This window comes from Pelodiscus sinensis, chromosome 13 (genome assembly GCF_049634645.1).
Source record: "Pelodiscus sinensis isolate JC-2024 chromosome 13, ASM4963464v1, whole genome shotgun sequence".
NCBI lineage: Eukaryota > Metazoa > Chordata > Testudines > Trionychidae > Pelodiscus > Pelodiscus sinensis.
Genome location: NC_134723.1, coordinates 13,810,503 through 14,963,935, shown reverse-complemented (window position 1 = coordinate 14,963,935; position 1,153,433 = coordinate 13,810,503). Strand labels below are relative to the sequence as shown.

At 43.6% G+C, this 1,153,433-nt stretch overlaps 2 protein-coding genes across 11 annotated transcripts; one reads left to right on the top strand and one right to left on the bottom strand.

Moving 5' to 3' along the window:
• Positions 1-26,092: 26,092 nt before the first annotated feature.
• On the bottom strand, positions 26,093-258,137 carry CHM (CHM Rab escort protein). Of its 4 annotated transcripts, XM_075940752.1 has the most exons (15): positions 258,002-258,131; positions 218,215-218,281; positions 196,191-196,263; positions 189,786-189,910; positions 168,979-169,363; positions 161,060-161,176; positions 157,927-158,047; positions 154,097-154,322; positions 108,760-108,837; positions 89,442-89,546; positions 86,044-86,107; positions 82,507-82,603; positions 53,826-53,924; positions 37,394-37,563; positions 26,093-27,408 (listed from the first exon to the last, which is right to left on the bottom strand). In XM_075940752.1, the coding sequence occupies exons 1-15, from the start codon at positions 258,048-258,050 to the stop codon at positions 27,196-27,198; spliced, it is 1,989 nt and encodes a 662-aa protein (XP_075796867.1). In that variant the 5' UTR covers positions 258,051-258,131; the 3' UTR covers positions 26,093-27,195. The 4 variants fall into 4 exon arrangements, with proteins under 4 accessions (XP_075796867.1, XP_075796868.1, XP_075796869.1 ...); XM_075940753.1 differs by lacking the exon at positions 108,760-108,837 and having other exon boundaries at positions 258,002-258,132; XM_075940754.1 differs by lacking the exons at positions 26,093-27,408; positions 37,394-37,563; positions 53,826-53,924 and adding an exon at positions 80,494-81,601 and having other exon boundaries at positions 258,002-258,134.
• A 65,504-nt stretch (positions 258,138-323,641) lies between these two features.
• Positions 323,642-997,169, top strand: DACH2 (dachshund family transcription factor 2). Of its 7 annotated transcripts, none has more exons than XM_014569658.3 (13): positions 323,649-324,751; positions 670,337-670,452; positions 695,401-695,472; positions 783,093-783,224; positions 853,551-853,706; positions 859,813-859,985; positions 880,659-880,794; positions 882,409-882,489; positions 965,067-965,212; positions 965,800-965,947; positions 975,449-975,592; positions 982,373-982,438; positions 988,373-988,862. In XM_014569658.3, the coding sequence occupies exons 1-13, from the start codon at positions 324,255-324,257 to the stop codon at positions 988,477-988,479; spliced, it is 1,974 nt and encodes a 657-aa protein (XP_014425144.2). In that variant the 5' UTR covers positions 323,649-324,254; the 3' UTR covers positions 988,480-988,862. The 7 variants fall into 7 exon arrangements, with proteins under 7 accessions (XP_075796863.1, XP_075796864.1, XP_014425145.2 ...); XM_006115313.3 differs by lacking the exon at positions 988,373-988,862 and adding an exon at positions 996,327-997,169 and having other exon boundaries at positions 323,651-324,751; XM_014569659.3 differs by lacking the exon at positions 853,551-853,706 and having other exon boundaries at positions 323,645-324,751; positions 988,373-989,401.
• The last annotated feature ends 156,264 nt before the right edge of the window (positions 997,170-1,153,433 follow it).

Genomic DNA, 1,153,433 nt, shown 5'->3' with positions numbered 1-1,153,433 from the left:
TCAACAATGTGCCCTTGTAACCAAGAAGGCTAATGGCATATTAGGGTGCATTAGGAGGAGCATTGCCAGCAGATCCAGAGAACTGATTATTCCCCATTATTCGGCTCTGGTGAGGCCACATCATTTTGTGTCCTGTTCTGGGCCCCCCACTACAGAAAGGATGCGGACGCATTGGAGAGGGTCCAGTGGAGGGCAACCAAATGATAAGGGGGCTGGAGCGCATGACATATGAGGAGAGACTGAGGGATTTGGGTGTGTTTAGTCTGCAGAAGAGAAGAGTGAGGGGGGATTTGATAGCAGCCTTCAACTTCCTGAAGGGAGGTTCCAAAAAGGATGGAGAAAGGCTGTTCTCAGTAGTGACAGATGGCAGAACAAGGAGCAATGGTCTCAAGTTACAGTGGAAGAGGTCTAGGTTGGATATTAGGAAAAACTACTTCACCAGGAGGGTGGCAAAGCACTGGAATGGGTTACCGAGGGAAGTGGTGAAATCTCCATCCCTACAGGTTTTTAAGTCTCGGTTTGACAAAGCCCTAGCTGGGTTGATTAAGTTGGGATTGGTCCTGCCTTGGGCAGAGGGCTGATCTTGATGACTGCCTGAGGTCTCTTCCAGCTCTATGATTCTATGATTCTTTCATTAATATTATGCAAGAGTGCGGTCCTCGACCACTTTCCAAAATCTTGGAGTGGCTCACCCCTCAAAAATTATTACCCATGCCTACTGTGTCACCTAAATTGGAGGAACTGTTTAACTTAAATATTGAACCACTAATAAGATTATTTATAGTAATTTGGAAAACAGATGTTTTAGGCTGAATTTGTGTATTTAAAATGACTATCCTGCCAAAGTCTTTGTATCTTGCTTCTTTGATTCCCCTTCCATCTCCCAAAACTTCTTCAATAAATTTTAAAAAAATATTCAGATGTTCTTAAGGTCAAATCAAACACCAACTATCATAACAGAATGGCTGAAATATGCAGTGGAAATGGGGCACCTGGAGGTATCTGACTTCAAGAGTTACTGAAGGGCAGCACAAATTAGAGTGCCACCGGAAAGGATAGCTAACAGAGAGAATCAGTCAATGATACTGATAAAATGGAAATCGGCAAACCCAAAATTTGAATCAGCTCAACTCATATCAGAATTCAGGCACTCATGAAATATCACCTGTTACATTTACTAATTGGGCATCCATGAGGCACATGACAAAAAGCAGATCCTGGCAATATGAAAAACATTAAATAATACTTTCAAACCTGGGCTGACTAAGGTAATCTTTACATGTTGGGATAAATATTACTATAAGAAGAAGAATTTTCTTAGGGATGGATAATCATTAAAACAAACAGATGTAGTTGACATATTGGGAGGAAAAGTACAAAGGTATGCTCAATACGAGTTTATACAGAATGCTTAATTTATTTAAAAACTGTGTCAGAGAAGAAAGGAATAAACATGACTACCAATAGTAGAAAATTGTATACATGGGTTTGAAATTTCAGCAATCATTATTCCATCTAGAATGTATAGTCTCATGTCTATTTTCTTAAAGGACAAACTGCTATTAAGTTCTGGACTGTAAATAATAGCCAGAAAAGGAAGATGGGCAATGCAGACAATAAATGCCGGTTCTAAGCTTAACTAAATATTTAGTTCACAGAGGTTTCTCCATCTATACATAACAAAATAAATATCTGATATCTGTATGAAATTCAAAACATCCATGACATCCTTTATGCATATAATATGCATATGGTGACAAATAAAAAAATGGAAAATGTATAGTATTTATAAGTCAATTTATAAAATGGATAAATGCAACCTAAGATCAATGAACCTGTATTTTATTCACTTCAATTTACCAAATCCTGAATTCTACATGTAGGTTAGCAAGGTTCAGAGAATCTAACAGCGTTTAGGTATAGGTATGATGGTTATTGGGAAAATAAATTAAAACAGGTTACTAAACAAACCTAACTCCCAAGCCAACATTTTTTTATATAGCTACTTAAATTATAAACATTTAAATTTTAGGATTCATAGCTGTAAATTCTTCCACTATTGTAGCTTCTTTTATTTGGATGCTCATTAGACATCAATGTATTATATTTAAGGAATATGATACAAATAGTATAAATTATTTCATAATATAGAGTAGTGGACAGAATTAGTAACTTTCAAGACCTTGAAATTTATAATACTGGTATATTTGTTAACAATAAGCAACATTAATGTTATCATGAATACACTATTGCAGCAAAAATGGTGGATTAATACCGAGACTACCTGGCGGATCACATGATTGTCATAAAACCATGACAAAATAGTTTAAGTATTTTTTGTGTGTAAAAATTGGACACAAAATCAAAAAGTAAGATTGTATGTTAAAAAAGGAATAAGTAAGCATATTTTCAGCACAGCATTTCCAGTTGCAGCCATTATAAAGGACATGTATTATATTACACACTTCTAGGACATGTCTACACTAGGAAATTATTTTGAAATAGTTATTTTGGGAGCTATTATGTATTTCAAAATAAGCTTATTCCCCGAGGAAAGCAGGAGTACTGAGTTTGAAATAATCAGCCCTTATTTCAAAATAATGGGCTTGGTAGTGTGGACGTTCTGCTTGTTATTTCAAAATAAGGGGAATTATTTCAAAATAATTCTCTTGTGTATACCAGGGCCTAGTGACAAGGCCTAAACTTCAGGGCTACGTCTACATTGGCCCCTATTACGGAATAGGCATGCAAATGTAGCACTTTGGAAGAGGCAAATCTGCGGGGGATTTAAATATCCCCCGCGGCATTTGCATTTTCATGGCCACCGCTTTTTTCCGGCTTGGAGATAAGCCGGAGAAAAGCGTCCAGACTGGCGCGATCCTCCGGAATAAAGCCCTATTCCAGAGGATCTCTTATTCCTACTTGCAATAAAGCTTTATTCCGGAGGATCGCGCCAGTCTGGATGCTTTTCTCCGGCTTATCTCCAAGCCGGAAAAAAGCGGCGGCCATGAAAATGCAAATGCCGTGGGGGATATTTAAATCCCCCGCGGATTTGCCTCTTCCAAAGTGCTACAATTGCATGCCTATTCCGTAATAGGCGGCCAATGCAGACACAGCCCAGGAGTTGGATATAGCATTTCAGTCAATCCCTAACTCTTGCTATTTTTGTAGTCAATGGTATTCTAAATAAAAGTAAATTTGAAAGCACTGATAACCTGTAGGATAGCTAGTGCTCTGCATTACACACCAATGGTTTTTTCCCCGTTGATCTCTGCAGAAGCTGAGAACAGAGTTAAGTGTTTAGAATGCTTAACTATAGAGTCCACTGTGTGCACACAAGTTAATTGAAATAACATGTTTCCTTACTGTGATATTCACCCAATGCAAAGGATCCATGTAAAACCCAGTGTAACATCTTAAAGGGTGCATGCAGCCTTCTTCAGGGACCTCACCACTGGAATTTAATTCTGGCTTTCAACAGAGTTACAGCAACTCTTAATTACAAGCAGTTCCTTAGTTAACAAAATGGCAATGTACAGCAGCTCTGCAGAACGCTTTTATTCTGGAGAACAGTAAATCAAAGCCATCACATCATACAGTGTACTGATACATACAGCAGATAATTGTGGATGACATCAATAAAATCACTTTACCAATGTACAAAATATCAGATCCACAAAAGACAAATTAATTGAGCAGATGCCTGTTCATTATTTTCTCTGCTCATTTGTGTATTCTTCTTTGGATATTTATTCACAGTGCTACATTACAGTAAGCAGGAAGAAGTTACTCACTTTGTGCAGTAATGATGGTTCTTTGAGATATGTGTCCCTGTAGGTGCTTCACTCTAGGGGTGCGTCTAGACTGGCGAGATTTTGCCACCTGTCTACACTGGCCGCGAGTATTTGCGCAAGAACACTGACTTTGTACTATATAAAATCAATGGTTCTTGCGCAAATACACTGACGCTCCCGCTCAGGGATAAGCCCTCTTGCACAAGTATTCTTGAGTAAGAGGGCCAGTGTAGACAGCCGATTTAATTTCTTGCACAAGAAAACCCGATGGCTAAAATGGCCATCGGAGCTTTCTTGCGCAAGAGAGCGTCCACACTGGCACTGACGCTTTTGCACAAAGACACATGGCAGTATAGATGCTCTATTGCGCAAATACTTTTAACGGAAAAACGTTTCCATTAAAAGTATTTGTGCAAAATCATGCCAGTCTAGACACAGCCTATGTGTCGGTGTGTCCCAGTACTGGAGATCAAAGATGTTCACAGCAGTGCTCAATTGGGTCATGCATGCACAGTAGCCAATCTTGAGGTGCTAGCACCTAACATACAGTGCGTGCAGCCTGACCCCCACTCCCACCCATACCTAGAGTCAATAATCTGGATTTCAAAGTAGAGAGGGGGAGGGCAGGTAATGGAGCCCCCTCAGGGATAGTACTATCATTAGTGTACAAGGTATCAACTTCTTTGAGTGGTGTCCCTGTGGATACTCCACTCGAGGTGACTACCAAGAAGTGTCCCACAGGGAAGGTGGGATTCAACGTCATGTACTGAGAGGGGAAGAGAGCACAGCTAGGCCAACTGCTGTTTTGGGAATAGGATTGGAGATGATAGTTTTGCAAAAGTGTGTTCTGAGGCCTTGGCAGCAGCCCTGCAGATTTCTACTAAATGGACATTGCACAGGAAGGCCACTGAAGCCGCAGTGGCTCAGGTAAAGTGAGTCTTTACATTAGCAGGACGTGTTTTGTTGTGGATGGGTTAGCAGGGGTGTATGTACGTGGAGATCCACTTGGAGAAAGACTAAATTGAGATCATGGCACCCTTTGAGCATTCAGCTACAGAAATGAATAGTCAAGGTGCTTTGTGGAATGTTTTATTGTATATAGAAAGCAACAGCTTATCTGTTGCCCACACTGTGCAGGGTGGCTTCATAGCAGTCCTTGTGTGGTTTGGGATACAATGCTGGCAAGTTTATAGGAGGATTGATATGAAAGGCTGTGGTCACTTTTGGTAAAATGGCTGGATGTGGTCACATTGTGATTTTGTCTTTGATGAAAATCATGTGAGGAGGTTCAGCCATGAATGCTCCAATCTCACTGGCTCATCTTGCTGATGTTATAGCTACTGAAAAGGTGATTCTTCGTTAATATGTGTGGCAGTGAGCATGTAGCTTATTGCTCAAAGGGTGGTCAAGTCAGAGTTTTGAAGACATGATTTACATACCATGATGGAGTAGGCAGTTGGACTGGAGGGTAGAGGTTTTGGTTGAGTGGGTTTGCAAAAATGTAAGATTCTTCAATTTTTCATGAAGGACCATAAAGGCAGCAAGATGGATCCTTAGTGAACTGAGTGCTAAGCCTGACTGTCTAAATTCAAGGATATAATCCAATATGATCAGAGTTGTGTTTTGGTTTGGAAGTGAGGTGTCATTTGCGCTGGCACCAGAGGTGGAATCTCTTCCACTTCTGGAGGAAAGTATTTCACATAGTAGATCAACAGGTATTTAACAGGATGTGTTTTACTCCCTGGCTGTGTCTACACTGGGCCACTTATTCCGGAAAATCAGCCGCTTTTCTGGAATAAGCTGAGAGCTGTCTACACTGGCCCTTGAATTTCCGGAAAAGCAATGACGCTCTACTGTACAAAATCAGCCGCTATTCCGGAAAAACTATTCTGCTCCCGCTCGGGCATAAGTCCTTATTCCGGAACACTGTTCTGGAAAAGGGCCAGTGTAGACAGCCCAGTAGTCTTTTCCGGAAAAAAGCCCTGATGGCGAAAATGGCAATCGGGGCCCTTTCCGGAAAAGCGCATCTACATTGGCCACAAACGCTTTTCCGGAAAAAGGGCTTTTCCGGAAAAGCAGCCTGCCAATGTAGACGCTCCTTTTCTGAAAAAACTGAAAACGGAATAGTATTCCGTTTTAAGCAGTTCCGGAAATTCATGCCAGTGTAGACACAGCCCCTCTGAACAGGATGCTTCATCACATAGGAACCACGGAAGAGCCAACCTTTGTGCTGAAGCATCTGTGAATCTGGATGTAGTGTGCAGCTGTTGTTCTGAAATAGGAGGCCCAATCTCAGTAGATGGGACTGCAAAGCACATACTGTGAGATGTCAGTGGTAAGGGAATTAGGTTCGTCTGTGCCATGTTGGGATAATGAAGATGATCTTGTGAATGACTCAAGGAATTAATGCTATCAGTGGGAAGGCATAGAGCAGTGTCATGTTCCAGGAGATGAGAAAGCATCCCCTAGTGAACTGGATGCAAGACCTGTTCTGGAGTGAAAGAGTGGGCATTTATATTTTTTTCTGTGATGCAAATAGGCGTATGCGCAGGCCTGCCAACAGGAAGGGGCAGATGGGGCAGTTGACCCGGGCCTTTTAAATCCCCGCTGGAGCATCACACTGCACGCTTTGTGTGGCTCTGAAAGCTGGAGGGGCATCATTTTCAATCTGGTAAATGAGAATGGGAGAGAGCACTTCCTAACACTGCAAAACAGAAATAAAGAGCATCATTTCCTTAGAAAAATGAAGTGACAATATGAGTCCTCAACTGACTTGTGATTAGCTGTATGAAGCACCTAGCAAAAACATGCATTATTATTTATCACAGTATCCAAAACTTGCTGGGCACTACCAAAACAGAAAAGGATATGAACTCTTCCTTGAAGAGCTTACAAGCTATTACCAGACATGATGGATGAAGGATTTAATGAGACAGAAGGTAGGAGAAGAATGACAGGACAATATCCATAAAACAACAAAGCTACTTAGTGAAGATTGGAACACAGCACTGAGGAGTAAAGAAGTCATTTTTTCTGTCTGGAGATGGAATAAAAATTGTTTCCATTGGCTGTTTTCTTGGGTCTGGAATAGAAAAAAGTGTAGCAGCCTTGCAAGTCAGCTAAGGAAGAGTCAGAAGGAAGAAAACTAGAATGGCTGAGTAGACAGAGTAGCAGGCTGATGTCATTAGCAGAGAAGCAAGAATATAAAAAAAACCAAACAAACACCCAGAAAAAAGGGAAGAGAAAAGTTGTGTAGGATCTACCAGGGAAGTACAGGTAGCTTGAACTTCCTGCAGAGATGAACAGGAGCCTGTGGAGGGATTGAAAGAGGGTAATGATATCAGATCAGTGGTCAAAGAATAGGATCGGTTTTGCTTGGTGTGCATGGAGTGACCAAGGCACTGGGGAAATCAGAGAGGGGGGGGAAAGATTAAGTGATCAATCTGACCGATGATCAGAGCCCTAATAATGTTTTTTGCTATTTGGACAGAAAGAATAGTCAGATCTAAAGTGTGAAGGAGAATGTGGCTATTCTTAGCATATCCTGAATGTAAAGGGCAAGAGAAGAGTTTGTTCACATAGTATTTGAGGTCTCAGTGTGGTAGGTATGGAACAAGCATACTGAATATCATATAGTCACAATGCAAACATATGATTTGTATGGCTAACAAGTTTATGAGCCTGAATAATACTGAAGGGAGTGCATGTAAAGGATTTTTGAAGAAAGACCAGGGTTCAGTTTGGGTCATATTAAGTTTGAGCTGATGGAAGACATCCAGGGAAAAAAATTAGAGAAACAAGTTTATATGGAAGACTGGATAGAGGACAACAACAAAAATGTAAATGGAAACTTAGCCTTCTCATCATGTGATATCACATCTTGTTATAAAATTATGAATAGTGAGAAATATTGAAAAATGGAACCACAGTTATTAGAATGATTGGAATAAGACCTCCTTCTCAAAGCACATGCTATGTATATGTTGTAAAAGTAACTAGCGTAGTGATTGTGATGTAGATTAATGGCATGAAAAAGGAAGGAAAGCATAGTTTGAATAGATAAGATGCAAACAGAATATTATTATGGGAAAAAGCATGTAGGTTATCATGGCAATAAAATAGTTTAAATTTAACTGGCAAATTTGATCTTCTTTGCTTACTGAGATATCTTTTCCCTCCAAACCACAATTAGCACATGTGCAAATCTTAAATGCCATAGAACTTCTCAAACGACATTTCCCCCCTCTTTACCATTCTAACAACTTGTGGGCAGTCATGAAAAACTGAAAGAATATTTGTATGAATCAGGCCTTTCATCTCTTTAGCATGTGAAAAACACAGTTACCTTTGAGGCAAAAGAGAAATGAATTCAGTCTGATGGACCACTGAAGACCAAATAAGGAAATGAAATAACTTTCACTTCACTGGACCAAAATAAAAACTATAAACAATTAGTCTGACACCATACATTGCATTGTCAGACAAATGTTTTGATGACTTCAGGAAATTGTTCTAAAAATAAAATGAACCTTTGTAAAGGGTGATTGTAGAAACGTAACATTTTACAATGAAAATTTTTATGGATTTATTTAATCTAAAAATGGAGAAGTTTGGCCTCTGTTTCCTTTCTTCCCTTTTCTTTCTTCATAGTTATTACTGCCTCATTATACAGGCATTTGTACATTGTTTTGGCAGACATTTGCTACTGCATAAATTAAAGTCACCGAATCTAGTTTTGCCTACAGGTCTTTATGAAAATACCAGCAGCATTTTTATTTGAATGTCAAAGTTTGCCAACCATTAAACAGATTGATTTTTCATTATACAATTCAATAGAAAAGCAATCTCCAGTCTGTATGCAACATTACTCTGGGGGAAAAAAACTGCTCTTCTTTGTAAAATCCTTCCTGCTTATACTTAAAAAATTATACTCTCTTTGCAGAAGAGATACATGTTTTTCAGATATCTTTACACATGAATTGTTCTTTTAATATGCCTGGGGAAAGAACAATCCTGTAATTCAATGAAAATGAATGAATTCATATGGTATAAACCCCAAATTCACTGGCTCTTTACAAGACTTAAGCAGCTGTACAGGTAAAATGTCTACTGATTTCAATAGATACAGCACCAGGCCTTTAAACTGAATATACCATAGTAGTCATAAAATGAACCTGACTAACAGCTCCAGAGAATTAATTTTTCTTTCTTCCACAGAAATAGCATGGACAGCAATAAAGTTTTCCCACAGTTATAGTTTGTCTCAAAATCCTGATCTGGATCAATTAAAGAAGATAATTTAAAAATCCATATTTATTTGTTCTCAGCATCTTCTGGTACTGCCAATAAGGAAGACTGTCATGGCGCTGTTTTATTATATTGATAAAAGTCTTCTAAAAATCAGACTAAAATCAAACAAATTTAATATCTTCTAGTAAACGGCCATCTGATGCCAAAAAGTCACCTTTAACTGACTTTGGCTTGATGACTTTTAAATGCTGTCTTGAACGAGGCCTGGCAGCAACCATGAATTTCTGGGAATAAGTTCCACATTTCCAGTTTAACAATTGTAAGCATTTGCAAACCCATAGGAACACTTCTGTCTGTTCTTGAAATACAGCATGTATCTTTGTGACTTAAAAAAAGTTATTTAGACTACTATGCTACTTTCCTGCAACATTTTATGCTGCCACAAGCAGATCTTCCACTAGTGTTCCAAGCTCACTCTCTGGAATAAAAGCATTGCAGAGTCCATACCTCAGATTAGGGTCACCGCCTTGCCAATATTTGACCAGCTAGTCCAGGGGCTTTATGGATTTGTCAGTTGAGGTATTTAATATTAAAAGTTTCTGTGTCCAGATAAAGATACTTCAGTGTTCCCACTTCTATAGTTTAAGCAACAGATCAAAACTTTTGAAAATACAGAAACTGTCTGCCCATCAACTGACAAGCCTATGTAAATGAAGAGGTTTTGAATCACACATTCTCATTTGTGCAGTGTTATCAATCTTGTCTATGTGTGTTCTCTCTAGATACTGGAAGTGGTTGAAGGTGGGAGGTTGCAGATTGCCTTCTTGTTCGGGTTGTGGTGGGGGAGTGCCAGGTTTTTGCATTTCATAGGTGGCAAACCTACTCTCAAATTGAACCATATCAAGTTAAAACCTATAAATAATGTGAGAAGCTCAAATGTTTTTAAAATTATTTCTATAGAAGTAAAGTAAAGACTCATCTCTTCTGAAAAATGGGTTTCCACACATCATTGTGGTTGGAAAACTAAATAGCTACAAACAAAGAAGCACTTTAAAAATACTAGTGATTATCTTTTACCAGCACTTGATAGCATTCTGTAGTTTCTAAAGCTACTGAAAACTGTTTTTCAATTAAACTAAAGTATACTGCATCAAAAGCTTCTGTCATTTGTAATGGTCATATAACAAAGAATGTTCATGGGATTTATAAATGGAAATAACTCATTTCAGCAAGTCTTCTACAGAGTAGGAACACATTTATTCAGATCACCTGGATTACCTGGATCAATAGGTCTTCAGCTATCGTTAAGACTGCGCCGATCATAACATGTCCATCATTCTTCTCACACCCTTGCCTTTCTTCTCCACGTTTGTCCAAAACATTTAACAATGTCATCTTCCCATCTTCTTGGAGGCCAACCGGGTGGTCTTTTCTGTTCTTGCGGGTACCACTCAGCAATAATTGTGGTCCACCTATTGTCCGTGAGCCGTTCTGTGTGGCCTGCCCATAGCATTTTGTTATGTCTGCTTTCCACGATGATATCTTTCACGCCGCTGTGTTCTCTGATCATTTCATTTGGAATATGATCCAGAAGGAAAATTCCCAACATAGTTTGCTCCATTGCCCTTTCAGCTACCAATAGTTGCTGCTCTTCTCTCTTCATCAGTGCCCATGTTTCACTGCCATACAACATGGCTGGCACCACTGTTGAATTGAAGATATTTGTACGTGTGGTCTTATCGATTTTTCCTTTGAGAACGTCCTTGATAGAATTGAATGCACACCATCCTGCCCGAATCCTTCACGAGAGTTCTCCATTCAGGTCTTGGCGCATATTAACTTCTTGGCTCAAATATATGTACTGTTACACTGCTTCGATTTCTTCTCCTGTTCCCATTATTTGGGCTTTTTGTAAGACATCTGATCACATGTATTTCATTTTGCAGTGGTTCATATTCAGACCGACCTGACTGCTTTTCTTGTCAAGTCTTCGTAGCATGCTCTGCAATTGGTTGGTCCTTTTGGCAATTAATACAATGTTGTTCACGAATCTGAGATGGGATAATCGTTCTCCGTTTATGTTGACACCACTCCTCCAGTTGATCTTGTTCATAACCATTTCGAGGCATGCAGTGAATAGTTTTGGTGAAATCGTATCTCCTTGCTTCACGCCTTTCTCAGTTGGGATACAGAGGGAAGTTTCGAGGAGAGTAATATCTGTTGTACATCCAGTATTCACTTCCTTCAACAAATTGATATATTGTGTGTTGATACCCTGCTCTGCGAGCGCCTTTAATATTGTGTTGAACTCAATGCTATCGAAGGCCTTTTCATAGTCGACGAAAGCAATGCACAGCGGAAGTCTGTATTCCCTCGCTCTTTCTAGAAGCTGGCTAAGGGTAAATATATGCTCAATCATGCTTAAATTTCTTTGAAACCCTGCCTTCTCTCTCAGCTGTTGTTCATCCAAGCTCTGCGAAAGTCGGTTCGTTATCACCTTTGTAAAGAGCTTGTAAATATGAGAGAGTAGGCATATAGGGCGGTCATTCTTAAGATTTTCTCGATCACCCTTCTTGTGCAGCAAGATGGTATTCAACTCCTTCCAGCTTGATGTTATTTTTCCTTCTTCAAGATATCGACTAAATCTGAAAGTGAGGGCCTTCCAAAGTTTTTCACCTCCTGCAGAAATCATTTCTGACGTTATTCCATCTTTGCCTGGAGCTTTTCCTTTCTTCATCTGGTATAGTGCACTTCAGATTTTGGTGACGAATATTGGGGGGACGCATTCTTCTGACTCCTGGAGCATTGGGAAAAGGGGCATTTTGCACAGCATGTCTCAAGCCCATGTCAGTTAGCATGCTGACTTCCTGTGTTGCCTGGGGGAAAGACATGCTTTGTTCAAGTATCACATTTTCAGGTCCTTCCATCCCAGAACGTCCCGTGCCAACTCTGCCCGCATATCTACACCAGTGACACCATCACAGAACCTAACCAGATCAGCCACACTATCACTGGTTCATTCACCTGCACATCTACCAATATAATATACGCCATCATGTGCCAGCAATACTCCTCTGCTATATACATCGGCCAAACTGGCCAGTCCCTACGTAAAAGAATAAATGGACACACATCAGATATTAGGAATGGCCAGGGCTCGACAAATTATAGAAAACCCTGCTTGCCAGACAAAAAGGGACTCGCCACCCTACCCTCCAAAAAAGTGTTTTTTTTAATGGCATAAATTCCTAATAAGAATAAGAACAGTAATTACTAACACGTTCTTAATAAATATCACCCAAGTTATTAATAAATATCTTATAAACTTCTACCTTTTCCCTCTGCTGCCATGTCTCCTCCCCTTGCTCCATCATCTCCCCTGGTGCCTGCTGCCCCCCAACCCCCTCTGCTGTCCTGACTCCTGCCCTTCTCACTGCCCTCAGCCTTCCTGAGACCTGCCCCCCTCCACCAGCACTTCTCTCCCCCATGCCCACTCCTCTAGTAGCCCCACGCTGATCATGTGAGCTACCCCTCCTCATCCCCTCTCCTAACACCTCCCTCTACACACCTGCCTTACCTCTCTCCTCTGGTGCTGGTCTCTCCCCTGCAGGTGCCTGCCCTTCTACTTCACCCTCAGAATCTCCTGACACCTGTACCCTCCTGGTGCCTCCCGTTTCCCTCACTGCCCCTGCCCCCTTTGCTCTCTTTTTCCCTGATACCCACCCCCTCAGCACCCTCTGCCCCCATTCCCCTCATGCCCGTGTCCTCACACATGCCTTGCCCCATCCCCACCTTCCTCATGCCCACCCCTTCTTTCAAGCCTTCGCCTAGCACCTCTCTTCCCATTTAGCCCCCAGTGCCCTTACTCTCTCCTCTCCCAGCATCACCCTGTTCCCTCCTCCCACTGACACCTCCCCTCCTGCCCTTTTCCTCATTGTCTGCACTTGGCCCCCTGGGATTTGTCTCTCCTGCACCCCTGTCCCTTGGTGCCTCCCCCTTTCTTCTTCTTCTCCTGACCTCCTCCCCTCCCCTTCCCTCAGCACAAGCGCCTTCCCTATATTTGCCCCTTCCCCTCTCCTCCCCACAGCCCAGCCCAGCCCCTTCCCCTCCCCCAGGGACAGCAATAGGTTTCTTGCTGCCCCAAGCAAAACATCCCCCCCTTTTTGGTTGTCTTACATGTTTGCATTTTGCAATGGTTTTTGTTTGTTTGTTTGTTTTCATTTTTGTCCCAGCATTTTAGCCCTATAAATCGCAAATAACATTTTCATTCATTTTTTTCCATAAAGGCAAAGGCACTTCAAATGAACTCCCCCTTTCACTCACTGCTGGGTTACAGCAGCCTTTTCCCTGCCCTGTCCAGCCCCTCCCTATGACAAGCACCCCTCACTCCTGACCCACAGGGGAAACTAGGTGCAGGGACAGCACAGAGCCAGAGAGGTGCAGGGAACAGTGGAGGGGGGAGGGGTGGCATGGGGAACAGGAGGCACAGAGCCAGAGGGACGCAGGGATCAGGGGAAGCAGGGTGTGGGGTGTGGTGAAGGCATGGGGAATGGGAAGTGGGAAATGGGAGGGGCAGAGGGATCGAGGTCTAGGGGCAATGCAGAGAATGGGCAGCACAGAGCTGGGGGGGCAGGGATCAGTGGAGCAGGGTGCGGGATGCAAGGGCAGCACAGAGCCAGAGGGAGAGCAGGGGATCTGGGGTGCAGGGGGGGGCATGGGGAATGGATGGCGGGAGCCAGATGGGGTGCGGGGTGGGCGCAGCGAGCCGGGCAGTCGGCCGTGAGTGGTCTCTCATCGGTGAGGAGACTGGGGCCATAGCAGGATTGGAGCCGGCAGGGTAAGGCCTGGCTGCGCTGTGCGCCACAGCCAGCTGCTGGGGAAACATGGCCAGAGCCGAGCTGCTGCAGACCTTTAAATTGGCAGGGCCACGTCATGCCAGTGTCCTGGCGTCTGCTGGTGCCCCACCTCCTCACGCCGCAGATGTACGCAGGAAGCCCGGTGCTGAGAATTGCTGCAGTTCCCCCTCCCCGGCAGCACTCTGCTCCTCTGCCGGCTGGCAGATCAGATGGGGCCACACTGCCCATAGTGCGGGCTTAGGCCAGCCCGTTACAATAGCCCACTGGGCCAGTACGCTTCTGCACTTGCCAGCTGGTAAAATCTACTCACCATGGGCAAGCGGGCAAGTGTATTTGTTGAGCCCTGGGAATGGCAATATACAAAAACCTGTAGGAGAACACTTCAATCTCCCTGGACACACAGTAGCAGATTTAAAATTAGCCATCCTGCAGCAAAAAACCTCAAGACCAGACTTCAAAGAGACACTGCTGAGCTACAGTTGATCTGCAAATTTGACACCATCAGTTTAGGATTAAACAAAGACTGTGAAGTACAAAAGCAGTTTCTCTTCTCTTGGTGTTCACACCTCCACATCAGCTGCTAGAAGTGATACAAACTGATACAAAGGAATTTTGGGGTTTTTCCCTCCATGTTTCTCTCTCCAAGAAAAGATTCTTCACTATCTGTATGTAGGGTAAAGTTTAGATAAATCCGTTCTATTGTTTTAGTTTGAGAATGGGAATCTGATGTCTGTGCATTTAAAATGGGTTTTCTTCTCCTTTGTAACTAAGCTTTTGGCTCATGGGGGTCCCCCAGGAGCATATTAATTGGTGACTTTTCCATCTAGTCATTATGCTTGTAACAGGAGTACTGTGATGATAATAAAAGTTCTTTCTTTTTTTATTAACCTGGTATTGGATACTTTTTGGGTGTCCTGATTTTACTTTAGGGCTGAGATTTCCCAAGCGATCTCTTCCCTGGTTTTCTTATCATTACTTAGGTGGTGGCAGTGAATTTTTATCCCCAAAATCTAGGTTTTTAAGATTTTGGGGGAAGTTTTATACCAAAGGCTGGAAAGATAAGGTTCTGGGGTACTTTTGCAGCATTCATCTTGTGCCAGAGTGGGGATTTGGCTGTGACAGGGTGAGAAAAAAATGAAATGTAAGTCCTTTGGAGGGACAAAGTATTTCCTGTCAGCCTTCTTAAATGTTGGTTGGATAGAAGTGGGCGTTTGCCAAATTTCATCTGAGACCTCCATGATAGCCTATCGATGGGCAGTGTGATCCTCCCCTGCGAGGAGGGATGGATATTCTTCAGGAGATGGTGTTGTTTCTCTTTTGAGCTTCTGAAGCTGGACATCTTAGCTCACAGCTACGCTTTTGAGAAACTCTTGAAATTGCTTCAAATCATCTGTGGGTGAATATCTTCCGGTATTACAGCTTAATTGGGGAACGATGATGAATTATCAGCTGGAAAATCTCCATGGTCTTGGATTTCCATGTGTTCATCCGGGATTTGACCCTCTTCCACATCGAAGTTCACAGTGGTTGGCCTGGTACAGCGTGACGAGGCCTGTTGTAACCTAGTTAATAGCTTTAGTGAACACATATTTGCCTTACTATTTCTTAACAGCATATACACATTAACCTAATAGGAACTAAGTACACTGTGCACACTGTTGTGGGGGCTGCTGCAGCTCCTGCCTTGTCTCAATTTCTGGCTTCAAACATTGAGACCACCTGGGTTGCAGCAGTACTCAAGTTTGGCCTGGCTCTCCTGATGGGGGCAGTCGGCCAAGCTAGATTTGTTAGAGTGGCATTCCAACTTGGCAGATGGGGAGGCAGTGAAATTTGACAGGCCCTGCTTTCCCCTGACATCATGACAGTGCAGAGCAGCTCTGCAACCCTGTGTACCAGGTTGCAGTCTCACACCTAGTCAGTCTCACAGGACCATAGCACAGGGCACGATTTCCAACACTCACTCTCTACGGCCTCCCACATAATCGATGGACACATTCCCAGAACCCAGCGGTGTGCCACAACTCAGAGACTGAAAAACCCTGACCTAAGAGGGCATTGAGGCAATCCAGGAAGTTTTTGGAGAATGTTGGGGCAACTTCCTGCTACAAGTGCTGAAGGAACCAACGAGGAGCCATACACAGCTTCACCTGCTGCTCACAAACAGGGAGGAATTAGTAGGGAAAGTAGATGTGGGTGGCAACCAGGGCAGCAGTGATCATGAGATGGTCGAGTTTAGGATTCTGACCAAAGGAAGAAAGGAGAGCAGCAAAACATACACCCTGGACTTCAGAAAATTAGACTTTGACTCCCTTAGGGGACTGATGGGCAGGATCCCATGGGATGCTAACATGAAGGGGAAAGGAGTCCAGGAGACCTGGCAGTATTTTAAAGAAGCCTCATTGAAGGCACAGGAACAAAACATTCCAATGCGCAGTAAGAAAAGCAAATATTGTAGGCGACCAGATTGGCTTATCAGGGAAATCCTTGGAGAGATTAAACAAGATTAAACAGAAAGGAAACTTACAAGAAGTGGAAACTTGAACAGATGACTAGGCAGGAGTATAAATATATTGCTAGAGAATATAGGTGAGCAATCAGGAAGGCGAAAGTGCAATTGGAATTGCAGCTAGCAAGGTATGCGAAGGGTAACAAGAAAGGTTTCTACAGGCATGTTAGCAATAAGAGAGTGATCAAGGAGGGTGTAGGGCCCTTACTGGATGAGGGAGGTAACCTAGTGTCAGATGATGTGGGAAAAGAAGTGCTCAATGCTTTTTTTTGCCTCTGTCTTCACAGAAAAAGTCAGCTCCCAGACACTAGACTGCACAGCATGGGAAGGAGGTGGGCAGCCCTCGGTGGAGAAGGAACAGGTTAAGAACTATTTAGAAAAGCTAGACATACACAAATCCATTAGTTCAGATTTAAAGCATCCAAGAGCACTGAGGGAGTTGGCAAATGTCATTGTAGAGCCTTTGGCCTTCATCTTTGAAAATTCATGGAGATCATGAGAGGTTCTGGACGATTGGAAAAAGGCAAATGTAGTGCCCGTCTTCAAAAAAGGGAAGAAGGAAAATCCAGGAAATTATAGACGGTCAGCCTCATCTCAGTCATCAGAAAAATCATGGAGGGGATCCTCAAGGAATCCATTTTGAGGGACTTCGAAGAGGGGAAGTGATCAGGAATAGTCAACGTGGATTCATTAAGGTCAAGTTATGCCTGACCAACCTGATCAGTTTATATGATGAGCTAACTGGCTCTATGGACGCGAGTGTGGATGTGAGATACCTTTACTTTAGCAAAACTTTTGATATGGTCTCCCATAGTATTCTTGCCAGTAAGTTAAGAAGTTAAGGAAGGATGGATTGGATCAATGGACTGTAAGGGATTGGAAAGCTGGCTATACTGTCGGGCACAGCGTGTAGTGATCAACAGCTCCATGTCTGGTTGGCGGTTGGTTTCTAGTGGAGTGCCCCAAGGATCAGTTCTAGGGCAGGTTTTGTTCAACATCTTTATTCATGGCCTGGATGAGAGGATGTATTGCACCCTCAGCAAGTTTGCGGATGACACTAAGCTAGGGGGAGAGGTAGATACATTGGGAGGGTAAGGGTAAGGTCCAGAGGGACCTAGACAAATTGAATTATTGGGCCAAAAGAAATCTGATGAGGTTCAACAAGGACAAGTGCAGAGTCCTGCACATGGGACAGAAGAATCCCAAGCATTGTTATAGGCTGGGGACTGACTGGCTAAGGAACAGTTTGGCAGAAAAGGACCTGGGGATTACAGTGGATGAGAAGCTGGATACGAGTCAACAGCGTGCCCTCGTAGCCTAGAAGTCTAATGGCATATTAGGGTGCATTAGGAGGAACATTGCCAGCAGATCTAGAGAAGTTATTATTCCCCTTTATTTGGCACTGGTAAGGCCACATCTGGAGTATTGCATCCAATTCTGGGCCCTCCACTGTAGAAAGGATGCATTGAAGAGAGTCCAATGGAGGGCAACCAAAATGATTAGGGGGCTGGAGTACATGACCTATGAGTAGAGGCTGAGGGATTTGGGCTTGTTTAGTCTGCAGAAGAGTGAGGGAGGATTTGATAGCAGCCTTCAACTTCCCGAAGAGAAGTTCCAAGGAGGATGGAGAAAGGCTGTTCACAGTAGTGATGGATGGTAGAACGAGGAGCAATGATCTCAAGTTGCAGTGGGGAAGTCTAGGTTGGATATTAGGGGAAACTATTCACTAGGAGGGTGGTGAAACACTGGAATAGATTACTTAGAGAGGTAAGGAATCTCTATCCCTAGAGGTTTTTAATTCTCATCTTGACAAAACCCTGACTGGGATGATTTAGTTGGGGTTGATTCTGCTTTGGGCAGGGGGCTGGACTCATTGACCTCCTAAGATCTCTTCCAGCCCTAGGATTCTATGATTGAGCCTATAGCAAAATCTCAATGGGCCACTTTTAGAAATAATTACTTAGCTGTAATTCTGCTTTCTGCAGATAATCTCTCAAAGGTTTCTCTTGGGGATCTCTAGTTTCTGGCATGAAACTCACCAGAACTGAGGTGTGTATGCAACAAGGTGGGGCCTTGACTGATGTACTCCACCAACCTGGCATTTTCACAGTGTCTTTGAGTCATGACGCCTATCCAGATGCTCTATCACTGCACCAACAGGTTGTACTGAAGTGGTGGATCACAGGACACAGGGTTAGATACACAGATTGCATCTAGCACAGTATGAGTAAGTGACTTAACTCCATATTCAGGAAACCTAGAGTATTAAAGCAGAACATAAATGTAAATCTATGTAATGCTCCTAGGCAACATATGTCTCTAAGGAATGAAAGCAGCATTGAGTGGAAATCTGGAGCTGAAAAACATTCACATTCTGCCACCTGGGAAGAGTTACTACTATTTGTGCTATTAAAGGAAGATTGGCATCCTGGCTCTCCCCATCCATGCTCTTATCACTTGGCTATGCTGACTCTAATGGAAGTATGAGTTTTCACTTATTCTTTGGATTCATAACTTGAAATATATACTTGCACATTAAGAGAAAAACAGAGCCTTGGTAAAAACATCAGTGTAAAAGAAATGAAATGTCTGTAAAAAATTCCTTCCAAGGATTTAGAAGACATCTCCTTAAAACCACCATTTGGGCATTATTATTATAAGTCTCGGGAGGCAGTCATTGTCTTGGAAGATGTTCCCATAAATACATAGAGTTGATACACAGTCGAGATACCTTCCATCTTTTCTTATCAATGTATGCATCTAGTTTAGAATTTGTCTGTTAGAATTATGACATGAGGAGTATATTCTATTTTAAAGTCTCCTTTGATTAGACATCTCATGCAGTTAACAAGTGCAGCTTCTTGATATGTCATTGCCAATTTTCTAAATCTCAAATACCACTGAGATTTACAATATATCTGCAGGCTCCACATCCAGATTTTGAAGAAACTGTCCTTCTTATAAACAGGGACTGGCAGTCTGTAAATAAAGATAATGGTGGAATTGCTAACAAGATCTATTTCCACCAAATGCAATTTTATTACTAGATCCGAGGCTGGATTCATGAATTCCATATGGTTGGCAATTTTCCTCTTCTCATAAGACAATTGGAGGGGCCTAAAATTTGTTTGCAATAAAAAAGTTAGCTTTGAAGTCTTCTCATAAATAACTGAGCATTTGATTTCTTTATCACATTTTTCCTGATTATTAAATTGCCACTACAATAAATTAGAAAATATTAACCAATCTGTAATGTTGATCTCCTACACTTCCGTCACAGATGTTCCCACTTTTCAGTAAAAATGCTTACTGCCACCTCTTTGAATGAGAATGGAAACTGTTCCCCCCCAAAAAAATATATTTTAGTTTTATTATGAGAACTCCTTGCCCATAGACCTCACTATTTTATTTTACAGAATGTGATTTTTTTCCTTTAAATTATTTAATAAACTTTCTTGAGGACCCAAGTAATGGAAGACAAACAACTACAACTAAAACCAGAACACATTTTGATGAAAGCTGAATCTGAGTAAACGCTGAGCTGCAGCAAAATACTTCGAAATATGACCTTACCATAAGAATGGCCATAGTAGGTCAGACCAAGGTCCATCTAGTCTAGTATCCTGTCTTCCGAAGAAATGCAAAGAACAGATAATCACCAAGTGATCCATCCCCTGTAGCCCATTCCCAGCTTCTAACAAACAGAAGCTAGGCACACCATTCCTACCCATCCCAGCTAATAGTAATTGATGGACCTATCTTCCATGAACTTATCTAGATCTTTTTTGAACCCTGTTCAATTTCTGGTCTTCACAACATCCTCCAGCAAGGAGTTCCACAGTTGCGTGAAGAAATACTTCCTTTTGTTTGCTTTAAACCTACTGCCTATTAATTTCATTTGGTGACCCCTAGTTCTTGTGTTATGGGAACAAATAAATAACTTTTCCTTCTTTACTTTCTCCACACCAGTCATGATTTTATAGACTTCTGCCATATCCACCCTTATTTGTCTCTTTTCCAAGCTGAAAAGTATGTTTTATTAATCTCTCCTCATATGGCAGCCATTCCAACCCCTTTATCTTGTTTACCTTTTCTGAACTTTTTCCAATGCCAAGTCTAACTTTTTTTAGATGAGGCAACCACATCTGCATGCAGTATTCTCCTGAGACTTGCAATAGCCTGGATAACCCTCAGAGAAACTGAGTTCATTGTAGAGAAGAGAATGGTAACTAGGCACAAAAAGCAAGGAAAAGAACCATAGAGCAAGTTAGGAAACAGGAGCCTCACCTGGCAAATCCCAGAATAAACATCCCAGCACACTGCCAGAAGATAGTTTGCAAGAGAATTACTAATATAAATGTATTTAAAATCCTGTGGCCAGCCCAGGGCTAAGAAGAAAAATCATGCAAATAGCTGAACTGAAAGGACTGCTTGTAGCAGCACCCTACAGGGAGTTCATTCATCTCATGAGCAAATTGCTATTGGGTCACAGCAGGGTCAGAATATTCTACCTGCTGACATTAGAAAGGTGCAGTCCTCCAATCATCTCAAACTTGCATCGGAATAAGAGAACACGGATAAGCTTGTTCCTTTTTACACATAACACATGGCGGTATCCAGCCCTGATTAGTAAGAGAATTTCTTTAATTAGGTATTAACAAAGGGGCCTGTAAATTGTGCATACCTACAAAAACTGAAGTCTTACATACTTTCAGACACTTTCAAGAACAGCCCTTGGTTATCTACATAGAAAAACTCTGTGCATTAACTCGTTTTTCAGTAGTTCCCCCACACACTGGTAAATCCTTCCAAGAACAAAACTTTCCAGAAAAATGCTCCTCAAGTGCCCTGACTGCATCGACCAAACTTAAAATTAAAACATCGGACTTCCTCCCGCCCCCGAAATTGTGAATGTTTTGGTCAGTTTTGTGATTTTTGTACTCCCTCTGACTATCGGCATGTGCACGTCTTTGACAACTACTGTTGCTCACTCTCCCATATTTACTGGGTGATTTTGACTCATGTTGTCGGAGCTCTCATCCTCACTGTTTGTTGAGCGTATAACAAGTCATCTTAAAACTGCAAAGGAAATGGGAAACCTTATGGTTATTAAGAGTAAGCAGGTGTTTTAAAAAGGACAGAGAACAGTGTTCCCTGAAAGCCGTGTGCTTGTGTGGCTACTCGGGAAAAGTTCAAATGCTGCCCAGCTGATTAGCAGGATGCCCACAGCTATGTTTTGTGTTTCGATTGATGGTGTCCATTTGCACTTGACGCGGGGCAAATAATTTATTCCACGCATGGGTGGAAAAGATTAGAGGGAACATTGATACAGAGAAGCATCATTTGCATCATTACCCACTCCACTTATAGTCTGTCTCCTTTTAGTACTGAAATAGTTATGCAAAAGGTATAGATTGGTAAGTCCATACTCAGGAGGCCAAATTAAATGATCGCTATACCCTTTTCTGGAAATCTGAGAATCTGAAATCTTTCACATCCTCAAGTAATTTTTCTGAACAACCTGTTTAAAACTGGCATCAGCTATATTTAGGTTGTGTCAGAATAAGAAAGCAGAGGCTAGAGGCTTAGGGAGCCCAATGAAGTATCAGACTGGCCTCGTTAACACTTCTTGCTAACATTCAACATTTTGAATTTATGCATCTTTCCTTCTATAGAAAAGTCTACTTCAATATTACTAATGTGCATACTATGAATTTCAGACCTTCTGCACATCTTGGAATGAACATTGGTCAGTTTGATATTGGTCACTCTCAAATTATATGAAAACAGCTGTTAAAAGAATATTATTTAGGTTGCAAAGTCAAGTGCCTGAAAGTAACTAAATTGCCCTGTGCAATATTGTTCTGCCCACTTTTGTATCTATTCAAATGGCATGTGTTCATGCAATTAAATACTACAGGTTGAACCTCTCTAATGATTTTAATTAGCTGGCTGTCCACTTATCATGGATGTAGCCAAGATTCCTGTGGTCCCATGATGTTTGTTTACAGTCACCAGCCCTGGTTCTCCATGTTCTGTGCTGTTATTTACCTTTAGTTCACCCCTAAATGTCTTCTAATAGCCCAGTAAGCAGTGGAAGTGTTCGTAACGCTGCTAAGCAATATTGACCTCCTATGGTTAGCAAATTCTTTGGTTCGGCATCGGTCAGGTCCCGAGGGTACCAGACTAGAGAGGTTCAACCTGCATTACAATGCTTGCACATAAGGGGAGCACCGTTAAGGTTGTTGTGGATACATCAAATTAGCATTTTTTGACTTCTGAGTGCTTGATGATGCAACCTGAATATTATTTTTAATGTATTTTAACATTATTTATATTTATATTTTTAAATGGAAAAAAGGTGAAAACAAGTAATGTAAAACTAACAGCTCACTCCATTCATACATCATCAGCAGAGTTTAAACCATGAGCCTCTAGCACCATAGCGTAGACTGGTACTACTTGAGATACATAATTAACTGTGTTAGCTGGCAGCAGCGGAGGGCTATTATCCCAAGTGGAGATAGACTGCTGGATCCAGCGATAGTTTCTACACATCTCAGCTTTCTCCTTTCCATCCCTAACCTGGGAGTTGTGGTAGAGCAGTCCCCTGATATGGGGAGAGAGCAACTGCTGGGTCAGGTAGGCATTTGCAGAAGATCAATCAAACCTAATTTCTATTCATGTGCTACACCCATGGAACGTGTAGGTCACAAAGGCCAGATGGTAGCTTGGAGGAGGAGAACCCAGACTGGCTCACTTTCGCTTCCCATGCTAGCGGTGCTTTGATGGATCCTAAACATTACCCCTACAATGGCTGCTGCTGCAGAAGTGGCGGTTGTGAACTCAGCAGTTGAACGAAGGTAATCAAGTTATTTTAGAATGACGACAATATGTTCCTGAGAAACACAAACCAGAGAAATAGTCATTGCTAATAGCTTATATCTCAGGAAAAGCTGAACAAAACTTCATAGTAAAATGGCACTTCATATTTTGAGGTTATTCCCCATTGAATGAAAGGAGCATATTTGTAGGCTAGGGAGGTGAGTTTCTGAAAGGAAAGATTTATATATAAAATAAGTAAATGTTAGACACTCTAAACACAGGAGTTAGTATTACCTTCTTCTACAACTACTTCCTTTACATGGGGGCAAAATGTGCCAATAACTGGAGGGCATTCAAACATCTGTTGGCATTCCTCATGGCATTCCTCTGAGAGGAAGTCCTCACTCTTCAGGACTCCCTCCAGAAAGTGGTAATGCTTGCACATTTCTGCATCAGCAAGTCTCATACAAACGGGATTTCTTTTAGGGGTCAGTTTTCCCATTGATACAAAAAAATTTACATATGCAAGCCCATTAGAATTAATGGGAGTTTCCCATATAAATACCCTTGCCATGATAGGAGGAAAGAATCCAGAGTCTGCAAAGATCCAAGTTCTAATGATTACCTGTCAAATGACCCAAAGCATCATCATCTGCATGAAAAGCAGATGCAGCAGCTTCTTGGCAGAAAATACTTCCTAGGAAAGGGTAACTGATTGCTGTCAGAGAGCAGACAATATAACATCAGAAAGAAAAAGTGGTACTAGACTGATGATTTGAATATTAAGGATTAATCCAATTAACCAAACTTAAAAAGGAACTCAAACATATCAAAGCACTTGTTAAAATAAAGGTGTGAAAATTGTATGAGCTCCAAGGTGCTTGAAGGACAATACAACTACTTGTTTAAAAATTAAATTAACCTTATCTTTAACCACAATAAATTCCTGGTTCTTAAAAAGTCATGTTATCTTTTTAATACATCCTGTCTGACAAGCCTTAAAAACTACTTCAAATAAGCCTAACCCTCACTTTGTATGCTTAAATCATTTAATTTGAGACTAAACCACAGTTCAATACATGATTTCCATATAATAAAAGATCATCAACAGACTTGTTTATTCCTGTTGCAAATGAGCTGTTGGGTACTCAATTACCATTGGAGAAACCATTTAAGTTTTCATTCACTATTTGAAGAAGACATGAAAAGGTATTTTAGGCAATCAATATAAGGTAAAGTCACAGCTTATGACTTGTAAGTTGTACAGCCTTTGTTTTATCTAAAAATCAAATGTGTAGCATTACAAACCTTTTACTTTACATTGACATGAATGCATAAAATATCTGTATTGAGTAAATTTCTTAGGATTCATGTGAATTTTAATCACATCACAGATAGCAATGTGACAATAAACCAACTTTAACAAACAATACAACAAAACTTTAGACGCTTGCAATAAACTGCTTCTCTTGAACTGAAGGAAAATACAGAAAGAAACATACATGCAAGCAAACCTTCAATTTTCATACAACAAATATAATTTCCTTGTAAACATAAAAAATGTAAAATTAAACATGATTCCTATCATTGAAAGGCAAAGAGAAACCAGGTCCTTGTTGTCTTAGTTCCTTTACAGATTTATAGACATTAAGCATAATTAACCTACATTCATGCTTTTTGATATGCACATACGAATGGTAGCTGAGAATGGGCAAGCAAGCAGCCTATTTGTTACCATCTTTAATTAGATGCTTAATTGCAAGCATACCAAGGATCAGTATTATTTAGCAATCGAAATGAATTGCATGTACTTTTTTTTTCTGAGGACTTTATAATTACATAGCATGATGCTGATCCAATAAAAACAGAAGTGACAATGTAAACACTAACATGTTTAAAATGGAATTTGGATACTGTATGATGCAAGACAAAATAATGTTCTATATTGTGTTAGCTATGTTGTACAAAAATAAATTGACTTCTATGGCACAAAGCCATCTGCAAGGTAGGCATATTTACTGAAATACTGTAGAAAATCCTAGCTGGGTCAATAATTTCAGTCAATATCAGGTATCGATTATTTATTGGAATTACAGGAGAACCTTGCGATCTGAAGAATCAATATTCGCAATTCCTTGTATTTGCAGGGATCTCCTGGCTGGGGCTGGGAGCCTCGGGGAGCTCACCATGGAGGTCAGGAGCCACAGGAAATTCACTTTGGTTCCTGGCAGCAGCAGTGAATTCCCCACAGTAAGTTCTCCACAGCTGTCAGGAGCCACAGTGAACTCCCTGTGACTTCCATCTTACCACGGCTCCCAGCATCTGTGGGGGAGTTCCCCACTGTGAGTTCCCTGTGGCTCCCAGCCCCCATAGTGAGTTTGGGAGCCGCGGGGAACTCACTGTGGGGGCCGAGTTGTGAAATTCACTAATACTAAGAGCTGTGACATTCGTAATGGTGTCAGGGACACATCCACTGTGAATGGCAAGGGTCTCCGTAATTTGAATTGATGTACATGAATTGATGTACAGGATTTAAAAAGTACTAATGTGCTTGTATAACGGTATACTCAGATCTAAGCTTATGTAGCAGTTAAACTCTCACAATCATCCAAATTTGTTCATTGTGCATATTTTTATATATTGGTAATTTATACTATAAATATTTGATTTGGGTAAATCTTAAGATTTTATGGTAAAGCTTCCAACACTCAAATTTCATTTTTTTGTCATTTAAAGCACATATATACTTCTTTCTTTTTCTAGAGCATATAATTTCAAAACATTTAGCAGAGAGGTGAGAGTCTATTTAGTATCATTAACCTTTTCAAGATTTTTCTGGTTTCATAATTCTGTACACAAAGTAAGTTTATAAATACATTTAACAATTCTCTTATATAAAATATTATTTATGATTCATCATTACAAAATGCATAATTTACTATCACACAGCTTTTAGATCATTATCTGGGATGAAAACAATTGTAAATATAACAAGCCCAACTTTTTTCCTAATGCCATTTTTAAAAATTTTAATTAACTATTGAATTTTTTTTCAGATCCAAGTCCTGGAAAGCTTTATGTATGCGAAAGTTTGGGGCCATAATCTTGTCTAAGCAAAACATTTGCAGGGACTCAAAATATGCTGCATTACTGGAGGTTCTTAAGTAAAAAAAAGTAGTAGACTATAAATATAACCGGCAAACAGGGATAAAGTCTTGACTCCAATCAAAACAAGAATGACAGAATGTTTCAAGTAGTAATACAGTTTCAATTGAGATCAATATATTTATTATATACAGTTTATTTCTGCATATTATAATAAGCTTATTCCTGCATATTAATAAACTTACCAATTTAAAAAAACAACCATAGGATATTTTTCATTAGCAAAGTAACTGTGATATTAATTATTTGAAAACCAGCCTTCAAATGCAGGACTTATATCAACAAATAAAAGTGTATTTGTTTGAACACCCTCAAACTCTCAATACTGCCTAAAGTTCCCTTTTTTGTAATCAATTTATAGGACGCAAAGATGTGGGGGTAGATCCTTAGCTGGTGTAAACTGAAGTCAATACAGCTGTCACAATTTACAACAGTGTATGGTTTGTCCTTTTGTCCATTATATTAAACTAGTTCACAAATTTTGTTGTTATTGACGCTTGAAGTATCAAGTATCAAGGTGGCAGAATCATTACTAAAATAACAACTCTTCTCAAAGAAATTAAAATCAGATTTTAAAATGTAATTTTTATTTTTTGCTTCTGGATCCAGCTCTGACAACCTTCCTGTGACAGGCTGAGTATTACTCCATTATAAGCAGTTCCCCTGAAATCAAATAGGCTACTTATTTTTTACTCAACCTAAGTAAGGAGGAATAAATACAACTGTTTGTTCTACCTCCACCAGACTAAGTCAAACTCTTCCATGGAGATAAGGGATACTGGGTTCAATCTTAATACTTCTATTCTTCATGTTGTTCTTCTGAAAATTGGTTGCTATCTCCATCACCACCACTGTTTTCCTCAGGTGAGGGCTTTGTTATTACATTAGATGAATTACTGAATCCAGGGTCTTCTGTCTGAGTCCCATCTCCATCATAGATAATATCTTCTGGATTTGGTGGCGGTGGACAGAACTCCTCATTAGGAAACATTTCTTGAAAAATTGTCTCAGCCTATATTCAAGGAAAACAAAAGTTAATTTTAGATTGAAATTTAATACACTGAAGAAATATTTTACTGACATTTAAGATTAAAAATGTGATAATTGCAACAAACTATAATGACCATTTAAAAGTGTTACTAAAAACAGATAAAAATCAGGAACTCAGTGGTGTGAAAAGTCAGATTCTGTGGTTTCTCAGCAACGGTTGGTGCATTCTACAGTAGAATTCAAACGTAGCTTTCATTTACAAAATACATGTATCTTTTTCCATTGGGAAGAAAGACATAGTCCAGTCCAACAACAGAAGCAGAAAAGATAGAACTAATCTCGCCCCTATCAGGTGGTATGAACTTCACAGGTCTGTTGGAGCTATTCAAAAGCTAACATTTAATACAGATCATTTATCCCCCCCAAATACCTCCTTTTTAAATTAAAAACTACAATTATATTAGTGTATTGCAATATTTACTACTGTTGTTTTTCCTATTAAATGCATAGCTTAATATTTATTACTATTATTGTAAAATGTACTTTTTTCGGCAAATGCATATGTATTTTTGCTTGCTGTATTTTTATATTTTACAAAAAAATTATATATAAATGCTTATATATCTACTGTGGCAAAACTCCAGTCATGCCCCATCAGTCTTGCACTACTGGCGGATAGTTTTAGCCTCAGAGGCTCACTGCGGCCCTCCACACAGCATCTTTCTCTTTAAAAGAGGCAGGGTCCACAGCTTACTGAGCCATATTCATCACAGGTTAGTTCATGGTTTTGGAGTAAAACCCCCTCTATAATCCTGGTTTTCCTTCATGGGGCAGTCTCTGTGTTGGCATGGGGGAGGTTTATGGGGAAACTAGGCCCATCCACTACTCCGGGTTCTGGCCCAGGGACCCTAAGGCAGCAGCAACAGACACTATTGTTATGCTTCCAATCTGGGCCACTTCTCCAAAGAGTCCCTCCAAGTGCCTCCCCTTTGGACCTTCTAGCCAGTCCCAGCTCACCCACACATAGCTTCTTCTGTACTGCACTTCCTCCTTTCAATCCATCACTCTTTGTCTTCCCCTTCTCCTTACCTGGGAAAGACCTTTTAAAACAGCCCTACTACCTTTAATTGACCTCAACTGTTGAATTAGCTTGCTCCTTCAGGCAAGTCATTGACTAGCCCCAGGTGTGTGTCTGCCTTCATTTAATGGCAGCAGTCTCTAGGAGTTTTGTTATATCATTTGGAGTTACAGAGTTTAGAAAGAATTCACTGGAAACACAGAGAGCTTGAGCAGTTGTAAGTGTCCATTTATTCCATAACACAACTAACTAGAACCAGCTCAAATTAGCTGGGATGACCCCTAATGACCTAACTGAGTTACTATAACAACAACAATACATAAGTTTATTCAGGGAAGAGAAAGCTATTTATCCATAGCTCTGTATACCTGTCTTCCATGAGAGTGTGGTAACCTGCTGGTTTGGGTCTGTCATACTATTAAGTTTGTGTTTGCATGCAAGTGTACTCAAAGAAGACCACATATTTGAAAAAGATATCTATATAAATAATAAATTAAATGTTAATAAGAATAAAGTTTATTTAAAGAAATACAGTTATTTCATTATTAAACCATATAGTCTAGACACTGTCAAGATTAATACTTAAACGTGATGATGTCAAGCTGTTGACTGTCACAGTGATTGATGTTAAGAATGCTTACTACAGGGAAAAAAATCAAAGCAGATGCTATAGTAATGCATGGATTATAATAGTAAATACACTACAGCTTGGGTGAGTAATTCCCATGCAAAAGAACAGTAATTCCTATAAATCATACATTTTGCATAGAATTAAGACCTTAGGGAGCACGAACGAAATCCCAGATAGCCACTAGCTATAAAGAGGTGTGATTATTTATTACTCTATTTAAATTGCTTTCCCCAAAATAAGTACCGTAAATTAGCGTATATAACCCGTGCACGAGTATTACCCGCAGCCATGTATAACCCGCAGTTTTTCCTGATTGAGTAAAAATAGTCTTACATACTCCTCGCGCATGTATAGACTGCGGGAAATGAACCGTGGATACTGTTAATGAACGGCACCTGTAATGAAGTGTTAATGAGCCGCAGCAGATGACACTGAGCAGTAAGTATGATACAACCCTTATTGCAGGTATATAAAACCCCTTTGAACCACACCGTTTTACCATTCATTTATTCCTTTCGTGCACAAAAAGGTGGTTTTTTTAATCCTAAATGTCTGCTAGTTTTAGATTCCTTGGCCACCCACAAAGAAACTTCAGTTCAGAAACATATAAACACTGTGGGGCGCACGTATCACATAATACCAGGTGGGCTGACCAGCAAGTTGCAGGCACTTGATGTGGCTGTCAGCCACCCATTCAAGCGCTTCATCCGAAAGAATGGGACAGTTGGATGACAAATGGGGAACACACATTAACTCCAGCAGGTTGACAGCGCGGTGCAACTTACGTGGAAGTTTGCAGATGGGTTTTGGCTGCTTGGGACAGAATAAAACTGGCTAATATTCCCAATGGGTTCCATAAATGTGACATTCTTCCCAATGTTGACTCTTCTAGCTCTGAATCCGACTATGACAGCGATTCTGATTTGGCACCACAGGTCTCAACGGTCATCGAAGCTCACCTAGCCTTGGCTATGGATGTTAGGGATGTTTTTTGTGACAGTGACTACGACTAAAGTTTTGATGGTTTTGAAAACTCAGACACTGACAATGTGAAGATGGCTTTTTTTAAAATAGTTTTACCATATATTTATTCTTTTACTAGTTGCACAGTAAAATAATGTATTTTAACATAACTGCCTCAATTATTAAATTAAAATACGGTGCTTTTATCAAGTAAGAATCAGTCTTGTCTTCCTGTACTTTCAGTTAAAAAAAATGCTGTATTACACGTGGACGAGTATAGCCCACGGGAGAGGGGGAGGGGGAGAACGGAGTTATATACGCAGGTTATATACGCTAAAACATGGTAATGAACAGAGGGGTCTCTCCTTTTATAGTGCATTTAATGATGCTCATTTACAAAGAAAGCTAAGAAGTCTTACAGTTTGGGGATTATTATTTAGATAATATCAAAAGACAAACGACAAATAAGCATACTGGCAGCATGTAACTTCTAGAAGGGGAAAAAGGCCAGCACGGGAATCCCCTGATGCTATAGAGGTAAGCAATCGCTTTCAAGCTCTCTCCACAGGCTCTGCAGTGCTGAAAGCTCTGGAAGGGACCTCACAAGTAAGAAACCCGAAGGGAACACCATCTACTGGAAGGCATGGGATGCGTAATCCTACGGATGAGGGTTCCATGGCCACCACGCCCAAAAAGAAATGACGGGTGGTGGTGGTTGGGGACTCCATCCTAAGAGGGACTGAGCCATCCCTCTGCTGTCCGGACCTGGAATCTCGAGAGGTGTGCTGCTGACCAGGAGCTCGCATTCAGGATGTCAGTGAGAGGCTTACCAAGCTGATCAAACCTTCGGATCGCTACCCCTTCCTGCTACTCCACGTGGGAACTAATGATATGGCCAAGAATGATCTTGAGCGTGTTACTGCGGATTATGTAGTGCTAGGAAGAAGGATCCAAGAATTTGGAGCCCAAGTGGTATTCTCCTCCATCCTCCCTGTTGAAGGGAAAGGACTGGGCAGGGATCGTCGAATTGAGGACGTAAATGCGTGGTTGCGCAGATGGTGTCGCAGAGAGGGCTTTGGTTTCTTCGACCATGGGACTCTGTTCCGGGCGCAAGGATTGTTAGAAAGAGATGGGATCCACCTAACAAAGAGAGGAAGGAGCATCTTTGCGGGCAGGCTTGCAAACCTAGTGAGGAGGGCTTTAAACTAGGTTCGTCAGGGGACGGTGACCAAAACCCTGAGGGGAGTGGGAAAGTCGGATACCGGGAAGAAATGCAGAGAGGAAGGGGCAAGAAAGGAGGACCCATGTTTTGAATGGAGAAGATAGGACGATCAACTGGTTACCTGAAGTGTTTGTACACTAATGCGAGAAGCCTGGGTAACAAACAGGAAGAACTGGAGGCCCTGGCCCAGACCAAAAAATATGATTTAATTGGGATAACAGAGACTTGGTGGGATGACTTGCATGACTGGAGCGCTGTCATGGAAGGGTATAGACTGTTCAGGAACAACAGGCAGGGGAGAAAAGGAGGAGGAGTTGCACTATATGTAAGAGAGCACTATGATTGCTCTGAACTCCAGTATAAAGAGGGAGAAAAACCTGTTGAGAGTCTATGGGTTAAGATTAAAGGAGCAAACAACAGCATTGATGTTGTGATTGGTGTTTGCTACAGGCCACCGAATCAAATGACCAGAGAGGAGTTTAAAGGTATAGCTCAAGAATGCCGGGGGGTTATCAGGAAGGCGAAAGCGCAAATGGAATTGCGACTGGCTAAGGATGTGAAGGATAACAAGAAAGGTTTCTACAGGCATGTTAACAAGAAGAAGGTGATCAGAGAGGGTGTGCGGCCCCTAATGGATGAAGGAGGTAACCTAGTGACAGATGATATGGGGAAAGCTGAAGTACCCAATGCTTTCTTTGCCTCTGTATTCACGGACAAGGTCGGCTCCTGGACTTCTGCGCCAAGTGACGCAAGATGGGATGAAGAAGGACCTGGGGGTTAAAGTGGATGAGAAGCTGGATATGAGTCAACAGTGTGCCCATGTAGCCAAGAAGGCTAATGGCATATTAGGTTGCATTAAGAGGAGCATTGCCAGCAGATCCAGAGATGTCATCAATCCCCTTTATTCGGCTTTGGTGAGGCCGCATCTGGAGTACTGTGTCCAGTTCTGGGCCCCCACTACAAAAAGGATGTGGACGCATTGGAGAGGGTCCAGCGAAGGGCAACCAAAATGATTAGGGGGCTGGAGCATATGACTTATGAGGAGAGGCTGAGGGACTTGGGTCTGTTTAGTCTGCAGAAGCGAAGAGTGAGGGGGGATTTGAGAGCAGCCTTCAACTTCCTGAAGGGAGGTTCCAAAGAGGATGGAGAGAGGCTGTTCTCAGTAGTGACAGATGGCAGAACAAGGAGCAATGGTCTCAAGTTATGGTGGGAGAGGTTCAGGTTGGATATTAGGAAAAACTATTTCACTAGGAGGGTGGTGAAGCACTGGAATGGGTTACCTAGGGAAGTAGTGGAGTCTCCATCCCTAGAGGTGTTTAAGTCTCGGCTTGACAAAGCCCTGGCCAGGTTGATTTAGTTGGAATTGGTCCTACCTAGAGTCGGGGGCTGGACTTAATGACCTTCTGAGGTCTCTTCCAGTTCTATGATTCTATTATATAAATGGCATAAAGTTAGTTTCTGTGCCCTTGCAATCATTGGCCATTGCACTGATGATGTGAACAATAGGGTCAAGTGGTAGCCAATTGTAGAGGTGAAATTTGTGGTGTGGGTATCTATCATTCAAGTCCATATACACAAAACAGCCTCCTGATGATGAATTTCACTCACCTCTGACCAGCAACAGATTTGAACTGAGAATCCTAAGATGAAGGATTCCATTAACAATTTTCTAAGTGACAAACTCACTTTGGTATCAACATACAATATTGGTTTCCTTAGTTTACATTTTTTCTTCTCTTTCAAAACCATTTTCAGTTACAAATCAAGAATATAGGGATCACATCTAACACACAAATTCGATATTACAGTATAAACCAGGGGTCCGTAACTATGGCCCATGGGCCAGATCTGGTCTGTGGGGTTAATCCCTGATGGGCCCCCCACCGCTATATTTATCTGCACCTCCACAGGTATCGGCCGATTGTAAGCTCTCATTGGCCATGAATCATTATGGTCTGTGCCACTTCCTGCCGCTCTCATTGGCCACAAATGGTGATTCACAGCCAACGAGAGCTACAATCGTCCAACACCTGCACAAACTCAAGTAAATATAGTGGCAGTGCTCCACCAGTGACTAACCCTGATGAATCATCGCCATTTTATTGCCCACTCATGGTATAAACTTTGCCTATTCAATTGGAAAACCAGCTAAATTGATTTAGCCGTTTATCAAGTTTCAAAGGAAAACTTTAAAGGTAAGGTAAGAAAACACTCCAAAAAGTCTAACGTTTCTTTATTAAACCACAGCGAAATTTTATCAACAGTTAATTCTGTTGGACATCACTAGGTGAAGAAAATGTAATGGCATCTTATATTTAAAGAAAAAACTACTAAAACAATCAACGTGTGCAGTGCATCTACCTGTGTGACAGTCAATATCAAATTACCGTATTTTAGCGCATATAACCTGTGGGTTATATATGTTTTTATAAACCGCACACCTCCTCCCGCCACGGGGCATACTCGGGTGCGGGGTATACAATATTTTTTTTACTCACCTGGTAAGCTCCTGTGCAGCTGCCGCCCTTCAGCCTCCGGGCGGGGGAGCGCTCATCCCCCAGTTCCTGCGCAGCCACAGGAACCAGCGGGATGAGCGCTCCCCCGCTCGGAGGCTGGCAGCTGCGCAGGAATCAGGGGGATGAGCGCTCCCCTGCCCGGACGCTGGAGGCTGCACAGGAACTGGGGCGGTGAGTGCCTGCAGGAACCAGGGCATTTAAGCTGGCTAATTCCCTCCCCCACTCCCCGGGCACTGTAAGTTAGCTAATATACCCCGGCACAGTTTGAAATAAAAGTCTTGTATACCCTGCAGGTTATACCCCTGCACTCCAGTCCCCTGCCCTCAGTCACAATCACCTGCTTCATCCCAACTCCCTCCCAGACTCCAGTAATCCTCCGTCACCCCAATACCTTACCCCAAGCTCCCTTTTGCACCCATCCTCCATCCCAGACCCCGCCTCTCCTCCATCAATATCATGGAAGAGTACGGCCCTCGACCACTTTCCAAAATCTTGGCATGGCCCCATCAAAAATTATTGCCCACCCCAGACTAAGAGCAAGCATGTAATCAGTCACCTATGTTAGAGGCAGATCATCCATACCACCACCCCGCTAATATAGCATGTTCCCTGTTGGGATATGTAAGAATTAGTAGGGGTCGGGGAAGACCATACAATAGTGGTAGGGGTCTGGGCAGAGCAGGCATTGTCTTTTGAACATGTTTTCCCCCTTTGTTCTTGCAGCCTGGAAAGAGAGAGAAACGGTCTGACCAGAGCAGGTATTGTCCTCTCTCATGTATAAAAATGCTCTTTCCTTTTGTTCTTGCAGTCTAGAAAGATAGATAAGCATGCAGTTGGACAGTGTCATCTTTGTTTTTTTCTTGCTTTCTCTCCAAAAATACTTTCAGGATCACATCCTTTATAATCTCTAACCTGCAGATTCAGGAAGTCTGTAATGTAAAAAAGTGCTAATCTAACTGAAAATCCTGTAAACAGGAGCAGGTATAACAATATTCATCACCTGCCTATTAATATTCATTGCATAGAGTTAACATTATTAAATAAGGACTATGGGAAAGTAGTGATAGACATGTGAATTAGTATGCTAAAATGGATAAAGGAGTGTAACTGGTGCCAAATTATTGCTCACCCAGAATGTTGTGTTGGGGGTCTGTGATGGTGTGTGCATACCCCACACTGAATCGGTTGGAGTTAAAACACTGTGGGTGGAAGAAGTCATGCTCCTTCACCCAGACTGGGCATGCTCCAAATGCTGGGACAGCATAAAAGGCAGTAACACATCTCACTCTTGGCTGGCCACCAAAGAAGAAGGACCTTCACCAGGAGCTCCAGAACTGCACCAGCCAGAGACTCACACGGCAGGACCCAGGAGACCACCATGAGCTGCCAGCACCAGAGGAGCTCCAGGAAGAGGTAGCTGCAGTGGAATCAGAGGATTCAGAGACCTCCAAGATGGACCTGCACAAGCTTTGGTAGGAAGTGACCCAGGGAGGGTGTCGGAGTGGTATCTCCTACCTAGGTGAGCTCGTGTTTCAGTCAGACTCCCCACTGAGCGAGTGACAGAATGCTCTGCCACTCACAGGGCCCTGGGTCAGGACCAAGTGGAGTAGAGTGGGCCCAGGTTTCCCTACTGGGGCAGGCGGCCTCCCAACTTATTAACTCTGCCCTGAGTTAAAGGACTCCTCCATCTTGACTTTTGTTGAGAAGCTATGCTTGCTCTGAGTTAAAGGGTTACTCCACATTGACTTTGGCCACAAGTTTGTGTTTACCCTGAGTTAAAGGGCCATTCACCTTTATTGACTTTGCCCTGAGCCAAGGGCTTCCCCGTTATTGATTCCGGTCATTAGACTGCATTGCCCTGCATTAAAGGGCCATTCCACTGACTCTGGCTAGTAAGCCATGTTGCCCTCAACAAAGGGCCATTCCTCTTTATTGACTCTGGCTGGTAGGCTGTGCTGCCTGGAGCTAAGGGCTCCCCCATCTTTGACTCTAGCTGTTAAGATGGACTTCCCTGAGAGAAGGGTTAACTTCATTGACTTCGGATGTTGGGCTGTATGGCCCTGAGATGAGGGTTAATCTTATGGACTTTGGTCATTAGGTTATACAACCTCAGACCAAGGGTTGTAGTTTACAGTCTAAAAGAGCCCGCCAATGACCCAGCAACTGACTAGACAGCATACAAACATTTGTGTCCCCTCAACCCCAGAGATGTGGTGTACATACGCCGCAACAGGGCCCAAGGTGGAACAAGTATCTGCAATAAAGAGGTCCATTTACTCCATCCACTCCTAGGTTGCCTGTTTCTTCTCTAACATTCCCTATAGCATATTTTCTAGTGCTTTTGGCCTACACAGTTCAAAAGTATGATGTGAGGAAACTTCAACCACACTCCTAGGAAGATTAATCCATAGTCTCATTCTGAAGAAGTTTTTTCCTTATGTTCAGCCTACATTTTTCAAGTCTTAATTGAATCCCATTACTATTTCTAGTAACAGGCCTCTGTTTCATACAAAAATGTTCCTCTCCTTGTCGTTTAAATCCTTTATGTATTAGTGAACTATGTTCCACTTAAAGCTAGTCACTGTTTAGGTAAACGAACTACAGTATTTTCTTAAATCAACCCCTCTAGATCCTGATCATTTCTTTAGCTTTCTCTGAGGTCAATCCAGTTAATACATACCCTTTCAATCGGGACTTGCCCAGAAGAAAATATATTATTTTAGCTGCAGTCATTTCAGAGCCACATAGAGGAACTACAACAACTTGCACTTTTAAATGTAAAGAACAGTAGCTTCCAGTTACAGTAACTTAACTCATATTGAAATAGAATAGAGGGGTAAACAAAGATGGTCCTGGATGTGGCTGGTAATAGAGGAGAGCATGGTGTGAATATCTTATACCACAGCTCACTATCGGGTAAAAAGCAAACTGTAAATATGTCCAAAATAGCTTTTAAATGCAATTTAAGGAGCTCTTAATTTGCAGTTAGTTTAAAATGGTAAAACAGTTTTAAATTTACTTTTAAACAAATCAGGTACAATAGAACAGTGCTACCCTACTGTTTTGCTCTATTTCTCTTTGGATAATCCTCTCACTTTCTGGTAAGCAAATTATTGTGTTATAAAATAAAGTGAAGGATACTATAAAGCTCTTAATTATATTGTTCTGACACCACAGTTCAGGCTGTGTCAGCCATTCCATTATTAAACTATATTAAAGAGTTTATGCTTGGGCATAAAAAAAAGTTTGGTGCTCATGTTCTCTGGCCAAAGCCACTTAAAACAGGATAGCCAGTTAACATTATGTAAGTGTAAAAAGTGTTAGTGTGTGTCAGCACTGAAGGCACCCATATCATAGTAATGACTGCAGGATATAGGTATAAACTGCCAACCTCTCTTTCTAGAGTGGATGATAAAAGGGAACAGCAATGAAGACACCTTAGAGGCACCAATAAAGGGTGAAGCAGGGGCTGGACTAATTTTTCCTCTGCTCAAAGTAATAGGGAAAGCAGGCAAAAAGGGGCCAGGTGAGAAAGCAGTATTTCAGGGGCCTATAAACTAAAAGCTCTTCAACCACAAAGTTGAAAAGTTCCCTTACCTGTTTGACAGCATAGTCACTTCCCAGTTCACAATCTGGCCCAGAACAGACATAGACGTTTGAGGGTAAACTGTCATATGAATTTTTGTCGATGCCCGAAGAATCTCTCATGTTGAAGTATAGTGCCCATAGGACTCTGGGCTTTTCCGGTCCTCCTTCATTTTCAGACTCTGAATGGCAAGAAATGTTTTTAGTGACTGGCATTCAAATGTAGTAAAAGACTGGTATAATTCAACATAATAAAACACATCCGTTATTAGCATGAAATTATTGTATGTACTAGAGTACAAATACATACATACATACATATTTTGAAACGTATTAAAGCATACTGATAGTGCTTCTAATACATCCCTTTTTTCAAAAGGTTTCCAGAAAGGAATTTCATAATTAGCCACTTAACATTTTACATCTTGATGGATTAATACAATTTGTAATTTTTAAATAAAGTTTTTGGTATTCCTTAAAGAAAAAAAAACATGTTATTTTGAATCCAACATGCTTTATATTGCTCCTAACTAATCTGAGCACGGTCCTTTTACAGTGTGTCTTAAATTAATCATCCCATTCTGGAGCTGCTGATTTTGAAGTCCAATACATTTCCCAACTCTTTTCAATAACAAGTGATGCCCTCAGTGCTCCCTTTGTAATTTCAAGAGCAAAGCACATTAAATGTTTTTCCACGACTTGTTTAGAAAAGGATTTCTCCATGGAAAAGAAAAATGTGGTTATGGATGTATTCCCCTATGCCTAAAACCCAAAAGCCAAAATTTACATTGATTATAAAGCTGGATATGAATTAGTGTGCCCTTGTAGTTGAGAAAGCTAATGGCATATTGTGGTACATTAGTAGCATCATTGCCAGCAAATCTAGGGAAGTGATTATTACCCTTTGTTCAGCATTGGTGAGGCCACATCTGGAGTACTGTGTCTAATTCTGGGCCTCCCATTACAGAATGGACGTGGATGCACTGGAGAAAGTCCAGCAGAGGGCAACGAAAATAATTAGGGAGCTAGAGCACATGACTTATGAGGAGAGGCTGAGGGATTTGGGCTTATTTAGTCTACAGAAGAACGAGGGGGGGAGTTGATAGCAGCATTCAGCTACCCAAAGGGAGGTTCCAAAAAGAATGGAGAGAGGCTGTTCTCAGTGGTGGTAGATGACACAACGAGGAACAATGGCCTCAAGCTGCACTGGGGAGGTCTAGGTTAGATATTAGGAAAAACTATTTCACTAAGAGTGTGGTGAAGCACTGGAATTGATTACCGAGGGAGGTGGTAGAATCTCCATCCCTAGATGTTTTAAAGTCCCATCTTGACAAAGCGTGGCTGGGATGATTTAGTTGAGATTGGTCCTGCTTTTAGCAGGGGGTTGGACTTGATGACCTCCTGAGGTCTCTCTCAACCTTATGATTTTATGAAATTACATTGCCTATTACAAGACAGGTGGGCTACGTCTACACTGGCCACAATTTCCGGAAAAGAGATGTAAATCAGGTAAGTCAGGATAGGGAAATCCGTGGGGGATTTATTCCTTTCAAGTAGGAATAAGAGATCCTCCGGAAAAGGGCTTTATTCCGGAGGATCGCGCCAGTCTAGACTCTTTTATTCTGGCTTTTCCCCAAGCCGGAAAAAAAGCGGCGGACATGTTTATTTAAATCCACGGGGGATATTTAAATCCCCCGCGGATTTCCCTATCCTGACTTACCTGATTTGCATCCCTTTTCTGGAAATTGTGGCCAGTGTAGACATAGCCGTGTGGTAAAACAGTCTCTCTTATGTTACATAGAATCACAGGGCGGAAGATACCTCAGGGAGTGATGGAATTCAACCCCCTACTCAAAGAAAGACCAAGCCCATCTCAGCCAGGACTTCTTCAAGCCAAGACTATAAACCTTCTAGGGATGAAGATTCTTACACCACCATAGATAATCCATCCTAGTGCTTCACCACCCTCTGAGTAAAACAGTTTTTCTAATATCCAACCTAGACCTCCCCCACTAAAACTTACATCCATCTCTTAGTTGCTTTTTCTGTTTCACTTCCCTTCCAATCCCTTCAGTATGTATGGAAGTTACACTTATTTTGTATATCAACCAAATGACAAAGAAATGCATATAAGTCAATCTAGTACAGTGGTTCCCAACCTTTTTTATACCATGGACTGGCAAACACATTCATAACCCTTTGGTGAACTGGTAATATTTTATTTGCATATTCATTATTGTAATTAATTTTAAGAGGTCACGTGTTATTTTACATCACATCTGTATGCACGCAATACATGTTCAATGTTTGCAGATATCTACAACACAAAAATAATTCTGTTAAAAGACTCCTTTCTTTCTTATCTTGGGCCATTAACACCTATGTAAACTTTGTTCATGGTCATGACCTAGGCCTTTTGTTCTGTGGCTGGATAGCTCCCAAAACCCCAGCTCTGGAGTGTGCAGCTTTTGTACTTTCTGCTTGTGAAAAGTACTCTGTAAGAGCCAGATGATTATATTTGTAGCTCTGCCTTATGCTGTGAACAGCAGCACCCTTCCCCCAGAAAGAGAGCTTTTTGTGTGCACAAATGGCCAGACCCTTTCCCAAGCAGGCAGCCTCTTAGTGGTGGGCTGGGCTGGGAGTGCTTCTGTCATAGAGCTTCTCATTGTGGCACACACAGCAGGGAGGGAGGGTAAACTCCCCCAGCCAGAGCTATTGCCTCCCACGGAACCCGACCCACAGTCTGGGTGCTAGTAAGCACCCTCCACAAGGCACTGGTGTGGAGTCCCTCTAGGACCCCGGGGAAACTGAACCCGAGAAGTGGAATCCAGCCTCATTCCTGGGGTGGTAGGGCAGACGAAGAAATCAGCTGTACCCTTGCCCCAGCTGGCTGGAGCACATTTACTTGGGGGAATTTAGGGAGATGTATCTGCACCCTTCCCCCCTCCCCCCCTCGCATACAGACCTGCACAAGAGGAAGGTCTCCAATCCTCTGCTTTAGCGTCTACTGGGGGGAGGGAGGGCCTGACTGCGCCTCTGGACAGCTGCTGCCCTGCACAGTGTGAGCTGCCAGCCCCTCACTGGGGTGCCAGAGGTTAATGAGTCTCCATTAATGCTCCCTAGCATCTCTGGGTCTTGTTGACCTTGGTGCTGGTGCATCACAGAAGAAGGTGTGTGGAAACTACTCCTCGCTGGCCTCTGCTTACCATGTGCAAGGAGGCTGTGCTGTGCCAGGAAAAGCCCCTCTCTCAGCTCACTCTCAGCCGGGGGCGGTTCCTAACCACTGTGAACTGTTGGCTGCCAGGTCATGCCAGGAGGTTGGGAACCACTGATCTAATACTACCATGCAACAGGACTGACGTAAAATGTTGCTTCACAACATATATTTTATTTTGTCAATTCCCACTTAACAATGACGAAGAGTTTGCAAAACCTTCAAAAAAAAAAAAACCGAATAGTCTAGCAGCACCTTACAGACTAATAAAATATGTAGATAGTATCATGAGCTTTCATGGGTACAACCCACTTCTTCAGATGAATGTTCTTCAATTTGCAGTTATGCAGCACTTTTCGGAGGATAACAGTGCCTGACAAACTCTAAAGGTTGGGATTGTAAAAAGGGATCTACAGAAATAAGGTGCCTACCTCCCAATTCAAACAGGAGTACTTATGAAGGAATTGGCAACAAATACAGAAAATAAAACTACAAATTACATTGATAACCAAACAATATAAATAATAAATTTCTCCAATGCAGGTAGTATACAGGCAGTCCCCGAGTTACGCGGATCCGACGTAAGTTACGAACGGGGTTCCTCTCCCTGGTCTCCAGCAGACCAGGGAGAGGAAGCAAAGCGGCGAACACGTGGGCAGCAGACAGGGCTATCCGCTGCCCACGCGCTCCGAGGCTTGGCTCTGCTTTGCCCCCCCCATCCTCCTGGTCTGCAGACCGGGGGGGGGGGGGGGGCGGGAAGCAGAGCCAAGCCGCGGAGCGCCCGGCCAGCTGACAGCCCAGAGCGTCTGGGCTGTCAGCTGATCGCGCGCTCCGGGGCTCGGCTCTGCTTTGCCCCCCCCCCCCGTCCCCCTGGTCTGTCCCGCTGCCCCCGTGCTCCGTGGCTTTGCTCCAGACACCTGTGGTACAGCAGCTGGGGCGCTGCCAGTTGGTCCCGTAGCGCCGCTCTGGGCGCTACTGGACCAACCAGGCAGCACCCCAGCTGTTCTGCCCCAGGCGTCCTGGAATCAGCCGCTGATCAGTTTCAGCAGCAGCTGACTTGGGGATGCCTGGGGTTCTTAAGTTGAATCTGTATGTAAGTCAGAACTGGCGTCCAGATTCAGCCGCTGTTGAAACTGATCAGTTTCAGCAGCGGCTGAATCTGGACGCCAGTTCCGACTTACATACAGATTCAACTTAAGAACAAACCTACAGTCCCTATCTTGTACGTAACCCGGGGACTGCCTGTAGTCATTCTATTTGTCTTTTTTGTTGTTTCATTGTTAAGTGGAAATTAAAATATTTTTCTGCTTATCTGAGGGTGCATCTAGACAATGGCACTATTTTGGGATACTTCTGGTATCCTGCAATAGTGTTTTTCATATCTTGACAGCGCATCCATGATTTCAAAATACCTTTTGAAATCATGGGTGCGCTATTCCTACATCCCTGTGAACCTCATTCCATGAGGATTAAGGAACATTTTGGAATAGTGTTCTATTTACTCAGATTTATTTATTTTCGAACAACTATCATGCCAGATAATGCTTACATTCAGAAAACCACAAGCAACGCTGTACTGTAAATAAAACAGCAAGTACATAAGACTACATCTATATAATTCTATCAGCATCTATTTTTATGACAATTAAACAATTTATTTAAAAAATAGATGTTAACCGTATAGAATAATCTGAAAACAAATTAAATCAACCTATGAAAGCATAAGCCTTAATACAGAACAAGATGCACATTAATATATTAAAAAGTTCATACTGCTCATAAAAGTTACTTCTTCCTTATTTAGTCAGGAAAATGAATGGAGTCCTCTTTTCCAGGTGACTTTCCCTCTTTGACCTGCCATGGCCCAGTGCTCCCTTTATCTAGTGATTCATTTTCAATAACTCCAACAGTATTTGTTCTGACATTTTAATTAAAATACGACCACTACCTCATCCTGATGATAAAAAGGCTCATGTGCCAGTGAAAACTAGCTTTTCAGTGCCTCAGTGCACCTGAGGACCCCTTCTGATCAGAGTTCTTATAGAATTTCAGTCGGTTCTAAGTAACACATCATTTTAAAACTGGATCGCTTTAAACATTAAGATTAATGTAAAAAAAAAAACCCACCCTAAATGGAACAGACGATACTGAACAGCAGGCTAATCATTTATTTACCCTTTGATACTCTTAAGAGACAGACATACAAGACTGCTTTTGAAAATGCAAGATGCAGGTTATATGTTTAAGCTTACATCTCTAGCATACAGCTTTAACTGAATGAGCACATTAGTAATGAAATATCTGAATGAAAGAAATAACAGACGTAATTCCCTATTTTACAAGCTTGTATTTACAACTCCCAATTTTGGGTCCAAAATCTGTCTTCCAAAGTCCAATAGATGAGTGAATGAATTTTTCTCAAACATTATAAAAAACCTGATTTTTCAATTTTTGCTGTTCCCCTTTTGTAAAAATGAGATTTGCCTGCACTGTAAGCTGAAAAGGATCAAAAAAATATTTTTGAGGATATATGTGCTGGTCAAGCCAAATCAGACCTTCTGATGAAGGCAATAATGATTTTCCTTTTTTTTTATTATCAAAAAAGGACTTGAGCCTTGCAGCTACAAAAGAGAGTTAAGAAAAGTCAAAAGGAGAAGAAACAGGAAAAGAGTGAAAAATTAAATCAGCTTTTCTAAAACATGGTAAATAAGACTGATTCCTTAGCCCTTGAAAAAAGTGATCATAACAATCCATGGTGAAATGCATTCTGGGAAGTATGTGTAGCTTAATTAACTGCAGTATGCAGATGAAAGTGATGGAACAGAAAATAAGGAAAAGACTGTGGATCCCTATGTGGGAAAACTAAGAACTCCAGAAAATTAGAAAAGGGGGTGGGGGGGGGGGGGGGGGAGGGAGAGGAGAAAAGTGCCACATTGAGCCTTTTGCAAGTTAGTATGTTATCAATGATTATTAGAATTATCTACACTAGATAGTTTCTGTGTTTGGTGACAAAGTAATACTCCAGTTGACTAAAAAAAATTCCAATATTTTGCCATTAGAAGGCAACTCCCTATAGTTGAGTACGAGTACTCTAACATTAAAAATAGTTTAATTTGTTCAGAATGGAGTAGTCACCAAGATTACCACCTGTTGCTCCACACAAAATACAAGGTTAAGTTCAAAATTCTGGTATTGATTTTTGAGGACCCCCAAAGAACTGAGACCAATCTTCTCTTTGCAACGACCACATTCTTCAATACATACGTTCCCCAAGCACTACGAAGCTGTTGGTGTCAAGGGCAAAGTTCATGAAAACATCTAACCTGGCTCTCTCAGAAACAGGGTCAGAGCTTTGGGACTCATCACTGTCAAAAAGACTGACTAGAAAATCTCAAGATACATCTAGACTGCTTTCCTCTTCCAAAAGAAGAAATGCAAATGAAGCACTGATTAGCATATTCACATGCTTCATTTGCATATCTTCTTCCGACCCTTTTTGCGGAAGAGGTTTTTTCACCAAAAAACGCAGTCTAGACACAGCTTTTCCATGAAAAAATAAATAAACCCTTTTTCAAAAGAACCTGTAAACCTCATTTTTTGAGGAATATGGGTTCTTTCAAAAAAAGTTTTTTTTCCACGAAAAAGCCACTTCTAGACTGTGTTTTTGGTGAAAAAAACCTCTTAGAATCATAGAATACTAGGACTGGAAGGGACCTTGAGAGGTCATCGAGTCCAGTTCCCTGCCGTCATGGCAGGACCAAATACTGTCTAGACCATCCCTGATAGACATTTATTTAACCTACTCTTAAATATCGCCAGAGATGGGGATTCCACAACCTCCCTGGGTAATTTATTCCAGTGTTTGACTACCCTGGCAGTTCGGAACTTTTTCCTAATGTCCAACTTAAACCACCCTTGCTGCAGTTTAAGCCCATTGCTTCTTGTTCTATACTCAGAGGCCAAGATGAACAAGTTTTCTCCCTCTTCCTTATGACATCCTTTTAGATATCTTCCCCAAAAAGGGCTGAAAGAGGATATGCAAATGAAGCACGAGAATATTGCAATCAGTGCTTCATTTGCATTTCCTCTTTTGGAAGAGGAAACCAGTCTAGATGTACCCTCATTAGCTTCAAGATTAAAAATACAATTCACTTCAATGGAAAGTTTGGAAAAAAGGAAGTTACTCACCTTGTGCAGTAACAACTGTTCATGGAGATGTGTGTCCCCGTGGGTGCTTCACTGTTGGTGTTGGGTTATCCCAGGGCTGCAGATCAGAGCTTTTCCAGAGCAGTTGTCAGGTAGGCTGTGCATGTGTGAGAAGTGCCTTGCGCTGTTTGCACTTTGACACCTCATGCACGTGTGGCCCCAACCCCCGTCTCAGTTCCTTGCATATGCCCAAGTAAAGTAACTCTGAGCAGTGGGGAGGAAGGGAGGGTCGGAGAGCACCCATGGGGACATACAACTTGAAGAACAGTCTTTATTGTACAGGGTAACTTCCTTTTCTTCATTGAGTGATGTCCCCGTGGGTGCTCCACTGTTGGTGACTACAAAGCAGTACTCCACCAGGATGGTGGGGCTCAGAGTCACTGTTTGGCGGCTGTAGACAATACTGCTGCAGCTACTACTGTAGCTTCCGTAAGCTGCAGCATACTGGCATAGTGTCTAGTGAAAGTATGGTTGGACAATCAGGTAGCTGCCTGATAGAGGTCTTTAAGGGGCACATTCTTTAGAAAGGCAGATGAAGTTGCTGTAGCACGAGCAGAATGTGCTTTTGGTAGATCTGGTAAAGGCTTATTGCAGATAGAGTGACAGCGGATTATGCATGACGATAGCCATCTAGAGATGTAGTGGGTTCAGATTGGTGTGCCATTCTGCTATTGACACGAAAAGGCGTAAAGTTCACAGAAAGTCTGTTTACATAGAAGGCTAACGCACATCTAATGTTGAGGGTATGCAGCATAGCATCTCTAGAAAATGCATGGGGTTTAGGAAAGAACGTGGGTAATACTATCGGTTCACTGATATGGAAGACTTTGGGTAGGAAGGAGGGGTGTCGGCGTAGGATTACTTTGTCCTTCACGAAGATGGTGTAGGGTGGTCCCACCATCAATGCCGCAATCTTGCTAATTCTCCTTGCAAAGGTGATGGCAATTAGAAATAACTTTATTAGTAAGAATGGAAGAGTACAGCCTATGGCTGAAAAGGGGGTCTCATGAAGCAGTCTAAGACCAGGTCCACAGGCTCCATAGGGAGGAGGGGGGGCACATACTCTATGTGGGAGGTACAAATTCCTGAGTCCTTTTAGGAATAGCATGGTGATGGGGTGAGCAAAAACTGATGATCCATCAACTCGCATGTGAAAGGCCGTTTTGCAGCAAGCTGTATCTTCACTGACTAGACAGGTGAGAAAATTTCTCTTACACAGTAGAAGACCATCAACCAGAGCCACTTTACCTGCAAAAATGAAGGCGATTCTCTTCATGATGGCAACAAAACCACACTGATCCCCAAACTTCACCATACAAACATACTGCACTTGAAAGATGGGGACCTGTCCATCTCATCACCATTCCCCTACATCATTGTCATGGACAGGGCTCGATAAATAATGTAATCTACTTGCCCGCGGTGAGTAGATTATGACCCGGAAGAGCCAGCGCAGAGCGATCTGCGCATGAGCAAAACGATCTGCGCATGCGCAGAACGGCACGAAACCGCGTGGCTGATGAGTGAGGCTCGCCGCCGCTTGGCGAGCCCTAGTCATGGAACCAGAGAGGAGCCAGGCATGAAGGTGCAGGGTGTGGGGCTGAGGTTGCAACAGATTGCCTCCATTTTGAAAGAGAAGGTTGTGGAGATGAGGAAGCAGGAACAGCAGTTCGATGGACAGACTGTGGAGGCAAGGAAACCAAGTCTGCCTCGACCATGAAAGTGCTATCAGAGTGAGCTGAGCTGAATTGGACTGAACCTTGCAAAGGACCCTCGGGATCAATGGAATTGATGGGAAGACATAATACAGAGGGTCCGCCTAGGACCATGGTCACCAACCAGTAGATCGTGAGCTACCGGTAGATCTCAGGGGCTCTAAGAGTAGCTCTTGAGCCCTCTCTGAACTGCGCGCCTGCGCAGTACATTTACATTAGATTTCCTCATTTGAGGAGCAGCTACTCACTGAGCAACAACACAGGTGAGTAGCTGCGAGGAATGCTGGGAGCTGGGAGGTTGGGAGGGCTGAAACACCCCAGCCAGCTGACTGTGGCTTTCACAGCTGGAGCTAGGCGCATCCTCCCTGGGCTGAGTGCAGGGCAGCTGGGCTGGAGCAAAGAGAAGTGGCTGCCCGGCCAGCTGGCCATGGCGCTCAGCCAGGGTGCACCAAGCTCCACGTGGGCTGGCGCAGAGGAGAAGCTCACTGGCCAGCTGGCTGTGGCGTTCAGCCCAGAGGAGGCTGAACCACGCTTCAGCTGATTGGGCGGCTTCCTCTCTGTGCCTGCCCACGTGGAGCTTGGTGGCACCCAGGCTGAGCACCATGGCCAGCTGGCCGGGCAGCCGCTTTTCTTTGCTCCAGCCCGGCTGCCCTGCGGTCAGTCCGGAGGGAGCGCGGGTCAGAGGCTTCCCTCCGTGGCTGGTGTAGGGAACTCCCTGCCCCCAACCTTGTTCCCTCTCCTCTGCCCCAAATTTGTCCCCCGCCCTCCTGGCCCCCTGTTCCCTCTCCATTGCCCCCCCGACCTCGCTGCAGAAACCTGCCCCCCCCTGCAGAAACTTGTCCCCCAGCACCTTGCCCCCCCTGCTGAAACCAGTTCCTTCTGGCACCCTGTCTCCTACTACAGAAACCTGTCCCCCTGCTCCCCTCTACAGAAACCTGTCCCCCCCAGCACCCTGTCCCCTGCTGCAGAAAGCTATCCTGGCACCCTGCCCCCTCTCCTCTGTCCCCACTGGCACCCTGTTCCCTGCTCCAGAACCCACTAGCACCCCTCCCCAGTACTGTGTCCCCTGCTCCGAAATGACTTTTCTATGGGTCAGTGACCCCCTGATTCAAGGCAGGTTCCCTGTCATTCTCATAAATAAAGACAATGCAGAAACTTTCTGTGTTTAACATAGTATTCTATTTAAAAATGAAGCCTGGCCAACAAACCCCGAATTGGGGCCAAACCCCCATCTGGCCACAACCACTCCTGCACTCCCCCTTCCCCAGACCCTAGATCTGAGCCTATGAAACACTGGAACCTCATGCCCTCAGCCCCTCACATACCCCAACCCAAATTCCTGCACCCTCACATCCGCAAGCCTGTGGCTTGCTTAGTATCCCAACACTGCCCAGCCTGGAGTCCCCTCCCTGAGCCAGTGTCCCCTTCTCCACCTCCTCCTACATCCAGATTTCCTCCCAGAGCTTGCACCTCTCACCCCTTCCCACACCCAAATCCCTCATTCCCACCCAAGAGCCGACACATCCTGTCTCAACACAGCAAGGGTCCAGCTAGACTGCAGGGCTGTGTCTACATTGGCACCCCTTTCTGGAAAAGGGATGCTAATGAGACACTTGGGAATTGCAAATTCCGCGGGGGATTTAAATATTCCCCACGGCATTTGCATGAACATGGCTGCCGCTTTTTTCCAGCTCGGGGTTTTGCCGGAGAAAAGTGCCAGTTTAGACGGGATCTTGCGGAAAATAAGCCCTTTTCCAGAAGATCCCTTATTCCTACTTAATAAAGGGCTTATTTTCCGCAAGATCCCGTCTAGACTGGCGCTTTTCTCCGGCAAAACCCCGAGCCGGAAAAAAGCGGCAGCCATGTTCATGCAAATACCACGGGGAATATTTAAATCCCCCGCGGAATTTGCAATTCCAAAGTGTCTCATTAGCATCCCTTTTCCGGAAAGGGGTGCCAATGTAGACATAGCCCAGGAGTTTTTCAGGATTCTGGAGATATCCCAGAAAAACTCTTCTGCATCCAGGGTTGCGTTTGTTCTTCCGCTTTTTTAGTGGAAGAGCAAACGGGCTCTTTTGGTCACCCCTATATTCCTCTTTCCACAAGGGTGGAAAAAGAAGGGTTTTTTTTCTGACATTTGGTCCAGTGTAGACAGGCCAAATGTTGGAAAAACCTCTTCCTACAGAAGAATAAAAAAAAATAAAAATAAGCAGCAGTATAAGGATTGGGGATAGCAAGTGATGGAGAGGAGGAGAATAGAGAGAGTGGGGCCTCAAGGAAGGGGCGGGGCTTCATGGAAGGGGCGGGGCGATAGATCTTGGCTTGGTCCGTCATTTAAAAAGTGATCTTTGGTATAAAAAGGTTGGAGACCACTGCTCTAGGAGATTAAGAAGGCATTGCCTAGAGATCCCTTGCCCAACCCCGCTCAAGAGCAGAAGCAGGTGCACTTGGTGTTGTGGTGAGTTGCAAACAGGTCTATTGACGGGTAACCCCATCTGTGAAAGACAGAGGTGAGGACCACTGGGTGTATCCTCATTCATGGTTGGTCGAGAAACTGCGGCTCAAAACATCCGCCATGGTGTTGTTCACTCCGGGTAAGTACGATGCCCTCAAGGTGACTTTGTGGCAAATGCACTAGTTCCACAGATGCACTGCCTCTGCACAAAGAGATTGGAATCAGGTGCCTCTCGCCTGTTTATATAAAACATGTTGGTCGTGTTTTCCATGAGTATGTGCATTACCGAGTTGGTAATGATCATAGCAAAGTTTTTGCAGGCATTCCTGATGGCCCTGAGCTCGAGGAGATTGATATGTAATATTGTTTCGTGGGGCAACTGCCGTCTCTGAACAGTGTGTTGGTGTAGATGAGTGCTCCAGCTTAATGGGGAGTGATTTGCATGGTGATCTGCATTGTTGGTTCAGGCTGATGGAAGGGGACTCTAGCTAGGAGACTGTTGGATGATGTCCACCATTTGACAAATGCAACATGCTTTTGGGAATAATAACTACTTTGTTAAGTGGATGGCGCGATGCATTGTATATATTGTTAGCCAATGTTGTAAGGTGAGGAAGCGGGCTGTACAATGTTGGTAGTGGCAGCCAGATGGTCCATAAGCTTGAGACAGGTAAGTGTGGTAGTAGAGGGGCTCATGGAAAGAATCGTCACCAGGTCCTGCAGTGCATTGAAACTCTGATGTGGAAGATAAACTCAAGCTGACAAGGAATCGAGGTGGGCCCCAATAAACTCTTATGTCCTGACAGGCTCTAGAGTGGACTCCGGCTGTTTAAGAGTAGGCCTTGATGATAGAAGAGGCATTTGGTCCTGGAGACCATACTGGTGGTGTCCACATGAGATTGCCCTTTTATAAGGCAGTCGTCCAGGTTCAGGAAAATGACCATACCCTGGTGTCTGAGGTAAGCTGCTACTACTGCCAGGAACTTTGAAAAGACCCGAGAAGCAGAAAAATTCTGAAGGGGAGAACTCTATTGGAAATGGTCCTTGCCCATGGTGAATCTGAGGAAGCATCTGTGAGAGGGATGTATTGCCAGGTGAAAACATGTGTCCTGTAGGTTGAGGGTTGCGAACTAGTCCCCCTCGTCCAGTGCTGGGATAATAGAAACTAATGAATCCATTCTGAAATATTGTTTTCTCAGAAACTTGTTTAACTTGTGGAGATCCCCAATCTGTCTCCAACCCTGTGTGTATTTCTCAGGGAACGAGTCTGGGACCCTCTCTATTGCTCCTAGATGGAGGAGGCGATTGATTTCTTGCCTGAGAGTAGTTTCGTGAAAGGGGTTCCCGAAGAGAGATGGGGTAGGAGGAAGGCTAGGGGGTAGTGAAATGAAGGGAATGGTGTATCCTCTCCAGATGATATCTAACACCCACTGGTCCGATGATACAGAGTCCCAGTAGTGGAGGAAGGAATGTAGTCTATGGGTGAAAAGATAGTATTGGCTTGTTGGCACTGACCAAATGGAGAGGTCTGGCAGACCCTCGACCAAAGGTTCAAATCTGCTGTTTGGCAGCCTGGGAACCAGAGGAGCAAGACTGGGGAGGACACTTCATCTGGGGATGCTGTGTGGTTCGGTTAAAGTCATGGGGCTTCTGCTGTGGACGGTTAGAATAGCTATCCTTGTTCTACTGTAAGGTGTATAGCGCTTCCAACGAGATGGTGGGGTATATATACCCAGAGTCCTAAGAGTAGTTCTGGAATCTTTGCTGCTATGTAGGACATCATCCGTCTTGGCTTCAAAAAGTTTCTGCTTGTAAAAGGGGATATTCTCCACTTTAGATTGCAGTTCTCTGGGCACTCCTGCTGCCTGGAGCCATGAAGCCCATCACATAATGACAGCTGTAGCAGCTGCATTAGCAGCCATGTCTGCCACATCGAGTGAGGACTGAAGAGCTGTGTGGGTGATGGTGTGGCCCTCATGAGTACTTATTTTAAATATGGGCCTTTTGGAGTCTGGGAGGTGCACCATTAGCTCGATTAGCTTAGAGTAATTATCAGTATTGTGGTTTACTGGAAGCACCAAATAGTTTGCAATTCTAAGCTGTAGTGTGGCAGAGGACGATACTTTTCCACCAAACATGTCTAACTTTTTGTGTTCTTTGTGTGTGGATCTGAACTGCGGAATCTTGGATCAGTTATTAGCAGCGTCCATTATTAGCGAGTTGGGCAGTGGATGAGAGAAAAGGAAATCAAGATCCTTAGGAGAAACAAAGTACTTTCTATCGGCTCTTTTAGAGGTCAGTTGGATGGAGGCTGGAGTCTGCCACATCTCATCTGATGCCTCCATAATAGCCTCATCGATTGGTAGTGCGACTTTCCCTTGAGAGGTGAGCTGAATATTTTTAAGGAGGCAGTGTTGTTTTTCCTTAACCTCCTGTAGTTGGACCTCTTGGGAGGTGGCCACTTTTGAAAAGTTCTTGGAATTGTTTGAGGTTGCGTGAGAGGTATGTATCTTCTGGTATAACAGCTTCATCAGGTAGTGATGATGAGTTGTTATTAGCTGGTATGTCAGTCTGCTCATCTGGGATCTAGCCCTCCTCTCCTCTGAGTCGACTGTGGTCAGGAGGGTACAATGGGGCAAGAATGGTGGAGGCCTCCTCACTGGGATGGAAGGAGCTGAGAAGCGGCACCTGCGGGACCCCCAATGTCCCCATGGTGGCCAGTAGGGTGGATAGTGTGGAGGAGGATATGGCCAGTCCAAGTACCATGAGGAGTGATGTTTGTCACAGTGATAGTAATAATGCCTGGAAGCAGTAGGAGAGGATTGTCAGGAGGAGAAAACACTCCTACAATCATCTTCCCCGAATCCCATCAGCTCTGACAGCACAGGAGAATTCACAAGCCTTGGTGAAACATATGGGGAGAACTGTGCTGGAGATGGCTCCCTAGATGGAGGGAAGGACTCATGTTGTTCTCTGTGTCTGTCCTGTGCAGGTGGGGGATAAAGGGAATCTGGTGGTGCTGATCGGTACTATTGCAGCATGTTTTCTGCCCGTGCTGGGACTCCCAAGGGAAGGAACATTGTGTCTGGTAATGGCTCTGTGGAAGCTGGCACTGGAGGTTTGCGGTGCGCATACTTACGTGTCTTTGCTGAGGTCTTGGTCAGCACCAGGTCATGTATTAGTGCTGGTACCAGGGATTGTCTGAGAGATCTTTCTGGTGCTGATGATGAGCAAGTCGGCACCGAGACATTGCGGGCGGTAACAAAGGTGGTGCCGGTTGGTGGTCTTGGCACCGCTGCACCAGAGGTGTTGGGTTCGTCTCCCTTGCTGACTCTTGGAGACAGAGTAGGGGGAAGGGACCTCGCAGGAGCAGTTCTCCTCCTTAGGCGCTTTTGGGGGGGAGGAGACCTTTCCTTGTTAGCCTCTATAGGATGACAAGAGGACTCTGGGTCTTATGAGGGCTGACTAGCTTTTTTGAATAAAATCATGCAGAGCCAAAGCTCCCTGTCTTTTCTAGCTCTTGTGGTAAGACTGCGATAGTGCTCACATTTCTGTGGTAAATGAGCCTCCCCCAAGCAGCATATACACGATGAGTGTCTGTCAGACAGGCATGGGATCCCCACATGCCTCACATTTCTTAAATTCCAGCAAACCCAGCATTGTGCTTCTGACGGTGACTGCGATTTTTTGTGTGGCAGTTTGGCTTCCTGCCTTGTATTATACTCTTTCTGTCTTCCTTTGTCATATGTTTGTTGTTTCTGTTTGTTTGATTTTGTTGTTATTATTATTATTAATAATTTTGTTTGCAGAATGTAACAGGATGGGGGGCCAGTTTGCCTGGCCCGTGGTTCCCTCAAATGAAAAAACATTTTTGTTTAAACAGAACAATAATGTATGTAATAAGGAACAACACTAAAAACTAATAAAACTCAAAGTAAACCATCTGAGGAAAACAAATGCCCAAGGCGAGAAAGGAGCTCCATCCATGACTGAGGGCGTGTTTTGGGTGTCAAATTGCAAACAGCGCAAAGTGCCTGTCGCACATGCATGGCCCACCTGACACCTGCTCTGGAAAAGTTCCAATCTACAGCCCCAGGACAACCTATCATCAACAGTGGAGCATCGATGGGGACATCACTTGAAGAGGAACTACAGTTATAAACAGTAAACAAGAGAAGTGGAGGAAAATGATGAAGACAAAGACAAGAAGCGATTTAAGAGAAGGGATAAGAGAAAGGAAATGAGCACCTTAAAAAAATTGCACACAGCACAGATTGCTTTAGGGAATCAGAATGGAAAAGTAAATCACAAGCCCATTGAGATTTTATTTTACCTTGGGAATGCCAACAGTAAAATAATGGTTGTCCTCATAAGAAATAAGGAAGGATAAGGGAAAAATGGGATACAAGTAGTGCATTAGTAGTTGCCCTGATGTTTCAGAACTGGTGTCTAAGTGCATATTTTTGTTGGTCTTTTAAACAAACCTTTCCTATGCAAGGAAATATTTGTTAGAAATATAAACATTGAATATAAATATGCAGAAATGAAGAAAGCATGGGGGGAGTGGGAAGGAGCATTTTCCCAAAGTCTTGCTCTGCTCATGCTGACCTACTGGACCTAAACAATGTCTGATGCTCTATCCAAGACTATTACATCATAGTCAAGGTAAGAGATAGATAAATGTCACTTAAAAATATATATTGAATCCATTCCTTTAACTTTAGAACATGGATACCCAAATAAGTGGAGATCACTGTATGTGTTTTCATCTTGATGGTACATTCAGATGTTCAGTAGAAGACGTGTTAAAATTCAAAAGACAAATTTTTCCCATAATACATCTATTTTCCTTACCTCTCTCAGTTTCAGAATTTAGGGAGAATAGCTTCTGTACAATAGGCTCTAAATCTTCTTTAGCAGTTTTAGTTGATGAGCAGGTAAAATGGACCAAGTCTGTTGGAACGGGTAACACAGACTGATTATCATTATTACCAAGACCCTTACATACAAATATTGATTATAACTTTTAAAAAAACACCAGGGCCAAGACTTCACAGATGTCACTTCTCTTAGTTAGGAGAAGAGCTGCATTTTTGGAGCAGAGAAGTTTAGTTTAGGAAGAGTAATGAAAAAATTCTGAGGCCTTGTTTATACTTACTGGAGGATTGTCGCTCCGGCAATTGATCTTCCAGGGTTCGATTTAGCAGGTCTAGTAAAGACTTGCTAAAATGAACACTGTGGGTGCCCTTATTGACCGCAGTATTCCTCACAGCTGTGAGGAATGAGCGAAGTTGATGTAAGAGTATCTCCTGTCAACCTCCTGTTATGGAGCCATACCATAAAAATTGATGGAAGGTTTGTTGACTTCAGCTACACAATTGTCATAGCTGGAATTGAGTATCTTACATTGATTTGCTCCCCTGGTGTAGATATGACCTGAGTAAGATCCCCAAATATAAAGTGTAACTTTTGCGGCGTAGGCTATCATTTCATAAACAGTACTGGAACCAATAACCAGCTAAATCTGATCCCTACCGTGCAAAAATTTAGCTTTCTCCGATTCTTACGCAGCAAGTCAATTAAACATTTAATATCTGCTTTTTAAACTTAAGTACAATATACAAATTTACCTTAAAATTCACAACAGTATATTTCCTTTTCTAGATCTTTATGAATATTTTCAATCTCGCCATTCAGACACATACATATTTGTACCTGACAGCCTCTTTCAATTTCTTTTTTAAACTGAACTAAATAGCCTATGAATGAAGTGCCTGAAAAATCTCAAACGGCATTCAAAAATTAATGTGATTTCAAGCAATTTATCCTAAAGACTAAAGTGATGTTTTCATTTAGCACTGTACTTAAAAATATCAGATAATTTTCTTAAAACAATACTGAGATATGTGTAGCTTAATGACATGTTGATCAAAGAGATGTTTACAATCATTAGTACAGCATTGCCTGTAATAGGTCTATCTTACCTATCAAGAAACAGTCCTATTAACATGAGTAGAAGTTGCAGACAAACAACTGTTTCAATATAGTTCTGATATAACAGTTTAATATAAAGAATTTTCTTAAGAATTTTGTCTGTAGCAACCTGCAGGGAATGGAAGGATGACTCCAGGCTTCAGGAGGGAAGAGCTCAGAAGAGGCATCCGATAAATCAGTCAGAATATTTATTTATTTAAATATTTTTGCCCCACCTCTCTATTTAAAATATTCTAGGTGGCTTACAAAATTTTATAACACAATACAAACATATATAAAAAATTAAAATACGAGACCCCAGAGGGACATAAAACCTGCTAAAAAATATTGAGAAGAGGAACATACACATACAAACTCAAACAGCAATAAAAGCATGAGTAAAAAGGGTGGCGTTAGCCTGACTCCTAAATAATGTTAGCGTTGGCACCATGTGACTATCACAAGGAAGAGAATTCCACAGCCTGGGAGCAAAAGCTGAGAAGGCCCCGTTCCGTGTTGATGTTAATCTTATCTCCATAAGAGGGGGAACACTGAGCAGAGCCTCTCCAACTGACCTCGATCCCCCAGGCAGGTTCACATGGGAGAAAACAGTCCTTCAGATTCCCCAGAGCTAACCCATTTAGGGCTTTATAGGTCATAACCAACACCTTAAATTGTGCCCGGAAACATACTGGAAGCCAGTGCAGCTGCCAGGGCACTGGCATAATGTGGTATTATAACAGGTATTAGTCAAAATTCAAGCAGCCACATTCTGGACCAGTTAAAGTTTTTGAAGGCTGTTTAGAGGCAGCCTCACAAAGTGCATTACAGTAATCCAGTCGGGATGTAACAAGAGCATGAATCACTGTGGCCAAGTAAGGCTTGTTCAGGAAGGGTCGCAGCTGGCAGATCAGATGAAGTTGCCCAAAAGCACTCCTGGCCACTGAAGAAATTTGGTTCTCAAATGTTAAAAAAGGGTCCCCCCACACTGCGTACCTGTTCTTTCAGGAGGACAGTAACCCCGCCTAGAACAGGTACCACACCACATTACCGAACAGACGACCTCCTGATCTACTTGACCTCAGTCTTATCTGGATTCAACTTCAGCTTGTTTGACTTCATCCAAACCATCACCGCCTCCAGACACTGGTTTAGATCAGTCACCGCCACACCTGGTTCTGATGTCACAGGGAAATAGAGTTGGGTGCCATCTGTATATTGATGGCACCGTCCTCCAAAACTCCTTATGACCTCTCCCAGCAGCTTCATGTAGACGTTAAACAGCACAGGGGACTAGACAGACAATTCTAACACTTTGTTGGACCAAGGCCCTAGCCAGTGAGATGGTAGCTTGATAGACCACTCCATCTCCCCGAACATTGAGCCGCGGCTGGTGCTGTACTGAGAACCCAGCCAGGCACAACTGGGAAAGATCAACGCCTCCCTCTACTCCCAGCCAGGTTGGCCCCTTCATCCAGAATTAAATCATGGATGACAGCGGTATCCAGGGATACCGACCTGGCATTCAGCAGCAGCACCCTCAAAGCTGATGGCCAGGTATTAAAGTTCCCAGAGTTACTGGGGCTGGAAACAGGACCAGAACAAGGAAAAGGACATAACTGTCTAAACTACGTTCCCCTTGGCTGGACAGTCCGGATCTCTCACCAGCACACACAAAAATTATACTATAGCACACAAAACTACCACCACCACAACACACACCCTCGCCCTCAGTCTGCCCCCAAAGGGCTCCCCGAAAGGGCAGCCCCCTTTGGCTCACCCCTTTGGGGTGGCCCGCCAGCAGCAGCCCGCCACCAGGCGCGGCCTCCTGGCTTTAAGCCCGCACCTGGTAATGGCTGCAGGCAACACCTGCAGCTGAAAGTTCTTAGTCCTAATGGGGCAGGCCTCTTACTCAGGAGACAGGCAGCAGCAGCAGTGCAGCAACAGCGGGGCTAGATCTTTCCTTCAAGGGGATAGAAGGCTAAAATGCTACCGAAAGTTGCAGCACTTCTTTAAAAAGACCTCTTTGTTTTACGAGCTTGGAATCCTATCAAGTTATTACCTAGCACAGTGGTCTCCAAAGTGGGGTGCGCAAGACGATCTGAGGGGGTGCACAAGATGATCCGAGGGAGTGCATGTGCAGTGTACTCAGTGCAGGGAGCCGGAGGTGGTGCTTGGAGGGGGAGGAGGATGGTCACGGCACGCCGCCTGCTGCTTCCGACCCAGCTCTGGCTGTCAGGGCTCTGGGGAGGGAGCCGTGGCGGCAGCCATTCCGCTTCCTCCTCCTCCTCCTCACCGCTGCTGCGTCCTGTCAGCACTGTTGCAAGGTGTGGTGGGGAGGATGGGGCACTGCCCGCCTGCTTGTTGTCCTGAAGGCACCTCTCCAGGGAGGAAGAGTGTCGGGGAGACCGGTGGCTGGGTGGGCATCGAGGGCCCCGCTGCCACTGGAGGTGCAAGTTAAGCAGCAGTGGCGAGGTCTGCGTGTGCCTGGTGCCATGCCTGGGGTCGGCAGACGCTGTAAGACTCTGACAGCCGGGGGAGGAGGACCCCGCGGTGCAGGGTGGCTGGATCGGCGGGGATTCTGCTGCTGCCGCCGCTGCTATTTGCTGCTGAGCCGATGCCAGTCCTCGGAGTGGCTCTCGCCAGGGCCTGGGAATGGCACTGCGCCTGTCTGGTCATCTCCGTGGGGTCGCTCGCTCGCTTCCCCCCTCCCCTGCCCTGCACTGTGTTGCTCAGACAAGCACGTTCAAAAAGTCCCCTGCCCTGGATGCCACGCTTCTGAATTCGCCACGAAGATCCACCCTGGGATCGCTCCGAGGGGAGTGGGGGCAGGGATTATGCAGCAGGGGGTGTGGTGATGACTCGTCACTCTGTCGCCTTCGGGAGGCAGGGCCGGCCCAAGCTACGGTCTGCCCAGGGCACAAGAATGGCTCCGGCTGGCCCTGCCCGGAAGCAGCTGGAGCCAGGGCTGGGGGGACTTCTGGGGCCCGATAGCAGATTCCAGTCCCACAAACTGGAAGACAGAAGGTAGGGGAGGGAAAGGAGGAAAAATACGGGGAAGGGGTGGGAGAGGAAGGGGCTTGTGCTGAGGGGAGGGGGGACAGGGTGATGCTGGGAGAGGAGAGGGTAAGGGCACTGGGGCTAGAGGGGGAAGGTGGAGGTGCTGGGAGAAGGCTTGAAAGAAGGGGTGGGCATGAGGAAGGTGGGGTTGGAGCAAGTAATGTGTGAGGGCACAGAGGCATGAGGGGAACGGGGGGCAGAGGGTGATGAGGGGATGGGCATCAGGGAAAAAGAGGGCAAAGGGGGTAGGGGCAGTGAGGGAAGGGGGAGGCACCAGGAGGGTGCAGGGGTAAGGGAAGGTGCAGGTGCCAGAGGATTCTGGGGGTGAAGCAGAAGGGCAGACACTTGCAGAAGAGGGACCAGCACTAGAGGAGAGAGGCAGGGCAGGTGTGTAGAGTGGGAGCAAAAAGGTTTTCTGTACACTTAATAAATAAAATAAAATACAAAATTATTTTAAAAATATTGTTTATTTCATCTTTATCTCATCCTTTTTTAATTTCTATTTTTTGCATGTTTTATAATGTACATAATATATTAGTAAAGTAGTACATGTAATTTATAAATAAATAAATATACATATATTGGGGGTGCGTTCTCAAAATTTTTTTACCGATAGGGGTACACGATCAAAAAAGTTTGGAGACCACTGACCTAGCACATGTGTAACTGCCTGTTGAATAAGAATATAATATACATTTTAGAGACAATTTCCCCCTCTTAGATTATGAGACATTTATGAACTGTAATGTGACCTCTTTACATTTGCAGTGCTCATGTCCAAGTTGTCTGTGTACATTGAGAAAGCAAATACCATGTGAGATCCATGGGATAATTACAGAGAAGAGGAGAAATTTGTATCTGGTTTTGTATTTGTATTGTTTGTAGGGGCAGTGTGCTGGGAGAGAAGCTGAGCCCTGATTAGGGGGCGGAGCTTCACTGATTAGGGGTCCTATAAAGGTAGCCTTCTAGTCAGTCAGCGGCACAGGAGCAGCAAACAGAGCTGTAAACAGGGGAGTTTGAGTGGGAGTTTGGATATTGGAACTTGTTTGGGGTTTGTTTTTGCTGTGGAGGGGGTGTTTTGGTTTGTTTTTTTGTTCAGCAGACTAATAGGATTTTGGTGAGAAAGTAGATAAAACACAGAGGCATTAGTGGCCATGGCCCAAGTAGTAGAGAACACAAGGAAGATGATTGGATGTGGTAGCTGCGGTATGTACATGATTCTGGAGGAGGTACCTGAAAGGAGTTTTGTTTGCATGAAGTGCAGCCTGATAGAGCTGATGGAAGAAAAGATCCGAGGACTGGAGATGCAGGTGGAAACTCTGGTCGAGTTCAGAAGGGGGTTTGAGCAAATGATGGGGCAAAGGCATGACATGGCTGAAGGGGAAAGCTTAGATATGCAGATGGAAGCAGGATCAAGGGCCTCAGAGGGGGGACTGCTGGGTGAAGAAAATGAACAGTGGAAGCATGTGACTAAGAGAACCAGGCAGAGGAAAAGATGGGTAAGTGAAGGAAAAATAGAGCTCAAGAACAGGTATGTGGAGCTGGAGAATGAAGAAGAGGTACAGCAGGTAGATAATGAAGATGGAAGGGTAAGGAAGAAGAGAAGAGTGGCTAGTCCCATAGATAAAGGGGAAGACTTAATGGAGACACCACCAATAATGAGCATTAGGAGGATACAGGATGGGTTAAAGAGGATTACAAGGGAAAATAGGAATGGCAAGGACTTGCAGCCAGAGGAAGCTAGAGATAGACTAGAGAATTTCACTGTCACTAAGAAAAGGCAGGTCTATGTGACTGGGGACTCCTTATTGAGAAGAATAGATAGGCCTGTAACCAGAGCTGATCCAGAGAATAGAAGGGTGTGCTGTCTTCCAGGTGCTAAGATACGAGATGTGGAACTGAGGTTGAAGAGGATTACTAAGGGAGCACGAAGGAATCCATTGATCATCCTTCATGTAGGAACAAATGATACGGCTAGATTCTCGCTGGAACGAATTAAGGGAGACTATGCTAGGCTGGGGAGGATGCTCAAGGAAATTGAGGCTCAGGTGATTTTTAGTGGGATCTGCCTGTTCCTAGAGAAGGGCAACTAAGATGTGATAGGATTATGATGATCAATAGATGGCTTAGGCAGTGGTGCTATAAGAAGGGCTTTGGGATGTATGGTCACTGGGAGGCATTTATGGACAGAGGACTGTTCTCTAGGGATGGACTTCACCTAAGTAGGGAGGGAAATGGACTTCTAGGATGGAGGCTGGCTCAATTGATTAAGAGAGCTTTAAACTAGGAATTTGGGGGAGACAGTTGGGAGATGCCCAGGTAATCTCTACGCCAGATTTTAACACTGAGAGGGAGGAAAACGAAGTAAGAAAGGATATAGCTGGGGGTAGGAGAATGAACATGAGGAAGAGTGGGGTGGATACTAGTTTAATAGGTCATATTGGAGGTATAACGTCCGTGCCAAACTGGGTAAAGAATGTGAATGAGGCCAAATAGCAAAAATTAAGATGTTTGTACACCAATGCGAGGAGCCTAGGTAACAAAAAGGAGGAACTAGAGCTATTGGTCCAGGAAGTGAAACCAGATATTATAGGAATAACAGAAACCTGGTGGAATACTAGGCATGACTGGAGTACAGGTATTGAAGGGTATGTGCTGTTTAGGAAAGACAGAAATAAGGGTAAAGGTGGTGGAGTCGCACTGTATATCAAAGATGAGGTAGATTGTAAAGAAATAAAAAATGATGGAATGGAGAAGACAGAGTCTGTTTGGGAAAAAATCACATTGGGAAAGAAAACTATCAGATCCTCCCCTGGGATAGTGCTTGGGGTGTGTTATAGACCACCAGGATCCAATTTGGATACGGATAGAGACCTCTTTAATGTTTTTAATGAAGTAAATACTCATGGAAACTGCGTAATCATGGGAGATTTCAACTTTCCAGAGATAGACTGGAGAACAAGTGCTAGTAATAATACTAGGGCTCAGATTTTCCTAGATGTGATAGCTGATTAATTCCTTCATCAAGTAGTTGCTGAACCAACAAGGGGGGATGCTATTTTAGATTTGGTTTTGGTGAGTAGCGAGGACCTCATAGATGAAATGGTTGTAGGAGACAACCGTGGCTTGAGTGATCATGAGCTAACTCAGTTCAAATTAAATGAAAGAATAAACAAAAATAAATCTGAGACTAGGGTTTTTGATTTCAAAAGGGCTAACCTTTAATAAATTAAGGAAATTAGTTAGGGAAGTTGATTGGACTAAAGAAATTATGGACCTTAAAGTGGAGGAGGCCTGGAATTATTTTAAGTTAAAGTTGCAGAAGCTGTCAGAAGCCTGTATCCCTGGAAAAGGGAAAAAATTTATAGGCAGGTGTGTTAGACCAAGCTGGATGAGCAAGCATCTCAGGGTATGTCTACACTACCCTCCTAGTTCGAACTAGGGGGGGTAATGTAGTCATGCGGAGTTGCAAATGAAGCCCGGGATTTGAATTTCCCGGGCTTCATTTGCATAAAGACAGCCAGCGCCATTTTTAAATGCCGGCTAGTTCGGACCCCGTGCCGCGGGGCTACACGCGGCACGGACTAGCTAGTTCGGATTAGGCTTCCTATCCGAACTAGCTGTACGCCTTGTGGAACGAGGTGTACAGCTAGTTCAGATTAGGAAGCCTAACCCGAACTAGCTAGTCCATGCCACGTGTAGCCGCGCGGCACGGGGTCCGAACTAGCCGGCATTTAAAAATGGTGCCGGCCGGCTTTATGCAAATGAAGCCCAGGAAATTCAAATCCCGGGCTTCATTTGCAACTCCATATGACTACATTACCCCCCCTAGTTCGAACTAGGGGGTAGTGTAGACATACCCTCAGAGAGGTGATTAAGAAAAAGCAGAAAGCATATAAGGAGTGGAAAATGGGAGGGATCAGTAAAGAAAGCTACCTTATTGAGGTTAGAGCATGTAAGGACAAAGTGAGAAAAGCTAAAAGTCAGGTAGAGATGGACCTTGCAAAGGGAATTAAAACCAATAGTAAAAGGTTTTATAGCCATATAAACAGGAAAAAAAAAACAAAAAAAGAAGAAGTAGGACCGCTAGTTACTAAGGATGGAGTGGAGGTTAAGGATAATCTAGGAATGGCCCAATATTTGAACAAATACTTTGCTTCAGTCTTTAATGAGGCTAATGAAGAGCTTAGGGATAATGGTAACTTAACAAATGGGACTAAAGATATGGAGGTAGATATTACCATATCCGAGGTAAAAGCCAAACTTGAACAGCTTAATGGGAGTAAAATTGGGGGCCCAGATAATCTTCATCCAAGAATATTAAAGGAACTGGCGCATGAACTTGCAAGTCCATTAGCAAAAATTTTTAATAAATCTCTAAACTCAGAGGTTGTACCATTTGACTGGAGAATTGCTAATATAGTTCCGATTTTTAAGAAAGGGGAAAAAAAGCAACCTGGGTAACTATAGGCCTGTTAGTTTGACATCTGTAGTATGTAAGATCCTGGAAAAATTTTTGAAGGAGAAAGTAGTTAGAGGCATTGAGGCTAATGGCAATTGGGACAAATTACAACATGGTTTTACAAAAGGTAGATCGTGCCAAACCAACCTGATCTCCTTTTTTGAGAAAGTAACAGATTTTTTAGATAAAGAAAATGAAGTGGATCTAATCTACGTCGACTTTAGTAAGGTATTTGATACAGTACCACATGGGGAATTATTGGTTAAATTGGAAATGATAGGGATTAATATGAAAGTTGAGAGGTGGATAAGCAACTGGTTAAAGGGGAGACTATAGTGGGTCATACTGAATGGTGAACTGTCAGGTTGGAGGAAGGTTACTAGTAGAGTTCCTCAGGGATCAGTTTTGGGGCCAATTTTATTTAATCTTTTTATTGCTGATCTTGGCACCAACAGTGGAAGTGTCCTAATAAAATTTGCGGATGACACAAAGTTGGGAGCTATTGCCAATTCAGAAAAGGATCGGGATATCATACAGGAAGATCTGGATGATCTTGTAAATTGGAGTGATAGAAATAGGATGAAATTTAATAGTGAGAAGTGTAAGGTTATGCATTTAGGGATTAATAACAAGAATTTTAGTTATAAGCTGGGGACACATCAGTTGGAAGTAATGGAGGAGGAGGACGACCTCGGAGTCCTGGTTGATTATAGAATGACTATGAGCCACCATTGTGACATGGCCGTGAAAAAGGCAAATACGATCTTGGGATGTATTAGGCGAGGTATTTCCAGTAGGGATAAGGAGGTGTTAGTGCCATTATACAAGGCACTGGTGAGACCCTATTTGGAATACTGTGTGCAGTTCTGGTCTCCCATGTTTAAGGAGGATGAATTCAAACGTGAACAGGTACAAAGAAGGGCCACAAGGATGATCCGAGGAATGGAAAACCTGTCTTATGAAAGGAGACTCAAGGAGCTTGGCTTGTTTACCTTAACCAAAAGAAGGCTGAGGGGGGACATGACTGCACTTTTTAAATATATTAGAGGGATAAATACCAGGGAAGGAGAGGAATTATTTAAGCTTAATACCAATGTGGACACAAGAACAAATGGATATAGGCTGGCTAGTAGGAAGTTTAGACTTGAGATTGGATGAAGGTTTCTAACCATTAGAGGAGTGAGGTTCTGGGACAGCCTTCCAAGGGAAGAAGTGGGGGCAAAAGATCTATCTGGCTTCAAGATTAAACTAGATGGGTTTATGAAGGGGATGGTTTGATGAGATAACATGATCTTGGTAACTAATTGACCATTCATTATCAGTGGGAAATAGGTCAATGGAGGGATGACAGGAATTACTAGAGAACTTTCTGGGTGTCTGGCTGGTGAGTCTTGCCCACATGCTCAGGGTTTAGCTGATCGCCATATTTGGGGTCGGGAAGGAATTTTCCTCCAGGGTAGATCTGCAGAGGCCCTGGAGGTTTTTCACCTTCCTCTGTAGCATGGGGTACAGATCACAGCTAGAGGATTCTCTGCATCTTGGGGTCTTCAAAGTATTTGAAGGCTTCAATATCGGAGATATAGGTGAGAGGATTATTCTGGGAGCAGTGGGTGAGATTCTGTGGCCTGAACTGTGCAGGGGGTCAGACTAGATGATCATAATGGTCCCTTCTGACCTTAAAGTCTATGAGTCTATGAGTAAGAGATTTTACACTTACAGAAAAGGCTTCTAATATCAGGACATGATAAGTAGTAACAACAAGAAGAAGTGATACATATACTTAGACAAAATTTCAGCCATGTCACAGATACTTGTAAAAATGAAAGATGGATCAAAATATGTATAACTACTGAGATTTACAGTAAATAGAGCCATGTCAGAGTTTAGAATTTCCATTTTAGAATAATTGCTATCAGCAGAAATATATTCACAGCTCCCTAATTTTGAACCAGATTTTCAGAAGAGCTTAGCTCCCAACAGGTTCAATTTAGGTATCTAAATAAAGTCCTGTCTAAACTATTACATTACATCAAATTATATTTGAAAACACTTAGTAGCCAACATTTTTAATGAGAACTATTTCCCCTTAGCCATGGCTTCAATGGATGCTTTGTTCCTATGCTTTCCAACAGAATATTTGGGAAGAATGTCATCAGATATTAGCTTGCAAATCTGATTTCCACCAATGGAGCTGCAGTTCCTCCACAATTGAACTATAAATCTTAGTTAGAGGAGATATCACTTCTGAAAAATGCTGATAAAGAATATTTATTTTCAAGTAAATTTATCTAGATTTTTGTTTGATTTTGTACTCTTAATGGCCCACCAGCTGAGAACATTCACATGGAAGACAGTACAGCCAATATTCTCAGAGCTGAAGTGAGTATCCTAGCTGTGTCACAGTGAAGATCCCATTCTTTTGTCTGTGAGCTCACCATCCCCTTTGTTTGTTGTTTAAAATTAGATCTTTTCCATCTACTCTGATTCCTCGCTGTCAGCTCAAGGGCAACAATGGTGCTGAATAACTTCTTTCCAGCACTTTCTTTATTGAACCAGCTTTATTCATCTTTAAATCTCTTTGCTCAATGCCATTATTCACTGTGTCTATCAAACACGTTCTCAGTATTCTTTTTATAGTTTCTTGCACAGTGCTATATGTTGCTGTATATGGTATCCTTTCCAGATCCATTCTTGACACATCTCTAAACAGTCACAGAGGTCTTTCTTTAATTTTCTATAACTGTGTTAATTCCTATTCCAGACTTTTTCTTAGCTCTTCTTTTTTTACTTTCTGAAGTCTTGAAACTCTCAGTATTCCCTTGATCAGTTCATTTTTCCAGTTAAAACCTTTTGTTCATTGGCTGCCTTCATAACTTTCCAACCTAAAAAACAGCAGCTTGAAAGCTCTCTTTTGTTTTTATGAAACATCTATAAGCCTTCCAGATGTTGCAGATTTTCTGAATGCAGTAACAACATCTGATTCTTCTTTTTATGTTAACTTCACAATTCTCATTCTTTGATACAGTTCTCAATGTGCACATTTTTTTCCTCACTGATTCTAATTCTTTGTGGCTGTGTCTACATTGGTGCGATCTTGCGCCAAAACTTGCTACCTGTCTATGCTGGCCGCGAGTTCTTGCTCAAGTACACTGACGTTCTAATGTATGAAATCAGGGCTTCTTGCGCAAGTATTCTGATGCTCCCACTCAGGAATAAGTCCTCTTGCGCAACTGTTCTTGTGCAAGAGGCCAGTGTAGACAGGCAACATGAATTTCTTGCGCAAGAAAGCCCTATGGTTAAAATGGCCATCAGAGCTTTCTTGCGCAAGAGAGCATCTACACTGGCATGGATGCTCTTGTGCAAAAGCACATCTCTTGCGCAAACGCACAGGTCAGTGTAGACGCTCTGTTCTGGAAGAGTTTTTGCACAAGAACTCTTCCGCAAAAGAGTTGTTGCGCAAGATCATGCCAGTGTAGATGTAGCCTGTCTGTTTGGTTTTACCTCTTTCTCTTCTTCCAATTGTCATAATTTTTGTCTTCTTAATGCTTATCTTCAGTCCAATTTTTCTGCTTTCCCAATCTACTTTGTGAGTTACTATGTGCCTGGGCCTGCGTTGTTCCACAGTGGGCAGGGAGCTGCTCCAGCTCCCACTGGTTAATTGGAACCAGTAAGGATTACCTATTAAGGATGATGCTTACTAGTTATCTGGTTAATCTTTCACATCCCTAAGACGAACTGGCTTCTGATTCAAGTTACATGAATTAAATACATACACAATATCAAATAAGACTGCACTGCAAAAATTTATTTGTCCACTTTCTTATATATGAGAGTAAAAAATAATTTGCCATCAATCATCATGATAAATTGGGGGTGGGGGAAACAAACAGATCTTGCTTGTGGTCTACTAAATATTCATGACAATTCATCTGGGGATAGCATGATTCAAGTATCTAAAAAAGAGACTATGAAGTTCTGAATAATATAGTGTAGAAAGCTATCTAACACTGAGGAGGAAATGGTCTCCAGTTGTGGGGTGGAGGTCTAGGTTGGATACAAGAGAATTAGTTTTTCCTAAGAGGGTGGTGAAGCACTAGGGTATGGAGGTAGTGCAATCTCCATCACTAGAGGTTTTTAATTTCTGGTTTGACAAAGTGCTGGCTAGACTGATTTGGTTTGGACTGGTCCCGTTTTTAGCAGGGGATTGGACTCTATGGCCTTTTGAGGTCTCTTCCAACCCTATGATTCTATGAAAGATTTGATTGTTAGAGATCTTTTCTATGTGTAAAGTATATATTTATGGTCCTGTATATCTAATCAACCCCTCCAATGGATTGCTACCTTGTAGCAGTTGGGAGGCTTGTGTGTCTCAGTGACCCCTAGAGCTAAGTTGGCGGGAGCCTAGTGCTCCTGGTAGGATCATCCATGCCAGACAGGTCGAAAGACCAGACTAAGTGTGATTCACTGGTCCTCCAGGTTGGGTGTTTGGCTCAGGGCTAACAACTCTGACCTAGAAAAAAATTGTTATGGAAACAACAATGAAGAATTCTCCTACAACTTTGTGCGATGGCCTTCCAAAGTCTTCTCTGGAGACCTGTATGACTGAAAGTAGTGAAAACCATGAGGAAGCTACTGCCACGATGATGGACAGCAAGACAAAGACCAGAATTGGATTCCGGAATATATGAACCATGTACAATATTGGCAAGTTAGCACAAATAGTCGCCGAAATGAGACGAAACAATTTACATGTCCTTGGTGTTAGTGAGAGTAGATGGACAGGATCGGGGAGACTGAAGACTTCTGCAGGAGAAACAGTGCTTTACTCTGGAAGAGACTATGACCAGCATCAAGAGCAAGTGGCCATCATCCTTAAGAAGGGGATTGAGAAATGTTTGCTAAAGTGGAAACCTGTCAACAGCAGATTGATGAGGGTCAGACTGAAAAGAAGACAAGTGAACATCACCTTGATCGAGGTTTATGCTCCAACCAATGACAGTAGTGAAGAAATTAAAGACATCTTTTAGGAGCAGCTTCAGGCAGAAGTGGAGTCTACACCACACCATGATCTTATCATCATCAAGGGAGAGCCAAATGCCAATGTGGGAAATGACAACACACACTATGACAGGGCCATGGGCAGACATGGGTGTGGCACCATGAATGATAATGGTGAGATACTTGTAGGGTTTTGTTCTGTCATTGGAGGGAGACTCTTCCCACACCGCAACATTCACAATCTGACTTGGTTTTCACCAAATGGCAGAGGCAAGAACCAGATCGATCATCTGATGATGGTCATGGAGACGCTGCTTGCAAGATGTAAAAATGAAGAGAGGAGCGGACGTTGGTAGTGATCACCATTTAGTGATGGCACTTGTGAAACTTAAGCTGTGAAGAATAGGTATTAAGACATCCATACAAAGATGCTTCAATGTTGAAAAGTTATGAGATGTCACCACAAAGACTGCCTTCACCATTCAACCAAGGAACAGACTCCAAGCTTTGCAAGATTTAAGGGATGACGTATCTACCAGTATCACAGATTAACATGGCATGGGAACAGATTGTGCTCAGTCTACACAAAGAGCAGTGAGGCCTGTCTGGGTTTCAAGATAGGAAGAAGAGGAAGGAGTAGATTAAGCCTGATACCTGGAAAGCCATCAAAGAGAGATGGGACATAAAGAAGAGAGAGGTAGACGCCAGATCAGCCAGAATTCAAGAAAGATACAAGCAGAATTACAGAGAGGCAAATCAAAAAGTAAAGAAGTTAGTGAGGGCAGACAAACAAGCTTTCATGGAGGACCCTGCCACAAAAGCTGAAGATGAAGCTAATCAAGGGGAGCAAGGAAACCTGTACAGAATCACCAAGCTTGTTTGTGGCAAGTATTATGGCAGGACAAGTGCCTCCATTAAGGACAAATAAGGCCAGTTACTGTCAACAGAGAAACAGCAAGAAGCATGCTGGACAGAACATTTCAGAGAGGTTCTGAATAGACCACCACCTGAAGAAGAAGTGGACATTCAGGAAGCTGAGGAGGACCTTGATATTAATATTGATCCACCAGAGAAAGAAGAAATCAGTGCAACCATGAGATCCCTGAAAAATGGCAAAGCTCCAGGACCTGACAACCTGGATGCAGAATTGTTTAAAGCAGACCCAGAACTTGCAGCCACCATTCTCCAACCACTGTTTGTAGCAATTTGGGAAGGACAACAGATACCCAAGGACTGGACCAAAGGAGTCATCATCAAGATTCCTAAGAAAGGAGCACTTAGTGACTGCAACAATTGGTGCGGGATCACCCTTTTATCCATACCCAGCAAGATCATCCAGCGGATCTAGATGCTGTTGACAAGTCTCTGAGGAAAGAACAAGCTGGATTTCACAAGGTAAGAGGATGTATAGACCAGATTTTCACCCTGAGAAACATCATAGAGCAGTGCACAGAGTGGAAGAGACAGTTGTACATAAACTTTGTTGACTTTGAGAAGGCTTTTGACAGCATACACAGAGAAAGCCTTTGGCACATTCTGAGAGCCTACAGAATCCCTCTGCAAGTGGTCTAGCTCATTAAGAGTTTTTAAACCAACTTCACATGTAGCGTGGGATACTGAGATCTGTCTTTTGAAGTCAAGACGGGGGTCAGATAGCGATGTGTCATGTCTGTACTACTCTTCAACATGTTGATCGACTGGGTGATGTGGAGAACAACAGCAGATGCATCAAGGGGTATCAGATGGACACCTTTTTCCACATTGGAAGACCTTGACTTTGCAGACGACCATACCCATCAACACATGCAGGAAAAGACACAATACCTATGCACCTTTGGATGCCAGGTTGGACTAAGAGTTAGCCAGAAGAAAACAGAGATTATGATTCTCAATATAGATTCACCAGCACCAATCAAGATAGATGATGCAGACTTAACCAGCACAGACAACTTTACATACTTAGGCAGCAGCATCCGCCATGATGGAGATCTAAACAGTACAGTGTCCACATCAAGCTTAAGCTGTACCACAGCTGTGTCATATCAACACTACTATACAGCTCAGAGCGCTGGCGGATGACAGAGTGCGACCGTGCCAAGCTCTCATCCTTTCACACCACCAGCCTTCATAAGATACTTCACATCTTTTGGCTGAAAACAATCTCCATCTACGACCTGCTCCTGCGATGCCACCAGGAGGACATGACCACTATCATTATGAGAAGACGCTGGAGAAGGGAGGCAGACGCCATTGTAAAGATAGCACTTCACTGGACGCCTGAAGGACAATGGAAACATGGGAGGCCCAAGACAACATAGCGGTGTACTGTTGAGGCAGATATGAAGAGAATGAACTACAACTGGGACACGCTGGAGAAAATGGCCAAAGACAAACAAAAATGGAGAACTTTCGTTGCTGCCCTACACGCCAGCAGGCGTAATAGGCATTTACTATTAACCATATCTAATCAAAAGAAAAAATGCTACATACTGTATGGGCAAGTCCATCTTGCTACTAAATACAAAACTATATACTTCCCGCATATGATCAAATTTGAAACATTTTATGAATATGGGTTTTACATTTAATTGTCTTGGTTGCTGGATTTTTTTTTATGAAAAAAGGCTGGAATTTTCTACTGCTATCCCATGGGGCACCTATGTAGTCTCTTTCTCTGTTCTACAGGGTCTTGTTTGTGGATGGAGCCAGCTACTGTATTATATTGTCACTATTAAGACTCCATAGATCTTTGTTTAGTGTTAAAGATCTTGAAGCAAGCATTAGCTCCTGCTGGACCCCCTCTACTGGTATGCAGCTGCAGGGGAACACATAGCTCTCAATTCATGAAGGAGCAGTCCTGTGACTGAAAGCCTTTTAGAAGTATGGGACTTGCACAGCAATGGAGAGGCTAAACACTCTGTTTACTATCTCCAATTCTTCCTATGCAAGTAGCGAGTTATCTCGATCAACACATAGTATTTGCAAGCTCCCATTTTCATCAGTGGATAAGACAATCTGTCTCAAGGGAAGGCAGTGGAAAGGAAAAAAACTAGTAGCATCATTGTGGCGATGTGTAACCATGATTTGAGCATCTCCACAGATTTTCAACTCCAACTCTGAATAGGTTTTCATCTTTCCATTCTTATGGCACTATACATCACATATAATTTTAATCAATCCCACAGTATGAAAGGCAATTATTTAAAATTTAATAAAAATGTTACTACACAGACACAAACCTTATTTTAAGAAAACTGTGCACAGCTTTGTAATAAAAAATGTTGTTTTTTTTAAATCATGATACTTCTTTTGTAAACTGCAGTCTAGGATAGTGTTAAAGTTATTTCGTTTACGAATGTATGAAAAACATTTTAGATGAACTGGTACCACCAAAGTTAGAGCATCTTTTGTCTTCGGTAACAAAGATGAAAATCAGAAAACATATTCTTGATTATTAAAAAATTAATTCATCCTTGAGCTCAACCATGAATGGAAGCTTTCAGCCCAAAAATAAAGTACATCTCAAAGATAAGTAAATTTTAGAACATGTGATGATAGCAAAAGCCATCTTGCAACCTTAACTAAAATGCTCACTACCTCAAATGTTTTCTCAAAATTTTCTAAAAAAAACCAAAATAAAACATAAAACCTATAAATCACTGAAGTTCACATCATTTACTTTCTACAAAAAGATTTTTATTACCTTTGAGGTTATGATTATAAGTCACAAAGTCTCATCAGTATATATTTTGATTATGTTTGATTTACTCAGGAATAACTGCATTAGATACAGTGGTTGCCAACATTTGTCTTGCAGTAATTCTTCTAGCGAGAAGAATGATGAGTTTAGTTCATGATTTCATCATTACAGTCTCAATTTTTAGGGCAAGTGAAGGAGTTTGGTTCCACTCAGCTGGCAATACCGATTATATGCCTGTCATTTATGCATTATGATCAAAGACTAGATGTATTTGTATACTTATCTTAAGTAATTGTTTGAAGGAGAAATCAGTCAGGTTAAAACCCATTTACAGATAATGATGTAAAAATAAAATAAGAGATTTATGAAATATGCTCTGCTACTAGAATTTAGCTCTACCCAAATGCCACTATATATTTCCAATACTATGGCAAAAAAACAAAAAAAACAAAAAAACCCCCACTAGTTCATCACTAATTGAGTATAAGAACAAAATACGAAAAGTATCAAAGGGTATGTCTATGCTACAGGATAAGGTCAAACTAAGATTGCAGCCAAAGTATCTTAATTAGACTGCGGGAAGTCGAAGGGAGAACACTTTCATTTGACTTCCCTTACTCCTCATGGAAGCAGGACCACCGGACCATCAACCAGAATGCCCCCCTCAATTCAAATTAGCATGTCTTCACTAGGCCCACTAATTTGAACCCTGAAAGATTGATAGTGGCAGCTTTGATCTTCTCTGTAGACATACCCAAATTGTGCAATTTAAATCCCTCAAAAGAAGTACATTCTGAGGAAGGGCTACAAAAAGTGGAAGTAATGTGGAGAGGCAGAATGGAGTAAATGGTTTAAGACTCTTGTGCTAGATTTTAGCCTCAATTTTGACTATTACTACCTGTGACATAGTGGGGTGCTGTCTGTCTTGTAATCCAGTGTTAATATCCCAGCTGTGTTGTTTGATTCCCAATGATTCACCCCACATGCGTATGTGTATTGGCCCAGACACCTAGTCCCAGCCTGAGCAGATAAGAAGGCTGTTCCAGAGAGAGACAAAGGAAGACAGGTGGAGCCAGCCACCTAGCTGGGGGGTAGGGCCGGGGAGTTGAGTTAGGTTAGGGGGAGTGAGGATGTTCGAGACCAAGGAAGGGGGTGAAGCTCCTTCCCCCCAAGAGGAATAAGGCTGTCTGTCCTGGCTCCTGAGTTAGCATCAATCCTATGCTACACTGGATCTCTGAGAAGCAATAAAAACCTTCTACTCTACTGACTGACAGAGTCACATCTGGCTGCAGATGGGGGTGGAGGGTCAGGGGCTCCCCGACACGTTGTCACACTAGCATGTAATTTTATATCCACTCTGAACATTATAGGTTTTCTGGGTTTCACCATCTTGCATCTTAAGCTGGAGAATACTGGTTGAGCTGGCCAGAAGAAGAGAGCAATTCTTGATAGGTTGGGGAAGAAAGGAAAGCAATCCCTGATGGCTTGGGGGTGGGCGGGGCGTGTGAAGTACAATTGTTGGAAAGGGGGCCAGCATGGTGGTCGACTCATTAGGAAGGAGAGCTTTTAAAAGGCTAGCCTGTGCTTAGACCCTTCCCTCTTATTCATGGAGCAAGACTGGCAGTACCCCTCCTCCCTCTCTGTTCTGATGGCAAATATTCCAGGTTATTGACTATATCTGCTGTGGACATTACACTGGCCACCCCATTGAGTGGGGCTGGAAAGAAATTTTTCCCTTTCCACCATATTGGCCAGGTGCAATTGGGATTTTTTTTCACCTTCCTCAGTCAGTTCAGGTGGGCTGTTCATGCAGAATGTGAAGGGTGGTAGGCCATATGTTGTAACAAATTTAAATGTATAATGGATGATCAGTATAAGTACTCTATAAAAGAAAGTATATAGTAATAGATAAATGGCTTGTGGGAAGGACTTAACGAGAGATACCTGGTAACTGAGCAAGCTGGAAGTAATTGGGGACTCCTATGATTGGTATGGCATGGAGCCAGTCCCCTATCATTATAGTCCACCTTTCCACTCTTACAAGGGAGATGGTTGGTAAGGTCTTGGCAGCAAAGATTTTGCTGGAGGGATCTGGATAGAAATGGGGACAGTTGAGTTAAGCCTCTTGGAAATGGATCTGCTGGAGGGACGGGAGTGGAAAAGCGAGGGAGCTAGAAAAGAGACACTCCTTCCACCAGTTAATTCTGAGAGAAAAAAAGAAAGGGTTACCTGCATGTTATCTGCCTGGTAGTCCCAAATATCTAATAATAAAGTTGCAGCCTGATTAAACCCTTATCAAATGTCTTCTATCCTTTCGGCATAGCCAGACACAGCGATTTCCTGTTCTGTGCTTCATAATTGATTGAACAATAACAAATTTGCCATTTAAATAAATGAACATTTTCAATATAACTGACAAAGTATTTGCTTGTATCCATACATAACATAATGATTTTTAAACTGATATTTATTTATTCTATACTATAAACAATTTTAATAGATTAGGTGGCTTAGTAAATAAGCTCAGCATGCTTTCACTTCTGAAAACCTGAATTCAGATATAGGTTATGGGACATAAATTGGTTATTAAAGTTATTACTTGTTAAACTGTTGAATAATCAATGCGATCTCATTCTACTTTATCTCCTTGAAGTAACTTCGATAAACTCTTTTTACAGAATTCAGAAAAGACCAACAGCTATTTCTGAGATTCAATAGGAACATATTTTTAATTGTTTTCAAACCACATCAAATGTTAATAGTTCAGAAATAAAGCCTTGAAAATAGGAAATTTTAATGAAAACACTGGAAGGTTCCTTCTAATAATTTAATTCATATTTTTATATTCATGTAAAGAGTTTGTACATCTGTCCATGTGTTTTTCTATTCAAGATCATCAAATTTGGTATGCAGCTTCCTCTTATCCTAACTTAAAGCAAAGTAAGGGTTTGGTTGTTCCAGGACAATGGGATGTGGCTGGAATTTGATTGTTTCTCATAAGATAGGAAGGGAGAGGTCTGGTAGGAGGGACAGTTATACTGTAGAACAGGGCTACTAAACTTTGGAAGCACCGGGGCCAAAACTGATACTCTCAGCATATGCTAAGGGCTGCAATTTAAGTGTAGCTGCATGTATATGCAAATACAGGCAGTCCCCGACTTACGCGGATCCGACTTATGTCGGATCCGCACTTACGAACGGAGCTTTCTCGCCCCGGAAGTCGGGGCGAGAAAGCCCCGTTCGTAAGCTGCTCCGGTGCCCCTGGTCTGCTGGAGACCGTCTCCAGCAGACCAGGGGCACCGGGCGGGTTCCCGCGCTTCTGAGGCTTTGCCAGAGCAAAGCCTCGGAAGCGCGGGAACCGCTGCTGCTGCCACTTGGGTGCCGGTGCCTGTGGTCTGCTGGGGACCGTCCCCAGCAGACCACAGGCACCGGGACCCAAGCGGCAGCAGCGGGCGGGTTCCCGCGCTTCTGAGGCTTTGCCAGAGCAAAGCCTCAGAAGCGCGGGAACCCCCGCTGCTGCCGCATGAGACCCGGTGCCTGTGGTCTGCTGGGGACGGTCCCCAGCAGACCACAGGCACCCGGACTGAAGCCGCAGCCGCGGGGGGGTCCCGCGCCTCTGAGGCTTTGCCAGAGCAAAGCCTCAGAGGCGCGGGGAACCGCCGCTGCTGCCGGTTCAGTCAAAGCGGCAGCAGCGGCGGTTCCCCGCGCCTCTGAGGCTTTGCTCTGGCCTTTGCGGCTGCGGCTTCAGTCCGGGTGCCTGTGGTCTGCTGGGGACCGTCCCCAGCAGACCACAGGCATCCAGACTGGAGCGGCGGCAGCAGCGGCGGTTCCCCGCGCCTCTGAGGCTTTGCTCTGGCAAAGCCTCAGAGGCGCGGGACCCCCCGCGGCTGCGGCTTCAGTCCGGGTGCCTGTGGTCTGCTGGGGACCGTCCCCAGCAGACCACAGGCATCCAGACTGGAGCGGCGGCAGCAGCGGCGGTTCCCCGCGCCTCTGAGGCTTTGCTCTGGCAAAGCCTCAGAGGCGCGGGACCCCCCGCGGCTGCGGCTTCAGTCCGGGTGCCTGTGGTCTGCTGGGGACGGTCCCCAGCAGACCACAGGCACCCTGACTGAAGCCGCAGCCGCGGGGGGTCCCGCGCCTCAGAGGCTTTGCCAGAGCAAAGCCTCAGAGGCGCGGCACCCCGCTGCCGCTGCGGCTCTGCTCCCCGTGTCCCTGGTCTGCTGGGGGGGGGGGGGGCGCAGCTAGTGTGCTCCCCCCCCCCCAGCAGACCAGGCTTTTGTTTTGGACTCTGGGGCAGAGCAGCTGGGGCGCTGCCGATTGGTCCTGCAGCGCCCGTGGGCACTACTGGACCAACCCGGCAGCACCCCAGCTGCTCTGCCCCAGGTCCTGATTCAGCCGCTGCTGGTCAGTTTCAGCAGCGGCTGAATCAGGACGTCTGGGGCAGAGTAGATGGGGTGCTGCTGGGTTGGTCCAGTAGCACCCCAGCTGCTCTGTCCCAGGCGTCCCCAAGTCAGCTTCTGCTGAAACTGACCAGCGCTGACTACAGGAAGCCCCAGGCAGAGTTGCTCTGCCCCGGGCTTCCTGGAATCAGCTGCTGATCAGTTTCAGCAGCAGCTGACTTGGGGACGCCTGGGGTTCTTAAGTTGATTCTGTATGTAAGTCAGAACTGGCGGTCAGTTTCAGCAGTGTCTGAATCTGGACGCCAGTTCCGACTTACATACAGATTCAACTTAAGAACAAACCTACAGTCCCTATCTTGTACGTAACCCGGGGACTGCCTGTAGCTTCTTTCACATTGATTAGAAAGATTAAGGCAAGACTACACAACACGCAGGCCCCATTTAAGTCAGTTCAGCTGATATTAATAAAATGCAATATTTACCCAATTTCTACCCACATGATAGCACTTTTAATGAGCAATGACAGTGCAGGAATTTAACTACTAAAACACCTATCAACAGAAGACCATTATATTGATATGCCATTATGGAGCGTGTTCCCAGAGGAGGCCATGTTCAAAGGATACCACCTGCAGACCGCATGTCAAGCCCTGCATAAATCCAAACTGCACTGTGGACTGCAAACAAATGGGACACGTGCTGAGTAGCCCTACTGTAGAAGGGTAGCAGCAAGGGCCAGGAGAGGAGCTCTGGGACCCATTATATACCCATTGGGCCACCAAAGGGAGGGATGGATAAAAGGACAGCTATCTAATATATATTTCAGAGAAAAACGTAACAAAAAATAGTCTAGTAGCACCTTAAAGACTAACAAAACATGTAGATGGTCTCATGAGCTTTCGTGGAACAACCCACTTCTTCACATTTTATCTGAAGAAGTGGGTTGTGCCCACGAAAGCTCATGAGACCATCCACATGTTTTGTTAGTCTTTAAGGTGCTACTAGACTATTTTTTGTTTTTTAAGTTTTTCCTTTTACAGACTAACTCGGCTACCCCTCTGAAGTATTTCATGGTGTTTGTTTGTGTTGTTTGTCTCTCAGACAGGGGATATGCACCCCTTCCCTGGCTCTGTGTGCCGGAGCTGAAGCAGCCATGGAGAGGCCCCAAGCTGCTGTGCTGAGAGAGGGCTGGGGTTGTCCTCTGTCCTTGGGGTAACCTGCATATTGAACCTCTAATTCCCAGCCCCAAACAACCCCAGAACGATTTAAATGAAGAAAAACAAAACGTGTTTGAGTTAAGGCAGAAATATTTCCTATAGCAATACAATTCTGATAAAATCTCATTTCCTTTCTAATGTTATTATGATGAAAAAATCCCATTATCTAATATTGGTACTACATGCTATAGATACAAAGAGAAAAACTGTTATTATGTGATAGTGTTTTTGCCATAGCAATTTGTCTTTTAAAAAACAAACTCTAAAGAGATGTCAGATGAAATTCAGATGGTTAGTGCTTTATTCATTGACAAGAGGGATGTTAGATACTGTGTAACCGAATAGTCATGTAACCGTATCAAATTTTAGTGGTTACATGACCATTTGATAGTTCCCAGAGGTGAGGCCAGCACCCTGTGCACTCCTGGTCCCACTGTCAAGGACCCCCCACCAGCCCACACTGCTGCCTCTCTACCAGAGGCAGCAGAGGGGAGTGGCAAGCGGGAGCTGGTTTGTGAGGGAAGCCCGTTTAAAAATGGGCTTCCCGCACAGACTGGCTCCCAGCTGCCATCTGATACAGAGGCAGCAGCACAGTGTGGCAAGCAGCCCCTGTCCATGGAAGCAGCACCTGTCCGTGGGGAGCTTGAACCCCACCCCGTGGAGGGGCTGCTGCCGCAGAGCAGCCACTGTCCATGATGGGCCCAAGCTCGCCACACACAGAGGCTGCTTGGAGGGTTGCCGGAGTAGCCTCTGTCTGCAGGGAGCTCGGACGCCCCACGGGCCCACCATGGACAGGGGCTGTTTTGCAGAAGCAGCCTCCCCTGTTCTCCACATGCTGCTGTCTCTGATAAGTTGGCTCCCCCCAGCACTAGCTCTTGCCTGCCCACCCCTAAATGCCTCTGTAGGAAGCAGCAAAGGGGGGGGGGGGAATTCCATGGAGCTGGCATGGGTGGAGAACGGATTTAAAAGCCATGTCTCCGCATGTATCGACCCTCACCTGTCTGCCTCACCCTCTGCACTGCTGCCTCTGTATCAGAGGCAGCAGCACAGGGATGAGGGGGCTAGTGGATCCAGTGCTTGTGGGGAGCCGACTTTTTCAGCTCTGTATCCCCTCCTTGCTGCCTCTAATAGAGAGGCAGCAAGGGGTGGGGGGAATGCGTGTAGTCAAAAGGATTAACTAATAAGCCCAGGTTTATCTGTTAACTGTATGGTCGTCTACACAATGACATCCCTAATTGACAGGAGGAAGTTTATGATGTTGGATTAATTGTATATATGAAAATACAATCAAATAAAATAACATTAATTGCAGAGTATGCACAGAAACACAATATAACCAGAAACAAAGGAAAAAGATGAAGAACCACAGGACCCTAAAACAAAGACTGTTTCCAAAATATTATGTGAAAAAAATTCCCTCTTCCTAAGTATATTTGCTACTTATGTCAAAAGGCTATGCTATGAAGTGAACTATCAGTAACTCTGCATACCACACATCATATGGGATGTGGTTCATGTTGTTAGGCTTAAAGGTATTCTAAAAGATTACAAAAAAAAGTCACATTTGTGCCATTCTTTGCATGTTTATGATGCATGAAGAAGTATTGAATTTCATATCTGGTCTTCCTATTTTTCTGGAGCATAGCTTAGATGAGTCAAAAGAGGTGATTGGAAGCTATTTCAGATCTACACTTCAGGAGGCTTCATTCAAAAAAATTCTCTGAAGATTTTTAGTGAAGTAACTATAAAAGCCATCTCCACTGCTCTCCCTCCAAGAAATAAAACAAAGAAAGTAAAAATCACTTCTCTCAATAACTCAGATATCACTTTTTTTATTAACAGTGATATTATAATACTGCTAAATCTTCAGGTTATTGTGTTTATCTTGCAGCATAAACAATCCCTGAATTTCCAATGTAAAAAATAAGGTGGAAAATAGCGTTTTGTTTTGTTTTTTAAAGCACACACACAAAGAAACCCATCAACTTTGCAGGCCTTCCCTTGTAATTCTGAAAAACACAATAGAGGACATAAGCTCACTTCCCTACCCACACTTTGCCATCTTTTCATAAATAATCACACCACCTAACTAATCTAATCTTGGTTCTCTCATGTGAACAGATCTTCAACTTGAATGGTGATATTATAAAGCATACACATCTCTGGAGACTAAACCCAATGATTTTTATAGAGCAGTGGTCTCCAATCTTTTTACACCCAAGGTCACTTTTTGAATGTCAGGGCAAGCCAAGATCTACCCCATCCTTTCCCAAGTCCCTACCCCCTTCCTTGAGGCCCTGCCTCTCTGTTCCCCTCCTCTCCATCATTTGCTGTCCCCAGTCCTTACTCACTCTCACTGGGTTGAGACAGGAGGTGCTCTGGGGTGGGAATGAGGGATTTGGGTGTGGGGAAGGGGTGAGAGGGAATTTGGGTGCAACGGGAGGTAGAGAAGGGGATGCTATGCTCAGGGAGGGGACCCCAGGCTGGAAAGTGTTAGGGTCAGGTAGAGGGGTTGGGGTGCTGAGCCAGCCGCAGGCTTGTGGATGTGAGGGTGCAGGAGTGTGGGTTGGGATATATAAGGGAATCAGGGAAGAGGTTTGCAGTGTGTGGATGGTTCAGGAGTGTTGTGGCATAAGACTGGAGTTGCTGGGGGGTGCAGGAGATTGGGGATGTGAGAGGCTCAGGACAGAGGAGTTCCAGTGTATGATAGGCTCAGTTTTGAGGGTCTATGGTACAGGAATATTATGATGTTGCATCCAGATGGGGCTTGGTCCCAACTGTGGGCTTGTTGGCCAGGCTTCATTTTAAAATAAAATATTATGTCAAACACAAAATGTGTCAGTATTGTCTTTATTTATGAGAGGGGCGGGAAACAGGTTTTGAGTCGGGGTCACTGACCCACAGAAAAGTCAGTTGGGGCCACACAAGTGAGAAGCCAAAAAACAACAGCTCTAAAACCCCCCAAGCCTCGCTAATGTGCCCTCTACAGAGACACCTCACTCCCGTGGCACTCCAGCCCCAGGCCAGATTAACTCTTCTGGGGTTCCAGGATTAGTGGAATTTGTGGGCCCCTCTACAATCCGAGGTGGGGCCAAAAAGGAGAGATCCAGTGTGCGGGACAGGGCTACCAGTGAGTGGAACAGGAATGAGGGTGCAGAATCTGGGTGAAAAATAGGTTATAGGAGCAAGCTGGGGGTAGGTGTCTGACCAGGAGGGAGGGGGCAGGAGCAGGGTGCTGGTGGGTGTCTGGCCATAAGGCAAAGACAGGGTGATGGATAGTGTCTGGGCAGGGTGCTGGATGGGGTCTGGGCAGGGGGCAGGGTGTTGGTGGGGGGTGGGTCTGGCCAGGGGGCAGGAGCAGGGTGCTGGTGGGGGCCTGGAAATGGGGCAGGAGCAGGGTGCTGTATGGTGTCTGGCCAGGGGGAAGGGTGCTGGTGGGGGCTGGGGCAGGATACTTGTTGGGGTCTGGCCAAGGGGAGGGGATGAGGACAGCTCAGCTGCGTGCCAGGTCCAGGGTCTCAGGAAGAAATGCGGGCTGCTTTTCCCCTCTCCAAAAAGCTGGGTATGTCGCCCCGCCGATGACTTTCTTCCCCCTGCTGCCTTCCTGTGTGGGGAGAGGGCTGGGGGACAGGGAGGAGTCGTCATCCTGGGACTGCGCCAGCTCCAACTTCTCAGGTAGCGCGGGCTGTCATGGGGAACGGAGGGAGAAGGCATGTGCTTCTTGAGAAGTTGGAGCTGGTGCAGTCCCGGGACTCTTACTCCCCCTGCTCCCTCCCCCCGCCAGCAGGAAGGCAGCAGGGGGAAGGAAGTCACTGGCGGGGCGACAGACCCAGCTTTTTGAGGGAGAGGAAAAGCAGACCTGGCACGCAGCTGCGGGACTTCCCCTCCACGCTGCAGGAAGCCGGCGCTAACCTCCATTTTTGCAGGAGGTAGCATCAGCGCAGGCTCCTTCTTGGAGGTTGAGGGGAATAAGGAGGGGCAGAACGCCTCGCAATCGATTGGTCGTACCCCCGCAATCAACCAGTTGAGTGTGCTCGATGGGTTGGTGGCCACGGTTGTAGAGTTTGAACGCCAGCTTATAAGTCTAAGTGGCAAACAAACAGATCCACTATGCTACTAAAGATAAACGTGTATTGTTTTTATAGTTCAATTGTCCCTTTTATAATGCAGAGATGCAGCCAAATTTTTTCCTCATTTTTCTCAGCTTATAGAAATATCAAGTTCTGACTTTCTCATTTCACAGGGGACTTCAGTATTTTAGCACCTGGTAAGTGACATCATAGCTCTCGCAGGTTGGGGTGGCGGGGGAGCAGTCAGATGAGCATACAGCTCCAGGAAGGTTGTTTTATGCATCCTAGAGTTCTGTTGCCTCTGGTCTTCATCCCACACTTGCATGACAGTGCAATCCCACCACTCAGTGCTGGTTTCCCTGGCCCAGAAATGACGATCTACTCAGTACAACTGCTCTGTGTGTGCCAAATGCCATGACAGATTGCTGTTGTCCATGTACACACACAGTTCCCTCTGAGTGTTCTTACTCTTTCAGTAATTTCAAGATGGTCTCTGCAGCTATGTGTGAGGTCCCAATGACAGAGTATGTGAGAAAAGTGCAGGATCCATTTTTTCTTGCTGCAGATGCTGGCAGAAAATGGCAGTTGGTAAAAGGATGCCAGAAGCCCCTGAACAAAGTGGTGCTTGACAGGCTATTTTGTATGGTTGTAGGATGTCCTGTGCTCTATACTGTGGCTTGTGTTCTGGACAGTGTTGCCAGAGGGTGTGGAATATGGACCCATACTGCATTTGCTCCCACTGTGAAAGGGAAGCTAAAAATATGGACAATCTGTCAACAACGGGAGCAAGTGAAAACATGCTTTAACAACATTTTTGTTTGGCAACCTCCACATGTTGACATTAATTTCTGCAACAAAACTGTTTTTCCTATATCAGAGGTTAGATTACAATTCAGAATCTATTTTACTTATCTATTTTTAAAAAAATGCAGGACAATAATTAGTAAAACTGTATGACATGTGAAAGCCTGAGCAATTTGTAGTGGCATTCTACTTTACAGAACACCAAACACTAAAAGTGATACAATTTACATGAAAATCCAGGATTATAACTGGAAAGCAGGGTCTTGGTTATCATGTATTTGTTACTTACCTGTCATGTTTAAGAAATGCTGAACAGTTATTTTTTCTGTATCGTTAAAATAAATTATGAAAATAAGTGAAACTGGTGTGATTATACTGTGTTATTTTGACAAACTATGCATAATTTTGTATTTCTGGTGCAGAATTCCCCCAGGAATAATGATATAATATCTTATGAGATAAATGATATAAAACAGTATGTGGTCCCAACTGCAAATGGATGTGAGGACTATATCTACATCATCTGCTCTCTCCAGAGACTCTTCTGGAGATAAGGAGCATTATAGCAAGAGTTTATAGAAACAATGCTGGTACTGTGTTTTCAGATATTCCCTTTTCAAATAACAAAGCAGACCACAGAAGCTTATGAAATAGTAGGTACATGGTACTGGAATAAGATGAGGATGAGTGCAATTATTCTTTTTCCTATTGACAGCAGCAAACTGTTATAGATTATTTTCCTCAAGCATAATCAGATAATTGCGCAATAGAAGACTGATTCAAACAAGTATTTTAATAATTTGTTTTCATAAGTGATGAAAGAAAAAGTCAAAATACATCTGTTTTGTACTTACAGGTGTTTCTCATGCATGTCATGGTTGAAGAGCACAATTCAATGATTCGAATTGCTGGCAGTCCTAATTCCTCTGGTGGCACTGTCAAAATTGAAATCTAACAGAGATAAACATAACATTCTGAATATCAGATTAGTCAAAGAAGCAATTTGATCTTTATTTTCATTATTCTACGTTATTAAAGGGGCAACTTGAAACACGGTTAACAGACTATTGAGTACTTATATAAAAATGCCTACTGCCATAACATATGAAAGTGGGAACAAATCTTTAAGCGCCCAAAAAAGGGGAAAAGCCCAATAAATACTTATACTGTCATCGTATGTAACTATTTTAATAGCTACACAGCATATAATATTGAGCATGTATTACAGATTTAACATTAAATATACACTTGTGAAATCTTATTCAAAGTTGATGTTATTGACTATCAAGTTTCAAAATATCCATATTTTCTAAAATAAGATAGTTTGACTTGATTTCCACAAATGTTTTAAAAAGTTCATATTTGAGTATTTATATGGTCTCAAAGAGCTGCTACAGACTTGTGGGTAAATAAGTATGCAGTCTATCAACACCACAAATATGTATTTATCCAATAGACTTAGAAAGCTCCAGAGAAGCAGTTATTGTCAACTCCCATAAACACAGCATATGAAAGACTGATTTCCTTTTATTAACTTCTTTAAAAATTTATAAACAAAAATCTGTTAAAGTACGGTAACATGAAGGATCAGACGTCCCACAAAATCAAGGCAAATCCCAGTTAAGGTAAAAAATAATTGATGACACATAATATTACTTTCATGTAGTTTTATTTTCTTGTGTACTCCTAAGACTCCTTTGGAGGAAGAAATCTATGAGCTCAATCCTAACCTTATTCACATGTATAGTGCCACTGAAGAGAGACTATTTTTGCTAGAAAAGTCTGTGGAACAAGATGTATATTAATACAAAAACCTACACTTTTTCCACACAGAATTTAAGAAACCTAAGTATTTTCTTGCCACTACCAATATTAACAACAGAATCCTTTTACTGTGCCACTGGTTCATGAGGATGTAAATAAGTGTAATAGACAAGTGTCTAGTGGAATCTTGATTCTATGTGGGCAGCTGTTGGTTGCAAGAGGAGTTGGAAGAACCGGGAGTCTATGAAGTAACATGCATACAAAATAATGATGTAGAGAAAGACTATAGGAAATTCAATTCTCCCCCTCTCATAACAGAACATGTGAACATTTAACTTAATTTAAGGATAAAGAAATGCTTTAACCACACAAATCTCAGAGGGTTAGCTGTGTTAGTCTGTATCTGTAAAAACGAAGAGTTCTATAGGGATGTTAGATAGCATGTAATTGAATAGTCATGTAACTGCATCAAATTTTAGCAGTTACATGACTATTCAATAGTCCCTGGAGGCGGGGCCGGCAGCCAGTGTGCTCCCCTGCCACCCCGTGTTGCTGTCTCTCTATCAAAGGCAGCAGCATGGGATGGCGGATGGGAGCCACTCCGTGAGTGGAGCCAGTTTAAAAACCAGCTTCCAACGCAGACTGGCTCCCACCTGCTGCCTGTGCTGCTGCCTCTGGTACCACAGGCAACAGGATGGAGCATCCCTGTCTGCGGGGGGGGCCCCGAGCTCCCCGAAGACAGAAGTTGCTTGGTGACAGCAGCCCCTGTCTGTGGGAGCTCAGACCCCCACAGATAGGGGCTGCTGCCATGGAGCAGCATCTGTCCATAGCAAGCCCAGGCTTACTGCAGAGGTTGCTCTGTGGGATGGTGGAGCAGCCTCTGTCTTTGAGGAGCTTGCACCCCCATGGACAGGGGCTGCTGCCATGGCACAGCTTCTGTTTGTGGTAAGTCTGAGCCCACCACAGACAGAGGTTGCTTCATGGCAGCCTCTCCTGCCCTCCCACATCCGTGCTGCTGCTTCTGATAGAGGCAGCAGCATGGGGGCAGGGGAGAAGGCAGGTGGTACCATGGAGCCGGTGCTGGAGAGAGCCGGGTTTTAAGCTGGATCCTCCCAACTCTCCGCTGCTGCCTCTGTAGGACGCAGCAGAGCCTGGGGGGAGCAGGCAGGTTCGTGGAGCCAGTTCTTGTGGGAAGCTGACTTAAAGCTAGCTCCTCAGAGTCACCATCTCCCACACCATCTTACTGCCTCTGATAGAGAGGCAGCTGGGGTTCTGTGTGTGAAATGTGTGTAATCAACAGGATCAACCTATAAGTCTTCGCTTATCGGTTAGTTGGGTATTCGACTATACTATGACATCCCTAGAACCCTATGGCACCTTAAAGACTAAGGGTATGTCTACACTTGCCCCCTAGTACAGACATTGCACAAGGAGTAACAGTTAATTCGAGGGAAGGGTTTTGGCTCAGACTACCTCGTCTACATTCGGCAATTTAATTTGGGCGACTGGCATTTTAAAATGGCGACTGGCCGCGAATATGCTAATCAAGCACGGGATATTTAAATCCCATGCTTCATTAGCAACTTTGGTATGCTTCATTTGCCTCCCTAGTCCTAACTACGGGGCAAGTGTAGACATACCCTAACAGATTTATTTGGGCATAAGTTTCCATGGGTAAAACACACTTCGTCTAATAGACTCCTCTTTGTTGTAACCACGCAATAGATAGACTAACTGTAAATTCCACAAAGAATATGGCAAGATCTAAAGGTCTGTATATTTATATGGATAATAAAAATATCTGAGTTATAATGGTCAACATTTAAAAGTTTTGGAGGGGATGTAAAGAAACGTTCATGGCTAATCATTATTATGGATTGGAATGAGACTTCCCTGCAAGTTGTACTTTGGGTTGAGAACTTTACAGCACCTGATTTGAACTCAATAGATTATGCTATTTAAAGTGTATGTTCCCCCTTCAACAATTAAACTCCTACAGCTGATTCAGCCTCACTGAGCTCAGACTTGGAAGCTATTCACTCGCAGCATGGCTGTTCAGGTTCAGCCCGGTGCCTGAACTCTGGGAGGGTCACAGAGGCTGGATTGCTGAACAAGCCCAACCATCTGCACTGCCATCAAAAAGCCCTGCAGCCCGAGCCCTATGAGCCCAAGGCTAACAAAGGCTAGCTGTAGTTGTCCTACTGCAGTGCAGATACATATCCTCAGTGAATGGATAACAAAAGGATAACAACTGTACCGTGGACTATGCTAGTTTCCTCAAATAAACACATATAAATGCCCCTCCTGGCCTAGAGGAATATCACCTAGGGAAAATTTTGAAATTTAGTTTCAATTCTGATTCAATCCATGGTATTTTTGCGACTACCAACAGACACAAAAATATCCCAATCCTATTGCTAGCTAGCAGTTTTCCATTTTCACTGATTTTATGTTTAATTTGCAATTTTAAGGAGAAAAAATGGGATTAAGACAATATCAATAGAACTAACTAATCGGAAAGTTACATTCAAATAGAAGCAAACATACAAATTAATTGTTCACAGAAGTTTAATGTGTTCATATACAACTCCTTAAAGAGATTACTAATACAGAATTAATATATATACCTGCTGGTCTGAATCTGTCTTTAGTATGGATTGATCTGTAATGAGCACTGCTCTGGAGATCTGCCTACAATTAAATAAAGCAATTATGGTACTTCACAAAACAGCTATTTGAATTCAGGCCTTTTAAAAATACACATCACTAATTACATATTTCTTATTATGAAATAGCCAACTTCAATAACCTCAGTTAATGCATTATAACAATTGACCAAAATAAAAGCACAAATATGAGTAAAAGGCTATAAGACCAGGGCTTGAGCTTCTATTACATGGATAAAAACATTTATTTGAAAATCAGAATGTTATTACAGAACCCTTTATTTCAGTGACTCTACAATATTCTGGTTATACACTAACTAGCATTTTGAAGCAAATTTTACATTTTTATGAATAAGTACATATATTACTGACACATTTCATATGCATTCAGTGGGAAAAATGAAATGATCTTGAGTAACAAAGTTTTAGAAACATGCAACCATCATATAAATTACCACAAAGAATTACATGGCTTCGATGAATCATATTTAATGCCATAAAACTCCATATTTGAGACATTTAAATTTATAGCTCTTTCTGCAGCATCTGCCACAAGCTTCCTGGCTCTTGTGCTGCTTGTCACACTGGTCAGCAACAAAAGTATATCAAGCAAAAATGGTACAAGAATAATGTTACTTTTAAATAGAGCACTGGCAGCCCCCAGCAGCAATCTTCCAACAGACTATTTGAGAGGGAGAGAGAGAGAGAAGGGAGGGAAATAATGCAACAAAATCACTATCACTAAGGCTGTGGCTAGTATTGGTACAGTTCTCCCAGTGGCTGCCAGCATTATATGAAGATGCGAGCTAAACCAGAGAAAAATCTCAAAAGGAGGAATGACTGCAACTACATTGTAATTAGGGAAAAAAACACTACCTAAAAAAGGAAGAAACAACAAACAGTCATTTTTAAGTTTGTAGAGAAAACTATTGGTGCGTGGCTTGAAAGAGTGACTCCACATGGGCATTATTGCCTCAAGCTATATTGCTAATCATTTTTCTGTCTTTTCACTATAAATCCATGTGTACCTGTACAGAAATACAGAGATATACACAGATATACGTGCACAGTTGCAAAGTCAACGTCACAAAAGTTAGGAAATGCTAAAAGTTAACTTTATCCATGGAACACTGGAGTTATATGCAGGTATGGAGGCCTATTTGCATTGAGTTCATTACAGAATTATTATATTCATATTATCGTAAACATATTGTAATATATAACTCCAATGCCTACAACTTAGTTTACATTTTCTGATTAAGTCTGCTAACATACACACGTGCACGCTGAGGTAGTCACATGAACGCATGCTTCTTCTACAAGAGCTCTGCATCATGCATTGCACAGGCTAGAGTGTGCTTAGTGAATAAGACATTCAATATTTGTTTTTGTATTCAAAGTATGCCTCTATCCTTTATTTACTGTACATCTCCCAAATCCAACATGAAACAAAGGATAATTACTTTTTCTTATCTCCTTTACTATAATATTAATTACTATAATATGTGAGTCTAACACATTACTAAATTTATCTTCATACCACCTCTATGAGATTGGGATGGGTTTCACAAATGAAAAACTGAAGCTTAGGGAAATTAAAGCCAGAATTTGAACCCCTCCCCCCCCCACACACACCTTCCCAGCCACTTGCAGTATGCTGAAGACAAGGTATCCAATTTGAGAAATGTTGGGCCTGATTTTCCAGAGTTCATGGCAGGGCCGATTGAAAACCTTCAAATAAATATCTCCCCACTCAGAAAATGGTGTTTTGTCTGCACTGTAATTTTACCTAGGGAAATGTAGATTTTTGGAAGAATTTTCCATTGGGAAAATTAAAACAAAAGTGAAGTACCGTGGCAGCTTGGCCACAAGGAGAGACCACAGCATGCAACGGGACAGGAACAAGGTCCAAAGGAGAAATACGAGCATAAAAGACTATAATTCCAATGAAGCATCGTGACAGTTCTGTCAGATGCAATGATTAATATTAACTTAAAACATGTCTGAGATGAAAATAAATCTCAAAGTACTGATATTTCCTGTAGAGAAGCCTTTTTTTTTAAAAAAAAATCAAGTCTTGTACTTAGCATTTTTCAGGGGTCCCTGGCATACATCTCTCCCGGTATGTCTACACTAGCTCGTTAATTCGAGCTAGGTAGACAAATGAGGCGACCGGAGTTGCAAATGAAACCCGGGATTTAAATATTCTGAGCTTTATTTGCATATCCCCGTCTGGTCGCCATTTTGAAATTTCACTAGCCCAAACTCACTGCCGTGCGGTTACACGCAGCAGTGAAACGTTAATTTGAACTAAGTCCTTAGTTTGAATTAACTGTTACTCCTCATTCCACGAGGAGTAACATTCCTCGTGTCATTCCATGAAGAGTAACAGTTAATTCAAACTAAGGACTTAGTTCAAATTAACGTTTCACTGCCGTGTGTAGCTGCGCGGCAGTGAGTTCAGGCTAGTGAAATTTCAAAATGGTGACCGGACGGGAACATGCAAATAAAGTCCGGGATATATAAATCCTGGGCTTCATTTGTAACTCCAGTCGCCTCATTTGCCTACCTAGCTCGAATTAACGAGCTAGTGTAGACATACCTCCCTTATTTGTCATTTTAAGTATCTGTCACTGATCAATAGCATGTTCTCATTCACATGGGTCCTGATCTGCATACCCTGTGCATCACTTTCCTGTGAGTGATTAGCACCTAATGGCAGCCAGCATTCCCCACCCCCCAGCACCTCCTGTCCACCATGGCAAGCTATTCAGTGATATGCAAGTCGCACTGTGAGGGAGGGAAAGAAATGGGGACAGGGTGCCCTTGGAGGAGGGGGTAAAATAGATAGGAACAGGCAGGAGAGGTGAAGGGGACAGAAAGAGGCAGGGCAGGCCATAATTTCTTATGGAGAAAAATTCCCTGGTATCCATTCTTTTGGTATTTGTTGTTCTTTTCAAGAATGCAGACCCAATATACACAAGAAGCTATAACTTTCATCATCAGCACAGAAAAAAAGTGATGATTTTCAACCCTTATCCAAATCTGAATAGAAGCCGCTCTTAACCAAGTAATATCCCCCTGTCAAATACTAATTTCCTACTGTATGAACAGAAATCTTAGATTTTAATACAAATCTTTCAGAAAAAAATTACAATGAAAATACTAAGGGAGCTAAGTATAGGGTGCATAGTGCCCTCTTTACTATGCACACGCAAGAAAAAAAGCCACACAGAGGATTAGGCTATGTTACCATGAAGCTGCTCTCTACACCAATCTGTAACATTTCATTTGCAACATATTTTATATATTGTACTTTTTAAAAATAACACTACTTAATCTTTTTGCACATTATTTACCTGTAGCACATATTTGTGCATGTTTTCTCTGAAAAGTAGCTATCTTCTACCACAAAATACTTAGCACTTATTCTTTGCCCAAAGTGATCTATCATTGCTTTACATCTGTAAAAGAAGATACAATATGAAGAGATTAATTTCACAATATAACTTATATAAGTAATTTGTTCTGTTCATGTAGTTGAACATTATTTGAGGGATTCAATTGAGTTTCCAACACAGTAATAAATGCCATGAATTTTACCTGCAAACAGCTAGAAATTACTCAACACAAATCTGATTACTTATAAAATGACCTTATAAAAGAAACACATAATATAGTGCATGCAACTCTTCGTTCTAAATTATACCATAAATACTATTAGAACACAAACAAAAATAATGTATCGCATCACTAATTCTGGCTCTTTACAGCAATTGCTGAGGGTTTATATTGCTTGCCTATATAGAACCTCCAGTTCCTACTCTTACCATGAGTGCAATGCCATATCACCATGGTATGTTTTCCATTGGTACCATTTATCAAAGTAAGGCTGAGGGATGTAAAATCCTGTTTAAAATGTTAACCAGTTAAACCAGCCCGCCGTGTCTCAACATGGGCAGAGGGCTGATGGAGCAGCTCCCTGCCTAAGGTATGGTGGGCCAGGCAGGGCCTGCCGTGTCATGCCGTGGGTGGATGGCTGCTTCGGCCCCACCAGATGCCGGAAAGGTAGCGCTTACCGGCTAACCGGTTCCCTTTTACATCCCTAGCAAGGACAATTTTACTGTAGGAATAAAACTTTAATGACAAGTTAGAAAGAAAGTTAGTTTGACTAATGTAAAGGAGTAGCCTTGAGAAAAGGGTACTGGGGTAGTGGGAAGGGACAAACTGAGTGATCCAAGTGATCTTTTCTGGTCCTATTGTCTGTGATTCCACAAAGCACTTATGATTTAATCCTTTAGCTGGCAAAACACAATATATCATATTGTTCTAAGAGCAGCACAATGATCATGGTAGATAACAGTCTTGAAGACAAATTTGCTTCAGGCACATATTTGAAAATCTAATATTAAGAATTTCTCTAAGGTCTTCTGTACACTAGTAGCAGCATGCAGGATACATAGAGATTTATCAGCTGGGTCCACACTGTGATGTGTACATACAGCAGTGACAAGTTCTTGTGGGGGAAAGCAGCAGGATAATACAGGCAGTCCCCGGGTTACGTACAAGATAGGGACTGTAGGTTTGTTCTTAAGTTGAATTTGTATGTAAGTCGGAACTGGTACATATTTTGGGGGACGGACGGGGAGCTGGAGTTAGGTGGAAAAGACCCTGATTCTCATACAACTTCCTTATTCTAAGAAAAACACATCCTGTTTTGATATGAAGGTTTTTTTGGTTGATATTTTAATTAAAAATTGATCATAAGTTTCAGTGTTTCATTCTATATCCAAATCTTCCTTTTGGGGTACCTGAAAGATCCCAGTTATTCATTTAATAGTCAGAATCTTTGTTTTTTATAACTAAAAAAAGTTTATTCAATGCATATTACTGTTCCAAATAGAATTTGCTACAGATGGTTCAGTGAAATGGGTATTAAGTGTAATCAATAGTCATTGGAGAGCAGTGAAATATTGATACAATCAAAGCTGTTGTTGTATTCTGCTGAGCAGAAAATGGAAATCCCTTCCTGTGAAGTGTGTGTGTGAATTTATCCACAGGATTAATTTTAAAGAAAAATTCTGTGTTGGGAACAGGAGTGGGTCCCACAGGTGGGACCTCATTGTCCACGCACCCACTTTGCAACCAGACCCATCCCCTCAGGGCTTACCCTGCTCCGCTCCTGCCAGGGTGTGGGGTTGGGGCTTATCCCCTCTTCCCTTCTCTCCTGCTCCTCCCCATTCTTGCCCACCCACACAACTGGGTAATTTTTCAGCTTCACCTCTGCCAGGCTGGAAGGGACTTGTTAATTTCACGTGACGCTAACAAGATACTTGCAGCTCTAGTGCTGTTGCTTCCAAGGTGGGGACTGTAACACAATGGGTCTCACTGCCTGCTGCTCCTGCTGTTCCCTAGGAAATTAATTTTTCCGCTCTGGAGTGCCCCCTTTTGGCTGGTGTCTTCTTCCCCCCAGCAGACCCGCGTCCTCCGCAGCGAGAAAAGCTGCTCTGCGTCTCCCTGGTCTGCTGCAGGAGGGGGTGCCCCCCGTGCCACCGGAGGCGGCGACAGTGGGGGAAGCTCCCCGCACTAGGTGCACCCCCCCCGTTTGTAACTAGGGATCCAACGTAAGTCGGATTGATGTAACCCGGGGACTGCCTGTACACTGCTAAAAACAGCAATATGGATGGGGGAGGTACCGCTTGGGCACATACGATGCCTGTACTCATCTGAGCACTGCCTTGCAGTTTACACTGCTTTTTATTGCTATGTCACCAGGGTTTGCAGTGTATGTACTCTACAGTGCACTGTACTACATATGGATATAGAAAGAATTAAGCAGCCCAGCATTTAGACTATCATATTGTCTCTTATCTCTACATTCAGAGCACAGCATAATAAGCTTTGATGTTAGGTGTTGCATGTACATACTACTATAACATAAAAATAATGAAAAATTTAATTTACAAAAAAGACCTAGAGCACATCGGTAGATGAAACAGATTTAGCCTCTATGACATAAGCTCTACCTATCTTTTTGTGAAATCCTTCCACACTAGTTATTTTCTAGGAAACTTCATTGATATTAGTCTCCAAATCACTCATTTACTAAGTAAAAAAACAGATGCTATCAAAAAAAATTGTGATACTACTGTCTGGCACTATCTGAGGGTATAGCAATTTTTCATATCTGATGTCAAAGTATAATGCAACAAAATCATGTTTCTGTACTTATCAGGGCCAAAAACTGAGTGCAAAATCCAAAATATGTAACAAGAATAGTGGCGCAGGAAGCTAAAATAGTGGGGAATATGTGCTGAAGTTTAGCTATTTTATTGAAATATTACACAAGTGGAGTATAAGGATCTCAAAGTATTGGAAATTACAGGTTGAACTTCTCTAGTCCGGCACCTTTGGGACCTGACCGGTGTTTGTAACAATATTTTGTTCTTTAATTGCTGAGTGTAACTATTTTTTAAGTTTGGATTTTTTTTTTTATAAGCAACGTCCATTGACATACATGTTCGGTAGCTTTCCTTGTGCTCTTTACCAAGCATAGCAAGGGTAATGCAGGAGAACAGTTCTTCAGTTATTTTAGTGCTGCATGGGCAATAATTAGAATTGCCACTACTGACATGGTTTGAAGCCACATTATGTTTCATTGTTTGTATTTTCTCAAAGCTGAGAAGTCGAATACACTATCCAAGACTACAATTTCAAAGAATATTCTTCTTAATGATTGCTGTTATTAGCTCAGCTTTAAGCAGGATGTGCATTCAACAGTTTTTTCCTTCCTATCTTTCTACCCTCTCCCTTCAATATTACAAAGATCTTTAAGGTTTCATCCTGGATTCTCAAAAGGATTGTTAAGGTTTTCTATAATGTCAGATCACTTTTTGTATAGAAAATTCAAAAGTTTGATGAAATAGTATTGGTCTGATGTGCAAAACATCTCCTACTCAGCAGAGTGAAGCCTTTCTGAATTGGCTACCCAAATGACAGAAATCAGTTGCCTCAATGGAGCATATTTTGGAATGTGATCAACATAAGAAGTGATCACCTCTAATGTCATTAGCTCACAGACATTACCTCCCCTCCTCATCCCCCCTCTGTTCTGAAATTTGATTTGTCCTTTTTATATGTGTTCGCTTTTTTTGATTGTATCCCTTTGGTATATATGGTCATGCCAATTTTTTTCCACAATTTGATCTGAGGAAGTGGGTCTGGCCCACAAAAGCTCAACACCTAATAAACCATCTTGTTAGTCTTTAAAGGGCTACATAGTCCTGTTTTTTGTATCAACGTAAGAGAATCCCTAACAGGGTTCACTCTTGTACATGGTTAAATATTCTTTGATATTATGCCACTTTGTTTGTATTAGCGACGAGGAGTCCTGTGGCACCTTACAGACTAACTGAAGTGTAGGAGCATAAGCTTTCGTGGGCAAAGACCCACTTCGTCAGATGCAATTACTTATCTACCAACAAAATATCCGATTACAAATTAAGAATAAATACTTTTATTTAGTTATCAGTCACTTTCACACAGTAATCTAACCTGAACATCTCACAAAAGATGAAATCCTAAGGAGTTGGTAGTGTTGGTATTGTCTTCAATGGCACAAGGATTTAATCCCTATATTTTATGTAGCGCTTGAAATGAGTGACAGAAGAGAAATACAGGTAGAATAGACTCACGATTTAGTTGGAATGGTAGCAAAAACTAAGTGGCAGCAAGTGTACAAGAGACTGATAAAATCTATTAATGCTAATTTCATAATTATATGTCATTTCCATACTACCCATCTAACATTCTAACTCAATCTAAATTCAGCAACTTCCATGCACATTATAGCCATTTAATTTAAAAATAAATATTAAATATCTAAAACTAGCTTAATATTTTTCTTATCGCATTTAAACATGAAATACCACACACATAAACTGTAAATCATGCAACTCAACATGTATTTCATTTGTTACTTTAATTTTTTTAAATGTGATCATTCTAAAGTGCTCATTTAAATACTGCTAATAAACAAGTAAGTTAAGCTGGCACTATTCATATCCGCTTATAATCTTTTTTATTGTTTATGAACAAGTATCCCACATTCCCCCAAACATTCTGGAGGGGAAAGGTTCATTAAATGTCATCACTCAAAGCCAGCAAAAGCAACTATATAGCCTTTTTATTTTCCTGCTAAGTGTTGTTCTCTCTTTTACTCAGGAATAGCTATCAAGTCATATGTCTGATAAAATTTTAAACAGAAAAGAGATATTAAAAGAAGAAAGAAGCACAATGAGTTTATACTTCACTTTAAAGAATAATCATGAGAAGATTTCTGTCAAGTGCTGCTACCCAATAAGAAAACATTTATGCACTGACATTATCAGGTCTCTGTCATCTGATATGCGTTGGGACAATGAATCATATAGAGCCCTCCATTGACCTTCTTTCAATGTGCCTAGATAAAAGGATGAAAATTAGAAGCCATATCCTTGCAATGCCATGAGTTATAAATGTACTTTATAGGGCTCATTATCCAAACTAATGGACTAAGGGCGACATCCTTGAAATGGACTTACCAGCACTGACAAAGCCAGTATGCAATATTTCAGGAAAGATATGTAAATTACAGTGTTTGCTATTTCTTTTTATTATAGAAATATAAATTTTAATTTGTCACATCTCTTCAGGTTTGGGACAGAATTATTTTAGTAGAAACACATTTAAAGTAGACTCAACTTAAAATGTTAGCAATTATTTTTAATGGAGCCATACTTCAAATATACTTGATGTAAATTAAAATACCTTAAATCTTACCAAGTTAAGCCAAATGAACAATCTCTATTTAGTATACAGGAATTAAAAGCAAAAAGATAATGAAAGGTTAATAGTAATGAAATTCACTTTTCATTTCTTTTAGTGCAAACACCATGATGCTCTTTCAAGTTCATTCATGTGACAGGGTCACAACAGAAGGCTATAAAAAAGTAGTCCTATTCAATTCTGGGAGGTGAGTCTCCCAGACTATGGGGAGGGTCCACAGAGCCCAGCACACCAATTGATTACTGGGGACAAAGAAAAAATAGGGATGGGTTTGGAGGTCATAGGGTCAAAACAATGTAGCCGAATGTGGACAACAAACAGAGAACCCAGATAGCACCCACTGCCCCTCGAAGGTCTCAAGAGAGCTAGCAGACGCCACCCAGTGGAACTCTACCAGGATGCGTGAATGGATACAGGAGCAGAAATAGGTCCCACAGTCGCAGGCCCCTCCCTCAGTCAACCTCTGCTCCCTGGTCTTGTGTGGCGGTGCGTCGGGGATCCCCCCGATCCTGCACCCTATCTCCAGCAAGATGAGAGTCCGCCAGCAAGTAGAATAGAGAGGGTTTATTGCTTTTCCAGGATACAGCACAGCATAGATGTGATGTGGACATAAGGAGTTAGAAGCTGGCAGCTCAGCACTCTGCTTAGTCTGTTCTCTTCATGGTTTTCCAGCTAAAAATTGCCCAGATCACAGGGCCTGCCCCCCGGCCAGGTGGCCATCTCCGCCTCCCTTCCTTTGTCTCTCCCCCTGGGAAGAGCAGTGCTATCTGCAAAGGCTGGGACTAGATGTCTGGGCCAATACACATGTGGGCGAATCAGTGGGAATCACACATCACAGCGTGGGGAAACCCCGGGTTACAGAGCAGAAAGCACTCCCACTATGCCACATCTTGTAGATTACCATCTTGGCTATAGTCAGGAGGAGGTTAAGGAGGAGGTCCTGCAACTTTGTGGAGCCACGGATGGGATATGCATAAATTAATAGGTGAGGGGAGAAGTGCAGCCAAAACCTCAACTAGAGGTTCTGGAAGAGCCAAAAAAGGGGCTGTAACCTGGCACACTCAAGATAAACATGCGCCAGGGACTCCCTCATGCCATAGAAGGGGCAAGTGTTGGGAACAGGAGTGAAATACACCAAGTACACACCCGTGCTCACAGCACTGTGGAGGATTCTCCAGCTGATGTTCCCAGCGGGCCGCGGAACCAAAGGTGGAGTAAAGACTGGCCCACCAGGGCTACCCACCATGTTGGTGGTAAGTGGTCCTGCCACTTGGTATCTGTGCAGGACATGAGGGTGGGGAAGTGAAGAATGTGAAGCATGAGTGTGTACAGGTGACTCTTTGGTGCGGTTCGAAAGGGGACCGGCTGCACGATAAAAGGAGGACCCTGCTCTCCAAGGACTCAGCTCAGACACTAGCAAGGTCAGGACCAAGGACATCCCACAACACACGGTAGAACTCCATGGTCAGCCCGACCATGCTCATGAACTTATTGGTGGTCATGAGACGGAGGGCTTCTGAGAACTCGACCAGAGAGAGAAAGGCAGCTCTCAGCAGTCCCAGTCACCCAGGCTGACGGTTGGGAGATCATTCCAGAGATCTCTATGGGTGTTGGTGTCAGTCAGATCCAGAAAGAAAAGGGAGGCATAGAAAGGCTCGAGCCCTCTCGCACATCTCCACCGGATCCATGGGGAGGAGCATGCCGTCCTCTGCCAGAAGTTTTTTAGCCCTCCTCTTTGTCTACAGGGCATAGAAGAAGTGAGTATCGTGATTCAGCTCCTGGAGTAAATGGATGCAAGAACGAACAAAGGCACCCCGGGCCCGAAGGTGGTCGACAGCCCTGAGTTCCTTCCGCTTCTCCTGGTACTTTCCACAGAGAGATGGATCTCCAGGGCAAGTGGCCAGACACCTCTCTAGATCTAAAACCTCCTGTTCCTATTGCTGCATCCTGCCGCCGGCTGGTCCCCAGGGTGTAGTCACTGCAGAAGAGCCACATGCACACTTTCCCCACATCCCACCACTGCTGTGCCAAGGGAAAGGTGCACTGCTGCCCATGCCAGGCCAGCCAGGACTCCCAGAAAGACGCTATGAAGCCCACATCCTCCAGCAAGCTATTGTTGAAATGCCAGTAGGTAGGCCGCACTCCTTCCGAGGAGAGAGAGGCTGTCACGGCCACCAAGTGGTAGCCCGAGAACAGGGCTGGCCAAATCCTAGAAGAGTGGGCCTGAGAAAGGTGATAACGAGAAATATAAATGCAGTCCAATCAAGAGTGAAATGACCATTGACCCACCACCCAGACAAAGGTGAATGCCAAATGACAAAGGAAAGTACCAGGAGCAGGGTCCCTTTCCGGGTGGTGGTCACACCAGACGACCACCAGGGAGTATTGCTCTATTATCTCCCTGAGGATGTCTGCGGTGGCCTGGCACTGCTCGGTCCCTGTGAAGTCCCGTTCCTCGAGGGTGCAACTGAAACCCCAACTCAGGACCAGGCACTCACGAGGATTCAGAGAGCCGAGGAAGGCCGATGCCTGCTGAAGAAGCGGAGCCTCTCCAGGCCGGACGTCCGGGCTTAGATGTTAACAAGATTTAATGTCCGCCCCTCCACACAAACCCAGAGGTGCAGCAGGCAAACGTGCACAACTCAGCAGTCCCCAGAAACTCAGGCTGTAGGTTCGGGGAGAACAGGGGCACCACTCGGGATTCACGGGCTGACAGATAGCTGAAACAGAACCTGTCCCCTCACTCCAGCTGCCGGCTAGCCTCGGCAGCTGGAAAAGTGTGGGTCTCCTGTAGAAAAAGGCAGAGTACCCCACCTCCTGAAGGAAAGAGAGCATCTAACACCTGCAGAGACCTAGCCTACAGCACCAGGTGTTCAGAGCGGCAAGGATGAACAGCAGCATTGAGAGGGCTGGGAAAGATCCTCGCTGGCAGGTATGTGGGCAGTCCCTATTGGGCACTGCAGAAAACTGACTGTACCTAAATGTAAGCAGGGCATCACAAAAGCTGTGGGTCTGCCAGTAGGCTGCAGCCTCCTGCCGCCCAGTCCCTTTACACACCCCTAAAATGGCCCTTATGGTCCAGAGGATGGGATGGAAGTCTCCTCAGTGCTGAAGGGCGAGAGCCACTTTGTTCTTGAAAGACATCCATGGCTCCAAGGGTATGTCTACACTACCCTCCTATTTCGAACTAGGAGGGTAATGTAGGCATACTGCACTTGCAAATGAAGCCCGGGATTTGAATTTCCCGGGCTTCATTTGCATAAGCGGGGCGCCGCCATTTTTAAAACCCCGCTCGTTCGACCCCCGTGCAGCGTGGCTACATGGGGCACGAACTAGGTAGTTCGAACTAGGCTTCCTAGTTCGAACTACCGCTACTCCTCATTCCATGAGGAGTAACGGTAGTTCGAACTAGGAAGCCTAATTCGAACTACCTAGTTCGTGCCCCGTGTAGCTGCGCTGCACGGGGTTCGAACGAGCGGGGTTTTAAAAATGGCGGCGCCCCGCTTATGCAAATGAAGCCCGGGAAATTCAAATCCCGGGCTTCATTTGCAAGTGCGGTATGCATACATTACCCCGCTAGTTCGAACTAGCGGGGTAGTGTAGACATACCCCAAGAAACCACACATCTCGCCCTTCAGCACATTGGGCGTTGGGGCCTCAGGCCCCCTAACATCTTCTGGCCAGATCCCCTATGGGCCCTGCGACTAACAGGAAAGCTGGGAACCTGAAATTCCTGACAGTAACGGCAGTGGCAGTGGGAGAATAGCCCCAGATGTGCTGGGAGCGGGAGAAACAAAAAACGCCTCGTGGGAGCCAATGCCTGAACTAAAAGTATCAACAGGAGGAAGTGAAACTGTGTATTGGGGGAGGGTAACTAGGAAAGAAAGGGAGGCTTAGGTGCCAAACAAGAGAAAATGGGAGCATGGGCACACAGGAAAAAGATGGGGAGGAGGCAGTGGAGAGAGAGGGCCTGCTGCTAAAAGGGGGGGAGAGGGCAGCTAGACATTGAGGATGGGGAGAGGACAAGTGTGCCAGCAGGCACCTAAGTTGCAACCCCCCAGTACCTGCTGCAGGGCCCAGCAGAGCAAAAGGGGGAGGAGGTCAAGCAGTGGGGCCAAGAATGGAAAAAGGCCCCTGCAGCAACTGAGGCTAGGGAGGAAGCAGCAGTATTGGTGGCAGCAGCAGCAGAAATACAGCATAGGGAAACCGGGGGGAGGTGATCCACACCCCACTCTCAGCGCCCCACAAGAGCTGCACTAGCCACAACCTAGGGACCGAGATGGAGAGTGGGCCTCTTACAAACTGCTTACAGCACCTCCACCACAGAGCAAGCTGTGGGGAGAAAGGACCATAGGAGCTGCCCTAAAGCAGCCCTCTTACCTCCTCTGCCTCAGGGGGAGCAGCAGCAGGAGTGGTGGAGTCCAGGCCTTCAGCACTAAAGAGGATAGAGTCTGGGTAGAACCCCACGAAGTTGTAAGAGGAGATCCTCCCTACTTCCCCGCCCAGAGGTAGGGCAGCAGAGGCTCCTACTCATCCCCAGATCCAGCAGCCTCAACAGGTAGCTGAGGTGAGGGGGGAGGAAGTTGCCTGCAAACCACAGGAGAGAAGAAAAAGAGGGGGCCTGTTCCAGAATGAAAAACAGCCAAGGCCTGCCTGCCACAGCAGCAGCCCCCTCACCCCACACATTCCTCCTGAAGAAGTGAGGGGTGCAAGGGCAGAAGACAAGAGTAAGGATTGACAGGGACAGAGCAGAAGGCTATAAGAAAGTTGTGGAGAGGCAATATACAGGTATAAGTCTCAGACTGAGGAGATCTCTGTTCCCAGAGTAAGAGGGCAGGACTGGTTTAGAACCAGCAGAGGCAATCACGGGCAGTGGACACCGGGGGCTAATTGACCAGGCCTGCAGAGTCAGGCCACCTTAGGCTAATTAGGACACCTGGGGGTAAATAAGAAAACCAGTTCAGACTGGCTATAAAAGAAGCTTTGCCTACAGTTGGGGCATACGAGTAGCTGAGAGGACAGAGAAGGATGTTGCTGGGAGTAGGAGGAAAGGCGACAACTGAACACAAGGCGGACAAACCAGAGAGAAGGAAAGTGCTAGGGAAGGTGTGGGGAAGTAGCCCACAGGTCTTGGAGCTGTCTTATAGCAGGTTTTGGGGATTCACACAGGCAGCTACTATTACAGGGCTGTGGGCTGTTCCCTCTCAACACCCACCTCCACATTTCCACTTGGAGAAAAGGACTGTGGAGTTTATTTTCCATTTTGCTATACGTTGGCCAATGATTAAAAGAGCTCAGCAAACAGCAAACTAAAGCTCTTGGTGTGGTGCCTAAATCTATGGGGTGCTGTGAGCTTCTGAAACAAGAAAATCCGCCAGGAAGCGCAGGACCCACCAAGTTTTCATAGGAGCTTTGCCACATTAACCAACACCAGAGTTATGTCAAGTTCTAGCAACATGGTATCTTTTAAGTAATTAAACCCTTTTAAAAATTGGTGATTCATATTAAATTACCTATGTATGTAATTTTTAGCTTTTTTCTTCCTTTCTTTGCTTATGTTTAATTGAAGCAGAAATACTTATTTATACTACACCTTTTCAAACAAAGATACATAGCTACAGTGAAAAACCTCTTAGTTGCATTATTCAAGCCTTGGAAGAACTATGACAAAAAGATTTTAGCTTTCTTCTGTTCATATTATTATGATGGTTTATATATGACAAACTACATGTAAAGGGCTATATTTAACAATTATATAATAGAATGGCTTTCTTGAATGTAATAGGTGGACAATAATCTAGTGAAGATAGAATTTTATTGGGTACTATTGCTCTTTATCGACCCTCCACTGATAAGCTGTATGTTACATATGCTTCAGAAAAGGCGGGTAGTGGCTTGAGAACTTGTTTTAGTGACAGAGAGGCTCCTCCATGTGTATCCTTAAACCAGTATGACAAACAGGATCAACTTTGCTATTCATATCAACTTTCTGAGCTGTTGGCCATGTCACATGATAGCCAACCAGCTAATAAAAGCACTTTATTACACTTCAATGCCAAATCCATTTTATTCTTTGTTCTTTGAATGACCACTTTGCTGGTGGCAACTTGGAGTAACTTGTAGTGGGTAAACACAACATCTCTTGAACGGCTTGTATCAAGTACAATGTTTCTCAAAGTGGTCCGCTACCAGGTCGCTTCGCTTTGTTTACTTAACAGCTCTGCAGCCATGGAGCCTCGTGGTTCCCATGGGCTGCGGTTCGCCATTTGCAACCAAGGGGAGCTACGGGAAGCAGAAGTCCAAGTCACACTGCTTCCCGTGGTTCCACTTGGCTGCAAATGGCAGCCCATGGGAGCCACAAGGCTCTGTGGCCATGTAGCCGGTGAAGTAAAGAAACTGGAGCGACCCGGTAGCAGCTCTCTCAGAGTGGTCCATGGACCACTTTGAGAATCACTGATCTATTACAAAATCTACCAGAAACAGATTACTATCTCTCTAGTGCATGACTACAATAGGATAAGACACAGAGAACATTAACGAAATAGTTGGAAAACAGAGATTTGAGAATGATTTTTAAAAATTCATTATACAAAAAAAGTGTCTTCCCTAAATTATACATTATAACATAGGAATAAAACATGAATCCTGTTGGTTGGATCTAGCCTCTGTGGTATGTATATATGAGCCCTGTGAGTATTGTGTCCAGTTCTAGGCCCCCACTACAAAAAGGACGTGGACGCATTGGAAAGGGTCCAGCGGAGGGCAACCAAAATGATTAGGGGGCTGGAGCATATGACCTACGAGAAGAGGCTGAGGGAATTGGGTCTGTTTAGTCTGCAGAAGCGAAGAGTGAGGGGGGATTTGATAGCAGCCTTCAACTTCCTGAAGGGAGGTTCCAAAGAGGATGGAGAGAGGCTGTTCTCAGTAGTGACAGATGGTAGAACAAGGAGCAATGGTCTCAAGTTGTGGTGGGAGAGGTCCAGGTTGGATATTAGAAAAAACTATTTCACTAGGAGGGTGGTGAAGCACTGGAATGGGTTACCTAGGGAAGTAGTGGAGTCTATCCCTAGAGGTGTTTAAGTCTCGGCTTGACAAAGCCCTGGCCGGGTTGATTTAGTTGGAATTGGTCCTGCCTAGAGCAGGGGGCTGGACTTGATGACCTTCTGAGGTCTCTTCCAGTTCTATGGTTCTATGGTTCTATATTTACAAAATTCAGTATAATATGTATACATTTGTACTACTCAGATGTAAATAAAGCATATTCAACCAATACACTGTCTTCCTCAGTGTGCATGCAGCATGGAACTAAGGCTAAGAGGTGTGAACTTTTCTGCCCTATATTACTGTCACTGGACCATTGACATGAAAGCCCAATAATGAAACATCAATATCAACATTAGCTTTTCCATTGCAAATCATTTAAGTGACTAGCATAGGAAGGAAGTGAAAATGAAGCCACAGAAAAATGAGGAGTAGAGCTTCTGCACAGAAGAAAAGAGGAGGCACAAAAAAAAGTAAGAAAACAAAGGGCAGAAAGAGTGGTATTCCTAGAAAAAGTAGAAATGTTTTCTCACTGAGCAATACTAAATCTGACAAAAAGGTATGAAAAGATTACTATAATATCTAAAACGTTAGTAACTACACAAAGGCCATATCTATGTACTAGCTTCCTTCTGACACCAATAGGAGGTATGTAGTCCAAATTATAACACAAACCCACAGACCAAAATTAAACATAGAATTTGGACCTTTAGACCTAATTAGTTTGATACCACAGCATTGGATACTGTACAGAAGACGAGAGGAAAAAAATAAGATTGATTATCAGACCAGATTTGTATTTGTACTACTTAGATCAGGGATAGGCAATATTTTTGGGTAAGGGACCATTCTAAGATTTTGGAAAGTGGTCAAGGGTTGCACTTTCCTGTGGAGGAGGTGCGCGGTCTAAGATGGAGATTCAGTGCAGAAGGGCACATGGGATAAGGGAATGGGGTGCAAGAGACTCTGTGAAGTCTGAGAGGGAGTTTGGTGAAGGAGGGAGTTTGCCCGCGTGTTCCGCCGCTTTGCTCCCTGTCCCCCTGGTCTGCAGACCCGGGGGACGGGGAGCAAAGCAGAGCAAAGCCACGGAGCCCGAGGGCAGCAGGACAGCCACGGCGCGTCTGGGCTGTCCCGCTGCCCCCGTGCTCCGTGGCTTTGCTCCAGACACCTGTGGTACAGCAGCTGGGACGCTGCCAGTTGGTCCCGTAGCGCCGCTCTGGGCGCTACGGGACCAACCGGGCAGCACCCCAGCTGTTCTGCCCCAAGCATCCTGATTCAGCCACTGCTGGTCAGATTCAGCAGCGGCTGAATCTGGATGCCAGTTCCGACTTACATACAGATTCAACTTAAGAACAAACCTACAGTCCCTATCTTGTACGTAACCCGGGGACTGCCTGTATATAAACCATGAAAAGCCTGTTGATGGGTAAAGTTTAGCGGTGGAAGGAAGAGGGGTGATGTTGTGGTTGGGGTCTGATGTACACCACCAGATCAGGTGGAAGAGGTAGACGAGGCTTTCTTCGGACAACTGAGAGAAGTTTCCAGATCTCAGCCCCTGGTTTCCATGGTGGACTTCAGTCACCCTGACATCTGTTGGGAGACCAATATAGCAGTACACAAACAATCCAATGGTCTGGTAGCACTTTATAGACTAACAAAACAGGTAGAAGGTATCATGAGCTTTCGTGGGCACAGCCCACTTCTTCAGAAGACCAGAGTTATGACTAGGGGATAAGAAAACTCGAAATAAATAGGAGAAGGGAAGGGGCAGGGGGAGAGAAAGATGCTCTGTTGCCCACCCCCCTACCTCTATACATAAAGTATCAGGAGAAAGGGTGCTAAACCTGAGTAGATAAAGATCAAAGTCAGTGGATAGACTGGTAAGGATACCATTCAGAAAGCTGTTAGCACCTTCAGTGATAAAGGGTCCACCACCCCATATCTTGATTAAGTCCATGAGTAACTGAATTGAATTTGCATATGTATTGTAATTCCAAGCTTTCCCTGTGTATTTGGCTTGAGCAGCTGGCCTGTGACAAGATTGCCACCTTCAGATCTGTGAGATTATGGTTAGGGAAACAGAAATGTTCTGCCACTGGCTTCTGAGTATTTTCCTTACATATATCCGATTTATGTCCACTGATTATTTCCCATAGAGAACGTCCAGTTTGACCAATATATAGTAGAGGGGCACTGTTGGCATTTCATGGCATAGATGAAATTACTAGATGAGCAGTCAAATGATCTTTTGATTTTATGGCTTGTGTTGTTTGCTCCAGTAATGAATTTGTCAGTGTAGATATGTGGGCATAGTTGGCATCTTTTCTGGTTGCAGGGACGGGTTCCTGGAGCTTATGATGTGGTTGTGTGGCATGGTTATCAGAAAGTATATGTTTCAGGTTAGGGGATTGTCTGTAAGCAAGGATAGGTTTTTCTCCCAAGGCATCTGAGAGTGAGGGATCATTTTCCAGGATGGGTTGTAGATTGTGTATGGTGCGTTGGAGGGGTCTGAGTTGTGGACTGTAAGTAACAACAAGAGGACTTCTTGGTACAAGTGCTATAGGAACTGACCAGGGGGCCAAGCGCAGCTTGATCTGCTGCTCACAAACAGGGAGGAACTAGTAGGGGAAGTAGAAATGGGTGACAACCTGGGAAGCAGCGTTCATGGGATGGTAGATTTCAGGATCCTGACCAAAGCAAGAAAGGAGAGTAGCAAAATACACACCCTAGACTTCAGAAAAGCAGACTTTGACTCCCTCACAGAACTGATGGGCAGGATTCCCTGGGATGCTTACATGAAGAGGAAAGGAGTCCAGGAGAGCTGGAGTATTTTAAAGAAGCCTTATTGAAGGCACAGGAAGAAACCATCCCAATGTTCAATAAGAAAAGCCAATATGGTAGGTGACCAGATTGGTTTACCGGGGATATCCATGGTGAGCTTAAACACAAAAAGGAAGCTTACAAAAAGTGGAAAATTGGACAGATGATTAGGGAGGAGTATAAATATATTACTCGAGAATGCACAGGAGTTATCAGGAAAGTAAAAGCACAATTGCAATTGCAGCTAGCAAGGGATGTGAAGGGTAACAAGAAAGGTTTCTACAGGTATGCTAGCAATAAGAGGGTGATCAGAGAGGGTGTGGGGCCCTTACTGGATGAAGGAGGTAACCTAGTGACAGATGTGGGGAAAGAAAAAGTTAGTAACTATTTAGAAAAGCTAGACATAAACAAACCCATGGGTCCAGATTTAATGCATCTGAGGGTACTGAGGGGGTTGGCAAATGTCATTGCAGAGCCTTTGGCCATTATCTTTCAAAACTCGTGGAGATCAGGAGAGATCCCGGATGATTGGAAAAAGACAAATGTAGTGCCCACCTTTAAAAAAAGGAAGAAGGGAAATCCAGGGAACTACAGACCTGTCAGCCTTACCTCAGTCCCCGGAAAAATCATGGATGGGATCCTCAAGGAATCCATTTTGAGGCACTTGGAAGAGGGAAAAGTTATCAGGAATAGTCAACATGGATTAATGAAAGGCAAGTCATGCCTGACCAATTTGATTAGCTTCTATGATGAGGTAGAATAGATGACTGTGGATATGTCAGTGTATGTGATATACCTTGACTTCAGCAAAGCTTTTGATACGGTCTCCCACAACATTCTTGACAGCAAGTTAAGGGAGTATGGATTGGATAAATGGACTGTAAGATGGATAAAATGCTGGCTAGACTGTCCAGCCCAACGGGTAGTGATCAACGGCTTGATGTCAGGTTGGTGGTCAGTTTTTAGTGGAGTACCACAAGCATGAGTTGTAGGGCCAGTTTTGTTCAAAATTTTTATTAATGAGCTGGATGAGGGGATGGATTGCACTCTCAGCAAGTCCGCGGATGACACTAAACTAGGGGTAGAGGTAGATACGTTGGGATGGCAGCGATAGGGTCCAGAGTGAACTAGACATTTTAGAGGACTGGGCCAAAAGAAATCTGATGAGGTTCAACAAGGACAAGTGTAGAGTCCTGCACTTTGGAAGGAAGAATCCCAAGCAGTGTTACAGGCTGGGGACCGAATTGCTAAGCAGCAGTTCTGCACAAAAGGACCTGGAGGTTACACTGGATGAGAAGCCGGATATGAATCAACGCTGTGCCCTCGTAGCCAAGAAGGCTAATGGCATACTAGGGTGCATTAGAAGGAGCACTGCCAGCAGATCTAGAGAAGTGATTATTCTCCTTTATTTGGCTCTGGTGAGGCCATACCTGGAGTATTGTGTCCAGTTCTGGGCCCTCCACTATAGAAAGGACGTGGAGACATTGAAGAGGGTCCAGCGGAGAGTGACCACAATGATTAGGGGGCTGGAGCACATGACCTATGAGAAGAGGCTGAGGGATTTGTGTTTGTTTAGTCTGCAGAAGAGAAGAGTGAGGGGGGGATTTGATAGAAGCCTTCAATTTCTTGAGGGGAGGTTCCAAAGAGGATGGAGAGAGGCAGTTCTCAGTAGTGACGGATGGCAGAACAAGGAGCAATGGTCTCAAGTTACAGTTGGAAAGGTCTAGGTTGGACATTAGGAAAAACTATTTCACTAGGACGGTGGTGAAGTACTGGAATGGGTTACCTAGGGAGGTAGTGGAATCTCCATCCCTGGAGGCTTTTATGTCTCGGCCTGACAGGGCACTGGCTGGGTTGATTTAGTTGGGATTGGTCCTGCCTTGGGCAGGTGGCTGGACTTGATGACCTCCTGAAGTCTCTTCCAGTTTTATGATTCTCTCCCGTGGATATAAAGCAGATATCCAGGGATTTGCAGTGCTCTACACATATTATACTTCTTATATTTTGCCCAGTCACCTGTTTCTTGTCCCTCCTGAATACTGCTCTCCTTTAGGTAACTGGGAATCGTAACCCCTTGCTCCTCAAAGTGATTTTTGTTTTCTCACTTCCATTTCTTGTTTAGCAATACCTATGTGAGCTTCTCCTCCTCATTTACATGTACACAAGGCTTTAATCTGAAAGTTCCTGGAAGGATGCGGAAGTGGCTAGTAACAAGGAAAAGAATCTGCACCACAGGATCAGTCAGCCCTCTGTAAATTACCATTGGTCCATGGACTAAAGTTTGCTAAAGTCTGTTACACAATTAGTACTGTTGAATCAGTTACAGAGTAGTTAGCACCGAAACTGGAAACTTTGTTTCCAGAAATTCTGTGGCCCACAAATAATTGGTGCATATCTAAGCACCACATGGTATGATTCTGTATAACTGTGAAAACTAACCTGAAAGAATCCAACATGTGGTGCAACTGGCAATAAGTGAGTTTGTTAATTTCTATTCATATACTAAACCAGGGATCGGCAACATACAGCACGTGTGCCATAAGTGGTACACAAGCTGATTTTCTGTGGCACGTGAGGTGGGAGCTCAGCTCAGCTCGTTTCCTGCAGAGAGGAGGAGCAGGACGGGATAGGCACGCGCACAGCATGGAGTAGGGGCCAGGGCAGCCCAGCAAGACCCTGCACTGAGCTCCATGTCCCTGGGACAGCCTCTGCCTGGCCTGGGCGGGCAGCTCCCAGGAGCTAAGTAGTTAATGACCCCCATTCCTGCACACTACAGGCTCTGCCTCCTATTCTGAGAGGGCGCGGGGCTAGGGCTGCCCTGCAGATCGGGGCTGGGTGGGACGCCAGAGCCCGGGCTGCACCATGCTGCTCCCCATGGGCTGTGCCCACTGGGTTCAAACCAGCCCTGGGCTCTGCCTGCCCCAAGCCCGGAGCCACAGCCTGCAGATGAGGGGTGAGCTGCAGCAAAGGGCTGGTCCAGGCAGGGAAATGAGTCTGCCCCCCTCCGGCCCCTCTTCACTCCAGCACTGCTCTCAGAGGGCTGCGAGTCCTAGCATGGCTGCCCTGCCAGTGAGCACGCTGGGGGCACAGGATGTGGAGGTAGGAGGGGGGTAAAGAAGCAAAGCACTAAAGGAGCCACCTACATGCTCTGTGTGGGGGAGGGAGGGAGGCTGTTGCAGTTGCACCGCAACAGGGTGCGCTCCTGCAAGGCTGTCCCAGCCGGAGGAAGGAAAATGGCAGTGCACCAAGCTATTTCTGGCTTGCTTCTTTCCCACAAGCCAGATCTGGCATGGCTTTTTGGGACATTTCATTACTTGATGGGGACACCAGAGCAGAGTATTTAAAATCAGGACTGTCCAGGACATATGGTCAATGTACATATAATGGAAACTATGGCAATCAGAAGTGCAAGCAATGTCAATGCAAGAAACAAAATATGGAATGATTTTTCTTCACTCAACTTCAAACTTTCCTGTAGGCCAGATACCACTGTACAAGAATTTATTCTGGGATAAGAGGGCAGCATAGTTTATGACAACAATCTACCTAAAAACTCATTAAAATCTTTTCTCTCAGAGTGACATGCATTATCAGCAAAGATTAATCTGATGAGTCTTTAGGTGAGCTCCATTTTTAAAAATTCAATAACAGAGGGCTTTGTTGTCACCTGACGAAAATCAATTAGAGTAGGTAAGGCCACAAGGAAAACTAACATCACTCATCACCAGCCCCCCGGCAGCTGAAATGATTTGTCTTCCAAGCTTGGGTGATCAGGAGCTGTAGTAATATCACAGGGAAATTAATTTAGTTTCTATATTCTAGACCCACTTTCCTTGTTCTGGAGGACCTATACACAAATTACTTATAATCAAGGTTGATGTGTTCTTTAATACCAAGGAGGATGTTTGAAGAATAATTTTTTAAAATAGACTTCAGCATTATAAAACTGTGTTTTGTGCAAAAAGGTTACATGTGCAGTATTACCCTTACCGTCCAGATTCTTTGTCCACTACAAGGCACTTAACTGAATGGCGAAGACAATAGATTCCACCAAATACAGCACACATCCTAGAAACATAAGAAAAAATAAAAGATTCATTGTGACTGATTGTGAACAACTTCTATACTAATAAGAAAGGGAAAGTGAATTAAGTACATCAATATAATAGAATTTAACATCCTAAATGTCAGAAGTCTGAATGCCAGAATTGGAGATCTCTCTGTGCCAAATGAACCATATTATATACTTTCAAAACTGTATTCAGAACAATGCAATTTAACTATTACTAATGCACTGAGCCATTAGTTCAGATATTAATGAGCACACACATGCTAGCACAAACAAACAGAAGTGGAGAATGCCAAGTACCTCTCACAATGTGGCCAAATGTCAAACTATGTTGCAAGTTCTGCTGAAAAAGCCTTATTTTGAATATAAACCATACCTTTTCTTGCTGTTGAACACTTAAAAAGGAGCATCTGTGAGGGGATTAGGTCTAAAAATTGGCTCCTTACCAGACCAACTCCCACCTGCCACCCCCTGCTGCTGCTTCTGATATAGAGGCAGCAAAGCTGGGCAGCAGAATCTCCTGTCTGAAAGGGGCCTAAGCTCCCCACAAACAAATGCTGCTATGCAACCTCACCTGCTCCTTTCCCCCACTGCACTGCAGCCTCTGATACAGAGACAGCAGTCCAAGGGTGGGGGGAGGCAGGCAGCTCCTGAGATCCGGTGCTTGTGGGGAGCCGGCTTTTAAGATGGCTCCCCCGAGCACCAGATTCTACTTGCTCCCTGTGCTGCTGGCTCTGTGAGAGGCAGCAAGGGGACAGGAGGCTCCACAGGAACCAGCATGCATGGGGAGCCGGCTTGAGGTATGTGTACATGTAGTCATTTGGATAACCCAAGCTTATCAGTTAACCGTTTGAACTTCTATACGCTAACATTACTATCTATTTTTCTCTTTATACATCACCAAACAGTCCTATCTTTACCACAAAGATATCATCTGTAATACACTTTCTTATCGAGCAAAAACAAAACAAAAACAATTGTCATACCTCTAGTAGCTAATTAGGATTAATCTGAATTATATTAAATTTACCACACATACAAGTTAAAGGCCAATATGAAGGATACCTAGAAGTTTTTAAGTCTCGGCTTGACAAAGTCCTGGCTGGGATGATTTAGTTGGGAGTGGTCCTGCTTTGGGCGAGGGTCTGGACTCGATGCCCTCCTGAGGTCTCTTCCACCCCTATGATTCTATGATTCAATGTACAGTAGCTCATTATATTACAGTCGTTGTATTTGTCTTATTTTTATGACCGCTATCTGTGACTCATGTTATGGTAAATTTTTCTCTAAGTTTAATACATTCAATGTAAAACAAAAGATCTCTATGGGAAGGCACAACGATAACAACATAAAACAGTACACATTATGAGAGATACAGAAAATTATGCAAACTTTGTTTACTGGGGCAGCTACTTTGTTTTGAGGCAGCTCAAAATTTGGGAATATTCAGTTTCCCAAATTAGGAAAAATATTGCCTATTGTAGAAAATCTCACTGTGACCAATTTGAATAATGAAGGCAGAGAAATCCTGAGCAGCCTCAGTAACTATATGGCTGGCATAACTCCCTGTGCAGGAGAGAGCTGGTTCTAGCACAGTAAAGGTCTTAACCACATTTTAACATCCTTAGTGTAGATCAGACTAATCGTATAGTCGATACAATTTGTATCACCTATACGATTAGTTGATAGGACAACTCTGCAGAGCCACAGCGGGGGTAGCTTCAGGAGCTGGCTTGAGCTGGGACTGAGCAATCCCAGCTCATGCTGGCTCCAGGTGCCACCCATGCTGCAGCTCTGCATTTTAAATGTAGTAAGAGCCAATGGGCTCTTACTACATTTAAAATGCAGAAGCACAGCAATCAGCGTGAGCCGGGACTGCTCGGTCCTGGCTCATGCCGAGTCCAGCAACCCCTGTTCGACAACAGCCTCCCCGGGAGACACTGGTGGGAGGAACCTGCTTTTAAGCTGCTGCCTCTCAGTGAACCAATGGGGGAGAGGGCGGGTTCTACAGAAAGCATGAGGCTAGCGGGATTCAAGCAGTCCCCCTGACTCCATGTTCCCACTGCATGTTCCCACTATGGCACTTCAGCCTTTGAAATGGAGAAGAGCTCTGTGGGACTGCTTAAGTCCCCACTGGCCCTGTGATCTCTGGGGCGCTTATGCTTTTGAAACATGGGGCTCTTATACATTTCAAACGCTGAAGCGCCACAGTGGGAACTGGTGTGAGCAGGGACTGCTTCAGTCCCCACTTGCCCCACCTCCCCAAAGAAGACAGTGCTCCCCACTTTGCTGCATCTCACGGATAGAGGCTCCTGCACATTGATGGCAAGGGACCACCAAAGACAAGAGAAGGAAGCAAATAAGACAAGAACGTTCACACCCTTCCTTTATAGAAAACATCACTAGCTTTAAGAGGATTGTTTCCCTATAGGAGAAGAAACAGAATTTCATTTCTTCAACATCTTTCTGTTCTCTTTTGCCCCCACTGAAGTCCAGCTTCAGCAACAAGACAATCAAGTTCACACTAGTCAAAGGCACTCTGCCAGACATCACACTTAGAACTACCAAAAAAATTAAACTACTAATAATCTAGCAGCACCTTAAAGACTAACAAAACATGTAGATGGTGATATGAGCTTTTGTGGGCACAACCCACTTCTTCACATGACTGCAGTATTAAAAGTCCAGATCCAAGGATAAATAAGGGAACGGGGGTGGGAGGTGGGGGAGAAAAATAGTGAATTAGATTGTTCAAGTTACAAGAAGCTGATAAGAACAATTTGCACCTCTATAGTACCCAGTGGATGGTTAAGTCATTAGGATGTGGAAGGTAGTGTGCGAGCCAGCCAATATCTTTATTCATTCCTCTCTGATTGGAAGCAAACTTGTAAATGAAGTTAAGTTCCAACCAAGCCACAGATGCCAGAGTCCAGACATGCCAGGCCACCCTCCTAATTTTTTGCTCAACTCCCATCATGCTGTTCGGGGCTCCAACTGGCACAGAAATTGTTCTGCCAAAGCACAAACTTAGAACAGACAAAATTATCAATTTCTGTTTATTTTTCCCCTCATAGGAGAGGGGTAACAGTTTGGAAAAATCTATTTATTCTTCCTTTCCTTTTAGCTACACTTTCGTTTTCAAGGGGAAAAAAAAACCTTTGTGTTTCTAATATTTTCCTTTTGCTTTTTTCTTTATCTTTACAAGTGAATGAGATGTTTGCATGATAATTTGTCCCTTGGCCCAGACCTACCCCGTTATGTAGACTTATGTATAAAATGGTCAAGAGAACTTATATATTACTTAAGTTATATCATTTTAAAACTGAAGTATTGCTAACATTTTCCTAGATAGTATCACCAGAGACCCTTACAAATAGTATGTCAGATTTGGATGCCCATTTTCAGAGGTCATCAGCCTCAGTCATTCACCACTGAAATGTCATCACTTCTAGGAGGGCACCTAAAGCAACTGTTTTAAAACATTATGCAGCAGCTTTATACAGGAAATAAGGAGAGAAACACTATCACCAATTACTCCTGTGGGTAATTTTAACTAGGAAGCATGATTACCCAATTTGGAATGCGTGTTAGACACTGAAATTAACATAACTGCTCTTATAGAATGTGCTGGGGAGGTTTAGGGACCCAATTAAAGTAATGTGCTCTATTTGGGTCTACAATTTGAAGAAACATCAATTAATATGGAACATACCTGCCTACAAATATAAAAGAGGGTTGACTTTGGGGGTGCGCTTACACCCCTGGAGGATTATGGACTGTGTCTGGACACTGGGATATCGGTTTGACAAGCTGCTTGCCTATATACCAATAGGAGCAGATGGAGGTGGCCTTCTGCAGATTTACAGTCCATAATCACAAAATACGTTTTTTCTTTGGGGGTTATTGACTACATACAATACCATTTAGTCACACAATATTTGTGGGTTATTTGCAGTATATCAGGTTATGAAGAGGCACAGCATTTATTTCAGTTAGGGAATGGAGACCAGAAATTGGATTTTTTAAAATAAATTATGCTGTTTGTATTGCATGGGCAATTTCAGACTTTGAAACACCATCGCACTGACATGGTAGAATTCATCTCTCTTAATCTCTCCTTTGATATCTGATAGCTATGTATTAAGTTTCCTTTAGTGGAAACAAAATTAAATGGAGGTGAGAGATAGGGAGTTGGCATACCCAACATCAGAGGTCAAGAGGTAGGGGTTCTTCTTATCCTCTCAATCTGACATCAGCCCAGCTTCACCAAGCCCAGGTATTACCACTGAATTTCTAGTGTCATGGTCCCTAACACATACAAGCATATAATTCCTGACCAAGAAATAGAAATGAAAATCTGGAAAAGCAGTCTTGAACTTCAGAGGGTGGGTGGTTTCTATAAGCACATAGGGAAAAAAATTCTAAAAAATATAAAGCTAAAGTTGCAGAATACAGAAATCAAAAGGCAATATAATTAAGGATGTGTTTCCAACCTTAACTCTGCCATAAAAGTATACATTGGGTTGCAAAGTTCTGGCTGTACCCTGTGGGTCTCGCGCTACTGCCAAATAAAATTAATCTCAGAGACTTGCTGCGGTTCTATACATAAGAGGAGGTTACTCACCTTCTGTATCTGATGTTCTTCAAGATGAATGTCCCTGGGCGTGCTCCACATCCAGCACCTCTGGACAGAGTTTCTTCAGCAGGGGTTGTGACTGTGCTCTGCCTTGTCGGTTTACATAGAACATGCATGCCGTGTTGTCTGTGTAGACACAGACGTGTATCCTTTTTGCTTGAGGGAGCAGTTTTTGACATGCTAGGCGGACAGCTCGGAGTTCTAAAATATTTATATGGAGCGCACACTCCACAGAAGACCATAGGCCTTAAACTGTTCTTCCTTCTATGTGAGCGCCCCAGCCTGTGAGTGAGGCATCCGTGGTGATGACCACTGTGGGTTCTGAAGATTGGAAGGGTGTGACTACAGTTAGGTTGGATGCCTTTGTCCACCATTTTAATGATGCCTTGACTGATGGAGGCATAGTTAGACTCTTTGTCAGTGAATGAATGTTCGGTTTGTACTGGGTTAGGAGCCAGCCTTGGAGACACCTCATAAATAATCTTGTATTGGGCACTACTGGGTTGCAGGAAGCCACATAGCCTAGAAGTTGGAGGCAGGTGAGTGTGGTGACTGTAGGCATGTCCTGGAGGGATAATGCCCGGTGCCTGATGTGAGTGGCTCTGTCGAGAGAGAGTCTTTGGCTGTGACAGAGTTGAGGTGTGCCCCAATAAACTGCATGGTCTGCGAGGGTGTAAGCATTGATTTGGGGTGGTTCACTAGAAGTCCTAGAGAGTGAAAACAGTCTAGCACCATGTGAGTGTGTTGGTGGCACTCGTGTCTGGACCTTGCTTTTACTAGGCTGTTGTCCAGGTAGGGGTATATGGTAATTCCTTGTCTCCTTAGGTGGGCAGTGACTGCCACTAGGATCTTGGAAAATACTCTCGGAGCTATAGAGATTCTGAAGGGTAGGACCACGTAATGAAAATGGTTTGAACCTAAAGTGAAACGGAGAAAATGTCTATGAGATGGTCTGATAGAAATATGAAAAAATGCATCTTGTAAGTCGAGAGAGGAAAACTAGTCACCTGTCTCCAGAGCTGGAATAACTGTATTTAGGGTAACCATCTTAAACTGCTGTTTCTTTAAGAAGCTATTTAGGGATCTGAGGTCTAAGATGGGTCTCCACCTACCAGTCTTCTTTTCTATGAGAAAATAATGGGAATAGAAACTAGTTCTGTGGAATTGTGATGGAACAGGTTCTATGGCTTCTATATGTAACAGGTGATCTATCGCTTGTTGTAAAATGATCTTGTGAGATGGGTCCCTAAAGAGGGACAGGATAGAAGGAGGGAAAGAAAGGGGATGGTGTACCCTAGGGAGATAATTTGAAGTACCCATTTGTCTGATGTAATTAATTTCCATTGATGAAGGAAGGGGAGTAAACGAAAATGAAAGAGTTTGGAAGGATTCTAATATTCTGGAGATGGCGTTCTGGTTTTCGATCTCTCGACTATATTTTCAAATTTGCTTATTGGACTGCCCCTGGCGGTTTGGGAGTATTAGTCTGAGACCGTTGTCTCTGCTGCCTGTTTCAACCCCACTGTTGGTAAGGGGGTTGTTCTTGTCTGTGATACTAGAAAGGGGGCTGTTGGTACCTTAATCTGTGGTACAGTTGGTATCTATATTGTCTTGTTCTCATTGCAGGGGCCTGGATACCCAAGGATTGGAGAATGGCTTTGGAGTCCTTCATGGATTAAAGAAGCTCATTGGTCTTTGAGGAGAAAAGGTTCTCCCCTTCAAATGGCAAGTCTTCCTCAGCTGTCTGCAGCTGTCTCAGGAAGGTTGACGAGTTGTACCAAGAGGCCCACCACGTAGTAACAGCTGTAGCCATCGACCTTGTGGCTCCTTCTGCTGCATCGACAGCCACTTGGAGCGCTATACGCGAAATTGCCCTTTTTTGCTTTCTGGCAGATCATCAATAAATGTGTTCGTTTTCGTGTAATTGTTGTAGTCATATTTACTAAGTAGGGCTGAATAGTTTGCTACCCTCAGCTGGAGTGTGGCTGAAGTGTATACTCTTTTGCCAAACGCATCTAATCTCTTGTTCCCCTCAACAGATGGGGTTGAGCGATTTTGCTGTTTGTTTCTCTGCTGTGTAGCATCTACCACAAGGGAATCGGGGGAGGGGATGTGTGAAGAGAAACTCAGATCCTTTGGGTGGCATAAAATACTTTCGGTCTGCCTTTCTGCTAGTAGGGGGAATTGAGGCAGGTGTCTGCCATAAACTTTTTGCAGATTGGAGAATGGCTGGATTGATAGGGAGAGCAATTTTAGACAATAAACTGGATTGTAAGATGTTAGTGAACTCATGGGGAGCATCTTGTACTTCCTTCACAGGGATGTTTAGGTCTTGCACTACCCGTTTAAATAAATCTTGAAAAGAGGAGATTGCCTCTGAAGTATTAGTGGAGGGAGGTAGAATTGCTTCTCCTGTATCTGCTAATGATGCTGTGTGAGCCAAAGATCCCGTGGCTGATATAGGGAAGTATTGGCTGTCATTATCATTCCTTGTGGTGTCTCTGTGAGGAGATTCAGTGGAGCGCGAGAGAGACTTTTCTATATGTTTAGTCTTACATAATCTCTTTCTGTGGTGTTGTGGAGGATGGTTCCACATTTGCCACTGCGGAGGGTATGCCACCCGTGGGGGCATCCACAGATAGGGAACCCAGGTGGCCATTTGCACTCTGAGAAGGTCTGGTTGCATGTAACTGTGTGTCCCCAATGCCTCTTGTGATTGAGGGGACAGCTGTGGTAAGAAAACTTCAAAATCCTCCCCCTCTTCGTGTGCGAGGGGAGAGTGCAGATCTGAGTCGTCAGAGAGCAGTGACTGAACAGATCTATCTTCACTCAATATAGGGGAGTGAAAAGTTGAGTCAATCCGCAAGTCTTTATTCTCCCTGTAGGTGACCAGGGGAGTTTGTGACGTATAGCAGCAACTGACAAAAAAAAAGAACAATTAATGTATGATAAATAACTGTGGTTCTTCGAAATGTAGTCAGTGTGGACCTTAGTTTTTGAAGTTTCATTTATAGGAGCTGAACATGTACCTCCTAATGTTCTCATATGAAGGGATAAAAGGATAGGGTGACCAGTTTCTTCACATTTCAAAACCCATAGGTACAGCGGACTTAAAAAAGCAGGGATGGAGGGTGGGTCTGTGACGGACCAGGCCGTGTCTGGGCACAGCTGAGGGCATCTGCTCAGGGCAAATTGCTCAACTTCGGGGCTCCTTACAGCCCCCAGATTGGTGACCTCTCCAAACAGGCCACAAACCAGTCACACAGAGCACTTCAGCTGCCTGCCTGAAGCCTCATGAGCAAAACCCCTCCAACACCCCAGCAATATCCGTGCCCCAGATGGCCCCGGGCCTCATACACAGGTGGGGGGTCCTAGCACCCAATCCCACCTACCCCAAACAAGTTCTGTCCGGTTCCAAGAAACCAGTCACAGATCCCTGGTCAATTTATCCTCTGGATCTTACACACAAATCACGCTGAGCCAATCCTTTAGCATCTAATGGTTTATTATTATAATAAAGAAAAGCATGAGAGTAAGGTTGTTAAAGGATAGTACATTACATGCATCTAATCTCCCAGTTCTCGATGCAGGCTCTAGCAGAGATGTTACAGCTGCTGGTTTAAAAGTCCTTGTTGTGCATCCTAGGATCAAGATGGGTCCACAGTTCTTCCTGGCTCTTCGATCCCTGCATTGCTGCCTCTGGGATGAAGTGCTGAGCTGAGAACCAAGATGGAGGCGACCACATGGCCTATTTATCCCTCCTTCCTGGTCTCTTCTTGGCTGTAGCAGGTCACCTGCCCAGCAGCCTATCCCTGTGTTCCTTGCTGGCAGCCCTTAGGTGTCAGCCCTCATTCTTTAGGTGTGTCCTTGGCCCATTGAGTGCCATTGTCCCACAGGGCCTCGCTAATTAGCATGTCCATAGGCCGGGCTCTACCCAATGCTCAACCACATGCAGAGAAATATTCAGTATCCATACAGATTACAGATTCCTAACTACAAACACAGACATTATACAATCACATGACTAGCGTACATAGGATTAGCTTCTATTCAATACCTCACATGGCCCCCTTCTATACCATTTTTGGGACCAACACGCCCACCTATAGGTGCAGCAGTGATCTGGCTGCTTCCCTCAAATTCAGTAACGTGACATGGGTCATAAGAGCCACACCAATTACAACAGCTAAGAATCACAACTACATTAGTGAAAACAAGGAGGAGTCCTGTGGCAGCTTAGAAACTAACAGATTTATTGTTAGGAGAAGTCTGTCAGTACTGTTCAAAAAGCCAATATCCAAGCAGTCACCTGTGATAACCAGGGGTTGGGGTACAGTATCTGACAAAACACATTATCCCAGAATCGTAACAGGCTGGGAGACGCATAGGACTGAATGGACACTTGCAGTAAGTCGGTTGACCAGAACTGAAGTTTTGAGGATTAGTGTGCCCTTGTTCCATCTGATCTTGACCATCATCTTGGGTATCAGAGGAATAGGTGGAAAGGCCCTGAGCCAACTGTAGCAGGAAGGTCACTGGGAACCAATCCAGGCTTATGAAATCGATGGAGCAGGCATTTGTCATTATTAGTGAAAAGGGATATTGTGGGAATTCCCCCCTAGATTGAATACTGGTTCTATGGTAGATTGCTACAGTGAGCATCACGGATGGTTACTGCATGCTGGTTCAAAAAGTCTGCTAGTTATTTGGCAACACCTGGAAGGTTCAGAGCCAGCTGGATTATTCTCTGTTGATGAAGTCCTGCTCATAGCTTAACAGCTTCTTGGAAAAGGATTGATAAACAAGCTCCTCCCCGTTTATGCAGTGGATTGCAGAGGTGTTGTCCATCAAATTCTGCATTATGGAGTCCTGCAAGACAGGTAGGAATGTCACACTGGCAATTCTTTGACCTTGAATTCCAGAAAACTTATGTGAAGTTTCAAAGAGTCTGGGATTAGAACCCCTGTATCTGCAGATGGTTTAAGTGGTTTATTGCTGATGCATCTAGGATGAGTCATTGTGGGAGAAGGGGTGAACCCCTTTTAATCCATTCCTAGGATCTATCCATCAACTTAGGCTCCTTAGGACATAAAACAGTCCTGTGACCTTCTTGTAGATGTAGTTTTTAGACAAGTACATCATCCTCAGCTAGAGTTGTGGCAGCCATAGAAATATGATAAAGGGTGTCACCTGGATGTGGCCTAGTAATTTTAGGCAGGTTTGCACCATCATTGTTGGAATTTGACTTGGTCATGTACCTACTAGAGGAATTAGAAAAGCTCTAAGTAGGCTTTTGCTGACTGCAATTCAATTGCAGGTCCTCTGAACTGCCATATGTGATGAGGTGTGATGCTTTTTTGGTAGTTCACAAATAGGCCTAGTTGGGAGAATCGAGAGGCCATACTCTCGTGCTGTCGTGGTCTCCTGCTAGGACCTGCCTATGACCAGCCAAATGCCCTGAGACAGATAAACATGAGTACTCCACCTCTTCAAGTATGTTGCTACCACTGCAAGACATTTTAGGAAGAATCTTGATAAAGTGGCTAACAGTACAAAATACTGTCATTTGGGCTAATCTACTGGGCCCAATTATGAATTTGAATTACTTGCTGTGGGCTGAGTGGATGGCTTTGTGGAAGGATGCACCCTGTAAGTTATAGAGCTTTAAACCAATCTTGAACTTAAGAGATGGAATGATTGAAACAATCATTATTTAAATCACGGCTTCATTTCCCTTTGCCAAACAAACAAATCTACATGGCTCCGTCGACGGAGCCATGTAGTTTAGACGTACCCTTAGTGTCAGGTTCCTTATGAGTGAAGAGGCAGGATCTGATGGAGGAGGAACAAGTTTCTTCTAAGGAAGGCACTGTGCACATGGTGCTATTGGTACAGAGTTTACACTGCTAGTAGTCATTTCATTCCTGGGGTTGTTTCCAACATGGGACTTTACTCCTCCAATGATGTGTGTGTTTGGCCAGAGTGAATGCTGATGGATGCCCGGTTGTCAGTGTCAGGTAAGTTTTGTCAGTGCCATTATGATTAATCCTGGATTCGGCATAGGGCTTTGGGATTCCTCCCTCCCCCCCCCAGAAGCTTTGTGCAATATTTCCCCATCGGTGGAAAGTGCTGATTTGTGGAGTTCAAGCTCTGGGAAGGAGGGGAGGAAATGGGGACAGAGTGTGAATCGGTGGATTCGTAGTGCTCTAAAAGTGCTGAGAGGGAAGGGAAGTAGTAGGAAGTGTGGGACTCCAGTACCCAGTGAGTGAGAAGAATGGGGGATGAGGGCAGATGGGTATGTGGGCCCCAGGTGGAATCCCAGTGAGCCTTATGCAGCCCATAGGGTGCAGGTTGTCCACCAATGATGCAGTCACGAAGTGTATTCTTCCTCTGTGCACATTACAGATTTCAAATAATAAAGAGGAGGGCGCCTGAGTATTTTTAATGACAATAGAGTTTAATCAGTGAGCTGGACAGTTCTTGTTCTGCCTGAACTTCGTCGCCTGAGTCTGACTGTGAAGGATGAATGAATTCCACTCCTAGCATTCCAAAATTAAGAGTTCACTTTGGAAAAGGAGATAGGAACCTGAGAGATATCAGTGATATCACTTAGTGCTAGACACCAAGTCCAAAACACTGGCCTTTTAGAGAACCGATTCTCCTCAAAGGGAATAAGGTGGGTAAAGAGACAGTGTTTGCCCCATATCCATTTGGGAAGTAGGCTGGCTTAGCGAATAAAACATTGATTGAAGAACTGTAGGGACCCAGACCACTGGGCTATTAATGCTCACAGGTTTTATTTAACAGTAAAATTGCAAAGAGTGGCCTTTATCTATTGTAACACGTGTTTTACCATAGGGCTTTCCCATAGTGGAGCTTGGCAATATTTCTTTCATAAAGGTTCATGTTAGAAATTAGTTACATTTTAATTAAATTAAAACAAAGCTCTCTTTGTAATAAATTACATAACTTTTTCTTTGACTTCCACTAGAAACCTAAGTGTTTTTTTTTTAAAAGTACCTTACTTTAAAAATGTGGTTTGACAGAACCGTGCTGCTTGACTGCACAAAAGCGTGAATGGCTGTTATTTCCAAGAGTAGCTGCTACGCAGAGGAAAAGGACATGACCTGTTTTCAAAGCATGCAAAGCATACAAATGGAAACCAGTTAAAAAAGAAAAAGATAATAGCAAGGAATTCCGTGTTTATTATGTAAAAGGAGTACAAAGTACTGGAATTCTTATTGAAATAGGTTTCCATTAAAAATATGAATTTGGAAGCACTTTCCAATATTATTTAAATACTAAAGTTGAATTCAACTAAATCAAGTCCCAATAATTTATGACAAAGTCAAATAAAAATCATCATACCAACATTACCATAAAACAATACACTATTCAAGATGAGTTAACTATTCTTGAAGTACAAGGTAACATTAACCCTAAACAACAGGCACTTAAACTGGTATTACTCTAATTAACCGGCTACTGCCTTCACCAATAATTGAAGTTTTGTTGAAAGATGGAACCAACACTGTACTCAACTTCAACTTTGGCCTGGTGACATCAAATCACATTACAGCTAAATTAACAGTTGTGAAAATTTTCGGCCTGGTAGACCCCATCATACATAGCCTTTAAATGCCATTTCAGTTCCTATCAAGGCAGGAATCAGCAGAAGTAATTTTAATACAGCTGCAAAACAGTAGGATCCATTAATAGCTGAACTTTTGACAGCATATTCATGATGATTTATGAGTTTGTATATAATTTGATTATTCTATTAATTCTACTGATTACTGTTTCAACTAATACAGTGAAGGTCAGTTCCAAAATAAATCTTCATTACATTTCACAGAAAGTAACTGCCTCCAACTAGCTGTTTTCTTTAATTAAACATAATGTAACAAGAAAGAAAATAGGCTTTAGGATTGCTGCATCTGTTGCTACAAGAGGAGTATATTACTTTGATGTAATGCTCCCTGATTATGATTTTTTTTAAAATAGAAGGCCTCTTCATCTGACATCTTCATTTTCAACATGGACATATCAGACACTTATATCTGTAGCTTCAAAATGAACTGAAGTTAATCTGTAAATAAATGTATCATAACATTACAATGTATGCGTCTCCAAACAGAAATGCTTTCCTTCTTAGTTTATATCTTTTAATTTCTAAAATCTGTGTGTAGTGATTACAAAGAATAGCTCCTGCACTAGCAGTTTACCCCACAGCAGGATATGTAATTCCCTCCTCTCCCCCAATTTTTCCTTAAAGAAGACTATTCTATGACCATAAGAAGGCAAGCTTTGGAGAAAGATCACAGACAAACATGCTAAAACCCTGAATTAATACATTATCCTTTTCAAGTTATTTTTACACAAAATGCAAGCTGTGTCTGGGATCTGGATATTGTATTTTTTATTTCCTGAAAGTCCCTGGAACTTCAAGACTTCCTGAAATATAGTATTATCTGTTCTAAAAGAACCCTGGAAAATAAACTATAGACAACGCAAACAATTCAAACACGGCCATATCTCCAATTAATTTTCCCCACCAGAAAACTGCAGCATGCACAACCAAATCTTAGTATGCTTACAAATCACTTGGACTTATTAAAAAAATAAGCCAGCTCTTGCATTGAATAATTCTATCTAGGAAGACCATTACACCATCTATCTGCAACTTTGTGTCAAAGTAATTATTGGGAAGGATAAGGTATTTAAAGATTACAATGCTCTACACAGCAGTAAGGTTCCCTCAACTATTCCCCAGCTCGCACCCAATCCCTACTACTCCCTGCCTCCCCTGCTGAAAGTGCTGGGGGGAACTGGCTTTTAAGCAGGTTCCTCCTAGCACTGTCTTCTGCTCCCCCCCTTGCTGCCTCTGATAGAGACAGCAAGCGGAGGAGGGGAAAGTGACTAGTCAAGGGACTAATTGACTATTCAATAAGCTTATGCTTATCGGATGATTGACTGGTCGCTTACATCCCTATACACAACTATGACTAGGTAAAGGAGACTTCCTGGTCCGGAGCCAGGAGTGGATCCATGCTGAAAAATAAGATACTGGATGAAAATAAGATTAGCCACGTCACTCATTTGTGCTTGGGGTAGACTCTTTAGACAGTCCAAGATGCACAAAGCAAAAAGGATGGATACTAGGTATCAAGAGTGAGGATGCAAGTTTCACGGGATGGGGATGGAGGTAAGGGTGGGAGGAAAGGTCTGGGGAATAAAGTAACCTAGAAAAAATTAGACTCAGAACAAATTATTTAAGTCTATTCCTCCCTAGGATCCTAAGGGTTAAAACCTGTATTATCATAATCTGATTTTAATTGTAAGAAATAACTATTCTCCTCTGTATAAAACGAAGTCTGCTATTCAGGTAAAGATTTGATTTTATCTGCGTATTTTCTATTCCAATGTAAGGAGTCTACCAGTAAAAATATATGGTACAGGACCGTGCACTTGATTTTAATTAGAGGTAGGTATATACCCTATAGTTAAAGTGCAACTCTGCAGGTCAGGCGACTGTGTGCAATGCCCAGCTTTGTCACAGACCCCTTTGTGACAACCAGGGGCGGATGAGAGTTTTGTGGGGCCCAGGGCAGCACAATTTTGCAGGGCGCCCCTTTGGAGAAAAAATAGAAAAAAGGCACCCCCCTGTGCCCGCTCCTCCAGTAGCCCCACTCTGATCATGTGAGCTACTCCTCCTCATCCCTTCTCCTAACACCTCCCTCTACACACCTGCCCTGCCTCTCTCGTCTGGTGGTGGTCCCTCCTCTTCTGCTTCACCCCCAGAATCCCCTGGCACCTGTAACTTCCCTTACCCCTGCACCCTCCTGATACCTCCCCCTTCCCTCACTGCCCTTGCCCCCCTTTTCCCTGATGTCCACCCCCTCACCACCCTCTGCCCCCGTTCTCCTCATGCCTCTGTGCCCTCAAACATGACTTGCTCTACCCCTGCCTTCCTCATGCCCACCCCTCCTTTCAAGCCTTCTCCCAGCACCTCACCCTCCCCTCTTTAGCCCACAATGCCCTTACCCTCTCCTTTCCCAGCATCACCCTGTCCCCGCTCCCACTGACACCTCCCCTCCTGCCCTTTTCCACATTGTCTCCACTTGGCCCCCTGGCATTTGTCTCTCCACCACGCTGTCCCTTGGTTCCTTCCCCTTTCTTCTTCTGACCTGCCCCCCTCCCCTCAGCACAAGCCCCTTCCTCTGCCATCCACTTTCTGCCTTCCAGTTTGCAGGGTGGCTGCGACCCCATCCCAGGCTCCAGACCACGTGCCAAACTGAGCGGTGCAATGCTGGGCCATGAGATTTTAAAGTCCCGGGCCATGACGTCACACCACACCTGGGCGCCTCCCCTCTCAGCTGTTGTATGGTGTTTCAGCACGCCACACATGCACTCCCTCAGCTCCACATGGCCCAAACTGGCCAGCGCCAAGGAATTTAAAGTGTGGGGCTGTGGCGCCCCATCACAATCCCCCTCCTCCTTCAACAGCTGCCAGCCGGCCCTTCGGCGGACGGCCCACCGGGAAATTCCCGGTATCCCGCTGGGCCAGTCCGCTCCTGGCGCTGGCACGGGGCCTATTGAAGTGTGGGGTCCAGGGCAGCCACCCCACTCACTATGCCCTATATCCGCTGCTGGTGACAACCTCTGTGCATCAGTTTCCCCAACTATAAAATGTGCACAATTCTAATGTACTTTACATGAGTATTGCAAGAACTAATGCATTTCATATTTGTGATTTGAAATCCTCAAATGACAATCTACATAAAGTGCAACATTTTATTAAAGGCTTACTAAGGTCAACGAAGGAGGATATAAAATTCTTATCTTATATTTCCAAATGTTCATAAAATGACATCAATTTTTGTAGTTAAGTTGATGGTCTTTAACATAAAATCAGCAGGCCTGAAATCTAGTGAGTAAGATTCTGGCTCAGTTAAACTACAAGCAGGAAAGAGGCTCGGCTAAAGAGAAATAGTAGAAGCAGGGTCAAGCATAAAGAATGCCAAAAGGTTCCAGGCACAGACCATAAAACACATTCCGGAAGGATCATAACAGAACACCTAGTTAAGAAACATCTTGGTACCAACCTTCTCCCCACAAATAACATGTATACCGACCTAGGTTCAGCATCAGGTCTAAATTGAGAGCATGATGGAGACAGTAAGTGAACCCCCCTTGTGATGTGATGTGTAACTTGTTTGTACCTGTGTATAAAAGTGTACCCCAAAGGGTGATTGTTGACTGACCATGGGGGAGGGGAGGGGTGCTGGAAATCCAGGGCACTTATCTGGGTGTTAGTTCATTGTCACGGCTTACATAAAGTGTGACAATCATCTTAATTCCCCACAACTCTTACTTCAAATAATAAAAAAAGAGACGTTTTTCACTGCTTTGTCAATGGACAGCGTGCGTATTCTGAGCTCTCTATCCTTGCGAGCTCTCACTGTCAGACTGTGACAATGGACACATTTTTGTGAAATATGCGTGTCCCCTAAACAGCGCAAGCATTCACTGGGACCATCAGAGGCTGGCATAGAATCTTGTCATTTGTCGCATCTTTGGACTACAGAAGAGCCTGGCATCTCTCCCAGTGGCGGGCTCTGCCACTTTTGACTGTAGTTTCGAGAAGAGCTGTCTGTGTTTGTTTGGGGTTTTTTTCTGGTTTGTAGTTTGCCATGGCTTGCCTCTGCACAGTGGTAAACTGTGAATCTAACTAAGCTATAAACAAACTGAAGGGAAAAAAGCAGTTTCGGGTTTGTAGGTTTATTTGTTTTGTTTGTTAAAGTTTAAACTGTATTAACAGGGAAAGAACTACTGGGTAACTCAACACTATCTATCTAAATAACTATCTCTTCTTTGCTTTTCAGAAGTGCACTGAGGAGAAGAGGGTTGCAATTCCATCCATAGCAGAGGTGAAGAAGGAACTGAGGGGAATCAGGCTGCTGAACTTCAAAGGTGGGAACACTGATCACTGCTTGTGCATGCACAGCCTGACTGGACACTACTCTGAAAGTCTCTAATCCCCGGTGCCGTGATGAACCTGACACCAACAGTGGAGCACCCATTGGCACCTGCACCTTCCCTTACCAGGAATATCACTCGAAAAAGAAATAAAGTTTTCCCATTCATAGGACTTGAACGTATTCCTAGACTCCAATCCTGCAATAAACTTCACATACATGTACAATCTTAGGAGCGATCCCAAGATCTAACAGACCCAATTCTTCTGACAAACACTATAAAGCCCACTTATGTTAAGCTCTGTATTTAGCATCATATACTATTAGTTCACAAGAGTAAGCGAATAATACAGAATTAAGATTATTAATGCATAATGTAACTGCTGAAGAAAGTGGCTGATAATTCAGAAGACTTAAGGGGAAAACAAGTAGTTGCATCCATTAGCATACATTGCTGAAAATATAAATCCCTAAAGATTAAAAAAGCAATATGTGTAAAAATTATCTTTAAAGTAGTCAGTGAATGTCAAGGCAGCTTGACCTTCTGCTCACAAACAGGGAGGAACTAACAGGGGAAGTGGAGATGGGTGACAACCTGGGAAGCAGTGATCATGAGATGGTAGATTTCAGGATCCTAACCAAAGGAAGAAAAGAGAGTAGTAAAATACACACCTTGGACTTCAAAAAAGCAGATTTTGACTCCCTCAGAGATCTGATGGGCAGAATCCCCTGGGATGTTAACATGAACGGGAAAGGAGTCCAGGACAGCTGGCAGTATTTTAAAGAAGCCTTATTGAAGGCACAGAAAGAAACCATCCCAACGCGTAGCAAGAGAGGCAAACATGGTAGGAGACCGGATTGGCTTACAGGGGAAATCCTTGGTGAACTTAAGCACAAAAAGGAAGCTTACAAAAAGTTGAAACTTGGACAAATGACTAGGGAGGAGTTTAAAGGTATAGCTCAAGAATGCCGGGGGGCTATCAGGAAGGCGAAAGCGCAAATGGAATTGCGACTGGCTAAGGATGTGAAGGATAACAAGAAAGGTTTCTACAGGCATGTTAACAAGAAGAAGGTGATCAGAGAGGGTGTGCAGCCCCTAATGGATGAAGGAGGTAACCTAGTGACAGATGATGTGGGGAAAGCTGAAGTACTCAATGCTTTCTTTGCCTCTGTATTCACGGACAAGGTCGGCTCCTGGACTTCTGCGCTAAGTGACGCAAGATGAGAAGAAGATGGACAGCCCGTGGTGGGTAAAGAACAGGCTAGGAACTATTTAGAAAAGCTAAATATACACAAATCCATGGGTCCGGACTTAATGCATCTGAGGGTACTCAGGGAGTTGGCAAATGTCATTGAAGAGCCTTTGGCTATTATCTTTGAAAAGTCGTGGAGATCAGTAGAAATCCCGGATGATTGGAAAAAGGCAAATGTAGTGCCCATCTTCAAAAAAGGGAAGAAGGACGATCCAGGGAACTATATCCAGGGAACTATATCCAGTCTTACCTCGGTTCCTGGAAAATTCATGGAAAGAATCCTTAAGGAATCCATTTTGAGACACTTGGATGAGAGGAAAGTGATTAGGAATAGTCAGCATGGATTCACAAAGGGCAAGTCGTAAATGACCAATCTGAATAGCTTCTATGATGAGAAAACTGGCTCGGTGGATGTGGGAAAGTCAGTGGATGTTATATACCTTGACTTTAGCAAGGCTTTTGATACGGTCTCCCACAATATTCTTGCCAGCCAATTTAGGGAATGTGGACTAGATAAATGGATGGTAAGATGGATAGAAAGAGGGCTAGAAGGCCGGGCCCAGCGAGTAGTGATCAACGGTTCGATGTCAGGATGGCAGTCAGTTTCTAGCGGAGTGCCCCAAGATTCGGTTCTAGGACCGGTTTTGTTCAATATCTTTATTACTGATCTGGATGAGGGGATGGATTGCACCCTCAGCAAGTTTGTGGATGACACTAAGCTGGGGGGAGAGGTAGATACGCTTAAGGGCAGAGATAGGGTCCAGAGTGACACAGACAAATTGGAGGATTGGGCCACTAGAACTCTGATGAGGTTCAACAAGGACAAGTGCAGAGTCCTGCACTTGGGACGGAAGAATCCCAAGCATAGTTACAAGCTGGGGACCAACCAGTTAAGTAGTAGTTCTGCAAAAAAAGACTTGGGGGTTACAGTGGATGAGAAGCTGGATATGAGTCAACAGTGTGCCCTTGTAGCCAAGAAGGCTATTGGCATATTAGGTTGCATTAAGAGGAGCATTGCCAGCAGATCCAGAGATGTCATTATTCCCCTTTATTCGGCTTTGGTGAGGCCACATCTGGAGTATTGTGTCCAGTTCTGGGCCCCCCACTACAAAAAGGATGCGAACGGATTGGAGAGGGTCCAGCGGAGGGCAACCAAAATGATTAGGGGTCTGGAGCATATGACCTACGAGGAGAGGCTGAGGGACTTGGGTCTGTTTAGTCTGCAGAAGCGAAGAGTGAGGGGGGATTTGATAGCAGCCTTCAACTTCCTGAAGGGAGGTTCCAAAGAGGATGGAGAGAGGCTGTTCTCAGTAGTGCCAGATGGCAGAACAAGGAGCAATGGTCTCAATTTGTGGTGGGAGAGGTTCAGGTTGGATATTAGGAAAAACTATTTTACTAGGAGGGTAGTGAAGCACTGGAATGGGTTACCTAGGGAAGTAGTGGAGTCTATATCCCTAGAGGTGTTTAAGTCTCAACTTGACAAAGCCCTGGCCGGGTTGATTTAGATGGGATTGGTCCTGCCTACAGCGGGGGGCTGGACTTGACAACCTTCTGGGATCTCTTCCATTTCTATCATTCTATGATAAGGGGATGGTTTGATTAAATAATATGATCTTGGTAACTAATTGACCATTCATTATCAGTGGGAAATAGGTCAATGGAGGGATGATAGGAGTTACTATAGAGAAATTTCTGGGTGTCTGGCTGGTGAGTCTTGCCCACATGCTCAGGGTTTAGCTGATCGCCATATTTGGGGTCGGGAAGGAATTTTCCTCCAGGGTAGACTGGCAGAGACCCTGGAGGTTTTTCGCCTTCCTCTGTAGCATGGGACAAAGATCACAGCTGGAGGACTCTCTGCATCTTGGGGCCTTCAAAGTATTTGAAGGCTTCAATATCTGAGATATAGGTGAGAGGATTATTCTAGAAGGGGGTGGGTGAGATTCTGTGCCTGCATTGTGCAGGGGGTCAGACTAGATGATCATAATGGTCCCTTCTGACCTTAAAGTCTATGAGTCTATGTGAAACAATTTTCGATAATTAAATATATTTATTTCGAATACTTAATTACAAACATTTTAGAATATCTTGGCCCCATCTGCACATTTTATAACAGTAACAAGATGCAAATATAATACAAACATGGCTAGTTCTACAGGATACACAAATGCTCTTTGTGGGGGTCATCTCTTTTTCCATGTGTATTTCTGTCAGCACAATGGAAATTCTTCAAAGTGAGAAATAAAATTGACTGACTAGCACCATAAGTCACAAAACCACTTTGAAATGTATACAAGAGGAGTTGCTATTTTGGTTTCCTAAAATAGAGAGATGTCTCTGAGCAACAGTGATAAGGAAGGAGGAGGGCTCCTCCTACACTGAAAGCAGTGAGCAGGACTGAACTATCCATGTGGAAACAAACTTCATTGCAAAAAGGAAACCAGGTCTCCTCTGCAATAAATTGATGCTTAGTCCACATGAGTTATAAAAACTACCATCAAGGATTGCCCCTACCATGGTCCTAATTCGTAAGTCTTCTTCAAAAACTGTTTATCAGAAGGCACAAAATAAATTTGACATCCTAGGACTAAAACCTTCTAAAGGGAAGAGAAAGATGGGTCCTTCAGGATCCATGAAAGTGATAAAACTCAGGCTCACAAAAATATGACAGAAGCGTGTTCCACAGCTTTGAACACTTCACCAGTCCTAGCCCAGACCTGTGAGGTATGCCTTGGAGATTGTTCAAAATGGTCTATTCTGTTTTACCACAGCGGCTGTTTAGGCATCTACTATGTCCATCTGAAAGCTGGGGTGCAGACCATTTGGAAGCTTTGCACGTTAAATAGGAGACCTTGGTTTCAAAATGTAATCTATGTAGGCAGCAAAAAACTTGTGCAATATGCCCTTAAAGTTCTGCCTTGCTTATCAGGCAGGCACCACATATTATATTGGATTTAATTTCTAAGTAGTCTTTATGGCTAATCTAAAGAGGTAGAATGTGTGTATAATAGCCCATACAAAAGCAGAGGAGAAAGATTTCTTAAGGTTCCTCACTGTTTTAAAAAACGACTGTAAAAGATGTTCCCCACTCTGGCAATTCGAGTACAGAGAGTGGGAACTCATAAGAGACTTTAAAAATACTTTGCCTCTAAAGCAGGGGCGGGAAAGATCCAGCCCATGGACCAGATCCGGCTCGCCAAGCCTTTTAATCTGGCCTGCAGCCTGCCCATGCAACAGGTAGCAGTGTCACTCAGAGCGGCTGGCTGCTCCCTGTGGTTCTGTAGGCTGTGGAAAGGGATGGAAGCTAATGGGAGCTGAGAGATTTTGCTGGGGGTGGGGGCAGTGCAGCACAATTTCTCAACTCCCACTGGTTGATCTCTGATATAGAGGAAGCAAGGGGGGGAAGGAGAGCGTGTAGTCGACAGGATTAATCAATAAACCCAAGCTTAATGGGTAATTGTGTAGTCGTCTACACATTGACATCCCTATCCTGCACTCATACCCCCTCCTGAACCCTGCACTCCAACGTCCTGTGCCAGGTCACCACCGAAACCCTCTGTACCCTCCTCCCTCACAACTCCCTCCCAAGTCACAATTCCCTTCTCGACCCTGCACTTGCTCCAACATCCCTTCCCCAGACCAGAATCCTCACCTCCATTCATACCCTTTCTTAGACCCTGCACCTCAATCCCTTGCCCAGATTAGGCATATTAGATGGCTTGTAATTGATTAGTCATGCAACCAAATGAAATTTTAGCAGTTCCATGACTATTCGATACTCCCTGGGGGTGGGGGTGGCATCCAGTGCACTCCCAGGGAACCCCCTGCCACCCCATGCAGGAGGGAGCCAGTCTGCAAGGGAAACTAGTTAAAAAACTGGCTTCCCATGCAGACCGGCTCCTGCCTGCTACTCTGTGCTGCTGCCTCTGTATAAGAAGCAGCAGCGAGGGGTGGCAGCAACCCCTGACCATGGGGGTGTCCAAGTTCACCATGGACAGAGGCAGCTCCGCAGCAGCAGCCTCTGTCCGCAGTGGACCCAGGCTTGCCAGGGACAGACGCTGCTCTGTGGGATGCCTGAGAGCTCCACATGAACAGGTCTGCTGCCGTGGAGCATCTTATTTCTGTGGCAAACCCAGGCCACTGCAGACAGCAGCTTCTTTGTGGCAACCTTCTCTATCCTCTCCCCGCCCCATACACACACTGCTGCCCTAGATAGAAGCAGAATCACAGGGTGGGGCAGGCAGCACCTCAGAGCTGGTGCTGGGGGGAACCGGCTTTTAAGAGGACAGTGACAGGGGAAACTGACTTTAGGTGGCAAGTGCAGGGAGCCTGCTTAAAAGCCAGCTTCCTGCATGTATTGGCTATCGCCTGCCCCCCTCATCCTCAGCGCTGCTACCCCTCTATCAAAGGGGGTGCCGGGAGCAGAAAGATCTGGTGCTCATCCACTGGCTACCTCTCCCCTAGCGCCTTTGATACAGAGAAGTGCATTTAGTCAACAAGATTGACGAATAAGCCCAGCAGAGGGCAACAGGGATGATTAGGGGGCTGGAGCACATGACTTATGAAAAGAGCCTAAGAGATTTGGGTTTATTTAGTCTACAGCAGAGAAAGGATTGGATAGCAGCCTTCAACTACCTGAAGCAGGGGTTCCAAAGAGGATGAAGAGAGGCTGTTCTGAGTAGTGACAGATGACAGAACAAGGAACAATGGTCTCAATTTACAGTGGGGGAGATCTATTTTGTATATTAGGAAAAACTATTTTACTAGGAGGGTGGTGAAGCACTGGAATAGTTTACTCTGGGAAGTGGTGGAATTTTTAAATCCTGGCTTGACAAAGCCCTGTCTGGGATGGTTTAGTTAGGATTGATCCTGCTCTGGGCAAGGGGGTGGTCTCAATGTCCTATGAAAAAGATGAAGCAAAATGCAGGACAATGTAGCACTTTAAAGACTAACAAGATGGTTTATTAGATGATGAGCTTTCGTGGGCCAGACCCACTTCCTCAGATCAAATAGTGGAAGAAAATAGTCACAACCATATATACCAAAGGATACAATTAAAAAAATGAACACATATGAAAAGGACATATGTGTTCATTTTTTTAATTGTATCCTTTGGTATATATGGTTGTGACTATTTTCTTCCACTATTTGATCTGAGGAAGTGGGTCTGGCCCACGAAAGCTCATCATCTAATAAACCATCTTGTTAGTCTTTAAAGTGCTACATTGTCCTGCATTTTGCTTCAGCTACCCCAGACTAACACTGCTACATTTCTGTCACTATGAAAAAGATATACTTGATAAAGCATACTTGATTGCTAGGTGTTATACAGCAACTGAGAATAAAAAGATTAAAGCATAGAGAATTGCTTCCCTGAGATTCAGTTTTGGTTACAGTGCGGGGAGGGGAGCATGGACTCAGTACACTGGAATTTAACCAAACAACAAAACAAAGAAGATAGCCTGATCACATTTAAATAAACATTCCCTGTTTACTTACATTCATTGCTTAAAAGTTTTGTTCTGCTAACATGGTCATTACTGCAAATTTCATTCTCTCTCACAGCCCCTGTTGCTTCTCTCTCACAAAGGAGACTGAAGCAGGCAACATGTTTTTCCAATTCAAATCTTAACACTTTCTTCCCATTGGCTCTCCTGACCAGTGTTCCCTCTAAACTGCACAGCAGCATAGCTTCCCAGGTGATTAATCAGCCCCATACAGACAGTCACCTCCATGCATGGAGCCCTGAGTGCCTCTGCCTGGTGGAGCTGATTAATCACCTGTGAAGCTGTGCTGCCCCGCAGCTTAGAAGGAACACTGCTCCTGACTCCCTGCCAACACTTCTTGGATTTTATCAGGGATTTCCTGAGTTAACCCTTTATAGGCAGCATTCCTCCCATCCATCACAACGACTTACGATGAATTTACTCAGGAACTGGAGACAATAGAGTTCTCGGCCAAACCTGGAAACTTAATTACAAAGAATTCTGAAAGCTTAAAATCCTGTTTAATCAGTTATCCAGTTAAATGTTGGGTTTAACCAGTTAACCAAGTAAGCACAATGTCCTCACAGTGAGCCCAGCAGGGCTGGAGCATCCTTCCACCTATGGCACCTGGCCACCAGCTAACCATTACTCAGTAAGCATCACCCAGGAGCTGGGTAGCCTAGATTAAAAGGAGGGAGCAGGAATGAAATATCCATCTAGAAGCAAATTTCATTGAAAAAAACAAACAAGTTCTCCTCTCAAAGAAGGTTAACTAGTTACCTGTTCACATCCCTAATTTGGAGTAAGTCACAAAAATTAATTTTATCCTGTCATTTCTATAATTATAAAGAGCCATTCTTCTAGGCTATTTCAAAACCAGAAATATATTTGGTTCCAGAAAATGTAAAGTACATCAAAACATAGTGCAGCGATAACTAGACACATTAGATTCTGCAGAAGTATGAAAGATATTTGAGTACATCTCCAACATCCAGAAGGAAGAATTTTGGAACTAGCCTGAAATCATGAAACCCATTGCATTTCTTGGTTGTAGAATTGTTTATCAGATTCCAGTTTGGAAACTACTCAGTCTTAAAATAACGTAGGAACAAGAACTTAATTTATCCTATAATAAGGAATAACCTATAACTGCTCTTCAGCCATTCAGAGGTCTGGACTGCCACTTTACACACCCATATGTAAGAAATTTTCCAGAGGACTGTAACAGAGTGACTGTGATTAGAAATGCACAGCATACTTTTGGGAAAAGACCAGAAGCAAATTAGAGAATGGATGATTTTAGATTTTAATATCTATAATATGTAACAATTAATAACGGAAGGAAAATTTACGAGTTTCAAAGCAACAGTTGCTTAAAATAAGCTTGTTAATTGGCAAAAAGATATATAGGGCATTGGAAGGACAATGCATTACCTTCTCTATATCAAAATGAATATTGGCTCTTAGAAATGCTGACTATGATACATCTATCTTTAAAATGGGACAACCTTGAACAATTTCATGACAAAGTAGATCTTTCCCAAACAATGCAAACCAAGTGTAACAAAGGAAACATTTATTCCTTATTTTCTATTGCCTTTTCTGCTCATCTTAATATAATTTCCAAGCTCCTCCATATTCTGCTTCAAAATAAAATTGTGAATAGCTAGAAAACTGACCTAGTCCATGACTACAGCACCAATTTTTGTAACCAATAAACACTTTTTGGTGACAAAACAGAGTGACTGTACACACTGAAATGCAAGTCTTTATGGTGGGGAGATGCCCAGTCTTGGGGACATAAAATTTCAACCCCTACAACAGACTTTTTTCTTTTCCCCTCCCTTTATTGTTACCAAAGAGCCAGTATAGATACTGTAGTTCTTTTTGTTGACAGAACTGGCTTCCTCCATTATCCCACAATGCATACCTTAAATTAAATAAATAAATATATAGAGATATACCTATCTCATAGGACTGGAAGGGACCTTGAGAGATCATTGAGTCCAGTCCTCTGCCCTCACAGCAGCACCAAATACCATCCCTGACAGATTTGCCGCAGATTCCTAAATGGCCCCCCCTCAAGGACTAAACTCACAACCCTGGGTTTAGCAGGCCAATGCTCAAACTACTGAGCTATCCCTCCTCCTTGATTAGTCTGCTCAGTGTTTTCATCTCTGCTGCCCAGCAGGCATGCACACTCCACCACGCAACCCCTTTCAAAGTTCTGAGAATTATCCAACAGCTAAGTATTCTGTTCATTTTAGGGAACCAAGGAGCAAATTATTTGAATGTTCCTATTCTGTCTTGCACAAGGAGCACAACGGCTGTTGCAGGGATGGCGGTAGAGACTGCTGTGATGCTTTTGACATTCCTCAGCACAGAGTTCACAGAGCTACTCGTGCTGCTGCTGCTATTAGCAGCTGAGACAGCTGTGGGAGAACCTGAAGGAAATTCCAAGATGTGTAGTGATCATCTCTTATCTCCCACAATCCTGCACTGTAGAATACATACCTACAGTATGTTGCTCACACTGTCAGTGATGAGGCCCCCAGTGTGGGAGTAAGTATCAACACTCTTTGGTGATTTTTGTTCGGTCAACTTTTCAGTGTCAACCTAAGTTTCGTTGACAAAAGACAAGACCTTAAATTTACTTTAGTTGCATAAATCCTCCTCTATAAAGATCTACTTGGATCAAATTAGCAGAGGTGTAAATTAGTCAACTCAAGAAGGCTATGTCTACAGTAGCAGGTTATTTCAAAATAACTTAATTTGAAATATTAACGCCCAAAATAACTATTCTGAAATAAGCTTATTTCTTTTCAGAAGCAGGAGTTATCCTTTTGAAATAACAAGCCCATTATTTCAAAACAACAGGCTTGGTAGTGTGGACGCTCACCTTGTTATTTTGAAATAACTCCCCTATGTAGACATGCCCCACGGTTACTCTTGTGACCCAGTGAGTCCTTCAACGTCAACCAGCAGAGGGCACACCATTCCTCATTGCTTAGCAAAAAAGAACAGCTAACGGAGTTTATGAGGGAGTTCTCTAGGTAAAGGAAGAGCAATTATGGGACCCTTGAGCTAAGGGGTTGGTGTGTGTGTGTGTGTGTGTGTGTGTGTGTGTATAAAGGAAGAGCAATTATGGGACCCTTGAGCTAAGGGGTTGTCGTGTGTGTGTGTGTGTGTGTGTGTGTGTGTGTGTGTGTGTTCGTTCGTTCGTTCAGGGGGTTGAGTATAGTTGCTGGTTGCCTGAAAGATACTGTGTGCTGAGCTTATGTTTCTCTGTTTGTTTCAAAGGCTGAACTGTTTGTTTAAAGGACCATATGCTGAGGTCAGCAGCTGGAAGCTGTGGGCTTCTTAATGAAGATTTGAAATCTAGAATCCTCTATTCATTGGTCAAGCCTTAACAAGGGGGTGGGGCTATCGGGAAGACTAGGGCAATAAAAAGCTCGCTAGTAAGCAACTAGGGAGCTTAGCGACCACGAGTAGCTACGGGGAGATTTGTGAGGGAGTTTAGAGGGGCAAGATACACTTGGCATTCCTTAAAACTTCTTTTAAACTAAATCCCTAAATCCAAACTACCCGATTGAAATAAAACTCCTATCAAGAATCTAATTATCTCTGTAGAAGAGAATGCAGGCAGAAGCCCAGCAGCAAAGTGGGGATTATCCTGTTAATTGCACCCAATGTAGCATGTATGATTACTTGGCCTATGGACAGGTGGCATATGTGCACATTCAATGCAAGGAGCTCCTGATCCTCTGAGACCAGATATGGGTTTTGAAGGCCAGGGTGACTGAATTGGAGAAGCTAAGGGAGATAGAGAGATAGGTAGACATGGTTTTCTGGGACACCGTAGACTTGTCCCACCTATGCTGTTGAGGAGGGGGGAAATCTCAGGAAAGGAAAACAGTCAACAGGAGCAGAGGGAAATGATCCCGTAGTTGGAACACCCTTCCAGATGATGATATAACATCTTCTCCCACTGAGGATCTCTCTCCAGGGGACGGAATCCAGTCATTAGAAAAGGACAGGGTTTTGTAATGGGGGATTTGATCATTCGGAATAAAACTGGTTTTGCAATGTCTGGGAGATCCATATGGTAATCTGCCTGCCTGGTGCGAAGGCTGTAGATCTCTCAAGACATCGCAAGTCAAGACATCGCATCTCAAGACATCGCTCTTATGTGTAGTGCTGAAGAGGAACTGCTGGTTGTGTTACATATAAGTACCAATGACATAGGCAGGATGGGAGAGAGTCCTGGAGGCCAAATTTAGGCTGCTCGGACAGAGATTGAAATACAGGATCTCAATGCTAGATTTCTCTGAAATGCTTCCAGTTACACACGCAGGGTCCCCCCACTGTGCACCTGCCCAACAGCTTATTCCCAGCTTGCACCTGGTCCCAGGACGCTGTGTCTCTGCTTTTTAAATGCCACCAAGGAGGGCCATGCCAAGGTGAATCAGCCCTGGCCTGCCCCAGGTCTCCCCCCTCCAGCCGCCTATGGGCAGGGCAAATATAGGCTGGTCCAGCTCCCTCCTCTGACCACCATTGGCCCAGCTCTCTGCCTCTGGCCACCAGGGAGTTGGGCCGGACCAAGCCTGGCCCAGCTCTCTCCCTTCAGCCACTGGAGGAGGTTGGGCTCAGACGGTGGCTGCGGCTGACCCAGCACTCTCCCTATTGCCACCGGAGTTGGGGCGGACGGAGGCTACGTGCCCTCCTCCTCCAAGAAAACCTGGGATGCCACACGTGCCCTGCACAACCCATCCCCCCCCAAGAGTTCACACAGCTCCCGTGTCCCTCTCCCTCCACCTGAGACACCACGCATGCCCCCTCCCCTACACATGATGCTACAGCTCCTGCGCACCCTCCACTGCTTGCCACCTGAGCCCCCGAGTCGTTACATGGCTCCCATTCCCCCCCTCCCCTCATCCCAAGCTCCTGCGGCTCCTGTACATCCCCTTTCCCCCTACCCAAGCCCCTGCAGCTCCTGCATACTTCCCTCTGCCCCCCACTGGAGCTCCCATACACATCCTTCTACCCTTCACTAGAGCTTCCATGCCCGCCCCCGCCCCACCTCCCACTTGAGCCCATGGCTCCCATGCACTCCCCCCAACCCTAAACAGTGGAGAAGCCCCGGCTCAATTTAAATTCCAGCAGCTGCCCACACATGTGGCAACAGCCAGAGGGAAATCCAAGCCCTGGGTCAGGTGGTGTGGGGAGGGCAGCGGGCACTGATTCAGAGGCCCAATGTAGGAGAGAAAGGACGGACTGGGGTCACCTCAGCCCGAGCCAGAGCTAGATGTCCCTCCAGCAGCTATGTGGGTGGGTGGCTGCCAGCCAAAGGGAGCTCCATCACTAGCTCTGGAGCTGGGGTGCCTCCCGATGCCAATTCAGGTGCCAGAGTGACCCCCCAGTCCAGCCCCCCTTCCCACACTGGTCCTCTGCAGTAGGGCCCCCTGCCCCCCACTCAGGCCATGGGCCTTGCCGCCAGCCCCTCCCTGCCCCTTTCCAAGGGCAGAAATTGTAACTTTCATCAGAGTGACACTTGGCGGTTGCCAGAGACATATCCAGCCCCAGCTCAAGTGTTCCCCAGTCCAGCACCCCCACCACCACCACAGTGGGCCTCTCTGGCGGCCCTCCCCATTCTCCACCACAGGCCTCACTGCCAGCCTCCCTTCCCATCACTGGAGCTTTTTTAGTTCCCCTACCACGGGCCTCTCTGCCAGCCCCCCTGTGATTTCCTCGTTCCCGGCTAGAAACCCAGCAGTAGCAACAACAGCTTACCTGCAGTGCTGCTGCTGCTCAAGAGCCATGGGTTGCTGACTCCTACTGGGTTAGCACCAGGAAGGAGGAAGGGCAGTGGGGGAAGGAGGGGCTGTAAGATGCAAAGTGACGTTATGATGTCACTCTGCTGTCCCGCAGGAAAAATTTTTAAATAATATAGACAGACAACAGTCTTAATATATTTAGGATATTTGTTTTAACATAAAGGTTATTTCTAAATTAAAAGTCTCCTCCTCTCAAAACTGGAGAAATAATACGGGCAAGGGCACACACAAAAAGCATTCCATAGCTTTATTAATGACAATGCTCACTGATCTGTGAATAACCTGAAAAAGAGAATTATTGAGTTACTTTACCAATCTATCCATCCATCACAAGAGAACAGTCCTCAGAATGATGGATTACCTCACCTCCTTAATGTTTATCCCAAGGAAGATTCTCTCCTCAAGGGAAAAACAAACAAATCATACAAACAATCATGCTAATATATTTACCCATTTTGTAACCCTATGCCAATATGAACTGTAAGTAAAGAATAATATCTACTAAAAGTCTATATTTTTTTAAACTACTAAGTCAACAGCCCCATTTAAATTAAATTCAAGTAAAAAGTTCAGAAAAGAGGACCCAGGTATTGTTCACAGAGGCACAATTTAAGTGCTAAAGTACTGACCTGATTCATATTTACAGTGGCTAGAAGTACCCTGTGTTCTATGCTGCAATTGTATAAATGTGTTTGTGTGAATAAGGAGGATAAGGAGGGATAAGGAGAGATAAGCGTGAAGGCCACTGTATGGAGGTTGGAGGAAGGGCCGGAGACTAGGAGTACAAAATAATTATCAACAAAGCTAAAGCAAACTGGAGACCCAGACTGGATCTAGGCAGACTGACAAGCCCTGAAGTTAGTGGCAAGCACCCCTTGATAGGAAACTGATAACTTTCGCCAGAAGACAACACCCAGGAGGGGTCATCAGCACACTGAAATCAGATGACTGGGAGAACAACCTCCAAATAAACATATGTCACAGAAAGACTGATTGTCATGCTGAGTGACTGATTAAGGCCTGACAAGGCAAAATGCGTAGACTTGCATAGAAGGAAAATCCTATAAAGAATGGGGTGTCTTGTATGGTTCTTCAGGTTCCATCCTGTTATGACCATGGAGCATTAGTCTGGACTGACAAGAACCCGGCTCCTCCCTCATACTCAACTTATCTGGTCAATAAGTTGGGTCAAGCTACAGACTGGTAACTACCACATAAGCTTGGGGTGTGGATCTGTGTGTCTGTGTAAGCATATGCTATTTTGTTTCATGATCAATAAATGCAGTGTGTTGTCTTATCCCCCTGAAAAAGATCCTGTGTGCTTCTCTTAAGCATAACACCTGCCCTCCGAGAAGGAGGACTTAAACTTGAGAGATCTGAGAGACAAGAGCGGTGAATTTGTCCATGGCAGCCCAAGCATTACACTCACAGTGACTGAGCAAAACCTGCTGGTTTGCTATGCAAATCTGCAGATCACCAAAGGTACAGACCTTTCTCCCTAGAAGGTCCATCTTTTTTGTGTCCCTATTCTTGGCAGTGGGGCCCAGCTGACCATGCCTCTCTTGGTGATTCACCACCTGGACCACTAAGGACCCCAAGGGAAGATAGAAGAAGAAGTGGTCGTTACCCTCCTGTGGCACAAAGTAGCACTTCTACACCTTTTTACCAGTTGGCAGGACGAAGGCTGGAGTCTGTCAGAGGATCTTCGTGATCTTAGTTTTGTTCAGGGGCAAAGCCACTTTGGTAGGGGTGTCGGCATGAAGGATGTCAACAGTTAGATCAGAATTCCCAAACACCCGCTCTGCCTGCGCCCCCCAAACTCTGAGCCAGGTGATGAAGTGCTACCTCGAGTTTCAGGACGGGGTCACCTGGAGTTGCAGTCCCACGCCAAGCCAGAAGCCAAGGGCTGGAGACAAAATCAGTTCTATGAGGTCTCAAGTGGCCTCAAAGGCATCTGGAGTCGAGAGCTAGGGAAGATCCTCCACCGGGCTAGGATATCGGTATGGGCTGGTGCTGACTCAACCGAGGGACTGGGTGCTAAGCCAGATGGTGCCGTGTGCTCCAACTGAGGATGCACTACCGGCACGTGCCTTGATGAAGACCTGCCCCTATTGGGTCTCCATTTCTTCTGAGGCAGGTCAATTGTTGATGGCCTCACACCACAGGGGCTCTGCAAAGCAAAGTTGCTCTGGCTTTGGCTTCAGTCCCATGTGACTTGGACTTAAACTCTTTGGGGCTTAGGGCAGAAAGTCAAATGCTGGCCCTGCGTGATTTATTTTGGCAGACTCCTAAAGCCTGCTCATGGCCCCCAGGAGTCCCCAGATGTCTGGCTAAGAACTGCAGCTCTATGTCTACAAAATTATGCCTTATATCTTGAAACAATTTCAGCTACTTCAAAATGCAAAGGACACCTCCTGATTATCAACACAGGTCACAACTAACAAATCATTCTCAATTACTGATTTTTGTACATGCTCCCTATTGAAAATAGGAGTCTTCTGCTATTTTCAAAGCTCTGCACAGAATACCTCAAGACTACCTGAGAAAGTATCTCTCTCCACAATCTCTCAAGAAAGATTTGTGCCAAATATGTCAATCAGCAGGGAGTTACAAAACCTTACTGGGAGACTGTAGAACTCCAAATGATGTAGTAAAAAATTATCACTAACACCACTGCATTCAGATTGAATGCAAAAATGCATCTCTTGCCTAAGTCTTTAGCAATGGTATCTTCATACATTCTGACACTCTCATGCTTCTATTTTCAATAATAATTTAAAAGCCAAGTAAAGAGTCAGCATTTTTTCTCTTGAAAAGTGCTCAGATACTTTGATCATGGATATTAATGTATACTTAAATCAGTATAGAAGCACACCATATTTTAACTTTAGTATGAAACAGTAAAATGCTATTCCTAGATTGCTGAGTATTTCTACAGGTAATTTCCCTCGTTACTTCATAATTATTATGAACCCACCCATTTCCATCCTACAATTATATAACAGAAGCCTTCTATGAAAAAAAAAACCCTCGCCTTTTGGATTTGCTTGTTTCTGCTTAAGTTATAGAAAGCGGTGAACAATTTGTATAGTTGGGATGCTGACAGCCATTGAACCGAACTATGAACACTCTATATAATGGAAACACTACAAGCCAAGGGTTATACACTATTATTTCTGAAAAATTGAGGGGGAGGGAGAAGAGGTAAACAAGGTAGGAGTCTTGAGAAAATTTTTGCTCTGAGACAAATCATAGATCTTTCAAATGTCCGAAATAGAAAACAGTAAATTACTGGAAACTTTTAAGGACAAAGTAAATTCAAATGATTCATCAGGAAATTCTTCTAAAATTTCTAGGAAATCAATGTGTATCTCATTCCTCGCCTTATACCGTAGTTAGATATGCTTTGAATTCTTGCCTTCTCAAGATAAAGTGTCTCTATCAAATCAATTTACACCTCCTTCCTTCTATTGCTGCCTCTGAAGTCTGTTAAATATTTCATCTACTGGATGTAAAACAAACAAATAAATAAATAAATGATCAGCCTGATTCAATGCCAAACTAGTCTCTTACCTCTAAATCATGTTCTCTGGTTCATAAAGGAGTTAATATACCAAATGGTAAATTAACATACATTCTGGATTTTAAGATGATCATGAAAATCTCCAATAATCAAGCTACTGTAATGACAAATCCAGTAACAATTCTTGCAAGTAAACCTCCCAACCTAGGAAATATGGGATTGCTACAATGCAAAAACCAAAGTTATATTACATAATCTAAATGTTCAAGTCACTATGGACTTATGCAGTGAGGTTTTGTTGCATGTTGATTGTAATCTTGGCACTCTTTTTCCATTTCCCAGAAGATGCTGAAGTGTGTATTGTATTTCCAAGACAGCTGAGAAACAACTAAGCAAAAGGTGCTATGTTGCTAATCGAGAAGATTTCCATATCAGTCCCCTATCCTTATTGCATAATGCTTCAAATTCAGTTGGTTGGGAATTTAAAGAGAATGCCATTTTAGAGGTGTGAAAGGCACAGAATATCATTCAGGTATAGAATATCATTTTTTTCTGTTCAAATATAATTCCAGAAAGTCTCATAAGAAAGGAAGAATGATTTTGGTCTCATATTAACAGATTAAAAACAAAGGAAACTATAAGAAAGGCTGGGAAAAGTTGCTTTGCTTTTCAGCATGGAACAATATGAAAATTCCAATGACCTTTTTGGTAGCAGAAATCCAATTTATGGAGATGGAAATCTCACATATGTACCTTGACAGAAAGGGAGGTACATAACAGTGATATAAAATAGTTTAATTTTCTCTTCCAAAACATACCTGCTTAAACCAATAAAGAACTAACACCACTTTTATTCACTCAAATGTCTTTAGTAGTTATAAAGCATTGTACTGTTTATGCAGAATCCATTTAGAATGCAAGGATGTGACTTACAAATGTCTTTGAATCATTCACATAAATATGCATGTATGCCATTTATAACAGTAGCCTTGATGAGAATACAGGGTAGCTGGCTGCAAGAAACGCTTAAGAGACTTACATTAAAATAGAATATAAAACGGTGGTTAGAAATCAAAGAACAGTTGACACCTTGTTCTGATAACCTGGTGATAAAAACTGTAGGCTATGATGCATATGCAGTGGAGTTACCACTTTAGAGACTGAACATTAGCAAGACAACACATGTGGTAGGTATTCTACAACAGTCAAATTAATCTAATATTAATAAGTTATGACTGCCTTCTAAGTTGCTTCAATAGTTACAAACTAGAAATGTTAACATTTTTAGATTATTTTGATTAGAGGTACTCTAAATCTTTTAAAAAACAGGTAAGCTTGCAATTTGATACAAAGCAATTAGTCTCAAGCACCTCAGATATTAACTCCTTAGTCTAATTCCAAACATTGACCAGTAAGTATCCAAAATAGTGGAATTATGTGGGTACAATCAAAGTTTGCCTAGTTTGAAGATTTATTAGAGTCCCAGAGATATTACCTAACAACAGTAGGTACGAATTTCCAGTCAGCAGTGTGTTTAGGACTATGCTGTTCCTTTAAACCTACCACTGGTGAAGAATAAAATACTGCTTGTCTGGCTATTGAGCCAGCAATTTGTTGGGTCTTTTGTAAAAGGTGTGCCAGAGAAACAGTACTGAGGAAATCCCACCTTTGACAGAAAATGAAGAAAACATTTATCTCACTGTCTGTCTGAAAATAAAACAGTATATATTTGAAGCTTGTTAAAATATTAGAAGACATCCCAGTGAAACAAATGAGTAAGCACAGTATCAGAGTGGCTAAATGGTGAGAATTCACCACCAGTCCAGTCTCATTCCCATGTGCAGACCTCTTGGCACAAGTGAAGTCCTGCTGAAGTAAAGTGAGCTTAACAACCCACCCAATCTGATGCAGCTACAGCTTTAGGGACCATAATTTCTAAAATACATAAGTATTTGCTTATCTAACAATTTGATGAACCCAGTCCCTCCCATGCATATATATTTTCATAAAGCATAACTCGAAGTTGCTTTAAACAAAATATCTTAACGTATCCATTTTAATGTTACAATCTGCACATCCTATTTTTGTGCCTGTATCATTCTTGTATGTGAAGTTAGAAATATGAAGTGTGAATCTGATTATAATTTTAAATGTGCTAATGAGAATCATCACTGGTACCCTGGGAAGCCTAATGATCAACTCAATGAACTGTAAATAGCCTTGTTTGTCTTCAAAGTCTAGAAGGTGGTTGGTGCTAGAAATTCATGTGTTCATACCACCTGGTACTGAAATCCATTCTGAATCTGAATTTTCTGGTGGGGGGGGGGGGGAGAGAATTCATGGGAAGGGGCAATGCCAAACAAGATTCCTGCCCTGGGGGAGAGTCTATTTAAGCAATGGGAAGCTATCAGCTCTTTGTCTTCAGATGGGTTTTGAAACTGCCTGACATGGTCTAAGAAGAAAAAAAAAAACTTTAAAGAGGGCTGGAGACCCAAGTCAAAGAGTTTGTTTCTGACTTGAAGATTATGCCTGAAATAAGAACAGCTCTTTAAGGTAACAATCTGTATGCGATAAGTTACTTGGTGAATTGGAACTAGCTATGTGTTTTCTTTTCATTTTAATTTAGTAACTTACTTTGATCAGTCTGTTTTCACTTGCAACCACATAAATCCTACTAATTGTATTAATAAAGACACTTTTGTTAACTACCAGGCCAAATGTAAATAATAGTTACCTGGGAGGAGCAACCACCGTGCATCTCTTTCATAGCTGAAGGGAGCTTATCTGATAAATCTTCCCTGTGTAAAACTTTTATACAGAGAAAGAGGGATTTATTTGGGATTTTTAATCCTTTTGAGGGTTGGTTTCCTGGGTGCTGTGCCCTAGAACCGTGCCCTTCCAGGGCTGAAGTGGTTCAGTGTCTGCACTGCTGTGCAGGGGGTAGTAACCCCAAGTCTAAGACTTCTTGGGGGAGACCAGAACAACAATCTCAGGGGCACTCTCTGTTACCGCACTCTCACATGTTTATTTTGTCATCCAAGACCATGAGAAGTTAAGAATATGCCACTTTTTAAAGCATGATCTAAAATCTTACTGCACACAATATATTACTGAATACTCATTTGCAATACAGAATTGGATACATGCCCAAGACATCTGATGAAAGAAACATATTGGAAAATCAATTGTCAACAGTAAACTCCATAAACAAAATTTTATAGACACACACATCATTGAACTGATTCAAATCAATATCAGAATAGAGAAATTAGCAGTGGGCTGTTGCTCGTACAAGTTTACAGATATGCTTCTAAGGAACTCAACTTGGAAACAGAACAATGGAATTTATTTTCATATTCAGTGTTTATGCAAAACAAATAAAGAAAGGTTACTTATCTCGTAACATGTGCATTCCAATATAGGTGACTCCAAAGCAGAACCTCAGGAGGTGGGCTGGACGATGAAACTACAGAGAAATGGAGGACTTCCGGAACAGTTTGGTCCTGTCTAAATAAAAGGATAGCACCCTACAGACATCTAGAGTGCGTAAAGCCTGCTCTTTCCCAGATGTGCACTGTTTAGGGTAAAAAACCAGCAGGAAGATGTCCCGGGAGGTATAGAAGGACGACACCACCTTCGGCAGGAAAGCCGGGTGAGGGCAGAGCCGAACCTTATCCTTAAAAATTACCATGTAGGGGGGATCTGATGTGAGTGCCCTAAACTCAGATGCCTGCCTGGCGGAAGTGATTGCCACATGGAGAGCCACCTTCTAAGATAAGTGGAGGAGGGAGCATGTCACTAACGGTTCGAAAGGGAGCCCCATAAGTTTGGAGAGAACCAAGTTTATGTCCCACTGGGGAACAGGTTGGTGGACTTGGGGATAGAGCCTGTCCAGCTCTTTCAGGAACCTCTTGACCACTGGATTGGCAAATAGGATTTTCCCCTATTCCCCTGGGTAAAACACTGAGATGGCCACCAGGTGAACCTTGATGGAGGAGGAAGAAAGATGCTGGAGCCTAATGTCCAACAGGTAATCTAGGATCAGGGGGATTGGAACCCACCTTGGGTGTACCCCCTTCTGGGAAGCCCAACAGCAGAACCGCTTCCACTTAGCCAGGTACGCGGCCCTGGTAGAAGGTTATCTGCTACTCAGGAGGACCTCCTGAACCTGTTCAGAGCGCTGGAGCTCCTTTGCCATTAACCACGGAGCTTCCACACTGCAAGGTGCAGCGATTGCAGGTCCGAGTGGCTGAGCCTGCCCGAGTCCTGGGATATCAGGTCCAGGACCAGTGGGAAGTATATGGGTGAGGACGGTTGAGAACCAATATTTCCTGAGTCATGCCGGGGCGATTAGAATCAGGAACGCCCTGAACTCCCGCACTTTCAGGAGGACCTTGTGAACTAGCAGAAACGGTAGGAAGGCATACAACAGGGTTCTCAGCCAGGGAAGGAGGAGAGTATCCCTTAAGGAACCCTGCCCCTGACCCACAAGGGAGCAGAAACGTGGACACTTCTTGTTCTGCTCTGTGGCGAACAGCTCCAGGTGGGGAGACCCCCACGCGCAGAAGATGGAATGGGCTACATCCCAGCACAGAGACCACTTGTGACCCACAAATGATCTACTCAGCCTGACCGCAGAACCTTCTGGGAGCCTGGGGGCCATTGGGTGGATGTCCGTCCCAATGCAGAGGTCTCACAGGCGGATAGCCTCCAAGCACAGATGAGGGGAATGGGCTCTGCCTTTCTTGTTTATGTACACCACCGCTGTCGTGTTGTCTGGCAGAATGAGGATGGACTTGCTCATCAGGTGGGGAAGGAAAACTGCACAAGCCAATCGGACTGCCCAGCGCTCCCTGACATTGATATGCAGGGAGGTTTCGTCCACAGACCACATACCTTGCATGTGGAGGTCCCCTAGGTGAGCACTCCAGCCCATGTCCAACATGTCCGTGACCAGTCGGATGGACGGCACTGGTTTGCAGAATGGAACTCCTGCACAGAGCTCCACCTGGTGGGTCCACCATTCCAATGCAAGGAGGATGGGGGTGTGGACTGTCAGCACCCTGTCCCAAGAGTGGACGACTGGGTTGTGGACTCACGATAGCCACATCTGTAGCGGGCACATGCGCAGTCTGGCGTGCTGCACTACATAAGTGAAGGTGACCATGAGGCCCAGTAAACACATGCAAGACAGGGTGGTGGTCACCAGAAAGTTCTGGAGCGCCCTGGCTGCCATTTATATCATGAGAAACCGGGAGCTGGGCAGAGAGGCTCTTTGTGCCAGGGAATCTAGGGTGGCACCCACAAACTGGGTAGGAGTCAGGGTCGATTTGTCCAGATTCAACAGAAGGCCTAAGTCCTCGAAGAGTTTGCGGGCTGTGGTGATATGGGCTCTGACCCGAGTCTCTGAGTCCCTCCTCAGAAGCCAATCACCTAGGTAGGGGAACACCTGGACACTCCTTTTTCTGAGTTCGGCAGCCACCACTGCCATGCATTTGGTGAAGACCTGAGGGGCCATAGAAATACCAAATGGGAGGGCCATGAATTGGTAATAGTTTGGGCCCATGGTAAACTGTAGGAACCTTCGATGGTGGGAGGTAATTGAAATGTGAAAGTAAGCATCTTTTAAGTCTGGGCAATGTATCAGTCTCCAGGGGCTAAGGAAGGGATAATGGATGCCAGAGTCACCATTTTGAATTTTGTCTTGACAAAGAAGAAATTTAGAACTCTGAGGTCCAGAATGGGACAAAGGCCCCCTTCCACCTTTGGAACTAGAAAGTAATGGGAATAGAATCCCCTGTTCCGAAACTCAGGAGGAATACATTCCACCACCCCGAGCAAGAGGAGATAATTTACTTCCTCCAGTAGCAGAGGCTTGTAAGAGGGGTCCCTGAAAAGGGATGGGGTAGGGAAGGAGGGGGCAAGTGGAAAGGGATTATGTAACCCCTTTCCACTATCTCCAGCACCCATTGGTCTGACGTAACAGACCGCCAGGCCTGAAGGAAATGGGATAAACGGTCCCGGAAAAGTAGAGAGGAGAATGGTAAGATGCCCTCGAGGGTCTAGTCAAAACCTCTGATGGGGCCCTGAGGGCTTGTTAGGGGGCCCCTGGTTATTGTTAGGGGCTGGGCGCAGCCGGCACCTGTCGTTCCTGCCATTGCCACTCCTGCTCCTACAGCAGGCGAAGTCAGAGTGCGGGCCCTGGGGAGGCACTCTAGGAACATTCCTATTTGAGTAGGTATGTCTCTGGATAGCAGGAGTGTGCAGACCCAAGGACTTTAACATCGCCCTGGTATCCTTGAGTCCATGAAGCCTCTGGTCGGTCTGCTCCAAAAAGAGTGAGGGGCCCTCAAACGGGAGGGCCTGAATGGTGTTTTGGAGCTCCAGTGGCACCCCAGAACCCTGGAGCCACGAGCTACGGTGCAGAACCATCCTGGTGGTCACCACTCGAGCCGCTTGGAGAGCTGCTCTGGAGATTGTTCTCCCTTCTTAGTGAAGAGCCTTGTACTCTGAGCAGAAGTCCCTAAGGAGCAAGTCCATAAACTTGTCCATGGACGTTGTATGTGTTATGGGACAAGAGGACTTGCTGGTTGGCAATGCGATATTGGATGCCCTCAGACGTGTAGACCTTCCATCCCAGCAGGTCAGACTTTTTGGCCTCCCTGTTCTTAGGGGGTGTCAGCAGGCTGCCCTTGTCTCTCCCTTCGATTGACGGCTTCCACCACCAATGAGCCTGGGGGAGGGTGAGAGAAGAGGTTACCCACTTTGAGGACAAAATACCTCCTTTCTGCACACTTATCCGTTGGAGGAACGGAGGCAGGGGTTTGCCATAGGGCTTTGGAGATTTTGGCCACTGTTTTGTTGACTGGTAAAGCCACTCTTGAGGAGGTGTCGGCATGCTGAATGTCAACAGTAGGATCCGAGTTATCAGAAACCTTCTCCGCTTGAACCCCCAAACTTTGGGCCAGGCGGCGGAGAAGGTCCTGATGGGCTCTCATATCCATGGATGGGGTGGAGTCGGCTAACGCCTCGTCAGGGGAGGAGGGCGATGACCCCTTTTGTACTTCACCCAGGGGCATCCTCGCAACCTGGATCGTCTAAGGTGTCCATGGATGAAGAGGGGGGAGATTGGCTCACCGGAGCCACGCTCCCCCTTGGACCTGGGGATGACTGGCCTGGAGGTAGAGAACATCCCGAGGTGGGGGACTTAATCAGAAGTGTTGCCAACAGAGGAACTTGTGGCCCCAAAGAGACAGAAGCCGGTCCGGGAAAGTCTGCGCCCTGGCTCTGGTGATAAGCCCGGGGAGTCCAGAAGGGCCACTGCCCCGGAGGCTGAGGTGGCCATGTTTGCACCATGGACACTGGAACCGGCTGAGCCCACTGTTGCTGGTACAGCAGCAGAGGACTACGGTGCCGGGAACAGTGCAGAGAACGGAAGTGGCACCACAAGCGAGACCTGGAGGTCCTCGAGGACCGGACGGATTCCGCCTCGGAGTCAGACGAATACTCCAAGGCGGACCAGGGCAGTGCCGATGTGGACACCGAAGGAGTTGCGTTGCGCCAAGACATGAACCATGGCTTGCCACGGTGCTGAGGAGGTGGAGGAAGGTGCTGGTGGGCCCTGAGGCGGTGATGGTGCTGGGTGATGTTGCCGCACCAAGTCCGGTGTCGTGTCTTTGGACAGTACCGGGGGGTGTTGGTGCTTCAATGGCTGGTGCCATCAGAGCCGGCCGATGTCTGCCCTCATGCACCAGATCCTTGATCACCCAGGAAGGCGATTGGTGCCAAGCGTCCCTGTGCCGCCTAGAGGGTGCCGGAGTAGGAGGAGGAAGGGAGGGTGAGGACTCGATTAGAACCTTTGCTGCCTCCAAGGCCTGCGGTGTGGATGGCTCTGGCAAGCCCTCCGGAGGGCTGATATCCCCTCGCTGGAAGACAGGCATGCCCAATCTAGAAGGCCTAAGCTCCGGGCTCAGCAGCACAACATGCCCCACTGGAGGGCGCATACCTAGGTGGGGAACGACCCCTGATAGGCCGCCTCTTCTTCTGAGGCACTGACAATTGAGAGCGGTGCTGGGGCCCCTGCGGTGCTGGAGAGGCATGATGCGCGGAACCATCGCGCACTGAGGCTGGTGCCGAGTCCAGTGCTGGTCAGAGAGCCGCTTCTATGAGGAGGATCTTAAGGCGCGACTCCTCGCATTTCGTTCTGGGCTTGAAGACCTTACAGATTTTACAGGTTTCTGTAAGGTGTGCTTCTCCCAGACTCTTTAAGCATGATAAGTGAGGGTCACCGCACAGCATAGGCCTACTGCACTTTTTGCAGGGCTTAAAGCCTTGCGGGCTGGGCATGCCCTGCGCCACGGCAGGCAGCAATCAACAGAAAACAACAAAAAAGTCTTTAACTTAAATTGCAGACACTTAGCTGAAGACAGAAGAAGAACAATGAAGACAACGATCACGTTGAGGAGCTGAGGGTTGTTCCAATGACCATCACAACGGTAAAAAGAAACTGAGTGAGTGAGAGGGCCAGCAGGAGTATATATGGGCCGGTATACCGGCGCCACTCCAGGGGACTCCCTGCAGGCCTTAAGGCTACTGCTGAGAGAAAAACTTCCGACGGCACATGCATGCTGCGTGCACACACCTATATTGGAATGCACATGAGCAACCACTTGAAGTAGTAGTAACTATTATCTGGTGGTCACTGTCCAGCACTTGCTCAAAAGATTTTGCATTCTCGTTTGTCTAAACTCGATGAAAAGGATTCAAACTTATTTAAAATTGAATGTATCTACTTCAGAGGTAGAAACCTTAGCACTTGTAAAGAAGTACACAGTTTGTTTTTAATGGCTGATGCCTTTTTTCATACATTCAATGATCTGTCAAGGTAAATGCACAGGGTTTTCACACAGTCACAGACATTAAGAATGAATTAGCCATTCTATATCGATGTTAGCTATCAGTACTAATGCCGTCACGTTCTGTCTCTGAGGCTACAGCTAGGCTACGTCTACACTGGCCCCTTTTCCGGAAGGGGCATGTAAATTTCACTAGTCGTCGAAGGGAAATCCGCGGGGGATTTAAATATCCCCCGCGGCATTTAAATAAAAATGTCCGCCGCTTTTTTCCGGCTTTTAAAAAAGCCGGAAAAGAGCGTCTAGACTGGCTCCGATCCTCCGGAAAAAGCGCCCTTTTCCGGAGGCTCTTTGAAGTAGGAATAAGAGCCTCCGGAAAAGAGCACTTTTTCCGGAGGATCGGGGCCAGTCTAGACGCTCTTTTCCGGCTTTTTTAAAAGCCGGAAAAAAGCGGCGGACATTTTTATTTAAATGCCGCGGGGGATATTTAAATCCCCCGCGGATTTCCCTACGACGACTAGTGAAATTTACATGCCCCTTCCGGAAAAGGGGCCAGTGTAGACGTAGCCCTACACTATAGCCTTCTTCCAGAAATGCTTATGCAAATGAAGTGCGGCATGGAATATTGCCACACTTCATCTGCATAATTAATTAGCAGTGCAAAAAACCCCTCTTGCGCAAAAGCCATTCTTTTGAGGAAGAATGGCTCTTGAGCAAGAGGGGGGTTTTGCACATAAAGAGCCGTCTACACAGTTCCTTTTTGTGCAAAAGCCTTTTGCGCAAAAGCGGCTACTAACTAATTATGCAAATGAAGCGCTGCAATATTCCACGTCACGCTTCATTTGCATAAGCTTTTCCGGAAGAAGCCTACAGCGTAGCCGTAGCCTGAGAGAAAAGACGACCCTCTAATTCACAGTAATGGCTGTGGCCACATACATTCAGAGAGAATACACTTCCCTATCTTCCATTACTGTGGTACTGAGAGATCATGTCTACCCTCTAGACAGCCAAATTTGAACTCCATATTGCTACGATTATCCTTCCAGCAGTGAGTGGCCTAAAAGCTGGAATCTTCTTAGAAGAGAAATTAAGAGTCCGTTGTTGAGATTAGAAAGGAGGAAAGTGACCATTGCAGTCTCAAAGGAATTAATGGCAAGAGACATGTAAAAATTACCACACTCAATGCAGCCTAAGCGACAACTCACATTTATAGAAAACACACTCTCAGATACAGACCCCTCTGGTGGTGGTATACTAATAATTACTATTTACATAATTTTTACTTTAAATGGACAAGTTATTTCTTTAGCACCCTGAGTCTATGTTTGAAATTGTAAATAAAATATCCACAACAGACATGGAGATTTACCCTACAGACCAACGACAATTCTTCATTGTGTAGAATATAGTAGGGCCCTACCAAATTGTTACAGGTACTGTAAACCCAACAAGGGATTTTAGGGGGTCACTAAACTATTACAGACGGGTTGCAGGATTACCACACTCACTTCTGTGATGTCTGAAGAAGCTGGAGGACGTTCCCCAAGGTGGATGTAGGTGTAATCTCCCCAGTTGCTAGGAGGACCACAAATGAGAGCTCCTAATTGCTAGTCAGACTCAGGGCGAATGGTAGATTAATGCATGGACCTGGGGGCCTGTGCAACATGAAAAATGGGCGCCTTAGTCCTGGCAGAAGTCATTGGGTGGAAGCCTCAAGACCCAGCAAGCACTGTGGGAGGTAAAGCTTCAAGCTAGGGTGCCCTGAGTCCCAGCAGGAGTCATGGAGTAGGAAGAGGATAGAAGCCAGGTGCTCAGGGAGACACTGTGAAGGGGCAAAAACTCCAGAAGATGGTATCCCCCTTGAATCCAAACAGGAGCCACATGGGGTGGAAGCCCTGAATCATAGGTGAATCTGTGGGATGGGGCAGCCCCTAGCCCAAGTTCCTGAGCCCAGACAGGAGCTGAAGAGGTGGAAGTCCTGAGCTCCATCTGGGGCCCAGGTGCTCCACAACCCCAGCAGGAGTTGCTGGGAGGGGACAGCAGCCCAGGTGCTCAGACCCTGGGCAAGAATTGCAGCAGAAGAGAAGGGAGGGGAGGGGAGGGGAGGGGAGGAGAGGGGGTTGCAGCAGCAGCAATCCCAGATCTTAAGCATCCTAAGCCCCAAGCAGGAGCCATGAACGGGGGCAGGAAGCAGAAGTTCCAGAGCTTGAGCGCTCCTGCAAACATTGCAGGGGATGTGAGGTGGCAGCCTCAAGCCCTGGCTGGAGCCTGGGGGAGAGCACCCAGCCCTAGCAGGAACGGGGATGGGAGGAGAGGGCAGCAGCAGTCCAGAGTCACCATGAAAGCTGTAGGCAGCAGCAGCAATCCCCAGCCTCAGTGCCCCTTATCTGGGCAGGAACCCAAAGCCAAGCTCTGGGGCTGCTGCAGCACACAAGTGGCCTCTCTTCTGTGCTGCACATGGAGGTGTGTCTGATCTGCTTCCAATAAAATACAAGTAGGGGAAGGAGAAGCCCTGTCTCTCGCCAGCCCATCAGATTTCAGGATAATCAGGTTACACAGGGCAGGGCTAATTTTCCCGATTGTAACATGTTTTCCACAGCTGTGAAATTGGTATGCCCTACCTATTGGGCTAGTCTGCTTGTTTGCCTCTATCTTTCCTTTTGGGTTTCTTATTTTCATATGGGTTTGATTATTTGTTGTATTATAGTAGGCTACAATAGATCTATAGGTTTATATTAGAGTATGTTCTGGCCAGAATGCAAGGGATTTACATTTTATATGTTGAGTTAAGGCAAGATCAGCATATTGTGTTTGGGACCTTTTACCTAAATAGACAGAAAACGAGCTAAAGCAAGGGAGGGGTACCTTTTTTGGGTTGGGGAGCCACTGAATCACAGAAAAAACTATCTGGGGAAAAAAAAAACCCATACACCTCACCCTCACTGACCAACCCCTCAAATGAGGGGGGGGGGGAGGAGAAACATCACAGTGGTGGCCCCCAACTAAGAAGCAGAAAAAAAGACCTTCACCTTACTTCCCTCAAGTTCCACCCCAGAGCCAAGGGAGACGGGGGCTAACAGATTTTGAGCACCCCACCTCAGACTCTGGAGTGGGGCCAAAAATGAGGGATTCAGAGTGCGCGAGAGTGGGGCTGCCAAGGAGTGGGCTGGAGTGGGGATGTGGAATATGGGCAGAAGGTAGGGCGCAGGGTCCGGGAGGGAGGGTGCAGGAGCAAGCTGAAGATACGAGTGCAGGGTGTGGAAGGGGGTGGAAGAGGAGGCTGTGGGTATGGGCTGGGCAGGAAGAGACAGGAATCTTAATGGCTCAGTACTCAAACCAACAACCTCTGAATAGTCTTGTTGTCCTATAAGCCCAAGCTGTGTTTAGTCCCAGAAAGGGCCACCTGATGCTGAAACCCATTTTGGTTCTTGCACTTTTCCAATCAAGGTGAGAAAAGTTTGAACTGAGCATATAGACTTCCCACCTTTGGGAAAAAGAAGGTTGGGGGAAGGGAGAATCTAATAATAGGGGCAGCTGCCAGACACCGGGAGACCCTCTCCTCCCTTATCACTTATGATGCCCACTGGAAACAACCCCAGTTTAGGGGGGATACAATCTGTCCAAGTTTACAAAAATTCATTTAGCATTAGATTATCAAATATTGTTACTTACTACAACAAAAAAAGAAGTCCTGCTTACCTGCAGAAGCATTGTGGGATCTCTCCTTGACCATACAAAGGAAATAAAAAGGGTGTATTGCCATACCGGCCAAGACACTGAAGAAATTTTTTTGTTGCCTTGAGCCCATCTATGGTGCCACTGTCAGCCTCCGATACCATTGCAATAGAATGTAAAATAAAGTGCTGCAAGTTAGATGTTAACTTCTGGGTTTTCAAGTACTCTGAAAATTTATATTCCTTGTAATCTGTTACAAAAAAAATACAAATTATGTAAAGGATGCAGTTTAACACAGAAATGTCTCTCATTGTACAATTCCAATGAAAATAAACATTCTTACATTTAAATATTTTTAAAGATGAACACAAAAAGAAAATATTACATTTTAGTAATGACAACTTAATATTCCAATAGGTCTCAATCGAAATGGGTAAGCCAAAGTGAAGAAAATTATAAATGGACTGTCAGGTTTGACTCTGAATTAAAAAAATAATCTCATAAAAAATTAACTTTTGAGAGAGACAGAAATCCATTGCCTGTGAAGTGACTCCACTAGTTTGACAGGTTTTAGGAGAACAGAGTAGTAGTGACATACCTAAAAATGTTTTCATCTACTCAGTGTAATTCTATTAATTTTAAACATGCATTTTGTACCATTTAGCTATTTCTATTAGAGATGCAGTTTTTTACCAAAATAATTAAATTGGTACAATCCATAGTATGAACAATTACATCAGCATAAAGGTGCCTTAAGCTTATAAGGGAAAAAGATAAGCTTAAGTGGGATGAGGCATCTTAAAACCAGTATAATTGCATCAGGAGATAAGGTGATCATCAGGAGATGGGGGTGCTGTAACACTTTAATTATATGGATGTAGTTAAAATATACAAGTCCATAAAACAGTTTTTTAATCCTGAATGCAAAATACATTGAATATATTGTAAATGGCTGACTTTTTTTTTTTTTTTAAAGCAAGACTGAGTGGACATGGGATTTACGAGGCAATGAAGAGTGGATGATTAGGATTTATTTTCCTTTTTAAATTATTACTGATGCATTTGTAGGTACGCAAGTCCTTAAGGGTATGTCTACACTACCACCCTAGTTCGCGCGGCACGGAGTGCGCACTAGCGGACATTTAAAAATGGCGGCACCCGACTTTATGCAAATGAAGCCCGGGAAATTCAAATCCCGGGCTTCATTTGCAACTCCGGTTGCCTATATTACCACCCTAGTTCGAACGAGGGTGGTAGTGTAGACATACCCTAAGAAGCTATCTGCAACACTTTTCCTGTTTAGAATAGGAAACTTAAATATTTTGCTAAGTTCAATTACTATTGTTAATAATTTTTTCTTTTTCTTTTACATGACACTCACTATATTTCAGCTACTTAAATCTTTCTTAATTAAGAAATCTTTTCTCTTAGGCTTTTTTCATCATTTCAAACTTTAGGAATATAATTCAAACACTTCCTACAACACCTAATACTACAAATAGATATGTAGCCGTGTTAGTCTGATCTTGCTGAAACAAAAGAAAGGTATGTGCAGCACTTTAAAGACTAACAAGATGGTTTATTAGGTGATGAGCTTTTGTGGGCCAGACCCACTTCCTCAGATCAAATTCTGGAAGAGAATTGGCATGACCATATATACCAAAGGAATACAATGAAAAAAAGTGAACACATTATAAAACTGATAAATCAGATAATAAATAATAATAATAATAATAATACAAAAGTATAATTTCTCTATGAGCTTCAGCCACTATTTTATAACAAATATATTTACTACTTATGTACAGCCATACAGCAAATGATCAAATACCTTTTTAAAATAAAGACAAAAAAAGAAATGTAGTATGTGTCAGCCTCTCTCTATTTTAGGCTTCCTACATCATATTACATTTTAGAGAAAAGGCTTTTAAAAAAAATCACTGCCATGCACTACCCATTAGAAGTATGCCCTCCCCAATGAATGTAATAGTCTCAAGAGGAACAGCTTTAAAGTTCTGAAGACTTTCAAATTTGTTCAACTTAGCTAAAACTATATCCAATTATTCCAAAGACTGCTTTAAAATCTGGTAACAAAGTCTGTAACCATCTCTGGAAGTAAAATAAATCTAATGTCATGCTAGCATATGAATCAATGAATTGCATCTAAAATTGATGTGGTGTCTCCTTTTTTGTACCTAATAAATTTTCTAAACATCACCTATATTCTCTCTCTGAGCACCTCTATTTCTTCCACCAGTAGCAAACCTGAAATTGCCTGTAATCTATAAAGCACTTTGGCCTAATGAGTTTTTACCTTCAAGATCTATCAGAGTTCATCACTAGTCCATCACATACTTCTCTCTGCTGGTTTTATCATTTCATTATCTATATTGACCAATTCTCTTTTCTTCTGGCAAGCACTTGGTATCATGCCGCTATAATTTCTGCCACCAACCCAATGGTTCTATTCAGCCAAAGCAACTCCAAATTCAGTTACACTCCCTTAAACATATTCCAATGCTGTGACTAACATCTTCAAATATTTTCTTTGCCCTTTTACATGTTCTGTCATCTATTAAGATACCTGAATTCTTCAATCTCTGTATTATATTTTCTACAGATTTTCTAAATCAGCCCCTAACTTTAAATGGTACAGTATGCCTCAGGCAAACTATTCTCTCATTCCTTTGACATCTTCAGTAGCTTCCAATAGACTCAAAATCCAATCCAATCCAAATTAGCCTTAAAGTTCATAGTTTTCTTTAGGCTCAGTTCCCTTTTCTTTGACTACTATCCACCTTTTCCTAAAGCACCTGATTCAACTTTACTGAGATCTGGTCTTCGTTTTCCTCTCTGTGTAACACCAGTGTTGGGGGAGTACTCACTGCTTGCTCTCCCAGAACTGCCCCCAGATATAGAATTAAAACATCCTTTTAGAGCTTAAGACTGACTTATTGTATGGTGGTTTATGCCAGTTTATTAAAGGCATTTAAAAAAAGATGTATGCACTATCCAAAAAAGAAAGGAAACCACGTGTATCATACTGTGATAGCAATTACCTCAGTGAAAAAATATAGGATGAATCTCTAAAATCCAAGATTCTCCAGTCCAGTAGCAACTGTGGTCCAACATGACCACAGATGTTTCAGGATCAGAGGGTCCTGTTATACTGCGGAGAGGTGGGGGCTCAAGAGCCAGTGCACTGCTCAGCTGGACTGTGAGGGAGGAGCCAGGAGCCGGAAGGTGCAGCTCAGTTGGTTTGCAAGGGGGAGGCAGGAACTGGCATGCGGCTCAATTGGGCTGCGAGGGGGGAGCCAGGAGCCAGTGTGTGGCTCAGTTGGGCTGTGGGGGCAGGGAGCAGGAGCCAGCACGCAGCTCAGCTGGGTTGTGGGAAGTGCGAGGGCAGGAGCCAGCATGCAGCTCAGATGGGCTGCAGTGACAGCCAGAAAGTCCGGTTTGGGGTGAGGGGAGAACACAGAAGGGGAGGGGCCAGCAGCAGGGAGCCTGAAATGACCTCCCCTTGTCTGGAAAAATCCCTCATCCAGGATCCAGGTTGGGTGCTGAGGTCCAACCTGTAATTATTTTATTACATTTTGCTAACCAGCAGTAATATTCAATCTCCCCTTTGCACCCCCAAAAAAGAAAAAAAGAAACCCACCAAGTGAAATTGAGAGAGATAAAGGACAGAGTTTGAGAATGAGAATTTAATATGGAAGTGAAAAGGGCAGGAAAAGATCAAAACATACTTTGAAACAGAAAAAATAAAAGTTAATAGAGTGAAAGTGCACGAGTATCAAAACTACAGGTAACTGAATGCACACAGAGCTGAGTAACTTTTTAGTGAAATGCACTACCTTCATATTCATTGGGATGTTGTTCATAGTCCAAACAAAATGTCAAAAATTTCATTAGCATTCTTTTTTCCACCATAGTGAGCTGTCTGCTGTTGAAGACATCTGCCCTGGAACAAGGTACCTGGAAAATAACATTTCAGAAGTTTTTCAAAGGGAGTGTCACGGGGCAGACTCACCGCTATGGCGCCGCCTGCCAGTAGTCCTAGGTCTTAGCTCATTAGACCTCAGGGTGCCTCCCTCTGGTTGGTGTCTTCCCGTGTCCTCACTCCACACTCTTCATTCTGGACCCATGTCGCTCCTGGACCACAGTGTCCTCTTCAGGACACTGTCCTCCAGCAGAGCCCACTCCAGTGACTCTCAGACCCCTTCCAGTGTGTGTGGGTGTTTTATCAGTAATCCTGTCTCTGCACTCTGGGGTCCTCCCCTCCCGGGGAACCCCCAATTCCCCTATACCCACCTTGCCTCAGTGACCCACTGCCAGTCTTCATCTAGACCCTTCCTCAGGGGCAAACTGCAGTCTGCAACAGCCACTCACCATTGGCAAGGGGGTGTGGACCTATTTCTATCCTGGCTGCCCCCATGCAGCCCTAGTACTCTCAGCCCTTACTTTAGGCCCTGTAGCCTGGGAGCGAGGTCAGGTCAGCGCTCCTCCACCCTGCCTGCCTCTCCCCAACACTGCTCTGTCTTGGGAAGCCTCCAAGCTTCCTTAGCAGCCAGGTCCTTCCTGCTCCCCCACTAGAGCAAGTGCCTCTCCCTTCCTCCCTCTGGGAGCCCTTATTTAGAGAGCCTCCACCTGTGTCCTAATTGGCAGTATCTGCCTCAGTGTGGCCTTTGCTCTCAGCCCTCTCCCAGGGTATGTCTACACTACACTTTCATAGGCGCTACACTAGCGCTCCGCTAGTTCGAACTTAATTCGAACTAGCGGAGCGCTTAGTTCGAACTAGGTAAACCTCATTGCACGAGGACTAAGCCTAGTTCGAACTTACTAGTTCGAATTAAGGGCTGTGTAGCCCCTTAATTCAAACTAGTGGGAGGCTAGCCCTCCCCAGGTTTCCCTGGTGGCCACTCTGGGCACCACCAGGGAAACTCGTATGCCCCCCTCTCGGCCCCGGACCTCTTAAAGGGGCAAGGGCTGGCTACGGTGCCCGTGCCAGGTGCAAGCCTGCCAGAACCCAGCCAGCAGACCCTGCACCTGGCACGCCATGAGCCAGCCACCTGATACCCCCCAGCCCTCCGCCTCTTCCCGGGACCAGGCTGGCGGCTCTCGGGAGCCTGGCCAGGACCACAAGAGGCGGGCACCCGCCTGGTCTAGTGCAGACATCGTGGACCTCATCCACGAACTCCGCACTAGGCACAGTAAAGTGGCCGTCTAGAGCAGGAGAGCTGCCAGCCTGGCCACCCAGGAGCAGGTTTGCATGAAAATCAGGGTTGTCCACTGAGACCCCCGACCCTGAGCCCTGAGCTTAGAATGGCCGTACTGGGTCAGACCAAAGGTCCATCTAGTCCAGTAGCCTGTCTGCCGACAGCAGCCAACCCTAGGTACTCTGGAGGGGATGGACCAAAGACAGTGACCAAGCCATTTGTCTCGTGCCATCCATCTCCAGCCTTCCACAAACTTTGGGCAGGGACACCATTTCTACCCCCTGACTAATACCACTCCATGGACCCAACCTCCATGACTAGATCTAACTTCTCTTTAAACTCTGTTCTAGTTCTAGCCTTCACAGCCTCCTGCAGAAAGGAGTTCCACAGGTTGACTCTTTGCTTTGTGAAGAACAACTTTCTGTTACTAGTTTGAAGCCTGCTACCCATTCCTTTCCTTTGGTGTCCTCTAGTCCTTCTATTATGGGAACTAATGGAGAACTTTTCTTTATGCACCCTCTCCACCCCACTCGTGCTTTTATAGACCTCTATCATATCCCCCCTCCGTCTCCTCTTCTCTAACTGAAAAGTCCCAGTCTCTTTAGCCTCTCTTCATATGGGACCTGTTCCAAACCCCTGACCATTTTAGTTGCCCTCCTCTCTCCCAGTCTCTCTCTTCCCCTCTCCCACCTCTTTTTCCCAGTCTCCCCCACTTTTGTTCAATAAAGAGAGATTCTATTTTCGAACACACGTGTCCTTTATGTTGTACATCAGGAAGGGGGGCTAGGGAAGGGTAAGTGGAAGGAGGTGAGGGAGGAATGGGGTACGCGCCCCCGATGGGGAGGACTGGGCTGGCTCTGCGGGCTTCTCGGGGTGGAAGTTCTCCTGCAGCCCCCTGATTGGCCCCTCCCCCCGGGATGGCAGCCTGTGGCTAGTGCAGCCGGGATGATGGCCGAGTGCTGTAATGTTCCGCGTGTGGGCACTCAGGGCACTCCAAGCCAGGACTGCTTTGCAAGCAGGGAACCCTGAGAACTGTCTGTCCGGGGTGGGGGTCGGGTCCCTTTAAGCACAGCCCTCGGCTAGCCTGAGACAGCAGCTCCACGCTCTAAGTCCTCATCTGATGCCCTGCCGGCACTGCTTCCGGCCATCCTTAACCTCTGTTCAGGGTCCACTCTGTGTGGACATGCTAGTTCGAATTAGCAAAACGCTAATTCAAACTAGTTTTTAAGTCTAGCTGCGCTAATTTGAATTAGCTTAGTTCGAATTAACTAATTTAGTTAGTTCGAATTAGCGCTGTAGTGTAGACATACCCCCAGGGCTGGGTTTTACCCTTAATGGCTCTGTGATGGGGCATTTGCCCCACACTGGCAAGAAAGGGAAAAGAATCACAACTCATATTTCAATTCTTAGGACCATGGCATTTCCCACCAAACCAAAAGCATGACAGATCAAATGTAACATTGTAGTCTGAAAACTTAAAATAAGCTCTTCTCTGAGATCTAACTGCTGAGTTGATAATTTGACCTCATCTTAAGGTCTAATTCAGTAGACTACACAATTCTACATGACTTCCAGCTGAACAATTCCCTAACATTTAATTTATGATGGGAGCAAATAGAAGTACTTGCTTATCACTGCCAGAAAGCGAACAGACATTTTCCAGGAAAAATAACAGCAAAAAGTTGCAAAATCTCTCATTAATATCAACTTCATCTCATTCATATTTAAGAAAGGTTACATTGAATTTGTATAGTGCTTTGTTCTACAGTACCTGCTCCACTCTTCCTTCCTGAAATGCAAGAATCCTGGTGACATTTTTGAACTCTGCATATCTGCTAACGTTAGACTTAGTTAGAAGATCAATTAACAGTCCCCGGGAATAGAGCAGCTGTACAAAACAAAAAAATAAAATAACTGAGGATAAAAAAAAACAAGAACTTCCATCAAAATCAAACAATTACCTCAGTAGTATCAGATTTATAGGATCTTTTACATAATTGCCTAAAAATAAGTACTGTGAAATAGAAGGATATGAAGAAATACAAAGATACCAAAATAAAACAATGTTTTGTCAGTGAGAGGAATGAGACACACAAAAATAGCTGAAGAATAGTATCCCAGAAGAAAATATGTTCCTACCTCATAGTGATATGGTTTTAATGGTTTGGTGAAATCACCATACTGTATCTCTTCTGTACTACATGAGGTACAGAATATCTGAGGTGTGTCAGGTAATACTGCTCTATGATTTCAATAAAGGGTTGTGGTCATTCCTTTGTGTTCTGTCTGTCTTTCAACATCACCAGAATGGCTACGGAAATGGTCTTCTGCTCTAGTCACTAGGGATTTGAAGGATCCAGTCCAACATCATTTTTTCTCTCTTCCAAGCCTCTAGGAAGGTGGAAGGTCTTATCTACTTATCTTTATATTGGTGATTATTGACCCCTTTTCTGGCTCCAAGTCCATCATCTTCTATCCCTCCCCGCATTTTAGGCTTACCTTTCTGATTCCTTAGAATCAGATGATTCTAAGATGCTTCAGGTGGTCCTCGAGTCCAGCCTCCTGCCCAAAGCAGGACCAACCCTAATTAAATCATCCCAGCCAGGGCTTTGTCAAGCTAGGACTTATGCATAGCAAGCCAACAGTGCAAAAGTCAACATGCTCAAGCATGAGCAAATGATTTTTCTTCTTTTAAATTCTCCCTTCCCTCCTGCCATCATGACCGAAACCTTGCTTTACAATTCAGATCCATAACTTTGGCATCATCTTAAATGTAACTCTCTCTCTAGATCCACACAGCAAGACCATATCTTACGCCAGTTTAGCACCCAGCAAAATTGGACTCTATCTCTATCAGGACCTCTACTAACATAATGTTAATAATTACCTATTTAGTATAGCATTGTTATTTTCTACAGAAGAGGCTATGATCTCATTTAAAGTTGACCACACATTTGTCCTAATTTACTTGTATTTTCATGCTGTTAAAATACCAATGAAACTTGAAGCCTAAATTACAATTACATTTCTCTAGGAATACACTGTAAAATAATAGAAACAATTTCAAGTTTCTTTCCTTTTTCCCCTTTTCTGAAGATCAACTTATGGACGGTTTTGGTTACCTTATTTTATGTAAGTACAGTAAACTTCTGATAATCCGGCACCTTTAGGACCCAGGGGGTGCCAGATTATCGGATATGCTGGACTATCAGAAGGGGGGGGCTATGAGGGATCTGGGGTGGGGTGTGGGGGATGCCACCCCACACCCCTCATTGTCCCCTCTTCCGATAGTCCGGCTCGGCCCCAGGCATCCCCAATTCAGCCACTGCTGGTCAGTTTCAGCAGTGGCTGACTTGGGGACGCCTGGGGCAGAGCAGCTGGGATGCTGCCGGGTTGGTCCCGCAGCCCTGAGGGGCAGCGCTACCAGACCAACCCAGCAGCACCCCAGCTGCTCTGCCCCCGGCTTCCCCGATTCAGCTGCTGGTCAGTTTCAGCAGCAGCTGAATCGGGGAAGCGGGGCGCAGAACAGCTCCAATTGTCCGGCTGCCCGGAACACTTCCAGGTTCCCGATGGTACCGGACCATCGGGAGTGCCAGATCAATGGAGTTTTACTATAATTGCCAATCCCTCCCCCCCGGACCCCTTGTATCAGAAATTTTCAAGTCACTTAGTGTAAGGGTGAATTTTCCTTTATATGCAAGATATACAGGCCCTTACTAATGCAGACATTAACTTTAATTTTCCATATTTTAAAAAAGTTTATGTTAAGATTTAACAAGTAGCTTTTGAGGCAGCACTAAGCTTTGACAAAGCAAAATAACTCTTCATGCACTTCCCCAGCAAGGATGATAGATCTTTAGTTTTTTATTGTGGTCATGAGATCTCAAGGTCTTGAGAAAATGTGATCACAACGTATGTGAATGGATAAGGTACAACTTTTCTAAGTCAAAGTTATGACTAGGAAAGTGACCAGTCCTTGATTCAAAAGCCACATAGGAGTCCTGACTGTTCATTAGAATTATCCCAGTTCCCCTTACCTGAGTCAAGTCATCTTCTCGTTATTCCCCTGTTATTGGTTGGTTCGGACAAAGATACAGACTTGTGGATATGACAAAGAAGCAGTACCATACAAAGGAGGGCCCCGAAATGGACCAAAGGTCAGAATAACCGCACTTGACCAGGATTAGTTAATGCAACTGGGATGTAAAATGTCTGATACACTGGCAATTATCAGAGGGGTCTTGTGGGATGACATCAGCCTGAGCTTCACCCTTGAAAGATTAGGTAAACAATAAAGAAGTGGGCTATCCAAGGTCACTATAATGACAATCAGATGACTTATTTCCCTACTTTCTCTCCCATGAAAACTGGAGTCAATGACACCTCAGACCAACCAGTTGGCCAGAGGATGATGCTCACAAGCATGACTGTACCTGAGCAGTAAAGACAGGTCCCCCAAAATGCAGCTCCTAACCACCCCTGAAGTGCCTCAAAGCAAGCAAACTGAAGAAAAGACCTATTCATTTCCCCCCCCCCCCCCCCCCACGTAACTTATCTTTTTGTTTCCTTAATCACATACTTAAATGCCCATGCAGGAATGCCTGCCAGGAAAGACTTGTCAATTTTTTGAGGGGTGAGAGGATGGGAGCAGAGAATGTACGTGTGGCCAGTAAAAGTATGTCTATATAGCACAGTTACCCTCAGACTCTGGTGTAAGCCCAAGCCCCCTATAATCTACACACAAATCAGGCTGATTAAAACCAGAAAGCACTCAAGACTTGGGCCTGCAGTCCCACTGCAACTCAAATTTTGCAGTTTCAACATAGCTCAAGTAACTGACGCAAGATGAAAGGTCTATATGTAGTACTATATGAACACATTTGCCTGGCTGTGAGATCTGTCCAGTAAATGTAAACCCAGGTTTACAATTCAGTGTAGACACCCAACTATAGGCTTAGAAACACAATCCATAAACACGGGCCCAGCAGTCTCAGTTTACAATGCAGCACAGAGTAGGGACTGAACAAATAACCCTACTGGTGATGCTTACCAGTTAACTGGCACCTACATCTGCAGCCCTACATCTGCAGTCCACTGCACCGTGGGGAGTGGGATCCAGATACCCCATGCAGCAGGGTTGGAGGGCTAGGAGCAGAAACCGGCAGCTCTGCCAGCTGAAACAGCCCCCCTCGTGATCTCGGATAACAGGTTACACCTAAGGTTTAACCAGTTAACTGATTAATAGGGATTTTACATCCCTGGAACAGACATACTCTTAACACGGGGGTAGGAAACATTTTTTGGGTCAGGAGCCAGTGACCCACAGAGAAATCAGTCAGGAGCCACACACAAGTGAAAAGAAAAAAAAAAAAAAACCTCTCACAGATGTGGTGTCCAACTCAGAAAGACATTCCCCACCTTCCCCCTCGCACACCTGATCTTAGACAGGCCCAGGTGGCAGATTATTAAAGGTCGCCTGCGATATGTGAAGATTCCAATCTTAACCCCTATAATATCCGTAAGAGAAAGTAAGCCACAAAGTAAACTGCATAGAGACTGAACAATTTTCTTAGCCTATCATTGATGTTATATTAATTTTGTGATTTTATTACTGATTGTGCTCATGCAATAATTTGATTAATTAGAATCATAGGGTTGGAAAAGACTTCAGGAGGCCATCAAGTCTAACCCTCGGCTAAAAGCAGGACCAATACTAACTAAATTAACCCAGTCAGGGCTTTGTCAAGCTGAGACTTAAAAACCTCTAGGGATGGAGATTCCACCACCTCACTAGGTAACCCATTCCAGTGCTCCACCACCCTCCGACTGAAATAGTTTTTCCTAATATCCAACAAAGACCTCCCCCACTGCAACTTGAGGCCACTGCTCCCTGCTCTGCCATCCGTGACTACTGAAAACAGCCTCTCTCCATCCTCTTTGGAAACCCTCTTCAGGTAGTTGAAGGCTGCTATCAAATCCCTTCACTCTTCTCTTCTGTAGACTAAATAAGCCCAAATCCCTCAGCCTCTCTCCCTAAGCCATGTGCTCCAGCCCCCTAATATTTTTGCTAGCCTCTGCTAGACTATCTCCAGTGTGTACACAACCTTTCCGTAAGGAAAAGGAGGGCAGAGATGGACATACTACTTGAGATGTGGCCTCACCAGTGCCAAATAAAGGGAATAATCACTTCTCTAGATCTGCTGGAAAGGCACCTATTAATGCAACTGTTGTTCTTAAATTGTTTTCTTTTTCATTAAAGAATTTTAATTTGTATTATGGTTAACACCTTAATATGAATAATTTGATTTAATATCTTTCTCATATTATTTAGTGCTTTAGAGAGATATAATAAATAAGGAACTATAAAGTTAATGTTTTTGAATAAAAGTAAAAAAAAAAAAAAACCATGAAATTGATTTTCTCTGATCAAATGGTAATTAGGTAAAAGCAACCTTAAAGGAACTTTAAGTAAACATTATTAAAAACATTTGGCTCAGGTCCTCAAAAGCCCATTATTACTACACAGAGAATGTGGGTTCTCTGTATCATATATCTGGGTCTCAAAACTTTATCAATTGTTCTTTCCAAAATATAATTTGGCTATTCTTTCTTCTCTTGAGTAACAATGTGTTACTTATGTCTCTCCTCTATGGGTTAGATACCATATACCCCAAAATACACGTCCCCTCATTAAAAGGTTCCTGAAAGGTTTTCAAAACTTAGTCTCTGCTTTTGTTGCATTCAATTGGTGAATAAAGTTAGCCATAAAACCTTATAACCTGCTTACTTTTCTCTTTGTATAAGCTAGAAATTTATTGCACATTGTTGGGAATGTAACCACTAGCACATGATGGATTACCAAATTCAAAAAGTAATGCCCCACTGGAGAAAATTACATATCTAGTACTATCATTCTAAAAGTTTCGTGACCATGAGTGCAGAAATTTGCCAAGTTCCACAAGAGAGCAAAATCCTGGCTGCCATCTCAGATTTACATGTTCTGAGGAGTTAAATATCTGGAGTGAGTTTTAATGATTCAATTTCAAGATAAAGATCTATTGGAAGACTACAGAGGGCAGTGTGGGACAGTCTTAAATGATCTCAGTGCCAAACATTAAATGCTGTGATTTACTGTAGCCTTTTGTTGCCCTTACTTCATCTGGCTCCCTCTGCAAGAGCATTTCTTCTACCTTTATTCTGTCTCTTCCATTCCATTTTCACTTGTCCTACACTCTAAGTGGAGGTGCGGGGCCTGGAACAAGTCACCTATATGGTGGGCCCTCTCAACATTTTTTATACAAGAAATATCTGTTTACAGGAACTTCAAGGACAACTACTGGCTGCAGGTTAAATATTGATTAATGCCCAGTTGTAAAATTATAATCTTATATTGTAGCTTTTTTATAATTATAATGAAAGAGAACACTTTAACCTGGCTGGGCACTCATACCTGGATCTCAAAGTCACAGTGTTGTTTTAGGCCCATTTCACAAGCCAAATACACAGGAAAGGGTTGGAACTTAACTTCATTTACAAGTTTACTTTCTATCATAGAGTATGAATAAAGACATTGTCTGGCTAGCAACTGGTCCCTGCCCAGGAAACATTCACATGCTTAAATCACCCCTGCAAGCAGAATATATTTTTCAAAATCAAACTGCCACCATCTAGGACTCAAAAACTGTAGCACCCTTCAGGCATCTATTGCAAAACTCCTTGGCTGTGTCTACACTGGCATGAATTTCCGGAAATGCTTAAAACGGAATACTATTCCGTTTTCAGTTTTTCCGGAAAAGGAGCGTCTACATTGGCAGGCTGCTTTTCCGGAAAAGCCCTTTTTCCGGAAAAGCGTCTGTGGCCAATGTAGACGCGCTTTCAAGTAGGAATAAGAGATCCTCCGGAAAAGGGCTTTATTCCGGAGGATTGCGCCAGTCTAGACGCTTTTTTCCGGCTTTTCCCCAAGCCGGAAAAAAAGCGGCGGACATGTTTATTTAAATCCGCGGGGGATATTTAAATCCCCCGCGGATTTCCCTATTCTGAGTTACCTGCTTTGCATGACTATTCCGTTTTATGGGGCCAGTGTAGACGTAGCCTCTATGTTTAACAGAACAGAAAGAAACAGGTTTGGAGATTTGGGGAGCAAACTAACTCAGGGGTCCCTTGTTGCCCAGACCTGGAAGAGCAAGGACAGACCACGTCAGGCTGCTGGAATGGCATTAGGATCCTGCAGCAGTTAATTGCTGCTCAAGGCTGGGGGAACTATTGGAAAAAGAAATAAATGCAGTGGGGGGGGAGGGGAAGGGGAGTGTTGGGGAGGCTCGGGATTGAGCCTGCTGACAGCATCATCCCCTTCTACATTCCTCTGAAGTGTTGGGCCTGGGGTGGATGCTCCACTTTGTCTTATGGACAGGATGGCTCTGTCAACACTCCATACTAGCTATAGATCATTCTTGAGGAGTTTTTGTTCAATTGTTTCTCCTTTATCTGTATATGTCCTCCCAGAGATACTATTGAGACAGCTAGGTGCTTTCATGTGCCCACTGCCTGTCATTTACAAACTCAAGAAATCTGAGGAATTAGCATTATATGGAATATGTTTGCCAGTAGTGGCCTAGGCATTGACATACCTGACATAAATAACATACATGACATAAATGTGCTCGCTCGATAACATAATATTCTCTATTTTACCTACTATCAATTGATACTCATTAAATGTCATAATGAGCATATACTTGGGAAATCTGCATTTGATGTGTTGAGAAATATAGCAAATAAAATGAGTTTGTCATTTTAACTAAGAATTTAACATGTTATAATTTATTTTCCAGCTCCCAGTATTGAATAATAAAGTTAATACTTGGACTTTGAAAACACCTGCTTCACATACTATGGTTATGATTCAAAGCCCAGAGAAGTCAACATAAAAGCTCCCAACTGAGGGCTTTCTTACAGGTCTCAAGTAACTCTGTGCTCTAATTAAAAACAGTATCAGGGTAGGCATTCAGAACAATGATGAATACACACAGCTTCAATTAGCTTAGCTGTTATATTAAGGACTAATAGCATTTTATATTTTTCAATAGGAAGCTATTACAATTCATTGTCAATGGGATAAAAACTAAAAATTCTCTAATAAATACCTTTTATTAAAGAATGATTGCGGCTTAAAGGAGCATTTCCTTGGGTTCAGGAAAGCGTGCTTAAAATAGCATTACATATATACATACATATAAACATACATTCATACACACACACATACACACACACACACACTGATATGAAAAATTCATCTTGACAACATTGCATGTTCTCATTTAGATTAACTTTCGTTGCTAACTGTAGTTTTGTTCCTCTTTATCTAAAATATTCTGGTCAGAGAGCAATTTTAAACCTCTGACTTAGGCTCTCAATTACAGGGAAATATATTTTGATAGCTGTACTTCTGATCTGATACTCTTTGGTTTCTTTAGTTTAAAACACCCAGGCCTTTAAGACCACATATTGTGTTGTGACACTGAATAGACAGTCTAAAAGAAAGTATAACATGTACATTATTTTAGAGTACAAATTATCTTCTCCAATGATGCTATTATAATCACCTTGATTAACCCTTGAATGTCCAAAAAGCATATTCAATTTCTCTAGGGAAATACATGTATTTTATAAAGAAAGTCATTTAGTTCCTACCTTGGAAACTAAATCAATATTAAATCTCCTGCCTTCTATAACAATTTGTGTGTAAGTAATTTTCTTTGGCTCCAAGGCAGCAGTTTCTGCTGTTGATGCATTTTCCATTTTTCCTTTTTCCAAAGCAGACTCGTCAGAAGTTGCATCACAGAGGTTCTCACTCTCAGAGGTCATTTCTGCATCACTCCTTTCCGTCGCACTCTCTGGATCATTACACGTAATACTTTCAGGGGATACTTCACAGCTCTCAGGTCCTAGTGACTGGCTTTCCACAGGCTGGCACTCTTTTTCAGACCCTTGAGTAGCCTCACCATTATCAGAGACTCCAAAGGCAGACAGTTTTCGCAATGCACCAGCTTCATTAACATCTTCAGCTAAATCCTGACTGATGAAAATACAAAGAGAGTCTTTAAAACAGTCTTAAAACTGATCTTATTTCAAGCAACATTATGAGTTACTGCAAGAAATGGAAAACATCAGCACTCCTGTCATGAAAGCATTTAGATCCATCTGTCTAGTCCAAATCAGGTATCTAATTTGGATCAGCTCAACTACGCTGGTTCTCTTAGCTGTTGAAAAGTCTCAGCCATTAAGTCACTGAAGATATTTGAAAACCAAGAAATTTAAGACAAAGGGACTGGTCTCAGAATAATGTCTACTTGATTTTGAGTAAGAGCATTACGACCATGATTCTATCAAGTCTTCAGAAATAGAATTATGAAATGAAGTTCTGGCACATAAGAGCTTTCAGTATATGTTTTGGCCTAAATCGTGCCATCTGACCTAAGTAAACCAACCCTTATTCCAGAACTGAATCTCACTGAAGACCCATATGGGTAACATTTCAGATTCAGTATTCAATATACAAGCAATTTTATAAATAATGTATCAATAAAACCTTAATATAAATGATTAACGAATAGTTAATCAATTGTCATATTCTCATGGAATCCAATAAGTAACTTACACATTTACCATTTTTGATGTGCTCATACCCATCTATAATACATACTACTTGTGTTCATAACACACTTACAATATCTATTAATCATTTATTAACCTTTTATTAACCATGTGACACACAAATAACCATGTAATTTTCACAATCTATAGTCTGTAAACTCATTGGGGCCGAAGATTAAGTTCTACTCTTTCTTTGTACCAGTGTTATGCATACCTTGGACCTCTGTGTTTCCTACAAAATATGGCTCACCTCCACCCTTGCTTGGTTCTCCTGAAGGGCCATCCCTTGTCCAAGCAAGCAGAGAGCCTCTTTCTCCTAGCCTCCCTACTTTCAACAGTGGGCTATTGCTGTCATTAGGTTAACCCATCAAGCCCTTGGCCCCTGCTACAAGCTCATTCTGCTCACTATTCCTTCTTGGGTTGAGGATATGGTGGAACCTAGAAATATGTTTGCCAACTATCTCATCACATAAACCTAAACACTTTTGCCCTGCCCCCTGCTCTCCCCTTCCCTGAGGCCTAGCTCCTGTTCACTCCATCCTCCCTCCCTCGTTTGCTCTCCCCTATTCTCACTCACTTTCACTGGAATGAGGCAAGGGGTTGGGGTCTGGGCTCTGGGCCCAGGCTGAGAGGTTCAGAGTTCTGATCTGAGTCTGGAGACGGGAGTTAAGGTGCAGGAGGGGATATGAGGTACAGACTCTGGGAGGCATTTTGGGTACAGGAAGAGCTCATGCCTGGGGCATGGAATTTGGTGCATCTACACCGGGGTGGGCAAAAGCCACTCAGAGGGTTGCATCTGGCCCACCTTAGGCTTTGATCCAGCCCTTGAGACAATTATAGGCCCCGCCCCCCTAATTACAGGCCCTGCAGGGTTGGGGTGCAGGTGTCAGAAGAGGGCTCAGGGTTGTGGCAGGAATGTGGGAGAGGGTGCAGGGTGCTGTAGGGGTATGTGGGGAAGGCTCCAAGATGGGCTCAAGGCTGGGGCAGAAGGTTGAGGAATTGAGGTGTTAGAAGGGGTTAGGGCTCCAGCTGGGTGGTGCTTAACTTGGATGGCACCGTTAGTGGGGCAGTGAGGCTAAGCAGGCTCCCTACCTGCCTTGGACCCATGCCACTCCTAGAAGCAGCCTGCTAGTCCCTGTGGATGGCACATGCAGCCCCTGCCAGCAGGCGTCACGCCTGTAGCTCCTGTTGGCCACACTTTCCAGCCAACAGGAATCATGGAATCAGCTCTCGGAATAGAGGCAATATGAGGAACTCCCTTGCCCATACGCCGGGATCAGCAGGGACATACTGGACAGTTCAGGGAGCCGTGCAAGGCCAGGGTGGATAGGGAACCTGCCTTAGCACTGCTGTATGGCTAGACTTTTAGTGGTTTAAAATCTCCCAGATTGGCTTCAGTAGGCCTCAGAAATTAAGCCTGATTCTCCCTGAGAAACCAGGAGGGTTGGTAACCTTACCTAAAAACAGAATAGGAAAGATACAGAGAACACCAGTGCGCAGCAATGGGAAGATTGCTAGCAGAGAAAAGGCACAACTAGATAGGACACACAGATATCAAATTCCCAGTTTGTCCTTACCTCTCATTGGCCATAGATTTTTCCTCCTCAATATCTCCTGAATATCATCCCAAAAATTAGACACTCCGGTGATATTAACATAGGCTATGCCCTGTTTCCTCAATTATTAAAAGCTTCATTTTTTTAAAAAAAAGCAATATAATTCACTTATGAAGCAAATACAAACATAGAATCTAAGTTTAAAGGCATTCTGATGTATTTAATAATCAAGAAATCTCTCTATAAAACAGCTTTTCTTATGAGATGACAGAGTTAAGTCATCACTTCACTCTGTGTCCCACCTGCCTCCTCCCTCTCTCCCCCCTCAAGCCTGACCTTGCTGCTTCCCCTCGCCACTTACAATTGGTATTTTAAACCAAACCCCTACTCCCCTTCCTCTGCCCCCATGCCACCCCACCCGACTTTCAATGCCAAGAAACATGGCACAGTAGCCAGCAGACCCCACATGGCAGTTGTGACAGCACAGGGGCAAGAGGGTGCTAGGGACAGCATCCTATGGATGGATGCTAGGAGAAGGGCTCCCTGCTGGGCTTATGTTACAGCAGCCGGTTCTTGGGAGCTCCCCCATTGCCAGGCTCTTGGAGAGCCAGAGCGCGGTGACCAACCACCCGGAGTCCAGCTGCCCCCACAGAGACTCACCCCCATCTCCAGAGGCTGCACTTATCACAGCTACTGACGGGTGGATGGGCAGCCCTGGGATCTGTGGGCAGGGCTGGGGCAGTGAGCAGCGCACGTGGGACTGCACGAGGGCGAGGTTAGGACAGCAGCCCCCTTCGCTGCAGCTTTCCCCACCTCAGCAGGCTGCAGTCCTACCTGTGCCTCTCTATGCCCCATGAAAGGTAGGCAGGCACCCCACGCCTCCCCAGCTGCCAGAGTTAGAGTTGGGCCTGGTGCACACTGCGGCCGGGGGAGAGGGAAGTTAGAACTAGGAGGGAGAGAAGGGGCCCAGGCTGGTGGGGGAGGGGGAAGAGGTTGGAGAAGGGGCCTGGGCTGGAGGGGGGGAAGGAGAAGGGACCCGGGCTGGCATTGCTGCAGCCGGACCCTCCCCAGTGACCGGGGGAGGAGAGGGCTAAGTGCACAAAGCAGGAGGCACAGCCCCCTAGTAAACTTAAACAAAATAACAAAAGCAAGTCTTTCGTGCAGTTCTGATTAATCCATAATATGCCTGCCAGAAAGGGAAACCTCTGTTCTCTGACCAGGTTGCCTAAGTATCAAGTATTTTGCTTAGTCTTCCTTATTCTTATAATAAATATATTCTTTAAAATTTCCCTTATAGAGCAGAACTCCACTTTTAATCTGATCTGTGTTTTTTATCTTGGACTTCAATGAAGTCTACCTCAGCAACTAGTACTTTTGAACTTGGACTTTTAGTTTATGCTACCAACAGAGATGAATTAAATTAATGTCATTATAAGTGAAAGAAATTCAGCAACAATTTTGTATTATCTTTTTATCTTTCTACCACAAGACATTAAGGCACTGAATAAACATTTTAAGCTCCGCTGAAAACTAATGAACTGTGATTTTAAAGGTGATTGAGAAAGGTACAGTTTATAATCCCGCTGACTATCAATATATATGAAATTCCCCAAACGTCAAAGAGTATTCTGCACAAATTGCCAAAATAGAACAGAGATGGGGCACTTTGTCAAAGTCAGCATAGGAAGAAAAAGAAAAGTTACTCACTTCGTGCAGTAACAGAGGTTCTTCAAGATGGTTTTCCCTGTGGGTGCTGCACCTTAGGTCTTGCAGCGCCGTTGCGCATCTGCACAGAGATTTTCAGTAGCAGTGTCTTTCAGTGTGTCACATATGCATGGCAGACAGCACGCACAGTGCTGCTACCATGCATGCACAGCAACTGTCCCTTGCCCCAGAAGGACAAGAACAACTCCGAAGCAGAGGGGAGGAAGGGCGGGTGGTAGAGCACCCACAGGGACAACCATCTCAAAGAATCTCCGTTACTGCACGAAGTGAGTAACTTCCCTTTTTTCTTCGAAGACTGTTCCTGTGGGTGCTCCACCTTAGGTGACTATATAACAGTACCCATGTGAGGAGGCGGGTGCTTCAGTTAATAATCATGTTGAAACTCTGGTGAAGGCTGTTAGTCCAAGTTCCGTGCCCCATTTTGAGGAAGTGTCCAGGGCATCATGTCTGGCAAAAGTGTGTACAGAAGACCGTGTTGCGGCCCTGCAAATGTCCGTCAGATTAATGCTGCTAAGGTAGGCCGCAGAGGTTGCTATGGCCCTTGTGGAATGCACTCACAATTGCAGCAGAGGCTGTTGGTTATAACTAGTGTAAGCCAGGCAGATACAGTCTATGATCCACTTGGAAAGTCTCTGTGTAGAGATTTGCGCGCCCAATGACCTTTTAGCGATGGAGATGAAAAGTCTGTTTGGTTTACAAACTGCCTTTGTTCCTTCTAGGTAAAAGGTCAGAGAGCGGCGCACATCGAGAAAGTGCCATTTAGCTTCTACAGCAGTGGTATGCGGCTTTGGACAGAAGACCCATAGCACAAGTGGTTCATTGCAATACCAGGGAGTAAAGACTTTAGGTAAGAACTTTGAATATGTTTGGAGGACCACCCTGTCCTTATGAAAAATGGTGAAGGGTGGGTCGGCCATGAATGTCCCAATTTCATTTACTCTTAACTGAGGTAAGTGAAACTAGCGTTACGACTTTCATTGAAAGATGCATCATTGAACACATGGCCATGGGTTTGAATGGTTTATGAGTTAGAGCTTGTAGCACAAGGTTTAAGCCCCATGCTAGGACTGGTGCTGTAAGCGGCAGAAATGTGTTCTGGATGTCCTTTAGGAAACATTCGGTTGTGGGAAGGACGAAAACCAATTTGTCCTCGATGGGATAAAACACAGCTATAGCCGCAAGGTGAACCTTTAGCGAGCTGAAGGAGAGGCCTGTATGTTTTAAGTGTAAGAAGTACTCTAGTATGTCGGCCAGAGGAATTGAGAGTGCATCTGCCAATCTGAGGTTCTCCCAGAAGAGAATCTATGCCACTTGTACAGGTAAGGTAAGACTTTCTTGTTGAGACCCTGCAACTATTTATTAGGATCTGTCTAACCTGATCCGTGAATGTTGCTTCTATTGAGAAGAGCCAGTGAGGAGCCACATGAGGAGATGAAGAATGCGGAGAGATGAGTGACAAACACGCTCCCGTTGCTGAGTCAGGAGACGAGGGACTATCTGAAGGTGCAATGGAGTCCTTAGAGACATGTGGAGTAGGTAAATATACAATGTCTGGCGGGGCCAAGCTGGAGTGATGAGGATTACTAATGCTGTCCCTGCTTTTATTCTGTTGACTGCTTGGTGGAGAAGCGGGATTGGTGGGAAGGCATAGAGGAGGGGTGTGTTCCAAGATATTGTAAAGGCATCCCCCAGAGAGTGTAGTCCAATGCCCACACGAGAACAGTACTGTGGACACTTTTTGTTCACAAAGTTTGCAAACAAATTGATTTGTGAGAATCTCCAGTTGAGAAAATCATGTGGAGTATGCCATCGTCCAATTCCCATTCGTGGTTGGAAGTGAACTTCCTGTTGAGGGTGTCCACCATAATGGTCTTTGCCCAGTAGATAAGCAGCTTGTATGCGGATACTGTGGTCTATAAACCATGACCATAGGTGTGTCACTTCTTTGCACAGGTGCAAGGATCTGGCTCCTCTTTGCCGGTTTATGTAGTACATTGTAGCTTGATTATCCATAAAAATATGTACTGTGTTGTCAGAATTTCCTGCAACGGATACAGGGCATGAGTACCGCTCTGAATGCCAACACATTGATGTAGAAGGAGCACTCACGGGCCTGCCATTGTCCCTGGACCGAGAGGGGGCCCGAGTGTGCTCCCCATCTCAGGAGGGAGGTATCCATCGTCATCACAATCGTCAGGGGAGCTCTGCAGCAGCATACCCCAGCACATACTTTTTTTGGTCTGCCCACCAATCTAGTGAGCGCTTGACCCTGTTTGGGAGTGAAAGCAGCTTGTTGACGCTGATGTAATGGGGCCTGTACACCGTTCTGAGCCATTGCTACATTGGTCTCATGTAACCTGGCATGCGATACTACTGATGCAGCCATGTAGCCTAGAAGCCGTAGACAAGTTCTTGCAGGAACTTGTGGGCTTGTCTGCAACACATCGACAAGGTGTTTGATTGTTTGGAATCAGTGGTGCAGAAGAGAGGTTGTTGCCTAGATGCAGTCAAGATAAACTCTATAGTCTGGGACGGTTAGAGCTTGCATTTGGCTAGGCTGATTTGGAGTCCTAACATCTGAAATAAGGACATGACCTGAGAGAGTGCTTTGTGAGCCTCCTGGCGGCTGGGCACTCTGATCAGGCAGTTGTTGAGGTAGGGGAATACAGCTACACCTCGCTCAAGGAGGTGAGCTGCCACTACTGTGATGAGTTTTGAGAAGACCTTTGGGGCCGTAGAAAGTCCGAAGGGCAGCACTGTGTATTGGAAATGTGCTGTGCCCAGTGTGAACCTGGAATATTTGCGATGCGCGGGATGCCTAAATATGTGAAAATACACGTCTTGGAGGTCAAGAGTTGATAGCCAGGGCCCTTCGTTTAGGGCTGGTATTATAGTAGCTAAAGTCACCATCTTAAGCACTCCCTTCGAATGTAACAGTTGAGTTTCCTGAGATCGAAAATTCATCTCCAACTTCCCAATTTCTTTGCTGTGAGGAAATAACAGGAGTAAGAAGCCTGTTTTTGTGACCTTGAGGTACTGATTCTATGGCACCCAGATGGAGTAGAACACTCTCGTGAGATGAGACAGGGAGGGAGGATGGGTGGAAGGAAAAATGATAAAAGGGATGCAGTATCCTGCTCTTACAACTTCTAGCACTCATTTGTCAGTCATGATTGTTAACCATTGGTAGAAGAAGGGTAGGAGGCAGTGGTGGAAAAGTAGGTAGGATTGCAGATGCTCCATATGAAGTGGTATCAGACTCTCAATCTAAGCTTCAAAATCTTTGCCTGGAGATAGATGGCTAGGATGCCAGTGGTCTGTTTGTGTTTGGTTTGATGTTGTCTCCTCCTGTTGTCAAAGTGTGTCTGAGTGTGATTGAAACGCTGCAGGCACATGGATCCCAAGGGTTTTCAACATTGTTCTGGAATCCTGGAGCGAATGGAGAGATGCATCGGTTGTGTCCATGAACAACTTAGATCCCTGGAAGGGGAGGTCCTCTATTATGGCCTGCACTTTGCGAGGAAAACCTGACAGGTGGAGCCAGGAGATCCTCCTTATGACGATAGCTGTTGCAATGGAGCATGAGGCTGTGTCAGATGCATCGAGGGCAGCTTGAAGGGCCATTTGGGAGATCAGCATTCCCTTGTTTATGTTGGCAGAGAATTGTTGTTTCTTACCCTCTGACATGTTATCAATAAAAAGTAATAGTTGTTTGAAAATGTGGTGGGTGTATTTAGCCAACATGGCTGTATAATTCAATATATGTAACTGAAGTGAAGCTAAGAATAAGCCTTCCTTTCCATATGATCTAATTGCTTCCACTCTTTGTCACAAGGGGTAGTGTGCGTTGCGCTCTGTTTACCTCTTTGGCCCTTCACTACAGAGTTGGAGGACGGATGAGAAAAGAGGAAGTCCATCTCCTGAGGTGCCATGTAATATTTGTGATCAGACCTCTTGCAGACTGGTGGAATCATGGCTGGCATCTGCCATATAATCTTGGCAAGGTCCATAAGGGCCAGGTCCATAGGCAAGGTTAGTTTGGCAGTTGGTGCAGTGTGGAGTATGCTGGTCAGTTTGTGTTAGGTCTCCAGGATATGGTCCTTGAGGTCTCCCTGGTCATCAGCTACTCGTTTAAAGAGCTCTTTAAAGAGCGAAAGTCGTCACCCACCATAGGGGGTGGGGACATAAGGGTGTCATCAGGAAAGGAGGATGTGTGTTGCAGGGTGAGAGGAGACTGATGATTCCTTGTCACTGGAAGCAATGTCCTCCTCCTCCTGGTAGAACAACCTGTCAACGGGCAGAAAAGATGATGCTTTGGAAGCAGGGGCAGTCAGAATGGGCTGTTGACCTTGAGCCTGATGATGAACCCACAGGTCCCATTAAGGCCAGTTGGGGGGGGAGGGGGTTAGAAGCACCTCGGCAACCATTGAAGAGGCTGTTGCTGAGCTCCTGGCACTGTGGGTGGTTGATGCTGTTTTTAGGGAAGAATGCCTTGGGGAATGGGTACCAATCACCGAATCATCACTTTTAACAAAGGCGGTGCCGAGTGTGGTGTAAGTGACCGTAGAAAGCTCTGTGGCGATAGGTGCTTGCCCTGGCTCCTGCAGTGCCGTTGGAAGCTGGGTTGGAACTATAGCCACAATCTTCAGTGCCGACGCAGTCTGCGGTGCCGATGGTGAAGAGTAAAAGGATGTTGGTACCGCATGCTTGTGGCTCTTCAGTGCTGGAGGTGGCATAGGTGCCAACAGTACCAAGTGCACCTTCGTCTTCTTCGGTGCCAGTGGCAGCTGGCTTGATTTTTTCTTTTCTCGGTGCCGACATATGCACCATCAGTACCAATGGCACCAATTTTGCCTTCGCCTTGCCTGAAGGCTTAGCAGGCTTATGTAGGTCCTTTGACCCTCGGGAACCATTGGTACCTGTCGGTCCTGGAGTCTCCCTGTCTGGAATCCTGGAAGGTGTTGGAGCAGGTGGCAATTTAGGCGCTTGCTCCTGTTTTTTTGACGGAGAGTCACCCTTACTGGTGGTATGGGACCTCTTCCAGATCTGGTCAGAAGAAGAGTCCCTCATAGAGACACTGACCGGTGTGGTCTTTTCAGACATGGCCAGGGATGATGGTTAGCACGGGAAGGACGACTGCTCCGAGTCCGAAGCTGGTCTCACCATGTTCTCCAGAGGGTGAAGTTTCAATTCGCGGTCTAACAAAAATGTTTTTTAAACCTTTTACAGGAAAGAAATCTAAACTCTGACTAACTAAAACTAACGGGAATGCTATCAAAACTAGTAAGCGAAAAAGGAGAGCAACTGCGGTTCTGACTGACGCTGATGGCAGTAGAGAAGGAACTGAAGGGATGGTTGCTGCACATGCATGGTAGCAGCACCGTGTGTCCCATCTGCTGTGCATGCGTGGCACACTGGAGGGCACTGCTACTGAAAATCTCTGTCCGGACACACAGTGGCGCTGCAAGAGCTAGAGGTGGAGCACCGACACGGACACTCCTCGAAGAAGAACATCAGACCCCTTTAAGGATTGCAACACCCAATGGGCTTGAGAAGGGTTCTGTGTCTGACTGGTTGCACAGAAACGCAGCAGAGCTCCTACATACAGAAGGGAGGGGTTTTATAAGCCTTTCCCTAAACCAGAGATGCCATTCTGGATTGGGACGAAAAAGCTATTGCAAAGAAGCAGCAGGCAAAGGTGATGCCATGGTTACATGTGGTTGCATCTTTCCTGACTCTCCACCTCTGGGTTTGGGAGTGCCCAGGAACCTCACAGTGACCCAAGCCATGGATTGGCTCAGAATCACCCCAAGCATAGCAGCAAAGGCATTAGTGGTGAGCACAAAGGGCTCTTTATGCACTGTGGGAACCACAAATTTTCCCTTGTGGAAGTGACACAGACCTATATTGCCATAGATACCAAGGAGAGGAGGAGGACAAAATATGTGCATGTTCACTTCTGCTCTTTTTTCTTATTTTAGACCATCTTAATGCCCACCCCCTTGCAGTAATTGGACAGATCGCACTGAAAAGGAATATCCCAGCAAGCAAAATAATCTTAGCTGTCACATAACCCCTGTGAAGCCGGTACACAGGGAGTTGAATGAACATTTCAATACAGAATATATTGTCCAATTTTTATTACTATTCACTCTATTTATTTTATATTCTAAATGGAGTTGGCTTCAGATGGAATAGATGTAGTAGAACCTCAAAGAAAAAAGTTTATAGATAACGTGCTGAATATTATGCTGTTAAAATTACTATAATTTAGTACTTCACTTTTGGTGCCAAATCAAAATAAGATACACAATTTGTGCTACATAAATTGTGTATCTTATTTCAAAACTATTTTGAAATAGCTTATTTTGAAATTTGGTGCATCTACACCGGGGTCGGCAAAAGCCTCTCAGCAGGCTGAATCTGGCCTGCCTTGTGCTTTGATCTGGCCCCTGAGGCAATTATAGGCCCCGCACCCCAATTAAAGTCCAGGGGGGAGGGGAGGAGCTCAACCCCACCCCTCCACACCCCACGCTGCCGCTGAGGCTCTTCAACAGGGCTGGCTCCAAAGGCACCACTTGCACAGCCACACAGTCTGGGGCTAGACCCGGAGGCTGAAGATGTCACTGACACGGTGCCTCCAGGACCGGCCGGCCCCAGGCCATGTGCTCGTGATAGGTGTGCCTCCAGCGCCAACCTGGGGTAGTGGTAGCAGCAGTAGGGGCGCCTCTGGAGCCGACCCTGGGTTGTAGTAGCAGTGCCTCCGGGGGCCAGCCCTGGGCTACCTGGCCACGATAACAGCGCCTCTGGGGCTGCCCCAGGTCATGGCGCTCTGGAGTGGCCTGGGGCCGTGTGACTGAAATGCCTCCAGGGCTGGCCCCAAGCTGCATGGCTGCAGCAGTGGCATCTCCGGGGGTGGCCTGTGGCCACGGCCAGGACAGCATGGATGCAGCCATTGCTGCAAAGGAGTACGAAGCCAAGTAAGGTTCCCCCTAACATCCAGACCTCCCCATACCAATCCCATCATTTCCCTCCTCTCCAATACCCAGTACCCCTAGTTTGATCTGACACCCTCCCTTGTTCTTTTACCCTATCTCCTGGCCACACACTGCCCCCTCCCTTCTTCCTCCTCCCTCCATCTGGCCAGACACCTTACTCCCAGCCTGCTTCTGCATCCCACCTCCCTCCCAGATCCTGCACCCCATCCCTATCCTACCTGCTGGCAGCCCTCTCTCCTACACTGTACCCCTCATTTTTGTCCCTACTCCAGAGCCTAAGGAGGTCCATAAAATCCACTAACTCCAGAACCTCTGAAAAGTAAATCTGGTCTATAGGAAACCCTGAACCTCAGTTTTCCCCTTCCTTTCCTCTCACCTGTGAGGTTAGGGGACTAGAGGAGTGGGGTGTTTCAGTTGGGGCCACATCAGTAAGCGGGGGGGGGGGAGAGAGGTTGGAGGGTTTGGGTTTTTTTTACTTCTCACTTGTGTGGTCCCCAATTGATTTTTTGTGGGTCAGTGACCCCAGACTCAAAAAGGGTTCACCACCCCTCCCATAAATAAAGGAAACATTCAAACCTTTTGTGTTGGACATAATATTTTACTTTATTTAAAATGAAGGTTGATAAACTAACATGAGAAAGTGAAAACGCTTAATTTGTTTCATAATTTAAATTAAACTGTTCTTACTAGCTGCAGCCAGTTCAGAAAATAAAGTCACCATACCGAGCAGCATAGTTCTCAACCCCGCCCTTTCTGCCCGAGGACCCGCCGCTCCCAGGTCAGCCCGCAGTCAATTCTGAAATTTGCAAAGTGGCCCTCCCTCTTCCAAAATTCTTGCCCACCCCAGTCTACACAACACCAAATTTCAAAGTAATGCACTATTTGGGGCCATCCCTTATCCCTTGTGCAATGAGGTTTACTGGGATGGTGAAATAGCACGCCTGTAATTTTGAAAAATATTTCAAAAAAATGAGCAGCTTGTATAGACATGGGGTAGCTATTTCAGGATACCAAGTAGCCGTATAGTGTGGACATTCCCTCAATGTATGTGTAATTATGTATGGATAGTTAATGTATCTTTATGACAGGTTCTGAATTACTGTATTTATTTATTTAAATATTTTTACCCCACCTTTCTATTTAAAATATTCAAGGCGGCTATGTATATACTATGATATACAAGTTTTATAGACATAAATTGAGAATACCTCCATGATTGTGGTATATTATTATAGACCTTTGCCTGACTCAAGCTAAAAGCTGACATTTTTATTTAAAATTGGTAGACATTCACCTCCCAAGGCCATCATGGAAATTTGCCTGAGAGTTATGCATTGGAGTATGAAAACAAATATTCAGTCCTGGACCTATAGGCAGGTTTATGGTTCCATAACCATGAAAACAGTCAGTTCTAGAAAAAAATTCTTTATACCGCTAGAAGGAACTCTCCCTCTGCAATAACTTGAGGCCTCTGCTTGTAATCCTCATAGACAAAGATCAGACTTTGGCTTCATGACAATTTCTAGAACATTATGTAATTTAATAGTGTCCAATGATTTACTTACTTTTCTCTCTAATACCTACACGGTTGGTATAGTATTAAGGTCCCTATGGTATTTAAGGCACAATACTTCATGAGTGTGTTAAAAACAGGACTCAAGATCATCTCATCTGAAGAAGTAGTTTTGCCCATGAAAGCTCATGATACTATATATATGTATATGTTAGTCTCTAAGATGCCACAGGACTACTGGTACTCATTTTTAAAAACAACAGGTACACCACATTAAGAGTTCTCCAAAATTTATAGTTCTTCTAGTAAATGAAGCACAATAAACACTAGTATGGGTTAGCAGAAAGGCACTTATTCAAGTCACATATGGCTCTACTGCACACAAGCAATGCAGCTATTCTCCACCTATGTCACTAAAACTTATATACCGTAGCATTATAATTCAGAATTTACCGTAAAAAGGATACACTATATATATATATATATATATATATATATATATATAAAAATAAAATAAAAAGGATATACTATAATTACACATAGACTTATTCTAGAACAACTCAATGAAAAAGTTTGAATGGAAGAAATGATCATGGTTTTGCTGTAAGTGGTATGTTATTTTTAATTTGACTTAAATAAATAATACAATAAAACTTTGTATGCATAAATATTCTAATGTTTTTTCTGTTTTGGCAGATACACTTACATGTCTAGCTATGAAAACAACTTTTTTTTTTTTTTTTAAAAAAGGGTAGTCCTGTGGCACCTTCAAAGAAGATCATCTCATCAGAAGAAGTGGGTTTTGCCCACAAAACCTCATGATACTACACATATATTTTTATTAGTCTCTAAGTTGCCCCAGGACTATTCCTTTTAAAAAAAAAAGTTGTTTTTAAAGTTACAGACTAATATGGCTATCCCTCTAGGATGTCTATGTACAATAGCTCAATAATACAGTCTGATGAATTTTAAAAATATTTTGTAAGAAAAAAATCATATCAACTAACTGAGGATTGTACGACTAGAAATCAATTCAGTTTTATTAACTGCTGTGGTATTTATTTGTATAAAAGGATGCTGTGCGTGTGCAAACAATATATAAGCTATAGACATTTATTTAACCATTGAAACAAACGTCTTTCTTCACTCTGGCTGTATCTTCACCTATGAAGTTCTGTTCTGTCAAAATGCTCATGGAGTGAAACTCTCAAGGCAAATTCACAGAACTACTTCACTTTAAGCAGAAATTCATAATAACCTGAGTTCAATAAGTTTTTTACAAAGCATTTGGGGCTTGTATTCTACCTTGTTCTAAAAGTCTAAGTCAAAGTTTATCGAAGTTTCACTAAACCTTACATATTCTTAAATCTATTCAGTTCTCCCTTCATGAACATCTTAGTTTCTATGGTTTCTAGGGCTACTAATTTTACTATAAAAGTCCAGCCTCTTTATACAAAACTGAACTCATGACATCTCTCTTATAGGAATAACCTTCCTTGAATAATGTAACAACTGTATCTATAAAAAAAGAAAAATCACTTAAATTAATCCTTTGGGCAGACAACTTCCCACTAATTCACAAAAAGGATACATCTGCAGGCAAATTGTTGTGTAAATTTTGAATATTATCTACCACCATTCAATTAATGGTAGTAACAAAGGAATATCTCAAAGTGAATGTGTCTTATTAATGCCTTGTAACAGCCAACCCTTCAGATAGGTCTAATGAAAAATTGCTAACCAGCTGGTTAATTTATTCAGCACAGGTGTTCACTATTTATTTTTCAGACATTTGCCTTTTTTTCAATACAGCTTGTAGCAGAAACAGTATTCTTTTCCTTTGATGGATGCACTTTGTTCTGAGGCCATTCGTTTCAGATTTGAACAGTGTATATTATACTGCTACCCAGCTGCTTATTCTTTCAAAATAAATGTTTAATGGTTACTTCATAGACATTATAAAGTTAACCAACAACAAAATCAAGAGAACATGTAAGCTGTCAGAAGTGCCATGATCTACTCTCTCAAAAGAAAAGTTTAAGTTGTTTAGATGAACTTTTTCTTTGCTATTTTTATCAACTACCAGCTCTTTTTGTTGGCAGAAAGAGGAACAAGCATTATGCTATTAAATCACCAAATTTTACTTAGTGTGTAAAATAAAACTAGAACTGGAAGTTCAGATTTAAAACTCTTGCACAAATTATGGAATATTTGAAAATATTTTTAACAACCCATTTTTTACTCTCCTACTGGTCAGAGCCATTTTTCAGCACACAACCTCTTTGGCAATTAGCTATACGAAAGTGATTGCAACTTTTAATCCTATTTCAGTACTAGTTTAGAAAATATATTATGACAAAGGTCTGGCAGTGATTATTTCTCTGGGACTAGACAAAGTAATTTTAAAAGACAAATGGAAGCTTTAATTTTTGTCTGTATTGTAGCTGCATATGTGAACCTCAATTTTTGAATATCCTGATTTCTGTGACCTATGGGACGCATTAACCTATTTTTTACATTCAATCAACCTGCTTCCACATTGGTTCATAAAAAAGAATGAATGCTTTCATGATTTGTCTAGTGTGAAGAAACTTGAGAAACTGAAGTTTGGAAGGGGAGAGGAAAGGGCGTGAGGTTCTCTTGCCTTTCTTTTTAAATCCCTTCTCCAGAACAGCAGCGATGGATGGTGATAGGTCTGTTGTTCTTACCTGCACGGAGTGTGCCATGTTTTCCTTCCTCCCAGAAGAAATAACGGATTTCATCTTCACTAAGTGCAAGATGGTCGCCATTTTGGAAGAAAACATTAGAGGACTGGAGGCCCAAGTGTGGACCCTATGCTTGATCAGAGAGGATGAAGACTTCCTCGATAGAAGGCAGCGTTTAATCCTTCAAGCACGGCAGGCGGAAGAGCCAGAGAGGGCAGTATGGGACCAGGTAGAGAACTGGCAGCATGTAACTTCTAGAAGGGGAAAAAGGACAGCACAGGAATCCCTCAATACTATACAGGTAAGTAATCGCTTTCAGGCTCTCTCCACAGGTTCTGCAGTGGTGAATGCTTTGGAAGGGGCCTCACAAGTAAGAAACCGGAAGGGAACACCATCTATTGGAAGGCATGGGATGCGTAGTCTTATGGATGGGGGTTCCATGGCCACCACCCCCAAAAGAAAATGACGGGTGGTGGTGGTCGAGGACTCCCTCCTAAGAGGGACTGAGCCATCCATCTGCCGTCCGGACCTGGAATCTCGAGAGGTGTGCTGCTTACTGGGAGCTGGCATTCAGGATGTGACTGAGAGGCTTACCAAACTGATCAAACCTTCGGATCGCTACCCTTTCCTACTTCTCCATGTGGGAACTAATGCTACGGCCAAGAATGATCTTGAGCGGGTTACTGAGGATTATGTAGCGCTGGGAAGAAGGATCCAAGAATTCGGAGTGCAAGTGGTATTCTCATCCATCCTCCCTGTTAAGGGAAAGGACTGGGCAGGGATCGTCAAATTGAGAAAGTAAATGCGTGGTTGCGCAGGTGGTGTTGCAGAGAGGCCTTTGGTTTCTTCAACCATGGGACTCTGTTCCGGGCACAAGGATTGTTAGGAAGAGATGGGATCCACCTAGCCAAGAGAGGAAGGAGCATCTTTGCGGGCAGGCTTACAAACCTAGCGAGGAGGGCTTTAAACTAGGTTTGTTGGGGGACGGTGACCAAAACCATGAGGGGAGTGGGAAAGTCGGATACCTGGAAGAAATGCAAAGAGGAACAAGCAACAAAGGAGGACCCCTGATTCGAATGGAGACGATAGGGCAATCAACTGGTTATCTGAGGTGTTTGTACACTAATGCGAGAAGCCTGGGCAATCAACAGGGAGAACTGGAGGCCCTGGCCCAGTCCAAGAAATATGATTTAATTGGCATAACAGAGACTTGGTGGGATGATTCACATGGAAGGGTATAGACTGTTGAAGAAGAACAGGCAAGAGAGGAGGAGTTTCACTATGTGTAAGAGAGCACTATGATTGCTCTGAACTCCAGTATAAAGAGGGAGAAAAACCTGTTGAGAGTCTATGGGTTAAGTTTAAAGGAGCAAACAACAGCAGCGATGTGGTTGGTGTCTGCTACAGGCCACCAAATCAGGTGGATGGAGGTAGATGAGGCTTTCTTCGGACAACTGAGATCCCAGGCAGCTTCAAGATCCCAGGCCCTGGTTCTCGTGGGGGACATTAATCACTCTGACATCTGTTGGGAAACCAATACGGCAGTACACAGGCAATCCAGGAAGTTTTTGGAGAATGCTGGGGATAACTTCTTGGCACAAGTGCCAAAGGCACAGGGGCCGTGCACAGCTTGACCTTCTGCTCACAAACAGGGAGGAACTAACAGGGAAAGTGGAGGTGGGTGACAACCTGGGAAGCAGTGATCACGAGATGGTAGATTTCAGGATCCTGACCAAAGGAAGAAGAGAGAGTAGTAAAATACACACCTTGGACTTCAAAAAAGCAGATTTTGACTCCCTCAGAGATCTGATGGGCAGAATCCCCTGGGATGCTAACACGAAGGGGAAAGGAGTCCAGGACAGCTGGCAGTAATTTAAAGAAGCCTTATTGAAGGCACAGAAAAAAACCATTCCGATGTGTAGCAAGAGAGGCAAACATGGTAGGAGACCAGATTGGCTTACAGGGGAAATCCTTGGTGAACTTAAGCACAAAAAAGAAGCTTACAAAAAGTGGAAACTTGGACACATGACCAGGGAGGGGCTCGAGAATGCTGGGGAGTTATCAGGAAGGCGAAAGCACAAATGGAACTGCGACTGGCTAAGGATGTGAAGGATAACAAGTAAGGTTTCTACAGGCATGTTAACAAGAAGATGATGATCAGAGAGGGTATGCGGTCCCTAATGGATGAAGGAGGTAACCTAGTGACAGATGATGTGGGGAAAGCTGAAGTACTCAATGCTTTCTTTGCCTCTGTAGTCACGGACAACGTGGGCTCCCGGAATAATGCGCTAAGTGATGCAAGATGGGATGAAGACAAGACAGCCCTGGTGAGTAAAGAACAGGTTAGGAACTATTTAGAAAAGCTAAACGTACACAAATCCATGGGTCCGGACTTAATGCATCCAAGAGTACTGAGGGAGTTGGCAAATGTCATTGAGGAGCCTTTGGCCATTATCTTTGAAAAGTCGTGAAGATCGGGAGAAATCCCGGATGATTGGAAAAAAACAAATGTAGTTCCCAGCTTCAAAGAAGGGAAGAAGGAAGATCCAGGGAACTATAGGCTGGTCAATCTTACCTTGGTTCTTGGAAAAATTATGGAAGGGATCCTTAAGGAATCCATTTTGAGGCACTTGGAAGAGAGGAAAGTGATTAGGAATAGTCAGCATGGATTCAAAAAGGGAGAGTCGTGCCTGGCCAATCTGATTAGCTTCTATGATGAGGTAACTGGCTCTGTGGATGTGGGAAAGTCAGTGGATGTGATATACTTTGACTTTAGCAAGGCTTTTGATACAGTCTCCCACAATATTCTTGCCATCAAGTTAAGGGAAAGTGGATTGGATAAATGGACAGTAAGATGGATAGAAAGATGGCCAGAAGGCCAGGCCCAGCAGGTAGTGATCAACGGCTCGATGTCAGGATGGTGGTTGATTTCTAGTGGAGTGCCCCAAGGTTCGGTTCCAGGACCGGTTTTGTTCAATATCCTTATTAATGACCTGGATGAGGGGATGGATTGCATCCTCAGCAAGTTTGCGGATGACACTAAGCTAGGGGGAGAGGTAGATACGCTTGAGGGCAGAGAGAGGGTTCAGAGTGACTTAGACAAATTGGAGGATTGGGCCTAAAGAAATCTGATGAGGTTCAACAATGACAAGTGCAGAGACCTGCACTTGGGACGGAAGAATCCCAAGCATTGTTACCAACTGTAGACCAACCATCTAAGTAGCAGTTCTGCAGAAAAGGACCTGGAGGTGACAGTGGATGAGAAGCTGGATATGAGTTGAGATAACAGTGTGTCCTTGTAGCCAAGAAGGCTAATGGCATATTAGGTTGCATTAAGAGGAACATTGCCAGCAGATCCAGAGATGTCATTATTCCCCTTTATTCGGCTCTGGTGAGGTCACATCTGGAATATTGTGTCCAGTTCTGGGCCCCCCACTACAAAAATGTGGACACATTAGAGAGGGTCCAGCAGAAGGCAACCAAAATGATTAGGGAGCTGGAGCATATGACTTATGAGGAGAGATAGAAGGAGTTGGGTCTGGTTAGTCTGCAGAAGCGAAGAGAGAGGGGATTTGATAGCAGCCTTCAACTTCCTGAAGGGAGGTTCCAAAGAGAATGGAGAAATGCTGTTCTCAGTAGTGACAGATGGCAGAACAAGAAGAAATGGTCTCAAGTTGTTGTGGGAGAGGTCCAGGTTGGATATTAGCAAAAACTATTTCACTAGGAGGGTAGTGAAGCACTGGAATGGGTTACCTAGGGAAGTGGTGGAGTCTCCATCCCTAGAGGTGTTTAAGTCTCAGCTTGACAAATCCCTGGCTGGGTTGATTTAGTTGGGATTGGTCCTGCCTAGAGCAGGGGGCTGGACTTGATGACCTTCTGAGGTCTCTTCCAGCTCTATGATTCTATGAAGCTAAAGTTGAGGTATGTATCCACTATGACTTCTTAAGAATAAAAAACAATTGAATTCAATGCAAAAGCTAATAAAAACAAGATCAAATGCACACCAGTTATTCAGTTCTTAAATGAAGGTTTGCTAATATTCACTAAGCATTATTATGCTTCTGTAGTACTTAGGATTGCTGTACCACCATTATGCTAAGATTTTATTTTATAAATAAAATATTAGCTGAAATTGTTAATTTTCCACTTTATAATTTGTGTATTTAACCAATATTGTATTAATATAGGGTTCTCAAATAATTTTATCGATTTTAAAACTAAGGTTCATCCTATTAAGTAGTTTATCACCTTTCAATGCTGAACCTGAATTAAAAGGCAGATAATTAAATTAGGCTCCCAAATTTACCAAGCAGATAAACCAAAGCAGTGCATAGCTCAGGGGTGGCCAACCTAAACCTGAGAATGAGCCAGAATTGACCAATGCACATTGCCAAAGAGCAACAGTTCTGTCACCAGCCCTGATCATCTCCCCACCACCACTCTGAGCACATTCTGCCTACTGGCAACCCCACCGGTCAATGCCTCCTTCTCCTTTTTCTTCTGTCCACTTGGATCAGCTCTTTCTCAGTGGGAGACACTGAAGGGGGGAAGCATGGATGTGACAGGCTCAGTGGAGAGGGTGAGAAGTGGCAGGATCCTAGAGGGAAAGGGTGGAGGGGGACAGTGCCTAGGGCAGAGCTAGGGGTTGAACAGCGAGCACCCTCCGGTCCAGTGGAGCCACATGTGGCTCTGGAGCCACAGCTTGGCCACCCCTGGCTTAGCTGAATTTACTCTGCATAAAAAGGGACCTATCATGCACAACAATTCAACCTAAAATATCATGCTAATCTTAAATCTGTTTATTGTCTAAAATGCTAAGAACTGAAATTGGTTATCACTATTGCAATTTGTGTCAATGTTAACTATATTATTGAAGTACTGCATTTTGCCTATTTTCTTCTATTTACGAATGGTCACATAAGGGAGATTTTACTTAAGAGCTTAAAGATAATTCTATAGTCCATTTTTACCTGAATTCAGACTGGAAGCTGCAAAGTACAACAACTACATATAGCAGATGGTGAACACCTTCAAACACAACTTATTGCTGATTTTCAATCCAAGGTGAACTATTGGCCTTTTGTTCACTAACTTGCTCAAAATATTTATTACATCAAATCTGAATCTAAGCCAGTAAAGAATCATCCATCTTCTAAGTACAGAAGATTTATGTATGGGATGCTTAGATAAAAGTTGATAATTTTTAGTTTTTTCTTGAGTCCAAAAGGATACAGATGAAAGAAAAAATATAATTTATAGTGACATCACAACGTAAGTACTCATGCACGATATAAAACGCTATACCAAGGCATTTTGATTATATATCCTCCATACTACTTATACTTACTTGGCATAGCAGATATATTCTATATGCTGAATGGTATTATCCTTCATATTAAGAGAAATAGCTTCTTCTGTTTCAAGGATCAATTTTCTCCAATCGTCACTCTCCTCTCTGACATCCCTCTTTTGCTTAAAAAGAAATATAAAATTATACAAAAATTTTTGAACTCTGCTTAACTAGAACAGTGCTTTAATTGTTTTTAATTAAACTTAAAATGTCACCAATGAAAATGCAAATTGAAATATAAACTTTAGTTCTATCAAATCTAGCTTTCTAGTGATGTTTTTGAGGAACATTTCTTTTTATACCAATGTACAACTAAAATATATAACTTTTTGTAGCTAACTATTCATTCAATTTATATAGGAGCACAGGTGTGCAACAAGAAAAGTATTTAAAATGAGGGCTGGCATTTACAATAGGTTTCTAAGTACCATAATACATCTTTCCACTGATGTAGTATTTGATGACTTTCTACTGAAAGCAAGTTACGGTAAAACCAGAAACTATTTATGTGTTTTCTGTTTCAAATGGGTAGTCCTATTTATGTCAGATAGATGCTGACATGGAACATTAAAATGAAAATGTACTTGGCTTGCAAACAATGTCAAGTAGGTTATTTAAAAAAAAAAGTAATACTATTACCTCTGACAAGTTAGCTCCTATAACAGTGTATAACTCTAAGTCAACCCAAAGTATGATTGCAACATGGGTTGTCATATTCACATTAGCTTTAATCTAGCTAGTACAGGTAAAAATAGCCACAAAGACACAGCAGCACAAGTTCTAGTGTAGGCTGCAAAGGATTGATAGGAATCTTACATATGTACTCATGTTGTTAGCCCATGCTGATGCCTGTGCCATGCTGTATTCCCTGCTATTTTGGCCATGTTAGCTAGATTAAAGCAAGCATGGTAGCACAGCTTGGCATACCAAACCACATGTAGTTATACCCTAAGGCTACATCTAGACTGGCATGATTTTGCAGAAATACTTTTAATGGAAAAGTTTTTCCGTTGAAAGTATTTCCGCAAAAGAGCGTCTAGATTGGCAAGGATGCTTTTGCGCAAAAAGTGCTTTTGCACAAAAGCATCCGTGCCAATCTAGACGCGCTTTTGCGCAAGAAAGCTCCGATGGCCATTTTAGCAAATTCAAGCGGCCAGTGTAGACAGTTGGCAAGTTTTTGCACAATATCTTGCCAGTCTAGACGCACCCTAAGAGTCCGATCCCTCAGTTCTGGCTGAGAACACCTGTGTTAGAGACACCTGGGAATAGCTAGTCAGACTAGAAATGTATCTAAATCACACAGTGAAATTTTAGGAAGAAACCTCCCCGGCAAGAAAATAAGTGCAATGTCATCCTGCTTGTTTGCATATAAGAGCCATTAGATTATTCTTGGAAGAGCACTTGAAACAAAGGACGTGTGTCAAACACCTCAGTGACAAACAATGAAGAAGAAAAAATCTTCTTGATCTTCAATCTTAGCAAACACAAATTCCCTTAGCATCAGAGAGGGAAGAAACTCATCTTTCCATAAAACCATTAAAACAGTAAAGAAATATACAAAACATGTGCCTTATTGTTAACTGAGCCACTATGTGACAATATCTTTCACCATTCCCCCTAAGAGCAATTAATAGATTATGAAAGATCTAAGGGTACGTCTACACTTGCACCCTAGTTCGAACTAGGGATGCAAATGTAGGCGACCGAAATTGCTAATGAAGCAGGGATTTAACTATCCCGCGCTTCATTAGCATAATCTCGCCTGTGCGCTATTCCAATCGCCAGCTGATTCGAACCAGGAAGTGCGCTCCGGGTCGCATTAGTTCGAATCAAGCCCCTTGATTCGATTTGGCTGCACTTAGAGTGACACAGAATTCAGGGATTTTCTTGGATTCAAACAATTAGATAAAAGGAAACCTATAAGTAGTTCTGGATCCACAATGCTTGAGCCCCCACTGTTTAAACCAAAGAGTGATGCTGGAAGGGCTGTCCTCGGGCATACCCTCAAAAACCAAGGCCCTGAGAACTTGTTGGATGGGCCCTGGTCCTGGTCTGGTCAGAACCGACATCTGCCATTCTTCCCATTACTATTTCTCTCTGAGTGAAGCAGGACGGGTGCCCTGCTGAGAGGGTCTGAGGCATTCCTGCCCGACAGAGAACGCCATTGGCTAACCAGTGTATGGACCCCCAGGGACTTTAAGGTGGCCCAGGTATCCTGGAGACTGCAGGCGTTAGTCAATGTGGATGAACCCTCAAACGGTAGGTCTTGAATAGTGGTCTGGAGCTCAGGTGGCACTCCAGACACATGAAGCCAACAGCTGCGATGCAAAATCAGTATAATGGCTACAGTGCAGGCGGCTGCATTGGCCATGCCCAGGGCAGCATGGAGAGCAGCTCAGGAGACCACCCCGCCGTCTTCTATAAGGGCTCCAAACTCAGGCCGAGAGTCCCTAGGGACCAGCTCAGCGAACCTGCCCCTGTTCGCCCAGGTGTTATATATGCGTGGAGACTCAGCAGGATCTGCTTGTTTGTTATATGAAGTTTAAGACTCCCAGACACGCAGGCCTTTCTGCCCAAAAAGTCGATTTTCTTGGCATCTGCTCTTAGGAGTGGTGCCTGGCTGGCCCTGCCTCTCCCTGATTCACCGCCTGAACAACCAGAGACCCTAGAGACAGATGGGAAAAAAAGGTGTTCGTTCCCCTCCTGCAACATGAAGTACCTCTGCTCAGCTCTCTTGTCTGTCAGCAGGATAGAGGCCTCGGTCTGCCTCTTTGTGATTCTGGTCACAGTCTTATTGATTGGTAAGGCCACTCTGGTAGGGGTGTTGGGTTGCAGGATGTCAAACATAGCGTCCGAATCCCTGACACCCTTTTTGCCTGGATTCCCAAACTCTGAGCCAGGAGGCGATGAAGTTCATGATAGGACCGCAAGTCCATAGATGGCATGGCATGGAGAGAGCCACCAAGTGCCTCATCTGGTGAGGAGGATGAGGATCCTTTCATGACTACTGCCTCTGAATCCTGAGCTTGCAAAGGGGCCTGTGAGGCTGCAGAAGAGGCAACAGTAGCGGGCTGAGTAGTGGGGGAAGGCCCTCCTTTCCAGGTGATGTTCCGGGGAAGCCTGGCCTGGGGGAAGGGACTGGCTCAACATGGGGAAGCAGATCAGTGAAGTCACCAAGGAAGGAGCCCTCAACCTCAGGAAGACCAACTCCAGTCTAGATGGCTCTGGTGGTAGGCCCGGGGAGTCCAAAAAACCAGAAGAGCTGGGTATTGTTGAACTGGAGTATACATACATGTACAAATGAGAAGATATAGAAAATGCACAGAGCAGAGAAGGCAAAAGTAGAGACGTTGGATAGTGCGTAATTGAAAAGCTGTGTAACTGCATGAAATTTTAGCGGTTACATGATTATTCGGTAGTCCCTGGAGGTGGGACCGGCAGTCAGTGCACTCCGAACCCCACTCCGAGGGATCCCTCTGTCACTCCATGCTACTACCTCTCTAACAGATGCAGCAACACAAGATGGCAAAAGGGAGCTGGTCTGCAATGGGAGCCAGCTTAATACTCCCAAACAGATATGAATTATATTCTTAGCTCTGCCACATCTTGTCTACATAGTGGTTTTGTCAGCACCAGAAGGGTATAATATTTTAATTTGAAGTAACATGTTATATGCTAACTGGCCCATGCAGAATGTGCTGAAGCCCACAAAAAGTCTTATAGTGAGTATTAATATAGTCCAGCTTCAAGCCATGTAATCATATCAATAGTTCTGATATGCTGTAAAATACTGATAAGACTTTTTCACTGGGGTGATGTGAGCCACAATTAATTTGGATTCATTAAGTGATTTGAGATCTTTATTTGGAATGTTCTATGTAAGTGCAAATTGGTATTGTTACCCAGTAACGACACTGAAATGAAAACAGAATAAGTCTTACAATGAATTCAGAATATATCCATGAGGGTGGGTGATGGCTGTAAGAGCTCATTTAATAAAGTATATCTATTATGTTGTCATATGAACTCATTTATACTCTTATCAAAGAGAACGGAGTATTACTGAAAACTAAGAAACTGACAATATAAAACAGTACAATCTTATTTAAAGATTTATTTCAGAGCAATGTTCTCTCTAATCTTTTCCATCCATGTCTGGGTTTTTCCATCCATGTGAAGAATGACTGGACTGTTTTATGTTATGTGCACCGAGGCATGTATGAAAGTGTGCAACCAGTAGAAAGAAAAAAACCTAGCTGTGGGCAGGCTGCTAACCATCTGGGCAGCAACTCTCTCCTATATGGCTGCACAAGTGCACAGCTTTCAGGCAACACTGCTTCAGAGAGGATTTTTTTGATAAAAAAATATTATAATTAACAGTTAGAATAATGGCATTACCAGATGCAGCTTAGTTTAAGAAATATCTGTTTTATATAAAATGTTCCAGATTTATCCATGTATAAAAACAAGATGCATGGTAGTTGTGTTTTGCTGGCTTTAATTTTTATTAAATATGTAATATGCAGAGTACTAGGCACTACCTAAATTATTTGTTCCTTATATATTATTACAAAGCTCCTCCTTTCCCGTGGTGGGTCCTGTGCTTTCAGGTAGACTACATGCCTCAGAGGCTCATAGCAGCCCTCAATTTAGACATCAGCTTGCTGTTTGTTACGCAACTCTCATCATTGACCAGCATGGGAAAATGAAGGGAAATCGAGCTTCATAGTCTTTACAGTCCCTCCCAGTGCTACAGGGTAGGACAAACCCTTGTACCAAAACGGGTCTCTTTCTAGTACTCTTTCGAGCCAACCACCCGATGCCCCCCAGACCTCCCCCTCTTCCCGGGACCAGGCTGGCGGCTCCCGGGAGCTTGCCCAGGACCGCAAGAGGCGGGAACCCGCCTGGTCTAGTGCAGACATCGTGGACCTCGTCCACGACCTCCGCACTAGGCACAGGAAAGTGGCCGTCTAGGGCAGGAGAGCTGCCAGCCTGGCCACCCAGGAGCAGGTTTGCATGAAAATCAAGGTGGTCCACTGAGACCCCCCGACCCTGAGCCCTGAGCTTAGAATGGCCGTACTGGGTCAGACCAAAGGTCCATCTAGCCCAGTAGCCTGTCTGCCGACAGCGGCCAACCCTAGGAACCCTGGAGGGGATGGACCGAAGACAGTGACCAAGCCATTTGTCTCGTGCCATCCCTCTCCAGCCTGACACAAACTTTGGGCAGGGACACCACTCCTACCCCCTGGCTAAGACCACTCCATGGACCCAACCTCCATGACTTGATCTCACTTCTCTTTAAACTCTGTTCTAGTTCTAGCCTTCACAGCCTCCTGCAGCAAGGAGTTCCACAGGTTGACTCTTTGCTTTGTGAAGAACAACTTTCTGTTACTAGTTTGAAGCCTGCTACCCCTTCCTTTCCTTTGGTGTCCTCTAGTCCTTCTATTATGGGAACTAATGAAGAACTTTTCTTGATGCACCCTCTCCACCCCACTCATGCTTTTATAGACCTCTATCATATCCCCCCTCCATCTCCTCTTTTCTAAGCTGAAAAGTCCAAGTCTCTTTAGCCTCTCTTCATATGGGACCTGTTCCAAACCCCTCATCATTGTAGTTGCCCTCCCCTCTCTCAACCTCTCTCTTCCCCTCTCCCACCTCCTTTTCCCAGTCTCCCCCAGTTTTGTTCAATAAAGACAGATTCTATTTTTGAACACAATTGTCCTTTATTTTGTACATCAGGAAGGGGGGCTAGGGAGGGGTAAGTGGAAGGAGGTGAGGGAGGACTGGGGTACGAGCTCCCGATGGGAAGGACTGGGGTGGCTCTGTGGGCTTCTGGGGCGCTGCGGGCCCCCCAATTGCCCCCTCTCTCCAGATGGCAGCCTGCGGCAAGTGCAGCCGGTCTGATGGCCGAGTGCTGTGATGTGCCCAGTGTGGGTACTCCGGGCAATCCAAGCCAGGACTGCTTTGCAAGCGGGGCACCCCTGAGAACTGTCTGTCCGGGGTGGGGGTCGGGTCCCTTTAAGCACAGCCCTCGGCTAGCCTGAGAAGGCAGCTCCACGCTCTAAGTCCTCATCTGATGCCCTGCCGGCACTGCTTAACCCCGGTTCAGGGTCCACTTAATGTGGACATGCTAGTTCGAATTAGCAAAACGCTAATTCGAACTAGTTTTTTAGTCTGGATCCGTTAGTTCGAATTAGTTTAGTTCGAATTAACTAATTCGAACTAAGTTAGTTCGAATTAGCGCTGTAGTGTAGACATACCCTTACTCAGTCTAGGGCTAATATATTTGCCCTCCACCACTTTCCTATACCCCTCTGGCCTGACCCTGACACAGTGTGTTTTCACAAAAAATAAAATACTAGAAACCTGATGTAGGAAATAAAGGTCATTCTAGTTTCTTACCTTATTTTCCCTAATCCAGGAGCATAATCCTGAAAAGCTAAAACTGGCCCAGTTTCCTCCATAGTAATTTCTCCTGCAAAACAAAATTTTAAAAATGAAATTTGGTTAAAAAACTCACAAACAAAAATATAGTTACTGCATACCTATAATTCTGCTTATGGGAATGTGCAGAACTTCAGGAAAAATATTTGTATTAACAGAATTGCTTATTCTATATTCTGAGGCTGAAAGTACCAAATTTCTACTGATTTGTCACATCTCATAGAATCATAGGGCTAGAAGGTCATCAGGAGATCGAGTCCAGCTCCCTGCTCAAAGCAGAATCAACCCTAACTAAATCATCCCAGCCAGGAATTTATCAAGACAGGATTTAAAAACCTCTAGGAATGTATATTCTACCACCCCCGAGATAACCCATTCCAGTACTTCACCACCCTCCTAGTGAAATAGTTTTTTCTAATATCCAACTTAGACCTCCCCCATTGTAACTTGAGACCACTGCTGCTGCTTCTGTATCCATCACTACTGAAAAGAGCCTCTCTCCATCCCCTTTGAAACCTCTCTTCTGAGAGTTGAAGGTTGCTATCAAATCCCCCCTCACTCTTCTCTTCTGCAGACTAAATAAGCCCAAATCCCTCAGCCTCTCCTCATATCTCATGTGAGCCAGCAGCCTAATCTTTCTGGAGGCCCTACATTGGACTTTCTCCAATGCTTCCACTCCTTTTTATAGTGGGGAGCCCAGAACTGGATGCAATACTCCAGATCTGGCCTCACCAATGCCAAATAAACAGGCATAACAACTGCTCTAGATCTACTGGCAATGCTTCTCCTAATGCACCCTGATATGCCATTATCCTTCTTAGCTATAAAGGCACACTGTTGACTCATTCAGCTTCTCATCCACTGTAATCCCCAGGTCCTTTTCTACCAAACTCCTACTTAGCCAATCGGTCCCCAGCCAGTAACAATGCTTGGGATTCTCCTGTCGTAAGTGGAGGACTCTACACTTGTCCTTGTTGAACCTCATCAGATTTCTTTTGACCCAATACTCCAATTTGTCTAGGTCACTCTGGACCCCATCCCTACCCTCCAATGTATCTACCTCTCCCCCATCTTAATGTCATCCACAAATTTGCTGAGAGTATAATCCAGCCCCTCATCCAGATTATTAATAAAAATATTGAACAAAATTGGCCCTAGAAACGATCCTTGGGACACTGAGCTGGAAAACAACTCTCAGCCAGACATCGAACCGTTGATCACTACTCACTGGGCCCAACAATCTAGCCAGCTTTCTATCCACCTCACAGTCCATTTATCCAATCCATACTTCCTTAACTTGTTGGCAAGAATATTGTGGGAGACCATATCAAAAGCTTTGCTAAAGTCAAGGTATATCACATCCACTGACTTCCCATGTCCACAAAGCTAGTTACCTCATCATAGAAGCTAATCAGGTTGGTCAGGCATGACTTGCTCTTGGTGAATCCATGTTTACTATTCCTGATCACTGTCTCCTCTTCCAACTGCTTCAAAACGCAGTCCTTGAGGATCCCCTCCATGATTTTTCCGGGGACTGAAGTGGGGCTGACAGGTCTACAGTTCTCTGGATCATCCTTCTTCCCTTTTTTAAAGATGGGCACTACATTTGTCTTTTTCCAATCTGGGAACTCTTCGTATCTCCACGAGTTTTCAAAGATAATGGCCAAAGGCTCTGCAATGACATCTGCCAAACCCCTCAGTATGCTCGGATGCATTAAATCTGGACCCAGGGATTTGTGTATGTCTAGGTTTTCTAAATAGTTCTTAACCTGTTCCTTCACCTCCGATGCTGCCCACCTCCTTCCCATACTGTGCTGCCTAATGTAGTAGTCTAGGAGCTGACCTTGCCTGTGAAGACAGAGGCAAAGAAAGCACTGAGCACTTCTGCTTTTCCCACAGCATCTGTCACTAGGTTACCCCCCTCATCCAGTAAGGGCCCCATGCCCTTCCTGATCACCCTCTTATTCCACATCTCCCCACCTGCCACTTTATGTACAGGCCAGTGTTCCTGAAGATGTATGCATCATGCACCCTTGCAGAACTTCCCATGTTGATGTCTAAGAAACAACCACGGTGATCCACATGTGCCTACAGCACCACCCAGAAGTATCACTCTCTGTTGATGGCATGGTGGACTAGTGCTAAAATTGGAATGTATGTGCCATTTATGCCTCCCCAGTTAAAAAAGGCCATTTCTGTGAAGCCATCTGATATGTCTTGCATGTTTCCCAGAATTACAGTCCTCCATAGCAGAATGTGATTTATTGCCCTGCACAACTGCAGTAATGCAGCCCCAATGGTAGACTTCCCCATTCCAACTTGATTTGCAAATGGATCGATAGCAGTCAGGGGCCACCAGCTTCCACATAGAAATTGCCACACGCTTCTCTACTGACAGGGTACCCTTACACAGCAGTTTGGGGGGGCAGCTCAGCACATCCCCAGGAAGGTTGCTTTATGCTTCTTAAAGTTCTGTAGCCACTGCTTTTCACCCCATACATGCATGACAATGCGATTCATCACTCATTGCTGGTTTCCCCAGGCAAAATGCAATGGTCTGCTCTATACAGCTGCTCTGCCAGTGCAAAATGCAACAATAGTTGTTACTGTCTATCTCATGAAAAATACCAGGAGCCCACATGTGTTCTTCTGTCAGTAACTTGAAGAGTAACTCTGCTGCAATGCATGATGTCCCCACGACAGTGAGCAGAGCAGAGAAGTACTGAAGAAGCTAGAGTGCGCAGCACAGAATGGTAGCTGGAAAAATGGCACAAAAGGAAACTGGAAACCCCTGGAGAGCTGGGCCTAGTGCCTTGATGGGACTCTGCATTGTCCCAAAATGTGTCATGTTCTGTTCTGTGTTCTCACAGTGCATTGCCCACAATGTCAATGAGGGAACTAAAAATTTGGACACAATATGTTGTCAGAGGGAACAAGTGCGAACACACTTCAGCAACATTTCGGGGTGACTTTTCCACACCCAATCCAATATCTGAAAATGATTCAATCTACGTTAAGTGTAGCCACCAAGATTTATTTTGCCAAGGGAACTTGCCACCTTAGCTGTAAGTTTCCCTGAATACAGAACACAGTCTGGCTATCAGAACAAATAAGGGCAGCGGTCACAAAAATTGTACCAAAAAACCCTATATAAAATGGACAGACTGACTTTCCTAAACTTAAAATTAGTCTAATTTTATGCATCTGTGACGGGGTGTAGCTACCTCGCACTGAGGGGCAGGGAGTTGCTCTGGCCAAAAAGGCCCCACCCCCACAGCCCTGCTGGGCATGCACACAAGAGAGGCAGGGTATAAAAGCCTTGGGAGCCACTCATTTGGGGCTGACCACAAGTGGGAAAGAAGCTCAGGACCAAGCTCCAGAGTAGCCCCAAGCAGCAGCCCCAGCCACAGCATCAGCTGCAGTGACAGTCCTGCCCAGGGATGCCATCCGGGGGGGGTGCGACTTCCCGAGAGCCGAGCAACGCACTGGCAATGGTAGGAAGTAGCCCAGGGTAGAGGGCTGTCCTCTGGGAGCTTAGCGTGTTTCACTAGGAATCCCCGCCGAGCAAGCAGCAGAATCTTCCACTGCCAACAGGGCCCAGGGGTGGGACACGGTGGTGCAGGAGGGCCCGGGTCCCCCTACCTCTCCATCCCACAACAGGCCTGCTCGCTAGCAGTTTGAGAGGCTTACCTTTGGACTAGGCCTCAGGATACACCCTGATAGTGTGTGCTTTGAACTAGGCCTTCAGACCACATATACTCTGATAGAGGGCAATTTGCCATGAACTGAGCCTACAAGCCATGTTTGCCCTGGAAATAGGGGGCAGGGACACAAACTTTAGGGACTTCTGGATACGCAACAGCATCCTTTTTTTAAAATACAGTTTCAGCAAGAGGAACTAGTAGTGTTAACATGCTGTAATAAAATGATAGGACATTCTATGAAAAATTAACAGCAGTGGTCTAATATTTCTCCTATCTTTGTCAGCAGGGTGCACCTTTGAGACATCTGAAACTAAGATAAACCTTCATCTTTTTATTGCCAGCACCATTTTTTTAAGCAAAAATCTCTATAATGGTCTCTTATGGCTCACCAAATAATTCTCATGGGAGTGTATTTCTTTAAGTATGCAATGCCAGTATTTAAAAAAAATCAATCACAATAGACTTGTCCTCTGATATCACTTTCCCAGACTAATGCCATATCACCTAAACTCAATATCTTTTCTAAAAGCACCAATGTGCTCCTTCCAGGATTTATAATAGATCTGTGTATGAGTTGAATTACGATACAGTAAAAACCTTACAAATGTTGTCCAGATACAGGTATGGACGTAATCTTGAGCTGTGACAAAGATAGCAAAGTCCCTGATAAAAACCCATGAAGAGTGAAACAAAAAACAGGACTATGTAGCACTTTAAAGACTAACAAGATGGTTTAATAGGTGATGAGCTTTCGTGGGCCAGACCCACTTCCTCAGATCAAACAGTGGAAGAAAATAGTCACAACCATATATACCAAAGGATACAATTAAAAAAAAAGAACACATATGAAAAGGACAAATCAAATTTCAGAACAGAAGGGGATGCGGGGGGGGGGGGGGAGGTAAATGTATGTGAGCTAATGAAGAGTGAGACAGTCATATCAGATTGAGAGACCCATGTATTATTTTGTAAAGCAATCTAATCAGTAAATTCACTGGAATTAGCATTGACTGATCAATACCAGAGGTCCAATCAGTGGAAAACACTATTCAATGACCTCCCGAGGTCTCTTCCAGCCCTAGGATTCTATGATTCTTAAGTTCTCAAGGACTAGAATCTTCCCCTTTTACAGCTGCTCTAGCAGGCTACAAAGATGGCTTAATAATGGGGAAGTTTGTACAGTATTGGAATAAGTTCAAATGCCTTCTGGATATGAACCTGAAATACTACAGATATGTTACCTGCTTGTTTCAATACATATTTTGTTGTTAAAACTTTATTTCTAGAACCAACTTCTATCTGATATTGAATGCCATTTGCTCACAGCTTCTGTTATGAAAGCTGGAGTTTTGGGTAAAACCTTCCAAGTACTCAAATTAAATTGTTGTCTAAGGCTAACTGAAAACTTATTTTCCAGACTTTCCAACTCCCGAATTCGAAGCTAAGATGCATCAGTAGAACAACCCAGATTATCTTCTGTAAATTCTAGGTGATCAAGCCTGACAAGACTCTGAACTTTCTCATCTGTTCAACCATGTATAGCAGGGACGGGGAACCTTTTTTGGGTCAGGGGCTGCTAACCCATAGAAAAATCACTCGGGGGCCACACACAAATGAGAAGCAAAGATAAAACAAAACAAAAAAATTGTGTGTGGGGGAGCTCCCCAATGCTGGGAGGAGCCCTGAGCACCAGATCCAGACAAGCTGAGGGCTGCATCTGGTCCCTGGGCCTGAGGTTCCCCTCCCCTGATGTATAACATGTTTTCTTGGTCTGCCAAATACCATCTTGTCTAGGATCTCTATGAACAGTTTAATAAATCTCAGACCAAAATCCTGAAAAGGTAAAAGTTTTCCTGCTGATCAGATTTACTGGGTCTCAATCAAAAGGTAACACCTAGCAGTATCAATCCAGGAGATGGGTCAAGTCAAGAAACTCAGAACCTATTCTAGGTTTTTATATGCAATATAAAAGCAGCAGAAGGCAACATCTTTGATAGAAGATTTCTCTGTTAGGCTGACTGCCTTTCTGAATGTCATACCATAACAATTGTGGTAAAACAAGTCAAAGCTGCTGATGTCTGAGAAGCTGCTAATGCTTCATGATTTCTCTTGAGAGCTGCCTGTATGTGTCTATCCTTCATTTGCGCTCTCAGAAAAAAAGTCTCCTTCCATCAGAATAGCTGCCTTTGCAAGGGAAGCTACTGCCACATTGATTTTAAGGAGTGATTACAAAATGACTTATTTCATGTATTACCTGTTAAAACTCTTGTGTTTATTAGTTCCCATTCTGCCATAGTTATATGCTCCAAAGCATAGTTAAAAAGAATGACAAGCTCTTTTCTTAGTTCCCAGGAGAAAAACATTAACCAGAACCATTTCATTTCTTTCAGTAAAATTCTTGCAATTTAGACTTAATTATCAAGATTAAAAGATATTTCAATTAAATCTTTTTGACTTAGAAAACCAATTTCTTAATTTTTCTTCGAGAGGAATCAGAAGACTGCAGTCCATCTCACACTATTATATATTTATTAGCTTCCTAACTTCATAAAGTGAAAGGGAAAGGAGGCAGAATAAGCATTAAAACATCATGAATGTGAAGAGAATATTATAAATCTTTATCCATTCCGATAAATTTAGATAAAGGGTGGAAAATGCAGAGAGACAGATTGCAGAAGCATACAGGAGCCAAGCAGACTTTGGAAGCTCATACGAAATAGGAATTTTAAGGAGAGAGGACACTAGCAACATCTGGAGAAATGTGAATGAAGATGAAGGCAGGAAGCAAAGAGAGGAGCAACAACATATGAAAAGATGACAGCACAAATTGTGGCACAGAGGAGTCTGATGTGTGATTATGATGAATTAAAAGGCATAGAAGGAGATGTGAGGATGAGGGGGTGGAACTTCATGCAGAAGACAATAAATGACCATGTGACACACCTTTTATCCTCAAAAAGGCAGGAAAGAATGTTAGGTGCAGTATGTTGGACATGTTGAAAAAGTAGAGGTGAAAATGCAGGAGTATAAAAAGAGGAATGTTACAGGTGAAAGAACGAGGGCATTAAGCAGGATTTTAAGCATTTGAAACAGAGCTGAAAAGTAGATTTCAGAAAGGTAACAAATAGAAGCAATAAGATTTGGCATAAGCTCAGAGCCTCAGAAGAAAAGAGTCCAGGAGCTCTTATGCATTGCAGTTGAAAAAGAAGGATAGCAGTGTTTGCAAAGGTATTGGAAAAAGAATGGAGAAAAATTCTTACTGGCAGGGGTTGGATTATACTTTCTTAAAACCCACTCATTTAAGAGTTGTAAGAAGCCCTTACGCCCATTTATAGAATAAAAGAGCTAAAATAGAACTCGTTACTCCCAAAACAGGAGCAAGTTATGATCTAAACTAACAGCATGCGCAAGGCACAGGTGAACAAGTTTTGCTGGCTATTGTTTTGTGCATCTATGAGAGACAGAGCAGAAAAACCAGAGAAGCCGAGAGAGAGAGCAACAGGAAACCCTTAAGCCAGAGAAGAATTTGTAGCATGACCTTGAAAAAAAAGTATAGACGATTTCTGGGTAGAGTACTACCTGAAAACAGGTTTGAGGTTTGAGCAAAGAAACTGTTTACTATCGTTAAAATCCTGCTGTGTTCAGGAAAACAGGACTCTGAATATTCTTTCTAAAGAAAAAGGATTACATCAAAATATCTGACTATTAGGGCTATCAAGTAATTAAAAATTCCCCACAATTAATTGCACTGTTAAACAACAACAGAATCTCTCTTAACCAGGACTCCCTGGTCCGGCAACATCCCTGGTCCAGCAGGACCACATATGTCTCAGGACCAGAGAGTCCCAGTGGGTGGTTGGTGGCAGAGAGCCCTGAAGTGGGGCTACAGCCCAATAGCAGAGCTACCCTGTGGCAGGGAAACGGGAGCCCAACAGTAGGGCTGCCACCCAGTGGAAAGTGTGCAAGAGGTAAAGAACAGGAGGCAGCAGGGCTACAGCCCAGCAGTGAAACTGCCAGATGAAACTGGGAGGCTGCAGAGCCACCTGGCAGCACAACCAGAAGCCTGGCATCCCCGTTACCGCCAAGTGGCGCAGCTGTCCTAGAAGGGACAAGAAGGTAGCATGGGGCCGGGAGCCTGACCATGGAGTTGCCTGGCAGCAGGGACAGGAACCCAGGAGTGGGGCTATTGTCCGCTGGCACAAAAAACAGCCCAGGAGCCCCACTCCCACCTGTGGAACTGCCTAGTGAGGCTGGGAGGCAGCAGGGCTGCCAACCAAGGCAAAAGCCGAAGCGGGGCAATTGCCCAGCAGAGCAGCTGGACCCCAGCAGGGGGCTTCCCCAGGAGGCTTGGAGCTCAGCAGTGAGGCTGTGCATGCCAGTGGTGGGGCTGTCACGATGGGAGTCAGGAGCCCTACATGCGGAGGGGCCAGTGGCAAGGGGAAGCCGGCTGGAAGGGCCAGTGACAGGGGCCCAAAAATGACCTTCCCTGGTCTAGCAAAATTCCTCAGTCAGGTCTTGAGGCTGCCAGACCAAGAAGGTCCAACTTGTATTTAAATAACTTAAAAAATAACTAATAGCAACTTAGAGACTAACGTAATTTGTAGATGGTTTCATGAGCTTTCATGGGCAAAACCCACTTCTACAGATGAATGGGATGGAATAGTGGATGATTCTACATTCAAATATACTAATTTTAATTATAACAGAGACTACAAAGTGTACAGTGATCAGTTTACATTTATGTTTGATTACAAATATTTGCTCTAAAAATAAGAAATAGTATTTAATTCACCTAATACAGGAACAGTAGAGCAACTCTAATGAAAGATTAAATTGTGAGTGTAGAATTATGCACAAAAATAATTGTATTAAAAACTAAAACAATGTAAAACTTTAACGTCTACAACCCCACTCAATCCTACTTGTTCAGCCACTGGCTCAGACAAACAAATTTGGTTACATTTTCAGGGGATAATGCTTCCTGCTTATTATTTACAATGTCATCTGAAAGGGACAACAGGCATTCACATGGAACTGATGTAGCTGGTGTTGCAAGATATTTAGGTGCCAGGTACACTAAATATTCATATGTCCCTTCATGCTTCAACCACTATTCCAGAGGACATGCATCCATGCTGACGACTGGTTCTGCTTCATAACCATCCAAAGGTCTTTTATTGGACCAACTTCTGTTGGTGAAAGAAACAAGCTTTTGAGCTTCACAGAACTTATTGTTTAGGCTAGGGATGTTAAATTTCGATTAATCAGCTAATCCAGTAGTCAATGGAAATTCCATCGACTACATGATTAGTCAATGGGGGGGGGGGGGGGTGAGAGACACTCATTATCCCCACAGCGCCTTTCCCTTTTACATTTAGTAAGAGCCATCCTTAGGTCTCTTAATGTGTTTAAAAGGCAGTGGCGCAAAAGGGAATCCAGGGCGAGTGGGGACTGCTTCAGTCCCCGCTCACGCCATTTTCCCCACTCTCTGCCTCCCTGGCCCTGCCCCTGCCCCTGCCCTGCAAAGACAGTGCTGGGAGGAACCAGCTTTTAAGCTGGCTCCCCCAGCACCGGCTTCCCTCCTTCTTGCTGCCCTTGATACCGAGGCAGCAAGGGGGGGAGAAGCAACTAGTTGAGTAGTGACTTGACTACCCGATAAGCCTAAGCTTACTGGGTAGTCGACTAGTCGCTTATATACGTACTTTAGGCCAGGGATGGGGAACCTCTGACTGGCTCATGATTTGCCTTATTCCAACCCTCAAGGCTCGGGACTCACCCTCCTCTCAGGGACAGGAGGTGGAGCTGGCACTCTAGCCATTTGGGGGTCGCCCTGCAGGACGAACCAACACAAGACATGGGTAAGATTCAGTCCCCAAACTCTGCCTGGCAGGAGGAGGAAATGGCTGTGCATGCTGCAGGGAAAATGCTGCCTGCAGGCACTATCACCCCTGTTGCTCCCATTTGCCAAAATCCTGGCCAATGGGAAGGGGGGGTGAGGCAGTGCCCAATTTCCCTGCAGTGTGCAGAGCCTCATGGCACCATCTGCATTCCTCCAATCTCTCGGGAGCTGTGCCAGGTAAGTGTCACCATCCTCTGCCCCGTCCCACCTAGACCCCCACACTAGGGGTGGACAAAAGTCTCTCAGCGGGCCGGATCCAGCCCGCCTAGAGCTTTGATCCAGCCCACAAGGCAACTCTAGGCCCCACCCCCTAGCACATTGCCTCAGAGCGGGAGAAGGGCATGAGCCCTCCTAACTGCTTCTATTTAAAAGGGGCTCTGATTTGCTAGCAGCGGTGGGAAAGGCACAAGCCCTTTAAATGGAAATAGTTGAAAAGGCTCTGGCTCCGTGGCAACGTGCTAGAAGTGCGAGGAGCTGAGAGCCCTTTTAAGTGCTTCTATTTAAAGGGCTGGCACCTTCCCTGCGCCTGTCAGGCAAAGCATTGCCTAGCAACCGCGGGCAACATGAGAGCCTTTTAAATAGAAACAGCTGAAAGGGCATACAGCTCCCCAGGCCTCTAGCGCATTGCCAGAAACAAGCAATCCCTTTCAACTATTTTCTATTTAAAGTTTCTATTTAAAGAGCTAGTTTTTATTTAAAGGGCTCTCGAATTCCCCACGGCTGCTACGCAACACTGCCTGACAGGTATGGGGAACGCATCAGCCCTTTAAATAGAAACTCTTAACGTGTTTCTCAGCAGTCCCCTCCTGTACACTGAAACCCTCAGTTTTGGCCCCAACCAACCCTAGCCCCGGACCTACACCTAGGCTCTGGGAGTAAGTGAATGTCTTTTTTCTCCTACTTCTCACTTAGGAGCCACATTTGTGAGGGTTGTTGGCTTTTTCCCCTCTTCACTTGGTCAGTGAATGATTTTTCTGTCGGTCAGTGGCTCCTGGCCCAAAAAAGGTTTCCCACCCTGGTTTAGGCAAAGGTAGTGAAGAGAGCTCTTTCAGTGCTCTGTAAAAAAAGAGAAGCTCTCCAAAAAGAATTTAAAGGAACTAATATGCCTAGAGACACCAGAAAAGAAAAAGGAGTATTTGAGATGACTCTCACAATCCCTTTACAAAAGCAGAACATTTTGGTATCGTCCTTTATGTACCCTTGACTGACAGTTTTAACAGAAAAGTCTCAACAGAAAGAGAAGCAAAATCTTATCTGCACTCTGTGTGAAGTGGTACAAACACATATAAAACACACCTAAGTTTTGGAGAAGCCTTTCTGGGAAAGGCAAGGGAGGAATTTAAATTAGAACTTCATCTCTGAAACTTAACAGAAACAATCTGATTTTTCAAAAGTTTTCCCCACAAGATTTCTCTCTCTACCATCCATCCCAACGGGCTCTGAAATTTAACTTAAAATACGCAGAGGCACAATGAAAATAAAACACAGCGAATGCAAAGAAAAAAGTTACAAGTGCATGAACAATTAATGTGCATGAACAGCTAATCAACTTTTAGTCTTCATATACCTCCCTTTAGTAATGTCAAGTTTAAACTAAGTGGCAATTTCATTTTGAATTGCTAATTACTTTTCTAAATCTCTCAACATTTATCCTTGAAATTTCACATGTCAACAGCTCATTAATATTTACAATAAACATAGCTCTCTGAAAAGAACCACAGATTTTACATTTACCAAGGCAGATAGCTGGCACACAGAAATAGGGCTCCTTCAATTACACTTTGGCAGAAGCTAACTTTAGTTTAAAATCTGTCTACAGGAATTTATAGCAACACTGCAATGATGTGACTATTTTGAATAAGATTAGCTGCTGTTGATGGTGATGCTTGGACACTGTTTATAAATCAACAACAGAGGCAAGTACTTAAGATCTTATAATGGACCACTGCAATACCATCTAACACTATCACCAATGCGGTAAAGTATGATCAATAAAAAAAATGGCAGGAGATTAAAGGTGGTGCAATGATCAACACATAATAATCAATGCAAGCAATACACACAAAATATTTCAATAATGTTACTTACACCTGTTCTGTAGTTTGTGTGTAACTCAGGGATCAGCAACCTTTCTGAAGAGCCATGCCAAGATTTAACCCTCCTGCCCTGGACCATGCCGCTCTCCCTAACCCTAAGCTCTCTCCACTGCATGCCCCATGGACCACCTGGATCAATACAAACCTTTCTGTTGACTACCAGTTGCTAATGAAAACTCACCATTGATTACATAATTACGCCCAAGCCATTTTGCTAGTGCTGCAGCTGGGGAAAATGGGTTAATTTAAATTATTAAACAGATTAAGCGTTTTAATTTTCTCATGTTAGTTTATCAAACTTAGAATCATAGAATCGTGGGGCTGGAAGAGATCTCAGGACGTCATCAAGTCCAGCCCCCTGCCCAATGCACGACTGATCCCAACTAAATCAACCCAGCCAGGGCTTTGTCAAACTGAGACTTCAAAACCTCTAGGGATGGAGATTCCACCACCTCACTAGGTAACCCATTCCAGTGCTTTACCACCCTCCTAGTGAAATCATTTTTCCTAATATCCAACCTAGACCTCCCCAATTGTAACTTGAGACCATTGCTCCTTGTTTTGCCATCCGTCACTACTGAGAACAGCCTCTCTCCATCCTCCTTGGAACCTTCCCTTCAGGAAAAGTGAAGGCTGCTATCAACTGCCCCCTTACTCTTCTCTTCTGAAAACTAAATAAGCCCAAATCCCTCAGTCTCTCCTCATAGGTCATGTGCTCCAGCCCCCTAATCATTTTGGCTACCCTCCACTGGACCCTCTCCAATGCATCCACATCCTTTTTATATTGGGGCTGGATGCAATACTCCAGAAGTGGCCTCATCAGAGCCAAATAAAGAGGAATAATCACTTCTCTAGATCTGCCGGCAATGCTCCTCCTAAAGCAACCTAATTTTCCATTCACCTTCTTGGCTACAAGGCGCACAGTTTATTCATATCCAGCTTCTCATTCACTGTTATCTCCAGGTCCTTTTCTGTCGAACTGCTACCTAGCCCGTCAGTCAGCAGCCTGTGAAAATGCTTGGGATTCTTCCGTCCCAAGTGAAGGATTCTACACTAAACCTCATCAGATTTCTTTTGACCCAATACTCCAATTTGTCTAGGTCACTCTGGACCCTATCCCTGCCCTCCAACATATCTACCTCTCCCCCTAGTTTAGTGTTATTCGCAAACTTGCTGAGGAAGCAATCCATCCCCTCATCCAGGTCATTAATAAAAATGTTGAACAAAACTGGCCCTATAACTGATCCTTCAGGCACCCTGCTAAAAGCCGACCACCAACCTGACATCAAGCCATTCATCACCACCCTTTGTCCAGGAGGCATACCTGGGTGGTTGACAAATACCTTTGATGTCGACCCCCGCACGTCCGACTATCGCGCTGAGCTGACAAACAGCTGATCAGCTGTTTGTCGGCTCAGCGCAGCAGCCATGTAAATTTAAATGAAGCGGCGATTATTTAAATCGCCGCTTCATTTTACTATGTCTGGTAGCCTAATCTACATGCCTCTGGTGACAGAGGCATGTAGTCTAGATGTACCCTAGGTTACCTCCCTCATGCGGTAAGGGCCCCACAACCTCTCTTTTATTGCTAACATGCCTGTCAATATCTTTCTTGTTATCCTTCACATCCCTTGCTAGCTGCAATTCTAATTGTGCTTTCGCCTTCCTGTTAACTCCCCTGCATTCTCAATCAATATATTTATATTCCTCCCTAGTCATTCAAGTTTCCACTTCTTGTAAGCTTCCTTTTTATGTTTAAGCTCACCAAGGATGTCCCCGGTAAGCCAATCTGGTCGCCTACCATATTTGCTTTTCTTACTGTGCATCGGGATGGTTTCTTCCTGTGCCTTTAATAAGGCTTCTTTAAAATACTGCCAGCTCTCCTGGACTCCTTTCCCCTTCACGTTAGCATCCCAGAGAATTCTGCTCATCAGTTCTCTGAGGGAGTCAAAGTCTGCTTTTCTGAAGTCCAGGGTGTGTATTTTGTTGCTCTCCTTTCTTCCTGGCAGTATTCTGCCAGTCGACGCATACGAGAATGGCTCCTCACACGCAGTCCAGCTCCCACTAGTTCCTCAAATCCACCTCAGAATCTGAAAGATGTAAGAAAGATTCTGAAGCGGGAGGAGGGCAGGTTGTGGAGCACCCACGGGGATAAACATCTCAAAGAACAACAGTTACTTCATCAAGGTGAGTAACTTCACTTTCTTCTTTGAGTGATGTCCCTGTGGGTGCTCCACTGTACGTGAGTGAGTTGCAGTACCATGAGATGACAGGAACTCTGAGCCCCGCCTTCCTATCTGGTCATTGCCGAGAGTACTGCTGACACCAAGGAGGTATCTGCAAGCCATCAGCGTTGGATTGCATAGTGCTTTACAAATATGTTGTGAGATGACCAAGTGGCTGCTCTGCAAATGTCTCTGAAGGGGACACCCTTGAGAAAAGCTGTTGATATTGCCACTGCTCTTGTGGAGTGAGCTCTGGGTTACAGTAGGAATGGTATGCGATATGCAGAATAGCACTTGACTATGCATGAAGTTATGATTTTTGCTACTCGTTTTGATAGTGGTTCGCCTTTGGACCACTCAGCAAGAGAGACTATTAGGCGGTCAGTCTTTCTGAATGGTTTGGTCCTTTCTAGATTAAAAAGCAAGCACCCTACAAACATACGTGATGCCTCGCGTAGTGAGATATGTGGTTTAGGATAAAAAGAGGGTAGGATAATTGGCTCATTCACAAAGAATTCAGAGCAGATATTGGGAATGAAGTGGTGTCTCAAAACTACTCCATCTTTATTGAAGATTGTATATGGGAGCACTGCCATCAGAGCTGATATCTCACTGACCCTATGGGCCGATGTGATGGCAAGAAGAAAGACCACTTTCATAGTCATTATTTGCAAGGGAACAGTAGCCAATGGTTCAAACAGTGGTGCAGTTAGAGACCCAAGTCCTATATCCAGGTTCCAGGGTAGAAGTACAGGTCTTCGAGAAGGGTTCAGATTCATAAGGCCTTTGATGAACCTCTTGATAATGGGATGGGCAAACAGTGAAGTGCCATCAATGGCTTGTCTGAAGGCAGCGATCACCGCAAGATGCACTTTCAGGGAAGCTAAGGCCAACCCTATCTGTTTCAGGTGTAGAATATAGTCAAAGACGACGTGGAGAGGAATTATGTGAGGCTCCATATGATGTACAGAAAACCAGGAGGCAAACCTACATCATTTGGAAAGGTAAGTGGTTCGAGTATTCTGCCTTCTACTGTGAATCAGAATCACTTTGACTTGTGTCGAACAGAGATCTTTGGATGCATTGAGCCAACAGGAGCCATGCCATGAGTTGTAGGGTGTGTATTTGGGGATGAAGCAGGGATTCCAGGTTCTGAGTCAGGAGGTCCGGAAGAATTGGGAGGGGGTAAGGAGTGCATGGTGACATTTGCTGGAGGAAAGGGAACCACTCCTACTCTGGAGTAGTAATAACGGCACTTCTTGTTGTGGCAGGTGACAAAGAGGTCTATGAGGGAAATTCCCCAACATTGGAACAGAAGATGAAGGACCCCCGTTGTGGAGCTCCCACTCGTGATCTGGTGTGAAGCGTCTGCTCAGGCAAACTGCAGCAACATTGATGACGCCAGGTAAGTAAGATGCCACAAGTGTAATGTTGCTCCAAATGCACCAGTTCCAGAGTTGGATAGCTTCTGCACATAGGGAGCGAGATTGTGCTCCAACCTGATAACTGATGTAATACATCGTCACAATATTGTCTCTGAGAATTTTGACTGTAATGTTGCGAGTGTATCTGTGGAAGTGTTTGCAAACGTTGAAGACTGCTCTGAGTTCCAAAAGGTTTATATGGAGTAATGTCTCCCGAGACGACCACCGACCTTGGACCCACATAGTGTTCGTGTGCACTCTTCAACGTAGGAAGGAGGCATCTGGAGTGATATGGCATGTAGGTTGTTGTTAATGAAAGGGAACACTGGACAGGAGATTTTTCTGGTCTATCCACCACTTGAGGGAATCTAGAACTCAGGTCGGAGGTGTCATTAATCTGTGAACATCGGGCTTCGTGCAGTTGTAAATGGAAGCTAGACAATGCTGTAGTCTGCGGAAATATAATCTCGCATGGCGGACTACATATGTTATAGCTGCCATGTGGCCCATCAGTTTTAGACAAATAATTACCTGTATGGTAAGACTGTACAGTAGAACGTTTACCAAGCTCTGAATAGCTTGGAATCTGTGAAGGGGCAAATAAGCCCTTGCCATGGCGGCATTGAGTCAGGCTCCCATAAATTAAAAGTCCTGAGTAGGTGGAGTGTTGACTTCTGTTCACTGACCAGTAATCCAAGGAGGTCAAAAGTTTGTCTGGTGGTATTTACCTTAACAGATGTCTCAGTTGATGAACGGCCCTTTAGCAGACAGTCATCGAAATAAGGAAAAATTATAATCCCTTTTCAATGTAGCTGGATGGTAATGGAGGCCCATAATTGGTAAAAGGGGCTTCAATGGTAAAACATGTGGGTGGTATCGTGGTTCTGATTGGTGTGTGTGACTGTTTGCATGTCCTCATCCAAGAAGTCAAACCTGCTGCTTGTTGGCAGGTTGAGGCTGCGTGCGGTTATTTTGACTGCGGCGTCTCTGAGGCCTTTGTCGCATGTGGGATTGATCAAAGGTACATTGCTGATGTTGCCAGTGTTGCCTGTTATAACCATACCCTCTGGTAAGTGGAATATAACATCTCCTCCTGTACCGGGGGGAGCTGTACATCCCCAGGGTGCATAAGGTGGTTCGTGAGTCCTTACTGAAATGAAGCATAGTGTCTGTCTTCTCGGCAAATAGTTTGGTCTTGTCAAATGGCAAGTCCTCCATTGTTTTATAGGTCTCTAGGGACCCCTGCCATTTGAAGGTAAGAGGCCTGTCTCATTACCACCACCATGGCAGTCGACCGAGCAGCCATATCCGCTATGTCCATCGCTATTTGTAACCCTGCTCTGGCAGAGACATACCCCTCTTGTACCACCGATTTCAAAATGGGCCTTTTTGAGTCAGGGAGGTGATCCATGAGTGATGTTAATTTGGTGTAGTTATCAAAGTTGTGATTTGATAAATGCACAGCGTAATTGGCTATTCTAAGCAGGAGTGTTGCCGATACTTTCCTGCCAAATAAATCTAGCCTTTTGCTGTCCGTCGGCTGTGGGAATTTGGTATTCCGATGTTTTCAATCTCTCCTGTGCAGCATCAACCACCAGTAAGCTGGGTTGGAGGTGAGTGAATAAAAATTCCATCCCTTTAGGTGGCACAAAATATTTCTTGTATACTTTTTTAATAGTGGGCGGAGCAGATGCTGGAGCTTGCCATGTCTCGTCCGCTGCTCTGAGTATAGCCTCGTCTAACAGAATGGCTTTGGGCCGGCTGGAGGTTCTTAAGCAGACGGTGTTGTTTGTCCTGTATTTCTGCCGGCTGTACTTGCTGGCTCACCGCCACCCTCTTGAACAATTCTTGAAATTGTTTGAGGTCATCAGGAGGGGAGACGTTTCCCGGAGTAATGGCCTCATCAGGTGAAGAGGAGGATTGAACCATTGGAGAGACATTGGGTGGCTGTGCTTCTGTGTCGGAAACTTGCCCCTCCTCCGGTTCTGACTGTTGAAGCGTAGGTGACAGAGTGCTGTACTTGGGGGTGGGGAGAGGAAGGGAAGAGATGGTGGGACAGGCAAATGCCTAGAGGATGTGCATTCGCATAGAGATCATCCCCTGGACCGAGACCTATAGTGGTAGGAATAGTGATGAGGTGAATAGTGGCAGTAATAGTTGTGATGGTAATATGGCCTGTCACGAGGTGACCATCTCTCGGGATATGGACATCTACAGTCTTCCCAATGCATTGCCCACTGTGATCATGGTGAAAAGGAGCAGGTGTATGACATTCTGGAAGAAGGCAATGGGGAGACAGAAAAACCCTGGTGGGAGTAGTGGGCATGATCTCAGTACCCTGAGAAAGGGGATGGTAGTTTCCGGTGCAGAGAGTGGGGAGAGATGAGCTGTTCCATGGGGTGAGATGTCAGTGTCAGCAATCTCAGTGTCGGCGGTGAAGGTGCCAGTGCCGGAGAGAAAGTAGGCAAAGGAGAATACGGTGTAGAACTCTGATGCCGAAGTGTTTTCGATGCCGACATCCTTGGTGCGGTATTGTCTGCGTGCCATTCTGGTGCCGGCGACACCTGTGATGTTGACAGTGCCGACGGTGACTGCAGCCTGGATGTGACCACTGGTGCTGAAGGTTTGGTTGAGGAAGCTGCTGGTGCCGAGTTTGCTCTCAGTTCCGCCAGCGCACGTGGCTTCGGCACTGTAGTCACCGACTTTTTTGTTCTGGAGGCTAAGACTGCCCTAGAGTAGGTAGCAGCAGTGCCAGGCGTGTCCCCAATGCTCAATCTGCTCTGTGAAGTAGCAGGCAGAGATCTCATAGGCGACGCCTTGATTTTCTTGGGCGCAACAGCAGTAGGAGATGAGGCTCTTCATTTTTGAGTCGGCTGGTCTGAGGAGGCTGTAGAGACTGATCCAGTCCACTGAAGAGCCTTATCAAAGAGGATCATTCACAGCCTCATCTCTCTATCTTGGCGGGCCCTCGCAGTTAGCTTGCTGCAATGAGGGCACTTCTGTGGTACGAGTGACCCTCGCTGAGGCAACAAATACAGGCTGAGTGTCCGTCAGAGGCGGTCATGGCTTCGCAGCATGTGTCGCACTTTTTAAATCCCGGGGAGTTGGGCATTTTAATGTTCTTTGGGTTTTCTGTTTTTGTTTTGTTTTGTTTTTTAAACGCAAGGTTCTCTAACAGTCCTGAAAGAACAAAGGTATCTACATATATATCTTATATAACTATCTACACACACAAAAAAGTTTTCTTTAGGTTTTTTTTAAAACAAACAATAACGCAAAGGTATTAACAACGTAATTATTGAACTATTACGCTATGAACTATTAACAATTTAGAACACTCTCACGATGAGGAAAATGTGAGGAGACCGGTTCACTGTGTCTGCAGTCTGAGGTAGTTGAGAGGAACTGGCAGGAGCCGGACCGCACAAGTGCAAAAGTGTGCGAACGCTGTGAAGCGCCGTCCGCGCATGCTCAGTCCAGCAGAATTCTGCTATGGAAAAGTTTCCGATCTGTGGCACCGGGACAAGCCCAGCACCTACAGCAGAGCACCCACGGGGACATCACTCGAAGAAGAACAAGTTATCCCCAACATTCTCCAAAAACTTCCTGAATTGTCTGTGTACTGCTGTATTGGCCTCCCAACCAAATTCAGGGTGATTAAAATGCTCCATGAGAACCAGGGCCTGTGATCTGGAAGCTTTTCTTAGTTGTCTGAAGAAAACCTTGTCTACCTCATCCACCTGATGTGGTGGTCTATAGTAGACACTAGCCACAACATCACCCCTGTTGCTTCTACCGGTTTTTGGTGTCAGTGCCATCGTCGGCACCTGTACTGTACCAATGGTGCCGGAGTAGTCATCGGTACCAAAGAGGTTACCGGTACAGCTTTAGGGCATTGTTTGGAGCCTTTTTGGTCAGAAGCGGCAATGGATGGTGGTGCCATGATGCTTGAGGTGCCAGAGGCGTCAAAAGTGCTGACACGAGACTTCTGTGCCAATTGTCTAGAGAGGGACCCCGGTCTCCCGATGAGGCACTGAGAAACTTCTCCTCTTCAGTACCTTTTTGCCCTGAGAAGAACCTAGAGGTGATCACACCTTCCTAGGTTGTATTTCTGGGTCCGAGGCAGGGTATAAACTCTTCTCCATTGAAATCTGCTTTAATTTTGCGAGCCCTGTCCCTAAGTTTGGCGTAGCGAGAGCAATTCTGAATTGAATGCTGTTCTCCCAAATAACTGATTCACTGTGAGCATCAATCAGAAACGGGCATTGCATTTCTGCAGGAGGCACAGAGTTTAAAGCCTGGAGAACCCAGCATGATATAAAGAAAGAAAGTTTTTAACTACTAACAACTAGATAACACTTATAATAACAAGAACTAAGAAACCATTTCAGAATCATCAAAAAAACAGGGAACTGCAGGGCTCCATCTTAGGCCAAGGGCAGTTGAGAAGGAACTGGAGGGTATGGGCCGCGCATACTAGCACACACGTATTGGCTGGTGCCGTGCATGCGTGGCCCCAACAAGGACTGCTTCAAAATCTCCAATCCAGGTGTCAGGATGGCACCAAGACTCAGCATGGAGCATCAATAGGAGCCTCTCAAAGAACTGTAAAGCAATAACAGAAGGCAGGAAAACAGGCACTAGGTCAAGACCAACCAAGGGAAAGTAAGTGGAGAATTATTTAAAAAAAAAAAAAAAGTAGATGAATGGCCAAAAAAAAAAAAAAAAAAAAAAAAAAAAAAAAAAGCGCAATTTGCAAAGTCTTCAGACCACACAATTATCTGATAAGCCTAGGCTTTCTGGTTAATCTGATCGACTTACATGCATTTCCCCCCATTCCCTTGCTGCTTCTATCAGGCAATGGGAGCCAGTGCCCGTGAGGAGCTAGCTTTAAGCAGGCTCCCCACAAGCACCAGATCTGCCTACCTCTACTCCCGCACCCACACTGCTGCCTCTGATAGCGAGACAATGGCAAGGAAAGTGACAGGGCAGGCTGGATCCAATACGCATGGGGAGTCAGCTTTCAAGCAGACTCTCCATGCATGCTGCTCTGCAGATCTCTCTCTCTGTGGGGAGGAGGGGGGCAGGCAGGTTCCCCCCAGCACCGGCTCCACAGTGCCACCTTTCTCTCCCCCCCCCCCCCCCCACACACACACACTGCTGCCTCTCAGAAATCCTGCCAGAAATGCTGCTTCCTCTATCAGAAATGCTATCAGAGGTAGAAGCGCAAGGGTACAGGGCAGCGAAGCAGTCTCCCTCCATGGGAAGCTCTGACCCTCTGCCGACAGGGGCTGCTGCCGTCCCACACTGCTGTGTCTGATTCAGAGTCAACAGCGCGGGATGGCAGGTAGCTGGTCTGTGCAGGGAGCTAGATTTTTAAACTGGTTCCCCTCAGAGCCTAGCCTCCTGCCTGCCACCCCACACTGATGACTCTGATAGAGAAGCAGCAGCATGGGCTGGCAGGGGGCTCCCCGGGAGTGGGGCAAGGAGCGCACTGGTTGCCGGCCCACATCCTGGGGCACTATCCAATAGTTGTGTAACCGCTAAGAATTCATGCAGTTTCACGACTATTCAATTACATAATATCTAACATCCCTACTTTAGGGTAGTCTGGGTAAGGATAGTCACCTAAAAACATGACCTGATGTTTCACAGGGGCTGGGCACTCAACTCTCATTAAAGTCAACAAGAGCAATCTGTTGTTTGGACCTCTGAAAACCAAGTCACTTTGGGTATGTCTACACTACTTGGCTCCGTCGACGGAGCCATGTAGATGAGCTTTGTAGACATAGCAAAATGAAGCGGCTATTTAAATAATTGCTGCTTCATTTACATCAAAATGGCTGCCGTGCTGTGCCAATCAGCTGTTTGCCGGCTCAGCACGGTAGTCTGGACACTCGGCGGTCGACATCAAAAGCCTTTGATGTTGACCCCCAAGCATCCAGACTACTGCGCTGAGCCGACAAACAGCTGATTGGCACAGCGCAGCAGCCATTTTGATATAAATGAAGCAGCAATTATTTAAATCACTGCTTCATTTTGCTATGTCTACAAAGCTCATTTTCATGGCTCCGTTGACGGAGCCATGTAGTGTAGACATACCCTTTAAAGCCTGGTATATGCTAGGAAATTAGGTCAGTTTAACTATGTCATTCAGGGATAAGAAAGATTCACACTACTGTGTGATGCAGTTAAACTGATTAATCTCCTGTAATGCCTAGGTCAACAGGATAATTGTCCCAGCAACCTAGATGGATTACCTATGTCAATTGGAGGATCCCTTCCACTGGCATAGGTAGCATGTTCACTGAAGGACTACAGCAATGCAACCGAGAGAATGTCAGTGTAGCAGTTTGTGTGTACAAGCCCTTCGGGTCTTAATTTAGGCACATACATTTGTACTCAGTTCAACAACTTCAACTGAATCTACAAATTATTTCCCCCCCCCTTACGATATGTAGCTGAGTGATGGTGCACTTTTAAAGCCCCCCGCCTCCAAAAAAGACAACCTGATTTGCAAGAGTAACTTTAGCTACATATTTTAGAATCATAGAGTCAGTTCAAGTTAGACATTTTTTAAATCAATTTCCGAACACTTAAATGATCAATGAAGTATATCACTGGAGTAACTTACGAGTCAACATGCAGAACCCTCTGGCCACTTCTTGAACATGCAGCTGCAATGATAGATTCAGGCAAACCTATAAAATAATGTTTATTCACAGTTAATAAACTATGCATATTAAATAGAATAAGAGTATTACTATGTCAGTACCATAAAATGGAGCAAAAAAGTAGCCATTATAACCACAGGCGCCAACTTCGAAGGTGCTCTGGGGCTGGCTCACCCATGGGAAAAAATTATGAGTGCAGAAGCCCCCGGCCAGAACCTCCTATGCCTCCCTGTCATTAGGCCCCTCCAATCAGCATCTCCACCCTTCTTCTCAGCACCCACCACAGATCAGATGTTTTGCAGCATCAGAGGGTGCTGGGAGAAGAGCAAGCGTTCAGGATGCTCAACGGTGGGAGTGGGGGCTTGGGGGGGGAGGGGGAGGCCTGGAAGGAGTCAGAGGCACAAATTAAGAAACTTGTCATCTATGAATTATAAATTTCATACATTTGTGTTAAAAAAAAAATCAAACAAAATTTCTATGTCAGAGTTTTTTAATATTATCCTAAGAAACTTGAAGAACACAGCCACAATTTATTTTTACATTACAAAGTATTTTGGTTTTGAAAATATTAGCATCTGTTCATAGAATCTTGTCACTAACTGCTCTCCTAGAGGACTTGAAATCAGCATTGCTGATGCAAAAGCTTCAGGCACTATATGGTGAAGCTCACAGTTATCCGCCTCACCAATACAAACCCTGTGTTATTTGAAAATATAGTTGTTTTCACTATATTTCAGCCCAGGAACCAAACTTGATCAATGGTAATAGCATTCCAAGTACTCTGACTACATGAGAACCCACTCATGACAGACTAGGTAGAAGTTTAAAATGAGACTATCCAAGTTTTCTAGACTAGGGATGTAAAAGGTTAACCAGTAAGCCTCACCCTTAACAGGGGAGACTTACTGGTTCCAGTTAATTGGTAAGGACTAGAGCTACCCATTGGGGCAGCCCTTGTCCATGGTGGGCCTGGCTGCAGGCTATACACTGGCTCCCTGGGAGCCTACTACAGAGCCCACAGTGAAGCCTTCAAAGGACTGGGGTTTGGCAGCCCTTGCCAGACCTGCTCCTGGGGAGGCTTCGCGGTGGGCTCAGCAGTATAAAGCTTAAATAAGAATCAATCATGATCAACTGGTCAATTCTGGAGCCTCATTCAGGCCATTTCAATTGAAGTCCCGCAGCACAGCAAGGCTCAGACAGGCTGCCTATATGGCATGGCTCCATGCCACTCCCAGAAGCAGCTGGCTGCCAGCATTTTTCTGCACACCTCCACACACTGTCCCTGCCTCCCCACGGAAGAAGTGTTTCTCTCTCACGAGTGATCATATACAGTCCTGATACAGCATTTAACATTTTCCGACCTATATGTAGTTTCATAAACCCATCTTTTGTAGCAGCTATTCCAGGGTGTTGTCCTTAAGTATCTAAGCTGTGACTCCACTTCTTGCTATGCGCTAGTAGTGACAGAAGAGAAGGCCTCTATAAAGCTTCACACTTTTGCTTCAAGAAACAAGGGCTGGCACAAGGGTCAGCAACCTATGGCACGCATACCTTAAGTGGCATGCAAGCCAATTCTGAGTGGCATGCCTGGTGGGAGCGCAGCACCAATCCACCCACCCATCTCCCGGCAGCAGCTGGAGCTTTGCAGTTGCTGCACAATTGGAGGCTAGAGAACCAGTTCCTGCTTCCTACTTGAAGGGCAGGCGGGTGGGTGGGTAGGCCACAGGAAGAGACATGTGGGCATGTAGGGGTCTGGTCAGCCCAACAAGCAGAGCAGACAGTGTGTCCCTGCACTGACCTCCATGATCCTGGGGCTGCCCTGACCAGCCTGGGCATGGAGCTCCCAGGAGCTAAGGGGTTAAAACCCTTCCTACATGCTCTGTTCCCTGCTCCGGGAGGGGACAGGGACAGGGACGGAGGTGCTCTGCAGATCTGGGGCTAGGCGGCCGGTCACAAGCTGTTGCTGCCTCCATGGTGCACTGGGGTCTGGGCTGCGCCATGCTGCTCCCCACAAGGTGTGTTTCAGGGCGGGGAGTCCCTTCCCCAGTGCCCCACTGCATCTGGCCGGGCTGAAACCAGCCCCGAGCAGCTCCGGGCTCTTCCCTTTCCAGCCCCAGAACAGCAGCCTACAGGTGAGGGATGTGCCCCAGCAAAAGGTTGGGCTGAGCAGAGAAGTGACTCTGTTCTCCTCCCCTCCGCCCCCTCCTTGCCCCAGCACTGCTCCTGGTGGGATGCAAGTCTCAGCACTGGGGGCAAAGAGATGTGGGGGCAGGAAGATGAGGAGACAAGATGGGAGGGGTAGAAGCTGCACTGAGGGACATGGGGCAATGCAGGATATCAGGCTGGGGGAATCATGGGGCTGAGGGGAGCGAGACTGGAGCAGAGGGAAGATGTGATGGGGGGAAAACAACTTTTCTGTGCAGAAGGTGCACTTTCTCTTACTCCCCACTTCTTTGTCTCCCTCCCCCAACTAGCTCTTTGGCTGCATTCTCACTGTCTCGCCTTTTTTCTGCGTTACTCCCCCAAGCCCCTCCTGCCCCAAACACTCTTTCATGCCCCCACCCCACACCCTCTCCTGCCACTAAACTCCCTTCTAGACTCTGCTCTCCTCACCTCCTCTTGCACCCCACATCCTGCCCAGATCCTGCATCCCTATTCCATTCACTGGCAGCCCTGTCCTGCACATTGAACCCTTCATTTTTGTTCCCACCCCAGAGCTAAAGAGGTCCACAAAATCCACTCACTCCAGAACCCCAGAAAAGTAAACCTGGCCTGTGGGAAGCCCTGAACTTCAGTCTCCCTGTCCCTTTCCCTCATCCTGTGGGGGCTGGAGTCCCAGAAGTGTGAAGTGTCTCAGTTGGGGGCCACATCCGTGAGAGTTGGGGGTTCTGGGAGGGGATTTTTTGCTTCTCAATTGTGTGGTCTTCAATGGATTTTTCTGTGGGTCAATGGCCCCGACCCAAAAAAGGTTCCCCACCCCACCATAAAGAAAGAAAATATTGAAATCTTGTGCATTGGACATCAAGTAAAATATTAATTTAAGTTTGATAAACTAACATGGGAAAGGTAAAATGCTTAATCCATTTAATAATTTAATAATGAGAGCGTGAGAATGAGAGAGTGGTGGGGTCTGACCAAGTTGCAGCAATTGGCACACTGCCCCTTTCTGCACTCCTGCAGCTCCCATTAGTTGTTGTTCCTGGCCAATGGGAGCTGCAGGGTCAACGCTCAGGGCCAGGCCAGTGTCCAGTAGGAATGTTAAAATGTGTTTAAGTAAACATGTAACTGCTGAAATGTCAGCAGTCACACACTGGAGTGGGGGGAAGGGACATGGGGCACTGGCTTTTAAGTGGACTTCCTGTGTATATCAGGAGCCTATGTCTAGCCATGGAAGTTGTCTCATCAGTTAACCGTGTACATAGTTATACTTTCACATCCCTTATGCACAGAATCCCATCTCCCCCTCCGCAGCTAAACAAGCTCCTAGTGCTGCTTGAAACTGTTTGGTTTTGTTTTCTTTTAATCTGCGCAGGACTAATAAAGCTTCCCCCAGCCTGCCTAGATTGACAGGTCTGGTTCTGCCTCCATTCAGCTGCAAACAGGGATTCAGACCTATTGTAAAAGATTTGCAAACTTCTGCAATTAACATTCAGCCTCAATTACATTAATGGTAATGTGATTTATAAGTAAAATATAATAAATATACAGGTATTGTGTAACTGGGTTGCCTTAAAATTATGTATTAGATATGACATGGACATTAAAGGTGGCAATGCTAACTCTTGTTCCACTTACAAGAAGAAACTTGCAAGATATGACTGAACTTCCAATCAGAGGACTCAGTCTTCAATTCTCAAAGCTGTCCAGTGAAAATCTAGTGTTTCACAGAGGGGGAAAAAGTCTACAGCTAAAATATATAATTGATCTTAATGTAATCCAAAATCTACTCTTAGCCTTCCCACTTCACTCGTAGGGTACGTCTAGACTACATGCCTCTGTCACCAGAGGCATGTAGATTATCGCGCTGAGCCGACAAACAGCTGATCAGCTGTTTGTCGGCTCAGCGCAGCAGCCATGTAAATTTAAATGAAGCAGCGATTATTTAAATCTCCGCTTCATTTTACTATGTCTGGTAGCCTAATCTACATGCCTCTGGCGACAGAGGCATGTAGTCTAGACGTACCCATAGTTTGATTATTACACGATAACCCACATGTGCAAGACTCTAATAATTACAATGGACAAGTTGGGATGTGATACTGACAGTGGCCACTGGGGGCAGCTGCAGCACCAAGAATGGCCAGCAGGGCTGGTGTTCCACTATGTTGCTTGCAGGCAGGTGGGTAGGGACCCTCCCCCCTGCCTCAAACCTGGAGTCTGCCCCACCACTGACAGCCTGCAGGCCGTGGGGTGGGGCTGCTTGGAAGCCTCGCCCCCACAGACAGTTTGTAGGGGAGCTGCTGGAGGGAAGGCAGGCTGTAGGCCGTGGGTTGGGGGATTCATTGGAGGCCGTGACCAAGCCCCATAGCCTCACCCCCTCCCCAACAACCTGCAGGTTGCAAGAGGAGCCTGTTGGGGGGAGAGCGGCAGCCCCCAGAGCCTGGGTCCCCCAGACAGCCTGCAGACCACAAAGAAGGCCCTGCAGGATGGGGGCAGTGCCACCACCCCCTGGGAGTATAGTGCCTGCAGGCCACAGCAGCAGGCAGGGAGAACTCCTGCAGGTGTAGCACCCGCAGGCTATGGGGGAGGGAGAGCCATTGGAGCCCCAGAGCCTCAGCTTACAGGCCACAGGTGGGGGGGGGGAAGAAGAGGGAGGGGAACGTACTGAAGACCAATGGCAGATACAGGAATCTCTGCCTCCCTACCCCGTTGGGCAGGCCATGAGGGGGGTGGAGGTGGAGGGAGTGCTTGGTGTAGCCATGCAGCTAAAATGTAGCTTTATGCAAAATAATGTGCCTCAGTGTACTTTTGGCAGCCACCTTTTCTGAAAGCAGAAAGTACCTTTACCTTATCATTGGTAAAGGTGCACTAGCCAAAATACTGTGTCTAAAGCAGAGATAGAGTCTTATAAGTTTGTTTTAAATTTTAAAATTAGTATTGTAAAATAAGTAAAAGTGTATGATGATTAATTGTAATGTCCTAGTTCAAATGTGCATACTGATTCTCTGTAACAAGGAAATCAAACTTGTTATGTGTGTGAGAGAGAGAGGGGGGAACATACAAGAGATTTAAGTGCAAAGGCCACCTGACCAAATGTTCTAGGAAGAAGCCAAGATCTGACCTAAGTTGCAGAAGATTGCTGTATATCCCCATCGAGATGTAAGCAGTTGGCAAATCAACAGCTCTGAAGGAAGGCAAGTATTTATCAATTGGGACAAAATATTTGTGATTGAACCCAGCTTAGCACGGGAAACAAAGATGATAAGGAGCAAGAGAAACAACTGGAAAAACAAACAACCCTCAGAAAAACAGCAGGATGATGCAAAACCACTGATCCTGATGGGAAAGGACTATTATAAAAGAATGGTTTTGCCTTAAGGAGGGGGGGGGAGGAGGAGGACATCCTGCCAAAGTCTGAAGTATCGGTCCAGATCCGTTGATCACAGATGGAGGAGTGGGGGTTGTATCTGGGCCAGACCATGGACTGGTAAATAAAAGATTGTGTGTGTGTGTTTGTGCGTGCATGCGCGCGCGCTGCTTTGCCATTGTATTCTCAATAAACACAGCATATTGCCCTATTCTGGAAAAGATCCTGTGTGCCTCTTATAAGCATAACATTGGAGGTCAGGGGCAGCTCCCGGAGCCTCATCCTCACCCAACAGCCTGAAGGGTGCAAGGAGAGCACCCAGAACCTGCCCCCCAGACAGCCTCCAGGCTAAATGGGGGGCAACTGAGGGGGCCACTGGCAGGGGAGCATTGCCCCAGCCTCCTCAAAGGGGTCGCCACCAGAGCAGCACCACTCTCACTACCATAAGTGGCCTGGTAAGCTCCCCACACCTCTCAGCCCCCTGTCCTGAGACCTACACCTCCCACCTGCCTTGACTCTGCATCCCGTCCCTGCCCTGAGCCTCCCCACTCCCTATATAGATCTCGCCAAACCTTTCAATACTCTGCCCTAAGCCACACAATTTCTGCCCCTCCTCACCCACAAACTCTCACTCCAGCCTTCATTTTTGAAAAATACAAATCACTGAAATAAAGCATGCACGTTTGGGGGGCAGGGAATGAATAAATTACTTCAATTAAAGATCCAAGCAATGCCGAGTACATCTGTTAGTATACTGTATTAAAACCTTTGCAGTCCAATTTATGCACTAAGGACCAAAGAGGTTTAATTAAAGACAAAAAATGTCCTGGAAGCACTGGATTTATAGGGATTTTATTAACATAAACATAGTAAAAGCATAAATATAGACAACATTCAACCAACATTTCCCATCATACGAAAAGAAAAAAAAAAACACATTAACTTAAAAGTTGGTGCAAGTAGCAAATTCATGCTGGACAACATCCACAAAGAGAGATTAGGAGAGCAGAAAAGTTGCAGCTGTTTTTGTTTGACTTGTATCTGAATGGTTGAAGACTTCTGCCTCATCTTTTTCTTCTTCCTCCTTGCAGAAAGGTGGTCTGATCCTGCACTATTAATACACTTATGTATTCACCCTGTTGCTAATATAGACCTCCTCAAAGAGAGGACCCAACACTCCAACATTTGTAGGCACAGCCATGCATCAGTTACTTAAAGTGATCCAAACTAATTCCTCCTACTGGAATTTTTTTTTTTTTTTAAACACAAAAACTACACAGACAAATCTTTCAGTTTTGATGTGTTCAGATGACCAGATAGGAATTTCCCAATACTCTACACTGGAATTTTTCTCATAATACTCAAACAGATTTCAAACTAAAGGCAAACAAGAGTTCAAATAAAACTTGATAAGCTCCCTTTTATGCTCAGCCTTTGGGGGGGGGGGGGGAGTCTTCAACAGAATAAACAATCCATTCAACTTACTCAGGAAAGGACTTCACTCTGGTATCTGATTGCTACACATCACAGTTTGTCTACCAACCACACTCAATGGGGCTGGAGGCAGGGTTACAAAACTACTGAAATGTCTATTTTTATCTTCACTTGAATCTTGGTAAGCAAGAATACATGAACAACGTGATCTGAGAAGTGAAGAATTCACAGAATTGCAAATGCTCATACTATATTAGGCAAGACAAAGGAGCAACACAGAATATTAGTGATGATGTGCCAAAGATCTCTGGAGCAGAACCTGTCAGTTTTGAAAGGCCTCTGAAAGGCTTCCATAACAGTTCTGTTGTCTGAGAAGCTTTGGAATGTGATGTCCAAGCTAAACAGGACTTAATCAGTAACGGCAACCACTTGCTCCAAGCAGAAAGGGCACTTGAGAGAGAGAGAGAAGTCACCCCTTCAAGTCAGTCAAGTGAAAAAGTCACCAGGAAGGAAAAGAAAGGAGATACCAAAATTTCTAGATGTGGCGGTGAAAAGTCAGCTTTGTTTACATGACACTTAAAAAAAAGGGGAAGGTGGGTAGCTGTTCCCTGATTTACAAACATTAATACTACACGTCAATGTCACAATAGATTATAAGAGTAAACAAATATTTTTAGCTATCATTAATTTACAAAGATGGCAAGATAATTTCAGAAGCTCACATGAATTTCATATGCTATTGTAACAAACTCATCCCATCCAGCTTTTTTTCCCTATCATGTGCCTAAGTATCTATTTGTGTAAAATGGAGACAGCTTATTTATGAAAAACAGAGCAACCAAATTATCAGCAGAAAAAGCAAATTATCAAATTACAGAGAAAAAATACTTGGGTACATCCTAAAAATATCTTGCAACAACTTTGGGAGTTATTCATTTTTCAAAAAATTATTTTAGATCAGAATTGCTAATGTTCCGCTTCATAATTCACATCTATAATATTTAGCTTAGTTTTCCAGGCTATATCTTAAAAACTGTATTAGTATCTGGAATTGATTTTTTTCTAACATTATACTTACATAAGATAAACATAAAATAAAGTACTTACACCACTCCCAGCGTATCAAACAATAAATAATAGATTCTCCTGACAGGACTTTGATGACCTGGCAAAGCCCGAGTGCTTTCAGCCAAAATCATATAAAACCATAAATCACTCTTATTTTATAGAATATTTCAAAATAGATTCCTGCTTTCTACCTTGAAAGTCATTTCATGTGTTATTTATAACCAGAGAAGACCAGAATGAAAAGAAAATTGCATAGAACCAGAAAATTTACTGTGCCTGCTTTTATAAAGAATAACTTTTTTAAAAAAAATTTAGAATTCCTGGCAGGCAAAATATGTGAATCTAACCATCTTTTAGAAAATATCCTTTGTTTTACAACTTAACAGAAGGTGTAACAAGCTTTCTACAACATCAGATAAATGTAAACAGTGTTAAAATTACAGTATAATACAGCCAAACAAGGCAATTCAGTTTAGGGTGGACACTGCATACTTCTCCTGTGCTGTTCCAATAAAAAGTGCTGCATCAGAGATAGCATCACTCTAAACTCGGAATTATTTCTATAATATCTCCAACATTATTGAATTAGTTTATCTATGATTATCTCCTTTTAATCACTGTTTAAAGAGAAGTGTAGAAACCTGGATATGTGGCAGTGCCATTCTATCATGTAAATATTTTTTAAGTAAACAAACGTATGCTTTTTCTGAAAAGATGTGATTTTAACTAAGACCTCAATGTACTCCAAGCCTAATAAGTATAACCAGTATTTTAATTTGTCTTAATTAAAAACTGATCCTGCAAACACATATGAATGTGAATGAATTAACTCAAGTGAGTAATCCCATAGCCTTAAAATGAGTAAAGTGCTTGCAAGGTCAGGCCCTCTAAAATTGAATATTATTATTCTCAGACAGAGCTCATGAGGAATTCCTACTCGTTATCTAAATACAATTTTGTGAAAAGCAAAGGATGATCAAATCAGCAGTACAAGTTGAACCTCTCTAATCCAGCACCCTCATGATCTGAGCAGTGCCAAACGAGAGAATTTGCAGAACCATGGAAAACTTATATGGTCTAGCAGCATTACCAACACTTCCACTGCTTACTGGGCTCTTAAAAGCCATTTAGCAGTAAATAAGAGCTAACCAACAGCACAGAACACTGAGCCAGGACTGGTGGCAGTAAGCAAACTTCATGGGATTGTGGAAAATTTGGCCACACCCATGATAGGTGGACATCCAGCTAACTAAAATCATGCTGGACCACAGATATTGCCAGACTAGACAGTTTCAACCTGTAACAGCTTATGAAATTAATGACATGGGAGGGTTTTCTTGTGTTTACCCCTTCCCCCCCCACCATATAGTCTGAGTTATTACTGCCCACTGAGGGGGGCATAGCCAGGGCACATCCAGAGCCATTTCACTCACCTTCCCCTGAGAAAGCTATGTTCCCCCCCAACAGATGCGGCTCAAGAAGAAAAGACGACAAGGATGCGGAGGAAGAAGTCACCAAGGGACGTAGAAGACCTGGGAAAGCACTGATTTCCTCCAAAAAAAAGACTAAATGTCACAAGAGACTCTGGGACTTTTTTTGATTTTCTCCTGCTCCCCCCCGCATATGGACTGAATTATCACTTCCCACTAAAGGGGACATAGCCAGGGCACATCCGGGGCACTCCACTCAACTTCTCCCTAAAAGGCTATGTTCCTCCCCAATAAGTGCGACTCAAGAAGAGCACCACAGAAATCCTGACAAGAGTCTGAGCTGGGAAAAGTACAGGCTTCATCCCCCCCGCGTTCCCCCCCCCCGAAGCGATAATATATTTTCTACACACAAAAATAATTGGAGCATAGGCAACGCTTGGGGGAACGCACTTACCCTAATAATATAGACTGTGTTATTATCAATGGTTTGCCTATTCCCAAGGGAAGGCGCCCTCACAACTAGACTCTGTTACTAAAAAACAACCACTCACCACAATCCGAGACAATGTGGGGGACACTCCTTATGTTCTGTTTTTATTTCAAAATCCGCCTGAGGTAACTCCCCCCACCACCAGAATCCGCATATGTTCTGGTCAACCCATGTGCGGAGCACAACTTGTATATTCAGGGCAATATGGGTCTGCGTGGGTCACTCCCACCAGGTACATGAGCCAACGTGGCAAAAAGGCATGGAATAAGCACACTGGGCTTGGGCAGCATGTTACTGACCTTACTTATTATGTACCCACCCTCCCCCCCCAAACCAAACCTGTCCCCAGATTCCCTATTCACTCCATAACTGTTAAACTTGTAATTTGAACTTGCTTTCAAACTTTCCCTTAATAAAATTTGTCAATCAGGTTTTTTAGTTACTTGATACTTTGACCAAAAATAAATATACCATAATCAAATATTCCATTTACTATATTCTGCATTGAAAATTTTAAAGATTGAAACATTGCATGGACCTTGGGGCCGGTGGGGGACTCTTATTCCCCCCCCCCCCCCCCCGACTCCAGGCTCCTTGAAATACTTCCGCTTTGAAATGTACAGGAGTCCCCGCAGGGATTCTTGTACATTTCAAAGTTGGAGTGCTGCTGCTGCACTCCTGTCCCCTCCCAGAGCTGGAGCTAGGGGAAACTGGCTTTTAAGCTGTTTCCCCTCAGCACCCCTGCCTCTTCTGCTTCTCCCCTGCCCCCCCCCCCCCCAACTTGCTACCTCTTTGTGATAGAGGCAGCAAGGGGGGTGAAGCAACTAGTGTGTTGACTATCCAATAAATTTTTGCTTATCCGATAGTCAACTAGTCACTTACATCCCTAGCTCTGACAACTCCCCTGGTTGTCCACCCCCATGCACGCCATTCAGAAAAGCAGACATGGAGAAGTTTGTTTTTTACAAACTGTGAGCCGGGAGAGAAGGAGGGAAATGGTGCTTCCCAGCTGTTCCTATCCCCAGCACCATCCCATCAGCCAATTTTTGGCCAATGGAAGCTGCCTGTTTCAAGAACAGAGAGCATGCAAAGCACCAATCCCTCTCCCCCCATGGCTTAGTCACCAACACACATGGGCTTGCAGCCTGGTGGGGCGGGGCGGGGGTGGGGAGAAGAGGGAGAGCAGGCTCCTGAGAAACATGCTGGGCTGGAGTCTCACTGGTAAGTCTCCCAGCCAGAGTCTGCCTCTAACACCCCAGCCTCTCCCTCCCCCACACCAGCCCTCTACTCCTCCACTGCACATAACCCAAACCCTCTGCCCCCTTCCTAAACCCATATCCCTTCCCAGACCCTGTACCCCAGTCACCTACTCCAGATTACAATCCACTACTGCCCTAGGTCACAAACCAAACTCTTGAACCCCAGTTCCCTGCCCTACGTCACAATCCCCTCCTGACTTACTTCACATTCCAAACCCCTGCAAGGTAATCCCTTTCCCTAGGTCACAACTCAGCTCTTACACCCCAATCCTGTGCTTTTGGTTACAACTGCCTCCTTCACCCAAACTCAGTGGTCCCAACCCAAAAAAGGTTCCCCACTCCTGCCATAAATAAAGACAACGTTGAAATATTGTTTTTCCTGGACATAATATTTTACATTATTTAAAAATGAAGCCAGACCAGCAAGCCCACAGTTGGGGCCCAAGCCCCATCTGACCACAGCATCATAACACTCCTGCACCACCATCCCCCCCCCCCAAACACACACACACACACACACACCAACCCCCTGCCCTGAGCGCCTCATACTCCCACATCCCCAGGCTCCTGCACCCCCACGCCCTCCAGCTCCTTGCCATAACCTTGACAGAAGACAAACTGAATGCATGCATGAAGCTGGATTTCACCAGTTATGATGTAATCATCAAAGAAATGTGCAAAAAGATGCAGCAGCAGAAGTCCCAGGGACTGCTAACAGGGAATTTGGAGAGAGAGTTCTCCTGGTGAAGTAGGAGCTAATACAGGACCCTTGAGGGAAGTGGCTGTCTATAGTATGTGTTTGAGGGTTTCTTGCTATTTGTTCAGCTTGTTTGGCTGCTTGGTTCCCCCCCCTTCTCCTTCTTCCCCCACAGAGTGTGTGCTGTGGCTGGCAGGTAGAAGCTGTGAGCTTCCAATTAGGGTTTGAAATCTAGAAGCCTCTATTCATTGCTTGAGCTTTAATCAGGGGGCGGGGCTATCAGGCAGTGCAGGCCTTCATAAAGGAGTGAGTCAGCAACCAAGGAGCTTGGAGAGGAAGTAGGGAAGGGGGCGATACACTCACCATTCTTTAAAAACCTTTTGCTATACTCCCGCCCTTCAAGGAGGAATTGAAAAACATCTGAGGAATCTCTCAGAAAGAAGGCAGGTATGGATAGTGATAGGCAGGGATCACCGAACTGCAGCGAGCCCCGCTCGCCAGCCACGCTGTCCGGCGTTCTGCACATGCGCAGATTGCCCAAACCCAGCTCTTCCGGGTTACAATCTACTTGCCAGAGGCGAGTAGATTGTATTATTTGTCAAGCCCTGGTGATAGGTATGCTATTGTTATCAGCACAGCATAAGCCATGTTTGTCTTCCTCCTGGAAGAAAGAAGGGATTTCATCTGCACTAAGTGCAAGCTGGTCACCATTTTGGAAGAAAAAATTAGGGGACTTGAGGCCCAAGTATCGGCCCTAAGTTCCATCAAAGAGAATGACTTCCTTGATAGAAGGCAGCATTTAATCCTGCAGGCACAGCAGGCTGAAGAGCCAATCAGGACAGTACAGGACGAGGAAGAAAACTGGCAGCATGTAACCACTAAAAGAAAAATGCAGCCAATTCAAGTCCCCCCCATTCCTGTAGAGGTAAGTAACTGCTTTCAGGCTCTTTCCACAGGCACTGTGGTGGAGAATGCTGTAGCAGGGACCTCTCAGGGAACAAATCAGAAGGGAACACTATCTACCAAAAGGCATGGGATGTGTAGTCCTAGAAATGGGGGTTCCATGACCACCACCCCCAAAAGAAGACAATGGATGGTGGTGGTTGGGGACTCAGTCATCCATCTGCTCTGCAGACCTGCAATCTCGAGAAGTGTGTAGCTTACTGGGAGCTCGCATTCAGGACACGACAGAGTCTTCCAAAAGTGATTAACCCTTCTAATCACTACCCCTTCCTGCTTCTCCATAGTTAGTTAGGAACTAACGATACGGGCAAGAATGACATTGAGCGAGTCACAGAAGTTTATGTAGCGCTGGGAAAAAGGATCAAGGAATTTGAAGCGCAAGTGCTGTTCTCGTCCATCCTTCCAGTTGAAGGAATAGGTCTGGGCAAGGATATTCGAATTAAGGAAGTAAATGCGTGGTGTCAGAGAGAAGGCTTTGGTTTCTTCGACGATGGGACTCTGTTCCAGGCACAAGGATTGTTAGGAAGAGATGGGATCCACCTAACCAAGAGAGGAAAGAGCATATTCGCGGGCAGGCTTGCAAACCTAGTGAGGACGGCTTTAAACTAGGTTCGTTGGGGAATGGTGACCAAAGCCCTGAGGTAAGTGTGGCAGTTAGATAAAGGGAAGAATCACAAGGAGGAGCAAGCAACAAAGGAGGACTCCTGATTCGGATGGAGAAGGTAGGGTGATCAACCGGTTATCTAAGCTGTTTATACACAAATGCAAGAAGCCTCGGAAACAAACAAGAAGAATTAGAAGCTCTGTCCCTGTCAAAGAACCATGATTTGATTGGAATAATAGAGACTTGGTAGGATGCCTCGCATGACTGGAGCACTGTCATGGAAGGGTATAAAGTGTTCAGGAAGAACAAGCGAGCGAAGAAAGGAGGAGGAGTTGCACTGTATGTAAGAGAACAGTATGATTGCTTGGAGCTCCAGTACTTAGAGGGAGAAAAGCCTGTTGAGAGTCTATGGGTTAAGTTTAGAGGTGGAAGCAACAGGAGTGATGTTGTGGTTGGTGTCTGCTATTGACCGACTGGATCAGACTGATAAGGTAGATGAGGCTTTCTTTGGACACCTGAGAGAGGCTTCCAGATCGCAGGCTTTGGTTCTCATGGGCGACATTAATCACTCTGACCTATACAGCAATACACAGACAATCCAGGAAGTTTTTGGAAAATGTTGGGGATAACTTCTTGATACAAGTGCTGAAGGAACCAACAAAGGGCCATGCACAGCTTGATCTGCTGCTCACAAACAGGGAGGAACTAGTAGGGGAAGTAGAGGAGGGTGACAACCTGGGAAGCAGTGATTATGAGATGGTAGATTTCAGGATCCTGACCAAAGGAAGAAAGGAGAGTAGCAAAATACACACCCTGGACTTCAGAAGAGCAGACTTTCACTCCCTCAGAGAACTGATGGGCAGGATTCCCTTGGATGCTTACATGAAGGGGAAAGGAGTCCAGGAGAGACGGCAGTATTTTAAAGAAGCCTTATTAAAGGCACAGGAAGAACCATCCCGATGCGCAGCAAGAAAAGCAAATATGGTAGGCGACCAGATTGGCTTATCGGAGACATCATTGGTAAGCTTAAACACAAAAAGGAAGCTTACAAGAAATGGAAACTTGGACAGATGACTAGGGAGGAGTATAAATATATTGCTCGAAAATGCAGGGGTGTTATCAGGAAGGCGAAAGCGCAATTGGAATTACAGCTAGCAAGGGATGTGAAGGATAACAAGAAAGGTTTGTACAGGTATGTTAGAAATAAAAGGGTCATCAGAGATGGTGAAGGGCCCTTACTGGATGAGGAAGGTAAGTGACAGATGATGTGGGAAAAGCTCAAGTACTCAATGCTTTCTTTGCCTCTGTCTTCACAAACAAGGTCACCTCCCAAACGAATGCACTACACAACGCAGCATGGGAAGGAGGTGAACAGAGCTTGGTGGGGAAAGAACAAGTTAGGAACTATTTGGAAAAGCTAAACATGCATTAAATCCTGGCCCATGGATTTGTGTATCTAAGGGTACTGAGGGAGTTGGCAATTGTCATTGGGGAGACTTTTGCCATTATCTTTCAAAACTCATCGAGTTCAGGAGAGATCCTGGATGATTGGGAAAAGGCAAATATAGTGCCCGTCTATAAAAAAGAGAATAAGGAGAATCCAAGGAACTACAGACCAGTCAGCCTTTCCTCAGTCCCTAGAAAAATCATGGAAGGGATCCTCAAGGAATCCATTTTGAAGAACTTGGAAGAGAGGAAAGTGATCAGGAATAGTCAACATGGATTCACCAAGGGCAAGTCACACTCGACCAATCTGATTAGCTTCTATGATTAGGTAAACTGGCTCTGTAGATACGAGAAAGTCAGCGTATGTGATATGCCTTGACTTTAGCAAAGCTTTTGATACGATCTCCCATAATATTCTTGCCAGCAAGTTAAGAGAATATGGATTAGATACACGGACTGTAAGATGGATAGAAAGCTGACTAGACTGTTGGGCCCAACGGGTAGTGATCAATGGCTCAATGTTAGGTTGGCGGTCAGTTTCTAGCAGACTGTCCCAAGAATCTGTTCTAAGACCGGTTTTGTTCAACATCTTTATTAATGACCTGGATGAGGGGATGGATTGCACCCTCAGCAAGTTTGCAGATGACACTAAGCTCGGGGGAGAGGTAGATACGCTGGAGGGCAGGGATAGGGTCCAGAGTGACCTGGACAGATTACAGGATTGGGCCAAAAGAAAGCTGATGAGGTTTAACAAGGACAAGTGTCGAGTCCTGCACTTGGAATAGAAGAATCCCAAGCAGTGTTACAGGCTAGGGACCGAATGGCTAAGTAGCAGTTCTGCAGAAAAGGACCTGGGGATTACAGTGGATGAGAGGCTTGATGAGAGTCAGAGTGCCCTTGGAGCCAAGTAGGCTAATGGCATATTAGGTTGCATTAAGAGGAGCATTGCCAGCAGATCCAGAGAAGTGATTTTTCCTCTTTATTCAGCTTTGGAGAGGCCACATCTGGAGTATTGTGTCCAGTTCTGGGCCCCCCACTATAGAAAAGATGTGGACGCATTGGAGAGGGTCCAGCAGAGGGCAACCAAAATGATTAGGGGGCTAGAGTGCATGACCTATGGAGGAGGGGCTGAGGGATTTGTGTTTGTTTAGTCTGCAGAAGCGAAGAGTGAGGGGGGATTTGAAAGCAGCCTTCAACTTCCTGAAGGGAAGTTCCAAAGAGGATGGAGAGAGGCTGTTCTCAGTAGTGATGGATGGCAGAACAAGGAGCAATGGTCTCAAGTTACAGTGGGAGAGGTCTAGGTTGGATATTAGGAAAAGCTATTTCACTAGGAGGGTGGTGAAGCACTGGAGTAGGTTACCTAGGGAGGTGGTGGAATCTCCATCCCTAGAGGTTTTTAAGTCTCAGCTTGAAAAAGCCCTGGCTGGGTTGATTTAATTGGGACTAAATGTCCTAAGGTCTCTTGCAGCTCCATGATTCTTTGATTTTAAAGTCTGTGAATACAATGTTTTGTTTATGCTGTTACTAGCAGGAATTACCCGGTGTTGCTTGGGAAAGTGGAGGAACAAAATTTAGAAATACAGTAGTCCATTATCATTTTTTGAATGCTAGAAAAGTTGCACTAAGTTCTATAGGAATTAAAATATATATAAAAATACTATAAAACAACCAATTTTACATGTTATCATCAAAAACTGTATTGTAAACTATATTTGTTTCATTATTCTTAACAAATATGTACAAATTTTTCCACTTCCAACTCCTGAACATACAACAGAGTCGTCCATGTGAAAAGCAAGATGTCTCCAAATCAATTCCAACTACTTTAAGTGACTGTCCTTGCGCTTTATCAGTATAGATTGTTAAAATATAAGTTGACTGTTGATACAACTGAAGTGAGGAGCCTGAGGGGAGGGAGAGGGAAAGGAGCCGCGGCGTGCCTGCTGCCGGTGCCCGAACCCGCCCTCCGCTTCCTTGTGCCTCCACTGGCCTTAGTGAGTGACTGGCCCCACCACTTCCCCCGGTAAGCTGCTCTCTCATCTCTTCCCACACACAGTACCTTCTTCTGGATAAAAGGTTCTCATGCAAAGTTTGGTTTATAGTGTCCAAGTTACTACTGCAGAAACATACAAATATTCTCCTTTATATACTGTATTAGATTAATCATTATGTCAATTATCAATAATAATATTAAATTGTGTATTTTCAGTCAGGCAAATGGGCATTCTTACATGGCTCTCTGTTGACCACGTTTTCTGAATTTTGATATAGTTTGACTCTTCGGTTTGAGAAAGTATTTGCAAAACCCTGATTTAAACAAACAGTAAGCCATTTATAGGGCATACATTCTTATTAGAGACATTAGACTAACCATTTAACCAATAAGATGATGCTTATCAGTTAATGGTATTTGGTTGAACTCAAACTTAGCCCGCTCCCAAAGAGGCAGCTTCACTGCAGAAGGGCAGCGAAGCTGCTTTCTCGGAAGCCAGGTGGGTAGAGACTGGAGGGTCTGCTGTCAAGGAGGTGCTGCTGCAGAATGAAGTTAAGCTTTATACTGCAGTGTTCACAGTGCGTGTAACAGCTAAGATTTTTAGTGGCTATACATTTACCATATAAAACTTTAGCATCCTTAATTCTTATCCAACATAGCAAATTTATTATAAAATTTTCTTTAAAAAACCTGAAAATATCTTTCCATTGTGTCAGCACAAAAACCTCTCTGTATTTAACAGGCAATCAGGAAAGCCAGTTCCTTTGGTAAATGCAACATTTCTCTTCACTATATGACTATCGCTGTATTAATTCTGAAGCTATGTAGAGAAAGGAGGAGGAAAAGAGGTATTAGATGGAAAATTGATAACCAGAATTTAGCCTAAGGCTACATTTTCATTTAGTTCACCACAGGGAAACAGTTAACTAAGCCTGAAATAAGAATAAATTCAAATCTAATAACATCACTTAACTAACTCACTAAAATTACCACAAAATATATAATCCAAAGTAGAAAAAGCCCAAGCAAGGTCTCAAGTACTAATATGCATTAAAATTGCAGCATAAATATTTTACTGTTTTACAAAAATCATGGTTTTGGACAATAAAATACCAACAGCTAAAAAGTTAACAAAAAATCAACACCAGAAAGCAGAGAAACCCAGAACTAAGCAATAGCCGAAAAATTACTGCCCACAATATGGTCTTCAACACTGTAGGGAGTTCAACTACTGGGTAATATTATATAGGAAGCAGTTATGCACAAAGTATAGTCAATGTAGATTAATATTGTGATGGTAATATTGTGCAAGGGATTTCGCACAAGAAAGAGCAATCTACACTGCTCCTTCTTGCACAAAAACCCACTCTTGCACAAGAGCCATTCTGCCGCTTATTTTCAGCAGTTTGGTGCTGGGTGGGTAAACAAAAATTCAGCCTCTTTGGCAGGAACTTAGTACTTCCTGTCCAACCTTTCTGAGGTTGGGGAAATCGAGGCTGGTGTTTGCCACAAAAATCTTGGTCTAGTATAGCATCTTTGACTTGTAAAGCTATTTTCAATTACGGTGATGCCTGCAAAATATCAGTTAATTTGTGTTGTACCTCAGGAATCTCAACTAAGCGAATGTCAAGGAAATTGGCCACCCTCTTGTACAGGTCCTGAAAGGATTTGAAGTCATTGCCTGCCATTGGTGGAGGGGGCATTATGGATTTGTCTGGGGAGGAAAAGGAGATGTGTGACGGAGGTAAGATATCTTCCTCCTTTGTGTCTTCCAGATCCTCCTCCTCTCCTAGTACAGTGGTTCCTAACCAATGGTCCGCAGACCAGTGCCAGACCGCAAGTCACTGGCTTCTGGCCATAGCACACACTGCTGGACCCCGCCTACGGGGCTGGGATATACACTGGGCGCGTGGTCAGCAGCTGCTGGAGCTGAAGCCGGATGTTCGCGGTGGCTCTGGGGCTGACTAGCTGCTGTGCAGTGGCTCAGGGGAGCCGGGTATACCTCAGCCCCAGCCCATGAGCCACTACACAGCAGCCAGCTTCAGCTCTGGCAGCTGCCACATGACAGGGGGCTACTACAGCTGAAGCCAGTTGTTCACAGCAGCTCTAGGGCCAAGGCTGTAAACTTCAAAGAAATGTGCAAAAAGATGCATCAGCAGAAGTCCCATTAAATAAAAAGTGTGTGAGTACAATGTTAAATTTATACTATTATTAATCATGTCAATTATCAATATTATTATGTTGTATATTTTCAGTTATGCAAATGGGCATTCTTATACAGCTCTTTGTTGACTTGTTCTGAATTTTGATGTAGGTTGGTTCTGTGGTTTGAAAGATCCCTGCTGTCTGGGGTGGTACGAAAATTTTAGGCAAGTTAATACTAGAACAAAAGGCATAGCTTATAACATTTGCATGATTACATTTCAAACAAAGTTTACATAGGTATTAATGACTTAAGGTAAGAAAGGAAAGGATTCTTTTAACAGATGTTTTTTAGTGTCATGGATATCTGCAAATGCTGATCCTAATGATTTTATGCAATTTTGCATAATTAATATGTAAATATACAAATAAAATGTTACCAGTCTGCAATAGGTTTTGACAGTCTGGGGTGTAAAAAAGGTTGGGAACCATTGCCCTAGTGTAGTGTTGGACCTGGTGGATGCAGGTGGTTTAAGAACCACCGACTGAGGTCTTACTACCACTGTCACTTGTGGTGCTGGTGCATGAGCTCTCATGAGGCCCCAGGGATCCCATCCCTGCCACAATTGAGGAAATGGAATAGGAGGGTACCATAGAAAAAGTTACCACATCTGTTGTAGGGTCCGCTGCTGCTGTTGCTGCAAGGATGGCTCAGGAGAGAAATGTTGTGGGGAGAAAGCGATTTCTTCATCCTCCTCACTGTCACTAGAAAATGGTGGGGCCAAGCTTGATTGTGTAGCCAGTCTGCTAGAGTCCTGTAACATCTGTGTGGCATCAGTAACTGCCAGCTCCTGATGAGCAACGAGTGGCCTTGGCAGAGGTGAGTCCAGTGCCAGCAGCGTGGAGGACTGGATTTGTTGCAGTACTGAGTCACCCCATGCCTTCAACATGGTGGTACTGGGGAAATTTTGGTACATGGTATCAGAGCTGTCTGTCAGAGTCTATACCAGCAGTTCCAGTTGGACCTCAGCGGTTCCAATTGGACCAGCGGTTCCAATTGGACTGTGTCAGTACCAATTTTGACAGTACTGATGGCACAGGAGTGGTCTTCAGCTTCAGTACCGAAACCACAGGGCGTGCATCTTTAGAGAGCAACGCCCCGCAGAGTTTGTCAGACCATTTGTTGTTTTTATCTGTAAAGGGTGAGGCATGTTTCCTCTTAGCCATTTTCATGCCCAGAGCAGCCATGGAGAGGTTGCTTCTCACATGGTCCCAAGCTACTGTGGTGAGAGAAGGCTCGAGTAATCCTCTATCCCTGGGGAAGCCTGCATACTGAGGCCCTCGTCCCCGCCCCACCCCCCAAGGAATGATTTCAACGAAGACAGAAACTCAGTTAAGAATGCAAGCAATGCCAGGTAAATCTATTTATTTCATATTTTGGATTACTTTAGTCCCTCTACACTCGTATCAGGCTCCTTGAAGCCATTCAAAATATAACTAACTGCTTATATCTTCCATGTCTTTTGCCCTGAACATAAGGCCCACCTCTCTGAATCCTTCCACTGATAGTGGCCTTTCCACAACAAATTGTACATCTCCTCAAGGCCCTTCACAACTCTAACTCTTTTTACTAATCTACGTTATGGATAGGAGGAGTGCTGGCCAGCACTTGGTGACTAAAGGATTAAACTCAGCTGGCTAGTGGGGGTTGACAGGGAGCCAGGAGAACCAATGGGATACAATGCTGAAATATGAATTGAAGAGATATATCTGCTTGCTTCTCTCTTTGTGGAGTTAAACTAGGAGCTGGGGAAAGGCAGGAAGAAGTGAATCCAAGAGAATCACCATTGTGCTACCAGACCATTTGTTGTTTTTATCTGTAAAGGGTGAGGCATGTTTACTACAAGGAATATTAGGCATGGTAATGGACTGGACCTTGAAGTGGATCATGAGTAAATAAGAGAAAAATGAATATTTTGTAGCAACCAGGTTATTTTCTTGTTTGGTTAACTTCTCCGTGCTAACTCCATGTGCACTCCTCTTTTCCATTGACTGTAGCCTAGAGATACTATGTCTGTTTTAAATCTGTTCTTTTCTGAGTTGCTCTGTAACATCCGGAACAAAATATGCTTTATCAAGTGCTTTATGCTTTATCTTTTCATTTTGTTAATAAAATCAACTTTTTTTTTTTTTTAGGCAATGATTTGCTTGCTTCCTAGAAGATAAAAGAAGGTCTGTGTGTGTGTGCCTGTGTAGACTATAAGGTCAGCTATCAGGCTATATCTACACTACGTGTTTTGTCAGAGGCACAGCAAATGAAGCGCTGATTAGCATTTTCGTGTGCTTTATTTGCATAATCTATTCTGATGCGTTTTTGCGCAAGAGGTTTTTGCACAAAAACATGCAGTGTGGACGTATCCGTTTTCTGCAAAAATCCCTTTTTGCACAAGATGCTTATGCTTCTCCCAGGGGGGAAAAAAGGCAGGTTTTGCACAAAACAGACACGTCCACACTGCATATTTTTGCGCAAAATTCTCTTGCACAAAAACAGATTGGACTAGATTATGCAAATGAAGCACAAGAAAATGCTAATCAAAACTTAATTTGCATTGCCTCTTCTGACAAAACATGTAGTTTAGACAGACTCAGATGCACCTTCTTTTCTGTTGGTTTTTTTTTTTTTTTCTTTTTTAAGCTCTCTTGTGGTAAAAGAGTTTGGGTACCACTCTGAAAGAAGTTCAAGTTCTTCTTCTGGGTTTCAGGAGTTTTTACACTTGATAGTGGCAGCTATCTCCCACAAGCACGAAATCTGTGACCTTGTGGAGTTTTTGTAAGCAGAGCCTATAGAGGCAAGGCATTTAAGTCTCTTGCAAGCCCCCACCTTCTGCACTCAGTGTGCCAGAGTGGGGAACAGCCCTTACACCTATTATTTCTTAGGCTATGTCTACACTGAGAGATTTTTTTCCAGCAGAAGACATGCAAATGGAGCACTCATTTGAATATCCTCTTCCAATCCTTTTTCGCAAAAGTTTTTGTGATTAAAAAGCCCTGTGTAGATGGGGCCATTTGTGAGAAAAAAACCCTTTTGTGCAAGAGCTTTCTTCAAAAAAATGAGGTTTACAGCAGCAAAATACATACCTGGGCTTCAAAAAAAAAAAAAAAAAAAATAGCAGACTTCCACTCCCTCCGGGAACTGATGGGCAGGATCCTCTAGGACACTAACATGAAGGGGAAAGGAATCCAGGAGAACTGGCTTTATTTTAAAGAAAGCTTGCTGCTGTTTTTGGATCTGTCTTCACAGACAAGATCAGCTCCCAGACTACTGAATTAGGCAGCATAGTATTAGAAGGAGAAGGGCAGCCCTCAGTGGAGAAAGAACAGGTTAAGAACTATTTAGAAAAGCTAGACATAAACAAGTCCATGAGGCCAGATCTTAGGCAGCCATTGGCCATTATCTTTCAAAATTCATAACAATTGGGGGAGGTCCCAGACAATTGGAAAAAGGAAAATGTAGCAACCATCTTTTGAAAAGGGGGAAAAAAGGAGAACGCAGGGAATTTCACACAGGTCAGCCTCATCTCAGTTCCCAGAAAAAAAAAAAAAAATCATGGAGGGGATTCTCAAAGAATTCATTTAAAGCACTTGGAACAGAGGAAAGTGGTCAGGAATAATCAAGGATTCTAAAATTTTAATTTAAAAAAAAAATTAAAAAACATAGCAAGAGACCTAAAAAAAGAGTCACCGTGGCTTAACCACCATGTAAAAGAAGCAGTGAGGGACAAAAAGGGATCTTTTAAGAAGTGGAAGTCCAATCCTAGTGAGATAAATAGAAAAGAACATAAACACTGTCAAATCAAGTGTAAAAATGTAATAAGAAAAGCAAAAAAAGATTGAGGAACAGCTAGCCAAAAACTCAAAAAGAAATAGCAAAATGTTTTTTAAGTATATTAGAAGCAGGAAGCCTGCTAAAAAACCTGTGGGTCCCCTAGATGATCAAGCTATAAAAGGAGCAATCAAGGACGATAAAGCCATTGCGGAGAAACTAAACAATTTCTTTGCTTCAGTCTTCACGGCTGAGGACGTTGGGGAGATTCCTGAATCTGCACCGTCCTTTGTGGGTGATGAATCTGAGGAACTGTCCCGGATTGAAGTGTCATTAGAGGAGGTTTTTGGAACAAATAGAAAAACTTAATGTTAACAAATCTCCGGGACCGGATGGCATTCATCCAAGGGTTCTAAAAGAACTCAAATGGGAAATTGCTGAGCTATTATCTGTGGTTTGTAACCTATCCTTTAAATCGGCTTCCGTACCTTATGACTGGAAGGTAGCCAATGTGACACCAATATTTAAAAAGGGCTGTAGAGGCGATCCTGGCAATTACAGACGGGCAAGTCTAACTTCAGTACCGGGCAAATTAGTCGAAACAATAGTAAAGAATAAAATTGCGAAGCATGTAGAAGAACATAATTTGTTGGACAAAAGTCAACATGATTTCTGTAAAGGGAAATCCTGTCTTACTAATCTGTTAGGCTGTGTCTACATTGGCACCCCTTTCCGGAAAAGGGATGCTAATGAGACACTTCGGAATTGCAAATTCCACGGGGGATTTAAATATCCCCCGCGGCATTTGCATGAACATGGCTGCCGCTTTCTTCCCGCTCGGGGTTTTGCCGGAGAAAAGCGCCAGTCTAGACGGGATCTTGCGGAAAATAAGCCCTTTTCCGCAAGATCCCTTATCCCTAAGTAGGAATAAGGGATCTTGCAGAAAAGGGCTTATTTTCCGCAAGATCCTGTATAGACTGGCACTTTTCTCAGGCAAAACCCCAAGCCGGAAAAAAGCAGCAGCCATGTTCATGCAAATGCCGTGGGGGATATTTAAATCCCCTGCGGAATTTGCAATTCCGAAGTGTCTCATTAGCATCCCTTTTCCGGAAAGGGGTGCCAATGTAGACACAGCCTTAGAGTTATTTGAAGGGGTTAACAAACATGCGGACAAGGGGGATCCAGTAGATATAGTATACTTGGATTTTCAAAAAGCTTTTGACAAGGTCCCTCACCAAAGGCTCTTGTGTAAATTACATGGCCATGGGATAAGAGGGAAGGTCCTTTCTTGGATTGCGAACTGGTTAAAAGACAGGAAACAAAGGGTAGGAATAAATGGTAAATTTTCAGATTGGAGAGGGGTAACTAGTGGTGTACCCCAAGGGTCAGTCCTGGGACCAATCCTTTTCAACTTATTCATAAATGATCTGGAGAAAGGGGTAAGCAGTGAGGTAGTAAAGTTTGCAGATGATACAAAACGGTTTAGGGTAGTCAAGACAGAAGCAGACTGTGAGGGACTCCAAGAAGATCTCACCAAACTGAGTGATTGGGCAACAAAATGGCAAATGAAATTTAATGTGAATACGTGTAAAGTAATGCACATCGGGAAAAATAACCCCAACTATACATACGGTATGATGGGGGCTAATTTGGCTACAACAAATCAGGAAAGGGATCTTGGAGTTATTGTGGATAGTTCTCTGAAAACTTCCACACAGTGTGCAGCGGCGGTCAAAAAGGCAAATAGGATGCTAGGAATTATTAGGAAAGGGATAGAAAATAAGACCCAGAATATCTTACTGCCCCTGTATAAAACTATGGAACGCCCACATCTTGAATACTGTGTTCAGATGTGGTCTCCTCACCTCAAAAAAGATATCTTGGCCTTGGAAAGGGTTCAGAAAAGGGCAACTAAAATGATTAGGGGTTTGGAACAAGTCCCATATGAGGAGAGGTTAAAGCGACTGGGACTTTTCAGTTTAGAAAAGAGGATACTGAGGGGGGATAGGATAGAGGTCTATAAAATCATGAGTGGTGTGGAGAGGGCTGATAAAGAAGTTATTTATTAGTTCCCTAAACAGAAGAACTAGAGGACACCATATGAAATTAATGGGTAGCAGGTTTAAAACTAATAAAAGAAAGTTCTTCACACAGCGTGTAGTCAACCTGTGGAACTCCTTGCCAGAGGAGGCTGTGAAGGCTAGGACTATACTAGAGTTTAAAGAGAAGCTCGATAATTTCATGGAGGTTAGGTCCATAAAAGGCTATTAGCCAGGGGATAAAATGGTGTCCTTGGCCTCTGTCTGTCAGAAGCTGAAGAGGGATGGCAGGAGACAAATCGCTTGATCATTGTCTTTGGTCCACCCTCTCTGGGGCACCTGGTGCTGGCCACTGTCAGCAGACAGGGTACTGGGCTAGATGGACCTTTGGTCTGACCCAGTATGGCTGTTCTTATGTTCTCAAGGGCAAGTCATGCCTGACAAACCTGAGTGCCTTCTATGAAGAGGTAACTGGCTCTGTGGACTTGGGGAAGATGGTAGATGTGATATAACTTGACTTTAGCAAAGGTTTTCATATGGTCTCTATTCTTGCCATCAACTTAAATTAGTATGAATTGGATAAATGGAGTGTAAGGTGGAGAGAAAGCTGGCTAGATTATCTGGCTTAATGAGTAGTGATCAATGGCTTGATATTGGGTTGGTGGTCAGTATCAAGCAGGGCACCCCAGGGCTTTTGATCAACATCTTTATTAATTACTTGAATGAGGGGATGGATTGCACCTAACTAGGAGAAGAAGTAGATACACTGGAGGATAGGGATAGGGTCTAGAGTGACCTAGAAAAACTGGAGGATTGGGCCAAGAGAAATCTGATGAGGTTCAACAAGGACAAGTGCAGAGTCCTGCACTTCAGACGAAAGATTCCCAAGCACTGTGACAGTCTGGGGACCAATTGGCTAAGCAGAAGATCGACAGAAAAAACCTGGAGATTACAGTGGATGAGAAGCTGGATATGAGTCAGTGTGCCCCTGCAGCCAAGAAGGCTAGTGGCATACTGGGGAGCTTTAGAAGGAGCACTGCCAGCAGATCAAGGGAAATAAGTATTCTCCTTTATTCAGAACTGGTGAGGCCACATCTAGAGTACTGCATCCAGTTCTGGGGCCTTCCATTACAGAAATTATTAAGGTGCTGGAGCACATGACTTGTGGGGAGCAGATGAGGGATTTGGGCTTATATAGTCTACAGAAGAGAAGAGTGAGGGGGGATTTGATAACAGCCTTCAACTACCTGAAAGAGGGCTCCAAAGAGGATGGAGAGAGGCTGTTCTCAGTAGTGAAAGATGACAGAACAAGGAGCAATGGTCTCAAGGTTGGATATTAGGAAAAACAGTTTCCCTAGGAGGATAGTGAAGCACTGGAATGGGTTATCCAGAGAGGTAGTGGAATCTCCATCCCTAGAGGTTTTCAAGTGCCAGCTTGACAAAGCCCGGGCTGGGATGATTTAATTACGATTAGTCCTGCTTTTAGCAGGGGCTTGGACTCGTGAGGTCTCTTCCAACCCTGTGATTCTAGATTTGCTTTAAAAACCCCATGAAATTCCATTCCAACATAATAGCTAAACTTGTCTGTATTTGATTTTAAGTTTTGCAAATTGTGTATGGCTTAGGCTTTTATAAATTGAAACAATTAAGATCAGATAAAAGCCCACAGTTTAGAAGGTGAACAGAGTGTCACCTCTTTGTAATGGCAGATCTATGATATCACTAACTAAAGGTAGAAGCTTCCATGCCACAAAGATTAACAACCCCAAACAGCATAGCCTTTGTCTGAGACCAGATCAATTGCTAGCTTACAAAGATTAACCTTCAAAACATCAAGGTATTACAAACATAAAAATCCTTACTCACTCAGTCATATAGTAAAACTTTAACTAATTTCCTCAGGCAGTCTTCATTTTCTAATAATTTCCAGCATTCAAAATAATCTCCCTTGTACAGCCACAAGTGAAACAGAGAGAGAGACTTTAACATTTCAATCTAATCATGACAACTTGTAAAGCAAATTATTTGCCATGTAAAACAAGTCAATCATAAGGGTTTATACTTTTTTCCCATCTATTGGGATTTTTTGTTAAACATAAGTATGTGATGCTGAGCAGCCATAACTGATGTTAATTACTAAAACCTGAGTTATCTGAAACATCAGAGTCAAAATAGAAAATAACATGAAGTTTGGGAAAGCCTCATGAAGATACGGAGGAAACTGGAGAAGGACTAATGAACTCATGATTTATGGGCAGGAACTAGCCTCTCACTGAAATCACAACTCTGCTCTTCTGGGGTCTGAAAATGGGAAAGAAAGAAAAAAGAGACATGTTTAAGAAAGCACTCTTCAGAACAATACATTCTGGACTTCTTGCATTTTTATGAAAAAGGAAAAAAATTGGTTATTTGTAACCGAAGAACAACAGACAGAGCAAGTCTTGTCAGTAACCCTTTAATTTAACAACAAAGTGGAAATTCTGCAACAACATGAGATGAATGGGTAAACATATGGAAAATGAATATGTACTGGAATATTGATTATGCATGTAATTTTATTTACTATGAATTAGGGATGTTAAATTGCATTTAATCAGTTAATTGAGTAGTCAATTAGTCGATGGGGGGGGACTGCAGAGCTGCAGAGGCTCTTAATATATTTAAAAAACAGAGACGCAATGTGTAGAACCGAGCGCAAGCCAGCAATCAACTGATTCCCAGCTCACTCCCGGTCCCCCCACTACGGCTCTGCCTCCCCAGCCCCTCCCCATGGGAGATGGTGCTGGGGGAAATCGGCTTTTAAAAAACAGCTTCCACCAGCACCAGCTTCTCCCTGACCCTGACTTGATAAAGGCAGCAAGGGCAGAGGGCGGGGGGGGAGGGGAGGGAGGCGGTGTCAAGTCACTACTTGACTACCCAGTAAGCATATGCTCACCTTTTTTAATTCGTGACACCCATGACCAGGAAAATTTTTGTTAAGCAACAAAAACAATCTGCCCTTATCCTAGTTAATAGGGATGTGAAGGGGTAACCAGTTAACCTGTAAACATCACCCTTACTGAGCGATGGTTACTCAATACCAGTTAACCAGTACCCAGGAGAGGCCTCCGCACCCCACGCCTGGAGCCTGCTGCACAGGCGGGAGCAGGCAGCAGGTGGCCAGAGGAGAGCGAAAGGGGGTCTAAGGAGGAGGGTGGCAGCAGCAGTGTTTCAAAATGAATTCCTTGAAGATCTGCTTTATGATGTTTCCAGGAACCGAGGTGAGGCTGACCCATCTGTAGTTCCCTTTTTTAAAGATGGGCGCTCTATTTGTCATATTTGTAACAATTTTTTCCTATTTCATTTACATCAGGGATGGGGAACCTAAGACCCCGGGGGAGGGGGAAGAGATGGGCTGGATTCAGCCCCCAACTTGCCTAGATCCAAGACTCAGGGTCCCCCCAGCATTCGGGAACCCACAGTGGTGCTCCAGCCCCACCACCACTCCACTAAGCTGTGGTGTATGAGAGGAATATGGGGAGTAGAGATGTTAAGTATCGGTTAATTTAATAGTCGGATTAGCCTCATGAATTCTTATTGGTTACTCGACTATTCTATAGTCCCTGGGGGTAGGACCAGCAGCCAGTGCACTCCACCCCACACCCAAGGAGCCCCCTGCCACTCTGTGCTGCTGCTGCTGGGGTGCCAGGCAGGAGATAGTCAGCAAGGGGAGCCAATTAAAAAAAAAAAAAAAAAAACAGCTTCCCTCATGGATCAGCTGCCTATTGCAGCGGTGGAGTGGTAGCAGCTGCTGTCCGGAAAAGGGGGGACCCGGCACGAGCTACAGTGCCTGTCCCCCTAGCTCATAATACATTTTAAATGCAGAGCTGCAGCAGAGGTAGTTCCTGGACTACCTGAGCTTCTGGACCCTGGCACGAGCTGGGACTTAGCCAGGCTGCTGGCCAGCCTGCTAAAAATGTACTGAAGCATGGGACAGAGGGTTGAAGAATATGTGTCGTCTATAGCATTAACCGATAAGCTTTTGCTTATTGGTTAAATCGACTGTACTATTATATCCTTAGTGGAGAGTGTCTCTTGTTTTCAGTCGGGGGGGCCACATCAGTGAGGTGGGGGGTTTCAGTGACCCCTGAGCCAAAAAAGGTTCCCCACTACTGATTTAGCCAGATATTTAGTGTCTTTACATTTATACTTACATTAGGAGATTTAAGTCAATAGCGCACATACACTTGCACATGCTTAACAAAAATGGGGAGATACCGTACCAGAAGTGTACAAGCAAACAGCATTCAGCTGGCTATATTTGTGCACATTAGGTATCTGAACACAACTCAGCCACAACAGAGTAAGAAAAATTAAAGAAACTCTTAGGCTTCAGCTTTCAGAGTATAATCCAGCCAATAACTTAAGAGTCAGTAAGTCTTTCCCTATCGGAAGGCTATTCCAAAGTTGAGAATTAAAAGGATGTTTACATTTTCATCAGAAGCATCAAATACCAGCCACCACTGGAAACAAGACATTGGCTGAGACAGACACTTGATCTGAAGCAGTGAGGCAATTGTTTTCATGTACTTTATGTTATAACCATGAAAAGTGATAAAGCTCCATCATAGGTTTATACTGTCCTATTTAGGTTCTTATACCACTCTCATTCGTAAATCTGTTTGGAACTAAGAACACATTTTCCCATAGAAACTATGGTCGTTGTGTTCCCAGGCTAGCCCACAAATCCCTATCTAACCCATAATGTAGCTGAAATACTGCATATTTGTAATGAAAAATATTAGACTTTTTTTTTTGTATTTAACCTTGAATGCTGGTGTTTGAGGAAAGGCAGGTTTAATTAAAGGAGGATGAAGAAGCAAGTGGAGATTGAGTGGGACTTCTAGGCACCCCCTGGCTGCCACTCCTATCCCACGGGCTCTGTGCCAGCTCCAGCCCCCAAGCCTCCCTTCTATCTCCATGGGCTGCACCCTGCCCCTATTCACCAGGAGGCAGCAAATGGAAGGGGTGTGGGCCAGAGGACTCTGGAGGAGCAGGGGCTGGCCACGCTTCTGGAGAGAAGCAGAAGTTTCCCCTTCAAAGTGCTGCCTCTCTGTAGCCTCTGGCTGCGTGACCACCCCCTGCTCCTCCTGTGTTCTCCAACCAGCACTTATCCTGCTTGCCACCACCTCTGACTCTTGCCTGCTCACCTTAGGCCAAGCCCTTCCTTACCCATATGCAGAACACATGTGTAGGGCATATAAAATGTGGGGCTCCATTAGGTGTGAATGTCCACCTACCTCTAGCTATCCCTGTTCAGTGGCTCTGTTTCCTCCAGAGACTATCTAGTTAACTTAACTAGGCTGCCAGACCTATTAGCAAAACATTGAACCTGTGAAAGCCATTCAAGTGGTAACCAAGCAATTTAAAAACACTTGCTAACCCCTTATATACTGTCACTTCCTGACTTTACTGTGTTAGTCTAAAGTAGGGATGTAAAAAGGCATTCAAAAATGTAACCATGTAAGCACTCAAAATCCTAGCAGTTACACTGCAGAGCTGAAGCCTCTTTGGGAGTGGGGCTGGCAAGAGCAGCCAGTCCCACTCCTGGGGAAGAGGTTTCCTTGCCATGGTGAAGCCACTTCTCCGAGAGCGGTGTGGCCAAGGGTTGCTGGCTCTGATCCAGAGGAGGCTTCGCTGCAGGCAGGTTAACTTAACTAGGGGAGCCAGCATGTAACATGTGGCAGGGGGGGCTAAGAAGGGCCCACCATGGAGCTGGGCACCCAATGGGGCTGGGCAGGGAGCTGCTTCAGCTCCAACCAGTTAACCGCAATCAGTAAGCCTCACCCACTAAAGGTGAGGCTTTCCATTAACCTGTTAACCATTAACATCCCAAGTCTTTAGGATTGTGATGAGGCATACCTGCATTGGCCCTGGGAGGGGTTAACCAGGCATGCTCCAACTGCAGGCCTAGTATAAAAGCCAGAGAAGTAGCGCAGTCAGGGCTGACCACAGAAGGGGAAGGAGCTCCTGCCCGAGCCCAAGGGCAGCCACAGGATGCCAAGGGAAATGACTAACCTGGGGGACACAGGTGGGGAAGACACCGGCCTTTAGAAAGGGTAGGAAGTAGCCCAGGGAGCGAAAAGGTACCCGGTGAGCTCAGCATGATTCAGGTGGATGCCCCGCTGAGCTAGTGGTGGGACATGCCCACCATTGACATGGCCCTGGGCTGGGGCCCAGTGGAGAGAGCAGACTCGGGTCCCCCTACATGACCCCCATTGATTCCCAAAGGGGGAGGTTAGTCAATGGCATTATAGACTTACCACCCCACAGATTGGGGCTATTATAGACTTGGCCGCTGGACGTTACTGCCTCGCTGATAGTGGGCTGTACGTGGGGGGGGAACGATTACAGGGTGAAGCACCCAGACGGGACCTAAGAGGCACCTGCCTGGCCTCCCCAGTGGCTGGGTTTTCCACCCTCTGACAAGTGGTGGAGAATGTGGGCAATAGCGTGATCCCTCCCCTGCCATAAAGGGAAGTGAGACAAGCACAGAAATGGGCCCCAAGACTCAACAGTGACTATTAACAGTGTAGCCAAAAAAGGCTAATGGCATATTAGAGTGCATTAGGAGGAGCATTGCCAGCAGATCTAGAGAAGTGATTATTCCCCTTTATTCAGCACTAGTTAAGCCACACCTGGAATACTGTATCCAATTCTGGGGCCCCCACTACAGAAAGGATGTAGATCAGGGGTTTTTAACCTTTTTACCTTCACACTTCCTCTGAAAGTAAACTTCAGGTTCACACCCCCTGGGAGTCATTTTGTGCACAACCTAGCCCCGTCTCCTCACCTGACAGGAAGCTAAGGGGCATGGCTAGGACTATAAGAACTCTGCCAGGGAGCTCAGTTGGGGCCCAGCCTCTGAGGGAAACAGAGGCCTGCCCAGAGCGCCTGGCTGACGAGGCTGAAACCTGGCCCAGGCCTCCCACAGCCACCTTCCCTCAGGCCAGGGAAGGCTTTCCTGCATGGGCTGCCAAGGCCTGGCCAACCGGGCTACCCTCTGACTTAGAGGAACCCAAGGCTCTACTGGTGCCTGGCGATTTGGTGGACCGGCCTGAGCTGAAGGCCCGGCTCAAACCCCAAGGCCTGCCTGAACCCTGGGAGCTGGCAAACCAGCTGGACGCTGGATGCAGCTGTCTGAGCCAATTCCCAAGTCTGACGGCTGGTGGCGCTGTGGGGTGAGTGAACCCCATTACAATGCCTAAATGAATAATATGAGCTTTCTACTTTGAACCTTTTCCTAACAAATTTACGTAATATTTGAAGATGAAAGTCGGCAATGCTCGCATACTGTTGTTGTAGTATGTTGTCACATAGGCCTGATTGAGTCGCACTGCTATTGTAGTGTGCCAATCTCTAGAAGTTAAGAAATAAATGTTTATAATTTTAATTCATAATATTAATTATGAAGAAATCTAAACTTTAGAATTTTATCCAGTGAGAAGGCAGTTGCGATAAATTTTCTGGGAGGCACCTCACACCTCCCCAGTATCCTCTTCACACAACCAGTGAGGTGCGCCTCCCCAGGGGAGAACCACCCCTGATTGTAGATGCATTTGAGAAGATCCAGCGAAGGACAAGCAAAATGATTCGGGGACTGGAGCACTTCACCTACAAGGAGAGGCTGTGGGATTTGGGCTTATTTAGTCTGCAGAAGAGAAGAGTGAAGGGGGATTTGATAGCAGCCTTCAACTTCCTGAAGAGAGGTTCCAGAGAGGATGGAGAAAGGCTGTTCTCAGTAGTGACGGATGGCAAAACAAGGAGCAATGGTCTCAAGTTACAGTGGGGGAGGTCTAGTTTGGATATTAAGAAAAACTATTTTGCCAGAAGGGTGGTGAAGTACTGGAATGGGTTACCTAGGGAGCTGGTGGAATCTCCATCCTTAGATGTTTTTAAATCTCAGCTTGACAAAGCCATAGCTGGGATGATTTATTTGGGATTGGTCCTGCTTTAGGCAGAGGGCTGGACTTGCTGACCTCCTGAGGTCTCTTCCAGGCCTATGATTCTAATCTGTTTTATAAAAAAAAAAAAAAAAAAAGGTAGGGGGGAAAAGGTTGTAGTTAGCAAAATCTGGCAGATGTGATGGATTCCAGCAAGCTGTTTGACTGGCTGTTTGACGACCAGCAGAAGCAGCAGTTGGTGAGCCAGCAACAACTGCAGGTCACCCAAAATCAGGAGCAGCAGCAGCAGCTGAGGGAACATACCGCACAACAGGCCCAAAAAGACTAGTGGCTGCAGCTTCTAACAATGCTGTGGAGGGCTGCACCACCTCCTCCTCCCAGCTCAGCAGAAAGAGAGGCTGGGGCGGGGGGACCATGCAGGGTTGCCCATATGACTTACAAAGATGGGATGCCACGACAATCTGGAAGCCTACCTTGTGACATTCAAGTGGGTCACTGCTGCCACTGGATGGCCTCCAGACCATTGAGCCACACAACCGGTACACTACCTGACCCAGATAGATGAGCTGAGCGACTGAGGCATGCCGAGTTCATCTCCACGCTAGACCTCATGAAGGGGTATTAGTAAATCCCGTTAACTCCCTCGGCAAAGGAGAAGACCCCACCCCCTTTAGGCTATACCTCACGCAGGTCAGGAAGACGCTGGACTTTGGACATGGAAAGAAGTAGCCCAAGGCAGAGAGCCGGAGAGCACCCGGTGAGTTCAGTGTGTTTTGGGCAGATTCCCTGCTGAGCTAGTAGTGAGACATGCCCACTACTGAAATGGCCCTGGGTTGGGGTCTGGTGGAGATGGTGGGCCTGGGTCCCCCTACTCCACTCCCATCGATCCTCAAGGGGGGGAGGGGGAGCAGTGCATAGGCCGCTGGGCCTTACTGCCCTGCTAACAGCAGCTGTACTTAGGGGGGAGAGGAAATGATTACATGGTGAGGCACCCAGACAAGACTTAGAGGCACCATGCCTGGCCTCCTGGGGGCCAGGCTTCCCACCCCACGACAAGGATGTTAGTTTAAAATCTGCTTTTAAAATATTTTATTAGTGTGCTGCTGAAGATTACAAAAATCTCTACAAAATTATCCTCCCTCCTTGGGCAGCCATTGGGCATGTGGGCACCAATTTGATAGGACTGCATAGGGTCCCATAAATCCTAAAAATGTTCTTGCTTGAGGCTGCAGGTATGTGCAGATGTTCATAAATCAGATGTTTGTAACTCAGGGAGTGCCTGTTCTATAATATCTGAGATGCAAGATGGGTTACCTTGGTAAAAACTGATATTACTTTCCAGGAAAGGTTTGTTTTTTAAATGTTTATCCAGCACCGATTTTAAATATAATTAAGTTTTTTCACTGTTTTTAAAGAAGTGTACAAACTGAATCTGAGGTTGGCTGCCTTTTAACTGCTAAATTTTAACAAGAAACTAATGGAGTTTTGACATATCTTGATTACCATTCCCTTTTATTCTTTCACATTATCTAATCACCAAGAATTGAATAGCCAGGAAAACTACTACAGTCTTTTTATTAGCACCTCAATCCTGCCATTGACCTACATGAACAGCCCATAAAGTTTCACCCAAGAATTTTCAGTTGGTACCTTTCACAGAAGTTATGTTGACCAATGGAAAAATATCCTGCTAATACTACTTTTGTTAGCCCCTATGTCAACTAAGAAATCTTTTGATCAATACTGCACACATGACACAATTAGGAATATAAAATATTTAGTTAACTGGTTAAACATTAGGCTCACCTTATGACGTTTACTGAGTTAACTAACTAAGCAGGATCTCACTGCTCTGTGGGTGGGGTCTGCTCCTGGGGAACTGGTACCTGGGTAACTGGTTACCTTTTTACATCCCTACACACAATAGGAATTTTTTTTTATTACACCTTTTAAACAGTATGTATTCCAAAAATATGCCACTTAAATATGTCTATCAATACAAATTTCAGTCTCACACATACACAGTTTAAAGGTTCAGAAGACTGAAACTTGAATAGTACACAGTAATTTCATAAAGACAGAAAAAAATCTAATCATTTAAGTTAGAGGCTTATTTTTTTTAAATAAATTTAAAAATTGGAAATGGACAGCCTGGTAAGCCCTAAACTTATAATGGGCTATTAAAATAATTTTTAAAATAAAAATACAAACGATATGGCTACGTCTACATTGGCAAGATTTAGCGCAAATACTCTTTAATGCAAGAGTTTTTGTGTTGAGTATTTGTGCAAGACAGCGTCTACACTGGCATGTGTTTTTGCACAAGAGATGTACCAGTGTAGATGCTCTCTTGCGCAAGAAATCTCCGATGGCCATTTTAACCATCGGGCTTTCTTGCGCAAGAAATTCACATTGCCTTGCGCAAGAGGGCTTATTCCTGAGTGGGAGCATCATTGTTCTTGGGCAAGAAGCACTGATTTCTTACATTAGAATGTCAGTGTTCTTGCGCAAAAACTCGCGGCCAGTGTAGACAGGCAGCAAGTTTTTGCGCAAAAGCAGCTGCTTTTGTGCAAGATCTTGCCCAAGTAGACACAGCCTATATGTTGTAAGGGAAGTCAAACCCTGAATGGGTAGCAGTCACGAAGTTAGCTCCTGGAATTGAATTTGTTAAAGTACTAAACCAGCTTTTGATAGCAGTAGCCTCCTCTTAAGGTGCATAGAATATTTTCTTAATTTCTGTGTATTTAACTAGTTCAGTTCAATCGTTACTTTATTTCACAGAATCATAGAACACTAGAACTGGAAGGGACTTGAGAGGTCATAGCCCAGTCCCCTGCCTTCATGGCAGGGCCCAGTACTGTCTAGACATCTCCCAGGGATGGTCTATCTAACCTGCTCTTAAATATCTCCAGAGAAAGAGATTCCAAAACCTCCTTAGACAATTTATTCCAGTGTTTAAACACACGGACCATTAGGAAGTATTTTTCTAATGTCCAGCCTAAACCTCCCTTGCTGAAGTTTAAGGTAATTGCTTCTTGCCCTATCATCAGAGGCCAAAGAGAACAATTTTTTTCTCCCTCCTCCTCGTGACACCCTTTTAGATACCTGAAAATCATTATGTCTCCTGTGTCTTCTCCTTTCCAAACTAAACAAGCCCAATTCTTTCAGTCTTCCTTCACAGGTCATGTTCTCTAGACTTTTAATCAGTCTTGTTGCTCTTCTCTAGACAGTCTCCAATTTCTCCATCTTTCTTGAAATGTGGTGCCCAGAACTGGAAACAATACTCCAATTGAGGCCTGATCAGTGCAGAATAGATCTCGTGTCTTGCTCACAACACTACTATTAATGCATCCCAGAATCATATTGGCTTTTTTTTTGGCAACAGCCTCACACTTTTGTCTCATATTTAGCTTGTGAGCCACTATAATCCCTAGATCCCTTTCTGCAGTACTCCTTCCTAGAAGAGACACTTCCCATTCTGCATGTGTGAAACTGATTGTTCCTTCCTAAGTGAAGTACTTTGCATGTGTCCTTATTAAACTTCATCCTATTTACCTCAGACCATTTCTCCAGTTTGTCCAGATCATTTTGAATTATGACCCTATCCTCCAAAGCCCTTGCAGCCCCTCCCAGCTTCATATCTTCTGCAAACTTAATAAGCATACTCTCTATACTAATATTAAATAGTTGAAGATATTGAACAGAACCAGTCCCAAAACAGACCCCTCTGGAAACCCACTTGTTGTGCCCTTCCAGCAAGATTGTGAACTACTCTCTGAGAATGGTTATCCGGCCAGTGATTCATGCACCTTATAGTAGCCCCAAATAAGTTGTATTAGCCTAATTTATTTATAAGACCACCATGAGAGACCGTATCAAATGACTTACTAAAGTATAGGTATACTACATCCACTGCTTCTCCCTTATCCACAAGACTCATCTGAAGTCAAAAAACCAGTGGAAGTTGAAAGTGCAAACACACAAGCTCTCCTAATCTGTGACAAACTAAGTGAGAGGATGACATCTTCCAGTTCTAAAAGCCTGATGAGCATAGTTTCTGGTCACTATCAGTCAAATCAACTAATTATAGTTAAATAGTTCAGATAAAGTTTTAATGCAGAACATGTTTTGCTAAACAATTTTTTTTATCTAAAGCTTTTAAGTTACTATTTTTAAATGCTGGTTTTATGCTGTTAATTGAATTTTAATTTCCATCCCAAAAAAAAGCATAACACAAATTTCAAGACAAATAAGTAACAGTAATTACCATTAACATAAGGTTAAAAGTGTATCTGAATAGATACATATATAGCTATACATTTGCTTACATAGAAATATGCATAGCTGGATTGTATTCTTCTGGTCAGCAGAGAGGGGCACTAACTTTAGTATAAAGATTTAATTTAGCTGAAAATTAACACGTTTTAATGGTTGAGCCAATTTTTTCATTCAAAAAAACTAAGTACAAATGCAAACCTTTATTAAAATTCATTTAAATCAATGTGTCCTGTTGGATGACTTAAATCACTTTTTAAAAAAAGAATGATTTCAACTACCAATTTAAAACAATTTTCCCCAGTAAAAAACTGAACGTGACTGCTTACTTCAAAAGAAAGAGAAAAATTACTCAAAGGGACCTGTTTGAATAACTGGGGTCAGAGCAGACCCCAGGAAACTCCATTCAGATACTTAGGTTGCAGGACTGGGCTAAAAAACTGATGAATCTCAAGTAAAGAGGGGATAGGAATAATCTTTGTTTTGCACAAAATACAGGACTAACCTCTATAATTCAAAATTTTCTTTAATAAAAGCTGTTTCAGCTAGGCAATGGATATCTATGGATATCTATGAAACAGCAATGATTTAAACACATCTATTCTCAAACAAGTTGTCCTGTTGCACCTTAGAGACCAACGTTTATATAAAAAATAATTAGGGCTGTCAAACGATTAAAAATTTAATCACAATTAAATGTGTCTCCCCGTTAAAATGCCACAGCGGCGTTTCAACAGGGCAGCACTGCATGGAGCCTGGGAACAGCTGGAGTCCCCAGCTGATCCCTGGATCCATGCAGTGCTGCCCCATTGAAATGCCGCTGCAGTGTTCCAAAAGGGCTTTGCAATGCAGAGCCGGGGATCAGCTGGGAACTCCAGCTGATCCCCAGTTCTGCTTGTGCTACCCCTTTAAAGCACTGTAGCAACACTTCAAAGGAGCACTACAGCACTAACACCTGCCATTATATGTGTTAAACTTATCACATTAATCCTGTCCCATGTTAATTGCAGGCATTAATGCAGGTCATTTGACAGCCTTAATTTATATTAGTATCACAAACTTCCTCAGATGAGCAAAGTGGAGAAAAAAGTGGGAACCTCACAATTTATACCAGAAGGGGAGGGGAAAGTACCTGTCAATTATGATGTTGCTGCTGCGGCTAATTGAGTGGGCAAATTTAAAAGACAATGAATAGTCTAGCAGCACCTTAAAGACTAACAAAACATGTAGATGGTCTTTAAGGTTAAGCTAGACTATTTGTTTAAGCTTTTCCAGTTACAGACTAAGGGCTATGTCTTGTTAGTCTTTAAAGTGCTACATAGTCCTGTATTTTGCTTCAGCTACACCAGACTAACATGGCTACACTTCTATTACTTTTTTTCCCCCCACTCCCTCTCCCTTCTTTTTTCTGTTTATAAATTGTGACAGTCTCCCCTTTTTCTTCACTCTGATCTGAGGAAGTGGGTTTTGCTCATAAAAAGTCACAATACTACACATTGAACCTCCTAGATCCGGGACTCCCTGGTCCAACAACATCTGTAGTCCAACAGGATCATACATGTTGCTGGACCAGAGAGCGCCATTGCCCAGGAGTGCAAACCAGTTGTGAGTCAAGCAGCACAGCAGAGCCCCCCACCATTGAAACTGGCCAGCCCTGGGGCTAACTGAAGCAGGGCAGCAACAGCTTGGGAGCTCCATCCCCAGAGAGCCTCAGCCAGCTGGCAAAAGCAGGCCAGTGCCAAACCCAAACCCTATAGCAGCAGAGATGGAGGGAGCGGTGGTGTCCCAGGAGGCTGGTGGCAAGGGACCTCCTCTGATCCAGTAATTTCCCTCATTTGGGAAAGGTCAGGACCAGAGGGTGCCGGACTAGAGAGAGCCAAGCCATATATTTATTAGTTTTTAAGGTGCTACAAGACTACATGTTGCTTTTTAAAGTTCTAGACTAACATGGCTATCCCCTCTGAGACATCTACTCTCAGTTCAGGTATTTGCACAGAAAATCCCTTTATAAGTGAATACAAAAAAGGAACATTTATAATAGTTTTCTGGTACATATTTTACTGTGTGTCAATCAAATATTTGAAAACTAACAATTTCCTCCAAATCAAGACATCAGCTCTTGTTGATGAGTGAAATTTAGAGACTGTCAGTATCTACCACATACAAAGAAGAACCTGTCGCCTAACATTTAATTTTAAATGCTTTAAATACTTAAGGGTATTTGACTCAACCAGGCGGAAGACTGCCTCATGTAGGCATGGTCATAGGTGTATACAAGGCTAATAGATACCACAGGAACACCTGCCCTGGTACCAACCCCCCTCAGATCCATGTTCCATTCCCTCATCCACCTCCTTGCTAAAGTCCCTACTGCCGCCTCCCTGCGCTGATCCCGCGAGCACACTTGTCAAACCCTCCCAGGCCTCAACCCCTCCAACTGTGCCCGCGCGGCGGCTGCCTGTGGCCACTCGGTCCCGCTGGCCCCGTGCACGGCCCCGCCCCTACGGCGCAACAGGCCTTACGACCCCCTGCCTCACCCCCACAGCTCTGCCCCTCGTCCCTGGACGCTACCGGCCAAAGCCACAGACCCGGCGCGAGCGCGCGACTCGCTTACCAGTTCCTATCACCACCACATCGAACTCCGAGGGCAGATTATCCGCCATCGTGGGAGGGGGGGGGGGTCGATCATGTGACCTGAGCTGGCGGAAATAACCCAACAACACCAGGCGGGCTGCTGGCGGAAGTAGCTGCTGCTTGGCGCGCCTTGCATTGTGGGCAGCATCTCTCTCGCGAGAGGGACGAATCTCTGCAAGGGGCGCGCTTGACTTAAGCTTGCGCTCCGAGCCGGTGCGTGCGCGCGCGCGCCCGAGTTATGGCTGCCATGCTGCGCGCCCGCCGCCCATGTAGCCCGCTCGCAGGGCTGGGCGGCCCCGGGGCGGTCCGGCCTGCCCGCCTCGCACTCCTGCGCTGCCGCTTCTTTCGGAGATGGCCGCCAAACTGTGCGCGTGTCCGTGCGTGCGGACTGGCCGCTGTGCGCCTGCACTAACCGTCCCTCGCAGCTGCCTTCACTCGCGCCCACCCGCAGTTGTGTCTTTTTAGGGCAAAGACGCAATTAGTGTACAATGGGGAGAATGGATGCCACCCTTCCAGGACTGCCCGGGAGTGTCCTGGCGTCAGCATCCGTCTGCAATGGCTATCGAAACAATCCTGCAGATTTTAATAGGATTTTAAGAAAGTGACATGGTCATGCTGGGGGGAGGGGTCTCAAATAGCTCCAGTCAGAGTTGGCAACCCACTATAGCGGGAAGGGCTATAAAATATTTTAGAAAATAGCTAGTTTCCTTTGTCCACCCTACATTGCCATTCATGGCTCTTCACCTATAGCTGCTCTGGAAACTGTCCAAATTATACAGCAACAGACATTACTAGCTATCCCATATGGGGGAGGGGTGCGAACATACCCTACCAGGGTCCTCCAAGTAAGCATGAGGCTGGGGTGGCATATTGCCCCAGCCTCCTTCTCCCATGTTCCCCAAGGCCAGGGAAAAGCAGGAATGGTGCAGTGCCCCAGTCTCCCTCTCCCACAGCCTAGCCAGCCAGTGGAAGGCTGGGGCTGATTTCCTCATTTCCCCCTCCCCCCCTCCCCCATGACTGTGGGCAGGGCTGGGCTGCGGGGGGGGGGGGGGGGGTGAGGCAGCTAGCAGCCCCTCCCACAGCTCCCATACACCCCCCACAAAAATTCCTGCATTTGGGCCTGCCATGCAATATACTGACTACATTTAAAGCATTCCATTACATTTTGTTCTATTACTACTTCAGTAGCTTAAATATTTGTTGATTAGCATCATTCTTACTTTCTTTCATATTTCTTATCCAAGCATATATATTAATTTTGGTTTTACATTGTAGGATGATTCGTCCTTTCCACAACAGGCACAACAATTGTTATATTTCTGTTGATTTTCTCAAAATTAGTAATATCTTTCTGGTAATGAGATGCCTCTGACCAAATGCATTATTACAGGGGGTAAATCGTTACTTTCTCACTTCCTGATGTTATGCATAAATATGTAGCCCAAAACTGCATTGGCCCTTTTTGCTACCATCTTTTATGTAATTGGTGACATAATTTGTTGTCCAGTGTCACTTCTATGGTAGGTCTGGACTTACTTTCACTTTCAAAAGAAGATATGCAAATTACACAGTAATTTCCTTATCTTCTTCTGATCGCTTTTTTGAAAGAGTTTTTTTTTTTTTCAAAAAAGCCAGCAGGTTAGATGCAGTTCCCCTTTTTTAAAAAGAACCATCTTTCTCAAAAATTGAGGTTTATAGGTTCTTTCGAAAACAGGTTGCTTTTTCAAAAAAAAAAACTTGAAAAAGAGATCAAAAGATATGCAAATTACTGCCAAATTTGCATACCTTTCGAAAGTGAAAGTAAGTCTAGACGTACCCTATGGAGATGTACTCTATAGTCTCGCGTGATACTCATCAATAAACTAGGCAAATACAACTTAGATGGGGCTACTATAAGGTGGGTGCATGACTGGCTGGATAACCATACTCAGAGGCTGTGTCTAGACTGGCAAGTTTTTCCGGATAGTCAGCAGCTTTTCCGGAAAAACTTGCCAGCTGTCTACACTGGCCATTTGAATTTCCGGAAAAGCGCTGACGATCTCATGTAAAATCATCAGTGCTTTTCCAGAAAAACTATGCTGCTCCCGTTCGGGCAAAAGTCTTTTTCCGAAAGACTTTTGCCCAAAAGGGCCAGTGTAGACAGCATAGTACTGTTTTCCGCAAAAAAGCCCCAATCCCGAAAATGGCAATTCGGGGCTTTTTTGTGGAAAACCGCGTCTAGTTTGGCCACGGACGCTTTTCCGCAAAAAGTGCTTTTGCAGAAAAGCATCCTGCCAATCTAGACGTGCTTTTCTGAAAATGCTTTTAACGGAAAACTTTTCCGTTAAAAGCATGTTCGGAAATTCATGCCAGTGTAGACGTAGCCAGAGAGTAGTTAGGAATGGTTCACAATCCTGCTGGAAAGGTATAACAAGTTGGATTCCGCAGGAGTCTGTTTTGGGACCAGCTCTGTTCAATATCTTCATCAACGATTTAGATATTGGCATAGAAAGTATGCTTATTAAGTAAGCAGATGTTACCAAACTGGGAGTGGTTGCGACTAATCTGGAGGATAGGGTCATAATTCAAAATGATCTGGACAAATTGGAGAAATGGTCTGAGGTAAACACGATGAAGTTTAATAAAGACAAATGCAAAGTACTGCACTTAGGAAGGAACAATCAGTTTCACACATACACAATGGGAAGCAACTGTCTAGGAAGGAGTATAGCAGAAAGGGATCTAGGGGTTATAATGGACCACAAGCTGAATATGAGTCAGCAGTGTGATGCTGTTGCAAAAAAAGCAAACATGATTCTGGGATGCATTAATAGATGTGTTATGAGCAAGACACGAGAAGTCATTCTTCCACTCTACTCTGCGCTGGTTAGGCCTCAGTTGGAGTATTGTGTCCAGTTCTGGTCACCGCATTTCAAGAAAGATGTGGAGAAATTGAAGAGGGTCCAGAGAAGAACAGCAAGAATAATTAAAGGTATAGAGAACATGACCTATGAAGGAAGGCTGAAAGAATTGGGTTTGTTTAGAAAAGAGAAGACTGAGGGGGGACATAACAGTTTTCAGGTATCCAAAAGGGTGTCATAGGGAGGGTTAATGGGGGGGCTGTCAGGATCCATGAGGCCCTGCAGGAGAGCTTCCACCCCGAGGAGCCTGCAGAGCCACCCCAGTCCTCCCCATCGGGGGCTCATGCCCCATTCCTCCCTCACCTCCTTCCACTTACCCCTCCCTAGCCCCTCTTTCTGATGTAAAAAATAAAGTACACGTGTGGTCAAAAATAGAAACTCTCTTTATTTAACAAACCTGGGGGGGGGGATTAATTTCTGGGGAGACTTCGAAAAGGAGGTGAGAGAGGGGAAGAGAGAGGGTGGGAGAGGGGAAGTGGAAACCTGGGAGGAGGGAGCTAGAAGGGGGAAGCTAGGGGAAGAAGGAGGAGGGGAAGTATAAAACTATGGTATGCCATATCTTCAGTACTGTGTACAGATGTGGTTCTCCTCACCTCAAAAAAGATATTTTGGCCTTGGTAAGGGTTCAGAAAAGGGCAACTACAATGATTAGGGGTTTGGAACAGGTCCCATATGAAGAGAGGTTAAAGAGACTGGGACTTTTCAGCTTAGAAAAGAGGAGACTGAGGGGGGATATGATAGAGGTCTATAAAAGCATGAGTGGTGTGGAGAGGGTGAATAAAGAAAAATTCTTCATTAGTTCCCATAATAGAAGAACTAGAGGATGCCAAATGAAATGAATGGATAGCAGGTTTAAAACTAATATGCGAAAGTTCTTCACACAGCACATAGTCAACCTGTGGAACTCCTTGCCACAGGAGGCTGTGAAGGCTAGAACTCTAACAGAGTTTAAAGAGAAGTTAGATAAATTCATGGAGGTTGGGTCCATGGAGTGCTATTAGCCAGGGGGTAGGAATGGTGTCCCTGGCCTCTGTTTGTGGAAGGCTGGAGATGGATGGCATGAGACAAATCACTTGGTCATTGTCTTTGGTCCATCCCCTCCGGGGTACCTGGTGTTGGCCGGTGTCGGCAGACAGGCTACTGGGCTAGATGGACCTTTGGTCTGACCCAGTATGGCCATTCTTATGTTCTAAGCTCAGGGTCAGGGGTCTCACTGGACCAACTTGATTTTCATGCAAACCTGCTCCTGGGTTCGCAAGTAGCATTTGGTGGCCAGGATGGCAGCTCTCTTTCCCTAGACGGCCGCATTCTTGTGCCTAGTGCAGAGATCGTGGATGTTGGAGGCCTCCCCCCAAACCTCGATGAGGTCCACAATCTCCGCACTAGACAAGGCGGGCGCCCGCCTCTTGCGGCCCCGGGCAGGCTCCTGTGAGCTGCCAGCCCGGTCCTGGGAAGAGGCAGAAGGATGGGTGGCAGCGGGTGGCTGGCTCATGCCGTGTCAGGTGCAGGGTTTGCTGGCTGGGTGCGGGCAGGCTTGCAACTGGCACAAGCACCATAGCCAGACCATGACCCTTTAAGGGCTCTGGGGCCAGGAGGGGGGGGGGCAGAAGAGTTTCCCTGGTTTGGCCCAGAGTGGCCACCAGGGAAAGCTGGGAAGGGCTAGCCTCCAACTAGTTCGAATTAAGTGTCTACACAGCCCTTAATTCGAACTAGGCATTAGTCCTCGTAGAATGAGGTTTACCTAGTTCGAATTAAGTGCTCCGCTAGTTCAATTTAAATTCAAATTAGCGGTTTTATGTGTAGCCCCTATTAAAGTTAATTCGAACTAACGGCTGTTAGCCTAGCGTAGGCTGAAACTGTCCCTCAGGGCCTCCTTCATGAGCATAGCCTCCTGATGGGCTTGCCAAATGGCAGCAGTGCATGGCTGCTCAAAAGCCCTGGCGAGCTGCTCAGCCTCTGCCCCCAAGCCAGGAAGGAAAGTCTCCCCCTTGTTCTCACATAGGTTGTAGAGCATGAAGTAAGCTGCTACAACCTGGGGAATGGTCCAGTCTTTGAGGTCCAGGAGGTTGAGGAGACACCAAAACCTCCCTTTGAGGAGGCTGAAGGCACCCTCCACAATCGTGCAGCACCTGCTGAGCCTGGTGTTGAAGCGTTCTTTGGTTCGGCCCAGGTGTCCCATGTAGGGCTTCATTATCCGGGGGACCAATGGGTAGGCTGCATTGTCCATGATGCACGTGGGCATGTCCACTTCCCTGACCCTGATAATGTGGTTGGGGAAACAATGTGTTGGTGTTCATGCTATGGAAGAGACTGGAGTACCTGACCATATGGGTGTCATACCTCTTCCCTAACCATCCGACGTAGATGTCTGTGAGCTGACCCTGGTGATCCACTAGGGCCTGCAGCACGATGGAAAAGTACCCCTTCCTATTGATATAGTCCGAGGCCTGGTGGTCGGTGTCAGCCAACGGTCGGGGTAGTGAGTGGTGTGTGTGCGTGTGAGTTCTATTATACACCCGAGACTTCAACTGCTAGGACACAGGGTCCCTTCGCAGGGTCCCAGAGAGGCTGACAGGTACCCCAAAAGTTTACAGGAGAGCTTATTACACCCGCGACTTTAACTACTAGGACACACGGTCCCTTCGCAGTGGACAACCTAGGGAAATCTGACAGGTGCCCCACGGATCTGTCCTCTGGAGGTGACACGATCCAAACGCCCAGCTCTGCCTGCATCTACCCCTTTGACCAGCTGGAGTTCTTTTAAATTGTGCTTGGTTCTGTTACAGCAACTGAAGGAGTCAGGTTAAAGCTTAAATAGTTACAGGTTTATTAAGAAGGCTTATAAAGCATGTTGTTACAATGGCTATTGTTCTACTTCTTAACTGCTAGCAAATACAGCTCTTAAAATGGTTACAAAGGAAAAAGGAAAAATTAAAATAAAAAAAAAAAACAAAGAAAACAAAACAAAAATAATGGTACTGTGATGGGGCCCCACAACCCCGCACTAAAGCCCCAGTGGCAAGCGCCCTATTTGGGTGGCGGGGAGGCGCATACCGGCATTATGCTGGGTGTACATGTGCTGCGCACCAGCTGGCAGCCTCAGGCTCCGCGGCACGGATGCTGCGGGAGGGGCAGAGCTATCCGGTGACGTCAGGGTGACGTCAGCATAACGTCCCCCTCCAGCGCCGGGCGCAGCAGGAGTATTAAATGCCGCCCCCGGGCTGTGCAAGAGAGGGGGATGCGGCAGAAAGACAAACGCTGGAGATTGGAACCTTCGACCCCAGAGGATGGGTGAGGGCACGAACCTGCAGCTGTGGAAGGCAGGACATTTCAGACACTTGTGGAGCAACAGGGTCCAGAAGGCCGTCTGGAGCAACGAATGGCTGGCCCACGGAGGGCCGGGTAAGCCAGCAGCAAGGGAGGGGAGCTGGAACAGAGAGGAAGTAGTCTAGGGCGGGGTCATATAAGAACCCCGCAGATTGGCAGGTTTCGGCAGAATGCCCCTGCCAGCCGGACCCGGACCGAAACCAGTGTTTGTCCTTTAGGGCCCTGGGCTGGGGCCCGGGAGTGAGGGTGGGCCTGGGCCCCCCCTCCCTTCTCTACCCCTAAGCTAAGAAGGGAACTCCTGAGAGAGTGAGCAAGGGGCGTTTCAGACATGTGTCACCGGGATCCAGCGAGAAAGGTGCGTCACAGGGGGCAGCGATAAGGGCGCGGAGCAAGGTGGCACCAGACTATTCCGTCCATGCTCGGACGCCCCGAATTTACCCCGGAAGGGGTAAAGTCCAGGGTGTGTGGGCACTGTGGGAGGACAGTTATGCGAATAGAAAAGCGCTGCCGCCACCAGAGCCAATTCTCCAAAATCGACGACGGGCGACGCTGTAGGAGGAGTTGGAATCCCTACCGGTACCAAATGACAGCTTAATCTTTAAAGAACTCTCAATCTATGCATGCACTAAGATAAAGGACACATACAGGTACAATTTTTACCCCCTTCTACGTCTCTCGATTCCAGCGTGTCAGGCCAGGACCAGTCACTCAATCCCCGGGAAAGACGAATATGAGGCTGGGGGTCCCCATGTAGACCTCGGGAGGAAATTACCTAACCCAACCAGCAGGTAGATGGTAGATTGACATTCAAGTAAGTGTGCTGCTGGGCCCCATCTTTATACCCACGGGGTCACGTATTCTCTTTCTTATCTATGGTGCCAAATTATGCTGGTTCGTCTTTGTGACGCCCGTTCTTACAAGGGAGTTTTGACGTAATTTACACTTGTGAGAGAGAGAGAACTAAATTGGGAGTACTGGACATTCTTTGCTCAGTAGGAGATTCCTCTCCGGGACGCTTGCGTGTGATCGTATCAACATAGGTGACAGTCAAGGGCGGTTTCTCGCAGAATCTTGGCTGACGACTAGCTTGCTCATCCTCTAATCTGTTTACAGTTATCCAGGGTCAGATGAGCCAGCATATCCGGGCCTCTGTCAAGGCATCAAAGACTATGCTGATTTTATTGCTTTCTATGCTCTGTGTGCTCTGAGGCACCTTGGAGGGGCAAGCAAAATGGATGTTGTGGGGGGGGTTCTGTCTGGCTACAGTTGGGGACCAAGTTGGGGATGTGGGTGCTGCTGATGTCCCCCACACATAGTTGTGGAAGCCCTTGGTGGCAAAGCCAGCAATGATGGGGTCCACATTGCCCAGGGTGATGACTCTGCACAGCAGGATGACATCTTCATCACCTATAGAATCAAAGAAAAATAGAATCAAGGGTTGGAAGTGCTCTCAGGAGGTCCCCAAGTCCAACCCCTTTCCCAAAGCAGGACCAACCTCAACTAAATAATCCCAGCTGGAGCTTTGTCAAGCTAAGGCTGTAAAACCAGGGAGGGAGAATCCACTACCAAACCTCCCTAGGAAACCCATTGTAGTGCTTCACCACCATCTTAATAACATAGTAAAAGCATCAGACCTGCATGAGCTCCGCCCCAGAGGTCAATCTCCCCACACTGACCTGGTTCCTGAAGGAGCGGTAGTTGTCCGGTGTGGCAAGCTTCCAAATTGCAATGGTAACACCCTTCTGGAGTGGTATGGAAGGTTTCATCTGGGTGTCCTGTCACCAGAGAACAGGGCGAGCCACTTGCAGAGTTCCAGGAAGGTGGACTTCTATATGTGGAAGTTCTGGAGCCACTGCTGGTCATCCCACCACTGCACGATGATGAGGTCTCTCCAGTCAAAACTCGTGCATGGTGTGCAGGGGCAGATGGCTAGGAATGTGGTTCAGGAGGAGCACCCAGGCCTGGGTGAGGAAGTCTCCCACTCCAAGCTGGTCGTTGTGCTCCTGCAGCACCATTTGGGAAGTCTTCATGAACTGTGTGGAAGTGCTGTGGCGTTCACATGGGCAACCAAAGCACTCTGTGTGAGTTTGCTATCTCTGGAGGAGGTAGTTGGTGGAGAAGAGGAGTGTGAGACTCAGCTGTGGAGAGGAGCCCCTCTAAGCACGACTCTCAGCTTGCCTCAGGAAGCAGCTATAGGAAATGACTGTTGTCCTGATGCCCTGCTTCCAGGGCGACTTTAAATGAGACTCAGTCTCCAATCAGTGTGGACGCACTATTTCAATATAAATCTGTGCTATTTCAGTGGTGACTTTTAATGTGGACGTGCTATTTCAAAATGGTTATTTCTGGAGTTATTTCAAAATAACTCACTTTGAAATAACCTGGTAGTGTAGACATAGCCTAAAGTGCCGGAGAACTACTTGCTGGTTTTTTAAGTTGTTTTTCAAATATCATTGAGAATGTTGTTATATATACTGTAATGTTTTATGAAATATGACAGAAAAATTATAAATTCACCTCTCAGACCTTTTTTTAAGAAAAGAAAGTGCATGACAACATTATTTCAAGTATTTAAACTTGAGAATATGCTTCATGGTTTAACACCATTCTAAATGTGCATTGCAGTAGAATTATTTTGCTATCAATGTCTTTCTGTATCCAAAGTGCCCAACTATTTATCCCATCACAAAATGCTGTTGTTTAGTTCTCTGAACTCCTGTTAGCTTCATTCATAAGTTGGCAATCAGTACAATCCTATTTCATGATGACAGTCATTATCTACTGGAGCAGAAATTCTTAGTACTAGTTTATTTGATAAAATGCTCATCTAGGATCTTTTACTGGTGGATTTATCAACCTTTGCAATGCAAAAATATTTCTCAATAATCTTCAGTTTTAGTATTGGCTATTTTAAAAACAAATAAAAGAGACAAGCAATATATAAATATGAATAATTTTATGGGAATGTCATGGACCTTTAAAAAATGTCTTACCATGTTTTTCTTTTTAGCTGTTTAATTGCAATGTCATAGTAGCAGAAAGCAGCATACCGAATTCTTCACGGATGAATAACTGCATTCAATAAAGAAGATTTAACAGAGTAAATCAAACACTGGATTAAACATTTTCTGCATAACAGACCACAAAATGGGCATTCATTTTACCAATAGATTCTCTGCATTAGAAACAAATAGAAGTGCACACCAGCATAATTAAATTGCACATTCAGTGGCCTCATTGCAGCATTTCCCTATATTTTATTGAACTAAGACCCAGTCAATTAGAATGGCCTAAACACATTCAAGACGCACATTGACAAGATTAAAGGGAAAAAACTGCACCTTTTTACATTCGATAAATTAATTTGTTTTCTTTGATTATGTTTTTGATCAACAAGGTTTGAACTAATTAATAATTGAGCACAGCATTTTATCAAATGGTTCAAATTGTATCATTAAAATAATAAAACTTCAGATAGACATGTGCATCTGATGTTCTGATTCCATGTTTTGAAGTCTTCTGATGTTCATATTCTTCCTTTTTTACCTTACCCAGCATTGCCTACATCCTTCAGGGCAGGGGACTGGAAGTGTGTGGGGGGGGGGGATGCAGGAGTCAGGGGGCAGGGGAGAGTGTGAGAGTGAAGGTAAGGAGAGGCTCCGGGTGGGGGTCCCATCGACAAAGGCCTTTTCTCTTCCCCAGCTACCCCCAGCTGCCGGGGTGATTTCTCTCCCTCCCCTCTCCCCACCCGTCTGGCTGCAAGCAACATTTTCTTTGTCACAGTCTCCCCCCTGCCCTGCGGCACTGCAGCCAAGGGCTGAGAGGGGGGAAAGAGTTTGGGGAAGGGGAGCTAATTACTCAATGTGCCGGCAGGCAAGATGTTGGGGCCCAGCCCTGCTGGCAACTCCCTTGGTAGTGTAGTTGCACCTGCTGGACATTCTACAGGATAGCTCTCCCATGTGGGTTTGCTGCCCCAGCGTCTGCTCTCACCATAACACCTCAGTATCGCCCTTCCCTTCTCATGTTATGGAAAAGAGTCCTGTTCCCCGGGCTTCTGATTGTCTCATTTTTTTATGGCTGATATTTGAGCATTTTCATGTATTTGCAGAATTTAACTTTTGAATTTACAAGTCTTCCTCTCACATGTAGCCTAAAATAATTATACTTAACTCTTAATCTTTGTCAAAGCTCTTTACAAACATGCAGTTATTCTTGCAAAAGCTTCCTTTAATAATTAAGTATTTTTGTCTCTGTTTCACAAATGGAAAAACTAAAGCAAAACATTTACGTTGTATGCCTGGAGCCACAGAAGAAATCATGTCCACAAATTTTCCTTTTCAAATCCTTTTACATTAAATAGTCGAAATGGGTTTGAATGTCCCCTTTCTATCTGGGAGCTTTCCTTAATGGAGCTAACATACTTATAAGGCCCCCTTCATTATATGTGAGTACCTCTAAATCAGCGGTTTCCAGCCTTTTCCAGATGGGGACCCATTTTGACAATTCGGGAAGACTTGGTGACCCAAGGCAGTTCAAAGACGGGGGGAAGAGGGGGAACAGAGCCACCTGGGGAGACACTTGGTGACCCTTTTGAAATGTAATGGCGACCCATATTTGGGTTGTGACCCATAGGTTGGGAAACCCTGCTCTAAATCTATAATGTCTTGTATCCTTACAACTTTCCTAGAGTTGAGAAGCTGAGGCAAAGAAGGACTGATCCAGCTCCCCTTGAAGTTATTGGGAATCATGTCATTTACTTTAATGGACTGGGATGTAAGTGATTTTCCCAACATCACAAAGGAAGTCTGTGGAGGTAACAAGAATCCCAGGTGTAAGGCTAGTGCACTAAATACTATCCCATCCTTCCTGGCCCTAGTTCATCTGCATCTGATAACTATCAGCCATATTTTGGCAAATAATTTGAGCATATATTTAGTTTTTGCACATGAGTAATCCCATTGACTTCAAGGCCTTGGCAAAAAGCCTTTCTAATCATTGACCAAAGTCACTCTGCCACGTGCTTACCTGCATTAATGAAAAATATTTTATTTACTTAAGAATCATCATTCTAGAAAGTTTAGTTGATCTACTAAAGATCAATATTTCCCTATTTACTCATAAGTTAAAAAAAATTAAAAACGGTTGAGGGAAAAATGTCCCTCTTTTGTGACAGATAGGAAAATATGATGTCTCCTATGCCTCAGTTATTTACATATTAACTGTGATACCATGCCACATATTAAATACTTCAAAGTTATTTTTAAATCATTCAAAGTATTAAAATTTTGAAGCCAAGAACAAAAGTATTTTAACAAAATCCTCAAAGAATTCCTTTAAAAATTTCTGTTATATATTAAAAAACACATTATCAACAAAAATAGTTACCCTTCCAAAAGAACAACTAAAAAATGCAAACAATTGCAATAATGCTGTTAAAGACATAATTATTTTTTTCTTAAAAAGAAAGAAGCAGATATGGATACAAATTTTAAAGTTCACTATCAAAGACTAAGATAAATCAATAATGGAAATGGTTTCCCCAAATTTAAAGTTCTCTTTCATTTGAGAGAACAAAGGAAACTATTGCTAGCTTACGGGAAGGTAAAATAGGCTAAAATTAAGTTTAAATCCTTATTTTTAATGCAAAAGAGTGACTTAAACATATCAGCTGTAAAGCTGCGTCATCACTATAGACCTTTGACCTGTATTTTTAAAAGAAAAGTAACCTCTAATGTCTTAACTCAGAGAAATCAATGAATGAAACATTTTTAAGAAAAGGATAGGTGAATCATGTTCCATTCTCCTGTTAAGGCTCACATTCACCAATTAAAAATTGTACTTATTGCTACTCCATTATGAGCAAAATTATGGGATGATTTAGAGATATGGGAAAATCTCAGAACCGAGCTATTCTCAGTCCCTATATTGGTCCCTATGGGCGCGTCTACATAGCAGGGTTTAACTCGAAATAAACTATGCAAATTAAGCTACGTCAATTGCATAGCTTATTTCAAAATAGCTTATTTCAAGTTTTGGCACTGTCTACATAGCACTTATTTTGAAATAGAGCATTCTTCTTCTGACTTCCCTTACTCCTCATAAAATGAGGGTTACAAGAGTCGGAGTAAGTCGTCCTCCAGCTTGACAGTATTTTGACATTATGTTGAAATAACTTTTGGCTGTGTTGCTGCAGACTATGTTATTGCTAAATAATGCTAGTTTGAAATAATGTTGCTGTGTAGACATAGCCCATGTGAGCATGCAGGGGCATGGAGTCTCCTTCTTCCATTCCTATTATTAATGATCCAATGTGTAAAACTCTGCAGAGTTAGTACCATAATCAATGTTACCCTACACAAAGAAGTACAACGGTGGGCTGGCAGTGAAGGCAGACTGTAGCCTTCATCAGTCTGCACTTGGCCAACAAAATTGGTAAGCTATGGAGGTGAGCATTTACTGTAACTCCTTTAAAAATGGAATAGTGGCTAGTTTCCTTGGAGTTCCAAGAGCTCCTGCTGTAGTTGCACAGGAGAGGAGATGAGGCGTTGCCACACACAAAGCTTATCTTTCATTTATGCCACTGTGCAGGCCTTAATATTTAAAAGGAAACCATTGAGGAACCCCAAATGATAGCTGCATTTTTTTTAAATGGGAAATTGATGTTTCAGAGATCTGAGTGAGATTAATTTTAGATATTACAATCTTTCCATAATGAACATGAGAGGCCTTACTTTAGTTTTCTAGAACTACTATGGCATTGCATTTCTCCCCTAAAATTAAAAGTCCAGAAAATTATTTTATGTCTATGTTTTATTACTCAAAAAGACCGCAGCAGGAAAGAGGGGTTGGAAAAGAATTAAAATTTAATAGTGGTGATAGTTTATAGAAAAAGAAAGTGTGTAACAGAAGACACTCTCAGGGTATGTCTACACTACCCCGCTAGTTCGAACTAGCGGGGGTAATGTAGTCATCCGCAGTTGCAAATGAAGCCCGGGATTTGAATTTCCCGGGCTTCATTTGCATGAAGCCGGTCGGCGCCATTTTTAAATGCCGGCTAGTTCGGACCCCGTGCCGCGCGGCTACATGCGGCATGGACTAGCTAGTTCAGATTAGAAGCCTAATCCAAACTAGGTAGTCCGTGCCGCATGTAGCTGCGCGGCACGGGGTCCGAACTAGCCGGCATTTTAAAATGGCGCCGGCCAGCTTCTTACAAATGAAGCCCGGGAAATTCAAATCCCGGGCTTCATTTGCAACTGCGGATGACTACATTACCCCCGCTAGTTCGAACTAGCGGGGTAGTGTAGACATACCCTCAGAGAAAGACAGATCTGTCCAGTTTAAAATCATTGCCTGAAGTTGAATTTTCCTTTAAAAGATACTAAAAATCATTAAGGCAGAAATTGGTGATACAAGGATATTCACTAGTAACTATAGTCCCAGGCAGAGCAACAAAATCTTTAGTTATTATTTACCAATTGCAAAAAAAAAAAATAGATTGCACAGAAAAATCAGCATTTCAGTAATGGTTTTGAATATGACTTCCTTTCTTTGACGGTATCATTCCCATTCGTGATATTCAATAGTTAACTGATGTTTATCCCCAGGACTATATGGCAAATTAGCAAACAAGGTCTCCAGAATCACCAATACCATATCTTGCAGTATTTGGGTTGATTACAAGTTTCTAATCCAATTTCTAATCAAAACTCACCCTATTTAATTTGTGAATGAGAGGCTAACAGCAAAAGATGTGAAATGTGATATAATTACAGTGCAAGATGACATGACGGCAAGCCACTAGAGGCATCTGAATAAATTAGAAATGTCTTGACTCTGCACAATGCCTACCAAAATGGGTTCCTAATCCTGATGGGGGTGGGGGGTGGAAAGACAATGAAATATAAATGATTTTGGCAATATGCATATTTTTTCAATTTATACAAGTGGGGCAGTGAGTGTGGATATTATAGTATCATTAAAATGTATAGGTCAGATCCTTAACTTGTATAAGTCAGAATAGCTCCATTTACAGCAGCTCAGGATATAACACTATATGCAACCAAGAAATGAAACATGCTGAGGGTCTTTTTGTTTAGCTTTAAGGTGTTTTCAGGTATATCAGAGCTTACTCACACTTAGAGAGGGTTGATTTATTTCTGACTAGCCTAACTACAGCCTGAGGGCTTCCCACTACAATTGTACTACGTGCATCCTGAAGTATGAGGTTTTGTTTGTTTGTTTTGCCATTTTAATAATAAATAATAACTTCCAATTTTTAAATACCCCAGCTTTAATATTACCCCCGCTACCAGAATGGACTGGCAGACATACAGCACTCATGTCCAAGATCTATAACAAATTGCAAAGACCAAAAAAAGGAAAGACAAATTTAAAAGGCAGATAGCAATTCTCTGTACATCAGAGGACAGCTGAGTAGCCTGGAAATAGACAAGCCATAGCACATAAAAGAGAAGCCTATGTCCTTCAAAATTTCACATTCCTGTCTCCTCATCTTCATTGAGAGAATGTCAATGACAAACAATAATTTATTTTGCAACTCAATGAGACCCAGTCTCAGTTTTAGTTGAACCTACTCACCAGAGAGTTTTGTTTCAAATTTTAAGTTTATGGATACACACTTCAAATTGTCTTCCACCTCAAAACATCCCTCACATTCCTTATGGATTAATAGTGAGTTTTCCAGTATCTCCTCCACTTCTCTGGTATTTTAGGATGTAGCATGTGAATAAACTCCACTTTCAATATTCTTTCAAATGAATGAAAAAACTTAAATGTTAAATAGTAATCATCAAAACGATCACAGACAATATCAAGAAATGGCATTGCAACATATTGTCATTGCATTTAAACACCATGATCCTGAACCTGAGAATGACTTCACAGGGTAAAATGTCCACAGCTCAGACTGTAGCCAGTCAAATGAAGCAGAAGCTACACAAAGCTCTGCTGGGGTACTGATGCCAGATTTCTCTTGGAGCATGTAAGAACCATGCTCCATCTGTGATGCATTACTGGGAGAGTTAGAGGGCTAGGATCTCTTACTACTTTTTAAGGGCTCCTCTTCTGATATAGTCAAAGGTGCCACAGTCCTATAAGAACATAAGAATGGCCATACTGGGTCAGACCGAAGGTCCATCTAGCCCAATATCCTGTCTGCCAACAGTGGTCAATACCAGATGCCCCAGAGGGAAGGATCACAACAGCTAATCCTCACGTGATCCCTCTCCTGTCACCCACCTCCAGAGAAACAGAGACTAGGGACACCATTCCTACCCATCCTGGCTAATAGCCATTGATGGACCTAACCTACATGAATCTATCTAGCTGTTTTCTGAAGCTATTTCAAAATGCATTTTGTGTGTAGACACGTATTTTCAAAATAAGCTATTTCGATATACTATTTCAAAGTAAGATATTTCGAAATAATGTTGTAGTGTAGACATACCCTATGAGATTAGGTCAAATGTATAAAGGTTGATTTTTTTAGCATCCGCTTTTGTAAAGTTGAAGATGCATGTCTCCATTGTATGCAAGTTTGACAAAGTGCACCCCCAATAAAGTAACTGTCCTCGACTTTGAGAGCAATGCACTGTTGATAGCTATTCCACAATTTCTGCCACCCCTTTGCATTCTGGGTTAGGCTGCCAGTGCCTGCTGGCTCTCAGAGTTCTGTGCTGTTATTTAGCTCTAATTTACCCTAATTGTCTTTTAAGAGCCTAACAAGCAGCAGAAGTGTTGGAAATGCTGCCAGACAATATTGACATCCCATGGTTTGGTAAATTCTATGATTCAGCACCAATCAGGACACAAGAGTGCCTGACTAGAAGGGTCAGTCTGTATTGTCCTGAGTTGGTTAAAAAATAATGATATTTGGTTGTAGAGAGCCACTAAGTTTGAAAATACCTGTAATAGTCACATTACTAAAAGGTTTGGTAACTCTGGGTATGTCTACACTAGCTCGTTAATTCGAGCAAGGTAGGCAAATGAGGCAACCGGAGTTGCAAATGAAGCCCAGGATTTAAATATCCTGGGCTTTATTTGCATGTTCTGGTCCGGTCGCCATTTTGAAATTTCACTAGACCGAACTCAATGCCACGTGGCTACATGCGGCTGTGAAACGTTAATTTGAACTAAGTCCTTAGTTCGAATTAACTGTTCTCCTCGTGGAATGAAGGGGAGCTAGGGAGGGGTAAGTGGAAGGATGTGAGAGAGGAATGAGGCACAAGCCTCCAATCGGGCAGACCAGGGAGGCTCTTAGTACTTCTCAGGGTGGAAGCTCTCCCGCAGGGCCTCCTGTATACTGACAGCCCCACGATGGACCTCCCGGATGGCAGACTGCAGAAAGTGCAACCAGGCTTGCAGCAATGTGTCCAAGAGAAGCACCAGAGTGCCCAGGGCTGCTCTGGCTCCATGTTGCAGAGTGCTGTGGTATCCCGAGTGAGGGCAACCAGAGGACACAGAGACAAAATGCTTTGCTGACCCTCATCGAGGTAGGCAAGCAAGCAGGGAAACCTGAGAACTGGCTGTCGGGGGGCGTTGGCGTCCCTTTAAGCACAGGCATCAGATAGCCTCAGGCAGAAGCCACACAAAGTAACTCTGACCTGATGCCCTGCCGGACCTGGTTCTAGCCAGCCTTAAATGTGATTCAGCGTCCACTCAATGTGGACACACTATTTTGAAATAGCAACAAGCTATTTCAAAATGCATTTTGTGTGTAGACACGTAATTTCAAAATAAGCTATTTCGATATACTATTTCAAAATAAGATATTTTGAAATAACGCTGTAGTGCAGACATACCCTATGAGATTAGGTCAAATTTATTAAAGTTGATTTTTTTAGCATCCGCTTTTGTAAAGTGGAAGATGCATGTCTCTATTGTATGCAACAGTTTGACAAAGTGTGCCCCCAATAAAGTAACTGTCGTCGACTTTGAGAGCAATGCACTATTGATAGCTATTCCACAATTTCTGCCACCCCTTTGCATTCTGGGTTAGGCTGCCAGTGCCTGCTGGGACCAAAAAAGTGCAATGGGTGTTTGGGGGCACATGTCATTAGCTTCCCATGGTGCATTTATCTCCTCCCTCCCCCTCCATTTGAAAGCAACAGCAAACAATTTTTTATGCCCTTTTTTCTCTGGCTATATGGGCAGATGCCATAGCAGAGCAAGCATGGATCACATTCAGATACAGAGTGCTGTGGAAAGCATTGCAAACACCTTACTCATTATGCTGTGGTATGTCCAGAGCCTAGCCAGGAGCTGCTGGTGCAAGGAAGAATGTGTGGAGGTCACACAAACAGAGACATGTGTGAAACATGTGAGTGGAGCAATTGGCAGATTTTGGTGGCAGCCAATCCTGTTAACACAGTGGAATGCCAGTTCTGGTCCCACGAGACAAGCACAGATTGGTGGGACCACTTAGTTATGCAGCTCTCCATTCTTCTAAAGATTCTCATAGCACAAGCCACCTATTTTATACATAGGTCTTGTTTACATTTGCAAGTTTGGTTGCCACAAAACGCTTTCTGGTGACAAAAGCCAGAGTGAGTTCACATTGCCATGCAACAAAAGTCATGACATACCCCCACTTTTGGTGATGAAAAAACCTTTCATCTCGGCACAAGACTTTTGTCTCTCCTTCTGACTTTGTCAACAATCATGCAGTGTGTACTACAGTATGTTTTTGTTGAGTTTATTGGCCTCCATCATGTTTCCAATAATGCCCAATTAACCACTCTGGCCAAAGCTTTGCTCTGCAGATACGTACAGAGGTAAACAGATGCACCCTTCCCTCTTACAAACTCTGGGAACTTTAAAAATGCCTGTGGTGATCCACAAGCACCTGAGGTACCATGGAGCAGTACCCTTTACAACTGATATACTCTGAGGCAAGGTGGGGGTGGCACTACAATGGGAAAAATGAGTGTCATCGATTGCCCAGCCAAAGTTTGGAAGCCCACATTAGCGAAGCCAGCTTTATGTCATCCACATTTCCCAGAGTAGCAGTGCTACGCAACAAAATACAATTTATTGCTCTGTGCACTTGCATAAGTACTGCCCTATGGTGGTCCCCTTTGGGCTCAATGTTGACATAGGAGCCAGGGCAGACAGCCTTAGTCCTCTTGAGGGAAAAGGTGTTTTTCCTGTTACATTCCAGCTTGGCTTTCCCCTTGATATTTTTTATGCCCACTACCTCTTCTAGTTTCCCCCCCACCCATTTTTTTCGTTCGCCTCCCCCCCTATTTATTTTAGTTCTGGACATCCAACACTGGTCATCTGAGGAAGTGGGCTGTGCCCACGCAAGCTCATGATACCATCTACATGTTTTGTTAGTCTATAAAGTGCTACCAGAATATATGTTGTTTTTTAAATTTATCCTGTACCAACTAACTCAGCTACCCCCTGAAACTTTTAATTCAGGAAATGTAGTTTTGATAGTGTTGTTTTCTACTGATACTAATAGCCTTTCTATATTGTTTCTATCTGAGAATCTCAAAATGAACCATGACTCAGTATAATCTTCCAAATCTTCTATGTGATTTGGTATTATTACTCCATTTTACAGGTAAAGGAACTGAGGCACAGACAGGTATAAATGAGTTTCACCAGAAACAGGAAGTAAAATCAGAAATAAGGCTCAGCTCTTCTTAACCAAAAGTCCATTCTTCCTCTCTGATGCTGTACATCTGCTGGGTCTGCAGATATTTGTTTATAGTTATCTTTAATCTGTAGTTGAAAATACTACTCCAGAACCCTAGGAATAATCAAGATCTGAGAAAATGTGTGTTTGTTATGCAAGGTATTTTTTTCTCATTTCCACATGCTCAGTGCATCTGCTTCACTTTGTATGTTTTTTTCAAAGAGACAAGATTGCTTTATGCCATCTGGAAAAAAGGGAAAATATCTAAAACTGCTTAAACATTAATATTTGTATGTAAATATATATGCAAGAAGTGAGAAAAATAGATAAGCACAGTTAGCCTGATCCTTCTCCCATTTAGGCCAACAGGAGCAAAGGCAGACCAATTATCTTATATGTATATGTTAATGGGATTTTTATTCATTGAATTTCTTTTTTTACTTCTGTTTCCAACTTATTAACTCCCCAGTGGTGATTCTTTAGCCATTAAGGCCGAGTCCTGCACAGTGTTCCCTTTCAGGTTTTCCATCAGGCTATGTCTACACTGCAGAGTTTTTGTGCTAAAACTTGTGGAGTGTCCACACCTCAAACACGTTTTTGCGCAAGAAAATTTACAGTGAATCGACAGAACAGAGCTGTTTTTGTGGTGTAGGTATACCTCTTTCTACAAGGAATAACTCCTTTTTGTGCAAGAGTCATTGTGCAAAAAGGTGTGTGGGGACGGGCAGCAGGGTTTTTGTGCAAGAATTGGCCTCCAGGAAAAAACCCAACAACAACAACAACAAAAAGTTAATCAGAACTGTATAGTTCCTGTCTTCTGCCCCCACTTAAAGCTGCAGGCACCCTGGACAAGCCTTGTGGCAGGAAGCTTGCAGAGAGCAGGTGCCTTCACCATGCGGCTGTACTTCAGCCACAAATGGCCGATCACCAAGCTCCCCGAGACCCCCTAGCCCTTCCAAGGAGCAGTCCTAGGGGTCCCAGAACCCCCCCCCCCCAAGGAGACAAAAAGGCATGCCCCAACCTGATCTGGCCCGGAGATTGTGACCCTCCTCGAATTGTGGGGCGAGGAGGAGTTGCTCCAGGATCCCCGGACCAAGAGGCGCAACATGGAGATCTTTTTCTGCATGGCCGTATCCCTGGTGGAGTGAGGTCACCTTTCCCGGACCATGGAGCAGGTCTGGGCAAAGGTGAAGGAGATCTATCAGGGGTACATCAGGGCCACAGAATGCAATGCATGCTCAGGGGCAGGACCTGACACCTTCTCCTATTACACGGAGCTCTACCACATCTTGGGAGGTGGGGAAACCTCTTTTCCGCCCCCATCATGGTGGACTCAGGGCTGGAAATCCCAGTTGTCATCCACTCGGATGTTGCTCCGAGGCTGAGCTGGAGGGCCAGGTCCAGCCCCAGGTGGAGGATGAGGAGCAGGAGCCAGGGACCATCACTGCCAGCCAGGAGATCTCCCAAGCCTCCTCGGACTGCCAGGCCCCAGACTGTTGACTGCTGGACTCCCTGAAACATGCTGCTATGTGTCTGATGCACTCACACCACACGCTAACTGACATATCTCTCTCCCTGAGAGGAGATGGGGCTACACTGCCACTACAGTGCCAGCAGAATGGACTCAGGTCCTGCCTGGCTGGGCACAGTCCATGGGCTAGCTCCCCAGGCCCTGCCACAGTGATTTGATTTGCTGTGATTTGATTTGCACGGTGCCGGAGGCAGGCAGTGATTGGGTGAGACGCGATGTGGGACCGGCACTAATCCAAAGGGAAACCAGCTTGTCCTGACAAAAGCTCAGCCTTCAGCTGGCCCTGCTGTAAAACAGGCGCTGATGGTTACTGCAGAGCTGGGAGAGGACTTTCAGAGAAACAGGGCAATTTGAGAAACTATATGCCCTCTGTGACAGGACTCGAGGAGGAAACGCGGTGCCATTTTTAGTACTATGGTCCTGGCCCCACCAGTCACTGTGCAGCTGCGGCCCCAGCTGCTCCTGGGGGAAGAAATGCATGGCAGGTGTTTGCCCTGTGTGCCAAGACTGGAGCCAGCGCTGTGCTGGCTTCTGGGGTGGGGCAGCCACTGGAGCCAAGGCCGTGCAGGGCCTCCTGGGGTGGGGCAGACATCTGCCATGTGGCCTCACCCCTGGAATCAGCTGGGGCTGCACCTGTGTGGCTCTGCTGAGGGATGGGTAGGACTGAAATACTTGGTGCGCACCTGCAGAGGCACACAACTTACAGGAAACCCTGGACCTGTACCACTAAAGTCAACAGAATTTTTGCCAGTACTTAAATAGGAGTAGACTTTCTGTGCTTTCATATCTTTAAAAAACAGTATTTCATCTTCTGTGACTACTGTAACCCTTCTGCCGGGTAGGCCTGGCAGTAACCAGGGCTGGGTTCAATATCTTGGGGTCCATCTCACATAGGACCGGCTCGAGCCCGCACCCAGTAATCTGGGAAATTCACGCACCCCTGGGCACCTCTGAGAGGCAATGCTTCCCCACTAGCAAGCACAGAGTCTGAGTGTAGGAAAGAAACATTTAATGAAACAGAGAGAGAAGTCGTACGGCATTAATTTGGGGAAAACACCACAAACAGAGTTCATAACCCAAACTGAGCCAAGCCCTCCCCCCAGCCAAGAATTGCCTGAAGTCCAAAGAGTCAGACACCCCAAAAGTCTCTGTCCCTGGTCCGTGCCACACAGAGTCCCAAAGTTCACCCGCAGAGTTTCACCTCCCAACCTGGGTAGAAATGGGGGTAGAGGGATAGATAGGGAGCACCTTATACGAAATTCCGCCACGTTCAACCAGCTGTCTCTTCCCACGCCACTGGACGCTCCGCTTGGCGCCTGCCGCCACTCCTCATCTGCTGCCGCTGCTGGTGGCTGATCCTTGCCTGCCGCCACTCCATGCCATGCCGCTGGTCGCCACCACTTCACTGGCTGCAATAGGTCTGGCTCTCAGCCAAACCAGTGATTTCAGCTCTCAGTGATTTCAACTCTTTAGCCACCAGCTGGACTGGAAAATGAATCCAGCTTTCACTGGACTAGCAAAAGAAAAGACTCCTCAGGGAGTCTGCTTTAGATCTGTCCTTAAAACAAAGGGGGAAAGGTGCAGACTGGGCCAGTCTTATAGCTCACACCTGGCAAGTGTGAAGCAGGCTGACTCAAGCCCTTTAACCCTTTCCCCTAGCTCAGTCCACTCAACTCTGGAAGGGGGGAGGCTTGTTCTTCCGAGACCTCTTACCATGATGGTGGTGTCTCTCCTGTAAGCACTGGTGGCATGTTTTGCAGTTCGCACATTTAGGAGTAGCATGATTAGTGACCCCCCACAACAGTCCCAAATTATATACAATTCTCCACATTCCATTCCAACACTGATCCTCCTTCAGCCCTGGTTCACCCCCATTTCCAACACTTGCCCCTTCTGTGGCAAGAGGGAGAACTTGGCCCACGTCTACCTCGAGTGCTCCAGGTTACAGCCCCTCTTTCAGCTCCTCCAGAACCTTTTGTAAAGTTTCTGGCTGCACTTCTCTCCTCACCTGTTAATTTACACACACCCCAGCCGAGGCCTCACAAAGTCATGGGACCTCCTGGTCAACCTCCTCCTGGCTATCGCCCAGATGGTAATTTATAAGACCAGAGAGAGGAGGTTGGCCGAGGGAGGGGCCTGTGACTGTGGGGCCTATTTCCGTTCCTGCATCCGCTCACGTATCCAGGCAGAGTTCCACTGGGCAGCATCTGCTAGCTCTCTTGAGACGTTTGAGGGGCAGTGGGCGCTGTCTGGGGTTCTCTGCTCAGTGTCCCCATGGGGTTCTCTGCTCAGTGTCCCCATCCGGTTCCCTTGTTTTAGCCACAACCGTCTGTTTTCTTTTATTTGTCGCAAGTAATTACTTGGTTTCCTGGGCTCAGTGGACCCTCCCCATAGGCTGGTGGGAGGTCCTTTAGATGTGGACGGGCTAACGCCTGCCCACCTCCCAGACTCCAATAGGCACAGTGTATTTAAAATTGTATATCTACTAGAGGGTTTACTCAGCATTGCTCGGGTCCTTCAGGGCAGGGGGCTGGAGGTATAGCAGTTGTGGGAATGAGGGCAGGGGACTGTGGGTGTGGAAAACGAAGGAGTCAGGCACGGGGTAGGCAGCTAAGGGCAGGGGGTTGGTGTGCAGGAGTCAGGGCATGTGGTTTGGAGGTGTGAGAGGACTTGGGGATGGGTGTAGGAGTCAGGACAGGAGGTTGGAAGGTCTGGGAGACATGGGGAGGGAGGCCAGGAATTAAGGGATGGGATGGGATGGGAAGCTCAGGATAGGGGGTGCAAGTGGCTGTACCCCAGGGCCAGCCCAAGGTGATGGGGGAGGTGCTGCCCAGCTGCCATCATTACTTTGCAGGGTTGGCCTGGAACAATGGGGGCCACACTGCCTGGTGACTGGCGTTGCTCCCTAGCACTAGCCTGGGGCTGTGGGGGACCATGCTACCTGGCTGCAACATTGTTCCCTGGGGCCAGGCCTGGGTTCGATTACGGAAGGCCTGGGCAAAAGACCCTCCATGGGCTGGATCCAGCCTGCTAAGCCACTGGATCCAGGCTACAGACACAGCAGGGAGTTTCAGGCAGATTCCCCTGCTTGCCCTGTCCCCACACACCACTGAGAAAAGCAGCTATTGGGCCGTTTCTGTTCGACAAACTGTGATCCTGGAGAGGAGGGGTTAGTGGTGCTTTGCTCCCGCCCCCAGCACAATCCCATTTTCAGTTTCTGAAAAACATGCAGCTCATGAAGCACAACTCCCTCCTCTCCTCGAGCTCTTATTCATAAAGTGCATGGCCCTGCAGCCTGTGCAGGGCCAGGGCAGGCTCCTGCCTCAGAAACATGCTGGGCTGCTGGCCAGGAGCCTGCCTCTGGCACCCCAGTCCCTCCCTCCCCAGCCCTCTACTTCCCCAATCCTAGCCCCTATCCCACATAAGACAACCCCTCTGCCCCTTCCTGAACCCTTACCCATCCCAATCCCCTGCATCCCAATCCCTCCTGCCCTAGATCAAAACCCAAATCCCTGCACTGTAATCCCCTGCCGTAGGTCACAACACAAACCCCCTGCACCCCATCCTGTACCCCAGTGCCCTGCCCTAGGTCATAGCCCCCTCCTGCCCTAGGTCACAACCCAAACCCCTGAACCCCAACCCCATCCCCCAGTTCACAACCCCTGTGTGCCCTGGATCACAACCCAAAACCCTGCGCCCCCTCCGGCACCTCAGGTCCCTGCCCTAGGTCACAACCCAAACCTCATAGACTCATAGACTTTAAGGTCAGAAGGGACCATTATGATCATCTAGTCTGACCCCCTGCACAATGCAGGCCACAAAATCTCACCCACCCCTCCTAGAATAATCCTCTCACCTATATCTCAGATATTGAAGCCTTCAAATACTTTGAAGACCCCAAGATGCAGGGAATCCTCCAGCTGTGATCTGTGCCCCATGCTACAGAGGAAGGCGAAAAACCTCCAGGGCCTCTGCCAATCTACCCTGGAGGAAAATTCCTTCCCGACCCCAAATATGGCGATCAGCTAAACCCTGAGCATGTGGGCAAGACTCACCAGCCAGACACCCAGAAAATTCTCTACAGTAACTCCTATCATCCCTCCATTGATCTATTTCCCACTGATAATGGTCAATTAGTTACCAAGATCATGTTATCTCATCAAACCATCCCCTTCATAAACCCATCTAGTTTAATCTTGAAGCCAGACAGATCTTTTGCCCCCACTACTTCCCTTGGAAGGCCGTTCCAGAACCTCACTCCTCTAATGGTTAGAAACCTTCATCTAATCTCAAGTCTAAACTTCCTACTAGCCAGCTTATATCCATTTGTTTTTGTGTCCACATTGGTATTAAGCTTAAATAATTCCTCTCCCTCCCTGGTATTTATCCCTCTAATATATTTAAAGAGAGCAATCATGTCTCCCCTCAGCCTCTGCATCTCAATCCCGTGACTCAGATCATAACTGCCTCCTTCACCCAAACTCCATCTCAGACCTCACAGGCCCTCCTGCACCCAAATCCCTTACTCCAGGGTTGGGCTAAATGGCCTCCATGGGCTGAGTCCGGCCTCCAAGCCAGTTGATCCAGCCTGCAGCCATCCTGCTACTCCCCTGTCCCCAGGCTAATTCAGACCTAGAGACTGGGGAGCTGGTGGCTCTCTAGGTGCTGGAGGGTGGGGACAAAGATTTTACGCACTCCCTCGCCCCCAGGCCGGGAATGCCTGGGGTTCTGTGTGCAGGAGAGCACGGGAAGCCTCCTGATCCTGCCCCTTCCACTCAAGGCCCTGCCACTTCCAGGGTGGCCCACAACTACTTCAGAAATTTGGGAAGTGGCTCCCCTTTCAAAAATTATAGCCCATCCTTGGCTATAATACTGTCTGAATGTTGGCATTGTTCCTTGGGGCCAGGCTGGGACCGGATTGCCTGGCCACTGGTGTTGTTCCCCAGAGCCAGGCTAGAGTGGCTTGGGCTGGCTAGTGGCTGTTGCCTGGGGTCAGACTGAAGTGGAGGGAGCCATGCTTCCCAGCCAACAGCTGTTCCATGGCTGTCAGAGGCATGCTTGCTTGATGCTCTTCATCAGTCTGGAATATAGTTGTCCCTGACACCAGACCCCTTCCTTTCCATTGGATGAGAAACATTTGCATTCTACGCACATCCCCTGGTCTTGGCACAACCAACCCCTGACCTTGTTTTAAGTTACAAGAGGCAGTTGCATGCCATATTTGGTGGTCCTAGCTCTTACTGTTTAGGAGGAGTTCTTGAACAAACCAACTCACAGATGGACAGACAGACAGATGGACACACAAACTCTCAAATATATAGTGGATATTAATATTACAAAAAGGTGTACTTTGTCCAGGAAATGGATATTATGGCATGGCAAACACACAGATATTCTCAGATTAGAAAAATGCATCTTCATCTGAAGAAAATGAGTGCATATAAAAATCTTAAGTATTTTATTTTAAACAGCAGACTTTACTATCATAAATTATTTATGGCTGAAAAGGAAAATAAGGTGGAAAAAGAAAATTTGTTAATCTTTAAAGTTCTTGAAACTCAGAAAGCTCCTTTAGAAATCTCATCATAAATATCATCATATAATTAAAAGGGCTTAAGGTGTCCATAAAGCAGAGTGAATTGATGTCTCTCATATGCAGTATTTTAACCTGGACTTCAACAGAGAAACCATAAACAAAAGGCTATAAAGGCATCAGATAAAATGAGTTCTCAGATCCTTGTGAAGACACACTTATCTTCAACTTACCAGGGAATCACACATAAAACCATAAGCAACAGACACCTGCAATTTTCAGTAAGAATGAATAATCATGAGACTCCATTTTACAGGTTAAACAACCTGAGCATTTTCAAGAAGCTAACACTAATATAAAGCCTAATGTCTAAATTAGAAATAATAGAAGTAGAAAATGGAGAAAAGCTAGCTCTAGAGCAAGTTACAATATTTTTAGTTTTTTAAGATTTGACAAATGGGAAATGTAAGTTAAAGTTACATAAAGGTATCAGTGGTGAAAGGAGAGAGCTGCACAGTGAGAATTTCTTGTTGAAGTTCCCTACTAAAGACATGGCCTGCACAGGAGCTGGCAATCACTCCTATTCTGTTTTGCCCTTGAGCAAAAAGGATGTATAAGGTGTTTGTCACCTGACAGGTGACTTTGGGAAGATTGCTGATATCAGTGGGCCCACAGCCAAAAAGGAAGATATTGACTTCTGTTGTCTTTTTGCCTTGTTTGTAGTGTGGAACAGAGTCATGTCCATTTTACCTTTTGTTTTCAACAAATAACTTAACTGAAGCCGTGCAAAGAAAATCTGCTCATCGTTAAGGGTTTCCTTTACAACATTGCACCTTAAAGATGAAAATAAAATAGCAAAGTTCTGTGTGCACTTTAGAGCAGCGGTTCCCAAGCACTGGTCCCTGGACTGCTGCCGGTCTGCAACCTACTGGCTGCCAGGCCTCCGCGGCTGCCTGAGCTCAAGCCAGCTGTTTGCTGTGGCTCAGCTCTGGCAGCTATGATGGCTGAGGCATGGAAGGAGGAGGCAGGGCAAGAGGTGCCTTCCTCTTCCCTCCCCGCCCCTGCACTTGGAGAGCGAAGGGGTGCGAAGGAGGAGGGAGTGCACGTGCTGCCGACATCCACTCCCCCTGTCCACACGGCTGCTTTTGTTGGCAGCAGCGCTGGGGCTCAGGCAGCGACAGAAGGAGGAGGAGGAAGTGCCTGCCTCTCTCCTCCCCTCTTGGTAATGGTGGCCCAGCCATGGCTCTGCACTCCCCTGGGGGCGCAAGACATGCTTGGGGAGGGAGGAGGTACAAAGGATGAGGGAGTGTGCACACCACCAATGGCTGCTCCCCCTGCCCGTGTGGTAGTAACAGCAAATGCTCCCGGTGGGGGCAGCCTCACTCTGAGGATTGCAGAGGTGGGGGGAAAGGGTGTTGAGTGAGGGCATGGTGGGGTCACAGGGCAAGAGGGTGTTGGCATGGGCTGTAGACGTCAGAGATTAAAGGGTCAAAGGGCATGGAACATAGAGGGGTGGTCCAAAGGGTGTTAGGCACTGGGGAGCAAGGAGCTGGTTTGGGGTAGGTGGTCAGGTAACATTTTAGTTGCATATTCATTATTTACATATTTTATTTTACATATTATTTTATTTGCATATTCATTATTTGCATGAATATGCAAATAAATGTTACCAGTCTACCAAAAGTTTGTGAATGGATTTGCCAGTCCACAGCATAAAAAAGGTTGGGAACCACGGGGCTAGAGGAGTACCACTGGAATTTTAAAGCCAGAGTAGCAATGGTATTTCATTTTTTTTAAAAAGAATCATTCTACTTTTTCTAGAAGGTTGAAGGGAATTATCTTCAGCTTGACATATATAGACCTAAAATATGCCCTTGTTTCAACTTTCAGAGATTGTGAACTGACACCAAATTATGTAGAGTGGTGACTTTTGAAGAAATGAAATGGGTATTATTAGAGAAGCTCCAGCGTGAGTAGACCTACCATCTATTTTTTATTAATCTAAGACATTCCAATACAATACACCTAATTTATAGTGCAGAAAATTAGGCACAGCTGAAAAATTACAGAATTTAAAATCTCAATTCAAATACATCATTGTCATAATGGTGTTTTCTAGTCTGTATATTTCACATATAGAGTGATAATAAATATAGTAAATACATGATAATAGATCAAATCTGGAGACCATATATACAATTCCCATGTTGTGTGTTTTAGGATTTCAGGTGTATGCTGAATTGTATAACACTAATTCAGTGCCAGACTTTCCCCTATATGCACGACATCTTCCTGTAATTCTTTTGAGTGGCACGGGGTGTGACTTTTGGCATTTATTTGGAGTTTGTCCTCCTTCCAGAAGAAGGTAGAGTTTTAACATCTTAAATTCAACAAATCCCCAGTTTCACACAACCTCTCAGTAGTCTTTGAATATGTCTATTCTTTCAGAAGTTGTTTTGTAAACTCCTCCTTGAAAGTTGGTTGTCTGTAGAATAACTCCGTGGCCCAACCAGAGTAGAATCTTTAACATACATTACTGCAGATGCTGTTAGGTTTATATTTAGAGAAAGGGAGAAACTGTCAAAGACCTATAGTCCCTTTAAACAAGGGGTGGGCAATAATTTTTTGCCAGGGCCACTTCAGAAATGTTTGAAGTGGCTGCGGGCCACACAGGAAGGGACAGGGCATTGAGCAGAAGGGGTGGGGCCAGATATTTCTGGATTCCCCACCCCCAGACAGTGATTGGTCTGGGGGTGAGGGAGTGCCTTTGCCCCCACTCCACATTCCCCCAAGGTGCCTTTGCCACTGGCATGGGAGGAGACTTCCCTCGCTCCCCTGTCCCTAGGCCAATTAGGGGAACATGCAAAGCCTCCTCCGCTCTCCCCCCTCCGCTCTCTGCGAGCAGTGCGCTTCAAAGTGCCACGTGCTCCTGGCAGGGCGGGAGGAGGCTTCATGTGCTCCCTCATCCCCAGGCCAATTAAGGTCCGCGCTTGATTAGCATTTTCCTGGCCGGTCACCATTTTGGAAACTGACTAGCCCAAAGTAACTGCCTGCATCTACACGTGGCAGAGAAGCGGGATTCCGATATAAACCCCTTAGTTCGAATTAACTGTTACTCTTCGTGGAATGATGTTTAACAGTTAATTCAGACTAAGGGGTTTATCTCAGAATCCCGCTTCTCTGCCGCATGTAGACGCGGGCAGTTACTTCGGGTTAGTCAGTTTTCAAAATGGCGACCGGCCGGGATTATGCTAATCAAGCGCGGGATATTTAAATCCTGCGCTTCATTAGCAATTTCGATCACCCTCATTAGCCTCCCTAGTTCGAACTAGGGAGCTAGTGTAGACGTACCCTATTAGAGGAAGGTTTGCAAAAATAACTGCTTAAAATGGTCACATTCAGATTAGACAAAAAAATATAATTTGTATTTGTATAGAAGAAAATGGATTAATTTAAATTTTAGCTGATTATAATTATTGTCATCATCATCATCATTATCTTTGTATGTCTAAATGACTGATTCAAAGAAGATTTTAACGTATTTCCCATGTCACTGTAATTCTTTTCTGTTTTGTGCTCTAGTGCTTTCGTTTTTTCATCTGCTTTCTTCAGCCTCTGAACTTTTCATGAAAGCTATTGTCATTTGTTCAGAATACAGGCATTTAGAGGGGAAAAAAAGTCCTTTGCAAATAAAATAAAGACAAAATGTTTCATAGTGAGTAATTAGTTTTCATTTTTACCAGTAAAAATAACCATCTTCTATGGAGAAAACTAATATTATGTGACAGCACCTCCATCCACATTCCTTAAAGAGGGTCAGAATAGTAGGGTTCCACGCTGAGCCCAATCTTTGTGACAAAACAGAAAGATGTTTTTAATAATTATTCATGTCTGATTCACATCAGTAGCAAGCCCAATATAGAGTTTATTTCATTCAGGTTAAGGCAGAATGAAATATAATCTCCTATTTTATTTGGAGTTGCAGGAAATCAGGGCTTCTGAAACAAGTCTGAATTGCACAGTAGTTTAGCCATGTAAAATATGGAAGCACCCAAAACCAGTAGCCATCTTTGAAAATAGCTATATTTCAATAGCCATATTTCTGAAATCATTTTTTAATCCATGGTTCAGTGTGAAGTAGCAGTAAGGAATGTACTAGGGAATTGTTGTGTATTAAGTGTTTGGTACTATAATAATATTGGGCTATTACTTCACAATTAATATATTGACTCAGATCTGAAAAAAGTGAAGAACTTAGTTGAGATTGTTAAATGCAAAGGTACTTCTCATAGCTTACGAAATCTAACCTTATTAAAGTATGGAAATGAATACTTACAGACCTTATAGACCAGCTGTGGCCAACCCAAGGCTTGTGAGCTGCATGCAGCTCTTCCCCCCTCCCAGGGTGTGGCTCGCAAAGCACCCCCCCATGGCTTGTAAACTGCCCCCGTGCCCCCAAAAACGGACCTCTCCTCCCGGCTCCCTGTGCTGACCTGGGCAGGTGAGCTGTCTGGCGCAGCCATGAAAGACTAAAAGCCTCTAAACAAATTTAAATGTGTTTTCTTAAAGGGGTTAGTCCTTTTTTTTTTTTTTTTTGTGCAACAACTTTGCCTCCGGCTCATCACGCTGGATCCACTGCTATCTTGGCTCTTTGCTTAGAATGGGTTGGCCACCCTGTTATAGACCTTATATCACCAGCAATAAACATAATTTTGTTTTATTTTGTATTTACAAACTCAGACTTTAAGGCCAAGAGGGACCATCCTGATCATCTAGTTCAGGCCTGAGCAAAATATGGCCTGTGAGCTGCATCTGGCCTGCTAAGCCACCAGATCTGGCCTACAGACACAGTGGGGAACCCCAGGCTGGCTCCCCTGCTTGCCCCACAGCACCGCACAGAAAAGCTATTGCAGGGCGATTTCTCTTTCAAAACTGTGATCCCAGAGGAAAGGGGAGGAGAGCTTCAGGTGCTGCACCCACTCCCAGCATAATCCCATTGTTTCTGCCCAGAAACTGGCCAGTGGAAGCTGCCTACAGAATAACTCCTTGCCCCAACCAGATCTGCATTGCTCCTGGACTACAGTGTCCTCTTCAAGACACTACCTCCGGCAGTGCCCACTACAGTTAACTCTAGTCCCCCTCCCAGGAACTCTCTAGTCCATTATCTAGTGCCTGCCACCATGGCCAACTGCAGCCTCAGTCTAGCCTCAGACTTCAGAGGCAAGCCACAGTCCTTCCAGGCCACACGTCAATGGTGGCTAAGTGCGTGCAAGGTGGAACGGGAATACAGGCCCGCCCACTACTCTGGGAACCAACCCAGGGATTCTCTAATGGCAGCTTTGTCCTGCCCTCCTTCACTCTCCCTCTGCTGCCTCTTGTTCCCTGGGCCACTTCCCTTGTGACCCTTTGCACCCTTCTGGCAGGTATCAGGTTGGAGCCTTTTTCTCTAGCTCCCCTGAACCTGCCCAGAACTCCTGAAGGTGTTTCTCAGAGATCCAAGTTCTGCACCTTCCCTGGTCAGGGCCTAACTGTTCACGCTCTGCTGGGCAGGTCCTTATATATAGGTTTGCCCCAGAAGCAGTCCTCTGATTGGCTCTGTAAAAGCTGTACTCTGATTGGCCAGGGTTCTGTTAAGGCTCCCTCCAGGTGGATTTAACCCCTTCCGGCCAGTGTGGAGTAGTCACCCCGCCACAGTCATTCATAAAAATGTTACTTTCATTGGTGACTCTTCCACAGTGACTTTAAACCAAAATTCTATTTTCCTAATAACTTTGAAACTATGGAAAGAACATATTGTCTAAAAGTAAAACCTCACACCAACATACAGCTTCTTAATGAAGTTAACTGGAGTAGTGGATGCTCACCACTTCTGAAAATCACGTCATAGTTGTCTTATAAATTGGTCTTTAATGTTAATTCACGTAGCCCTGGTCTATATTAGGACTTTATTTCAAAATAACCCCCTAAGGTCAAATTTATAAGCATCCACACTACCCAGCCCATTATTTTAAAGTAACAGGCCACTTAATTAGAAATCTGTACTTCTGCTTTTCATCAGGAATAATGCTAATTTTGAAATAGTTATTTTGAAAGAGTAGTGGTGCGGATAGGTTGGTGCTGCTATTTTGAAATAATTGGCCTCCAGAGGCCTCTCACAGCTGTGGCTCTGACTGCTTTGGCCACAGCTGCTCTCTTGCCCCTGTGGAGTGCTAAAAGTCCCATCAAGATGAAAAGGGGTTCTCGCAAAGGATACTCTTCCTTGTCTGGGGAAAATATGTAACCCACACACCTAGTGTCCCATGTACTGGCACTCACTGCAAGAGATGCGAACGAATGATTTCTACAGTCTAAGCTGAGAGCCAGTTGACTTTATAGCTCAAGCTCTAGAGGCTCCTACACTAAGCTCCAGAGATCCCAGGTTCAAATGTGCCTGGTGGCGGTTACACCAGCACATCTGCTGCTCCCACAGCAGCCATCGCCCAGGGATGCAGAAGAGCTCCAGCCTGGACTGGTGTGGAGATCCTGGACCTCATCCAGGTCTGGGGGAAAGAGACCAATCTCCATGATCTCCACACCAGGAAAACGAATACAGACATCCACAGCTGGATTGCCACCAGCATGGGCACATCAGGACTCTTGACCAGTGCCACATGAAGACTGAAGAGCCGCGGTAGGTCTCCCACAAGGCCAGGGAGTAGAGAGTCTGAGGCAGCACCACACACCTGCCGCTACTATGAGTATCTCAATGTCATCCTGGGAAGGAGCCAGGGGCTGGTCATCTCCCCTGCCATCGTTGTCAAGTCCAGTTAGGACAAGTCCAGAATCATCCTGATTGGAAAAAGGCAAATGTAGTGCCCATCTTCAAAAAAGGGAAGAAGGACGATCCAGGGAACTATAGGCCGGTCAGTCTTACCTTGGTTCCTGGAAAAATCATGGAAGGGATTCTTAAGGAATCCATTTTGAGGCACTTGGAAGAGAGGAAAGTGATTAGGAATAGTCAGCATGGATTCACAAAGGGCAAGTCATGCCTGACCAATCTGATTAGCTTCTATGATGAGGTAACTGGCTCTATGGACATGGGAAAGTCAGTGGATGTGATATACCTTGACTTTAGCAAGGTTTTTGATACGGTCTTCCACAATATTCTTGCCAGCAAGTTAAGGGAGTGTGGATTGGATAAATGGATGGTAAGATGGATAGAAAGCTGGCTAGAAGGCCGGGCCCAGCGGGTAGTGATCAACAGCTCAATGTCAGGATGGCGGTCAGTTTCTAGCAGAGTGCCCCAAGGTTCGGTTCTAGGACCGGTTTTGTTCAATATCTTTATTAATGACCTGGATGAAGGGATGGATTGCACCCTCAGCAAGTTTGCAGATTACACTAAGCTAGGGGGAGAGGTAGATACGCTTGAGGGCAGAGACAGGGTCCAGAGTGACTTAGAAAATTGGAGGATTGGGCCACAAGAAATCTGATGAGGTTCAACAAGGACAAGTGCAGAGTCCTGCACTTGGGATGGAAGAATCCTAAGCATTGTTACAGGCTGGGGACCAACCAGCTAAGTAGTCATTCTGCAGAAAAGAACCTTGGGGTTACAGTGGATGAGAAGCTGGATATGAGTCAACAGTGTGCCCTTGTAGCCAAGAAGGCTAATGGCATATTAGGTTGCATTAAGAGGAGCATTGCCAGCAGATCCAGAGATGTCATTATTCCCCTTTATTCAGCTCTGATGAGGCCACATCTGGAATATTGTGTCCAGTTCTGGGCCCTCCACTACGAAAAGGATGTGGATACATTGGAGAGGGTCCAACGGAGGAAACCAAAATGATTAGGGGGCTGGAGCATATGACTTATGAGGAGAGGCTGAGGGACTTGGGTCTGTTTAGTCTGCAGACGTGAAGAGTGAGGGGGGTTTTGATAGCAGCCTTCAACTTCCTGAAGGGAGGTTCCAGAGAGGATGGAGAGAGGCTGTTCTCAGTAGTGACAGGTGGTAGAACAAGGAGCAATGGTCTCAAGTTGTGGTGGGAGAGGTCCAGGTTGGAGATTAGGAAAAACTATTTCACTAGGAGGGTAGTGAAGCACTGGAATGGGTTACCTAGGGAAGTAGTGGAGTCTCCATCCCTAGAGGTGTTTAAGTCTCGGCTTGACAAAGCCCTGGCCGGGTTGATTTAGTTGGGATTGGTCCTGCCTAGAGCAGGGGTCTGGACTTGATGACCTTCTGAGGTCTCTTCCAGTTCTATGGTTCTATGATCCTATGATCCTAGAGGAGGATGAGGTGACAGAGGATGACAATGACAAGGAGAAGCAGGAGGAGGCCAGCCAGGTGACCATGTCCACCAGCCAGTAGCTGCTCCTTACTCTGGAGCTGGTCCCCCTCTCCCACGACCTCTCCCAGACTTCAGAGGAACCTGGGTAGGGCACTTCAGGTGAGTTCTATAGCTTTCCCTATCTATATGCAGGCGCAGGCAACGAGGGGTTGCACACTCCTCTCTCAGCCTACTTGGGTTGGGGATCACACAACAGCCTGTTCATGTGGAGCACATGGAGTGCCAGTCCAGAGTACTCATCTCCATGATGCTCTTACACAGGAACCCCTCGATCCTTCTCAGAAGATTCCTGGAGAGGCTTATACCTTATTCTGGCCTCTGTGGAGGGGCATCTTTCCACCACAAGCCACCACTGAGTAGTCTGGGGTAATGGAACCACACAGCAGTGTCGCACGGGGTCATGCCCACACTCAGTCAGCATTCGCTTCTGATCAAGTGTGGTGATGCAGAGGAGACTAATATTGTGCATGGGAACCTGCCGGGGGAGAAAGAAGTGGGGACCTACAGAGCACTGACTCTGGCTAGCAGCCTCTGCTGCTCACTCACACCTCCCTCAAAATCCTTCCCCTCCTCCAGCAGGCAGGGATAGAAATTCTCCATCTGCAGGACAGCGTGAGAGCTGGACTCGGCATGTGTGGGTCACAGAAGGAAGCTGAGCTGCCCTATCCCCACTCCTGCCCACAGGCTCCTGGCCTAGAGGGCACCTTCCCATGCTTGCTTGTCCCCAGGCCATGGATGTTGCAATGCTCCCTTGGGACATCTGTGCCCCTGCTGGAAAGTGCCTGCTGTCTAGGCAACATACGGCCTTGCTCAAAGCACATCACCATCGTTTGAACTGTGACCTTCAGTGTTGGCTCAGAGATTAGGGCTAGGCTTCATACACGGTGTTTCCTGTGATGACTGCCCTTTTACTTTTCTTCACACCTGGGCCAGGCTGCAAGCTTGGCATGTCCCTCACCTCCCATGCCATCTGCTGAGTGGGATCCACAGGTGGAAATGCAGCCAGGAGGAGCTCATGTGGGAGCAGATAGCCTACCTGCAGTCTCTCATCCAGAGATGCAGGGACGAGTGCCAGGAGTGGGTCGATGCCCGGGTAGAGCACTGAGCTGACTGGGAGGAGTGCCAGGCTGAACAGGAGCAGAGGAAGGCCACCTGGGACCAGCTGGCATGCCAGCACAATGCCATGTTCTCCTCCCTCACCTCAGTGATGGAGCGCATGGCATCGTGCATGGAGCGGGCCACTAGCAACCTCCCCGCCCTGTGCATGGTTTCCCCTCCAAGGCTTCCCAGAGACTACCAAGGCCCCAGAACATGAGAATGCAAACATCCCTTGTGAAGAGGCATGAAGGAGAGTCTCAGAACTGGACTTGGGTGAAACTTTCCTTCAAGGTCTCTCTGATGAATACAGCCCCTTGATGTGTGATCGGTATGGCCCTGATGTCTGTCTGCTCAAACTCCCTGGCCAGACATTCAGCCTCAGCCCCCCACCCTGGCCAAAAAAGTCTCCCTCTTGCTTTCACATAGGTTGTGGAGCACACAACAGACTGCCACCATGAAGGGATGTTGCGCTCGCTGAGATGCGGGCATCGTACACCTTTCCTGACCATCTGACATTGACGTTGGTGAAGTGTCCCTTGTGATCCATGAGGGTTTACAGTACCATAGAGAAGCACCCCTTCTTGTTGATAAATTCCAAGGTACAGTGGTTGGGGGGCAGGATGGGGGTATAAGAGCCATCTATGCCTCTACCCCCTACAGTTGGGGAAGCCCACGGTGGCAAAGTCGTACACAATGGTGTCCATGTTGCTTACAGTTGATGGTTGATGGCCTTGGCTACTTACAGGTCCCATGGCCCCAACTGTGTGGATTTCCTCATGCTGAACTGGTTCCCAACTGAAAGGTAGCAGTTTGGTGTGGCAATGGCCACACATCTGCACAGGGTTTACAGGTCTCATGAGGGTGTCCTGTCATCTGAGGGCAGGGAAAAGCCACTCGGAAGAGCTCCAGGAAGGTGGCCTTGTGCATATGAAAGTTCTGTAGCCACTGCTGATCATCCCATCCCTACAGGATGATGCGGTCCCACCAGTTCAAGCTCATCTCTTGCCACCAGAAGCGGTGTTCCACGGTGTCCAAGGAATTGAGGGGCATGCGCAGCAGCAGGAGCCCCAGGACCAGGGTGAGCAGGGACTGCAGGCCACACTGGAATTTGTCCCACTGGTCCCTGTCCTCATCCTGCTGGAGCAACATGTTGTATATTTGGAAGTAGTGCACCATGAGGTGCTGCACAAGGTCTGTGAGCCTGGCTCAGCTTTGCAGCAGCTCTGGATCCATGCTCTGAGTGCTATGGCATCTGCAACCAGAGCATGAGAAGGCACATGCCTTCTATGTCCCTTTTGTGACCTGTGAAGGGGGAGGCAGTGGGGAAGTAGCGTGTAGAGAGGAGCCCCTGAAAGCACATGTTGCAGCTTGCCAGACCAAGCAGCCACAAGAAGTGTCCATCCTCCTGGTGCCCTCCCAAGAGTGCTTCTGAGGGCTCTAAGTTTGAGGCAGGCTCTGTTCAATTTGGACGCTCTATTTCAGACTAATTCTCACTAATTTCAACACTTCCCCGTAGTGGGGTCACGCTATTTCAATTTTGTTAAATTGGGAGTTAAGTCAAATTTAGGAATTTCAAAATAGTTTCCTAGTGTAGACATGGCCATAGGGTGTTACAAACTAAATGAAAATTATTTCTTTCATATTTGAAATCACAATCACTCCCTATTGTAGAGCAAAATATTGGGGGCCTGATTCTATATCATATTGCATATATGGAGACATTTACACTTGTATAAATCAGAATAGTAATATCAACTTTGCACTTGAGTGAAGGACTGCATTAAGAGCAATGCAACTAAGAATCAGCTCAAGTACATGCATGAGTGTTTGCAGGAATAATAGCATGATGATTAAAGAAAGACAACAGGATTGAATGTAATCCTCATATGATAATATGGAAAAGATTAATTTAAAGAGTGCACACTTTGACTGGAAATGTGATTTTGTCTTTATGTTCATTCATCTTCTGTTGATGGATTCTGTTGTGTGACAAGTAGAGGGACTTTGCAAAAAGACTGGTAACCCAGCAGTTAAAATGCAGCTCCTGGCTGTCAGGGTCTCCTTCAGTCATTAATTGTGACTGCAGAGGACAACTGCTTCCTTCAGTCCCACAGATAACCTAGTTATTAAACAGCAAAGCTTCCTGAAGGGAAATGCTGCTCACATGCCTTCAGCCTACACCTGATTCTGCAGGGGTTAAAATGATCTTAATTGGCAAGAGGGAAATACCAGGAGAGGGAAATGGGGGAGTTGCAGGCAAAGTAGATAAAAATAAGATTTTTTAAAAATTTAAAGTGGATATTTTTATTTTTAAATCATCAATAAAATACCAAAATTCTCATTTAAAAATAACAGTTAAAATTAAATCTCATCTCAGACATGCTACACCCAGACTTATAGTCCCTTAAAAATGAATTAATGGCTCTAGCCTATCCAGCTCAACAACCAGCTCTTGTTTCTTGAGAGCTCTGGGCTTTCAATTTCTGTTTCTCAGCAGTCTAAACTAACATGTACAAAGAAAGACACAGGATGGATAGGACCATTTTTGTTCTGTGTTTATGTGATGATGGACGAGTGCCAAGCATGGCAGAGGAGTTACTTAAGACATTGTCTTAAAGACAGAAATACAATATATAGGAAAGGAAGGAGGAAGAATGGTGAAGTAGAGTGGAAAGAAAAAGGGAAAATATGATTCAGCAAATACACAGCTTCCTATATTCCTCCACACTTTTGCCACAAAACTGTCATGGCTTCTGGGCATAAGAGAGACCATATCTGAGAATATTTTGAAGAAATTTCTTCCCTGAGTAAACAGGGAAATGTGTCAAATGTAAGAAGTGCAAGAAGATCATGTAGGGCCAACTAGCAAGAATGAAACATCATAAGGAAAACTGCTTATTGGGAGAGAATGATATGATATGAACATGTCTGAAAAACAATGTGGATCAAATGGTTAGTAACTTAAATAATTCACTTTGCAATGCATCATTCTTCAAGAGTAATGAAGAGTCCTGTGACACCTTATAGACTGAGGGTACGTCTACACGGCAAAGTTAATTTGAAATAACTTCAATAGCGTCTATACATAAAAACCACTATTTCAAAATTAATTTGAAATAGCGGAAATAGCGGAGCACTTAATTCGAATGTGGTAAACCTCATTCTATGAGGAGTAACTCCAAATTCGAAATAGCAATTTCAAATTAAGTGCTGTGTAGACACTTATTTTGAAATAGGGGGCCTCCAGCCCTTCCCAGGGAGCCCTGGTGACCACAACCAGGAAAACTTACTCTCCTCTCCCTCAGCCCCGGAGCCATTAAAGGGGTAGACCCTGGCCACAGTGCCTGTGCCAGCTCCAAGACTGCCAGCCCAGAGCCAGCAGTGGCCACTGGGGCCCCTGACCCAATGGCCTCAAAACATGAGCTAGCAAAACCACTGGCAGCCAGCCCTCTACTGCTCCCCAGGAGCAGTCTGCAACTCCCAGGAGCCTGACAGGGCCCAGAGAAGGCAGGCACCTTCCTGGTCCAGGGTAAAGATCATGGACCTTATTCAGGTTTGGGGGAGATGCCCCCAACATCTATGGCAGGATAGCTGCCAGCCTGGCCACCAAAGGCCACATGCGAACCCAGGAGCAGATTTGCATGAAAATCAACTTGGTCTGGCGAGACCCCCAACCCTGGGCCCTGAGCTTCCCCTTCCCCTTCTTCCCCTTGCTTCCCCCTTCCAGCTCCCTCCTCCCAGGTTTCCCCCTCCCCTCTCCCACCCTCTCTCTTCCCCTCTCCCACTTCCTTTTCCCAGTCTCCCCAGAGCTTCATCCCCACCCCAGTTTTGTTCAATAAACCAAGTTTCTATTTTTGAACATACGTGTCTTTTGTTTGACATCTGGAAGGGGGGCTAGGGAGGGGTAAGTGGAAGGACGTGAGGGAGGAATGGGGCACAAGCCCCCAGTGGGAAGGACCGGGGTGGCTCTGAGGGCTCCTCGGAGTGGATGCTCTCCTGCAGGGCCTCCTGGATCCTGACAGCCCCCCGATGGACCCCCCGAATGGCAGCCTGCAGCAAGTGCAGCCAGGCTGATGGCAACGACCCCACAAGGTGCACCGGCATGCCCAGGGGCAGCTCTGGCTCCATGTGGCCGAGTGCTGTGGTGTCCCGAGTGTGGGCACTCAGGGCACTCCAAGACAGGACTGCTTTGCTGTCCCTCATCGAGGTAGACAAGCAAGCGGGGAATCCTGAGAACTGTCTGTCCATGGTGGGGATAGGGTCCCTTTAAGCACAGCCCTCGGCTAGCCTGAGGCAGCAACCCCAGACACTAAGTCCCAACCTGATGCCCTGCCGGCACTGGTTCAGGCCAGCCTTAACTTCGGTTCAGGGTCCACTCATTGTGGATGCACTATTTCGAAATAGCAAAACGCTATTTTGAAATAGGTTTTGTGTGTAGATGCGTTAATTCAAATTAGCTTAATTCGAATTAACTCAGCTTTCCTCAGGGAACCCTATCCAATACCTGTTCTCTCAAAAAACATAGGTGTCAATGAGTTTGGCTTACTCCAGAATTAAATTTCAGAGGGTAGCCCAGCCAGTCTGTAATAGGAAAAACTTAAAAACAACAAATAGTCTATTAGCATCTTAAGGACTAAATAGTTAACAGAGGCCGATAAGAACCATTAGTTTGCACTAGGAAAGGAAGAGTATTAACACCAGATTCTACACAGACATCAAGAACCATTGGCACCTTCATTGTTTGGTTGGTTGATAATGTGAGAGCCATCGATATCGTGATTTAGACCATTTGCATGAGAGTTAAACTTGAGAATGAAGTGGAGTTCCAAAGCTTCTCTGTGTATTTAGCTTATGGAAATTGGTCTGAAACAAAACAGCAACTTGTAGATCCCTTAATGAGTGTCCAGGAAGGTTAAAGTGTTCCCCAACAGGTTCTTGTGTGTTGCCTTTTTGGATATCTGATTTGTGTCCATTAATTCTTCCCCACAGGGACTGTCCAGTTTGTCCAATATGTAACGCAGTGGGGCATTGTCTGTGGGGTTGGAGCAAATCTGGTTGTATCTTAGGGCTTGGCTGTATACAATAGATTGAGAAATGTGTCTGGGATGGAAGCTCTAAAATTAAGTGCACTTTAAGTGCAGTCACTCTTAGCTTTTTTGGTAATTTGGAATCAGATCTGCATTCCTTATGGAACAAAATGTAAATAATTAACTGAATAATAGAGTGAGCAGAACTGAGCAGAAACTACTATTCAAAATCAGCTTTGAATTTTGTTTCGGGATCCCATTTAAGAATAAGAGACTTAGACTGTTTATTTGCAACAACTTCAGACTCATCTGTTGGTATTTATAGCAGCCGTGCTGCAACTAAACATATTTCAGACAACCAAGTATCTGTAGTAATCAAAATATTTCAATCATCCAGTAAAACCAACCATCAGAGATGGGTTTGTAGTAAGAATTAGCAAATACCAACAAGACACCATAGTTGAAAAGATTGCTCAGTTCATTTATGCCACAAATTCTTTTTTCCTCATTGTTAACTGTAAACACCTTCATTGACATGATTCTTTACAAGCAGGTTTCACTCCACTGGGAATGTTAGATATCATGTGTGGGATGGCAGCAGTCTCTGTCTGCAGGGAGCCTGAACTCCCCATTGACAGAGGCTGCTCCAGCATCCCCTGGAGCCTCTGCAAGGCTGCTCCATGCCAGGACTTGTCTGTTAGAGCTAATTAAATTTGAAAATTAAAAATATAGGTTTTAAATCATTGATTTAAATCACCTTGAATGAAATCAATCCACTCTGGTTGCAAGGAGCTTTCCACCTTTGTACTGGAGCCTGACGAGTTATAGGAAGGTTTAACTTCTACCATTGTACTTGATGGAATATTTACCATTTTTGTTTCCACTCTGGCTGAAGCAAGCCTTATTTTTTCCATGTAGATTAAATTTGGTAATGTAGATTTCTTTTCTAATTAACTTGTAATTATTCTACTAGCTGAGAATATGAATGTTGAATTTCACTCTTGGGCTGTGTCTAGACTGGCAAGTTTTTCCACAAAAGCAACTGCTTTTGTGGAAAAACTTGCCAGCTGTCTACACTGGCCACTTGAATTTCCGCAAGAACACTGACGATCTCATGTAAGAAATCAGTGCTTGCAGAAATACTATGCTGCCCCCGTTCGGGCAAAAGTCCTTTTGCGCAAAAGCTTTTGTGCAAAAGGGCCAGTGTAGACAGCTCAGATCTGTTTTGTGCAAAAAAGCCCCAATCGCGAAAATGGAGATCGGGGCTTTTTTTGTGCAAAACGCATCTAGATTGGCCATGGATGCTTTTGAGCAAAAGTGCTTTTGTGGAAAAGCGTCTGTGCCAATCTAGATGCTCCTTTCCGCAAATGCTTTTAATGGAAAAATTTTCCGTTAAAAGCATTTGCGGAAAATCATGCCAGTCTAGACGTAGCCTATGGCTATGTCTACACTGCCCCCTCTTGCATAAAAAATATGCAAATGAGGAGAAGCGTGGAATTTCGCCACACCTCATTTGTGTAATTAATGAGGCTCCATTTTTGTGCAAAAGGCTTTTGCGCAAAAAGGAGCCATCTACATGGCTTCTTTTTGCACAAAAACCCCCTCTTGTAGAAAAGCCATTTTTCCTGAAAAAAGAGGAAGAATGGCTCTTATGCAAAAGCCTCTTGTACAAAAATGGAGCCTCATAAATTATGCAAATGAGGTGCAGCAATATTCCACGCTTCACCTCATTTGCATATTTTTTTGCACAAGAGAGGGCAGTGTAGACATAGCTTACATGTATTTAAAATGATAGCTTACTTTGTAAGGTGGTTCTGGGCTGCCTCCTATCCATCAGGGTGGGAGACCACACCTCCTTGTTATGAATTCTTCTGGGAGCAACTCACTCAGCACGAAGTAGCTTAGTTCTATCTTGTAGCTGTGCTGAATAGCTGGGAGTCTATAAGCCCCAGATCCCTCAAAGAGGGCTGGGGAGTCAACAACTAGGGTCCTGGCTGGCAATCAGTCTATCTGCCCAGGGCCCTCAATCAGGGCCAGGCAGCCAACAATTGATAACTCTGGTCTCAGTTCACATCGAGCAGCACAGCAGTTCAGGAGTGAATGAGTTCATAGCTAGGAGCAAGAGTCAAAACTCATCTGGATCCCTAATTCCAGTGCATGTCAGACCAACATAAGCCTAACTGGGAGCAAGCGGCCACCTTCCAGAAATGAAGTGGCAGGGGTAGGACGTCCTATCCCATGGCGCTATTAGCTGCAGAGTAGTCCGCCACTGGCCCAGTGGGGATCTGCCCACAATGTGCTGGCCAGTTTACAATTAGTCCTACAACCAAACTCTATTTGGCTTTTCTGGGCTTTTTTCTATCCTTCCAGTCCTAGGGTATCTGCTTTCCAGGATTGTCTTTGGTCTTGCTTAGGTAAACAACCAGCAGCAATCCTACCAATTCATCAGGGTCCCTGCAGTCTCATCAGAGTCCCTCCCTAGTAAATCCTCTGACAATTCTTGACTATATGAATTACTAGCACATTTACCTGGTGTTGCTCAGGTCATTAAGGAGGGGCTCATGGCAGGGGGCTGGAGTTGTGGGGGGTGCAGGACTCAGTATTGTGGGGTGAGGTGTAGTTCAGGGCAGAGAGCTGTGAGTATGGGGGCTGCAGGTTTCAGGGCAGGGGGATGGGAGGTGTGTGGGGGCTCCCAGCACCATATAGGGAGTGCAGGAGGTTGATCAATCCCTGGGACTACCCAGGGCAGCAGGGACCACACTGACAAGCTACCAACTCTCCGAGGGTGGCGAGGGCTATACTCCTCAGGAGGCAGTTCCTCAGGGCTGGTGGATCCCTGGGGCTGGTGGGAGTCGTAGGGGCGCAGTGCCAGGCTGGTGGATCCCTGGCTGTAGCTGTGCTATAAAAGCCTGGGGAAGGATTCAGTCGGGGAAGACCGCTGGAGGAGGAGGACCGGTGAAGGGAGCTCCCAGTCAGCTGTTGCCAGGGTCTCCAGGAGAGGCCGGAAGGGATGCAGAGGCAAATTGGGGCATCCCAAGGACTGCTGGCCAAGGGGACGCTGGCCTGGAGCTCGCAGCAAGTTGGGCAAGTACATGGGAAGGAAGCCCGGGGATCCTGGTAGGAAGTGGCCCAGGGCAGGAGCGGGAGCCGCCTCTCCCGCCCCAAGAACCTCGGCATGTTTCGGCCGGATTGCCCCACCGAGGGAGTGACCCATTACCCGGGCGCTCACAGGGCCCTGGGCTGGGACCCGGTGGAGTAGGGTGGGCCCGGGTCCCCCTACCTGGGGGCCGTCCCCGTGACAACCTATAAACTGTTTTGTGGACTCAGGCCAGAGGGCCTTAGCCCTGCTTAAAGGGCCAGCTGTGAACTGCAGTGTGGACTCAGGCCGGAGGGCCTTAGCCCTGCTTAAAGGGCCAGCTATAAACTATTTTGTGGACTTGGGGCAGGGGGCCCGTGGACTCAAGAGGGCAGGCGGGAGGGGCCCGCCACACATAAATGCTTCAACCTCTGCTTCTAAGTCTGGGCCTGATACTGATCTCACTTACATGACTGGAAATCAAGAGTAATTTCATTGAAGTCAGTGGAATTACATTAATGTAAAACCACCATCAAGTCAGAATCAGATATCGCATGTCTTTATAGGATAAACAGAAATGACCTCTGTGTGTGTAATGTGTTCTTTACATTAATCTTGCTGTGGTACTAGAGGAGAAGAAATGCATAATGATGTTTCCTTTCAAAGTAGCTATTTCTCAGCAGCGGATTTAGGGCTGGGCGAGCTGGGCACATGCGCCGTGTCAAGGGGGGGGGCACGAAATTTACTGCCCAGGGCCCCACGGTGCTTCCCTGGGCCCCGCGGCACTCTCATCCGCCCCTGCTATTTCTGACTCCGTTTTTAAAAAGTCACTGAGATTAACTGTCCAGGCCAAAATTGTGGGTGGATTCAGCAGCAGAAGGTACAGTAAAGGTCTGATCTGATTTCAGTTTATACTTGTATAACTCCATTAGCTTCAGTTGACTTAGTCCCAATTTACATTGGCATCAGGCCTGATGGAGTTACACCTGTGTAAAACTGGTACCAGTGAGAATAAACCCTTAAGGGACATGCTTCTTTCTCCGCTCTCTGCCAGGAACTGATGCATAAACATCTAGGGTACGTCTACTCTGCAATGCTATTTCGGAATACCAGAGTATCCCAAAATAGCTATCCTGTCTTCACAGCGCACTTGTTATTTCAGGCTCACTGTTCCAGCTCACTATTTATATCCCTGTAAACCTCGTTCTATGAGGAGCGAGGGACGTTTCAGAATAGTGCTTTATTTCTAAATTAAATGACAAAATAAGGTATCTTGAAATAGCATTGAAATAAAATGCGCATAGCTCAAATTGCGCATCTTATTTTGAGTTACGGTACAGGGTAGATGCACCCCTTAAGTCCAACAGTAATTACTAGCATTTATCTTCAGAGCTGTTATAGTGCACAACCAGGAGCTAGCAATGAAATACAGCTTTCAAACTACCCATACATCTTGAGCAGGTGGAAGCACTGAGGGAAAAGCCATATACATAAGTGAATACAAATCTGGGGGCTTACAATCCTGCATATCACTGGTCTTCCTCACTAATCTTCCTATAAACTTGTATACATGTGTTACACTGCACACTGAGCTGTGCATGTATTTTAGAGATTAGAAGGGCAAAATAGCAGGCATCACTTGAGACTCTAAGGCCCATCTACTGACACTGATTTTTTTGCAACTCTATATGGAGTTCTGAATGTGTCTTAATATAGCAACATGGCTTTTAGAAGATATATAATATAATTCTGATAGGCATAATATTGCATTGATCTACAATGCATAATATCCATGGACACCAAATTTTATCAGTAGACTTTCTGTAGTACATAACCCTGTTGTCTGGTCTAGCTCCCACAAAAGCCAGTGTCAAAGCTACCATAAGGTAGGTTGCTAAATATTTCAAAATATTTTCAGAATTATAGACAATCTAATAATTATTTATTATCTTTAGTAGTCATATTAAATTTAATTATATGTTTGTGGAAGGAATTTTCAAATATTTTGACCATATCTTAACAACTATTCTAGTGTCAAGGAAAGACTATATGTATTCATGAATGATATAAATTAATTGTCATAGTGCATGTGACAAAATCACTGGAGCTGAATATGCAAAGGAGATTCTTAGGATAACAGCTGCAGATGCATGCATACCCTTGAAACAACAAAAGCTATTGCTATCCTTGGCAATAATTGGTAATATAATCATGCAGCTCAATCCAATATATCAATATAGTCAAGGTACAGTAAATGGGCACTTTTAAAGCCTAAAAAATGTATTCTTACATTTAGAACTTTGAAATTTGCTTTTGATGTGACAATGTTTAGCGTATAGTTAAAATACTTCATGTTTAATGGCTATATGTGGTGCTACATATATATATCATTGGTATTGTAGATATATATTAGTTTTAAACTGATCTGAAGTTCACCATCCCAAGAAAATCATTTTGACAATTATATTTTATAAAATGAGGTTCCATGAAATGTTAAAAGTAGTTATTTGATACAAAATTTATACTGGATTTTGTGTATCGTCTGATATAAACCAAAAAAAGCTTACTTTTTTGGTTTTTGTCTAAATGAAGTTTAAAGTCTGTTTGAAAAATGCCAAAATCTACAAAGAAGAAAAATGAAATACTTTCTCATCCCACTAGATGGTGGTGCCTCCAGGTCAGGACTTGAGATACTGCAACAGGGAGTGCAGAGGAAACTTTTGCTGTATTTGGCTGCAGAAAGATAGAGGGAGAGATTCAGCTTATAATGTGCTTCCTCTCTGCTCATGGATATTAACTGTATTTAAAAATGTGAGCAGACATACATGACTTCATAGCGTAGAGATTTAAATTTGTGTTAACTTTGATACATCTAGTAACACTAGCCTATCTCCACTAAGAAGGATGAGTTTGAGAAAGATTACATGGTAATGATTTCATCCTTATTGATGATTGTAATAGGGTCCTGACTTTGCAATTTTTGCCACTGCAGATACCCAGTGGAATGCAAAATTGAGACAAAGATTAAAGTGGTGAATCATACGATGAATGTGACAGATTCTAAATTGATTCTTTAGGGATAATGATTCATTTAATTAATAATAATATCACTCTTATTTATGCAACACGTTTTGTTGTGAAGGATATTAAAGTTCTATACAAATATTCTTATACAGCTGACATGCAGATGCCCCTAGGGTGGAGGATGGTAGTCAGCTGAGGCACAACACATTTCACATCAACTGAGAGAAAGGAAATTTTGGCTAAATGCATAAGGGCAACACTCTGCTCTTATAGTTTCATAAAATCTTTAATTACCAGGAAGAGCAGATAGGGCTTTTGTAGGCAATTGTTTCAAGTCATTCATTATTTTACAAAGTTCTCTTGGTGAATGTCCAAATCCTTCAGGTCTTATTCAGGGAAAATTCTTAGTGAAGTCTTCCTACTGACTTCAATAAAGAGTCCAGCATACAGAAATTAGTTGGCTTGAGAAAGAATTCCAGAATTTAGCTCAATTATTTTAATTAAAAAGGGAATTTTGAAACCTCCTATTCACAAGTGAAGTAATATTCTGAACCCCAATATAAAAGATTGTAAAACTGTTTTGATTTTACTTGATTACTGTTTTAAGAATGGGGAAATACTTTTTAAAAAGTAATAAAATGCTGAATTTCAAAATACATTTGACCGAATTAACAAGTTCAGAATTCAAGTAGTATACATACTAGATGACAGTGTATCATATCACAACCTCCAATTGGCCATGCTACAAATCATGTAATTTTATATGAGGAGAGGTTCAGAAACCTTAAGAATCTTACAAATTGACTTCAATGGGCAGTACACATTGAAGCATGGAAACACATTTCAGAGCACTGTGCTGAGCATTATGAAAATGGCTTGAAGTTTAAGGGCCTGATCCAGAAAACACTTCTACAAGCAGCATAACTTAACTCAGTCTCATTAAAAGTGAACATGTCAGTCATTTAGACTAAACCAGTGGTCTCCAACAGTTATAAGCATGAGATCACTTTTTGAATGTAAGTGCAATCCAGGATCTACCTCAAACTCAAACACTCTTGCCCCTCCTCCTTCCTGCCCCTTCTCCAAGGCCCTGCCCCTGACTCACTCCATCCTCCCTCCCTTCCCATCCTCACTCACTTTTATCAAGCTGGGGGCAGAGGTTTGGTGTGAAGGGGAGGGGGATGCAGACACTGATCTTGGGCTAAAGGATTTGAGTGTGGGAGGGGTTCTGAGCTGAGCCTGGGAATTGAAGTGCAGGCTCTGGGAGGGAGTTTGGGTACAAGGGGGCTCAGGGCTAGGGCAGGGATTTGGGGTGCAGGAGAGGCTCCAGACTGGGGCCAGGGTTTGGAATGTGGGCTCTAGCTGGGTACCGCTTACCACAGGTGGCTTCTGGGTGGTGGTGCAGGAGGCTAAGGCAGGCTCACTCCTCCTCTGGTCCTGCACCACTCCCAAAAGCAGCCAGAGAACTCTCTCAATCCCTGCCTCCCCTCTGCTCTGTGGAGATGGGGTACAGGGTAGGGGAGGGTCACCCTGACATCAGCACCCCTCCTCCTCTTCTTCCTGTGCCCTGCACAATAAGCAGGAGGTGCGAGGAAATGGGAAGGGGGATCTCCAAGGCAGAGGGCAAGAGCATCACAACAGTGCTGAAAGGGTCAGAGGAAGTGTTGGCACTTGGTAGCCTCCCAGCCAAGCCTGTCAGGATCACCTGTCAAAGGCTCCAAGATCTACCAGTAGATCCCCACCACTGAACTAAATTTTACATTGCTTAAATGTTTTCAGGATGGTGTCCTCGGCAATGTTGCCAGACTAAAATATAAAGTTTTCTTCCATCTAAATTCTGGGGTTTGTAAAATATTTCTAGCACATCAAAATCATAGTTTTCTTTTTACATAACCATCTCAGTGCCTGATCCTCCACTGAGTTTCATGTGGGAAAGACCCTTGTGTCCACATAGAAAGCACTGTAACCTGAGGCAGAAAAAAGAGAGATAGGTGGTAGACTCCTATTTCAAAGTGTCAACTATTTTGTGTTCTACTGAATCTTCCCTGATTATATTGATGGAATTTAGCTAAAAACATGTCAGAGCACAGTCTTATTCTCCATAAAAAAATTATAAATTTTCACTCTTTTTTTAAACATCCAAAGCAGCAAAATTGACTCCAAAAATTGTTATTCACAGTCATTACTGAGTTAAAAAGCATCACTTTCTAGGAGGGTATATTCCTTTATTAGATCCCCTTTGAACACCCCAGAATAACTGCCAATCACTGGAAACATCTCTAATAACTCTTTCTTTTACTTAACAAGGGATACCACATCTTTAAAACATTAGAAACAGATGTCACTGCATTACTTCACTGCTGATGTATGTAATAGAAATGGCACACTAATTAATTTAATACAGTATAAATGCACTGATTATTTATCATAGCTGACAATAAAATTATGAAAACATTCAATTACAATCAGTGGTAATTCATTATTTATTGATTTTGCATTATGCACACATTAATACAATGCATTTAATTACACAAGATAAGGGACCATTTTACTTTTGATACTCAGGCATTTGGAATAATTGTTTACAAAAATCTTGCTGTTTAGGTGAGAAATTGTAATCCACACATCAATAAAAAATCCCAAAACATTAAAAATAAATTTAATTCAAGCCTTCAGTATTAGTGCACTACAGAATGTGGGCAGTAAAAACACAATTGGCTTGTGTATCATGCACCAGTGGCCTGCGTTATATCAGGGGTCAGCAACCTTTCAGAAGCAGTGTCCCAAGATTTAACTTTCCCCATCCCCCTCAGTGCAAGGCCTGCCCCGTCCCATCCTGCCCCTGCATCCTCTTTCACCCCCTCCTACTCCCACATCCGTGTGCCACCAGGGCAGCAGCATTGGGACTCACAACCCCCCAGGAGCAGTGCTGGGACAAGCAGGGGTTGGGGGAGGGAGGGCAGAGTCACTTCCTTACCCAGCCCAGCCCTTTGCCCAGGGCTCGCCCATCACCTGCAGGCTGTGGCTCTGGGGCTGGGGCAGGCAGAGCCTGGGGCTGCTCAGGGCTGTCTCCAGTCCCCGGATGTGTGCAGTGGGGCACTGGAGAATGGTCTCCCCTCATGCGGGGAGTAGCTGTGGCTTAGCCCAGACCCCAGTGCCCCACGGAGACAGCAGCAGTGTCTCCCCAATCTGTGGAGCAGCCCTAGCCCCGCCCCTCCTGTAGCAGGGGAAGGAGGGTGGTAACCCCTTAGCTCTCGGGAGTTGCACATCCCAGGGATGCAGAGTCCAGTGCAAGGTCATGCCACCTGCTCCATTCATAAAGTTTGAATTCTAGAAGCCTCTGCTGATTGGCTGAGCCTTGGTAGGGGGAGGGGCTTTATAAGGCAGTGGGCAAGCGACCAAGGAGCTTGCGAACAGGTAAGTGCTAACAGGGAGTTTTGAGAGGGAGTTGGGAAGGGCGTGAGGTTCTCTTGCCTTTCTTTTTAAATCCCTTTTCCCGGACAGCAGCGATGGTTGGTGATGGGTCTGCTGTTGTTACCTGCACAGCGTGTGCCATGTTTGTCTTCCTCCCGGAAGAAAGAACGGATTTCATCTGCACAAAGTGCAAGCTGGTTGCCATTTTGGAAGAAAAAATGAGAGGACTGGAGGTCCAAGTGTCGACCCTATGCTTGATCAGAGAGGATGAAGACTTCCTCGATAGAAGGCAGAATTTAATCCGTCAAGCACGGCAGGCAGAAGAGCCAGAGAGGGCAGTAGATGACCAAGAAGAGAACTGGCAGCATGTAACTTCTAGAAGGAGAAAAAGGCCAACACGGGAATCCCCCAATGCTATAGAGGTAAGTAATCGCTTTCAAGCTCTCTCCACAGGCTCTGCAGTGCTGAAAGCTCTGGAAGGGACCTCAAAAGGAAGAAACCAGAACGGAACACCATCTACTGGAAGGCATGGGATGCGTAGTCCTACGGATGGGGGTTCCACGGCCACCACGCCCAAAAGGAAACGACGGGTGATGGTGGTCGGGGACTCCCTCCTAAGAGGGACTGAGCCATCCCTCTGCCGTCCGGACCTGGAATCTCGAGAGGTGTGCTGCTTACTGGGAGCTCGCATTCAGGATGTCACTGAGAGGCTTACCAAGCTGATCAAACCTTCGGATTGCTACCCCTTCCTGCTTCTCCACGTGGGAACTAATGATATGGCCAAGAATGATCTTGAGCGTGTTACTGCAGATTATGTAGTGCTAGGAAGAAGGATCCAAGAATTTGGAGCGCAAGTGGTATTCTCCTCCATTCTCCCTGTTGAAGGGAAAGGACTGGGCAGGGATCGTCGAATTGAGGACGTAAATGCGTGGTTGCGCAGATGGCGTTGCAGAGAGGGCTTTGGTTTCTTCGACCATGGGACTCTGTTCCAGGCGCAAGGATTGTTAGGAAGAGATGGGATCCACCTAATGAAAAGAGGAAGGAGCATCTTCGCGGGCAGGCTTGCAAACCTAGTGAGGAGGGCTTTAAATTAGGTTCGTCGGGGGACGGTGACCAAAACCCTGAGGGGAGTGGGAAAGTTGGATACCGGAAAGAAATGCAGAGAGGAAGGGGCAAGAAAGGAGGACCCATGTTTCGAATGGAGAAGATAGGACGATCAACTGGTTACCTGAAGTGTTTGTACACTAATGCGAGAAGCCTGGGCAACAAACAGGAAGAACTGGAGGCCCTGGCCCAGACCAAAAAATATGATTTAATTGGGATAACAGAGACTTGGTGGGATGACTCGCCTGACTGGAGCACTGTCATGGAAGAGTATAGACTGTTCAGGAACAACAGGCAAGGGAGAAAAGGAGGAGGAGGAGTTACACTATATGTAAGAGAGCACTACGATTGCTCTGAACTCCAGTATAAAGAGGGAGAAAAACCTGTTGAGAGTCTATGGGTTAAGTTTAAAGGAGCAAACAACAGCATTGATGTTGTGGTTGGTGTTTGCTACAGGCCACCGAATCAGGTGGATGAGGTAGATGAGGCTTTCTTCGGACAACTGAGCGAAGCTTCCAGATCGCAGGCCCTGGTTCTTGTGGGGGACTTTAATCACCCTGACATCTGCTGTGAAACCAATACGGCTGTACACAGGCAATCCTGGAAGTTTTTGGAGAATGTTGGGGATAACTTCCTGACACAGGTGCTGAAGGATCCGACCAGGGGCCGTGCTCAGCTTGACCTTCTGCTCACAAACAGGGAGGAACTAATAGGGGAAGTGGAGGTGGGTTACAACCTGGGAAGCAGTGATCATGACATGGTAGATTTCAGGATCCTGACCAAAGGAAGAAAAGAGAGTAGTACAATAGGGTATGTCTACACTACAAAGTTAATTCGAACTAACGGAGCGCTTAGTTCGAACTAGGAAAACCTCATTTTACGAGGATTAAGCCTAGTTCGAACTAGTTCGAATTAAGGGGTGTGTAGCCCCTTAATTCGAACTAGTGGGAGGCTAGCCCTCCCCAGCTTTCCCTGGTGGCCACTCTGGCCAACACCAGGAAAACTCTTTTGCCCCCCTCCCGGCCCCGGACCCCTTCAAGGGGCATGGGCTGGCTACAGTGCCCGTGCCAGGTGCAAGCCTGCCAGCACCCAGCCAGCGTACCCTGCACCTGGCACGGATCAAGCCAACCACCCGATGCCCCCCAGTCCTCCCCCTCTTCCCGGGACCAGGCTGGTGGCTCCCGGGAACTTGCCCGGGACCAGGCTGGCAGCTCCCAGGAACTTGCCTGGGACCACAAGAGGCGGGCACCCGCCTGGGCTAGTGCAGACATCGTGGATCTCATCCACGATCTCCGCACTAGGCACAGGAAAGTGGCCGGATAGGGCAAGATAGCTGCCAGCCTGGCCACCCAGGAGCAGGTGTGCAAGAGATTCAAGGGGGTCCAGTGAGACCCCCGACCCTGAGCCCTGAGCTTACAATGGCCGTACTGGGTCAGACCAAAGGTCCATCTAGCCCAGTAGCCTGTCTGCCGACAGCGGCCAACCCTAGGGACCCTGGAGGGGATGGACCGAAGACAGTGACCAAGCCATTTGTCTCGTGCCATCCCTCTCCAGCCTTCCACAAACCTTGGGCAGGGACACCACTCCTACCCCCTGGCTAATACTACTCCATAGACCCAGCCTCCATGACTTGATCTCACTTCCCTTTAAACTCTGTTCTAGTTGTAGCCTTCACAGCCTCCTGCAGCAAGGAGTTCCACAGGTTGACTCTTTGCTTTGTGAAGAACAACTTTCTGTTACTAGTTTGAAGCCTGCTACCCATTCCTTTCCTTTGGTGTCCTCTAGTCTTTCTTTATGGGAACTAATGAAGAACTTTTCTGTATGCACCCTCTCCACCCAACTCCTGCTTTTGGAGACCTCTATCCTGTCCCCCCTCCGTCTCCTCTTTTCTAAGCTGAAAAGTCCCAGTCTCTTTAGCCTCTCTTCATATGGGACCTGTTCCCAACCCCTCATCATTTTAGTTGCCCTCCCCTCTCCCAGCCTCTCTCTTCCCCTCTCCCACCTCCTTTTCCCAGTCTCCCCCAGTTTTGTTCAATAAAGACAGATTCCATTTTGGAAGACACGTTATCTTTATTTTGTAAATCAAGAAGAGGGGCTAGGGAAGTGTAAGTGGAAGGAGGTGAGGGAGGAATGAGGCACGAGCCCCCGATGGGGAGGACTTGGCTGGCTCTGTGGCCTTCTGGGGGTGGAAGCTCTCCTGCAGTCCCCCAATTGCCCCCTCTCCTCAGATGGCAGCCTGAGGCAAGTGCAGCCGGGCTGATGGCCGAGTGCTGTGATGTGCCCAGTGTGGGTACTCCAGGCACTCCAAGCCAGGACTGCTTTTCAAGCGGGGCACCCCTTAGAACTGTCTGTCCGGGGTGGGGGTCGGGACCCTTTAAGCACAGCCCTCGGCTAGCCTGAGACAGCATCTCCACGCTCTAAGTCCTCCTCTGATGCCCTGCCGGCACTGCTTCCGGCCATCCTTAAGCCCGGTTCAGGGTCCACTTAATGTGGATATGCTAGTTCGAATTAGCAAAATGCTAATTTGAACTAGTTTTTTAGTCTGGATCTGTTAGTTCGAATTAGCTTAGTTCGAATTAACGAATTCGAACTAATTTAGTTAGAATTAACATTGTAGTGTAGACATACCCATACACACCTTGGACTTCAAAAAAGCAGATTTTGACTCCCTCCGAGATCTGATGGGCAGAATCCCCTGGGATGCTTACATGAAGGGGAAAGGAGTCCAGGACAGCTGGCAGTAATTTAAAGAAGCCTTATTGAAGGCACAGAAAGAAACCCTCCCGACGCGTAGCAATAGAGGCAAACATGGTAGGAGACCGGACTGGCTTACGGGGGAAATCCTTGGTGAACTTAAGCACAAAAAGGAAGCTTACAAAGAGTGGAAACTTGGACAAATGACTAGGGAGGAGTTTAAAAGTATAGCTCGAGAATGCCGGGGGGTTATCAGGAAGGCGAAAGCGCAAATGGAATTGCGACTGGCTAAGGATGTGAAGGATAACAAGAAAGGTTTCTACAGGCATGTTAACAAGAAGAAGGTGATCAGAGAGTGTGTGCGGCCCCTAATGGATGAAGGAGGTAACCTAGTGACAGATGATGTGGGGAAAGCTGAAGTACTCAGTGCTTTCTTTGCCTCTGTATTCACGGACAAGGTCGGCTCCTGGACTTCTGCGCCAAGTAACGCAAGATGGGATGAAGATGGAGAGCCCATGGTGGGTAAAGAACAGGTTAGGAACTATTTAGAAAAGCTAACCGTACATAAATCCATGGATCCGGACTTAGTGCATCCGAGGGTACTGAGGGAGTTGGCAAATGTCATTGAGGAGCCTTTGGCTATTATCTTTGAAAAGTCGTGGAGATCGGGAGAAATCCCGGATGACTGGAAAAAGGCAAATGTAGTGCCCATCTTCAAAAAAGGGAAGAAGGATGATCCAGAGAACTATAGGCCGGTCAGTCTTACCTCGGTTCCTGGAAAAATCATGGAAGGGATCCTTAAGGAATCCATATTGAGGCACTTGGGTGAGAGGAAAGTGATTAGGAATAGTCAGCATGGATTCACAAAGGGCAAGTTGTGACTGACCAATCTGATTAGCTTCTATGATGAGGTAACTGGCTCGGTGGACATGGGGAAGTCAGTGGATGTTATATACCTTGAATTTAGGAAGGCTTTTGATACAGTCTCCCACAATATTCTTGCCAGCAAGTTAAGGGATTGTGGATTGGATAAATGGATGGTAAGATGGATGGTAAGATGGCTATAAGGCCGGGTCCAGCGGGTAGTGATCAATGGCTCGATGTCAGGATGGCAGTCAGTTTCTAGCGGAGTGCCCCAAGGTTCAGTTCTAGGACCAGTTTTTCTCAATATCTTTATTAATGATCTGGATGAGGGGATGGATTGCACCCTCAGCAAGTTTGCGGATGACACTAAGCTGGGGGGAGAGGTAGATACGCTTAAGGGCAGAGATAGGGTACAGAATGACTTAGACAAATTGGAGGATTGGGCCACAAGAAATCTGATGAGGTTCAACAAGGACAAGTGTAGAGTCCTGCCCTTGGGACGGAAGAATCCCAAGCATAGTTACAAGCTGGGGACCAACTGGTTAAGTAGTAGTTCTGCAGAAAAGGACCTCGGGGTTACAGTGGATGAGAAGCTAGATATGAGTCAACAGTGTGCCCTTGTAGCCAAGAAGGCTAATGGCATATTAGGTTGCATTAAGAGGAGCATTGCTAACAGATCCAGAGATGTCATCATTCCCCTTTATTTGGCTTTGGTGAGGCCACATCTGGAGTATTGTGTCCCGTTCTGGGCCCCCCAGTACAAAAAGGATGTGGATGCATTGGAGAGGGTCCAGCGGAGGGCAACCAAAATGATTAGGGGGCTGGAGCATATGACTTATGAGGAGAGGCTGAGGGACTTGGGTCTGTTAAGTCTGCAGAAGAGAAGAGAAGAGTGAGGGGGGATATGATAGCAGCCTTCAACTTCCTGAAGGGAGGTTCCAAAGAGGATGGAGAGAGGCTGTTCTCAGTAGTGCCAGATGGCAGAACAAGGAGCAATGGTCTCAAGTTGTGGTGGGAGAGGTTCAGGTTGGATATTAGGAAAAATTATTTCACTAGGACGGTGGTGAAGCACTGGAATGAGTTACCTAGGGAAGTAGTGGAGTCTCCATCCCTAGAGGTGTTTAAGACTCGGCTTGACAAAGCCCTGGCCGGGTTGATTTAGTTGGGATTGGTCCTGCCTAGAGCAGGGGGCTGGACTTCTGAGGTCTCTTCCAGTTCTATGATTCTATGATTTGTCGGGCTGCCTGGCCCCTATGCCATGCTGCGCATGCCACAAAAAATCATCTTGTGTGCCACTTATGGCACGTGTGCTGTACATACATTGCCAACTTCTGGTTTATATAATCATAGTTACATATTCCAATACACATTTAGTAACTAATTTTAGACTAATTTTGGAAAAATATTTTATAATTATTTTTCCCTTGTCTGTCCCAACTAGTATTCATAAAATTAGTGATGTAAAATGCTCATTAAGTAAGGCCTGAGCCAAAGCCTAGTCATGTTAGCGGAAATACTTCCACTGACTTCCATTGAGTTTTGTTAATGTCAACAAGGGGAACATCAGCATCTCTGTAAGTGCTCAGCAGGTTGGGAAAAAAGTGGTCTCTCAAATCAGTGAAAATGAGTAAGCTATGCAATATTTAACTATTCTTTCATTCTTCATTTTGGCCCCTATGTACTTCATCCCCCATGTACAGTAAACTTCCGATAATCCGGCACCTTTAGGACCCAGGGGGTGCTGGATTATTAGATATGCCGGACTATCAGAAGGGGGGGCTATGAGGGGTCTAGAGTGGTGTGGGAGGGATGCCACCCCAGACTCCTCATAGCCCCCCCTTCTGATAGTCCGGCTCTGCCCCAGGCGTCCCCGATTCAGCCGCTGCTGGTCAGTTTCAGCAGCAGCTGAATCTGGACGCCTGCGGCAGAGCAGCTGGGGTGCCGGCCGGCAGTACCTCAGTTGCTCTTGGGGACACCTGGGGCAGAGCAGCTGGGGTGCTGCCGGGTTGGTCCCACAGTGCCAAGGGGCGGCGCTACCGGACAAACCTGGCAGCACCCCAGCTGCTCTACCCCAGGTGTCCCCAAGTCAGCCGCTGCTGAAACTGACCAGTGGCTGACTCTGGGAAGCCCTGGGCAGAGCAGCTCCAATGGTCCGGCTGCCCGGAGCATTTCCGGATTCCTGATGGTGCTGGACCATCAGGAGTGCCGGACCATCAGATGCCGGACCAATGGAGTTTTACTGTAGTAATAAAAGGGCCTGACAATGGAGGCCTGGTGTGAGGCCTAAGGCCTGAACAACAGTTAATGCTTTGCTACCATAAAGCAAAGCTAAGCTGTGAGCAAAAGGCAGGTCCTGCTCACAGAAACTTGTCAAGGACAGGGCTGTTGATATTACAGAAACACACATAACTAGGAGGTACTGGGCACAGGCCATGCATGTAAACATTCCAGGAGAATGGTAACAGAACATCTCGCTGCATGAACAGCTTGGGACCAGCACACTCCCCATAGTTAATAGGGACATACCGACCCAGGTTCAGTACAGGGTTGGGATGACAGCATGATGAATAGTGATGTTTTGATCGAACCACCATAAACAAGATAATGGGAGGTATCTAGGTACATTAGAGGGTGTCAACCAAATACATCTAAGGGTGGCACCTTGATATGTAAGGCATGATGTATAACTTGTTTGTGTCTGTGTATAAAAGTGGGGCTGTCTTGTCCAGCCTATGAAATAGCAGAAACTCCTGGCCACTAATGGAGCTGAGTCTATTGCCAGGGCTTGCATATGTACTAGTATAAACTGTTGACATCTGGTCTAGATGCCCAAGGTGCTAGAGACCTTAACTCGTTTCACAATAAACCTGGTTCCAGTGCCTTTGCACCTTGTCTGATTTGTGGTCATTGGGGGCTCTTAGAAGTCTGTGGTGTTGGCTACCCGCGCAGAGCCTGCACAGCATTTGGAAAGAGCACAAGTATTCGGAGAGAGCACACACACCTCATGCAGCCAAACGGCTATCAACATGGAAGGGAGCAGAACAGATGCTAGAGCACCACACTGGTGGCGGTGTCTGACAACACCCCAGAAACCTAGTGTTATCATCATCACTCATAAATTTGATGTGAACTCCATCTCATGTGTACTTATGCCCATTGCAAAGCTGATATGAATTTTTATTCCTGTATACTAATGATATCAGACTTTATGTATAATAATAAAGTCTATTGAATACGTTATTCATAGAATTAATCTTGCATCATATTAATCTTCTATTTTACACATTTTCTTGAGTCAAGTTCTTTTTTCTCTGTGACTTTGGGTCATTTCACTGCCCATGCCCCAGTTTTCCCATCTGTAAAATGGGGATAATAATTCTTACCTCTTTTACAACACACTTTGATATGAAAAGTGGAATATAAGAAATAGGTATTATTATTATTAATATAACTTCCCTACTCTTTTCTTTAAAGTGTTGCTAATGTTTTTTGTCACCCCACATTTTCTCTATATGATGACCCAGTGGTTAGAATAATACTGCTGGTAATAGGTAATTTACAGAGAGCTATGGATTAGCTCTGGCTAGTGGGGCTTGAAACTGACTGGGGCTCTGCTCTTTTTCCTTGTGCATTTGAGAACTTGTCCCTGCTTTCACTCCAGAAGGCTACTTGCCATAAAAAACACAAGCAAACCCCTTTGCTTGATATTGTTTTGCAATCCAGAAGCTAATGGTTGCTAATGGCAGAACCGGGAGAGAGACCCAGCTCCAAATATTGGTGGAACAGGGCTCCCGGCTCTGAATATTCCTGGAGCCTGGGCACCACGAGTCCATATAACTCGCCGCCTATGGACAATACAGTGCAGCATATTTTTTTTTATTTAGCCTTTTTTGTCTTATATTGGTTAAAATTACAAGGAAATAATATCTACTGATATAGTTGGCTCTGTATGCTTAGTTGAGCTAGGCTGCAGCATGGTATTAATTCTCAAACCTTGAGCATTTTCTTAGTCTAAACGCAGTTCTTTTCTTCATGGATAGTCACCTCTCAAGGGTACTGTTTTTACTACAGTCTTTATGATTTTATATTGCTTCATGCCACTCTAACTTGCAGCGTGCTGATGCGCAAGGCTTCCTCTGGCCTTGCAAAAACTCAGCCTTATTTAGAAATATGTTTAGCTTGTGGAAGACATTAAAGTTAATAAGAAAAAAATTCTGAGAGTAGAATTTGATTATCTCATTAATCTCAAAGCAAAATGTCTTTAAGGGAGTAAAGGAGAAAAACAATAAGAAACTTTAAAATCTGATTTATTTAATCTGCTAAAAGCAATTATGTCCAATAAATTAGCTACATATAATTATCTGTTTGAGGGACTTTTCATATTATTTGTATTATGATAGTGCCTGCATCCAGCTGAATACAGGACCCCATTGTGTTGAGCATTGTACATAAATACATAGTAAGTCACTGCCCTCAAAATCTTCCAATCTAAGGTTCTGATACTGAAAAGACTTAGGCACATACTTAATATTAATTGCTTCATCATTTTCAGTGGGATTACTCATAGTATGTAAAGTTTAGCATTTTCATAAATCTTTGTATGATTGGGGCCTAATCAAGACTGACAAAGGATGGGAGAAAGGGATGCAGCACACAAAGAGAGGAATCAAGGGGAAGTTTGGAAAATTCAATTTCAGTTTCACTTTATTTTCAAAGGTGTATTAGTTTGGGTTTTTTGTGAGGATTTGGATAAGTAAGAAGGGAGGAGGTGAGCGTTTACATAATCAGTGGAGTGAGAAAGTCAAAAGAGAAGAGGGACAATGAAATGGAGGAAAGGATGATGACAAATGGAGGACAGGGGGAATGAGGCTGGGAGCACAGGGCAATGAGGGGACTATAGTTGGCGACCAAGAGCAAACAGTGAATTAGAACACTAAAATAATACTCGGAATCTGAACTGCAAAAAGTCAGATGGAATTCTCCATGTACAGGTGCCTGTGAAGGTTTCTACTTCCTTGCTGTTGCTGCTGTGGTTGCTGCTGCTAGGGAACCATCTAACATTGGCACTTCTCTGGATTTTTGCTTCACATTCCTTTGAGTTACAGGGCTGGGAGACAGGGGTCACACAGAAATTGGTACTATCATAGAATCATAGAATAATAGGACTGGAAGGGACCTCGAGAGGTCATCGAGTCCAGCCCTCCGCCCTCAAGGCAGGACCAAGCTCCGTCTACACCATCCCTGACAGATGTCTATCTAACCTGTTCTTAAATATCTCCAGAGAGGGAGATTCCACCACCTCCCTTGGCAATTTATTCCAATATTTGCCCCCCCCCTTTCAGTTAGGAATTTTTTCCTAATGTCCAATCTAAACCTCCCTTGCTGCACTTTAAGCCCATTACTCCTTGTCCTGTCCTCAGAAACCAAGAGGAACAAATTTTCTCCTTCCTCCTTGTGACACCCTTTTAGATATTTGAAAACCGCTATCATGTCCCCCCTTAATCTTCTTTTTTCCAAACTGAACAAGCCCAGTTCATGAAGCCTGGCTTCATAGGTCATGTTCTCTAAACTTTTAATCATTCTTGTCACTCTTCTCTGTACCCTTTCCAATTTCTCCACATCTTTCTTGAAATGTGGCGCCCAGAACTGGACACAGTACTCCAGCTGAGGCCTAACTAGTGCAGAGTAGAGCGGCAGAATGACTTCACGAGTTTTGCTTACAACACACCTGTTGATACAACCTAGAATCCATATTTGCTTTTTGCAACAGCATCACACTGTTGACTCATATTCAACTTGTGGTCCACTATGACCCCTAGATCCCTTTCCGCCATTCTCCTTCCTAGACAGTCGCTTCCCATCTTGTATGTATGGAACTGATTGTTCCTTCCTAAGTGGAGCACTTTGCATTTCTCTTTATTAAACCTCATCCTATGGAGAGTGCCACCTGATCAGGTCCAGGTGGAGTGGCAGGAGGCCTTAGCTGGACCTCTTTTTTCCATTTTTTTAGTGAAGTTGCTGTTGGGGGAGACATTCTGAATTAGTTTTACTTTCTGTGATCTCATGTGAGTGAGCCAGGGACCACATGTGATACCTGGTGTCTTGGCGGGGGACACGGGCAGAGAGGGAAAAGGATCCATGCTCAGATGTCCTTAGAGGGGCAATAGGATCCCAAGTAGACCTCCTTCTGATTAAGATGTTGTTTCAGTTGCTGCTGGAAAAGGGGGCTAATTATATTGAAGGTCTCCTGATGATCTAAGTATTTAACCTCTAATGATCACCAATTTTCACGTCTTTCTCAGGACACTCTCACACTGCTAACAATGCAGCGCCACTTTCTGAGGGGATTTTGATTTGCAGTAGTCCTAGATCATTGCAGTAAACAGTCATTATCTTAGCTGTCTGTTTACAAAAATTAAAAACTACATATTGTTTATTCCTCTAGTAACATAATGAAAAGCCTGATTTATTATTTAGCTGTGGAAAGGCTTATTCTTTTTCATTTGGGAGATCTCCTATTTCTTTCTCTCTTTTGCAGGGTCATATATATTTTTAGGACTCAAGAGAATGTCAGATGATTGCAAGTGCTGCAGTCATCTTTTGGTTAAAGGAGTGGCCATCAGTGCATGCGAGTGTGTGTGTGTAATGTCAACCTGTGCTCATAGGCAGAACATTTGAAACACAGATATTATGTCCAATGATGGACTCGCCTAGCTCCACTATCTAACCTATTCTGGGCACTTGTATCCCAGTCCGAAACTAAAGGCCTGTCCCATCAAACAAGGGAAATGAACTGCTGAGCATAATCATAATTGAGTTTGAGAGACAACAAGGCTAGGTCTACACAGCAATGTTAAGTCAGAAAAAGAAACGTTCCGCAAATTGCCTATCTTTTTCTGATTTACTTTTGAAAGAGGCTTTTCTGAAATGTGGTGCATCTACATGGTGCCAAATTTGGAAAAAAGTGCTCTTTCGACATATCCCTTATTCCTTGTAGAACAAGGTTTTACAGGGATGACAAAAGAGTGTGTCCGTTTTTTCGAAAAATTTTTCAGAAAAGCGAATGCATTCCTTGGATGAGGTATTGCTTTTTCGGGATACCTCAGTCTTGATGTAGCCCTAATGAGGAAATGGGCATCCTTACTCACCAAATCACACTGTGAAGAGTTTCGAGGGGATCTCACAAAACTACATGACAGACACCATTTTGCAAAGTACTCCACACCATCTAACGGCTCATCTAGACTACGTGGAACAGTCGAAAGAGGATATGCAAATTCCGCGGGCGGAACTGCATATCTTCTTCTAATCTCACTTTTGAAAGCAGAGCTTTCGAAAGTGAAAGTAGTTTAGACGCGGCTTTTTCTGTGACTCCCCCCCCCCCGCTTTGTCGAAAAGCCACGTAAACCTCATTTTTTGAGGCAGAGCAGCTCTGCTTTCGAAAATGTGATCGGAAAAAGATATGCAAATTTCGTGCTTTCGACTGTGCCACGTAGTCTAGATGAGCCCTAAGTTTGGTCACTCCATCTCAAAAAAGATGTATTAGAATTGGAAAAGGGCAGAGAAAGGCAACAAAATGAGTAAGGATCTGGAACTACTTCTATATGAGAAGAGATTAAAAAGACTGGGATTTTCCAGCTTGGAAAAGAAATGACTAAGAAGCCATATGATAGAGATCAATCATGAATGTGTGGATAAGTTGAATAAAGCACTGCTTTTCCTTCTTATAACAGGGGAACCAGGGATTAACTAATTAAAGACATAGGCAAGAAAGTTTAAAACAAATAAAAAGATGTACTTTTTCACAATAATGCACAGTGAACCTGTGGAACTCATTGCTAGATGTTGTGAAAGTGAAAACTAAAATTGGTTTATAAAAAGAATTAAATTCATAGAGAACAGGTCCATCAGTAGATATTAGCCAAGATGGTAAGGGATGCAACCTCATGCTCAACAGAAGCTCGGAGTGGCCAATGGGAGATGCAGCTCTTGATAATTGCCCTGTTCTGTTCATTTTCTCTGAAACACTTGACATTGGCCATTGTTGTCCGACAGAATACTACGCTAGATGAACCACTTGTCTGATTGAGCATAGCAATTCTTATGAGACTCAGTGATGCACCAACCAAATCTTATGCTCATGGTTCCATGGAAGAGCTGCCAACTGAGATCCCTAGTGGGCTCTTGGACTAAGGTAAACATACACACTGGCTTACCAGGGCTCCCTGCACTAGTTGGCACTTGGAAACATAGGCACCGAGTCCAAGGGTGCTCCAAGTCTGGAGCACTTGTGGGAAAATATGGTGGGCAGCCAGCTCTCCTCTTTCCCCCCTAGTACCTCCTGCTTGGGAGGGATATTAGCCAGAGTTCTTGCCTCCACACATGCCACATACCCTGGTTCTGGGCTATGAGGAGCCGCAAGGGTGGTTTATGCAACTAGATAATCTCTTGATGTCCCTTCCAGTCCTATGATTTTATAACATCAGCATACACCAACAGGAGAACTCACATTTCCAGAGGTAGCAGCAACATTTGAAGAGGGAACAAAAGGGTCAGAAATGAGACTGGGATCTCTGTTGGGTCTCACCACCCAAGCCAACACCTGCACATAGGCCTCACTGTGGAGAGGTGCTACCAGAAGGTGGCAGACACTTTGCCTGTTGGTTGGAGTGGGGAAGAATCCCTAGCCATTGTAGATGAAAAAAGGAGGAAGCAGTAACAATAGTGATGGTTGGATGAGCCACAAGAGGTGGGTCTGCAGCCACCTGGGAATATGCCCGGGGGGAGGGGGGTAGAGCGAAGTCTGGGTGCCCCTAGAGCTAGTGGAAAGAACAGCAGGCAGATGGTGGACCAACCAGCCACGGCAGCAGAAGGAACTTTCTGTGACAGGCTCTTGCCCTTTTTATTGCCCTACCTTTCTTGCTAACTAAGGGGGCTCCATTGACAGTTGATAGTCTCACCCAGTGATGTCAGCAGAGTGATGTCAGATGGCAGACAAGACAGAAATCTGAAGTAGGGCAACAATGGTGGTCAGGGAACCCTCCCTCAGGTTTCCTAACCAGATAGAGGGACACCACTGAGGACAAATAATGGGAACAACCACTAGAGGGGATATGCAAAGTATCAGAGAGTAGTTAACAACAGTTCACAATCATGCTGGAAGGGCATAAAAAGTGGGGTTCTGCAGACATCTGTATTGGGACCAGTTCTATTCAGTATCTATTCAATACCTTCATCAACGATTTAGATGATGGCATATAGAGTACAATTATTAAGCTTGCAGATGATACAAATCTGGGAGGGATTGCAAGTGCTTTGGAGGACAGAGTCATAATTCAAAATGATCTGGACAAACTAGAGAAATGGTCTGAGGTAAATAGGATGAACTTTAATAAGGACAAATGCAAAGTACTCCACCTAGGAAGATACAACCAGTTTCATACATACAGAATGGGAAGTGATTGTCTAGGAAGGAGTACTGTTGAAAGGGATTTGGGGGTCATAGTGGATCACAAGCTAAATATGGGTCACCTGTGTGATACTATTGCAAAAAAAGCAAACATGATTCTGGGATGCATTAGCAGGAGTATTATAAGCAAGACACGAGAAGTCATTCTTCTGCTCTACTCTGTGCTGATTAGGCCTCAGTTGGAGTATTGTGTCCAGTTCTGGGCACCACATTTCAAGAAAGATGTGGCGAAATTGGAGAAGATCTAGAGAAGAGCAACAAAAATGATTAAAGGTCTAGAGAACATGACCTATGAGGGAAGACTGAAGGAACTGAGCTTGTTTAGTTTAGAAGAGAGAAGACCGAAAGGGGACATGACATCGGTTTTCAAGTATATAAAAAGGTGTTACAAGGAGGAGGCCTCTGATGATAGGACAAGAAGCAATGGGCTTAAATTGCAGCAAGGGAGGTTAAGGCTGGACATTAGAAAAAACTTAATGATCAGTGTGGTTAAACACTGGAATAAATTGCCTAGGGAGGTTGTGGAATCTCCATCTCTGGAGATATTTAAGTGCAGGTTGGGCAGACATCTATCAGGGATGATCTAGACAGTGCTTGGTCCTGCCGTGAGGGCAGGGGACTGGACTCGATCTCTCGAGGCCCCTTCCTGTTCTAGTATTCTGTGATTCTAACTAATGCTAGTCTGGTTGTGGAGAGAATGGAAGCTAACCACACCTCCGCACTAGGCTGCATTTGGGAAAAGGTGGAAGAGGGAGGCCAGGCTGAAGGATGTGGGAGCTACACAAGAAGTTCCGTTGGGTGGCCATATACAAGTGTGTGTGAGAATGGAGGCTCAAACAAAAGAGAGCAATCACAAGCATGAAGAATGTGCAAGTGCAGAAGAAAAGTGGGGCTGGGTGAAAGGAGGCAAACAGAAACAAACAGCAAGGAGAGAAGGCAGATGAGATGGAGGCAACAGACAGTAAAAGCAGGGGCAGGCAGGGCAGGTAGTCAATGAAGAGGGCAGCCACTGATGCAACCGCCGAATATGGGATTCCTGGAACTCTCTGATCCTGCCCCTGCTGGCATACTCATGCTGCATGGAGGACACCATTTTGCAAAGCACACCATCCCAACCCCTCTATGTTCATGTGTGACGTCACACTGTTGCGAGCAGTCTCATGGTATCCACCATGATACTGGCCAAAATTATGTCTGGTTTTATATTCCTGTCAGACAGTGCAAACCGTAGAAAAATGACTGGCTTAAAATTGGACAAATAGCCTGCAAGCAACAAAATGTGGGAGGGAGGGGATCATGGAGAAGGACATGCAAGATGTGTGTGTGGGGGCACAGAGTGACTAGGTACTAAGTGTGAAATATCCAGACACTTTCAGGATCCCTGGTCTCCCTAAGGGCCCAAGAAGTACAAAGGGAAGGAGACTTGTGAAAAAAGGGGATGGCTTGTTGCCTGATGGGGAGGTAAGGGGGGAAGGGAAAGGTCCACGCTAGATAGGAGCAGTGAACCACAAGGGGGGGTTAGCGGGCAGGCAGAGGGAGCAGGGGACCGATCTATCAGCCTACTGCGAACTCTTGAGGAAAGGGGGCGGGGGGCAGAACATACGCACCTATCTGGTAAAGTTGCCTGCACGGAGATACAAACCAAATCAACACCAACCCCACAAAAACAAAACACGCGGATCGTCCTGCGCCCACAGGCTTGAGCAGGTGCCGGGCAGTGCACGCTGAGCACCCTGGCAGACATCCTCGGGCAGCTGCTGCGAACTGCAAAGGAGGGACGGACCCAGGCAAAGCCAGACAGGTGGCCACCTGCCTCAGGGCGGCGAGGAGCGAAGCGGCAGCCCCAGGTGACCGAAGGCTGGCAGATGGTCACTTTGGTCCGCGGGCGCGGAGGCGACGGGCCGGAGGTGGAGGCAGGGCTCCGCGCCACTCCCCCTCCCCAGCGGCGGCAGCCCCAGCGCCCCTCTGCAAGCAGCCACTAGCCGGGGCCACGCTTGCTGCGGGCCAGGCGCATTGGCTGGAGGGGGCTGTCACTCTTCCTCCACCCCCTCCCCGGCGGAGGTGGGGAGGGCCCTGAGCGAGCGGCTGCTGCGTGCGCCAGCGAGTGGGAGACTCTGTTTTGGGCCGTGTTGCAAACACTTGGGCAGAGGGAGCGCGGCAGGGCGCGCGGCTGAGCCGCGCCGAGTGACCATGGCTGTCTCCGCGCCTCCAGTCATCTCGGCCACTTCCAGCGGCGCCAGCAGCTGCGGCGGCAGCGTGGGGGTCCCGGGGGGCTTGTTCCGGGCAGAGCCCCTTTATTCCTCCAGCCCCGCCGAGTCCCCCCGGCTCACCAACAGCCTGGTCAACACTTTCCTGGCTTCCAGCGGCGGCGGCGCGGGCGGCGCCGGCGGCAGCAGCGAGTGTAAGATGGTCGATCTGCACGGGGTGAAGGTGGCTTCTTTCCTGGTGGAGGGGCAGGAGCTGATCTGCCTGCCGCAGGTCTTTGACCTCTTCCTCAAGCACCTGGTGGGGGGGCTGCACACGGTCTACACCAAGCTGAAGCGGCTGGATATATCGCCCGTGGTGTGCACGGTGGAGCAGGTCCGCATCCTGCGGGGGCTGGGAGCCATCCAGCCCGGCGTGAACCGCTGCAAGCTCATCACCAGGAAAGACTTCGAAACTTTGTACAACGACTGCACCAACGCCAGGTGAGCGGTAAACTTCGCTGGCGCTCCGGGCCGCGGCTCTGCGCCTCTCCGCGCGGGGCCGCCCGCCGGCCTAGGGCAAAGCAGGGCGCTCAGCCTCTTCCAGGCACGGCGGGTAACCGGCCACCTTGCGCTCTGGCGGGCAGAGCGCTGGGCAGACGCACTCGCGCCTGGAAAACTTTCTTTCCGCGGGGGTCCCGAGCCTTAGGCGGGCGATGAGCGTGTTCCCGAGCGGCTGGTGGCTCTGCTCTGTAAATGGATCAAAGAGCCTGCGGCTGAGCTCTCCTGAGCCCGCTGCGTCCCTCCCCGGGTTCGGGCGGAGTGCTCCCTAGTGCGCTTCGCAAGGTGCTTCCAGTCCAGCAGCTTCTGTCTCAGGGCAGATGAGCGCCTTGCCGGCTTAATGGTGGGGCTCCGCTGCGCGGCTAGACGGGACGGTCTGTTGATAGCGTGCAAACTGCCACTTAGCCTGCGATGACATTTTTTTTAGAGAGGGTGGAGATGCAGGATGCAACAAGAGCAAGGCTTTAGAAACGGAAATCCCACATTGGCATGAATAGCCAAGTTGTGAATGGGGTAGTGTTATGGGGATGCTCCCTTCACTTTGGGAAACTTTCAGGCAAGTTTTCTGGACCATACGGTCAGCTTAACTCACTGTCTGTAACTACGGAAGCAGTAGGAACATGAGTGCTGTCAGAAGGGATTGTAGCAGAGTTAGATGTAAAGGAGGTAATAAATTGTATCATATCTGTTCTAAAGAAAGGGAAGTGATTTAGTACAGGTGATTGCACAAAACTCTTAAAATGTTGAACTTTCTTGCTATTCGTTTATTGAATCTGTGTGCTACATAGCTAGCTGCATTAATCAGGAACTTGGCACATTATATTAAATGATTTTGCACCTTCTCACAGATATTGTATCAGGGCCATCTTTCAAATGACTACCTAAAAAGGAATCTTAGTGCTTTTTGCTTTAAGTTCTTAGCCATGCATGTTTTCTCTCCCTAAAACTTATAGTTTCTAGTTGTCTGGATTGTTAACATAACTTGTGAAGCAGTCCTCCTAAGTCTAGCAAATAATGATAGCCAAAGAAAGTGTGCTGTGTGTAGTTTATAGACAAACTGTTGCTTAGTATAACTCTAGAATAATGGTACATTATTTAATCTATATTGTGGTATAGCCCTTGTCCTGTTGTGTTTAAGACTTAAACTCAAAACTGATCGTATTCTCGGAAGAATCCTACTGTGTTGTTCATAAGTGAGGTCATAATCCTTGTTTGTGACCTCATAGTTTTTGCTTTAGATATGGTAATGATCTCATCAATAAAAACTTTCTGGGCTTAGAAATATGTAGTAAGAAGGGGTAAATTATGAGAGAGAACTCTAGCTGACATCCAGTAGTTTAACATTCAGCAATTTCTAGGGGAAAAACTCAGACTCACCTTTCTGTTTTAGCAAGAAACGTTATCGTTGCATATACTGTTCACATGTATGTTGTTTAGGCTTACATCAGAGAAAAGTTAACTTTCTATATTAGAATACAGATGATTAGCTCTTAATGCTTAGAGTCTGCTATGCAATAGTTCCATGTTTTAAGTAAATGCATGCACAGAAAGAAATTTGAAGTCCTGTTTCACTTATTTGGAGTCTGATTCAGCTCCCATTGCCATTGGCTTTTGATTTTTGCATGGCAATGTTTTAATATTATGTCTTTTTTTCAGTGATAAAGGTGACATTCAGAGCTGTTTCAATTCCATTCCTGTCTCTGTCTATATGACTTGTATTCTTTTTCTTGCTTGCATTCAGTTTCTCCTGATTCCCATTTATTTCAACAAGTCCTACTCCTCTGTGGTCTCACAGCTACTGACACATTAAAGTTTTGATGTATAAGTTGTGTGACCACAGTATTTGAAAAAGATGGGAAAAAAATTCCATAACCTTTAGCATACTTAGTACTTAAATTTTTTTTTTTTTGCAAAAGAATCACAAAATCTTGGTGCCCTAACTATTAAAATAACATGATTTTGAAATCTGACTTGCAGGTTGATCTCAGAATCACATTCTTTGACACAAAATGACCACTTTGATTAGCAGAAATAAATAACTATGCAACTGAATGGATGATTACACACATGGTTTGTAGATATGTGCATGTTGACAAAAATGGCATGAGATGCGCAAAAGATTGAAATGCGTGTTTATTTCAATTTGCTCTTCATCATACTTACATGACTGGGGCTGGGAGTTTAGGTAAGATATGCAATGAGAGGTTGAGAGACAAGGGCAGAGGATCTCAAAATGTGGACATAGTCACTAAGAGATGCTGTAGGAGGGTTTGAAAGATGCAGCCAGACAAGCCAAAAGATGCTCAGAAAGATGAGAGATATGGCTAGGGCATGGGAGAAAGAGACCAACAGGACTGAAATAAAGCACATACCTGTCCAAGGGCAAAAGCAACTCTCAGTTTAAAAGATTATATGGGAGAAAGTGTATGTGTATAAGCCCCTTTTACCTAATTAAGGAAATAAAATGTTTCTTCATCTGTTTAGAAATAACTGCTACCAAGATATTTTTGAAGATAAGTTTCACATCTAACAGTGAGATAGTCAATGTGATTAAGAATGCGTGTGAAACAAACTTTTTTCAAATGAATTATCTTAAAGTTGAATGTCTGCAGCTTAACATTATTAATTGTAATATATTAATTAATTTGAAATGCTTAAAACATAACACTTAGTTTGCCAAATTATTTATTGACCAGACCAATATATTTCATATCCAGAAATACCTAACGAAAATAGATAAATTGTCATATGTAATGAAATTCTCCTCTCTTACTAAATGTATCAAATCCTGGACACTACTGTATGCAGTCCATGAATTATATAATACATTTTAGGTGAATTTTGTCATACAATGTAAAATTATTATATTCCTATAAATAGTGTTAGGAAAGATTGTGATATCACTGAAAAATTAGATTTTTTTCTATCATATTTCTTAAGCACTATATCCTGCAATTCCAAAATGTTGTACATTCCTTTCTTATCCCAAATTACAAAACCAATTTTATAGCAGATTGCATTTGAACATAATTTTAAATTCCGAGTCAGACTCAAATTTCTGGAAAAGTAATTATAGTTCTCACAGTTGAAATTTTGTTTACTTTCTGTATTATTCGTGTGATTTTTAAAAAATCCAGCTTTGCTTTTTCGTTAGAATGAAACCACAGCCATAGAGATTAATCAAAGATTGGACATATTTAACATTTTTTCCTCACTCTTACTATGTGGCACAATATTTTCTTAATTGAACTTGTGTACTGGTCTGTTAAGAACTATGCATGTACAAGTGAAGTTTTATAAGTTCCATTTAATGTATATAGCATTGGTGTTGTGTGTATGAATACTCAACCAATTTATATGAGAATTTTTGTGTAGTGTAAATTAAAATGTTGTACACCCATTCCTATACACAGCATTCTGAACCATACTTATCATTAGCCATCATTATATAACTTATTTTTAGGAGCCATGAAATAAAACTTTAACCTTTTCATGGGTCAGAATGAGTGAGTCTTTTTACAAAACCTACTTAAGAAATAATTTGTGATATTTTGGAAGATTACTGAAATCAGAAAACAAATGATTAATTCTGACTGTAGCATTACAAAGTTTATTCTAATATTTAAAAGAAAAGGATGCTGTTATATGACTTAATATACAAATACATTAAGAAAATTTGTTTAACACTTTGTAATAGACCCCAAATTACATATGTATGATTCATAATCAATCAACAAAATATTTCTGATAAGATTCTTCTGGGCATTTGTATTAGATGAATCCTGTAGTCTATAGTGATAGTATTGCTCTGACTTATTTTCACATAAGAAAGTGTTTTCAGGTGAAGAGAGATGCAGAGCAACACATGACTTATTTTCTGTGTCAAATTTAAACTATTTTGTTGAGCTTATATTTTGTTCCTTTAACTTGTTCACAAACAATTAAAGATTTTGGAAATGAACCCATGCAATAAAATGCAGACATTTTATTTCATGGCATAACAAGGATCTAGTTACGTTGTCTATTAAAAGCGGCCACATAGTCAACAATGCTTTGTCTTTTATTAGAAGAACGATGTCAAGATTATAATTAAAGTAATCCAGTCACGTGCCACTGCACAGAGCTTCCCATGTGTATATTGATTTTAAATGTACACTTACACTTCCATAAACTACTTTGCTTTGTCTAAGTAAATATGTAGTGTTAATTCATACTTGCCAAAACTTGTTAGTTTAGGAGGTGATGCATTAAAATAAAAATAGTCAATTTGTTGTTGTTTTTTTTCATTGTGGAAAGGAGATTTACTTACATTCCATTCTACTGAGGGTTTGTGCTAGCATAGTGGACTTTGTTAGAATACAGAAATAATTGTTTTCTATTTTAAAAGGAAATACTGGTTATATTTAGGAAAAATAACAAAGATGATCATCTTTGGACATTTTGAAGTTATTTTATTTGTCTCAAAGTCCTTGGCTATATTAAAATACATGTTATTGGCAAATCTAATCTGAAGAAACCACAATCAACATTTTTTATTTTTCTGACAGCAGTAGAGCTTTCTATTTGTAGCATAATGGGCTTTTTCCAATAGCTAAACCTTTTAGTAGTTTTCCTGTCTACATTTATTTACATTTTCTAGAGTAACTTTTTCAGATTGAAAATACTGTGTTTCTGGAGCAAAGACAAAAAGGCAAAACAATTAGGTATTAATGATATTCTTGTTGCATATTCAAAAGGTCTTTGCAAGCATTTCTTCTTCTTTTCCCTTTTCACCATTTCAACCTGCAGAACTCTTCACTGTCACTTCAAATCACACAATTCTAAAAAGATAAAACAACCTTTAAACTCATTTGCTTTGGGAAAGAAATAGAGCATTTGCACCCAATAAGCCTGATTGTGGAACTGCATGCAAATTGTGTTTTGATTTATCTCTTTTGCACTTTTTTCCATTTGAATTGATCTTGCATTAATTTTGCCAGGCGGCTCTGTGAGGCTGCAGATGTTGCCCTGTGTTTAATAAATCAATGAGACAGATCTGAATGAATCACTTCAGATGGATTCTCTGCTCGGTTTGATGTCTAGATGTTATTCTTAGCTTGTTATCATGACAGATGCATTAATGTTCCCATACACTGCCAGCAATGTCAAAGAGATTGAAGCTTTTAAAGTGGCGGTATCCCTTTTTTGAGTTCTGTTAATATAACTAAATTGTCATTTGGAACAGGGTGAAAATATAAACTTAATTAAATAATTATTTTGTGGAAAACATTAACCTCCTGATAACCCTGTAATACAAAGTTAAACATATATAATTTATAATGAATGATTAATTATTGCAAAATGGTGGAAATCAATATTAAAATCCAAGTGTAGTATAGCTTTTTAATAGTGTAACCCTTTTCTCAACATTAATATTTCACTGTAACAAGAATGACTAAAATAAGTAATATAAGACTGGGTGTCCCTATAAATAGAATAGAATTGTGTCCAAATTGATTAGAAGATGGAGTTAATTTTTTAATCCTTACTAATATATTTCTTTTGGATATAGTGCGTCCATCTTCAGTGTTGTTTGATAAAAAAGAGAAAGCAAATAGTCCGTTGTGTTTCCATTATTACTTCACCATTTATTGCTGGAAATATTTGAAAAGTTGTTCAGAGTTTTTATGACCTGTAGTAAGATCACGGATCCTAAAATAGGATGGCATATTCTTACTTTTATCTAATATTTTAAATTCTGAAAAAGCTCAAAAGCATAGAAGGTTCTTGTTATCTCCCAGCTACATTAAACACTATTTTTACTGGTATTGTTATGTTTTCTTTTAGTGGCCTTCCTTGTTTTTTTCTTTAATAGGTAAATTAATATCTTGTGATTTGTGGTGAACCCTGGGAGATGTTCATCTAATCTATTAATCGACTTTATCCTTTCCATATCTTTATAAAAATAAAATGTTAACATAAAAGGAGTAATCATGTAAATATATGTATATTTTAAAACGGCTTAGTTTCCATTCATTAAATCTTTTGAGGATAAGTGGGAAAAAAATCAGCTGTTGTAGAGTTATGCTGATGGCGTTAGTATTCTTGCTACAGCAGATCCAGTTTGAGTCTAAAGGACAGCATATGTAATAGAAATATGCAGTATATACAAATTACCTGAAGCTTTAACATTGTTACATATACCTTTATTTATCCAATATATCAATGTGTGTTATAGAATTAAACTTGCAACGCTTCCTCAAGTGACCAGCTCTTCATTCGTGGAATTATACATGAAGAATATGGGCTGCTGTTGGGTACATGTATGTGCTTTTTTAAAAGGTAAAAGTGTATAGTGATCTTCAATACAGTTGCCATCCAGAGGAAAAGATCCTTATGTCAGGGAATTGTATTACATATTGTATAGCTTTTGAATGTGAGAGTATTGTTTACTTTTACATATTTTATAACAGTTGTATGAAGAATTTTACTAGGATATATATGTGTTAGATCCTGGCTGAACAAATTTTACAAATTGAATTTCTCATGATGCCAGAACCCCAATCAAAAGGCCCAGTGTTAAGGTGATAATTGGTTTTGGTTAAGTGAAACTTGCACTGAGATCAGTGCAAGGGGTGAGTTAGAACTTTTTAAATAGATATCGCTAGTATATGAACCTTTGTCTTTGGAATTGGAGCATAATGCTAAACCCTTCATTTGATTTCCTTTCTGAAAGTGATAAGTCTGCTAAGTATCAAGGAAAGAATTGACTTGTACATGTATTTTTTTTCTCAGAATGTATCAATAATTTTGGGCCTCATCTTTCTTTCACTGAACTCAGGGCCTTGATTGTTTGCTCTGCATATTCTTGCATTACTATATAATTTTTATGTTTGAAGTCATGAACAAAAATATAAATCTTTAAATCTAAAATATTGGTCTAACAGGGCACTTGTCAGTATTCTTTCTTGCTTTTTTGGCAGAGTTCTTTGTGAATATTCTTCTGTTCAAGAAGAGTAATGTAAACAAGAGAGTGCATATTTTTTAACACATCATTATCTGAAGTACTCTAATGATAAAAACTGTAATGGCAACAAGAATAAAACATCATTAACAATAGCATGTATAAATAGCAATGTATATGGTATAAACAGCCACAATTTGAGATTTTTTAGATTGTATCAAAAGTACATTAGAGATATTGTAATACCATGGCATTTTTCTTTTGGGGTAAGTTAAGGCAAGATTTTTATATTTTCGATTAAACATGGATTATCAAGTACAACAAGCACAACAAGTATGTAATAATTCTCAGTGCTTTAGATTTATCCTGTTTGATATTAGAACTCCTTTGGGGTAGTGCACTTCTGATCTTGATTCCCTTCTGGTGAAGCATGGTTATCCAAAATGACTTGGTAATAGGCATTTTCCTCTCATTTTACAATCTGTGAATTAGGAACATTGATTCCTACTAAGTCGTGCACTTTGGTACCTCGGAACATTTCAGGGAAGGTTACTATCCTAATGGAACTTATATTCACATGCATTTCTTTCTTCTTGGGTGGCATAACTAAGTTCCTTTTTTGCATATGTCTTCATATATGTAAAGTTTCCAGTCACTAGCAACCTTAGGAAGATTACATGTCTTGTGTCCGTACATTATTTTGTCTCCAACCATATATATTAAAAAAGTGTTGCCTATGGGACGACAGAGTGACATCATCACATCACTCTGGCGTCCCACAGGTTCCACCCTTGCATGGCCTCCCTGTCCCAGACACTGTTCAGAGATGGCAAAGCTGCCTGGCAGCCTGGCCTGGGCATATTCTGCCTCTCTGCAGTAGGGCCAGGTGGCCGCAGCGGCAGCTCCTCACTGTGCTCGGGGCCCCAACGCTATGGGACCCAGTGGAGAACCACTACCCCTGGCTGCCTTGGGCCAGAGCCGGGAGCTCTTTGGGCTGCCGCCTGCCCAGAGCTCCAGCCTCAACTCCCCCTTCCCCTGAAAAATTAGTATGCCAGTGCTGGTTTCCTTCAGGGGATGTGAGAGAGGAGAAAATCCCAAGACTCGGCGCCAGGGAAGCGCAAATTGGACCTGGCACAGTGTATCGGGGCTTTCTCCTCTCCTGCAGGAAGCCGGTGCTGGCATGCTAATCTTGCGGGGGAGGAGGGAGTTGAGGTTGGAGCACCTGGCAGGCAGCAGCCTGAACGCTCCTGGCTCTGGCCCAAGGCAGTGGTTCCCTGCGGAGGGCATTGGGAGTGAGCCGAGAGGCTGGGGCTGGCTGCTGCTGGGAGTGTGGGGAGCTGAGAGGCCAGGGCTGGTATGGCCTGGTCCTCTCCGGCAGCTAGGAGGAAGAGCTGGCCTTGCCTACTGTCTTCACTTCCCAGCGGCCGGTTCTGGTGTGGCCCCACATACCATCTCTCCTCCCCAGCGGTTGAGTCTGGTGCAGCCCTCCCGTCCCTGGCGGCCAGGTCTGGCACAGTCCCCAGACCTCTCCTCCTTGGCATTTGGAGTGGGGTGAGCGGCTATGTGTGGTGTGGTCCTGGCCCTCCCCTGCAATCAGGAGGAGAGCCGGGCTTTCCTACCCTCAGGAACTGGCACGGCCCTGGTGACTGGAGAGGTCGGGGGCCAAAAGGCCGGGGCTGACACCATCGCTGGTCCTTCCCTCCCCAGCGGCTGCGGGGCGACCCGAGAGGCTGGGGCTGGCATGGCCCTGGCCCTGGGGTGGGACGAGAGGCTGGGGTTGCCTGCCTCCACAGATGGGGTGGGGGGGAAGGGTTGGTGAGTGTAGTGAGCAGGGGCATTGCCTCCTAGTGTATATATCAAATGTTTTTTTCCTGCAGGACAGCAGAGTGACATCATCATGTCACTCTGCATCCCGCCACCCCTCCACCTTCAGCTGCCCGGCCTCCTTCCTCCTTCCTCCCTCCTGTCCCTCCCCAATGCTCGGGGGGGGGGGGGAGGGTGAGGAGGGGGGGTGGATGTGTTGGGTGGAAGCTGCGAGCTCCATGGCCTCCCTCCTTCTGATCTCCCCAGTACTTCAGGGTGGGGGAAGATGGGAGTTGCACAGCCTCCCCACTGCTCCGGGGGCCCGGGAGCTGTGAGCTGTGCAGCCTCCCACTCTCCCTCTCCCTGCACTTCCTGACCCCCTCATGCACCCTCTTGACCCTTCACCCACAGCCGACTCTCTCATACTCCCCCAACCTGATACCTCGCACCTCTAGCCCCCTCACTTACCCCTTCTACTGCGACCCTGCACCCCAGTCTGCTCCTTCCCTTGCCCAGACATCTACCCTCAACCTGCTCTTCCCTACCTCCCCCTCTCCCCTGACCAGACACTCAGCCCCTAGCCCACTCCTGCACCCTCCCCCTGGTCAGATGCCTACCCCTAGAGAGAGCGTAGCCATGCTGCACTATTAAACTTATTTTGTTTGTTAGTGTATTGTCCAAGCTTTCTTGATTAAAGTTATAAATGGTGCCCACCACCCGAAAGTACAAAGGACCAGAACAAATGAGTAGCACCAATTTTATTGTTATTTAATAATTTTTAAACACCTTTTCTGTTTAAAAGTGTATAATATAATGTGTATGTTTAGGCCTAAAATGTTCATTTGCAATAGTAGCTAATGATCTTATCAAGTTTCTTGTGGCTGATATTTGGTAACGGCATTTAGCAGATAAGCTACATTTAGTCTCTTTATGTGATGGGTTAAAAAGAAAAAGTAATATTGATCAGTCTCTGGCTTAAAGTTTTGAAATCAGCAACAACCTGAACACAAAAGGCATTTTTTATGATTTCTCAGCTTGCTATTGATCTACTAGTTTTATTGCGCTCATTATTTATTAAAAGAATTTGCAAGCTAAACATAACGTTAAGCTAGTTTGCACACAGGGACCGCACTTAGGAAATTGAATGGAAATTGCATTAGAGATGAACATCTGTGCTATTTTTCCACTTGTGTGTTTATGGGTTTGTATAAAAGGTGTATTGGATTAACAGTTATATCCATTATAGCTTGCAGCAATATGTTTTAGTTGTTATTTAGAAGAAAGTCTCTGTTTGCTTATCTTCAAGGTATGTTAATACCATCATATACATTGTTTTGATTTGCCTTATTCTTTATTAATGGATATGTTACAGTTTTTGATGTATAAAATTCAAGATATCTGACTATTATACTTGTGATACATTACAGATGAAGCCTAAGGCTGTTTGTTTATTAAATTTTTAATTGAAAGTTTCTTGTAACACTGTTAACTAAAGGATTGCAGTATGAGTAGTTTGCCAAATACTGAGATAAAATATCTTGTTTTATATTTATGATATACAGATATGTAATTTAAATTTTGACATGTTCATCCAGCAATTCAGACGAGTTGCTGTCCTTTATCTGAATAATTTCTATGACATTTTGAATCAGCAGACCTAGTGAAAATATTTTGAGATCCTTTCAAATGATCCCTCTAAAATTTTCCATCTGTGTGTAGAATACATTTTATTATGCATACTGAGGCATGTGCAGATGTGCACCACCAGTGCAAACACATGCTGACAGCTGGGCAGCATTTGAATCTCTTCAGTGGTCACCTAAGTGCTCAGCTTACAGAGAACGCTGATCCTTTGCCCTTCAGTATACATGTCTAATTACCATCAACAGTAATAGAAGCTTTATGACCCCTTTCAGGTTTGGGATCATCTTCTAAAATAGTGTTGTTTGTGTTCTTTGTGAAATAAAGAGCTATATAATAGCCAGTGTTGAGGAGAGGAAAGAAGTGATATCTTTAATTAGCAGTTTTAAAATACAGAGAAAATAATGTGATCATTGCTTCATGGTTCTTTAAATAAAAAGTATATTTTAGAAGTAAGTTATTTCAAGTTTATTTAATTTTAAAAATGTGCAGTCAGTTACATTTATGATTGGAATGAGCTGAAGGGCATCATCAATACATATTCCCTTTTATTGTAGGATTTATTAGTCCACATCTCACTGTCTAATCAGATTGCTAAGATTTTTCAGAGTATCCCATACCAAGTAGGAGAAATGGCTCTATTCTTCATATCAGAAGACTGTATTGATCCTTCTTGCCTCCTCTTGGAGACAACCCACTCTACACTTCAAACTCTAAACAGAGGGCCTGTATTTCTCAATATCAAGAACAACTGAATTCCTCAGGAAAAAGTCCAGTGCTTTTGGCTTCTTTTCTACTTACTTTCGTGAACATTATTAAAGTTCCTCGTCACTTTTGCTCTCAGGACCTGTTTCCCTGTGATCAATTTTCAGATCCTATCACATAACACAGCTGAACTCCCTATAAACAAATGTAGGTAGAAATTGGGTTTCACATGTAATTGAACATTTGCATCATTGGGGATGTGGTTTGTTAATCCTTTGTAATGGGACATAAATACTTACAGAATTAGAATACTTGAAAATAAAAGACATCTTCATCGCTCCATTATTGTGTGAGAGATTCCTAGGAATATTCCAGAATATGTTCAGGATCCTTGCAAAAGCTTGTAATTTAAGGATATATCATGTACAGTATGTGGGTGCATAATGAAAATAGAATTTTTCATTATAGTAATCTGTGGACTTTTGTCAAAATTACTGTATCCTCATTATGTCCTTTTCTTAATCACACCAATCCTCAGAACACCCTTACTCATAATTTTTTCTGTTTACAATGTTTCCAGAAAAAGTGAAACTAAAACAAATAACTTCATTTTTAATTATTAATAATTACTAAGTTAATCAAAATTATCCTATTACCATTAATACAAATAGAAAGCTCAGTCCAGGATACTTACACAACACAAGAAGATACATTGTACGAGGTAGTTTTATTGGCATGAGATTGGAATAATGACATTATGTGGCAGTAGTGAAGCAATGAATATATGCCAAGCCAGCCTTCTAGTATTTAAAATTAAGAAATATGTTTTTACTCCCTCAGCCCCCATTAATTCCTAGTTTTGAGGATTCACATGTTGATGAAATAATGTGGATTTTGTTTCGAAGGGGAAATAAGTGTGGAAAACATGTTTTGTTATATCCATAAATAAGTCTACTGTATTTTTTATAACAGTCCAAGTTCCATCGTTAGAATGATATAGTTATTTTAAAATAATAACATAGATGTTCAACACTGAGACAATTAAAATATTTGAAGAAAAGTCAGTATGCTATACTGAATCCATATACTGTATGTGCATTTTAAATTATTGCATATTATGCATCTAGTAGTGGATAAGTTCCAGCATAAGCCAGCTGGCTTAGTGCTACGTCCCAGGCCTGTGCTCAGACCTTCAAGCCCCAGGCCCTGAGTATAGGACAAACAAATACCAACATAGAGAAGTCCCCCAGTTCGTAGGTCTCCGGCCCTGATTCAGGGCAGGGCAGCAAAGCAAACACAGTTCCACAATTAGAAAGGTTCAGGCCCTGGTTCAGGGCAGGGTAGCAACACAAATGTCCCATAGGCAAGAGAGGGGATGGGCAAACTGTCACCCGCTATGTGGGATGACGAGGGATGCGGGCTGTCCCTACTCCACCACGTCCCGGCCCAGGGCTCTCACAATGCCTCACAGAACCCCTGGCTGCAACTGGGGTCAGCGGGAATCCGGCCTGCAACACTGACACACTCTAAAGTGTTGTAAGATCAGCCTGACTGTCATCGGCTCCCCCGGGCCAAGTCCTAACTCCCCCTTGGCATCTACGTGGCTCCACACTGGTTGCGAGTTCTCGGGGTCATTGTGGTCTGAATCCTCGGGCAGGGTAAGGAGGTCTCCTCTTTGAAGCAGGGGCCCAGTGGTCCGCGGCACCTTCCTGGCTTGGGAGCTTAGGGCAGGCCTCTGATTCCTCCAGTGGCTGGGCCCTTACTAAGGTCCTGGGCTGGGCTTTTATCCTACCTGCCACACCCCGGGGAGTTAAAGGGATAGGACTGGGTTTGGCCTATCCAGGCTTAGAGAGGGGTTCTTCCCCCTCAAGGTCAGTGAGCAGCCACTCCTGCTCAATATAGCCAGTCACGCTTCTTTTGCTCTACTGTAGGCTCAGACTTTGATCACTGGACTAGGGATGTAAAATCCTGTTTAACTGGCTGATGGGTTAAACATATTGTTTAACCAATTAAAGGGGGGTGAGTCTGGTCAAAGAAGCCCCTGCCTGTGGTCTGACATGCCAAAGGCAAGAGCTGCTCTGGGGTCCATATTGGAGCAGCCTCTGCCTGGGGGTTCCCAGGCCCTCCGTGGGCAGAGGCTGCTCTGTAGGTTGCTGGAGCAGCCTTTGTTTGTGTTGGGCCATGGCACCATGTAAGTAGGAGCTGCTCCAGTCTTCCGGGGCATCCGGGCTCACCATGAATAGAGGCTGCTCAAACCAGGACGCCGGAGGAGCTCCTGCCTGTGGGGGGTCAGGGCACTCTACAAGTGGAGGCTCTGCTCGAGCAGCCCCTGTCTGTGATGAGCTTCCCACAGGGCTGGAACAGTTTCCTGCCCCAGTAGGTGGGGAGCTGCTCCAACTTCCCCTCCCCACTAGTTAACCGGAAAGCAGGGGCGGATATAGGGCAGGGTGAGCGGGGCGGCCGCCCCGGGCCCCGTGCTTCAAGAAACTCCACGCATGCGCCGTGTCAAAGGTGGGGCCCCGTAAAATTGTGCTGCCCTGGGCCCGGCAAAATCCTCATCTGCCCCTGTCGGAAAGCCTCATCAGTTAAGAAAAGAAAAGTTGGAGAAGAAAAGTTCATTCATGCCAAAATAAAAGAATGCACATGTGAATTGGTGCAGGACTGCATTTGTTGCATCCACATTATAGAATAGGAGCCCTACAAATCAAACTTATCAAAGGCAGTAACAAAATGCATACTAGGTAGGAGTCCCCTATAAAGGTGGATAAGTTAGTGCATTACATGCTAAATTCTCCATGTTTATTTCTTCATGTGAATGGGCACAGGAATTAGTGATGGGATGTGTGGGCATAATACTGCACATTTGGCTCTGGGGTTCCCTGCTGGACCTCACCAGTGAGGCAGCTGAGTCAGCATGATTGGAGAAGCGCTATGGAGGGAGCAAAGGAAAGGGAAAAGGAGGCATATGGTTTGGGACCGGCTGATGCCCCTTGTGCATGCTTTGGCAACTCAAGAGCAGGCACTGGATGTGATGATTTTTTTTCACCTGAGCAAAAGTAATTTAGGAGCATGTAAGCAGGTCGTCTTCATGATCAGAGTTGAGAGGGATTTTCAGGCAGATCCAGGATTTTTTTCTCCAGGGTAATGATTATTTGGTTTGAAAATTTGCACCTGAGGGTATGGTAAGGTGCTACAAAGTATCTGCAGGCTGATAAAGTGATGGGGTGCATGAAGAGGGGGCTGGCTAAATTCATAGTTGACCACAGGGGACTGGTAATCACTCATCTGAACATATTTCATTGGGTACCTGAGTTATTTAGGGAGGATAACCTATCCAACTAGGAGAGGTTGCGTTTTTTGTCTGACTTTATGGAAGGAATCAGTAAGTATCTAGTATGAATGGTATAGAAAGGGTGCAGCCAGGCTAAACTGCTGGTGCCTCTGTGGCAGATGTCCATTGCAGGTATTTGTTATGGTGGAAATGTGATTGTTCAATAAAATAGACAAGAAAAGGATTTAAAGCATTCCTTTAGGAAAAAAAAGCAATAAGGCAGTCTACAAAATATCTTCAGTGTCTATATAAGAATTCAGGGAGCATGGGGGGTAAGAAGGATGAACTGAAAGGCATGGACTATTAAGAACATTATGACTTAGGGTATGTTTACACTGCAGAGTTTTTCCGGAAAAACAGTGGTTTTTCCAGTAAAACTAGACTTATGTCCGCACTGCAGTTGTGTTCTTTCGACAGAAAGTTGAAAGAACTCAGGGGTTTTTCCAGCAGCAGTAAACCTCTTTCTATGAGGAAGAAGCCTTTTTCCGAAAGAGTTCTTTTGGAAAAAGGCATGTGTGGACAGGGAAGAGGGCTTTTTTTTTTAAAGAAGAGGCCTCCAGGAAAAAACACAGGTGCTCTGGTGGCCAATCCATCTATAGTAATTACAACTTAAATGCGAGATAGCGTCCAGTCAATGTGGATGCTATCTTTCAAAAAAGCAGATCGTTTTTTCAATGTGCTTTTGCTGTGTGAATGCTCTCTTCTGAAAAGTTTTTCTGGAAGATCTCTTTTGGAAAAGCCTCTTCCGAAAGAAGCCTGCAGTCTAGACAAAGTCTTAATTGACCGTATTGAGACTTGATGGGACACCGCTCAGAATTGAAGTATCAACTTTGATGGATCTATCTTGTTCTGGAAGGATGGGTAAGGGAAAAAATTGGATCACATCATGCTATACATTAAGAATGTATATACTTGCTCTCCAGGGTAAAAGAGGAAGAAAGTGGCAGACCTACTGAGTGTCTGAGAATAAAAAATAAAAAGTACTAGTGATATTACAGTGGGAGGCCTATTATAGACACCAGATCAAAAAGAGAAAGTTGGTGAGGCATTCCACAAGCAGGTAAAAAGATTTGCGAACACACTTCAGTTAGTATTAATGGGGGATTTGAAATTCCCTGATATTGTTGAAGATTAATACAGCAAAACATAATATGGCTTGCTAAGTTCTTAGCATGTGTAGAAAACAATTCAGAAAGTTGAGCAAACAGTTAGGGGATCCATCCATTTGGAACTTGGTGTTTACTATCAGGGGAGAATTAATTGTGAACAAGAAGGTGATTGGGAGCATGTGAGGCAGTGATCATGAACTGATGGAATTCAAGAGTCTAAGGCAGGGCTGGGCAAAAGGGTTGCTCCCCTACCCCAGGCCAATCAGGGCCTAGGGATGGGGGAGCAAGTGGTGCTTAGAGTCAACCTTGGTGGTTGACTCTAAGCACCCTGTGCCGGAGGGCAGGGAGTGAGAGACTTCACGCTCCCTCCCGCCCGCAGGCCAATAGGGCTTGGGGCTGTGGGGAGCAAAGTTACGATAGACCAGTTTGTCTCAAAGTGGTCTGAGAAACCTGCTAACTGGCTGCTCCGGTGTGTGTTTACTTATCAGCTCTGTGGCCATGGAGCCTCACAGCTCCCATTGCCTCCAGTTTGCTGTTTGCACCCAAGGGGAGCCATGGGAAGTGGTGGCCTGGCCCGTGCTGCTTCCCGCTGCTCCTCTTGGGTGCAAACAGTGAATTGGAGCCAATGGAAGCCATGAGGCTCTGTGGCTGCAGAGCTGGCAAATAAAGACACCAGAGCAGCCAGTTAGCAGGTTTCTCAAAGTGTTTTCATGGGAAATATTGTGATAAATAATGAACACATCAGAGATCTTTCTAATTTCAGTGAAGTCAAGTCAGTGGGGCCTGATGCTGTTCATCCCAGGGTACTGAAGGAATTAGTTGAAGAAAGCTCTGAGCCATTAGCAGTAATATTTGCCTACTCATGGATGAGAGCAGAGGTGCTAATACTAGTGGCTTGAAGTGGTTTCCATCATATACAGGATTTTTAGTTTGGTTCAGTGTGTCTCAAGATCCCCACTATACAGATGGTTCCAGCACCAAAGGGTGACAGGAGAGGTCCTGAAAGACTGGAGAAGGGCTAATGTACTGCCAGAGATGGGACCTTCCCTAAGCTTTATGAAAATATGCATATGAATATGTATAATTGGAAAATGCTTCATGCAAAATAGTTGTTGTAAGGTATCATTGGAAAGCTTGTAACTTACTGTGTATATTCTATTTGTATGCATGTGCAGAGCGAACTGAGACTGCATTGCTTTCCCCACCACAAATGGTGAGTTGGGGGAAGACCCCTGCTGCAGGTGCTCGGGTCCCCCCTAGACTTCCCACTGGCTTCTGGCCTGCCTCTTGCCCCTCTCGTGCCCATGGAGCTTGGGGACATGTGGCCCCTCATACACCTCCATGTGTCAACTCCTCCCAGCTAAATTCACAGGGACCTTGATAAATTGGACAACTGGGTAATAGAAAACAAAGTAAAATTATGCACAGAATAATGCAAGGTACTCCAGTTAGGGAAGGAAAACCAAATGCACAGATATGGAATGGGGGATAACGGACTTGGCAACAGCACTGGTAAGAAGGATCTGGAAGTGGTGGTGAATCACAACATCAATATGATTATTTGTAGAAATTTATTTTTTATAATTTTTGAGTAATGGATACATTTGAGAATATTTTAATGTGTATTTGGAGAATTTGTGACAGAGGTTATTTTCTATCAGTTATCACTTATTTTCTACAAATTATTTGCTCCTCTCAAGTAGCAACCCTTATCGTGAGCTACTTCATGAGGCTGAATTAATTTCAATTTGAATAGAGATTTTTCCATGCCACCTCCTCGAAAAACAACATGGAAAAAAGTTAAAAGGGCACTCTAAAGTACTTTTGGGCATGAAAATACAGATTTTCAGTAAAAGGTTTCACATAATGTAATCTGAATAAAAAATCTTCATTAATGGTTTTCGGCTTCAATGGAAAGTTTAATTTTCAATTTAAACATTCCACTATTAGTTTTGTAACCCAAATACATCAAAACTGTACTGCTGTAGTACATGAGAGTCAAGACATAAAATTGACTACATATGTTTTGACCAGCATAGCTTCACTTTGCTTGGTAGCTGAAGTGAAAAAACAAATTAACAGCGAGGATAATAAAAGCTAATACAAATGTTTAAATGTTTTGTTATTAATAATGGAAAATGTTATTAATGAAGTAGTTGAATAATTTTTAAATATAAGCGTTACATTTTGACAATTGCTCTTTAAATGAATGTGAACCTAAATAATTCTTCTAATTAAAATATGGTCTTTTTATATTTGGGAAAACAAAGCAATTCATTCTCAGCAGACTGCATATTTTGGATGGTTAATACATCTGAATTCTTATATAAAATGCACATTGTTAACATATAAGGCTAAGAGCTATTTAGATAACTAATTAATAAAGCTCAGTGATACATGGTATTGTCCATATTTCCATTTTATTCAATTCCCATTATAATCCTTTGGAGAGGACTACGTGTGAGAGAATGTATTACAGAAGAGTACATGTGAAAATGTACTATTAAAAAAACAGAGCCTTCAAAATTAGTAAAAGGCAGATATGAGTTTTTATATAGAACACGTACATACATGTACATACATACGATTTGTGATGTTATATATAATTATACAGGGAACTGAAGTTTTTTTTAAAGGAAATTTACTGCTAAGCATAGTTTGGAAAATTTGAATTTAGCTCTTGTTTAAAGATCATAGACATTTTAAAAACAGATTATTCTTGCTATACTTGTTTCATTAAAACATATTTCAGTGTATTTTTTAACTACAGAAAAGTTACATAGCTTTTGGAGGGTTAGTCATTAGGAAATTAAATCCCAGTGACTCCTTCATTTATTCTTATCCTTCTAAGCTACACAACAACCTTAGCTTCAGAGCACTATTAGTGCTCATAAAAAGTAAAGAATTATCCATTATAAGTGTTTTACATACTAATATGGATGGAAAATATGATTTACAGTCTGGACTTGGAAGCATGATGCATGCTAAACCAGCAATTGCCTGGCTTTCTGCACACAGTACAGGTTTGAGTGGTGGTTTATGATCAGCACCTCACATGTACACCTGATTTTTCTAGGACTGACTGTCTAGGTTGAAATGACAGCTGGTGGACCATTTATTACTCATTCTGTTTTGGTGGAAAATTCAGCCTTGTGTGTCATTTAGATTTTGTGACACATGTACCCTCCCAAGGCCTAATGACTTGTCTGCAGATGGGCTGTTATTTATTACAGTCATGTAGAATAAAATTGATTGTCTTCTAAAATTAATTTTTCATTTGCCTCCAGCTCTGCTTTAATAGAGGACACATAGTTGCCTGTTTGCTGAAATACTGTTTAATCACATTAATATTTCAGCCCCCCAGGCCGGAGAAGATAATTGTACAAACGAACAGCAAAATCTGTATCTTTAACTTCTTTTATGATTAAATTATGTAAATGACTTATCTCCTGCCCTTCGTAGCACTAATCATCTAATTAGGAATGATGTGTTAAAGGGATGGTTTTGAATCAGGAAGGGAGAGGGGGGAATGCAGGAAGCAGAAAATGGGAGCTGACAATGAAATGTCTGAAGGTACTGTACAAGATGAATGTGAGTATTTGTTTATAGGTGCAAAAATAAAGGCCTGTTGTGATGTTTCTTTGTGGTATCATTTCATGTGAGGCTAGTTCTGCTTTATGATGTTTGATGCCTCATAATTCTGTATATAAAACTAACATTTAGTAAACAATCCAATCGTTGGTTTTTAAGAATTGGAAAAGATAGTGTTGGAATGTGAAAGCTACTGCATCTTTGTCTGGCTTCACCAACTATTATATGGAAAACAACATATAGCTATTTGTAGATTTTTTTAAAAACAAAACATACTAGAAGATTTACCCAGTGTTGCTTAGGTCCTTATGGGTAGGGAGCTGGTAGAGTGGAGGGTACACGAATCGGGGCAGAGTGTTGGGGATATGCGGTGGGCATGGGAGGTGTGAGAGTGAGGCTGCCAGGTGCCTTCTGCCTTTCCCCCCCCCCTCCAGTCGCAAGGGTCCTTCTGCATTCTCCTCTACCCCAGCCGCCAGGAGCCCTCTGCCTCCTCCTCTCCTCCAGCTGCTTCTCACTATGTGTGGGTCAGCAGTCCTCTGACATAAAAAAAAGTTCTTCACCCCTGTCTATGCCTTGAGCTTCATTGATGAAGATATTGCACAGAGCCAGTCCCATAATTGACCCCTGCGAAACCCCACTTGTTATGCCCTTCTAGCATGACTGTGTACCGTTAATAACTAATTTCTGAGAACAGTTATCCAGCCAGTTATGCCCCTACCTTATAGTTGCCCCATCTAGATTGTATTTTCCTAGTTTATTGACAAGAAGGTCATGTGAAACCATATTAAATGCTTTACTAAAATCTAGGTATAATACATCCACCACTTCCCTCTTATCCACAAGACTTGTTACTCTGTCAGAGAAAGCTATCAGATCGTTTGACATGATTTGTTCTTTACAAATCCATACTGCCTGTTATCTACCACCTTACTATCCTCCAGATGTTTGCAGATGAATTCCTTAACTATTTGCTCCATCAATTAAGCTGACTGGTCTGTAGTTTCCTGGGGTTTCCTTATTTCCCTTTTTATAGATGGACACTATATTTGCTCTTTTCCAGTCTTTTGGAATCTCACCTGACTTCTATGACTTTCCAAAGATGATACCTAAAGGCTCAAATACCTCCTCTATCAGCTCCTTGAGTATTCAGAATGCATTTCATCAGGCCCTGCTGACTTGGAGATATCTAACTTCTCTATGTTTTTTTAACTTACTATTTTCCTATTTTAACTTCTAAACATATCCTATTTTCACTAGCATTCACTTATGTTAGGCATCCAGTCACCATCAACCTTCTTGGTGAAAATCAATACACAAGTCGTTAAGCACTGTTTTCTGTATTATTTTTCCCTCTTCATAAAATCATAGAATCATAGGGCTGGAGGAGACCTCAAGAGGTCATTGAGTCCAGCTCCCTGCCCAAAGCAGAATCAATCCCAAATAAATCATCCCAGCTAAGGCTTTGTCAAGCCGAGACTTAAAAACCTCTAGGTATGGAGATTCCACTATTTCCATAGGTAACACATACCAGTACTTCACCACCCTCCTAGTGAAATAGTTTTTCCTAATATCCACCCTAGACCTCCTGCACTGTAACTTGAGACCATTGCTCCTTGTTTTGCCATCCTTCACTACTGAGAACAGCCTCTCTCCATCCTCTTTGGAACCTCCCTTCAGGAAGTTGAAGGCTGCTATCAAATCCTCCCTCACTCTTCTCTTTTGGAGACTAAATAAGCCAAATCCCTCAGCCTCTCCTTGTAGATCATGTGCTCCAGTCCCCTAATCATTTTGGTTGCCCTCCTCTGGACCCTCTCCAGTGCGTCCACATCCTTTCTGTAGTGGGGAGCCCAGAATTTGACTCAGTACTTTGGATATGGCCTCACCAGTGCTGAATAAAGGGGAATAATCACTTCTAGATCTGCTGGTAATGCTCCTCCTAATGCGCCCTAACATGCCATTAGCCTTCTTGGCTACAAGGGCACACTGTTGACTCATATCCAGCTTCTCATCCACTGTAATCCCCAGGTCCTTTTCTGATGAACTCCTACTTAGCCATTCGGTCCCCAGCCTGTAACAACGCTTGGGATTTTTTTGTCCCAAGGGCAGGACTCCGCACTTGTCTTTGTTGAACCTCATCAGATTTCTTTTGGCCCAATCCTCTAATCTGTCTAGGTCAGTGTGGACCCTATCCCTTCCCTCCAATATATCTACCTCTCCCCCTAGCTTAGTGTTATTCACAAACTTGCTGAGGATGTAATCCAACCCCTCAGCCAGGGAATTAATAAAGATGTTGAACAAAACCAGCCCTAGAACTGATCCTTGGGGCACTCCGCTTGAAATCAACCACCAATCTGACATTAAGCCATTGATCACTACCCGTTGGGCCCGACAATCTAGCCAGCTTTCTATCTACCTTAGGGTATGTCTACACTACCCCCCTAGTTCGAACTAGGGGGGGTAATGTAGTCATACGGAGTTGCAAATGAAGCCCGGGATTTGAATTTCCTGGGCTTCATTTGCATAAAGCCGGCCGGCGCCATTTTTAAATGCCAGCTAGTTCGGACTGCGTGCCGCGTGGCTACATGCGGCACAAACTAGCTAGTTCGGATTAGGCTTTCTAATCCAAACTAGCTAGTTCGTGCCGCGTGTAGCCTCGCGGCACGCAGTCCGAACTAGCTGGCATTTAAAAATGGCGCCGGCCGGCTTTATGCAAATGAAGCCCAGGAAATTCAAATCCCGGGCTTCATTTGCAACTCCGTATGACTACATTACCCCGCCTAGTTCGAACTAGGGGGGTAGTGTAGACATACCCTTTCAGTATGCTGGCAAGTATATTGTGGGAGACTGTATCAAAAACTTTGCTAAAGTCAACATATATCATATCCACCGACTTCCCCATTTCCGTAGAGCCAGTTACCTCATCATAGAAGCTAATCAGATTGTTCAGGAATGACTTGCCCTTCGTGAATTCACCTTGACTATTCCTGATCACTTTCCCATATTACAAGTGCCTCAAAATGGATTATTTGAGGATCCCCTCCATGATTTTTCTGGGGACTGAAGTAAGGCCGACTGGTATGTAGTTCCCTAAATTGTTCTTCTTCCCCTTTTTAAAGATGTGCTCTACACTTGCCTTTTTCCAATCATCCGAGATGTCTCCCGATCTCCATGAGTTATCAAAGATAATGGCGAAAGGCTCTGCAATGATATTTGCTAACTTCCTGAGCACTCTCTGATGCATTAAATCCGGTTCCAGGGATTTGTGTATGACTAGCTTTTTTAAATAGTTCTTAACCTGTTCTTTCTTCACAGAGGGGGAGATTCCATCAACTACTCGATTAGCTGATTAATAGAAATTTAAGATTGCTATTCTTAGAGCTGCCCCAATGTACAACACTTAAACTATGTCTACATTGTGGAGAAAAGTCAGAAAAAGATACACAAATTGCAAACTGTAATTCGCGTATCTTTTCCCACCTTTTTTCCAAAAGAGGTTTTTCCAAAATTTGGCCCATGTACACGGGGCCAAATTTTGGAAAAAACTCCTCTTTTGGAACATCCTTCATTCCTCTCACCAAGAGGAATGCCGAAAGAATACATCCGCTTTTTTGGAAACTGTTCCTTGGACGTGGCAGAGCTTTTTCCCCGGAAAAGCTCTGGAGTCTATACATAGCCTCTTGCCCCCTAACACTTTTACTTTACTTAAGCCATTTATTACATCATCATCATATGGCCTCATGGGAAAGAGACCCTTGCAGAATTTCACAAGGATTTCAACAACTTCCACCCCACCATCAACCTCAACCTGGTTCAGTCCACATGAGAAATCCACTTCTTTGATACTACAGTAGAATTAAATGATGGACAAATTTCCACCACCCTATATTGGAAACCTACCAATTGCTACACTTACTTTCATGCCTCTAGCTTCCATCCCAGACACATTTCTCAATCTACTGTAAACAGCCAAGCCCTACGTACGCCTGGATTTGCTCCGATCTCACAGACAGAGACAAACACCTACAGGATCTATATAGAGCATTCTTAAAACTGAAATACCCACCTGGTGAAGTGAAAACAAAGATTGACAGAGCCAAAAAAGTACCCAGACATGAACTACTTCAGAACAGACCCAAAAGAGAAAACAACAGAATTCCACTTATCATAGAACCATAGAACTGGAAGAGACCTCAGAAGGTCATCAAGTCCAGCCCCCTCTCTAGGAAGGACCAATCCCACCTAAATCAACCCGGCTAGGGCTTTGTCAAGCCAAGACTTAAACACCTCTAGGGATGGAGACTCCACTACTTCCCTAGGTAACCCATTCCAGTGCTTCACTACCCTCCTAGTGAAATAGTTTTTCCTAATCTCCAACCTGGACCTCTCCCACCACAACTTGAGATCATTGCTCCTTGTTCTGCCATCTGTCACTACTGAGAACAGCCTCTCTCCATCCTCTTTGGAACCTACCTTCAGGAAGTTGAATGCTGCTATCAAATCCCCCCTCACTCTCCGTTTCTGCTGACTAAACAGACCCAAGTCCCTCAGCCTCTCCTCATAGGTCAGATGCTCCAGCACCCTAATCATTTTGGTTGCCTTCCACTAGACCCTCTCCAATGTGTCCACATCCTTTTTGTAGTGGGGGGCCCAGAACTAGACTCAGTACTCCAGATGTGGCCTCACCAAAGCCGAATAAAGGGGAATAATGACATCTCTGGATCTGCTGGCAATGCTCCTCTTAATGCAACCTAATATGCCATTAGCCTTCTTGGCTCCAAGGGCACACTGTTGACTCATATCCAGCTTCTCATCCATTGTAACCCCCAGGTCCTTTTCTGCAGAACTACTACTTAACTGGTTGATCCCCAGCTTGTAACTATGCTTGGGATTCTTCCGTCCCAAGTGCCGGACTCTACACTTGTCCTTGTTGAACCTCATCAGATTTCTTGTGGCCCAATCCTCCAATTTGTCTAAGTCACTCTGGACCCTATCTCTGCCCTTAAGCGTATCTACCTCTCCTGGTAACTTAGTGTCATCCGCAAACTTGCTGAGGGTGTAATCCATCCCCTCATCCAGGTCATTAATAAAGATATTGAACAAAACCGGTCCTAGAAGTGAACTTTGGGGCACTCCGCTAGAAACCGACCGACATCCTGAAATCGAGTCATTGATCACTACCCGCTGGGCCTGGCCTTCTAGCCATCTTTCTATCCATCTTACCGTCCATTTATCCAATCCAAATTTCCTTAAGTTGCTGGAAAGAATGTCGTGGGAGACCGTATTAAAAGCCTTGCTAAAGACAAGATATATAACATCCACTGACTTTCCCATATCCACCGAGCCAGTTACCTCATCATAGAAGCTAATCAGATTGGCCAGGCATGACTTGCCCTTTGTGAATCCATGCTGACTATTCCTAATCACTTTCCTCTCATCCAAGTGCCTCAAAATGGATTCCTTAAGAATCCCTTCCATGATTTTTCCAGGAACCGAGGTAAGACTGACCGGCCTATAGTTCCCTGGGTCGTCCTTCTTCCCTTTTTTGAAGATGGGCACTACGTTTGCCTTTCTCCAATCATCCGGGATCTCTCCCGATCTCCACGACTTTTCAAAGACTTTTCCCTTAACCTGAAACAAATCCTTTCCGTTAAACATGCCACACAGATAAATCATAAGTATCCAGGAACCAACCCTTGCAATCAGCCCCGGTGCCATCTCTCCCCACATATCAATACAAGTGGTTTCATCACTGGACCCAACTACATCAGCTACCAAATCTGAGGCTCATTTAACTGCACATTCAGTATGCGATCTATGCCATTAAATGCCAGCAATGCATATATAGATTGGAGAAATTGCGATATATATTAGACAAACTGGACAGTTCCCACAGAAAAGAATTAATGGAATTAAATCAAATATCCTAAAAGGCAACACACAAAAACGTATTGGGGAACACTTTAACCTCCCTGGACACTCATTAAGGGATCTACAGGATGCTTTTTTGTTTCAGACCAATTCTACAAGCCAAATACACAGAGAAGCCTTGGAACTGCACTTCATTCGCATGCAAATGGTCTAAATTGCAATATTGGATGGCTCCTACGTTATTAACCAACCGAACAGTGAAGGTGCCAATGGTTCTTGATGTCTGTGTAGAATCTGGTGTTAGTACTCTTACTTTCCTAGTGCAAACTAATGGTTCTAATAAGTCTCTTTTAACTATTTAGTCTTTGAGGTGCTAATAGACTGTTGTTTTTTTAAGTTTTTCCTGTTACAGACTGGCCGGGCTATCCCTTTGAAACTTATCTACCCAATGTCCTCTCCCCCCCCTTCCCTTATTTATTCTTGGTTTTGGACTCCCAACACTCCAATCATCTGAAGAAGTAGGCTGTGCCCACAAAAGCTCATGATACCATTTACATGTTTTTTTATTCTTTGAAGTGATACCGGACTATTTGTTGTTTTTAAAGTTTTTCCTGTTACAGACTAACTTGTCTATCCCTCTGTAACTTTTGGATATGTTATAGCAGCCAAAGCTGAGTTTTAGTTCAATTTTCGTTTTAGGGATGTATTTTTAAAACTTTCCAGTTTGTATATCAGCTCTCTAATTAATAACTCAAATAATTAAACTGAAGAGGAAGGGAAGGGATTAATGTAAAAAAAATTTCTGTCTCTCTTTCCCTTCACAACAATTCTGTGTGTGGAATAACCTGTTGCAAAATGGTAGACAATATTTATTGATCTTTGTTCTACATGACAGAATGTCCATTGCATGTTTCTGCTCTTCTCTTGCATCTGTTTTTATTCCCTTCATGCTGTGACAGTTGTACTGAATGTTAATGAGATAATACATGGTCTCACCCTAGGCGGTAATTTTCAGGTCATTAGTTAGAGGGAGGGAGAAGGAGAAATGCAAGCTCACTAACATGTAAAAGGGATACACTTCATTCTGCTTGGAATACTTTCTACATGTATTTTTGGGAAAAATTATGCATCACCCATGTTGTGTGCATGCACCATCTTTTCTTTTATGAATACATTTACCCACATTCATATCTTAATAAAACTACTAGATAAATATACAGAGGACACTATTCAGTAGTCCTTAACATTTCCCATTCTAATGGCTACAAATGGGGCTCCATTAGGGAAAGATAATAGACTTCTTTGAGTAGTATTCCTATGTATGCTTCACTTCAGGTGTGCATGCATCCCTGTGATCAGAGATTTTCATTAGCAATGCCCATTCAGCCTGAGCATGTGCCCTACGCATGCTTGTGGCATTTAGCAAAGAAGCTCTCTCAGTGCCTTCTCTGTCCTTCAAGAGCTTCCAAAGCACTGCACATAGCTCAGCAGCCACCCTGCCTCTTCCCCAGAGTGTCCCCTCTGCCCCCTGTTCTGGTCAGCCCTTCTGCTGCCACTAGACTACCACTACTGCCAAACGAGTACTACCAAGCACCAATGTCAAAATACGACTACTTGAACTACAAGAAGTTTAATGCTTTTATCAACCATTTACCACAGGAACATTGAGGACAATTCAAATAATTAATAATAAAGAAGGCCAGCTCTTTGCAAAAGCTTCATTGCAGGCATCACTGGATGTAGTGGACACTGTTTCCATTGCAGTAGTGATGAGGTGATCTTCCATGCTTCAGTTGTCTGGGTGTATTCAGGAGGTACAGATGGCTGGAATATACCTTTCAAAGGTCAGTGGCATTTTTTCATATAACATGGACGACTTTCTTCATGCCTTTAAGGACTCTGGAGTAACACTTAGGAATAATACACATCTGCAAATACAAGAAAACATAGCCCAGGTCTCATACAGCACAAAGATTTTTATCTTGCTCAATTTTTCTGCCTTCCATAGGCCATTGCAGCTACTGAGGAAGAGGTCAGGGTTTTCAAAGAAAAAAACCAATGCTATAACTACCAAGACTGCTTCATACCAATCTTTGGTATCATCCAAACATCACTTTTCATGCTTAAGTCAAGACCAAACCGTCTAATGACCAGGGTTTATCAGCTGAATGACACAATCCACCTTTCTCAGTTTGGACACCACCTCTTTCTTATTTCATGAAGTTTGGGAAGCTATAATATTGGACAAATAAATACTGGAGGCCATTACTTCGGGTTATGCTATCCAATTTTCATCCACCCTGCCCTTTCAACCACCTTCCCCACCCCTCTTCATGGTCTTGTTTCACAAACAGTTGTTTGCACAGGAAATCTCATTGTTCCTAAGGCTAGCCCTGCCACCTTCCAGGACTGAAGCCTGAGCAACTTACTTTTGTAGGATCCTTCCTGGCATGGGGTTCCAGGCAGTTGACCTCCTAATGCCAGTTCTGGCTTTTAAACTCCAGGTGGCCTGTGGACTTCTTATTACATTTTTGAGGGCTTCAAAAAGAAAAAGGTTTAGAACTATTGTTATACATTATACATTCGTAAACCAGTAATCTCTTTTTAAAAGAGGAAACTGTTGCCCTATTTGTGTGGTGTCATCCAGGTCTATCAGGAATATGTTCATGTAGAAGGTCTTCAGTACTGGTATTGATATTGCTGGAAATTTTAAATCTAATTACAGACATATTGAGTGGTAATTTGTTGATGCAAGGAGGTTGTCAAATTGCATTCACCCTCATAAAGCATGTTAGCACACTAATGCCATTTTATTTAAGCCTTCCAAGTCTTCATCAATATATGGGGCTAATAGTAAGAGCATATGATATTTAAAAATACATGATCTTTACAAGAAAAATGTAATTCATATATGTTTATTTATAAATTACAGATAGTAAAAGTTGTCTCTGCAACTTAGAGGTTAGTCTGTTTCTCTCTGTGTGTGTATATAAATCTGTATAAATGCACACAGATTGTGCTTGTGAAGTTAGATATCTGAATATCTGGCTGAATGAAAAGGATGTAAGTTAAAACTCTACTCTTGCATATTGTACATACACAAAAATATGCAGTTTCTCTTTAAACTGAATTGCAGGTGAACAGGAAACAAAATATGATCTCCTTTCATTCGTGAGTTAGTTGTAACACTCCAGATGATGATGGGTAACTGGAGTGGCAATAATGTAATATTTATTCTGAAGATGGTAATTCCAGAAATGACCATAGAATTGCAGCAGCAGTTATTCAGCACTTTCAAATCTGCACTTCCAAATCTGCATTCAGCATTTCCAATTCTGCATTGGCAACCCAAGAAATATTCTGGGCTGTGACTTCTTGGAATGGCCTAAAATCATAGAAGTTTTAGTTAGAAATCCCAATCCATTATTAAACAGTCATGTATTTAGAAGTACCTCACAATACAGTAGAACCTCTGATTTACGAAGACCAGAATTACGAACTGACCAGTGAACATGCACTTTATTTGGAACTGGAATTATGCAGTCAGGCAGCAGCAGAAACATTCCCCCCCAAATAAACAGACCAAAAAAAAAAAGGCAAATTAGTACAGGAATTTTTTAAACATATACTACTAAAAATAAAAGTAAGAGATGTAGCTGTGTTAGTCTGGTCTTGCTGAAACAAAAGACAGGACTAACTAGATGGTTTATTAGGTGATGAGCTTTTGTGGGCCAGACCCACTTCCTCAGATCAAATTGTTGAAGAAAATTTGGCATGGCCATATATACCAAAGGGATATAATAAAAAAAGTCCTGTCTTTTGTTTTAAAAATAAAAGGACAGCAGTATTTTTCTTCTGCATAGTAAAGTTTCAAAGCCTTATTAAGTCAATGTTCATTTCTAAACTTCTGAAAGAACAACCATACTACTTTGTTCAAAGTTAAGAAACTTTCAGCACTACGAACAAAGGTGCATATGCAAACTTGATACGATCATGAACACTAATTTTCCCTCTTTTGGTATTCACATTTTCTCATCAACTCTTGGAGTGGGCCACATCCATCCTGATTGAATTGACTTTGTTAGCACTTGTCATCCACCTACTCATGTAACACACCTATCTTTGCATGTGTATATTTCCCTACCAAACTGGAGTTTCTACTTCTGAGAAAGTGGGTTTCAGCCCATGGAAAGTTATTCCCAAATAAATGTGTTGATCATTAAGGTGCCCCAGGACTACTCATTGTCATCCCTGAGGTGTTCTTATCTCTGAGGTTATACTGTAGTCTCAACATAGCCGTTTGAATAAAGTGCTTTTTATCATTTCTAACTTGCATTGACAAAAGCCAAGTTATTGCTTTGCAGAAATCTTCCTCTCTACCCTGCCCCTCTACCCTCCCTCCTCTTCCTCCCCCTCCCCCCCGCAACACTGGTGGAGTAACTTTGCTACTGTAATATTAAAGACTTTTCCTCAGGGAGTGAAAGTGTTTATAACAATAAAATAAGTTATTATACTCAGACCAGTAAACAGAGCTTGAAATGCAAACCAGCCCTGTAGCTGGTTGTGTGGAATCCAACTTTTCGCCAAAACTTTTTGTCCTTGTATCACCCAGTCATTTGTTCTATAATCATTCCTATGAACATCTGTGTAAGGGGAGAGAAAGCAGCAGAACTGAGGTTAGAACTTTGGTTCCTGAGGAACATAGAGTACCTGGTTCAATATCACTATTTTGTCACCCTAAGTTGTATTCTAAATGGTTTACAAAGTTAAATGGTACATTTACAAAATTAGAGAGTACAGGAGCAGAGGAACAGATTGAGTATAGTGCTGATCACATAGTTGTTGTATCATTATAATGATATTGTTTTAGAAACTGATGCTGTTCAAATGGTACAGCGTGTTAGTGCAGATGCTGGTATGAAGGTGCTGGTATATATCAATATAGGGGATTCTCTTAGATTCATGGGAAAAAACTTCACCAGTATAAACACCCTTTAAAACATTTTTCACAGTAGAGAGGTAGCACTGATTTAACTATTTGAATCACTAACCCAATATAGGTATAGTAATATAAAAAACTGTATGTGAAGCAGTAAAAACAAGCATTTGCATGAGAGATGATTCTCAAATTAGATTTGAAAATAGATTGAGTTGATGAGCCAAAGAGATACAGAATGATTGTTACAACAGAGAAGGCCCTTCCCCCAAGAGTAACAATATTTTGGGACGAGAAAAGAGTACGTTTATACTAGATGATTGTGTAGTCTCTAGGTATGGTTTCTGGTTTTAGGTTTTTATCATAGGAAAAAAGAAAACAAAATACCAAAAATAAACTTAAAATCAGAGTTTATCCAATAAACATCAGAAAGCCACCTAAAATGATTACTCAGCTCTTATGACTTTACCCCTTTCTCAGTGCAGTTTGCTGTGAAGTTGCTGCCTCCTGATTTGCATGGAGCAGTAATCTCTGAAGAGCATTAATTTCTTGATCCAAGTAGATCCTGCTTGTGAACACTAAAGATTCCTTAGGGCACTTTATCGTAGTGCTGTTTGAAGCAGCATTAGATGCTAAAAATAAACCCTAACAATGAAATTAACATCCTCTCCCAAACCAGAAGCCCTATCCACAGGCCTCATTTTTTATTGTTGGTTATTGATTAGTTAATATTTTATATGTAAAATGCTTTGAAAAGGAAAATAATAAATAAATGTTAAATATCACGCCAACAGTAATGTTTCCTTCCTCAAGGAAGAATGGCTTATTCATGGCTTGTTTCCATTTATGAACTGTGATTTTTTTTTTGGTGAAGTTCCTAAAGGGAGCCACAGAAAGTTCTCAAAGTCGCAGACATATATATTGTACGTTGGAATATATTTAGAAAATGAGAATTCAAACTAGCAGAAAAATATAAATATGAAGACATGGGAACTATTATAGTGGCTGGTGAAATTATTAAACATTTAGGATCAGAAAAGAGAGAATTGTGGGGGGAACAGGAACATTTCTGTGTGCATGTGCGTATACAAACCAGATATATTTCTCTTTATGGCACTCTTCTAGCAAAACACTTATTAACTTTTCAAGCATGTAAGTAGTACCATTGATATTCAAAGGACTGTTTATATGCTTAAATGCTGTGCTGGATTGGGGTTACTACATCTGCATCAGAAACCATCTATGCTGTCCTAGCTGAAAGTGGGCACGCTTCATTTCAGAATGATATAGAGAAGTAACAGGTTATTCTTAATGTGAGGTTGTCCCAATTGCAGGGACCTAAATAATAGGTTTCAAGCTCAAATCCATGTGCTATGTTTGGTCTTCAGTGCATAATTATCTGATCCCAATGATAGGTTCAGGTTCTCCAGAACGCAAGCAATTAAAATGTTAGAATGTTAAAGTTTCTAGTCCCTGTGGTTTACAACTTTGACTCACACCTGACGTAATGTTGACTTGTCAGCTTGAAATAGGAGTTAATGCTGAAACCAGTACACTGTTGTGAAATGTTGAGGGCCAGGTTTCAAATAAAATAGGTAGACAGTTACATGACTCATTTGCCCATAGCTGTGTGTGGCTAACTCAGATAACTTCAGTTGAAGAGGCCTAATAAAAAGCAGACAAAGTCATGGTCCTAAATGAACCTTGCATCTTGTTTTCGTATTGGACACTACAGAATGCGGCAGTAACTTTATTAAATAAAAACTTAGTTATACTACATAAAGGCCAGTTTCTAGTCTTGGTTTCTGTGTAGCTCAGGAGTTGGAGTTCTCATGGGAACAGAGGGTAGGATATGACTGAGTGTATGTCTAGACTACATGACTCCATCGACGGAGCCATGTAGATGAGTTTACTAGACATAGGAAAATGAAGCAGCAATTATTTAAATCGCTGTTTCATTTACACCAAAATGGCCGCCGCGCTGTGCTGATCAGCTGTTTGGCGGCACAGCGGGGCAGTCTGGACACACCGCGGTAGACAAGGGAAGCCTTTGTTGACCGAATCGGTCGACAAAAGGCTTCCCTTGTCGACTGCGGCGTGTCCAGACTGCCCTGCTGTGCCGCCAAACAGCTGATCAGCACAGCGTGGAAGCCATTTTGATGTAAATGAAGCGGCGATTATTTAAATCGCTGCTTCATTTTCCTATGTCTAGTAAATTCATCTACATGGCTCCGTTGATGGAGCCATGTAGTCTAGACATACCCTAACTATGTAGTCCTGAGACTCTGGCAATTTGGTCCTATCTAAGAAATCAGTTGGAGCTGAGTTTGATCTTTGATATCCTGGATTCACATTAGTTTTTTTTTAATGGGGAATGTAGTACTGTATTATGGTTACAGCATACGTTTGAGAGTTGGGATTCTAGACTCTTACAGGTTCTGTTGTTTCTTTATCTTGTGACGTCAGGCAAGACTCTTTAATCATTCTATGCCTTTGTGTATCTGTGAAATATTTGAAATACCACCAAAGGAATATTGCTAAGATTTATTTGTAATGAACTTTGATATCTCTGATAACTTGTATTTATACGTCACCTTTTATTTACTATGAATGTCTTTTTGCAATCTTTGGGCAAGAGAAGATACAGTGTAGCTTTCAGGGTCTTTTCAGCGAACACATTTCTATTATAACTTTCTTGCCCTTGATATAAAATAAAAGTACTGATTTAAGCCTTAAAAGCTGGCCCCACACGTACTGGCTACCCCCACCCCCGGCCTTACTGCTGCCTCTGATACAGAGGCAACAGCACAGTGGGTGGGGAGAGAGGGGCTGAATGTAACCATGAAGGTTAATTGTGTACACCAGTGTTTCCCAATTTTATTTGGCCATGGAACCCTTTTCAGCTTTTCAAGGAACCCCTAGGTTTATCAAGCAAAAAAAAAAAGGGGGGGAGCGGGGGACCCACCAGTGCATGAAGGGATGAGAAGTGCAAGCTCTGGGAGGGAATTTGGATGCAGGAGAATGCGATGCTGGCTCGGGGAGGGGGCTCCAGGCTGGGGAGTGTTGGGCTCAGGTGGAAGCTTGGGGTGCTGAGCAAGCCACAGGCTTGTGGATGTGAGGGTGTAGGAGTTTTGGTTGGGAGGTGCTCAGGGCAAGAAGGTTGTGAGTATGATGGGCTCAGGGCACAGATTTGTGATGTGTGGATGGTGCAGGAGTATTGTGGCAGGAGACTGAGGATGTGGGGATGCAGGAGTTTGGGGATGTAAGAGGCTCAGGACAGGGGGTTCCAGTGTATGATAGGCTCAGATTTGGGGTCAGGTGGTGCAGAAGTGTTATGATGTTGCAGTGAGATGGAGTTTAGCCCCAATTGGGGGCTTGTTGGCCAGGCTTCATTTTGAAATAAAATATTATGTCAGACTCAAAAGGTTTTAGCATTGTCTTTATTTATGAGAGAGTGACCTGTTTTGAGTCAAGGGTTCTGTTCTGACCCACAGAAAAGTCAGTTGGGGCCACACAAGTGAGATGCAAAAAACAAACAAAAAAAACCAACCCTCCCAAACCCCCAAGCCTCACTAATGTGGTCCCAACTGTGCTGGTGGGAGCAGGGGACAGGGTGCTATTGGGTGCTGGGGCTGGGAGAGGGTGCTGCTGGCAGGATGCTGGCACAGGTGGCTGGGTGCTGGGGCAGGATGTGGGGGCAGGTGGCAGGGTGCTGGGTCAGGGACATGGTCCTGCTTGGCACTGAGGTGGGTGGCAGGGTGATGGGACAAGAAACAGGGTGCTGCTGGGTGCTAGGGTGGATGGCAGGGTGCTGGGGCCAGGGCCAGGGTGCTTCTGGGTGCTGGGGATAGCGCTGGTGGGGGCAGGGGACAGAGTACTCATGGGGGGATCTGGGCAGGGGACAGGGGCAACTGGGACCAGTACCTGGCAATCCTGAAACACCTCTGGGTTCTGGGAACTGCACTTCCCTTCCCCTAACAGCTGGTGTGCACGCTGCCTGAACAGCAGGGGCTGTGGCGCCCCAGCAACTTACTTCCATGATGCCGTCCTGTGGTTGGGTGGAGGGTGCGGAGAGTCCCAGGGCAGAGCGCTTTGTCTGCACAGTTGGAGCTACGCAGACCCGGGTCTCCTGACCTCCCCCACCCCACTGCGCAGAAAGGCCATGGCACTAAGTTGCTGGGTGCCCCAGCCCCAGCTGTTCAGGCAGCGCGCTCCGGCTCCTTTGGGAAGGGGAAGTGCTTCCCTCCCCACTATGGGTCACGTGGGGTCACCCCTGTCTGGCACCCCCAAGTATGCCGGCTGGGAACAACTGTTCACCTCTGCCCCCGCCTCACTACGCCTCTGCGTCGCCAGGGAGGAACCGGAAATAAGTGTGCTGTTTCTTTAAGAAGTTGGTTAGCCGTCTCTCTCTCCTTCAGAAGGGGTGGGGGAGTGCTAGCTCCTCACGGAACCCCTACTTTTGCTTCGTGGAACCCCAGGGTTCTATGGAGCACTAATTGGGAAACACTGGTGTACACGGTTATACATCCACAGCCCTAGTCTGGAAAGCTCAGATTTTTATCAGAAAAACTCAAACACTGATTTTTACTAATCACTCACAAATTTATAAAAAAAATTTCCATCAGTAATAATAATGCAAACTTTTATAGATAGTAGAGGTAACAAAAATGCTTCTTGAAAATTTGAAAAATCCAGTCATATAGACTTTTGAATTAGGCTTGTCACAAATAGTATGACTTATTGATTTTATGTATATTTATATTATAACACCTTGTGTTGACAGTTTTTTTCTGTTGGTTTATAAGCTTTGTGTGACTTGCCCTCTAATTTCCTGCAACTGTGAACTTTTAAATGGGTAAAAATTGAAAAGCAAAAGAAAAGATTTAAACCCATAAGTTTGTGCATCAATAAATATTTAAATAAAGTATATCTTTCAAAATTTAAAATATTGGATTCTGTCACACCTATATATAAGATAGTATGCTATATATTTTAGCCTGGTAAATCAATTTTGGCTTCATCTGAAATACATTTTTAAAAAGCTGTTCACCATATATTTTATTTCCAATGATTGTATTTTATTTACTAGTCAGTTTAAACGGAAAGGAGAATGTTACAGATTGGAAGCCTCTTATCTAAGCACATTTAAGTGAGATGTTGTGAGCATGATTCTTCCTTCACTTACACTTTTGCAAATCCACAGAAGTCAACAGTTACACTCCTGTAAATTTAGTCCAAGTTGGAGCAGAATCAGGTATTGAGTGCTAGAACTCTTAACTACTTTTCAGTATGTAGCATAAGACCCTTTGGAGAGTATACATTTTAGGATTAAAATTCCATTTCATTCTTTTTTTTGTAAACCATTACCCTTAATATGAACTTTATGTGAGAAATATAATAGAGTTTACCTGTTTCTTTTAAATAACAATATGCTTCAGAAAAGCCAGCCAATATTTTTAATTACATTTTCAAGGCACTTGCAATGTGAGTGCGATTTCTTTGGTTTAGTAAAACAAAACAATTGTCTGCCTTCTTTCTATAAGTGGCCTCATGTGTAAGAAGTAGATTAAACCCCTCTGCATTTTTACAGAGAGGGATGCTAGTTGCTGCTTCTGAGTTTCTTCAGGATAGAAGTTGCGCTAATAAAGTACTTCAATGAAACACAACAAAGTGCTTTCTAGGAGAAAGCATTTGATCTGTAGTCTCAAATATCAAAGGTCAAATTTGGGTTACATTATTTTTCTTTCCTGGTATAAACCTTGCATTATATTAACTCTTTGTTTTCTAATTGATTTCTGGAAAAGGTTATCTGCTTTGTAAATTATCATTGTGATTCATATTCGACATTTAAGCTAAAGAGTTACTTCCTTCGCCATTTCATGATTAATTTAAATCCTGTCCTGCAGCCCTTAATCATATGTGTAATGCTGCTGGATTCCATGGGACTACTTGCATGAGTAAGTGTTCTAGGTTCATGCTTTCAAAGTGAAAACAATACATTCTCATGGAAAAAACTATGTCCAAGATTTTGCATGTACAGTGTTTTTGGTCAGAAAATGAGTAGTAATTATTTTTATTAAAAAATGGCATTTTCTCAGCATGGATTGATTTAAGTCAAGGCAATTTAAATCTCTAAAATAATATTGACTTAAATCAAGTTTCCCAATGATACTTTTTCACGTATTTCTTCAAACAGTGGTGCAAATCTGACCACTTAAACATGTCAATTTACAACTGAGTGCAGCATGTTACAGCATCTAAGAGGATAAACTTTGTGTAATTTTTTTAGATAGCTTATTTTTTATTAATTTAGGAAATAGCACATAATACTCACTACCTGTGACAAGCTGCCAAATATTATGAACTCTAACAGAGAAGTCTTCAGAACACTAAACATAGGGTATCATTAAAACTGCTACAGCTAGCTCTCAGCTTCACCATTCCCACTATCATTTTCATTCATACACTGAAACAGACGTAAAAGTTTTCCTGCTTTTTCAACTTCCAGTCAATTTCTGAGATTTGTGCGAATAGTACCAAACAATTAAAATTATTCTGTCTCTGCCCGCATAGGAAGCTTCTGCTGTGAAAAATTGGCTTAGTAGCTGAAGGATTTCTGTTTTCAAGGTACATGGCTGGCAGGGGAGATGGGGGCCGGGAGGCAGCTGGGGGGGAGGAGAGGCAGTTGCCTCTGGGCGCCACACTAGGGCGAGTGCAGGGAGAAAGGCGCGGGAGGGTCTGGGACTGCCCGGCCCCGCCGCAGCAGCTGCCACCACGTCAGACCCGCCCGCACCATTCTCCTTACACTCGCCCTAATGTGGCACCTGAGGGCAACTGTCCCCCACCCCTTGCTATGCCCCTGACGTCTGGCTAATGATTCCCACTAATTCAGGGGAGTGAGTTTGAAAACTAGAAATGTAAAATCCTGCTTAATTGGGATCTCACTCCTGTCCCCCCCTCTCTGCATGTGGGACTGCCGCTGCCTCCCTTCCCTCTCCCGCCCCCTTTGCATGAGGGCCTACCAGGGAACTGGCTTTTGCATGAGGGGCTGGCTTCTGCTCCCAGGCCCCCACTTCATGGAGCGACCAGTTCCTATTCTGGCCCATCCTCCCTGCCTCCCCACCCCTGTGTGCAGGTGGCTGGTCCAGCTGGGGCTGGAACAGCCTTTCACTTGCAGTGGGCCTCTCCCAGGTACCAGGTAACCCGTTGCTCATTCACACCCCTCTGGAAAGTAAATATGGTGGTGGCGGCAGCAGCAGCAGCAGCATCTTCGGGAGTTAGTCATCTACATTTATATCTGAGGTTAAGAATGTTCACAGGAAAATGAGGTGGAGTTAGTGCTTGCTCCATTTTGCTTCTTTATTGCCTGTGGATTAACTCTCTGGTGAGGTATTTCTTTTGTCAATGTCTCTTGAAGTGCCTTCTAAATTTCGACAGCATCAGCAATGCAGCAGCAATTTCTCTGAAGTTTGTTTAAGGCTATGATAATAGGTTTCAGTATACTGAGCATATCCCCTACATTTCTCTGTAATCCAATGTTAGATTGTGGATGAGACACTTCCATCTATTTATCGCTGTTTTCTTCTCAAAGTTTTATGAGACTAGGCCAGTTTTTAATAAATTGTTCAAAGCAATCAGCCTCAGAATTCCATTGAACATTTTGAGGGAGATTAGTCTGGATCCTCCTGCTCTCTTCAATGAAGCTGAACCAAAATGTTGTTGTGAAAGTATTTTGTGATTTCAGCATTTTCTTTTATTCCTGAAGATGTACTTAAGTCTTTGGCTAAAAGACGCATTAAATGGGCACTGCAGCCATTTATTATTAAGGAGCCTCCTTCCATTTCTTCTTCTAAGTATCTTCTTTTGCATGTTTGCAGCATTGTCTGTGCATATGTCAGTTGAATTTTTATTCACAGTTTATTACAGCTTTCACTGCTACTTTTAAATATTCTGTTGTCTAGGCATTTCCTGGTGTATCTGTTGTTTCTGAAAGATATGCAACCTGATCTTCTGTTGTCACACAGGCACATATTACTGGATCATTGTGTACATTGTTCCACCCATCAAAGCTTAAATTGCCGAATTACCTCTCCGTATTTCTTGCATACAGTTCAAGTCTCTTCCCCCATACACTGTATCTAACAACCTTCTACCAGTGTGTACTCTGCCAGATGATGAGTAACTTGGTTATAAGGACTACACCACATTAATGAAGGTGTTTATTTTGTGAAAAGGAGAATTTGGCATTAATGAACCAAGCAGTCTTTTCATCTATAGTGTCTATGGTGGTGGTCTTATTAGTCGGTGGTTTTATTGTATGATTGAAATCTTTTGCTTGTTACTCATACATTGTTATCTGAAGTATGTTTAGTTATAGCCCTGCTGCTAAAAGTACCTATGGATGAATCTGAATTTGTTGCAGATAGTCATCACCTAATAAACCATCTTGTTAGTCTTTAAAGTGCTACATAGTCCTGTTTTTTGTTTCAGATAGTCTAAGTGTCTTACGCTTAAATGGGATCCTGAAACAAAATTCAAAACTAATTTTGAATAGTAGTAGTTCTCAGTTCTTCTCACTTTATTATTCAGTTAATCATTCACGTATTTTTCATCAAGAATGCAGATTCCAAGTTACCAAAAAGCTAACACTGACTGCGTTTAGAGCACACTTCATTGGGGCTTACTCCAAAATTAACTCTCTAGCAAGTGTGTTTTCTGAGCATTTATAGGGTGGCATTCCCTAAGGAAAGCAGAGTTATGCTGAAGTTACATAGGGAATCGACTTATGGCATCACCAATATGGTCTCTGGCCATGATGTTCCAAGATAAGGGCCAAGAATTAGATAATATAAAATAAAAAATGACACTCGGACAACAGCCAGCTCTATATTTTTCTTACTGCAGCTTTCTGTACTGTATACTTAGGTGAGAGATTCTAAACATAGTTAACTAATTAAACAAGCCTTAAGGATTAGATAAGCTATTTTCCCCCCCAGCAACATCCAACATAGTAAACAGCTTGGGAATTTACTTATTAAATCACACTTATACTAAAAGGCGCAGAGAGAGTCTTGAAGAATTATGCATTGCAAAGTGAATTATTTAAGAAGCTTCAGGGGGTAGCTGAGTCAGTCTGTACAGGATAAACTTAAACACAACAAATGGTCTGGTAGCACTTTATAGACTAACAAAACATGTAGATGGTATCATGAGCTTTCATGGGCACAGCCCAATTCAGAAGACCGGAGTCCTCCTTTCAGGAGGAATAACAGGTAGTTCGATTTAGGGATTTAATTCGAAATACCGCTCCCTGCTGCGTGTAGATGCGGGCCGTTAGTCCGAACTTGTAAATTTCAAAAAATGGCGACTGGCCGGGAAGATGCAAATCAAGCGCGGGATATTTAAATCCCGGGCTTGATTTGCAACTTCGAATGCCTACAGTAGCCTCCCTAGATCAAACTAGGGGGCTAGTGTAGACATACCCTAACAGACCTAAGCAAAATATGGCCCAGAGGCCGGATCCGGCCCGCTAAGCCACCAGATCCAGCCTGCGGACCCCTCTGCCGTAGCCCTCAGGCACGCAGCTGCTGCGGTTTAAAACCCAGTCCCTGGGCCTCTCTGCTGTGCAGGGAGGGGGAAGCTTCGTGTGATCTCCCTGCTCCCAGCCCAATCCTTAGCTCCTATTGGCCAGAAACAGCTGGCCAATAAGAACTGACCTGAGCCAATTTTTCAGCTCCTATTGGCTGGAAACAGTCGGAGCTGAGAGATTGGCCTGAGTGACAGGGACAATGCAAGCCTTTTCACTCACGCTGAGTTGAGAGCCATGTGGAGGGTGGAGGCTGCATTTTCCGGTGGGTTGGGGCTGCAGCAGATAGGCAGCCCAGCCCGGCTTGGGAGCACTATAGCCGGCTGGACAGGAGACACCTAGGTAAACTCCTCCCAGTCAGCGCCTGCCTCTGGCACCCCAGCCCCTCCTGCACCCCAACTCCCTCCCCCAGGTCACCATCCAAACCCTCTGTGTCCCCCTGCCCCAGGTCACAACTGCCGCCCAGACCTGTACCCCCTCTAAAACCCTTCCCTCAGGCCAGAATCCTCTCCTGCACCCACACTCCCTCCCTGACCCTACATCCCAATCCCCTTCTCCAGCCAAATACCCTCTCAGACCCCACACCCTCTCCCTTACCCTGTGCACCCTTCTGCACCCAGCCTTGACCCTGCACCCCCTCCACAGAAAAGTGTGTCCCTTGACCACTTACAAAATCTTGGAGTGCCCCCTCCACCAAAAATTATTATCCACCCCTGGTCTATAAAGTGCTACCAGACCATTTGTGGTTTTTGAATTATTTAAGTTACTAACCAGTTGATCCATTCAGCCATATCCATAACTTCCTCCACATAATTTTTTCTCTCTGAGCATTTTGCCTTATGATGTATCATTCTTGCAAGTAGGCCCTGAATTTTCTCATTGTGCTGCATTCATTTGACACCTGGTCCTTTTTTATCCAGGGAATGAATTTCTTCAAAATATTCCCAGCATTTGTGTCTCTTGTGCCCAGAGGCTATGATAGCTTTTCTGTGGTGAAGCTGTGTGTGTGTGTGCTAAAAAATGTCTTCCCTTTTTCTTCCCAGTCTACTCTGCCTTTCTGTGCTTCCTCCATACTTCCATGGATGGCGAGTAATGTAGGCAAGGGAAGGCATTGTCTTTCCAAAACTGCCTACACTGCCCAGCTGCCTAGGAGGTCCTGGGGTTGTGCCATGTGGCAGCCTGGTGGCAGGGCAGGATGGAGCTGCGCTGTGAGGCTGCCTGGTGGCTGCGGTGGCTGGGGGAATGGCCCTCGGTGGCCAAGGAAGGGTCTCAGCTGGGGTTGTGTGGGGCTTCACTGGGCACGGGGAGATTATTGAAGGGTCATGATCTGAGGGAAGAGTTTTGGTTTTGGGCAGAAGAGGTGGAGCTTTGGCTTGCCTTCCCCAGCTGAGTCTTCTCCCGTTGCCTATGCATACTCCGTATGTTGTTTTGTTATATTTCTCTGCTGTGCTTGGTTCAGGTCCACCACCACATAAGCACAGAACAGAAACAATCCTATCCAGCCTGGGTCTTTCTTTGCACATGTTAGTCTGCTGAGAAAGAGAAATTCAAAGCCCCAAACTTTGAAGGAGCAAGAGGTGGTAGTTAGGCTGGAGAGACAAGAGCCATTAATTCATTTTTACGCAACTATACCTGTAGGCACAGCATGTTTTGTGGTGAGATTTAATTGTAACTGTTATTTTTACGGATTAAAAAAATAAATTGATTTCCCTCCCTCACCCTTCTTTGTTTTGGTAGAGACACCAAAGAAGCCACTCAGTTCATTTACACTCTGATGTGACCATAGAATCAGCACAACCCACACAATGCTTTTAATTGAATTTGAATTGCAGCTTTACACTGAATGAAGTTTTCTTTTAATTTTTCTTTTTCTGTTATATGTATTGGTAGCCAAATATTGAATCCTGTTAGTTATTCAGAAGTCAGATCTGCTGTCAAACTGCTGCACAATAGCTCTTCCTGTTTTATGAATAACATCAAAATTAAGAGCTGATAACCCTTTTCTTAGCAGGTGTGGTAGTGCCCTCTGAGTCCTGCACTTCCTGGCCGATTTTAACATGCCTCAGAGGCTCGCGGTGACCTTCCCACTGACTCTCGGTTCTTTAAGAGGAGAGGGTTCTGCGCCTAATGAGCCATTTTTATCATAGGCCAGTCACTAGTCCAAAAGTCCCCTTTTTCCTGGTGGCAGACCACTAGGTATGTGGAGGGTTGGGGGTAACCCGGTCCCACCCATTTACTCTGGGTTTTAGCCCAGGGCCCTAGGTGTGGCTACTAGTGGGGCTCTTGACCTTATCTCCACTACTTCCCCAGTCATTCCCGCAAGATCTTCTTCCTGGCGTCTTGGGAAAAACCTGTTCTGTTTGCCTCACTCTTAGCATCCTCCTTCACTAGGGTTGCCAGATGGTTTCAACAAAAATACCGGACACACTTGACATTACATCACAATCTACATTACATCTTATTTAGAAAATACCGGACATTTATATTTTCTCATTTCTATTTTCTCAGTTTGTTTCCCGAACAGAAAGCTCAAATACTGGACTGTCCAGTTCAAAACCAGACTCCTGGCAACCCTGACCTTCACTCCAATCCGTTCCTCTTCTTCCCCCTGCTTGCCTGAGGGGAAACTTTTTATAAGGGACCAACAAGCCCTAACTGGCAGCAGGTGTCCCACTGGCATGCTGCAACAGGCTGGCTCGGTTCTTAATGAGTCCCAGGTGCTTGCCTGACTTAATTGCTGGGCAGCAAGTCTCCGGCAGCCTATTCAGGAAACAGGAACTTGTTCACCCAACTGCCCATATACTTGCCCTCCATGAGACTGCTGCAGTCTGCTGTCTTTGGTCTGCCACACAGGAAACTGATACCTATATCAATTTGTTTGGAATTACCGGTTGGTTGCCTCTGGAAGCATAAAACTAGGCTTCCACAGCTCAACTAATTTGACTTGCTTCTAAAAGGAATTAATAGTAGTTTTTTTGTAAGAGGATATACAAAACACATGCATTTACTGCATTTTCACAACCTCCCCAAATTTCCTACTTGCACCCTAAAAAGAAAAAAATGAAGAGGTGAGGCCTGTTTAGAAAACAGGACAAGGACGCTTGGAGATGCTGGTATTTATGTCCTGGATTGCTGATGAGGAAGGCTGCACTTGTTCCAGTTTCAGTGTTGGGATAAAATTCCCATTAAAATTGCTGGTATGGCAGAAAGTACCAGAAAATAGTGATTTGATTTGAATACCACTCCTGACATTTTCATTTGCAAGAACATTTCAGGATGCCGCATCATTTGAAAAACAACAGGAAACATGCAATTGAGGTCTAAGAAACTATTGTAAAAATGATTGATTAAAAAGGTAATTAAATCATCAAATGATTTAAGCAGCACATTGAAGTCAGGGAAAAACTTACAGCATTAACTATGAACACATGCAGGAGGCACAGTTGCTTGACTTAGTTTGTGTGATAAAAGCATTCTAGAATTTCAGATCTATTAAGCTAATTTGTAGGCACTAGTAATGTGTTCCCACAGAAAGGAAAAAGGAATAGCTTTGCTATATAGTAATTTGTATGAAGCTACTAAGTATGTAGCATTATGACTGTATAGTGAGAACCTCATATATGTGAAGCTCCCTTATTGAAACCCCAGAATATTGTTTCCTTGCACTTTCAGATAAATGTGAATTTGATAAAGTTTGGCCCCAGCGAAAGAGTCTGATTGCACTTACACAATAGTGAATCCATTGACTTCACTGGAGTTACTTAAGGTTTAGACCAGCTTATGTGACCAGACAATCAGGCTCCTGACCTTAACCTCCTTTAGAAAAGACGATATTGCCCTTTAAAAACAGATTCTCTAGAAACTGAAGGAAGGTGTGACTGGGCAAAAGGAGCTAGTTAGCCTAAATCTGTTGGGCTCAGCACCACTTCCAATAATAAGGAAGGATGCAAACCAGTGTTAGGAAATCATCTGGCCACCAATATTTCAGTTTCTGGTGACAAATTGTACCTCTTTTTTTTTAAAGGAGAACTTCTTTAAGTTGTTTGATCGGATGCTCTATTTCATACTTTCAAGCCAGCAGTCAGAATTGAAGGAGGAGAACTTGACTGTGGATTGACTCCTAACTAGCTAGTTCCCTGGATCATCCAAATATTGATTAGTTTAATATTCTCTGCCAAAATCTTGGGATAATTGATATTCTGCTGTGTTCTAAGTTCATTCATTTTGACAAGATTTTTTTAAGGACCAAATAACACCAAAGTGAAATAAACAGTGGCAAGGAAAAAAACAGGCAGGCAAGGGCAAAACTAATGAATCTTCCCACTGAAAAACAATCTTAGGCCTATGGGGTCTCCATATTAGTATAGGGCTGGTATACGATCCTGTGCTGGCCTCCCTATTCTACCCTTAGGATGGGCTGAACTGGAGCTTGGAGCAGAGCGTTGAAGCAGGGAGGGCACATGATTGGAACACACAATAGGATTACTTGCTATTCTGGGCTTTTTGCTTTCGTCTTTTGCTGGCTACTAATTCTTCATGGCACAAAGGGGGTGGGAGGTGCAATGCACACCTCAGCTCAGCTAGAATACAGAATGGAGGCATTCTGTTTGGGAAGGTCCTGAAGTTACCCAGCATTTGGAGAAATGCACCCGAAAGGTGCAGCTTGTACTCTTCTCTCTGCCCATGCAGTTTTGCTGGCTGGCAAGAAAGTCAAGGGCAGGACCATGGCTCCATTTATTCCCCTCTCCTTCAGAGCTGCAATGCCTTTAGAGACACAGGAAGGGACCTGTCTTTATGTTCTTGACTGCAATTAGGTTGAGGAGGATGCAAAGGGGGAGGTTCCTTGCAAGCTCATCTCTTCCCTCCTCTCTCCCCCCCATAACCCACCCTGCATGCTTGCTTAGGAGCTGGCCATAATGTGATCTCGGGTGTTAATAAAAATTTTGATTTTCATCCTTTGAGATGTTTAAGCAGAAGTGAAAATGCACAGCATTTTCAAACCTATAATCACTTTCCTATCTTCAGAGAAACTATCACAATTTTAGTAAGGCAATTGTATTACAAGCTAATCATCTTCATTAAGATAAAAAATTATTTTTGTGAGGAATAATGGTTTTGATCCCCATCAATACACCTCAATACAAAATTTAGGTCCTCAAATCCCCTACTCTGTTGCCATCTAACCATGTAGGTGTCTAAGTTCCTCTGGCACCTAAGTTCTGGTACAATTCCCTAAATTCTGACAGTGGGCATGGCCAAAGCTGCCCAAGTTGGGTCAAAAGAAGTCTGATGAGGTTCAACAAGGACAAGTGCAGAGTCCTGCTCATGGGATGGAGGAATCACAAGCATTGTTATAGGTTGGGGACCGGCTGGCTAAGTAGCAGTTCAGCAGAAAAGGAGCTGGGGATTATAGTGGATGAGAAGCTGGATATGAATGAACAGTGTGCCCTAACAGTGTGCATATTAGGAGGAGCATTTCCAGCAGATCTAGAGCAGTTATTATGCCCCTTTATTCGTCACTGGTGAGGCCACATCCGGAGTATTGAGTCAAATTCTGGGCTCCCCACTACAGAAAGGATGCGGAGGCATTGAAGAGGGTCCAGCAGAGGGCAACCAAAATGATTAGGGGGCTGGAGCACATCCGAGGGATTTGGGCTTATTTAGTCTTCAGAAGAAAGGAGTGAGGGGGCATTTGATAGCAGCCTTCAACTTCCTGATGGGAGGTTCCAGAGAGGATGGAGAAAGGCTGTTCTCAGTAGTGATGGAGCCCAGGCAGGGGAATGCCTCTTTGGAGGGCTTGTCTATTGTACCAGAGAGAGATTGAGAATGATGTAGCCTAATGGTTAGGGCACTCACTCACCAAGGTTCCATTCCCTGCTTCTATGAATAAGTATTTATACAAAGTAGACAGCTTAAACAGGAGAGATTGAGAGAGTCCCACCTCACTTAGCCCAGTGATTAGGGCTTTGCCTGGGAGGTAAGAAATCTCAGTTCAAGTCTCTGTTCTAAATGGGGCAGAATGGGAGTCCAAACCTGGGTCTTCCACATTGTGGGTGAGTGGGCTAGCCACTGATGTATAGGGCTGTAGTGACACCATGATTATAACCTTGTTACTTTGCAAGAAAGACCTAGGCACCTGATTGCAGGAAAGAGTTTATGGCTCTGAGTGCTAAGTTGAGAGAGTCCTTCTCTTGGGCCTGTAATCCTTTGAGGGATAAGATTTAGACCGGGATGGGCAATAATTTTTGGTAGGGGCCACTCCAAGAATTTGATAAGTGGTCAAGGGACGTACTCTTCTATGATGTTATTGGAGAAGGTGCGGGATCTGAAATGGAGGTTGGGTGCAGAAGGAAGCTCAGAAATAGGCATGTGACTGGAGCAGGAGGTGTGGAGTCTGGGAAGGCGTTTTGGTGAAGAAGGGGGTTGTGACCTGGGATGGGAATGGGAGTGTAAAAGGGGAGTGTAGATTTCCAGGAAGAGGTCTGGATGCAGGAGAGGATTCTGAGTTGGGGGAAGGATGTAGGATGGGGTGCAAAGTCTTGGAGAGAGTTGTGACCTGGAGTGCAGGGGGTTTGGTTTGTGACCTGAGGCAGGAGTTGGAGTGCAGGAGGGGGTAGGGCGCCAGAGGTAGGCTCTGGCTGGAAGGCACTCACCCTGCGCTGCTCCCGGCTAGGAGCCCAGCAAGAACTCAGGTTGGCTTCCTTCCTGCTGCACCCAGTACACCACTCAAAGCATCTGGCTGCTGGGACCACATGAAACTCTGTGCTGCATGCCCCTTGGGATTGGGACATAGTTTCTGGCCAGTGGGAGCTGCAAGGATTTTGCTGGGGGTGGAGGCAGCATGCAGAGCCCACATCCTGTCATGGGGCATGCAACGGAGAATCACATGGCTGTAGCAGCTTGTTGCTTTGAGTAGTGTGTGGGGCGCGACAGGTGGGGAGCATGCCCAAGGGTCCTGCTGGGCATCAGGACATTGTATTTGTCCACTTCGATTTAAGCCATACTCTGTCTTTGGCGTTTCCTCTTGGTTCATTTAGGCTGCTTCCTGTTCATCTTGCTGACTTCTGTGAACCTGTTAAGTACCTAACTCTCCCACATCTATTGTATAGAGAACCTAGTCACCTAATTTGGGGTTGTGGATTCTGCTACGTGGCACAATGCCTAACCATGAGGTGTTCATTTCTATGGCACTTGTCACTATTGTAGCCTCACCAGCACTTTTGAAAACATGAGCAGCTCAGGGTCATAGCAGGAGTGTACACAAGGCAGAAATAGAATTTGGTTGCCCAATTCTTCACCCCACACCACTTATCACTGATGTAACTCTGTAGATATTGGTGGAATACTGACATTAAAGCAAGGAATTATTGGTAACTTTTGCTGTAGGAAGTCAAGCAGATTCATTTTGCTCAGAATTTCCTGATCGTGGTTTGGTATCCTTTGAAAACTACTACATAATGTCCTTTCTGCTGCAGAAAATGTGCACTTCCTAAGAGTTCTAACTTAGAATTTGCTTTCCCTTTTGTGGTTGGGAGTGTGGAATGGGGAGCAACCTCACAACAGAGTACTTTGGGCTATTATTTCAGAACCCCAGTATATTCAAACTGTGGCCTTAGAGAGCAGTAGGATCTGTACATAAGAACAATAGAGTGGTAAATACAGAATTTTCATTAAGGAAAAGACTCTATCTTGTCATTTTTGAATTCGTGTTTCAAAAGAGGATCTCAGCGTTCACAACCTGCGGTATGCTTTAACTTTATTCTTGTGTCAAGAAAAAAAAAGCTGACAGCCTTCTTCAAATGTTATTGGAGTGAGGCATCATTTGACACACAGAAATAAAATTTTAATATATGCTAAAGGGGAGATCCACTAACATTCTGACAGTAATTTAATGCAAGTCAATTTTGAGCCACACATAATTACTGTCATGATGTGGAGTGCAGCTCACTTCTAAGCAATGGTTTTTGTAAAATGATATAGATGTAACTGAGGTATAGTTGGCTAGGCAGAGTAACTTCTAGCATTTGCTAGCTGGACTTTACCTTCTTCATTGATTGGTAGTTTCTCTTTTATATCAGACATTTATTTTGTCCATCAAATTATTCATGGGTATTAATCAAAAATATCTCTTGGTCATTTTATACAAAATCACCACCAGCTGTAATTAGCTTATTTGGTTCTTTTATAGATCTGGTGCCACTGGGACTAAAGTATCATAAAAATATATGTCCATGAATGTTCATATATGTGTGTTAATGATGGGATTATCTGGTGGTGTTTTTGGTTATAGCAAAACCTTTACAAATTTTTTAATAAAAAGATTATGTTTGGGAAACCTTTTCAAGCTTCAGAAACTATTTATCCCCTTCACTTAAGATATTTTTTTTTAATGGGAAATTGAATGGAAACCCATGGTACATAAACAATAAAGTTTCATATTGAGTAATATTTTTGTGCTGTTTTCAGCAGCTTGAAGAGAACAGTGGGTTTTTTTAAATCTAACAACCAAGAGTTTGTGTATTTCAAACTAGTCTAACAGATCTCAAAGTTGAAAAGTTAAGTGTTTTGCTACCAATATGGAATCCATTATTTTTACTGCATTCAAATTGGTCAAAATAAGTTTTTCCATGCTCTGCTTGTATATATTTACATATATACACATATGTTTAAATAAACAGACTTTGAAGGTGTAGTGTAACTATAACTATCTCTCTGTGGAAAAATATATATGATATAATGGATTAATTTGGGGAACTAAATATTCGCTTTGTACTGTACTTGGAAACTTACTATACCTGTTCTGTGTTGAGTAGAGAAAAAACTGGTTATCTATAGGTTTTCCCTTTGGTAGCTGAAATGTAGCTGTAAATATTTTTGTCCAACATCGCTTTTAATGCAAAAGTAAAATTACCAAAATACCATCAACTTGAAATTTTTCTGCTGGCTTTTAGTTAACAGGGTTCTAAATGGGTACAGCTCTTCCACCTGCAATCAAATGTAATAAACCTTCTTCACTGGAGAAGTCAAATTCTGTGGAAAAAAAGTTGGAAGCTCACATTTACACCATAAAACCTTGTTTATTGCAACCATCAGTCTTCGAAGATATGCCCCACAATGGGATTTGGTAAAGCCATTACAAGGTGCCGTATGAGTTCCATTTGCCTACAGTAAATAGAATGTCAGAAGTGTCAGGGGGAAATAAATATCGGGCTGGTTAAAAGGGAGCAGAGATGGCTCAAAGCATCGTTGAGAGGATTGATTTATCTGGCATGCTGTAATGACTGCAGATGTGGATCTGTTATTCTAGATGAGCAATGAATTTGATGAGCTGATAACACAGGGCCAGAGAGGCCTGGTTTTAATTACTGATGAGGAATTTATTTGTGAAGCACTGTGATTTACTGAGGGTTTGTTCTGTTATTGACAGGTGACCTTGGGGCTTTTCTCTTTTGATGAATAAAAAAAAAAAAAGAAAAGAAAAAGGCAGCAACATTTTTTGTTTTATTTTTAAAGGGGGAGGAGGGAATCCCTATCTGTACTAAGAAATTAGATCATTTTAGATTTAGTATCATTTTTGAGATTGTATCCATGTTGCATGTAAACACTTTCTTATGTGGTAGTCATTAATTGCATACCTCATTTAAAACATCACATACATTGCACTTGTTACTTGAATAAAACTAATCAGGGTACAGATATTTGTTAATAGAAACGTGTTTAACTAGAAAAAGGTCAGCAAATCCAAATATGTCCTATATTGTGCTGTTCAGCTTCCCAGATTAACAGTTAGCTTTCATATTTGATTAGAATGTACTTTTTTGTCTTATTTGAGTAGGATGCTATTTTGCTTTTCCTTCTTGCAGCTCACTAAGGCTATGTCTACACTAGCATGATTTTGCACAAATACTTTTAACGCAAGAGTTTTTGCGTTAATGTATTTGAGCAAGAGAGCATCTACACTGGCATGTGCCTTTGTGCAAGAGATGTGCTTTTGCGCAAAAGCATCCGTGCCAGTGTAGACGCTCTCTTGCGCAAGAAAGCTCCAATGGCCATTTTAGCCATCAGGCTTTCTTGCGCAAGAAATTAACGTTGCTTGTCTACGCTGGCCTCTTGCGCAAGAACAGTTGCGCAAGAGGACTTACCCCTGAGCGGGAGCATCAGAGTATTTGCGCAAGAAGCACTGATTTCCTACATTAGAATGTCAGTGTTCTTGCGCAAGTACTCGCAGCCAGTTAAGACAGGTGGCAAGATTTTGCGCAAAATCTTGCTAATGTAGACACAGCCCTATAGGAATAGGTTGAATTAAGGTCCTTGCGATCAAGGAAGTTTTTTCTTTTGATGAAAGTATCAGCTTCACTAATTTTCAACTGTTTTTACTTCATCTTAAATATTTAGCAGGTCACTATCACATTTGTTAGGCAGAATGTTACTGACATTTGTATTCTGTTTCTTTTTTACATTATCTCTTCTTTTAAAATTACATAATTTATTTTTGTGTAATGCCTGAGTTTCTTCCATACTCTTAACTTTTTTTTTTTAATCTGGGAAATATATATTGCTGTCTTTTGGTACTTTTCTCCTCTGCATTGTACTCTGTAGGATGCAGAACTGGCACAGGAACATCAGGATTAATCACAGTAATTTCTGTCTAAACCGTGTCAGAGCTACATGCAGATATCACAGATATTGTCAAGTTTGTAGTTAATGTTTACTGCTTAGTTGCTCTTTAATAGTTGCTAAATAGGAAACCATCCGGATGCAGGGCTTTGAAACATGCATCTTCTACAACGTGTGTTCTTAATAAAGATTTGCCTAGAAAAGGCACGTGAGTCAGTGGGTAGAAGTCTCCTAATTTTCTCCTACATACTCTATAGCAGTGTTTCTCAACCAGTGGTACGAGTACCCTTAAGGGTACTCGAGAGAAGTCTGGGAAGAACTGAAATTCTGAAATTTGAAGAAAACTGAATTTTTGTTTTAAGTTTTACAGTGCTTTATTATTTTTGTACTTTTTACACCCAAAAATTTCATCACCTGCCCGGTTATGATTAAGTTGTTTAAACAAATGTGTTGCAATGGTAGAATTTTGTGTGTGTGTCTGAAAACAGTAGGTACTGGGGGTACTTATATATATTTAAAAGGGGTACTTTATAAAAAAAGGTTGAGAAACACTGCTCTATAGCATATGATATTTTAAAGTAAATTTGCTTATATTTTCTAATGGGCAATACTTTTTAACATAAATAATAATCTCCTTTCCACCCCTCAGTTAAACCCATTTTAGACCTCCAGCCCTTTCAGATTATTTTGATGCACAGATAGTATTCCCTTTTATGGTATGGAAGAGGTATAAATGATCATGGAAGGTGAAGTGTCAAGTACATGGTCTATTCACTACCTCTGGAGAGTAAGGAAATACCTCTGTGGAATGACCCTACACTCAGAACTCTCTGAATTGGAGAAGGTGGGAGGAAGGAATTTCTATAGAATACTCCCCAGTGGAAAGCCACACAAGATTTAATATTTGTTGCAGCTCCCTGGCTTCTGCTGTTTCATGAAGGTAAATTGATTGGGGAGGGAGCAGTGAGCAGCAATATCTTAGGGCATGTCCACATAGTAGCATTATTTTGGAATAACGGATGTTATTCCAAAATAACATATTGTGCATCTACACAACAAGCCCATTATTTTGAAATAGATATGAAATAACGGGCTTCTTACTCTGACTTCTGTAAACCTTATTGTATGAGGAGTAAGGGAAGACTGAGGAAGAGTGCTCTGTTTTGAAATAAGGGCTGTGTAGATGTGCCCAAATTCAGAATAATCTATTTCTACTTGAGTTACTTAATTAGCATAATTCAAATTGCGTAGTTTATTTTGAGTTTAGCCCTGCTGTGTAGACATGCCCTTACTGAGCTGCACTGTCAGAACCACAGATTGGCTGAGAAGCAGCTGGGAGTATCAGACCTTCTGCAAGGATGCAGTATTGCCAACTCCAGGGGTTTTAAAAAAGTCACGAGTCTGGTCCTAAACATCATGAGTAGCTTATAAATCATGACATTTTTTAGAAATAGATTTTCCTTTTAAAAAAAATTGCCTTCTAGTTTTCAAGCATTTAGGTTACCTCTCTTGGGTCATGTTTCTTCACAACTGGGAATGTTAGAAATGCACTTTTTTTTGGTTCTGTTTAATGAAGGCTGAGATTCCTGAGCAACTATATGGAGCCAGAGACTTTAGAAAAAGTACCAAATATTGTGAGATTCATGGTAAAGTTGTGAGCATTGGTGACCCTGGGAATGGCTAGACTCTGCCGATTTTGAGACATGATTTCTCTTTTGGTAATCTAGCTTCACAGAGTTTGAAGGCTGTGAGCATTGTCCTTCTATGTAGAAAGAAATCTCTCCCACATGAGGAATGTTTTTCATTACTTCCCAGAAGGTATTTGGAGTATTTGAATATTTCCCCCTCCTGTGGGTTTTTCTGTGGAATGGGGAACATTTAGCTCTTTTCGAATAACACATATCTTGTAAAAATATGCAATGTGTGGCTCCAGGGATAGTGTTACAATTAATCATCTCTTTGACTGTTTTAGACTATATTAATGATTTAAATAATGCCTTTAACCAGTTGTAAATAAAATATTAAATAATATTCTGCTGTGAGTGAAATGATCATAATATTTACAGATTTTTTCTAAAACCAATGTCTGTTTTAAAATTGTATAAATGATATTTCAGTATCTAATAAAATTGAATGTTCAGTTTAAAAAGAAAAATTCCTACATCAGGTCTTCACATCCCAAATGTAATTTCTTTAGAAACTGCTTATGTGCTGACATAGTTTCAACCGTTTGTCTGATTTTAGTTTTCTCCAAATATTAATAAGTGTGTAAAATTATTGTTATAACAGGTTCTGTAGCTTATTATATTGTTTATGTGGACTTTAAACAAACTAAATATACTTATCTTATCACCACTATTTCCATGTGAATAAAGTGTAAAAGCAAATGTCCCTACATTCAATATTTTGTCAGAAGGATAACAGACATAATAGCTTTAAAAAAGAAAAGAAAAATCATATCTTTTATTGTAATGAATAACTTCAACAGATTCATTTTAACACAGAAACGCATATTTACATATATTTAGCCCTCTTTCAGCTTCCTAATGATTCCACAAGACAATCTTTATATCACAGCATTATACGGAAAAAAGGGTCGTAACAGCTCTCATGACCTTATAAACAGCTGTCTTCCAGTGCATGGACACATATTATATTGACTTCATGACTTTTACAGTGCGTGGGCAAAAGAGATGACTCCCCAGTTCTCCTTTTCTCTTCTAATTGATAATTAGTGATTCTGTTCTCATGAATTACCTTGCCAGGTGTAATAGTATACAGGTATTTTACTGCAAAAGTTTCAGTTGTTTGAAACTGGCTGGAGCAAACAGGACAACTATTCTCTGAGAAGAGCGCTGTTATGTTCCCATTTTTACAGGCATTCACTGCAGTGATAACTCATTCAGTTCCTGGAGACAACTGTAATTTGTCATAAGCACAGTTACAAAAAAGCACTATCATCATTAATTTTTTTGTAGATAAGGCTCTTAAAAGCACATAAGGGCTAAAATCTGCCCTTATGTGCACTTGTGCTCCTCAGTTGAGGTCAATTGGAATGTGGGACTGAAAGCAAAGTCGGTATTTGACCTGTATGTATATTAAAGTTATATTTCAGTCACATTTTAAGTTACTGAAAACTTGACAGTTACTTAAATCAAATAATGATTTGAGGCTCTTAGGGATTTTCAAGTTTCCCTAACCATATGCAAACCATTCAGAATCCTATTGAAAGCTCTCATGTTGTTAAATACCCAAAGCAAACCAAACTGTGGATTTAAATGATAGTATTATTCAAGACATATGAAGTGTGGTATTGAATTAACATTACCAACAGAGCTATTATTTTTGGGTGCCCATAACTTTTATTGGCAAGATTACTACACAGAATAACAACATTAATCTTATTAAGTAAAAAAAATTAGTAAAGCAATGCAGTACAGTCTTTGATCTCTCTCTTCTAACTTTTCCTGTAACTGTAACTTCTCTGTATTTCCCTCAGCTATATATTTGAGAGACTTTGTGCATCTGTCTGTGTGTCCATCTGTGAGTCCATTTGCTCAAGAACTCCTCCTAAATAGTAAGAGCTGGGATCATCAGATTTGGTATGCAGCTTGCTCTTATTCTAACTTATAGCAAGGTCAGGGTTTGGTTGTGCCAGGACAATGGGATGTGCCTGGAATTACATTGTTTTTCATAACATGGAAAGGGACTGGGCTGGTAGGAGACACTGTTGTGCTCCGCAATGACCATGGTGGGGGAGGGAAGTCGGTACCGGGGACATATGGGTCCAGCAGCATGACACCTGCCATCCCAGCCTGCACAGAGAAGCAGCAGCCAGCCAGTGTGGTCCTTGCTATACCTGAACAGCCCCTGGGGAGCAGCAATTCCAGGCACATCCCATTTTCTTGGTACAACCAAACCCTTATGTTGCTTTAAGTTATGATAAGAGGAAGCTGTCTACCGAATTTGGTGGTCCCAGCTTTTACCGTTTAGGAGGTGTTCTTGATCAGACACATGCTCTTATATATATATATATATATATATATATATATATATATATATATATAGTAACGTATATAAACTATAAATACAATGTGTCTTATAAAAATGCATTTTTATGTGTATAAGTATGCTTGTGTAAATATGGAATATTATTTGTATACAGGCAGTCCCTGGGTTACGTACAAGATAGGGACTGTAGGTTTGTTCTTAAGTTGAATTTGTATGTAAGTCGGAACTGGTACATATTGTAGGGGAAACTCTAGCCAAACATTTTTTTTAGTTTTGGATAGCATAGGGAAAGGTTAACTCCCCTCTAATGTTTGTTTTGCTGTCTGTTCCCCTGTTCAGAAGATTTCACATCTATTTCTGTCCCTGTGACAAACTCAGGACTAAAGGAGTAACTCATCAAATACCAAACAGCTCTGCACCATGCTTTGAGCTAATAGCTTTATTTCCACACACCACCCAGGGTTCTAGGAGGAGGGTCCTTTTTTTGCTAACACAATGAGGCCAGCATTTTGTTTGTTTTGGTGGTGTCTTTGTTTGCCCAGGGAGCCCAGCATGTATAGGGGGAGGAGGGGCGGAGAGGCTGCTTTTGTCTGCTGTTCGGCAGCCTGTTGCTCAGGGGAGGGGGCAGCCTGTTGCTGGCAGGGGGGCAGGGGGGAGGCGTGCAGGATGCGAGGCCGTGGGGGGGGGGGGCAGCGGGCGTGGGGAGGCACTTTTCCTCTGCCCGGCAGCTCTGCGGGACCCCAGTTGGAGCCGGCCCGAGGAGAAGGAGGATCCTAGGACCCAGGTGAGCGAGCCCCGGGAATGCTGCTGCGCATGTGCGGGAGTTGCCTCACCCCGTTCGTATCTAGGGATCCGACGTAAGTCGGATCCACGTAAGTCGGGGACTGCCTGTAGTACTAAGAATATGTATGACACTTAGCACACAAATCTAAGCAGGTTGTTATCTGAAAAATATTACAATCTGTAGCACTCTATAACTGCTAGTTAGCAGAAGTTTCATACATGTTTCTAAAAGCAGAATCTGACCCTATGTCTTGTCTTACCTTGATAGGTGATCATTTCTGACACTAGAGTGAAATCTTGGCCTCCCTGAAGTCAAAAATCAAACTCCTTTTGCCTTCATTGAACTCAGGATTTTACTTTAGGTGGGGACATGAGGCTAGTATATATTTTTGCTTCAGGTATGTGTGTATAATACTGTTCATTTCCAAGAGAAGACAGTGTGAATGTTCCACTTCACTTGCATGTGCAGCCATATGCTTTGGATTGGAGATTTTCTGGGCATACAGGAACATGTTTTCAGAATTCAGAAATTAATCTAGGGGAGCTCATAATACTTAGTGGGAACAGCCTTGTGTGCCACTCACTCTACTGTACGGACCTCACTGTACGGGACACATGGGCAGCTTATCTCGATCAGTTCTCCAGAGCCCGACCCTCTACCGTTGTGAGGATAAGGAGACACAAGCGTGTCCTTGATGACCCACCAGACAACAGGAGGATATATTAGAGCATCAGGAGGTTATGGTGGACAAAGAGGCTACATATCAAGTTACTATCCCGTCTTCATTACCTGATCAAGAGGTAATTCCTCTACCTCCTTTTATGGCTGACGACTTGTGGCAATTTCAATAACTTGTCAAATGAGTCACAGGCTTCCTACTGATACTTCTTGACGAGGTAAAGGAAAATTAGATTAAATTGCTGGATCTTTACCATTCTGTAATTCCACCCAGAGTCACCCTTTCTATTCATGAGGCTTTCCTGGAAACTACAAAAAGAGTTTGGCAAACACTGACCAAAAAACCACCTCTGAGTAAGAGGGCAGATTAAAATAAATATTTTGTTCCTTCCAAGAATTCTGAATTCCTATCCTATCATGATTCACCCAGATTTTTGATGGCTTATGTGTTGAATGAATGGGGTAAACAACATCAACATATGTGCATCCTGTATAACAATGACCAGAAGTTTCTGGATCTTCTAGAGGGAAAATCTTATTTTTAACCATACAATTTTTGGATGGCAAATTATTAGGTGCTATGGCCAAATATAACTTCACAAAGGACAGATTGAACCTCTCTTGTCCAGTATTCTCAGGGCCTGACTGGTGCTGAACCAGAGAATTTGCCAAACCACAGGAAGTCAATATTGTAATGAGTGTGTCTCCTTATTTTTGTTTCACTGCGGTGAATAAATGGAATAGAGCTTGCAAAGTGTTAGCATTGTTATACAATTTTACTGTATTGGCACAAGGGAATAAATAGATGAAGTGTAAAAAACATGCTTACACTTAGAGGCATTACCAACACTTCTACTGTTTGATGGACTCTTAGAAGACATTTAGGAGTAAATTACAGCTAAATAACAGCACAGAACACTGAGAGCTGGGGGCAGGTGGCTGTAAACAAACTTTATGGGACTGTGGGATAATTGGCCATAACCATGATAAGTGGACAACTGACTAACTGAAATCATGCTGGAACATGAATGTTGCCAGACAAGGGAGTGCCAGAATAGAGAGGTTCAACCTGCATATGAGTTTTAATGCTTTTATTCAGCACTTTCTTCCAGACCAAAGGGAATAATTCCATGTTACTGTTGAGGAGCAGCTACTGACCAAGAAGGCTTTTCAAGCATCCTTAGATGTTGCAGATACTACAGCTCATCCTATATCTACAGGGGTAGTAATGTGCAGGAGCATCCTAGCTCCAGTTATCTGGGTTCCGTCTCTCCATAGTTGACGAGCTTGGGAGCATGTCACCTCAGATAAATGGGTGTTGAAAGTTATCACAAGAGGTTATGCCATCCACTTCACCTCTTTTCCTCCTTCTTGTTCCCTTTTTCCATCCCTCCTCAGGAACTCTTCTCACGAGCATTTCCGAAAACAAGAAATACATCCCTGTCTTTAGATAGGAGTGATAGAACATGGGAAGAGGCTTTTTCCTGGGCCAAAGGAAAATGATGGATGGAGACCAATGTTAGATCTAGACTCATAAACAAATTTGTGAGGTTCCAGGAGTTTAAGATGGTGTCTCTGTCATCTGTAATTCCTTCACTGGATTAATATGATTAGAACATAAGAACATAAGAATAGCCGTACTGGGACAGACCAAAGGTCCATCTATCCCAATAGCATGTCTGCCGATAGTGGCCAGCGCCAGGTGCCCCAGAGGGGGTGGACCGAAGATAATGATCAAGCAATTTGTCTCATGCCATCCATCTCCAGCCTCTGACAAACAGAGGCCAGTGACACCATTTCTATGCCCTGGCTAATAGCCTTTTATGGACCTAAACTCCATGAAATTATCTAGCTTCTCTTTAAACTTTATTATAATCCTAGCCTTCACAGCCTCCTCTGGCAAGGAGTTCCACAGGTTGACTATGAGGTGTGTGAAGAAGAACTTTCTTTTAGTAGTTTTAAAGCTGCTACCCATTAATTTCATTTGGTGTCCTCTAGTTCTTCTATTATGGGAACTAATAAACAACTTTTCTTTATTCACCCTCAATATACTACTCATAATTTTATATACCTCTATCATATCCCCCCTTAGTCTCCTCTTTTCTAAACTGAAAAGTCCCAGTCACTTCAGCCTCTCTTCATATGGGACCGGTTGCAAACTCCTAATCATTTTAGTTGCCCTTTTCTGAATCCTTTCCAAGGCCAAAATATCTTTTTTGAGGTGAGGAGACCACAGCTGTACACAGTATTCAAGATGTGGGCGTACCATAGTTTTATACAGGGGCAGTAAGATTATTCTGTCTTATTTTCTATCCCTTTCTTAATAATTCCTAACATCCTATTTGCCTTTTTGACCACCACTGCACACTGTGTGGAAGTTTTCAGAGAATTATCCACGATAACTGCAAGATCTCTTTCCTGATTTGTCGTAGCCAAAACTATACTGTACATATAGTTGGGGTTATTTTTTCCAACGTGCATTACTTTACACTTATCCACATTAAATTTCATTTGCCATTTTGTTGCCCACTCACTCAGTTTGGTGAGATCTTTTTGAAGTTCTTCACAGTCTGCTTTTGTCTTGACTATCTTAAACTGTTTAGTACAATTCGCAAACTTTACCACGTCACTGCTTACCCTTTTCTCCAGATGATTTATGAATAAGTTGAACAGGATTGGTCCCAGGACTGACCCTTGGGGGACACCACTAGTTACCCCTCTCCATTCTGAAAATTTACCATTTATTCCTACCCTTTGTTTCCTGTCTTTTAACCAGTTTTCAATCCATGAAAGGACCTTCCCTCTTATCCCATGACAATGTAATTTACACAAGAGCCTTTGATGAGGGACCTTGTCAAAGGCTTTCTGAAAATCAAAGTATATTATATCTACTGGATCCCCCTTGTCTGCATGTTTGTTAACCCCTTCAAAGAACTCTAATAGATTAGTAAGACATGATTTCCTTTTACAGAAACCATGATGGCTTTTATCCAACAAATTATGTTCTTCTACATGCCTGACAATTTTATTCTTTACTATTATTTCAACTAAGTTTTTTAGCAGGCTTTCTGCTTCTAATATGCTTAAAAAACATTTTGCTATTTCTTTTTGAGCTTTTGGCTAGCTGTTCCTCAAAATCTTTTTTTGCTTTTCTTATTACATTTTTATACTTGATTTGACAGTGTTTATGTTCCTTTCTATTTATCTCACTGGGATTGGACTTCCACTTCTTGAAAGATGCCTTTTTGTCCCTCACTGCTTCTTTTACATGGTGGTTAAGCCACGATGACTCTTTTTTAGGTCTCTTACTATGTTTTTTATTTTGGGGTATACATTTAAGTTGGGCCTCTATTATGGTGCCTTTAAAAAGTTTCCATGCAGCTTGGAGGGATTTGGATCTTGTCAATGTGCCTTTTAATTTCTGTTTAACTAACCTCCTCATTTTTGTGTAATTCCCCTTTTTGAAATTAAATGCCAGAGTGCTGGACTGCTGAGGTGTTCTTCCCACCACAGTAATGTTAAATGTTATTATATTATGGTCACTATTCCCAAGCGGTCCTGTAATGGTTATCTCCTGGACCTGATCCTGCACTCCACTCAGGACTAAATCGAGAGTTGCCTCTCCCATTGTGGGTTCCTGTACCAGCTGCTCCAAGAAGCAGTCATTTAAGCCATTGAGAAATTTTCTCTCTGCTTCTCTTCCTGAGGTGACATATACTCAGCTAATATGGGGATAATTAAAATTCCCCATTATTATAGAATTTTTTATTTTGGTAGCCTCTCTAATCTCCCTCAGCATTTCAATTTCAGTATCACTGTCCTGGTCAGGCGGTCAATAATATATCCCTACTGCTAAATTCTTATTATTGGAACATGGAATTACTATCCATAGTGATTCTATTGAACATGTTGATTCAGTTAAGATTTTTATTTCATTTGATTCTACATTATCTTTCACATACAGTGACACTCCGCCACCCACACGGCCTGCTCTATCCTTCTGCTATATTTTATATCTCGGTATGATTGTGTCCCACAGATTTTCCTCATTCCACCAGGTTTCAGTGATGCCTATTATGTCAATCTTCTCCTTTAATACGAGGTACTCTAGTTCACCCATCTTATTAGTCAGACTCCTAGCATTTGTATAGAAGCACTTTAGAAATTTGCCACTGTTTATTTGTCTCCCATTCTCTGATGTATTGGATCCCTTTATATGCGGTTGTTTGTCTTCTCTGGCCCATAGTTTGTCCCCTCCCCTCCTCTCTTTCTGACTACAGCCTAGAGAATCTCTATCAATGGATTCTCTTCTAAGAGAAGTCTCTGTCTGATTTATGTGCTTCTCTGCACCAATCGTCTTTCCCCCATCTCTTAGTTTAAAAACTGCTCTATGGCCTTTTTAATGTTTAGTGCCAGCAGTCTGGTTCCACCCTGGTTTAGGTGGAGCCCATCCTTCCTGTATAGGCTCCCCCTCTCCCAAAAGTTTCCCCAGTTCCTAATAAATCTACGCCCCTCCTCCCTACACAATCATCTCATCCACGCATTGAGACTCTGAAGCTCTGCCTGCCTACCTGGTCCTGTGCGTGGAACTGGAAGCATTTCCGAGAATGCCACCATAGAGGTCCTGGATTTCAGTCTCTTTCCTAGCAACCTAAATTTGGTCTCCAGGACATCTCTCCTACCCTTTCGTACGTCATTGGTACCTACAGGTACCACGACCACTGGCTCCTCCCCAGCACTACATGTAAGTCTATTGAGATGCCTCGAGAGATCCGCAACCTTCGCACCAGGCAGGCAAGTGACCATACGGTTCTCCTGGTCATCACAGACCCAATTATATATGTTTCTAACGATTGAATCACCCACTACTAACACCTGCCTCTTCCTAACAACTGGCGTTCCCTCCCCCCTCAGAGTTATCCTCCGTACGAGAGGATACCGCAACATCCTTTGGAAGGAGGGTCCCAACTATGGGATGGTTTCCCTCTGTTCCCATTGAATGCTCTGTTTCCTTGAGACTTTCATCCTCCTTAAGAGCACTGGGGCTCTCAGACTGGAGGTGGGACAGTACTAGTGTCCCAGTAAGTCTCATCAGTATAGCTCTCTGTCTCCCTTAGCTCTTCCAGTTCAGCCACTCTCGCCTCCAAAGCTCAATCTCGGTCTCTGAGGGCCAGGAGCTCCTTGCAGTGGGTGCACACATAAGCCACCCACCCACAGTGCAGGTAATCATAAATGTTACACTTGACACAATAAACACGATAGCCCCCAGTCTGCTGCTGGGCTTCTGTCTGCATTTTTTCCTATGAATGAGTTTGATTGATAAGGTTTCTAGTTAAAACAGGAAGTTTTTATTAAAACTATAAAGACTAGCAAGAGTACCTTGGCCACTTCCCAACTCCCTCTCAAAACTCCCTGTTCGTTGCTCCTGTTCGCAAGCTCCCTGGTCGCTGACTAACAGCTTTATAAAACCTTGGTAGCCCCACCCCCTGACTAAGGCTCCGCCAATTAATAGAGGCTTCTAGATTTCAAACCTTTAGAAGCTCAGAGCTTCTAAAGGTTTTTTATATCCATCTTCAAGATGCATCCTTCCACATAGCAATTCTCCCATCCCACAGAAGATACCAGCATTTTGTTATAGGCCAAGATTACTTGCAGTTTTGAGTACTTTTCAAGTACAAGTTTTGAGTACTTGGCTCCAGAGTATTCTTAAAGGTTCTAGAGGTAGTCTACCTGTGTTGACAAGCAATTGTAGTTTTTCAGTATCTTTGATAAGTATTGATCATACAAGGAGGTTAAATGGAGGACACGTTCCTTATTTTTGAACTTGGGCCCTCAACTGAATGTAAGGAAAACCACACTAAATATAGTTTATAAGCAAAATGCAGGACAATGTAGCACTTTAAAGACTAACAAGATGGTTTATTAGATGATGAGCTTTCGTGGGCCAGACCCACTTCCTCAGATCAAATAGTGGAAGAAAATAGTCACAACCATATATACCAAAGGATACAATTAAAAAAATGAACAAATATGAAAAGGACAAATCACATTGCAGAACAGAAGGAGGATGCGGGGGGGTGGGAAGGGGGAGGAAGGAAGGTAAGTGTCTGTGAATTGCTGATATTAAAGGTAGGGAGAGTGGGATGTTTGTGAGTTAATGGTATTACAGGTGATAATTGGGGAAACTGTCTTGGTAATGGGTGAGAAAGTTCAAAGTCTTGTTAAGTCCCTGGTGGTAGTTTATAGTTTATAAGGGCATCCTTGGATTCTCTGGCAGCCAGGAAATTTCTTTCCACAGATAGATTCTTAGCACTTTCCAACCCTGTCAGGACTAGCCAGATGAGCCCTCAGACCTCAGTCAGAAACTGTCTTCAAACTGTATTTAGCGTCTGGGTCATATGATCACTTCTGTGACAGATCATGTAAGATTACGCCTTTATTGTTTCCAGGATTTTTTTAGAACATCTATTCACAAAGTATCCACAGCTTAGACAAACAAGCATCTAAAGAAGCTAAACATTCCCTAAACTGAGGTGTGGATCATCACACTGTAGGTGTATTGTAGGTGCAGGAGTTACTGTCCACCAACCAGTGCCAATGGTAACTGGTTTGACAGATTCATCTCTGTTGTGATAGAGCTCACATCTCAAGGCTTATACAGTGCAAGATGGAGAGCTGCCTCAAGAAACCACCCTCCACATCAGCCTGTTGGAGTTCAGAACAATCAGAAATGCCTTCCTTCATTTTCTGTCTTTCATCAGTGACAAGTCTGTCAAAATCATGATGGGCAATGTGGCCTGCATGTCTGAGGTTCACCAGCAGAGAAGGGTAAGTTCCCCTTCCCTCTGGGCTGAAGCATTGAAGTAAAGGAACTGGTGCATAAGGCATTGCTTAGGAATTTTTGCCAATATATTTCTCTGGCAGGCAAATGTCATGACTGATGTTCTCAGAATGCCTTTTTTCTAAGATTATAGAAAGTTGGGAGTTGGACTTTCAGACTTTTATAGACATATTTTGAACTTGAGGGTTCTCAGAAGTGGACCTCTTCCTCACAGCTTCAAATGAAAATACTATCTGTTCAGTTTAAGGAAAGTCTTAGGCTGTAATTCATTAGGGGATGATTTCATTTTCCCTTAGATAGAGGAATTATTTTGTCCATTTTTCTCAATGCCTCTTATTCTCAGGTGAATAAGATCAGACAGGAAAAGCCACATTTCTCCTCATAGCCCCAACATAATTGAGGCAGCCATGATTTCCTTACCTGCTTCACCTACCTATTGGTCCAGCAATAGATCTTCTGTTCATTCCTCAGCTCCTCCTGCAGGATATCCAAACAGGATATCAGACTGAGAAATCTGTCACTAGGTAGTGCTCCTGAATAACTTGTTGGGTTAAAGTCAACCAGTTCTGCACATCTACAGAAGTTATGGGTAAATAATAAAAATCTACCAGAAATATTTTTAAAAATGTAAAAGATTTTGTTATTGATGTGACCCTCCAGAAAGTTGTTCCCAAATTTGCCTCACTTCCACTGGTTCTGGAGTACTTATTAAGTTGTGATGGGATAAGAGGGAAGGTCCTTTCATGGACTGATAACTGGTTAAAAGACAGGAAACAAAGGGTAGGAATAAATGATAAGTTTTCCGAGTGGAGAGAGGTAACTAGTGAGGTCCCCCAAGGGTCAGTCCTGGGACCTATCCTATTCAACTTATTTATAAATGAGGTAGAGAAAGGAGTAAATAGTGAGGTGGCAAAATTTGCAGATGATACCAAACTGATGCCATCTACATGTTTTGTTAGTCTTCAAAGTGCTACCAGACTATTTGCTGTTTTTTTAAGTTTTTCGTGCTGAAGATAGTTAAGGCCAAAGCAGACTGTGAAGAGCTTCAAAAAGATCTCACCTAACTAAGTAATTGGGCAACAAAATGGCAAATGAAATTTAATGTTGATAAATGTAAAGTAATGCACATTGGAAAACATAATTCCAACTATATATACAATATGATGGGGACTAATTTGACTACAACTACTCAAGAGAAAGATCTTGGAATCATTCTGGATAGTTCTCTGAAAACATCTACTCAGTGTGCAGTGGCAGTGAAAAAAGCAAATAGAATGTTAGGAGTCATTAAAAAAGGGATAGACAATAAGAAAGAAAATACCTTATTGCCTCTATACAAAACCATGGTGGTACGCCCACATCTTAAATACTGCATACAGATGTGGTCACCTCATCTTAAAAAAGATATATTGGCATTAGAAGAGGTTCAGAAAAGGGCAACAAAAATGATTAGGGGTTTGGAACGGATCCCATATGAAGATAAATTTTAAAAGACTTGGACTTTTCATCTTAGAAAAGAGGAAACTAAGGGGTGATATGATAGAAGTCTATAAAATCATGACTGGTGCGGAAAAAGTGAATAAGGAAAAGTTATTTACTTGTATTCCCACAATATAAGAACTAGGGATCACCTAATGAAATTAATAGGCAGCAGGTTTAACACAAAGAAAAGTAAGATTTTCTTCACTCAGTGAACGGTCAACCTGTGGAACTCCTTGGCAGAGGATGTGGTGAAGGCTAGAACTTTAACAGGGTTCAAAAAAGAGCTAGATAGGTATGTCTCCATATATTATTATTATATTAACCTCCAAGAATCTATCTCATAAAGCTGGAAGGGACCTTAAGAGGTTGTCAAGTCAAGTCCAGTCCCCTGGTAGGACCAAATACCATCCCTGACAGATTGCCCCAGATCCCTAAATGGCCCCCTTAAGGATTGAGCTCACAATTCTGGGTTTAGCAGGCCAATGCTCAAACCACTGAGCTATCACTTCCTATGCCCATTAGCTAGGATGGGTGGAATTGGTATCTCTAGCCTCTGTTTCTCTGGACGTGGGTGACAGGGGAGAGATCATGAGAGGATTACCTGTGGTGTTCCCTCCCTCTGGGGCATCTGGTATTGGCCACTGTCGGCTGACAGGATACTGGGCTAGATGGACCTTTGGTCTGACCAAATATGGCCATTCTTATATTATTATGTTCTTATTTCATTTAAAGAACATGTGGTTATCAGTTCTCTCAAGATTTATTTAGCTGCCTTAATAGCTTTCCAATACATGATTGAGGGGTCTTGCTGTTTCCTCATCCTATAACAATAAGGATCATGAAACAATTGGGAAACATTTTTCTTTAGGTGAAAATCCAAAATCCAGTTTGAGGCCTCTATTTGGGTCTTAGAAATCCCATGAAACCAATTTTTGAAGCAAGGGCAACCTGCTCATTATTGAACTCAGCTATGAAAATAGACGTTTGAATGGCTGTTGCATTGCCCTGAAGAATGGGTGAAATTAGACCTTAATGGCAGACATTCCTTTCTCAGTATTCTACAAGGACAAGTATCATCTCTTTCATCTAAATCATACTACTTATTGCCTCCCCCATAATCCCCCCACATATTTCCATTTTGGAAGTTGCTTTGCGCTCTTCAGCATTCAGAAGGGCACTAGCTTTCTATCTAGGCAGGATTAAATCATTCAGAAAATTGTATTGTCTTTTTCGTTTGTGGATAGATCTAAGGGATCTGTTATCTCTATCCAGACTGCCAAAATGGATCTTTGGATTAATTATTGCTTGGTACAGTGCTGTCAGCGTTCTACCCCCACCTGTTTATGTCAGCTCATATTTTGAGGTCTTGATCTACATTTATAGGCTTACTTTAAAATGTCTCACTATCTGGTATCTTCAGAGCTGCTAAATGTTTCTTGATACTTACCTTCTTCAGATAATGCACTGTAACTGATGTTGCCTCTATATTGGATGAGGCAAGGGACAATGCAATTTTCCCCTCAATTATGAGAATGCAGCATGAAAGGGACACTACTCGAGGAAGAGGTTACTCACCATATGGTATAATTGTGGTTCTTTGAAATGTTTCTCCACCACCTGCCTCCCCTTCTGCTTTGAGGTTTCTTGTCAGACTAGGTGGTGGAGAAGAAACAGGGTGGCTCACCCAAGCAGTATTATATGGCTTGGTGTGTGGTATGATCATATCTAGATTGCATATACAGGATGGCCATGTCTACACTGCTCCCTCTTGCACAAAAAAATATGCAAATGAGGCAAAGCATGGATTATTGCTGTGCCTCACTTGCGTAATTAATGAGGCTCCATTTTTGTGCAAGAGGCTTTTGCGCAAAAAGGAGCTATGTACATGACTCCTTTTTGCGCAAAATCCCCCTCTTGCACAAGAGCTGTTCTTCCTCTTTTTTTCCGGAAGAACGGCTCTTGTGCAAGAAGGGCTTTTTGCTCAAAAACAGAGCCTAATTAATTATGCAAATGAGGCATGGTGATATTCCACGCTTTGCCTCATTTGCAGATTTTTTTGCACAAGAGGAGGCAATGTAGACATAGCTGATGAGTAGACAACTGCTAATGAAAATCTCAACTCAAAGGTGCATTGGGGCACCAACACAGTTCAAGTGGAGCACTGCTAGGGACACATCCTGAACAATCACTATACAGAATGAGTGACCTCTTTGTGTAGTGTTTTGATGAACAGAAAACAATATTGTCTTTTTATATTTTCTTAGATAATGGGACACTGCTAAGTTTGAAATGCTTCTGTGCCACTGGAGTGAATTGGGAAATGCCACAGATTCACCACTCCCTATTATCACTCTCCTTCAGCAATCTTCTATGTTTTCATCACTGCTGTCCATGGTAATGGGGGAGGGAGGAATAGTCCTTTATATGCAAGCAGAGGAAGAAGGAGGGAGAAGGTATGAGTGTTTGTGCGCATGTGTCGGGTTTTTTTCTTATCTGATAATTATGTACTTGATGTACAGAAAACTTTTGAAGTTTCCAAATGATCCCTTGCTCTCAGAGGGAAATGCCCTGTTCCAGGTATGTATCTGACGTATATTTCCCTTAATGCTACAATATGGCTATGCTAGACCGTAGGCTGGATGCAAAGTCAAGGCCCTGCCCACTCTCTATCTCATATTGCCTAGTTGTGCAGAGGTTTTACTTTGTTCTCTGTATCACTACTCATTAAGCTGGTGAAAGGTCGAGGAATGAGTCCTAATTTTCCCTTAAATCCTCGTGTGGCCACTGAAATGGGATCACAGCCTGGCCCTTTGTAATTAATTTTTAATACCTAGGTAGGTCATTAGGCCAACTATGGAGCTGACTCTGGACACTTTTGAATGAATCCCAAAATCTTTTTTTAAATTTACTGTCATTATCGTTACTTTAAAAAAATTATTTTCTCTGGAATCCGGATCTTGACTAAGAAAAGTGGACCTTGATATAAGGTCTGGATTTACCAGTAGCATTAGTAATGAAAATTAAACCTTTAAAAACTTATTATTCTGATTAAATATCTGTTAAATGGCCATATTATCAATAAAGGAAACTAGGGTATCTGCTTTGGAATAGGTACCTTTAATGGAAATAAGGAGCCCCAATATACTTACATAGGAGAGGAGATAATAGATCTTTGTGGCAAGCTGAAGCAGGAATGCAGTATTTTGGACTTTTGAAAATTAGAAAGGACTCAACTAAATAATGGAAATACTGTGGAATTTTGTCTTGAATAGAAAATACAGAGTGACTGTTTCCAAACAGCTGTTTGTTTGTTTCCTTTTTATAGCAAATGATTGTGGAACCATATTCAGTGAGACCTCTATCTGTTCTGCTGGATGAAGGCACAGAATTTAAAGCCAAAGTGTGATGTAAAAACGTTAGAGATCAGCAGTTGTAATGAATACAACGCACTTTCTGGTTACTGTATTATACAATGCTGATTCTACCTATGAATCAAATAGCTTAGGGTCTAGAGAGCATTACCAAAATAAATAAAACTAATATTTATTATTTCCTTTATAAAATGAATCAGTTTTCCTTTCTATAAAATATTCCTGTGACAATTTGGAGGGATTTGTCTATGTACAATTTATGAATTCCAGTTTGATTGTTATGAGCTGAGTATTCTTATGGCTGTCTGTCACTGCATTCTTACTTCACAGTCCTTGTGCTTATGGGTGGGGGTAGGTGCGGAGGAGTGGCTGCAAGATCCTTTCTAACCCTGTGAAGCTGGTTGCGGGAGAGGAAAAGACCCCATAATTTGGAGGAGACGCATTGAACAGTGTGAGGGAGATCATGAACACCGTAGATGTGTCTGACCAAATCCCAAGAATGCTCTGCAGTGGGGAAGAAACTGAGGCCAGGAGTGGCATATAGATGTCTTGTTTTTAGTTAGATCTGTTTATCTCTTGTGCTAATGAGTAACTGTTTTATAAATCAGTTCTCAAAGCCTGTGTCTGTTTGCTTCTACTGTCATGTGATCCTGGAGAGGTAAATTGTAAACCAAGGATGCACAAAGTTGAAGCTCTTGAAAAAGAAGTGATTAAGCAACTATGGAGTATGAGGGGAACAAGCACAGTCTCAGGGACTTCATAGTTGGACTATAGGTGATAGAAATAGAATATGTGCCTCAATAGTATGCCTAGAAACACAAAGCTATAGGCAGAGCCAGGTCTCTGCTCAGATTCAGGAAAGTTTTAAAAGTACCGAGGTCCAGTTTAGGATCCAGACATAGCAGCTTGGACAGTGACCAGTATGGAGAGCTTGACCAGAATATGACAATTTAATTATGTCTTTCTTACTGGGTGATCGCTGAATATTTTGCTTCAGAAAAGTGTTTAAAAAACCCCTTCAAAACCAGACTGTATCATGAAACTGCTGAGATGGAAATCATGAAAATTTTGAAATTGTCAAAATGGGTCTGAATAGAGGCATGGACCGGTGCTCTCATTACAATAAGTAATTTCCCCTTCGGGTACTCTCACTTTCTCATCACTGCAGGGGGTGAGCCACATCCAGCCTGACTGAATTAGCACTGATGTTACAATCCCATCTCTTTATCCCTGCCTTTCTTTCACTTCAAGCATCTTAGTTTTTATGGTGCCAACAGACTCTGAATATTTGGACGTTCAGTTCTGTACATTCTCCTGTTTAACAAAAATTTGGTTACAGTACTCTAGGGAGTTTGTGGGGGGGAAAGAAGCAGGGAGGCAGATCTTAACTTCCTGTTGTTGAATTTGAAGTTCTAAAAGAATACTTCCTTTGCTAATTACATTTAAGTCAGAGTACTGTGATATATCTGTATTAATTATAGGTTGTACCTCGCTTAACCGAGACTCCCTGGTCCAGCAACATCCGTGGTTCAACATGGACCACTGATGTTGCTGGACCACAGAGCCCAGGAACAGGGAGGACTGGCGCCGGACAAGAGCACGTTAGGTGGCACTGGCAACTCAGTGTGTGTGTATGAGTGTGGGGCGGGGAGGGTTATGGGCGGTACAGCAGGGAATTCTGTCCTCAGAAATGGCTGTGGAGCTCCAGCTCCATCAGCGGCAAGGAGCTCTATCCCCAGCTCCAGAGCTCCAGCCCCGGCCCTCTGTCTCAGCCTTGGCTGTTCAGCTCCCACTGAGTTCCAGCCCTGGGTGCACAGCCCTAGCCCTGGCCATGGAATCATGTGGCTGCGGACCTGAGGGTGCCAGACCAGCAAGGTCCAGGACCTGTAGTTCAGTATGCTTACTATGCAAATTGAAGACATACAAAGTGAGTCAGGTGATATAATAATGTTTGAAGGGTTTCACATTGGTGTGCTGACTTAAACAGTTGCTATGTTTCAGCCCAGAGATAGTTGCAACAATCTTTTTATACACTGCAATACACAGTTCTATATTTGTTTAAATGCTCATAGCAATGCTCCCTGCCCCAAGATTTAGGACAACAAGTGAAGAATACCATATCTAGTCGAAAGAGAAGGAAAAATTTAGGCATTACCTAAATTGGAATTTATGGTTTAGCCAAGACAATTGGATTAAAACCTTGATCCATACTAAAAATGCAATGCAATCTTTATTAAGGTAATGCAGACAGAACCTTAATTTTTTCCACCTCTTGGAAAAATGGCATGTCTAGTAATAGCTTGTCCCCTAACGCTATGAGTGACAGTAGTTTAGGAAGTCTACTAAAACCTCAATGCTACCTTCTGCAGCACCTACATGCTGTATGGAAGCCTTTTATTCAAGTGCCTGGTCATATTTATTTGTGAGTTCTGATGGCATCACAACATAAGGCACAAATGACTGCAAACCATAGTGTGCATAGAAAGCAAAAAATAGTATTATTTACATTATTTAAATAAAAGAGCAGACATGAAGGGGTGAGCACAGGATATTTATTTTAGAAACATGTCTACTGATACCTTCTCGAAATCAATAACCACAGTGCCAGTTATGTTACCTTTTCATTCACGTAACTTAAAAGCTATGGAATGTTCCTCTTTCACATATAATTTATTTCTTAGGCTGTGACTTTGAGGAAACTTCAGTTTTTCTCGTATTAAGACCCTGAAGGTTCACTATGTCATTCTCTCATACTTCAGTCTTACGGTAGATTTTTCTCTAGCATGAGGGATGAGTTCCTGATTTCTTATCCTGAGAATATTATTTACATACACATTGTGGTAGCATCCAAAATTTAGTAGTGCTCTCCAAAACTGAAGGCTAAATTCTTTTTGCAGTTATACTGAACTGTATTGCAGGGTAACTCGGTTGCAGCCTTTTTTATTTTTCAGACTTACATCTGTGAGGCAGAGAATAGAATTTGGTGCAAAGGCTTTTGTTGGGTCTTGATATCTCTGCCGCACCATAATCTGTTTACTCTTCCTCTTGTGTCAGAATTCTAGTTAGAGTCCAAATGACGGTGACTTTGTTATTTACATTATTAGGTACAATGTTACTTGATTCTTAGCAATGCACCTTGTCTGTCCACATTTAATTTAATTTAACATCATACTTAACATTCTACATTATACCACTACTGTAATGTATTTTTCATTCATGCAATTAATAGGGTGAGTCATGCCCATTTTCAAAACTTCCAAACATAATCCTAAATTCTTTTGATATTATAGCTTTTTTGTTGAATGTCTCAGAAAAGTGTCTTTTTCTTATTTCCTCCTTCTCACAAGTTTGTAGAATTTCACTTTGTGGGGAAAAGTGAAAGAGAATCCAAGATTTGCATTGCAGCAATCCTGGTTCTTGGACTTTAGTTTGGGAAGAAGAATGCTGTTATCTTTGCAAAAGCTAGAACATCTGTAGTGCAATTTGTGATCAGTGACAAAATTAAGTGATTCCTTATTCATCAAAGGGCAGTTGTTGCTTTTGGTAACCAATTTTTACTGTATTTTGTTCTATTCATATCTACAGAGTATTTATTTCTGTTTGAAATGTGTCTGTTTTAGTCTTGGGACCTGCTCCTGCTCCTGTTGAAGCTGAAGGCACAACTCCCATTGTCATCAATTAGAGCAGGATTGGGCACGTGTCATAATTACAGCCTTTGACTGTTTTTCCATCAAAATCCCACGCTGGCTATTTGGAGAGTATATTTTTAAGCATTGCATAGAATATAGAAATATTTATGAACGCACCTTCTATACATGGCTTTGAAAATCAACTTATAGTGTCTTTCTTTGCCCTTTTTAATTGTTTGTGTATTCGGAGTAATGAATATTGTTCCCTGTAAACTGTTTGGATATATTGAGTAGACATATAAAAGCAGATACCCAAGAATATATCTCATTGTTGATTATGTTTACATGAAATATTACTCTACCTCTAATTGCAAGTTTTCTTTTTCATAGATTTCATGTATGTGGCTGACTTGCATGCAAAAAACTTCTGTGGATTCAATATGCCACAACTAAATAGATAATTTTTTATGTAATTGCCCACTGTGCTCTCAAGCATCAATAATACTTCTTCAGCGTAAGTCCCAAGTTATTTAGAAATCCCAGGTACTCCTCTTTAAAGAATTCCATTAGATTTAGTTTCAAATTAATAATCTTGAAGAGCTTTAAATAATGAGATAGCAAATAGCATGGATTGCTGGAATGAAAAGGTATGCAGAATGTAATTAGAAGTAAATAGGGGTTCTTTAATTGGTTGTGGGCAATAGTTGGTTAATATTTGCAAAATATCCTTAAAGACAAATAGCAGAAGAAGGAGTGTTTATTTAAAATGCTTTCTTTATTGACTGACTTCTATCATTTCATGTCACCTAAGATGGATGTTCATCGTGTTACTGTTACCCCTTATTCATCATTCTGTCATACCAATCAAACTTCTGAAATTATGATTTCATATGTGAAACTAATTTACATAGTTCAGAAGTGAATGGTAAAATATGCAGGTTTCTTACAGAAAGACTTTAAAATGCCTTGATTATTAGCATCACAAATAACTCATCTGGGACAATGCAGCTCTGTTTATGGAGACTATGAACACAGTGCATGAGATTGCCTTCCAAATTTTTCTTCCCTGCTTGAAAAGTCAGCTCAGCCTCAGACAGTTACTTTGAATTTTTTTGAAGCCATTGTTGTTTGTGAAACAATGAAACATAGACACTGGTCAAGTCCATGCCCCTGCACAGTTCCCACTCCTCAGCTCCATAACCAATATGTGACTATGAATGAATAAAAATTTTGAGTTCTGTTCACTCTGATCTGTGGGGTTGTGTTGCTTGTGAGTATTTGAACAGAAGGTGGATGTTTTAAAAAGATGTTTGTAAACCTTGAAAGTTTCATAACTGTTAGCAGAAATCATATTAGTACAAGAAATGAAATTTTCTCTTTTTGCTGTTTGGGCAAATATAATAATTTAATCAGGAAACACAAACAAACAAACAAAAAATGAAGTAGGGAGTAGTCAGCTAGTTTGTCGACAGCCTATAATCTGAAGCTGATTTGTTCAAGTTTGCTAGCAGATGGAGCAGGGGTCTCAAATTCCCTGCCTGTGGACCAGCCTGGGCTGAAGCAATTGCGCAATCCATGCCAGAAGTCCTGGTGGGTGGGGAGGCTGTCGGTTACTATTCCCCAAATCCCACCCCTTCCTGTCATCACCTCGCTCTCCCCCCCATGCACCAGAGGACACAATTTTGGAGATAACGAATGGGGGCTAGAGTGGGGAGGCAGTGGCACTCAGGCACCCCTTGCTCCTGGTGACACTGGTGGATAAATTTTAGGACATGCATAAGTCTTTACAGGATCATGGCCTAAATTTCAAACCAATAGTTTGATCAGATGTAATGAATTGTGAATAGACTCTGTTGGGAAAGGTGAACAACACATTCATGCATTTTAGAATGAACTCCCCATTTCACAAGCTTTTTGTTAAAGGGATAAACTCTAAGGGATGCTCTCTCTAGTCAATGGACTCTTTTTTAAAATGAAAACAAAATAGGATTTCTCAATGTTTTCTTGCATCTGGTTTCAAAGTATACATACCTTAGAAACAGAATCCCTACTGAACTGATGTTAGACTGTAAAGTATAAGGAATGACACCCATGAAGGGTTTATCTCTTTATAGTACCATATATGTACTCTAAATACATTAAAATATACTATCTTGAATTATGGGACTATAAAAACCAATATAATTATTTACAAAGGCATCACATTCTCCAGAATTTGAGGTCATGGGGGCTGATGCTTCCATTTTGAGAGGGTCTGTGAGGCATCTTGTTTAGAAATAACTCAAGAGTTTCTTTCTTTGTTATTTCTTTCCTCCTAACAGGATCTCAGTTTACAAACTGTGAGTCAAAACAAAAGAGTGGATATTATTTTGGAATCTTTTGAGTGTCGATCTGAAGCAGTTTGTCCTTTGCTTCACAAGAAACTAAGCTTTAGAAAACAAAGCCGAAGCTATGAAGTAGGCTATTTGTCCTAAAACTTATAAAAAAGAGGGGGAGGGAGTGCTGGGACCTATCTTTATAACAACAATCAGCCTTTGTAAGGTTTCATTCCAGGCTAATGGCTGGTGAAATTGTTCTGGGTAGTTAAAATGAAATGAAATGAATTAAAGAACATGAAGGAGAGCAAGCAGAATGGTTTATTGCTTTTCTTTGAAGGCACAATAGCTATACTCTGTCTCTTTTTGTTACTCATATCTGTGTGTCGGATATTTAAAGTCAGGGTTTTGAATAGCATGATGGCTAAATGAGGGCTATAAATCTAGAGCTATGGTGCAAAATTCCAGTGCTAGCAAGTACTAAAACACAATGCAAAGACACTGGGGTCTAAAATTGTTTTTAACTGATGAATATGCGAAGATTAAAAGAAATCACATGCCTTCCCTCCCCCCCAGCCATCTCCAACCTTCCCACAAATATGTTATGAATAGTAAATACTAATGATCATTTGAAGATGCATTATTTCTTTTTATGATGAAACTATATCAACGTTTTCCTTACAAGTATACAATATTCCTATTTTAGAGGGGGCGGGTGGACCTGAAGTAGTTGAATATTTCTATCTTAGGGAAATTTTGTGAAGTGAATGTGTAGAATTTAAATGGGATAGAAAAAATGAGAACTTTTAACATTAAACAAAAATTATTTTTCAAAACATGTTAGCTTGTTGATAGCAATAAAAAATTTCCCCAAATTTGATAACCTCGCTTAAAAAGGACCAGGTTTTAAAATGTTGTTACACAGCTGAAAAAATAAAGTGTCATAGCAGGTTGGGGTCACATTTGTCTAAGAAAAACTAACAGGAGGATTTCTTTTGTCAACACAAGAGATGAGCAATATGATAAGGGCAAATTATACTCTCTGATCTACCCTTCTGTTATAGAAGTGACTGGAGATTAAAGCTTCAGTCTGGAATTTCATTACTTGTATACATTTTTCATGTAAGACAGTGTTTGAAAAAAAAAAGCTGCTGAAAAAAGATCAGAATTTTTCATGAAATCATCCGGTTTGTTTTTGACTCTGAATGTGTATGTACTTTGATAGTATATTTAGAACCATAGGAGATGGAAGCATGTAGTATATACTCTGTGTAGGCCTTGCTTTGCATAAAACTGCATGTGTGTGATTGGCCTTTGCCTGAATATGTGTGATTTCTCTTTTTCCATTTATGCTAAAGATTTTTTTAACACTGTTCCCCAAAAAACAGGATTTGAATTTAAAAAAATCAAAAGGAATATATATATATTCACTATAAAAACTAAACTTTGTTTAAAATTAGTTTAAGAAAGATTGTCTGTCATGGGTTACAAAAATAAATATATTATGGACAAATTCCATTCTGATGGAGTCCATTAACGCAAAGTGGGAATTTTCATGAACCTATGTTGGTCCAGATTCTCTAGATAAATGTGTATGAGAAGGAGTGGGTACACTGCTCATTAATTAGAAAAAAGTCAATAGAGAAAGTGTACCTCTTTATTTTGATACTATGGAAGGTAGTCTGCCTTTCTTTGTTTGTTGTAATACCTGAGCATTTCTAGTTGCTAGTGGGGTTTTTCCTCTGATCCATATTTATCATTAAATGCTGAAATATTTTCTCCCAATCACTTTTCCCCACCACTGCAGTGTTTTAGGTTTCTGAAATAAAAGTATGCTCTGTAATTCCCAATGTAGGTTTTACTATTTTAGTGTCATTGCTCACAATAGAGACTCACGGAACAAATTATACAAGACATATATGATTCCAAAAGAAGGAAAGGGGCACAATAGAGCTGGATCTTTTTGCCCATTTTCAAGCATTGAACAAAATGTGGTCTTCATGCCCCTCAAATTGCAGGTTAAAAGTAGTATCCAGTCACTGTTGGCACTGGCTTCTGCAAATTCAACATATGGAGGACAAAGCTGGCCAGGTTCAGAGGAAGGGGGACACTGCATCATTATATGCAACACCATTGGTGGCACCTGTTGTGTTTCTAGGATTTCCGAGAGACTTCAGTCCTACTGCTTCCTGTAGATGTAGTCAGACTAGTGTGTTTCTGCTCAACTCTGTATGCCATGCCTAGAACTATACTGTGGACCTAAATTCAGTGTGAAACTACTAATGTTTGAGAGGAGGAGCATGTATTTGTTGCAGTATCCTCTTTAAATGCCAGTGAACTCATCTTTGTGCTAGGTAAATGTTAGAATGAAAATGAGACTCTGCAGGCCTTCAGAAAGTCTTATATAATATACCTGGTTTCTGACATAAGGAAGTTGAGATGACTCTAAAGTTTTGTTGAAAGGAAGAAGATTGATTGATTTAAGACGATGCTGATATAAATATTTTCCTTGAGGGATAATTAATTTTAAAGTTTACTGAAATAGGAATTCAGTGAATCATTTACTACTCAAATCAGAAATATCTGGAAATCTCTTCTCCGTCACATCGTAAATATCAATAGCTTACCAGTTTTTGAAAGAAGCGATGAAGTCAAGGAAGATTTTTTTTAACTTCATATAGGGCAACTGAAATTCAATATGCTATCCCAGACAGTGATGCTGCTTAATCTGTGTATGTGATCTGACTTACCTAGATATCAGTAAATAGTAAAAATTTGCAAACACTTCATACGACTATTTCCAGGTAGTCATTCCTTATTGTATGCAACAGGATACCACTGAGAGCAGGAGTGGGCACCTCCAAAAGGTCAAGGGCTGCACTCTTCTTCCATTTTATTAATGGGGTCTGGGATGGAGGTTGAGGTGCAGAAGGGAGCCTGGGGTGCAAAAGGAAATGTGAGGCCTGGGAGGGAATTTGGGTGAAGGAGAAGGTTGTGATGTGGGGAAGGGGATTGGGATGGAGGAGGGGGTGCAGGGCCCAAGAGGAGGTATAGGTATATGAGAGGATTCTGACCTGAAGGAAGGGTATAGGAGTGGTTGCTGGGGTTTGGATTGTGATCTACGGCAGAAGGGGGTTATGACCTGGGGCAGGAGATTGGAGTGCAGGGGCCAGGAGGGGTATGGGTGCAAGAGAGGATTCTGACCTGGAGGAGGCAGTATCTGAGAGGGGGTTGTGACCTGGGTCAGGAGATTGGGGTGCAGGGTCTGATGGGTATGGGAGCAGGAGTGGAGATGCAGAGGTTTTGGGTTATGGTGGGTTTTGGGTTCAAGAGTGGGGGCAGAGAGTTGAGGGGAGGGATCGGGATGCCAGAGGCAGGCTCTGGTTGGGAGGTGGCTTACCTATGTGGCTCCCAGCCAACAGCTCAGCTGGTCCCTCTGACAGGCTCCCTGACTTCCATGCCCCCGCACTCAGCTCCGATCAGCCAGCTGTGTGGGCCATGTTCTTGGCTGAGCACTACGCACCTCTGGAGGATATTTCATACGCTACCTGCCATGCAAACATGGCCCAAACATCTCCCAATGTCTGGTTTCTGCTTGTGGGATTCCTTGAGCTGATAAATATATAACAACTTCAAAATCAGACTACAAAGAGAAACAGCTGAGCTGCAATTCATTTACAGATTTAACATGGTCACATTGGGACTGAATAAGGACTTAGAATGTTTATCTCACTACAAAAGCAATTTCTCCTCTCTTGGTATTCACACCTCCCCATCAGCTGCTGGGAGTGAGCCACATCCATCCTGACTGAATTGGCCTTGTTAACACTGGTCCTACATTTGATAAATAACTCCCTTCTTTTGGCACATTAGTGTTGCTCATCCATCTTAAAAGAGAACTTGTTTCAGTGGATCAGAACTGCTGTCTTTTTTTTTTCAGACCTTGATGAGGAAATTCAACTATGTTAACATGCAAAACCACATTTCTTTGGAGATACAGGGCAGAGAATAGGAAATGTTGGTGTGAGTAACACCAAAATGAGTGAATGAATGAATCAGTCCCTAGAGAATACAAATAAGACTGGAATTGTGGTGGCGGCCAGACTGGATATTATAATTTTATTCACTACTTTGGAAAACTTTAGATGTCTAACATACTGTAAAAGTCACTAACAATGTTTTTCTAATGTGAAATGATCATGACTAAATGAAAACTTTTTATGTTTATAGAACCTACTTTTAAATGTTGAAAATAAATGACACATGTCTATGAAAATATGTTATAATGTTGCTAAAAAGATACATGTATTAAAAGACTGCAGCAGCATTTACATAATGAAAATGCTACATTTGGGTTCTGTTTACTTTAATAAAATTGCTCGCTGCTTCACTCTGATTGTATCAGTTCTTGGATAAAAGAGCAATCTGGATATAATAATAGTTTTCAGGACATAATGAACGAGTGGCCCCTTCTGTGCATAATATCAGCATCAAATTAGTCAAAATATAAGATATTTTCTACTTTTTAATATTCACCAAATGTTTTCTTTGCTGAATTCTGTTGACTTGGTTAGGGAACTGAGTTTCACATTAGAGTCTAATAAAGTCTTTTAAAAATAATTATTAACCTTGCTCTTTGAACAAAACTAGCAAATGTAAACCCTGATAAGATTATTTGTCTATGACAGGAGTTCTGTAATGGGTGTATATTTATGAGGATTAGCTGTGACTTTGGAAGGCATAACGCGCACTAAAAATTGATGTAAACCACAAGAGGTAACCACTACATCAGTGGTGGGGGTAACATGCAGTCCATGGGCCACATGTGGTCCATTGCTGTTCTGTGTGTCCTGCAAGACATTTTATTTACTGTTGGCATGCAGAGGATTGGCAGATTCTGCTGCTTTCTTTCCACATAGTTTTTTCCTCACTGGTATTACTAAAGTGACATGCATGTAAAGTGAGGTGGGTGTTGATTGCACACAACATAAACTGAGCGCGCCATGCACTCCCTCTGCATTAAATCAAAGCTCTGCTACAGTTCAATCAGCACGCCCCACAAATTCTAGGTACGCAAGTGCAGTTAGCAAAATTACTCTATCCCAGGAGATAATCTTGGTTACAATCTTGTGGCCCACTGAGATGGAGGGCCACTTATGCAGCCCAGTCATTAGCTTAGTTTGCCCATCCCTACCCTACATAGTTCTCATTGCACTGTTATAAAACACCTGCTGGTGGAAAATAAATGCCATTTTTACTGTTCTGTGCTTTATGGTGAAACATTTAGTCAAATCTCTCTATATATTTTAGTGTGTGTTTGTCTACGAGTCTGTCTGTCTGTCTGCAAGTTTGCTTGTTCAAGAATTGCTTCTATATGGTAAGAGCTAGGGCCACAAATCTGGTATGCAGCTTCCTCTTACAGTAACTTAAAGCAAGGTCAGGGTTTCGTTGTGCCAGGAAAATGGGAAGTACTGGGAATGGGACTGTAATGGACAGGAGGAATCCTGACCAGAACCCAGTGACTAAGGGGTTAAACTCAGGTAGCCAGCAAAGGTATTGGCCAGGGGGCCAGGAGAGCTAATTGAGGTAGAGTGTTGAAATTTGAATAGGCTATAGATTCCTTGCCTGCTTTCTTTGTGTGTGTGAGAGAAAAACCAGGAGCTGAGACACATAGAGCTATTTAAATTCAGGCAGGACTACCATGTCTCCAAGGAATTTTGGAAATGGAGCAACTGAACAAAGAGAAAATTGGAAGTAAGTAAAGGGAAAAGTGAATCCAGTCGCATTCAGGGTATTTTTGTCTTTATTTTGTGGTTTGGTTTGTACTGCTCTGTGTGAATCTATGCCTCCCCTCCTCCTTTACCATCTAAGTATTGGTTCCAGAATTTTTTCTCTGGGTTTTAATTTGTTTTCCTTAGTTGCTCTGTAACATCTAGCAACCACGTGTGCTTTATCAAGTTTATCTTTTGTTTTGTAATAAAAATCACTTTTTTTAAGGTGATGATTTGATTCTTGTGTCTTGTGTCTGCATGCCTCTGACTGAGGGGTCAGCTACCAGAGACTGCAGCTTGTTTTTTTCTTTTGGGGCAGAAGAGCTTGGGGTACCCTGGGGATGGTTTCAAGTGTTCACCCCTGTTTTTTTGGAATAAAAAAGCACTTGATGGTGGCAGCGATTCTCTAAAATTTGTGTATTATGATTCTGGGGTGAATTTTTTTGTAACTAGTACCTGTAGAGGCAAGGTTTTGAAGCTCTCTTGCAAGCCCTCACCTTCTGCACTTGGAGGGCCAGAGAGGGGAGCAGCCCAGACAGGGACAGTTGTTGTCCAAAACATGGAAAAGGAGGGGGAAAAGAGGAGAGATGCTTTACTCACAGTGACTACTGGGGTAGCGAGCACTGGGAACAGCTATACTGTTGAGTGACTAGTGGGGGCAGACGCACAAGTAAGACAGAGACTAGCTGTGCACAGGGCTCTGCATGTCACTGGCCTGCAGAGCGTATAAATGCCTCCCCTACCCCAAATGGAGCTGGGAGGAGGCCCCCAAACCCTCACTTCCGAGGAGAGCCCAGGGTTGGGAATCATGGCCCAGCCCCAGACAGGCTACAGGCTGCAGGGGAAAGGGGTAATGCTAGAGGCTGGGGGCAGCCCCTGGAGTCTTGCACCACCTGTGGGGGGCCTGCAGACTGCAGGTGGGCTGCTGGAGGCGAGGGTCAGCCCGTGGAGCCTGGTCCCCCCTCTTGGGCATCCTGAAGGCCGTGGGGGGCTGCTGGAGGCTGGTACCAGTCCTCAGAGCCTGGCTTCAGCACCGCCATAGGCTGCAGGGAGGGAGGGCAGGTGGATGCCCCACTGGGCCAGACCTTGCAGACCCTCAATCTCCCAGACATGCTGCAGGGCTAGGGCGGGGGGGGGGGGGGGTACTGCAGTACCAGGACTGCCCACAGAGCCTTCTCCCTGGACCAGCGACAGGGTGGTGGGGGGAGGGCCTCTGGAGGTTGGAGTCGGCCTCCAAAACCTCAACTTCCCTCCCCTGCACAAGCTCTAGGACAGGGAGGGGCATGTGCATGCAGCATTCAGCCCCCAAAGGCTGTCCCCCTGACCAGCTGCAGGGCAGGGGGCTAGTTGGAGGCCGTGGCTGGCCCACTCATTCTCAACTTCCTTGGACCAGCTGCAGGGCCAAAGATCCCAACCTGACTCCTCTAGCCCCCTGAACTGAGAATCTCCTTAATGACCCAAGCAACGGTGGGTACATCTGCTTGTCTAACTACAGGCAGTCCCCGGGTTACGTACAAGATAGGGACTGTAGGTTTGTTCTTAAGTTGAATCTGTATGTAAGTCGGAACTGGCCAGTTCTGACTTACATACAGAATCAACTTAAGAACCCCAGGCGTCCCCAAGTCAGCTGCTGCTGAAACTGATCAGAAGCTGATTCCAGGAAGCCCGGGGCAGAGCAACTCTGCCTGGGGCTTCCTGTAGTCAGCGCTGGTCAGTTTCAGCAGAAGCTGACTTGGGGACACCTGGGGCAGAGCAGCTGGGGTGCTACTGGACCAACCCAGCAGCACCCCATCTGCTCTGCCCCAGACGTCCTGATTCAGCCGCTGCTGAAACTGACCAGCAGCGGCTGAATCAGGACCTGGGGCAGAGCAGCTGGGGTGCTGCCGGGTTGGTCCAGTAGTGCCCATGGGCGCTGCAGGACCAATCGGCAGCGCCCCAGCTGCTCTGCCCCAGAGTCCAAAACAAAAGCCTGGTCTGCTGGGGGGGGGGGGGGGAGCACACTAGCTGCGCCCCCTCCCCCCAGCAGACCAGGGACACGGGGAGCAGAGCCGCAGCGGCAGCGGGGTCCCGCGCCTCTGAGGCTTTGCTCTGGCAAAGCCTCTGAGGCGCGGGACCCCCCGCGGCTGCGGCTTCAGTCAGGGTGCCTGTGGTCTGCTGGGGACCGTCCCCAGCAGACCACAGGCACCGGGACCCAAGCGGCAGCAGCGGGCGGGTTCCTGCGCTTCTGAGGCTTTGCCAGAGCAAAGCCTCAGAAGCGCGGGAACCCCCGCTGCTGCCGCATGAGACCCGGTGCCTGTGGTCTGCTGGGGACGGTCCCCAGCAGACCACAGGCACCCTGACTGAAGCCGCAGCCGCGGGGGGGTCCCGTGCCTCTGAGGCTTTGCCAGCGCAAAGCCTCAGAGGCGCGGGGAACCGCCGCTGCTGCCGCTTTGACTGAAGCGGCAGCAGCGGCGGTTCCCCGCGCCTCTGAGGCTTTGCGCTGGCAAAGCCTCAGAGGCGCGGGACCCCCCCGCGGCTGCGGCTTCAGTCTGGGTGCCTGTGGTCTGCTGGGGACCGTCCCCAGCAGACCACAGGCACCGGGTCTCATGCGGCAGCAGCGGGGGTTCCCGCGCTTCTGAGGCTTTGCTCTGGCAAAGCCTCAGAAGCGCAGGAACCCGCCCGCTGCTGCCGCTTGGGTCCCGGTGCCTGTGGTCTGCTGGGGACGGTCCCCAGCAGACCACAGGCACCGGCACCCAAGTGGCAGCAGCAGCGGTTCCCGCGCTTCTGAGGCTTTGCCCTGGCAAAGCCTCAGAAGCGCGGGAACCCGCCCGGTGCCCCTGGTCTGCTGGAGACGGTCTCCAGCAGACCAGGGGCACCGGAGCAGCTTACGAACGGGGCTTTCTCGCCCCGACTTCCGGGGCGAGAAAGCTCCGTTCGTAAGTGCGGATCCGACGTAAGTCGGATCCGCGTAAGTCGGGGACTGCCTGTATATATTTTAGAAATGTGCATCTCTCTGTCCATCTGTGAATCATTTGTTCAAGAATTCCTCCTAAACAATGAGAGCTAGGAACACTAAATTTGGCTTGCAGCTTCCTATTATCTTAACTTACACCAAACCCTGACCTTGATTTATCAGGATAATGGCCTGGAATTTGATTGTTTCTCATGAAATGGAAAGGGAGGGATCTGGTAGGAGGGAGTTATATTGTGGAATGACTGCAGGGGGGCAGCAACCACACCAGCCAGAATCTACTGGTTGGCTGCAGGCAACACTCCAACCTGCCCCAGGGAGCAGCTGCCGGCTGCAGTGTAGCCCTTGCTGCTCCCAGGCCAGGCACAGGGAACGCTGATGGGCAGGCTCTACGCACATCTCCTTGTGCCTCTGGGGAGTTCCTCCCATCTCTGCGCTGCTTCGGGGAAAAAAACAGCAATTGGGGTATGCAGCTGTGGGCCGACCTGGGGAGAAACCAGCAGCCATGATACGCCTACCCAGGTAATGCTGGGTAAGGCTTCTAATTTAATAATAATCGGGAACTTTCAACAGAATAGTACAGCATCTAGGGTTTTTTCATGCTAAGTAAAGACAGATATTTGAAAAATATGGAATTGGTAGACTATTTATATTCTATTTTGTTTTCCTACTTCATTTACTTTGTATTTTGTTCCATAAGTATTCTTTGTCCAAAAGCAAAAAAAGCTGGAATAGTGACGTTAAAGTTTAGTGGATCCTGAGCATTGCTAAACTAGCCATTATGTGGTAACATTTCTTGATATCTGTCCATCTGGATTGCATTTCAACCAGCAATCTAGAGGTGAAAGGCTCCATATTCTACTACCAATTTATTGAACCATCTATTCGTGCCAAACAGCTCGTTGTTTATTTTCACTCTAGCAATGTTGTCAGAATCCTCCTAAATTACTCTTGCAGTTCATCACCACATTTTGTAAGGGTTTAAAAGGTCGTAAGAAAAGAAACTGGAATATGCTGGCTTGTATTAACATATTTTGAGGCTACAGTTAATATTACTGATGTAATTCTGCAATATATTAATACAATGAATTCACAGTAATTTAACACTGAATAAAGAGCTTATAATATTGATCTTTCTGGGCTATTACATCTGCTTTTAAAGGTAAATGAAGCATTAACACCTGAAACTGCAGCGTTGATCATAACATTGTCTCTGTAAAAGCCTTACTGCTGTCAGTTTACTTCTGAGATAATATAAAGGGTAGCCTACCTTTAAATGAGGTGATTAACTTGCTTATCTTTAGCGAAGCTGGAAAGTAGAGTTTCTGTGTAGTTTGAACAAAGGGCAGATTTGACAAATGCAGTTATGATCACCAACAGGATCTTCCTTAAGGATAATTACATTTGTTTCCATATGCTATTTATGTTCTTCCATCAATGTGAAATGATCTTGCGTGGTCTTAGAATTTGTTTACCGGTATGTAAAAAATAAAAACACTTTCAAAACATACATTTGTGGGATTTATATTGTGTGGTGGCAATGGATTTTTCTTTTTAAAACATCAAAGACTGTAGGAATAGGATCTAAATATGTGAATGATCCAGTGATGACTGGAAAAATATTTGGAAAATTGAATAAAATTTTCTTGTTTCTTTTGCTAATGGAAAGTTAAAGTGGCTAGTGATTTTGGGTATCCAACTTGACACCATTAAGGAACAAGAGTTTTTCAGAAAGTACTTCTTGTGTCTCTAGTTGGTGTCTCTTGATGTCCCTAAAATCAGGAGTTACTTGTGAAAATCTTTTCTCTATCCTAGTCATATATTGTAGTTAATCATGTTTTTAGAAGTTTAAAATAATTATATGAATGAAGTTGAATCTACAGAATATTTTGGATGCTTTTCTGTAGTTCCATAAAATCTTATAGCCATCTACATTTCTCTTGGTTATAGGGTTGCCGGGTGTCCAGTATTGACCCATACAGTCGGTATTTTTACCTCCTGTCCGGTAAAAAAAAAAAAATCTGAAAATACTGGACACCTAAAATGTCCGGTATTTTCTAATTTTTTTTTTCCCTTCCAGGAGGCAAAAATACCAGACACCTGGCAACCCTATGACACTCAGCAAACGGGCCTAGCCCTCATCCTCCCTAGCCCCAACCCTAGCCCCCAGCTCCTCCCTCCCCTACGCTTACCTGGTTCTGCAGGGAAGGTGTCTTGTGGCACAGAGGAAGAAAACAAGATGACTACCGGCCAAAAAAAGCCCCAAAGGCCTTAAAGTGGCCATGCTGGTTTTATTGTATTTTTAATTTTTTTTTCTTAATAATTGTCGGGGTCCTGTTTTTTTCTCAACAACTTTGGTCTCCCCCTTTTTGTCTCTGTGCTGTTATTTAGCTGCATTTTACTTTAAATGTCTTCTAAGAGCCCAGTAAGCAGTAGAAGTGTTGATAGTGCTGCTAGACAATACTGGTCTCCTGTGGTTGGACAAATTCTCTGGTTCAGCACCATTCAGATCTCTAGGATGCTGGACTTGAGAGGTTCTGTTAGGGTTGCGAGGTGGTTTCAGCAAAAATACTGAACACACTTGATATTACATCACAATCTACATTACATCTTATTTAGAAAATACTGGACATTTATATTTTTTCATTTATGTTTTCTCAATTTGTTTCCCGAACAGAAAGCTCAAATACTGGACTGTCCTGTTCACTGAACACCTGGAAACCCTAAGTTCAGTGGGCATAATTTATATAGCACTTATTGTACCTGTTACATTCTGGCGCATGTCTGAAAACAGGGTTCTCTCTTAAAGCCTAAGTCTTACAACTGCTATGCACAGGCCCTGAATTAAGGTACAGGAACGTCCTCAGGTGAGATTAGTGAAGGAAGTTTTCATGGAAGATGTTATTCTTGAGGCAGAAGTTGAAGGTGGACAGAGAAATTAGCTGACACACTTAAAGTTGTAACTGGCTTGCGTGCAGTATGTACAAGGACATAAAAATGAGGCCAAGCCTTTTCCCTTTGACTGTTGTTACGGGGCCCATCATGGTCTTGGCCCCATGATAACTGTTCATGAATCTGAGACAGTAAGTAATAAATTAACCAGGTTGGTATTTTTTGTTTTTGCTTAGTTTTTTGTATTTTGCCTTTAAGCAGTTTAGCATAAAGCAATAAAGAAAGCTCATTTTAGTGGCTAATTAAAATCGCAAACCAAAACACAAAGTAACAGCTAAATGTAAATTAGTCCTACCGAAAAAGATGCTCCCAAACCAGCTGTGGTTACATACATCATATTCATTTTATTAAGTATCCCATTTTTCAGTCCAGAATGTCACTGCAGTGGTAGTGAAGCCTTCATCCTTATTTCTTTTCATAAAAATTAAAAGAACTTTGTAATAAAATCAGACAGAAAATTAAAGTCAGCATAAGATGTATAGCTGAGTGTGTGTATGCATTCAAATACACGTTAAAAAATAAACCCAGTGAAAGTATATGTTTACAGTTAGTTTAAGAAGAACTGCAAAGCTTGCTGAGATAAAGGTGAAAAATGTGTGTGTGGGTAAGTGCTGATGTTAGTCCCCTGGAGGGGGAGGGCTGACAGATCAGTCCAGAAGTGGCATCAGGGCAGGGAGGCATCAGCTCCAGTAATGGAGAGATGTCTAGTGGAAAGATTGCTCTATCACAGTGATGGGTTACTAGCAAGTTATAAATCTAAGATTGTTCTTTCCTGCCAGAGAGATGAGCAGCTCTTTCTCCTTCCTAGAATGAAATGTCGGACAGAGACAAGGAGCAGAGATGAAAACGAGAAAGTGAGGAAACTTATCTTTTTAACATAAATCTTCTTTGGAACAGTATTGGACCCATTAGTGATGTGAAAAACAGCACTTTACCAATCTTCTCCATATTCACATAAAGAAACAAGTCTTTTTATGACAAGTCCTCCCCTCCTCTACCCAAAGTATATTTTTAAATTTGTATACGATATGCTCTGGATTTGAGCACTGAAAGGGAGATCCAAAGTAATGACAACCAGCTGGTTGATGTCCATTCATCCTGGCAAAGTGAAGGGTGTAGGGAGTAAATCTTGTTTGTTGTGCGAAGTTGTAATAAAGCTCCATAGTGATATCTAATGCTTATGCCTATCCTGCTATGCACAGCGGGTGCCAAATAGTATTGGGTTCTGAAGCAGATCCAGGAGGATGAGTCGCTTTTCCTAAGATGATGCCACTGTGCTTGTTGTCCAGTGGCCTTTGTTGAGGCATGCCTTTGGTCTGTCTGTTTTTATGCCTCTGAAAGACCAACTTTGTCCCAAATTTTCATGTACAAGGACAAAGTTGGTGAAGAGCCTGGTTTTATTGCTAAAGTGCTTAAAATACAGTTCCTTCATTTTCCTCAGTGACTAGAAGAATACATGAACAATAAAGTATTGTGATTACGTTCATTTATCTTTTGGTTAAAACACTGTGTAAGTTTAGGTGCACATTGGAACAGCCTGGGTAGCTTGATATAATGGCTGTCCAAAATAGAACAATTGAGTTCTGGCTATTTTAATATAAATACAAAGTTGCTTTTTTCTTTTTTGAAAAATAATGTTTTTTTAAATTATTTTTCTAATTACTTTTATGCTTCCAAAAGCTGCAGGGTTTCCCTCCCTTCTTGATCTCCATCTCTGATCTCTGTTCTATTTAATATACTTACTCTGTTACTCTTTCCCCCTTTTCACTTATTTTATTTTTACTGTCATTTGTATTTTATCTTATTTCAGGCTTATTTTCATTCTTCTGGAATGGTTTTTCTCTTGTAAAACTTTTCTTGCTTGATCACTATTATTTTAAATATTTGTGTTTTGTTACTGCCTAGAGACCCAAATTGGGAATCTGGGCCCCATTGTTCAAGGCATTATACAGGCCTCCTTTCTACAAAAGATGGATTCTATTCCAAATTTTTCCTGTCATTTGTCTTCATATTCCTGCAAAGCTCAGACTAAAATGTGCTGTAGCTCTTGATGCCCATTGTTGTTCTGAATTTTCTCTCTTCACAAGAGCAACTGCAAGATAAGAAAACTAGGTAAGTGCTGGAGCATTGAAATTGACGTATTTATCTTGCCGACTCATTTTCCAGTTTGGAACACTGTGGAGGACCTGAGCCACAGAGACAGAGAAATATGAGGATAGCAAGGCATTTTACCCATAAACACAACACTCCTTGGGAGTGGTTGAACAAGCAAACAGGCACCATGAATACTACTAAAATATATGCTTACACTACAAAAAAAGTGACAGTTAATATGAAATGTGTATAGTCACATGTAAAGAGTGGAACACAAACTTTGAAAATTAATGCAAAATTTTTGTATCCCCAAGAGTGTGCTGAACAGTCCACTGACAGAATAGATTTTTCTGTTTTACATATAAACTTATTCAAGTTTTCATGGTCCACAAGCTTAAGTCATTTATTAATAATCTTAGAATCTGAAAGTTGTAAATTAATCAATTGTCACAAAATCCCTATGAAATTGTCCCAATTTCGGAGAAGGGGAAAGTGAGACATAAGAGTGGTTTGATGGTAAAATTTATAAGTATACTCAGATTTTTTGTGTCTCTGGTTGGCAGCAGAAATATAGGCACATAGGGCCTGATTTTCAACAGCTCAAAGAACCTGTGGTTCCCATGGATTCAAACTAAAAAAAGCATTCATGTGCCCATGGTCAGTTGTGTCTCGAAGATAGCTAGGTGTGCTGGTAGCATAGGATCTGCAGAGAGAGTCAACATAGTCAGATAATCCTGCTGTAAATGTGCCAATGCCTGAGATGTTGGTTTTTGGGTACCAGGTAGAATTCTCCTGGTCGGGGTTCAGGGGGTGTACTTCTATAGATTTGGTCCTGAGCTATAGCAGGGAGATTCTTGAACAGATGGTGTAGTTTCTTTTGGTATTCCTCAGTGGGATCAGAGGAAAGAGAAAAGGAAAAGAATAAGAAATAGTGAATAGTAAATAGCAAAGTTTCAGTGTGAATTTTCAATGTATAATTTTGAGCCAAAAACTTCTTCGATTAATAAATAACGAGTGGCTTTTCAGGCTCTTCATTGGTAAAGAATAAGATGACCCTGTAATTGTCAGTAAAGCAGAGTTTGCCTGCATGTATTCACACACACATTTTTGCAAATTTGTGTTTCTCATTATTTGAACAGCTTTGGTCGTTGCACTCTGCATTTTTTGTGCAGCTTGAAAGGTTTTCTTGTGCTTGTTCTTCATCCCAGGCCTTCTGAACGTGTTCAGGTTCATGGTGAAGTATGATCCTGTTACAGAAGCAACAGAAAGGTTATGTAATTTAAGGGGCTTATTGACATGGTATGGATAATCTGAGGAATAGTTTGCTGTACGAGTAGTTAAAGATATCATGGTCTGGTACACAGAGCACCATATTGGTAGTCAAGGTATCTGGGTCCTGTCACCCACTCTGCCACTGACCTGCTTCATGACTTTACACGTAATCTCTTTTGTGCCTCAGATATGCCCGTTGTGAACTGGCAATTCTAATGCATACATACTTTTTGACAAATATTTGAGGTTCTCTGGTGAAAAGTCCTATATGTAGTAGGTCTGTGAACAGGGACAACTAAAGTCTATGTATGCTATTACAAAGTGAAACAAAAAACCTCTTTTTTGGCAGCTAAATACCAACAGAACTTAAAACTCAGTCTAAACATTGTCCTCAAACTTGACCATTCCTATTTGCCACTTCTTAAAATGTAACATGCACCTGCCTTATACTGTCACGGAATTATATGCCACAGTTGTCACAACAAGTCTGTAGAATTTTCTTAGTTGATTCTTACATCATTTCATAACTGGAAAATGAACTATAAGTAACTTTAGTAGAACAGATCAAAATTGAATTTATAATAACTAAGAAGATACTGCCTTAAAAAAAATGAAAATAGCAAAAAACCTATTAAATTCTACAGACTCATTGTGACCTAAAAAAATAACATAAAACACCATCTAAACTTTTTTCTCGGGCTTTACCATTCCTAGGATCTTTATTTGTTCCTGCCTAGAAAGTAGCAGTTTTATTATAGTGGTAGTTGTCACAATGAGTGCCATCTGTAACCAAGTACTTATACACAATACACAATTCTTTTTTTTTTGTCCTGCTGAGATTTTGTTAGGATTCATTATTGGTTATGAATCTATTCCATTACCTCGGCCATTGTGCACATTGACTTCAGGTGTGACATGTGTTTTTATTTGTATAGCTAGTGTACAGAAATATATATAGTATTTGTATATATGCTATTGTATATATTTATTCAAGATACAAGGCAGAAAAGAGCTTAATGATTGGCTAAAAATGTCATATTATACTTGGTAAATTTCTATTCTTCACCTGCTGCAGGTGTATAATGAGGTGGTCTGAAGGACAGTGAGCTAACTATATTTGATAGGCACTGCATTCTTCTTTATTGTCTATAATAAATTCAATAAAAATGTTCTGCAAGTAAATAAGAAGCTTTGAACTTTTTTTTCTTCTGAAGTACAGATTTTAAAATACTGAGTTAAAATGAAATTAATCTTTCTGATAATATATGTATATGGCTGGAATCATAGAATCATAGAGCTGGAAGAGACCTCAGAAGGCCATCAAGACCAGCCCCCTCCCAAAGGCAGGACCAATCCCAGTTAAATCAACCCAGCCAGGGTTTTGTCAAGCTGAGACTTAAACACCTCTAGGGATGGAGACTCCACTACTTTCCTACAAAACCCATTCCAGTGCTTCACCACCCTCCTAGTGAAATGGTTTTCCCTAATATCCAACCTGGACCTTTCCCACCGAAACTTGAGACCATTGCTCCTTGTTCTGCCATCTGTCACTACTGTGAACAGCCTTTCTCCAGCCTGTTTGGAACCTACGTTCAGGAAGTTGAAAGCTGCTATCAAATCTCCCCTCACTCTTCTCTTCTGCAGACTAAATAGACCTAACTCCCTCAGCCTCTCCTCATATGCTGTAGCCCCCTAATCATTTTGGTTGCCCTCCACTGGACCCTGTCCAATGTGCCCACATTCTTTCTATAGTGGGGGGCCCAGAACTGGACACAATACTCCAAATGTGGCCTCACAAGAGCTGAATAAAGGGGAATAATCACTTCTCTAGATCTGCTGGTATTGCTCCTCCTAATGCGCCCTAACATGCCATTAGCCTTCTTGGCTACAAGGGCACACTGTTGACTCATATCCAGATTCTCACCCACTGTAATCCCCAGGTCATTCCACGAGGAGTAACAGTTAATTCGAACTAAGAACTTAGTTCGAATTAACGTTTCACTGCCGTGTGTAGCCACGCGGCAGTGAGTTCGGGCTAGTGAAATTTCAAAATGGCGATTGGACGGGAACATGCAAATAAAGCCCGGGATATTTAAATCCCGGGCTTCATTTGCAACTCCGGTAGCCTCATTTGCCTACTTAGCTCGAATTAATGAGCTAGTGTAGATGTACCATTTGTTCGGTGGATCCCATCTCTTCCTAACAATCTTTGTGCCTGGAACAGAATCCCGTGGTTGAAGAAACCAAAGCCCTCTCTCTGACATCACCTGCGCAACCACGCATTTACTTCCTCAATTCAACGATCCCTACCCAGTCCTTTCCCTTCAACAGGGAGGATGGACGAGAATACCACTTGCACTCGGAATTCTTTGATCCTTCTTCCCAACTCTACGTAATCCTCAGTAACCCACTCACGGTCAATCTTGGCCATATCATTAGTTCTCACATGGAGAATAAGGAAGGGGTAGTGATCTGAAGGTTTGATCAGTTTTGTCAGACTCTCAGTCACATCCTGAATTCGAGCTCCTGGTAAGCAGCACACATCTCGAGATTCCAGGTCGTGACGGCAGATGGATGGCTTAGTCTCTCTTAGGAGGGAGTCTCTAACCACCATCACCCGCCTTCTTCTTTTGAGGGTGGTGGTCATGGAACCCCTATCCCTAGGACTATGCATCCCATGCCTTCCAGTAGAAGTGGTTACCTTTCAATTTCTTCCTTGTGAGGTGCCTTCTAAAGCATTCACTATCACAGATTCTGTGGAGAGAGCCTGAAAGCGATTACTTACCTCTGTAGCAATGGGGGATTCCTGTGCTGGCCTTTTTTTCTTTTAGAAGTTAAATCTTTCCAGTTCTCTTCGTCGTCCTGTACTGTCCTCTCTGGCTCTTCCGCCTTCCTTGCTTGCAGGATTAAACGTTGCTTTCTATCGAGGAGGTCTTCATCCTCTCTGATCGAGCATAGGTTTGACAATTTGGCCTTCAGTCCTCTAATTTTTTCATTCAAAATGGCGACCAGCTTGCACTTCATGCAGATGAAATCCATTCTTTCTTCTGGGAGGAAGACAAAGATGGCACATGCTGTGCAGGTAACAAGCGCAGACCTATCACTATCTATACCTGCTGTCCTAAAAAAGGGTTTAAAGGAAAGGCAAGAGTACCTCATCCCCTTCCCTGTCCCCTTCCAAACTCCCTCTCTAAACTCCTTGTTTGCAATCACCTGTTGTCACGCAAGCTCCCTGGTTGCTGAATCACTCCTTTATAAAGCCCTGGACTGCCTGATAGTCCCTCTCCCTACCAAGGCTCAGCCAATCAGCAGAGGCTTCTAGATTTCAAACTCTAATTAGAAGCCAACAGTTTCCAGCTGCCAGTCACAGCACACACTCCATTGGGGGCGAGGTGGGGGGAAGGGAAAGGGAAAAAAAAACCCTCACAAACAAACACAAACTCAGCACACAGCAACAATGCCCCAAACACAACACGCACTACAGACAGCCACTTCCCTCAAGAGACCTACCTTACTTTGATTTATTATAGTCATGAATATATGTAACAACATCGTGTACGTGAGTTTGTGTAATTTTGTCCCTCCAAAATAACTTAGATCACTTATTCATCTTGGTCAATATTTACCTCTTTGTTCAAAAAATCTTGATATTCACCTCTATAGAAACCAATAGACCAAATTCTTCTTCAAGAAACGTCATTGTAAATATGGAGAAGCGAATGAAGTGAGACTAATTATCTTCTTGTAAACCTAAAAGGATTTTGAAAATGAAGAAGAGTCAGGCCATTTGGAAGAGAGAGTGGTAGAGAGCAAGGCCAGAGCAACCCTTTCACATACTGGCTAGGATTTAAGAGTAGTATGGTGCAGGTACACACCCCTACATATACTGGCATGCTGTAGCAAAGTAGACAGTACAGGTTGAATCTCACTAGTCCAGAACTCTGTGATCTGGAAACATGTGTCGTCTGGAATGATTTTAGTTAGCCAGATGTCCACTTTTCATGAGTGTGGCCAAGTTTCCCACAGTCCCATAAAATATGTTTACAGCCACCATGTATAGCTCTCCGTGTTCTGTGCTGTCATTTAGCTCTAATGTACTCCTAAATGTCCTCTAACAGCCCAGTAAACGGTGGAAGCATAGGTAACGCTCCTAGACAATATTGACCTTCTGCAGTCCAGAAAATTCTCTCATTAAGAACTTGACATGTCCCGAAGGTGCTGGACTAGAGACGTTTAACCTGTATTTCTAACACCTGAATAGTAAAAAATTATGAATCAGGCCCACGAAGCCAAGAGATTAGATTAAAAATCATAGAATCATAGGGCTGGAAGAGACCTCAGGAGGTCATCAAATCCAACCCTCTGCCCAAAACAGGACCAATGTTAACTAAATCATCCCAACCAAGGCTTTGTCAAGCATGGACTTAAAAACCTCTAGGGATGGAGATTCTATCACCTCCCTAAGTAACCCATTCCAGTGCTTCACCACCCTCTTAGTGAAATAGTTTTTCCTAATATCCAACTTAGACCTCCCCCACTGCAACTTGAGTTTTTAGTAATAGTAATTTTTGGGTTTTTTTAATTTGTCTTCTGGTATCTGACCTTCAGGGAACATTCATTTCAATTTTCAAGTTTTACTCTACAACCATGAGAGTTAGAAGCTTTTTGATTTATGAAAGTTGAGTTCTTGATTCCAGGAGTTGAGAGTTTCAGAAACACACTGACTTTAGTGAGACTAGCAGTAAAAATCACAAGAGTTAGGAACATTGGCACTGATGATGATCAGAAGTTTCTCAATGCCCCAGAAACATTGTGCTTGCCCCCAGCAGATAAAATGTTTTTCCCCATGTCTCTTCCTCACCAGTGCTGCACTTACTGTGAGCCACTGTTTAATTCAAATATGTGTGCGCTATAAAATGTATTTGTTTCTGCCACTTACATATTTCAATTATTTTATCATTTGTAGAATAAAATTGAAGTTTTGAAGTGTTTTATGTGGGCTAGTGTTAGTAGCCTAGGTACTTTTCAAAATCCTCAAATTAGGAATGCCTCTTACTTATTAGGGAAGATAAGTCCTTGAGTTATATAGTGGTGAAACTGCATATTTTACTTTAAGATAAAGGAACTGTATTTAATTCTGTTTATATCAGAGTATCATCTAATATTAAATTATTTTTACTGCCCTACTGAGAAGGGTTTTGTCTATACCGACAATAAAATCTTTATACATTTACATTACCTTTGGAGAGTCCTTTTCCTTTTAAAAGACGTATTAAAGGGAACATTTCAGCTTAGGGATGGACATGACAAGCAAGAGTGAAAACTGGGTGTTTAAAGATATCATGAATACATGGAAACCAATTTGTGTGTCAAAAATAAAATAAAAATAGCAGTATTCTTTGATTAATATCAAAATCTAAAATAGTTGTAAGCATTTTATACAGGTGACATCTGTGCTTAAATATAATTTTCTCTCCCTGTTCTGGTATGACTGTTAATTACTTACTCAATGTAGTTCAACATTTAGTTAATAAATATGTCAAGCTTTTACCATAGTGTTCTTTTTGCAGAGTTGTGAATTTGCAATTAGTTTTAGATTTACAACATGGTGACAGACAGTGCTGTATAAATAGAGGTTAAACACACAATTTACATATTAATTTCATGATTCATTTATTCAGTGATTTATGTGGATATAGATTGTATTTAATCTCTGTGCTGTAGTTGTTTCAGGCATGACAAACAGAATCGCTGTACTGGCAGAGAAGTAATGATGTCTATATTGAACTACAGAGAGCTAAGAGGAAAAATAAGAAAGATTTGGGAACATAATGATTCACTAACCTTAATACTTTGTAAAGAGGCTAGTGAAAAGCAATAATGGATTTTTAAATGGGCCACATGTAAACATTATTGGAAGTTTGATACTTTGTTTTTTCTCTGTGATAATGCATATTAGTGTTTAATAAGTGTGTGCCAAGTCCTGTTTCTCTTGAAATCAATACATGATTTGCAATTTACATTGGCCCATGAGTCTGCCTGTGTGTGTACTATTGCAGGACGGGGGCCTAAGGACTCAAACCTGAAAATACATATGTATGTGCTGTACATTAAACCCAAGACTAGACCTGTGATGCAATAAGTTACTCATTGTGCTTAAAGTTAGTAACATGAATAACTGTTTGAGAGATCCAGGTCTCATTTGTAAGAATGAAAAGGCATACAATAGAATAAAGTTTTGGGTTTGTTTTTAATGGTGTATTTTTATTATTCAATATTTTGATCCATTTTCTTTCCTTTATTAAAGGGATTATGAAAGTAACAACAAATGAAAAGTAAAGAAATTCCCCCACAAGCTATAATTTAGTGTGTGTGTAAAATATATAAATGAGAGACAGAAAAAACACTTTGAACTTTAGTATGCGTGTTTGAAAGACTTAGATTTATTCTAGAGTATATATTTTTATTTATTATGTTTATTTAGACTGAACTCATTTAATTTCATTTTAAAAGATGTTCAGCCTAAAATCTCTTTCCTTAAAACCACAGCTACCTGAAATAGGATAAAGTTTTTTAGACTAAAGATACACCTTTGATTTAATAGATTATGACCTTTGAACTTCCATTAACATTTTGTTTGCTTTGCTCAATACATGGAGTTGACCTCTTGAATATCTTTTACTTCAAAATGTGATTCTTTCAAAAGCTCTGCACATTAAGGCCATATCTACATTACAGAGTTTTTGCAGAAAAACATCCATTTCCCTGCAAAAACTTGCAGCGTATCCACACCTCAAGCATGTTTTTGCGCAAGTAAATTGAAAGAGCAGAGGGGTTTTTGCGCAAAAAGGCATGTGTGGATGGTGAAGAGGGTTTTTTTGTGCAAGAAGAGGGAAGAGGAAAAAGCACAGGTGCCCCGGTGGCCATTCTGTCCATAGCAATCACTGCTTACTTTCAAAAAACAGGACTATGTAGCTCTTTAAAAGACTAACAAGATGGTTTATTAGTTGATGAGCTTTCGTGAGCCAGACCCACTTCCTCAGATCAAATAGCGGAAGAAAATTGTCACAACCATATATACCAAAGGATAGAATTAAAAAAATGAACACATATGAAAAGGACAAATCAAATTTCAGAACAGAAGGGAGATGGGGGGGGGGGGAAGGGAAGGTAAATGTCTGTGAGCTAATGATATTAGAGGTGATAATTGGGCAAGCTATCTTTGTAATGGGTAAGATAATTGATGTCTTTGTTTAAGCTTAGGTGTAAAGTGTCAAATTTAAGCATGAATGACAGTTCAGAGGATTCTCTTTCAAGGATGCTTACTTTCAAGAGAGCATCCAGATAGTCTGGACACTGTCTTTCGCAAAGGTGTATCGCTTTTTGAATGCTCTTTTGCAGTGTGGATGCTGTCTTGTGCAAGACGTTTTTCCAGAAGATCTCTTCCAACAAAAGCTTCTTGCACAAAAAGCCTGCAGTTTAGACGTAGCCTAAGTAAACAGTAAAACTGCAGATCAGAGGTCAGACCTTTCAGTTGTTCTGTGCTTGGATCTCTGATTGAGGTAAATGGGAGTACTGCAAGTGAATAGATGATAAATATGGTGCCTTTGGGGACCATTAATGTATATTTAAAACAGTGGAGTTTATTATCAGTCTGCTGCACATGGAATTACATTTTGACTCTAAATCCAATTCTAAAAGTATAAACAGTAATATTTGTTTTCTTAACCCATATTCTGTCAGCTTCCTCAGGTCTAAGACATCCCATAATTACTGTGGTCGTATAGCTCTTTAGAGTCTTGGGTTATTTCACATTTTACTCCCTTACCAATATAGCAGAAATTGTAATCCTGAAGTTGGTCAATATTCAAAACTTCCTTTGATTTCACTGGGAGACCTATGTGTAAACTGACTGCTAGACTTCCACTTTCCCAGGTATTTTGGAGTGTGAATGAAAGATAGAAAGACCACACAGTTAACTCTTAGGAGTTCAGTGGTATCCATTCAGATAAGTAATGATTTATTTCACAAGTCCTAACAGAAAGTAGAGCAAAGCATACAAATATACTGGAGCAGATAAAAAGAGAATTTATTAAATCTATCATTCAAGGGGAGCAACTGTATCTCACTAGTTTTCCTTCAGTCCAGCCAAATAACCATGATTTTATGGGCTGTTCTTTGAAACAGCAGAAACCCAATATGGGTACGTCTACACTACAGCACTAATTCGAACTAACTTAGTTCGAATTAGTTAATTCGAACTAAGCTAATTCGAACTAACGCATCTAGAACTAAAAACTAGTTTGAATTAGCGTTTTGCTAATTCGAACTAGCACGTCCACATTAAGTGGACCCTGAACCAGGCTTAAGGATGGCCGGAAGCAGTGCCGGCAGGGCATCAGAGGAGGACTTAGAGCGTGGAGATGCTGTCTCAGGCTAGCCGAGGGCTGTGCTTAAAGGGTCCCGACACCCACCCCGGACAGACAGTTCTCAGGGGTGCCCCGCTTGCAAAGCAGTCCTGGCTTGGATTGCCCGGAGTACCCACACTGGGCACATCACACCACTTAGCCATCAGCCCGGCTGCACTTACTGCAGGCTGCCATCTGGGGAGAGGGGGCCATTGGGGGGTGCAGGAGAGCTTCCACCCCCAGAATCCCGCAGAGCCAGCCCAGTCCTCCCCATCAGGGGCGCGTACCCCATTCCTCCCTCACCTCCTTCCACTTACCCTTCCCTAGCCCGTCTTCTTGATGTACAAAATAAAGATAATGTGTCTTCCAAAATGGAATCTGTCTTTATTGAACAAAACTGGGAGACTGGGAAAAGGAGGTGGGAGAGGGGAAGAGAGAGTGTGGGAGAGGGGAGGGCAACTAAAATGATTAGGGGTTGGGAACAGTGTAGCGCCTATGAAAGTTAGTTCGAACTAACTTCCATTAGTTCGAACTAACTTTGTAGTGTAGACATACCGTATGTTACCTTCTAGATGGCTTTTTATGGTCCACAAAGTGGCATAATTTTTTAGAAAAACTCTCCATTGACATCAGCGGCATGACATACGCTTAATTCTGCAGATGCATTTAGAACTAGCAGACTTACCTGGCCTTGCCCAGGTCCTTCAGGGGCGCAGGAGTCAGGGCAGGACCTTGGGAAAGTATATTTGTGGGAGAGAGGAGGGTACTTGGGGCAGGGGATGCATGAGTGGGAGGGGGGAAGAGAGGAGGAGGAGCTCAAGGTAGGTCCCATTTTGCACTGGCCTTTTCTGTCTCCCCAGCTCCCTGCCCAGCCGCCAGGAGTGTTTTCTCTCTCCCCAAGGTCTCCCCCCGACTCAAGCTACCAGGGGTGTTTTCTCTCTCCCCAGTGCTTCCCTCCAACCACCAAGGGAGTTTTCTCTCCCTCCCAGGGCCCTTGCCTCGGCTGCTAGAGCCTCCCCCTTTCTTTCCCTCCACTGGCACTGAGGCCAAGGGCTGGAAGGGAGGGAAAGAGACAGCAGTGTGCTGGCAGGCAAGATGGCAGAGCCTCAGTCCTGCTGGTCACTCTCTTTGTGGTATGACTGCCCCCAGTGGACACTTTTAGTATCACATCCTTCTAAACAGCAGTCCCTCCCTTTGCATGTTATGGAAAACAGTTCCCTACTTGAGACTTTCAGTTGTCCTGGCATAACCATTGTTAGTTCTCTTAACAGTTATAAGTTAGAACTTAAATATAGACTTTGTATATTAAATTGTATACCTCTTACTGTTTAGGAGCAGTTCTTGAACAAATGGACTCACAGATGGACAGATAGACACAAACCTCTGAAATATAAATATAGATTTAAGAACTGAAAAGTGCGGCTTACTGAGGGATACTACTTAATGGAAGGCCCTTTTCTTCTGTTGTAGCTAGTTGAAGAAGTAACTATCAGTTCTCAGTGCTACCTTCTATTTTAGACTAATATAGTATGAGTTGTCTTCTCAATCAATGAGCAGTGCCATCTAGAGTATATAAAGGAGGAAAATGCAAAGAAGAATTTTTTCTCACAGTTGATCTGAGAGTGAAAGGCAATCTGAAGAACTCCTTCCTCTCACTACAATTAATAATATGGTGGAAATTAAAAAAAATGGTGAACATGCCTAAATTAGGGGAAGAATAAAATCTCTTTTCTCTGTTTTAAGTACACATCTTCAAACATCCATTCTTTCTCTGTACTTTTGTGCATGCATGTGCATGTGCACATACATACTTTGGTTTCTATTTGGTTCACTAATGTAGTTGCGTGTGGTTGCTCACATCACATTTCTGTTTTTAAACGGAATTCCTGAAATTTATTAGTAGATGTGAAAGTTAAACCCTCACTTTAAACCATTAAAACTGCAATGTGCTAAATAGCAGACTGTGGGGAGCAGGTGTCAAACAATATTTAAATGACATTCTCAACAAAATAAATATTGAACTGCCCTGTCAGTTTGGTGAGAGAATAATCTGCTCCAAGAGAAAAAATCCCATTCATTGTAAACTGCCTTTGACATTTGTTCTTCAGGAATTATTTGCAGTTTATCTTCTGAGCTAGAGCCTTTTATCAGCACAGCAGTTGAACTGCAGTTTAAAAAAAATAGTAATTGAGTATTTTATCAAATGCTTCCAACAAAACGGACTTTGCAAGTCGTAAATGAAGATTAAAACCATTGTTGGCAGGGATGAACAAATTGGAATGATTTATTATCCAAAACATCAATATGCCACTGCTCAGAAATAAAAAGAAACAACTTCCCTCCCCAAAATGTGCTCTTGGTTTCAGCCAAGCAATGGAAGGTAAATAAATGTTTTAATTATTTGTGCTGGAGAAGCTGTTAAAAAAAAGGGGGGGGGGAGAGAAAGCATCATCATAATGGCACAGCTGCTGTGGGACATTATCCTAGGAAAAGAGACAGTAATAAAAGAACTATGTCAAAGGAAAGCAACTCTGAATACATACTTCAGTGCTCCTGATTATAGAAAAAAGATTAAATATTATAAATGGGGCAATTTACTACTTGTGTTTAATACCTAAATAGCCAATGCTTTATCTCATTAAAATAGCATTTAAAATTAATTTGGAAGAATATATTTTGAAAAATAATTTTATTTTAACTATTTTAATTCTGGAATGTTGAAGAATAAACTAAGAGCACGTTTTCTTTTTTGAAGGGTTTGGATCATTTTGAGAATGCAAACCAGAAAAGCAAAGATGTTGTATGCTTTAATTTATTGATATAAACTGCAAGCTGAATAGAGTATATATACAGACTATTAGATTTAACCAGAAAAAACTTAAAAAAAACCAAACAGTCTAGTAGCACCTTAGGGTATGTCTACACTAGCCAGCCTAGTTCGAACTAGGGTGGCTAATGTAGTCATTCGAACTTGCAAATGAAGCCTGGGAATTAAATATCCCGGGCTTCATTTGCATGTTCCTGGGTGCCGCCATTTTTAAATGCCCAGTAGTTCGAACTACCTGCCCACTGCCACATGCGGCATGGGCTAGATAGTTTGAATATAAGCTCCTAATTTGAACTACTGTTACTCCTCATTGTAGGAGGAGTAATGGTAGTTAGAATTAGGAGCTTTAATTCGAACTACCTAGCCCGTGCTGCGTGTAGCCGCGGGCAGGTAGTTTGAACTACCGGGCATTTAAAAATGGCGGCGCCCGGGAACATGCAAATGAAGCCCGGGATATTTAAATCCCAGGCTTCATTTGCAAGTTCGAATGACTACATTAGCCACCCTAGTTCGAACTAGGGTGGCAGTGTAGACATACCCTTAAAGACTAACAAAACATGTAGATGGTATAATGATCTTTCGTAGGCACAGCCCAATTCTTCAGAAGACCAGAGTGTTAGAAGTCTAGATCCAGTGCTACTAGACTATTTGTTGTTTTTTAGGTTTTTCCTGTTACAGACTAACTTGGCTACCCCTCTGATGGTTTAATCAGAGTTGGTGGTAGGCTTAGGGTGACAGTTATGATTATTTTATTTATTATTGTGTAGGGTGAGGACCCCAGAAATATTTCTGCTTAGGACCCCCATTGTCTAGCACCACCTCTGGATCTAAATTTGACAAATTTGCTTTCCTTGACATACCTGTAAGTTGGCATACATGCATGTAAAGTGAGGATATGTCTACACTACCACCCTAGTTCGAACTATGATGGTAATGTAGGCAACCGGAGTTGCAAATGAAGCCCGGGATTTGAATTTCCCGGGCTTCATTTGCATCTCGCCGGGCGCCGCCATTTTTAAATGTCCGCTAGTGCGGACTCTGTGTCGCGCAGCTACACGCGGCACGGACTAGGTAGTTCGGACTAGGCTTCCTAGTCCGAACTGTTGTTACTCCTCGTGAAGTCTAGTCCGAACTACCTAGTCCGTGCCGCGTGTAGCTGCGCGGCACGGAGTCCGCACTAGCGGACATTTAAAAATGGCGGCGCCCGGCGCGATGAAAATGAAGCCCGGGAAATTCAAATCCCGGGCTTCATTTGCAACTCCAGTTGCCTATATTACCACCCTAGTTCGAACTATGGTGGTAGTGTAGACATACCCTTAGGGATTTAGACCATGTCACTATAAATCACCAAATAAGTTTGAATCTTCCAAATGTTTTCTAATCAAGTTGTTAAATGATATTCTTTATAAATACTCTATTATGGTGAAAAAAACTTTCATGGATTTCTCATCTGGATGACCTCTTTTCCTTGCCCAAATTTTTTTTTTATATGAGGATTATTTGTCTTTGCTTTCAAGTGTATAAAAATCTGAAACAGTCTGGAGGGAAACTGAAAAAAAATTCTCACCAGTTCAGTCCATGTTTCTTATAATTCCTAGAACTGGGACATAGAGGTTCTGCATTAATTTGTTATTAATAAAGAAACGGGAATGAAAAGAGGATCTCTGTTACCTGGAAGTTTATTGGATGCTGGTTATTCCCAAATCAAAGTTGGCATAGTCTTTTGAGATTCTTTTAAAGTAATGGATAAGGACATCTTTCATCTTCTTGTACAGGAACACCTGTAACCAGTTCCATTCTCACGTCTTTACATTTGACATTCCTCCTTCCCTGTTTTTTTCTGCTTTTCTGTCTGTGGCCTTTCTTACATTGAGCAACTGTGTTTCAGGAAAATAAAAGTCAACTGTATGAAAAGTGCAGAGTACACTTATCTTTTTAGGGGAAAGCTCTGTACATTTTTTATTCACTGCATCATTTTCATGTTTATTGCTGGAAAAATGGGACAAAGTTTATTCTACTGTAACTTGCTGCAGATTACAGGATGTTAGGCACTAAATAAGGTTTGAGTAGTCCCTAGGTTGGACTCTTGTCAAAGCCCCTCAGACTAAAAGCTCTTTGGTCTCTGATTATTCCTTTTTGGAACAGAAAGATAGCATGATGTGGAAGCACACATTTCCTTTTGAGGGAGAACAGCGAATTCATTCTTTGCTTTGGTTTCCTGGCATTGGAACCAGCTGGGGCATGGAAACAGGATTATGCTCTGACTTGTAGCTTGGGTATGCCTGTGTGATGCAGAAGCTCTAGAAAAGAAAGGACCAATATGGCAACCTCACTTACTAAACTGTAAGACAGCTACTGAAAAGAATCCTCATTTATTACTTTAATAGTAATTTCCCAGTTATTTCCAGTCAATCATCCTGAGGTCCTGGAGGTTTATACTTCAAAGCAGGGAATAAGTTGAACATGCTGATCAGTTCTTTCTTAGGATTGAGCAAAAATTTCATAACAGCCTGAAACGAGGCAAAACTTAACTTGGTTTCTGCCAGTCAGTGACACAAGCCAAGCTTTGTGTGAACTTTTTGCAACATAATTTTTCCGTTTCTTGATTCCCGAAACAGCAAGAAATGAATACATTAGGGCAAGGGTTCACTTGACACCAGTATATTTTGTGCCTTTGGTTTCTTTAACAATGTCAGAACTCATTGGTTTTCTGACAGAATTGAACAACCCTATCAATGGAAACAAACCAACCCCAAAACAAAACACTACAGTGAATAAAGGGAAAAGAAACATCATGACTATAGGATGCTGAATAGAGGCACTGTTGTCTATATAGAAATTTATATCTAAGTTTTCCGTGAGCATCGTTACGCCTTTGATTGTTAGACTATGTTTATTGGTATTCTGTGGGAAATGTAGAATCCCAGAAATAGAATTGTAAAGGACACAAAGTTTTTGTCTTTCATACTAGAACATTGTGTTTCATTGAATTCACAAAACAGTTCTTGGCAAGAGAGGCGTCATACTCCCAATTTTGTTAACATATGTAAAGTGACCAATAGATAGGTAAATGAATAAAATATCTGTACTTTTCAAGAGATAGGTTTTAGCAAAGTCATAAATAAGTGAGCATACATTGTACTATGGACTATAATGGTTATAGTAATATATAAACTTTGTATTAAATGTTTATGTTACTGTTAACAAAGAAGAGATGAATTCATGTAGTGTCTAAATAATGCCACCTGGAATATAATGAAATACACATTTGTCAGTATATACAGGTGTTTTAATAACTAGGAACTAAATCCATTGATGATTTGGAGGAGCCCCTAATGTGGCTTATTTCAATTAAGGGGCTCAGTATATAGAATTTTTGTTTCTTAGCATCTGCCAATTGAAAATTATAATTTTGCTATCTGAAAAAATGTAAAGGACCTGATTTTTCCTCTCATCAAAGTCAGTGTGAAACTCCCACTGATTTCAATAGTGCACGATCATGCCTTAATTCAGACAGCTTGCAAAATTCAGCATTGATGCATTTATTTATTTTCCTTGTAGTGAAAACAGTTGTTGGTTATTTAAGTTGCCCTGTGTGTTTATGTGTGTGTTTTGCCAAGAGTATTTAGGTAACAGTTTTTGCACCAATTTAATTAAGTATGGATGCAATTATAGCCATATAAATATGAGTATATTGGTGTTGGTAAACAAAGTGACGTATTAAATATTCCACGTTTAGGTTAGGGATGTTAAATAGCATGTAAATGAATAGTCATGTAACCACATGTAATCTTAGCAGTTACACAATTATTTGATAGTCCCCAGGGTAGGGTGACAGCCAGTGTGCTCCTGGCCCTGTTCCCAGGGATCCCCTGCAACCCACGCTGCTGCCTCTGATACAGAGTTAGCAGCGTGGAATGGCAGATGGGAGCCAGTCCTTGAAAGGAGCCAGTTTAAAAACCAGCTCACTGTGCACTGGCTTCCCGGATCATTCTCTGGCCACTGGGTGAGGGGCAGCGACTGCTGGCAGGCCTGGCTCTGGCACATGCACTGTGGCCAGAGTCTACCCCTTTAAGGGCTCCGGGCCTGGGGGAGAGGAGAAGAGTTTTCCTGGTTTGGCCCAGAGTGGCCATCAGGGGAAACTGGGAACTGCTGGAGGCCCCCTATTTCGGAATAAGTGTCTACACAGCGCTTATTTTGAATTAGCTATTTCGAATTTGGTGTTATTTCTCATAGAATGAGGTTTACCAAATTCGAAATAATCGCCTCGCTATTTCGAATTTATTTCAAAATAGCGGTTTGCCTGTGTAGACGCTATTAAAGTTAATTCAAAATAACGGCTGTTGAATTAACTTTGATATGTAGACATACGCTAGGATTATTTTAAAACTGTAATTGGAAGGGCTTTGAAAGGTGGTGAGGAAGATGTGAATTGGAGAGGGTTTTATGTAGCTGTCATGGGATATACTTTGTGTAGTAACAAATCAAACTTTAGGAGTTGAGATTTTTAATTTGAATTAAAGTCGTATCGTATACATTTTATATGGAAAGAATATTTGAAAATTGGAGGGTAGGCTTTTACATAGGAAGAATAAAGCGCTACATGTCACAGTCTTTGGTTGTATGACATGAGATTACCTCAATCATAGAATGTGGCAAAACAGCGGGATGGATGAACATCTGATAACAGAGATGTAAGCAATGCAAATGTCCACGCTCATTTCATATATTATTTAAGGGTAAGAAAACTTCTACAGAAATTTTATATTTAGTTTTTAGCAAAATTCATTTTCCTTCTTTTGGATTAAATTAATTGGGGAAAATATTTCTTTTCTTTATAGACTGTTCATATAAGGGTAAAGAATAATAGGGTTGGAAGAGACCTCAGAAGGTCATCGAGTCTAACCCCCTTCAAAAGCAGGACAAACCCCAACTAAATCATCTCAGCCAGGGCTTTGTCTAGCCGGGACTTAAAAACCTCCAAGGATGGAGATTCCACTACCTCCCTGGGTAACCTGTTCCAGTGCTTCACCACATTCCTAGTGAAATAGTTTTTCCTATTATCCAACTTAGACCTTCCCCACTGCAATTTGAGAGCATTGCTCCTCATTCTGCCATCCGGCACTACTGAGAACAACCTCTCTCCATCTTCTTTGGAACTAACCTTCAGGTAGTTAAAGGCTGCTATCAGATCTCCCCTGCTCACTCTTCTCTTCTGTAAACTAATCAAGCCGAAATCCCATAGCCTTACAAAATCTCCTCATAAGTCATATGCTTCAGCCCCCTAATCATTTTGGTTACCCTCCACTGATCCCTCTCCAATGTGTCCACATCCGTTCTATAGTGTGGGGCCCAGAATTGAAAGCAATACTCCAGATGTGGCCTCACCAATGCCAAAGAGAGATGAATAATCACTTCTCTAGATCTGCTGGAAATGCTCCTCCTAATGCACCCTAAAATGACAGTCTTCTTCTTGACTATAAGGGCACACTGCTGACTCATATCCAGCTTCTCGTCCACTGTGATCCCCATGTCTTTTTCTGCTGAACTGCTGCTTAACCAATTGGTCCCCAGCCTGTAGCAGTGCTTGGGAGTCTTCTGTCACAAATGTAGGACACTGCACTTGTCCTTGTTGAACCTCATCGGATTTCTTTTGGTCCAGTCTTCCAAATTGTCTAGGTCATTCTGGACGCTCTCCCTACCCTCCAACATATGTACCTCTTCCCTTACCTATGTCATCTGGAAACTTGCTGAGAGTGCAATCCATCCCCTTATCCAGGTTATTAATTAAGATGTTGAACAAAACTTGCCCCAAAACCAACCCTTGGGGCACTCTGCTTGATACCAGCCACCAACCAGACATTGAGCCATTGATCATTATTGACTGAGTTTGACAATCTTGTCAGCTTTGTATAGTCTATTTATCCAATCCATACTATAATGTGGGAGACCGTATCAAAAGCTTTGGTAAAGTCAAGGTATATCATGTCCACTACCTTCCCCATGGCCATAGAGCCAGTTACCACATGATAGAAGGCAGTCAGGTTGGTCAGGCATGACTTGCCCGTGGTGAATCCATGTTGACTATTCCTGATCATTTTCCTGTCTTCCAAATGCTTCAAAATGGATTCCTTGAGGCTTCCCTCCATGATTATTCCGGGAACTGTGGTGAGGCTGACCGGTCTGTAGTGCTCTTTTTTGAAGAAAGGTTCTACATTTGCCTTTTTCCAATCATCCCCGACCTCCCCCGATTGATACAAGTTTTCAAAGATAATGGCCAATGGCTTTGCAATCACATTAGCCAACTCCCTGAGCACTCTTGGATGCATTAGATCTAGCCAGATGGATTTGTGTATGTCCAATTTTTCTAAATAGTTCTTAACCTGTTCTTTCTCCTCTGCGGGTTGCCCACCTCCTTCCCATACTGTGCTTCCCAGTGAAGCAGGCTGGGAGCTGACCTTGTCTGTGAAATCAGAGGCAAAAAAAAGTTTTGAGTACTTCAGCTTTTCCCACATCATCTGTCAGTAGGAGTGTATCTAGACTACACGGCTCTGTCGACGGAGCCATGTAGATGAGTGTACTCGGCAAAGGGAAATGAAGCGGCGATTTAAATAATCGCCGCTTCATTTACATCAAAATGGCCACTGCGCTATGCTGATCAGCTGATTGTCAGCACAACGCGGTAGTCTAGACGGGGATCAGCCGACCCCAAACCTCTTTGTTGTCAGATCCTTTATTACCTCCCTTATCCAGTAAGGACCCCACACCTTCTCTGATCACCCTCTTATTGTTAACATGCCTGTAGAAACCTTTCTTGTTATCCTTCACATCCCTTGCTAGCTGCAGTTACAATTGCGCTTTTGCCTTCCTGATAACTCCCCTGCATTCTCAAGCAATATATTTATACTCCTCCCTAGTCATCTGTCCAAGTTTCTACTACTTGTAAACTTCCTTTTTGTGTTTAAGCTCACCAAGGATGTCCCTGGTAAGCCAATCTGGTCACCTACCATATTTGCTTTTCTTGCTGCACGTCGGGATGTTTTCTTCCTGTGCCTTTAATAAGGCTTCTTTAAAATACTGCCAGCTCTCCTGGACTCCTTTCCCCTTCATGTAAGCATCCCAGGGAATCCTGCCCTTGAGTTCTGTGAGGGAGTCAAAGTCTGCTTTTCTGAAGTCCAGGGTGTGTATTTTGCTACTCTCCTTTCTTCCTTTGGTCAGGATCCTGAAATCTACCATCTCATGATCACTGCTTCCCAGGTTGTCACCCACCTCTACTTCCCTTACTAGTTCCTCCCTGTTTGTGAGCAGCAGATCAAGCTGTGCATGGCCCCTTGTTGGTTCCTTCAGCACTTGTACTTTGAGGGAGTCAAATGTCGGCTTTTCTTAAGTTCAGGATATGTACTGGTATGTCTACACTACAAAGTTTTAATAGGTGCTACACATACAAATCGCTAGTTCGAACCTAATTCGAACTAGGTAAACCTCATTTTACGAGGACTAACGCCTAGTTCGAATTAAGTAGTTCGAATTAAGGGTTGTATAGCCATTTAATTTGAACTAGTGGGAGGCTAGCCCTTCCCAGCTTGCCCTGGTGTCCACTCTGGGCACCACCAGGGAAACTTGTCTGCCCCCCTCCCGGCCCCAGAGCCCTTGAAGGGACATGGTCTGGCTACGGTGCCCGTGCCAGGTGCAAGCCTGCCAGCACCCAGCCAGCAGACCCTGCACCTGGCACGGCTTGAGCCAGCCACCCTCTGCCACCCAGCCCTCCACCTCTTCCCAGGACCAGACTGGCGGCTCCCGAGAGTCTGCCCGGGGCTGCAAGAGGCGGGCGCCCGCCTGGTCTAGTGCGGACATTGTGGACCTCATCCACGACGTCCGCAGTAGGCACAGGAAAGTGGCCGTCTAGGGCAGGATAGCTGCCAGCCTGGCCACCCAGGAGCAGGTTTGCATGAAAATCAAAGTGGTCCAGTGAGACCCCCCCCCCCAACCATGAGCCCTGAGCTTAGAACATTAAAAACATAAGAACGGCTGTACTGGGTCAGACCAAAGGTCCATCTAGCCCAGCAGCCTGTCTGCTGACAGCGGCCCACACTAGGTACCCTGGAGGGGATGGACCGAAGACAATGACCAGCCATTTGTCTCGTGTCATCCATCTCCAGCATTCCACAAACAGAGGCTAGGGACACTATTTCTGCCCCCTGGCTAACAGCACTCTATGGACCCAACCTCCATGACTTCATCTAACTTCTCTTTAAACTCTGTTCTAGTTCTAGCCTTCACAGCCTCCTCCAGCAAGGAGTTCCCCAGGTTGACTATATGCTTTGTGATGAAGAACTTTCTGTTACTAGTTTGAAGCCTGCTACCCATTCATTTCATTTGGTATCCTCTAGTCCTTCTATTATGGGAACTAATGAAGAACTTTTCTTTATTCACCGTCTCCACACCACTCATGATTTTATAGACCTCTATCGTATCCCCCCTCAGTCTCGTCTTTTCTAAGCTGAAAAGTCCCAGTCTCTTTAGCCTCTCTTCATATGGGACCTGTTCCAAACCCCTGATCATTTTAGTTGCCCTTTTCTGAACCTTTTCCAAGGCCAAAACATCTTTCCTGGGATAAGGAGACCACATCTGTACACAGTACTGAAGATATGGCGTACCATAGTTTGATACTTCCCCTCCTCCTTCTTCCCCGGCTTCCCCCTTCCAGCTCCCTCCTCCCAGGTTTCCCCTTCCCCTCTCTCACCCTCTCTCTTCCCCTCTCCCACCTTCTTTTCCCAGTCTCACCAGAGGTTAATCCCCCCTCCCCCGCCAGTTTTGTTAAATAAAGAGAGTTTCTATTTTTGAACAAACGTGTCCTTTATTTTTTACATCAGGAAGGGGGCTAGGGAGGGGTAAGTGGAAGGAGGTGAGGGAGAAATGGGGTCTGAGCCCCCGATGGGGAGAACTGGGGTGGCTCTGGGGGCTACTCGGGGTGGAAGCTGTCCTGCAGCCCCCCGATTGACCCCCTCCCCCGGATGGCAGCCTGCGGCAAGTGCAGCCGGGCTGGCGGCCGAGTGCTGTGATGTGCCGAGTGTGGGCATTCAGGGCACTCCAGGACAGGACTGCTTTGCTGTCCCTCATTGAGTTAGACAAGCGAGCGGGGAACCCCTGAGAACTGTCCGGGGTGGGGGTCGGGTCCCTTTAACCACAGCCGTCGGCTAGCCTGAGACAGCAGCTCCACGCTCTAAGTCCTCATCTGATGCCCTGCCGGCACTGCTCCCGGCCATCCTTAACCTCGGTTCAGGGTCCACTAAATGTGGACATGCTAGTTCGAATTAGCAAAATGCTAATTCCAACTAGTTTTTAGGTCTAGAAGCACTAGTTCGAATTAGCTTAGTTCGAATTAACTAATTCGAATTAAGTTAATTATAATTAGTGCTGTAGTGTAGACATACCCTACTTTACTTATCCTCTTTCTTCCTTTGGTCTGGATCCTGAAATCACTGCTGCTAAGTGAAATATCTTGTTCTCTTGTTTTATTGAAATCTTAATTTGTTATGCTTTTACGACGTGGTTCCTATTTTATAAATATATTAAAACATTTTACCTTTTAATTTTAATTTTAAAAGCTCTCTGAAGTTGAAATGTCTTGATCACATAACACTGCAGAGACGTGAACTTGTTGAATTCAGAGGGTGACTGTTGATCTTATTCACTTATCCTGTAATATTCTCCACACCTGCATTTGGATGGTTAAGAGGAATGATCTTATAGCTCCCACTCCAAAAAAAGAAACAGAGAGGAGAATGGAAAGGAGAGATTGGTGTAGAAAAGGAAAGGAAGAGGGAAACACTGTGTATGAAAATGCTCCGTAAAAGAGAAAAAAGAGATTGCAAAGAAGGAAAAAAATTTAAAAGTGCGAAAAAACCACGACCACTGAAAAATATGGAAGAAGAAACTTATTGGTTATAGAAGAAAAACTGCAGAGTGGAAAGAGAGAAGGAAAAGAAAAAAGATAAACAGTAGATTTGTAAATAGCTTTTAATTGTATGGAAAATCGCCTGTGGTACCATTTTGAAGCTACAATTAGTGGCAGTTTGAGTGATTGAGGATGGAGGAAATATGAACATTTTCTACATAAGCTGGTCAGAGAGTTATGGGAATAGTTTCTGAGACTTCATGCCCTACTCCCTGAGGGTATGTCTACACTACAACGTTAATTCGAACTAACGGATCCAGACTAAAAAACTAGTTCGAATTAGCGTTTTGCTAATTCGAACTAGCATGTCCACATTAAGTGGACCCTGAACCGGGTTTAAGGATGGCCAGAAGCAGTGCCGGCAGGGCATCAGAGAAGAACTTAGAGCGTGGAGATGCTTTCTCACGCTAGCCGAGGGCTGTGCTTAAAGGGTCCTGACCCCCACCCCGGACAGACAGTTCTCAGGGGTGCCCCACTTACAAAGCAGTCGTGGCTTGGATTGCCCGGACTACGCACACTGGGCACATCACACCACTCGGCCATCAGCCCGGCTGCACTTGCCGCAGGCTGCCATCTGGGGAGAGGGGGCAATTGGGGGCTGCAGGAGAGCTTCCACCCCCAGAAGCCCGCAGAGCCACCCCAGTCCTCCCCTTCGGGGGCTCGTGCCCCATTCTTCCCTCACCTCCTTCCACTTACCCTTCCCTAGCCCCTCTTCTTGATGTACAAAATAAAGATAACATGTCTTCCAAAATGGAATCTGTCTTTATTGAACAAAAGTAGGGGAGACTGGGAAAAGGAGGTGGGAGAGGGGAAGAGAGAGGCTGGGAGAGGAGAGGGCAACTAAAATGATGAGGGGTTGGGAACAGGTCCCATATGAAGAGAGGCTAAAGAGACTGGGACTTTTCAGCTTAGAAAAGAGGAGATGGAGGGGGGACAGGCTAGAGGTCTCTAAAAGCATGAGTGGGGTGGATACAGAAAAGTTCTTCATTAGTTCCCATAAAGAAGGACTAGAGGATACCAAAGGAAAAGAATGGGTAGCAGGCTTCAAACTAGTAACAGAAAGTTCTTCTTCACAAAGCAAAGAGTCAACCTGTGGAACTCCTTGCTGCAGGAGGCTGTGAAGGCTACAACTAGAACAGAGTTTAAAGGGAAGTGAGATCAAGTCATGGAGGCTGGGTCCATGGAGTGGTATTAGCCAGGGGGTAGGAGTGGTGTCCCTGCCGAAGGTTTGTGGAAGGCTGGAGAGGGATGGCACGAGACAAATGGCTTGGTCACTGTCTTCGGTCCATCCCCTCCAGGGTCCCTAGGGTTGGCCGCTGTCGGCAGACAGGCTACTGGGCTAGATGGACCTTTGGTCTGACCCAGTACGGCCATTGTAAGCTCAGGGCTCAGGGTTGGGGGTCTCACTGGACCCCCTTGATTCTCTTGCACACCTGCTCCTGGGTGGCCAGGCTGGCAGCTCTCCTGCCCTTAGTTTGAAGCCTGCTACCCATTCATTTCATTTGGTATCCTCTAGTCCTTCTATTACGGGAACTAATGAAGAACTTTTCTTTATTCACCGTCTCCACACCACTCATGATTTTATAGACCTCTATCGTATCCCCCCTCAGTCTCGTCTTTTCTAAGCTGAAAAGTCCCAGTCTCTTTAGCCTCTCTTCATATGGGACCCTCTTCATATGGAACCTATACGGCCACTTTCCTTTGCCTAGTGCGGAGATCGTGGACGAGGTCCACGATGTCTGCACTAGCCCAGGCGGGTGCCTGCCTCTTGCGGTCCTGGACAAGCTCCCGGGAGCCGCCAGCCTGGTCCCGGGAAGAGGGGGAGGGCTGGGGGGCATCGGGTGGGTGGCTTGATCCATGCCAGGTGCAGGGTCTGCTGGCTGGGTGCTGGCAGGCTTGCATCTGGCACGGGCACCGTAGCCAGCCCATGCCCCTTTAAGTGGTCCGGGGCCGGGAGGGGGGCAGACAAGTTTCCCTGGTGTTGGCCAGAGTGGCCACCAGGGAAAGCTGGGGAGGGCTAGCCTCCCACTAGTTCGAATTAAGGGGATACACACCCCTTAATTCGAACTAGCTAGTTCAAACTAGGCTTAATCCTCGTAAAATGAGGTTTTCCTAGTTCGAACTAAGCGCTCCGTTAGTTCGAATTAAATTCGAACTAACGGAGCGCTAGTGTAGCGCCTATGAAAGTTAGTTCGAACTAACGTCCGTTAGTTCGAACTAACTTTGTAGTGTAGACATACCCTGAGAATGCTTATTTTTTTGTGGCAAAACCTGAAAGGTTTGACATAGTGCATTAGCATCATGTGAGGGGCAGACATACAACTTTAGAAGCTAAAAGCAGCTCTGCTGTTGAATATATATTGTCATATACTTTGTTGTTTTTTCATTGATATGCAATGTGCACAGCTAAAGCACATCCATCTACCTAAAACCTGATCCTTTTCATAGCAACCAGCTGTGAGTATGTTGTTGCTGCTGCTCAGTAAACCACTGGCATCATATAAAGAGTTCTCAATCTCTTTCATACTCTGTAGTCAAGGTGATTCCTGGGAATTGTTAGTTGAATAACTCCACAGTATACTGTACATCATTTTTATTTGTAGTAATAAAGATGGAGAGGCTACATACTATCAATACAATGCTGGATGAAAGTTTTTTGTTCAAAACATTGTCCAGAGCCATATAGATTTCAGCAGATGTAATATATTCCATGCTGACCCAATAAATCCCGCCTATCCAAGTAGGATATGATTAAAGTTGCAAAGCGAAGCTCTCATTAGTTAGGAAATGCCAATGTTTGGATGGCAAACATGACCTTAACTCTGACCTCTTATCTGTATAAATTAAGATACTGATTACATGACCACTTGCTGTTTTTCTACAGTTTTCTTAAATGTAGAGAATGAAAGTAGAACTCTACAGAGGGAAATGCATACTATACCATCCTAATAGTTTGGGGAATTGTAGAAGAGGGCTCAAGTGCTCCCACTTGAGAATTTTGTTTTTTTGTTAATCAAAATAAAAAGAAAATGAGATGGCAGTTCTGAATCACACCAACATGAGGCAGTAATTGAATTTCTAAGTATGTTCCAGACTGTGTGATTAAATAAATCTGTATATTGATATGATACTGTGTTTTTTTCAGCTTTGTTAAAAATGAGTTGTGACTGAAAATAGCTGTGCACCAAAACAGCAAATACCACTGCTTGAATATTTAGTAACAACATATTTGCTTAGGAAAACTGTACATCAGAGGCCATATGAGAAAATATTAACATCACTGGCTATTTAATATAAGCTGGAGGGGAATGTAATGTAGTGTGCATTCAAAACCCTGCTCTGTGAAGATGTCTGGCATTTCTGGTGTAAACTGTCTTTTTTCTTGGAGAGGAGCAGACTTGCCATTCCTTAACTATGTCTCCTAGCAAAGTTCCCTGTTCTTGGCAGAGGTGTATTGGAATCTTTGTTTTTGAATATTTTCTGAATGGAACGTAGGACACCATGGTGATTCCTGTAAGGCAAGGATGGGCAATAATTTTGGGAAGTTGTCAAGGACCACACTTCTATGAAGGGAATGTGGAGTCTGGGATGGAAGTTGGGTGAAGATGGGAGCTTGGGGTAGGAGCCTGGGGTACAGGAGGGGATGTGGGGTCTTAGAGGGAGTTTGGGTTTAGGAGGAGGTTGTAATCTGGGCCAGGGGCTTGGAGTGCTGGGTCTGGGAGGTGGCATGCATTCAGGAGAGGATTCTGGCCTGGGGGAGGAGTGGAAGAAGAGGTGCAGGGTGTGTAAGGGAGTTGTGACCTGGGAAAATGGAAGAAAGGGGTACAGAAGGAGGGTTTGGGTGGTAGCCTGGAGCAGGTAGTTGGGGGAAAAGAGGGGATAAGGTGCTAGAGGCAGGCTGTGGCTAGGAGGTGTTTACCTCGATAGCTCCTAGTCAGCAGCCCTGCAAGAGGAAGGCTGCTGAGGAAGGCTGTCTCCTGCAGGCTCATTGGCTGTCTGCACCATGTGGCTCTGTTCTGGGGATGGGGGAGAAAGAGGGAGGCTTCTCATGCTGCCCCTGCCATCAGCAACATTTCTCAACTACTATTGGCCGGAAACTGGCCAATGGAAGCTGAGAGATTTTGCTGGGGGCAGGGCAATGCACAAAGCCTCCATCCTCCATCCTCCCTCCCCAGCAGCCAGAGCAGAGAGCAGCTAGCTGTTTAAAATGTGAGCTGTTCTCTGCCTAAGGGTTCTGGTGAGATGGCCACAGGCTGGATCAGGTGGCTTGGCAGGCTAAATCCAGCCTTCTGGCCACGTTATGCCCACCCTGCTCTAAGGGCTTAGGATCCTGGGCAGCTACAAAATGTTCCAGAAGTGGGATGTTTCAAAAAGGTTTCTTAGAAATTTCTCTCTATCCGAAAAGGGAGCACACTCTAATATGTTGCTGGGGATACCAAGGTCTGTGAGGCACTGCTCCATGAGATTGACAGAGCAGCCTCTTTCCGAGGGGAGTGTGGGTCCCTATGGACAGAGGTTGCTGCCACCGCCCTGCACTGCTGTGTCTGGTACAGCTGGGCTTTGTGAGAAGCCATTTTTTTAAAACAGACTCCCCTTGTGGAGTGGCTCCCACTTACCACCCCATGCTGCTGCCTCTGTTAGAGTGGCAGCAGCATGGAGTAGCAGGGGGCTCCCTGGGAGTGGAGCCAGGAGTGCACTGGCTGCTGGCCCTGTTCCCAGGGATCGTTGAATAATCATGTAACAGCTATGTTTTGGTGCAGTTACATGATTATTAAATTAAATTATATCTAGCATCCCTATTAAGCAGGTCATATTGTAGATCATAGAGAAGTATCTGAATGCAGTTATTAAATGTCCTCTGGGCCACCTTTTTTTCTGCTGCACATAATGTAGCATCTGGCCTAGGGGAGGACTGTTTAGCCTCTATGAATTTAAAAGCATGAACCAAAACTTGCCAATGCACTGGGTAAGTTAAAAAAAATAGGGAGACTGATGTTGAATGACTAACACTGTTAGAAGTCACATTTCATAGCACCTACATATGCTCCCTGTTATACCTACAACTTTTTAAGAAATACTATTTGAATATAAGTCTTTGAGATATTCAGTTCCTTTGATCCAACATCTTGCATTATTGAGATCTAGTAAAACTGCATATTTAATAAAAAAAAAGAAACAATCACATTTTTGTTTTTGTTTTTTTATCAGTATTTTTTCTACAGCACCTGGTATCTCAATGATCTTGAATTTTGTTTTACTGGTGCCCATTAAGTTTTATTATTGTTCAGTATTACCCATCCTAAAATCAGTGTCACAGGGCAGACTCACCACCATGGCACCTCCAGCTGGTAGCCTGGGGAACTAGCTTGTTGACGTGCTGGATGTCTCCCTCTATCTGGTGTCTTCCCTTATTCTCGCTTCCTTCTCTAGTCCAAACCTGTATCATTCTTGGATCACAGCGACCTCTTCAGGACACTGCCTTCTGTTAGTGCCCACTCCAGTGTCCCTGAGTTCCCTTACAGCGGTTGGTGTTTATCCAGCTATTCACTCCAGGGTCCTCCTCTCCCAAGGGGAACCCAGTTCTCCTGTGCCCACCTTGCCTCAGTGACCCACTGCCAGCCTTCATCTAGCTCCTGCCTCAGGACAAACTGCAGTCTGCAGTGGCCACTCATCATGGGCAAAGGGGTGTGGACCATGGCGGTCCCTCGCAGCCCTAGTAGCATCAGGCCTTGCTTCAGGCCCTGCAGCCTGGGAGCTTGCTTTGCCAGAGCCTCCCCAGCCCTGCCATCCTTCCCCAGCTCTGCTCTCCATCCAGAGCAGCAGTAAGTTACCCTTTCTCTCCTGGTGCCCTTCTTTATAGAGCCCCCAGCTGGGCCCTCATTAGCAACAACTGCCTCAGCTGGGGATTCGTTCTCAGCCCTCTCTCAGTGCTGGTTTTTGCCCTTAAAGGGCCACTGCAGGGCAAGTACCCTGTCACAATCAGGAACAACAAGAAGAGAGAGTTTGCAGGCAAAAAAAAAAAAAAACTTCATTTCTTGGTTCTCAAGTTACTAGTATGTACAAAATATACAGACATTGTGGATTTGAAAAATAAAATGCATATAATTCAGATACATAGGTAGGTTCAATTTTCTTGAGGAAATGGATAGAAGGGGATTTGTATTTGATGTTTGTGAAAACTGCTGGATGGAAACAATTGTGGACACTAACTGCAGAAAGAACAATGCACAGGCATCCTCAAAGTAAGGCCTTGTTATCACTGCCTATTACCCTCATCCTCAACCCTAGCTTTCCACCTACACTAAGGCTGTGTCTAGACTACATCCCTTTTCCATAAAAGGGATGCAAATTAGACACATAGCAATTGCAAATGAAGCGGTGATTTAAATCCCCCCCGCTTCATTTGCATAAAAATGGCTGCCACTTTTTTCCGGCTCAGAGCTTTGCCGGAAAAAAGCGCCAGTCTAGACATCATGATCTTTCGGAAAATAAAGCCTTTTCCAAAAGATCCCTTATTTCTCTTAAAATAAGGAATAAGGGATCTTTTGGAAAAGGCTTTATTTTCCAAAAGATCCGCGTCTAGACTGGCGTTTTTTTCCGGCAAAGCTCCGAGCCGGAAAAAAGTGGCAGCCATTTTTATGCAGTCTAGACACAGCCCATAAGTGCATTTACACTACTGAGATAGCCAAATGTAAGGTAGCCATAGTACTCTGATCAATAGGACAATTTGTGAGATTGCCTTGAAGGTGTATTGCTGCTACAAGGTGTGAATTTGGAACCTGGATGTCTATGAAGATGTGATACAGGCCACAGTGGGCACTGGAGAGCAGAAAGATGCTGTGCTACACCAGATTGTGAAGAGGTGCCAAGTGGTGAGCTGTCCCCCTTTGCTGCTTCCTCTGTTAGACTGCAAGGTAGGAGGAAATAGCCCACTGCAAACCTAGCCTCAAACACAGGTTTCTTCAAGTTACTGCTATGTGTATTTGTAAAGAAATGTAGTGGCTCAGCACTTTGTCCCGTGCAGTCCAACGCTTCTGAGACTAACTGCTATTCCCATTTAAACAGGTAAGCATGATCCCTTTAAAGTAGTGATCTCCAACCTTTTTACACCCAAGATCATTTCTTAAATGACAGAACAAGCCAAGATCTACCGCCCTGCCCCTTCCTTGAAGCCCCGCCCTCTCTGTTCACCTCCTCTCCATCACTTGCTATCCCCAGCCCTTACACTGCTACTTCCCCTCCCCCCCAGTTCTTCTGCAGGAAGTTTTTCCAACATTTGGCCTGTCTAGACTTGACCAAATGTCAGAAAAACCCCTTCTTTTGGAAGGCCCCTTATTCCTTGTGGAAAGAGGAATATAGGGGTGACCGAAAGATCATGTTTGCTCTTCCACTAAAAGAAGTGGAAGAACAAACACATCCCTGGATGCAGAAGAGTTTTTCTGGGGTATCTCCGGAATCCCCCTCCCGCCGCACGGACAAACCCCTGCGGGAGCCTCCCCAGGCCAAAACCCAGGGCTGACCGCCGCTCCCGCAGTGCAGGGAAATTCACCCCTCCCAGGGAAGCCGCCACACTCCTCCTCTGGGGCCGATGCCCCTTTCCCCAGCAAGTGACAGAGCTGTGGGAGGGGAGCAGCCAGTGCACTTCTGGAGCTCCCAGAAGTGACGCAGGCATCACCCAGGACTTCCGTCCACCCCACGGGAAGCTGGTACTATACTAGAGGTAGGTAGTGAGGTTTCTCGGGGGTGAGGGGAAAATGGAGGGTGGGAGTGCCCAAACGCTTCGTGATTGACTGGTCGAGGCCTCGCGATCGACCAGTCGATTGCGATTGACGGGTTGGTGATCATGGCTTTAAAGCATGCTCAACTTGTGATAGGTTTTGTTACAGGGAAGATGATAGTGCTTGATGCCCATGCTGTATGTATACTGAATACAAATAGCAATTACAGTTTCTAAAGCTGTATGTTCCTTACATTTTACAAGAGCAATATGAACATACATAGTACATTTAAAAAGGAATACAGGAAATATTAACTGAGTGGAATTATGTAATTGATGTCAATGGATTATCTTAACCAAATCAGCACTGATAGGTATATATAGTTAAGCCACAATAAATTACCCATTAAACTTTTAGATAATATACATAGCTACTATTACTTGCAAGATAATGTGAACTGTAGTATTGTGAATACAGCAGCTGCATGATGAAGGCAATATTTTCATCTTAATTATTTAAGAATGTCACAATCCTATCAATTAAGGATCACAGCACTTTAACAGAACAGTAATAAATATGATTTTGTAACAGGTTCAGTCCTGTGAGCGAGTGCCCCTTGGTGGCTGAAGGGGGTATCACAGTGTTTACTCGCCTGTCTGCAGGTGAGTTAATGTCCAGTCCGGGGCCGGGGTTCAGGCCTCTTCTTTTACTTACCCTTGCTTGGGTGTGGTTTGCGGGGGGGGGGGGGAGATTCAGGCCCACCCACTCCTCTGGGTTCTGGCCCAGGGACCCTATCCGTAGCAGTTACCTGCCAAGTTTCACAGTCTGTAATTGTGGTCATGTCCCTGGGCTACTTCCCTAGTATGCCATTTTATCCAGCCCTTCTCTGGGCTTTTTTTCTGAATTCCCCTTGTCCGGTGTTCTGCAGAGGAGTTGTTGGTTCAACTTCAGCCTCAAGATCTAGCTCTGCTGTTATGAGAGCCCAGCTCCCACTCAGAGCTGTCCAAGGTTCTGGTGTTCCCCAGTCAGCCTACAGGTCTGCCTGGGTTGAGCTCCAGGAAGGAACTGATAGGTCTTACCTAGCAGCTCCCTATATAGTAGCCTGCCATATCCTGACTGGCTGTTGTGATGGCTGCCCCTCTGCCCTGCTCGGAGGACCTCCCCACTGCTCCTGCTGCTGGCCAAGGTGCTGAAAGGCCTCCAGAGAGGAAGTTGGGCTTTGTCCGCCCCATCACAGATTTATATAAATTTTCTTATGAAAATAAATATTTAATTTGCAGGACATATTTTAAGAATTTCAATGGGTGATGTATGTTTATAGGTACTAGAAGGAAAAGTTGATGGCAGAAGAACATAAAGGCTTACATCTACACTGCAACACTATTTCAGGATAGTTCAAAATAGCTATCCCACGTCTTCACAGTAAGCCTGTTATTTTAAATATAACAGGCTTGCTATTCAAACATCCCTGTAAACCTCATTCCACGAGGAGTAAGGGACATTTCAGAATAGCGGGTTATTAATTTGTCATTGGGTAGACAGCACCAAATTACAGAAAAATCTATAAGATTGAAATAAGATATGCAATTTGCATAGCTCATATTGCGTATCTTATTTTGAACTACTGTGCAGTGTAGTTGTAGCCAAAAAGATGATCTTGGGTAAATGAGGTGGCCCTACAGATCTTTCTGGATTCATTAGTTTTTGAAGGCTTCCTCCAAATCAAAGGAATAATTGTGTTACAAATATTGCACAATCCATAATTTCTCTCTTTCCATCACTTTGCTTTGTGATTAGATATGGTAATTTGACTTTTTGTCTTTATGATCACTTTGAAAATGGTAATCTGACCTCAAAAGTCTGGAAATGCTGTGCTGTAAGCCAACTCCCCTGTTTGCTTTATGATTTAATTTATTGACAGTGAAAAAGAAGGATTAATCAGGTTATAGTTTAATTCCCAAACCACCTGAATTGTTTTCAGTTAAGTTAGAGGTAGAAGACTTTTTTGTGAGGACACTATTACAAAGCATTGGTGCTCCTCTCTACTACCTAAATAGTTCAGGGTCCAGTATTGTTCTGATAAGTTAGTGATTCTTGAGAATATGGTTTTTAACCAGGGTTAAAAGTATACAAAAATCTTATCAGTTGTCTAATAAGCTGTGGGAAAGTGAATTTCTGGTCTCTAGTACAGCTCTTAATAGGCAAGTATCAACGTTACTACACCACCACCACCACAGTTGTCACTGTTGTCCTCAAGTCAAAGGCTGAATAAGCATGTTCTCAGGGCTGATCCCCATTCTGGCACTTTAAATATCTTGCCTCTAGGCTCTGCTTACAATCCTCCTCTTCCTCCCCCCCCCCAAGACACAGTTACACTGGCTCTGAGAAATAAACAAAAGCTGCCATCACCAGGTGATTTAACCCTGAAAAAACAGGAAGAACACTTGAATTGCTTCCCCGGGGTCCCCTAAGCTCTTTATCCCCAAAAGAGCTTGAAAAAAGAAAAGAGAAAAACAAACTGCAGTCTCTGGTAACTGCCTGCTCAGTCTAGGCAGGCAGGCCTCCTGATACTTTCCAGGGCACAAGAATCAAATCACTACCTTAAAAAAGTGATTTTTATTACAAAACAGAAGATATACTTGATTGCTGGGTGTTACAGAGCAACTAAGCAAAACAAATTAAACAGAGAGAAAATCCCTGGGAAGAACTCTAAGATGGTGAATGGTGGAGAGGAAGTATGGATTCACACAGAGGAGTTCAAATCAAACCACAAAAATGAAGAAAAATACCCTAATCATGACTAAATACATGTTTCCCTTTATTTACTCACAATCCTTTCTGGGTTCAGTCTACTTCCATGCCCAGAATTCCTTGGAGACATGGTAATCCTGTCTGGGTTTAAATCATTCTGTGTCTCTCAACTCCTGGTTTAACTCTCCCACACAAAGGAAACAGGAAAGATATCTTATATAATTCAGATTTCAGGTCTCTATCCCCATTGGTTCTTCTGGATCCCTACCAACAACCTTGCAAGCTACCTGAGTTTAACCTCTTAATCACTGGGTGCTGGCCAGCACTCCTCCTATCAACCACACATACAGACTGAAAAACTCCGGGGAGATGTTACCGTTAGCTAAAAGTTGAAATACATTGGTGGGGAAACATTAGAGAGCTTAAACTAATGGTGCAGTGTCAGGCCAGCAATCAGAATCACCACAGATTGAATGTCTAGTTCAGTTCTCTTGGGATGTGACTGGTGCCAAACCAGAAAATTTGTCAAATCATGGGGGATCAATAGAGCATGCCAGTGAGTCTCCATAGGCAGGGGAGATAGGAATGCAGGGGAGGCTTGCTGGCCTGACACTGCACCATTAGTTGGACAAAGAGCTGCTTTGAGCAGTGTTACTGTAGAATCCTAGGACTGGAAGGGATCTCGAGGAGTCATCTAGTCTGGTCCTCTGCATTCATGGCAGGATTAAGTATTATCTTGTCCCTGAAGTAAATGTATGCTGTTTTTCTGGGTATTGCTTCAGAATGATTTAGCAATACAGAAAAGATGGTTTGATATAATAAGACAAAACATTTTGTAAAGCTTTTAGGTCACAGAAAACTATAGTTTGTGTTATAATATCTGTGGTAGGAGAATGAAGATTGAATAAGAAGTTCCAGGGAGTATAAGTGTTGAACTGCAGTGGCTATCTGGGATTGCTGATCAACTCAAGTCATTCACACTGGGGACCAAGTTTGTAGGGCCATAAAGGAGCTATTTTTTTCTTCACATATTTTTCTATGCTTGTGAAGAGGGAGGAAAAAAATCTAAAGGGAGGTCATGTGATTAGCTATGTTTTAGCAAGCAGACAGACTAATTGCTTGATAACTATTTCTGGTGTATATTCCAATTAAAGTGAGATCTTTCCCAATGATAGCTTTTAATTATCATAAGTGTCAAAGAATATTTTGCCTTCTCATACAAACTTTGATTTGAGTTCAGAAATTGTACATATCAATCAAAGAAATGTAGGGTTGGAAGGGACCTTGAGGGCATCTAGTTCAGCCCTTCTATGCTAAGGCAACACACGTATCCCTAGACCACCTCTGACAGGTATTTGTCTAACTAGTTCTTATTCTCCAGTGACAGGGATGCCACATCCATTAGAAACCTAGTCTGCTTCTTAACTCTTTGTATAGTTAGAAAGTTTTTGTAATATCTGACCTAAACTTCCCTTGTTGCAGAGTACGCTAATTACTGCTCAGCCTACCTTCAGTGGACATGATCACCATCCTCTTTATAAGAGTCCTTAACATATTTGAAGTTGATTATCCAATCTTCCTATCCCTCTCCCCCAATATTCTTCTTTTCTCAGGACTAAACTTACCTAGGTTTATTTTTTAACCAGAGGTGACGTTTTCTAAACCTTTTATCATTTTTGTCCTTTGGACTTCTGAAATTTATCCATATCCTTCCTAAAGCGTGTAGCACCCAGAATTGGACCCAGTACCTGGGTGCAGCGAAGTAGGTCAAGCCAGTTCACTCCTGTGATTTGCATACTGCATGCCTGTTAATACACCCCAGAATATTAGACTTTTTCACAGTTTCATCATATTGTTTACTCATATTCAATTTGTGATCCACTATCCACCAGGTTCTACTGCATATCCAGTTGTTCCCCATTTTGTAGCCATGAATTTGATTTTTTTCTTCTCTATAGTATCTTTATTAAATTTCATCTTGCTGAGTTCAGACCAGTTCTCTAATTTGCCAGGACAATTTTGAATTCTAATTCTGTCCTCCAAAGTGATTATGACCCCTAACACTATGTCTTTTGCAGATTTTATAAGCCCACTTTCATACCATTATCCAAGTATTTAATGAAATTATTGAATAGTACCCAACCCAGGATAGACACCTGTGGGATATGCCCTTTCTGTCTGACAATAAAGCATTGAAAACTACTCTTGAAATATGATTTTTCATCCAGTTATACACACACATTACGTTATGTGAGCATATGTGCCTAGTTTGTATATAAATCTCATGCAGGACTGTGTCAAAAGCCTTACTAAAATTAATATATATATATTATGTCTATAACTTTCAGTCTCCATCCCTTAGTTCAATAACCCTGGCAAAGAATGAAATTAAGCAGGTTTGGCATGATTTGTTCTATACAAATCCATGTTGGCTATCCCTTATCATATCATTATCATCTAGGTGCTTGCACATCAATTGTTTAATAATTTTGTTTCATTATCTTTCCAGGTATTGAAGTGAGGCTGATGGTCTATAATTCCCTGAATCCTCTTTGTTCCCCTTTAAAAGATGGCTACGTTTGCCCTTCTCTACTTGTAGTAATAGAATTTAAGGCCAGAAGGAACCATCAGATGATCTAGTCTGGTCTCCTACATATCAAAAGCAATCAACACTATCCAATAATTGTACACTAAACCACCACCTGCACGCTAAAACTAAATCTTATGAGACCCATCTCAATAATTTCTTGAAGATAATTGCTAAATTTCCCAAGATGCTTCAGCTAAAACCTTAAGTCCCTAAAGTGAATTTCACTGGGGCTCGCCAACTAGAATACAACTAACATCTATATATTCTTTAACCTGTTCTTTCCTATTTACTTCTCCCTGGTTGCTAATATTTGTTAAGTATCTGACCATAATACACCTTTTTAGAGAAGACTGATGTTTAATAGACATTAAACACCTCAACTTTCTTACTGTTTGTTAGCTCTCTTTCCTCATTATCTAGTGTTTTGCACATTTCTTTGTCTTTTTCTTGCTCTGAATATATTTATAGCATATATTTATATTTATGGCTCTTATTGCCAGTTTTGTTCCTTGTCAGATGTACGTTTTGTACCTGCTTTTTTGCTTATCCTTAGCAATTTGTCCATGTTTCCATGTTTTTTAAGATTCCTTTAGTGATTTTTCAGGTCATTAAAGAACTCATGGTTGCCCCATCTTGACCTCTTCCACTTCTTCCAATTTTTTTCACATTGTGAATAGTTTACTCTTCTACCTTTAATATTATTTCTGAAAATGCCAGGTTTCTTGAACTTTTTTTCTTTCAATTAGATTTTCTTCACAGTAGGACCTAACTTAATAGTTCTCTGTGTTTTCCTATATTTTTGAAAAACCTACTCTTTTTTAAAAAAGTACATTGCCCTTGTTCTACAGCTGTCATTCCTTAGAATCACTAAATATATAGCTTCATGGTTACTATGACCCATATTGCCTTCAACTTTCAGATTTTAAACCAATTCTTCCCTGTTAGTCAGAATCAAGTCTAATGTGACCATTCCCCTGGTTACTTTCTCCACCTCCTGAAACAAAAAGTTGTCTCCAGTACTTTCCAAGAACATTTTGTGTTTTACCATTTTCATTGTCCAATCTGGTCTTTTAGTACCAGATCTTGTGTTTTGGCTATTTCTGTTATTTGTTCTAAAAATGTCTCCTTCACTTCCTTCTCCTGATCTGATGATCTACAGTGGACCTCACCATGACATTACTTCTGTTTTGTTCTCTCTTATGTTGTTTTCATCTAGAGACTTTCAAAAAACTGGTCTATCTCTGTCACCTACTTCTAAACCTTAGAATAAATGTATATGTATCCTTCCCTTTTAATGTATTAATATTTGAGCTTTTGTTCCCTAGGAACAAAAATGATTACAAGTCTAGAAAACATGACCTTTAAGGGAAGACTGAAAAGAATTGGGTACATTTAATTTGGAAAAGAGAAGACTAAGAGGGGACATGATAGCAGCTTTCCAGTACCTAAAAGAGTGTTAAAAGGAGAAGGGAGAAAAAAATCTCCTTATCCTGATGATAGGATAAGAAACAATGGGCTTAAATTGCAGCAAGGGAGGTTTAGGTTGGACATTAGGAAAAAAAAAACTTCCTAACTGTGAGGGTGGCTTAATACTGGAATAAATTGTCTAGGGAGGTTGTGGAATCTTAATCTCTGGAGATATTTAAGAGCAGGTTAGACAGACATTTGTCAGGGTGCTTGGTCCTGTCTGAGGGCAGGAGACTGGACTTGTTGACCTCTTGAATAGGGATGTAAAATCCCATTTAATTAGTTAACTGGTTAAGTGTTAAGTTTAACCAGTTTACTGATTAAATAAGGTGGATGGAGGGAACTGTTCCAACCTGGCTGGAGTGGAGCACACCCCTTCCCCCGCTTGCCGTGGCTGGGCAGAGGCTACTTCAGTCTGGCAGCTTTCAGCCCTGTGCAGAGGCTCAGTGGTGCTGGAGCAGTCTTCCACCTGCTGCAGGTCACAATTAGGGGGCTGTTGCCTGGGTACTGGTTAGCCATTTTCTGGTAAGGATCACCTGCTAAGGTTAACCTGGTTACCCATTAACATCCCTATTTCAAGGTCCTTTCTAGTTCTATGATTCTAGGAATGAGTAGCTTGGGATAGCATTTAGAGGGATGGATGTGCCTCAGCAGGTTTTGTTAATTTTGTATTGTTTTTGTTCCTCTTCTCTAGACTCTCTTCAGTTTGCTAGGGAGATAAAAAGTGGGCAATACTTCTAAAGAAAGGATTTGGTATAAGTGAACTTCTGGGAATTTTTAGAGCTATGTTATGGTTACTGTAAGGATGTGTGGACAGCAAATACAGACCCTTCAGAACTTAAAGTGGGTCTCTCGCGGCCATAGGATCTGCACATTCTACCTGTCTTATGAAAGGAATCAACACCTGCATGGGGTTGGTAAGATAAAACCCTAACAAGTTATCTGAAGACCTCAAGGCAAGAGGATGAGACATTGGCACCTGATTTTCAAAAGAAGACTGTCTTCTAGGAAGACTTGGTGAAAACTCTTTCACATTCCTTGAGGGATTGCTGCAAGTATATGTACATTTATCTGCTAGTTTGGCCTAGCAAACTTTATCTGAATAAGCAGCCTAAAAGAAGGCTTATGAAATTATTTTAGTTTGTGCCAGAAGTTTCCCCTCATGATTCAAAGATAGTCTCCTGTTGCGCATGGAAAGAACCTAGGAACTGGGCTTAGTCAAATGGTTCAGAAAAGGGAGATGATACAGGGAGCAATTCATCTTCCTTGTCCGCAGTGTTTCTAGAGGGGGCAGCTACTACCAGTGTACAACTGTCTCTCGGCACCCAAAATACAAACATCAATGAGATAGATATAGAGATTTATAAATTTACATTAAAATGATCCTTTTCTAACTTTCATAGAATCATAGAATTATAGAGCTGGAAGAGACCTCAGCAGGTCATCAAGTCCAGCCCCCTGCTCTAGGCAGGACCAATTCCAACTAAATCAACCCAGCCAGGGCTTTGTCAAGCCAAGATTTAAACACCTCTAGGGATGGAGACTCCACTACTTCCCAAGGTAACCCATTCCAGTGCTTCACCACCCTCCTAGTGAAATAGTTTTTCCTAATATCCAACCTGGACCTCTCCCACCACAACTTGAGACCATTGCTCCTTGTTCTGCCATCTGTCACTACTGAGAACAGCCTCTCTCCATCCTCTTTGTAACCTCCCTTCAGGAAGTTGAAGGCTGCTATCAAATTCCCCCCTCACTCTTCGCTTCTGCAGACTAAACAGACCCAAGTCCCTCAGCCTCTCCTCATAAGTCATATGCTCCAGCTCCCTAATCATTTTGGTTGCCCTGCGCTGAACCCTTTCCAATGAGTCCACATCCTTTTTGTAGTGGGGGGCCCAGAATTGGACACAATACTCCAGATGTGGCCTCACAAGAGCCAAATAAAGGGGAATTATGACCTCTCTGGATCTGCTGGCAATGCTCCTCTTAATGCAACCTAATATGCCATTAGCCTTCTTGGCTACAAGGGCACACTGTTGACTCATATCCAGCTTCTCATCCACTGTAACCTCCAACTCCTTTTCTGCAGAACTACTACTTAGCTGGTTGGTCCCCAGCCTGTAACAATGCTTGGAATTCTTCCATCCCAAGTGCAGGACTCTGCACTTGTCCTCGTTGAACCTCATCAGATTTCTTGTGGCCCAATCCTCCAATATGTCTAAGTCACTCTGGACTCTATCTCTGCCCTCAAGTATCTCTACCTTTCCCCCTAACTTAGTGTCATCCGCAAACTTGCTGAGGGTGCAATCTATCCCCTCATCCAGATCATTAATAAAGATATTGAATAAATCCGGTCCTAGAACCGAACCTTGGGGCACTCTGCTAGAAACTGACCGCCATCCTGACATTGAGCCGTTGATCACTACCCACTGGGCCCGGCCTTCTAGCTATCTTTTTATCCATCTTACTGTCTTTTATCCAATCCACATTCCCTTAATTTGCTGGCAAGAATATTGTGGGAGACCGTATCAAAAGCCTTGCTAAAGTCAAAGTATATCTCATCCACTGACTTTCCCATGTCCGCAGAGCCAGTTACCTCATCATAGAAGCTAATCAGATTGGTCAGGCACGACTTTCCCTTTGTGAATCCATGCTGACTATTCCTAATCACTTTCCTCTCTTCCAAGTGCCTCAAAATGGATTCCTTAAGGATCCCTTCCATGATTTTTCCAGGAACCAAGGTAAGAGTGATCGGCCTATAGTTCCCTGGATCATTCTTCTTCCCTTTTTTGAAGATGGGCACTACATTTGCCTTTTTCCAGTCATCTGGGATTCTTCCTGATCCCTACGACATTTCAAAGATAATGGCCAAAGGCTTCTCAATGACATTTGCCAACTCTCTCAGTACTCTCAGATGCATTAAGTCCAGACCCATGGATTTGTGTACGTTTAGCTTTTCTACATAGTTCCTAACCTGTTCTTTACCCACCAAGGGCTGTCCGTCTTCATCCCATCTTGTGCCACTTAGCTCATTAGTCTGGGAGCCCACCTTGTCCATGAATACAGAGGCAAAGAAAGCATTGAGTACTTCAGCTTTCCCCACATCATCTGTCACTAGGTTACCTCCTTCATTCAGTAGGGGCCGCTCACCCTCTCCGATCACCTTCTTCTTGTTAACATGCCTCTAGAAACCTTTCTTGTTATCCTTCACATCCTTAGCCAGTCGCAATTCTATTTACTCTTTTGCCTTATTGATACCCCCCCGGCATCTTTGAGCTATACATTTAAACCCCTCCTTGGTCATGTGTCCAAGTTTCCACTTTTTGTAAGCTTCCTTTTTATGCTTAAGTTCACCAAGGATTTCCCCTGTAAGCCAATCCGGTCTTGTCATGGCTGCTTCCCCACTCTGGCATGATAAATGCAGAAGTGGGGGCCAGCAAGTGTACCCCAAAGCCTTATCTACCAGGCTTTGGTATAAAACTTCCCCCAAGATCTTAAAAACCTAGATCTTGGGAATAAAACTTCCGCTGCCACCACCCAAATGTTGCTAAAGAAACCAGGGGAAAGATCATTTGGGAAATCTTCCCCCTAAAACAAAAATCAGGGCACACAATTAATCACTGCCAGGTTAATAAAAGAAAAGAAAGAACTTTTATTATTACAACAATATTCTGGTTGCAAGTATAATGACTAGAGAGGAAGGTAACAAAATATACTCATGGAGAAACTCCATGGGCCTAGAACTTAGTTACAAAGAAAAGCCAAAACATCTTTTAAGCAGTGCCAGATCTCAGATCCCATACCCAATCCATAACACAATAAAACCTAACGAAACTACCTAAACTTTACCCTACTTACAGAAAATGAAGAATGATGTCTTGGAGAGAGAGAGACATGCTTGTCCCTCTCTGTAGCTGCAGAGAACTCACTCAGCGAGACAAAAGGGAGAAAAGAAAAAGGTCCAAATTCCTTTGTCCCAGTTTGAAAAGTCCCACCTACATTCTTATTGGTCACTCCACCTGGCTAGGTGTAGTTAACCCCTTAATCCCCAGGCTGCTGGCTAACCCTCATAATCATGACAGGTCTCATACCATGTTTGCCTCTCTTGCTACGCATCGGGATGGTTTCTTTCTGTGCCTTCAATAAGGCTTCTTTAAAATACTGCCAGCTGTCCTGGACTTCTTTCCTCTTCATGTTAGTATTCCAGGGGATCCTGCTCATCAGATCTCTGAGGGAGTCAAAATCTGCTTTTCTGAAGTCCAAGATGTGTATTTTACTACTCTCTTTTCTTCCTTTGGTCAGGATCCTGAAATCTACCATCTCATGATCACTGCTTCCCAGGTTGTCGCCCACCTCTACTTCCCCTATTAGTTCCTCCCTGTTTGTGAGCAGAAGGTCAAGCTGCGCACGGCCCCTGGTCGGATCCATCAGCACTTGTGCCAAGAAATTATCCCCAACTTTCTCCAAAAATTTCCTCGATTGCCTGTGTACAGCCGTATTGGTTTCCCAACAGATGTCAGGGTGATTAAAGTCCCCTACGAGAACCAGGGCCTGCGATCATGAAGCTTCTCTCAGTTGTCCGAAGAAAGCCTCATCTATCTCATCCACCTGATTCGATGGCCTGTAGTAGACACCAACCACAACATCACTGCTGTTGTTTGCACCTCTAAAGCTAACCCATAGACTCTCAACAGGTTTTTCTCCCTCTTTATACTGGAGTTCAGAGCAATCATAGTCCTCCTTTTCTCCCCTGCCTGTTCTTCCTGAACAGTCTATACCCTTCCATGACAGCACTTCAGTCGTGCGAATCATCCCATCTCTGTTATCCCAATTAAATCATATTTCTTGGACTGGGCCAGGGCCTCCAGTTCTTCCTGTTGGTTGCCCAGGCTTCTCACATTAGTGTACAAACACCTCAGATAACCAGTTGATCGCCCTATCTTCTCCGTTCGAATCTGGGGTCCTCCTTTGTTGCTTGTTCCTCTCTGCGTTTCTTCTGGGTATCCGACTTTCCCACTCCCCTCAGGGTTTTGGTCGCCGTCTCCCGACGAACCTAGTTTAAAGCCCTCTTTACTAGGTTTGCAAACCTGCCCACGAAGATGCTCCTTCCTCTCTTGATTGGGTGGATCCCATTTCTTCCTAACAATCCTTGCGCCCGAAACAGAGTCCCATGGTCGAAGAAACGAAAGCCCTCTCTGCGACACCATCTGCACAACCACGCATTTACGTCTTCCATTTGACAATCCCTGCCTAGTCCTTTCCCTTCAACACGGAGAATGGACAAGAACACCACTTGCGCTCCAAATTCTTGGATCCTTCTTCCCAGCGCTACATAATCCGCAGTAACGTGCTCAAGGTCATTCTTGGCCGTATCGTTCGTTTCCACATGGAGAAGCAGGAAGGGGTAGCGATCTGAAGGTTTGATCACTTTGGTAAGCCTTTCAGTCACATCCTGAATGCGAGCTCCCGGTAAGCAGCACACCTCTCGAGATTCCAGGTCCGGACGGCAGATGGATGGCTCAGTCCCTCTTAGGAGGAAGTCCCCGACCACCACCACCCTTCATTTTCTTTTGGGCGGGGGCGGGGGGGTGGTGGTCGTGGAACCTCCATCCCTAGGACTATGCATCCCATGCTTTCCTGTAGATGGTGTTCCTTCTGGTTTCTTCCTTGTGAGGTCCCTTCCAAAGCATTCAGCACTGCAGGGCCTGTGGAGAGAGCCTGAAAGCGATTACTTACCTCTATACCTTTCCTTTACTTTGGTTGTCTATAGCTATTTTGAAGTATACTAGTGGAACAGAGGGGGAAAGCTTGTGGTCTTCTTTCCCTGTAGTACCTGCTCTGTAGATAGTGTCTTTCTATTTATAAGATTGTCTTTCCAGGCTTAAATTAATTTTAAAAAGAGGAAAAAATAATGAAAAAACCCATGGTTTGTTATATAAAATAATATTATTGTTTTAAACACTTAGGAATTTGTAATATTTAGGTACATTATGCAAATAATAATTGGAGTATCAAAAACAAAATCTCTTAAAGTAACTTTAATATTTAGATTCATTGCTTTGATCTTTGTGTTCATTTTGGATTTAGATATCTTATTTATGTATTTTTATACTCATCCTTCAGGAATCATTATTCTAGTGCATCATGTGCAGAAAATTTCAAGGTCAGCATTACTTGAACAGTTGTAATAGTCCCAATAGAAAGATAAATATATATTGACTAAGGCTGGAGCTCCAGCTTTTTTCAGTTGCTGAAGGTCAACAGCCCCTCTGAGGTGCTCTCCAACCTTCAAATGTCTATAGGTTAAGCCACTGATGAATTACTGCACTTTTCTAAATGGAGGAAACATGCATTGTAGTCACAGGCAGATCATAGTTTTCTGCTTGTTGAATGACACAGTTTTGTTTCCCCTCTAGTTGTTCAGTGTTAATCCAGGCTTGGTTGTAAGACTTTGTGGAAGTAGTTGTAAAAAGTGAGCAGTTGGTTTTTTTATGCATCAGGCTTATAATCTAGTTCAAGCCAGCCATTCATTTTACTGTAAAAAATTGTGGCCATTGCTTTTTCATCAGCTAAATTTAATTGTTCTCACTGTGAGGGCCAAATAATTTCACTTATTGACTTGAACTGATTACTAATAAATAATGAAAGGAACAGCATGCCCTATGAATGGAATTATTACCTTGCTACTCTCAATTACAAGACGATAAGCCTAACTTTACTACCAGTCTAATTGAAACTATAAGAAAGAACAGAATTATTAGACACACAGATGAATACAGTATATTAGGGAGGAGTCAGCATGGCTTTGGTAAAGGGAAATCATGCCTCACAAATCGATTAGAAATATCTGAGGGGGTCAACAAACATGTAGACAAGGGAGATCCAGTGGATATAGTGTACTGTATTTGGAATTTCAGAAAATCTTTGACACGGCCTTTCAGCGAGGGCACTTAAGCAAAGTAAGTAGTCATCGAATAAGAAGAAAGGTCCTCAAATCGATTAGTAATTGTTTAAAAGATTTTAAAGCATACTAAAAAATGGTCAGTTTTCACAGTGAAGAGAGATAAATAGCAGAGACTCCCCCTCCCCCCAAAAGGTGTGCACTGAGCACAGTGCTGGTGAACATATTCATAAATGATGTGGAAAAAGAGGACAACAGCGAAGTGGCAAAATTGCAAATGGCACAAAATAACTTAAGATAGTTAATTTCAAAGATTTCAGATTAACAAAGGGATCTGATGAAACTGGGTAACTGGAGAAGTAAATGGCAGATTAAATTGAGATTAAATTCAATGTTGATAAATGCAATGCAATGTATATTGGAAAACAAAATCCCAGTCATTCATATAAAATGATGGGGTCTAAAATAGTTGTTGCCCCTCAAAGAGATCTTGGAGTCACTGTGGATAGTTCTCTGAAAACATTAGCACAATATGCATCAGCACTCAAAAAAGAAATCTGTCAAGAAAGCTGGGGCACACTGCTTTTGTTGTCTTCTAATTTATTGCTTTCCCACTGCTTCTATTAGAGATGTGAACATATAACTGTGTAAACGGTTAGCCAATAAGCCTGAACTTATTGGTTAATGTTCACAGTTATATGCAGGCTCCACCCCACTCCGGGAGAGCTGGCTGCCAACCCGGGCTGCTGCTTCTATATCACAGGCAGCAGCCAGATACCCAGGAGCATGGCTGCAGGTGGGAGCCGGTGTAAAAGCCAGCTCTTCACATGCACCAGTTCCTGGGGAGCCACCTGCTACCCTGTGGGGCTGCCTCTGAAATCAGAGACAGCAGTACAGGGAAGCAGGCAACTCCCCAGGAGTGGCACATACCAACTGTCCATGAGCCACCTTTGCGTGCACGTAACCCTGTAAGGGTATGTCTACACTACAAAGTTAATTCGAACTAACAGACATTAGTTCGAATTAACTTTGATAGGCGCTACACAGGCAAACCGCTAGTTCAAACTTAATTCGAACTAGTGGATCGCTTAATTCGAACTAGGTAAACCTCATTCTACGAGGACTAGTGGGAGGCTAGCCCTCCCCAGCTTTCCCTGGTGGCCACTCTGGGCACCACCAGGGAAACTCGTCTGCCCCCCTCCCGGCCCCGGAGCCCTTAAAGGGGCACGGTCTGGCTACGGTGCCCATGCCAGGTGAAAACCTGCCAGCACCCAGCCAGCAGACCCTGAACCTGGCACAGCACGAATCAGCCACCCGCTGCCACCCAGCCCTCCCCCTCTTCCCGGGACCAGGCTGGCGGCTCCTGGGAGCCTTCCCAGGTACGCAAGAGGCGGGCGCCCGCCTGGTCTAGTGCGGAGATCGTGGACCTCATCCACGACGTCCGCACTAGACACAGGAAAGTGGCCATCTAGGGCAGGATAGCTGCCAGCCTGGCCACCCAGGAGCAGGTTTGCATGAAAATCAGAGTGGTCCAGTGAGACCCCCGACCCTGAGCTCTGAGCTTAGAATGGCCATACTGGGTCAGACCAAAGGTCCATCTTGCCCAGTAGCCTATCTGCCGTCAGCGGCCAACACTAGAGACCCTGGAGGGGATGGACCGAAGACAATGACCAAGCCATTTGTCTCGTGCCATCCATCCCCAGCCTTCCACAAACAGGGGCCAGGGACACCACTCCTACCCCCTGACTAATACCACTCCATGGACCCAACCTCCATGAATTTATCTGACTTCTCTTTAAACTCTGTTCTAGTTCTAGCCTTCATAGCCTCCTGCAGCAAGGAGTTCCACAGGTTGACCAATTGCTTTGTGAAGAAGAACTTTCTGTTATTAGTTTGAAGCCTGCTACCCATTCATTTCATTTGGTGTCCTCTAGTCCTTCTATTATGGGAACTAATGAAGAACTTTTCTTTATGCACTCTCTCCACACCACTTATGCTTTTATAGACCTCTATCATATCCCCCCTCAGTCTTCCCTTTTCTAAACTGAAAAGTCCCAGTCTCTTTAGCCTCTCTTCATATGGGACCTGTTCCAAACCCCTGATCGTTTTAGTTGCCCTCCCCTCTCCCACCCTCTCTCTTCCCCTCTCCCACCTCCTTTTCCCAGTCTCCGCGAGTTTTGTTCAATAAAGAGAGTTTCTATTTTTGAACACACGTGTCCTTTATTTTATACATCAGGAAGGGGGGGCTAGGGAGGAGTAAGTGGAAGGAGGTGAGGGAGGAGTGGGGTACGAGCCCCCAATGGGGAGGACTGGGGTTGCTCTGCAGGCTCCTTGGGGTGGAAGCTCTCCTGCTGCCCCCCAATTGACCCTCCTCTGGATGGCAGCCTGCGGCAAGTGCAGCCGGGCTGATAGCCGAGTGCTGTGATGTGCCGAGTGTGGGCACTCAGGGCACTCCAAGCCAGGACTGCTTTGCAAGCGGGGAACCGTCTGTCTGGGGTGGGGGTCGGGTCCCTTTAAGCACAGCCCTCGGCTAACCTGAGACGGCAGCTCCACGCTCTAAGTCCTAATCTGATGCCCTGCCGGCACTACTCCCGGCCATCCTTAACCTTGGTTCAGGGTCCACTCAATGTGGACATGCTAGTTCGAATTAGTAAAATGCTAATTCGAACTAGTTTTTAGGTCTAGATGCACTAATTCAAATTAGCTGAGTTCGAATTAACTAATTTGAATTAAATTAGTTCAAATTAGTGCTGTAGTGTAGACATACCCTAACTGCTGAGTCTTTCAGCAGTTATACGTTTACTCAATAACCTGCATTTTAACATCCCTAATCTCTATATAAATCGATCATATGCCTACAATGTGAAAATGGCGTGCAGCTCTAGATACCCTATCTCAAAATTGGAAATTGAATAAAGTACAGAAAATGGCAATATGAGATTTTTAAAAAAGACTGAGACTTTTCATCTTGGAAAAGGGAGAATTAAGGAAAATTCTGATAGGAATCTACAATATCAGATATGGGGTGAATTAAATAGCCATTATAAAACAAACATAAGACATTATTTGTTCAAGCAACATGTATTCAAACTGTGGAACTTGTTGCAAGGTGATGTTGTGAATTACAAAGAATATAATAGAGTTAAAAAAGAATTAGACAAGTACATGGGAAAATAGGTGGACGAAAAGCAATTAGGCAAGATGGTCAGGGAGGCAACCCTATACTCTAGGGCTATGTCTACACTACATGGGTTTTGAGCAAAACCGTCCATTTTTGCACAAAAACCTGTGGTGCGTCCACACCTGAAGCTCATTTTTGCGCAAGTAAATTTACAGTAAATCAAAAGAACAGAGGGTATGTCTACACTACCCTCCTAGTTCGAACTAGGAGGGTAATGTATGCATACCGCACTTGCTAATGAAGCCCGGGATTTGAATTTCCCGGGCTTCATTAGCATAAGCGGGGAGCCGCCATTTTTAAATCCCCACTGCTTCGAACCCCGTGCAGCGCGGCTACACGGGGCTCGAACTAGGTAGTTCGGACTAGGGTGCCTATTCCGAACTATCGGTACACCTCGTTTCACGAGGAGTAATGGTAGTTCGGAATAGGCACCTAGTCCGAACTACCTAGTTCGAGCCCCGTGTAGCCGCGCTGCACGGGGTTCGAAGCAGCGGGGATTTAAAAATGGTGGCTCCCCGCTTATGCTAATGAAGCCCGGGAAATTCAAATCCCGGGCTTCATTAGCAAGTGCCGTATGCATACATTACCCTCCTAGTTCAAAGTAGCGGGGTAGTGTAGACATACCCAGAGAGTTTTTTGCAGTGTAGGTATGCCTCTTTCTACGAGGAATAACACCTTTTTGCGCAAGAGTTCTTGTGCAAAAAGGTGTTTGTGGACTGGTAACGGGGTTTTTGCGCAAAAAGAGCCAATCAACAAAAGCAAAGATGCTCTGGTGTTGATTCTGTGAATAGCAATCAGAGCTTTCTTTTGAGAGAATATCCATGCATTCTGGATGCTCTCTTGCGCAAAAGCGCATTGCTTTTGCGATGCGCTTTTGTAGTGTGGACACGCTCTTGTGCAAGAAGTTTTTGCAGAAGATCTCTTCCGCAAAAAGCTTCTTGTGCAAGTGTAGATGTAGCCTAGATGTCCAGAAGCCTCTGACTGCTGGAAGCTGGGAACGGATGCCAGGATGGATATATCATTAAATAATTACCTTGTTGTGGTCATTCCCTCTGAAGCTTCTCGCAATGTTCATTGGCAGGCTAGTGGGCTGTATCTTTGGCCTTAACACAGCATGGCCATTCTTATATTAGTCACAGGAGTAATGTAACATTTTGGTCTTAATTTTTAAAAGAAACACCAACCCTCAAAAGACCCTGGAACCTTCTCCTTCACTAGAAATTGTTTTGAAGTTTGTTAGATAATCATTTTACACTTAGTACTTAAAAATGAGAACACCTGGATATCATAAAACTAAGCGAGATACTTTATTTGCACATTTCCAGTAGCGTATTCTAGAGAACATGATCCTTGCAGTGCAGGATTGAGAGCCCTAGAGGATCAGAATAAAGAGTGTTATATTGCAGTTGCTTAATTTTCTCCTATATTTTATCCAGTCAGGCAGTACAACACATCAGGAAGGTTTTAAAATTGTATATTTGAGTTAGTGTTCTTAATGCATGAAGAGGAGATTGTGTCAAAACATTTCCTTTATTGTCATTTCATAATTAATTTCCCTTTTAGAGACACATTATTTCAGCTTAATATAAATATGTAATAAATATAGAAGATTTAAATTAAACTTCTCACTGAAATTAATTTGAAGAAAGTCATTGTTTTCAAATACATATTTTATTTCTAATTAATATTTCAAATATGAAACACATTTATGTATATATATTTTAATTATACCAGTGACCTTCATTAAGTCATTTTTGACAGCTCAAAATTTCTACCGTAAAAAGATTAGATTGTTCAGATTTTTCTGTTTCAGTTCCGGAATAAGTGATATGATACTGAGTAAACATACACCAGGGGTGCGTCTAGACTGGCAAGATTTTGCGCAAAAGCAGCTGCTTTCGTGCAAAAACTTGCCAGCTGTCTACACTGGCCACTTGAATTTGCGCAAGAGCACTGATTTTGTAATGTACAAAATCAGTGCTTCTTGCACAAATACTTTCACGCTTCAGCTCGGGAAAAAGCCCTCTTGCACAAGAATACTTGTGCAAGAGGGCCAGTGTAGACAGGGAAGAACTGTTTTGCGCAAAAAAGCCCCGCTAAAATGGCGATCGGTGCTTTCTTGTGCAAAATCGCGTCTAGAGTGGTCATGGATGCTTTTGCGCAAAAGCACTTATTGCGTTAAAAGTTTTTCCACAAAATCATGCCAGTCTAGACGCAGCCCAGGAGTATAGTGCTACTGTTTATTAAATTGTTCCATATCATATTCCAAAGTTCTGTAGTTTACATCTTGATTTTCAGCAAAATGGAAATATAAAAATCGCACTCCAGAACTGAAATGGATCTTCAAATGGAGACTGTAATATCCTAATACTGCTCCTAATATTGGACATTAAAATGAATGGCCTAAAATTTTAGAGGTGCTGAACATGCCTATCTTTTGTTGCAATTAATTTGTCTTGTCTCTATAAAAATGACAAGTAGATTAAAAGAGTTGTCAAATTTGACAGAGACAAAGATTGCCTGCTTACTTAATCATGGTGATAGAGCTAAGCTACCCTGAACTTCCTGGTTAGTCTAATTGGCAACAATTGAAAACAGGAATTCAAAAGCAGTAGCATTATAATTATAATTATGACAAGTGTTTTTTCTATGCCTCGTGCCACCACTAACCTGTTTATGACCTTGGTTGAGTCACTCTTTGTGCCTTATTTTGCCTGCCTGTTAAACAGGCATAAAAGCTTCTATATATGAGTAATGCTGTGCGACTTAGGGCATCTTTTGGTATTTGATTTAGTAGGTCTAGTTGAGACACATAAATCAAATTCTAAAGGCAGTTCTGGCCAGTGCCAGTACTCCACACAGTCACAAGGAATAAGGGAAGCCGACAGGAGCATTTGCTCCCATTAGCCTCCCTCTGTGAAGACAGCACTAAACTTGGGTTAACGTAAGCCAACACCAGCTATGAATTTTTACATAACTGGAGTTGTATACCTTAACCCTTCCTTCCAGGTCTACCTGGCCTTAGTTAGGCAGGTTTGTGATCCTGTAATGAAAACTACTTTTATCCATCTATATCTAGCTATATCTATATCTATATAGATATATTGATGCATCTTGAAATATATTGACATATTAAGATATATTGATAGATTTATATATCTATATATCAGTAAAGTGTATTATTAATTTTAGAAGGCTAGACATAATTATCCTTTGAAAGACAAATTTAGTATTGAAATAAGAAAGAATCTATTAGCATTTTACTATGTATTTGTGTTTGAAATGCTTTCTCTTGTGTCCTTTAATCATTGAATGATTTTGATTTAAATCAGCCTTCCAAACCATTCTGAGTTCTATAATAATAATAATAATTAATAATTAATAATAAGTATGAAGGTTTTAGGGTCTTAGTTTTTGTTTTTTTCTTGTAAAATTACTATTGAAAAAGCAATAGGAACTTTTCAGTGCAGAATCTTTTGTATAATTAGCTTGCTACATTATGAGTAAAATACTGTGTGAGACATTTCAACATTATTCTGACCATAAAATTAGATTATTTGTTGATAAAACATATCATTGCTTCATTGCCTTGTGCAGGAATAATAATCTTTTATTGGATTATTGTTTCAGTCTATTCTTGAATTATGTTATTTTTCCACTTGTATCATTTCATTCTGAGATGTTATGAATTGGGAAAGTTCCTCTTTTGCTTGTCAACATCCTCTTTCTTTGTTTTGCTTAATTAAAAGCTTTTTACTTTGATGCTCAATATCTCATTTGCCATGTATTAGCATTCAATCAACTGTGAAGTAATTAAAACTGCAGTAGTAATCGAGAGTGCATTGTGAAGGGTTTGATATTTCACTTCTGGAACACTAAATCTACTTTTAGTTCTTTTGTATTATCCTAATTACTTGACTGCTTGTCAGGGAGTTTAAATGCATAGATTATGTCTATATGTGTAGCTAACTATAGAAACTTATCACATGGTACATGTAGATAAGAAAGTAAAATAGCTGTAACAATGTTGTATCCTAACCAACAAATTTTAATTTTTAAGCTGTTACTTTTTAACTTTACATATTGTTTAGAAGACAAAAGGAAAACGAGCTTCAAAAATCCAGTTGTCCAATATGAATTGCATTGTGTCCATGGTCTATTGCCATGTTGGATTAAAGAATTCAGTTGAACTGCATCCCCACTAGAGATGTGTATCTCTCTCTCTCTCTCTCTCTCTCTCTCTCTCTCTCTCTCTCTCTCTCTGTCTCTGTCTCTGTCTCAATTTTAGAGTGCATCTGTCTGTTAGGAAGGTCAGGGTTTGGTTGTGCCAGAACTGGAAGCCCTGGGAAAAGGACAGTTTTCCATAACATGAAAAGGGAAGAGCTGCTGTTCAGAGGGATGTGGTATGAGAGTGGCTACGGGGGGCAGCTGTACCACCAAGGGAGTGGCCAGCAGGGCTGGAGCTCTACCATCTTGCCTGCCAACAGAAGCAAATAGCTTCCCTGCCCCAAACCCAGTCCCCACCCCCTAGCCCTTGCCCTCGGTGTTGGAGGGGGAAGAGAAAAATTTGCCCCGACCTCTGGTGGGGGCTGGGAAGAGAAAAAAAGTCCCTGGCAGCTGGGGCTGTCTGGAGGGACAGACAATGCCCGGGAGACTGGGGGGTTCTTTGGAGACCAAAAAGGCCCGTGCTGGTTGGAACCCCCCCCATACTCTGAGCCCTTCCTCATTCCCTGACCCTCACTGTTGCACCTCTTCCCCCTCCAGCCTTTTTTACTCTCACCATCCCATAGCCCTACCCTGAGTCCTGCACCCCCTCTCCCCCTCCTCCGCACCACTGGCCTTCCCTGAAGGAGCTGGGCAACATCAGGTAAGTCTTCTAGTTCCATATAAGTTATGGTGTAAAATGTTTTTGGGCAACATTTCTTATATATCTCTAGCAGGTTTTTCTTTTGTTCTTCATCAGGCCAGTCATTAGCTTTCACTAGACCTCCCCATGTGACTGTCCCTGGTGACTTGGGGCCCTGTACAGCTCCCACTGATGTCAATAGGAACCCGGGCTGCTACCAAAGGTTTTTTTTTTTTTAAATCATGCGTTTGGTTTTGAAATTGAACTTTTAAAAAGATAAACTTAAAAAACAACAAATGGTCTGGTAGCACTTCATAGACTAACAAAACATGTAGATGATATCATGAGCTTTCGTGGACAAAAAATTCCAGTCATCTGAGGAAGTGGGCTGTGTCCGCGAAAGCTCAGGATACCATCTACATGTTTTGTTAGTCTATAAAGTGCTACCAGACCATTTGTTGTTTCTTAAGTTTAATCTGTACAAACTAACTCAGCTACCCCCTGAAGCTTTTTAAAAAAATGTTTGTTATTTTATTTAACTTCATCAGAATTAATGCTTTCAGGCTTTTATTTGAAACCATCTGGGTTAGAAACTTTTTTTTCTTTAAATTAAAACTGAAATTCTCACGTATGACTCCAGAGGCAGGGGATATAAGAGAAACACTATACAGGAAGTCCCCGGGTTACGTACAAAATTGGGACTGTAGGTTTGTTCTTAAGTTGAATTTGTATGTAAGTCGGAACTGGTATGCTAAGTTGAATTTGGATGTAAGTCGGCCTCAGCGTGGGGAGTTCTTTAAAGCGGCCCCGGCGGCGCTTCGCATCCCCTTCCCCCGGCCCCCCCGAAGCTGGTCTCTGGGGCTGGGGCCAAGCATGCCCCGTGCGCCCCGACTGGCCGCTGCAGCGCCCGGAAGCCGCAGCCCGGCGCAGGGCCGGGTGTTTAACGGCGGAGGCAGATTCCCTTTTAAATCTCCCCGCCTGCCCCCCCCAGGTCTCCTTCTTACCGGCTCGCTCCTCGCTCTCCCTCCGCCTCCTCCCGCAAACGGGACTCCCAGCCCAGTCCCACAATGCACCAGGCGCGCCGGGCTCCCTCAGCGCCGCCTGAATGGAAATGCTGCCACCGGGGTGCAGCTAGTGCGGGGTGCCTCCCCCACTGTCGCCGCCTCCGGCAGCGCGGGGGGCACTTCCCCCCAGCAGACCAGGGAGACACGGAGCGGCTTTTCCCGCCGCAGAGGACGCGGGCGGCGGGACCAACCCGGCAGCGCCCCAGCTGCTCCGTTCCAGGCGTCCAGATTCAGCCGCTGTTGAAACTGACCAGCAGTGGCTGAATCGGAGACGCCTGGGGCAGAGCAGCTGGAGTGCTCCCGGGTTGGTCCCGCAGCGCCACTCCTCGGGGCTACTGGACCAACCTGGCAGCACCCCAGCTGCTCTGCCCCAGGCGTCCTGATTCAGCCGCTGCTGAAACTGACCAGCGGCTGATTCCAGGAAGCCCGGGGCAGAGCAGCTGGTCAGTCTTGATTGATGTAACCCGGGGACTTCCTGTATATCATGAGAGTCAAGATAAAATTACGAGAGTTGTCAGTACTGACTCTTCATTGGCAGTTGGATTGGGCTTTTAACAATGATATAGTGTGTTATGGTATATCTGCGTGGGGAAAATAGAAGCATATTGAGAGTGCGGAGCAATGGATCCACCAGCATATGCAACTTTTAGTTTGCTATCTATGAACCTCCCAATACCTGATCATTCATCTTTAAACCACAGGCTTTTCAGCTTAACTGACCAAAAGAGACAATTACTCTAAAATTCCCAAAACATTGCCCAACTCCTTTAAAGATTTAAATAACACGGAGTACAAAGAAGTCATGTAGCTAAAAGCCTTGTTTGATAACAGATGTTTCAGAAACACCAGACTTGATTGTCCTTTGGTCTAATCTGATCTGGTATAGAAGACTCTCTGCCTCTTTATTAAAATAATAGTTTTCTGTTCTATTTTCTATTTCTGTTTTCACCATTTGGTATCTTGGCTTTTATTTCAAAGGGCTTGTCTTTAACATAAAATGCTTAATTTGTGATCCAATATTTTATCATATCTGTGCCTCTCATATCTGGGAATCAACATAGCTATAGAAACACTACAAACAACTTGGGGGAGGATAGTCAGCCTCCTCTTTTCCCTATTGGCCTGGTCTATACTATAAAATTAGGCTGGTTTAACTGCATTCTACAGGGTTGTGAAAAATCCACAGGGCTGAGCAACACAGTTAAACCAATCTAATCCCTGATGCAGACAGTGCTAGGTCAATGAGAGAACTGCACTGATGGAACAACTCCTTCTGTTGATGTAGGTTGTGATGTCATTTAATTACAAGACTAATGGATCAACATTTTTTCATTTTAGTAGAAACAGCACTAAACTTGTTCAGTGGATAGGACTTCTTGAACAATATCAGCCTGATCTTTTGATTGAATTCTCATTTACTTCAATGTGAATGGACAGCTTTCAGGAACAGGATCTTAGGAGTTTGTGTCTAATAGATTTATTTAGATGTTCTATACTGGATATTAAGTTGTTAGCATTGATTCTATGCATTTTGTTATTCTACAAGTAAAGTGTGGAGATGAAAAGGAAAGGAAGTAAAGACATTTTACTTCTTTATGTGCCTAAATGTTAAGAAAGAACTTCATAAAAATCCCCTAATCAGTCAAAGTTGTTACTGTTATACAATAATTTGGGCAATAGACAACAACTTTTTAAACATTTTAATTTTTAATCTCTTGTTTTTATTCTGCACTTGCTGAAAAATTATTCTTGAAAAATAAAGAAACTGCCCTGTGGTCAAAGATAGTCTTAACTACCTGTCAATCAAAAGGAGAAGTTTGTTGAGACATTTAATTACAAGATAATGTAGTCATCAAAATGTCGTTGTGGTAACTGACAGCTCATTTTGGACTGAAAGCGTACAGCTACCTCCCCTGAGGTCAGAGATGTACTGAGGTTAACTTAGTAATGACAAGTCCTTTATTATCACATTATGACATTGAAAAAATTGCAATTATACTAATAAATTAATAACAGTAATAAAATGACAGTCATAATTGCATAATATACATGTTGTCAACTACATTTTTGTTACACGGTTGGAATTTTTATTTTATCAGCATATCTTACACTATATTAAATTATCCCAATATAGCACTGACATGGAAAGGCTTCTGAAATTTTTGAAGGCTAGGACAGTTGCAGGGGCTGCTATATATTCAGAAGGCAGACTTGCAAATTTAAAGATTATTTCCTTTTATGTGGGCTTTGTAAATGAATTAAGCAATGAAAGTGTGAATTCTAAAGCTTTCCAGTTGCTTTCCTTCAGGAAGCCCTCTTAGTGAGATCCATAAAGAAAATCGAACAGCTTTAATCAGTAAAATAACTGATGAAAGTATTATATAAGAGCTTCATGGCCAGATCATGTAATTCTTAAAGTGACAATTTTCTTCCCAGTTTAGACTAAAAACCTACATAGGAACTGGTATGCAGGTGGAGTTCAATGAGTTCATATGATAGGTTAGTATGCTAGTACCGTTATATTATGTTTTTATATATTCAGAAATTAAATTTAAGTGGCATTTGTGTTGACTTCAGGTCTCATTTTAAGCAAATATACATGCATGCAAAACTTCAATTGATTTCAGTTGTGCTTCCCCTTGGCTTAAAAATGTATTGGTATCACTGCTGTGCTCCATTTTTTTCAGTAGTGGCAAGACATGCCATAGAAGATAGAAATCATAGACTCGTAGAAGATGAAGGTTGGAAGAGACATTAGGAGGTCATCAGGTTCCAACTCCATGCTCAAAGCAGGACCACCCTAACAAAATCATTCTAGTCCTGCTGTAAAAACCTCTAAGGATGGAGATTCCACCACCTCCCTAAGTAACTCATTCCAGTGCTTCACAACCCTTCTAGTGAAGTACCTTTTTCCTAATATTCAACCTAAACCTCCCCTACTGCAATTTGAGACCATTGCTGCTCGTCATATCATCTGCTATCATTGAGAATAATCTGGCTCCATCCTGTTTTAAGCCCTCCCCTCTTCAGGGAATTGAAGACTGCTATCAAATCCCCCACCATTCTTCTGTTCCACATACTAAATAAGCCCCTCCTCCTAAGTCATATGCTTCAGCCCTCTCATCATTTTCATTGTCCTCCATTGGAGACTCTTCAGTTTGTCCTCATCCTTTCTATAGTGGGATCCCAAAACTGGACACTATACTCCAGTTGTGGCCTCACCAGTGCCACACAAAGAGGAATAATCACTTCCTATAATACATTCACGTTTACCCAGAACAACTTTGTATCTAATCACATTAAAATCCTCTATTACCATGAAATAAAATACAGAAAAATAGAGAATCATGAAGAGAGCATAAGGACATAAGCACACCTCTGTTGAGCATGGTAGGACAAGCATTGCAATAGACAACACAGAAAGAAGGATGAGAGAGAGATCGTGTGCCTGAGAATGTAGAGCTGGGCCCCTCTTTGCCCAGTGCACTTCACCTCCCATTGGCCTGATCCTGGGAACTAGGAATTGATTCTGTGTTGTCTTCCTTTCTCCACTGGGCCTTTGTCCCCTTTTCCTGCTCCTCCTTACCTGTATTCAGGAACAGTGTTTTCTAAGGTTCTTTATTTGTGACTAGCTCTCTATTTTGAGATCAGGAAGGATTTTTTTTCCTGTAGGGCCAAACTGGCAGTATCCCACTGGGATTTTTCCTTTTTTGTACCATCATGATGGTAAAGTTAGTAGAAAGGAGTGGCACAAATGCCACATTGAATTCAATGTTAAGAATTCATAAGAATATTTAGCTTATCACAAATGTGAGCATTTGTTTAATGAACATAAATTAAAAGGTCTGTCTCTGAGAGATAAGAGAGCTGGAATTTTGCTCTGGGAGAAGTGGGGAGACCTGAAGTCTTTGCAGCTTGAGATTCTCTATGGAAGGGGGAAGGGCAAGAGGATTCAAGGGTAGGTGAAGCTGTGTATTACAAGGCTTTTCAAACTTGGGTCATGGAGCTGTCCAGGTAAGCTGGTGGCAGGCTGCAGGACACTTTGCTTATTTAAGCGCCTATAGGAACAGAGCCTCAGAGCTTGCATTGTCCGTGGTTCGCCATTTTCAGCCAAGGTGAGGTTTATGCAGGGTGGCCTAGCCCATACCGCTTCCTGCAGCTCCCCTTGGTTGGAAATTGCGAACTGAAATCAATGTGAGATGTGAGGCTCACAAAACAAAGCGTCTCTCAGCCCACCAGCAGCTTACCCAGGCAGGCCGAGTTTGAAAACCCTGGCACTGTACGCCAAGTTATTGGCTATATGGCGTGGGAGACCTCACACTGGACCCAGTTAAATATTTGGTATATGAGATATAGTGGTTGTGGTAGGTGCATACTACCCCTTCCAAATATTAATAAAACTAAGGCCTGTTGCTGAAATTTATTCTGGGTTCTGCTAAAGCAGTGGTCTTCATCTTTTTAACCACTTTTTTCAATTTAAATGCAATGTACCATCTACCTCAAACCCAAATACCTTTGTTCCACTTCCTTCCCGGCCCTTCTTTGAGACCCTGCCCCTGCTCCATCCCTTCTCCGAGGCCTCACCCTGCTCACTCCATCTCTCTTCCTCCCCCATTCTCACTCATTCTCACCAGGCTGGGATAGGAGGTTGGGCCAAGGAGTTTGGAGCATGGGAGGGGCTCTGGGCTTTTCTCAGGGTGGGAGATTGGGGTCCAGGAAGAGTTTCAGGGTGCAAGCTCTGGGAATGAGTTCGGGTGCAGGGGGACTCACGTCTGGGGCAGGAGGTTGGGTCCAGGAGGAGGTTCAGTGCTGTGATAGAGGTTCAGGAAGCAGGATCTGGCTGGGCACCGTTTAACTGATATGGCTTCCGGGTGGTGGAGCACTGGAGTTAAGGCAGGCTTACTCCTACCCTGGCCCTGCACTACTCCTGAAAGCAGCTGGCATGTACAGCAATGGCTCCTTGGCGCCATGTGCTTCCCCCCCTCCCATTCTACAGGTATTGAGCCCACAGCTTCTACTAGCCAGGGTTCCCTGCTATTGATCAATGAGAGCTGCAGGAGTAGAGTCTGCAGGCAAGGACAGCATGCAGAGACCCCCTCCTCTGCCTTTCTCAGGGGCTGTAGGGACATGCCAGCCACTTCCAGGAGCAGCAGTTACCACAGAGATAATTACTCCTGCCATGACAGGTTTGGCATTTGAGAACTCACTACTCAAAGAATTAAATTTAAGCATAAGAGAGAAATGAAAATTATGAAATGCACAAACCAGTCAAAAATGAAAAATAACCCACTTTGCAAGCAGAAAAAGGAGTAACAACAACCCCCCGCATATGTGTTGGGTCAGGAGATGAGAGTGAAGCATATTTTGTGTGTGAAAATGACAGACACGCACACAGTGTGTGAGAGTGACAGAATTAGCATTGTTAGGCTTCCTCCATCCTCTTCTCTCTGTGTGGAGATATGGTACAGGAGTGGGGCGGAGGAGGGACACCCAGACATCAGCACTGCCTTTTTTCTCTCCCCTCCCGCACAGCAAACAGGAGGCTCCTGGGGGGGCAGCTCTAAGGCAGAGGACAGGAGCAACATGACAGTGAGTGGGAGGCTGGGGGGCGGGGCGGGCAACTGAAGGACCAGTGTTTGATAGCTTCTTCGCCAAACCAGTCAGGATCACCTTTCAGAGGCTCCATGATCTACCTGTAGATCCTGATCTACTCGTTGATGACTACTGTGCTAAAGTTTAAAGTGACAAATTGATTATAAGAGTGTTTGGGATGAAGTTTGCAATTTTTTTCTCATGAACTTAGTGGAAATCCTTTCTTTGTTAAAAAAGAACATTATAGCCAACTATCAGTTATACAGAGATTGCTGTGAAACTAACTCAGTTTATTGTGGCAGTATGAACAGGATGAACCATGTTTCCTACACACTTATAGAGACAGCAACCTGGACAAATTTGTGCATTCATTAGTAGAATACTAGTTTTCTTTGTGTGTGTATGTGTATATGTGTATGCTGCTCATTTAGTTCTGTGAATAATCACTGACTTTTTAATTTTTCCTTGTCTATCTTTGACTTCATTTATTGTTTTACCTATCCTTCTTTCCTTACCTGTTCTATTTAACACTACACATCCATTCTAGGCTAAGAGGCCTAATCTTGATCTACCTTCAGTCATGTTATGTTTCAACTGGTACATAAGGACAAAAAGGAATTTCTGTTCTCTTCTGTGAACGCCGGTGAGCCATTGGTGGTACACTAAGGCTACGTCTAGACTGCAAGCCTCTTTTGAAAGAGGCTTTTTCGAAAGATACTTTCGAAAAAGCCTCTTTTGAAAAAGAGCGTCTAGACTGCAAGTGGTACTTTCGAAAAAACAAGCCGCTTTTTCGAAAGAGAGCACCCAGGCAGTCTGGATGCTCTCTTTCGAAAAACCCCTGTTTGCATTCAAGAACGCCTTTTTTCGAAAGAGCACTTTCGAAAAAAGGCGTTCTTCCTCGTAAAATGAGGTTTTCTGCCGTCGAAAGAAAAGCCGCGTTCTTTCGATTTAATTTCAAAAGAACGCGGCTGCAGTCTAGACGCAGGTGAAGTTTTTTCGAAAAAAGGCTACTTTTCTCGAAAAAACTCCTGAGTCTGGACACAGCCCAGGAATGCTGTTCTTAGTGCACCACCAATGTTAAGGGCAAATGTCAAATACAGTACTGGCCTTTTCAGTGGGGGCTATGCTGTGGAGCCCTTACTTGTATTGGTGAACTCTTAGTTATGTGACTGATCCTATTTAATGCAAATGGAATACCAATACAGAAGAATTGCTTCCTAAATATAAAGCTTGCTCAGTCTAGCTCTAAATTTGGAAATGTTTGTGACAATTGCTGAACCCTACATAACTTAATAAGTGTTTTTATACACTTACATACAATTACACGAACATAAATTGTTAAAGTAATCTTAAAATTTGTTGAATCAAGTACCCAAACATTAGGAAATGCCTAAATTAAGATTGCCACTAGGCCAACTCCCTTGCTAAACTTCAAGTTCCTGTCCAAAGTAAGAAGGTGGTAAATCTTCTCAATGAAATGATTGCAAGAATTTCAACATGGACAAAGCAATGTTTTCCCCCAACTTTGTTCTCAGAAACAGTTGAACTGTATAAACAAAACATTTAAGAAAAGGTCTGAGGTACCTGTCATAAAAAAATATCAACCAGAACAATTAAAGTTTATCAAAGTTTTAAGCTGCTGGCCAGAGGTAAAACTAGACTAGTTCTGGACATGCTAAATGGCCAGAAGCTTCAGAGGGGTAGTCAAGTTACTCTGTAACTGGAAAAACTTAAAAAACAACAAATAGTCTAGCAGCACCTTAAAGACTAACAAAACATATAGATGGTATCATGAGCTTTCCTGGGTACAACCCACTTCTTCAGATGAATATTTTTTTAAATGGCCAGAGTTAATTATGCATCAAAACAAGCTAGAATTTTAGCTTTCTCTTCATGCCACGTATGCTGGGCAGATTTCTTTTCTGGTGGCATCTGCCCACATCCCTCTTTATTTTTGAGTTATATTGTGTATTATCCCATGGGTGTGCTTAAGAAAGATCACCATCTGTGTTCTGGGGGAAAAGAGGTTTACGTCTTGGTGCCAAGAGTTAGATTTCCTTGCAGTAAGCACAATTGCAAAATGGCAATACTTTGGGATTAATGAATTGCAGAAATCCTTATTTTATTTGGAAGTAGTTTGTAAATGGTGTGTAATATTCCACAAACGTTCCCCTTGGTGTTTTTATTCAGGAAAAGAATGTTTGCCTTTTCTGAGAGAGGGACTGTTGCGGCATATGCAAACCCAGTCCCTTGGGGAGTACTCTGGGGTATGGACATTGCCCTGTCAGCTGCTGGACCATTGGTGATCTCCCCTAGTCCATGAACACTTAGCCTCGCTCTAGGGTAGTGCAGCCCAATGGCTAAAGTTAATAGGGTAGCCCTTAGGTCAGGGTGGTACAGCCTGACAACCGGAGACCATAAGGGGTAGCTATTAATTTAGGGCAAGCGCAGTCTAGTGGACAAACTCAATAGGAGATGGCCCTTTAGCTCAGGACAGCACAGCCTAGTGGCCAAAATCAATAAGTTGGGGATGGGGCCAGTTGCTCCGGTAGGGGGACCTGGGGCCACACTACTCCATCGGGTCCCAGCCCAGGGCCCTATGAGAGGCTGCACGTTAGACCAGTTGCTCAGTGGGAAGTCTAACCAAAATACGCTGAGCTCACCTGGGTGGGAGATACCACTCAACTACCCTCCCTGTGTAACTTCCTTCCAGCCCCGGTGCAGGTCTGTCCCAGGTGGTTTCTGGATTCTCTGGCTCTACTGCAGTCTGGCTGTATTCTCTGGGGCTCCTCTGGCACAGGTAGCCCATGGCGGTCTCCGGGGTCTCTGGGGTCCACCGTCTGGGTCTTGGGCTGGTGCTTGTGTGGAGCTCGTGGTGGAAGTCCTTCTCCTTCAGTGGCCATGCTAAACTGAGCTGCACAACTGCCTTTTATGCTGCCTCACATTTGGAGCATACACCATCTGGCTGAAGGGGTGGGACTTCCTCTGCCAACGGGGTTTTAACCCCACCTGATTCAGGGCGGGGCATGCACACCCTGTCACACGGACTATATGGTACATTACGACTATCTGGCAAATGCCAATTGCTGAGAAGATTTAAGTGTTGTAGGCTATATTCTACTTGACAAAAAATGACTTGATGCACAATTGGAAATTCACTGGCTTTCATAAGGAGTAAGGTTTTTTTTTTAAAGCAAAATGCATGAAGCAATTGATTCTTCTCCCTGCTTACAAAATAAGAATTGTATATATTTTTGAGTTTTATGTATTGTATTAGATTCTTCTGTTCTTTTTGGATTTTTTTGCAGAATTTTCTTAGAAGGCATTTTTTGCTTCAGTATTTAGCTAAAGCATATTTTAAATTATATAACACATAAAACTTGCCATTTATGAACAGTGGGCTATTTATATATATCACATAGTCTTGTTTTTGGTACCTGGTTGGGTGAGAGATGTAGCTAATGTAGAGCAGAGAGAATTATAATGAAAATATAATTTAAAAACTCCTGCTTCATTAATCAGTTTTAATTTTAATATCTAATAATCATATTTTGTATGGTTTTCATACCAATATTATCCAGTAAAGAAGTTCATGAATAATATCAAATACTGTATACAACTGACAATTTTTCTGTGTGATAACTGTTCATTTGTGAGCATAAAAAGGTGAAATTTGTCATTTATATTGTTGCAAATTACATTTCTCTGTTCTACATTTTATTTGTACTAACAATTTCCACTTTTTGCTAAGGTCATACTTTAAAAAAAAATCCTTCCATTTTGAAAGCTTCTGTGATTTTGAGAAAGATTCTTTATAGTTAACTCTAAGGTATCATTGAGTATCTCTCTAAAAATAATTAACTATTCAAGCATTATTATTGCACAAAGATAAAGGAACAAATTCTGCTCTATGTAATGTACACACAGCTCACACTGTTGTCAGCTGGAAATCTGTCTACATAATTTATGACAGATTCGGTCTCAAAATTATTATTTAATGCAAGTGTACATTCAAGGCATGTAGAAGAATTTGATAGTCAGAGATTAGTTTACTACTTCCAATAACAAATATCTTAGATTTCTAGAGAGTTAAAAATATTTAGATGCGTTTGTCTGTTGAATGGGTTTAAAATTATTCTTCTGTATTCTGCATTTATTGTAATATATTTCATGGTTACAAGTAGGCCCTTTTCTCCTTGATGTTTTGTCTGCAGAATGCCACTGAGAAGGTTCCTACTGCAGCATTGGAGGTTTTCCAAAATACATGAATGGTTAGAAAAAAGAAAAAAGAAAACCCTGAAATATAGGACCCTGGTGGTTAAATAAGAAGCAATTGGCACATCCAGATGTCCACTTGGAATGGCTTTTTTCAGTCACACATCTCAGATTGCTTCATAAATATGAGTGAATATTTGAGGCACAGCAGGCTTAAGTGGTTTGCCAAGGATCACGAAGGGTATGTGAACACAGCAAAGAAAAGCCCACTTTACGGAGACTCAGAGCAAGTCTATAGGGCTCCTGGGTTAAATACAGCACTGTAGACATTTCCACTTACACTGGAGTCAAGGGTTCAAGACTATTCCCTTGCTGGGTTTCAGATTCTACCCAAGAGGAAGCCAAATACAGTCCCAGGGTGGGTCTCCACCTTTATATTTACCTGTGTCTCTTCAACTGCAAGTGATTGCATCTGTTTTTGGCTGCAGATTGCTGTTCCCAGCCAATTGGAGCTTCAAGAAATGGTGTCGCAGTTGGTGCCACTTCCCACAGTTCCCATTGGCCAGGTATTCATGGCCAAAGGGAGCTGTGATTGCTAGTACCTGTAGAAGTACAGGTAAATATAGTGATGGCGGCCTGCCAGGGACTAATGCTAGTGAACCACTGCCATTTTATTGCCCAAGCCGAACATCTGCACTGATACTTTTAACTCCACAAGCCTGAGTCCTGCAAGCCCAAATTAATTGATCAGGGCTCTGAGAGTTGGCAATGTAGATTTTTCTTTGCAGCATGGACTTACCCTCAATGGGCTTGGGAAATAATTCTAGTCTCTGGATTCCCACTTCAGTTCCCTCACCATAAGAACATGCTAAATAAAGATTCCTTCAGAAATGTTAGTGTGACCCTGTGACAGGGTGCATATACCCCGCACTGAGACGGGAGGGGTTTAAACACTGTGGGCAGAGGAAGTCCTGCCCCTCCCCCCAGACTGGGCATGCTCCAAATGCTAGAGCAGTATAAAAGGGAGTAGTTCAGCCCAGTCTGGGCTGGACACCAGAGGAGAAGGACCTCCCAGTTATGATGATAGGATAGGATTATAATATACAGGTTACGTATGTTTTTGTTTTCCCCCTTCTTTACTGGCTGATCTACAGACAGTGTAAAGAATCTATTTTGGCTAAAGCAAAAGATACTTTGTATGAGGCTTGATGCAGAAATTACTGTGTGAGATTCTCTGGTCTGTGCTGTTCAGGAGGTCAGTTTAGATTATCATGATGGTCCATCTGGCTATAATATCTAATAATTCAGGTGTACAAGTTACTTGCTACATTGCAGCTCATGCAGGAGAAGATCATTTTGAATTATGTGCTAATGGTAGCTGGAGATTCCATTGAGGTGTAAATGAAATCCTCAAGCACATTTCAGTGGCCTAGCTTGCAGGTGACTAGGGCATGTGTCATGGTTTGAGTAGAGATGGCAAAAGAGATAGTGTGTGGGTTGGTGGGTGGTACCGTGTGTGGGACACTGTCACTATGTGTGCATGTGTGACAGTGGATTTATTGGTGGTGACCGGTTCTATGTGTGTGACAGTGCATGTGTGTGAGAGAGTCTGTGTGTTTGGTGGCTACTGTGGGTGAATTTCAGGGAAACTTTAAGACACTGCAAGGTCACTCTCAGAACCTTAGAATCCAGGAGTAGTGTAGACTACAGTATGATCTAGGGATGTAAAATCCAGTTTAATTAGTTAATCAGTTAAATTTAAGTTTAACTGGTTCACTGATGAAATGGGGGATGGGGAGGGGAAGGAAGGGATGATAAGCTGCTTCCACTGGGTTGGAACGCTCCCCCCATGGATGGAGAACCCCTGCTGGCGGTGTGCTTGACCCAGGCCTGGCCCACAACTGATGGGAACTGTTCCAGCAGGCCCCATGAGGCTAGAGCAGCCCCCTGCCTATGGCTGGCAGGGAGCTGCTTCAGCCCCCACTAGTTAACCGAAACCGGTAAGCCTTATGGGTTAACCTTTAACATCCCTAGTGTGATCTTGAGATTTCTAGCCATTTTGGTCAAAAGCAACTACATACCCGAAAAAGACATTGCAGACTCTGAGCCTGACTTTCCACTGTGTTGTAGTGCTTGTAGTGATTTACACACATTATAAAAGGATTTAAAATGCTACCATTCTGATTCAGTAGGTTTGTTAGTACTCACTTTTCCAGGTGTAATCTACACAAGAACAAGGCAGTAAATAATAAGGTTTCTGCTTCCAAATTTTTCCAGAGATCAACAAGCATCACTTCCACATTGCTCAAGACATACTTTCATCCAGATCCCTAGCTCACAAGGTCATTTAGTAATCAGGTACATGCCCAGGGGATAGAATCTTACTTATATTTAATGTATAGTTAGATCATTTTTTAAAAAATTGAAAGAAGCTAATGTTTTACTGGTTTTACTCAGACCCATTGTTGCAATTTTTGTATTTCGAAAGAAACCTAGTAAGCAGTTAGAAGTTACATTGCAGGAAAGATTGAAGATAACTAGAATACTCAGAATATGTTTTGTAAGAGTATGTCAAAGGCAGATAAACAGAAAACTTCACTCAAATTGCTGTAAGAATACTTTTGTAAGGTATGAAGAAATTTAAGGTCAGATCCACAGTATTTGCACTCAGTGACAATCTTGGTTCCCACTTTCCCTGTGGTCTTATGACTATACAAGAAATTAAAATGTACTTCATTTTAAAATATAATTGTAGAAAATAGCATTTATGATGTTTCTTTAAAGCTAAAACTTTCAAAAACCCAGTCCTTAAATATTTATTTTTAATAACTGAAATTGACAACCTGATTGTGTGTTCTCTGTATAGCCAACATTATTACTAATACTATATTGGGCCTTAACATTCCCCACAACTGAAATCAATACGAGTTTTGTTAGTTATTCTGCTTCTAATGAATTCGAAGTCTTAGCCAGTAAAATGAGGGGAAAAAATCAGATATCTGAATCTTTTTTTTCCAAGTTTGAATCCTTCTTTACAACACATTTCTATGGAAACTTCTATCATGCCATGTCCACTCTTTTAATGAATTTAATCACACTAAAACTAACATCAAACTTGTGATGCTTAAGACTGTGAAGATTTGAAAGTTTGAACCCAGCCAACATGTTTGGTATGCTTAATGGCATGTGGCATTGTGTTTTGACTGCCCTATCTGGGCTAGGTTCTCCACTGCTTTCTGTAGAGAGTGAGCCTAGAGCAGATGTAAACCTACTTTTCCAATTTGATAATGCAAACCTACCTTACACTCTCTGTCTAGCATAAAGAGGAAATATGTGAAGAATCAGGACTTGTGGGTCAGATTCACTAGTTCATGGAAAATCTTTCGCACGTGAGTAATGTGAAGGGGATAAAAAGCTGGCTAACTGATTATTTGAATAACATCCCTATCTTGGGGTGCATCTATACTTCAGCATTTTCCCGGAAACACAGTCATTTTCCCAGAAAAACAATTCTTATGTCCACACTGCTATTGAATTCTTTTGCAAAAATTCGAAAGAATGGAGGGTTTTTTCTGATGGTGGTAAACCTTTTTCTACGAGGAAGAAGCCTTTTTCTGAAAAAGCTTTTTCGGACGGAAGAGGGTGTTTTTTTTTAAAAAGAGGCCTCCAGAAAATAACAGAGGTTCCCTGGTGGCCACTCCATCCAAACTAAACAGTTCCTGTCTCCTGGCAGCTCTTAAAACTTCAGGCATTTGGGACAAGCCTTGTGGCAGGAAGCCAGGCCTGGGAGCTGCACCTCACTGTGTGGCTCTGACTGCCACCCACTTGTGGACCCATGGCTCAGCCATAAGCCCCCTGAGACCTCCCTGGCCCTACAGGGAGCACCACCAGGGCTCCCAGGACCCAGCCAGGGGCACCAAATGGTGCGGAGATCCTGTCCCTGGACCAGGAAAGAGATCTTGTCCCTCCTCGAGCTGTGGGGGGAGGAGGAGATTCTGCAGGATCTCCACTCCCGGCGATGAAATGCCGCCATATATGGCTGAATGGCCGAGGCTCTGACCAAGAGGGGACCCCCCTCCCGGACATTAGAACGGGTTTGGAGTAAATTTAAGGAGCTCTACCAGGGCTCCACCAGGGCCAGTGAGCATAGCTCTCACTCCAGGGCAGAACCGCTGTACTCTCCCAATACCAAGAACTCCACTAAATCCTGGAGGGTGGTAAAGCCCTTTCCCCACCCATGGTGGTGGACTTGGGGCTACAGACACTCATCGTCGCCCATCCAGAGGTACCTGCAAAAGAGGAGGAGGAGGAGGACAATCAACAGCTGCAGAAGGAGGAGGAGGACACAGCCAGCATGGTCACCCTGGCCCTGAAGCCAGTACCCCAGACCCTGGATGTCTTTCAGGCATCCTCTGAGGGTGAGGAAGGATCATCAGGTGAGTGGTCTCAGTTTTCCACACACACAGAGTGGGGGAGGTGGGTGCAGAGGGGATGGGGTGTGATCGTCACTTGGCCTGCTTGACCTGGAGATTGTGCTGCAATTCGTGCACGTGGAAGAACATGCAGTGCCAGTCTGCGCCATGCGGCCTCAGGAGGCAGCCCTGAAACACCCATGGGCTCCTGCTCACAGACTCAGGGGAGCCCCCCACACACATCTGACCCATGAGGTGATGTAGGTGACGCCCTCTCACCACCAGCCACTGCTGGAAGCAGGCTGGGCACAAGGGCACACGCATGACGCCACACAGACTGAGGAGTGCCACATGCAGCACATGGGCATGCTTGCCCGCACCACCCGTTCACTCGGACGGTGTTGCCAGGTGCAGGTGTGTGCGTGGGCCCCATGGAAGATCAGGCTACTTCAGGCCCCTTTTGCCGCCCATGGGATCCCATCGTGGCTGGACACTTCCTTTGCCTGCTTGTCCGTGGGCTGGCGGGGAGGGGCGGTGTGGAAGCAGGAAGCGTGGTCCCCTGGGCACCTCGGGGCTCATGTGAGACAGGGCCCGCTGTGCAGGCTACACATGATCTTGCTTCCAGGACCTCCCTGTCCTCTAGCCAAAGGACTGTTGGTTGCAGCTCACAGAGGAGGGCACGGCCTCAGGGACAGTTTCTGCATGGATGACTGACCGCCTCTTCCTCTTTATTCTCCACAGCCAGACCAGCCATTGCTGAGGGGTGAGCCATGCCATTGGAGGCAGTCACCCAACCCCAGGGGAGCCGCAAGCACAGAAGGGTCCAGGAGGACCTCATGAGACAGCACGTGGGTGTCCTGCAGCAGGCCCTAGCCAAGAAGGTCCAGGATGATGTGGAGTGGTAGAATCAGCTTGTGCGGCAGGGCGAAAACATGTATGCCACTATCCGGGAAATGATGGCACACCTGGCTCCTGTCCCTGCTCCTGACCCCGCGCTCCTCCCCCCCTGCTATGCCTATGCCCTTTCCCTCAACCCCGCCTGCCATACCTGACCCCGCTCCAGCCCCCTCCCTACTCACCCCCTTGTTGTCTCAGGCCCCACCCCACCCCAAGTTCGCCAAGGTCCCCGGACCCAAAGTGGCACTTCCAGCCGCTCCATGCGGCGCTCCCAACCCTGAGCCCCCCTTGTCCATCCCCCATCCAGGTTCTCAGCCCCACTCCACACTCCCCAGTTACTTTTATTAATAAAAAGAGTATAAAGTTTGTTTTCTTCAACTCAAAACAGGTGTGTTTATTGAGAGTATAGGGAAGGAGGGAAGGAGGAGTTGTTGTGGGAAAGGTATAAGGGAGCAAGGCACAGGCCCCTAGTGGGGAGGCCCTAGGGAGAATCACTGGGAGAAACTTTCCCTGAGGGCCTCCTGGATGCACCCGCCCAACTGATGGGCCTGGCAGATGGCAGCTGTCTGCAGCTGCTCAAAGGCCCTCCCTTCCCTGGCCTCTGCCCCCCACCCCGGTAGGAAGGCCTTCCCCTTCCTCTACACTATGTTGTAGAGAACACAACATGCCTACACCATCTCGGGGATATTGTGCTCCCTCATGTTGAGGTGGGTTAGGAGGCACCTGAACCATGCCCGAAGGCACACTTGACCTGGTTTCAGGTCTGGCTGAGGTGGGCATTGAATTGGTCCCTGCTGGGGTCCAGGTGGCCGGTGTAGGGCTGTATGAGCCAAGGCATTAGTGGGTAGGCCATGTCCCCGACAATGCAGAGTGGCGTTTGCACTTCCCCAACCCGAAAATCTCTCTGGGGGAAGAATGTGCCAGTCTCCAGCTTCCAGTAGAGGCTGGAGTTTCTGAAAATGCGGGCGTTGTGTGCTCTGCCCAACCACCCAACAAAAATGTCTGTAAACTGTCCACGGTGGTCGACCAAGGTCTGCAAAACCATTGAGAAATAGCCCTTGTGATTTATGTATTTGGTGGCTTGATGATGTGATGCATGGATTAGGATGTGGGTTCCATCAATCACTCCCCCGTAGTTGGGGAACTCCAGGGTGGCAAATCCTGTGACGATTGGGTCCAGGTCTCCCAGGTGGATGACCCTGTGTAGCAGGACGGAGTTGATGGCCCTCACAACCTGCAGAACGAGACAAAGAAACACACAAAACAGAGAATGAGATGGAGTTCCTGTCCCCTTCCCCCCACACACCCCAGGAGCCATCCCCTACCAGGCAGCCCCTCCCAGCAGCAGGGCCGTGTGAGGGTGGGACGGCACAACCCCCTGGAGATGGGGCTTCCCCCCCATCCCCAGCCCACTCCACTACCCCTTTCCCTAGGGTCCCCCTTTCTAGGACTCTCCCCCACATGGACTGCAGCTTGACAGTGTCTTACCTCCATGGGGAGGGCCCCCGATGGTGGACTTTCCCATGCTGAACTGGTTGCCCACCGACTGTTAACTGTCCAGTGTGGAGAGCTTCCAGACGGCGATGGCGACTCACTTCTCCAGGGGGATGTCATGCCATAGGTAGGTGTCCGATCATCAGAGGGCACACTGTTCCATGAAGTTGGCCTTCTGCACGTGGAAGTTTTGGAGCCACTGCTAGTTGTTCCACCGCTCCATGACCCGCTGGTCCCATCAGTCAGAACTCCACAACCGTCTTTTCACTGTGGGGTGCAGATGCAAGGGCCTTGCTCCCACACACAGGGAGAGGGTCTCAGTGAGGAGCTTGGTGTCCAGCTCGTGCACCATGAAGGCAGCCTGCAAACACTGCTGCAGAAACTGCCGTGTGGCAGTGTGGGGCCATCACATGTCCAGGGGCAGCTCTGGCGTCAAGGCAAGAAGTGTACTGTGGTGTCCTGAAGCAGGGAAATCAGAGCACTTGCTTCTAAAGCTTTGCTGTCCCTTCGAGAGGTAGGCAAGCACGCAGCAGAAACAGAGAAAAAGCTATCATGGGGATGGGGGCTCCCTTAAGCATGTTTCTCAGCTAGGCATAGGCAACAGCATTCAGAAGCAACTGCTGACCTAATGCCCTGCCTGAACTGGTTCCAGGTGGCCTTACATGCAAGATAGCCAAGATAATCAAGGTGGATGCTCTCTTTCGAGAAGGCAGATCGTTTTTTCATTGCATTTTTGCTGTGTAGACACTCTGTTTTTAAAAAAGTTTTTCCAGAAGATCTTTTCTGGAAAAGCTTCTTTTGAAAGAAGCTTGCAGTCTAGATGAAGTGTTGGAGAAATAGTGTGTTGAGACGTTATATTTTTGATACCTCCATTTCATATTTAAAAAAAAAATCTGTCTTTGAGCGCAATATCACTTGGTCTCCTTGCTGCTGATTCTATGCTTTAAAGAACAAAACCAAAACCAAACAAAAACAAAAAAAACAACCCTTCAAATTATATTTATTCCTTGGTTGGTACTGATGCTGTTACTGGCATAGATCTTACAGATGGATTTTTTTCTTGGATGGATGAAATAAGCAAGATTAAGATGTTTTGATTATATTTGTTGACATTTATTTCTTGTCATAAGTTGTTTTAATTCTTCTTTATAAGGAAATCATAAATTCCTCTTTTCCCTCACTCTGTATTATCCTTGGCATTTGTTTTCCTCTCCCTCTTCTCTGAATCTTTCAGATTCACTCTTTTTTTTTTCTGTTTCTTTCCTCTTCTTCTTTAGTCTTTATCTAATGATTAGCCTGTGTCACAAAATTCATATGTATTGTGTGAACTATAATCCTTGAAAGAGATTACTTGAAGCCAAAACTCCACTGGTAATGACTTTTCAGGAACTGGTAGAGACTCTGGCCTTTACATTGGAACCATGACTGTTAGTTTATTTGTGAAACAATCCGATCAGCCCATGAAAATGAAAACTGAAAATTTGTTATCAAATATAAAATTTAAAACTCCATTTTCTCATGAATGCATAACTTTCTGGAAGTCTTTCCCCAAATCTTATACTGATTATGATAAAGAAAACAATTTCATGTAAACCTTTACTTTTTTTTCTCTTTTCCTCAGATAAATAAAATCATCTGAGTCTACTTACTTTACTTAGAAATGGAATAAAAAAAAAGAAAGAAAAAGAAGCAGATGGTAAAAAGTCCTTGTTTTTTAAAGTACAAGGTTCCTCCTGCTTTTCAATCTTTTGTTCAGTTTCTAATTTTAATGCTATCTATAGTTCTTTTCCCAGGGAGTTAGAAGATGGGTAGATTATACTTATGGTTGGTAATTCACCTTTAATTTCTGAACTGCAATTAGATTTAAACTTTGTTCTTGTATTCAGTTCCCTTTATGCTTTTTAGGATAGCAATTAGGAAGGGTTGGGTGAATAGGTTACCATTTTATCCATCTCTGTTACTCTGACTGATGGAGCTATTAAATAAAGGCAAACTGTAATTCTTTATTACCTGCCTCACTCATTTCTGCTCTTTGCCCTCAAAAAGAGCTGCATAAAAGATCAGAGTATTATTGAAAATTGAACAAATATTGAGTAACTTGTTTGGTCACTGAAATAATGACAACATTCCTGAGAAAGGCAGCATGTAAATATGAGAGGGACTGTGTTCATTTAACTGGAAGGTGTAAAGAGGAAGGAGTAGAAATTATTGATGTATTATAGTTCAGATAAAATGCCATTCATAAAGAATAGCAGAGAACATTTTGTATGATAAATAGACTTATAATTAGTGAGATCATTAGCATGGACACCATGTACTTTAGTATTCACAAAGAAGTCTTTAAGCCAAGCAGTTAGCTTCACTATGAAAGAGAGAAACAAAATGAATTATATACAGCTGAATAAGCTTTTCAGACTCTCCAAGGAGGTGACTTGTCTGTTGATGGCCAGTGGGGGTCGAAGAGCGAAATAATTACTTAACAGCATGTAAACAATGTGCGATGTGAAGTGTGCTTTTTTTTACTTTTACTTTTTTTTTCATTGAGAGAGTTTCTTGTTGCGATGGCTCCACTGGGACAAGCCGCAGAGAAATTTGATTAAATGGATGCCTGGGGTCATGACCCTGTCTAAACATGCTGCAGCTCTCAGCATTAATCAAAGAATGTTCAAAAAAAATTCTGACCTTGCTGTATCTGTATTGGTGAGCTTTGAATTCAGTTGTAGATGGGTAGGGGGCTGCGAGTATCTGTGAACAGTTGGTTTACAAAGAACTGAATAAGAGGCAGGTTTCAAGGACAATGGCAACACATTGTTTTGTTTTAGATCATGTTATGGGACTTTCATGTGATGATAGCCTATCAACAGCCAGTTAAATTTGGAGCTCCCATTAGAATTAACTTGGAAATGCAGTTACTTTTTTTTAATAAACTACTGATGTTTGATCTGAATTTATGGAAAATATTTATAATTTAGTCAGTCATTCATAGGTTTAGGAATATCCTTGATTCCCTCTTCTTGATTTAATTGGCCTGAAAGCTGGGCAAAGTTATTTCTTTTGTTGGAAAGGCTAGAATTAGCGTGTTATCTGTACAGCCCTGTGCAGATATAAAATTTGTATCCACATCAGATCTATGAAAATGATCTGTGGCTATTCGTGAGTTTTCAGGCATTTGAAGTAGGGAAATGGACGAGATGGATTTTACTGTGACAATAGGGACAGTAATTTAATCTACTTGTTAGAATAGAGACTGGAAAATAGGATGCTTTGGTAATAACTGTACGTAAGTCATTTAAACCCATATTTTTGGATTTGCTCATTGTTTTGTTGGGACCTTCAGATTCTATAGGTCTGATGTTCAGAAGATATCAGTACCCACAATTCTCAGTGGAGACAAAGGGAGTGGTGGGTACTTAACATCTCTGAAAATGAGACTAAATAAGTAGTTAAGGAGGCACTCTAAATGAATACTTTATTTATCTATAAATTTTGACGTTATTCTTTTAGTGCCTCAGTCACCCAGCTGTAAAATGGGAATGATACCTAACTGTCTTTAAAAGGTCTTAAAAAGTCAAGGTGGATGAACCTTTTATTGGGCCACCTTCTGTTGGTGAGAGAGACAGAAGTTTGCAAATTAAAAGATACTATTTGTCTAATATCCTGGGACCAACATGACCACGACAACACTTAATACATTAAAAACATTTTGTGAGATTTCATTTGTTGTACTTCTGTAAGCCATTACATCAGAGGATATGAAAATGTTACATAAAGAATTATCAGTGTATTATATATAATGTTGTAAGTTTCAGGAAAATTATGCTAATTAGCTAAATTTTGTAATCTGAATTTCTATTTTGGCTTTGTCTAGACTATTGTTTTGAAAGTGTTGGCTAACATTTTAACAACTTAATGTAGACAAGGCGGTATACCTTTAGCTTGTATTAATCTGACTGTTAAAACTAGACCAATTGATTAGGTGTTAAAGACATAAAGCTTTGTCTGCAGTAGGCTGTTAACATGTCATTTAATTCTGTCCAATTTCTAGTCTAGATGAGGTGCTTGTGAGAAGCCCTTTGCCATATATTCTTGATGAGAGTGAGTGAGTAAAAAGTCAAGGCTGTAAAAAGGCTGGACTGGTGGAGTTGATCTAAATTAACAAAACATGTAAATTGCAAACCTATTTTGTAGCAAAAATTTGCAAAGTTTAAATCTTAGTGATGAAAAAAATCTTAGGAATTGTATAGAAATCATTTTCACTTGATATGAATAGGATTCAACTCAAGTTAAACTCAGGCTTAAAGTTGAGTGTTAAGGGAATACAGTAGGAAGAACAAAGGGGACACGTTCTGCACTATAGATAGCAAATTAGACTTGCTGTCTTTAGTATGGTTGTACTATAAGGCAGTGGTTCCCAAACTTCTTTATGTGGCGGACTGGCAAACCCATTCACAAACTTTTGGTGGACTGGCAAAATTGTATTTGCATATTCATTATGTAAATAATGAGTATGCAAATAAAATATTGCCTGAATGTCTAGCCCCAACCCAGCCCCTTGCTCTCCAGTGCCTAAACACCCTTTGACCCCACCCCTATACCCCATTCCCTTTGGCCCTTTAACCTCTGATCCCTATAGCCCATACCAACACGCTCACCCAAAACATCTTTGCCCCCACCCCACCCCACCCCACCCCACCCCACCCCCCTCACTCCCCAGAGCGAGGCTACACTCCTAGGGACTGTGGCCATTGCTGCATGGGCACGGGGAGTGGCTGTTGGTGGTGCACATGCTCCCTCCTCCAAGCATGGAGGAGGGAGGAGGGAAGGAGGCACCTCCTGCTCTGTTTTCTCCTGCTGTGCCACAGTCACCATAGCTGCCAGAGCTGAGCTGCCATGAAACAGCGGGCTTGAACTCTGGCAGCCACCGAGGCCCGGCAGCTAGCGGGTTGCAGCCTGGCAGCAGTCTGTAGCCTGGCAATTGGGAACCGCTGCTATAAGGGAGCTTTTGAACTAGTCAATGTGTGTACACTGCTGGGTTGCTAATCAAACAAGAATAAATGTCTCATATTGAACTGAAAATCACTAAATTTTGGAAAAGTTTGAATGATCTGAATATTTTTACTTACAACATTTGACTTTTATAAATGAAAAATGCCCCGTAGTTTGGAAAAAGTCTGAATGTACAGATTTTATGCTGCAATTTTGTGTTGTAGAACAATAGGTTATGAATAGGACTTTAAACAATAAAATACCAGTTTTGTACTTGAACTTGTAAATATATTTTGAAAATATATCAGTTCATTATGAGCTTTACATATTTCAAAGCACACACAGTTTTTGTTGTTACATTTCGTTGGATTGTTGATTGGCAATCTGGTGTTGAGAGAGTGACAGCAGCAGATTTATATTGCGAATTATTTCATGTTGTTAATTCATAAGAATCACAGCAAATAAACCAAATACTGAATTTCTTTACTGGAGAGTATTTAGTATGGAAATTAATCACAAGGGCAAGAACTTTATATAACATTCTGGGCAAGTCCCTTTTGTCATAACCTCAAGCTTTAGAGTATTAAATACTCTAAATTGTAGTGTAAATCCCTAAAGAAAAAACAGAAGCCAATCTGTCTGCAGTTTAATTGTCACTGACTTGTGCATGCCCTTCAAGTTGACATTGCTAACACAGAGGAGATTTTTTACCATTAAATTTGGATTATTTCTTTTTCCTGTTTTCTTTCAGCTTCTAAATTCCTTGATATTTTTTCATTGAAGGACAAAATAATTATAATTTGATTTTACATCTTTTGGCAGGCATCAAGGTTTCTTAATTTGTGAATCTTCAAGTTTTTGAAAGGTGCTAGTAATGCAAGTGATTTTTTTTTTCAGGGGGAAGCTACTTATTCCTTCCTTCTTAACTTTTAGTGCTTATGAAAGTTTTCAAGAGTGTCAGTACTGGAGAAGCAAAGAATGGGCATCAGAAGAGAAATATTTCCCTGTGGTACCCCACTAATGTGCCCCACAGCTGCTGTGAAGGGACCATCTCTACAACTGTCAAAGATCGGGCAAGTTTGTGACATGCATGTATAGGGCAAGATTGTGTCATTTAGGCACAGTGCATTGTAAGGAGTGGCATGCAGGGAGCACTGGGAGGCATACCTTAGGGTATGTCTATACTACCCTCCTAGTTCGAAGGAGTTACTCCGAGGAGTAACGGTAGTTCGAACTAGGAAGCCTAGTTCGAACTACCTAGTTCGTGCCCCGTGTAGCCGCGCTGCACGGGGTTCGAACCAGCGGGGTTTTAAAAACGGCGGCTCCCCGCTTATGCAAATGAAGCCTGGGAAATTCAAATCCCGGGCTTCATTTGCAAGTGCGGTATGCCTACATTACCCCGCTAGTTTGAACTAGCGGGGTAGTGTAGACATACCCTTAGAGAGGTAGAATGCCACCATGCCCCTTGTGGGGTGCATTTTACTTCCACTGTGTGGCTGAGATGTATATGTAGGCCACAACCTCTTGTCTCTCTACTGCTGTGTTTTGACACATCTTGTCACCTAGGGTATATCTACACTACCATCCTAGTTCGAACTAGGGTGGTTAATGTAGGCAACCGAAGTTGCAAATGAAGCCCGGGATTTCAATTTCCCGGGCTTCATTTGCATCTTGCCGGGCGCCGCCATTTTTAAATGTCCGCTAGTTCGGACTCCGTGCTCGTGGCTACACGTGGCATGGACTAGGTAGTTCAGATTAGGCTTCCTATTCCGAACTACTGGTACACCTCGTTCCACGAGGAGTAACAGTAGTTCGGAATAGGAAGCCTAATCCGAACTACCTAGTCCATTAGGCGTGTAGCCGCGGGCATGGAGTCCGAACTAGCGGACATTTAAAAATGGCGGCGCCCGGCAAGATGCAAATGAAGCCTGGGAAATTCAAATCCCGGGCTTCATTTGCAACTTCTGTTGCCTACATTAACCACCCTAGTTCGAACTAGGGTGGTAGTGTAGACATACCCCCAGAAAGCTGGGAAACAACCATTTTTATGCTCCCAAGAATGTAACACCTGGAATGCTGCTTGGTCCTTTTATGCACAAGGGAATGGGAGTGTAGAGACTACATATGTCAGGGGTGGCAAACCAGTTACAGACGAAGAGCCAAAATAGTGATGGATACAGTGCAAAGAGCCAAGGGAAAAAGTTGTTGAGAAGAAAGAAAAAAAAGCCCTAGCCGCCGTTTGGCCCTTTTAAGAGCAGAGCAGGCATTGCCCTTTTTAAGGTGGCCATTTTGAAGTCTGCACCAGCGTGCCGTGCAGACAGAAACACACTGCCCCTTTCAGAGCTGCAGGTGCAGGAGCCGTAATTTTTTCTTTGAAGAGCCGCATGCGGCTCGCGAACTGTGGGTTGGCTACCCCTGACTTATGTCTTCTCCCAACACCCTTGCAAAATCTAGCACTTAATCTTTGTTGAAACTTGCCACTGAGGCAACAATTAATGTCAATTGTAAGTGAAGTTGTTGTGATGTAGACACTGTCTAGAAGAAACTATATCGAAACCCCAGGACTTCACAAAATTCACCAAATAACCTCCGTAAGATATCACCTTTGGGGCATTACTAAGCTGTGCCAAATTTCAATTGGTAAGCCTATAGATGAAACTTTTAGGGTGAATTTTTCAAAAGCACTCATCTTGGTCTCTAACAATACTACCATTGAAACCAATGGGCATTTTACCATTTACTTCTAAGGGAACAAGGTTAGGCCAGTGTAGACATTATTGATTGGGAATTGGTTTGGAAATGGTAGCACCAGGTTCGCAACTGAGTACTTTTCAGTGGTAATTACCATCTTACGTTTCAGAATAATAATAATAAAAAAATTGCTATTATGGTTATGAAGAAAACGTACCTGAGTCTGCAGAAGTTGGCCTATACATCTCAATGGTATGTTGACTATGACACCTAATAATGACCATTTAACTGTTAACTTTATTAATTATTTCACTGTTAATTTATGTAATCAAGAAAGGATGCTTTTTTCCATTCTGAAGCAAAATGCAGGACAATGTAGCACTTTAAAGACTAACAAGATGGTTTATTAGATGATGAGCTTTCGTGGGCCAGACCCACTTCCTCAGATCAAATAATGGAAGAAAAATGGGTCTGGCCCACGAAAGCTCATCATCTAATAAACCATCTTGTTAGTCTTTAAAGTGCTACATTGTCCTGCATTTTGCTTCAGCTACCCCAGACTAACACGGCTACATCTCTACCACTTTTTCCATTCTGACATAGAATCATAGAATCACAGAATACTAGCACTGGAAGGGACCTCGAGAGGTCATCGAGTTCAGTCTCCTGCTCCCATGGCAGGACCAAATACTGTCTAGACCATCCCTGATAGACATTTATCTAATCTACTCTTAAATATCTCCAGAGATGGGGATTCCACAACCTCCCTGGGAAATTTATTCCTGTGTTTGACTACCCTGACGGTTAGGAACTTTTTCCTAATGTCCAACCTAAACCTCCCTTGCTGCAGTTTAAGCTCATTGCTTCTTGTTCTATCTTCAGAGGCCAAGATGAAAAAGTTTTCTCCCTTCTCCTTATGACACCTTTTTAGATACCTGAAAACGGCTATCGTTTTCCCTCCTCAATCTTCTCTTTTCTAAACTAAACAAACCCAGTTCTTTCAGCCTTCCTTCATAGGTCATGTTCTCTAGACCTTTAATCATTCTTGTTGCTCTTCTCTGGATCCTCTCCAATTTCTCCACATCTTTCTTGAAATGTGGTGCCCAGAACTGGACACAATACTCCAACTGAGGCCTAACCAGCGCAGAGTAGAGTGGAAGAATGACTTCTCTTGTCTTGCTCACAACACACCTGTTAATGCATCCCAGAATCATGCTTGCTTTTTTTGCAACAGCATCACACTGCTGACTCATATTCAGCTTGTGGTCCACTATAAACCCTAAATCCCTTTCTGCCGTACTCCTTCCTAGACAGTTGCTTCCCATTGTGTATGTGTGAAACTGATTGTTCCTTCCTAAGTGGAGCACTTTGCATTTGTTTTTATTAAACTTCATCCTGTTTACCTCAGGCCATTTCTCCAGTTTGTCCAGATCATTTTGAATTATGACCCTATCCTCCAGAGCAGTCGTAACCCCTCCCAGCTTGGTATCATCTGTAAACTTAATAAGCTTACTTTCTATGCCAATATCTAAATAATTGATGAAGATATTGAACAGAGCCGGTCCCAAAAACAGACCCTTGCGGAACTGCACTTGTTATACCTTTCCAGCAGGATTGTGAACCATTAATAACTCCTCTCTGAGTATGGTTATCCAGCCAGTTACGTACTCACCTTATAGTAACCCCATCTAAGTTGCATGAGCCCTTGAGGGTTGACAGGGTAGTTTTCTGCAAAAATCCATTACATGCTTGACTTTTGAGTCTGCCAAGAAAGAGGCACTAGTCATGGCGGTAACTTATATGATGTGTTTCTCTGCTAGGAACTGGGCTGAACACTGATTTATTTTACCCTGACCAACAGACATCTTTCAGATGATAAAATATTTGTCATCACATACCGATAGCAACTGAAGTTCATTTGTAATTAATTATTTGGGATAACTGCAGACTTAAAAGATCAGACTTCTCCATTGTCCATCCCACACTATGACTGATCCATCTGGAGTGGCCTTACATAATTATTGTTATTGCTTTCTTTTGATTTGATCAATACTTTCTCTTTGTAAGCTACACATTCATCCTTCACTTGCATTTCAGTTAATTTTGCATCAAGGTAGTGTAGCTTCTTGTATGTGTGTAATAAAAGTCATGCCTGACCAACCTGATTGCCTTCTATGATGAGGTTACTGGCTCTGTGGATATGGTGAAAGCGGTAGATGTGATATACCTTGACATTAGCAAACCTTTCAATATGGTTTCCCACAGTATTTTTGCCAGCAAGTTAAGGAAGTATGAATTGGTTAAATGGATTGTAAAGTGAATAGAAAGCTGGCTAGATGGTCAGGCTCAATGGCTCGATGTCTGTTTGACAGTTGGTAGCAAGAAGAGTGTCCCAACGTGCCAGTTTTGTTCAACATCTTGTTAATTATCTGGATGAGGGGATGGTTTGCAACCTCAGCAAGTTCACAGCTGACACTAAGCTAGAGGCAGAGGTAGCTACACTGGAGGGCAGGGATATGGTCCAGAGTAACCTAGATAGATTAGAGGATTGGGCCAAAAGAAATCTGATGAGTTTCAACAAGGACAAGTTCAGAGCCCTGCACATGGGACAGAAGAATCCCAAGCATTGTTATAGGCTGGGGACCAAATGGCTAAGCATCTGTTCAGCAGAAAAGGACCCCGTGGATCAAGGTTCCTTCTAAGTTGTGTGTCAGCACAGCCCTGCAGCAGTGCAGTCAGGAGCTTAGGGCTCCACACACCGATCTGCCTGACTGAGTGGAGCTTATTAAGTAGCTGTGGGGCTGTGCTGCTGCTCAGCTTAAAGGAAACCTTGCTGGGGATTACCGTAGATGAGAAGCTGGATATGAGTCAATAGTGTGCCCTTGTAACCAAAAAGGCAAATAGCATAGGGTATGTCTACACTACAAAGTTAATTCGAACTAACAGACGTTAGTTCGAATTAACTTTGATAGGCGCTACACATACAAACTGCTAGTTCGAATTTAATTCGAACTATCGGAGCACTTAATTCAAACTAGGTAAACCTCATTCCACGAGGACTAACGCCTAGTTCGAATTAAGTAGTTCGAATTAAGGGCTGTGTAGCCACTTAATTCGAAGTAGTGGGAGGCTAGCCCTCCCCAGCTTTCCCTGGTGGCCACTCTGGGCACCACCAGGGGATCTCTTCTGCCCCCCTCCCGGCCCCGGAGCCCTTAAAGGGGCACGGTCTGGCTACAGTGCCTGTGCCAGGTGCAAGCCTGCCAGCACCCAGCCAGCAGACCCTGCACATGGCACGGCTCAAGCCAGCCACCCGCTGCCACCCAGCCCTCCGCCTCTTCCCGGGACCAGGCTGGCGGCTCCTGGGAGCCTGCCCAGGTACGCAAGAGGCGGGCGCCCGCCTGGTCTAGTGCAGACATCATGGACCTCATCCATGACCTCCGCACTAGGCACAGGAAAGTGGCCGTCTAGGGCAGGAGAGCTGCCAGCCTGGCCACCCAGGAGCAGGTGTGCATGAAAATCAAGGTGGTCCAGTGAGACCCCCCGACCCTGAGTCCTGAGCTTAGAATGGCCATACTGGGTCAGACCAAAGGTCCATCTAGCCCAGTAGCCTGTCTGCCGACAGCGGCCAGCACTAGGTACCCTGGAGGGGATGGACCGAAGACAATGACCAAGCCGTTTGTCTTGTGCCATCCATCTCCAGCCTGCCACAAACAGAGGCCAGGGACACCATTTCTACTCCATGGCTAATACCACTCCATGGACCCAACCTCCATGACTTTATCTGACTTCTCTTTAAACTCTGTTCTAGTTCTAGCCTTCACAGCCTCCTGCAGCAAGGAGTTCTACAGGTTGACTATTTGCTTTGTGAGGAACAACTTTCTGTTATTAGTTTGAAGCCTAATTTATTCGTTAGTTTGAAGCCTACCCATTCATTTCATTTGGTGTCCTCTAGTCCTTCTATTATAGGAACTAATGAACTTTTCTTTATGCACCCTCTCCACACCACTCATGCTTTTATAGACCTCTATCATATCCCCCCTCAGTCTCCTCTTTTCTTAGCTGAGAAGTCCCAGTCTCTTTAGCCTCTCTTCATATGGGACCTGTTCCAAACCCCTGATCATTTTAGTTGCCCTCCTCTCTCCCACCTCCTATTCCCAGTCTCCCCGAGTTTTGATCAATAAGGAGAGTTTCTATTTTTAAACACACGTGTCCTTTATTTTGTACATCAGTAAGGGGGGATAGGGAGGGGTAAGTGGAAGGAGGTGAGGGAGGAATGGGGCACGAGCCCCCGATGGGGAGGACTGGGGTGGCTCTGCAGGCTCCTCGGGGTGGAAGCTCTCCTGCAGCCCCCCGATTGACCATCCTCCCTGGATGGCAGCCTGCGGCAAGTGCAGCCGGGCTGATGGCCGAGTGCTGTGATGTGCTGAGTGTGGGCACTCAGGGCACTCCAAGCCAGGACTGCTTTGCTGTCCCTCATCGAGTTAGACAAGCGAACAGGGAACCCCTGAGAACTGTGTGTCCGGGGTGGGGGTCGGGTCCCTTTAAGCACAGTCCTCGGCTAGCCTGAGACAGCAGCTCCATGCTCTAAGTCCTAATCTGTTGCCCTGCCGGCACTGGTTCCGGCCATCCTTAACCTCGGTTCAGGGTCCCCTCAATGTGGACATGCTAGTTCAAATTAGCAAAACGCTAATTCAAACTAGTTTTTAGGTCTAGATGCACTAGTTCGAATTAGCTTAGTTCGAATTAACTAATTCGAATTAAGTTAGTTCGAATTAGTGCTGTAGTGTAGACATACCCATATAGAGGTACATTAGTAGAAGCATTGCCAGCAGATCTAGGGAAAGATTTTCCCCCTTTATTCGGCACTGGGGAGGCCACATCTAGAGTACTGCATCCAATTTTGGGCCCCCCATTACAGAAAGGAAGTGGACCTGTTGGAGAATATCTAGCGGAGGGTAACAAAAAAGATTGGGAGGCTGGAGCACGTGATTTATGAGGAGAGTCTGAGGGATTTGGGTTTATTCAGTTTACAGAACAGAAGAGTGAGGGGGAATTTGATGGCAGCATTCAACTACAGGTAGGGCCTCCCTGGTCTGGCACCCTGGGGACCTGAGCGGTCCCAAACTACTGAGTTTGCGGGCCCTGGGGAAGTCAAGGCTCCCCTCCTGGCTGTCAGCTGTGCTCCCCCACCAGCCCTGGTGTTTCCAGCCTTGCTGGGGCTGCACTCCTGTCTGGGGACAGAGCTGGACCCCCACTGTGCTGGGTACACCAGACCCTGCTCTTGCCAGCTTGCTCACCTCTGCCCCTGGCCCGGCCAGGGCTGCACTCATTGCTTTGCTGGCCATAACTGGAACTACTCTCCTCGCAGCGCTATACCAGCCTTGGCCGGGGCTGCACTCCTGTCCGATGCTTGCCCTGCTGGCTCCAGCCCAGGTGGGATTGCACTCCCTGCTGTACTGGCTCGGCTGGCGCTGCATTCCCAGGTGCTGGCCCTGATGCCTGCCACCCCAGCAGGGAGGGCTGCATTTCCCACCACCAGCCCCAGCCAGGGACTCTGCTCTCCACCATGCTGGCCCGCTGCTGCCAGGGCTATGCTTCCTACCACCAGCTCAGCCCCTGAACCTGGCCAACTGGAGCTCTTTGATCCAGCAATATCCATGGTTCTGTGAGACCACAGATGTTGCTGGACAGGAGCGGCCCAGATTTTAGAGGTTTAGCCTGTACCTGAAGGGGGGTTCCAAAGAATATGGAGAGAGCTTTTTCTCAGTGGTGACAGATGACAAAACAAGGAGCAATGGTCTCGTGGTGGGGAAAATCTAGATTTGATATTAGGAAAAGCTATTTCACTAGGAGGGTGAGAAGCGCTGGAATGGGTTACCTAGGGAGGTGGTGGAATTTCCATCCCTAGAGATTTTTTTAAGCCCCATCTTGAGAAAGCCCTGACTGGATAATTAAGTTGGGATTGGTTCTGCTTTTAGCAGTGGATTGGACTCAATGACCTCCTGAGGTTTCTTCCAACCCTATGATTCTATTAATACAACTACAAACCCACCACTAGATGGTGCAAGAGAGCAATATTTTTCCATGCTTCTTTCTCCACTTATTTTTCCTGTACTTTACTATATCTCATTGTACAATGCAGTGGGGGTCCAGTGTTCATACACTGCTCCCTTAAAGTCCATTTAGCTATTCAGTGAAACATAATGTAACTCTACATTCCTGAATGGATTGTTGGCACAAGGGAAGAAAACCCAGAAACTCTGAATCTAAAATAATGAGCCACTACTTTGTGAACTAATACCTCCATCACGTTTCCCTATGTTTATATCACTCAGCTCATTATGTGCTTCCTCCCACTTAAGGGGGACAGAAAGCTATATAGTGTAAGTGTGGATTACAGTGAAATGAACCCATATATTATACACTTCTATGTGTAGTGACAAGATAAATTATACATAAATGCTTCCTGTCTACTGAACCTATGTATATATTTTGATACAGATGTGATCATAAATTCTTGACCTTACATTACAATTTACTTCAAATAATGTGTTTATTTTAGATTTTAAAAGTAATTTAATAACAGAGATACATTTTTTAAATATTTTGTTAGGAATAAATTTATCTCTTTTCCTTGGTAAAATAATTCTATAATCAATATTTTAATTAAGTTTCTTAGAAAACACAATGGGCCATCTAGACTCAAGTCACATTGACAGCACTAAAAGGCATTGCTCAATTTATGAGCATGCTGTTTACTCAAGAATGTAGAAATTTCTCTTTCTAAATGGGACAGCCTTATCTTTATTATTCCAGTGTCTTTAGTTTACAATTCTGCCGTTAAGTAATGTTTCAGAAGCTTATTTCAGGAATCCTAAATAAATGAACAGACAAAATTAATACTCAGTGCTAGCAATCTACATTTTATATATTGTGTGATTGAAAGTAAGACTTGCTGACTAACAGAAAAGAAGAATGGTGGTTGTACTTTATTTATTCAGAATTTATGTGATAACAGAAGGTAAACTGAGCTTCTGAAAATAATTTTTTTGTTGAAATTTTTTTTTAAATCCAAGCCAAGCTATGATGACTGTGAAAATCAAGTCCCAGTAACATCACAGTAAACATCCCTCTTTCTTTTAATCTAATACATGTCAAAATGGATGTGGAGATGCATCAGATGTACTTCAGCACTATCACATAGGCCCCAGCCAACTCGCTCTGTCTCTGGCTGCAGTGTAAGCACTTGCCCTATCTTATGAACAGGCTGAAAGCCAAAGTTCTATTTGCATTGGGAAACATTCCACTGCCTAAACCAAATAATCTCATGTTAATTGCATTGTCCTAGTACTGATGTCCTCAGGAAGTGTCACTTCCATGTTTTAATACACACTGAAAGGGTCTTTGTGTTCACAGTGAACTTTCCAATATACTTTGTCAATAATAACTAGAAAAACAGCTGATCTGAGTTGGAGTACACAGTATTATTTGCTTCCTAAGATAAAATCCTAAAAAATAAAACTGCTGATGTGAGTTGGAGCAGTGTGTACTGTTTTCATCTTAAGATAAAATCTTATAAAACAGCTGATCCAAGTTGGAACAGAGAGTACTATTTGTATGTTAAAAACACAGTTTAGAATGTCTCATATTAAGTTATATGATTGTCTAAAGCAGCAATTAATAATTTATTTAGCTTTCTTATTCTGCCTCATCAGTAGACCTTCCCTGAAAACAAAATTCTCCAACCAATGTATCAATTTGGTTCTTCTTTGGGTGTTTGTTTATGTGCATTCCAATCAGGTGTATGTGCACATGTGTGCATGGAGGTTGGATGATTTTTTTGCCTACCAGCAACCATTGGGTCAGCCTATGCGCCCCCAGAGAGGTGTCTATCTGACATTCGATATGCAGGCTTGTTGATCTAACCCCCCTCACCCTTCAGTTACTTCTTACCACCCAGTGACAGCAGCTGGATGTATCGCTCTTGCTATCGCAAGTGCTTCTGGCAGCAGTAATGTATGTAGTTAGTAACATAATTTAGTATTGTTCTAGTTTATATTTATCTGTTAATAGATATTAATAGCTAGGGAGGAGATGTCCCTCTCTATTCCCCAAACCGGGGCATGCCTCAGTCCCCAAGGTTTAAAGCTTGCAAGGGTTTTGGCAAGTTTATGACAGAGTGACCTTCACATAGATTGTTTAAAGTGCCTGGGCAAGGGTCAACAAAAAAGAAAAGTACCACATCTGAAAGAGCTTTTGGCCACGGACACTGAAGGGCCATGAGCAGAGACTCAGGATTCTGCTTATGGAGGCCACGCTACCTCCCCAATCCTATCTGGTGCAGTCTGACCCAATCTGCAGCATCGCATTCTTGGTGGGGAGCACCCTGGTACCAATTTTTTTTCTTCACTTCTTTTTTCCCCTCTCCCTCTCCTTCATGAAGTGTGTGCTGTGAGTGGCAGGTGGAAACTGTTGGCTTCTAATTAAAGTTTGAATTCTAGAAGCCTCTGCTGATTGGCTGAGCCTTGGTAGGGGGAGGGACTTTCAGGCAGTCCAGGGCTTTATAAAGCAGTGATCAAGCAACCAAGGAGCTTGTGAACAGGTGAGTGCTAACAGGGAGTTTAGTGAGGGAGTTGGAAAGGGGAGTGGAAAGGGCGTGAGGTTCTCTTGCCTTTCTTTAAAATCCTTTCCCCAGGACAGCAGGGATGGATGGTGATAGGTCTGCTGTTGTTACCTGCGCAGCGTGTGCCATGTTTGTCTTCCTCCCGGAAGAAAGAACGGATTTCATCTGCACAAAGTGCAAGCTGGTTGCCATTTTGGAAGAAAAAATGAGAGGACTGGAGGCACAAGTGTCGACTCTACACTCGATCAGAGAGGATGAAGACTTCCTCGATAGAAGGCAGCATTTAATCTTGCAAGCATGGCAGGTAGAAGAGCCAGAGAGGGCAGTACGGGACCAGGAAGAGAACTGGCAGCATGTAACTACTAGAAGGGGAAAAAGGCCAGCATGGGAATCCCCCAATGCTATAGAGGTAAGTAATCGCTTTCAGGCTCTCTCCACAGGCTCTGCAGTGCTGAATGCTTTGGAAGGGACCTCACAAGGAAGAAACCGCAAGGGAACACCATCTACTGGAAGGCATGGGATATGTAGTCCTAGGGATGGGTGTTCCATGACCACCACCCCCAAAAGAAGAAGAAGGGTGGTGTTGGTCCGGGACTCCCTCCTAAGAGGGACTGAGCCATCCCTCTGCCGTCCAGACCTGGAATCTTGAGAGGTGTGCTGATTACCGGAAGCTCGCATTCAGGATGTGACAGAGAGGCTTACGTAACTGATCAAACCTTTGGATCGCTACCCCTTCCTGCTTCTCTATGTGGGAACTAATGATACGGCCAAGAATGACCTTGAGCGGGTTACTGCAGATTATGTAGCGCTGAGAAGAAGAATCCAAGAATTCAGAGCTCAAGTTTTGTTCTCATCCATCCTCCCTGTTAAGGGAAAGGACTGGGCAGGGATCATTGAATTGCGGAAATAAATGCGTGGTTGCGCAGGTGGTGTCGCAGAGAGGGCTTTAGTTTCTTCGACCATGGGACTCTGTTCAGGGCACAAGGATTGTTAGGAAGAGATGGGATCCACTTAACCAAAAGAGGAAGGAGCATCTTTGCGGGCAAGTTTGCAAACCTAGTGAGGAGGGCTTTAAACTAGGTTCATTAGGGGATGGTGACCAAAACCCTGAGGGAAAGTTGGATACCCGGAGGAAATGGAAAGAGGAACGAGCAAGAAAGGAGGACCCCCGATTCGAACGGAGAAGATAGGGCGATCAACTGGTTATCTGAGGTGTTTGTACACTAATGCGAGAAGCTTGGGCAACAAGCAGGAAGAACTGGAGGCCCTAGACCAGTCCAAGAAATATGATTTAATTGGGATAACAGAGACTTGGTGGGATGACTCACATGACTGGAGCACTGTCATGGAAGGGTATAAACTGTTCTGGAAGAACTGGCAGGGAAGTTGCACTATATGTAAGAGAGCACTAAGATTGCTCTGAACTCCAGTATATAGAGGGAGAAAAACCTGTTGAGAGTCTATGGATTAACTTTAGAGGCTGGTGGTGGGAAATGCAGCCCTGCTGGGGTGGCAGGCATCAGGGCCAGCACCTGGGAATGCAGCGCCAGCCGAGCCAGTACAGCAGGGAGTGCAATCCCACCTGGGCTGGAGCCAGCAGGGCAAGCATCGGACAGGAGTGCAGCCCCGACCAAGGCTGGTATAGCGCTGCGAGGAGAGTAGTTCCAGTTATGGCCAGCAAAGCAATGAGTGCAGCCCTGGCCGGGCCAGGGGCAGAGGTGAGCAAGCTGGCAAGAGCAGGGTCTGGTGTACCCAGCACAGTGGGGGTCCAGCTCTGTCCCCAGACAGGAGTGATGTTGTGGTTGGTGTCTACTACAGGCCTCCGAATCAGGTGAATGAGGTAGATGAGGCTTTCTTTGGACAACTGAGAGAAGCTTCCAGATCGCAGGTCCTGGTTCTCATGGGGGCCTTTTATCACTCTGACATCTGTTGGGAAACCAATATGGCTGTACACAGGCAATCCAGGAAGTTTTTGGAGAATGTTTAGTTTGGAAAAAAGTTTGGAATGCTTGTTTAGTTTGAAAAAAAGAAGATTTAAGGGGGGACATGATAGAGGTTTTCAAATATCTAAAAGGGTGTCACAAGGAGGAAGGAGAAAATTTGTTCCTCTTGGTTTCTGAGGACAGGACAAGGAGTAATGGGCTTAAAGTGCAGCAAGGGAGGTTTAGATTGGAAATTAGGAAAAAATTCCGAACTGTCAGGGTGGTCAAATATTGGAATAAATTGCCAAGGGAGGTGGTGGAATCTCCCTCTCTGGAGATATTTAAGAACAGGTTAGATAGACATCTGTCAGGAATGGTGTAGACGGAGCTTGGTCCTGCCTTGAGGGCGGGGGGCTGGACTCGATGACCTCTCGAGGTCCCTTCCAGTCCTATGATTCTATGAATGTTGGGGATAACTTCTTGGTACAAGTGCTGAAGGATCCAACTAGGGGCCATGCACAGCTTGACCTTCTGCTCACAAACAGGGAGGAACTAATAGGGGAAGTAGAGGTGGGCAACAACCTGGGAAGCAGTGATCATGAGATGGTAGATTTCAGAATCCTGACTAAAGGAAGAAAAGAGAATAGTAAAATACACACCTTGGACTTCAGAAAAGCAGATTTTGACTCCCTTAGGGTATGTCTACACTACAGCGCTAATTCAAACTAACTTAGTTCGAATTAGTTAATTAGAACTAAGCTAATTCGAACTAACACATCCAGACTAAAAAACTAATTCGAATTAGCATTTTGCTATTTCGAACTAGCATGTCCACACAGAGTGGACCCTGAACCGGGGTTAAGGATGGCCGGAAGCAGTGCCGGCAGGGCATCAGATGAGGAGTTAGAGCGTGGAGATGCTGTCTCAGGCTAGCCGAGGACTGTGGTTAAAGGGACCCAACCCCTACTCCTGACAGACAATTCTCAGGGGTGCCCCGCTTGCAAAGCAGTCCTGGCTTGGATTGCCCGGAGTACCCACACTGGCCACATCACAGCACTCGGCCATCAGACCGGCTGCACTTTCCGCAGGCTGCCATCTGGGGAGAGGGGGCAATAGGGGGGCTGCAGGAGAGCTTCCACCCCCAGAAGCCCGCAGAGCCAGCCCAGTCCTCCCCATCGGGGGCTCGTACCCCATTCCTCCCTCACCTCCTTCCACTTACCCTTCCCTAGCCCCCCTTCCTTACGTACAAAATGAAGGACAATTGTGTTCAAAAATAGGATCTCTCTTTATTGAATAAAACTGGGGGAGACTGGGAAAAGGAGGTGGGAGAGGGGAAGAGAGATGGTGGGAGAGGGGAGGGCAACTACAAGGATGAGGGGTTTGGAACAGGTCCCATATGAAGAGAAGCTAAACAGACTGGGACTTTTCAGCTTAGAAAAGAAGAGATGGAGGCGGGATATGATAGAGGTCTATAAAAGCACGAGTGGGGTGGAGAGGGTGAATAAAGAAAAGTTCTTCATTAGTTCCCATAATAAAAGGACTAGAAGACACCAAATGAAATGAATAGACAGCAGGTTTAAAACTAATATGTGAAAGTTCTTCTTCACACAGCACATAGTCAACCTGTGAAACTCCTTGCCACAGTAGGCTGTGAAGGCTAGAACTAGAACAGAGTTTATAGAGAAGTTAGATAAATACATGGAGGTTGGGTCCATGAAGTGCTATTAGCCAGAGGGTAGGAACGGTGTCACTGGGACTTTTCAGCTTAGAAAAGAGGAGATGGAGGGGGGATATGATAGAGGTCTATAAAAGCACGAGTGGGGTGGAGAGGGTGCATACTGAAAAGTTCTTCAGTAGTTCCCATAATAGAAGGACTAGAGGACACCAAAGGAAAGGAATGGGTAGCAGGCTTCAAACTAGTAACAGAAAGTTGTTCTTCACAAAGCAAATAGTCAACCTGTGGAACTCCTTGCTGCAGGAGGCTGTGAAGGCTAGAACTAGAACAGAGTTTAAAGAGAAGTGAGATAAAATCATGGAGGTTGGGTCCATGGAGTGGTATTAGCCAGGGGGTAGGAGTGGTGTCCCTGCCCAAAATTTGTGGAAGGCTGGAGAGGGATGTCACGAGACAAATGGCTTGGTCACTGTCTTCGGTCCATCCCCTCCAGGGTTCCTAGGGTTGGCCGCTGTCGGCAGACAGGCTGCTGGGCTAGATGGACCTTTGGTCTGACCCAGTACGGCCATTGTAAGCTCTGGGCTCAGGGTCGGGGGTCTCAGTGGACCACCCTGATTTTCATGCACACCTGCTCCTGGGTGGCCAGGCTGGCAGCTCTCCTGCCCTAGACGGCCACTTTCCTGTGCCTAGTGCGGAGGTCGTGGACGAGGTCCACGATATCCGCACTAGACCAGGCTGGTGCCCACCTCTTGCGGTCCCAGGCAAGCTCCCGGGAGCCGCCAGCCTGATCCCGGGAAGAGGGGGAGGGTTGGGGGGCATCAGGTGGCGTGCTCGAGCTGGCTGGGTGCTGACAGGCTTGCACCTGGCACGGGCATCGTAGCCAGCCCATGCCCCTTTAAGGAGTCCGGGGCCGGGAGGGGGGCATACGAGTTTTCCTAGTGTTGGCCAGAGTGGCCACCAGGGAAAGCTAGGGAGGGCTAGCCTCCCACTAATTCGAATTAAGGGGCTACACACTAAGTTAGTTCAAATTAACTTTATAGTGTAGACATACCCTCTGAGACCTGATGTGTAGAATCTCCGGGGATGCTAACATGAAGGGGAAAGGAGTCCAGGACAGCTGGCAGTATTTTAAAGAAGCCTTATTGAAGGCACAGAAAGAAACCATCCTGATGCGTAGCAAGAGAGGCAAACATGGTAGGAAACCAGGGGAAATCCTTGGTGAACTTAAGAACAAAAAGGAAGCTTACAAAAAGTAGAAACTTGGACAAATGACCAAGGAGGGGTTTAAATGTATAGCTCGAGAATGCCGGGGGGTTATCAGGAAGGTGAAAAACGCATGTGGAATTGCAACTGGCAAAAGATGTGAAGGATAACAAGAAAGGTTTCTACAGGCATGTTAACAAGAAGAAGGTGAGGGTGTGGGGCCCCTACTGGATGAAGGAGGTAACCTAGTGATAGATGATTTGGGGAAAGCTGAAGTAATGTTTTCTTTGCCTCTGTATTTACGGACGTAAGATGGAATGAAGATGGACAGCTGTTGGTGGGTAAAGAACAGTTTAGGAACTATTTAGAAAAGCTCAATGTACACAAATCCATGGGTCCGGACTTAATGCATCCGAGGGTACTGAGGGAGTTGGCAAATGTCATTGAGGAGCCTTTGGCCATTATCTTTGAAAAGTCATGGAAATCGGGATTGATCCTGGATGATTGGAAAAAGGCAAATATAATGCCCATCTTCAAAAAAGGCAAGAAGGACAATCCAGGTAACTATAGGCTGGTCAGTCTTACCTCGGTTCTTGGAAAAATCATAGAAGGGATCCTTAAGGAATCCATTTTGAGGCACTTGGAAGAGAGGAAAGTGATTAGGAATAGTCAGCATGGATTCAGATAGGGCAAATCGTGCCTGACCAATCTGATTAGCTTCTATGATGAAGTAACTGGCTCTGTGGATATGGGAAAGTCAGTGGATGTGATATACCTTGACTTTAGCAATGCTTTTGATACAGTCTCCCACAATATTCTTGCCAGCAAGTTAATGGAATATGGATTGGAGAAATGGACGGTAAGTTGGAGAGAAAGCTGGCTAGAAGGCTGGGCCCAGCGTGTAATGATCAATGGCTCGATGACAGGATGGCGGTTGGTTTCTAGTGGACTGCCTCAAAGTTCGGTTCTAGGACTCATTAATGACCTGGATGAGGGGATGGATTGCACCCTTAGCAAGTTTGCAGATGACACTATGCTAGGGGGAGAGGTAGATACGGTTGAGGAAAGAGATAGGGGTCCATAATGACCTAGATAAATTGGGGGATTTGGGCCAGAAGAAATCTGATAAGGTTCAACAAGGACAAGTGTAGAGTCTTGCACTTGGGATGGAAGAATCCCAAGCATTGTTACAGGCTTGGGACCAACCAGCTAAGTAGTAGTTCTGCAGAAAAGGACCTAGGGGTTACAGTGGATGAGAAGCTGGGTATGAGTCAACAGTGTGCCCTTGTAGCCAAGAAGGCTAATGGCATATTAGGTTGCATTAAGAGGAGCATTGCCAGCAGATCTAGAGATGTCATTATTCCCTTTTATTCGGCTCTGGTGAGGCCATATCTGGAGTATTGTGTCCAATTCTGGGCTCCCCAGTACAAAAAGGATGTGGATGCACTGGAGAGGGTCCAGCAGAGGGCAACCAAAATGATTAGGGGGTTGGAGCATATGACCTATGAGGAGAGGCTGAGGGAGTTGGGTCTGTTTAGACTGCAGAAGCGAAGAGTGAGGGGGGATTTGATCGTAGCCTTCAACTTCCTGTAGGGAGCTTCCAAAGAGGATGGAGAAAGGCTTTTCTCAGTGGTGACAGATGGCAGAACAAGGAGCAATGGACTCAAGTTGTGGTGCGAGAGGTCCAGGTTGGATATTAGGGAAAACTATTTTACTAGGAGAGTGGTGAAGCACTGGAATGGGTTACCTAGGGAAGTAGTGGAGTTTCCATCCCTAGAAGTGTTTAAGTCTCTGCTTGAGAAAACCCTGGCTGGGTTGATTTAGTTGGGATTGGTCCTGCATAGAGCAGGGGGTCGGACTTGATGACCTTCTGAGGTCTTTTCCAGCTCTGTGATTCTATGATTTAGTGGATTGTGATGTGGCGCTGAATTGACACATTGACTGTTGAGACCGTCTGCGTCCCCTATGCATCAGAAGAATCAGAGTCACTAGAGTAGATTTTGAACCCACAAAGGAGGAATGCCACTGGGAAGAGGCATTAGCACAGCAGCAGACCAAGACTGCAGCCTTTGATTCATACCCTGCTAGTGGTCTAATTGCGTCCAACCCATCAACTCTCCCTGGATTGACCGTAATGCCTGGTCATCAGCCTCTGGATCGGAATCTGATGTGGAATCCTACCACTCAAGAAAATCAAACAATAGGACATCCAGGTCTCAGTGCCATAGCCATTCCTCCTGCAGACAGTGGCCACATTCGTGGAATCCACCAGAATGACCTTTCAGGCCCAAGGCTCAATCTGGGATCTGGGGAGAGGTACCGTCCATCCTCTCCTTTGTGCAAAAAAAGCCCTTCTTCTATGGAACTGCTGTGTGGAACATTCAGTGCAGTACAGAACAAGCTGGCTGATCACCTCAGTAAGTCTTTCCGTGTACACAAGTAGTCTCTTTGCTCGGATGTGACCAAATTACTCTTCCAGAGGTAGAGCACTCCCCAAGTGGATTTGCCACAATAGAAAGTTTGCTTGTTCCAGAACCACAGTCTGGGCTCCTACTGCGATGTATTCCTTCTCTCTTGGGGAGGCTGCCTCCTTTATGCCTTTCCACTGAGTCTATTGATTCACAAAGTGCTTATCAAGGTGAAAAGAGATTTTGTTCAGTTCATATTGATAGCCTCATTGGCACTGGTACACATCCATCTTGGACATGTCAGTGGAAATGCCAATCACACTTCCTCTTCACCAGGACCTTCTAACACAAGACCAAGATGATCTCCATCATCCAAACCTCAAGTCCCTACATCTCACAGCCTGGAAGCTCCATGGTTGAACCCCGGAGAGCTCCTCTGCTCAGCTCACATTCATCAACTCCTTATGGGTAGTAGAGAACCCTCTACCAGGCCAAGGGAAGGAGATTCTCCCTGTGGGCATCACAACTTGGTTCATCTTCCATGTTAGCAAGAATTCCGCTTATACTAGACTACTTACTGCATTTGAAGCACTAAGGTCTCCCCTTTTCATCTATAAGGGGCTATCTGGCAGCCATATCCACATTTCACTTGGGGCAGAAGGCCACATGGTATTCTCTGACCCCGGGGTTGTTCACTTCCTAAAAGGTCTAGACCAAGAGTAGTCTAGACCTTTTTTCAAATTGACCCACAGCTAAATCTGTACATTTGAGAATCAAAAAACAAAACAAAAACAAAAATACCCTCACTGAAATGAGAAGGAGAAAGACATTTCTCACATTCCCCTCACACACCAGAGCATCTGGCCCCCAGGCCTTATGGTTCCACACGTCTGGTCTAGACAGACTATATATCAAACAGTCCCTCCATAGGAACTCAACCTAGTTCTATCAAGACTCACAGGTCCTCCTTTTAAACCACTAGCCCACATGTTCTTTACTTTACCTCTCCTATAAGACCTCAGAGTCCCCCCTACATTGTGTTATTTAAGGACACGGTGCACTCAGGACTTCACCCTGTTTCTCCTGAATATGGTGTTTCAATTCCACATCAACCAGGACATATTCCTACCAGTGTTTCATCCTAAACTGCATTCCAAGAAGTGAGAGCAGAGATTCCTCACCCTGAAAATATGTAGGGCATTGGTGTTTCATGTTGAAAGAACAAGACAATTTAGAAATTCAATCCAGTTATTTGTAGCTGTTGCTGATAGGATGAAAGGTCAGCCTGTATCATCTCCTGGATAAGCTCCTGTATCTGTGAATGCTATAGCCTTGCACAAATTGCTCCACCAGTGATCACAATGTATTCTACCAGGGCTCAGGCCTCGTTCACAGCATTGCTTGCTCACAGCTCAACTCATGTGATATTTAGGGCAGTGACATAGGCTCTTAAGTAAAGTAAGCTATCATGGGATCAGAGGGAAGTTCCTCTTATCTAATAAATGCTCAGCTTTCAGAATGCAGAGAAGTAACTACAGGCAGTCCCCGGGTTACGTACAAGATAGGGACTGTAGGTTTGTTCTTAAGTTGAATTTGTATGTAAGTCGGAACTGGTACATATTGTAGGGGAAACTCTAGCCAAACATTTCTCCAGAGCTTAGTTTTATTCTCCCACACCTCACTTCCCTCAGTCCTTTATTCTCAAGCTGAGGTGTCTGCTGAGAAAAGCCGCTCTGCATCTCCCTGGTCTGCTGGGGGGGGGGGGGGGGGAGCGCTAGCTTCGCATCTCCCTGGTCTGCTGGGGGGAAGCAGCTAGTGCGGGGTTGCCTCACCCCGTTTGTAAGTAGGGATCCGATGTAAGTCGGATCCATGTAACCCGGGGACTGCCTGTACCGTGTTTTAGCATAGATAACCTGTGGGTTATGCAAAGTTTTACAACCCCCCCTCCCCACAGGCTATACTCGTCCTCCTGTAATACAAGGTTTTTTTTTACTCTGGTGCTGAATCAGAATCGCTGTTGTAGCCTGAGCAGCTGTCACAGGGAGGGACCAAGCAGACAGAGCAGAGGGGGATGAGAATTCAGGGAAGAGGTAATCAGCTGTGGAGAGGGAGAGGAGATTCCCCTGCTGTGGCAATACCCAGCGACCTTTCTTCCCTCTGTTGCGTCTGTCCGAATGTGGCTGGCTCTTTGTGAGGGGGAGAGGGAGTGCTCTATTTAAGGACACAGCTTCTTTGCTCAGCTCCTGGCTCAGCTCCTGGCTCTGGCTGCCTGGGGCAGACAGCTCACCCCAGGGGAATGCAAAGCATGGGCGGAAGGCAGCTGGGGATGGTTGGAGAGTGCGAGGGGTAAGCCCAGTCACTTTCCCTTCCCATGCAGCCTGGAGCAGACAGCTCACCCCGGAGGAGCCAGCCTGTCTGCCCTGTCGGACTGCGGCCATCTACTCTGTGCTGTGGCAGTTGTGTATCTGGGAGCTCAAATGCTTCAAATGCTTTTGCGCAACAGGCTCAGACCCTGATGCCTGAGTTAATTACCCTCTTTTTCTTTCATTAACAGTACCCATGGTTCACCTCCTGTGGGCTATACACGTGCGCGGAGTATATAAGACGTTTTTTACTCAATCAGGAAAAAACATGGGTAATACACGGCTGTGGGTAATACTAGTGTGCGGGTTATATACGCTAATTTACGGTAGTGGTGTTCTTCAGGGGTCCATACTGGGACCAATTTTATTCAACATATTCATAAATGATCTGGAGAAAGGGGTAAATAGTGAGGTGGCAATATTTGCAGATGATACTTAGTTGCTCAAGATATTAAAGTCCAACACAGACTCTCACAAAACTAGGTGATTGGGTAACAAAATGGTAAAGTAATTTTAATGTTGATAAATGCAAAGTAATACATACTGGAAAACATAAGCCCAACTATACATACAAAATGATGAGGACTAAATTAGTTACAACCACTCAAGAGAGAGATCTTGGAATCATTGTGGATAGTTCTCTGAAAACATCTACTCAGTGTGCAGTGGTAGTCAAAAAAGCAAACAGACTGTTAGGAATCATTTAAAAAGGGATAGAGAATAAGACAGAGGATATCTTATTGCCTTCATCTGAAACCATCATACGCTAACATCTTGAATACTGCGTGCAGACATAGTGGCCTCATCTCAAAAAAGATATATTGGCATTGGAAAAGGTTCAGATAAGGGCAATAAAAATGACTAGGGGGTTGGAACGGGTCCCATATGAAGACAGAATAAAAAGACTTGGGTTTCTCATCTTAGAAAAGAGGAGACTAAGAGTACGTCTACACTAGCCCCCTAGTTTGAACTAGGGAGGCTAATGAGGGCGACCGAAATTGCTAATGAAGCGTGGGATTTAAATATCCCGTGCTTGATTAGCATAATCCCTGCTGGTTGCCATTTTGGAAACCTCGTGGAATGAGGTTTAACAGTTAATTTGAACTAAGGGGTTTATCTTGGAATCCCGCTTCTCTGCCGCATATAGATGCGGCCAGTTACTTCGGACTAGTCAGTTTCCAAAAATGGCGACTGGCCAGGATTATGCTAATCAAGCGCAAGATACTTCATTAGCAATTTCGGTCACCCTCATTAGCCTCCCTAGTTCAAACTAGGGAGCTAGTGTAGACATACCCTGAGAGGGCATATGATAGACGTCTATAAAATCATGACTGATGTGGAAAAACTGAATAAGGAAAAGTTATTTACTTATTCCCATAATATAAGAATGAGGGGTCATCAAATGAAATTAATAGGCAGCAGGTTTAAAACAAAGAAAAGGAAGCCTTTTTTTCATTCAGCGCACAGTCAACCTGTGGAAGTCCTTGCCAGAGCATGTTGTGAAGACTAGAATTTTAACATGGTTCAAAAAAGAGCTAGATAAATTCATTGAGGTTAAGTCCATCAGTATCTGTTAGTCGGGAAGGGTAGGAATGGTGTCCTTAGCATCTTTTTGTCTGGAAACTGATGACAGGAGAGGGATCACATGAGGATTACCTGTTGTGTTCCTTCCCTCTGGGGTACAGAGGCATTGGCCACTGTTGGCAGACAGGTTACTGGGCTAGATGGACCTTTGGTCTGACCCAGTATGGCCGATCTTATGTTCTTATATGAGGAGAGATTAAAAAGACTGCGATTTTTCATCTTAGAAAAGAGGAGACAAAGGGGAGATATGATAGAGGTCTCTAAAACCAAGACTGGTATAGAGAAAGTGAATAAGGAAAAGTTATTTACTTTTTCCAATAACACAATTACGAGGGAAAACTTAAAAAACAACGAATTGTCCTGCAACACCAGGACTAAAAAAACAGATTGTATCATGAACTTTCGTGGGCACCACCCACTTCTTCAGATGAATGGAGCAAGATACAAATAACCTAACCACATAACCTACCACATCAGAGGCTCATACAACTGCAAATCCACTAATGTGATCTATGCCATCAAGTGCAAGCAGTGCCCGCCTGCTGTGTATATTGGCCAAACAGGACAGTCTCTGTGACAAAGGATTAATCGACACAGATCAGATATTTGAAACGGTAACACACACAAACCTGTTGGGGAACATTTTAACTTGCTTGGGCACTTATTAATGGATATAAAAGTGATTATACTCTTACAAAGCAATTTAAAAAACCAGCTGGAGAGAGAAACTGCAGAAGTTGCCTTCATTTGAAAATTTGACATTTAATTGAGGTTTGAACAAAGATATGAACTAGATGGGCCACTATATTCAACACACTAATGACATACAAATCTAAGTATTGGCCATTCCATTAGCTTCATTTAGCACAGACACACTAATTGATTTTTCTTCTTCTCCTTCCCTCCCTATCTCCCTTCTTTTTCTCATATTTATCTGTACCTCTGGATCCCTTGCTCCATTCATCTGAAAAAGTGGGTTGTGCCCACAAAAGCTTACGATACCATCTATATGTTTTGTTAGGTTCTAAGGTGAAGCATTACCATTCTTTTTTAAAGTTTTTTCTGTTATTGACTAACACGGCAACTCCTTTGAGAAAATAACTAGGGGTCACCAAATGAAATTAATACATAGCACGTTTAAAACAAATAAAGGGACGTATTTCTTCACACAATGCACAGTACACCTGTGGAACTCCTTGCCAGAGTATGTTGTGATGGCTAGGACTTTAATAGGGTTAAAAAGAGAACTAGGTAAATTCATGGCTGATAGATGCCTCAATGGTATGATTTCTCTGAGCTCCAGTACAAAGTGGGAGGAAAGCCTGTTGAGAGTCTTTGATGTCATGGCCAGTGTCTACCATAGACCACCAGATTGGGTGGATGAGGTAGATGAGGCTTTCTTCAGACAACTAACAGAAGCTTCCAGATTACAGGCCCTGGTTCTCATGGGGGACTTTAATTACCCTGACATCTATTAGGAGACCAATACAACAGTAAGTTTTTGGAGAATGTTGGGGACAACTTCCTGGTACAAGTGCTGAAGGAATCAATCAGGGGTCATGCACAGCTTGACTTGCTGCTCACAAATAGGGAGTGATTAATAGGGTAAATATATGTGGGTGGCCACCTGGGAAGCTGTGATCTTGAGATGGTCGATTTCAGGATCCTGACCAAAGTAAGAAAGGGGAGCAGCAAAATACAGACCCTGGACTTCAGAAAAGACTTTGACTTCCTCAGAGGACTGTTGGGCAGGATCTCCTGAGATGCTAACATGAAGGGGGTAGGAAGCTAGGAGAATTGGCAGTATTTTAAAGAAGCCTTATAGAAGGTTCAGGAACAAACCATCCCAATGTGCATTAAGAAAAGCAAATGTGGTAGGCGACCAGTTTGGCTTAGCAGTGAAATCCTGGGCAAGCTTAAACACAAAAAGGAAGCTTACAAGAAGTGGAAACTTGGACAGAAGAGTATACACCTATTACTCGGGCATGAAGGGGTATAATCAGGAAGGCCAAAGTGCAATTGGAATTGCAGCTAGCAAGGTTTGTGAAGGGTAACAAGAAGTAAAAGCTAAAGTACCCAAAGCTTTTTCTGCATCTGTTTACATAGACAAACTCAGCTCCCAGATTGATGCACTAGGCAGCACAGTATAGGGAGGAGGTAGGCAGCCCTCAGTGGAAAAAGAGCAGGTAAAGAACTACAGTAGACTTCCAATAATCCGGAACCTATGGGACCTAGATTGTGCCGGATTATCAAATATGCTGGACTATCAGGAGGTACTATAAGATGGTTATATATATATATACATACTGTATACATTATATCCTGTATATAAAGTGATCTTAACCCTTTTTATTGTACATTCTGTATACAGTATACTGTAATATTTTAGTTTTTTTAAGCCTTTTTTACCTCTTTTGCTCAGTTCAGCTGCTGCCACTGTGGAACGAGGTGTACAGATAGATCGGAATGGCTACATAGTTCGAACTATCTAGCCCGTGCCGCGTGTAGCCTCGCGGCACGGGGTTCGAACAAGCCGGCTTTTAAAAATGGCGGAGCCGGCTTTATGCTAATGAAGCCCGGGAAATTCAAATCCCGGGCTTCATTAGCAAGTTCGGTATGCCTACATTACCCCCGTAGTTCGAACTAGGGGGGTAGTGTAGACATACCCTGAGGAAGTTAAGGGATCAGCATCTGTTAAACTTTGGCTGAGATTTTCACATACTATTATACCAGATAAAAATATCAATTTAATATTTCTACTTTTAGATTGAGACCTGAAAAGGGCCTGAGTTATAAATTGTTGTCTGGATACAAAATTCAGAGAACTGGGATGCAGTTTGGATCATAAATAATCAGAAGCTGGGATCTGATGACACTTGGGTTGGATATTGAAACAATAGTCATTTGTGTCCTGAGACGAACAGCTAGATTCTGTAATTAAATATGGAAAAGTTTTCACCTGATAAATTAGTCCGCTTACTAATAAGCTTCTTAATTTACTTAAATTGTTTTAGAGAAAAATCATTAATACTTTAATTTTTTTTTTTTTTTTTTTTAGTTTTGCTTATTTTGGGGAATGTTTGCTCTGATTAAATGCAGTTTGAATTTTCCACAGCTTGTAAAGTAAGCAATACATCAACCAATGCAAAAAACAAGACGTACGTTAACTGTAAACCCTGTCACTCTCTACCCTTCTTCCTTAGCATCCCAAAGACACATGCACACACAGTTTCTCCTGTTACAGGCAAACTTCAGATGTTTGTCTTTTTCTAATTAGATACACGTAATCCATTCAGCCAGTTTCTGAAGTTCTTCTTCCCTTGTCCTCTTCATCTCTAGCCAGACAATAAAAACAAAGATACAGTAGAACTCATTTTCTCATTATTGTTTTCACGCACCAGCTGCCAGCTGTTTTTGCTTGTTAGTTTATATAACCCTCTGGGCAACTTTTTTTAAAAGTACTTTTCTTTGACCATCTGCTAAATGCAATTGGTTTAATAATTAAAGACTTACTATCCTTTTTCAAATAAATATAATTGCAGCTGAGAAATCAACATTTTTGTTTTCTTTTTTAAAGTGTAGATTTTTTTTTAGTTGAATATGATACAGTCATTGATTCTTGGATAGAATTGGATGTCAGTTGCTGATATTTTGCACTGCACATATGCTGAAGGTAGCTGTGTCATTTGAAAAAAAAATGCAGTTTACCTAATTTTGGAGTGTTGGGGCATTCTTTTGCTTCACATTTTGTAATAAATCTTTTTTTCTCACATTCACAGAAATTTATGAACATCATTGTTAAAAAGTACCCATTCAATTCGTCTAAATTATATAAAAATTGCTCCTAATTGGGAGTGGAAAACTACTTTTTTGGGGTATCTTACCAGTGACAGCTACTGATGTTTAAAAGGTCTGCGTGCCACCATCTGGCTTTCTCCTGGACGGGGATTGCAAGGCAAAGACTGCTTTACATGGGGGGGGAGGAGAGAGAATGGAGAGGGGAAGCCCGTTTCCTCGGCATCTAAAAATGAGAGCTGTTAGCCTTTCTGTGCTTTTCATCTGGTAAATTAGGGCTCTTAGCTTTTCTTTGCTAAGTGAAAAGGAAGTGATTCACCAGTAACTTGCTGTTGGGTGAGGCTAAGTTATATGATTAAAAATAACTTATTTGAGAAGTACTTTGAACGGGTCATGAGCAAAGACAATCAAACAGTAATATGAATGGGATCATTGGAGCCTGCAATTTTTCTGAGTTGTGCACTTTATAGGCAGGATGTGTAAAATAGATCCAACCTTGGTTTGAACTCATGTAGGTTGTGATTAGATCTAAACTTTCTCATGATTACTTAAAATTAAAAAGAGCAGCTGAAAAACCCTTCTGTTTACAAACCAGTTTACCATTTGCTTCTGATGTACCTCAAAGCAAACCTGTAGGATACTCTCTTGAGAGATGAAAAAGGGTAATTTTTTAAGTTCTTTTAATTTTGGAATCCTTTCCAGAACTCACTATGCTGTGATCAATGCATTGTATTTTATTACAGAACCATTTGTTCAAACTAAGCTTTTACAGCGACACAATTTATGGTAAAAAATTAGTTCTGAAATTTTTGTTGGAAAAAAGTTTTAAGACTGCAATCATAGATTTGTGAGGTGATAATCACATACAACATACAAATAAGATTGTTTTCTATAGAATGGAAAAGGAAATGGTTATGTTTTCTTAACAAGATGAATTTGCTATGTTTGCTCTGAGATTTTTATATTTGTTTGTTTAAAAAGTATTCCCATCTTTAATAAACACAGTCTAGATCCAGACAGCTGTGAACTCTGGGTCCTGCTAATTCCTAAAATAGACAATCTATCTTATTAAATGGCTGCTGAAATATGATTGAACTGAAAATGACTGCTTACATTAAAAATCAGATTAGTGTTCAAAGCTTTCATGAGAACTTAATCCTTTGTTTTTTATATGAAATATTTTGATCATAGATTTCATGGATTTTAGGATTTGAACAAGTATGCAATAAATTGTATAAACTATGTTGGTCAGATATGCTGTAGTGTGTATCGGTATCCTCAATTCAATATACTAATTCCATTTTTGCTTGTGAATATCATGGGACTAATTTTTTTTCACACTAGTGTAAATTACAAGTGTAGCCACTGAATTCAGTAGAGTATATTTTTATATTACTGTAAAACTGGTGTAAATAAAATATTTCCCCCTTGTATTCTTTGAGATATCCCTACTCTGAAGGAAATCTAGCAGAATAGGCTATAATTTAACTAATTAGAATTAGGATCCACAGTTCTTTTCAATGGATTAAAATTATTCTTCCTGCTAGAATGAAAAACTATGTGAAATTCTCCATGGTTTTTAAATAAAACAAGAGCAAAATAGTGCTACTTTTTTGACCCTTTGCAAAATGCCAACCTAAATGTTCTCCTCCTATTTCCTGACATAAAGCATTAATCAAGATTAAATCTAACTATCCATTTTATTTTTTTCATACACATACTACACTTATCTTTCCATCAACTCACTCACACAAACACATTCACTCTTTTATATGGTATTCAGAAAGACACAAAATAGACCTGCTTTTACACCAGTACTTTTTATAGCATAAACCACTTTGGACTGAAATCTATTTTGTCTGCATAAAGCTCAACTGTAATTAACCCCTAGAGAAGGGAATTGCAGGTAGTTTAGGGAGGCAAAATCCAGGCCAAAGGAGTCCATTGGGGTTGCAGTGTGCTTTCTTGTGAGTGCTGCCTTGCCCGGTGGGATGCAGAAGCAGCTGCAGTCCCATCTATGGGATGGTAGGACCACTGGTTGCACATAACATAAACCCAGGAACTCCTTCCTTGGTTTGCCTCCAACCTGCTCCCATAGCTATTCTCCATACCAACTTTTGTAGGAACAGTGGAGAAACTTCTTCACCCTTGCTGAGTCCTCCTTGGCCCTGCTCCTTTTTTATGTTGTACAGAGGACCAGTTCTGGCCATGTTCCCCATGGGAGAATCTTGTATTTATTAAGGAGATCTGGTACATGATTATCAATTAGGAGCTAGTCACATATCCTCTTTGTACAATCACAGGCAAGGCCAAATAATATTTCATACATTGACAGCAACTACTGTGTTGAAGTGAGGGACATTATTAAAGCCTTGGAAATGGAATTCCATTTAGTTCTCCTCTTTGTAGGAATGTTGCATTATGTCACATTTAGTAGAAAAGCAGCAGGGGTGTTAGAAGTCCTCTGTATGAAAAATTTTAAATAAAAAAATTCAAGAAAATATGCAGGGTTTTGGTGTGAGAAGATATGCATTGAATGGTTTAAAATCTATTTTTAAAGCAAAAAATAATGATTTCTAACCAACAATTTCCTATAGAAAGAGGAAGATAATTGACTTTACTAACTCCTAACAAAAATGTTGACTGGTGGATGAAGGGAACACCTCTCCTCTTTTTCTCCAAACCCAACTCCTCCTCCTCCACCTATCTTTCCCTATTTCCAGGATACAGTGACTTTCTCTGAGAGAAAGTAGCAAAAATCGTAAAAGGGATTTGCAGTCCAGTTCTCTTCATTTTTGCATGTAGGGCTTAGTGACTAGTAAGTGGGTATAAAATACTTTTATTCTGATTTACAAACATTTTACACCCACTTAGTACTTTACACTGCTAAGTATGAGGCAATGGAGACTCAAGGCCAAGATTTTTAAAGTATACCTATCATATTGTTCCTCCACCACCAGTTCCCATGATATGCAATTTAGTGAGTTGAGGGAAGTGATGAGATGAAACACTCTCATAATTAGGGTTGCCAGGTGTCCGGTTTTCTACCAGACAGTCTGGTATTTGCACCATCTGTCTGGTAGAAAAATTCAGAAAATACCGGACATGTGCAATTCCCGGCTGGGCACCGGACGGAAGCCTGGCAGGGGCGCGACTGGGAAGCGGGGCCGCGATTGGCCCTGGGAGCCCTGTTGTCGTAAGCAAAACCACTGCCCCCGCCTGGCTTTTGCACGCGACCAGAGACTCCCAGCGCCGATCGTGGCCCCGCCTCCCAGCTGGAAGCTTCTGGCTGCATGCAGAAGCTGGGCGGGGGGGAGTGGCTCCCAGCCCCTCCCCTGCTCCCACCCGGCTTCTGCTCGCAACTAAAGGGAGTGCCTGCTGGAGGCGTGGCCTGAAGGACTCCGGCTATGGCCAGTGGCTGCAACTCCCCTCCCCTGCCAGCTCCGCTTCCCGCCCCCCTTCCTCTGGGCCCCTCTCTCTTCCCATCCAGCCCCTCAGCCTCTGCCCCACTCTTCCTCCCATCCAGCCTTGCATCCCCGACCTCCTCCAGCTCTGCTTCCCACCCCTTCTCCTCCATCCCCCCCTTTCTCCTGGCTAGCCCTGCGGCCCCTGGACAACCCCTCCCCCCACCAGCTCTGCTTCCTGCCTCCCCTCCTCCTGTCTAGCCTCAGGGCCCCTGGACCTCCCCCGCCAGCTCTGCTTCCCACCCTGCCCTGCCCTCCTGGCTGGTTCCCCCCCTCCCCCATGACTAAGTGTGTCTGGTTTTTGGCGGGGTCTATCTGGCAACCCTACTCATATTAGGAAAATAAATCTGATATTTCATCACAGTAGATTACCTTTTTTATTCAGACCACTATGCTCAAAGTAGCTTTTTTTTTTGGTTGGGCTATGAAGTTGTATTTATGGAAGGCATGTTTCCTTGGGAAGTGACTGCAAACAGCTGTGTCCCTTTGAAAACCAACCTCTTGTTTTGAGGTGAAGCTTGACATGAATCTGTGAATATGAATTAATCCAGTTTGTCACATGCAGTAGAGAGTTGCTGCAGTTTTGTTACTTTTTTCTCTTCAGCTTGTCCCTTTTTAGAAGCTTATTTATGGTAATAAGTAGAATTTTGTGTGTTCTACTGTGTTGTGGATTATGTTACTACATAATGATTTCCCTATGGAAATCCACACCCAGATGTCTTTCAGTCTTTAACTTTTTAATGGAAGAAACCAAAACCGTAATTCAGACATCACAAGTATTTGTTGTAATCCTATCTCTAACTGATATCAGTATTTTAGGAAACATTTATATTAATTCTTCGTATCATGTAAATAGTTATCTTTTTTATAGCCATTAAAGAATATGGCTCATTAAATATGTCTAACATCTGTCTAATCCGTGTGTACTGCATTCATCTCTGTGATATTAGAGTACCTATATATATACTGTAGAAGTGTCTTTCATTATTTGTGTTGAACCACTGTCTTCAGTCATTTCTTTGCTGAAATAATGAGTTGGAAGCTTTTAAAGACTAATCTCGTCTCAAAGTGTAAGGGATTTATACATACAATTCCCACTGATGCTAATGTGTATTAATCGTGTAAATCCCTTGCACTACACATCAAAGAAAAAAATAGTCTCTTTAAAGAACATAGAAAGACAAATAGATGCTCTTTGACACTTGCTATTGTGATCTTAAACCATAAATAATATAAGACAAACAATATGCAATTGTTCCAGAGAATGTTAATACTAAAGGTTATATTCTCCTCTTCAACAGCACTTGTATAATGTACTATTCATGAATGTTAATGGGATTTAAAATTATGTACTTGATGGAGAAGTTCAGGGCCCATAGAAAAATGTTTTCCAAATAATAAAGTTGTGAAAAAGCTTTCCAACTAATATCAATTTACTTGCTCATATAAAAAAAGTTTACAGTCTTTTTTTTTAAATAAAACAAAGCTTACCAAATAATATAGTATAACGTTTAGTGTATTGTTTACTCTTGTAATGGCAGACCAGACTATAGTTTTCTGCCTCCAGAAATATTTTGAGCTTCAGTTCAGTAAATTAATTTGGTTATGTGTTCTGAGGGGTCCTTGAAAACCTCATCATGAACACAAACATTAATGAGATGAAACATAACTAAAACCTGCAGTAATCTTTCTGAATTGAAAAAAACAGCTTGTCTTTTCTCATATCCATCTGGCTATTGTTTAAAATTTGAAAGATTCTTTAAAATGTAACTGTTTTCTTGTTTATTTAAAACATATGCTGTGCACAATTTTGCATACACTCCTTTTACTTTTTGTGTGATTTTTTTTAAATTCAATTTCTTTGTGATAGTGACAGCAAGGAATTCTCTCTATAGATAAGACCAATGAATTATGTTCACAGTAATTTTAGTTTTACACACACAGCTTTAAACTGTGAGCTAGTGTAGCCCACACATCTAGTCTATGTCTACACTGCAGGCTTCTTGCACAAGAACTTTTTGCTCAAGAGTTCTTGCGCAAAAGTTCCTTCGCAAGAGTGCGTCCACACTGCCATGTACTTTTGCGCAAGAGATATGCTTTTGCGCAAGAGCGTTCATGGCAGTGTGGACTCTCTCTTGTGCAAGAAAGCTCTCATGGCCATTTCAACCATAGGGGTTTCTTGCGCAAGAAACCCCTGTTCCTGTCCACATGAGCCTTTTTGCGCAAGATCTATTGCGCAAAAAGGCTTATTCCTTGTGGGGAGAGGAATAACTCTCGCACAAAAAGCCCTCTCTTCTGACAATCTACTGTAAACTTTCTTGCACAAGAACGGGCTATTTGTGTGGATGCTCTGCAAGTTTTTGTGCAAGAATGAACATTCTTGCGCTAGAAGCCTGCAGTGTTTCATAGTCCTAGTGTGGTTCACTGTCCAATTTAGTGACACTTAGACCATTTACAGCAAGAGATAAGAACAAGAGAGCTCTATAGCCTTAGCTGAGAGCTTACACTAAGCTCCAGAGGTCCCAGGTTCTAACTACCACCAGGCGTTACACTGGCAACTGTCTATTTGGAAGAATTCCTTGCTATGACAGTGTCTCTCATATATATATATATATATATATATATACACACACACTCATTAAATAGTTATACCCCCATCAGCTATTGATTACTTGTAATCATCATTATGTGTCTGATATTCTTTGCTATACTTTACATTACTATAAACTGTACAAATCTTTTACAATCCAGATGCGTACTAATCGTGTATTTGCAAGTTGCATGAAAGTAAAATAAGCTTTGTTTATGCTCGTAAGCATCCATATTCATTTTGCATACCCATTTGGGAATGTCTCTTATAAATCAATAATTCTTTGAAAAAATGAATTAATGTGTATTGATATTATTAACTTTTCTCTATTTTTTGTGATAAACCTACTCAGGTAGCAAGCTAAAAGGAGGGTTTCTTAAGATTGGCCTTGCAAATTCAACTTGGCTCTTGGGAATCAAGCTGGCTTCTTTCCTTCTGCTGCATCATACCCAATAATGAATGTTCACATTCAGATCTGTTACACCTTTTGAACTGCCCAGTGGGCTTAAACAGGTGTCACTAATTGATCCTGTAGCTGGAACTTAATAAACAATTCTCTTGTTGGTACAAATGGAGCAATAAAATCTAGCTCACACACTCTTGGACGCATTTGTTTCTCAGTATGAGCAAAAGCAGAATAAATTCACTTTTGTCATTGAAGTCAGTAGATGGGACCTGAATAAATAAAGGAAGTAGTAAGAAGGTGCCATTTTTATAGAGTCACTTTACTGAGTGATACTTAATTTTAAGTTGTATGTCTGGATAGAACAGAACACAATAAAATAGGGAAACAAATGTCTGAAATGCATAAAATAGCCGGTATGGAACATTAGCAATCTGTTTCCTACAAATCCTCAGTTCTCAGTGTTGAGACTTTAGCCACTTACTAATAATAAGAACTTCCATTTTTAGACTTGTAACCACTGAACTCTTTATTTTGGATTTAGTCTGTGGACTTTTACAACATGCAATGTTTTACTAGCTGACCGTCTAGATTTGTTGATTATTTATTATTTATATTATGGCAGTGCTGCTTTTTAGTAAACATTGTACACACACTGAGTAACAGATGCTCCCTGCCCTGAAGAGCATACAGTCTCATACACAAGACACAGGGTAGAAGAAAGGGATATAATATAACGAACAAGTGGGGCAACAGTGTGATTGCACAAATGAGTGATCAAATTAATAGCTGATAAATGTAAATCAGTTCCACGTGTAGTAAGATAAAAGTCTAAAACATAAGCCAGTGCAAGCACAGGCCTAGTTTGAGGCCTGAGACTTAGCTAACAATGGACAAAACATGGCTAACATAAAGCAAAGCTAAGCTGTGAGCAAGAGGCAGGCCCCAGCTCACAGAACCTGGCATAAACAGAACTGAGTGTGCAAATCACTAATTAGTAATAGGCCCAGGTGCAAAACAATAATTGGTACTGGTCATAAGTGGAAAGCAACTGATATCACTAGCTCATTAAAAAAGACCTTGGTACCCACTCCTCACAGATACAGACTCAGGTTCTAAAATGACATTATGATGGATAGAGATGATCTAATCAAACCACGAGGTACAGAGTGATGGGTGGTATCTAAGTAGCATCAGTGGGTGGTAACCTGACAACGTCAGACAGAGGCAAGCTGATATGTCAGCAGTGAGGTGTGATTTGTTGTACTTGTATATAAGGTGGTGTCTCTGGGGGACAGTCTTTGAATGACCTAGGGGGCATTGAGTCATTCCATTGTGGCAAGTGCATATGCATAGTGGTTCAGTAGAGTCTACTGACAACTATTACTGTACTTTGCTTTACAATAAACCTGGCCTGGCACCTTCGATCCTTATCTGGTTTGTGGTCTTTGGGGGCTCTCTTGGGGTCTGCTGTAGAAACTAAGTGCACAAGTCGACAAGGCCACACACGCAAGCAGCCACATCACTGACCACACACGCAAGCAGCCTTCTGGTTATCATAATCAATGGAGCCAGAGACCTGTGAGAACACCTTGGCAGTAAATCCTGACCGCCCTCCTGAAGAACTACACCGTGATTTTTTTGTTAGTATTTTCGTATAATGTTTAACTGGGGGTTGGATAAATAGAAAGACAGGGAACATTGAAGTGGTGTGAAAGAGAGGTCTGAAGGTGGTGTGAGACTGAGATGAGGATAAAGGTGATGTTTGCAGAAAACGGCCAGTTGGTACAGGGGAGAAAATGATCATTCAAAGCAGTAGAAAACCCTCTGATGCTGTCCTCACTGTTAAGCAGTCCCTCCTTTAGATGCTTCTTCATCTGTACTGCTGGATTTAGGGTACATCTGTACTTTGGGGACTATGCATAGCCCCATACAGTAGACACAGCCTACATCAACAGAAGGAGTATTACTGTGGATTTAGGAGCACCACGTTCTTGAATTATGTTAATCGTGTTAATAAAATCACTCATCTGGCACCACAGTTATGTCTGCTGGGGTTTGTGCTGGCATAGCTATGTCAATCAGAATATAGTTGGGGGGGGGGGGGGTTTCATATCACTAACTGATGTAGCTATACCTATACAACTTTCAAGCGTAGACCAATCTTGAGTCTGTGGTAGGCACATCTTGCAATTTCTTTTCCCATTGTTTGTTTTTTTTAGTAGTAGAAAAGCCCCTGAAAATTGCCTTAAAAATTTACTCCCTGAAGGAGTAGGAGCCCACAGCTATAGCAAAAGCCATTTATGTGATCTGTACAAAGAGGAAGTGATATTAGACTGGAACATGAATTTGATTAAGTAAGCTGCCCTTGTGACATTATTACATGAGCTTCATGATAGCAGTATAATAAAAATGTCAAAACCTTTGCATAAGATTTTTGATCTAGATTATGTAGTCACACAAGTGAGTTTGCTTATGCTAATCTATTAATTTTCATACACATTTTAGTCCAGAAACATAGAAGCTAAACAGTTGGGTGGGATTTTCAAAGAAAGCTGCGAGAGTTAGGTGTCCAGTTCTCACTGAAGTTCAATGATATTTGGATGCCTAACTCCTCTAGGTGCTCCTCTGTGATTGCTTCATGGGATAACTATGGTCATAGGTTGAGTGAATATACATGGAATAAATGGAATATGTCTTGCCTGTTGTGTTTGATATTGGCATAGATTGTGGCTCTGAATAAACTGGAGCATAAAACGGAAGGAAAATCTATGATTTCTGAGTAGAGTGACCCATATTTCTCCCTGCTGAATATGGGACATATGGGGGGGGACGACATCTGCTGGTGCTTGGGGTTTAAGTCCCAAGGGGGGACTTGCCAGTGATCAGGGCTATAGCCCTAAGTATGGGGCCTGCTGGTGCTCAGGGCTTTAGCCCCACGGTGGGGTGAAGAGGAATCGCCGGCACTCAGTGCTCCAGTGGCTGAAGCTCCAAGTGCTGGTGGCTCCCCACCCTCCCTTCACCACTGTGGGGATGAAGTTCAGCCCCGCAGCATGCAGGGTAGCAAGGGGTGGGGAGCCACAGGTATCTGGGCTTCAACTACTAGAGCCTCCTCCTGTACACATACTGCATTTCCCGAAGGGGAAATATGGGATAATGTGCTGGTTTTTTTAAAAAGTTGGGATGCCGGGAGAAGGGCATAAATAAGGGACTGTCTTGGTAAAAATGGGACAGATGGTCACCCTATTCCTGAGTCATGCCATACATGTTGCTTTCTGGCATTTACATCTCATGTCCATTTCAGCAGTTTGAGCAAGAAAGTTGACCTTCAAAGCTGGCTAGCACTGTTACACAACTTTTAAGAGAAAAAGGCTTCTGATAAATTTCGTTTATAATACTCAGCGATACGATCATTAGAAGACGAGTGAGTAATGTGAAAATGGGGCTCGCACATGGGACTTTGGAAGAATTAAAAAATGAAAGTGTAGTCAACCAGAAGATGAGAACGGGTATATCGTGGAACATATTTTTGCTTGTCTCCCATTTCTATGTGGTACTGAAGGACTGTGTAGATTCTGGTGTTAGTACTCTTACCCTCTAAGGGCATGTCTAAACTATGTTTTTTTTGAAAGAGGATATGCAAATTCCATGAGAAAGTGAAAGTAGTCTGGATGAGTTGTTTTTCCCCGAAAAAATGCGTAAACCTTATTTTTTAAGGAAGAGCGTTTTTTTCAAAAAAAGTGTTTTTTTGGAAAAAAAAATGTGTCCATAATACTTTCCACTTTCGAAAGATCCTCTTTGGAAAATAGAATGTAGTCTAGACATAGCCTAATTGCTAACTAATGGTCCTTATCTGCTTCCTTACTAACAGTGAATCCACAATGAATGGAATGACTGCTGACACTGAAATTAAATCCATGACTTAATTTTGCGGATTATAATGGACTTTATGTAGGGGGAAGAACAGCTTCAGGCAATAGAGACTGCAGCCAAACAGTTAAGGCCAGATTCAGGCAAAGGAAACTTTGGAAGATTTGGGAGATATAAAATGAGAATAAGTAATGAAGAAAAAGTATACCTGGGCTGATTCTCCTTTCTCCTACATCAGTTTTACTTTGGTGTAACTCTGATTTCAGTAGAGTTAGGCTGACATAATGAAGTAGATATTCAGATATTTTTTTCTCTTTACACCTGTGTGACAGAGTGCAATCATAAAAGTCCCCTTGTGTGCTGATCATGCCACTGACACCCACCTTCCTACACACTGGAACACCTCACCATCCTGTCCTGCTGAGCCAGATCCTCTGGTCTCGAGGGTATGTCTACACTAGCTCGTTAATTCGAGCTAGGTAGGCAAATCAGGGAACCAGGGTTGCAAATGAAGCCCGGGCTTTAAATATCCTGGGCTTCATTTGCATGATCCCATCTGGACGCCATTTTTAAATCCCCCTTAGTCCGAACAAACTGTCCTTAGTTTGGATTAACTTTAAACTGCCGCAGGTAGCCACGGGCAGTTCGTTCGGACTAAGGCGGATTTAAAAATGGCGACCGGACAGGAACATGCAAATAAAGCCCAGGATATTTAAATCCCGGGCTTCATTTGCAACCCTGGTTCCCTGATTTGTCTATCTAGCTCGATTTAACGAACTAGTGTAGACATACCTCCTCAGATGAGGCACACATTTGGGGTTACTGTGCCCCTCCTCCCCAGCAACACAGACACTGAACACATTTAACTCCAAGAAGGCTCAGGTATAACAGCTCAGTAGTACCTAGGAATCCCACCTCCAAAAGGGACCAAAACCCCAAACAAATCTGTCTTACTCTGAGTAAAAGTTGTACATAAGAACATAAAATTGGCCATACTGGGTCAGAACAAAGGTCCATCTAGCCCAGTATCCTGTCTGCCGACAGTGGTCAGCACCAGGTGCCCCAGAGAGGGTGGACCGAAGACAATGATCAAGCGATTTGTCTCCTGCCCTCTCTCTCCAGCCTCTGACAAACAGAGACCAAGGACACCATTTTATCCCCTGGCTAATAGCTTTTTATGGATCTAACCTCCATTAAATTATCTAGCTTCTCTTTAAACTCTATTATAGTCCTAGCCTTCACAGCCTCCTCTGGCAAGGAAGCTCATAAGCAGAGAAAGCTCATAAGCTTTACTAATGAAAGAAAAGGATGCACAGTGGTTCCTCCTCCCAGATAACAATTATTCACACTGAGCATGATAATAAACAAAAAAGTTTTTATTAAGTACCAGAAGAAGGATGTAAGTGGTTATAAGTGAAAACAGATTAAATAAATTACTACATTAAAATGAATAACAAAATGCTTAGTCCTAATCCATTAAGAAACTTGCTACATGTAAATTCTTTCCCTAAACAGCTGTTCTTACTTCAGGTAAAATCAGAGTTGATCTTCTACTAACTTGGGCCAACAGTATTTTCAGAATTCTTTGTTTTCTCTTTGGATGTGGTAGGAAGTTTCAAAAGCCACCTGAAGACAAAGGACTGAGGGTATGTCTACACTACAAATGTAATTTAAACTAACAGCCGTTAGTTCGAATTAACTTTCATAGCATCTATACATGCAAACCGCTAATTCGAACTTAATTCGAACTAGCGGAGCACTTAATTCGAACTAGGTAAACCTCATTCTACAAGGACTAACACCTAGTTCGAATTAAGTAGTTCAAATTAGGGCTGTGTAGCCACTTAATTTGAACTAGTTGGAGGCTAGCCCTTCCCAGCTTGCCTTGGTGGCCACTCTGGGCCAAACCAGGGAAACGTTTCTTCCCCCCTCCCGGCCCCCGAAGCCCTAAAAGGGGCACGGTCTGGCTACAGTGCTTGTGCCAGTTGCAAGCCTGCCAGCACCCAGCCAGCAGACCCTGCACCTGGCACGGCATGAGCCAGCCACCCGCTGCCACCCAGCCCTCTGCCTCTTCCCAGGACCAGGCTGGTGGCTCCCAGGAGCCTGCCTGGGGCCGCAAGAGGCGGACGCCCGCCTGGTCTAGTGCGGAGATCGTGGACCTCATGGAGGTTTGGGGGGAGGCCTCCAATGTCCACGACCTCCGCACTATGCACAGGAATGCGACCGTCTAGGGCAGGACAGCTGCCAGCCTGGCCACCAAAGGCCACAAACCAGGAGCAGGTTTGCATGAAAATCAAGTTGGTCCAGTGAGACCCCCGACCCTGAGCTTAGAACATAAGAACGGCCGTACTGGGTCAGACCAAAGGTCCATCTAGCTCAGTAGCCTGTCTGCCAACAGCAGCCAGCACCAGGTACCCCGGAAGGGATGGACCGAAGACAGTGACCAAGCGATTTGTCTCATGCCATCCATCTCCAGCCTTCCACAAACAGAGCCCAGGGACACCGTTCCTACCCTCTGGCTAATAGCACTTCATGGACCCAACCTCCATGTATTTATCTAACTTCTCTATAAACTCTGTTATAGTTCTAGCCTTCACAGCCTCCTGTGGCAAGGAGTTCCACAGGTTGACTATGTGCTGTGTGAAGAAGAACTTTCGCATATTAGTTTTAAACCTGCTGTCCATTCATTTCATTTGGTGTCCTCTAGTCCTTCTATTATGGGAACTAATGAAGAACTTTTCTTTATTCACCCTCTCCACACCACTCATGCTTTTATAGACCTCTATCATATCCCCCCTCAGTCTCCTCTTTTCTAAGCTGAGAAGTCCCAGTCTCTTTAGCCTCTCTTCATATGGGACCTGTTCCAAATCCCTAATTTGTAGTTGCCCTTTTCTGAACCCTTTCCAAGGCCAAAATATCTTTTTTGAGGTGAGGAATCCACATCTGTACACAGTACTGAAGATATGGCGTACCATAGTTTTACACTTCCCCTCCTCCTTCTTCCCCTGGCTTCCCCCTTCCAGTTCCCTCCTCCCAGGTTTCCACCTCCCCTCTCCCACCCTCTCTCTTCCCCTCTCCCACCTCCTTTTCCCAGTCTCCCCAGAGGTTCATTCTTCCCACCCCCTGCAGTTTTGTTAAATAAAGAGAGTTTCTATTTTTGAACACACGTGTCCTTTATTTTTTACATCAGGAAGGAGGGCTAGGGAGGGGTAAGTGGAAGGAGGTGAAGGAGGAATGGGGTACGAGCCCCCGATGGGGAGGACTGGGGTGGCTCTGCGAGCTCCTCAGTGTGGAAGCTCTCCTGCAGGGCCTCCTGGATGCTGACAGCCCCCCGATTGACCCTCCCCCGGATGGCAGCCTGCGGCAAGTGCAGCCGGGCTGATGGCCGAGTGCTGTGATGTGCCGAGTGTGGGCACTCAGGGCACTCCAAGACAGGCCTGCTTTGCTGTCCCTCAACGAGGTAGACAAGCAAGCGGGGAACCCTGAGAACTGTCTGTCTGGGGTGGAGGTTGGGTCTCTTTAAGCACAGCCCTGGGCTAGCCTGAGGCAGCAGCTCCGCACTCTAAGTCCTAACCTGATACCCTGCCGCCACTGGTTCCGGCCAGCCTTAACTTTGGTTCAGGGTCCACTCAATGTGGGCGTGCTATTTTGAATTGGCAAAATGCTAATTCGAACTAGTTTTTAGGTCTAGATGCACTAATTCGAATTAGCTTAGTTCGAATTAACTAATTCGAATTAAGTTAGTTCGAATTAGTGCTGTAGTGTAGACATACCCTGATTGCTTCCCATTGCTTAAATAAACTTTTACCCCGGGTGGGAATCCTGTTTTTTTCATCTTCCATCTCCATGGAAAATTATCAGATCTGAGATGGATTCTAATACCATGTGGCACGGTCACATGTCTTTCTAGGACTCACCTTTCTTTGGGTTAAGAAGAAAAATAAGGCTTCACAGAACATCTATTTGATCACTGAGTAATTGTTTCTGGGGCACCAGTAATGGCCCTAATTAAGACATTTAGAACTATAAATAGATTCACACTTCGTATTTCTAACTTCACATACAAGAATGATAGATACACAAAAGTAGGACATACAGATTCACCATATTGTAACATTAAAATTGATAGGTTACATGAGGTATTGTGTCTAAAGCATCTTTGAAGTATGCATATTAATTTTCATAAGCAAATTCTCAGAGGGTGGGGGTAGGGCAGTCACAACCTGATGTTGAAGAAGAGTGAAATGGGGAGGGGAAGCATTCAGAAGTACTTTGAGTACAGCCATGCAGGCAGGGACGCCAATTGTGCCGCCCTGTCTGGGGCGCCAGCTGCTGCAGTCGGCCTCGGGCCGCTCCTGGCTACCAGACCATTTGTTGTTTTTAACTGTTCTGGTGATCAAATCATTCTTTATTGGTTTCAAAGGATACATTGATAATGGTGGAAAGCTGAAGCAGATAACTTTATCACTTTATGTTCCATGATCAGATTAGTCCATTTGAACTAACTACTTAAGAAAAGTTGGGGATATTAAATAAAGAAATACACATATGGTGAGGCATTTTAAAGTTGATGGAGTGATCTGTCAGGTTGCCAGAATGTGTCCACACAGACAGCATTCTGTTATTATATAAGGAGAAAATGGGGCAAATTAAAATAAAACCACTGTTAGTCAAGGAAGAATTTGTAGGGAAATAGTCCAGATGGTTTATCTTGACCCTGTCAGCACAATATGTTAACCAGATTAGAGATTTAGATGTTAGTAATATGGGAGTGGAACATTCAAAGCATTACTCCTGTAACCCAAGAGACCCTATGAGGGAAACATTTTCTTAAATGACACACTTGGTGTGTCATTATCCTGACCCAACCAAACCTCACAGCCTTGAGCACTAATAAGTAGAAGCTTTAATGTGCTAATGTGCTTGGACTGATCAAAAGTGGCAATCTGACTAACATCCACTCTGTTCAAAGCAATTACTAGATTTAATATGAAAATTCCCCTCTGAGAGTTGGGGAGATTTATGCCCCTATGAGAGACCCATTTCTGTTGTGACCCTTACTGTAAATAAGTCAATAAATGAGACACTGGCTAGACTGAGCAGCATTTGGGGAGAGCTAATTTTTATTTTAAGAGAAAAATACCTTTTTAAATGACAAAAATCAAATTGTATGTGTCTCTAACCTGTGGTAACTGCATGATCTGAGTACCTTTGTCCCTGTAGTTCCTCACTCCTGCTGTTTGTTATACTTATTGTGTCTTGTCTCAAATACATCTTCTTGCTGGGGACTGTGCCTTGCTGTGCCTTTGTACAGTGCCGGGCACAAGCGGCTCATTTCTGAATGGAGTCTCTTGGTGTTAACAGAAATACAAATAAATGACTCTGAACAAAAAACACAATAATAAATTTCCTTTACCTAATAGAATATTTCAAAATTAAAATTTTATTTTAAAATAGTCATTTACTGTAAGTTTTTAATTGACCCAATTGCTAATTTGCTCTCCTTTTCTTTTCAACTGATACAAACAACAGCCCTAACTGAATTTAAATTACAAAGAACATGAAACAAAACTGAATATTGCTTTCAGGTTTCAAGTTGTGATATTATTTACATGCCAATTATTTAGTAAATGTATAGCTAATTCGATTAAAAAGTTGTGGATACTAAATAAGGAAATATGCATATGGTAAGGCATTTTAAAGTTAATGGAATGGTCTGTCAGGTTGCCAAAATATGTCCAGAGAAACTTAGGCTTTTTATCATTGGCCATGAAGTAGTATAAACAGGATTATAATTAGTACCATGTTTTTTTATTGACTAGAAAGTTACTAAGATCTTTTGATTTGAACTGTCTACATGAGTGTTCTAATCTGTGGCACAGATTTTGAGCAGGTTGTTTTTTTTTAGTGACTGGGTGATATTGTCTATTGGTATAACTGGTTTAGCTGTAAGGCAAGTCTAAGCTACCAAAGAATTTGTCTTTATGCAACATGGAAAGTACTATATGAGTGTAATTGATAAAGGATCTGTTAAATTCATGTATTCTTTGTCATCACCCTGTTCTGAACATGAACTATAAGGAGTATTTGATTCAGTGTGTACAACTTTAAACTATTACAGTTTTAAACAATATAATATTTGTAGAATGGCATTATTCAAACTGAGTAAGGTAGGTAGTGTAGATTTTACTACAGGCTATTGCAACAAAAATTGGTCTTAAGGGAGCTAAAATGAATTGGATTTGTGAATAATAGTAAATTATATAGAAGTCAGAAAAATAGCCAGAGAGAGAGAGAGAGAGAGAGGAGTTAAAAAGAGGATTCATAATGGAGTGGAAAATCTAAGGAACATATATAATGATACAGAAATCGTCTGACCTTACTTAGAATATTGTGTTTAGTTCTGGTGACCATATTATTTAAAATGATGTAGCATTTGAAAAAGGGGGTTTGATTGATTTTAAAACTAGGAATTCTGAAGAGAGTCTAAAATCCTGAATTTCTATTACCTCTAAAGAGCAAAGGTTAAAGGAGATATAAATGAAAAATATAAGTTACCTTAAATGAATATATATATTATATATATGTATATATACTGTCAGCTCTATTTTTATCAGTGAACAGCTTATTGTAAAATGAGTCATAAATATTAGTTCAAGAGACACTAACTCAGACATCTGAGCTTTTTCTTTCAAGTCCACCCTCGTATATAATCATAGAATCATATAACACTAGAACTGGAAGGGGCCTTGAGAGGCCATCGAGTCCAGTCCCCCGCTCTTATGGCAGGACCCAGTACTGTCTAGATGAGCGGTTCTCAAACTTTTTGGGCTATGGAGCCCTTTTCATGCGTAAAAATGTATGCAGAGCCCCAGCAGTCCACTGATTGTATGTTGTACCTATTGATGTTTCCAGTTTGTCAACCTCGCAGAGCCCTTTGACATGTCTCGCAGAGCCCCTGGAGTTCTGCAGAGCACAGTTTGAGAAACACTGGCCTAGACCATCACTGATAGATAGCTATCTAACCTGCTCTTCAGTATCTCCAGAGATAGAAATTCCACAACCTCCCTAGGCAATTTATTCCAGTGTTTAACCACCTTAACAGTTAGGAAGTTTTTCCTAAGGTCCAACCTAAACCTCCCTGGCTGCAGTTTAAGCCCATTGCTTCTTGTCCTATCCTCAGAGGCCACGGAGAACAATTTTCCCCTCCCCCTTTTAGATATCTGAAAAGTGCTATCATGTCCCCCCTCAATCTTCTTTCAAACTAAACAAACGCAGTTCTTTCAGTCATCCTTCATAGGTCATGTTCTCTAGACCTTTAATCATTCTTGTTGCTCTTCTCTGGACCTTCTCCAATTTCTCCACATCTTTCTTGAAAAGAATAATGGATCTGATCTTCTGCATGATGTCAAAAGAACATTTTGCTTTCATTTTTAGAATCAATGAAACAATTACAATTGCATGATAATAAATATAAATAACATATTTATCATTTAATTAAGGGGAAAATAATTAAACTTATTTGCAGATATCATTCCACTAGCTGTAGAAACAGCTTAATCCTATCTAGTGACACTGGAGAGTGTTTGCTGTCCTTCTTTAGAGCTAAGGGCGAACCATTCAAGAAATATATGTTTGCTGATGATGTATTAAAAAAAGTAACACCAGTGAACTAGTGGAAGTTTGTCTAACTAGATGGTGTTATGCCAATACTGATTCAATGATGATGATGACAGTTTAAAGAGAGAGTGGTAAAACCAAGTGTGAAATTCTGAGATAAATATATATCCAAGAAAAGTGTTTCCTTACAGTTATGTGCCTTGCGTAATCCTTTACATATAGAGATTTATATTAAAACATTTGAACTTGAGTCTGTCATGAGCGCAATGCCTAATGGTTTGCTGAATCATAGAATCATAGGGTTGGAAGAGACCTCAGGAGGTCATTGAGTCCAACCTCCTGCCCAAAGCAGGACCAACCCCACCTAAATCATCTCAGCTAGGGCTTTAAGCCAGGACTTAAAAACCTCTAGGGATAGAGATTCCACCACCTTCTTAGGTAACCCATTCCAGTGCTTCACCACCCTCCTAGTGAAATAGTTTTTCCTAATATCCAACCTCAACCTCCCCCACTGCAACGTGAGACCATTACTCCTCATTCTGCCATCTGTCACTATGGAGCATAGTCTCTCTCCATCCTCTTTGGAGCCTCTCTTCAGAGAGTTAAAGGTTATCTCTTCAGATAATCAAATCCCCCCTCACTCTTCTCTTCTACAGACTAAACAAGTCCAAATCCCTCAGTTTCTCCTCTCAGGTCGTGTGCTCCAGCCCCTTAATAATTAAATAGATGGTCCCATGTGATAAAATTTAATATGTTGGGCTCAATTCCTAGCTCAAGTACATAGATGCAACTCCCAGTGATATAAGAAAAAATTGAGTTCACTTAACTTTGCCATCAAGTTGTAGAAACAGCCTTTCTCGGAATTGAGGAAATACAGAAAGAATGAAATTAACCATTTATATTTTACAAATATTGTATCTCGATGCAATCTTGGTTTCATTAAAGTCAACTGGAGTTTTGCAGTTAACTTCAGTGGGGCCAGGAGTTCACCCACTGTGTGTTAATGCAGTGTTTCTTAAATGGTATGCCGCAAGACAGTCGGAGATGTATCATGGCCTCTTTTAACTCCCTCCCCCCAGCCTCCCAGCTCAGTTGGGAAAACACGTGTGGCAATTAAATGGGCTGCGACCTTTTTTTTTTTTTTGCAACAACTTTTCCCCGGTGTCCTGCATTAAAAAAAAGAAAAGATAGTTTGGTGTTCTGCAGTCTTAAAATGTTTAGGAAACACTGTGTTAATGTGTGCAGCTCAGTAAGGTAGTGGGAACCTGCAGGAATGGTGTTCCTGCACTTTTGACATACAGTATGTGCAAGGTTGTGCCACATGGAGGATGTCATTTTACACAGAAACATGCTGTGCTGTGGGGTCACAATGGCAGGGGCGCAGGCTATTTGCACTAAGAAAATAAGGACTATACCCTGGTATAGCTTCTAAATGCAATCCTAGTCAGGATTAATAACTTTCTAATGATGTAGCAGAATCTTACCAGATTCTTAGAAAATTTTACTGATTATTTAGTATACTTGATTTTATTGACGTCATTGTGTGTAATAATTTGTAATTTGTTCGGGTCATTTCACTGGGTCTATTGACTGAATCATATTGTTGAATAGTATTCATAGGCATGTGGAAGCTACCAAAGAAGATAACTAGCCTGATTTGTTCTTGATAGGAGTTACACTGAACCACACTCAGGGTTCAACCCACTGCTTCAGATGACTGGAGTATTAGAAGTTCAGATCCTAGAATAAATAAGGAAAGGAGAGAGGAGAGGGGGGAAAAAGGAGGGGGAAAGGAGAAAAAAATAAAAAGAGAGAGACAGTGAGTAGATGGTTCAAATAGTTACAACAGGATGGTAAGAACAATTAGCACCTCCATTGTTTGTTTGTTTTTTGTTAAATCATTCGTATATGGAAGGTAGTGTGCGAGCCAGCCAATGTCCTTGTTCATACCATTTGCATAAGAATTAAACTTGTAAATGAAGTTAAGTTCCAACCCTTCTCTGTGGATTTGGTTTGTGAAATTGGCTTGAAATAAAACAGTGACTTGGAGATCTATTAATGAGTGTCTAGGTAGATTAAAGAATTCTACAACAGGTTTTTGTGTATTGCCTTTTTGGATATCTTATTTGTGTCCATTAATTCTCTATCGATCTGTTTTTTTTACTTCACCAGGTGGGTATTTCTGTTTTTAGAATGCTTTATATAGATCCTGTACGTGTTTGTCTCTCTCTGTGGAATTGGAGAAAGTCCAATTGTATTTTAGGGCTTGGCTGTATACAATAGATTGAGAAATGTGTCTGGAATGGAAACTAGAGTCAAGAAGGTAAGTGTAGCAGTCGGTAGGTTTCCAGTTTAGGATGGTTGAAATTTGTCCATCATTTAATTGTACTGTAGTATCAAGGAAGTTCTCATGTGGACTGATCCAGGCTGAGGTTGACGGTGGGGTGGAAGTTGTTGAAATCCCTGTGAAATACTTCACCGGTCTTTTTCCCATGAGTCAATATGATGAAGATGTAATCAATGCAATGTAAGTAGAGTAAGAGTACTAGGGGGTGATAACTGAGGAAATGTTGTTCAAGGTCAGCCATAAAGACGTGGACATATTGTGGTGCCATACGGGTGCCCATGGCTGTGCCGCTGACTTGAAGATACAAATTGTCTCTGAATAGTTGTGGGTGAGGACAAAGTTGCAGAGCTCTGTAACTAGGTGTGCAGTGCTGTCATTGGGGATGGTGTTCCTGATAGTCTGTAATCTGTCTTCATGTGGAATGTTGGTATAAAGAGCTTCTACGTCCATGGTGGCCAGGATGGTGTTTTCAGAAAGAGTACTGAAGTTTTGTAGTTTCCTCAAAAGAGGAAAGAGGGCGTGATCCTTCATAGCTGTCTGTAATTCTAAGAAGCAGCTCTCATTGGCTGGTTTCTGCCTGAAACCAGCCAATGGGAATGTGCTTGGGGCGGGGCGGCTCCCAAAACTTCCCCCCTCCCCTCCAGTTTTAAAACAGAAATGGAGCCTTGCAGCCGCTTTTCTGCACAGAGCTGGGGCCTGCCTGGAGCTCCCTGCTGCCTCCGCGGGTTGGATCGGGTGGCTTGGCAGACCGTATTTTGCCCAGGCTTGGTATAGCCAGATAATCCTGTTGTAAGTGTGCCGATGCTTGAGATGATGGGTTGTCCGGGATTTCCAGGCTTCTGTATCTTGGGTAGTAGATAGAAAACTCCTGGTCTGAGATCATGGGGGGTGTTAGCGTAAATTTGGTCCTAAGCAGCATCAGGGAGCTTCATGAGTAATTGTTTCAGGGGTTTTCTTCTGTATTCTTTAGTAGGATCACAGGAGAGAGGCTTGTAGAATCTGGTATTGGTGAGTTGTCTGGTCACTTTTTTTTCTCTTCCCTGCCCTCCCCTTCCCTTATTTATTTTTAGGATCTGGACTTCTAATACTCAAGAAGGCTCATAATACCATCTACATGTTTTGTTAGTCTTTAAGGTGCTACTAGTCTATTTATTTTTTAAGTTTTTTCCTCTTACTGACTAACTTGGTTACCCTCTGAAAAATTTCAAAATAGAGTGTTCACACTATGGGGAAGCCTCAAAATTAGTCTGAAGGAGTCTCCCTTAATGTGGTTGCGCTACCTCAACTTTAGAGCCCCAGGAAGCACTGGGGAGTAATTACTTTGAATGACTCTGGGGAGTAGTTGTTTCAAAATAGCAGCAGTGGAGCATTCACACTAGCGCTATTTCAAAATAAACATTCCTCATGGAAAGCAGGAGTTATTATTTTGAAATAACTAGTCCCGTTGTTATTTTGAAATAAGGGGACTTATTTCGAAATAACTCCCTAGTGCAGACCAGGGCTCACATACTGAAACAATTATTGATACAAATGAACAAGTCCTAATTGTGATGAGCATTTGTTTCTAAAAGACATTTGAGAATATGAGCCATAAACCCTAACCCAAGATTCTTTGTTGTTATAGCACATCTGAGAAAATCATTAAATCTGTTCAAGTTGTACAAATGGTATTGTGTGCAGAAAGGATCATCTGTCAGAAGTTGGGATGATAAATATCGGTTAATTGAAGAGTTGAGTAACTGCATGAATTCTTATCGGTTAGTTGATTATTCTGTAGTCCCTGGAGGCAGGGCTGGCAGCCAATGTGCTCCAGCCCCACTCCCAAAGAACCCCTTGCCACTGCATCAGAGGCAGGAATGCAGGGTGCCGGGAATGAGCTGATCCACGAGGGGAGCCAGTTTAAAAATCAGGTCCCCTTGCAGACTGGCTTCCTGTCACCCTGTGCCTCGGATAAAGAGGCAGCAAGCAGTGCAGGGTAGCAGCAGCCCCTGATCAGATGGGATCTGAGCTCCCAGCCCCAGCATGAGCTGGAACTGAGCCGGAGTGCATGCCCACTTTGCTTCTAATACACTTTAAATGCAGAGCTGTAGCAGGGGTAGGTCTCAGACCTGGCGTGAGCCACAACTGAGCCAGGCTGCTGGCCACCCTGCTAAAAATTTGCTTTTGCTTATCGGTTCATGGATCAACGGACTATACTATTACATCCCTAGTCAGAAGCATTTGACTTAAACTTAGGCATTCTTTGAGGAGACATATTTAGTAGCTCTACTATATGAATCACCAGTGGATTATGTTACAAAAAATCAGGCATAAATATAGCTGCCTATCTATCAAAATCTCTGTTCATTTTCCTTCCCTCCTTTTTCCACACCTTCTGTTGAGATGCCGTTGTCTTCATTGAGACCAGTCAGGAGAATGCATTACATTGTACTTATGAAAAAGCAGATCCCCCCCAAAAAAGAATTAACTTGATTGAGGTTAAGTTTAGAACATCACCAGAGGCTTAGGTGAACTAACCACTATAAAACGTAAGACACTGCAGAAATGGCAATAGTCAGTTATGTTGGTCTCAATATCACTCTTGTAGGAAAAGATGATTGGAAAACAGACAAGAAAGGACTTGCTTGATGTGCTTTTCAGAAATGCAAGCTATTTACGAAGCATATATGATAGTCCTTTTCTCCTTTTAAAACTGAAGATTTTAAAAGGCTTTTTGCTTTTCTCTTGCAAAACACAGTTTCAAGTCAGACTTTAACTGAGCATTCTCAGAGAATAAATAGCTTTGCAACAGCTGTTACATGTGATGTTTGGCATACATAATACATGAAGTTATTAGTTCAGATGTGTGCAGGAAAGTCTGCAAATGCCCTCCAAGATAGTGCAAAGGCAGCAGTTGGAATGATTGCGTTACATCTAAGTAGATAATCTAAAGTTGCTTATAAACAAAAATTTATTGTATATTTCCTGCAATGGAAAATTAAGGGAAGGGGATTCTGCTTGGATTACTTATAATTTATTACATCTGTCCTCAATCCACAGTGTCATCATATGTTCTTGGGGCCAAGTAAGGTTCTTCTAAGAGAAACAGGAAGAGTTTTCTGACCACCCATGAACCACTTAGAGGTCAACTTAGTAAGACTACAATGGTTAAAAACTAGTCCAACAAATGAATATACTCACTTTATTTAAAGACCTAATGTTTTTTCTACTACAGTCTGGGTACTGATTGTGGATTTTAATTTAGCCTTTGAATTATGCTGTTTCACTGACTGCAAACATGTTTTCTGTGCTGTTTGTGATCTTTGGATGAGTGTTACTGAATATAAGTATGGATGCAAAAAAGATGAGAAAGTGTCTTTAGCACACGTGCCCCAAAACTTTATCTCTATAGTGAAAGTAGTATTAATAAATGCCATGTAGTATGTTAAGTACGATATTTACTATCTTGCAAATTCACCATCCTTTTAGTGGTTGGAGCACAGAATAATGCTTCAGAAGACTTGGGGCATGTCTGAACACTGGCTGCTGGCTTAATGCCAAATCATTTGACTTCACTGTGCCTCTGTTTCTGAATTTCCTAAACTGGTATTAAACTAACTATATTAAAAGTCACTTAAAATATAAAAAATAAAAATTAATGTCTCATTTTAAAAAAAGTTAGCATTTTGCCCCCAAAAGTGCTTTCAAGTAAGCATCTCTTGCTATCAAATAGTTATTCTGCAATTCTGAATTTTTCCAAGCACTCCTTCCTTTTTTGCCCATTTTAAATAAGCTTTTTCATAATGAAACCTAGTTACCCATGGTACAACCATAGTATTCTGTATTTCCCGGAATTCTCTTGTTGATGTTACATGTCTACTATATCCTGTTCCAATGCTTTTATTTAACTGATTATTCATAGGGATATATGCCTGATATAGAAGTCACACCTCTATAATTCTGAATTTCGGCTTCACATATTCTGATTAGCTGCAGTCTCAGGGTATGTCTACACTACAAAGTTAATTTGAACTAACAGATGTTCGAACTAGGGTGGTTAATGTAGTCATACGAACTTGCAAATGAAGCCCGGGATTTGAATGTCCTGGGCTTCATTTACATGTTGCCGTGCGCCGCCATTTTTAAATGTCTGCTAGTGCGGACTCTGTGCCCGCGGCTACACGCGACACGAACTAGATAGTTCGGACTAGGCTTCCTATTCCGAACTATCTGTACACCTCGTTGAACGGAATAGGAAGCCTAGTCCAAACTATCTAGTTCGTGCCGCGTGTAGCCGCGGGCACGGAGTCCGCACTAGCGGACATTTAAAAATGGCGGCGCCCGGCAACATGCAAATGAAGCCCGGGAAATTCAAATCCCTGGCTTCATTTGCAAGTTCGTATGACTACATTAACCACTCTAGTTCGAACTAGAGTGGTAGTGTAGACATACCCTTAGAGTGTAGGGGATGTTTTAAAAAAATTTTAAACATTGACAGTTTCTGCTAAGATATGAGGGCAAGATTTTTTTATAAATCACTGAGTTAATCAAAATTCCTCAGCTTTGGAATTAGAACCTGTTTGTCTTGCTTATGATTGTTGTATTTTGTTAGCAAAAAATGTGTAGAATACTTTTCCATATGTGTATTTAAGATATGATCTCTTCCTAAAGTGTCGCAATTTACAGGCTATATCCTTCAAATGAATCTACCCCAGCCTACTTCTGCACCCACGTAGGTCTATTTGCAGGATCTAGCTTTTAAATAGCCAACAGATAAAATAGAAGAGATGCAACCTCGGGATAGTTAGGATGATACAGTTTTTATGTAAGAACTGGAATCAAATTCAAACCGGCTATAAGCCAGTAGGACTCATCTAACAGATGTACACTGAAGAAATGGGTTGTGCCCACAGAAACTCTTGATTCCATCTACATGTTTTGTTAGTCTTTTAGGTGGTACTATATGATTCACTGTTTTTTAAGTTTGTCCAGTTACAGATTAGCACAGCTATTCCTCTGAAACAGATATACACTGAGTTTCATGGCTGCCGAATTTGGCCCATGGCAAGCAGTTGTTTTGACTATAGAGTAAAACAAATGTAAAATATATCTGTTGGCTGCTAATCACAGGCCTTTTTAGAGATAACTAGAAGATTTACCTGGTGTTGCTTGAGTTCTTAACTCAATTTTTGTTTTTTTGGAGACCCCAGCCTTCTCACTGAAGCAGGTTGGGGACAGCTGAGAAGTGCCTCCCTATGGCCACTGCAGCTCCAGAGGGCACAGCTGTGGGAGGGGTGAATGTGCCCTGGCTGCAGCAGGATCAGATTCATCTGGCCCCTGCACTTCTCAGCCAAAGTCAACAAACTGCACACTTTCCCTTCACTTCCTGACAAAGGGGAACAGCCAGCAGTTTTCCTATATGAATCTGAGGGGGTAGGAGGAGCACTTCAGCCCTGCCTACCCTTTCTAAAGGGTGCCTGGTGGGAAGGAGGTTCAGGAGTGGTACAGTCCTGCATGGAAGGGAGGTGTGGGCCATGCCGCAACCCAGCCCTTTTCACCTACTTGGTGATTCTATCTTTTCTATGTATAGTTTTATGACAAGCAATCCGATTCCATGCACATCCCATTTTCCTGGCAGAAGCAAACTCTTACCGGCTCCTGCCTGCCACCCCATGCTACTGCCTCTGATTCCGAAGCAGCAGCGCAGATCTGTAGCAGCCCCTGTCCAAGAGGGGCAGAGTTTCCTGCAGACAGAGGCAGTTCTGGAGTGCCTCAGAGCAGCCTCTGTCTGCGGGATGCCCAGGCGCCTGGTGGACAGGGGCTGCTGCTGTGGAGCAGACTCTTGTCTACAGTGGGCCTGATCTCACCACAGACAGAAGCTGGAGCAGCCTCAGTCTGTGGGAGTTTAGGGCCCCTCGTGGACAGGGGCTGCTGCTGTCCCACACTGCTACCTCTGTTTAATTTTAAACTGGGTTCTCTTGTGGATCAGCTCCTGCCTGCCTCCCTTTGCTGCTGCCTCTGATATAGGCGGGATACTGGAGTAGCAGAGGGCTCCCTGGGAGTAGGGCCAGGAGCTCACTGGCTGTTGGCCTGCCCTGAGAGGGAGCATTTTAGTAATGGTGTAACTGCTAAGAATTTTTGTGGCTACACGAATACTAAATTAAATGATTTCTAACACCCTTCGTAATTGGAAACTGAGGTCCTTACAAAAGCCCATTTCAGGTAAAAAAGATGCTTCATTAAAGGTTCCCATGACATACGGCCATGCTAGTTTTGACACTAGAAAAAAAATCTGTTTTGAGGCTGTATGTTAAGGATATGGAATTACCATATTTCATTTTAGTTTTTAATTTGTGATTACTCTTCATTTACACTATGTAAAGCCCCCTGCTAGAACAGCAAAACTAAAGTTACTATTGTAGATTTAACGATAAGGAAATTGGTAATCTACTATATATTTGAGATAGTTTGTCTGTCTGTGTAGCCATCAGTCTGTGTATACAAGAGCTCCTCCTAAACAATAAGAGCTAGGACCACCTCATTTGGTATGCAGCTTCCTCTCATCATAATTTAAAGCAAAGTCAGGGTTTGGTTGTGCCAGGACAATGGGATGTGTGGGGAATGGGATTGTTTCTGATAAAATGGAAAGGGAGGGCTGTGTTATATAATGACCACATTGAGGCAGCAGGGGATATGGGATGGAAAGCAGGGACAGTGACATTGTGTAATGGCCACAGGGGGCAACAAGGGGCCACAGATGGGGACTGGGTCCCCATTAGGACAACAGGGTGCTGAGATGGAGAAAGGCACAGTGATATATTTGACAGAGTTTGTCTGTCATCCAACTGAGGGACATGCACTCCTCCCCCAGCTGTGCCCGCTACAGCTGCCATGGAGAGGTTCCTCTCACCTGGCCCCTACTTACCGGTGAGAGAGTGCTGAGGTAGTCCTCTCTACACTGGGCAGACAGCATACTGAACCTCTCATTCCTTGTTCCCCCCAGAATAATGATTTAAATGAAGAAAAACAACGTTAATTGATTCAAGGAACTGAGCAACCCTGGGTAAATCTTCTAGTTACTTACTATTTGGAAAGGGGATAACATTGATGTTAGCTACTTTCTTCACCCTACCGCTTAAAGAAAAATGAAAATAGTGGACAAAAACAAAAAGTAGATTTTGGTGAGAAAAATTAGAACACCTCAAAGATGATTGGGAGACTGCAAAGTAACGCTGAAATACTACAAAATTAGTTTAAAAGGCTTTTATTATGAGTCTGCCTAAAACTTTATTAGGAGTCTGTCTGTCTAAAAGCACAAGGTGACCACCCTCAAAGGTTTTCCAAAGAGGCTACTACTTGAAGAACAGAATTAATTGGGAACAATTCCAGTAATGAAAGAATATACAAAAGTTGAGACGTGCAATAAGGAAAAGAACAAATTAATACTCATAACTACTTGAACCACATGTGTCTGAAAATCTGGGTTTAAAATATCAAATAATCTATTATGATGTTTCTGGAATTTCCTGAATCTGATTGGGCTGGAAAATCCCATGAGAACATAATTTTTAGAAATCAGACTCCTTTTCCAGATGACTTATTAATATATTCATCCAGTGATCACATTTGATGCCTCATGAAATCCTAGGAAATAACCAGTTTTTAGGTTATTTAGGTACATTTTCATTGCAGAGTTGGAAGGAGATCAAACACTCTCTTGTCTGGCCATGTGGTTAAAAAGAGGTAATGGATCTTAAGGAGATACTGTGGGAAGCTACACCCTTAAATATGTTGCAGTTAAGGATAAGCTTGTTTATGGTATTTATTGACACTATCAACAACACAAAACAATGTTTCACAGTAAAGATGAAATAGAAGGTATAATCAAGATTTTGTGCTGCAACCGGTGTTTCCTGGCTATAGACGGCAGTGTATGCAAAGCAGTTGATGTAGCTCTCTTGAGTCTGGGTTTGTTCCTTTACCGACCCTGGCAGAGATCGGAGCAGTCTTTGAGCTACTTTAATCTACATATTCTGGCTGTGGCCTCTAAGTGACCATCTAGTTTATTCCAGAGCATAGCATTAGCTTACTGTAGTGTACCTGAACACATCTCTGCTATGACAAAAGCTATGATTTAGTCATGAGTATTTTTGGTAAAAGCCATTGACAGATCACAGTCAATACACAAAAATTCACAAGTTGTGACCTATCCATGATTTATACTAAAAATACCTTTTGATTCAATTTTGGGGATGGGTGGAAGGCTGAGGGTGGAGTGATCGAGGGAGGCTCCCTGGGCCAGTGCACTATGGATGCTCCGGCCAGCTTGTGTCAGGACTCACCGTTGTGGTACTTCCTGTTGGTCACTTTAGGAATTAGCACTATTCTCAGCAGGGCACCTCCTTCTGGCTGGTGTCTCACCCATCGTTGCTCCACTTTCTCTCCACACTCATTTCTACTCACATCGCTGCACGCATCATGGTGTCTTCTTCGGAACACTGCCCACCACACTGATCTCTCGCCCCCGTTAGGGGGTAACACCAGTCCTCAGCCTTGTGCCTGCCACTGTGGCCAATTACAGCCTCAGTCTAGCCCAATGATAGGCAATAATTTTTAAAAGGGGCCCATTTAATAAATTTCAGAAGTGGTAACCGGCCTCCACAGAAGGGGAAGGGTCAGAAGGGGAGGGATCAGGAAACTTCTTGTGCTCCCCCTCCCACAGACCTTGATTGGCCTGGGGGTGGGGGAGCATCTAAAGTCTTTCTCCCAGCACCCAGAGAGAACCGCTGGCTACTTTAAAACAGCCATCATTTCCCTCTGGTGCCACGCTCCAGTGGGGGAGGAGACTTTGGTCACTCTCCTGCCCCCAGCTATCGATTGACCTGGGGTGGGGGAGCAGCAGGGTGGCCATTGGCTGGATCCACTGGCTTGGTGGGCCAGATTTAGCCCACTGAAGCGGTATTACGCACCCCTGATCTATCCCCTCACCTCAGGGGAAAACCTCAGACTTTACAGGCAAGGTTTGTATAGGTGGCTAGGTGTGGTGTAAAGGGGGAGGAAGGGACTCAGGCCCACCTGCTACTCTGGGTCCCAGCTCAATGGGCCTCTGGCAGCAGCCTTGTCCTGCCCTTCTTCTTTTCCCTTTTAACTGCCTCCTGTTCCCTGGGCCGTGACCCTTGCACCCTCCTGGCCCTTATATCAAGGTTTTCAGTCTGGCAGGTATCAAGCTTTGAAGCCTCTTTTGCTCTTCTCCCCAGAGTCTGCCCAGCTCATCTCTATCATAAGTGCTTCTCCGGGAACTGGTCCTGCACTCCTCCTGGTCAGGCCCTTACTATCCACTGCTCTACTGAGTATCTCCAGGGCTGCCCCAGCAAGCTGTCCTCCTATTGGCTTCTTACCCAGGCTCTCTTATTGGCCAGGGCTCTATGCAGGCTCCCTCGAGCCTGCTTCAACCCCTTCTGGCCAGAGTGCCCCACTACACAGTCACAGAGCCATATTTATGACTGATGTCTGCCATGTGTGGTTCATTCTCATCCTCTCCCCAAATGTTTACTTAAGTATGAAGTACAGATTGAACTCTCTAAACCACAAATCTCTGGTCTCCTGATGGACCATGGATGTTCCTGTACTAGAGAGACTTGGCACCTGGGAGTCGGGTGTCAGGAGGCCTGCCAGGGCAGCGACAATGCAGCCAGCAGCCCTACTATAGCTAGGACTCCTGTGAGACCAGAGCAGCAGGGCCAACAGCGATGCTTCAGCCAGCAGCTCTGCTAGGCTGTTGGCAGGAGGGCTGGCATTGATCTCCCCTGGTCAAGCAAACTCCCTTGTTCCGGATGGATTAGATTCTAAAGGTGCCAGGTAAGGATGTTAATTAACGAGTAATAAACTAGTCGAGTAGTCAATGGAATTTCCATCGACTACTCAACTAATTGATAGGCATGTCTGCGTTCCTCCTTTGAAATGTACAGGAGCTACTGTGGGGGGGCTCCTGTATATTTCAAAAGAGGAATGCAGAACTCTGTGCGCAGCGCGGGGTGAGTGGGAAGTCCCACTGGAGCCTGGAGTCAGCGGGACTTCCCACTGGCTCTGAACTGCACAGGGTATGCCAGCTTCGAAATGTACAAGAGTCTCCAGCAGGGGCTTTTGTGTATTTCAAAGTGGAAGCACCCTCATGGAGCCTATGCTCAGCGGGAGACTCAGAGTCTCCCACTGACTCTGGGCTCCATGCTGCGCTGCTGCTTTGAAATGCCACATGGAGCTCAGGGTCTGCTGGGGGCTCCCCAGCTGATCCCGGGCTCTGCTTGGCATTTCAAAGCAGCAGCGCTGCATGGGGCCTGGGATCAGCTGGGACTTCCCAGCTGACTCTGGGTTCCGTGGAAATGCCACAGGGAGCCCGGGGTCAGCTAGGGAGTCCTCAGCTGACCCTTTGCTCCATGCGGCGCTGCTGTAATGTTTTAAAGGGGCAGCCCCACACAGAGCCCGGGATCAGCTGTGCAGCGGTGCCCCTTTGAAATGCTCAACAGAGTCACACAGAGCCCGGGTATGGCCTCCGTGCGGCGCTACCGCTTTGAAGTACTCTCTCATTCCCCCTCCCTCCCACTTTGCTGCCTCTATCTGATAGAGGAAGCGGGGGGAGGGGGAGAATCAACTAGTCGACTCAACTATCTGATAAGCATTTGCTTATTGGATAGTCAACTAGTCCTTAACATCCTTAGTGCAGGGAGATCCAACCTGCATGGCGATTTGGTTTTGGTAGGTCTTTATTAGAGGAGTTTCCTTATTTTAAATGGACATACAGCTATGAGTTTCTGTTAGAGAAAGTAGGTTGAAGAATTATGCTTTACATTTGGAAGATGAAGAAGGTGAGGTTGGTAATCGTATTTAGTTCCTGTGGGATTTGATTCCAAGATCTCAGATGAGTCCTCAAGAAGGCTCTGTCTCCAACATAGATGGACTTTACCATTATGGTTGAAAATGTCATTGTACCCAAGGAGAGGAGGGTTTTTTTTAATATCACAGTCTTTGTCTTGGGGCTTCAGAGGATATTTTAGATTTGCCTGGCTCAGGCAGTCCTTAATTTGTAAGGAAAGAGGTGACCAGGCTCAAACAATCTTCTTTTTTACTTTCATACTGACACAGTAAGGCCATACGTACTGGGACTGTGAACCACCACACTGAGCTCAACCCTGGCAATTCTTGGGTGCAAATTAAGCACTGGATTCAGACCAATGAATACCTTAAAAATAAGAACCAAGACACCAAACTTGTTTTGGACTGTTATTGCCCTGGTTTCAATAGCTGTGGCAACATTTGATCAGTGATAGAGCTAGTCCAAAATTTTCAAAATTATATTTTTAGACAGAAAGCTGGAAGGTGAATCTAAACATTTTTTTACAGTAAGTATGTGCTTTCTATATTTTGTCTTGATGTGCCTAATAAAACTGTTGGTTTTCAGCCAAAAGTTCTTGGGTTCTTGATTTATATATATATATTCAGTTTTTGTAATGATTTTGCATCTGTAAGTTTTTCAGTTGTTTCTATTTCTCAATAATTTTATCTATTTCATTTGTGAATTGTTTAGTAATAGATATAGCATTCCTGATTAATTATAGTTTTAGCATTATTTCTCAACTCTAAAAAGATATTTAATATATTTTGCATTTTAAACAGCCTAAAATTGACAAGAGTGAACTACCTAATATGATCTGCTTCAAAAAAGAAACGTTATATGAAGCTGGACATTTTTTTCATGCCTTATATAGAGAATATTAGTCTACTTAAATGGCAGTTGCATGAGTTGCTAAAATAGCCAACTCTCAGCCACACAGACAGAGTATCTTTCACTGCAACATTTTTTGGTTTATTGTTTTATTTTAAAATTCTTTTTCCTTAATGGGAAGAGCACAGCTTGTTTCTGAGAGATACGGGACATCTTATTCCTAATCACTTTTCTCTTTCATTCCAGATGCTCACAGAGGATGGTTCCGTTATGTTATCAGAAATATTTGTTAGTAAGAAAGAAACTTAAGTAGTTAACATAACAAAAGTTGATTTGAACTGCTGATACAGAGCTATTCAGAACAAACAAAAGTCTATTATCTGGTATTTTATTTATAGGGGTCTGCTCAAGCGATTTGAGATTTCCACTTTGTTTGCCTGTCTTGCCCTAGACCTCAGCACATAATTTCACTGTACTGCTGCCCTTTTGAGATCTCATTGCCCTTTCCATCAGCCTCAGTCCAAAAGCATATTTGTTTAAAAAGGAAACAATTAAATTCCAATATCTCACCAAAAAATCTCTGCTTTTCAAAGAAAACATACTTAAGTAGTCATAGAGTCCTATATGAAGGAACACAGAGTAAATCAGAAACATAAAGCTATATTCAGTACTGGCAAAAGTGGGTTCAATTCCATTGGCCTGATTGAAGTCTTGTCCATATTCATCAGTGGTGAATTAGGTCTAGAGTATTCATTTATTTGTACCTTTAAAACCTTAAGAAGTAAAGAAATATAAAGAAGAAAAATCCATTTATAATTCAGTCTGTTTGAATTAATACTAAAATGTTTGAAGTTTGAAAGACTTGAACAGTATACTAGTCAGAACCAAATAAAAATGTATTCTTTTATCAGGGCAAATTTTGCTACTCTTATAAACACATCTAAATATTTCTCCCCTTAAGAATTTGTTTTAGTTTTCACATAACACACATAATACACATTTCATAATTGTCTCATTTCTTTTCATTATATCCCAGAAATGAAATAAAGAAGTTTTCTAACTGAAGATTTAGGATTTTTTTAAAGACAATTAAGGTGCTTATGATTATTATAAAATCATAATAATGTAAATAGATTACATTTTGTAGACTAAAATATTTTTGGACATGACCAGCTTTATAGTAGAGCTAGATTCATTTCTATAATCTTAATTAAAGTCTATCATTTTGGGATGAACTTGGTTTGCTGCTGATTTTAGATTGTAGATTCAGCACTGGAATATTTGTTTTGACTGATTCACTGAATAGAAAGTTGTGCCAGTATTTAATAAAAACTGTCTTGCTGCAAGCCTTCACTACTTTTTGCCATTTATATTTAATCTTTCTTGCCTTTCAACCTTTGATCGTGTCTCAGATAAGATAGGGTATGTCTACACTACAAAGTTAGTTCGAACTAACAGACGTTAGTTCGAACTAACTTTCATAGGCGCTACACTAGCGCTCCGTTAGTTCAAACTTAATTCGACCTAACAGAGCGCTTAGTTCGAACTAGGTAAACCTCATTTTACGAGGATTAAGCCTAGTTCGAACTAGCTAGTTCGAATTAAGGGCTGTGTAGACCCTTAATTCAAACTAGTGGGAGGCTAGCCCTTCCCAGCTTGCCCTGGTGGCCACTCTGGTCAACACCAGGGAAACTCTATTGCCCCTCTCCCGGCCCCGGAGCCCTTAAACGGCCACAGGCTGGCTACACAGATTGTGCCAGTTGCAAGGCTGCCAGCACCCAGCCAGCAGACCCTGCATATGCCACAACATGAGCCAGCCACCCGAGGACACCCAGCCCTCCACTGCTCCCCAGAACCAGCCTGGCGGCTCCCAGGAGCCTGCCCGGGGACGCAAGAGGCGGGCACCCACTTGGTCAAGTGCAGAGATCGTGGACCTCATCGAAGTTTAGGGGGAAGCCTCCAATGTCCACGATCTCCACACTAGCCACAGGAACGCGGCAGTCTATGGCCGCATGGCTGCCAGCCTGGCCGCCAGGGGCCACCAGCGCAGCCGGGAGCAGGTGCGCTGCAAGGTCAAAGACCTGCAGCAGTCCTACTCCCGGGCCTGCCAGCCAGGGGCCGACCCGGAGGCCTGCCCCCACTTCCACGCCCTGGACCGCCTCCTGGGGGCCCATGCCGTCCCTGCCCCCCGGGACGTGATAGACCCCGGGGCAGAAGGACCGCTCCTGGAGACGGAGGAGGAGGAGGAGGGCTCCGAGAGCCAGGAGCCTGCTGGCAGCCTGCCCAGGACCTGGGACCCCCGAGGTACCCCACAGAGCCGCTCGCCTGTGTCGTCCGAGGCCCGGGAGGCGTCCACCTGTGAGTACCATCGTGCTCCCCTTATGTGTACGGGGGGTTGGGGCGAGAGGGAGCCCCGGGACCGTGCGCCTGGGCCTTGCCCACCACGGAGCAGCAGCTGGGGAGCCTGCAGGGGCCCTGGCCTTGCAGAGGGGAGCTGGGTTTCACACACCTGGGCCCCTGGGGTAATTGACCGCTGGTCTTGTTGCACCACAGCTGCAGCACCTGGGCCTGCAGGGCGCACCACACTGCCTGCTGCAGCTGTCTGTGCCCGGGCAAGCAGGAGAGCCAGGAAAGAGGAGGAGTACCAGAGGCGGCACCTCCGGTTCATGGATCACCAACTCCGCACCCAGGACCACTGGGTCCAGGAGGACCTGAGGCTGCGCCGGAGGAGTTTGGAGGCCCTGGAGGAGCAGGGCCGTGCCCTACGAGGCCACCTCCAGAGCCTGCTCGACCGCTTCCCAATTCCTCCTGCTCCTGCTCCTCCTGCTCCCCCTGCTGCTCCCCCTGCTCCCCCTCCTGCTCCTGCTTCCTCCACACCCCCTGTCCCTCCTGCCCCGCTCTCCACAACCATTCCCCACTGACGCCCCCGGACCCGCAGTGTGGCGAGACGGGAGAGGCAGCCGGACTCCCACCCCTGAGCTTTCCTTTCCCTTCCTCCCTTCCCGCCCCTTCCAGCTCCCTCGTCCCAGCTTTCCCTTTCCCCTCTCCCATCCTCATTCCTCCCTTCCCCCACCCCAGTTGTGTGAAATAAACACACGTTTTTGTTTGAAAAACAGGTGTCTTTATTTTACAGTAGGTAGGGAGGGGAAAGGGGAAGGGGGGTAGGGTGGAAGAAGGCCCCAGTGGGGCATGCAAGGGAGAGGTCAGTCCTCCTCCTCCACCTGGAAGCTCTCCTGCAAGGCTTCCCGGATCCGGACACTTCCCGGACGGCGGTGGTGCGGGGCTGACCGTAGTGTCCAGCCATGCGGTCAGCCTCAGCCATCCAGGCTGGCAGGAAAGCCTCCCCCTTTAGGTCACACAAATTGTGGAGCATACAACATGCTGCCACCACGGGAGGGATGTTATGCTCGGCCAGGTCCAGACGGGTGAGGAGGCATCGAAAGCGGGCTTTCAGTCGCCCGAAGGCCCCCTCCACCACGATGCGGGCCCTGGTCAGCCTGGCATTGAAGGCCTGGCGGGAGGGATTGAGGTGCCCCGTGTTCGGCTTCATCAGCCACGGCTGCAGTGGGTAGGCATCCCCCACCAGGCACACGGGCTTGTCCACGTCCCCGACTCTGATGTGGCGGTCGGGGAAGAAGGTCCCGTCCTGCAGCTGCTGGCACACGGAGGAGTTGCGGTACACCCGGGCGTCGTGTGCTTTGCCGGACCAGCCCACATTAATGTCCGTGAACTGGCCCCGGTGGTCACACATGGCCTGCAGGATCACGGAGAAGTACCCCTTGAGGTTGATGTACCGGGAAGCCTGGTGTTCTGGGGCATGGATGGGGATGTGTGTCCCGTTGATGGCCCCCCCGCAGTTGGGGAAGCCGAGGGTGCCGAATCCCCGGATGACGGCGTCCGGGTCGGCGAGACGGACCACCCTGCGGAGCAGCACCCGGTTGATGGCCTTGACCACCTGCGGAGAGAAACACAGCAAAGCGCCAATCAGTGGGGCACCTGGGTGGCTGGGAGCGTTCGTGCCCTGGCAGTGCCCCGCACCCCACTCCCGGAAGCAACCCCCCTGGCGGCGTGTAGTACGGCCGGGACAGACCGACCCCTCCGGTGCGGGACGGGTTCGCCTCTTCCCGCCCCCCCTTTGTCCCTGGGGCGGCCCATCCCCTCCTCGCAGCCCTCCTCCCCCCCCAGCACAGTGGCCGGCGAGTGCCATACCTGTATGAGCACCGCTCCGACGGTAGATCTCCCCACGCCGAATTGGTTCCCGACGGATCGGTAGCTGTCCGGCGTGGAGAGCTTCCAGAGGGCGATGGCCACCCGCTTCTGGAGGGGGATGGCGGGCCTCATGCGAGTGTCCCTTCTGCGCAGGGCAGGGGCGAGCCACTCGCAGAGCTCCAGGAAGGTGTCCCTTCTCATCCTGAAGTTCTGGGTCCACTGTCGGTCCTCCCAGCGCTCCAGGACGATGAGGTCCCACCAGTCGCTCGCTGCTGGTGTCCAGACCCCCAGGGCGGCCAGGCGGAGAGGCAGGGGGCTGATGTGCACCAGGTGGTGCCAGGCAGCCTCGAGCCATTGGTGGCAGGCTTGCAGCAGCAAGTCCAGAAAGTGCACCAGAAGGTGCAGGGCGAGCTCTGGCTCCATGTTGCCACCTGCGGCGGCGGCTCCGAAGGGAAGCACCGACACAGACGGGCACAGAGACCAACGCTTTGCTGTCCCTCGGCGAGGTTGGCAAGGAAGCAGGAAAAGCTGAGAACCGGCTGTCCGGGGGGGTCCCTTTAAGCACGAGCCTCAGATAGCCTCAGACAGCAGCCACACAAAGCAACTACTGACCTGATGCCCTGCCGGAACCTGTTTCAGCTGCCCTTAAATGCCCCCCTGCATCCAATCAGTGTGGACGCGCTAGTTCGAATTAGCAAAACGCTAATTCGAACTAGTTTTTAGTTCTAGATGCGTTAGTTCGAATTAACTAATTCGAACTAAGTTAGTTCGAATTAGCGCTGTAGTGTAAACGTACCCATAGTGATTAGTGAGGATGCGCTAAGAGTTTCTTTTGTTCCCATCAAACTTCACATTGAGAGTCATTATGGACCTGCTTTTTAGTCTCTATAGGTCTCACTAGTGGAGCTCACTGGGATCCATCTTGCCTCTTATCCTGTTTAAAGTAGATAACTGTCACATGGGGGGGAGGGTGGGCAGGGGGAGGTGGGGACTTCTCCAGCCTGTCAGGGCTCACTGCACCATGCTGCAATTAGGGATGTGCCCCAGCCCAGCCAGGTTGGAGGAGTCCCCTGCTTGCGGTGTGGTGCAGTGGGCTCTGCCCAGCCCAATCAGAGCAACCCCTACTCATGGTGTGATGCAGCAAGCCAGTTAACCAATTAACATTTGAAATGGGATTTTAACTGGTTTAACCTGTTACAATTTTTAATGGGATTTTACATCCCTAGTATAAGGTATATCTGAAGCCACTGGAAGAGATTGTGTAACATGAACTACAACAGTGGTATCCAAATAAAACACTGCTCTATATCTTTTCATGTCAGACACAAACAACGCTATCTCACAAATAATCAAGGACTTTGGCTCACAGTTGATGATGCTTTATTCCCCTTACCGACACTTTAAAAAACTTACCATCCTCATCACTCTGCACTGAGAAAATCTACCACTGTTAAGATAATCTACAACATCATAATTTGCATATACACTTTCCTCTCTGTTCATGAATACGCAGATAGCCATGGATACCCATTAATAGCTGAGAAGATTGCTCCCTCTCCTAAGGTATTTGGTCTTAGCCACAATGCACCTTACCTTTACATCCTCTTTTTGCTTATTGTAATTTTCCATACTTAGGAGTGAAACCAACTGTTAAAAAGCTACAGTTAGTTCAGAATCCAGCAGTCTATTCGCATAGCAGCACAGCATTCATCACTCCAGTGCTCTGCTCTGCAATTCTCATCTTCATAGCCCTCAATGGGAGTTTCTTAGAAGAGTTGCCTTATCCTGGGTGATCATGGAGCTATAGAGAGTGAAACTTGAATGTGCAAAAATCTGAGCCTTCTCAATGATAAGCCAAAGGACCTGGAACTCACTCCCAGAAGAGATCAGGAAGGGTAGGAGCTGGAGAGTCATCAGAGCAAAATCCATTCTCCATTTCTTGGCAGAATGTTTCCATAATAACATAAAGAAAGCAAGCAAACCAAAGTCCTGTCCTCGCATATAGGAAAAGGGGGACAAATTCAAAATACATCTTTGTAATTTTCAGAAATCTTAAACATTTTAGATTTAATGCTGACAGCATTAGAAATGGTGTTGTATATGCCATTTTATTAACCAGTGGCTATTGCCACTTTTGTCATCTTGAAAGAGATCTGTATTATTGCCCAGGGGCTTTATAATAAAGCTGAAAGATGTCTGGAATCTAAATTGCAAGATGGAAAAGGAAACCATGGTGGAATAGTTATTTAGATTATGTACTTATTCTTGACTTCTCATGTAAACTAGTGTGATTTACAATATGGATAATGAAACTTCATTTACATCATGTGATCATGCTCTGACATGACAGTGAATACTTGTAACATTAATAAGTGGGAGGTGAGGTTAGTATGCACAAATCCTGCATTGAATTTCTTTCAAATACCTCTTTCAGTGAGCTTCAAAATACACCTCCACCTCTGGGAATTTAAAACAGCATAGTTTGTCATTAATTAAATTTCTCACTTTTATTGTTTAAGGTGGAAATGACAGAAATGACATCCCTGAATTTGTGAAGTGGCAATGACATGCCCAAATGTAGTACTTTTTCTGCACATATCCAGCAATGATTAAAATCCCATTATTGTTTTGGAAAGATAAGTCCCCAATCCAGGTTCGTTTCCAAATGCACCCATATATATAGCTGAAACAAAAAACAGGACTATGTAGCACTTTTAAGACTAACAAGATGGTTTATTTGGTGATGAGCTTTCGTGGGCCAGACCCACTTCCTCAGATTAAATAGTGGAAGAAAATTGTCACAACCATATATACCAAAGGATACAATTAATTCTATCACCAGATATATAGGTTTGTATATTTGGACTTTTATAGTATTCGTGCACTTTGTTCAACAATTTCTGCCTTTTTGTATTGATCCATTTTTATTTACTATTACAAAATTAACCCAGTGTCTACTGGAGGAAACACAGTGGCAAAATGAGGACAAACACATGCATGGAATTAAGCAACAGGCTGCAAGACCTCAATTAAGTGTCAAGTACATTCCTATTTAATCCAGTGTGGCTTGCAGGTGTTGTGAGGAAAACAAAAACAAACAAAAATCCCTGGTCCTCCGCCATTTGACCCAAGGGAAGAAAAATTCCTTCCTGATTCTGTACTCAATTAGTGATTGGCTAGACTGCAGCTGTCAGGCTAGGTTCCTGTTCCTAAATTCAAGTGAGTAGTGTGTGCAACTGAAATGGAGCTGAAAAGAATCTTCACATGGCCCATGAACTGGGCAGATCTTTGGGGTGTTGTGAAGTTGTTGCCTTAAGGCATAGGAATGGACTGGTTTCCGTTTCCCCAAGGGAAAAAAAGAATGAAGGATTGAAAAAGTTGTGCTGGGCAGTGGAACCGGTGTAAAGTACTTTCAGTAGTACATCCTCTGAGTAACAGTCCAGGTGCACATTAAATACCTCCATGGCACATACCAACAAGCTAAAAGATAATCGGAATGCTAGAGGACTTGGAAGGGGGAGCGGTAGTTCAGATGACGGACAATAGATCTGGGAGTGATGGATCTGAAATACCAAATGGAGAAGGGGGGTGAAGGTTTTGCCATCTCTCCTGAGAAGCAAGCAATGAGCAAAGCTCAAGATGGAAAATATACTAATGAGGAAGAAAAGGTCCCCATAATGAGATCTTGTTGGGGAATCTTACCCAGATAACCACAAACCTAAGGCAAATCTAAGAAGAGAGAAATCTTGATATAGAAAAAAGCCAGAAGGTAAAGTAAGTAGGATCAAATCTTCAAGAGATGTGAATAGTGTGACTTGTGAATAGTGTGACTATTGTATGACTTGTGAGCCAATGTGGAAATAAGGGGCAAACCTCTGCTCTCAGAGTATACCTTATGGCTACGTCTAGACTACCCTTGGCTTCCGAAAGAAGATACGCAAATTAGGTGTGAATTTGCATATCTTCTCCTGATCTCTTTTTGGGAAGATGTTTTTTCGAAAAAAAGGCAATCTAGATTGAGTTTTTCATGCAAAGCTCCCCCTTTTTTGAAAGAACCCTTATTCCTCAAAAAATGAGGGTTCTTTCAAAAAAGAGGGTTTTTGCGCGACCTCCCTTCCCCCCAATCTAGACTGTTTTTTTTTCTTTTTTTGGAAAAAACCTCTGCTGAAAAAGGGATCTTAAGAAGATATGCAAATTCACGCCTAATTTGCATATCTTTCGGAAGCTGAGGGTAGTCTAGACGTAGCCTTTGAGGTAGAATGCAAAAAATCTTCCATTGGTGCCCACAGACTGAGTAGAATCTCAGGCCCACAACGGGGGTAGAATTAGAATGGGAGGAAGGCCATCTCTGATAGGCAACAAAAGTTTTCATATGAAGTAAGGAGACGGAAGGTATGTTACAAAGTTCTAACTGTGGCAGCGTGGTCCATTAGGTAATTGTGAGAAAGAAAATATTTCCAGCTTAATTGTTGGTAATTGACTGGGTAGGTTGAGATTGTTGATGCTTGGGGGCAGTAAGGAAATCATAGAAAAAGGGTTTGCTGCTATCACATCCCCCCTCATTCTTCTCTTCTGTAGACTAAATAATCCCAAATCCCTCAGCCTCTCCTAAATTATGTGTTCTAGCCCTGAGTAATTTTTTGTTTCCCTCCACTGGACTTTCTGCAATAATGGAGAGCCTAGGATTGGATGCAGTACTCCAGATGTGGCCTCATCGGTGCCAAATAAAGGGGAATAATTACTTCCCTAGATCTGCTGGAAATACAATTATTAATGTTGCAAAGAAGGCTAACAGCATGTAAGGATGCAAGGGCACACTGTTGACTCATATCCAGCTTCTCATCCACTGTAATCCCCAGGTCCTTTTCTGTTGAACTGCTGCTTAGCTAGTTGGTCCCCAGCCTGTAACAGTGCTTGGGATTCTGCCATCCCAAGTGCAGGACTCTACACTTGTTTTTGTTGAATCTCATCAGATTTCTTTTGGCCCAATTCTCCAATTTGTCTAGGTCACTCTGGACCTTATTCCTACCCTCCATATCTACCTCTCCTCCTATCTTAATGTCACCTGTGAATTTGCTGAGGGTGCAATCCATTCCCTCATCTAGGTAATTAATAAAGATGTTGAACAAAACTGGCCCCAGAACCAACCTTTGGGGCATTCTGCTTGATACCAACTGCTAACCAGACACTGAGCCGTTGATCACTACCCATTGAGCCTGATGATAACTTTCTAACCTCCTTACATTGCATTTATCCAATCAATAGTTTTTTAATTTGCTGGCAAGAATACTGTGGGAGACTGTATCAAAAGCTTTGGTAAAGTCACGGTATATCACATCCATCATCTTCTGTGATGCTGGGAATCTAAAGAAACACATGGAGAAAAGAAACGGATTGTATGTATATTGTAAATAAGAAACTATACAAATGGTCAGGTAGTATGGTATAGTGGGTAGCTGAAGGAGTGCCCTGTGACACTAACATAAATCTTACTTGTTAGAGTCATATATTGGCAAGGAAAAAAATGAATTATTCAACACTAGAATACCTGTTTTAATAAGAAAATTAATTAGTGCAATACCCAGTTTATACAGTACTAACTCTTCTTCACTCCTGCCACATCTTTGACAGCTGAGTCTTTGTAAAAGATCAGTAATGTTCGGACCAGCTAAATATTCATATAACAGGTTCCTTTGTTTTACAGTTTTTTCTAAGAATAGCAATGTGTTTTGTTAGTACTATGCACTACAAATTAATAGCAGAATACTGGTGTAGTACATAAGCCTTTTACTACCCTTGAAAACCCAGTTTGAACTTTAAGCTTGTCATTTACATGATGTTTCCTTGGAATTACCTACATTCTTGTCCACTTTGACCTTGTAATTTTGCTCACAGTTGGAAATGTAATGCAGAGTGACTAAGATAATGTTGTTTACACAGACTTTAAGTGGAGTGACATTATAGTCAAGCAAGTGTCACATCACCCAAAGTGAAGGAAGACTTAATTACCATAATCCTGTGAATACTAAAATTCCTTAGCCATGTGTAGCATAATAATGTAATCTTCTGCATGCTACATTTAATAATGTGAAGGTACAAAGTATTAATTCTCAGGCATGTTTTGTTATTTTTGACTGAGAGCGGACTTTAGAGCTGCTTAATAGAAATTTTATAATAAATTCAGTTTCTTGGTTGTATATTGCTAATTGTTCATTTCTTGTCCTTTAAAAACTATAAAATGTGATTCACAATTCAAAACTAAGGGACTTCACTGACACACCCATTAATCTGATGAGTAAGAAATGGGCCAAGAATTTCTGTAGGTGTTGGAGGGTAAAGTTAACTAAATGACAGGGAGATAAGAGTAAGAGGATGATAACCATCAATTATGTAATGAGAAACATACCATTAATGTTCTTACATTTTTGATGCTCAGTTCACATGATTTGTGATCTCAAGCACAAGTTCGTGAATAAATGTAAAATGGGAGGATTGCAAATACAATGCAATCTTCTGTGTACACAACACAGTCATTTTATAGAAACTGGATTATTGTTCCTATATGGCTTTTTTTTGAGTCTTAATTCAGCAGTTGCCAACACTGAATGGTATCAGTACAACCTACTGCATATTCCTTTAGACATATTTGACCTAGAGATTTGGGCTGTTTATACCTTTGCAAAATTGAATTTAGACACAATGAATGGAATTTATTTAATAGCCACTCTCTTCTTCCCACTAATACTGGACCCCAAAGTTCTACTAATGCTTTGTCATGTCCTATGGATTATTTATCTAAATTAATTCTATGTTCAATGTCTGAGTAAGTAATTAAAAAGCATAGCTGAAAAATCCAGTTTGCCTTAAAACTGTTTAAAATCTGAAACACTACCCTGAAGAAACCAACAGAAAGGTGATTTCCTTTATATAATTGGTTTTACAGTGTTTTATGTGCTCAAAATGTAGAAACCAGAATGTAGCTCCTTACTGTTATGTATCCAGATTATGAGTTGACTAAATGTTTGTATATTAGGGCATGTCTACACAGCCGGGATAAACTCTAAATAAGACACACAACTGGAGCTATGCTTCAGTCAAAATAATTGATTTCAACTTTTGGTACTGTCTATACAGCAGTTATTTAGAAATAGAGCACTCTTCCCCTGACTTCCCTTAGTCCTCTTGCAATGAGGATTACAGGAGTTGAAGTAAGCAATCCTCCAGCTCGCCATTATTTTGACATTATGTCGAAAAAACTGTTTGTGTGTAGAGATGGACTATGTTATTTTGGAATAACGTCAGTTATTCTGAAATAACACTTCTGTGTAGTCATAGCCTTAGTTTAAAGAATGTTAAGAGGGTAGAAATATAGAAGAAAAATACCAAAACTTGAAATTCAACAAGTAACACATATTGTTATCGAAAAGAGTACACAAATTATTGATGCTACAGTGGATTTTTGCCCAGTTAGTACAAAAGGCTTGGACTTCAGGGGCCTGATTCTCATCTTTCTTACACTGTTTTCGTACTACAGGTTGGATCTTCCTGGTCTGGCATCCTCAGAACCTGACTGATCCTAGATGAGGGATTTTTCTGGACCAGGGGAGATTATTTCAGGTCCCCTGCTGCCAGCTCCCACCCTTACCCCACCCTAACCAGGCTTCCTGGCTCTCCTTCCCCCTCCCCCCTGCAGCCCACCTAAGTTGTGTGCTGGCTCCTGGCACCCTGCCCTCACAGCCCAACTGAGCTGTGCCAACTTCTGGGCCCCCACCCTCCCTTCAGTGGGACTCTCTGACCACTGATGTTGCCGGACCAGGGAATCCCAGATTTTAGAGGTGCAACCTGTAGTATGATTCAGTTATCTTCAGTGGAGTTACGCCTGATTTTACACAGTGGTAGCAAGTGGAGAATTTAGCTATAGTTTGTAAACATACTAGGGACATAGTCTGCATTGTCTTTACATTAGGTGGGATTTGTGAGAGGAAGGTGCAAAGAGGTTTTCCTTTGCTTCTTGTTCAAAGAGTTCCTCACCCAAATGCAGTTCCTGCTGTCAGAGCAATGCAGAGACTGCTCTCTCCTTACCTCCCCAGTGGTACAAAGTAAGTTAAAGAGGACATAGAGATGGTGAAGCCACCGCCTCACCTTATATCTCGTCACTGGCTCACAAAAAAAGAACCAATGCAAAAGGGAAAACAGTGCACTCCATGGCTATGTCTACACTGGGCCACTTATTCTGGAAAAGCAGCCGCTTTTCCGGAATAAGCTGCGAGCTGTCTACACTGGCCGTTTGCTTTTCCGGAAAAGCAATGATGATCTAATGTAAAATCGTCATTGTTTTTCCGGAAAAACTATGCTGCTCCCGTTCGGGCAAAAGTCCTTTTCCGGAAAAAGTGTTCCGGAAAAGGGCCAGTGTAGACAGCACAGTAGTATTTTCCGCAAAAAAGCCCCGATCGCGAAAATGACGATCGGGGCTTTTTTGCGGAAAAGCGCGTCTACATTGGCACGGACGCTTTTCCAGGAAAAGTACTTTTCTGGAAAAGCATCCTGCCAATGTAGATGCGCTTTTCCGGAAATACTTATAACGGAAAAACTGCTCCGTTTTAAGCATTTCCGGAAAAGGGTGCCAGTGTAGATGTAGCCCATAAGTAAGGGAGTGTGTAGCAATGAATTCTGAAGCACAGTGTTTCCTTGGCAGTACCCCTTCCACTGAGCTGTGGAGGGTGATCTAGCCCTTTACCTTAAATCTTTAGTTTTTCTAACTTTTGAATAAAGCTTCGCTCTCCATCAAACTCCTACTATTGTAATGATAATTATGGTAACATTGAGACTGTCCTGCCTTTTGTACCATTAGAAATCATTCCCAGAGGAAACAATATAAATGTTCAACAATAAATACATTAACAAATAAAAAATGTCAGCAGTAAATTTGAACGAAACAGGTCCTGGGTGTCAATTCCTATATCTGAACAAATTGGAGATGTGCCAATATGTACTGTTCATCTGTATATCTTTCCTTCCTTCCTTTCTATTTTGTGTATTCGCAGCTAAAAATAAAAACTATCTGGCAATTATGATTATTTGCTCCCTCTACCAACTAATTCTGAATGGAAGTTAGCTGGTTTCCTCTGACAGGAAAAATAATATGAAGTTCATCTTAGAGTTGTATTTTTAAAGTTCTTGAAAATAGATGCCCGAGTGCAAGAGACAGGACTAGATGACTTGAGGTCCCTTCCAGTTGTACAGTTCTAATCAAAGCACCTGAATAGAGCACTGCTAAATTCCATGGTACCTAACAAACCCAGATAAGACACTTTCATTGCCCCAAAGTACTTGCAGCTGAAATAAGATAACACAACAAACACAAGTCACAGACACAGTTTAACAGAATTTGTACATATAAATGAGAAGAAAGATTTACTGCTGTTAATTTTGGAGTGTTCCCTGTATACTGTTAGTCATTGCTTCTGCAAATTATATGCTCTCTCTGATGGTTACAGGTTGTTACCTGCATATCAGAGATAACATTAAAAGATTTGGAAAGAAAGAAACTGGCTTCCATTAGTTGAATTTTTGCTACTTTTATGTACACTCTTATTCAAATCCATCTTTTGTTTAGCATGTGCTTCTGATCAGTGGCTGGCTGTGCTCAGATTAGTTTTCATTGCTTCAAGCTGACCAAATTTCCCTTTAAAATAAGGGCATTGGAGCTTTTAACCTTGACGCTGTGGTAATGTAGAAAGCCTGCTGTAAAGTCACTGAGCTGGTGCTAGAAAGCAAGGAGCACCTGTGAGCACAGACTGCTGGACTGAATTCTGAGCCCCTAGAGTGTACAGGCTGCAGCTGCTGGGTTGAGAAGCAGTTGGAAGCGCTTCGTCGCTCCCTCTTGTGAAGTCCTTTGAGACCTACTGAAGGGTTTTAACTTTCTTTGGATGTATAATTTTTGTTGATTAACAGGAGTTCTGGGAAGGAACCCTTTTGTAAAACTGATGACAGGGAGGAGCTGCCTAGGGCAAGGTCTGTCAAGTGATCTCCTTTGTGGCTATGATAGTGCAAATATTACTGGGAAACCAGAATTGGCTCTCTCTCTTAATTCTCAGGGGCAGTTGCTTCAAACATAAAGCTGCACAGTTGGTGTTCCCAGATGTGAACTGTTCCAGATCCCATCTTTTTTGTCATTTGAAATTACAGTAAGTTTTTGGAATATATAAACTTACTAGATGATTTACCCAGTGTTGCTCAGGTCCTTAATTCATTTTTTTAAATTTGTTGGAAAATAAAATTAATATGTACGTGCTTCATTAGAATCATTGCTTTGGGGCTCAGGGATGAGGGGTTCAGTATACCCTGGGGAAAGAGGACTACCCCAGCCCTGTCTCATTGTAGCAGATTGGGGCCAGGTGAGAAATGCCTCTCCATGGCCACTGCAGCTGCAAGAGTGAATGTCCTCAAGCTGGGCAGGTGCAGGTTCATCTGCCCCTGCACTCCCCAGCTAAAAGGAGGAGTACAGCAAACTGTGCTCTTTCCCTCCATTTCTTGATGAAGGGGAAGAATCAGTAATGTTCCTGTAAGAACTCGGTGGGGGGATGCAGCCAGCCCCTTTTACTTCCCTGGTGACTCTCTTTCTTTTCTGTATGGTTTTATGAGAAGCAATCCCATTCCAGGCACATCACGTTTTCCTGGCACAACCAAATCCTTACCTTGCTTTAAGTTATAGTAAGAGGAAGCTATATACTGAATTTGGTGGTCCTAGAATTTACTGTTTTGAGGGAGTTTTTGAACAGACAGATACATTCTCTTAAATATGTAGTAGATGAAATCAACACTTTCAGCAGAAATGCTAAAAACTATTTCCAGATTTATGAAGCAAAAACTTAGATCTGGCAGTTATCAAAATACTTAAATAGGTTTCTTGCCTCAGATTTGTGAACTGCTAATGTAGGGTTGCCCGATAGATTATTGTGAATGATATTCTTGGGGTTTTTTCCTCTCAGATATTTTATTGTAATTGTTTTATGTGCCTACAGACCAAAACTTTAAACACGAAACTTGAATAATTAAAAGACCAAGACCTCAGGGATAATGGCATGTTGAATACTCACACAAGTGTTTTCCAGAAAGTTTTGAAAAGACTTTCTAGTGACTTTTAATATTTTTTCTATTTTTATGTAGCTAAATGATCTTTTAAATTCGTTTATAGTATTTCATGTTCAGTTACAGCTATTTTTTCCATCATTAGCCAATTAAACGTATCAGCTAAAAGTCTGAATTGTATAAAATCTTGCCTCATTCCTTAAATTAGACGGGCTAGTAATATAGTTTCAAAGACCAAAAAAATGCAGCTGTACTTGTGACCATTTTTGTAAAAGAGATGTACTGTAATTTGGTTTCAAAAATGATATATTACATGGTGGATTGTGGTATCTGGTGCAAAAATTTCTCTCACTAAATCCCTCCCCATCAGAAAGGAAATAACCACATGCAGAGAAATACATCTTTTGCAAAAAAGGATGTTTTTTCTGGACAGTGGAGCAGCTTTTAAAAGGCCTATCCAGACCTTACAGATCTGTTAGCACATCTAAAATTCCCACAACTACAAAACTAATTAGTGAAATTAAGTTGAAAATGCTGTAAACAAGTGAAGTTATTATTCATTCTGTGCTGCGCTACAAATGTGGGAGGACATTTTAAATGATAAATTAGGCATGAACTGCTTTAATCTGTAAGCTGAACATGTTAGCAAACGGTCTGCATTTGTAATTAGTATTTATGGCCACAGGAGAGTGCCTCTTTTAAAACAGTGACAGGAAATTGATCAGTTTAGGTTGTCATAGCAACCAGAAGACCTCCATTTCTTTTGCTTTCGTCTATTATGCCATCCCCATGTTTAGAAATATATTTATGAACTGTAAAGATAAACTACTCAATAATGCAAAAGAGGCTGGGATACTTAAATGCCAAACTGACAGGGTCCGGTGAATGCCTGACTACATGATAACAAGCTTAAGTGTTCTGTGGTTGTCATGACATTTCTTTTACAAAGCAAAATGATGTCTGGAAAAAAATCTTAAAATTAGCTGAAAATGCAAATCTCTTTATGAGACAGTCACCTTCATAATAACAGACAATAATTGATGATTTATGAGATGCCACCATAGCAACTAACTCCTTCAGCACCCCCTGGTTCCTTTTATACAATGCACTATTTAGTACCTTCTTGTGAAAAGTTTCCAATGAAAGACTCCAGGAGGACTCTTAAAATCTTAATACTTTAGATATCATTCAGCCAGGATCCAAAATGTTGCAGGGATTTTTTTTTCAAATTATCCTAGAAATCATTGTAATGCTTTATGTAAAAGCTGCAAGTGTGTTTTGGAGCAGAAATTAAACAGAGGGGTGTCAGAACCTTTCAAAAAAAAAAAAAAAAGCTCATCTTCTCTAGGCTGAGTACAGACTCTGGCTATGTCTACACTATGGGGTATCCTGGAAAAACTCTGCCGTGTCCAGAGAACGCATCTGCTCTTCCCCTTTTTTTTGCAGAATAGCAGAGTGCTCCTCTCACGAGGAAGAAGGGCTCTTCCGAAAGAGGAGGCTTTTCCAAAATGGGGCCCAGTATAGATGGGCCAAATTTCATAAAAGCCTCTTCCGAAAAAGCTATTGGTAAAAGGTATGCAATTTGCAGAGCACAATTTGTGTACCTTTTCCCGATAGATACCTGTAGTGTAGACATAGGCTTAGATGTTGAAAGGTGTCTTGCATAATTCTGTTTGGGGGTGGTATATTTCAGGTAGCATTTTTATTATAAAATGCATGAGTCTCATTTCAGTTTGTCTAAATGAATCCTTTTTTTGCTTTTTTGTGTAAGTGAAAATTAATATAATTTTTATGCTAACACTTCAGCTCTTCCAAGGTTAATTAGAGTTGTTTATTAAGGCCTTTCTCCAAGGGAATATATTTCTGTATATTTACTATTGTAGCGCCCCTCTCCACTATGTAAGCAGATTTCTAATGCCAATCTGCTTACATAGTGATAGAAATGTAGCCATGTTAGTCTGGTGTAACTGAAACAAAAAACAGGACTATGTAGCACTTTAAAGACTAACAAGATGGTTTATTAAGTGACGAGCTTTCGTGGGCCAGACCCACTTCCTTAGAACAAATAGTGGAAGAAAATTAGCACAACCATATATTCCAAAGGATACAATCAAAAAATGAACACATATGAAAATGACAAATCAGATTTCAGAACAGAAGGGGGATGAGGGGGGAGGTAAATGTCTGTGAGCTAATGATATTAGAGGGGATAATTGGGGAAGCTATCTTTGTAATGGGTAAGATAATTAATGTCTTTGTTTAGACCGAGGTGTAAAGTGTCGAATTTAAGCATGAATGACAGTTCAGAGGATTCTCTTTCAAGTCTGGTGTGAAAAGGTCTTTGAAGCAGGATGCAGGTAATCAAGTCATTGAGACAATGCCCTTTCTGGTTGAAATGGCAAGAAACTGTTTTTTCTTTGTGATCCTGTCTAATATCTGTTTTGTGGGCACTGATACTTTGGCGAAGTGTCTGAGACGTTTGTCCAATATACATAGCAGACGGACACTTTCGGCACACAATAGCATAAATTATATTTCTGGATGAGCAGGAATATGTGTTCTTGATCTTATAATTCAATTGGTTAGGTCCAATAATGGTATCAGCAGAGTGAATATGTGGACAAAGTTGGCAACGGGGCTTGTTGCAAGGGAAGGTTCCAGGGTTGGTATTAGTGTGATATGTCCTGTGGTTGTTGGTAAGAATCATCTTGGGGTTAGGTGGTTGTCTATAGGAGACTATGGCTCTGTCTCCCAGAGCCTCTCGGAGTTTAGTATCCTGTTCGGAGTTTGTTTAATCTGTTTACAGGTTGTGATGATCAGGTCTAGGTTCTTCTGGATCCCACCACCCACTCAACTTTATTTTTTCTATGGATTTATTTGGCGGTGCCTCCACCCCCCTCACTCCTTCCTGGCAAGGTCACCAGGGCAGCTTGGGAGGAAAATTCTAACCCAGGGGAATCCGCACCAGGTAGTTGGAGACTCCCAGAAAATAACACAAACACATACACTATATTAAACACAATTATATTAAACAGGAGACAAATATAACATAACGGTAAAAATCTATTTTAGGGTCACCGGTGCCCAGCAACTATAAGGTTAGTGTCCCGTTGATACGTGTCCTTTTTTCTGGGCCCTTGATGACGTATGACCACAAATTTCTTCTCTGCAGTGGTTTAGCAGTGAGGCTGACTGGGTCCAGTACAGCCCAAAGGACTCCCAAGTGGTAAATCCCTCCATAGGTTTAATATGCAGCAGGTTATAGAATCCTCAAACAAATTGCCTGACTTACTAACTAAAAGATGGTGCACTCACACACGCCAAGAATGAGCCTCAGGTTCAGAGATGACTCAGTCACTGCAGAGGGGCTGGTCTCTTCTGGCAGGGATCCTCCTCAGGCAGGAATCATGCTGCTTCAGTCCCAGGGGTGCAAGGCTCAAGGTGCAGGCCACACAACTGCACCAAAATTCAAACTGTAATCTCCTAGCCCAGCATTCAGACCCACACAGAGCTGGCAGCAGCACTGAAGTAGCAGACAGAGCAGAGCTGACCATGCAGTGACTGGTCTCACCCAGGGAGCTGGAGAGCCAACTCAGCCTGGCTGGGGAAGCCTCCCAGCAAACTCCATAAACTGGGAATCAACAGTGGAGAAATAAAACCCAGCTGAGGGATCCTGCCGTCAGGTCCCTAGAGGCCAGTTCTCAGGGGGAACCCTGCATGCAGGCCTGGGGCTTACTAGCTCCCACACAGCCAGGCCTCCCCTTGCCCTGGCTAGCTCCAGACTCCCCCAACAATGGCTCCTCCTTCCTCCCCTGAACTCCCTGGGAGGGGCATCTCACTCCCTGTGGGTTGCCGGGCAGACTCTGTCCCTGGTAGGGAGGGGGAGCCAAGGCAAACTTGGTGTGCTTCTCCCTGAGCTGACAGAGCCCCGGGAATCTAAGTAATCTCCTTGGGTGTTACACTATGAATTGAGCTTTTCTTATAAGTAATTAATTTACCTTCTAAAATAGTAAGAATGGTTGCTATTGAGAGTTAGATAGTATCATTTCTGAAAATTAATAAGACATAAGATCTGTTTTGTGGTTTATTATTTGTAATGTGGGCAGCCCCATGTGTATGCATTTATGTTGTTTTCAATATAGACCAAAAGTTGGTTTGTTGTTTTTGCCCATAGAATGACAGACAGTCCAGCATAATTAAAAACCATGAAAAAAAAAAAGGAAAGTGACAGGAAATGGAATAATTAAAAGAATAATTGCTGTTTTAGATGATGTTACCCATAACCTTATTTTATATAACATGAAAAATTTCATGTCTAATGTGAGGTTCTTAGGAGAAATGAGTTGATTTACCTCTATATGGATGTGCATGCTGACAAAGTTTGATAGAAATCAAAATCCAATAGTTTACTTGTAAATTCTGGTAGCTAGGATGTGACTTCCTCGTTAAGGTCCATATATAGTTCCAAGTGTATTGGACTCAGACTGTGTTTCTCAAATGGGACTCCACAAGAGAATTCCTCGTTCCCACTGTGGAACGAGGTGTACCGGTAGCTCGGAATAGGAAGCCTAATCCAAACTACCTAATTCGTGCCACGTGTAGCCGTGGGCACGGAGTCCGAACTAGCGGACATTTAAAAATGGCGGCGCCCAGCAATATGCAAATGAAGCCTGGGAAATTCAAATCCCGGGCTTCATTTGCAACTCCGGTTGCCTACATTAACCACCCTCGTTCGAACTAGGGTGGTAATGTAGACATACCCTCCTAGAGCAAAGATTTCTGAAAATGGCCACCAAGTCCCTGTGGTCTCTAAGTAATTGCTGGCCAGCGAGGCTCTCAGGTCTGCAGGTCCCGTTGGCTGGACATTGTCACTTGGCACAAAGCTGCATGGGTGGTGCCTTAAGACACAAGAGCAGCGCACGGAGCCTTTCAGTCTGCCTCTCTGCCTAGGAGCTACAGTTATCTTGTGGCCACTTTCTGGGAGCTGGAGTAAGCGCTTCTGGCACCTTGCACCCCAATCTCCTTCCCCTGCCCAGAGTCCCCTCCTAGAGCCTATAACCCCCAAAATCCTGCCCCAGCATGGAGCCTCTTCCTGCACCCCTAACCACTCATACCTGGCTCTATCCGACAGCCCATATCCCCAGGTGGAGCCTTCATCCCCTTACTCTGCAGCTAGGAATGTAAAAGGTTAACAGGTTAATCGCAGCACTGCTTCAGCCCAGCCAGGCCCTCCACACTGCAGGTGGGGACTGCTTCAGTGACCCTCTGCTTGCAGCACAACCTGGCGGCCTGGTTAACATATAGTTTAACTGGTTAACATTTTAAATGGAATTTTACATCCCTAACTTCAGCCTCTTGCCCTAGTCCAGAGTCACCTCCGCACTCCCAGCTCCCATTCCCAGTCTCATTCCAGAGCTTGCACTTCCTAGCTGGAGCCCTTACCCCTCTTTTGTATCACAACACCCTGCCCTAGCCCTGTGAAAGTGAATGAAGATGGGGAAGAGTGAACTACAGAGGGATAGAGGATGGAGTGAGTGCGGGTGGGATCTTGGAAAAGGGGTGTGAAAAAGGAGAGGCAAGGCAAGGATCCCAAAAAAATTTAAATCAAAATAGAGGGCTGTGGGTTGCTAAAGTTTGAGAACCACTGGACCAAGATTTTCAAATGTCAAAGAACCAGATTCTGTGTAGTCTTCCGTAAGAGAGAGGGCCATAGGAAATCTTGTTTTACCATTTCTCCAAACTCCAGACCTAATTAGTCCCTAAATTTCGGGCCTAGAAATCCTAACTTGAAGTGTTTCTAATGAGTTTCTGAATCATATATGGATGGCAATTGCTTTCTCTAATTATTAAGTGAAGACTGTGTGCGCCCTGGTTCCTTTATTCCAAGTAGCAACACTGTCTATGACAGGGTCTCCAGCCTTTTTAAGCATGAGATCACTTTTTTAATTTAAGTTCAATCCGAGATCTACCACAGACCCAAATACTCTCACTCCACCTCCTTTGTGCCCCTTCTCCAAGGCCCTGCACCTGCTCACTTCATCCTCCATCCCTCCCTCATCTTCCCTCACTTTCACCAGGCTGGGGCGGTGAGTTGGGATACAGACTCTGGTCTTGGGCCAAGGGGTTCAGAGTGTGGGAGAGGATGCCCTGAAGGTAGGGCAGTGGGATGGGTCTGGAGTGGCCTAGGGGATAGGGCATTTGCTTGGGGAGCACAGGGTTGGGGGCTCGAGTCCCTCCGAGCCTCCTCCGCCCACCCTGGGAGTGGCCAGACAGTCATCACAGGCTGCACTAGGGATGGAGCTGGTTTCCACATTAGGAAAGTAGGATAAGGGACTCTCTGAAGGAAGGTAGGGTGGTGGGGTGGGTTCTGGAGTGGTTTAGGGGATAGGAGCACAGTGTGGTGGGCTCAAGTCCTGTCCCTCCTTGGCACCCCCAGTCCCTTACTGCCCATCCCTGGAGCGACCAGACAGCCAGAACAGGATAAGGGATACTCTGAAGGTTGGGGGGTTAGGGGACAGGGCATATGCTTGGAGAACACAGGGTGGTGGGCTCAAGAGCCTTTGCCACCTAGGCAGCGCAGAGCCACATCTCTCCTTCCCTCTACCCTGGGAGATTAGGGTGGTGGGTTCTAGTCTCACCCTGGGAGTGACTGGACAGTTGCCCCAGGGATGGAGCAGTGGAGTTAAGGAAGGCTTACTCCTATCCTGGCTCTGCACCACTCCTGAAAGCTGCTGGCAGGGCTCCATGTGCTTCCCCTCATCTACAAGCACTGACCCCACAGCCTCTACTGGCCATGGTTCTCTGTTACTGATCAATGGGAGCTGCAAGAGTGGTATCCCCTGGCAAGGACAGCATGTGGAAACCTCCTGCTCTGACTTCCTCAGAGGCTGCAGGGACATGCCAGCCACTTCCAGGAGCACAATTACACCAGACATGACAGGAGTTCTCATGCATTTGAGAACTCACTACTCAAAGAATTAAATTTAAGAGTAAGAGAGACATGAAAGCTATGAAATGCACAGACCAGTCCAGTCAAAAATGAAAAATAACCCACTTTGCAAGTAGTAAAAGTAACAACCCTCCCCCATGGACTTGTTGGGTTAGGAGAAGACAGGAAAGGAAAGTGAGACCACGTCTACACTGCAGGCTTCTTGCGCAAGAAATTTGCTTTTGTGCAGGAGCGTCCATGTCATTGTGGATGCTCTTTTGCGCAAGAAAGCTCTGATGGTCATTTTAGCCATAGGGGTTTCTTGCGCAAGAAACCCCTGCTGCCCGTTCACACTGCCTTCTTCTGCAAGAGGGCTTATTCCTCGTGGGGAGAGGAATAACTCTTGTGCAAGAAGCCCTCTGTTCCGACACTTTACTGTAAATATACTTGCAGAAGAACGCACGTGCAGTGTAGATGCTCTGCAAGTTTTTGCTCAAGAACAGCCGTTCTTGCGCAAAAAGCCTGCAGTGTAGACAGCCTGTGTGTTTGTGAGAGTGACAGAAATTTGCATTTCCATGCTCCCTCCATGCCCATCTCTCTGTGTGGATGTAGGGTACAGAAGTGGGTGGAGGAGGGACATCCTGACATCAGTGTTCCCTCTTCTCCCTCCCACACCCTGAACAGCAAGCAGGAGGCTCTCAAGGCAGTGTCAGGAGCAGCATGACAGTGGGTGGAGAGGCAACTAAGTGCCAGCGTTTGATAGCTTCCCAGCCAAACCAGTCAGAATCACCTGTCAGAGGCTCTAAGATCTACCGGTAGATCCCGATTTATTGGCTGGTGACCATTGGTCTATGGATGTGAGAGTAACAAAATTCAGTCCATCAGAAGTAACATCTTTAGGGTGATAGACTACAGGCTATAACCTAAACTCTTACTCAAATGTAGTCCCAACAACTGTACAATAATTTTGTCTGAGTAAGGATTTCACGATCTGGCCTGGGAAAGAAAGGAGATTCATAGCTGCCCATTTTTATTTCTATATAGTCAATTATGCAGTTGGCAAAGTCAGTTTCAGATCTTGATTTCTTTTAGAATAAGATCACATAGTCACTGGGTCAACTTGATACACCTTGGTCACTTTGGTATTTTAAATAAAAATAAGCAAAAGTAACTGAATATTAATAAATAAGACATTTGAATTGTAATTGGATATAACTAGGGATTCTGCGTGTGTGTGAGTGTGTGTGTGTGTGTGTGTGTGTGTGTGTGTGTGTGTGTGTGTGTGTGTGTGTGTGTTTCAGTGCTTTTAATTTTTGGCTCTTTTAGTTCCTTTAGTTGAAATTAGTGGTTGAAACTATGTAAACAGAATAGCGAACCAATAAGAAATGTTAAGAAACATTAAAAAGTCAAATAGGCCTGTTTTATATAAGATGGATCACATTGATATCTTCTGACTTTGAATCTATAACAGATTGTCTGCATCCTACACTCTGTAACTATAAAACAAAACAAAACAAAAAACCCAGCAACCCAAAACATGTTGGCTTACAAAACTTGTATGTGAAACCATGACAGAATTACAGAGTGTGAGCAAGAAGTGATACAGGCTGTCATTTACCTTGGGCAGGGTGAAAAGGAGATGAATTTTGTTATAGGTCCTTAAAAATAACCTTCCTGTTTGCTTATTTGTTGGCTTCTTCTGTATTCATTTTTTTTTCAATAAGGGTTGGTATTTTTGGAAACTGGAATCTCTAGGGGTATGTCTACACTATAGCGCTAATTCGAACTAACTTAGTTAGTTAATTAGTTAATTCGAACTAAGTTAATTCGAACTAACAGATCAGGCTAAAAAACTAGTTCAAATTAGCGTTTTGCTAATTCGAACTAGCATGTCCACATTAAGTGGACCCTGAACCGGGCTTAAGGATGGCCGGAAGCAGTGCCAGCAGGGCATCAGAGGAGGACTTAGAGCGTGGAGATGCTGTCTCAGGCTAGCCGAGGGCTGCGCTTAGAGAGTACCGACCCCCACCCCGGACAGGCAGTTCTCAGGGGTGCACTGCTTGCAAAGCAGTCCTGGCTTGGAGTGCCCGCTCTACGCACACTGGGAACATCACAGCACTCGGCCATCAGCCTGGCTGCACTTGCCGCAGGCTGCCATCTGGGGAGAGGAGGCAACTGGGGGGCTGCAGGAGAGCTTCCACCCCCAGAAGCCTGCAGAGCCAGCCCAGTCCTCCCCATCGGGGGCTCGTACCCCATTGCTCCCTCACCTCCTTCCACTTACCCTTCCCTAGCCCCTTTTCTTGATGTACAAAATAAAGGACAAATATGTTCAAAAATGGAATCTGTCTTTACTAAACAAAACTGGGGGAGACTGGGAAAAGGAGGTGGGAGAGGGGAAGAGAGAGGCTGGGAGAGGGGAGGGCAACTAAAATAATCAGGGGTTGGGAACAGGTCCCATATGAAGAGAGGCTAAAGAGACTGGGACTTCTCAGCTTAGAAAAGAGGAGACGGAGGGGGGACAGGATAGAGGTCTCTAAAAGCAGGAGTTGGGTAGAGAGGGTGCATACAGAAAAGTTCTTCATTAGTTCCCATAAAGAAGGACTAGAGGACACCAAAGGAAAGGAATGGGTAGCAGGCTTCAAACTAGTAACAGAAAGTTGTTCATCACAAAGCAAAGTTGTTCTTCACCTGTGGAACTCCTTGCTGCAGGAGGCTGTGAAGGCTACAACTAGAACAGAGTTTAAAGGGAAGTGAGATCAAGTCACGGAGGTTGGGTCCATGGAGTGGTATTAGCCAGGGGGTAGGAGTGGTGTCCCTGCCCAAGGTTTGTGGAATGCTGGAGAGGGATGGCACAAGACAAATGGCTTGGTCACTGTCTTCAGTCCATCCCCTCCAGGGTCCCTAGGGTTGGCCACTGTCGGCAGACAGGCTACTGGGCTAGATGGACCTTTGGTCTGACTCAGGACGGCCATTGTAAGCTCAGGGCTCAGGGTCGGGGGTCTCAGTGGACCACCTTGATTTTCATGCCAACCTGCTCCTGGGTGGCCAGGCTGGCAGCTCTCCTGCCCTAGCTGGCCACTTTCCTGTGCCTAGTGCGGAGGTCGTGGACGAGGTCCACGATGTCTTCACTAGCCCAGGCGGGTGCCCGCCTCTTGCGGTCCCGGGCAAGCTCCCGGGAGCCGCCAGCCTGGTCCCGGGAAGAGGGGGAGGGCTGGAGGGCATCGGGTGGGTGGCTCAATCCGTGCCAGGTGCAAGGTCTGCTGGCTGGGTTCTGGCAGGCTTGCACCTGACACGGGCACCGTAGCCAGCCCGTGCCCCTTTAAGGGGTCCGGGGCCGGGAGGGGAGCAATAGAGTTTCCCTGGTGTTGGCCAGAGTGGCCACCAGGGAAAGCTGGGGAGGGCTAGCCTCCCACTAGTTCGAATTAAGGGTCTACACAGCCCTTAATTCGAACAAGTAAGTTCGAACTAGGCTTAATCCTCGTGGAATGAGGATTACCTAGTTCGAACTAAGCTCTCCGTTAGTTCGAATTAAATTCGAACTAACGGAGCGCTAGTGTAGCGCCTATGAAAGTTAGTTCAAACTTACATCCGTTAGTTCGAACTAACTTTGTAGTGTAGACATACCCTAGATAAAATATTATATTCTCTGGTTTCTTTATTTTTTTTAATTTGTTTCCCATGCAAGGGGTACATAGTAAGTGTAGAAATCACAATAAAAAACTTATTTATCATACAGTTGACCTAAAACCCATTTGAAATTGATAAATATCAGCTGTACAAACAGAGAATTAAACAAAAGCAACTGAAAACTTGCTCTGAACTAAATAGGTGAATGTATGTAAGACAGAGCAACTCCCCAAAGGCATTCTTAGTACATGGTCATTATTTAACCACTGCCTGAAAATAAATAATGCTGACAGTGAGAGTGTTGGGGGTCTATGATATATGAACAGTGACAGTACTGTAGGCTGATAACCTAGAGCTTGACATCCTTATCTATAAACTTGCGCAGATACATCAGTTTGTTACTGTCACTTTATGCAATGCCTTTGATAGCAAATGATAATCTTTCTACTGTTTAACACAACTAATACTCTATGAGGTGAAATATTTAGATATGTCAATGAATTCTGTTTTTTCCCTGTACGGAAAATCTTTTACACTCAGTTACACATTGAGCATAATATTTCACAATATGGGATGGAGTTGTTTGCATATCAGGAGCAGACAATAAACTGTTTTGTCACATTAAATTGTTTATGCTAAAAATTGACGACATTTTTTGCTAAAAGATACTATTGCTAGCAAATGTAGTTGTGGCTGTTCAAACTAAATGCTGTTGCTTAATAAATTAATATTTTGATCTTGTGACTTTTTAATTGGAAAATAACAGCTGTTACAAGTTGGAACTGATGACTATCTTCCGGTGGTTTACAATAAAGCTGTAATCAAGATTTCACAAGCCTCCATACAGGGGAAAAAAATCAAATCCCTTTCCATCCCACTCTCTTCTAGGTGTAAAACTAGTTTCTGGTGGCATTAGAGGTGAACAAGGGAACAGAATTTCATCTGAAGTAATGTTACAGATCGAAAAGCAAAAATAGGCCAGTTTTTTAAAAATCTGAATTTCACTTGGCCAGTTTTTAATAGGCACACTAATACATCCAAATAAGCATTTCTGAATTTATAAATGCTTCTCTGAATTTGAAATTTTCAAAGTTTGTCCAGATATGAATGAATTTCTTATCCAAAATTTATTTCAGCGCTGTTTTCACCCAGTGTTATCTCCTCCCCTTCTCCTTTGCCTTTTCCTCCTCCACCAGTAAGTAGATCAATGTGTTTGATCAGAGTAGGGATTTAGGCTCAGATCTTGTAAACTCTCACTGCCTAACTTTATACAAGCAATTGATCCTCTACCACCTGTTTGCAGGATGGGGATCTTAGGTTGTGTGCAAACCCAAATATTGCATAGTATGAACCTTAGCAGTTCTCAACTTGTTTTTTTTTCAAGTCCTCCCACTATATGTTCTGACACAAAAAACCCTATATAACCTATAAGAATGCTCAGCCGTATTAGCCTGTAACTTTAAAAACCGTTAGTAGTCCTGTGGCACATTCTTTATTTTTTAATCTCTAAGGTGCCACAGGACTACTCATTGTTTATAAGAATGCTGTTAAGTGTGCAAAGTCAGACACTGCAAAGTCACAAATTGCATATGCACAAGGGAACAAAGACACCCTTAAATATGAGCTCTTGCTTTAAAAAGAACCCTACTACAATGTAGAACCTCCATGGTGGAACTGTTGCAGTGAAACATGATTTTAGGAGGAGAAACTCTTAAACTTCCTCTGAAGCCACATAGAATTTCTCTATAACTTTGGTAGTTACATAAGCATAAGGCACTGAGCATAAGAATAAGTAGAACACAAAGGAATCGGGATGCTGCTGCTTTTGCTCCTTTGCAGCTGCAGTGGAGATTCAGGTTATGTCTGCACTATGGGTTTTTTCCAGGATACCAGAGGTATCCCAGAAAAACTCTGCTGAGTCCAGGGAATGTGTCTGCTCTTTCACTTTTTTTTGCAGAAGGGTAGATGCACTCTTTCAGAAGCACTGTCTTCCTCCTCCCACAAGGAAGAAGGGCTCTTCCGAAAGAGGAGGCTTTTCCAAAATTTGGCCCAGTGTAGACAGGCCAAATTCCAGAAAAGCCTTGTCCAAAAAAGATCCTTTTTCCAATAGATCGCTATAGTGTAGCCATAGCCCCACTGCTGTACGGGTTTGGATGTACCCTTGTTGCTGTTTTGCCATCATGTTATACTGTCAGCTGCAATTACATTCCTAGATCAATATTATATGATGTCATTTTGGGCCTTGGAAAAGGGCTATGTAAAACTTCTCCATTTCCTTCACTAAAAATTTGTAGCAAAAGTAAAACAGCTTGTAAAGCTTTTTTTAAGTAAAACTGTCATTCTGTTAACATATTTTACAATAACTTTTGTGCAATTTTCATTTCTTCAGGGGAAACGATTCCTCATGGATGGCTGATGTTTAAAACTGTACTGCTGAAAAGTGACATTGGCATCAAGATCTTTTCACAAGTTCATGGCTGTTCTCCATCATCCCATTTTTAAAATTTCAATAGTTTCACTTTTAGAGTGATGGTTTTTCTCAGAGTACTAACTGAAACAAATGTTCAGCTAGCTGCTTTAGCTTTGGTTCACAGCTGTTTTAAACTTAGCAGTTCCTAAAGTTCACTCTGGTCCCTGTGACTTGTATCCAGTGGTTGACTCTCTGCATGACAGAGTTGGTATTTACAAGCAGCCTCTGAATAGCCTATTTATATATATCATCTAGCACAGGCAATAATTTTTGATTGGGGGGGCACTCCCTAATTTTGCTAAGTTGTCAAGCACCTCACTTTCCTATGGAGGGAGTACAGGGTCTAGGATGGAGGTTGGGTGCAGAAGGGAGCTTGGGTAGGGGACTGGGATTCAAGAGCAAGTGTGGGGTCTGCGAGAGAGAGTTTGGTTGAAGGAGGGGGTTCGCAGCATGCAAAGCTTTCTCCTACCCTCAGCGCATAGAAGCAGATGGAGCAGCCAGCCGCTCTGAGCCTTGGGAATAATAGTGGAATAATAAATAAGTTCATGGGATACATACTTTACAGACAATTAAAAACAATTTAGAGTAGGTTAGAACTTACATTTTGTTCGCAGTAGGCTGAACAAAGGCTCATTAAAATAAATGTTTCAAATATATGTTTAAACTGAAATGAAAGGTGTATTTGATTTGAGGGCACTGTTTTATTGCATTAATTGCTTAGAAGATTAACTGGTTGATCAAAAAGGGAGATTCTCTCTTTAAACAAGTCTGTTCCCACTGAACCAGGAGGACTACTATTTGAATGGCTAATGAACACAAATTGATCTGATTAGTGGAACCTCAAAGCTATTGCTAGAGTAATAAAGGATGACTACTGAAAGGTACACTGGCTAGTCTGAGTCTCATTCAGCAAATCTTGAGTGTAAACTTAGGGTGGGATTCACTGAAAGGGACAGGGCTATTACTAAAGCACTCTATTGCTGTTGAAAACATCCGGGGTGGGTGAGCTGGAGGAAGCTGCTTGCTCAAATTTGCTTTTCTACTACCCATTTTAAAGTATATGTGTGTTTGCCGTGTGTCAGGTATTGGAATAACCTGTTGTTTGTTCCAGCACTGGCTGCTTACTAGAATCTAGAGCAATAATAATGTTCAATAAACAGACTTCAGGAGGTGAACAAACATGTCCTTATGATGTTCTCCTCTTTTGAGTAGTTATGGTGCTTTGAATGCATGCTGAAATGTGCCATTGCTGAGAGTGTTAATGCACAGATATTGCAGTGATTTTGTGGAGAGGCAGAAGTAAATCCAAGCCATATTTTAAAAAATAATCCACTACAGGAGTAGCGGGTTGGTCATTCCTGTCCAGAATTTATAGCAGGGTGAGGAATTGAAAGAGATGAGGGTTAGGGGCGCAGGGTGTTCAGACAAGGACATGGCTCCCACAGCTGGCCTCTCTGAGTCATGTGTGGGGGTGAGGAAGGTAGGAAAGCCTGCCTGAGGGATCTGTTGAACTTCTGGCCAGGAGTCACCAAGGAAAGCTCCTCCCAACCAGAGAGCCTGCTTCTTTCACCCGGGCTCCTGTAACCATGCTCTCTCTCAGACCCTGCACCCCAATTCTCTGCACAACCCAAATCTCTGCACCCCTCCTACACCTCTACCCCAGGTCAGAATTCTAACCGGTACCCTTTTCATTGGCCTTTTCTTGTAAGCATAATAATACTCCCTCCCAGACTCTGCGCTCTAATTCCCTGCCCAAGTCACAACCTCTTACCAGATTCTGCATCCCCTCCTACACTCTTCCTCCGGGTCAAAATCCTCTCCTGTACCCTGCGTCCATCATGCAGCCCAATCCCATGTTCCAGGTCACAACCCCCTCCTTTACCTGAACTCCTTCCCAGACCCTACACCTCCTCCTGCAATCCAGTCCTCTATCCTGTGCTCCCTTCTGTACCCAACCTCCATCCCAGATCCCACACTTACTCCATTAATATCCTGGAGAAGTGGGCCCTTGCCACTTACCAAATTCTTGGAGTCCCCCCCATCAGAAATTTTTGCCCATCTCTGCAGTAGCTGATCCTCAGAAGACACAGTTCTCTGATGTAGATATCCATCAATCACATACATTTGCTGCTATTAGCTGTTGTCTTTGGTACAGCAATTGTACAGTCCCCAGATAGACTCTGAGCACATCAGATTATTGCTTGTGAGTTATCAAGAATAAAATATATAGAGACAATTAATTAAAGAAGAAAAAAATAGTTACTCTACAAGATATGTGGTTCTTTGAGATGTGTTGTCCATATGTGTATGCCACTCAAAACCACTGCTGTGGATTGCCACAACAACTGGTTTCTGAATTGGCAAAGAACATGAGATTTGATTGGCTCTCCCTTTTATGCTCTTTGGAGCTGGGCATGTGGGCACTAACGGTGTGGGCACAGCCCAACAGAAACTGCTGGCCAAGAGATTCCAGTCTCAAGCACTCAAGGATGCTGAGAGTGGAAAGCACAAGAACAAAACTTGAAGAACCATAGTTACTGCAGTGTGAGTAACAACTTGTGACACAGTTGGGAAAGACTACACCCAGTGTGGGGCAAGTACGCTGGTCTCGCTTGTGGAATGTATGTGCAATTCCTGGCTTTGTTCTTCTCCAGCTAGTGTCTATATATTTACCTTCAATCATGAGGCGGTATAGCATGATAGCAGGGGCAGCAGGTTTGTATAATTTTTTGTGGTGCCCAGAATGGATCTAGTCCCGTCCCCTCCCCCCCGCCCACCCACCCTATAAGCCGATATATATTTTGTTAAATAATGTAAAAATGAACTGGAAACCGTAAACGTTTAACAGTTTCCCTTTATCACACAATATCACTATCGTAAGAAAAAAGTATTTAACTAAGAATATCAATGTTAATACTCTTTGGAATATGGAAACAACCAAGCACTCTTTGATCAATAAACCTCGGTGGCTTGCATTTTCTCGGGAGTCTCTGCTGTCCTGACTTGGACTCCTGCCCTTGTCAGCCCACCTGAGACCTGCCACCCTCCACCAGCCCTTCTCTCCCCCCTTTACCCACTCCTTCAATAGCCCCACTCTGATCATGTGAGCTACCCCTCCTCATCCCCTCTCCTAAAACCTTCCTCTACACACCTGCACTGCCTCTCTCCTCTGGTTCTGGTCCTTCCCCTGCAGGTGTCTGCCCTTCTGCTTCACCTCCAGAATCACCTGGCACCTGCACCTTCCCTTACCCCTGCACCCTCCTGGGGCCCCCCTCCTTCACTGCCCTTGCCCCCTTTGCCCTCTTTTCCCTGATACCCACTCCCTCACCACCCTCTGCCCCTCGTTCCCCTCATGCTCCTGTGCCCTCAAACATGACTTGCTCCATCCCCACCTTCCTCATGCCCACCTCTCCTTTCAAGCCTTCTTCCAGCACCTTCCCTCTCCCCTCTTGCCCCCAATGCCCTTATCCTCTCCTCTCCCAGCATCACCCTGTCCCCTCTCCCACTGACACCTCCCCTCCTGCCCTTTTCCTCAGTCTCCACTTGACTGCCTGGCATTTGTCTCTTCTCCACCCTGTCCCTTGGTACCTTCCCCTTTTTTCTCCTGACCTGCCCCCCTCCCCTCAGCACAAGCCCCATCCTCTCCCACCCTTTCCCCCTATTTTTCCCCCTCCCCACTGCACCCCACCCCACCTTCTTCCTTCCAGTTTGCAGCACTGGAGTCTGTGATCGGGCACCAGCTGGTTCCGGGCCTGGAGCTGGGTCGCGCGGCACAACTCTGGGCCGCATGGTTTTAAAGTCCTGGGCCGTGACATCATGCCACACCCAGGAATCTCCCCTCTCAGCTGTTGTACGGCGTTTCAGCATGCCATGCATGTGCTCCCTCTGCCCCACAATGCCCCCTGTCAGGGAATTTAAAGTGCGGGGCTGCGGTGCCCCATCGTAATCCTCCTCCTCCAGCAGCCGCCAGCCAGCGCTTCAGCCCTTCAGAGGATGGGGCCCGTTCTAGGCAGGGCAGGGAGAGAGACCCAGCTCCAAATATTGGTGGAGCAGGGCCCCTGGCTCTGAATATTTCTGGAGCATGGGCACCACGAGCCCATATAACTCGCCGCCTATGCATGATAGCTCAAGTCAATCAATATGTTCCCAGTCCACAGGGCAGTGCAGCCCAATGACCAGAGTCAATAAACTCACCCCATTTGCAGGGCAGTGCAGCTCCTTGGTTAGTGGCATGAGGCAGGGGATGTGGTTATATGTCCCAGCAGGAGTGTCTAGGGGGGTCGAGACCATCCCTTTCCACTGACTTCAGCCCAGGGCCTTATTAGTGGCTGTATGTCCAGTCACTGATCTAGCAGGGAAAAGTTTCTACCAAAACACACTGATTCCATAGCAGCAGCTTGCTTATCAGTTATCCATTGTCTTTCCTCAGGCTACTTCCTGCCGCTGTGGGGTGAGCCTCCATCTCATCTCCTTGGTCCGTGGGCTGCCGACTCCTTGGCACCTGCAAACTTGGTGAAGCCTTTGGAAGCATCCTGGTTTCAACCTGAGTTGCAGGGTCTCCGTGTCTGGGTTTCTCCAGTGGCTTGCTTGAAGTATGCAGTGAAATCCTCTGTCTCCAGCAGTCAGCCCCAACTGAGCTGAGCAGGTCTCTTTTATATCTGTGCAGCTGGACCATGCCCAGTAAGGCGGAAGCGGTATGGCTTTCTTAGCCCTCAGTGCAAGGTTAACTCCCTCTTACCCAGTGCAGGGTAAATGCGCCCCGTCACACAACACTGTTTATTTGTTTTTAAAAAATACAATGCAGTTTGGGTATCATTAACTCTCTTGTTCTTCACTGGGTACCATTAGAAATGGATTCAGCCCAGTTTACTGATGCAGTAACAAATGTGTTGAGAAATATATGGGTCAAGTTGGTCTTTTATGATCCAGATCATATTTAACTTGATGAGCAAAGACAATGAGATGGCGAGACACATCATGTAAAGAACAAACAACACTTAGCTGTCTATTCTGTCCATCCCAATCATAGAATCATAGAGCAATAGAACTGGAAGGAACCTTGAGAGGTCATTGAGTCCAGTCCCCTGCCCTCTCAGCAGGACCCAGTACTGTCTAGACCATCTCTGATAGATGTCTATCTTACATGCCTTTAAATATCTCTAGTGATGGAGATTCCACAACCTCTGTAGGCAATTTATTCCAGTGTTTAATCACCCTGACAGGAAGTTTTTCCTAATGTCCAGCCTAAACCTCCCTTGCTGCAGTTTAAGCCCATTGCTTCTTGTCCTATCCTCAGGGGCCCTGGAGAACAGTTTTTCTCCCTCCTTCTTGTGACACCCTTTTAGATTCTTGAAAACCACTATCAGGTCCTTTCCAAACTAAACAAGTCCAATTCTTTCAGTCTTCCTTAATAGGTCATGTTCTCTAGACCTTTAATCATTCTTGTTGCTCTTATCTGGACCTTCTCCAGTTTCTCCACATCCTTCTTGAAATGTACTCCAATTGAGACCTGATCAGTGCAATTTTAATACAATTTTAATATTCTGTTTATGATGCTTTCCTTTTGAACAGAAATTGGAACTGGACATATACCTCAAGATTTTCCCTAAAATAGTTGTCCAATAAAATACTGAACTAATCTTGACTGAATTTGCACCCTTGAGTGTGTTCTTTTGTGACCTGCCAGGTTGTTCGTGAAAACAATGAATTTAAGGAAATGTTCCAAATCTTTACACTGGAATCCCATTTGTACAAGTTAAGCTCATTCAATAGAACAGACATCTACATGTCCAATCAAAACTAGGCAAACTTGTTTGAATTTTGCATATTGAATATTCACAATAGACTGCTTATTAACAATCTACTAACCAACAGTTTATTTTGAGAAATGCTATAAACATTCACTGTATTTAAGAATATTCCAAGCTTCACAGGGGCAATTTGTAATCAGAAAAACCTATAATTAATGTAATAGATAATTTTCAAGAAACGTGCTCAGTTTTATCAGAAGTAAACTTCATTGCCTTTATTTTTCTGTGGTGCATAAATAAAGAAGCTGTGTTAATTCACTTTTGTGACAAATGCACACACAAGCACATGGAAATACATTTGCATTCACTTTCTTTCAACCAAATTATAAATTAGTCTATTTAGTTAGGTCTTCCTTAAAATATTCCATAGAGTTTATGCCTTGTCTAATAAAATTACAAGTGCTATTCATGTATTTGTGTTTGAGCGTATTTCTTTTTGCTAATGGAACACATTTACATGATTCACCTCCCCCCCCCCAGCTGTCATATTTTCCTAGCAGGCTTATTTTTATGATATAATTGTGTTAGAGAAAATTTACCCTCTGTCTAACCCTTAATCATATTCACATGCACATAAACTATGTTGCTTAATGTCAGAAATTAATAATAACAATATTCCTAATTCACATTTTTGTAAAATAAATGAAAGATCATCAAAAATTGAGGTTATTTGCTTAATTTAAACATTACATTAATAAATACTGAGGAAGCTTAGAAAGCATGTATAATAGTTTATATTGCTTAAGTTATCTTGTTCTTTCTTTCTTTAGAAAATAATGTTAACAATATTTGAATAGCCTGTACATCAGTGGTGCACTACCTTCAGTCTGGGGTTCTCTGTGTGGCCCATAAGACATTTTGTTTACTGTTGCACATGCACAGTGTTGTCAGATTCTGCTGATTTTCATCCACAGTTTTTTTCTTAATGGTATTACTAACATGCTGACTGACACACATGTAAAGCAGGAGCATGGGAAGTGAGGTTATGACAATCTTGTAGTTCACAGCGATGGAGGGCCACTGATGCTGTCCACTTACTAGCCTAGGTTGCCCATTGCAGTTGTACACACTTGCAATACTACAGGTATTTACAGTTTCAAATTATTTTAAATACTTTTCTTTACCATAAAATAACTAATTATATATGCAGAAATATCATGGAATGATACAAAATTCCTGTATAATTTCAACTTCAATTAAAGACAGACCAGAATTCATGATACAGTTTGGACCTCCCTTGTCTGGCACCCTCGGGACCTGAGTAGTCCCAAACGAGGGGATTTGCCAGACCAAGAGAGGTCCCTCCCAACATGTTCCGTGCTGAACTGCTAACCCTTGCTAGAGCTCCATCCTGGCTCTGCTGCTGCCTGCCCAGCCATGGCTCTCCAGGATGGAGCTCCCTAGCTGGCATGGGGCCAGAGCTCCATGTCTGCAGCAAGGGCTGGAGCTCTGTTGGTGGCTGCTGCCGGAACCCAAGCTCCATGGCTACGGCTGGAGCTCTGCAGCTGCTGCTGGATCCTGAGTTGTAGGGCGGGACTGGAGCTCCATAGTTGCTGCCAGACCCCAAGCTCCATAGCCACTGCCAACCCCAGCTACCTCCCAGCTGCAGGGGGCAGAACTCTCCATTACGGTGCCTGCCCCTCCCCATTACCCCCACACATGGTGCTCCCAGTTGAGTCACCAGCCTGCCCCTACCACGCTTCTGCCCCACAGCCTGACCTCCCTATATTTGGGCTCTGTGGTCCAGGAACACCCCTGGTCCTGCCAAGAGAATCCTGGTTAAGGGAGGTACAACCTGCAGTAAATGCACATAAATCACACAGCTTCAGAGGGCTAGCCAGGAGCAGGGGCGCAGCCCACTTCTTCAGCTGAATCTTCATCTGAAGAAATGGGCTGTGCCCACGAAAGCTCATGATCCCATCTACATGTTTTGTTAGTCTCTGAGGTGCTGCAAGACTATTCGTTATAAATCACACAAACACTCTTACTTATGCGGTGTAATATCTACTCAATAGAATAAAAGGCCATATGATACACTGCATTTAGCATGCATCATTGATTGCCTCACCTGCAATCTGTCCTCTGTTCAATAATCTATCTCTAATGCTATGACTAGTTGTAACATTACAGACATCTAAGTAGCTCCATCAGCTCCCACTAATCCCCAACCAAAACCTTACAGTTGATCTCACAAGCAGAAAGGAGAATATTTATTTTATTAGTTCTGGTAGGCTTCAACATATTGGTCCTTTAAGTCAGGACATTATTAAATGTGGAAAAGCTGTTTTCAATCAGGTTAATTTTAATCTAAAATATATTAGTCATTTTTTCTCTCCTCTGTGTGTTGAACTACATATTATTTATAGAACAGGATGATGTAGAACCTAATGATGTGGTGTGGAATAAAAGGTTCATTGGCCCTCATTTTTGATGACCCAATTAACTCACTCATGGATTTGCCACTCATTCCAAATTTTTGCTAGAAAAAATCCTTCTTCATATCATATTGCAATACCTGCAACCTCAAAGGCAAAAAGGCTCTGTCTGGTCAAATGGGAAAAAAGAGAGGTACATTAAATTAATCGAAGAAAATTTGAAACATGCAAGTAAGTAAAATATGATTGTATGCTTGTGTTTCTAATTTAGTTAAATGGGAAGAGTACTGAAGCTGATACTGTTATACCTTGCTGGCAGTGTGGTTTCAGCAATATTGATCCCAAGACATTAGATGGAGAAAAGGTGGGTGAAGTAATATCTTTTATTGGACCAGTTTATGTAGGTGAAAGAGAGAAGCTTTGGAGCAACACAGAATTCTTCTTCTGGTCTGACATGAAGAAGAGCTCTGTGTAGCTCAAAATCATATTTCTTTTATCAACATAATTTGTTCTAATAAAAAATATTACCTCACCCACTTTCTCTCTCAAGCATAACATACATAATCTTTACAGATTGCTGTTTTTCTGGCTGGCTAGCAACTATTGTAAGTCTAAATCAGACAATGAGGGTTTCTTGAGTAAGCAGTGAAGAACTTGATACTCAGCATTAGCCAGAGAGCAGTCAGAGGCCTTCAAAATGTTTTATGAAAGGTATAAAGTGAAAAAATCCCAAGTTAAAGATTTAAGATAAAGAAAGGTAACATCATGCCTAAATATTGAGTTATACTTAGTGTTTAATTATTTCTGAACATCTATTAAGTCTGTTGAGATTTTTTCACTGTTTCTCAGCCAATTGAGGACTACATGCAACCTATCACTTAGTATTCACTCAAAGAAATACCCCACCCTATATCAGTTGGTAGACAAATAACCCTCTTGGTAATGCAAAGCTCTTTCTTATCCTATTATATCTGTTGATTCTTTCCTATTTTGAATTCTTACTCTGCCAATTCCATTGTTTTGGTTCCTGAGGCTGTCACTTTGCTCTTCGCACTTAATAGGTGATAATCTAAATTAGAAATAAAAGCTTTTACATATGAATTAATTTGCTCATACAATGTGAAAACCTTTTCTACAGCTGTGATTAGAAGACATTATATTACTTAGGATAAAAATAAATGTAGCAAATATAGTTTTGTGAGAGTAGGGATATCTTTTACTGTTTGGAGCATGCCGAACATTATGGCATCCCAGTACTGATTGGGTCATCTGTGTGCTACCAAAATGTAAATAATAAAGAATCATTTCTGGCTGAAAAATAGTCACAAAAATTATTTACAGATTTTAAACCCTGTACTTGTATCTTCTTTTCCGTAGGAAGGTTTTAGGTAATGTTTATTACTACTTTGCTGATGTTTTGTGAAATTTCCATTTTTCTTTATTGTTAGATTCATAGGAAAAGAAATTTCACTTTCCTTTTTGCTAGGGAATTCTTATTTGATAGACACATATTGAAAACCTATATGTCCTTATTTTGATGTACCTGAATTATTAAAGTTGTTTTAACTCCATGTATTTCCTTTGCTAAACCACATTATAATATGCTTAACATAGTGAGTACTGTTTTACATAAGGAGGGCATTAGGCCTAAATTACCTAGGCAGACTAAAATGCAATATTGAAATTAAAAAACAGGACTATGTAGCACTTTAAAGACTAACAAGATGATTTATTAGGTGATAAGCTTTCGTGGGCCAGACCCACTTCCTCAGATCAAATAGTGGAAGAAAATTGGTACAACCATACATACCAAAGGATACAATTAAAAAAATGAACACATATGAAAAGGACAAATCAAATTTCAGAACAGAAGGGGGATGGGGGAGGGGAGGTAAATGTTTGTGAGCTAATGATATTAGAGGTGATAATTGGGGAAGCTATCTTTGTAATGGGTAAGATAATTAAAGTCTTTATTCAAACTTAGGCGTAAAGTGTCGAATTTAAGCATGAATGACAGTTCAGAGGATTCTCTTTCAAGTGTAGTCTTAAAAGGCCTTTGAAGCAGGATGCAGGTAATCAAGTCGTTGAGACAATGTCCTTGCTGGTTGAAATGGCAAGAAACTTTTTTCTTTGTGATCCTGTCTAATATCTGTTTTGTGGGCATTGATCCTTTGGTGAAGTGTCTGAGACGTTTGTCCGATGTACATAGCAGACAGACACTTTTGGCACATGATAGCAGGGACACTGTCATTCATGCTTAAATTCGACACTTTATGCCTAAGTTTGAATAAAGACTTTAATTATCTTACCCATTACAAAGATAGCTTTCTCAATTATCACCTCTAATATCATTAGCTCACAGACATTTACCTCCCCTCCCCCACCCCCTTCTGTTCTGAAATTTGATTTGTCCTTTTCATATGTGTTCATTTTTTTTATTGTATCCTTTGGTATATATGGTTGTGCCAATTTTCTTCCACTATTTGATCTGAGGAAGTGGGTCTGGCCCACGAAAGCTCAACCCCATAATAAACCATCTTGTTAGTCTTTAAAGTGCTACATAGTCCTGTTTTTTGTTTCAGCTATACCAGACTAACATGGCTACATTTCTATCACTATTGAAATTAGTTGCAGTTGAATATGTAGATACAGATTATTTAGGGGAAAATGGGGATTTATTATTCTGTGTGATTAATGTGTTCTTATAATATTAGTAATATATAAATATAAAGTGATAACACCCCACTACTTAATTAATTCCTGACTTATATTTGCTGGATCTATAAAGCAATTCAGGATTTTATCTTAATTACATTTGCATGTTTGGAATCAGAACAATTGGAAATTACAACGTTAGTGGTGTATCCTTTTCCTGAGATTTTTTTTCTTGCAGTGGGAGTACTACATCTTATCAATATCATCATAGTTTAGATCCTTCAGTTTATTATGCCTACTGAAAAGTTGGTTGTCAGATCTGGGATTTATTCCTTTAGCCCTGTGGTGTCCGACCAGTTCTGAAGTGAACTAGCACTAGACACACTCAATTGGCCAAATAACCGCATGTGGCTAGTGGCTAGCAAGTTGGGTTCCATGGCTTTAGCCCTAAAGACAAGGGATTCATGATCTCTCAAAACTACTCTTGATTTAGAAATATTTAATTTGAATACATTTATCAACTGTGTCTAAGAGCAAAAAATAAATCCTAAAAACTAAAACTAAAAATAAACCAAACACACAACAATGTAACAGTGTAGTTCATACACATATCAGGCTACATGATTAATAAAGCTCATCTTGCTAAGTAAAACTTTAGGAAAATTTTATATGTCTGGTTTTTACTCTCAAAAATTTCACTCAGGTAGCATCTTAGTTTAAATGCTGAAATGATACAGTATTTTTAGACTAAATATCTTTTTGTTTTTGATGTTATTTCTCTTGCCTCATTTTGTTGCCACACACTCAGAAGGAGTCATTCCAGATAAGAGAGATTTTTAATAACATTAAAGAGCAATTTATTATTACATTAACAAGGCAGGCTTTTATTCTTAATGGAAAACTGTGGTGTAGATTGAAGTCTAGGGTCTGTCCTTAAGTGAATTTCAAGCAATGTAGTTAATTTGGCACAAGATGTTTTAGATATGGTGCACATAACTCATTTTTTTGTTAATCTAAAATATGTTCTCTTCTGTGTATGTGACAGAAATTTTATGTATAGCGATGTTAGGTTTTGATTGATTTCATTTTAGAAATTAATAAGTGTAGACACCAGATTACATGTTTTGTCAGCAAACCAAATACTGATTTTTGTATGTTTAATGGTGCAGGAGGCAGATTCAAATGAGCAAACACTTAGATTTGTACCTGATATCTTTGACTCATACAGGTACTAGAAAACCTCTGTTCAAATAAAAATAAATGTTCTCTAGCATTTTAAAATGAAGAGATTGTAGTACCTTTTGCTTGCTGTGTAATCATACTGGGTTTTTTCTTTTCAATATGTGATTTCCCCTAATAAATATATTACTGAACTGTGACATAATTTATACCATTTTCACCACAAAATCCATGCTATATACTTTCTCATGAATTTATTATGATTGCTGGTTACAAAAAGTATAACATAGTTGAAATGATATTGCAATGTAAATCTAGGGTAATTCCAATGACCTCATTATAAAAAGAGAACAAATTTCTTTTTTCTTCAGCTGTTTTACAAATTCACTCCATACGAAAGATTTTAACGAAATATGAAAATAGCAATGCTTATGAAAGTGCTTAAAGTAATCTTTCAATATCTTTTCAGTATGTCTTTTTTTCTTCATGTAAATTGTTGATATGTACTCTCAACCTTCACTACAACTTAATAAAGTTTATCCTGAGAGTGTTTCCAATAGTTTTTTGGACACAGCACAAAAAGAGTACTGAAGTTTAGGGTTGCCAGGTGTCCAGTTTTGAACTGGACAGTCCAGTATTTGAGCTTTCTGTTCAGGAAACAAATTGAGAAAATATGAATGAGAAACTATAAATATCCAGTATTTTCTAAATAAGATATAATGTGGATCGTGATGTAATGTCAAGTGTGTCCAGTATTTTTTGTTGAAACCATCTGGCAACCTTACTGCAGTTATAAGTAAAATCTTAAAGTACAGTTGCCCAAGTATTGATTACAAGGTTAGATACACCACAAGTAAACATTAGTCAGCATAAGTTTCAGTAGTGAGATTCGTTACAACCTTCTGCCTGTACTCCTAAAGTAAGGCATCTGGTATGCAAGGAATGGGACAACATATTTCTTATATTTTTTAAAATGTTGCTGCACCAATCATTTTCAATAAAGATCACAAAATGCTTCAGTTTGCTCTCTCATAATGGCAGAGTTTGTAATAAAAAGAGAATGTTAATGACCAGAAAAAATCATTTAAAACAAAAAAACCCGTCTGTTAGTTTTATTTTGATTGACAAGCCTGCCCAGGATAAAAGGTTGGCTGACACTAGAACGTGCCCTATCCGAGCAGTCTGTAATGTTCCCAAAGTAAGCTGAAACATTAAATAACATAGAACATCAGATCTTGGAACAGTTTATGCTACAGGAAATAAACTGTTTTTTGTTTTTCATTTGGTTTGTTTGTAGGTACAGAAAAGAATCCAGTGAATGTTTACATCTTCCCATGACATTTTGCCCTAATATGGTTTCAAACAGATTATGGAGTAGAATACTAAATAAATACCACAAAAGGAACTCGTGGTTTTCAGTTTCCCCGAGTGCTGAATGACAGTAATCCTGTCTGACAAAAGAGGGTTATTGCCATTAGTAAATCCTGTTATGTAGTTCCCTCCGCAGCCTGTAACACACACTGATAAAGATTTGGAAAATCAGAAATGTCAGACTGAGGGCCAGTGAAATCATCTTGATTATGAGGGTGTGCCATAAGTACTGCAATAAGCCATAGCAAAGTATCTGCATCGGCCTCGATTTTAAAAAGTATTGACTGTTGAAAGTTATATATTCTCATTAGAATTCTTTATCATTTACTGTGCAGTAGGTGTCCATTCAGAATGTGGTTTCTCCATTCATGTTCACAAACCTTTGTACATATTTTGAGCACTAGCAGTTGTACATGTAGGCTGTAGAATTTACATGAGCTAATTGAGAGAAACAAAATATTTTTATCAATTATGAACACAAAATTAAAAGTTCGCCCTGTACAGAAAGTTAACACAATTTTTGTGAAATCTGATCCCATCTGCCTTCCTAAAATCTGGTCTTTTGTGTGCTTTTACCTTATACTGTACACATTTCACAGGGAAGACTAACCTATCTCAAATTGGAGTCCTGACCCAAAAGGAAGTTTCAGGGGATTCACAAGATCATTTTAGAGGAGTTACAGTATAGGCACCCTTTCTTTTGCACTGCCTTCAGAGCTGTATGGCCACTGATGAGAGACCAGCTCTGCAGGCAGCAGTGCAGAAATAAGGGTGGTAATATTGTAAAATGCCATCTTTAATACTGAATTGCTTCTGGTGGGGTGCTGCCTTCAGAGATGAGGTCCCAATCAGCAGCCACCACTCTCCAGATGCCCAACTCTGAAGGTAGTAAAGGTAGCAGTACCACAGCCCCCCAGCATAACCTTGTGACCCCCCCATTCCTTTTTGGCCCAGGACCCCAACATATACAACGTAGTGACATTTCAGATGTAAATAGCTAAAAAAGTGAAATTTACAATTAAAAAAAATCTATTACCATGAATTTGACCAAAATAAACCGTGAATTTGATAGTGCCAAGTGATCAAACTCATACACGGAGACATACACAAAGTTGGGGATCAAATAGAAATCCCTTTGAAAAGATGGTCCTACATATCATAGGTTAACTTACAATATCGTAAGGAAGAAATTTAAGCACAGTCAAAGGTCAAATTCAACCCTAGGAAATTCCTCTTCTATTGAAGTCAGTGGGAGGTTTGCATTGGCATTGATGGGAATAGTATCAGTCCCTGGATGTAGTTTCCCTTTTGAATGAGAATAGGGTTTATCAAAGGGCAGAATCCAAGACACAATAAAGTTTTTAATTTTGAGAAAAATTTTATATTACATTTTTTCTCCTACCACAACAATTGTAAAACAAAAAGATTTTTGTTTTGTTTTGTGTTTTGAGCAAAGCTATTTGGAGGGGAAGAAGTGATCCTGGAATGTTACTATTCAAATCAGGAAGTCTTAATAAAACTGTGGAGAGATTTTTTTCATAATTAAACAAATATCATTAATTTATGTCTCACTTTTTTGTTATAATTACTAAAGTTTGTAGCATCAGGTAATTACAAGAAAACTTCTAGATTTAAGTCACATGATCTTGGGACATGATGTTTTGAAGTGAAGTCACTTCACGTGAAGATAGTTTAGGTATTCTCCTTACATGTTCTATGAAGGTAGGAAGTATAAGTTTCCTTAGGCTAGGTCTAGACTGTGACGTTTTTGTGGAAAAAGCTACACAAAATGTGCTCTGAATTTTGTGTAGCTTTTTCTGTTTTTTTTTTTTAAGAGGCTTTTCCGCCATTGGCCCCATCTAGACAGGGACATATGGAGGAAAAGCCTCTTCTTTCCGTGGAGCTTTTATGCCTCATGAAAAGAGGTATACAGGGCTCCCTGAAAGAGCACGTTTGCTCTTTCACAAAAAAAAGCGGAAGAGCAAACGTGTTCCTTGGACGCGGCGGGGTTTTTGTGGAATACCTCTGGTCTAGACGTAGCCTTACATGTTCTATGAAGATGGAGGTATAAGTTTGCACTCATCAAGATGAGAATAGTTCACATGTTGAAATTTACTAAAATATTTTCGTGATGCATTTTTCAAAGAGAACTGAAATCTTAACAAAATACAATATATACACATCCTGATGTCGGGACAAAAGCATTCCTATCTATTGATTCGTCTTTTATACAGTACTAGCTGAAATTACCTGGTGTTGCTCGGGAAACTGGAGGAACAAAATGTAAAAAAACAGTAGTCCATTATCTTTTTTTGAATGGTAGAAAAGTTGCACTGATTTCTATAGGGATTAAAATATAAGTCTGTGTCATCCCCAGGGAGAGGTGTGTGATCCCAGGTGGAGGGGAATTTACACATGGGAGGGGTGCCCCAGCTTGCGCCCGGGGCTGCAGGTCCTGCGGGGGGCAGGGCAGGTGCCGCGGAGGAATTAAACATATGTATTAGATTTTTTTATTCATGTGCTTGTAAAATGGAAATAAAAGAACAGTTTTAAATTTGTAGGATTTCAACTTGAAACATTATTCATTTATTGAACAATTAGCATACATAGTAAGTTTGAATCAGAAACTCGTAAAGCTTCCATTACACTTTCTGTAACTAATTTGAATTATTTTGTGATTTGTAACAGTACTAATTTTTTTTGCACTGAAATGACAGTTGAATAGATGACTTGATTTTAATTTTGTTAGCAAATATTTTTTTAGTAACTCTCATCATAATAGTCATAACTTTTTTCCGATGAAAAAAATAATTATTTAAACCTTTCACCCAGTATATTCTGATGCAAAATGTAGTGCATCAAGCTAATTTAAGTGGCACGATAGCTTATGCAAAATTATTATTCAGTTTTTAAAAAAATTGAACCTACACAGAAAACCCAGTTAGTGCACTCCACTCTTCAGAATGTCTAGAAATATGGTTACAGAGGTTGCCATTAAAAGTTAACATTCATAGGGTATGTCTACACTACCCCGCTAGTTCGAACTAGGAGGGTAATGTAGGCATACCGCACTTGCAAATGAAGCCTGGGATTTGAATTTCCCGGGCTTCATTTGCATAAGCCGGGTGCCGCCATTTTTAAATCCCGGCTGGTTTGAACCCCGTGCCGCGCGGCTACACGTGGCACGAACTAGGTAGTTCGAACTAGGCTTCCTAGTTTGGTGCCGCGTGTAGCCGCGCGGCACGGGGTTCGAACCAGCCGGGATTTAAAAATGGCGGCACCCGGCTTATGCAAATGAAGCCCGGGAAATTCAAATCCCGGGCTTCATTTGCAAGTGCGGTATGCCTACATTACCCCGCTAGTTCGAACTAGCGGGGTAGTGTAGACATACCCATACAGAGTCACCTCTAGTAACATCTCAGAAAATGTTGTGTGTTAAATATTTAAATGGTGCCTTTAAATGACAACCACTGTAACATTTTTCTTGTGAGCTCCTGGTGTCCCAAACACACTTTGAGACTATAGTTGATATGGTATCTATAATCATTGTACAGTTGAGGTGTCAGCTGTTGTTCAGGTTCTTTTTGCAGGATTTGTGGGGTAAGTATGTATTGAATAGTTTAAACATTGTTTAAACTCACTTTGCTATGACTAAAACCTCTTCAGCAAATGCTTAGAATTTAGAAGAGTAATACATCTTTTCACATACAGATGTCAGATTTTTACCAATTGATAGCAGGAGTATATTTAGTTATGATTGATATGACTGAGAATTTAATGGCTAGTATCCTGCAGAGTGCTTTGCAAATACACAGTACGTATTTCTTCTCTAAGAGATATGAGTGTCTTAATTTGCTTTCTTTAATCAGTTTGGCTAACCTCAATATCAAAGTTCCTGCTTCAGTTTAAAGTCTCCAAATAAGAGCAGTGGGTCTTTACATCAGAATAGATTATGACCCTGTTAGTAGTGTGAAAGGGTAACACTCAATCTGAAAATAAAGACACTCACTCAGCGTGAAGGGGTGATGGAATGTGATTAATGAAAAGAGATAATGGACTGAAGAAATATAGCAACAGAGGACATTTGGTTTGTATGAGGTCAGTCCTGTGCTGCTAGCTGAAAAATACAGTTTTATCTTTTTATTGTGAAACAGATGTTAAAGATAGCTATATTGAAGGTCATCCTCTGAGACCACGGATTGTAAGAGCATAATCATGATATAAACTGAGTGTTCTTTTAGATGGATATTCAAACCATGAATGTATAGTGTAGTCGCAATGGGTCGAAAAAAGTAATTACTGGTAAAAAGGACATTCAAAATAGCAGTAGATAGCAGATGTAGAATATGTAGTGAAAAAACAATCATCTGCATTTCTCTTCCTTGATGGAAGAATTTTTGTTTGACTTGCTTAAGTTATTTGCATTTACCTACTGTTTTTCGTCTGCAGTATGGCACTTTTTTTGTTTGTAAAAAACAAAACTCACAACTAGAATTCTGTGATTTGCTTTGCTTTTTTGAGGGATGCAGAAATAATGTGATCTTTTAAAATGTTTCTGGTCCAATCATGCTTCTCTAAAAGTTAATAAAAAGTTTGTGTGAAGAGAACATTCAAGAATTTTTCATCAGTATAAGTATTGGAGGTGCATAAACTACTACAGACACAAAGGGGGAACAATCAAATAAGTTTGAGAACTACTGATCTAGAACTGACATTTGCTATCATTAGAGTCCTGCACGGATATCTAATTTATATTTGCATCAGCATCCATTTCTGCTTTCTTGGAATGGGACTACTATCTCAAATGTAAAGTTAAAGATTTGAAGACTGCAAATTTTATGCATCTTTATAGAAGTACCATAGAGCATATTTAGTGTTTAGTTTTTGTTTTGATGTCATGTGGGTTATCTAGAGAAACAATAGATAAAACAAAAATGGAGGGAGGTGATTAGGACCAGTGCCTGCTTGTCTCCTGAATATAATTGCTTTCTCAAGATTGAAGAGATGCCTTATGCATATGGGAATTTCTTCAGCAAATAACTAATGATGCACTTTTTGAGCCATGTCATCCTAATTAAACTAACTGATTTCAGTTGATGCTACACCCAGTGCTTTTGCACATTTGGGTTCACTCTCTTCTTGTTTGATGTACATAACTGCCATTACTGTCCATGAGAATTGTTCAGACAAATCAAGGGAATACTGGATTGGATTGATTGAAAGTGTCTTATTTCATACTGTGACAGTCTGCAGACTTAGCTTTGCTTGTACTTATGATTAATACAATCTGTACCAGTATCTTAAATGATAACGGAAGACAAAAAAGATAAGTGAAAGTCAGAGAAAAGAGTTTCTGACATGAAGGGCCCCATGTACTCTATGGTGCAAGGGAATAAAATTCCACATCAGTGACTCTTATGCAAGATGAATGAATTCTGTTGTCATGAAATAGTATTTATTTCCATTCCCTGCATCCCCACACAAAAGACATAAATATAATTGACAGCTGATATAAAATTAATCAGTGACTATTTTCAAGGATCAGATTTTCTGCTATACTCTTCAGTTAGCTTATCACTACTTCCTGGGCCTTTGATCAGAAACACTTTTTCCCATCTATGCTCTGAAAGCAAGGTAAACTTCTAGTCAGCTTCAGCAGCTCATCTCACTGCCTCTTCAGGGCTTGGTTTCATTGAACAGCTGAGGGAGTGTACACTATAGTTGATTAACTGTTCCTTATGGGGAAAGCTGGTGAAAAAGAGACATATTCAGGCACATCTCATTGTGGCAGAGAGAAAGAAGAAAAAAATGCCAGGCTGTGGAAAAAATGCTCTGGTCTGTGTCTACCTGGAGTGATGCTGAATTCCACAGTAGCAGTCTCCCCAGAGTCTTCACTGACAACAGTGGACAGTTTATATGTCTTAGAGTTATTGTTTCAGGCTCTCTGCAGACCCAGCACACATCACGGTGTCAGTTTGCACACAAGTTGCAGTTCCAAGGTTTTCATTTTAAAAATTGAAAGCAGAGATTCTGGAGCACACAGTTCATGGCAGAGGGTGATTTCCATGCCCATGGTATACATGGGGCCTTGCCCAAGTGCTATAAAACATTGTTCTGTTTTTAACATGACTTTCACTATGTAATATGAATAGAAACTGATGCAACTGTCCTTGCGTACCATAATTATATTATGTCATATTTATTAATTCTAATATTAAATGTAGTCTTGTCATCGTGCATCATCTGTCTCAGTGTTTTAAGGAATGGTAAGTTTAGAATATCCATCTCCCTGCATAAAACAATGATTTTACAATATAATTATTTGGACCCCTAGGTAGATATTATTCTTAGAGTAATGGCTTCTGCTTAATACAGTATTAGTAATAGAAAATAGAACAGAAAATTGGTGTGTAGTAGTTCAGAATAAGAATCTGAGTGTCTTTATTCCTCTGAGACCAGTATCAAGTCTGTTCTACAACTGTATTTTGTGGGCGTGTAGAGAGATGCAAATAAGTGAGTGCAGGTGAAAGAGTACATTTTGTTTGCTTGCTTCAGATCCTGCCAGAAAAGCTTAGTAGTGTTTTAGAACTGAGATTACACGTCAGAAAAGGGGTAATGCATCTTTAAAAGCTAAACTACATCTTCTTTATTTTTATCAAATTCTCTATAAATCTTTCGTGACAGTTTATTTAACAAAGTGTCACTGAAACTGTATAGATGATTGATGTGACCCAATGTAAGATCAACATGAAATGTTTGTAAATGTCAGCAAAATGTGACCATCTACAAGCAAGTAAGGAGGGCATCATTGTAAAAGTGAAAAACAAACAAAAATGTTTATCTTATTCTTTGCTTTCTGAGATGCAATTACAAATTTATAGATGTGGTAGTATATGATTTTCTGTGCAGTTCAGGCCAAGAAAGGGGAAAGCTGAGGAAGCTGAATCTAAATTTGTCCTAACAATTTTACCTTTCAAAATTGGCTTTCATGGTAGATAACATTTTCATTCCTCACCCTTAGAAAAAAGGGTTTTTCAGTTTCATTTCTTGGGCTAAGATTATTAATTTGAATAAACATTAATGGAACACTAACCAACATTTGTGTAAACAAGGGGGGATATCAATACAAGTTGCTTCATTCATACAGGTTCCCACTGGAAAAAAACCTGAAACTCAGGGAGCTTTTAACTTCTGTGGAGAATGTTAATGATATGAAAACAAACCTAAGAAGATGGATTTAGAATCATGAAAGAGAGAGAAAATTTAAGAATAAATTAGCTTCTAGAGAGAAACATACAACAATGGTTATATTTGTGGCAGAGTGTTTTCTAGTTTCCACAGAGGGAAATTTTTCAATACTCTTAGAAATATTTCCGAGGAAGTAAAGTATGTTTATTGTCTCTTATTTTTCTTGTTACCTGCCCCCATGACTAGCAGGGCAAAGGACAGAAGGAACCTGTTTCTTCTGGTGTTCTACAAACTCTTCTCATTTGTCTTCTTAGGTGCTAACAGTTTAGACTATCTGTGCTTTAGTAGCTAATCTGTTGATATTGGAAGATGTTGAGAGCATAGCAAATACGCCTTTCTTCTAGTATTACTACTACCATCAGAAGGTGTTTTTAGATCCCATCTCATCTCCATATGGAGCTATCTAGAATGGTATGCCTGGGGTTTTGAATCCTGTGAGTTTTCCAAGTTTCTGAGAGGGAACATCATCAAAAGTCAGGATTTGTGTGCACTTCTAGTGATCTGAGAGAGCATTATAACTATCCAGTGGTTGGACTCATTATGGGTTCAATAGACTTTCAACCACCCTTTCATCAGGATTCACCACCAAGGGGCATTGTATGAGGCACAAAGACCGAATATTTGTAGCAAACATATTTATCTGTCTGATCACAGCAAAAAGACTTGCAGAAACACATTATTGCTGTGACAGAACAAAAATCACCTCTCATCTGCCATATTAGCTAGGAAATCACAAGCAGCAGAAATGCTCTGACTGGTAACCCAGCTAATCAACCTCTGCTTCATAAATCAAATGTGAGATCCAAGCACTGACTGTTCCAAAGAATCTTATCACAGATAAGACAAACAGAATATAAAGTGAACTCACTGGGTGGAGAACTCCAAGCCAGAACAGAAAGCATTAGTCATTTTGTCACACATGACTGAGGTTGAGCCCGGCAAATGTGCAGGAAAAGGTAGCTCTGGAGAATAATCCAGGCAACTGCTTGAGAAATAGCTCCTTGCTGCTCCTGTCAAATGAAAGTAGAGGAAGAGCAGATTGGCCAGTTACCAACTGGAAGTTATCAATGCCTCTTTTAGAGAGGAAACTACTGATTTAGCTGAAGTATTCAGTACTTTCCAAGAAATCAAGACTTGATTTGGACAGTTTCCAATTACTACCCGTCATTTGCATTCCATTTCTAGGAAAATATCATTGGGAAAGTGAACAACTAAACTCCAGAATCACTGGGTATTTGTCTCCACTTTGGAGTCCTCAGAACCAGACTTTAGATCTGGGCATATTATAGAACCTGCTCTGGCAGTACTTATGGCTATGAATAGAGGGTGAACCACAATGCTCATACCATTTATTTCATCTGTGTCCAGTTCTGGGCGCCACATTTCAAGAAAGATGTGGAGAAATTGGAAAGGGTACAGAGAAGAGCGACAAGAATGATTAAAGGTTTAGAGAACATGACCTATGAAGCCAGGCTTCATGAACTGGGCTTGTTTAGTTTGGAAAAAAGAAGATTAAGGGGGGACATGATAGCGGTTTTCAAATATCTAAAAGGGTGTCACAAGGAGGAAGGAGAAAATTTGTTCCTCTTGGTTTCTGAGGACAGGACAAGGAGTAATGGGCTTAAAGTGCAGCAGGGGAGGTTTAGATTGGACATTAGGAAAAAATTCCTAACTGTCAGGGTGGTCAAATATTGGAATAAATTGCCAAGGGAGGTGGTGGAATCTCCCTCTCTGGAGATATTTAAGAACAGGTTAGATAGACATCTGTCAGGGATGGTGTAGACGGAGCTTGATCCTGCCTTGAGGGCGGGGGGCTGGACTCGATGACCTCTCGAGGTCCCTTCCAGTCCTATTATTCTATGATTCTATGATTCTATGATTCTATATCTCTCTGCAGCTTTTGACATAGCAGATAGCAAGGTGTAATTGACCTACCATCTACAATTGTTTTCTTGCAATACAACCCAGAATACAAAGATGAACTCCTCCTTATCCTTAAGAGATTTCACATATTGCATTCCAAAGGAAACAGCGCTCGCTGTCTCTTCCTCCCTTTCATGTTTCTTTCAGCAGATGTGATCAGCCATGTCACAAAGATATCAAAATTCGCATAACTGATTATTGTCTGGCTGTAAAGATAACCCAGATAAGGGAAGAAGAAAACACTTCTGAGGTTGCATCCCAGGATATAGACCACATCATCCATCAATGACATATGCCCTCTATTAATCAAAATAGAATGAAATCTGTGTCCAACTGGACTTGTTGCTAATCATCATGGATACCAAGGTATCAATAGTGGTGGGAAATGCCTCTTTCTGTCTTCAACTTGCCCAGATGATGAGGCTCTAACCACAGTGATCCATAAACTTGTCAATTCCAGACTGATTTTCTGTGGCTGATAGTGAAGGCAATGCAGACTCTCAACTTACCAGAACATAATACCATTTTCAGGGAGTCTGTATCTATAAAAACACAATACACCAGCCTGCTTTGATATTACCAGTTCGCTTCCAGTCCCAGTTCAAGCCCTTTTACAGCCTAAGATAGAGCTAAATCTGAGACCTCCTCTTCATTCATGACTAACCAAAACAGCTGGACTCTTCTTGGACAAAAGAGTTAGCAGTGCTGAAGAGCAAGATCATGCTGGAGAGAGAGCTGGACGTAAAACATTTTTGGTCCAGGGCCAAAGGAAAAAAGAAAACTGAGCCTATGCCTGACCATTTTAACATAACATTGCAGAACATGCTTGTTTGCCAAAGCCTTCCCACAATAACCAGAGAACACACACCTGCACACAAATAAGTTTTTTTTAAAATAAAGATGCCAAGAATTTGGGGGTCGACAAGAAGAATTGACAGTCAAGTCCACTTACACAACATTATGTGAGTCATAGGGTATGTCTACACTACCCCACTAGTTCGAACTAACGGGGGTAATGTAGTCATCTGTACTTGCAGATGAAGCCCGGGATTTGAATTTCCCAGGTTTCATTTGCATGAAGCCGGCCGGCGCCATTTTTAAATGCCGGCTAGTTCGGATTCCGTGCCGCGCGGCTACACGTGGCACAGACTAGCTAGTTCGGATTAGGCTTCTAATCCGAACTAGCTGTACGCCTCGTAGACATATCCATAATTATTATCATTATGGGCTGAGATCTGATGGTGATAGGTACTTATAAATCATATAGCTATGTTTCTGTTGCTTTAAAATTGGATTAAGATAATAGAGAGAATTACATTAGAAAACTGATTTTTTTTAAAAGAAAATGTAACACAAAATGATAGAATAAAAAAAAAAATTACAAATCAAAGATTTTTCTTTTAGTATAGATTTTAGATGCTTAATGTTACTGGAACATATAAATAGGTGCACATGCCAGTGTTGTGGGAATATAAAAGACAGAGGGGCATAATATCAGCTAGTTATATACTGCAGTGTGAACTGTGCATTGTTACATGAGAAATTAAGATTATACCACATTTGTAGTTTAACAACTAGATAATAGTCTCATATTAAAATATCTCAAGGCCAAAACCCAAGGTGTGCAGTAGCTCAGGATAAAGAAGTAACCAAGTTAACAGGAATCATATAAAGTTATGAAACTGACATATCTAATGACTCTGCTACCACACAGTGCAAGGGTCACTTCAGTTGTAGTTGTGTGAATTTATGTGATATCTGAGTATTTAGTTCCTTTCAGGAGATACTTAGAAGCTCTGTGCACTAATTGATAAAAATAATGCCTGTATTTACGAGAAAAACTAAGAAGTTAAGGTGTATATGTTAATTCTGCACATACAGTTGTTTAGTAAGTTCCAGGAAATATAGCAAACCAGTGGTCAGATATGTTCATACAGTATTTTTATTGTAAGCTATCATATGTTTGTCGGTAACAATTCTACTAAGACGATCATTTCATTTCAGTACAATTAAATGACAGAATGGGAGTACTTGTATTTGTGGTAACAACTAAATCTTGCTGTAAATAAACACAGAAGCTGAATTAGAAGAAATAAATGTTTATGAGTTCCAATATGGTTGTCACTGAATTTAGAGGACCACCAACAATAACAGGCCAGTACCCAATCAGAGTAGAAAGGTGTGACTGACCAGGCCGTGTTTGGGCACAACTGAGGGCGTCCGCTCAGGGCGAATTGCTCAAATCCGGGGCTCCTTACAGCCCCCAGACTGGTGACCTCTCCAAACAGGCCACAAATCAGTCCCACAGAGCGCTTCAGCTGCCTGCCTGAACCCTCACGAGCAAAACCCCTCTGACACCCCAGCCATATCCGTGCCCCAGATGGCCCCGGGCCTCATACATAGGTGGGAGGTCCTAGCACCCAATCCCACCTACCCCCAAACAAGTCCTGTCCGGTTCCAAGAAACCAGCCACAGATCCCTGGTCAATTTACCCTCTGGATCTTACCCACAAATCACGCTGGGCCAATCCTTTAGAATCTATATCTAAAGGTTTATTATCACAAGAAAGAAAAGTATGAGAGTAAGGTTGTTAAAGATTAGTACGTTACATGTACCGAATCTCCCAGTCCTCGATGCAGGCTCTAGCAGAGATGTTACAGCTGCTGGTTTAAAAGTCCTTGTTGCACATCCTAGCATCAGGATGGGTTCACAGGTCTTCCGGGCTCTTCGATCCCTGCAATGCTGCCTCTGGGATGAAGTGCTGAGCTGAGAACAAAATGGCATCGACCACATGGCCTCTTTATACCTCCTTCCTGGCCTCTTCTAGTATGCAGCAGGTCACCTGGTCCTCAGCCTCTCTCTGCTGGCCGCTCTTAGGTGTCCGCCCTCATGCTTTAGGTGTGTCCTTGGCCCATTGAGTGCCATTGTCCCACAGGGCCTCGCTAATTAGCATGTCCACAGGCCCGGGCTCTGCCCAGTGCTCAACCACATGCAGAGAAGTATTCAGTATCCACACAGACTACAGATTCCTAACTACACACACAGACATTATACAACCACATAAATAGCTTACATAGGATTATCAGATAATAAGCTTCTATTCAGCACCCCACATGGCCCCCTTTTATACCATTTTCTGGGGCCAACACCCCCACCTATGGGTGCAGCATTGATCTGGCTGCTCCCCTCAAGATCCAGTAATGTGACAAAGGGTTTACATAATAAATAATTTCTAGCACAGAAATAACTATACAATGATTATTCAAGACATTTCACCATGACTATAGGTTGGACCTCACTGGTTCAGCACCGTTGGGACCTGACTGGTCCTGAACGAGGGTATTTGCTGGATCAGAGGAGGTCCCTCCCCTCTTGGCCCATGCTGCCACCCAGTTAGGGCACCAGCCTGCCCCCACTGCTGTTCTGGCTCCCCGGGGCTCTCTAAATGCTGTTGGCTCTGCTGATGCCGGGGCGGAGCACCACAGCTGTAGCTCCACAGCTGGAGCAGAGCTCTGCAGCCACCTGGCTCCCAACTGGGTCTGGAGCTGCACAGCCTGGATCGTGGAGGGCTGCAGTTGCAGCTCTGTGGCTGGGGCCAGAACTCCCTGGCTGTCACTGAGATTGGGGCTGGAGCTCAGCTCCCTGGCTGCTGGTGGCAGAATGCGGCTGGGGTTGGAGCTCCACGGCTGCTGCTGAGGCCAGAACACCCTGCCGTGCCATCTGTTTCCGCCTCCCCACGCACACACTGGGCTCCCAGTTGAGTTACCGGTGCTCCCTATGGTGCTCCTGACCTGCCACCAGACGTCCTTATTCCTGTGCATCTTGTGCCAGACTGTGGGTGTTGCCGGACCAGGGAGTCCCGGTTAAAGGAGGCACAACCTCTAGTTGAAAGTAGGAATAAGAGATCCTCCGGAAAAGAGCTTGTTTTCCGGAGGATTGCGTCCAGACTGGCGCTTTTCTCCAGCTTATCTACAAGCCGGAAAAAAGTGGCAGCCATGTTAATGCAAATGCCGCGGGGGATATTTAAATCCCCCGCGGATTTGCCTATTCCAAAGTGCTACATTTGCATCCCTATTACGGAATAGGGGCCAATGTAGACACAGCCTCAAAGTATGGTTATTTCTTAATAACTATGCTAATAAATATGCAATCTCTCTAAACTAATTGGCAGTTACAATTCCTCTGCTTTGCCTGGCTCCTGCATTTACAACTTGCAAGCTGTTTGCCATCCAAATAGATGCTGCTCCAATGTCTCAAACTGTTCAGATGACTCAAAAGCCCCTCAGAAACATGAAAGAGAAAACTGAGTGGCAACAATAAAATAAATTGAGGCCCATAAATCACGCAAAAAGAAATGGAATATTTAAAATTAGAATTTTTAAAATTCTTGGACTTGTTTCACTCCTTCCCTGTGTTTATGCTGTTGGGCTTTCAGTCTCAGAACAATGGTTATATCTTTGTGTTGACATTGTTTTATTTTTATTGGATGAATCAAAGAACTATCTTCCCACTTCCGTTTTGAAACACAGTGTAAAAGGAAATATGCTGCAGTTATTTTGAGATTATGAGTTTTGTTGCTGTATAGAAGAGATGATAGAAGAGGAAGGAAAGGGTTAAAGGTATGTTTTAACTTCAAAACGTCTCCTTCAGCGCATTAGTAGCTCCTCTAAGTTTTGTAATTCCTTGCTTTTCCCTTTACGAGGTTGATAAAATGATAATTTAAGTGAGCACCCTCCCTGAGAATGTATGTATTGTGGAATAATAAACTCTCTCTCCACTGATCTTTGAGTATTTATTATATGTTTGGCTGCAGTTTATTTAGGCCATCTTATGGTTATTACCTCATAACCAGGAAGTACTCTCAAGTTATTATAGTGTGGTCATTATTTATGTTGTATCTCCTTAGCCAATATTGGTCAGGGAACATGTTATCTAGAAATGAATTATGCACTAATAGGGTATGTCTAGATTACATGCCTCTACCGACAGAGGCAAGTAAAATAGGCTACCCGACATAGTCAATGAAGCCGGGATTTAAATATCCTCGGCTTCATTAAAATGGCTGCTATGCTGTGCTGGCTCAGCTGATCGTTGGCATAACATGGCAGTCAAGACTCGGATCGGTCGACAAGGGAAGCCTTTGTCGACCGCTCCTGTAAACCTCATTTCACGAGGCATAACAGAGCAGTCGACAAAGGCTTCCCTTGTTGACTGATCCGTGTCTTGACTGCTGCACTGTGCCCATGCTCAGCTAAGCCGGCACAGCGCGGTAGCCATTTTTATTTTAATGAAGCCGGGGATATTTAAATCCCGGCTTCATTGACTATGTCGGGTAGCCTATTTTACTTGCCTCTGTCGGCAGAGGCATGTAATCTAGACATACCCATACAGAGCATCTCTGTTCTCATACTCTGAGATAATTCCATTTCACTATCATTTTTTAGACCCGCAGTGTTCATTTGGACCTGCAGTATTTGACCTCTCATGAGAGGTTCCCGTGTTACTTTTTGTGACAATGAAACTCTGGTGAGTCTGGGGAAAAGAGGTGGGAGAGAGGAGAAGAGGGGGTGGGAGAGAGGAGGGAGAAACCTGGAAGGAGGGAGCTGGAAGGGGGAAGCAAGGGGAAAAAGGGGGAGGGGAAGCTCAGGGTTGGGGGTCTCACTGGGCCAACTTGATTTTCATGTGAACCTGCTCCTGGGTTTGCATGTGGCCTTTGGTGGCCAGGCTAGCAGCTATCCTGCCATAGACGGCCGCATTCTCCCATCTAGTGCAGAGATCATGGACGATGGGGGCACCCCCCCAAACCTGAATAAGGTTCATGATTTCTGCTCTGGAGCAGAAAGGTGCCCGCCTTCTCTGGGCCTTGGCAGGCTCCTGGGAGCTGGCAGACTGCTGCTGGGGAGCGGTGGAGGGCTGGCTGCCCGTGGCTTGCTGGGTCATGTTTTGGGGCCATTGGGTCAGGGGCAGCGACTGCTGGCTCTGGGCTGGCAGGCTTGGTGTTGGCATAGGTGCTGTGGCCAGAGTCTTCCCCTTTAAGGGCTCCAGGGAGGTGAGGAGGGAGAGGAGTGTTCTTGGTTGAGGCCAGAGTGGTCACCAGGGCACCCTGGGAAGGGCTGGAGGCCCCCTATTTTGAAATAACAGTGTCAAAATTGGCATTATTCCTTGTGGAATGAGGTTTACCAATTTCAAAATAAGCCCTCCACTATTTTGATTTAATTTCGAAATAGCAGTTGGCTTGTGTAGACGCTAGGAAAGTTATTTTGAAATAATAGCTATTATTTCGAAATAACTTTGATGTATAGACATACCCTTGTATGCTAGTTGTACTATTTGTGGAATGGCTTAGCATGAAGTGAAAACATATTTCAAGGCCTTTTATATGCTATTGTAATATACCAGTGTTTCTGTTGTGACGATCCTTCCATATTTCTCCCATTTGTGGTGACTGTCTTTTTTTAGCACTGATTGATTAACCCCACTGAAAGTGTAACCTTTCATTAAGAGTAAAAGGTAATTTGATCTCTAAGATTTCACCTGGTGTTGGCCACACTTTGTTTCCCTGAGTTATGTAAGGAGCAGGTAGTTAATAATTGTCTGGGGATAATAAGGGTCACTTCTGTGGAAGCCACGATGGATAAAAAGAGTAAGAAGGCTTTACCAGCTGAGGTTCATGGTATAAGTAAGTAAATAATATGTGTTGATAATTGTGAAAATGTATATCCCCAAAGCACATTGCTCGTAGTAGACAAATTCAATATTAAAAAAGAAGCAACTTCTCTGAAGATAATTTTATGGTGTTTTTCTCTGGCAAAAAGGAATACAGATGGCTTCAGCTGGCTATTGACCAAGTCTATAGCTGTATTTGAATGTGCTCTTTAAGTTTTAAGTTTCATTTTTCAATTAATGTAATTTGTTTGCTGTTAGAGAAAATCGAAATACATAGGAATTTGCCTTTTTGTGAGGCATTTGTATACAGATAAAACTAAAACTTTTCTTTCTATAAATAATTATGTTAAATGTAAAATATGTGCATCCAATCTTAAGGGCAAGTAATTTGGACATCTTAGTTTGGAGTCTAACTTGTTAAAGGTATCCCAGTGGTGGGCATAGGGTAACCAGTTTGGTTTTCAACCAGAAAGCCCAGCAGTTCCGGCTCTTAGGTGGGGTGGCCATACGGCTCTGCATCCTGTCCCTGCCTTGAGCACTGGCTCCACACTTCCATTAGTTGGAGGTAGACCCATTAGTTGCATTTTGCCTCCTATTCACAAATACAGGAGAAGCAGAAACAGCAAATATTTTTATGATTAAAACTACAGGAAGATGTACTATAGCAGTGGTTTTCAAATTTTTATGCTCTGGACCACAGCTCCCTGTAAGGTGCATGCCTGCATGGGCACGCACCAAGAATTTCAATCCCACTCACCCCCTCAGCAGAGCTGCACAGCTGCTGTCCCAGCTGCTCCCGGGGCGGAGCTGCGTGGCAGGTGGCTGCCTCACCCCAGAAGCATCTGGGCAGCCACCATGCATCCCACATGGCGGCTGCTGGAGGTGGAGCCTGGGCTGTGGTATTAAGAATAGCACCACCAACCCAGCTCTGGTCCCAGCTCTAGTTCCAGCACATGGTGCAGCTGCCTGCCACGCGGCTCCACCCCTGGGAGCAGTTGGGGCCATGGGTGCGTGGTGGCTGCTAGGGCCGGGACCATGGTACCGCAGCTCCTTCTCGAGTACCAGGACACAGGGTGTGCTGTTTCTGAAATCGCCCTGTGTTTCTGAAGGCCCTCTTCCAGCTCTGCAGTGATCATCAGCACCTGCTTTACAGCAGGGCCATCTGAGGGCTGAGTTGTTGTCAGGACGAGTTGGTTTCCCTTTCAATGAGCTCAGGCACTGCATCGTGTCTTCTCTGGCCACTGCCTGTGCCAGGCACTGTGCAAATCAGATCACTGTGGTAGGGCCTGGGAAGCTGGCCCATGGACTGTGCCCAGGCAGGCAGGAGGTGAGCTCCTTTGGCTGGCACCGTAGTGGCAGTGTAACTGCATCTTCCCATAGGGATAGAGACATTTCGGTTAGTGTGTGGCGTGAATGCATCTGACACATAGCAGTGCTGTGGGCATGTTTCAGGCAGCCCAGCAGTGAGCAGTCTGGGGCCTGGCTGTCCTGGGGATGGTCTGGGAGGCTTGCACAGCTCTATATTGCAGGGGGCACTGAGCCTTTCCTCTCTGGTTCTCTGTTCCAACTTGGCCAGGGATCCAGGACGGGCCTCCTCCCCGGTGTTGCTCAGGATTCCCGGATGCAGTTGTGGGCACATCTTCTGAAGAGCAGTAGGTGTCCCCCTTGCAGGCTGCACTAACTGTCCCGTATGGCTGAGAGGGTAAGAACAGGGAGGAGCCTGCAGCTGGGTGATTTTCAGTGTGTGTGTGTGTGTATGTGTGTGTGCGCGCATGCGCACACACACTATGGTGGCACATATCTGAACTAGCACACATGACATCTATATTAGTGCACAAGACAAAATTCACTCTGCTCACAGGTGGATTATCTTGGAACACTGCTCTAGACCCGTTTCATATAGCAAGGCTCTGAATGTGACTTCTCCTTACATATTAGAACACTTTTTATATAGATAGGACCCCATGAAGTAACTTCATGATCCCCCGAGATGTCCCAACCCCCCACTCCCAGTTTGAGAAACTTATATTTCAGAAGTCAGGGTCTGTGTCCTGATTTGAAATCAGGTCTGACAGGTCTGGTCAGCACTGTCAAATGGGCTATTAAAAGTCCGATTGGCTGTGCTGCTGGGCTGTGGGACTTCGCTGTACCTAAGGAAATGGCCAGAAGATCTGGCTCCTAAGCAAGGGGTGAGGGGAGAGAAGTCATGGGACTCTGTGCTGCCCTTGCCCAGAGCCAGGAACTGGGATGAGGGAGAAAGTAATAAACTGTCTATTTGAACAATTATCAAAGGGAAATTAACATTATGTAAATGGTGGAAAACTGCAGTTTAATGTTTATACACCAAAAATTCAAAATACATTAAAATACGGAAAACTATTCATTTTAAACAGTCTTAGTTTTCTTCTTTGCAGCTAGATGTTTGCTAGTGTCACCTTCTGGTCTGATAAACACATACATGTTTTTTGTCTTTTAATATCACATCACTGCATTGAAAAAAAAAAGTCAGTTCTCAAAGCTCTTGCGATACCTTTGATGAATGAACAATAGGCAATGACGTTCACTCATAATAAAGCGATATATAATAACTTAAAACAACAGGTACAGTTACACTAATCAGAGTTGTGTTAAATTGTGGTAACAAAATCCACAAGCTAGATGAACCAGCCTGTTATTTAAATTTTATTACAATCCTGAAATTTAGTTCAGTTCACTGAGATCTGTGCCTGGAGGTTTATTTTCAAATCATTCTGGTATTATATGTGGTTGGAGATTGAAAAAAGGTAAAACTTTAAGCAGCTCAGATGAGTTTTGCTTTGAAATGTTAGGTTCAAAATCGAAACCAAATTCAAAGCATTGTTTTAACTCACACTAAATGAAACCAGCAACAGATATTGAGAATCTGCTGAGTAATGATAGGTTAGTAGATCTGTAGTGATGAATCTGCTGCTGTTTTTCTTCTGACAGGAAAGTATTGCCAACCGCAAGCACTCACAAATCATGAATCAGACGTCCCCAATCAGAGACTGTGTTTTAAATAATAATTTTTGGTCAGTTTATTAACCTGCTGGGTTTTCAGCCTTTATAATTCACGTTCCTTAACTTTTCTGAGATCTATAAACTTTTCCTTAAAATGAAAGACGTGATTCTCATGTAATCACCTGACTCTATGAGCTGAAATTTTAATAAAAACACCACACATCACACAACTCGCAATTGGCAGTAGTGTATTGTGGAAGGTTCCTTGTTTGTTGGAAGGCAGTGAGTTAAGAGTGGGTCACAAAAGCAGGGGCCGCGTCTAGATTGGCATGATTTTCTGGAAATGCTTTTAACGGAAAAGTTTTCCGTTAAAAGCATTTTCGGAACAGAGTGTCTAGATTGGCACGGATGCTTTTCTGCAAAAGCACTTTTTGCGGAAAAGTGTCCATGCCAATCTAGACGCGCTTTTCCACAAAAAAGCCCCGATCGCCATATTTGCGATTGGGGCTTTTTTGTGGAAAACAAATCTGAGCTGTCTACATTGGCCCTTTTGCGCAAAAGCTTTGCACAAAACGGACTTTTGCCTGAACAGGAGCAGAATAGTATTTACACAAGAAGCACTGATTTCTTACAGTAGGAAGTCAGTGCTTTTGTGGAAATTCATGTGGCCAGTGTAGACAGCGTGCAAGTTTTTCCAGAAAAGCGGCTGATTTTCCGGAAAAACTGGCCAGTCTAGACACAGCCAGGGTGTATAGGAGAAGTGCGATGGTTAGAAACATGACAGTGAGTAATAATTACACATGTTTTGTGTGAACCCATTCGAACCTCATCTGTAGAGTTCCACTTTGCTTTAAACTAACTTAGTAAGGAGAACTGCGATGCAACAGAAGTTCTTCGAGTGCTTGCTCTTGTCCATTCAACATAGGTATGTTTGCCTGCCACATGCACCAGTGCCAGAAGTTTTTCCCAAAACAGTAGCCGTAAAGGCCAGGGTCCCTAGTGTCCCCTGGAGAGGTGCACACATATCACACTATATAGGGCATTCCCTGGCCCCTCCCTCCTCAGTTTCTTGTTACCGCCAGTGAAGGTGCTTAGAACTACATGCTCTAGCCTTAGCTGTAGCAAGGGTTCTCTTTGCAGAGTTGCTAGAGCTAATCAAATTTGTTAAGTACTTGTGAACTGTTGGACTTTGTTCTACTTTGCCTAGAGATGGAGCATGCCCCGCTCCCCTGGCTTCAAAGCTTGCTCCGCATGCCAGTCAGCGATCTGCATGCTGACTGCATTCATTGCCTGTGGGAATGATGCATCTTGGACAAGTGCTATATCTATAGGTCCTTCCATCCTAGAACCATTAAAGAGTGAAGTATTCATCTCAGAACTCTCTTAATGGAGTCGGTACATGCTTCACAAGACCAGTAGTCGGTTTTGGCATGCAGTGTACTGCCAGCATCGATGGCTCGGTGCCATTCATTGCCCATGGGCTAGAAAGCCAGGCAGAGACAAGTCCCCTTCTAATGACAAGAGGAAGAAGGGTGACCAGCCAATGGACAGGCCAGAGAAGGCCCAAAAGGCACTGAATCTGTCTCGGTCTCCTTCATTGGTGTTGGAGGTCCATCTCCCCTCCACACTGGAGGCCTTCCAGGCTGCACAGGACATAAGCGGCATGCTGGTAACATTGCCCTCACACTGATGGTGTCTCGGCATAGGAGTAAACCACCGTTTGGCCTCTGATCACCTGGCATGGTCCATTCTAGTGTCTGAGAGGAGCGTGCTCCAAAGACCTCATAGGTCTGCAAGTGAGAGACCAGAGTATTATGCACAGTCTCTCATTTTGCCAGAGTTGGTGCATAGGCCTGTGGAGGCAAGCGCTCCCCAGCACCATGGCACCGGAAACTTTTACTATGCTGTAGATGCTTGTCGGCACTGAGCCACTCCAGCTGCAGAGACAGATGCTGCTGCTCTCGGTCCTTATCCCAGCACTATGGCTCCTCAGTCCAGCACTATTCCCCGGAATGAAGGAGTGGATCTTCGGGGCATATGTAGATCTCCACAGATGCACATAATGCTCCCAGTCTCAGAGGTCTTCTTCAGTGGTGGAGTCCCAGTACTGAAGGAGTTGCCGTGCCCGCTCCTGGTCTTGGGCATTGGCAAGCATCTGCTCCTGCATTGTGGCCTCGGATATGGCTTCCATGCCCATGGTGCAGGAGTCAGCTCAGTGTTGTCGACCTTGGCAATATCTTTGCTGTCCCTGGGCACTCCTTGGCCCTCATCTCAGTGGCAAGCACAGTGGTGCCCATGGACTCCCTGGGGTGTCCCAGTCCAGCCCCAGCTTACCCAGTTGGTCACTGGAGCATCCCAGGTCTCCTTGGTGCTGCCAGTGTCTCATGGGCACAGGGGCATCAGCCTCCCCCCCTCAGTAGGTGGTTGAGGAAAAGCCAACCGGCCCTGGCCTCCTCCTCTTCATTACTGGATGAGGTGATAGTGGCTTTTCCCCCAAGAGTCCATCAAGCTTCAGGGACCCTTGTCATGAGCATCTTCTTGAGCAGGAACTATCCCAGTTGCTCTAGGTGAGAGCAGTGGAGAGGGTATCATAGGGGTTCGAAAACAAATGTTTCTACTCTCACTACTTTCTGATTCCCAAGGCAAAACGGGGTCTACGATCTATATTGGACTTGTTCAGCTTCAAGAAATATTTGGTTCTCCTCATGTACCGCATGGTCTCCCTGGCCTCCATCATTCCTGATACGAATCCCAGGCACTCATTTTCCACCCCAACTTCAAGGATACGTACTTCCATATTGCAATCTTTGAAGATTATACATGCTTCTGAGATTCGTAGTGGGAAAGAACCACTACCAATTTGCTGTCTGGCCCTTTGACCTGCCTACGGTCCTTAGGGTTTTCACCAAGTGCATGCTGGTGGTAGCAGCATACCTGAGGTGTCAGGGAGTACAGATGTGTCCTTACCTGGGTGACTGGTTCATCAAAGGCCTGTCAATACTAAAGATCCAGCATAATATATATCTCGTCTTGAACACGTGCCACCAATTTGGCCTATTAACAAATGAAAAAAAATACCTCTTAGTGTCAACTCAGAGGATAGAGTTTACAGGAGCAGTCCTGGGCTCTATCACAGCCAAAGCATCGCTCCCTCAAGAGAGGTTTGAGGCCTTGTCAGTCCTCCTTTGGCAGCTCGCCGGTGCTCCAGTGACTTCAGGAAGGGTGTGGCTGCAGATCCTTGGGCATATGGCCACTTGCACATACATAATACCTTGGCCAGGATCAGGATGAGGCTCCTGATGGCAGCCATCGGTGCCATCGGTGTACACACCTGCGAGACACTCTCTAGAAAGGGTGGTGATGGTCCCAATCCATCTGCTGTCAGCCTTGTTTTGGTGGACAAGCCTGGACCTTGACTTTGTCAGGCATTCCATACCATTCTCAACCACATTTGAGAGAACTAATAGCCAATGCTTCAAACTGTAGTTGGTGGGCCCACATGGGGACTCATCGCACACAGGGTGTGTGGTCTGTACAAGAGAGATCACTGCATAGAAATATAAAAGAACTCAGGGTGGTCAAAAACACGTGTGGGGTGTTTCTCCCTCACCTTGTGGGCAGGGGGATGTGCATTCTCACAGACAACAGCACCCCCATGTACTATATAAATGGGTAAGAGGAGCCCACTCCCTAGAGTTCTGCAAGGCTCCATCAGGCTCTGGGAGTTCTGCATACTGCATGGCATTGTGCTAGAGTCCCGTCACCTCCCAGGGGTACAATGCAATCACAGACCATCTCAGCAGAGTGGACGCTACGCTCCGACTTGACCTCCTCCCTCTTCTGTGACTGGGGCCGTCTCCAAGTGGACCTCTCTGTAGTGTGCAATGTGTGCACCACCTCAGGGAGGGCTGGGGAGCCAGACTCCTACAGGTACTGCTTAGGTAAAAACTTCTGCACTGGTGCATGTGGCAGGCACACACACCCCTATGTTGAATGGACATGAGCAACACACCGCGAAGAACACCAGGTAACTATCTTTTACTAATATACCCTTTTATCTATCTAAAATGGCCATTCTTTGCTTCAGTACTACATACTACTGCATACATCATCAGGAGGTTTTCTTGCTATGTCTATATATGGTAGCTCTAAATAATCCTTAGTTGAAACATACACAATATCTTAGATTTCTTAATGGCTAGCAACTGATGAACAGCTGCCAAATCTGAATGCAAGTAGAACACATGTGATGCTGCAAGAGAGAGAATTACAATAAGCCCTGATCTACACCAGGACTTTGTTTCGAAATAACCCCTCTAAGATGGAAATTATAAGCAGAGCATCCACACTGTCAAGCCTGTTCTTTCAAAATAACGCACCCCTTACTTCGAAATCTGTACAGGCAGTCCCCAGGTTATGTACAAGATAGGGACTATAGGTTTGTACTTAAGTCGAATTTGTACGTAAGTCGGAACTGGCGTCCAGATTCAGCCGCTGCTGAAACTGACCAGCGGCTGACTACAGGAAGCCCGAGGCAGAGTTTCTCTGCCCTAGGCTTCCTGGAATCAGCCGCTGATCAGTTTCAACAGCAGCTGAATCTGGACGCCTGGGACAGAGCAGCTGGGGCGCTGCCGGGTAGGTCCCCGCAGCGCCGCATCTCGGCGCTGTGGGGATCAACCCGGCAGCACCCCAGCTGCTCTACCCCAGGTGTCCCCAAGTCAGCTGCTGCTGAAACTGATCAGCAGAGCAACTCTGCCTTGGGCTTCCTGTAGTCAGCCGCTGGTCAGTTTCAGCAGCGACTGACTTGGGGATGCCTGGGGCAGAGCAGCTGGGGTGCTGCTGGGTTGGTCCAGTAGCGCCACTCCTGAGCGCTACTGGACCAACCCAGCAGCACCCCAGCTGCTCTGCCCCAGGCGTCCTGATTCAGCCGCTGCTGAAACTGACCAGTAGCGGCTGAATCAGGACGCCTGGGGCACAGCAGCTGGGGTGCTGCTGGGTTGGTCGAGGAGCGGCGCTGCGGGACCAACCGGCAGCGCCCCAGCTGCTCAGAGGCTTTCCTTCCCATCTCCCTGGTCTGCTGGTCTCCAGCAGACCAAGGAGACGGGCAGCAAACCCCGTTCGTAACTGCGGATCCGACATATGTCGGATCTGCATAACTCGGGGACTGCCTGTACTCCTGCTTTTCATCAGGAATAATGCTAATTCTGAAAGTTATTTTGAAATAATGGTAGTGTGGATGTTCCAGTGCCACTATCTGGAAATAATTATTCCACAGAGTAATTCAAACTAATTACTCCCCACTGCTTCCTGGGGCTCTAAGTCCAAGGTAGCACATCCACATTAACGAAGCCTGCCTTGGACTGATTTTGAGGCTTCTCAGTAGTATGGACACTCTAGTTGGAATTTGTTAAATTGGGAGTTACTAAGTAAAATTTAGCAATTTTGAAATAATTTCCTAGTGTAATTTTCCATGGCCTCAAGGACTTACTCTCTCCTTAGCAGATATTAAGATTATATATCCTCAGTTAAAGTTTGTAATATTAGGATCCATTTGGATTTTCACATGTATTAGATAGCCAAATAATCATGGCAGCAAAGAGCAGATGCCTTTCCACCTGCAACTTAAGGGTTGCTATCACTTGTGCTTTTGGGCTACTATTTCAAGATGCTTCTGCTCATGCAAGGAGAAACAGGCAGCATAGCGGTTTTATTTCATCAGCTTGTAGTACTTCTTTTGTTCTCATAGACTGCTGTTCCTCTTTGTGAGCAAGAAAAAAATCTTCTGATATCTGCAGTTCCCGTGCATCCTGCTCTGCACTTTTACAGAGCATGATTGCTCCTAGAAGGGGAGGAGAAGCACCCACGAGATGGCTCTGTGGAACCAAGATTTAATTCTTTTCCTCAATAGTGGAATGTAATCCAGAGATGATGATGATTCCAGGGGAAGAGAGTTCAGAGGAAAAATGTGTCCCAGGAGCTGGAATCAGCCAGGGAAGGAACAGGGGCCAGAAAGGGTCACAGCTTGCAATCTGTCTGGGAGGGATCTGCTACGAGTTAGAGCCCATTCAAGTTAAAAGGGAAAGAGGGCAGAGGCTGAAGTTGCCTGGGGTAGAGGACAGATTCAAGTAGAACATGGGAGGAATGGAGTATGGCTGGTGAGAAAGTGAGGATGTAATGCTCCGGGGTAGTTTCTCCATTTGGGGGAAAGGTGGGCAATTAGGCTATGTCTAAACTACAGGGAAGATTCGAAAGAGTATATGCAAATTTCCCAGGAATTTGCATATCTTCTTCCAATCTCACTTTTGAAAGTGGAGCTTTTGAAAGTGAAAGTAGTCTAGACTTATTTTTTCGGCAACCGCCCTCTCTTTTTCAAAAAGCCATGTAAACCTCATTTCGAAAGTGAGATTGGATTCCTCTTTTGAATCTTCCCTGTAGACTAGATGAGCCCTTAGGGCTTGGGGGAGAGAAGTGATTTGTGGATAAGGCCATGGGACCACAGGGAAAAGATATAGCAACAAGGTTTAGAAAAGAGAAAATGAGAAACTGTGTCAGATTGGTCCTTAAAAATGTAATGTGAGGTACAATGCTGGTGATCTAGAGTTGGCTGGTCATCTGGAAGTGCAGGGCCTCCCACAAACTTTCTGACTTTGGTTTCCTAAACATTGCCCCCCATGAGAAAATGTAAGGAAAATTCCTCTGTATCCCCCTCTTGGAATGTCTCACTATTAACATTATTTTAGACACACAAACTTTAAGGAATTTTGCTAATCAAAATGTATGAGAAAACTTCTGTACATTCTGTTATGTTTTATGAATCAAACCATTTCTTATCCGTCTATTCTTTTAAAAAACAATATAAGGAAGATTTCTGTTTATGAGACACAGACCAATGGATTCCAGGTTTATAAGCTATGTTAAACTTTAATTACAATTAATGATTGATTTAATAACTATTGTGAGTCTGAAATATTGAGAAAAAAATGTCTTGAGTGGTTGTACTTTTACAATAAATTGAACAACACATGCTAGCTAAGCAAAGCTTACAGGCTATCAATATTTTATTTTAGTTTATGCCCAGAGGCATGTTGCTTTTCTTATACTAAAATGTTTTCCTTTTTGTAGTATTTTGTTAAGCTTGTGTATTGATTGTCTTATAGGTTTGTTTTTTTAAATCTATTCTGTCATCTAATTTGTAGTATCTCAACATATATTGTGCTTTAATTATAATACAAGTAGTTGGATCAATTTGTTAGTGCATATTTTCCCACTGCATATTTTTAATTTTTTATGTTAAGTAATGTTGTATGAATCAGATATAATATAGGTGAGAGCTATAGTTACAGTGAAAGGAATTAGAGAAAGACATCGTTCTATACATTTGTGTGCCTGTGCTGTTCATGTGTTGTGACAAGTCGTCACATAACAATCAAGGATAAATGCCCCGCCCAGAGTGGAACTACATTCTTATATGCTCATTTATAAAACACTATTAAAATGGAAAAAGTCTGTCAGACAAAATACCACAATGTTTTGACATAATGTATTGAAATTCATAGGCTGATGATGGTGCAGAAAGGGCTAAAATTAAATTAATTTTGCCCCTTTTGCCAGGTAATCTCATATTTAATAGTAAATCTTTACTACCACTCAACCCAATGTATGCAGAAATATTCTGTTTGAGGATGTTTGTCTCCATGTACACTTTGGCCCATATTTGTGAAACCAGAGCATCAGATAAATTATTTTTCTTCACAAACTTCTGTTGCAGCCTAAGAAAACGATCCTGTCAGGTGCCAAATGCCTTCTGAAAGAATCAAGGGTTCTCAGCAACTCTTAAATTATGACAGAAATACCAGGAAGGTTTTCTTTGATTTTGTTGAAAGATTCTTAAGAAATGTTACCTCTAATCTTTTCTATCCATGCGTGGATGAGTTTTTTCATCCCTAGTTTGAATTAGAATCATAGCGCTGGAAGTGACTTCAGGAGATCATCGAGAACAACCCCCCTGCCTAAAGCAGGACCAACCCCAACAAATTCATCCCAGGCAGGGCTTTGTCAAGCCAGGACTTAAAAACTTATAGGGATGGAGATTCCGCCACCTTCCTATGTAACCCATTCCAGTGCTTCACCACCCCTCTAATAAAATAGTTTTTCCTAATATCCAACCTAGACCTTCCCCACTGCAACTTGAGACCATTGCTCCTCATTGTGTCCATGACAGACCCCCGCCAACATGTCTTATGAAATGGAGATAAGTGTATGTAACTCAAAGGTGCTTTTGCTTCATGTAACCTATTAATCTTCATGTCTTAATCTGCTGCATCTATTTATCTTATATTGGTATAGGTTTCATTCTTGAGTGTAAAATTAGATACATGGAGTGTGAAATTCTTTATGGATTTTAAATGTGTGACTGAATGCCATCACAGGTGTTATCTTCAATGTCTTGATAACCAACTGTTAAACAATCACTTTTGTCTGTTAAATCTTAGCTGTGGTTGGTCTGGAGAAGTCACATGTCTACCCCACCTGGTCAGGTGACTTCCCATGCAAGAATGGAATTTTTTAAAATAATAGGAAAGTAGAAGTCTTTTCTCTTTGTCTGGCACACCCAAGGGAAGAAAACAAAGACACCTGGTTTGGAAGGCTTAACTGGAAAGAAACAGTTTTAGGGTGAGTTTGTAGTAAGTTTGTATTGAAATCTTAGGGTACATCTAGACTACATGCCTCTGGCGACAGAGGCATGTAGATTAGGCTACCGGACATAGTAAAATGAAGCGACGATTTAAATAATCGCCGCTTCATTTAAATTTACATGGCTGCCGCGCTGAGCCGACAAACAGCTAATCAGCTGTTTGTCGGCTCAGCGCGATAGTCTGGACGCTCCCCTGCTGACATCAAAGGTATTTGTCGACCACCCAGGTATGCCTCCTGGGATGAGGTTTACCTGGGTGGTCAACAAATACCTTTGATGTCGGCAGGGGAGCGTCCAGACTATCGCGCTGAGCCGAAAACTGCTGATCAGCTGTTTGTCGGCTCAACGCGGCAGCCATGTAAATTTAAATGAAGCAGCGATTATTTAAATCGCCGCTTCATTTTACTATGTCCGGTAGCCTAATCTACATGCCTCTGTCGCCAGAGGCATGTAGTCTAGACGTACCCTTACTGTAGAAATAGCTAAAGGTATGTCTACACTACAGCGGTAATTCGAACTAACTTAGTTCGAATTAGTTAATTCGAACTAAGCTAATTCGAATTAGCGCATCTAGACTTAAAAATTAGTTCGAATTAGCATTTTGCTAATTCGAACTAGCATGTGCACACTGAGTGGACCCTGAACTTAGGTTAAGGATGGCCAGAAGCAGGGCCGGCAGGGCATCAGGTTAGGACTTAGAGCGTGGAGCTGCTGTCTCAGGCTAGCCGAGGGCTGTGCTTAAAGGGACCCGACCCCCACCCCGGACAGAGTTCTCAGGGGTTCCCCGCTTGCAAAGCAGTCCTGGCTTGGAGTGCCCTGAGTGCCCACACTGGGCACATCACAGCACTCGGCCATCAGCCCGGCTGCACTTGCCGCAGGCTGCCATCTGGGGAGGGGGGAGGGGGTCAATCGAGGGGCTTCAGGAGAGCTTCCAACCCGAGGAGCCTGCAGAGCCAGCCCAGTCCTCCCCATTGGGGGCTCGTACCCCATTCCTCCCTCACCTCCTTCCACTTACCCCTCCCTAGCCCCCCTTCCTGATGTACAACATAAAGGACACGTGTGTTCGAAAATAGAAACTCTCTTTATTTAACAAAACTCGGGGAGACTGGGAAAAGGAGGTGGGAGAGCGGAAGAGAGAGGGTGGGACAGGGGAGGGCAACTACAATATCAGGGTTTGGAACAGGTCCCATATGAAGAGAGGCGAAAGAGACTGGGACTTTTCAGCTTAGAAAAGAGGAGACTGAGGGGGGATATGATAGATGTCTATAAAAGCATGAGTAGTGTGGAGAGGGTGCATAAAGAAAAGTTCTTCATTAGTTCCTATAATAGAAGGACTAAAGGACACCAAATTAAATGAATGGGTAGCAGGCTTCAAACTAACAACAGAAAGTTGTTCTTCACAAAGCAGAGAGTCAACCTGTAGAACTCCTTGCTGCAGGAGGCTTTGAAGGCTAGAACTAGAACAGAGTTTAAAGAGAAGTGAGATAAAGTCATGGAGGTTGGGTCCATGGAGTGCTATTAGTCAGGGGGTAGGAGTGGTGTCCCTGGCCTCTGTTTGTGGAAGGCTGGAGATGGATGGCACGAGACAAATGGCTTGGTTATTGTCTTCGGTCCATCCCCTCCAGGGTACCTAGTGTTGGCCGCTGTTGGCAGACAGGCTACTGGGCTAGATGGACCTTTGGTCTGACCCAATACGGTCATTCTAAGCTCAGGGCTCAGGGTCGGGGGTCTCAGTGGACCACCTTGATTTTCATGCCAACCTGCTCTTGGGTGGCCAGGCTGGCAGCTATCCTTCTCTAGACGGCCACTTTCCTGTGCCTAGTGCGGAGGTCGTGGATGAGGTCAACGATCTCCGCACTAGACCAGGTGGCCGCCCGCCTCTTGCAGACCTGGGCAGGCTCCCGGGAGCCGCCAGCCTGGTCCCGGGAAGAGGCGGAGGGCAGGGTGGCAGCGGGTGGCTGGCTCGAGCCGTGCCAAGTGTAGGGTCTCCTGGCTGGGTGCTGGCAGGCTTGCACCTGGCACGGGCACCGTAGCCAGTCCGTGCCCCTTTAAGGGCTCCGGGGCTGGGAGGGGGGCAGAAGAGTTTCCCTAGTGGTGCCCAGAGTGGCCACCAGGGAAAGCTGGGGAGGGCTAGCCTCCCACTAGTTCGAATTAAGGGGCTACACAGTCCTTAATTCGAACTAGTTAATTCGAACTAGGCGTTAGTCCTCGTAGAATGAGGTTTACCTAGTTCGAATTAAGCGCTCCGCTAGTTCGAATTAAGTTCGAACTAGCGGTTTGCATGTGTGGCGCCTATCAAAGTTAATTCGAACTAACGGCTGTTAGTTCGAATTAACTTTGTAGTGTAGACATACCCTCTGTGTTTTCTGTTATTTTGAGTTTGTAATCTACTTTGCTCTGCCTGTTCTCAGTTATTACCACTTAAATTCTACTGCTTGTACTTAATAAAATAACTTTTATTTTCTATCCAACCCAGTGTACATAATTATTACCTGGAGGAGCAATCAGTGTGTATATTCCTCCTTTCATTGTTAAAGGGGGCTTACCTAAATAATTCATTTGGGATCTGCAGTGTCCTTGGAACTGAAGGGACCTGAAGGGATTTAGTGTCTACACTGCTGCTCAGGGGAGGAGGGTAGTGATCTCAGCTTGGGGCATTCGCTGAGGGAGACAGGCAGAGCTGGCCCAGCAGGACCTGGTGCTGAGGAATACAGGAGAGAAGGAAGGTGAGTGGCAGTAGATTTGCCAGCACTCTGCAAAGCACTCAAAGGGAACCTCTGTGATCTCACCCTATCACAATGTCATCTCAGCTTTTCCTCGTAAATCAGATGCTCTAGTCCCCTAATCCTTTTGGTTGTCCTCTGCTGGACTTTCTCCAGTGCATCCACGTCTTTTCTGTAATGGGATGCCCAGAATTGGAAGCAAAACTCCAGATATGGCCTCACCAGTGCCGAATAAATGGGAATAATCACTTCTCTAGATCTGCTGGCAATGCTCTTCCTAATGCACTCTAAGGGTATGTCTACACTAACACCCTAGTTCGAACTAGGGTGGTTAATGTAGGCAACCGGAGTTGCAAATGAAGCCTGGGATTTGAATTTCCCGGGCTTCATTTGCATATTGCCGTGCGCCGCCATTTTTAAATGTCCGCTAGTTCGGACTCCGTGCCCGCGGCTACACGCGGCACGAACTACGTAGTTCAGATTAGGCTTCCTATTCCAAACTACCGGTACACCTCGTTCCACGAGGAGTAACAGTAGTTCAGAAAAGGAAGCCTAATCCAAACTACCTAGTTCGTGCCGTGTGTAGCCGCGGGCACGGAGTCCGAACTAGCGGACATTTTAAAATGGCGGCACCCTGCAATATGAAAATGAAGCCCGGGAAATTCAAATCCCGGGCTTCATTTGCAACTCCGGTTGCCTACATTAACCACCCTAGTTCGAACTAGGGTGGTAGTGTAGACATACCCTTATATGCTATAGCTCTCTTGGCTACAAAGGCACACTGTTGACTCATATCCAGCTTCTAGTGAAGACACGCTAATTCAAACTGCGAGGGGCACTCTGGTCGATACCAATAGTCCTGCTCCCACAAGGAGTACGGGAAATTGAAGGGAGAGTGTTTCCCTTCGACTTCCTTCAATGTGGACAGTGCCAAAAGTTGAGTTATGGTATTTAGACTTCTGCTACACAGTTAACGTAGCTGAAGTTGCATAACTTAATTCGACCTTATCCCATAGTGTAGACTTAACCTTAAAGACTAACCAAAGTATATAGAATCATGCCAAAAGTGGCATCCAATTCATGTTGCAGGGGTAGGTTTTTGGGTATCTGAGGTATGATGTGTGGCTTCTGGAAAGTATTTGCTTCAAGTTGGTGGGTTGTCTGTAGGTGATGATTGGCCAGTCTCCCAAGGCCTGTGAGAGTGAGGAGAATTTTTCAGGATAGGTTGTAGAATGTCAGTGATGTGCTAGAAGGGTTTACGGCTGTACATGATGATCAGTGGTGTTCTGTTATTTTCCTTTTTGGGCCTGCCTCTAAGTAGTTGACTTCTGGGTACTTGTCTGGCTCGTTGCCTACAGACAACCCCACAGCCTGAAGCAAATCCTTTCCAGTAGTCACACATCCTACCTCAGATACCCCTGCAACATCCCCATTGCCAACTCTGGACCTAACCAACCAAGCCACATCAGGAGCTCATACAGGTGCACATCCTCTAATGTGATATATGCCATCAGGTGCCAGCAATGCCTCTCTGACATAAATATCGGCTGAACCGGACAGTCTCTATGACAAAGGATAAATAGACACAAATTAGACATAAGAAATGGTAACACTCATAAACCTGCGGGGGACATTTTAACCTGTCTAGTCACTTAGTCATGGAATTAAAATTTATCTTCAGATTTGACACTGTTCCCCTGAGCCTAAAACAAAGACATTAACATCTGCATTTCCACATCAAAAGCTATGAATGAGACACATCCAGCCCTCTTAATTAGCCTCATAAACATGGGTCCTATAATTTATAGGTACTTCTGCTGTTATAGATATTTATATATATATTGGTTTCTGTTATTTTCACTGCATTTCATATGATGAAGTGGGTTTTGCCCATGATTCTATGTATTTTGGTTATTTTCTAAAGTACCACCGGACTACTCATTGTTTTTAAAGTTACAGACTAACATGGGTACCTCTCTGAGATTTTTAAGACGGGGGTTTGTTTTATTTATTTCCTGGTTTCTGAGCATGTAGGTTGCACTTTGATTACATTTTCATGGTTTTCTCTGCAACCATGAAAGCTGGAAATATACTTTATTTTTAAAATGAAAGTTGAGATTCTTGTTTAACACATGAATGAAGGATCTCCTGTGTAACGACTGCTACTGAGACATGATGCATATGTACCCACTAGGAAACCTGTGTGCAGACAGGAAATTTGTGGTTGAAATTGTGTGTTCTAACTATGGCTTCCTGTAAAATAACTGCAGAGAAACCCATCCACAGATCCTTTCATGTCAGGAATTGAAGAGTGGTGTTTTCGATTATGATCTATTCAGGGAATATTATCTTCATGTTTGTGTCTGTCTGGTCTTCCGCCCACTGCAACAAAGGCAATGGTCCAAAAAAAAATCTATCACAAAACAAATATAAAGCAACAAAAAGCAAATTATTCCTACTTTGATGGGTGCTATGCACAGGAACACAGCTTGCCGGAATATGGGCTTTAAAATACGTTTTCTCCTTTAGGGACTATTTATGACGTGGGCTTGAATTTAGTGGAATTACTTACTAGATTTGTCTCAGAAAATTACTGGAAAAATTATCATTTCATAGGCATGTACTAATATCTGTTACCTTTTGAAGACACTTAGTCCACATTTGAAGTGCCTTTCCATGGTAGAGTTTAGATAGAACAGGCGAGGCCAACCTGCAGCTCCTGAGCTGCATGCAGCTCTTCCCCCCTCAGTGCGACTTGTGAAGCTACCCCCGCGTCCCCTGAACACGGCCTATGCCTCCTGGCTCCCCAGTGCTCACCGAGGCAGGAGAACTGTCTGGATCAAAATGGGCGGATCCAATATGGTGTCCGTGGCTGCTGCCAGGAGCCTGCTGAGGCCAAAAAGCCTTCTGTAAAGTCCACTCCTTTTTTTTTTTCTCTCTACAACTTTTTGCCCCGGCCTTTTTACCTCAGCTGGATCTTGGCTCTTCATCCGGAATGGGTTGCTGACCCGAGATAGAACAATCATATAATATACTAGTTGTTATTATGAAGCTTCCATTCTGCAGTAAAAAAAGTGTCAAATTTCACTCTAATGTTGTTCTAAAACAAACAAAAGTGTTCATCTGTGGCTGACAGTTTGAGCTGAAAAAGATCCGTCAGGTATAAAGTCAGATTTTTGTGAGTATGCTTGGACTGTGTACATGTGCAAAAGAAGAACAGACATATGGAAGTGGCTTTCTCCAAGATACCAGCAGGTACAGTTTGTATGCCTGTTGGGACTCCTGGCAGCTCAGCTCCCTAAGAAAGGCATTGCTTTCAAACATGAGTAATTGATGAATTGTATGTAATATGCAAATGTGAATGCATAAATCTCCTGAATGACAGCTTAATTTATGTGAGCCTTTAAGAATGTGGGATTAGATTTTAATTAAATATCTTCAAAGGCACCCTGACTTTTTCAGTTTTTGACTGCTGTCTTTGGGATATGGGGAGATAGTAGTATTTACTATTTTTCTACTGCACTTGTTGAACAACAACTATCTTAATAAGTATAATAATACTGAAATATGTTTTAGCTACTCATATTTAATAATTATAGTAATCAGTATGCATGTATGGCTTAAATATATATTAAAATTTAAAAATGTAATAAAGTTATTATACTGGCAACTTTAAATAGAGAAAAGTTTTCAAGTTTGAGTAAATTTAATTATTTAACATTATATTTAAAATCCAGAGGCTGCTTTCAGAGTTGAAAGTAAGTAATGGTGAACTTGGATTTTATGAATAAGATTTCCCTTTAAATTGTCACATAAAAACTGATGAATTGATAATTTTCCACTCACCTTTGGCTAGATCCCCCAGCTGGTTAAAATCATCTGTTTTACAGCAGCTGAGCAGATTTGCTACGTATATTTGTTGAAGCCCTAGAACATATATTTATATTATATACATGGTCATGGTCCTGCAAGGGAATGGCCAACTTGTCTGTGGACTGTTTAAGCAATTACTGAAATTTAAGCATGTGAGTAGACTCATTCAAGTTTCTGGGAGCACTTATATGCATAAAGTTAAACATGTACTTAAGCATTTTTGGGATCAGGACAAGAATGCTCAGGAGTTGCTATCCAACTCTGAGGGGGCTGGAGGCAGCAGAGAGTGAGGGAGAGATTGTGCATGTAAAATGTATACATATACTAGCTGGAGTTACCCGGTGTTGCTCAGGGCGGATGGTGGGGTCCTGCCGGGGGTGCCCTGTGTGAGGGGCGGGTGGGAGGGGGCAAGCACGGGACCTAGGATGGGCCAGGTGGCCCAGCTCATGGACGGAACTGCAGGTGCCACGGGGGGCAACAACCTCACCAGTCGCCCCGAAACTTTTGCCCTGCTACCAGCTGCACCGTGGGGCCAGGCCGGGGACTCCCCTCTCGTGCGGGCTGCGCCAAGCAGGTATGGGCTCCCTGCCACACGAACAGGGCTGCACCAGACCCCGGGCTACTCCCAGCACAGCCGCCGCCGCTGCTGCTGCCTCCCCTCTGGGCTCACCCCGCTGCATCCGCAACTGCCCCGTAGTAGCGGCCGCAAGCTCCAGCCTGCTGCTCGGCAACCCTTGGCTGCTGCCCGAGGGGAGAAGCCCGAGTCAAGTGACATCACAGATGGGAGGGAGCAGGGGGCTCCCTCACCCCGGACGCGCCTGCGCAGTGTAACGGCTTGGTAGAGGCGAGTGGGGCAGCTGTCGCTCAGCATGCTGCCCCTCCTCTCGCGCCTCCACTGCCGGCCTTAGTGACTGACTGTCCCGCCGCTGCCCCCAAGAAGCCGCTTCTCCCTGCACTGCCAAAAGTACCTTAAAACATTTCTCCTGGAGGAAAGGTTGCCCCATGCAAAGTTTGGTTGCGGTAGCTCTTATAGTGCCCAAGTTATTAGTATAAAACATACAAACATTCTCCTTTATATATTAAATCATATAAATTGTATTAAAAGTTGAAATATTACAATTGACCAAAAATGCTTGCTTATTTATTCATTCATTTATTTATTTATTTTTAAAGACTAAGGATATGTCTACACTTGCCCCCTAATTCGAAGTAGGGAGGCAAATGAAGCATATCGAAGTTGCAAATCAAGCCTGGGATTTATATATCCCATGCTTGATTTGCATGTTCCCGGCCGGTTGCCATTTTAGAAATTCACTAGCCCGGAGTAACTCCCCGTGTTACTCCTGCAATGAGGTTTACTAGCTAATTCGAGTTAGGGCTTTAAATCAGACTCTCATTTCACTGCCACGTGTAGACGTGGGCAGTTACTCCGGGCTAGTAAATTTCTAACATGGCAACCGGCCCGGAACATGCAAATCAAGCACGGGATATTTAAAACCTGGGCTTGATTTGCAACTTCAATATGCTTCATTTGCCTCCCTACTTCGAAGTAGGGGGCAAGTGTAGACATATCCTAACAGAATAGCTTCCGCTTTCACTATTAGTTCACCTATTTAAATGTCTCATGTATCTATACATTACATGATTGCTGAAAGTTTCCATGTGCAGCATTTCTGTTAGGATATAAACATTATAAATAATACCTGTTGGTGGATGTTCAGTGGGCAGATGGCTTTCAGGCTCTAGTTCTAAACCCCCATTATGAAACATTATTTGAGAATTGAAATTTTTCATGTTTTACTAGTAGAACTGGATGGGAAGCAATTTTTCTGTATGCAAATATTCACTGGATTTTAAAAATCCTATCCCAAATTATGACAAAAAAATAAAAAGTTTCGCAAATCAAAAATCCAGTAAATAAATTTCAATCAAAACATTTTGCTTTGATAACTGCAAACATTTTGTGTAGAATTTGACTTGTTAAAAACTGAATATGGGATGTTTGACAGTAGTGCAACTCTTTTTTTCCAAAAACGTTCAAAATGCTAAATTTATTGGAAGATTTTCCTATATAAAATTTTGATTTCAACAAATCAGCATTCTTTGATGGAAAAGCAGTTTGTCAAAAACCTTCTAATTAGTATTAGTAATTACTATGGTATTTTCCTGGAACAAAGCATATACGCAGTGTAATACAAATACTGTGGAACAGATTGTACTGGTAAGTCACTCCCGGAAGGCCTTGCATCATAGGAAGGCAGAATGGTTCCTGATGTGCTCTGATGCTTAGGAGGAGTTTTCTTAGTATGTCAGACTCTAAGAGCATGTAATTATGGTTGACCTCAACAAAATGGTTGGCAACATGAAGTAGGGACGTAAGCTGCAGACGAAGGTGAAGGACTTCCCAACTTTTTGATGCTAAAACAGATGAACTGTTCCACTCAATGAATGACTCCCATATAATGCTCCGCACCTTAAGCATGTACACACAGCCTAATAAGAGATGCAGGAACACCCCCTATTAGAGATGCAGGGAAACTTCTTACCAGAGGTAACAAAAGAAACCATAGGACCACAGACCTAAACAAAGGACAAACAGAAAAAAAACACAACACAACCAGTCATCCACCAATCAACTGACAATTTGAAGGTGTGGTCGAGGGTCTGAACTAGAGCATACTACACGTATTTTTCACCGCTGCCTGAGGTCCTTTTACCACCAATAGGACCTCATCACTATAGGCCAATAAGTCCTTGGATCATCAACATGGGCTACAAAATCCCCTTTACTTCTATGACCCCTCCCCTTCCCTCTTCAGGAGCCCCTCTCACGAGCCCCTTCTGTAAGCAGAGGTACAAAAACTACTCAGCTTGAGAATGATAGAGACTGTCCCACCCAAATTCCAATGAAGAGGGTTTTATACCAACTACTTCCTCACTGCCAAGAAGACAAATGGTTGCAGGCTCATTTTAGATCTCAGGAAGCTCAAGAGGTTCATACACAGCAACAAATTCAGGATGATGACCTTAGAACTATTATACCTGCACTGGACAAGGGGGACTGGTTCTCAGCCCTCAACTTTCAGGATGCATACTTTCATGTATCAGTGCATCCTGCTCACAGGAGGTTTCTCAGGTTTACGGAAGGAATAACCACTACCAGTATTGTGTCCTCCTCTTCGGACTTTCCACTGCACCATGGGTATTTTCTAAAACTCTGTGGTCATCATATTCCCCTGCCTCAACAATTGTTTAATCAAAGGCACTTGATGTCAACAAACGCTAATCATATCAAACATGACCAGAGACACTTTCTCTTGTATAAGTCTGCTTATAAACATTCATAAATCCACTGTGGACCCTACCCAGAAAATAGAGTTTAGTGGGGCATCCCCTATATAATTTTCAAATTCTATGCAATCTCATCCACAGAGTCCTCCATACTCCCTTTATAACCTGTCACACATGCCTTCAGATCGTGGGTCAGATAGCAGCTACCACCTTTGTGGTACCCTGTGTGAGACTGACTACACATGCACTGCCTACAGACATGGCTGCCTGGCATCTGTTTATGTTCCCAATCAACACAGCCTGGTCAAACGTCTCACACTTCTACCATTAATTCTCCGATCTCTGAAATGGTGAACCTCTCCACACAACCTCCTCACTGGCGTACCTTCCCATCACCCAGACCCCTCAAGGGTAATTACAACAGATGAATTATTAATAGGCTGGGGTGCCCACTGTAGCACGCAGACGGTCCAGGGCAGGTGATCATGTTCAAAGATGAGACTTCATAGCAACATTCTGGAACTCAGGGCTGTTCACAACCAAGTGTACTTTTCCTTCCCCTCAGCATTATACTCTGCAGCAAGGACCCATACCTACCACCTCCTTAGTTGCTGCAGTCCTTGCCTCTTCTCAAAATTGACTCCAAAGCTGACCACTGCAAGTGGCGGGTACTGCTCATCACCTGACTGGAGCACCCACAGGGATACCACTAGAAGGAGAAGAAAAAGTTATTCATGCTGTGCAACAGTGATGGTTCTTCGAGCACCCTGTGAGTGCTCCTCTATCCTCCCTTCCTCCCTGCTATTTGGAATCTGTTATAGGATTTCCAGTAAAAATGGAATGGAGGGGGACCCACAACATACGCACAGCCAATGGACGAAAGCAGTGTGCTATGCATGTGTGACACGGGAAGGCAATGCTAGGCAAAAATCTCTGATTGCCAGTTGAAGCAAAATGCAGGACAATGTAGCACTTTAAAGACTAACAAGATGGTTTATTAGATGATGAGCTTTCGTGGGCCAGACCCACTTCCTCAGATCAAATAGTGGAAGAAAGTAGTCACAACCATATATACCAAAGGATACAATTTAAAAAAAATGAACAAATATGAAAAGGACAAATCACATTGCAGAACAGAAGGGGGATGCGGGGGGGTGGGAAGGGGGAGGAAGGAAGGTAAGTGTCTGTGAATTGCTGATATTAAAGGTAGGGAGAGTGGGATGTTTGTGAGTTAATGGTATTACAGGTGATAATTGGGGAAACTGTCTTGGTAATGGGTGAGAAAGTTCAAAGACTTGTTAAGTCCTTGTTGGTAAGTGTCGAATTTTAACATGAATGACAGTTCAGAGGATTCCCTTTCAAGTGCAGATGTAAAAGGTCTTTGTAGCAGAATGCAGGTGGCTAAGTCATTTAGAGAGTGTCCTTTCTGGTTAAAGTGGCAAGAAACTGTTTTCTCTTTGTGATCTTGTCTGATATCTGTTTTGTGGGCATTAATCCTTTGGCGAAGTGTCTGAGATGTTTGTCCAATGTACATAGCAGACGGACACTTTCGGCACATGATAGCGTAGATTATATTTCTGGATGCGCAGGAATATGTGTTCTTGATCTTATAACTCACTTGGTTAGGTCCAATAATGGTATTCATTCTGCTGATACCATTATTGGACCTAACCAAGTGAGTTATGAGATCAAGAACACATATTCCTGCGCATCCAGAAATATAATCTACGCTATCATGTGCCGAAAGTGTGCGTCTGCTATGTACATTGGACAAACATCTCAGACACTTCGCCAAAGGATTAATGCCCACAAAACAGATATCAGACAAGATCACAAAGAGAAAACAGTTTCTTGCCACTTTAACCAGAAAGGACACTCTCTAAATGACTTAGCCACCTGCATTCTGCTACAAAGACCTTTTACATCTGCACTTGAAAGGGAATCCTCTGAACTGTCATTCATGTTAAAATTCGACACTTACCAACAAGGACTTAACAAGTCTTTGAACTTTCTCACCCATTACCAAGACAGTTTCCCCAATTATCACCTGTAATACCATTAACTCACAAACATCCCACTCTCCCTACCTTTAATATCAGCAATTCACAGACACTTACCTTCCTTCCTCCCCCTTCCCACCCCCCCGCATCCCCCTTCTGTTCTGCAATGTGATTTGTCCTTTTCATATTTGTTCATTTTTTTTAAATTGTATCCTTTGGTATATATGGTTGTGACTACTTTCTTCCACTATTTGATCTGAGGAAGTGGGTCTGGCCCACGAAAGCTCATCATCTAATAAACCATCTTGTTAGTCTTTAAAGTGCTACATTGTCCTGCATTTTGCTTCAACTACCCCAGACTAACACGGCTACATTTCTATCACTATTCTGATTGCCAGTGTGAGGACACACTGAGACCTGAGTAGTCCACCTGCAGGGACACACATCTCGAAGAACCTTCGTTACTGGACAGGGTGAGTAACTTTTTCTTCTGGGACAGTCAGATGGACTAAAATTTATATGAGCCTGGGAAATTGCATAATTAATGTCTAGGTAGGGGTAGACAGCAATAGGGTTGGACAGAATGAATTAGATTTTTTGGTTTGGGGTGATGCTAGAAGTTTTGCATCATCACACAACTAGAAACAGCTCCTGCGTTGAGACCTAAAATCACCGTAGTCTACAAATTTGGAAGAGTTGGCAATAGTAATAATAACAACACATTATACTGCCACACAGACGTCGGGAGTGGGCCAAGGCGGTGAGGAAATACAAACCAAAAACCCCAATAGAAGCCTTTCAACCAGCTCATGGTTCTGAGACAAATTTCATAATTTTGGGGAGTCTGACTCCTGAGATTTCAACTTCTAGAGTTGGTAGCGCTGCATCTGACATCAAGCTCCAGTTTCTGACCTACAAAAGCAGATGCATTGGATAAGCTGAATTTAATTCCCCAGGGTGTTGTAAAAAGACACAAAGTTCACTTCATTTTTTTAGGTTCTTACTCGAAAGTAGAATTTTACCACAAAACATGCAAGGATTTCAGTTTGATGGGAAAATGGATTTTTATACAAATCAACTTTTGAATTTAAAATTTAGTTTTTATATAATTATATACAGGTGACCCTTGACTTATGACCGCCCAACATACAACCCCCCGCATTTACAACTTCCTTACTCTAGCCGCCGCCTTCCCCCGGCACAGCTCGCTGTTGGCTCTGGGAGCAGCTCGCACCTTGCCGCCCATCCCTAGCACAGCCCCCAGCTGGCTCTGAGTGTAGCTCCCAGGAGGCAAAGCAGGCCAGGAACGGAATCCCCATTTTTATCATTGCGCCTATGGGAAAAAAGGGTTCGATTTACGATGGCTTGACTTATGACGGTTCTCCAGGAACCAATTAGATCATAAGTGTGGGGGTGGCCTGTATTTTATATTTATATATATTATATATTTATATATTATATATGTATATTTATACAATTTATTTATACAGTTTATGTAAATAATTTATTTATATAATTTATATAATTTTTCATTATTATTTTTATTTTTACCCGTAACAGTACTAAAACTGCAAAGTAGACTGTTTTTTGTTAATCTGGAACCAACTGCAAAAATATTGAGGTCTTCATATTTTGCTGAAAATGTTGCACATAACCTCTGGTTACCATATGTTTGGTGAGTTTCTGTGTTTGGTAAGGGGTCATAGGGCAGTGTTTGGCTATCAGAATTATATTAAATTGTTGACTGTTGCCTAAATGATAACAGATGTTAGAACAAGCTAAGAAGCCCTAGTTCCAAAACAAGAAAAAATCATGAATCTCACAATTGAAATATCCTTCAGTCAGAAAAATATAAGGATTTGAATTCACCAGTCACGATTTATCCTTAGTTCAAATAATCTTCTCCATGTATTTTGAGATACTGCTTTTTATTATTGAGACAAATGAACTAAAAGCTTTTATAAATGTGTTTGGAATGACTGAGTAAAACAAGGAGAGGTATATAACACATAACTTTTTTTGTGAAAGAGAGAGAACATGTTAAGAACATGTTGGCCAGATTGCTCCATTTTTGAACTCTTGTTTGTTCCAACCACATTGTTTTTAAACATTATTCACTATTCCTCAGGAATAGAGTTTATCTTTTTTTTCTTATCTCATCTTTCTTCACTTTTCCCCCCAACTCTAGCAACCCCAGGGAGAGAAGGGCCCGAAAGATGTGTTATTTTCTGGGGAATATCCATATACTGTAAGGGGGAAAGATGTTTGGCCCACACTAATCCATGCCATCTCTGCCCCCACACTAACATGAATCACAGATCTTGGAAAGGGAGATTTACGTACAGAGAGTACTGTCCTTGGATGTATGTGAGGTAAGGATATTAATCCAGAACATGATTAGACATGAGAATTTAATTCAGTCTCCTAATTTTATATGAACATAGTAAATCTCCTTTACAATACTTTCTCATTTTAGAAACAGATTAACAGCCTCTCCTTTGAAATCTATTAAATGAATTCTAATATAACAAAAAATACAAAAAGATTTCTCAGGGCATTGTCCTGAAAGAGATAATATTGGAGCAATCTGCAGATTTTTTTTAAGATTTAGGGATTGCAAATCTGTAAGGCAATGTAATAGATGGAAACCATTGCAGTGTCAAGAAACAAAATTGATGGGGCCAGTATTTCAAACTCCTTCAGAGAGAGATCTAGAAAAAGAAGTGCATTCAGTAAGAAAAAGTGGTGCATTCAGTTATGAAAATGAAGCCTGGAAAAATGCCTGAAGAAATGATAAAAGTGATTGGTGAATGTGATGCTAATTTTATGTGAAAATCAGTACTTAGGTACTATTGACCAGAGAATTGGATGAAGGGAACTTTTCTGCCCTTATCAAAGAAAGGAAACCGAGTGTGTAGTAACTAACTCCCAGATGTTCAACATGAGCAAAGTTATGCTCTCCATAATCCAGGATTCCATAAAATGAAGAATAGAGAACAAAAAATTGAATTCAGAGAGGTCTGAAGGATACATAATCAAGAAGAAGCATACATACCGTAATTGGGAAGAAAAACAAGGAGAAAAGTGCAACAAAGGAGGACCTCTGATTAGTTCTGAGAAAAATATGGCAATCAGCTAGTTACCTAAAATGTCTGCACACAAATGCAAGAAGAGTAGGAAAGAAGCAGGCACAGTGAAAGAATTATGATTTGATTGGAATAATGGACACTGGGTAGGACGTCTCACACTGTCATGGAAGGGTATAAATTGTTCAGAAAGGACAGGCGGGGGAGAAAAGGTGAAAGAGTTGCACTGTATGTAAGGGAGCAGTATGATTGCTCAGAGCTCCAGTATAAAGCAGGAGAAAAGCTTGTTGAGAATTTTTGGGTTAAGTTTAGATGCTGAATCAACAAGGGTGATGTTGTAGTTGGTGTCTGCTATAGACCATCAGATCAGGCAGATGAGGCATTCTTCAGACAACTGACAGAAAGTTCCAGATCACAGACCTGGTTTGTATAGGGAACTTTAGTCACCTGGACATCTGTTGGAAGAACAATACAGCAGTACACAGACAATTCAGGAAGTTTTTGGAGAACATTGGGGAGAACTTCCTGGTGCGAATACAGAAGGAGCCAAACAGGGCTATGCTCAGCTTGACCTGCTGCTCAGAAACAGGGAGGAGTTAGTAGGGAAAGTAGATGTGGGTAACAACCTGGGAAGCAGTGATCATGAGATGGTCTATTATAGGATACTGACCAAAGGAAGAAAGGAGAGCAGCAAAATACAGTTCCTGGATTTCAGAAAAGCAGACTTTGATTCCCTCAAAGAATTAATGGGCAGGATCCCCTGGGACATAATAGACTTCAAGAGAGGCCCCAAAGACCACAGACTTAGATAAGGTATGAAGACACCCAAGTCAGGTTTATTGTCAAACCAAGTATATTACAGCCAGTCCCTGAGTTGCAAACGGACGACTTACGACCGTTCATAGTTATGACCAAAGCTGTTGTAAATGGTGGACCCCGAGTTACGAATGCAATCCGCGCTTATGAACAGTGCAGTCGCGTGTAACTCTAAGGGTTCCAACTAACGAATTAACCGAGTTCTGACCAATTGTTTGGTCCGTAACCAGTTCGTAAGTCGGGAAGAGGCTGTAATAGATGTCGGTGTCCAGACAGCCCCCGAGTCTCTATGCATTTGTACCTATGAAAAGTTACACTATCAATAATACGGATTCACTCAAGCTCAGTCAATAATATGGATTCACTATTGCCCCCTAGGCAGGACAAAGAGTTCAGTCAAGGTAGGCTCTTTCTTTCCCCACATGCAGCAGCCTCAGACCTACTTTCTCATTCAGTGCCAGACTCCCCAATGGTCTTTGAGATAAGCCAGCCAACACTAGGTAATTCTCAGGCCCTGGCTACAGATTTACCTTACAGTCCTGATCAGCCCTTGGTTTGTGGCAGAGGCTAGATCTTCAGAGCCTATAACGCTCTTTCAAATTGTTCAGTCCCAATATGATTTCCCTGGTACCAGTACATGCTCAGTGATGCCCCTTGACCTTGGCTTTGCCTAGCACAGCATCATCAGCGTCATGCAGTTCAGGGTCCTTGTTGGCTTTTGAAGTAGGGTCTTATGCTCCTAGATTCTGAGATAGGCCTCTTTTCCTTCATCAAGGAATGCATGCTATCCACTAGCTATCCAGAGAGAATCTAGAGACAGAGAACCTTGTAGCAGTCATGGCTAAGGTCCTTACTGAATGCTGTGGAGCCTGTCTCCCACATCCAGGTCCTCCCCAATTCCTCAGCTTTTTAGACCTCCTAACACACAACATGCTAGCACTATTTTGAACATCCAGGAGGAGAAAAAGGTGATCAGGAACAGTCAGTATGGATTCACCAAGGGAAAGTCATGTCTGAGCAACCTAATGGCCTTCTATGATGAGATAATTTGCTCTTTGGATATGGGAAAAGCAGTGGATGTGTTATACCTCAACTTTAGCAAACCTGTTAATACAGTCTCCTATTGCAATCTTGCCAGCAAATTAAAGAAGTATGGTTTGGATGAATGCACTATAAGGTGGATAGAAATCTGACTAGCTCATTAGGCTCAACAGGCAGTGATCAATGGCTCAATGTCAGGTTGGCAGCTGGTACCAAGCAAAGTGTTTCAGGGTATGTCTACACTACAAAGTTAGTTCGAACTAACGGACGTTAGTTCGAACTAACTTTAATAGGTGCTACACTAGCGCTCCGCTAGTTCGAATTTGAATCGAACTAGCGGAGCGCTTAGTTCGAACTAGGTAAACCTCATTTTACGAGGACTAACGCCTAGTTCGAACTAGCTAGTTCGAACTAAGGGCTGTGTAGCCCTTTAGTTCGAACTAGTGGGAGGCTAGCCCTCCCCAGGTTTCCCTGGTGGCCACTCTGGCCAACACCAGGGAAACTCTATGCCCCCCTCCCGGCCCCGGACCCCTTAAAGGGGCACGGGCTGGCTACGGTGCCCGTGCCAGGTGCAAGCCTGCCAGCACCCAGCTATCAGACCCTGCACCTGGCACGGCACAGAGCCACCCACCCGATGCCCCCCAGCCCACCCCCTCTTGCCGGGACCAGGCTGGCGGCTCCCGGGAGCTTGCCCTGGACCGCAAGAGGCGGGCACCTTCCTGGGCTAGTGCGGACATCGTGGACCTCGTCCACGATCTCCGCACTAGGCACAGGAAAGTGGCCGGCTAGGGCAGGAGAGCTGCCAGCCTGGCCACCCAGGACCAGGTGTGCATGAAAATCAAGGGGGTCCACTGAGACCCCCGACCCTGAGCCCTGAGCTTACAATGGCCGTCCTGGGTCAGACCAAAGGTCCATCTAGCCCAGTAGCCTGTCTGCCGACAGTGGCCAACCCTAGGGACCCTGGAGGGGATGGACCGAAGACAATGACCAAGCCATTTGTCTCGTGCCATCCCTCTCCAGCCTTCCACAAACTTTGGGCAGGGACACCACTCCTACCCTCTGGCTAATAGGACTCCATGGACCCAACCTCCATCACTTGATCTCACTTCCCTTTCAACTCTGTTCTAGTTCTAGCCTTCACAACCTCCTGCAGCAAGGAGTTCCACAGGTTAACTATTTGCCTTGTCAAGAACAACTTTCTCTTACTAGTTTGAAGCCTGCTACCCATTCCTTTCCTTTGGTGTCCTCTAGTCCTTCTTTATGGGAACTCATGAAGAACTTTTCTGAATGCACCCTCTCCACCCAACCCCTGCTTTTAGAGACCTCTATCCTGTCCCCCCTCCGTCTCCTCTTTTCTAAGCTGAACAGTCCCAGTCTCTGTAGCCTCTCTTCATCTGGGACCTGTTCCCAACCCCTGATCATGTTAGTTGCCCTCCCCTCTCCCAGCCTTTCTCTTCCCCTCTCCCACCTCCTTTTCCCAGTCTCCCCCAGTTTTTTTCAATAAAGACAGAGTCAATGTTGGAAGAAACGTTATCTTTATTTTGTACATCAATAAGAAGGGGGGCTAGGGAAGGGCAAGTGGAAGGAGGTGAGGGAGGAATGGGGTACGAGCCCCCGATGGGGAGGACTGGGCTGGCTCTGCGGGCTTCTGGGGGTGGAAGCTCTCCTGCAGCCCCCCAATTACTCCCTCTCCCCAGATGGCAGCCTGCGGCAAGTGCAGCCGGGCTGATGGCCGAGTGGTGTGATGTGCCCAGTGTGGGCACTCAGGGCACTCCAAGCCAGAACTTCTTTGCAAGCGGGGCACCCCTTAGAACTGTGTGTCCGGGGTGGGGGTCGGGACCCTTTAAGCACAGCCCTCGGCTAGCCTGAGACAGTATCTCCATGCTCTAAGTCCTCCTTTTATGCCCTGCCGGCACTGCTTCCGGCCATCATTAAGCCCTGTTCAGAGTCCACTCAATGTGGACTTACTAGTTCGAACTAGCAAAACGCTAGTTCGAACTAGTTTTTAGTTCTAGATGCGTTAGTTCGAACTAGCTTAGTTCGAATTAACTAATTCGAACTAAGTTAGTTCGAACTAGCGCTGTAGTGTAGACGTACCCTCACAGATTAGTTCTAGGGTCTGTTTTCCTCAACATCTTCATTAATGATCTGGATAATGGGTTGGTTTTCACCTTCAGCAAGTTTGCAGATGTCACTAATATGGGGAGCTGTAAATATGCTGGATTATAGGGATAGTGTCCAGAGTGATTTAGACAAATTGGAGGATTGGACCAAAAGAAATGTGATGAAGTTTAATAAGGTCAAGTGCAGAGTTGTGCACTTAGGATAAAAGAATCTGAACTGAGTGGCTTGGTAGCAGTTCTGAAGAAAAGGAACTGGTGATTACAGTAGATGAGAAGTTGGATATGAGTCAACAGTGTGCCCTTGTTTCCAAAAAGCATATTGGGCTGTATTGTCAGTAGATTGAGGAAAGTGATTATTTCCCTTTATTTAGCAATGCTGAGGCCACATCTGAAGTATTGCATCCAATTTGCCCCCCCCCCCCCCCCCGCCCCCACCCACACACATGCACACTACAGAAAGGATGTGGATAAATTAGAGAGTACAGGGGAGGGCAGTGAAAATGATTAGGGGGATAAAGCACATGACTTATGAGCAGAGGCTGAGGGATTTGGGCTTATTTAGTCTTCAGACGAGAAGAATGAGGGGTCGGGATTTGATAGCAGCCTTTGGAAACCTGAAGGGGGATTCCAAAGAGTATGGAGAGAGGCTGGTCTCAGTGGTGACAGATGACAGAACAAGAAGCAATGCTCTTAAAATGCAGTGACGAAAGTCTGTGTTGCATATTAGGAAAAACTACTTCACTAGGAGGGTGGTGAAGCACTGGAATGAGTTGCCTAGGGAGGTGGTGCAATCTCCATCCTTAGAGGTTTTTAAGGCCGGGTTTGACAAACCCCTGGCTAGAATTATTTAGTTACTTTGGGCAGGACTGGATGACCTCCTGAGGGCTCCAGAATAAAATCAGGAGCCTGTAACATTTCATTTTACATATTTTGTATTAATTAAAGGATCATGAAAGACATAGAAATGAATTATATTCTTTTAACTTACAAGTTTTAATAAAACTAACAATTTTAATACAATTAACAATTTAATACAAGAAATGGTGTCCTGAATACCTTTTCCAAATGAATAATTTCCTCCACATTCATATGTTCTGAACTAATCAAATAAAAATGTTCTTGTATATTGCTGATAGAGAATTATACTTAGCACCTCAGTTATGTGTTTTAAATATCATAGAAGATCCAAATTTAACTGCAGAGTGAATATGTTTTTTAGTGTTTATAAAACTTAATAAAATAGGGTTAAAAAAGAAACCTAAATAGCCACTGGACTACTGAATAGCACTTTGCAACTATAAAATGTTAAGACAAAAATTAAAACATAATCATTGTGCAGCTAGCCAAAGCCATATGTTGATGACTTCAGCAGTTTTTGGATGTTTATTGACAGTGTGGATAACTTGAAATGTGATAATTGTTTCTCGCATCCTACACACCATTTGCATGCTGCTGTTTCGGGAGTGCTTTCTGTTCCTATGCATTGTATTTGTTTGTGCCACCACAGAACATGAGGGCTGTTGGTTAATTCCATATATTCCTACTGCCTCCATGGGACAGTTACACTACAGCCATCTTTGACTTTCTGTAAAATTTGGTTCAGTGTTAAAAGTCTGAATATAGTTGCTTACTATTTAGAAATTGCAGTAAGCAATCTTAGTGCTTGCTTCTCTCTGCTCGCATTGGCCGCGATTCAGTGATTCACGGCCAACCAGAACTGTCTCCAGTACCTACAGAGGTGCTGGTAAACATAACAGCCGTGACCCACCAGTGACTAACCCTGTGAGCTGCTGGTTTTTTGTTGCCCACCCGTAGTCTAAATACATCACTGAGCAATATGAATTTTTTGTAGTATAGAGCAGACCTTACATATCTGTCCTTCCTAGATCATACTTTTTTAGCCTTTCAATCTTTATGCTTCTACATTATTTTTTTCAAAGAGAAACTAAATAGGAAAAAAGAAAGCCTTGTGCTTTAGACAGCTGTCAGTGTAAGTTTTCCTTCTGGTTGCTGCTGTCAATATTGCAATGAAATAAATAGGGACACATTCAGAAGGAATGTATAAGTCCCAGTTACTGGAATGGCTATAAGTAGATTTAAACTGGTATCATTCCTGAATAGCTGCAAGAGAGTATTGATGGTTACAGGGTTATAGTAGGAAAATCCTGCATTTCACAGTCATCTAGCTATGAACCTGAAAGATTCTGAGTGCCTTCAACCACCAATTAATTCCTTGGGGCTCTAGGGTACGTCTACACTACTCTCCTAGTTCGAACTAGGAGGGTAATGTAGGCATACCGCACTTGCAAATGAAGCCCGGGATTTGAATTTACTCCTCGTGGAATGAGGAGTAACGGTAGTTCGAAGTAGGAAGCCTAGTTCGAACTACCTAGTTCGTGCCCCGTGTAGCCGCGTTGCACGGGGTTTGAACGAGTGGGGTTTTAAAAATGGCGGCGTCCCGCTTATGCAAATGAAGTCCGGGAAATTCAAATCCCAGGCTTCATTTGCAAGTGCGGTATGCCTACATTACCCCGCTAATTCGAACTAGCGGGGTAGTGTAGACATACCCTTACAGAATTAGGATTTTGAATGCCTTCATTTTTAGGGATACTCACCAATATAGAATTTGAAATTATATAAAAGAATAGTGTTCTATTAATTCTACGAATGTTCATTATTTACATTATGGTAATTGTTGAGAGCACTATGCATAATTGAATCTTTTGTTTGGGAAAGCAGACATTAATTGTAGACACTGACTATTCAACGGAATGTGGATATTGGTGTATTTTGACTTAAAACAATACCAAATCAGATTGTTTAAAAAAATTCTGGGCTGTTAATATTTTTCTACATTCTTATAAACACAGAGAGGAAGCATGACCTGCATGAATATTGTCCATCACTTATTGCTGTGTTTCCTGAAGTTCATCTGAAAAACAATTCTAGTAAAGAAAGACATAAATCCAGATGATGGAACTGGATTATATTGAGTCACTTGTTCAAAGAAATTATTTGAAGAACACATTTCCCACATGGCAATTAGTCTTTCTCAAGTGGATAATTTTAGAATTAAGAGCTTATTGTTGAATGAGAGAAGTGATATATTTCAGATTAGATACAAATATTTTAAACAACACTCAAAGTACAGTAATATTTAGAAATATATATATATATATATATATATATATATATATATATATATATATATATATATATATATATTATTGAAATGTAATAGTCCTGGTTCATTTGGAAACAGCAGGGACTTAGTGCAGTATTTTAAAAGAGCTTTGCAAAAGACTATAGATATCTATCAGATAAAATAATTTGAAAATTCTTCCAGCCACAAAGCCCAGAATGACTACATGGATTTCAGCATGTCGACAATTACACAATACTCATAATGAATTAGCAAAAGGGAAGCACCTCTATTTCTAGAGGAAAAACTACAACATTAGTCTATACAAACGTAAATAGTAACAAAAAACAAAAATGAGTATGGTATTTATACTGGTGGAACAGCATTCATAGCATAAACTCAGTTCAGGGAAGAAATGCAAAAAATAACTCTTGTACATCTGCACTCTCCATGACTTTGTACTGATGCATATCGGCAGTGATGTTGACAACTTTCTTGTCCTTCCAGCACAAAAGACTGTTTGTATTTTGGATGGCTAGACAGGCTTGTGACTCCTTCAATTTAATGCACCTTGTTTTGCACTTGATTTCTTATCCCAACTAAAAAAAAAAAAGACTTTTCATTTTCTTTGATTCAGCTAATTTTTCTCATCATCAGGCTGCAGTTATTAATGGAGAGATTATTTTAAAGTCTTTCTTTTCCTTTTGTTGCTTAGTTGAACATTTATAATTATCATTATAGAAAAGGATAAAAAGATTTTTAAAAGATTATTCTTAGCAACAGGCATAATGTGAAAACCTGCTGCATTTAATGTGTAAATTATAACGTGTACAGCTGTGAGGAGTAGTTTTGTGAAATGCTCATGTAACCACAAGACTCCAAAGGAAGCTGTCAGAGAGTTTGCACTCTTAAGGGGCTTTTTTCATTGAAAAGCAACTCATAATATGTTGCATCTGAAGGCTAAATTAATAGTTTAACTTAAACACAGTCACTCACTTTCTGGAACACAGATAGCAAACAGTAGCCCCTTAGTAAGAGTTTGAGAAAAAGCCAAAGCCTTACTTTGATCATTATTGAAAATGATTAATTTTCTTGTGAATTAATGTAAGCCGTGCATTAAATAGAAACTGTTACCATCTGACCCTTGTAAACTGAACTTCTCTGTGGCTCATCTAATCTATTAGTAATCTATCCTTACATCTAAACAGGTAACTTGAAGAAAACTTTTTTTTTTTTTCAATTTCCTGTGTCCTTCGAACTTTTTAAAAAGTTTCCCTTTTGAATTTAAGTAAATCTTTAAACATCAGTTATTCTTCTCTACAGTTTTGGACACGTGTGACCCATGATTATTAGGGTTAATAGTAGAGTGTCCTTTTTTCACATCTCAATTTACGTATCTATAAATGCATATAAAATGCCCAAGTAATTAACAGAATTATTATATCACCCAGTTAATGATGGCAAAGTTAACTGTGAGCCTGAAATGAAGTGCAGAGCCACATTTACCACTAACATAAATCAATGGACTTATAGCAGCGGTTCTCAGACTGGGGTTGTGAGGTTAGTAAGTGGGGTATCATGAGCTGCTAGCTTCCACCCCAACCCTACTTCACCTCCAGCATTTATAATAGTGCTAAATATAAAAAACTTGTTTTAAATCTCTGAGGGGTGTGTGTACTCAAAGGCTTGGTGTATGCAAGGGGTCACCAATACAAAAGTTTGAGAACCACTGACCTGCAGTTATTAACATTAGTGGTGAGTTAAACCCATGGTTATATGCTTTAAATGTACATTTGAAGGTTGTGGGATACGCCAATAGACAGTTTAAAAAGATGGAGAAGGTGAGCATAATCTATTAATTAAAATATTAAGTAGATCTTGGTTTCATAGCAAACCATTTGCTCCACAGACTGATTTTTGTCTTCTTCATGAATTGTTCACATTCTTATTTGAATTAATTGGTTTGTATTTGTAACTGATACATGAATATTTCATGCAAACAGATTTGACTCTGTAGATTGTGAACTCTTTTTTAGCACACGTTATATATTAATTATTCTTTATTAATGTTGTGTAAGGTTGTTTTGGTCACATGATACTGTTTTTCTCCGCTGACTTTATTATACCTAGTCTTATGGAGAATAGAAAGTTACAATTAACTTTAATTTGTCATACTCACACAAAATAATTTTATGTGGTGTGTACATTTGCTGTCTCAGCTGTGGAAGAGGTAACTGGATTTTTTTAGTGTCTTATTTAATACCCTCTGTGACAAAGGTCTGGCCTGGGATTTTCTGCAGGCGTAGCTGTGAAGGGTGCTATCTTTGTCCATCTAATTCAGAGGTGGCCAAAAGGGCCTCTGTGGGCTCAATCTGGCCTGCCAAGTGGGTGGATCTGGCCCGCGGAGGCCCGGCTGTGCCTTGATTGGCCTGGAGGCAGGGGAGTGTGCCAAGCGTCTTCCAGGCCATGGGTGCCTAGTGGGAAGGGAGGGGCAAAGAGGCTCCTCCATCCCCAGACCATTCATGGTCTGGGGGTGGGATAGCCCCGCTCCTTCCTGCTTAGGGCCTTCCCCTTCTGGGGTGACCCAGGGCTACTTGTCATTGAGGAGTCTTTGGCCATTATCTTTGAAAAGTGGAGATCGGGAGAGATCCCGGATGATTAGAAAAGGCAAATGTGCCCATCTTCAAAAAAGGGAAGAAGGACGAGCCAGGGAACGATTGGCTGGTCAGCCTTACCTCGGTCTCTGGAAAAATCATGGAAGGAGTCCATTTTGAGGCACTTGGAAGAGGGGAAAGTGATCAAGAATAGTCAGCATGGATTCACAAAGGGCAAGTCGTGCCTGACCAATCTGATTAGCTTCTATGATGAGGTAACTGGCTCTGTAGACATGGGAAAGTCAGTGGATGTGATATACCTTGACTTTAGCAAGGCTTTTGATACGGTCTCCCACAATTTAAGTTAAGGGAATGTGGATTGGATAAATGGATGGAAAGATGGATAGAAAGCTGTCTAGAAGGTAGGGCTTAGCGGGTAGTGGAACGAGGAGTAATGGTAGTTCGGAATAGGAAGCCTAGTCCGAATTACCTAGTTTGTGCCGCATGTAGCCGCGGGGCACGGAGTCTGAACTAGCGGACATTTAAAAATGGCGGTGCCCAGCAACATGCAAATGAAGCCCGGGAAATTCAAATCCCGGGCTTCATTTGCAACTCCGGTTGACTGCACTTGGGACGGAAGAATCCCAAACAGTTACAGGCTGGGGACCAACCAGCTAAGTAGTAGTTCTGCAGAAAAGAACCTGGGGATTAGAGTGGATGAAAAGCTGGATATGAGTCAACAGTGTGCCCTTGTAGCCAAGAAGCCTCATGGCATATTAGGGTTCATTCGGAGGAGCATTGCCAGCAGATCCAGAGAGGTGATTATTCTCCTTTACTTGGCTCTAGTGAGGCCATATCTGGAGTATTGTGTCCAGTTCTGGGCCCCCCACTACAAAAAGGATGTGGATGCATTGGAGAGGGTCCAGCGGAGGGCAACCAAAATGATCAGGGGGCTGGAGTGTATGACCTACGAGGAGAGGCTGAGAGAGTTGAATCTGTTTAGTCTGCAGAAGCGAAGAGTGAGGGGGGATTTGATAGCTGCCTTCAACTTCCTGAAGGGAGGTTCCAAAGAGGCTGGAGAAGGGCTGTTCTCAGTAGTGACGGATGTCAGAACAAGGAACAATGGTCTCAGGTTGTGGTGGGAGAGGTCCAGGTTGGATATTAGGAAAAACTATTTCACTAGGAAGGTAGTGAAGCACTGGAATGGGTTACCTAGGGAAGTAGTGGAGTCTCCATCCCTGGAGATTTTTAAGTCTCGGCTTGACAAAGCCCTGGCTGGGTTGATTTAGTTGGGATTGGTCCTGAATAGGGCGGCAGGCTGGACTTCTGAGGTCTCTTCCAGCTCTATGGCTCTATGATTCTATATTTCAGAAATTTTTGAAGTGGCCTCTGGGCAAAAATTATTGCCCACCCTGGTCTAATATAACAGCGTTATTGGTAGGATCCCTTCTGGGTGTTTGGGGAACATAATTATCCATATGAAACTGTGTTTTCTGTTAAGAAACATGTCCTTTTTCGTATAGGGCAATTTTTTTGCATGTAGTTGATGAGTCACAGATTGCTGTCCAATAACACAATTGAAATAGAAGGGCAGTATATCTGGAGTGAAGTTTACTATGAATAATGTGGCAGGGGTATTTTTCTTTAGAGAGAGATGATGGTGTTAGTATAGGACAGATTACTTTTGTAATCTGAAGGGCACGGTGGCAAGGAAAAAGATAGGGATGAGAATGATGTGCAGGATCTTTTTGTTCCCTAATAATATGTATTTTATAATATGACCCTGGCAGTAAATCTGACAATGGCTGCCTTTTTTCTGTAGATTTTTTTACTTCTGTTAGTAGTATGTGTGGAAGAAGCACAGAGATAACCTTTAGCCTATGTCAAAGCTGCCGTTTTCTCTACGAGGTCTTTTTGTTCTGTTGTTTCCTGTAATTACACAACAGTTTTATTTGTACCCCCTCTCTCCAGGTGAGACTGAAGCATTCTTGTTGTTGCTTGCTGCTTAGAGTGGCTTCTTCTGTCTCAAATAGATTGGATCCTAGCTTCTTCTTCTAATTCCTCCACCCAAGTTAACTCCTTGTTATCCTTGAAACACAAGGGGTTCTTCCCCATGGGAAAATAAACAATTGCCAGAGTTGGCAAGAATTATAAAACCCAGTAAACAATAAAACAATAAAGTACATCAACACAGAGGTTTTGACTATGGTTGGTAGCTGGCACCTGTACAGATCTCTGCCACTCAAAATGCTGGTCTTGGCAGGGCTGGAGAGGCTTGATCCATGCAGTAGGTCCCACAGTTGTCTGAACAATCCCTTTGTGGAGAGAGGGAGTTAATCAGAGACTACCTGAGCTGTTCTGCTTCTCTCTCAGCTCCCAAACTCAAGCTCAAAATTGAAACTAAACTAGTCTTGTTCCCCATATCACCCCATTCAGAAGCCCCCTTTCAGGCCACAACTGCTGCTCTTGTCCATTCTGTCGTCATTCTTGACCCCAAGCATGCTGCAAAATGGTATCAGAGGGCTCTGGTCTATTGAAGTTCAGAAAAGGGCAACAAAAATGATTAGGGGTTTAGAACAGCTGCCATGTGAGGAAAGATTAAAAAGACTGAGACTTTTCACCTTAGAAAAGAGGAGATTAAAGGGGTACATGAGATAGGCCTCTAAAATCATGACTGGTGTGGAGAATGTGAATAAGGAAAGGTTATTTAATTGTTCTCATAATTATGAACTAGTGGTCACCAAATGAAACTAATAGTCAGCAGGTTTATTACAAACTAACAAACAAACAAACAAACAAAAAAGAAATATTTCTTCACTCAGTGCAGAGACAACCTATGGAACTCCCTGCCAGAGGATGTTGTAAAGACACAGGACTTTAACAAGGTTCAAAAAAGAACTAAGTAAATTCATGGAGGATAAATGTGTCAGTGCTACTAGCCAGAATGGGTAGGAATGGTGTCCCTAGCTTCTGTTTGTTAGAGGCTGGGAATGGGTGACAGGGGTGGGATCACTTGATGATTACCTTCCGTGTCCCTCTAAAAATACACTAAAAATCTGGCACTGGTCACTGTTGGAAGACAGGATACTGGGCTAGATGGACCTTTGTTCTGACCCAGTATGGATGTTCTTATGCTTTTATTGCTATAGTCCAAAGGATGGGACCCTCAAAGGCTCAGTCCAGGGTTCTAGGAGCTGGCAAATGCCATGTGTGATTTGCGTGTTGATTTGCACAGACATTATAAAAACTTTACAGTTGGGTGTGACTTTCATAGTTTTCCTGCTTATCATCCTTTCTCCATTACAGATCTATGCAAAACATGGCCTGCAGGCCAGATGCAGCCCGCCAAACCACCAGATCCGGCCTGCAGATGCTGTGTGGAACCCCAGACAGGCTCCCGGCTTGCCTTGCCCCACCAGTATGCCACTCATAAACACAGCTGCAGGGCGGTTTCACTTTAAAAACTGAGCCCTAAGGGCAGGGAGAAAGCTTTAGGTGCTGCTCCTACCCCCAGCACAATCCCATTGGCTGGCTTCTGGCCAGAAACTGGCCAATGGGAGCTGCCTGTTTCAATAACAGGCAGCCATGAAGCACAAGGGGCTCATAGTTATTCACAGAGCACATGGCTGCAGCCTTGTGGGGGCAGGAGTGGAGCCGGCAGGGAGGCTGATTCCGGAACGGCTGCTGGCTGGTAAGTCTCCTGACCAGAGCCTGCATCTAGCACCCCAGCCCCTTCCTTCCCCAATCCTCTGCCCCCCTACTCTACATATTCATATCCTCAGCCCCCTCCTGCTGCCATACCCTCTTCCAGATCCGGCACCCCAATCTCCTGCCCCAGATCACAGTCCCCTCTTGGCCTAGCTCACAACCCAAATCCCTGCACCTCCTCCTATATCCCAAATACCTGCCATAGGCCACAATCCAACCCCCTGCACCCCACTCCAGTGCTTTTTTCACCCAAACTCCCTCCCTTATCCCAAGTTCTCCTCTGCACCTAGCCTCCATCCCAGGCTCTGCTCTGTTAATACCATGGAAGACTATGAAAAATTAATGCCCACCCCTGATTTATTTATATATTTTGCCACATAACCCAAAGAAGAGATGTGGGCCTGACCTTGGGTTAATGACCTTGAGTATCCTCTGGTGCCATAACAGCCACAATGCTATTTTTAGTCTGCAGTGAACGTTACAGCTACCAATGGCCTCAAGAGGTTATTACAGCAGCAAGGATTAGTTCTTCTTCAAGTGATTGCTCATGTGCATTCCAATATAGGTGTGTGCGTGCAGCGTGCATGCGCCATCAAAGACTTTTCCCTCAGCAGTACCCTTAAGGCCAGCAGGGAGCCCTCTGGAGGGGTGCTGGTATATTGGCCCATATATACCCCTGCTGGCCCCCTCACCCACTCAGTTCCTTCTTACCGCCATGACGGTCGTTGGAACAACCCTCAGCTCATCTTCAAATCGTTCTCTTCACTATTCTTCTCCTTCATTAGTAATCGTCTGTTAAGTACCTGTTAATTTAGTTAAAGACTTTCATTTGTAGTTTTCTTTTTACCCCGCAGCGGTGCACCGTGCGCCCATGGCAGAGCATGACTGGCCTGCAAGGCTTTAAGCCCTGCAAGAAGTGCAACAAGTCTATGCCGCGTGGTGACCCACACACATCGTGTTTGAAGTGCCTGAGAGAATTGCACATTACAGACACGTGTAAGATTTGTAAGGCGTTTAAGCCCAGAACCAAACAGGAGTGTGTGTCGCAACTCAAGGCCCTCCTGATGGAGGTGGCACTCTGGCACTGGTACAGGACTCGGCACTGATCTCCAAGGGTATGTCTACACTACAGAGTTAGTTCGAACTAACTTTCATAGGCGCTACACTAGCGCTCCGCTAGTTCGAACTTAATTTGAACTAGCGGAGCGCTTAGTTCGAACTAGGAAAACCTCATTTTACGAGGATTAAGCCTAGTTCGAACTAGCTAGTTCGAATTAAGGGGTGTGTAGCCCCTTAATTCGAACTAGTGGGAGGCTAGCCCTCCCCAGGTTTCCCTGGTGGCCACTCTGGCCAACACCAGGGAAACTCTATTGCCCCCCTCCCGGCCCCGGACCCAGCACCCAGCCAGCAGACCCTGCACCTGGCACGGCTCGAGCCAGCCACCCGATGCCTCCCAGCCCTCCCCCTCTTCCCGGGACCAGGCTGGCGGCTCCCGGGAGCTTGCCCGGGACCGCAAGAGGCGGGCACCCGCCTGGGCTAGTGCGGACATCATGGACCTCGTCCACGATCTCCGCAGTAGGCACAGGAAAGTGGCCGTCTAGGGCAGGAGAGCTGCCAGCCTGGCCACCCAGGAGCAGGTGTGCATGAAAATCAAGGGGGTCCACTGAGACCCCCGACCCTGAGCCCTGAGCTTACAATGGCCAGCCTGGGTCAGACCAAAGGTCCATCTAGCCCAGTAGCCTGTCTGCCGACAGCGGCCAACCCTAGGGACCCTGGAGGGGATGGACCGAAGACAGTGACCAAGCCATTTGTCTCGTGCCATCCCTCTCCAGCCTTCCACAAACCTTGGGCAGGGACACCACTCCTACCCCCTGGCTAATAGCACTCCATGGACCCAACCTCCATGACTTGATCTCACGTCCCTTTAAACTCTGTTCTAGTTGTAGCCTTCACAGCCTCCTGCAGCAAGGAGTTCCACAGGTTGACTCTTTGCTTTGTGAAGAACAACTTTCTGTTACTAGTTTGAAGCCTGCTACCCATTCCTTTCCTTTGGTGTCCTCTAGTCCTTCTTTATGGGAACTAATGAAGAACTTTTCTGTATGCACCCTCTCCACCCAACTCCTGCTTTTAGAGACCTCTATCCTGTCCCCCCTCCGTCTCCTCTTTTCTAAGCTGAAAAGTCCCAGTCTCTTTAGCCTCTCTTCATCTGGGACCTGTTCCCAACCCCCGATCATTTTAGTTGCCCTCCCCTCTCCCACCCTCTCTCTTCCCCTCTCCCACCTCCTTTTCCCAGTTTCCCCCAGTTTTGTTCAATAAAGACAGATTCCATTTTTGAACACAATTGTCCTTTATTTTGTACATCAAGAAAAGGGGCTAGGGAAGGGTAAGTGGAAGGAGGTGAGGGAGGAATGGGGTACGAGCCCCCGATGGGGAGGACTGGGCTGGCTCTGCGGGCTTTTGGGGGTGGAAGCTCTCCTGCAGTCCCCCAATTATCCCCTCTCCCCAGATGGCAGCCTGCGGCAAGTGCAGCCGGGCTGATGGCCGAGTGGTGTGATGTGCCCAGTGTGGGTACTCCGGGCACTCCAAGCCAGAACTTCTTTGCAAGCGGGGCACCCCTGAGAACTGTGTGTCCGGGGTGGGGGTCGGGACCCTTTAAGCGCAGCCCTCGGCTAGCCTGAGACAGCATCTCCATGCTCTAAGTCCTCCTCTGATGCCCTGCCGGCACTGCTTCCGGCCATCCTTAAGCCCTGTTCAGAGTCCACTCAATGTGGACTTGCTAGTTCGAATTAGCAAAACGCTAATTCGATCTAGTTTTTAGTTCTAGACGCGTTAGTTCAAATTAGCTTAGTTCGAATTAACTAAGTTAGTTCGAACTAGCGCTGTAGTGTAGACATACCCAAAGAACGGTTACTTACCTCGTAACTGTGAATCATCGAGATGTGTTACTCATGTCCATTCTAAATCTTTAAAGCATGTAGCATCCTGGCCAATTCTCTAGGAGCATTACAGATACTTGATGCATGCAGCCAGGGTGGTCCACACACTGACGCCCCAAACCAGATGTGCCAATTCTGCAATCCCTTGAAGTGGTGAAGCCAATATCAGTGAACCACATTGTGGGGTGAATTGGACCCCTTCATTTCAATTGTACTTTGGACCAGGGGACAGCAATATTTGGGCCACAATTTTTTTTAAATTTTATTTTTCACATTTCCAAACCAAAAAATAAGTATTCCATAGATAAAAGCATAATTTTAGGTGTTGTACTCCTAATTTTGAAAGTATCAGAGGGGTAGCCGTGTTAGTCTGAATCTGCAAAAGCGACGAGGAGTCCTGTGGCACCTTATAGACTAACTGAAGTGTAGGAGCATAAGCTTTCGTGGGCAAAGACCCACTTCGTCAGATGCATGTCATTTTGAAAGGTATTTTATATTTCCTTTTGCAGTTTTTTTAACATAATAAAGAGGTATGATACTCTCATTTAACTTGGATAAAATTGAATGAAGATTAATCCTAAAATTAAATTAGTATTTTTTGTTTAACAATTTTTTTAAAAGGATAGCCTGCTGAGCAAGAAAGAAACACACTCCAAAAAAGCAGGAAATCAATAACCTCAAGAAAGCCTAATGAAAATTAATGCATGCAATGTGAACAAGTGACAAAGAAATTATTTTCTGGTTTAAAAATAGAATAAGAATAGAATACAGATGGAGTAGATAAATAAAAAGATAGAAGCATAAAATATGTTAAATAAGAAGATAGAAACATAGGAGTGACCCATATTCCTAATTTCTATTAACAAATGATGGCCCTCTGTTTTTATTTTTAAACTTAGAAGGTGGTTTTCTTCATTGTTTTTCCCTCTCCCTCAGTCGTAAGTAAACATTTGTGCTTGCAAATTTTAACAGGTTGGCATAAGTGGAAACGTACAGCTTTCATTAATCTGCAGGATATCTGTTCATACACACTATAAGTGAAAATTTTAGTCATTAGGGGGATTTAAGGCAATTGGAGTATTTGAGTTTATTTCTTGTTCCCTTGAAGTCAGTGGCAAAACAGGTTGTTTTCAGTGGATATAGGATTGTGTCCATAAAGAGCTTTGCCATACAAAGCAAACAACAAATAATTTTCTCTCACACACTAGATCAGTGTTAAATAATGTATAAAGGTAACCAATATTAATATGTTACCATTTAGAGTATACTTCCTGAAGTAGATGGATCATAGAAAGAGTATCATAGAAAGAGTATCTTGACAAGTCAACACGGGGGAACAACACAATAAAAATCTGATGGTCTTTTTAAAATTTAAATTAAATACAGCTTGAACAAAATAGATGAAATTTAGTATAATTAGAAGTATAATTAGAATAATGAAGTTCCCTAGATTGTCCTTCTTCCCTTTTTTAAAGATGGGCACTTCATTTGCCATTTTTCCAATTGTCCAAGATCTCCCCTGATCTCCAGCAGTTTTCTAAGATAGTGGCTAATGGCTCTGCAATGACACCTGCCAACTTCCTCAGTACCTTCGGATGCATTAAATCCAGCCCCATGGATTTGTGTATATCCAACTTTTCTGAAAAGTTCTTAACATATTCTTTCTCCACTGAGGGCTGCCTACCTCCTTCTCATACTGTGTTACCAGTTCTGAGGGTGGACCTTGTCAGTGAAGATAGATGCAAAAAAGCATTGAATACTGTCAGGGCTCTTCCCCACTCTAGTATTTCTTGTATTCCGAGTGCAGAAGGTGGGGGCCTGCAAGAGATCTTCAAAATGCCTTGCCTCTCAGCTCTGCTTTTAAAAACTCCTCAGAGTCACAGATTCACTGGCTCTGGAAGGTGGGCTGCCACCATCAAGTGAATTAAAACCCTGAAAACCAGGAAAAAACACTTGAACTTCTTTCTAAGAGGTACCCCTTGCTCTTTTAGCACAAGGGAGCTTGAAAAAAAAAAAAGAAAAAAAAAACCCACCAAAAACAAACTGCAGTCTTTGATAGCTGACCTCTCAGTCTTAGGCAGACACACACACTGACACCTAGACAGATTCCCTGTTACATTTCAGGACACAAGAATCAAATCATCGTCTTAAAAAAGGTGATTTTATTAACAAAATAAAAAGATATACTTGATAAAGCATACTTTTGGTTGCTAAGTGTTACAGAGCAACTCAGAATAGAGCAGATTAAAACACAAATTAAAAAATGCTATCTCTGTCACAGCTTAGTTATAGTGAATGGAGGGAGAGAGTCATGTGGATTTCACTCAGAAATTTAAGCAAACAACAAAACAAAGAAAAAAAATACCCTAATCATGACTAAACATACATTTCTCTATCTATTCATGATCCGTACTGATCTGTACTTCAAGGTCCAATACATTTCCATGCCCGATATTCTTAGCTACCTGAGTTTAACCCTTTAGTCACCAAGGGTGAGTCTAGACTACACCTCTCTGTCAACAGAGAGATGTAGATTAGGCACATCGAAATTTCTAATGAAACCGGGATTTAAATATCCTGTTCCTCATTAGCAGAAACATGGCCACCACTTTTTTTTCGAAACTGAGTTTTTTGAAGAAAAAAAAAACAGCAGTCTAGACACGGATCTGCTGAAAATAAAGCCTTTTTTGACAGATCCTGTAAACCTCATTTTTTGAGGAATACAGGATCTGTCAAAAAAGCCTTTATTTTCAACAGATCCACATCTAGACTGCCGTTTTTTCGAAAAAAAAACGCATTTAGAAAAACGTGGCAGCCATGTTTATCTTGGGCCAGCTCTTGGGCCAATTCCACCCAGATTTCAGGAACTGGATCCACTGCTGTTGTTGTAGTTGCTGATCTGGGGTCTGGCTCCACCATATCTATCTGGGCCTCTGGCACTGGGATGTCTGGGGATATGGACTAGGTCCATGTAAAAGGCTCAAGAATGGAGTTAGGTGTAGAGGTCTGCTTAGCCTGTTGCACATGATTGGCTAATTTCTCCCCACCAGCATACAAATAGGATAATCATCATAGACTGCAAAAGTCCAAATTCCTGACCAGCCCTTGTACATAACAGGCAATTGGCTGTAGGTAGGTCAAAAGATTCTGCCTTGAAGGGTTGAACCATTACTTGGGCCTTTGGGTTGATGAGTTTTGGGTCCACTAGGGACTGGTGGATTCCAGACACCTGTGCTCCAGTGTCACTTCATGCAATAACTTTCTTCCCACCCACAGTTTCTTCCCGCCCACAGTTTCTCTCGGGGTATCGAGGAGGCATCTGGGCCTGAGGACTCTTGGTATCACCCCGGTGTAATGAACTGAACTCTGCTTGTGCTCTTGGGGCAGTTGACCTTCACACACCCTAGTTCATTTCATTTAAAACATTGCGCAGCTGGCTTGTAATTGGAGCAAGGTGAATTGCTAGAGAATGGGCTTGCGGGATGAGAAGGTATCTGTGGCCTCCCTTGGGTTGCAGAGGGCTCCTCCATTTGATGTAGGTACTTGGATTGTCCCCAGTAGTGGGATGCCATTTATGGGCACCCCTTCTGATACTCCCTCGACTGGCTGTTAGTTTTGGTTCTCTTCGTCACCTCCATCCACCTGGCTCCTATTTCTCCCAGCTCTGTTGTGTTTTAGGCTTCCCATCTTAGAAGTATCACTGGAGCTCTATAGGAAGGTTCTCTAGGAGCTTGATCATTTGTATCAGGAGAGCTAGCTCTTCCATAGTCTTAACTTTGGCTCTTGATACCCAGGCATCCATGTTCTTTTTAATCTCATAGGCATTTCCACCTTATGGCTCTGAAATGGTGATGGGCATGTTTGGCAGTGAGCCCCATCCTAAGCCTGGCCTTTTGTTTAAAAAGTTCATAGTCATTCATGTTTTCCCTAGGCATTTCAACTGCCACTTCTTTTAGGAGTCCACTGAGTTGTTATCTCAGCTCCACCATATACTGGTCTTTGGGGATGCTCTACCCTAGATAGGCTCTTTCAAAATTTTCTAAAAGGGCCTCTACATCATCTCCTACCCAGAACATCGGATATTCCCTGGGAGCATTAGTTGGAGAAGTGTGGTTAGTCGATGTAGTTGGAGGGCCCAGCTTCCTAACGTTCTACAGTTCAACTTCTGACTCATTTCCAGTTCTGCTTTCTTTTGCTTCTTCTTGACTTCTAAGTGCTTCATCTCCAGTAAGAACTCCCTCTTGGCCTTAGTTAGAGATCTGCCTGTCTTAAGGACACTCTCCCACCCTGAAGACAGTGGTGGGGGAGGAGCATGGCCACCATCCTCTGCTCCTGCCCCCACAAGATTACTTCCCCCTGGCCTCACAGGGACATTCTTATGTCCCCCCTTCCCTGGAGGTGGACATCTTACCCTGATCTAAGGTTATTTTCATCTCAGTGTATCACTTGCAGAGGGAGGTTAGTTGTTTCAGGGCTACTCTGCCCAACTGCAAATGCATGCACTGTGCTGATTCCCTTCCCTACTCTAGCTTAGCTATCCAGTTGCCCCGAAAGCTAGAGAAAAAAAGAAACAAAACTGTTTGGTGTTGCTGTGCAGATTTAACCGTCTGTGTCTTTTCCCTTCAGGCAACAAAAGGTGTGGGGGGGTGTCCTTTGGAAACTCTGAGATCTGTGCTCTTGGTTCAAAATGATCCCACCTCTCTGCCACCATGTCAGGGCTGTTCCCCACTCTGGTATTCTAAGTGCAGAAGATGGGGTCCTCAAGAGACCTTAAAAATACCTTTCCTCTATAGTCTTTGCTTATAAAAATTGCCCAAAGTCACAGATTCGCTAGTTCTGGGAGATAGGCTGCCACCATTAAGTCAATTAAAACTGAAAACCAGGAAAACTTTAACATCTTCCCAATGAGTACCCTAAGCTCTTTTGCCACAAGAGAGCTTTAAAAAGGTCTAGGTTAGAAAAACTATCTCACTAGGAGGGTGGTGAAGCACTGGAATGGGTTACCTAGGAAAGTGGTGGAATCTTCATCCCTAGAAGTTTTTTAGTCCCGACTTGACAAAGCCCTGATTGGGATGATTTAGTGGGGATTGATTTTCTTTTATCAGGGGGTCGGACTTGATGACCTTCTGAGGTCTCTTCCAACCATATGAATCTATGAAAACCTGTGGAGGAATTGCCTACTGTCCTTAAGAGTTTCTGTATTGTTTTTTGTTTGTCAAATGCATTTCTGGCACAAATATTATTCAGTGAACGAATGATTTTCTAAAAACCAAGCACAAGTAATGGATATTTTGGCGGTAGGAGAAATAAAGTACATTTTTAAATACCATTTTAATTGTAGATTTTGTTTTCTAATTAGTACTTCTAATAAAATGACTGGGATGGATCAAGTAATATCTCTTACTGAATCAACTTCTCTTGATGCAGAAGACAAGCTTTTGATCATAAACAGAGTTTTTTGTCAGGTAAAAGTTAAAAGTTAATTTAGATTTACATCTCATATAAAGAGAAATCATAAGTGGTTGATTAACAAACAGTCTTTAGCGATGTGCTTTAGGTCTAATGTATGCTTCTGACTCTACTGTGTGAGATAATGTGACTTACAGGATGGTTTTGAAGGTAACCTGCAAAAGAAAAAAATGTGCTTGTGCCTTTCTTTGTTTTCTTCAAAGGGTCTGAAAATTTTGAGTTCCCATTCGCACTTTCTTTTTACAATTGAAATTCTTGTCTTTTCTGTTCTGAAACATTCTGTGCAGGTTGAAGAATCAATGAAATAGTGGCATCACAAATTACAGGAAGGTGAAAGTCAACCAAGTTAAGGGTTTTTTTGTCTTGAGTTATTTGACTGCCAATTAATTTGAGGTGGCTACTGTATCATGATCTGTGGAACTGGAGTCAGAAGACCAATGTTCTGCAGACTATTGTTAAGAAGTAGTACAGGGAATTAGTCTGGAAGCAACACAGCTGCATGGTGAAAGCAGTGGCCAGGGTTTATTAGATTTTCTGTTCAGCTTAAACTGCATTCAGCTTTACTTTTTGCAAATGAAAAATGACCATTGGAGCTGTGAGTTTTCTGAAATGCTGTAGCATTGCAGTGTGAGCCAAGGAGCTTACTCTAAAGCCCTTAAAGCTATGGGTTTTGTGGATACAAACAGAGCCTAGTGATGGACCCAACGGAACGGAGAATTTGAACTTTACATCAACTGTATATGCCCTAAAAGAAAAGATCTTCGGACCATGGTAGTTGGAGTGGAGATTTTCCATCAGTGTATATATGGCTAGCCATTAAGTGTGCAATCAGAATACAAACCTCTTGAGAAAATAATGGCAAAACCCATTATTAATACTCCCAGGATTTGCAACATATGTTGATGTACCTAGAATACTATCAAAAAGAGATAAGGTATTGTCCAGAACAAGTCCTGGAGATAGCTGACACCCTGAATAGGGCATAATCATCAGCATCAGCAAATTGGAAAAGGGGATCAAGGATATTGCTACACTGTCTCCTAGTTTTAAGCTGGTGCAAGTGAAAGCGACTACAGAAAACAACATCACACTACTGGCAAGTAAGAGAGGAATGCTACGCAGGGTTGCCAGAAGATAAAATCCAAGTACTGTTAGGAGCAAAGCTAGATTTTCAATTTAAAGATTAGCTGTGAGGGTTGTTATCTCTGCATAAATATGTAAGGATTTTCATGAAAAAAAAAGCTTCAGACCTGGGCATTGACAGCTGTCTTTGATGGGCTTTTGAATGTGTTTATTGGCCAGGAATGAATACACAAGTCCATTCCTTTGTGGATGGGTATAATATCTGCTGGTTCTGTGATAATTGCAGTGGAAAGGGACTCTGTTACCATTTAAGCTGCTTACCCTACTATGGGAAAAGATGGGAGTGGATTTATTGATATTAAAGGAAAAGCAGGACTTGATTACAGTGGAATAATACTTAGATTTTGGGGAGTATGATGCCATGCTTGATATCAGAAGCATGTCAGATTCTTTGTCTTTTCTAGTCCAGTTATCTTAACATTTATTAATACATTTTTGCTGTTCAGACACAGAAAGCTATTAAGGATAACTAGGCCAAACCCAGAATATGATGGTAACTGTTACCACATGGGCACCATACATCTATTTCCCATGGAGAAAGAGTTCATGACTCTGCCCCGCTCTTACATCAGTAGAGTGTTCGAGAAAGAGGTAGGAAAGGGGCTGAGTAAAACCCTGTACTCCAGAAATGGAGTCAGCTGATAGCTCTGAAATAGAGCTGTCAGTCAGGCAAGGTGGCTACAGTATACCTGCTGCACAAAGAGGTAGGCAAGCAAAAACCCTCTCATACAGATAACTTTTTTAGAGAGTAAGTCTCCCATGCTCCCATGTCCTATTTCGCAGAAGTGAGTCTGTAAAGGGAGGGAAGGCTATTGAAAGTCCTAGTAGTTCTGTGGGTACGTCTACACTGCAAGGCTATTTCCAGATACCATAGGTATCCCAAAATAGCTACTCCGTGTCTTTTGAACATGTCCGCTATTGTGAAATATAGCAGACCCGCTATTTTGGCATCCCTGTAAAGCTCATTCTGTGAGAGATAAGGGATGTCTTGAAATAGTGTGTTATTTTGAAATTTGGTGCTGTGTAGAATCAAATTAAGATATGCAATTTGTGTAGCACAAATTACGTATCTCATTTTGAGCTAAGGGTGCAATGTAGAAGCACCCTGTGATTCCATGGTGTGGAGTGGCAGGGAAGTAATCAGGCAAGAGCTCATTTATATGAGATCCCTGTTCCATTTTGTACTACTGCAGAACCAAACTGTGGACTAGCTGACCAGCTGCTTTGGGCCTCCTGTGGTACCATCTTGACTGTCTTTATTTAGATCAGTGCAGAGCTCCCCCCAAAAGGTGTAAATGTCCCTTTAGGATTTTAAACTTACAGTAAATGGACACAAAAGTGCATATTTTGGGGAAAATCAATGCCATAGTGTTTTTATTATTCGCTGGTTACAATGGTGTATTGCAAAATAACAAGGTAATATTAATACAAATTGCCTAATGATGAGAAAACCTCAAATGGTTCAGAGCTCAGATTTGATTCAGAATCCAAGAATTCTGTTATAGCTTTCCAAATTACGTATGCTTCTTATGCTGGCAAATCTCATTTTATATTGTCAAGGAACTTTTTTTTCCAGTATGAACCACAGTATAACAAAGAAGGAATAATTAAAGTGCTGTTTCAGTGATATCAAAATTTCTGGATATCAGCTTTAGATAGTCATTTTTCGCATTTTATTGTTGAGAGTTACATGCTTCAATTAAGGGTAAATTCAGAAGCCTTTACTCAAGCAAAAAGTCATTGAAATCAATGGGAAAACTAGCTCTTTGGAGGGTAACTTTTTGTCAACTTGTTTTTATGTGCTAGCGTCAGGATGAGGTTGCCTTGTGGGATTTAGATCATGGTGATGAGACTCCAATTTAAAATGAACACCCATTCTATGAGAGTTGTCATAGTGACTAGGTTCTAGTTATCAGCTTAAACAACGTCATATATGATTAATGTTAATTGCCTTTTTTTGTATGGATGACTTTTTCCCTGCTGCTGAATTGGCTGTTGTTGTCTTTGATCTGGTTGGTAAAGCAATAGTTTGACAAGTGATCAGTTTGCCAGCACTAGGAGGAGACAGAATCAAGTTGCAGTGAAATCAGAATTTGTTTCTCTTCTGAGACTCTGAAAGGTCAAGTAGAGTTTAACTACTATTTGCATCTTTGAAATGTTGTAATAATTGTGAGAGCAGAGAGATTATTATTAATTCACAAAATAAACATTTTTATTCAATATAGCAAGAATATTGTTTTACTGGTAAAACCCAAATAATATTTAGAAATTCTCACCTTTCATATTTTTTCTCAAGTTTTACAAATAACACAACAATGCTGACACCTTCTGGGGCTGAAGGAATACATTAATAAAGCCAGTGATGTATAAGAAAAATGAAAGATGAGTTTGTAGTTACAGTTCCAACTTCAGCAAACCAGTTGTAATGGGTTTTCACTAGTAAGTACTGGCACAAGAGTTACTGCTACTATATTCAAAGCAATTTACTCTGCCTGTGGTATACTTGCTTCAGAGTTTTCCCTTGAAGCCTAATAAAATATGTTGCTATTGAAGAAATTGGTGATACAGACAAGAGTGCACTAAATCAAAACTGTAGCATATTTTTATACCAAACAACTTATAGTTTCATGGAGTCAATAATTAATTTATTAACTGAGTATCATTTGAAAAAACAAAATCACAGTTTTTACTAGATTGTCTACTGACAACTCATAAATACTTAATGGCACAAATGGAAAGGAAAACATTATAATTAAAAATATAATTATTAAAGTATTGGGTATCTCATCTATCATAACTTGGAATAAATATATCATGGAATGGGTTATATCTCATTGACACTACAAGACAGAATGCTTTCCCCTGTTATTACCTAACTGCCAAGTCTACAAAGTTTATAGGCTGCTAAGATAATGTAATGGTTGTAATCCTCTTCAGTTGCAGAAATATGAAGTTCTGTTGAATTATATTTCTATTTGGTTTTATTCTTTGTTCTCCGGGGAGTAGGATACTATTTCAGTTCTTATAAAAAAGCCCAAAGAATGAAAGGCAAAACTTCAGGATAAATTATGCTAAATGGTGGACTAGACCCCAGAGGAAATCAGGCTTCTGTGGTACAGTATTCCTCCATTAATCTTACAACTGTTAAATCTGATGTTAATTCTGTAATGCCAAAGCATTCAAAGATTCATCTGATCCTTTTAATAATACTAAGAGTAATATTATGGCTTTGCCAGACTTGTAGCTTCATAACTAACATTGTGGTTTTGACATAAAGTCTTCTGAATGTCTAAAATATAGAATATTGTATAATTTTATAGAGCATAAATAAACTTGTAATTTAACTGCAAAACTTAAAAAATAATTGTCAGCAAGCAATTACTATTCAATTAAAGAGTAATTACATGGTTATTTGTGCCCTGTAAAATAAGGCATTACTGAAATCAGTAACACAATCAATATTTTAGCAGAAACAGGATGCTGCAGTGATGGACCTTTCAACCTGAGCTGATTAAATTGTCATCCAGATAAGAGTTTCCTATTAAATAAGCATGTTTATTTGTCTTGATTAATATGGAAATTTATTTCTGATTCCAGTAAATCTCTTACTTTAAAAAGCACAATTAACATCATTGCCATTCATCAAGTATAGTCTACCAAAATTTTCACTAATGAAATACAGTTTACAAAAATGTTGATAAAATTGCAAACATCACAAAATATGCAGTTGTCTATAACAAGCATTAAACAACATTATAGAAGATGCAGCTGATCAATAATTTTATTAAAACCACTGAAGTGGCCTTGTAAAAATATTCCCCTGGGCACCAAAGGACCACATATTTGTTAAAAAGGAAAAGATTACTGATTCCCAACACCTTGTCACTCACTTCGTAGCCACCAAAAACATTTCTAATATAGTCTATCAAGTGTTATTTCCAAACATGTTCAAAAAATAAAAACAAAGTTGTTTGAGTAAGGTTGAATATTCTACTGCTTCCTCATTTTCTTCTACAGATGCCCTTATTTTTTGAGCAGTTGGGATGACAAGAAATTCTTTTCCTAATTATAGTAATAAAACAAAAACCTCTCGTCATCCTTAACTAACCTGAGTTTAGCAGAAAAATAACAGATTTTTGGAAATGGCAACTTTGGCTGAGATCTCACATAAATCCTTTCCTTTTTTACTTAATTCGTTAGTTGAAGTAATTTCTTACTTTAAAAAATGTTACCCTTAGTTTTCTAAACTTAATCCATGATTCCCCGATGAAAATCAGTGGAAATTCCTAAAGATGTAGTGAGCTTCCTGATGGAAAGCATAGAACCAGCAACAAGAGTATTTAAAGTTGACTTACTGAGATTGTAAACATGTTTAGAAATATGAATATGATTACTGAACCTGATCCTGAAAAACTGAGATTCTCAAGTGTGAAAAAAATTCTTATTGAGTACTTTTTTTATTTAATGTTTATGATTTATGATTTTGTTTTATTTTACAGCAGAAACCCTTCTGAGATTTATTTACAGAACCAGCACAAATTTCTGAATTAGTCATCTGAAGTGAAATAGCATCTAATTTAGAATAAATGAATCGCCTTTTGTTTTCAGAGATTGACTGGCAGCAAATACAGTGATTACAGAGAAGTTGCAGGAAAAAAAAGTCCAGTAGTAATATACTGAGAAGCTTCATCATTATATTTTCAGCTTCTTTGTAATAACTAATAGGAAGGTACAGCATTTTTCTTGTGTACCTCTATGCCTTTTCTTAAGTGAAATAGGAAAAAAAGGAAGAGGCAAAAGTGGCCCCTTATAAACAAACAAAGTGTGAAAATGAGCCCGGGAAGAGAAAATAAAGAAAAAGCAATATAAATATGCCAGTTTTTCTAATTCCGAATTGTCAAAAAATCACAAGTCTGGTCTCCCCAAAGCCATGGGATTTTTTTTAAAAAAGTGTGATTCTTTTAATTTGTGTTCTTCTTTCTGAACCTTTAGTATACTCCTGGGTCATGCTTTTCATACTTTTCTCTTCAGACATTAGGGCTAGAAACTTTTTTTTAACAAGAAAGCTTAGATTTCATCATAATCATTGACTCCCGAAGTTTGCGCTTCACTGAAAAAACACCAGACTATTTCACACTTGTGATAAATGTGTTAAAGTTGGTAACAATGACATGCCTCCAATGGGGCTGGAGTTATCACAAGAAATTAGTGAGCAGTATATAGGGAAATAGTTAAAGTGTATCAAATAGTTGAAAATATTCCATCTAAACTAAAATTAAGTTTCTCTTAAAATTTTCACTAAAACTGTTCTTCATGGCATATTTTGATTTTAATATCAAACTACCGAATGTTCAAAATAGAAGTTTTCAGTGTGTGATCAAAACATGCTGCCTCATGAGAACTTTAGTCTCCTGTTACCTTTGGAGAATTTAATGCTCTTGAGAAATGTAGTAGGATCAGGTATCCTGGTACTGATCAGAGAATGAAGCTTCAGAATTGCAATGCCTATGAGGCATACTCATGGATTCTGGAATTGTAATATTTCAATGTTTTATTTTTGTCTGAAAAGTTCATATGAGCTCTAATATTGACATTCATTATATTTTTCAGTATAGTGACCTAAGCCATTGTCATCTAAAACATTAAGGAAATGCAATGTGGTATCAAAGATGTAAAGACAAAATTGAGTTCAGAGTTTCCAACACGTGCAGTTTGATTTTTTAAGTAGTAAAGAAGTAAATTATCTTGGTGACTTTTTCACTTTAATGGATCTTTGCTTAGCTTCTAGGAGTCTGCTACCAGCTGAGAAGAATGACAGGATATATGGATACAATAAGGTTGCAATTTTATTATTGGATGTCTGGGATTACCTGGCAAATAAAAGTTTACAGCGCTGGCAAATCTACATTCATTCAAATAATTGCCCAGGACTTCTATCAGTCCCCCTTCATTTTCCATCCAGGTCCCCCATGCTACCAGATTTGCCCAATACTCTGGGGTATGCTCATTTCTTAGGGTTACTCATATGGGACTGGGGGAAGGTTAACAATTCTATCAATGTGCTGCTTGTTCTTACTTGTGCTCTCATATGGAGCTGAATTCTCCCTGTGCCAATTCCTCCTCCCACTGGAGCTCTCGTGCAGGAACTAGGTTCCTGAGGATGGGGTTCTTCCTACCTTAGTAACACACACAGACACTCACACCCACTAACAGAGCACGTCCGAGAGAACTGGGTAATCAGTACTCACAAGCTGGCTGCCTCATATGTCCCTGGACTCAGCTGGCTGGGTTTAACAGCAATGCCACACTGCACCATCATGTGCCTTTGGACTCAATGGGCTGGATTAAACAGCACTTTAAGCTGCCATCCTCATATGCCCCCAGGTTCAGCACCCCTTAATCTCCACTTTCACACCACAGTCATTCACTAGTAAAACACACGATAAGCAAACCCCACAGGATTTTTGGCAATACAGGGGTCTTTAGCTTGGGTATAAGAAGTATTGTTGCAGAGCGAATGGGGAAGCCAAAACAATACCCCTTGAGGAAGAGTGAGCAAAAGAGAAAGAAAGAGAGAGAAGCAACCAGCTTAACAAAGTTATTTATTATATATATATATATATAGAGAGAGAGAGAGAGAGCCAAACACACAAAAGAGTTACAATATTAAATCTAACAGTTACAATATTAAATCTAAATTGGAACTGATTACAAATGTTAGGGCTAGCTAACCATATAACAGTTTACATAGGGCAGAGTCAGGAGGCTAGGCTTAGAGATAGGTAGTCGTGGCGGGGGGGAACGAGAGAGGGAGAGAGATCTCACCACTCCGTGGAGCTTGCACTGATCGGGATTCCCAGATGGTGATGGGAGCTGGGGGTCCAGAGGGCAGGAGACGAGCAGAGCAGAGCCGAGCCCTCAGCACGATCAGACAGGAGATGTTGAAGTCTCAATGGAACTGATAGGCTGTGTCTAGACTGGCCAGTTTTTCTGGAAAATCAGCTGCTTTTCCAGAAAAACTTGCCAGCTGTCTACACTGACCGCTTGAATTTCTGCAAAAGCACTGACTTCCTACTGTAAGAAATTAGTGCTTCTTGCAGAAATGCTATTCTGCTCCCGTTCAGGCAAAAGTCCCTTGTGCACAAAGCTTTTGCGCAAAAGGGCCAGTGGAGACAGCTCAGATTTGTTTTCTGTAAAAAAGCCCCGATTGCGAAAATGGCGATCAGGACTTTTTGCGGAAAAGCATCCGTGCCAGTCTAGACGTGCTTTTTCGCAAAAAGTGCTTTTGCGGAAAAGCGTCCGTGCTAATCTAGACGCTCTGTTCCGAAAATGCTTTTAATGGAAAACTTTTCCGTTAAAAGCATTTTTGGAAAATCATGCCAATCTAGACGCAGCCATGCAGTTTAAATCCAGGTATCAGAACAGTTTTTCTTGGGGCAAGGATAGGAATTTTTGTAGGGATAGGACAATAGTTCAAAGAGAAAGAGACGAGACAATAGAGACTGATCACCCCTGGTTATGGGTGATGTTCCTTGAACGAGCTCACAATGCAACTAGGCAGTTTCAGCCTGATAGAGCTGATGGAAGAAAAGATCCGAGGACTGGAGATGCAGGTGGAAACTCTGGTCCAGTTTAGAAGGGGGTTTGAGCAGATGATGGAGCAAAGGCATGATGTGGCTGAAGGGGAAAGTTTAGATATGCAGATAGAAGCAGGATCAAGGGCCTCAGAGGGGGCACTGCTGGGCGAAGAAAATGGACAGTGGAAGCATGTGACTAAGAGAACCAGGCAGAGGAAAAGATGGGTCAGTGAAGGAAAAACAGAGCTCAAGAACAGGTATGTGGAGTTGGAGAATGAAGAAGGTAGATAATGAAGATGGAAGGGTAAGGAAAAAGAGAAGAGTGGCTAGTCCCATAGATAAAGGGTAAGAGTTAATGGAGACAACACCAATAATGAGCATCACGAGGATACAAGATGAGTTGAAGAGGATTTCAAGGGAAAACAGGAATGGCAAGGACTTGCAGCCAGAGGAAGCAAGAGATAGATCAGAGAATCGCATTGTCACCAGGAAAAGGCAGGTCTACTTGATTGGGAACTCCTTATTGCGAAGAATAGATAGGCCTGTAACCAGAGCTGATCCAGGGTATGTCTACACTACCCTCCTAGTTCGAACTAGGAGGGTAATGTATGCATACCGCACTTGCTAATGAAGCCCGGGATTTGAATTTCCCGGGCTTCATTAGCATAAGCGGGGAGCCGCCATTTTTAAATCCCCGCTGCTTCGAACCCCGTGTAGCGCGGCTACACGGGGTTCGAAGCAGCGGGGATTTAAAAATGGCGGCTCCCCGCTTATGCTAATGAAGCCCGGGAAATTCAAATCCCGGGCTTCATTAGCAAGTGCGGTATGCATACATTACCCCGCTAGTTCAAACTAGCGGGGTAGTGTAGACATACCCCCAGAGAATAGAAGGGTGTGCTGTCTGCCAGGTGCTAAGATATGGGATGTGGAACTGAGGTTGAAGAGGATTATTAAGGGAGCAGGAAGGAATCCATTGATCATCCTTCATGTAGGAACAAATGATACAGCTAGATTCTCACTGGAACGAATTAAGGGAGACTATGCTAGTCTGGGGAGAACGCTCAGGTGATCTTTAGTGGGATTCTGCCTGTTCCTAGAGAAGGGCAACTAAGATGTGACAGGATTATGATGATCAAAAGATGGCTTAGGCCAGTGGTCCCCAACCTTTTGACGTTGTCGGGCACCAGGGGACGTGGCCGTTTGCCCGCCGGGCACCAGGGGGCGGGGACACTTGCGCGTCCGGGGGCGGCCCCCCCATAGCTGCGCGCCCGGAGGCAGGGCCCCCTCCAAGGGCTGAACGCCCGGGGCCGGCGCTCCTCCCCCCGCCGAGTGCCGCGCATCCGGGGCCGGCGCTTCCCCCCCCGCCGAGTGCCGCGCGCCCGGGGCCGGCGCTCCCCCCCCGCCGAGTGCCGAGCGCCCGGGGCCGGCACTCCCCCCCCCCCGCCGAGTGCCCCGGGGCCGGGGCCAGCACTCCCCCCCTCCTGCCGAGTGCCGCGCGCCCGGGGCCGGCGCTCCCCTCCCCCCTCCGCCGAGTGCCGCGTGCCCGAGGCCGGTGCTCCCCCCCGCCGCGTGCCCGGGGCTGGCGCTCCCCCCCCACCGCGTGCCTGGGGCCGGCGCTCCTCCCCGTCCCCTCCCGCCGAGTGCCGCGCGCCCGGCACTCCTCCCGCCAAGCGCGCTCCCCCCGCAAGTGCCCGTGCGCCATGTGCCTGGGGCCAGGCCAGCCCCGAGCACCTGGCGGGCGCATTGAAATGCCCCCGCGGGCGCCATGGCGCCCGCGGGCACCGTGTTGGGGACCACGGGCTTAGGCAGTGGTGCTATAAGGAGGGCTTTGGGATGTATGGTCACTGGGAGGCATTTATGGACAGAGGAATGTTCTCTCGGGATGGACTTCACCTAAGTAGGGAGGGAAATAGACTTCTAGGACGGAGGTTGGCTTAACTGATTAAGAGAGCTTTAAACTAGGAATTTGGGGGAGATGGTTGGGAGCTGTCCAGGTAATCTCTACGCCAGATTTTAACACTGAGAGGGAGGAAAACGAAGTAAGAAAGGATATAGCTGGGGGTAGGAGAATGTACATGAGGAAGGGTAGGGTGGATACTAGTTTAATAGGTCATATTGGAGGTACAACATCCGTGCCAAATTGGGTAAAGAATGTGAGCGAGGCCAAACAGCAAAAATTAAGATGTTTGTACACCAATGCAACGAGCCTAGGTAACAAAATGGAGGAACTAGAGCTATTGGTCCTGAAAGTGAAAGCAGATATAATAGGAATAACAGAAACATGGTGGAATACTAGGCATGACTGGAGTACAGGTATTGAAGGATATGTGCTGTTTAGGAAAGATAGAAATAAGGGTAAAGGTGTTGGAGTCGCATTGTATATCAAAGATGAGATAGATTGTAAAGAAATAAAAAATGATGGAATGGAGAAGACAGAGTCTGTTTGGGCAAAAATCACATTGGGGAAGAAAACTATCAGATCCTCCCCTGGGATAATGCTTGGGGTGTGTTATAGACCACCAGGATCCAATTTGGATATGGATAGAGACCTCGTTAATGTTTTTAATGAAGTAGAAATGTAGCCGTGTTAGTCTGGTGTAGCTGAAACAAAATACAGGACTATGTAGCACTTTAAAGACTAACAAGATGGTTAATTAGATGATGAGCTTTCGTGGGCCAGACCCACTATTTGATCTGAGGAAGTAGGTCTGGCCCACGAAAGCTCATCATCTAATAAACCATCTTGTTAGTCTTTAAAGTGCTACATAGTCCTGTATTTAATGAAGTAAATACTCATGGAAACTGCGTAATCATGGGAGATTTCAACTTTCCAGATATAGACTGCAGAACAAGTGCTAGTAATAATAATAGGGCTCAGATTTTCCTAGATGTGATAGCTGATGAATTCCTTCATCAAGTAGTTGCTGAACCAACAAGGGGGGAATGCTATTTTACATTTGATTTGGGGAGTAGTGAGGACCTCATAGATGAAATGGTTGTAGGGGACAACCTTGGCTCGAGTGATCATGAGCTAATTCAGTTCAAATTAAATGGAAGGATAAACAAAAATAAATCTGAGACTAGGGTTTTTTATTTCAAAAGGGCTAACTTTAATAAATTAAGGAAATTAGTTAGGGAAGTTGATTGGACTAAAGAAATTACGAATTGTGAGGTGGAGGAGGCCTGGGATTATTTTAAGTAAAAGTTGCACAAGCTGTCAGAAGCCTGTATCCCAAGAAAAGGGAAAAATTTTATAGGCAGGTGTGTTAGACCAAGCTGGATGAGCAAGCATCTCAGAGAGGTGATTAAGAAAAAGCAGAAAGCATATAAGGAATGGAAGATGGGAGGGATCAGTAAAGAAAGCTACCTTATTGAGGTTAGAGCATGTAGGGTCAAAGTGAGAGAGGCTAAAAGTCAGGTAGAATTGGACCTTGCAAAGGGAATTAAAACCAATAGTAAAAGGTTTTATAGCCATATAAATAGGAAAAAAAAAGAAGTAGGACCGCTAATTACTAAGGATGGAGTGGAGGTTAAGTATAATCTAGGAATGGCCCAATATCTAAACAAATACTTTGCTTCAGTCTTTTATGAGGCTAATGAAGAGCTTAGGGATAATGGTAACATAACAAATGGGACTAGGGATATGGAGGTAGATATTACCATATCCGAGGTAAAAGCCAAACTTGAACAGCTTAATGGGAGTAAATCGGGGGGCCCAGATAATCTTCATCCAAGAATATTAAAGGAACTGGCACATGAAATTGCAAGTCCATTAGCAAAATTTTTTAATAAATCTCTAAACTCCGGGGTTGGACTCATTTGACTGGAGAATTGCTAATATAGTTCCTATTTTTAAGAAAGGGAAAAAAAGTGACCCGGGTAACTATAGGCCTGTTAGTTTGACACCAGTAGTATGCAAGATCTTAGGTAAAATTTTGAAGGAGAAAGTAGTTAGAGACATTGAGGTTAATGGCAATTGGGACAAATTACAACATGGTTTTACAAAAGGTAGATCGTGCCAAACCAACCTGATCTCCTGTTTTTGAGAAAGTAACAGATTTTTTAGATAAAGGAAATGCAGTGGATCTAATCTACCTCGATTTTAGTAAGGCATTTGATATAGTACCGCATGGGGAATTATTGGTTAAATTGGAAAAGATAGGGATTAATATGAAAGATGAGAGGTGGATAAGCAACTGGTTAAAGGGGAGACTACAGTAGGTCATACTGAAAGGTGAACTATCAGGTTGGAGGAAGGTTAGTAGAGGAGTTCCTCAGGGATCAGTTTTGGGGCCAATTTTATTTAATCTTTTTATTGCTGACCTTGGCACCAAAAGTGGAAGTGTCCTGATAAAATTTGAGGATGACACAAAGTTGGGAGGTATTCAGAAAAGGATTGGGATATCATATAGGAAGATCTGGATGACCTTGTAAATTGGAGTGATAGCAATAGGATGAAATTTAATAGTGAGAAGTGTAAGGTTATGCATTTAGGGATTAATAACAAAAATTTTAGTTATAAGCTGGGGACACATCAGTTGGAAGTAACGGAGGAGGAGAAGGACCTCGGAGTCCTGGTTGATTATAGGATGACTATGAGCCGTCACTGTGACATGGCCATGAAAAAGGCTAATACGGTCTTGGGATGTATTAGGCGAGGTATTTCCAGTGAGAATAAGGAGGTGTTAGTGCCATTATACAAGGCATTGGTGAGACCCCATTTGGAATACCGTGTGCAGTTCTGGTCTCCCATGTTTAAGAAGGATGAATTCAAACTGGAACAGGTACAAAGAAGGGTCACTAGGATGATCCGAGGAATGGAAAACCTGTCTTATGAAAGGAGTCTAAAGGAGCTTAGCTTGTTTACCTTAACCAAAAGAAGGCTGAGGGGGGACATAATTGCTCTCTTTAAATATATTAGAGGGATAAATACCAAGGAAGGAGAGGAATTATTTAAGCTTAATACCAATGTGGACACAAGAACAAATGGATATAAGCTGGCTAGTAGGAAGTTTAGACTTGAGATTAGACGAAGGTTTCTAACCATTAGAGGAATGAGGTTCTGGAACGGCCTTCCAAGGGAAGTAGTGGGGGCAAAAGATCTATCTGGCTTCAAGATTAAACTAGATGGGTTTATGAAGGGAATGGTTTGATGAGATAACATAATCTTGGTAACTAATTGACCATTCATTATCAGTGGTAAATAGGTCAATGGAGGGATGATAGGAGTTACTTTAGAGAACTTTCTTGGTGTCTGGCTGGTGAGTCTTGCCCACATGCTCAGGGTTTAGCTGATCGCCATATTTGGGATCAGGAAGGAATTTTCCTCCGGGGTATATTGGCAGAGGCCCTGGAGGTTTTTCGCCTCCCTCTGTAGCATGGGGTACAGATTACAGCTGGAGGATTCTCTGCATCTTGGGGTCTTCAAACTATTTGAAGGCTTCAGTATCTGAAATATAGGTGAGAGGATTATTCTAGGATGGGGTGGGTGAGATTCTGTTGCCTGCATTGTGCAGGGGGTCAGACTAGATGATCATAATGGTCCCTTCTGACCTTAAAGTCTATGAGTCTATGAGTATTTTAGATGTCAATAGGATCGTTACTAGAATTGGTCTGATAATGACTAATTTGGGTGTGAGCAGGCCTAGGTTCATTAGCATCTGGAATAGAGATTTCCCATCATGCAGTGCTTCTCTGCTTTCAGTATCCCATAGTTCATTGTTATTCCTGCTTGGAAGAGCTGGTCTCCATTCTATATGCTAATGAGTTCCATCTTCAATACAGATGAGGCTGGGGTGTTTCCTTAATTAGTTTAGGTGTGTCTTCCCTGGCCTTTTCATTGCTTTGTCTGATTCTAGCAAAGGCTTAGGGGAAGAGTGGGAGGATAGTTTTTCATGAATGTCACTCCCTGGCTCCCAAGAGCACAGGGCTAGTAGGTAACACTCAGCCAACCCAAGGATCTTACTATCCAGGAAGGTTATTGTGGACTGAAAGAGGGGAAGGAGTGGCTCCTGTCATACCAATCGTAGGAGCCCCAACCTCTCTCCATTTTGTTCCATTAACCGGCACCTCCTTTTCAATTCCTTTTCCAGACTATTCATCTGACCACTGGATGCCTTCCTTACATGGCACCTGCACTGTATATCCACCCCACACTTACAAAATGGGTTTTGACATTATACCCCTAACATTCTTCCCTACTCCCCATAATAAGTCCTCTCTGAAATCGGATGTGGCTGGGGCAAAAGGACCCCTACTCTACCTATGAATGACTAGTGCAGTGCTCACAGCAGGTTCTAACCGATTTGATATTCTCCACTTTGAAGGAAGGAAGTATTAATGTTGCCTTGTCTGCTGCATGGAGAAAGGACTTCTATTATCAGAACCTGCCACTTTTAAAGCTTTCCACTCATATATTCCCAGGGATGAGTCAGCATCACCTTGCTCATCTCACACCTACCCTTTTTGCTTCTGCTTTCACTCCTCTGTCCCCTTCCCAAACCTGTAAAACACTGCTACCCTTCCTCCTGTAGGCCAGGACAAAACCTTACCTTGGCTCCCCACTTCAGGGACATTGTGATTAATTTCATGAAGACTTACTGAATGCAGTGTTAAAATCCCATATACAGTTTTTGGCAGATGTTGAATGGGTGAGGAACAAGTAATAATAAATAGCAGCTAGATAATTGTATGTACATTAAACATGAACTTGGCTCGATTTTGATCTTATTTAGACTACTTATTTAGACTACAAAAGGAAGTTTTTCTTCACACAGCGCACATCCTTGCCAGAGGATGTTGTGAAGACCAGGACTTTAACAGGGTTCAAGAAAGAAATAGATAAATTCCTGAGTTTAGGTACATCAATGGCTATTAGCCAGGATGAATAGGAGTGGTGTCCCTAGCCTCTTTCAGAGCCTGGGAATGGGTGACAGAAGAGGGGATTGCTTGACAATTTCCTGTTCTGTTCACTTCCTCTGGGACATCTGGTATTGCCCAGTGCTTGAAGACAGGATACTGGCCTGGGTGGATATTTGGTCTGTCCCAGTTTGGCCATTCTTATATTCTTACTACAAATTTGAAATAATGTCACTAAAAACAATAAGGTTAGAAGTGTGTAAGTAAGACTGTAACTAGGCTTATGGTGTTTTATTACTATTCTGCTAGGGTATGTCTACACTACCCTCCTGGTTCGAACTACCTAGTTCGAACTACCTAGTTCGTGCCGCGTGTAGCCGCGCGGCACAGGGTTCGAACGAGCGGGGATTTAAAAATGGCGGAGCCCTGCTTATGCAAATGAAGCCCGGGAAATTCAAATCCTGGGCTTCATTTGCAAGTGCGGTATGCCTATATTACCCCGCTAGTTCGAACTAGCGGGGTAGTGTAGACATACCCCTATTCACTAAAAAGAGATGGACGGATTAAAAATGATATGTGGTGTTTTTAACAAAACAAAAAAGATTTCTTATGTCTTGTTAGAAATAGTGGAGAGCATAAGAACCAAAAAAGTATTGCAATATCTAAGGTCAAATCATGCTCACATTACTTCTGTGAGTAGTCATTTAAAAGTCAGCAAAACTTTTACTGTAAACCAGAATTCATTTTTCAGTATTTATATTTGTTTACTGTTCATACTTTGTGCAGCTTAGTTAATGATAAATTATTCATGAGTTTCATTTTTGCTTGTAGTATTTGCAGAAAGAGCTGAGAAATATTTAAGACTCTGGCCTTGCAAACATTTAGTCTTGTGAGTAGTCATGTCAGCGTGACAAAAATCCAACCATCCTCCTCCTGCCTCCAAAACTGTGTATATTCAGATTTAAATTTTTTTAAATTAATCTTATTTATATAAAACATTGTTGAGGTGAGAAGCTTTTATAAATATTCTTTTGAGGACTGAGTTTTGTTATGGGCCATCAGTGAACAGCGCTGCAAATATTAGTGGATTTGTTCTTGTAATATATGTCAAAAGTACTTAGAATATTAGGCACATTTTATGTATACTTTTATAAATCATAGAACCATAGAGCTGGAAGAGACCTCACAAGGTCATCAAGTCCAGCCCCCTGCCCAAGGCAGGACAAATCTCAGCTAAATCAACCCAGCCAGGTCTTTGTCAAGCTGAGACTTAAACACCTCTAGGGATGGAGACTCCACTACTTCCCTAGGTAACCCATTCCAGTGCTTCACCACCCTCCTAGTGAAATAGATTTTCCTAATATCCAACATGGACCTCTCCCACCGCAACTTGAGACCATTGTTCCTTGTTCTGCCATCCGTCACTACTGTGAATAGCCTTTGTCCAGCCTGTTTGGCACCTCCCTTAAGGAAGTTGAACGCTGCTATCAAATCCCCCCTCACTCTTCTCTTCTGCAGACTAAATAGACCCACCTCCCTCAGCCTCTCTTTGTAGGTCATATGCCCCAACCCCCTAATCATTTTGGTAGCCCTCCACTAGACCCTCTCCAATGCATCCACATACTTCCTGTAATTGGGGGCCCAGAACTGGACACAATAGTCCAGATGTGGCCTCACCAAACCCGAATAAGAGGAATAATCACATCTCTGCATCTACTGGAATTGTTTCTCTTAATGCAACCTAATATGCCATTAGCCTTCTTGGCTACAAAGGCACACTGCTGGCTTATATCCAGCTTCTCATCCACTGTAATTCCCAGGTCCTTTTCTACAGAACTGTTACTTAGCCAGCTGGTCCACAGCCTATAAAAATGCTTGGGATTCTTCCGTCCCAAGTGCAGAACTCTACACTTGTCCTTGTTGAACCTCATCAGATTTCTTGTGGCCCAATCCTCCAATGTATCTAAGTCACTCTGGACTCTATCCCTGCCCTCCAGTGTATTTACCTCTCCCCCTAGCTTAGTATCATCTGCAATCTTGCTGAGGGTGCAGTCCATCCCCTCATCCAGGTCATTAATAAAGATGTTGAACAAAACCAGTCCCAGAACCAAATGTTGGGGCACTCCACTAGAAACTGACCACCATCCTGACATCGAGCCATTGATCACTACCCGCTGGGCCCAACCTTCTAGCCATCTTTCAATCCATCTTACCATCCATTTATCCAATCAACATTCCCTTAACTTGCTGGCAAGAATATTGTGGGAGACCGTATCAAAAGCCTTGCTAAAGTCAAGGATCACATCCACTGACTTCCCTATATCCACAGTGCCAGTTACCTCATCATAGAAGTTAATCAGATTGGTCAGGCATGACTTGCCCTTTGTAAATCCATGCTGACTATTCCTGATCACCTTCCCCTCTTCTAAATGCTTCAAAATGGATTCCTTGAGGATCCCCTCCATGATTTTTCCAGGGACTGAGGTAAAACTGATCAGCATATAGTTTCCTGGATCGTCCTTCTTCCCTTTCTTAAAGATGGGCACTACATTTGCCTTTTTCCAATCATCCAGGATATCTGCCGGTCTCTACGACTTTTCAAAGAATGAAACAATAACAATTTGTTATAATTCATCAAAACCTGCAATCTAGGTGTAATTTTACCTTTCATCCTGCTTTAATGTGAAATATACTGTACACTATCTCTAGACAGACTAGTCAATAGGTATCTTAGACATGAAAATGTAGGGTGGAGTACAGCAGGCACATAACACTTTATATGTTGAGAAAAGATTACATTTAAGGTCTATTAAAATGGGAAGTATTCCTAGTACAACTGAAAAATGTTTAATTGAATTTAGCATGATGTTCTAGTAGCAATGAAATTATATAGATTATTTGGTAAACCAGCATAATGCTATTCTTTTTGGAGTAAAGAGATAATGAGTCTGAGTTTCCTGTACCATGCTCATATTCTCTCTCTCTCTCTCTTCCCTCTCTTTCTTCCCCCTTCTGTGACTATCTGGACATTACAGTAGATTTCGTTTCAGAACCATTCCAGCCTGGTGGTTAGACTTGCTAAAACAGGGTAAACACTAACAAGAAAAAACAATGAATAAAGTGAAATTTAAAACTGCCTAAAACAAAACTAGAAAGAAGAGTAGGGAGGGGTTATACAGCAAAAATAGTAAACCAGAAAAAATGATTGTGTGCTAGTTCGATGTACAATAAAACAAAATAACACTAGCACATTGTATGAAAAATGAACAGACTAATGGTACCTCTGCGTAGTGGTGCTAGAAGGTGTCTTCTTTAAACGCAGAGTTTGTCTTACATTGGTGGAGAGCTTGGCAACTGTAAAGTTGATAGAGTGAACTTTAACTGAAATTTCTTTGCAAACCAAAAGTGTCTTGGATATGCTGTCTCTTTTAAACTCATTTGTTGTTGCAACTTGTTTATTTTATACAGTGTTTCATAGCATTTTGTCTAAAGCTCTATTATTCAACTGAGTAAAATGTAGTTTTTTTTGCTAAAGAAAAATGGCAATATCTTTGCAAATATTATAACCTTATATTTTTATCATTTGGTGTGGGAAAGAGATGATTCTAATGGCTTTTGCTCTGTTGACAGCTGCAGAATGATAATCCAGACATACAAATTGCATTAGAGAACTGGATGAATGGAATAGATAAATACACAGATATTTTATTTCTTTACATTATGTATTAAAATTATAACCACAAGCAGTGTTCCCTCTAAGCTTCACAGGTTATTAATTAGCCCGGCCCAGTCAGTCAGCTCTATGCACAAAGCCCTGAGCCTCTGACTTGGTGGGACTGATTGAAGCTGTGCTGCCGTGCAACTTAGAGGGAACACTGACCACAATTCATAGACTGCTCTAGCTAATGTGAAAAATGTGAGAATTTGATAGGTTAGGCCAAAATTATTAGCTTAGCCCTTAAATAGCAATCAAAACCATCAATGAATCTATGACAAAGGGAAACCAGGACTAAAAAGCAAGAAACTAGAAGACTTGAATGCAAAAGACACTCAATTAAAAATGTATCCTATTTTTATTTCAACAGCTCACGGCCAGGAAGACCCCCCAAGCGCTCTCTGGGAGTTGCAATACAAGAAAACGCACGTCTTCTGCCCCATGGAGTCCCAGGCCTGTTATCACCAGGACTTATCTCCCCGACAGGTAATAAAATCCATCAGATGATGAGCCTGGTCTCTTCATACTGCACAGCAGTTGAAATAAACTAATATTGATCCAAATGCCATATCCTACAGGGCTTTTCAACTTTTACCGGAGGTTACATTATTGGATTTTTGAGTATTCATGAAAACTGTGTTTTTATGCTGCAGTGACTAAAATCTAATAGATTTTTACTTTAATTCTTTATTATGTGTAATTTCCTTAAAGGAAATTCCATTAGATACATTATTTTATTACCAAACCCCACCCCCTTGGTAATATTAGCCATTACCTTAAATAGCCTTATTTCTTCCTTTCTGGTTCATGTGTCTTTTAGTTCTCATAGGCTATAAACAGGGAGGCTAGTATATATGTAAAATCATTAGTTTAGGAAGACATAAAACTGGTCACATTTACTATGGAAACTGTGGTTATCAAAAGGATGAATAAAACTAAATTCAGAAGATCATGAAGTTCTGTTTTAGTTCTCTTAATTTAGTACCACAATATAAAATAATGGAATAATAATACCACCTATAGGTTATACATATACCTAAAATACTACATCATTAATAGTGTGTTGTTGCTATTCTGTTACTTAAGGCAATGTAAATTAAAAGCATAGTGAATATACATTTCAGTGAAGCTTCTTGTTACCATGCTACCAAGTGATAGTGCAGTGTGTATATGTTTATTTGATAATAAGGTCAACAATACACAACCAAATGAATTATAGTAGAATGTAAACAATGACTTAATATATAACAGTTGTAGAAATCATACTGATATTCCCAAATTACAGTCCAGAAACATCCAGGGCATTGAATATTTTGGATCATTACCAAGGACTTGTCTCCACTACTGGTGGGATCAACACTGTGGCAATCAATCCACTGCGAGTCGATTTAGTGTGTCCAGTGAAGACCTGGTATATCAACCACTGATTGTTTTCCTGTCGACTCCAGTACTCCACTGGAATGAGAAAAGTAAGGGGATTTGACAGGAATGTTTCTCCCATTGATCCAGCGTGGTGCAGACCCCTCAGTAAACAGATCTTAGCTACATTGTCTTGAATTACATTACTAACGTTACTCACATTGCAAGGTTACATTGACTTTTCCCCACATTGTAGACCTTCCCTGAGACACAAGCAGTCTTGCATGCTGTTTAACAAGAGTTGCATTTCTCACCTTGCAGGAGACATTTAGAATTTTGATGGGACGGACTGTAATGGAAAGGGATATGCCCCTCTTTAGTTATTAGGTGGCTCATAAGGGAGTGCCTGGAGAGTGGTAACGTGGGCCTTGATCCTGTAATTTCTTGCACATGGGGGACTGCTACGCTGTCCCACTGAGCGCAGTAAGACTCTATGTGGGCACAGAAGTCCACCCACATACAGGAAGTTTCAGGTTTGGGACCTTATATCGTCCTATGTCCCATTGTGCATTAAGTGGAAATCAATGGATTTTACTTCTCTGGATGCGCTGGGCTATAATAAAATACCACTATGGAAGCAGGAATAAATTTTTTAAGTAATATTAACAGTAATAATTGCTTTAAACACAGTCAGTATTTGGAAGCATTTTGCTAGATTCATCCCCCCAGTTCAGTTGGTCCCAGTCTGTTGTGTAATTATAATAATGTGTGATTAATAATTCATTTCTAATGTAGTGAAGATCTAGAATTATGTATTCACTCTGAAGACTGATTTTCATAAACACATTTTTTATTAGAATTCTAAAAAACAGTATCCATTCCTCCCAGGCTAAGTGTTTTCATATTTTCTGTTTTATTTATTCTCTACTGGTGACAACATGTACAGGAGGCAACCAGTGTTGATAAATTGTTGCCAAATGTTGACAAATGCATTTGCAAATAGGGTCTAAAATTATGCAAAAGGCATATTAGATTAAAGTGGTAATGTTTTAGTACCCCCGGATGCCTTGTGTGCATAGTAAAATAGTATTAACGTGGCTTAGTGTGGTCCTCTTGTGCTACTCTGACCACAGAAAGTAGAAGGGCATACTTTAAAAGTACACAGAATAAATCAACTCAAAAGATTAAACTTCAAATTATTGGACAGTGTTTTGGAAATAGTTAAACATGTTTAACCAAATATTAAAGTAATTTTAAAAATTATTTCTGCTACGATATTCTTCAGAATGAAGAGGTATTGTGATGACTACAAGTCCTTTGGAGACACAAAGGAGAGCCTATATGGTCACAGTATTCCCTACGTACTTTGAACTGTTCTGCTCTGTTGTCTCCCCTCCCCAGCTCCTCAATTTTTTAGGAGTAACATTAGTTCAAGCCAAGGGATTTGGTTCGAACTAAGGCGAACCAAACGCATCCCGGGGTGCACTTCCTGGTTTGAATCAGTTGTGATTCGAACTAGCGTGCCGCGAGATCTTGCTAATGAAGTGCAGGATATTTAAATCCCCACTTCATTAGCAATTTTGAATGCCTGCGTTTGCATCCCTAGTCCGAACTAGGGTGCAAGTGTAGACATACCCTTTGACAGGAGTGCTCCAAGGGGAAGTTGAATCTATGAGAGTTCTCCTTCAGTTAAGGCTAGGTGGGCAAGATACAGCCAGTGAGCCTGCCAATCCACCGGATCTGGCCCACAGTTGCCTTGCCAGGACCCTTATTACAGAGCAGCTCATGCTTCTTTAAACAGCTGGCTTTTCTGTGCCCTGGATGCTAGAGATAGAGGAGGAGACTTCATATGCTACCCCTGCACCCTAACAAAATCCATTGGCTCCCATTGACTAGCTTTCAGCTAGAAGAAGCTGAGAAATTTTGCTGGGGACAGAAGCAGCATGGGAAGCCTCCTCTCCCTCTGTACTCTCTCTTTTCCAAAAAATGAAGTAAGAACACTGCATTTTAATGCTTCTCAAAAGAGGTGAGGTGGTTATACGCCTAGGGTGATATGTAGTAGACTAGAATCAGAGGGATGATCAGAGGTATTAATCCATTGTCTCCTGGTCACATGACAGTTTGGGTACTAACGTTCTCATACCTGTCATTACTTGTTTGGCCTGGGCTCTCCTTTCTGTAAGTAGTGACAGTCCTAAACAGTGTCCTAGACAAGTATTTTTTTCTAAAACAGTGTTAGCTTTCTGTTATGTGGGAAGTAGAACACTTTCTCCTGTTTGCTGGGCAATCTGGCTGCACTTATAGGCTATCAGCCGGAGAGGAGAACAGTCAGGGCTGGAGAGTAACTAGGGAGAGAATGTAGCCAATTGGCCCAGCCTGAGGAGAACCTGCTCTTTCCATTGACTAGGAAAGTGTGTTGGGGAGGATTCTTTCCTCACACGTTGGGGTTTCCTCCTTTAGCTCATTCTTCTTCTCTGTCTCTATCCATGCAATGTAGATTTCCACCCTAGGGCTATGTCTACACTGGTGCAATCTTGCGCCAGAAATATGCAAATGAGGCAAAGCGTGGATTATCGCCGAGCCTCATTTGCATATCTAATGAGCCACCATTTTTGCAAAAGAGGCTTTTGCGCCAGAAGGAGCTGTCTACACTGCCCCTTCTTGCGCAAGAAAAACCCTCTTGCGCAATGCCGTTATTCCTGAAAATAATCAGCGTAACATAGCCTAAGTGTCTTTTCTTCTTCTGGACCTCCTCAGGATTCCATCTCCATTGAACTCTTTCCTCTTAAATAACCTAAGCCTCTCATCTTGGTGAAGCAAATATAATAGCCAGGAGGTGGATTTGAACCAGGAACCTCTGGAGCTTACTATATGTATCTCTACAGCTTGAGCTATAAAGCCAGATGCTTATTACTTTCTGATGGAGAGCTCCTTTGTTCTTATCTCTGGCTGTAATTGGTCTAAGTGCTACGACAAAGGACAGTGAACCATGCTAGGGCTGCCCCCTTTTGTGCAAAAAAATATGTAAATGAGGCAAAGCGTGGGACATCACTGTGCCTCATTTGCATAATTAATGAGGCTCTATTTTTGCGTAAGAGGCTTTTGCCTCCCTCTTATGCAAGAACTGTTCTTTTTTTCATGAAGATCAGCTCTTGCACAAGAGGGGGTTTTTGTGCAAAGAGGAGCAGTGTAGACAGCTCCTTTTTGCGCAAAAGCCTCTTATGCAAAAACAGAGCCTCATTAATTATGCAGATAAGGCATGGCAATATTCTATGCTTCACCTCATTTGCATATTTTTTTGCACAAGAGGGGGCAGTCTAGATATAGCCTTGGTATGTGGATTACATACTTCCGCAAGCTGAGGTAGTGCTATTGAAACTGCAGTCTAGATGTAGTTCTTTCAAAAAATAGAAGCCTTGAGGTTTACAGGATCTTTCAAAAAAGGCTTCTATTTTCAAAAGAACTGTGTCTAAACTGCGTTTTCAATTTCAAAATAGCGCTTTTTCAAAAGAGTGCCACTACGCGATTATGCAAATGAAGTGCGGTAAATTCAAATCCTGGCTTCATTTGCAATTTCAAAGTGCCTAATTTACATCCCTCTGTCGAAAGAAGGACGTAGCCTAGACGTACCCTAAGTGTGTGGATTATACAAACACACAAAGATGTCTACGTAAATCTGCCTTCATGATTCAGATGGGACATTTTAAAACTCATTGGCTACATCTCAAGCATATACTGAAGCATAGAGGCTACGTCTACACTGCCCTCGTTGCACAAGAAAATATGCAAATGCGGTGAAGCGGTGAATATTGCTGTGCCTTATTTGCATACTTAATGAACTGCCATTTTTGCTCAAGGGGCTTTTGCACACGAGATGTTCTGCTGCTTTTTTTCAGGAAGAATGGCTCTTGCGCAAGAGAGGGTTTTTGCACAAAAAGGAGCAGTGTAGACAGCACCTTTTTGCGCAAAAGCCACTTGTATGCAAATGAGTATGCAAATGAATCATGGCAATATTCACCGCTTCCCCTCATTTGCATATTTTCTTGTACAACAGAGGGCAGTGTAGACGTAGCCTCTATGCTTGAGTATTGAAGCTTTGAAATTTTCCTAAGTCAGACAGTATGTCTTTCTTTTTCTCCGACATATCAATCTGTTTGTTCACTGCTCCTTCAAAATGAGCTCCTCAGCAGTAATGACATGATTCACACCCTCCTTTGATTTATATTTTAGTCCCCTCCCTCTTTTAGGCTATGTCTAAACTCCGTAGCGTCCAGGGAACGCTTCTGCTATTCTGCTTTTTTGGGGGGGGGGGGGGCAGAGCAGACGCATTCCTTCAGAAGCCCTGTCTTCCTTCTTCCGTGAGGAAGAAGGGCTTTTCCGAAAGAGGAGGATTTTCCAAAATTTGCTTCTACGTAGATGAGCCAAATTTAAAAAAAGCCTCTTCCGAAAATAATATCGGAAAAAGGTACATAAATTGCAGAGCGCATTTTGCGTACCTATTTCGATAGATCATTGTAGTCTAGACATATCCTTAGTGTTCTATCAATTCAAAATCACAGCATCTCCAGGAAGACTTTCTTAAGACTTGAGTCAGTTTTCTTCATTTCACCTCTTGTAATACATGACACTATTTCATCACCCATTTGGCTTATAGCAGCTCAGTTTACATGGTCATTTTCACATAATAAACAGACAGTTAAATTAGGCATACTGCACTTCCTCACTTTGAGTTTTTGGCTGCAAGTACATAGGCAGAAAACACAACATCTTGTTTGAAAACCTGTGTATTTTTTCAGTCTAACTTAGCTTCTTATTGGTTTATTAAAAGTTAACTGTAAATGGAATAGAAGTCTCAGAGAGGTAGCCATGTTAGTCTATTACTTTAAAAAAAATGAGTAGTCCTGTGGCACCTTACAGACTAACAAATGTATAGTATCATGAGCTTTTGTGGGCAAAATCCTCTTCTTCAGATCAAATGAACCTGGGTGAATCCATTCAGGATCATCTCATCTGACTACAGGACTACTCACTGTTTTTAAAGTTACAGACCAACATGGCTACCCCTCTGAGACATTTTTTTCCATTTACAGTTTATATATATAATAAAATTTGTCTGTAAGGTGCCACAGGACTACTCGTTGTTTGTAAATGGAATAGTTTCATTTTATAAATATATTAGTAGATAATGAATTGAATATCAGCTAGTGACAGTGAATATTTAATCAGAATATTAAACAGAAATGCTTTAAGTGTTTCCTTGCTTTTAAATACTGTATTAAATAGCTTTTCACTGTTTCTGTAGGCCCAGAGAAAAATGTTAAGAATAATTTGTCTTTCCAGCAATTTAATTAAGGATCTGTATGTCAGAGAATTAAATGTGTGGTTTATCAACACAATCAGTGCCCACCTGTCTTTTGTTAATCATTTTTTCTTTCCATTTCCACCCATACCTGGTCCCAAACCTGCTTCTGAACTGCAGTTGAGTAGCTGTCTTTGGCCTCGCAGAGACTTTGCAAGACCTGCTGTGAAAGTCTGCAGAGCTCAGGGGTTAGAAGGAATGAGAACGTGCTTATTGAGAGATGCAGCCAAGACAATGTAGGATCAGGGCTCTGCTGCATGGAAGTCAACAGCAATGTGTGGCATTGGCTAAAATATTTGAAATTCAGATAAACTTAGAAAATTCTGGTGTTTATTCAGACTAGAAAAATATATAAGCCAAATCTTTAGAAGCAACTCTGTTCTTATTATGAAGCTAAGCTGATTGGATTCTGAGAGGAAGTAGCTTGCCACATAAGCATATCCTCCTGTTGATGTACAGCGTACTTGTTGACTCGTTTACCACCTGCAGTAGTTGGGATTTAGGACTGCCATGTCTGATGGCTGCTGTTAAAAAAAATGAAAGTAGTGTGAATCCTCTTTGTCCCATTTAAAATAGCCTTGGCACAAAGGAAGCATATGATTTATATGGATTAGTGAACTGTCTCCATCAATACAGCAGAGTGAGCATATTGGTGTATTTACATCTCACTTCTGAATATCACTCACATTGTTTCCCATTATCCCTTTTGGTAATCAGGGATTTTTTTTAAGCTCCCTTTCTCATAAGAAGCATATGGACAACTTTGTTGTTATTGGCATTACTTAGTTTGACTGAATTATTATCTTTTTTTAAAAATCAAAGAACTACACACTGCTTCAAGATAATTGCTACATTTCTCTGCCCATGGGGAATGCTAACAATTATAAACTGTTTGTGGTGACAGTTCTGTAGTGAATTACATTGATATATATGGCTAATAAATTAATATGATTCAGTTAATGAGTAATACAAGGTTGCCAAACTCCACTAGTAGAGCTTTTAATGCTGCTCCACATTTGCAGTTCTAGCTTCCTCCTGTGGTGAGAGGATCACTGCTACCTACACACTGTCATTGTGATAAATGGCATGTCCCACTGTGCTCTGCATTCCATCTGGTGTGTCCCCAAAATGAGAAATATTTTATACCAATGAACGTTCACAAGCTAGATCTTAGTTAATTGTACAATGAACTATGTTTTCAAATAATACAAATTCATATGCTGTACCAAAAACTCTCACTGTTTTATTTTATTGTGCACTAATTGGTGATGGGTGCAAATGTGATATTAAAACATCTATCTAAATTGATTTTAAAATCAAATTCTGTGTGTATAGAATTCTTAAATACCCCAATATTTGATGCCAAAATCACAAATCAAAATGCTGATGTCTACAGCTTTCTGTTAATGTTAAATAATCTGAAATGAATGGGAATGTTCAGTGTATAAGGAATTGAAATGAGACTATTTTTTTTTAGTCATTAATCCTAAAAGAGCATCTCTTTACAAGAGCAGAGATATCTTGGGGGGCGGGGGGAGGGTAACAAACAAACAAACCAGTAACCCAAAGTCTCCCTTTCCATTTTGTTTTATCTATCCTTAAGGGCCACATTTTCAGTGGGCTTGTTTTACAGCCACCTCTATTTTACACGATCATATTTCGCAGATGCATATTGCACCTATAAATAAGTTCTGAGCTTCAGCCTTGCCTGAAAAATATTGTTGATGTTCAGTTTTTCTGATTACTTAATTACTAATTATTGTCAGAGAGGTGTGAAACTTGATAACTTCATTTCATAGGAGTTTTTGCAAAGCTATTTTGGTTTTGATGCTCCTGAATTCATGACTCCTTTGACATCACAAAGTTCAAAGTGAACCTAAACTATGGTGAGTTTTGTTTGGTTTTGAGTTAAGAACAGGCAGAAAAATTCAGTGCACTTAATATTCAGTCTTCGTCTTGTCTCAACTTAGACAGCTTTGCTAATGTCAGTGACCTGCTCGGGGAAATTGGCCCCTATTTCAAGATGGTAATTAAATTCTTAAGCAGGGAAGTTTCATCTATTTTTGGGTTGTTATGAAAATTTCTTACAGCACTTTTTATTACGCTGTGATTAAGTGCTTTTAGAGTAGCTGTAGACTGGGTAGGTCATAATTTTAGGGAAAGCCTAGAAAGTGTGTAAGTAGATAAATTAATAACAAGTCAAGATTTTAATAATTCCTAATCTTTATTTTAGGATTATTTAGGAACTCCCCCTTTGCAGATTGATAATATATTTGTTACCTGTTAATGGCTTTGTCCTTCTCCATTGAGCAGATATTGCTTCTCTCCCCAAGGCTCATGATTTCCTTCTTATGGGGAAACCAGTGTGGTGTGGCAATGTTTCTTTTCTATGTGACCTGTTATTCCAAATGATCATAAATACATGTAAGGTTAGCAGTGGTGACTAGCAAAACTCTAATCTTTGCTAATCTAGCATCTCAGATTAGCAAAGCTCTGAAAGAATGCTTGTTAATTGAGCTCCTTCTGTTGTCTGGATGGCTGCTTCTGTAGCAATACAATAATATTGTGATTGAACAGTAACTCTTGGCAACAGTAAATTGAACAAAAATACTTGGACTCTGAAAGAGATTCTCCATCCAATAGCTTTAAAGTAAAGTACATAAGTACAGTAGCATTTAAATGTTTCTTTAAGAGTTTCAGACTGCTTTCTTGGTATTATCTTAAACCCTAGTTCTAGGAATTATGCTAACTTTGATTAAATGTCTGAATTAATTGAAATTGAGTTAGCATTGAAGCATTTTCCACTGACATTGCTAGGGATCAGGTTATTGACTGATTTTTAGGTTCATCAAAATGCACTCTAGCATGATAATCCTCTTGTACTCAAACCAAGGAACATCAGATTCTGGAGATACTAACTTTTTGCAAGTTTATGCCCAATCCTTATTCTCCATTGTTTGGGAATGGGGCTGTATATGCGCTAAAACAGCACTCTGAAAATGGTGGGGTATAAATCCTTTGTCACTGCATTAGTGTCTGCAGTCTGGGACACATTTATTCAGATGATTTTTGTGGTGTTTCCGAAAGGACACATAGTATCTTTTGTATTTTATTTCTATTTTCAGTAGCTTGTCTAGCAATTGGTTGTAATAAAGTGTAAAACAAAATTTAATTCAAAAGTCCATTTAAATAAATATAGTTGTAAACTTTTCATTACAAGTTTGACAGTTACTGCAATCATGCCTCAAAGAGATAATCTGGCTGCAGGAAAATATTGATCTATGGAGCAAATTAATATAGTTAGCCATCTATTTGCCATGTCTAAATCTAACCTTTTTGCTCAAATAATATGCTCTTTAATTCCTGCCTCCATATCTAAATTAGATTTGAGAAGTGAGATTTCTCATAGGAAAGTCTTATAAGGCTGTGATTTGTCAAAATTGTTAACAATTGGTTCCCTAATACTGTTGTAAATTGTCTAGAAAATTGATATAGGGAGCAAAACAAATACCATAAATACACACCATATTTAAATGCAGGACTTTTCTTAGTGGTGTTTAATGCTCTGTGATGTATTCCTCTTAATGGAATAAAATAGCTGAATAACATTATTTAATGCCAGTTCTCCTCAATGGATTGTACGGAGCTCTGTGGTAGTAAAATTAAGTATGCAACTATTCCATCTCACTTGAATGGGACTGCAAATGCTTGAATACTTTTATAGTGGTCCTTGGTGGCTGCCCTAGGTTCTTTTCAAATAAATAGAAAACAACTCTTCTAGTGAAAAAAGAGTTAATAGCTACAGTGGAAATTGCCTGACTGATAGCTATACTCCCTTTACATTGTACTATCAGGAAAAAGTAATGGCCACACTGATCTGCTTTTGACACAAATAAAGTAAGCTTTCATTTACTTTAAAAAATTACACAATCCAAATTAGATAAAACAGATATTTATGTTGTAATGTTTAGTATTATGTTTGCTGTAATTTCCACTGTACTGACAGGCTGTGAATAAGATATGGGACTATACTCTGTAAAAATGCAATAAATTAACTTAAAACTACTCTGCTGGAAAAAATAATAGTCTACATGTTTAGGAATGCTGTGGAGATGCCTTCCTGGCATCCAAGAATATTTGGCCTGGATTAATTTTAACTCCCAATATCTATTATCTATCTTACTTTTTCATTTTAACATGAAGTATATTCATGGATTAAAGTTGATAAATATGTGAGGAGAATTTGATTTTTGACAGCCTATGGATACCAACAGTTATTTGCCCTCATGCTTATTTGTGAACAGATTTGATTATGTTTTGCAAAAAAATGGCTGTTAATGGAAATATGTGACTTTTTTATTTTTCAGAGCTATGAGTTACATAAATACATTTTCCAGAGATCATTTTCCCTACATTTTTTCTAGAAATTATATGTTTGATGTTTTTGTGACATTATCAAATCATATACTAATACACTAAGTCAGAAATTCTTAAAATTTGGATTAACTGAAAATTGTGCTTTTCATGAAAATAGCCTTTATTCAGTGTATATTTGTAACAAAGGGTTAATTTTGAACAAACACACACACACACACACACACACACACACACACACACACACACACACACACACACAGATATACAGGTTGATACTCTCTTAACCGGGATTCTCTGGTCCAGCAACATCCATGGACCATAACAGATGTTGCAGGATCAGAGAATCCTGATGGAGGGCCAATGGCAAGGATCCCTGAAGGGCTGGCAGGGCAGTGGGGTGATGGCAGGGCCATCCAGTGCGTGGCAGCAAGTCTGCCCAGGGGGTTTGGGAGACATGTGTGTAGCTGCTCGGTGGGGCTGGGAGCCACAGTAGCTCGTTGGGGAAGGGATCTGTAGCATGTGGCTGTCCTATGGGTCCCAGTGTCTCAGCACGACATGCACGGCTTCCCAAAGGGTCCTGGAGCCACGGCAATGATGGAAGGGCAGTGGGGCCAGCAGGAGGTAAGGCGCCAGCTGGCAGGCTTGTGGGCTGGGTGGCGTGGGGTGCCAGCAGCAGGGGGTCCAGAAATGACCCCAGGTACCCTCAAAATCCCTCTTCGGGGACTGACCAGAGAGGTCTAACCTGTATATACACATATGTTCCTCTATTCCTAGTCCTTCTCTCTGGTTGCACTTTATTATCTAGTTTAGCACATATGCTAGTACTGAGCTGGACTATTTATGTCTAATGTGTGTCTGCTTGCCAATTAAATGGCACTCTGCTGCACTGAAATCCTATTTCAGTTTGGAGTATTAGTTGTAGAAAAGTTTGCATGTCAGTTCCCAGTGCTGAGTAAAGATACCTTCTCATTGTTTACTACAATCCACTCAGCTTGCTTCAGTACTATATTGTACAAATAATGATGAAATTGCACCAATAATAGATTTGTTTTGCATCCAAATTGTGAGAACCAAAGACGTCAACAGCAGGCTCTTTAAGAAAAATAAAAGAGAAGTAGCAAATAAAATTAAGAAATAAAATTGCATTAAAAATACACCAAAGACTGAGAGATGAGAACTAACACTGATTTGTTTACTCTGCCAGCAGAGCTTTGTATCTAAAAAGAAGCTAGAGAAACATAACTCCCACAAAATTTCATTTTCCACAAATACCTCCATTTCACACATCACAAGTGTGCAAATTGTGACCTGGTGGACCCATGTCTTAAGAATTTGTGAAGAAGTGTCTTTGTCCAGATTCACATAAATGTGCATTGCCTGCTACATTCCACATCCTAATGACATAAAAAACCTAGTGCCAGGTACTTAAGAGCACTTAGTACCCACTCTATCAGCTTCATTTGGCATGGACACGCTAATTGACCACCTTGCTTACCTTGCCCTAATGCTGGGCCTGGTTATATAGGACAGCTTGTACTGCTACTGTCATGTTGTACCTGTTCTAAGGATAACTGCGGAACTGTGGTCTCTTAGGTTATGTCTACACTACATGCTTCTTGCGCAAGAAGCCTTTTGCACAAAAACTTCTTGCGCAAGAGCACATCCACACCTCAAAACACACCGCAAAAGCCATGTGCTTTTGTACAAGAGAGTGTCCACACTGCATGGATGCTCTTGCGCAAGAAAGCTCTGATGGTCATTCATAGAAAAGCACCTGTGCTTTTGACCATGGGGGTTTCTTGCACAAGAAACGCCTCTGGAGAGTCCACACTTGCCTTCTTGTGCAATAGCTGTAGCGCTAAAAGCAGTTATGCCTCAGAAAAGGAGGTTTACATATGGCAGAAAAAGCCCTCTGTTCTGCCATTTCACTGCCCATTTAATTGCGCAAGAGCTCATTTGAAGTGTGGACGTGCCACAGGTTTTTGCGCAAAAACAGCTGGTTTTGTGCAAAAACCTTGTCGTGTAGACGTAGCCTTAAGGTATATCTAAACTACATCCCTCTTTTGAAAGAGGGATGTAAATTAGACAGATCAAAATTGCAAAGGAAGCCAGGATTTGAACTTTCCTGCACTTCATTTGCATAATGGCGTCTGCGTGGTCTTTCGAAAAAGGGCTTTTTGAAAGACTGCGCAACCACTATTATGCAAATGAAGTGTGAGAAATTCAAATCCCGGGTTCATTTGCAATTTCGATCTGTCTAATTTATATCCCTCTTTCAAAAGAAGGATGTAGTTTAGACATACCTTTAGGCTATCAGTGAGCACTGAATTCATCCCAAAAATATTTTGCAAAGAAAAAAATTCTCCAAAGAATATTTAAATTTTGACTCTAAAAAGAAAGTATGGTATATAATACATGTTTAAAGTATAAATGAAGATATTTTTATTAGCAAACCAAAACCTGTCTTAAAATACAGTGATCTACAAAGGTTTTTATATAATCAAATGAATTATAGTAATGCAAGTTTAAGAAATGATCTGGAAAAGGCAGAATAAAAAGCAAGTTACGATAACCTTTCTGTAATTCTAAAATTAACATGTTGAAAGAATATTTCTACACTGACTTATTAAATTAGACAAGGTCATCTTTTCATTTTATTAACAGACTAGCTTTACCAGATTGTGGACTTTGATTCTGAAAATGTTGATGAATCATGCATTAAAATATGTCAAAAAGAAAATAGGTTGAAGCGTGCTAATATAATTTTATATAGCTTAAACATTTTTGTTTCAGTATTAGATGCTTGTAAAATATGGTAAAGTGTTTAATTATTGACCGTGTAATTTGTATGTTGATTAGATATGATTTTCAGATAATAAAAACAATATTTAATATATATCATAGCTTAAAGCAAGGTCACGGTTTGGCTGTGCCAGGAGAACAGGAAGTGCCTGGAATCCAATTGCACGGGGGCAGGCAGGGCCATCTACAGAAGGTGGGTGGCCTGCTGAGGAGGGTGGGGAGCCAGAGCTTGCTGGGTGACCTGCTTCATTGGGGGAGCCAGGTAGCGTGTGCGCAGGAGGGGCAAGGAACGTGCACAGGAGGGACAAGTTGAAAATCCTGTGACAGACAGACAAGAATGGTGACGGCTTAATAGAAAGATTGTCTAAAAAGCGTTGAGTACTTCAGCTTTTCCCATATCACTTGTCACCAGGTTACCTCCTTCATCCACTAAGGGTCCCACACCTTCCCTGATCACTCTCTTATTGCTAATATGCCTGCAGAAGCCTTTCTTGTTACCCTTCACATTCCTTTCTAGCTGCAATTCCAATTGCTCTTTTGCTTTCCTGATTGCTCCCCTGCATTCTCAAGCAATATATTTATACTCCTTCTTAGACAGCTACCTAAGCTTCCACTTCTTATAAGCTTCCTGTTTGTGTTTAAGCTCACCAAAGATTTCCATGTAAGCCATCCTGAGAGCCTACCATATTTGCTTTTCTTGGGCTATGTCTAGACTGCAGGCTTCTTTCGAAAGAGGCTCTTTCGAAAGATCGCGTCTAGACTGCAGGCGGATCTTTCGAAAGAGAAATCCGCTTTTTCGAAAGAGAGCACCCAGCGAGTCTGGATGCTCTCTTTCGAAGACGGCCTCTTTACATTGAAGAACGCCTTCTTTCGAAAGAGGAACTTTCGAAGGAAGGCGTTCTTCCTCGTGAAACGAGGTTTACTGCCATCGAAAGAAAAGCCACGTTCTTTCGAAATAATTTCGAAAGAACGCGGCTTGAGTCTGGACGCAGGGGAAGTTTTTTTGGGAAAAGGCTACTTTTCCCGAAAAAACCCCTGAGTCTGGACACGTCCTTACTGCACATCGGGATGGTCTGTTCCTGTGCCTTCAATAAGGCTTCTTTAAAATACTGCCAGCTCTCCTAGACTCCTTTCTCCTTCATGTAAGCATCCCAGGGAATCCTGCCCATCAGTCCTCTGGGGGAGTCAAAGTCTGCTTTTCTGAAGTGCAGGGTGTGTATTTTGCTGCTTTCCTTTATTCCTTTGGTCAGGATCCTGACATCTACCATCTCATGTTCACTGCTGCCCAGGTTGCCACCCACATCTGTTTCCCACATCTATAATCTGTTCTATTCTGTCCACAACAAACATCACGGAGGATACTATCTCCAGTTCTGGGGCTCATAATTTAAGAAGGATGTTCAGAGAAGAACCATGAGAATGATTAAAGAATTACAAACCATGCCTTGCAGTAATAGGGCTGAAGTTGCTCAATATATTTCAGCGAACAAGGAGAAAGTTAAAGAGTGATTTGATTACATTCTAAGGGTATGTCTACACTGCAGCGTTATTTCGAAATATCTTATTTCGAAATAGTTAATTTGAAATAAGTTATTTCAAAATAACACATCTGCACACAAAATGCATTTCAAAATAGTGTTTTGCTATTTCAAAATAGCACGTCCACACTGATTGGACACCGAATCGCATTTAAGGGCAGCTGAAACCGGTTCCAGGAGAGCATCAGGTCAGTAGTTGCTTGTGCTTAAAGGGACTCCCCTGGACAGCCAGTTCTCAGCTTTACCTGCTTGCTTGCCTACCTCGCTGAGGGACAGCAAAGCATTTTTCTCTCTTCCTGCTTTGGTCGCCCTGACTCGGGACTCCACAATACTCGTCACCATGGAGCCAGAGCCGCCCGGGGCACTCTGGTGCTCATTTTGGACACATTGGTGCAAGCTTGGCTGCAATTGCTGGAGACTGCCTGGCAGCATCTGCTGCAGTCTGACCTCTAGGCCCTCTTCTCAACCCCCCTAGGGTCTGGGGAGGAGCAGCAGCAGCTCCCGGATGCCAGCATGCCCCGCCGCATCTGGTGTCTGGACACCAGCAGCGACTGGTGGGACCACATCATCCTGGAGTGCTGGGGAGACCAATAATGGACCCAGAACTTCAGGATGAAGAAGGATACCTTCCTCAAGCTCTGTGAGTGGCTCGCCCCTGCTCTGCGGCGACGGGACATGCACATGAGGCCCGCCATTCCCCTCCACAAGCGTGTGGCCGTCGCCCTCTGGAAGCTCTCCACGCTGGATAGCTACTGTTCTGTGGCAAACCAGTTCGGCGTGGGGAGATCCACCGTTGAAGCAGTGCTCATGCAGGTATGGCAATCTCCAGCCACTGTGTCAGGAGAGGGGGGGTACGATGAGGGGATGGGCTGCCCTAGGGAAAAGGGGGGGAGATGGTGAAAGTCCCCTCCCCAGGAGGGTTTGGTCTGTCCCAGCCACATTACGGACTGCCTGTGGTGGCCAGGATTGCAGGGGGGGTTGCTCCTGGGAGTGGGGCCACAGGGCAGTGGCGGGGAAGGAGCACTCCAGTGACTTTCGGTGGTTTGGTGTGTCCCTCTGCAGGTGGTCAAGGCCAATAATAGAGTACTGCACTTCAGAATCATCTGCCTCACTGATTTGGATGCAGTGATCAAGGGGTTTGGGTGCCACTGGGTTGCTGGCTTATGCTGAGCCAGGTGCACAGGCTGCTGGCTCTGTGCTGGCAGGCTTGCAACTGGCACAGGCACTGTGGCCAGAGTCTATCCCTTTAAGGGCTCTGGGGCTGGCGGGGGGAGGAAGGGGGAGCAGAAGAGTTTTCCTGGTTGTACCCAGAATGGCCACCAGGGCACCCTGGGAAGGGCCCCTATTTCAAAATAAGCGTCTACACAGCACTTATTTCGATTTAGCTATTTCGAATTTGGCATTGTTTCTCATGGAATGAGGTTTACCAAATTTGAAATAAGTGCTCCGCTATTTCAATTTAATTTTAAAATAGCAGTTTGGCTGTGTAGACGCTAGGAAAGTTAATTTGAAATAACGACTGTTATTTCGAATTAACTTTGACGTGTAGACATTACCTTAAAGTACTTACACGGGAAAGAAGTATTTAATAATGGGCTAATAGAGAAAATGGGCTGGTTGTTGAATCAAGACACATTCAGATTGGAAATAAACTGTAACTTTTTAATGTTGTTTAATAACTAATAAGTAATGAACAATTGGAGCAATTGTTCGTTTGGAACAATTTTCCATGTGTATTAGTAGATCCTCCATAAATGACAATTTTAAAATCAAGGTTAGATGTTTTTCTAAAGGAACTACTCTAGGAATTATTTCTTTGAAGGTCACAAGCCTGTGTTGAATAGATCATCACAATGGTCTCTTTTAGCTTTAGAATCTGAGTCTGTGAATATTGTCACTAATGCCCAAATGTTGGGTAACAAAAGTATATTTGAATAATTGTTTTGATGATCTCAAAGGAAAGTTCACTAATATATCAAAACAGCTAAAACCCACTATCATTCTGTACACATATGCAGAGAACATTCTTCTTGCTACTCCGTGCACACACACACAGTGTTCAACAGAGTGCAGTGACTTGGCCCCAGGAATCGCAGAGCAGGTGACTTGATTACACTGAAATCAGGCAGAAAATGTCCTCTTCTAGCCACTCAAGTGAATCAATCAAATTACCGAGTGGCAAAACTAATTCTATGCCTTGGGCCATCAGAGCTGCCACTTCCTATAAGTCAAGCCTTCACTTAGTGTGAAATTGTTTTTTTATTTTATTCTCTTTTATTTATTATGCTTATTTCAGCTAATCCATTTAGTGAATGTGAATCAACCAGCATATTAGAGCTCTTTCAACCTTCTCACTCAGTGATGCTGAAATACTTGAGTACTGTTGTCCATTTAGGAAAATCCTAACTCTCTTATGACCTTTATAATTAGAATGTGATACTTCAGATTTTCAAATGAGACAGAATGAGAAGAAAAGATTTAAATATAATTTTAAAATTTATTAAAATTATTTGTGGCTGTGATTTTTTAAAATAACAGATATAATTCAGAGGTGACAACATACAGATTTAAGAATTAGAAATATATCTACAATTAATTGCAAGCCATTAGTACCAGTTAAGTTTAAGGAGTTTAATAGAACAAATACTTGCTTAGAATGCTTCTAATATTGTTTTAAAAATTAAATTTAGTCTAAATTATAAGAGGCTTTGCAGAAAAGAGACCAAGAAGCTACTTAATTTACCCATATAGATGGTGTATCCCAGATAGCACACCAGTATATAATTCTGTCCATATGTCAGCCCCACATTTCTCCAGTGGCTGTAGGCACACAATATTATATTGTCCGATACAAAAAGATTAAGATACTTTGGTGTCTGTAATTTCATATGAAGCAAAACAACAAACAAAAGAAAGAACAATATAAATACAGTTCACAGTTGAGTCGTCCTGGAACATGGTGTATTATCAACTGAGATGAAATAGCAACTAGTTGTTGTTACCTGTCCTTGGACTCAGTCAAGAAATAAACCCAGACAAAGGGTGAACTAGAGCATTATTGAGGTTGTTTACACATCACATTCATGCTGGCAGTTTGGAGGCAGACTGCTGGCGGTGAGAGTTAGTTTTGATTGCATGGGTGGCTTAGACTGGATGGGCCACAGCTTCCTTGGAGATTGGCCGTGAGGTGACGAGATTCCCCGGAGTCTCTTTGGATCCGCGGAAGGCCTCTACTGTTTCCGGTCCAGTCCTGAACTGGAGTGCTGTCACATCTTTCTGAGGAGAAAAAGTCACATCCAACCACGTGTCACATTAATTTAAGCACTCTTCAGGAGTTTTCCTTAGCCATAAAAGTTAATACAGGCAGTCCTCGACTTACGCGGATCCGACTTATGTCGGATCCGCACTTACGAATGGGGCTTTTCTCGCCCCGGAGCTTGCGGGCGGCAGGACCGCCCAGAGCACAGCGGTCCCGCCACCGCGTCCTCCGGGGCGAAGAAAGCTGCTCTGGGTCTCCCTGGTGTGCTGGGGGGACTCCCCAGCACAGCAGGGAGACCTGAGCAAAGCCGCACAGGCAGCGGGACCCCGCCGCCTCTGCGGCTTTGCTTTGGGGCAAAGGAGCAAAGCCGCATGGGCAGCGGGGTCCTGCCACCTGTGCGGCTTTGCTCTGGTCTCCCTGCTGTGCTGGGGGGGACTCCTCCCCAGCACAGCAGGGAGACAGGAGCACAGCCGCAGAGGCGGGGGACCCCGCTGCCTGTGCGGCTTTGCTCCGGGACAAAGGAGCAAAGCCGCACGGGCAGCGGGGTCCCGCCGCCTGTGCGGCGTTGCTCGGGTCTCCCTGCTGTGCTGGGGGGAACTCCCCCAGCACAGCAGGGAGACAGGAGCAAAGCCGCAGAGGCGGCGGGACCTCTGCGCGCCTCCGCGGCTTTGCTCAGGTCTCCCTGGTCTACTGGGGGGGGGAAGGGGGCGCAGCTAGTGTGCCCCCCCCAGCAGACCAGGCTTTTGTTGCGGGACTCCTGGAGTAGAGCAGCAGGGGTGCTGCCGGGTTGGTCCTGCGGGGACCTACCCGGCAGTGCCCCAGCTGTTCTGTCCCAGAAGTCAAGATTCAGCCGCTGTTGAAACTGATCAGCGGCTGATTCCAGGAAGTCGGGTGCAGAGCAACTCTGCCTAGGGCTTCCTGTAGTCAGCCGCTGATCAGTTTCAGCAGCAGCTGAATCTGGAGCCAGTTCCGACTTACATACAAATTCAACTTAAGAACAAACCTATAGTCCCTATCTTGTACGTAACCCGGGGATTGCCTGTACATGATGTGCTGTCTCATGATCGGTTTCTCACTCATGCTTTCTCATGCATATATTGACAAGTTAAATATTCATAAGATGAACAAAATTAATCCTATTAAAGCAATGTGGTTTTAACAAACATTTAACTTTAGGCGGACTTTCCAACATAACACAAACTCCTTAAACCACATTTGCTCAGCTAACAAGAACTGTCTAAACTGCATTTGCTTAATATAACAGGAATTATACAAGTTACAGCTAAAATAGAAAAAGGGGGAGAAGGGCCTGCGTCTGGCTACATTTGGTGACTCTTTGAAATGTAAAGGTGTAGAAACAAGGTGTGGACTGGGAGAAAGTGAGAGAAACTTCTACACCTGCTGATCCAGTACACAAAGTCAGAATACGTACTCTACAGATCAGTGGAGAAGGAAGGCAGAAGTCTCAAAGGCAAGCAGAGTCTTAGAAAAATCACTTTGAAGACTCACATTGTGAACAAGATGGATGTATCTGCTTGGCTGGTGTCATGAGCCAGCTTCTGCTACCTTGTGTGTGTTGTATGGAAAATGCACTGCTGCAGGGGTGGCTCGTGAGCCTAGGCAGACTAGGCAGTTGCCTAGGGCACTGCCGGCCTGGGTGCCCTGTGATTACGTCACGGCCATTGACGGCCGAGCAGGCAGGGGCACCGATCGCGCCTTTCACCTAGGGCGCCGGCTGCCGCAGACAGCCTCGCTCCACTCCTGTGCACTGGATTAATTGACCTTAGTTTTCCATATCATTTAAGCACCATTGTCCTAGAAAAGGAGAGCAATCTTCCAGTAATATTTTGGAGGATTCTGCCATGGGTTAGTTTTTGGTAATGAAAATTTGGCCCTTAAATACTGCTATGATAAAATCTTGGCTGTGTATTTGAAATATATCAGCAATTTGCCAATTTCAGACTGCTGAATGTTTTTTACTGCCAGGCTTGACTATCCCTGTGCAAAAATCTGTTAAGCATTGTAGATATGTTATCAGGATTTAAGTCAGTCTTTCTGGCGTGGAGCATTGTTTGTAACTAGGAACCATTATTTGGAATTATATGGGGTTTTTTTCTTGTTGGTAGCTTAATACGTGACTGGGGTAGCAGGGGGTTGCTTGTCATAGTTATGTCTTTTGTCCAGTGAACGGTGCTGTTTGACCAGAAATCCCAGCCCTGGTGAGAATTTGGGTACCCAGCTACATTTTAGTCAAACATTTTACACAGGAAATCATGCTGAGATCAGTTTCTTTGCCCATCCATATGAACATATAACCTCCTTTTCTAAATACTTCCAGTTGTTCTCCTTTCTCCACTGCATCATATTCAAGCTTCTTTCCTTGCTTTCAAGGTTTGATATTATTCTGCCTCTCCTTACCCATCTAGCCTTATCTCTTATTGTCTGATCTCCTGTCTCTTCCACTCATCCAATGATATTAACCTTAACATCCTGTTTGTCTGCTCCTATAACAGTGCTCTCTTCTATGCCATTTCCTATATATCAGATGCTTTCCTGGGCTGGCCCATTCAAATCCCCATCAAGAGCCATTTCTCCTTTGAGTAAAAAAAACTAGCTAGCTATATATTGATGTCATTGTTATCATCATCATCATCATCAAAGACCTGATAGAAATATCAAGATGTAGTGTATTATAATCTTTGACTTGCTCTTATTCTTATACCTTGTTCTCTTAGGCTATGTCAAGATTGCACGCTTATTGCTACATAAGCTATTCTGGAATAGTTATTCCGGAATAGCTTATTTTGAAATAGCACAGCTACACTGCAGGGAAGTCTCGAAGTTAGTCTGAGGGAGGCTTCCCTAATGTAGACATGCTAACTCGATTTAGAGGCCCAGGAGGCACTGGGGAGAAATAACTTAGGGTATGTCTACACTACCACCCTAGTTCGAACTAGGGTGGTAATGTAGGCAACTGGAGTTGCAAATGAAGCCTGGGATTTGAATTTCCCGGGCTTCATTTGCATCTCACCGGGCACCACCATTTTTAAATGGTGCGCTAGTGCGGACTCCGTGCTGCGTGTAGGCTTCCTAGTCCGAACTACCGTTACTCCTCGTTTCGAACTAGGGTAGGGTGGTAGTGTAGACATACCCTTAGAGTGGCCCTGATGAGGGGCAATTTTGAAATAGCAGCAGTGGAGTGTCTACACATGCCTTATTCCAAAATAGCTATTTCAGAATAAGTGTTATTGCTCGTAGAATGAGGTTTTGCAGATTTCGGAATAAGCCATCCGTTATTTTGCAATAACAGAATGGCTGTGTAGATGCTCACGTTATCTCAAAATAATGGTGCAGTGTAGACGTACCCTTTCTCTTGATCTGTGACTTCTTTCCAGATTGTATGGCCTTTGGGGCAGCATCTTTGCCTTTTTATATATACAACGTGTACCATATTTTATATAATACCAATGATTGACAATAATGCAAATAGCAAGTTTAAGATAATAAAACAGGATTCAGCTTAAAGATTTGATATTTATTCTCTTTTATTTGAATGTCAAATTCATTAGCCATATAAGGGGATTAATGTCAAATTCATTAGCATATAACAGCTCCCAGGTGTTTTTTGCTAAGGTATTCATTCTGACTATACTTTTATAGCCAAGAAAATTAGAGGGCATTTACAGAAATAGGTAAACTGTGGTGTCTGATGTTATCACTCATGTATCTTGCATGTGCAGTCTTGCTAGCTGACAGGTAGCAGTGTGACTTCCTTGCTCCACATCTTCTGTTTGGCATCTCAAAGATTTGCTTTCATATGTGTCAAGATATGCTCATTTGGTTGTGGAATCCCTGTCATTATAAATGCTTTATCTGGTTCAATCAATATTTGTCTTCTATGGAATATCAGTTCCATTCCTGCAATGCTTTCTTGGGATATCATAATTACAAACAGTACAATATCTTAGCAGAAATATACAGGTTTTCAAACATAAGCTAGTTAAGAAATGACATGAATCACTTTCAAGGTAAGCACAAGGGAGAAAAGATTTTTCTCATTGGTAGCTGATTTTTCACTACAGTTAACACATGTTGCAATATATAGATAATTCAACTAAAATTTGCTTTTTGCTCTAAAATTTAAAAAATTCTACTGTGTAAATCTTGTTGGGTGCAGAACACAGTCCAAAATGTTGTTCTTTTAAGTGTAAAACTAGTTATCAAAATAAGTGTAATTTGTGATATTTTTCAAAGTGACTTTTCCCCTTCAACAGAGAGTTCAAGTAAGAAACAAATACTTTCCCCAGAGTTTCTGTGCTGAATTCCAGATTAAAAATAAATCATTTTCTGCTCTAAAAGATATGCTCTGTAGTTTAGTTTTAGTTCCACAGTGACTCAGGTGATTTCTGGATTAGATTTTGAACACCTATCAGGTTGATAATATATGTTGACATTTCTGGTCACTGGAGACTTTTTACAATGCCGTATATCACCACTGATAAAGAAACAGGTCTGCATTTGTAAAATTGTTTCACTCGCTTAGAACCACTGAATTAAGTCTTAAGTATTGTACTGGCCAAATTTTGAAATAACCTTGGCTAAGTTACTTTCACTTGTACTAATAAAATCCCTGATTTAGTTGAACAGATAGGTCACATGTTTGAGCATAATTCTTAGGATTAGTGTCTAGTGTCAATTCTAAATCGTGGATTCTGAATTTTCTTACTATTAATAGTCTGCAAAACATTAAAATTCCAGAGAATATTTTTACAATTTAAAAGGGTATTTAGTTACAGTTTTAAAACATAAAACTTCCCTTCATTATTTTTAATATTAGAGAATACATTTAAGACTTCTGATTCCCTGGCTACTGAGAAGTTTGGCAGATGCAATATTCTGTATGACAGAATCTGCTGATAATATGATGTTCTTGGTCACAATTAACTATGCAGTAGACTTGAAATGCACCCTGTTCATTACTGAAAAATGAGCTGGAATGTTTGTGGGCTGTAAAAAGGTGTAAGAGAGGAACAGGTGGCTAAAAAAGGAAAGAGGATTTGATGAGTGGACCAGCTTAGCATCTCTTCTCTTGGGGAGGATTAAACGGTAGGAGAAAAGTTTGGGCAAAGGTGAAAGTGCAGCCTGATTTAATAGCCCAGCCGTGGCCAACCCCCCTCTGGTTGCAGCTTGCGAAGCCCCCCTTGTGGCTCATAAGCCACCCCCACAGGCCCAAAAATGTGCTGACCCGGCAGAGGAGCCATCCGGTGCAGCCATGAAAGATGCAGAATTAAAGGTGGTGGTGGGAGCCTGCTGTAGCCAAAAAAAAGAAAATAAAAGCCTCAAAACACATTTAAATGTGTTTTCTTAAAGGGGCAGAGGTGTTTTGTTTTGCTCAACCAAACTGGGGGCTCCTTTTAGAGGGGCAATCTTTTTTTTTTCCTCAACAACTTTTCCCCGGCTCTTCTGGCTAGGTCCACTACAATTTTGGATCTTTGCCCAGAATGGGTTGGCCACCCCTGTAATAGCCTGTTGGGGAGTGGCACAAAGCATTAGCTCCACTTTTTTAAGCTCTGACTGAGTCCACAAAGAGATGTTTCTCCACTGATCCATCAGAACTGTGGCAGTGAATTTTAACTACCTCAAAGGGCTGTTCTGTGAACTACGTGGTTGGTTAGTGCTTGTAAAGTTCTCTGTACGTGGAAGGGGCTGCATAGGCTGTTGTGTATGTTGGGTCTAGTCCTGTGGTTCTACTTTGGCAAAAACTGCTCACTTTCCTGGGAGTTTTGCTTGAATAAGGATTGCTGGATCAAACCCATTTAATGTGAAAAATGTGTTGATAATAGTGTAGATTCATTAAAACTATCATTCCACAGCATTTTTTTTATATTTGAAATAAGTCTTTTCCAACAACCTCTCTAAGATGAGGGTAGAGGCGGGGAGGGTTTCAGTTACCCAGAAGTAGAATACTTTTGTTCCTCATAAAACCATTTCTTTGCCAATAGATTTTCAGCTAAACACTAGTAAATCCCAGAGCTCTGACAAATGAGGCCTGCTGAATTAGGCCAATCACTACTACAAATAGCTAGTGCACATGAAACAATAATCACTGCTTTCCAGTCTATTATTAGATTAACTTCATAGGGATTGCTTTTTTTCTCCTGTGAGTTGGTGCATAAATGACATGCCTTACCCACCAATAAATCTAACAGCAGAGTGGCTATGACATGATGTTCATACCTCTCAGTCCCATGACAGATTATTTTTGATTACTGCAGAAGTTTTCAGCAGCTTGAAACCATTAGAATTTAAAGGCATCGTTGACTTACACACAATGCTGCTGGTACTGGGCTAAGTTTCCGGTATATTGTCTCCATGTTGTGATTGCCAGTCACAGTGAGTCTGTCTTACTTGTACTGATTTTGAAGAGGTGAATAATCATATGACACTTCTCCTCTGTGATCTCTCCTTAGAGAGTTTGTGCTTTTGTGAGTAATGAAGCTTTTTGAGATTTCCACCTTGGGAGAGTCATTGGTGTTAAACAATTGTGGGACTCAACTCACGTAGACACAAAACATCATGCATTCATAGACGAACAAATGAAAAAAATAAGTTTGCCACTAATTAGCTTCTCCAAAGATTTTAAACAATCTATATATGTAGAATAAAAAGTTATATTATTAGCAGATGGAATTCTATTTCAATAACATATAAGTGCTTTTAACAGTGTGTTTTTTTTCCAGATTTAAGAACTTTGTTTTTTCCTGATGAAACCCAGATAAAGTTTGCAAAGCTCAAGACTCTTCAAATCCAAGGTGTTTACTATTTATATCTCATGTCAATGACTGTATTTGGCTCTAGTTATAAGCTTTGTTTTAACTATTATTTTGTACAGCTGCATAGAATTTTGCTTCTTTAACCTTAAAAGGCTTGCATTTTTCAAGTTGTAAGACAGATGAATAGGAAGAGATATGCTGCCTATCCATCTCTGCCATTATAGCTATACCTGTGGGCAGTGCTTAAAGCGGCCTGAAAAATGTGCGTGTGTTTGTAATCACACACACACAGAGCCCCTGGACAAGGTGAGGGGAATGGTGGCTCCATGCTCCAACGAAGGGGTGGGGCCTTAGGCAGAAGGAGTGGGGTCGGGGCAGCAAGCCCCAGGCCATTAGAATTGCCGGGGACCAGAGCAATTGCCCCTTTCCCCTCCCCTGTCAGCAGACCTATCACATCCCATCTGCTTATCCTCTGCCCAGCAATTAAATCTTTCCCAATCCGTCCTGTCCTCCCATTAATTCTGCCATCATCTTTTAAGCCTCCCCAAACACCCTTTCCCCAACACCTTCTGCAGTTCACCCTACTCCTCACGCAGCTTCTTCATCCCTCTGTCAAGTCTGGGGCAAGATGCTTCAGGATCTCCTCTTCCCTTGCAAGGACAGGTATTTCAGGGAAAGATAGGCAAGAAACAGAATTGAAATCCTGTTGCTTATGCAGTTGGGTACGGAGGGAAAATTGCAGAGGTGCCTTGAACTTCGGAGCTCTTTCTGTTCCTCTCTCCCTTCCTGTGAGAACAGTGCAAGGATGTTACCTGTAGCCTGAATGAGCCCTGATTGGCTGCTTTTCCTCAGGAAGCAGACAAGTAAGGAAAGCAGTTGATCAAAGGGTCCCCTCTCCCACAAGCAGTACTAAAATTTTGTGCCTCAATAACCCAACACATTTTTTTAGAATTTGTTTCCTGGATCTGTGACCCATTGAAACCTATTATACTTTAAGCACTGCCTATGGCTCTTTTTATGCATCTACATATGTATTTTGTATAGTGTGTGTGTGTGTGTGTGTGTGTGTGTGTGTGTGTGTGTGCGCTCGCGCGCTTTCTAACATGTTTTCATTAATTCACTCTTACATTTCCAAATTCTTAGCTATGACAACTAAAACAAGCTAGCTTGTATCTCTAACTTTCTTGGGCCAAAATTAGTTGTACAGTAGCACTTTTGTTATGATATACATTGTAGCGTGATTTGTATCAGAGAGAAAGTGAAAATGAAGGCAAATCTAATATAGTTCATTGGTGGTTGTATTGTTGATCAGCATACTCTTTTAGTGTAATATATGTAGTGCTATTGGTGCGGTACTTTTTAAAAACAAATACACTCCAAAAGTTTAGTCAGATACAAAATTTCACATGTGATATATTTTGTATTAGGGCACTTTTTTCTGTGAATTTCAATGGATAATTCACTATTTGTACACCAGATGTTACCTCATAACATGTGGGATAAATCCTTTCTGCACCTGTAGCATAATATTGTCCTTATGCTATGGCCTAATACCTTGGCTAATACCATAGCAGTTTTCTTATGACTTCAAAGTAACTGAAAACCACATTCAGATGGAAAACATTTTATTATTTCTAATTTTTAGCTTTGTATATTAACTATAATAACTAATGAGTTTAGAAGAATAATATGTATGGCCATACGTGAAAAGCATGTCTCATAACTTATGTACATTTGTAAGAATTGCCAGTGTTTACAGTATTTGCAAAACCAAATCCATTCTGGAAATTATGTGGATGTATACCTTCATTTGGGGTTAAGTTCGGCTTTTGATTGAGGTTTTTTCTATATTTCTATCATCTTCTAATTCCTTCTGGAGAAAACAGTAATTTGTATCTTTAAGAGGAAAAAAGTTAATTGAAATAATGTAATAATAAGGTAATTTAGTAAAACTATTAGATTTTGTTTTTTACTCTTTTAAACCTACTATTTTTAAAATTACTTTTGAATTAAAAATGCTCTAAAACTATTCTTGGTGTTAGCACATTGCATATTTAGGCACATTTTAATTCCCATTTTTCTTTGCTTGAATAGTAAAATCTTTATAAATTGGAAACTAGAATTAATTGAATAAGCTCCCATTGAATGTTTTAGTGTTTTTGTTTGCATTCTAAAAGTGCATTGCAAACTTTTTTTTACAGCAAATGATATTTCTTAACATTGGCCACACCTCACCAAGATAATGTAGGACAGGAAAATAGTGCTGATATAGGGAAGCAAAAGCAACTAACAAAATGTTCAGTAGCAGCTCTCAGAGTATATTTTTATTTCAGCATGATAGCTATTATTGCTGGGATCTGTTTCTAAATTTTATTTCCCAATACACTATAGAATCCCTAAGACCATGACAGGCCTTAAATCTTGGTACACAGCTGGAGTGGTTACTACAGTGTCTCTTCCTCAGTTAGTGTGGTACTTCTGCCCACTTGCTAAACAGAATAACAAATTACTGAAATAGAGACTGATGCCAAAATGTTCAAACATGGGGACCCAAGCACTCAAATACATAATTTGACTTTTTGAGATGTTCAGCATAGGACTTTTCCCACTGCAATAAGTGACCTGCATGAAAATAGATCACTTAGCTGATGTGGGTGGAGGTATGCCTACATTTATGCAGCTACATTTCAAAATGTTGGCTTTCACTTTATTTGTCATCTTTGAGTTAACTATATTTTAACTTTGAAGTAGGAATAAGAGCCTCCGGAAAAGGGCACTTTTTCCGGAGGATCGGGGCCAGTCTAGACGCTCTTTTCCGGCTTTTTTAAAAGCCGGAAAAAAGCGGCGGACATTTTTATTTAAATGCCGCGGGGGATATTTAAATCCCCCGCGGATTTCCCTACGACGACTAGTGAAATTTACATGCCCCTTCCGGAAGAGGGGCCAGTGTAGACGTAGCCCTGCAGTTTAATTATAGTAGGAGCTGCCTGCCTACATGGCTGGCTCTTACTATATTTAAACTGTAGAGATGCAGCGGGGGTAGCTTCTTTCCTTATTGACTAAACGTGTAGTTAATACAAATGTGAAAGGCCCAGGCCAAAGAAAGGGATCAGACAAAAGACCAGACACTGGAGAAAACCCTAGTGCAGGCTGCCCAGGGTAGTCCTATGTGCTCCCCATTTCTGGCCCCCGAGGCTCAAGTGCGTTCTATGTCAGAGGCTTTTAAGGCAGCATAGGACATTTTAACCATACCAGTCCTACTACCACCGGCACCAGTGGGGCTCTGGCATAGGGAGAAGTTGTCATTTCCCCTCAGTCACTGAGTACTGATGGTCTCGTTCTCTTGCTCAGTCAGAGAGGAGAGCTCTTTGTAGCCCTATGCATTCTATGAGAGACAGACCAGAGCAGGATGCTATTCCTCAATCATCACCAGAGTCAGAGTGCTGACCTCTGGAAGCATGCAGCCCCTGGCAACGGGCACCCTAGAAAGAGTCGCTCCTCTTATGTGTCTTGCCGCTCCCTGCATCCATGGCACCACTCTCCACACTGCCAATAGTCACCAACAACAAGCTACACGAGGCATCATAGCACAGCCTATTGGTCTCACGTGACATCATGGCACCAGTGATCACCTCCCCAACGCCAGTCATCATCAACCAGAAGCAGGCCCTCAGATCATTATAGCTTTCCAGAATGCCAGTCCAGTCACTTCTCTTGGTCATATGAGATCACCGTTGGTTGTGGATTCTCGTCATCGGAGAGAGCATAGTGCACAATCCCCTGCCTAGGCATCAGCCAGTATTTGCACTGCTAGCACCACATCAGACTCTGTCTCCTTGCCTCCAGCGCAGCCATGCATGTCTCAGGATGGCTCCTTAACCAGTGCCTCAAGTGGCTTTGCAGTGCATCCCATAGCCCCAGGCACACTGGCCGGTGTAGAGGGGCCAATGGAGGATGAAGATGGAGGAAAGCATGGACAACCATCCAGCATTAGAGGAAGAGGACCAGTTGGGCCAAGCTTCATCTTCCTCATCACCAGATGAGGCAATAGTGGTGTCCCTGCTAGTGGTGTCCCTGCCTGATGATATGAAGGCCCACCAGGGGCCTCTACTAGGGGAAGTAGAGGTGGGTGACAACCTGGGAAGCAGTGATCATGAGATCATGAGATGGTAGATTTCAGGATCCTGACCAAATGAAGAACAGAGAGTAGTAAAATACACACCTTGGACTTCAGAAAAGCAGACTTTGACTCCCTCAGGGTATGTCTACACTACCCCGCTAGTTCGAACTAGCGGGGTAATGTAGGCATACCACAATTGCAAATGAAGCCTGGGATTTGAATTTCCCGGGCTTCATTTGCATAAGCGGGGCGCCGCCATTTTTAAATCCCCGCTCGTTCGAACCCCGTGCCGCGCGGCTACACGCAGCACGAACTAGGTAGTTCGAACTAGGCTTCCTAGTTCGAACTACCGTTACTCCTCGTGCAATTGCGGTATGCCTACATTATCCTCCTATTTCGAAATAGGAGGGTAGTGTAGACATACCCTCAGAGACCTGATGGGCAGAAGCCCCTGGGATGCTAAAATGAAGGGGAAAGGAGTCCAGGACACCTGGCAGTATTTTAAAGAAGCCTTATTGAAGGCTCAGAGAGATACCATCCCGATGTGTAGCAAGAGAGGCAAACATGATAGGAGCCCGGATTGGCTTACAGGGGAAATCCTTGGTGAAGTTAAGCACAAAAAGAAAGCTTACAAAAAGTGGAAACTTGGACAAATGACCAGGAAGGGGGATAAATGTATAGCTCGAGAATGCTCGGGGGTTATTAGGAAGGTGAAAGCTCAATTGGAATTGTGACTTGCAAGGGATGTGAAGGATAACAAGAAAGGTTTCTACAGGCATGTTAACAAAAAGAAGGTGATCAGATAGGGTGTTGGGCCCCTACTGGATAAAGGAGGTAACCTGGTGACAGATGATGTGGGGAAAGCTGAAGTACTCAATGCTTTCTTTGCCTCTGTATACACGGACAAGGTCGGCTCCCAGACTAATGCGCTAAGTGATGCAAGATGTGATGAAGATGGACAGCCCTTGATGGGTAAAGAACAGGTTAGGAACTATTTAGAAAAGCTCAACGTACACAAATACGGACTTAATGCATCCAAGGATTCTGAGGGAGTTGGCAAATGTCATTGAGGAGCCTTTGGCCATTATCTTTGAAAAGTAATGGAGATCGGGATTGATCCCGGATGATTGGAAAAAGGCAGATGTAGTTCCCATCTTCAAAAAAGGGAAGAAGGACGATCCAGGGAACTATAGGCCAGTCAGTCTTACCTCGTTTCCTGGAAAAATCATGGAAGGGATCCTTAAGGAATCCATTTTGAGGCACTTGGAAGAGTGGAAAGTGATCAGGAATAGTTAACATGGATTCACAAAGGGCAAGTCGTGCCTGGCCAATCTGATTAGCTTTTATGAAGAGGTAACTGGCTCTGTGGACATCGGAAAGTCAGTGGATGTGATATACCTTGACTTTAGCAAGGCTTTCGATATGGTCTCCCACAATAATCTTGCCATCAAGTTCAGGGAATGTGGATTGGATAAATGGACAGTAAGATGGATAGAAAGATGGCTAGAAAACCGGGCCCAGCGGGTAGTGATCAACAGCTCGATGTAAGGGTGGTGGTTGGTTTCTAGTTGAATGCCCCAAGGTTCTGTTCTAGGACTGGTTTTGTTCAATATCTTTATTAATTACCTTGATGAGGGGATGGATTGCACCCTCAGCAAGTTTGCAGATGACACTAAGCTAGGGGGAGAGGGAGATACACTTGAGGGCAAAGATAGGGTCCAGAGTGACTTAGACAAATTGGAGAATTGGGCCACAAGATATCTGATGAGGTTCAACAAGAATCCCAAGCATTGTTACAGGCTGGGGACCAACCAGCTAAGTAGTAGTTCTGCAGAAAAGGACCTGGGGATTACAGTGGATGAGAAACGGGATATGAGTCAACAGTGTGCCCTTGTAGCTAAGAAGGCTAATGGTATAATAGGTTGCATTAAGAGGAGCATTGCCAGCAGATCCAGAGATGTCATTATTCTCCTTTATTTGGCTCTGGTGAGGCCACATCTGGAATACTGTGTCCAGTTCTGGGCCCCCCACTACAAAAAGGATGTGGACGCATTGGAAAGGGTTCCACAAAGGGCAACCAAAATGGTTAGGGGGCTGGAGCATATTACCTATGAGGAGAGGCAGAGGGAGTTGGGTCTGTTTAGTCTGGAGAAGCCAAGAGTGAGGGGTGGATTTGATAGCAGCCTTCAGCTTCCTGAGGGGAGGTTCCAAAGAGGATGGAGAGAGGCTGTTCTCAGTAGTGCCAGATGGCAGAACAAGGAGCAATGGTCTCAAGTTGTGGTGGGAGAGGTCCAGGTTGGATATTGGGAAAAACTATTTCACTAGGAGAGTGGTGAAGAACTGGAATGGGTTACCTAGGGAAGTAGTGGAGTCTCCATCCCTAGAGGTGTTTTAGTCTCGGCTTGAGAAAGCCCTGGCTGGATTGATTTAATTGGGATTGGTCCTGCCTAGAGCAGGGGGCTGGACTTGATGACCTTCTGAGGTCTCTTCCAGCTCTATGGTTCTGTGATTCTATAATTCTATGACCTTCAGGTAGAAGAGGTGCAGGAGACCTTGAATTCCCTCTTTGGGCTGCTGGGCCAGGAAGTGCCAGCCAGGGTGGCCTTTCATGATGGACTAGCCAAGATTACCTAGGCCCTATGACAGACTCCTCCTTCCATTCAGCCTGTCTCTAAGAAGGAGTGCAAATATTTTTTGCCCACAAATGACTATGCTTATCTCTGTACTCACTCAGCACCAAACTCTCTGATTGTGGAATTCATCAGCCACAGGGAGCATCATGGCCAGCCCAGCCCTACCGTGAGGAATAAAGACTGGAAACACATGGACCAGTTTGGGCATAAGCTTTTTTCCTCAGCAAGTTTCTAGCTTAGGGTGGCAAACCACCAGGCCCTCTCCGCCTTCCACAAACTCACTAGGTGGCAGGTAATGTCCAAGTTTGAGGCCCTTCTCTCAGAAGCCTCCAGAAAAGAGTTTAAGGCTCTTGCAGTGCCTCTATGGCCAGGGCTGTGCTGCAGGCAGCTTCTGATGCAGTGGACTCAGTGGCTCACTCCATGGTGTTCGCAATCTTGATGCGGATGGCAGCATGGTTGCTTTTGTTGGGCCTGTTCCCAGAGGCTCAGAACGCAATGCAGGACCTTCCATTTGGTGGCATGGGCCCTGTTTACCAAGCAAACACCAAATTACATGCCTAAAGGACTCCCGCATGACTCTAAGGACCTTAAGATTGTATGTGACAGGCACTGAGAGGAAGAAGCTTAAGCCTCAACTGCCCTAGTCAAAAGGGCCCTAATCCTGCCCAGACCATTCCCTGGGTTGCTCAAAGCCCTTTTGTAGAAGGCAGGGCTGTTAGCTCAAGTCCAATTTCCAGCCTTACTCCAGCCAGTCGAAACTGCCAGCCAAGCACACCTTTTCAGGGTGCATCCATGGACAACATCCCAGTCAAACAGGATCCTCCCCCTTTGTTTTCATTCCAACTCCAATGATTCCTCCCTGCCTGGAGAGGCGTCATCATGCACCATTATGTCCTTGCCATAGTACAGCTTGGCTATATGCTCCAGCTCTTTTCCACCCTACTCTCTCACCTACTCTCTCGATTCATCTTCTAGGACTCTTCTCATGAGGAACTCCCCTAGGAGTATCTTGTGCTGCTGCTCCAAGTGGGAGCAGTGGAAAGGGTATCAACCCCAGTTTTAGAACTGGGGGTTCTACTCCCATAATCTTTTAATCCACAAAACCAAAGGGGGCCTTCATCCCATCCTGGACTTGTGCAGCCTGAACAGATATCTGGTCCACCTCAATTCTGCATGCTTTTCCTGGCTTCAATTATCTCCTGATCCAGGCACCTGGTATGCCGCTCGCAACCTCAAAGATGCATTGTGATCTTTGAGACACATAGGCGTTTTCTGCAATTCAAGGTTGGTCTGAACCATTACCAATTTTCATTACTTTCCTTCAGCCTTGCAGTGGCTCCCAGGGTTTTCACACAAAGTGTATGTCAGTGGTAGCAGCTTACCTGAGATGTCAAGGGGTCCAAGTATATCTCGATGACTGGCTCATCAGGGGTCGTACCAAACTCAAGATTCAGCAGGACACAGCTCTCCTCTACCTTTGATCAGGAAGGCCCTCAGAAGGTCAAACAGTACAGGGTGAACATAATACTCATTGTGCCAACTTGGTTCTGTGTAACAGGGTATGTGTAACTGCCATGGCACCTCCTACTGATCACTTGGGAATTAGCTCAATTCAGCCTTGGAGCACTCCCTTCCAGCTGGTGTTACGCCTACTGTTACCTGTTTATGCATTAGAGATTCTGCTACCTTCTGTTAGGACCCGTGTCCCTTCCAGACCGTGGCTCTCTTCCCTTCATGTACTGCCCCATGGCAGTGCCACCACACTCTGGGGTCCTCAGGGAACCCCGAGTCCCCATGCCCTCCTTGCTTTAGTGACCCTACTGCCATGCCAATCGTCACCTACCCTATTACTTCAGGGGCAAACTGTAGCCTGAAATGGCCACTCATCATTGGCAAGGGGCTACCTTCTCCTGCCCTGGCTGCCTTCCCTCAGGCTTTGCCTCAGACCTTGTAGCCTGGGAGTTTGCCTGGCTAGAGCGTCCCAGCTCTGCCTGCTTTTCTCCAGCACTGTTTTATCTCAAGAAGCCTCTAGCTTCCCTGGAAGCCAGGTCCTTCCTGCTACACAGCTAGAGCAAGAGTGTGAGAGTCCTTCCCTTCAAGAGCCCTCATTTATACAGCCCTCTGTTAAGCCCTAATTGGTTGATATGTGCCATAGCTGCTTGCTCCAAAACCCCAGCTTTCTCTCAGGGCTGGATTTAACCCTTGCTAGGCCAGTATGGAACAGATACCCCATCACACCCTATCAACATTGATTCAAAAGCTTTGGAGGAGTAGCTGAGTTAGTCTGCAACTAGAAAAACTAGTCTTTAAGGTGCTACTAGACTATTCATTGTTTTTTAAACATTGGTTCAGAAGCTCATGAGTCTGTTGACTCAGGCTCCCCATCTTTTGCCATTCTGCTGAGATCTGCTGTCCCAAGACCACGGTTACACCCTCCACCCAGACTTCCAACCGCTTTACTGTATGGCATTGTTCCTTAATGGCTGAACCCACAGGAACAGACCTGTTCAGCTGATGTCCCGAGAATGCTCCTTGAAGGTAGGAAACACTTGACCTGCTCAACTTATATGGCAAAATTGACCCAATTTTCATCCTGGGAGGTGCAAAGAAAGCTCACCGCAGCTGATGCTCCTTTCCAGCTAATTCTTGACTATCTCCTGTACTTGAAGCGGGGGAGGGCGGGGAGAGAGAGGGGGGATTTTGCACTAGCCTTAATGAGAATGCATCTTGTGGCTATTTCCATATTTCACCCACCAATTCAAGGCTGCTCAGTGTTTCCTCATGACATCACGCCCAGCCTGGAAAGACCTTTTTGAAATACCCCCGTGTGCTCTAAATTTGGTCTTGGCTAGGCTAACAGGCTCTCTGTTCAAGCCGCTCACCTTCTACCTCCTTTCACTTCTTTCTCTGAACGTGGCTTTCCCTATGGCAATTATGTCAGTCAGTAGAGTATCAGAGCTTTGTGCTCTGATCTCAGAACCTCCACACGCCCACTCACTCAAGGATAAGATGCAGCTTAGACCTCCCCTAGCCTTCCTTCTCAAGGTGGTGTCAGCATTTCACTTGGGGCAGGATATCTTCTTGCCAGTCTTCTACCCCAAACCTCATGCAACTATATAGGAGAGATGTCTTCATGTTCTGGACTAGTGATGTGAGGTGAGAATATTCTCTGGAGAATATTCTTCAAGAACAAGAATACTCTAAGAATATTCTCCAAAAGATTATTTCCCAAGAATTTTTGAGAATTTTCTAATTTTTCATTTCTTCTTGAAATAATATATTGTATTCAACTTTTAGAACACCCTGAATGTTAAAGAGCATTCTTGATCATTCAAGATAGTTTGAGAATGTTATAGAATGTTCCAGAATGTTATGGAACTTTCTAGAACATTAATGAGTCAGGAATTCTGACTGTTATGGAACTTTCTGGAAGTATCACAAAAAGTATATAAAGAGGCAATAACACATTTATTCTCTTTTGTGAAAGATGTAATTGTGTTTTCATCAGTATGAAAAGAAGAACTAAGCCTAAAAGTGATGTGTGGGATTATTTCCTTCATAAAACAGGTAAAGACAAAGTGTTATAGGAATGTAAGTACATCAGAAATGCGACAAGGATGAGAAAGTATATTTCCAATTGTTTGAAGACTCCTGCTGACATCAAGGAAAGGGCAACAAAATTCTCAGAATCCAGAAGCAGATCACTTCAACCATCAACTGCATCAACATCTATAGAACACTGTGATAGTGCTAGTGAATTTACATCACCACCTTCCACATCTAGATCAGCCAAGGTGTGTCACTCTATAAGTTGCTACTTTGATTCTATGAATGAAACTGAAAACAAAGTTTGGGATGCATTTTTTGCACGAGCTGTATTCTCATCAGGATCGCCTCTTTCACTGGTTGAAAACGAAGATTGGATTACTTTCATGCAAAAATTAAGACCATCTTACAAGATGCCATCCAGGTACACACTTTCTAGCAAACTTTTGGAAGCTGATATCAACGTGTTGATGCTGTTATAAAAACAAAAATTGTTGAAGCCTCTTCTCTTGCCCTGCAGTGTGATGCTTGGAGCAACCAAAGAAATGAATCTCTTATTAATTTTATTATATCAACACCCCAACCAGTGTTTTACAAGACAGTGGCAACCGATGTTGAACGCCATACTGCTGAGTTTATGATATGTTTCAGGGAATTAAGCGTGTATATGGAAGAAATAATGTCAGAAATAGGCACTGAAAAATTTGGTGCCATTGTCACTGATAATACTGCTGCAATGGTGAAATCCTTATAAATGCTTAATGAAAAATACAATTGCATTGCTATGTACACTTGTGCTGCCCATACACTAAATTTGGTTATATCAGTAACTTAAAGTCTGTTCAAGAAACTGAAGCTACCTGTAAAACTATTGTGAAAGATATTAACAAATCGCAAGTTTTACAAGCTCATTTTACTGCATTTCAGAAAGAGAAAATTCAAACTTGTGCACTTAAATTTCCAGTTAAAACTAGGTGGGGTTCCATTTTATATTGTTTGAAAAGCTTATTGAAATAAAAAAAAGTCTTAAAATACCTTGCTGTCCATGAAGATTTACAGACTAAACTGAGCAAACGTACCAGGAATTCAATCCTGGATGAAGATGTATTTTAAGTACGGGTCCAAGAATTGAAGTCCACTTTTTAAGAACGGGTCCACTGATAAGTCCTGCTGTTAAATGGATTACGCTGGTTGAATCTGACCAGCCAAAAATGAGCAAAGTTCCTGAATGTTTCAGGGAATTAAGCGATCATTTTGCTAGGCTACTTCCCAAAAGTCCACTTACCAAACAAGAAAAACAGGATGTGATGAAAAGTTTTGAAAAAAAAAAAAAAAAAGATATGGCTCTAAAAGACATTCACTGTGCTGCAAATATTCTAGATCCAAAATTCAATGGTGAGTGCCTTACTAGAAATGAACAAATACAAGGAACTGAATTGATCAATAAATTAGGGTACGTCTACACTACAGCGCTAATTCGAACTAACTTAGTTCGAATTAGTTACTTCGAATTAAGCTAATTCGAACTAATGCATCTAGAACCAAAAACTAGTTCGAATTAGCGTTTTGCTAATTCGAACTAGCATGTCCACATTAAGTGGACCCTGAATCGGGCTTAAGGATGGCCGGAAGCAGTGCCAGCAGGGCATCAGAGGAGGACTTAGAGGGTGGAGATGATGTCTCAGGCTAGCCGAGGGCTGCGCTTAAAGAGTCCCGACCCCTACCCTGGACAGACAGTTCTCAGGGGTGCCCCGCTTGCAAAGCAGTCCTGGCTTGGAGTGCCTGGACTACCCACACTGGGCACATCACAGCACTCGGCCATCAGCCCGGCTGCACTTGCCGCAGGCTGCCATCTGGGGAGAGGTGGCAATCGGGGGGCTGCAGGAGAGCTTCCACCCCCAGAAGCCCGCAGAGCCAGCCCAGTCCTCCCCATCGGGGGCTCGTGCCCCATTCCTCCCTCACCTCCTTCCACTTACCCTTCCCTAGCCTCTTTTCTTGATGTACAAAATAAAGGACAATTGTGTTCAAGAATGGAATCTCTCTTTATTGAACAAAACTGGGGGAGACTGGGAAAAGGAGGTGGGAGAGGGGAAGAGAGAGGCTGGGAGAGGAGAGGGCAACTAAAATGATGAGGGGTTGGGAACAGGTCCCATATGAAGAGAGGCTAAAGAGACTGGGACTTTTCAGCTTAGAAAAGAGGAGACGGAGGGGGGACAGGATAGAGGTCTCTAAAAGCAGGAGCTGGGTGGAGAGGGTGCATACAGAAAAGTTCTTCATTAGTTCCCATAAAGAAGGACTAGAGGACACCAAAAGAAAGGATTGGGTAGCAGGCTTCAAACTAGTAAGAGAAAGTTGTTGTTCACAAAGCAAAGAGTTAACCTGTGGAACTCCTTGCTGCAGGAGGCTGTGAAGGCTGGAACTAGAACAGAGTTTAAAGGGAAGTGAGATCAAGTCATGGAGGTTGGGTCCATGGAGTGGTATTAGCCAGGGGGTAGGAGTGGTGTCCCTGCCCAAGGTTTGTGGAAGGCTGGAGAGGGATGGCACGAGACAAATGGCTTGGTCACTGTCTTCGGTCCATCCCCTCCAGGATTCCTAGGGTTGGCCGCTGTCGGCAGACAGGCTACTGGCCTAGATGGACCTTTGGTCTGACCCAGGACAGCCATTGTAAGCTCAGGGCTCAGGGTCGGGGGTCTCAGTGGACCCCCTTGATTTTCATGCACACCTGCTCCTGGGTGGCCAGGCTGGCAGCTCTCCTGCCCTAGATGGCCACTTTCCAGTGCCTAGTGCGGAGATCGTGGACGAGGTCCACGATGTCTGCACTAGCCCAGGCGGGTGCCCGCCTCTTGTGGTCCCAGGCAAGCTCCCGGGAGCCGCCAGCCTGGTCCTGGGAAGAGGGGAAGGGCTGGGGGGCATCGGGTGGCTGGCTCGAGCCATGCCAGGTGCAGGGTCTGCTGGCTGGGTGCTGGCAGGCTTGCATCTGGCACGGGCACTGTAGCCAGCCCGTGCCCTTTTAAGGGGTCCGGGGCCGGGAGGGGGGCAGAAGAGTTTCCCTGGTGTTGGCCAGAGTGGTGTTGGCCACTAGTTCGAATTAAGGGTCTACACAGCCCTTAATTCGAACTAGTAAGTTCGAACTAGGCTTAATCCTCGTGGAATGAGGATTACCTAGTTCGAACTAAGCGCTCCATTAGTTCGAATTAAATTCGAACTAACGGAACGCTAGTGTAGCGCCTATGAAAGTTAGTTCGAACTAACGTCCGTTAGTTCGAACTAACTTTGTAGTGTAGACATACCCCTAGTCACAAGAATGTATGGCACTGATCATTCAGCAAAAGTCATTGCAGAGCTTGCAAAGTATCATGCTAAAGATTTTTTTGGAAAATCATATGTAACAAAATCAGCTGGCTCAGTAGATGCAGTAACGTGGTGGAAAGGTATTTGCTATGGATCAAAATTAGGGAAAGTAGCGATCAACATATTAAATATGCCACCAACAACAGCAGCAACTGAAAGAAATTTCAGTACTTACAGTATCATTCATAATGCAAAAAGAAACAAGTTAACAGAAGATAGGACAGGTAAGCTGACATTCATAGCCCATAATATAAAACTTCTTAAAAACCCAATGATGCTCCGTTGAAATTCCCAAGAGAAAAAAGGAAACAGAACCAGAGAAATGATGAAGAAGAAATTGATGATGCTGAAGAGAAAGAAGAAGATGTCGAAGAAGAGGATATGTATGAGGAAGAAGAAGAGAGAGAAATATATGCGTCAGATTTGGAAAGTGCAGATTCTGATTCAATCCAGAAACTTAAAAATATTTGTATCCTGCACAAGAAGATTTGTAATAAAAATTCTAGTAATTTAAACCTCTGTCTTTTTTTCTTTACTTTCCCAAATTTTCACAATTGGAAACGTTCATGATTCTTGAAGTTTTATTAAAGAAAGACATTATTATAAATAGTAAAATTATTTAACAAGTATTTAAGAGAAAATTTTCAATAATTCTCTCATTGGAGAATATTCTCAAGAACATTCTTGAGAATATTCTCCGAAAGTTTATTCCCGAGAATTTAACATCACTATTGTGGATGTTAAGAGGGTGCTGGCTTTCTAATGGCATATTAGGTTGCATTAAGAGGAGCATTGCCAGCAGATCCAGAGATGTCATTATTCCCCTTTATTCGGCTCTGGTGAGGCCACATCTGGAGTATTGTGTCCAGTTCTGGGCTCCCCACTACAAAAAGGATCTGGAAGCATTGGAGAGGGTCCAGCGGAGGGCAACCAAAATGATTAGGGGACAGGAGCATATGACTTATGAGGAGAGGCTGAGGGAGTTGGGTCTGTTTAGTCTGCAGAAGCGAAGAGTGAGGGGGGATTTGATAGCAGCCTTCAACTTCCTGAAGGGAGGTTCCAAAGAGGATGGAGAAAGACAGATGGCAGAACAAGGAACAATGGTCTCAAGTTGTGGTGGGAGAGATCCAGGTTGGATATTGGGAAAATCTATTTCACTAGGAGGGTAGTGAAGTACTGGAATGGGTTACTTAGGGAAGTAGTGGAGTCTCCATCCCTAGAGGTGTTTAAATCTCGGCTTGACAAAGCCCTGGCCGGGTTGATTTAGTTGGGATTGTCCTGCCTAGAGCAGGGGGCTGGACTTGATGACCTTCTGAGGTCTCTTCCAGCTCTATGGTTCTATGATTCTATGATTCTATCTGGAGAGAATGAAGCCCTTCTGTAAGTCCACACAGTTCTTTGTGCAGGGTTCACCACTTTTTTCCCAGAAGATCTCCAAATGGATCATCACTTGCATTTGCATGTGTTTTGAATTGGCAGATGCTCAGCTGCCCACATTGGTGAGGGCACATTCAACTAGGGCTCGGGCCTTTTCACATGCCTTCGTTGCCCATACCCCAATCCAGGATAGCAGCCATGTGGTCATTGGGGTACACATCTCATTATGACATTATGACATCATGAAGCGTTTTAAATAGGATGCAACGTTCAGGAGAACGGTGTTGAAATCTGCATGTTCTTAAACTCCTGCCTGCCTCCACAGACACTGCATGCAGTCACCTGTGTTCAATGGACATGAGCAAGAACTTGAAGAAGAAAGACAGTTACCTGTTTCCATAACTGATATTCTTCGAGATGTGTTGCTTATGTCCATTCCACTTCCCATCATCCCCCTCTCTGTCAATGTTTTTCTGGCAAGAAAGAATTCAGGACGGAGGGGCCTGGGAGCACCCTATGTAGCAAGGCATGTGCGTGCCACTGCAGGTGCTGAGTCTGGTCCCCTGTGGGTACTGTTTAGGGAAAATTTCCTGGCACCGGTGCATTTGGTGAGCACAAACACCTACTTTGAGTGGACATGAGCAACACATCTTGAAGAATGCCAGTTACAGAAACAGGTAACTGTCTTGTCTCCTGTGTTTGTAATCGTTAGGACTGTGTTACAGCTTTTATACTTCTCTTCTTGTTACCATTCCTGTGTCTTTTACAGCAGGAGTTTAAGTGGCGTAGGGAGTATGGAGTTATACTTATCACTGACTGTTGATAGAAGCACCTTTTTAAAAGGAGCACCTGGACAAAATGCACCTTTTTAAAAGGAGATACAAAATCTGCTTCTAAGCTAGCTGCCCCAGCAGCAAAGTGTTTCTTGTAGCACCAGCTCAGCTGATGTGCAGGAGCGGTGAGGCCTTGTCCTTTCCTCTGCTTCCTAAGTCGAGATTCCCTGAAGTGTGGAGTATCTTTAGTCCAGGGGTAGCCAACGTGTTACAGCTGAAGAGCCCAAATAGTGGTGGAAATAGCACAAAGAGCCGAGGGAAAAAAGTTGGTCGAGCAAAAAAAAAAAAAAAATGCCCTGGCTCTGCCCTTTTAAGAGCAGGCATTGTCCCTTTAAGGTGGCCATTTTGAATTCTGCATGGGACACTACGACTCCGGCTCTGTCTCTTTCAGACAGAAACACGCTGCCCCTTTAAGAGCAGCGAGCGTGGAATTTTTTATTTGAAGAGCCGCATGCGGCTCGCTAGCCACAGGTTTGCCACCCCTGCTCTAGCCATTCTGTCCCATCCATCTTGTAAATGCAGAACAAGCTCTGATGAGGAAGGTAGGGACTTCCTGTGTTTTTCCTCAACTTATGTGCATATGTACCAGGTCAGCCAGACTGTAGCTCTAAACACAAATTATGTGACCAAAAATATTAACTGGAGAATTGAAACTACAGTTAAAAAGTAATAATGTGCTTACTGCTGTGGGTTACTTCTGTGTGAAAGCCATTGTTTGTAATGGCTAAGAGAGCTTGTGAAAGCATATTAATTATCATCTGCTGTCTTTGTGTCTCCAAAGTACATGATTTTCTTGGTACAAAAATCATATTATAAGTATAAATGATGGAAGAAACAATAGAAAATGACTAACATTAGACATAGTTCAAATTCCTGTTCATAGCAAAAGGTAATTACTATTAATGATATTGAGATCAAATGGATTAAAAGTAATTGAGACTGAAATGTAACATTCCAGACCTCCTCAAGACAAGACCTTAGTAAGCCATAAACTTGACTGATCTCAGTTCTCAAAATACTAAAATACTAAAAAGTCCAAGGTAGCAAATCCCCATAATCAAATCTTATGTTTAACTCTGTTGAAATACTAAATTAAGATATACATATTTAACTTGAGTGTATCAAACTTCTTATCGCCTGTAGATTTTAGGTAACGTGGTTTTATATTAAGACATTTTAAAAATCTGTATAAGGTTAATGTTCATGATCATCCTTTGCAGCAATGTAAGGCAATAAACAACGTTTGGGATAATTAAATGCTGAAGTGAAGCTGGTTGGTTGGTTTTGACAACTGCCTAAGCAGCGTATTATATATTTGCTGCTATGAACACTAATATCAAGGAATAAAGATAAAAAAAACCCACAACATAAACCAATAAGTGTTTTGCTTTATTTATGAGGAGAGGCTATTTCAATACTGCTGCCTCCTTCAAGTTGCTATTGATGTCTTTTCTGAAGATACTGACTGTGACTAAATAATTGAGGACATAGCTACAGTATGAATAGATGTTCAGTAAAGTGGCTTATATTTAAAGGGAATGTTATAGTTGAACACAGGAAGCCTGATCCTGTGAGATGCTGTGTAGTTTCAACTCCCATTTATAGGCAGCAGTGTGGAGTGGCAGGTGGGAACCAGTCTGTGAGGGGAGCCAGTTTAAAAATGAGCTCCACACACAGACTGCCCCCTCCACCTCCGCTGCCCCACGCTGCTGCCTCTGATACAGATATTGGTACTATGCGATACAAAGGCAGCGGGTGTGTGAGTGTAGGTGTAGTTGATAAGATTAACTGAGAAGCCTAGGCTTCTCAGTTAATCGCGTACTCAACTACACTTTGACATCCCTTAAATATACTCTACAGATTCTGGTTAAAAGAGGTTGTGACTTCTATAGAAATGTCTGCATCAGCAGGGAGATGACTCCCACTGTGCAATCTATTGTTGATTATTCCTAGTTAAGACAATACAGTTATATCCTAATTAAACCACAGTCATTAAATCTAGTCCTTTTTGAATGGCCTTGGCATGTGGACCTACTTTAAAGAACACCATTGTGCAGATCTCTTTGGGGAGCCTAAAAAATGGAGGATAGGAAGATATCTCTTTTTGTATTTAAATACCTTTTCAATTTTACAGCATATATGCATGCTGTGTAACAGTAATTTTTTTTTAATTAACAGGCTATTTGGGCACCTAGAACAGCTCTTTCAAATGGATTCCTAAATTTGAATTTCACAATCTACTCCTATTTATTATTATTTTTTTAAAGTATGAAGCATTCAGCAGCTTCTATTGACTGGGTGCTTGAATGCCGGCTCAGGCACCAACCATTTGAAAATCTGGACCATACGTTCCAATTTGAAACACCGTGGAATGAGTTGCCCATACATAAATGCCAACTAAGCACACAATGTTAGTAAATATTTTAGTTGCATTTGTAAGGAATGATAACATTGATTTTTTTGCAATAACTGTCTGAAATTTCCCATTCATATAATTATCTTAGAGAGAGAAAATAGTTCATCTATATTACCATCCAAAAGGATATTAATGATCTTTTATGAAATACGTGTAAGATTTGCAAATGTGAAAACAGCAAGCTACTGTAAACAAACAGCTATAAAATAGCAAATAAGTAACAGAGTGGTCTATGCAATTTATTATGGTGAATGAATTGTTTTTTTCCCTACATTTTTCCTTTATGATCTAAAGGAACCTCTTGGGCTCAGCATTACACCCAACTACTTGTTTATGGACTGGAAAATGAAATATATTTAAAGCAAATAGGTTCGGCTATTGCTCTGTTGAAATATCCTAATATTTTAAATGTGAAAAGTGAGAGCTTTGCCTTACACACTTTACAATAGACAAAATTTCCTGCTTTCTACAAATTGACTCAATTTTCTCATCTTAAATCTGACCTGTAAGCCTTCATATAATAGCAAAAAGATAGTGTTTTCCTTTTTCTATCAAAAACATGCTTTTACACACACACACAGATCTTTTTTTATTTGCTATCAGTAATAAATGCTGGGATTACCTGCATGATTGTTTTTTCAGAAGCTCATAATGTAATCTCAGACCTAATATTCTGACAACCATGCACTAATTAAAACTGCAATTATATTTTTGCTCAAACAAAACGACTTAATAAACATTATCACAAACTGTTTACCCTTCCCCAAAACAATTTATGCTCACTAATACAATTTCCTATTAAAACTGCTGCCAGGTAAATTAAAAACTCTTGAAATAGTAAGTAAGTGGGAAATTAATTCAACAGTTTAATCTAGAGCTAATAACAGTTGCAAGCTCAGAAAAAGATTGCTACAGCGGGGAGTTAATTAACAGCTTATTCCCCATTTGATAAAAGTAATCCACTCTAATTCCAGTGTAATTTACCTCAATGTAATATAAAACCACAAGCTGCTTCTGGTTTTGGTAATTATTAGCCTTGTTCTGTGGCCATATTGTCAATGAAAGTCAGCAGTATCTTAATAATAAGAGGCTGTCTGCTAAATGTCCACAATTAAAAGATGTAACATGAAATCTTCAAACTGCAACAGCCTTGTTTGTGGAAAGCAGCATATTTAATTGCTGCATCTAGTTCTAATAACCAGGTGTGCATTTTGTAAAGTGAGGTTTTTCTATTACTGTAACCTGCTTTAGCAAGAGAACGGAGGAGGTAGGACAGAGATTTTATATGAGAGGTTTATATGTCATCTAGCTATACTGAAAGAACTAGAGACATTTGACATGGACTTAATCAGGCCACAACTTTATGTCCCCATTTGTTCTTGTAATAAACACCAGTTTTTTTAAGTCCTTTTTCGAGCCATTTATCTAGTCAGTGTGTACCTCTCCTCTGTAGTACTTAAACTGGTTATCTACCTACACTTAAATAATGAGTCATGAACAAAGCCCTTCCTGAACCCAGTGTGGGGAAGCAAAAAACACGCAACAACAATTACATTAAAGCCAATATGATGGTAGGGGTGTATTCCCAGCCACCCTAGAAAAGGGGCAGCTAATACAACGCCTAAAGCAAGTCTTCACCAAACCTGGTATTTGGTATTTTACAACATAAAAGGGAGAAAGGGTGGGACCTGCTGCATGCAAAAGGGAGGCTTCAGGTACAGGGCTGTCCCATTTGAACCCCTGAATTCTTTGGGCATGAGTTAGCAACCATGCTGACCACTTTTGCCCCAGTTTTCATCTTCTCCCCATCCACATGCCCCTTCCCTCCCTCCATAAAGCAGCATTCCCTTCATTGGATCAGCCAGTCATTATGATGGCAACCTCTGCATCTAGGAAAATGAGTGTAGCATGGAAGTTACTGTTTTTCTCCTTATAAATAAAGTGCAAAGCTTAGGTCTCTTGGACTGAAACAATATGTGTGAAACTTAAAAAAAAATGAATCATAGAATCATAGAGCTGGAAGAGACCTCAGCAGGTCATCAAGTCCAGCCCCCTGCTCTACTCAGGACCAATCCCAATTAAATCAACCCGGCCAGGGCTTTGTCAAGCCGAGACTTAAACACCTATAGGGATGGAGACTCCACTACTTCCCTAGGTAACCCATTCCAGTGCTTCACTACCCTCCTAGTGAAATAGTTTTTCCCAATATCCAACCTAGACCTCTCCCACCACAACTTGAGACCATTGCTCCTTGTTCTGCCATCTGTCACTACTGAGAACAGCCTCTCTCCATCCTCTCTGGAACCTCCCTTCAGGAAGTTGAAGGCTGCTATCAAATCCCCCCTCACTCTTCGCTTCTGCAGACTAAACAGACCCTTTTTGAACGTCATCAGATTTCTTGTGGCCCAATCCTCCAATTTGTCTAAGTCACTCTGGACCCTATCTCTGCCCATAGGTGTATCTACCTCTCCCCCTAGCTTAGTGTCGTCCGCAAACTTGCTGAGGGTGCAATCCATCCCCTCATCCAGGTCATTAACAAAGATATTGATCAAAACCGGTCCTAGAACCGAACCTTGGGGCACTCCGCTAGAAACCGACCACCATCCTGACATTGAGCCATTGATCACTACCCGCTGGTCCCGGCCTTCTAGCCATCTTTCTATCCATCTTACTGTCCATTTATCCAAACCACATTCCCTGAACTTGCTGGCAAGAATATTGTGGGAGACCGTATCAAAAGCCTTGCTAACGTCAAGGTATATCACATCCACTGACTTTCCCACGTCCACAGAGCCTCATCAGAGGCTCTGGGAGACAGACCCATAGTCTCCTATAGACAACCACCTAACCTCAAGATGATTCTTACCAACCACCACAGGACATACCACACTAATACCAACCCTGGTACCTTCCCTTGCAACAAACCCCGTTGCCAGCTTTGTCCACATATTCATTCTGCTGATACCATTATTGGACCTAACCAAGTGAGTTATAAGATCAAGAACACATATTCCTGCGCATCCAGAAATATAATCTACGCTATCATGTGCCGAAAGTGTCCGTCTGCTATGTACATTGGACAAACATCTCAGACACTTCGCCAAAGGATTAATGCCCACAAAACAGATATTAGACAAGATCACAAAGAGAAAACAGTTTCTTGCCACTTTAACCAGAAAGGACACTCTCTAAATGACTTAGCCACCTGCATTCTGCTACAAAGACCTTTTACATCTGCACTTGAAAGGGAATCCTCTGAACTGTCATTCATGTTAAAATTCGACACTTACCAACAAGGACTTAACAAGTCTTTGAACTTTCTCACCCATTACCAAGACAGTTTCCCCAATTATCACCTGTAATACCATTAACTCACAAACATCCCACTCTCCCTACCTTTAATATCAGCAATTCACAGACACTTACCTTCCTTCCTCCCCCTTCCCACCCCCCTGCATTCCCCTTCTGTTCTGCAATGTGATTTGTCCTTTTCATATTTGTTCATTTTTTTTAAATTGTATCCTTTGGTATATATGGTTGTGACTACTTTCTTCCACTATTTGATCTGAGGAAGTGGGTCTGGCCCACGAAAGCTCATCATCTAATAAACCATCTTGTTAGTCTTTAAAGTGCTACATTGTCCTGCATTTTGCTTCATCATAGAAGCTAATCATTAGTAAAATTGGGTCTTATGCTTAGGCATGTAAGGAGCATCTACGGATTTCTGTTCTTCTTATATTTCTGCTTTGAGGTTAAAATAAAAAATGTGTGCTTTTATTCCCTTTATCACTGGGCCTTTTGTGGTCCCAAAATAGTACATATTTTGGGGGTTGCTTTTGGGCAATCATATCAATCACAATAATAGGTAACCCTTTCTTATTTATTCTGAGTACTTTAATTATTTTCTTTTTTGGTGTCTGAATACCTGTGAGTTAGACTACTCAGTCTCCTTGAATTATTTGTTCTTAATATTTTTCCCTCACAGGAAAATGTCATATTAAAGATAAGTGGGTCCACTATAATAATAGTCTTCATCAAAGTTCACAGAAGTAATTTAAAAAGAGCATTTTATTCATAGTATTGTATAAAATACTAAGTATGAAATTAAGTAATGTATGATATTATCCTACCCCATTAGAGGTTAACAAAGATTAAGTGTTTATTTCCCACATCACTAGAGCATTTGTTTACTCCATGACTCTAGTTGGGTAGGCCCCTTCTGGGCCTTTAATGGATTTCTCAGAAATAAAATGTCTACTTGGATGTGCTTTGTCAGACAGAAAAGCCAAACAAGCTAAAGTGAGGTCATAATTACACCTTTTTATTTTTCTAGTCAAAGGAAGCACGAGCTGTAAGAACAGAATAGGAGAACAGAAAGGTAAAAGTATAGGAAATGCTTAATACAATCTTGATATACCATTGCAAGGGTTTTATGGTTAATGACAGAGATGATGAGAGTGATGTTTCAGTCAGAGATATTTGATTGTTAATAAAATCATTTCTTCTTTCTCAGTTCTTTTCTCTACATTTGTACTTTTGAGAAGAGGTGGTTCAGTGCAGAAGGAGATGAGCTTTTCGGCCTAAATTACACTGCTACAAGTTATTTATATTGGAGTGGGTGGGTTCCTGATCTCAGTAGACATAGATATAGCCTGTCTATTGCTGGAAGTATTTTTCCATTGTTGCAGATGAAAGATTTGTATAACTTATTTCAATGCTTATTTTTGGGGTCATCCAGTAATAAAATGGAAATGACAGATTTTGACATATCAAGGATATGCATTTGGGTTTTATGCTCTTGGAGTGAAAAGTGTCTGCATGTCACTGATTCGGATTACTGATCCCTTAAGGGTGATGCTAAGAACATGGCTGATAAACATCAATGGCATCCGTGCTAAACCCACCTGTGACAAAGACTGGCCAAGGCATGGGAGTATTACTCCCGGAGTAATTATAATATTTAGGGCTTCCATAAAGTTCAGACTATTTATGAAGCACTTCCATGGCACTCCAAATCATCTCATGCAGGATGCACACATTATATGCTACTTCCATTGTCATAAATCCACTTGAAACATTAGATTTAATTTCATGTTTTCCGGATTCAGACAGAATGTCAAAGATCATTCTTTGAAAATCTAATTTAGTGCAGTCAGTAGGAGTGATCATCATATTGAGATGTTTCCTTTACTCCAATAGAAGAAGAAAGGACAGATTTTAATACTCCTTACTAACCTAATGAGCAATTGGTATTCAAGGTGTCTATTCAAGTCTTTTTTAGCCAAGTTTAAAGGTAATTAATTAACCAACATAATGTTGGGGGAGGGTTTAACACAGGGGTGAGGAACCTCAGGCCCCCACGGAGGCCAGATGTGACCCTCAGCTTGCCTGGATCTGGCCCCCAAGTCTCAGGGCACCCTCAATATTGGTGAGCTGGTGTTCCAGTCCTCCCACTGCTCCCCTGTATGGGTGGAACACATAAAATCTACTAGGGTGGGGTCCCCCCAGGTCTGGTGTGAAGGGGAATGCGGGGAGCATCTTTCTCCTCATTTGGGGGCCACAGTGAGGTTTTTTTTTCCGATTCTCCTTTTTGTCCAGCCCCTGACTGATTTTTCTGTGGGTCAGCGGCCCCGTCTCAAAAAAAAAAGGTTAATCAACTCTAGTTTAATATATCCATCAAATTACCATGTTACTTGCACTTTTTCTAGTAGTCTCTCTGTCACTTTTATTAATGCCTGTTTGTGTCTCCACTACAGACCACTCCTTCCTCTCCCCTAGTTTGAGTTGTGAACATCTGCTCGCATGCAATGTTAGGTTTAAACTTGACCAATGAGAACTGAGCTTAAAGGGTGGGGGGTTGTTTGTTTCATTTTGTTTTTTTGTTTTTACAAATTTCCAGTTAAACAAATAACTTGACTAAAGGGCTTGTCTTCTCTGCAGTGTGAATTTAAGTTGTAACTTGAGCAAGGTGCAGGAGCACGGTCCTGCAGGGGCTCAGGGCTGCTGCCCATAAAGCTGCCTGGGGAAGAGGCACTTCTCCCTTAGCTGCAGCAGCCTCTCCTTCCTGAGGACAGAGCAGTGAGTTACATAAGAACATAAGAAGAACATAAGAACAGCCATACTGAGTCAGACCAAAGGTCCATCTAGCCCAGGAGCCTGTCTGCTAACAGTGACCAGCACCAGGTGCCCCAGAGAGGGTGGACCAAAGACAATGATCAGCGATTTGTCTCCTGCTATCTTTCTCCAGTCTCTGAGGGTATGTCTACACTACAAAGTTAGTTCGAACTAACGGACGTTAGTTCGAACTAACTTTAATAGGTGCTACACTAGCGCTCCGCTAGTTCGAATTTGAATCGAACTAGCGGAGCGCTTAGTTCGAACTAGGAAAACCTCATTTTACGAGGACTAACGCCTAGTTCGAACTAGCTAGTTCGAACTAAGGGCTGTGTAGCCCTTTAGTTCGAACTAGTGGGAGGCTAGCCCTCCCCAGGTTTCCCTGGTGGCCACTCTGGCCAACACCAGGGAAACTCTATGCCCCCCTCCCGGCCCCGGACCCCTTAAAGGGGCACGGGCTGGCTACGGTGCCCGTGCCAGGTGCAAGCCTGCCAGCACCCAGCTAGCAGACCCTGCACCTGGCACGGCACAGAGCCACCCACCCGATGCCCCCCAGCCCACCCCCTCTTGCCGGGACCAGGCTGGCGGCTCCCGGGAGCTTGCCCTGGACCGCAAGAGGCGGGCACCTTCCTGGGCTAGTGCGGACATCGTGGACCTCGTCCACGATCTCCGCACTAGGCACAGGAAAGTGGCCGGCTAGGGCAGGAGAGCTGCCAGCCTGGCCACCCAGGACCAGGTGTGCATGAAAATCAAGGGGGTCCACTGAGACCCCCGACACTGAGCCCTGAGCTTACAATGGCCGTCCTGGGTCAGACCAAAGGTCCATCTAGCCCAGTAGCCTGTCTGCCAACAGCGGTCAACCCTAGGGACCCTGGAGGGGATGGACCGAGGACAATGACCAAGCCATTTGTCTCGTGCCATCCCTCTCCAGCCTTCCACAAACTTTGGGCAGGGACACCACTCCTACCCTCTGGCTAATAGGACTCCATGGACCCAACCTCCATCACTTGATCTCACTTCCCTTTCAACTCTGTTCTAGTTCTAGCCTTCACAGCCTCCTGCAGCAAGGAGTTCCACAGGTTAACTATTTGCTTTGTCAAGAAGAACAACTTTCTGTTACTAGTTTCAAGCCTGCTACCCAGTCCTTTCCTTTGGTGTCCTCTAGTCCTTCTTTATGGGAACTCAGGAAGAACTTTTCTGAATGCACCCTCTCCACCCAACCCCTGCTTTTAGAGACCTCTATCCTGTCCCCCCTCCGTCTCCTCTTTTCTAAGCTGAACAGTCCCAGTCTCTGTAGCCTTTCTTCATCTGGGACCTGTTCCCAACCCCTGATCATGTTAGTTGCCCTCCCCTCTCCCAGCCTTTCTCTTCCCCTCTCCCACCTCCTTTTCCCAGTCTCCCCCAGTTTTGTTCAATAAAGACAGAGTCAATGTTGGAAGAAACGTTATCTTTATTTTGTACATCAATAAGAAGGGGGGCTAGGGAAGGGTAAGTGGAAGGAGGTGAGGGAGGAATGGGGTACGAGCCCCCGATGGGGAGGACTGGGCTGGCTCTGCAGGCTTCTGGGGGTGGAAGCTCTCCTGCAGCCCCCCAATTGCCCCCTCTCCCCAGATGGCAGCCTGCGGCAAGTGCAGCCGGGCTGATGGCCGAGTGGTGTGATGTGCCCAGTGTGGGCACTCAGGGCACTCCAAGCCAGAACTTCTTTGCAAGCGGGGCACCCCTTAGAACTGTGTGTCCGGGGTGGGGGTCGGGACCCTTTAAGCGCAGCCCTCGGCTAGCCTGAGACAGCATCTCCATGCTCTAAGTCCTCCTTTTATGCCCTGCCGGCACTGCTTCCGGCCATCCTTAAGCCCTGTTCAGAGTCCACTCAATGTGGACTTACTAGTTCGAACTAGCAAAACGCTAGTTCGAACTAGTTTTTAGTTCTAGATGCGTTAGTTCGAACTAGCTTAGTTCGAATTAACTAATTCGAACTAAGTTAGTTCGAACTAGCGCTGTAGTGTAGACGTACCCTGACAAACAGAGGCGAGGGACACCACTTCTATCCCCTGGCTAATAGCCTTTTATGGACCTAACCTCCATGAAATTATCTAGCTTCTCTTTAAACTCTGTTATAGTCCTAGCCTTCACAGACTCCTCTGGCAAGGAGTTCCACAGGTTTGTGAAGAAGAACTTTCTTTTATTAGTTCTAAACCTGCTACCCATTAATTTCATTTCGTGTCCTCTAGTTCTTCTATTATGGGAACTAATAAATAACTTTTCTTTATCTGCCCTCTCCACACCACTCATGATTTTATAGACCTCTATCATATCCCCCCTCAGTCTCCTCTTTTCTAAACTGAAAAGTCCAAGTCGCTTTAACCTCTCTTCATATGGGACCCATTCCAAACCCCTAATCATTTTAGTTGCCCTTTTCTGAACCCTTTCCAATGCCAAAATATCTTTTTTGAGATGAGGAGACCACATCTCTACACAGTATTCAAGATGTGGGCGTACCATAAGTGATGGTACGTCGGGGTTCCCCCGCCTCCTGAACCCCCGTAATGGTATGAACAGACTAAACCACCCAGTAGAATAGAGGAAGTTTATTGCTTCTCCAGGATACAGCACAGCAAAGATGCAATCCTGTTACAGAGCAGGCCTAGGATGCCTCAGCCCCCCTTTGAGATGGGGGAGACTGGTCCCTTAAATCCCAGACCCTTTCCTAGACTGCTTCCTCCATGATACCAGACAGACACTAAACAACATCCCTTTCGGCTCTGCCCCCCAGCCAGGGCTGGCCTCCCCTCCTTCCTTTGTTTCTCTCCCTGTCCCATCAGCTACTCTGCTGGGCCGTGGTACAGACAGCAGCCAGTGGGGGTCACCCACAGCCCCAGCCTAGCAACCAGCAAGATACCAACACTACGTCACACCATAGCTTTATACAGGGGCAGTAAGATATTCTGTGTCTTATTTTCTATCCCTTTCTTAATAATTCCTATAGAAATGTAGCCGTGTTAGTCTGGTGTAGCTGAAGCAAAATGCAGGACTATGTAGCACTATGAAGACTAACAAGATGGTTTATTAGATGATGAGCATTTGTGGGCCAGACCCACTTCCTCAGATCAAATAGTGGAAGAAAATAGTCACAACCATATATACCAAAGGATACAATTTAAAAAAATGAACACATATGAAAAGGACAAATCACATTTCAGAACAGAAGGGGAATGTGGGGGGCGGGAGAGGGGATGGGAAGAAGGAAGGAAGGTAAGTGTCTGTGAGTTAATGATATTAGAGGTGGGGAAAGTTAGATGTCTGTGAGCTAGTGGTATTAGAGGTGATAATTGAGGAAGCTATCTTGGTAATGGGTAAGGTAGTTGGGGGTCTTTGTTCAGTCCCCCCGGAGAGTGTCGAATTGTAACATGAATGACAGTTCAGAGGATTCCCTTTCAAGCGCAGATGTAAAAGGTCTTTGTAGCAGAATGCAGGTGGTTAAGTCGTTGAGACAGTGTCCTTTCTGGTTGAAATGGCAAGAAATAGCTTTTTCTTTGTGATCTTGTCTGATATCTGTTTTATGGGCATTAATCCTTTGGCGAAGGGTCTGAGACGTTTGTCCAATGTACATAGCAGACGGACACTTTCGGCACATGATAGCATAAATTATATTTCTGGATGCGCAGGAATATGTGTTCTTGATCCAATAATGGTATTAGCAGAATGAATATTTGGACAAAGCTGGCAACGGGGTTTGTTGAAAGGGAAGGTACCAGGGTTGGTATTAGTGTGATATGTCATGTGGTTGTTGGTAAGAATCATCTTGAGGTTAGGTGGTTGTCTATAGGAGACTATGGGTCTGTCTCCCAGAGCCTCTTGGAGTATGGTATCACTTCCTGGACACCACAGTACAAATCAACAATGGAAAATTAGACACCACTCTCTACAGAAAACCCACTGACTCATACAGTTACCTACATGCTTCCAGCTCCCATCCAGAACACACCATACGATCCATAGTCTATAGCCAAGCCCTTCGATACAACCGCATCTGCTCTAATCCCACTGACAGAGACAAGAAGCTTCAGGATCTCTATCAAGCATTTATAAATCTCAACTACCCACCCGGAGAAATAAAAAAGCAAATTGAAAGAGCCAGACGAATACCTAGAAACCATCTACTTCAAGACACACCCAAGAAAACCACTTATCACCTACAACCGCCAACTTAAACCTGTCCAACACATTATCAATAAACTACAGCCTATACTGGAACAGGATACCATACTCCAAGAGGCTCTTGGAGACAGACCCATAGTCTCCTATAGACAACCACCTAACCTCAAGATGATTCTTACCAACAACCACAGGACATACCACACTAATACCAACCCTGGTACCTTCGCTTGCAACAAACCCCATTTCCAGCTTTGTCCACATATTCATTCTGCTGATACCATTATTGGACCTAACCAAGTGAGTTATAAGATCAAGAACACATATTCCTGCGCATCCAGAAATATAATTTATGCTATCATGTGCCGAAAGTGTCCGTCTGCTATGTACATTGGACAAACGTCTCAGACCCTTCGCCAAAGGATTAATGCCCACAAAACAGATATCAGACAAGATCACAACGAAAAAACTATTTCTTGCCATTTCAACCAGAAAGGACACAGTCTCAACGACTTTACCACCTGCATTCTGCTACAAAGACCTTTTACATATGCGCTTGAAATGGAATCCTCTGAACTGTCATTCATGTTAAAATTCGACACTCTCCGGGGGGATTGAACAAAGACCCCAACTATCTTACCCATTACCAAGATAGCTTCCCCAATTATCACCCCTAATACCATTAGCTCACAGACATCTAACTTTCCCCACCTCTAATATCATTAACTCACAGACACTTACCTTCCTTCCTTCTTCCCCTCCCCCCCCCCCTGCATTCCCCTTCAGTTCTGAAATGTGATTTGTCCTTTTCATATGTGTTCATTTTTTAAAATTGTATCCTTTGGTATATATGGTTGTGACTATTTTCTTCCACTATTTGATCTGAGGAAGTGGGTCTGGCCCACGAAAGCTCATCATCTAATAAACCATCTTGTTAGTCTTCATAGTGCTACATAGTCCTGCATTTTGCTTAATAATTCCTAGCATCCTGTTGCCTTGTTGACCGCCGCTGCACACTGTGTGGAAGTTTTCAGAGAACTATCCACTATAGCTCCAAGATCTCTTTCCTGATTTATCATAGCCAAATTAGCCCCCATCATACTGTACATATAGTTGGGGTTATTTTTCCCGATGTGCATTACTTTATACTTATCCACATTAAATTTCATTTGCCATTTTGTTTCCCAATCACTCAGTTTGGTGAGATCTTTTTGGAGTCCCTCACAGACTGCTTCTGTCATGACTATCCTAAACAGTTTGGTATCATCTGCAAACTTTACCACGTCACTGCTTACCCCTTTCTCCAGATCATTTATGAATAAGTTGAAAAGGATTGGTCCCAGGACCGACCCTTGGGGGACACCACTAGTTACCCCTCTCCATTCTGAAAATTTACCATTTATTCCTACCCTTTGTTTCCTGTCTTTTAAGCAGTTCTCCATCCAAGAAAGGACCTTCCCTCTTATCCCATGGCAATGTAATTTTCTCCATAACAGCTGGCAGGAGAGGCTCCAGGAGAGCTGGCGGCAACTGGCGCCCTAGGCGGAATGCGCAATCGGTGCCCCCGCCTCCATAGCCCTCAATGGTGTGATGTCATCATTGGACTCCGTGTTAAACGCGGCACCCTAGGCAACTGCCGAGGTTGCCTACATCCACGGGCCGCCCCTGCCAGCTGGGCACAGCTTAGAGTGAAACCTGAACTTGAGAGTTGTCCTTAAACTGCACACATAAATTCCTACTTTGTTTTAAGCATGAGCTGGCTGGCCTGCCAATGGGTAATAGGTTGTAGCTCAAGTGCTGCTACACTCAAATACACTACTAATTTGAGTTAGTGTCAGGCACTGCATTCTCTAGCATTGTGGTTGGAGCAGACGTCAGTACCAGATGTGGGGTTGGAACTGGGTCAAGAATGGCACTGGAATTCACATCTGGGGACAGGACAGGCTCAGGCCTGAGATCAGAATCTGTAAACAAGCCAGAATTAGTACTATAGCTGGAGTCCAGGTGTGAGCCAATCATCAAAGCCAACTGGTCCGAGTCCAGGGACAAACCAAGTCAGTACTATAGCTGGGTCCAGATATTGAAGCCAGGTAGTCAGAGTCCATATGCCCACGAGGGTCAACAAAATGAAAACAAAGTTGGAGCCTGTCAGAGTAGGACCATTGAAAAGATTGGAACAGGGCTTGGAGTCTCAAGAGTCTGAAACACTGTGATGCAGCAGGAAGGTACCTGGCCAAGTAGTGAGCTGATTCATCTGCAGCACTGCTGGGGGGAAGTGTTGGGGAAATACCTGAGCCTGGAGGGTCAGTTGATCCATCTTGACTCAGGCTTAGGTTGCTGCCTTGTTCGTGAGGGCTGATTTACTGCAGGTTGTCTTGGAAAGGAAGTCAGTGTGGCTGTGTTGCTGCTGCAAATACTTGATTGGTGACTTATCTTAGCTCTTGGTGGGCTCAACTGAGTGAGCAGACCTGCTTTGGCTGTGAACTTGCTTCATAGTTAGCAAAACTCATCATCTGGTAATCCAGTCACTCTGCCTACCCTGAGTAGAGTTTTCCAGGGTGATTGCTCTCACATGAGTTAGGTAGGCTGGAGTGCAGTAAGGCTGTAGTAAATTGAGGTTACTGTTGCTGTGAAGACAAGCCCTAACTGCACAGATTGAAACAAATTGCTAGTCACTTTCAAATGCAGTTTGGGGAGGTTATAATAGTCCAGATAATTATTTTGATTTATATATGATTTGATAATCTAGATTTGCTGATTAATCACTTTTGATTTCTGGGGAACAAAAAGTTTAATACATGAAAAGTGACATCTTGGTAGATGCAGAGTCTATCTGGAAAACAAAACCAACAAGGTTTTATTACTTATGAAATATATTTCTAAACAATGCGGCTACGTCTATACTGGTACCCTTTTCCGGCAATGCTTAAAACGGAACAGTTTTTCCGGAAAAGCATCTGTGCCAATGTAGACGCGCTTTTCCGCAAAAAAGCCCTGATCGTCATTTTCGCGATCGGGGCTTTTTTGCAGAAAAGACTACTGTGCTGTCTATACTGGCCCTTTTCCGGAACAGTTTTTCCGGAAAAGGACTTTTGCCCGAATGGGAGCAGCATAGTTTTTCCGGAAAAACAATGACGATTTTACATTAGATCATCATTGCTTTTCCGGAGAAGCAAGTGGCCAGTGTAGACAGCTCGCAGCTTATTCCGGAAAAGCGGCTGCCTTTCCAGATTAAGTGGCCCAGTGTAGACACAGCCTGCATGTTTCCACAAGAAAGTAGGCAAATAGACACAGAGTCAGATATATGCAATATGTAAATCAATATTAACATATGGGAATATAAACTAAGAGGACCAAATGCCACCTAGGAACTCAGTCCTTCCTCCCTCCTCCTCCATCCCCAAACCCTATTCTGTCAGACATGTGGCAGGGAGACACTTGCTCTGTAGTGAGTTTGTGTGGCAAGGTGAGGAAATAGAGAGTGCCGGTTCCTTTTCCCCTCAGCACTACAGAAGGGAATGAGTTTTGAATGGCGCTAGCCATCTTCTGACTGATTCTCTTATCTCTATCAAAAGCATGATGGAAACTCACAAATTAAATGTATGCTATGTTTGGGGAGACCACATCAGGATGGTTCCCACAGGAACTTTGTTTTTGATAGACTGAGGGAACACAAGTGGCAAGATAATGGCAAATTGTCCCGGCACAAGTGAACATTGCCTCTATATGGCTATGTCTAGAGTGCAGGCTTCTTTTGGAAGAAGCTTTTCCGGAAGAGATCTTCCGAAAAAACTTCTTCCAAAAGAGCGCTTCCACACTGCCAATTCGTATCAAAAAAGAAATCTGCTTTTTCGAAAGATAGCATCCACACGGAATGGACGCGATCTCACATTTAAGCTGTGATTACTATGGATGGAGTGGCCACCAGGGCACCTGTGCTTTTTCCTATTTCCTCTTCTTTCAAAAGAAGTCCCTTTTCCCCATCCACCTTTCTCCTAAAGAGCTCTTTTGGAAAAAGACTTCTTCCTCACAGGAAGAGGTCACTAATGTTGGAAAAATCCCTGTGTTCTTTCGATTTTTTTTCGAAAGAATGCAATTGCAGTGTGAACGTAAGTGAAGTTTTTTCAGAAAAATGGCTTTTCCAAAAAAACTGTGTAGTGTAGATGTACGCAAATTCCCTTTTATTATCTCCCAGCATGCTCTCTATTGCTGGGTGACTGTGTTGTGCATAAGTCACACAATCTAGCCATAGTCTTATAGGTAATAAGTATCACAAATTAACAGACATATATTGTAATTTTATTTTATGTCCATAGATTGTACCAAAATTCTACCCCCACAAAAAAAAAAAAAAGAAACCCCACAAGTTTATATGTGAGAAATAAACATGAAAACAACAGTCAGCATTTTATTTCCAGTCAGTCTCAAGGTGATTTTAAATAAACAGAAGGACACAACTCTATTGCCATATTATGCATGGTTAAACCTGTTAATCAACCCTTATAAATATGAAAAACTGCAGCCAGTAAGGATTTCACAATGATTATAACCAAATATTTTGGAGCACATAATTGATAAAGGACCATATACATTTCCATAGACTATAGACACATTACTAAAGGACACATACTCAACAAGCTATAGGTTTTAGTAGTAATTTTTGTTCCTTTAAAATAAGCCAATATTCCATCAAACACATGTCTACACTTATTAAATGCCTGTTTTCAGACCCCTCTGCTCTGCTTGATTTGGAGCAGGGACTGCAATACTAGTCTCTCTCTTGTTGGAGTTGTTCCACTTTATATAAATAATGAAACTGAGAGGTTGACTCTGTAGCCCGGAGTTTATGATCTGCTCTGGGATGTAGGTGATTCAACTTCAAGTCTATGTTCTAGTGGATATTTAATTGTCCATTCAAAGTGGAGATCTTGAGAGAGACCCAGCTGAGATTACCCCATAGCTTGCAAGGCAGGGTAGTCACTTGGGATACGATATAAAATCTCTGTTACAAAGTTTTTCAATTTTTCCTGTTACAAAGCAGAAAAGAGTAGGGATTTGAAAACAGGTCTCCTGGGTGAGTGCCCAACCCCTGGACTATTGGCTGTAAAGGGAAGGGGTCTTTCTCAAGCAAAATGCAGGACAATGTAGCACTTTAAAGACTAACAAGATGGTTTATTAGATGATGAGCTTTCGTGGGCCAGACCCACTTCGGGTCTGGCCCACGAAAGCTCATCATCTAATAAACCATCTTGTTAGTCTTTAAAGTGCTACATTGTCCTGCATTTTGCTTCAACTACCCCAGACTAACACGGCTACATCTCTATCACGGGTCTTTCTCACTTTGTTTTCCCCCATGAGAAAAGGCTGATTTGGCTTAATTACCTATCTACAGCAGAGAATTTCTGGATGGGAATCCCTATCGGAGATTAACACATACCTCTGTGTTAGAGGAAGGTGTTTATCTTCCCTTTGGCTGCAGGGCCTCTCACCTCTCTTCCCCTTCACTCCATACTTATTACTGGCTAGTTTAGGTGGTTTCCCACTCAGCCTGCTAGCTTCTAAGGCTTCTTGTTTTAGGTGCCCTATTGGCCACCTACATTGTATAGTGAGCCTGAGCTCCTAACTTGGGGCAAAGGTTTATCAAAACTCACCCTCACCACACCCAGGTCCATTGGTAAAACTAGCCCTTGGTGCCCCCTGTTTTCTTGCATTCAGCTGCTGGAAACTCAGCTATCCTGCTTCATGTTTGAACCAGTAGCAAAACACTACAGGTGTGTGTAGAAAGGAGACCCAATAATCAGTGTTATTCAAAGAGAACTATGGACAGAAGAGTTTTGAGAGGGCAAGATGAAGTAGTAGGGGAGACCACAAAGAGTAGGGAAAAAGAATGGGACTAATTATGGGAAGGGACACATCTAAGGAGTGTATTCAGAACTCCAGATGCTTTTTTGTACAATTATCATTATTTTAGCTAATTAATTTACAGTTGCTACAATTTGACACTAAATTTATGTTCACTTAGTTCTGACTCCATTCTCCTGTCTCTGGCCCTCCACGTAGATTAAGTTACCCTGAAATTATTAATACACACTTTAAAAAATGGTGTCAGCCTACCTCAAGACCTACTTTATTTACTGTTCTTCTCTAGTACTGGTTCCCCAAACATCTCATTGTTACTACAAGAACATTTTCTTCTGTCTCTATTATAGTCTGGAAGGGACTGCCTGTATCTCTATTTATCTCATTTTTATCTTTGCTGAAAATACATATTTCTCTCCTTACATGAACTTCTAAATTTTTATCTCCCTCTGCTACTATTTCACTTTGTAATTTTATTCTCCAATTAGCTGATAGCCCTTTATTGGTAGGGAGTAGGGGTGGGAACCAATAAATCATGTGCCAATTCTGGCTACATAGTATTCTTGCATTTCAATTAAGTGTATTTTTTGTATTTTTCTACTTTTTTAGTGTATCTTTTAGAATTTACATTAAATTCCATCTTTTTTCTATCAAGAAAGGAAAAAGAATGAGGGAATCAACACACATACAAATGATAAATGTAGCTGAGGAAAACATGGAAATGTCAGGCTGGAAGTCACCTAGAGAAGTAATCAATCCCCTTTGTTAGACAGGACATATGTGTCCCAGGTCCATCTCTGACTTTGCTGAGGAAAACTGGCTCAGGCAAACTAGCTACTCTTTGTGCAAATAAGCAAATTGCCTTCCTAAATAAACTTCTGATTGTGCCAGATAGTAACAAAAGTTGATCAGAATGACTTCTACAGCCTTTGTGTAGCCTATGGTATATGTCCAGATTAGTTCAGCAGAAAAGACTTTTCAAGGGTCTACTGGAAGGATTATCATTCTATAAGGCAGTGGTCACCAACCAATAGATCGGGATCTACCGGTAGATCTTGGAGCCTTTGACAGGTGATCCTGACTGGTTTGGCTGGAAAGCTATCAAGCGATGGCACTTCAGTTGCCTCTCTACCTACTGTCATGCTGCTCTTGCCTTCTGCCTTGAAGCTGCCCCTTGGGAGTCTCCTGCTTGCTGTTCAAGCTGTGGGAGGGAGAAAAGGGGGTGCTGATGTCTGGGTGTCCCCTCTCCCCCCACTTCTGTACCCCATCTGCACACAGAGAGAAGGGGATGGAGGGAGCTTGGCAATGCAAATCTCTGTCACTCTCACACAGTGTGTGTCTCTGTCATTCTAACAAACACGCACTGTCCTTTCCTCTCCTCTCTTGACCCAACACATACATGGAGGGTTGTTACTACTTTTACTGCGTGCAAAGTGGTCTGTGCATTTCATAACTTTCATTTCTCTCTTATGCTTAAATTTAATTTGAGTTGTAAGTTCTAAAATGCCAAACCTGTCATGTCTGGAGAAATTATCCCTGTGGTAATTGTGCTCCTGGAAGTGACTGGTATGTCCTTGCAACCCCTGAGAAGGTCAGAGCAGGGGGATCGCCACATGATGCCCTTTGCCAACCAACACCACTCCTGCAGCTTCCATTGATCAATAATGGAGAACCATAGCCAATAGGAGCTGTGGGGTTGGTGGCTGTAAATGAGGGACTGCCGTGTATACCAGCTGCTTTCAGGCATAAGCCTGCCTTTGCTCTGCTCTTTCATCCCTTGAGGGGGGGGGGGAGACTATACAGCCACTCCCAGAAGGCGGTAAGGCTTGAGCCCACCACTCTAGCCTTCCCAGGCACATGCCCTAGCCCCTTGGCCACTCAAGAATCCACCCCAGCACCTGCCCTTCAGAGGGTCTCTTATCCTGCTTTCCAAATGCAGGCACCAGCTCCATCACTGGAGCAGCTGGTGTTGGCTGCCCAGCTGCTGCCTGAGTGAGGTGGGATTGAGCCCACCACCGTGTGCTCCAGAGGCTGATGCCCTATCCCCGAGTTCACTGGAGATCTCATTCTACCGCCCTACCTTCAGCAGGTCCCTTTTCCTGCTTTCCAAATGCAGGAGACAGCTCCATCCCTGGGGCAACTTGTGTTGGCTACCTGGCTGCTCCCACCATGGGCGGACGGGGAGGAACTCAGGCCCCAACCTTGTGCTCCCCAGGCAAATGCCCTATCCCCTAGGCCAGGGGTTCCCAAATTTTTTGACACGAGGACCAGTAAATCCTTTCACGAGCTTTTGGAGGACTGGTAACAGTCATTTCCATATTTGCATATTCATTAAGCAAATGATGAATATGCAAATAAGTTGTTTCTGGTCCTCCCAACGGTCCCAGTGCCAACTTTAGCAAAGCTTTTGATATGGTCACCCACAATATTCTTGCCAGCAAGTTAAGGGAATATGGATTGGATACATGGACTGTAATATGGATGGAAAGCTGACTGGTCCCAGATGAGGGATTTTTTGGACCAAGGGAGGTCATTTCAGGGCTCCTGGTTCCCCCGCTCTCCACTAAGCTTCTTTGCACCTCCGTCCCCTGCAACCCAACTGAGCTGCTCACCCCCACTGATTCCCTGCACCTCCCCCAAAACCATTCCCCACAATCCAAGGGAGTGCAGCACCAGTTCCCTGCACCCCCTCACAGCCCAGCTGAGCTGCCCTTCTGTTCCCTATGCCTTCCCCCATCCACCTCAGTCCAGTTGAGCCCTGCACTGGTTCCCTGCATGAATCCCCCACAGCACAGCTGAGCCCCGTATCCCTGCACCTCCCTCCAAACCCTGCAAAACTGCTGAGCCCAGTGCTGATTTCCTGCCCCTCCCTCCCCTTGAGTCTAGCCTCCTGTTCCCAACACCTCCCTCCTCCTGCAGCCCAGGTGAGCCCCCTAGTATCAGAGGAGTAGTGAGGTTGTTATGCGCCCGAGGGCAAAAGCAAAATTTGTCCCCCTCCTCCCTGCCATGGGGCAGGTCCCTGAACCTGGTGCATGGCTGAGCTGGACCCTGAGAGGAAGGAGGGAGCTTGTACTGCATCTTCCCCCACCCCCTTCAGTTTGAGGCAGGTCCCCACATTCACTATCCACAACAACACATAGAGGTAATCGATCACCTCAGTAATGCCAACTCCTTTAGAATTGAGGCCCAGATTATCCAGCACGAGTTGAGGTAGAGAGGGCACTGTGCGCACGTGTCTGATATATGTTTACCAAAACTGCTACCTGCCCAACTCGTCAAAGGAGAAAGGAAACAGGGAGTTGAACAGGAATGGTTCGGAGCAGTGTTTCTCAACATTTTTTTATAAAGTACCCCCCTTTCAAAAAATTATCAGTACCCCCAGCACAGTTTTCAGACATACACATTTTTTTTCTACCATTGCAACACATTAGTTTAAAAAACTTAATCATAGTTGGGTGGGTGGTGAAATTTTTGTGTGTAGAAAGTGCAAAAATAATAAAGCACTGAATAACTTAAACCAAAAATTCAGTTTTCTCCAAATTTCAGTTGTGTTGATGTACCCCCCCAAACTTCTCTCGAGTACCCCTACAGGTATTCATGCTACTGGTTGAGAAACACTGCTTAGAGCAGTGTTTTTCAACTTTTTTACAAAGTGCCCCATTAAAAATATTATAAGTATCCCCAATGCACCCCCAGATCCCCCAGATCCAGGCATCCCCAGCTCCCCTGCTCTAACCTAATGCCCCTTCTGCCCTCCCCTCTGCTCTGATCCAATGCTCATTCCCCAGAGCCAGATACCCCCAGCTTCCCTGCCCTAGCCCAATCCCTTTCCCCCTTCCCCTCCCACCCTACCTTTACAGTGGCTGCTGCTTGGCCCTGCCTCAGAGTCTTGATTGCACAGGGAGCACATGGCCCGACAGTGCTCATGTAATGTAGAAAGCTGCTACCTTATAGGAATGTGCTACTGGTAGCATTTTCTTATCTGTGCGATTGTAAGGAAATGCTCCTATAGGAAATTGCTATCAGAAGTAGACAATCCTACAGGGAGCATTTCCATACAGACCAGGTTCTTCGCTCACTGCAACTCATGGTGCTGTGCGCTCTGCTATCACCCCAGCCAGGAACCCCCCCTAACATGGCACCCGGGGGCAACTGCCCCCCTGTCCCTTCCCCTTGCTACACCTCTGCCTAGCATGGCACTTGGGGACAACTTCGCCCCCTCCCCACGCCTCTGTGCCAGGAGCCCGGAACATCTGGCTGCATCCTCCACCCAGCCTGCTCCAGGGCTTGGTGGAGCCAGCGCTGCACGTGTGCTCCGGAAGCCCGGAGCACCCCAGCAACCATGCTGAGGCCCGGTATTTTTTTCCCGCAGCCTGATACCAGGCCATGGCCCATAGTTTGGGAAACGCTGCCCTAGGCCACTCCAGAACCCACCTCCCTGCCTTCAGGGTCTTCCCTCCCACACTCCAAACCCTTGGCCTAAGACCAGACCCTGCACCCCAATACCCTACCTCAGCCTGGTGAAAGTGAATGAGATTCGGGGAAGAAGGGGGATGGAGTGAGCAAGGTGAGGCCTTGGAGAAGAGGTGGAGCAGGGGCGGAGCCTCAGAGAAGCGGGGAAGGAAGCTGGGCAAGGGTATTTGGGTTTGAGGGAGATCCTACATTGCACTTAAACTTAAAAAGTGATCTTGTGATTAAAGAGACCACTACTATAGAGAGTCTGTAATGCTGAATAAAATATATTTTACTAAAGCTGACCAAATTTTTTAGAATTTTAAAATGTTACATTTATTAACAACAAAATTTGAAAAATATTTAGAAAAATATTTGGTCAATTTTTTGGCAAAATTTCCCTTCTATTTCTTGACCAACTACAGATCTGGTCTGCATATATATAATATACAGATTCAAATGAGTTCAAAATATTTTGTGGCAATCTTTCCATATTTATTACAGCTCTATCCTTTTCAAAATGTAATGAGTGAGTATGTGCATGCATATTTGAAGTGTGTGGTGGTGGTGGTGGTGGTGGTGGGTAATGTGTGTGATTTGTATCCCAAACTGGGACAAAATCCAAATCTTCCATTTCATGAAATGGAAATTCTGAAAAGTTGCTCTTTTATAATGTTGATACAAATCAGTTTTGACCCCATGGAGAGTTGGACTTGTTAGAAGGGAAATCTCTGCCATCTCAGCCAAATCAATTATTTGGAAGTGCTGAACATACTAAAGAGAAAAGATGTCTCCTTCTGCACTCAGGGGTTATTTCGAAAGAAGGGTTTTTTCTCGAAATAACCGCGTCTAAACAGCGTTTTTTATCTCAAAATAGGGTACTTTGAAAAAGCAGCCGGGCGCGATTATGCAAATGAAGCGCAGGAAATTCAAATCCGTGCTTCATTTGCAATTTCATTTGTCTGTATTTGCATTCCTCTCTTGAAAGAGGAATGCAGTGTAGACATACCCTCAGATGTGTGTTCTTGCTCCCTCACACAGGAACCCTTCTGAGGTCATACTGTCATATTGTAAACTAGTGAAGGAAATGTGTGAGTCAGGGGCGGCCCAAGGTGGGCTACCGGCAGCTGGCACCCCAGGCGGAATGCGTGATCGGCGCCCCCGCTTCCACAGCCCTCAATGGCGTGACGTCATCATTGGGCGTCCCCGTTTAATGCGGCACCCTAAGCAATAGCCTAGTTGGCCTATATGCATGGGCCGCCCCTGGTGTGAATTGAGTTCTATAGGACTAAGTCTTATATCAGAGATATCCTTTCCTGGTTCAATAAAGATGCTGCTAATAATGTCCAATTTTCCTGTGCATCACAACAAAAAACTTAGCCATGAGATTTTTTTTCCACTATAGAACATCTGTTGGATTTGATGGGGAATTGCTGTAGATTTGGTACAATACAGGCAGTCCCCGACTTACGCGGATCCGACTTATGTCGGATCCGCAGTTACGAATGGGGCTGCCCCGGAGTACACGGACTGCGGGACCTCGTGGTCCCGCCGCCCGTGTACTCTGGGCGAGAAAAGCTGCTCCACGTCTCCCTGGTCTGCAGACCAGGAAGACGCGGAGCAAAGCCGCTGCCCGAGCCGCCCCCCCCCCCTCCCCCCGCGGCTTTGCAAAGCCTCGGGGAAGCTGGCAGCGAGGCTTTGCAAAGCCGCAGGGGGGCTCGGGCAGCGAGGCAGCCCAGGCGCACCTGGGCTGCTCCGCTGCTGGCTTCCCCGAGGCTTTGCAAAGCTGCGGGGAAAGCCGGCAGCGGGACAGCCCAGACGCCCCGCAGCTGTCCCGCTGCCGGCGTCCTCAGAGGCTTTGCTCCCCGTCTCCCTGGTCTGCTGGTCTCCAGCAGACCAGGGAGACGGGGAGCAAAGCCGCGGAGGACCCAGGCGGCGGGACCGTGGTGCGTCTCGGTCCGCCGCCCGCGTCTTCCTGGTCTGCTGGGGTGGGGGGGGGGGCGCAGCTAGTACGGCCCCCCCCCCCAGCAGACTAGGCTTTTCTCTGGATGCCTGTGGCAGAGCGGCTGGGGCGCTGCCGGTTGGTCCCGCAGCGCCGCACTGGGCGCTACTGGACCAACCCAGCAGCACCCCAGCTGCTCTGCCCCAGGTGTCCTGATTTAGCCGCTGCTGAAACTGACCAGCGCTGACTACAGGAAGCCCGAGGCAGAGTTGCTCTGCCTTGGGCTTCCTGGAATCAGCTGCTGATCAGTTTCAGCAGCAGCTGACTTGGGGACGCTTGGGGTTCTTAAGTTGATTCTGTATGTAAGTCAGAACTGGCGGTCAGTTTCAGCAGTCCCTATCTTGTACGTAACCCGGGGACTGCCTGTATTGACTTCTGTGGTTATGAACTTCCAGTCTGCAGAATTCCAAGGCTTATGTTTACTCCTATTTAGTCTCTCTTGGAGCTTGCAGGCTACGTGTTAAAAGGCTGCCAACGTAAGATGCATTCATAAAAACATTTATTTCTGTGTTCAGGAATAGTGGTGGAAAGTGGAGGAGGAAGGAAATCTGTTGTTATAAGAACGATTTAAATGTCCAGTACTGCTCTGTTACAGTTTAGCTTTAATTCTCTTGAAGTCTGTGTAACTTGCTACTAATATTTTTTCAAACTCCTAAGAGTGGATAGCCCAAATATTTATTTTAATGCACATTTTTATTAAACTAGACAGCGTTATTACTGCCACACATTAAAGACCTGTAATGGGACTTTAATATTGTTATTAGATGTTAATGTCTTAGGATAGTGCTCTGAAGATAAAATAGTTCTCATTTACTTTTCACTGTAATGAATACTAATGTGTCAAGGGACAGCCGACATCTTTGCCTTCTGTTCAGTTTGGCCAAATAGGAAAGACAAGAAGAGAAGACAACAATTAGTCATCTGTGAGTGAATGCAATTGGAAGTTATCAGCAAAGCCAATCAAAATCTAGGCATACAGATTTCCCTCTCATTTTTCTGCTTTGACTAAATAAAATAAGAACAGACAGTAAGTTCAGTTTCCAAGATTTAGGATGGGAGTTCTTCATAATAGATTTGTATTTCTACTGTGGTTTAAAATGCCATTTCATCTTATTACTGGTAATGTTATGCTCTTCATATTATGAGTTCTCTCAGGAAGTTAAAACTAGCTCATTTCCTTGAGTCTGATTTTGTTTTTGTTTGGTTTGGTTTGGGTTTTTTGGGGGTTTTTTTGGTAGCAACAAGTTAACAGTATCATAGACTCATAGAGCTGGAAGAGACCTCAGGAGGTCATCAAGTCTAGCCCCCTGCCCAAGGCAGGATCAGTCCCAACCAAATTAATCCAGCCAGGGCTTTGTCAAACTGAGACTTAAAAATGTCTAGGGATGGAGATTCCACCACCTCCCTAAGTAACCCATTCCAGTATCTCGCCACCCTCCTAGTGAAATAGTTTTTCCTAATATCCAATTTAGACCTCTCCCACTGTAACTTGAGACCACTACTCCTTGTTCCGCCATCTGTCACTACTGCGAACAGCCTCTCTCCATCCTATTTGAAACCTCCCTACTCTCAAAACCCCCGTCACTCTTCTCTTCTGCAGACTAAACAAATCCAAATCCCTGAGAGTATGTCTACACAGCAAAGTTATTTCAAAATAATAGCTATTTTATTAATAATAATAATGGCAACTTTACTAGCGTCTACACAGCCAAACCACTATTTCAAAATTCATTCAAAATAGCAGAGCACTTATTTTGAATTTAGTAAACCTCATTCCACAAGGAATAATGCCAAATTTGAAATAGCTATTTCAAAATAAATGCTGTGTAGACACTTATTTCAAAATAGGGGGCCTCCAGCCTTCCCAAGGTGCTCTGCTGGCCACTCCAGCCTCAACCAAGAACACTCCTCTCCCTCCCCCCCCCCCCCCCGGAGTCCTTAAAGGGGTTGACTCTGGCCACAGTACCTGTGCCAGCTCCAAGCCTGCCAACCCGCCCAGAGCCAGCAGTCATTGCCTCTGACCCAGTGGCCCCAAAACATGAGTCCACAAGCCACTGGCAGCCAGCCCTATACCACTCCCCAGGAGCAGTCTGCCAGCTCCCAAGAGTCTGCCAGGGCCCGGAGAAGGGAGATCATGGACCTTATTCAGGTTTGGGGGGATGCCCTCAACGTCCATGATCTCTGCACTAGTTGGAGGAGCACGGCCGTCTATGGCAGGATTGCTGCCGGCCTGGCCACCAAAGGCCACATATGAACCCAGGAGCCAGCCCGTGCCCCTTTAAGTGCTCCGGGTTCAGGAGGGGGGCAGAAGAGTTTCCCTGGTGGTGCCCAGAGTGGCCACCAGGGAAAGCTGGGGAGGGCTAGCCTCCCACTAGTTCGAATTAAGTGGCTACACAGCCCTTAATTTGAACTAGTTAATTCGAACTAGGTGTTAGTCCTCGTGGAATGAGGTTTACCTAGTTTGAATTAAGCGCTCTGCTAGTTCGAATTAAGTTTGAACTAGCGGTTCGCGTGTGTAGCGCCTATCAAAGTTAATTCGAACTAATGTATGTTAGTTCGAATTAACTTTGTAGTGTAGACATACCCTTACATACAATGCAGCTCCTTCTCCTTTTCTCCCCTGCCTGTTCTTCCTGAACAATTTATACCCTTCCATGACAGTGCTCCAATCATGCGAGTCATCCCACCAAGTCTCTGTTATTCCAGTCAAATCATAGTTCTTTGACTGGGCCAGGGCTTCTAATTCTTCGTGTTTATTTCCCAGGCTTCTTGCATTCGTGGACAAACACCTTAAATAACCAGTTGATCACCCTACCATCTCCATTTTGGCCCTCAGAAGGCACACTTTTATGTTCTGGAAAAATTAAACTAATGCTACGTTCTGGAGGCTTCCTGCCCAGATCAGACAAGATAGGGAGAACAAAATATACTTTTGTTCATGTGAGTTTTATAAAAGTATAAACCTGTAAATCTTCAGTTGTTAAAAATTGCTCATTTTTTCCTAGTTTAGAAGACTTCCTTCACTGGCTTTCAACTAATCAATCTATTTTTGTTTCCTTTAAATGAATAACAGAATGCTTTCCCTAAAAAGGTCTATGGTTTAATTAGGTGAATGGAAATTTCAAGTTTAGTATTTTTCAGTGAAGTGTGAAATTAAAATTGTATGATGCAGAAATGGGACAGAATACACCTTCCAATCTGAACACTGACTTATAGAACCATAGAAGATTAAGGCCAGAAGAGTCCTCAGGAGGTCATCTAGTCCGACCCCCTGCTCAAAGCAGGACCAACCCCAATTAAACCATTCCAGCCAGAGCTTTGTCTGGCCTGAAAAAACCTCTAAGGACGGAGATTGCAACACCTCCCTAAACAACCCCTTCCAGTGCTTCATCTTCCTCCTAGTGAAGTAGTTTTTCCTAATATCCAACCTAGTTCTCCCCCACTGCGACTTGAGACCACTGTTTCTTATTCTGTTATCACTGAGATTAGCCCGGCTCCATCCTCTTTGGAACCCGCCTTCAGATAGTTCAGTGCTGCTATCAGTCCCCACCCCCTAATCTTTTCTTCTGCAGATTAAATGAATCCAGTTCCCTCAGCTTCTCCTAATAAATCCAATCCCCTAATCATTTTTGTTGCTTTCTGCTGGTCTTCAGTTTGTCCATATCCTTTCTGTAGTGGGGGACCTAAAGCAACACAATACTCCATATGTGGCCTCACCAGTGGTGAATAGAAACAAGGGCACAATGGTCATTGATCTCAAGCTTCTCATCTACTGTAATCTCCAAGTCCTTGTCTGTAGAACTGCCACTTAGCCAGTCAATCTCCAGCTTGTAGAAGTGCATTTGATTCTTCTGTCCTATGTGTAGGACCCTGCACTTGCCTTTGTTTAACCTCATCAGATTTCTTTCAGCCTAATCCTCCAATTTGTCTAGGTCACTCTGGACCCTATCCCTGCCCTCCAACATATCTACCTCCCCCCCAGCTTAGTGTCATCTGCAAACTTGCAGAGGGTTCACACGAACCCATCATGCAGATCATTAATGAAGATATTGAACAAGACCAGCCCCAGGATCCACACCTGGACCACTCGGCTTCATACCATCTGCTAGCTAGACATCAAACTGCTGATTACTATCTGTTAAGTCCAACGATCTAGCCAGTTTTCTATCCATCTTATAGTCTATTCATTCAAGCCATATTTCTTTAACTTGCTGGCAATAATACTGTGGGAGACTGTATCAAAAGTATTGCTAAAGTCAAGCTATATCATGTCTACCACTTTCCCCAGACTACAGAGCCAGTTATCTCATCATTGTTGGTCAGACATGACCTTGGGGATTAATGTTTACTGTTCCCGTTCACCTTCCTCTCTTCCAAGTGTTTCAAAATGGATTTCTTGAGGATCTGTTCCATGATTCTTCCAGAGACTGGGGGGAAGCTGATTGATCTGTAATTGCCTGCATCCTCATTTTTCCTTATTTTGAAGATAAGCTCTAAATTTGCCTTTTTCCAGTCATCCGGGAAATCATCATGATTTCCAATCATCACGACTAGTTTTCAAAGATAATGGCCAATGACTCTGCAATCTCTTCAGCAAATTCTCTAGCAAACTTGGCTTCAGTAGCTCTGCCCCTATGGATTTGTGCATGTCCAACTTTTCTAAATAGTCCTTAACCTTTGCTTTCACTACTCAGGACTGTTTACTGCCTTCCTATACTGTGCTGCCCAGTGCAGCAGTCTAGGAGATGCTCTTGTCTGAAAATGAAGGCAAAAAAAAGCATTGAGTATTCAGATTTTTCCATATCATTGGTCACTAGGTTGACTTTTGCATTCAGTAAGGTTCCACACTTTCCCCGACCCTCTTCTTGTTAATATATCTGTACATAAGGAACATATGGAACATACGAATGGCCGTATTGGGTCGGACCAAAGGTCCATCTAGCCCAGTAGCCTGTCTGCCAACAGTGGCCAGCACCAGATGCCCCACAGACAATGATCAAGTGATTTGTCTCATGCCATCCGTCTCCAGCCTCTGACATACAGGCCAGGGACATCATTCCTACCCCCGGCTAATAGCCTTTTATGGACCTAACCTCCATGAATTTATCTAGCTTCTCTTTAAACTTTATTATAGTTCTAGCCTTCACAGCCTCCTCTGGAAAGGAGTTCCACAGGCTGACTATGTGCTGTGTGAAGAAGAACTTTCACTTATTCGTTTTAAACCTGCTGCCCATTAATTTCATTTGGTGTCCTCTAGTCCTTATATTATGGGAACTAATGAACAACTTTTCTTTATTCACCCTCTTCACGCCATTCATGATTTTATATACCTCTGTCATATCCCCCCTCAGTCTCCTCTTTTCCAAACTGAAAAGTCCCAGTCACTTTAGCCTCTCCTCATATGGGACCCGTTCCAAACCCCTGATCATTTTAGTTGTCCTTTTCTGAACCCTTTCCAAGGCCAAAATATCTTTTTTGAGGTGAGGAGACCACATCTGTACACAGTATTCAAGATGTGGGCATACCATAGTTTTATACAGGGCAGTAAGATATTCTGGGTCTTATTTTCTATCCCTTTCTTAATAATTCCTAACATTCTATTTGCCTTTTTGACCGCCGCAGCACACTGTGTGGAAGTTTTCAGAGAACTATCCACGATAACTCCAAGATCTCTTTCCTGTAGAAACCCTTCTTGTTATACTTCATATCCCTTATTAACTGTCAATTGTGCTTTGGCCTTCTTGATTACACCTCTGCATGCTCAAGCATTTTTTATATATTCTTACCTTGTCATCTGTCCAAATGTCCACTTCTTATAAGCTCCCTTTTTGAGATTAAGCTCATTAAAGATTTATCTTTTAAGCCAAGCAGGTTGCCTTTGCTATTCTTTGTGCACATTGGGATGGTTTGTTTCTGCACTCACAATAAGGCTTCTATAAAATACAGCCAGATCTCCTGGACTCCTTTCCCCTCATATTAGTTTCCAAATAGATCCTGCCCATCAGTTCCCCGCGTGAATCAGAATCTGCTTTTCTGAAGTCTAGAGTCCATATTCTATTGCTTTCCTTTCTTCCTTTTGTCAGATCCTGAACTCAGTCATCTCACTGCTAATGTTTAGTGAATGTTTAGTGAAATGTAATGTTTAGTGAAATTTTTATCTGAACTTCTAACCTGGCTTCTACCTTCACCTTCAATCTCATTTATACTGGCACGTTTAACCATCCTTAAAATATTTTTAAAATAAATATTTTGCTGTTAATGGCATTGTTTTGTATTCACATAACATCTTTGATCCTGAAAGATCCCCAAGTGCTATTCATAGTATATATAGAATATATACAGGAAACACTTCTCCTATCACTGAGAGTTATGTGAGTTTTACTCAACAAGTGGTAAATAATACAAAGGCTTTTCAATCAACACTACACCACAGTTTAACAGGAAGAGAATAATGTTCCTTCCCTGCAGAAAAGGAGAAATGGATGGCAGGGGATGAATGTAGAGCCATGAGTGACTGGGAGAAGGAATGCCACCTTCCTTGTGTGTCTGTTGGAGATGTGTCTGCTAGCTTCCCATTGACTAGAGATGTGTGAATGAGGTTGTTGCTTGGCTTTTGTGCCCCTTCTCCACTTATTTAAACTTCCCTAGGCTTTTCAAAAGGCCTACCCCTAATCTAGCTACTCCTCCCCTTTCTATTTATTTGTAGTGTTGGTGGTTCTTTAGGATTGTAGTGCTGTGTTCTTTAGGATGTTGTGGGTTTGTTCAATCACACTTTTGTGATCAGGAAGATCTTTTTCCAGTTGGTTGAAATGGCAAGAAGTTTGGTTGGGAGTTTTTTGAGGGGAGGGGGCTTCCTTGCAGCATTCTGAAGGCATAGTTAGGTTATAGTGGTGATACTTAAGGTTTAATGCTAGGAAAAGCAAGATTGTTTAGCTTTTGCAGTTCTTGGCCTAAGTCTAGGGGGGTAAGGCTAAAGGGGATCAGGTTCCAGAGATAAATGAGACCCAGGATTTTGATAGTGGTTCTTTTGTCTGTGGGAGAAAGGCAAGATTTGGAGTCTCCAGCTAAGGTCTTCCCTTGGTAACCTTAATCCTCCCATGATTTGGATACTTTAGAGAGGATGATTCAAAGGATGACAATTTTGTTTCATGTTTTGAGGCTTTGAAATAAAATTTCATTCAATATTGCCCTCTAAGCTAAAGTATTGTAAGCTGGACACAAGAAGTATTTCTTCAACTTTATGCCACACTGATTAGGCCTAAACTGGAATATTGTGTCTAGTTTTGAGCACCACATTTTAGGAAACATGTGGACTAATAGGAGAAGATCCAGAGAAGAGCAAAAAATATATATACTAAAGGTATAGAAAACATGACCTATGAAAGAAGATTGAAAGAATTGGGATTGCTTAATCTGGGAAGGAGAAAACTGAAACCTCAATTACACTTGGGGTATATCTACACTACAAAGTTAATTCGAACTAACAGCCGTTAGTTCGAATTAACTTTGATAGGCGCTACACATCCAAACCGCTAGTTCGAATTTAATTCGAACTAGCGGAGTACTTAATTCGAACTAGGTAAACCTCATTCTATGAGGACTAACGCCTAGGTCGAATTAAGTAGTTCGAATTAAGGGCTGTGTAGCCACTTAATTCGAACTAGTGGGAGGCTAGCCCTCCCCAGCTTTTCATGGTGGCCACTCTGAGCACCACCAGGGAAACTCTTCTGCCCCCCTCCCGGCCCTGGAGCCCTTGAGGGGCACGGTCTGGCTACGGTGCCCGTGCCAGGTGCAAGCCTGCCAGCACCCAGCCAGCAGACCCTGCACCTGGCACGGCATGAACCAACCACCCGCTGCCACCCAGCCCTCCGCCTCTTCCCGGAACCAGGCTGGCGGCTCCCGGGAGCCTGCCCGGGTCTGCAAGAGGAGGGCGCCCGCCTGGTCTAGTGCGGACATCGTGGACCTAATCCACGACCTCTGCACTAGACACAAGAAAGTGGCCATCTAGGGCAGGATAGCTGCCAGCCTAGCCACCCAGGAGCAGGTTTGCATGAAAATCAAGGTGGTCCAGTGAGACCCCCCAACCCTGAGCCCTGAGCTTAGAACGGCCATACTGGGTAAGACCAAAGGTCCATCTAGCCCAGTAGCCTGTCTGCCGACAGTGGCCAACAACAGCTACCCCGGAAGGGATGGACCGAAGACAATGACCAAGCCATTTGTCTCGTGCCATCCATCTCCAGCCTTCCAAAACAGAGGCCAGGGACACCATTTCTACCCCCTGGCTAATACCACTCCATGGACCCAGCCTCCATGAGTTTATCTAACCTCTTTAAACTCTGTTCTAGTTCTAGTCTTCACAGCCTCCTGCAGCAAGGTGTTCCACAGGTTGACTATTTGCTTTGTGAAGAAGAACTGTCTGTTATTAGTTTGAAGCCTGCTTCCCATTCATTTCATTTGGTGTCCTCTAGTCCTCCTATTATGGGAACTAATGAAGAACTTTTCTTTATGCACCCTCTCCACACCACTCGTGCTTTTATAGACCTCTATCATATCCCCCCTCAGTCTCCTCTTTTCTAAGCTGAGAAGTCCCAGTCTCTTTAGCCTCTCTTCATATGGGACCTGTTCCAAACCCCTGATCATGTTAGTTGCCCTCCCCTCTCCCACCCTTTCTCTTCCCCTCTCCTACCTCCTTTTCCCAGTCTCCCCCAGTTTTGTTCAATAAAGAGAGTTTCTGTTTTTGAACACAGGTGTCCTTTACTTTGTACATCAGGAAGGGGGGCTAGGGAGGGGTAAGTGGAAGAAGGTGAGGGAGGAATGGGGTACGAGCCCCCAATGGGGAGGAATGGGCTGGCTCTGCGGGCTCCTCGGGGTGGAAGCTCTCCTGCAGCCCCCCGATTGACCCCCTCCCTGGATGGCAGCCTGCGGCAAGTGCAACCGGGCTGATGGCCGAGTGCTGTGATGTGCCGAGTGTGGGCATTCAGGGCACTCCAAGACAGGACTGCTTTGCTGTCCCTCATTGAGTTAGACAAGTGAGCGGGGAACTCCTGAGAAGTGTGTCTGTCTGGGGTGGGGGTCGGGTCCCTTTAAGCACAGGCCTCGGCTAGCCTGAGACAGCAGCTCCACGCTCTAAGTCCTCATCTGATGCCCTGCCAGCACTGCTTCCAGCCATCCTTAACCTCGGTTCAGGGTCCACTCAATGTGGACATGCTAGTTTGAATTAGCAAAACGCTAATTCGAACTAGTTTTTGGGTCTAGATGCACTAGTTTGAATTAGCTTAGTTCAAATTAACTAATTCGAATTAAGTTAGTTCGAATTAGTGCTGTAGTGTAGACATACCGTAGGAGTTTAGGTCAAACTTAGCTGTATTACGTCAATTTTCTAAACAATGAGTCCACACCACCAACCTGTTCTGTCAACTTGAAAGGCCATTGATGCGAGCAGAGCATGAGGAAAAGAGAGCGTGCAGGGAACTGGAAGTGAAGCACCAGGAGAGAAGTCTTGTTGTCCATGGTGGTTGGCTCTGATGGATCACATGGCAGCTTTCCAGGATTCCTCCATGAAAAGGCACCCTCTCCAGCCCTTGTGGACCAACATTCCCACTTAAGTAAATTACATAGCCTCCTCTTCCAGAGGCCCTAGAATGCAGGGGAAGAGGAGTCATGGGCAGCTTCACACTCAACCTCCAGGAATGTGTTGTGAAGCAAAAGGCTGTTCTTGCTATTGTGATTACCCTGCCCTCTTCCTCCTCCTGAAGCTCCCACCCTGGACTCCTTCTCTGTCCCTGCTGTGTTCCCGAAAAATGCCTGATTTCTGAACAACAGTCTCTTTTTTGCTTGTTTTGATGGGTTAGGGGGTTACAGACAAGCACAATGAATGCACAGGCACCTCGTTAAGATCAACATGCATGACTCTCAAATTTGAACACTCAGAAAACTATATTTCAAAGTCTCTCTGATTTGTTCTACATCTCACTGTTCTCTCCTTATTGCCCTGGTGTCTGGATGCTCATAATAACTGGCTAGTTGCTGTGCCTCATCCCCCCCCACCCTGTCAGATAATTTTCCCCTTTAAGCTCACAAATATTATTTAGTTCACAACAGGCTGCCACAACAATGAGAATGTTGCATCCGCTAAGGATGAACCTAATTAGTAGATTGCAGAACCTTCCCTTTAAATGCCCAAAAGCACATCCTACCATCATTTTGCACTTGCCCAGCCCGTATTGAACTACTCCTTACAGTGGTCCAGGCTCCCTGTGTACATCTTCATGAGCCACAATAGCAAAGATTAGGCTGGGTTGCCAAGGAACAACCTTGGCATTTCAACATCTCTGAGGGTAATTTTCTGGTCCGAGATAAAAGTTCAGTTTGCCACTTGTCAAAGGAGTTCCTAAAGATATTTGCGTCATGCACTTTTCCCAATCATCCAGTGTTGATGTTGGTGACACGGCACTTTTGATCCACAGTGCTGCAGCGCCATCGAGAAGTACCCCCAGCAGTTTATGCACTCCTTTGCAAGGCGGTCTTATGCAAGAATGTGGATGTGCATTCCATCTATTGCCCCATCACAGTGAAGGACCCCAGCTTGGCAAAGCCCTCCACTATGTCCTCCATGTTTCCTAGAGTCTCTGTCCTCCATACCAGAAGGGTATTGATTGACTAAGCTATGGGAATCACAACAGCCCCCACTGCAGATTTCCCCACTCTGACTTGTTTCCCAACTGGCCAATAGCTGCCTGATGTTGTAGTGCAAGCTTCCACGGGGCAATTCCCACTTGCTTCTCAACTGCCAGAGCGGGTCTCATTCTGGTATTCTTGAGCTTCAGGGTGGGGAAAGGAATTCGCAAACTTCCATGAAAGTAGCTTTACGCATGTGCAAGTTTTGCAGTCCCAGCTGATCATACCATACCTGCATAACAATATGGTCCCACTGGTCTGTACTTTTCTAATGGCACAGAGCCAGCATTCCACTGTGTCAATAGGATTGAATACCATTGTTATGCTTATAAGAAGCACACAGGATTTTTATAGGGGAAAAAAGCCAATATGCTACATTTATTAAGAATAAAATAGTAAAGCAGTCACCTATGTTTACATAGACAGACAGACACACACTCCAACATACATGTCCTGCCAGTATATGTTAGAGTTATCGTCTGTTGCTTGCATTAGCCTGGCCGCCAAACAGGCTAAGTATGAGGGGAGGGAACCAGGTTATTTCTGTCTGGATCAAACCTCCAATCAATGACAAGATGAACTCAAAATTTATGGCAAAGCACTCCCTTTTTATAGTAGTTTTATTTTATTGGGATCAGTAAGTTTCACACCCTTGTGCTGTAATCAATTGCTATTTGATGAATGCTTGTTTTCTTAAGTTGTTCTTCTCATCCCTTATCTATTGTTTCATCATGCTAGTTTCTAGCACAGCTGTCTTGTCTCAATTGATAGGTGCTTGCCTCCTTTTACAGTCATCAATCTGCCCTCTTCTCACATCTCAATGGGGATATACAGCAATCTCTGGTGCCTTTTCCTCCCCCATTTCCCTTAGAACTTCTGGTCTGGTCTGGTGATGGTCTTCCCACTTATCTCTTAATATACACATTCCTCATTTACACAAAACAGGGGTGATGTCTTTGTTACACGGAAGCAATATGCACATTTGAACAGAAACATCAAGTTACAATTTCAAGAACAATCATCACATTTTTTTTTTTACTTATTTCATGATGTTTGTTGTAAGCCTAAAACAGAAATGTTACCATAGGAGTCTGTTCCTTCCTTGACATCAAATAACATATAAGCAAACTGCCTGATGCATCTCTACCAACAATTTTCCGTTCATTCCGCTAATCAGAAAGGGTGGCCAGCAAACTATGAAACACAATCATCATAATAAAAGACATTAATACACGTAATACTTAAAGTATTACAATATTATTCTTTATCATAACTCATGCATAATCTAAAATAGGATTTTTCTACTACCCCGGTGGCATTTTCATTTGTTCAACTCAAGTGCTTTGCAGAAGAGTATGTTCATGGCCTCCCAAGATTCACACTCATTCCGGCCGACCCTGGATATGCTTTGGACATACTCCAGCATTAGGCACAGTAAGGTTAACATAATCATCATAATGCCTTGGTATTCAACAGGATCCACAATGGTTTCCTGCTTACACTGCATGGCATCTGCATGGATAACGAAGGGGAAAAAAGGTGCGAAAAGGCTTTTTGCTATTGATCCTAAGTGGGGGGAGGGGAGAAGGGAAGGAAACAAATGCATTATGGGATGCTGATGATATGTATCCAGAACCATTCGCTGCACATTCTGGTCCTGGCATGCAGTGGAAGCATAACCCAGAATGCAAAGAGGTTCAGGCACAGTGGGATAGCTACCCACAGGCATTGATTTCAAGGGTAATGATAGCCTCCCTACTGGGAACGTACTATTTCAAACTACTTTGAATTCTTTTGCACAGTGGGGACAAGCACCTTTGATTTTACAAAATTGGATGCAAAAAAGTCGACCTCAATAAATTTGACCTTATCTCATAGTGTAGCTATGGCCTGAGAGGGGACATGGTAACAGCTTTCAAGTATCTAAATGTCTGTTACAAGCAGAAGGGAGGAAAAATTATTCTCCTTAATATCTGATGATAGAACAAGAAGCAATGGGCTTTTGCAGCAAGTGAGATTTAGGTTGGACATTAGGAAAAATATCCTGCCAGGGTGATTAAGCACTGGAATAAATTGCCCAGGCAGTTTGTGGAGATATTTAAGAACAGGTTAGACAAACATCTTTCAGCAATGGTCTAGTAGTTGCAGAAACTTTCAGGCAGAAAGTTTCCAACCCAATTTAAATCATGGGGTCTACTCTTTCATCCTCTGAAGACTGAATCTCCTCTACCTCCTTCAGCCCACCTAACACTGTTTTATAAACTGTTTTATCTTCTGAAAAAACTTCTTCTGAAAGAGAGTGTCTACACAGCAAAAGTGCATTGAAAAAGCAATCTGTTTTTTCGACAGATAGCGTCCGCACTGAATGGACGCTATCTCTCATGTAAGCTGTGATTACTATGGGCAGAATTGCCAGCAGGGCACCTGTGCTTTTTCCTCTTTCCTCTTCTTGCAAAAGAACTCCCTCTTCCCCATTCACATGTCTTTTTCTGAAAGAGCTCTTTCGGAGAAAGGCTTCTTCCTTATAAAAAGAGGTTTACCAATGTCGGAAAAGCCCCTCAGTTCTTTTGATTTTTTTTCGAAAGAATGCGATTGTAGTGTGGACGTAAGTGAAGTTTTTTCAGAAAAACATCCATTTTTCTGAAAAAACTCTGCAGTGGAAACATACTTCCAGTGTCTTCAGATCATACTGTATTTTTAAAATGAAAATATGTTGAGTACTTATGTGCTGATAATTTGAGCATTCATTGAATACTTAAGCAGTCACAACAATAAAGGAATTATATCACTTGAAAGGTAGATAATAAGGAAGTATTAACTCCCTTGACTAAATAATTTACTAGAGGATGCATTATAAATTATTCCAATTAAATGTCTTTCAAAATATATTACTTTACATTTACTTATTACTTTAAGATGTTCTTTATTTTAAATTATTTTTTAAGATTAAATATCATTTCAAACTAAAAGTGATTGATTTCAGCCTATATCTTTAGTGGAGAAGAATTATTTCATACCTGAAATATTTTGTTTTTTGAATAATTAATTATCCTGAATATCTTGTCATCTCCAAATTACTTCTTATTTATAAGAGAAAAAAATTGATTTGATTTGCTTTGAATATACCATTCTAAACTTGATTTGCTGCTACTGTCTTCAACATTTATTTAAAGGTATGAAATTAAGTAATTAAACATAAATGACAAAATTATTTTAACAGTTATTTTTAACATTATTTTAAACTGCTAGTTATATATCATTAAATGGTATCAAACAATAATGATTTAATAATCCCAATTTTTGCCTAGAGAGCTTTGACACATTTAGTATTTTTTTAAATGAGATGGGCACTGTTATGAAAGGCTTTTGAAGAACTAATTTAATAATGGCAGGATATTTCTCTTTAGAACATGTGTATGTACAGTATGGGAAAGATCAAAATTTCTGGTCTCTATTAGTTTTAAGAAGTAGCAGATTATAATTATGGAATAATTTTGTAACACTGTCAGATATTTCCTTTTTCTGAATACAGCTTGCACCTATAAAATCAAGCACACAGCTCAGGTATGCTGGGGAGGGGCCGGGAGCTGGAGCTAGGCTCAGCTGGGCTGCAGGGAGAGCCAGGAAACCCAGTGTGGGGGCAGGGGGACCAGCAGCAGGGGGACTGAAATGACCACCTCCGGTCTGGAAAAATCCCTCATCTAGGACCAGTCAGGTCCTGAGGGTGCTGGACCAGGAAGGTTCAACCAATACTGTCCTTCCCCACCTTTCCCTTACTCTGTGAAAAAAAAAAGTTTAAAACTCAAAGGGTGTGTCTAGACTACATGGCTCTGTTGACAGACCCATGTAGATGAGGCAGGATGACAAAGGGAAATGAAGTGGCGATTTAAATAATTGCCGCTTCATTTAAATCAAAATGGCCGCCGCGCTGTGCCAATCAGCTGTTTGTCGGCACAGCGCAGCAGTCTAGATGGGGATCTGCCGACCCCAGAAGCCTTCTGTAAGCCTCGGCATAAAGGATTTGCTGATGAAGGGTTCTGGGGTCGGCAGATCCCCATCTAGACTGCAGCGCTGTGCCGACAAACAGCTGATTGGCACAGCATGGTGGCCATTTTTATTTAAATGAAGTGGTGATTATTTAAATCTCTGCTTCATTTCCCTTTGTAGAGTAAACTAATCTACATGGATCCATTGACGGAGCCATGTAGTTTAGACATACCCTAAGTGAGAGTGTCAGTGGTCCTGATTCTTCATAATTAAAACAGGGTCCTTAATCTTAAATTAGGGGTTTAAATGGTATGCAACTGGTGTGTGAAATTTTGTGCTGGCATTCTGCACAATGGTGAATTGTACAGAATGCCATCTTACCTGACAGCTTACCTCTAGACTACTCCAAACTTAAACAACACAAAACAAATTGCTTAAAATAAAAAGGATCATTCCAGATGCTATTAATAGTATTCTGTTTTCTATGTGATAGTTCTCTACAGGCCAAATCCTGGTCTCAGAGAAGTCAGAACAGTACATAATTTACTAGCATCTTTAAAAAGGATATATGCTTTGTAATTTATGTCCAATTCAAGCCAGGTTTTTTACATTCAGCAAACAACTTGTTACATTTCAGTACTTATGTTTACATATTCACAGTGCTAGCAATTATAGTGAGGGTTAACCTGAGTGCATCCTATTAAAAAAATGTAGCTTTAATGATTAAGAAAGTAGGAAGGTATTTTCCTAAACTTTGGTACATATAAAAGTATTACAAAGCTATTGAAACCTCAAGACTAAAGCCAATTCATTTTTGTCATCATATCACCTGAAACTGAAGTATTATATAAAAGCTAAACAATGCCAAATGGCTTTGGCAGAGATCAAAAGCCAAATCTATTTGTTCTCTTTCATCTTCAGTGTTCCATTTCCTAGCAGTATGACCTTAGTCAAACATCTATTAAAGTTAGCTTTTGATCTCTCCCCCTTTTCTGAAAAAAGAAAAAAAGTCAATCTTTAAAATTTTCTTCCTGAGACAGTTACACTATTGTGTTTTCATGTTCCAGTAGTGTGTGAGTAAATAGGATTCCCTGATATATGTGATAGAACAGTGGTTAAATGGGACAATCATTTTTGTGTCAGAGGCAGGAATCAAAAGGAAGCATCCTTCAGAGGCTGTTAACTGGAAAAATCCCCCCAGGTCAGTGGAAACATGTTAACTGGTCAATCTGCTGCTGTTTTGGTTCTTTGATGAAAATGCCTTGTAATTTGATGACAGATAACATTTGTAATACAATTTTCTCATCACCAGTTAAAGCTGCCTAGTGATTAATCAGGAAAAAGATTCATTTTTTCTAAGTGTGAAGCTTTTTGTTTTTAAAGCAGAAATAAGTTGTCTTATGGGTAACCTTAATTGCCTGAATAGGATTACAAGGATATTTCTTAGTCATCTTTGTGGATCTTGCAAATTATAATGTCCTAATGTCTCACATTCACTTTTCACTTAAATATACTAAGATACCAATTATATATTAAATATGTACTAATTATTAAAACAACACAAAAACTAAAACCACTGGAAATATTTGTCTTTAACACCACACTTATATTTGAATAATCATTCACTGTTAATTAACCTGTAATAACTATCCAATTAAACCTAACCCTTTAGCTATAATGTGATGGTCATGGCAATTTAAGTACTTAGCCAAAGATTGTTTTAAAACATTTAATTAAGAGAAATACACATGAAAGTAACAGTGTTCATCTTTTGCACAAATTATCAAATCTGAATTAATGTTATAATCAGCAGATAGCTAATACACATTAATATACAATAATCAAAATTACATACATAATGAATAAATGTTAACTATATGCCTAAATCCATATTATAACATATCATACTCAGTTTATCAGTGTGGAAAAACATCTTGCATCAGCTTTAAACCTCTCAGCTATGAAAATCTAACAAGAATCATTATCACTTATCACCAATGCTGGGCCCTCCAAACTAATTTAAAATGTTTACAACTCTTCAATGAAGGATATTACCAGAAATAATCTGTAATAGAATGTAGTCTGACTGTATTAATTTAAAAGTGTGAAACTGTTTTACATTAATGCAACAAAATTAAATATCAAGCCTTACATACTATCTGAACTTTCCTTGGATTTAAATTCTAATACATGGGTGTTCTATATTCTTATTTGAAGTTTTTGTGTGTGAAATATGGTTCTTGTAATGTGATACTCTTGAAGCAGGATGTAACATGATGTCACCAATTAAGAAATTGTTCTCTTAAGGTATGTCTACAAAGCACATTTATTTTGAAATAATGGCCATTATTTCGAAATAACAATTCAAGTGTCTACACAGCAATTCCATTATTTCAAAATAATTTCAAAATAACAGATGGCTTATTCAGAAATCTGTAAATCTCAGTCCATGAGGAATAACACCCATTTTGAAATAGCTTTTTCAAAATAGGGCGTGTGTGGACACGGCAGCTGGGGTTATTTCAAAATAAGAGGCCTCCAGGAAATCTCACAGGTGTCTTGCTGGTCACTCTGTTCCATACTCATCAAGACTCTATAGTTCCTCTTCCCCTGCAGTCCTTAATGCTGCAGCCACTGGGGAAAGGGCTTGTGGCAGGAAGCTCTGGCCCTCACAGCCTCCAGCCACACTGCTGCTGCCACAACCACTCCAAGGGCCATCATGAGTGAACCTCGAACCCCCCAACAGCCTACCCCCACTCCCAGGGAGCAATCTGATGGCTCCCAGGAGCCTGCCGGCACCACAAGAGGCACATGCTGTCCTAGTCTGGGGCAGAGATCCTGGCCCTCATAGAGGTTTGGGGTAAGGAGGAAAATCTCCACGATCACTGCACCAGACGGTGCAATACCAATATCTATGGCCACATGGCCGACAGCCTGGCCACAAGGGGCCGCATCCGAATCCAGGAGCAGTTCTGGATGAAAGTTAAAGAGCTCTGCCAGGCCTATTTCAAGGTGAGGGAGTGCAGCTCCCACTTCAGGGCAGAAGCCCACTCCTGATCCTCTTAGCTGGACCTGCATGGCATCCTAGGGCATGGCACAGCTCCTTCCCCACCCTGGTGGTTGACTCAGGGCTGGAGACACCTGTCGTTTCCTGCCCAGAAGGCAGAGCTAGTCATGGGGGGGGGGAGGAGGAGGAGGACTCCGATGAAGCCAGCACCGTCACCTTGGTGACACTGGAGCCAGTAATCCACGGCCTGGATTGTCCCAGACATCCTCCAAGGTTGGGGAAGGACCATCAGGGGAGTGATCTTAGGCACATGACACAGACAGGTTGGAGATGGTGGGCGGCGAGGGGCTGGGGCGTGCGCCTCGCTCGGCCTTCTTGGCCTGGGGATCGTGCTGCAGTCCATCCACGTGGATGCACGTGCAGCGCCAGTCTGGGCCACACAGCCCCAGGTAGCTGGACCACAGCACTCCTATCCTCATGCTCACCAGGACTGGCACCCTCCCACTACAAGGCACCACTAGAAGGTGGATGGGGACATGGCCACACACACACACTCAGGAGTGCTACACATGGCACACGGGCATACCTATACGCTTGAGGCAGCATCCGCTCCCTGCCACTCACCCCCTACACCCTGACCATCTTTCCCCCAGTGTCCAGGGACACAAGTCCTCTCCTCTTAGGACTCTACCACTGTCAGACCCAGGGCGTGTGTGGCACTGAGGCAAGCCCAGCCAGCCTGGGGCCTCCACTCCCTCCTGCAGGATCTCAGTGTAGCTAGCAACTTCGCATGTCTGCTTGTCCATGGGAAATGGACGGGGAGGGGGAGCCTGTTCCCCTGGGGACATCTGGGCCTCTATAGGAAAGGACCCACTGTCCAGGCCACAGATGATCTTGCTCTTAGTACGTCTCCTTCATCTGACCCAAAAACTGTCAGTCTCAGCTCACAGATGAGGGCAGTGCTACTGGGACAGTGTATCCAGGGATGACTAACAATCCCTCTTTATTCTCCATAGCTGGACTAGCTGTGAGAGGGGAATGGGTGACACCACCCGGGGCAGCTGCATGACACCAGGGGAACTGCAGGCACTGGAGAATGTAGGAGGAGCTGCTGTGGGAGTACATCTCGGTCCTTACATGAGAAGATTATGCAAGTGTCTTTGTCAAATACATAGATAACAGAGATTTTTCACATTTCTTACATTTCTCTCCTAATTTAGGAATCTAAATACAGAATATAATGTTCTATGTATGTGAATTTCTGACACCTGGAGAAGCAAAATGCAGGACAATGTAGCACTTTAAAGACTAACAAGATGGTTTATTAGATGATGAGCTTTCGTGGGCCAGACCCACTTCCTCAGATCAAATAGTGGAAGAAAGTAGTCACAACCATATATACCAAAGGATACAATTTAAAAAAAATGAACAAATATGAAAAGGACAAATCACATTGCAGAACAGAAGGAGGATGCGGGGGGGTGGGAAGGGGGAGGAAGGAAGGTAAGTGTCTGTGAATTGCTGATATTAAAGGTAGGGAGAGTGGGATGTTTGTGAGTTAATGGTATTACAGGTGATAATTGGGGAAACTGTCTTGATAATGGGTGAGAAAGTTCAAAGACTTGTTAAGTCCTTGTTGGTAAGTGTCGAATTTTAACATGAATGACAGTTCAGAGGATTCCCTTTCAAGTGCAGATGTAAAAGGTCTTTGTAGCAGAATGCAGGTGGCTAAGTCATTTAGAGAGTGTCCTTTCTGGTTAAAGTGGCAAGAAACTGTTTTCTCTTTGTGATCTTGTCTAATATCTGTTTTGTGGGCATTAATCCTTTGGCGAAGTGTCTGAGATGTTTGTCCAATGTACATAGCAGACGGACACTTTCGGCACATGATAGCGTAGATTATATTTCTGGATGCGCAGGAATATGTGTTCTTGATCTTATAACTCACTTGGTTAGGTCCAATAATGGTATCAGCAGAATGAATATGTGGACAAAGCTGGCAACGGGGTTTGTTGCAAGGGAAGGTACCAGGGTTGGTATTAGTGTGGTATGTCCTGTGGTGGTTGGTAAGAATCATCTTGAGGTTAGGTGGTTGTCTATAGGAGACTATGGGTCTGTCTCCCAGAGCCTCTTTGAGTATGGTATCCTGTTCCAATATAGGCTGTAGTTTCTTGTGCAGCCTATATTGGAACAGGATACCATACTCAAAGAGGCTCTGGGAGACAGACCCATAGTCTCCTATAGACAACCACCTAACCTCAAGATGATTCTTACCAACCACCACAGGACATACCACACTAATACCAACCCTGGTACCTTCCCTTGCAACAAACCCCGTTGCCAGCTTTGTCCACATATTCATTCTGCTGATACCATTATTGGACCTAACCAAGTGAGTTATAAGATCAAGAACACATATTCCTGCGCATCCAGAAATATAATCTACGCTATCATGTGCCGAAAGTGTCCGTCTGCTATGTACATTGGACAAACATCTCAGACACTTCGCCAAAGGATTAATGCCCACAAAACAGATATTAGACAAGATCACAAAGAGAAAACAGTTTCTTGCCACTTTAACCAGAAAGGACACTCTCTAAATGACTTAGCCACCTGCATTCTGCTACAAAGACCTTTTACATCTGCACTTGAAAGGGAATCCTCTGAACTGTCATTCATGTTAAAATTCGACACTTACCAACAAGGACTTAACAAGTCTTTGAACTTTCTCACCCATTATCAAGACAGTTTCCCCAATTATCACCTGTAATACCATTAACTCACAAACATCCCACTCTCCCTACCTTTAATATCAGCAATTCACAGACACTTACCTTCCTTCCTCCCCCTTCCCACCCCCCCGCATCCTCCTTCTGTTCTGCAATGTGATTTGTCCTTTTCATATTTGTTCATTTTTTTTAAATTGTATCCTTTGGTATATATGGTTGTGACTACTTTCTTCCACTATTTGATCTGAGGAAGTGGGTCTGGCCCACGAAAGCTCATCATCTAATAAACCATCTTGTTAGTCTTTAAAGTGCTACATTGTCCTGCATTTTGCTTCAACTACCCCAGACTAACACGGCTACATTTCTATCACTTGACACCTGGAGGACTTTGTGTCCTTACAACATTCAATGCAGTATGTAGTTGGTTTTTTTTTATTTTTGATAGATAAAAGGGTCTTCATTTTTAAAAACAGTTCTTTGTTTTGTTTGTTTAAAATATTCTTTATTTTATTTCATTATTTCAGAACACCATCTATAAAAGGAAACAATCCAATGGAAATGGCCTTTCCACAGTGTGAGGGGGATTGCAATATTTCTTCCTCTGCCTTTCACTGAAATGAAAGATATGTCATGTGGCCTGAAGCCTTCTATGGCCTTGAGGTTGACTTGTGATATGTTTTTCATTTCATTTAGGTGCATACTGAATTATCTGAAATGCTGCCGACTCTAACTGCAAAATGCTGTAGTTCATAAGAGAGAGTATGGCGTTCATGTGGAGAACAGGCTGAGAGCCGCAAAAGATATTAGTGTGTATGTATTTTTACAGAGCGCCTCTTTGGCTCTGGCTCTCTCCCTCACTAGTTAGTTTAGAAAGCATATCTTTCCACCTACAATCTTTCTGCTCTTTGGCTAATTGAGTTTGAATGTGCACCATTTTCCAGTTAGTTAAATCTACTTCCTGGGCCATAATGTTGGAGGGAAAAATTTCAAACATATCAAATTGGAGGAATAATTATACAATTATACATTGGAATACTCATCTAAGTACCTGTTGAAATCAGTGGTTCCTGTTAAGTTAGGTGGAAATATCCTGGCTGAAGTATCATTTTTAAATCTAGATACACAGTCAAGTAGAAATAATGCTTTTCTCCACATTAGTATGCAGTATAGGATAAAAGAGTTGATGCTTTTTTTCAAGCACAAAATATTTCAGCACACTTCTACCATCAAGGATGGTGCCACCCAGAATTACCTTGTTCCTTGTACTGTTTGAAGGATGCACAGATATACATTGCATACAAAAATGTAGTAAGATAATTTCATAGTTGGAAAGTTAGCATTTTAACTTCAAAATATTCTACCATTCTAAGACTACAACAACAACTTTGCCCCATACATAGAATTATAGTTAATTTTTTACCTGAGGATAAAACAGATCCTAGAATTCTGATTATTGGCAATCAGTAGAATTATGTTTTTGTAGGCATAATTCTTTTCCCAGGGGACGTGTAGACTACAAGCCTCTTTCGAAAGAGATTGTCTAGACTACAGCCAGTACTTTCGAAAAAGCGAGATGCTTTTTTGAAAGAGAGTACCCAGGCAGTCTGGATGCTTTCTTTCGAAAAAGCACAGTTTGCATTACGTAGCTCCTTTTTTGAAAGAGCACTTTCGAAAAAAGACGTTATTCCTCGTCAAATGAGGTTTTCCGTGGTCGAAAAAACTGCCGCGTTCTTTCGATTTGATTTCAAAAGAATGCAGCAGCAGTCTAGACACAGGGGAAGTTTTTTCGAAAAAAGGCCACTTTAAAAAAAAAAAACCTGTAGTCTAGACATACCCCCATTGTCCTCACAGCTAGTCATAATTTCTTCATGTACTTTGACTTTTCTTATTCTGCTTCTGCCTCCATAATCCTATCTGTGTTCCTTTTTGCTTCCTCGGCTGTATTTGACTCTTCCTTTATTTTTTCTTTCCAGCTCTCTTGTTCCTTTCTCTCCTCCCTAGCTCTTTCTAGCAATGAGTGGGCAGCAGGTGTGGCTACCCCATCACTAGAATTGAATAGGAGTTGTAGAACCATTTGCTGTTTTCAGGAGGTCATTTTGGATACCATGATGTCCTCACTATTGGGCTCTTTCATTCTGTCTTCTGGTTAAAATGGGCACTTTGGGGGATATATGATCATTTCCTAACCAATCACTTATCAAGTAAGGAATTATTTCCTAAATAAATACAGTCATTTCAGAAATCTCACTCGCTTGAAATTTTTGGTCAGAGATGTTAGGTAAGATGTGGGGGAATGCATTTTGTTTTCAGCCAGATATTGTTTTCACTGGACATGATGCTAATTTTATTGACTTATTTCTGATAAATACATGGCTAGGAGTTGATACTGCATAAGACTGCCAAAGTGAGGTGCATGCATGCACACACACATAGGCACACTAGGGAAACCAACAACAAATCAAAGAAGAGAACTTCCAGAAGATCTCTCTTACAGGCATCTGAATAGAATAAGTTCTTACCAGATTTGGCAGGAGTACATAGTTGAAAAATGTATCCCCATATAGATACACAAAAATACTGAAAAAGCTATAGAACAGTATATATGTCTCATATTTTGTTCTTATAGAGAGCAGATATACATAAAATTGAGTTTGTAAAAAAGCAATATGGAGTGGATTTGTAACAATGTGAAACTTTGTTCACATTCAGTATAAAAGAATATGTTCATTCAGTATAAAAGAACTATGGAACACACATATTTCTCTTATTAATAATAATATATTAATTTTAGTAAATACTATCAAAAGAAAGGTCCATATTATCATATGAAATATTTAATAGTAAAAATTAAATGTGCAAGTATTTTGCAAACAATATTTTAGATTGTTCATATATCAACACAAACTTTATATATATATATATATATATATATATATATATATATATATATATATATATATAAAAAGTTTGTGTTGATTTAAAAAAAATGTCATTGATACCTGTCAGGGATGATCTACATAGTGCTTGATTCTGCCATGAGGGTGGGGGACTGGACTTGATGACCTCTTGAGGTCCCTTCCAGTTCAAAGATTGTATGATTCTATGATATGATCCTCCTACATCTTGTCAAACTGTGGTAGTGTATGAAGAAGTCATTGTAATGGCAATATGTAACCCCTTAATTATGTTTTTCTATTGGAATTACTGTAGGCTGAAGGTAGAAGAAACAGTATCAGAGCACTGAACTTATTCCAGTATATCTAGAGAAGAGTAGTATTGCGACTTTTTCAGTATCATTTCAACAGTAGTGCAGCTAGCACCTTTTGATAGTTACTGCGTAGGAAACTACACTTAAATTAGTAAATATACAAAGAATTTAGCTTTTATACTTTCAATTCAAAATTTGAACAATAAATGCCACTATTTTATTTTCTTCTCCATTCCCAATTAAATAAAATCAGGGCTTTCCTCATGAGTCTTTGCAACAGGAATCATTCAAATGTCACAGACAAAAAAAGTGTCATTAAGGGTGTGTCTAAACTACACCTCTCTGTTGACAGAGGAATGCAAATCAAGCACATCAAAATTGCTAATGAAGCCGGGATTTAAATATCCCATGCCTCATTAGCATAAACATGTCCGCCACTTTTTTCGAAATGGAGATTTTTTTTTAAAAACGGCCGTCTAGATGAGGATCTGTTGAAAATAAAGCCTTTTTCGACAGATCCTGTATTTCACAAAAATGAGGTTTATAGGATGTGTCGAAAAAGGCTTTATTTTCAACACATCCGCATCTAGACTGCCGTTTAAAAAAAAAATCCATTTAGAAAACAAGCGGTGGCCATGTTTATACTAATGAGGCATGGGATATTTAAATCCCGGCTTCATTAGCAATTTCGAAGTGCTTGATTTGCATCCCTCTGTCAACAGAGAGGTGTAGTTTAGACACACCCTTAATGAGGCAGAAACTGGGCCCTTCCTCTTCTTTGGGCTCTCTACTTCCCATTGGCCTGGCTTGGGAGACTGGGAATAGCTGATTGGCTCCAGTATTCTCTTCCACTACACCAAACCTCCCAGTTTATTTAAAGCTTTCCTAGGCTTTTAAAGAGCTTGTTGGGCCTTTAGCAAGCCTACAACCCCTTCCATTGTTGTAGTATAAGACTTATGTTTCTCAGGATGCTGGAACTCTGAAAAATAGCTTGTTTTCAGATTAATTTTTCTTATTCAGCTAAATTGGCCAAGATCTGGGAGTTTTTCTTCATCTTCCCACAGAATCATGAAAGCATCACTGGGCTGAAAGGGATAGACATGACAGTTGAATAATAGGAAAGGTAGCTAAAAAAGCAGCACCCACCATTAAGTGACCCAGGATTTCATTGGTGGGCCGTGTGGCTGTAGTAGAATGGGCCACTAACGTACGTCTTCAAGGACTAAGGTCTCTCCTTGGTACTTTCTGCACTCTTATGTGGGGAAGGTTAGTTGATTCAAAAGTAAACTGAGCCCCTCCAGCAGGGGTGTGGAACCTCAGGCTTGGGGCCCCCCAACAATGGGGAGCCTGCTCTAGCACTCCATCCCACTACCTGCCACAGGAATGGAGAACACAAAATCTGTTAGGCGGGGTCCCCCTAAGCTGTGGTGTGTGAAGGGAATGGGAGGAGCATCTTTCTCCTTCTCAGTTGGGGGCCATATCAGTGAGGGTTTCCAGAAAAGGTTCTCCACCCCAGCCTAGAGGTACATTGAGGAGGTTTTATATCAAGTTATTGGTAATATGGTGGAGCTTTGTAACAACATTGGAACCAGTTAAATGCCTGTTATGTGATAGTAGGGAATGGGAACAGTGTCCCCCCTAATTTTCCCCACTCCTGAGTGTATTGAATTTTGATATGTGCACCACTGTGGAGGTGATTGGTGCACATAACAAAATTCATATAGTGGGAGTGGGGCCAAGCAGTTCTGAGTCCAAGAGGAAGCTCAGGCCTGAGGTGGAGGGTTGAGGTGCAGGGGTGTGAGGACTCCAGCAAGGGGTGTGGGTTCTGGGGTGGGCCTAGGAATGAGAGGTCAGGGCTAGGACAGAGGATTAGGGTGCAAGGGCTCAGGAATGGGCTCCAGGCTGCAGGATTCGGAATACAGGAGGAAGCTGCAGGTTGAGGAATGAGGTTGGGGTGCAGGAGGGATTATGGGGCTTAGTGTGTAGGAGGTGGCCGTGCATTGGGAAGCTCAGGGTGGGGCAGGGGGTTGAGTTTCAGGCTTTCTTGGGTGGCTTCTGGTGAGCAGCATTAAGGCTGGATACTTGGTGCAAGCCTGTTCTGGAGTGACACAATGTGCCCTGAATGTGGCCAGCAGGTCCAGCCCCTAGGTAATGGCATGAGGCTCCCCAGCACATAGAGCCCCATGGTTCCCCCATTTGGCAGCAGGACCTGCTGCATTGGCCACTTCCTTGCTGGTTCCAGTATGGGGCTGCTCCAGCCAGGAGGGAGGCATCTTTTCCTTCCAGCCTTAGCATAGCGTTACCCCAGTAGCAGCAGCTCCATGCTGGAGCTGGCAGGGAAGGTACCCTATCTCTTGCCTGTATCAGCTCCATACTGATCTAGGCAGATTTGTGCCAAGGTCTGCAAGGATTGGTGACTCTCTAATGGCAACAGCAGATGTAAGAGCTTGGGGAGAGGCATCTCAACTTGCTGCAGCCCTGAACCCCTGGGCGGGACTTAAAGGGAAGTTTTACAGCAGCACCACTTAGCAGGAATTTAGAGTGGTAGGGAAAGTATATACAGGCAGTCCCTGAGTTACGCGGATCCGACTTACGAACAGGGCTTTTCTCGCCCCAGGGGATGCGGGCGGCAGGACCGCCCAGACGCGCCGCGGTCCCACCGCCCGCGTCCTCCGGGGCGAGAAAAGCTGCTCTGCGTCTCCCTGGTCTGCTGGGGGGAGCCCCCCCAGAAGACCAGGGAGACGCGGAGCAAAGCCGAGGAGGACGCAGGCAGCGGGACCTCCCAGACGCGCCGCGGTCCCGCCGCCCGGATCCTCCGCGGCTTTGCTCCGTGTCTCCCTGGTCTGCTAACCAGCAGACCAGGGAGACACAGAGCAACACCGTGGAGGACTCAGGTGGCGGCACCATGGCGCGTCTCGGTCCTTCTACCCGCGTCTCCATGGTCTGCTAGGGGAAAGGGGGTGCAGCTAGTGCGCCCCCCCCCCCCAGCAGACCAGGCTTTTCTCGAGGACGCCTGTGATAGAGCAGCTGGGGCGCTGCCGGTTGGTCCCGCAGCGCCGCTCCTCAGCGCTACTGGACCAACCCAGCAGCACCCCAGCTGCTCTGCCCCAGGCGTCCCCAAGTCAGCCGCTGCTGAAACTGACCAGCGGCTGACTACAGGAAGCCCGAGGCAGAGTTGCTCTGCCCTGGGCTTCCTGGAATCAGCCGCTGATCAGTTTCAGCAGCAGCTGACTTGGGGACACCTGGGGTAGAGCAACTGGGGTGCTGCCAGGTTGATCCCCGCAGCGCCGAGATGCGGCGCTGCGGGGACCTACCCAGCAGCGCCCCAGCTGCTCTGTCCCAGGCGTCCAGATTCAGCTGCTGTTGAAACTGATCAGCGGCTGATTCCAGGAAGCCCGGGGCAGAGAAACTCTGCCTTGGGCTTCCTGTAGTCAGCCGCTGGTCAGTTTCAGCAGCAGCTGAATCTGGACGCCAGTTCCGACTTAAGTACAAATTCGACTTAAGTACAAACCTACAGTCCCTATCTTGTACGTAACCCGGGGACTGCCTGTAATACTCCTCTCCAATGTTAATTACTGTTGCAGTCTCAGATCCATACCTGTGTCTGTTCTTCAGCTGCCTGTGTCCTGAGAAAGCCGTCTTGTTTAGTCACAAGTGATGAATGGGAAGCTTCACTTAGGCCTAGTTTCTTATGTTAAGAAACTAGTAACCTTATGTTAAGAAGCACCTAATCTTTACAGATAGTCCCATGGATTTCCATGGAACTGCTTATGGATTGAGGCACTACTTAGTAACCTTAATGAGTATGGGTTCTTAACCCATCAAATGCTGTAGTATTTAAACTTTTCATTTGGAAAACAAAGTTCCTTTTTCGCAATTGTAGTCACAACAATCATCTTCACTGTAACATTTTGTGTTCCTGAGTTTGCAGAGATGCTGTTAATCTGTTTTTGTCCTAGCTTTGCTCAATAGCAGAATGAAATGAATGTTTGCTCAGTTTTGTCATTGCTGTTCAGAACAAACAGCAGAAAGGGAGGCTGGGAAGGAAGAGTCATAGAAACTTCTATCCCTAGGCTGCTTTGAGGAGGACAGACTGCCAATGGGAGCATTGTTGTGGCATTCTCAAAAGCATCCAAACCCTGTTCCCATTGAAATCAAAGACACTGCTCAGAACTTTTGAAAATTTGGCTTTTAATATCCATGCAGAGAAGGACCTTTGTTTTAAGATTTTATCTGAGATCTCACACACAGACTTCATGTCACTCCAGTATTTACCTCAGCAAAAGCAGATGTACAAATTTTTAAACTGTGGTTTCAGAGACCTGATTCTTGGACAACTGAGCTATTCCGTCTACTGCAAAAAACTATAGTTATAGTACTACCAGTCCAATTAGAAGCAGGAAATAGCTTGAAATTTCACACAAAGGATTCAATATTTCACAAGAATTCCAGCCTAATTAATTTTGCATACAGAAAAGATCTGCATCAACACCAGATAAGCGTTCACACTTTTTGGCGTTTTAATGAAAAAGGACTCCAAAACTTTAGAGGGCTGTCCTTCACTGCAGTTTACAAACAAGTGAGTTAAAATTACAGACATGGATTTAATAGCCACAGAATAAATATGGAGGAAGGATTCACAACAGTTAACTTATCTCACATGCAAGAGCATGCATTTTTCTCTTCCTTACAACAAGCCATGATATGATCATGGGGTTATGGAATGTAAAGGATAAATAAATTCAGTGTGGCTGGTCTTATTAATCACATAATTTGAAATTTTCATGAATCATCCTTATTCTATGAAGGACAAATTAATCCTGACATCAAAAGCACAAACCAATGATATACATATCCCATGAGAAAACATTTTGGTAGCAGTGTATATTGCAATAAATATGCTTTAAGATTAACCTGACAAAGTCACAGACAGCATAGTGGGAATGTTTTTCCAGTTCAGCCCCCAATACTTCCTGTGGGCCCCAGTGTTTATACATAGGGATGTCAACCCTATTCATGTCTCTCTGTTTAGGATAGCAAGTCATTACTATTGATTCATCTTGTCCCTGGATGTCAGGAGGGCTGGGGCAGTGATGTGCTTCCCTATTCTGAGGCTGCGAGTGCCATCTTTGTGATCTGCCTTGACTTCTATATGCTTGGAGCCCAGGAGTTAGCATTGTTCCTTATAATTGTAATTTATTTTGTATATTGTTACCAAGAAGACAAAATTACTAAATTATTATGCTTTATTTTTTATTTTTTTTAAATAATCCCATGTCAAAGCATTTGTGAATTGGGACTTACTGCAGCTTTATGAAGACCACCAGCTGTTAGTTATAGAATTTTGCTAATTGTATGCATTAATGTACTTGTTTCTTCTTATTGAAATCTGAATCCCAATGATAGATTTCTGTTTCAGATTTGTTTACATTAAATTAGTATTGGTATTTTTGTGTTTCATACTAAGGTTGTTAGAGAAGAAACAGGTGACCCCATCCACTCCTGGGTTACTTCTTTCTTCTCTAACAAAGGCTTTTAACAAGATGGATTTACAATCCATATATATAAAAAATAGTTTATAAAACAACTATATAAAAAAGAGCGTGAGATTTTCAATGATACATACTTTAATTGGCTAGCCAGTCTGTGTCTTTCCAGCTTACTTCTTCTGTAACCTGTGGAATAGTCTGTCAGTCAATCACATATATAGAATTAGGAAAAGGTCACAGTAATGTGGCATGCTAAGAGTATTAAGCAGTACAATCATGGCAAATCATTCTTATGGCATAGATTGTAGAAAGAACAGAAAATGTCACAGAATTAATCAATTCTCATGAGAGAGGCTATAAGAGGAACAAAGGGAAAATACAGTGTAATCCTCTCTTACTGTTCTTTTTCATTCTGATTTCTTAGTTTCCTTCATATATTATAACCTACACTTTTCATTATAATAATATACAGTTAGCCTTGAGGATGTGAAACCTTCTGTAAAAGATGTAGTTGGGCATTCTCATGCAGAGTTTTTAGCATCATTTTTCATTTTATCATTCTTCAAGACCTTATAATTTTTCTATGTCACTCCATAAAATAAGCAGTACATCTGGGATTCACATACAGAAACTTTTGCATTATGTGGTATATCTACAGGAGAACTGAAAACAACATCAGATTCAGGAATGTTGGGTAACTGAATAAATTTCCAGACAACTTAGGTGTGTTTATAATTTCCAGCAAGCAGGCTTTTTTCACATTCATGTTATCTCACTTGTATTTTATAATTTCATTACATATAAATGTGTAGGGCTCTTTTTCCCTTCTGAAGAAAAACTTAGTTTATTCTCATTTTTCTTATTTCATTTATACAATTTCTGTACAAATGTATTTCCAAATTTGAAATTTTTCCTATTGCTTAAAATACGACACCAAAACACATGTATTTTCATAATTACACACAAAGGGCCAAATTCTGGCTGGTTTATGGAGAGAGGCATAACTCGGTTCTAAATAAAATAGCATAATATCAACAGGGCTCAACGAACTACTTCTTATTAAGTTGCCTGACATTTTTCATTATAAGATCCTGTTGTTAGTTACTCATAAATGCACCAAATTTTAACTTTTTATGCTGAAAATTTCCACAGTGACTGTCTACCACATGTAAAGTCTTTCTGGAAAATCACAACCAAAATTTCGTGACTGTTTCTGAGGAGACTAGGAGGAACTATGTTTGTGTCCCCATATTAAAAACTTCTGATGACATTTTCTTTGAAAAGCTGTTGTCCTGTACCCCTATACTTTGGAGCAAGGAATTGAATAGGCAGGGAGGCATTACCTTTGTGCCAGAGATATGCCTTTTTCTATCCCTGTGAAAACATGTCTAAATTATAACCCTTAGAATAAATTGCAGTTCAAATATCATTAGTGACTTCTTTGATTTTATAAGATTCCAGAGAGATTCATCTGCAGTGAGCATGCACCAGCCTGGGGTTGAGCAGAATTTTCCTTGCAATTAAATCTCTGGATTGCTGCAGACAATGCCAGGACCAGCAAGCAGATTGATAGCACAGAGCCTGTCCATAGGGAAAGATTACTCATTTGAGTACAGAGGGAAGAAGAGCCAGCCTTGCAAGAGTGGGGTGTGGGAGCAGGTTAGGATAAGAGCCTGAAGTTGGGCTCTCAAAATAGGAGTAGAGGCTGGCAGGGGAAACTAGGATTGAGAGTTGGGCTGTGGAGGAAATGGGTCTGACTGAGCAAGGAGACTGTAACTAGGAGCCAAGGTGGAGATAGTACTTGGAGCCAGGGGAAACTAAGAGTGGCTGAGCAAAGAGACAAGTACTGGATTGGGGGAAAAACAGGGCAGTAGCTGAAGGGAGGACTGAGATCAGGTGACTGGAGGACAGGGAGACTCAGTGAGCAATATGACTGGAACTAAGAATGAGTGGGGTTGGTAAGAGAGGGAGGTAAAGGAGGAATTGAGAAAGATCTGACAGATGCAGGGTATGAGAGCAAAACTGGAACTGACTGGGACAAATAGTTTGGTTACTAGGATGGACGTGCATATTGAGCTTGGAGAGAAGCATGGGGAGGGAGTCTGGGACTGGAAGCCAGTGTGGATATGCTGGCAGCCACAGTGGAGGTGAGAGACAGATTGGATAAGGATCCAGGCTGGAAGGAACTTGGACTTGCTGGGAAAGGAGCTAGGAGATGGTGGAAAGTCTGGGAAACAGGGAGCCTGGAGGAGCAATATTAGGTCTTGATAGGCAGGGAGATGGACGTGGGATGGGAAGACTGAAAGTGGAGAGTGGAGAGTGGAGACTGGGACTGGGGTGGGGTGGGGTGCAGTGGGCTGGGGTTGGGTGGGGGGGGGGTAAGATAATAGGACTTTGATGAGGAACCAGAGGTAGGAAAGAGACAGGACTGGGATTCTAACATGTTGTAGGGCAGACAGGATCATGCTTTGGGGAGTATTGGCAGCAATCTGTGCCCACTGTAGCACACTTGCTTCTATAGCATAAAATGGAATCTCTGATTTCTGAGCCTCACTATTCCTTGGCTATGAGGAAGTATTGTGAAACCCTCTGGCAAAATGTATGTTTCATCCCTCTGTTATGCAGGTCCACATAGAGGATGACAACTACTGCTGTCAGCTTCAGTGACAGAAGCCTGTATGTGAAATCTAAAGGGTACAATCCTACTGCTGACCCATCAGATTGTCAATATGCCACATGATGGAATTTTCCCCCAATTTGTCTTTTTTTAAAGCCTTAGAAAAGTACACAAGAACTATGTTAATAGAACATTATTAAGATTGCAAAGTCAAGCACTCAAAAATTAGGAAACATCAGAATGAAGGTTGCCTGTGCAGTCTTAATTCAGCCCCTTAAGTGTATGCATCTGATAATCTTTAATTACATGATAAACTATTTTTAACAGGACTCCAGTTTCATGAGAGACAAGGATGGATCTGCTCTGGGGATGAACCAGGGTTGTGTAGTGAAGGAGTTTTACCTGTAGGATCTTCTGGTTCATTTGTTGGGGGAGCTGGAAGGCATATCATGAAGGAAGCAAGACATTTCAAAGAAAGAGAAAGATGGTCTCAAGCTTCTCTGGAGACCCAGGGTCTATCCTTGCAGCTCTTTCAAAGAGCTATATATAATGTTAGGCAAATCACTTCAACCAGTCTTTCACAAGTAGTTGCCAACTATGTGAACAAATCATTTTCTGGTGCTCCTGCAATCTGATTTGCAGGATTCTGAGCACGCACAACTGAAGCTGAAGCCAATGGGAGCTCTTAACTTGATCAGATAAAGATAGCATGCTATGTACTCTGAAATGTCAGGCCCTACATGTCCCAAACTGGTCAACAAAAATAAGTGGGAACTTTTGACCTTAATCTCTATGTTCCTCTTTTTCCTGTCTTTAAAACAGGGAAAATTCAACTGATTATCTAACAGCCTATTAAATAATGAATAATTCTGCTCTCATAGCAGCGTTTGAATAGAGTGCCATAGGCCTTATCACAGAGGAAAGAACAAAATATAGCTAAATATACTTCATTAAGTGAGAATTAACCATTCAGTGTACTTAGTGAGGCAGAGAGTATGTGGGAAGACAGCACTCGACCATAACACACGTGTACACAACGAGGCCAATTTAAGATTATACATAAAATCTTAATTCTGGCATTTCCTAACTTCTAAATATTTGATAATGACACCATAACAATGTTCTTTCAACTTAGGAGTTTTTCATGTGTAATATATTAAATATACTAGTGTTAAAAGTACATTCTTAATGAAAAAAATTAGTCATTTGAACATATTTATTCAGTTTTATTATAGCTAACATCTTCAGTTACATTAAGTGAAAGAGATTAGATAACTTTTCTTGATTTTCAACTTTTCTTTATACATGTGACCGCACATTTGGTTTAAATGTTTTCACTTTTTTTGCTCTATAATATTCAGTGAATCAGTCTGACTGTTGTTTGTGAAGGTATTTCTCTCAGCAAGACAAGAGAGAGAAATTTTTGACTCAGCACAATTTGAGAAGGAACAATGTGAATTACAGTTATTGTGTAGGGAGAATTGTTTGGGCCAGGCACCTTTATTAGTATATTAGCTTTTATGTTAATACTAATGCAAATATGATTTATCTTTCTTTTATGGAGGATTTCAGAAGACAGCATTGACCAATGACTATATCATAAGTCCGAGAGGGAAGAAACATAGTTTCATATTACAGCTGTGCTGCTGACTTGCTTTGAGAGCTTGACAAATCTTAATCACATTTGTGAAGGACTTTGAGTTCTACAAGTGAAAGTTTTATTTTATGACCTGTTTTATGTGTCCTAGGGTTTCGCCATACTTAACAGACACTGAACTGAGTTTCACGATATCCCTGTGAAATTGAAAAAAATAGATTTGTGGACCACACGCATGAACCTATTCCACCACTATTCAAAGTCAGATTCATAAGTCGTCTGTACATTTCTGTGACTTTCTGGCAGAGGCATAACACTGAGCAGCCAACTTCTGCCAAGATCTGCTGCTGTTGCATGCAAGTTTTCTGATGTTTGTATGCAAAATGCCAGCCAGAGCTTGACACCAGTATTTGAATTTGGTACTGAAAATGTTATTTTATTTTATAACATATATAATATATATAATATAATATATATAATTTATAACATATAATATATGAAAGTAACAAGAAATTGTATTACAAGTAATGAGAGACAATGAAGAGACAATACCCTATTCATTTAAATCAGAAGATTGACTTAAAAAGATTTTGGACAGAATTTTGTTCTCATTTGCATAGGTGTAATGTGGAATAATTCCACTGACATTTATAAAAGGAAAATAATTAATGGGACTAAATCTGCTCTCCTGTTACTAGCATAAATCAAGAAAGCTACCCCAGGTTTGCTGTTATAAAACAAATGAAACTAGGTCTTTTTATCTGTAGCTGATTCCATCTTTATTTTTCTCCATTCCTAAAATCTGTAGTTTGACACATATTCTTCTTCACCAGATTTCTTTCCTATTTTTCACTTACATAACATCAAACAAGCATGTTTTGTTGTGATTTGCTCTCTAACTCATCTATTTTCTCTCCCTAGTTAATACTGTTAGCTGTCACTTTGCTTTCTCTTATTGCTACTTCTAAGAGTCTGTGTATGCCATCAAGCTTTGTTGTGGAAGCTAATGTCAACATGCAGAAAACGACAACAGCGAAGTTCCCCATGTGTATTCATATTTTCCCCTCTGTCGACAGATTGTATTTACATTGAAAACTCCCCAGCAACAGTGGGAGCAATGCACTGTGGGTGTGGTATCCCATTGTACTTGGTGACACCATCTATCGCTAGTTCTTGTGGGACTGTGGAACTGAGCATGGGGCAACTTGCAACCATGCAAAGCATTTTGTCAGGCACCACTTTGTTCCTGGCATCCTTTCACCTCTTTTTTCCAACTCCCATTCTTAGTAGTGCACTCTGGAATCTACAGTGGGAAATAATGTATCCTGCATGCCTCTCGCATGCTCTGTTAACTATTGTGAGGATCTCTCACATGGCAGTGGAGTCATCTTGAAATTACTGAAGAAGTCTCAGAGGAGCCTGACAGTGTATATGATATGGACAGTGACAAACTGTCATTGCATTTAGCACTTATAGAGCAACTGTACAGGGTAGATCATCGCTTTGGGCTAGGGAAACACACATGAGTGGTGGGATCACATTGTTATGCAGATATGGGATAAAGACCAGTGGCTACAGAGCTTTAGGAAGAGTAAAACAAGCTTCCTAGAGCTGTGCGCTGAGTTAACCCCTGACCTGTGGCTCAAGGACACCAGAATGAGAGCCGTTCTCTAGGTTTAGCAGTGTGTATCAATTGCTGTGTGACTCACAATTGCTACTAGTCAGTTGCAAATCATCATGGAATGGGAAAGTCTACCATTGTTGCTGTACTGCTGCAAGTGTGCTGAGCAATAAATCAGAGTCTTCCACAGCGGCAGTGACTCTGGGAAATGTGCATGACACATAATGGCTGGCTTTGCAGACATGGGATTCCTCAACTGCATGTGGGGGACCATAGATGGTACACATATTCTGCTTTTAGTGCCAACTCACATTGCCATCAAGTATATTAGCAAGAAGGGGTACTTCTCGATGGTGCTGCAGTGGCTTATGGATCACCAGGGGTGTTTCACAGATATCCAAAGCCGGGTGGTCTGGAAAGATGCACACATCTTCAGGATCACTGGCCTGTATAGAAAGCTGCCAGTGTAGACTTTATTTCTAGACCACAAGATTACAGTGGGAGCTGTGGAAATGCCCATTGTGATCCTTTGAGATCAGGCTAACTCCTTTTAGCCCTGGCTCAAGAAACTGTACGTAGGCCACATGGACAAGGAGTGTTTTAACAACAGGTCGAACAGATGCCGCATGGTAGTTGAATGCAATTGGGCTGTTTAAGGCAAGATGGAGGTGTTGCTATGGCAGTCTAGACTTCACTGGGGAAAGTAATCCCATGGTTATCTCAGCGTGTTACACTTTGCATAATTTGTGTGAATTTGAGAGGGAATTGTTTGTTCAGGGATGGAGCACTGAGGCACAGTGCTTGGCTGCAGAGATTGAGCAACCAACTACTAGAGCTATCAGAGCTGCTTGATTCAACACCTGAGATCTCCATCTGTTCCTTCATCACCCTGATCATATGTTCTCTAGCTTGCCTGTCAAAGGCCTGGGTTTCCTTGCAATTGCACAGCTCTCTTTCCAAACATTATTCCCGATATCTGCAGTCACTGTTTGATTTAGCACTTCGCAAATCAAATCATCCTTGTTTCTTTTAGGCAACTTCTCTAATGCAGTTTGTGACAGAGATGTCAAGATCTCTGCTGTTCAGCACAAAGCACAAAAAGGAGTCTGTTAACATCAATTCTTACATTGTAAACATTTCACTTAGAAACCTCTTTTGCAACATTTCCACTTACTTTCCTGCTGACCATTGCAAGGAATGCATCTCAGCAGGCATCATACTCGTGGAGAGTAAGGGAGTGAGGACGACTGGCAGCTTTGCATATCAACAAAAGGAATTCCATCTGAGGCTAGAAAATTCCTTTTGCTGGAACATTGTTGTAATTATGCCACACTTCTTCACAGGTAGGCGTGATCCTGAAAAACATCTCCCTGTTCTAGGTTAGCAAGGAAACCAGGGTATAACTTCTCCAAGCTTGTGGCTTTTGCCTTGCTCCATACGTAACCCACCTATATTCCGCTTTAGTTCTTGAACAAGTGATTGATGAATGGTGCAGGTTAGTCTCCTACAATAGGAGAAGGGTCCAAGCTTCACTGCTATGAAATCTGCAGCAGAAAATTAACAAGTACCTCACAAAATCTTTCAATAGCCTCTGCAAGAGTCTGTTGAGATCATGATGAGCATCAACATGCTGCTTGGCCATATGGATTAACTACTGAGGGATGCGTGAAGCTCACAGAAACACAGCCAGCCTCCCACTTTTCCATGTCCTCAGCTCAGCAGTCCACAACTGCATCCACAGCCACTTACCCCGTGTCTCATCCCCTACTCCTTGGTCCCTGGAAAGCAGTTGCCCAGACTGTCTATGTCCTTCAGCAGTGGAGAACCATTCCTGGATGCCAGATGCACTTGGCAAACCCAGGGGAGTCCCCGGTTCTCTTCTACGTCAATCTCTTCATCTACTATTTCATCTTCTGGATTAGGTCCTGTGTGTACTGCCTCCATGCCTGTCAAAGTATCCACTTGGCTCTTGGCAGTGAAGGTGGGGTTACTATCAAAGATACCATCCAGCTCCTTATAGAAATGGCAGGTCTTTGGCGAAGCACGGAAGTGTCAGTTTGCTTCACGAGCTTTATGATAGGTTAGTTTAAATTCTTTAATATTTTTTCTGCAGTGTAGCATGTCCCGCTCAGACCCTTTTTCACACAAAGCTCAGTAAATGAGCCCATATATGTTTCAGTTCCTATGGGTCACTCTCAGCTGGGACGAAACATACTCCTTTCCTCCATATACAGATCATATCCAACAACTCAATGGCGGTCCAAGTGAGGGAGCATTTGGTACAATGGCCAGCCATGGGCCCGTGGGAAGATGCCATGAGACCACTGCATGGTGAGCCAGCTTTCAGGGGACAGTGCAGGTGCTCAGGCTATGTAGGGCACCTTGATATGTAAAGTTAGCCCTTTGTGGTATACTTCATGCATTGCATCAAAGTGTTTCAACAATCATGTGGATGAAACCAGAGAGTCATTATCCTCTCCAATGAACTTGCACAGAAGAGCCACCCAGCAGGAAATGAGCTTTTAATTGCATGGAATTTACAAGGGGGTGGACCAGGTAGCTGGTCAACTGGCTGCAGGGCAGCAGAGTTCAAACTGCTGACCAGAGCGTCTGACTGGGAATTGTGGGCCACTTCCTGTAAGCCAGAATCAGAGACAAAATGCCTTGAGGTGTTTACACTGCATGTTTGTTAATGATACAGAGAGGGGAAAAGAAAAAACATTATGGAGCTGGAAGTTTTTTGTCAGCAAAAATGGCCATCTTTCCCAACAAAAGTTGTGTTGCTTGTGAATGACAAAATAATTTTGTCAACAAAAGGCACTTTTCCTGAACAAAACTTGCCAGTGTAGACAAAACCTAAGAGATATGTGCTGAGAGGCACCAAATCATTCAGACTCTTTTTTAATTGATTCCTGTTGCTATTGACTTGAAAGTCCACAATAAACTGTGGCTGTGGTTGTGCTTCCTATTGTTTTATCCTAATGACAGGATTCTGTCCTTAGATAGTGATTGTGTTAGTAAATGAAGGAGGTGGCTGGGATGGTGCAAAATGTACATTCTCATTGGCATAGCAAGAGGTTCCCCCACCCCCATGATTAAATTTTTTTTTTTTTTTAGTTTATTTAATTAACCGAGATAGGCAAAAGCTGTAATACTGGAACTTAGAACTGGACTCAAACAAAATCTTAAATAAGAACATACGAACACTTTGGTCTAAGTCTCATGCTAAGCAATCACCATTTTTTATATTATTTGTGATCACTAAGTAGGGTCTATATTTTTCACAACATGGAGGCCTCCACTTAATATTATTTAATTAATGAGAAAATGAATTAGTGTTGGTAGAGCACTTTGAAAATGTAAAGCACAGTGTAATCATTGTTTTATTATTTTTGAAAAAAAAATGAACAAAGCCTGTCACCCCAGTCTTCAAAAGCATTCTTTGTAAGATGTTTCAGAACTGTTTTTATGGTTTGCGATATCGTATTTCATATTAACATTTCATACTACCAGATGTTTCATTATTTCTTAGCACATCACACTTGACCCATAACAGCTTTGAACGCAAATAACAAACAAACTGATATGTAGTGCTTGACTGTTAGACCGGAATAATATGGAAGGACTAAATTGCCATCCATTTTTTCTTTTGAATATTATTAATTCCAATGTGTTGACTGTTAATTTAATTAGATGTTGTTTTAGTATAATATCATACTGCACTGGTATGACTCACCATTTCATTTAATTATTTGCAAATTTCAAGATTTGATTACTCATAGCTCCCCTTTAGTTGATTTGCTTGTTCACGGTTTTGACAGAAAAGCTTTCAGATTAATATGAAGGGGTGGATACAGTATTACTAATTTGGAAAGTAGAAAACATAGCTTTACCTAGCACTGGATTACTTAGATACATTCTGTCATCTCCAAACTCTGTCTGCAGGAACTAATGTAGTCCTCTGCCCTGTTAACTGTCTGAATCTGATTTTCATGTCTGGATAAGTGTGGGGACAAATCTACCTTCATTTGCACTTGACCTACCTTTTCTAAGCTTTCACTGAACTTTGATTATGTCTTCTTTTTGGATCTTTCCAGCTATTCCACTGATCTTGGGTGATATTGAGTGAGTCCTGACTTGGGCAGGCGGCTGGACTTGATGACCTCCTGAGGTCTCTTCCAGCTCTATGATTCTATGTTGCTGCTCTGTGCCTCAGTTTCCCCCTTTTCCAAATGGGGACAATGAGGATAATGATATTGACCTTTTTTGTAAAATACTTTGAAATGTACAGGTGAAAATCACTATTTAGGTACTTTTCTAGTGCCTGCTCATATCAGTTCCAGTCATGTGTTGAAAGGTTTTACCCTAGCAACTATCTGTTACGTCAGCCCCCCGGAATGGTGATGGTGCGGCATTTTATATATACAGTAAAACATCTAATAGTCCGGCATATAATTGTATGTCATTCTTGATAGTCCGGCATCAAAATGGCAAGAGCCTAGTGAGTGAGCTTCGGCAAAAGACGAGTCATAAGGCAGCAGCGGAAGCAGCTGAACCGAGCGAAAAGAGTAAAAAAGTGTTAAAAAAACTAAAACATTACAGTATACTGTATACAGTATGTACAATAAAAAGGGTTATAAACACTTTGTATACAGTATATATTGTGTACAGTATATATATAAAACTACCTTATAGTCAGGGCTGGCCTTAAGCTGATTCAGCCAATTCGGCTGAATTGGGCCCCGCGCCTAAGGGGGCCCTGCGCCCCTGCACCCGGAAGTTGCTCCCTCGGCTCGGCTCGGCTCGGCTCGGCTCCCTCCCGCCCTTACCTGTGCACACTGCTGGCTGCTCCTGCTGTGCGTGCAGTTCGCAGGTGGGCGGGGAGACGCCCGGGCGTGACGTCACATCATGCCCAGGATTTTAAAACTGAAAAGTGCCACGCGGCTGCCACCGTGGCGCACGCAATTCACAGTCCGGCCTGGCAGATGGCAGATGGCAGAAGGTAGGGGAGCAGGAGCGGAAGGGGCTTGGACGGGAAGGGGGAAGGGGCTTGAATGGAAGGGGGAGGAAGAGGCTTGTTCAGAGGGGGAGGGCTTGTATGGAGGATAGAGGGGAGAGAGGAAGAGGCTTGTGCGGAGGGGGAGGAGGAAGAAAGGGGAAGGTACCAAGAGACAGGGTAGAGGAGAGACAAATGGTAGGGGGCCAAGTACAGACAATCAGGAAAAGGTTAGGAGGGGAGGTATCAGTGGGATGGGGGACAGGGTGAAGCTGGGAGAGGAGAAGAGAGGGGAAGGGCATTGGCGGCTGGAGGGGAAAGTGCTGAGAGAAGGCTTGAAAGAAGGGGTGGGCATGAGAAAGGTGGGGATGGAGCAAGTCATGTGTGAAGGCACAGAGGGGCAGGAGGGGAATGGGGCAGAGAGTGGTGAGGGGGTGGGCATCAGGGGAAAAGAGGGCAAAGGGGGCAGGGGCAGTGAGGGAAGGGAGGGTGCAGGGCTAAGGGAAGGTGCAGATGCCAGGGGATTCTGGGCATGAAGCAGAAGAGCAGACACCTGCAGGGAAGGGACCAGTACCAGAGGAGAGAGGCAGGGCAGGTGTGTAGAGGGAGGTGTTAGAAGAGGGGTAACTCACATGATCAGAGTGGGGCTACTGGAGGAGTGGGCACAGGGGGGAGAGAAGGGCTGGTGGAGGGGGGCAGGTTGCAGGAGGGCTGAGGGCAGTGAGAAGGGCAGGAGTCAGGACAGCAGAGGAGGGTGAGGAGTTGGTGGGTAGCAGGCACCAGGGGAGATGATGGAGCAAGGAGAGGAGACATGGCAGCAGAGAGAAAAGGTAGAGGTTTATAAAATATTTATTAATAACGTGGTATGCTGCCCACAGCCAGTTTGTTTGGGCCCCACGCTGTAGTTTGGGTTTATGTGGGGATCAACACGTGGCCGGCAAATGGGAGCCAAAACAAAAGTAGTCAGTGTAATGATCTTCTGTTGATATGTGTTTTAGTAGTTAAGTTTTTGGACTGTCATTGCTCATGAAAAGTGCTGTCACATGGGTAGAAATCAGGTAAATATTGCATTTTATTAATATCAGCAGAACTGACAAAGTTTTCATATTGTCATATATGATCCCTGGTAACCCATCTCAAATATGAAAAACTAGGTTGATACCTGTTGAATTCAGTTTACCATTTGCAGTATCTCATTAGGATGTTTAGTGGAGAAGATTTTTTTTTTATTTATACTGTGGGCAAAGCATGGGCTCACAAGAATTCCTCCATTGTTTTACCATGAGTCTCAAAACATTTGGTGTTTTTCTAAAGGCCTGGAGTCAATTGATTATGTAGGAATCTCAGCTTTCATTTTAAAAAAGTTCTCTATACTTGTGGGCCTTACAGCTAAGGAGGAAAGCTTTAAAACATGAACCTTAAATACTCGAGAAACAAAAGGCCAATAAAAATCCAACATGTTTTATTTTTAAAATATCTTATGATTTGTAGACCATTCTCATAACTTTGTATAGACGTTCCTTGTGATTTTTTGGGTTGGCAATGCTGCTCTTTGGTGAATTTAGAGAGGTCTCTCCCTTCAGTTTCCCTTTCCACCCTCCTTTTTTGTCACTGGTCATCAGAGAATCATAGAGACAATGGAGAGTAGGATGAGTCCATGACTATGGTTAATGACTGGTCAGGGTGACTAACTATTATCAACCAGTGGTCTGAATGAGATATTTACTGCCATCTGTTAATCAATTGTAGGAAAAGGCTTCACGAGCAGACCTTATTTATATAGACAACTTACTTTGCCACAGAGATCAGTAGACACACTTGCTGTGTCAAGGTGATCAATTTTGGCTCTTTTGAGTTGAAATTCACTTAAGACTTGCAGCTGGGAGAATGAAATGTTGTTATCCATATTGTATGATTAAAAGGTTAAATACCTGAACTTAATATGACCTGGCTTAGGGTCTACCATAACTTGAACACCAAGCAGAGGATAGTGAGTCACATCTAACTGAAAGTCACAAAAGATGGAAACAGGTTTATTTCTGGTGGTGTAGAGTCTGTTTGGGAGTCCTCAATTATATCTGACACTTTACATCCAGCGTTTAATGGCAGAGCTGACTAGAATCAATTGAGAGTCCTTGTCTTGTCTCAGTGATCGCTTGAGCAAAAATCATTGATAAAATCTTGTGTAGACTGACCTTGGACTCAACATGTAGGCAATGTGTTGAAGGGCAGTGCAAGGAGGCAATGGTGGTGAGGTACCATATTACCTAGTGAAATCATTGGTGCTGAAATCACTAAGGACTGGAATTTGACCACAGAACTGACACTTTCTTAACAAAGACTCCATTTTTGCTATTTAAAAAGTAAATCAATGTAACAGAAAACTGCAACGCTCTCTAGTAACATTTTAAAAATCAAAATTTAAACTTTATTGAAAAAATTGGATAGTTTGCAATTGAAAATATTTGACCTACACTTAAGGCAACTGATTTAATTTTGTGTAAAATTTTGCATAATAAAGGATGGCATTTTTTTTGAAAATTTTTTTTGCTCAACAAAAAAATCAGGGGGGGGGGAGGTGGCGCCAAAATGGTTCGAATTGGGCCCCGCACTTCCTAAAGCCGGCTCTGCATATAGTACCTCCTGATAGTCTGGCATATCCAATAATCGGGCACCACCTAGGTCCCAAAGGTTCCAGATTATCGGAAGTCTACTGTATATATATATATATATATATATATGACCCTCAGTTCCTTCTTACTACTAGTGATGATTGTTGGAGATGTGGCTTTCTTCCATTGCAAGTGCCACATGTCCCTGGCATTTACAGTTTGTTAATAGTTGATCATTAGCAGTTAGTTAGTATTTTGTTAGTAAAGCAGGAGGTAAAAGGACTTCCCCTTTCTCATCCATGTCCTCTCCAGGGACGGAAGTGGTGTCTGTCGGCCTATCTTTCATGCCAAACACCTTTGAGGCCACTTGGGGCCTCATTGAAATGACTCAGTCCCCTGCCAGCGACAGACTGCTTCCCCCACCTCGCCCATTGTCCTGCTAGGGAAAGCCGACCATGTTGGGCCCATCTGCTCTGGTCACAGAGGCCCTCCACATGGAGTCCCGAGCACAGTTCTTGAGAGTGCTGTCGGTCTAACTCACGTCACCAGTCTGACTTGCAGCACTGTTCTCGTATTTGGTCCTCTCGGAGCATCTGCGGTGAGTCAATCCTGGTCCGCCTCCATGCTATCTGTGCATACCTGCCACAGAGGCATGTTGCAGCACTAGGGACCTTGATACTATTTAGCTCTGGCTTGTATGTTGGCTAAAGAGCCACTGCTCATCATCCTGACACCCCCCTTCTCAGCAAAGATTTCTGGAGTGTGGTGCTTTGCCCCGACACCAACCCTCATCTTGACGATCCTGGCACTTGACGACCGGTCTTGCTCTCAGCACAGCTCACAATCTCAGCTTTGCTTCTATTCCCAGCATCGCTCATGATCCCTACACTGGTCAAGGTTGTCATCACAAGGATGGTCAAGGTCTCATCATTCAGCACCATACAGACAGCAGGCACTTCTTCACTCCACTCTGGTTTGACCCCATTGAGGCACTCCTGTTCTCTTCTTCCTCAAGGGAAGCATCAGTTATTTTGGGTCAGTTGACCCCAGAGGTCCCTTGTTTACCTAGGGTATGTCTACACTACCCTCCTAATTCGAACTAGGAGGGTAATGTAGTCATACCGCAATTGCAAATGAAGCCCGGGATTTGAATTTCCCGGGCTTCATTTGCATAAAGCCGGCCGGCGCCATTTTTAAATGCCGGCAGTTCGAACCCCGTGCCGCGCAGCTACACGCGGCACGGAGTAGCTAGTTCGGATTAGACTTCTAATCCGAACTAGCTGTACTCCTCGTGGAATGAGGAGTACAGCTAGTTCGGATTAGGAAGCCTAATCCGAACTAGCTACTCCGTGCCGCGTGTAGCCGCGCGGCACGGGGTTCGAACTGCCGGCATTTAAAAATGGTGCCGGCTGGCTTTATGCAAATGAAGCCCGGGAAATTCAAATCCCGGGCTTCATTTGCAATTGTGGTATGACTACATTACCCTCCTATTTCGAATTAGGAGGGTAGTGTAGACATACCCCTAGAGACTTGGTCATTCCTCAATGGCCTTCTCCTGTGACAAATTTAGACGTTGTGGGCATTCCATGAAGCCCAGGACACGCTGCCAGTGACCCCATCACTGGTCCCCTCTGCATCCTGGCTCACGGAAGCAACATTCAGCTGCCCGCCCTGACAAAACACAGTGCCAGCCACCTCACCACCATCCAGCTCCCTCAGGCCCCAGCTTTGCCAGCATTGGGGGCGGGAGGGGATGCTCAGGACCTGCCTCTGCCTTTGGCCTCCAATCCAGAGAAGATGCGGCATTTGGCGCAGTAATGCTCTAGACAGCAACTTGCTGACTCCAGTTATTCCTGCCGTGTATGTCTTGTGAATCATCTAATTGTAATTGACATGAGCTAGCACTTGAAGTAAAAAAAATGTTTCCTCCAGCTGTGTGGTTGTGCAGGTGGTGTCAGAGAGAGGACTTTGGTTTCTTCAACCATGGGAATCTGTTCCAGGCACAAAGATTGTTAGGAAGAGATGGGATCCACCTAACAAAGAGAGGAAGGAGCAACTTTGCGGGCAGGCTTGCAAACCTAGTGAGGAGAGCTTTAAACTAGGTTCACTGGGGGATGGTGACCAAAACCCTGAGGGGAGTGGGGAAGTTGGATACCGGGAAGAAATGCAAAGAGGAAGGAGCAACAAAGGAGGACCCCTGATTCGAATGGAGAATGTAGGGCGATCAACTGGTTATCTAAGGTGTTTGTTCACCAACGCAAGAAGCCTAGGTAGCAAACAGGAAGAATTGGAGTCCCTGAAAACAGAATCTTTCAAAAGTGAAAGTAGTCTGGACACGGGAGGTTTTTCGGAAAAAAAATTCCTTTTACGAAAAAGCGCGTAAACCTCCTTTTTAGAAAGAGAGGTTTTTTTCTGAAAAAACCGCATCCATACTACTTTTACTTTCAAAAGATCTTCTTTTTGAAAATGCTATCGTAAGAAGATATGCAAATTCCCTCAGAATTTGCATAGCCTCTTTCAAAATTAAAACATAGTCTAGACGTGCCCTTAGTTGATATATGCTGTCAGGGTGCTCAGAGTGAGCCACTTCTGCACTCCCTGGAGGAGAGAGTGGAATAGTCCCAGACTTTGTCTTGAGTGTAGGGATGGAATAGTCCTGTTTGCCTTCACCCTTGTAGCCAAGAAAGCTAATGGCATATTAGGGTGCATTAGGAGGAGCATTGCTAGCAGATCTAGAGAAGTGATTATTCCCCTTTATTAAGCACTGGTGAGGCCACATCTGGAGTATTACATCCAGTTCTGGACCCCCCATTGTAGAAAGGATGTGGACACATTGGAGAGGGTCCAGCAGAGGGCAACCAAAATGATTAGGAGGCTGGAGCACATGACCTATGAGGAGAGGCTGAAGGATTTGGGCTTATTTAGTCTGCAGAAGAGAAGAGTAACGGGGGGATTTGATAGCAGCCTTCAACTTCCTGAAGGGAGGTTCCAAAGAGGATGGAGAGAGGCTGTTCTCAGTAGTGACAGATGGCAGAACAAGGAGCAATGGTCTTAATTTACAGTGAGGCAGGTCTAGGTTGGATATTAGGAAAAACTTTCACTAGGAGCGTGGTGAAGTACTCAAATAGATTACCTATCTATTTGATAGGTGATTGGGGTGGTGGAATCTCCATCCATAGAGGTTTTTAGGTGCCAGCTTGACAAAGCCTTGGCTGGGATGATTTAGTTGGGATTGGTTCTACTTTGGGTAGGGGGTTGGACTCTATGACCTCCTGGGATCTCTTCCAGCCCTAGGAGTCTATGAACTAATCTCATGCTCAGGCAAGGGCCATAGAAAATCTGGCTTTAGTAGAATTGTATATGCAATCCATCCAGGCCATGGAATAAACCATGCCATGTATTTTAATTCAGGCTAAGAAAACCATTTCAAAATCTCATTTCATTGCAAGCTAAACCCTAAGAGTTATTTTATTTTGTGGCAGCTGCTGTCTCTGAAACAGGGAAATTGCCAGACTATGGCTTCCTAGTGAGTTTAGTCTTCTGAGTTGTAAATCAGAGGGGCAGATGCATAATCTTGCATGTTTTTCCTCTATATGGAAGGCACTCTTGTCTGGCTTTACCAGGTAGGGTTCCTGTGCCTCTCACTGTGCAACCAATAGCAAGGAAAATGTCTCCTAAATTCACCCTGAATGGTGGGCAAGCTAAATGGAGAAAAGCCCCTTTTGCCAAAGCTGGGGAGAGCTGAATTAGTTGCAGCTCTGAACTTTATGAATAGTTAGCTGGAGCCACATTAAATGGGAATACTGGTTCATGGATCAGTTCTGCAATGTTCCTTGTTGAAACCTGTGCAAATGAATTGTTGTACCATACACTGGGCGTTCCATGATTTCAATCTATGTCACTTAAGTGGAACCAGTCATTTATTCTGCCTACACCATGTTTATTTGTCCTGACTTTTTAGCTCTGGAATTCTTTTAAATATATTGTTTGTACAGAATTTAGCATACCATGATGGAAGCTGCTAGGTGGCAGGGCTCAAACTTTGGCTTCAGGCTTGGTCCCCAGCATTGACAACCCCATTGAAATGGGGTCCCAACCCACTTTGGTGTCCTGCTGTAGACCAATATCCCAAGGAACTCCGTTTCAGGTTGATTATGAAGTTGTTCAAAATAAAACTACAGCAATTGGAAAAAGGATTTGAGCTGTATTAATGTGTTTTATTCATACTGTAGAAGGTAATGCTCCATTTTATTTGTTTGTTTGCTAGGTCTAACAGCAGCTGCCATGGCTGAAGCAATGAAGTTACAAAAGATGAAGCTTATGGCAATGAACAGCCTGCATGGAAGTGGAAGCCAAAATGGAACAGAATCAGAGAATGAAGAGCTCAATTCTAATGCAGGTACATATTTTCTCCTGCGTAATCCCCAAGATGGCTCTGCCTCCTGTGGCTTGTGCATGGAAAACAAATATGATAGACTCTCTGTCAATCACGCTGTTGCTCTTGTAGTTATACCGCCCCAGAATCAACTAAGAATCATCTCACACTCTTCCTCAGTGCTTCTCATATCATCATTTTGCCCTACATTTTCAGAGATGTTGCTTAAGATTGTTATAGCTTTTGCACAAATCACAAACATTCTGAATGCTTCTCTAAATACTTTTTATAGTAACAAAAAGCTTTTCTGTTGCCATAAACATCGAGAGTATGTCTAGACTACATGCCTCTGCCGACAGAGGCATGTAAATTAGACTACCCGACATAGTTAATGAAGCGGGAATTTAAATATCTCCCGCTTCAGTAAAATAAAAATGGCTGCCGCGTTGTGCTGGCTCAGCTGATTGTTGGCACAGCGCGGCAGTCTAGACATGGATCGGTCAACAGGGAACGCCTTTGTCGACCGCTCCTGTAAACCTCGTTTCATGAGGCATAAGGGAGCGATCGACAAAGGCATTCTCTGTCGACCGATCCATGTCTTGACGGCTGCGCTGTGCTGACGATCAGCTGAGCTGGCACAACGTGGTGGCCATTTTTATTTTAATGAAGCAGGAGATATTTAAATCCCCGCTTCATTGACTATGTCGGGTAGTCTAATTTACATGCTTCTATTGGCAGAGGCATGTAGTGTAAACATACCTTCATGGTAGAGGTTTCCTTTAAATTATGGAAGTTGTCCAAAATAATCCGATTTCTGAAATTGAAGGTGGAATTGAATTCATCAGAGAGAGGGAAGGAGGGGTGATAAATTACTATCTTAAACTCTGCAGTACTGCTTTCCAGCACACTAGCCTTCCTATTTATGGCCCAGAGGTATGAATTAAGGACGTAGAAGGTGCATGTTATATCATCAATAACTGACGGTATCCTTAAATGAAGACACTGAAATTTATTAATGAAGTTGTTAAGGTGTGAGTGTTGTTGGGGTTTACCGAGCAAGCCTGCCCTATATAAATACTCACATAGTACGGAACCTCAAGAAAAAGTTCCTAAAGTTCTGACACAACAATCACTGGCCTTCAGATAAAACCTGAGATGGATTCTTTAAATAAAGTATGCTCTTTGGTTAGAACCCTTGTCAGGAATATAGAGGAAGCACTCGAAAGTATTCCAGGATACTGCAAACAACCTACAATAAAACAAATCCCTTTCTGACATAGGGCAGTACAGGTTGAAACTCTCCTCACCAGGATTCTCTGGTCTGGCAACATCCATGCTCCAGCAGTGGGCTGCCTGCAGCGAGCTGATGGCAGAGCCATCCAGCATGTAGCAGCAGGTCTGCCCAGTGGGGTTGGAAGACATGCTTGTGGCTGGGAACCATGGTGGCTCAGTGGGAGAGATCTGCAGTGCATGGCTGCCCAGTGGGTCCTGGATCCCCACCTTGGTGGTTGTGGCTGCCCTGCAGAACCTGGAGCCCCAGTGCAGCATGTGAGGTTGTCCGGCGGGTCTCAGAGCCACAGCAGTGACGGCTACAGAGTGGCGTTGGCAAGGCAGTGGGGCCAGCAGGAGGTGAGGCACCGGCTGGGAAGCCAGTGACCCAGGCGGTGGAGGTAGCGGCAGCAGGGGGTCCAGAAATGACCTCCCCTGGTGTGGCAAAATCCCTCAATGGGGACCGGATGCCGGACCAGGGAGGTCCAACATGTCGTGGAAAAGCTAGAGGTCATGTTAGAATGTCTGCAGTCACAAGACCATGGCCTATTATTTTCACCAAGATATATACCCTTCTCATATATTATTTTCCCAGTTTAAAATACAGTTTTTTATTTACTGATTTAAATGGGACTGTTTATTATTTTCTCTGTCTTTATTCAGAACTCTTCTTTACATCAGTAGAAGTCACACATGTCTATCAAAAGAAGAATGCACTGTAACTGCGTTTGTGCTTGAATGACATTTAGCGTAAATGGAAAGAAGGTTTTGCCCATGAAACCTCATCATACTATATATAGTCTGTAAGGACTACTTGTTCTTTCTTTACCATCAAAATGGTAATTCATTAGACAAATAAGACAGCAGGCTCATTTTATAAATTAATAACTTTGAACTTATGACAAATAATTCAAAAAGTAGGTTTCTCCAAAAGTGGCATTACCTTTGGCTAACTGAATTGTGTATGCTCATCTGTATTGAAGAAATTGGTCTTTCAAGTCATGGATTTAACTCTCACGATTCCTCCCCAGAAAAATCCATTCTGAAGAAATTTACTACTTGTTCATAGTTTGATAACTTATATCACTTAGTGCACACTGAATAAATCATTTAGACTTGTGTCCTTAATTGTCTCCCCAAATTTCAAACCCAGTTGCATTTATGAGTTCGTGTGTATATACTGCTAAGAGTATTGAAAATATAAATGGCAAATTGAAAATGTAAATGAGAAATACAAATATTTCATCTCAGTACTAATGGCTGAGCAGAAAAATTTCCATAGAAAAACCCCATGGTTAGTTTTAAGGATTATTATAATTACAGTGGCCATGTTATAAAAAAATGGTCTAATTTTACTTTGCATCTCATACTAGAAACTGCTAAAAGATCATTATTAAGGTTGCAGGAACAAGCTCTGAGAAGTTAGAAAATGCCAGAATTAAGGCTCTCTGCTCTTCAGTGCACAAAATTGATAATGTTCACTGTAATTAGCAGCATTTCTATATTTTGCTTTCTCTTTGTTTACTGTGTGGCCTCAGGCATTCTTTACTGTACACTATTCAAACCCTGTTCTTAAGACAGAATTACTCATTTCTTCATGGGCTTTTTTATGTGATCAATATTATAGTGTGTGAGCACTTCAGAAAATATTAATGAATTTATTTTTACAAGACCTGGTGAGATGAGTGGGTATTTTCCGCATTTTACAGACAGGAATGTGAGGCGCACAGTGAGTAAGGCTGAAAGTATCCATTATGTTATCTGAATCCTGATTTTTTTGAGTTCTTGAATATAGCTCTTCAGCTATTCAAACCACACCTCTCATTGACTTCAATTGCAACTGTGATTGCTCACCACTTCATATATCAGACTGAAGGGCTTAAGTGGGATACCCAAAATAGGGAAAAATAATTAATGACAACCTTAATTCAATATTAATGACAACCTTAATAGGCTTCCTAGTCCGAACTACCATTACTCCTCGTGGAAGGAAGTCCGAACTACCATTACTCCGCGCTGCACGGGGTTCGAACCAGCGGGGTTTTTAAAAGGGCAGCTCCCCGCTTATGCAAATGAAGCCCGGGAAATTCAAATCCCGGGCTTCATTTGCAAGTGCGGTATGCCTACATTACCCTCCTAGTTTGAACTAGGAGGGTAGTGTAGACATACCCCATCAGACTCCAGTATCTCAGGTTGCATTTCACACTCTAGAGGAAAGTGGTCTTTAGTGGATATAAACTCTGCCCATTCTTCACAGAATTATCCACTTCTACCACATCCTCTTTATAGTCTCAGCTCCAGTCCTGTCTCTTTACCATCACTGGCTCCTTGTTCCACTCCTAGGGCATGTCTAGACTACATGGCTCCTTCGACAGAGCCATGTAGATTAGGGTTGTAGGCAAAGGGAAATGAAGCGGCGATTTAAATAATTGCAGCTTCATTTAAATTAAAATGGCTGCCGCTCTGTGCCGATCACCTGTTTGGCAGCACAGCGCTGTAGTCTGGATGCTCCGCGGTCGACATCAAAGGCATTTGTCGACCTCCCCGTTATGCCTTGTGGGATGAGGTTTACCGGGGAGATCGACAAATGCCTTTGATGTCGACTGTGGAGCGTCCAGACTACAGCGCTGTGCTGCCAAACAGCTGATCGGCACAGCGCGGCAGCCATTTTAATTTAAATGAAGCTGCGATTATTTAAATCGCTGCTTTGTTTCCCTTTGCAGAGTAAACAAATCTACATGGCTCTGTCGATGGAGCCATGTAGTCTAGATGTGCCCCTAGTCACCTTACCTAGTTCCAGTCTTAAAGCTTCAGGTTCAGATCCCGGTCTCTTTTCCCTATAAGTCATAGCCTCCCTCCAGTCTCCTGTCCACCCTCATTCCCAGTTTCATTGCCTCATCAGTATCTTTCCCTGATTGTCCCCTCAGTCACCCTCACTATCACGTTATCCATCTCTACAGATCCCAAGACCCAATTTCCTTCCCCAATTTTCTCATCCAGTGTCTATGTCCTTTCCTCACATCCTTTCGTTCTCCAGATCCTTGTCCCAGTTTCTTTGCCCCACCAGTACTAGTTCCTCCACACCACCTGGTTCCTTGTCAGAACTGTCTTCCTCTGCCCCACTGATTTCTCCTTGACTTGCCAGTCTCACTCTGCCCTCGCTCCTCATCCTACCTCTGTGCCCTCATTACCCACTGGTTCTTTGTTTCCACCCTTAGTTCCAGTACCCAGCCAATCCAAGAATCCATTCCCTCCCAGCCTCCAGTCCTAATATCTGCCACTTCTAGCTCCTGTCCCAATTTACTCCCCTGGCTCTCCACCAAAACATTAAAGTCTGGCTATTGTCTCCTCTGCATTTGAACTGAACAGTTTCCCCCTCCAAGCTGCATAGTGCTGTCAGGAGTGGCAGGCTCCCTACCCTCATTTCCAACACATGGTCACACCCTGGCTGTAGCCAGCTATTTTAGGGAAAGTCTGACTCCCCCCCGTAGTCCCTGGCTGAAGCAAGCTACATGACATTAAGTGTATGCAGTTCTGTTGCACAAAATAGCTGTGAAAGGATGCACAAGTTGAACCTCTCTAGTCCGGCACTCACTGATCTGGCAACATCTGTGGGTCTGACATGATTTTAGTTAGCCAGATGCCCAGTTCTTATTAGTGTGTCCAAATTTTCCATCGTCCCATAAAGTTTGTTTACAGCCACCAGTCCCTGCTTTCAGTGTTCATGCTGTAATTTAGCTCTAATTCACCTCCTAAATATTCTTTAAGAGCTCAGCAAGCAATGAAAGTGTTGGTAATGCCGGCAAACATAAGCATGGTTTTTGTCTTTATCTACTTATTTGCTTGTGCCAATACAGTAAAATTGTGTAATTACACTAACACTTTGTTATGAAGAGAGCCGATAAGCCTTGGCTAGGCATAGACTTCTCTAGGGTGTATCAGTACAGTCATACGGCATTGTAAGTATTGTTCCATTTATTAACTCCAGCAAAATAAAAATAAAAATAAACCCACTCACTACAATATTGACCTCCAGTGGTTCACCAGCTTCTCTTGTTCAGCACCCATCGGATCTAGAGAGGTTCAAACTGCAGCATACTAAGTTGTCCTGTGGGAATGATGCTTGAATAAGGTAAGGCTTGTATTAGGAGGTGTGAGAGGCTTGAGAATGCTCAGTAAGGATGTAATCATAAATTTTAGCTGTGAAACTCCAATAAGTTTCTACTGAGCATGTGTAAATACTGATTTTTTTCAAAAGCTTATAACTTGGCTAATTTGTGGCAGATTTTATAGCAATAGCAAAAAGTGCATCCCTTTCTTGATCAAAATGGCTAAACTGTTTTGACTGAAATTTTCCAGAAAATTCATCCTGAGTGTCATGGGGTGCCCTAATGCCCGGGGTACCCTTCATTGCTCCCACACACACAGAACAGCCTCTGCTAGGCTATTTATGGCCCCTCAGGCCTAGTCTTTATATTTTATTTATATCCCTGTTTTCACTAGGTAAGTTACTCACGTGCATATTTGTATAAAGCCTGGCTGAACTTTCACTCTCTGAATGATTATTGTTAAAGGGCAGTTCTGCAGAAAATGACTGTATACTTAAGTCAACAGAATAATGTGTAGGAATGTAAAGCTGTCCTAAAAGGCAAGGGATCAGCAGCTACTGATTTTATTGTACAAACCAACAGACTACATTTTATTTTATTTTATTTTATTTTAGAGATAGACATACAGTTTCTTTGATTTGAGGTTGCATTTAATAGCTTCTGTAATAGCTGCATCATGACTCTGCATCTAGATTTCAGCATGAATAACAACCTGTTCATGATTCATTTAACTCCAAATGAGAAATCCTGTCTTTTATTGTTTTAGGAAATTAGTCTATGTACTATTGCTCCTGGAACTTTATAATTAATCACTAAAGGTTATGGCTGTGAAGAGTTTGTGGAAATAGATGCCTGAATGATTATAACTGTAGCTGTCAAAAATCAGAAATATAGTTACATAGCAGCTCAGGTGGATTTTTTAAATCTATAACAAATAGAAGGTTACATGTTTACTGGGAACACGACTTTAGAGGGTTTTTTTTTAATAGCATCTTTCTTAATTTTCTCTTCTTCAGTTGCTCTGTATAATCCTTAGAGATCAGTTAATTTACCTGTGATTCATTTGGGAACTTGCTAGATTCAGAAGCATTAACATGACTAATCCTAGTAATGCTCCAAAGACTGTTTGGTAATAGATGCAGTGTAAGTGTTAGGGCCTTTCCTACTCCTCCTACTCCAGAGAATGAATAAAAGAGCAAGAGTTCAGAGCTCGCAGCTGAACCTAGCTATGCCATCTGACTGCAGATTGCCACAACCAACTCAAAATTTTACTGTCCCACAAAAACAAAGCAAACAATTTAAAATCTTTCTGGTTGCACAAAGTGATTATAAAATCATATATTTGATTATCATATAATCCTAATACTAGGCTGAAGTGGATTATGAAAAATTATCATTGAGTAAAGGAACCAGAATCTGATTCAAATCACAGTAGTTTTCACAGTGAAACTGAAAATTTCTACAAGTGATCAAGAGTTAAAGTATATGGGACAATAGATTAAGTGGAAAATATGAATGGTGGTGTGCAAAAGTACAGTACAGTTGGCATTATTCTGTTGCACTTTAAGAATAACTACTGTATGTAACACAGTGGCATAATCAAGAAGTATCAATGTAGAGTATCAGTGACAGTATCTGTTTGTACAAACCACTATACAAAGGATAAAGTAATTGTTTTCCTTTTGCTGACTTTTGGCGTTAATATGCAGAAATTATTTTTTGCTTTTCCTGGAGTGATATCTAACAATACTAAGTGTTTCAGTGGTATTTCCTTAGGAAGTCCAAATTATATTCTGAATGTAGAATTAATGTTGCTTAATTTTCAGAGAACAAACTAAAGTAGGCAAGCAGAAAACTGAAAAGTCTCCCTCCACGCTCTGTCAACAGACCTTTTGGCATTTGAGGAGTCAGAGATAGATAGGAGAGAGGAGAAAACTGTTTACTCCTTTTTATCCCCAGTACCTGCTTTGAAGGTTTCTCATAAATGCAAACATCCTTCACAATCTGTTTAAAAAAACACAAATACATCATTCAGAAGAATATTTAAGGAACCATCAGGAGGGGAAAAAACCTCATTGGTTTAATGGAATGCTGTCAAGGAAAATCAGCATCACAAACAACATAGGGGCAGAATTGATATTTTTACAGTGACATGTTAAAGGAAAGTCCCTTGCATTATTTAGAAAACCCAGAAATCTGTCAGCTGTATGATTGCCAAGTTAGCAGAAGCAGTAAGATGCTGCTCAAGTTGAAAAGAAAAGCGTAGGCACAGATCCATATTGTAACCTTTCATGTTCTACACCTACCATGAATACCCAGCTATTACATGGTCAGCATTTTTAGTGTTTCCTTTTAAATTACCAAGTACTTGAAAAGTCAAAAGAGGTAAGTCTTTTATTCTAAAAATCAGGATGCCTGAACTGTTATTTTATTGTAAGAGTAAAGATGACAAGACCAAAATGTTTTTATCTTTTTGAATGCCATGCAGTTTTCAAGAAGTCAGTTCTTTTCTGCTGCTAAATCAAGTATTTTTTACACATTCATATTATATTACCAAAGTATGTTTATTTCAAAGGGGATAATATTCTTTAAAAAATCATTAATGTTTTTTGGGATAGTCTTTTCTGATCAGTCAGATAATATATTTGTAGTTTTAGGATCAGTTGTAAATAGGACTACGTATGACTCTCATTTGTATTAATTACCCTGAAGCATAAAATATCTTGTGCACAGTCTTGTAATAAGAGACAGTCTAAGGGTATGTCTACACAACAAAGTTAATTCGAACTAACTTTAATAGGCGCTACACATACAAACCGCTAGTTCGAACTTAATTCAAACTAGCGGAGCGCTTAATTTGAACTAGGTAAACCTCATTCTACGAGGACTAACGGCTCGTTCGAATTAAGTAGTTCGAATTAAGGGCTGTGCGCCCACTTGATTCAAACTAGTGGGAGGCTAGCCCTCCCCAGCTTGCTCTGGTAGGCACTCTGGGCACCACCAGGGAAACTCTTCTGCCCCCCCTCCCGGCCCCGGAGCACTTAAAGGGGCACAGTCTGGCTACGGTGTCCGTGCCAGGTGCAAACCTGCCAGCACCCAGCCAGCAGACCCTGCACATGGCACGGTACAAGCCAGCCACCCTCTGCCACCCAGCCCTCCACCTCTTCCCGGGACCAGGCTGGCTGCTCCCAGGAGCCTGCCCAGGTCCGCAAGAGGCGGGCGCCCGCCTGGTCTAGTGCGGAGATCGTGGACCTCATCCACGATGTCCGCACTAGGAACAGGAAAGTGGCCGTCTAGGGCAGGATAGCTGCCAGCCTGGCCACCCAGGAGCAGGTTTGCATGAAAATCAGGGTGGTCCATTGATACCCCCGACCCTGAGCTTAGAACATAAGAACATAAGAATGGCCGTACTGGATCAGACCAAAGGTCCATCTAGCCCAGTAGCCTGTCTTCCGACAGTGGCCAACACTAGGTACCCTGGAGGGAGTGGACCGAAGACAATGACCAAGCCATTTGTCTCGTGCCATCCATCTCCAGCCTTCCACAAACAGAGGCCAGGGACACCATTTCTACCCCCGGCTAATACCACTCCATGGACCCAACCTCCATGCATTTATCTAACTTCTCTTTAAACTCTGTTCTAGTTCTAGCCTTCACAGACTCCTGCAGCAAGGAGTTCCACAGGTTGATTATTTGCTTTGTGAAGAAGAACTTTCTTTTATTAGTTTGAAGCCTGCTACCCATTCATTTCATTTGGTGTCTTCTAGTCCTTCTATTATGGGAACTAATGAAGAACTTTTCTTTATGCACCCTCTCCACACCACTCATGCTTTTATAGACCTCTATCATATCCCCCCTCCGTCTCCTCTTTTCTAAGCTGAAAAGTCCCAGTCTCTTTAGCCTCTCTTCATATGGGACCTGTTCCAAACCCCTAATCATTTTAGTTGCCCTTTTCTGAACCTTTTCCAAGGCCAAAATATCTTTTCTGGGGTGAGGAGATCTCATCTGTACACAGTACTAAAGATATGGCGTACCATAGTTTTATACTTCCCCTGGCTTCCCCCTTCCAGCTCCCTCCTCCCAGGTTTCCTCCTCCCCTCTCCTACCCTCTCTCTTCCCCTCTCCCACCTCCTTTTCCCAGTCTCCCCGAGTTTTGTTCAATAAAGAGAGTTTCTATTTTTGAACACATGTGTCCTTTATTTTGTACATCAGGAAGGGGGGCTAGGGAGAGGTAAGTGGAAGGAGGTGAGGGAGGAATGGGGTACAAGCCCCCAATGGGGAGAACTGGGGTGGCTCGTCTGGCTCCTCGGGATGGAAGCTCTCCTGCAGTCCCCTGATAAACCCCCCCCCCCCCCGGATGGCAGCCTGCGGCAAGTGCAGCCGGGCTGATGGCCGAGTGCTGTGATGTGCCGAGTGTGGGCATTCAGGGCACTACAAGCCAGGACTGCTTTGCTGTCCCTCATCGAGTTAGACAAGCGAGCAGGGAACCCCTGAGAGCTGTCTGTCTGGGGTGGGGGTCGGGTCCCTATAAGCACAGGCCTCGGTTAGCCTGAGACAGCAGCTCCACGTTCTGAGTCCTAATCTGATGCCCTGCCGGCACTTCTTCCGGCCATCCTTAACCTCGGTTCAGGGTCCACTCAATGTGGACATGCTAGTTCAAATTAGCAAAATGCTAATTCGAACTAGCTTTTAGGTCTAGATGCACTAGTTCGAATTAACTAATTCGAATTAAGTTAGTTCGAATGATTGCTATAGTGTAGACATACCCTAAGGTATTTCTTTAGGCCATTTTACTCAAATATACATTTCTTAACTCTTGACACCCTATATCCAATATTTGGTTCTGCTGCCTTCCACACCAAACTTTTTTAAAATAAATGTGTTAAACCTTTCTCCTAACAAATTGCAACATCTCTGCTGATTCATCAGATAGCAAAACTGTGTTGGTTCCAATGGCTGGTGAGGATATTTGCTTTTATATATTCCAAACTGCAGATAGAAGATAAGTAACTTTGCAATGAGGCACACCTAAGCAATAGTTTGAACAGTTTGCTAAATATAAATATGAGATTGTCAGTTAACTGGATTTTTAAATGACTGACCCAAAAATCCACAATCTTTTAACAAAGGCGGACCAGTTTTGTTAAAAAATAAATTGCCACTTTATAGAGGCACTTTATTGATGCAACATTTTGTCCATGCCACCAGGATGATGATCTGCCTGGGATCACATGATGGAGGGGGGAGAGTAGCAGGAGCAGCTGCTAAGCATGACACCCTCTAGTGATGCTGTCTTTGATAACTATGGAGATCAGACAGCAGCTTTCAGAGGCAGAGGACAGGAGAGACAGCAGATAGAGTGGAAATTGCTGGGGGAAATTTTTGTTCCTTGTAGAGATAATGACTGAGATAGAAGGTGTGGCAGATATGGCTATGATATGTTTTAAGGTTATGAATAATGCTCTGTAATAACTTTATGAACACTGTATGTGACCTAGTCAGTGAGGGGAACTTATTATATATTGCAGGTGAGGCAGTGAAAAATTTATTTTATGCCTAAACCACTTTCACATTCAGTGGATTCTGGGTATGAAGGTGACACAATGGATTCCCAGATAAAAACATCCAAGTGTCTACTTGAAAGACCACAGGGCAAGCTCTTAGTCTGAAGAATTAGGACTCTGGTTTTGAACAAGTTACAAGCCTTATTTCCCCAAAGCTAGAAGCATGAAGATCAAAAGAATACTAAAGAGTGTAAAAAGCCTTTCTTAGAGTAGAAAAAAGTGTGTATGGGGGTCACTGGTCAAAAACTATATAGGGAGACAAGTCTGAGCAAGAAAGAGCAGGGAGTCTAAGAAGCTTTGCAGGGAGTCTATGAAGCTGGGCCTTCCCAGAGCCAGGGAACTATATGCTTTAGAGCAGGGCTACTCAACTTTGGAAGCCCCAGGGGCCACAATGATACCTAGAGCACATGCCAAGGGCCACAATTTATGGGTGGTTGCATATACATGCAAATATATGCAAATAGCTTCTTTCACATTGACAGGCATGAATACAAAGCACTCCCCACAATGCCCCTGTACTCCTGGCACCTCCTCCCTGGGGGCTAGAAACGCCAACACCCTGTATCTGTCTGTTCCAGCCAGCCTGTCCGCTCGCGTCTTGCAGTGCTCACCATTCCTGGAAGACACCTCACTGTTGTTGAGCATGTTCCCAGTGAAGGCCATATTCAAAGGATCTCATATGCAGGGCGCGTTTTGAGCCCCGCGTAAACCCAAACTGCACTGCGGGCCGCAAACAAATGGGCCACATGTTGAATACCCCTGCTTTAGAGAAAAGACACATATGTCTACAAACTTTTTTATAGTTTTTTATATTTTCTCTGAAATACGTTAGTTCTAAATAAAGAATGCATTGCTATAATGAAGCAGTCTGATCACTGATTACTACTATCATTTCCCTATGGGACCAGAATTAGATATAAGTCAGACCTGCTGAGGTAAGTCATGGTTGATACCTGGCACACTGCAACCAGGCCCTAGTCTGAGATAAGAGAAATACATGATTCAACCCCAAAAGACAGGTAATGACCCCAAGCCTGAGACCTAAACGGGGGAGGGATCCAAAACCAGTAGAGACCATGAGGTGTCTGAGGTGCAATTTTGCCTTCTAACTATAACAGAAGGAATTGTGAAAACGGAGAACAGAACTTTTTGGGGAGTGAGGAATAGCTCAGGAATGGGAGAACTGGAGGATCCGCTAATAAATGTGGGTTCCAGTAAAATGAATAGTCTTTTTGGATTGTATTCCATACATAGAGCCCAAGCCTGAGATGTAAAAAGTTGAAGCCTCCAGTCTAGTTGCAAGGTGCAAAGATATTTATTTATTTTACAAATAGTTTTATTCTCAGAATAAATACCAATGGACAGATTCTGCTCCATTATCCCATTGATTTATATCAGTGTAGCTATTAATTAAATTTGGTCCTAAGAATTTAACAAATATTTAATCTGTAACATTGTGGAACATTACAGTGCTTTTTTCTCTTTAGTCAATTATGGACTATTTTGTCTATACAGTAAGGTACCAGTTTACAAAGGTTCTTACCGTCAAGCATGTGATCAGATTTCTTGTTTTTAGTGGGGGTACTCTCTTTGATAAAATTAGGAATGTTCTTAACTGTGCTGAATCGGGGCCTAAAATTTTGTTGGCATGTGTTATAATTCATATGATGATACTAGCTGATTAGATAACAATTCTGTGTCTGGACTAAATGAGAAAAAATTTCAAACAATATAAATAACTGACACCATAGTTTTAAAAGTAATGAAGGATACACAAATATAGACAAGAGTTAAACAGAAATTCTATTATACTGGAGCCATCTACTGCATCCCTTTCTTGTAAAGAAAAATAAGACCAAAGTTGGTATTTGTTGGTTCCTTCATTTCACACATGTTAAAAATTATGTATATATCAACAGTTAATTAAAAGAGATAACTTGGTATATGTCTCAACATTTAGGCAGAAAAATGTTGAGACTACCTTAGATAGAATTGGGCAAGAAAAGTTCGCTCTAAATAATAAGCAAGCATGCTTGTGTATATACTTTATTCACCTCGCAGTTCTAGGGCTATATTTTTCCACTGATGCATTACAGTTAATGGTAACTGAATGCACTCATTCAGGAGGGAGAATATATGCTTTAGTTTGTATTTTAGCCATTTAGATATACAGGCAGTCCCCGGGTTACATGGATCCGACTTACATCGGATCCCTACTTACAAATGGGGTGAGGCAACCCCGCACTAGCTGCTTCCCCCCAGCAGACCAGGGAGATATGAAGCTAGCGCCCCCCCCCCCCCCCCCCCAGCAGACCAGGGAGACGCGGAGCGGCTTTTCTCAGCAGACACCTCAGCTTGAGAATAAGGGACTGAGGGAAGTGAGGTGTGGGAGAATAAAACTAAGCTCTGGAGAAATGTTTGGTTAGAGTTTCCCCTACAATATGTACCAGTTCCGACTTACATACAAATTCAACTTAAGAACAAACCTACAGTCCCTATCTTGTACGTAACCTGGGGACTGCCTGTATTGCATAATTTGTTTATTTATCTAGTCGTATTTACATTCTAAGAATCAATAGTCGTTTTAATAGCAGATTTTTTTTCCATCAAGATAAAATTACAAGTAATCTTATGTTTTCATATATACATTCTGCTGGAACAAATTTAGTTTAAATATGCAAAAATAAAATAACCCTGAACCTAAGTAAAATACCTTCAGGCACCTTGGTTCTTGCTATATTTTCTATCAGAACTAAATGGAGCACAAGATAGACAAATGAAAAATGCAAATGTTATGGTTTAAACTGTTCAGAATTGAGAGCTTTCACATGTTTGTCACCTTTCTGATCCTTTACAAATTTATAGGCTCAGAGTGCAGAGGTCTAAATCTTCAAAGCTTGAGAAACAGAGGTGCAGCATGAACTAATCTTCATTTTCTCCCCTATCTTCTTTCAGCAGCACTAATGGAAATGTATTTTGTTTAATGACTCTGAAATCCTGTTTGTAATTAGATGTGGGAATTGGTCTTACTTTGTAACAGATGATACTGGAATAATAATATGAGAGATGCTACGCTGAGACCACTATCCTCCTAAATCTATATCATTTTTCATTTTATTGACAGGAAATGTGTTCAAGGAACAAAGAGATTGATTTTTAAAAGTAGGAAAATAATGTCTAATAAACAGTCCAATCAAAATATTTAACATTACTTTAAATATGAGTATATTAATGTTTTCAGTTTATTTTAATTTTTAATAAACAATCTTTTATAATTGTTGCCTTCTCAGTGATATAATCTTTGAATTAATGCACCAAAAAAGTAGGAAACTTTAATTAATGACAAAGTGTATACAATTAAAATGCATATCATATTTCAGAAGGATTATTCAAAATAATTAATTTTGTACATTAAAACAGTTTTACAGTCGTAAAAGTAGTAATTAAGAGTGAGCACTGTACAGGGGAATGCAGGCTGCACTCAAGGAGCCACCTCTTCAGAACATTAGTCTTTTTTACTAGGTTTTGATGTAATCAATCATAATGGCCACTGTAGATTCAGGGCTACATTTTTTCCTTATTTATAATTTTCATATCTGTTAATAATAACAAGTAATAGCATTTGGTACAAATCTGCCAAAGGATAGCAGGTTATCCAGTAGTGTAACTCATTTAGTCTAGTCTCTCTCCCCAAGCCTCATGTATAATTCCCATGGCATAGAAGGAATTGTGTTTATCAAGAAGAGAACAAAGACGGTGAAACCAATTCAATACTTGCCCCAGTATAAATCTTGAGTAACTCCAAGATGGTCACCATGGCAAATGAAAAGAATACAGGCCATATTTTAAATGACAGAATTTGCCTGTTTACTTTGTGTGGAATAACATTGATATCAAAAGGATTACACGGGAAGTAGATCAAAGAAGGAAGGAATAGGCTCTAAATACTTAAGACTTTACAATATATATTGTACATCTATACCCACACGTACTAATAGTGGCATATAATGAAATGTAGTCCTAGGATGTGGACTGGCTTTGGGAAATTTTAAACATTGTTATTCCTTTTGTGTCCAGTTGTGTATTTTTGAAGAGTTTACTGGGGGTGTGTCTAGACTACATCCCTTTTCTCGAAAAAGGGATGTAAATTAGACACTTTGAAATTGCAAATGAAGCTGAGATTTAAATTTTCTGTGCTTCATTTGCATAATGGCAGCCGCCGTCTTTTTCAAAACGGGGCTTTTCAATAGAAAAACAGCTGTTTAGATGGGGATCTTTTGAAAATAAAACCCTTTTTCGAAAGATCCTGTAGTCAAAAAATTAAGTTTACGGGATCTTTCGAAAAAGGGTTTTATTTTTGAAAGATCCCTGTCTAAACTGCCATTTTTCTATCGAAAAGCCCTGTGTCCAAAAAAATGCAGCTGCCATTATGCAAATGAAGCATGGGAAATTTAAATCCCGGCTTCATTTGCAATTTCAAAGTGTCTAATTAACATCCCTTTTTTGAGAAAAAGAATGTAGTCTAGACACACCCTATGATATGATTTATAATAAATTGCAAACTATCTAAAAAACATGCTTAGTGTTACATCTAGGAAAGAAAACAACAAATTCTGGGGGAAACATTAAGGTTGGTACTCTGGGGATGGGAATCCCTGGATGGGGTTTAATTAAGGTGCCACTTTATCCCTATATGTCAGGGAGTACCCAGATTAAAATGTACAATGCAGATAACTCCCATAATCATTTACTTATATCCTGTGGGCTTTACTCATCCTGGTCCACAGCCAATCTGTTGCTGGAACCTCACCACCCTCCCCGTGAATGAGGGTTAAGGAGGGACCCAATCCCCCATTGCTATTCCCATACTTTGAAAGAACACCCCCTGTATCTCTTCCCAATGGAACACCTGCACTGGACATCTGCCCCATAAACCCAAATCCTTCAGCCTCTCCTCATAAGTCATGTGCTCCCGTCTCCTAATTATTTTTGTTGCCCTCCACTGGACTTTCTCCAAAGCGTCCACATCCTTTCTTTAACAGTATGCCCAGAATTGGACGCAATACTTCAGATGTGGCCCTACCAGTTCTGAATAAAGGGGAATAATCACTTCCCCAGATCAGCTGGCAATGCACTTCAATATGCCGTTAGCCTTCTTGGCTACAAATGCACACTGTTGACTCATATCCAGATTCTCATAGGCTATGTCTACACTGGCATGATTTTCCGGAAATGCTTTTAACGGAAAAGTTTTCCGTTAAAAGCATTTTCGGAAAAGCGCGTCTAGATTGGCAGGACACTTTTCCGCAAAAGCACTTTTTGCGGAAAAGCGTCCATGGCCAATCTAGATGCGCTTTTCCGCAAAAAAGCCCCAATCACCATTTTCGTGATCAGGGCTTTTTTGCGGAAAACAGTACTGTGCTGTTTACACTGGCCCTCTTGCGCAAATGATTTGCGCAGGAGGGCTTTTGCCCGAACGGGAGCAGCACAGTATTTCTGCAAGAACACTGACGATCTTTCATGAGATCATCAGTGTTCTTGCGGAAATTCAAGCGGCCAGTGTAGACAGCTGGCAAGTTTTTCCGCAAAAACAGATGATTTTGAGGAAAAACTTGCCAGTCTAGACACAGCCATACAGTATAATCTCCAGGTCCTTTTTCTGCAGTACTGCTGCTTAGCCAGTTGGTTCCCAACCTGTAGCAGTGCTTGGGATTCTTCCATCCCAAGTGCAGGACTCTGCACTTGTACTTGTTGAATAGGGTTACCAGGTGGCTTCAAAAAAAAATACAGGACACACTTGATCTCAGATGAGCGGAGGGACACCAGCCAGGAGGGGAGTGGGGCTGGCCGGGAGGATGGGTGTGTGGGGGAACCGGCTGGCGGGAAGCAGGGCTGGTGGGTGGGATGGGTGGGGGTGGCAGGGCTGGCCGGAGGAGATCGGGGGCAGGGAGGGGACCAGCTGGTGGGAAGCAAGTCTGGCCAGGAGGGAGTCAGGGGAAATGGAGCTGGACAGGGGAGAGCGGGAGGAGGGGGGGGGAGACTGTCTGGCGGGAAGCAAGGCTGGTCGGGGGGAGTGGGGCTGGCAGGGGGAGATCAGGTGGCGGGGGGGACCAGTCAACAGGAAGCAAGGCTGGACGGAAGTGGTCGGGGGAGTGGGGTTGGCTGGGGGAGGAGGTTGGGGGGGGGAGAGAATCAACCGGCGGGGAGTGGGGCTGGCCCAGCCAAACGCAGATCCCGGGGCACTCTGTCCCGCGCACAGTCCCGGCGAAGCATGAGTGAGTCCAGCCCCGGGGATTTCCTCCTGTGCTGCCTCCACCCCCTCGCATAGTTGCCTACTGCCTGGTTGATAGACACACATAGCATGAGCATGTTTACCGGCTAGGCAGTTCGCAACTACGTACTGATACTCCTAATAATAATAAAACTAACCTAATTAGAAAATACTGGACACTTTATATGTCCGGTATTTTCTTAATGTTTTCCCCGGACAGACCCCTCAAATACTGGACTGTCCGGTTCAAAACCGGACACCTGGCAACCCTATTGTTGAACCTCTTGACATTTCTTGTGTCCTAATCCTCCTATTTGTCTAGGTTACTCTGGACCCTATCTCCAGTGTATCTACCTCTACCCCTTGCTTAGAGTCATCTGCGATCTTGCTGGGGGTACAATCTGTCCCTTCATCCATTAATAAAGATGTTGAACAAAACTGGCCCAAGAATCGACCTTTGGAGAACACTGCTTGATACTGACCACCAACCAGACTTTGAGCTGTTGATCACTACTTGTTCAGTCCAACGCCCTAGCCAGCTTTCTATCCTCCTTAGAGTTCATTTATCCAATCCCTACTTCTTTAACTTGCTGACAGGAATACTGTGGGAAACTGTATCAAAAGATTTGCTAAAGTCAAGGTATATCAAATCCACCACTTTCCCCAAATCCACAGAGCCAGTTACCTCATCAAAGAAGGCAATCAGATTGGTCCAGTTCCTTGCCCTCATGGTAGGACCAAGCATTATCTACCTCATCTCCGATGTCTGTTTAACCTGTTCTTAAATATCTCCAGTGATGGAGATTTGTAGAATCCACAACCTCCTTAGGCAGTTTATTCCAGTGCTTAACCACCCTGACAGGAAGGTTTTCCTAATATCTAACCTAAATTTCCCATGCTGCAATTTAAGCCCATTGCTTCTTGCCTATCATCAGAGGCTAAGGAGAATACTTTTTCTCCCTCTCCAATTTCTCCATATCTTTCTTGAAATGTGGTTCCCAGAATTCACAATACTCCAGCTGTGGCCTAATCACTACAGAGTAGAGGGGAGGAATTCTTTCTTGTATTTGTTCACAACACTTCTATTAATGCATCTCAGAATCACGTTCATTTATTTTACAAGAGTGTCATAGTGTTGACTCATATTTAGCTTGTGACCCCTTTCTGCAGTGATTCTTCCTGGATAGTCACATCTCATTTTGTGTGTGTGAAATTGATTTTCCTTCCTAACTGGAGTACGTTGCATTTGTCCTTATTGAACTTCATCCTATTTACCTCAGACCATTTCTCCAGTTTGTCCAGATCATTTTACATTTTGACTCTGTCCTCTAAAGGACTTGCAACCCTTCCCATCAAACTGAAGACAAGGGCATGAAACGACAGGGACCTCAGACTAAAACTTATCAAAATTATCCTTATGAAAAAGTCCCTTCATTCTCCCTCAGACCCCAGTCCTGATCCTTCCATGTTCCTCTCTATGCCTCAGCCAACAAAAGAGAGGAATATTTCAAAAAAAAGCACAAGGCCTCAGAGAGCTCCCCTAGCCACTACGTGATCTCTGAGAACTTCGGTGCCAATGGTGCCAATGGTGCCAATGGAACTATGCCTAAATAAATATGACATGCCAGGGACCTCCCGCAACACTCACACCACAAAAACTATTGGTGTGCACCACCACGTTGCCATGGAAAAACACTTAAAGTTACCTGCCTGCCTCACAATGGCACCAACCAACACTGACAGTGCTGCACCAGGCACACTGTTGCCTGCATGGTTGTCTGACTGATCACTGATCACTGATCACTATTATGGCACCACTGAGCAATCCTCCGAGAACACTGGACAAACTAACCACACCATTGACAACTGCAGTACACCAGACCTTGGTACTGTCAATGCTCGCACTGCAGTTCACCCCTCACAGAGACCTTCTTGTATCGGTGATGCTCAATTCTCCACTGCTTGATACCGATGCGTCTCTCCATATGACCCCACATACTCACAATAACCCCAAAGACTATGTAAGCAACAGCATCCTCAACATAATAGACCCAAGTCTCAGCACTGACGTCCAGTGACATCCACCGTGCTTCACCCCCTCAATCTAAGCAGCAGATTTGAGCAATTAGTCAATAGCTTCAAAAACCTCTCACCCTTCCCAGCTCCGGCGGCATCTCTAAAACTGTTTGGTCACTGTCTCCATTCTACAACAGTTGGTATGTCATTACCTCAGATAGATGGGATCTGCAAACAATCCGATTAGGTTATATCACCCTCTACCCAACCACCCAACCCATCCCTCTCCAGGACCACTCTCACGAACAACTGCTTCACCAGGAGGGCCAACTTGGAGTCGTATAATCTATACTGACCCAATACAAAGGAAAGAGGTTCTATGCCCATTATTTTCTCACAGAAAAGAAAAATGGGGGATGGATCCCAATTATTGATTCCAGGGCTCTTTACAGTTACAGAAAGAAGAGATTCAAAATGGTGATCCTTACAATCATTATCCCAGCACTGGAGCGAGGGATTGGTTTTCATCCCTCAACCTTCAAGATGCATATTTTCATGTTGGGCCACTGTCAGAAGACAGGATACTGGGCTAGATGGACCTTTAGTCTGACCAAGTATGGTCGTTCTTATTTTCTTATGTTACTATACATCCAGCTCAAAGACATTTTCTCCGGTTTCCCCTACGTCACATTCTCTACCAGTAGGGAGTCTTACCTTTTGACAGCAGTGAGAGTTTTTTTTCTAAAATCCTGGCAATAGTAGCCACATCTTTATTTTTCCGTACCTGGATAACTGCCTCCTGAAGGCACATTCTGACCAGGAGTCACAATGAAGCATCCTTATATCCATCAACAGTTTTCACTCCCTCATCCTACAAATAAACATGATCAAATCCACACTCATTAGCACTCAGAAACTGCAATTCATAGGAGATCATCTCAGTGCAACAACCACAATCTCTTCCCTCCCACATGACAGATTCAACAACATCAAAGCTTGATTAACAAGCTTCAGGGCATAGTTTACAGACTAAACATATACTCCCGCACCAACTATTTTATATTCCTTCTGCAGTAAAAGATTCCTTCATATGGTGGACACTCTCCTACAAGCTCTTCTCAGCTGTCTCCTTCACATGACAGGACTCTTCGGTCACTATTACCACAAATGCCTCCCTTAAAGTGTGAGGAGCACACCTTGCAGACCACACTACGCAGGGTCTATGGTCCACCTCAGAAAGAGCACTCCACATGAACCTGCTCAAGCTTCGGGCTGCCTTCAGTTTCTCCCTTTAATCAAGAACAAGCACACTGAATCTACACCGACACCATAGCCTCTATGTTTTACATAAACAGATGGGGGAGCTCAATCCCACACACTCTGCACGGAATCCATGAGATTCTAGATCTGATGTCTCCAACACCAAATAACAGTTTCAACCTTTTTTATGCAGATATGACTACCTGCTCTTTCCTGAATACTCTTTGCAGCCAGTCCGCAGTCATTTTACTTAAAAATATAATTTAAAGTATAATAATTGAAATTAAGTATTTATTAAATAAGTTAAATAGTTCTGGGAGTCCTTAATACCACTGTAAATGCATTCAGCAGATCTTTTCCTTGAGAGCACAAATGGTAGATAAATGACAAAGTCATCAACCTAATCTTCGATTTATGGGATAACCCCGCGATCAATCTCTGCGCCAATCCACACAACAAGAAGTGCCCAAATGTCTGCTCTAGAGCAGGGATAGGCAACCACTTCTTGGGAGATGTATTCTGAGTTGGATGGGACTGTGGTCTCCTATATGCCTTCCCACCAATACCACTTCTTAACAGAGTGGTACAAAAAATATGAATGGACAAAGCTGTAGTCATACTTGTAACTCCGTCATGGTTCAAACAACCACTATACCCATTCCTCACCAGAATGTCCTCCTTCCCACCAGTCACCCTACCACTGAACCCCCATCTCTTATCACAACCCGGAAAACAGGCACAGCATCCTAGCCTTCACATTCTACATCTCAAAACCTAGTGCCTCAGTGGTTCTCTGGTCAAGTGTTAGAATGTTCAGAACCTGTTCAGAGCGTGTTATTGTATAGCACACAAAACCTGTCTCCATAAATGGATGAGATTTTCCCACTGGTGCTCCAGCAGACACATCCATCCTGCCTGAGCACCACTTCCTTTAATTCTTTACTATCTTTATACCCCATGACTATTGACATGATCTTTGCCACGCGCCAACTTCAGAAGTGTCAGGAGCAGAATCGTGATCTCTACGCAACCTTTGTTGACCTCACGAAAGCCTTCGACACTGTCAGCCGACAAGGTCTGTGGAGGATCATGTCAAAGTTTGGCTGCCCCCCCCCAAATTCATTCAGATGGTATGCCAGTTTCATGATGGCATGATGGCCAGAGTGCTAGACGGTGGAGAATCTTCTAAGGCATTCCCAGTCACCAATGGTGTCAAACAGGGCTGTGTACTTGCACCTACACTGTTCAGCATCATGTTTACTGCTATGCCGAATAATGCCTTCCAGGACAGTGTTGCTGGAATCAGCCTTAAGTACAGAGTGGACGGGAATCTTTTCAACCTGAGGAAACTTCAGGCTATCACCAAAGTGAAAGAGACTGTTCTGAGAGACTTCTTGTTTGCCAACGATTGCGCCTTGTATGCTGGCTCTGAAGCAGAGATGCAAATTAGTGTGGACAAGTTCTGCACAGCTTGTGACAACTTTGGACTCACCATTAACAGCAGAAAGACCGAAGTCATGTATCAGCCTGTCCCTTATGCACCGTACACAGAACCCACAATCACAGTCACAGGGCGGATGCTACAGGCAGTGGACCAGTTTACCTACCTTGGCAGCACTCTTTCCCATGCAGCTAACATTGACATAGAAGTCACATGCAGAATAGCGAAGGCAAGTTGTGCTTTTGGTAGACTGTGCCCCACTGTATGGGAATGTCGAGGAATCAGCCAAGCAACAAAACTGAAGGTCTACAGAGCCGTGGTACTCACCACCCTCCTGTATGCCTGTGAAACATGGACTGTGTATCGGAGGCACGCAAGACAGCTTAATCTCTTCCACATGACTTGTCTTCACAGAATATTACGCATCAGATGGCAAGACAAAATACCAGACACTGAGGTTCTCTCTCGAGCAAGTTTACCGTCAGTCTACATTCTGCTGATGAGTGCACAGACTAGATGGGCAGGTCATGTCATTCGTATGCCGGACGAACGTATACCTAAGCAGCTCCTTTTTGGGGAACTCTCTACTGGTAAACGCTCGCGTGGAGGAAACGTTACAAAGACACACTCAAGGTCTCCCTGAAGTCGTTCGGAATTGATACAACTACCTGGGAATCGCTGGCACACAACTGCCCTGGCGCAGTCTCATCCACAAGGGATGCCAAGCTCTCGAAACAAGGCACATCTCTGAAGCACAACACAAGCGCGTGCTGCGCAAGTCCAAAGCTGTCAGCACAACGATTGCAATGCCTACACATGTCTGCCCAACATGTTCCAGGACATTTGGTGCCCGAATTGGCCTGATAAGTCATCTTCGGACACATGTATCCAATCTCAAAGCACTTAGTGGTGTCGAGGTCTTCATCGACCACGATGGACGAACAACAATCTTTTATACCTTAAGCAGTCCAGTCTCTCCCTTAGCTCCATAAAGGTACACCTGGCAGCCATCATAACATTTTACCTGAAAATAGACAACACTTCCACATTCATACAGCCAAAGATGAAGAGATTCCTTGAAGGACTCCAAGCTCTCTACCCAGGTATTAAACCCTATCAGCTGAACCTTGGGACCTTCACCTTGTTCTTAAATGTGCCAGCCATTTGAACCAATGTCAACTTGTTCCCTATTACATTCATCAATGAAAACAGTGTTCTTAGTAGCCATTACATCAGCCAGACGAGTTGTAAATTGGAGCACTCATGTCAGAACTGCCATATGCTATATATATGAGAACAAAGTTACCCTCCGTACAAATCCCAAGTTCCTTCCAAAAATTCATTCTTCTTTTCAAAATAACTATCCACCTTCTGACCTTTTTTCCAGAACCACCCGCCAACACATTTGAATCCACCCTTGATGTGCGCAGAGTACTATCCTTTTATCTCAATAGGATGAAACCTTTAGATTAGTGTTTCTCAAACTGTGCTTCGCGGAGCCCCAGGGCTCTGCGAGACATCTGCAGGAGCTCTGTGAGGTTGACAAACTGGAAACACCGATAGGTACAACACATGCAATCAGTGGACTGCTGGGGCTCCGCATAAATACAACACATACAATCAATGGACCGCTGGGGCTCCACATAAATTTTTACGCATGGAAAGGGCTCTGGAGCCCAAAAAGTTTGAGAACCACTGCTTTAGATCATCACCCAAACTCTTCATATCCATAGCAAACCACAATAAAGGCAAAGTCACCTCTTCTCAGAAGCTTTCACCCTGGATATCAGACTGTATCCAACTGTGCTATCTGCAGAACAACATGAATGCTCCTACCTCTGTTTGAACACACTCCACAATAGTGATCTCTGCTTCTAAAGAATGTTTACACAAGGTGCTGATTAGCAGAGGATCTCTGAGCATACCTTTCCAAAACAGTATGGGTATGTCTACACTAGCCCCCTAGTTCGAACTAGGGAGGCTAATGTAGGCATTCAAAGTTGCAATTCAAGCCTGGGATTTAAATATCCCGCGCTTGATTTGCATCTTCCCGACGGTCGCCATTTTTGAAGTTTACAAGTCCAGACTAACTGCCTGCGTCTACACGCGGCAGGGACCCGGTAGTTCGAATTAAAGCCCCTAGTTCAAACTACCTGTTAAACCTCCTTGCAGGCGACCGGCCAGGAAGATGCAAATCAAGCACGGGATATTTAAATCCCGGGCTTGATTTGCAACTTCGAATGCCTACATTAGCCTCCTTAGTTAGAACTAGGGGGCTAGTGTAGACATACCCTATGTGCTTACTTGGGGCATACTGCCTGACATTAGAATGGCTAAAGAGGTACTATGCACAGCGTTTCTACTGGATCTGAAGTATGCTTAATGTATATTGCTTTACAGTAGAGTTGTAAGTGGGGAGTTGAGTTGAGTACTCAACTATTCGCTTCTTCCCCCACCCCCACCGGCTGCCTCCATATCAGAGGCAACATGGTGGGAAACAGGAACCAGTGCTGGGGGGAGCCATCTTAAAAGCCAGTTCCACCCAGCTCTGTCTCTGCAGTGCCACCTCTCCCCCTATCCTCCGCTGCTGTCTCTCTTGCTGTTGAGAAGCAGCCTCTGCCTGCAGTGGGCAGAGGATGCTCCAGCAGCAGCCCCTATCTGCGGGGGGTCCCATCTCCCTGCTGAGACCCCCCCTTCTCCACAGACAGGGCTGTTGGATATGGCATGAGCCAAGACCGAGCAATCTCAGCTGAGTTTGGGCTCACATCTGTATGGGATTGTTGCAGTTTTCATTTTAAATGCAGAGCAAGCTGGAACTCCTCAGTCCTGGCTCACGCCGGGTCCGTGATCTACTGCCACTGCAGCTCTGCATTTTAAATGTAGGAAGAGCTATGTGGCTCTTCCTACATTTAAAATGCAGAGCCGCAGCAGTTCCGGCTCTCCCCTGGCTCATGCCGGCCTGGGACCTACCCCCCACTGCAGCTCTGCAGTTTAAATGTAGTAGAAGCCGGGAGTGCAGAGCTGGGCTTCATGCATACCTGGCTTCTACAACATTTAAATTGCAGAGCCACAGCGGGGGTAGCTCCTGGACTAGCACAAGCCAGGAGAGAGCACCTTCCCTTATTGACTAATCATGTAGTCGATTCAAAGGGTGTGTCTAGACTACTTGGCTCCGTCAACGGAGCCATGTAAACTAGTTTACCCAGCATAAGCAAAGAAGCAAGGATTTAAATAATCACCGCTTCATTAAAATAAACATGGCTGCTGCGCTGTGCTGACGATCAGCTGATCCGGCCCAGCGTGGCAGTCTAGACGTGGATCTATCGGCTGGGGAAGCCTTTGCCGATCGATACTTTTTGCCTTGTGAAACGAGGTTTACAGGATCGGTCGGCAAAGGCTTCCCCAGCCAACAGATCTGCGTCTAGACTGCCGCGCTGTGCCGGATCAGCTGATAGTCGGCACCCTTGTGGCGGCCATGTTTATTTTAATGAAGCGGGGATTGTTTAAATCCCTGCTTCTTTGCTTATGCCGGGTAAACTAGTTTACATGGCTCTGTCGACGGAGCCATGTAGTCTAGACATACCCAAATTGTATCACTTACCTGCATCTAAACATCCTTACTTTACAGTCACCAAGAGTGGAGCAACCACAGGGACAGCTCTCTCTCAAAGAGGAGGCTGCTCACCTTGCAGTAAGTGATATTCTTTGAGAGGAATGACCCAGTGGGTGCTCCCATACTCACCCTCTTCCCCTTCACTTGTGTGGTCTCCATTGTTGTAGAGAAGGAGCTGAGGAGAGAGGCTGCACATGTTCAACATTAAGGCATTGAAGGCACAAGGACCGGACACACTGTGCCTGTGCAGCCATTCAAGGACACTGCTCTAAACCCTCCCATCAACAGTGCACGGGAACACCAAAACCCACAGTGGAGCACCCACAGGGACACTCAACTTGAAAAATGTCAGTTACTGTTCAGGTGAGTAACCTATTACATCTGTACTGTGAAGCAGAGGTTTGCTTGCCAGCTCAAATATGCATACTCGTGCTAACGTCATGAGTGTTACCCCTGGACTAAGTAGGAGTATGTCTACACTGCCACCCTAGTTCGAACTAGGGTGGTAATGTAGGCAACCGGAGTTGCAAATGAAGCCCGGGATTTGAAGCCCGGGATTTGAAAGCCGGCTGCCGCCATTTTTAAATGTCCGCTAGTGTGGACTCCGTGCCGCTCGGCTACATGCGACACGGACTAGTTCGGACTAGGCTTCACGAGGAGTAACGGTAGTTCGGACTAGGAAGCCTAGTCCGAACTACCTAGTCCGTGCCGCGTGTAGCCGTGCAGCACGGAGTCTGCACTAGCGAACATTTAAAAATGGCGGCGCCCGGCTTTATGCAAATGAAGCCCGGGAAATTCAAATCCCGGGCTTAATTTGCAACTCCGGTTGCCTACATTACCACCCTAGTTTGAACTAGGGTAGTAGTGTAGACATACCCTCGGAGTGTAGCTGTAGTAGCACAGGTAGTGCCAGCAGGGATTAACCATGCCAGATATGAATAGCTTTGAATCCTGTGGTATGTACTTTGCTAAACTAGACCCCGCTGCTGCTTCCTGAGCTACCAAGGCTATGCTACTATTCATACTGCCACTAGCTTTCATCATGTTAGCATGAATATATATCTGTGAGCTGGAAATCCCACCCCTCACTGGTAGTCTAGACATAGCCTTAACTTGCTCTAGAGACTGACTGTATCTCTACAACTGAATTTGAATAATTTCACTCAGCAGAGCTTGGTTGTGTTAAAGTCAATAATATTAGTATGGTCAGCCTGAATGAAATCCAAAAGCAACTTACAATTGATAGTTGCCAGTGAGAATAAAATTTCCTCTACACATTGTGTGATTTTTTTTAACTATACAAAGCTTTCAGCAATTAGTGTTCTTTGTTGCATATCTTCTACATCTACAATATATTCAACAATAAAAACGTTTTATGACATTTAATCAGTAGTAGAGTTGTTCCCATTCTCATTATATATTCATGAACTTTATCACCAAGACAAGACATAAATGTTGAGCTTGCCTTTTAGATCAGACGTGAATTGATATTTAAAAATTTGGAAATCAAGAAGCTTGTTTTATAATATATATAATATTTTTAAGAGGTACAGATCAGGTCATTGTACTGACTGCATAGGTGGAAAACTTCTAAAATGCCTAAAATAAGGTAAAGATTTAGACAAGAGTACAAACCATTAATAATTCAGTGGTAGGAGAGTGATTGTATGGCCTCTTTAAGACAGTCAATATCAGATGATGTATTCTTGCTTTCTGTTCTGAAGTTCTAATTGCCTGAGAGATAAGGGTGTGCTTTCTTAGCTCAAGAGTAACGCATACGGAACTCTTTCCTGGAATTATTAACTAAAGTCTCTTTGTGGTTCTCTCCATTGTTTGGTGTGAAGCCATTTCGTTTGCATTCATTAGTGTGAATATTTTCCATTCTTTTACAACAACAGATATATTGTTTGGGGGAGGTGATTAAGTGGAGCATATATCCCAGTTTTAAATTATTTACATTGATACAGGTTCCCAGATTTCTGGAGATGAGTGCTTTAGAAATTAGCTAAAGCAAAGAAAGCAAATTAGCTAAAGCCTAGCATCTTCAAGTGATTGGGGTTTTTTTAAAGCATAAATACCAGATTTATTCTAAGAATAGGCTAGATTTCAAATAGCATATTATCTCCATCAGAGTAAATCCTGTAGTATTACAGTATAGTGATAGTGGAATATCTTTATGAATCCCATTGTTTGGTTGTGGAGGTATGCATGCATGACATTATTTTCTTATCTAGTCAACTCTTGAATAACTTTTCTTTCTTTGAAGCTGACCTTGAGTAATAATCCACCTAAATCAGGGCTGGGCAAAATATAGCCCAGGGGGCCAGATCCGGCTCGCCAAGCCACAGTATCCGGCCCGTGGACCACCCTACCGAGACCCTCAGGCACACACAGCTGCCACTTTTAACACAGACCCTTGTGTAGCCTTTGGCCATTATCTTTGAAAAATTGTGGAGATTGGGAGAGATCCCGGATGACTGGAAAAAGGCAAATGTAGTGCCCATCTTTAAAAAAGGAAACAAAGACAATCCAGGGAATTACAGACCAGTTAGCCTTACCTCAGTCCTCAGAAAAATCATAGAGGGGATCATCAAGGAATCCATTTTGAAGCACTTGGAAGAGGGGAAGGTGATCAGGAATTGTCAACGTGGATTCACGAAGGGCAAGTCGTGCCTGACCAATTTGATTAGCTTCTATGATGATTAGCTAATCTATGATGATTAGCTTCTATGATAAGCTTCTATGATGAGGCTCTGACCATGGGAAAGTCAGAGGATGTGATATACCTTGACTTTAGCAGAGGTTTTGATATGGTCTCGCACAATATTCTTGTCAGTAAGTTAAGGGAGTGTTTATTGGATAGATGGACTGTAAGATGGATAGAAAGCTGGCTAGACTGTTGGGCCCAACGGGTAGTGATCAACAGCTCAATGTCAGGTTGGTGGTTGGTTTCTAGTGGAGTGCCCCAAGGATCTGTTCTAGGACCAGTTTTGTTCAACATCTTAATTAATGACCTGGATGTGGGGATAGATTGCGCCCTCCGCAAGTTTGCAGATGACACTAAGCTAGGGGGAAAGTTAGATATGCTGGAGGGCAGGGATAGGGTCCAGAGTGACCAGAATAGATTAGAGGATTGGGCCAAAACAAATCTGATGAGGTTCAACAAGGACAAGTGTAGAGTCCTGCACTTGGGACGGAAGAATCCCAAGCATTGTTACAGGCTGGGGCCCAACCAGCTAAGTAGTAGTTCTGCAGAAAAGGGATTACAGTGGATGAGAAGCTGGATATGAGTCAACAGTGTGCCCTTGTAGCCAAGAAGGCTAATGGCATATTAGGGTACATTAGGAGGAGCATTGCCAGCAGATCTAGATAAGTGATTATTCCCTTTATTTGGCTTTGGTGAGGCCACATCTGGAGTATTGTGTACAGTTCTGGGCCCCCCACTATAGAAAGGATGTGGACGCATTGGAGAGGGTCCAGCAGAGGGCAACCAAAATGATTAGGGTGCTGGAGCACATGATCTATGAGGAGAGACTGAGGGATTTGGGTTTGTTTAGTCTGCAGAAGAGAAGAGTGATAGCATCCTTCATCTTCCTGAAGTGAGGTTGAAAAGAGTATGGAGAAAGGCTGGTTACAGAGTGACAGATGAGAGAACAAGGAGAGATTGGCCTGAGAGACTGGGGCAGCCGGAATTGATAGTCATGTGTACAGAGCAGCCTGTACTTTCAAGCAGGCTGGGGCTGCTGGCCAGGAGACAATTAGGTAAACTCCTCCCAGTCAGCACCTGCCTCTGGCATTACAACCCCTCCTGCATTCCAACTCCCTCCCCCAGATCACCATTCAAAACCTCTGCACCCCCTGCCCTTGGTGACAACTCCCTCCCAGACTCTGTACTCCTTCCCCCAGGTCAGAATCCTCTCCTACACCCACACCCCATTTCCTGACCTTACACCCCAATCTCCTGACCAAGGTTACAACTTCCTCTTGCAACCAAACACCCTCTGAGACCTCATGCCGTCTCCTGCACCCCAGTCCCTTATCCCATATGACCTTCTGCACCCAGCCACCATGCTAGATCCTGTATCCCCCTCCACAGAAAAGTGTGGCCTTTGACCACTTACCAAAATCTTGGAGTGACCCCCCCACCAAAAATTATTGCCTACCCCTGACATAAATCCTGTCCCCAAAATGTCAAAAATGGTAAAATACAATCAACAAGCACTGAACCTTCAGTTGCAGTCAAAAGAAAAAATCAAATATTTTCTTTGACTTTTTAAATTTTGTAATAGCAACTAGGGCTGTCAAGTGATTAAAAAAATTAATCATGATTAATCGCATGATTAATTGCCCTGTTAATAATAAGACTCCAGCTGATCCTGGGATCCACGTTGAGCTGCCCCTTTGAAACACTGCCGTGGCGTTTCACTTGGGCACTGCAACGTGGAGTCCGGGGTCAGCTGGGCACTCCAGCTGACCCCGATTCCACTTTGAGCTGCCCTTTTGAAATGCCGCAGCAGCATTTCAAAGGGGATACGCCTGCAATTAACGTGTGTTAAAAAAATTAACATGTCAATTCTGCCCTGCGTTAATCACAGGCATTAATGTGCTACAATTGACAGCCCTAATAGGAACATTTGTTGCATTTGTAGAAACAGAAGTAGCAAAATCTTATTTATGGGTTAAGGCAATATGCCATGTTTATTGTCAAGGCAGACTTCATTTACTGTCCTTAGCTACTAAATTATCCACCATACATGCACACACTGGGGTTATGTCTACACTGAAGGAATGTAGTCATTCGAACTTGCAAATGAAGCCCGGGATTTAAATATCTTGGGCTTTATTTGCATGTTCCCGGGCACCACCATTTTTAAATGCCCCGTAGTTCGAACTACCTCCCCGTGGCTACACGCGGCACGGACTAGGCAGTTCGAATTAAAGATCGTAGTTCGAACTACCGTTATTCTTCCTGCAAGGAGGTAACCAGGTCATGTTGACGTGCACCGACACTCCTGGAGGATGACTGTAGAACTGAAAGACACAATTACATAGTTTTGCACCTATCTTTTTATATGTTTTAGTCCATAGATCCTATCCTGTCCCACTGCCCCAGGGTACTGTATGATTATGGGTCATCAGTTAACCTCAGATGGGACTTTGATCTTCTTATCTTGATGGGCTTTTGTCTATCTCTTTCATGGGTTGGTTCTTTTGTAGGGCTCACCTGCATTGTTCTTCTGCCATGAAGGTGGTGCTGGCAGCTAGTCACCCAGAAAGGCTGGCTTCAGGGACTGATCCCTTTATAGACATACTCAGGTTCACACTTTTAAATGAGATTACATAGATATACACTTTACTTGAAACAGTTAAATCAGTACAAAGTTTGAAATGGGGTTTCAGTTACAATATATTTTAAAAAATTACAAAAAAAGTTATAATAATAGATTTTTCAAAGGCAATTCTTAACAGGTTACTAACAAATAAATCCAAATTCCATTACAAAAATTGAGTCACAATTCATGAGGTTACATAATGTCACATTGGTAGATATAATTCATTAAAAGGGGGATTTCATTCTTCAGCCCTACACATTCCGGCTCTGTCTACATTGGCGCAATCTTGCACCAAAGCGGCCTCTTTTGCGTAAAAATATGCTGCCTGTCTACCTTGGTGGGGAGTTCTTGCACAAGAACACTGACGTTCTAATGTGTGAAATCAGTGCTTCTTGTGCAAGAACTATGATGCGCCTACTCAGGAATAAGCCCTCTTGTGCAACTGTTCTTGCGCAAGAGGCCAGTGTAGACAGGCAACATGAATTTCTTGCGCAAGAAAGCCCATCGGAGCTTTCTTGCGCAAGAGAGTGTCTACACTGGCATGGATGCTCTTGCACAAAAGCACATCTCTTGCGCGAAGGCACATGCCAGTGTAGACACTCTCTTGTGCAAATACTTTAATGCAAGAACTGTTGTGTAAAAGAGTATTTGCGCAAGATCATGCCAGTGTAGACGTAGCCTCCCAGTACAAGAATATTCTCACATGAAAAGGTTGTTCCTTTTATGCAATGCTTTTCCTTCAGAATTTAACTTTCTCCAAATACCATTTATCTTCTTATGTTCCTTCTTTCAAACATCAAGGCTGTGTCTACATTGGCATCCCTTTCCAGAAAAGGGATGCTAATGAGACACTTTGGAATAGCAAAATCCACGGGGGATTTAAATATGCCCCGCAGTATTTGCATTAACATGGCTGCCACTTTTTTCCGGCTTGGGGATAAGCCGGAGAAAAGCGGCAGTCTAGAAGTTATTCTCCGGAAAATAAACTCTTTTCCGGAGGATCTGTTATTCCTACTTTCCGGAGAATCACTTCTAGACTGCCGCTTTTCTCTGGCTTATCCCCAAGCTGGAAAAAAGTGGCAGCCATGTTGGATTTTGCTATTCCAAAGTGTCTAATCTGCATCCCTTTTCTGGAAAAGGGGTGCAGTGTAGACACAGCCCAAATGTTTAATTTCTGCTTTGTGTTAATCCATTTTAAGTGTGGATTTCCTCCCTTTTTTCCTCTGTATAAACAAATGGTATGTACTACAGATGTTAACAATCAGTTAAGTGAATAGTTGACTAACTGAATGAATTCTTGGTGGTTAGTTGACTATTGTATAGTCCCCAGCACGGGGCCAGCAGCTAGTGCGCTTCATCCCCACTCTTGGGGAGCCCCCTGTTATCCCGTGCTTCTGCTTCTCTATCAGAGGCAATAGAGTGGGGTGCCAGGCGGGAGACGGTCCATGAGGGGAGTCAGTTTAAAAACCAGCTCCTGTTGCAGACTGGCTGCCTGATGCCCCACGCTGCTGCCTCGGTTACACAGGGTGGGAACATAACAGGTAATCCTAATGTGATCCCTCTCCTGTCATCCATTTCCAGACAAACAGAGGCTAGGGACACCCTTCCTATCCATCGTGGCTAATAGAAAATGATGGACATAACCTCCATGAATTTATCTATTTCTTTTTTGAACCCTGTTAAAGACTTAGTCTTCACAACATCCTCTGGCAAGGAGTTCGACAGGTTGACTGTGTGCTGAGTGAAAAAAACCTTCCTTTTATTTGTTTTAAACCTGTTGCCTATTAATTTCATTTGGTAACCCCTAGTTCTTATATTATGGGAAGATTAAATAACGTTTCCTAATTCAGTTTTTCCACACTAATCATGATTTTATAGACCTCTATCATATACCTCTTCTCTAAGCTGAAAAGTCCAAGTCTTTTTTAATTTTTCTTCATATGGGACCCATTCCAAACCCCCTAATAATTATTGATGCCCTTTTCTGAACTGTTTCTAATGCCAATATATCTTTTTTGAGATGAGGCGACCACATCTGTATGCAGAATTTAAGATGTGGGCATACCATGGATTTATATAGAGACCATGAGATGCTTTCTGTCTCTATTTTTCTATCCCTTTTTAAATCATTCCTAACATTCTGTTTGCTTTTTTGACTGCCACTGCACACTGAGTGAATGCTTTCAGAGAATTATCCACAATGACTCCAAGATCTCTCTCGCGTAGTTGTAGCTAAATTAGTCCTCTTCGTATTGTACATGTAGTTGGTATTATTTTTTCCAATGTGCATTACTTTAAAGTGATCAACATTAAATTTCATTTGCCGTTTTGTTGCCCAATCACTTAGTTTGGTGAGATCATTTTGAAGCTCTTCACAGTCTGCTTTGGTCTTAACTATCTTGAGCAGTTTAATATCATCTTCAAATTTTGCTACCTCACTGTTTACTCCTTTCGCCAGAGCATTTATAAATAAGTTGAATAGGATTGGTCCCAAGACGGACCCTTGGGAGACACCACTAGTCACTTCTCTCCATTCTGAAAACTTACCATTTCTTTCTATCCTTTGTTTCCTGTCTTTTCACCACTTAACAATGCTTGAAAGGACCTTCCCTCTTATCCCATGACAACTTATTTTACAAAGACAATGTCTTTCAACTAAGCACACAAGTCTACTCTTCCACTTGCTGCCAGAGTGAATCTTTGAAAAATTGTCCCTCGCAATTAGAATCAGAATCAGAATTAGCAACTTTTTCAAGTGTAAAACTCACAGTTAATAGTATTTTTCAGGTACTTGACATAGCACTGGCTCCAGTTTTTGCACAGCCACTTCCATTTTTCTCCCTTTTATATGGTTTGTAATTGAATGTGTTTAGAATCCATTGATTGGAGTATCTGGAATATTGCATCCAATTCCGAGCCTCCCCATTACAGAAAGGATGTGGACGCATTGGAGAGGGTCCAATGGAGGGCAACCAAAATGATTAGGGGTCTGGAGCACATTTTGGCACCCCAGGCATGCGGCACTGCCCCCAGGGAGCATGGCCCTGCCTCTGGGCACCCGGCGCATTTGCAGGCCCACCCCTGGGATGCGTAGCCCTGCCTCTGGGTGTACGATGCATGCGTGGGCCCGCCCCCAGGGCGTGTAGGTGGATGCACGGCGCATGCGCTGCCAAGTTGGCCCGGCCACCACCGATGACGTGCAGCCCGGAGCCACCTGGGGTGGGCTACGCCTGGCCGTGCAGGGCCCTGCAGCCACGGGGGGAAGGGCGCTGCTGGCCAGTGCTGAGGGGGTTAATATGGCCTCTGCCCCGGGCGGCCGCTGCATCCCGCCAGGAGCCGGGCACCCCCCGTAGGTAGCCCACTCCTTAGTCCAGCCCTGCACATTACCTACGAGGAGAAGCTGAGGTGTTTGGGCTTATTTAGTCTTCAGAAGAGAAGAGTGAAGGGGGATTTGATAGCAGCCTTTAACTACCTGATAGGAGCTTCCAAAGAAGATGGAGAGAGGTTGTTCTCAGTAGTTATGGATGGCAGAACAAGGAGCAATGGTCTCAAATTACAGTGGGGGAGGTCTAGGTTGGATATAAATGTAGGCTCCTTTTTACTATAGGAACCTCTGAGTTTTACTGGGAGGACCATTTGTGCTGCAGTCTAGCTCTAGAGACTACAACTCCCATGAGCCCTTGGGAAAAAGGAGGGAACGGTGGCTCTTCCAGGCAAGTGAGAGAGAGAGTTGGTGGGCTGCATTTTGGAGAGAGCGGCCAGATTGCTGGTGTGGAGCCTTTTTTCAGTCTAGGAGCTGCTGCTGGAAGCTAGAGCCTGCTGCTGAGAACCTGCTGGGACTTGGCTCTAGCAGGCTGCTTCAGGGACTGTTGGTGATTGTCTCTGGATGGGAGAGACCTTAGCTGTGCCTGTAGCTCTGAAGGGCTAGAATACAAGGTACTGTGAGTACTTGTGGCTGTTTGGAAAAGTACTGCCTGGGACTGAGCACAGAAAACAGACTGACTCTGGTCCAAAGAGAGGCAGAATAACCAACCCAGTGAACCAGAGCTGCTGGCATTTGATGGGGCCTGCTCCACTGGCAGAAGGATTTTGCAGCTGGCTGCTCAGCATGGACTGACACACATAGAACCTGTACAGTGCTGTCTCCTCTATAGCTGCAGACCTTCAAGCATGCCCACGCAAGCATGTGAATCCAGAGTAGTGCACACATTGGGGTGGGATAAATGGTGTCAGTGTAAATGCTGGTTAGATAAATTTCCTTTATTTCTGTGTACTTTGTTAATTGATTTTATTCACTTTTAATCTGTTAACCTTGTTTCTTTAAGTTGTTAAGTAAAGGTGTGTTACATAAGAACATAAGAACATAAGAATGGCCGTACTGGGTCAGACCAAAGGTCCATCTAGCCCAGTATCCTGTCTACCGACAGTGGCCAGCACCAGGTGCCCCAGAGAGAGTGGACCGAAGACAATGATCAAGCAATTTGTCTCCTGCCATCCCTCACCAGCCTCTGACAAACAGAGGCCAAGGACACCATTTTATCCCCTGGCTAATAGCCTTTTATGGACCTAACCTCCATGAATTTATCCAGCTTCTCTTTAAACTCTATTGTAGTCCTAGCCTTCACAGACTCCTCTGGCAAGGAGTTCCACAGGTTGACTACACGCTGTGTGAAGAAGAACTTTCTTTTATTAGTTTTAAACCTGCTACCCATTAATTTCATTTGGTGTCCTCTAGTTCTTCTATTATGGGAACTAATAAATAACTTTTCTTTATCAGCCCTCTCCACACCACTCATGATTGTATAGACCTCTATCATATCCCCCCTCAGTCTACTCTTTTCTAAACTGAAAAGTCCCAGTCGCTTTAACCTCTCCTCATATGGGACCCGTTCCAAACCCCTAATAATTTTAGTTGCCCTTTTCTGAACCCTCTCCAAGGCCAAAATATCTTTTTTGAGGTGAGGAGACCACATCTGTACACAGTATTCAAGATGTGGGCGTACCATAGTTTTATACAGGGGCAGTAAGATATTCTGGGTCTTATTTTCTATCCCTTTCCTAATAATTCCTAGCATCCTATTTGCCTTTTTGACCGCCACTGCACTCTGTGTGGAAGTTTTCAGAGAACTGTCCACGATAACTCCAAAATCTCTTTCCTGATTTGTCGTAGCCAAATTAGCCCCCATCATACTGTACGTATAGTTGGGGTTATTTTTCCTGATGTGCATTACTTTACACTTATCCACATTAAATTTCATTTGCCATTTTGTTGCCCAATCACTCAGTTTTGGTGAGATCTTCTTGGAGTCCCTCACAGTCTGCTTCTGTCTTGACTATCCTAAACAGTTTGGTATCATCTGCAAACTTTACTACCTCACTGCTTACCCCTTTCTCCAGATCATTTATGAATAAGTTGAAAAGGATTGATCCCAGGACTGACCCTTGGGGTACACCACTAGTTACCCCTCTCCAATCTGAAATTTACCATTTTTTCCTACCCTTTGTTTCCTGTCTTTTAACCAGTTCTCAATCCAAGAAAGGACCTTTCCTCTTATCCCATAGCCATGTAATTTACACAAGAGCCTTTGGTGAGGGACCTTGTCAAAGGCTTTCTGAAAATCCAAGTATACTATATCTACTGGATCCCCCTTGTCCGCATGTTTGTTAACCCCTTCAAAGAACTCTAACAGATTAGTAAGACAGGATTTCCCTTTACAGAAACCATGTTGACTTTTGTGCAACAAATTATCTTCTTCTACATGCCTCACAATTTTATTCTTTACTATTGTTTCGACTAATTTGCCAGGTACTGAAGTTAGACTTACCGGTCTGTAATTGCCAGGATCGCCTCTAGAGCCCTTTTTAAATATTGGTGTCACGTTGGCTACCTTCCAGTCATTAGGTACGGAAGCCGATTTAAAGGATAGGTTAGAAACCACAGATAATAGCTCAGCAATTTCCCATTTAAGTTCTTTTAGAACCCTTGGATGAATGCCATCCGGTCCCGGAGATTTGTTAACATTAAGTTTTTCTATTTGTTCCAAAACCTCCTCTAATGACACTTCAATCTAATTCTAATTTAATCAATTAGATGTATATTATTATAATTGTTGTTTCAGAATTTGAGCCAAATTATATTGGAATAAGTTTATTCCTGGCGGCTCCCAAGGCACACCATTAAGTGTGTACAGGGTGGAGGTATCCCTATTGTATATTCCTTTAGGAGCAAGGGACTGCAGCAAGGAAGTGGATAGGGAATCTCCAACTATAGAATATCACCACTAGGGCACACATCACATCATGCACCCAGGCACACAGGTGATCATGGCCTGCTCCTGAGTAACCCAGGAAGGAAAGAGGGGGTTACATTAGGAAAAACTATTTCACTACGAGGGTGATGAAGCACTAGAATGAGTTACCTAGGGAGGTGGCAGAATCTCCATCTCTAAAGGTCCTGGCTTGACAAAGTCCAGCGGTTTAGTTGGGGTTGGTCCTGCTTTTGGCAGGCGGCTGGACTCAATGACCTCCTCAGGTCTCTTCAACTCTATAATTCTATGATTGAATTTGATTTTCTAAGCACACTTTTGCTGTGATATAGCACATATGTCATATGATGATGAGATTGAACTGGAATTGCATACAGTTACTGTACTGCACCAAAGTCTTCTCTTATCTTAATTGTATACATGTGATGCCTTCTAATTCGATTAAGACTAGCCATATTCTACATTAGCCTGTCAGACAACATCCATGCAGTGTACTATAAAAAGTCATTATTTTGGTAATATCAATTTAACTAGTTTTAGCTCATTAACCTTGACTCTAACAGTCCTAGAAAGAAGAACCTTTTGAGATTTTTGTTCTCAGTCTAATATCATGAGCCCTGAAAGCCTCTTCAGATCCATGGCCATTATCTCACAGTAATAGCTATCTGTCATGTCAACTTCATGGGTCTGGTCAGAATGTATTCAGAATAACATTTTTTCCACTGGGACATTTGTTTTCTGATTATAAGAAGAAAATACCTGTATTCTTTATGCTATATTCTGATGTCATTATACATCAGACCCCTTCGGGGAGACACAAAATACCAATGTCATTGCCAACAGATTCATCTTAAGCTCAACAGTTAAATATTTGCAAAGGGTTCAAGGAAACTGGGTGAAACCCGCATTGTGAGAATTATTTATCCATGATTTTTGCTTTCAGGTTCACAAAACCTTTTGTGAAATTACATCTCTTTTGATCTTACTACTTTATCCTTACTTATAACTTTACAAGTTATAAACTAATTCCATATGCACCACTGGGATATAGGTAGATGATGGTGGTCGGGCCTGGAGTGTGTCCAGGAGCATGGCTGGGGCCAGTGACTAGTGCCCAGGGCATGGAGCAGGACTGGGAGCAGGGCTGGCGGCTCAGTCTGGAGTGGGGCTGGGGCCAGACTGGCAGCTGGTGGCCTGGCTAGGACCAACGGGCCCATGAGTGCAGCTGAGGCCAGGGTCTATAGTATGGCCAGAGCCAGGAACATCATGGTGACCGGGGGCTGGTAGAGCCTGGAGACCGGCAGCAGAGGACCCAAATTGACCTCCCCTGGTCCATCAAAGTCCCTTGTTTGGGACCAGTCAGGCCCTGAGAGTGCTAGACCAAGGAGGTCCAACCTGTAGTTAATTTCTGTTGATCCTTTATTTATTTTTATAGCACTGATGCACACAGAGACATTTGCTAGCAGGAATCAAACATGGGGCACATGGAGTTAAATGCATGAGTCTTTACTGCCTGAGCTAAGGGCACCTCTCTTTTAATAGGCTCATCAATGTGTAGCTAACTAGCCACCATTAGAGAGGGACAGAGTGCAATGCCAAGCAAGCAGAGGTGATGTACATATGTAATATGTGAGAAATATCATTATGAGTTGCTTTAAAAAAAGGCGGAATAAAATTCATGGTTAACTTCACAAAACTCTAGTGTATGACAAACATATTTCTCACGTGATGTTATCAATCAGGGCGTTTGAAAGGAGGTGATATAGGGGAACATATGAAAATGCAGATAAGCTGCTTTTACATTAATGGCATGTGCAATGCCCATTGAAGTTCATGGGAGTATTTTCCATTTTCTGGCTTTGGAAAGGCCCTATATGTTGTCATTTCAGAGTTTAAGTGTAAACAGTATAGCACCTTTTTACAAAACTTTTCCTTTGTGAAGAGGGAAAGGAGAGAAAGTAACAAGGAGCTTAATAAGGAACATCATTATTATTGTGATGGAGGGGGAAGATACAGAGAGGATAACAAGTATTAGGAAGAGGCTGCATATTTTCTGTTTCCATCTCTGTCACTGACTTGCTTTCTGACCTGGGATAAATTACAGGAAACCCCTGAGATGCGACCGTCTGAATTGCGACCCCCACACTTGCAACCATTTTTGTAAGTGCAGAAGGGGCTGAAAACCCCTGACTTACATCCTCAGCCCACATTTTCAACGGCACACAATGCTTATCATAAATGAGGGTTCGAGTTACAATGCCCCCGATTTGCAACGCTTCCCCAGGAACCGATTGAGTCGCAAGTCGGGGGCTGCCTGTAATTCCCCCTTCTGTGCTTCTGTTTCTCTTACTGTCTTTTGCCCATGTTGTATGCTTTTCAGACAGGGACTGTCTCTCACTATCTATTGCTCAGGGTGTAAGCACAGTGAATCCTTGCTCCTCATTGGAGCCCATTGGTACTTTTGTAATATTAGTAATGATGTTATTGTTGTATGTAATATACCAAGGCCTGGCCAAGGAGTAGGGATATGTCATCTGAGGTAAGACTGACATAGAGAAATTGGAAAGGAGATAAGTACTGTTCCAGGTTATGCACAGTGACTACAGCAATGTTGTTCCACTTCAAGAACACCCACAAATATGTGCATGCTGCCTTATTTGGGAGTGTTCAACCCTTTGTTATTTTAAGAGGAGGAGGCTGCCAACACAAATGTTAATAAGTGTGCATCTGTGCTGTACATGTGAGAAGCAAAGGCAGAGCTAGACAGAGCTATTGGCCTGCTCTACAACAAGGATACCTTTGGACTCTAATGAAAAGCCAAAGCATTACTGAATGTGACTGGTGCAAGCTGTGCACTGCACGTTTTCCGTCACAATATTGATGATTAACTTAGAAAAGTTTAATAAAATAATATCAGGCAGTAGAAACAGCAGGAACAAATCAACTTCCCTCAACCACAGGAGGATACTAAAGAGGATTTTCATAATACTCCACAGCTTTAAAATGTAAAATTAAAGTAAGGGGGACCAGCAGGAAAATGTTGGCATTACCAGCCATTCATGTACACATAATTTTTACATTTAAAGGAATAGCTAAGTACAGTAGATTTCCGACAATCCGGCACCTTTTGGACCTACGTGGTGCCGGATTATCAGATTTGCCAGAGAATCGGGAGATCCTGGTACAGATAGATGGCTTAACAGCTGGCTGGGACACAATCTCCCTTCCTCTCCCCTCCCCTTTCCTCTTCGCTTCTCCATGCTGTAACCTGATCCTTCTCCCCGTCCCCTCCTCTTTCCTCTTCATTTCGCCTCCCTGCTGTAACCTGATTCTCCTTCCCCTCCCCTTCCCTTTCCTCTTCGGTGAAGCGAAACGCTCTTCTCCATACTCTAACACGATCCCACTCCCCCCCCCCAACCTTATGCTCCGTCAGGTTACAGCCAGCACGTGTGCTGAGTGGCAGGCTTTTTAATCAGCTGGTCAGGAGCGCTTGGCATTTTGATGCTGGAGTATCAGGAGTGCCGAACAGTTGGATGCCGGACTATCGGAGTTTTACTATACTGGGTAATTTTCAGGTACATAAAAATTAGGTTTTAAATAAATATTTTACATTTTCCAAGTTTTTCTTTCTGATTTGCGACTCGTAAACTAAAATAATACTCTTCTGAAATATTGTGTCTTCAGCCATATGATGACATTGAACTGTCCTAGCTCAAACTGCAACAATACATCACAAAAAGCTTCATTGAAATTTTCATTGACTCCCAGATAATAGAAAAGAATGTAGTGGTAAGCACTGATGATAGTTTCACTTGTGCAAAAAATTGGCAAGAAGCACTACATTTTTGCAGAAACTCCTGAACCAGGAAAAGGGCTAATACATGGGTTTTAAAGTTTACTACAAAAATTCCACAAAATAATTTAAATAATATAAAATATAGACTGTGAAAGAAATTAATCAAAATTACACTGAGCAGGACTTTATTCAGTTTTCTCTCATACATTGCCACCACCACCAGTTCCTTCAATGCTTAATAGCTCAGTACCGAGGCTTATGTTCTATCCAAAAGCTAGATTTAGCAGCACAATATTGATACAAAAGAAATGTGTAACTCAGTGGTCTTTTAGCCAAGAATTGATTTAGTTAGATGTCATTTAGTGTAATAGATCTACAAAAATGTTTGGGATCTTCAGTCAGTTAAAATATTTTTCTAGGCCAAAATCTCCTTTGACCCTGTAATCTTCTAAGTGGCATTTATGTTGTTTCTTTAATGCCAGAATTATCTGTCATCAAACCATATGCAAAATGAACACAGTTGACTTTGTGGCAAAAAAAAAAAAAAAAAATTTCAGAGAAGTAGCCGAGTTAGTCTGTAACTGGAAAAACTTAAAAACCAACAAATAGTCTAGCAGCACCTTAAAGACTAACAAAACATGTAGGTATCATGAGCTTACATGGGTACAACCCATTTCTGCGGATGAATGGAGTATTAAAAGTCCAGTTCCAAAATAAATAGGGGATTGGATGGGGGGAAGAAAGGGGAAAAATAGTGAATTAGAGTGTTCATGTTACAAGAAGGTGATAAAGAAGGTGCAAATTGTTCTTAAGTACCCTTTGGTTGGTTGGTTAAGTCATTAGAACAGGGAAGGTAGTGTGCTAGCCAGGTAATTTTTTATTCAGACCTTTGTAATGGCTCCCAAACTTGTAAATGAAGTTAAGTTCCAACACTTCCCTGTGTAATTGGCTTGTCAAATTGGCCTGAAACAACATGGAGACTTTGAGATCCATTAATGAGGACCCAGGCAGGTTAAAGTGTCCTCCAGCAGGTTTCTATGTGTTGTCTTTTTGAATATCTGATTTGTGTCCATTAATTCTTTCCTGTAGAGACTGTCCAATTTGTCCAATATACATGGCAGAGGGTCATTGCTTGCATTCGATGGCATAGATCACATTAGTGGTTGTGCAGCAAATGAGCCCCTAATGTAGGGGCTGATGTGGTTGAGTCCAGTGATTAAATTACTTGTGTAGATGTGTAGTTGACACTGGGACTGATTGCAAGGGAGGATTCCTGGATGATTATGATGGAGGTGTGCTACCTGGTTACTGGAAAGTATTTGTATGAGGTTAGGTGGTTCTCTGTAGGTGAGGATTGGCCTGTTCCCCAATGCCTCTGAGAGTGAGGGGTCATTTTCCAGGATAGGTTGTAGATTGCTGATAATACGTTGTGGGGGCTTAAATTGTGGGCTATAGGTGATGACAAGTGGAATTCTTTTGTTTTCTCTTTTGGCCTGTCTTGAAGTAGTTCATATCTGGGTACTCTTCTGGCTCTGTCGATTTGTTTTTTCACTTCTCCAGGTGGGTATTTCAGTTTTAAGAATACTCTATATAGATCCTGTAGGTGTTTGACTGTCTGTGAGATTGGAGTGAATCTGGTTGTATCTTAGGGCTTGGTTGTAAACAATAGATTGAGAAATGTGTCTTGGATGGAAGCTGGAGGCATGAAGGTAAGTGTAGCGTTCAGAAGGTTTCTGGTATAAGGTGGTGGAAATGTGTCCGTCATGTAATTGTACTGTAGTGTCAATATAACCTCGGTCATATTGCTATATATGCTATATAGAACACAATGCTATATAGAGCCTCAAGAACAATTCTAACATCATGATCAAAGAGGCTAACAAAGTGGCACCGTAGTCATCATGAACAAAACAGATTACAAACGGAGCAACCAGACAATTCACCAACACCAGATTCTTTGAGCCATGTCTGATCCCAGCACTCCTTCTAAGCCCCCCAGGCTTTGGAAGCACCTGGCCTGAGCGAAAGAGGGCACGGGCCTGGATTGGTGCAGAGATCCTGCATATCATTAAGGTCTAGGGTGAGGAGACAAACCTCCAGGCTCTCTGCACCAGAAGGTGCAACACCAGTGTGCACAGCTAGATAGCCACCAGTGTGGCCCACAGGGGCACAGCCGCACCCTGAACAAGAACTGTGGCAGTCCTACATGAAGGCCAGGGAGCAAAGTTCCCATTCTTGGGTGTCACCACAAACCTGCTGCTACTATGAGCAGCTGGATGCCATCCTGGGAGGGAGGGGGCGATTACCTACCTCCTCTGCACCTCCATCATCAATTCCGGCTAGGACATGTCCATCATCAGCCTCCATGAGGGTGGGATTGTGGAGGAAGACGAAGAGCAGGAACAGGCCAGCCTGGACACCATATCCAGCAGCCAGGAGGTCATCATAAGCCTGGAGCCATCCCCCAACCCAGGATGTCTCCCAGGGCTTGGATGAACCCAGAGAAGGCAGTTCAGGTGAGTTCTATCACTTTCCCTATACACATGTGGGGGAAGGCAGCAGGCAGTGAGGGGCTGCATGCTCCTCATTCGGCCTTCTCAGCCAGGGGATCACACAACAGCCTGTGCATGTGGGTGCACATGGAAAGCCAGTCCGGAGCACTCAGCTCCATGATGCTCTCACACAGGAATCCCTTGAACCTTCTCACAAGGGTCCGGCACAGGTCTGCCTTACTCCGCCTATGTGGTGGGACACCTTCCCACCATAAGCCTGCACTAAGGAAGATGGGGTCATGAGAACGTACAGCACTGCCGCACTTGGTACAGGCTCATGTCCACACTCTTGGGCATTATCTGCTCCCGTTCAAGCATGGTGATGTGGAGGAGACCAATCCCCTGGATGGGAACCTGCTGGGGAGGAGGAAGAGAAGGGGACCCCAGTAGCACTCTCTCCAGAAAACGGCCTCTTCTGCTCACACACACTTCCTCCAACTCCGTCCCTCCCCGTCTATCCAGTGGGCAGGGATAGAAGTTCTCTCTCTGTGGGGCACTTCTACTGCTAGACCCAGCATGTGTGGGACTCGGAATGAAGCCAAGAAATCCTGTTCCCCCCTCCCCACCCTTTCCTGCAGACCGAATAAAAAAGCAGGTTCCTGGCCTGTCCATCACCTTCCCGTGCCTGCTTGTCCTCTGGACATAGGGGTAGCAAGACTCCCTGAGGACATCGGTGACCCTGCCAGAAAGTGCTCACTGTCTAGGCAACGGATGGCCTCACTCAAAGCACATCAGCATTTTCTAAACCAAGACATTTGGTGTCGGCTCAGAAACTGGGGCCAGGCTTCATGAACACTGTCTCCTAGGATGACTGCCCTTGTCACTTTTTTTCACAGCTGGTCCAGCTGCAAGCGTGCTGCATCCACCACCTCCCACACCATCTTCCTGACTCATAGACTCATAGACTTTAAGGTCAGAAGGGACCATTATGATCATCTAGTCTGACCCCCTGCACAATGCAGGCCACAAAATCTCACCCACCCCTCTTAGAATAATCCTCTCACCTATATCTCAGATATTGAAGCCTTCAAATACTTTGAAGACCCCAAGATGCAGAGAATCCTCCAGCTGTGATCTGTGCCCCATGCTACAGAGGAAGGCGAAAAACCTCCAGGGCCTCTGCCAATCTACCCTGGAGGAAAATTCCTTCCCGACCCCAAATATGGCGATCAGCTAAACCCTGAGCATGTGGGCAAGACTCATCAGCCAGACTCCATAAGAGCTGCAGGCAAAGGCGACCCCGCGAGGACCTAGTATGGGAACACCTAGACTGCCACCATTCCCTCAACCAGAACTTTGAAGAGGGCCACCTGGAGTGATGGGCTGACCAGGAGCTGAGGAGGACAATATGGGTGTGTCTAGACTACATGGCTTCGTCGATGGAACCATGTAAAGTAGTTTACCCAACATAGTCAATGAAGTTGGGATTTAAATAATCCCCGCTTAATTAAAATAAAAATGGCCGCCATGCTGTGCAGACAATCAGCTGATCTGGCACAGCGCAGCAGTCTAGATGCGGATCGGCCAACAAGGGAAGCCTTTGCTGACCACTCCCTTATGCCTCGAGAAACGGGTAAACTACTTTACATGGGTCCGTCGACGGAGCCATGTAGTCTAGACACACCATATGGGAACAGTTGTACTACCAGCATGAGGCTACACGCTCCTTAACATCAGTCATGGAGCACACATGGTCGTGGTTATGGAGTGGTCCTCCAGCCACCTCAGGTCAGATAGCCCCAGGTCAGACAGCAAGCCTTCCCACCCTTTCCTGCAGACTGAATAAAACATGTTTGTTTTGAAAACACAACTCTGATATTTTTATTTGGGGAATATACAACAGGAGAGAGACTGGTGAAAGAACTTGGGAAGGGGGAGGGGCAATAAGGGGGGAAATGGGGAGAGAGGGACTCAGGCATGAAGCTGGCATGGTGCCTGCCTCGCATACTTCGGCTGCCCAGGAGGTCCCACCATCACGTTTGCTGGCCCCAGCAGTCCCTGTGGTGGCTAGGAGGAGAAGCCATGGGGTGAGTGTTGTGGGAGCTGGGGTTGGTGGATGCAGGGAATTGGACAGGGAGTTGGGTAGAATCAAGAGTTTTATTTTGTTTGGTGGGTGTCATTTTGAAATGTGGGTTTAAATGTGGATTGTGAATCCCAAACTTGAGCAATACTGAGGGCCATCTGTAGAAGTTAGATGACTAGGTGCCTTCATGTCCTCAATCAAAGCCCAGTGTACAAGCAACACATTTGCTGTCATTATCAAATAAAGGACAGCTATGAATAATAGTACATATGCATAGTAGGGATGGTGGCATAAAGTGTATTGCTCTTTTAAAATCTTTACAGTAATTATTAATTTTTCATTGAAAACCAAATAGGATCTCAAGAGTGACAATTTTACCTTCAAGTTTTCCAAACTAAAGCGCTATGGGGAGTATGTATTTGTCATTATATTTAATTTGCACATACCTCACCAAAGAAAAGGCCAAGGGAACTAGGCCGAGAACACAGCTGTACAGGCGGCTCAACTAATTGCCTCTCCATCCTCAACCTCATTTATCTTCATTTCTTCCCAATTATACCAAATTATCAATAGTCTCTGTTGTATCAGAGTCTTAATCCCCTTTATTCAGACAGCATTAGGTAGTGGCAGATGAATTCTTGGAGGGAGTCGGGGTAAACAGCCATGAAATGCCACCTCTGGCAGATGGCATTGCTCACAAGAAATGTGACAAAACATTTGGAATTTGTTACTAGGCATTGGTATGAGAATGCAAGCTGTCAATTTTTTTTAATCAAGGTGGTGCATACTTACATCATGAACAGAAGTGAAACTCATCCAAAAACCTAAAAGCTTAGTTTAAGTTTAGGCTGGCACATTGCCTTTATACACTGCTGCTAATACTCTTTCTTCTCTTTAGATTCTATTCTTTCAGTTAGGCAGTACTTTCCCTCTCTCAAATATCACTACCGGTATTTTAATGATGTTTTCTTTTATTGTAGCTATGATTGAGATTTTTGTGTAGCTAAGGGCGGAGTGTCCTTTTGAAAATTTAAAATACATTTTATAACACAACAAAGATTGGATTTCTCACTAACATGAATACTTTCCTTACAATTGCTGGATATGATTACGGTCTTAATCCTTCTCCCATTTAAATCTGTGGCAAAGCTCCCATTGCTTTCTATGGAGAGAAATAGATCCCACTGAGTCTGAGAGATCCTGATGATACACTAGAAAATCCAGCATGAATTGAAATGAAAAAAATCAGTAAAATAGGATGATTGAAGGTTTGGGTAACTTCCTTCAATGTTTTATAATTACATAACATAGGTATTCATTTGTTAGAAATAGTAATAGAAAAAAAACTAAGCATATACACATTTTTTAAAGCAGAACATAAAAAGTATAAAGTTTGCTGGTTGTTAGGAAAGTCAATTTTTTTATATATTTGCATGTTTATTTTTAAATTGACATTAACAGAAGCACTGTGGATTTCACTGTTGATTGGGTGAATTAAGCATTCTGATAAGCTTTCCTGATTTTGGCAGGGACTTCAGCTTTGGGGGAGGGGTTTGCTGAAAATATATTGCCATGTAGGAAGAACCACATATAAAACAGTTCTTCAACATTAGAACTAGCACATATCCTAAATATATCCTTCATACTGGAACAGTTGGTGGGCCTTTCAAGAATAAGGCTCTGCATTTGTTGACCCCAAGATTGGTTTCAACTAGTAAATTCAGTTGGCGAGCACTTAAACTCATTCAGCTTGAATGTAAAATTATGATAGTTATGAAGCACTTTTGCAGTACCTCATTCTCTAATGAAATCTCCTATCACATTCAGGGTTGTGTGGTTTAGTGTCAAATTAGCAAAGTTTGGAAAGTTGTCCAAATGCTTAAGTGTGAACTTCCCCCAGTCAGTTTTAAAGATAAGCCACTATACTTTTCATGTAAGGCTCTTCCCTGTTAGAAATTTTTGAAAGGATGATATATGCATCATTTATGTATTCTCATGTATGTATGCTCATTAGATTACAATCCGTAATTTCTTCTGTTAGTGACTTTGAAACGAAATAGTAAATTGTAAAGAGTTGAAATTTTAATGGCCTGATTTTTCACAAATATTGAGCAGCTGCAGTTCTTAGTTCGAATTAACGTTTCACTGCCGCGTGTAGCCACTTGTCAGTGAGTTCGGGCTAGTGAAATTTCAAAATGGCGACTGGATGGGAACATGCAAATAAAGCCCGGGATATTTAAATCCCGGGCTTCATTTGCAACTCCGGTCGCCTCATTTGCCTACCTAGCTCGAATTAACGAGCTAGTGTAGACATACCCAGTGAGGGTATGTCTACACTACAATTAACTTTAATAGGCGCTACACATACAAACCGCTAGTTCAAACTTAATTCGAACTAGTGGAGCGCTTAATTCGAACTAGGTAAACCTCATTCTATGAGGACTAACACCTAGTTCGAATTAAGTAGTTCGGATTAAGGGCTGTGTAGCCACTTAATTCGAACCAGTGGGAGGCTAGCCCTTCCCAGCTTTCCTTGGGGACCACTCTGGCTACCACCAGGGAAACTCTTCTGCCCTTAAAGGGGCACGGTCTGGCTGCAGTGCCCGTGCCAGGTGCAAGCCTGCCAGCACCCAGCCAACAGACCCTGCACCTGGCACGGCACGAGCCAGCCTCCCACTGCCACCCAGCCCTCCGCCTGTTCCCGGGACCAGGCTGGCTACTCCCAGGAGCCTGCCTGGGCCCGCAAGAGCCGGGCGCCCGCCTGGACTAGTGCGGAGATCGTGGACCTCATCCACGACGTCCGCAGTAGGCACAGGAAAGTGGCCGTCTAGGGCAGGATAGCTGCCAGTCTGGCCACCCAGGAGCAGGTTTGCATGAAAATCAGGGTGGTCCAGTAAGACCCCCGACCATGAGCCCTGAGCTTAGAAAATAAGAACATAAGAATGGCCGTACTGGGTCAGACCAAAGGTCCATCTAGTCCAGTAGCCTGTCTGCCGACAGCGGCCAACACTAGGTACCATGGAGGGGATAGACCAAAGACAATGACCAAGCCATTTGTCTCGTGCCATCCATCTCCAGCCTTCCACAAACAGAGGCCACGGACACCAGTTCTACCCCCTGGCTAATACCACTCCATGGACCCAACCTCCATGACTTTATCTAACTTCTCTTTAAACTCTGTTCTAGTTCTAGCCTTCACAGACTCCTGTGGCAAGGAGTTCCACAGGTTGACTATTTGCTTTGTGAAGAAGAACTTTCTTTTATTAGTTTGAAGCCTACTACCCATTCATTTCATTTGGTGTCCTCTAGTCCTTCTATTATGGGAACTAATGAAGAACTTTTCTTTATGCACCCTCTCCACACCTCTCATGATTTTATTGACCTCTATCATATCCCCCCTCAGTCTCCTATTTTCTAAACTGAAAAGTCCCAGTCTCTTTAGCCTCTCTTCATATGGGACCTGTTTCAAACCCCTAATCATTTTAGTTGCCCTTTTCTGAACCCTTTCCAAGGCCAAAATATCTTTTCTGGGGTGAGGAGATCACATCTGTTCACAGTACTGAAGATATGGCATACCATAGTTTGATACTTCCCGTCCTCCTTCTTCTCCTGGCTTCCCTCTTCCAGGTCTCTCCTCCCAGGTTTCCCCCTCCCCTCTTCCACCCTCTCTCATCCCCTCTCCCACCTCTTTTTCCCAGTCTCCCCCAGTTTTGTTCAATAAAGAGAGTTTCTATTTTTGAACACACGTGTCCTTTATTTTGTACATCAGGAAGGGGGGGTAGGGAGAGGTAAGTGGAAGGAGGTGAGGGAGGCATAGGGTACGAGCCCGCGATGGGGAGGACTGGAGTGGCTCTGCAGGCTCCTCGGGGTGGAAGCTCTCCTGCAGCCCCCCGATTGACTCCCGCCCCTGATGGCAGCCTGCGGCAAGTGCAGCCGGGCTGATGGCCAAGTGCTGTGATGTGCCGAGTGTGGGCATTCAGGGCACTCCAAGCAAGGACTGCTTTGCTGTCCCTCATCGAGTTAGACAAGCGAGCAGGGAACCCCTTAGAACTGTCTGTCCAGGGTGGGGGTCGGGACCCTTTAAGCACAGCCCTCGGCTAGCCTGAGACAGCAGCTCCACGTTCTAAGTTCTATCTGATGCCCAGCCGGCACTGCTTCTGGCCATCCTTAACCTCGGTTCAGGGTCCACTCACTGTGGACATGCTAGTTCAAATTAGCAAAATGCTAATTCAAACTAGTTTTTAGGTCTAGATGCACTAGTTCAAATTAGCTTAGTTCGAATTAATTAATTCGAATTAAGTTAGTTCAAATTAGTGCTGTAGTGTAGACATACCGTGAGTGCTTTGCAGCAGGTCCGGCTCCATAGCAGAAGGACTCTGGCATCTCAGTGCGAAGAGTTTGCTGTCTCTTGAGGTATTAGGCCAAGGCGAAGAGTCTGAGATATGGCTGTAGAGGGGAGCGCCTTTAAGCACGAGCCTCTGATAGCTTCAGGCTGCAGTTCCACGAATTGACTGATGGCCTGCCCAGAGTGCTTCCGGAAGGCTTTAAATGTGATTCAGCCTCCAATCAGTGTGGACGAGCTATTTTGATGTATATCTGTGCTGTTTTGATGGGGATTTGTAGTGTGGACACACTTTCGAAATATCTATTTTGCGAGTTATTTTTCCAAAATAGCTTACTCTGAAATAACCATGTAGTGTAGACATTCCCTCAGTGACTTGCAGATCTAAACTGAGAAAATATGAAATAAGATATTTTATTCTAACGGCTAACCCTACAGGCCCAGATCTGCAAGTGAAGCAATTATATTTCTGGTTTGTATATCGTCAACGTGAATAAAAACATGTCATGCCAAATTCTACCTTTAGTTGTATGGGGGAAAATCCATTGTCTGCAGGGGATTTGTACATGTAGTACCAAGGGCAGAATTTGGCTGTGCAGATGGTACTGTTGGTGGTGCTAAATCAGAAGAGAATGTAGTTTTAATCTCCTACAGCATTGTTAACTATTCATTAGTAACAAGAGTATAAAGTAGTAAGATCTTATATTGGTTATTAAAAATGTCAATCTGAATACTCAGGGGAAGCAGATCTGTTGTGTATTAAAGGACCATTTTCACATAATCATATTTCAGACTAGAGTTGTACTGTAACCTTATATCTCTCTGCTAAGCCTGCCTGCATGGTGGCATTTGGGATAATGCTATGTGGTGTGGACAGTTTATTTGAAGCCCAGCTTCATCAGAAAATTTGTATGCAGTTAGGATCTTCTTGACTCAGTCACTTGTGACAACTGTGCACACACATTTTGAAAGATGAACTGCAATGGCCCAAGCATGTCAAGGCACCAAAACCCCTTTTTTCACATAGCACATAACTCTTCTAAATCCTTTAGACAACACTAAGGCCATGTCTACACTACACGAGAAGTTGACCTAAGATACGCAACTCTAGCTACAAGAATAGTGCAGCTGGAATGGTTGTACCTTAAGTTGAAATTCTGCAACATCCCCACTGTAGGAGGTCAATGGGAGAAACTCTTCCATCTACTCCCCTTACTCCTTGTGACCCCATAGAGTGCCAGGGTTGACGAGGGGTTGCTATCAGCCATCAATTTAGTGGGTCCTTACTATTCCAAACCCAATAAGATTGATCGCTGGAGCATTGATCTTGAAGTAAGTGATCATTCTAGAGATCAATGCCAAGTCATATTTCCTGAAATATACTGTGGGTTTATAGACATATTCATGTAGCCTCAGGCATCTTCCTGTGCTTGGAGTTGACCGAGATGATGGACTTGGTTTTCTTAACTTTTTTGTTTTGTCATATGGAAACAAAGACATGTTTCGCACTGCTTCACAGTTATGAAGACTACATTTCTTTCAATTTAACAGGAAAAACTTAAAAAACAACAAAGTCTGGTAGCACTTTAAAGAGTATCAAAACATGAAGATGGTATCGTGAGTTTTCATGGGGATAGCCCACTTCTTCAGATGATTCTGGTAATGTTCTTTTGTCATCCCTGTATTCCTCAATATATGACGTGTAGACGGGCCAAATTTCAGAAAAGCCTCTTCTGGAAAAAAAAGTGGAAAAAGATATGCAAATTGTGGTTCGCAATTTGCATATCTCTTTCGGATTTAACTCCAGTCTAGACATAGCCTCAGTCCTTCAAATGAGGTTTTAGTCTTGACATTCTTTTCTTTTGGAGGGAGGTTAGTGCTGTGCTCTCTTGGCCACATGAGTCCTTGTATCCAGTTGTTAGGATATTGGTTTTTTCCTCTTTTCTCCTCAGGGAATAATAAACTGGCCTAACATAACTGAAAAGTGTTATTTTAGAAAGAGTGGGAAAGATTAATCCCAATTCTAAGCTTTTTGGCTCTGCTAGAAATTGAATTAGGCTCACTGTGTTTAGTTAAAATGTCGGGGGTTGTCATACTCATATGATCTATATGTTCAGAGGATTTCTTGTTGGCCTGTTAACCCAGTGGAATGTTCCCAAGTTGGTCACATATAGTCCTGTGTTGTGCTTTTCCTTGTTATATACATTTTTATTTGCTTTATGAGAGGGAATTCAATAATTTGGGTTGTCAGTATCCTTGAAATCACTTATTTGGTTAAAGTTGTTTCCCATGAAGACTTTGGTGTCTGCTTGATAGTTGCAGTTTATTAGGGTGCGTCTACACTGCACCATTATTTCAGAATAATTAGTGTTATTCTGAAATAACAATTCAAGCGTCTACACAGCAATTCCATTATTTTGAAACAATATTGAAATAATGGGCAGCTTATTCCAACTTCTGTAAACCTTATTCCATGAGGAATAACTCCTCTTCTGAAATAGCTATTTTGAAATAGCTGCAGTGTGGATGTTCAACTGCTGCTATTTCGAAATAGCTCCTCAGGGCCATTCTAAGTTATTCCTTCCAGGTACATCTACACTTGCTCCCTAGTTCGAGCTAGGGATGCAAATGTAGCCGACTGAAATTGCTAATGAAGCGGGATTTAAATATCTCACGCTTCATTAGCATAATCTCACGTGCGCGTAATTCTGCTCAACAGCTGATTCGAACCAGGAAGTGCGTTCCGCGACACGTTAGTTCGAATCAAACCCCTTGGTTTGAACTAATGTTACTCCTCATTTTTTGCTCGAACTAGGGAGCAAGTGTGGACGCACCCTCCCAGTCCTTCCTGGGGCTCTAAATTGAGATAGTGCATCCACTTTAGGGGAGCCTGCCTCAGTCTAATTCTGAGGCTTCCTTGTAGTGTGAACAATCTATTTTGAAATAAGCTATTTCAGAACATATCTTCTGGAATAGCTTATTCTGAAATAAGCGAGCAGTGTAGATGTACCCTTACAGTGATTTTCAAACTTTTTTTCTTGTGAACCAGTTGGGAAACATCGTTTATGCCCATCACCCAATAATTATGTTTTCAGAGTCCCCTACCCTGCAAAGCTCCTCAGTGGTTGCTGGGGACCTCCTCACCCGATGGAGCTCTGGCTGCTGACCCAGTGCGCCTTGTCCTGAGACCCAGTACTGGGTCATGACCCCAAGTTTGGGAATTACTATTTTAGAGAGAATTTTTCTATCCGTGTGTGTCTATCTGTTCCAAAACTCCTTCTAAACAGTAAAAGCTAGGACCACCAAATTCAGTATATAGCTTCCTCTTATCATAACTTAAGGCAAGGTCAGGGTTTGGTTATGCCAGGAAAATGAGATGTGCCTGAAATGGAATGCTTCTCATAAACCATACAGAAAAGAGAAGATCATCAGGCAAGTGAAAGGAAGTGTGTCCCTGCTCATTCAGGAATGCTCCAGCCCCGAGCCTCACACTCCTCCCCCACCCCCCGGCACCCTTCAGGGAAATCAGGAGGGCTGAAGCGCCCCCTTTTATAGAGGAACATTTCTGGCTGTTCCCCTTTGTCAGGGAGGAACAGGAAAGTGTACCCCTCCACAGCTGTGCCCACTGGAGCTGCAGCAGCCATGGAGAGGCACTTCTCATCTTGCCCCAAGCTGCTGCAGTGAGAGAGAGCTGGGGTTGTCTTCTCTCCCCCAGGGCAGCCTAGATACTGAAACCCTCATCCCCAGCCCCACCCCAGAGCAATGCTTTAAATTTTGCATGCACATTTTCATTTTATTTTCCAAAAACCAAAAATTAATTGAGTTAAGAACCTGAGCAATGCCGGGTACATAAGAACATAAGAACAGCCGTACTGGGTCAGACCAAAGGTCCATCTAGCCCAGTATCCTGTCTACCGACAGTGGCCAGCACCAGGTCCCCAGAGAGGGTGGACCGAAGACAATGATCAAGCGATTTGTCTCCTGCCATCCCTCACCAGCCTCTGACAAACAGAGGCTAAGGATACCATTTTATCCCCTGGCTAATAGCCTTTTATGGACCTAACCTCCATGAAATTATCGAGCTTCTCTTTAAACTCTATTATAGTCCTAGCCTTCACAGCCTCCTCTGGCAAGGAGTTGCACAGGTTGACTACAGCTATGTGAAGAAGAAATTTCTCTTATTAGTTTTAAACCTGCTATCCATTAATTTTCTAGTTCTAAATAAAAATCTTCTAGTTCTAAATGAAACATAAAAGGTGAAGTTGTGGAGAGGAAGAGTCCATGCTGTGGTATAGGGTTTGTTTATTTATGTGTTTGTTTGTTACTGGCTGGCAGGGCTATTCCCTCCCCTTATCCAATCACTCCTTCTTATGCTTCTTTTTTTCTTTTCCTTTGTTTTCTTTCATGGAAGATTTTAATTCTCTGTCAGGATAGCCAGAAAAGGTCCTGCCTTTTCTCTGTTTATAAAGATCCACTGAGAATGCACTGCTAGTCTTTACTATATAGTAAAGAAGGCCCGTTGAGATCATGCCAGAATTGACATGCAACTTTAAGTCAAAACTTTATTTGAATTCAAACTAGTTTTTCATGTTTGAATAAGTTTGGATCATTCTTTATTAAAGTTATTTCCATTTCTGCCATTTCTTTTTCCTCCAAGACCAGAAGCAGAAATACTCAATTACAGTAGACTTCCCATAATTCAGCACCTTTGGGACCCAGGGGGTGACGGATTATCGGATATGCCGGAGTATCATGGCAGAGGGGCTGTGACGGGTCTGCCGGGGGAGGGGAGGGGTCGGTGGGGAATGGCGCGGCAAGGGGCGAACCCACCGCTGTTTTGCAGGGAGGTGGAGGAAGCCCTGCGTAGCCGCTGGCGACAGGCCAGCTGGGGCTGCAAGCGTCAGCGGAAGACTTGGGGAAGTGGCAGGACAGAGCAGCTGGGGTGCTACCGGGTTGGTCCCATAGCACTGCTCAGGTGAGGGACGGCGCTGCGGGACCAATGCGGCAGCACCCCAGCTGCTCTGCTCAGCCGCTTCCACAAGTCCGCCGCTCGTCAGTTTCAGCAGCGGCAGACTTGGGGAAGCGGCTGAGCAGAGCAGCTGGGGTGCTGCCGCACTGGTCCCTCAGCGCCACTAAGGTGAGGGGCGGCGCTGCAGGACCAACCCGACAGCACCCCAGCTGCTCTGCCCCGCCGCTTCCCCAAGCCCACCGCTGCCGCCTCCCTTTAAAACAGAGGAGGGTTTGCCCCTCGCTGCGCCATTCCCCGCTAACTCCCCCCCCCCAGCTGGACGAGTGCGGTCCAGCAGACTCGTCACAGGGGTAAAATCCCCTTCCCCTCTCCTCCCCTTCCCTTTCCCGGCCTGTGAGTGCATAGGACTCACAGGAGCTCCAATTGTCTGTCTGGCTGGAGCACTTCCGGGTTCCAGTTGGTGCCGGACTATCAGGAGTGCCCGACTATTGGATGCCGGACAATTGGAGTTTTACTGTATTTGCATTTAAAGGTAATGTAAGAAGTATCTGAAATCTCAGGCAAAAGCCTGTTTTCATGAGATGCCCAGCCAGCTCTGAAAATTCATTATTTTTAGCTGGGTCATGTAAGCATTCCGTGTTCTGAGTACTTGTCTAAATGCCATCTCTGAATATTTTAATGTTCACTCATATCTGCACAGTACTAGTATGCTAAACAATGGGTTCAGTCCAAAAACTCAATTATTCCAATTAGTGTATTGCAAGCTAAATAATTAAAAAAAAATACATAAACAATATAGGCCAATGCTAAATTATTGAAAAATTTCTACACAGGTAAGAAAATTAATTTTTAAGAATTGACCCTCTGGAGATAGGATTACTGGTGCAAAATGGAACCTTTCCCCTCTTAGGGTGTGTCTAAACTACATGGCTCCATCGATGGAGCCATGTAGATTAGGCTGATCGGAAAAGGGAAATAAAGCCGCAATTTAAATAATCGCGGCTTCATTTAAATTTAAATGGCTGCCGCGCTGAGCCGACAAACAGCTGATTAGCTGTTTGTCGGCTCAGCACGCTAGTCTGGATGCTCCTGTGCCGACCTGAAAGTCCTTTATCGACCTCCCCGTTATGCCTCATAGGATGAGGTTTACCGGGGAGGTCGATAAAGGGCTTTCATGTCGGCAGGGGAGCGTACAGACTGCCCCGATCTGCCGACAAACAGCTGATTGGCAGAGCGGGGCAGCCATTTAAATTTAAATGAAGCCGTGATTATTTAAATCGCGGCTTCATTTCCCTTTGCCGAACAAACAAATCTACATGGCTCCGTCGACGGAGCCATGTAGTTTAAACTTACCCTTAGGTTTGCTAGTTTGAATGCAGAATAGATTATCCTTGAGGATATGTCTAGACTGCATCCCTCTGTCAGCAGAGGGATGCAGATTAGCCACGTTGACATTGCAAATGAGGCTGGGATTTAAATATCCCGTGCCTAATTTGCATAAAAATGGCTGCCACATTTTGCCGACTCTGCACTTTGTCGGCAAAAAGCAGCAGTTTAGAGGGGGATCTGTCGAGAAAGAAAGCCTTTTTCGACAGATCCTGTAAACCTCCTTGCAGGAGGCATAAGAGATCTGTAGAAAAAGGCTTTCTTTCTTGACAGATCCCTCTCTAGACTGCCACTTTTTGCTGACAAAGTGCTGAGTCGGCAAAACGCGGCAGCCATTTTTATGAAAATTAGGCACAGGATATTTAAGTCCCTGCCTCATTTGCAATGTCAACCTCCCCGATCTGCATCCCTCTGCCAACAGAAGGATGCAGTCTAGACATACCCTGAGATAGCTCAGACAGTGTGCTGAGCTTCACAGAGAAATTGCTAACGTCAATGGGAGCACAGATCACTTAGTATATCCATAACAGGACTCAGTTTGCACATTCTTGACACTTTTACTTATGCAATTCATTTGTATCAGGATAACTTACCCTAAATCCTAAAAGAACAGAATTTATATTTTATGTAGCCCATCATTCTTGCAGCCATTGTTCCTGTGTTTTCTCCATCTCCCCTTTTCAAGTGGGACCTAGGATTATTGGATATGCTGGACTATCAGGAGGTACTATAAGATGGTTATATATATATATACTGTATACAGTATATACTGTAAATAAAGTGTTTTAAACCCTTTTTATTGTACATCCTGTATACAGTATACTGTAATGTTTTAGTTTTTTTAACCCTTTTTTACCCTTTTCGCTCGGTTCGGTTGCTGCTGCTGCTGCTTTGTGACTCGTTTTTTGCCGAAGCTCACTCATAGGCTCTTGACATTTTGATGCCGGTCTATTGGGAGTGCCGTACAATTGGATGCCAGACTATTGGAGTTTTACAGTAGCTAGGAAGACAAGTATATGTTGTTTAATATAAGTTGTGTGTGTAAACCTAGCTAAAAGAAATGAGGAGAATGTAGTTTGGTTAGGGTACTTTTGAAAGTATACATTAATATTAGTGTATTCTTTGTGTATTTTATGATACTATTTTTGTATCAAATTTTCTAGATTTTTTTTCTAGCCGGGTGAAATTTTAGTGGCTTTCCTTAAGCGCTTCCATGCAAATTAAGTAATTGTTTATTATTAATTTGCACACATAAAACCATGTGTTTTTCTAAACAACCAAATATATCAGAAAGTATTGTTAGCACTGCTAAGAGACCCATTAAAGATTAGGCCAACTTTTCCCTCTTTTGTTCTTATTTACTTTTCCTTGCTTCATTCCACCTTTTCTTTCCTTTTATTTTTTCATGATTTACAATTTGGGTGTCTTTTAGGAAACAAACTGTTTCTCAGATATTACCTACAGTAGGTTTTTCTTTTGCGGGGGGGGGGGGGGGGGGGTCCCGTAAAAAATTTCCAACTACTGCAACCACCGAATATTTGTATGGTGAGTGAGAACACAAGTCTAGGCAACATTTTTAACTGTGTGTAATTTAGACCTGTTTGAGCAGAGACAGGCTACCCACTAGTAAAAATGCTATATAAATAATGATAGGAATAATCTGTGATGGGACTAATTTAGGAATTTTAAAAAATTTATGTGTATAGTTTTTTGTCTGGCTATATCGAAAGAGGGACAGGAGACATTTGACATGAGTTTAATCAGGCTACAACTTTGTTATTAGATGTCTGGGAATACCTGGCAGATAGTGTACCGTGCAGATAACACCCATGTTTATTCCATAATTACTTAGGGCTTTTATTAGCTCCTCCTCTTTTCCATCCTTGTCCCTCCAGCAAATCCATACTGTTGCTGGGATCTTTCCATACCTATGGTGAAGTGCTTCTACCCTCTTCCCCTCTTTTTCCATCACAGTCCTTCCAGCAAATCCGTTGCTGGAAATTTACCATTCACCCTCACTTCACAGGAGGGTTAAGATGGGTTACAGGAATGGAGAGGGTGTTGGCTCCCTGCCATGGCAATCTTAGGCGTTCCCAACTGCCCGGCACCTGTGTATCCCTTTAACGAACACCTCTTTTCAAGTCCTTTTCCAAGCCATTTATCTGGTCACTGTGTAAATTCCTGTGGAATACCTGCACTGGGCAGCCACCTACACTTAAATAATGAATTGCAACATGACATGCATGAACAAAGCCCTTCCTGAAACACGCTGTGGAGAAGGAGAAAGAAAAAAAACCCTGCTCCCAAGATAATATGATGGTCAGGGGAAAACTCCTTTCCAGCCTGTCTAAAAAAGGACGGTTATCATAATGCTCACTGCAGGTGATGACCAAACCAGGTATGCCACCTAGAAAGAGGAGAGAGGGTGCCTCCTGTCTCAGCCTTGGTCTGTGGAGAATGGAGATTCCCAGGACTATGTTGTAACCCTTTTCAAATTCTGCATTCCCAGTGATGAGTCAGCAGCTCAGCTGGTTTTTTTCTCCCTCTAAAATTATTGTTCTTTGGCCATCTTCTTTTAGTTTCCTTTTTTTACCCCATGAAAGGGCAGGTACACTTAGTTCCCTATATAGTTTTTATGTCAGGCAATTTCCCCACTAGAAAGTCACTGTCTAGTCATGATTGTGGTGTTCTCCTTAACATGTATGAGTTTTTAAACTAATATTAGTTATAAGCATTGGAAACTCTCACATGTACATGATTATCTTCATCATTTCCCTTGCTTTGAAATAAACTTTCATTTTGCTGCCATTAGACTTTTCAGAAAGTTTTGAAATTATATTCAGATTTTAAAATGAGTTTTACTGTATAATTATCAATAGATTACTTCACCTAAGTTGTGACAGTCATATTTTTTAAGTATGACTGACTGATAGACAGATTGGGAATTGCTGAATTAATGGGCACATTTCAAAACCTTGGCATGGCTAAGCAGTAATTATATCTGCTGAACCACTTGATAAGCTTTTGGAAGTGACCCAGTAAAGCCATCACTAGGTATCTCCATTTTTAATATCTTACTTTCTCCAATTTTATGGCTTACTTCTAGAACACAGTCCAGAATATGATACAGTTAAATATATATGCAGCTACACAAAGGAATACATGCAAGACTAAAATGTCTTTGTACATCTTTAATTCAGCTTTTGAAATTCTTATAGGTCTCATTATTTTGAAGGTTGCTATGTTCACAATAGACTTTAACCAAGGAATCATTGAAACAAATATGCTTGCTTCTAATAATACATTTCTAATTGACAATTTGCCAGCAATTTAACAATAAAAGGACTGTCTCGCCCTCCTCGGGAAGACATTTCAATATAAAGTTTATCAAATATGGCTCTCACCTACATTTTATTTGGTAGATAGTGTGGTTAAGCTGAATTGTCTTCATTTGCTTGATTATGTGAGTTCATAGCATCATAGAACATGAGAACTGGAAGGGACCTCAAGAGGTCATCGAGTCCAATCCCCCACCCTCACGACAGGGCCCAGTACCATCTAGACCTCCCTGATAGATGTCTATCTAACCTGCTCTTAAATATCTCCAGAGATGAAGATTCCTTAACCTCCCTATGCAACTTATTCCAGTGTTTAACCACCCTGACAGGCAGGAAGTTTTTCCTAATGTCCAACCTAAACCTCACTTGCTGCAGTTTAAGCCCATTGCTGCTTGTCCTCTCCTCAGAGGCCAAGGAAAACAATGTTTCTCCCTCCTCCTGGTAATACTCTTTTTGCTACTTGAAAACTGCTATCATGTCCCTTCTCAGTCTTCTTTCCAAACTAAAAAGACTGAAAGCCCAATTCTTTCAGTCTTCCCTCATAGGTCATGTTTTCTAGACCTTTAATCATTCTCATTGCTCTTCTCTGGATCTTCTCCAATTTCTCCACATCTTTCTTGAAATGTGGTGTCCACAACTGACACAATACTCTAACTGAAGAGTCTAATCAGCGCGAAGTAGAGCGGAAGAATGACTTCTCGTATCTTGCTAACAACACTCTTGTTAATGTATCCCAGAATCATGTTTGGGTTGGGTTTTTTTGTTTGGTTGGTTGGTTTTTTGCAACAGCATCACACTGTCATCCTAAAATATGGACATTTTCTGCTCATTTGGTTGATTAAACTAATTTAATTCAGACTAGACGCTGTGTATGATGGGGTAATAAATTGAGTGCCAGACAGTTTGGCTCACCTAACTTTTGGAAGACTGGATCTGTGGCACAAACTATGCTTTGGAGTCTTGTCCTTCCTGACTGATGAATGCCCTTAGATAAATACTCGGCCGTTTGTTGTAGAAATGGTCAGTGACTCCTTTCTGAATAACAGAGTTCCCACTTCTGTAAAAGATTTGGCCTCTTTTTAAAAAGCCAGGTCTTGATTCTGGCTGTTGCCAAATATTGGTCAGCCCATCTTTTCAGCTCTTGATTGATATGTAGTTTTCAGTTTTGGTCAGGATATTATGGAAAACATTCTGATGAGATGACTCTTACAATATGCTGATGCCTCAGGCTTCTTTCAGCATGGGCAATTAGTGTTCTGACCTGGATATAGCACAGAAACTACATTTGTCACATTGGCAGATGATCTGTTGATGGATGAAAACCATAACTCTGTGCTAATGCTATTAGAGCTGTGTGCTGCCTTTAATACCTTGAGATGGCTAGGAGCAGTTGTCACAGTTATGGTCCCTGGTGTGCGGGTGCTGTTTGGTGATAGTGTTCTTTTCTCACTGAGAGATCTGACATTTTATAGAGTATTGTTAAACTATTTTAAACCGATAGTCTTCTACTTGTGAGCTACTTCAGGTCTCTGTTGTTATCCCACTACTACAGTATGTTTAGGAGGCTGTCTGGAGAGCTAGTGAGGAAAGATGAGCTGAAGTATTTTCAATGTGCTGATGATACTCAGCTTCATACACACAGCTTTATACACAGCCCAGACACTGTGATTGTTTTTCTGAGTGTGTAGGCAAGATATTGCATGGGCTGGGACATTTGAAAAGCACAGAGGTGATTATGGTAGACTGAGGAAAGTAAGATAAGGAGTTTATATTGGCCCACCTAAATGAGAATGTTCACCCATTCTTTATAATCAAAGTTTGAAATTTAATATTCTGGTTAGCATACCAGATACTTTACATCAGTTAAATTCTAATTATTAGGTTTTAAAATACTGTATATAATATTGTAAGGCTAAATTGATATTTATTAACATATGAAAACTGCATCATGAACCTGTCATGTGTTATGTTTAGATCACTTGATTTAGAATTTTGCCAGATTTTTAAAAAAGCGTAGTTATGTTATTTAGGTCAAATTCTGTCTGACATAACTGTTGATGTCAGTAGACACTGCATGCAAGCATACAAAGGCAGCTTTTGTAACCTCATTTTCATAGTGTTAATCATCCACAAACCCCAAGAAAGTTTCTAAGAATTATGGGCAACCAGTATCTTTGCAAATCATGCCATTGGTGATAAGTTTTCTGGATTAACAGTGCTGAGACAGCTACTTTCAGAGGGGTGCTGAAAGTATATTCTGAACATGAAAAATGGGTGTTAAAATGCTTTACATTAAAGATGGGAATGAAAGACATTGCTTTCAAAATTGGAGTAATGTTTTTCTGAAATGTATAGCAGCAAAAATAAAATTACCGACATTTATTGGAACAGTGCAATTGTTCAATTCAGCAATACCTCTGATACTAAATTTTATGTAGGTAGATCATATAGTTTTGAGGTTGATAGCTTGAACTCTAATCCAAATGAGAAGGTGCTATCACTGAAATTAATTTAGATTACTTTTTGAAAATCTTTCAACACATAAAACTAAGAAGGTAATTTGGTATTTATAAAGATATATTTGTCAAAAAAGTTCTTAAACTCTGATTTCAGAAGCGAAGTATGATTTATTTCATCTTTAGTAGTGGTATTATAGTTATGAAAAATAAAAATGTGGGCAGCAGAAGAATGAAGATATGTTTTTCATCTGAAAGGGTAAAGCTATGGAAAGAAAACTTCTTTTTCTTGCTGCAGCAGATAAGTGACAAATGCCTTTCAGTTACATAACTCTCAGCAGTTGTGAACAAAAGTTGCAAGCTTATCACAAAACTGAAAATACACAGTACATTCTCAAATGAAAATGTTAGACTGAGTATTGCATAGATTAACTTTATATGTTTTCTTCTGCTCCTGTAGTTTAATTCCCTGTGCATCTAAACTAATTTTAGGAACTCAGTAATAGCAACACACAGACACTGTGCTGTAAAGTGGTAGTAAGGGAATACTTATAGCTCATGGCATTTAATTTAGAAGTGAATGTACTGGATCTTGCTATTTTAGTTTTACCTTTGCTTACTTGAACATGGCAGTCTAACTCCTGGATCGATATGAGTTATGTCAAACAAACTTCTGTTAAGCCTTAGTTTTTAATTAACACATAGGAAATTTCTCACTAAATTCATTTAGTTCCTGGACTTTATTTACTGTAGCATGTACTGGTTCTTTCCTAAACATAGGTTTACATTTGCATCTTAGCTGCTATATTTTTACTTTTTAGACATAGACTCTCCCAGAGATCCTACTGCACATAAAAAAGGAGGACTTTTTTTGCTTTGAGCTTAATTTTGTCATTTAGCTGCTAGTTTGAAGCAGTAGTTGTGGAGTACTGCTTTGTATTTCTCTGTTTTGGTTCTTGTATGGTAGTGTTCTGAATTCTCAGAACTAAAGTGTCACATTACCGTCTTTCAGCAGGAGTACTTAGGGTACGTCTAGACTACATGCCTCTATCACCAGAGGCATGTAGATTAGGCTACCAGACATAGGTACCAAACATAGCAAACCTCATCCCAGGAGGTATACCTGGGTGGTCGACAAATACCTTTGATGTCGACACCCGCGCATCTAGACTAGCGCGCTGAGCTGACAAACAGCTGATCAGCTGTTTGTCGGCTCAGCGCGGCAACCATGGAAATTTAAATGAAGCGGCGATTATTTAAATCGCCGCTTCATTTTCCTATGTCTGGTAGCCTAATCTACATGCCTCTGGCAACAGAGGCATGTAGTCTAGACGTACCCTTAGATTTATATCTGATTTTATCTGTATGCATACTGAAACATAGCATTCATGATTAGGGGTAAGATGCAGCATCATTAATCCACTGGGAGCTCAGGACAGGATTGTGCCACTTTCCCCTCCCCGTGAGTAACCTGAGTCCCAAGGGGGCTGTGTAGGCAAGGGGCAGGCAAGATATGGTCCATGGGCCAGATCTGGCTCACCAAACCTTTTAATCTGGCATTCAGCCTGCCCCTGAAGCTGGGGGCAACACCATTCACAAAGCAGCTGGATGTTCTCTGCACTGCAGGTGAGGGGTGGAGGCAAATGGGAGCTGAGCGATTTTACTGGGGGCGGGGGCAATGCATGAAGCCTCCCTTTATAGTGCAGAGTGTTGCATGGAACAGAGCAGCCTGGGGCTACTGGCAGGCAAGGAAGCTGGCCTAAGAATGCTGCTGGCCGGGAGCTGCTTAGGTAAGCACCTCCCAGCCAGAGCCTGCCTCTGGCACCCCATCCCCTCCCATACCCCAACTCCTTACTATACCTCTCCCCCAGCCAGAATCCTCTCCTGCACCCATACCTTCTCCCAGACCTTGCACCCCAATGATCTGCCCAGGCCACCACCCAAATCTGGCACCCTTCTCTCCTCCACCACCCCAGGTCACAGCTCCGTCCCAGACCCTGCACCTGCTTCTACATCCCTCCTCCAGACCAGAATCCTCTGCTCTACCCATACTCCCTCCTGGACTTTGCACCCCGATATCCTGCCCCAGATCACTGCCCCCTCCTTCACCCAAATTCCCTCTCAGACCAATACCCTCTCCTGCACCCCAGACCCCTACCCTAAGCTCCCTTCTGCACTCAATCTCCATCCCAGACCCCACACCCTCACCATAAAAAAGTTCAGCCCTTTACCACTTACCAAAATCTTGGAATGTCCCCTATCACAAATTATTGCCCACCCCTGCTGTATCCTCTTTTAGCATCCTACATTGCAACCAGCACACTCTGCACTTCAGGCTGATGAAAAGGCAGATAGCCAGGATCTGACCCTCCCTTTTCTCTGTCCTCTTTGTTGTCACCATGTGTACTGAGGGAGCAATCCCTGTGGTCCCGCTTGAAGAGAAGAGTGCATCTATAGGATCTTGGCATAGGCTATGAAAGATGGGTGGGGGAGGGTTATACATCTGAGAAAGGGACTTGGAAAATCTGGTCCTATTCAAGATCAACAAGAATGAAAGCAAGACAGGAGAAAGTTACCTTTGTGTTCTTTGTTTTGTTAGAAGGGGAAAGGTTGTATGTCCAAGGGTGATAATTTTAAATATAATGTCCTTTGCTCTGTCGTAACATTCAGATGTTGCCTGTTGGTTTTCTTGTCTTTTTTTTCCTCCTGTTCAGCATTTATCCTAGAGACGTTATTTGGCATGCATCCAGGCATAGATCATGGTATTAATTTGTACTGTACATCCACTATTTAGTAAAGAATGTGGATCTTTGACAGCTTAATTATGACAGAAAATATGTTGTGTTTTTCCAAAGGCTACACTTTTTCGATTCAGCAAAAGGCAGATTTATCCAGCTTATTTACATATACTTACTCCCCTGTGTATGTACCATATTTTGCACCTTGCACATAATGATTATCACAGGCCTAATTTTGTTTTCAAAAGCTATGGTTGTGCCCATGGGTTCTGCACTTCTGGTGGATAGGCTATGTCTACACTCGCGGCTTCTTGTGTGAGTAATATGCAAATGAGGCAAAGCGTAGAATATCGCCGAGCCTCATTTGCATACCTAATGAGCCACCATTTTTTTCAGAAGAGGCTCTTGCGCAAGAAGGAGCGTCTATACCGCCCCTTCTTGTGCAAGAAAAACCTCTTGTGCAATGCCATTACACCTATTACTTTTCAGGAAGAACGGCATTGCGCAACAGGGTTTTTCTTGCACAAGAAGGGGCAGTGTAGACGCTCCTTCTTGTGCAAGAGCCTCGTCTGAAAAAAATGGTGGCTCATTAGGTATGCAAATGAGGCTTGGCGATATTACACACTTAGCCTCATTTGCATATTACTCGCACAAGAAGCTGCGAGTGTAGACATAGCCATAGCGTTCAGCTTCAGAGGCTCACTGTGTCTCACCACATGCCCTTTTTCTTTTTACTAGAGGCAGGGTTCACAGCATATAAGCCATATTCATCACAGGCTAGTCCATAATATGGGGGTGAAACCCCTCTGTAGTCCTGGTCTCCCTATCCAGTGATAGACTCTGATAGTGCTGTCGGATGGGTTGGGGGAACCAGGGCCCACCTACTACTCCAGGTTGCTGCCCCGGAACACTAAGAAGGCAGAAAACAAGTGGGGTTTGTTTTATGCCATGTTTGACAACTACTTCCCTAGGCCATTTCCCCAAATGATCCATCCCAATACTTTTCCCCGTTAGCTGATCCTCCAACATACTCTTCCTGCCTTGCAGCTCCCACCCAAACTCCTCTCACTTTGGCTGGGCAGGCTTGTTTGCCACCTAACTAACAGCAGAGGAGCCCTTTTAAACTAGTCTCACCTGGTTCCTGATTTACCCCAGGTGGTCTAATTGACTCCCTTTTCTTTGGAAGGCTCCTAATTAATTCCAGGTGTTCTGACTGGTCTGATTGTCCAGACTGCTTCTGGAAAGTTCCTGCTGGTTCTAGGCCAGCCCCTACCAGTTTTTACCCAGGGAACAGAGACCTACTTAGTCTAAGGCTCACATACTTTCCTTTGAGCCCTCTTCTGTAATCCTCTGACCTGACCCTAACACAGCTGGTATAAACCATTGTATCCCAAGGTTGGATTTGATACCCTGTGCTTGTTTTATATTATATGGACAATTACATTTGCCATAGTGATGATGCATATTTTCTGTGCACAAAATATGGGAACAGTTAACAAAAATCTGATGAAAAAATACATCTGGATCTGATTTTCAAACGATATAACTGATTTAGTTGCTGCAGATATTGATCTCTAACTATAATAATCAACAGTGTGGAATATGTTCATTGTTGATGTGATGAGGTTGCAATTTTATTCTTATATAGACAATGATTGTTCATTAAATAATGCTTTTAGCATTTCTGAATTTGTGCATGTTGGGGATATATCACAAATATTTATATGTTGCATAAGTGTCTGATATTAGAAGTGTCAAGAATAGAGGCACAAGTTTTGGATCCTTTATACTGTACAACTTATAAAATGAGCCATTTGCTTTGTTACTGAAGTCCAAATTACATCATTTCTGTCTTTATACAATTAGTTCATAAGAATATTTGTATAGCAAAGAGGGATTGGAATTGATTTATGTTGGGTCTTTAGGCTTTTGCCTATTATTAAATTTACCCTTAACTTTTCATATTGTATCCTTGAAAAAAGAGAGAATTATTTACAAGCAAATATAAAAGCAATCTTTTAAGGTTTGTGTCTTTAACTACTCCGTGACAATTCCAGTTTTCCTGGGGACCGGCAATTCAAACGGACCTGAGGCTCCCAGCCACCACTGCTGCTGTAGTAACAGTGGTGGCGGCTGGAGTACCAGACCTTTTCTGAGAGAGCCCTGCCACACTCTGTGTAGCATAGAAGGCTAGCTACCCTAGCCCCTCCCCTTCCATCTGAGGTCAGGTCTCTTTCAGGAGCACAAAGATGCCCCACTCCCACATAAACATCTTGCCCAGGTCCCATGGAGGCCATCAGCTCCCCTGGTAGTTGTTGTTAATAATATTTTTTTTCTTTCAATGAATTACTCACCATTTAGCTTAATTATGGAAAAATCTGTCTTTACCACAGCAGGGTGTGAAGATACCTATGGTAGGGTTGCCAGATGATTTAACAAAAAATACCAACTCCCCCCTTCCCATCCCCCCAAAAAACGGGAAAAAATTCTGTTGAGCAACAAAAAGAAAAGGGGGAGAGGAGACCAATTTTGTTGCCTTTAAATGGCCCCGTGCTCCTCACTCCCGTACCCCTGCCAGACATGTCAGGGAAAAATTGTCCCCGCTGGGCTTCCGTCCAAGGGAAACAGGAAATATTTTCTGTTTTTTTTTTTTACTGGACAGGGGAACCGAATACCAAACAGTCTGGGCAAAAACCGGACATCTGGCATACCTATGTGAATGTCAGACCATTTGATATATTTCATTTAACATTTGATTGTTTCATTAGACTTTCCTCTCAGCAGGATTTTTTCCTCAAGGGAGAAGTAGTTGTGGGTGGAAGTAACGTACTGCAGCATTGCTATTGAATACAGGAGCAGATAGTTGAGTGGAATGTGTTGGGGAAAAATATTTTATTGAAATTTGGATCTGTTGTTAGCAATTGAAGGAACGAGAAACTGTTAGGAGTAGGTGACTGAGTTTGGAACTCTGGCCAGAGGAATGCAATGAGGAAAAAGAACACAGTGAGTGCTTTCTGGCCAGGACTGTGATTCCCCCCCCTCTTTTTGAAAAGTCACTCTGACAAATTTCCTTAGCAATCAGTTTAGGGGCAGTGAGCCATCTGCTTTTTTCAGTTAAAGAAGGCCTCAGTCAGTTAAAATAGTAAGAGCTCCATTGAAGTCCATGGCCCTAACTTCACAAAGAAAATGACATGAAAATGTTGCAGGTCCTGAAGAACATAAGAACGGCCACACTGGGTCAGAACAAAAGTCCATCTAGCCTAGTATCCTGTCTTCCAACAGTGGCCAATGCCAGATGCCCCAGAAGGAATGAACAGAACAGGTAATCAAGTAATCCCTCTCCCGTCACCTAATCCCCCTCCCGTCACCTATACCCAGCCTTTGTTTTAAACCTGCTATATATTAATTTCATTTTGTGACCCCCCAGTTCTTATATTGTGGGAATAAATAAATAACTTCCTTATTCACTTTTTCCACACTAGTCATGATTTTATAGACAACTCTTAATTCCCAGGTGGGATTAATCATGTGTAAAGTCAAACTTGTTTGTAGAGGTTTGCAGGATTGGCCCTTTTGCTTTGTAAAATAAAAGTTTATAGTCCAAGTACTATTGACATATTTCTAGTTGATACATTAATAATTCACAAATATGTATGTATGTAAATTATTTAAAAAAATATTTTTAAACATTTAAGCACTAATGAAAGCTTAGGTCTCTTAAGTACATACTAGCTGCACTTAGAACAATCATGCTTTAAAAAATATTGGACTGAAATATTGAAAAAGCATCTGGGAAATGGTAGAAATCATTTAGTAAATCAGTTCTTCAAAAATGTTCTTAATTTTTTTCTCACTTGTTTACCTCATGGAATATTTTATGAAATATTAACATCTATATTTCAGAATAGTACCATGTGAATAACTGAAGTTTTGGTTCAACATGATTTGAAAGAGCCAGCTAGTATACAGTGTATTCAATTTATAATGGAAATGTTTGTACAACCTTAACAGTAGCTATGGTACTGTGCATTGCCATATTATTTTATATTATATGGTTTAATTTAGTGCTGTATAAATGTATCTTTCCTTGTCAATGTGTTGCTCATCATTTTACAAATTATAAATCTGTAATGTTAAGGTAATTCATGTCTTGGACATGGTATTAAAATGATAGAGTGATTCCCATTTTGCACAATCATTGATCTTTCTGTCTTTTGCATTTGGTAGTATTAATTACGTTTATTGGCTGAGTGTTGCCATAAAGAATGTTGAATGTGTCTATGTGGTTACTTTCATCTTCAATTAAACTACTTTTTTTGCCTGCTGCCTCTATTCATTGCATCACAACAGTGTATAACTGATTCTAATTGGAATTCAAGTTAATAAATTCTAGATAATATCAATACTGCAGATACACAGTGTTTTATCATTCTTTAATCTAATCTAAAACATCCACGATGGAAGGAAAAGGAATGTACCTATGTTAACTTTTTGACCTGTTTGTGTTCTGGAAATGTTCAGCTTCTACAAATAGTTTTTTCAAAGGCTTTATTTTGTAGACTAGACTCATTGCAAAATTCATACCACGCTTTACCTTACTTGAATTTAATAAGAAGAACATGTGATTATTCATGTGCATAACTGTTATACATAGGTATTGCCATGAAACCAATACAAAATAAGATCTCTCCAGAAAAACAGATTAGTATTACATTGTTTAATCTGATATATTTTGCTTTCTCTTATAGACATTAATTATTGTGAACACAATTAACACCTGAATGTTACATCTGAGTTTCTCAAAGCTGTCTTCAAGCTCAGTCTTTGAATCTCTCAATTATAATCAGAATTTAGCATTTGAGAAAGAGCCTGGTCTGGTGCTCTGAGCAAAGCATTTTGCACTGTGGTTTAGGAAATACTAAATTCTAATCCTTATTCTAAAATTGACTCCATCAGTGGCTGTAGACCAATCATTTAAATACCCTGCCTGTTTCCCAACCTGGTGCAATACTAATGATAGCCATTGTTATTAATTTTTATTATTTAATTGTTTAGTAATTCAATGAAAAAGGCTCCCATTGGCATTATCAATGGTGAGATCCTGTGTGTGGGTTACAGAAGAGTCCCTGTTTAGCTGCTATCACAATTAGTTGTGAGTCCTTCCTGCTTGTGTCTTTTTATCCTTAAATATCTAACTTTATCTGTTTCCAGAAGGGGTACATACCACAGTTTTTTGGGTTATTTGGCCTGGCTTACAATTATTAAATTGGTCTCAGAGGAGTAGCAATGTTAGTCTGTAACTTTAAAAACAACGAGCTTCCGCCTCTTCTGAAGAAGTGGGTTTTGCCCACAAAAGTTCAATACTATATATATTTTTGTTAGTCTCTAAGGTACCTCAGGACTACTCACTGTTTTTAATTAAATTATTCATTTTTTTCAGATATAGCATCTACATGCCTTTTTGGTGCTGAGTAATCAATAAACTATGATGCATTCCAAAATAAAAATTGAGTAATTTAGCATAATTTTAAAAGTTGCAGTAAAGCCAGCAAAATCTTACCAAGAGAAGAATATGGTATATATAATATCTTGGTACACTGTTTTTCAGGTGGGAGTGAATCCTCCTGGGATAAAGAGAAACTTCAGTCTCCTATTACCACAGGATCACAGCATGGTGTTGGTCATGCCACATTATCAGGGCAATCCAGTCTCGGAAGTGCACATCCCCTCAGTCCTCTCCAGCAAAATCACCTGCTCGCCAACAGTGCGTATGCTGTCCTTATATATAGTCAGAAGACACTAAGATGCAGACACCATCAGTCTTATATATATAATTTGTTTATAAAGAAGGAAAGATATAGAGAAGTTGGTAGCTAGTAAATAGCATTTAATAACATAATATGCTTGAAGAATTTTGTAATAGATGCATGTGCAGTAGAAGAACTGAGTCCTGAGGCTATTGTTATAGACACAAAAGCAGTAATATACACACAGAGAGTGTAAGTAAATGCAGAAGCTGCATCTTTATTATTAAACTATTAACAATGAGAAATCCTTCCCCAAATTAACTGTCAAGGCCTTGCCATTGCAGAATAGTCCTTTCTAGAAACCTGAGGATGTTGGATATGAGGGCAGTGCCTAAGTTGTATCATACTTGCAACAGATGTAATGTAATTCCCTAAAACAGAGCTCTGGGTTCCTGGTTGGAAAGTGAAAAATTCTCACACTCCTTTGCAATTTTGCCAAAAGGGAAAATATTTTCTGGACACCCAATATAATTTTGGTAATAAGCACAGTGAACAGTACCATAAGAGATCCAGCATATCTCACAAAGGCTGTGTCCAGACTTGTCAGCCGACGGTCAGGGCAGTGAGTCCCTTATGACCGGCTGAAGTTCTTTTAAATTGTGCTTGGTTCTGTTACAGCAACCGAAGGAGTCAGGTTAAAGCTTAAACAGTTACTATTTATTGTTACAGGGTAAACTTAGTTGTTAAATGCTACTACTGTGTTACAGATAACACAGACACTACAAAGGACAGGACAGAAATTACACTAATAAGTCACTTACAGGTACCATGAAACCCTTTGGTTCTCTGAGCTCTTATTAAATGCATGCAAAATAGACACATAGCAGGTATATATTCTCACCCCTGCGTTCCAGACTTGGCGTGGCCAGCGTCTTTCTCTCAATCCCTCGGGAAGAAGTAGGGCGAGGTTGGGCGTCCCACAGACCTCTGGAGACAATCAATACCTGCCAGCAGGTATAGATGATTGGAGCTCAAATAGGGTGGGCTGCTGAACCTCTTTTATACCCCTTGGGTCATTTAGGCTTCTTCCTGGGCTCAAGTGGCCAATTAGGAAAAATGGCTTTGAACGCCAAGTTTCCCACGAAGGGTGCAAAGCATAATTTACACCTGGGAAAATGCAGACAATGGGCACCTCTGGTATGTGATGGGCGAAGATTCCTCTCCTGGGACAGTGCAGGCGTGTCAATTACTGGTACTAGCCATCAGGGCGACAGGAGGCCCCGGGTCGTCAGCTAGCCCATTTACTGTCTGGTTTCTGTTTATGGTAGAGTCAGGGACAGGCAGCAAACCTGTGTTCCCAGGGCATCAAAGGCTGACTGCCTTTCTCTTGCTCTCTGGGGGGGGGGGAACAAGATGGGGCTCGTGGAAAAACAAGATGGGGTTTTTGTGTCTGGCTACAAGACTCAAGGGTTTTTTCGAAAAAAGTAGCCTTTTTTCGAAAAAACTTCACCTGCTTCTAGACTACAGCTGCGTTTTTTTGAAATTAAATCGAAAGAACGTAGCTTTTCTTTCGACGGCGGAAAACCTCCTTTCATGAGGAAGAACGCCTTTTTTCGAAAGTGCTCTTTCGAAAAAAGGCGTTCTTGAATGCAAACAGGGCTTTTTCAAAAGAGAGCATCCAGACTGCCTGGGTGCTTTCTTTCGAAAAAGTGGCTTGCTTTTTTGAAAGTACTGCTTGCAGTCTAGACGCTCTTTTTCGAAAGAGGCTTTTTCGAAAGTATCTTTCGAAAACGCCTCTTTTGAAAGAGGCTTGCAGTCTAGACGTAGCCAAAGAGAGTGGAAAGAAACAAAGCTAAATTGCAGCAAGCCAAAAGTGGGTAGAAACAACTTCTTCCCTTCTACCTTTTCAGGAGGGAGTCAGTCAGTTAGTCTAACATAACCCCAGTCATCTAGCAATAGCAGGAATGAATGAGCCAGGTCAGAGCTCACACCGACAGGCCATGCCACCCCTCAGAAGGGAGGGGTAATTAGCAAGTTCCTCCCTCCATGCAGCATGAGGAAGGCAGATGTACCTGTGGCTGCACAACTCCAGTACTTGCCATTTACAAACCCCAGCTAGTGAGGTTTGACATTAGGCCTGCCTGACTAAACTTTTTGCATTTCAGCCAGTGCAGGGGTGGGCAATAATTTTTGATGGGGTCCACTCCAAGATTTTGGAAAGTGGTCAAGGGCCACACTCTTCCATAGTATTAATGGAGGAGATGCGGGGTCTGGAATGAAGGTTGGGTGCGGAAGGGAGCTTAGGGTAAGGGTTTGGGGTGCAGGCGGAAGAATGGAGTCTGAGAGGGAGTTTGGGTGAAGGAGGCGGTTGTGACCTAAGGCAGGGAACTGGGGTGCAGGGTTTTGGGAAGTGACCTATGGTAGAAGGGGATTATGATCTCAGGCAGGAGATTGGGATCCCAGATCTGGGGCAGGGGTGCATGTGGAGTAGTGGTACAAGAGTGGGGAGCAGAGGGTTGGAGAAAGGAGGAGCTGGGGTGCCAGAGGCAGGGCCAGGAGACTTACCAGTCAGCAGCCAAACCAGTCTGCTTGCCTGCAGAGCTAAAGCCTTGCAGAGCTTAAAATGTTTGGGTTTGTCTACACTAGCCCCCTAGTTTGAACTAGGGAGGCTAATGTAGGCATTCGAAGTTGCAAATGAAGCCCGGGACTTAAATATCCCAGGCTTATTTGCATCTTCTCGTCCGGATGCCGTTTTTAAATCCCGTTAGTCTGAACTAACACGCGGCAGTCACACCTTGTGGAATGAGGTGTAACAGTTAACTCGAACTAAGGATTTAGTTCGAGTTAACGTTTGACTGCCGCGTGTAGCCGCGGGCAGTTAGTTTGGACTAAGGGGATTTAAAAATGGTGCCCGGATGGGAAGATGCAAATAAAGCCTGGGATATTTAAATCCCAGGCTTCATTTGCAACTTCGAATGCCTACATTAGCCTCCCTAGTTCAAACTAGGGGGCTAGTGTAGACATATCCTTTCTGTCCGCTTGGCCATGTGCTTGAGTGAGTAACTGAGCAGGAGGGTTGTGCTTTAGGATGCTTGTTATTCAGACAGGTAGTTCCATTGGCCAGTTTCTGACCATGTGCTGGGGGTGGAGCAGCACCTGAATCTTCCCCCTTCCTCTCTGGACTAAATAAAGAGAAAATGCAGGCCGGATCCAGCCCAGGGGCCATATTTTGCCCAATGCCTGAGCTAGTGACTTGACTTAACATTAATGTAGGTATATCAGACTACAAAAAAAGCAAACCAAGCTATAAATACCTCTTCAAGATTAATTCATAGTTTAGACACTATATCATAATAGTTTTTACTAATAAATTGGATAGATTTTGTTTATCACTAACTCTGTCTTAAAAAATAAAGCTTGTGTTATACTTTTATATGTGCTAATTTCATTGTTTTGAAAACAATGAAAGTTTTCCTGAAACTTAATGTGCTTTATTAAGAACTCTGCATCACAAACAGTAGCAAGTTTTCTATACAAAGGCATTTAGAAAAATGGAAATAAAACTGATTTTTGTACCAAATTGTGGTGGTAGTTTTGCTCTCTTCCCAAGATCTCTCCCATTTCCTAGATTAATTCTCTATTGCCACAACTACTCCAGTAAAAAATTTGGACCAAAGGTTTTTTTAGTGTATGGAAGAATTTATTGTCCTTGCCAAAATGAAAATAAAATCAGTATTAAAGGAACAGTTGGGGCATACTAACTGTAGCTACGAGGTTACACTGGGATGAAGGAATGGAAATACTGAAAAATCCTTGTTCATGTGTGTTCCTTTGTTCTGAGAATTTTAAAAATTGATTTCAAGGAGTTACTTTTTACAAGTATATGAAATGTCTTATTCATCAGAAATATCTTATTTTTAGGAACACACCTCTCCATTTTTATATTTGTTGGGTTACTGAATTTGGTAGAGAAGCCAACACCATTTACATGTGTTTTTTCTGTAGGTGCTTGTCCCCATTCACATATAGTTAGGGTCTATCATCTGATTAAGTGGAACAGATTATGAGACTCCTATGTACTGTGGTTGAGTTTTTAATTTTAAGTTCCTTATCTGGGGAATATGTAGGCTTACACAATTCAGTATCTGTATATGCTTTACACATGAGGCTATAATGTTCTTTTTCAGTATTTTTATTCTAAGAAGTTGTCTAAAGGCTATTAAAAGGTTTATTGGCTATCAGACATTATGTCTGCTGATTTGCAAGTGTAAAATGTATTTCCTTTATAGTCCTCAGAAATGCTTGATGGATTGTGTCTTGAATCTGGTGATGTGCTGTTATATTCTGTTTGTAGTTTGCATTTAGTTTGCATGTCAATTGGACTTTAAGTAGACATACAACTCAGTGTGGACAGATGGTGTCTGGGAATTTCGGAACTCTATGGAGTATAAGGAAAGGTTACTTGGCTGCTACTGGAGATATAGAAGGGAACAAAAGCATATGTATATAAGCCCTGAAGGAGATTGTTAGTATGGTTTGAAGTAAATGGAGATGTCCATGGACTCTGTCTTGTTAATATCTTGATTAACAATGTCATGGACCAGTTCATAAACAAAATAATGTGAAGCATAACAATGAATGGATACAATAGTGTTTGGCTGATAGCAGTCTGGGTGCTTAGTATACAGATGATTCCACCATTTGTGGGCAAGTGGTGGGTTTTTGGAGCGTTTTTGCTATCTGGTCTCTGAAAACTATGGGTATGTCTACACTACCCCGCTAGTTCGAACTAGTGGGGTAATGTAGGCATACCGCACTTGCAAATGAAGCCCGGGATTTGAATTTCCCAGGCTTCATTTGTATAAACTGGGCGCCACCATTTTTAAATCCCTGCTCGTTCGAACCTTGTGCCACGCGGCTACACGCGGCACGAACTAGGTAGTTCGGACTAGGCTTCCTAGTCCGAATTACCGTTACTCCTCATGGAATGAGGAGTAACGGTAGTTCGGACTAGGAAGCCTAGTCCGAACTATCTAGTTTGTGCCGCGTGTAGCCGCATGGTACGGGGTTCGAACGAGCAGGGATTTAAAAATGGCGGCGCCCAGTTTATGCAAATGAAGCCCGGGAAATTCAAATACCGGGCTTCATTTGCAAGTGCGGTATGCCTACATTACCCCACTAGTTCGAACTAGCGGGGTAGTGTAGATATACCCTTATGTAATCTGTTGCAGAAGCGGTTCGAGGAGAGCTGCCGGCAACTGGCACCCTAGGCGGAATGCGCGATCGGTGCCCCCGCCTTCATACCCCTCAATGGTGTGATATCATCATTGGGCACCGCGTTAAACGTGGTGCCCTAGGCAACTGCCGAGGTTGCCTACATCCACGGGCCACCCCTGATCTGTTGTAAGACAGGTGACGTGGGATATATACACGTTAAGGGATATCAGACAGTATTGGAATCTGATTCTCATTTACACCAAGACTACTTTACACCACCCTGGCAGTGTCAGAGATTCTTAATGTTGGCATGCATATAATTCACTCATTTTCCAATCCCCTTTATAAAGCCAAAGCAGTGTGAAGAGGCTTCAGTATACATGAAAATTAGGTCCTTAGCCTTATGTAGAAATATTTTTTATCTTAAACTGGACCACTAAACATCTCAGTTCCCAAATTTAGCTACTATCTTGTAATCAGGCCTTTTCTTGATACAGAATAGATTGTATTAGTTAACTTACCCCTTAATCTGTTTGAATATAACTGTAATCATATCTGTATATCTTATGGATTTTTACACTACTGAGGAAATGTACCATTGAGCTTGCAGATTGTGGCCACCCATTTTTTGTTAATATTGTCTGTTTGGTTACAGCTAGATTTATCTTTCATAAGTGCAGTACCTATAGTCCTCTTATGGGATGCAAATATCATTAAGCATGAGGTATTCTTTCTGTCTTTTTAATTATTTTAAGTGGCAATGTCATATTAATCATATAAACTTCAGACTATAATGACAACCTAGACTAATTACTAGTTCTGTAATATGATACTTGCGCTCTTGAAGTAAAGTTTTGGATTATGAAATGAGAGACTAACATACCATCATGCCCACCATTTTTTTAGGGATAGATCTGCCATTCATGATGATGCCCCATCCTCTACTCCCAGTCAGCCTACCTCCTGCTTCTGTTGCAATGGCAATGAATCAGATGAACCACCTCAATACTATAGCTAACATGGCTGCTGCAGCCCAGATGCATAGTCCTCTTTCCAGAGCAGGGGCCTCAGTTATAAAGGTAAGAGTCCAATATTAATTTAGAAAACAATGGTTTGTAGATAAAAAAACAGTCTTCTAATTGCAGTACACTGATTCCTTGGGAACATAAATGAGCAGCTATGTGTTTGTACAGCAGCTAGCACACTGGGTCTAGGTTCTTGGCAGGAATCTTTAGGTACTATTGCAATATAAATAAATATTGATAACAATCACTAAGCAAATAATACTGATGCAAGGATATTATATCATTCAAAACAAAATAACATGGACAAGATGTTGGGAGGTTAGCTAGTGTTGTACTTAATTATGACTCTAAAGACATTTTAAAATATAGTGTAAAAATATACTTAGAAATATTTTAAAGAGAGAACCATAAATTCTCAGAGGAAAGAGATTAGAAATAGAAGTGTAAAGGATCATAACTGATGGTTATATAGAAGAGTAGGTAGCTACAATGTGGAAGTTTTTGTAAAATTTAAGAAAAATGGTTTGTGTCATCTTTTTATTTGAGCAAAATTAGAAAGGACTTTTGTCAGTTTTAATTTTTGGGCATGTGTGTTTCTCTAGCAATTATAAAAAATAAATTTACAAATTGTACTATTTTGAGGTAATTTTATTCACATTTTGTCTTGTGTGTTAAAATATTACTTTAAATGTTAGGAATGTTGGGTCTTAGTTCTCCGTCACTTTGCCTCTTTTATAGTCATTTTCACTTATTTTCACAAGCACTTAAAATACTACCATTTTAGAAATCATGGGTTCTGATTGTTATTCCTGGCTCTTCTATTGACTTCCTGAATGAAACCTCTCAATATTAAAAGGCGCAGTAGGCTTACAGCTTCCCTTGCCACACAGGAATCTTGTGATGATAGGACTCCTTTGTACTTTTTATTATTACAACCTGCAGTGGGGAGATGTATAAAACCTTTGCAGCAGCGATAGGTTCTAGGGGCATTCTAGCCAGAATTACTCCTGTCTGACACAGAGGAATATGCAATGGAGTGCTTGCTGCCACAGCCTTTCACAGAATCCTTTGCTATATTGCTCAATTTGAGAATGTTTATTGATGCTTTCTCCCCGTTGCCTTCTGACTGCCCAAGGAGTAAGACTGTGGCTACCCCTTGTGTAAGTGTTCAAGGGAAGATGAAAGACTCCCTATGTTCTCTCCTTGCTTTGTGCACCAGTCTGATCCTGAATGTTTATAAACTGCAATGGGATTCTCAAATTGTATTTGTCATAATTTATTATTCTGTTATATCACACTGACTTGACACTGTTTAAGTCCATGTAATATGAGTACATAAAACTGATCACATTTTAGGTATATTATAATTACGACATGATGCAGCTACTTAAAATGTAAAACTGAATTGGATATACTGTTTACATAAATTCATAATTAGACTTCTAAAATACCGTTTAGCCTATTTCCTATTAGTGTGAATGGGCTGCTTTAAAAAGGATTTGATTTAAGTCCTCATGCTTTTTATGTCACATTTGCCATATAGAAATAAGCTGTCCTTCCAAAATATGCATGATCAGCAAAGTTAACATTTAGCACTCGAGAAAGAAATGTCATAACTATGAAAGTTGATTTCTTCTTGACAGGAGAGTTATAAATTAGGTAGCCACAATGGCCAGATTCACAAACCTTTCTTTGCCATCTATAATATAATCTAATGTGATTGCCCTGGCACCTGCTGCTATAGTTAAGGGTCTGCCAGAGTCCCATTATAAATCCCTACTTTTGGGGATTTACAGCTTAGCTGTAAAAACTTACTGTCATGATTATGAGGGTTAGCCAGCAGCCTGGGGATTAAGGGGTTAACTACACCTAGCCAGGTGGAGTGACCAATAGGAATGTAGGTGGGACTTTTCAAACTGGGACAAAGGAATTTGGGTTTTTTTCTTTTCTCCCTTTTTGTCTCTCAGAGAGTTCTCTGCAGCTACAGAGAGGGACAAGCATGTCTCTCTCTCTCTCCAAGACACCATTCTTCATTTTCTGTAAGTAGGGTAAAGTTTAGGTAGTTTCGTTAGGTTTTATTGTGTTATGGATTGGGTATGGGATCTGAGATCTGGCACTGCTTAAAAGATGTTTTGGCTTTTCTTTGTAACTAAGTTCTAGGCCCATGGAGTTTCTCCATGAGTATATTTTGTTACCTTCCTCTCTAGTCATTATACTTGCAACCAGAATATTGTTGTAATAATAAAAGTTCTTTCTTTTCTTTTATTAACCTGGCAGTGGTTAATGGTGTGCCCTGATTTTTGTTTTAGGGGGAAGATTTCCCAAATGATCTTTCCCCTGGTTTCTTTAGCAACATTTGGGTGGTGGCAGCGGAAGTTTTATTCCCAAGATCTAGGGTTTTTAAGATCTTGGGGGAAGTTTTATACCAAAGCCTGGTAGATAAGGCTTTGGGGTACACTTGCTGGCCCCCACTTCTGCATTTATCATGCCAGAGTGGGGAAGGAGCCATGACATGGTGGCATAGCGGTGGGATTATTTGGAGAACCCAGGATTTTTAAAAGGGCACAAGTTTCTTTTGAGTTGCAAGCTTTGCAGTTTTCCTTTTGTTTTTTCTTTTGTTGCTGGGCTGCCTCAGGGAGGAGCAGACCTTAAGCCAGACACAGACCTACCCAAACAGTTTGTTTTTTTGTTAGCTTTCGGGACAACTGGATAGCTAGGCTAGACTAGGGCAGGGAAGGAACCCAGTACATGCTCTTGCGATCAGGCAAGGTAACCCTAGAGAACCCAACCCTTCCTAAGCAACACCCGGAGGCAGAAACAGCCTCAGAGCCAGGCATGATGTTAAGTACCCGGAAAGATTCCACACCCAGAGAGGGGAAACAAGAGCTTACCTCTGTGAGCCCTGGGGGAAGGGATCTTGAAGAGGCAGAAGCAGCCAGCTGCTGCTCTCCCTCCCCCCCACCTGTGCCTTCTGTGTGCGATTATGCCATAAGGACCGGCAGGCCTCTAACTGACAAGGAGATGGAGTTTTTCCTACAGCTGGAGGACAGGCGTGCACAACGAGAGGCCGAGGACAGGCGTGCCCGAGAGGCCGAGGACAGGCGTGCACAACTAGAGGCCGAGCGTATACAACAGGAGGTGAAACTGGCAGAGATCGCAGCAGGGACGAGGCGAGCAGAACTAGAGGCCCAAGTTGCGCTGGAGAAAGCCAGGCAGCCGGACACCTCACGTACCCCTCCCAACACTCCCACCTCCATCATCATTGAACCCCCCAGAAAGCTCCCCATGTACCAAGTAGGGGATAATGTTGAGGACTTTTTCCTCAACTTTGAGAGGGCCTGCCAGGGGTACAACATTCCTCCTGATCAGTACATGAGAGAGTTAAGATCCCAAATCGCTGGTCCCTTACTGGGGGTAGCTGCGGACCTGCCAGGTGACATGGCAAATGACTATGAACTGTTTAAGCAGGAGGCCAGACTCAGGATGGGCCTCACCCCTGAACAGGCCCGGTGTCGCTTCAGGGCCTCCAAGTGGACCCCAAATACACCGTTCCCTGAACATGCCAGTCGTGTCCTCAAAAACTGGGAAACGTGGCTCTATGGAGAGCAGGCCCACACTCGGGAAGAAATCTCTCTCCTGATGCAGATGGAACAGTTCCTCGAGGGTGTGCCAGGAGAGATTAGAGGGTACATCCTGGACGGAAAACCAAAAAACCTCAGAGAGGCAGCAGTGCTTGGGGCCAGATGGATGGAACTGAGGGGCCACAGCAGCCTGGAAAGCAGTCTGAGGGGGCCCATCAACACCTGGGGATCCCCCCGATCCCCACCTCACAGAGACGGGCCCTACATACACCCAGGAAGACCCCAGATCTCTCCCCGTTCCTCCATACCATCTGCTGGGAGCCCCCCCCCGTTCCAATGATATCGCTGTGAGGCGATGCTTTAAATGTAATGGACTGGGGCATGTAAAGGCCGACTGTCCCCAGAGCACCAGCCGGCTACAACTCATCACTCCGGGGTTGCCACAAGGAGCCTCGGGTCCAGATGCCTCACTGATCCCCCTAGAGCGGAGGGAGACTGTGAGAGTGGGGGGACGGGAGGTTATCGCATGGAGAGACACCGGGGCACAGGTGTCAGTGATTCACCACGCTCTGGTGGACCCCAAGGCCATTGACCCAGAGACTCTAGTTACCATTCAACCCTTCAAGGCTGACCCCTTCGACCTGCCTACGGCCAAGCTACCAGTTCAGTACAAGGGCTGGTCTGGAACTTGGACTTTCGCAGTCTATGATGACTACCCCATTCCTATGCTGGTCGGGGAGGATTTGGCCAAGCATGTGAAACAAGCTAAGAGGGTGGGAGTGCTCACACGTAGCGAGGCTATGCAGGCTGTACACCCAGACACCCCGAATCCTGCAGTGATAGCTAATAGGTGTAATCAGGCTGATACCTTAATCCAGCCTCAGGACATGTATGAGGTTTGTGAAGGGGGTGAGTGTGAATCTGGGAAGTTGTCTGTGGCTAGTCAGGCCTATGGGGAGACAGGTAAAAGTTTCCCTCAATGTTTGCCTGAGGGAAATAGTTGTGTGTCTGTGAGTGAAGCCTCTACACGTCTGCCTGGAGCCTCAGAGGAGAGGCTAGTGTCAGATTTTTGGTCAGATTTTTGGGCTCTCCCTGCCCTATTTCAGGAAAGTGTCCCTCTGGTGCAGTCTGGGGTGGCTGGCCAGAGTGAAAGTTTAGCTGGGGAAAAAGATCAAATTCTGGAGGGTGTTCAGTGTGAGCAGCCTCTGTGTGTGGAGCCTGGCAGTTTGGCTGCTGAGGAGGGGGGTATGCATGTGGGGGAAGGGTTTATTCCCAGTTCCTTGTCTACCGGAGGTGCCTGTCAGCCTGGATTGGCTGAGGAGAGTGCTGTGGGCCCAGATTTAGCTCTGGGGGCAGCTGAAGCCCAGAAGGGGGAGGGAGAGGTCTCTGATCTCCCCCCAGAAGAGTCTGTGTGTTTTCCTGAAGGGGGGTTGTGTGAAGACCTGTCTGTTCAGGGAGTTAATGGAATTCCAAGGGAGTTGGTGGAGGTTCAGCTGGGTGATGATGCTGTAGAGACAGGGGAAGGTGAGCTTTTGCTTGCGGAAGGTCATAAGGAAGAGGATCCTTATGGTGAGGTGGGCCAGCAGTTTGCTGTGCCTGAGGGGGGTAAAAGTGACTTAGGGTTAGAAAGGTCCAGTGGGGACAAGGGTAAGGAAGTTGCAGAGGGATTGGAGGTTGTTTCAGATGGAGGGGGGATAGCCAGGGAGATGAACCAGCCCTCTGGTGACCAAGTGACTGTGTTTGACCAGCTTGCTGGAGAGTGTGTGGGGCTGAGACATGCATGTTTCCAGTCTGATTCGGTGAAGGGACTAGAGATCCATAAGTCTATCAGGCCAGTTCACCTAGGCCCTGTCTCTGGGAAGCAGTGGCCCACTTGGAAAACTAGATTGAAAGCAGGGTGCCAGGGTACTGTCTGGACAGGTTGCTTCATGACTAGCCGTGGAGAGAAAGAAAATCCCATTGCCATTGTGAGCCGGGGAGGCAGCTGAAGTGCTCGGTGTAATTTGAGGGGTGCCTGGGAAAGGACCCCAGTTGAGGGCGGTAAATAGCCCTGGTTTTATGCTCGGTGTAATTTGAGGGGTGCCTGGGAAAGGACCCCAGTTGAGGGCGGTAAATAGCCCTGGTTTTAAGCAATTCGCCCTGAGCTGACACTCTCAGTGGTGCCAAGACCTGGCCTGGTGTATGATAGTGATGTATTTCGCAAGAGACACAGAACCTGGTCAATTGAACTTTAGATCAAGACCCCACGCTATTCTAAATTTGATTTTGAGACTGAGAGCTTGATTGGTTAATGAGGCATTTCTGGACTCAACTACTTAATATTCTCTGTATAGCTGTGATGGTACTCTATGGATATGGAAGCCTTTGCTTACTTTTTATGTCTTCAAGCGTTTAGTCAAGTGTGCATAATGTATTTCCTATGTTTTATCTTAGACCTACAGGAAGAAATCACAGCCAGTGTGGCCAGAGGCTGTCCAGCACCGTCTATGATTTGGTGGGCATGTCATGATTATGAGGGTTAGCCAGCAGCCTGGGGATTAAGGGGTTAACTACACCTAGCCAGGTGGAGAGACCAATAAGAATGTAGGTGGGACTTTTCAAACTGGGACAAAGGAATTTGGGTTTTTTTTCCTTTCTCCCTTTTTGTCTCTCAGAGAGTTCTCTGCAGCTACAGAGAGGGACAAGCATGTCTCTCTCTCTCTCCAAGACACCATTCTTCATTTTCTGTAAGTAGGGTAAAGTTTAGGTAGTTTCGTTAGGTTTTATTGTGTTATGGATTGGGTATGGGATCTGAGATCTGGCACTGCTTAAAAGATGTTTTGGCTTTTCTTTGTAACTAAGTTCTAGGCCCATGGAGTTTCTCCATGAGTATATTTTGTTACCTTCCTCTCTAGTCATTATACTTGCAACCAGAATATTGTTGTAATAATAAAAGTTCTTTCTTTTCTTTTATTAACCTGGCAGTGGTTAATGGTGTGCCCTGATTTTTGTTTTAGGGGGAAGATTTCCCAAATGATCTTTCCCCTGGTTTCTTTAGCAACATTTGGGTGGTGGCAGCGGAAGTTTTATTCCCAAGATCTAGGGTTTTTAAGATCTTGGGGGAAGTTTTATACCAAAGCCTGGTAGATAAGGCTTTGGGGTACACTTGCTGGCCCCCACTTCTGCATTTATCATGCCAGAGTGGGGAAGGAGCCATGACAAAGTTTTATTCCCAAGATCTAGGGTTTTTAAGATCTTGGGGGAAGTTTTATACCAAAGCCTGGTAGATAAGGCTTTGGGGTACACTTGCTGGCCCCCACTTCTGCATTTATCATGCCAGAGTGGGGAAGGAGCCATGACACTTACTCCAACTGAAACCTGACTAAAAAATTTCGGAACTATCTGTTCAGTTAAGTTGCAAGAGTTCAAAATAAATGAAGTAATATCCTGTGTTCCGGTACTATTTTGGTGTATATCTTTAAAAGATTCTATTTATTGACCTTATTTTCAGATCTCTAGCTCATGTTCTTTTTACATAAACTAAAACTTCTGTATTTTATAGAGCAGCTCTACATCAAGATTATAATTCCCTTTCAATAATATTGTTATTATACAATGGACCCCCCCCCTTTCCCACGGCGCATGCACGGGGCTTTTTGAAGCGTGGGGCCCGGGGCGGCTGCCCCGTTCGCCCTGCCCTATATCCACCCCTGGATCCCTAATATGCAAATACATATGACTATTAACATGTATGCACCATATATAGTACTCTTAAAGGAGTAGATAAGGTTTGTGCTAAGAATATATATTAAATAGAATGCTGGAATCATGGCTAAATCATTTTATGTCCTTTAAACTGATACTGGGTGCAAAGGAGCTGAGCTTTCACAATATATAAATGGATGCCAAGTGCCACTCACTGGCTGTCACAACACAGAGTGAGCATACAACTCAAGGTCTGGGTTCAAGATTTTTGATCTTTATTGAGAACAGATTTTGATTCTTTTACCCAGACCAGGGTCTACATCCTAAGCATTCCCATATGGAAAGCATTAGGCTTGCAGGAATGCAGGGTGCCTTCTCCCTATAGCCAACAATGAGTTCTCAATGGTCCAGTGGTGTTACCAAATCAGAATAAACATTCAGTCCCCAATTTATACAAGCCAAGATAGGCTAAAATATAAATAAGGATCTAGTTCTTTCCTGCATGGAGAGCTGCTGAACACAAGAGAACTAGGAAGAAGCCAATCAGGGAGCCAGTTATAGCTCCCTGATTCTCAAGCACCAGCCACTCCACTGCTAGCCCTGCAAGCAACCTTGGGCCCTAACTTACTCCAGCTGTTACAGAAAAAAACAACAAATGGTCTGGTAGCACTTTATAAACTAACAAAACATGTAGATGGTATCATGAGCTTTCGTGGGTACAACTCCGGTCATCTGAAGAGGTGGTCTGTGCCCACGAAAGCTCATGATACCATCTACATGTTTTGTTAGTTTATAAAGTGCTACCAGACCATTTGTTGAATTTAACCCCTCAGTCACCAAGTGCTGGTCAGCACTCCTCCTGTTCATTACAAATAGTAATAATAATAATAATAGTAAATTAAGGTCCAACTGGAAAAGAAATATGAATCCTGATATTAGCTGTTATAAAATAACAAGAGTTACATTATTTGGTAGCTAAACAGTGGTGTTTATATATTTCGGATTAATTTTGGGTGAAATTCAGCCTGGAATGTAGAGGCAATAGTAAACTGTCAAAGTAGAAAACATCTGTCAGATCTGTAAAAGTGACGGGAAGCTGGGTAGTAGGCATCCAAACTGACTCTTCTTTCCCCCTTCCCTTCATTGCATACACCATGCTTTGAGGGTGGAGAAGTTGATTGCAGGACTTGTTGCCCCTCTTTCAGTTTTGAAGCTATTAGAATGAGCTCATCAAATGAGCTTCTGATCTGTCCTGTGTCCTGTACACAGGTTATGCAACTTCACCCTCTGAATGGTTTGGCACTTAAAGGCCATTTACTTAGTGATTGTGTAGGTGTGGGATGAATTTCACCTTGACTGTCTTCAGAGTCTGAGGGCATGTCTACAGTAGGAAATTATTTTGAAAAAACGTATTTTGAAATTAGGGATGTTAGTTAGAGGGTAATAAAATAGTCAACTAACCACATGAATTCTTAGCACTTAGTCAACTATTCTATAGTCCCTGCGAGCAGGGCTGGCAGCCAGTGCAATCCGGCTCCACTCCCAGCAGCCCCCTGCTACTCTGCGCTGCTGCCTCTGTGTCAGCACGGGTTGCCAAGCAGGAGCAAGTCCATGAGGGGAGCCAATTTAAAAACCAGCTCTCCACACAGACTGCCTGCTGCCCCACACTACTGCCTCTAATACAGAGACAGTAGCATGAGGTGACAGCAGCCCCTGTCCCTGGGTGGTCTGAGCTCCCCACAGACAGAGGCTGCTGGGGGAGGGAGTGGTAGGCAGTCTGATTTCGGACTCCCCGTAGACAGGGGCTCTGGCAGCTTCCCCTGCCCACCCTCTTGCACTGGCACAGACACTGGTTCCCCCCAGCACTAGCTCCTGCCCCCCCTTGCTGCCTCTGATATAGAGGAGATTAACCAGGAAGCCTAGGCTTATTGGTTCATCATCTGCTCAACTACTCGTTCACACCCCTACTCGAAGTAACTCCCAAAATAATAATTTTGAAATAGCGCATCCACACTACAAGGCAGCATCAAAATAGCTAAGAATTATTTCAAAATAGTATGTCCACACTGCCTGGAGCCTCCATCGGTTCATCCAGACTGCCCATGTGCTGCTTCAGCACAACAATGACCAGCTCAAACCGCAGGACCCCTTCACTCAGTCCCTGGCACTCTTGCTTCAGCCACAATGCTCAATCCCCTTCACAACACAGAACGCCACTTCTGGCAGAGGAAAACCAGTTCCGACTGGTGGAACCACATCATACTGCAGCGATGGGATGACCAATGGCAGGGAGTTGGGGTGGAGGAGGAGCAGAGGTGGAGAGTTGGGGGGGAAGGTGGCTGGGGGCCTGCTCCATGCGTGTGGCCATGCACTCCATCATAGAGGTTATAGGGGAGTATATGTCCTTGTGCTGGCAAAGCAGCTGATCCCACATGGCCTTGCACTGCTCCTGGCCAGACTGGCACTCCTCCCAAGTGCCTTTCCCTTTTCCCTTTTTGATCTTACAAGCGGCTCACCAGTTATGAAACTGTTCCCAGATCTCCTGGGATTTCCCCCAATCTTTCTCTAACATCTCTTTGTCCCATTTAGGGTTACCCCATCCCTCTCAGGCAAACCCTTTCTGTATACCACTAAAATCTATGTCTATCATGACAGGCTTCATGTTGCTGTATGTGAACCAGTAGCGCAATCCTGCCGACTACGCCAATTCTGTAAGCCGACAGTCAGAGCAGTGTGTGTGTGTGTGTGTGTGTGTGTGTTACACCCAAGTCTTCAACTGCTGAGATGCAAGGTCCCATCGCAGCGGGCAGCCTAGGAGGCTGGAGGGTGCCCTGAGAAGAGTTTAACGTCCGTGACTTTACCGCTAGGACCGGGGTCCCGTCGCGGAGGGCAGCCAACAGGCTGACAGATGCCCCGAATTTATAGGAAGAGCTTATTACATCTTAGATTTCAGCTGCTAGGATACAGGATCCCTTCGCTGCGGGCAGTCTAGGGAAGACTGAGAGATGTCCCAACGGATCTGTCACCTGGGAGTGACACGATCCAAACGCCCAAGCTCTTCCTATACCTGTCCCTTATGACCGGCTGAAGTTCTTTTAAATTGTGCTTGGTTCTGTTACAGCAACTGAAGAAGTCAGGTTAAAGCTTAAACAGTTACTGGTTTATTAAGGAAGCTTATAAATCATATGGTTACAATGGTTATTGCTCTATTTCTTAACTGCTAGCAAATACAGATCTTATGGTTACATAGGAAAAAGGAAGATAGAAAGTAATGGTACCAAGTGACAGCTTAATCTTTAAAGAGCTCTATTCTATGCATGCACTAAAACAAAAGGACACATACGGGTACAATTTTTACCCCCTTCTGTGTCGCTCAGTCCCAGCGTGTCAGGCCAGGATCAGTTCCTCAAGTCCTAGGAAAGACGAATACGAGATGGAACCTCAGGAGGTCAAACACCTAACCCGACCAACAGGTAGATGGTAGATTGACACTCAGAGTGAGTGTGCTGCTGGACCCATCTTTATACCCATGGGGTCACATATTCCTCTTTCTTATCTGTGATGCCAAATGGTGCTGGTCTGTCTTTTGTGACGCCCGTTCTTACAAGGGAGTTGCGGACTTAATTTACACTTGTAATGGAGATAACTAAATTGGAAGTACTGGGGATTCTTTTCTCAGTGGGAGATTCCTCTCCCAGGGACGACTGTGTGTGATCGTATCAACATAGGTGCCAGCCAGGCAGTTCTCACGGCCTCAAGGTCAGCTTATTGCCTTAATTGTTCTTTCTCATATCTATATTTTCAGCTTACTCAGGATCAGAGGGGCCTGCATATCCTGGTCTCGCATCAAAGCTTCCAAGGCTGTGATGATTTTTATTGCTCCTTTTCTGCCCAGTATACAGGCATCTCAGAGGGCTAGCAAGATTGATGTGACGGGGGGGTGGGGAGGGCTGTCTGGCTACAAAGGTGTGTCCTGGACAGACTCGATGATGATGGCAGGGAGGAGAGTTGACCAGCCCCCCTTCCAGGATGGCATGCAGCTGCTTGTAGGAGTGGCAGGTGTGATGAGCTGCCCCAGAACATGCACTTTGTTTCTTGGCCTAAGTGTATGCCTGTCCGAGCTCTTTTATTTTCATGCGAACCTGGTCAAGCATCCACATGTGACCCTTCTTGGCCAGGCTGGTGACCATACACATTGGCATTCCTTTTTCTGGTGCAGAGAGCTTGGAGGTCTCCCCCTGCCAGACCTCGATGAGGTCCAGGATATCTACACCAGTTCAGGATGGTACCCTCTTTCACCTCAGGCCAGTGGCAGCAGAGGGTGCTGCAGGTGTGCTGGCAGTCATGGGGAGTCAGAGGGCGTGCTGGGGATGGTCATAGCTCGTGGAATGGGAGCTACGTGGCATGGGGCTGACAAAGCTCTCCTTGTTCCACAAGCCCTGTCCCTTCTGCCTGCAGCTTTAATCTCTGCAGGAGAAGGTGAGCGTAGGAGTTGTCACGTGTGGCCAGAGCAGCCACAAGTGCTGCTGTGAGAGGCTCTGGAGGCTGCTTATTTTGAAATACAGGCAGTCCCCGACTTACGCGGATCCGACTTATGTTGGATCCGCACTTACGAACGGGGCTTTCTCGCCCCGGAGGTCAGGCCGAGAAAGCCCCATTCGTAAGCTGCTCCGGTGCCCCTGGTCTGCTGGAGACCGTCTCCAGCAGACCAGGGGCACCGGGCGGGTTCCCGCGCTTCTGAGGCTTTGCCAGAGCAAAGCCTCAGAAGCGCGGGGAACCGCCGCTGCTGCAGCTTCAGTCCGGGTGCCTGTGGTCTGCTGGGGACGGTCCCCAGCAGACCACAGGCACCCAGACTGAAGCGGCAGCAGTGGCGGTTCTCCGCGCCTCTTTCTAAGCAACTAAGCATCCACACTAATGTTATTTCAAAATAACAATTTTGAAATAAACATTATTCCTCATGAAAAGCTGAAGTTATTATTTCAAAATTTTGGAATAATGGGCTTGGTAGTGCGGACACTCCACTTGTTCTTTTGAAATAACTCTAGCGTAGACCAGGGCTGAAGGATAGTTTAAGGAGGTATTTAGGAAGACAGTTGTAATACTGTGGAAACCCTCATTAGAGTTAAAAAGTCTCAGAGGGCTAGCTGTGTTAGTCTGTAACTTTAAAAACAATAAGCAGCCCTATGGAACCTTAGAGATGAAGAACTATATCATGAGCTTTCATCAGCAAAACCCACTTCATCTTTAAGAATGTACAAGTTATGGTTCTTTTAAGAAATTGGCCAGTTTGCAATTTATTCTCAGATTAGTGGCAAATAAAGATCAGGAACTTAAAACAAACAACAGTCCATCACATTTTTTTCTGTTTCCATTTTTATTAGCAAAGTCCGTTATGTTCCAGGCTGCCTTGCCTTTAATGAGTGCTGTAGAGTAAAGAAGGCACACATCAAATAAATATGAAATATCAAGACGAATGTACGAGTAAAATTCAGCAGTCGTACAAATACCCAAAACCTGCTTACCAGCAATTCATAGAATCATAGAATCATAGGACTGGAAGGGACCTCGAGAGGTCATCGAATCCAGCCCCCCGCCCTCAAGGCAGGACCAAGCTCCGTCTGCACCATCCCTGACAGATGTCTATCTAACCTGTTCTTAAATATCTCCAGAGAGGGAGATTCCACCACCTCCCTTGGCAATTTATTCCAATATTTGACCACCCTGACAGTTAGGAATTTTTTCCTAATGTCCAATCTAAACCTCCCTTGCTGCACTTTAAGCCCATTACTCCTTGTCCTGTCCTCAGAAACCAAGAGGAACAAATTTTCTCCTTCCTCCTTGTGACACCCTTTTAGATATTTGAAAACCGCTATCATGTCCCCTCTTAATCTTCTTTTTTCCAAACTAAACAAGCCCAGTTCATGAAGCCTGGCTTCAGAGGTCATGTTCTCTAAACCTTTAATCATTCTTGTCGCTCTTCTCTGTACCCTTTCCAATTTCTCCACATCTTTCTTGAAATGTGGCGCCCAGAACTGGACACAGTACTCCAGCTGAGGCCTAACTAGTGCAGAGTAGAGCGGCAGAATGACTTCACGAGTTTTGCTTACAACACACCTGTTGATACAACCTAGAATCATATTTGCTTTTTTTGCAACAGCATCACACTGTTGACTCATATTCAACTTGTGGTCCACTATGACCCCTAGATCCCTTTCCGCCATGCTCCTTCCTAGACAGTTGCTTCCCATCTTGTATGTATGGAACTGATTGTTCCTTCCTAAGTGGAGCACTTTGCATTTCTCTTTATTAAACTTCATCCTGTTTACCTCTGACCATTTATCTAACTTGCTAAGGTCATTTTGAATTATGTCCCTATCCTCCAAAAAAGTTGCAACCCCACCCAGTTTGGTATCATCTGCAATTAAATGCCATTAAGCCATTTAAGAAGCTCATTAATAGATTAACATTTGGAATAGTAATTACAGCTATATTAGAACTGAAAATAAATACAAATAAACAGGCAAACCCAATACCAATTCTCTTCTAAAGCTCTTCATGTTTAAAATGGGAATGAATGCTATAAAATATTAGAGAAAAGGAATTAAAGCTAAGATAATTAAGTCAAAAAGTGGTAAGCCATTCATATATACTTAATTCAGGTTGTACCTCCTTGGTCCAGCACCTTTGGGATCTAACTGGTCCCTTATGAGGGATTTTTCTTGACTAGGAGAGATCATTTCAGGTCCCCTGCTGCAGGCCCCCTCTGCTGCCCCCCACTGGGCTTCCTGGGTCTTCCCCCAGTGCCAAGCTGAGCCATGCACCAGCTACCAACTCCTTCCCAGCCCAGCTGAGCCAGCACTGGCTCCTGGTACCGCCCCCTGCAGCCCAACTGAGCCACAGGCTGGCTCCTTGCCCCCCCCCCCCTTACAGCCCAGCTGAGTCATGTGCTGGCTCCTGGCCCCCTTCTCTCACACAGTCCAACTGAGCCACTTGCTGGCTCCCTGTCCCTCTTCCTCACAGCCCAACTGAGCCATGCAATGGCTCCTGGGCCCCCCACATCCCCTGCAGCATGCTGGGACTCTCTGATCCTGGAACATCTGTGGTCCAGAATCCTGGATTTTAGAGGTGCAAGATTGTGGATGTAACTGTTATAGTGCTTCACATGTCTTGTGTGGAATAGTATCCCACAAGGGATGCAAAAAGGATGCTGATGTGAAAGCAAGGATCTCTCTGAAAATTGGAAGAGTTGATGACTTTAGTGCCATTAACCTAAATCATAACTAGAAGTAACAATGTCAAGCTTTGTAGCTACATTTTCTGAGGAAAAGCAAAACAGTGTCCTTTAGTAAGACAGAAATATATCATCTTTCAAAAGGATTTAGTATTTCAAAAGTCTGTTGAGAATTTATGGACTAGCTCTGTAAAGACAAGAGAAAGATAAAATATAGAGAGTAGGTATTGCAGATAGATAAATAGATGAGATCTTCAGACATGTTTTAATTCTTTCATCAGATTTTGAAATCTATAAATCCTCTCTCTAATTCAGTATATTATAACCTGGTTTATGAATTTTGAAAGTGTACAAAATGTGAAAGCAAGTTGAACTGGGGAAATATGGCTTTATTTTAGAAGTAATATTCTTCTGATTCTATAAGTATAATGACTGCAGAAGCAGATTGGACTGCAACCTGTGTTGCAACTATAGCAAGTTTAATAGAAAAAAAGTATGAACAGTAACAAGGATATAAAATTCATAAATGACATAAAATGAAGTTATCATTGTGTAAAAATATTAAGATTTCCTCTTGGATTTGTTACCATTGCTGTTAACCCTGTATTTGGAAAATGGTGAGGACATTATCACTTGTGATCTCATTTGTAATAAAATAGATTAACTTGCTGTGAAATTTTAACGAGGCTGAGACACAACAGTAGCTACCTAATGAACCAGAGCACATAGCTGTTAAGTAGCTAAATAGATGCATACTGATTACAGGACTGAAAAATGGATCTGTTTACTTGCAAAGAAGAAACTGCTCATAGTGCTATTCATTACGGTAGGAGAAACTCATTCATTTCCAAACAAACACTAAACATAGACTGTTTCTCAATCAATATGTAGGCTAACGTGATAATACTCTATTCTCATTTATAGTACATATGATGTAGAAAAAAATTCCACCTCTTCTGTTGCCTGCAGGGCAACACATCTTCCCAGTATGTGTAAATTCTGGTAGATGACATAATCAACAAATTCTTTTATAAAATGATTCACTGTGTAATTAAGCATGACATTATTATTTGATGCATTTATTTCTGCATGAACATTGCTAATCCAACATTGAATGTGTGTTAAATCCAGATTATTTTAAGCAGATCGCTTTGTAGTGGGAAATAACGTGTGCACTGCAACCTTCATGAAGTGAGGTGGAGGAATCTTTATCCCACTAGCTAGAAGAAAAGTGGCACTGCCCTTTTAAGGATTTCCTTATGGGGGCGGGGGAGGGGAATGAGGAGGGAATGAGGAAAGTTTACAGGGAAAGGCAGGAATCAGCTGGACCAAGGTCAGGAGACGGTCACTGCACTATTCTTCCTGCTGGCCAAGAGTGAGGGGATGATATCTATAGGCTCTCTTTTACCTTCATTGGTTTGGGAGCAGTCACACAACCACCCACCCATGAACTTGGCAAAAAGACCAAGTTTCCTCCTAACCCATTGGGAGGAATTACACTAGTTGCCCTTTTTGTTGGGAGTCAGGAAGTTTTCTTGACTCCCAGATTAGGTGGTTTTCTTCACCTTCTCCACACGACTTGTGGGCAGCGTTCCCTGAAAGCTGTGCACTTCTTTGGCTGCTCAGGAGAGATTCAGATGCTACCCAGGTGATTAGCAGAGTGCCCACAGCTAAGTGTTTTGTTTCTACTGGTGGTTCACATTTGCACATGTCTCAGTGCAAGTAAAAACATTATTCTGTACATGGATAGAAAAGATAAAAGGGAACATTGGTTGTGTGACCCTGTGATAGGGAGTGAGGAATTAGAGTATAACTTAGTACATAACTTTGTAACTTAGTACATAAAATTTGTGGCAGATGTCCAGTGAATGTACTCATTATAGAAGGGGTACAGATCAGTTTAAATGAATTGGAAAAGGATGTAAATGAATCCATCTAGGGATGTAAGCGACTAGTTGACTACCCAATAAGCATAAGCTTTTCTGATAGTCAAGTAGTCACTCAACTAGACACTTCCTTCCCGCCTTGCTGCCTCTATCAGAAAGAGGCAGTAAGGGGGGGAAGGAGAGTAGGAGCTGGTGCTGGGGGGAGCCAGCTTAAAAGCCAGTTCCCTCCAGCACTGTCTTGGGGTGGGGAGAGCCAGAGGAATCCAAACTGCTGCGCCTCTCCCTTTGAAATGTACAAAACCCATGTGCTGCTCTTGTACATTTCAAAGGGAGAGGTACAGCAGGATGGTGAGCACCCCCCTTATCGACCAATTGAGTAATTGATGGAAAGCCCATCGACTACTCAATTAGTTGATTAATAAACATTTCACATTCCTAAATCATAAAGAAAACATCCCATACTGCACAAAAGGAAGTTTCAGGTTCCTACCTTTTGTACAGTGAGGCTCCAACCCCCTTCCTAATACCCTTTAAAGGACTTGGCGAAGAGTTTGGGGGCATTTATATGTGGGACAGCAGGACAGTAGTCCGTTTATAATGGAATGGCCAGGACCTGATTTGGGACAAATTGGAAATGATTAAGGAAAGGATGATGGCCAAACAGTGAGAAAATACAGTTATCAGAGAGAACTGGAATCCTCTTTTTTTCCAAATCATCAATTTCTGAACTACTCAAATAAGGATGGCATATACTGCTGTATATATCATTTCTGAGTGCTCATGCATAGTAATTTGGTTTGTTCAGATATTTTCTGTAGAGCAGTTGGCAAACTCTTTACGGGGCTGCTCACATGCTTGTTCTATATACATTGCATATTTTTGTGGCAAATTAATCATTTAAAGATTCTGAGATGAAAAAATGGTACAGTCCTCTTTAGATACCCATGGCAGGGATTAATGTAAAGTAGGCCATGACAAATAAAAGCAGGCAATTAAAGAAAACCATTTAGGTGATGGCATAGAGAGTATGCTTGTTAAGTTGGTAGATGATACCAAGCTGGGATGAGTTGCAACTGCTTTGGAGGATAGGGTCATAATTCAGAATGTTCCGGACAAACTAGAAAAATGGTTTGAGGTAAACAGGATGAAGCTTAATAAGAACAAATGCAAAGTACTCCACTTAGAAAGGAACAATCTGTTTCACACATATAAAATGGGAAGTGATTGTCTAGGAAAGAGTACTGCTGAAAGTGATCTAGGGGTTATAGTGGACCGCAAGCTAAATATGAATCAACATCGTGAATCTGTTGCAAAAAAAGGCAAACATCATTCTGGGACGCATTAAGAGGAGTGTTGTGAGCAAGACACATGAAGTCATGCTACATGAACAAATTTAATAGACGGTCCATGCACAGAGACCCAACAAGAACATACCTATGTGTAAAATTAATTTTTGATCAGTTAATTTTTTAATTTAATTAATGTCACACAATAGAGGGAATTTTAAGACAGGAAGCCAGGGCATAAAGGCTTCCTGCCTGGCTCCACAGACTCCTCAGCAGCCACTACTTTCCAAGTCTTTGGCAGAGCATTTCAAAGTATGGATGGGGGAACCCTGATTATTTTAAGCCCTGTAGGATTGATTTTGTACTGATTTGGAATGGTGGAATATTAAGTGCTGAAAACAGAGGATTTTTCAAAACTTTAAGCTACGAAGGTTTGTAATAGATTCATATCTATTTAAATGTAATAAACATTTTAATTAGCATACCAAAACTACTGCAATTGAAAATCTCCCTTTAGGTTTTATTGCTTATTGCATGTTCATTAAATGACAGATAATTAGTGAAAAACATATCCATTGAGGATTAACAGCTATGTAATAGATATGCATCTGTTACATTATTCCAAGGCTCAATTGTTATTTAATGTATAATAAGTATCCTAATAAAACACATTTAGGGCTACATTTTCAGTGTGGTGTGACTAGAATAGACAAATTCCACTCTCTACTGTTAAGAGGAGATATTCTTCAGTTCCCTGTGCATCATGCTACAATGTGAAGTTGAATCTATTTTGGAGATATAGTTTTAATGGGTAAACAGTATTTTTAAAACTAACCTGACTGCCGTTGGTATTAATGAGTTACACCAATAGATAATGAACTGAAACTATTAAGTTAATCACTAGTAATAGAGAGAATTTTTGAATCTACTGATCTGCTTCTAAAGATATTTTATTGATTTATGTTCTCTTTTCTCCAGGGGAAAAATAATCAGACACTGTTGAGTTTCTTAGTACATTTAGAAAGGGCCAGATGATATCATTTCACTGAAAAAATATTTGGGAATGTAGCAGGAATGATGGAAAGCTGTAAGGTTACCCTCAGAAATTCCCCTGATTAAACTGTAAAGAGATGGAGAATTTGTCCTTCTTGCAAAAGAGGCAAAGAATTCAGCTTCCCTAACGCATGGATATTGGGGAGCTGCCAGAAGCCAGGACTGTCCAATCCTTCTCCCTGATAGCACGAGTCCATTGCAGCCATACTGCCAATGACCCTTCCTTCCTCAGTGCTGATAAGTGATCAGTCTCATGGAAGGGGCCACACAGAAAAATGAAATATGTTTTTTTTTATCAGCAAATTTTTATTGGTTATAGTAGGTGGGAGGGAACAAATTATTAAAATGTGTGTTACAACAGTAATTTTGAAAGCTCTAGAAAAAAATGCACGCAGCATTACTACAGTTGAACAAAATGAGAGAATTTCATTTTGGGTCAATGTAGTGAGAAAGGGTAGCTGCTCACTGACCCAGAAGGGGAAGAACCCCTCTCTGAGCCTGGGTGGGTCAAGTCGTGTTCTGCGCCTTTAACTCCCTGGAAGCCAAGGGGCAGGGCAAGTAGGATAAGATCCCAGCCCGAGAGCTCAGTAAGAGCCCAGGTGCCGAAGGAAGCAGAGGCCTGCCCTAAGCTCCCAAGCCAGGAGGGTCCTGAGGACCTTGCCGAGGCTGGGCCCTTGCACCACAGAGGAGATCCTTTTTACCCTGATGGAGGGTTCGGACTGTGTCGACCCCGAGAACCTGCAGCCATTATGGAGCCAGGTGGATGTTGAGGGGGATCTAGAAAGAGGCCCAGGAGAAGCCAACAACAGTCAGGCTTCCCTCATCACCCCATAGGGTGTCAGCATGGGCATTTATTTACAGGTCTGGACCCAGAACTAAGCCAAATGGCATATGGTAACATTTTGGAAAATGTTGCAATTTTTTTCTTCTTTTTCTCTATCCAAATTATCAAATATATTAGAACTGTAGGCAACATTTTTAGAGTTGTATTTACATAAATGTGCATGCATATGTTAGGATTTAAGCACATTCTTATTTTTACTTCTGGAAAATGTTAATTCAGAGTGAATGTTGCCTAGAGCAGGCAAATCCTCTAATCTATTAAACCTCTGAAAATCAGGATGTGCAGTGTTAAATGAGTGTTACCTTAACCCTTTATTTTCACGACCATCTCCAGACCTATGTGGATTTTAAAGCCCTTTGAAAATTAAAAGTAGGTTCTTGGGATGGGCGAACTGTTTTGGGACAGGTGACAAGCCAATTTGTTTCCTTTGTGAGCACATAGTTAGAGTTTTAGAGAAATTTTGTCTTTACGCTGAAATATTATGTACTTTTGCATGTATGGCTTTGGAAATCTGGCTGATATAGCTTTAAAGGGGGCCTGTGAAAGTTTTTCAGGTAGACCAATGATTGTTTTTATGAATTTGCAATTGTTTACTATTAATATTTATTTGAATCTGAAATTGCAAATTTAATCTGAATTTAGTATTTGAAATTTGACTCTTCTCTATCAATTATAGATACAGATAAAACTAGTAATGTATAGAGGAAGAATGTTCATTTTTGTATCAATATGGGTGAAATTGTTACAAAATAAAAGTACTCCCAGCTAATTGAATAGCTTTAAAAAGAGTTCAGTAAACTACATAATATGTCATGATGATAAGGTGTCATACTGTGAGATCAACAGGTATATGAGGCACAAAGCTGTAATGGTTCTTCGAATGTGAGTTCACAAAAGAGCCACTTTCATTTACTTAGGAAAGGAGATTTGCTATTTTTAGCTATGTCTTAAATGCATTAAAGAGCCAGGGTGGATGAAGTAGTATCTTTTATTGGACCAGTGCCTGTTGGTGAGAGAGATAAGCTGGCCAATAAAAGATAATCTCTCATCCATCTTCTGTCTCTAATATTCTGGGACCAACATGGTTATAACACTACATGCACAAAGTACATTAAAACCAACTTCATGGTTCAACAGACATAATTTTGTTTTCTGTTTTAAGGAGAGGATTCAAGACAGCCCTTCTCCTGCTCCATCTCTGGAAGATAGTCAGAGGCCGGGGAGTCATGCTTCTTCACATCAGAGCAGCAGTGTGTCCAGCTCTCCATCCCAGCTTGACAACACACCAGATAGAATTGGTTGGTATTTTATTATTCCTAGCCTCCCCTCAGTCAGACAACTCCTCTGTAAATTTGAGAAATGTGCTATGAAAAATACTTCACTAAAGGAAAATTGAGAGTGTTTGTTTCAAAACTGGCTTTGTGAAGCAGTCATTTATCATTTAAAAAAACAAAGAGGATCCAGAAGATAGGATAAAAGCTGCTTGCTCATTATTGCAGAGAACCCGACCAATCAGATGATGTATCATGCACACATCAACTCAGTGTCACAGTATATTGTGCCTGCTGTGACACAACATACATATGTGTGATGGCACCCTTCTAAATGTACATTTAATGTATTTGCCTCAAGCTCAGTTAATTATATCATGACTGTAATATTTTTCATTCTCGTAGGTCTTTTTTTTTAATTTCCAGAATAGGCATCAGGGTCTGTGCATTATTTAGATGAAGGATGACCTTGTGCATGAAACACAGGTCTGGGACATGGTGATCAGGCTCTCCTACAGACAACCTGTTTGACCTTGGGCAAATTACTTAATTTCTGCACATCAGTTTACTTATTTACACAATAGCATAATATTTCTGTGTTTTACAGGTCGTTGACATTCATTTATGCTTGTAAAACTCTCCAGGCTAGGCAATGTTTCTTCATCTACTTGTATGGCATCTAATACTATGGGGTCTTGATCCAGATTGTGGTCTTTGAATGCCATTGTTATATCAATGATCATTAAAAATAATACTCTTGGAGATCCACTGTGCCCCAGCAGTATTAGACATTATTAACTATAGTAGGTGCTGCAAATAAAATCTTTGAGGTACCATTTAAATGTATCCTGAACATTTTTATAGTGGTCTATATCATTGGACCATAGTGTACTGGTGTTGAAGGATAACTATTTTTTAACTTTTGCTAGTTTCAGTCAATCATTGGCTAAAGAATATGTCTGAATATGAATAAATATAAAGTTCTTAACAATTTTCTTGACCTGGAGTGATTTCAAATTCTATAAAAATAATTGTGGAGAAAGTCATATTTTAATCTAATAACAAATAAACTAGTTATCCTGAAATTTTAAACTTAACATATCTCAATGATTTTTTAGGTGGTAAGTAAAAAAATATCTCTTAACTGCAAAAATGATTGTCTTTTCATTGGCATCCATCAATTTGGGTTGCTAACCATCTATCTTTCTTTCTTAAAATAGCTGCATTTTAGATAATTACTGATTCTTTAAATCCCCTCATCTATTAAACATGTTTATTCCCCAAAATGATTTCTGTGAAGCACTTTTATAATTAGTTAATTTGAGCATTTTATAGGAAATTGCACTCATCCCAGTGGTAATTTTTTTTCTGTTCTAGTATCTTTGTGTAATCAACTTAAGCAAATTTGCTTCTGCTGTTTATGTAAATACTTTGTTCTAAAGTTGGAGGTTTAGAATTTAGTAGATGATAAAACAAAAAAATGGCCTACCACTTAGGAACTCACTGTATGACTGCAAATTTGTCAGGATATTGGTGGTAAATATGTGATTTAATATTTTAATTCTGTATGTTAGGTTGTTGGGGGTTTTTTTGTTTTTAACTGTGAGTGTTACAGAACTGTGCTTTCTGATTTTTTTAAAGCTATTCTGACCAACACCAGAGAAGGAGAACTCATTGATCAAGATACTAGGACCAATTTAAAAAAACTCCAAAAGGAGAAAGGTAGATCATTTATTGTTTCTATACTGTGTGTGAAAAGAAATTAATAAGTCATGTTAGCTGCATTGTCCACATTCAATATATCCAGTGGCATAATATCTTATATGTATAGAGCTGACTACACAATTTGCAGTGAATAAGGTTTCTATTTAATTTAGTCTGCATTTCTGCTTAGGGAGTATAAACAATAAGATCTTTGTTTTCTTGTATTTATTCATCATTGGAGAAATATTTGGCAAATCTTTTAAAATGTTATCAATTGACTAGCAGGTGAGACCTGTCATTGTCATTTTGTGTAAATTACACTTATAGGAAAGTTCAAGAAATTAAATATTTGTAATAGAATTTTTTAGTAATGTGATTGCAATAGGGAAGTAAAAGAACAGTTTTAAATGTGTAGGATTTCAACTTCAATCATTACTCATTTTATTGAATAATCACCAGACATATGAATCAGAAACTTGTAAAGCTTTCATTATACTTTCCGTAACTATTTTGAATTATTTTGTAATTTGTAACAGTAAAAATTTTCTTTACACTAAAATGACAGTTGAATAAGTGACTTGATTTTAAATTTTTTAGAAGATATTTTTATCTTCATAATAATGACTTTTTTTCTTGATCTTCATAATAATGACTTTTTTCTGATGAAAAACAAAAATACTTATTTAAAATTTTCACCCAGCATATTCTGGCTTAAAAAGTAGTTCATTCAACTAATTTACGTGGCAGGATTGTTAATATGAAATGTGGTATCTGTTAGTAATCACAAAGTATGACTTTATTTTGCACAAACAAATCCACAAACAAACTCTTCAAAATATATAGGGGGATGTCTACACTAGCCCCCTAGTTCGAACTAGGGAGGCTAATGAGGGCGACCGAAATTGCTAATAAAGCACGGGATTTCAATAACCTGCTCTTGATTAGTATATTCCCGGCCGGTCGCCATTTGGGAAACTGACTAGCCCGAAGTAAATGCCCGCATCTACACGCGGCAGAGAAGTGGGATTCCGAGATAAACCCCTTAGTTCGAATTAACTGTTACTTCTCTTGGAATGAGGTTTAACAGTTAATTCGAACTAAGGAGTTTATCTCAGAATCCCGCTTCTCTGCCGCGTGTAGACACGAGCAGTTACTTCGTGCTAGTCAGTTTCCAAAATGGCGAGCGGTCGGAAATATGCTAATCAAGAGCAGGATATTGAAATCCCGTGCTTCATTAGCAATTTCGGTCGCCCTCATTAGTCTCCCTAGTTCAAACTAGGGGGCTAGTGTAGATGTACCCTAGTAGATTATGAACAGTTCTCTGCAAATATTTGTTTAGCCACCTGATACTATTTATTTCTCTTTATTTGAGTGAGTGTATAAGCACTGTTAGTGTTAATACTTGTGTATGTAATTTCTGTGAATGCTTTTTAGGCAGTATGTTTGTTTTCTGAAAAGAATCTTACCAGTGAACTCAGTTGTTCAAGTTGGGGGCAACATTATTGGCAAAAGTAAACTAGGTTCCTAGCTCCTAATGTCAACAATGAGCTGAGACTTCTGCAGTTTCTGTCTTATGACTGAGAAGTGACTGTTGTCCTTCAGGCTCTTCAGTAGTATGCCTGCTCCTTTCTCCTATTCACTCTCCAGTTCCCTTATGTCTTGTTGGAGTCCAGAGCTGGCTCCAACAACTATAAAGCTGCCAAAGCCTGAAATGGAATATTATGATCTCTCCTCTCCTATAGAAAGTTGCAAAGGAAAGTAGCTGCCTCTTCTACCTAACTTCCATTTCTTCTACTTCTGATCTTTTGGGAGATAGAGAGTATGTGCAGGAATACACCTTCTTAGTGTTTTGTTGATGAGAATGAATGACACCTATAGGCACAAAGTAAAGAAAGAAGGAGAAATTATGGATCAGGAAGAAGAGGAAGAGAGAAAGAAAAGGAAAGTAAAAGTGGAAGAAAGTCGCTATTGAAAAAAGGAAGGTGGTTCTGACAGTACATACAAAAATGAGAAAAAACAATAAAGGTAAAGAATAGGAGCAAGAGGAAGAAGTGAATGAAGAAGAAACTGATCTGAAGGAAAATGGATAATGAAAAGGGATTTGTGGGGAAAAGACAGTAGGATTTGGAAAGAATAAGAATTAAAGAACAAGAGAGAATAGAAAAAGGAAGAAGTGACCGAAAGAAGTGAACCAAAGTAATTTAAATTTATTTAATATTCAAATTTAAATACTAAAATTTTACCATGAATAAAAAAACCCTTTATTTTTTAATTAATTCATTTTAGTCTATGCTTAAAATTTAACCAGACTCTACTCAATTTAGGAGTATGGTGCGTTTGTGTGTCTGTAATATGTACACATGTAATATGTTAAAGGGGAGAACTAATTTTGTGGGGCTATGTATACCCTGCTACTTTGGCCTTACAGGGTATGTCTACACTGCATTCCTCTTTCGAGAGAGGAATGCAAATGCTGACAAACGAAACTGCAAATGAAGCGCGGATTTGAATTTCACATGATTCATTTGCATAATAGCATCCGGACGCTATTTCGAAATAAATTTAGAGATAAAAAGCGCCGTATAGACAACCACTTCTTTTGCAATCACCCTTACTTCTTAAAAAATGAGGTTTAAACGGTTATTTAGAAAGAAGGTGTTTCTCTCAAAATAACCACGTGTACACAGAGCTTTTTATCTCAAAATAGGGTATTTCAAAATATCGGCGTGACGCGATTATGCAAATGAAGCATGGGAAATTCAAATCCGTGCTTCATTTGCAATTTCATTTGTCTACATTTGCATTCCTCTCTTGAAAGAGGAATGCAGTGTAGACATACCCATAATGAGTTATTTAAGCTATGCAGACACCAGTGCATATCTTTAACACGGGGTGGGCAATAACCTGAATGCGGTTAGCCAGAATTAGCCCGTGGTGGGCTGCCAGCACTTTACTTACCTTTGTGACCACAAATATGGTTGCTTCAAGCTTCCTTTGACTGTAGATCTCTATTCCTGGCCAATGGGAGCTGCGGGAAATGGTGTGGACTGGGACCACTTGTTGTCTACCTCTGCTTTAGAAGATTCATGAAGGAGAAGCTCTTCTACCTTGAGGGAGAGAATGCATATTCTTACCTCTACTGGTCTGTGTCTCCAGTGGTCACTGGCCTTTCCTCATACTCACTCATTTTCTGATGTTTTTCTAGTCAGTTCTTCCTCAAGGGACCCGATGATGGGTCCTATTGAGTTCATTTGAGAACTGGTAATGAGTTCATTGAATTCCTTCAGTTCATTTGCCCCCAGGCCTTCATGCTTAAGTCTTTGTCTGTTGTTCTCTGTTGTTTTCCCTTAACAGTTTGCATTTGTGTAGTCATTATTGAACAAACCAACACCAGGAACTAAATCGTAAAGTTATCTACTGCACTTTTCTCCTCAAAATAAGAAACTGCATTTGCTGCAGTAATTACATGGATGAGTATTTTAGTCTGAACTTGCAAGTGTGGTTGATTTTAATTGTATTGAAGCATGCATGGCTTCCTGCCACATGTTTAGTCATTTTTCAGTGAAACAGTGCAATGTGCCCTATGCGGCTCCAAGATACAAGTCATATATTTGATTGAAAGTAGTTGTCTCTCACTCAAAACAGATCACATCGTGTATAATTTAATGTATTACAAAGAAATAAACCCCAAAAAATCCCACATTGAAACCCATAGAAAATTCATTTTACAAATTTAAACTCAAATCCAAATTTACTGTAGTCATTTAATATGGCTTCTAACTTTTTGCATGTAGTGTTGCTTTAAGTGCCTCATATATTCACATATCTACTATATACTTGAGAGAGTTTGTCCATCCGTCTGTCTGTCTGTCTAGACACTAACCTGCCTCCACCCCATCCCTCTTCTGTTCTAAAATCTGATTTGTCAATTTTATATGTGTTCACTTTTTTTTTTATTGTATTCCTTTGGTATATATGCTCATGCCAGTTTTCTTCCACAATTTGATTTGAGGAAGTGGGTCTGGCTCATAAAAGCCCATCACCTAATAAACCATCTTGTTAGTCTTTAAAGTGCTGCATAGTCCTGCCTTTTGTTTCAGCAACACCAGACTAACATGGCTACATCTCTATTATTATCCTTCTATACGGTAAGAGAGAGGGCCACCAAATTCAGTACACATCTTCCTCTTATAAGTTAAAGCAAGGTCAAGGTTTGGTTGATCCAGGAAAATGGGATGTGCCTGGAATGGGATTGCTTCTCAGAAAACCAGCCTTAAGCCTCCCAACCCTCAGGCGCTCTTTAGGGAGGGGGCCTAAAACTCCCTCCCCCCCATTCATAAGGGAATGTTCCTGTTCATCAGGGAGTGAGGGGAAAGTGCACAGTGTGCTATATTTTCAGTTTGGCTGGGGAGCATGGGATGCAGATGAGTCTAGACTAGGGCTGTCAATTGACCTGCATTAATGCCTGCAATTAATGCAGGATAGGATTAATGTGGTAAAAAAATTAACATGTTAATCGCAGGCGTTAATGCTGCTCTGCCTCTTTGTAGTGCCGCACTTCAAAGGGACAAGACATTAGCAGCCAGAGATCAGCTGGGGACTCCAGCTGAGCCCTGGCTCTGTCTTGTAAAGCCCCTTTGAAGTGCTGGCGCGGCACTTCAAAGATGCTTTGCAACAGCGGAGCCGGGGATCAGTCCCCAACTGATCCCTGGCTCCTAATGCCCTGCCCCTTTAAAACGCCCAAACGGCACTTCAAAGGGGCAGTGGAAGCAGAGCTGGGGATCAGCGGGGGGATTCCCAGCTCCACTGTTGCAAAGCCTCTTTGAAGTGCTGGACTGTTTCCGCTTGCACTGCTCCTTTGAAGTGCTGCTCCGGTGCCTTAAAGAGGCAGTACTGCATGGAGCCCGGGGTCCACTGGGGACTTCATATAGCGCTGCCCCTTTAAGGCGCTGGAGGGGACTCCATCTGACCCCAGGCTCCACCTTGCATTGTCCTTTTGAAATGCTGCAGTGGCACTTCCAAGGGGCAGCACTGTATAAATCCCGGGGTCAGCTGGAGTTCTCAGTTAATCCCGGGCTCCATGCAGCGCTGCCCCATTGAAGTGCCGTCATGTCTAGACTTCTCCCAGCAGGGGGACTTGTTTCCCTCCTCCTGGCTGTGCCTGCTGGAGCTGCAGCAGCCATGGAGAGGTGCTTCTCACCTAGCCCCAAGCTGCTGTGGTGAAAGAGTCTGGAATAGTCTTCTATCTATGGGGCAGCCTGCATACTGAACCTCTCATCCACATCCCCACCCCTGAACAATTATTTTAAGTGAAGCATGTATATTTTCAGTTTATTTCCCAAAAAACGTTCATTAATTGAGTTGAGGACTCAGGCAATGTTGGTAAATCTTATAGTATCTTATACTAGAGGATCAAAGGATGTTTAGGATGAAATTCCTGTTTAGAGACTGGTCAGACTAGGTCTATCAAGTGATTAAAAAAAAGATTAATTATGCAGTTAAAAAATAATCAGAATTAGTTCCATGAGTGATCATGTTAATAACAGAATATCATTTATTTAAATATTTCTGTACTTTCAACTTTTTCAAATATATTGATTTCACTTAGAATACAAAGTATACAGTATTCACTTTATATTTATTTTTATTACAGATATTTGCATGTTAAAAACAAAAAGTATTTTTTAAATCACCTAATACATATACTATAGTTCAGTATCTTTATCATGGAAGTTAAACATATAAATGTAGAATCATGTAGAGAAAAATTGCATTAAAATACAATGCAAACCTTTAGAGCCTGCAAGTCCACTCAACCCTACTTTTTGTCCACTCACAAAATATTTGTACGCATCACAAAATATTAGCCTGCTAGATGTGCTAAAAATTCATATCTCCCTTTATGCTTCAACCACCATTCCGAAGGATGTGTTAATGGGTTCTGCTCGATAATGATCTAAAGCAGTGCACACCAACACACGTTCATTTTTGATTGATTGAACGTTGATTTTCTTTTCTGGTGGTTCAGGTTCTGTAGTTTCAACATCAGAGTGTTTTTCTTTTAAGATTTCTGATATCATGTTCCACAACTTGTCAGATTTTGGAAGACATTTCATATTCTTAAACCTTGGGTCAAGTACTGTAGCTAGCTTTAGAAATCTCACATCGATATTTTCTTTCCATTTTGTCAAATCTCCAGTTAAAGTGTTCTTAACACAAATAAAATGTGCTGGGTCATCATCTGAGATGCTATTACATTAAATATATGGCAGAATGTGGGTAAAACACACAGTAGGAGACATGCAATTCTCTCCTGAGGAGTTGAGTCATAAATGTAATTAGCACATTATTTTTAATGAGCATCATCAGCATCAAAGCATGTCCTCTGGAATGGTGGCCAATGCACAAAGGGCATACAAGTGTTTAGCATATCTAGCATGTAAATACATTCCAATGACTGCTGCAAAAGTGTCATGTGAATGCCTATTCTCACTTTTAGGTAACCTTGTAAATAAGAAGCAGGCAGCATTATTTCCTGCAAATATAAACAAATTTGTTATTCTTAGCAAATGGCTGAAGAAGTAGGACTGAGCGGACTTGTTGGCGCTAAAGTTTTACATTGTTTTGGTTTTGAGTGCAGTTATGTAACAATCTACGTATATAAATTGCACTTTAACAATAAAGAGTTGCACTACAGAAATTGTATGAGGTAAATTGAAAAACACTGCACACTTTGAATTGTATGTTGTAACTGAAAATGTACAAAAAAAATCCAAAATATGAATACATTTCAATTGGTATTCTATTGTTAACAGTGCAATTCAAACTGTGATTAATCATGATTAATTCTTGTAATCGTGATTAAGTTTTGACTTAATCATGTGAGTTAACTGTGATTAATAGACAGCCCTACTGCAAACACAAATTCCAGATCACTAATGTTTATCCAACCTATTCAAAAATCTTGAATCTGATACCTTTCCTAATTCATGAGTTTGGCTCAAAAATTATGAGATTTTTTTTAAAAAATGGGAGAGAGGCAGTGTTCCCTCTAGGCTGCAGGGCAGCACAGCTTTACAGGTGATTAAGCAGCCCCACCCAGTAAGTCTGCTCCATGCAGGAGCCCTGAGCCTCTGACTGGGAGGGGCTGATTAATCACCTGTGAAGCTGTGCTCCCCCACAGCTTAGAGAGAACACTGATGAGAGGTTATTATAGTGCACTTGGGACACATTTTCAAACTTTTCTCTGAAAACATGAGGTACAGAAACTTCTTTTAAAAAAAGTTAAAATCACCTGACTCCCATGACTTTAGGAGCTGGGAGTTTGTGTATACATATCATGAAATTTAGGAGGAGATTGTGAATGTTTGCAATACAGTACTTAATAATTTAGTACAAATAATTCCAAACTTACTTCATATGTAGCATGGTGACTTGCCTCCATGTTTATTTTACAGTTTCAGGTAAAATCTCCATTGAGTGAAGGTTTCTATTTTACCTTAGCTATATTAATATAAGGGTTATCCATACTGATTGGTTGAATCGTAACTCTGCTTTGAAAGCCCTTGATCTTTCTAGCTTCGGCCTTTAACTCATGGTATGTGAATGTCACAAATATTATTCCTCACTTGAAGTATCTCATCCTTAACACAAACTTTGTTCACAAAAGTTAGGTTCTTGCATAGAATCATAGGGTTGGAAGAGACCTCAGGAGTTCGAGTCCAACTTCTCTGCTAAAAGCCGGACCAATCCCAACTAAATGGCAAATAGCACATTGCTATATAATATGAAAAATAAACTGCAGAATTTGTGCATCTGCAAATTAGCTGATTTTAGAAGTTACACTAATTTGTACCAACAAATATGAGAACAATATTTCATACTGTGAGGAAGTGAAGAGAAGCGCACCTGGCATTGCAGGGGTTAAACAAAGCCTTTTGGCCCAGCTAGCCCCATCCTGTTTTATCTGTAGCCAATGTCAGGCTTGGAGGGAGGATAAAAGGAAGGAGCCTGGCTCAGTGAGCTGCTGACCAGCAAGAAGACAGGAGTGTGGTTCTGCTGTCTGCAGGACAGGAATGTGTGAGGGCTATTCCCCACTCTGGCACTCCAAGTACAGAAGATGGTGTCCTGCAAGAGACCTTAAATGCCTTGCTTCTATAGGCTCTGCTTATAAAAACTCCCCACGGTCACATTTTCACTGACTTTGGGAGGTAGCTGCCATCATCAAGTGATTGAAACCCTGAAAAACAGGAAGAAACACTTGAATGCCTTCCCCAGGGTATCCCAAGCTCTTTTGCCACAAGAGAGCTTGAAAAAAGAAACAAAAACAAACACGGAAAACAATCCCTTTACTCACTGAGTGCTCGCCAGAATTCCCGTACATCACAGAACCAAAGCCCATACACTTGGCCAGCCACAGGAGCAAGTAAGCTTCCAGTCCCACTCCCTGCCCCCAGGACAAAGTGGAGAAACCTGCTAGAACCCTACCTAAAGGGAAAATCTGTACTCTTGAGGCCACGCCCCAAACTCAAGGACTATACTGATGTAGTGGGCCGGAGTTTCAAGGCCAGGGCACCAGCAGCAGGGTTCTGCACCCCTTTTCTGCCAGCTAATTCTGGGACCTAATCACTAGGCGACCCCACTGCCAGGAAGACTCTGCCACAAGTAGTGGAGAATGTGGGCACTGCCCTAGCCCAGCTGAAGGGCCATGTTGAAGAGACAGCAATAGAACAAGCGAGTGTGAGCCTCGTCCTTGAAGAGAGATGGAGCTGCTGCTGAAGTGGATGGCAGCAGAAAACACCAACCAGCAGCAGCAACAGCAGCAGCTATTACAACAAATCGCTCAGCAATAGCAACAGCTAATCGGAGAAGTAGCAGCCCAACAACAGCAGCCGATGCAACATGAGACTTCCCTGCTACCAGCCATTCCCCCCAGCCGAACTGCCTGTGCCTGCAGCTGCACCACTGTCTATCAAGTTGCCAAGATGGGGCTGGACGATGATCCTGAGGCTTTTCTGGAAACATTTGAGCTGTGGTAGCCCATTGGGCCTGAGCGAGCCAGAGAAAGAATCAGTCCTGTAACCTGAATCTATAATCTTAACTCACCTCTCTGACTTTGTGGAAGAGCAATGAGCCGACAACACCTTGAGCTGAGCATGTATCCAGGTGGCCATAGTAAATGGAAAGACGATGGCCTTCCATCAAGTGGGAAGGTTCCCCATTTTGAGATTCAGGGAGACTGCCTATAGCGGCTACAGAAGGACTCGCAATGGAAAAAGTGCACTACTAGCTCTTGGTGCCTTGCTCTTAGTAGAGGGAAGTCATGCGACTTGCCTATGCCATACCTACTGCAGGACACAGGGGAGGGAAAAGACACTGGCCCAGATCTCAGCCCACTTCTTTTGGCCCAGGATCCACAGGGAGGTGACAGACTTTTGTGCCTCTTGTCCGGAAAGTCAGTTTACTGCACCCTAGCCTGTGGAGAAAGCCCCGCTAATTCCCCTCCCGCTCGTGAGTGTACCATTTGAGCAGATTGGAGTTGACATAATCAGAGAAGAGTGCTGCTGGATACTGACTCATCCTTGTTTTAGTACACTACGTGAACTGGTACCCTGGGTGCCAAGATAGTAGTGACTGAGATTATGAACATCTTTGCCCATGATGGAATCCCTCAGGAAATCCTAACGAATCAGGGGACTAACTTTATATTCCAGATGGTGCAGCAACTCTGACGATGATTATGTAACCCTTCTGCCGAGTAGGGCCAGCAGCAACCAGGGCCAGGTTCAATAACTAGGGGTCCATCTCACGCAGAACAGGCTCAACCCCCCACCCAGTAGCCTGGGAAATTCACACACCTGGGCGCACCTGAGAGGCAATGCTTCCCCACTTGCAAGCACAGAGTCTGAGTGTAGAAAAGAAACTTTTAATGAAAGAGAGAAGTCACATGGCATTAACTTGGAAAAATACCACAAACAGAGTTCATAACCCCCCGCCACGAGTAGCTGTCTCAGATCAAAAGGATTGGGCAATGTCTTTTGCCGCTCAGGCTCACTAGTCCAACAAGGTAAGTTCCATTCACTTACCAAAACTTTCTCCGTACCCCACTTCAAACTTCCCACTTACAGCTCTGTCCAGTCAGTGACGACCCTGACACATCATCCTGATGACTCCACTTCTTGAGCCTGAGGCTATATCACCTTTGTGCTGCTCCTATGGTCTGCTTGCTCCACCTGCTTCCATTCCTACTGGCCGCTTGCTGGTCGCTCCTGCCAGCCACTCCGCTGGCCACCTGCTGCTGCTTCTACAGGCCGCCCGCCGGGTGCTCCTGCCAACTGCTCGGCTGCCTGCCAGTCATTCCCGCCAGCTGCTCCATTGGCTGCAATGGGTCTGGCTCCAGGCCAATCCAGTTACTTCAGCTCTTAGTGATTTCAACTCTTTAGCCACCACCTAGGCTAGCAATAGATTCCAGCTCCCACTGGACTAGCAAAAAGACTCCTGCTGGAGTCTGCTTTAGGTCTATCCTTAAAACAAGGGGGAAAGAGGCAGGTTGAACCAGTCTTACAGCTCATACCTTCCAGGCATGAGCAGGCTGGCTCAAGCCCATTCCCCCCAGCTCAGTAAACTCAACTCTGGAAGGGGGAGGCTTGTTCATCTGAGACCTCTTACAATTATGGTGTCTCTCCTGCAAACACTGGTGTCATATTTTACAGTTCCCACATTTAGGGGTAGCATGATTTGTGACCCACCCACACAACAGCCCAAATTAGTTACAATACATCACATTCCATTCCAACAACTGATCCTCCATCAGCCCTGGCTGAATTGGATTTACATAACCACACCTCAGATTCCTTCCCCATCCTGGCATGAGCTGTGTTTACATATCAACAGTTAATTATCTTGCAGAGCTAAACGATTTGAGTGAACACCCCCACCCCCAGGGCAGTTCTCTCCTTTTAGCCTGCTGATAGCAAGCAGTTGTTTAGCCCCTGCTTACAATTAATAATCAAAACACTCCAAACATCCATCTATCACCCCCAAATGGATGGCCTAGTAGAGCATTTCAACAGGACCCTGAAGTCTGCTCATTACATTTGTCCTGACCAATTTACATCAAGCTGGCAGGGGTCTTATGAGGTGGTTCGGCAAGTGGGCCCGGTAAACTATGGTGGGCACCAGCCTGACAAAAGCAAAGTTTGACAGATTTATCATATACATTTCTTAAAACCCTGGAGAGCCCGTGAAGGGGTTACTAATAACACTCCATCCGCTGGACCACTAAGAATCAGGCCCCAAGGCGGATGATGCATCAAAACCAGGAGAGGTCCCAATTGGATTCAATCTCATCCCTGAAGAGAAGCATCAGGCACAGCAACTGGTTACCATATTCTCGTCCATCTTCGCGGCAAAACCAGGCCTAACTCACCTGGCAGTCCATCATATCCAGGCAGAACCAGGAGTTAAGGTCCAGGAGAACCCCCAGCACCTTTCCCAAAACCTGAGATACATGGTAAAGCAAGAACTACAATTGATACTGGCTTTGGGGGTAATCAAGGAGTCCTTCGGTGACTGGAAGAGCCTGATAGTTCTAGTTCCTAAACCCAAGGGGAGCACCCGATTTTGCATCGACTTCCGGAAGGTGAATGCCTTGTCCACATTTGATGGCCCATGGCCTGGGTGGATGAGCTACTTGATAGGCTTTGAGAAGCAGAATATATTACCACTCTGGAATTAACAAAAGGATACTGGCAAATTTCCTTCACTCCTAAGTCCAAGTAGAAGATGGCATTCTCCACCCCCTTTGGACTCTTTCAATTCTGAACCATGCCCTTCGGGTTGCACAGTGCCCCTGCCATGATCCAGTGGCTGATGGACCACATTCTGCACCCCCATAGCTAGTACATGGCTGCTTATTTGGATGATGTGATGATTTATAGCCTCAACTGGCAGACCCACTTACAACACGTGGCAGCCATTTTACAGTCCCTCAAGGAAGCTGGCCTGACAGTGAAACCTGCAAAATGCCTCCTCAGGAGGAATGAAACCACCTACCTGGGTTACATTTTGGGGAAAGGCACTATCTGCCCCCAGTGGGAAAGGTCCAAGCAATCCAGTGATGTGCTCCTCCATCATCAAAAAAACAAGTATGACAGCTGATTACTATCGCCGCTTCGTCCTGGGCTTCTCCTCCATCGTAGCCCCTCTTAGCGATCTCCCCAAGACTGAGAGTCTAAACCGGATCCCGAAGACCAAAGCTTATGAAAAAGTTTTATAAGCCCTAAAGGTCCAGCTCTGACAAGAGCCCATCTTTGTACAGCCCCGACTTCTCCGAGGAGTTCTTGTTACAAACGGATGCCACACTCATCCACCAGTTTAGCAGCAGGCAGCAAGAAATGAAAGTATGATGAGAGTTATTGGATTTTTGGATTTACTTTGCATTGGAAATAAAGATGCCTCTGATGCACAGTGTATGGTGTATTTTCCAATAGTTCTTTGATACCTGCTAAACTACAGAGGCATTTAGAAACAAATCATTTTGAACACAAAGACAAAGGCATACGTCTTTTAAAGTGAAAGCTTGACGCATTTACAAATAGTAAATCTTTGATGAAAATCGCTCAGTTGAACACACAAAAATGCAATAGAAGTATCCTATAAAGTGAGCTACCATATTGCACTCACTGGAGAAGTACATAAAATTTCAGAAAACCTCATCTAAGCAATCTAGTAAAAAAGCAGAAGCATTGCCACTGTCAAACTATGCTATTGTTCATCGCATATGAGATCTTGCTGCTGACATTGAGAGAGCTAGTTTCTCAATTGTAGTTTTATAATTTGTATTCATTGCAGCTGGATGAGTCCACTGATGTGATGGGGCCCAAAATGTTACTTGTGTCTATCCATTATGTTTGATAAAACCATTGAAGAGAACTCGCTAATATGCAAATCCTTGAGAGCATTATGACTGGTTATGAAATATTTAACTGTATTAACAACTTTATTACAAGACATGAAATTAGTTGGGGAAAAATGCATTGATGGTATCAAGGCAATGGTTGGGAAAACAGCCAGAGATATAACGCAAATCAAGGATGTGACTCCAAAATGCACCAGCACACACTGTATTCTCCACAGACAAGTTCTTGCCATTAAGATGCCTGTACCTCTTTAAAATGTTCTGGACAAGGCAGTGCAAATTTTTAATTATATAAAAACTAGACCACTATAATCCAAGCTGTTCAAAATTGTGTGTGAAGAAATGGGCAGTTGTCACACACCTCTCCTTCAGCATATGGAGGCAAAGTAGCTATTGTGAGGGAAAGTACTCATAAGACTTCTTGAGCTTTTCATAAAGTTTTAGCAGATCACAAGCACTGGTTGTTTGACAAGTTATTTGTTACTGCTGAGACTTGCATACTTTGCAGATATATTCACAAAAATGAATGAAGCTAATCTATTGTTGCAAAGAAGAAATGTGAATATTTTCACGATAAAATGTAAAATTTCATCACTATTATAGAAACTGGAATTTTTGGCATCATATGTAGAAGAAAAGAACTGACCATTTTCCTATGCAGAATGACATTTTGACTGAAACCAATTCCTTTCTTGATGAAGATATTTGCAGTGGCTTTATATAGCACTTACATGACTCGTGCTCCTCTCTTTTAGAATACTTTCCTCCAACAAACAACAACAATTCTTGGGTGAGAAATCCTTGTTTAATAACAGCCAAGCCAGTTGGTTTATCAGTTCAAGATTATGAGAGCTTGATCGAAATGACTTCTGATTATCAGCTCAAACAAAATTGCAATGAACTTCCACTAACTAATTATTGGAGAAACTTGAATCAAAGTACCCAAATGTTGCAAAATATACAGTTCATTAGCTCCTTCCCTTTCCTACAACATATTTATGTGAAATTGGATTTTTGTATTATGCTGCAAGGAAAACAAAATATAGGAATAGACTTGATATTGCATCTAATATAAGCATCCACCTTTCCAATATCATTCCTGATATTAAATGGATTTGCAAAGAAAAAAGTGTGCTTTTCCCATTATAATATGAAAAAGTATCTCCAATGAACTTGTTATTTTGTTATTAATTTTTCTGATTTTTTTTGTTTAAAAAGGAATTCTATGAGAAACATACAAGAAATAAAAATAGAATTCCAAACTGTGTCTATTTGGTTACATATTGAATTTAAAATCATGATATTTTAAAGGCTTTGCCAAATTTTCAAGACGCTGTTGGGCGGGGGGGGGGGAGGGGGGAAGGGAGAACCTGAGACCTTGGGGGGCTGGGTGTGGCCCATGGCTTGCCTAGATCTGGCTCCCAAGGCTCAGGGGCCGCACCTTGCATTGGGGAGCCAGTGCTGGTGCTCCACCTCCCTGTTGCCCAACCATGGAGCTGGAGCACACAAAATCTATTGGGCTGGGCCCTCCTAGGCTCTGGTGTGCAAGGGGGATGTGGGGAGTGTGTTTCTCCTTCTCAGTTAGGTGCCACATCAGTAAGGATTTTTTTCTTTTTATTGGTTCTCACATATGTGTGGCCCTTGACTGATTTTTCTGTAGGTCAGTAACCCCTGACCCAAAATAAGTTCCCACACCTGCTGTAGCGACTCTGCAACCAAAAAAGTTTGGGAAACCCTGGGATAGAATTACATCAGAAACTGACAAAATACATTTTTTAAGCAAAATAATTTTGATTTAGTTACTCTTGAAGAGAAAAATAGCTTTAAAATACATGTAGTGCAGTTCTTACGATATGGCAATCTGTATGCATAGGTTACAGATGATCATTTTATGTTAATAAAAATACCACAGAGGTGTCAAGACACCAGATGGCACAGAGGATTAGTGATAGGTTACAGAGATTTTCACCTTCATGCTGGCAATTCAAATTTAGTACGGTCAGTAGTGAGTAATAAAACTGCGGCTGCTGGCATATAGTTCCTGATTCTTCAGGGTATTTAAGTGCATGCATAACTTTTAGCTTGCTAAAGGAGACATGGTCTCTACTCTCAATTATAATCCTCAGAATTGAACAGCTCTGAAGTTCCCTTTGGTAAATGACTCTTGTGCTTATACATACTAGCCAGTATACTACATGTGGCTAAAAACCAGACTTAAGTGTTGTTTTGTAGTTCATTTAAAATTACTTGGTGGGCTCTTACAAATGAAACTAGTTAAACTAGACACATTCTACACAACATTTTCTACAAATATCTGCAGATACTAAAGGGAAAAAAAGGCTCTGACTATGCCTTCACACTTTTTGTGTTTGCTTTTTGATCATGTTTTACCTGTACACATACACACCAGGATTGGGGCCAGCAGCCAGTGCACTCACAGCCACGCTCCCAGGGAGCCCCCTGCCACCCAGTGCTGCTGCCTCTGATACAGTGGAGGCAGCAGCACGGGTGTCAGGGGGAGCCAGTTTAAAAATCAGCTTCCTGAACAGACTGGCTGCCAGCCACAAATAGAGGCTGCTCTGTAGGAAGCTTGGACCCTTCCATGGACAGATAGTGGCAGCAATGCAGGAGGAGAAACAGGCGGCACCAGCTCCCCCCAGCACCGATTCCTGCTCCCTGATACAGAGGCAGGAAGTGGGGGAAATATGTGTAGCTGAGAAGATTAACCAATAAGCTTAGGCTTATTGGTTAATTGAGTAGTTGACCACACATTGACATCCCTAGTAGGCTTCCCAAACTCTTAACTGGAACCATATCACAGAGTCTATTAAATATGTAAGAGAACAGTTTCACCATTAACTTTACAATTAGGATCATGCATGAGCCTGCAGTTACTATGTGTGACTATATGAAGAGAAAAATAAATTGAAACTCTGCCCCCAGGGTAAGTTTGTTAAAAGCTAAAGCCTACCTCTTGCTTAAATGAAGTCAGTGAGAATAAAGATAGGTCAGTTATGAGAACTGTTAAAATTCTGACCCCAGCTAATAAAGCCAAGCAGTAGAGCACACAGTAGTGTATTTTTTCTAGCAACGATTTCTTTGCTTTCCTACAAACATTTAAACTTTTTATTTCATACCCTAATACTGTTCCCTACCTTTGTCAAAAATGTTCACGTACCCTGATAGGCTCAAAGCCCCAGCAACATTTTCCTGACCATGTTAAACAGAAACAATACTGTATTTTTGGCAAGTCACAACTAACCATCTCAGTGCAAATTTGGAATGTTTAGTATGAGATATTCTCAGTGAACTATTCACATGTGAGCAACAAATTAAAAATCTTGCAGAAAAAATTTGTATACATTTGAATAATGAAATATGGGGATAAACTCATGGTCATATTTGAGCTGAGAAAGAGGCTAAATTTGTTGCAAACATTATTTGTCCTGAATTAATTGCCCACCTCTGGAAACTGCCTTCTAGCACCAATATGCTAACACATGCAGTGTATGGCTACACTACAAAGTTAATTCGAACTAACAGATGTTAGTTCGAACTAATAGGCGCTACACATACAAACCGCTAGTTCGAACTTAATTCAAACTAGCGGAGCGCTTAATTCGAACTAGGTAAACCTCATTCTACGATGACTAATGCCTAGTTCGAATTAAGTTGTTCGAATTAAGGGCTGTGTAGCCACTTAATTCGAACTAGTGGGAGGCTAGCCCTTCCCAGCTTGCCCTGGTGGCGACTCTGGGCCAAACCAGAAAAACTCTTCTGCCACCCTCTTGGCCCCGGAGCCCTTAAAGGGGCACGGTGTGGCTACCGTGCTTGTGCCAGTTGCAAGCCTGCCAGCACCCAGCCAGCAGACCCTGCACCTGGCACGGGATGACCCAGCCACCCGCTGCCACCCAGCCCTTCGCCTCTTCCCAGGACCAGGCTGGCAGCTCACAGGAGCCTGCCCGGGGCCGCAAGAGGTGGGCACCCGCCTTGTCAAGTGCAGAGATCGTGGACCTCATCGAGGTTTGGGGGGAGGCCTCCAATGCCCACGATCTCCACAATAGCCACAGGAATGCGGCCGTCTACAGCCGCATGGCTTCCAGCCTGGCAGCCAAAGGCCACATGCAGACCCAGGAGCAACTCCGCTGCAAAAAAAAAGGACCTGCGGCAGTCCTACTCCAGGGCCTGCCAGCCAGGGGCCGACCTGGAGACCTGCCCCCACTTTGAGGCCCAGGACCGCATCCTGGGGGCTCACGCTGTCCATGCCCCCCGGGTGGTGATCAACCCCAGGGCAAAGGGACCCATCCCCAATACAGAGGAGGAGGACGCCGAGAGCCAGGAGCCTGCAGGGAGCCTGCCCAGGACCCAGGACCCTCGAGGCATCCCACAGAGCACATCGGCTGTGTCGTCTGAGGCCGAGGAGGGCTCTGCATGTGAGTGCCATTATGCTCCCCTTATGTGTACAGGGGCGTGGGGGGAAAAGGAGCCCAGAGACCGTGCGCCTGGGCCTTGCCCACCATCATGCAGCATCTGGGTGTCATGCAGGGGCCCTGGCCTTGCAGAGGGGGGCCGGGTTTCACCCACTGTGTCTCCAGGGAGAACTGACTGCTCTTGTTTCACCTCAGCTGCAGCACCTGGGACTGCAGGGCGCACCACCCCGCCTGCAACAGCCACCCGCACCCGTGCCAGCAGGCGCGCCAGGAACCAGGAGGACTACCAGCGGCAGCACCTGCGGCTCCTGGAGCACCAGCTCTGCACCCAGGACCACTGGGTCCGGGAGGACCTGCGGCTGCAGCAGTGGAGTTTGGAGGTGCTGGAGAAGCAGGGCTGTGCCCTCAGAGGCCACCTCCAGACCTTGGTGGACAGGTTCCTGCCTCCTCCTGCTCTGGCCCCTGCAGCCGTCCCAGCTCTCGCTCCTCCTCCCGCCCCTGCTCCCGACTCCTGCTTTCTCCGCACCCCCCGTCTCTCCTCCACACCCACTCCCCCCCGACGCCCCCGCACCCGCAGTGCTGCGAGACGAGAGAGCCAGCAGGATCCCCAAGCCTGAGCTTTCCCTTCCCTTCCTCCCCTTCCTCCCACTTCTAGCTCCCTCCTCCCAGGTTCCCTCTTCTCTCTCCCACCCTCACTCCTCCCTCCCCCCACCCCAGTTATGTAAAATAAAAAGAGATTTTGGTTGTCAAAACAGGTGTCTTTATTTTAAATTAGGAAGGGGGGTTAGAGAGGGGAAAGGGGAAGGGGGGAGGGTGGAAGAAGGCCCCAATGGGGCATGCAGGGAGAGTTCAGTCCTCCTCCTCCACCTGGAAGCTCTCCCACAGGGCTTCCCATATCCGGATGGCCCCCCGCTGGGCTTCCCGGATGGCGGCGGTGCGGGCTGAGCATACTGGCCAGCCATGTGCTCAGCCTCAGCCATCCAGGCTTGCAGGAAAGCCTCCCCCTTTCACTCACACAACACGCAACATGCTGCCACCACGGGAGGGATATTGTGCTCGGCGAGGTTGAGGCGGGTGAGGAGGCATCTAAATCTGGCTTTCAGTTGGCCGAAGGCCCCCTCGATCATGATGCGGGCCCTGGTGAGCCTAGCATTGAAGGCCTGGCGGGAGGGGTTGAGGTGCCCTGTGTACGGCTTCATGAGCCAGGGCTGTAGGGGGTAGGCTGCATCCCCCACCAGGCACACGGGCATGTCCACATCCCTGACCCTTATGTGGCGGTCGGGGAAGAAGGTCCCGGCGTGCAGCCTCTGGCAGACGGAGGAGTTGTGGAACACCCTGGCGTCGTGTGCTTTGCCGGACCAGCCCACATTAATGTCCGTGAACTGGCCCCGGTGGTCACACACGGACTGCAGGAGGACGGAGAAGTACCCCTTTCGGTTGACGTACTGGGAGGCCTGGTGTTCTGGGGCATGGATGGGGATGTGTGTCCCGTCGATGGCTCCCTACGCTTGGGGAAGTTGAGGGCACCGAACCCCGGATGACAGCGTCCAGGTTGGCGAGGCGGACCACCCTGCGGAGCAGCACCCGGTTGATGGCCTTGACCACCTGCAGAGAGACACAGCAAACCGTGAATCACTGAGGCGCTGGGGTGGCTGGGAGTGTTCGTTCCCTGGCACTGCCCTGTGCCCCACTCCCGGAAGCAACCCCCATGGGCGGCGTGTAGTACGGCCGGGACAGACCAAACCCTCCGGTGTGGGGCACTTTCGCCTCCTCCTCCCCTGTTTTCCCTGGGGCGGCCAATCCCCTCCTTGTAGCCCCCCTCTCCTCCTGGCCCAGTAGATGGGTGCCGTACCTGCATGAGCACTGCTCCGACGGTGGATCTCCCCACGCCGAACTGGTTCCCGATGGATCAGTAGCTGTCCGGCGTGGAGAGCTTCCACAGGGCAATGGCCACCCGCTTCTGGAGGGGGATGGCAGGCCTCATGCGAGTGTCCCATCGCTGCAGAGCAGGGGCGAGCCACTCGCAGAGCTCCAGGAAGGTGTCCCTCTTCATCCTGAAGTTCTGGGTCCACTGTCTGTCTCCCCAGCGCTCTAGGACGATGCGGTCCCACCAGTCGCTGCTGGTGTCCAGATGCCAGATGTGACGGGGCACGCTGGCATCCGGGTGCTGCTGCGGCTCCTCCACAGCCCCCAGAGAGGCCAGGCGGAGAGGTAGGGGGCTGACGTGCACCAAGTGGTGCCAGGCAGCCTCCAGCCATTGCTGGCAGGCTTGCAGCAGGAAGTCCAAAAACTGCACCAGAAAGCCCAGGGCGAGCTCTGGCTCCATGTTGCCAACTGCGGCGGTGTCCCCAATGGGAAGCACCGACACAGGCAGGCAGAGAGAAAAATGCATTGCTGTCCCTCAGCGAGGTAGGCAAGCAAGCGGAAAAGCTGAGAACTGGCTGTCCAGGGGGGTCCCTTTAAGCACGAGCCTCAGATAGCCTCAGACAGCAGCCACACCAAGCAACTACTGACCTGATGCCCTGCCAGAACCGGTTTCAGCTGCCCTTAAATGCGCCCCAGCGTCCAATCAGCATGGACGCACTAGTTCGAATTAGCAAAACGCTAATTCGAACTTGTTTTTAAGTCTAGATGTGCTAATTCGAATTAGCTTAGTTCTAACTAAGTTAATTCGAATTAGTGCTGTAATGTAGACATACCCGCAGAGTCCTGAGGGATATGTTCTTCTTTTTCTACAGAGAGTTTTGGTCTCCAGAGCTGTGAATCTGTCACCTATTATTTTCCTTTTCCTTTTATTTTTTTAAATACTCTGATCATATTATTTGAAGGGAACTGGGATTTTGTTTCTTTTCTGCCAGCTGAGGCATTTGCAGTAGTTCTACTGAAAGTGATAGAAAAATTTACAGTTGGCTGGAATTTTGAAGCCATGGAAACATTTGCTTTTTTGTTTCCCACATTTCATTAGATAGCAACAAACAGATTGAACCTCTAAAATACAGGACTCTCTGGTCTGGCAATATCCATGGTCCAGCAGGACCATGGATGTTGCTGGACCAGAGAGCCCTGGCTGGCCAGGTTTAGAAGTGCAGCCTGGCTGGGCTGGTGGTAGGGAGTACAGTGTTGATTGGGGCTGGTGCAGTATGTAGGAGTCACAGTTCCAGCCAGCGCTGGCGGGGAGTGCAGCCCCATCTAGGGCTGGAGGCAGTGGGGCTGGCAGCCAGAAGCACAGTCCTGTCCTGAGCTGGAGGCCATGGGGCCAGCAGCTAGGAATGCATTCTCGTCTGGGAGCAAAGTCTATAGCTCAATAGGGAGCCTTGCCCTCCCTTGTTCTGGCAAACTTTGTGGTTCGGGACCACTTAGATCCCAAGAATGCTGGACCAAGGATGTCCAGCCTGTAGTTTGAATTATCTTTGCCAAAGAATCAGTTGTTTAAGTGTGAGGGGAGGAGTAAAAACAAGTGCAGACCACCTGAAAAAGCAACTGACACCATGCTATATGGAGGATGTATTCTCTTGAGACAGAACTTTTCCAACAATTAAAATGAAAGTATCCAGATGGAGTATACAAGGAATAAGAAAAGAACTAAAGGGCATAAAGCAGAAATGCACACTGCGTGTGAAGTACAGAAAGTGCACAGTATGTGTCAACACCTATTCAAAATTTTCATGGTGCTATATCATTATTCACACGTTGGCTGTGTTGTCAACATACCAGTATTTCACATATTCAGGACATTATGTGAAACAAAAATATATTTTTTAATTTCTTCTGTATGTTTGTCTTGAGAAATATTGAAGAATCTCAAATTAAAAATAAATTCATGTTCCTTTAGATATATCTCAGCATTAACGTTCCAAACTCTTATACTTCCTGTCCCTCAGGAAGGCCCTGTCCTATAAAACACAATACTTTATTCGGGGTAAAGGCATCACAACTTTTGTGATAAATTTAAACTGAAATAGCAACTGTTAACTGGATGGCTTAAATAATGTGGTCTTCATTCAGTAACTCTTAACATTTGTCTAAGACTCAGGCAAACTTAGACCAATCATGTCTACACCACAAGATAAGGTTGAACTTTTTATCAATGTCAGCGTCCCATAATGCACTCATCTAGTCCCTCCTCCCTTGCTTGAGACCAATGGGAAGCAGTCTTTTCATACCCTTTTTTTGCCCTGGTTGCCTGTGTAGACGAGATAGCAGTGCAAGCATGGGTGCCATTTTAAGGCAAACCATAGTGATTCTAATGTGTGCTTTGGTGCACCTAATGGCACAGTACCTCAAAATTGTATGCATGTTGCTCCACCAGGAAGAGGAGGAGAACAGATCTCAATTTGGCCTTGGGTCACTCTCATGCAAGCCCTAGTGCTGATGCAAGCGCAGCCGCCAGTCTATTCTGTGGACACAGTGGAACATCAGGTATGGCACTATGGGTATGTCGACACTAGAGCGCTAATTCGAACTAATTTAGTTAATTCGAACTAAGCTAATTCGAACTAACGGATCCAGACTAAAAAACTAGTTCGCATTAGCGTTTTGTTAATTCGAATTAGCATGTCCACATTAAGTGGACCCTGAACTGGGGTTAAGGATGGCCGGAAGCAGTGCCGGCAGGGCATCAGATGAGGACTTAGAGTGTGGAGCTGCTGTCTCAGGCTAGCCGAGGGCTGTGCTTAAAGGGACCCGACCCCCACCCTGGACAGACAGTTCCCAGGGGTGCCCCGCTTGCAAAGCAGTCCTGGCTTGCTGTGCCCTGAGTGCCCACACTGGGCACATCACAGCACTCGGCCATCAGCCTGGCTGCACTTGCTGCAGGCTGCCATCTGGGGAGAGGGGACAATTGGGGGGCTGCAGGAGAGCTTCCACCCCCAGAAGCCCACAGAGCCAGCTCAGTCCTCCCCATCGAGGCCTCGTACCCCATTCCTCCCTCACCTCCTTCCACTTACCCTTCCCTAGCCCCTCTTCTTGATGTACAAAATAAGGAAAACGTGTGGTCAAAAATAGAATCTCTCTTTATTGAACAAAAGTAGGGGAGACTGGGAAAAGAAGGTGGGAGAGGGGAAGAGAGAGGGTGGGAGAGGGGAGGGCAACTAAAATGATCAGAGGTTTGGAACAGGTCCCATATGAAGAGAGGCTAAAGAGACTGGGACTTTTCAGTTTAGAAAAGACGAGTCTGGGGGGATAGGATAGAGGTCTATAAAAGCACGAGTGGGGTGGAGAGGGTGCATAAAGAAAAGTTCTTCATTAGTTCCCATAAAGAAGGACTAGAGGACACCAAAGGAAAGGAATGGGTAGCAGGCTTCAAACTAGTAACTGAAAGTTGTTCTTCACAAAACAAAGAGTCAACCTGTGGAACTCCTTGCTGCAGGAGGCTGTGAAGGCTAGAACTAGAACAGAGTTTAAAGAGAAGTGAGATCAAGTCATGGAGGTTGGGTCCATGGAGTGGTAATAGCCAGGGGGTAGGAGTGGTGTCCCTGCCCAAAGTTTGTGGAAGGCTGGAGAGGGATGGCACAAGACAAATGGCTTGGTCACTGTCTTCGGTCCATCCCCTCCAGGGTTCCTAGGGTTGGCCGCTGACGGCAGATAGGCTACTGGGCTAGATGGACCTTTGGTCTGTCCCAGTACGGCCATTGTAAGCTCAGGGCTCAGGGTCGGGGGTCTCAGTGGACCACCTTGATTTTCATGCACACCTGCTCCTGGGTGGCCAGGCTGGCACCTCTCCTGCCTTAGATGGCCACTTTCCTGTGCCTAGTGCGGAGGTCGTGGACAAGGTCCACGATGTCCGCACTAGACTAGGTGGGTGCCCGCCTCTTGCGGTCCCGGGTAAGCTCCCGGGAGCCGCCAGCCTGGTCCCGGGAAGAGGGGGAGGGCTGGGGGGCAATGGGTGGCTGGCTTGAGCCGTGCCAGGTGCAGGGTCTGCTAGCTGGGTGCTGGCAGGCTTGCACCTGGCACGGGCATCGTAGCCAGCCCGTGCCCCTTTAAGGGTCCGGGGCCGGGAGGGGGGCAATACAGTTTCCCTGGTGTTGGCCAGAGTGGCCACCAGGGAAAGCTGGGGAGGGCTAGCCTCCCACTAGTTCGAATTAAGGGGCTATACACCCCTTAATTCGAACTAGTAAGTTTGAACTAGGCTTAGTCCTCGTAGAATGAGGTTTCCCTAGTTCGAACTAAGCGCTCCGCTAGTTCGAATTAAGTTCGAACTAGCGGAGCACTAGTGTAGCGCCTATCAAAGTTAATTCGAACTAACATTTGTTAGTTCGAATTAATTTTGTAGCATAGACATACCCTTGCAGATTATGATAGAACTGCAATAAAAGAAGCTTAGGACTCCAGAGAGGTGCTTTGTGCCTGGCTGTCTTCCTGGCTTTGGACAACCACATGATGTACCTGAAGTGCTTGAGAGTGGACCTCTCTCTCTCTTCATATTCTATCTGCCAGATGCTCAGACCCAGAGTTTGTAAGGAGAGGTAGAACAAGTTGTAGGTGTTTCTCCAGAAGGAGTCCTTTGAAGCTAAACCCTATGGATCTCGTCATTTCAGATCCGGATCTTAGAGGCTATATTCTGCTCCTGCGACTTCCACTATTTGAAGCTGCTTAAAGGTTTCAGGAAATTGGAACGCTTGTCAGGTCCAGCCATCATCCCTGCTGTTGAAACAGCAGTCTTTGAAGTCAATGTTAATGAAAAAGGTCAGACTGCCTAGTATGGAACTGAGCTCCATGTTGTTGGCCCTGGCTTTCTGTTATGAAGATGAAGAAGGCATGGGAAAAGACAGCCATTGATAGAAATGGATCCTGCAAATCCCATTTACAAGACTCTTTCACGGTCTCTAGCTCTGAAACCAAGGATGTGCTTTAGTTTCAAGAAGGAGATCTGGATTTGAGTATTTTGCCAGATTCTCTGCCATGAAGTGTTAAGATGCCGTTTTGACCCCTGTTCAAATTCTAGGTCCATCTTCTTTGGATTAGAGGGAGAGTTTTACTTTAGTGGCTGATATACACTATTCTGCTTCCAAGCATTCCTCAGATTTGAGTAAGAAACAGATGGTATCAAGCAAAAGACAAGCTTTGAGGGCTGCATCATCTTTATCTGAAAAAAAGGAGATGAAAGATTATTAGTTTTCTCTGTATCAGTCTCTATCTTTTCCTCCTGCTTTGATTCCTACAGGATCTCCATGAAGAGCTTTCTCCCATCTTCCATTGCAGACTCTGATTTAGTCCACCATGGATCTGAGGATGGATCCATTTTCAGAGAAAGATAGTGGAAAAATAAAGAGACACATTTTCCCTTGTTTTGTGCTCCTTTTTGGTCTCCTCTTCCTGTGGATATGTTCCCAAATACCAATTGCTGGAGAGATAGGATATGTCTACACTACAGCATTAATTCGAGTTATCTTAATTCAAAATAGTTAATTCAAATTAAGCTAATTCGAATTAATGCGTCTACACACAAAATCCAGCTCGAATTAGCATTTTGCTAATTCAAAATACTGCATCCACACTGACTGGACACAGAATTAGGTTTAAGGTCACCCAGAACCAGGTCAGGCAAGGCATCAGGCTCCTGGGTGCTGTCAGTCTGCTCCTGGGGTGCAGTGGAGGACTGTCTGCCAGTGGCTTGCTTGCTCATGTTTTGGAGCCACTGGGTCAGGGCAGTGACTGCTGGCTTTGGGCCGGCAGGCTTGGAGCTGGCACAGGCACTATGGCCAGAGGCTGCCCTTTAAGGGCTCCGGGGCTGGGGAGAGGGAGAAGAGTTTTCCTTGTTTGGCCCAGAGTGGCCCTTGTGCGGGTGCTCTACAGTTTCATCGTCTGGTGGAGTCTATGTTGACTACATTGAATTTCATTTCAGTACCTGATGAGGAAACCTCCCATCCAATGTTGAATATTCTTGGATCTACCTCCAATTCTCAGTGGTCTGCTGCAGTCTGCTTAGATTGCTTTCTCTACTCCTCCCTCTTGCCAGCTTATTTCCAAAAGGGTAGAAAAATTATAACAGATGTCCTTGGAGGCATCTTCATATTTTCACACACTCATCCTGTAACAAATTCACTGCTGGTGGCAGCAGCCATTAGTAGGTTGGGGTCAGGAAAAGCACTTTCCATTACTGCTGGTAGAGAAGGGGAGAGAAAGGTGTTCTTATCATGACATTGTTTCTGATAGGGGCTGACTAGTAGGTATTCGGGCACCTGGGGAATCTTTAGATACTTTTGAGTAAAAAAAAAATGATGGGGCAATTCCTCCAATTTTAGATTTAAGAAGCCTGAACATTTGGAAGTTTGTTTCATGTTCACTCTGACCTTTGTAATTCCTTTGCTTTCAATGAGAGAATGGTTTATTTAAAAAATGGATAATTTCATTTGAGACACTCATCAGAATATTTTTGTTTTGTGGTGGTGCAATGTCATTTCCATTAGAAGGAGCTTCTATTTGGCCTATCCAAGCACCAAGAGTTTTTATGAAAGGCCTTTCTGCGGTAGTGACTCATATATGTATCAAAAGCTTCAGGGGGTCCCAAGTTAGTCTGTACAGGATAAACTTAACAAAAACAACAAATGGTCTGATAGCACTTTAAAGACTAACAAAACATGTAGATGGTATCATGAGCTTTCGTGGCCACAGCCCACTTCTTCAGACATCATGTATGTATGACAGGCTGTTGTCATAACATGTAGTTATTCTCCTCTTTTTGACACTGGTTGAGGCCACATATGGAGTATTGCATCCAGTTTTGGGTCCAACCACTACAGAAAGGATATAGGAAAATTGGAGAGAATCCAGCAGAGGGCGATAAAAATTATTAGGCGACTATGGCACATGACTTATGAGCAGAGGCTGGGGGATCTGGGCTTATTTAGTCCTCTGAAGAGACAAATGAGGAGGAATTTGGTAGCAGCATTCAACCTCCTAAAGAAGGGTTCAAAAGAGGATGGAGCCAGGCTACTCTCAGTGGTGACAGATGAAAGAACAAGGAGCAATGATCTCAGTTGCAGTGGGGGAAATCTAGGTTGTATGTTAGGAAAAATTATTTCACTTGGAGGGTGGTGAAGCACTGGAATGAATTGCCTAAGAAGGTGGTGGAATCTCCATCCTTAGAGGTTTTTATGGCCAGGTATGACAAAGCTATGTCTTGAATGTTTTAACTGGGGTTTAACTGATGCACAAGTGGGTTGTGCCCATGAAATTCATGCTTAATTCTACAAATCTCTCACAGCAATTATTGCTAATTAAATGGTCCAAATCTGGGGTTTAGATGCAGGGAAAATCTGATTCTTCTTTCTCAGCTTCCCTATCTTGTGTTTTAGAATATTTAATGCACTTAAAAACATAAGGGTCATCTGTGTCACCTTTGAAACTCATTTGAAACACAACTATTCTATTTTACCATATTTTGGATGATTGTAGATTGGTTTTATGCGTCAAATGTTTAAGAAGTTTGTGAAGAAGCTAACTAATATGTTTACTTTTTAAGAAATCCTGTGCTTCCTTGGGATCTTAATTTAATCTTATCTACACTCATGAAACCACCTTCTGAACCCTTGGTAGTGTGAGCGACCGCCTCCTTCAGAGACACTAATCTGTGGCTCTGCACTTTCTTCACGTTGCCTTGCCCTCTGCAGTAGGCTCTCTGAGCCCCTTTTGTGACTGGAGAAGCCCCGGGCTGGTCAACTGATCTGAGCAGCCCCAGCCTCTTGCTGGCCAGCCAGAGCAGTCCCAGCCCAGTGTCCTGTGGCAGCAGCTCTAGACAGGGAAGGCAGAGACTTCTCTGGCCTATTATGCTTTGCTGTTCATGCTTGGCCGTGTATTGTATATTTTCCCCTAAGTCATTAATTATTGCCATAACATCAGCCAGACAGATAAGTGAATTAAATGTATTGATGGCTGATCCACAATTTATACTTTTTTGTAAAGATTAGGTGGTTCTTCAAAGTGGTTTTTGAATTTCACTTTAATCAGATACATAATATGCCAGTATCTTTTTTCAATGCCACATTCTAACAAGGGGAAATGTTTTGCATACTGTGGTACAAGAAAAGCTCTCACATATTACTTGAATAGAACTAAATGTTTTCAGGGTCTCATCTATATTGTTTATGTCTTATGCTAAGGATCATCATGGTTCCACTTTGTCTTCCCAGACTATTTCTACATAGTTTAAATGATGTATTGTTCAGTGTTACATATTCACAAAAATTCCTGTACTTACAATGGTACAGTTTTGTTCCAACCAAGCTGTGTCAGCATTGTTTGCTTGCTTTAAGCAAGACCTGGTTACTGAAATTTGAACAGCTGCAACCTGGAATTCTGTATATGTTTCTGCTAAACATTTTGATTTTGATTTGGCTTTCAGGGCTGATGCTATGTTTGGTAGTGCCTTTGGCGGAGTATTTCTTATATTCTCCATTATATATCTTTAAAATATTGTAGAATTTTGTTCCTTCTGAGAAAGTATGTATGTGTATGTCTGTGTATATGTGCATGCACATGCTGCTCAGACATGCCTGCTGAGAAGGATTAGTTTATGATATGACGAATTCATCAGTTTGAGTTGACCTGGTCTGGATTCAACTATCCCTCTTTGAAAGTTTCACTTCCCGTAACAGCACTTTTTATTGGAAAAAACTGCTGATGTGAGGAAGGACAATAAAGGCTTGGGTCAAACATCATTTTTCATTGGAAACCTTTTTTAGAAGTTTGGGATTTCTGCCTCTAAGTAAGGTAAGGTATGTCTACACTGCATCCCTAGTTCGAACTAGGGATGCAAATGGAGACAATCGAACTAGTTAATGAAGCGGGGATTTAAATATCCCGCGCTCCATTAACATGATCTCGCCGGCGCGCTAGTTCGAATCACAGCTGATTCGAACCAGGAAGTGCGCGCCGGGACGCGTTAGTTCGGACTAAAGCCCTTAGTCCGAACTAATGTTACTCCTCATTTTTTGAGGAGTAACATTAGTTCAGACTAAGGGCTTTAGTCCGAACTAACGCGTCCCGGCGCGCACTTCCTGGTTCGAATCAGCTGTGATTCGAACTAGCGCGCCGGCGAGATCATGTTAATGGAGCGCGGGATATTTAAATCCCCGCTTCATTAACTAGTTCGATTGTCTCCATTTGCATCCCTAGTTCGAACTAGGGATGCAGTGTAGACATACCCGTATATACTAGTAGCAAGGAATTGGTAGGTTTCATTGCATCTGATTTGAGACCAAGGTAAAAGGACAATATTAATTGTAATTTTCTCCAAGTATCTGTAGTAACTGTATCAAGGGAAAGATATCAAACAAATATATGTCAGTTGGACTTTTCTATCACTTGCAACAGTTATGTTCTGAGTTACATTAACTGTAAAGGCCTTCATAATAAATATAGTTAGATCTGAGTGTCACAACTAAACTTCACTACAATCTTGATTAACACACTGTGACTAGTACTATATTTGTATTTTAAAAGTGGAGATTCTGAGAGCACATTTATGTCACGTATATATCATATAGAAATGATGACTACTTGACTCAGGGTGTTGGTAATGAGATGTGGAGCTCTTTGAGGTATCTGTTCTGAACCTAGGCAAGGGACGGAGCAATGAAAATCTTTCCTGTCTGATGAGTGTTTAGTTGTCTGCCCATTTCCAGTCACAGAGGAGAGACCACATCTTGAATAAACATGATGACTGACCATACCTGCAGCCAAGAGGTCCCTTTAGAAGAAGGATTAGATAAGGCAGAGCAATGTGGAGAAACTTGCACTGATGCTCTTGCCTCTTACATGGACAGTTGGAGCACTTCACTCTCTAGGGCTACATATCTTTTACATGTACTGAATTAATTCTAATAAAATATAGTAAAGTGTGTTCATTGTTCAGAGACTAGTCCAGAGAATAGTCATTTGTTTGCTGGTGATTGATTCTTGACCCCTAGCTTTGTCCCTTCTGCAATTAATTCGTTATATCCCCAGAAACTTATCAGGTTACATCAACAGGCTGCACATGAGAGTGAAGATCTGACAAGTTACAATGAAATAGATTGTTATAGATAGAAAACTTACGCATTGTTAGACTAGGAATACCATTTTCAAAAGTACCTCCTTGTACTCAATGAGACTTAGGCTCCTATAGATCTAACTCACTTTTGAACATAGGAATTGGGGTCCTAAATTACTTCCGTGCTTTAGAAAATTTTACTCAGTTGTGACATTTCTAATAGCTCTCCTGACAGTGAGAATCAGTTTATATATATATTTTTCCTACCCCAAAGTTGGTCTTTAGAAACATAAACATGAATCATGCTATGAGTCTGAAAAAATTGACAAGTGGTAAAAGTATCTCAGAATGCAGACACATCAACATCTAATCTATTTGCCCATGAAAGAGATACAGACACTAAAAACTAGTGAATTCAGAAGCTAAAGTGTGAATTATTATTCATGTATGTTAAGCGGTAACATGCTTCTTTTATTAAACTTCTTTGTATGTTGTTTTGAAAACACCACCTTGTTTATTTTGCTATTCATTTGTTTCTAAAGAAGATTTTTTGCTAATTGAAAAAATGGATTTTCTCAGAGGGTACATCTAGACAACAAGCCTCTCTCATTTGAAAGAGATCATCTAGACAGCCACAAGACTTTAGAAAAAGTGCTCCACTTTTTCGGAAGAGAGTACCCAGACAATCTGGACTCTCTCTTTTGAAAAAGCCCTGTTTGCGTTAAAGAACGCTTTTTTTTTTTTAAAGAGCTCTTTTGGAAAAAGTCGTTCTTACTCGTAAAACAAGGTTTACTGCTGTCTTAAAAAAGCCATGTTCTTTCGATTTCTTTATGAAAGACTGCGACGGTAGTCTAGATGCAGATGAAGTTTTTTTTAAAAAAAGGCCACTTTAAAAAAAAAAAGTCTGTAGTCTAGACATAGCGTAAGAATACACTATGTAGTTTAATGAATACAATTCTGCCTCCATGTTCATTTCAAGCTATTGTTTCCAAACTGTAAAAGTTTTTATATGGTTTTGGACCTATCTAGCTTACCTGTATTGCTTGTATAATTACGATATCTAGAATCAGCTCCTGTGAATTTGTTGAAACCCCTGGATATGTATACCTGGGAATTAAAGACAACACATTTTCAGAGACACTAAAGTTTACTAGAGCAGTTTTAGAAACAGTAATTTGAATGCTGACAGTCAGAATGCTGGCAAAAGTTTTGAAACAGGATTGTTGGTTTGTTTTGAAAGGTGGAGAGTGATCACAGTGTTTCTGGTTTTCTCCTTTCTGCCATCCAGGCAAAACAGTAAGGAAATGTACAGAGTAGAAAGTGCAAATTACATTTAATTTTTTATTGTCCTGTAGCTCTATGAGTTACAGAGAGAAAGGGATTCAAATGGAATAGAAAAATTAAAAATTACTTTTTTTTTAAAAGTGCATTTTCTTTATGTTTTTACAGAAAACAAAATAGTGTCATAAAATTAAAATTGATAATAAATATGTGTAAAAGCATTAGGAGGGACTTAAAATAATAGGCACCACTACAAAACCCTTTGGTATAAGATAAAGCCATTCAATGTTTATAACTTAATAAAATGAACTATGGAAGGTAATGTTTTATTTTTACAACAATATTCATTATTAGCCTGTGAACAATACAATCTGTGAAAAATACAAAATATTGAAATCTAATGAAATAATTAGTTGGAGCACTTTTTCTTCTAGTGTTAACTTGAATATTATAGATAAGTATTTATGATTTTTTATACTTATGGAATACAGAATAATGTACTGTAATATTTGGTGCCAGAGTAGTATGTGTAAACAATATTAATCAGGCTTCAGTGACCGTGTGTGTGTATGTACCAATGTAACTTATGTGCCTTATCATAAGTGAACAAGAAGATGATAGATTGCTTCCAACATCTGAAAAATATGGTTATGACACTATAAGTGTGCAATCTAAAGTGTATTAATATATGTATATGCTGCTGTCTTGGTGTTTTGACTAATGAGTTCTTACAATATTTGTGTCTCAGTGCTAGGCAGACATCTAAAGTTTCAGAGATTTTGGTTTGGGTAACTTTTCCTCTTCACTCTCAGCTGTCTCCTTGATCCCTGTCAGCTTCCTTTCTTGACTTTATCTCCTATCTAATTTTCTGCAACCATCAACAAGCCTGTTACCTTTTGAGATATCACACGGGGGATTATTTCAAATATGTTGCTCTTTCTCCTGGGCTTTGGTTGGTTGTTCTATCCAGATTGCCCATATAAATATTTCACTAGCTCAGAGGCTTCCCAGAAGTCATTCCCTGCTTTAGTCTTTGGAAAATCCCCAAAATTTGGGAGATTTGGGGTAATCAGACTCTACCTTAAGAATAAAGATCAGGAGTAATTCCATTTGAGTGGAGAATCCGCTCCATTAATTTAAATGGAATTACTCTTGATTTTTACATGTATAAATGAAAGCTGTTGGGGGACCAGATTTTCATCCTCACCTGGACTGTCATTCTCTTCCCATTTCATCTGGCTTTGCTGCCTAACAGCCACTTCTTAAATACTATTGTTACTCCTTGACATCACTTCCTGTATTTCTGTTTTCCACTTGAACTCTTTTGTGCACAAATTTATTTCCTTACTATCCAAATCCGTTCTGACTGCACACTTCAGGAAAAAAGCACCTAAACAGAATAAACAACTGGCCTTCAGGATGTATATAAATACTTGGGGCTTTCTTAGGTTTGGAGCAGGTATTTATAGGCTGTTCCTGTTCCCAATAAAAGGATGACAGAGTAAGGACAATTTGAAGGGATCATTTCAAGGATTCCCTTCCTTTCATCTTTCTTCTGCATCCTTCCCAACAAAAAAGGAATGTATTTATTGTATATATCTAATCCATGAACCGCATTCTCTGAAATTTTTAACCCAAATAAATAAAAAGAAGAGCATCTATACCACTGTCATGAATTTGGCCATCTCAACAAAAGATTTAAAGAGATGGAATGAGTCCAAGAGATTAAAATAAATGCAAAGAAGAGAAAAATAAAAATAAAGAGCAAACCTTTTTTCCTCCAAATCCCTATAGTCAACCTATAAAGTTAACAGCACCTGGTAGCAATGAATGTTTCCTTTTCTGTTTACCAAATTAGCTAGGGGAAATCATTAGAAATGTAATATAATGATTTCTAATAGAACTGTATAACACTACATGGGCTTTGAGATAAGAACTTGACAAATGTGTAAAATAGATGCAAAATCATTTTTAAAAAGGGGAGAGATTACCATTTTCTATGTTGTGTGCCAAAATTTGTGCATTTCAACTGTTAGAAGTTGGCTTCTTTTCAAAACTGATAAATAATGATGTTTGCTGAGGAAAAAATTATCCTAAAATAATTTAAAAGATATGTATCCCTTTTTGTTTGCCTATAAAGACCACATTCAATTTATTGAAAGTGTATTATACATGGACAGAAAGCACTGCATCTATAAAACAGTTCTTAAATCATTCTAAATTATTGATGTGCACAAAGAGCTGTTTCTGCTTTTGTTTGAAGTTTTATTTCTGCAGCGTTATGCTCTCTAATTGTACTTTCAACTACTATGACATCTGCTATATTTGTTTCAAAAACTTTGCAATGTTTTATTTTTTAATGATAGACAGACTTTTTCAAAGACAGACTGTTTTTATTCTGAGCAAGAAAAAATAATTAGTTGAAGGAAGATCACTGATTTGGCCAAGGAAGTCACCATTGGGCTTTTTTGTTTTTTGCAAGTAGCTGTTTTATATGATTCCAGAGCCTACTCAACAGAATGCTGTCCAAGAAAGATTCATCTCTGCAGCAACTCAGTAACTGTGGAGCATCAGCATATGTCCTTTGCTTCCCAAGAGGCAATCCAGAACTTTATTCTTCTAAAATGAGTACCAAGAAAGTACTTTACAAACTGGTAGTGTCTAGGTGACTAGCAGATGGAAAAACAAGCTAACATTCTAAGCTGCTATGCCCAGCAATATGTTAAACAAGCTAAGTGGGCTAGAGATTAGTTTAGTCTTTTTAAATATCTAGGCTCAAATCCTTAATATGACAAGTGTTATGAGTATGTGGTGGAGTAGTTAACTTTCTTCTAATAGATCTGTTGCATAATTGTAACCTTATCTTTGGCACAGAAGTTACAGCAGATGTACAAGTATCTCGTGATTTAGCAAGCACAGTATAAAGACATCTTCTTTTCCTGTTCCAAGAGAGAATGCCTTTTCCCTTTTAAATATAATCAATCTGCAGTTTTAAAAATATTTGAGTGAGAATAAGTATAGTTCTCAGGACCAGCTACAATACACCATAAATATCTTTGGAATGAGAAGGTGCCCCTACAATTCCTATAATAGTTAATTTAGAGTTGAGACTTAATTGACCAAAATATTAAATTATTAGGGAAAAATCATCCTAATTGAAGCTTGAATACCTACTTTTTATATACTGTATGCCTTCTCTGCTACTTGAGATGTGACTCAGGGGTTAATTGATTGGCTAAAAATCCCAAGCATCAACTATTTCCTCTAACACGTACTGTAGTAAAGGCATTTTTAATAGCATCCTTTTTTTCTGGTTTTAGAAAGATGTCACAAGGACAGCCATTGAAGGGCACAGAATAGGATAGGGGAAAGGGAGAATATAAATAAAAAGGGATTCAAGGTCCCCTTTCAAGTTCTTATTGGAAAACATCAAGAAACAGTGTGAGTATTGATATAGATTAACAGATAAATAGAATCTCTCTAATTTACACATTGCTGATTTGCACATCCTGAAATGCACACTCAAAATCCAGCAATATTCTTTCACCTTCTCTGCTAAGAATTAATATTAACCTGTAGTAAGTTCTCATATTCATCACATTTCATTCCCTTGCAAAATGTACTTTGGAATATTTACTAGTATACTATCAGGTATTGTCATTAGTAATGGACAACACTCATGGAGTTTTATTTTTTGAACCCAATTCAGTACATTTTGGCATTCAGATTGAGCCTGAAACAAGTTTGTGAATCATTTTTTGTCTCAGTTTGAACACTAGGGGCTAGATCAGGAATGGCTAAATCAGTGGCCATCAGCCAGTAGATCGAGATCTACCAGTAGATCTTGGAGCCTCTGACAGGTGATCCTGACAGGTTTGGCCAGGAAGCTACCAAGCACTGGCACTTCAGTTGCCCCTCCACCCACTCTCATGCTGCTCCTGCCCTCTCTCTTGGAGCTGCCCCTTAGGAGTCTCCTGCTTGCTGTGCAGGGTATGGGAGGGAGAAGAGGGCGGGCGCTGATGTCTGGGTGTCCCTCTTCCCCCCACTCTTGTACCCTGTCTCCCCACAGAGAGAAGGGGATGAAGGGAGGTTGGCAATGCAAATCTCTGTCACTCATACACAGTGTGTGTCAGTCATTCTCACAAACACACACTGTCCTCTCTTCTGTCCTGACCCAACACATACATGGAGGGTTGTTACTACTTTTACTGCGTGCAAAGTGGGTTATTTTTAGTTTGTGACTGGTCTGTGCATTTCATAACTTTCATGTCTTTCTTATGCTTAAATGTAATTAGTTGAGTAGTGAGTTCTAAAATGCCTAACCTGTCATGTCTGTAGTAATTATCCCCATGGTAATTGAGCTCTTGGAGGTGGCTGGCATGTCCTTGCAGCCCCTGAGTACATCAGAGAAGAGGGTCTCCACATGCTGTCCTTGCCAGTGGATGCCACTCCTGCAGCTCCCATTGATCAATAACAGAGAACCATGGCCAGTAGAAGCTGTGAGGACAGAGCCTGTAGATGAGGGGCAGCAAGGAGCCACTACTGTACATACCAGCTGCTTTCAGGAGTGGTGCTGGGCCAGGGCAGAAGTAAGCCTGCCTTACCTCTGCTGCTGCACCTCTGGGGCAGCTGTCCAGCCACTCCCAGGGTGGGCGTTTGGGGGGCAGAACTCAAGCCCCCAACCCTGCTGTCAAGCCACAGGGCCAGGTCTTAACATGGTTGTGGATTCGCTTCAAGACAAAGTCGATCAGGGATAGATAGTTGCTTTTATTAATCTCACAGGGTATGTCTACACTACAGTGCTAATTCGAACTAACTTAGTTAATTCGAACTAAGCTAATTCGAACTAACGCATCTAGAACTAAAAACTAGTTCGAATTAGCATTTTGCTAATTCGACCTAGCATGTCCACATTAAGTGGACCCTGAACCGGGCTTAAGAATGGCCGGAAGCAGTGCCGGCAGGGCATCAGAGGAGGACTTAGAGCGTGGAAATGCTGTGTCAGGCTAGCCGAGGGCTGCGCTTAAAGGGTCCCGACCCCGATCCCGGACAGACAGTTCTCAGGAGTGCCCTGCTTGCAAACCAGTCCTGGCTTGGATTGCCCGGAGTACCCACACTGGGCACATCACAGCACTCGGCCATCAGCCCGGCTGCACTTGCCGCAGGCTGCCATCTGGGGAGAGGGGACAATTGGGGGGCTGCAGGAGAGCTTCCACCCCCAGAAGCCCACAGAGCCAGCCCAGTCCTCCCCATCGGGGGCTCCTACCCCATTCCTCCCTCACCTCCTTCCACTTACCCTTCCCTAGCCCCTCTTCTTGATGTACAAAATAAAGGACAATTGTGTTCAAAAATGGAATCTGTCTTTATTGAACAAAACTGGGGGAGACTGGGAAAACGAGGTGGGAGAGGGGAGGGCAACTACAATGATCAGGGGTTGGGAACAGGTCCCATATGAAGAGAGGCTAATGAGACTGGGACTTCTCAGCTTAGAAAAGAGGAGACGGAGGGGGGACAGGATAGAGGTCTCTAAAAGCAGGAGTTGGGTGGAGAGGGTGCATACAGAAAAGTTCTTCATTAGTTCCCATAAAGAAGGACTAGAGGACACCAAAGGAAAGGAATGGGTAGCAGGCTTCAAACTAGTAACAGAAAGTTCTTCACAAAGCAGAGTCAACCTGTGGAACTCCTTGCTGCAGGAGGCTGTGAAGGCTCGAACTGGAACAGAATTTAAAGGGACGTGAGATCAAGTCATGGAGGTTGGGTCCATGGAGTGCTATTAGCCAGGGGGTAGGAGTGATGTCCCTGCCCAAGGTTTGTGGAAGGCTGGAGAGGGATGGCACAAGACAAATGGTTTGGTCACTGTCTTCGGTCCATCCCCTCCAAGGTCTCTAGGGTTGGCCGCTGTCGGCAGACAGGCTACTGGGCTAGATGGACCTTTGGTCTGACCCAGTACGGCCATTGTAAGCTCAAGGCTCAGGGTCGGGGGTCTCAGAGGACCCCCTTGATTTTCATGCACACCTGCTTATGGGTGGCCAGGCTGGCAGCTCTCCTGCCCTAGATGGCCACTTTCCTGTGCCTAGTGCGGAGATCGTGGACAAAGTCCACAATGTCTGCACTAGCCCAGGCAGGTGCCCGCCTCTTGCGGTCCCAGGCAAGCTCCCGGGAGCCGCCAGCCTGGTCCCGGGAAGAGGGGGAGGGCTGGGGGGCATCGGGTGACTGGCTCGAGCCGTGCCACGTGCAGGGTCTGCTGGCTGGGTGCTGGCAGGCTTGCACCTGGCACGGGCACCGTAGCCAGCCCGTGCCCCTTTAAGGGTCCGGGGCCGGGAGGGGGGCAATAGAGTTTCCCTGGTGTTGGCCAGAGTGGCCACCAGGGAAACCTGGTGAGGGCTAGCCTCCCACTAGTTCGAATTAAGGGGCTACACACCCCTTAATTCGAACTAGCTAATTCGAACTAGGCTTAATCCTCGTAAAATGAGGTTTTCCTAGTTCGAACTAAGCTCTCCGCTAGTTCGAATTAAATTCGAACTAGCGGAACGCTAGTGTAGCACCTATTAAAGTTAGTTCGAACTAACGTCTGTTAGTTCGAACTAACTTTGTAGTGTAGACATACCCACAATGTCACTACTATTACAGGCTTAATACTGCCAGATGGTTACACAGCTACTGCAAAGTAATACAACAATCAGCATAGGCAAAGCAATGCATGTAAGAGTAACAGGCACCCATTTAGTCTTTAGGAGGTCCCATTCTGGTCACCTCACACCCAGCTGCAGCGGACTTGGCTTCAGCTAGGGGGATTCAGGACACCGTTTGAGTTCTAGGTCCCTGTTGATACTCACTGTACATGAGATTCCCTACACTAGTTAAACTACAGTTGTTTAAAACGTGTGCACGTACCTGGCTCAATGCCATTCTTATCATTTTCATGAGGTCAAACTTGTTTATTGCTCAGTAGTTTCCCAGTGCAAGGTATGGCTTAAAGCTGATAAAGCCCAGCTGCTATCTGGGCTTGCAGCATCCCACACTGTGCTAAGCGATGTACATCAGGGATGAAAACTTCCATCCTGGGCCTGCTAAGCTGCAGGACCCACATATGACATTCATGTGACACCTGCGCTCCCCAGGCAAATGCTGTATCTCTTAGGCCACTCCAGAACCCACCCCACCCCCCTACCTTCAGAGGGTTCCTCATTAACAGGTGTGTTGTGAGCAAGACACGATAAGTCATTTTTCCGCTCTACTCTGTGTTGATTAGGCCTCAGTTGGAGTATTGTGTCCAGTTTTGGACACCACATTTCAAGAAAGATTTGGAGAAATTGGAGAAGGTCCAGAGAAGAGCTGCAAGAATGATTAAAGGTCTAGAGAACATGACCTATGAAAAAAGACTGAAAGAACTGAGCTTGTTTAGTTTGGAAAAGAGAAGATTGAGAGGGGGCATGATAGCGGTTTTCAGGTATCTAAAGGGTGTCACAATGTGGAGGGAGAAAACTTGTTCTTCCCAGCCTCTGAGGGTAGAACAAGAAACTGCAGCAAGGGAGGTTTAGGTTGGACATTAGAAAAAAGTTCCTAACTGTCAGGGTAGTCAAACACTGGAATAAATTGCCCAGGGAGGTTGTGGAATCCCCATCTGTGGAGATATTTAAGAGTAGGTTAGATAAATGTCTATCAGGGATGATCTTGGGGTTAAAAAGGTTGGAGACCCCTGGGCTAAATACTGGTCCACGGTCTGGATCCAGTTCTCCAAGGTTAGCCCCTAGCAGGTCGGTGTTTCTATATTTACCTATGCCTCTGCTGGTACAGGTGCTCCCAGCTACTGACAGCCATGGATCACTGTTCCTGGCCAATGGGTGCTGTGGGAAGTGGTGTCCAGGTCCATGCTGCTTCCTTCAGCTCCCAATGACCAGAAATGGCAATCCGCAGCCAACGGGCACTGCAATTGCCCATAACTGTGGAGGTGCAGGTAAATGTAGCTACATCGGCCTGCCAGGGGTTTTTTATTGCCCACCCCTGGGCTAGATCCTTGCCCTGCTTTATCTCAACTGAATGGATTGTGGGCTTGAACAGCCAGGATATTCCCCAAGTGGCATGAAACCAGCATTGCGTCTCTATAGCACCTGCTCTTCACTACTTTGATTGGGGGCAAATTGAAAGTAGTGGGGGCTGTAGCTAGAATGCTGTGTGCTCTGAAAATCCTTGACCAGTAGAACTGCTGCTTGAGGGCTGTTACTAGTCAGCATAATATAAAGAAGCTCTGATAATGTTCTGAGTGGTACATAGGGCTAAACCAGCTCAAAATTGACCTCTACAGCGCAGAGACCGGGCTAATAGGCTGAAAACAATTCTCCAGAAGTCTCTTCCACCTCCATCCGACAATTCACCAGTGGCTCCAGAAATGGCCTCTCTGACCAAGGGTACAGACAAGTCATGGCTCGTTCCCCAACCCGTTCACTACCCTCGGTGTCCTCTGCCTCACAGGTTAGCACTGCGGACAATCTGGGTACGTCTGGTATGGCTTCGGCCAAAACTCCAGCACCGCACAAGCGAGCGCATTCTGAGCCGAGACAAGAAAGCATCAGCACTGCCAGTGTCAACGGCCCTGACCTCCTCATCGTCAACGGCTGCACCGGCGGGCCATAAGGAACATTTGGTGCCGAAACACCCACAGCACCGGTCGCCAGCACCGACTGTGGAGAAGCCCCGCACCTACATGCCTCCCCCGTGCCACTCGGCACCGCCATCGACACCGAGCAAGTCCCACGCCTCGGCACCGAGCCACCATGCCACGCGCTACCACTCCCCGGTACGGAGCCGTTCACCCCTGGCACTGACTTCACCAACTTCTTCGGTGCAGTCAGTTCACTCAGGCAGATCGTCCCACATTTCATGGTCTCCAAGCAATGCAGGCATGGAACCCAGGAGTAGATTCTCCTCCCAACATTCTAGTCCTGTCCACAGACCTCCTTCTTGGCAGCCTCCGGTCACGCAATACTCATACCCACCTCTGCCACCACCATGGTATGCACAATATAGCTACCCACCACCACCATACTCTATTCAATGGCAGCCATGCGAGCTAAGACCAAAACGAAGTCATCAACATTCTCCTTCAACAACTTCCAGGACACCGGCTTCGCCACCTCTTACTGTATCCACGACAGAGCCAAATTCCCCAAGTCGCTATGAGATACAAGATTCTCTCTCAGAGGGCGAAGACAGATCCCCTCTACATAACTCCTCATCCTCTCCTGATGAGGCTGTCACTTTGGAAGCTCCACCATCCAGTGACGACTCTAGGAAATTTTATGATCTTTTAGGTGTACCTAGCACAGGAATGGGACTTACAGGAGGTACAAGTTAAACAGCATAAGCTCCTACGTACACTGGAACCATCTACTACTTCTTGACTGGCAGTCCCTATGGATGAGGCCAGCTGAGAATATTTGGCAGACTCCCGCGTCTATTTCCCCCACCAACAAGAAGGCTAACCGCAAGTATTTTATTGCACCAAAGATTGCAGATTTCCTTTTCACCCATCCACCACCTAATTCCCTAGTGGGTCACAAAGGAAGACAACCTAACCTAAAGATGACACCATAGCATAGAGATCACAAGAGAATAGACGTTATGGGCCATAAGGTCTATTCCTCGGCTACCTTGCTCCTTCAAGCAGCAAATTACACAGCAATGCTTGCAGATTATGATCACGCAAATTATTCCAAACTCCAGGACTTGGCACAACAGTTACCTGAACATAAACGGTCAACACTCCTTACTATAATGCACGAAGGTCACGCAGTCTCGCATACTGCCTTGCAATCTGCAATGGAGGTAGCAGATACCGCAGCCCGTGTGACCGCATCAGCCATCGTATTACACAGAATATCATGGCTACAGGCTTCCGGAGTCCCCAGAGATTTACAGCAAAAGGTTGAAGACCTTTTGATAAAACTAACCTCTTTGCTGCCAAGACAGACGAGGTGTTACATTCTATGAAAGACTCACTGACGACACTCAGGACATTGGGGATGTACACTACCCCCCCACGAAGAGAACAAGATTCTCAACTTACCAGAGACCTAGGGAGCCTTTCTGCCAGCAACCTCGGTACGATTTCAGGCAGAGACAGACCACAACATCTTAGACTGCAACGACAGCAACAGCAATGCTCGGCAACAACCCACCCACCTGCAATGAAACAACAAATTTGAAAGATATGTCGAGATCCGGATACCGACTCCAGTAACACACATACCCGAGCCTCCTCAGTTTCATCACCCGCTCCAGGTTTTTTACCGTCAATGGACTCAAATAACATCGGACAGATGGGTCCTATAACTGATCCAACAGGGTTACGTCATCCCTTTCACCTCTATGCCCTCCACCCATCCCTCTACCCTGTCTCATGAAACCCTCCTCCATAAGGAAGTTTCACACCTACTACAATTGGTGGCTGTGGAGCAAGTACCAACAGAATTCCACGGTCGGGGTTTCTATTCAACTTACTTCCTAACGCAGAAGAAGAACGGAGGGTGGCATCCCATATTAGACTTGAGGAGACTCAACAAGTACGTCGCTTACCACCGTTTCAAAATGGTTACTATAGCATCCATCATCCCTGCTCTAGATCAAGGAGATTGGCTTTTGGCTCTCGACCTTCAAGATGCCTACTTTCATATCACCATCGACCCGGCGCACAGACGTTTTCTACGATTCAAGGTGGGCACCCGACACTACCAGTACAGAGTGCTCCCGTTTGGCCTTTCAACCGCCCCCAGAGTTTTTTCAAAAACCTTGGCAGTCGTAATGGCCTCACTACATCATCAAGGAGTCATCATTTTTCCAGACCTGGATGACTGCCTGATAAAAGGATCGTCCTTCCATGAGACCCAAGACATGATCGATATTACCATAACCTCCCTCACCAATCTCGGCTTCCACATAAATCTCTCAAAGTCCACATTACATCCCGCACAGAAGTTGGAATTCATAGGTCACTCATCGATACCATGGCAGCAAGGGCCACTCTACCTGAACACAGATTCAAAACCATGCACGATCTTATCAGGAGTGCACAACTAGCTCCTACCATGACGGTACACAACTGTCTCAAGATTCTAGGGCATATGGCTTCCATGACATATGTGGTCAAGCTCACCAGACCTCATATGAGAGGCCTTCAGTCATGGTTAGCCACGACTTACAAGCCCTCCAGAGATTCTCTCTCCAAACGACTAACTATACCACCTCAAATTCTAAACTCACTACAATGGTGGACAAACCCCTGGAATATGTTGGAAGGTGTACTGTTCCATCGATCTTCTCCACACTCACTATTGTGACAGATGTGTCACTCATGGGTTAGGGAGTACACCTAGGCACCATCACAGCTCAAGGCAAATGGTCCTTTATGGAACAAACCTTACATATCAACCTTCTCGAGTTGCGACCCGGTCAGGTATGCATGCCAACATTTCCAATCCTACATAACTCACAAGTCCATTCCATAATGACAGTCAATACCACCTGCATGTACTATATCAACCGACAGGAAGGGGCGCGATCCAACTCCCTTTGCACGGAAGCCATCAGATTATGGAATTGGTGCCTTACACACCAGTTACCCCCATAGCTTCATACCTATCTGGAGTGCTCAATGTCACAGCAGACACCCTAAGCCGCACGTTCCATGATCAACACAAGTGGGAGATGAACAGGAACACGCTTGCACTAGTTTTTCATCAGTGGGGCAACCGGATATAGACCTCTTTGCCACCAAAGGAAACAGAAAGTGCCACCTCTACTGTTCAAGAGCAGCTCTAGGGAAGCACTCCCTCAGCGACGCCTTTTCGATCACATGGCATGGTCCCCTTCTATATGCCTTTTCGCCCTTTCCTCTCCTTCACAAGGTGCTCAACAAGATCAGAATAGATCGTGCGCGAGCCATACTTGTGGCACCAGTGTGGCCCAGGCAGACATGGTATCCTTACCTCTGCAAGATGACGCTACCAGATCCATATACCTTCCCACTTCATCACGACCTCCTATCGCAGAACTACAGGAGGGATCTCCACCTGGAATTCCACAAGCTACATCTTCATGCCTGGCTCCTTCATGGCTTCAAGATGCCGAAAATGCCTGTTCAGAACCAGTGAAACATATACTGATCAATAGTAGGAGACAGTCCACTAGGAGAATGTATCTCTACAAATGGAACAGATTTGTGCTTTGGTTCAAGAGTTCCCACATAACATCCCCTGTGCACGCACCCCTCCCCGTCTTATTGGACTACTTGTTACACCTGAAACAGTCAGGCCTAGCTCTTACTACTATCAAAGTACATGCAGCTGCCATTGCAGCATTTCATCATACAGGTCATGGGGTCTCATTTCTCGCTGACCCAACGACGAAAAGATTCCTTAAGGGGATACAGAATACCTTTCCACCAGTCCGACCACCACTTTCTGGGACCTCACCCATATTCTCAAGAGTCTGACAAAGCCACCTTTTGAACCACTGGCAACCTGCTCCTGGTCTCATTTATCAATGAAAGTCTCATTCCTCGTGGCAATAACCTCCAGTAGAAGGGTGAGTGAACTCGCCTCACTGATGGCTGATCCCCCTTATACAGTATTCACAAAAGTTAGGGTGATACTTCAACCACACCCTAAATTCCTCCCCAAAGTCCTTTCTCCCTTTCATGTCAATGAACCTATACACTTACCTGCATTTTTTCCTAAGCCTCATGCCAATCCAGTTCAAGCAGCTTGGCACACTCTGGATGTTCGCAGGGCACTTGCTTTTTATCTTGACTGCACCAAACCCTGGCAACAATCCCCAAGACATTTTGTCCTATGAGGAACGATCCAAAGGACAGGCGGTCTAGTCTCAGAGGATTTCTAAATGGATCTCTTCGTGCATCCGACATGTTTTGTACTCTGCAACAAAGACTTACCTGAAACGATTACAGCACATTGCACCAGGGAGATGTCCTCTACTACTGCTTTCCTCAGCATTGTCCCTCTACAGGATATCTGTAACACCACAACCTGGTCCTCGGACCATACTTTTGCACAACATTATGTTCTCTCTTCCTCAATTGCATCTTCCATGGCAGTAGGACAGGCAGTACAGTCCACAATGACTAGCACGGGGCTCCAAACCCACCTCCTCGGATCAACAACTGCTGTGTAGTCACCCAGAGTGGAGCACCCATGGGGACCTCTCAAAGGAGAAGAAAGGTTACTCACCTTGTGCAGTAACGGTGCTTCTTCGAGATGTATCCCCATGGGTGCTCCACTACCCTCCCTCCTTCCCTGGCTCGGAGCCCTTAGTTCTGACGGGTACAGAAGGAACAGAGGAGCTGCACCGCACGTGCGCCTAACAGATTCCAATGACACAGGGGTGCTCTGGCGCATGTGTGGCACGGTGGAAACAGCTAGAAAGATCTCCAGTCACCGGCGCGAGGATGCACCAGCACCTAGAGTGGAGCACCCACGGGGACACATCTCGAAGAAGCACCGTTACTGCACAAGGTGAGTAACTCTTTCTTCCCAAATGTCAAAAATAATTGGAAATAAACTATTGTCAAATATATGAACACAGTGAGGTTTTTGTGCCTGTAGCTTTTTTTCTAATATGTTCTATCTAGTATGTTCACTTTCTAATTAATAAAATTCAGTACTTCCAATGAACTTTTCTTGTTTGTTAGTGGAAATTTGCAAACTTTATTGTGTTTAATATTCTCCTCCAAAGAATAAATAATAAAAATAACATCAAAACTAAGTGAAGAGTTAGGCCTGGATATAATTAAGCTTATTACATTAACATAGTAATATATCATTAGTCTTCCAAAGCTTATGATAAAATATCTTTATAAATGTCTTGCATTGAATTTATCACCAATCTTTCACCAAGAGATGAATTTAAGGTAACCCTTTCCAGCACAGCATTTGAGTCACAGACTCAAGCAAATTCAGTAAAGTTTAGCTACTTCACCTTATATTTTCTAAACAATAATAATTAATTGTAAATATGTAAATCTAAAGGAATTACAGGGCTATTAGCATAAGTAAATCTAAAAATCTGTCAACTAATAGTTCAAAAAATCTGAACAGTATAACGGAACAAGATGGTTTATAAAAATTATTTGAAAAACAATAAAATGTCTGTTTTGTGTCTAAATTTTATACGGTCAGTGTGCATTCACCTCAGAGTTTAAGTACCCAATGGATATGTCTACACTGCAGTTAAATACCCACCGCTGACCTTGTGCCAGCTAACTCAAGGTAAGGGGCCATTTAATTGTGGCATAAACATTTAGGCTTGGACTGAAGCCTGAGCTCTGGGGCCTTCTGACCTTGCAAGTTCCATCCATGTAGTTTTTTTTCTTCTCAGTATTATTAAAGAGATATTCCCATAATACAAGAGCACGTGAAATGAGGTGCATGCTGATTGCACACAACATTGACTGTAAGAGCCGTATGCTCCCTGTGCACCTGGAGGGCAGGCATCACATGGCCCCAGCCACCCCAGCCTCAGAGCATGGGAAGGAAGGGTGGTGCACGGCCCTAGCCTCCCCAGTCCCGGAGCGCAGGGAGGGCAGGCACTCAGGGGCATCAACACTCCAACACCAGTATGCCTACAGGAGGGTGCAGAGTCTGGGTAGGGCCAGGCTGGCAGTTTGGGAAGACAATGCCTTCCCCTGCGTATTATACCTGCTACCCACAAATATGTTAATATCTAGTTTAGGCAAAGTTTATCATCTTTAAAAATGTTATCTGGTTGTGAACAACCCATGCTCCAGTTTACTCTGTGTTTAGTTCTGAGTTCTTGTCTGCAGCACACAACGGCTACGTCTAGACTGGCATGATGTTCTGCAAATGCTTTTAACGGAAAAGTTTTTCCGTTAAAAGCATTTGCGGAAAAGAGCATCTAGATTGGCACGGACGCTTTTCCGCAAAAGCACTTTTTGCGGAAAAGCGTCCATGCCAATCTAGACATGGTTTTGAGCAAGAAAGCCCCGATCACCATTTTCGCGATCGGGGCTTTTTTGCGCAAAACTGTTTTTAGCTGTCTACACTGGCCCTCTTGCGCAAAAACATTTCCAGAAAAGGGCTTTTGCCCGAACAGGAACATCAAAGCATTTGTGCAAGAAGCACTGATTTCGGACAGTAAAACGTCAGTGCATTTGCGCAAAATCAAGTAGCCAGTGTAGACAGATGTCAAGTTATTGCGCAAAAGCAATTGCTTTTGCGGAAAAACTTTCCAGTCTAGATGCAGCCAACATGAGTACCAGGTTGTATGATGCTTCACACCACGTGGGGTTTGTGGAGCTAAGGAATACTATGGGGAGTGTAGTGAAAGAAAGAGAGGGATCTGTAATGTACATGAGGCCCTAATATATCAGAGTTTCATGCCAACAGACCATCTCTGTGTTCCCCAAATCCAGCTCCTATCCTTGCACATTAAAGCTGCATAGCTTCTAACTGCTAGGGGCATCTCTACAGCCACAAAAGCTAGGGCCAGATTTGCTTCTACCCTGGCCTTTGTTGCTAAGTAGTGCATGTGTTTAGCAGTGTAGCTTTTGCTTTTCTTTATCAAAAGGAAGGGTTATATTTGAAACTCTTGTTCATTCACATAGCTGATCAAATCCTGGCCACATGCCATTGCGTGATCGGATTTTTCATTTTCTATTACATACAGTTCAGGCAATGCACTTATTCATCCAAGCAGTGGATCCTTGGGAAATAAAGGCACAAACATGGAAGCACCGTCCAGAAAGTCAGTGTGAATCCATTATGCATTAACGCAAACATTTTATTGTTTTATATATGACTTACAAAAGCATAAACCAGAAAGCATTTCTGCCCTAATTTGCCACTAAAGAAGAATTGAAATGGTTTTTTTCCCCGTGTTTTTAACAGCAAATATGTCAGGAATATCAATTCTTGGATTTTGAATTCCCTGCTTTTGCTAAAGGATTCCTTGCATTTCAAAGAGTGGAGAACTGACACAGGAGAGTTCTCCATGTTCAGTGGAAGGGGCATAGTATTTCAAACTTCAACAAAGAAGGCTATTCTCTCACTTGTTTATAAGGGGTTTGAGATGCATAGATGTTAACAAATAACTGTCTTCAGCATTCACTTGTTCAGATTTCAGTCACTTGTCCTTTGTAATGCCCCTCATTCTCTGTTGCTCAGTGGAATCCTGGAGAATTAACATGGTAAAATAGATCTGATATGGTGATTGTAAAGAACAAGCATAAAACGTTTTAAAATGTAATCCTTGTCTGTAATCACTAAGGACAGACACCAGATACATCATGTTCTCAATGTTAAGAGCTGAGATCTGGTGATTCAGTGAAGGGGATGTTTTGCTGATGGATAAGAAGAGCTGATGAGGAAATGGAACTGTAAGGTCGTCCTTTTGCTGCTTTTCCTTCTTCCAGAATCAGGAGTGTTGGAATGATTTTTATAGTTGGCTGCTGCTGATGGAAACAATGTGTTTGGTGTTTGTTATTACTGCTTCAAGCCCGGGCATGCAGTAGTACTATTTCAAGTACCATGGTCCAGAATGGAAAAAAGCAGGACACTTTTACAGAAAAAACAGCAAAAAACAATATTTATCACTGTGTATGCAAATCCTCTTTTTCAGGTAGTCCGTTTCTCCCCTTCAAATATCATTGTACCCAATAATGTCCATCTTCTGTAAACTCCCACAGGCTACCTCTCATTGATCTTCACTTCTCCCAGGCTGTGTCTACATTGGCACCCCTTTCTGGAAAAGGGATGCTAATGAGACCAGTCGGAATTGCAAATTCCGCGGGGGATTTAAATATCCCCCGCGGTATTTGCATGAACACAGCTGCCGCTTTTTTCCGGCTCAGGGTTTTGCCGGAGAAGAACGCCAGTCTAGACGGGATCTTGTGGAAAATAAGCCCTTTTCCGGAAGATCCCTTATTGAAAGTAGGAATAAGGGATCTTGCGGAAAAGGGCTTATTTTTCACAAGATCCCGTCTAGACTGGCGCTTTTCTCTGGCAAAACCCCGAGCCAGAAAAAAGCGGCTGCTGTGTTCATGCAAATGCCGCGGGGGATATTTAAATCCCCCGCGGAATTTGCAATTCCGACTGGTCTCATTAGCATCCCTTTTCTGGAAAGGGATGCCAATGTAGACACAGCCCCAGTGTTTAACCTTGCCAAACCAATCCCTTCCCCTTCTATCTCAGAAACTCTCCAGCTACGTCTAGACTGGCATGATTTTCCGGAAATGCTTTTAACGGAAAAGTTTTCCGTTAAAAACATTTTCGGAAAAGAGCATCTAGATTGGCACGGACGCTTTTCCGCAAAAGCACTTTTTGCTGAAAAGTGTCCGTGGCCAATCTAGGCATGCTTTTGCACAAAAAAGCCCCGATCGCCATTTTCGCAATTGGGGCTTTCTTGCGCAAAGTAAATCTGAGCTGTCTACACTGGCCCTTTTGCGCAAAAGGGACTTTTGCCCGAACGGGAGCAGCACAGTATTTCCTCAAGAACACTGACAATCTTATATGAGATTGTCAGTGCTTTTGCGGAAATTCAAGCAGCCAGTGTAGACAGCTGGCAAGTTTTTCCAGAAAAGCAGCTGATTTTCCGGAAAAAACTGGCCAGTCTAGACACAGCCTCCATGTCCTCTCAGCTCCCTATAGCCCAAAACCCATCTGCTTAGACATTCTCTTTTCTCTCTCACAGCCTGAGAATCTGCCCCCACACACCAAATCTATCTCACACAGGCTTAAAATCAGTCTTTGTGTGCACAAATGTTTCCAGGATCAGAAACCTATGCAAACATACATGTGTACATATATACTTGAAACAGGAGAAAAGGTGTAAATGCAGATGATTCTCCATAATCATTTACATGAGTGTTGTTCATCTTTTATTATCCCTGCTTGTAGCTGGGTCAGAAAAACGATAGCAGAGGTAACGTGCATATCAGAAATCACTGCACAACACCTGAATACAGGTCCCTTTTTCTGCTCTCTTTCCTTTTTTGTCTCTTGCTTTCAACCTCTGTAATGGAGGCTACAGAGTGCATATCTAAGCTGGCTCATATTTCCCTTCTATGAGGAGAAAATGAAGTAGCCTTACCAAAATCTTTATTTCGTCTTTCTGCACCTGCAGCCTATGATGAAAAGACCTCCAGTGGCAGCCAAATATACTGCAGCCTCCCAGGGTGGAAAAGTTCTAGCCTCACTAGTTCAAGGTGGTAAATGGTACACCTTTGGGACATCAGCCTTGGTACATTGTTGGATCCTGATTGGTTGGGCTTAGTCCCATTTGACTATCCATCTATGTATAGAATAGCCAAAAAGAAAAAAAAGTCACAGGTACATTTTTAATCTTTATCACTTTTAAGAATTATTCTTCTTATTTTAATGGTAAATACTGTTACCAATAACAGCCTTCTGGATTCTTTGGGTAGCTATGTGGATTTAGGATTTGTTTCTGGAATGTGCTACATAGAAGAGAGGTGAAAAGTACCTACAATGCATACTGCAGTCTGTGGGATAAATCGTATTCTTACATGCACTCACATAAATCTGAAATAACTGTATTAAATAAATGGAATTCCTCCAGGTTTACTCCTGTGTCACTAAGATCAGAATCCATACATCTGGGAATTTAGTATACTCAGAATTTTACAGGACAATTTCTGCTTAAATCATAATATAACCTCTATTAATTTCCTCTTTAGAAAGTGCTATCTATTATTTGAGACGGTTGAGCTTTTCCTAGTTAAAAAAGAAAACAAAAACCCAGTTGCCATTAAACAGTGTGTTTTGAAGACCACGTAGATTTTGTGCAGAACACTCAGTCATTTTGTTTCAGACATGAGGCTTCATCTTTCTTTTCTATTGAAGAAATAACTGATAGTGATCAGTGTGATTATTTCCTATATATAGAACATTCAGTTTTTTATTATGATATTACCAGGACATATCTTTGGGGAAAGAAGATATAAACATGTTTAGCCTCTGAATATCAACTGTGTGAAAATGGTATATTACCTGCTAGAAACTATACATGTAGGTGACATAATGTTCAAGAACTGGGCCCAACTTTGCTTACAAATCAGCTTGATGATGAGGTTGCAAAAGTTATATTTTCACTGGTTTGACAGACTGAATTTATTAGCTTCTTGAAATTGATTTTGGATGCCTTTCATTTGCCATTGGGCTAAAGTCAGAAGCAAAATGATGATATACCACATTTTTCTCTCCTATCTTTTTATTGCCTAAGTATTGTTATTGAATAAAAGACATTCAGTATATTTCAAGAAGAAGGCAGAGAGCTTGCTTCATTTTCTTTTTAATTGACATTAGTTTAACTGACTGCAAGTCTTACTATTCACAGCTAGCAATTGTGGGGAGGGAGTGTGTTGGGGTGTCAGTTTCTGTCAGAGCTGAAAATGGAACCTAGAAGAACTGCCAAACTTTGTAGTGTTTTATTTACTTGGAAAGAATGGTGCAAAAGTAATATTGATGCAGCACTCTGAAAGTGTTCAAGTTGTTATCGGTGGGAAGATAATGTGAACTCAGCAGTATCATTGCTCTGATCTTTGGTTAAAGTCTTACAAAACTAGATTGCTGTTTGATTGACAATCTTGTCAGAGAGTGAATGAAAACTGACACTCTAATATTGAAAATGCAACGTTTACAAAACTTAAAGCTTAAGTTTTCTCATGACACTGCTGCTTTTGTGAAAGTGAATTTCACATGTATTTTTAAATAAGTATACCTTGCTGGATGCAGTTAAAACTTATCATTTTAGTTTATTGGCTTAAAAAAGACACTTCCTAAAATATTTGATACAGATGTTTAATAGGAGCAATATGCCCAAATTGTATTTGTGACACAAGCATTTATCATTTGAAATCTTAAGTGGTCTGGTTGTTATCACAGGTCAATACTAAATTATGATTATATTCCTCAACAGAAAAGGCTGTCCTTTCTAGCTTTTGCAAGAAGATTTTACTAAGGGTGCATCTACACAGCACAGTTATTTCGAAATAATGGCCATTATTTCAAAATAATGCAAGAGTTTACACAGCAATTCGTTTACTCCAAAATCTGTAAACCTCATTCCATGAGGAATAATGCCCATTTCAAAATAGCTATTTCGAAATAGGGCGTATGTAGACATGGCAGCTGGAGTTATTTCGAAATAAGGGGACTCCAGGAAATCCCACATATGTGCTGCTGGCTACTCTGTCCACACTCATCAGAACTCTATAGTTCCTCTTCCCCAGCAGCCCTTAAAGCTGCACTCCCAGGGGAAAGGGTTTATGGCAGGGAGCTGGCCCTCACGACCTCCAGCCACACTGCTGCTGCCACAACCACTCCAAGGGCCATCATGAGTGACCCTAGAGCCCCCCAAAAGCCCTCCTCCACTCCCAGAGAGCAGTCTGATGGCGCCCAGGAACCTGCCAGGTGCCACAAGAGGCATGTGCCGTCCTGATCTGGGGTGGAGATCCTGGACCTCATTGGGGTGTAGAGCGAGGAGGAAAATCTCCAGGATCTGTGCACCAGGCGGCACAATGCCAATATCTACAGCTGCATGACCGATAGCCTGACCACAAAGGACTATATCTGGACCCATCAGGAATAGGTCCAGATGAAAGTGCAGGAGCGCTGCCAGGCCTATTCCAAGGTGAGAGAATGCAGCCCACTCCTGCACCTATTACCTTGACCTGGACCTCATCCTGGGGGGGCAGTGCAGCCCCTTCCCCACTCCTGGTGGTCGACTCAGGGCTGGAGACACCTGTCGTTGCCCACCAAGGGACCAAAGCCTGTCATGCAGAGGAGGAGGAGGACCCCGATGCAGCCAGCACCATGACCTCGGTGACACGGGAGCAAGTACTTCATGGCTTGGATGTGTCCCAGGCATCCTCCGAGGCTGGAGAAGGTTCATCAGGTGTGTGATCTTAGGCACATGACACATACAGGGTGGAGATGGAGGGCGGCGAGGGGCTGGGGCACGCTCCTCACTCGGCCTTCTTGGCCTGGGGATTGCGCTGCAGTCTGTGCACATGAATACATGTGCAGCACCAGTCTGGGCCACACAGTCCGTAGAGGCTACACTACAGCACTTCTGGGCTCTTACAGGATCTGGAGAGGCCAACCACACTTCTGACATCCGGGTGGGACACCCTCCCACCACAAGCCACCACAAGCCACCACTAGAAGAAGGCTGGGGACATGGCCACATACTCACACACTCAGGGGTGCCTCACACAGTGCATGGGCATGCCTGCATGCTTGAGGAAGCACCTGCTCCTGGAGAAAGTGCTGCCAGGTGTAGGAGCATCTGCCACTCACACAGCCCTCCCCACCTACATCCTTACCCCTTCTTCCTCAATGGCCAGGGACACAAGTCCTCTCCCCTTAGGATGCCACCACTGCTGGACCTGACGTATGTGCGGCACTGAGGCAAGCCCAGCAGGCCCAAGGCCCCACCCTCAGGATCCCAATGTGGCTGGCAACTTCCCATGTCTGCTTGTCCCCGGGATATGTGGGGGGGGGGAACTCTGCTCCTTCGGGACATCTGGGCCTCTGTAGGAAAGGGCCCGCTGTCCAGGCCACAGATGGCCTTGCTCCCAGTATATCACCTTTATCTGATCCAAGAGCTCTCAGTCTCGGCTCACAGATGAGGGCAAGGGTTCAGAAATAGGGATGATGAACCGTCTATCTTTATTCTCCACAGCCAAACTAGATGCAAGAGAGGTCCAGGCGAAACTGCCCCGGACAGTCACCCAAAACCAAGGAAGCCGCAGTCACCGGAGAATGCAGGAGGAGCTGCTGCGGGAGGACATCTCCATGCTCCGGACCCTGCAAGAGATGCTGGACCAGAGGCTCCAGGAGGACATACAATTGCGCAAAGAGATATGGAGAGAGTTGCTGCAGCACGGCTGCACCATGTGTGTGACCATTCAGTCTCCTCGCCCACCTGGAACCAACTCCTGCTCCTGCTGCTGCTCCTGCCTCACCTCTTATGCCTGACCCTGTTCCAGCTTCATGTTCTTCTGCTCCCCCTAGCCTCTCCTCTCCCTGTGGTCACCTAGGTCTCTGCACACAAGGCGGTGGAACCAGCTGAGCCAGGCACCAATCCCACTCCCAGCCCTGAGTATCTCCTCCACCCTTGAAGGTTCTCATCCTCTCCCCCCCATTCTCCTCTCCTAGTTTCTTTCTCCAGTGCCTCCCCAGTTATTTTGACCCCAAATAAAAACCACACACAGTTGATTGTTTCCAAAAAACAATTTCAGTTTTATTGTCCCTGCAGGGAAGGGGGAGAAGGGAAGGGTGAGGGTGGAAAGGCAGAGAGTGCTTTTGGGGAGAGTGTCACTAGAGTCCTTGTGAGAAACTCTCCTTCTGAACTTCCCGGATGCACACCCCCACCTGATCAGCCTGCTAGATGGCAGATGTGTGCGCTGTTCAGAGGCCGTGCTGACCTGGCCTGCTCCTGCTCCCCACCCAGGGAGGAATGCACATATGTTGTGGAGCACGCAACATGCAGCTACCACTCTGTAGGGATGTTCCACTCCCCTATATCCAGCTGGGTCAGGAGGTATCTGAACCTCCCCTTGAGATGCCCAAAGGCACCTTCCACTAACATGCGGGTCCTGCTGAGCCTAGCATTACAGCATTCCTTGCTGGGGTCATGGTGTTCAGTGTAGGGTTTCGTGAGCCATGACATGAGAGTGTAGGCTGTGTCCCCCATGATGAAGAGTGGCATTTCCACGTCCCTGACCCTGATGGTGTAGTCAGGGAAGAAAGTGCTGGCTTCCTGTTTCTGGAAGATGCTGGAGTTTCTGAACACACGGGCATCATGCACCTTCCCCAACCACCTGACGTAGATGTCGGTAACCTGACCATGGTGGTCAACAAGGGCCTGCAGGACCATGGAGAAGTAGCCCTTCTGGTTAAGGTAGACAGATGCCCAGTGGTCGGGGGCCTGGATGGGGATGTGGGTGCCATCAATAGTCCCCTGTGGTTGGGGAAGCCCATGGCAGCAAAGCTGGTAACAATGGGGTCCACGTCACTGAGGTAGATGACCCTGCACAGCAGGACAGTGTTGATGCCCCTCAGCAGCTGCAGAAGGAGACAGAAAAGAAAACAAAGAGAGAGAATCAGAGGGGTTCCAGAGCCCTTGGGAGGTCTCCAAGCCCACCCCCACTTTCCCCTGCCAACCACACCCAAAGCCACCCTATACATAGCCCATCCCCAAAAGGGCTGTTTGAGGGCAGGTCTGAAAAACCTGGGAAGGGAGCACCTCTTCCCAACACCATACCAACCCCCTCTTTTCCTAGGGTTCCCCATTCCGGCATTTCACCACCCCCTCCTGGAACAATAGCCCGAGAGCACTATACCTTCATGACGAGGGCTCCAATGGTCGACCTCCTGATGCTGAACTGGTTGCCAACAGATTGGTAGCTGTCTGGCGTGGTGAGCTTCCAGACAGCAATGGTGACTCGCTTATCCAGGAGGATTGCGGGGTGCATGTGTCTGTCCTGTTGTGTGAGGGCAGGGGTGAGACAGGCACACAGCTTTTGAAAGGTCTCCTCCCTCATCAAAGTTCTGGAACTGGTGTCTAGTCACCAGAAGCAGCAGTGCATGGTGGGGTGCAGCTGGAAGAGCTGTGCCTCCAGAAAGATGGTGAGGGTCTCCTCAATGAGCTGGGTGTAGTGTTCCTGCAGCGCCGGAAGGGCAGCCTACAGAAAATGCTGCAGGAACTGCAGCACGGCAGATGGGGCCGTAGTGTGTCCAGAGGCAGCTCCGGCTCCAGTTGGCAAGCTGAAGTGTCTGCAAGGAGAACCACAGCAGTCAGAGAAAATGCTTTGTTGTTCCTTAGAGAGGTAAGCAAGCAGGAGAAGAACCTGAGAAATGGCTGTACAGCACGAGTCTCAGATAGCCTGCATCCTGATGCCCTGCCTGAAGTGGTTCTGGGTGGCTTTAAATACAAGTTAGCGTCCAATCAGTGTGGATGCTCTATTTTGAAATAGCTAAGCGATATTTCGGTGCATTTTTGTGTATAAATGCGCTATTTCAAAATAAGCTATTTTGGAAAAAAAATCCAAAACAGTGTATTTCGAAATAAGCATGCTCTGTAGACGTACTCTAAGAGTCAAGGTCCCATCCTCTTCCCACTGAAATGAATCTTAAACCTTACATAGACTTCAATAATGCTGGACCAAGCATGTTGAATTAGAGTTTTAGTGTCAATATAATTGAGAGTGTTTGTCATTGTTTCACTTACTGTAGAAGCCTGTGTTTTCAGGATGTTCTTGTGCATATTGCAGTATGCTTCAGGGAAGTTCATGTATTTTAGGTATATTTAAAACAAACTCCTTATAATAATTAAACTTAATTAATTTGATATTTGAAAGTTGTTGTCCAGATGTTTTGGTTTATTAAAAATAATTTATCCCTACTGTTTACCTACTGCTTCTGTTTTAAGGCTTAATTAATACTTTTTATATTAATATTTTTTTAAAATAGTTGAAATAACCAAAACATTACTGAAGAAGTTAAAATGTAACCATGAACTAGGTTTTGTTGGTTTCCATATCAAAACTTGGGGAGCATGGAAAAGTCCAGAGTTTCCAAAACTTATCTTCTCCTACCCTCTGACTTCTTCCTTTGATGCTTATCTTCAAATACAGTTCCCCCCCCCCCCTTTACTTATCCATTATCTTAGGGGGCTTTAATATGAAAAAATGGATTGAAAGAAAAGTTTAAGTAATTAATCAGTGTTAAACAATTCACCAAAAACATTTGCCAATTTCTGTTAATTAATTGACATTATGTCCTTCCCTCACACCATGAGCCACATACAGTTGGACTGTGCCAGTTTCACTGAAGCTGCTCTGACATTTGAATCAAATTTTTAAAACTATCTCCCAAATTGCACTTGTGAAGTTTGCATGTACACACATGTAGAAGAGAAATTATCTATTTACAGATCTGAACTGAATGAATGGCTGATTTGAGAATGAAAAGTATTTATCAAGATATAAGGAAAAGAAATTATTTTCAAATACCTCATTTATATCAAAGTATTTTTTTATAATGAGTACTATTTGAGTCCTCTTACACAGAAATCGGACTCTGAATTTTATTTGAAAAATTCTTTAAATATGTGTCTCAAATTCCTTTGGGAATAAATGTTGTTTGTATTTCTTAAACTGTGGCAACAAAACTAAGAAACACAGATATCCCTATGTTAAAATGTATTTCTTGTTAAAATATTATCCATTTGACAAGATTTTCTCAAGGTTACAATTTCTACTGAACTGAAATAGTATTAACTGAAATTTCCGTATTTTAATGTGTTAGACTCTTGCTTTAACATTCAAAAAAATCTACAGACACACCCATTGGTAGCAAGGAAAGTCACCACACTGCACTTCCCTTCTCCCAGTTTTCATTCTTCTCTCACACACTTATATATACAAATGAAGTCACCTGGTCAAAACACATTCAAGAATTTCACTTCTGCTATGTTTTATCTTTCTTGAGTTGTATATTTCATTTATTTACCAGTCATCTGGTAAACTTAAAAGAAGTCTACATACATATCTTATATTTAGTCTCAGTAAGTTACAGTATTGCAACGTCTTCCTACATGTCATCATAATAGACAACACCTTGTAAATTAGACGTTTAGAAACCATAATTTTGCTAATTTTTCAGTAAAATATTTTTGAGGTTTATTAGATGTTAAATAAAGATTTAATGCCCTTTCTTATACCCCAATCTCATGTTTAAAAGACAAAAGAGAGAAAAACATGAAAAGATTAAAATCTCCATGGCGCCTTCAGCTAATGACATTTCCTTAAAATAGATAAGTTAGTGTACCTCTCTTAAAACAGAAGCCTTAATTTACTGTTTCCTTTCATCTGTTGAAATAATTGCTTTTCTTTTTTTGCCTTCAGTAGTTTGTTCTGGTCATTAACATTTCTGTAAAATGAAGTTTGAAAGGTGCTTTTAATGCTCAGATAGACTACAGTGCACATTTGGCTGTTAAAATCAACCTACTTAAGGCAGAACTAACATTTAACACTCTCAGCTATTTGAAGTAGTTGACTGCCCAGTTTAATGGTGCTGCCAAGGGCAATGAGCACATTGCTTGTTATTATATTTTGGGGTAGGGGTTGTTATTCTGAAAACATTAGCTGAAATCTTAAATATAGCACTTTCCCACTAACAGGCTGTAAACTATAATTTCTTGGGGAACAGCAGACAAGAGACACTCAGCTTTGTTCCCTGCTGAAGTTGCATACTGCAGTCTTTGAGCTGAATGATTTTTCATGCGAGTTTTGTTGAGGAAGACACGATCAATCGAAATGCAGTAAAACCCTAATGTAATGCAACTTCACCATAAGCAGTGTTCTCCAATAATCAGAGCTTCAGTTTGCACATTCTAACACATCAAGACAATTTGTCTTCCATTCTGAATAGAGTTTCCCCAGAGCTGGGACTGCTTTAAGACATTCTATGGGTCATACTTAATACTTTCTCTTTTGTGTGTATTTGTGTATACATGTAAAGTATTTGTAAATGCATTATTCATGGTAAAGTTAGTGCACACAACTTCCATTAAAGAAAATGAAACCAATTATTTGCCTGGTGAAGTCAGGGAAAACCTTTGCATTAATCTTCTGTAGGAGCTATGCATGTACATTGAATAAAGAATTTAACCCCAAGAGATAAATAACAGAGGGGATGTAGAATATCCATTATTTCTGTTCCTATCTCTGGATCCTGACTTCATAGCAGTATATCTTGCTTGATGAACAATAGCTGAGAAAGAATTAAAGATGAAGTAATACAAGTTTCTGAATAGATGTAATTGAGAGGAGAATTTGTCTCATTGTTGTATACCTGGAGAAAAAGGCAGTTAATACAAAGTGAGTAATAAGCCTCCAATTTAGATCAATTACACATTTTACGGGAAAGCATTTGAAGGGGCACAGCATGGGCTGCAGTTCCAGGAGAGACAGGAAGCCTGCCTTAGTGCCCCTGCTTCACTGCTGACCAGGAGCCACTCAAGATAAGCACCTCCTGCCTCAGCCCTGACCTCTCCGCCCTCCAAAGCCAGAGACCCCCTCCTACACCTAAAGCTCTCATCCTCAGCTCCCCTTCAGTGCCTGCACTCTAGTCAAATTGTCAGGTCACAGGCATCAACAATTTTCTTCAACTGGGTCGTGAGAAAAAAAGTTTGGAAATCACTGACTTAGGGTATGTCTATATGGTGATAAAAAAACTGTGATTGACTGGGGTAAGCTGACTTGGGCTTGTGGAACTTGGGCTATGTCTACACTCGCGGCTTCTTGTGCCAGAAATATACAAATGAGGCTAAGCGTGGAATATCGCCGAGCCTCATTTGCATACCTAATGAGCCGCCATTTTTGCAGAAGAGGCTCTTATGCCAGAAGGAGCTGTCTACACTGCCCCTTCTTGCGCAACAAAATCCCTCTTGCGCAATGCTGTTCTTCCTGAAAAGTAATTGGCGTAATGGCATTGCGCAAGAGGGTTTTTGTTGCGCAAGAGGGGGCAGTGTAGACAGCTCCTTCTGGCGCAAGAGCCTCTTCTGCAAAAATGGCGGCTCATTAGGTATGCAAATGAGGCTCGTCGATATTCCACGCTTAGCCTCATTTGCATATTTCTGGCGAAAGAAGCCGTGAGTGTAGACATTGTTTTGTAGATGTCTGGGCTCTGGCGGTAACCCAAGCTTTTGGGCCCTTCTACTCTGAGAGGGTCTGAGAGCTTGTGCTGCTCCAGCTTGAGCCCAAATTTTCTATACCACAATTTTTAGCTTCATAGTTTGAACCCCAAAAGCCTGAATCAGCTGACTTGGGTGAGCGGTGATTGTGCCACGAGTTTTTTAACTTCATCTACGTGTACCCTTAGGTCCCACTGACCCAGTGAAATCAGTAGGACTTTCTCACATGAATAAGGTGAGCACAATTTAAACCCATGGACTTGATTTGAGCTTAATCATTTAAAAAACTTCAAACTGTAGGTGATATATAATATGATCCTAGTTGTTTTCTGTATGGTGCTGAGTGGCTAAAATTCACTCAGTTTAACTTAAGTACCCATGCAGCAGATACTTTGTTTGGGCCCAACATGATTTTGATTGCTGTTTCCTTTATGTTTTTTTCTCCACCACATTACTTTTTCTGCACAGTATTATTTTTGAAAGATTGCCTTGGGTCAAATATTTATCAGTGCAGGTCAGTTACAGAAAGAGTTCATTAATTCTTTTAACTCCAGACTGAATGATTAATTTACATGGGAAATTGTGCCAGAAATGGTACAACTTGCATTTTCAATCAGTAGCTTTTTTTTAAAGCCAAGAAATCCAAACAAAATAGGTCATGAATTAAGAACGTGTTTTGTTGTTTGAGAACAGTGTGAGAGGTAACATACTACTTTCTTAATCTGAACAGAGAATGGTTCCTTCTTTCTTTAAAATTTTTTGTAATATTTAAAAACTCATTTACAGGTAATAAGATGGATAAACTTTCTGATCGGGTATTTAATGATTGCTTGGAAAATCAGTGACTGATGACTTGCATGTTTGTACGAGCTTCACAGCTACTTTTTTTGTTTTGCTGGGTTGCAACAACCTTTCTAAAATTGTTGGTGCTCACGAAGCAATTTGGACAGCATCAAGGTGTTTCAGAATTTTACAAAACCTGATGATGCTGATTTCAAATACGACTTTCAGTTTAGAAAACATAGCTCTGCCTTTTTAATAATCTTTAATTAAAAAGTTAAGTTTGTTGTTTGCTCAAGTGTTGTAAGAACGGTTTGATATATTTTACTTTAAATAGCAGCACACAGCTGTAGCTCATTCTATGTCATCTAAGTGAGTTTGCACATGAAATAAGATTACCATCTGAGCAATACTGAAGGGAGACAAGAGCATATAAAAAACAGTTAAACACTTTAAAAAAGTTCCTTTGAAGAGAGAAATGTCTGAGCAAACTCTTCAGTTTTACAAAGAGATGTGAGATCACATGCACATTGATTTTGGTACATGCAGTTGATTAAACTTCATTTTCCTGTGCTATCATGAATGGATATGTCAGCCATTCACCCATATGGAGTGCAGTGTCAAAGCAGGGAAATATAATACTGTTGAAATGAGCTAAAGCAGTTACAAAAGATTAGTTATTAAAACTCATGAGTTGGAGTAGTGTTAAGTAAAAACTGAAAATTAAAAGGATGTTTGCATTTATTCACCACACAGAAAAAGTAATACATCTTATAAACATCAAATAATATTGCTTGCGATAACATACTACCCATCTTACTTGGGAAATGTCCCACTACTAAAGGATCACTTGAATGAGTTTGCCAAAATTTCTGTATTTTTGCATGGTGCTTTTCTGCATGAGCAGTTATTTTTTTATATTCCCATGCTAGTCTTAGGAGCCAGACAAAAACTAATTTTAAACACAAATTTAAAAGCTTCCATTTAATAAGAAATGTCTCGTGTGTTTTTTTAACTTCCCTAGAAAAATAACAGTCTACCTTAATGGGAACTACTTCAAGAAACTTTAAAAAGGTTTGCAAAACTCAGATTTTACTAAATTCCCATATAGTATAGCTTCTAAAATAATAATTCCAAATCAGTGATACAAGATAGGCACACATTTCATTATTATAAATGTGTTTGAACAAAATAATTAATACTATTTATCCTTCGTTTACCTCTCAAGACCAGAATTCAGGTGTTTGTGTTTTGCCTGCAGCAGATGTTGGCACATTATTAACAGAATTTACATGTGGGTCTGTGTTTTACTGCCAAACATTAGCATAAACATCCCACAGAAAGAAAGAGTCTGTTTCTCTTCATATTGGCTTGCAGTTTGAAGCCCCTAGCCTAGTTAATCAGGCACAGTGGCCCATATTAGCCTTTAGGGCTTAGAGAGAAAGAAAAACAGTAGGGAGTCAGGGCCTACCAGGTAAGTTCTGTTATGAAACATTAGTTTTGATCAACCCTTTGGAATTCAGATCTCTTTTAATTGTTTAGGTCATCAAATGTTACAGGAAAAGTGTAGAACCCTTTTACATTTTACATGTGTGTCAAATATTTACCGTATATACTTGAGCATAAGCCGACCCGAATATAAGCTGAGGCACCTAATTTTACCACAAAGAACTGGGAAAAAATATTGACTCGAGTATAAGCCTAGGGTAGGAAATGAGGCAGCTACTGGTAAATGTAAAAAATGAAGATAGATACCAATAAAATTACATGAATATTTATTTCAAAGAAAAACAATAACCTAGCTCTGTAAGTGGAAAAGGGGGTCAACAAAAACAATATGGTATCAAAAATACCGTAACTCCCGCTCAAAGTCGTCCCGCCAATCCAATGAGCCCCTGAAGGGCCGCCTGCAAGAAAGCGCCCAGCGCCAGCACCAGTCACACACGGGAACAGACGCATGCTATCAGCCCCACATCATGCTTTATATGGCCACCCACCACCAGAGTATCCAGGGGCCAGATTTTCAAAGGTATTTTAGGCATGTAAAAGTTGCAAATAGGCATCTAGTGGGATTTTCACTAAGCAGGGGAGGTGTTAACTCCCACTGAGAATGCTTTGTCCCCAGCTTCCATCCTGGTCTTATGATGTGCATTTTCCCAGAACAGCACAGCCCTTGTGGGGCTTTATATGCCACCGTTTGGTCTTTGAAGTAGCTGGGGCTTGATCCATCCATGGCATTGACGAGTAGGATCAAAGCCTTAAACTGGCATTGGTAGCTGACATACAGCCAGGGTCTCCAGCACGGAGAAGGCAAGCAGCTACAGTCTTTATCATCTGCAGGCTCTGAATCAGCTCTGCCATGACATCTCATGATGAGCCAGAGGAGAAGACTTCAGACACTCACCGGGTCTGCCTCTGTGTTCTTAACAAGGAACCCCCGAGCAGCCGCAACCCAAGCGGCCGGCAGAGGCTCCGAGCGCCCCGCGCAGCGACGGCCCCCGACACACGGAGCCCAGCCCGCTCCCGGCAGCGCCCCCCGCCCCGAGCGCCTCGGTTACCGGGGCTGGAGCTCCGGGCTCACGCGGCTAAACCCGGCCGGCGGCAGAGACACGCTGAGCCCGCCCGCCTCAGTTCTTGAGACGCTGACTCGAGTATAAGCCGAGGGGGGCATTTTTCAGCACAAAAAATGTGCTGAAAAACTCGGCTTATACTCGAGTATATAGGTAAACATTTTTCATTAGTTAATGCAAAGGTGGGGAACGTAAGGACCAGGGGCTGGATGCAGAGCCCAGCTTACCTGTATCTGGCTCCTGAGGCTCGGAGCTCACACGACAGCATTGGGGAGCCCACACTGTACGGGGTGGGGTTTTTTTGTTTCTCACTTGTGTGCAGCCCCTGACTGACTTTTCTGTGGGTCAGTTGCCTCTGACCCAGAAAAAGTTCTCCACCCTTGAGTTAGGGGATGTTCCATCTGGTATATTTTTTGATGTACAGAGAATCACTCCAATGAAATATTCAGATACAAATTTATCTACTTGCTCTTCATTTTGGTGTGCAATGTTCACAATGACCCTACCAGGGTGTTGCTAGAAGACTCCTTCCTTTCATGGCTAAATCTATCCTGACATTCTGAGTCACCTGTGCATATAATAGACTAGAAGACTTACCCAGTGTTGGGTCCTTCAGGGTAGAAGGCTGGTGGGGATGAGGGGATCAGGAGTCAAGGCGGGGGTAGAGGGGTGGAAGGTGCGGGGAGTGTCTCAGGGCAGGGGTTTGACTATGGGGGGGGGGGCTCAGGGCAAGAGAAGAGGATGCAGAAATCAGGGCAGCAGATGAGGGGCTTAGGGCAGGGGTCTGAGAGTTGTGGGGGGGGGGTGCAAGGCAGGGGGGCTTAAGCCTGGTAGTGCAGGGATAGGGGGCTGGGAGGTCTGGGGGGGGCTCACTGGGGCCACAACTGCTGCACCCTTGCTCATGCAGCAGGCCCTCGTGGGGGTTGGGAAAGGGCCAGGGCTACACTGGTCAGTCCCAGTGGTGCTTCTGGGTGGTGACATGACAGTGGGGCTTCTGGGTGGTACCCCTCCCCCCTCGTTCAGCACTGAGAACTCTGGCCCCAGTTGGACACTCTCTTCGTGGAGTGGCCACCCTCTCCCCTCCTTTAGTCACTCTGCAGTGTAACTGTCCCTTGCACTCCTTGCCCCCACTGGTCATTGCGGAGCATAGCTGTTCCTGCTCTCAGTCCCTTCCCTTTCTGTTTTATTTGAATAATTTGCTAGTCAAGTAGTCAATGGAAATTCCATCAACTACTCGATCAATTGTTAGGGAAAGGCAGTTACAGCACTCACTTCCCGGTCTCAGCACAACCCCTTCCTCTCCCTCTATACACTCTTAATGGGACAGAGAGGTCTCTGATCCCCCGCCAGGTCTCATGACAACCTCCCTGCTGCCTCTCTGCATTCTCAAAGGAACAGAGCAGTAGTAGCTGGTCCCACAGGTCTCTCTCAGCACAAGCCTCCTCCTCCCCAATTGCCACTGGGCATTTTTAAAGGAACAGAGCAGCATTAAAAATACAGAGTGGCAACCCAAGGGGTGGGAGAGCTTGTGCTGAAACCCACGGGACTGGCTCCTGCTATTAGGAACCCATCGGGAATGCGTGTCCATTACACTGGTGACCTCGACTGCTGATCTGGGGCAAGCAAGTGAACTGTTCTCTTTTGAAATCGTGATCTGACATGACAAAAAAAAAAGAGCTAGGGAACCCCCTTTTCCCCTCCTTTCATATCCCCACAGAGTTTGATGAAACATGAACACCTCAGATTGCCAGTAAAGAGTTTCCATTTGAATTTAAAAAGAGAGTGTGGGGAAACATGGACTGGCATATGGAAAGCCATGGCAGAAACTAAAGTGCTGAAAAACAGTAATAGTAGTAAAAAGTCTAGAATTTTGCAGTCGATATCTATGGCAATAAGATGGTTTAAATAGCATGCCACACTGCTGGCCTCCCAAGTATTGGAAAAGATGAGGGAACTCACTAGTCATCCTGTTACTGAGACATGGGCTGTGTCTACATTGGCATCCCTTTCCGGAAAAGGGATGCTAATGAGACACTTCGGAATTGCAAATCTGCGGGGGATTTAAATATCCCCCACGGCATTTGCATTTACATGGCTGCCACTTTTTTCCGGCTCGGGGTTTTTGCCTGAGAAAAGCGCCAGTGTAGACGCGATTTTCCGGAAAATAAGCCCTTTTCCGGGAGATTCTTATTCCATATATGCAAGGGCATTTGGATTTGACAACCTTCGGGTTATCCCTTATTCTGAGCCGGAAAAAAGCAGCAGCCATGTAAATGCAAATGCCGCGGGGGATATTTAAATCCCCCGCAGACACGGGCAGTTACTTTGGGCTAGTCAATTTCTAAAATGGTGACCAGCTGGGAACATGCTAATGAAGCACGGGATATAATCCCGTGCTTCATTTGCAATTTCGGTTGCCCTCATTAGTCTTCCTAGATCGAACTAGGGGGTTAGTGTAGACATACCCTTAGCCCACATCTACACAGCAGGCAGTTATCATATATATAGTAGCCCAGTATCTGTGAGTCTGTAATGCTGAAATGCTGGCTGTTCCCTCTGGGGCGTGCTCTTGCCTCAAATGCTGGCTGTTCCCTCTGGGCGGCGCTGTTGCTGAAATGCTGTCTGTTCCCTCTGAGCGGCCCATGCTGCATGGGGAGTGTGGGGCCCAAACGGCCACTTGCGAGACGGAGCGAGAGACTGGAGGCTCAGGAGAGAAGACCGACGTGGAGGAGAGAGCTGAAAATCCCGTCTTATGACGGGCTAATTGGCTAGTTTTGAAATACTGTCAAGATGGAGGACTCCTGTAACCCTCATTGTACAAAGAGTAAGGGAAGTTGGCAGAAGAGTGCTCTATCCCAAAATAAGTGCTGTGTAGATGCTCCCAATTTCGAAATAAGCTATTTTGAAATAAGGTATGCAATTTATGTAGCTCAATTTGCGTAGCTTATGTCAAGTTAAGTCCTGCTGTGTAGATGCACTCTAAGGAGCCAGATTACTAGATTACAGAGCCCATAGTAGTTTACAGCAGATCAAGAGCCTGTAGGGATTGACGAACTGGTAAAATAATTTAAGTTTTATCCTGAAATTTAATAAAATATAAGATTCAGTAAAGTTGCAGCCAAAGGCCTTTCTGCATCAGGCATGATACAGATGGTGTCCATGACAGAGCACCACTACCTTCCCTCTTAAATTAAAGATGATAGCAGACAAGAAGAAAATAATTCCTTATGTTTCATGTTTGTGAGTGTACTTCAAACCAATGCTTGACTAAGAGGCTGTGTCTACATTGGCACCGCTTTCCTACTTTCAAGTAGGAATAAGGGATCTTCCGGAAAAGGGCTTATTTTCCGCAAGATCCCGTCTAGACTTGCGCTTTTCTCCGGCAAAACCCCGAGCCGGAAAAAAGCGGCAGTCATGTTCATTCAAATGCCACGGGGGATATTTAAATCCCCCGCGGCATTTGCAATTCCAAAGTGTCTCATTAGCATCCCTTTTATGGAAAAGGGTGCCAGTGTAGACACAGCCAGATAGAAGATATTATAATTCTGGAATATATGATCAGAATATTTTTCTCCTTGTTGTCCACGTTCAGAATTCCTACACTGCGCAATAGAAACCACAGAGAGATAATTCTTACTTCGTGTATGTATGTTTCTAAATAAAGCCATAAGTAGAGTCTCAATCATATTGTAAAGTATTTGCTAGTATTTACTTTTGAGACTTGCTTTATTTTTAAAATGCAGTAATAATACTGGTGAATTTCCCCTATTTCCACTAATAATTATTTCCTGAATTAAAATGTCTTGGGTTGACAGCACCAGAGAAATTAATAGGGGTATGTCTACACTACAAAGTTAGTTCGAACTAACGGATATTAGTTCGAACTAACTTTAATAGGCGCTACACTAGCGCTCCATTAGTTCGAATTTAATTCGAACTAGCGGAGCGCTTAGTTCGAACTAGGAAAACCTCATTTTACGAGGATTAAGCCTAGTTGGAACTAGCTAGTTCGAATTAAGGGGTGTGTAGTCCCTTAATTCGAATTAGTGGGAGGCTAGCCCTCCCCAGGTTTCCCTGGTGGCCACTCTGGCCAACACTAGGGAAACTCGTCTGCCCCCCTCCTGGCCCCGGACTGCTTAAAGGGACACGGGCTGGCTATGGTGCCCGTGCCAGGTGCAAGCCTGCCAGCACCCAGCCAGCAGATCTTGCACCTGGCACGGATCGAGCCACCTACCCAATGCCCCCCAATCCTCCCCCTCTTCCCGGGACCAGGCTGGCGGCTCCCGGGAGCCTGCCCGGGACCGCAAGAGGCGGGCACCAGCCTGGGCTAGTGCGGACATCGTGGACCTTGTCCACGACTGCCGCACTAGGCACAGGAAAGTGGCCGGCTAGGGCAGGAGAGCTGCCAGCCTGGCCACCCAGGAGCAGGTGTGCATGAAAATCAAGGTGGTCCACTGAGACCCCCGACCCTGAGCCCTGAGCTTACAATGGCCGTCCTGAGTCAGACCAAAGGTCCATCTAGCCCAGTAGCCTGTCTGCCAACAGTGGCCAACCCTAGGGACCCTGGAGGGGATGGACCGAAGACAGTGACCAAGCCATTTGTCTCGTGCCATCCCTCTCCAGCCTTCCACAAACCTTGGGCAGGAACACCACTCCTACCCCCTGGCTAATAGCACTCCATGGACCCAACCTCCATGACTTGATCTCACTTCCCTTTAAACTCTGTTCTAGTTGTAGCCTTCACAGCCTCCTGCAGCAAGGAGTTCCACAGGTTGACTCTTTGCTTTGTGAAGAACAACTTTCTGTTACTACTTTGAAGCCTGCTACCCATTCCTTTCCTTTGGTGTCCTCTAGTCCTTCTTTATGGGAACTAATGAAGAACTTTTCTGTATGCACCCTCTCCACCCAACTCCTGCTTTTAGAGACCTCTATCCTGTCCCCCCTCCGTCTCCTCTTTTCTAAGCTGAAAAGTCCCAGTCTCTTTAGCCTCTCTTCATATGGGACCTGTTCCCAACCCCTGATCATTTTAGTTGCCCTCCCCTCTCCCACCCTCTCTCTTCCCCTCTCCCACCTCCTTTTCCCAGTCTCCCCCAGTTTTGTTCAATAAAGACAGATTCCATTTTTGAACACAATTGTCCTTTATTTTGTACATCAAGAAGAGGGGCTAGGGAAGGGTAAGTGGAAGGAGGTGAGGGAGGAATGGGGCACGAGCCCCCGATGGGGAGGACTGGGCTGGCTCTGCGGGCTTCTGGGGGTGGAAGTTCTCCTGCAGCCCCCCAATTGTCCCCTCTCCCCAGATGGCAGCCTGCGGCAAGTGCAGCCGGGCTGATGGCCGAGTGGTGTGATGTGCCCAGTGTGGGTACTCCGGGCAATACAAGCCAGGACTGTTTTGTAAGCGGGGCACCCCTGAGAACTGTCTGTCCAGGGTGGGGGTCGGGACCCTTTAAGCACAGCCCTCGGCTAGTGTGAGACAGCAGCTCCACGCTCTAAGTCCTCCTCTGATGCCCTGCTGGCACTGCTTCTGGCCATCCTTAAGCCTGGTTCAGGGTCCACTTAATGTGGACATGCTAGTTCGAATTAGCAAAATGCTAATTCGAACTAGTTTTTTAGTCTGGATTCGTTAGTTCGAATTAGCTTAGTTAGTTCGAATTAACATTGTAGTGTAGACGTACCCTTCGAGAAGCTCTCTATCAGCACATCTACACTGCAGGGCAAAAGTTTAATTAAGATACATAACTTCAGCTATGTCAATTGCCTAGCTGAAGTTGAAATTCAGCTTTTGGTGATGTCTACACAGCAGGAAGTCAAAGGAAGAACACTCGTCTGCTTCCCCAGGCTATGTCTAGACTGCAATCCTCTTTCAAAAGAGGCTTTTTCGAAAGAATCTTTCGAAAAAGCTTCTTTCGAAGGAAAGCATCTAGAGTGCAACCACTTATTTCGAAAAAGCAAGCAAGACAGTCTGGAGGCTGTCTTTCAAAAAAGCCCTGTTTGCATTCAAGGACTCCTTTTTTCGAAAGAGAACTTTCTCAAAAAGGCGTTATTCCTTATAAAATGAGGTTTACTGTGGTAAAAAAAACCCCCGCCATTTTATTTTGATTTAATTTCAAAAGAACAAAGTGGCAGTCTAGATGCAGGGGAAGTTTTTTCGAAAAAAGGCCACGTTAAAAAAAAAAAAAACCCTGTCGTCTAAACACACCGTTAGTGTGCATCTTTCCAGCAGAGCTTACCTAGAAATAAGCTATGCAAATTGAGCTATGTCAATTTTACAGCTTATTTTGAAATAGCTTATTCCAAAATTGGGAGCGTCTACACAGCACTTATTTCAGGATAGAGCACTTTTCCTTCGATTTCCCTTACTCCTCGTACAGTAAGGGTTATAGGAGTCAAAGTAAGAAGTCCTCCATCTTGAAAGCATTTTGATATTATTTCAAAATAACTGCCAGCTGTGCAAACGCGGATTAAGTTATTTAAAAATAATGCTAGTTATTTAAAAAATAATGTTGCTGTGTAGACATACCCTACATCCTCATGAAATGAGGGTTACAGGAGTCAGAGTAAGAAGTCTGCCATCTCAAAATGATTGTGAAATAATGGCTTGCTGTGTAGACATGCACTTTGTTATTTCAAAATAACATCAGTTATTCTGAAATAACGCTGCAGTGTCAACGTGCCTTATGAGTTTTAGAAGATAAGCAAAGATATATTCCATCTCTTAAAATTATTTAAGTAGGTCCCGTGGATAGCCATTGCTTTTATAAGGTTCTTCAGATGTTTTTCAGCAAAACATTTTTTCCCAGTGATTGAATTTTTCAAAGTACTAACATACCACAGAGAAATATGTCCCCCCCTCTCCCCCCCCCAGTTTTATGGTTCCCTGGATGCATTCTGTACAAACGTTCTGTCTGCTTGGACACAAACACTCTATTGCAAAAAAAAGAGATCTTGCTGTTTTAACAAGCTATACTACTTTGAAAGAATACAGTTGCAGCACCAATGGAAATGTCAGTATCTTAAGAATAATACTGCTGTAAGAGTACTCTTTTATTAAAGCAGACCTGAGTAATTTGTTCCTGACTGTTATACACCCCTATTTTATTGAAGGCACTTTGAATATGTGGAAGAGATTACTACCACTCTTTTCTCCATTCTTTGGCTTTAATGTATGGTGTGGGATAAAATATTTATTAAGCCTAAGCAGCACAGAGCATAATATCAGTAATGTTCTTTATAATCTATTTTATACATTTGTAAAACAAACCTTAATAAAAACAGAAATAATTACTCAAAAGTAGGAAATGCAGTATCCTGACTGCTTCAGATATTTTGAAAGATTTTGAAAGTTTAATTACTGTTTATGCACCTACATTAAAAATAAAACATAATAATAATAATAATTGATAAGTAATTAGTAGTAGAGTTCTCTTTTAAGAGAAGTGAGACATCAAGTATGTTAACATGAACGTCTAAAGTAAAATACAAATAATGCTTGCACTTGGTACCTATAGGGGACTTTTTCCTGAATCTTGTGATTACTATTTATTATTTATATTCTGTTTGAACTTAGAGGCCCCAATTGGTGGCTATCTTGTCAAAAGTGCTCTAAAAATAGATGTATAGACAGCACTTTAAAGTTGTATCTTAGGCTAGAACTTCAGTTCTGAAGTCCACCCCCTTCCAATTCTTCAGGTCTGTTGTGTGAGTTCTCCTAACCTGAATCTGTAGATGTGGGCTGGTAAGCTAACTTTTGCAAGCTGTGTAAACTTATCCCATCTTATCCATGTTCTAATGTCAAGGAATGGTGATTTTACTTGTCACTCTTTTCTACAAGAATATATCACAGCCAGTTAGATTTCCCTATAGCAGATTTGATTACTTTGGAACCCTGATATTTTCATAGAATCTTCTGATTATTCCTCAGTGGGCAACTCCTCTCAAAGAATTCAAAGTGTAAAACTTCAGTGTCCTCTGGATGGTCCATGATGTCACTTGACCTGCTTTGGTTCCCTGTCAGCATGGTTCCTGATACAGCTTCCTCTGCTGTCTGTAACCCTTAGAACATCTCTTAAAGACATGGTTTCCACTTAAGTGTTAACATAGTGTTGTACTGTATTAATTTCTAAGCAAATTTTCCAGTGCGGTAAAGGGACCAGTACATGTAATTCCCCATACTCCCTGATCTCTACTATTTGTTATGTTATTCTCCACTGTGTATAGATAAGGCCTGAAATTATTATACTAATTGAATGGCTGCGTCCAGACTGGCATGATTTTGCGGAAATACTTTTAATGGAAAAGTTTTTCCATTAAAAGCATTTCCGCAAAAGAGCGTCTAGATTGGCACGGATACTTTTGCACAAAAAGTGCTTTTGCGCAAAAGCATCCATGCCCAGTATAGACGCGCTTTTGTGCAAGAAAGCTCCGATGGCCATTTTAGCCATCGGGCTTTCTTGCGCAAAAAATTAAGGTGCCTGTCTACACTGTCCCTCTTGCGCAAGAGGGCTTATCCCTGAGCGGGAGCATCAAAGTATTTGCGCAAGAAGCACTGAATTCTTACATTAGAATGTCAGTGCTCTTGCACAAATTCAAGTGGCCAGTGTAGACAGCTGGCAAGTTTTTGCACAAAGGCAACTGCTTTTGTGTAAAATCTTGCCAGTCTAGACGCACCCCTAATGTAAACTGACGTTCTTATAGTGTGACAGAGAACAAGTCAGTGAGCAAAGAGAAGCACTTAAAATACCTACAGTATGACAACAAGTAGTAGGGTACTTGCTGAAAAATAAATCTTTTCTGCAATGCCTTTCCTTCAACATGTGGACTATAAATATTTGCAACAAAATAGTTGAAGGAATAATCTCAACATTAATGGAAAAAGGCTAAATCCGCCAAGAAAATTGAAGGTTTTTTTTTTCCCCTCGGAACGTTCTACCCATCCAATCTCATCTGAGAATTTAAATCTCAGTGGAAGAATAGTCTATTAGCAGTGAAACCTAAACCTTATCATTAGAAGAACATGGGAATTTGAATAGGAAAGAGTTAGGTCAGAAATATTTTGTAATCATCATAGTTTTCTCCCTGTGCATCTCTCAGATCCACAGTGGGGAGATGGGAAGCAATGAGAGTTCTTTGGAAAGCTTTGTGATAAAAGTGACTTTTACAGCATGATTCAAATCCCTGATTTCGTAATTGGCAACTAAAAATAATAGTTGTATATTTGTCTGGAGAAATGGCAAAGCTAATATTACTACCTGGTGCCTGTTGTTTTACTAAAGCTTCAGAAAGTTGTCATATGGCAAATAAAATTTGTTAGAATGTGGGTTTTCATGTAGGATTAAGGATTGCATTGTAAATATCCATGAAGACAACATAAGTTCAAAATTCTGCATCAAAATTACAAAAGTATATAACTCCTATTGAAACCTAAAAATGAGAATAAAATAACCAGACTACAAATTGTAAACAATAGGATATGATTTAATAAATTGGTAAGTATTTGATAGGAAATGACTATTACACGAGTAGATTTTTTGTACTCAGAAATTTTGTTAAAAAACAGGACCATGTCCAGGAGGCGTGAGGATTTTTTTAAATGTATTTTTATTATACTTGCATGTTTAATTTTACACTGAAGTGGCTTCCAAGTCTATTTCCCGGACTTGACACCAGTAAACATTATGCATTGTTCTCCAATATCTTATTCAATATTGCAAAATAAATCTCACCTACTTTGACTCTTTTTTTAAGAATTAAATTAACAAAAAACATCATCTTTATTGTAAGTGCCAAGTATATTTAAAATATGTGCCATATAAATAGGTATAATTTTCAGTGTTATTAATGAGAGCCCATTAATATAAATGTCAGATCTGTATAATTATCCATGTGTCCCTTATTAAAAGAGTGTAAAGCTAACGCTAAATTGAAAATTGTTGTTTCAACCTATTCAAGTCAAGTTTTCCATTTCAGGACTCTCTCTCACTCATCTTCCCATTGAAACACTTCCTAAGTGCCAGCTTTATAAAATCCTCTTGGTAAATGTACCCTCATAATTCCTGAAAACAACTCCATACAAAGGGCAGTATATGTACTGCTTATACTATTTTCTATCTTTTATTTACTACTGCAAATAGTCTGCTATTCTTAAATCTCCACTTACTTCAAGTGTTACAGAAATGATCTATGTTTTCCCCTGGATATGTTGCAAATGGTTACAAGGGTTTAGTCAACACTTCTTCAAAACAAAATAAAATGATTTTTAGAATGAGTTTTAGAAAATTACCAGAAAACAGAATAAGGTGATGTGTGGCTTTAATATTATTGGAAGCTTCCAAAGCTTTTAGAATGTCCTGAAAATTCATGTATAATGGTTAAATTTTATGGTTAAAATGTGTGTGTGTGTGCCATTGCAAAGTTCACTAGTGGAAAAACACTATTGTGACATAAAGTGATATAACATACTTATTTACATGTACCAGAGTTCGATTTAAAGACAGTGTGCTGGAATAATCAGTTCTTCTCCAATTGTCTTCATTGACCTCCATGTTAAGGCACTGTAAGCCACTATACATTTGAAAGAGTTTGTGCATCCGTCTGTCCATCTGTGAGTCTGTTCAAGAACTCCTCCTAAATGGTAAAAGGAGTTCTTACCACCAAATTTGGTATGCAGCTTCCTCTTATCATAACTTATATCTTAAAGGAAGGTCAGGATTTGATTGTGCAGGACAGTGGGGTGTGCATGGAATGTGATTGTTTCTCATTACATGGAAAGGGAGGCCTGTGATAGCAGGGGCAGTTATACTGCAGAATGACCCTCAGTGCAAGCAAGTGCACAGCTTCGTTACCCTGGCTGGCCCAGGGGAGAGGTCCCCGTTGCCCCAACAGCCCTAAAGAGCTGTAGAATAGTTGGCGACCGGGCAGCATGCCGCAAATGCCTCAGGCCGGTATCAGAGAGCAACCACTGGCTGCCCCACTCCCTGCCCTGAGCCCCCCCTCCCCATACGTCTGCGCTGACTCCTGCACCCCCTGCTCTGAGCCACTCCTCACTCCTCAACCCTGACTCCTTCACCCCCCTCAATCCCAGCCCACAGCCCTGAGACCCCCCCATCATATCCCTAAGCCTTTGCCCTGACTCCTGCACCCCCACACCCCCAGTCCCATGCACTGAAGGACCCGAGAAACACTGGGTAAATCTTTTCGTCTACTAGACTTTTCAGAGAGTTTGTCTGTCTGTCTGTGCATTTGTCTGTTTGTTTAAGAACTCCTACTAAATAATAAGAGCTAGGACCACCAAATTTGGTATCCAGCTTCCTCTTATCATAACATAAAGCCAGGTAAAGGTTTAGATGTGCCAGAAAAATTGAATGTACCTAGAATAGGATTGCTTTTAATAAAACCATACAGAAGTGAGGCAGAATTACTGAGCAGATAAAAGGGGATCTCTGGAGACACCCCAGACTCCAATCTAGGACTTTCCCAACAAGTTTCTCACCCCCCTCTCATCCTTTGAGGAGGCTGAAGGTCCCCCTCCCCGATTCATATAGGAACATTGCTGCATGTTCCCTTTCTTCAGAGAGTGCGGGGAAAGTGCAGTTTGCTGCATTCTTTACTCAGGCTGGGTAATGAAAGGGGCAAACAGACCTGGATCTACCCCAGCGGGGGGACATGTATCCCTACCTCAGCTGTGCCCCCTGGAGCTGCAGCAACCATTAAGAGGAGCTTGTGACCTGGCCCCGAGATGCTGCAGGTAGAGAGGGCTGGGGTAGTCCTCTCTTCCCATGCCAGCCTACATATTCAACCCATCAACCTCAGCCCCAGCCCCACCCCAGAGCAATGATTTAAATGAAGCATGTAGATTTTCATTTTATTTTTCAAAATAAAATTAATTGGGTTAAGATCCTCGCTAAAAGAATTAAAAGGACTGATTTTAAATTTGGCATCTGAATCACAACGTTAAAGCCATAAATTCCTCTGACTTGTGCCAGGTTAGGAGGAGGCATCACTTTTCTCATTGATAAAGAAAACTGCTCACCTCCTAGTAGAGAGAAGCAATGAAAGTTTGCAGAGCAGTTAAGTCATTACAGACATGTAACTGACTTTTCAGACTTTATATATATTCTACATTGCTGTGTCTAGACTGGCAAGTTTTTCCGCAAAATCATCTGATTTTTCAGAAAAGCTTGCCAGCTGTCTACACTGGCCATTTGAATTTCCGGAAAAGCACTGACGATCTCATGTAAGATCGTCAGTGATTTTCCGGAAAAACTATGCTGCTCCCATTTGGGCAAAAGTCTTTTTCCAAAAGACTTTTGCCCAAAAGGGCCAGTGTAGACAGCATAGTACTGTTTTCCGCAAAAAAGCCCCAATTGCGAAAATGGCGATCGGGGCTTTTTTGCAGAAAACTGCATCTAGATTGGCCATGGATGCTTTTCCGCAAAAAGTGTTTTTGCGGAAAAGCATCCTGCCAATCTAGACGTACTTTTCCGAAAATGCTTTTAACGGAAAACTTTTCCGTTAAAAGCATTTTTGGAAATTCATGCCAGTCTAGACGTAGCCCCCATGTTTGAAGTAAACACATCTTTAATATCTGTCCTACTACAGTTAAACCAGTCCCACAAATTACAGCGGGTGCGTCTGCACTGCACCATTAGCTCAAAATATGCTAAGCAATTTGAGCTATGCAAATTGTGTAGCTTATTTCAAGTGTATTTCGAAATAGCTTATTTCGTAATTTTGAAATAAACCGCTATTCCAAAATGTCCCTCAATCCTCATGGAATGAGGCTTACAGGGACATCAGAAAAGTTCACCCGTTATTTCAAAAGGTATTTCAAAATAATGGGCTTGTTCAAAAGGCGTGGAATAGCTATTTCAGGATACCGAAAGTATCCCAAAATAGCGCCACAGTGTACACATACCCGAAGGGAGTATTGGAGCAGCCAACATTTTGATAAACAAAAAAACCTTTTCAATTTTAGGAACAGCACTGAGGGCCTAATGTTAACCATTAGAGGATCTACAGTTGTCAACAATTAGCTTGATGAGAATCCTACTGAAATAAATTGAGAGTCATGAGAATTCTGAAAGGAGTAATTATCCTTATAAGTGCATACCTCTGAAGGATCATGGTCTAACTGTGTATAGGGGGACTAGATATTTTTGCCACAGTACTATTAGCCTAGTGTTTCCATTGACTTAAATTGGTGTCGTAGGTGTTCATTTCTTCTAAAAGGTACACAGCAACTCCTGCATTTTTACACCTCCTAATATACAAATGAGTACAAGAGAGTAAAGACTGCAAAATATTTTTTCTTGTAATGGAACATATGGGACCTGAACCTAAAATAATAGGCAATTTGCTTTTAAAATTTTTTTTTAAAGGGAATAATATTTTCAGTAGTAGACAGACATTTTAATCTATCTCAGGCACTTGGTGCAGAGGAAAAATGAGTATTTTAACTATCTCTTCAATCCCTCCCACATCCAGGGAACACAACTGTCTGTAGATTTCCACCACTTTGTCACTTTGAGGAAAAAACACAAGAGGTTATCACTGTCGTGGTTACTCCTAGTTTTTTTCCTGATAACCTTTGAGAAGTCTTTATCTGTCACAAGCAGAGCAAATCACTTTCATAAGTGTAATTTTAGGGAAATATTGGGGCTCATCTACCCAAATTCAGCCCCCACCCGGAGAAGAGCAAGGAAGTAAGGAAGGAGAGAAAATGTTCAGCTTTTCTTGGTCTCTAGATATGCTGTCTCTGCCTGTTGTAACCCCCTCTCCCTCAGTGCAAAGCATAGGGGTTGGTAGGGAGCTGAGCCAACTAAAAATACTGAACACACACACACACCCATTTCAGCCCAGCAGCCGCTCAAGCTCCCCTTTCTTGCATCACCAAGTAAGTTGAGGTATGTAGGAGGGAAACAGAAGAGGAGGAAAAACACTCCCTTGGAGCTTGGAAAAGGCGGGGGAGAGGCTGTGTATGAGAAACAAAAGCACAGGAGAACCCATGGGAGGAAAAAGCTGGAGGGGGAAGAAGTATGGCATTCTTTTTAGGACACTGAAAATTGTAAGCCACTGTGTACCCTGCTGCCAGAGAAGTTTTCCTGGAGTGTCCTCTCCCTCTCACTGGACATGTACAGATATTATTATGTCTTTGCTTCCAAAGAAACAGAGCACATACCAGCCCGTTAGTTTACGTGAAACCTCAGACTTCATTGTAATACCGAGCATTAAGATGGTTTACTAATAAAGACCAAAAATTTAAGTGATACTAAGCTAGAGAAAAAGAAACAGGCACAGTTATAAATCAAACAAAAAACCCCTCTAGCGTCTAAAATTTAAGTAGCAAGTTATATCACTGCATGGAACAGTTTCTCACTTAAGTTTGGCTGTGCCTACACTGGGAAGGTTTGGCGATAAAAGTGCCATGGATATGCAAACATTTCCAAAGGTGAAAACCGTTCAAACCAGGTTTTTTGCCTTGCATTGTCAACAATTCATGTCCACATTGCTAGTACCCTGTTGACAGGTAAGAGCAAAGCAATGTGGGTAAGCAGTGTAGTTGATCCCTGAACTTCTTGGGATTCCCTCATAGCTTGTGAGCTCTCTGTGCTAAGCAGTGTCAAAGCGGCACAGCATCTGTCCAGGCCTCCTCCTGTAGCAGCAGTCTGCCTGCCAATGTGTATCTAGTGCAGGGCAGAACAGAAGCATTCCAATTATTTGTTATTTATTCCCCAAATGAATCAAGCTCACTCAGCTGTCAGAAACTTCCTGGAGCTTTGAAAGGGGAGAGGCGCATACCTGCAGGCAGCAGAGATCATAAAACACTGAGTAGAGCCATCAGAGCAAGCATTGTGGGATTCTGGCGGAAGCCATTTCTCTCCACAAAACAAACAGCAGAGTCTTCATTAGCTCTTTGTCACCAATAAAGGAAGGGGAAAAGACAATAGTCTCTTGTGGGAATGGAAGTGGGTGTTTTTCCCCCAAAAAAGTTGCAGTGTAGTGTAAACGCTTTCATTGTTTTGTCGTCAGAAGGTAGTTTTTGGCAACGAAATGTGCCAGTGTAGACAAAGCTTTAGTTACCAGATGCTGTTTCCCTTCAGCCACAGAGTAATTAGAGTTCTGCAAAGCTTAAAAATTTTTATTCACATCCAAATCTGTATCTGCAAAAAAGATGTGGATACCCACCGATATAAAGTAGATATCTGCAAATTTGCAGCGTTCTAGATAAAAAAATTGTATCCACATGCAAAAATGAGCTGCAGATATCCCCATCCATATATACAGATACCCACAAATATAAAGTGGATAGCCACAGATTTGAAATGCTCTATTTGTTACTCACAGTCCATTGTCGCCACTAGGAAAACCAGGAAGTCATGCTGATGTACAGTCTCTATCCCATGGCATGTTTAAGTTATTTCCTTCACTTGTACACTTGATAGCACTGGTTACCTTATATACCTAGTTAAAAGAATGTTTTTAACTAGCAGATTTCTTCTTTGATAAAAATACGGACTAGCCTATTGGTAGTGGTCTACACTGTCTATTCACATAGCATCTCTTTCAAGTCCTGATCTTTAGTCCATCAATTGGAGTTTCACTTCCCAATCAGGACTGGACAGAAGACTGGTGAGCCAAAAGATGAATTTATAGTGGTTTATTGGTCCTACAGAAATTTTTCTAGCCATTGTCAGTGTAATTGTCAGACTATTGTATTCCATTCATTTCTTGGTATTTATTAATATATGTATTTTCTGCAAAGATAATTCTTGCCTTCCTCTATGTCTAGTAGCATAGCCCCAAGCTAGAAATTAAAATTAAAGGACTTGCCCTCTAAATGGATTCCTGAATGCTATTATGAAGTATGCCAGGTATAACAAACAGGCTCAATAAAAGCAGTCTTCATTTTTCTTCAATAAGTGGAAAGGTTGTTTGTGTCTCTGGTTAGATAGTAGTTATCCTAGCTTTATTTCTTGTTTATTCTATTATGTTATATGTCTGAATGCCGCTTTTAATATGTACAGTTCTAGTAGGCTTTAAAATCAAAGTGCATCAATCACAACTTTTTTCCTTTTACTATAAAAAGATGCACTTATATAAAATATTACCCATAAAATATTCTTCCAGCACTTCTCCACCTTTTAATTACTTTCTCGGTTAGGATTTCCCAAGCTTAATTAAATAAATTTCTGCCATTGTGTGCATTTATTCAGACTATGAACAAAATGTAGACACCATTCAGATGTGAAGACCTATTACAAGATTGAAATAGATTTCTAATGCATTTATCATTCATCTTTGCAGTGTGTGATTTCAATCAGAAAAAAATGATGAATGGTTTGACACTTTCCACCCCTGTACACTAAAATATAATATTCTTCTACTCGTTTTCAGCTATTACAGACTTTAACATGCAATGTGACCTTGGTCTGCAAAGCATGTTTGGTCAGTACAAAAACTTAATCATAAGAAGTCATAAGTAGAATCCTTCTTCTTTACTGCCCTTTTTCTGGGACTAGGAAATTTATTGCTTGTGGGACAGGTAGGATATGAACAATGGGCCAAATAGAGTCCAGGGTTATCTCATCTGTGTGAAAACTGCTGCTGAAAATCGATGTGACCTCTGCTACACTGTCATCCCAATTCCCACCCTCTGTGTCCTATTTGTCTTTTAGTAGAAGCTTAGATCTGTGTGCTGTCTCTATGTGTCTCTCTTGGGCCAGATTATCAAAATGAATCATTGCCTGCATACCTCTTATATTTCTATTTATTTTCCTGGTGTTGACTAGGTCTGTTGAAATATGATTCTTTTTGCATTTGATCCTCACTGCAGCAAGCAGCACCTAATTTAGCTGTGTCTATTTCTTTAAAGAAGAGTAATACTATTTTGAAACTTCAATCTACTGTACAGAAGCATTACAAACCATACACCATGCAACCTGTCATCACAGTCAATAGTAATTTTCCTTTCAGCCAATTTAATACTATTACTTTCATCTCCAAGTAGGAGAGATTTCTAGATATTTTAAAGCTGTATAGTTTTCTGTTATGCATATTTTATGTATTGCTCTCATTTTGAGATGCCACTTTTGTTTATTCAGACTTAACTCTATATCATAAATGGCATTTCTCTGTAGTATCTTATGCACTATAAATTAATTCCAAGAATTCTACTTTCTGTATAAAATATTTACATATGAGAAACAATATATAGTATTTGAATCAAGAATGCAGTAGTCTGTGTGTGTAACAACAGTTGTTTGAAAGTTTCGGAGGGACAGTTGTCTTAATCTGTAACTGAAAAAAACTTAAAAAACAACAAATAGTCCTGCAGCACCTTAGAGACTAACAAAAAATGTAGATGCTGAGCTTTCATGGGCATGTCCCACTTCTACAGATGAATAGAGTTAAGGGGTCCAGGTTGTAAAATAAATAGAAGAGAAAGAGAGGGGACAGGGAAGGAAAGAGAAGGAATAAAATGGGGGGGAAAAATGTCAGAGTGTCTATGCTAAATGAAGCTGATAGAGTTGGTTCTAAGTACTCTTAAGTATGTGGTGCTTGACTATTTATGTCATTAGGATATGGAATGTAGTGGGTAATCCAGTGAAGGTCTTTGTTTAAACCTTTATTGCAGGTATCAAACTTGTAAATGAAATTAAGTTCTACAGCTTCCCTTTCAAGCTGGTTTTTCATATTAGCTTGTAATAATATGGTAACTCTGAGATCCATTAATGAGTGTCTCGTCAAGTTAAAATGTTCCCCAACAGGTTTCAGTGTGTTACCTTTTGAATATCTGACTTGTGTCCATTAATCCTTTGTCATAGGGACAAAGTTAAACACAGTTGTTTAAAAGTAGATCATTTTTATATAACATAAATCCATTTTCTAAAATGTTAGCTACCTAAGTGCAAGGATAATGGAGTCTTTTGTTATTATTTGAGGCATCATTACGAAGATGTTCCATTAGTATACTCACACAGTGAAGACAAAATACTCCCTAAACATAGATTTCAACGAATACAGGAAAACTACCAGCACTCCTGGGTTAGTTGTCAGCCTGAAGAACTGTTTATCAAGCTGAATAATATATTATCAATGTAAAGACCCTGCAATTTAGTTTCATGTTTAGTATTTGTAACCAATGTACTGATTCTCTCTGGAATTTTTTTTTAAATGGCAGGGGGAGGTTCTGTAAATGTGATGTGATCTAATTGTAAATCTTAGAATTAATATGACCAAGGCACTTGACAAATGAAAATACCAGGATTGGTTGTGCAATTGCCTTTAGAAAACACGTCATGAATTTATGATCAATATATTAGTTTAAGCTTTACTAAAAAGCAATTTCTGTGAAGATGTTCTTCATTTACTTCTGCAGCTGCCAAAAGAATGTTTTATAGGTTCCTCAGGAACAACACACAGATATATTTCAGATTCAAAGGGCGTACAACACAACGCCCGATGTAAAATACTAATTAAAGGAGTTTTTGTTCTATAGGTTTCAGCAGTAGGCTTGATACCTAAAGCCATTACATGCAGAGGAGGGTTTAAAGTGGTCTGAAAAGGTATGTCAGTTATTGCTCTACAAGCCCACCTGGACTTAGGGCAGCTGCACTGGGGCCCAGCCACTTAAACGGACCTCGTCTTCCAGCCACTGCCACCACTACATGGGCAACAACAGCAGCCAAAGCCCTAAGCCCCAAATCCTTTAAATTGTCACCAGAGCCCTGATCAGCACTGAAGGGCTGACTAGGGGAGGCTAGCCTGAGCTTTGCCCCTTCTGCTCAAGGCCCTGCCCCTTCCATGGGCCCAGAGCTTCTCTGCCACCTTACCCAGGGTCTGGCAAAGTCTATCAGCCACTCTGTTGATGTACAACAGTGGTTTTCAAACTTTTGTGGATCCCTAAAAAATTGTGAATGGCAGAGCAGATCCCGTTGGAAATCTTAGACATAGAGTATGGGTCTACAGACCACAGGTTGAAAATATCTACACTACAATATTGATTAGTGTTAATGTTAATTCATAAAATAGTGTTGGGTTCAAACAGGTTGTAAGAAATATTTTAAAATGTTGTTGCTACTTTTGAGATGAACTTTTTATATCAGGCAGGAGCAATGTTTTGCTTGTCCACTAAGGATTACTCTATTAGCCCAGGTTCCTTCAATTTAAAAAAGGCATACCAGTTTGGCTACGTATTGTAAATTTCAGGAGTAGGAGTACTCTACCATGCTACTTCCATACTACTACCTCCTTTCCAGTGCCTGACTTACTTCAAAATAAACTCTTTCTCTTTTTACTGTAGATGACACAATTCATCATAGTAATAGAGATGTAGCCGTGTTAGTCTGGTCTTGCTGAAACAAAAGACAGGACTATGCAGCATTTTAAAGACTAACAAGATGGTTTATTAGGTGATGAGCTTTCGTGGGCCAGACTCACTTCCTCAGATCAAATTGTGGAAGAAAATTGGCACGACCATATATATACCAAAGGGATACAATCAAAAAAAAATGAACGCATATAAAATTGACAAACCCATAGACTCCTATAGACAACCACCTAACCTCAGGATGATTTTTACCAACAACCATAGGACATACCAGACTAATACCAACCCTGGAACTTTCCCTTGCAACAAACCCCGGTGCCAGCTTTGTCCACATATTTACTCTGCTGACACCATCATTGGACCAAACCACGTCAGTTGCAAGATCAAGAACAGATATTCCTGTTCATCTAGAAATATAATTTATGCCATCATGTGCCAACAGTGTCTGTCAGCTATGTATATTGTACAAACTTCTCAGATACTTTGCCAAAGAATTAATGCCCAGAAATCAGGCATCAGGCAGTTTCACAAAGAAAAAACAGTTTCTTGTCATTTCAACCAGACTGGGCATTGTCTCAACAACCTCACTACATGTATATTACTTCCAAGAGACTTTAACACCAGACTACAAAGGGAAACCTCAGAACTGTCATTCATGCTTAAATTTGACACTTTACAAATGGGCCTTAACAAAGAGGCTAACTCCCTTACCCATTACAAAGATAGCTTCCCCAATTATCACTCTTAATATCATTATCTCATAGACGCTAACCTCCCCCTCCTCACTCTCCCTCTGTTCTAAAATCTGATTTGTCAATTTTATATGTGTTCGCTTTTTTTTGATTGTATCCCTTTGGTATATATATGGTCATGCCAATTTTCTTCCACAATTTGATCTGAGGAAGTGAGTCTGGCCCATGAAAGCTCATCACCTAATAAACCATCTTGTTAGTCTTTAAAGTGCTGCATAGTCCTGTCTTACAAGTCACCATAAATACTCAACAAACAATTTTAGCTAATGCTGAACACTACAAAGGATGACAATAGCAGGTTATTCTGTAGGAAAATCTGCACTGACATTTTGCTTACAACTGAGACTTGTCATCAAGGCAAGATGGAATAACTCAGAGTTGATTATACTATTAAATCTGGGAAGAGAAAATTAAAGGGAAGGAGAAATGATAAATCTCTTGACTCTAGAGGATTTCTTTGGCTGTAACAGAAAAACCCTACTTTTCATTATACTCTGATGAACTATTCAGATCTAATGAACTGCATAACAAAGCTATAATTCTGTAATACACTTATGTTTGGGGTGTAACACAGTATGTGTGCACCTCTTCCAGGCGTCTCAGCATGATTTTACTTCAACTAGCACTATTTTTAGCCTTATCCAAATAACAATAATTGTTGCCTAAAAACAAACTATGCCAATTTTGTTATCCTAGTTATGAGAAGATTTCAAGGTGAATTAAGTCCTGGCCTTTAAACACTTCAGTCTGCATAAGATGGTTGCCATTGGCAATATATTAACTCTCTAATGTTGCTTTCTAATATATCTTTACAGAGGAGGTCCAAATTGCTATTCCAGTAATGAAACCAACCTTAGATAAAGTCCAACTGGCTGGACAGACTTTGCCTCCTGGATTCCCTGCACCATTTCTTTTTGCTGATGGTTTATCATCAGTAGAAACTCTATTAACCAACATTCAGGTAAATTATAAGTTATTGGTACCAGACTTACACATTGATAAATAAACTCATAAAGAATGAACAGTCTACAAAATCATATTCTCATTCAGAGTAGTCAGTAATGTCAGACCTGTTTCAATGAGCCTTTTTGCAGCAAACTACACTTTGAATACTAGCTACCCTTGATAGTTTGTTTAAAATGCAGTGAGCGAGTTAAACTTTTCAGAACAGTAGGATATGTCTCTCTTAGGCTTTTTTTTCTGATTATACAAAAATGTGTGCACAAGTGCTTGAATGAGTGTATGCTATTTGTCTAGGTTTGTATTTCTGGATATTTTTACAGGTCTTTTACTAAGTTTCATTTTTGTGTATAAACAGTCTCGACAGGATGAATTTGGAAAAGCTATTTTGAAAGAGTCCATAGCCCATAGTTTCTCATACAATATAAAATATTGTATATGATATAGCTACCTAATCTCAATTGTATACATAGGTCTACACATTTCATGTCAATATTTTCTCTCTCCCACAGATAAAATCAAATGATGATGCTTTATGCTACTGTTGAGATTAGATGTCATTTTCACAGGCTGATTCTGTGCTTTTAGGGTCTTCTGAAAGTAGCTGTGGACAATGCAAGGGTCCAGGAAAAACAGATACAGCAGGAAAAGAAAGAGTTAAAGATGGAGCTTTGTAGAGAGAGAGAACTAAGAGAGAGCTTAGAAAGGCAACTTACAGCTGAGCTGCAAAGCAGAGGTAAGTTAATGAAGAATGGACTCCGGATTTGATTTGCTTGCTCTGAGCTGAAATCGGGTTAGCTAGCAATCATATATTAGTGTAATGCGGTAGTGGGCAAACACTGATAATGAAAGATTTCAGTTTTTAGAAAAACTATAAAACAAGTTTTTTTTCAGGCAGATAGGGAAAAAAAACCTGACTGTTTCCTAAAGGATAACTGGCTACAAAATATTTTGGCAGCTCCTCTAGTTGAGAGCTGATTCAGTTCCATGATTTTCACAAGTATTATTATCAGTCCATCTGTGGGTTCTTAATTTGAATTCTCTATTTGGCAACTTTATTTTATTCTGTGTTTCTAACTATCATCTTCATCATTGAGAAGCAGTCTTGTTTTCTGAAAGATTCACAAAGAAAGTATGTTTCTGAAACATGTTTACACTAGAATTTCTTTCATCTCTCTGAGCTAGCCCTTGCTTGTGGGGGTAATTATGGGTATGTCTACACTAGCCACCCTAGTTCAAACTAGGGTGGCTAATGTAGTCATTCGAATTTGCAAATGAAGCCCGGGATTTACCATTACTCCTCCTCATTGCAGGAGGAATATCGGTAGTTTGAATTAGGAGCTTTAATTCGAACTACCTAGCCCGTGCCGCATGTAGCCGTGGGCAGGTAGTTCGAACTACCGGGCATTTAAAAATGACGGCACCTGGGAATATGCAAATGACACCCGGGATGTTTAAATCCCGGGATTCATTTGCAAATTCAAATGACTACATTAGCCACCCTAGTTTGAACTAGGGTGGCTAGTGTAGACATACCCTATGATACTAGGAAGGAGGATGACTCTAATGCCATTGCGTATATCAGCTGGGAGGAGGAGATACTTATCCAGAACTGTTCTTCCTTGAGATCAGAAGCAAATAACTTTAGTAATTCTCCTGTTTTCTGTCATACCATAGAGAGAAACGTGATATAAACTGTGTCTCAAAAGGCTGTGACATGAAGCATGACTACAACTGCACTCTGATGGCATTAGTTTTATAATATAGTGTGTTAAGTATAACATTTTTCACAGTGGTGTGTTGCAAAGAGAGAAGACTTTTCCGAAGTTCAGCATCTACATTAAAAGGCAACATTAAATAGGTGGAAGTAATAGTGAATGTGCTAATATACCATTAATTGATATGCCCATTAAATTAGACAGTCCTAACTTAAATAAACCCCCAAATTCTACCCTTGTATGCATGTGTGTAGCTTCCAGTTAAGCTGAGATTAGATCGGTGGTTTTCAAACTTTTTTTCTCCTGACCCAGTTGAAGAAAATGGTTGATGCCTGCAACCTAACATATTTGACTAAAGTGTGGGCCCCGGAGTAGGAGGGGACTGCAGCTTTGGAGGGGTGGGTCAGGGCTGAAGCAGAAGGGGATTATTTTGAGTGGCTCCTGGTCAGTGGTGCAGTGGGAGTGCTAAGGCAGCTCTGATCATGCTGCACCACAGAAACAGCCAGCAGAGCAGCTTCCCAGCCAGTGGGAGTGTGGAGCTAGTGCTTAGGGCAGGGACAGTGTATGGAGCCCTGTGCACTCTTCCCATCCCAGGAGCGGGGTCTGTTGTTGGCTGCTTCTGGGGTGCATCCCAATCTGTGGTGCCAGGATGGACAGAAAGCCAGCCATAGCACCCCCACTGATCACCCTGCAGCAACGAGACCCAGAGACTAACATTCCATGACCCAGTACTGGTACGTGACCTCTAATTTGAAAACCACTGGGTTACACTATGGTGACAACTCATGAGTAGATGGGCTTGGTCTAGGGTGGGGAGAGGGACAAAATCAGACCTGGGGGGCTGGATTAGGCCCAACAAGCATTTCTCTCCGACCCACCCTGCTAATTAGCAGCGAGTGCTTACTTACAGCCAGCAGAGTGTATTCAGCTGCCCTTCCCCCCACCGTGCTCCATCCTGTAGCCCAGCTGCTCTCAGGATTTTCCTGTTAGCTGTGCAGAGTGCAGGAGGTGGGTGGAGAGGAGAGCTGAAATTGGGATGTTCCCCTGCCCTTGTATCCCATCTCTGCAGAGCAGGGGACAGGTAAGAGGGAGACACACAGTGGATCTGCTCCAGTCTGAAGCGTGGCTGGTAAGTGACTCAGAGGAGTGCAGAGTGGGGGAGGGAGAAGATAACAGAGCAGGACAGATTTCCCTTAGAAACAGCATGGCTTCATTCAGAAACTTACCCACCAGCAGCCAGCATATCAGGCCCATATGCAGAAATGTCTGTGGGTGGGTGCTTTTTTTGTAAATGTGGACCACATTTTTTTTAAATATAATTTTTTAAAATACATATTTCCTGCTCCTCTTTTCTCCCCATTGCAATATTTAATCTGTTTTGAATAAAAAGAGGCACAACTGGAATATAAGGGACCATTTTTATAATTTTATTTTTAAATAATTTTCATTTAAATTTAAAATGGTCTCTCATTTTCCAGTTATATTCCAGTTGTGCCTAAAAACCAATTTAAAAAATAAATACTAATTTAAACTAGAAAAGTATTAATATAAGGAGTCTGCCCAGTTGCAGTGAAATTGCCTTTATCCAGCCATTTCAAAAGAAATTGTCAGAGATGGAAAGCTAAGAGATAAGTTTAATCACTTCTTCTACTGTTGCTTTATATTGGCGTCCTAACTGGTAGCCATCTTTCCAATGAAAAGAACAACAGTCTGCTACCAGGCAGTGCTAATCACCCAATGCCAGTGGGACGCCCAGCAGGGCCCAGTTATAGCCCAATTATATCCTATATCTGGGGTGCCCAAGATGTCAGTTGCAGTTGATGGTTGATCACAAGCAGTCAACCGGTGGATCATGAAACAGTGGCAGCCAGGGAGGGCTGGGGCAGAACCAGCCCCTGGGGGTATGTCTACACTACCCTCCTAGTTCGAACTAGGAGGGTAATGTAGGCATACCGCACTTGCAAATGAAGCCCGGGATTTGAATTTCCCGGGCTTCATTTGCATAAGTGGGGAGCCGCCATTTTTAAAACCCCGCTGGTTCGAACCCCGTGCAGCGCGGCTACACGGGGCACGAACTAGGTAGTTCGAACTAGGCTTCCTAGTTCGAACTACCGTTACTGCTCGTTAAGCCATTAACGCCTATGTAAACTTTGTTTGAAATGTAACCACGCAAATGTCCTGGGACATGCATACCCCATGCAACCTGCTTTCCCCTTCACCCCTCCAACCTGACCAGGCAGAGATGACTGCAGTAAGTGAGTCAGGAGGACACCCCAAACTGCTTACTTCACAGATGCTAGCACTTACTCACCCCTTTTCCCCCACCTACTCCTGTGCAGTCTTCTCCCCAGCCCAGTTTGGGGCTGGGATAAAATCCTGCTTCTCACACTAGCAGGCAACAGCAGTCTAGCTGGGAGTCAGGACAGGATCAGCACAAACAGATTATCCATACCTTCCCGACCTCAACCCAGCACACAGCACAAACAAACTTCCCCTCCCCCCGTCTCCACTTCACCCCAATGCCAGCACCCACCCACCCACCCTGTGAATCCCCCAACTATCCCATGCAGTCAGCCCCTTACCTCCCTTCCCAGCCCAGGAGGGCTGAGGAGACTGCTGCGTTTCTGCCTCTGCCTCCCTGTCTCTCCTCCCACATGGGACTCTCCAAACTCTCCTCCCTTATGACTTCCCCCCAAACCAATTAATTAATTACTCCCCCCACTGCCAGCCAATTATTCTTTCCTTATCTCCTGCTTACCTGCTCTGGGAGTTCCTTAGTTCACGCATGCAGCTAGCTCCATTTAGCTGCTGCATAGAGATGTCCTGCACACCACTGGTCAGCTGAGCTCCCTGCCTGCGCAGGAACTTTGAACCTCTGATCGGGTCTCAGAGAATAGCTGTTCAGCTGCACAGGTGCACAGTTTACAGGGAACTTAGGTCACAAAGTCTATCTCTAACACACAAAGTGTGTGTCACACACACACTCTTAGTCTCTCTTTGTAGCCCTTTGCCCCACCCCTTCTGCCTGAGGTCCCACCCCTTCCAGGGGACCCAGAGCCAGTACATATCAAAATTCATGAAGTGGCCCTCCTGTGAAAATTATTGCCCACCGCTGGTCTAGGGGAATGCTAAGAGTCAAGAGTGGAGAAAAAACTCCTCTGAGATGAGTAAATTGCCCTATACCTGCAATTTGTTGTATCCCCATAATCCAAAGGAAAGAAAGCTTGATACATTCTTATAACCTGAAATTATGCAAAGGGCCAGCACAAAATATGTGCATCACTTAAGTTTCATTTAAACCATCATAATTCTTACATGAAACTTGTATAATGTATAGACTTTGCTGGCCTTCAGCACAAGACTGAGTTTCACCAATAATCACTGATACATCAGCCTAGGCTTCCTAGTCTGAACTACCTAGTTCGTGCCACGTGTAGCCGCACGGCACGGGGTTCGAACGAGCAGGGATTTAAAAATGGCGGCGCCCAGTTTATGCAAATGAAGCCCGGGAAATTCAAATCCCGGGCTTCATTTGCAAGTGCGGTATGCCTACATTACCCCACTAGTTCGAACTAGTGGGGTAGTGTAGACATACTCCCAGATCATCTCCATCAGTGCAGAAAGAGCTCTGATGGACCTAGACTTTATTGCACGGAATAGTGCACAGAGATTGCTGAAGTTCCTAGCATCATATTGCTCTCCTGATATTGTAGTAGAACTGCAGCACTTTTCCTGCAGGCAGGAATCTTGTGGGAAGATGGCCGAATTGGAAGATTGAAACTGAATTATGCTTTGGTAGTCTCAAAATGCTGTATCTGAAAATAAACAAAATGAAATACCTTCATGTAGCTGCCCAGCTTTACAGTCCAGCAAATAATAGAACCACTCTTGCTACACTTTAATAAAGCATTTTGTGTAAATTTGAAATTATTAAAAAAACAGTAATGTTCCCTTCATTGCAATCTTAAAACAGATAGATGGAGATTGGCAATGTATCATCTGAGATTATCTGAATTACAACCTCAGTATATAGCAGTTTTAAATGTAGTATGAAATTGTTGAAAGGTCTTTTCAGTGCAATCTGGGCTGCTTGACTTTGAGTGTTGTCAGTTACTTTGTTCAAATTACCTTAGTTCAAATTACCGTTTCACTGCTGCGGGCAGTTACTTCGGGCTAGTGGAATTTCAAAATGGCGATCGGACGGGAACATGCAAAGAAACCCCGGGATATTTAAATCCCAGGCTTCATTTGCAATTTCGAATGCCTACATTAGCCTCTCTAGTTTGAACTAGGAGGCTAGTGTAGACATACCCTTAGAGATGAAACAGGGGCCTTGCAATGGCTACTATGCATGGGAAGAAGACAATATTAGTATTGCTTCTTCTCTTCTTCCATCAATCAGGTGACAGCTGGTCTCACACCACTCCCATTGTACAGTAGCAGCAATATAGGATGGGACAAGCACCCAGCTGAAACGTGGCACCACAATTTCATTTCCTTTATGATATGTAGAAGGAAGGAAAGTGGAGAAAGAAAGGAGTCAGGAGAAAGAATCAGAAATACTGGACTCGAAGGGGTCCTGAAGTAGGACTCTACTTAGACCATCTGTGAGAGGTGGTTATCCATGTAGATGCTGGAGCACCCACGGGGAAAAATTAGTGGGTGCTCATTACCCACCAGCAGTCAAACTTGCCCAGTCTGCCTTTCCCTTCATGCTTCTTGCCTGCTGGTGGTCCCACTAATCAACTCCTCTCCATTCCAGAGTGATGTGAACAGTTGTGGTAAGCAGCAAAGGCAGGACTTGGGGAAGGAGGAGGAATGGGGGCAGAGGTGGGTTTTAGGTTTTGTAAAAGAATGGAGAGGGGACTAGGACTGGGGTGGAGAGAGGGAGTTAGTTGGACCTATCTATTCTTAAAACATACTATTATGGGGATTCTGTTGGAAGCCAATTCTAATATTTAACTACCTTTATAGCTAGAATATTTTCCCTAAATTTCCGTTGCTGCAGATTAAGCCTGTTTGGGTTTATTTAGTCTGCAGAAGAGAAGATCAAGGAGGGATGTGATGGCAGCCTTCAGATTCCTGAAGGGAGGGTCCAAAGAGGATGGAGAAAGGCTGTTCTCAGTAGTGACAGATGGCAGAACAAGGGGCAATGGTCTCAAGTTGCAGTGGGGGAGATCTAGGTTGGATATTAGGAAAAACTATTTCACTAGGCGGGTGGTAAAGTATTGGAATGGGTTACCTAGGGAGGTGGTGGAATCTCCATCCCTAGAGGTTTTTAAGTCCTGGCTTGCCAAAGCCCTGGCTGGGTTGATTTAGTTGGGATTGGTCCTTCTTTGGGCAGGGGACTGGAGTCGATGACCTCCTGAGGTCTCTTCCAGCCCTAGGATTCAATGATTCTGTGATTCTTGTCCTATCTTCTGTGGACATGAAGATCAATTCAGTCCTTTTTCTAATAGCTCTTAACGTATTTATAGACTTAACAGGTTCTCTTCTCAGTACTGAACATGCCCAATTTTCTTTAACCTTTGCTCATGGGTCAGGTTTTCTAAATTTTTATCAGTTGTGTTGCATTCTTCTGACCTCTCTCTGGTTTGTCCTCTTCTTTCTTAAAGTGTGGCACCCAGCATTAGGCATAGTACTCCCGATGAGTTCTTATCAGTACTCAGAAGAGTGGGACAATGAGTTCACGCATCTCACATATGACACTCTTTTTAACACACATATTATTCTTTTCACATCTGCATTAAATTGTTGACTCACATTCAATTTGTGATAACCCTCAGATCCTTTTCAACAGTGCTACCCCATTTTGTGCATTTGATTTTTGCCTTCCTACAGCACTTTTATGAAATTTGTCTTGTTTACTTCAGAGCGATTTGTCTGTGATTGTTTTGAGGTCATTAAAGGGCACCCAATGGAGCCATATTGAATTCTTACTTTTCTTCCTGTCTTTCTTTTGCCTCAGGATAGTTTTCAGATGTGTCTCAATATTATTTCCTTAAGCAACTGCAGATCCTTCTGAGCTGCTTTTTCCCTTAGATTTTCTTCTCATGGAACTAACCCTAACCCTAACCTATAACTTTTCCAAACTTAATATCTGTTTTTGGAAGTTCCTTGCCCTTGTTCTCCTGCACTCTTTCCTTCCTTTAGAACTTTGGCATTTATCATTTCAAAGTCACTTTCACCCAGATTGCCTATTTACTTCCTATTTACTCCTAAATCTTTCTATTTACTCCTAATTTCTTCCTGTAGGTCAGACTCAATCTTAAAATGGCTAGCCCTCTGGTTCCTTCCTCTACTTTCTGAAACAAAAAGTTCCCCCTAATATCTTTCAAGAGCTTTTTGGAAATTTTGTGTTGCACCATTTTGTGTTGCCTGAGGTCAGGCAGCCCGTACCACAGTGGGACTTGAATTTGGTGCTCCAGGGCCTCATGCAGCCACCATTTGACCTGATAGCTACGTGCTCCCTCTCATTTCTTGTGTAAGGTGGCCTTCCTGATGGCTGTCACCTCGGCCAGATGGGTGTCCAAGCTGAGGGCACTGTACACTGGAACCACTTTACACTGTATACTCTAAGGACAAAGTGACACTGTGTCCACAGCCTGCATTTCTGCCCAAAATGGTGTCCCCTTTCCATATGTCCCAGGATATTTTCCTGCTGGTCTTCTACTCTAAGCTCCATGCAGACCAGAAGGAACAGGCGCTACACTTGTTAGATGTAAGGAGAGCTTTTGCCTTTTACTTAGATAAGATAAAACAGTTTCATAGAGCCACACGGCTTTTTATTTCTGTAGCAGAGAGGTTGAAGGGCCTCCCACTGTTGGCTCAGTGTCTGTCCTCATGGAACACAGCATGTATTAAGGTGTGCTATGTCCAAGGGGGAAAACCGGTCCTTCCTATCACAGCCCATTCTACCAGAGCCCAGGCCTTCTCTATGGCCTTTGCAGTGCAGGTTCCGATCCTAGACATCTGTAGGGTGGCTGCATGGTCATTGGTCCATACTTTTACTAACCACTATGTGATCACACAGAAGGCTAGACAAGATGCAGCCATTGGCGGATCAGTGTTGCAATCAATTTTCTCCTAGGTTCTGACCCCTCCTCCTTGGACACAGCTTGGGAATCACCTAAGTAGAATGGACATAAGCAATCATTTGAAGAAGAAAAAATGGTTACTTACCTCATAACTGTTGTTCTTCGAGATGTGTTGCTCATGTCCATTCCAAATCCCACCCACCTCCCCTTTGTCGGAATGTCTGGCAAAAAGGAACAGAGGGGGTGGAGGGCCAGCAGGGGTATATATGCACTAATATATCAGCTCCACTCCAGGGGTCTCCCTGGCTGACCCTGTAAGCACTGCTACCAGTAAATAGCTTCTGGGACTCTTGCACGCGGTGTGCGTACAACTAAGTGAAATGAACATAAGCAGCATATCTCAAAAGAACAGTTACCTCTCAAAAGAGGTAAGTAACTGTTTTTTCAGTTAACGCTGTGTCCAAAAAGTGCATTTTCTCTCTCTCTGTCTCAGAAGTACCCTCTTGCTACTGTTCTGATTAGCTCCCTTCTTTCTCCTTCTATGCCCATATTGGATTGCTTCTGCTCAAAAATACAGACACTTCTACCAAACAGTAGTCAACCCCCTCTATTTGCATTCAGTCCCTAGTGTTCAGCTTTATGTGGCAACCTTATGTGCTGCTTTCAGCTATTTTACTCCAAAATTAGTCTGAACGCTTCTACATTTAACATAAATGAAAAATGTATAATGCCCACCAGCTTCAATGAGGTTTCACCCCCATCTCCATAACATTATTATTATTATTATTATTTATTATATATTAAGCATTTGAGATTTTATGACAGCTGGGAATTTAAACATAGAAAATTACACTTCCTTTTAATATTGGAAAATACCCTGGATGTCTAAGTAGCAAATATTCTGATATGTCAATGTGAATAGCATCACACCCAGCACCTGATTTGTGCTTTGCAGAGATTACTAATATAATTGCAGTTGTTTGCTTTGTACATATAGTGATTGGAAAAAATGGGTCAGTATTCTCAATGATGAAGGGTAGAGTTCGAATGGAAGATTAGACACCTATGTCATTGCTGAGGAAATTGCATTTTATTAGAATGGGTGTAAACAACAAAACTCTAAGTCCAATCTGCCTCAAACTTTCTGGAATAAGGACTATTCGTTGTTTTTTAATTTTTTTCAGTCTAAAACTAGTCCAAATTTCACTGCTGATCCCTCAACGCTGTTTGATATACTGACATCAGTGTGACTGCTCACTATCATTGAGGAAAGCAGGATCGGGACTTTTAAAATATTGTGATCCAAACATTTTGATATTTTGGATATGGATTTGTAATTTTTGTAACAGACCCATTTCTGATAGTTTTGTCTCATGGCTCCACAGAGCTTGAATTTCAGCTCTATCGTTGTTATGAAAGCATCATTTGTAGCTTACACTTGGAACTTTTTAATTAACTCTTTGTACTATATTTACTTTTCAGCAACAATTCAAAAGCGCTTGAAGAAAGAAAAAAAAGCAAAGAGAAAATTGCAGGAAGCCCTGGAGTTTGAATCAAAGAGAAGAGAGCAAGTGGAACAGGCACTTAAACAGGCCACGTCAGGCGATGGTCTCAGGATGTTAAATGGTAATGTTTTAGTGGGACTTTGATAATTAAGTTAAAATTAAGTTATTGATTCTAATTAGCTGAAAAATACAAGATAGCAGTAGAGATGCAAAAAACAAAATCTATTTTTTTTAAATATGAGACTTGTCCAGAAATAATTTAAAAAACAAATTTAAGTCAAGTGCTCAGAATCATGAATAAACAAGAGAAAAATGTGTCTAGATTTAGAAAAAGAGAGAGGGGGGCAGACATACAAATAATGCAAGAGTGAAAAGAAATACGATTCATTATTATTGTAGAAGCCTGTTACAGAAATGTCTGGGACTGTGTGAAACTTGTTGGTTTCAGTTTGCATGAGGTTCTGTGACTTTTCCATCTGTGCAAGTTCATCTTCATATCTATTGAGTTTCATTCTAAAAGTTCATCTTGTTCAGTCTCAGGGCTTATTAAGCTTTCTACACTGTGTAAATCTTTGTGACTGCTTAGGAGTCACAGCCATCTTAATTATTATAAAGCAAAACCACACAACTTAGTTACCAGAAATGTGTGAATAACCAATGAGTACAAGTTCTATCAAGTTCTATTAAAAATACTGAATCTAAAGAGATCTGAACAAAAATTAGCAATTGTATTTCCATATTGGAAACTGAAACTAACTAGTTTTCACTTGTTTTTCTAGTTCTGAGCAAAAGGTTTATTCGGTCAGTTTACTGATGACAATGTTGGATTAAGCTGGCTCTTGATAGAACCCAAGCAAGATCCATTTGCTTGATTTTTTTTCAGAGTTATCAAGGATCTGCAGCTCCCATTGACTTCACTATAATTTGTAGATGCTCAACATTTCTGAAAATCGTGTCAGGGTTGCTAATACTGCAGTAATTTTTTCTGCATACAATTAAATTTACAATTATTTGTACTTCTTTAGACATTTAGGGTATGTCTACACTACTACCCTAGTTCGAAGTAGGGTGGTTAATGTAGGCAACCGAAGTTGCAAATGAAGCCCGGGATTTGAATATCCTGGGCTTCATTTGCATATTGCCGGGCGCCGCCATTTTTAAATGTCCGCTAGTTCGGACTCCGTGCCCGCGGCTACACGCGGCACGGACTAGGTAGTTCGGATTAGGCTTCCTATTCCGAACTACCGTTACTCCTCGTGGAACGAGGTGTACCAGTAGTTCGGAATAGGAAGCCTAATCCGAACTACCTAGTCCGTGCCGCATGTAGCCGCGGGCACGGAGTCCGAACTAGCGGACATTTAAAAATGGCGGCGCCCGGCAAGATGCAAATGAAGCCCAGGATATTCAAATCCCGGGCTTCATTTGCAACTTCGGTTGCCTACATTAACCACCCTAGTTCGAACTAGAGTGGTAGTGTAGACATACCCTTAGATACTACTTCAATTTCAAGCACAATCGGATAGATGTCTATTTGTTCACACCTGCAGAAACACACATGTTGGTATTTAGATATTCATCTGATTTCACCAACAAAGCAGGTAGCTTGCTAGCACCTAACACCACAATTTAAAAGGGGCCAGTGTAGACGTAGCCCTATAGTCTAGCCGTACCCTCACTGGGTTGAGACAGGAGGTGTGGGCTCTGGGGTAGGAATGAGGGATTTGAGTATGGGAAAGGGTGAGACGTGCAAACTCTGGGAAGGAATGTGGATGCAGGAGGATGTGTAGAAGGGGATGCTGGCTCAGGGAGGGGGCTCCAGGCTGGGGAGTGTTGGGGTCAGGTGGAGGGTTGGGGTGCTGAGCAAGCTTGTGGATGTGATGGTGCAGGAGTTTGGGTTGGGGTGTGTGAGGGTCTCGGGGCAGGGAGGTTGGGAGTATGATGGGCTCAGGACACCGATTTGCAGTGTGTGAATGGTGCAAGTGTGTTGTGGCAGAAGACTGAGGATGTGGGGGTGCAGGTGTTTGGGGATGTGAGAGGCTCAGGACAGGAGGTTCCAGTGTATGATAGGCTCAGAATTGGGGGCGGGGTGGGGAGTACAGGAGTGTTATGATGCTGTGGCCAGATGAGGGGTTGGCCCCAATTGGGGGCTTGTTGGCCAGGCTTCATTTCAAAATAAAATATTATGTCAAACTCAAAAGATTTCAGCATTGTCTTTATTTATGAGATGGGTGGGGGAACTTGTTTTGAGTCAGGGGTCACTGACCCACACAAAAGTTAGTTGGGGCCACACAAGTGAGATACAAAAACACAACCCCTTCAAACCCCTCAAGCCTCACTAATGTGGCTCCAACTGTGCTGGTGCGGGCAGGGCACCGGGTGCTGTGGCAGGGGACAGAATGCTGGGGCAGGGAGCAATGTGCTTGGGCAGGGTGCCAATGGGTGCCGAAGCAGGGGTCAGGGTGCTGGTTGGTGCTGGGGCTGGTGACAGGGTACTTGTGGGTGTTTGGGCGGGGACAGGGACCGGTGCCTGGGGATCCTGCACCTGTGTGCCAAGGCTCAGGAAGTGCATGGGGTGCTCCCCTGTCCCCCAAACAGCGGTGTAGTACCTGAAACACCGATCCGTCACTTTCTTCCCCTGCTGCCTTCATTCACGGGGGGAGGAGACTTCAGAAAAGCAGACTTCAATTCTCTCAGAGACTTGACGGGCAGAATCCCTTGGGATGCTAACATGAAGGGGAAAGGAGCCCAGGAGAGCTGGCAGTATTTTAAAGAAGCCTTATTGAAGGCACGGAAAGAAATCATTCCAATGCGTAGCAAGAGAAACAAATATGGTAGGAGACCAGATTGGCTTACCGGGGAAATCCTTGGTGAACTTAAGCACAGAAAGGGAGCTTACAAAAAGTGGAAACTTGGATAGATGACTAGGGAGGGGTATAAATGTATAGCTCAAGAATGCAGGGGAAGGGAGAAGCGCAATTGGAATTGCGACTCGCAAGGGATGTGAAGGATAACAAGAAAGGTTTCTACGGGCATGTTAGCAAGAAGAAGGTGATCAGAAAGGTTGTGGGGCCCCTACTGGATGAGGGTGGTAACCTAGTGACAGATGATGTGGGGAAAGCTGAAGTATTTAATGTTTTCTTTGCCTCGGTCTTCACGGACAAGGTCAGCTCCCAGACTAATGCGCTAAGGGAAGCAATATGGGACGAAGGTGGACAGTCCTTGGTGGGGAAAAAACAGGTTAGGAACTATTTAAAAAAGCTAAACGTACAAAAATCCATAGGTCCAGACTTAATACATCTGAGGGTACTGAGGGAGTTGGCAAATGTCATTGAAGAGCCTTTGGCTATTATCTTTGAAAAGTCGTGGCGATCGGGAGAGATCCCAGATGATTCGAAAAAGGGAAATGTAGTGCCCATCTTTAAGAAAAGGAAGAAGGACGATCCAGGGAACTATAGGCCGGTCAGTCTTACCTCAGTCCCAAGAAAAGTCATAGAGGGGATCCTCAGGGAATCTATTTTGAAGCACTTGGAAGAGGGGAAGGTGATCAGGAATAGTCAGTATGGATTCATGAAGGGCAAGTCGTGCCTGACCAATCTGATTAGCTTCTATGATGAGGTAACTGGCTCTGTGGATAAGGGAAAGTCAGTGGATGTGATATACCTTGACTTTAGCGAGGCTTTTGATACGGTCTCCCACAATATTCTTGCCAGCAAGTTAAGGGAATGTGGATTGGATAAATAGACGGTAAGATGGCTGGAAGGTCGGGCCCAGTGAGCCGTGATCAACGACTCGATGTCAGGATGGTGGCTGGTTTCTAGCGGAGTGCCTAAAGGTTCGGTTGTGGGACCAGTTTTGTTCAAAATCTTTATTAATGACCTGAATGAGGGGATGGATTGCACCCTCAGCAAGTTTGCGGATGACACAAAGCTGGGGGGAGAGGTAGATACGCTTAAGGGCAGAGATAGGGTACAGAATGACTTAGACAAATTGGAGGATTGGGCCACAAGAAATCTGATGAGGTTCAACAAGGACAAGTGTAGAGTCCTGCACTTGGGACGAAATAATCCCAAGCTTATTACAGGCTGGGGACCAACTGGCTAAGTAGCAGTTCTACGGAAAAGGACCTGGGGATTCCAGTGGATGAGAGGCTGGATATGAGTCAACAGTGTTCCCTTGTAGCTAAGAAGGCTAATGGCATATTAGGTTGCATTAAGACGAGCATTGCCAGTAGATCCAGAGATTTGATTATTCCTCTTTATTCCGCTCTGGTGAGGCCACATCTGGAGTGTTATGTACAGTTCTGGGACCCCAATTACAGGAACATTATGGATGCATTGGAGAGGGTCCAGCGGAAGGCTACTGAAATGATTAGGGGGCTGGATCATATGACCTACGAGGAGAGGCTGAGGGAGTTGGGTCTATTTAGTCTGCAGAGGAAAACAGTGAGGGAGGATTTGAAAGCAGCCTTCAGTTTCCTTAAGGGAGGTTCGAGACAGGCTGGAGAGAGGCTGTTCACAGTAGTGATGGATGGTGGAACAAGGAGCAATGGTCTCAAGTTGCGGTGGGAGAGGTCCAGGTTGGATATTAGGAAAAACTATTTCACTAGGAGGGTGATGAGGCACTGGAGTGGGTTACCTAGGGAAGTAGTGGAGTCTCCATCCCTAGAGGTGTTTATGTCTCAGTTTGACAAAGCCGTGGCTGGGTTGATTTAATTGGGATTGGTCCTGCCTTGGGCAGGGGGCTGGACTTGATGATCTCCTGAGGTCTCTTCCAGCTCTATGGTTCTATGATTCTAGGTGGGGAGTGGGAGTCCTGGAGCGTGCCAGCTCCAACTGCTCAGGCAGCACGCGCATTGCTCCTCTGCTCCCCACGGCAGCGCGTGCTGTCTGAGCAGTTGGAGCTGGCGCAGTCCTGGACTCCCACTCCCTCCCCAGTCCTTCCACTGTGCACAGGAAGGCAGCATGGGAAGAAAGTCCCCAGCGCGCAATGGACCTGTGTTTTTGGTACTGTGCCAGCTGTTTGGGGAGGAGGGAAGAGCAGCCCATGCACTTCTGGGACTTCGTGCGAAGCTGCAGAACTTCCCCTTCATCCTGACAGGAAGCCTGCACTACCTCCATTATCCCTGGAGTAGCAGCAGTGTGGGGTTCATTTTGGGGGTTGGGGGCCCCCAAAAGCTTCGCGATAGACTGGCTGGTGAACATGTCTGTAATAAATATTAGTGTTAGTTATAGATGATTTTGTTGTTCATGAACATGCAGCATATATTTTAAAAGACTAATAAAACCCTTTAGAATTATGTGCTAAATGCCCCAGATAATTAGGAAATAAGGACATTCATGTTTTTGCTAGTGTAAAACACAGCTTTTGTCCTTATTTATTCCTTCAGATCCAGTGATTCTCTCTCCCTCTCTCTCTGATGCACCAGCATGCACTCTGCTGGTGGCATTGAATACACACAAGTGCTAGTATGGGTAAGGCAAAACCCATTTGGTTAAAGTAATTTGTGATTTTTTGGTAAATATTATTCTATATATACATGATACAAATATTAAAACCTTGCAACACTATAAAAGTATGGAATTTTCCTTCTTCTTAGACCTGCACTGGTCCCTAGTGAGGGTTTAGTGATGGTTGTGATGTGACTAGTTGAGTGCATGCTGGTCCAAACAAGTACTGGCAAATCTGGATGTCAGAAACATAAGGAGGAAAAAATAAAGGTAAGTTTTAAACTAGCAGAGGAGTTGTTGAAGGCACTAAGCACAAAATTCTGAAGCTGTATGACTTTTAAAACTATATTTACAGGTCCTTTTTAAAAGGGCTCTGCCAAAGTTTCTAAGGCTCCATCTACACTGTCAGGTTTTTGCGGAAGAGGAAATGAAATGAAGCACTCATTAGCATTTCTTGCACTCTCATTTGCATATTCTCTTCTAATCCTTTCTGTGGAAGAGGTTTTTGTGGAAAAAAACGCAATGTAGATAGAGCCATTTTGCGTAAAAAAAACCCTTTTGTGCACAAACCCTTGTTCCTTGAGGGATAAGGGTTCTTGTGCAAAAGAGGTTTTTTGTGCAAAATGGCCCTGTCTACACTGCGTTTTTTTCCGCAAAAAGGATTGGGAGAGAATATGCAAATGAGAACGCAAGAAATGCTAACGAGCACTTCATTTGCATTTCCTTTTCCGCAAAAATGATGCCAGGTAGATGTAGCCCATGTGTTGTATTATAAATGGAAAGCAGATGTTTCCACGGGAAAGGGGTGAATTCAAATCACGTACTCCTCATGTTCATACATGATGGCATTTAGTGGTATAGTGGCATCTGTTATCCCAACACTCTTGAATGTTTGAGCTCCAGAGCACACACAAACACAGCCTACAAAGACATTAGCAGCATTAAACTATGGTGCAGATGTGTGTGTGTGTGTTACATTGTTGGAACATCTCTTCTAACTTGGGAAGCAGAGTGTAATCAGTTTGGTGGGAATTTCTTTTCAGAGATTTGGAAGTGCTTCACATTTCAATTATTAAATATATATAATTTTGCTTTGGGAGGTAAAGCATTCTTAGAAAACACTTGGAAATAAATCTTGTACAATTTCTCTCTCTGTGTGTGTGTGTGTGTGTGTGTGTGTGTGTGTGTAAACAAAGAGGAGGTTAGCACATGCTTGAGAAAAATATTTTAAAACTATAAATATATATATATACACTAGTAGTCATTTTTAGAGGAATATTTTAAAAACATGATTGTGACAGAATTAGAATAAGGAGGTAACAGTGTACAGAGGCTTCAAAACATATTTGACACGGCTAGTGTAAGTTAAAGATCCTCCTAGTTTGTAATAAGTTTTTTCTAATGCTGCATCAAGGAAGGGCAAAGACATTAATCTTAAGTGTCACATATTTCAGATGCTGGAATCCCAGACATGGAAATAGAACACAATGGAACTCAACATGACAGTGCAGCAATGCAAGGTGCAGTATGCATTTATAGTATTCCAGAGAAATGAGATTCAATGTAGCATTAGCTTGGTCTAAGTTTTAATGCCTAATATCATTAAATCTAGAAATGTCTGATGACATTAATCTAGAAAACAATTAAAAACTGTGAAGGAATTACATTATTTTTAATAGAGGTTGAACCTCTCCAAACTCTTGGACCACAGATGTTACTGGAGCAGAGAGTCCTGGTGGAAGACCAGAGGCAGGAGGCCTGTGGGGGCTAGGAGGACAGCCAGACTGGCTGCAGGGGGCCAGCAGCTGAGATCCCTGCTGCGGGAGTCCAGCTGAGCTGGCGTCAGCGTGACCAGAATGCCAGCAGGATCCAGTGGAACAGCAGTCTGCCGTGGCAGGGCCAGGAGCCCTGGCACTGGTACTGTGCGCTGCCACAGCAGGGCTGGTGAGGCTGGGAGCTCTGGCAGCAGAGGAGTGGTCTACCGCAGCAGGGCCAGGAGCCCTGGTCGGGGGACCGTGAGCTGGCAGGACCTGTGCTGCCATGACAGGGCTACGAACCCCAGAATTGGGGCAGCAGTCAGCCACAGTGGGTACGGGAGCCCAGGCCGTGGAATAGTGGTCTGCCGAAGCTGGGCTGGGAGCTTCATCAGCAGGACCATGGGCTTCTGTAGTGGTCCGACAGGGCTGGTGGCAGGGCAGGGGACCAAGCTAAGAGGCCAGGCCAGGAGCAGAACCTGGCTGGGGGACCCATGGCAGGGATGCCAGAAATTATCTCCCCAGGCCCAGCAAAATCCCTTGTTTGGGACCGCTCAGGTCCCAAGAGTGCTGGACCAGGGAGATCCAACCTGTATAGTATGAGAAAAATCTCATGCTTCACTGCCAAACTGGCACATATGTAGGTTTAATCCATACCCTGATGTCCTTTCGATTTGTCATGCCTTTTAGACTTGTCAGGCTTTTCAGATATTTTTCATCCCACTATTTATTCACAAGTCAAATTCAGAGGGTTTTGAGTGTGTATATTATGTACAGAAATGTATATGCCCTGCATATATTTAAAATCATCATTAGAAGTGCACGGATAGCTAATCACAAATGCCAAAATGATTACCAAGAAAAGTGTCTATACGTATTTTATACGTACACCAAGGGCTTGACAAATCACTGAATCTACTTGCCCGGGGCAAGTAGATTTCAGCTGGTCGCCCTGTTCACCAGCGGCATGCATATGTGCAATGCGGGTCTTACGCATGCGCAGTGCAGGGCTGGCAAGTAGGTTTTGCTGCCGTTTGTCAAGCCCTGAGTACACCCATATGTGTTCGTACACATGGTCTTCTTCTCCTGGTATGTCTACACTGTATATGTCAATTCTGCTCAAGCTAACATGTTAAAAATAACATATGGAAGTTGTAGCATTGTCTAGAATGCAGTGTAGACATATCCTCAGCTTCTCTCTTCTACCCTCACCAATCTGTTTCTGAACCCATGGCATATTTCTGATAGAAAGGTCACTCCTTGTTGAATTTGAAGTCCATGTTGCAAAGGACAGAAATTCTAGAGCTTTTCAAATAAAAGGTTACCCAAACTGGCAAAACAATGAATGTTTTCCTAATCTTGGTCTTGAAAATGGCTTAATGACCTTGGATAAAATTTTCTCAGACACGCACAATGAGGAAAATATTCAGCATGGAAAATTTCCTCCCAAAATTTGGCAAATGTACAAGCAGTCTTTTGGGGGTATTCTAATGGAAGTTGTCATTCGATCTTAAAAATAGCCAGTGCTCTCAGTTCTGCATGTATTTCTAAAAGGGTTTCATTGACATTTTGGTTGCTAGTTTTGTATTTCTAATGATAATTTCAGTAACCTACTATAAATGGAGGACAATAATAATTAGTATTTTGCTGTAAGTTATTGAAATTTAGAAGTTAGATAAAAATATCAGCAGAAATTAACAAATAGTTGGAATTTTCCCACTAAATTTGGAAAACGAAAAGTATACTTAAATCTTGCTTACAAAGCCCCAAAGTACTACACTGACATTATTGTTGTTCATACAGCATGAACCAAAGGTATGCCTTAATCCTATCAGGAAAGAAAGTGAATTTCCATATTTAATTGAAGAAAAAGAAAACATTTTCAAATGGGAGTTGCAAATACACTTTGGACCATGCCCTAAGTGATTGAGAGAGGGAGGCTAAGATGTTCCGGGGTTTGGTTGAGCATATTCTAGTTTAGTGCTCCCCTATAAATATAAAAATGACTGCATAAAACAGGACACCGTATATTTTAGTTTTAAATCTATCAGAAGCTGTTTACTGGGCAAATCATTGTCTTCATCTGATTTTGTTCAAGTTAATGTTCTCTTATTAATCACAACTGGTCTACAAAATTATGTAAATTTCCATTCTGCATAAACATGCTGGTTGACACTGATGAAGCTAAATGTCCTGCTAGAATTGTTTTGGAATTTTGCAAATGCAAAATGCAAGTCCAATCTTTGTGTGGGTTGGTGCACTCAATGTCCAGTATTAACAGTACCACAAAATCACAATTTCTGCTATAACAGAAGGTTAGGTACAAAAAATGTTTTCTTTCCTTCATGCTGAGAAATAAGAATAGAAATATTATCAGGACTCATCTTAAAAATAGTATATCACCAGTAACAAATGACTGCCATAGAGCCTTTCCAGGCAGTTCTGTTCATACTTAAAACTGCTGTGAGCTAAGACAGTACTTGCACAAGAACACAATAAGCTTGAAACATGGCTATTATGAAGTGTTCTCTAGCTAATTCAGTATTAAGCTTTGTTTTGGCTTTCACTGCAATTCTGCTATGTAGCATTGTGTCCCATATCCTTTTATACTATGTTGATATGGTATTATCTTTTCCATTTTCTTTTGATTACACTTTTTCAAAACTTGGCAGCTAAAATTGCCCTTTAGCCTTTAACAATTTGAATATAACCAATCTCCATCAGTATCTTCATTTGCTTGTTTTTTTTTGTGGGGATAACAATTCTGTGAATCCCTAATACAAAGCTGTTTCCAAAAAATATCTGCAGTTCATAGCAAAAAGCTCTGGCATCAGTGAAGACCTTTCTTTTTCTATTGCCAGTAGCTCTGCTGGACATAAATCTATCATTCACACAGTGCCTTTCATTTGAAATTCAATTAGTTCCACAGCCAATATCGCCTTAAGATGTTTTAAAAGAGAATTACAAAAATATTGTATGACTACTTGTCACAGTAATTAAGTCATATTGTATTTTATGCTCATTTCTTAAAATGATTTTATTAATACAAGCTGTTCATGTACTAGGATTTTGATATGTATTATAAATCTTTTCAGTTTAGTTGGTTCTTTTTAACTGATCTGAAATTTTGTCCCTATAGCACTACCACATGTCTAACATCCATATTATACTGCAATCCTCCTAAATGTGGTCTATCAGTTGAGTATAGCGTAAGCTGGGTAAATACTTTCAGCTGACAAAATAAAAAATGAATAGGCATTGTTGTGATTATGTCCACTAGGTAGTCGAATGGTGAAGGAAACGGTGAAGCATGCACACAAGTATTATTCCATTCCTCTTTCCATAACTTACTTGTGGGCCAAAAAGATATCACATAAACATTTTTATCAACCAAGCTCCGTTTCACATAAAATAAACATGCTAGGTGTCATTAAGTGCACCTTCAGATCAATGATTTTTGCAAATGACATTCAAGTACCATTTGAGTGGTGCATTTTTGCTGATAAAAGCAAATTAAATTAGCACAACTACAAGTGTGCTGATAAAAACTAAAACTGAACAGCAGCACCATTAGCTAACAAAGTAATATTTTCCCTTTACTGCTTTCTGCCATTTAGTTATTATCCTATTGGAAATCTAATTATAATCCTTTTACTCCCTAGTCAAACTTCACAATTTTTGCAAGCTTAGCACTGACAAGTGATTTCATTACATTTGATTGCCCGCACCCAGATTGACTTAACTTCACTCAGAGACCTAAAAGCCCTCTCAGTTTCTCAGATTCCCTGTTTGCACATTACAGCAACAGCTCCTTTAATTAATTAGCATGAACAGCAGTAACATGAACTGCTGAACAGAAAATAACATCATTTTATGATCGCAAGGAGACTTCTCCTTTTGCGTGTTTATACCTTAGTAAACTTTTGTATGACTATTTTATTGTTGGAGGATATTGATACAATAATCAAAGCACATTATCTTATTTTTTATAAACAGATAATAATTTAATACCAGATGAACCAATACAAAAAATGAAAGCCCTATATTTTAGTAAACAGAAGACACTATTGGGAAACTGACTTCCATAAGTAAAAAAGTCTGAGAAATACACCATAAAGTACAAGGGCAAAGTGACACAATGCTGCTGCAATTTTTGTTTTTGAAAAGCCAGGAACATATTTAATGATGACTATCAATAAGCATCCATAACTTTTTTGCTTCTTTACACATTTGGCAAAGATAAAAGACTATTTAACTTTAGAATGTATTTTGTTGTCTATTATTTATTATAAATCTGCTGGAACCCAGTATTTGCTTTTTAGTATCTCAATGTACCAAAGCCAATTGTAAAAGTCAGCCTCTGTGACAAAAAGAAATGAGCCCAATTTAGTCACCACTTTGTCACTGTACCAAATTCTGCCTCCAGGTGCACTTTATAAATCACACTGAAACAAGTTGCCGTCAGTGGTGGTTGAGGGTACTTAGCATATCATACTAAAAGAGTTCAGCACCTTGCGAGCCTGAGTCCCAATGTCCTAATCCCTCTGAAGTCACAGCTTCAGTAAGAACAGGCCAAGGCCCTGTGACATTGTCAGGGTGAGGATGGGGAGCAGGGAGGAGGGAAGGGAATCAGATCTGGCATTTTAAGACTAGCATCTTACCTTTGGATGTAATAGAGCCCTGTTATTTCTCCCACTGCCCAGAAGGCTCTCATCAGGGTATGTCTACACTACCCCGCTAGTTCGAACTAGCGGGGTAATGTAGGCATACTGCACTTGCAAATGAAGCCTGGGATTTGAATTTCCCGGACTTCATTTGCATAAGCGGGGAGCCGCCATTTTTAAAACCCCGCTGGTTCGAACCCCGTGCAGCGCGGCTACACGGGGCTCGAACTAGGTAGTTCGGACTAGGATTCCTATTCCGAACTACCGGTACACCTCGTTCCACCTTTGCCAAATGTGTAAAGAAGCAAAAAAGTTCCACGAGGTGTACCGGTAGTTCGAACTAGCGGGGTAGTGTAGACATACCCTCAAATACCTTCCTTTTTGTATCCTGTGTCCCCTCCTCCACCCAAACCTTATTTTCTCTCACTTATATGTATTCTGCCTTGTCTCATTTATGTCTGTTTCCATAAAGCACTCTTCTCATGCTGGTTGCATTGGTAGTTTCTGCAGGGTTCCTTAAACTGTGAGTAGAATTTTAAAAAATAGTGTATCATATTGTTTGTGTTAAACAGAACTTTTTGTTTTGAGAGACCCCTACATAGTGATACATTCTCTAATAAAATATTCCCTTTCTGTTCTATTAAATAAGTCGAAGCTACTTCCCCCATTCCAAGAGCTCCTTTTTAAAAGTCAATGGATCCACATTTGATTTCACCTTTTGTTATCATGGAGGAGTAAGGATTCCACTGGTTAATAGGTACTACTTAATTTTCTAATGTTGCAAGAATAATAATTCTGAATAAAATACTGTAATGGTTGCAACAAAAACATTAGCCTATACTTGATATAAGGATAGCAAAAGTTATATGCATCTTTTGAGACTTCTAAACCAAAGCAGCTTGTTTGCTAGTCACACGCTAGGTGCTCAGTAATATGAAACATTTTCGGTTGCAGGTGAAAGAATTGGGATTGGTTTGCTTTGTGTGGGGATTGATTTCTTTTTTGTTTTCTTTTGTTTTTATTTACGGAAAACTAGGAAAAGAAAATGAATTTTTCCAGCAGAAAAGCTTCTCCATCCATTATATTCTATGTATCCATTATTGGTTCTTAGGAAGAAGATGTGAACATTTTAATCAGAGATAAAGCTTTAGTAGGCTTGAATCTTATCTCAGCACTAACTACAATACTGTTTCACTATGTATTCACCTGGGCGTTTGCAACCAACATCTGCATATCTTGTATTTAGTGTATGATAGACTTGCCCTTCTCTTCTGTAACACATTAAAAAAAATCTCATTTTATATTCAGGTTACCAGCTCTCTCCTGTACAAACCACAATAGGAAAGGGACATCTCCTATGTTAACAAGAAAAATGGAATAAAAAAAACTGTGGAGAAAAGTGTTTGACTTAGAGTGATTCTGTGCTTGTTTGCTTCCTCATTTTTCTTAAAGGAGCACTGTCACAAGTAGGAGGCTGAAAATATCAGACTTTGTACAGTAGCTTATAGGTTGGGGGAGAAGGACCAAAAGAAATGGGTTTGAAGGAAAAAAAGAGGGATAAATTAAGTATAAAATGTGACTATATATGATAATTGTAATTACTGCCTCCCAATTTTGTCGTGTTTAATATAAATTAAGCCTTCAAAAACACTGAACAATTATGTTGTGGGAAAAAAAAGAGGTATATATACCTTGAAATAACTACTTTGTCAGGAAAGAAAACATAATCCTACAGGAAAATTACAATAGGATTTCGGTCACATAGGAACTGAGCAATTTTTACTTAGTTATACATTGCAGGAGCTGGGGAGAAGCTTTCTAAAGGTCTTGCTTATTAAACTAGTCATGCATTTCACTGTAGGTTGTAAAACAGTATAACATACACAGGGGGCTCATAAGCATTTTTTAGTGGTAGGGAATATCATTTATGCACTTTTTATATTGTCACTATTGCCCCTAGAGAATGAGATTAAGCTTTAAACTACTGTTAATCTGCAGTTTTGCTCACCTTTGTGTAATTTCATTTTTAATAGAATGAAGCCCACATAAATGAATATTTGATTAAGGGATTAAACCTACTAAAAGAATACATTTATTGCACACAGATTTATTCAAATCTTAACTGTATAATACTATAAAATGCTATAAAAAGAGTATGTCTATTGCAGTCAGCTGAACCCTGGCAGGAAAGAGTTACTGAATATTCTTTGGTACTATGAATTTTTGTATTCTATTGCCTTTCTGCTAAAAACTGCATCAAAAATGTTTTTTAAAACTTTAAATTTCTTGGAGATTTGATTGTATGAAATTAGAGAATGTCATATAGCAGGGGTCAGCTAATACTGGCCCAACAGGGTTAGCTCCTGGTGGGCCCCCATCACTATATTTCCCTGCACAGCCACTACCGTTTACCGCAAATCACAATTCACAGCCAATAGGAGCCGTGGGAAGAGGTGTCCCGATCTGTGCCACTTCCCACTGCTCCCATTGTCAAGGAGCAGCAAGCCACAGCCAAAAGGAGTCACAATCACCTGTACCTGTGGCTGTGCAGGTAAGTATAGTGGAGGTGTCTCACCAGGGGCTAACCCTGGAAAACCACCACCACGTTACTGCCTGCCCCTGCCATATAATCAAATTCAGTAGCACAACTATTAATACAGAATTGTTTCTGATGTCTGAACAGTGATCTTGAAATAGGAAATATTTAAATTTCTCATTACTTGTAGAAAGTCTGAGGGAAGGCATGTTAGTCTATAACTTTTAAAAACAAGGAATAGTTCTGACACACCTTAGAAACTAACAATGATATATAGGCTCATGAGTTTTCATGGGTAGAACCCACTTCATCAGACAAGTTAGAGTGGAAATAAATTCCAAGCTCTATATAACAGGAAATGAAGTTACCTGTCAATTGTAGGACCCATGTTAATGAAGCTAATTAAGTGGGGTTGCATGTTGCATGTCCTATTCATAGCTTTTGATCTGAAAATGCGAATATCAAAGGCTGGGGAAATTGGCTTTGTAGCACGTTAACCAGTTAATATCTTTATTCAAGCCCAGGGTGACAGTGTCAGATTTGTAAATAAATTCCAGTTCAACAGCCTCTCTCTGTAAATATCCAGGTAGGTTAAAATGTTCCCCTACAGGATTATGTGCGTTTCCATTTCTGATGTCTGATCTGTGTCCATTTATCTTTTGTTGCAGTTGGCCAATATACATAGTAGAGGGTCATTGCTAGTACTTGATGGCATATATCACATTAGAGGATGTGTTATATGAGCTCCTGATGTTGTGGCTGATATAGTTAGGTCCTGTGAAGGTGTGGCTTGTATAGATATGTGAACAAAGTTGGTAACAGGGTTTGTTGCAGGAGTAGGCTCCTGGGTAAGTGTATCTGAGCTGTGGTGTGTGGCTGCTGGTCAGTATTTGCTTCAGGTTGAAGGTCTGTCTGTAGGTGAGGATTGGCCAGAGGGATCATTTTCCAGGACAGGTTGTAGTTTGTCAATGATGAGCTAGAGAGGTTTAAGCTGGGGGACTGTAGGAGAGGCCCAGTGATGTTCTGTTATTTTCCTTCTTGAATCTGTCTTGAAGTAGGTAACTTCTGAGTACTTGTCTGGCTCTATGGCTGTGTCTAGATTGGCATGATTTTCTGGAAATGCTTTTTACGGAAAAGTTTTTCCATGAAAAGCATTTTTGGAACAGAGCATCTAGATTGGCATGGACGCTGTACCGCAAAAGCACTTTTTGCGGAAAAACGTCCGTGCCAATCTAGACACGCTTTTCCGCAAAAAAGCCCCGATCGCCATTTTTGCGATCGTGGCTTTTTTGTGGAAAACAAATCTGAGCTGTCTACACTGGTTTTGCCTGAACGGGAGCAGAATAGTATTTCCACAAGAAGCACTGATTTCTTACAGTAGGAAGTCATTGTTTTTGCAGAAATTCAAGCGGCCAGTGTAGACAGCTGTCAAGTTTTTCTGGAAAAGCGGCCGATTTTCTGGAAAAACTGGCCAGTCTAGACACAGCCTATCTGTTTCCACACTTCTCCAGGTGGGTATTAAAGTCTTGTAGGTAGATTGGAGGAAATCTGGTTGTATTTTAGGGCATGGCTGCAGACAATGGATTGTGTGATGTGCCCTGGATGGAAGCTAGAGGCGTGTAGATAAGAACAGTAGTCAGTAGTTTTCCAGTAAAGAGTGGTGTTTGTGACCATCACTTATTTGTACTGTAGTGTCAAGGCAGTGGATCTCTTGTGTAGCCCGATGCAGGCTGAGGTTTCTAGTGGGGTGGAAATTGTTGGAGAATTCCAGAAGGGAACATTTTAACCTACCTGGCCACTCAGTCATGGATTTAAAAGTAGCCATTATTCTACAAAGGAATTCCACTGCTATTTAACAGATTGGAAAACTAAAGGCTTTAGTATTTAGTAGAGAATTTAATGGAAAAATTTAAATAGCAAGTCAGTGGCAGCATTAAAATCCGGACTACTAAACAATATTACCCCATGGAAATTTCTTACACATTGCCACTCTCCATTTTAAATATTTATAATAGCAGCATTGACATTAGTCAAGAATAAAATCAAGAAATACACTGCATTTACCATCCACAGAAATAGATCTCAACAAGTGCTTTAGGCAGAACACCTTAAACCAGTTCATAGAATTATAGAACCATAGAGCTGGAAGAGACTTCAAAACTCCAGCCCCCTGCTCTAAGCAGGACCAATCCTAACTAAATAAACTCAGCTAGGGCTTTGTCAAGCCGAGACTTAAACACCTCTAGGGATAGAGACTCCACTACTTTTCTAGGTAACCCATTCCAATGCTTCTCCACTCTCCTAGTGAAATAGGTTTTCCTAATATCCAACCTGGACCTCTCCCACCACAACTTGAGACCATTGCTCCTTGTTCTGCCATCTGTCTCTACTGAGAACAGCCTTTCTCCATCCTCTTTGGAACCTCTCTTCAGGAAGTTGAAGGCTGCTATCAAATCCCCCCTCACTCTTCGCTTCTCAAGACTAAACAGACCCAACTCCCTCAGCCTCTCCTTGTAGGTCATATGCTCCAGCCACCTAATCATTTTGGTTGCCCTCTGCTGGACCCTCTCCAATGTGTCCACATCCTTTTTGTAGTGGGGGGGCCCAGAACTGGACACAATACTCCAGATGTGGCCTCACCAAAGTCGAATAAAGGGGAATAATGACATCTCTGGATCTGCTGGCAATGCTCCTCTTAATGCACCCTAATATGCCATTAGCCTTCTTGGCTACAAGGGCACACTGTTGACTCATATCCAGCTTCTCATCCACTGTAACTGCCAGGTCCTTTTCTGCAGAACTACTACTTAGCTGGTTGGTCCCCAGCCTGTAACAATGCTTGGGATTCTTCGTCCTTGTTGAACCTCATCAGATTTCTTGTGGCCCAGACCTCCAATGTGTCTAAGTCATTCTTGACTGTATCTCTGCCATCCACCGTATCTGCCTCTCCCCCTAGCATAGTGTCATCCGCAAACTTGCTGGGGGTGCAATCCATCCCCTCATCCAGGTCATTAATAAAGATATTGAACAAAACCGGTCCTATAACCGAACCTTGGGGCACTCCGCTAGAAACCGACCGCCATCCTGACATCGAGCCCTTGATCACTACCCGCTGGGCCCGGCCTTCTAGCCATCTTTCTACCCATCTTACCGTCCATTTATCCAATCCACATTCCCTTAACTTGCTGTCAAGAATATTATGGGAGACCATATCAAAAGCCTTGCTAAAGTCAAGGTTTATCACATGTTACATGAAATTATTCTTGATGAGCAGTAGTTGGTGCTACATAATCCCTGAGATGTCCTACAGAAAAGCAATTTTTTCTAGTTAAATGTGTCTGGATTAAGCAAAGTGCCTTTTATTACAAGATCTATCAGGGTGAAATTTAACACAAAGGCCTGTGTTTCACATAAAAGCCACTGAAACCACAAAATAATGTTTGTGTATAACTCCTGTACTAGCCCTTTGAATGGGGTGAATTCATGTACTGCATGATCAGGTAAGTTAGTAATGCTAGGTAATACATACTGGCTGATTATTTGGAGTGCTTTTATACACAGCCTTTCCCATTCCCTATGTGTAAGGCTGCATCTACACTGCAGCGCTATTTCAAGATAACAGAGTATCCCAAAATAGCAATCCTGCATGTTCATAGGAAGCACCTTATTTCAGGCTCGCTATTCTGACATCCCTGTAAATCTCATTCTATGTCGAGTAACGAATGTTTCGGAATAGCACTTTATTTCTTAAACTAGTTCCAATTTTGCAAATGTTTTGTACATTTGAAAAATAGATACACATGGATGAAAATTTTTTGCTGTGAATCGTTCAGCTGGTTCTCCTCACTTAGATGCAAATTGCAGATCTTATTTCAATGGTATTTCAGAATAGTTTATTTCGTCATTTGGTGTTGTGCAGTTAGGTGTGTCATGCATATAAGTCAGTGAACATTCTTAGTGGAATTTACATGATGCCTATTTGCATCATTAGGCACCAACATACTCTTGAAAATCTTGGCTCCTGTGGACTAGGAAGGAAGCAACTTCCTTGCAGAGTACGGAGTTTTTGTGTTAATGAAATAGGTCTCCCATATGAAAGCATATAGACTATGCACTAAGCCCTTGGGTCTAAATAGGGTCTTCTGAAGGCATTCAAGGACAATCAATATCTGCTATATCAACAGGGCAACATGAGTAACAATCCGTTAGCTAAATGTACAAAACTAAAATACATTACAGGATGCAATGTGAGGAACACTTGTGAATCTGCTTTAAAAAACCATAATATGTACATTTCTGCTGTCCCACTCCCCAAACTTTCTCTTATGAATCTTAAAACACTAAATGTTGTCAATCATAGGTCCCCAAAAGTATTTTTTTCTAACTCCTGCTGAGGTTCCCTGGCTCCTCCTGATCTTCAGTCTTATTTACCTGCAAAGTACATATTAGATCATCTCTGTATGGGGAGTAGGAGCAGTCTTGAAAACATGAAACATTCAATTGCTAATTAGCTACTTCCTGTTCCTAATGAACTCAGCATGTCAGAGTTGGATTAAAATTCAGCTACTGCTCTCCCCTGTTTATGGTTCCAGATGTTTTTGTTTTATCTAGGAGCTTATTTTGACAGCTACTGCTAAATGATAAATCACTCATATTATAACTGAAATGCATTTTGAAATTGAAATGTGGCAAAGTTTGAGGTTGCTCCAAGAATCAGTGTCAGTTAGCAGGTCAATACTAGTTCTTTCCTTATGAGTATTCAGTATTGGCGTATGTAAAATAGCAATGGAATAGATCTTAACATTATACAGAATGCTACTCAAGATTGTCATTTTGCTACCATCTTTAATATCAGAACGAGTAGTTCAATGACTATTGGATAGGAAAATGGATTTATATTACCTTTGGCTTTCTGTGGGTATTTTAACATTTATTTTTCTTTGGGCGTAAAGCTGCTGAACATGACAATCACACATGATAGTCTCTGAACCCACACAAATTGTTTATGATGTGTGTGGGTGGATTTCTCTTTGTTTCCTCAAAAAGAAAGTAATTAGATAAATACTGCATGAAGGGGTGTTCTAAGTAAAACACCATTTTTCTGTGGAACACACACTGATTTATTCCTGTTATCATTTTGATTTTCACTGTAGATTTATTCTTCAGGAGCACTGCTCTGTAGAAGACTTTTGGGTCTTTAATAGCCACATTTTACTCTGCACAGCATAAACTGCATTTTTTTTCTGTGGTAGGCTGAACAATGCATTAAGTACATCATGGTTCTGCCATCTAAAACAAGTTCATTTTTTAAAAGTTTGTGGCGGGAGAAAATCAAAAGAAAAAATGACATTTACTTTTCTAGGATTTTATACCTAAGGAAACAATGACTTTTCTCTCTTTGATGTAAGCATGTTTGGTCTCGCTAGAAGCATACCATGTTCCACAATGTGGCTGCTTTCAGTGGATTTACAAAGCAACCATACTCCTGTAGTGCAAAGATAAGACTATCCTATTTTAATGGGAGGTGCAAAGTAAGTCAGTTAGGAATTAGAGAACAGAAAAATTGTTCTGAAGTCTCTATTTTTTAAAAAATGTACTATATAGAACCAAAATCTGCCTTGCCAGATCCCTTTCACAATAATGTGGAATTTGTCCATGGATATTTAAAGTTAGAACTAACTCTATTCCCTCTTCGGTTTAAAAATTGTCTTCTGGGAATAAAAAATTAGAGATATGATTAATTCCAGCATTTTCAGCTTTGTTCAAGTCATTGGTAGAGGGTATCAGTTTTCAAGGAATGTACAGTCCAATCCAGATATTTACAGCTGCCATGAAGTCAGCTGCCATGGGGAGTCAGACTATGTAGGGAGAAGAGTTCAGTACTCTAGGGTCAGGGCTGGTTTGACTGACAGGAATCATACATGGAATTTTGCAAAAGGGTATGCTGGGGATGGAGTAGAAAGAGCTAAGGATGGGGTAAGTCTGGGGCTACAATGGGGTTGCAGGAGGTACTTTGTGTGAGACTAAAACTAAGTTTGGAAAGGATGGCAACAAGAGGTAATACATGGCATTCGATATTTTAAATATTTAATGTTTGACCTTTGCTCTGTTTATGATGAGAGACTGGGTTACAAATGCTTGCAGTCCCAGCAATCTGGAAGTCTACGACTCATGCCATATATAGGGGTATAGTCAATGCACCAAATAGGTGGATCTGCTTGGATACTAAGCTTATTCCAACTGTGCCATGGACAAGATTCTATCTTGATATCTCCTTACAAGACCCCAATCATCATAATGCAGGGGTGTCTATTTTCAAGGTTACAGATGCTTGATCCAAGGGCTATGTCACTTACAAATCACATAATTTCAACTGCACAGTTGAAGAACTCTGAAAATTTCATTTACAAAGTATATAAATCACTATGTAATCAACTTACTATTTTTTTTTCAGAAAACAGAACATATGTCAAATCTACTATTATGTACTGAAGGAAGCTATTGTTGAAAATATATGATTGCTATTTGAAGACTATGTAGTATGGAAAGGCATCCCTTCCAACCTTTGATGCCTTCAGTACTGTGTGACGAACAGGATTTGTAGCATGAAACTTGAAAGACAATTTCAAGAAATTTACTGTTGCTGCATTGAAAACTGCCGTATTGTCATTAAGATATACTGAGACTTTTTACAAACTTACCATACCAAACCAAGCAACTGATCATTTTTAGGTCCCAGAAGATAGAAAGAAGTTGTAGTATTTTTAAGCACATAAAGGAATTATTCCCCAAAAGAATTAACTTTTTTTTAAAAGAGATAGTGATTACTGTATAGTAATGGCACAATGATTTTATTAAGCTGCAAATGTCCTCACTGGCTTTACGTCATACAAGTCCAGTTTATCACTGAAACTGTTCAACATAGAGCTGTTTCAATTATGTTTATAAATTAAGCTTTGTTTACTGAAGCTGATATACAGTATATTACATTTTAAAGGAAAATGTCTGTACATTTTTAACACAATGATGTAAAAACTGTCCTTTCATTAGACTAATTCAAAAGTGTGAGCTAAACTCTAATAGCTGATGTAATATGAGGATTATAATTGATGCTTTTATGCTCAGTTCAGCTTGGCTTTTGGTCTTTTAAGATAAAAAATGAATATGCAGTAGAGTGTTAGGTAATGGAAACTTTTAAGTATGGTTTCTCTGTACCATATTAAGTTAAAGTACAAATTCTTTGTTAAAATGTTCTTGCTAAGAATACAGTATTAAAAACTTTTGGTTTCACTTTGGAGATTTTTTTTCTGTTGTTTTTTTGGACCTGAAGTTCCACGGTTGTTATGCTTACACAAATTCAATATTTTGCACTGATAAGTGTTTTGAGAAATGAATTAATAAAGGGTGGGCTTGGTATCAAACATTTCTCTTAATTATTTCTCTGTCACAAATTTCATACCTATTTGAAAACTTACCAGAGTCATTCTTTTGCTAAAACGGGTGACTGTAAGATGAATTGGTTAGGTAGAGTCAAAGCTGCGTCGGTTAAGTAGAATTTCTACTCCCTCGTTCACAGGTTATTTATGCAATTATTAGATAAATACCATCTGCATAAGATTATTTTTCAAAAGAACAGTTATGGCTAAGCACTGGCTATGAATAAGTTATTGGTTGCAATGTGCACTATTAATATGCAAGCCCTCAGATGGTATGCCCAGTTCGGTCTTTGCTCAGATGTTGAAAGCATTGTGAAAGGCAAGCTGCTGTACAGCCTTTGCTATGCAGAGAGGCACCTGCTGTTAGGAATGCAATAGAGGTCACTCCAGCAGGTTTTGTAATACTTGTGATGGATTTTGAAGGGAGTTTCACTAAAGATTCTGGCCCCAGTCCTCAGCTGATAAAAATCAGCATAGTTCCATGGACACCACTGCAGCTAAATAGATTTAATTGATTAAACTGATTTCAGCTGGAGTATCGTGTCTAGTTCTGGGTGCTACATTTCAGGAAAGATGTGTACAAATTGGAGAACGTCAAAAGAATAGGCAACAAAAATGATTAAAGGTCTCAAAAACATGACCTATGAAAGAAGATTGAAAGAACAGGGTTAAACTAAGGGGACTAAACAAAAGTCCTGAAAAGAGAAGGCTGAGAAGGAAATTATAACAGCTTTTAAGTACCTAACAGTGTGTTAAAAGGAGGAGAGAAAAATATTATTCCCCTTACCTTAAACTCTGATGATAAGACAAGTTCAATGGGCTTAAATAGCAGCAAGGACGTGTAGGTTGGACATTAGCAAAAAGTTTAAGCACTTAAGCACTGGAAAAAATTGCCTAGGGAGGTTGTGGCATCTCCATCATTGGCAACTTTTAAGATGGGATGGTCAGGGATGGTCACGATGGTTTGGTCTTGCCATGCAGGGGACTGGACTTGATGACTTTGCGAGGTTCTTTCCAGTTCCATGATTTATGGCAGCCCTGGATTTGGATTTCTGACTCTAAATCATCACTGGCACACCAGACATAACATTACTGTGTTGCACCATTTGGCTGCTGATCAAACACTAGGGCTGTGTGTCTACACTGGGCCACTTATTCCGGAAAAGCAGCCGCTTTTCCGGAATAACTTGCCAGCTGTCTATACTGGCCGCTTGCTTTTCCGGAAAAGCAATGACGATCTACTGTAAAATTGTCAGTGTTTTTCTGGAAAAACTATGCTGCTCCCGTTTGGGCAAATGTCCTTTTCCGGAAAAACTATTCCGGAAAAGGGCCAGTGTAGACAGCACAGTAGTCTTTTCCGCAAAAAAGCCCCGATTGCGAAAATGACGATCGGGGCTTTTTTCCGGAAAAGCGCGTCTACATTGGCCACGGATGCTTTTCTGGGAAAAGTTCTTTTTCCGGAAATACTTATAATGGAAAACTGTTCCGTTTTAAGCATTTCCGGAAAAGGGTGCCAGTGTAGACGTAGCCTAGGTTTTTACAAAATGCTCTGTATCCCAATTGCCAGAAAAGGAGCATAGAATACATGTTTCTCACTTAGTTCAACTGGTCAAACGTCAGCTCCCACTCCCTTTACTCACGTGCGTTCAGTGGTATTACAACTTTTACACATGTATATGCATATGCAATTAAGGAAGAAAGAATATGACTGGAAATGGATCATTTCAGAAAAGCAAAAGAGGCGTCATTTTCCTTGAATACAGGCATCGTGAGTGTGAGGGCCAAAATGGAAGGTGGAATGTTATTCTTGTAAAAAGAAGTCACGGGTAAGTGAGTTCTGAATTTGGACCTCTTTATGGCTATGTCTACATTTCATTCCTCTTCCGAGAGAGGAATGCAAATGCAGACAGCCAAAATTGCAAATGAAGTGGGGATTTAAATATGCCGTGCTTCATTTGCATAATCATGTTCTGGCGCTATTGCGAAAAAGTGCTATTTTGAGAGAGAAAACGGGGTTATTTTGAGATAAACTTCATTTTTTGAGGGAAGGGTTTTAAGGGTTATTTTGAGGGAAGGGTTTTATCTCGAAATAACCCTGTTTTTTCTTTTGAAATAGCGCTATTTCGCAATAGCACCATAACACGACTATGCAAATGAAGCGCAGGATATTTAAATCCCCTCTTCATTTGCAATTTCAGGTGTCTGCATTTGCATTCCTCTCAAGAGAGAGAAGAATTAAGAGTAGACATTCCCTATATGAATGTTCATTTAACAACTCAAAATTAGGAGCATTCACAATTAAAGTTAAATGTTCCTTAAATTGTTTTAAACTGTAAGTATTTCCTACTTCCTATGGAAAAAGTACATGTGCTCTGCAATTAAATTAAACAATTAAAAGGTCTTTCATTGGTGTTAATCCAAAAGGTGATGGTAGGTCGGGTGCCACAGTATTTCAACACATGGAAATAATGGCAGTCTCTCTCTCACTGACACATGCAGTTCTGGACTGTAGGCTTTTTCAGTGGTAATCACTGTAATGGTTCTCATGTACTGAATATGCCTGAATAATTGCATGACGTGCCTATCACTAAACAAAAAATGAAACTGGGAATGTTAGTGTCTAAACTATATGTTTTAGACATGTAAGACCGAGGAACTCAATTTTTTTCTAGCTGGATTCAAAAAGGAGTTTGAAGCACAGACGGTGTTCTCTTCAGTCCTTCCGGTCAAAGGTAGGGGAAATATTTTTTCTAGTTTGCAAACTCTTTATACTTGATATAAAGTATTCCATACATAGTCAGTTTCCCCCATTGTTTGTATGGAGAGTATTTCTTAACACGCTGCACAGTCAATCTGTGGAACTCCTTGCCAGAAGATATTGTGAAGACTAGGACTTTAAGAGGGTTCAAAAAAGAACTAGACAAAGTCATGGAGGATAGGTCCATCAATGGCTGTTAGCAAGGATCCCTAGCCACTGTTTGTCAGAAGGAAAGGGTGACTGGGGTGGGATCGATGATTGCCTGTTCTGTTCATTCTCTCTGGGGCACCTTATGTTGGCCACTATCAGAAGCCAGATACCGGTTTAGCTGGACTTGTGGTTGATCTAGTGTGGCCGTTCTTATGTAATCAGATATTAAGACAATCTAGCTATGTTACATATACTGTATGTATTTTGGAAATAGGCAGTGGTGCATTTATGCTGCCTCTGCCCCAAGTGCTGGCTTTGTAGATCCCATTGGCTGTGGGTGGGGCACCCTCCCCAGCCAGAGCCTTCACTCCCTCCTCTTCCCTCGCACAACTAACCTCTTGACTCAACCCAATGCCCCCTTCTGGACTATGAACACCCTCATTTCTGGCCCATTCCTAGAACACTTACCCCACATCCCAGAGCCTCTACCCCATTTCCATACTCCTACCTGAGCCTGCAGTTCCCCCACACACTCTTGTCCATCCCCAATCTGCTCGTACACCCCAAAACCCTCATCCCTGATCCACGCCCTCTTACATCCCAACGCATTGCTTCAGCCTTCGTGCACCCAGAATTAATTTCTAGCCATGCTGCAGAGCCCACACACCCCTGTCCTTCCTCCACGAGAGTCCTCACCCTCTCCCACAGCCTCGTGAAAATGAGTGATGCCTACGGTGACGGAGAGTGGAATGGAGTGAGCAGGTGCAGAGCCTCGGGGGAAGGGAGGGGCACAGTGTGCGGCAAGGATGTTGAGTTTTATGCAAGTAGACAGTTGAAACCCCTTAGTCAAAGAGGGGATTGAACCAAAAACCCCAGATCAAACCATCCCTCTGCCATCAAGATGGGGACCTTACAATTGACAGGGCAAGGCCACCTATAGTATCACTCTACCTTTATCCAAGAGTGCTGTATACTTAGTTCTCGAATCTGTCACATTGCTCAGTCTTTAGCAGTATGGAAAAGATCTTAAAAGACTGACTCTCTCTGAATATTGACTTCTGAATTGATTAATAGCTCCAGATATTAATTCTGTAAGAACTTTTAGTTAACAAATGGAACAATTCCAGAGATTTAAGCCAGCCGTGGCCATAAAAATTCTTGTATCTCAGTGCTGCTTATGGAAAACTTGTTTTGTTTGTTTCTGACATAGAGACATTCACTACGTTCTGCTAGAGCATCAAGAGTCCCATCCTTGCTTCAGTGCTTTGCATACATAGCCAAATGAAATTTCAGCATTAACAGGTTGAGATTAAAATGTATTTGTTTATTTCATCTCTGCCTGTCTTATTCTGTAGGTACCACATAGAGAATGAAAAGGCATTAACTGATACCAGAGTCAGTAAAGTGGCACTTGTATCATGATTTGGAGGCAAGCATGGAAGGCACATGAGCTTCTAAGACCTAAACCCTGATGAGTCCTAATGAGCACTCAGGAACAGCGCTAAATTGAAGCGATACTTCACTAGCCACAGCAGAAAAAGGAAAGTTTGCAGACATGTTCCTATAGCTTGAACAGTGATATTTCCAAGGCAGACATAGCAATTCCAAAGTAGGTTCAAGACACAGGCCAGTTCCTTAGTGTACCCTTTACAGTCTTAGAGCTCCACTGCTAAATAGCTGAGCCTCAGGCATATACGAACATGTTGTGACAGGAAATGTTGTTGTTGTGAAATATCATTAGTAGATGTTTTTAAGTAATTACAATACTTCATGAGTCAAACAAAAGCAGACAGTCACAGCTTTATATAAAACACAGTAGATCTGAGATGCAAAAGTAAAACCATTCCAGTTGAAAAAAATCTGATTCACATAAAACCATGGACATAATATAAATTTGAATTTATGTTACAGTTTGTATTGAATTATGTAGTTACCTATTCATAATGTTATTGTACACATTAAAGTATGCAGCATATTAGTGCAAATAACAAAGCTGTGACCTGAGAATTTCAGTTGGAACATCCTCTCTCGCATCATATAACATAGAAACTTTTCAGCTAAATTTAATGTGGAGACCTAGCATAGCATGAAGTAGCTAATTATCTATGAAGTTCATATGTTGTAGAGGGAGGACCAATTTGCCAGCATCTGAATTACTGAGACTGAATGACCCATGTCTGGGCTTTTCCTGTTGTTTCACATTAGAAATTGTAACATGATCCATTTGAACATAACTTGGAAAAAAAACCTGTATCTGTACTAGATTGAAATATTTTTCAAGGTTACACGTGTCTGATTGATCTGCAGAAAAGCTGAACAGCAACAAATAGAGTGACCTTTATTGGTAAGGCTAAGAAGTCAACCATTAGCTTAAAATCAGTCAGCATTAAATTTTCTGATACATGTGCATCTATGTCTGCCAGTTTCCCCAAATTATAAATCTTAGTTCTTGCTGTGGCAGCACTTTCCCATATTCACTGTTTCCAATTTCAATTTTTTTGGTGATAGTTACACATCATGCATGGGGGGGGGGGGGGGCGTGTCTTAGATAGAAGATAAAGCACTACAATCATTTTTTACAAAATCTTTAGAAAGAGAAATTTAAACATTTTTCCTCCTGAGGAAGCCATCTGTATTCTGCTTGAACCCCAGAAAATATCATGAAATAGTGTGTGTGTGTGGAGGGGGGGGGAATGTTTTAATTTTTTTCAATCTTACCCTTGGTGGATTGGGGGAATGAGGATTTGGTTATTTTAGGCAGGCACAGGAATCATGTGCTTCCAAAGTCTACATTTATTTTGGAGGACTTAGAATTTAAAAACTGAAAATTTAAAAACTGAACATTGGACAGCAATTACTCTTCATATGGCCTAATTGTGTGGCTGTTTGGAAAATTAAAACACAGCAGAGATAATGAAGTTTAAAATCAGCTGCTGTGCATGAACTATGTCTTTTTCACCCTAAGCATCATTAAGAGTTTCATCACATAGCTTAAAGGTTTGTCTTTTCTTGATAGTACTTCTAGTGGTTATTAGTGCCAATCAGAGCCATGAATATATAGTTATAATTTTCTGGCACCCTATATTGTTGAGTCAATGAGCTGAAAAGATTTACAGTGAATATTATATTAATGTATATACTAGTTAAAAAATAACAGAACACACATTAAACATACTAGGCTTTGGGGTATTTATACCCTAATACCTAAACTACAGCATATGGGCGGAAGAAAAACCATTAAAATAATGCATATCAATAACTATGTGTTTACTCATTTTAAAAACACAGATTAATTTGTCATTTACAATTCAGTGTTGTCACCATAATAGTCCTAGATTATTAGCCACAGAAGGAGGTTGAGGTAATTTTTTTATTGATCCAATTACTGTTTGGGAGAGAGACAAACTTTTGAGCTTTCAAAAAAGACTGCTTGGGTGGAGAAAAAATATAGTTTCACCCATCTCTAGCTAGCTGCCATAAACACATTTTCACTTCACTTTTCCTTTCACATACCTATTTTACAGAAATTAACACAAAATAATGTTTAATTTGTTTTTTCAGTTATTTTAAAAATATTATCCTAATTCACTTTACCCCAACTTACTCTTTTCACACAATTTTTATACTGCTCAGTATATAGACATCAATTTGTGCATTGAGTCTATATAAATAGGATTACATCAGGCTTGTTTTTCATAGTGTTTTGTTGCATAAACTTGTGATGAATAGGCAGCATCTAATTCTTGAGCAATAAGTTACTTGCAATCATTATTCCAAATGGAAAAATTAATTGTAAATAACTGGAAGTCAATTAAGGCTAGGTTCTGCTGGGTAATGCAAATCTTTTATAGTTTTATTTCAGTTAACTGCCTCATTAATGATTTATAGATGTGTATAGCACTGTGGGAACATGGCATTATCTAATGCACTCAGAGAATAATTACATATGAAAAGAACTACACAGCTCAAGGGAAAAAAAATCTGTGAACTTGCTTACTGCCTTAACTTTAACCATATTAAAATGCAAAGCAGTCAGACTGTGATGTTTTTCTCATGTATGAGTCATAACTTCAGTTGCATGAAAAATTTCTGCCCCCACAAAAAAAGTTTGCATCCTTCTTTACTACAGAGAATGCAAAAACATCAAGCTTTAACAAAGAAAGTAAGCTATTGAAGAGCACAGCTTATAAAACATTACCATTGGCTAATCAGTTACATGAAAGAATGAAAAAATCATATAGATTAAAAGCTACTGCACATACATTCACAAGTAAATTTGGAAAGACTTGAAGCTAGAAATTCACTTACGTAGGTAGCCAATTAGTATATTGTACTATACATTACTATCCCATAACACACTGGCTGTGTCTACACTGGCACGATCTTGCACAAAAGCGGCCGCTCTTGCACAAAAACTTGCTGCCTGTCTACACGGGCCGCGTGTTCTTGCACAAGTAAACTGACGTTCTAATGTATGCAATTAAGACTTCTTGTACCAGAACTCTGCCGCTGCCACTCAGGAATAAGCCCTTTTGCACAACTGTTCTTGCGCAAGAGGCCAGTGTAGAAAGGCAACATGAATTTCTTGCACAAGAAAGCCCTATGGTTAAAATGGCCATCAGAGCTTTCTTGTGCAGGAGAGTGTCTACACTGGCATGGATGCTCTTGCACAAAAGCACATCTCTTGAGTAAAAGCACATGCCAGTGTACACGCTGTCTTGCGCAACTACTTTAACGCAAGAACTCTTGCTCTAAAAAGTTTTTGTGCAAGATCACACCAGTGTAGACATAGCCACTTTTTTTGCACCAAGAATTTGTTCCATTTGTTACAGAGCAATAGACTAGATACTTACACATTTCAGCTGTGATGTGTGGAGGTAGGAACAGAATATACCAGAAAGTGCCTGGAGCACCAAATTGGCACTTTGCCTGATTTCCCTCTCAGTCTTTTTTGGTTTTAAAAAGTTATTCCAATACAGGCAGACAGATACCACTGAACTGTATAAGGAGGTCTTTCACTATAGCCAACTAGAGGTCAGAGTTCACTGTACTCCACTTTCAATGTGTGAATTTTTTTCCAAAGCACAGAAATACTTTAATGTCTGGGATTACCAATCAGATATGGTAGCTATCCAAAACTGAACAAGATCAGCCCTCCAGATAATGAAATGCAATTTAATTTTTTCTATGTGTGCCTTCTAAATTGAAAGCTAAAGAGGCCCATAATAAAGTTTCCTCAATTATTTCATCACTGCCATCTCACCTATTAAAACCAATTTGATTTGTAATGCGATAGCAAGCAGACAGATGGCTAATGATTGATCTTGTCTATGGCAAATGCCACAGCTTTCCAAAAATAAAGTCACAATTTTCATTATGGTAAAAGGTAATGCCCGCAGATCTGAATACACTCATAATAATAACAGACTCAATATAATCAGAACCAACTATGCAAATAATTACAAACTTTGGAAATAAGTTAAAATTCAAGACCTGAAACCGTATTTTAAAAATTAAGGTTTCTCTATGTAAGTTTCAATCGGATCCTTATTTCTAACTTCCCCACTACCCTAAAGTAATTGCATTGATTTCTACATCTGTGCTACTCCTAGTTGTCTCATATTTCCATTAGGGCATCCTCCAAAATTCATCTCCGTTTCAGCGCTTCCCAGAAAGAATCGGGGACATTCTTGCAAGCCACTATAGTTAGTGACTTGACCCAGAGTCTCCTTGGTGTGCGGTAACACAAACAAGTCATTGTCACTTATTCTGCAGTTTAAGTGGGTTGCATGATCAGATGATCAGATGGAATACAGGCTTTACCTATCTTACACGGCTTCCCCACTGATATCCAGCTGTCACTAGAGCTCATTGCTCACTTCCTTTAGCAAGAGCTATGCATTGAAAGTGGTAATGAAACTGAAGGTGAAAAAACTATAGCCATTTATTGACATAAAATATCAATGTTTATAGGTACTACAAAGGAAACCAAAGATATCATTCTGAGAGATTTGAAAAACCTAAGTCTCCCACCCTTACTCTTGCCAAAAGAAAAAGACTTTGCAAAGGTACTTTTCAAGATTCAAATTCATTGCTTTTGCTGCAACAACGTAGGAGGCATATTTTAGTGCAACGAAGTTAACCAACTCAAATTCATACTTCATGGTGCCACACTTGCCATGCACAGCAATGGCAAGTATTCAGTATTTTTCATTGCTGAATTTAAGCGTTTTAAAATCGGATATGAAAAGCAGCTAAAGGACCCTAAATTGAATTTACATTAATGCTGTTTTGGCAAGCATAGGCTATCAACTCCCAGTTCTCCACTGGCTGGCTAATGGGGCAGTGAAGATCCCAGGGATGAGGAAAAGGCATTCTCTTGTCTTTCCAAGCTGTCCATTGAAAAAAAATCATGGCTCCCATACAAAGAAGTTGAATGCACAGTAATGAAGTAATTTATACCTAAATTAAATGTGTTCAAATGTGCCAAAGTGACTAGATTCTCAAATTTATATTTAAAAATAAGGCATTTTTGAGCTGCCTAAATTTTTTAATTTTCATTAAATATTGAGTTCCTATAGATTCTTGTGCTAGAAATGTAGCATTTTTTACCTCATTATTTCTGCTAAAGGCCTTTAGCGATCCTGATTTTTATAAATTCTTAAACATGCACATACATCTTTGCTGGACTGTGGCCTAATCTGCAAGAGAGCCCCATATTCCTCAGCTTGGTTCTCAGAAGTAATATTAGCCACAGAAAAACAGTGATACATCTTTTTTACTGTGCTGTTCCCAGATGGATTAAATCTTGGTTTCTAAACTGACTATTAACACTGCAGGAAGAATGGGAAAATGATACTTACTCTCTCTTACAGAACCCTTGCACATCTCAGTGTACATGTTCTTAGATGTCATGCAATCATCATCAAAGTCATGTATAAAGAAATTTTTGTTAAAAGAAACAGAATTTTTAAAATCAATAATATTTCTCTTTATGCCATAGAAGCTGATATATGAAAGTTTTAAGTGTTGTAGCTGCCTTAATCTAGGGATGATAGAGAGGCATGGGGAGAAAGGAAGAGGGATGATTGGAGAGACTTTGAACTGAGTGACAATGCTAGTGAGTGAAAATAGGTAAGACTATAAGGAACAAGTTTCCTTATTCTATGCCACTGTTGCATTTTGCAAGAGCCCTTAGAAGTGTATGGAAGGGAGTACTGTTTAAAGGCTAGGCCTAAATTTTTGGGAAGTGGTATGCCATTTGCACTCACAGTTTGAATGGCATAACCCCAAGATGGGTTGGGAACGGAGACAAGATGCTACCGCCTGACTTTGTGCTTCAGTTCCTGAACATGCCCCAGTAAAGATGAGATGACATACTGAGCAAATGATAATCCCAAAATTCTTTCATATTTAGATTCTGAGTCCTTTCAGTAGATTGCCCTCAGCTTATCAGCCAAGGTCTTGTACATGACCTAAAATTCCCACAGGAACAGCTGCACTGGGGTTGAACTGGGCAGTTGGTATGTGTATTAGAATGGCTACAGCAGCACTGGGGGGTAGAACTGGGAAATGGGTACATGCTTAGGTTCTAAGTACAGCATACTAACTCAAGACTATCTAGTAGAAGTAGGTGAAATCGTTCAGACAAATCTTTTACTGAACCATATAGCCACATTTACCAACACTTTTCGATTATCAAATTCACCAAATTATTTCAGACAAAAGGACCCAAAAAGTAGCAGTTTTTGCTTTTTTTGTTTTGTTTTTTTTGTTTTTTTATACAAATAATTTTCTAAAAATGTTCTTTAATTCTGTTATAACAAATGGTAAAACTTCAATCAAACATGAAACAAACTAATATATCTTTGGTCAAGAAAAATGGTTTGCTCAACTTGGTTTGTTACGCTGAAACGTTCAAAATATGTTTTCCTATTCCACTATCAAACTGGCCACTCTCCCTTGAATAGTATTGCTAAGTACTTATGCTGAACACTGAGTTTCGCCTTGCATGTCATGTGACAGTGGGAATTCCTTCCCCAGAACTGAAGAAGAGCTCTGTGTTACACTAAAGCTTTTCTTGCTCACTGCCAGAAGTAGGTCAATAAAAGATATGACTTGCCCTACCTTATCCCGCCAAACCAATAAGTCTGTTATTTTATACACCCGGAGTACTTAGCCCTTTTTGTTCTGAATAAAATCTTCAAAAATATGAGGAATATGACCAGTGCAGTAACATCTTACTGAACATGCAGAAAGCTTGTAACAATATTTCAGCAAGGTTTGTACTGCCTGCCTCTTTCATCTCAAGTCTTCTATGACTTCCTGACAGAGCGCTTAGAAAACTTTGTTAGGCCCAGATTAACACAGTTTAACAGCTCAGAAAATAAACCTCCATGTTATTAATTTGCTATACTTGTACTGTGTGTACAAGATATATCAGAGCAAGGCAAGCTGCAGCTGGCATTCTGTGTGTGGCCCACAAGTCATTTTGTTTACTTTTGTCTACTCAGGATTGCCAGACTCTGCTGGTTTTTCATCCGGGTAGGTTTTTTCCCCCCTACCAGCATTACGAAAGTGACACACATGCCAAGCTATGTCATGCAAAGTGAGATGCGTGCAGAATGCACACAACATTGACTGCCATCGCTATGCACTATCGCTGCATTCAGTCAAAGCACTGCTGGGGTTCACTTGGCACAACCTGCAAATTTTAGGTATGCAAGCCCTAAGCAAAACTATCCTTGTTTACAACAATCTTAGAGCTAACTGAAATCAAGGAGAGCCACTTATGCAGCCCGTTTACTAGCTTGAGTTGCCCATCATAATATATATTCATACTGCACTCTTTATAGTGTGAAGGATTTCTCTAAGACCAGTTCTAGATTATAAACATGTATCAGTAAAAGCACATTCATTCCCCCCCACCATGTAAAACAGTTATATCACCCTAATTTGTGGGATAGACAGTGCTGTGTTGGTAGGTGAGCTCCTCTCACAAAAATGGGCTGCCTGCACTGAGTGGAGAAACTCTACAGTCAGCGTAGAAAAATATGTAGTGACATGCTACAGCAGTGCAGTTGAGCAACTGCAATGTTTTAAGCATAGAATTGCAGAAATGATCAAAGAATGAGAGGAGCAAGCCAACATCCTATTCACAAACTACACAATGAAAAAAATCTATTATTATTAATCTTTTTAGACATTTAATTAGGAAACAAATGCTAACACTGTTGCTGTTTTACTTTATAAACAAAAAAATAAACACACAATGTAGGTCAGAACTGTTACAGCCAGTTATCAGGGGGGCTGTTCCTAGCCATTGTACACTATTTTGTAAGTGCACTCACACACAAAGCCAGTCCTTCTAGCCAGAGAATGCCAGCAGCAGTCTAAAAATGACACGCTCTCAGCTCTCTATTTACACCCTTCTGATTACATGTCCACTTTTATGTGTTCCAGATGAAACAAACAGTCCAAGTGCTGCAAAAGAGCTTGAATAATTCAATGAAAAAGAAGGAAAACAAGAAAAACAGCATTTAGACCAAGTTGGCCCAGTAATATCTTTTAGTGGACCAACATCTATCTATTGCTGAGAGGAAGGCCAGCTTTCAGTCTTACACAAACTCATCTTCTCTTTCTATCTAGCCCCAGGAGAAGAATTCTCCATACATTTGAAAGCTGGTCTCCCTCACCAATGGAAAGCAATGGCTGCCACATTACTGCATACAAGGAAAACAGTAGGCAGTTCTATCCAGGCTACAATGCAAACATCCATTAGATCGCCATGATGTACTCTCTTCTCCATATTAACAGAGAATATCAGTGTTCACCTTCTGAAAGGGCAGAAGCTGCTCAATAATTAGTAGATCTTCCTCCTTATAAACTCCTCTTCCATTCCTACCGTGGGCAACATGGGCAGCCTAAACGAGTTCTTTAGCCCTTTCCATGCAGGAGTTAAGTTTACTGTGGGAGTGATATGACCCCAACAACAATGCATGCATTATCAGTCGTTAATTTAAAATGTATCACTTGTATTGGTAAGGTACCACAGGACTCCTCGCCGCTTCTATTGGTAAGAAAAAATAGTTCAACAGAAATATTATAGCTAAATTATTGCTCCTATAGCTAGCAGAAATTTCTCACCGAATACGTTTATTTTCAGCAAAAAGTACCATTTCATCAGCACTCAAACATTGCACAAGTTTTTGTACATTTTGCTGAATTGTTTAGAAAAACATTATGGAAAAATCAAATAGTCTCACTTAATTGCATGATAAGTCCTCATTCTCATCCTACAAAACAGAAATGTGGGCGGTTCAGTTCCTAACTTTGCTGCACATTAAAATCAGAGACCAAATAGAGCCATTGGTCAATCGTGCATCTAGTTTAATTTGTTTTTATGACGAATTATACCATGTTTCTTAGAGAAATTCCATATACAACGATCCATGGACACTCAGGTGTCAGAATAATATTCTTTGACTGATAAGTTTGCATTTTTTGTCAACAACACAATATTTAATATTATATGATCACAGAGTAAAATAATACATCTATGACACCTCAGATTTCTATGTGGTGATGTAGTCTCTGCCAGAGCATAAACAGTTATTGCTAATACAGTTCAAATATAAGGGAATATAACTATTTTATGATGGTATAAAGAATAGACCATATAAGCAAATAACTGATTACTTATTTGTCTGCTAGGTTTTGCATTGGCATTTTCTTGAAAAACACACAAGCACTAGAGGAAGTATAATGAAATGGGCGGATTTCCCAGGATAGAGTAGTTTTGTCAATTGCACTTTGGGTACATAGAATTTTTGGAGATGGCTCATGAACCAGAGCATCATTTTGATTGGAAGAAGAGCAAGCACCAAATTCTTACAGACAATGTTGTGTGTGATCAACACACAACTTGCTTGAAGTGAGTGTCACTCTCTCTGGCATCTCTGCACGTGGGCAATATCAAACAAAAGTGTTATGGCTCACACATCACATGAGTGACCCAGCACTGCTCTAAGTACATAGTTCAGCACAAACTGAATGTTTGTTTAGGGGGAAAAAACCTTCCTGCTTCACAGGGACTTTGATTACAAAATGATATATATAATATAATTACAAAAGATACACAGAGAGAGAGAGAGATTTCAAACTATTGATCACACAAATTCCAGCTTATATTGCCACAGAAAAAGAATATTAATACCAAGTTACTCAACACTAATAATAGCCAGCTAGCCAAAGCAGGATGTCCTGGCACTAGCTCATAGACTTGGGAGAGAGGACAACTATAAAAGTGAAGTCACAAAAGCGAGCAAAGGTAGTGTTTATACTTCTGGCCCAGATTCCTAAATGGTGCACTTGGTGTATGATGAGTTGCACTGGCTGAAACTTCTGAAGAATAGTTTGAGTGCCATAGTTATAGACTGTACATCAAATAATGAGTTATCCCTGCTATATTCAATATAGTTACATTAACCCTTAAATATCACCACTGCATATATGTCACAATTTTTGTGAAGCTGGAAAAGTAAAGACTCTATGTGACATTTATTTATATAGAAGTTTGTTGGGGTCTGAGATGAGAGTTACTTGCAAAGAGAAGACCAATTGTCAAAGACATTGTGTGGCACAACAAATATGTCTACTTCAGGTAAGAATGCTTTCCCTAGTTCTAAATGTACACACAACGTACTATATGTAAAAGTAGAAGTTCTAGTCTACCTGGCCTGTCAGTAACCACATTTGCACATCTCTTCTGTATACTCCTTCTGCACAGACAACTAGACTCTTCTGAGTTTTTTAGCCTTGCTGCTTTATAAGGTGGCATTAATAAAGAACAAATAGTTTGAAACAGAAATCAGCCTCCTACACAATAAAAGTGAATCATGTTCCCCCAAAATGAAGTTGTTGCGTCACAGTTTTTTATTTGCACTGGAAAAGGCATAAAGATGCCATTCCTTTACTGGTAGACATCAGAGATGGTGTGGAACCCTTACTGGATGAGGGAGGTAACCTAGTGACAGATGATGTGGGAAAAGCTGAAGTACTCAATGTCTTCAGCTCAATGCCTCTGTCTTCATGGACAAGTCAGCTCCCAGACTAATGCACTAGACAATGCAGTATGAGAAGGAGGTGGACAGCCATAGGTGGGGGGAGAGAACACATTAGGAACTATTTAGAAAAGCTAGACATACACAAATCCATGGGTCCGGATTTAATGCATCCAAGGGTACTGAGGGAGTTGGCAAATGTCATTGAGGAGAATTTGGCCATTATCTTTGAAAACTCGTGGAAATTGGGAGAGATTCTGGATGATTGGAAAAAGGCAAATATAGTGCCCATCTTTAAAAAAGAGAAGAAGGGCAATCCAGGGAACTACAGACCAGTCAGCCTTACCTCAGTCCCCAGAAAAATCATGGAGAGGATCCTCAAGGAATCCATTTTGAGGCACTTGGAAGAGGGGAAAATGATCAAGAATAGTCAACATGGCTTCATGAAGGGCAAGTCATGCCTGACAAATTGGATTAGCTTCTATGGTGAGGTAACTGGCTCTGTGGATATGGGAAAGTCAATGGATGTGATATACCTTGACTTCAGCAAAGCTTTTGAGATGTCTACCACAATATTCTTGCCAGAAAGTTAAGGGAGTATGGATTGGATAAATGGACTGTAAGATGGATAGAAAGCTGGCTAAACTGTCGAGCCCAACATGTCGTGATCAATGGCTCAGTGTCAGGTTGGCTTCTAGCAGAGTACCCCAAGGATTTGTTCTCGGACCAGTTTTGTTTAACATTTTTATTAATGACCTGGATGAGGGGATGGATTGCACCATCAGCAAGTTTTCAGATCACACTAATCTAGGTGGAGAGGTAGATACTCTGGAGGGTAGGGATACGGTCCAGAGTGACCTGGACAGATTAGAGGACTGGGCCAAAAGAAATCTGATGAGGTTCAACAAGGACAAGAGTCCTGTACTTGGGATGGAAGAATCCCAAGCATTGTTACAGGCTGGGGACCGAATGGCTAAGTAGCAGTTGTGCAGAAAACTACCTGGGGATTACAGTTGATGAGAAGCTGGATGTGAGTCAACAGTGTGCCCTTGTAGCCAAGAAGGCTAATGGCATATTAGGGTGCATTAGGAGGAACATTGCCAGCAGATCTAGAGAAGTGATTATTCGCTATTATTCATCTCTGGTGAGGCCACACCTGGAGTACTGCGTCCAGTTCTGGGCCCCCCACTATAGAAAGGATTTGGAGGGTGACCAAAATGATTAGGGGACTGGAGTGCATGACCTATCCTGAGGGATTTGGGTTTGTTTAGTCTGCAGAAGAGAAGAGTGAAGGGGGATTTGATAGCAGCCTTCAACTTCCTGAAGGAGGTTCCAAAGAGATGGAGAAAAGCTCTTTACAGTAGTGACGGATGGCAGAGCAAGGAGCAATGGTCTCAAGTTACAGTGGGAGAGGTCTAGGTTGGATATTAGGAAAAACTATTTCACTGGGAGGGTGGTGAAGCACTGGAATGGGTTACCTAGGGAGGTGGTAGAATTTTTATCCCTAGATGTTTTTAAGTCTTGGCTTGACAAAGCCCTGGCTGGGTTGATTCATTTGGCATTGGTCCTGCCTTGGGCAGGGGCCTGGACTTAATGACCTCCCGAAGTCTCTTCCTGCTCTATGATTCACTATGCACGCCCTGCATATATTTGCTCTGGTTTCCACATCATCATATGTTGACTGTAACCAGAAAGTTTACACGGTTTATAAACACAAAATAGAATCTACAAGTAAATTACTTTAGTAATTGGTTTTTTACATATGATACTTTCCTTGTTTAAGAAACTGCACTTGAGCTTAGCTTTCTAAAGGCTGAGACCATAATCCTCCCATTAAAATATATTATCCTTATGGAGACATGTTTAGCTCAACCGTGTGCCTTTATCTTACCCGAAAAGCATCTGTTTTTGGATTTTTTTTTGAGTTCATAATTTGCAACCTGCCAACATATGACAGAAGCAAGTGAAATATGTCGCTAATCACTAAAATATGAAGCACATGGGGTTTTTTGTATGTTATACCATATTTAATAGATATTTTCTCGGTGTGTAAATTAAATACACAAATTGTTTAAATAGAAACCCAGAAAAGCCAGAAATTCAATCATATGAAAGAGTAAGTGTCATATGCTAGTTTTGCACAATGGACCTTATAATTTCTGGAGACATCATATTACAGGGAGTGAGACAAGTTTTTACACTTTTTGCAAGGCAGAATACACATTAAATTGAGGATTCCTAGCCTGGTATGCAAGTGCTGTCTCTTTGTAAGAGCTGTTGTATAGGCCTCCCCAAGATATAAATTCAAACCATTCATTCCAAAAGGCTACAGAGCTAACTGGGATGGGCTCTACCAAAAACCTTTACCAGACATCACCATGTAGAACATATTTGCAAACTGGCCTAAAATTATTATCTTTTCTCAATTGATACATTAACTCTGAGAGATTCCTTCACTGGCATCATTTTCACAAAGTCCTGTGTATAAAGATGTTCTGCAATAGATGAAATTATTGTGATGAAGATTAGTGAACTAACAATGCTTTCCAACATTGGAGAAAGTGGGTTTTTTAAAAATATAAGTAGAATCTTTGTTTTTTAGTATAAATAAGAGTTAAAGAACATTCGGGGCATGAAGTTTAACTTGGGAGGACATGATTACAACAACATTTTTCAGTCGTTAATTTAAAATGTATCATTTTTAAAATATATCATTCCATGTTTTACATAAAAAAGTGTTCTAGGATGTTTGCAATATTTTTTAAAGTAGCCATACCCATGTCATCTGTCCTGCCTTAAACCTAATGTAGGAACATTCCCTGCTCATGGAGCTCTAAAGCTGCTATTATAGGTACTGATTATTACAGCGGCAGTATTTAACTTCAGCAATATGACACATGATTTATAAAAAATACACATTAAAAATTGCTTTAGGCTTTGGAATAGGGGCTAGGAATTTTGCCTTTGTATCAGTGATGTGGTTTTGCCATCACCGTGAAATGCTGTCTTAATTTTCCCAAGTTATAGACTTTAAAATGTCACAGTTTGCAGAGCTTCAGTTGGGATTTATTGTTTTTTCACGGCTAAATTAACGATCCGTTGTGTCCTCATTGCATATGCTTGCCCCTCTCACAGCTCTTAGCTTCTAATAGTCATTGTGCTTCTAACTTAGGATCAAGGCTGATAGGGAAAATGGTCAGAAGAGTGTATTTGACATTAGCCTCCTGGAATGGGTTCCTGAGTCTCACTATTCCTCCGCTGTCAGCAAATATCTGTAACCCAACTCCCATAATGAAAAATTCTCTCCCATCCCTGTCTAGGGCCAGTCCATACAAAGGATGGTCACAGACTAGTGCTGTCAGTTTCTACATTAGTTGAAGTTGAGAAGAAAAACAAGTTTGCTCATGATCCAAAAGGGTTTGAATATAATGACACATAGTAGAATTTCAGAGTCTTTTTTAACGTTTTCTTTAAAAAAAATAGTGCACTAAATAAAGCAGGATTGTGCTGGAAAAATATTGTGTGATCGTGTAATTAAAAACTTTATTACAATACCTAAAGGTTGCAAAGGGAACCTTACTTGAGAAGAAGAAATATCTGGGTGAAGAAAAATGGTGAAAAGAATACAAAAGACAATACAGTGGAGTTCTATTATACACGACCAAATCAAGAACTGATAGAGGATGAGGCATGTCTAGAAATAAGTGATATAACCAAACCACAAGCTGTCATGGAAATGGGGGACTTGAATTATTCAGACATCATCTTTTGGAAAATAATATGTCAAAACAGAAGATATCCTATATGTTATTGAATGTATTGAGAGGACACTATCTTGTTTCAGAGGGTAGAGGAAATAACGAGGGATGACACAATTTATCCTTAATTCTGACTAACAGGGAGGAATTAGTTGCGACTTTGAAGGTTTCAACTTTGGTGAAAAATGATCATGAAATAATATCATGATTCACAGGAGAGAAAGGGATGAAAACACCAGAATATAGACAATGGACTTCAGAAAAGCAGACTATCAAACTGAGGAAAGCATGTTTCCATAGAAAGAGACTATAAGGAGTAATGTAGTTCAAGAAGCTGTCAGCTTTCTCCAACAAACAATATTAAAAGCATAATAGCAAAGTGTTCCAATGTAAAGGAAAGGCAGCATAGTTACAGACTAATATGGCTCCACCATGAGCTAGATGGTAACCTCAAAATAAAAAATGGATCCCATAAAAAATAAAAATGAACAATTTACTAAGAAGTACTACAATACCAGTAGAGAAAAAAATGAGGAAAATCAGTATCTGTTACCAGGGCTAGCCCACAATATTTTGGCACCGGAGGCGGGGAGTCATAGAATCATAAAACCATAGAGCTGAAAGAGACCTCAGAAGGTCATCAAGTCCAGCCCCCTGCTCTAGGCAGGACCAATCCCAACTAGATCAACCCAGCCAGGGCTTTGCCAAGACTTAAACACCTCTAGGGATGGAGACTCCACTACTTCCCTAGGTAACCCATTCCAGTGTTTCACCACTCTCCTAGGCTATGTCTGCACTCGCAGCTTCTTGCGCAAGTACAGCCGTTCTTGCACAAGAACCCGCAGAGCATCCACACGGCCCGCCTGCTCTTGAGCAAGGAAATTTACAGTACGGCGTGGTAAGAGAGGGCTTCTTGCACAAGAGCTATGCTCTTTTCTAACAGGTGTAAGCTCTCTTGCACAGGAGCTCTTGCGCAAGAGGGCAGTGTAGACACCCGGCAGGGATTTCTTGCGCAAGAAAGCCCTATGGCTAAAATGGTCTTCAGAGCTTTCTTGCACAAGAAAGTGTCCACACCACCAGGGGTGCTCTTGTGCAAAAGCACATCTCGCACATGGCAGTGTGGACGTGTTATGCGCAAGACTTCTTGCACAAGAATCCTTACGCAAGATGTTCTTGCGCAAGAAGCCACTAGTGTAGACATAGCCCTAGTGAAATAGTTTTTCCTAATATCCAACCTGGACCTCTCCCACCACAACTTGAGACCACTGCTCCTTGTTCTGCCATCCGTCACTACTGAGAACAGCCTTTCTCCATCCACTTTGGAATCTCCCTTCAGGAAGTCTGCTATCAAATCCCCCCTCACTCTTCGCTTCTCCAGACTAAACAGACACAACTCCCTAAGCCTCTCCTCATAGGTCATATGCTCCAGCCCCCTAATTATTTTGGTTGCCCTCCACTGGACCCTCTCCAATGCGTCCACATCCTTTTTGTAGTGGGGGGGCCAGAACTGGACACAATACTCCAGATGTGGCCTCACCAGAGCCGAATAAAGGGGAATAATGACATCTCTGGATCTGCTGGCAATGCTCCTCTTAATGCACCCTAATATGCCATTAGCCTTCTTGGCTACAAGGGCACACTGTTGACTCATATCCAGCTTCTCATCCACTGTAATCCCCAGGTCCTTTTCTGCAGAACTACTACTTAACCGGTTGGTCCCCAGCTTGTAACTATGCTTGGGATTCTTCTTTCCCAAGTACAGGACTCTGCACTTGTCCTTGTTGAACCTCATCAGATTTCTTGTGGCCCAATCCTCCAATTTGTCTAAGTCACTCTGGACTCTATCCTTACCCTCCAGCGTTTCTACCTCTCCCCCTAGCTTAGTGTCATTTGCCTTCTAGCCAGCTTACTTCCATCTTACCATCCATTTATCCAATCCACATTCCCTTAACTTGCTGGCAAGAATATTGTGGGAGACTATCAAAAGCCTTGCTAAAGTCAAGGTGTATCACATGCACTGACTTTCCCTTTTCTACAGAGCCAGTTACCTCATCATAGAAGATAATCAGATTGGTCAGGCATGACTTGCCCTTTGTGAATCCATGCTGACTATTCCTAATCACTTTCCTCTCCTCAAAGTGCCTCAAAATGGATTCCTTAAGGATCCCTTCCATGATTTTTCCAGGAACCTAGGTAAGACTGACCGGCCTATAGTTCCCTGGATTGTCCTTCTTGCCTTTTTTGAAGATGGGCACTACATTTGCCTTTTTCCAAATAGTTCAAATGATGCCCCCATGCTCCTTCATTGCACCAGCAGCAAACACAATTTTCTACATGCTGGGTCCTAGTGGTGCCCCTCTCCCCCTCAGTCTGGCACCTGTGGTGGCCACCTCAGTTTGCCTCATGATAAGGCCAGTCCTGTCTGTTACAGCTATCAAGTCTTTGAAAAATGAATACAAATGAAGAAAATGGTTAGCCCACTACTTGGCAGTGGAGGTGCACCCATAAGGATGACACTAGAAAGGGTTAGGTGGTCAATACTAATTTTGCTTCAGGTTTCAGTTAATTGTTATCAGACATTTAGGACAATTTATGTTAACCACAAAAGAGAATATACAAAATATGGAAAAACAGGTTTAAATAATATTTAAATGGGGTCATGGAGAAAGAGAAACCTGATCTATGAGAACGGTGAAAAAAAAGCTATATTAAGTCATGGAAAAATAAGACCAAGGACTTATAAATTTTCCAAATACACTGCAAATAGGACAATAAGTAATTAGCATAATCTGCAGCAGAGGAGATTTGGAGATTAGTATTTGAAGAAAATTTTGTTTTGTAAATTATAAGGCAAGTTGAGTGAAACAGGTTAGCAAAGCAGTCTGTGGACTCTACACCACTGGGAATTATGTGTGACCTATGTGGTTTGGTCTAGATATATATGTTTCTTTCTCAGATCAAAGATGAGGAACTTGATGACCTGCTGACTTCCCTTGCAGCCCTATATTTCTATGATTATTGAATTATACCCATTACATATACAACACATTGGCATGGAATTTCAGTTCAGTTAGTCTTTGCATTTGTCATACCACAATTCATAAATATTTTCATCCATTGGATTATTCACAGAGTCTATATGAGTGTGAGGAAGATGCATTATATCCTGGAGCGGTCATTTTTTTGTTCTCTAAATATGAAGAAATACTATGTGTCCCTCGACTCAGAGTTTCAAGCATCTTGTCAGCATATTAGAGTTGTTGAGTCATTAAGTCTCTCTTTTCAGCTGAAGCAGAATGTATATATAATATGAAGAAAAGGGCAGGAAGGAAAAAAGGAAGAAAGTGGGATGTGATACTGGTCAAATATTGAAAATAGTAAAAATATTATTAAAATAATTCTTCTTTCAGACGTAGTGTTGCTGGAGTCACTGTGAGTTTTGCCTGTGACTTTCAATGGGAGCAAAAACCACAGTCTTTCACTAGCCAAAGTTTTGTTCCCAGATTCAGTGTCAATTTTCTTGTGTATAAAGCATTTGCATAGTAGTTATGTCATTTAACTTTATGGGCATATAGTTTAATCACTTCATCCCTGTAATACACGTTCTTAAAATCCACTCCTATGCATTTTAAACTAATAGCTCCAAATTGGATGCTATGTTGGGTAACATTATTAATCTGCATACCAGGGGTTAGCACAGTTTCCACACAACTATAATCAAGGAGATACAGATAATTTGATCCTTGCTCTCTGCATTCTTTATTAAATTTCACTGTTATCCCAAAAAAGTACATTAATATAGGGGCTTGACTTAAACTATATAAGTCAGGGCATGCAGGTAAGACATGAAAGTCTTCCTTAAGTAATAATGCTCTAGCTACACATTAGAATTTCCAAACCATTGGAATGATATGGCATGGATTTTATATACCATAACCTATGTACTTTAGTATGTTTTGCTGCAGTACTTAAGTAAATGCAGGAAATTACAGACATTGAGTCAACAGAGAGTGTTAGCTTTTGCTGTTTCCCTTACAAAACAGAGGAAACTAATAATACTAAGAACAAACAGAACATGTCATCTCCATGATAATAAGCTCCTTGGAGGTGGGACCTTGTCTTTCTTCTATATTTGTACAATACTAAGCACAGTGGGTTCTTGGCCAATGACTGGGACACTAACAATAATGTTATCTAATCTTTGTTTAATTAGTCTTCACACCAGAAATGTGAGGATGGTAGAAATATAATTCTGATTTTAGCTAGGTAAACTGAGTCTAATATTGGACCATTGTTATTTCATCACAGCATTTGTGGGTTTCTTTTAAAACAACCTTGCCTTTAGGACTTTATTGTGAGTGTAATAAATGCCAATATTTTGCATTTGCATTTTGCAATATGATGCTGTAAAATATAATGATTTCAATAGAACACAAATGCACAAATATACAATACTTTTTAATTAAACAGATAAAAAGAAAAAAAATCACATGTCCTTGAACATCCACGAACATTTTCCTTTGTTAAATACAGAGCCCATCTTTTCACTGGTGAGATCTTTCACATAGGGCGAATAAAGGCAGACATAAGACTATAACAAAATGCATCCCAAAAATTTCACTGTAGAAAATAACAGAAAAGTCATCACCTGAAAAGGGAATTATGTCTTTCTAGGAGATGGCAAAGACCGCAGAAAAGTCATTATTATGTAACATTTGATGTTCTAGAGAGATTTCATCAAGTTTTGCATGGTCAAATTCCATTAATTAATTGGCCTTTTTCCATGTCTGTCTGTTTTCCTCTCATCTGCTATATTGTTTTAATGGCAAAAAACCCTCATCGCACTTGCTTAATCACTGCTCAACATTTTAATTGCTTTTTTCTTGAGCATTATGGGACCAATTTTAGAAAAACACAGCTATCGTGCAATGTAGACAATATGAGTGAGGAAGTAGCAATAGAAGACTTCTGAATAGGACAGCAACTATACTGCAATGTTGGAGGATGAGAGAGAAGGCTTCCGGGAAATGCCATAGTTGTGTGATGGTGGTAAAAATGATGGCGGTATACTGGAAATCTGAGAGGTCAAAAGAATTTAGCTTCACATCTGCTCCAAAGTCCTGCTACATAAACATTGTTAGAGCTATAGTTAACACCTAACTCCAATAGTCCTACAACTATATTACGTATTACATAACATAATTGCAAATACAAGTACTTTTCACATTGCAAAGAGCTGTATGTACAGACAGGTTCTAGCGTAATGTAAGCAAGTCCGGTACACAATTTTATAGTGGATGATCTTTAATTAATGTGAAGGTAAACCATATCATATTTGTTCACTTGTTTTACTGGCATTAGAGGGCTGCTGTGAAGCAAAAGAAGGCTTTCTTTATGTCCTCATGACTGTGATGTGACATGATTAATGAGCTGCAATTCCCATTTGGAGTTTCCTACCAATCCATAGGCAGATGGGCAGTAGTGGATGTTGAACAACAAGACAGCAGGAGATACTTAAGCTCTTGCTACTTTCACACAGGAAAAATATCTAGAAAGATAATTTAAATAAACAGACTAATCCATTTCTACATGCCTATCTCTTCAATAATCACATTTCCCCCTTTAAATGTCCACTGGGAAAAGTGAAAAAGTCTGTATATGATTTACATATCCCAGTAAGTTCAAAAGGTACCCACTAAACCTTAAACATTTAAGTTGCACCAAGGAAAGAGAACACTATTGTGTTAGAAAAGCACTCTATAATATGCTGAAGGCAAAGAGCATGATTTTCTTGTCAGCTACACTAAAGGAAGAAGAAACTGTTGTGAAGCTAATGGGAATAGTAACACACTGGTATAAAAACAGTATAGCTGTGTCTACACTGGCAGCTTCTTGTGCAAGAACAGCCGTTCTTGCACCAAAACGTGCATGCTGGCTACACTGCACGCACGTTCTTGCGCAAGTAAATTTACAGTATAGCGTTGTAAAACAGGGCTTTTTCCAGAAAAGTTCTTCCTCTCCCCATGAGGAATAAGCCCTTTCGCGCAAGAGCTCTTCCACAAGAGGGCAGTGTAGCCAGGCAACATGAATTTCTTGCGCAAGAAGCCCCTCTGGTTAAAATGGCCAGCAGAATTTTCTTGTGCAAAAGAGCATCCGCACTGCCATGGATGCTCTTGTGCAAAAGCACATCCCTTGTGCAAAAGCACATGCCAGTGTAGACACGCTTTTGTGGAAGACTTTTTGCACAAGAACTCTTCTGCAAAACAGTTCTTGCATAAGAAGCTGCCAGTGTAGACATAGCCTATGAGTAAAAAAGCAATTACTTTCAATAATTAGTTAAAATAGTTACAAATAATGTTATTTAAATTACTAAGCCAAGCATTGGAAAGGTAGGAAACAATTCCTCTCCAGCTCTCTAGTGTGATACCTTTTCTGCTCTCTCGTGTGCCTATCCTGCACTGATAATAAGGCAGGGGGATGGTCTTGTGGAAAAAAAATAGTATGTGATTGTGTAATTCAGTTCTGTGTGATAAAGTTTCTGCACAAGAAAGCCAAATGAAGGCATACATGTTACCATAAATCAGGCATTTCCTAACTTTTGAGTACAGTGTCAGCTTTATCATCTGGCATTTTGTTAACTGGAAATCTTTGTTAGCTGTCATTGCAGCATTGCTGGCTGACATCAACCTTAGGTACCACCTTCCCCTTGAGCAGAGAAACACCATGCCTGACCACAGCAAAATTTGGCCCCATGTGTTAAAATGAAATGAGTCCTTTTGCAATTTAGATAATTAGTAAAGGTGACAAAGGGAATGAATATGCAAGTTCCATATGAAAGTGGCTGTTATTCCAAGTTTAAAGATAATTAAAGGGCATATAGCACCCTTTGTAAGGCAAGCACAACAAACATACTTTCAGAGTCAGCTTTAGTATATTGGCAGAATAATTCTGTAATTTTTATTTTTCCTTTTGTATTTTTCTCTTTCTGAGGGCATGTCTAAACTAATTCTGAAAGAGGAATGTAAATGAGCCCAATCGAAAATACAAATGAAGCGCGGATTTACAAATCTTGCACTTCATATGCATAATCGCATGAGAGTGCTTTTTCGAAAAAGAGTTTTTCGAAAAAGAAACTGCAGTCTAGATGGGGTTCTTTAAAAAAAATCCCCTTTTTTGAAAGAACCCATAGTCCTGAAAAAATGAAGTGTATGGGTTCTTTCGAAAAATGATTTCTTTTCAAAATAGCCCATCTAGACTGCAGTTTCTTTTTCGAAAAACCATTTTTTGAAAAAGTGCTCTCATTCAATTATGCAAATGAAGCATGAGATTTGTAAATCCATGCTTCATTTGTATTTCCAATTGGGCTCATTTACATTCCTCTTTCAGAAGAGGAATGTAGTTTAGACATAGCATGAGACTAGCATAATATTTAGATTTGTCTTCATAAAATGACGGCAGTCACCATGTCCCAACTGACGACTCCAACACTATTCCGCAAAGCAATTAAGGACATCCATGTTCTTAAATGTTTGCCTTTGAGCTTTTTTGCCTTGAATCTTTTGCACAACACAGTATTGCAAGGTGTCTTGTAAGTCCCTTTATTCAGAGCCTGTATACACACAAGCTTACAAAGTGCTGCACAAGAACTGCATCTATGAGACAGAATTTGTGTGATTCTGGTATTTTCAATGCATAGACTCACAACTGGCTCCCATTTCCCATTCTTGGTTGGAGATAGGGTTGGCCTTGTTTTTATGCTTCAGAATTCATCACAGCATTTTCAGAGTATAAGACATTGTTTTCCAATCATTATTTGTGTGTCAGATAATATTTCACTGTAACTTTACAATGAATATAATTGTTAGTGCATTGAAAGTGATAAATTTGACTAATGACATAAGGCAGTTCTGTAAAAAGCTATTATCTGTAGCAGAGCAAAAGAGCAGATGTTACTTATTGAGATTTCAAACAAGTTGAGGGGGTAAGATTTCTCAGACACATTCAAATCTCATGAGTTTTCTACCAAAATAGATTAACACAATTTTGGAAAATAAAGTATAATTTCAGCTGCAAAATATCTGTCACAAAGACAAATTCCTGGACAAGCCAGGGTCTGTTGAGAGTGTGTGCCCATCCCTATTTTGAAGAGGAATTCTGTGAGCAAAGTGGTGCTCAAAAGCATAAGGTCGAATATTAATGGTAATGCCTGAGGTTAAGATGAATATTTATCACAGTCTCCTTTTGAGGAAAGAGAACACGCTAAGCCTCATCTTTTGGATTTTTCGACATACAAAAGGAAGCCATTAAATATTTTAAGCTGCTGTTAAGAGGGTGATCTGAGAAGGTCATGAAAGGCCTATAAAGGGTATACAGGGCTATCATTAGTGAAATCACTGTCAAGGAATATATGAGCTTACTGAAAAAATGTTAACTTCTCAGATATTCAGTTAAGATTAAGGGACAGCTACTGTTTTTTAAGGCTAGAAGTGTGTTGGAGTGAGTATGGATAGTCTGTACTGCAACAGCAGACCCTAGACTGATATCTTGCATAGCAACCTAGAGGAAGGAGGAAGGGGAATCTATTAGCACTCTCCCCTGGAGGCCACATGTGCCAACCCCTCCCTGCACGGCAGGAAAAGAAGCAGTGTCCCCTAGAAGCTATGGGTGTCTGACACAGCAGCATGCCGATCTGCCCTTCCCCACACCCCTTCCCATCTCATAGAATCATAGAGCTGGAAGAGACCTCAGGAGGTCATCAAGTCCAGCCCCCTGCCCAAAGCAGGACCAATCCCAGCCAAAGGCTCCTGCTTGGGTTGGGAAAGTAGCACTGTCCCAGAAAGCCATGTGTGCTAGACCTGGGAGTCCTGTCACTGGAGAGTAGAGGCAAGCCGCTCGCAGAGCTCCAGGAAGGGGGCCTTCCACATGCGGAAGTTCTGGAGCCACTGCTGGTCATCCTGTTGCTCCACGCTGATGCAGTCCCACCAGTCAGAACTGGTCTCCCGCTGCCAGAAGCGGCAGTGCCTGGTGAGCAGGGGAGGATGGAAGGGAATGTGGTACATGAGTAGTGCTGGGGCCTGGGTGATGAGGTCCTTTGTTCCAGGCTGGTCATTGTCCTCCTCCAGCACCACATGTGCTGTCTGCATAAACTGTGCCAGGAGGTGCAGTAAGAGCTCAGAGTAAGAGGAGGCACTGCTTTGAAGCAGCTCTGGCTCCATGGGTATGTCTACACTACCACCCTAGTTCGAACTAGGGTGGTAATGTAGGCAATCAGAGTTGCAAATGAAGCCCGGGATTTGAATTTCCCGGGCTTCATTTGCATAAAGCTGGGCGCTGCCATTTTTAAATGTCTGCTAGTGCAGATTCCGTGCCGCGTGTAGCTATGAAGCACGGAGTCCGCACTAGTGGACATTTAAAAATGGCGGCGCCCGGCTTTATGCAAATGAAGCCCAGGAAAGTCAAATCCCGGGCTTCATTTGCAACTCCGGTTGACTACATTACCACCCTAGTTCGAACTAGGGTGGTAGTGTAGACATACCCCATGTTGGGAGTGCTGTGGTGTCTGCAAAGGCAACCAGAGCACATGGTATGAGTACTATCTGAGGGTATGTCTATGCTGCCACCCTAGTTCGAACTAAGGTGGTTAATGTAGGCATTCGAACTTGCAAATGAAGCCCGGGATTTAAATATCTCAGGCTTTATTTACATGTTCCCGGGCGCTGCCATTTTTAAATGCCCTGTAGTTCGAACTACCTGCTACACGCAGCATGGACTGGGTAGTTTGAATTAAAGCTCCTAATTCAAACTACTGTTACTCCTCATTGCAGTGAGGATCAAGGAGGAGTAACGGTATTTCGGCTACATGCGCACAGACTAGGCAATTTGAATTAAAGCTCCTAATTCAAACTACTGTTACTCCTCATTGCAAGAGGAGTAACTACCATTACAGATGGCCTTGCTTGAAGTACATCACCATTGTCTGAACCTAGACCTTTGTGTCAGGTCACACATTAGAGCCAGGCTTCATGCACAGTGTCTCCTGGGATGGCTGCCCTTGTCACTTTTCTTCACAGCTGGACCAGCTGTGAGTGAGGCACATCTGCCACCTTCCATGCCATCCTCCTAACCCCATGAGAGCCACCGGATCTCCTGAGAACCTGGAGCAGGAAACATTGCTTGCCTGTGTGCCTGCAAATGGCAGGACCAGCGGTTGGACACCGACCTGCATGAGTGCCATGCTGACAGGGAGCTTTGCTGCACCATCTGGTTGGAGACCCGAAGGTTGTGCTCAGCATACACCCCCACTCTTGACTGCCTTGTTACCTCAATTGAGTGGTCCAGCAGTCAAACCCTGTACCTGCTCATTCCCAAGTTTCCCCTAGTCCCACTCCTGCCCCCATCCATGCCCCTGCTCCTGCCCCTACCCCTGCCCCTGCCCCTACCCCTCCAGCTGACACGTTTAGACACGTTTTTTTCAGTGACCCCCCCCTTTGTCAAAAAGCCACCTAAACCTTGTGTGTGTGTGTGGAGGGGGGGAGGGTTGCCGAAAAAGCCTCATCTGAACTACTTTCACTTGCAAAAGCTCCACTTTTGAAAGTACGATCGGAAGAGGATATGCAAATTCCCGTGGAATTTGCATATCCTCTTTTGACTGTTCCACATAGTCTAGATAAGCCCTTTCTCTCCCACCCAACCCCTCCTAAAGTAAATAGAACCCACCAAAAATCCTAAAACAAAGATCTTTGGGAAGCCCAGAAATAAATTCATTGCATACCCATATTGTCCAGGACACAGAGAAAGAACAAGGAGAAGCCATAGAGCAGCAAACTCAGACTGTCCTGGTTAAACACAACATTTTAATAGTTTCTGAACCATTTATTATATATTTCAGTGAGTCCTGCCTATGTGTCTGTTTGTTCAAGATTCCTCCTCAATGGTAAGAGCCAGGACCACCAAATTTGATATACAGCTTCCTCTAATCATAATTTAAAGCAACATAAGGCTAGGTTGCATCAGGAAAATGGGATGTGCCTGGAATGGGATTCCTTCTCAGGAAACCATACATAAAAGGCAGGTAAAGAGGGGGCTGGGGTACCCCTCAGTGTGGGACTATTCCAGCCCCAAGCCTCCTCCCACCCCCACACTCCCAGTAGCCCTTAGGATGGGGGTAGTTCTGAAGCTCTCCCCCAAAATTCATATGGGAATTTTGGCTGTTCCCTTTCATAAAGGAGCAAGGGGGAAATAGTTTACTCCATTCCTCTCTCTGGCTGGGGAGCACAGGAGGCAGACAAACCGGGACCTCCCTGACTGTGCCCAATGGAGCTGCAGTGGCCATGGAGAGGCACTTCTCACCTGGCCCCAAGCTGTTGTGGTGAGAGACGGCTTGGGTATTTCTGTCTCCCTGGGGCAGCCTGCATCCTGAACCCCTTATCCTCAGCCACTCCTCCACCAAGCAATGATTTAAATGAAGAAAAACTAAAATTAATTGAGTTAAGGACCTGAGTAACACCAGGTAAATTTTCTAGTATGACATAAATGTAAGACTAATATAATGATCTGATGAGAAAGAAAATTCTGTCCACCTACATGAAAATGAAAGCAATGTGTTTGAAAGTCAGCATATTAATGCAACATAAATTATAAATACAGGAAGAAAGAAACTCCAGGACTGTAAATGACTGTAACTGCCAGAAAGTTTCTCTCTCATATTCTGAACTACCACTTACTAAGGTAATTAATATTCGTACACTATATATTCCATCAAGAAGAGAAACAGCAGCCAACCTAGCCTCAAATATAATAATTTTAATTTACAATTTGGTTTATGTCTTGTTCCATTGCCTATATTACTATATTGGGACATTAGGTTCTGGACTTACTTGAGCTATGTGCTGGGTGGCACTCACCATACACTGGAGGGGGAAGGGTTAATCCTACCCTGTGAACCCTTCAACCCTCCTGGGCATACACTAAGGGTATGTCTAGACTACATGGCTCTGTCACCAGAGCCCTGTAGATTAGTTTACTAGACGTACCCAAATGAAGGGGCGATTTAAATAATCACCGCTTAATTTACATGAAAATGGCTGCCACGCTGAGCCAATCAGTTGTTTGTTGGCTCAGCGCGCTAGTCTGGACGCTCCGTGGTCAACATCAAATGCATTTGTCGACCGCTCAGGTAAACCTCATCCCACGAGGCATAACGGGGTGGTCGACAAATGCCTTTGATGTCAACCACGAGCATCCAGACTAGCGCGATGAGCCGACAAACAGCTGATCGGCTCAGGGCGGCAGCCATTTTAATTTAAATGAAGCGGCGATTATTTAAATCGCCGCTTCATTTGGGTATTTCTAGTAAACTAATCTACAGGGCTCTGGCGACAGAGCCTTGTAGTCTAGACATACCTTAATAGAAAAGGCAGTAAGTCAGCTCAGCTGGGGCTCAGTTTTCGGTGACAGAAGAAGGATGTATGCCCCAGATCACCTCACCCTGCTTCTGCACCCAACCTCCCTCCCAGTCAGACTCCCCTCCTCCTACTCCATAACCTGCTCCTGCACCCTTCTTCCCTCTCAGGCAAGCTCCCCTTTCCCCAGCCTGCACTCTCCTTCCTGGCCAAATCCTCCCTCAACCCACTGGTGCATCTTACCTCCTGGCCAAACCCCCACCTCACCTCCTCCTGCACCCATTTTATCATCATGGCTGGCTGGCTGGTAGTCCATGGAAAGGTTTGAATTGAGTGGAATGGGCTGTGGGCCGAAAAGTTTGAGAACAACTGTTTTAATGGTAGCTGAGTTTTGAAAGCTAAAGTTCGGAGGTTGAATCCATTTTTTATGATAATGTATATCTGAGACTGGTGCTACCTGATTTGAGAACTAGATTGAGAACATAGGATTTTTTGTTTTACATAAAGCTATGACTATTTTTCAGCTTTTCAAACTTTTCTTATTTTTTCCCACCTGAAATATAATACAGAATAGCTATACACATTATACAATTCATTACTGAGAATTGCTAATCTGCAAATTGGGACATGGTAAAAAAGACATTACTCAGCAGTATGCTAATAACCATGGCAGTTAAAAATGTCCTCAACACAACCAAAGTGTTCGTAGCTGGCAAGCCATTACATGGTGGATTTTGCCATGCTACATCCAATGACTGAAGAAACCAGAAATGCTAGTGTTACATCTCAAAAATAATTTAAACAAGCAAGCCAAAATGACAATAATCGGAAATAATGCAGGTGCAAAGTTAAAATCATCTACGAAATTTGAGCAGACTCTGCCAGAAGCATGAAGCATGCACACAACTACAGTGTTAAAGCAGCAAGCCAGCTTTCTACCATATTTGGAACAGCAGCAAAACATTATTTGGATTCAAAAGCTGTGTTAGATTGCACAACATTATCTTTATGACTTATTTTTGTCTGACTGGATTCAAAACTTATACCAACAAATTTGACATTTCATACTGTTCTGCAAAAAGCATGTAAAATGAGGCCATGTTTTGAAACAGCAGGGAAGCTTCCAGTGCTACAATTAACTGGTAACATATGCCACTGATGCCAAGAGGATATTTTAATCCCTTTAAACATTAATGTAGCATTTTTGCTTCTGTCGCAATAAGGCAGCCATCTGTGTCTGAACCTGCTGGGAAACTGGGGATATGTTTAGAGAGAAAAAGAAAGAGAGGGAGGGAAGTAGATAGGCATGTTTCTTGATCTAACATCTAAAATAAAAATTCAAACATTCTAAAACTCTTATTAAATTGTCACATGGTTATGAACATTGTTAAAAAGCTCAAATTGCTCAATTTAAGACAGTGTGAAATGTTAAAAAACACTCCCCTGAAAAAAAATCACTACTCCAAACAATTATACTGCTCTTCTAAGAAGAGACACTTTTTTTTGTATGTTGTTCCACATTATGTGTAGCTTCTAACTAAATTATTTATTTTCCAGGAAAATCCTATTCCAGCATCTTTGAAACATGGATACAACTTATGTAACATTAAATGATCTCCAAAATAAATAGTTATGTTGATTTTATATTTGAACAGTGTTTTTCCCCAGTATATTATTTGATATCAGTTTTCTGTTTGGAACTGTCATTCTTTCTTTTTGCAAGAACTGTTCTTCTGGCTTTGAATAATTAAGAACCTTTAAATTTAAAGTGAATTAGTTCTTATGAAATATTGTTATGCCCATGGAGATGAAATCCTCTGTCAGCAAATAGTCATAAGCAATTCAATTGCAGTCCCAAACTATCCTGTCAATATGCCTCATCTTCTTCTAGATGTGAATCTCTATGATCCTTCCCTGCTCTGGGCGTATCTAGACTACGCTAGACTTTCGAAAGAGGCTTTGCAAATTCCTGTGGAATTTGCATAGCTTCTTTTGAGCTCACTTTCAAAAGCGGCACTTTCGAAAGTGAAAGTAATTAAGATGTAGTTTTGTCGGCGAACCCTCCTGTTTGTCGACAAGCTGCTTTTCCTTAAAAAATAAGTTTTACGCAGTTTGTCAACAAACGGGAGGGTTCGCAGACAAAACCGCATCTTAATTACTTTCACTTTCGAAAGTGCCGCTTTTGAAAGTGAGCTCGAAAGAAGATATGCAAATTCCCATGGAATTTGCATATCCTGTTTCGAAAGTCTAGCGTAGTCTAGATATGCCCTCTGCTATGACAGGTTAAACTTATGATAATTCCCCCAGTTGCTTAATGAATGTTAACTAAGTCTATGTCTACACTAAATGGAAGATTGCTGCTGCTGTGATCAAGCTGCCGGAGTTCGATTTAGCAAGTCTACTTAGCAAGTATAGTTAGCAAGTCTTGCTAAATTGAACTCAGAGGACACTCTGGCTGGCTGCCAGTACTCCTGCTTTGTGCTTTGTGTACTCTCTATTTAGTTGAGCGGGAACCCATGAAAAGAGTAGGACTCTGGATGCCTGGTCTGAGTCCTCAGGGAAGGGTATGAAGACAGCGGGGTGAGGAAGAGGGCTTGTGGGATACTTGGAATAAACAACCAGTGTGGGATTGAACAGACCCTGGCTGCAAGTTGTAAGGAACCTGGGCTGAACTCTGGAGAAGAGATTTGGCCTAGGTTCCCCTACCTGCTCCTGGGGAAGTGGTGTCTGGACATTGGCAGTGAATTGGAAGAATGCCTGATGTTGCAAGTGGAAAGAGTCTTAGAAAGACTCTCCTGGAAGGAGGAAACATTGAGTAACCTGGTTGGAGGGTAGACTCACAAAAAGCAAAAGCAGATCCTGGAGTGTGAGAGAGGCCACAGACCAAGAGCTGTTTGCCATACAGAACTAATCCTCAGAAAAGCCAGGAGGAGGTGTCATCCCAATGGTGAGTAAAGCACCCTCTGACACAAGGTGATCAGCTTCTTAAGTGAAAAACCAAGTCACCTTTCTTTGGGGAAAAGGGCTTGCATTGGAAGGTTTTAGAAGGATTAGGGTATTGTATATACAATCAACATGTCTTCCAAGTTTGCTATTCTACTCTGTGAAAACATTTAAAGTCCTGATCCTACAGATGATTACATACATTCTTATCTTTAAACATGTGATTAGTTCTGTAAAGCTAATGCTTAAAGTTAAATGCATATAGGTTTTAATTGCACTTTTAAGTGCACTTTTAAGTGCACGAAAGAAAATTGCACTTTTTATTTGACTTGTCACATACTGCACCTTTTCTATGCATCTATCTCACTATTTTCCTCGTCATGCATAAATAACAAATATCAAAGGTTTGTACAGCTTACTTAAGGATCCCAATAAAGTGACTCGTGAGCTCAAAAGAAAAAGTTCTAGAAATAAGCAACATCAGCAAGAAATCACTGAAAGACATTATAAAATTCTATATCCATTAATACTACTTGTGAAAGTAGTCACAATAGATTTTTTTCATTGATATATTTAAATGACTGTGAGAGAGCGACAGAGTTAATAACTGTCCCTGTGAAAAAGTTACTGAGGGAAAGAAGTTGAAGTGGTATTTGCATTTAGTTATGAAAGTATTGAAGTCAATGGTAATTTGCATCTTGTGCATGAGTTAAACGTAATGTGTGGAAAGACATGATGGCAAAAGAAGAGAACCTTTCAAGTAGTTAGTGGTAAATTGGACTGCAGTCTAGAAATGGGTCTAAAAGAGAAAGGAGAGCCAGATAAAAGCTTGCTAATGTTTGTCTGATTTTTAAGAAATGTGCATTTGTTGCTTATGAAAGCTTCTACATATATAACTCTAGAGACTTAGGGTAAGTCTACACTGCAAAGTTAATTCGAAATAACAGCCATTATTTCGAATTAACTTTAATAAAGTCAATACATGAAAACCGCTATTTTGAAATTAATTTGAAATAGCAGAGCGCTTAATTTGAATTTGGTAAACCTCATTCTACAAGGAGTAATGCCAAATTCGAAATTGCTATTTCGAATTAAGTGCTGTGCAGCCCTTCCCAGGGAGCCCTGGTGGCCACTCTGGGCAAAACCAGGAAAACTTACTCTCCTCTCCTCCAGCCCCGGAGCCATTAAAGGGGTAGACTCTGGCCACAGTGACTGCCAGCTCCAAGCCTGCCAGCCCAGAGCCAGTAGTGGCCACCGGGGCCCCTGACCCAGTAGCCCCAAAACATGAGCCAGCAAGCCACTGGCAGCCAGCACTCCACCGCTTCCCAAGAGCAGTCTGCCAGCTCCCAGGAGCCTGACAGGGGCTGGAAAAAGTGGACACCTTCCAGGTTCATGGTGGAGATCATGGACCTTATTCAGGTTTTGGGGGATGCCCCCAATGTCCATGATCTCCACCCTAGATGGAGGAATGCGGCCGTCTATGGCAGGATAGCTTCCAGCCTGGCCACCAAAGGCCACATGCGAACCCAGGAGCAGATTTGCATGAAAATCAAGTTGGTCAAGCGAAATCCCCAACCCTAGGCCCTGAGCTTCCCCTCCACCTTCTTCCTCTTGCTTCCCCCTTCCAGCTCCCTCCTCCCAGGTTTCCCCCTTCCACCTCCTTTTCCCAGTCTCCCCAGAGGTTCATTCTCCCCCAGTTTTGTTCAATAAACCCAGTTTCTATTTTTGAACATATGTGTCTTTTATTTGACATCAGGAAGGGGGCTAGGGAGGAGTAAGTGGAAGGACGTGAGGGAGGAATGGGGCACGAGCCCCCGATGGGGAGGACCAGGGTGGCTCTGAGGGCTCCTCGGGGTGCATGCTCTCCCACAGGGCCTCCTGGATCCTGACAAACCCCGATGGACCCCCCAGATGGCAGCCTGCAGCAAGTGCAGCCAGCTGATGGCAATGACCCCACGAGATGCACCGGCATGCCCAGGTGTAGCTCTGGCTCCATGAGGCTGAGTGCTGTGGTGTCCCGAGTGTGGGCACTCAGGGCACTCCAAGACAGGACTGCTTTGCTGTCCCTCATTGAGGTAGACAAGCAAGTGGGGAACCCTGAGAACTGTCTGTCCGGGGTGGGGATAGGGTCCCTTTAAGCACAGAGCTCAGTTAGCCTCAGGCAGCAGCCCCACACACTAAATCCTAACCTGATGCCCTGCTGGCACTGATTCTGGCCAGCCTTAACTTGGGTTCAGGGTCCGCTCAGTGTGGACACGCTATTTTGAAATAGCAAAACGATATTTGAAATAGATTTTATGTGTAGATGCATTAATTCAAATTAGCTTAATTTGAATTAACTATTTGTTAATCTTTAGAATGTGTGTCTCATGGGCAGTGGCTTGTCTTTTAGCAGAAGTGTTATTGTAGTATTTAACTTACACGTAGTTGTCTGGCATGGAAACACCATGTCATTTACACACAGGAAAAAGTCTGGTATGTTCCATGGTCACTTTCAGTGAAAGTGACATAATGTTACAAACATGTTCATTCTGCCAAAATTAAAGGCATCCATCTTCTTTCCAGCACTAGTTCAGGAAACTAAGATCAGTATTTCCTAACAGAATATCCTACAGTCTGTTCTAAACACTGAAAAAAATATTATGAAAAAGGAGCCGTTCAGGTGCCAATGGATATTGTCAAATATAAACAGGCACAATGGTTGGCAGCATATCAAACTTTCTCAAGTTATTGTTTCTTTTCATCATTTTCAGCCTTGACTAACCTGACCTTCCTCTAGTTTGGAATGTCAACAGAAATGTTAAATAAATCAGAACTTCATCTTTCTTAAAGATGTAAAAATAAGTGCAAACCTGAAAATTTGGAGTCAACAACTTGTTAGGAAGAACTCAAAATGACCTTTTGATGGAAGGTATTGTTATTATTTTGCTGCTATGGCCCATGCAAGTTAGTATGTAGCCAGTCTCACATAACAGACATACAATGCCTTTCTTTTGTTTATCTTGGTTGATTCTGTACACAATTAATTACTTGGCTATAATTTGTTAAAATTTTCTATTTTCATTTTAGGACAGTTTTTCCTTTAAGGGTACTTCTGGACAAATGCTTTAGTCACTAAAATAAAGGATTTTAAATTGATATTAGATCCTATTTTCCATTTTGATATCAGAATGCCTAATGATTTCAATGAGAGCGAAACCAGGCTATTATTCTACTTGCATACTCTACTGCTGGAAAGTTGAATCTCAAAAATACAGCTCTTGGGCCATTACTCCATTAAGGTATGAGGCCCATTGTCTTTGTATTTACTGTTGTAAAATTGCTATTTATTTCCATTTGATTGAGGAAAATATATATGCTTTAGTGAAATGTTGGTAACAGAAAAAAGTGCTTCAAAGAGTAAGAAAAAACTTGAAAAGCTCACAGTAGGAAACAAAGATATAAAAAGCTAGCTTTTATACCAAGGAGCCAGTCTCACACACTGCTTTTAAGCACATTGCCATGGGACAACTGAAAACATGAGATGTGTGACAAATGTTCACTTGCTGATAATACAGTAAATCAAAGGTACATTTGTGCATCCGCTTTGTGTAATATTTACTTGTCTTTTACCAATAACCTTAGAGAGATTTAAATAGGTGACCATGAAAACCTCTAAGCTTATATCTGAAGGGCAGTGAGGGCACAGTCATGAAGGGCACCAAATATCTGGGGACTGAGCTGTGCTTACCACAGTTACTACACAAAAATATATTAGTGTATATTTTATATATGTTTGTTCATGTGTGTATAGAAAAATAAATTACCTGTGGGTTAATATATATTTGCCTATAATTTCATTCTTTTTACCAAATTGTTCACACACATAAAATATATTGTTTTCTTTCTTATCAAAATCAAAGTATTCTCTAGAAACAATGTTAAAACTACACTTTCCCTTCAATCAATTAGAAACAAGACTCATGTTGTATTTCAGGCCATCTCTTTTAGATGTAATCAGCTAAACTGGACAGCATTCTTCTGCTGCCAGTTATGATCTTTTTTCACCAAAAAGCAAAATCTGAAAATTGACACACTGTGAAGCACATTTTAAGCATGTTAACTCTAGCCTTCTGAAACCACTATATTGATGGAATTGAGATGCCTACTTGAGAGAACTAAATCAGGCAACATCATTTTCCTGCATGGAACTATCTTTCTGAATGTGAGAGACCCCTTCCCTATTTTACCTTTATTTGCAGCAGACTACAGAAGTGAGAAAAGAATGTAAAGCATTGAATCAATAGAGTTCTGAGGGAAAACTGTACAATATCTAAACTGAAATGATATTAAGAACCATCTTATCATTGTGGCAAGAGCTAGGCAGTTTAATATCCAGAGGAGATGTTCACAATTTTACCCCGAAATTTCATTCCCATTGGGATGTTTTAATAGTTTCACCCTCTGGTATAAAATACCAAGATTCACTTTTATGATGCGTTCAAATCATATCATGGCCAATTCAACACTATATACTGCTAAGCAAGTAATTAGATTGCTATTTGATTTTTCTGTGTGTATGTTAAAAATCTGAAGACTTTCCCGCCCTACATGGATAGAAAAATCCCAAAGGAACTTTTCATAGAATAAGGGTTTCTCCTTGATGTCTTTTATCCACTATCCTTTCTCTCTATTATATGACATTATGCTGAGTGCTAGTTGCTGGCAGCCAACCTTGAATCAAAGCTTTGATCATCACCTCAGACAATGTTCTTGCATTGTGTAAAAAACAGGCAGTGTTAGCAGGGGCTTACCTATGACATTCCCAGCTAAAAGGTGTTTGCATAACTAATTAAAATAGTGTAAGACAGAAATAGAGACAACTTTTTGACCCCAATTGAATGTTACTCCAATGAATTCAAAATTGCACAGTTTCTTTCAAATCTTGATCTATGTCTACACTACAGAGCTTATTTCAGAAAAACGGCCATTTTTCCAAAAAAACTTGAATTACATCCACACTGCTATACTGTTCTTCCAAAAGACAATTGAAAGAACAGAGGGGTTTTTCCAACATTGGTAAACATCTTTCTATGAGGAAGGAGCCTTTTTCCAAAACATCTTTATTTTGGAAAAAGTCATGTGTGGACGGAGCAGAAGGAGTCCTTTCACAGGAAAAGGAAAGAGGAAAAAGCTCTTTGGTGCTCTGGTGGCCATTCTGTCCATAGTAATAACAGCTTACATGCGACATAGCGTCCATTCAGTGTGGGTGCTATCTTTCAAAAAAGCAGATTGCTTTTTTGATGCACTTTTGCTGTGTAGATGCTCTCTTTTGGAAGAAGTGTTTTCTGAAGATCTCTTCCGGAAAAACTTATTCTAAAAGAAGCCTGCAGTCTAGTCGTAGCTTTGGAAATTACATGTGGCTGATATAATATGTTCCTTCCATTACTGCCTTTTTGAAGAAGCCTGCTATATTAGGATGAGAATTAATCACATACCATTTTAAGCTAGATCAAAGTCACTAAAAGTTCATATTAGTGCAGATTTGTACAATCAACTAATGAATTCTCTTTCTTCCACAGCACAGACAGCAATTTTACATTCCAATTTTCTCTCTCTTAAAGGTCACAAAAATATTGACAAAAATTCATCAGTCTGCACTAGATTTTTGGTGCAGGAATTCTGAAACCCAATCTTCTGCTATAAACAAGTAATCCATCTTTAGTACAGTTCAGTCAGAGATGAGCTAAAACCAAAATCTGTACCCGTTCAACTTTTGGGAAGGTCTATGCAAGTGGACTTTCCCAAAAGTTGAATGGGTAGAATGATTAGGTCAAATGCCGGCTGCAGTTTGAATGCACCTGAAATCTCATTAGAGATAGCCTTTCCTATGAGTCTTTGGCCAAAGACAACAGAAATAACAGAAGAGATGTGTCATTCAAGATAATCTTGCAAGATGTGAATCACTTCTGGCATGAGTATGGAAATAAGCAGCAAAAGAATAAGGGAGGCAAGAAAAATATGCAGAGTGTGGGTTGTAAAATGATATATTAGATGTAGTCAATGTAAAACAGAACAGCAGTAAAAGATTATTATATTTGATGTTTAACGGGAAAGATGATATTCAAGGAGGTCACATAAAAGGCATTTATAATAGTAATCAGATGAGAGAGAAAAGCATGGCATGTAGAAGAGTGCTAGCATGGGAGGAAACAAGGGGGAAAAAAACCTTAAAAAATATAACAGGAAAAGAGTGAGTGACTTTGCTCTTCTCACCTTAAAGAGTTGAGCTTGATCAACAGAGAGTACAATGGAATGGCCAGTGGTCATGGAAAAAGAGCAATGAGAGGAAAAGCTATAGGGTGCATTTACACTGCACAGTTTTCCCAGAAAAAGAGCTGTTTTTCTTAAGAAACAATACTTGCGTCCACACTGCTATCTCATTCTTTTGACAAAAAGTCAAAAGGACAGAGGTTTTTTTCTGACAGCGGTAAACCTCTTTCTACGAGGAAGAAGCCTTTTTCTGAAAAAGGCATGTCTAGATGTGGAAGAGGAAGTTCTTAAAAAAAAAGAGGCCTCCAGGAAATAACACAGGTGCCCTGGTGGCCACTCTGTCCAAACTAATCAGAACTCTATATTTCCTGTCTCCTCCCAGCTCTTGAAGGTACTCGGGACAAGCCTTGTGGCAGGAAGCTGGCCCAGAGAGCTATACCTGACCATGTGGCTCTGACTGCCAGAGGCCTTTTGATAAATGGCTCAGCCACAAGCTCCCTGACACTCCTCTGGCCCTCACAGGGAGCACCACTATGGTTCCCAGGACCCAGCCAGGGGCCGCAAACGGCGTGTGCTGTCATGGTCAAAGGCAGAGATCCTGTTCCTCCTGGAGCTGTGGGGTGAGGAGGAGACCCTGCTGGATCTCTGCTTTTGTAGGTGCAATGTGCACATCTATGGCTGGATGGCTGAGGCTCTGGCCATGAGGGGCCACGCCCTGGACATTAGAACAGAGAAAAGTGAAAGAGCTCCACCAGGGCTATGCCAGGGCCTGAGAGCATAGCTCTCACTCCCAGGCAGGACCCCACTACTTCCCCTACTATCAGGAAAAAGAAAATCCTGGGGGTGGTGCAGTCCATTCCCCACCCTTGGTGGAGACACCTGGAGACACCTGTCATTGCCTGGCTGGGGCTCCCTGGCGAGGAGAAGGAGGAGGGGGAAGAGACAGCAAATACGGTCACCCTCACCCTCGAGCTGGTATTCCAGGGTCTGGAGATCTCCCAAGCATCCTCTGAGGGCAGGGAGGGATCATCAGGTGTGTGGTCTCAGTTTGTCACATACACAGGGAGGGGGAGGTGGGCACAGAGGGGATGGGGTGCAATCGTCACTCGGCCTGGTTGACTTGGACATCGTCCTGAAGTCCATACATGTAGAAGCACATGCTGCACCAGTCTGCACCATGCGGCCTCAGGAGGCAGCCCAGGAGCACCCCTGAACTCCTGCTCACAGACTGTGGGGAGGCCACACACACATCCCTGGGGGGGCTGCCACAGACATGTCTGACCCCTGCGGGGCACGCCCTCCCACCGCCTACCACATCTGGAAGCAGTCTGGACACAAGGGCACTGGCATGACCTCACACAGACTGAAGAACTCTGCTCATAGCACATGGGCCTGCCTGCAAGCGTGAGGCACCACTCTCTCCCGCGGACAGTTCTGCCAGGCGCAGGTGTGTGTTCATCCCCCGCGGAAGGCCAGGCTGCTCCAGGCACCTCTCCCACTCGTGGGATCCCAGTGTAGCCGGAGACTTCCCTTGCTTGCTTGTCTGTGGAATGGGGGTAGGGGACCAGAAGCATGGTCCTCTGGGCACCTTGAGGCCCCTGTGAGGCAGGGCCTTGCTCCTGGGGCATGCCCATCCTCTGGCCCAAGGACGGTTGATCACTGCTCACAGAGGAGGGTACAGACCCAGGGATAGTGTCTGCATGGATGACTGACCGCCTCTCCCTCTTTATTTTCCACCACCAGACCAGCAGTCGCTGTGGGGCAATCCACCCCTTCAGAGGCAGCCGCCCGACCCCGGGGAAGCTGCAAGAACAGGAGGGTCCATGAGGACTTCATGAGACAGCACGTGGCCATCCTCAGCGAGATGTAGCATACCCTGACCCAGAAGGTCTGGGATGATGCCCAGTGGTGGACTCGCATGTGGGATCAGCTTATGAGGCAGGGTGACAATATTTGTCCACCATCCATAAAATGAGAGCATACTCTCCTCCTGCCGCCCCTGCTGCCTGCTATGCCTATGATCCCTCACCCTGCTCCCTTGCCATACTTGACCCTGATCCAGCCCCTCTGACATACCTGATCCCGCTCCAGCCCCTGCTCCTATTGTCCCAGGCCCCATCCACCCTCGAGGTTGCCAAGGTCCCAGGACCCAAGGTGGCACTTCCAGCCACACCATGTGCCACTCCCAGCCTTAAGCCCCCTTCTCCCTGCCCCTATCCAGGTTCTCAGCCTCCCTCCTGCACAGTTCCTTTTATTATGAAAAAATACAAGAATTTTGTTTTCAAGTCAAAACTGGTGTCTTTATTGAGTGTACAGGGAAGGAGGAATTGAGTGTACAGGGAAGGCATAGGGAGGCAAGGCAGAGGCCCCTAGTGGGGAGGCCCTGGGGATAGTTACTGGGTTCCTTGAGAGAAACTCTCCCTCATGGCCTCCTGGATGCGCACCCCAGCCTGATGGGCTTGCTGGATGGCATCTGTGCGTGGCTGCTTGAAGGTCCTTCTTTCCTGGCTGGCCTCAGCCCCCCACCCTGGTAGGAAGGCCTTCTTCCTCTACACAGCAGGCAGAGTTCACCTCAGGGATCTTGTGCTCCCTCACATCCAGGCAGGTCAGGAGGCACCTGAACAATTCACCTATTTTCAGCCGTGGCTGAGGTGGACATTGAATTGTTCCCTGCTGGGGTCCAGGTGGCCACTTTTCGGCTTCATGAGCCATGGCATGAGGGGGTAGGCCATGTCCCCCACGATACAGTGGCATCCGCACATCCCCAACCCGAAAGTCATGCCAGGGGAAGAACGTGCCAGCTTCCTGTAGATGCTGCAGTTTTGGAAAAAGCGGGTGTCATGTGCCCTGCCCGACCACCCAATGAAAATGTCCGTGATCTGTCCATTGTGGTTGACCAGGGCCTGCAGCACCATCGAGAAATAGCCCTTTCAGTTCATGTATTTGGCAGCTCGATGATGTGGTGCGCAGATTGATGTGTGGGTTCCATTGATGGCCCCTTCACAGTTGGGGAAGCCCAGGGCAGCAAATCTGGCGATGATATGGTCCAGATCCCAGGCGGATGACCCTGCACAGCAGGACACAGTTGATGGCCCTCACCGCTTGAATAAGGAGACAAAAAACCACACAAAACAGAGAATGAGCGGAAGTGCCTGAGCCCTTGGAAAGTGCCCGCTCTCCTCCCTTCCCCCCCCAAACAGCCTAGGAGCCACCCCTACGAAGCCACTCCCCAGCAGGACTGTGTGAGGGCGGGATGGCAGAACCCCCCTGCCCAAGGACAGGGCTTCCTTCTACCTGTAGCCAAACAGTGCACTCCCCCGCCTTTTCCCTAGGGTCTCCCTTTCCAGACCTCCCCCCCTCCCCCACACACACACTCCAGGGACTGCAGCCCGCGACAGCCTTACCTCCATGAGGATGGCCCTGACGGTGGACTTTCCCATGCTGAACTGGTTGCTTGCAGAGCAGTATCTGTCTGGGGTGGTGAGCTTCCACACAGTGATGGCTTCTCACTTCTTCAGATGGCGGGTTGCATCTGGGTGTCCTGTCGTCAGAGGGCAGGGGCGAGCCAGGCACACAGCTCCATAAAGGTGGCCTTCTACATTTGGAAGTTTTAGATCCACTGCTGGTCATCCCACCGCACCATGACCAGCCGGTCCCACCAGTCGGAACTGGTGTCCAGCCTCCAAAAGCGTCTCTGTACTGTGGGGTATGATTGTGGGGCCTTGCTCCCACATCTGATCAGAGGTTTCACTGATGAGCTTGGACTTGAGCTCTTGCAGGACCATGAAAACAGTCTGCACAAAGTGCTGCAGAAGCTGCAGCATGGCAGTGTGGAGCCCTTGCATGCCCAGAGGCAGCTCTGCTCCATGCCAAGGAGTATGCTGTGGTGTCCTGAAGTAGGGTAACCAGAACATGCACTGCAAAAGCTTTGCTGTCCCTCAAAGAGGTAGGTAAGCAAGCAGCAGAAGCGGAGAAATGGCTCTCTGGGCCCCTCCACCCCGAAGGGACCCCCCCCCCCCCCGTTCCTTTAAGCATGTCTCAGCTAGCCATAGGCAACAGCACCCGGAAGCAACTGCTGAACTAATGCCCTGCATGAACTAGTTCTGGGTGGCCTTAAATGCAAGATAGCATCCAATAAATGTGGACCCTATCTTTCGAAAAAGCACATCGCTTTTTCATTGCACTTTTGCTCTGTAGACAATGTCTTTCGAAATAAGCTTTTCCAGAAGAGATCATCCAGAAAAGCTTTTTCTGAAAGAAGCTTGCAGTGTAGACGTAGCCTTAGAAGGAATAAGAAGTTCTGGATTTTGCCATACTTAGTTTAAGGAAATTGGCAGGATGTCCAGGAGGAAAAACGCATGAAGACAGGAAGTGATGCAAGACTTGAAAAAGTGGAAGAGGCCGGGGTGTTTTTGTCTTCTACAGGGTATTTTTAATCCCTTACGTCCAGGGATCGACACTGCTGTGATGGATCTACTGACCATCCATTTATTGCATTAAGTTAGATGTGATAAATCTATCTCGGCGCACTCTCCTATCAATGCCGGTACTCCACCAGGACAACAAGAGTAGCTGACATTGATGGGAGTGCAGTTACCACCAACCCTATTTACATAGCACAAGTAGGTTGATGGCAGAGGTTAGTGCAGACTAGGCCTTAGTCGCTTTTCTATTCTCATACTGAAGAAAAGAAAGGACTTTGAAAAAAATGTAAGCAACCTCTAATTCTCAAAACAGCTATGCTGTCATTGCCAGCAATAAGTTCTGGTAACAAAACAGTACTCAGATTTTGGGCATTATTGAAAGGACAATTGACACCCATCCACTTTTATATTATTTTGTCCACTAACATCATGTTTAAAATAATGATCTATTTCACACATTTCATATCCACCCTTATCAAAATTTGTTTCTCCCAAATAGACTTGTCTGTCATCAATTTGAAAATGTGTATTTAGCGCTGCAGGCAGCACACATACAAACAAAAGCTGATATTTCTCTCACCTGCAGGATCAGTTTGTTTCCACATTAAAATAAAATGTCTCAGGTAAGCAGCCCTTTTTAGTCAAAGTCAATTCTCCCCCCTTGTCTGGGCTGTTCCCCATTCTGGCACTGCAACTGCACAAGATGGGGACTCATAAAGAGCTCAAAAGGAAAAAAAAACCCTTTGTCTGGATAGGCACTTGTTACAAAAAACTTCCCCCCAGAATCACAATACATAGATTTTGGTAGATCGTTGCCATCATCAAGTGATTTTTATCCCAAAAAAACCAGGAGGGAGCACTTGAACCCACCCCCAGGAGTACTCCAGGTTCTTTTGCCCTTAGAGAGGTTAAAAAAAGAAAAGAGGAAAACAAGCTGCAATATCTAGTAACTGACCTCTCAGTCTGAGGCATGCAGGTACACGGAGGCTGCAGCTAGACTGGCATGATTTTGCGCAAATACTTTTAACGGAAAAGTTTTTCTGTTAAAAGTATTTGCGCAAAAGCGCGTCTACTTTGGCGAGATGCTTTTGCGCAAAAGCAGAAGCCCAGAACCATTTTGAAGAGGTCAAAATGGCACCAGCCCTTTCCGGGGGTGGGGACTGGAGCTCCTTTGAGACACGTGCTTAAAGGGATCTCCCTGGACAGCCGTTTCTCTTCTGCTCTGTGCTTTAGGACCTCTTGCAAGGACTGACAGCCATAGCAGTTTTGGTGGTTGCCCTCTGCCTTTTGGACACCACTGCCTTGTGCCTTTTAGTGCCTTGGCCTGTTTTTTTTCATCTGCCTTGTTTTTTCTGCCATGGAGCCAGGGGTGGCCATGTGCCTGCTCTGGTCCCTTCCGGCCATTTTGGAGTGCCTGCAGCTGGTGCTCCAGGCTGCTGCCCTCCTCTTCCAGGACCTGGAGGCACTGATCGCTCTGGACTCTCTCACCATGGAGGCCATGGCGTCCCTGTGGCATCCCCACCCCAGCGTGGAGAGGCCACTGTGGAGACTGGACACCAGTACCAACTGGCGGGACCGGCTGATCCTGGGGCAATGGGATATGACCAGCAATGGCTCTGGAACTTTTGCATGCGAAAGCGGACGTTCCTGGAGCTATGTGCCTGGCTCGCCCCTGCGCTCCAGAGAGCCACCACTTGGCTGTGGGCACCCATCCCCGTCAACAAGAGGGTTGCCATCACAGTCTGAAAGCTGGCCACCCTGGACAGCTACCGATCGGTGGCACACCAGTTTGAGGAGGGCAGATCAACCGTCGATGTCATCATGATGGAGGTAAGTCCCAGGGGGAGTGGATGAGGGGAGGGTGTTGCACTCCATGCCCAGGGGAAGCCATAACTACAGGCTGGGTCACCCAGGGGTTTGGGTTTGGGCCGTCCCTCCCTTGCACAGGCCTGCTGGTGGGGGGGGAGGCGTAGGGTGAGGGGGCCCTGGTGTGTGTGTGTGCGTGAGCGCAGAGGGCATCACGGGGGGGAGCGCACACTCACCCTGCCTTATGTGATGTGTTTCCCTGTGTTTCTCTGCACCCTTCTGCAGGTCCTCCATGCCATCAATGACGTCCTGCTCCCCCAGAGTCATTCGCCTGCACGATGTGAACACTACGGTGGCCGGCTTTGCTGCCCTCGGGTTCCCCAACTGCGGGAGAGCCCTGGATGCAACCCACATCCCCATCCGTGCCCCGGAGCATCGAGCGGCCCATTTTATGAACAGGAAGGGCTACTTCTCTATTGTGCTCCAGGCCCTCATGGACCACCGTGGCCGCTTCCTGGACGTTTATGCGGGCTGGTCCATCAGGGCACACAACTCGCGCATCCTACGGAACTCCGGCCTATTTCGCAGGCTGGAAGCGGGCACTTACTTCCCCCGGTGGGAGTTTACTGTCAGGGATGTGCCTATGCCCATCTGTGTCATGGGGAATGCGGCCTACCCCCTGCTGCCCTGGCTAATGCGGCCCTCCACGGGACAGCCGGACCAGAACCAGTCCCGGTTCAATGACTGCCTCAACCGGGCCTGGAACCAAGTGGAGTGCACCTTCAGCCACTTGAAAGCCCGCTTCTGTTGTTTGCTCACCTGTCTAAAGATGGGTGAGAGGAATGTCCCGGAGGTAGTGGCCGCGTGCTGCATGCTCCACAATCTTGTGGAGCGGAGGGGGAAGGCCTTCCTCCCAGCATGGATGGCAGGCGAGGGCCAGGCCTACGAACAGCCCTGCACAGCTGCCATCCACCAGGCGCACCAGGATGAGGTGCGCATCCGGGAGGCCCTGACGGACATGTTCTCCCAGGCCCCATAGCAGGGTCGCCTCGGTCTTCCTTTACAACTCCCTCCTATCTCCTCCCTTTTCCCCTCCTCTCCCCTCTCCTTACCTCCCAAAAAACACCAAACATTTTTTTTAACACAAACTTGTAAGTTTTTATTTACAATGGGGAGAGGGAGGAGATCTTCACCTGGGAGGGGGAGGAGACCTTCAACTGGGAGGGGGAGGAGCTAGTCCTGGGAGGGGGAGAAGCTACTCCTGGGAGGGGTGGCCTCTGCGACTGCTCCTGTGGGGGCGGACCTGCACATGGAGGGCAGGCCGCATTGAGGCAGGCAGCACAGGGAGGTGAGCAGGAGGGGCAGGGACAGGAGCAGGAGGGACAGGAGTAGGAGGGGCAGGAACAGGAGCAGGAGGGACAGGAGCAGGAGGGGCAGGGACAGGAGCAGGAGGGGTAGGGACAGGAGCAGGAGGGGCCATTGCAGGAGGGGACAAGGGCAGTGCTAGGGGAGGGATGGCGGGTGCATGGGGCAAGGCCATTCCATAGCGGATGGCATGGCCAATGTGGGCGGCTATTGAATCCGCCATGCGGACGCACTGGACCTGGAAGGAGCCCCAGGCCTCCTGGTGACACTTCAGAGCTGCCTCCACACGCCGAGTCATGGCTGCCTCAACGCGCTCAATGGCCTGCACGTGGCGCCGAAGGAGCTGGTCCCGGTGGTGGAGCCGCCGCCTTAGTGGTTGGGTGGCTGGGGGTGCTGCTGCTGCAGGGCTAGAGGGTACCCGGCTTGTGCTTGGTCCCACTGCAGGGAACAGAAGAAAGGATGGGTCAGTCAGGCAGCCCGGCCACTGTCCCCACACTTCATGCCCTCCACCCCTGAGCCAGGTGACCCCACAGTAGTGTGGCTTGGGCCCACTCTGTTACCTCCCTGCCCCCCATGTTGTATGTTTGCATACAGGACTGCTCTTGGAGTAGGGTCCTCCTCCATGTATAATAACCTCCGGTCTGTGTCCTGACCCCGTGGAGGGTGGGAGGGCGCTTGGGTTGCGTTAACCTGTGGAACTCCCTGCCGGTGGAGGCTGTGAGGCTTTGGGCTAGTCAATGGTGTTTGACAGGGAGCGAGATGAATCCCCACACAGTGCCTGGGAGCACATCTTGCAGATGTGGTCTGGGCTCTCAGATCCCCATCACTTGGGATGTCTTCTGGACGGAACCAGGAGAGTGACTGGGGAGTGTACCAGCCTTGCTGCAAAACTCAGGTGGCCCTAGTGCTGGCCCGAGCACTTCCCCCCCTCCTCCTCCCACTAGCCCTCACACACGTAGCCCTGGGACATGTTTGGCCACAGTGGGGACTTCCTTCGGGGGGCCAGCCAAGGCACCGGGAACAGGCGAGGGGCTCAGTGGGGGCCACACTCATGAGCTGTGATGCTGCAGTTTTCCCAGGAGCAGCTGGCTGTGCCTCACAGCCAGGCATGGGACAGTGTTGCCGTTCTGTGTGTTGCACCCTTGCAGAGGTGCGGGCTCTGGCCTGAGTCCCTGGGACCCTGGCTGGTTCCAGCCGGCATCCACCCTTCCCCCCTGGTCCCGCCGGATGTGTGTGAGCAGCACAGTCACAGGCCTGCCCTGGAGCTGCCTGCCGTGGCCACATGGTTGCACGTGCTGCATACTGCCTAATGCTACACAGCCCGTGCAGCTCACGTGGCCTGAGTGACGTGCTCTCCCCTTCCCCCTTCTGGGCGCCTGGCTCCCCTCCTTCCCTCCCACTCTTGTGAGTGTAAAGTGCAACACTCACTGGTGGTTCCATCCCCAGCCTCCGAGGACGCATGGGACACGTTGGTGCTGCCGGAGGGGGCCTGCACAGTGGCAGTGCTGGCCTCGTCCTCCGACCCGCTGCTGGTGCCTCCTTCCCCCACCTCGGTGGTCCTGGTGATGGGGGGGCACACGCACGTGTCCACAGGGTGTCCCTGTGGTGCTGGCTGGCCCAGGATGGCGTGGAGCTGTCGGTAGTGAGGGCAGGTGTCGGCTTCTGCCCCCTGGCCCTCACTGGCCCACACATAGCCCAGGCGCAGTTCTTTCACTTTAGCCCGGACTTGCTGGATGTCCCTGCTGGGCGAGCACCTGGGCCATGTGGTGAATTATGTCCGCATTCCGGAGCCGGGAGTGGGTGTCGTGCAGCGCCTCCTCCTCCTGCCAGAGGTCCAGCAGTGCCTCCAGCTCCCCTGAGGACCAGGACGGAGCCCTTCTTTTTCAGCCCCTTGGGGCCTCCTGTGCTGGGGGTGCGGGTGCTTGATCCCCCCCTGGAGCTGCCATCGTGGTCTGGGTGGTGTTGGGGACAGCAGGGGCTGTGTGGCAGAGCTGTGGCCAGAGGTCCCAGAAGAGCTTCTGCCTCGTGGACTCAGCAGTCTGGTCTGCTTTTAAGGGGTCTTGGGTTATCAGGAAGACAGGAGCTGGCTTGCAGCTACGGAGTGTCTGAACAGTCACTAAGGCTTTTTTCCATTTAGCCCACTTTTCTGCAAAACGTCTTAGCTGCCTATCTACACTGGCCCTCTTACACAAAATCATTTCTGCAAGAGGGATTTTTCCTGAACGGGAGCGTCAATGTATTTGTGCAAGAAGCACTGATTTCGGACAGTAGAACGTCAGTACTCTTGTGCAAAATCAAGTGGCCAGTGTAGACAGGTGGCAAGTTTTTGCGCAAAAGTGGCCGCTTTTGAGCAAAATCTTGCCAGTCTAGAGGCACCCAAAGGGTATGTCTACACTACAGAGTTTTGTTGGTAAAACAGCCATTTTTCTGACAAAATGTGAGTTACGTCCGCACTGCAATCACATTCTTTCAAAAGTAAATCAAAAGAACAGAGGGGTTTTCTGGCATTGGTCCTTCTTTTTCTATGAGGAAGCCTTTCAGAAAAAGGCATGTGTGGATGGGAAGGAGAGTTTTCTTTCAAAATAAGAGGCCTCCAAAAAATAACACAGATTCCCTGGTGGACACGCCGTCCATACTAATCACAACTCTATAGTTCTTGTCTCCTGCCAGCTCTTAAAGCTACAGGCACCCTGGATAAAGTAGCCAGGGAGAGGGTCCCAAGAATATGCTCGGGGTCAAGCTCAGTCAGGACCAGGAAGGCAGATGGCACAAAGTGCTGCAAAAAACTGCAGCATGGCTGTGTGGGGCCATCGCATGCCCAGGGGTATCTCTGGCTCCATGACACCAAGAGAAAAGCTGTGGCGTCCAAAAAAGTACAGGGTATCCACAGAAGGCACTGTGAGAGCTTTGCTGTCTCTTGAAGATGTAGGCAAACATGCAGCAGAAGTAGAGAAACAGCTGTCCAGGGGGGTCCCTTTAAGCTCATGTCTCTGCAAGGCTCTGGCAATAGCACTTGGAAGCAACTGGTGACCTAAAGCCCTGGCTGGGTGGTCTTTTATGTGAGAGAGTGTCTGATCAGTCTGGATGTTCTCTTTTGAAAAAATGCATTGCTTTTTCGATGTGCTTTTGTATGTGGACACTCTTTTGGAAGAAGTTTTTTTGGAAGATCTCTTCCAAAAAAAGCTTCTTAAGAAAGAAGCCTGTAGTCTAAGTGTAGCCAGAGATGGGCATACCTTCCAGGACACAAGAATCAAATCGTCACCTTAAAATAAGTGATTTTTATTACAAAACAGAAAATAAACTTGATAGCGCATACTTAATTGCTAGATGTTACAAAGCAACTAAGGAAAACAAAACAGATAAAAGCCTTTGGGCACAATGCTATATGGTAAATGGGGTGGGGAGGCATAGATTCACACAGAGCAGTTCAAACCAAAATAAAGAAAAAAAACAAAATAAAGGAAAAAATACCCAGAATGTAACTAGATTCACATTTTTTCCCTTGTACTTACTTCCAATCTTTTCTCAGAATCATAGAATCATAGAGCTGGAAGAGACCTCAGGAGGTCATCAAGTCCAGCCCCCTGCCCAAGGCAGGACCAATACCAACTAGATCAACCCAGCCAGGGCTTTGTCAAGCTGAGACTTAAAAATCTCTAGTGATGGAGTTCCACCACCTCTCTAGTAATCCATTCCAGTGCTTCGCTACTCTCCTAGGCTACGTCTACACTGGCCCCATAAAACGGAATAGTCATGCAAAGCAGGTAAGTCAGAATAGGGAAATCCGTGGGGGATTTAAATATCCCCCGCGGATTTAAATAAACATGTCCGCCGCTATTTTCCGGCTTGGGGAAAAGCCGGAAAAAAGCGTCTAGGCTGGCGCGATCCTCTGGAATAAAGCCCTTTTCCGGAGGATCTCTTATTCCTACTTTCCGCTTTTTTCCGGCTTTTCCCCTCACTCATCTCTTCTGCAGACTAAACAAACCAAATCCCTCAGTCTCTCCTCATAGGTCATGCACTCCAGACCCCTTATCATTGCGGTCACTCTCTGCTGAACTCTCTCCAATGTGTTCACATACTTTCTATAGTGGGGGGGCCCAGAACTGGACAAAATATTCTAGATGTAGCCATACCAGAGCCAAATAAAGGGGAATAATCACTTCTCTAGATCTGCTGGCAATGCTCCTCCTAATGCACCCTAATATGCCATTAGCCCTCTTGGCTACAACGGTACACTATTGACTCGTATCCAGCTTCTCATCCACTGTAATCCCCAGGTCCTTTTCTGCAGGTCCTTTTCTTGGTTTAGTTCACTTCCATGTCCTGAATTCCTTGGGGTCATGGTAGTTCTGCCTGGGTTAAAGTCATTCTCTGTCCCTCAACTCCTGGTTTTTCTCTCGCACACAAAGGCTGTGTCTAGACTGGCAAGTTTTTCTGCAAAATCATCTGCTTTTGCGGAAAAACTTGCCAGCTGTCTACACTGGCCGCATGAATTTCCGCAAAAACACTGACGATCTCATGTAAGATTGTCAGTACTTTTGCAGAAATACTATGCTGCTCCCGTTCGGGCAAAAGTCTTTTTCCGAAAAACTTTTGTGCAAAAGGGCCAATGTAGAGTTGTTTTCCACAAAAAAAGCCCCAATCATGAAAATGGTGATTGGGGCTTTTTTGCAGAATAGCACGTCTAGATTGCCCAGGGAAGCTTTTCTGCAAAAAGTGCTTTTGCGGAAAAGCGTCCTGCCAATCTAGATGAGCTTTTCCGAAAATGCTTTTAACAGAAAACTTTTCTGTTAAAAGCATTTCCAGAAAATCATGCCAGTGTAGACATAGCCAAAGAAAGCAGGCAAGGAATCTTACACAATTCAGATTTCATCCCTCTATATCAATTGGTTCTCCCGGCCACCCAGGCCAACACCTTTGCTAGCTACCTGAGTTTAACTCCTTAATCACCGGGTGCTGGTCAGCACTCCTCCTGTCCATGACACTCCTATATAACTGAAAACAATTTACTGCCAATACCTTAAATTAATTCAGCCCACAATCAAGTTTTACACAAATCAATTTTCTTTACCGCTGGACACCTCAAAATTAATTTTGTGTACATGTGCACAAGATCAATTCCCCCCCCCACTCAAATCCAGTTCTCCTCCATTGAATCTCGTTCTCCTCCCCCCATATACTTGCAATCAAAATCCTTCCCCTTGAAATAGATTTCTTCCCTTTTCTTTGTCCTTCAGAAGTCCTGGTCTTATGGAAGCCCCTTCAAGTTCTCACTCCAGCACAATCCTTTCTTACCTTTGAGGGCTGCTGTCCTGGCATATCTTTATCTTTTACTTTGTTTCCTCCTCCCACTCTTCCAACCATACTGGTTTGTCTCCACTTCTTTCTCTCCCATTCTCTCATGCAATTGTCCTCCTCTAGTGCAACTTTTGGGTTCCCATTAAGACTCCCCCAGTTCACATAGTAGGAAAATGAGGTAGCAGGTGGTCCTGATCCAGTCTGAGAGGGCACTGGGTTCCAGTCAGCAGTAGTAGCTATTCTGGCTCCCAGTCTGTTAGTAGGGGCCTGTCAACTTCTGCTCCCCATAAGTTAGAAGAAAAGCGGGAATTAATTTCCTTTAAAGAGAAGCTTCAGCAGCAGACACTAGTGATAGTTACAGCTTTGTTTGAGATATCCTTGCCATAATTGTGTGTGGGATTTGGGGTTGGCTGCACCATGTGGCTGCCCACTTTCCTCTGGACCACAAGGAAGAGTTCTGTGAACTGTGATATGGGAAACAGATATAAACCTTTCAAAACCCAAAGCAAAATATTTTTCCTGTGATGTTGTACTCTATCTATGTATTTATCTATTTACTGTCCAAGTTGTGTGTGAGGTTGAATGGAAGATTTGTTCACTATTTAGTTTGAATAGCTCATTTTAAAACAGCTTTGCATTGCTGTTAAATGGACACATGCTGCATTTAGGAACAGAATTTTATTATGTACATATGTCAGATAGTATATTCAAAAAGTTCACACTCAGTGACTCTTATTCTAAGTGAATAAATCACAATCCTCTCTATAAATCCAACTACCTACACTATATATTACCTTCTTTACATGGTTACATATGGGTTTTCTCTACACACATTCATTATATCACTCTGTTTTTCATTTCCTATCTATGGTTCCTAAAATGTAAAACAGAAGGATCTTTGTCTTTCTATACCAGTTTCTTTTTTTTAAAGTGTCTCATTATTATCTTAATCTGAATTTCTTTTCTTATATGTAATGTCAAAATAGAAGGTAATGAAACGAAAAAGCATGTCAATGGAATTATGTTCCAAGGCTTTTTTCAAACATGTTAAAGATTCCATTTTTTTTAACTTTAAAATGTCCTCCATATTGCCACAAAAGAACAAGAGTAGTCCTTTTTTTTCAACAAGGTACACGTTTAAGCATTTTACTGCAATCAGGAAGTTAACCCTCTGAGCACTTTTTTGTTGTTGGCCAAAGACACCCATGCAACACTTACAGATAGTAAAATCTGCTGCTATTTCAACCTAAGGTTCTAAGAGGTACCTCAATTGTTGTAAACTGACAAAGCTCCATTACACCAACTGAGGTTCTGTCCCAAGTGTTTCACATCTAATCAACAGAGCTGAATCCATTCACTTGAACAAATATTTGCCGGGTGTTACTTTTAAAATGATTTACAGATGGATCATGAACAAAACCCACCCACCCATGATCTGTCTATAAATGAGGTCTTACCTGTAGTCTTCCTGTACCTTTTTACATATTTTCTTCTAGATTTATCTATGCAATGTGAATATTAATAACATAAAGTAAAAATCAAAGAAGGAAGGAAAATGTGGGAAAATATTGTTAAAAACTCACAAATACTAGGATTTTAACATAGTTCAATTCTGGAATAACATCCCTGCAAGCAGATTAGTAGAAGAAGGCACAACTAGAGAAAATAATAAAAACAGGAGACTCATATTTTCTAATGTAGTTTTAAATGTTTTCCAAAATGTTGCTTCTACCCAGATGCACTCTGTGTGTAGAATTTGTACCCTGATTCAACTTTCTGGACCAATGGATCTCAATTCCTGAAATGAATTCACCAGGATTATTGCCATGAATGAAATAACCATCTCTCTCTGCAGTGGTTAGACTATGCACATTATACACTACATTTTTAACATGGCACACAATCTATCTATCATATTATACTTGTATCTTTATTGTTTCTACAGTATTAATTTATGTGGTGCATATATCTAGTTAAATAAACAGGATCTCTCTAACAGTGTAAACACAGAACTATTTTTTTCTTACTTCATTTTTCCCAAAATGAAAAATCTTCATGTGTTTAAGGAAAACATATTTCCACAAACTTACAATTTTCATACCAAAACATATCACCATTTTTCAGTTTAAAACTATTTACATTTTCTGTTTGTTTTTAAAATCCTACTGTGACTGGAGGTGAAAGTGTTTCAAGGTTTGCTGCTCTGCTTGTACTCTAAATATAAAGAAAAACTCTCTCTTCTGGCTTGAAGTAACTTACTGCTGATTGTTTTCCTGGAACTCTTGTAGATGAGTGTTCCGTCTCATCTTTTATTAATTTATTTATTAAGATCTATTGTTTTACCACCAGATGTGTGTTAGCCTAGAAAATGTTTTTTTCTTTGACTGCCAAAGAAAAAAGCCGAGACCTAAACTGGAAAATAACTTAATCCGAGCTCCTCTATAGGGAATCCAATAGCTTTAGTGATATGATTCCATTGAATAAAGATATGCACAGAAGCTGTGAAATGCCTTGTTACCACATATAAGGTGATAAAGGACAATATTTATTCAAGCAAATGCTTACTGACTGAATGGAAGATTTGGGAGTAAATTTCGCTCCTCTGCAAAACAGTCAGTGAATCTCTTGTTCAGTTGTTTTCAAACGTTTTAAGCTGCATATCCCTTTCCAAATAATGTAGTCTACCATGTACCCCATCTGAGATAGAAATGGAAACTCAATGTCCCAGAAACCTGTCCTATGTGTTGAACCTAAGCCTATCTTCTTTCATTTTTAAAATCTGGTTTATTCAGCAATTTTAAAGGCTTTGTAGACAAAGGTAAGAAGTTAGCATTGGCACATATCTGGTGAGATGGAGACATACATTTGCTATAGTAAAGTATTTGTATTTATGTGGCAAATTCTAATTTAAAATCCACGAAAGAGAGAGGGTCCATTAGATCTCTCCCCTCTATAGTTCACCATTCTTTGAAGGATCAGATCCTCTTCCTTGGATGTTAATAGGAGTTGCACAAATGAATTCAATAGGAACATAAACGGTCACTTGTTCACTCTTGCAGCCACACGTGTGTTTCCACAGTGCTCTCTATTGGCATCCTCTCTTTGAAGCCTCTTAGTAGCACCATGAACTCTCTCCCTAAGGATAATCTTCAGCACTCTGAAACTCTAATTCAAAATAGTCGTCAGTGTCCCAAACTCAAGCGCTATCATATCAGCCTCATAGTTTGTACCCATGTCTGATGCTTACTACAGAGACTTTATTCTGTTCAGCAGAAACAGACTTTTGGCTCTCCCTTTCCTCCTCCTCTATTGGTGTGTACCCTGTTCTGCGAGAGAAAGTGGCACACATATATCTTAGCAGAGCTCCTCTCAGTAGTCCAGTAGAGCCTGCTCCCACCTACACTTCAAGAGTTCTGATCCCAGCCTCATAAAGTAACTATGTCTTGAGTTCTTTCTACCCTACTGCTGACTGGGACAACCTCCTCTCTTCCAGTTTTGTCTGCTTCATCATCCTGTGCTGAAATCAACATCCTAGGAATGGGGTTTTCTACTCCTTTTAGGCCTAAAAGGTCAATACCTCCCATTACATTGCTCAAGTTGACAGCAATTCTTACTTACAATGACTATTCCTTCATAAATTCTTACAGTTAGCAAGATCAAGGACAGTTCCATATCTGCATGTGCACAAGTGAAGATGACTTTGTGCAGGATGGGACTGTAACATAAGCACAAATAAAATTTCTCTCATGGTAAATGAAGATTCTGGGAAATAAATACATCAGAATACATTCCTCACTAATAAACCATCTTGTTAGTCTTTAAAGTGCTACATAGTCCTGTATTTTGTTTCAGCTACACCAGACTAACACGGCTACATTTCCATCACCATTCCTCACTGTGAAATTTGTATACTTCCGAAAATGCAAGTCCTGATTAGACTATAATAGAGTTAAAATGTGTCCAATCCTTGTTAATATTATGCTTCTGTTATAAATACTGTTATGCCATTGTCATAAATACCAATTTATAATTCCTGCTTTATACAGGAAGAAATAATTATATTAAACCAAGGCACAGACAGCAAGCATTTTGGTGTGTGGGCTCGCAAGGTGGACAGGAATTTCAGATTAAGACACAGTACAGGGCCAAAACTACATCTGACTCTCCCTTTCTCTGATTTGTCTCCCTCTTTTCCTGTTTTGGGCTTTACTTTCATTTTATGTTACAGCCTTTCAAGGCTTCACTTGCTTTGTTTGCCCTGAATCAAATTTTTCCCTGATATTTTTGGAACAGCCAATTAATAATATTAATAAAAAAAATGTTTGCATAGCTCCACTCTGGGATTCCATTTGTTGTTTCAGAGGAAAATTTAAATTAGGAATTACCAACTCTCTGTGTTCCAATTTTATCTATGTCATAGTAAGCAAAATAACGTAATATTTCTCAAGTATTTTCTCTTTATCATTTGAATTCCTATACAATTAAATTAGTAACCTGCTCTTGCTTTAGAAATAAAGCTACTTTCTCTGAATTTGGGTCTGTAAGCTGGTCAATGTATGTAATTTTCAATTATTTTCAGCATTTTTCTCTAAAAATGTATATGTTCAGGTATCATTGTTGCCTGTTTTCCATAGCTTAAGTAAGGCAGGAAATTTCATATTCCTTTTAGTAGTTTCTCACGAGATATTAAAAAAGTATTCATAGAAAGCAGTTGCATTTGGTTTTAACATTGTTAGCGTTTCCTCTCATGAGGGATATTAAATAATTTCATGCACAACTGCTCAAAATATTTTTTAAACTTCTGTAAACATAAGATTGCCAAAATCTAACATATGTTATGTGGTATTTAATTCTCAAGAGGAACTAAGGGAACAAAACACTTCTGTTAAAGTAATTAATAAACACCAATATGGATACCTAGAATCTGTTCCATGAAAATGAATCATATCCTCCTGCAAGTCATACCTATATTAACATTTTTAAAAAATTAATACACAGCAATATTGTTTAAACTGAGCACTGAAGTCTTATTTATATAGATCTAACTAGTAAAGCTATTCAAGTCTTCTGGAGTCCTTTAATTGGAAAAAATAGGGAAGAAGCTTGTTGAAAATTAATTTTGCCTATGAGAAATCCATGTTGGCAGGGCAATGTGTGATTAAGGTGAAAAGTGGATGCTAACAAATTATTCAAAATCAACTAAAAATTGAGAGAGTTCCCAGTTCTCTGTTCTTTGTAAAGGTATTTTTAGTTACCAGTTTTCCATAGTGAAATTCACAGATAAGTTTCACACAGTTTTTTTGTTTTGTTTTGTTTTGTTACATGTTATTTTATGGTGGATGGTCCGTTAATATCAGGGATGTAGTACAGTCCGAAAAGAACAAGATAAAATACTTTCCTTATAATGCTCCATATGCTTTTTTCTAAATATTAGAAGATTTACCTGTCATTACTTGGGTCCTTACATTAGTTTTTTAAAAAAATGTAAATCATTGGAGTGGAGCTGCGGATGAGGGATTCCATATGCAGGCTGCCCCAGGGAGAGAAGACAATGTGCTCTCTCACAACAGCAGCCTGGGTCCAAGTGAGAAGCACCTCACCATGGCCACTGCAGCTGCAGTGGGCACAGCCAAGAGAGGGATGCATGTGCACTGGCTGGGGGACAGACACACAGAAACATAAAGAGACAAACTCTGAAATATAGTAAATAGCTTTCTCTTTCTCCACCCCTGGTCCCTGTTGGCCTAGTGGGGTTATAGCTGTCCCATTCCCCATCTCTGGTCCATTGCTGCTCCCCTGTGGTAATTCTACAGTATAATTCTCCCTGCTACCAGAACCTTCCCTTTCCATTATATGAGAAACTATTGAATTTCAGGCACATCCCATTGCCCTGGCACAACCAAACCATGACCTTGCTTTAAGTTAGGATAAGAAGAAGCTGCATATCAAATTTGGTATGCCTAGCTCTTACCATTTGGGAGGAGTTCTTGAATAAACAGATGGGAACACACAGACAAACAGATGCACAAACTCTCTAAAATATATGGTAGATTTCTAAACTTGGATATAGTGAAACCCATAGTAAACTAGGCTAAATTCAGATGATGTGTAAGATAGTATAAGTTAGATCCCTTTATTACTTTTAGTCTCCTTTTAACCTACAAAAATGCAGATCTCTTCTGTTGAGTGTTAAGACTGAGTGATTACTCCTGAGTCATTCTAGTTTCAATTACCTCCTGCAGGATTACTACACCATCTGTGCTCAATATTATGCTGATGCACAGCAATACAAAATCCTAAAATATAAACAAAGATGGGCATGTTAATGACATTTGCCAACTCCCTCAGTACCCTTGGATGCATTAAATCCAGGCCCATAGATCTGTGTATGTTTAGCTTTTCTAAATAGCTCCTAACCTGTTCTTTACCCACCAAGGGCTGTCCACCACCTTCCCATATTGCGTGGCCTAGTGCATTTGTCTGGGAGCTGACAAATGCATTAGCCAACTTGTCTGTGAAGACGGAGGCAAAGAAAGCATTGAGTACTTCTGCTTTTCCCACATCATCTGTCACCAGGGCCGTGTCCAGACTCAGGGGTTTTTTCGGGAAAAGTAGCCTTTTCCCGAAAAAACTTCCCCTGCGTCCAGACTCAAGCCGCGTTCTTTCGAAATTATTTCGAAAGAACGCGGCTTTTCTTTCGATGGCGGTAAACCTCATTTCACGAGGAAGAACGCCTTCTTTCGAAAGTTCCTCTTTCGAAAGAAGGTGTTCTTCAATGTAAAGAGGCCGTCTTCGAAAGAGAGCATCCAGACTCGCTGGGTGCTCTCTTTCGAAAAAGCGGATTTCTCTTTCGAAAGATCCGCCTGCAGTCTAGACGCGATCTTTCGAAAGAGGCTCTTTCGAAAGATGCTTTCGAAAGAGCCTCTTTCGAAAGAAGCCTGCAGTCTAGACATAGCCTAGGTTACCTCCTTCATCCAGTAAGTGTCCCACACCCTCTTTGATCACTCTCTTATTGCTAACATGCCTGTAGAAACCTTTCTTGTTACTCTTCACATTCCTTGCTAGCTGTAATTCCAACTCCACTTTCGCCTTCCTGATAACTCCCCTGCATTCTCGAGCAATATATTTATACTCCTCCCTATTCATCTGCCCACTTCTTGTAAGCTTCCTTTGTGTGTTTAAGCTCACCAGGGATATCCCCGGTAAGCCAGTCTGGTCGCCTACCATATTTGTTTTTCTTGCTGTGCATTGGGATGGTGTCTTCCTGTGCCTTTAATAAGGCTTCTTTAAAATACTGCCGTCTCTCCTGGACTCCTTTTCCCTTCATGTAAGCATCCAAGGGAATCCTGCCCATCAGTTCTCTGAGGGTATGTCTACACTACAAAGTTAATTCAAACTAACAAACGTTAGTTCGAATTAACTTTGATAGGCGCTACACTAGCGCTCTGTTAGTTCGACTTAATTCGAACTAGCGGAGCACTTAATTCGAACTAGGTAAACCTCATTTTATGAGGACTAACGCCTAGTTCGAATTAGCTAGTTTGAATTAAGGGCTGTGTAGCCACTTAATTCAAACTAGTGGGAGGCTAGCCCTTCCCAGCTTGCCCTGGTGGCCACTCTGGCAAACACCGGGCAAACTCTACTGCCCTCCTCCGGGCCCCGGAGCCCTTAAAGGGCCATGGGCTGGCAACACAGTTTGTGCCAGTTGCAGGCCTGCCAGCACCCAGCCAGGAGAGCCTGCACCTGCCACAAAATGAGCCAGCCACCCGATGCCACCCAGCCCTCCACTGCTCCCCAGGACCAGCCTGGCGGCTCCCAGGAGCCTGCCCGGGAACGCAAGAGGAGGGCGCCCGCTTGGTCAGTGCGGAGATCGTGGACCTCAACAAGGTTTGGGGGGAAGCCTCCAATGGCCATGATCTCTGCACTAGCCACAGGAACGCGGCCGTCTACAGCCACATAGCTGCCAGCCTGGCCGCCAGAGGCCACCAGCGCAGTCGGGAGCAGGTCCGCTGCAAAATTAAGGACCTGCGGCAGTCCTACTCCCGGGCCTGCCAGCCAGGGGCCAACCTGGAGGCATGCCCCCACTTTCAGGCTCTGGACCGCCTCCTCGGGGCTCACGCCGTCCATGCCCCCCGGGTGGTGATTGACCCCGGGGGAGAGGGACAACTCCCAGACACGGAGGAGGAGGAGCCGGAGGACACCAAGAGCCAGGACCCTGCCAGGAGCCTGCCCAGGACCCAGGACCCCCGAGGCATCCCACAGAGCACGTCTCCTATGTCGTCCGAAGCTGGGGAGGCCTCCACCTTTGAGTACCATCATGCTCCCCTTATGTGTACGGGGGGGGGGGGGGGGAGAGGGAGCCCAGGGACCGTACACCTGAGCCTTGCCCACCATGGAGCAACAGCTGGGTGTCATGCAGGGGCCCTGGCCTTGCAGAGGGGGGCTGGGTTTCACCCACCTGGGCCCAGGGAGAATTGACCGCTGCTCTTGTTTCAGCACAGCCGCAGCACCTGGGACTGCAGGGCGCACCACCCCGCCTGCAACAGCCACCCGCGCCCGGGCCAGCAGAAGAGCCAGAAACCAGGAGGACTACCAGCAGTGGCACCTCTGATTCCTGGAGCGGTTACTCTGCAATCAGCAGCACTGCGTATGGGAGGACCTTCGGCTGCGCCAGCGGAGTTTGGAGGTGCTGGAGGAGTAGAACCGTGCCCTCAGAGGCCACCTCCAGACCCTGGTCGACAGGTTCCTGCCTCCTCCTGCTCCAGCTCCTACAACTGTCCTAGCTCTCGCTCCTCCTCCCACCCCTGCTGCCCCTGCTCCCCCTGCTCCCTCTGCCCCTGCTCCCCCTCCCACTCCTGCTTCCCCTCCCGCTTCCTCCGCCCCCCCTCCTGCCCCACCCTCCACACCCGCTCCCCCCCAAGGTCCCCGCACCCGCAGTGTTGCGATACGGGTGAGCCAGCCGGACCCCCAAGCCTGAGCTTTCCCTTCCCTTCCTCCCCTTCCATCCCCTTCCAGCTCCCCCATCCCAGGTTTCCCCCTACCCTCTCCCACCCTCACTCCTCCCTCCCCCCACACCAGTTATGTACAATAAAAAGAGATTTTGTTTGCCAAAACAGGTGTCTTTATTTTACATTACTTAGGAGGGGCGATTAGGGAGGTGATAGGGGAAGCGGAGGAGGGTGGAAGAAGGACCCAGTGGGGCATGCAGGGAGAGGTCAGTCCTCCTCCTCCACCTGGAAGCTCTCCCACAGGGCTTCCCAGATCTGGAAGGTGCCCCGCTGGGCTTCCCGGACAGCGGTGGTGTGGGGCTGAGCGTAGTGTCCAGCCATGCGGTCATCCTCAGCCATCCAGCCTGGCAGGAAAGCCTCCCCCTTTCGCTCAAACAGATTGTGTAGCACAGAACATGCTGCCACCACGGGAGGGATGTTGTGCTCTGCGAGGTCGAGGCGGGTGAAGAGGCACCTAAATCAGGCTTTCAGTCCCCCGAAGGCTCCCTCTATCACAATGCGGGCCCTGGTCAGCCTCGCATTCAAGGCTTGGCGGGAGGGGTTGAGGTGCCCCGTGTAGGGCTTCATGAGCCAGGGCTGTAGGGGGTAGGCTGCATCCCCCACCAGGCAGACGGGCATGTCCACGTCCCCGACCCTGATGTGGCGGTCGGGGAAGAAGGTCCCAGCCTGCAGCCTCTGGCACACGGAGGAGTTCCGGTACACCCTGACATCGTGTGCCTTGCCGGACCAGCCCACATTAATGTCCGTGAACTGTCCCCGGTGGTCACACACGGCCTGCAGGATCACGGAGAAGTACCCCTTTTGGTTCACGTACTGGGAGGCCTGGTGTTCCGGGGCACGGATGGGGATGTGCGTCCCATCGATGGCCCCCCCACGGTTGGGGAAGCCGAGGGCGCTAAACCCCCAGATGACGGCGTCCGGATCGGCGAGGCGGACCACCCTGCAGAGCAGCACCCGGTTGATGGCCTTGACCACCTGCGGAGAGACACAGCAAAGCGCGAATCACTGGGGCGCTTGGGTGGCTGGGAGTGTTCGTGCCCTGGCAGTTCCCTGCGCCCCACTACCAGAAGCAACCCCCCTCAGGCGGCGTATAGTATGGTCAGGAGAGACCGGCCCCTCCGGTGCGGGGCACTTTTGCCTCCTTTTCCCCCAACTCCCTTTTTCTCTGGGGCGGCCCATCCCCTCCTTGCAGCCCCCCGTCGCCCCCGGTCCAGTGGCCGGTGAGTGCCGTACCTGCATTAGCACTGCTCCGACGGTGGATCTTCCCACGCCAAACTGGTTCCTGACGGATCGGTAGCTGTCCGGCATGGAGAGCTTCCAGAGGGCGATGGCCACACGCTTCTGGAGGGGGATGGCGGGCCTCATGCGAGTGTCCCTTCTGCGCAGAGCAGGGGCGAGTCAGTCGCAGAGCTCCAGGAAGGTGTCCCTCTTCATTCAGAAGTTCTGGGTCCACTGTTGGTCTCCCCAGCGCTCCAGGACGATGCGGTCCCACCAGTCGCTGCTGGTGTCCAGACGCCGGATGCGGTGGGGCATGCCGGCTCCTGGGCGCTGCCGCATCTGCACTATGGCCCCCAGGGTGGCCAGGCGGAGAGGCAGGGAGCTGACGTACATCAGGTGGTGCACGGCAGCCTCCACCCATAGCTGGCAGGCTTGTAGCAGCAAGTCCAGAAACTGTAACAGAAAGTGCAGGGGGAGCTCTGGCTCTATGTTGGCACCTGTGGTGGCATCCCCGAAGGGAAGTACCGACACACACGGGCGCAGACATAAACGCGTTGCTACCCCTCGGCGAGGTTGGCAAGCAAGCAGGAAAAGCTGAGAACCGGCTGTCCAAGGGGGTCCCTTTAAGCACGAGCCTCAGATAGCCTCAGACAGCAGCCACACAAAGCAACTACTGACCTGATGCCCTACCAGAATTGGTTTCAGCTGCCTTTAAATGCACCCCTGCGTCCAATCAGTGTGGACGCGCTAGTTCGAATTAGCAAAACGCTAAGTCGAGCTAGTTTTTAAGTCTAGCTGCGCTAGTTCGAATTAGCTTAGTTCGAATTAACTAATTCGAACTAAGTTATTTTGAATTAGCGCTGTAGTGTAGACATACCCTGAGGGAGTAAAAGTCTACTTTTCTGAAGTCCAGGGTGTGTATTTTGCTATTCTCCCTTCTTCCTTTGGTCAGGATACTGAAATGGATCATCTCATGATCACTACTTCCCAGGTTGTCACCCACATCTACTTCCCCCACTAGTTCCTCCCTGTTTGAGAGCAGCAAGTCAAGCTGTGCATGGCCCCTGATTGGTTCCTTCAGCACTTGTACCAAGAAGTTATCCCAACATTCTCCAAAAACTTCCTGGATTGTCTGTGCACTGCTGTATTGGTCTCCCAACAGTTGTCAGGGCCTGTGATCTGGAAGTGTCTCTCAGTTGTCCAAAGAAAGCCTCGTCTACCTCATCCACATGATCTGGGAGTTTATAGCAGACACCAACCACCACATCACCCCTGATGATTCCACCTCTAAGCTTAACCCATAGACTCTCAACAGGCTTTTCTCCCTCTAAATACTGGAGCTCCGAGCAATCATACTGCTCGCTTACATACAGTGCAACTCCTCCTCCTTTTCTCCCCTGCCTGTTCTTCCCGAACAGTTTATATTCTTCCATGACAGTGCTCCAGTCATCCCACCAACTCTCCGTTATTCCAATCAAATCATAGTTCTTCGACTGGGCCAGGCTTCTAATTCTTCCTGTTTGTTACCCAGGCTTCTTACATTTGTGTACAAACATCTTAGATAGCCTATTGATTACCCTACCTTCTCAATTCAAGTTAGGGAACCTCCTTTGTTGCTCATTCCTCCTTGTGTTTCTTCCTGGTATCTGACTTCCTCACTTATCTCAGCGCTTTGGTCACCATTCCCCAACGAACCTAGTTTAAAGCTGTACTCACTAGGTTTGCCAGCCTGCCCACGAAGATGCTCTTTCCCCTCTTGGTTAGGTGGATCCCATATCTTCCTAAAAATCCTTATGCCCAGAACAGAGTCTCATGGTCAAAGAAACCAAAGCCCTCTTTCCAACACCACCTGTGCAACGACGCATTCACTTTTTCAATTTGATGATCCCTACCTGGACCTTTTCCTTCAACAGGAAGGATGGATGAGAACACCACTTGCGCTTCAAATTCCTTGATCCTTCTTCACAGCACTATATAATATTCTGTGACGCACAGAGATCGTTCCTGGCCGTATCATTAGTTCCTACACGGAGAAGCAGGAAGGAGTAGCGATCCAAAGGTTTAATCCCTTTTGGAAGTCTCTTGGGGTATGTCTACACTACAATGTTAGTTCGAACTAACGGACGTTAGTTCGAACTAACATTCATAGCCGCTACACTAGCGCTCCGCTAGTTCGAATTTGAATCGAACTAGCGGAGCGCTTAGTTTGAACTAGGTAAACCTCATTTTACGAGGATTAAGCCTAGTTCGAACTAGCTAGTTCGAATTAAGGGGTGTGTAGCCTCTTAATTCGAACTAGTGGGAGGCTAGCCCTCCCCAGGTTTCCCTGGTGGCCACTCTGGCCCACACCAGGGAAACTCTATGCCCCCCTCCTGGCCCCAGACCCCTTAAAGGGGCATAGGCTGGCTACGATGCCCGTGCCAGGTGCAAGCCTGCCAGCACCCAGCCAGCAGACCCTGCACCTGGCACGGTACAGAGCCACCCACCCGATGTCCCCCAGCCCACCCCCTCTTCCCGGGACCAGGCTGGCGGCTCCCGGGAGCTTGCCCTGAACCGCAAGAGGCAGGCACCTTCCTGGGCTAGTGCGGACATCGTGGACCTTGTCCACGATCTCCGCACTAGGCACTGGAAAGTGGCCGTCTAGGGCAGGAGAGCTGCCAGCCTGGCCACCCAGGAGCAGGTGTGCATGAAAATCAAGGTGGTCCACTGAGACCCCCGACCCTGAGCCCTGAGCTTACAATGGCCGTCCTGGGTCAGACCAAAGGTCCATCTAGCCCAGTAGCCTGTCTGCTGACAGCGGCCAACCCTAGGGACCCTGGAGGAGATGGACCGAAGACAGTGACCAAGCCATTTGTCTCATGCCATCCCTCTCCAACCTTCCACAAACTTTGGGCAGGGAAAGCACTCCTACCCCCTGGCTAAGACTACTCCATGGACTCAACCTCCATGACTTGATCTCACTTCCCTTTCAACTCTGTTCTAGTTGTAGCCTTCACAGCCTCCTGCAGCAAGGAGTTCCGCAGGTTAACTATTTGCTTTGTCAAGAAGAACAACTTTCTCTTACTAGTTTGAAGCCTGCTACCCAGTCCTTTCCTTTGGTGTCCTCTAGTCCTTCTTTATGGGAACTAATGAAGAACTTTTCTGAATGCACCCTCTCCACCCAACCCCTGCTTTTAGAGACCTCTATCCTGTCCCCGCTCCATCTCCTCTTTTCTAAGCTGAACAGTCCCAGTCTCTGTAGCCTCTCTTCATCTGGGACCTGTTCCCAACCCCTGATCATGTTAGTTGCCCTCCCCTTTCCCAGCCTTTCTCTTCCCCTCTCCCACCTCCTTTTCCCAGTCTCCCCCAGTTTTGTTCAATAAAGACAGAGTCAATGTTGGAAGAAACGTTATCTTTATTTTGTACATCAATAAGAAGGGGGGCTAGGGAAGGGTAAGTGGAAGGAGGTGAGGGAGGAATGGGGTACGAGCCCCCGATGGGGAGGACTGGGCTGGCTCTGCGGGCTTCTGGGGGTGGAAGCTCTCCTGCAGCCCCCCAATTGGCCCCTCTCCCCAGATGGCAGCCTGTGGCAAGTGCAGCCGGGCTGATGGCTGAGTGGTGTGATGTGCGCAGTGTGGGCACTCTGGGCACTCCAAGCCAGGACTGGTTTTCAAGCGGGGCACCCTTAGAACTGTCTGTCCGGGGTGGGGGTCGGGACCCTTTAAGCGCAGCCCTCGGCTAGCCTGAGACTGCATCTCCACGCTCTAAGTCCTCCTTTGATGCCCTGCTGGCACTGCTTCCGGCCATCCTTAAGCCCTGTTCAGAGTCCACTCAATGTGGACTTGCTAGTTCGAATTAGCAAAACGCTAATTCGAACTAGTTTTTAGTTCTAGACGCGTTAGTTCGAATTAGCTTAGTTCGAATTAACTAATTCGAACTAAGTTAGTTCGAACTAGCGCTGTAGTGTAGACATACCCTTGGTCACATTCTGAATGTGAGCTCCTGGGAAGCAGCACACTTCTAAAGATTGCAGGTCTGGACAGCAGATGGATGACTCTGTCCCTCTTTGGAGGGAGTCCCCGACCACCACCACCCATCTTCTTCTTTTGGGTGTGGTGCTCATGGAACCCCCATCCTTAGGACTACGTATCCCATGCCTTTTGGTAGATGGTGTTCCCTTCTGATTTATTCCCTGAGAGGTCCCTGCCAAAGCATTCCACACCGCAGTGCCCGTGGAGAGAGCCTGAAAGCTGTTAGGGTATGTCTACACTACAAAGTTAATTCAAACTAACAGCTGTTAGTTCTAATTAACTTTAATAGCGGCTATACATACAAACTGCTAGTTCGAATTTTAATTAAACTAGCAGAGCGCTTAATTTGAACTTGGTAAACCTTGTTCTATGAGTAGTAATGCCAAATTAAGTAGTTAGAACTAAGTGCTATGTAGCCACTTAATTCGAACTACCTGGAGGCTAGCCCTTCCCAGGTTCCCCTGGTGGCCACTCTGGGCCAAACCAGGAAAACTCTTCTGCCCCCCTTCCAGCCCCAGAGCCCTTAAAAGGGCAGATTCTTGCCACAGTGCCTGTGCCAGTTGCCAGCCTGCCAGCATCCAGCCAGCAGACCCTGCACCTGGCACACCATGAGCCACCCAGCCCTCCGCCGCTCCCCAGGACCAGGCTGGCCAGGAGCCTGCCAGGGGCTGAAAAAGACAGGCACCCTCCTGGTCTAGTGTGGAGATCATGGACCTCATTGATGTTTGGGGGGAGTCCTCCAATGCCCACGATCTCTACACTGAGCACAGGAATGCGGCCGTCTACAGCTGCATGGCTACCAGCCTGGCCACCAGAAGCCACATGAACAGCCAGGAGCAGGTGCGCTGCAAAATTAAAGACCTGCAGCAGGCCTATGCCAGGGGCTCCCAACCAGGGGCCAACCCAGACACCTGCCCTCATTATGAGGCCCTGGAATGCATCCTAGGGGCTCACGCAGTCCGTGCCCCCAGGTGGTGATCAACCCCTGGGCAGAGGGCCCAGGCCCTGAAACAGGGAAAGAGGAGGAAGATGAGGAGGATGACAGCCAGGAGCCACAGGAGCCTGCAGGGAGCCTGCCCAGAACCCAGGACCCCCAAGTCATCCCACAAAGCCCATCAGCTGTGTAATCTGAGGCTGGGGAGGGCTCCACATGTGAGTGCCATCATGGTCCCCTAGTGTGGGGGAGGGGGAAAGAGAGACCAGGGACCGTGCACCTGGGCCTTGCCCACCATGGAGCAGAAGCTGGGTGTCATGCAGGGGCTCTGGCTCATTCCCCACACACCGACCTCACCTTGCAAAGGGGGGCTGGGTTTCACCCACCGTGTCGCCAGGGAGAACTGACCACTGCTCTTGTTTCACCACAGCTGCAGAACCTGTGAGTGCAGGGCGCACCACCCTGCCTGGACCAGTCACCTGCACCCGGGCCAGCAGGCACACCTAGAACCAGGAGGAGTACCAGCAGTGGCACCTGTGGCTACTGGGGCAGCAGCTCCGCAACCAGGAGCACTGGGTTCACAGGGACCTGTGGCTGTGGCAGCAGAGCTTGCAGGTGCTGGAGGAGCAGGGCTGTGCCCTCCGAGGCCACCTCCAGACCCTGGTGAACAGGTTCCCGCCTCCTCCTGCTCCATCCCCTGCGGCCGCCCCAGCTCTCGCTCCTTCTCCCACCCCTGCACCCCCTCCTGTTTCCTCCGCCCCCTGTCCCTCCTGCCCCACCCCCCATACTCACTCCCCCATAACACCCCCGCACTCGCAGTGCTGTGAGATGGGAGAGCCAGCAAGACCCTGAACCCTGAGCTTTTCCTTCCCTACCTCCCCTTGCCTCCCCCTTCCAGCTCCCTCTTCCCAGGTTTCCCCCACCACTCTCCCACCCTCTTTCCCCCCTCCCCCACCTCAATTCTGTGAAATAAACAGACATATTTGTTGGCAAAACAGGTGTTTTTATTTGACATTAGGAAGGGGGGTTAGGGAGGGGAAAAGGGAAGGAGGTGAGGGTGGAAGAAGGCCCCAGTGAGAGATACCAGGGAAAGTTCAGTCCTCTCCACCTGGTAGCTCTCCCCCAGGGCTTCCCGGATCCAGCCAGCCCCCCCACTGGGCCTCCCAAATGGCATCATTGTGGGGCTGCACATACAGGCCAGCCAAGTGTTCCACCTCAGCCATCCAGGCTGGCAGGAAAGCCTCCCCCTTCTTCTCACATAAATTGTGCAGCACATAACACGCTGCCACCACGAGAGGGATATTGTGCTCAGCGAGGTCGAGATGGGTGAGGAGGAATCTGAAGCAGGCCTTCAGGCGTCCGAAGGCCCCCTCCACCACAATGCAGGCCCTGGTGAGCCTGGCATTGAAGGCCTACCGGGAGGGGTTGAGGTGCCCCGTGTACGGCTTCATTAGCCAGGGCTGTAGGGGGTAGGCTGCATCCCCCACCAGGCACATTAGCATGTCCACATCCCTGACCCTGATGTGGCGGTCGGGGAAGAAGGTCCCGGTGTGCAGCCCCAAACACAACACACACTACAGACAGCCACTTCCCTCAAGGGTCCTGTATTAGATTCCTCCTTCACCTGAAGAACTCCCTCTCCAAACTCCCTGTTAGCAGCCCCTGTTCACAAGCAATGATTCACTTTAAAATGTTTTGTGAATAAGATTTTATACTGAAACACCAGGCAGCAATTAAACTTAGTACATCTTAAATTGATGTTTTACTCATGTCAGTGGTAATTGGTGGTCAAAGTAATGTTTCTGCTTCAAACAATACTTTAAATACACTCATATTTCAACTATTATATACAAGTATTTTATAGTAGTTTATAGAAAAGTATTTTCATTATTTTATAAAACCATAGAATAATTTTGGTATTAAATATATATATATACATTTTTATGAGAAAACCTTCTGTTTCTCAAGTGAATTTTATAGTGACTTTCATTGACTCATCTCCCTGAAGAGACTACTCTTTTGTTGGGCCTCTGAGTAGTTTCTTTGACACAATAGCTTGTATATGGGAACCTGGTGGTTCAGGACATTTAATACAGAAACTTTCTGATCCCCAGTTCAAATAGTGCTAGATCTTGTGAAAGTTGCTACCATCCAACCACACTATTTAGTAACCTACATTAAATGAGATGGTGGTTTAAATTCAGTTCAAAGATAACAGGTATGTACATCACAGCAGACCCTGATTGAGACCAGTGATGACAGCCAGAACAAAGATGGAGTTGGCATAGAAATGCAACAGTTCTTCCAGCCCTAGAGGTGCTCCCTCCAGTTCAGTGCTGAGGCAAATTAGATCAATTGTAAATAAGTCTGCACTGCTGCTCCTCATGTAATACCTCTGTTGTGGATAAACTGACTACACATTTAGGGTACGTCTACACTACAGTGCTAGTTCGAACTAACTTAGTTCGAATTAGTTAATTCGAACTAAGCTAGTTCGAACTAACGCGTCTAGAACTAAAAACTAGTTCGAACTAGCGTTTTGCTAGTTCGAACTAGTAAGTCCACATTGAGTGGACTCTGAACAGGGCTTAAGGATGGCCGGAAGCAGTGCCGGCAGGGCATAAAAGGAGGACTTAGAGCATGGAGATGCTGTCTCAGGCTAGCCGAGGGCTGCGCTTAAAGGGTCCCGACCCCCACCCCGGACACACAGTTCTAAGGGGTGCCCCGCTTCCAAAGAAGTTCTGGCTTGGAGTGCCCTGAGTGCCCACACTGGGCACATCACACCACTCGGCCATCAGCCCGGCTGCACTTGCCGCAGGCTGCCATCTGGGGAGAGGGAGTAATTGGGGGGCTGCAGGAGAGCTTCCACCCCCAGAAGCCTGCAGAGCCAGCCCAGTCCTCCCCATCGGGGGCTCGTACCCCATTCCTCCCTCACCTCCTTCCACTTACCCTTCCCTAGCCCCTCTTCTTATTGATGTACAAAATAAAGATAACGTTTCTTCCAACATTGACTCTGTCTTTATTGAAAAAAACTGGGGGACACTGGGAAAAGGAGGTGGGAGAGGGGAAGAGAAAGGCTGGGAGAGGGGAGGGCAACTAACATGATCAGGGGTTGGGAACAGGTCCCAGATGAAGAAAGGCTACAGAGACTGGGACTGTTCAGCTTAGAAAAGAGGAGACGGAGGGGGGACAGGATAGAGGTCTCTAAAAGCAGGGGTTGGGTGGAGAGGGTGCATTCAGAAAAGTTCTTCCTGAGTTCCCATAAAGAAGGACTAGAGGACACCAAAGGAAAGGAATGGGTAGCAGGCTTGAAACTAGTAAGAGAAAGTTGTTGTTCTTGACAAAGCAAATAGTTAACCTGCGGAACTCCTTGCTGCAGGAGGCTGTGAAGGCTACAACTAGAACAGAGTTTAAAGGGAAGTGAGATCAAGTGATGGAGGTTGGGTCCATGGAGTCCTATTAGCCAGAGGGTAGGAGTGGTGTCCCTGCCCAAAGTTTGTGGAAGGCTGGAGAGGGATGGCACGAGACAAATGGCTTGGTCATTGTCTTCGGTCCATCCCCTCCAGGGTCCCTAGGGTTGGCCGCTGTTGGCAGACAGGCTACTGGGCTAGATGGACCTTTGGTCTGACCCAGTACGGCCATTGTAAGCTCAGGGCTCAGTGTCGGGGGTCTCAGTGGACCCCCTTGATTTTCATGCACACCTGGTCCTGGGTGGCCAGGCTGGCAGCTCTCCTGCCCTAGACAGCCACTTTCCTGTGCCTAGTGCGGAGATCGTGGACGAGGTCCACGATGTCCGCACTAGCCCAGGAAGGTGCCCGCCTCTTGCGGTCCAGGGCAAGCTCCCGGGAGCCGCCAGCCTGGTCCCGGCAAGAGGGGGTGGGCTGGGGGGCATCGGGTGGGTGGCTCTGTGCCGTGCCAGGTGCAGGGTCTGCTGGCTGGGTGCTGGCAGGCTTGCACCTGGCACGGGCACCGTAGCCAGCCCGTGCCCCTTTAAGGGGTCCGGGGCCGGGAGGGGGGCATAGAGTTTCCCTGGTGTTGGCCAGAGTGGCCACCAGGGAAACCTGGGGAGGGCTAGCCTCCCACTAGTTCGAACTAAAGGGCTACACAGCCCTTAGTTCGAACTAGCTAGTTCGAACTAGGCGTTAGTCCTCGTAAAATGAGGTTTACCTAGTTCGAACTAAGCGCTCCGCTAGTTCGATTCAAATTCGAACTAGCGGAGCGCTAGTGTAGCACCTATTAAAGTTAGTTCGAACTAACGTCCGTTAGTTCGAACTAACTTTGTAGTGTAGACATACCCTCAGAGAAGTAATATGTTAATGATAATATGCACTAATATGTTAGCCCCAATATATTTCCATACTGTTCTATTCACAACAGTCACTGAGTTCTCTGAAATGTTTCCAGTTCCACGTACAGGGCCAGGTAGGCAGGCAGAGCTTCAGAGCCTCCATGAGTGGATAAGACGATGGTGTAGGGAGGAGGGGTTTAGATTTATTATGAACTGGGGAAACTTTTGGGATAGGGGGAGTCTATACAGGAAAGATGGGCCTAAACCAAAATGGAACCACACTGCTGGCACTTAACATTAAAAAGGTTCAAAAGCTTCAGAGGGGTAGCTGAGTTAGTCTGTAATTGGAAAAACTTAAAAAACAATGAATAGTCTCACAGCACCTTAAAGATTAATAAAACATTTAAATGGTATCATGAGCTTTCGTGGGCACACCCCACTGTCATCTGAAGAAGTGGGTCACTGTTAAACCAGTGTTGTGTGCAGAGCAATACCCTCTTCTCTGTATCGATGAACTCTTTGCAGGCCTAGCTGGAGGACAAAAGTTCAGCAAGATTGATCTGAGTCCAACATATTTACAGATGCATATTGATGAGTAGTCCCAAGAGCTACTGGGAGTAGTCTTGTCACATATTATGTCTTTGGGATAAGATACCAATTGCTTTTGCTTCACATACCTTGCGCCAGGCAGAAATTAACTACGCGCAAATCAAGCATGAAGCATGAAGGAAATCATGTCTTACTAACCTTTTAGGGTATGTCTACCCAGAAAAGTTATTTCGAAATAACAGCCGTTATTTCGAAATAACATTACCAGCATGTACACAGCCAAACCGCTATTTCGAAATTCAATAAAAATAGTGGAGGGCTTATTTTGAAATTGGTAAACCTTGTTCCATGAGGAAAAGCACCAATTTCAAAATTGCTATTTCGAAATAAGCATTGTGTAGACGCTTATTTTGAAATAGGGGGCCTCCAGCCCTTTCAAGGGTGCCCTGGTGGCCACTCTGGGCACAACCAAGAAAACTCCTCTCCCTCCATGTCTCCCCAGAGCCCTTAAAGGGGTAGACTTGGGCCACAGAGCCTGTGCCAGCTCCAAGCCTGCCAGCGCAGAGCTAGCAGTCGCTGCACCTGAAATGAGCCAGGCAGCTAGTTCCAGCCAGCCCTCCACCACTCCCCAGGACCTGTCTTCCAGCTTTCAGGAGCCTGACAGGGTCCGGAAAAGGCTGGCGCCTTCCTGGTCCAGGGTGGAGATCATGGACCTTATTCAGGTTTGGGGGGGATGCCCCCAACATCCATGATCTTCACACTAGACGAAAGAACATGTCCAGCTGCCAGACTGGCCACAAAGGCCACATGCAAAACCAGGAGCAGGTTCACATGAAAATCAAGTTGGTCCAGTGAGAACCCCAACCCTGAGCCCTGAGCTTCCCCTCTCACTCCTTCTCCTTGCTTCCCCCTTCCAGCTGCCTCCTTCCAGGTTTCCCCCTCTCCCACCCTATCTTCTACCCTCTCCCACCTCCTTTCCCCAGTCTCACCAGAATTTCATTCCCCCCACCAGTTTTGTTAAATAAAGAGAGTTTGTGTTCATGAAAATATATGTATTTTGTTTGACATCAGGAAGGGGGGGGGGTAGGGAGAGGTAAGTGGAAGAACATGAGGGAGGAATGAGGCACAAGCCCCCAGTGGGGCAGACCAGTGAGGATCTTAGTGCTCTTCAGGGTGGAAGGTTTCCCGCAGAGCCTCCTGGATCCTGACAGTCCCCAAATGGACCTCCTGGATGGCAGACTGCAGAAAGTACAGCCAGGCTCACATCAACACTTCCGAGAAAAGCACCAGCGTGCCCAGGGGCAGCTCCGGCTCCATGTTGCAGAGTGCTGTGGTGTCCTGAGTGAGGGCAATCAGAGCACGCAGAGACAAAATGCTTTGCTGTCCCTGATCGAGGTAGGCAAGCAAGCAGGGAAAGCTGAGAACCAGCTGTCCAGGGGGCAGGGGAGGGGTGGTGTCCCTTTAAGCACATGCCTCAGATAGCTTCAGACAGCAGCCACACAAGGTAACTCCTGACCTGATGCTCTGTCAGAACCAGTTCTGGCTGGCCTTAAATGTGATTCAGCGTCCTATCAGTGTGGACGTGCTATTTTGAAATAGCAAAATGCTATTTTGAAATGCATTTTGTGTCTAGACGCATAATTTCAAAATAAGATATTTCAAAATAACGTTGCAGTGTAGACATACCCTTTAGAGTTCTTTGAAGGGGTCAACAAACGTGGACAAGGGGGATCCAGTAGATATAGTGTACTTAGATTTCCAGAAAGCCTGTGTCAAGGTCCCTCACCAAAGGCTCTTACGTAAATTAAGTTGTCATGGGGATAAGAGGGAAGATCCTTTCATGGACTGAGAACTGTTTAAAAGACAGGAAACAAAGGGTAGGAATAAATGGTACATTTTCAGAATGGAGAGGGGTAACTAGTGGTATTCTCCAAGGGTCAGTCCTAGGACCAATACTATTCAACTTATTCATAAATGATCTGGAGAAAGGGGTAAGCAGTGAGGTGGCAAAGTTTGCAGATGATACTAAACCGTTCAAGGTAGTTAAGACCAAAGCAGACTGTGAAGAACTTCAAAAAGATCTCACCAAACTAAGTGACTGGGCAACAAAATGGCAAATGAAATTTATTGTGGATAAATGTAAAGTAATGCACATTGGAAAAAATTACTCCAACTATACATATAATATGATGGGGGCTAATTTAGCTACAACTAATCAGGAACGAGATCTTGGAGTCATCGTGGATAGTTCTCTGAAGACATCCACGCAGTGTGCAGCGGCAGTCAAAAAAGCAGACAGGATGTTAGGAATCATTATAAAATGGAAAGGGTATGTCTACACTACCCCCCTAGTTCGAACTAGGGGGGTAATGTATGCATACCGAACTTGCTAATGAAGCCCAGGATTTGAATTTCCCGGGCTTCATTAGCATAAAGCCGGCGCCGCCATTTTTAAAAGCTGGCTAGTGCGAACCCAGTGCCGTGCGGCTACACGCGGCACGGACTAGATAGTTCAGATTAGGCTTCTAATCCGAACTATCTGTACGCCTCCTCGTGGAAGCCTAATCCGAACTATCTAGTCCGTGCCGCGTGTAGCCGCGCGGCACGGGGTTCGCACTAGCCGGCTTTTAAAAATGGCGGCGCCGGCTTTATGCTAATGAAGCCCGGGAAATTCAAATCCCGGGCTTCATTAGCAAGTTCGGTATGCATACATTACCCCCCTAGTTCAAACTAGGGGGGTAGTGTAGACATACCCAAAGAGACTGGGACTTTTCAGCTTGGGAAAGAGGAGATTAAGGAGGGATATAATAGAGGTCTATAACATCATGAGTGGTGTGGAGAAAGTGAATAAGGAAAAGTTATTTACTTGTTCCCATAATATAAGAACTAGAGACCACCAAATTAAACTAATGGGCAGCAGGTTGAAAACAAATAAAAGGAAGTTCTTCTTCACACAGTGCATAGTCAATCTGTGGAACTCCTTGCCTGAGGAGGTTGTGAAGGCTAGGACTATAACAGGGTTTAAAAGAGAACTAGATAAATTCATGGAGGTTATGTCCATCAATGGCTATTAGCCAGTGTGGAGGCGGGAATAAGGGAATTTGTGTGCAGCCAGCTTGGTCTTGTTAACAAGAGAGTAAGAGTCAGGCTAAGTCTGTGGTCTGACAACGTGAGATCTGTAATTAGATGCTGCCTTTGCCTCTCACCTGCATATGGAGATAAGGATAGAATGCTGACTCTGACAGGGACCTAGGGTATGTCTACACTGCAAAGTTAGTTCGAACTAACGGACGTTAGTTCGAACTAACTTTCATAGGCGCTACACTAGCGCTCCGTTAGTTCGAACTTAATTCGAAATAAAGGAGCGCTTAGTTCGAACTAGGTAAACCTCATTTTACGAGGATTAAGCCTAGTTCGAACTAGCTAGTTCAAATTAAGGGCTGTGTAGACCCTTAATTCGAACTAGTGGGAGGCTAGCCCTTCCCAGGTTTCCCTGGTGGCCACTCTGGCCAACACCAGGGAAACTCTATTGCCCCCCTCCCAGCCCCAGAGCCCTTAAAGGGCCACGGGCTGGATACACAGTTTGTGCCAGTTGCAAGGCTGCCAGCACCCAGCCAGCAGACCCTGCACCTGCCACAACATGAGCCAGCCACCTGATGCCACCCAGCCCTCCACTGCTCCCCAGAACCAGCCTAGCGGCTCCCAGGAGCCTGCCCGGGAACGCAAGAGGCGGGCACCTGCTTGGTCAGGTGCGGAGATTGTGGACCTCATCGAGGTTTGGGGGGAAGCCTCCAATGTCCACGATCTCCCCACTAGCCACAGGAATGCAGCAGTCTACGGCCACATGGCTGCCAGCCTGGCCGCCAGGGGCCACCAGCGCAGCCGGGAGCAGGTGCGCTGCAAGGTCAAAGACCTGCGGCAGTCCTACTCCAGGGCCTGCCAGCCAGGGGCCGACCTGGAGGCCTGCCCCCACTTCCACGCCCTGGACCGCCTCCTGGGGGCTCATGCCATCCCTGCCCCCCAGGAAGTGATAGACCCCGGGGCAGAAGGACCGATCCAGGAGACAGAGGAGGAGGAGGAGGGCTCCGAGAGCTAGGAGCCTGCCGGCAGCCTGCCCAGCAACTGGGACCCCTGAGGCACCCCACAGAGCCTGTGTCGTCCGAGGCCGGGGAGGCGTCCACCTGTGAGTACCATCGTGTTCCCCTTCTGTGTACGGGGGGCTGGGGCGAGAGAGAGCCCCGGGACCGTGCGCCTGGGCCTTGCCCACCATGGAGCAGCAGCTGGGGATCCTGCAGGGGCCCTGGCCTTGCAGAGGGGAGCTGGGTTTCACACACCTGGGCCCCTGGGGTAATTGACCGCTGGTCTTGTTGCACCACAGCTGCAGCACCTGGGCCTGCAGGGCGCACCACACCACCTGCTGCAGCTGCCTGTGCCCGGGCAAGCAGGAGAGCCAGGAACGAGGAGGAGTACCAAAGGCAGCACCTCCGGTTCATGGATCACCAGCTCCGCACCCAGGACCACTGGGTCCAGGAGGACCTGAGGCTGCACTGGAGGAGTTTGGAGGCCCTGGAGGCCACCTCCAGAGCCTGCTCGACCGCTTCCCAATTCCTCCTGCTCCCCCTGCTGCTCCCCCTGCTCCTTCTGCTCTCCCTGCTGCTCACCTGCTCCCCCTCCTGCTCCTGCTCCTGCTTCCTCCACACCCCCCGTCCCTCCTACCCCCCCTCCACAACCATTGCCCACCGACGCCCCCGGACCCGCAGTGTGGCGAGACGGGAGAGGCAGCCGGACTCCCACCCCTGAGCTTTCCTTTCCCTTCCTCCCTTCCTGCCCCTTCCAGCTCCCTCGTCCCAGGTTTCCCCCTCCCCTCTCCCACCCTCATTCCTCCCTTCCCCCACCCCAGTTATGTGAAATAAACACACGTTTTTGTTTGAAAAACAGGTGTCTTTATTTTACAGTAGGTAGGGAGGGGAAAAGGGAAGGGGGGTAGGGTGGAAGAAGGCCCCAGTGGGGCATGCAAGGGAGAGGTCAGTCCTCCTCCTCCACCTGGAAGCTCTCCCGCAGGGCTTCCCGGATCCGGACGGCCCCCCGCTGGGCTTCCCAGATGGCGGCAGTGCGGGGCTGACCGTAGTGTCGAGCCATGCGGTCAGCCTCAGCCATCCAGGCTGGCAGGAAAGCCTCCCCCTTTCGCTCACACAAATTGTGGAACATACAACATGCTGCCACCACGGGAGGGATGTTGTGCTCGGCCAGGTCCAGATGGGTGAGGAGGCATCGAAACTGGGCTTTCAGTTGCCCGAAGGCCCCCTCCACCACGATGCGGGCCCTGGTCAGCCTGGCATTGAATGCTTGGCGGGAGGGATTGAGGTGGCCCGTGTAAGGCTTCATCAGCCACGGCTGCAGTGGGTAGTCAGCATCCCCCACCAGGCACACGGGCATGTCCACGTCCCCGACCCTGATGTGGCGGTCGGGGAAGAAGGTCCCGTCCTGCAGCCGCTAGCACACGGAGGAGTTGCGGTACACCAGGGAGTCGTGTGCTTTGCCGGACCAGCCCACATTAATGTCCGTGAACTAGCCCCGGTGGTCACACACGGCCTGCAGGATCACGGAGAAGTACCCCTTGCGGTTGATGTACCAGGAAGCCTGGTGTTCCGGGGATGTGCGTCCCGTCGATGGCCCCACCGCAGTTGGGGAAGCCGAGGGCGCCAAATTCCCGGATGACGGCGTCCGGGTCGGCGAGGCGGACCACCCTGCGGAGCAGCACCTGGTTGATGGCCTTGACCACCTGCGGAGAGAGACACAGCAAAGCGCCAATCAGTCGGGCGCCCGGGTGGCTGGGAGCGTTCATGCCCTGGCAGTGCCCCGCGCCCCACTCCCAGAAGCAACCCCCCTGGCGGCGTGTAGTACGGCCGGGACAGACCGACCCCTCCGGTGCAGGGCGCGTTCGCCTCTTCCCACCCCCCCTTTGTCCCTGGGGCGGCCCATCCCCTCCTTGCAGCCCCCACCCCCGGCGCAGTGGCCGGCGAGTGCCATACCTGCATGAGCACTGCTCCGACGGTGGATCTCCCCATGCCGAACTGGTTCCCGACGGATCAGTAGCTGTCCGGCATGGAGAGCTTCCAGAGGGCGATGGCCACCTGGTTCTGGAGGGGGATGGCGGGCCTCATGCGAGTGTCCCTTCTGTGCAGGGCAGGGGCGAGCCACTCGCAGAGCTCCAGGAATGTGTCCCTCCTCATCCTGAAGTTCTGGGTCCACTGTCGGTCCTCCCAGCGCTCCAGGACGATGCGGTCCCACCAGTCGGTGCTGGTGTCCAGACGCCAGATGCGGCAGGGCACGCCGGTGCCGGGGCGCCGCTGCGGCTCCTCCACGGCCCCCAGGGCGGCCAGGCAGAGAGGCAGGGGGCTGACGTGCACCAGATGGTGCCAGGCAGCCTCGAGCCATTGCTAGCAGGCTTGCAGCAGCAAGTCCAGAACGTGCACCAGAAGGTGCAGGGGGAGCTCTGGCTCTATGTTGCCACCTGCGGCGGCCTCCCCGAAGGGAAGCACCGACACAGACGGGCACAGAGACCAACGCTTTGCTGTCCCTCGACGAGGTTGTCAAGCAAGCAGGAAAAGCTGAGAACCTGCTGTCCAGGGGGGTCCCTTTAAGCTCGAGCCTCAGAGATAGCCTCAGACAGCAGCCACACAAAGCAACTACTGACCTGATGCCCTGCCAGAACCGGTTTCAGCTGCCCTTAAATGCCCCCCTGCGTCCAATCAGTGTGGACGCGCTAGTTCGAATTAGCAAAACGCTAATTCGAACTAATTTTTAGTTCTAGACGCGTTAGTTCGAATTAGCTTAGTTCGAATTAACTAATTCGAACTAAGTTAGTTCGAATTAGCGCTGTAGTGTAGACGTACCCTGAGCTATCCCTTCACTCTGTATGTCAATGGCAATGGTCTCTCTAGGCTGCCTTTGCCAGTCAAACATCAAGATAATGACCAGAAGGAAATCTTCTACTTTGGACAGGTAGAGAACATGCTCAGCACTGCTGCACAAGTTAAGAGAACAACTTGTGTTGACCCAGTACTGTCCCAAGTTATATACCTAGTGATGCATGGAACATCTCTACGGGACTCTCAGATCTCACCCGTCCATGTTCCCTACATGTCCAGAAGGACAGAATTATCTATCCATTCTGGGTGCTTATTGTGAGGAATGCGTGTCATTATTCCAAAGATACAAGACAACAGATGTTAGAACAGCTGCATTCAGGTCATCGTGGAATTGTGCACATGAAAGAAATTGCACAAAGCTATTTTTAGTGGCCCGGCTTGGATGGTGCCAATGAAAAGAAGGCAATAACTTATATTTCTTGCCAAGGTGTGAGGAATGCACCTCAGTTGGCACCTCTCCACCCATGGGACTGGCCTGAAAAACCATGGCAACATATTCACATTGATTTTGCTGGCCCATTTGAAGGTAGCATGTTCTTGGTGGTGGTAGAACCCCATTCCAAATGGCCAGAAGTCTCTATAATACTCCCCGCTACTGCTGAGACATAAACACGCAGTCCTGGGAAGACCTCGCAGCAGACCGCCCGAAGTGGAGGGGCACCCTGACCACACAGCTCAAGTCAGGAGAAACGAACATGATGCGTGCATCAGAAGAAAAGCGAGCCCGCAGGAAGTTACGCAACAACAACAGCCAGGGAACCACCTACAGCTGCGACTTCTGCGGCAAAGAATGCCTGTCCCAGATTGGCCTTTTCAGCCACCAACAACGCTGTCCCCGACGCTGTCCCAGACAATCCGACACGAACCAAGACGAGAACTAGGATACATCATCCATGGTCAACTGACCGACGGAGGCCAACAAACTGCTGAGAGTACTACTAAAAAATTATGAGGAGTCTTTTGTCATTTTTGTCTTCCACAATAACTTGCGAGTAACAACAGTCTGCAGTTTGTCTCTCAGGTGTTTGGAAATTTTATGAAAACAAATGGGATTCATCACATCATTTCAGTACCTTTATCTCCCATCCACAAATGGATTGGCTGAAAAATTTGTGTAGACAATGAGACAAGCTCTGAAATTGGCTAGAGGACATTTATTCATGCAAAAGAGTCTGGACACCTTTTTACTATCCCACAGAAACACTCCTCATGCTACAACCAAAATGTCCCCGGCTTTTCTAATGATGGGATGTGAGCTGTACACTTGCTTTCATCTGCTGAAACCTTCTGAACCATTCCAAATTTGTGCAATGGCATCAGCAAGGTCAAGTCATCACGCATGCATCCAGAGCAAAAGACCGGGCCTGTAGTCCTGGAGAACTGGTTTTGGCTCGGAACTATGCTTCTGGAATTAAATGGGTCCTGCCACTTTCATTGCTCAAACAGGACCTGTTTCCTATACTGTCCGGTCTGCAGAGGCTCATCTGGCAGCAGCACGTAGATCAGTTATTGACAGGTTATGCCTGATCCCAAAACATATCTCCAGTTGAGTTGTCTGATCTCACCACTGCCAGTGAGCTACTGCATCAAGAATCACTCTCCTCCTTTATCACCGCCTGAGGCGAACATAAACCGTTCCCTGAGCAGGCTGATCCGACAGCCTCACCTGTTCACTCTTCAGGTTCCCAGCCCATTGTCAGGTCCATACTCATAACATCTTCGGGTGCAAGAAAACCAGACGTCCACTGTAATCCACCTAGAGAATGAAGGTCTCCTCAATGGCTGGACCTTTAGTTGAGGTTAACCCACATTTAGGGGGTAAAATAATCCCCAGGGTTAGCTGGGAATTTGAAGCAGTTTACCATCATTCCCTAGTTTAGTGTTTGTTTTATTAAAGGGATGTTCTTATTAAGGGGGGAGGAATATGCTGTGTATTCAGCTGTAGATATAGATCTTGTTGTTGTTATAGTAACTGAGCTGGGTCACTTGGGGTCAGCCCAGCTGGTTTGTGCTGGTTCTAGTTCATAGAATCATACGGCTGGAAGAGACCTTAGGAGGTCATCAAGTCCAGCCCCCTGCCTAAAGCAGGACCAATCCCAACTAAATCAACCTAGCCAGGGCTTTGTCAAGCCGTCTTAAAAACCTCTAGGGATAGAGATTCCACCATCTTCCTAGGTAAACCATACCAGTACTTCACCACCCTCCTAGTGAAATAGTTTTTCCTAATATCCAACCAGCACCTCTCCCACCACAACTTGAGACCATTGCTCCTCGTTCTGCCATCCGTCACTACTGAGAACAGCCTTTCTCCGTCCTCTCTGGAATCTCCCTTCAGGAAGTTGAATGCTGTTATCAAATCCCCCCCTTGCTCTTCCTTTCTGCAGACTAAATAAGCCCAAATCCCTCAGCATCTTCTCATAGGTCATGTGCTCCAGTCCACTAATCATTTGGTTGCCCTCCCCTGGATCTTCTCCAATGCATCCACATCATTTTTATAGTAGGGTACCCAGAACTGAACATAATACTCCAGATGTAGCCTCACCAGAGCCAAATAAAGAAGAATAATCACTTCTCTATAGCTGCTAGAAATGCTCCTCCTAATGCAACCTAATATTCTATTTGCCTTTTTGGCTACAAGGGCACACTCTTGACTCATATCCAGTTTCTTATCCATTGTAATCCCCAGGTCCTTTTCTGCTGAACTGCTACTTAGCCATTCGATCCCCAGCCTGTAACAATGCTTGGGATTTTTCCATCCCAAGTACAGGACTCTACACTTGTCTTTGTTGAACCTCACCAGATTTATTTTGGCCCAATCCTCTTATCTGTCTAGGTCACTGTGGATCCTGTTCCTGCCCCTTCTATGTATCTATATCTCCCACAGTTAGTTCTATGTTATGGAATAAATGGACACTTGCAACTGCTCAAGCTCTCTGTGTTTCCAGTGATTTCTTTCTAAACTCTGTAACTTCAAATGATATAACAACTCACTCCCCCACAACTCCCAGCACCAGCTCCCCCGCAAGTCCCTCCAGCATCTGCTCCCTGAAGTCCCTCCAGCACCTATACCCCCCCAACTCCTGGCCCTCAGCTTCTCCTTCTGGCCTTCCCCAGAGTCAGTGAGGGTTACGCACATGAGGTGGTGGGATGTCTTGAGCAGCTAGCATGTCCTGAAACATCTGAGGCAGGTGCCACTCTCATCCCCATCCTGAAACTGCTCCTTGACCTCAGACCCCTCCTTCCCTATCCTCCTTTCTCCTCCCACCCAGGTTCTTTCACCAGTTCCTCCCCAATTATATATTCCCCAAATAAAAATTACCGAGTTTATTGTTTCAAACAAAAAGACTGGTTTATTTTATCTGCAGGGGAAGGGGAAAAGGGGTGGGAGGGCAGAAGAAAGGAGGGGTGGAGAAGGAAAAGCACATAGGGGCAATGCAGAGGTCCCTTGTGGGGAGGCCTGGGAGAGAGTCTCACAAGTGGCCTTGTCTGAAACTCTCAAGGCCTCCAGGATGTGCCCAGTCCCCTGATGAGCTTTCCAGATGGCAGCCATGCATTGCTGCTGCAAACTCCTGGCGAGTTGCTCAGCCTCTGCTCTCCCCCTTATTTTCACAAAGGCTGTGGAGGACACAGTAGGCTGCCACCACCTGGGGGGATGTTCCAGTTGCTGAGGTCCAGGTGGATGAGAAGGCTCTGGAACCTCTCTTTGAGGCAGCCAAAGGGACCCTCCACAACAGTGTGGGACCTACTGAGCATGGTGTTAAAGCGTTCTTTTGTGTGATCCAAGTATCCTGTATAGGGCTTCATTAGCCACGGTAAGAAGGGGTAGGCTGTGACACCCATGATCCAGCTGGGCATGTCCACTTCCCCAACCCTGATGGTGCAGTCAGGGAAAAAAGTGCCAGTGTGCATCCTCTGGAAGAGGCTGGAGTTCCTGAATACATGGTCATTGTGCGCCTTCCCTGACCACCAAATGTTCATCTTGGTGAAGTGGCCTTGGTGGTCCATGAGGGCCTACAGCTCCATTGAAAAGTACCTCTTCCTATTGATAAAATCTGAAGCATGTCGACTGGTGGCCTGGATAGGGATGTGGGTACCATCAATGATCACAGCCACATGGTGGCAAAGCCAGTGATAATGGGGTTGACATTGCCCAGGGTGATGATCCTGTGCAGCAGGATGGCATTGATGGCCTTCACCACCTATAGAATCATAAAAACATAGAATCACAGGGTTGCCAGAACCCTTGGGAGTTCCCCGAGTCCAAATCCCTTGCCACAGCAGGAGTAACCCCAACTACCCCTTCCCCTGCAAGGGTTTGTCAAACAGAGACTGCAAAACCCTTAGGGACAGAGATTCCTCCTCCCTAAGGAATTGCATTCTAGTAGTTCACTGCCCTCCTAGGACAGTAGCAAGAGAGTCAATCCTGCTTGAGTATGGCCCTGAAGGTCAATGTTCCTATGCCAAACTGGTGCCCCAGGGCATGTCTACACAGCAGGACTAAAGCCTAAATAAGCTACGCAACTTCAGCTGTGTCAATTGCATAGCCTAAGTCAAAATACCTCATTTCGGCTAACTACACAGCAGAAGGTCCGAGGTAGAGTATTCTTCCTCTGAGTTCCCTTACTCCTCATAAAATGAGGGTTACAGGAGTCGGAGTAAGAAATCCTCCAGCTCGCCATTATTTCAACATTATGTCAAAATAACTAGTTGTAGTGTAGACGAGGGCTACATTATTTTGGAATAATCTCAGTTATTCTGAAATAACACTGCTGTGTAGATGTACTCCCACAGAGCAGTAGCTGTCCAGTGTGGCAAGCTTCCAAAGTGCAATGGCAACTTCCTTCTGTAGGGGGATGGCATGTTACATGCAGGTGTTCCATTGCTGGAGAGCAGGGGCAAGCCACTTGCAGAGCTCCAGGAAGGTGGCCTTCTATATGTGGAAGTTCTGAACCCACTGCTGATCATCCCACCACTGCATGGCAATCCTGTCCTACCAGTCAGAAGTGGTCTCCCAGCACCAGAAGTGGAGTGGAGGATGGAAGGGACTGTGGAATATGAAAAGCTCCCAGGCTGGGGTGAGGAGATGCCCCATTCTGAGCTGATTGTCGTGGTCCTGCAGCACCATGAGGACAGCCTGCATAAACTGCACTAGGAGTTGCAGCAGCAGGTCTAAGAACCTGACACTGCTGTGCAGCAGGCCCGGCTCCATGTTGGAAGTGCTGTGGCTTCCGCAAGGGCAACCAGAGCATGCAGTGTGAGTTTACTGTCCCTCAAGGAGCTAGGTAATGGAGAAGAGTCTGACACACAATTGTAGAGGGAAGCCCCTTTAAGCATGAGCCTCAGACAGCTTCAGGCAGCAGCTTCTGGAAGTGACTGTTGTCCTGATGCCCTGCCTGGAGTGCTTCTGGGGGGGCTTTAAATGTGATTTAGCCTCCAATCAGTATGGACGCACTATTTCAATATAGCTCTGTGCTGTTTCAATGGGGATATGTAGTGTGGACGTGCTGTTTCAAAATAGTTAATTCGGGGTTATTATTTTGAAATAGCTTATTTTGAAATAAGCACGTAGTGTAGACATAGCAGAATAACTTGTGCATTTTCCTTTCCCTCACTAGAGCTTTTTCCTTCTTTGTACTGTTTTCAGTAGGCTGAATGATGTCAACATTTTATTCTGCTACCTTATAGTTCAATTTTATGTAACCCACTTATAAAACTGTATTTGATTTCTCTTTAAAGAGATCTTTCAAGGGATTCATATTTTTATCCCCATTTTTTATTCAATGAAATTATAGAGATTGAGGTAATCACATGATAAAATTGTTTGGAACAAGTATGAAAGGGCCATTAGAATTGAAATTGTTGGAGGACAGAATTGATCCAGTTTCCAGTGGAGCAAGTTAGTTTTGCAGCGTAAGAGCAGAATCATGCTCCACATGAGTGAAATGAGGGAACAAGGCATGTGGTCTTCCAAAAGTTTTTTCCATGATCCAGTTTCTTTATTTTACCACTTGCTTGTGCATAAGTAAACATCCTAATTCACTGCACTTAGAAAGAACCCAAAACTATGGCTATGTCTAGACTATGCTGAAGTTTCAAAATAAAAGAAAAAAAAAAGAGGTTTTCGTGTCTCTTCATAAACTTCAGCATAGTCTAGATGAGCCCTATGACACTAAGGGTGTGTCTACACTGCATCATTATTCTGCAATAACAGCCATTATTCCAGAAAAACAATCCTAGTGTCCACTCAGCAATTGCATTATTTCAAAAGAAAATCGAAATAAAATCGAATGGCTTTTTCCAACGTTTTCTAAACCTCATTCCATGAGGAATAATACCTCTTCCAAAGTAGCTGTTTCAGAAGAGGGTGTGTGTGGACATGACACAAGGAGTTTTTTCAAAAAAAGGGGCCTCCAGGAAATCCCACAGGTTCCCTGCTGGCCACTTGATTCACACTCCTCAGGACTCTATGCTGAGCGGCTATAAAGGTTTTCCCCTGGGTGTAGGAAACCCCTTCGTTCCATGCAGTAGACAAGACAGTAGACATGACAACACCCACCCTCTCTCCTTCAGGGGTGGGCATTACGTTAGTTGTAACTTTTACTGGGGATTGGGAAAGAGTGGCTTTACTGATGTTGGAGTGTGTAAGAGTTAAATAAGCATCCTTGATAAATGCAACCACAGTAATGGGGCACAGCACAGGCAGACCCTGCTTCTATTCATTTACAGATTTGTTTATTCCTTCTTCCCTGCTTACTTAAGTTAGATAGAATGCAGCTGAACGCAAGATGTAACTTTTTAATGAGTGGTCTGTGTGTTAGCAATGCTATCTTCCTTACCCCTTATCGACTGCGAATTATACATTCAGAGTCACATGCCCTGTTCCCCTTTTAAGTTGCTGATGGCAGGAGTTTTGTGATGTGAATCCTGCCAACTAAAGCTAAAAAGTTATACAGAGTAAACAGAGGCAGGTAGAATTATATTCACCACTTGGTTATGATTATGCATTGTATGGGTGTTCACATTGCTAAATATAAGCCTAAAGAGTGATGTACTTGATAAGCATGTTTACGTACTAAAATAAAAAGTTGTACTTGGGTCAATGTGTTGCTCACTCGCATCCCAGGTAGGCGGGATCCAAGACAGAATGAGTATCAGCAATAAAAGTGCCCTGTTACTGCATCCACCTCTAGGTCAGGCTGTTCTTTTTCTAAAAGGTGACATAAGGGTTTCATTGTTATTGCTGTTTCTTTGTTTTTTCCTTCCCCACAGTGGTGTCACTGGTAAGGAAAGGGTGGTAGGTCATATGTCACAATTTAATTTTTCAAGTATGGGATGGTCCAGTGCAGGTACTCTGCAGGGAAGGCATCCAGTGACAAGGGACTTAAAAGGAGGTGCTAGAGAAAGAAATAGCATGTTATGGACTTTCATGATCGGTAGAGCAGGGAGCCGACCGTCCCAATCTCAGGGTATATCTACGCTGCAGAATTATTTTAGGAAAAACAGCTGTTTTTCCAAAACAAAAAAATTAATTTACATCCACTCTGCAATAGCATTCTTTTGGAAAAAAATCGAAAGAACAGAGGGTTTTTTTCCCAACAGAAGTAAACCTCTTTCTGTGAGGAAGAAGCCTTTTTCCGAAAGAGCTCTTCAGAAAAAGGTGTGTGTGGATGGGGAAGAGGGTGTTCTTTTGAAAGAAGAGGCCTCCAGGAAATAACATAGGTGCCCTGGTGGCCACACCATCCAAAGTAATCACAAATCTATTATAGTTCCTGTCTCCTGGCCCCTCTTAAAGCTGCAGGCTCCCTGAACAAGACTTGTGGCAGAAAGCTGGCCCTGGAGCAGCACCCTGACCACACGGCTCTCCCTGATACGGGCCTCCTGACCCATGGCACAGCCACAAGCCCCCCGAAACCTCCCTGGACCTCACAGGGAGCACAACCAGGTCTCCCAGGACCCACCAAGGGTAGCAAGCAAAGGGCACTCTTCTGGTCTGGAGTGCAGATCCTGTCCCTCCTCAAGCTATGGGGGAAGGAGGAGACCCTACAGAGTCTCCACTCCAAATGCTGCAATGCAGACATTTTTGGACAGATGATCATGGCCCTGGAAGTACGGGGACACACAACCGGGACCTTAAAACAGGTCCAGAGTAAGGTGAAGGAGCTCTGCCAGGGGTATGTTAGGGCTATAGAGTGCAACTCGCACTCTGGGGCAGGACCCCATACCTGCCCCTATTTTACCAAGCTGCACCAAACTCTGGAGGAGTGGAAGCCCTTTCCTCACCTGTCATTGTCGACTCTGAGCTGAAGACGACTGTCATCGCCCAACTGGAGGTCATGAAGGAAGAGGAGGAGGGACAGCAGGGGCAGGAGGAGGAGGAGGACAACATGGCCACCACTGTGACTCTGTCCCTGGAGCCAGTTCCCGTGAGCCTGGACATATCGCAGGTATCGTCTGATGCCAGGAAGGGATCTTTAGGTAAATCTCTCAGTTTGTCACACACACACAGGGTGGGGGAGGCTGGTGCAGAGGGGAAGGAGTGCGAGTGTTGCTCAGCTTGCCTGGGCTGGACATCGTGCTGCAGTCCGAGCACATGGAAACACGTGCAGCATTATTGTGCACCACGTAGACTCAGCAGGCAGCCCCATAACACCTCCAGGCTCCTGCTCCAAGGCTCAGGGGAGGCTGCACACACATCTGGCCTGGGAGGAGGGGACGCCCTCTCACCACCTGCCACACTGAGAAGCAGGCTAGCCACAAGGTCACAGGCATGACCCCAGACACACCGAGGAGTGCCACATACAACATACGGGCATGCAAGCATGTGCAAGGCACCACCCGCTCCAGCAGATAGTGCTGCAAGGCGCAGGTGTGTCTGTGGGCCCCAGGGAGGGCCAGACTGCTCCCGGCTCCTCTGCTGCCAATGGAATCCCACTCTGGCCGGACACTTCCCTTGCCTGCTTGTCCATTTGGGGGGAGGGGGTTGGGGGAAGTGGGCAGCATGTTTCCCTGGGCACCTCGGGGCCTCTGTGAGGCAGGGCCTGCTGTGCAGGACACACATGGCCTTTCTCACGGGACATCCCATCCTCTGGCCTGAGGACTGTTAGTTGTGCTCACAGAGGAGGGCACAGCATCAGGGACAACATCTGCATGGATGATTAATTGCCTCTCCCTCTTTGTATTCTCCACAGCTGGACCAGCCAAGACTGAGGGGCGAGCCACGCCACCCATTCCAGCCACCTGACCCTGGGGGGCCCAAAAGTGCTCTGAGGCCAGGAAGACCTATTGATGCAGCATGTGGGCATCCTGCATGACATGCAGCAGACCTTGGTGTGGAAGATCCATGAGGACTCTGAATGGCAGACATGCATGTGGGGCCAACTTGCATGGCAGGGCAATAACATGTGCAAGAATGCAAGAAATGATGGCACATCTGGCTGCTGTTGTTGCTCCTGACTACCACCCTCCTGATCCCTTCCCCATTATGCCCATTCTCCCTTCCCCTTCTTCCTAAGCGATGCCTTTGCTCCCTCCCCAAGTGATGCCCATGCCCTCTCCCCCTGCCTCCCTGTTATCCCTACCCCCACTCCTGCCCACACTCCTGCACACTCCCCTGTGGTCCAAGGACCCCAAATTTGAAGAGTTCCCCAAACCTGAGGTGGCACATCCAGCTGATCCCCACACAACTCCCAGCCCTAAGCCCACTCCAGGTTAAGAGCTTCCCTTCCCACTCCAGGTTAAGAGCTTCCCTTCCCCTTCAGGTTATGAGCGTCCCGTCCCAGCTTTTTTTAATGAAATTTAAATACAAAGTTTGTTCTGTTAAAATCCAAACAGGTGTCTTTATTCAACATGTAGGGAGGGAGGAAGGGAGGGGTTGTGGTGGGAAAGGGATATTGGAGCAAGCCAGAGGCCCCTAGGGGGGAGGCCCTAGGGACAGTTAGTTGAGTCATCGAGAGAAACTCTCCATCAGGGCCTCCCGGATGCACAGACCCAACCCGGATGGGCCTGGCAGATGACAGCTGTGCGCAGCTACTCGAAGGCCCTCCCTTCCCAGCCAGCATCTGCCCTCCAGCCCAGTAGAAAGACCTCCCACTTCCTCTCCGCAATGTTGTGGATGACACAACATGTGGAGACCGCTTCAGAGATGTTGTGCTGCCCCACATCGAGGTGGGTCAGGAACACCTGAACCTTGCCTTCAGGTGCCCGAAGGCACATTCCACCTGTGGGCCCAGCTGAGCTGGGAATTGAATTGTTCCCTGCTGGGGTCCAGGTGGTCTGTGTACGGCTTCATCAGCCATAGCATGAGGGGGTAGGCCATGTCCTTCATGATGCACAGTGGCATCTGCATGCCCCCAACTCCAAAGTCACGCTAGGGGAAGAATGTTCCAGCCTCCAGCTTCTGGTAGTTTCCAAATACACGGGCAGTGTGGCTGTGTCTACACTGGCACCCCTTTCCGGAAAAGGGATGCTAATGAGACACTTCGGAATTGCAAATGCCGCGGGGGATTTAAATATCCCCCGCGGCATTTGCATGAACATGGCTGCCACTTTTTTCCGGCTCGGGGTTTTGCCAGAGAAAAGCACCAGTCTAGACGAGATCTTGCGGAAAATAAGCCCTTTTCCGGAAGAGTAGGAAAAGTAGGAATAAGGGATCTTCCGGAAAAGGGCTTATTTTCCGCAAGATCTCGTCTAGACTGGTGCTTTTCTCTGGCAAAACCCCGAGCCGGAAAAAAGCGGCAGCCATGTTCATGCAAATGCCACGGGGGATATTTAAATCTCCTGTGGCATTTGCAATTCCGAAGTGTCTCATTAGCATTCCTTTTCCAGAAAGGGATGCCAATGTAGACACAGCCTGTGCGTCCTGTCCCATCATCTGATGAAAATGTCTGTAAACTGTCCACAGTTGTCAACTAGGGCCTGCAGCACCATCGAGAAATAGTCCTTCCTGTTGATGTACTGTGCAGCTAGATGCTGTGGTGAGTGGATTGGAATGTGGGTTCCATGAATCACTGCCCTGCAACTGGGGAACCCCAGGGCAGCAAATCCTGCCACGATCGGATCCAGGTCTCCCAGGAGGATGACCCTGCGCAGCAGGATGGAGTTGATGGCTCTTACAACCTGCAGAAGGAGACAAACAAACACACAAAACAGAGAATGAGAGGGAGTGCCTGAGCCTTTAGGAGATGCTCGTCCCCCTCCTGTTCCCTCCCACCCTCAAATACCCCACGAGCCACCTCCTGTGAGGCCACTCCCCCAGCAGCAGGTGGCACAGAACAACACCCCGGGAACGGGGCTTCCCCCTCACCCCGGTCCCGCTTCACCACCCAACTCCCCCTTTCCTGAGGGTCCTCCTTTTCCAGGACTCCCCCCCCATATCAGGGACTGCAGCCCGAGAGTGTCTTACCTCCATGAGGAGGGCCCCGATGGTGGACTTCCCTATGCCAAACTGGTTGCCCACTGACGGTTAACTGTCGGGAGTGGTGAGCTTCCATATGGCAATTGTGACCCGCTTTTCCAGGGGGGTGGTGGGCAGCAGGTGGATGTCACGTCATTAAAGGGCAGGGGCAAGCCAGGCACACAGCTTCATAAAGGTAGCCTTCCACATGAGGAAGTTTTGGCGTCACTGCCGGTCATTCAACTGCTCCATCACTGGCCAGTCCCACCCACTGGAACTGGTGTCCAGCCTCCAAAAACGTCTCTTCACTTTGGCGTGCTGTTGGAAGGGTCTTGCTCCTGCGCACTGGGAGAGGGTCTGAAGAATGAGCTCTGACCATGAAGGCAGCCTGCACAAACTGCTGCAGGAACTGCAGCATGGCTGTGTGGGGCCATCGCATGCCCAGGGGCAGCTCTGGCTCCATGACAAAAGGAAAAAGCTGTAGCATCCAAAAATCCTGGGCAACCAAAGCAAGAGCTTTGCTGTCCCTCAGAGAGGTAGGCAAGCATGCAGCAGAAGCAGAGAAATGGCTGTCCGGGGGGGGGGGGGGGGCCCTTTAAGCACGCGTCTCAGCTTCGGCAACAGCACTCGGAAACAACTGGTGACCTAAAGCCCTGGCTGAAGTGGTTCTGGGTGGCCTTATATGAGAGAGAGCATCCAATGAGTGTGGATGTTAACTTTCAAAAAAGCAGACTGCTTTTTCAATGCGCTTTGTCAGTGTGGATGTGCTCTTTTGGAAGAAGTTTTTCCAGAAGCTCTCTTCTAGAAAAGCTTCTTCTGAAAGCAGCTTGCAGTCGAGATGTAGCCTCGTAGGCCACCTTACTCCTCCTACGAGAGGTGTGTTTGTGGATGGTAAGGTCTAAGCCATAAATCTGCTGTGGAAGCTACAAAGGAGATGATGGGGTTGGGGCAGTGGAAACCCTAGGTAATTATATGAATAAATATGGATTTGCCTACACTGTAAATTTTTTCTGCTGAGTACTCTAAGACATTTGTATTGTCACGTTGTGGCATGGTAAAAGAAGTGTGATATAGATTTTAGTCCTTCTTCTGATATAGCCAGACAACGCTGGGACTGATTTCCCTGATGAAAATGGGGATTAATTTCACCTACAGAGAAGCTGACTCCCTTATGTAGGAAAGTCTTTCTCTCTATATAAAAAATACACTATATCTGGTTAATAATTAGACATTATTAATAACAAAATTCTCCAGAATGAATTTTATAGGTGTAAATTAGCAGTTGACAAAGTCAGTTGGCCTTGATATACAGTTATGATGCTAGGCTGGTCTTTTAAAAAATGTTCCATTTTATTACTTTATTTAAACAAACCTTCTGATTCAGACCTTTGTTTGCTTATCTGAAAGCCTACACTTTATTATGCTGTCTTTGCAATATGATACCCTTGTCACTTCTCTCGTTGCTCATCTCTTTGGCAATGGTTGTAAATGGCAGCATTAAAGAGGTCCATAAATAAGGTTTCATTCACGTAATCATGACAATTGCTGAAGTCCTCTTGACCATATTTATACAGAAACAAAATCCTAACTATCTATCGGTTGGCTCTTCAAACTAATGTGTGAAACAAAGTCCCCCAAATGAGAAACTTTCATTTTTCCATTGCATACTTCAGAAATGAGGAATCTGTTAAGCAAAATTATCATTCTGTTTACATATATTAATGCACAGTGGTGTCTATCGGTCTTTCTGATTTTCCAGTTGTAATATTTTACTAAAGGAGAAAAAAAGTTTTGACTGAAAAAAAAAATCCTTCCTTTTTATTCCTAATGCCAGGAGTCAACTATTTATTAGCTAACTGTATATTTTTTTACACCACACTATGTGCAAATATTAACTGAAAACAGCTGGAACACATGACTATTAGCCTTTCAAGTTACAACATCAAATGGATGCTACCCTGCTAGCTACTCAGACTACGGAAGGAAACCAGCTTATGAATGTCAAATCTTTCTTCCATTTCTTGCATAGTAAATTGGGTATTGGAATTTATTAATTGAGAAACTATTTCTACTGCTTTTATATGTGAAATTTGAAACATCATCCCAATTAGGGATAATATATGAAAGCTCAACATTGCCTTTTGTATGTACAATGCATGCATCCACTAGCACTTGCCTTTATTTTTTTAACACTTTAAAACAAAAAGCATATAAAGAAAGGCAAACTGGCATGATTTCCTTTTGTTATACTGCCTCAAGATTTAAGGAGTTGGACAAACTCACGTTTACTTGGTATATAGTCTTGTTTGAAACCTATATCTAGCAGCAACAGTGATTAGCCTTTAACCATTGTGAGATTAATTTCTTTTTAAATATATCAGAAGAAATTTAAATATACTTCTCATACTTGCAATAATTTATCCTTTGCTCTTCTTCCATTTTCCTTTGGATGTGACCACTTTTCATCAGAGCAACCTCAGGATACCATTTGTGACTCTGAATAGCTGCAAAGTCTACTGAAAGTGTGAAGCAGGCTTCATAAATGTGAATGTGCTACCTTGGACTTAGGGTACATCTACACTTGCTCCCTAGTTCGAGCTAGGGATGCAAACGTAGGTGACCAAAATTGCTAATGAAGCAGGGATTTAAATATCTCACGCTTCATTAGCATGATCTCGCTGGCTCATTACTCCGCTCAACAGCTGATTTGAACCAGGAAGTGTGCGCCGGGACGTATTAGTTCGAACCAAAAATCTTGGCTCAAACTAACGTTACTCCTCAAAATATGAGGAGTAACATTTTTTGAGGAGTAACGTTAGTTTCAAAATAATGGGCTTAGTAGGGTGGACACTCTTCTTATAAATTTGACCTTTCGGGGGGGAGGGTATTTTGAAATAAAGTCCTAGTATAGATCAACGCAGACAAAGTTGATATACTCCCTGGCTATGTCTAGATTACATGCCTTTTTCGAAAGATACTTTAGAAAAAGCCACTTTTGAAGAAGAACATCTTGATTGCATTACGCAGATTGAAAAATTGATCCGCTTTTTCAAAAAAGAGCGTCCAGACTGCTGGATGCTCTTTCGAAAAAAAAAAGGCACCCGGAACTACTTCTAGTAGGGCATGGGGGTAGCATTTACTTCCTGGTGCTGCTCCATGCCCTTTGCAGAGATGTGTGCTTAAAGGGATCCCCCTGGACATTGCTCTGCTCCTGTTTCTGGCTTGCCTACCTCCTAGAGGGAAAGCAAAACTGCTGCAGTACTTGCGCTGGTTGCCCTGCTTTCTTGGACACCACAACTGTTTATTTTCTGGGTTTTTTTTCTGCTTTTCACTGTGGTCTTGGCCATGGAGCCTGAGATGTCCCTGGGTAGGTGATGGCCCCATACTGCCATACTGCAGCTTCTGCTGCATCTTCATGACTCTGTCATGAATCGCCTGCCCCATATGGACCTGGACCAGACCTACGAGACTTTTGTCCAGGATGCAGGAGCTCTGTCCTTGCCCCCAAATTTTTTTGGGGGCAAGCAGATTTGGAGGCATTAGATGAGTTCGGTCTGGTAGGACCAGCTCATCATGGAGCTCTGGGACGACAACCAGTGGCTCCTCAACGTCCGGATACAGAAGGCCACATTCCTGGAGCTATGTGCTCTGCAACGCCAGGACACCCACCTGTGGCCCACCATCCCCCTGCAGCAGTGGGTCGCAATCACCCTTTGGAAGCTGACCACCCCCAACAGCTACTGCTCTGTGGGACACCAGTTTGGTGTGGGGAGGTCTTCCATCGGGGCCATTTTGATGGAGGTAAATCACTTTCAGGGAACAGGCCCTGCTGAGTGTGGGGGTTGAGAAAGGGGGACTTCCAGGCAAGGGCAAGAGGGAGTGGGGGATGGAGTGGCATTTGGAGGTGGTTCCTTGGCCAACTCTGCGCTGATGCGGGGGAGGAGGGCATCCTGACAAGGGGAGGGGTGGCTCGGTGGTGGTGGTGGGGTGGGTTCTCCTCCCAAACTCTTAAGTAACCTGTCTAACTCCCTGGTTTCTGTCTGTCTATTTGTCTCTTGCTGCAGGTGGTGAGGGCCATCAATGTGGAGCTGCTGAAGAGGCTTGTTCATCTCGAGGACCCGGACAACATCATTGCTGGGTTTGCTGCCCTTGGCTTCCCGAGCCTCAGAGGAGCCCTCGATGGGACACACATCCCAATCCACACACCACACCATCGAGCAGCCCAATTTATAAACAGGAAGGGTTACTAACCCATGGTGCTGCCTGGTTCCCTGGTTGACCACCAGGGACATTTTATAGACATTTGTGTTGGGTGGTCGGGGCGGGCACATGATGCCTGCATATTCTGCATCTCCAATTTGTACCTCAGGTTGCGGACAGGAACATTTGTCCCCCAGAGGGACCTTGCGCTCGGGGATGTGCAGATGGTTGACGCGGCCTACCCATGATGCCGTGGCTCATGAATCCCTACACCGGCCACCTGGATGCGAGCAAGGAACTTTTAAACATGCATCTTAGCTAGGCTTGCATCCAGGTGGAATGTGTATTCGGAAGTCTGACAGGGAGGTTCCGTTGCCTCCTAACACACTTAGGGTATGTCTACACTACAAAGTTAATTCGAACTAACAGACGTTAGTTCGAATTAACTTTGATAGGTGCTACACTAGCGCTCCGTTAGTTTGAACTTAATTCGAACTAGCAGAGCGCTTAATTCGAACTAGGTAAACCTCATTTTACGAGGACTAATGCCTAGTTCGAATTAGCTAGTTCGAATTAAGGGCTGTGTAGCCACTTAATTCGAACTAGTGGGAGGCTAACCCTTCCCAGCTTGCCCTGGTGGCCACTCTGGCCAACACCAGGGAAACTCTTCTGCCACCCTCCCAGCCCCAGAGCCCTTAAAGGGCCACGGGTTGTCTACACAGTTTGTGCCAGTTGCAAGCCTGCCAGCACCCAGACAGCAGACCCTGCAGCTGCCACAACATGAGCCAGCCACCCGATGCCACCCAGCCCTCCGCCTCTTCCCGGGACCAGCCTGGCGGCTCCCAGGAGCCTGCCGGGGCTGCAAGAGGCAGGTGCCCGCTTGGTCAAGTGCGGAGATCGTGGACCTCATCGAGGTTTGGGGGGAAGCCTCCAATGTCCACGATCTCTGCACTAGCCACAGGAACGCGGCTGTCTATGGCCGCATGGCTGACAGCCTGGCCGCCAGAGGCCACCAGCAGACCCAGGAGCAGGTCTGCTGTAAAATAAAGGACCTGTGGCAGTTCTACTCCTGGGCCTGACTGCCAGGAGCTGACCCGGAGCCCTGCCCCCACTTTCAGGCCCTGGACCGCATCCTGGGGGCTCACGCCGTCCCTGCCCCCCGGGTGGTCATCGACCCCGGGGCAGAGGGACCTGTCCTGGACACCGAAGAGGAGGAGCTGGAGGACGCCGAGATCCAGGAGCCTGCCGGGAGCCTGCCCAGGACCCAGGACCCCCGAGGAACTCCACAGAGAACATCTCCTGTGTCGTCCGAGGCCGGGGAGGCCTCCATCTGTGAGTACCATCATGCTCCCCTTATGTGTACGGAGGGGTGGGGGGGAGAGGGAGCCCAGGGGCCGTGTGCTTAGGCCTTGCCCACCATGGAGCAGCAGCTGGGTGTCATGCAGGGGCCTTGCTCTTGCAGAGGGGGACTGGGTTTCACCCACCTTGTCCCTAGGGAGAACTGACCACTGCTCTTGTTTCACCACAGCCACAGCACCTGGGACTGCAGGGCGCACAGCCCCGCCTGCAACAGCCACCCATGCCCGGGCCAGCAGGCATGCCAGGAACCAGGAGGACTACCAGCAGCGGCACCTCCGGTTCATGGAGCAGCTGCTCTGCAACCAGGAGCACTGGGTCCGGGAGGACCTTCGGCTGTGCCAGCGGAGTGTGGATGTGCAGGAGGAGCAGGGCCGTGCCCTGCGAGGCCACCTCCAGACCCTGGTGGACCAGTTCCTGCCTCCTCCTGCTCCAGCTCCTGCGGCTGCCCCAGCTCTCGCTCCTCCTCCTCCCCTTCCACCGCCTTCCAGCTCCCTCCTCCCAGGTTTCCCCCTCCCCTCTCCCACCCTCACTCCTCCCTCCCCCCACCCCAGTTATGTAAAATAAAAAGAGATTTTTTTTTGCCAAAATGGGTGTCTTTATTTGACATTAGGAAGGGGGATTAGGGGACGGCCCCCTGCTGGGCTTCCCGGAAGGCGGCGGTGCGGGGCTGAGCATACTGGCCAGCCAAGCGGTCAGCCTCAGCCATCCAGGCTGTCAGGAAAGCCTCCCCCTTCCTCTCGCACAAATTGTGCAGCACACAACATGCTGCCACCACGGGAGGGATGTTGTGCTCTGCGAGGTCGAGGCGGGTGAGGAGGCACCTAAATCAGGCTTTCAGTCACCTGAAGGCCCCCTCAATGATGATGCGGGCCCTGGTCAGCCTCGCATTGAAGGACTGGCGGGAGGGGTTGAGGTGCCCCATATAGGGCTTCATGAGCCAGGGCTGTAGGGGATAGGCAGCATCCCCCACCAGGCAGACGGGCATGTCCATGTCCCCGACCCTGACGTGGCGGTCGGGGAAGAAGGTCCCGGCGTGCAGCCTCTGGCACACGGAGGAGTTGCGGTACACCAGGGAGTCGTGTGCTTTGCCGGACCAGCCCACATTAATGTCCGTGAACTGTCCCCGGTGGTCACACACGGCCTGCAGGAGGATGGAGAAGTACCCCTTGCAGTTCATGTACTGGGAGGCCTGTGTTCCAGGGCACGGATGGGGATGTGCGTCCCATCGATGGCCCCCCCGCAGTTGGGGAAGCCGAGGGCGCCGAACCCCCGGATGACAGTGTCCGGGTCGGCAAGGCAGACCACCCTGCGGAGCAGCACCTGGTTGATGGCCTTGACCATCTGCAGAGAGACACAGCAAAGCGCGAATCAGTGGGGCGCCCGGGTGCCTGGGAGTGCTCGTGCTCTGGCAGTTCCCCATGCCCCACTCCCGGGAGCAACCACCCCGGGCAGCGTGTAGTACGGCCGGGAGAGACCAGCCCCTCTAATGCGGGGCACTTTTGCCTCCTCCTCCCCCGTTCCCCCGTTTTCCCTGGGGCGGCCCATTCCCTCCTTGCAGCCCCCTTCGCCCCCGGTCCAGTGGCCGGTGAGTGCTGTACCGGCATGATCACCACTCCGATGGTGGATCTCCCCACGCCGAACTGGTTCCCAATGGATCAGTAGCTGTCCGGCGTGGAGAGCTTCCAGAGGGCGATGGCCACATGCTTCTGGGAGGGGGATGGCGGGCCTCATGCGAGTGTCCCTTCTGCGCAGAGCAGGGCCGAGCCACTCGCAGAGCTCCAGGAAGGTGTCCCTCTTCATTCTGAAGTTCTGGGTCCACTGTTCATCTCCCCAGCGCTCCAGGACGATGCGGTTCCATCAGTCACTGCTGGTGTCAAGACGCCAGATGCGGCGGGGCACGCCGTCGCCTGGGCGCCGCTGCAGCTGCACCATGGCCCCCAGGGTGGCCAGGTGAAGAGGCAGGGGGCTGATGTGCACCAGGTGGAACCAGGCAGCCTCCAGCCATTGCTGGCAGGCTTGCAGCAGCAAGTCCATAAACTGCACCAGAAAGTTCAGGGCGAGCTCTGGCTCCATGTTGCCACCTGCGGCGGCGGCCCCGAAGGGAAGCACCGACACAGACGGGCGCAGAGAAAAACGCTTTGCTGTCCTTCGGCGAGCTAGGCAAGCAAGCGGAAAAGCTGAGAACCAGCTGTCCAGGGGGTCCCTTTAAGCACGAGCCTCAGATAGCCTCAGACAGCAGCCACACAAAGCAACTACTGACCTGATGCCCTGCCAGAACTGGTTTCAGCTGCCCTTAAATGCGCCCCTGCATCCAATCAGTGTGGACGTGCTAGTTCGAATTAGCAAAACGCTAATTCGAACTAGTTTTTAAGTCTAGATGCGCTAGTTCAAATTAGCTTAGTTCGAATTAACTAATTCGAACTAAGTTAGTTCGAATTAGTGCTGTAGTGTAGACATACCCTTAGAGATGAGCGAACGCCAGATCCCGGAGTTGGTGGCTTCATATTGTGCCCTCCATTACCTGGTGGAGAGGAAAGGGGAGGCCTTCCTGCCAGGGTGGGGGATAGGTGCTGATGGAGAAGGAAGGAAATTTGAGCAGCCCCAGATGGCTGCCATCCGCCAGGCTCACCAGGCTGGTCTCTGAATCCAAGAGGCTCTGAGGGAAAGATTCTCAGAAGGAGCCCACTGACTCTCCCCAGGGCCTCCTTCATGGGGGGCTGGCCTGGCCCACCCCTACCTGTTCCTCCACTACCCTCACCCTCTTCCCATAAAGAATACATACACACCTGGTTTTCTTTGTAAACAGACCTTGGTTTCTTATTAAAAACACTATCAGTAAGGGAAATGTGCTAACTGTTTAAAAAAAAATCCTCTGTTTACTGTTCAAATTTTATCTACAAGGTAAATCTTTTCTCCAAAAATAAAGATTTTGTTATATAAGTGAAATGTCCTTTAACTGAGGTGGTAGGGCTCTGAAAACCTGGAGGGGGCAGGGGGACTAAAAACCTGGAGCAGGAGGGGGCTCAAGTAGGTCACAGCTTCCCTGATCACAGGATCCTGCCACCGTCTTGTGTCCTGGAACCACCACGGCCTTGGGCTCAGGTGGAGTGTTAGCCAGTCCCGGCCTGGGGGGAGGGCGGGCAACTGTTGGGCCTGTGAGGGCTCGGGAGCAGGAGGAGCTGAGGGAGAAGGGGGCTTGAGGGAGCAGGACGGCTGGGGGAGAAGGAGGGGCGGGGGGAACAGGGTCTTGGCGTGCAGGAGAAGCGGTGCCCATAACAGGGGCAGGCAAAGCTAGGGTCTCCCTCATAGTGGCACAGACGGCAGTGCGCTGCTGGACCAGCTCATCAAGCAGCCTGTTGCACCATTCGGCCTCTGCCTCCATCCTCTGCTAAAGAGTCCCATTGAGGTCTTGCAGTGCCACTACGTGCGCTTTCAGCACGTCAGTGTAGACATGCCAGTGCCTGCAGGTGCCACGTGTCTGGGATGGTGGTGGGCCATGTGTGGTGCTCCCCTGTTGGGGGAGGGTCCAGCTGTGGAGGAAAAGAGGAAGAGACAATCAATGTACGTGTGCACTCCTACTGTCCCTGAGGGCATACCATTGCTGTCAGGGGCTCTCCTTTGGACAGGAGACTCAGGGTGTTACACATGATGCCATGTGTGAGTTGGGCAGCAGCCTGAAAGCATCACAGGGGCCCCACAGTGGCAATGGGACTAGATGGTCCTCCGCACTGCCAACCCGCCCGTGTGTGGTGACCCCTCAAAGAACTCACCTGATGTTCCCTCTCCGATGTCCATGGACTCCTGGGAGGCCTCTGGGCTGTGAAGGACCGGCTCCTGGGAGAGGGTTCTTGCTGTCTCTTCCTCCTCCTCCTCAAGGTGCCGCTCTCCCATCCCTCCTTTCTGGTTGTTGTCCCTCAGGGGTTGGTCCACAATATGATGGGGTAATCCAGACTCCACCACATGCAGTGGAGTCTGGGCTTCTCCACCGCCCAGAATGTGCTCCAGGTCTGCATAATATGGGCAGCTCTGTGGGGCTGCCCAGGAGCAGGAGCTCTGGTCTTGGGCCTTGGCATACCCCTGCTGCAGTTCTTTCACCTTGGCCCTCACTTGGTCCATGGTACGGTAGTCATGCCCTTTCTTGGCCAGTCCCTGGGCCATATATGTCCTCATTCCTGCGACACAACTGCAGGGCCTGCAGTGATTCTTCCTGGGACCAGAGATCCAGGAGCTTTTTAATTTCTGGCCCTGATCAGGCTGGTGGCCAACTTTTGCCACGAGAAGAGGCTGGGATATGCCTACACGGGTGCTCTGGCTGGCTTCCTGACAGCAATGTCTGTCTGGGAGCCTGTGCCTTTAAGGATGGACTGTCCACCAGGGATTCTTCCTGGAGGCCTTTTTTTTTAAAGGACAGGCTCCCCGCATCAACACACCTTTTTTTTGACAGATCTCTATAGAAAAAGGCATTCTTCCTGGTAAAATGAGGTTTACCACCGTCAACAAAACCGCCGCGTTCTTTCAATTTACTGTCGACAGTACGCAGCGGCAGTCTAGATGCAGGTACAGGTTTTTTTTAAAAAAGGCTACTTTTTTCGAAAAAAACCTGTAGTCTAGTATCACCCACCTGGGGTGATATTCTCTCATAGCTTATGCAAGAGGGACTCTTAAGGCTAAAGACTCCTTTCAATTTATAACCAGAACAGGAACAGAAAGAGCTTTAGGAACAAAAAGGCTTGATGGAGTGAAGAAGCCTGAAGAATTTACTAAATCCCACAGAGAGAGACAGAGCCCCTAAAACCAAGCATGTAAGCTCATAAGCTCCAGTGGCACTTACAAACTCTACAGGAATTCCAAGCCCTGGGTGTTGTTAATGTACACATTCTAAGCTTTTCAGGAGAAGAAATAGCCTTCATGATTAAAGAACATGCAGAATTATTTTTAAAATGGGTATTTTTGTTTAATGGTACTATTTAATTTTGTAGCTGATGACAAAGCTTTCATATGTTCTTCAGTAGCTTGATCTCATCTGTGCCATTTCCTACTACTCCTCTAACTCTGGTTCACTTACAACAGGAGCTTATTGAAATTATTTGAACTATATTATGTCCATAATATGCAGACCTGAAGCAGATTCTGGACAGTAGGGAAGCTCAGACTCCACTGCATGAGGTTTATTCTGGATTACCCCACCATATTGTGGACCAACCCCTGAGGAATGATGACCAGGAAGGAGGGACGGGAGAGCTGCACCTGGGGGAGGAGGAGGAAGAATTGAAAAATCAGTTTCAACTCATTTTTTTTGTAAAAATAGTTCAATTTTAGTTTGTAGTTCTTCAGTGAAATAATTGGCTTGGTTGAAATGAAACACGAAAAAGCCTCAGCCTAAAAGGTAATTTGTTGGATACATTTTAAGAGAAAAATGTGGTTAGGTAATTAATTTGGTAATCAGGATTTTGTTCCCACTTATTAAACCAATTTTTGTAGGGAAGTCTCGGCTCCTCATCTGTGAAAGAGGGATAATGTTACCTAAAGTGGAGGGATACTGAGGAATAAATTCACTAATGTTATGTTACCATGGTGATTAACATAACAAAAAAACCTATAAATAAACTGTCAACATTTAGAATTTGTCCTAAATACAGTATCTATACTGTGAAAATAGAATGTAGCTGCTGCCAAGAAAACGTCAGCATGAGCAACTGTTACCACACAATAGTGTCTGAGATTATTACTGTTTTCAACTAATCTTGGAATAAGTGGTGATTCTGATCTTCATTACTAAATGATAGCTTTTAACAGTGGCAGCGAAGTCAAGATTACTATTGTCAATACAGTAATGAGTTAATACAAATTCAATTACCATCCCAATGCTGAGAACTCACAGCTCTAAGCTTCTCCAAACCTGTCTGCTTCTGTCCAAACTTAAATCTTAAACTCTCTCCCAAACATTTTCTCCTGGATGTCTAACCATCAGCTCAAGTTTAATATGGCTAAATCCGAGCTCTTAATATTTTCCCCTGAGCTTTTTCCTCTCTCCCCTCCTTTCTTGATCACTATGGACCAGTGGCAACTGATGAGAAACAACATGTGGTGGGGGGGCGCCACCAGCCACATAACTGTCTGGCCACGTGACTCCTCCTCGTACCACCACTGGCGCTGGGAAGGGCTGGACAACCCCAACCTCCACAACTCCCTCCCTTTTCTCTGTCAGATTGAATGTTTGTCTTCACTTTCACTTACTCATCCCTTCATTCCTATTCTCACTGTCACTATTGGAATGTCGGCTACTGCCCCATGACCATCCAATAACATCTGAGAGAGCTGAGATTATCAGAAGCACCCCGATCATGGAAGTTGCTGCAGGCTGAAGAAGACTGCAGGTCATTTAATTTTCTGTTGGGCCACTGTGAGACTGGGTGAATCAATGAGCTAATGAGGTAATGGGAAGAATGTAAGTGGAAGGAACAAGTAGCAAGGGCAGCTTAGCAGGAAGTTTGGAAGGTGAGACTGGACTGAGGAATGAGGGCTACAGGGAAGTCTGCCTTTGCTGTAAACCTGCATTGCACTGTGTTACTGTATAAGAAAAGAACAAATGCACACCTTAGGCTGTGTCTAGACTACATCTCTCTGTCAGCAGAGGGATGTAAATGAAGCACTTCGAAAGTGCAAATGAAGCTGGGATTTAAATATCCTGTGCTTCATTTCATAATAACATAAGGGCGCTCTTTTGAAAAAGCGCTATTTCAAAATTGAAACCGCAAACTAGAAGCGGTTAAGTAGAAAATAGGGCACTTTTTTGAAAGATCCTATAAACCTTATTTTTGAGGTTTATAGCATCTTTTGAAAAAGCGCTCTGTTTTTGAAACAACTGAGTCTAGACAGCAGTTTCAATTTTGAAATAGCACTTTTTCAAGAACGCCATTACATGATTATGCAAATGAAGTGCAGGATATTTAAATCCCAGCTTCATTTGCACTTTCGAAGTGCTTCATTTACATCCCTCCACCGACAGCACACACTCCTAGACATAGCCTTAGTAAAAGATAACAATCCAGTGTGTGCTTGTCACTATGGGTATGTCTACACTGCAACATTTTTCCAGAAAAACAATACTTATGTCCACATTGCTATTATGTTCTTTTGACAGAACGGAGGGTTTTTTCCAACAGTGGTAAACCTCTTTTTACTAGGAAGAAGCCTTTTTCCGATAAAGCTTTTTTGGAAAAAGGCATGTGTAGATGCAGAAGAGGGTGTTTTTTTCGAAAGAAGAGGCCTCCAGAAAATAACACAGGTGTCCTGGTGGCCACTCCGTCCAAACTAATTAGAACTCTCTAGTTCCTGTCTCCTGACAGCTCTTAAAGCTGCAGGCACCTGGGACAAGGCTTGTGGCAGGAAGCTGGCCCGGGGAGCTGCACTTCACTGCATGACTCTGACTGCCATACAAATTTGGAGCAATGGCCCAGCCTAAAGCCCCCCAAGACCCTTCTGGCCCTCACAGGGAGCAACACCAGGGCTCCCAGGACTCAGCCAGGGCACTAAAAGGCATGCACCCTCCTGGTCCAGAGTGGAGATCCTGTCCCTCCTGGAGCTGTGGGGTGAGGAAGATACCCTGCAGGATCTCTGCTCCCAGCGACTAAATGCATACATCTATTGCTGTATGGCCGAGGCTCTGGCTATGAGGGGACACCCTACCCCTCGACATTAGAACAGGTCTGGAGTAAGGTCAAAGAGCTCCACCAGGGCTATGCCAGGGCCAGGGAGCACAGCTCTTACTCTGGGTCAGAACTCCTACTTCTAGGAGCTCCACCAAATCCTGGGGGATGGGGTAGCCTTTTCCCCATCCACAGTGGTGGACTCAGGGCTCGAGACACCCGCCCGGAATGCCCTCCTGAGGAGGGAGAGGAGGAGGAGGAGGAACAACAGCAGCTGCAGGAGGAGTAGGACAGCCAGTACAGTCGCCCCCACCCTGGAGCCAGTATCTTGGGGGCTGGAGATCTCCCAGGCATCCTCTGATGGTGGGGAGGGATCATCTGTTTTCCAAACACACAGGGTGGGGGTGGTGGGTCCAGAGGGGATGGGGTATGATCATCGCTCGGCCTGCTCATCCTGGACATCGTCCAGGCACTTGGAACCATGTGCAGTGCCAGTGTGTTCCATGCGTCCTGAGGAGGCAGCCCCGGAGCACCCCAGGATCCTGCTCGCAGGCTGTGGGGAGGCCCCAAACACATTTGACCTCTGGGGGAGAAAAAGGGGGTACACCCTTCCACCACCTGCCAACGCTGGAAGCAGGCTGTGCACAAGAGCTCATGCATGACCCCACACAGATCGAGAAGTGCAGCACACAGCAGAAAGTTATGCCTGTCCATGTGAGGCCCCACCTGCTCCCACAGACGGAACTGCCAGGTGCAGGTGTGTGTGTGGGCCCCATGGAAGGCCAGGCTGCTCCAGGCCTCTCTCCCATCTATGGGATCCCACGATGGCCAGACACTTCCCTTCTCTGCTTGTCTGTGGGACGGGAGTGGGGTGGGGTGGGAAGCATGGTTCCCTGGGCACCTTAGGGCCCCTGTGAGGCAGGGCCCGCTGTGCAGTGCTCCCAGGACCTCCCCATTCTCTGGTCCAAGGACTGTTGGTCTCAGCTCACGGAGGAGCACACGGGGGCCTCAGGGACAGTGTCTGTATGGATGACTGACTGCCTCTCCCTCTTTATTCTCCACAGCTGGACCAGCCATCGCTGAGGGGCAATCCATGCCATTGGAGGCAGCCACCTGACCCTAGGGGAGCCGCAAGTGCAGGAGAGTCGAGGAGGACCTCATGAGGCAGCACATGGGTGTCCTGCAAGACATGCAGCAAACCCTGACCCAGAAGGTCTGGGAGGACGCTGAGTGGCGAAACTGCATGTAGGACCAGACTGTGCAGAAGGGCAACAATATGTATGCCAATATGCATGAAATGATGGCACACCTGGCTGCAGTCCCTGCTTCTGCCCTCTCTTCCCAGCCAGCCTCTGACCCCCACCCCAGTAGGAAGGCCTCCCCCTTCCTCTCCACATGTTGTGGAGGACACAATATGTGGAGATCATCTCGGGGATGTTGTGCTGCCCCACATCAAGGCGGGTCAGGAGGCATCTGAATCTTGCCTTCAGGTGCCCAAAGGCGCATTCCACCTGCATGCGGGCCCAGCTGAGGTGAGCATTGAATTGTTACCTGCTGGGGTCCAGGTGGCCAGCTTCATCAGCCGTGGCATGAGGGGTAGGGCATGTCCCCCAGTGGCATCTGCATGTCCCCAACCCCAAAGTCACACTAGGGGAAGAATGTCCCAGCCTCCAGCTTCTGGTAGAAGCTGGAGTTTCTAAATACATGGGCATCGTGCGTCCTGCCTGACCACCCTACAAAAATGTCTGTAAACTGTCCACAGTGGTTGACCAGAGCCCGCAGCTCTGCCATCAGCTCGCTGCAGGTAGACCACTGCCCTGTCAGCCATGCAAGGATCCTTGCCACCAGCCCTCCACCGGGATTCTCTGGTCCTGCAACATTCATGCTGGAGCATGGATGTTGCCAGACCAGAGGATCCTGGTTAAAAGACTTTCAACCTGTACTTCCCTATGTCAGAAAGGGATTCATTTTATTAGAGTATCAGAGGGGTAGCCTTGTTAGTCTGGCTCTGCAAAAATGACAAGGAGTCCTGTGGCACCTTATAGACTAACAGATATATTGGAGCATAAGTTTTCGTGGGCAAAGACCTACTTCGTCAGATGCATGTAGTGGAAATTTCCAGAGGCAGGTATAAATACGCAGGCCAGAATAAGGCTAGACATAACAAAGTTAATTCAGCATCACTTTCGTTATCTCTAGCCTTATTCTGGCCTGCATATTTACACCTGCCTCTGGAAATTTCCACTACATGTATCTGACAAAGTGGATCTTTGCCCATGAAAGCTTATGCTCTAATACATCTGTTAGTCTATAAGGTGCCACAGGACTCCTTGCCATTTTATTGTAGGTTGTTTGCAGTATCCTGGAATACTTTTGAGTGCTCCCTCTATACTCCTGACAAGGGTTCTAACCAAAGACCATACTTTCTTTAAAGAATCCATCTCAGGTTTTATCTGAAGGCCAGTGATTGTTGAGTCAGAACTTTGGGAACTTTATCTTGATGTTCAGTAATGTGTGAGCATTTATATAGGGCAGGCTTGCTCGGTAAACCCCAACAACACTCACACCTTAACTACTTCATTAATACATAGCCCAGTTGATGTACTGGGCTGCTCGATGCTGTGGTGCATTGATTGGGATGATGGTTCCATAAATCACTGCCCTGCAGTTAGGGAACTCCAGGGCAGCAAATCCTATGACGATCGGGTCCAGGTCTCCCAGGAGGATGACCCTGCGCAGCAGGATGGAGTTGATGGTCCTCACGACCTAGAGAAGGAGACAAAGAAACACACAAAACAGAGAATGAGAGGGAGTGCCTGAGCCCTTGAGAGGTGCTCCCCCCTCTTGTTCCCTCCCCTCAAACACCCCAGGAGCCACCCCCTATGAGGCCACCCCCCCAGCAGCAGGACTGTGTATGGGGGGATGGCACAACCTCCCAGGGATGGGGCTTCCCCAACCCCCAGCCCACCCCTGCACCTCTCTTTCCTTAGGGTCCCTCTTTTCAGGACTCCCTTCCCTTGCAGGGACTACAGGCCAAGAGCGCCTTACCTCCATAAGGAAGGCCCCAACGGTGGACTTCCCTACGCTGAACTGGTTGCTCACTGACTGGTAGCTGTCTGGGGTGGTGAGCTTCCAGATGGAGATGGCAACCCACCTCTCCAGGGGATGGTGGGCTGCAGATGGGAGTCACGTCGTTGGAAGGCAGAAGTGAGCCAGGCGCACAGGTCCATGAAGGTGGTCTTCTGCATGCGGAAGTTTTGGAGCCACTGCTGCTTGTCCTACTGATCCATGAACCAGTCGGAACTGGTGATCAGCCTCCAAAACCATCTCTCCACTGTGCAAGGGCCTTGCTTCCACACACAGGGAGAGGGTCTCCATGACCAGGAAGGGAGCCTGCAGAAACTGCATCATGGCTGTGTGGGGCCATCACATGCCCAGAGTTAGCTCCAGCTCCCTGGCAAGAAGATTAATGCTGTAGCATCCTGAAGCAGGGCAACCACGGCACTCACTGCTAAAGCTTTGCTGTGCCTCAGATAGGTAGGCAAGCACGCAGCAGAAGCAGAGAAATGTTTGTCCAGGGAGCTCCCTTTAAGCAGTGTCTCAGATAGCCTTAGGCAAAAGCACTCGGAAGCAACTGCTGACCTAATGCGCTGCCTGAACTGATTCTGGGTGGCCTTATATGTGAGATAGTGTCCAATAAATGTAGATACTCTCTTTCAAAAAAAGTTTTTCCAGAAGATCTCTTCCAGAAAAGCTTTTTCCAAAAGAAACTTGCAGTCTAGATGTAGCCTGTGAGACCATACAGGCTGGGCAGGAAATCTAGTTAACTGGCCAGTGACAGAGACTCCCTGTGACAAACCAGCATACGTCATCCACTTGTTAATTTTTCAAACAAGCATCTTTTTGCTTTCTCCCATCCTACCCCCTGTGGATGAAAAGAAGACCCCACTGATAAATGCACAACCAACTCATTATCCTCTTTTATATTACTCCATAAAACTGCTCTTTACTGGAATGCCTACAAAACTTGACAACAGTTAGTCTGTTGCTGTGCTACGACATGTCATGCTGAGCAATATTGTTTATTTTCTTGTGCTTCCCCATCTTTCTGTAGGTTTCCATCTGTTGTCTCTTGCCTTGTAGTTAGAACACACACTTTGTTATAGAGACCATCTTTTTCTTTTGTCTTTTAACAGCATTATAGGATCTAGTCCATGAGTAGAACTCTGGTATTGCAAACAGACAAATAAATAAATAAATACTAACTGATTTAATTAGTAAGTATTGGCTTCTAGCTTTTAAACCTGAATGTTCATCAGGCAAGTAAGATGCCATTAGGCCATGCATTCATCTTATTTTTATGAACAAAATGCTGTTTATTCACAAGCCAGGAGCTGCTGTTAGCAGCTCCCCCCTGGTCTGGTCAAGGGTCCATTGTATCTGCCCACTTTTATCATGGCTACAGCACGGAGGCATACCCAGTACCACCCGGAAGCTGGGTTGGGGAAAGTCACATGAGTAGTTGTGGGAAGCCTGGGTCCTTCCACCTGTCATAGGGGAGATGACCAGGAGAAGAGGACACAGGCAGAGAGCTGATTTTGGCCTCTCTTCTCTCCCCGTGCTCCAGCTTCAGGCTTGGCTGGAGGAAGAGCCTCAGAGAGTGGGGCCCCCACCAACCTAATTTTGGGAATGTTCCAGGACCTCTGGAAGAAGTTTAATGCATGATTTAATCATTAGGTGTAATTTCAGCCCACAAATCCTGAGGATCCCTTGCCTTAGTCCCTGTGCAAAGAACTGGGGGGGGGGGAGGTCCACCTTCCTGACCATGCTACCTAAAGTACCTGTAATCAATTCAGTCAAGTGATCTCTAAAAGTGAAAACTGGCCATAATTAGAGGGCCAATATAAGGTCTATTGACACTTAATTCTCACTAAATCCCCCGCTAAAGACTTAGGTATGACTTAATAGGTGCAAAGGATTCATTCTGTATCTTTGGGACTGAATTTCACTATGAACAATATTTATCAATATCAATAAATAATAGAATCAAAATACAGTTAGTCCTCCAAGTCTGAGTTGAGACTCATTGGGACGGATATGCTGTGGGGATGTTTGTGCAATATTTATTTCTTCGACCTCCTGGACTCTCACTCTGCCACCGATTCCATGCATGCGCATGCTGAGTCAAGTTATCTTTCCAAAATGTTAGGCAAAATATGCTGTAGGCTAGTGGAATTGGAAAATTAATGTGTTAAGAGATAACCATTCTTCAGCTTTTTGGGTAAATTATCTGCTTACCCAAACTAATGTCAATAGCATACAAAACATGCTACAGGTCAGAGCTAACAGAAAATACTCATTTACAACTAGATTGCATACATTATGGCTGAGTCTAGACTGGCAATTTTTTCCACAAAAGCAGCTGCTTTTGCGGAAAAACTTGCCAGCTGTCTACACTGGCCGCTTGAATTTCCGCAAGAACACTGACTTCCTATTGTCTGAAATCAGTGCTTCTTGCGGAAATGCTATGCTGCTCCCGTTCGGGCAAAAGTCCCTTTGCGCAAAAGCTTTTGCACAAAAGGGCCAGTGTAGACAGCTCAGATTTGTTTTGCGCAAATAAGGAAATAAGGGATCTTTCGGAAAAGGCTTTATTTTCTGAAAGATCCCCGTCTAGACTGGAGCTTTTTTCTGGCAAAGCTCCGAGCCGGAAAAAAGCGGCAGCCATGTTTATGCAAATGAAGCGGGGGGGGATTTAAATCCCTGCTTCATTTGCAATTGCGATGTGTCTAATTTGCATCCCTTTTACGGAAAAGGGATGCAGTCTAGACACAGCCCTGTAGTCTAGACACACCCTTAGGGTTCTTTCAGTCATGTTCTTTTGAAAGTAAATCGAAAGAATGCGGCCCTTCTGTTGGTATTGGTAAACCTCATTTTATAAGGAATAATGCCCTTTTTGAAAGAGATTTTTCATAAAAAGGAGCGTGTGGATGTGGGGAGGCAGCTTTTTCAGAAAAAAAAGGCCTTCAGGAAAAAGCCCTGGTAAATACTCCATCTACAATAATAACACCTCTATTGTTCCTGTCTGCAGCCATGTCTTAAAGGCACAGGCACTCGTGGCAGTCATTGTGTCAGGAAGCCAGCCAGAGCAGGACCCTGACCACACGGCTCTCCCTGCCACAGCCTGACCCAACCATGGCACAGTGACAAGGACCCCAAGACCCTCTTGGCCTTTCCAGGGAGTCAGCACAGGACCTACCCAGGGGCATTAAACGATGGGCACCCTTATGATCGGGAAAGAGATAAAGACCCTGCTAGAGCTGTTGTCTGAGGAGTAGTCCCTACAGGCCCTGCAATCTGGACACTGAAACATTGACATTTATGGGAGTATGGCCAATAGGCTGGCCAACAAAGGGCACCCTAGCGGGGTCTTTATCTCAAGAGCAGTGGAGACTGGGGTTCCCCACCACCCAGGATTTGATCCAGCTCTTCATAGTATGGGCAGAAGTGTGGGGCTTCCCCTGAGTGGGAGTTTCAGTCACGGGTTGTGGCAAACCCCTGCCTCAATTCCTTAACTTTTGCCCGCACTTGGCCCATGGTGTGGGGCAGGAGTATGCCACAACCTGTGACTGAAACTCCCTCTCAGGGGAAGCCCCACACTTCTGCCCATACTATGAAGAGCTGGATCAAATCTTGGGTGGTGGGGAACCCCAGTCTCCACTGCTCTTGGTGGAGTCTGGCTTGAAAAACATTTAGTGGCGCGACTGGAGCAGTACCAGAAGAAGAAAGCAGCAGCTGGAGAAGGAGCACAGGGGTTGGGGAGCGAGGGACATGTCATGCTTGGCCTTGACAGCGTGCAGCTGGCTGTGCATGTGCAAGCATGTGCAGTGGCAGTGTGCGACATGTGGTGCCAGGAGCCAGTCCCAGAGCACACATGGGCTGCTGCTCACAGCCTGGGGAGGGCCCCACACATGTGCGAGCCCAGCGAGTGCCAGGCACTGTGAGAAGCAGGCTGGGCCCCAGGACACACACATGAGTGTTGCACATAGCACTCGGCCATGTGTGCACATGCAAGGCATCACCCACTCCTGCAGACAGTGCTGCCATGTGCAGGCATAGGGGGGTGGGGGGGAAGCGCAGGGAAGGTCTGGTCGCTCCAGGCTTCTCTTTAACACCTGGGAACCCCCTATGGGTGGACACTGCCCTGAGCAGATTGGCGCAAGGGAGAGGGAAGAAGGGGAGCAGGATGGTCCCATTGGCACCTTGGGGCCCATGTGAGGCTAAGGCTGCTGGCCAGCCCACACGTGGTCTTGCTGGCAGAACCTCAGCATCCCTATCTCAGGGACAGTTACCACAATGAGGGCATGCTCTCCGGGACAGTGGGTGCATGAAGGACTGACCGCCTCTCCCTCTTTTCCGCCACAGCGGGACTAGTCATGCCACAGGGTCACGGTACATCAGTCCCACCGCCAGCCCGGATCCATGGCAGCCGCAGGCACTGGCATGTTTACAATGACATAATTAGGAAACACATCGCAGTCTTGGAGATACTAAATAACAGCATGGAAGAGAGGACGTGGGCAGAGGCTGTGTGGCACGATCGCCTGTTGGATGAGCTCGTCCAGAAGCAGACTATCATCTTTGCCACAATCTGAGAGGTCATGGCCATTGAGGTCCTCGGACTCGAGGCACCAGGAGCCTGTGGTACAGGCAGCACCCCCGGCCTTAAACCCCCTTCCCCGCTCCGGGTTTAGAGCCCCCTTCCATCAGTTAAAGACACATTTTTCCATTGAAGACAAAGTTTATTTTTTAAACCAAAACTGTGTTTTTGTTATTTACATTGCTGGAAGTTTGATACAAAGTATATTTTTGCAACAATCTCTGCATTTGTTATTTACATTGCTTGTAATTTAATACAAACTTTATTTTTCAAACAAAAGCTGGTGTCTATCTTTAATGTCCAGAAAGTGGGGCAGGGATGGGTTGTGGAGTGAAAGATATTGGGGGGCCAGGCCCAAGTCCCCATTGGGGAGCCCTTGGGGAGAGTCATTGGGCTCCTTCTGAGAATGTCTCCCTCAGGGCTCCCCAGATGCTCATTCTGGCCTGGTTGGCCTGGCATCTGTCCGGAGCTGCTCGAACTGCCTTCCCTCATCACCAGCCTGTCGTCCACCCTGGGAGGAAGGCCTCCCCTTTGCTCTCTACTAGGTTGTGGAACACACAACACGTGACCACCTCCTCAGGGATGTTGCGTCGGCCGTGATGCACATCGGCATCTGCACATCCCCGACTGCAAAACTCCTCTGTGGGAAGAATGTTCCAGCCTGCAGCCTGAGATACAGGTAGGAGTTCCTAAATATGCAGGCATCATGTGCCTGGACTGACCACCCGACACAAATGTCTGTAAACTGTCCCCTGTGGTTGACCAGGGCCTGCTGCCCCATTGAGAAGTAGCCCTTCCTGTTTATGAACTAGGCTGCTCAATGGGGTGGTGCACGGATCAGGATGTGAGTCCCATCTGAGCGCGCCTCTGCAGTTCAAGACTCCTAGCCCAGCAAAGCCTGCCACGATGGTGTCCAGGTCTCTGAGGTGGACAATCCTGTGCAGCAGCTTTGAGTTGATGGCCCTCACCACCTGCAGAGAGAGGAAAATAGAAACACACAAAATAGGGAATTAGAAGGCATGCCTGAGCCCTTGGGGGGGAAGGAGCACCTCCCAAAGACCCAAAGAGCCCCTACCTCAAGCTGCCCCCCCAGCCGGGGTGAGGCCAGGAGGCTGGATGGGGCCAGGAGGCCTCCTCCATTCCCACTACAACCCCCACTCCCCCTGCCCTTTCCTGACAGTTTCCCTTTTCCAGTCCCCCCACCCTGCAGGGACTGTCCCCTAAGAGAGACTTACTTCCATCAAGACAACCCTGACAGTAGACCTCCCCACGCCAAACTGGTGTCCCACCAAACGGTAGCTGTCAGGGGTGGCGAGCTTCCACAGGGCAATAGCGACCCGCTTCTCCAGGGAGAGGAGGGTCGCAAGTGGGTGTCCTGTCATTTTAGGGCAGGAGCGAGCCAGGCATACAGCTCCTGGAATGTGGCCTTCCGCATACGGAAGCTTCAGAGCCAATGCTGGTTGTCTCACCGCTCCATGATGAGCCGGTCCCACCAGTCGGAACTGGTGTCCAGCCTTCAAAATCGCCTCTCCATGAGGAAGTTTGGAGGCAAGGGCATTGGTCCCACATGCTGGGTGAGGATGTGAAATCTGAGGACTGGGTCCAGATGAGACAGGAGCATCATGATGGTGTCATGGAGGTGCAGCAGAATTTGCAGCATGGCAGTGTGGGGCCATTGCCTGCCCAGGTGCGGCTCCAGCTCCATGGCAAAAAAAAAAAAAAAAAAAACCAGAAAAATCAACACAAAACCAAACTGCTGTGGCGACCAAGAAAGCTGGGCAACCAGAGGATGTACTGAAGAAGATTTGCTGTCCCTCTTAGAGGTAGGCAAGCCAGCAGCAGAAGCAGAGAAATGGCTGTCCGGGGGGGGGGTCCCTTTAAATACCCGTCACTGCAAAGCTCATGCAGCTGCACCTGGAAGTAAATGCTGCCCCCATGCCCTGCCAGAAGTGGTTCCACTTTCTCAATTCGCTTTTTGTAGTCTGGATGCTTTCTTTCGAAAGAAGCTTTTTCAAAAGCTTATTTCAAAAGAAGCATGTAGTGTAGATGTAGCCTACGGTGCTACAGGGCTACTCCTTTTTAAAGTTACAGACTAACATGGCAACCCCCTGAGACATATGAGTTTGGTGAAACTTTCAGAATGAAACTGAAACTAGGCAAAACTGTCCTAGGCTGCAGTTTCATGACACACACAAAGCACAGAACAATTCATTCATCGTAGGGTAAGTCTACACTCCAATTAAAGAGCTGCAGATGGCCTCTGTCAGCTGAGTCTGGTTTGGGCTAAGGAGGAGGAAACATGTAGCTATTTGGGCTCAGGCAAAAGTCCAGGCTCTACTGCTCTCTTCTCTCACAGAGTCCCAGAACACAGGTTCTAGCCTGAGTCTGAATGCCTACAGTTCAATTAAATACCCACTTAGCTTGTGTCAGTTGACCCAGGCCAGCTGTGAGTTTTTAATTGCATCACAGATAAACTCTTATCCCTGCTCTCCACTAGGGATAAGTTTGAATTAAGAAACTCAACTTCAGCTATGTTAGTTGCATAGCTTAAGTTCAAGTATTTTTTTGAATTCTGGTGCTGTCCACACTGCAGGAAGTCAAAGGGAGCATACCCTCCCTTTAATTTCTCTTACTCCTGGTATAAGCAGGGCTATCGACATCAACAGGAGTGCTCTCTCAGTGTGAATTAGTGTGTCTTCACTAAACCCACTAACTTGAACCCTGGAAGATTGACTGCAGCTGTTTTAATCTTATCTGTAGTGTAGACGTGGCCTTAGTGAACCTGAACCAAGTGTTGAGTGAATCTGGACTGATTCATGTTTTCTCTGTGAAACTTGATGATTTCAAATGGTTTCAGCTTTAATCAGGTAGAACTCAGTGGTTATAGGCCAGCGGTGCTCGAAGTGTGGCTCACCCTGCCCCCCAGCAGGGAGCCTGCAGCATGTGCAAGCCCTATGAGGTTGAAGCGCTGTTGCAGATTGAGGGGAGCCTTGTGAGCTGGATGTGGTGCTCTGTGAGATAGCTGCCCAGAATGCACCTCTCTAAAAGGCACTGCAAGTGTTGCGAGCATGGTCACATTAATGTGCTGGTGGCTGACAGCATGGACACCCAATAGCATTTTCTCTGCTGTGCTTTATGAGCAGCGCTGTCACTGCCAGCATTTTACATCTGCCAGGGTAACAAACCCATAGCCTGGCGCTACGTCTACATTGGCATGATCTTGCGCAAATACTCTTTAACGCAAGAGTTCTTGCGCTAAAATATTTGCGCAAGAGAGCCTCTACACTGGCATGTGCTTTTGCACAAGAGCATCTGTGCCAGTGCAGATGCTCTCTTGCGTGAGAAAGCTCCGATGGCCGTTTTAGCCATCAGGATTTCTTGCACAAGAAATTCATGTTGACTGTCTACACTGGCCTCTTGAGCAAGAACAGTTGCGCAAGAGGGCTTATTCCTGAGCAGGAGCATCATAATTCTTGCGCAAGAAGCACTGATTTCACACATTAGAACGTCAGTGTTCTTTCTCAAGAACTCGCCGCCAGTGTAGACAGGCAGCATGTTTTTGTGCAAAAGCAACCACTTTGGCGCAATATTGCGCCAATGTAGACACAGCCTGGAGGTACTGAGGCAGGTCAAAGCAATACTACTCTGAAATAGCCCTGGGGAAGGCTCAGGCTTTTGTTCTCTGATATGCACACACTATGGGGGAATACATGTCCACACCCAGAACTCAAAGAACACTAGTTACAATACAGATAAGTATTCCAGGTTGTTTTTTACTGTGAATGAAGAGAGGGCTACTACAGTGTTATTTTAAACTGTAAAGCTTAACATTTTCATTTCCTAGGGGTTTGTGTGAATCATTTCTCCCCTTCAATTTGCATGTCCATCCTCATTCTGAGCTTTGTATTCTGCTTCATGTTTGCGTGAAACAGAAAAGACAATAAGATATTTACTTATAACAGTGATTCTCCAACTTTTTGGCCCATGGTCCACTCCACTCAACACAGACCTTTCCACGGACCACCAGCCAACCACCTATGATGACAAAATTGGTGCAGGAGGGGGTGGGTGGGAGGTAGGGTACAGCAACAGGCTGAAGGTAGGGGGGGAGGTCTGGCCTAGGGGGAGGGTGTAGAGTGGGCTGGAGGTGGGGAGGTCTGGCTGGGAGGGAGGTTGGGTGCAGGAGTGTGGCGTGGTTGAGGTTCTAGGTAGGGTGCAGGAGTGTGTTGGGGTTCAATGTTGGTGGGAGGGGGCGTGTGAGAGGGATTGGGGGATGAGGTCTGGGCACAAAGAGGATGGGGCACTTACCTGGTTCTGTGCCTCCTGCCACTCCCAGGCATTGCTCCCCTGCTGCCCCCATTGGCTGATATTCTGGAAAGCCCCCGCTGTGCTGCTGTTCCCTCAGTTGGAGGTAAGAGGAGTGGAGGTGTATGGAGCTGCTTCCTTTCCCCACAAGCCAGATCCAGGCTGCAAGGCTCCCCTCCCGCAGTGGGAATCCAGCACTGGCGCTTCAATCTCCTGGGGGGAGGGAGGGTGTAGGGCTGGAACACATTGCAGATTCCCTGGTGTTTGGAGGGGACAATCCCCGAGCCTGCGGTTCATCTGCAAGATGGTTGCAGACCACAAGTAGTCTGCAGAACAAACTTTGAGAACCGCTCATCTTGAAATGTGCTATTAGGTATTATAGTTCCTATGGCTAAAGCACAGCTGGGACTGGACTGCCTCCTCTCCCAAATGCTGATGAGGTTCAGCACCTTGGCATAGCTCAATACAGCTCTAGGATCACCTAGAGCATGGAGCAGGCAAGCGCAGCTGGAGAGATGTGCTGAGAACACACCGCACCTCGCTGAGCAAACAAGGATGGGGAGTTTGAAATTTCAAAGAGAACACAAAGGGCAGGTCTGAGGGCTGGTCACCTGAGAGCAGGTCAGTAGAGTTCAAACAGATGACCAGAGAGGACAGAACAGGAATCGTGGGAAGGGTGCCAGAGGCCAGTCAGAACACAGTACTACACTATGGTGTCCACCCTGGCATCCCAGTGGTGTATACAGAGCACAGCAAGCTCTATGCTTGTTGAATAGATGGTTTACCTGGAGCGTGGGTCTAGTGTGCACTAAGTCAATGTGCACACCATGAAAGTTAATGGGCTGGGGGATGATTTACTGTGCAATAGCTTGTCAGTGTAGACTTAGACTAAGTGTTCTAACAATAAACATACTACTACTAACTATAATTAACTATATATATAAAAAAGAAGAAACTCTGAGCTAACCACAAAAGTGTGAGGTAAATACCACATAGAATGCACCAACACGACCACAAGCAGGGAGAAGGAACTGAAGAAGTTCATGGTGGTGCCACCCCTAAATAGTCATGGGAGGGGCTGTGCACCACATGGACAGGTATAGATAAACCAACTTTTATGGCCTTACTGTGCTAGGTGGGCACACAAGTGGAATTCTGAAAGTGAACAGGCAAAATAACAGGCCATTTTAAATAGCTGTTTTTCTCTTTAGTAACAGAAGCAATGTATCCCAGAATCAGTCACAGGAATTAATTTCTAGTTAAAATCAGCTTGGTGAAACAGCTGCTGTTTTGCACTTTTCTAACTCCCTTTAAAAAAAACAGGAAAGAAAAGATGTGAAGATCCATTATGAATCCCACTCTAGGTGCTGTAGGGGAACAAAGAGGGTGGGAGTTTGGCTCATACAAATGTTTTCTCTTTTGATAAAGAGAAACTTGTCCAGTTTCCAGTTCTGAAGTTGACTTTGGTGATAAGAAATCTGCTTCTAATAAAACCTTTGAAGATAATTTAGTTGTAAAAAAAAAAAAAAAGTGATTATCTTAATTTGAAGCCAAGATTTATCCTATTGGTTTTTAATGAAAAAAAAAAAATCAGTTTCCCTTGAAACCCCCCTCCCCCGGAGGCAATAGTTTTAAAGTCTGTACTCTAAAAAGTAAAAGGGAAAAAAAGGTTTGGCAGGGCAAAAAAAACAATGGATTTATGCCAGAAATCTAGCAAATATTTATGATCTTTAGAAATTCTATGGTAACATATGTGGCGAAGTCCTGTCCAGGCCCCTCACCCTAGGATCCCTTCTTCAGTCACAAATCAACTGGAGACCCATTCCTGTGCAATCACCTGTGCCTTTTATTATCCATACTAATTTCCCATCACCTTCTATTTATAGAGCTTTGTTCCAGCAGCAAACTCAGCTAGGTTCTCCAGCTGGCCAAGGAGCACACTCAGCCACTGTCTTGTCTTGTCTGGCCTGGCCTGGCCTGGCCTGGCCTGGCTTCGCTTCGCGCCGCCGCCGCCCCTCCTCCTCTGGCTGCCTTATCTAACCCTCTGCTAATGAAGCCCAATGAGCTGTTTGCTATTAGCCCCTCAGGCATGGGCTTACTCAGCTGGCTTCAATTGCCCTTTTCAGCCAGGCTGTAGTGGCAGGGCTCTGATTTAAGGCTCTGACTTAACCAGCAGCCTGTCACACATACTATGATAAACTTACACTTCTTAGTAGCACCTACTTATATGCATCACACAAGGTATTTTTGTAATAATTCCTGATCATTACTTGATGCATACCTATAATATATTCTGATTGCCCATAATATTATGTTGCATTTTCTATAGTGCCATATAGAATTGTAGGACTGGAAGGGCTATTGAGAGGTCATCTACTCCAGTCACCTACATTCGTGGCAGGACTAAGCATTATATGACCATCCCAGACAGGAGTTTGTCTAACCTGCTCTTAAAAATCTCTAATGATAGAGATTCCACAAACTCCCTAGGCAATTTATTCCAGTGCTTAACCACCCTGACAGATAGGAACTTTTTCTTAATTTCCAACTTAAATCTCCCTTGTTGCAATTTATCCCCTTTGCTTCTTGTCCTATCCTAGGAGGTTAAAAAGAACATTTTTTCCCTCCTCTTTGTAACAACCTTTCATGGATTTCAAAATAGTTATCATGTCTCCTCTCTGTCTTTTCCAGGCTAAACAAACCCATTTTTTCAAACTTTCTTCATAGGTCATGCTTTCTAGAACTTTATTAATTTTTGCTGATCTTCTATAGACTTTTTCCAGTTTTTCCACATCTTTCCTAAATATGGCACACAGACTGGACACAATAAATCCAGCTGAGGCCTAATCAGCATGGAGTAGAGCAATAGAATTACTTCTCATGTCTTACTTATGATGATGTTGATTTTTTGCAACAATGTTACTCTGTTAACTCATATTTAGCTTGTCGTCCTCTATGACCCCAGACCCTTTTCCACAGTATTCCTTCTGTGTCAGTCATTTCCCATTTTTCATGTGTGTAATTGATTGCTCCTTCCTAAATGGAGTACTTTGAATTTGTCCTTATTGAATGGTCCTATTTACTTCAGACCATTTCTCCAGTTTGTCCAGATAATTTCTAATTATAATAATTGAATCATAGGGTTGAAAGAGACCTCAGGAGGTCATCGAGTTCAACCCCCTGCCCAAAGGAGGACCAATCACACCCAAATCATCCCAGCCAGGGGATTTGTCAAGCTGAGACTTAAAAACCTCTAGGGATGGAGATTCCACCACCTCTTGAGGTAACCCATTCCAGTGCTTCACCACCCTCCTAGTGAAATAGTTTTTCCTAATATCCAGCCTAGACCTCCCCCACTGCAAATTGAGATCATCGATCCTCGTTCTGCCATCCCTCACTACTGAGAACAGCTTCTCTCCATCCTCTCTAGAACATCCCTTCAGGTAATTAAAGGCTGTTATCAGATCCCCCGCCTCACTCTTCTCTTCTGTTGACTAATCAAGCCCAAATCCCTCAGCCTCTCCTCATAAGTCATGTGCTACAGTACCCTAATAATTTTGGTTGCCCTTTGCTGGGTTTTCTCCAATGCGTCTATATCCTTTCTTTAGATTCAGTACTCCAGATAGAGCCTTACTAGTGCTGAAAAAAGGGGAATAATCAGTTCTCTAGATGTACTGACATTGCTTCTACTAATGCACCCTATTAGCCCATTAGCCTTCTTTGGTCTATTGGAGGGTAACCAAAATGATTAGGGGGCTGGAGGACATGACCTACGAGGAGAGGCTGATATACTTTATATATGTACTTTCTATGCCATTATGTAATTCATTGATGAAGATATTGAATGGAACTGGATCCAGAATCCTGCAGGACCCAATTCATTATGCTCTTCTAGCATGATTGTGAATTATTGATAACTATTCTCTTGGGAATAGTTATTCAACCAGATACGTAGCCACCTTTTCCATCTAGGTTGTATTTCCCTAGTTTCTTTATAAGAAGGTAATGTGAGACAGTATCATAAGCCTTACTATACCACATATACCACTTCCCCTTACCCACAAGGATTGTTACCCTGTCAAAGAAAGAGGTCAGATTGGTTTGCCATAATTTGTTCATTACAAATTCATGCTGTTACTTATCACCTTATTATCTTGTAGATACCTGCAAATTGATTTGTGCCATTACCTTTCCAGGTACATAAATTAAACTAACCAGTTTCTAATTCACTGAGTTGTCCTTATCACTCTTTTAATAGGTGGGCACTATGTTTGCCCTTTTCCAGTCTTCTGGAATCTCTCCCGTCTTCCATGACTTTTCAGAGATAATTGCCAATGACTCAGATTTCTCCTCAGTTTGATCCCAGTGTATTCACAGATGTATTTCATGAGGCCTTGGTGACTTGAAGACCTCTAACTTTTTAAAGTAATTTTTAACTCATTCTTTCCCTATTTTAGCCTCGGATCCGACCTTATGATCATTACCTTATCTGATCACCCAAGATACCTTTCACTTTCAAATTCTCAACCCATTTCTTCCTATTTGCTAAAATGAAATCTAGAACAACTTCTTACTTAGTAGCTTCTGAGATAAAAAAATGGTTTCCAATACATTCCAAAAACTTATTGCATAATCTCTGCCCCTCTGTGTTATTTTCCCAACAGATGTTTGGGTAGCTGAAGTCTCACATCAGCACCAAGTCTTGTGCTTTGGATTATTTTGTTGATTGTTAAAAAAAACCCTTCATTCACCTCTTCTTGGCTAGGCAGTCCGTAGTAGGCCTCTACCCCATTACCCCTTTTTTAACCCCTTTATCCTTCAATTGGTGTACACAGTACACTTCACAAATATTAATGGACTTAGTTTCACATCACTGTGAGTGTAAATTGCTATTATCCCCAGTTTAAAGATGTGGAAACTAAAGTATATGGTGGTTTAATGGCTTGCCCTATCATATAAAATCTGCATCACACTTGGGAATAGGACCCACCTCCCATAATTATAAATTATAACATTGGATAATTCTCTTTCACTAATGGTGAAAAAAACTCAAAAGAAACAACCAGTAAGGCCATGCACAGTAGAGAACTGAACCATTCCAAACTGAACACATGAAATGCCATCATTTTCTGATCTATTCTATTGTTGACCCATATCCATGCCATTCTGGGAGATTTCAAAATGCCATCAATGCATTTTAGGCCACAAGCATAAGGACTATCTAAGCAATTTCAATGTGAACTGTATTTGCGCTTTTAATACTACCACTACAAATTTTGGGGATGAAGCACAGTAATGATTTTTCACAAATTATTATAAAGTATTTTGTGATCTAATTAAGAAATGATAGCTAAAGTGTTTAAAAAACTCAGGATTCAACATGACAAAATAGCTGTACTTATTATTGTGTTCTATGTTCTAGGAATATCCTAGGAATCCCATAGCTACATAGCAAAGTACTCTGAAGGCAGCGTGACATTGTAATGGATTTTGAGCTTGCAGTTAGAATTAGAGTTTGCAGTTTCTGTGGGAAGAAACTATTTATGATTTGAAGTTAATGTAATATGTGTACTTTATAAAAATATTATATTCCTAAGATGTGCGCTGTAATTTCATACCTAATAAAATAATTAAATATACATAAATAGCCAAACATAAACTAGAGGGGAGTTAAGGCTCCTTTGAAGAATTTTAACTTAAAAGTGTTTAAATTATGCCAGTTCTTCACAATTATTTACCCTAATTTAAGAAGATAAGTGTTACCATAACAACTTTCAAATAATACATTTTATTTAGTAAAAAACCTGATTGTTACTATGACAACTACCATATGAAATGTTTGTCATGCTACTCCAAAGGTGTGTTAAAGAAGAAACAAACTCCTCAGAAATCACCTACCCTCTATTGTATGCTTACAAATTGTGCTACAATAGTTTGAAAAGCTGAATTACAATAGAACATTTTTAGTTTATAACATAAGAACATAAGAATGGCCGTACTGGGTCAGACCAAAGGTCCATCTAGCCCAGTAGCCTGTCTGCCGACAGTGGCCAGCACCAGGTGCCCCAGAGAGGGTGGACCGAAGACAATGATCAAGCAATTTGTCTCCTGCCATCTCTCTCCAGCCTCTGACAAACAGGTCAAGAACACCATTTTATCCCCTGGCTAATAGCCTTTTATGGACCTAACCTCCAGGAAATTATCTAGCTTCTCTTTAAACTCTATTATAGTCCTAGCCTTCACAGCCTCCTCTGGCAAGGAGTTCCACTGGTTGACTACATGCGGTGTGAAGAAGAACTTTCTTTTATTAGTTTTAAACCTGCTACCCATTAATTTCATTTGGTGTCCTCTAGTTCTTCTATTTAGGGAACTAATAAATAACTTTTCTTTATCGGCCCTCTCCACACCACTCATGATTTTATAGACCTCTATCATATCCCCCTCAGTCTCCTCTTTTCTCAACTGAAAAGTCCCAGTCGCTTTAACCTCTCCTCATATGGGACCCGTTCCAAACCCCTAATCATTTTAGTTGCCCTTTTCTGAACCCTTTCCAAGGCCGAAATATCTTTTTTGAGGTGAGGAGACCACATCTGTACACAGTATTCAAGATGTGGGCGTACCATAGTTTTATACAGGGGCAGTAAGATATTCTGGGTCTTATTTTCTATCCCTTTCCTAATAATTCCTAGCATCTTATTTGCCTTTTTGACCGCTGCTGTACACTGCATTGAAGTTTTCAGAGAACTGTCCACAATAACCTCTTTCCTGATTTGTCATAGCCAAATTAGCCCCCATTATACTGTACGTATAGTTGGGGTTATTTTTCCCGATGTGCATTACTTTACACTTATTCACATTAAATTTCATTTGCCATTTTGTTGCCCAATCACTCAGTTTGGTGAGATCTTCTTGGAGTCCCTCACAGTCTGCTTCTGTCTTGACTATCCTAAACAGTTTTGTATCATCTGCAAACTTTACTACGTCACTGCTTACTCCTTTCTCCAGATCATTTATGAATAAGTTGAACAGGATTGGTCCCAGGACTGACCCTTGGGGTACACCACTAGTTACCCCTCTCCAATCGGAAAATTTACCATTTATTCCTACCCTTTGTTTCCTGTCTTTTAACCAGTTCTCAGTTCAAGAAAGGACCTTCCCTCTGATCCCATGGCTCTTATCACAAGAGCCTTTGGTGAGCGACCTTATCAAAGGCTTTCTGAAAATCCAAGTATACTATATCTACTGGATCCCCCTTGTCCGCATGTTTGTTAACCCCTTCAAAGAACTCTAACAGTTTTATAATTTTCTTTTTCAATTCCTTTTTACTTCTCATATTAATTGAGACTGGTCCTTTCGTCACCACATAGTTTTGTAGCCTGTAGAATTCAAAACAGTACACTAGTTGTTCATTTGTATTTTAAAAGAAGACCATTGTTCATATTACTCAATATTATTATAGTGCCATAGTGTCATGGTAGGATGAACTATAAAAATATAGTAACAATTGTACACTTCCAATTAAATGAATCTATAGTTTGACCATGGAAAAAGTTGACAATGAAAGTCCACTTGAAAATTTCACACAGCTGTGAGTTTGCTTATAGACTGGAGTCACTGATTCATTGTTGTGATTCATACTTGTGCTATTTCATGACACATGGCCATATCAGTTGCCAACTGGAGCATTATGACCCTTCCCTTTCTCAGCACTTTCTGGAATCTGGAGGAATTAGCTGGAGGAATTTGGAAGAATCTGGAATCTGGAGGAATTAGCTCAAATGGTAAACACAAAACGATATCTTACCATTTTCTTATGAATGGCATAAGATGTAATCCTTTCCATGGAGGTTAAGTTAAGCAATGGACCTTGACTCTAAGAGATACTGTATTTTCCATTATATCCATAGCTTGAGAAAGCACTAGATTAGAATAATAGAATCACATAACACTAGAACTGGAAAGGACCTTGAGAGGATATGTGAGACCATATCAAATGCTTTAGTAAAGTCTAGGTATCCCACGTCTACTACTTCCCCTTTATCCACAAGACTTTTTATTCTATCAAAGAAAGCTATCAGATTCGTTTGACATGATTTGTTCTTTACAAATCCATGCTGGCATCTTCCAGTTTTTGGAAAAATAACACCTGCACAAATTAAAAGTCTGGTGGCAATTGGCGAGTGGTGGGAACAGGCCTGTGAGAGCTGGAAGTTCCTAGTCACAGACTGACACATAGGCGGTGTGTGTGTGTGATTCAGTTGTCTTATTCAAGGACTGAGGCAGGTCAAGAATCTCAGCTGCTGCACCCATGACTGAGCATTTCTTTTTAGGACCCATTTTGCTCACCCCACATGGGGAGAAGGCTAGAAAGAGTGCCCTAAAATATTCTTGTCTCTCTACTTCCTGACTGGATAGCCACATCCAGCAGGATCATCACCCCAGTGGTCGAAAATGTAAGAAACTTTTCAACTTTTGAACCTGGAACATACATAATCTGATGGACAACCCAGACAGTGATTGACCAGAGCGACATATGGCTATCATTACTCATAAACAGAATCAGTTTAACATCGATATTGCTGTCTTGTCCCAAACTAAAAGAGCTGATGAAGTACAGGTGAGGGAAGAGAAAGGAGGATGCACCTAATTCTGGAAGGGAAAATCTTTAGATGAACCTCGATTATACGGAGTAGGCTTTGCTATTAAGAACACGCTCGTAAGGTGCCTCTCTGAGCTGCCAGTAGGCATCAATGAGAAGCTTATGACACTCTGAATGAGGCAAACCAAAAACCAAAAGGTAACCATTTTGAGCACCTCTACGCCAACAATGGGCACGATGATGATGTAAAGGAAGATTTCTACTCTCAGCTGCAAACCATTTTATTGGAGACCTTTAAAAATGATAAGATCATTCTTCTTGGGGATTTCAATGCATGTGTGGAACGAGACTCAGACCTATGGAAAGGAACAATCAGAAAAAGAGGAGCTGGGGAAAGCAACTTAAAGGAAACTGCTCCTGACCAGGGTGTGTCTACACAACACTCTAAACTTGAAATAAGATACAAAATTTGCGCTATTCAAATTTGCGCTATTCATATTTTTCAGAAAAACTTCACTTGTATCTAGACTGCTGCAGCGTTCTTTCAAAATTAAATCAAAAGAATGTGGCAGTTTTTTCAACTGTGGAAAACCTCATTTTATAAGGAATAATGTCTTTTTTTGAAAGTGCTCTATCGAAAAAGACACTATTAAACACAAACAGTGCTTTTCCAAAAGAGAGTATCCAGACTGCCTGGGTGCGCTCTCTCAAAAACACGGCTCTCTTTTTCAAAAAAAGAAGCTGCTGCCTAGACGCTCTCTCGTTCAAAAGACGCTTGTAGTCTAGACGTGCCCTTAGTCTTTGAGACGAACTTTGAAAGCCAAAAGCTTAAAATTGTAAATCACCAGGTTTCTAGTACATTAAAAATTCATCCAAAACAGGAATAAAAAATTAAACACAATTCTGTCATTGATAACACCAACATTTAAATATTTAATTTTAGCATGAATGTTTTACAAAATATGTAACATTGAAATAAAATAAAATTACTTAATTTTAACCACAGGCCCAATCCTGTTAAGTAAGGACCCTAAATATACCTGTGTACACAAGCTAGGGGGAGAGCTCGATACATTAGAGGGTAGGGATATAAATTCAAAGTTACCTAGACAAATTTGAGGTTTGGGCCAAAAGAAATCTGATGAGATTCAGCAAGGATAAATGCAGAGTCCTACACTTGGGACAGAAGAATCCCAAGCAGTGTTCCAGGTTGGGGACAGACTGGCTAAGTAGCAGTTCTGCAGAAAAAGACCTGGGGATTACAGGTTGAGAAACTTGATATGAATTAGCAGTGTGCCCTTGTAGCCAAGAAGGTTAATGGCATATCAGTGTGCATTAGAAGGAGTATTTCCAGCAAAACTAGAGAAGTGATTATTCCTATTTATACTGCACATTTGGCCTTGCACAGAACACGTCTTTCTGGAGACCTTTGATGTATGCTAAGAGATTAGAGGTAGGCTTCGCACAATGTATCTCTTGTAATATATGCCCTTGTAACTTTTCTTTTGCAGCTGGACCAGCAGCCAGCTTGGTAGGTCCTCCACCTCCCACTGCATCTGCCCACCTGGCTTTGAGCCACAGGCACAAAAACATGAGGCAAGAGATGTTCAGGGAGCAGGTAGATCTCATGCACACACTCATGGTGGAGATCCAAGCAGAGTGGTGGGACCAGAACACTGAGCAGCAGGAGAGGAGAGCCACCAGGGATCAGCTTGCACTCCAGCATAAGATGATGTTCTTCACCCTGGTCATTGTGATGGAGCACGTGGTGACCTGCGTGGAATGGGCCAGAACCCCACCTTCCCTGATTACACTCCTGGTCCCTCTTCCACCAGCCCCATGGCTTCCACCCCCCAGGGTTCCCAGGGGCCACTGGGGCCCCAGGACATGGGGAGGAGGGAGATAAACTCAAGGAGAGACAGAGCCTCCAGGCCCTCAGGAAACAGGAGGCAATCCCACTTAAGTTCCTAAGCCCCCTCTCCCATTCTGGTTCCCAGGTTCTGTCCTCCCCCTGTTGTTTTCCCTTTATAAATACTAATGTTCATTGAAAAATTTACTCTTTATTGGTTGAACTGCAGGGGTGTGGTGTGGTGGGATGGGTTCAGTGGGGGGATTAAAGGGAAACACAGTGAATGCAGAGGCACATTGAGGAGAGCCAGGGAGAAGAGTTTCAAAAGATGACATGCATAAAACTCTCCTTTAAGGCATCTCTGATTTGCACTGCCCCTTGCCATGCTCTCCTTATGGCATTGGTGTTCAGCTGTTCAAACTCTCAGGCCAGATGCTTTGCCACATCCCCCGATCCTGCCAGAAAAGCTTCTCTCTTCTTGCACACAACAGGCTACAACCATGAAGGAAATGTTGTATTTGCTGAGGACCAAGAATAGCAGGATCCTGAACCTACCCTTTAAATGTCCAAATGCACATTCCATCACCATTCTGCACCTGCTCAGCCTGTGGCTGAACTCCTCCTTGCTGGGATCCAGCCTGCCTGTGTAGGGCTGCATGAGACATGGAGAGCAAGGGGTAGGCTGGATGCCAGGATCACAATAGGCATGTCCACTTCTCTGACTCTGATGTTCTGGTCAGGGAAAAAAATTCCAGCGTGCATCTTTTGGAAGAGACAGGAGTTCTGAAAGATACGGGCATCATGCACTTTTCCCAACATACCACTATGTTGTCCACATTTCCCAGAGTCACATTCTCTGTATCAGGATTTTATTGATAGCCTTGGCTCATGTGGGTATCCTGGCACCACAGGGCAAAGGCAAGCTTTTCACACTGTTCCAGGAACTTTGCCTTCTTCATGTGGATGTTCTACAGCCACTGCTGATTGTCCCATCTCTGCATCATGATGTGGTCCCACCAGTCTGAGCTCATCTCATGGCACCAGAACCAGCAGTGTACTGTGTCCAGAGCATTGACTGGTAGGAGTGCTAGCTTGAGCACCAGGCCTTGCTGGAGCTGGGCCTCCAGGTCACCTTGAGCTTCATTCTCATCTTCTTTCTGGAGGAGTGACATGTGTACACTGTCAAAGGACAGTGCCATGAGATTCACCAGGACAGCCATGAGTAGCATGATGCTTCCCAGGATACCAGGCTTCATGATTACAGTGCTCTGGCATCTGTGAGGGCAACCAGAGCACAAAAAGGCATGAGCACACAGTCTCCCCTTTATCTTCCATGACGGGGGCAGGACTAGAGAAGTGCCTTATGCTACGCAGCTGACATGCACCCCTCTAACCAACCACAGCAGAGTTTTGGACCCAGTGGACACTGTGAGTATAGACGAGACTGCAAAGCTGTCCATGGTGCCTCACTCTCAGAGGCTGCGTCTACACTACAATCCTCTTGCGGACGAGGAAATGCAAATGAAGTGCTCATTTGCATATGGCGTGCTTTCATTTGCATTTCCTCTTCCTTTCCCTTTTGCACAAGAGGTTTTTCCGCAAAAAAAACGCTGTGTGGATGGTGCCTTTTTGCACAATGACCTCTCGTGAAAAAGGGAAAGGAAGAGGAAATGCAAAGGAGACCATGACATATGCAAATGAGTGCTCCATTTGCATTTCCTCTTCTGCAGGAGGATTGTAGTATAGATGTAGCCTGAGTAGACAGAATATTCTATAATGGGGATGTGCTACTTAAGACATCATTCAATTCTTCCCCATAGGACATGGAGCTTTGACTTGGCAAAATTGGTGTGTTGCATAGGAGGAGTGCTTGCCAGCACCCAGTGACTAAGGGGTTAAACTCAGGTAGCTAGTAAGGGTGTTGGCAGGGGGGGCATAAGAACCAATGGGGATACAGTGCTGAAATTTGAATTGTATTTAGATACAAAACCAATTCGTATGCTAATGAAGTGTAGACAGACAAAGAGTCCAATGGTGCAGCCCTTGCAAAAACCTCTTGTGCAAAAAGCATCAGGAGAGAATATGCAAATGAAGTGTGAGAAGTTGCTAATGAACGCTTCATTAGCATACTCTCTGCGGGCAAAAGAGGCAGTGTAGACGTAGCCTTTGTAAGTTGGGGGTGGGGACAGAGAAGCAGGAACTGGGTTGTCACAGGTGTTTCTTTAACTCTCCATTCATGGGGGAAATTTTGTATATTTGTATTGTCAGACATGCTTGCTGACAGATTATTTACTTGAAGTAAATGATCAAATAAGTGAAACACCAAAACTGATAAGAGTTATTTTGACAAATAAAATGTTCAAAATTTTAAAATATTATGAACAGAATTTTTAAATGTTGGTGCAGGGTGCCCTCAAGAGTAATATACTTACTGTGCCTTTTGTGGGGGTGTAGAGAGATAGATTAGGAAGATACCCCTACGGTGGAATTTGGCTCACTAAGCTACCTATGGTAGAGTCAATGCATTTAATAGGGATTTTAAATCCCTGCAGTTACTGTGGCAAAAATAACTCCTAAGAAGTCTGGTAATAACAGAACCGTGCTGCTAGGAAATGCAGCGAGCAGGAAGCAGTTCAGATTTACAGACATGGAGCCTGGAATTTGCTCTGAGTTAGGGCTTTGCAGTCTCCAGTCCACACCTCCTGCACAATTTGCAAGCCCTTTTCCCATTGAAAGGAGCACACAGAGGACACTCAGGTCACCTCAGGGAGTTTAAGTTGTGTTTCCCCCTCTGAAATGGAAACATGCTCCTCCTGAAGAATCTTTTTATCTGAATATCATACTCAGGATCTTTATGATTTTAATATTATCCTCATGGAGATCATTCTGATATCCTGTGTAGTACAGAGTATTTTGTTTTTCTCCAGCCAAACAGCTATTCAAAAATACACCTCCTTAATGAATTCCATATGGCTACTCTGGGGAGAATAACTGAATAAGTTAGTATCGCTGTTCACAGCTTTTTGAAAAGTTTCATTAAACACAGGCGGGAAAAAAGTAATAAATATTCACAAACTAACAGCAGCACTATGGGACACAGAATCAAAATAGTAGTTTGATTTTCAGCAAGTATCATTCAGAAATCTCGATAATTACTAGAATGGATGATATCTCTGTGCATCAAGGAATTAAATAATATAATGCCAGATTAGCAGAATTTAGTATTTTGTACTTAATGTTATTCCTTAGAAAACGTCTTTGAAACATAACAAAAAACATCCCTCTTAAAGGAACATCCTGTGTATTTTGAGGAAATCAGTGTAAATTTTTTTGAAAGAATATAGGGATGCATAAAGAAATAGGTAAATAATTGCATAAATGGTTGTATTTTAAAGGAGAAAAGCCACCTGTTACAGATAGGAGACTGTAGACTATAACTTTGTTCTTTACTGTTTTAGCATTATATATATATATATATATAAGGCACAGCACCTTATGATGTTTATATAAAAAAGCACCTTAGAAATTAAAACTGTATAGAGTCAGTGATTGATTGACAAATTATTGTTATGCTTCCTATGTAAAACGCTACAAGAAGCTGCACATATTCCAACAAAATGGAATATGATTTTTGTGGCTCACACCAGGAGGTTGGATTTAGCAAATTATATTTGTTCAAAGCTCATGAACAATTTTTACCTCACCCTTTATTTTTACCTTTCAGTAAATGATCACTCAAACCATGTCAATGAATTGCCCTGCTTTGTGATATTTTTCAGTCTTCTAGTTTGTGTTGAGAGGTATATTTACATACTATTCAGTACAGATCATCTGACCTGAATATTTAATACTCATCACTTCCCTGGCAAGCAATCAAGATAGAGATTCAGAATGTGTATTTATTCCTTTTTTTTAACCTACATGTAACCTACTACTGGAATGTAGACTTTTCCCCTCTTTGCTATCGTTATTCTGTAAAAATGTATTAAAAACACTCTCTCATGCAGCTTTTTCAAATATAGCATGAGAATAGTAAAGTTACACTATCACTTGCAACAAAAAAATCAAACCAACAAGAAACCTAATCGTATATTTTGATTTTTGGACTATTATTTAAAAAACGTGAAAACAAGGTTACACAAAGCAGATAGCTAAAACCCCACAATGTACCTGACATCACTGCATGCCCCCATGCCCAAAAGGAAATTCATCAAGTTCTGTAAAAACATGTCTTATGTGAAAAATAAAGTTTTTGGACCGTGAAAACTTGGGAAGGCTTGAAAGTCATGCAGCCTAGATGACATAAAGTGTGCGGCACTCAAGGGTTTATATTTCAAGATAAGAAATGTAGATCTTTAGATAGCAGTTCTAACACGTTTGGTTCTAACAATTCCTGCTAGCGTAACTGCAATTGAGGGTAATTTTCAAAGGTGTATAACTCCACTGTAAATATTAGCTATGGGTAGAAATTTAAGTAGTAATGGGAGTTTTTAAAAACTGTAACGTCAGTTTTTTGCACTTCAACCATTTTTAAATTTTATTTTAGGCGAATCTTCAAGTTGTTTGGAGCTACCCACATAGAAGGGGATCATGTTATAGTGAGTGACCAAGAGGGGAGATATAGTTTTAATTGCTTATTAAGCCTCAGTTGGCTCTTGTGCTTGTGAGGTGTTGCTTATTTCCTGGCATTTATATTGTGGGAACTTTGGAGGTGTGTGTCCAGTACTAGTACATAGAAACCTGGTGTAACTTCATATCTCCTTTGCTTGCTGTGGCTTCAGACATGACAATAGAGGTGGATATGTTTGCACAATGTACAATTCAAAGGAGCCTGGGGCTTCAGCAACACCCACAGTAGCATAAGTGGTGGCTGGGAGCTCCAGTCCTCTTAGAATTGCTGGGCCGTAGGCAATTGCTTTCTTTGGCAGGCCTGCTGATTGCTAGTCTTCAGGTTTGGAAGAGATTTTCCTGCATCATAACTGGTTGGCTTTGTTTATTTTGTTTTGTGTGTTTTGCCTTCCATAGAGCAGGGGTGAGGAGAAAGACACTCCACACATTCCCCTCCCACACTAGAGCTCAGCTACATATTGTGTGGTCCAGCCCTAAGGTGCATAACAAGTGGTTTCCCACCCCTGCACTAGAATGTGCATACAGAAACGTAGGTAGTTAGACTGTTTTGTTGGACCTCATACAAGATATCTTTTGAGATGCAAGATTTTTGTTTGTTTGCTCAAAACACAGTGGTTAGCAAGAATCCATTGTGGTTCTCGCGGAAAGGCTGGCTCCAGATCGTCTTTCAAACTTGAGGGACTGAATGGACAAGGGGAAACATTTGGAGCAGGGCTTTATGTTCATGCACAGATTTTAGGTCTTTGTTAATCAGGGTAATTCTTCATAAGGGGGAAGCCTATGGATCTAGACAGACAGTCATCAGCTTCAAACACTAACAAACGCCCCGTTTCTTCCTGGCGCTCCTTCTAGGAAGTGGGCTTGGGGTGCGGGAGGCTTAGAAGTCCCCAGATCAGCTCCATGTCAGGAACACTGGGCGAGTAGAGCAGGGCAAGCCTCCTACCTCACTCTCGAGGTCCAGCTAAAACATTTGGAAGAGACAAACCTATTCCCAGGCAGAAGCAAAGCCGGGACTGGTGGTGGGTGGACCTGGATCCTTAAGTGGGTGGGGCCATGCCGTCCCCTAAGCCCACCTCTAGCTATGCCCCACCCATCACTAGTCAAAACATCAATTCACCTGTAAAACAGGACATCAATTTCATACAGATCAAAACAGATATTCTAGTAGGCATTGGGTTAAAAATAAAATGTTGACACTGATTCAGCTTTTATATCTAAGGAATAAATTGCAGTAAGTAACAGGGAGTGGTCTAGCATTGATCTTTCATGAAACAAGGAGCCACTGTCAAATCATGTCAAATCATGTTGCTCCAATTCATTTGAGGTTTTGGATGAACATTTTTAACATCTGTATTCATTCCAGCCTTTCATTGTCCTTACGTACAGCATAATGAAAAAGTGGAGGTGAGTCTAGCTCTCATATAATGCAAGAAATGTATGGCCATGCTGCTGAAATGGCAAAACATTTATAGCAGATAAGCTATATACACAAAAATTGCATATATTCTAATAATTGGGATTGTTTAGTTTCCAAAGACTTATTTAATAATTTCCAATCGCCTGCAGCTTAATGAGGTGTTATAAGTGGCACTAAAATAGGTGACTTGTTTTTCAGAGATTTTAAGTGTAAGTTAACGTTCTTAGCATCTTTACGGTATCAGACTACTGATTTAGAAGTCTAACATCAGGGAAGCCAAGTTTGAAAATTTGGGCTATGTGTTTTTATTTTAAAATGAGAACATTTTATTTAAAAATAAAAACATGAATTTATCTGTGTGAGAGAGAGAAGTCTTTAAAGGAATTTAAGATACAAATGCTATGGAAAAAAATGGTTCAGATATATTATTACTCTAATGTTCTTTTATGTTTAATATATACCAACACAGACACAAGTTTAACTCTAGAAAAGTGTCTCACTTTCTGGTTAATCATATTTTAAATAAGGGAAAATATATTAATGTAATAAATGTGTTTTATATTCTAATGTAGGAATAGCTATTTACTTGAAAACAGGGAACACGTTTTATTTTGGAATTTAATTACAAATTATTTCAGTAAATTCCTACTTAATGAAACAAAACAACTATTATTGTTTCAGTTTTCCACAAATGATTTAGCATTCTACAAAGCACCTTTCCAAGCATCAATCCATTCTGCTATGTTCTTTAACTTTTGTAAACAGATTGCCGAGAATGAGCCAGTGTAGATCTGGACATCTTGTATGTCATCAGACACAGATTTTAATTTTTTTTTATTGCATAAGGGATGAATCTGACAACACATTTTAAAAATTGCTTCTTATCCAAGAAATGACAAGGCAAGAAAATCATTGATGGAGAATATGTTCAAAATGTGGAATTGAGCCTCCTCTCTTCACGATGCCTGAGTACATTGGCTGTGAATGTGGAATTCTAAAAGTTGTGGGGGATAAAATGTTCCTATAAGGGAAGTTTACTTACCTTGTGCAGTAGCTGAGGTTCTTCAAGATGTGTGTCTGTATGGGTGCTCAACTCCAGGTGGCAGTGCTTACCAGCACCATGGATAGGTGATCTAGGTAATAGTGGCTGGTCGGGACATACATGGACAGTTAGTGTTTCATGGCCTCATAGGAGTCCGTTTGGTGCATATGCATGTTCCAACTCCCTCAGTTCCATCTCTACCATACGGTTCACTAAATCAAACTCTAAAGTAGAGGGGAGGAGGATGGGTAGTGGAGCACCCACAGGGACGCACATCTCAAAGAACCTCAGTTACTGCACAAGATGAGTAACCATCTCTTCTTCAAGTGATGTTCCTGGGGAGAGGTGAAGGGTGCCCCACCCTCCGGAATGTTAAGCAGTACTCACTATGGTTGAGGGAACTTTGGTGGTAGCAGAAAGCCCTGCCTGGCCTACCCATCTGGCATTTTGTATGATGATTTGATAATATCATTCAAGTACCTAAAAGGGTATTAGAAGGAGGTAAGAGAAAAATTACTCTCCTTAACCTCTGTCAATAGGACAAGAAGCAATGGGCTTAAATTGCAGCATGGGTGGTTTGGTTGGACATTAGGAAAAACTTCTTAACTGTCAGGGTGGTTAAACACTGGAATAAATTGCCTAAGGAGACTGCGGAATCTCCATCATGGAGATATTTAAAAGAAGGTTAGATAGACACCTGTCAGGGATGACTAGATGGTGCTTGGATCAACGGCTCGATGTCAGGATGGCATTCTGTTTCCAGCGGAGTGCCCCAAGGTTCAGTTCTAGGACCGGTTTTGTTCAATATCTTTATTAATGACCTGGATGAGGGGATGGATTGCACCCTCAGCAAGTTTGCAGGTGACACTAAGCTAGGGGGAGAGGTAGATACACTAGAGGGCAGAGATAGGGTCCAGAGTGACTTAGACAAATTGGAGGATTGGACCACGAGAAATCTCATGAGGTTCAACAAGGACAAGTGCAGAGTTCTGCACTTGGGACGGAAGAATCCCAAGCATTATTACAGGCTGGGGACCAACCAGCTAAGTAGAAGTTCTGCAGAAAAGGACCTGGGGATTACAGTGGATGAGAAGCTGGATATGAGTCATCAGTGTGTCCTTGTATCCAAGAAGACTAATGGCATATTAGGTTGCATTAGGAGGAGCATTGCCAGCAGATCCAGAGATGGGATTATTCCCCTTTATTCGGCTCTTATGAGGCCACATCTGAAGTAGTGTGTCCAGTTCTGGGCCCCCCAGTACAAAAAGGATGTGGACACATTGGAGGGGGTCCAGCGGAGGGCAACCAAAATAATTAGGGGTGTGAAGGTGCGGAGCGCCTCTGCGCCTCCGAGGCGAATCCACCCTACACTGAGCCAGTGGTCGCGCTCGCACTCCTCGGGGCAGGGCAATGCTGGGTACTGTGACACCACCCCTTAACCCTGAGTGAGGCGGTAACCCTTATGGAAAACTACTTCACTGCTGAGACCGTGGAGGGGTCGGGCAGCGGCCCGAAAGAAAATATCCCTGGGAGAGTGAGAGGGGGCAAAGCCCCCATACCAGGGTGGGTACGGACCTGGGAGGTCCCCACAGGGTGGGGAGAGGCGCTGGAAGACGGTTGGCACCAGTATGGACATGCCCCACGAAAGAGGTGCCAACACTGCGAGGACCCCTGCGAGGACCCAGAGACCAGCGGACCATCGACACGAGTGACACCGGGAAGCTGCTACCAGTGTGGACAAGAAGGTCACTTTAAGAAAGACTGCCCCTACATGGACTGTTCCTATGGGCAGGTAATGAAGGGACAGATCGGGGGAGGATATTGCGGGAGGTCAAGATTGAGGAGCGTACTGTCACGGCCCTTGTGGACTCCGGGTGTGGCCAGACACTGGTGAGGGCAGGGCTAGTCCGGGAAGAACGTCCCAAAGGCCCCCCCATATTAGTCCAGTGTGTGCATGGACATGTGGAATCATATCCCATGACGTGGGTGCAGATTAAGAAAGGCGAAAAGGGGTGGTGGTGTTATGTGGCCCTCGTGCCACGCTTGGCGTACCCGATTCTACTTGGGAGGGATTGGCAGGGATTTGAGCGAGCCATTCGGGAGTGGCTGGGATCTAAAAGGGGGCCCAAGGAGGAGACCCTAGCTGGGGAACAATGCCCGGATACCCCACCGGATCAATACCCCGCAAGGCGGGACCCATCACGGCCGACTGGGTCAGTCCTCGGGATCCGGAGTTAGAAGTAGGGGCTATAGACTGGGCGGGGGATTTCATGCATGAGCAAAGGGAGGACCCCTTGTTGGGACCCGCATGGGAGGCCACCACGTCCAACACTGGCGGGGGGAGGGATGAAGCACGGTCAGGGCTAGCCTACCCCTACTTCGAGATCCAGGGGGACCGGCTCTATCGCATCACGGTGGGGAGGGGGCAAGGGGAGGTGGTGTCCCAGTTGCTGGTCCCAGGCAAGTACCACCACCACCTCCGAGAGCTGGTTCATGACAACCCCTGGGCGGGGCACCTGGGGTACGAGAAAATGGTACGACGGTTACTCCAGAGATTCTATTGGCCTGGTATTTATTGTGCCGTGAAAAATTTTTGCAGTTCTTGTCCCGAGTGCCAAAAAACAGGGACAGGAAACATGCCCAAAGCCCCACTGGTACCACTCCCCGTAGTGGACATACCCTTTCAGTGTATTGCACTGGACTTTGTGGGACCACTGGAAAAAACGCACAACTGCTATCAGTACATCATGGTGGTGATTGACTACGCTACAAGGTACCCAGAAGCCAACCCGTTGAGGAACACTATGGTGCCCGTGGTGACCGAGGAACTGGTGAAGGTCTTTGCAAGGGTGGGGATACCCCAAGAGATTTTGACCGATCAAGGAACTAACGTAACCTTATGAAAGAATTGTGTTGCCTACTTTGGGTAAGGACATTAAGGACTTCAGTATACCACCCACAAACAGATGGTTTAGTGGAGAGGTTCAATTGGATCCTAAAAGGTCTGCTAAAAAAATTTGTGGGAGAAGACCCTAAGGAGTGGGACCACGCACTCCCCGCACTGCTTTTTGCAGTACATGAGGCCCCCTCAAGCCTCGACAGGGTTTTCCCCCTTCAAACTACTTTACGGGTGGCAACCCTGGGGAATCTTAGATATCATTAGGGAATTGTGGGAAGAACAGACAACGAGAGTCCAGGGGTCGGTACCATATATCCTCAAGTTAAGGGAGTGGCTACGCCGTCTCGGCGAGTTCGCCACACAAAACTTAGAGGAAGCCCAGGGGAGACAGGTGCAGTTTTACAATCAGAATGCCCGACTACGGGTCTTCCTGCCCGGAGACCGGGTCTTCCTATTGTTACCTGAGCAAAGCTCTAAGTTGCTCACCTGCTGGCAAGGTCCATTCGAGGTGCTGCGGCGGGTGGCCGAGGTAGACTATGAAATTCGAATGCCGGGGAGGAGGAAGCCCACAAACATCTATCACGTCAACCTTTTGAAGGCATGGAGGCCACAAGAGAGCCTGTGGGTGGACCCAGTGGGAAGGGCGACCCGCCAAGCACAGGGGGGGTCCGAGGGTGGCAAGGACCATCCCTTACAATTAGGCGCCACCTTAACCTTGGCACAGCACGAGGAACTCACCAAACTCCTGCGTAGCTTTCCACAGGTGCTGACTACAACACCGGGCCAAACAACACGAACATACCATCACATTGCCACCAAACCCAGTAAGATGGTCCGCGAACAGATCCTGCCGCTACCCCAAAGACTGTGGGACACAGTCCATGAAGAGGTAAAAAAAAATGCTACGGTGGGGGGTAATAGAAGAGTCGTGGAGTGAATGGAGGAGCCCCATCGTCCTGGTCCTGAAAACAGACGGGACGACTCAGTTCTGCATTGACTTCAGGAAGGTCAATGCAGTGTCCCGCTTCGACGCCTACCTGATACCCAGCGTTGATGAACTCCTAGAGCGGCTCGGAACATCCCGTTATTTATCTACCCTAGATCTATCAAAAGGGTACTGGCAAATCCCACTAACACCGAAATCTAGAGAAAAAAAACGCGTTTTCAACACCATTTGGTCTATACCAGTTTGTACAGATGCCATTCAGATTGCATGGGGTGGCAGCCACATTCCAGAGGCTGATGGACCGCATCCTACGCCCCCATGAACGGTATGCAGCGGCATATATAGACGATACCGTGGTCTACAGTACATCATGGCCGGAACATTTGCAGAGGGTAGAAGCAGTACTGTCCTCGCTAAGTGAGGCAGGACTGACAGCCAACCCCCACAAATGTCACTTCGGGGAGCAAGAGGTGTCCTATTTGGGGTACACCATCGGGGGGGGTACAGCTCCAACCGATCATAGACAAGATTGAAGCCTTACAGGCCTAATCGACGCCAGCTACAAAGCAACAAGTACGCCAATTCCTGGGACTCACGAGCTATTATCGATGATTTGTTTGCATCACTAGCCACCGCCCTCACCGATCTAACCTGTAACACGGCCCCTAAGAAATACAATGGAGCTGGAAGTGCGAGGGGGCTTTTAACGCCCTAAAATGGCGGCTAACCCAAGCCCCGGTGCTGGCCCAGACTAATTTTAAAAAGCCATTCATTTTGCAGACAGATGCTTCCGAGGTAGGCCTGGGAGCCGTGCTCTCACAGGAAGAAGAGGGGGAAGAGCACCCGATTGTTTATATTAGTCAGAAGCTGTTCCCCAGGGAGTGTAAATATTCGATGATCGAAAAGGAGGCATTAGCGGTAAAATGGGCAATTGACATGTTGCGTTACCACCACCTAGGTAGCCCCTTCAAGGTGGTAACAGACCATGCACCCCTCCGATGGCTTCAGGCACTGCAGCCCTATCGGTTCGAGGTCAGCCATTGAGCCGGTAAAGCGCATGAGAACGTGGACTTTTTTTTTCCAAGAATTGGGGAGATGGAGATGGGTATAACAAAGAACTTACGAGGTGAGGTGTGTGACAGTGCGGAGCGCCTCTGCCCCCTCTGAGGCAAATCCACACTGCACTGAGCCGGCGGTCGCGCTCGCGCTCCTTGGTGCAGCCCGGGGAACGCAGAGGTTCTGTGTGCTGTGCACGGCTGCCACAGGCCAACCCAGCGGCAGGGACGGGGGTCAAAGACGCGAGCTGGCATGCTGATGTCAGAGTGCGGGCCAGCGTGCTGATGTCACAGTGCAAACCGGCATGCTGGTGTCAGGGGCAGGCCGGCACGCTGATGTAAGAGGGTGGGAGGGTTAAAAGGAGGCAGAGAGCCCCAGGTAAGGGGGGAGAGAAAGGAGATGGAAGAGGAATTGGGGGTAGGAAGAAGCCCAGGGCAGGAGCTGGATGGTAGCCCGGTGAGCCGGAGGGTTTCGGAGGAGATCCCCCACCGGCTGAACAGGTCCAGTTGTACCTGTTCTTAGGGCCCTGGGCTGGGGCCCGTGAGAGACGGCAGGCTCGGGACCCCCTAACTCCCCCATCTGTGCGGCCAAGCACAGGACGCACAGTGCTGAGCACCCGGGGAGGCCGTCACTTTGGGACTAAGACCTTGTGGATCCCTGTCTCCGGGGGTGACGATACAAGGCAGTGGGCAGCCCGCTCACATCTTGGACTGGCCAGCCAGGCTTGCACCCCAACAAGGGGGCTAGAGCATATGACCTATGAGGAGAGGCTGAGGGAGTTGGGTCTCTTTAGTCTGCAGAAGCGAAGAGTGAGGGGGGTTTTGATAGCAGCATACAACTTCCTGAAGGGAGCTTCCAAAGTGAATGGAGAAAGGCTCTTCACAGTACTGGCAGATGGCAGAACAAGGAGCAATGGTCTCATGTTGGGGTGGGAGAGGTCCAGGTTGGATATTAGGAAAAACTATTTCACTAGGAGAGTGGTGAAGCACTGGAATGGGTTGCCTAGGGAAGTAGTGGAGTCTTCATCCCTGGAGATTTTTAAGTCTCGGTTTGACAAAGCCCTGGCTGGGTTGATTTAGTTGGGATTAGTCCTGCCTAGGGCAGGGAGCTGGATTTGATGACCTTCTGAGGTCTCTTCCAGCTCTATGGTTCTATGATTCTTGGTCCTGCCATGAGTGCAGGAGACTAGACTTGATGACCTCTCGAGATCCCTTCCAGTTCCAGGATTCTGTGATTTTATGATGGCATAGTATTTGGCAAAGATATGTCTGATGCCCATATAGTGGCTTTGCATATGTTAATTATAGATACACTGTGGAGAAATTCTATGGATGTGGACACAACCCAAGTAAATTGAGTTTGTATGCCTTCAGTGGGTTCAATAGCGTAGATCTGGTAACATGACTTAATACACACAGGATACATCTACACTAGCCCCCTAGTTCAAACGAGGGAGGCTAATGAGGGCGACTGAAGTTGCTAATGAAGAGAGGGATTTAAATATCCCGTTCTTGATTAGCAGAATCCCGGCTGGTCACCATTTTGGAAACTGACTAGCCCGAAGTAACTGTCTGCATCTATATGCGGCAGAGAAGTGGGATTCCGAGATAAACCCCTTAGTTCAAATGAGCTGTTACTCCTCGTGGAATGAGTTTTAACAGTTAATTCTAACTAAGGGGTTTATCTTGGAATCCCGCTTCTTTGCCACGTATAGATGCAGGCAGTTACTTTGGGCTAGTCAGTTTCCAAAATGGTGACCGGCCCGGATTCTGCTAATCAAGCATGGGATATTTAAATCCCTCTCTTCATTAGCAACTTCAGTTGCCCTCATTAGCCTCCCTAGTTCAAACTAGGGGGCTAGTGTAGACATACCCTCTGATATCCACTTGGAAAACTGCTGTTTTGAAAGAGCAGCATCATTGGACTGTTCATCAGTGGACATGAAAAATCTCAAGCTGTGTCTACACTGGTGCAATCTTGCGCAAAAGCAGCCGCTCTTGCGCAAAAACTTGCTGCCTGTCTACACTGGCCACGTATTCTTGCACAAGTACACTGAAGTTCTAATGTATGAAATCAGGGCTTCTTGCGCCAGAACTCTGATGCTCCCCACTCAGGAATAAGCCCTCTTGCGCAAGAACTCTTCCACAAAAGAATTTTTGTGTGAGAACACGCCAGTGTAGATGTAGCCTCAGGGATTTGCAGAACGGCTTAGTTCTGTCCATATAAAAGGCAATCACTTTTTTGACATCAAGGGTGTGTATTGTCTCTTCTTGTGCATTTTTATAGGGCTTGGGGTAAGATACAGAGAGATGTATTTGCTCATTGGTATGGAAAGTGGATGTCACCTTTGGAAAGAATTGAAGGTGGAGTCACATAGTGACCTTACCCTTAAAGAATACAGTGTAGGGAGGGTTGGCCATTGGTGCACTTATTTCTCCTGTCTTTCTTGGTGAGTGATATTGACAAGGAATGGACATGTGTAGGAGAGAGAAGGTAGCTAGTAGATTAAAGGGAAGTATCATCAGTCCTTGGAGAAATAGGTTTGAATTCCAGGAGATGGAGGGGGGATATACAACAGAGTAGAGGTTTTGGAATCCAGAAAAGTAGCATTTCATCACAGGGTGTATGAAAACCAAGGAGCCATCCAGTTTGTCATGGAAGGTGTTGATTGCCATGAGGTGTACTCTGATAGAACTAAATGGTAAAATGTAGTCTAGGGTACTGGAAAGGCTTTTCTGCAAGCACCACATGGAGAATTGTTTCTACTTGTGTAGGGAAGTATTGCAGATGGACTCCCATCTACTTTTTTTTTATGAACTGGAAGGGACCTTGAGAGGTCATCAAGTCCAGTCCCCTACCCTCACAGCAGGACTAAGTACCATACCTGACAGATTTGCCCCAGATCCCTAAATGGCCCCCCCTCAAGAATTGAACTCTCAACCCTGGGTTTAACAGGCTAATGCTCAAACCACTGAGCTATCCCTCCCCCCACTATATACCAACATGTGGTTGGTTTGCTCTGAACAAGTTAGCTCATGTATTTGGCACCATGGAGGAGCCATGCTTTTGGATGGAGCTTCTCCAGTTGTAGATGGAGGATGTGACTGTCACTTGAAGAGGAGTGCCAGTCTCTTTGGGAGGATTATTGGAGGACAAATTGACATGCACAGAAGGTAAGGACACTAAGTCTTCCTGGGCCATACGAGAGTGATAAGCATAACCATTACATCATTGTCCCTCATTTTGCAGATGACTGTATCAGTAAAATCGGTGGGAATGCATACATGATTGTCTTAGGAAAGCATCTTCTAGGGATGAAGTTCCAAGTCCCATCCTGGAACAGAACAGATGGTGTGGCAAAGCTCTGGCCATCACCCAAGGGTCCTGCACTTCCTAGCTGATAGTGTTTGCCTTAGGCTGTGTCTACCCTGGCATGATTTTGTGCAAATACTGTTAACAGAAAAACTTTTCAGTTAAAAGTATTTGTGCAAGAGAGCATCTATACTAGCATGTGCCTTTGTGCAAAAGATTTGCTTTTGCGCAAAAGCATCCATGCCAGTGTAGACGCTCTCTTGCTCAAGAAAGCTCCGATGGCCATTTTAGCCATTGGGCTTTCTTGCGCAAGAAATTGATGTTACCTTTCTACACTGGCCTCATGCGCAATAGGACTTATCCCTGAGCGGGAGCGTCAAAAAATTTGCACAAGAAGCACTGATTTCATACAGTAGAACATCAGTGTTCTTGTGCAAATACTCACGGCTAGTGTAGACAGGCGGCAAGATTTTGCGCAAAAGCAATTGCTTTTGTGCAAAATCTCGCCAATATAGGCACAGCCTTAGAGGCTCGTTGGGACCCTCCACACAGCCTCTTCTTTTCTAGAAGCAAGGGCCACACCCTACTGAACAATACTCGTCTGGAGAAAGGGGTAAGCAGTGAGGTAAAGTTTGCAGATGATACAAAACTGTTTAGGGTAGTCAAGACAGAAGCAGACTGTGAGGGACTCCAAGAAGATCTCACCAAACTGAGTGATTGGGCAACAAAATGGCAAATGAAATTTAATGTGGATAAGTGTAAAGTAATGCACATCGGGAAAAATAAACCCAACTACACGTACAATATGATGGGGGCTAATTTGGCTACGACAAATCAGGAAAGAGATCTTGAGGTTATCGTGGACAGTTCTCTGAAAACTTCAACGCAGTGTGCAGCAGCGGTCAAAAAGGCAAATAGGATGCTAGGAATTGTTAGGAAAGGGATAGAAAATAAGACAGAATATCTTACTGCCCCTATATAAAACTATGGTACGCCCACATCTTGAATACTGTGTACAGATGTGGTCTCCTCACCTCAAAAAAGATATCTTGGCCTTGGAAAGGGTTCAGAAAAGGGCAACTAAAATGATTAGGGGTTTGGAACGGGTCCCCTATGAGGAGAGGTTAAAGCGACTGGGACTTTTCAGTTTAGAAAATAGGAGACTGAGGGGGGATATGATAGAGGTCTATAAAATCATGAGTGGTGTGGAGAGGGCTGATAAAGAAAAGTTATTGATTAGTTCCCATAATAGAAGAACTAGAGGACACCAAATGAAATTAATGGGTAGCAGGTTTAAAACTAATAAAAGAAAGTTCTTCTTCACACAGCATGTAGTCAACCTGTAGAACTCCTTGCCAGAGGAGGCTGTGAAGAATAGGACTATAATAGGGTTTAAAGAGAAGCTAGATAATTTCATGGAAGTTAGATCCATAAAAGGCTATTAGCCAGGGGATAAAATGGTGTCCTTGGCCTCTGTTTGTCAGAGGCTGGAGAGAGAGGGCAGGAGACAAATTGCTTGATCATTGTCTTCGGTCCACCCTCTCTGGGGCACCTGGTGCTGGCCACTGTCAGCAGACAGGCTACTGGGCTAGAAGGACCTTTGGTCTGACCCAGTATGGCCGTTCTTATGGCCTAGTTCACAGTTTGGGGTGAATACCTCTCCATAGTCCTAGTCTCCCCTCATAGGCACAGACTCTGTAGTGGCATGGGAAGAGTTGTGGGGAATCTGGGCCCCATCTACTACTCTGGGTTCCAGCCCATGAGACTTAAGGCAGTGGTATAAAACAATGTTTCCTCTACTCCCTGTCTGTCAGATTCTTCCCTGAGCCACTTCTCCAAACAATTCATCCTAGTATCTCTCCTCTTGTACCTGAGCAAGTCTATCCTGCTCCTCCACAGCACTCTGCCTTACTTGTAGTCTGCAGCTTTCATCCACCCTTCCTCACTCTCAGATCTTAGGCTTCTGCTCACCCTGCAGGGAGGACTTATAAACTAGCCCCATCATGCCTTAATGGGCTGCAGGTGCTTTGATTAGCCTGCTGCTTCCAGCAAGCTCTTAATTGACCCCAGGTGCCTGCCTGATTATGCTGCACTAGGATTAGTCCTGTTTACTCAGGGAAGAGGAAACTGTTCACCCATATTAACCCCAGGACCTGATTTTCAGGAAGGCTATGTAAAGTCATTTCCCATTGACTTTAATGAGACGCACAGGGGTGAGTAAACTATGACACTGTCCATGATTTTTAAATGTATTATTATCATGTAATTACCCTCTATGTGAAATATTTCCTTTTGTAACTTTGATAAAGGTATATATCGGTTAATCCTGTTGCTGATATGCAGTCCCCCAGCATGCTGCCTCTGTATGAGAGGTGGGGAGGGGAGCTGGTGCCCATGAGGAGTCAGTTTTTAAGCTAGCTTCCTACAAGCATTGGCTCCCATAGAGCCACCTGCCCAGCTCTGCACTACTGCCTCTGAGGCTATGTCTATACTGGCAAGATTTTGCGCAAATACTTTTAATGCAAGAGTTTTTGCTTTAAAGTATTCGCACAAGAGAGCGTCTACACTGGCATGTGCTTTTGTGCAAAAGCATCTGTGCCAATGTAGATGCTCTCTTGCGCAAGAAAGCTCCGATGGCCATTTTAGCCATCGGGCTTTCTTGTGCAAGACATTCATGTTGCCTGTCTTCACTGGCCTCTTGCGCAAGAACAGTTGTGCAAGAGGGCTTATTCCTGAGCGGGAGCATCATAGTTCTTGTGCAAGAAGCACTGATTTCACACATTAGAACGTCAGTGTTCTTGAGCAAGAACTCCCCACCAGTGTAGACAGGCAGCATGTTTTTGCACAAAAGCAGGTGCTTTTGCGAAAAATCATGCCAATGTAGACACAGCCTGATAGAAAGAGGTAGCAGCATATAGGTTGAGGGGGGCAAGCAGAAGCCAGTACATGCAGGAAGCTGGCTTTCAAATCAGTGGGCCCTGGCTTGCTGTGGACGGAGGCTTGCCATTGGGATGGTAGTGCAGCCTCTGTCTGTGGGGAGCTCAGGCCCTCTGAGACAGAGGCTGCTGTCATCCTGTGCTGCTGCCTCTGATTAAGATAACACAGCAGATAAGAGCCACCTGCCCAGCTCTGCACTACTGCCTCTGATAAAGAGACAGCAAATCAGGGTAGCAGGAGGCTCCCTAGGAGTGGGGCTGGGAGTATACTAGCTGCTGCCCCTGCCCCTGGGGACTATTGAATAGTCGAGTAACTGCTAAAATTTGCTGCAGTTACACAACTATTCAATTACATTGTATCTAACATCCCTAATGAAAATATTACTTGAAATGATCACAAAAAACCAATATGGGATATTGATTTTTCTAAAGCAATTATTTCTTCTGCTTTGGTACAAAACACTAATAATCTGCAGTTTACTTAGTTGGGATTGGTCCTGCCTTGACAGGGCGCTGCACTTGATGACCTCCTGAGGGCTCTTCCAGCTCTGTGATTCTATTATTCTATGCCTATTGTCTCTGACCCACAATCCTTTTATCCTCTCTTTCAGGCTCTCTTAGACATCAGTTTTTGAAGTATTATATTCCTGTCTCGGAAACATTTGTAGGATGTGGATATTTTTTCTCCAGTCTCTAATCCTTGCAGAATTGAAATTAGTGGTCCCCAAACTGTGAGATACCCCTATAGGGAGTGTATGGAGGGGACATATGGCAGGTTCCCATGAGAGGCAGAAAGTGAGCACCACTCAGCCTCATTCTGTTCGCCCCACACAGCTTTGCTCTGGTCAGTTCAGCCTCCTACTCTGACCTAAAGTCCAGCTCTAGCCCCACCTACAGCTCCACTCCACCCCCTGCTCACCTAGTCCCTTATTCCCTCTTTGCCTGCAGGACAGCTCTGTGTATAGCTCCAGCTCCTCCCCCATCCACAGATCTGCCTCCAGTTCCTCTGCTGAGCCAACTCTTTAGTAATGGTGGGGATAGGGATCATGGACAGATTCCATTCCTGGTATGTGTGTCTGGGGGTTGGTGCGGGAGGGCAACAGGAAAATGTTGTGCATTGCTGATCTAATGGTTCTAAGCTGGTTCCCTAGCATAACACCTGCTCAACTCATTTATCAGGCAATGCTTATAGTGACACTTCTAAAACCCTTCAATTTGTCAGCATTTTCTCTCTATAGACAGTATTTATATGGCCCCCATTACCATGTTATCTCAGGGTGTCTAGGCTACATGTCTCTGTTGACAGAGACACATAGATTAAGCACATCGAAATTGCTAATGAAGCCAGGATTTAAATATCCTGTGCCTCATTAGCATAAATATGGCTGCCACTTTTTTTTGAAACAGAGTTTTTTGTTTTTTTTTTTTTTGAAAAAAAACAGCACTCTAGACATGGATCTGTTGAAAATAAACCCTTTTTTGACAGATCCTGTAAACCTCATTTTTTGAGAAATACAGGATCTGTCGAAAAAGTGTTTTTTCAACACATCAGTGTCTAGGTTTCCTTTTTTTTCGAAAAAAAAAAAAAAAAACCACTACTCCATTTCAGAAAAGTGGCAGCCATGTTTTATGCTAATGAGGCATGGGTCCCAGCTTCATTAGCAATTTTGCCTTGCTTGATTTGCATCCCTCTGTCGACAGAGGGATGCAGTCTAGACGTAGCCCCAGTGCCTCACAATGCCTTTGTAAGGTTCCTTTTTACAGATACTGAAGTGAGGAAAGTAAATCATTAGCTAAAGAGCACACAGAACATTTGCTGTAGAACAGGGAATTGAACTAGGGTCACTCAAGTTCTGGGCTAGCACTGTAAACACTAATCTACCCTTCTTCACTTTCAGCAGCCCTTTCCTGTTGATCAAAACATTTCAGAGAATATGCTACCTAACCATATATATTGCTAATTTTTGGGAAGGCTAGAGATCAAAATAGAAATAATGCATTCTCCTGTAAACTTCATTTTTGGATGTGTACAGTATCAGTTCTCAGATCTGCAGCAGGTGTGTTTTAATGCTATTGTTATTACTTTTCTACATCCCATTTATTCTATTTTTGAGCTGGCCTCCCATTTTCATGCATGCCTCCCCTCCTGGGCCCATCCCAGAGTAAAGTGATGTTTACAGATCCACTTGTATATTTATTCTAGCAGACAACAACATTGTTGGCTATTAGACTTTGTTGAGTCTTGTACTTTATTTTTAAAAACCACTTTCTTGGATGATGTGAAAAAAAAAAATCTTTATTAAACCCTTGATGACTAAGACGACAATATCACAACATATGTTTGATGTCTCTTTTCCCCTCATGACTTATTATTTCTTGACTTTAAACTGAGAAATATTTAGGATGGCCAGCTGTAAAAATCCATTTTACCAGTTGCACAGGCAGGTGTTATCAATTCAGCTAATTGACAGTGGGTTTAATATATTTCTTCCTTGCAAATGAATTCACTATTGAAACTACCTTGGAAAGATCTTGGACGTGAGTGTGAGGGAGAAAGTCTTGCAAAAACCTTCCCTGTTTTCTAAAACAGAAGCTTCAAAATGGAAAATGACAACACTGGAAAAGGAATACAGTGTAAAAGAACAAAGCAGACTATAGCAACTATTCTTTCCATACTTATCTATTAGGAAAAATAAAATGTCATTCCATTAAATCAATGGTGGAAATGATGTGACTGTCCCCATTTCAGAGATGGTTACCCAGAAGTCTGTAGTAGAGACAACAATTGAGTCCCAAGCCAGTGTCGTCTTCATTGTGGTGAGGATATTTTCTTTCAGTTTTAGTCCACATGAGTTCAAATTACCCAATTTCAGTTTAAGATAAATGTTTATTCAAACATGAAAAACTGAAAGTGAAAGCTCCTTACACATTTTTTTCAGATTTTAGATGGAAACCATATGAATTTCTGCTGTCTCCTGAGTCAAAGTGTGGACAACTACAAAAATCTCTTATCTAAGCATCTACCTTGTGAAAATCAGATCTACTTATGGGTCTCAAGTTGAGCACTGGTCACTTTTTAAAGCCTCAGCATAACAGTTCCTCATTGAAGGCTGGGGCTCTAAAATGCTACAACATTTTATCTACCTTCTTCAGAAGAAGGCCCCTTAATGCTCACTCTTATATGGGTGTAAATTTTTTCCTGGAAAAACAGTGTAAACTTTTGGAGTAAGTACTTGCCATGTTTCAGTGTTTATGGACAGTAGTTCAGTGATATTTATGACACATGGAGCTAGTCATCTGAGTCCAACCCACCCAATCCCCAGTTCGTACTAACGCTTCAACAACTACACTGTTATTTTTAGCTTGGTCGTGTGACCAGAGCTGGCCACAGGTTTGTCTATTTGCAATGGGACTCATACCATCTAACTGCAATGCAGGCAGATCCCAGTAGGCTAAATTTTAAATTAATTTGAACCCAGGTTTGCTGTACATGACCAGGATGTCCCTAGCACTACTAGGTTTTCAGGACTGCATTAGGAGTAGGCAAAGGATGCAGCTAAAAGTAGCCTATTTAGTTGCAGAATTCCTTGTGCCACGAACAATGGGAGTCCGCTCAGCTGGTGAGAATTTCCATAGATTCTGGGGTGGGGGAGACTGGAATTAGCTTGCTTTCCCCTTCTATCTTTAGAGGTCAGTCAACTGCTTTCCAAAGCTAGGTAGATGCTAGATAAAATATTATTGTAGCATCTAGGACGTGCTGCTAAACACTGACTTTCATAGAACAAAATTTGGATTTCATATAAGCAAGGATTCATCCAAGACTCTACTTTAAAAAAGACAAATGCCTTCCTTTATATATTTTTTACAAGTTAGTAACAAAAGACAACAGAAATAAATGTTGTGGCCTCAAACTGATCACTAATGAATAGACTCACATTTGCACCAATGTCTCCAGGTGTGACTAGCTAACCAGTAACCCTGACCTGGCCACTTTTATATTATACTAGGTAAGCTAGTAGAATATTCCTTCAAATAAAATAAGCCTGTAATTATGATGTTATATTGCATTATCTATGTTTTCATATTACTGTTCTGGAATGGTATTATTTGTAAGTATAATTCTGCAATAAAAGGAAAGTAAAGATTGATGCTGAAAGAGATTGAATGTTCAAAATTTGCTATGAGGTTAGTCTAATATTTCACTGGAAAATCATAAAGTGCAATTATTCCATTTATAAGTAGAAAATGGTAATTGCATTAATAAAAATAAGAATAAAAAGCTTTGTGGCCACAGTAGAACACCAAATTGATATTGAGATTTCTTTATAAACAGAAGAGTTAAATTTAGCATCAAGAAAACTGACGACTAAAGCACACATTCTTTGTTTTAATGATCAAGAAACATTTTTTAATCAGAATGCTTTTTCTACTTATTGATGTCAAGTATCAGAGGGGTAGCTGTGTTAGTCTGAATCTGCAAAAGCGACGAGGAGTCCTGTGGCACCTTATAGACTAACTGAAGTGTAGGAGCATAAGCTTTCGTGGGCAAAGACGAAGTGGGTCTTTGCATCTGACGAAGTGGGCCTTTGCCCACGAAAGCTTATGCTCCTACACTTCAGTTAGTCTATAAGGTGCCACAGGACTCCTCGTCGCTTTTACTTATTGATGATTTGTGAGAAAGTACATGGGACCTTACATGTCATTCAGAATGCAAACTCCGATTCCTCTGAGCTTTGCAAAGTTAAGCTCGGATAATATTTTTCTTGTAAGAAATCTTGTGATGTTGCACCCCATATTATTTATGGATATATGACTATGATTAGGAATGATAACTTGAATATGCTTTATTACAAAACATATCATTGGAAAGCTTTTAATCCTCTGAATGTGTATATTCTATTTGTATGCATGTAGTACCATTTCTGTATATGCAATTAGGAATATTGACTGCAGATTTATTATCAGTGTGTTCACTATTAAAGCCTATTTCCATCTTATAAGGAGCAACAACAAAGAAGTCAGACACAGAGCTAATTTCCATTAGCAAGAGACAATTGAAAGGAGAACAACTGTCTTCATGTAGACATGCAACAAAGAGGTTTGTCTCCAATGTGTCCACATCCTTTCTGCCCAGAACTGGATGCAATACTCCAGATGTGGCCTCACCAGTGCCAAATAAAGGGTAATAATCACTTTCTTAGATCTGCGGGCAGTGCTCCTTCTAATGCAACCTAATGTTAGCCTTCTTAGCTACAAGGGCACACTGTTGACTCATATATAGCTTCTCATCTACTGTAATCCCCAGGTCTTTTTCTGCCAAATTGCTGAGCCAGTAGTTCTCTCTAGCCTGTAGCAGTGCTTGGGCTTCTTTCATCCCAAGTGCAAGACTCTGCACTTATCCTGGTTAAACCTCATCAGATTTCTTTTAGCCTAGTCCTCCAATTTGTCCAGGTTACTTTGGACCTTGTCCCTATCCTCCAGCATATCTACCTCTCTCCTGAGCTTAGTGTTATCCCTGAACTTACTGAGGATGCAATCCAGCTCTCTATCCAAGTATTTAATAAAGATGTTGAACCTCAGAACTGAGGCACTCTGCTTGATACCGATCGCCAACCAGACATCGAGCCATTGAGCTTGACAATCTAGCGTGCCGTGTTAGGGCGTGAATACATTTATATACCTGACTTCAGTATATAAGGCCATGGAAGTAAATAATATTAGAAATTAAGAGGCTGGGGTAGATGGGAGAAGGAGCAACTATGATTACCAATTTATCATAACATGTCTGTTAACAGCTTTGAGAAACTCATGGGCTAGAATTACTTTTTTTCTTTTGGCAAACATAATATTCACACAATTTATGAGAAAGTAATATATATATATTTCACATGAAAAATCTGCAGTGCATTCTACTAGTGGTACATTGAGCTTTAAACATTTTGCTTGTCAATGAGCTAATGGACATTTTGGACCATAAGATTGGCCATACTGAGTCAAACCAATGGTCCATTGAACCCAGTATGCTGTCTTCTGCCAGAGGCCACTGACAAGTACTTCAGAAAGAATAAACAGAACAAACTATCATTGAGTGATCCCTCTCTGGCTTCTGGCAGGCAATGGTTTAGAGATTCTAGAACATGGAGTTCCATCACTGACCATCTTGGCCAATAGCCTTTAATGGATCCCATCCTCCATGAATTTATGTAATTTTTAATTCAATTGCCAAGGAAACATTTACTGTATTACTAGGCAAGGAAGAAAAGCCACCTGACATTTTACACTATTATCCTCAAAGGTCTAAGAGAGAGCCTGTGTATCACAAATATCTGCAGAAAAGGCTGTAATAAAAGGAAATTGGCAAAGCAGGCTCTACAGAAAATTTCTTCTTTACAGAAATGAAATTAAAGTGACATTCCTGAGTAAAGTTAATTTGAGTCAGAACTCTCTTCTGATACAGTATGTTCAAGTCTCCTGAGGTAAACACCTATCAGAAGAAATAACTATAGATAGTAAATATACTGAAATGTACTATGTTGCCTCGAAGTTACCTACAAAATTTCTCAGGGGTGGTACACATGAAGATAAAATCAGAGCTACTTTCCAAAAAAAAGAGAGAGATACTTGCCACAGCACTGAACAATTTGCATTAAAAGTGAGACTGACAGGTCATCTATAAAAGTCAAAACTTTATCACCCTGCATATTGGCTGTGGGGGATGACCTGCATTCCTTAATAACAATAATGAAAAACCTCTACCTACGCATATGAAAGAAAGGAATGGATACTCTTTCATTGTACTGTAATGCAAATAGCAGATTGATATCCCTTGGCACAGGCATACCTACTAAATATTTGAAGACAAGCTGTGACTTCAAGTATGGTATCCAACTGCAACTTAAAAAAACCCACCCAAACCTTTCCAGAAAAACTGAGGAAGATGTAGCTCACTTAAAACTTGTTTACCATCACAACAGATGGCAAAGACAAGAGAGAATATAAATGAAAAAATATAGGGGCCCAATAAATGTCAAGCCTACCGATTTGGTTTCTAAATTAAAAAAAAAAAATCTGCATTTATGTAAGACACAAAACATACCAGAATATACTTTGCATTTTAATATCCTGGAAATCATGTTTTTCCTTGACAAGGTGTCCTCAAAACCAGAGAGTAAAATGCACCCAGAAACTACAGTGTTGGGCACCTCTTGAAATAAAATATAATTAGAATAATGGAATCACAGGGTTGGAAGAGAAGTCAGGAGGTCATCCAGTTCAACCTCCTGTTAAAAGCAGGACCAATCTCAAGTAAATCATCTCAGACAAGGCTTTGTAAAGCTGGGATTTAAAAAATAGACATTCTATCACCTGCCTATGTAACCCATTCTAGTGCTTCACCACCTTCCTCTTGAAATAGTTTTTCTTAATATCCAACCTAGTCCTTCCCCACTGCAACTTGAGACCACTGCTCCTCATTCTGTCATCTGTCACCAATGAAAATAAATTCTCTCTGGTCTCATTGAAACCCGAATGAAGGTAGTGGAAGGCTGCTATCAAATACCCCCTCACTCTTCTCTTCTGGAGACTAAATCCCAAATCCCTTAGCCACTCCTGATAAGTCATGTGCACCAGGCCCTAATGATTCTTGTTACCCTTGGCTGGTCTTTCTCCAATGCAACCACATTTTATGCCCAAAATTTGATGCAGTACTCTAGATGCGGCCTCACCAGTGCCAAATAAAGGGGAATAATCACTTGTCTAGATCTTCAAGCAGTTCTCCCACTAATGAACACCAATATGCCATTAGCCTACAAGGATACACTGTTGACCAGTCTGTCGTCAGCTTGTAGCAGTGCTTGGGATTATCCCAAGTGCAGGACCCTACACTTTTCTTTGTCAAACATCAGATTCTTTTGGCCCAATCCTCCAATTTGTCTAGGTTAGTCTAGACCCTATCCCTACCCTCCAGCATACCTACCTCCTCCTCTAGTTTAGTGTCATCTGTGAACTTGCTGCAGGTGCAGCCCATCCCCTCATCCAGGTCATTAATAAAGATCTTGAACAAAACCAGCCATAGAACTGACCTTTGGGGTACACTGCTTGATACTTACTGCCATCCAGACACTGAGCCATTAATTACTACCTGTTGAGTCCAATGATCTACCCAGCTTTTTATCCACCTTACACTCCACTTATACAATCCATACTTCTTTAACTTGCTGGCAAGAATACTGTGGGTGACCATAACAAAAGCTTTGATAAAGTCAAGGTATATTACATCTGCTGCTTTCCCCATATCTACGGAGCCAGATACCTCATCATAGAAGGCAATCAGGGTGCTCAGGCATGACTTGCCCATGGTGAATCCATGTTGACTATTCCTAATTACTTTCCTGTCTTCCAAGCGCTTCAAAATGGATTCCTTAAGTATCCCATCTATGAGTTTTCTGGAGACTGAGTTGAAGCTGACTGGTCTGTAGTTTCCCAGATTCTCCTTCTTTTCTTTTTTAAAGATTGGCACTACATTTGCCTTTTTCAAATAGTATTTTCTATGGTTCCTCTTGCAGTCACCACACATTTTCAAAAATAATGGCCAATGGCTCTGCAGCCACATCAGCCAATTCTCTAGAACCCTTGAATTTAATAGATCAGGCCCCATTGATTTGTATATGTCCAGCTTTCTAAATTGCTCTTAACCTGTTCTTCCTCCACCAAGGGCTGCCCACCTCCTTCCCATGCTGTGCTGCCTAGACAAGCTGACCTTGAACAGAGGCAAAAACAGCATTGAGTGTACTTCAGCTTTCCCCACATCATCTGTCACCAGGTTACCTCCCTCATCCTGTAAGGTCCCAAACCTTCCCTGACCTCCTTCTTATTGCTAACACACCTGTAGAAATCTTTCTTGTTACACTTGCTAGCTGCAATTTCAATTGCATTTTGGTCTTTCTGATTACACCCTTGCATGCTTAAGCAATATATTTAAACTCTTCCCTAGTCTTCTGTCCAAGTTTCCAGTTCTTGTAAGCTTCCTTACTGTGTTTAAGCTCACCAAGGATTTCACTGCTAAGCCAAGCTGGCCACCTACCATATTTGCTTTTCTTACTGAACTTTGGGAATAGTTCCTGCACCTTCAATAAGGGCTTCTTTAAAATACAGCCAGCTCTCCTAGACTATTTCCCCCTTAATTTTAGCATCACAGGGGATCCTGCCCATCAATTCCCTGAGGGAGTCAAAGTCTGCTTTTCTGAAGTCCAGGGTGTGTATTTTGCTGCTCTCCTTTCTTCTTTTGGGCAGGATCCTGAAATCAATCATCTCATGATCACTACTTCCTAGGTTGCCACCCACCTCTACTTGCTCTACTAATTTTGTTTGTGAGTAGCAGGTCAAGCTGAGCATGGCCAGTGGTTGGTTCCTTCAGCACTTGTACCAGGAAGTTGTCCCCAACATTCTCCAAAAACATTCTTGATTGTCTGTGTACTGCTGTATTGGTCTCCCAACTGATGTCAGGGTGACTGAAGTTCCCATGAGAACCAGGGCCTGTGATCTGGAAGCTTCTGTTAATCCTTGGCTCCTTCAGAAAACTCTGTGTGGACTTTATTAAATTATTTAAATTATTTTTCTGAATCTATCCATTACCTTACATCTGAGTACCAGGATTAGAACATAAGAACGGACATACTGGGTCAGACCAAAGGTCCAACTAGCCCAGTAGTCTGTCTGCCGACAGTGGCCAACACCAGGTACCCCAGAGAGGGTGGACTGAAGACAATGATCAAGCGATTTGTCTCCTGCCATCCTTCTCCAGCCTCTGACAAACAGAGGCCAGAGACACCATTTCTATCCCCTGGCTAATAGCTTTTTATGGACCTAACTTTCATGAAATTATCGTGTAATGAGGTGTAACAGTTAACTTGAACTAAGGACTTAGTTCAAATTAACGTTTGACTGCCATGTGTAGCTGCGGGCAGTTAGTTCGGATGAGGGGGATTTAAAAATGGTGCCCGGACGGGAAGATGCAAATAAAGCCGAGGATATTTAACTCCTGGGCTTCATTTGCAATTTCGAATGCCTACATTAGCCTCCCTAGTTTGAACTAGGGGACTAGTGCAGACATACCCTTATAGTCCTAGCCTTCACAGCCTCCTCTGGCAAGGAGTTCCACAGCTTACCTACACACTGTGTGAAGAAGAACTTTCTTTTATTAGTTTTAAACCTGCTACCCATTAACTTCATTTGGTGTCCTCTAGTTCTTCTATTACGGAAACTAATGAATAACTTTTCTTTATTCACCCTCTCCACACAACTCATGATTTTAAATACCTCTATCACATCCCCCCTCGGTCTCCTCTTTTCTAAACTGAAAAGTCCGTCATTTTAACCTCTCTTCATATGGGACCCGTTCCAAACCCCTAATTGTTTTAGTTGCCTTTTTCTGAACCCTTCCAAGGCCAAAATATCTTTTTTGAGGTGAGGAGACCACATCTGTACACAGTATTTAAGATGTGGGCGTATCATAGTTTTATACAGGAGCAGTAAGATATACTGTCTTATTTTCTATTTCTTTCTTAATAATTCCTAGCATCCTATTTGCCTTTTTGACCACCGCTGCACACTGTGTGGATATTTTCAGGGAACTATCCATGATAACTGCAAGATCTCTTTCCTGATTTGTCATAGGCAAACTTGCCCCCATCATACTGTACGTATAGTTGGGGTTATTTTACC

What these genes read in the sequence shown, in the direction of transcription:
- CHM (XM_075940750.1), bottom strand. Translation starts at nt 258,050, where the DNA reads ATGGCGGATAATCTGCCCTCGGAGTTCGATGTGGTGGTGATAGGAACT. An exon ending in CCTGGATTAGGGAAAATAAG is followed by an intron (nt 189,911 to 196,190) that starts GTAAGAAACTAG and finishes TTTCTTTTTAAG; the next exon opens with CAAAAGAGGGATGTCAGAGA. An exon ending in ACATCCCAATGAATATGAAG is followed by an intron (nt 154,323 to 157,926) that starts GTAGTGCATTTC and finishes TTTTTGTAACAG; the next exon opens with ATTACAAGGAATATAAATTT.
- DACH2 (XM_014569658.3), top strand. Translation starts at nt 324,255, where the DNA reads ATGGCTGTCTCCGCGCCTCCAGTCATCTCGGCCACTTCCAGCGGCGCC. An exon ending in AGGACTTATCTCCCCGACAG is followed by an intron (nt 670,453 to 695,400) that starts GTAATAAAATCC and finishes TTTTTTTTCCAG; the next exon opens with ATTTAAGAACTTTGTTTTTT. An exon ending in AGCTGAGCTGCAAAGCAGAG is followed by an intron (nt 965,948 to 975,448) that starts GTAAGTTAATGA and finishes TTTACTTTTCAG; the next exon opens with CAACAATTCAAAAGCGCTTG.